This window comes from Malaya genurostris, chromosome 3 (assembly GCF_030247185.1).
Source record: "Malaya genurostris strain Urasoe2022 chromosome 3, Malgen_1.1, whole genome shotgun sequence".
Classification (NCBI taxonomy): domain Eukaryota; kingdom Metazoa; phylum Arthropoda; class Insecta; order Diptera; family Culicidae; genus Malaya; species Malaya genurostris.
The window spans coordinates 214346779-215183573 of NC_080572.1; the positions used below are offsets into that span (position 1 = coordinate 214346779).

Below are 836795 nucleotides of genomic sequence, written 5' to 3' on the forward strand. Positions count from 1 at the left end.
AATAACCCTTTCGGTACTCCCGGAACAGGGAACTGGGAACCGGTATAACCGAACTTGGTCCGTTTAGCAAGTAACTAATAATGCCTACCAATTAAAATATTTTGCATCCTCGCACTAAATGCCGGTGTGCAATTATAAACACACTTTACTCTATAATTCCGCGATCGGAGGTCGGATCCGAATGAAATACAATACCAACCTATGGGACTATAAGAACTTTCATTTGAGCCTAAGTTTGTGGAATTGGTCAAGCCATCTTTGAGGAAAATGAGAGACATTATTTGACAGATGCACACACGCTCACATACATACATACACACAGTCAGACGTTACCATCGATACATGATAAAGTTTTTCTCCTGCATGACAACGCTCGGCCTCATGTCACATGCATTTTTAACTAAAAAATACGAACCGAATTAATTTGTTCTCCCAATACTAACTTTCAGACTACTATAGAAGCATTTATTTCTGGGTGCATTCTGTTTACTTTGAATGCGTGTGCTTTGAGTCAACCATGCGCTTCCCTAATATGGCATAAAATGGAGACGCATGGTTAGTTGCTGCTAACAAATAGGTGGAATAATGTGTATCTGGATTACACTCAATTCATGTCACTTGTTAGAGTTTATTATGGTAGATTAAATTGTTTTCTACATTTATGCAATTAAAATTAAAAGATTCACAGGAACTGTTTTGAACTTACCGTCATCCAGCTTAGGTTTGCATTGCTTTTGAACATGTAAATTGGAAAATTTTTGGAGTTGGCTTCAGGAATATTCAGTGTACAGTTATAGAAAGTCTTTCTTTCTTTTGCAAAACTACAGTAGAAAAAACCTTGGTGATGAGACTATCAATTGTTAATCTGGTATTTGAGGTATTGTCTTTTGACACCCTCGCGATAATATCGCATACCGAAAACGAAGGAAAAGTAGGAAAAGGATCTACTAGACCGAACAGTAAAGAATACAATATTCATACTGTTAGTACCATTGAAACTCTTCCTAGAAGAGCAAATGTGCCAACCCAAGAGTACCGGAAATTGAATCAGTCAATTATTCAATCGTCGGAATAAAACAAGCGCTCTTCTATGGGAAACACCTAATTGGCTGTCTATCCTGCTGTCAAAAATAGTAAGAATTCTATCTATCGCTTACTAGTATCTAGTCACGCTAGAAATGGAATCTAGCAAATCATTTGAATCATTGAAAAATCATGAGTGGCTGCTTATTTATTTGCAGGGGAAATTTCACACACGCGATATGTCTTTTATCATTTACCGGTTTGGGTTATTGGTGCTGTCTAATGTGTCCAAAGTAATCAGACACCATAATGAGACAAATTGTTTTTTTTTCATTGAAGTTCAATTGAAAATGGAAAACAAAATAGTTCGGGCTAAATAACTGGAATCTCTTGGATTGAGGTGCTGTCAGCTGTTTTCATTTTATTTTGGATGTGTTTCAAACAATCAAATGCAAATTTGACTAGAGCACTTTTTTTTCTTAAGCTAATATCATGTAGTTTCATCCGACTAGCATAAATGGCAAAAACATGAATTATTGATGAGTGAAATTCATACACTGCACTATATTCACTACAACTACGAGTGGATGCCGAATGTTGCCTTCCAATTTCCGTTGGACGACCGAGTATAAAAAGAGTGCAAGGGACTGCTGCAGGTGCCGAACGGATATAGGAATTGTATTCCAGCACCGTCAGTTGTTCGATTCTCCCGTGTGCAACAGAAAAAGTCTTCCTCAGATGGCGCTTAGCGTGATGACTTTTTGCTCCCCTTTCCCCGTTTCTGATCGATATCAGTTATATCAGCCAGCAGGTTAATTTCACAATACGACTTGTTTTATTTTCCAACCGATGGCCATTTACTGGAAATGGTAATACGACAGGAGTTTTAATTTATTCATAATCAATCGTCAAGGTTTGTTTCAGTTTGCAGTTTTTACTGTGGGAATTGGACCGTTATTGCAGCTGATTATTGATATATTTTATAAGAATAGGGCTGTACGTCAATAGCTTGGGATTAGCGAAGATATCGTATGGAAGTGATTTAGGTGAGAGACATTACTTCGCCCTGAATGAAGCTATATTTAGATTAAAAGAATCATGTTGTAATCGTATACAATTGAGAAGCTCAGATTATACTTTTACGAAAAATATGCTAATGCCTTGCAAAAAAAATTACTTGTATAAAATTTGCAAAAGTAAATATCAAATTTGTTTTGAGAAAAATTTAGATTAGACGGAAAAACTATATGTTAGTTTTCGTGGCTCGTTTGATACTGTCATAAGCCTCTTTCGACCGGGAAAGCAGAAACAAAGAGTAAAACAATGTTGTAAACTATTTGACGACTTTTATACTAAGCAAAACTGTTGAGAAGGTCTCATCTACGAGGTTTCTACTAGCTTATTTTATTTCATTTTAATGGTGCATATTCTGTCTCTGTGTGATGTGATGTGATGTGACGTGAATCCACCATCAGTTCAAGGACTTGCCAGAGGATGCGGGTAGACTTACAAGAGTCCCGATATGACTCATCCATTCACCTTCTTACTATAGCTGTTACCGAAAAGCGAACAAAAAGGGTTGGGCGGATATGTAAGTAGAGTCACTTACTCGTATTCCGCGGGAATAAAAGATGCTCTCCCAACCATAATATCCAGTGCATGGATGAAGCATACCGCTATACATGCTTGAACCCGCCTGATGGTTTGTTTGAGAAGGGCGCGTCCGAGTCATGTCAAACCTTCAGAAGGAAACAAGTTTCCTTCAAGTGACTTGGGCTGGCTATCCACAATCCCTCGTCCAGTCATCAATTCGTCCGATGCCCTGATGCTCCCTCCTCTATACGTCCCCGTGATAAATGTTTTATATTGATAAATACGATGAAACATAGTGTAATGAAATTAATATAACATAAAATTATATAATAGATTACAAAATAATGTAATATAATATAATATAATATAATATAATATAATATAATATAATATAATATGATATAATGCAACACAATATAATATAATTTAATTTAATTTTATATTATATAATACAATGTCATACAATATAACTTAATATACTATAATTAACTGTTATTTTGTATATTGTTTTTTAATATATTATTTACAAAACAATATACAAAATAACAATTAATGTAGAGTGTCAGTTATGCTTTTCTATCTTCGCAATATTGCAGGAAGTAAAATATTTCTCTTCTAATAATAATAATAATATCCTCATCTATAAAAAAATATATGGTATTATTATTGATGACAAATTAATAACAATAAATATAATAATGACAATAATAATAAAAACGTGATTAATCCACCTAGCAGTGAGATGATACCTTTTTTATCAATCCGCATGTGTTTTTTGCATGAATATTCTTCGGTGTTTAAGTTTTCATGACATTATTTTAATGACCGTCGTTTTAAGCGACAATTTGAGATTGTAATCACTCATTACTCTGTAATGTCGAAACTGCAAATACAATCGAATTTAAATCTAGAAGTGTGATAATCGATTAAACATGCCATGATATGTAAGTTCCACTTTAGAGTTTACGGTAATTTAAGGTACTTCCAGAGCCGGTATTCAGGAACCAGCATAACCCAAACCGATTCGTATGGCCATATGACGAATAAATTACAGTTTTGAGTACAACTTTGAAGCTTAATTGGATAAAATTCATTAATTTTTGTATGTATGTATAAAACTAATTAATTTTGTATATAAGTTTAATTCAATTTGAATTTTTGTTTCTGAAATTTGATTAGGCTTTTTTGAGAAAACGATTGAGCTTTGAGAAACGATTTTATACTGGAACCGGAATTCTAAAATCGGTATGGCCGAAGTCAGATAAATTCACCTGAATAGCTGTATAGTTTACATTTGTTTCAAAATATTTGAAAATCAGTGAAGACATCTTGGAGAAATCATAGCACGAATTAAATTTTTAGGTGCCTTCTGAATCGACAACTGAATACCACTAAAACTGAAAAGTTAATTTTTTTTATCGACTATCCAAATCTGCTAACCCGATAAACCTGATTATTTTAGGTGGAATAGACATTTTTATACTAATCACCCTGTATCCCCGAAACCGGAAGTTGGATCTGACTGAAGAGCAAGATGTTTTAAAGAATCTTGAAACTTTTCATTTGCATCTTAGATGATTCTTAGATTTCATTTGAATCTTAGATCGGTTCAGCCATCTACGAGAAGAATGAGTTACACAATTTTGATTTCGTTTCATATATCATCCTGTAGTTCCGGAACCAGAGGTCGGAACCAAACATAATTCAGGAACTTTGTTTGGGAGCATACGAATTTTCGTATGAATCTGAATTTGTAGAAAAGAAATTTTCAGAGAAAATTGAGTGAAATTATTTGTCACACACGCATTTGCTGATCTCGACGAACTGATTCGAATGGTATATGGATGTTATGTTCTTCCAGCATTTATTGCTGTAAGTAGTTTAAAACAATATAATTAAAAAAAATCTGCCATCATCTGGTTTATATATGTCATATTCGAACGATTATGTTGCCAAAAACGAGCCGTGCTAAAATCGGTCCGAGGCAAATTGTCATGAAAAAGGATGCTGTACACAGTCTTTTTGGTACTTAGAAACAATTGTATGTAACAGAATAAAAAATCGTGTTTTCCGTTGCTCCCAAGCATTGCTTTGTCATACAGCGCTCAAAACTCCTACTGCTGGAATAGGGGGAAAAGTCGTTTACACAAGAATTTCGATATCTCCGTTGAAAATGAACGGATTTTAACAATCTATGGCTTGTTGGATAGCTATTACCGTGTGGAATCTAAGTATAGAAACATATTCTGTTTTCAAGGTCAAATGTGACAGATACTGTCAAAAAACTGAAAATTTTGACATAAAACTTCGAATAACTCAAAAAGTAAACATCCGATCTCAAAACCATTCAATAGCGTTCTGGGTGACGGGGAGACCTTTCATTTGCGACTAGTTTGATCAAAATCGGTCCAGCCATCTCTGAGATCTCGACCTCTTAGTTTACAACACACATACAGACACACACACATACACACACACACACACACACACACAGACATTTGTTCAGTTTGTCGAGCCGAATCGATTGGTATATGTCATTCGGCCCTCCGGGCCTCGGAAAAATTTTCGAAAGTTTGAGCGAATTCTATACCTATTTTTTATATATATAAAAAAAGGTAAAAACAATAAAATATAGTACAATAAAATATATAATAAATAATAGAATGAAAAAAAAATGATATGTTGCGATATGCTGTGATATATAATGGGCTTGAATTTATGTACCATTTCGCATCCTCTCATTCTGCCATCAACGCATTCCATCGACCAATTGTCACCACAGACACACGCGTAGGCATGAGACAGGAACCTGTGAGGACCAAGCTCACCTTGTGACGACCTTGATATTTAGTTAAATGATTATTTTAAAAGTGATGACTTATAAAGAAAACAAATTTATATGTTGCGCAGTGGTACATAGTACTCATAATAAACCCTAAAATATAATATAATACAATACAATATACTACAATATAACATAATATAATATAATACAATATAATATGATATAATGCAATGCAGTATAAAAATATACAACATATATAATAACATAAAATAATGTAAGACGATAATATATGAAATAATATGTTATGATACAATATAACAGTTAATGTCGCAATGTAAGTTATGCTCTTCTAATAATAATAATAATTAAAATAATAATAATAATAATAATAATAATAATAATAATAATAATAATAATAATAATAATAATAATAATAATAATAATAATAATAATAATAATAATAATAATAATGATAATAATAATAATAATAATAATAATAATAATACAAGATACAATAAACAACAGAATTATATGTTGTAATATACTATGATAAATACTTTAGGATCGGCTTTAACTTATAAGTCATTTCGCACCCTCTCATTCTGCTACTAACGCAGAAGGCGATAGCACCCAGTCGACGCCGTTCTATTGACCAAATGTCATCATAGACACACGGAGAGGCATGAGATAGGAACTTGTGAGGACTTAGTTATCTCACCATTTGACGACCGGTGCATGATCTGTCTCTGAAACACAAACGGGGGAGACGCATTCCGGCATTCTTAATGCATGTCCAGTCCTCTGCAATATACCGTCCATATGTTCACTGCATTACCTCTTCTGGGGAATTTTCCAACATCTCATAATGAAAAACTTTAATCGCCGTTCGGCTCCCCTTCCCAAGATTCGATTTGGTTCATATTTTGCATGTTGAAATTTCCTTCAAACTGTAAAATGCTGCTTACTAATATAGTACACCTTCTCATTTTTAGAAATACGCAAGTTTGCCACATGTGCAAGACCATTCGGATCCGAATGAACCTTAACAGCACATCCTGTAGTCCAAAAACTGAGGAAGATAGTCGTCCTTGATGCCGAAACAATTGTCCAATTAGTAACCAACAATTAACTGGTCCATTTTTGTAAGTTAAGGGAATGTAAGAATGAAACATCAGGCTTACCCTAAGAAAATAACAGGTACACCATCCTCCGTTTACGAACACCCTTTTATACGTTACCTCTTTTTACGTAACTCTTTTTACGAACCAAATCCCAAATATCGTAATATTTTTAGTATTTTAGGAACGAGTTTAAAGATTGGATTCCGGAAAATGATGTTTGAGGTATTTTGGAAATTAAAGAAGAAAAATCTGAAATTCAAGAGGGCGACTTCCGGTTTATTGATATTTCTCGAAAACCCCTACAATATGGGTATTTTCGGAACAGGGTTGATGAGTAGATGTCGGAAAACGATGAGGTGGTTCTAAAATTCAAGATGGCGACTTCCGGTTTATCGATAGTCCTTGGAAACATTTACAATATGGGTGTTTTCGGAACGGATTCACCTTTGGATCTTGGAACGACCTCAAACATCGTCTTTCTACATGTTCTCATCAAACCCGTTTCGAAAATACCCATATTATAAGGGTTTCCAAGTAATATCAATAAACCGGAAGTCGCCATCTTTTAATTCAGAACTACCTCAAACATCGTTTTGCGAGAAGTACTCATCAAACCCGTTTAAAAATACCCGTATTGCAAGGGTTTTTGAGGAATATCAATAAACCGGAGGTCTCCATTTTGGAATTTAAAACCAAATCAAACATCGTTTTCCGACATCTACTTCTCAAATCTATTTCAAAAATACTCATTTTGTAAGGGTTTCCAAGGGTAAAACGTACCCCCGAGGCATAATGCACCTCTTGCTTTCCTCAAATGTAACCAATTTGTTTCACTGAAATTTTAATGAAACCGAAAGTCCGCCATAACAACAGATGATTATAAAAATTTGGTAGCGATGGTTCAATCATATCTGGAAAACATAAAAAAAAATTAATTATGTTATAAGTAATTTTTGGTGTTCGTTGCATAGTAATTTTCTAGGGTGAGGAAGACGATTTTAATTTTGTAACCAGTGAACTTCATTGCCAATCATTCGGGTTTCTAAAATTAGTTCTAATACAGACTATGTATTCGCAATTTTATAGAAAAATCGTCAAATTTATCGTCTCATATTTTTAGGGGCAAAACGACCCGAATTGTGTGAGTCAAAATGCTCAAGAATTCGCTTACAAAAATTATCCATAAGTTATCAATTTAATAAATAATAGTGAACAATCTGGCAAATATTCCGACAACGAAAAGTCTAAAGCTTTCTTTAAATAAGAAGAAGAAGCTTTATGAGGGTGCATATTGCCCCGTGGTTGTCATGAGCTTTAATCCGCTGTTTTGATGGATGTTTACCCGTTGTTTAAGATCATCCTGCCTCTATGTTCAGATAATCGTCACTTCGCGTAATTTGAAATGTATATTTTTCATGTTTTCCACGATCGGGCGTCATGCCCCGCACATATTTCAATAGCCAATTTTTAGGGGTTTTAGAAAATAAGATATTTCATTTATTTTTCAATGCATTCAGCGAGTATTTGTACGTAATTTTGAGAAACTATGATTACAGAATATAGTCCTGCATGAAACTCTTCCGTGTTTTTTTTTATAGTTAAGATATAGCTACATTTCCCTAGGGGGTGCGTTTTACCCCATCTCATTTTACGAAGTAGGTTCGTAAAAAAAGTTTACGTTATTTGAGATTTGGTTCGTAAAAAAAGAATATGTTAACACTCCCAATACCAAGCCTAAAAAAGTTACGCGAAGCACCAAGCCTCAAAAAAAGTTGGAACGGTAACTTTGAGCTATCATAGCTGAGTTGTTACTCGACCAATTTCGATAAATTTTTCACCCTCGAATTTTGTGAAGTTTGTAGGTTATTTTAAGTATATCATTATTGACAATCTTTTAGAAAAAACTAATGAAAATCTTGTTTTTCCCGTTCCAAGTTTTTTTTCAAGCTCAAAATGTGCCCTATCTGCATTCATGCGGCACCTGCATCGCGAATCGGATATTGAGAACTTCAACTTTACCGAATCATAACTTTGTTGTTAGTCAACCGATCTTCAAAAAAACGATATTCATATATATTTATAAATTCATCAATTTTTCAATGTTTTCTTTTGATTGTGCAGGAATGGTAGTTTAGCGAAAATTGTAGCTGGTATCACTAGCAATCGAATGATGTATAAAAATGTATAGGTCATCGCTTTGAATTTCGAGATATTTACGATCATTGTAAAAAGTCTTATCTTTTCTTAAATCATCTATCTACAGTTTTCATTATAACTTTGAGTAGACAACCCTATTTTTAGTTTTTTCAGTGCATTTTATTTGTGAAAGTAGTACCTTTCCAATGGTGAACAAACTTTGAAGATCGGTTGACTAAAAACAAAGTTATGACTCGGTAAAGTTGAAGTATTCAATATTTTCTATGCGACGATTATGCCAAAGGAAAGAAAATTGGAAAGCAGATAGGGCATATTGGGCGCGTGAAAAAAACTTGGAACGGGAAAAATCAAATTTTCATCGGTTTTCCTTTACCAATCGTCTGCTACAAAGTTTTGGAATCAATCTACGAAGTTCACAAAATTCGATGGTGTTAAATTTATTGAAATTCGTTGAAAAACAGCTGAGCTATGACAGCTCAAAGTTACCGTTCCAACTTTTTTTGAGGCTTGGTATTTGGAGTGTTAGTTGGGATTTTGTTCGTAAAAAGAGTCACGTAAAAAGAGGTAACGTAGTAAAAGTTTACGTAAACGGAGGTTTGGCTGTATTAGCTTTCAAACGAATATGAGCTTGTTGGAATCGGGTCAGCCATTTCCGAGAAAATTAGGCGTATAGCGTGAATCTTCGAAAAGTGCACACATACATACACATTTTCCAATCTCGTCAAGCTGAGTCGAAAGGTACATTAGGGGTCTCCGTGGCTTCGATCGAAACTCGGTCTATTACCTTTCTATAGAAAAAGGTAAAAAACAATTGAATAATCCGAGGAAGTTTCCGTATGAAAATATTCCAATCGCGAATATTGTGATCCCCATGACGGATGCGGTCATCCTGCAACAACAATAACAACAATTTAGTATCCAAAGAAGGATACACCGAAGGTTCACCCAATCGATACAGTTTGAGAAATAATAAGACAAAACTGGATTGAAAGAAATAATTACTACAATAGACAGAGCGGGTTGGCTGCGCCATTGTTAGAAATCTAATGAGCAGTGTCAAGGTCAAGATTTGGATTATAGAGAAGAGGTTCATTTAATAATGATGACCATAATGTAGTGCTCTATTGCTCGGAGAAAATCAGCATGAAACAGAATTTTTGACGATCTTTTTTGTGTGCCTTGTAATTTGCGAACTCATAAAAAAGGAACGATGTTTCTATGGAACAGAAAAATAGTCATCAACTCAATCCATTGTAGAATCTAATCATGAATCCAGCAGGGGAGGGCATTTAGAATATGGCAATATTCACGCTCAGCAGAGTATAGGATGAGCAGAATTTTTGTTCAGCAGACCCCGCTTCGCCTGATTGGATACACCCCATCGCACAGTACAGTACTTGATGTACGGCTTATTTCCATGAACTCTCTGTTGATTCTCTGTTGACTAGGTTTGAAAACAGTAATAATTCGAAATGAAATATAGCCCGCTGGGATGCTATAAACGGCCTGCCACGGCTTTTCGCAATATGAAACTGTCCAATCAATATGCCGGAGCCGGGCAATACAACACAAGTCAGTGTGAAGGCTCTGTTCTAAGTAAACCGCACAGACTTGTGGCGTCGTCATGTGGAAAATGTAACATGTTTCACGTTACCTTGACCGAAAAAAAAATGTGCGGTGGCCGAAGAATGGGAGGAGAAAAGCGACGGTCACGAAACAAATGTATGAAATAATGGCATTCACTGTAGAGGATACTGGTGGGAATGGCGCAGTAAACGGTAAATCGCTGAAGCAATTTTCGTTACCAGGATCGAACCAACTGATGGCTGTTAAGTAATTTATCATAACGAAATATTGATTGCCACGTCTACCTTTACTGGGTTGATTCGAAATGTCCTGATTTACTTTCTTCCTCGAGATAATCGATTCATTTATCCAATGAAGAGAAAAACATCGACTGTGAAATGAGCTTCGTTTTGCTTGAAACAGGGTTATGAAATTATGAAATGACTCATCGAAAGCCCTTGAGTTTTGACCTATCCAGTTGGCGACTATTGAGACAATAAATTTATGCGCACATTGCAATTCATAGTGTTTCAAATGAGTCCCGTGTAAACGGATTCAATATGCATTTCGAAGAGTTCGAACAAAATGGATGGATAAAGTCATAAATTACAACAATTTTAGCCGACAAAATCATGCAAATTCTTAAATTACGTCAAAGGTAGATGTACTTCTTTACATACTGTATAAATACGAAACATCAAGTGCTCTAGCTCGGGCCCGGAGGGAGTCCTGGTGTCAAGAATCAAGATAATCCACACACAACCACACCACGTGCGCGATGTCCTGATAATAGTTACCACATGTGCAGGGACCGCAATATCAATACGTCGGATATGGAATCAAAATTATTATTATTGTTATAGATATTCGTGCCTTCATGAATTCATTCTAGTGCAGATTGTCGTTAGCAGTGAAGTGAACAAATTATTTAGGTAAAACGGTAGATATTGTAAAGCATTACATAAACTTAAAGAAATGTGATAGAGATAGATAGAGAACAATGAGAACCCTCAAAAGTTAAATTTTACAGCAGTTATTAAACTTTAAAAATCGTTTTGATCTTCCTGTGACTGAAGATTATTTGATTTGACCACCAAATATTTACCTGTACCTGTATATGAAAAGAAAGTTTTCCATCGTGTTTAGCACGCGGACTTGGGGTGGATTTTAAAGTTTGTATTTAAAATATTCATAGTTAACGAAAATTAACGAAGGGAGATTCGGTGGTGCAACAGTGTAAAATTTCGCTACGTGGCTTACTAGATGGAATGAGAAGTCCCGGGCCTAACAAAGAAAAAGTTGGTATCGTTATACCATATTTAAACCAAAAAATTCAAGGACTATTCTACTGATAGTTTATTGACTTTAGCCTCTCCCGAAACGAAAAAAAAGGCTGAGAATTATTATGTGGCTGTTGATCCTGTAGATTACACTGTGGGATAGAGGTTTTTGAGAGTTACGTAATGGTCACAACTCCACTGCCAATAAAGCACGCAGTGGCAGGCCCTACGAAGCGGAACAGAGTCAAAATTACATAAAATAGAGGATGAAACCGGGGTAGAATAAATGACAATAATAACAATACATAAAATAGTAGTTTAGTTTTTGAAGCGTTACGCAATGAGGCCTACGCCTGAGAAAAGAAAATATGAATTTTTTTTGTTCCAATTAAAGAGGTTTTAACTTTACGGTCATCAGGCTCTTCAATGTAGAAAAACTTGCTGACCCTATGTGCGGGGTTGGGAATCGAATCCAGGCGGGTTGCGTGAATGTCAACGACCTACCCATGACACTCCGCATTATGAAAAAATGTTCCATTTGACGAATCGTTTCACTCGATATTATCCTTCTATGGGAAGCATTACGATAAGTTGAAGTAACTAGAAAGCGTTGCATACGATAATTTTCTTTAAATTAAGGGTTACAAATCATAGGAGTTATTTTGTGGAAATTATAAAAATTAAAAACAGTTATAAGGGTTAGATTTTTGCGGTAAACGAGTTACGATGCGTTACTTTTGAGGAAGTTTAAGGTGTTACGAAGTGTTATATACGTCGCTCTTTTGTAAGTTATAGACGTTACGTAGCATTACATGCGCTATTTTTATAAGTTATAGGCGTTACAAAGCGTTACTTGTGTTACTTTTCGTAAGCTATAGGCGTTACTTGCGTTACTTGCGTTACTTTTCGTAAGTTATAGGCGTTAAGTTTGTAAGTTTTAAGCGATATGAAACGTTACATAGGTTACTTTTTAGTAAGTTATAGGCGTTACGAAACGTTACATGTGTTAATTTTCAGTATGTTATAGGCGTTACGGGACGTAACGAACCGTTATTTTTTTAAGTTATAGGCGTTACGAAGCGTTGCTAGTGTTACTTTTTCTTAATAATAAGCGTTACGAAGCGTTATATGCGTTACTTTTCAGTAAGTAATTAGCGTTAGGGAGCGTTACGAAGCGTTACTTTTTAGTATGTTATAGGCGTTAGGAAGCGTTCCATGCGTTACTATTTTGTAGGTTACAAGCGTTACGATGCGTTACATGCGTTACTTTTTAGTAAGTTATAAACGTTACGAAACGTAATATGTGTTACTCCGTATAAGTTTTTGACGTTACGAAGCGTTACAGTTTTTTGTGAGTTATAGGTGTTACGTGAGTTACTCTTGTGAATGTGACGTTACGAAGTGTTACATGCGTTACATTTTTTTATTAATTAAAAGCGTTACGAATCGTTATATGTGTTACTCTTTTGTAAATTTAGGGTCTTACGAAACGATACATGTGTAACATTTTTGAAAGATAAAAGCGTTACGAGGCGTTACATTAGTTACTCTTTTGTAAGTTTTGTGTGTTACGAAGCGTTATATGTGTCACTTTTTGTAAGTTTTAATATATTCAAGAGTCACTTATTCGCAATATTTACGGAAAATGTCAAAATTATGAAATGATTACAAAAGATCCTACAACGACAAGGAATACAGTGATCAAAATTAGCACGACGACATACGTTATCGAAACGAAATTTTGCATCTAATTTTGAAGGAAAATGAGCATAAATATTATTCAAGAGAATTATTTTTTCTATTCTATCAATGATGGAGTCATTAGTTTTTTTCTTGATATGAGAATATTCAGTAAATTGAACTGTTATTTCACTGGATTCAAGAGTTTCAATATTTTAAATGTTACCGACCAGGCACGTACCTAGAGGAATACCTCCAGAAATCAGAAATAGAAACGAAAAAAATTGGGAAATAATCAAAACCACATAAAATGGAAGATGAAACTGGGGCAAAATAAAAGATAATTGTAATAATACATAAAATTTTACTGTACGACCGGAAATAGAAAGTAAATAATAAAGAAATGTAATACACACCAGTGGAAAAGTTTAAATTGTCTGTTGAAACGCCAGCAAAAGGCACACCGAGAATTCAGATCTTCAGTAACCTAATGTTTTATCTAATACTACACGGAGAACCCGCAGATCGCAAAATTACAATATTGCAATTGTTGTTTCACGCCCTGGTTGTTTCAACTAAAATGTTGTCAATTTAACTAACATATCTGTTGATTTTGTCATAACTATTCAGGTAACCGAAATTGTTGTATTCAAATGCTGTCACTTGGCGGAGAACGAAGACAGCAAAACGCAGAACAACAAACCTCTTCATTTCACCAGAAGCGTTTCATATTGAAAATTTTCAATGATAAATGAACGTCATTTATGTTAGTTACGTAGTGTTCGTTTTATGTAAGTGAAAGTATGCAGCAGAATATAACAGTAAATAAGAGTAATGTATTTTAGGACAGTTCATGTCAATGTTATTAAAACCGCTTGACGCTTAAAAATTTGCTGCTAAAGTGAAGTGGTAATATTTGTATTTTCTTGAAAGTGTATCTGTAGCATTAGGTTTACCAGAGAGCCATTATGCAAGTGAAGAAAAATATTCCTGATTCCCTGTGACCATTTTTCTGGTGAGTTCCCTTTTGAGAATTATAATCCTTTGGTTCATTTCTATATCCTTTGTGAGGGAAAATTTCGTTGTTCAAGCAGTGAACGATTAGCTGCCCCCCGAAGAGGCTATTAGTAAAAAATATTTATTGCAATTGGCGTCTTAAGTTCAAATAACTGAATAATTGGTTGAAACAACTGAGACTTTTTTCTTGCTTTCATGCGTACAAGTAACTTTGCTGGGATTGTGTCTTTGCTCAATTGCACGAGTGACATCTCATTGAAACGTTTCATTGTTCGCTCAGGGTGTTTGGCATTGCTCAACTGAAACGTTCCATTACTTGTTTGTGGTGCGTGTCTTTGTTGCTAAGCTGCCAGCACGATAAATCAAAAAGGACAGATTAGTTAAAACAACAGTCGATTAGTTGTACCAAATTTTAACCAATCAAAATCAGAAAAACAACTAATATTTTAGTTGTTTTGCGATCGCTGGCTTTTCCGTGTATGTTCACACTATGAGTAAATACGAGTTTTAACTCTGATTTCATGTTTCAAGCGAAATAACATGTTTTACTTTTGCGTTATTTCATATTCAGAAACGTCACAGTAAAACATGGTTCCCTAAATAACATGATATAATTGTCAGTAAAGCATAATCCTGCTAGCATTTTCCGTCACTTTTCAACTATGCCAATTGACAAGCTGTTCAACAACAGCAGTTTTCCATCAAAGTAGCCATATAATCATAGTAAAACAAAACTGGGAACTGATACAACCATTTTTGGTTTTTGTATTAGGAGATGACTTTTTTGAATATTTACTGCTTAAAAATATTTATTTCTCTTGAATGGTCAACGTTTTGAAACAGTAAACCTTCGAAATGTTGGCAATAAGCTTGAAACGTTAACATCATCCATAACTAGGAGAGGTACCTGGTTTATTTCTTATTTTCCGGATGTTGTCAACGCAATTTTTTCTCTTCTACCTGCGACGTAGTCATTTCTGCTGTTTGTTTCTAAACAAACTCAATAACAAGTATTATGTCATGCGTATAACATAATCCTAGTGTGAACAGTGCGGTTTTAACTTCATATTACTATACTTGTTCAGATGTATGTCAATGTATTAGTGTAGGTCAACTCACTGTGATGTTTCAAATAAGAAACAAACAAACAAACAAAAAATTGAATGATTTCGACGATTTCCTGCTTATATTGATAATTTCTGATATGTCATTCGACGCTTTGACATTTCGTCTGACAGATCTCATTACACACACACCCAAGAAATTTAAATCAGTGTTCTATTCGTGTTTCGAGTTCTCATTATTTTGAAACAAATTCGTTGCGCGGTTGTAAATCTGTTTCAAATTTGTGCTTAAAATATAAAACTAGATCATCGCGTTGCGAATGACATGTTTTGGTCGTAATTCCTTTGTAATTCCTGGTAACAGCTCTGTTGAAATAGCAATTTGTACCACTCGAGACCGGAGAGCATAGAATCGAAATGTTGTCCACTGAAGAAAACATTTGCTAGAACCGCCTTCTCGTAAATTTTGGCTTTATCGTGGTGAAAATTCACCAATTGCTGAAACGTTCGCTCATTCTTATTTTTTTGGGTTTCATAAAACTCACAAGCTTCAAAAATTTACAAATGATTCACAAATGTGAAATGATGTTTCTTGAAATTCGCGCGAAATCTTCGCCATAGCATAAAAATCTGAGCAGAAACCGCGCTAAATCCGCGAAAATCACGAAATCCGCGCGACCGTAACAACCTTAAGTTTGATTTTTGGTAGTACTTTGCTTGCACACTGCTAAGCATACACACTGCCCAAAAGTTTCTTAATATTAAGTACTTTTAACTCTATAGAAGATTAATAAAACAGTGCCTGAACGACATATTGAAGAATAATTATCAAATCACAATAGTTTGGGTCCTGGCTCATTGCTCTATTCCAGGCAATGAAAGAGCCGATATTTTAGGCAAACGTGGTGCTATTGAGGGTGAAATTTATGAGAAATCGATTGCTTTCAACGAATTCTATAGCGCGTCTCGCCAAAGAACACCCGCCAGCTGACAAGCTTCTTGGAATAAAAATGATCTGGATCGGTGGATGCACTCAATTGTTCCTAAAATATCTACAAAGGCATGGTTAACCCTTATGCACTCGAATGGGTACCCGGGTACCTTTTCGAATTTCAAAATTAGAAATTTCTGAGTTAGGTTTAAACTAAGATTCTGCAATTCGGTCAATTCCAAGAACTAGTTGGACCATAACTTCTCATGCTTTGACTTTTCATTTTACAGTAAGGGGGGTCGAATGGGGGGGCTCAAATTTTTTTTATTACGTAAACACCCGAATGGGTACCCGGGTACCCACAAATAAAAATGCTTGTAACTAAGGCAAATTCCATCCGATTTGAATTTTTTCAGTACGGGTAAATTCAGAAATTTATCCACTTTTCGATGGCCGTGTATATTGCTGTAGTAGGTTCTTCTGGTTCCCGTTAATCCGGATTTCCGTAGAATGTTCCGACACTTGTGTTTTCCACCATAAATGTCATTTACTAATTTGAAACTTTTCCAAACCAGCTATTTGAGAAAGGCCGTACCAAAATGAACCTTTTGTAGAAAAATGACGTCATCTAAAGGGTAGTTGGCCTATTCTGGACTTACTCTCATAGAACGAAAAAAAGGAAATATAAATGAGAACGAAACTGTTTGGGAAGTAACTTCGTGATGTTTCGAAATGTTTGTTGCCAGAATTAAAAATTGTATTGCGTGCTCCTCGCAATAGGCCTGAAGTACATAATAATTTTCAAACTGAAGATAAGAAAGTGAAGTATATAAGGGAACATACATAAAGTACGTCACGCGTTTAGGGGGGAGAGGTTTCAAAAATACGTGACAATACATGGTGAAAAGATTGAGAAATGCTCGACAAAGGGGGAAAGGAGTGGTAGAAAAAATCAAAATTTTATGTTACGTACATAACGGATGCCCCCTGAAATATATAAACATAACAACTCAGCATAGCACTTGATTTCATATAGCAATTCTTAGATAAGATTACAAAAATACGTGAAATCCGTGTATAAATGCCTCGATGTCGGAACTCATTTAGGATATCCGGGTTCCTGGGAACCAGGAGCACCATGTCCATCTTTATGGGTACCAATCCCAAAGAGCTTAAGTTCCTGAATCCAACAGTGCTAAAATTACTTCAATCGGTTGAAAAATGCTCAACTTACAGCGATTTAAAAAAATGGGTACCCGGGTACCTATTCGGGTGGTTAAAGGTGTTTTTTTTTTCGAGTGCACAACGGTTAAGGGAACTGGATGTGAGTAGGGACATCATTCGTGTGATGTCCAGACGCATGTCCAATCACTACACGTTAGATGCACATCTCCTTTGAATTGGACTTTCTGAGACTAATCACTGTGCGGCGAAGGTTATCGGGATATTGATCATGTCGTTTGGACATGCGTGGAGTATCGTGATGTCAGATCTCAACTAATAAATTCCTTGCGTACTCAAGGTAGGTTATCCAATGTCCCAGTTCGCGACATTCTTGGTTGTCGTGACCTTCCTTTCATGAAACTTTTTTCATTAAGTCCATTGGAGCTCTAATTTAAATTTTATTTTACGTTAGACCCCTTTTTCTTCCATGAGTTCGACCAATAACCAGCTATATTATATGAATAAAAATAATGAACTGATACAAACAAACTTGAAATAGTTTTAAGATCATGTACAAAATAAATGTATTTTATTTAATGTAATTTATAATAGCAAATCGCTTGAGAAAAACAGTGTTTAGATTAACTAATGAATATCAACATACTAATACGATGTTCGAAGTGTATTAGGTTTAAAGTACTATGTATTGTGGATGCCACGGCGAAGAAAAACTTATGTATATTGCCTATGAAATAAACGTATTTATGAAAAAACCCCTATAAAAGGTCTGCTTGTAGTAGGAAGTAAATTTTAGGCAAAATCTGATTAACTTGTTATTTTGGAGTAAAGCCGATATCTCTCACTGAACAAAAACTACGCAAGCGAAATGAAAAACCTGAAATAATAAATTTACCTAACTCTATGGTTGCAATATGCAATATCGATATTTCACGCTGTAAATTATCGATATTGTCGAAGTCAAGTTGATATCGATATTATCGATAAATATCGATAAGTTTTGAATCTTTATCAGAAACCAGTATTCATAATAAGGAGTTGGTCAAAACGCAACGCGAAAAGAAAACTGTAAGATTGCTAATAATTGACTTAAATTTACCATTGATTAGTTGCTTGTAGTGATTTCCAGAACACGTTTTACTGTAGCAACTCCTAAACCATGTATTTATAATAAATAATTACGCCGATCGACTTACAAAAATAATACAGCCATGCTCACACTAGAACGGTACATGTTTTTTCTCCCGTTCCGCGCTCGGTTATGTCATTTCGTGAGGATGCAATCAACAACTTTCCGTCATATTCATATGTATACATAGAAAAAACACAGAGCGCCTGCACAAGCAACACCGAGAACAAAGAGACACTTTAAAAATGCCATGCGGTTTTCAAACGACGGACGAGAGAAAAACATCGGAAAAACTCTCTCGCCTTAAAATGAAAACAATCAACAAACCGAATATAGCTCTTTTCAGCATCACTCTATCGGCATGCAGTAAAACCAGCTCGTAAAATCATATGCGGCATAGTCATCCGCCAATCAACAAGAGAACTGTCATCGTCATTCGATCGGCGACGGCGATCAGCTGAGAGAACTCGACGGGAGAAGCGGTGTTTCGGGCGCATGTCCATTCGCCGCGTTCTCCTCATCGACGAGGGCGCCAGTAGGCGGTCGGTCGGCGAAACCTTGTTGGCCGCACATTCGAAATTCGGACCGAACCTTTGGCCCAACCGTCGTCGGATGAAAATTTAGTACGCTGCAGATTTTCATGGGAAAAACATTTCAATTCACTATTGGTCCGTTCCTCGTCCGTGCGGCTGCCCATTTTTAGTTCTTGGTGGCTTTCTCATTGTGATTACTATTATTGCTAGGCGCCACGGGACGACCTTTCGACCACTACTGCTGGGGTGAGTGTACGTGTCCTATTCGGAGAAGTTGGATGTCTTTGACCCGATGATGTACGAATACCTAATCAGCTAGACAGACTAGCAGTGCCTGATCGGTTATAATTTGCTGCTCGGATTGAACAAAGGAAGTGAGAATCGAATTCCGACGACACCCGCAAAAGCAAAAGGATTTTGCTGAAGAGGTTACGTGCTCGTGAACAAAAAATTAATAAAAGAAGAAGAATATACCAAATACTCAGAGACCACTCTGGGTGAAAAGTTGAATAAATTTGGTGAGATAAAAACAATAATTTTATGCTACGATCCGTGTGAGGGTTGGTGATAAAGAAAAGTTCTTTCTTTTTCTGTTTCCTACTCCTTTGGGTAATATTTTCCGTTACTGTCGGAAGTGGAAAAACTAGCAAGCCGTGTAAAAGTTTCAAATTATTGTCGCTTTGAGAGGTGCACAGGTGCACGGCAAAAAAGGAAAGTAGAAAATAATGGCTACTGATCGTTGGTGATATAATTTTGAATGGTGTGAACAACAGGAGAAGCACAGTTTGTGAAAGCGAGTTTGAAGAGGGAACGTTGTGCGGTGATAAAAAAGAAGGAAGCTCTAGATTACGGTGAAATTTATTTGAATTTTGTGCATGGGAACAAGGCAACGAAGACATCCTCTGATCAAGCATTCTTTAGCCGGAGAGAGAGAGAGAGAGAAACAGTTTAAGTGAGCAAAATTTAAAGAAATAGAAGAGCTTGGGAAGCGTGCAAAAATCTGCAGATTAGTGATATTTGACTGAGATACATTTTCCTACAGTAGAATTGGCAAGATTTTCTTCTCAATTGGCTTTGCAGGTGGTGATTTTTCCTCTGGCCATTGTAGGAAACGGTTCATTCGGAGAGTGAAATAATCAACACAGTGGAGAATCCTTCAATCACGTACAGAGACACCGAACGTACGAGTGAGTGCATATATATAAGCGCAGAAAAACCGTACTACTGCAGGTACGTTAGTGTACATTGTTACTCAACACCGGTGAAAATTTTGAGGGGGGGGTAGGGAAAATTTAGCAGCGTTGTTATAAAATCAGTTCCCGTTTCTTTGTTCTGTGAATGATTAATGATCGAGCCAGGAATTAACCGCTTCGTTTGAAGCATAGTGTTTTCCTTTCAAATTGGGTCATGTACAGTCTACATCTAACAGGATGACGTGATTTCAGGTATGCAAAAGTTGTGTCACTTTATGAATGACTTTACGTTATCAACGTAATTAATCGGATAAAATTATATAGCAAACACTTTGAAATTCGTATTCCGAGTAGATGGTTTAGAAGTTAGATTTTGAGTTTGAGTCTTTTATCGTGAAGTTATTTGAACCATGTTTCTAACGTCAAAGATTGGGATTTAATAAATTTGTCAAAAAATCCTAAGAAGATTCAATCGGTGGAAAATTCTGTCATAAAAATTCATAAATGTATTAAATAGGCTAACAAAGAGATTACGTCATACGAACCCGGAATAATACGAAAGTTAGGGTGAAAGTGGTTGGCGGGATGGCAAGCTGCGTTTCTTACATAAAAACCGAGAGAAAATGATGAAAGTGGTTAAGTTCTAACGTACATTGGAAATATTTCACTGTTTGTGTTGTTTTACCTTTTTATAAACATAAAAACTCTTTTTTAATCCACCAAGTGGTGTAATGATGCCTTTCTCATATCACTTTATTTTCAAAAATATCACTAGAAGATTCGGCGAAGAATTTTTTTTTCAATGTTGAATAAAATACGAAACTTTCTTTAGCATTAGCATTAGCATTAGAGACCGCCCGTGTGTTGCTACTCCGTTATTGATCTGGACCAATTGAGATTGCAAAATGATTTTTTGAAGTAACATGTTTGGGAATAACACATTGTTTCACACTGTGCAATCTGTATTGAACCATGCATGCTGATCAATACCGACGCCGGCCACGTCCGAATGCAGATCTACTTGGGAGGGAAAGGATTGTTAGTTCGATGCATGTTGCTACTAAGAACCGAGGAATCCTCTGCATTCCCACATGCATCACAGGAGAGGATACTTTGTTAGTAAATGTTTTAATAATGTTATCATGTATTTATTGCTCTGGGTAGCCGGCTACCAAGAATGTTTTAAAGTATTATCGTTTTATGTGTTACTTTGTGCTGGCAATATAATGCACGAAACAGTCAATCTCCGAAATTGACAAAACTCCGGACAGCCGGCTGTCGAGTATGCAGTCACTCGTTTATGCATCTACCTTTCGCGTTTTTTTTAGTCATGCAAAAAAAAACACATTCGGATTGATAAAAAAAGGTATCATCTCACTGCTATGTGGATTAAGTACGTTTTTATAAATGAAACTACGTGATACAAAATAAACGAGCGAATAGGATTTAGACAAAAAAGTTGATTCATTGCATTGAAATATTCTAAACAGTTATTATAAAATCATTTTAAATCATCAAACAAAGGTCAACAGATTTCACACGCGTCTTGATTCTTTATTATTTCCGCTTTATTATTTTAATTATTTATTAAAATTATTAATTGGTTATATTAGTTGATCTGGGCAGCCGGCTACCGAGAAAAATATTAATTTACTGTTTGAAATATTAATATCAAGTGTTTTTTTGCTATGTATTCAATATACCGATACATGTCATCTCTGTTATTAACTTTGTAATATAAACGGATTTGCGCAATGGTTGATTTTTATCATTCATTTTATAATCCTGAAAGACAATCAATAACATGGAAGAAGAAATCATTCCTAATAAAACTTTTCTCCGAAGCTAGACGGAAATTGATAGGTTGAATAAAGAGATGATTTAGTAAAATAGAGTAATCAGAAGTAAAACATTGAAAATATCTGATAACTGAAAGGAAAAAGAAACTCCTGCAATTGTCGCCTTTTACGACATGGAAGCAGGAACCCAGTGGATCTATTCTTGGTTCATTTTTTTCCGCCGGATTCCACACGGCATCTAGGCTGGTACAGTCCGGAGAGAGCTAATAGGTACTATCAATCTCCTAGTGGACCCCAGCCCCTCAATAAAATACGAAACTTTCTTTGGGTATAAACTAATATAACCTTTTTAATTTGTAAACATTTTATGTCAAGATGATAGGAATTTCTCTTTATTTTGTATCGTCGCACTAATTAAACACACTTTAGCCTATAGTTCTGAAACCGGCAGTCGGACCCGGATGAAATTTAACAGTAACCTATGAGACTATAGGAACTTTTATTAGGTGTACAACTTTGCTTCCACCGTTTTTTTTCTCCAAATTTTAAAGCTTTATTGCGAAAAAGTGCTTACAGATGTATTATTCAAAGTATTGTCCGTCGCTAGCGACAACTTTCTCCCTTATTTCCGGAAATTTTCGGATCCCGGCTCGAAAAAAGGAGTCCTTTTTTGACGCTATCCATGAAGCAATCCATTTTTCCAACTCTTCGAAGGATTGAAAATGTTGATCTGCCAGGCCGTGTGCCATCGAACGGAATAGGTGGAAGTCAGAAGGGGCGACATCTGGGGAATACGGCGGGTGGGGCAAGACTTCCCATTTCAGCGTTTCCAGGTATTTTTTGACCACTTTTGCATTGTCGTGTTGGAGGATGACTTTGTCATGTCGCGCTTGATACTGTGGCGGCTTTTCTTTTAGCACTCGACAAAGACGCATCAGTTGCGTTCGGTAGCGATCTCCTGTGATGGTTTCACCCGGTTTTAAGAGCTCGTAGTAAATCACACCGAGCTGATCCCACCAAATACAAATTATAACCTTGGCGCAGTGAATATTCGGTTTTGCCTTCGACGAAATAGCATGTCCGGGCTTTCCCCATGATTTTCTGCGTTTAGGATTATCGTTTAGGATTATCGTATCGAACACACTTTTCATCACCGGTTACGATTCGATGTAAAAACCCCTTACGATTTTGTCTTTGAAGCAGATGCTCACATACAAATAGACGGCGCTCGATGTCCCTCGGTTTCGACTCGTACGGCACCCAGTTTCCTTTTCTTCTTTCCAGGGCCTTGAGACGTTTTGAAATGGCTTACTGACTCACTCCCAACGATTCGGCAAGCTCTTCTTGATTTTGGTACGAATCTTCATCAAGCAATGCTTCTAGTTGTTCATCTTGGAAGGTTTTTTCTCTTCCACCACCATGTTTGTCTTCGACATCGAAATAACCATTTTTAAAACGTTGAAACCATTCCCGACACATTCTTTTACTCAGAGCAGCACCACCGTAAGTTTCTGAAAGCATTCGATGCGCTTCAGCTGCATTTTTTCGAATTGTAACAGAAAAGTAAAACTTCCCGCAAATGGCGAGAATTGGGCACATAAACAGACATTTTCGAGCGAGAATAATACGAAAACAAGAACAACTGTCACTGAAACGGCGATGACAATTCGTTAGGTACTGCACACACTCACTTCAAAGGCATTATCATCTATGTATTTTAACCAGCTTCAGCCGGTACAGTCACCTATCGGAAAACGGCGGAAGCAAAGTTGTACACCTGATATTTGAGCCTAAGTTTGTGGAACTCGATCAAATCATCTCTGAGAAAATTGAGTGAGTCTTGTTCTAGAGTTTTTGACCACTATTTCCGATACTTCTGGAACCGGGAACTGGGAAGCGGTATAGCCGAAGTCGGTTGGTTTAGTAAGTAACTAATATAGCCTACAAAAATTGAATCAGTTTTGAGACAAATCTAGAAGAATTTTATCCTTTTTTGCATCATCGCTTTAAATGACGGTGTGAAATTCAATAGGAACATACATTGCTCAGCTAGATGAACTGTGTCGAATGATATAGAACACTTAGTCCTCTGGGCCAATTTTCACTAGTCAATTTTTCAAGTGATTGTATACACTTTCTATATGAGAAAGGTAATAAGTGTACTTTTATAGAAAAGCATCGTTATCATGATCTAGTAATAACACTAACAAGTAGGTACAAATTGAATAAAAGAATAAAAAATTGACATATTTTCCACCTGAAGAATATAATTTTTAATGTGGCAACCCTGCACGCTATACGAAATTAAACAAAGCATGCTGCGAACGGAGCAAAGCCGCATGTACCGACGCGTACCAGTTCTGCATCGTCATTCTGAATGACGATTTGAATGTTTTGACACTCATCGCTCTAAAAGTCGGATCAGGATGAATTTGTACAGTATATTTAAAGACAATGAGAACTTTAATTTGAGTCATGATACGTTAAAATCGGCTAAACCGTTGGTTATTTGATGATAAAACCCACTGATTTCGGGTATGCTAAATTTTAATTACAATTACCGGAAAAGTGATCGTGTTCTCCAAACCGGAAATCAATCCATTTTATCAGAAGCAGCGGCCCAGATTTTTACAAACATAGATACAAATGAATTATGGTCACAAATAGGCCCGTACCCAGGATTTCGTTTCAGGAGGGGCCCAAAGATAAAAAATAATGTTACTGAAGATTGCTGATGTACCTAATTCTCGGTGTGCCTTTTACAGGTGTTTTTATCAGACACTTTAAACTTTTCCACTGGAACTGTTATTGTATTACATTTCATTACGTTTTATTGTCTTGTTATTTCTGTAACACATGCGTGAGACCTTTTAAATAATTATACATCTGTTTTTGATTTCGGGAGGGGCCAAGGCAATTAGGCCCCCCCCTCTGGGTACGTGACTGGTCACAAAAGCTGATGTACAATTTGTTAAGGTAACAGCTATTCAACAAGCCATAGATTGTTAAAATCCGTTTATTTTTAGCGAAGATATTGATATTTTTGTGTAAGCGACTTTTCGCCTTATTTCAGTAGTAGGAGTTTTACGCGTTTGATGATAAAGCGTTTTTTTGGAGCAAAGTGAAACACGATTTTCAATACTGTTCTTTTGCATTGGATTTTGGCATGGTTTGTTTTTGGCAACACAATCGTTCGAACATGACTTATGTATTAGAAAGAGGGCAGGATTTTCTAATTCAAAACAGTTCCATATTTATTTTGATTTATACTGCTTCCAACAATAATTGCTGGAAGAACACAACTTTTTACACCCTTATACCATTCGAAGAAGTTCGTCAAAAGAAGAAGAGTCAAAAGAGTTCGTAATGATGATAATGGCTGAGCCGATCTCATCTTATCTAATATTCAAACGAAAGGGCTTAAAGTCTCACAAAAAATGCTTATTTTCCAATCAGATCTGACTTCTGGTTCAGGGGATACAGGATGATTGGTGTAAAAAATTCACAGAAATTTATCGGGTTCATAGATTTTGAGAGTCGACGACCAAATAAACTTATGTCAGTTTTACCGGTATTCGGTTCTCGATCCCGGAAGCTATCCAAAAATTTTATGTGGAACGCACTATGATTTCTCTTAGATGGCAACACTGATTTTCGAACATTTCGTATCTAATGAAATGGTTAACAATTTAACTGACTTCGGATACACTGATTTCCGTTTCCGAAAGTATCGAGAATATAGAAACTAAGGAAGACCAAAAGGAAATAAACAAAAAATCAAATTAAAATAAACTTACCGTTTCATACAAAATTGGTAAATTTTATTCGATTCCGACTTCCAATTTTGAAATTCCGGGTTTATGCGTTTTAAAAATTCAAACCGTCATAGTAGATGACGATACCAAAAAATCTTCAAAGTTGAGCTCAAAACTATTTCGAATTATTCGTTGTACTAATTCATGAGTATACGAACTATTTTGGGTTATGTTGGACTCTGAATACCGTTTCTGGAAGTACCATAAATATTGACCAAAATCTTTTAAGTGGAACTCACTTCGACATCTCATGGAATGCTCAATCGATTGTCCCACGTTTAGAGTAAAAGGAACAATTCGAAGGATTAATACAATTTCTATTTTCGATTCGTCTTTCAGTTCCAAAATTGCAAGGTAATGAGTGATTGAAATTTCAAACTGTTAAATAAAACGACAGTCATTAACATAATTTTATAAAAACTAAAAATATCGCAGAAGTTCACGCAAAAAACACATTTTGATATGAAAGGTATCATCTTAGTTGTAGGTGGCTTAAGCACGTTGTTTTTATATACATTCAACTGAATATTATAACAACAACAAAAAATGAGGTAAAACTGTACAACGAGTTTCCGGCGATCATTGAAACTATTTGTAAACGATTTGATCGACTTTTGTATATCAAAAACATTATATCCGGTCTTCTGCAAGTACTTCGTTTTTATGCTATATAACTAAACTTGAATAAAATCCAGGTTCTTGGGTCCACTAGGATATTGATAGTGCCTATTATCTTTCTCCGGCCAGGACTAGTCTAGTTGCCGTGTAGAATCCGACGAAAAAAAAATTTAACCAAGAATAGATCCACTGGGTTCCTGCTTCCATGTCGTAAAAGGCGACAATTGGAGGAGTTTAATTTTTCCTTCAGTTATCTGCGTTTCACATCTGGTTACTAAATGATCTCTTCATTCAATAAAGAGTTTTGTTCAAAAACATTCTCGCATCATTTCACGACAATATCCATTTCCAACTAGCTTCTGAGTTCTATCCATTGTTTTCTTCCATATTATTACTTGTTTTTAAACACTATAAATTGAATGATAAAGTCAACTATCGCGAAAATCCATTAATACTACACTTTGAATAACATATCGGTGTGTTAAATAAATAGAAGGAAAATGCTACGCCGAAAGATTTGAAGTAAATACATAAATAATTTAAGGTCATCGTGCAAGTACCATGCGCGCGGGTGGTTTTAGGAAATTTTAGATGGAATATTTGAAAAACCGATGCGGATTTTTTCTTCAGTTCATTAAAAAAATGATCTTATTCGGTGGAAAACTTTGCAAAACTCACATTATTCCGTTTATAAATTGAATTAGCATTTTTGACACCCTGCAGATTGATAGAAGTTTTTCAAAGGCCAGTATATTATTAGTTTTGGCAAATTTTCCATCGAAAATTATGAAGTGTAATTAATTCATGTACATTATCTATTCAATAGAGCTTTCGGATGATTTCAACATGTCACTACAATAAAACAACTATTTCGTCTAAATCCCATTCACTCGTTTATGTTATAGCAGGCAGTTCCATTGAGAATAAAATTAAGGAAGTTTTTATTCGTTCCACGATAGCATAAAAAACTTTTCCGCAGTTTCCACGAATAAGAACTTTCCGGAACTTCAATATCGAATATTGTTGAAACGTTCACTTGGAAAGTCCATGAGTTTTGTGGTGCATCCGAGCATCTTGAACCCGAAACGAACTAAGTCGGGCGCGATTACATTACTGAAATTGCTACTAACAAATATCCTACTCCCGTGACACTTGTGGAGTGCGCAGTGTATATACGGCCACTAGTAACAACAAGTGTTAGACTAACATCCCTATCCATTCCTTAGACGATCTACATTCGGGCCTGGCCGGCGCCGGTACTGATCAATGAATTCTGGGATTACCAGAAGATGTACATTGAAGGATGATTTACCAGTCCCAGGTCAGATATTCTCTACAATTTTAGTTAATCCCGATCAGTAACGAAGTAGCAACCAGGGGTGGTCGGTCAAGCTCAAGCTCAGAAACATTCTTTCCGGTATTCTGCAAGTACTTCGTTTTTATGCTGTTTAACTAAACTTGAATACAATTCAGTAAAAAAAGGGTACTTGAGGTAAAATGTGGTAAAATTACATATTTGATTTTACTTGACTTACTTGAAAAATATAGCTATGATCACTATTTTTTTGGCGGACTTACTTAATTATTATTGACACTAATTTTGTTTTGTATTAGAAGCTTAATCTTCACCGCTTGACTATCCGCACATATATCATTGTTTTTGACGAGAAACGTCAATCTATTGTTTCCCCTGAAGAAGTCCCCAATCACTAGCGTTGAAACTTTGGCTGTTAAAACAAAAATCTTCGTTTTAATTCTTTAATGACTCTCTGATTACCACAAAAAAGTTTATTTTTCATATTTTAAATAGTTATCATGTTTTATAGATGCGCTCAATGCACTATGGTCCGAAACGGGAAATTAGCGTGAAAACTCTTCTGGAAGCAACTTTTCCATAGAATGTTTCACAAAACAGTTAGAACAAAAAAAGTGATTTTTCAGGAGCCACCCTACTTTTACTAGGGAAATTTTATGTAACTCGATCAAATGAAAAGTTAGAGATATGCTTAATTAAGCAAAGTTGCTCGCAATAAAATTTCCTACAACTTTATTGTACAACGAAATCATTTTTGAGTTCAGTTAAGAAAGTTAGATTTCAGATTTCAATCTAATTGAGGACCACCCTAGTAGCTTTTTTCATCAAAAGGAGCGCCATTTGATTACAAAAAACTTTTGTGAAGACAACAACTACAAAAAACTAATATTTAATAGTGAAAATATTTTTGTCACGCTAATTTTCCGTTTCGGACCACTGTGCAATGGTAACCTTTGTACGAGGCACTTAGTGCTACCGGAAATTAAATATCAATATTTTTAGGTAGGTTTTTTCAGAGCTCTAGGATGTTCTGTCGAAACAAATCACTGAAAAAATACATGACAATGAAGATTGCAGTGTATTGAAAAACTTCATTTCTGATAACTTTAATATTAATAATGATAATAATTACAATAATAATTTTAACAATATGTACATATCCATACCAGAAATATCTAATATTTTCAGTTACACCCCACGTGAACTCACATTTTGTTCTAAAATTCGTTATTTCTATTCATATTTTACAGAATATGTCACGTGCCTGACGAGTTGAGAGCATACGTTGATTTTCACTAGCGAGGCAGTCCCCAGTGCAGATAAACTTCGTAGCACCTTTTAATTAGACAATCCGTGCAAACTAGATTTCGGTGCGATTCGATGTGTGCAAGCAAGCGAAATAGTTTAGAATTGGCTTTACAGTTTGTCGTGTTTCGAGAGTTGATCTCGGGTGTTTATGCAAATCGTCAATTCGATTGAGTGCTAGAGTAAACGAATTAGGGCAGCTGAAACGATTAGTAGGACCTGATCCTGCTTTAGGAAAGTGCAGGAATCATCAAACGGCCAACAGGATTTGTGCCCGGATATAAACGTAAGTAAAACCAAACTCACCACTGTTGGTAGCAGATAATCCTGTTAGATTACCCACTTGTACTCGAAACACAAAGTACCTTCAATTGGTTGAGTCATACAACCTAGTTCCAGGACGGTACAAATGGGGGGACGTTGTTCTAGCATTTTTTCTTGGCAACGAAAACAGGTGGCAGACCGTGGGTCAACGTCGATTGTACGGACGGTTCGGTTCTCTCATTACCTGTTGGCTAGCAACTTGCAACGAGGTATGGGCGAGCTAAATTATTCATAGCTCAATAAATCTACAATAAATATTTGAAATGACAGCAAAAAAAAAGAGAACACTCGAGTGAACTATGCAAAAGGTAACCTCAATCATCTCAGTTCCGTCGTTCAGCTGTTAAATGCCTTGACTCAGAAGAAAAAATGAAAAATGGTACATTAGCTTCGAATTCTTGCGCCGTTATTACACTTAAATTTCTCTTTGATATTGATTCTTGGGGTCGAAACTAAATAATGTGGTGACTCGAGTAATGAGATGGTTATCGGCACAATTGCTCCTATTTTTTTTCACGTTGGAAAGTTGACAGACGCCAGGATTCAAGAAAAACTATTTATTTATAATATTATCTAGCAGCGAGCCGTTTCGAAATTCTGATTGGCTATTTGCCACTGCTGTCTTAGACTGTCTTTGCTTACAACTAGCGTCTTTAATGGGGATTCTAATTTAACTCGACTGATGAGCTGATTTGAAAATTGCATTTGTAAATGTCTAATTTTTTTAAAAGAAAATGATTTTTCAACTGTCTAACCACATTCGGTTGGCTACGAAATAAAACGATATGTATTTCGGAAAAAGGCTGTTCCTACCAGGATTCTGCCTTTGGGTTCCAGGGGGAGACATGACACGTGTGCCCCATTACAGCAAGCGGTCCTCGGGCTAATAGATAGCTTTTCCCACTCGTCTGTACATTCTATAATCTGCAATTTTGTATGCAAATCAGACGATATAAATAAGGCTCGTTATGGTGAATAACATTAAAAATTCATGGCCAAGGATCATCCGCCCTGTGATTCGTTCGCACTGGAATCAGCTCGGTTTCACAGACGTTATTATATAGGTAATCCAATTTTTATGTGATTACAGAGTTCAACCCAAAAATGTTTGTGTCATTATAATCAGCTTATGGATGCCGCCGTTCGTTATTGTTGAAAGAAGTATCTGTGAGCTTGTGTGTGTGCCACATCTAAAACATCTACATCAATTCACTTGGTAGGCAACATGGGCAGCGTGAATTCAATGATTTCTAGTGTAGCATTGTGAAGGTGAATTGAAGCTTTGCTGAGTTCCGTCTGACTTGGCAGCAAGCCGTTTCTTAATTTTTTTTTAAATACAATGTCAGCTCACCGAAAAATTCCTTGATTTCACCATTCGAGCGACATTATAAATCTCTATGGTGCAGCCAATGTCGCATTGCCGCTGTTTCTACAAAGTTTCAAATTGACGCTTTTGTTTTATTATACCAGCAAAACGTTTCCGTTTTATATCATCCTATTATGACAATCATCGTTAAAGCTCTGATTTAGGTTAGCAATTATTTTGCCGGGTGTTTGTCGAATCACCGAATAACGAATGTAGTACCATTTTTCACAGCTTGTTTAATTCTGAATTTTCGTTGTAACCACGTCCGCCACGTACAAGACAACACGTACACCGGAATGATGGTTCCATATAACGTTTCCAAACTCATCCTTATGTAATAGTTAAGCATCGCAAATCGATGCGAGAACTTCGGAATCGAAAGGATACATGGTCGCTTTCCAATTAAAGGACATTTCATTTAACTATAGAACAAAAACAAAAATTCTTCCATAGTTGAAACCAGAACAAAACTTCCTTCATTAACGGTTTCGAAAACTTTCCGACCGGTAAAGAACGAACGGAATTCAGATGCTGTTCCGGTAATGGACCATTCTAGGTAAAAGTGTTTCAAGAAGCAGAGCATCGGATAAAACTTGGGGAAGGGCGCTATTTGCATTCGTTGTGGTTAAATTTCTGCTGTACGTAGTAGAACATCGTGCACATTAGTGAAAATGGGATGTGCTGAAAAAAGGAGAGCTCTTATCGGTATCTGTTCGAATACAGCAGCTTCTGATTAGCATCCATTCGCAATTAGGCGTGTTGCGTAAACGCGCGGAATAAGAATACACGATTTCGACAATCGCGGTCGCGTGATTAATGAGGGTTTGTGGCAGCCTAATTAATTACTTTCGGTATGTTTTCATACCGGGACACGGACTTTTCTTTTGTAACTATATCTATTGTGAATAGATTATAGCAATGAATTCTACTGTTGCAACCAAGGATGGCTTTTATCGTATCAAATAACGTTCACTGGCAACTCTTCACACGATTGAATCAGTGCCATCAAAGAGAAACGGAAATCATCGCAACAACAAAAACCCGGCATGGCTCATTTAACATAGAATCAACACCAGTGAAAGAGCGAAATTCTCTCGATATTATTTCTGAGAATCAAAGGTTAGCACGCTGCTGTGGGGATCCTCTCTGAAGCAACAAACGATCGCTTATTCTCGTTTCGCGAGCCGATTCTATACAGGCAGTTGAGAATTGCGATAGAATCATTTTACTATTGCCGCTTATTCTAACTATGTACATATAACCTTTGGATAAGTTGTGTCTATGAAAATGTCTGTGAATGCTCCACACAAGGGTTTTGAAATATTGCAACCTAGTATGAGAATCATCAAGTTGAATCATCGACTCGATTTTCTGCGATTATTTTTTTTTTTTATTCAATATTATAATATAATTTTAAGGCACACTGCTTAAGCTCTAAGATGCCAAGGGTATTTACTAATCTTAATTACGACTAACTTAAAACTAGAATAGTATCATTATGTAATGTAGCGGTAGCGGATTCTCGAGAAGCGATCGGTAGTGGCCGGTGAATTGAATATTGCATGAGGGTCTTCCATATGCCGTTGGTGAAGATCCATGTTGGCCGCATCATTCTGCGATTATTGTCAACTTGCGATTCTCTCTTGAGAAATTCCACACAGCAACGATCATTATCAGACTGTAATTTTTTTAAGGGCCATGAAATGCTCAGAGTATAAATGGAGCGAAGAAATGTAGCGAAATTCTCTCACGGTTCATGCATTGAGAGACTCGAGTTCTTGTAGCACTCGTACAGGATTGCGCAAAGGAACCTGACACATTTTATTCTCCGATTACACTGGAATCAAACACTGTAGGGAGAAACCCAACACGGCATCGAAAAGTAGAAGAATGAAGGTTTAATTTCGCCTTGTAGTTTACCATCATGAAGCACTGCAGTGGCGCTCACCGTTACTTTTATTTATAACTCGTTTTCGGAGAATCAGTCATACGTTACAACTTAAAAAAGTTTAAAAACCCTTCTGGATCCACCTTGTGGTGTGAAAATGTCTTTCTATTGTCTTATCAAATAACCTAACAGTAGCTTCCAAACGAGTTTAAGGGCTGAGGCCAGTAGGTCGCGTAAACCCACGAGGCTCGCTGTGCGTATTACATTTTTCTCCATGCTCTCTCGCAAATGCGCAAAATGACTTCCGATGTGGCCGGGTGGCCTAAAAAAGTTTTGATATTTTCGGTTACAAGTTTGACTACATCAAATAAAATCCAAAAAAGCTATCGTTTATTTGGCAGCCTTTTTGAGCCGATTTTATTTCTCTCTCATGTTTCGTTACGTTACCAGGGAACTAAAATGGTGCCGCTATAGAAATCGACTTACCTTCACAAAAATAACTTTCACTTCATTGTTATCGCGACAACATATATGTTTTTATGCACTAATCGCATGTAAATTAAATTATCTAGACATTGTCAGGATAGATTTTTAATCCATGCTTTTGAAGGCGAGGAATTCAATGAACAAGTTGAAAGATGTCGTTTTCAGCTATGCAATTCTTCCTTCAGAAAAAAGACTTTCCCGACCGCTAAAGTCAATGAATCATTCTGATGTTTTCACAGAATAATCTAAACTAATTTTCTAAGAGATTGTCAGTTGGGTTTTTTGATATTCGTCACCGTTTCTGAGAAAATCAGATTTGAAGCGTGAAAATAGCCCTCTAAAACGCCCTAAAACACACTGGCCTCAGTCCTTAAGTCTTTCGAAATCGATTCCTGTATCTCCGAGAAATTTTGTTGCATTGAAAAACACTGGTATTTGTCGGTTACGTCTCATATAACGTTGCAACTTTCGAAACGGAAATGTTCGTTATTATCCTTGCAAAAATGATTTACTTTGGTAGTTTTCAAATAAGCCTAATGCCGTTTTTCATTGAAAAACACTGGTGGCGTGGATTGCTCTGATTTTACACTTTCGAGCAGAAATGCAATATTCTGACCATGTTTCATTGCCATTTCTACTTGAAACTGCAAAATCAGAGCAATCCACGCCACCAGTGTTTTTCAATGAAAAACGCCATAAGCTTATGAAAATTCGTTGAGTAATCTTCGAGAAAATGCAGCCGATGATAAATGTGCGGCTAGTCGTTTACGTCACTTATACTATGATATCTAATGAACCGGAAGTGACAATCCTAGTGCGGGTTGATCTTTAGCAAGTACTTTAAGACTTGCTCACAGGATGCCCTGGAAATATCGGGCCAAACACATTCAGCTAATATCAACCAATTCCAACTGCAGCTAGAACAGGTTCCATCGTTCTCCAGCGTTACCAAAATGTTTGGTTCTGATAAATCGTTCAATTCTTTTTCAGCTATTGAAAAGGTCGCGTTTGAATGAAAATAAATTTTTGCTGTTTATGAAAATTTAAATGAATTCATTTAATTTAATTCCGAACAAAGTCGACTTTGTTTTTTTCTTTTTTTTTGCAATTGTCACTATCTTGACTTGTGTCACTATCAGACTTGTTCAGTTTGGTCTATAATTTAATCATGAATCGTTGTTTGGTCTATAATTTGATCATGAACAGACGCTGGCAAAGTTGAAGGAAGATCCACTTTTTTGTCGAAAAATTCTGGTTGAATGGATACGTCAATAAGCAAAATTGCCGCATCTGAAGTGAAGACCAGCCAGAAACATTGCAAGAGCTATCAATGCATCCCAAAAAAGTCACTGTTTGATGTGGATTATGGACCGGTGGCATTATTCGTGCAATACCGGCCGATATGTTTGAGAGAGTGTGCCAAAATTGGACATTGCACATGAGCAATCTAAAACGGAGCCTCGGTCATCAATTTTCCTAAAGGTTGTAGCCGGATATGCATATAAAACCTGTTTCAATCCACCTAGTGGTGTAATGATGCCTTTCTCATGTATATAATATTGTGACATTCTATTCATAATTTCTCATACAGAATAAAACAGTGCTTTGATTGAGTAAGGGATCCTTAAGAAAACGAAATGGGTTCACTATTATATGCACTTCCGGCACCGGAACCCGAGAACCGGTATAATCAAAGTCGGTTCGTACGGCCATCAACTTAAATGACGTACAAACTCTTCTAGGACGGTCATTTTGGTATATATGACCACTATTTCCGGTACTTCCGGAACCGGACACCGGGAACCAGGATAGCCGGAATCGGTTTGTTTAGTTGCCTACTGATAATGACTATCGATTTGTGTAGTTTTGAGACCAGTTTAGAAATTTTTTTACGTTTTTCGTTTCGCCGGTTTAAGAGACAGTGTACAATATGTAACACACTTTACCCTATAATTCCGGAACCGGAAGTCGGATCCGGATGAAATTCAGGAATTCCGTATGGGACCACGAGACCTTTCATTTGAATCTAAGTTTGTCAAAATCGGTTCAGCCGAGAAAACCTAGTGAGATTATTTGACACATACACACACACACACACACACACACACACACACACACACAGACATTGCTGAGCTCGATGAACTGAGTCGAATGGTATATGACACTTGGCCCTCCTAGACAATTTTCACTAGTCGGTTTTTCAAGTGATTGCATAACCTTTCTATATGAGAAAGGCAAAACGTGATTAATCCACCTAGCAGTGGGATGATACCTTTTTTATCAATCAGCATGTGATTTGTGCCAAATATTCTTCGTTGTGTTTAGTTTTCATGAAATTGATGAATTGCAATTAAAATTTTTGAACTGTAAGACGAATCAAAGATAGAAATTGTATGAAACCTTAAAATTATGCATTTCAATCTAAACGTGTGACAATCGATTAAGCATTCCATGAGATGTAGAAGTGAGTTCTTCTTTAAAGTTTTGGTCATTACTTATGGTATTTCCGGAAAAGGTATTCAGAGACCAGCATAAATCAAAATCGTATGTCCATGAATTAGTATGACGAATGAATTGAAAATCGAACTGCCCTGCACTGATGACCCCTAAATGACCAAACCTGCATCGGCCAGAAACAGTCGAAAACACGTTATCGTTCGGCACATCAGAAAAGACATTGCACTCTGTTGCAAAACAAAAAGTCATTTGGGGGTTTGGAACCTCTTGTGTTCTGGTTTGTGCTAAAGTGCACGTGACGAGTTTGAATCACTTACGTTTCGCATTCAGCTCGTCAGTGCATTAGCAGATTATGTTGATCTACTAATGCCACCTCGCGGACCAACATAATCCGCTAAGCAGACGTAAAGTCATTGCTATTTGCAACGCACTTACTTTACACTAAAAGTGCTATGTCTATTCTGACGTGCCGAAATTGTTCTACAAGACAATTAAATCCAAGCCCATAGTGGAACACAAGGGTCTGATGCAGTGTTTTTCATGAGGGAGTGTAGGAAGTCTCGTGAAAATCGACGGTAAAATTATGACAGTTTCTAACTTCAACATTTTGCGGTATAATATGGAGGTTTCATTGATCCAGTCGAGACTTTAAGATAAGTTTGGCTTTCAGCAGGACATCGAGAATTTTGGACCGATTTAAAAAAAAACAAGCTTTACTAATGAAGATTAGTAGCTATTAACAGTTCTAAGAAAAACTGCAGCAAGAAGGACGTATTAATTCGCATCGTCGATTTTCTATACAAACTATATTTTCTTCTAAACTTAATATTTTCAGTTTCTTGCTATTTCCTCTGGTGGTGCACTTAGTGGTCTGGCTTGCAGTCCGATCCCAATTTGATTTATCCGTCTTTATGGGCTTAAACCGTTTGACTTTAGCTATTTTGTTGAGCAATTCCAGGTACTTTTTTCTGCAAAAGAACTATGTTTTGCATGTTCTCTAGAGCTTTTACTAAATATAGCAAAAATGTGAGATTAAAACTGATCTCTCACTGGTCCTTCCTTGTGAAATACAACCGTCCGCTGGCAACATGTTCACTAATGCGTTCAAACGAACTATTGCTTAAGCCCTGAACTCAAAGCGTGGATGGAGACGCATAGTATTCAGTTCTAAGGGCATATGATATATGATTTTAGACCTAAATGCCATGATGATAATTTTATGGAGACGCAAAGTTTTCCGATCGATTTGGCGTTTTAAAAGCCTGCGGTTATACCCAGGCATCACAAGTATGTCATTTTTATTTTGCATCACAAGTATGTCATTTTTATTGAAGCCTTAGTTTTGTGAAGAAACTAAGCAAAAATCCCTTATTTAAAAAAATTTTTTTTAAAGAACGCTAAATTTTCTATTAAAACAATGTTAATTAAAATTTTGCTATATGCTACCGTTCTCGAGATACAGCGGTTTAAAAAAAAATATCATGAAAGTTTTATTTTTGTAACGATTTTTGATGGTTATTTGAGTTTATTAAAAAAGCTTTCTTTCCCGAAACAATTTTATTTTAAGTTCTTATACTATGTTCAAGAGTCGCATTTATTATAGATTTCATATTGTTTAAATAATCTATAATTTTTATACTGCATTACGATTTGTAAATCGTCTAATTTCTATTTTATCTACAGAAACTGTAATTAATGAATGGTATTTTTGTGTTCCTTGAACAGTAATTGCTTTTGAATATTGTTCATTAAGATGTTGCTTTATATTTTCATACTCTAATGTAGTGGCACAGGAAAAGAAAATTCGTGTTAGTTGTTTCTCCTTTCGCTTCTGAACCCAATCGAATAGATCCTTTACATTTTTAATGCGATGTTTACGTTCCTTAGCTAGACTTGCCCTTGTAGCCATGCCTTTTTTTGTTCCTTCTATGGGCTCACAGGTTCCCATACCATGCGATGTTGCGAAAAAATGCCAATAAGTTAACGGATATAGGTTTGTGATGCAAATCTTCGGAAATAACTAGAAAACTTAAATGGTTGGGCATGTCGTTTCGCTTAAAATAAATCGCTCATGGATGAATAGTGGCTTGCTGCGCATTCCAGTGGTGACTTTAAAAATCATCTTGCAACACAAAAGTTTCTTGCAGTACAAAGTGATATCAACTTATGAACAAAATAGAAAACAAACTCTTCCTTCTGTTTTATAAACGTTTCTATATTGCGTCTGTCAGTTGTGACCCATTGTTAAAAAATAATTTCATCAATTCATTTTTCATCCATTTCTTTTCATAAACTTTTTTCCAATGATACTGAATCTATGCAATTTTCGCATTGACGTAAAATTGACGTAAAAATTTTTTCTGATTCCTTTTTTATATGTTTTATAAATTCTTAAAACCATATAATATATCGAATATAATCTTTTGCTTAACAATTTCTTTACTATTTCAAAAAGTTTGCTTATATGTTAACATCCCGCATGAACGGGTACCATAAACCAACTAAACCAGATATTGTCAAACGTTAAAATGTATGGTTTGGATGATACATGGCAGGTCTGATGATACTTTTACATGCGGGAAGATTCAAAGATCATCCAAAATCGTAACAAAAAAAAATTACCGGATTATTTTCAAACCGCTGTATCTCGTGAACCGTAGCATATAGAAAATTGAATTATTAACTTTTTCATTGGAAATTTAGCGTCTTTTGATAAAACTTTGTTGAAAATTATAATCAAAAATGTTTGTCATGATTTTAACAAATTCACATTATTTTGAAAATATGTAACATTTTCAAATAATATTTCTCCATTCTAAAAATTTGACAGTATTTTACTTAGGACTTCAGTTACAGCATATCAAAAAATTGAAAAAAATCAAAAAATATATTTGTGATATTTGAATTTCAAGTGTTCTTTTTAAAATATAAATCAAACAAATTTTTTATAATTACCTAAAACATTGCAGAAGACACCAAATCGATCGGACCCAACATAAATTATTGGAAGTTTGCTAGGAACTCTGCTTAGTCCTTTCCAAAAGTAATTTTCAATTTGCCAAATGCAAATTGTTTCGTTTAGCCATGAATAATGGTAATAGGAAATTTGAGCCATCTCAAAAAATACAAAGTTAAAATTTCAATAAATTCTACCATTTGCTGAGGAATTTCCCAATAATACAAATTCGAAAATTTTGAACATTTTTTTGCATGGAATACATTTTGAAAAACTTTTTTTAATTTTTTTTGTTCAAGGGTTTTTTGAAAAGTTTAAATTTTTCCGAGGCCCGGAGGGCCGAATGAAATATACCAATCGATTCAGCTCGACGAACTGAGCAAATGTCTGTGTGTGTGTTGTCAACTAAGAGGTCGAGATCTCAGAGATGGCTGGACCGATTTTTATCAAACTAGTCGCAAATGAAAGATCTCCCCGTCACCCAAAACGCTATTGAATTGTTTTGAGATCGGATGTTTACTTTTTGAGTTATACGAAGTTTTATGCCAAAATTTTCAGTTTTTTGACAGTATCTGTCACAATTGACCTTGAAAACAGAATATGTTTTCAGACTTAGATTCGGGACGGTAATAGCTATCCAACAAGCCATAGATTGTTAAAATCCGTCCATTTTTAACGGAGATATTTAAATTTTTGTGTAAACGACCTTTCCCTCTATTCCAGCAGTAGGAGTTTTGAGCGCTGTATGACAAAAAAAAATGCTTGGGAGCAACGCGAAACACGATTTTTTATACTGTTACATACAATTGTTTATAAATACCAAAAAGACTGTGTACAGCATCCTTTTTCATGACATTTAGCCTCGGACCGATTTTAGCACGGCTCGTTTTTGACAACATAATCGTTCGAATATGACATATATAAACCAGATGATGGCAGTTTTTTTTAATTATATTGTTTTAAACTACTTACAGCAATAAATACTGGAAGAACATAACATCCATATACCATTCGGATCAGTTCGTCGAGATCGGCAAATGCGTGTGTGACAAATAATTTCACTTTATTTTCTCGGAAAATTGCTTTTCTACAAATTCAGATTCATACGAAAAGTCGTATGCTTCCAAACAAAGTTCCTGAATTATGTTTGGTTCCGACCTCTGGTTCCGGAACTACAGGATGATATGTGAAACGAAATGAAAATTGTTTAACTCATTCTTCTCGTAGATGACTGAACCGATCTCAAATTAAAAGTTTCAAGATTCTATAAAACATCTTGCTCTTCAGTCAGATCCAACTTCCGGTCTCGGGGATACAGGGTGATTGGTATAAAAATGTCTATTCCACATAAATTAATCAGGTTTATCGGGGTAGCAGATTTGGATAGTCGTTAAAAAACTTTTTTCAGTTTTAGTGGTATTCAGTTTTCGATTCAGAAGGCACCTAAAAATTTAATTTGTGCTAAGATTTCTCAAAGATGTCTTCACTGATTTTCAAGTATTTTGAAACAAATGTAAACTATACGAGGTCTGTTCAAAAAGTTCCCGGAATTTTTTAATTGCGCGCGTCTGGAGAGTCCGGTGGTCAAAATTTTTTTTTACATATGGTTGGTACATATGTCCCTAATGTATGGTGAAATTTTCAGCTGTATTCATTGTTTACATTCTGTCTTGTAGCGGCTGGTGTAGACGTGTTTTTTTGAGCTCGGCGATTTTTGTTAGTTTAAACAATGGAAGAATTGAAGAGTCAAAAAATTTGTATTAAATTTTGCGTGAAAAATGAAATGAAGTATAACCAAGTGTGCGAAATGTTACAGAGAGCCTACGGTGAGTCTGCTATGAAAAAAAAAACAAGTGTTTACGAGTGGTATAAGCGTTTCCAAGATGGCCGCGAAGACGTTGAAGACGACGAACGCTCCGGTCGACCCAGCACGTCAATAATCGATGAAAATGTGGGAAAAGTGGAAAAAATGATTATGGATGATCGCCGAATCACTATTAGAGAAGTTGCTGATGAAGTTGGCATATCAGTTGGCTCATGCCATCATATTTTTTCAAATGTTTTGGGCATGAAACGAGTGGCAGCAAAATTCGCTCCAAAACTGCTGAATTCATCGTTGCTTATTCGTGATTTTTTGGCTAAAACAAGACTTTAATCATGCCCCTAACCTCCTTATTCACCAGATATCGCTCCGTGTGATTTTTTCCTGTTCCCAAAGTTGAAGAGACCCATGAAAGGACAGTGTTTTTCATCGATTGAAGAGATAAAGGCAGAATCGCTGAGAGTGCTACAGAGCATTACAAAAAGTGACTATCAGGGGTGTTTCAAAGACTGGAAAAAACGCTGGCATAAGTGTATTATATTTAGGGGGGATTACTTTGAAGGGGAACATATAGATGTAGACGAATAAATAAATATTTTTTTAGAAAAATGAGAATTCCGGGTACTTTTTAAACAGACCTCGAACAGCTACTCAGGTGAATTTATCTGACTTCGACCATACCGATTTTAGAATTTCAGTTCCAGTATAAAATCGTTTCTCAAAGCTCAATCGTTTTCTCAAAAAAAAGGCTAATCAAATATCAGAAACAAAAATTCAAATTAGAATAAACTTATATACAAAAATTAATTAATTTTATCCAATTATGACTTCCGGCTATCGAATTACATAATGATGAATTTTTAAAATTCAAACCGATATAGAAGTTGGACTCAAAACTGTTGTAATTTATTCGTCATATGGTCATACGAATCGGTTTGGGTCATGCTGGTTCCTGAATACCGGCTCTGGAAGTACCTTAAAGTACCGTAAACTCTAAAGTGGAACTTACATATCATGGCATGTTTAATCGATTATCACACTTTTAGATTCAAATTCGATCCGATTTGCAGTCTCGACATTACAGAGTAATGAGTGATTAAAATCTCAAATTGTCACTTAAAACGACGGTCATTAAAATAATGTCATGAAAACTTAAACGCCGAAGAATATTGATTCAAAAAACACATGCGGATTGATAAAAAAAGGTATCATCTCACTGCTAGGTGGATTAAACACGTTTTTTAATCTTAATCCATTAATCCCCATGCGACTTTGATCGCATACAACTTTTGTTTTTCTTGGTCGATTTTGGAATTTTTTTATTTTGTAGGGAATTTCATCGGGAGAACGATAAATTATGCTTCAGACCTGCCTTCCATTTTTTCGCGTTTGTGGCCAAAAACTAAACACACGTTCACATTTTTTGCCTCAAAAAACATGTATTTTCGTGGGTTTAGTATTTGCCCAATGTACGCTCATGGTTTACGATATTCCCGAAGTATTCAACATAGGACGATAAGTGTCCAGCCACGAATAGCTGCGGTAATTTTTCGTTTCAAATTCTATCAGTTTCAATCTTATACGTGTAGACAAAATTGGAATCTATGTGGTATAGCTCTTCATGATATCACCAGTACCAGATAGACTTTCATGAGCAGTAAATAAAAATTTTCACTCAACATTGAGCAATAATTCCGGGTTTGAAAAAGGGATTCTCGTTTCGTACGTGAACCTTTAGAAGATGTAGAATGTTTCGCTTTTTCATAGGAATGTATTTTGCTTTGACGTGTCCCGAATCGCTTTATTCAATTTGATAGGTATATATGAATATACATACACTTTTATCATCTACCAGCCAAAATGTTCATGCATATCTCGACGTTTTTTTCACTCCCACATCTCTTTGAGCCTTGAATAGCCTTTCACGTGAATGTTGATCGAACAGATTATATTTCAGGATTTATGCTATTTGTGTACAAAACCAGTGGAGGCACCCGGCAGTGGCAGTGATTGCTTAACAACGTGTATTTTGTACGAGCACACGCTTGATGAAGCATTTCTAAGCCGGTGGTATTTTTTTTGTTCGTAAAAAAATTGAATACAAGGTAAAGCTTTCCTTAGGTTCTGGGTTCATTGCCAATAATTTTTTACGAGTATCCGGTTCGGTTCCGCTGATGTTTGGGACCCTGACTAACAGCTAATCATTGACGATCAAAATTGATGTGTATCCGCGATATTTTGTGAAATAAAAATTTGTTCTTGTCAACCTAGTGGTATGATGATGCCTTTCTCATAGCCGCTGATATGATAAATTGACGCAAGCTTATTTTCAGATTTGTTGACAATATTTCCAGCTTCGGAGTAGCCAACTAAATTTACATGACCATCAGCTACAACCCTGTTGGATTACTTTGAACGACTTTTTGCGTATTTTGCATCGTCATTTTATATTGATTCTTCCAATTTTTATCACTCTTCATCATATAATTTTGATGGTCGAGTACTTTGGAATCGAACTTATATCGATTTCTTAGATACAGCTACTTTGATTCTCAAAAAAATAAAATCAATTGATAGGTCATTCGGATCGAACTTCTGGAATCGGAATTACGGTGTAATGCTATCTACATATTGTAATAAATGAGCAGTTTGACTCAAGCCTGGTTTACAAAATGGGCCTATGTATTTTTGCATGGACTTTCTTCAAATCGTGATAACACGGAAACTGTAGGCACTCGTAAATAAATACATTGTTTTAAATGTTTGAGAGATGAAAACATAAACCCGAGTTTTTGACGCTCATGTCTTAATAAAGCTTGCTTCAGATAGAATTGGAACAAAGACAATTGCCTGCATTTCAGTTATTTATTATTGAATTCAAGATCTTTTTTTTATAAAAATGTAGCGTTTTCTTCATACTTTTGAGAAAAAATACGGATAAAATTATTCGTCACGGTTTCGAAGGAATTCTCGAAATTTAGCTATCTTATTCCACCAGGTCGTCATCTGATTGATGTCTTTGACAACTTTTCCCTTTGCCTGAGTCTCCTCTTCATGATTGCCCAGTATTTCTCAATAGGGCGGAGCTGGGGCAGTTGGGTGGGTTAAGGTTTTTTCGGAACAAACTGGACCCCTTTCTTTGCATACCATTCTTGAACGACTTTGCTGTAATGACAGATTTCCAAATCTGGCCAATACATTACGGGATGGTCGGGGGATCGAATGAACGGCAAAACTCGTTTTTGGAGACACTTTGGTATAGTTCCGATGTCATTGTCTTATTTGTAACGAAAACTTTCGTTTTTTTTGCCACAGCTGCAAATGCCCTGCCAAATCATAAATTTTCTTGAAAATTTGTCGGCAAAAACAAATTTAAATTTGGCTGGAACATCTCCCCGAGCCGTTGCCAAGTAAAACTTTTGACCTGGGATTTGCCCGAAGTCAGCCTTGACATACACAGCAAAAAATTATGAAATATACAGGTAACGCAAATCGAAATATGACACAATTCATATAACGTAATCCGTGAAACGACTGAATTTTACCAGAATGATATAAATGTACGCCCGTATTTAAAGCAAACGTGTAAATTTACATGTTTTAGCACTTAAAAGTATGTAAGAATGAATTAAGTATAAGTTATGTTTACTGTAAAATTGATTGTTATTTTTGACGCTCATATATGTCGGTCTCAGAAGACGTAAATTTACACGATTATTTCTAGGTGTGTAGGTTTCATCGTCCATCAGAAGACACCTGTCGAACTTGGTCAGCACCTGGTCATATAGTTTCCGAGCACGAATTTTGACCACACTATTCTGTTTTATGGTCCGATTTGGCTGTTTGCTTGCTCGATACGACTTGATTCCTTCCCGGAGTCGAGTTCTTCTCACGGTACTATGGGCAGCACCGAATTTTCTGGCCAAATCACGGTCCAACAGATTAGGATTTCTCTTAATCGTCTTCAAAATCTTACCACGCAGTTTCCGGTCGACAGTTCCACTCCGAAGATTGGCTTGAGGCTTCCGAATCGTCGTCAATGTTTCCTTATACCGTTTGAAAACGCGCCATACGGTATTTCTGAGCAATTTCAGCTGTCTAGCTAGCCTAAGATGCAGACCACAATGGATTTTCCAATTACATTCTGGTGTCTAAATGACTACTTTTCATCAGAAACATGAAGTTTTGCAAATGTTGGTGAATTGTTTCAGATAGTAACTTCGTTGATTTTTTAATTCACACTAACCAAATTTACATAAAAATGTAGGCATTAGGTCGAGGATTAAATTAAAATTATTTAAAGAAACAGTAGAGGGACGTTTTTTTCTTAATTTATGTTTTTCGGTTATTTTTCTAATTTTTGAAAAAGTATTGAACTTTTTTTTACAGTGCATATTTTTCATGAATGCACAAAAGATTTTTTACAACCAGATACGTACCCAGAGGGGGAACCCGAGGGGCTCTGGACTTAAGGTCATTCGCCTCTCCGGGCTAGAAAAACTTTCTGACCCTATGTGCGGGGTTGGGAATCGATCCCTGACAGATTGCGTGAAAGGCATCGACTTGCCCATCACGCTATACCCGTCCTCAATATGGAAAAATGTTTGATTTGACGAAGCGTTCCACTACATATTATCGTGAGATGGGAAACGTTACGTAAAGGTAAAGAAGCTGGTGAGTGTTGCATACGATAATTTTCGTAAATTAAGGTTTACAAATCACATGAGTTGTTTTGTAGAAATGTAGAAATGTTTAAAGCCCTATGCATTGAACCATCGGCCCGGGTAGATGGTTCAATGCATAGGGCGCTGGTCTTACAAGCCAGTTATCGTATGTTTGAGCCCCGACCTGGAAGGATTCTTAGTGTCAGTAGGATCCATAGTGTACTAGCCATGCAATGATTCTGTACACTAAGAATCGGCTGCGAAGTCTGTTGAAACAGAAAGGCCAAATTCCACAAAAGGAATGTAATGCCAGGACTTTTTTCGTTATAAGAGTTAGATTATTGCGGTAAACGAGTTACGATGTGTTACCTTTCAGGAAGTTCTAAGTGTTACGAAGTGTTATATATGTTCCTCTTTTGCAAATTATAGACATTACGAAGCGTTCAATGCGTTACTTCTAAGTGGATTATAAACTTTACGAATTGTTACAAGTCTTACTTTTTTGTAAGTTATAGACGTTACTAAACTCTTACTTGCGTTATTTTTTGTGCATGTTATATGCGTTACGCAGCGTTACATGCGGTACTTTTTTGTAAGTTATAGGCGTTACGGAGCGTTATGAAGCGTTAATTTTTCTAAGTTAACGGCGTTATGAAACGTTACTTTTTTATTTATGACGTTACGAATCGTTACATGCATTACTTTTTAATAAATTATAGACGTTTCGGAGCGTTATGAAGCGTTACTTTATTTAAAGTTAACGACGTTATGGAGCGTAACATGAGTTACTTTTTAGTAAGTTGTAGGCGTTATGGAGTAATTGAAGAGGCTACTGGGTTTGGTATATTCAACAATAATGTTTCGGCTTCATTTAGGCTTCAAGAACCTGCATCTGTTTATATCAAACGCTGCTGGCAAAAATAAACCGTTTTTCTTGGGCAAAATAAAACAGTGTCTGAACGACATGTTGAATAATAATTATCAAATCACAACAGTTTGGGTACCGGCTCATTGCTCCATTCCAGGCAATTAAAGAGACGATATTTTAGCCAAACGTGGTGCTATTGAGGGTGAAATTTATGAGAGACCGATTGCCTTAAACGAATTCTATAGCGCGTCTCGCCAAAGACGGCAAGTTTCTTGGAATAAAGATGATCTGGGTCGGTGGATGCACTCAATTATTCCTAAAATATCGACAAAGGCATGGTTCAGGGAACTGGATGTGAGTAGGGACATCATTCGTGTGATGTCCAGACTCATATCCAATCACTACACGTTAGATGCACATCTCCTCCGAATTGGACTTTCCGAGACTAATCATTGTGCTTGTGGCGAAGGTTGCCGCGATATTGACCATGTTGTTTGGACATGCGTGGAGTATCGTTATGTCAGATCTCAACTAATAAATTCCTTGCGTACCCAAGGTAGACTATCCAATGGCCTAGTTCGCGACATTCTTGCTTGTCGTAACCTTCCTTTCATGGAACTTCATTTCATTAAGTCCATTGGAGTTCCTGTTTTCTCTTCCATGAGTTCAACCAATAGCCAGCTATCTTTTATTGAATAAAAGTGATGAACTGATACAAACAAACTTGAAATAGTTATAAGATCATGTACAAAATGAATGCATTTTATTTAATGTAATTTATAATAGCAAATCGCTTGATAAAAACAGTGTTTAGATTAACTAATGAACACCAAAATATGTATATGATATTCGAAATGTATTAGGCTTAAAGTACTATGTATTGTGGATGCCACGGCGAAGAAAATCTATATTGTCTATGAAATAAACGTATTTATGGAAAAAATAGGCGTTACGGAGCGTTACGAAGTGTTACGAAGCGTAACTTTTATGTTAATTGAAGGCGTAACGAAGCGTTACATGCGTTATTTTTTTGAAAACCATAGGCGTTACGAAGCGTTACATGCGCTACTTTTTGTAAGTCTTAGGCGTTACGAAGCATTATCTTTTGTAAGTTACAGGCGTAACTTTTTCAAAGTTACAGGCATTACGAAACGTAACATGTGTTACTCTGTATAAGTTTTCGGCGGTACGAAGCGTTACATGCGTTACTTTTTTGTAAGTTATAGGGCGTTACGAAGCATTGCATGCGTTACATAGAGAGGGGACCGATGAGCTCTGGCCCCTCCCGAAATCAGAATCAGAAACGAAAAAAAGTTTGAGAAATATTATGGGGTTGTTGATCTTGTAAAGGTTTCAAGAGTTAGGTGATAGCATAAATTAAATAAACATAAATTTCACATTGTACGGAGACACTAACAGCGCTTCTAGTGAGAAACGGTTGTACGTTTTTCCATTAGCTACTGTGGTTGTATTAAATTCGCAGTCAACTTTGTACATGCATTTTAGGAGCATTTACGCACCCATTTTACACCAGACGATGCTTTTGGTGTCACGGGTTGCTCAACTATATTACTGTTACACTGGGGAGTCTAGGTTTATTTCATTTATGGTGATAGTCAACACTTCACTGCCGATAAACCACACAGGCAGGCCCTAACGAAGTAGAATAGAGTGAAAACCACATAAAATGGAGGATACGCCGCGAGCATGCCTTAGTTAAGCAAGATTCTGCAGATGAGAAAGATATCCTGTCGCTGGATCCGCACATACTTATTTAGGACAAAAAAGATGGACGCAAACGCACTTCGAGTACATGATTTGCTGAAACCATTATTATACAATGACTGAGCGGAAACATATATTGGAGAAGCCAAATGAATGAAAAACTAACAGAAAAAGATGAGTTTTTGGAAAAAGATACGCTCAGAGACAGGACTCGAACCTGCGTTCTTATGCATTCCGTGCATACGCGCTACCATTTCGCCACTCTGAATCTTGTTTTAGTCACTCTAAAACGATGTCCACCCAGCGACTGGCACCAATACACTCTCCTACTCAATGCTTGATCGGAGAAATAGGTATAAAGCGAGAAGACTAGTATTTGATGGACAGAGAGTACCAAAAAGACTGTGTACAGCATCATTTGTCGTAACATTTTGCCTCGAACCGATTTTAAACCAGATAATGGCAGCATTACTGAGTTGAAAGTAATTCCATAATTATATTGATTTAATCTACTTACAGCAATAAATGGTGAAAAAACATAACATCCATATACCATTCGAATCAGTTCGTTGAGATCAGCAAATGCTTGTATGACAAATAATTTCACTCCATTTCCTCGAACATGGTTAAACCGTTTTCTACAAAAACAGATTCATATGAAAAGTCGTATGCTCCCAATCAAAGTTCCTGGATTACATTTGGATCCGACTTCTGGCTCCGGAACTGCAGGATGATATGTGAAACGAAATTGTGTAACTCATTTTTCTCGTAGATGGCTGAAAAAAATGCAAGATTCAAATGAAATCTAAGATTCAAATGAAAAGTCTTAAGATCCTATAAAACATCTTGTTTTTTAGTCCGATTCGACTACCGGTATAGAAGATACAGGGTGATTAGTATAAAAATATCCATTTCACATAAATTTATCAGGTTTATCGGGTTTGCAGATTTGGATAGTCGATAACCAAATAAAGGGTGTAGCCGGGTTTTCATTTAAAAACTGCCCCCAAACAAAAAAAAATTAATATACGCTGTTTGAGAAGTTTTATATTGGGGATGATTTTCCCAAAATTTTAACCCTTCAACTGCTATATTGGTGGAGTTAGGGTGATTCTTCTGTTTTTCATTTTATTTAAATTTTTCGAAAACTCCTTTCGCAAAAAAATTTCAAAAAATTAGGAATATTTTAGGAATTATGGGAAACCTTTCTGATTTTTTTTCAGAATTTTTCAAAATGTATTTCATGTGAAAAAAAAAGTTCAAAATACCATTGGTACCATTCATAAATCATTTAAGAGTACATTACGCTGTATTTTTTCAGATTTAAAAAAAATGTGGACGGGTATAATATCAGACTTGAAAAAAATAAATCATTCGGTAAAGCATGCGTCTCCATCAAATTGTCATCATCCGATGGGGACGTATGGTATTTAGTTCTAAAATCATATATCACATACCCTTAGAACTAAATACCATGCGTTTCCATCTACAACTTGAGCTTGAGTATTGACGTAATTAATAATGATAAAAGAAATTCCTTATGTTATTTACACATGCCCGCACGTCTGGCTCGATTTACCAAGCAATGATGTAGGGAATTACTTAAATGACCCTTGTCAAGTCTCTCTCTTCCGCACTTTATCATCATATCCTTGCTCTTCCTTGACTACTATGGTTCTATAATTTCATATTCTTTCTCCTCTCATAATCTCTAGTTAGTTTGATATCGTTAAAAACCGAAAAAATGTGTATTAACTAAGAATGAATGAGAAACTAAGCTATGTGTGAAAATTGAATTTCAAACTCTTTCGCAAATATAGTTCATTAAATTTACTTGCACTTAGTGGTCTTTTTCTGGTGTTTCGTGGAGTACTTTTCCTGATACGTGAGAAAAGTACTCCACGAAACAGCAGAAAAAGCCCGTTTATTATGTATTTTGTTTCCATACAGCTCAGACTATGACCACTTTTTGCCTCCATTTGATCAATCCACCTTGCTCGCTATGCTTCTCTTTTTCTTGAGCCTTCCAAGTCACATTCAAGAACCATTTTCGAATGTTTGCCGTCTGTTATCCTGATGACATGCCCTGCCGATCGTAGCTGTCCAATTTCAGCTGTTCGTACCTTATGATAAAAAAGAACCGGAATTTTCATTTTAAAATTCCCGCGCTTGTCCAATCGGTAAACTTTTATTCGCTCAACGTTGGCAACACTTTTATACACATTCTGTCAAATTTTGACGCATATCGTACGATTAGTTTTTGTTTGGCGTCTATACAAAGAATATGAAAAATTTTCGTGTGGCGATTTTGATAATGGATGAAAATTTCAGCTGTACGTACGTATGGTGGATCTCCAATCATCTGTTGAAAAGCGTGGTTTATACGCCGTTGATAAATTTCTTATGGTGACGTATTACTTTTCTTGTATCCTTATCCGCGGTCATAAATGAATGAATACACGAATTCATGAACCTCCACGATATACTCGCCACGCACCATTATTCGAGTGGGAAGGTGTTCTATTTAAAGCCTTTCCCTCTCATATATTTTGTTTCGACGGACTTACTTTCAGTCCGATCCCAGTTTAATTATTCCGTCTTTATGAGCTTAAGCCGTTTGACTTTAGCTGTCTTGTTGAGCAGTTTCATACTACTTGGCTATTCATACCTATTCAACGTCGACGAAAATTTTACCCTAAAACTGATAGTTTTTTAGATATCGCTTGGTTTCGAATTTTCCTTAATTCCGCTTGGTATCTAGGAAGACTTTTTTCTGCGAAATAACTATAATTTAATTGCCTTTAGAATTTTTTCTAAATATAGTTATTATTTGATGTGAATACAATAAATGTTAAATAAATGTAAAATGATTTATCAGTTCATGAAGAAAAACTTTAAACCGTATATCAAAACCTAAATATTTGTCAATTCATTAGTTCTGATTCATGTTTCTCTCACCGATCCTTCCTTATGAAAATTCTTTCTTAAGCCTTGAACTCAAGTTGTAGATCGAAACGCATGGTATTTAGTTCTAAGGGCATGTGATATATGATTTTAGAACTAAATACCATGCGTCTCCATCGGATGATGACAATTTGATGGGGACGCATGGTTTTCCAAATGATTTATTTTTTTCAAGTCTGATATTATACCTGTCCACATTTTTTAAAAATCTGAAAAAAAATACAGCGTAATGTAGTCTTAAATGATTTATGAATGGTATCAAAATTGCAAGTGATTTTGAAAAATTCTAAAAAAAAATCAGAAAGGTTTCCCATTATTCCTAAAATATTCCTAATTTTTTTAAATTTTTTTGCTAAAGAGGTTTTTGAAAAATTTAAATAAAATGAAAATCAGAAGAACCACCCTAAGTCCACCAATATGGCAGTTGAAGGGTTAAAATTTTGAGAAAATCATCTGCAATATAAACCCTTTTATACAGCGTATATCAATTTTTTCTGTTTGGGGCAGTTTTTAAATGAAAACCCGGCTACATCCTTTAGCCAGTTCTAGCGGTGTTCAGTTTTCGATTCGAAAGAAAAAATTGAAACAAATATTAACTGTACAGCTCATTATGTGGATTTAACTGTCTTCGGCTACACCGGTTCCGGTATCAAATCGTTTCTCAAAGCTCGATCGTTTTCCCAAAAAAGGTAAAATCGAATTTCAAAACTAAAAATTCAAACTAAAGGACTTATGGTCCTATACAAAATTGATGAATTTTATCCGATTCCGACTTCCGATTCTGGAATTGCAGGGTGATGAGTTTTTAAAATTGACATCGATATAGAATATGGCAATACCAAAAAGCTTTAGAGTTGTAGGCACAAATCTCATGTCATGAGAACTGAAACAACGAAGAATATTCATGCGAGAAAACACCCGCAGATTGATAAAAAAAAGGTATCATCTCACTTTAGCACGTTTTTTTGCCAAACGAATGGTCTGGCATTCTAAAATCGTGTGGCAAGTTCCGATCAAATTGAAAAAAAGTCGATTCTGATTTTGCCACTTTTTCTACTGGTAATTTCTGAAATCGATCTAATGAAAGAAGTAGCATTTCTCTCCAAAAAAAACTTGTTTGAACCAAAATTATAAGAATTATGAATTATTGAGTATTACGATTCTCAGGTTTATTCAAGCCATGCAAGAAAAGATGTGGAAATAACGCACACCAAAAGTGCCCACCTTCCCCTAATCCCAGTTGCATGGAAAGAGATCCTTTTCCGTGGCTTGACATAACGCAACGCATTTTGGATCCGTCTAGCGACTGAAGGCGTATCAACGAATGCTTGCAGTGAATTAATACTCGTTTCCGATGTCAATGCATCTACCGTGGAAAGTGCACTTCACAGCAGTCCGTAGAATGCGGAACCGGTTGCAAGTGTCACAGTTTTTGCAAAACAGTTGGGGTTATATATATTTTCCGATGCCGATCATCCGAATAGCTAATGGATGATGAATGCATGTGAAGTGCCTTGAAAGTTTTCCGGGTGCTTTTAGCCGAGAATCCTCGAGATAACAGTAGATAATGTTTGTTCGGAAGATGAAGTGGAAAAATATTTGCGTCTACTTCGTTCGGTACTGTCAAGCATTCCAAGCACACTCGAATAGAACGAAATCATTCGTGTCGTGTTGTTGTCACGCGTCTGTTATCAGAGGCCATAAAAAAGTATAACGGTCCTTTGTTCTAAAGCCTACCGCACTCGAAATGCTAGAGCAAAGAAGTGACAAACCTCTCGCATCGAAAATGTTACGTAAGGCTCTGTATTTCCGGCCAATGTAGTTGATATCGATTTTCGGTCTGTGCCAACCCCCTCCCACTGTGTTAGTTAGTTAGTTCGTAGGTACACAGTGATGTGGTGATGCCACTGGTCTAGTAGTAGAGACCCGCGGTGAGACTGAATTCATTTGCTTTGGGTTTTTTTCTGTCTCTCTCTCTGTATACTATCGGTTAGCTAGCATTTAAATCCATTCGGCGTAATAACCTGGATCGTAACCGCACTGGAACTTTTGTGTTTTTTTTTGTGCGTGTGTATGATATTTTATGAGTTTTTGGTCGTTTGATAAATCGATTCTACCGAGATGATAGTCAGCCAGTCTGTTCAGCAAAAGGAACATATATAAATCTGTCATGAATATTTGATCTATAATTGGGAGTGTGTAAATGTTACTGTTATATTTTAATGAGATAATTTGCATTCGAGGCAGAAAATTTTTAAATGGTTTTAAATGTTATCCATTACGAAATATTCCTGTAGTTTTCGATAGTGTTTTCATTGCAGAATAAAATATAACAGTATTAGTTAGTATTCTTTGCAAATAGCCAGATAGATGGATTGCTACGAGAATGGGATGGTGAGACGAGCTTCAACCATTTTTAATGTCAATATTATGCTTCATAATACCATATCAATTTCTAACCATTCAATTAGGTTACAAGATTATTGTTTGCTTCAATAATAATAGCTATGTACTATCAATAATTATCTTCATAGCACAACTTGAACAAATGAATCCATTTGGGAGTCACCGTTTTGCTCGTAAATGGAGATTCCAGTATGCGCACGACCCCGTCGACAAATCAATCCATTTTCAAGCGTACAATATTGAAGTAATGCTTTCGAATCAAGTTAAATGTGGCTAATCCATCAACAAGCGCTTTTAATCAGGTCCGAAAAATCAATCGTCCATAGTTCTGAGCTGGCCTACTGCATAACCGAAGAATTAACAGCCGATCGGTATTTAACATATTCAAGCGAACACGATGTGCAGCAGACGGAAAATGGCACCCACACAGAGCACAAAACCGACTATCCAACGAACGAATGGATGTAACTTTTAGTTTTGTCATCCAGTCACTACACGAGCTACATGTTTCGTACGCAGGCAACCTCCAACTAAAGTGTTATAGCATATATTTTTTTTCTATGTGCCAAACTTCATACTACGCAGAACGATGTGGAACGATTTTTTAAGCATTTCGCGGAACCTTCCTAATGCCGATCGAAGCAGAATTGCTACTGAACAAAATTCGAGGTATAATGCAACGAATCGTGCGAAAGAAATCATATGGATGTCATCATGATGGCACGCTGTGATTGTCTCGTGAAAACATAGGTCGATTCAAATCATTTTTTCAATAGTATGCTGTTAAAATATTGAAACGACGTAGCAATACATATTTACGTTGAATTTATCCGAATCGATCGGTTGTTAAATTAATTTTTCAATACATCAACAAATGACTGAGTTGTTATCGTTCGCGGCTAGCTTTGAATTTTTTAATCGACACCCGACCCTGTATAGTGAAGATTGAGGCATTTTTAATGTCAAAATAAAAAATGTCGAGTTCGGGTCGGATATAGGTAAACATTTTTATCTTTGCGCAGGTACGTATCAGATTCGGGTTAAAGAGTTATAAAAGAGTTTTTTTTAATTCTCTTGATAGGCCGTGGCATTTTTTTTTAAATTCTCTTGATAGGCCGTGTTTTTCAAGCATTGAATTGAAACTGAGAGATATTTAGCATAGATTCGATGAATCTATCGTTTGAACCTAAGATTGTAGAAAAAGTTAAACTATCAAAAAAATCGATATTATTTATAATTCAACATCATTCATTCGGCAACTACGTGAGACTCAGACTAGCATGAAATTTGATAGTAGTTAATCAAAATGTTTTCACTACCAATTAATTTACAATGCGGTTTTGTCGTTTTTTTATGAATCGATGAACATTTTCATAAGCATACACATATTTTGGATCCATGCTGAGTGGTATGCGAAAACTCGATTCGTCAGGCTGCATATGTGAGGTTTATTTTCAGAGTGTTCGCGTAAAAATTTGATATAAAAATATAAAATATCTATATCTATATTTGTTTTTCTGATATAGAAATTCTTTGCAATCACCGACTTTTGAACCGATGCTCAGTGGTCCAAAACTGCAATTTTACGTCTATAATTATTGGCGGCCTTATCGTGAACTTTTTCTTGTTGGTGTCTTGACGTTTATAATTTTACATTTTTTTTACCAAATCTAACACTTTGTTGAACAAACCGTTCCTCTAGAATTAATGTGAAAAAAGTTAGAAACTGAAACAAACTGATTTTTGTAAGCCTTTTAATAATACTACCGAATAATGAGTTAACGGCCATAGTTAGCGAAATGTTTTTTTAGCAAAGTTACCAGAAATTGCGGTGGCTACAATATTATCGAAGATGAAAACTCTCTATTTGCCTCCAGTAAAAATTTAATTTTTCTATCTGTCTTTACACATGTGCTGAAACATGATCGTTTATTTTCTTAAGATCGGATCAATACCCACTACAGCGTTGCAGAAGACACAGTTCGAAATAGTTTGTCGAGATCACAAATTATCTGTGTAAATGTATGAGTGTGTGTATCTGCAAAACATATGCTCTTGATTTTCACGGAGATTGCTGAACCAATTTCCACGAAATTAGATTCATGTGAAAGACTTTATGGTCTTATGGAACGCTGTTGAGTTTTATTAGGATCCGACATCCGATTCCGGAATTACTGGGTTCATATTTTCTCGGGGCTGTCTGAATCTAGGCTTCTCACGAGCCTAGGTTCGAATGAAATTCTACGATATCATGGAAACATATTGAGTTATGGCTGGATACGATTTCCAGCTCTGTATTTACAAGGAGATACGAAGAAAATTACCAATTTCAACAAAGTATTTCCATACATAACGAAGTAAATTCGAATGAAATCGTTTGAATAAACCATATAATTTTTTCATTGTGCAAGTATGGTTAGTCGATGGCCAAATAAACCGACTCCGGCTCTGCCGATTTCAGCTATCCACTTTAGAAAACACCGGAAACAGTGGTCAAAAACTGTCGAAACGGACGTTTTTGGTGACGTTGGTACGTGTCATTGCAGGCCGTACCCTCGGCAAGTGACCCGCATGCTGAACATCGACGAGAGCAGGCCCTCGGAGAGCGATTTTTGAAAGTTATGCAGAAAAGAAGGAAAGGTAAAGAAACTAGTAAAAAAGGGAAGGTTTTCATCAGCCTGAACGCAATAATGTGGTTTTGAGATTGGATGTTTACTTTTCGAGTTATAAAAAGCTTTATGTCAAAATTTTCTATTCTCGACATTTTTTTCAGAACTGACCTAGCAAACAAAATATGTTTTGAGACATAGATTACACTTGGTAATAGCAATGCAACAAGCTACAAATTGTTAAAATCCGTTCAATTTTGACAGAGATATCGATATTTTTGTGTAAGTAACTTTTCCTCATATTCCAGCTGAAAAAATTTTGAGCGCTGTATGATAAAGCGATGCTTGAGAGTAAAGTGAAACAAGATTTTTATTACAGTTCGCTTTCACAGCTCATCCAAGTCAGCCGATAAAACAAAACCGCTTACGTTCGGGACGGAAGAAACCAAGTACAGTATTGTGTAGTGAACAATAGAACGATCTCGATATGAGTGAACCAAACGAACAAAAGCTATCTCAGCCACTACGAAAGAATACAATTATTGTGGACCTCAGGCAGTGTAAAATTCGACCTTCGATACGAGAACTTTAAGGTTTGCATAAGGAGTAAATGCATCTTGACATTAAACGTGTGCATTAACTTTAATGCAACAGTATAAATAATGTTGTTTGCATCCAGTTTTATAAAGAGTTGCATGCAATTCCATTCGCTAAAGACAATAACAATGCGCACTATGTGGAGCATGAAAGCATCAAGTATGGAGAAATTCTTCCCATCGAAAAAGAAGAACTTTTCCTCGGTATTCTAAATGGCGTACGTTTGTTACGCATGTGCTTGAAGAAAGCTATACCTTATTGTGTGTTTTTCGGTCAAGATACAAGGGTTCCATGCAAATCACTTGTCACCTATGACAATCAGATGGTCACATGTCAATATTTCCCTAAAGCTGTTCAGTATGGTAAGCCATGTGAAAAACTGAACAAGAAGACATCTGCACCAAAGTACAACAGCGCTTCCTCCACATCAACCCAAAATAACTCCAGTACGTCGGAGACAGCCAGATTTTTAAAACTGTTGAATGCAATTTTTTTCTAAGTATCAAAAATAGACTGTGTACAACAGCTATTATCATGACATTGAGTTTCAATTTTGGCACGGTTCGTTTGTAGCAACATAATTGTTCAAATATGACATACGTTTAGAAAGATGGCAGTGAGTTCGAATTCAAAAAAAATCCATATTTATATAGATTTTAACTGCTTACAGAAATAATTTCTTGAACAATCTAACTACACTGAAGTCTTTTTTACGCGGTTTTTTATGCGTTGTTTTTACGCGTTATTCTGAAGCTACGCTTTTTTTTACGTGGATTTCCGAAGTTACGCGAAGTTAAAGAATAACTTTGAAAAACCAGTTTTTTACGCAAAGTTTCAAAATTATCCGATTCTCTATTTTGTTCGATTTCGGAAATCCCACAGTCGATTTAAAAAACAACGTTTTTGAGATTATACCATATCTCAACTTTTCATGCATTTCTAAGACATTCGGCATACAAATTTTGTTTTTGTTTTTTGGGGACGGGTAAAGTGTGATGGGTAAGTCGATGCCTTTCACGCAGCCCGCCTGGGTTCGATTCCCAACGAATGAATGACGTTAAGGTTAAAACCTCTATAATCGAAACAAAAAAAAAATTGTTATAGAATTTCGGAAATCTCAAAAAATTTTCTATTCGATTGAAAAACAAATTTTTTTGAGATTACACCAGATCTGGACGTTACATGTATTTCTAAGATATTTGGCATTAAACAAAATTTCTTTAGTTTTGCGGTTTTTGTACGCGGATTTCCGAATTTACGCGGTTATTTTACGTGAATTTCCGAAGTTACGCGGTACGTATTCCTCGCGTAAAAAGAGACCTCAGTCTATTTACACCCATATACCATTCAAATCAGTTTGTCGAGATTAGCGAATGTGTGTGTAATAAATAAGTTCATTTAATTTTCCCGGAGATGACCCTACCGATTCCTACCAACTTATATATTCAAATGAAAAGTTCTATGAACCCACAGATGGTTCCTGAATTTCATTTGGATAGTGGAAGAAAAACCTGTTTTAATCCACCTAGTGGTGTAATGATGCCTTTCTCATATTACTTATAACATCAAAAATATTACTGTGGAATTCTCCAAAACAACTGTTCATTGAATAGAAATTTTAAAGTTTGTTCGGATCTAAACTAACAAACTCTACAGATCCTGTTTACCCTGTAGTTCCGGAACTGGAAGTAGTATTTTGACTTTTTCTTTGAACTTATAAGTTTGTGAAAATCGAGTTGGCCATCTTGAAGGAAAGCGAGTGAGATCCTTTTTGCAGTTTTTAATCATTATTTCCAATTCTTCCGAAATCGAAACTGGAACGGTATCACTACATTACCGGCTGTGAAAATTGCATATTATTTCAAATAAATCATAGAATCGCACTTATCATAGAATAGCTAAAAAATTATCAGCACTGTCCTTTACCAATATCACACACCAGTAGCAGACATCCGTAATAGTTTATTCATAGCGTATACGAAATAGAATAAAGAACGCATCGTTCGTTTTGTGTGTTCTTCTTCTTTCGGTGTTGTACACATTTTCAATCTATATGGCGATTGGAGAACTTTAACACTCATCGCTCTGTAACTGCGGAACCGGAAATCAGATTCGGAAGAAATCTCACAGTAGCTTTAAAGATAATATGAGCTTTAATTCAAATCAAGATTTGTGTAAATCGGCTCAAGCATCGCAGAGAAATCGAAGTGAGTTCTATTTTTTTCTTCACCACTTTCGGTGCTTTCGGAACAGGAAAAGGGGGGACCAGTAGTGCCGAATTAAGTTTTTATGCCCACAAACTAACGATTTATCAAACAGTTTTAAGGGGTTTGTACCTGTTTTTGACCATCGTTCATGGAAAAAATACTAATGAAATTTGTAATTTTCCACTTATCACGCTTTATTTATGGAACCAAAAGTAGGATCCGGATAAAACGTTCCAAATTTTTTTTTGGAAACTATAGGACCTTTCATTTAAATCTTAGTTTTCGAAAATTGGTTGAGACGTTTTAGAGAAACTTGTGTGTACACTTTTTCTCTAATTTTCACATATTACCATGTAACTCCGGGACCGGAAGTCGGATCCAAATTAAATTCAATGCCAGACAATGGCACCATTAGGCCTTTCATTTGAATATAAGGATTTGAAAATCGGTTCAGCCATCTCTGAAAAAAAATGAGTGCACATTTTTTCCATTTTTTGTGGTGCATATCATCCTATATCTCCGGAACCGGAAGTCCGATCGGGATAAAATTCAATAACAGGCAATAGGACCGTGAGACCTTTAATTTGAATCTTAGTTTGTGAAAATCGATTCAGCCATCTCTGAGAAAAGTGAGTGCATATTTCTTGTTACATATATACACACATACACACACGGACACATACACACACACACACAGACATTTGCTCAGTTCGTCAAGCTGCGTCGAATGGTATATGACATTCGGTTTTCCGGGCCTCGGTTAAAAAGTCGGTTTTCACAGTGATTGCATAGCTATTCTATATGAGAAAGGCAAAAAGTGTGGTTTGTCGAATACGTTACTTATACGATTATGTCTCCGAAACGCTGCATCACGAACAACCCCACGAACTGCATTAATGGCCTAATAAGCTCCATTTACGAAGTATTCAGTTTACTTAAGCCGTTTTTCATTCCTTTTATGTAATTTGTCTTTGCGCATTGATGTCAGATCCGATCCGCCTGTATTCAATTTTTAGTCCGATGTGCGTTTCTTCCATCTTCTCAAAGTTTCGTACTATAATGCCAATTTCATTAGCTGTACTCAACATCGTAGAACTAAAGCGGTATACCTTAATAACTATATTGTCAAGGAAATAAACGTCATCAGCGATATCAAGTAGCTGAACGGACTTCCTAAGACTTTTTTATATGAACCCACTTCGTTGAAGCAGGTTTGTGCATAATATGAAAACATGTGCTATGTCGATATTCGCATCTAGTATATCTGCAACAAAATTTAAAAATAGTTACCAGAAAACAATGCTGACTCGTTTTAGAAGATTGCGGACAAAATCCAAATTGGTTATTTGTAGTCCGTAAAAAGTTTCCCAATATGAACGGTTTTGACGAGTGTGTGCCGGAAACCGATGTTTAAAATCTTTTTAAAATTCAAGATGGCGGCTTCCTGTTTGAAAATACTACATAAAAATCCTTAGAGTATAGGCACTCGTGTCTAAACTCTAACATTTCTCAAAAAACAGCTTTCTAAGTAGCTAAGTAGCAACCATCATAAAATAAACTCCGTTGTTTTCCCAACACAAACTTGGAACCGACATAAATGATCAGTATTCATCTACAGCGCACATTCACATTGGTGATACCATTAAAAAATAGATGGACAGTCACAAATCCGGCGGAGTTGATCCAAAAAAAATTGGCTTACAGAATGAATGAAAAAAAAATGTTTTCTAACACACGCATTCTGTCCAGCGCATAATAAATTCCCCCGCAAATAGATTAATAATCCTACAGAGTTTAAACACGCTGATTCCACTCTATTTTTATTCTCATTCGAGGCGTGTGAATGTCAACTGTTGCAAAAATAATTTGAGAAAAAAAACCTAAAATGCTATTCAACGCCAACGTAAATTGCTTTTTATTTATAAATAGCTAGGAACGCAACAAACGAGCGTTTTTATTGCTAACGAATGTTCCAATGTTGATTGGAAACTTTAGATAAATTCTATTCCAATCATTTGCATACAATTCAGCCAGCTATTAGCACATTTGTTTATTTTTTTCAAACGATGCAACAGATACAAATTTGCCTGAGAAAAAATAATTGTTTGACCTATTTAATCCAAGCTCGAAATTTGGAATGCAGCCAGCAGACTGACTGTGTGCCGAGCAGTCACTCAAAATCGGTATTGGAGAAATCTAGACACACAGGTGGAAATCCCCATCTTGACAAGTAATTTTTAACCTGCTTCTCCGAACCCGGAGTACCCACTCTGATGCACGGGGTGACAAATTGCCTGTTGTAAAAACGAAAAAACTCATTGAGGATATCAATCTTGTGACCAATTACATCAACCTGTCCGTCGACGACTTGCCACCATTCCATCACCAGTTCAACTTGTTGGCGCTACCAATCTTGCCGGAAAATGTGGCGTGAGAAAACGGCGTATGTTCGATAGATTTTGTCGAATTTTCGACCTACTAGAAGGTTTTCATTTTTATCCACGCGAAACTGTCCGTCAGCAACGTGCCCGGCCGGATGGAGGACCGACGCCAGTCGCCGGTGCTGATCTAAGTGTTTTTTTTTTGCTTCAATTAGGACTACCCAAATGGTCTTTTGTTGGCCGAGCAGATCGAATCATGTACGGATGTTGTTGAACATCTGTGTTGTATTGTATTTTTTTTCTTAATGAGTTTATTGATCCTTCGTCAAGATTGTTTAATGGTTTGTACTTCGCAGGAAGCAACCATAAAATTGTTACCACGGGAAATGTGCGAGCTGTTTTATGTTTCAAACATAGAAATATAACCATCCTTTTTTTTTTGGTTATTTAGAGTACCTCCTAGCACGTATAGTATAATAGAAAACAAAAAGTCAGGAAGTTTTTTCGTATCTTAGTTATTATGACACTCGGCTGTTCTTCGAACAATTTAAAACAAGAATTAGAGAATGCATACCAGGCCGTTCACTCTAAAATTCTAATAAATAAGATTATTCTGGATATAATAACACTAACTTATAATAAATTTCATACACATTCAGTTTCAATATAATTGAAACACGAATTCCTCTTAATCCCTTCCATCAGAATAATATAAGATCAAGGATGGCTTTTATCGTATCAAAGAACGCTCATTGGCAACTCTTCAACGATTGAATCAGTGCCATCAAAGAGAGACGGATATCATCGCAACAACAAAAACCCGGCATGGCTCATTTAACATAGAATCGACACCAGTGCGAGAGCGAATTTCTCGCGATGACATTTCTGAGAATCATAGGTTAGCACGCTGCTGTGGGGATCCTCTATGAAGCAACAAACGGTCGCTTATTCTCGTTTCGCGATCCGATTCCATACAGGCACTTAATAATTGCGATAGAATCATTTCTCTATTGCCGCTTATTCTAACTATGGGCATATAACCTTAGCATAAGTTGTGTCTATGAAAATGTCTGTGAATGTTCCACACAAGGGTTTTGAAATATTGCAACCTAGTACGAGAATCATCAAGTTGAATCATCGATTCGATTTTCTGCGATAATTGTTAACTTGCGGCTCTCTTTTGGGAAATTCCATACAGCAACGATCATTTTCAGACTGTAATTTTTTTAAGGGCGTGAAATACTCAGAGTATGAAGTGGAGCGAAGAAATGTAGCAAAATTCTCTCACGGTTCATGCATTGAGAGACTCGAGTTCTTGTAGCATCTTCTACCGGATTGAAAATGTTGTATACAATATAGATAGCAGCTTCTGTCAAATTTTCGGCAATCACCAACACTGTATTAGATATTGCTTGGTCTATTTCACGAACTTATATTCCGATAAAAAGTGTTATTATCCCGTATGACATTTAATTTCCTCGAGATCTAGCTTCAATTTTCAGTCGTCGTTAGAAGTAACGACTCAACAGAACAGAAAAATCGTCTCCACTTGGTTCAAAACTGTTTCAATTTAAAGGTCTTGTATGTTGGTTTTTATATAAAACTGGGTTTCACCGATCTTCGGTTCCTGGAAGTAGCGTATAAAAATTACAAAACAGAACGCACATATCATTTACCAGAGTTGACCATGCCGATTATCACAAATGATAGAATGGAGCAAATTCGAATCCGGCTTCTGGTTCCAGAAGTACAGAATTTTGAGTGCCCAAAATCTCAAACAGTTATACATGGTCATGAACTTTTCCAACGGGAACTGTCGTTATTGAGTAATAAAAAAATGGTGGCTGTGCCCAAAATCAGGTTATTGTATAACATTTATGAACGTTTACTATCATACCATTTCTACCACACATCTAAAAAACCATTTAAATGTCCATTTATAGAACACAACAATCCACAAGACTTGTGATAATGCGATAGATTTTGAGAGGTGGAAATTTGTAGGTCATATTAGTCGATGAACATACAAACTAACTTTGGCTGAACTGGTTTCGGTTTCTGGTTCCGGAAGTAGTGGTATAAAATTCCAAAACGAAACTCACATAGATTTCTCAGAGATGGCTTGAGGTTTGCGAATAGATAATAGTTCGAGGGAGCCAAATCAGGCAAACAAGGTGGATAAGTGCTTGGAACCCTAAACCGTTTATTTTAACCATGATAGCGACGCTCATATGCTTCAGATAAGGCCATTTCACAGCGATTTCGTTCCTCAATCGCATTATTATTTCACCGTAATACTTGCGGCTTGTTTTGAAGTAGTCCTTCAAAAGTATACCGCGACAATCCCAGAAATGCCGACATCATGATCTTTTCGACTAATTGAGCCAACTTTGAGGTACTCATGTCGTTTCGAAGCGCTCGTTTTGACTTCAGTCCATTGTCGGGTAATCATTCTGTTCTCTGGCGTATGATAATGGATCCAGCCAAATATGTGTTCGAAGTGCGCTTGCGTTCGTCTTCGCCGGTCTAAATAAGTATGGGCGGTATCCAGCCGCAGGATATATTTTTCATCTGCAGAGTATTGCTCAACTATGACATGCTCGAAAATCGAGTGCACATTTTTGTTGCATACACTCATACAGACATGTGCTCAGTACGTCGAGCTGAGTCCAATGGTATATGACATTCGGCCCTCCGGGCTTCGGTTAAAAAGTCGGTTTTCACAGTGATTGCATAACCTTTCTATATGAGAAAGGCAAAAATTTTCGAAAACGCCTATTTCTATAAAAAAGGTGAATAAATTTAAGTTTTTCAGTAACTTTTTCATCAAAAATTTGAAGTTTTTCAAATGCCTTCAACATTGTTCAAATCGTAACTTCTTCCTTTCTAAAAATACACTAATTAAATTGATGTCAAATCTGAACATGGCATCAAAATAAAAATATACCCGAAAAATAAACATAGGGTCAGAAATTTTTTCTGGCCCGAGGAAACGAATGGCCTTAAGGTTAAAACTTCTATAATCGAAACAAATAAAAACATTTTTCGTTTCGTTTTCTTAAGTGTGAGTCTAAATTACAAAGCTCTGTTATGTTTTCAAACTTTAAGCGCGTTTTTACTGACTCATTTGTAGAGATAAAGCTTGCTACATTTAGAATTGGAACAAACTTTTGCTCATATTGTGGCGCTCCTGGTGGACGGATTTGGAAGTTCTTGGCACCCACGTGTCGGGAATTTTGTCAGTTTCAAGTATGATTTTTGACATTCCGCAAATCGACTGTACTTTGTAAACAATCAACATGGAAGCCGAAAGAAGGGAAAAAATTGTGCACATTTATTTGGAAAATCCATTGTGGTCTACATCTAGGCTAGCTAAACAGCTGAAATTACCCAGAAATACCGTATGGCGCGTTATCAAACGGTATAAGGAAACATTGACGACGTTTTGAAATTTCTTCATTGTTTGATATTTTGTCCAAATCGTATGTCACTACCCTAATAACATAAACAGCAATAATATTTTTTCTGTTTTATGTTACTCATTACTGATTTGAGCACAATTTCGGAATTCCTCAATGAATACAAGCGTTAAGATTACACTATTGGGAAAATTTACTATCACAATAAAAGCTTAAATCCTTAAACGAATTTTGAACTGATTCTAATTTTTGAATTAATTCTCCCAACAAGAATCCCGAATATACATTCGAAAGACCATCCTCACACAGGTGAGCCCTCTAACGCCAAATGTTGGTTTTGAAAACAAGTATAAAATAAAATTATTGCAAAAGATGCGTTGTTTTGGTTTGATTTTTCTCAGTTTATTTTCTAATCTTCAAATATGCATTCAATTTTTATCAGTGTGTAATTTGTTTCGTTACCGAGTTCGTTGACATTGCATGAAAAATATCCATTCGTTCTTTTCAATAGCCAGTCTTGAGTCTAGTTTGTCTCTCATGATAATGGTTTGCCACCCTGAAGATCAGTACGAAGTTTCCTTCCACATCGAGTTGATTAAGTTAGACCAAACTTGCTGCGATTAATTTTTGGGATTGGACATAAAACCATGCCGACCCTTGGATTAAAGCTTGCTTCAGATAGAACTGGAACAAAGACAATTGCCTCATTGCCGTTTCAACCTTCCGAGTGAACGGACGTGCTTTGTGTTTACTGCGAAAGCGTTGAAAACCAGTGCCGTGTGTGATAAAGTGACCGGACGATCAAAACTAGATCGCTATTGTGTAATAGACAATAGTGCTTTTTCCTGTGAGAGGTTTTATGCACATTATATACTGAAGCAGTGTATTGTTGTGAGCGGACGATCGAAACAGTACCGTTAGCCGGTGATTGTTCGATCGATCAAAACAGGCCCAGCGGTGTACGTGATATCACTGTGCGGATTACAAAAGAGTGTGCTTTTTCCTCTCGGAGGTTTTTTGCACACCATCGCAGCGGCGATACGCCGATCGACGAGGGCTAGGCCTTGGTGGCCCCCGTTGGATTTAAGTTAAGTAATATTATTTAGTTTTTTTCCTTCCTGCATTCGATTGTTCTATTTCTCCCCGATTCATTTATTTCTGCGCGGAAGTAGTTCCGCTATGCCTAATTTAAATGCTGACTCCCCCGTTCCCGATGATCAAATGGAGACTTCCCTTGATTGTAAAAAGTCTCGCATAAAGAGCTATCCGGATGGGCTCACACTACCGGCCGGTCCTTATGCGGTCTATTTCCGGACCAAATCGAAAGAAAAAAAATTAAATATTTTACAAATATCGCGGGACCTGTCCTCGCGATACAATACTATAAAAAGTTTTGATAAGATACGTCCAGACAAGCTCAGGGTCCTGTTTACCAGTTCAAAACAGGCTAATGAGCTCGTTCAAAATGATCCTTTTACGCCAGCTCGCGAAGTAGAAATCGACGGTGTGGTCACCGATTCGAGTTTGACTTGCGAGGATATTCTTAAGTACGGGGCGGGTTGTTTTAAAGACCCCTCACTTAAGAATGTCAAGATACTGGATTGCAAGCGATTGCATTCAGTATCGATCGCCGGGGATGGAACAAAGTCCTATCCCCAATCAGACTCTTATCGTGTGACCTTCGCCGGTTCTGCTTTGCCCAACTACATCCTCTTGGACCGAGTTCGTTTGCCTGTTCGCCTATTCGTACCCCGAGTAATGAACTGTACTAATTGCAAACAACTGGGGCATACAGCTACCCATTGCAGCAATAAGCCACGTTGTGCTAACTGTGGGGAAGCTCATGCGGACGGCTCTTGCGGTAAGGATGCTGAAAAGTGTCTCTACTGTAAGGAGGGTCCGCATGACCTCTCTGATTGTCCCGCTTACAAAATGCGAGGTGATCGAATGAAGCGTTCCCTAAAGGAGCACTCCAAGCGTTCTTTCGCAGAGATGCTTAAAAGTGCCACCCCTCCTAAACAGACAACGAACCCATATGCCTGCTTGTCAACTGACGAGAGCGATTCTGACGACCCTTTGGAAGGTCCATCTTCGGCGGTCCCTCATAGCTGTAGGAAAAGAATAAATAAATCCTCTCATAAGCTACCTAGTAAGGGTTCGAAGGTGTCTTCCGAAGGGCTTCGAAAAGTTACAGCTAACGGGAATCGGGACACAACACCGAAGCAAAAAGCTCCTGGTCTCGGAAAACTCAATTCCGAGATGGAATTCCCACGACTTCCCGGGACTACAAAATCCCCAAGCGTCCCAGAAAATCTACCAGAGAACCAACTAGGTGCTGGACTTATCAAGTTCTCTGATGTTGTGGGCTGGATTTTTACAACTTTCAATATTTCAGACCCTCTTAGAAGCATTTTAATTGCTTTCATGCCAACAGTAAAAACATATTTGAAGCAGTTGACTGCAAATTGGCCCCTTCTCTCAGCGATTGTATCCTTCGATGGCTAAATCATCCACCGAGGTCACGGATCTAATCACTGTTTTACAGTGGAATTGCAGGAGTATCATCCCAAAAATAGATTCTTTTAAATTTCTAGTAAATAATCTGAAATGTGACGCATTTGCATTGTGCGAAACTTGGCTAACTTCTGAAATATCCTTAAACTTCCACGATTTTAACATTATTCGCCTGGATCGAGATGATCCCTATGGAGGAGTACGTTTAGGGATCAAAAAGTGCTATTCTTTTTATCGAATTAACCTCCCCTCGATATCAGGTATTGAAGTTGTCGCATGTCATGTTACAATCAAAGGTAAGGACCTTTGTATTGCTTCCATCTACATTCCCCCTAGAGCCTTGGTTGGGCATCAGCGGCTCAGTAATATCATAGAGCTCCTTCCCGCACCGACGTTGGTTTTAGGAGACTTTAACTCACACGGTACGGGATGGGGCTGTCTTCACGACGATAACAGATCAGCTATGATCCATGATATTTGCGACAACTTCAATATGACAATCTTGAATACGGGAGAAATGACACGGATTCCTGCACCACCAGCAAGACCAAGTGCGCTGGATTTATCCCTTTGCTCGACATCGCTACGGTTGGATTGCACGTGGGAGGTAATTCCTGATCCCCACGGTAGTGATCATCTACCGATCGTAATATCAATCACCAGCGGCTTAAAACCATCGAAGACAATCAATGTTTCGTATGACCTCACACGAAATATTGATTGGAATAGCTATGCGACCTCGATATCTGAGAAACTTGAAAGAACTCAACAACTTCCTCCGGAGGAAGAGTACACGTTTTTGGCTGGCTTGATTCTCGATACTGCGATTCAAGCTCAGACGAAACGTGTACCCGGCGCAAAAACTAACATCCGTCCTCCCAACCCGTGGTGGGACAAAGAGTGCACAAATTTAAACGCGGAGAGAGCCTCCGCGTATAAAAAATTCAGAAAAAATGGAACACCTGATAATTACCGGAATTACGCGGCGTTAGACGTTAAAACTAAGAACTTGATTAGAGCCAAGAAACGCGGTTACTGGCGTCGGTTTATAGACGGCTTAACGAAAGAAACATCTATGAGCACTCTTTGGAACACAGCCCGACGAATGCGCAATCATAACACCACGAATGAAAGCGAGGAATACTCCAACCGCTGGATATTCGATTTCGCTAAAAAAGTATGCCCAGACTCTGTTCCGGAACAGAAGATCACCCGCGCCGCGACACCAAATACAAACGAATCACCGTTTTCGATGGTAGAGCTCTCACTTGCACTTTTGTCATGTAACAATAAAGCCCCGGGATTACACAGAATAAAATTCAACTTGTTGAAAAATCTGCCTGACCCCGCCAAAAGGCGCTTGCTGAATTTATTCAACAAGTTCCTCACGGGTAATATTGTCCCACACGACTGGAGACAAGTCAGAGTTATCGCCATTCAAAAACCAGGGAAACCAGCCTCCGATCACAATTCGTATCGGCCGATTGCTATGCTTTCCTGTATCCGGAAATTGTTCGAAAAAATGATTCTGTTTCGTCTAGACAATTGGGTCGAAACTAATGGTTTACTTTCAGATACACAATTTGGTTTCCGCAGGGGCAAAGGAAATAACGATTGTCTTGCGTTGCTCTCAACAGAAATTCAAATGGCATTTGCTCGTAAAGAACAAATAGCGTCAGTTTTCCTAGACATTAAGGGGGCTTTTGACTCAGTTTCTATAAATATCCTATCTGAGAAGTTGCATCAGCATGGTCTTTCGCCAGTTTTGAACAACTTTTTACATAATCTATTGTCTGAGAAACACATGTACTTTGCGCATGGTGATTTGTCGACAATACGATTCAGCTACATGGGTCTTCCTCAGGGCTCATGCTTAAGCCCCCTTTTATACAATTTTTACGTAAGTAATATCGATGAATGTATCAACACATCTTGCACGCTAAGACAACTTGCCGACGACAGCGTTGTGTCTATTATAGGACCCAAAGCTGCCGATCTCCAAGGACCATTGCAAGATACCCTCGACAACTTGTCAACATGAGCTCTTCAAATGGGTATCGAGTTCTCTACGGAGAAAACTGAGCTGGTTGTATTTTCGAGGAAGCGAGAACCAGCACAATTACAGCTTCAACTAGGGGGTGAAACCATAGCTCAGGCCTTCACATTTAAATATCTCGGGGTCTGGTTCGACTCCAAAGGCACCTGGGGATGTCACATTAGGTATCTGAAACAAAAATGCCAGCAGAGAATCAACTTTCTTCGTACAATAACCGGATCATGGTGGGGTGCCCACCCAGGAGACCTGATCAGGTTGTATCAAACAACGATATTGTCCGTGATGGAATACGGATGCTTCTGCTTCCGATCAGTGGCGAACACTCATTTCATCAAGCTGGAAAGAATTCAGTATCGTTGTTTGCGTATTTCCTTGGGTTGCATGCAATAGACTCATTCGATGAGCTTTGAAGTGCTGGCGGGCGTTCTTCCACTGAAAAACCGGTTCTGGGATCTCTCATATCGTTTGCTCATTCGATGCGACATTTTGAATCCTCTGGTGATTGAAAACTTCGAAAGGTTAGTTGAGCTTAACTCTCAAACCCGTTTTATGTCCTTGTATTTTGATTACATGGCTCAGAATATTAATCCTTCTTCGTTTGTTTCCAACCGTGCTCATTTCTTGGATACTTCTGATTCTACTGTGTTTTTCGACACATCCATGAGAGAAGAAATTCGTGGAATTCCGGATCACGTGCGCCCTCAAGTGGCCCCAAATATTTTTTATAATAAATTTAGAACAATCAACTGTGAAAAGGTGTTTTACACTGACGGATCAAACATCAACGAGTCCACAGGCTTCGGCATCTTCAATCAAAACATCACCGCTTCTTACAAACTCAGTGATCCGGCTTCAGTTTACGTCGCAGAATTAGCTGCTATTCAGTACACCCTCGAGACCATTGAAACCATGCCCAAAGACCATTACTTCATTGTCACGGACAGTCTAAGTTCAATAGAAGCCCTCCGGGCAATGAAGCCAGGAAAGTATCCCCCATATTTCCTGGGGAAAATACGGGAACATTTGAGAACTTTATCTGAACGGTCTTATTTAATATCGTTAGTCTGGGTCCCTTCGCATTGTTCCATTCCGGGCAATGAAAAGGCAGACTTATTGGCTAAAGTGGGCGCATTGGAAGGTGATATTTATGAAAGACCAATCTGCTTCAATGAATTTTTCAGTATTTCTCGTCAGAAAACTCTCGAAAGTTGGCAAACTTCATGGACGAATGACGAACTGGGACGATGGCTACACTCCATTATCCCTAAGGTATCGACGAAACCTTGGTTCAAGGGGATGAACATGAGTCGTGATTTCATTCGCGTTATGTCACGGCTCATGTCAAATCACTATACATTCAACGCACATCTCCGGCGTATCGGGATCGTGGAGAACGGGCTCTGCACCTGTGGCGACGGTTATCAGGACATCGAGCATGTCGTGTGGTCGTGCGTAGAGTATCGTGACGCCAGGTCGAAGCTACTGGAATCCCTCAGGGCCCGAGGTAGACCGCCTGAGGTGCCGGTTCGGGATGTGTTGGCGAGTCGGGATAGTTCATATATGCTTCTCATATACCAGTACCTTAAACACATTGATATACAAGTGTAATGTGTTATTCCTCGCTCAGAAAATATAATCTCCACCTACAGGTTCGACACTAACATCCGCCCGATTCTCTCGATCCCCGTCCCTGTTCACCATCTTCATTGGAACTAACAAGATCTTTTTTTTTGTCACTAACTTTTTCGTTCCCCTTTCCCTGTTTTTTCACCATCTCGATGGCAACTAATTAGATCTCTGTCGTTTTCAAACATTTTGTTCCCACACCCCTTTTTTACCCCGTTTCCCACAATATTTACTTCTTTTTTTTCATTTTCTTCCGTAACATCACCATCACCGGAAGACCGCTCCAGTCAATGACCAGCATGCGGGCCACCCGCCGGGCCTTCGTAGCCTGGGGGTGTTTCCCGCGGACCCACACGGACCGAAGGATGCGGCCAACATGGATATTCGCCATTTGGAAGACCCTCACCCAATATTCAATTCACCTCGCCTGCTGAAAGCTGAATTGTCGAGAATCCGCTACCCCGATACTACATTACATAATGATACTATTCTAGTTTTAAGTTAGTCGTAATTAAGATTAGTAAATACCCTTGGCATCTTAGAGCTTAAGCAGTGTGCCTTAATATTATAATATATTATTGAATAAAAAAAAAAGACAATTGCCTGTATTTCAGTTATTTAGTATTGAATTCAAGATCTTTTTTTATACAAATGTAGCGTTTTATTCATACTTTTAAGAATAAATACGGATAAAATTATTCGTCACGGTTTCGAAGGAATTCTCGAAATTTAGCTATCTTATTCCACCAGGTCGTCATCTGATTGATGTCTTTGAAAACTTTTCCCTTTGCCTTGAGTCTCCTCTTCATGATTGCCCAGTATTTCTCAATAGGGCGGAGCTGGGGGCAGTTGGGTGGGTTAAGGTTTTTCGGAACAAACAAGACCCCTTTCTCTGCATACCATTCTTGAACGACTTTGCTGTAATGACAGCTTGTAAAATCTGGCCAAAACATTACGGGATGGTCGTGGGATCGAATGAACGGCAAAATTCGTTTTTGGAGACACTTTGTAGTGTAGTTACGATGTCATTGTCTTATTTGTAATGAAAACTTTCGTTTTTTTTTGCCACAGCTGCAAATGCCCTGCCAAATCATAAATTTTCTTGCAAATTTGTCGGCAAAAACAAATTTAAATTCGCCTGGAGCATCCCTCCGAACCGTTGCCAATTAAAGTTTTTGACCTGGGATTTGCCCGAAGTCAGCCTTGACATAGGTTTCATCGTCCAACAGAAGACACCCGTCGAACTTGGTCAGCACCTGGTCATATAGTTTCCGAGCACGAATTTTGACCACACTATTCTGTTTTATGGTCCGATTTGGCTGTTTGCGACTTGATTCCTTCCCGGAGTCGAGTTCTCCTCACGGTCAATGTTTCCTTGTACCGTTTAATAACGCGCCATATGGTATTTCTGGGCAATTTCAGCTGTTTAGCTAGCCTAGATGTAGACCACAATGGATTTTCCAAATAAATGTGCACAATTTTTTCCTTTCTTTCGGCTTCCATGTTGATTGTTTACAAAGTACAGTCGATTTGCGGAATGTCAAAAATCATACGTGAAGCTGACAAAATTCCCGACACGTGGGTGTCAAGAACTTCCAAATACGTCCACCAGGAGCGCCACAATATGAGCAAAAGTTTGTTCCAATTCTAAATGAAGCAAGCTTTAGATGGGAAATTTGTACAGTTGAGCGGACAGTAACAAAAAATAGTTACAGATTTCTTTGATGTATTTAGATCTGTTTTAGCCGTATAAGGAAACAGGTAGTATCAACGACTTGTATAGAGTTTTAAGCATGTCTGCAAGCAAGCAACAGCATTAACATCATTATTACATGTCACCAGTGCTCCCAGCTGTTTGAACTCGTCAACAACCTTTTATCGTACCCCATCAATCCCCACCCGGGATCCTACACCGTTTGGTCTGCCCCGTTTTCTATCAGCCATCATGTACTTTGTCTTGGTGGAGTTTACCGTCAACCCTATTCTCGCAGCTTCTTTCTTGAATGGCACAAAAGCCTCTCACGCAGCTCTACGATCGAGTAAGAAGCATGTGATGCTTATTGATGATGATTCCGTTTCTCTGCACGTCGGATCTTCGTATGGAATCTTCGAGCGCTATATTGAAAAACAAATTAGAGAGCGCGTCACCCTGCTTCAATCCATCCAACGTCACGAAAGCATCGGAAGTCGTATATGAGTCCACCGCACGGAATTCTCGTTTGCCAGTGACGCTTGAAGAGCCGCAATCTCTACATTGGCCTTTTGCAGCTCACTCGAACAAGAAGGCTGGTTCCAACAGGATCCTGACGTTCCAAGTACCGAGTTTCCAATCAGATTCCATTAAACGTTGACGTGTCGGTTTACGCTTAATCCATGCTGTATTTTGTTTTTCCGTTTTTTTTGGTGTTGATTTAACGTCAAGAGTGGTGAATTTATGGCGTTTTCATTGAAAAATGCTGGTGGCGTGGATTGCTCTGGGTTTGCGCTTTCGAGCAGGAATGGCAATGAAACACCATCAGAAGATTGCACTTCTGTTCGAAAAGTGCAAAACCAAGTGCAAATTATAACTGACTTCCAAACAAAAGAAATTTTTTTCTGTTTAAAACATATATGTCCAAGTCTATGATTTATATCTTGAAGAAAAAAGATTCTACAATAGTTAAAAGCATTTCGATTTAAAATCAGTCACAGTTTGGCATTCTAATATAAGTTGTCTTGGCTATATAAACTACACCTACTGTAAAAAAAATCGTTTAGAAGACTTATATGATGCTTAATTTCTCAATCTTGATTAGTATAGTATTGTTCAAATTTTCTGTATTTTTTATAGTGAGCCAAGCTAGTAACACACTTGTGAACTGTTGACTTTGCTGTTTCATTCTATTCGATCTCTGAGTTCATCCTCATAATCTAGTCCAGGCACAGTCAGACGAGTATCGAACCAACTTTGTTATGCCGGTGCTGCCATTCCATCACATCCTTTTGAGTGAACTCAGGTTACATCAGTTTTTTTATCCGATGACAGTATCCTAAGGCCATGGGAACCGAGCTCCGTTTGTCCTGGTGGAATTTTTTTTTAACTATGACACTGCTACCATGCTGCCGTAATCAATTCGGTATCCTGCGCCGATAATTGCATTCGACAGCATCCGTCGAATCGTATCCCAATATTTGTTTAAGTAATGGATATATCGGCATCATCCATCGGCGTCAACGATGGCTCTGAAACAGGAAATTCCTATACGTAGGTAGGTAGAATAGTGACAGTACATCGTTTGCTGTAGTAGTAGTAGTAGTACTAGTTGTTAGTTGAATTTGAAATCCAGATTCTCTCATGTGCGCTTTGCTTACGTTCGAAACTCAAAAAAATACAAATTCTATTCATTGATCTTTAGTAATGAGCAAGGACTTGAACTTCCCAACAAACAACATCTGATACTGCATCTTCTTGCGTCGTGCGTGAACATCAGACTGTGAAACGTATTTGCTACAATAACCAGTTCCTGCGGAAACATTGAAATCACATTTCCATCGTCCGTTGAATGGCTGCTGGATGGGGATGGGTAAGGATCATATTCACCCTGGGCTGCTATAAATGACAGAACGTTGGAATGGGGTGGGAGCCTCATTTTACTGCGTACGGACAAGTTATGGGAGCCTTATCTGGCATATTGGCAATTCCGCAACTCAGATTAGATTTACGTTAGATGTTGATGCGTGCTCGATGCAAATATTACACATTAAGCATTCTCGTATGCGTGATTCGAATTTCTTCGCAAGGTTTGCTTAATTCGATCATAAATCTAAAGGAACGTCAAATGCACCGTGACTGAATACTAAGAAATATTTTGATAGCATATTCGCATTCTAAGTGGTATGGCACTACTAACGTCATGAAATTTGTGATACGGCGCGTAAATTTGCCTGATGCTATTTCGGAATATATAGGATGCTAGAATATGCTTTGTGGTTTGAAGGCTGAAGTACACACTCAGAAAAAAATCGTGTAAATTCATAAATGTCTTTATAGATGCACATGAAAGTAGCGTCGTAATTCATTTAAATTTACAACTCAAAGCATACAAAAATATGTCATATTATTAACTTCACAGTTAATTTAGCTGATGTTTACATCGATACATTTAAATGTTAATAGATGTAATATTGTATCATCATTTACCATTTTTCATTTTTCGAAGAATAACTACTATTTTTCTTTAGAAGTTCCCATCTTGCAATGTTTTTTTAGGGAGCATACTCATATTTTTATCAAAATCAGATTCATTTTATCAATATCCAAAATGGTTTTTTTTCTTATAAATTGATTTAAATTTTTTTAAAGTCAATTTTAATCAGCGTAGGACTCGAAAAGGATTTTTCCAGTATTTTTAATCAAAAATTTAACTGATTTTACGAAAATCACTAGTACAATACTTTTTTGCAAGGTTTGTCATTTTCCGACTATAACTGTTTGGAAAAAAATGGTTAAAAAGTTTGGCTCTTTTGAAAAGACAGTTTAGATAAATATTGGAAAAAAAACAAAGTATGCAAAGGTGTTTGTTGTAACAAAGTTTACATGTTCAAGGAGTTTCATTCAAATCTGAGTGTGTGGTGCCTAGGGCGAATACGATTTGGCGCGTAATTCGTCGTTTACATGCTTTGGGTATTTCCTCTTAAAAACCATTGTGATTAAAGCTCGTTAAAAAGTGACTTTTGTCATTACCGTCGAGAATCTTAACCCTAGAACGCTCTTTGGTAAAGGTAAAATGGAAGTTTGGATGGAACTCAGAGACTCTTTTAATAAAAATTAAATATTTCATAATAAAATTGATCAAACTCAAATATTATTATAAAAGCTTCTTTGAAAAAAGTTTTCGAAGAAAACTATACATCGTCTTTCACACAAATTTATATTCAAGAACATGTAAAATTGAGTGATTTGAAAATGACATGGCTTGAAATGGAAAACAAAAACAGAATATAGATAGCAACAACGCGACTTGAACCGAGAAGCATTAGATCACAAAGCATGTCAGTTGATCGACTAAACTACAGAAACACATGTCTGTTTAATGAACAATTGATACATACAAACGCATACAGCGGCATTTGGTAGTCAAGTGCAAATTATACTGGGAGCCTGTAAAATTCTGCACAAATGGAATATTGCGTCATTTGACAAGTTAAGTAATTATGAACTCTACCGTTGGTAGAATTATGTCACCGGTAAAATTCATAATAAATACATTAAAATTTAGTAATTCAAACATGCCGTAATTTTTTCTGTGATCTACTAAAATGTAAAAAAAATTTTTGTGTCTGTATCGATATAAACTTCAGCTAAATTAACTGTGAAGTTGAAGATATGACTTATGTTTTCATGTTTTAAATAGTAAATTTAAGTGAATTACGACGCTTCTTTTATGTGCATCTATAAAGACGTAAATTTACACCATTTTTTACAAATGTGTGGCTCAACTCAGTTGATATTCAGTTTAAATTTTTCATAAGTGCAGTTCTAGAAATGAACAGCAGAAATGGTGGTAAAATCAAGATTGACTTCCCACTAATAGTACTAGTAACAGCTCAAACAGAAATTTAGTGAAGATTGACTTGTTCCGACTTGGATGAAACGTTGGACAAGTTTTCGTGATATTTCGACATGAAATTCAACGTACTCTGATTTTTGTTAAATCGCACAGATTTCGTAAGTTTAAGATAATTGTATATTTCATTCCTGTATGTGAAGGTTTGTTAAATCGGTGCAATTTAACGAAAAGTTTAGTTCTTCTAAATATTTTACGAACAGTTTCTTTTAGAAGATGATTACTATAAACAAATTGCTCTAATGCTGTAAAACCACAATCTGCTGTTTAATTGATTATTTTCAGCAAAATATAAGAGTTACGCAAATACCTTTAAATTGTAGTATCTGTAACTTCCTCACTCGTTAAACTAACGTCAAATATGGGTTTTAATAACAAGCTTGGAGTAAAAATGTTGAGCAATTGCATTTGAATTCGATGGTCGATTTTTTTGAATATCTAAATTTGATTCAAATTTTGTAAATTCGTCTTTCATGATCAAAAAGTCCAACACACATCATCAGTTCGTCAGTTAAATTTTAGGTATACTTTTGTGGAGAGCTCGAACTAAATTCCATAGCATTTTTTGCAGCATTAAGCAAAGAGCCTATTCCTTATTGCGGAAAATTTGATAATTCTATTTCAACGAACTTAGCGTTCTATTCTCAGTGTACATAGCCATTGTATGGCTAGTACTACGATCTTACTTACACTAAGAATCTTTTCAGGTCGGGGCTTGAACATACGACAACTGGCTTGTAAGATCAGCATTCTATACATTGAACCGCCAACCCGAGACATTGCATACACAGAGAAAAAAAATATTTTGTGAATTTACATCTATTTTCATGCACATATTTGGAGCAGGCAATTAAACATAGAGTTACTTTACAATGCTGTACGTTTCAATATGATTCAATCGCAGAACTAAGTGTTAATTGAAAGATACAGTTCTATTCATTGAAATTTCAATGCAATCCAATTTAATTTTGCATCGATGATGGTTTTCAATCAAACTTTCGATTCAACCCATGTCTATTCCATATTGCTATTGATTTACATGTCGTGTAAATTTCATTATTTCTTTCTGTGTAGCCTTTTGGTCATAAAATATGCTTTTGCAAAATTTTAATCAAATCCATGGATACAAAAATATTTTTTTTAAACATCTTAAAAATATCGTAATTTTCGATGGAACTACTTTATTGCGCAAAAAATACAAATGAGTGTTTTTCAATTTGAGTTTTGATGTGGAACACATCTTTATTTTCTATATAAAGGTGCAAATTAGAAACTCAAGGAAAAATACACGTAGAAATGTGGTCAGGTTTTAAACACTTTCAGCTCAGTATATTTTGTATCAATTATTAATATTTTTTCATTATTTGATTGAAAATATTTCTACGATTCGATTTGAATGTATCAAGCCACGTATTTTCAATTATAAATGATTGAAATTTTGATTAGTAGCGAGCAGTGTCTTATTTGGCTGCTAAAAATCTTTGGCATACCGGATTTCCCTGCCATAGACGACGGTTTTGAAGGAGTAAGCGATGTATCAAAGAGAGAACATCGCTCTGATTGGTCAATCGATGCAAAAGTGAAGCTGTTGGAAGCACTCGAATCTATAAATAGAAGTAGCCGAGTTTGTTGAGATCGTTAAAAATGTGTTCATTCAACAAATAATGCTACTTGATTTCCATGTAGAACAATTTTCGCGAACAGAAATTCAAATGGTCTTAAGCTACCGTATTTTTCATTTTTTTTTTTTCAAAATCCGACTTCCCGTTCCAGAGTTACGGAGCTGAGTAATGTGAGCTCAATTTCCTCACAGAGAGCAGCATGGAATTTACCAAATCTAGTTTCAAATCATATATCAGCTCAACAGTGTGAATCAATAAAAAGAAACAACGATTAAGAATCTTTCTAGCAAATGTCTTCAATTCTATTAAACTAACAAACAAGTTTGAACACAATATTGGGATAACATTTATAACATCCTGTTAAAAAAGCGTTGAAACGCATATTTAGAATAAACGGTATTCTATTCCAAATATTCAAGCGTTTCCTGTATGCCAAGTGGTCAGTTCACTCATTATACGGAAATGCTGCTCGTTATATTCGTTGCCCTAAAAAAAAGACAATTTTCGTGACAGTTAGTCTGATGTCCGCCTAATGTGTTTACATTTTCCAACCTCTCCATTGCTTCAACCAACATAGCTTTTCCACGCCACTGAAACAAAAAACAAAACAAACACAATTCCCTCGGCCAAAAGCGCAGATTTGTTTTTTATCCTTATTTCCTGCAGACAATTATAAAAATGATCTTTTTTTTCGGAATTAATCGTTTGAAAAAAATTGCGTCTGGAAAGAGTATAATCGCCGGTCATTTTTTTTCCCGGTCATCGTTGTCCTTTCGCAATGCTTGCTGTTGCTATCATCATTATTGCTGTTATTAATGTAGGCGATCTTGAGTTGTATCTTCATCCTGTCCACGAATCGGAACAGCCGAATGGCCATTCAGCCGCCAGTCGCTTCACGTTCCGATGTCATTTGCATTCGCTGCTAGAAGTTAACACGCCGGAAAATCGTTTTCATTTTAATGATGTCTCATGAATGGCGAATCGGGAAAAACAATAGCACATAATTGAACAAGTTGGAATGGAAATGGGCCAGGAGGACTGGTGCCACATCAACAAAAGGACACAGGCAGACAGAGAGAGAGAGAGAAAGAGAGAGAGAGAGAGAAAGAAAGAGAGTATCTTCCGAGTAGGAACGACATCCAGTAATTGTAAAAATAAACGGCAAATCAATTCGTTCGATTTTAGTGTGTGTGTTCTAAGGAAACGGTCTAGGGCAGATTATGGTGATCATCCTAATTTAAATAGAATGAATATACATAATGGAGAATCAAGCACGAGAGTCTTGAGATGGTATGGATATCCACTTTGTACGCAGTATTCTGTGTGAAAGTTAATCAAATAAAGTCCGAAAAATTGAATTATTTTCTTTTCTGAGAGTTGTCAACTTTTTAATTATTTTATATGATTGATTTCATGTTTTTCAACAATAGAAATCGCCTTCAGTATGACATTTAAATTTAAAGAATCTGATACAGTAGAAGGGGGTAATGCAGAGATTTGATTGTAGCGACTGTATTACTGAAACAAATTACTTGTCATCGATATAGTAGGTGCATTACAACAGACAAATATTATGTAGGTAAATGCGAATGTGGTGGTGTGTTACTCTTCGTAGTTATTGCGTTGGTATTAAAACTCGAGTATCCATAGTGGCAGTTACTGTTCTTTGTCTGATCAAAAGAAGCCCTTTTCAATGGGATAAATAATATCAGGTGAGTGTTTTTTCAAGTGAAATTTACCGCTGAATACAAATCCGATGCTGTTTAGTTGATATTCAAGATCGAAATTGAGATTCCGAGGGTTAAGTGACAAAAGTGCTTTGATGTAATGTTGTGAATGTACTTGAGGGCAATTTTGTAAACTGTTTAAAATATTCTTTTTAATCAAAATCAACGTAAGAGCAGCCACCAAGACTGCAATCAAACGTAGATGTAGGAGTCACCGTTACAATGATTATTATTCTGTAGGAGTTTTTCAAACAGTTTTCGTAACTCCAAAATATACCATAAACCTCAAGAAACCATTTTTTTTTTCAATAATAACGTTTGTGACTATTACGCATACATTTGGTATGATTATTACAATCAGAGTATCGATTACAAGACTCCGTGAATTCTGCTTTGTGTGTCGTTGATTTTGCAGACATTCTGCTGTTGGTCGTTCGTATTTGAGAAAAATACACCAAAACGTGAACACCGACGGAGAAAACTCGACGGCCCTTCTAAGAGCTAGAAATGTTTACCAAAGAATTATAAATATTTCAGAAAAGCAAATCGGAAGTAAAAAAATCTGTTCAGTGCAAAACCATAATAAATTGATCAGCTTAGTGAACCGTTCGCAGGGCCAACGATTGCAAATAAAACCAACATAAATTTGATAAAAATGCACCGGACAGTGCTCAAAGTTGGAGAAAATTCAGGAGTTCCACCCTTTTGAAAGCTTGAAATGAATCCCGTGTAGCATTATGATAGTTTCTTATGCTGAAATATGCAAATCCGACATAATATAATCAACAACAATATTCTGTTTAATCAGAGACTTAACTAGTGGCGGCCAAAACATTGGGGAAAAACGATAGTACAGTCACATCGCGTTTTGCCTTTCTCATATAGCAAAGTTTTTCAATCACTGTGAAAAGGCCGTGTGTCATATACCATTCGTCTCAGTTCGTCGAATACTGAAAATAGTGATCACTATCTCTAAAATGGAGCGAACTCACTTCTCTCAGCGATGACTAGGCCAATTTTAACAAATTGAAGGTCTTATGATTCCATATGGATCTCTTGAATTTCATGCGAATCTGTCTTCCGGTTCCAGAATTACAAGGTGATTAGTTTCAAAAATTTCGAACGTACATGCGCTGGTTTGGAGGGAGAAAACACAACACCGCATCTACGAACGAAGTACACGAAGTATACGGTGTTCCATTCCGTGCACGCGGTAACGAAATCCAAAGCCGACACCGAAGCTCGGGTTTAAAAATCCAAGTGATTCCATTGACACCGAGTATACATGAGCACGAGTTTTCAATCATTTTGAAGAAACCAGAATCACGACACAGGCACGAATAACTGTTACCGATGTGTGATTTTGGCTGAACACTGTGTTGAGGTTAAGACAAATCATAGCTACCTTACGAGATGTGCGCTCGAAAGAGAGAAAGGATTTCAATAGATTCAAGTTTATTTGAAAAGATATTTGCATCGGAGCTGCATGCTTCGTGATGTATATGAAATTTTTACAGCCGGTGCTATAGTAATATCGTACCGGTTGTGTAGTGATGTCAATGGAAACTGCAAATAATATTTGCTTACATGCTGTGACCAATGTTGATCAAAAATCCAATAACAAAATACGATTTATGCAGCTACCTCGAAAATAATCCTCGTTTTAGCTAAAATTTCATGTACAAAAATAACAGGAATTGAAGAATTTCGCTTGATTCCTTTTTTCTGGAGTAATTGGTTAGTCGAAATAGATCATGAGAGGTAAGCCAAACAACTGAAATTAACACTAAGACTTTGACTCTCAAATCAATCAATCAAATGCAATATCAATTTTGTTTATTGTTATTGGGAGTTGAAAATTGACCCGGGTTGGTGGTTCAATGCATAGGGCGCTGATCTTACAAGCCAATTGTCGTATGTTCGAGCCCCGACCTGGAAGAATTCTTAGTGTCAGTAGGATCCATAGTACTAGCAATGATTCTGTACACTAAGAATCGGCTGCGAAGTCTGTTGAAGCAGAAAGGCCAAATTCCACAAAAGGAATGTAATGCCAGGACTTTGCTTTTTGGGATTTGAAAATGGAACAAATTCCTCAAAACTAGCCAGTGACGGAACCGATCGAACCTGGATTCAAATAAATGTCTTATTATCCTTTTGAATAAGGTTGAATAATAAGGTGCGATGAAAGTTAAAAATGTTCAACCTTCATATAGTTGACAAAACAAAAAAGTACGAATGTTTCAAAACAGATTGTAAAACTTTTTGAACTTGTAAGCTTGGCTATTTGATGACTGTAAAAACTTACTACAACGACGACAGTCTCCGGATTCAGGTTCCGGAATGTTAATGAGAAAAGTAACTTTACATCAAATACAACTACGCTTGTTCAAATCAGTTCAGCCATGTCCTAGAAAATTGAGCAATAAGAAACATCTTTGAAAAGTGCATACACATACATACATATACATGCATACATACATTTTCAAATCTCGTCGAACTGAGTCGAATGATATATAACATCCGGAGCTTCGATCAAAAATCGGTTTTCCAATAGTTCTACACGCTTCCTATAGAGAAAGACAAAAAGTGCTACCTTAGTCGTGAACAATATTGTTACGTCTTCGACTCAGCAGTGCGATAACAGTTCAAATTGAACTACTAACGAGACTCAGCAGTAACCACAACATAAACCGCAAATCAAACGTAAAGTTAATGCTGTTGAAACCCGCAAATTACACTAACTGTACAGCCGGCAAGCCAATTTTTTTTCAGTCTGAAACGCTAGATTGAACATTGCACTTCAGTGCCATAGTAAAAATTATTTTGCAAACAGTATGAATTTTACATTTTATTTATTTTGAACTGCTGAATTTCGCTAGCAGTTCAATATAAACTGCTATCGCACTGATGAGTCGAAAACAGATCGAAAAAATCAAATAAAATAGTTTTGCGTATTTAGCATAAACTTCGGGGTGGCGGTTCATTGCATAGGGGCAGGGCTTACACACCATTTGTCATATGCTCGAGCCCCAACCTGGAAGAATTCTTATGGCGTTTTTCATTGAGAAACACTGGTGGCGTGGATTGCTCTGGTTTTGCACTTTTAAGCAGAAATGGCAATTAAAAACACCGTCAAAATATTGCATTTCTGCTCGAAAGTGTAAAATCAGAACAATCCACGCTACCAGTGTTTTTCAATGAAAAACGGCATTAGTGTCAATGGAATCGAAGTACTAGCCATGCCACGTCGATTTTGTATGCTATGAATCGACTGCGAAGTATGTTGAAACAGAAAGGCTATATTCGACATAAAGAATGTAATGCCAAGACTTTACTTTTTTCGGGGTAACTTTCTACTCTTCCAATTACCCGCTAAACTTGTTTTATAAATTTGCTCTATGAAAAAAAATATTATTGTAATGACAAGAAAAAGACACTATAACAACACCACACACAGTAAAAAAATACATGAAATTTACAGGTAACGCAAATCCACCTATGACTCCATTCATAAGTACGTAATTCGTAAAATTACTGAATTTTATAAGTATGATTCAAATACGTGTCCCGTTTTTCAAGCAGATGAGTAAAGTTGCATGTTTCTGCACTTTAAAATATGTCAGAATGTATTAAATATGTGTCAGGTCTACTGTAAAAATGAGGCATTTTTGACGCTCGTATATGGCGGTCTAAGAAGACGTAAATTTACACGTTTTTTATAGGTGTGTACATGGATTGTGAGACGGTTTTTTTTGTTCTACCGGTTTGTTGTTCAACGGATAGAAATACGTTGTACAAGTATTCTATTCTGTTTAAGGGTAAATTACCAATCATCACGCACGTATCTTTCAAGTCACTGCTCTTCAATGCCGTCGAAACTCGCGTAAACGAAAATACAGTGCGTAGTAAAATCGGGTATTATCGACGACGACTGCTTCCTGTGGGGCCGTCCATTCTGCTGCAAAGCTTACCGTGTATTCTTCACTGACGTAAGGCGAGCAGGATAATTTTATCACTGCTTTTATGGTGACTATGTGCGCCGAATTCCAACATTTTATATGCAGTGAAGATTATTTTCTGCTTCATCCACAAGAATTTCATCTTTTCACATGGGAAAGAGAAAACCGCTCAACTTGGTTGATTTGTTCAAGAAAAGTTTTGAGCACAAGTTTATTTTAATCAATTTCCTGATACAGTCGAAAGAAATAAAAAGCATTACTATTATTATAAGAATAAAAACGAAGATTCGCTCGAACGTCAAAACATTATTCTTAGAAATTGAAGCTATAGTTAGACAAAACGCAATCGATGCAGCACAATGTCGTTTATTGCTTTGCAATGGAGCCAATACCTTCGGAAGAAGTCCACACAAGCCGGTGCATTCAACTTTTCTTCGTAAAGCGTTAATTACCGCTTTAATGGAACTTTATATAGTTCAGGATAGCATCATAAATCCGAATGGGTAAATTGTTTATTTACAGAACTCCCACGCCAAAACAAACTACCTTTCACCTGTAAAAATAATATTCAAATCGCTGCCGGTCGGCTTCCGTCGCTGCGGAACGATATTTGCAGGTTGTTGCAGTTCACTCTCACAAGCACTAAGTACGACCGCCGTTAGATTCTCGTTACTGAAGTCATTTTCTCGAGGCACTCGATCGAGTCCGGCTATCCGAAGCACATTTCGTTGAACAGAGCAGGAGCACGAGTGTATTTATATAGCGGTTAAAATTGGCTTCCATTTGACCGAAGGTAAGACTGATTATATTTTCAATAGTAGATTAGCTTGGATTAAGGTATTTTAAATCGTTGTACATGATGATATGCATGTTTGCTGTTAATTAGTTTTCACCATATGCTAACCGTGTTGAGGTTGGCCACCTAGCCATTTCTTTGCATGAACAGTTTTTGTTGAAAAACAGTGTTTTATTTACAGTCGAGATTTTTTTACTGCATCGTTTGTTTTATTTCAAAAGTAGCGTCACTGAAAGCAAACTAACACATTCATGAAAAGATTGTCTTAAATTTTGACTTTCTATCAACCGCTAGAAAGATTTTTAATTATTGGTGCCATCTGTCTGTCATACCGGGGACTTATTAAACGGCGTATTTCTTATCCACATGGCAGACGTTAACTATTTAAATGCTTACTGGCACATTTAAGATGAAATGAAATGTAGTTCGATCTGGCTGGTTGTTTGGAATTGATACTTTCTGAAAGTGCTGTCGAATCACTAGAGATTTTTTTATATGAGTTTTTGTTTGCTAAATACACAAAGGCGAGTGGGTAATGTTAGAGCCAAAACTGGATTAACGTAAAGACGAAAGCAATCTTTGAAACTGTGCCAATTCTGGCGAACGACAAATACTGGTTGAAAAAACGCAAACCTTTCTTTCGAATTCCGTTTTGAAGTATCCGATGCTTTTGTATACTCGGTAAAATCGTCTTGAAATTTGACTCCGAATCATGACAGAAAATCTAACGTGGCTTGAGTAAGTAGGTTAGTTTTGATTTTTTTTATTGACATCGTTCAGTGATGAGTAGGGCATTTTGACGTAAATGCATCATACTTTACTATGGGGCACCCTTTCAAAATTTGCCCTCTGGGAGAGTGATAAGTTTTCGATCGTGGATATCTCTAGTTTCATCTAACGTATCAGCACAACTTTTGCTACATGTCATCGAAAATATGATCAGCAATTTATGATGAAATTTTCAGTTGTATGACATACCCAGAAATAATTCAAATTTAGAGTTTCGGGAAATGTGTGGTATCAAGGAGTAACAAAGAAGAAAACTCATGACGTTTATTTGCCTTTCACAAAAATACAAAAATCCATTCATTAGTGTCCGAAAAATTACATGTGTTACTTTGTCCTTCGTTATAATTGTTACGTAGCAATACATGCGTTAAGTTTTGTATGTTATAGGTGTTATGAATAGTTACATATGATACTTTTTATAGGTTATAAATGTTACCGAGCGTTACATGCGCTATATTTTTGTAAGTTTCAGGGGCTACGAAGCGTTATATATTTTAAGTTATAGATGTTACATAGCGTCACTTTTTTATATATAATGGGTTATCCCAAGTAGCAATGCGCAACTAGTTCTGATACGACTAAGTCCAAACTATGTTGCAAAAAGAGCACGAATATGTTTTACCTATTTTTATATATATAAAAAATAGGTATAGAATTCGCTCAAACTTTAGAAAATTTTTCCGAGGCCGGGAGGGCCGAATGACATATACCAATCGATTCAGCTCGACGAACTGAGCAAATGTCTGTGTGTGTGTGTGTGTGTGTGTGTGTGTGTGTGTGTGTGTATGTGTGTGTGTCTGTATGTGTGTTGTCAACTAAGAGGTCGAGATCTCAGAGATGGCTGAACCGATTTTGATCAAACTAGTTGCAAATGAAAGGTCTCCCCGTCACCCAAAACGCTATTGAATGGTTTTGAGATCGGATGTTTACTTTTTGAGTTATACAAAGTTTTATGTCAAAATTTTCAGTTTTTTGACAGTATCTGTCACAATTGACCTTGAAAACAGAATATGTTTTCAGACTTAGATTCCGCACGGTAATACCTATCCAACAAGCCATAGATTGTTAAAATCCGTCCATTTTTAACGGAGATATCGAAATTTTTCTGTAAGCGACTTTTCCTCCTATTCCAGCAGTAGGAGTTTTGAGCGCTGTATGACAAGGAAATGTTTGGGAGCAACGAAAAACACGATTTTTTATACTGTTACATACAATTGTTTCTAAGTACCAAAAGGATTGTGTACAGCATCCTTTTTCATGACATTTAGCCTCGGACCGATTTTGGCACGGCTCGTTTTAGCAACATAATCGTTCGAATATGACATATATAAACCAGATGATGGCAGAATTTTTTTTAATTATTTTGTTTTAAACTACTTACAGCAATAAATGCTGGAACAACATAAAATCCATATACGATTCGAATCAGTTCGTCGAGATCAGCAAATGCGTGTGTGACAAATAATTTCACTTAATTTTCTCGGAAAATTTCTTTTCTACAAATTCAGATTCATACGAAAAGTCGTATGCTCCCAAACAAAGTTCCTGCATTATGTTATGATTCCGGTTCCAGTATAAAATCGGTTCTCAAAGCTCAATCGTCTTCTCAAAAAAAGCCTAATCAAATTTCAGAAACAAAAATTCAAATTAAAACAAACTTTTATACAAAAATTAATTAATTTTATCCAATTATGACTTCCGGTTCTCGAATTAAATGATGATAAATTTTTAAAATTCAAACCGATATAGAAGATGACAATCCCGAAAAGCTTCGAAGTTGGACTCAAAACTGTTGTAATTTATTCGTCATATGGCCATACGAATCGGTTTGGGTTATGCTGGTTCCTAAATACCGGCTCTGGAAAGTACCTTAAATTACCGTAAACTCTAGAGTGGAACTTACATATCATGGCATGTTTAATCGATTATCACACTTCTAGATTCAAATTCGATCCGATTTGCAGTTTCGACATTACAGAGTAATGAGTGATTAAAATCTCAAATTGTCGCTTAAAACGACGGTCATTAAAATAATGTCATGAAAACTTAAACACCGAAGACATATTCATGCAGAAAACACAAGCGGATTGATAAAAATAGGTATCATCTCACTGCTAGGTGGATTAAACACGTTTTTTAAGTTATATTGGTTAAAACAAGGGGACAACAATGTTTCTTCATAACATAGCTAGTTACGAAATAGTTATTTAGGTTTCAAATCACCACATATTTTTGTCATATTGAATTAATTATAATTTTTAAGCTATCGTTACTTAATCCAAACATATCTTTAATAACAACTATGCTTCTAGCTACTAGTTGAAAATAAGTTTATTGGACTCCAATAGTAGCAACCCATAACTAGTTCTGATACCACCTAGCCCAACAATGTTGCAACAAAAGAACGAACATGTTTTTTTATGTTATACTGGTTAAAACAAGGTGACGGTAGTATTTCTTTATAACATAAACATTGATCTAACTATCATTTGTGAGTTATCGTTACTTGATTCTAACATATTTTCTATCACAGCTATGGTTTTAGCTACTAGTTGAAAAAAGGTTGCGAAACCATTATGAATACGTAAGATTAAGATAGCTATCGATAGGTTTTTCCAACGTAATGATAACGGAAATACAACCAAAAAAACTTTTGTTGGCTTGAACATGACGATCACACTATGGAGTCACAGGAAGTGTATAAAACATAAATAAAACCAGGATATTACTTTTTTCAAAACTTCTTTTTGGGGAAAATAATGAAAGGCAGAATAGTCATTTTTATTCTATGCACTTTCATAAACTCGAAGAAAACAATATATGGATTAAACATCGATTGTTATATTACAATATATGAATTTAAAAATAATTTAAACTCACTCTACTAGGATTAATTTTGAGCAATCTGAACAAAGAGTTCTTTCGTTGTTTATTGTTCATACCTTCATGAACAAATTTAGATTGAAGGCGCATAAAAAAACAGTTAATTAGAATTGAATTCAGCTCGACAGTTTTAAAATTGTTGTGAAATTTTTACCTTGCATCAAGTTTGTGATTTCCAGTACTTAACTAACTTTTTATTGCTGATAGAAAAGTTCTCTGGATCCATTCATTGTTTATAATGTCGATGGTGACTAAGTTTCAACTAGTTTACTTGAGCACAAGTTATTTTCAAGTTATGGAATAATAAGTTATTTCAGTATGGCATTACAACGTAACGATAACTTATTTTTAACCGACTTAACAACTAGTAGAAACTGCGCTTTTTGTGTCACGCAAGTGGTTAGATATCAGTAACAATAACTTAAATTTCTGGTTGCAAACTAGTCAGAAATAAGCTAGCGTAACAAAAATTGTTACTTGGGATGTACCGTTACATGCGTTACTTTTTTGAAAATTATAGATGTTACGAAGCGTTATATGCGTTACTTTTTTTGTAGGTTACAGAGGTTACGAAGTGTTTCATGCGTTACTTTTTTGTTTGTTGTAGGTGGTACGTAGCGTTACATGAGTTATTTTTTATAAGTTTTAGATGTTACGAAGCGTTACATGCGCTACTTTTTTGTATGTAATTGGTATGTTTTTAATATTGGTACAGGTTTAGAATTCAGCACAAGATACAGAATCAAGCGTTCGGTTACAGATTTCACTTCCAAATGGAGAAAACATATTCTGCAGTTCATGCGTTTTACATTCAAGTGAAATTGCATCAAAATTGTGGAGCATCGAAATGACGGTTAATTATCGGTTCTTAGAGAGTCTCCACCATTTTTCGCAGGAATTACTACGATATTTCCTTGCTTTGGTATTAGAAAATCGACATTTTGCTGGTTGTTTTTGTACGCCATTCGCATTTCACAAGAACATTTACATCAGCGTTCAGCTACTGGTTGTTTGCATATGAGCCAAATACAACTAAAAGTTAGCATAGACGTAGAAAATGTTTACAAAAGAGCTATAAGAAATATTCAACTGTTGAATATGCAAAAATGAAAATAATAAATTTGATAAACCGTTCGCAATGCAATGAACTTCGCACCAAACGAATGCAAATAAAATCAACATTCATTGACATTACCCAACCTCATTTTTCAACTCCAAACATATTGCAGTAATTCTTTCAGAAAAATGATGAAGGTTCTGAAAATAACCAGTTGATTAAGTTACGTTGATGCTCCACAATATTGATGTCAGTTCCGATGTACAGCATTCCTCCGTTTAAATCTGAGCGCTTAATTCTGTATCTGGAACTGAAATTTGAATTTGAAACTGTAATTATTTTTAGGAACCTAAGCCAATCGAATCAAGGTAGTTTATATGCATTTGATTAATTTCCTGCTCAGTCTACAGTTATAACTAAAAGGAAAGTTTTGGCATTTCATTCCTTTTGTGGAATTTGGCCTTTTTGTTTCAACAGACTTTACAGCCGATTTTCAGAGTACAGAATTATCACATGGCTAGTACTACGATCTTACTGACACTATGAATCCTTCCAGGTTGGAACTCTAATATACGACAACTGGCTTTTTAGACCAGCGCCCTATGCATTGAACCGCCAACCCGGGCTAACCGGCCGACCCAGTGATAAACGCAGAAATTAAAGATACGAGAAAGGCAAACACCCGTCATGAGTTTTCCTCTTTGATACTCGTTGATACCATACATTTAGAAAAACTTGAATTTTGAATTATTTTTGTTTATGTCATAATACTTAAAAATTTTATCATAACTTGCTAATCATATTTCCGATGCCAAGTAGTAGAAATTTTGTTGATACGTCAGATAAAAGAAGAGATATTCACGATCAAAAAGATATCACTTTCCTAGAAGGAAAATTTTGAAAAGGTGGCCCCTAGTGCAGTAAGACGTATTTACGTCAAAATACGAATATTATATGTTAAAAATGGAAAACATTAGGTTTCATTTGATTTTTTTTACATTTTATACTTCGGTCGTTGCCATCATTTTACCTATATTATCATGAAAAATGCAAATATTCCAAATATTTGATCAGATTTGACATAAATGTATTTCTATTATGTTCATTTGTCTTGATTTTAATAATAAATATGTATGGAATTTGCTCAAACTAAAGGAAAACTTTCCGAAGTGTGGAAATGCTTGTCAGTTTTATTCGTATTCACGTCATCCCGGTATATCTCTGACATTACCCACCCGTGTTTTTAATCACTATTTCCGGTACCTACTGAACCGGATTCCGGAAACTCCATTTAGGAACTAAACGGGGGTTCGTAAATGGAGGTAGTTCGTAAAAAAAGTTTACGTTAGTTGGAAATATTTACTAATGTAAACAAAAAGTTTACGTTAGTTGGAAAAATTATCTCGTAAAAAAAGTTTTATGTAATGAATGTGGAAACCTCTAATCATATGGCCATTTTGCGAACGGATGTGAGAAGTAGGTACAAGAAAATTATGTTTGGGGTCATTTCACAATCCAAGGTGGCGACTTCCGGTTTATTTATAATCCTTGAATGCCATTACAATATGGGTATTTTCGGAATGGATTCGATGAATAGATTGAGCTTGAGCTTGAGCGACCACCCCTGGTTGCTACTCCGTTACTGATCGGGATTAGCTGAAATTGTACAGGGAATTTCTAGATGATCCGACCTGGGACTGGTAAATCATTCTTCAATGTACATCTTCTGGTAATCCCAGAATTCATTCTAAGATCGTCTAAGGAATGGGAAGGGATGTTAGTCCAACACTTGTTGTTACTAGAGGCCGTATATACTACTGCGCACTCCACAAGTGTCACGGGAGAAGGATATTTGTTAGTAAAAATTTCAGTATGGGTAGTATTCGTGCGCGACTCAGTATGTTCCGGTTTCAAGATGCTCGGATGCACCACTAAACTCACTTACTTCCCGAGTGAACGTTTCAACAATATCCTATATGGAAGTCCGGGGAAGTCTTGATTCACAGCTCTTTTTCAAGGAAACCGAAGAAAAATTTGCAATACTATAGCGTAAAGAATAAAAACTTCCCTATTTTTTGTAAATGAAATTACGTGATACAAAATAAACGAGTGAATAGGATTTAGAAAAAATAGTTAATTCATTGCATTGACATATTCTAAACAGTTGTTATAAAATCATTTTAAATCACCAAATAAAGATCAACAGAGTTCACGCGAGTAATTAAAATTATTAAAATTATTAATTGGTTATGTCGGTTGATCTGGGCAGCCGGCTACCGAGAAAATAAAAATTTATTGTTTGAAATATTAATATCAAGTATTTTTCACTATGTATTCAATATATCGATATATATTATCTCTGTTATAAACTTTGTAAAAGCAACGGATTTGCGCACGCTAGACAGAAATAGATAGGTTGAATGAAGAGATAATTGAGTTGAGTTAATTTACTCAATTTTAGGTTGAATACGGTTTACATAATTTTTTGGTTTACTGAACAAAAACCTCACTGTTGACTGGTTTTGCTCTTTGGGATATGACAACAATGGAGATTGAAAATGAAATAAAAGATTCAAAACAACTCAATATCAAGTAAAAAGAAGTCAAATGTAAGGAAGGTTTTATTTTCTGTGTATGTTTTACCAAACAAAACACAGAATGCCATCTATTGAAAGAAACCAGAAATAGATTAGGCACACTCTAGGACAGGATCAGACAGCTGCTGTTTTTCCAAGTAGAATAGAATCTAATTTTTGTAGATCTCTGTTGAAAATTTGAAAAGACTCTCGGCGAATGCAGCCATCTCAGAAGGAACGATGATAAATATTCAATGAAATTTCAAATACAATTAATATTAAAGTTATAATCTATAGAACTTCAGTTTTGGATTTTTGAAACCGTTTCGGTAGAAAATCGATGATTCGCACTTTATAGTCACTTCATTTGCAGATTATAGCGAAACGTAATCAACTGGAAACACGGAAATCCTCCCACATTAAAAACGGTGATGCTAGCAACGCTTTTTATTTCACCCCGCAGTAACATCAATTTCAAGTTCGAATACTTGCTTGTGCAAATACCAATCATAAGCTGGTCCCAAACTGGCCCTAAAAGCGGATACATGGTTGCTTGGTCCTGTCCTAGGGTACACCAGTAGTCATTTTGTGTCTGTTGATTCGGTAATAAAAGAAATTAAAACTACATCGCAAGCAAAGAATCAACAAACCACTTCCTGCTACTACTATGTATTTTCTCGAAGTAAAGGAAATATGAAAATATCTTATGTAAAAAGGATGTGCAGTCACTGTGGAAACCGACCCTCGAAACGAGACCCGGAAAGCCGAATGTTATATACTGTATGTATGTGACTAAAATATGCGCTTGATTTCCTCAAAGATGTCTAAAAATATTTTCACAAACTTAGACTAAAATAAAAAGTCTTACGGTCCCATACGTTACTATTGGATTTCATCCGAATCCGACTTCCGGTTTCGGACCTATAGGGTAAAGTGCATTGAATTCATTCAAATTTGACTAATAACTCTTTAACAAATTGCAAAGGTTATGTCAATTGATCCCCAAATAAGCTGTCTAGTTTCTATTTGAGTTTCAAATTTTTTTTTCGAAGAATCCTATAGCGATATTTATAAAATCATGAGCAATACGAGAAAGGCACCATTACACCACTAGGAGGACTAAAACCTTTCTGTATGGGAAGGTAATAGAATTGCTGGAGGTTTAGGAAATTAGGTTGAACTCGTTACAATCCAGTTTAATTAATTTTTTTCATTGGTGCTAAACGTAGGAGCTTTCAAAACCTTTCCTAATTGAAAAGTTCTACACTAGAAACGGGTGAATATGATTTGTATGATCCTGTTAACGGAATTCACGTGCGTCTCGATTTTCTACTAAGTTCATAATACTTCTATTATCACGATCAAAAAGGGATAATTGGTTGTGTTGACCTGTATTCAAATTAAAACACAGAACATAGAGAGCATGAAACAATCTCACCGGTTTCCTCGTATTGAAGAGTCTCAGGCATTTTGTACATCACAAGTGGCTTTGATATCCACATCGACGAAAATGTCAAGTAAAGCTGACTGTTTGGTTCCGGATAAAATTGTTCATCACGAACAGTGCAAAACTTGTACCATACCAAGTCTTTTGAATTTCAAACCAAATATTTCTTTTCTGTTTGATACAAAAAGCCCTGCACTTCATGCCCCGTTTACACTTCTGCTGGCTGCCAGCATGCTGGTGTCAGTGTACTGCCCTCTTAGAAAAAAACGTTCAACTGTGGTCCAATGATTCAAAGTATTAGACCAACGAAGGACCACCGTTGAACGTTTTTTTCCTAAGAGGGCAGTACACTGACACCAGCATGCTGGCAGCCAGCAGAAGTGTAAACGGGGCATCATACTAGAACCTTCCATTCGTCCGGGATCTTGCACGTTTGAAGTTTATCTTGACTAATTCATGTTCACTACATAATGTTGATCACAGATTTCACTTCTATCCTAATAATTTCTGCAATTCATTAAAATAATTTTATTTCGAGAAAACTGAACACGAAAAAAAATTGACGTCCGTCTTAATCGTCGCCTACTCTCTCTCCGGAATGGATTCGATGAATAGATGTCGAAAAACGATATTTGGAAGTAGTTTTGATTCAAAAATGGTTTATTGAATAGACTCTCACGATATGAGTATTTCCGGAACGATGTTTGATGTGATTCTGAATTTCAAAATGACAACTTTCGGTTTATTGATATTCCTTACAAAAATCAGGTATATTTTAAACGGATTTGATGAATAGAGGCTGAAAATCTGGAAGCGATAACAAATATGTCGTTATGAGAGTAACAGCACTCTTTTAGATTTTATAACGTAGACTAAAAAAGCTGAAATGATTTGTGTAACACTGAACATACAAATATCCTAAGAACACGATCATTGACTTATAGCAAAAGATTTGTGTTTGAGGTTCCTTTTTAAATAATCGATTAATACATTCAGTTGTTCAATAAAATATTGAAATTATAAAATACGATTATAACAATATAAAATCATAATGCAAGACACTCCAACAAGCTTTTTAAGTGTCTACTGGTTATGTTTGTTTCCAAATTTTTCATATAGTACAATATTCAAACAATATCGATAAACTGATGGTCGCCATCTAGAGCAAAAACCGTTTTATGAAACACATCTACTTTTCAAATGGCATATAATGATATCATAATGATCTTCAAGGTATATCGATACACCTAAACTCACCATGTTAATTTTTGAAACCCGCTTAAACATCATTTTCTGGTATCGAATCCGATCCGAAAATATTCAAATTGTAAGAGCAGTCAAGGTTCATAAATAAGCCGAAAGTGGCCATCTTGGATTTTAGAACCACCTCAAAAATCGTGAGAAAAGTGAATGTATATGTTTCTCACATACACGCACATACACGCACCAGACATTTGCGTACTCGACGAGCTGAGTCGAATGGTATAAATGGCAGACACTTCCGGATATATAATAAGTCAATTATTAAGGGACCACATACAAAGTTGCGAATAAACGATTTTTTTTTGCGAATTCTGACAATTTTTAGAAAACTTAGGCTGAGAAAACACTCGCTTGTTCCAACAAAGTTTGCATAAAACCCGTATACAAATTAGCAAACTTAGCTAATTTTTCCTCTCAGCTTTGTATGTAACCCCCTAAAGAAAACTAATCTAACTTTCGTCATATGAATGTTTGGATAACTAGTTTTATATGAAAATATTGTGCCAAAAAATAAAGACGCAATTTTCAAAAACAGTTTTTTTTGTCTAGTTCTCTGGGCGTTAGCACAACCTTGAGAAAGATTGAATGATGCTGTCACGGTCCCAGGGCTTGTCTGTATCCCTACTCAATGGAGAAGGATGCACACTAATGGTGCCATGGGTAATGTTTGACAAGAAGAGGCCACAATACACAGAATGGGATCAATTAAAAAGATGTGTTTCTATTTCTAAGTGTACCAAACTTGTTAGGCATAGTCTATGCTACAACAAATACTACACTTTGATCTAAGGAAGAGATGCAAGGCAAAGCAAAGTCTTGGTATTACATTCCTTTTGTGGAATTTGGCCTTTCTGTTTCAACAGACTTCGCAGCCGATTCTTAGTGTACAGAATCATTGCATGGCTAGTACTATGGATCCTATTGACACTAAGAATCCTTACAGGTCGGAGCTCGAACATACGACAACTGGCTTGTAAGACCAGCGTCCTATGCATTGAACCGCCGACCCGGGACAGAAGAGAAGCGATCTACTAATCAAATTTGATCTCTTTTGTAGTTGGTTTGATGATGACTAAATCATGTACTCTTTGTTACCTTTTGGAACCGCAAATGGCGTGGATAACAGCGTCCGAAACTTCCACACATAGTAGTTTAGTTGCATGTTGAAAGTAGCTCTCTCTCAGATTGATTGTAATGCTCCACTCACTCATCATTCATCTCTCATATTCTACTATGCAAATGCAACACATACATTTATTTCCTCTTTCAAAATTGTAGATTAAATACACCATCAAGCCATATTTAGTCAGTATAGGGTTTTGTTGGTTTGTGCAAAAAGCACATATTTAGTTTCTATTTCTTCGCGTTTCGCCTTCGGCTCGTCAGTTGAACTGCTAGGCACGAGATGGCAGTTCAATTTGAACTGCTTTAAGCACTGACGAGCCGAAGGCGAAACGCGAAGAAACAACATAGACTAGTTTGTCTGGCGAGGAATTGAATTTGTATATCCCGGATCCATAAATGGGCCCGGTTTAGAATTTGCGCTATTCAGTTGCCCGACCGGTAAACCCACAAAAAAAGTTTAACAACAGTTATTTTTTGTCTAGTTTTCTAAATGTTTAAAAAACATTCAACTTTTTTACAGTGTATCCGATTGTATTCTTACATCTTCTTATTGAAAACCATTTGTGTTCAGTTGACGGTTCATGAATTACAAAGATTTGAAGAAAGCAAAGCCTTGGTATTACATTGTTTTTGTGGAATTTGATTTTTTGTTTCAACAAACTTCGCAACCGATTCCTAGCGTTATGATCCGTAATCGCCTGAACATTATGATACATCAAATAGAATTGAGACTTAATCCGTGCAAACTCTCATCCTTATAAACAACCACAAATTTGTATAATACGAATGGCATTGCATAACGCTACACAACTTATCACTAAAATTCATGTACGTAATCTAAATTTTTGATGAACTTCTGAATTCAGGAACTGTGTATCGTTTACACAAACAAATCCTAATTAGATTGCATTCAGAAAGCGTCTTTGTCTAGCCACATTCAATAGCAGCTGATCGAACTGCCGTGCATAATCCAGCATCCGAGATCCGTTGAATGGGGTTTTATTGACAGAGTACTGCCCTGCTATTCGAAATTGCATTCAGTCGCTTGCTTTCTATTGAACATGAATATTGATTGCATTTTTCCTCAGCTGGATTCGGTATGATTCCGTGAATTCTGAGGGTATTTATCATACTCGCAAACCCGCCTCGTTCGATTGCTGTTGAAAATGCTATCGGAATTCCAGGATAGTGCACTCCTTTGCTTCCACCTATCCAGGTATTTCAGATAGATATTTCCAGTCAAGAGTAGGCATTTATTTCTTAACAGAGAACCTAACAACTTCCCACTACCGGTGGCATCCTGGTTAGAACATAAAAGCGTAACCATCTCACCATACAAAGGAAGGATCTCTCTCGAAATAGCTTCTACCAGCAGCCAGCCAAACCAGTTGAACCAGTTGATGCGTCTTTGCCGGCCTTTCTACTATTTCTGGACCATCTGGCTGTGGGGAAAGAGAATCCAGACAAACCCCAATGAATGGTTTTTTTTTTGCAGGTGCTCCATTCCTGCAGTCCTGTGCTCCGAAAGCCGCCGCTCATCCTTTATTTGAAATAATGGGCATGTGTTTTATTCATCATCATTTTTCTTCCCCAGGCGAGTCTTTATTTTATTACATGACGGAACCAGCTGCAAGTGCTATCTTTGGGTATAGGCTGTAAGTTATTTGAACTTTAAAGGGTGAGGATTTGCATTATGTTTTTTTTTCATTTAGTGCTGTCATTTCATTACCCCAGTTCTTTTCAATCTCGTAACAAGCGAAAGTCACGAGTTTTCTATTTCAAACTTTAATAGAACTCGCCAACGCATCTATCGTCCCAATGGAGGTGATCGATTTTTGTAAACTGCTCTATTTTATCTGGTCACCATCCACCACGCGTCTCCAGCTTTGGATATTGTTAGTCATAAAACCCTTGCACGATATTGTTTTTTTTCTCGATTCACCCCCTTTTCCATTTTCTGGAGCCCAATTGTCTGCACGCAAGGAACGATCCGCGAACCCAGAGAACGAGCAGTTTCAACCTTTAGCTTCATGCGGTCAGTTTGGTTATCGGTTGGGAGCAGCAAGCAAAAAAGAAAAACGAACGTCTGGCTCCACACTGAAACTTACTTCATGCGGTTCAATATTTCCGTGGCCATCTGGTTTCGAATGGATCGTTGGTACTTGTTTTTTCCCCATAACTAAAGCTCACGTATACAGTGTTTCCAACAGCCACATGTCAGCTTTTGTTTTTTTTTCCGGAAAGTTATGATTAAAATTTCATGAAATCATTTCATTCCGTCGGAAAAAGCTTTTTCAAATCAAAAGTGTAAATTGTTTTAAACACACGCAGAGTTTTCATTTTCTCTCATTTCATAGAACCTTCTCAACGACGTACATGCAGAGTAGCTTCAGTCGAAAAAAATCAACTACTACAACAAAATAACGGTATCTTTTCTGCAGCATCGAGCATGGTAATGAAATGTGAAACAAAACCAGGGGCATGATTTGAATATGAAAGGAAGCCGAATGCTTTCGTGTATTCGGCTGGGAATAACACTTACGTGAGAAGTAACAGTAATTTTGGTTACCTTTCCATTGATAAGAATCTAATAGCATTATGTTTTCCCTACGAATATTTCGTTCAATGAATAAAAATTTTTAACAAATAAATCGTATTGCCATCAGCAATTGAAGGAATGAGTAGACGAAAAAGTGACAAAATCAGAATCGACCTTCTCCGATTTGGATGAAACTTTGCACATGGCTTCAGTATGGTAAACTATAAGTTTTTAACCGATGGAGAGCTCAATCCGACACACGACTGATTTTTAAAAAGGGCGTACGTTTTTTTGCATTTCACAAAACTTGCCTTTTTCAAATCGTTGTAACTCGGAAACCGTTAATTGTACAAAAATGGCGTTCAAGAAGAAGTTGTAGGGAATCGATTGGGTACTCTAAAAAAAATACACTGGAAAATATTTTTGATTTTTTTTTCTCAATAATTACAAAATAATCCGAAAAAGTTAAATAAAAAATATCAGGCTTTTAATTTTTTTTTGATAATTTTTATTCTGAAGCTGTTATTAAAATCTACTGATTGATGGCTGTCCCATCCGTTCCTTTTGACAAATGAAGAAGTTACAGCTAAAACAATTTACAGATACATTCGAAAATTCAAGTTCTCGTTGAAAGATAATCATTTAAACAGTAGAACTAACGTAACCACGTTAAAACGAATAAACACATGTAGAATCGAAGAGGTGTGCCAGCTGACTACCTACTGTTTACAACCAACGTACGTACCGGCGAATTGCTTACCTAAATTCTACCTGTTTCACATATAAATAGCTTTGCATCGTAGAACAGATATCAGTTTATAACAAATCTCTTTCGAAACAGTTACAACTCAACGTGTCTCCGGTATCAACGAAGAAAACCCGGAATAGTAATTATTCTCGAGAAAAATATTAGGATATTTCAAGAGGCATAAAAATCATAAGTCACAAGTTTTTCTAATTTTTCGCAAAAATATGCTGCAAATTCTTCTACTGGTTTGACAAATTTCTCTAGATCACATCTGTCAATAGAAACCAATTGTTCAAATCTTATCTCAGTCAAATCACGTTCCTCGAAGTGTCTAAAATGCTTCTCTCCAGATCTTGTGTTGCTGGACAACTTTAGCGTTCACTGAGGTAGCAGGATCTTTTTGATGAGTCACATAATAGCTTATGAATTAAATAATAATTCTTATCATCATACTTGAAATATTTTTCAACAGCATGAAACATTATAATGGATTGTGCAAACACATATGTTATGTGAACCAGAACTACCAAGCAACTTGCAGTGTTTTGGTCTTAATGCTGCAAATGTACTAAATCCAATATTTCGATCTGGAAATTCCTCCTTATAACCCAAATAAATTTCTTTCAATGCTGTAACTTCTTCATTTTTCTAAAGGCACGGATGGGATAGCCATCAATCTGTATGTTTTAATAACAGCTTGAAAATAAAAATTATCAAAAAGAAATTAAAACCCTGATTTTTTCTATTTAACTTTTTCGGATTATTTTGTAATTATCGAGAAAAAAAATTTTTTTTTCAGTGTATATTTTTTTTTTTGGAGTCCCAATCGATTCTCTACAACTTCTTCCTGAACGCCATTTTTGTACAATTAACGGTTTCCAAGTTGCAACGATTTGAAAAAAGCAATTTTTGTGAAATGCAAAAATACATACACCCTTTTTAAAAATCAGTCATGAGTCGGATTGATCTCTCCATCAGTTCAAAACTTATGGTTTGCCATACTGAAGGCATGTGCATAGCTTCATCTAAATTGGAGAAGGTCGAGTCTGATGATCTGCTAAGTATTTCTGGAATTGCTCAATTGTACCATGAAACAGACACCAGTTGAATCGAGAATCTGATTTAATACCATGATCGAAGTGAAGTTATTTTGGAATTCATTGATATTTCAATCAAGAAGCCTGTATATTTCAAAAAAGTATATTGAAAAAATGAAGAACTGTAAAGTAGCTTTCCATTCAATTGCCTGCTTCATGTATGTGTATGAAAATGGATGTACATTCACAAAAATGTTTATCTGTGTATGCATAGCGAAGCATGAAGTTCCGACGTATGTTATTATTTTCAAATAAATTCCAATTTATTGACAATATTTTATTCTTTCGGTCGCACTTATCATAAAATAACTAAGATTTTCAGTTCGGGTTTACATCTCATCCAAGTCAGTCGATAAAACAAAACCGCTTACGTTCGGGACAGAAGAAACCAAGTACGGTATTGCGTAGTGAACAATAGAATGACCTCGAAATGAGTGAACCAAATGAACAAAAGCTACAGCCGACACGAAAGAATACAATTGTTGTTGACTTCAGGCAGTGCAAAATTCGACCTTCGATACGAGAACTTGGAAGTTTGCTTAAGGAGTAAATGCATTTTGACATTAAACGTGTGCATTTACTTCAATGCAATAAGACGAATAATGTTGTTTACATCCAGTTTTATAAAGAGTTGGGTGCAATTCAATTCGCAAAAGACAATAACAATGTGCACTATGTGGAGCACGAGAACATTAAGTACAACATTCCAGTATATATGGATGATAGTGCTATATAAGTGCGTGTGCATGATCTTCCCTCAAGGGTCACCGATTCATATATTCGCAAAACTATGTCCCAATACGGAGAAATTCTCTCTATCGAAAAAGAAAAGTGGAAGAATTTTTTCCCCGGTATTCTAAATGGCGTACGTTTGTTATGCATGTGCTTGAGGAGGCCTATACCTTCTTATGTGACATTCGGTCAGGATACAAGAATCCCGTGCAAATCACTTGTTACCTATGACAATCAGATGCCCACATGTCAATATTTCCAAAAAGCTGTTCACTACGGTAAGCCATGTGATAAACTGGACAAGGAGACAACTACACTAAAGGACAACGGTGCTTGCTTCACATAAACCCTAAGCAACCCCAGTACACCTGTGACGGTCAACGAAACCATCAGTATCCTCTATAGAACAAAGTACACCAGCTGCAGTGAACAACTTACCCTCCAACCAACCAGCAATTGCAACCAATATACAACAAGGTGCATCTACAGCAATTAGCAACGAAAAGAAGACGGAAATCGACAACAATACCATCGATGCGGCAATGGATGACGAGACGAACCACGAACGAAGTGCCCCTCAATTCTCGCAGGAGCGAAATGGAAGCTCCTCTCCCCCTAGAAAAAGGGTGGCAACGAGATCCAACTCAAAAAAAAAATTAAAAATTCGGCTCAATCGACCACGTAAAGCTTGTACGCAAATAGGCCTGAATAAAAAAATATCTTTAAAAAAACTAAGATTTTTATCAACTGCTGCACCGTTGTTTGCCAAAATCACATACCAGTAGCAAACATTCGTAACCGCTTCGTTTTCTATATAGCGTGTACGAAATATAACAAAGCACGCATCGTTCGTGTTGTGTTTTCTTCTTTACGTTGCACGTACCGGTGTTGTACAGATTGTCATTCTATATGGGGGTTTGAAAACTTTGATACTCATCACCCTGTCGGATCTAGATAAAATGTTCTAGAAATATTTTTTGAATTTGAATAGGATAAATTGAATCTTAGTTTGTGAAAATAAGCCGTTTCCGAGAAAATTAAGTGCACATTTGTCCCTTAAATTCTACATATTGCCCTGTAACTCGGGAACCGGAAGTTGAATCTAAGTTTGTGAAAATTGGCTCAGCCGTCTATGAAAAAAGTGAATGCATGTTTTTTTTCCATTCTTTAGTACATATCACCCAATATTGCCGTAACCGGAAGTAGGATCAGGATGAAATTAAGGCTACAGGACTATGAGACTTTTCATTTGAGATTAAGTTTTTGAAAATCGGTTCAGCCATTTCCGACAAAAATGAGTGCATGATATTGTTGCATACATACACATATACACACGGACGGATTCAAACACACAGACATTCGCTCAGTTCGTCGAGCTGAATTGAATGGTATATGGCACTTGGCTTTTCGGGCCTCGGTTAAAAAGTCGGGTTTCACAGTGATTGCATAATATATAAGCAAAGCAAAACGATGCATCGACAAAAATAGAAACAATCAGAGCAGATTAGAAAAGTTTCGATATCATTGCTAGATAATTAAAACAATAATCTTATGGACCACTTCAGACATAAAATACTGGAAAGTAGGGAAAAGACCGAAGCGGATATGATACGAAATTCTCCAAAGTTTTATTAACGAAGACATTGAAAACAAAGCAAAGTCCTGGCATTACATTCCTTTGTGTGGAATTTGGCCTTTCTGTTTCATCAACAGACTTCGCAGCCGATTCTTAGTGTACAGAATCATTGCATGGCTAGTACTATGGATCCTACTGACACTAAGAATCCTTCCAGGTCGAGGCTCGAACATACGACAACTGGCTTGTAAGACCAGCGCCCTATGCATTGAACCACCAACCCGGGCCGACATTGAAATTCCAGAAATTGAAAACACAAATGACAAATTCTCTGCGGAGCTTTCTATGGCACTCGTATCTTACGTTGCAATTCGGTTATCATAAAAGAATCTCTCGCTTGGTTTCCTCCTTAGTTACTAGTGTTCATTTGGGCTCCATAGCCTAGTTCGTCCGGTATGAAAATTGTGGAGCTTTGTAATTCCCACCCTCGGCTAGAGTAGCCCATAGAGAGAAAAAAACAATTTTACCATTTCGTAGTTAAATGTCAAATGAGAAATAAATGACAAATTGAGCCATTATATGAGTACGACAACCGAACACCCCAGAAAGAACAAATCGTAAAAGACACATGTTGCAGAAGCATCACAAAAAATATCAAAATAAAATCTTTTTATATCCGTGTGTGATAGTGACCCTAAATTTAACAATGTTTGAAATTTAGTACAGGCAGCTGGGCCAGGCACCGCTCGAGCACGTTTCTAGCACAAGCACGCACAATGCATAAATATATTTATTCTCATAGTTGTGCAATGAAGGTCATTAGAGCTACACTTATGATATTGTGTCTTGCTGTTACACGCCTTCTTCAAACGAGAATCGAAAATATGTCCTATTCTTAGCTCCCAGTTCATATGCAACGACACCCGTCCATTCTCTACTGGCGATGCATGAATCTTTGTATGCCACTGGTGCGAATGTTGTGTGCAATTCAACCGTTTCATGAAAACTAGTCACACACATAAACTGAGCTTATTTATACCTGAGCTTCAATTTTTTTTAAACGGGAATTCAAATGGCACAACATAAAGAGATATTAGCTTTCTAGATGGCACGATTTCACATATTAATAGACTGAAGAATCGTTGTTTTTATTTTTTTAAATAACTTAAATAGACATACAAAAACATCATTCAACACTTTAAAAGTTTCTCCCATAAAAAAATCGTATCCCATGCGGAGAATAAAACTTATAAAATATTACTAATAATAAATTACATTTTCAACTTACTCCTAAACATGCTCAATTTTTACCTTGAACATTTACCAATTGACGGTTTACACCTGCTAGAAGTGACACATCGTTATGAATGAATATGTTGTCCAAGCAAGTTCCCCAAATAGCAGATGGCGGTAACGGACGAGTAGAAATATTTTTGTTTCGATTAAAACAACACCCATGCAGTGCTTTCTTTCGCTGCACATCTTTGCACTAGTCGACCCAGGCCAGAAATTGTGGTAACCGTCGTCGTCGTCGTCGTCGTAGTCGTCCGTCGTTTTCACGGTCAGTCGGTAAAAGCCAATGCCAAAGTCTGTGGCAATTGCTTTCACACGGCCGAGTGGTACTAAAATAAACTGTTCTGTGTGCAACCCAAACCAAACCGACCGCCTTCGTATGTATTGGCCCGAGGGTGTCATTAGATGGGCGAAACTAATGAAAACTGTAATGTTTTGCATTTTATATATCGGCTAAATGGAATTCGGTTTGATATAAATTTCACCGCTGGTTAGGGAACAATGGCTTGTGGGTTTTTGTTTCTATACTTTAACAAGTTTAGAATAAATTTATTCTGGTTGGTGAGAAGATGTCTTCATGAATAGTTTTTCTTTCGCCAAACACCCAAGTAGCAGAGAATAGCTGAACAATATTATGATAATAGTTTGATTTTGCTATCATAGATTATTTAGCTGTCATAATGGTTTTGAAAATTATCATACATTTACTTGAGAATAACAAAATAAATAATAAATTTGGGATGATAGCTTGTTTTGTTATAATTCCACAAACTAATCCAAACAACAGGCACGCTAATGTAATCATACTCAAACTCAGTTTATGTTAGCTAACACATAACTCAGGATACTACGGCTTTTGTTTTTAATTAGACTACAATCACTTGAACCCCTCTGGCTTAACCAGTACGGAGAGAAAAATATCCGTCACTTATCGGTGACTTCACCAATATCTTAAGAAACTCAACATTTCGGAACCGGAAATCTACTCTTTTTTAATAATGTCCATCCACACTCCCCGTACCAGGAAGCTCTCCCTGGTAACGGACACATACAGGTCTCACCTTGAAAAAAGTACGATAACAAAAAGGAGAAAGAACTGTTTTAATCCACCTAGTGGTATAATGATGCCTTTCTCATTTTCATACCTATACCTTACAGCAGAAATTCCCCAAAACACTACAATTTAAAAAAAGTTTAGAAGAGTTTTGATGATTTCTATTGCATAATACTACTACATTGATATACTACATTTGATTTTAAGTTAGTGAATATCTATTCAATCATATGTGAGAAAGTGAAGTGAGCTCCATTGTATCACATCTGATTACCTTTGTCGGTACTTCCGAAACCGAAAGGTGGATATCGACATAGTGACATTAGTGTTAAGGTCCATTTAGAATTTTTTTTTACTCATTTTGCCCTTTTAAGTGATGATATATAATTTTTAAACTTTTTACCCTATATTTCCAGAAGTGAGACCCGGATGAAATTTAGGAATTCTGTATGAGAACACAGGATCTTTCATTTGAACCTGTTTGTGGAAATCGGTCAAACCATCGTGGAGAAAATATGACCACACTCCAAAAAAAATTGAATTTAACAGGTGACTTAATCCCTCATACGATGTAATTTATAAAGACCTAATTTGTCAAGTGACGGAATGACTTAATGTTATATGAGCTTGAATTTTACAGGTTTCGACTGTAACTTGCGTTCTGCTAGCAGGTGCGACTGTATGAATTTAAATGCACCTTTTTCCAGGCAAGCAGATGCATGCTTCTGTGGCTCAGTCGATTAACAGACGTACTTGCGATCAAATGATTCTCGGTTCAAGTCGCGGCGGTTGCTATCAGTATTTTTTTTTTTTTTATTTCAATGAATTTCATGTCATGGAGTTTTAGACACAATATTAAATGCTCTTTCACGTATATTTGCGTGAACTGTGACGCTCCATTTATGTGCATCTAATAAGATGTAAAATCACAGGATTTTTTTAAGTGTGCACTATTTCCCATGCCTTCGGAATCGGAAACCAGGAGCCAGTACAGCCGGAATCGATTTGTTTAGCCAACCGATTGAAGTAGTCATGAACCAAGTTTTTTTTCGTTTTTTGTTTTGCCGCTCTAGATGACGGTATTCCATTTTTGAAATACTTTCCCCATAATTCCGGAATCGGAAGTCCGATTCAAAACAAAATGCAGCAGTTTTTGAAGGACCATAAGACCATTCATATGAATTTGAGTTTGTGGAATCCGAACGCGCCATTTCTAAGAAAAGTTAGTACTCATATTTTCACATTTTACCCCATAATCCCGGAACCGGAAGTCAGATCCAAACAATATTCAGTAAATTTATATGAGACCACAAGGCCTTTTATTTGAAATTAAGTTTGTGAAAATCGGTCCAGCCATATCCGAGAAAAAATTAGTGCAAAAATACGTTACGTGCACACATACGCACACAGACATTTTGCATACTCGACGAACTGAATCGAATGGTATATGACACTCGGCCCTCTGCGCCTCGGTTCAAAAATCGGTTTTCACAGTGACTGTATAACCTTTCTATATGAGGATGACAAAAATATACTTGGAATTGACCTTTTTACACCCAGCACCGAAACCAGGGGTTTAATCCGTATGAAAATTGAGATATTCTGATGGCATGTTAACACCTTTCAGTTGAATCTAAGATGGTGAAAATCGGTTCAGCCATCTCCGAAAAAGTGAGTGACATTATTTCCCTTTTGGGTGTATATCATCACCCTGTAATTCTAGAACCGGAAGTCGGATTCAAATGAAATTTAGGTACATTACATAAGACCGTAAGAACCGTAAGAAAATCGGTTCAGGTATCTCTGAGACAATATTTGTCACACACACGCACACACACACATTTGCTCAGTTGGTCGAATGGTATTTGACTCGGTTCAAAAGTCGGTTGTACACACTTAAAAAAACCCTGTGATTTTACATCTTATTAGATGCACAAAAATGAAGCGTCGCAGTTCACGCAAATTTACGTGGAAGAACATTTAATATTGTGTCTAAAACTCCATGGCATGAAATTCATTGAAATAAAAAAAAGAACACTGATAGTAACCGCCGCGACTTGAACCGAAAATCATTGGATCGCAAGTACGTCTGTTAATCGACTGAACCACAAAAGCATGCAGCTGCTTGGCTGGTAAAAGGTGCATTTAAATTCATACAGTCGCACCTGCTAGCAGAACGCAAGTTACAGTCGAAACCAGCAAAATTCAAGCTAATCTAACATAAAGTCATTACAAATAAAATTTTCCGTCATTTGACAAATTAGTTCTTTATGAATTACATCGTATGAGGGATTAAGTCACCTGTAAAATTCAAATTTTTTTGGAGTGTAGAGCCTTTCTAGGTGAGAAAAGCCAAAACGCGAGGTTATTACTACTAACGGCAATATACTAGCGAAGAAGGCAATAAGCTATTTATTCTAAGCAAGAACTTTCATTGGAACATAAGATTCCTTTTAAGAGGCTTCTTATAATATTCCATTATTAAGAATACACAGATAAAAATATTTTGTGAATTTACATCTATTTTCATGCACATATTTGGAGCAGGTAATTAAACATAACATTACTTTACAATTCTGTACGTTTCAATATAATTTTATCGCAAAATAAGCGTTAATTGAAAGATACAGTTATATTAATTGAAAATTCAATGCAATTCAATTTATTTTTGCACCGATGAAGGTTTTCAATCAACATTTCGATTCAACCCATGTCTATTCCATGTTACTATTGATTTACATCTCGTGTAAATTTCATTATTTCTTTCTGTGTAATAATTACTTCTTCACCTACACAGATAAAAATATTTTGTGATTTTACATTAATTTTCATGCACATATTTGGAGCAGGCAATCGAATGGAAATTTACATCACAAAACGAAGCAGTTTGTAAATATACAGTCTTATTCAATGAAAAATAAATTAATTTTAATGTAATTTTACATCAATCATGGTTTTAAATCAGATTTTCGTTTCAACTGATGTCTATTTCATAGTACTATCGGTTAACATGTCGTGTAAGTTTCATCTTTTCTTTCTGTGTACTGGGCAGGGAAAAAGCCCCGTTGATGTAACAAAGCACCTACTCAAAAGGCAAAAAACCTACTCTTCTCATATCGTACCTAATGATTGATTAAGTGAAAGGATGAAATAATGAATTAATGAATAAATGAATGAATGAACAAATATTAAAATAACAGTTCAATTTCAGATAGAGTAGTATAAATACAATATATTAATAATAGTAATAACGAATTTGATTAAAAGTGAGAGGAAACAGATGTTATAAATAAATACAAGAATACATTATTAGGATTATTAGGAATTACGAAAGTGAACAGATAGAAATATTTACATCTATTTTCATGCATATATTTGGAGCAGGAAGTTGAATGTAAAGTTACTCCTCAGGTCATTACTTTTCAATATACTTTTAAAACAAAACTAAGCGTAAATTAAAATATGTTGTATAATGCATTTGAAAATCAAGGCATTCCAATTTACTTTTACATCAATGATGGTTTTCAATGAAATTGTTGATTCAATTGATGTCTTTTTCAAAGTATCATTAAATTACATGTCGAGTAAATTTCATTATTTGGTTTTGTGCAAATACATATACAACATACCGTTGATAAACCTACACAATATAATCAACTATCTTAGACTGCATATATTGTTTTAATTTTATTCTAAAAGTTTTGTAAATTTTTTACTCATACAAAAATGAAATTTACGCTTAACGTAAAGCCAAAACAATTGCTGTCGTAATTTTTTCAGTGATGACGCGATATTACATATTAATAGATTTATGTACAAATAATGTTTGTTTCTGTGTCGCTGTAAACTTCAGGTAAATAAACTGTGAAGTAAATGGTATGACTTATCTTTTCATGCTTTGAATTGTCAATCCAAGTGGATTCCAATGGTCCTTTTATATGCATCTATAAAGACGTAAATTTACACGATTTTTTCTAAATGTGTTGGACTATGGAACATTATCCGACTGTGACCGAGATTATTGGACACTCTGGTTCGCAGTAACTTGTTGGTACAGCGCCTTATGAACCAAAATAATTGTTTGCACGCCGTCGGTGTTGAACAGTCGTTCGCACCGCACGCGTATAGCTCTTGGCTCCTGGAATTTTTTTCTGGCTACCTAGAGTTTCATTGATTCAAGGCTTCAGTCTTTTTCAAGGCTACCTGAATCACTAACTAAGTGACTAAGTGATACAAAGAGTGATATTAGAGTGACTAAGTGATACAAAGAGTGATATTAGAGTGACTAAGAAATTAATCAGCCTTTTTTAAGGCTAGCTAGGAGTCTAATCGAAGACTAATTTAGCCTAGTTAATTTAATTTAAAATTTCATTAATTTCAAAAATGCCTGCGTCCAACCGGAAAGGCAACAAGCCTAAGGCTAAAAATAATTCAATACGGAATAAATCACATTCCGTTATTCAACATTTTTCTAATAACATTCACGATCTTATAGAATCTGAATGTAAAAATAAAAGACAACGGACGGATTTCCCTTCCGTTGATCCTATGCCGTCTAACAATATTTACGAGATTCTTCCTGAATCCGATTGTAGCGACATAGAAGAAAATTCTTCAAAAATTCCCAAAATGGACGCTTGTCGTTCTGGGAAGAAACATCAATCTATGCCACCAGTGACGGTGATGATTTCCGACTTCAAAGCATTCCGTACTGAGCTTTCTACTTTTCTCCCGGAAGTAAAAGTCTCATTTCAAATCGGACGAAGAGGAGAATGTCGAGTCTTGGTGGATGGATTGGAAGATTACGAACGTCTTATTCGATATTTGTCCGAAAAACTTCATAAATTTTATTCATATGATATAAAATCAGACAGACCCTTCAAGGCTGTCTTGAAAGGATTATCAAATGATCAAAGTATTGATGAAATTAAAAATGAACTAAAAGAATTGCTTGGTTTTGCCCCTTCCCAAGTAATACTTATGAAAAAAGAGCGAATGGTACTTCTAAACCACGCTCTGGAATTTCCCATGAACTTTACCTAATACACTTCAATCGAAGTGATGTAAACAATTTGAAAACTTTAGAAAAAGTACGTTTCATTTCCCACATTAAAATTCATTGGGAACATTATAAACGGCATAATCGTATTGCAAACTTAACGCAATGTCGTCGTTGCCAAGGCTTCGGTCATGGAACCAAAAATTGTCATATGGATATACGGTGTTTGAATTGTGGTAAATCGCATTCGAAAGACGTTTGTCCAATGAATGAAACCACTGATAAATTTTCATGTTCAAATTGCAATGGAAATCATAAATCCAATTATTTGAAATGTCCTGTCAGGGAAAAAATTTTAAACGCTCGTTCGCTTAGACAACAAGTCAAATCAACGACCTTAAATTTACAGAATATACCTGAAAATTCTTCTAAGGCACCTGCCAATTCGTCTTCTAACGAAAACAATTTATTGACAGGTAGATCGACCTCGTCATCATCTTCTTCTAATGTCAGTTATGCTGGTATATTAGGTAGAAATCTATCTCCTATTTCTTCTAATGTAAATAATCAAAACACAGGACCGCCTTGCAGTTCTTCTTCTAACGAAAACAATTTATTAATAGGTAGACCGGCCAAATCATCTTCTTCTAATGGCAGTCTACCTACAAATATTTCTTCAATGCCATTCGCTTCTTTAAATGAAGTCGATTTAGGCGATATAACTGAAAATAAAATGATCTACCTACAAGATCAACTTTTTCAAATGATCATCCAAATGAATTCGACTTCATCACTTTTTGAAGCATTTCAAATCGGATGGAAATTTGCAAATAATATTATAATGAATTTAAAATTTAACAGTGATGTTAAATAATTATTTGAATATTTTAAATTGGAATGCTCGATCTTTGAAATCGAGTGAAGATGAATTTTATAATTTTCTCAAAGTTCACAAAATTCATATTGCCATTGTGACAGAAACTTTTCTTAAACCAAATGTAAAATTGAAAAGTAATCCACATTATGTGGTTCATCGATTTGACAGGTTTACTGGAATTGGTGGTGGAGTTGCCATTTTTGTCCAACGGCAAATTAAACATCGAATTTTACCTTCTTTCAATACTAAAGTTATTGAAAGCTTGGGAATCGAAGTTGAAACCATTCATGGAATTTATTTCATCGCTGGAGCATATTTGCCATTCCAATGCACCGGCGAACAATTAAATTTCTTTAAAGGCGATTTGCAAAAACTTACAAGATATCGATCGAAATTTTTCGTAATAGGGGACTTAAATGCTAAGCATGTCCAGTGGAATTGTAGGCAAAATAACAGTAATGGTAAAATACTTCATAATCAACTCTCAGCTGGTTACTTTACAGTTCTTCATCCCAGTAATCCTACTTGTTTCTCTTCCGTGAAAAACCCGTCTACAATTGATCTGGTTCTAACAGATCAAAGTCATATTTGTAGTGAACCGATTACTCATGCTGATTTTGACTCAGATCATCTTCCTGTAACATTCAGACTTTCCAACGAAGCTATAATTAATCCAATTAGTTCTATTTTCAACTATCATAGAGCTAATTGGTTGGATTACAGATCTCACATTGAAAATCATGTGGATCATGAAACTATTTTAGAAAATTCTGCGGACATCGACACAGCAATTGATAATTTGAATCATTATATTATCGAAGCTAGAAATCTTTCAGTTCCCAAAGCTCAAACTAAATTAAATTCTCCTATCATCGATGACAATCTTCAACTGCTCATTCGGTTGAAGAATGTTCGTCGACGACAATATCAACGTTCTCGTGATCCTGCTATGAAAAACATAGTTAAGGATTTACAAAAAGAAATTAAACACAGATTTACTCTTTTGCGAAATGAAAATTTCGCTAAAGAAGTTGAACAAATTAAACCATATTCTAAACCTTTCTGGAAACTTTCTAAGGTTCTTAAGAAACCTCAGAAACCAATTCCTGCTCTCAAGGAAGGAAATCAAATACTTCTTACAAATGGTGAAAAAGCTCAAAAACTTGCTCAGCAGTTCGAGAGTGTCCACAATTTTAATTTAAACGTTGTGAGTCCTATTGAAAATGAAGTCTCACTGAAGTATGATCATATTTCAACCCAAGTGTTATCACACGATGACATTATTGAGACGAATTTTGATGAAATTAAATCAATTATTAGGAAACTCAAAAACATGAAGGCTCCTGGTAATGATGGAATTTTTAATATTCTTATTAAAAATCTTCCCGATGTTGCCTTGAGACTCCTGGTTAAAATTTTCAACAAGTGTTTTTCATTAGCTTACTTCCCAAAAAGATGGAAAAACGCTAAAGTAATTCCTATCCTAAAACCTGATAAAAACCCAGCAGAAACATCAAGTTATCGCCCAATTAGCTTACTTTCTTCTATCAGTAAACTTTTTGAAAAAATTATCTTGTTAAGAATGATGACTCATATAAATGAGAATTCAATTTTTTTACCAGAGCAGTTTGGATTTCGTCATGAACATTCAACTACTCATCAACTTGTCAGAGTAACGAACATGATAAAATCAAATAAATCTTCTGGGTTATCCACTGGAGTTGCTTTTCTAGACATAGAAAAAGCATTCGACAGTGTTTGGCACAAAGGTTTAATAGCAAAAATGTCTGATTTCCAGTTTCCTATTTATTTGATCAAAATGATTCAAAATTATTTAACTGATCGTACTCTTCAGGTTAGCTATCAGAATTGTAAATCTGAATTGCTACCCGTACGAGCCGGTGTTCCGCAGGGTTCGAGTGTAGCTCCAATCTTGTATAATATTTTCACTTCTGATCTTCCAAATCTACCCGTTGGTTGTCAGAAATCGCTATTCTGTGACGACACAAGTCTGTTAGCCACAGGTAGAAATCTAAGAGTGATCTGCAGTCGCCTACAAAGAAGTTTAAATATTTTCAGTGATTATCTGTCAAAATGGAAAATTAAACCAAATGCAGCAAAAACGCAATTAATTATCTTTCCTCATAAGCCAAGAGCTTCTTTTCTTAAACCAACCAATAATCACATTCTCAAATTGAATGGCTTGGAATTGACATGGTCTGATCAAGCTAAATACTTAGGTTTAACGTATGACAAAAAACTCACTTTCAAGGATCACATTGAAGGAATCCAGGCAAAGTGTAATAAATATATTAAATGTTTATATCCTCTTATAAACAGAAATTCTAAGCTCTGTCTAAAAAACAAATTGTTAATTTATAAACAAATTTTCAGACCAGCCATGCTTTATGCGGTACCAATTTGGTCAAGCTGTTGTTCCACCAGGAAGAAAACGCTTCAAAGGATTCAGAATAAAATTCTGAAAATGATTCTGAAGCGTCCTCCCTGGTTTAGTACAAATGAGTTACACAGACTCACAAATATAGAACCATTAGATGTAATGTCACATAATATTATAAGCAAATTCCGACAAAAATCGATGCAATCTTCAATTGAATCGATTCGCTCTCTGTATTAGTTAGTAAGTTAGTATATAAGTTCCTTTTCCCCATTACACAATACAAGTAGGTTTAGAATTTTCCCTACACAAAAATCTCAGAATTGCGGAAGCAAATGATGTCTTCATGGTAATAACCAAATCATATATATATATATATATATAACAGGGCTGAAAAGTCACCACTTGTGGCTGAACACCCAATTTAAATCTTAATAATTTAATTTTAACTCATATTCCAATAAAAAGTTATTAAAAAAAAAAAATTGTTTGCACGCCTCTTAATGCCAAGATCGGGGATATGCAGTAACTTAGGAATGAAGTATAATAGAGCTGCAACATATAAATGTGGAAATTTAAAGATAGTTTTAAGGCATTTATTTTGCAATATCTGAATTTTTTTTCAATCTCGTCTTGGGTGCATGGCTCCTGGCAATTATTAGATACTGAATGTGAGGATGCATGCATGGCGAAGTAAAAGCTCATTAGAGCTCCCCTTGGTACAAAATAGATAACCTTCCTCAATATTCCGGATAGCGACGATAATATTTTTCTTGAAAGCTTGCACTCCTATTACTTCAATAAATCAAATTCATGCTAAATAGCGTTTTATTGGGTTCGATCGAATTAGATCATCATAGTAAATTAATTTTGAAATTAAAACAAAGTCTTTTGTCACCAGAATCAATATCCAGATTGCATTTTTTTTTCGATGTATTTGTATTGCTTATTGCTATTGCGAATTGCACTATCGACATCTGAATGTCATCATCTACTAGTGAAAATCGCTGCATGGCTGACATCGTGAGAATGATCATTCATAATCATTTATGAATTACAAGGATATGACTTTAGTGATATAGAAATATCAATATTATAAAATCAAACGATTTTCGTTATCATGATCTATGATGATTTTGTGAACGATAATCACCGACGATTATTATTGGTGATGATAGCTGATTTTTGATACTTTGAGAATGATAATATCGACACTGCTCACGAACATGAAAACGTCTGAGATCTTGGAATAAAACCTGTGTAACAAATGAATGAAAACATCTGTGAGTATGGCAACTCTGCTCAAGCTCATGAACCAATTAATAAACGTTGCAATCCTCCTACCACGCTTTTTAGCAAATCGTATAGAACTGCACGATGAATCGTAATCGGTCTCTGCTGCGCTTCCTGGACAATATAGGGAAGAAAAAAATTGTGCAGAATAAAAATGTTTGCGAACTTCAGTCAAGTTTGTCTGGAATTCAACATTAGCTATAGTTTATTAAAAAAAATCGCATATTTTCGGCTCACGGATTATGGCGAATGAAGAATGATAAAAAGAATCGAATTTGAATCATAAAAAAACCATAATTTCATAATTAAGTTTATTTTTATAATAGGCAACATTTTCTGCTAAAATTCTCCACAGCAACTGATGCCCAGTCTTTGTAGATATGTGTTAGCCAAAATGAGTTTGTGTATGATTAGGTTTGCGTTTAGCCTGTGTGAACTAGCCTGGATGTTGAGGGGCACTAGATAGAGGGTATGAACATTCAATCTGATATCTGCGGTAAAGTGATTATCACGTGCTCCTCAACATCCCGTGCTAGTCCACACAGGTTACACACAAACCTAATCGTACTCAAACTCACAAAGGACACTACATGCTATGAAAACTATTTCCTTATTCTTGAAAAATTATAGCCATAGTATGATCGGTAAACATTCACTTCTAATTGGGTAGTTATTTGTGGTTCATCCTAAGATGTAATTATCATAAACTTAATGTGAAACTCTCTTTTCTCCTAGACAGTGTAATATTTTTAGTTGATTTAACTTACATCAACAATATAAACATTTGAAAGATTAAAGCAGAAAACCTTTACACATAATTTTACTTTATATTGCACAGACAGCGCGCCGAGATACTTCATCTGCTAACCTTCTGAGCCATTTCAGCGCGTTCCCGACTCATTTCCTACTTAGTCCTTGAAAGCCTCTTTGTACAGTACAAAGGTCTTCCATTCACAAGAACACACTCCCTCCGGCATTATGCTGCAGATGGCAGAACAAAAGCTCTAACTAACGAAACATTCTTTCATGGAAATGTTTATCACATTACATTAGCCACCACCCGCCCAGGCATGATTTAAAGCACCGGAGGAAAAGAAAGAAGACGAGAGTGATAAAGCGTAATGAAAGACAAGGGAATGTTTGAGTTATGATGGTTTCCCTTTGGGAAAGCGAGCAGAATGTATTCTCCCGGGTAGCGGTAGGTTAATAGAACATAATGCAATTTTCCTGTGCTACATGCTTCCTTGAGTTTCCCTTTTCTCAACACGCGCGTGATGCTGATATTTCGCACATGGAATTCAGCAAAGTTAGACCAACGACGCATTCGGAATTCACTCCACTTCCGTTCCGGACAACTTTCATCGACATTAGTGGCAAGTTGGCAAGTTCTTGACATAATTTCTTTATGAGTTTTTATCGTGAGACGCGTTGAACCGCAGGCTTCTAAACGAAGTCTCACGTCAAGTGTGTTTTATTCAACAGGTACCAACGAGTAATTGTGCTAATTTAGTACTCCAGAGAAATTGTATAAGTTGTAAAGTGTACACTATTCACAGTGAAATGGTATTTGGAATGAAACAAATAGATGGCCAGAACTAGTCTCCAGTGGGAATTGATTCTGAGTATGGCACTGAAATACGAAAGTTGCTATATGAGCCTTTTAGTATCATTTCTATAATCGTAGTATTTTTTTCAAAAAATTGAACAGTGATCTCCAATAAATTTCTTCAACGTGTCGAAACGACAACATCATTTATAGTTTACAGAAAAAAAGTCACTATCCGAAATGCTGTTCTCATTTCACGCGCAGCCAAAGCACTAGCAGGAAACGATTTCGTCAGCATTTCCGGTCGCTGGTTCTGTGATCCGCAGTAATTGAGTTAAATTTTTCTCATTAGTTACTGGGTCACGTACAAAATTGTGTTCCACGTCAATATATTTTACTCTGCTGATTTCTTTTCGATTGGCTCTTACATTCGCATCTTGATTAGCTTTGGATTCGATGAGATTATCAGCTTCAGTGAAGTGTCATTAAAATCGATGGTTATGACCCACGCAGTTTTTGTAGACTCCTTGGCAACAAGCGTGCATTTTCCATGTATGATAATACATTCACACTCCTCTTCAAATGGAAGCGAAGAGAAGCAAATGAACTTTTCCCGAGGAAAAAAGGCGGGTGGGTAATGTCAGAGACATAACTGGATGTCGTGAATACGAAAACAAATGACATGTTCCTTAACACTTCCGAATATCAAATAGTTGATCAATTGTATGAATTATGCAAGCATTCCCCTTTTCCACATTTTTCGCAAAAACAAAGAAGGCTTCACTTGATCTCGATTACTGTGAATTTCACACAGCGAAAAGTGCAAGAATCTAACCAAACTGTTCTACATTTGCACTAAACTGAGGATATTTTCTTTCGATTTGCGAACAACACATCCTAATAGTTCTTCAGAAAACTTTTAGAGCCATTAGAACGGCTGATTTTTTATAATGCTTTCCAACGATGCTTATTCATCCATCGAAATGACTGGCAGCTGTGACGTAATCACTCTTATCGGAAGCGAAACTAGCTTTGCAAACGGCACAAAATACATCTGCTCGCATTGGCGATAGAATCCAAACTGATTAGATTTTTGTTAGGAGCTTTCTTTTACGTGATTTCGTTTGTAGCATTTTCACTAATGGGCGGTCCTAACGGCTATAAAAATAGTCGCATACAGAATATTAATGTCGATTATTTTATTTCGCATTTGCAAATTTATTGAAAAAAAAAACTATCAATATGCTGTAGGGATTCATTTCCAGCATTCAGAAGGGACAAATTGCGTAATTCTCTACGATATTAAACTCGGAACATTTTCGCAAAAAAAAGCTTCACTTGATCTCGATTACTGTGAATTTCACACAGCGAAAAGTGCACAAATCTAACCAAATTGTTCTTGATTTGCACTAAACTGAGGATAATTACCTGCGGTTTGCGAAAAACAAATCCTAATAGTTCTTTAGAAAAATTTTAGAGCCATTAGAACGGCTGATTTTTTATAATGCTCTCCAACGTTGCTTTTTCATCCATCGAAATGACTGGCAGCTGTGACGTAATCGCTCTTGTCGAAAGCGAAACTAGCTGTGCAGACGACACAAAACACATCTGCTCGCAGTGGCGATAGAATCCAAACTGATTCAATTTTTGTTAAGAGTTTCCTTTATGTGATTTCGTTTGTAGCTTTTTCACTAATGGGCGGTCCTAACGGCTATAAAAATAGCCGCATACAGAATTTTTATGTCGATTATTTCATTTCGGATTTGCATAATTTATTGAAAAAAAACTATCAATATGCTGTAGGGATTCATTTCCAGCATTCAGAAGGGTCAAATTGCGTAATTCTCTACGATATTAAACTCGGAACATTTTTCGCAAAAAAAGGCTTCACTTGATCTCGATTACTGTGAATTTCACACAGCGAAAAGTGCACAAATCTAACCAAATTGTTCTTGATTTGCACTAAACTGAGGATAATTACCTGCGATTTGCGAAAAACAAATCCTAATAGTTCTTTAGAAAAATTTTAGAGCCATTAGAACGGCTGATTTTTTATAATGCTCTCCAACGTTGCTTTTTCATCCATCGAAATGACTGGCAGCTGTGACGTAATCGCTCTTGTCGAAAGCGAAACTAGCTGTGCAGACGACACAAAACACATCTGCTCGCAGTGGCGATAGAATCCAAACTGATTCAATTTTTGTTAAGAGATTTCCTTTTATGTGATTTCGTTTGTAGCTTTTTCACTAATGGGCGGTCCTAACGGCTATAAAAATAGCCGCATATAGAATTTCAATGTCGATTATTTCATTTCGGATTTGCATAATTTATTGAAAAAAAACTATCAATATGCTGTAGGGATTCATTTCTAACATTCAGAAGGGTCAAATTGCGTAATTCTCTACGATATTAAACTCGGAACATTTTTCGCAAAAAAAGGCTTCACTTGATCTCGATTACTGTGAATTTCACACAGCGAAAAGTGCACAAATCTAACCAAATTGTTCTTGATTTGCACTAAACTGAGGATAATTACCTGCGATTTGCGAAAAACAAATCCTAATAGTTCTTTAGAAAAATTTTAGAGCCATTAGAACGGCTGATTTTTTATAATGCTCTCCAACGTTGCTTTTTCATCCATCGAAATGACTGGCAGCTGTGACGTAATCGCTCTTGTCGAAAGCGAAACTAGCTGTGCAGACGACTCAAAACACATCTGCTCGCAGTGGCGATAGAATCCAAACTGATTCAATTTTTGTTAAGAGATTTCCTTTTATGTGATTTCGTTTGTAGCTTTTTCACTAATGGGCGGTCCTAACGGCTATAAAAATAGCCGCATATAGAATTTCAATGTCGATTATTTCATTTCGGATTTGCATAATTTATTGAAAGAGACTATCAATATGCTGTAGGGATTCGTTTCTAGCATTCAGAAGGACCAAATTGAGGAACTCACTACGATATTCACCACTTTTGGAAACATTTTTCTTGAACGATTTGTTGTACAGCAGCAGCTATTTTCTTCTCTTCCTCAGAACGCGTTCTGATTGGCTGGTGTTGACATGGGTCAAATGAGATAGGTTTTTCAATAGTGTACTATTGAAATACTTCAATGCTCTTGCTATACACGTTTAAGTTGAAAAATTTCGATTCTATTGGTAGTTAGATTATATAAATCCTTCCACAGATCACTGAGCTATGAGCTTTCAAAATACGAGAAAGGCAAACGCGCCATATGAATTATCCTCTTTGATACTCGTTTATACCAAACATTTCAGAAAAGTTTAATTTTGAACTATTTGAGATTATGTCACACAACTGAAAATTTTATCATAAAATTGTGATCATATTTCCGATGGCATGTAGCAAAAATTATGTTGATTCGTTAGATACAACAAGAGATATTCACGATCAAAAACTTATCACTCTCTCAGAGGGTAAATTTTGAAAAGGCACCCCATAGTAAAGTAAGTCGTATTCACGACAAAAGAAAGAATGTCACGTATTCGGTTGAACGCCACGCTAAAACAGGTATGTAGATGTAATGTGAAATACATGGCCGAATTGACTTGAGGACGATTGAAATGATGGTAATTGAAATATTCAAATACCTGCAAACAGTCGGTCGATTTTCGAGCTTGATTAAAAATTATGGTTGCAGTAGTGCCAAGATTTTAGTAAAAAGAAAGGTTAAAATACAGCACACAATTTGGACGATAGAGTTGCTCTTCGAGTGAGATTAAAATTAAAGTTGTTCAACTAACTTTCAGCAAAAGAACGAATCCAGAAATGTGGAGCCGATCGTAAGACTTCATATACTCTGACTTCAAAAGGACTGTGCAATGATAAACCATTTATTTTTCACGGATGAAGAGATCCATCCGACTGAAGACTAAGGGTGAAGCCAGAGAGAAAGCGAAAGCGACGCGAAGCAAAGCGGTGCGAAACTTGACAGATCGCACGGAGTCGCGCGGCAGAGCTTCGTTCATTCAAGCTCTGAATATTTAAAAACCCTTGTGTGGAGCATTCACATACATTTTCATAGACACAAATTTTACAAGGTTATATGCACATGGTCAGAATAAGCGGCAATAGTAAAATGATTCTATTGCAATTATCCACTGCCCATACAGAATCGGATCGCGAAACGAGAATAAGCGACCGTTTGTTGCTTCAGAGAATCCCCACAGCAGCGTGCTAGCCGTTGATTCTCAGACGGTTCACCGAGAGAAATTCGCTCTCGCACTGGTGTCTATTCTATGTTAAATGAACTATGCCGGTTTTTTTGTTGTTGCGATGATTTCTGTTTCTCTTTGATGGCACTGATTCAATCGTGTGAAGAGTTGCGAGTGAGCGTTCTTTGATACGATAAAAGCCATCCTTGGGTAAAGAGTTTGTTTCATGACGTAATGATAATTTGACTTTGTCGCTTGCACATCTAAATTCTGTTGTCTCTGAATGAAATTTCAGCGCATTGTGATATGAAAAATTGCATCCATCGTGAAGATACGCATATTCACAGTTCTGCAATTTTCAAAACAAAAACACGATTCATAAAACAACCTCCTACGTTATTCCCATTCTTTTCTAATAGGGGTTCTACAATTCGACTTGATGACATTTAACACAATGCATATACCGGCAAATGTAATCTTTTTATTTGGCAACCATACCTAATTGAGCATATGGTTCGAAATAGTGGAACGCACGGATCCAAAATAAATTTACTTGATAGGAGCAGCTGAAAATTTTAGACAGAAGTAAACAATATTTTCCAAAGATATGTATCAGAAGACCTCCCCGTTGTTTTGTGTATCATTACTCCATGATTTTTTTTATATTAAGCACAGAAAATGAATTTGTAATAACACTAAAAAAATACGTTTCTATAACCACATATCTTTTGTCTTTTCAGGAGTTTCGTCATCCGAAAGATTTGGTAAGTATATAAACATTTTGGTAAGATAATTCGTGAAGTTGCTCTTTACTGGTAACGAATACTTATCGTCTAACTGGATACTGGCTTTTAGATTTCGAAAATCTTAGACGCATTTGTGAGCTACTATTTATTTATTTATTAGGTTCTCAATGCCCATGCTTTTGGATCCGATTATAGAAGCGTATAAGTGACGTAACCGACGAGTCGTAATTTTTGCCTTTCTCTGTAGAAGAGTAATAGAATTGCTGTAGAAACCGTATTTTGAACGCAGTAACGGAGACAAGCAACGGAGACAAGCAAAGTCTTGGCATTACTTGGCATTACATTTTTATGGAATCTGGCCTTTCTGTTTCAACAGACGATTCTTAGCGTACAGAATCATTGCATCGTAGTACTATCCTACTGACGCTAAAAATCCTTCCAGGTCGGGGTTCGAACATACGACGACAACTGGCTTGTGAGACTAGCGCCCTATGTATTGAAAAGCCAACCCGGGCAACACATAGTGTTGTAAACTATTCGACTCAGTTCAACGAAAACAGAAAATGTCTGTGTGTATGTGTATGCATACATACGAGGTCTGTTCAAAAAGTTCCCGCAATTTTTTAATTGCGCGCGTCTGGAGAGTCCGGTGGTCAAAATTTTTTTTTATTGTGTTGGTACATATGTCCCTAATGTATGGTGAAATTTTCAGCTGTATTCATTGTTTACATTCTGTCTTGTAGCGGCTGGTGTAGACGTGTTTTTTTGAGCTCGGCGATTTTTGTTAGTTTAAACAATGGAAGAATTGAAGAGTCAAAGAATTTGTATTAAATTTTGCGTGAAAAATGAAATAAAGTGTAACCAAGTGTGCGAAATGTTACAGAGAGCCTACGGTGAGTCTGCTATGAAAAAAACAAGTGTTTACGAGTGGTATAAGCGGTTCCAAGATGGCCGCGAAGACGTTGAAGACGACGAACGCTCCGGTTGACCCAGCACGTCAATAATCGATGAAAATGTGGGAAAAAATGATTATGGATGATCGCCGAATCACTATTAGAGAAATTGCTGATGAAGTTGGCATATCAGTTGGCTCATGCCATCATATTTTTTCAAATGTTTTGGGCATGAAACGAGTGGCAGCAAAATTCGTTCCAAAACTGCTGAATTTTGATCAAAAAAACAAACGCATTACAAGACTTTAATCATGCCCCAACCTCCTTATTCACCAGATATCGCTCCGTGTGATTTTTTCCTGTTCCCAAAGTTGAAGAGACCCATGAAAGGACAGCGTTTTTCATCGATTGAAGAGATAAAGGCAGAATCGCTGAGAGTACTACAGAGCATTACAAAAAGTGACTATCAGGGGTGTTTCGAAGACTGGAAAAAACGCTGGCATAAGTGTATTATATCTAGGGGGGATTACTTTGAAGGGGGCCATATAGATGTAGACGAATAAATAAATATTTTTTTAGAAACATGAGAATTCCGGGTACTTTTTGAACAGACCTCGTATGTGCTTCTTCAACGAATTTTATTCACGCTCAATTTTCTGATGACTGAACCGATTTCAACAAACTTAGGCTCGTTTGGAAACTAATTTACTTCGGTAGATGGGATTTTTGATACTGAACAGCCTTCCCGCTGCTTCGCGAAAATAATAAAGCGAACTAATTAAAATAATGAAGCGAACTACATTATATATTATAAGTTTTGTATTTGTTGTTTGAAAGATAGTGATTTTTGCGCCTGTTTGAAAATGGCATGAAATTTGTCCAACTTATATAGGCTTTTCCTCACTCTGTTGGTTCATTTAGACCAGGGGCTCCCAAACTATTTTAGGTCGTGGACCCCTTTACTAAAATTAACTTCGGCCACAGACCCCCATTAAAAAATTCCTTTGAATTTTTTTGCTTTTTCAAAATTGATGTAAAATACTTACCTATTTCTGCGGATGGTCAAATAAATAAACTTGATATCCTTCTTTCATCAAAATGTAACAAATTAATAAACATAAAATTCAGTAATACTCTTCATTTTACTGGGCTCAATAATCTTAATAATTATTAATCAATAATACAATGTTTGTTTCCACTTTATAAAAAAATTATCACGAAAATCTTAAAGTAAACATTAAACAAGTTCAATGTGAATGGATGAATTTGGTGATTTTCCACCAATTTAGCTATATCCGGTTCAATATTAGTGAGCAGCAGTCTTAAATCTCCGCGCTCGTTGATTTTCAAACGGTTTTTTTGTTTTGTCAAAATGCGTGTAACCGCGCTAAAGCCTCTTTCCACTGGGTACGTTGACGGAAATGCGATTAAGAATTTTTCCGCGATGTGCCACAACGCAGGATATTGTGTTTTAATGTTGCATTGCAACCAGAACTTCTGATGTAAATTCAAGATATCCTCAAACCTCTTTGTAGAATCCTCGTGTAATGCGTCCAATTGAGTGGCATATGATAAAATAACGTTGTCTTGAAGCTTCTTCATCTGACAATTTTTACAACTGCGGAAACTGTGACTATTGCTTTCGACCTAGATTTTGTTTATAAAGTAATAATTTTCCAATGAACGCCGATATAATTGATTTGGTTTTGATCAAATCATCATCACTTGATCATCACACTGCAGCCGCCAATTATCTTTGTAGAAAATTTCAAAGATATCAATCAAGTAATAAATATCTTCTTCGCAATTATTGAGATTTTCTTTAAAACTCGAATCTATTTCTTGTAGAAACTCCAATAGTGATTCAAAAATAGCTGTAAATCTTGTTAAGCAGGAGCCTCTCGATAACCACCGAACTTCGGTGTGCAGAAGTAGCCGAGTAAAGACTTCATCATTTTCCTCACATAGGTGAGTAAATAATCGAGAGTTCAAAGAATTACTACTAATCTTGTTTACAGCATTGATAACATATTGTAAGGACTAATGAAATCTAATCTGTGGATCACACAGTGAATAACCAATGTCGCATGTAGTTGTTGCTTAAAGTGAACCATACAACCTCGATAACGACCGACCATAGATGGTGCACCATCAGTTGCAACAGAAACTATGTTTTTCCATGGAATAGTTTTTCCGAGGAATGAACGTTCCACGGCTTGAAAAATCGATTCTCCTTTTGCATCAGTTACTAAATATGTAGCAAAAAGCAGTTCTTGGCATATATTTCCATCTTTGATGGATCGAACATATCCTAACAACAGAGCTTCATTACCGGGTAATGTTGACTCATTAACTGGAGAGAGAATCTGTTGGTCTGTAAGAAATTACATAAATTGTTTTCCACGTCACAACTCAATTCGTCTATTCTTCTCTGAACGGTATTATTACTCAAAAGAAATCAATTGCTCTCCAAAGGTATGTGCTTTCTCTGATTTCGCTATCAGTAAGAATATATTTTAGGACGCTCGCAAACCATCAACGTCTTGCTTAGATGATAATGATTTTATGGATGACCGTTTTTCTATGTTTTGCTTAAGGGCTTGAAAGAAAGGCAAAGGCTTATTTTTTGTCAGCATGCACGCTTGACAAGTGATCCTCCAATTTTGAAGACTTCATAGTATCGTTACTAAACTACTGAACCGTTTCACAGATTAGACACATCGGCAACTGTTCATTTGCTAGAGATGGAATGAAGCCAAACTTTAAGTAGTCCAAACAGTATTGTCTACATTTTTTCATGCCTGCCATCATAAATCTCGCAGTAAATCTGTAATTAAAAAACCTGTTCTAATCCACCTAGTGGTGTAATGATACCTTTCTCATATATAATACTATTGTAATGTTTCTCTTCAATTTTGAAAGAAACCAAGAGATTGTTCGCACATTAAATAGTATTACATACAGAACGAAATAGTGCTTTGCTCGCGTAGGTCATCCATAAGAAAGCAAAGTGGGTTCACTATTATATGTTCTTCAAGCACTGGAACCAAGAATGGCTTTTATCGTATCAAAGAACACTCACTGGCAACTCTTCAACGATCGAATCAGTGCCATCAAAGAGAGACGGATATCATCGCAACAACAAAAACCCGGAATGGCTCATTTAACATAGAATCGACACCAGTGCGAGAGCGAATTTCTCTCGATGAAATTTCTGAGAATCAACGGTTAGCACGCTGCTGTGGGGATCCTCTCTGAAGCAACAAACGGTCGCTTAAAGGCTATCCGCATTAGGCCGATCCGACCGATCCGAGCTCTCCGGCGTCTTTTCTCTGCTTCGTCTATGGATGAGCTGCACATGCAGCTGTGTGCATGTGCAGCTCAGCCATTGGCGAAGCAGAGAAAAAGTCAACGCCGGAGAGCTCGGATCGGTCGGATCGGCCTAATGCGGATAGCCTTTTATTCTCGTTTCGCGATCCGACCATAAGACCTTTCATTTGACCATAAGATTGGGAATATCGGCTCTGTAATCTATAATAAAAGTGAGTGTTTGCGCACACTAACGTTTGTGGTTTTGTCGGACAAGTGTTCGGATTCTCGCGACGAAGTGAAAACTCGCGGATACTATTTAACACTAACTGTATTTATTACAACGATCACTAGAAGACTTGGACTGACTAACATATATGACTTAACATTTAATCGTACTATCGTACTGTCGTACGATCGCACGATCGTGCCTGATCTGATCTGCACTACGCTTTTATAGTCTGCGTACATTATTATAGGAACACAATTTGTATCTACCGGAAAGCACATATCATAAGATGTACCGGAAAGTAAGTACCGTAATCTTAACTACTGTCAACTGAAACTTACACTTTGGCGTGAACAGTGAGTAAGATCAATTTTTGAGGATACGACTATTATCTCCTGTCGCTTATCGGTAACCGGGAACCAAAATAGCCAGAATCAGTTTGTTTAGCTGCCTATAGAAAATGGCTATCGATTTGTGTAGTTTTTTTTAACGATTTTTCGTTTCGCTGGTTTAAATGACGGTGTACAATAGTTTACACACTTTATCCTATAACTCTGGAACCGGAGGTCGTATCCGGATGAAATTCAGGAATTACGTAGGGTACCACGCAGGGGAGACCTTGCATTCGAATTTAAGTTTTTCAAAATCGGTTTAGCCATCTCCGAGAAAACCTCGTGAGATTATTCATATAACGTTTGAATCAAATTCGTCAAGTCCAGAAAATGTGCACGTTTGACAAAAATTTGAACGAAAAGTTAAAAATTAATGAAATGGAAGTACCTTTCATACAAAATAATCATTCTGATATTTTACCTTTCTCTATAGAAAGTTAACGACTTTCGAACGGAGCCCCGGAGATCCATAGTGTTATATACCATCTGACTCAGCTCGACGAGTCCAGGAAATGTCTGTGTGTGCACTTGTTTAACTCTCAATTTTCCTAGAGATGGCTGAATCGACAAACCACAACTTAGGCTCGTTTGAAAACTACTGTTGGATTGTGGATGAAGTTCAAAGACGGAATTGCTGACACTTCCGGTTCCGGAGATGTGATCGTAGAAGTAACGTAACCGACAAACCTCATTTTTTTCTTTATCTACACTCAATTTCCTCATTTGAATTTGCTCATTTGCTCCCATCTGTTAAGTAGAGTTTTTTCAACCCTGCTTACCGCGTTTAAATTTTGGAAACACAACTGAACTGTCACATTAGGCGCCCTGTCATGCTTTAATTATTGAAAATTGCTTAATGACATAATTTGTCAAATTCTCGAGATGCGAAAACGTCATGAAAATCGATTTTTTGAAAATTTTAAACAGGTGGACCTCCTGAATATCTTTTGTTGTACTTATTATGCTAAACACAATCCTATTATGTTTGCTCCATGCCATCGGAAATTTCAATTTATGATAAAACTTTCAGTAGTATGAGACAACCATAAATAATACAAAATTAACGTTGGCTGAAATTTTTGGTATCAACGAGTACCATTATTGCTGATCCATCGCATTCAATGAAAATGTCTAAAACAATCGATCACTACCAGAGCCAGTAAATTACCGATTAATGCGCTATTTGGTATTATATATAGGACCTTTTATCAGGGCACACAGTGCTCCCAAAGAAAATTTTGAAAAAATCACTATGAAGCCTGACGAAATTTAAAAATATGTTTCAGTCTATCTAAAGATGTGATGATGGCTTCTAAATCAACGTTTAAAAAATCGGTTTAATAAAAATAACAAAACGGACGATGACAAGAAATGGCTTGGTATATTTATTTATTTATCCCAGATTCTAGCTTCTTCGAGTCGTTCTCCGAGGGAATTTTATTTTCTTCCAATGAAATGTTAATAGATTCACTTTACCCTATTTGCTCCGCACCAGAGATAATTATTTTCAACAATTTGAAGGAAAATTCTCTCGAATTTGTTAATACCAAAGAAAATGATAATTGTAAGAGGCTAAATCCAATCCCAAAGCACTATTAGGTATTTTTTCATTGAAGTGCTAGTGAATTAGTCGTGAATGAGTCATAATTCAGTATAGCTACACCGTTACGATTCTGAAAGCGAAGTATAGGTTGCACAATGCACTATATTACTAATCCGACATTTTTTGAAACTGTTAGACCCTGTATGAACTGTTTTGTCTCATAGCCGGCTGTTAAATTTTATAATTTTATTGAATAAAACCTGCCCATTAAAATCAGTACACAAAAATTCTTTCGTTTTGCAAGTTTTCATAACACATGTCCGACTTAATTTCATTAGGCATATTAGTGTCTTAAATCCGGCACCGAAAGAACTTCCGGTGCACGATTTCTCATAGATGACTGTTCCATAGATTGAAATGAACGTTCTTATGATCCCATTTGTTTACAATAAATTTTATTTATATTCGACTTCTGCTTCCATGATTACGATTTCGTTGGTGCTGTACATGAGTGAAGAACTTTTCTTCACGGTATGCTACAAGACGTGAAGTAAAGTCATACAGCAAATGTTTGTTTGAACACAATCACAATCACAATCTGCACATTAAGATTTTATTACACATAACATTTCAAACATATTTCAAACATCGAATAACAACAAGATTTCATTTGAACCCATTTTTGAAACGATCGATTTTTTTTCATGGGAGTTTGCACTGTTTATATATAAGAAACTTAAAAAACGATGTTCTCCAATTAATGTTCATCGAAACTAAAAGTTATGAGTCTTATTTTCTCATGAGCATCTACAATATGTGTACCATTCATCAAATGCTAACCTCATGAAGCATAGTAATCAGTTGACGCTCAAGTTCATGAACTAAAGAACGAACGAAGCAGCTCTCTTTGCTTTGGTTACGCTGTGAATTTTGCCCGACCTACGAATATGTATCAATAGCACAAAGGGTGAAACTCTTTTGTTCGTATTCGTTGCTTTAATTTGCAAACCCTGCCTTCAACATGTTGGTACTAGTAACACAACTTCTTTTTTTATCATGAATATTTCAAATAACAACTTATATCAAACAATAGGGGGTCGATTTCTAGACCTTATCTAGACCTTATCGACCCCCATAGTCAGTTTTCGTTTACGTTGACCCCCGCAAAAAGGATATCGACCCCAAGGGGTCTATATCGACCACTTTGGGAACCCCTGATTTAGACATTCTTATTACGGAAGTCGCTTCAGAGGAAAAAGTAATAACTTGGCCCACCTTGATGTTATTATTAACATCACTTCACCAACATTTTGCTGGAAAAAAGATTTGTTTTTACTACAGTGATCGGTACACGGTGCGTGATACTAACAAGGAGTGTAACACATGGATCAATAAGTTCCGAGACAAACAATGGAAACAACATTTTTTTTGCAAATTTTTTTTTTATTCATCAACATAATCACCTTTCAGGGTGATACAATGGTTCCAACGTTTTTCTAATTTTTCAATACCATGTTTATAAAAAAAATTAGCTTTCGCTTCAAAATAAGCTTCAGTTTCAGCGATGACCTCCTCATTTGAGCCAAATCTTTTTCCCTGGAGCATTTTTTAAGATCAGTAAAGAGCCAGTAATCACCGGGGGCTAAATCTGGCGAGTATGGGGGGTGGGGAAGCAGATCAAAGCACTATTCGTTTAATTTCTCGATTGTTTTCATCGACTTGTTTTTGTTCCATCGAAAGCAATCGCGGCACTCACTTGGAAAAAACTTTTTTCATGCTCAAGTTTTCATGAAGGATAGTAAATACACTTCCATATGATATCTGTGTCATCTCAGCAATCCCACGGAGCTGCACTTTACGATCTTTCTTTATAATTTTTATCACGTCACTCACATTTTCCGGTGTAACGGCTTCCACAGGTCTACCCGAGCGTTCCGCGTCATTTGTGTCGGTACGACCACGTTTAAACTCGGCGAACCACCGACAAATCGTTGCTTTTGATGGACAAGAGTCCGGATAACATTTTTCAATCCATTGTTTCGCTTGCACGGTGTTTTTACCCATTAAAAAACAATGTTTTATCAAAACACGAAACTCGTTTTTTTTTTCATTTTTTAAACAAACTACAAAACGACTTTACTCCAACCTCGATAACTCAACTGTTTCTGGTCGGATCGACTTAAAATTTTGACCCGTTTCAAGCAAAGGTTAGTACTCTAGAAAGACGTTGTTACTGGTTTACTACGAGCGCCATCTCTGCTTTCGTCTCGGGACTTGTTGATCCATGTGTTATCGATAAGTAGTTAGCAACATTTAAATAGTTGTTACTCTGAAACGGCTTAATTTTTCGCAGCGTGTTTTGCGGTGACATGTTTGTTTACATGTCAATAACAGCTGCGCAATCGATTGGTTTCGGTACGGTTTATCGTTTCAATGATGAGTCGAATTGATCCGGAAACGCGAAAGAAAGTTCTGCACACTTGGTGCTCAGAAAGTGGTGTCACGTACAACGAAATTGCAAAACGGGTGAAAGTGCACCACACCAGTGTCAAAAATATTATCGAGAAGTTCGGTAAGACCCTTTCCATGAAGGATTTGTCCCGATCCAGTAGGAAAACGGGTCCCAGCCAGCCCGGCTGGGACTTAAAAGTGGTTGAGTACATCAGGAAAAACCCATCGGCGTCGACGCGGGATTTGGCCAAGCAGTTCAACACCAGCATCGGGATGATTCAACGGATCAAAGTTCGGAGCTCCCTGAAAGCGTACAAGAAACAGAAGGTGCCGAGAAAGCCCCTGGTACAGCAAGTTCAGGCCAAAACAAGAGCGCGAAAACTGTATAACCGGATTCTACAAAAAAAAAGACGGATGCATCCTGATCGACAACGAAACCTACGCCAAGGAAGACTCTCGAGCGCTGCCCGGACCGCAATATTATACGAAATCGGTGTACCAGGACCTGGACGACACTGACACCACGGTGGCGATGAAAATTTTTTGGGCAAAAAGTGTTGGTCTGGCAAGCAATTTGTACCTGTGGTTTGCGGTCGTCGATTTTCTTCACGAAGGGCACAAATAACGCCAAGGTGTACGAGGAAGAATGTTTGAAGAAGAGAATGCTGCCATTGTACAGAAAGCATAAGGCTCCTCCTCTCTTCTGGCTGGATTTGGCTTCAGCCCACTACGCCAACTCCGTTCTACAGTGGTTGTAAAAAAATAATGTACAATTCGTAAAATCAAAGTGAGGGGAAGTGAGAACATTAATAAGGGCCCATATGGCTAGCTTTTCAAATTTCGAATATATAACCGTGCTAGTAACGTAATCAACATTTTTTTTTTCTTTTCGTATAATTATTAAATCAATTGTAATCAATCTGAAAAAATTGGTGCCAAAAAGTTCCAGAAATCATCTCAATAAAAAATCAAAAAAAATTTTTAAGAGCCTTTATCGATGAGAGAAAAGATAGTATCACACCACTGAGTGGATTAAGAATAGGTTTCTTTTATTTACATTCTTTCTTCTCGGGTGATCATGATCAATTGTTTTATTGCTGATACTTTCGGTTCCGAGAATGCTACCGAAGTATGCTTTTGTGAATCATCCGAATCAATCTGAATGAATTCGTGTCATAAAGCAGCTCAATATAAAAACGAGGGTGGGTAATCTCAGAGACATAACCGAATTAACGTGAATACGCATAATTTTCTCTAATGAACAGATGTAATGATCAATAAAATCAATAAAATATCTGACACCTCTTGCATAATCCGCAGTCACCAAAGCACATTCAAACCAATACTCCCAATGCATTTTCCTCGAACGCAAAGCAGCTGAATGTTGGTTTAGTTTGCATTCGTTTGGTGTGAAGTTCAGCGTTGCGAACGGTTTACCAAATTAATTATTTTCATTTCAGATTTACATATTTCAACTGTTGATTATTTCTTATAGCTCTTTTGTAAACATTTTCTACGTCGTTGTTCACATTTCGGTGTATTTGGTTCCAAAGCAAACGACCAGTAGCTGAATGCTGCTGTAATTGTTTTATTTGAAGCGAAACTCCCTACTACGAACGGTGTACAAAATCAATATGAAAATGCCGATTTTCTAATACCAAAGCAAGGAAATATCGTAGTAGTTCTTTGCGCAAAATGGTGGAGACTCTGAAAAGAATCGATAAATAATCTTCATTTCGCTGGAATAGCAGAATATGTCTTCTCCATTTAAAACTGAAATCTGGAATCGAATGTTTGATTCTGTATCTTGAGCTGAATTCTAAACCTGTAACTATATCCAAAAACTGACCAATTACATACAGAAAAACAGCGCATGCAACGCTTCGTAACATTTATAACATACAAAAAAGTAACCCATGTAATTAATTTCGTAATATCATATGGACAATAGCATTCAAACCAATTCGCGTCCTCTCATTCTGCTACTAATATAGAAAGCAACAGCAACCAGCCAACTCCATTCTATTGACAAAATACACTAAGACCACCGTTTTCGTATACATATACATACGTTACCTTTTTTTACGTAACTGTTTTTACGAACCAAATTCCAAATCACGTAATCTTTTTTTACGAAACAAATCCCACATAACGTAGACATTTTTTACAAACCTACTTCGCTACAAGAGGCATTGAATGGATACAATTTCCGGGTAATTGATATTCCCTGTAAACCACACCAATATGGGTATTTTTGGAACGGGTTTTTTAGTAGATCCCGGAAAACAATGTTTGGGGTCGTTCTGAAATCCAAGATGGTAACTTCGGGTTTATTGATATTCCTTGAAAAATTTTATAATTGGAATATTTTTGGAACGCATTTGATGATTAGATGCAAGAAAACATTGTTTGAAGTAGTGGTAGCCGCATCCGGACTTTTGATATTTCTTGAAAAAGGTTAAGTCACATTGTAAGAGTTTTCAAAGAATATCAATAAACCGGAAGTCGTCATCTTGGATTTCGAATCGACCCCAAACATCGTTTTCCGGCTCCTACTCATCAAATCCATTCCGAAAATATCCATATGATTAGGTTTTAGAACATTTACTGCACAATTTGTGTGAAGTGAATTCCAAATATCGTAAACTTATTTTACAAACTAACTCGAATTTACGTTTCGTTCGCAGATGAAGGTTTCGATGTAGGGAGGCATGAGATAGGAACTGGTAAGCAGTTAGTTATCTCACCTTTTCTATATAAATGTGTTATTTGTGCTATAATAAGAAACATTTTAAACCCTTTTTAAACTATGTTAAGCAATGTTTCTGATATATTATCTAATATTATCTGTCATTTGAAATCTTGTGATACTCGGAAAAGGTTTCAGTTGGCAAAGTGAATGGTAAACTTTTCATTGCGTTTTCATTATATCCAACTCGTGTCTAGTGAACAGAGCTCAGTAGTACATTTGTTTCAGCTGTTTCGCTCGAATTTACTAAGCTCTCAGTTCATAGTTTTTGTCCGTTCCAATCAAAACAACTTCATATGCGCAAACAACGGCAATATATAACGAATGTCATGATGCTAATCCCACGCCAAACTGGTTTTACGACACATTGAAAAATTGATTCCCTAGTCATGTCACTGTATATTTCAAAATGTCATTTCGGTTGCTGTGGAAAACTCGTACTCGTAAAACCGGCTACGTTTTTGAAACGAACTTGTCACACACTGCAGAGAAAAATTTGATTTAGTGTCATATGTATCGTCGTTCGCATGAAAGTAAAACTGCACTCCTTCTATCCAGCGGTCGCGAAGTCCATCAGGACTGTGACACGCAACCGGCAAACAACCATGCGTGAATATTTGCAGCCTGACACAGTACTGCCGGAGTATGCCGGGTAGTGGCCATTTGTGACAGCCGTTCCATTGCATGGCCAGTTCCACTGTGGCTCGGTCTTCCGTATAACTGATTGTTTGGCATCCTACTGGCAAAGCCGTGACCTGCTGAAGGTGAAATTGAATCACGTTCCTGAACGATGTTTCAATTTGGTTGAATTTTCACCGACAGAACGCGTTTCTAGTCTCAAATGCTAGTCTATATATTCCACCGAATATGAAAAGGGCCAAGAAACCCTATTGAATAGTCACGGTCTTTTACTTCGGTGAAAAAGAATAGAAAATACGGGGGCTCAGTCGAAGTCGAATGAAGTGGTTGAAAATTGATCCAATATGGAGTTGATAGTTTTTCTTAATCAACAACATTCGATCAAAAATCGTGAAAAAATCGTCCTGAAAAATCCTTGCACAAACTACTTCCCTTAGGGCAAGGCCGAGTTCGTAACCACATCTGTTTGTCAAAGTAACTGTGAAAGCAGTCCGGAAGACCGAAGGAAGAATGGAGAAGACAAATGGCGACATGCCTTGTGCTATTACGAAAAGTCTGAATAAGAATGCTCTGGCATGTGAAGAACATGAGAAAAAGTTTTTTTTTTCAACTATGACTAATGCTTTTGTCTTCTGTTACTTTTAGATATTTTTTATTTCATTGTGTTTCAAATAGTGCACACTTTGTTGAGAAAATTGCGTCATGTCATTGTTCTGAAGACTAAACGGATGAAAAGATAACACTGCCTTTTTTGGAATAAATTTATACAACAGTAGCCAGCACGTTTTCCCGACTGACTAGAAGATTTATCAGCTGCTTTTAAATCTGAGTTTTCGTTACGGAGTTACGGTTTGATTAGAAAAATCGGACAAAAATACTAAATTGAGTGGTAATACCAAAATAAGGAAAAAGTACTTAAAATTACCATATTTTTGCAGATTTTGACAATTAACAACTTATCGAAACAAGGTTCTAAAACTATACAATGGATGAAATATTTCGCCCACCTTTCAAGATCGTTATGAATGACAGACAAATTTTTCATTATTTTCTTGCGAGGCAAACCATTTGACGAGCCATTTTTCGATTACTTTGAAATTTTGCGTAGGTTTACTTCTGAAATAACCCAAAACTTGTTTTGTACCAATGGAGAGGTCGATTCGACTGAAACCTGATTTTTATAAAAGGTGGTTGTATTTTCGCATGCACTCGCTTCAAATTCTGGTAAATCGAAAACGATAAATTGTATAAACATGGTGTAAAAAGAGAATTTTAGGAAATAAATTCGACGCTCTAAAAGATGGTGCATATATTTTTATTTAGAATTGAAAACGTTGAAAACTTTATCAAAAACTTGAAAATCAACCGAAGAAAATAAAATTAAAAAACCCTTCTTAATCCACCTAGTGGTGTGATAATGCCTTTCTCTTCTTTCATAACAGTCTCATGAAAATATATTTCATACTTTTATTAAAAAATTTCGGATACTAATTTTGACACCAATTGATTCAGATTGATTTGAGTAGTTCACAAAAGCATGCTTCAGTGTTTTATGTCACACAGTCAGCATCATTTTTCCAAACTAGTGCTTGACATTTGCGTTGCCTATTTGTATTTTATTTGTATTACAGTGATGCTAATCTAAAAAAAGCCTTCTTAGTCCACTTAGTGAAATTTTCATATATCTTGAAAAATCACCATAGGGGGGAGTACATGAAATTTTCGAAATCGAAAAAAAATTTTTGGTGCCAAAAGGCTTAGAATTGCATGAAACGTTGAGATTTAGTGTCATCTCGAAAAAAATTTTTTTTGAAAAAATCGACTTTTTGGGACTTAGAAAAAATATGAAAATTTCCCAGTCCCAGAAAGTTGATTTTTTCAAAAAAAATTTTTTTTGAGATGAGACTAAATTTCGATGTTTTATGCAGTTTTAAGAGTTTTGGCATCAAAAAAAATTTTCGATTTTGGAAATTTCATGTACTCCCCCCTATGGTGCTTTTTCAAGATCGAAAATTGTCAAAACTTTACCACCGGGCAGAACCCCTTAAGCATGTCCGATTTAGATCAAATTTTGCATGAAGGCTTTTTTCGAGGTGCTTAAACTTTTGAGCACTAGAACCTAACGAAAATAAAGGTGATCCCAAAATTTTGGCACCCTTATATATATATAAGAGCGGTAAAAATCAACGTGTTTTGTCGGTTACGTCACTTATACCATCATATATTTGGAACCAAAAGTCACAACCATTTGATCTTCGAACTTGATCTACGGCCCGATAGTAGCTTTCAAACGAGCCCAAGTTTGTTAAATACGTTCATCCATCTCTGAGAAAATTGAGCGCGTTCAAATAGCACGATTTTTGTCGGTTACGTCACTTATACAATCATATCTCCGGAACCAAAAGTCACAGCCATTTTATCTTCGAACTTGATCAATGGCCCGACAGTAGCCTTCAAACGAGCCCAAGTTTGTTCAAATCGGTTCAGCCATCTCTGAGAAAATTGAGCGCGTTCAAATACAACGCTTTTTGTCGGTTACGTCACTTATACAATCATATCTCCGGAACTAAAAGTCACAGCCATTTGATCTTCGAACTTGATCAATGGCTCGACAGTAGCTTTCAAACGAGCCCAAGTTTGTTAAAATCGGTTCAGCCATCTCTGAGAAAATTGAGCGCGTTCAAATAGCACGATTTTTGTCGGTTACGTCACTTATACAATCATATCTCCGGAACCAAAAGTCACAGCCATTTTATCTTCGAACTTGATCAATGGCCCGACAGTAGCCTTCAAACGAGCCCAAGTTTGTTCAAATCGGTTCAGCCATCTCTGAGAAAATTGAGCGCGTTCAAATACAACGCTTTTTGTCGATTACGTCACTTATACAATCATATCTCCGGAACTAAAAGTCACAGCCATTTGATCTTCAAACTTGATCAATGGCCCGACAGTAGCTTTCAAACGAGCCCAAGTTTGTTAAAATCGGTTGAGCCATCTCTGAGAAAATTGAGCGCGTTCAAATATCTTCGAAAAGTGCACACACATACACACACACATACATACACACACACACACACAGACATTTTCCGATCTCGTCGAGCTGAGTCGAATGGTATAAAACACTATGGGTCTCCGAGGCTCCGTTCGAAAGTCGGTTTTTCCAGCAATTCTAATACCTTTCTATAGAGAAAAACTCCTCTTTAATATTTTTCAATACTTTAAGGCCTACACCACTGTAGAAAAAAAGGCGGGTGGGTAATGTCAGAGACATAACTGGATGTCGTGAATACGAAAACAACTGACATGTTCCTTAACACTTCCGAATATCAATTAGTTGATCAATTGTATGAATTATGCAAGCGTTCCCCTTTTTCACATTTTTCGCAAAAAAAAGAAGGCTTCACTTGATCTCGATTACTGAGAATTTCACACAGCGAAAAGTGCACAAATCTAACCAAACTGTTCTAGATTTGCACTAAACTGAGGATATTTACCTTCAATTTGCGAACAACAAATCCGAATGGTTCATAAGAAAACTTTTAGAGCCATTAGAACAGCTGATTTTGTGTAATGCTCTCCACCGTTGTTTTTTCAACAATGCTAATGACTAGCAGCTGTGACGTAATCGCTCTTGTCGAAAGCGAAACTAGCTGTGCAAACGAAACTGATTCAATTTTTGTTAAGAGGTTTTTGTTATGTGATTTCGTTTGTAGCTTTTTCACTAATGGGCGGTCCTAACGGCTATAAAAAAAAAGTAGAGGGTTGTATACAAGACACGACCGATCACGATTACATTAAAAATGAAATAATTCTAAGGTACCCATAATAAATACAAAAATAAAGATGATGATGGATGCACTAAAAGTCACAAATTACAAACAACTTATTTGTACTATGTTCCGAATCTTTTGAAGCGTAAGACAACAGCTTGTTCAAATCGATACTGCATAACGATTTGTATTGCATTATTTTTACTACACTTAGTCTGGATCCCTTCTATAAGATTCTTGGAAGCAAGAATCGACCTAAATATTATACTTGATACGACTAAATCAATTTTTAACTATTCAATTAGGTCACACGATTATTGTTTGGTTTAATAATAGGGTCTGGGGGATTATGCTGAGAGATAGTTCTTTATATTTAGCCACATTTAATGAAAAATAATTATCTATATTTATCATCATAACACAACTTTTTACTGAATTTTTTGCGCGCCACCGTGTTGTTCGTATGTAAATAGAGATTTCAGTATGCACACTACACGTTGACAAATTAAAACATTTTTAAACTTTTTCGAATCAAGTTAAATGAGCAAAATTTATCAATAAATCACAGAGATACAAGCGCTTCAAATTAGGTTCGAAAAATCTATTGCCGATAATTCTAAGTTGGCCTGCTAGTTACCGGAGAATCAAGATAAGCCATGGGTAAACTAAAGCAGAAATGTATTCGGGCATATATTTATAGATTCCCTGTTGTGATATAGTTCATACTGCGCAAATCGGACGAGAGTTTGACATCATTCACTGAGACTGTCATTGGCTCGTGAAAACATAGGTCAATTCAAACCAATCTTTCAATGGTATGCAATTGAAATGCTTAAATCACGTTACCGCATAAGTTTAAGTTAATTGTTTTCGAATCGATTGGTAGTTAAATTATATAAATTCATCAACAAATGACTGAGTTCTAAGCGTTCAAAATTATGATAGAAAAGGGTTACGCGGTTATTTTTGCATTTTTTTAAACTGACACTCAGCCTCGTACAGTGAGTTAGCAAAAGCGAAAATCCAACGAGCGAACGCATATACAATCTAGTAATTACCTCATTGGACGAGCTACTTGTTTCATTCGCAGTCAAGCATCAACTGAAATCAAGAAATGATTTGCAGCATATATTTATAGATTCCTCTTCGAACTACGCAGAATGATGCGGTGTTTTTATGCATGATGCAAAGCCTCCTATGCCGAACAAGAAAATGACGTCAATTTTATCAGCTGGGATTGGTGGATGGAAACATAGGTCAATTCTAACCATTTTTTCAATAGTATGCTATTGAAATACTGAAACGACGTTGCCATACATGTTTAAGTTAAAAGTTTCCGAAACAATTGGTTGTTAAACATTATCAATCCATCAACAAATGACTGAGTTATTAACGTTCAAAATTATGACAGTAAAAGATTACGCGGCTATTTTTGAAACTTTCAATTGACACTCGGGCCCGTATAGTGAAGAGTAAGACATTTTTATTACCAAAGATTTACTAAAAACATGGGCTATTTCAAAAGAATCGGTAATAACGCTGATTCGGTTCTTCAATACTGATATATAAGATACTCAAGCGAAAACGGTGTTGCGCTGACAGCAGGAAATTTCACCAGCACATAATGCAAAAGCGACAATCCAGCGAGCGAACGCATATACAATCCAGTCATCAGCTCACTGGACGTGCTACTTGTTTCATACACAGTCAAGCATCGACTAGGCAAAGAAATATTTGGCAGCATATATTTATAGATTTCTCTTCATACTACGCATAACGATGCGGTGTTTTTTATGCATGACGCAAAGCCTCCCATGCCGAACAAGAAGTTGACGTCATTTTCTACAACTGGGATTGGTGGATGAAAACATAGGTCGATTCCAACCATTTTTTCATTAGTATGCTATTTAAATACTGAAACGACGTCGTCATACATGTTTAAGTTAAAAGTTTCCGAATCGATTGGTTGTTAAATTATAACAATCCATCAACAGATGACCGAGTTATTAACGTTCAAAATTATGACACAAAAAGGTTACGCGACTATTTTTGAAACTTTTAATTGACACCCGGCCCCATATAGTGAAGAGTAAGGCATTTTTAATGCCAAAACAAAATATTTTCTAATTACATAATACAGTGTACATAGAGGTACGTAGGGGTTTTTGAATTAATTGATTTTAAGTAAAATGGCAGCCCTTTTAAAATTAAACCGCATTTTTTCATCACAAAATTGTTCATTACAAAAAAATTATTCACAATTTTCAAAAACCCCTACGTACCTCTATGGAGATAACTATCGAGAATTTTCTGTATAATTTTTGAATAGATTGGTCAAGATTTACTTGACTTATGTTTCCGGCCAGCTCAAAAAACGTGGAGTATAATAGTCGGAGTCTCGCGATAAAACTCGAAATCAAGACGTATAGAAATTTTTCCCGCTTTTCATCTTCTGGAATATTATTTTTAGGATCATACATGACCTTTTGCAATGAAAAAACAAGTTTCAATTCTTGATCGGAGAAATAGGCATAAAGCGAGATGACTAGTGTTTGATGGACAGAGAAGATGTTTGGATGTAAGGTATCGGTCGGGTGACGGCCAGGATGTAGACCATGTTCGATGTACTTTCTACTATGTCTGTCTGGCGCTTTAGAGTGACTAAAACAAGATTCAGAGTGGCGAAATGGTAGCGTGTATGCACGAAATGCATAAGAACGCAGGTTCGAGTCCTATCTCTGAGCGTATCTTTTTCCAAAAATTCAAAATTAGTTTTTCATTCATTTGGCTTTTCCAATATACGTTTCCGCTCAGTCATTGCAAAAACTGAACTTAGTTATGGCGGCTTTACGTCAAACAACTGAAATTAATAAATCGAACAAATTTCTGATTTTTTGAAAATTCTACAGTGGTGTAGCCCCTTAATATTAAACCAACAAAATAAACGCGTTAAGTTTTAACCGCTGGAAATAAACGAATCATCGCACAAAGCATAACAAGCTCAACCGACATATAGAAACTAAGAATACTTTCAGCGATTGAGCGCAGTGGGCTTACCATAAGTTTTGTTGACTTGTATAACAGGCTCTGTAGATTCGTAAAGGATTTTTGATTATTTCATACTTTGAATAAACAATCCTAATTCAATCTTTATTGCTATTGATTACGATTACACTAGAACCATAAGTATTTATATAAGTTAATTATATTACGAGGTTATATTTATATGTATTGCCTAGCATACTAACTATGTATATACTTGAGTTTAGTAGCCAGCATAGATTCTCCTTAATAATAATGATTTCTTACATTATCCATTTCATTTTATTCAACTCCTTATTATTTCAACACAAAACTCAATGTTCTATAAATTCGTGTCATTATTTGATATGTAATTTTTGCTCACACCGAACCCACCGTGCATTTCTCACTCCCCCACAATACGAAACAACACCGCGCAAGCAAAACAGAAAACACTGGAAAGTTTATGTACAATTCTTCAAACTTCGATTAGTTTGGCAAAGATTTTAAAATTTTTGAGCTGCATTTTAGGATTCTTTGTGAAATTTTGTAACAAACACTATTTTGCAGTTCTGAAATAATCCCCGTGGAACGGAACAATAACCGTTTATACCTTTGAAAAACCCATTACGGTTAGGCTTAGGAAAAATTTCAAAATTGTAAGAAAACTTAGTTGTGATAAATTTAATTACGAAAACTTAAGAGTTTTTGATTTTTCTAAAATCGGTTTAGTCAACATGAAATTTCCGAAATCGAAAAAAAAATTTTTGAAGCCAAAAGGCTAAGCCTTAGGGACACTTAGTCCCAGAAAGTTGATTTTTTCAAAAAAATTTTTTTTTGAGATGACACTAAATCTCGACGTTTCATGCAGTTTTAAGAGTTTCGGCTTAAAAATTTTCTTTAGATTTTCAAAATTTCATATACTCCTCCCTATGGTGCTTTTTCAAGATCGAAAATTTTTAAACTTTAACCGCCGGGCAGCACCCCTCACGCATGTCCGATTTAGCTCAAATTTTGCATGAGGAAATTTTTTGATGTGCTTAAACTTTTGAGCACTAGCGCTTTACAAAATTAGAGGTGATCCCAAAATATTGGCACCCTTATATATAAGAGCGGTAAAAATCAACGTGTTTTGTCGGTTACGTCACTTATACAATCATATCTCTGGAACCAAAAGTCACAGCCATTTGATCTTCGAACTTGATCAATGGCCCGACAGTAGCTTTCAAACGAGCCCAAATTTGTTAAAATCGGTTTGGCCATCTCTGAGGAAATTGAGCGTGTTCCAATATCTTCGAAAAGTGCACACACATACACACACAGACATTTTCCGATCTCGTCGAACTGAGTCGAATGGTATATAATACTATGGGTCTCCGAGGCTCGGTCGGTTTTTCCAGCAATTCTAATACCTTTCTATAGAAAAAGGCAAAAATCGGGTTTCTGTTTATTTGCAGTAATTAGATTCAAATGTAATTTATATTATTTATTGTTCGTCAAAGCGGGGTTGGACATAAGGATACCGGCCGTGAGGCGGCTAAGCTTTAGATCATTTCTGTATAAAATGTTCAAAACGACGTATGTAACAATGAGAGATTCTCTTTGTTTACTTTCTCTTTTGATTATTACGGTACTCTTAGCAATCCTTCTCTCCAATTATTTACCGATAATAATAACTAAAGCTATCATTTTTTAATCTGCTCTGGAAAAATTACCGAAGAACAAACAGGAATCTTTTGCAATAATCAAAAGAGAAAGTAAAAAAAGAGAATCTCTCAATATTACATTCTTCGTTTTGAACATTTTATACAGATTTGAGCTTTACCAACTCAGATGCTATTATAGAAATGTGTCTATATAAGGGTGACAGAAATAGTTAACGCGTATGCACGGTTTGCATAAGAACGCAGGCTTGAGCCATGCCTCTGAGCGTATCTTAAAAAAAAATCATTTCTTTGAGAGTTTTTCATTCATTTTGCTTCTTCAGTATATGTTTCCACTTAATCATTCCAAAACTTAATTTAGTTATGGTGACTTCATGTCAAAGCAACTAAAAATAAAAAAATTGAATATTAAAGATAAGAAATTTTTTATACGCAATAAAAATCTCATTTAAATAGTGAAAATAACCATTAAACCAAAATGTCCCGCTTGTCTCCCCCCTTTGGTTTGGTTTTGCTAAAAGATCCCAAATGACGTGAAAATTAGAATTGAAATGATTAGTGATCGTTGTAAAAGAAATGATAATTTTTTTAATTATCAATTTTAACATAACTCCAGTACTGTACAACGTGATCATCTGCGACGTTAAGTAAATGTTTGTTTCGGCTACAGCACTCTACGAACAATTCTAGTGAATGTTGCAATCGCCAACAATTCTCCACAGTACGAATAAGGAGGTACGTTTTCAAATCGTTTGCATATATCAGTTTGTAACCATTTCCCGTAGCAGATGACACATCGTTGAAAAATAACACAAAAAGCAAAAGTCCAAAATTACTGCCTTATGAAAATACTGATTTGTTTTTGAGATGATGTACTGTTAATCAATTTTTTAATTTTGTTCTTATAATGGGACCAGGATCATCGTAAGTTTCTACCAGCACCCTTTCTCTTTTGCTTTTTTATTGTTTTGGTATAATATTGCGCCACAAATGTAGTTTTATTGGAACAAAGCTGGACATGTTCACTAAGGTGAACAAATGTGACGCTAATGTTTGACAAAGTGTTATTTATTTGTGTTTCTGAATATTAATGTCAACAGAAAAAATGATACGTATGCCAAGTAGCGACATCTAACAGCCAAATCGGCAAACTTGTACTAATATTTCTGATACATACTAAACATTACCATCTTGGATTTTTAACCACAGAAAGGCTACGTTTAGTTTGCAAATGGGACAAATTTTATAGGAATTGCATGATTCTTGCAATCCTACTCGAAATCAAGTTGGTGACTCTATCCCCAGCTTTTTGCCTTAGTAGTTATTTCAAAAGAACTGAAGGAGAATGAAAAAAGCACTACCGCTACGCTTTGTCGCACGCAAATAGGTGATTAGCACGTGACCGGATTGGATAAGAACCCTCATTTATCCTCGAGAGCGATGTAGCGTTTTCGTAACGCTTTCGTACTGCGATTGTGTGTGTGTGCGTGCGCTGTTTTTGTCCCTTTTGAAATTATTTTGTCGCATTAATGTTATCTGATCCCACATATAAAAATCGAAATAATTTGCTTCCCCTTCCCAGACAATCAATGTTGGTTAAATTTTTATTTCACTCTATAAACTTTTGAATTGGCTTAATGTGTTCTCATTGCGAAGCGCACAGTCCACAGAAGAAAAGTTTCAGGACAAAAAATAAGCTAGGAGAAGCCACTACAGAACAATTTCATGAATATTAAAGCAGAACCATCCCGTAGCAGTGTGGTTGTAATATTTTATCCTAACAATTTAAAACTTTCTACTTTTGAATTTCTTGTCTACAAAACTAAACCCAATCGAGCGGCACCACGTTGATTTGGAATGCTGAAACTGTAACTCGATTGCCACTTTGATTTCCTAGTTCCTCTTGCGAAACGAGGAACAAAAACTCTTTCCAGGAATAACTCATCCATTGTCGAATCTCGACCGCTTTTTGTGTCAACACGAGGAAATAAAGCTTGTCACAAAACAGCTTTTGCGAAATTGGGTCACATGACTGGTGCTGTTTTTTTTTGCTGGTTCGGACTACAAAGAGAAAAAAAACGTTAATTCTTTCTATGACTGCAAATGGATAGAAACTAAATCTGTCAGTTGAAATGTGTGCTGTCAGAATACAAATATATGAGCTTCATATTGCGCTTGAGAGAAAAACAAAACTTCAAAGCATTTTATATATTTCAATTTCATTTCTATTATAAGCCATTCCAGGAAGTCATCAGATTTCTCATACTTCGATTTGGATGAAACTTTGCACACATTTTCAGTGCAGCAAAGCAATTTTTTGAGCACGGGTGGAGAGTCCGATTCGGTTCAAGACTCATTTTTAGGAGGGCCAATGTAGCTAAGTACGTACTTTCTTCAAATCATCGTTATTGCACTCAAATGATAGTCAAGGAGAAGTTCAAGTAAACATGTTTACAATGTACTCTTAAAAAAGTTAAACGATTTTCAAAAAATTCAAAAGCAAACTTTCTAATATTTTTACAATATTTATTTAAAGACGTTTTTGATTAAATATCTCGACAACGTCTACGTCTACACAGAAAGAAAAGATGAAACTTACACAACATGTCAACCGATAGTACTATGAAATAGACATCAGTTGAAACGAAAATCTGATTTAAAACCATGATTGACGTAAAATTACATTAAAATTTATTTTTCATTGAATAAGACTGTATATTTACAAACTGCTTCGTTTTGTAATGTAAATTTCCATTGAATTGCCTGCTCCAAATATGTGCATGAAAATTAATGTAAAATCACAAAATATTTTTATCTGTGTAGTATAAAAATCATTACTAACGAATTTATTGCTTTTATCCAGTAAAATAAATAAATTATTATTCAATCGACAATTTTTCATTAGAAGCTCTTGCAACTGTCTTTAAATTGTTTTAGCTATATTATCTTCATCTTCAGGCACTAATCAAGTTAACATCAAATGTTTGCTTTTCTAACACGTTTAAAAAATTAATTTTAAATTACATTAACAAATGTATAATTTTCAATGGATATAAATATTGGGAGTACGAAATAGTCCGTTTTAAAAAGATGGCTCTGGCTGCTATGGACTTTGAATTTGGCATTTGCGGAAAGTTTTAGTTTTCTATCTTCACAGTTAGAAAATTTCGCAGAATTCGGTAATTTTTTACCGAATTTTCAACAGCTGAACGTTCGGTAATCAGTTCGGTAATTGAATTGATTACCAATCGTTCGGTAATTGCTGAACTGTCAAACAACTACCGTAAACTGTAAACCAAAAGGATATAACTGATTGTTCGTTAATTTTTTGTTTGATTTTCTTTGGTTAAAATTCTGGATTTTCGGATTTCAAAAAACAACACAAATTTACAAAAACGAATGAAGAAAATTCCAACCTGTTGTGGCTATGGTTTTATTTCACGAAAAACAGGGTTAAATGTTCCGGCTGACCGGAATTATGAGCGCCTTCCAAAAACACTGCACAATCCGTCGAGTTCACCAGAAATTAACTTCGAACGATTTGTGTAGGCAGCAAGTGGACAAGTGATACAAAATTAATTTCTGCTTATAAGTAAACAAAAAGCTTTTACTGGTTCTAATGCTTTAAAAACTTTAGCACCTGTATCTCAATCCATTCATGATTTTTTTCGTTTGGTTAATAAAAAGACACTTACTCAAAATTTTAATAACTGTTTGACAGTTAATTTCACGACAATCAGTTTTCACAGAAGTTCGGTTATTGGAAGATAATTTTATCATACGGACAGTATGGTTTTTACCGTACTCGGTGACTATTCAGATTTACCGTATGAATTGTATATCTATTTACAAAATTCTGTAATCAAATTTACGTAAAACTGATCGTCCGGTAAAAATTTGCATAATTGTTGTAAAATAAAACTCATGTACCGAAATTTCGGTCATTTCTATAGATTACCGAAATTTCTCGTCAAAAATATTACCGAACAAAGGAATTAAATCTTAGTGTGTTCTTTGGAAGAAAAGCGCAGCTGAAGCGCATCAAATGCTTGTGGATGTTTATGGTAATAATACCACAACTGATAAATCGTGTAGGAAATGGTTTCGACGTTCTAGGAACAAAGAGATTTCAGTATTGAAGACAGGCCTTGTTGAAGGCATTACTCGATGAAGATCTGAGTCAAACGCAAAAGAGAACGCTTGCAGAATTATTGGAAATGACTCAACAAGCAGTTTCTGTACGATTAAAATCCATGAGAATAATTCAAAAGCAAGGTAGTTGGGTGCTTTATAAACCGAAATCGAGAAACATTAAAAGGCGACTTATCACTTGCGAGCAGTTGATTCAAAGTCAACACAGAAAGGGATTTTTATATCGAATTGTTACTGTTGATGAGAAATGGATGATAGCCCCAAGAAGAAAAAATACCACGCTATGCCCGGTTAATTGTTGCCATCGACCTCAACATCAACACCAAAGCCGAATATTCATGGTTCGAAGTACATTTTGTGCATCTGGTGGGTGTTGTGTACTGTGAGCTGCTACAATCAGGCGATATTATAACGGGCCGTGCATTACGAGAAGAATGGCTAAAATACAAGCAATGACGTGATAAAGTTATTCTCCTGTATGACAACGCTCGGCCTCATGTCGCAGAAGTTGTGAAAAAATATTTGGTAACGCTCAAATGGGACATCTTACCGCATCCGCCGTATTCTCATAACATTGCTCCTTCTGATTACTGTTTGTTCCGATTGAGGCCATCGGTTTACTGCTTTTGCAGAAATTGAAAATTGGCTTCAAACTTGGATCACCTCAAAATATGAGACATTTTTCTGAAATTCCAATCCGAAACTTGCCTAAGAGGTGGGAAAAAGTAGTAACCAGCGATGGACAATACTTTGATCAATTTATTTTGAAATGAATACATTTTTACCCCCCAAAAAAACAGACCGAATTAACTTGTACTCCCAATATGTTCAAGCCGTTTTTATGGAAATTTGAAACTTGATTTACACAAATTAGTTACAAATTGAATATTCAAAGTACTGTCCATCGCAAACCACTATTTTTTACCGTCTTTCTGGTAATTCAAGGATACCTTTTTTCAAAATTTGACCAGTTTGGCCGCAGTCTCCGAATCGATTCATTTTATGACTTCATCATTTTTAATGAGTGTTAGTCAACCAAGCAAAGCTGCATCGAGCGGAACAAATAGTAACCGGAAGGAGCAATATCTATCAATAAGCTATACGACGAATGGAGTAGGACTTCCCATTTTCGCGTTTGTTAGTATTTTTACCGGTTATGCAACATGTAAGCGAGCATTGCATTGTCATGATGCAAAATTACTTCTTCGTTTCTTTCGGTGTATATTAACCGTTTTTCTTGCAATGCTCGGCTCAAACGCATCTATCGTCGTTGGTAGACTTCACTCGTGATTATTTCACTCGGTGTCAGTAGATTATAACACACCGCAACCAGCTGGTTCCACCATATACCGAGCGTAACCTTCCGGTCATGAATATTTTGAAAGGGCGTCGATGATGATGCATGGCCGGGATATCCATACGTAACCCGACGTTTCGGATTATCGCAATGGACCAACTTTCCATCGTTAGTAATAATTTGATGCAAAAAAAAAACCTTTTCTTGTGTCCCGTTCGCAAGCGGATAAACGGAATTCGACGTCCCTTGGCTTCAATTCATACGGCACCCAATGACCTACCATGCGGATCATTTCCATTGCTTTTAAACGTTGCAAAATGGTTGACAGTGTAACTTCGAGTGTTTAATTTTGTGTTTGCCACGGGGTTGTTTGAGCGATTCGTCCTATAATTTATTTTCAAATTTCGGTGGCGCTGCGGCTTGTTCCTCGTTTTCCAAATCAAAATTGCCACTTCTAAACTGTGTAAACTACGCCTGATACGTTTCTAAGTTAGAGTATACTCACCGTACGTTTCCACCATATTACAATGGCTTTCGGCGGCAGTTTTCTCCATTTTGAAATAATTCCTCGCAAAAACACTTCATACGCCACAAAACACACAATTTTCATGGTGAAAAAATTTGTTACGCATAATTTTCTAGTTCTTGAAGAAGCATTCATTTTGTTTCTTTCGCAAAATATAACTCGTTTAAAATGTCCAATCGATTATATATGTACAAATAACGGTTTAAGAATAACAATAATTTGATGAAAGAGCATGCAAAATTTGAAATCGCTCTTTTTAAAAAATAGTTTTGAGTCGAATGCAAAATAATGTTTTCCTATACTAAACAAATGCAAATTTGCTGTTAATTCCTGGAATTGTTCTTAGGATAACTATGTTGCTTTACCCGTTTGGTGATAATGATTGTTGTAGTATCTTTCACTATCTTCACTATCTTTTTGTAGAATCTTTCTACTAAACAAGATTGGCAGTTATTGTCAATACAAAATATGAAATCACTGAAAATATCATTAGGTAACTTATCGATGTAAGATTTTGCGGCGACTAAATAAGCACTTTATCCGTATAAAACTATTTAACAACTAACTTTCAGCAGTATCACTATTCATGGTTTAAACATGCAAAGAAACTAAAATATATCTTTGATATATCATTATTTTCATTACAATATCTCTATGAACAAAATGCCCCACTCTCGAGCCAGCAGTGTGCTCTGTTTTAAAATATTATTTTATAAATCATTATATCTTAAGGCCAAATGTAACATCGAGAGGATCGATAATTTTCGTTCCCAATTGCAGTTCATTGATTGTGCAAATAATTTCTGATGCGAATAATATTTCCTTTATCTACTTTTCTTCTACATCGACATTTCAAGGAGTATATTGCATCATTGTTGTTTGTGATGGGGAATAAGGGTAAAGTGTTATAATGTGCTCCCCTTAAGAAAGCATTGGGATATTTGTAAATGTATCAATATCGTTTTATTCATTTTAGTTGGTTTGACGTGAAGCCACTCTGAACCTGAGTAATGAAGGTGACAAGCGATTATAAATACACTTTCTTACTCAGTACTTGAGCGGAAATTAGGTCGGGTGACGGCTAGGATGTAGACCATGTTCGATGTACGTTCTACCATGTCTGACTGCGTTTTAGAGTGTCTATAACAAGGTTCAGAGTTTCTGATAGTTTTTCATTCATTCGGCTTCTCCAATATATGTTTTCACTCAGTCATTGCAAAACTGTATTAATACATTTTATTCGGGAATATAGGTATATTATTGCAATACGCCTGACAAACATAATTTTCAATGATTCCGGTAGAAGTGATGAGAATTTATTGATACAAACACATTTTCCAAAACGACTACATTCTCAGTTTTTTTCGCTTGCCGTAGACATAATGCCCCAGCAGTCGTATAATATGCCTCACAACAAATCAGTAGTATGTCCCACAGCAAGAGATATTATGTCCCACAACAATGATGTATTATGCCTCTTAAAATGTCGATATAGAAGAGAAGCAAAAACAGAATTATTTTCATCAGAAGTTATTTGCGTAATCAACTAATTGCATTTTGTCTTATTAATCGTTAAAAATCTGTAAAACAATACTTTAAATCGAAGCATACTGTTAAATTGTGAGTGGGGCATGATGTCCGTAAAGTGTCAGTTTTTAGAAAATTTGTATATTAAAGAAATGGCTTTGTTTCTCTGCATGTTTTTACCGCAAATGGAGATTTTAGCACTGCTTAAAGTTAATTATTTATACCGTTTTCGTTTTTGAACCTACATGCGGGTGACTCTGACTCCGAGTAAGACGAACACGTGGTACGCGCCCTAAACAACAACTCATAAAAAAACGTGTTTAATCCACATAGCAGTGAGATGATACCTTTTTTAACAATCCGCATGTGTTTTTTGCATGAATATTCTTCGGTGTTTTCATGACATTATTTTAATGACCGTAGTTTTAAGCGACAATTTGAGATTTTAATCATTCATTACTCTGTAATGTCGAAACTGCAAATCGGATCGAATTTGAGTCTAGAAGTGTGATAATCGATTAAACATGCCATGATATGTAAGTTCCACTTTAGAGTTTACGGTAATTTAAGGTACTTCCAGAGCCGGTATTCAGGAACCAGCATATCCCAAACCGATTCGTATGGCCATATGACGAATAAATTACAAAAGTTTTGAGTCCAACTTTGAAGCTTTTCGGGATTGTCATCTTCTATATCGGTTTGAATTTTAAAAATTCATCATCATGTAATTCGAGAACCGGAAGTCACAATTGGATAAAATTAATTAATTTTTGTATATAAGTTTATTTTAATTTGAATTTTTGTTTCCGAAATTTGATTGGGTTTTTTTTTTTGAGAAAACGATTGAGCTTTGAGAAACGATTTTATTCTGGAACCGGTATTCTAAAATCGGTATGGCCGAAGTCAGATAAATTCACCTGAGTTACTGCATAGTTTACATTTGTTTCAAAATATTTGAAAATCAGTGAAGACATCTTTGAGAAATCATAGCACGAATTGAATTTTTAGACGTCTTCTGAATCGACAACTGAATACCACTAAAACTGAAAAAAATTAATTTTTTTTATCGACTATCCAAATCTGCTAACCCGATAAACCTCATTAATGTATGTGAAATGGACATTGTTATATTGATCACCATGTATCCCCGAAACCGGCAGTTGGATCTGACTGAAGAGCAAGATATTTATAGAATCTTGAAACTTTTCATTTGAATTTCAGATGATTCTTAGATTTCATTTGAATCTTAGATCGGTTCAGCCATCTACGAGAAGAATAAGTTACACAATTTTAATTTCGTTTCACATATCATCCTGTAGTTCCGGAACCAGAGGTCGGAACCAAACATAATTCAGGAACTTTGTATGGGAGCATACGACTTTTCGTATGAATCTGAGTTTGTAGAAAACGGTTGAGTCGTCTCCGAAAAAAATTGAGTGAAATTATTTGTCACACACGCATTTGCTGATCTCGACGAACTGATTCGAATGGTATATGGGTGTTATGTTCTTCCAGCATTTATTGCTGTAAGTAGTTTAAAACAATATAATTAAAAAAAAATCTGCCATCATCTGGTCTATATATGTCATATTCGAACGATTATGTTGCCAAAAACGAACCGTGCTAAAATCGGTCCGAGGCTAAATTCCATGAAAAAAGATGCTGTACACAGTCTTTTTGGTACTTAGAAACAATTGTATGTAACAGTATAAAAAAACGTGTTTCCCGTTGCTCCCAAGCATTTCTTTGTCATACAGCGCTCAAAACTCCTACTGCTGGAATATGGGGAAAAGTCGTTTACACAAAAATTTCGATATCTCCGTTAAAAATGGACGGATTTTAACAATCTATGGCTTGTTGAATAGGTATTATCGTGCGGAATCTAAGTCTGAAAACATATTCTGTTTTCAAGGTCAATTGGGACAGATACTGTAAAAAAAACTAAAAAATTGACATAAAACTTCGTATAACTCAAAAAGTAAACATCCGATCTCAAAACCATTCAATAGCGTTTTGGGTGACGGGGAGACCTTTCATTTGCCATTAGTTTGATCAAAATCGGTCCAGCCATCTCTGAGATCTCGACCTCTTAGTTGACAACACACATACAGACACACACACACACACATCCACACACACACGGACATTTGCTCAGTTCGTCGAGCTGAATCGATTGGTATATGTCATTCGGCCCTTCGGGCCTCGGAAAAATTTTCGAAAGTTTGAGCGAATTTTATACCTATTTTTTGTATATATAAAAAAAAGGTAAAAAAGAAAAAAATAAACAAAATTGCATGGATGCGTGGTGCGACCCAAGAAAAATTTCAGAGCGAAACTACGCGATTGGAGTCCGATCTAGAGCGACCCCAGGTTGCTAAAACAAACATACCAGAAGTTGTTTGGGCGGCTCTCAGGCTGCTCTGATCAATAAACGAAAACAGTATAAGTATAAACCGATCATTAGATGTTAAATACGGATAAAATGCTAATTTAGTCGAAGCCAAACCTTACATCGAAAAGCTGATAATGACAATTTCAGCTTTTTCATATTTCCCAGCAAACGACAACTACAAAACTTGCGTAGATCCTACGAAAAGATAGTGTTTCAGGATTCAGAACAAATTGGCTCAAATGGCACGTTCCCCTTAATATTTGGAGATTTGTGCCTCGCCATCAATTCGTTTTTAGCATCATTTTCCCGATATATAAGAGGGAAGGATTGAAGGGAAATGGTAAGCTTTGGACTAGGAGGATGGGGAAAATTGACGACACAAAAACACAAAAAAGCAGAAGTAAATTCTGCACCCCTAAGGGATGCTGAACAATCTTCTGGGGATCACATTTAGTGGAAGCAGAAGTAAATTCTGAACCTCAACGAGGTCCCGAACAGTCTGCTGTAAACCCTATTTAGGTTTGTTACTATGTGCGTTTTTTCTGATGAACGATGCACAGTTAATAAAACCTCCAAACCCGAAAGGATTTAGTGATTTTACAAAAGCGACACCATTCTGCACTCCCGGAAGAATGCAGAATGATTCGCAGTATGTACGAGCAGAAGTAAATTCGGTACCCCATAAAGCTAAACCAATAAAATCTGCTAAACCCTGTTTAAGGTGAATACAGAAAGGATTCTTTCACTCTAGGAAGAACGATGAACCTTCTAACTAAAGCTCCTTATCACATTGGGTGAGAAACGAGAAAGAAGAACGGGAGAAGAAACGAGAGAATATCCTTTTGTTGGCATGTTTGGAAGCAGCCCAAGACGAATCTTGTGCTTTATCCAACTAGTTGAAAGTGGTAAAGCTGGTTCCGGACCAACTCATCAGCCCATTCATTCCCAGTAATACCAGAATGGCCGGGTACCCATAAGAAGTAAACAGCATTTGAAATACTGAGGTCTTCAATTTGAGTTCGACATGCGATCACTAGATTCGACCGTGAATCATTCGAACTGAGTGCTTTTAAGGCTGTCTGACTGTCGGAACAAAAATAAATTCGTTTACCACAGATCCTCTGCTGAAGTGCCGATTGTATTCCACACAGAATCGCGTAGATTTCTGCTTCGAACACAGTACAGTACCTGCCAAGTGAATGAGACTGCTCTAGTCTCATTTCACGACAGTAGACACCAGCACCAGCACGACCATTCAACAGAGAACCGTCCGTATAACAAACTATGTGTTCATCAAGTTGTCGTTCCAAATAACCAGTCAACCATTACTCACGAAGAGGATAGCTCACATTGAATGTTTTGAAAGGAAAACTGCATGTGAGAGTTAGGTCACTAGGAGCGAGTAAATACTTATCCCATGTAACCATTTCATAGTCTATAGCGTTACTGTTCCAAAGCCCTGTAACCTTAAGACGGTATGCACAAAATCATACTTCTTGTTTTAGGAACACGTGTAGTGGCTTAATGCACAGTAGCGCCTCTAGAGCAGCAGTAGGAGTTGTCCTGAATGCTCCTGTCATCGCCACCAGGACCATCCTTTGGAGATGATTCAGCTTTGACTGAACTGTCGCAACTTCTTCTTTCTGCCACCATACAAGACATCCGTATGCTAAAATTGGTCTAACGATAGTTGTGTAGATCCAATGAATGTATCTAGGTTTTAGACCCCATGATTTTCCAAAAGCTCGTCTGCATTGACCGAAAGCCATGCAAGCTCTTTTAATCCTGAAGTCAATGTGAGCAGACCAATTCAGTTTTGAATCAAGAATAACTCCGACGTATTTAACTTGATCAACCACAGTGACCTCTGAACCGAAGAACTGTAACGGACGAGCTCCTATGATTATCCTGCGACGAGTGGAAAGCGCCATTGATGTTTAGACCGATAATTTACAGATAATCCAACCTAACAACACCATTGCTCAACAGATCGCAGAGCTTGCTGCATTAATTCAAAGAGAGTGGTAATGCTTATACCGGTCATCAATATATGATAATCGTCAGCAAAACCATAAGTCGGAAATCTAAGGTTTCCTTAACAAACCATCAGCGACTAGGTTCCATAAAAGTGGGGATAATGCACCACCTTGAGGACACCCACAGACACTTAGCTTTCCAATCTCTTCTTGCCGAAGCGATGAACAAAGAAGTCGATTGCTAAGCATTGCGTGTATCCAGTAAGGGAAAAACCCAAGATATTCCGTTCACGGCTGCACTGTTGAACCTCCCGCAGCCATTCAGTCCTCGGCACGGAAACACCCTTTGACTTAGGAGCTCCTATTTTTGTGGCCTTTTACGACATGGAACAGGAAACCAGTGGAAACGTCTTACCTGTTTGGTGGACTTATACCAACGGAACAGGTGGACCGTAGCATTATTCTTAGCCAGTTGGGAAACCGCTACCGACACTACACGGCTATCTAGGCTGCTCAGAAAGGGAAGTTGACATTGATGGACAACTTCCATGGATGGCAGAGCAGCCGATAAAAGCCAAGCCTTACATCGAAAAGCTGCCTAATGACAATTTCAGCACAACTGCCAATCACAAACTGCATAGCAGAAAGATCCTACGAAAAGATAGTGTTAGTGATAAAACTTTCGTTCAGAAAAGTCTTGAATGCCTAAAAATAGGAAGGAGGCGTTTTGGTTAGCAGGGTCGCTTGATAATACTTTCCCCACAGTCGTTTTGCAATGAAATACCGCCATTCTCGAAGAAAATATTTTGATACATTTATAAATATCTCAATATTTTCTCTCTCGATATGTAAACTTTGTCCCAAAAAGTACTTTTTTTCAAAATTAGTCCAGATATATCATTTGGAAAGGGCTAAACTTTTTTTTATCGTTTTACAATTCTTCAATTGTTAACTAAAATTTGTAATTAAAGCTAAATAGTTCCAATACATCAACAACACAACACACCTGCTTAGAGATGTTGACTTTGCAAAATTTCTATGCTATAGTTGTTGAATTTCGGTACAAAAGAATCAGACATATTCGAATCCACCTTCGCTGGACGAATATTTGTTTGGAGTTATTTCAATGGAATAAAATATGTCTATCGCTTATCGAGAGCAGTCAATTGATGAATACGTCACACTTCGGCCAGGAGGAAACTAATTTTCCAACTTCTCACAATACGCAATACGTGCGCAATTTGCGAGTCCAAGTGCGATGCAAAATTATCCCGAAAGCAAGGATGGTCAGGCTATCAGGTTGTCTGTTATATGCTGTCATTCCTCTTTACAGTCGACTGAACGCCGACCAATATTCTAGGTAAGGAAAAGTGAACCCAAGTCACGTTCCCGAAAGGAGTAAACAGTTGCCTGAATAACTGCTCGCTGGTATTTCCATTCAATACAATCATTGGCTACAATAATGATGTATAGATTATTTGAGCTTATGAATGTTTATAGTGAAGTCGAACATTTCAATTTGTTGTTGTCAGTAATGCAGATCAGACGATGTGTATTCATTCGACCGTTACAATAAGCTGAATCAGATTGTTTAACAGTCTCTATTTGAATCGTGATGCAGACAAGTTCTATTCAATGTACATAGATTTTATGGCTCATGAATTTTGTTCATCTGGTACAAATCATTGATATAAAGTTTGATTCACTTGTTTTGAAAGTGTTTTGACAGTAAATTGTTTGGAATGATTTACGGCTAAAGCCATGATTAAAAATCATGAAAATGATTGATTCTATGGAAATTTTCATTGGAAGTGAATTATTGTTCACGATATTAATCATTTACTCATGAAAGCATGATTTTTAATCATGGTACCTGCGATGGATTTTTATCCGTGTGTGCACAAGCAGATTATTCTAATCTTGCCAGCAAACAGCAATCCGGTTAAGAAAACAGTCTTTATCTGAAGCAGATTTAAATCCGTACTAGCATGTGAATAGGGCTTATCGTACGATAGACCTTTGTGAACGTTACAATGTAAAACGCTCATTGCTCTACAACATTCAACATTGGCATGCATTATCGTGGCGCAAAAATCAAGAGTGGTCGCCCCATAATTCTGGCCTCTTTTAACGAATAGCTTCGCACAAATGACGCATAACACTCAAATAGTATTCCTTGTTAACAGTTTGGCCAGTCGGAAGGAATTCGGAGTGCGCCACATCTCGAGAATCAAAGAAAACTGTCAAAAACATTCCAGTATAGGCAGGTGATATAGAATTTGAATTCATGAGCATGAAACTCCACTAGAAAAAGTGTATGACAATATGGTTAACCATTAATCAAAGCAAATCAAATCATAATACTATAATGCCACTACAGCGGAGAGATGCAGATTGGTACCGTGACAATAGATTGAGACTGAACGAGTGACTAGTGAAGCAGAGACTGATGAAGATGATCTAGACGAAAAATTGATAATTTGGTAGGTCTATAAAAATAAAACAAAATAAAACACACATTAACAATATAATAGCAGGTATATGAGCTTCTAATAAACTGTAAAAACTGTAAAGTGTTAATAATGTTCTCTCAACGTCAGAAAGTTGTGATCTGAAAGGACTGAGTTGTGATTGTGTGTGTGTGTGTGTTTACCCTATTCCAAGCTCCACTGTCGCCACCACTCAATCGAATTTTGATGACACAAATCGTGTTCCGAGATCACGTTTATATCGACCAGCACCACCTAAATGAAATTTTTGTATCAAATGGATTCTAACATTACAGAAAAACTTTCGAGTATTTAGTGTCCTTCAGTTTTGTATGAATAATTATAATTAATTCGTTTTGTATGGATAATAATACTCGACTTTGCATTCAATGTTTTATTTCTAAACGTATCGAAACCTTCCCAACCTTCAGTCTTCTGAAATAACTAATTACACCCTTGGAACATAGTATGATATTGCACACTTCTGAGTATTTGTCTCTTGTCTCTCCTGCATAAAACACTAATGATAAGAACAGACTTATTATTTATACAAAAACAGTTATTCTTGCTTATTAGATGTATTTTGCTTTATGTGTCAAATTATATAAGAATGATATGCAAAATGCTAATTTATGAATTGCAAGGAATGCTACAGCTGGTTTTCATGAAAACAAGTTGACATTTTAAAATCAAGGGTTTCAATACATTTCAGCAATAGGATGTCAAGACGAATTATTTGACCTAATTAGAAGATTTGCAATAATTTTCACGCTTTAAATGAATTATTACATACAAACCAATTCACACTCTCTCATTATGTTACTAACGCAGAATGCGATAGCACCCAGTCAATGCCGTTCTATTGACCGAATGTCATCGCAGACACACGGAGAGCCATAATATAGGAACTAATGATCATTTAGTTATATTACCTTTTGACGACCGAAGGGACTGAAAGTTGATGTTGTAAAATTAACCTTAAATTTCTGGGGCCGGAAGACGGATCCGGATAAATTCCAATTAGTATATGAAACCTTAAACCTAGATGAGCGAAAGTCAGCTTAGCCATTTTCGAGAAATCAAAATAAATACTTAAAAGGAAAAGGAAAAAAAAACCACTAAAGAATGTTCGAACACTATTTCCGGTACTTCCGACATCGGCAACAGGGGACCGGTTCAGTCGTTATTGGTTCGTTTGGCCATAAATTTTCCAGACCACCAAATGGTTTTTTTTTCGATTCATTTAAGAAAACTAGTTAACCAATTTTGTTTTACTTCCATAACATTTTACCTTTCTCTACAGAAAGGTATAAGAATTGCTGGTAAAACCGACTTTTGAACGGAGCCTCGGAAACCAACAGTGTTAAAGACTGTCCCAGAAAGTATGGACGCACTTTGATTTCGCTGTGAATAATTCACCAGTGTTAGATATTCAAATTTTACTCGATATACTGGTAATATTAGACTTAACATTTACTACTTAGCCATTGTAGATTAGCTGGCGTACCTTCTTGCGAACGTTCCTCATTAAATTCCGTACAGATTTCTTGGCGACAAGTTTTGACACTTTACTCCTATCTTTTTCGAACTGTTGAATGGTTTCGGCTGCCGAGACATGTTTCCAAAGATGTGCCTTCGTTAATGCCCAAAATTTCTCAATTGGTCGAAGTTGTGGGCAATTTGGTGGATTCATGTCTTTTGGGACGAAAGTAAAATTTTTGGTAGTATACCATTCTACCGTTGATTTCGAGTAGTTGTAAGAAGCAAGATCTTGCCAGAAGACAACAGGATTCTTGTGGCTTCGAATCATGGGTAGAAGTCGTTTTTGTAAACATCCCTTAATGTATATTTCGCTGTTCATTGAAGCAGTGGTGATGAAGGCTTTCTAAATCTTACCGCAGCTACAAATTGCTTGCCAGGCCATAGCTTTCTTACCAAATTTTTCGACTTCAATCGATATCTCGGACTGATTTAACACTTGATCTTCTCGCACCGTATAATATTGTGGTCCCGGCAAGGATTTGTAATCGAGTTTCACGTAGGTTCCGTCGTCCATGATCATGCAGTTCAAATTTCCAGCAAGAATCGTATTGTACAGCTTTCGAACCCTCGGCCTGATCGATGCTTCTTGTTTCGGACTACGTTTTGGTTGCTTCTAATTGGTTCGAAGATTCAAACGTTCTTTAACACGAAGAACATTTGACTTCAAAGTGCCCACTTTCTTGGCCACATCCCTAACTGAAACCTCCTTCTTTTGCTCGAATGCCTTCAGTATACGTTTATCCAACTGACGGTTAGCAGGACCTTTTTTTCGACCCGTTTTCGGTTTATCCTCAAAGGTGTTATCCTCACCGAACTTCCTGATTGCATTTCGCACGGCTTTTTCACTTACTCCTTCCATTTTTGCTATCTTTCTCAGTGACAGTTCGCGTTCTGTGCACCATTTGTACACAAATTTTCGACGTTGTTCTGCTGAAAGTCCATTCATTTCTAAACAAACTAATGAAAACGAATAAACAACTGCACAAGTGATTAGAGAAGAGTGTAAACAACAGGACGCAGCCATAAAAATTGACAGATTCTGAACCATTGCGAAATGGCAGCGGTTTTTGGTTGCGTCCATACTTTCTGGGACAGTCTTTACATTGTTTGATCTGTGCAAGCGCACTATTAAACAGACACCATTTACACTGATTACTCTAATGCTTTTGACAAGATTAATCATCAACCTCGGGATCAGCGGTTTCTTCCTCAAAGGGCTTGAATCATATCTGACAGGTCAAAATATAGCTCTGAAAAAAGGTGACTACGTTAATTGTCCATTCAACGCGAGTTCCAGAATTCCTTAAGGAAGCCATCTGGGACTGTTGCACTCGCAACTGAACTGAATGAGTCTTTTTCTGGATCCGTGAACCTTTATTGCTGATATCGGTTACAAAACCCTAAAACTAAATTCATTACATATAATTCAATAACTGATTTTGATTCTTACATTTAGTACATTCAGTCCAATCAAGTTAAATATCGTTGTTTTCCAAGTAGAGCGAGATTGAGGTTATACTAAGCTAGATAGTATTATTTCACAATGAGGAGATTAATTCATCAATGTAACTTATAGAATTGTTACCTAACTTGTAGCAATAAATTGAAGTACAAGATATTATATAAATTCACTCACTAAACTAATTTAATGGAAGTTATAACTTTATCGAACACTCTAGCGTTTTACATGTGCTGATAGAAATTTAGTCTCAATTCATCTACCGCTGTCAGATCTCATTACACTTAGCGCCACCGTTCAGTGTGATAATCAGTGTGAAGGTGCGTGCGATTTGAGGGGTCGCACAATACTCCCCCCCGTACGCCGGATACGTCCTCACCGGCGTACTAGCGGTTGCACCGAACATCTAGGATCGCCAGCTTCACCGCAGGTCTCTCGTATACACCGTGGGCTGTTTGTACAGTTGCCCAACGTACTTGCCCATCTGCACTCTTATTCACGAAGATTACTCTTCCCTTTGGCCAGCAGTTTCTGGGTGATTTTGGATCGACAATCAAAACAATATCATCTATCTCGATTGGTTTGATGTTGTAGAACCATTTACTGCGTCTTGTTATTTCTGGCAAATAATCCTTCAACCATTTCTTCCAAAAGACATTGGCTAATACTTGCGAACTACACCAAGCCCGTCTAAGAGCTAAACCACTATCGTCACATAATGTATCGGGTTTTGAACCATTTGAGGAACCTAAAATAAAATGGTTCGGTGTTAGTGCAGGAGCATCATCATTCTCGATAGGCACGTGAGTGAGTGGACGAGAATTGACAGTATTTTCTATTTCAGCCAACATATTACGAAGAATCTCATCGGTCGGCAAGCGCTGAGGTTTCAGAGCATATAGATTTCGCTTAACGGATTGCACTAACCGCTCCCAGCAGCCTCCCATATGTGGCGATGCTGGTGGAATGAACTTCCATTCCAATTGACTGCTAATAAATTCTTTCATTATCATATCTTCATCGACCTTGGCCAATGCTTCTCGTAGCTCACGTTCTGTACCTAAAAAGTTAGTTCCTCTGTCACTATGTACTTCTCGAGGTACTCCTCGCCTCGCTATGAAGTTTTTTATTGCAAGTATACAAGAAGTCGTACTAAGAGTGTGAGCAATTTCCAGATGAATGGCGCGAGTCGTCATGCACGTAATCAACACACCCCAACGTTTTTCAACTCGTTTACCAACTACAACCGACAAGGGCCCAAAATAATCGATTCCCACAAATGAGAACGGTCGCGCATATGCAGCAAGTCTAGCTCTGGGTAAATCGCCCATGGCTGGAGGAATTGGCTTGGATTGTTCATTTTTGCATCTTTGACATTCTCTACGAGTAGATTTGTAAGCGATTCTAATACGAGGGATATGAAATTTGTGTTTAAGTTCGTTGATGACGGTGTTATGGTTGCAGTGATGGAAGCGCTCATGGAAATCATGAATTAATAGTTTTGTGATGTGATGGTTTCTAGGAAGAATAATTGGATTCTTTGCTTCTTCTGTTATGTATTCACATCTTTGAATACGTGTGTGTAGTCGTAGTAGCCCTTCTGCGTCTAGCCGCGGTGTAAGTTTGTATAAGGCACTGTCTTTGGGAATTTGGCAAATCGATTTCGTCTGTTCGGCTTTTGCTATTAGAGCTATTTCGTCACCAAAAGCAGTGTACTGCGCTAGTTTGTAAAGTGTTTTTTCTGCTGCATGCAGTTCTGCTCTAACATATGGTCCAGTATTGCTGGGTAGATTGGCTAGCTTAAGTTTGATATTATTGGGAAATCGAAGTACACATGCTATGAACCGAACAAGTCTTCGCCATCTGGAGAAGTTCTCAGTGGCTATAACCGGGTTGAGCACAGTATGTGTAAGTACACTAGCTCGAAGTTCTTCGTTTGTAGTTCCTAGTGTCATTCGTAACGGAGCCCATGATTCCGTTGGTTCTTTGATGAATTTGGGGGCGCTGAACCACCTGCTATTTATCGAAAAATCCGGAGGACGTTCCCATTTTGTAGCTTCGTCAGCTACGTTTTCCTTAGTTGAGAGCCAACTCCATTCGGCCAGATCTGTATTCTCCAATATCTCACTAACACGACACGCTACAAATTGGCTATAGCGACGATGATCTGAAGCTAGCCAACACATGACATCTCGCGAGTCCGTCCAGAAATATCTTCGATCGATCTTGATAGAAAGTGCGCTGACTATACTACTCGCTAAGCGTGATCCGATGACTGCCGCCTGCAGCTCAAGACGAGGGATGGATATGTATTTTAGTGGAGCAACTCGCGTCTTTGCTCCTATAAGTGTACATTCAACGTAACCGTTTTCTTCGAAACGAAGGTAGACAACAGCGGCAAAACTCGTCTCACTAGCGTCGACAAAGGTATGCATCTGAATATTAGTTTGCTTGTTGGAGGATATAAGCCGCCTATAACATCGATTCACGGAAACGGTCTCCACTTGTGGAAGAGCCTGTCGCCACAAATCCCATTTTTTGAACTCTTGACATCTTATAGGTTCGTCCCAGAGTATACCAGAGCGCCATACGTCTTGGAGTAATACTTTCAAATAGCCTAAGAAGTTTGCCACTAGTCCTAAAGGATCGTATATGGACATCAAAATTCTTAATAGCTCGCGTTTAGTCGGATATCTGGAACCATCCAGTAAAGAGCTATCATATCGACTCCAATTTACTTTAAAGGTCAAACAATCAGTGGAAGTATTCCACCATAGCCCAAGAATTTTCTCTGTCGCCATCTCTTCGGAAAAAATTAAATTCTTTTCTTCAGTTTGGTGCTGATTCATTTTTTGGAGAACCGTTATCGAGTTTGAGAGCCAGTTCCTAATCTCGAAGCCACCCTGCGCATGTATGAAATGAATTTCTTTGGCCAACTGAACAGCTTCCTCGATGGTCTCTACGCTAGCAAGGAGATCATCAACATAATGCTTGTGAATGATTGCATCTACTGCTCGTGGAAACCGACTAGTAAAACGTTGCGCATTAAGATTTTTAACGTATTGAGCACTGCTCGGTGAACAGCAAGCTCCGAAGGTCATGACCTTCATAACAAATGTATCTGGGTTTACGTTACTGTCACCGTTTCGCCATAAAAACCGTTGACAATGTTGATCTTGCTCTCTGATGCCCACTTGGTGGAACATCTCACGTATGTCTCCGCAGAGACCAACACGCTGCAGCCGAAACTGATACAGGATATCTGTAAGCGATGACAGCTGATCTGGTCCTTTCAAAAGAACTGAATTCAAGGACACTCCACGAACAGTTGCTGCTGCATCCCAGACAATTCGTATTTTTCCAAATTTATTAGGGTTGGCTACCGGAAAAATTGGCAAGTACCATATTCGATCAAAAGGGCGATCGAGTTCTTGGTCGGAAAGCTTTCGTATATACCCGCATCGTTGGTAGTCAACTATCTTTTTTTGGATAGTGTTTGCCAATGTAGGGTCCCTAGCCATGCGTGTTTCTAAACATTGTAGCCTCCGGAGTGCGAGCGCACGACTGTCTGGTAGATTAACTTTATCATACTTCCAGAGTAAACCTGTCGTATAACGACCTCCTTCGAAATTAGTTAAAGATTGCAATAACGAAGTAGCTCTCTCATCTTCTGTTGAGAGTAGGGTTTTGTTCAGCTTCGATATACCTAGGCTATCCAATGAGAAATAGTTTTTCATAGCTTGCTGTAGCTCATCGCACGAGCAGATGTGAAGACTCACTTGTGCTATATCGCTTTGATTTTCTTTTGCGGAGAATCCGCCATAAAGAGTCCAGCCAAGTCTCGTTTTAACGGCAACTGGTTCGTGAGAATTTCTCTCTTTGCTCTTTTGTGTATTTCCAAGAAACGCGTTATCTGCTCCGATCAGAACTCTAGGACGAGCGTCACTGTACGAAGGTAGTGCCAGACCAGCGAGGTAGTCAAATTGTTTTTTCATCTCGTCTGCATTCAGCGATTGACTAGGTAGATTAAGAGCACTAACAGTTCTCGCACCTGATATATTGAATCTACGATTTGGCTGTCCTTTCTCCGATATTTGAAAATTAACAGTTACTGAGTTATTTTCAACACGACAGGTTCCTCCAGTCCTTTGTAGCCATAGAGGGTTTTTCGCGCCTTTCAGGTGGAGCTGGTCTACGATTTCTTGGTCCAGGAGCGTCTGTGATGAGCCGTCATCAAGAAGTGCGTACGTATCTATTGTTTTATCGATACCGTACAGCGTTACTGGGACAATACGGAAAAGAACAGATGTCGAGTTTGACCGATGAGTGTTGTGAGGAGCAAATACTACAGGAAGGACCTGATTATTGGACACAGAGCCTGTACTGTTTTTTGAAGGATTGTGTAGTAATTCATGATGTTTGTAAGTACATCCATTTATTCCACACCGTTTCCTCGCGGTGCACTGATCGTTATGCCGTCTTAGGCATTTTTTACAATATCCATACTCCTTAATTGCGGTCCACCTGCTATCGTACGTAAGTTCAAGGAAACGTTGGCAATCAGCTGCCGATTTACATGTTCCTTTACAAATCATACATGTAAAGTGAAGATTTACCGCTGCAATGCCAGTGCTTAAGAGTTTTGTATCTGCTATTGGCTGTTCAAGCTCACTTGCTGTGGAGTGAGTATTGATGAATGCGCTTGGTTTACTACTACGGACTTGTTTTGTTTCATTAAATCCGATTTTCGTAACCGTGCTGGCGGCCTCCGCCAGGGAATAAATCCAAGAAGAGAACTCAGCAAGAGTAATTCTCGGCAACGTTTGCTGATGCTTTGCCCAGTCTAATTTAATAGATGCAGGTAATTTGTCTGTTAGATCAGTCAGAAGCGACACATTATACAGATAGTCTTGTAATCCACTGGCTTCTATCGTCGATCGTAAGTTTTGTACTACAATGGCAAATTCTATTAGTTGATCTAGTTTATCAGACCTGAGTGTTGGAAACGTTGATATTCTATTAATCATTGTCTGCACAATTGCAGCCGGTTGACCGAATAGCAGTTTGAGAGTTCTAATAACAGATGGTACATTGCTGGGATGTATAAGCTGACCTCTCACAGCTTCAAGGGCTTTACCTTTCAAGCATTTAGAAAGTCGGAATACATTCTCGTCATTTGAGAATCCACAAAGTAGAGTTGTGTGAGTGTACGTTGCATAAAATAATGGCCACTCTTCGGGATTACCATCAAAGTGTGGCAGTTCCTTCGGAACTGATTGCCTTGCTGCTATCTGAGCTCGTGAAAGTACACATAACTGTGGTTCAATGGCGGGGGTGGAGGTTTCGTTTTTTCCATATTGCCATTGTGAATTCGAATTATGAGCGTCAGAAGGACCTTGGCCTATATTTATACGAGTTGATGTAGAGCAAGTAATTTCCGTGTGATTTGGTTGCTGCATATTACCATGATCTAAATTCGTTTTGTCTAGCCAGCTCCTGACTTTTTCCATTGATTGATCGTCGGTTTGGCTGATCGAGTTCGTTTCGCTCATCATTTCTCTCATAAGAAGAAACTTCTTCTTGAGATATTCGCGTTTACGAAGCTCTTCTTCTTCTTGGAGGGCTCTTTCTGCTTCCAGTTGTTCCATCTCCAGTTGAATCAGATTTTTCGCTGTTTTATCACTTCGGCTGTACATGGAGGTCACTCGTTGAGATATTGTTCTTGCGCGCTCTTGCTTGGTGGGTTTACTGAGCGACTTATGTTGACCGTTGTCCGGTTGAACGATTGATTCTTGTTGTTTGCTTGCTCCTGAAACTTTTCCCGTGTCAGTTTCTCGGGCTGCGGCCTGCACACTACATGTTTGACATCTCCATGAGTTTTGGCCTACATTCTTTGTTACACTGATGCAAGAAAAGTTGTGCAATGTAGCACATACATTACACTTTACAGTATCCCTCATGTCAAGAAGCTTACAAAGCGGACAAGAAGGTATATGCGGTTGATTTTTCTCCCCATTGAAAGTTCGCTCTTCACTGTCTTTTCTTGAGCTACTCGCGGCCTCAGGCTCAACATTGTGCTCAGACATTTTACCGAGAGCTTCCTTAAATGGTTTTGTAAACTGTTGCACTCGCAACTGAACTGAATGAGTCTTTTTCTGGATCCGTGAACCTTTATTGCTGATATCGGTTACAAAACCCTAAAACTAAATTCATTACATATAATTCAATAACTGATTTTGATTCTTACATTTAGTACATTCAGTCCAATCAAGTTAAATATCGTTGTTTTCCAAGTAGAGCGAGATTGAGGTTATACTAAGCTAGATAGTATTATTTCACAATGAGGAGATTAATTCATCAATGTAACTTATAGAATAGTTACCTAACTTGTAGCAATAAATTGAAGTACAAGATATTATATAAATTCACTCACTAAACTAATTTAATGGAAGTTATAACTTTATCGAACACTCTAGCGTTTTACATGTGCTGATAGAAATTTAGTCTCAATTCATCTACCGCTGTCAGATCTCATTACACTTAGCGCCACCGTTCAGTGTGATAATCAGTGTGAAGGTGCGTGCGATTTGAGGGGTCGCACAATAGGGACCGTTCATATTCTAATTATACTTGAATGACATAAATTTCTCATTAGCATGCGAAAAGTTATCATTTTCCGATGAATTCAAACTGTTCCATCTCGTCAAGGACTCTGGCGACCCCGCTACCTTACAATTACAATTAGATGTGTTTTCTAACTGGTTCAACGTTAACATGACAATATTTAATGCCACAAAATGTTCCGTCATCACCTAAAATTCAAAACCAAGCCTATACATTGCCTGTTTTCATGCGGAATGGCAAAAATAACACAAAAGAGTCACAATTTCGACCAAAACAGTTCACTTTCCCCCCCTCTAGGTCTGTCGTCACCAGGGCGCTTGGATGACAGGATGCCCCGTGGAGAAGAAAATCATTACACTGCAAACAGATCCCGATTCGGACTGTATAGTTGATCAACGGTGCGTCGAGTCGAACTCGCCTCTAGGGTCAGCCCAAACAGGATCCAATTATTTTAATGAGCGCCTGTTCGTGAACTGGGAGAATTAAAACATCCAAAATCAGATACCAATATTTGCAGACAATCTGAAACGAAAACTGCGTTACTAATTCAACACGAGAAACCTCCGGTTCTGGGTCAATATTTGTCGAATACTCTTTTTTTTTTCACCATAAAACAACCCCGTAAAGCTCATTCGGTGCTCATGGAAAAGCTATGAATGCTGATCACTCGAATCCTCGAGCCGGGATGGGTGAGCCACCGAACGAGACACGCATAATTGGAAAGTTTTTACGAGCTATTAAAAGTGATGGCTCTGGTTCGCTCTGTTCAGCACATGAACCTTGGTCAACAATGCAAACGGAATCGGACTCGTGGGTTGAGTGCGGAATCAATCTTGAAATGGTTTCCATAATTAATCGGAGAATGTGCATTGTATTCTCTGTTGACAGTAGTATACGGCGCAATGACCATCTGGTGGGGTATTCATTAAGCACTTTATGAAAGTTAGAATTTGTTAACCTGCTGGTTTAAAATTTAGTACACGATATTCGTGTTAATCGCAAGAATCCGGAGCGATTCAAAAGCTCAAAATTATGTGATTACATTTAGTTGACTTTGCAAATACAAACATAATGAATTTAAATTAACATAATATCATTCATGAAACTGTAACTTGATTACCAAGTTCGTCATATAAAATTTGTTGGCTCGTCTCTAAGACACCTAAATCACGGCTAACTTTGTTCTGTAGCAACGTGAGATTACTGCTTCAGAGCTGATTAACACGTTAAAAACCTAATGCTATACGATGTTGCTAGATTGAGTTGCAAGAATTTAAGCATTTGCCTTGGCTAACATCGAGGTGAAATCTTAGCGCACAGAAAGCCCGTATGTGTACTTCCTATTCGGAGCGAAGCACTAATACGCCCGGACGGCTGTTTCCAGCAAGCGCCTTAGCTCCTGGTAGCAGCGAACCAGACTGACACGTCAAAAGGCCATTACGAAATGATGCCACATGGGGTGTAAACAGCATCACCCGGAAAAATCTGCACCGTCTCCACCACGACGTTTCGGGCCTCAAATTGCAGGCAGGGATGGCTTATGATGACTCATCGTCACTCGTTGCTCATCCATCAGCCCGTTGAGTAATTCATGAGACAGTTGATGGTACATTTCTTTTATATAACTTGTCTTTCAATGCGGCAAACGCGACACTTATCGTATGGAAAAAAGTCTTTTTTTTCCTTATGACAAGCATTGACGCTACAAGATCCGTAACGATGGCACGAATATGACCAACGGTTCTAATGCAGGAACAATAAAGTTCAAAAGATACTGACAGCAAAAAAAAACTGTTGGTTGATGTTCTGCATTTGCCGTGTTAATTAAGTTTGTTTTTTGTTAACGCCTTGTGGATAGATAATCTAGGAAATGATTTGATGTCAGTTAATAAATCAGATTGTATTCAAGTAAATTTGTTTGTGTTTGTGTCTATTTCAGTACCCAAGCTTTCAGTGATTGTATTTGTTTCGTCTGAGAATCAGTGGAATGCCAGATCCCAGCTTTGGTAAAATCTCTGGTAAGCAAATAGGATCTCAACGCCAGCATTACTAGACAAAAAGTAGCAAACATCAAACTAAACCCAAAAAAGTAGCTCACATAAAAAGATAAACTCACTTTTGGGAACAACAAACACCTGAGACAAAAACAAACGTAAATTAATCCATTTTCACTGACATCCATCCGCTTTTACGAAAAAAAATGTGTTTATTGTATGCTTCCAGCCAGCCAGCCAAAAAAAAAAAAAAACGAAGAAAACGGAGCGACGACAATAGCTTTTACGAGCCAGATACATTTCCAATGTCATTAATTATTCATATCATTCAGTAAAAACCATTCAAGCGAAGAGGTTGTGTTTCGATTGTACTGGCTCGTGAGTTAACGGCTGCTACCGAGACAATTCTAAGCTTCAGGTAGTTAAACTGCCCATAGCAAACGCAATATTCGGGGCGTTTCCCGACTGGAAAGCTAGCAACGAAGGCCATCCCGTTCATACGCACAGAGGTGTAGAGACACAGAGGTGCGAGAGCATAGAAGTGACGAGTCACAGAGGTGCCATCGCATAAAGGTGCGAAGACGAAGGGGTGCAAAGGCACAGAGGTGCTAAAGCAACCCAGTGCTGATCTACCAGGTACCAGAATTTGTACGCTGCGTAGGATCAAAAGAGACGGCATATATCGCGAGGTGCTACACTGCAAGCATCGCATTTGATCGCCACCAAGAGCAAAAGCACTGTACCTGGGGTCAGGTACAGCAAGTGCAGTGGTGTTCACAACGACGGCAGAGCAACTGAGATAGCAGTAAACGACAGAAGACTGCCAATTGGAAACAGCAAAAGACTGCCAATTGGAAATCGTTGGAAGAGCTTCACGTCGTTCTTCACGATAAAGGAACAGAGACATCAGCTACAAGGTAGATTTAATTTAATTTATTTTTTATTTCTTATATCTGAAATTTTACTAAACATAAGTTTTTATTTTGGTATTATTAATTTACAAAAAAAATTTAATGTAATGGATGATCTCATGGAAGATCATCCGAATCCGATTCCGGATACTAGTAAAAGTTTAAATACTCCGAGGGCTAAACATTATCCACAGGGTACCACTGGGCCATGGATAGTCTATCTTCGAAAAAAAGAAAAGATTTTAAACTTGATGCAAATTACAAAGGATTTGACATCACATTTCTCTGAAGTTAAAGAAATCTGTAAGGTTAATAGAGATAAAATTCGAGTTGTAGTTAACGACTTGAAACAGGCAAACGATATTGTAACCTGTAAATTATTTGCTATTGAATATCGAGTTTACATTCCATCGAAGGAGGTAGAAATTGACGGTGTTGTGACTGAAGCAAGTCTGACAGCAGATGATTTACTTAAAAATGGAGTTGGCCGTTTTAAAAACTCCATGCTTGAGGGAGTTAAGATACTCGAGTGCAAACAATTGTACTCAGCATCTATTGTCGATGGAAAAAAGTCTTATCGTCCCTCAGATTCGTTTCGCGTAACATTTGCCGGATCTGCATTGCCTAGCCATGTCTATATCGATAAAATTCGTCTTCCTGTTCGGCTTTTCGTACCGCATGTTATGAATTGCACGAACTGTAAAAAATTCGGACATACAGCTACTTACTGTAGTAATAAGTCCAAATGTATCAAATGTCAAGGGCCTCATAAGGATAACCTTTGCGATAAAGATGTTGAAAAATGTGTTTATTGTGGGGAAAGCCCTCATGATGATCTTTCAGTGTGCGCTGCATTTAAGCTGCGTAAAGACAAAATGAAGCTTTCTTTAAAAGCACGGTCTAAGCGCACATATGCAGAAATGCTCAAAACGGTCATACATGTCTCCCTTTTGGAAACCGAAAACGGTTTTTCAAATCTTGCGGAGCCAGAGGAATCTGACTCTGACGGAAATAGTGAAGATACCTCGTTTGTCACTCCTCAAGGGTCTGTTAAGAGGAGATTAACAAACCACAAAATACCAAAAAAGACACCTAAAATTATACCTTCAAAAAAAGATCCCCGTGTTAAAGCTAAAAAGCCAAATTTAAAACCAAAAACTGTGCCTCCTGGTTTGTCAAATTCACAAACCAATCCAGGAACTAGCTCAAGAAAAGACAATAATCCAGTGGGCTCCATTTCACATTCACCAACAGGATTACTGAAATTTTCGGAAATTGTAGAATGGATTTTCGCTGCATTCAATATTTCTGAACCTCTAAAGACCATCATAACAGCATTCCTTCCAATAGCTAGAACTTTTTTGAAACAGTTATCTGCTCAATGGCCAGCTCTTTCAGGTTTTGTATCATTTGATGGATAATTTATCATCCGCCGCAAATGATTCAATCACTGTCCTGCAGTGGAATTGTCGAAGCATCATGCCAAAACTTGATTCATTTAAAGTTTTGTTGCATAGTCAAAAATGTGATGTATTTGCTTTGTGCGAAACATGGCTTACATCAAACATAGCCTTAAATTTTAATGACTTTAACATTATACGTCTCGACAGAGACTCCCCGTATGGTGGAGTGCTTTTAGGAATTAAGAAATGTTATTCCTTTTATAGATTAAACATTCCTTCGACTTCTAGTATAGAAGTTGTTGCTTGTCAAATAAACATTAAAGGAAAGGACATTTGCATTGCTTCGGTATATATTCCTCCAAGAGCTCAAGTTGGACAACGACAGCTTAATGAAATTGTCGAAGCCCTTCCTGCTCCACGTTTGATTTTAGGAGATTTCAATTCGCACGGAATGATGTGGGGTTCCGTTTACAATGATAGCAGATCATCTCTAATATATAATATTTGCGACAATTTTAGCATGACGGTACCAAATATGGGTAGCATGACACGGATCCCAAGACCTCCTGCACGTCCAAGTGCATTAGATTTATTTCTTTGTTCGACTTCAATTCGACTAGATTGCACCTGGAAAGTATTTCCTGATTTACATGGTAGCGATCATTTACCAATCATCATCTCAATTAGCAGTAACAAAGGCATTGCTAATTCAGTTAATATTCCATATGATTTGACAAAAAATATTGACTGGATTAAATACCAAAGTAATATTTCAAGTGTCTTAACTTCAATGGAAGAGCTTCCCCCACTTGAAGAATATGACTTCCTCGTTTGTTCGATTCTGGAGGCCGCAGAACAAGCCCAAACCAAACGATTTCTTGGTCCATCGTCTAACAGAAGACCTCCAAATCCTTGGTGGGACAAAGAGTGCTCAGATGCTAAACACGCGAAACAAAATGCTTTCAAGACGTTTTTAAAACGAGGAGGAGGAACTCCTCAGAATTTTGAAAAATTCTTGGTTTTAGAAACCAAGTACAAGAACATACTTCGGGTTAAGAAATGCAGCTATTGGAGACATTTTGTGGAAGGTTTGTCAAGAGAAACCTCAATGAGCACTCTTTGGAATACGGCCAGACGAATGAGGAATCGTAACGTAGGAAATGAGAGTGAGGAGTACTCGAATCGATGGATATTTGATTTTGCGAGGAAAGTTTGTCCAGATTCCGTTCCTACGCATAGCATTGTTAGGGAGTCTTCTTCAAATGATGATTCCATTGATAGCCCCTTTTCAATGATGGAATTTTCCATAGCACTCATGTCTTGTAACAATAACGCTCCTGGATTGGACAGAATTAAATTCAACTTGGTGAAGAATCTGCCCGACCTCGCAAAAAGACGTTTGTTGGAATTGTTCAACAAGTTTCTTGAGCAAAATATTGTTCCACCTGACTGGAGACAAGTGAAAGTTATCGCCATTCAAAAGCCGGGGAAACCAGCTTCCAATCACAACTCATATAGACCCATTGCGATGTTGTCCTGCATCAGAAAATTGTTCGAAAAAATTATTCTACGACGTCTCGACACTTGGGTCGAGACGAACGGTTTGTTGTCAGATACTCAGTTTGGCTTCCGTAGAAATAAAGGGACGAATGATTGCCTTGCATTACTTTCGTCTGACATCCAAATTGCCTTCGCTCAAAAGCAACAAATGGCATCTGTATTTTTAGACATTAAAGGAGCATTTGATTCAGTTTCCATTGATGTTCTTTCAGACAAGCTCCACCAACATGGACTCCCAGCGGTTATAAATAATTATTTGCACAACCTTTTGTCAGAGAAACGCATGCATTTTTCACATGGCGATTTGGCAACAATCAGAATTAGCTACATGGGTCTCCCGCAAGGCTCATGCCTCAGTCCGCTCCTCTATAATTTTTACGTGAATGACATTGACAGCTGTCTAGTAACCCCATGTACACTAAGACAATTGGCAGATGATGGCGTGGTTTCAGTTACTGGATCCAAAGCTATTGATCTGCAAAAACCATTGCAAGATACCTTAGATAAATTGTCCGCTTGGGCTGTTCATCTTGGTATCGAATTCTCTGCGGAGAAAACAGAGCTGGTCGTCTTTTCAAAAAAGCATGATCCCGCGCAACTTCAGCTTCATATGATGGGAAGAATTATCGAACAGGTTTTGACTTTCAAATACCTCGGGGTGTGGTTTGATTCCAAATGCACGTGGGGAGGACACATTAGGTATCTGATAACGAAATGCCAACAAAGAGTAAATTTTCTTCGAACAATAACAGGGTCTTGGTGGGGTGCTCATCCGCAAGATCTAATAAAATTGTATCAGACAACGATACTTTCAGTGATGGAATATGGATGCGTTTGTTTTCGTTCCGCTGCAAATTCTCATATTATCAAACTTGAGCGAATTCAGTACCGTTGTTTGCGAATTGCTTTAGGCTGCATGCATTCGACACATACAATGAGTCTTGAAGTTCTGGCGGGAGTTCTTCCATTAAAAGATCGATTTTGGGAGCTTTCATCACGCCTGCTAATAAGATGTGATGTGCTGAATCCCATGGTAATTAATAATTTCGAACGACTAGTCGAGCTTCGATCTCAAACAAAATTCATGACAGTATATTTTAACCATATGTCACAGGAAATCAACCCTTCAAGATATATTCCTATCCGTGTCAGCCTCCTAAATGTACCTGACTCAACTTTATTTTTCGACACATCCATGCAGCGCGAAGTGCGTGGAATCCCGGACCACCTACGCTCTATGGAAATCCCAAAAATATTTTCAAGTAAGTTCAGGCATATTAACTCTGAGAAAATGTTTTACACGGACGGATCGCGAATGGAAGAAGCGACAGGGTTTGGTATGTTCAACAATAATGTTTCGGCCTCATTCAAGCTTCAAGAACCTGCATCTGTTTATATAGCAGAGTTAGCAGCAGTTCATTATAGCTTGAATGTAATCGTCACATTATCTCCAAACCATTATTTCCTCTTCACAGATAGTCTGAGTGCAATTGAAGCCATTCGCTCAAACGCTGCTGGCAAAAATGAACCGTTTTTCTTGGGTAAAATAAAACAGTGTCTGAACGACATATTGAATAATAATTATCTAATCACAATAGTTTGGGTTCCGGCTCATTGCTCCATTCCAGGCAATGAAAGAGCCGATATTTTAGCCAAACGTGGTGCTATTGAGGGTGAAATTTATGAGAGACCGATTGCTTTCAACGAATTCTATAGCGCGTCTCGCCAAAGAACACTTGCCAGCTGGCAAGCTTCTTGGGATAAAGATGATCTGGGTCGGTGGATGCACTCAATTATTCCTAAAATATCGACAAAGGCATGGTTCAGGGGACTGGATGTGAGTAGAGATTTCATTCGTGTGATGTCCAGACTCATGTCCAATCACTACACGTTAGATGCACATCTCCTTCGAATTGGGCTCTCCGAGACTAATCATTGTGCTTGCGGAGAAGGTTATCGGGATATTGATCATGTCGTTTGGACATGCGTGGAGTATCGTGATGTCAGATCTCAACTAATAAATTCTTTGCGTACCCAAGGTAGACTATCCAATGTCCCAGTTCGCGACATTCTTGCTTGTCGTGACCTTCCATACATGAAACTTCTTTATCATTTCATTAAATCCATTGGAGTTCCAATTTAAATTTTATTTTATGTTAAACTGTTTTCTCTTCCATGAGTTCAACCAATAGCCAACTATAGGATATTGAATATAAGTGGTGAACTGATACAAACAATCCTGAAATAGTTATAAGATCATGTACAAAATAAATGTATTTTATTTAATGTAATTAAAATAGCAACTCGCTTGATAAAAACAGTGTTTAGATTAACTAATGAGCACCAACATACTAATATGATATTCGAAATGTATTAGGTTTAAACTACTATGTATTGTGGATGCCACGGCGAAGAAAAACTTATGTATATTGCCTATGAAATAAACGTATTTATGAAAAAAAAAAAATTATTCATACCATTTGATCATTACTCAGAAGAATGCTCTTTTGGTTCTGTAAAAATATTCAATGACAAATAAAAGGTATACTTTTTGCTCTTCGATTGTATATCTACGTTAAAATATTGTTAACAACATTGCAATTAGGAAACACCGACGAAAACGGCTTCATTAAGGCAACCAATAAATAAACACCAATGCTCATTCGTTCGAATTTTGCTGAAAACAATGTCGTATCGATGAAGATTCCCTATTGATTGCATGAATGTTTTGCAACAAAGGAGCAAATATTGGCTTCGTTATATTGGCGGTTCTAATTGCCCCTTTTGTTTCTTGTCGTGGCTGGTTGAGCGAGAAATTGTCAATTCGTTTATTCATTTGTTGAAATTCTCATAATCAGTTGATTGAATGAAATTTTTCTTCTGGATTGTTGCCATAAGTTCAAGCATGAAGATAACAAAATGGATAGAAAAAAATTTGCTTGATTGCAACAGAAACGTTTCTATTTAAAATTTTAAATTGCAAATACACCCAAACCTCCGTTTACGAACACTATTTTATACGTTACCTCTTTTTACGTAACTCTTTTTACGAACCAAATCCCAAATAACGTTTTGGCATACATCGAAAGCGATTTCCGACTCCACGGAAACTACTACAATATGGGTATTTTAGGAACGGGTTTAAAGAGTAGAATCCGGAAAATGATGTTTAAGGTTTTTTGGAAATCCAAGATGGCGACATCCGGTTGATTGATATTCCTTGAAAACCCTTGCAATATGAGTATCTTCGGAACGGAATTGATGAGTAGATGTCGGAAAACGGTGTTTGAGGTCGTCAAATGGTGAGATAACTAACTCCTCACAAGTTCGTATCTTATGCCTCCCCGAGCGTCTATGATGACATTTTGTCAACAGAACGGCGTCGACTGAGTGCTATCGCCTTCTGCGTTAGTAGCAGAATGAGAGGGTGAAAAATGGCTTGTAGTTTGAAGCTCAACCTACTGTGCAATATTTATTGTAGTATATTGCCACACATGGTTCCGTTGTTTGTTGCATTATTTGTTATATATTGAATTGAATTATATTACATTGTATTATATATTGTTGTTGTTGTTGTTGTTGTTATTATTATTGTTATTATTATTATCATTATTATTATTATTATTATTATTATTATTATTATTATTATTATTATTATTATTATTATTATTATTATTATTATTATTATTATTATTATTATTATTATTATTATTATTATTATTATTATTATTATTATTATTATTATTATTATTATTATTATTATTATTATTATTATTATTATTATTATTATTATTATTATTATTATTATTATTATTATTAATATTATTATTATTATTATCATCATGATTAACAAAGAAATATTATATTTCCTGCAGTACTGCGACGAAAGAAGAGCATAACTTACACTGCGACAACTGTACAACTGTTATACATTGTATCATAGCATATTATTTCATATAGTATCTTCTGTTATGTTATATTATGAAATGAGTAAGGCGCACCCTTCTAACGAACAAACCATCAGGCTGGTTTAAGCTGGTACAGCGAAATTCTTTATTATATGGCCGGATGTTCTTAACGATTTATTAATTTTAGTTTGACGTAAAGCCGCCATGACTAAGTTCAGTTTTTGCAATGACTGAGCGGAAATATATATTGGAGAAGCCAAGTGAAAGAAAAACTAACAGAAAAGATGAATTTTTTGGAAAAAGATACGCTCAGAGACAGGACTCGAACCTGCGTTCTTATGCATTCCGTGCATACGCGCTACCATTTCGCCACTCTGATCTTGCTTTAGCCACACTAAAACTCACAGACATAGTAGCAACGTACATCGAACATGGTCCACATCCTGGCCGTCACCCGACCGATACCCTATATCCAAACATCTTCTCTGTTCATCAAACACTAGTCCTCTCGTTTTATACCTATTTCTCCGATCAAGCATTGAGTAGGAGAGTGTATTTACAATCGCTTGTCACCTTCTTTAATGGTGCCAGTCGCTGGCTGGACATCGTCAGCGACAGACCCCTATGAAGGTTGTATTGATTGTCTGCCCTTTCCTACCAGAAGCAGATTGTTACGGAAAATCAAACCGCAATTGTTTTTAACGATTTATTAATGTTCTTGCTGGAAGGCGCCGGGTCCTCAAACCCCATTTTGGCCTTCTTAACAGCAATTATATGAAAGCTATCTGATAATCAAATTCGGATCTACTGTAAGTCTACCCGCAAACACTGGTAATGCCTTGAACTGATGGTGGCTTCAAACATACATACATACATACATACATTTGATGCGCATGAATGTTCTTTTCGTGGAACAGTGAAGTGAGTTTCGATTGTTGCACTCTAATTGTATCTGTCAAACGAAGTCCGTTGTATCTTCCAACCTGCATTGCAACTGGTTGTATTTTTTTTCAGCTGAAGGCTCTATCGAAACAAAACGAAAGGTAGGTTTATATTTGTTTAAAACATAGTTTTGGATCAAGAAAATAAGGTCCTTCACAGTTTTTGTAGAATTACGCGTAGTAGACGGTTTCTCTTCTCTGTGGCTTCTTGTTATTTCATGGTATGTTTCGCTTGGGTTACGCCGTCCGAAGTACTACTTGTATTCGGTTTTTGCTTTCCGGTTTTTGTGATTTAGAAAAAAAATGATGAAAAAGAATGTTATATCTCGTTTATGTCTTTTCCTCCAATACAACACGGGAAGTCGCTATCGTATTTATACCTGCCAATATAGAAAAGACAACCGCGACTGCAAATTTTTTTTCGGTAATAGTATGCCATCTAATGTCTAGTAACCATTACAGTGTTAACGTTTTTTTTTATGACAGTGCGCCATATAGCTGCAGATAGCAGCAGAAGCCAATTCAACCATTCACGTCATAACATTATATTTTTGTAGTTCAATTCCATAATTTCCCGGTATATACTAATCAAACCCGTCCCGAAAATACCCATATTATAAATGTTTTTAAACAATATCAAAGAACCAGAAGATGCCATCTTGGATTTCCGAACCACTTCAAACATCGTTTTCCGTCATCTACTCATCAAACCCGTCCCGAAAATACCCATATTGTTGTAATTTCCATGGAGCCGGAAATTGTTATCATTGGATGCAAAAACCTCTTTTTACGAAGTTGGTTCGTAAAAAAAGTTTACGTTATTTGGGATTTGGTTCGTAGAAAAAGATTACGTTATTTGGTATTTGGTTCGTAAAAAGAGTTACGTAAGAAGAGGTAACGTAAAAAAAGTGTTCGTAAACGGAGGTTTGGGTGTATTCAAGTTTTGCATGCATGCAGTTATTTTTATAGCGTTAAGTTCTCTGCAATTACTACTCTTCTGCTATTTCGATAATAAATCGAAATAGCAGAAGAGTATTAATAATTGTCTAAACTAGAAATTATTCTTAGGCACTTAAAATTTACCTTGGGATACTTGCAAATTTCTCAGGTGAAAACGACATAACAAAACATTTCATCCATATTGTTGTCTAACAGCTCTGGCATGTTACACGTGGTACTGAAACGTTGGCTATAATTTCGCTTATACTAACAGATTCGTGTGTTTCCTTACAGCTTCGCTTTTGCATCAAATGACCAATCAGAACTATGATTTCCAGTTGATAAATCGCTTACTCCTTGAAAACCATCGTCTCCGTAAGAGAAATCCAGTAAGCCAGCACAGTGTCTTAGATTTTTAGCTGACAAAATAGGACACTGCTCGCTATTAATCGAAATTTCAAGCATATAAAATTGAAAATACTTGGCTCGATACACTCAAATCGGAACTTAAAAATATTTCCAATCAGATGGTGAAATAATATTGATAAATAATACAAAATTGACTGAGCTGTAAGTGTTCAAAACCTGACCACATTTCTAGGTGTATTTTTCCCTGAGTTTCCAATTTGCACTCCTATATAGAAAACAAAGATGTGTTCCACATCAAAAACTAAACAAGGGCATTTTGCCCCGGTGCCCCCTAGAGAGAATTTTCCTTAACCAGATGAAGAACTAAGAAATCGTTTCTATAACTTTGCAAGAACCACATCAGCCCTTACCAACGTATCAGTCGATATCAACATCCCACACATTACCCACACGTTACTTTGCCTACAAAGGCCATCAAGATAGAAACGACGTTGGAAATCCATTCTACCCGCAGTTTGCGGTTTCGTCAGAAGAATCAATACCAGAGGGAATGCGATTATTTGAAAGCTTTGAAATTGAGTTTCGTGGCAGAGGTGGTTTAGATTCTTGTGCATCTTCCATGTATTATGGTGTGACGCACAAACCCTTTGTTTGATCTGGTTGGAACGATGATGACGTATGGGTTTTTAGTTAGAGTTGGGCAAACAATGTTCGTTTAAGAAAAAAACCGCTAAAAAATTTATATTTAGTTCTACAAAAAAAAACTAGTTCTGTTAAACCTTTGTTTCGTTCTTCTGAAATTTTATACGTTCCTCCGAAAAAGTATGAGAGACATAAGGCAAATTCAAAGATAGTGAGTACTTTTTGACATGTATTTGTATCAATAATCATCATTTTTATGTACTTTTTAAAGATCGCGAATATATGCAATTTTTACCATATTCTCAAATCCTGCGACCATTCCAAAATACGCAGTAAATTTATAATCTTTTGAAGAATTCGATTACTTCCATTTCTTCATCATTCTTTAATGATGAACTCTAGTTTACTCGTTCTTCTAGAAGAACTAGTTCTTTTGAATCGTTCGCGAATGAATGGTTCATCTCTAGTTTCAGTTAAACAATCTGTTCTTTGACAAATAAAAATAAAATGGAAACTCAAAGCTGCGTCAAGCATTTTATCAGCGAGACTAGCGAAATAAATCGTTTCTTATGAGGGCTACGACTATGGTAGCAAAACATTATTTGTACACAAATCTACTACTAACCTCTATTTAAATTTTTGTACCTATATAGGCTCTATGCCCTGGATAGTCACTAAATAATTCAATATCAACTTCCATTGAAAGCGTTATGGAGAAACAATTAGAACTACCCAATATTCCAATCTTCACTCCTGAATAATCAACAATCGTCTCTACCGTTGTTTGAATAGATTAATTTAGACTCTAATATTTCTCATTTTCAGAATATTGGGTTCATTGGACAGAAATGAACGAGTTTAAAGCATGGGTTTTTTTGTCTAAAATATTATTTGAATGCAACGCTAAAACAACAACAGTCAAGGTACTACATTCCGATAAGGAACTAGACATTCTGTTTCAACAGACTTCGCAGCCGACTAAGAATCGTTTCTTAAAACATCAATTAACCGACTGAAACCCAAGGAAGGAAAATTTTCTTCATGTGCGAATTTTATTGATTTTTCACTACCCGTTCGTGAACCAACCCGACTGAAGGAAAGGAGCAAATAGTTCATCAAGTCGTTTATTGCTCGGCCTGCAGGAGTTGAACTACATAGTATCGATCAGATCAGACCAAGGAAACAGATAGATAAAAATACCACCAAACGATGGTGGAGGGCTCAGGCCTTCAAAGACTCATTGCCTTCATACACATCAATATCCAGTTCGATATGCCGGTCGGTCGGTCGGTCGGTCGGTCAATTCAATGCACCGCCCGATGAAACAGAAGGGGGAAGTTTCTATTCAGTAGAGGGCGTGCAATTTTACCATAGGAAAAGGTCAGATTGTGTGGCATTGGAGTGCACTTTAAGTGAGGTAGTAAACAGGTTTGCCATGTTTTCCAACTGGTTGACCATTGAGAACCGGTCAAGCCAAAAGTCGAGTCGTGTGCTTGCATGGATGCTTTTGTCCTTCCCTACAGGACCAGCCAACAGTCCCGGTCAACTTGTGGCTGACCAGTGGCTGTTCGGTATGGTTTTGACAGTAAGAGCTGACCTTTCCGAAGTGCTTTCGGATGCAAAGTTTTTCACGGTGAGCAGCGCTCACCGCTTTAAGTCACCCGTTCATAATGTTTTACCGAAAATGTACTCTGGAATGGTGGATGGGTTGCTAACGTATGTTAATTTTTAGAAGAAAAAAGAACAAAGAAAAAACTGTTTCCCATATGCAGTCAAATATAAACATAGACTTCCTACTGATTCGAATGTTTTCTCTTTCTTTTCAGATCTTCAAACGTGTGCAAAAAGGTACGTTCTGTTCAATTGATAGGATTCTTTGACGGATATTAGAATGTATGTAATCAGATTTTCTGTTGCAATACTCGTACTTTTTTAATTCTCCTTTTCAAAAGAACGTTCAACGAATACAATTCGATTAATCAGTCTTGTGTAAATAACTCCTTTTATTTTTCCTTTTTTTTGTGTCAATCGTGTTCAAAAAAACTTTTTAAATAATTGGACAAATCTATCAACTTTTACCGACAATTGAGATATTCTTTCGTCTTTTAGTTCTCACTGATCATAATTTATCAAAAGCTAGCGTGAAACGGAATATTTGATAAAGGTGAAATGTGGCGGAAAGCGTTCGTCGCGTTTTTGATCAATTATTCAAAAACGTGCTTAATCCACCTAGCAGTAAGATGATACATTTTTTATCAATCCGCATGTGTTTTTTGCATGAATATTCTTCGGTTCTCACGACATTTTAATTATGACCAACGTTTTAAGTGGCAATTTGAGATTTAAATCACTCATTACCCTGTAATGTTGAAACTGCAAATCGGGTTGAATATGAATCTTAACGTGTGACAATCGAGTTTACGGTTGTTTACGGTACTTTCAGAGCCGGTATTCAGAAACCAGCATAAAGCAAAACGATTACGAATCGTTTACGGCCATAAATTGATATGACGAATAAATTACAATCGTTTTGAGTCCAATTTTGAAGATTTTTTAGAATTTCATCTTCTACATCGGTTTAAATTTTGAAAACTTATCACCCTGTAATTCCAAAATCGGATGTCAGAATTAGATGAAATTCATTAATTTTGTATAAAACCATAAATCCTATAATTTGAATTTTTGTTTTTGAAATTCAATTTGGCCTTTTTGAGAAAATAATTGAGCTTTGAGAAACGATTTGATTATAGAACCGGAATTAAAAAATCGGCCGAAGTCAGTTAAATTCACCTGAGGAGCTGTATAGTTTACATTTGATTTGAAATGTTTGAAAATTAGTGTAGACATCTTTGAGAAATTGTAGTGCGAATTAAAATTTGGGGGTACATTCCGAATCCAGAAACGAATACCACTTAAACTGAAATAAATTTATTTGATAATCGATTATCGAAATCTGCAAACCCGATTAATTTGATTAATTTATGTGAAATGGACATTTTTATACTAATCACCCTGTATCTTCTAAACCAGAAGTCGTATCTGACTAAAAAGTAAGATGTTTTATAGGATTTTAAGACCTCTCATTTGAATCATAGATGGTTTTTAGATTTCATTTGAATCTTAGATCGGTTCAACCACCTACGAGAAAAAAAATTGCATTATTTCACATATCATCCTGTGGTTCCGCAATCAGAAGTCGGATCCAAACGTAATTCAGAAACCTTGTTTGGTAGTATACTACTTTTTATATGAAGCTGTAAGTAGTTTAAATCAATATAATTATGGAATTACTTCCAACGCGAAAATGCTGATATCATCTGGTTTACATATGCCATATTCGAACGATTATGTTGCCAAAAACGAACCGTGCTAAAATCGGTCCAAGGCAAATTGTCATGAAAAAGGATGCTGTACACAGTCTTTTTGGTACTTAGAAACAATTGTATGTCACAGTATAAAAATCGTGTTTTCCGTTGCTCCCAAGCATTTCTTTGTCATACAGTGCTCAAAACTTCTACTGCTGGAATAAGGGGAAAAGTCGTTTACACAAAAATATTGATATCTCCGTTAAAAATGGACGGATTTTAACAAACTATGGCTTGTTGGATAGCTATTACCGTGCGGAATCTAAGTCTAAAAACATATTCTGTTTTCAAGGTCAAGTGTGACAGATACTGTCAAAAAATATTGACATAAAACTTCGTATAACTCAAAAAGTAAACATCCGATCTCAAAACCATTCAATATCGTTCTGGGTGACGGGGAGACCTTTCATTTGCGACTAGTTCGATCAAAATCGGTCCAGCCATCTTTGAGATCTCGACCTCTTAGTTGACAACATACATACAGACACACACACGGACATTTGCTCAGTTCGTCGAGCTGAATCGATTGGTATATGACATTCGGCCCTCCGGGCCTCGGAAAATTTTTCTAAAGATTGAGCGAATTCTATACCTATTTTTTATATATAAAAAAGGTAAAAAATGAAAAAAAAGTGCACTCGATTTTTTCACAGACAGCTTAACCATTTTTCTTAAACTAAGATTTAAATTGAAGGTCTTGTAGTCCCATAGGCTGCAATAAAATTTTATCTGGATCCGACTTCCCGTTCGGGAGTTACGGAGTAAAATGTGCAAAACGAACCTAAAACGTGCATTTTCTCACAGATCGCTCATCCAATTTTCACTAACGTAAGTTCAAATGAAAGGTATTATAACCCCATATAATCCTACCAAAGTCTATAGCAGACTAAGCATGTGAAATCTGCTCCCAAAGCGAATTCATATTATTATACCACATTCGAAAGGTCATAGACTGGACACAATTTTCTCAAAGTTTGAACCCTTTCACTGCCAAATTGACAGAGTTAGGGTGGTTCTATTTATTTTTATTTTGTTTGATTTGTGAAGAAACCGCTCCTCCGAAAAATTTGAAAAGTCAGGTATGTTGAGGGCATTATGGGGAAGGCTTACAATTTTTTTCCCAAGTTTTTGAAGATGTATTTCTTCCATTAAAAAATACTTGAAAATTTTGAAACATATTTTATCCCTCTTCCAATTTTTGCAACACCCGCGTTTTTTTAAGACAAATAAAAAAATTTGGACATGTTAAAATGGTATGTTTTCATATTTTTTAAAAATGGTGACGACCACAATATTTGATTTTTTCTAAAAAAATAAGTAACAGTCGACCATGCGTCCCCATCAAGTTCTGTTAGAAGGAAACGCATGGTGCTTTGTTCTAGTAGTTTATGTAACTCAAGTGCAGGGCTTAGAAATCAAAGTAACGAAAAGGAAGAAACCTGTAAACCTTCCCCATAATGCCTTAAACATACCTGATTTTTTTTCAAATTTTTCGGAGGAGCGGTTACTCCAAAAATCAAATAAAATGAAAATCAATAGATCCACCCTAGCTCCGTCAATACGGCAGTTAAAGGGTTAAACTTTAGGAAAATTGTTTCCAGTCTATGACCTTTCGAAAATGGTATGAAAATATGAATTCCCTTTGGAGGCAGATTTCACATGCTTATCCTGCTATAGCCTTTCATCCGGATACGACTTCCGGTTCCGAAGTTACAGACAGACACAGGTATAAAAAATTCATTTTCATGGACGTGGTTATATACATGACACTGAAAGTTCAATCAAACACATTCGAATAACCGTATAATTCTCGAATTGGATAGATTTGATTAGTTAATGACCAAATACATTGATTTTGGGTATACCGGATCTTCGTTCCAGATTTCGAAAGTATAAAAAAAGTGATCGTGTACTCCAAACCGGAAATCACTCCAATTTCAAAGAAACTTAGAAATTTTTCTTAATCCTAAATTCGAATGAAAATTCTCTTTGTCCCATAGCCTGTTATTGAACATTATCCAGAAAAATGCAAAAATATAAAAAATGGATATGAAAATAAATTTATAAGAGACCTCAGACCCTCCCCAAGTAGCAATCCGCAACTAGTTCTGATACGACAAAGTCCAAACTATGTTGCAACAAGAGCACGAATATGTGTTTTATGTTATACTGGTTAAAACATGGTGACAGCAATGTATCATCATAACATAACTAGTTACGAAATAGTTATTTAGGTTTCCAATCATAACATATTTGTGTCATATTGAATTAAATATAGTTTATAAGCTATCGCTACTTAATCCAAACATATTTTTAATCACAACAATGCTTCTAGCCACTAGTTGAAAATAAGTTTATTTGACGTCAATAGTAGCAACCCATAACAAGTTTTGATACCACTTAACCCAACTGTGTTGCAACAAGAGCACGAACATGTTTTTTATGTTATACTGGTTAAAACAAGGTGACAGTAGTGTTTCTTTATAACGTAAACATTAAACTAACTATCATTTGTAAGTTATCGTTACTTGATTCTAACATATCTTTAATCACAGCTATGTTTTTAGCTACTAGTTGAAAAAAGGTTTATTTTCCGTTGCGAAACCATTATAAATACGTTAACGTATATGTGAATCGTTACTGTGAATTGATATAGCAATAACTTAGATATTATACGATTATAACATATAATTTCTTCATCAATTCAGATAGTTATCGGTAAGTTTTCCCAACGTTATGATAACTAAAATGCAAACAAAACAACCTTTGTTGGCTTGAATATGGCGAACACAATATGGAGTCTCAAGAAGTGTATGAAACGTAAATAAAACCAGGATATTACTTTATTCAAAACTACTTTTTGCCGAAAATAGTGAAAGGCAGAATAGTCATTTTTGTTCTATGCACTGTCATAAACACGAAGAAAATAATATAGGGATTGAACATCGATTGTGATAATATTATAGTTCTCATGATATATGAATTTAAAATGATGAGAAATCACTCTACTTGGAATAATTTTGAGCATTCTGAACATAGGGTTATAATTTTGTTTATTTTTTATATCTTTATAAACAGATTTTGATTGAAGGCGCATAAAAAACAGTTAAGTAAAATTGAATTCCGCTCGACAATTTTTGGATCGTTGTGAAATTTGTACCTTGTATCAAGTTTGTGCCTTAAAGTACTCTTCTGCTTTTTTATTGAAGATAGAAATGTATTCTGGATTCATTCAATGTTTGTCGATGGTGACTAAGTTTCAACTAGTTTACTTGGAAACCAGTTATTTTCAAGTTATGAAAAGATAAGTTATTTCAGTATGGCATTACAACGTAACGACAACATATTTTTAGCCGATTTAACAACTAGTAGAAACTGCGCTTTTTGAGTCATGCAGGTGGTTAGATGTTAGTAACAATCACTCAAATATCTGGTTGCAAACTAGTCACAAACAAGCTAGCGTAACAAAAATTGTTACTTGGGTCAGAGAGAGTGTTAAATATTCGATCTTGAATATCTCTTGTTGTATATGTAACGTATAAACATCATTTTTGCCATTCTAATATAGAAAAGTTATGCAATCATTGTAAAAACCGACTTTTGAACTGAGGCTCGTAGGGCCGAGTGTCATACACTATTCGACTCAGTTTGTCGAGTAGCAAAATGTCTGTGTATGTAAACGATTTTTACAAGCTTAGATGCAAATGAAAGGTCTTATGATTCCATACAAAATTTTTGAATTTCATTATGATTGGACTTGGGGTTCCGGAGTTATGAGGTAAAATGTGCCAAAAAAATTAAAAATGTGTACTAACTTTTCTCAAAGATGGCGTGACCGATTTTTACAAACTTTGATTTAAATCAAAACTCTTATGATTATATACAATGCTTCTGAATTTCATCTGTATCCGATTTCCGGTTTCGGAATTATATTACATACATACATTACATTCACCAAATAAAATTTTTACTGAACTGGTTACCGAAGCCTTAGCAGTTTCAAAGTCAGTAAAAATTTTACCGACATCCGTAAATTCTATTTTATGCGCATGACGCACACGCATATTAAGTGTAACCTCTTCATAATCCATGTTCTCCCAGTATCAACGTCGCAAATAGTGATCAAATATTTATCTTATTAACAGCTTTGGTGCTTCGAAACCATTGTTGGAACGAAAACACAATTTAATTTAATCCAGCCACCTTCACCTAAAGCTGTGTACTTCGTGTACGATAGGAAACAGGGAAACATAGTGCCTAGAAAGCAACATTCCGTGTTCCCCCAAGGCAATCATTTCACTCCGCCACCCTCATCTAATATGGGACCAACCTCATTCAACTTCGAAAACCACAGCATCTGTGTGGTGGAAAAAGTTTTTAACACGATAACTAGTACCGACTGGTGGTGGTGGCTGTGTGTGTATGTTTGCTACCGCCCGATAATAAGTCTGAGCTTTGTTTATTCGTGGGTGAGAACAGTCGAATTTTTGACGCTTAACTCAAGAAAGCCAAACCCAGCCAGGATCAACAGAGTAGAGCAAGTTGAATAATGAAATGCGGGGGCCAAACTTCATTCGCACGTTGCTGTCATTGATAGTGTTCTTAATGTAGAATATAGAGGGGTTTTCTTTTGACCGACATGCTTCTTGCCGATATCAAACCTCTGTCAGTTATTGCGAGTTTCGGTGATACCTGAGGATTCCTACTCATCAAACATATAAAAGTAGAACAGGTTCGATCATCGTTTATTTATTCGTAGATAACCCTTGCAAATTTCAGCGCCGACGGGATTAGAGTTTCTACGCTTTTCATTATCATGTAAAATGAGCAAAAATATGGTTTGCTCTTAACCTAAATTAAAGATAAATATATGTTCTACATTCGATGCGTTGTCACAAATCGCACCGAAACGGCTCTGTTAGCTGTTAGTTACTGTTACACTCATAAATCGGTATACGAATTCTTGTCACAGGACCGCCAACCGCACACAGACAAAAGTTTCCGATGTCAGCAATAAATTACGAAAGTTTTCCTGTCGCTTGTGAAACATATTGTTTTCGCTCGCTATAAATCGGGTGCTTGACAATACATCACTGATTGAACGATAAACGCCAAATGAGTCGAGCCGGATCAATCAAGCTTGATTTGGCCCGAAAATTACAACAGGAATAGGTCATTCCCTCTGTCGGTTGTGATTGAGGCACATCTCGATAACGATGTACAATAACCTATGACGAAACTAGCCCAAAAAACTTCCCCTTGATAAGGTTTCTGAAGCTCATACATAAATAAACGTACCAATATTTCGAAGTTATTATACTGATGCATGTTATGTATTCGTTAACCCAGCTATAAAACAATGAATGGGTGTTGTTAGTAAACTATCACATCAAGTAATTTATAGCATGAGGCCATACATTAGTACCTATTCACGTCTTTAATAGCATTCCAAGGATGACCCTTCAAGGGTTGTTTCGGATACTAGGTAGGTATGTTATTTAATCGTTGTTTACTTTAGCGATTGTTCAACACAATGGCTTTCGAATATGCCCAGCCCATCAGTAAGCGAAGCGAAGTGTCTTATGTGCTACTCATCGTGCAATGCAAGGTCATGAAGAATTAGGGTTACCACATTGAATGCATTCCTCTCCTGGAACCAAAACATTTAAAATGAAATAATTTTCAGGTTCCTAAAATTAATACAAAAATAAAGATGGTGGTGGATGCGCATTAAACTGTGACAAATTACAAACTTACTCTACTTTAATCGCTTAGATTTTCTGCGACTTATAATATTGACAATTAGATTGAGTCAGAACAATTGATTCTATTCTATTGTACTCAAGGCAGTACAAATTTTCACATTTTAAAGATTTTGAAAAATATCTTTTAAATGAACGTCAACTATGATGATTTCAAAGTTACTTAAAAGATCCATTACGATCCGCATAAAATATTTAGTTACTTTTATTGACTTTTACTTTTGCATATTAGGAACCAATGCACAGGCAACCAAATTCCTTAATTTTGATCATACTTTACCTTGATATTATTAATACATGAACGAACATTATCATAATTACAACGCATGCAGTGAGAAGGCGCTTGCTGTTTTAATGCATATGATAATTGAAGTGAAACTGGCGGAGAACCGTTACCGGCAGAGATGGCATTTCACTAGAGTGATACACCAGGGCGTAGATTTCAATTATACACTGCGGATAAATTTGCTCCGCTCCACACAAAGAGGAAAGCGCACCTCTTCTCAGTGTCCAGACAGACAGACTTTGAGTGCGTGCTTGTGTTGAAAGAAGCTGGTGCGAGAGAATAACATTCTCTTCACATGAATCGCTCTCACGTGCTCTCGCCCAGATACACACAAGTGATCACTGGCGCGTGATGGTGAGCGAACACTTCTGTGAACTTCAATTAATAGAGAGTAGATCTGGCCTTGCTATGAAAAATTTGCAATGAAAACCGAAAATTTAACGATAAATTGTTTTATTTTGCTGATTTTGCGTACCCCACGCTTCTTCTACCCTAACCATACACCAGAGTGCTCACGGCGTGTACACGTCTGTGAAAGTATCTGCATCCACCTCAGAGAATTTATTAGCTAGTGCTCTGGAGGAGGTAAAAGAAAATAAACAAACGCACTCATGATGCGTACACACTTTATACAACAGTGGTGTATATATGTGAAAGAGAAGAGCTCTCGTTGAAGTTGTCAGTGCGAGGGGAGAAATTTTTCTTTCTCTTCGTCACACAGAGGAGATGGACATCTCTGGTTACCGGAGAATCAAAATAAAATACTACTATACTACACTAAAACCTCAATTTACGCGAACATAATTTACGCAAATTTATTAATTCACGTGCCTTTTTTACGCGTTTTATTTGAAAGAACGCAATTTTTTATTTATTTTCGCGATGATCGCGTAAAAAAGGTTTTTGCATTATGAAGGAAATATTTATTTATATACATATTCAAAACAATCTAACATGCTTCAGTGAATTGAATATTGTGAAATGTACATTAATGAATTGTTTAGTTTAAAAGAATCTAAATAAGATCGACGGATTTATTGTCAGTTCGATCTCAGTTAGATTAATCCGTCTTTATGAGCTTAAGCCGTTTAACTTCAGCTGACTTGTTGAGCAGTTTCAGGCAACTAAATATAGTTATTATTTGATTTGAATACAATAAATGTAAAATGTAAAATGACTTATCAGTTCATGAATAAAAACTTTAAACCGTATATTAAAACCTAAATATTTGTCAATTCATTAGTTCTGATTCATGTTTCTCTCACCGATCTTTCTTAATGAAAATTCTTACTTAAGCCCTGAACTCGAGTTGTAGATGGAAACGCATAGTATTTAGTTCTAAGGGCATATGATATATGATCTCAGAACTAAATACCATGCGTCTCCATCGGATGATGATAATTTGATGGAGACGCATGGCTTTCCGAATGATTTATTTTTTTAAAGTCTGATATTATACCCGTCCACATTTTTTAAAAATCTGAAAAAAATACAGCGTAATGTACTCATAAATGATTTATTTTTGATGTAAAATCTAAAGTGGTACCAAAATTGTAAGCGCGATTGAAAAAATTTTTAAAATTTTGAACATTTTTTTTCACATGAAATACATTTTGAAAAATTCTGAAAAAAATTCCTAAAATATTCCTTTTTCAATTTTTTTGCTGAAAAGGTTTTTGAAAAAATTAAATAAAATGAAAATCAGAAGAACCACCCTAACTCCACGAATATGGCTGTTAAAAGGTTAACATTTTGGGAAAATCATCTTCAATATAAACCCTTTCAAACAGCGTATATCAATTTTTGTTCTGTTTGGGGGCAGTTTTTATATTAAAACCCGGCTACACCCTTTACGCGAAATTTTATACTGAACACACAGCACACATACAAAAGTGACTATCCAGCGAGCGTATGGATGTGACTTTCGACAACTCACTACTCAAACACCTTCACCGGCCTACGACGAATGCTCGCTCACAGCCAGGGGTTAACTAAAGCAGAAATGTATTCGGGAATATATTTATAGATTACCTTTTGTGCGATAGTTCATACTTCGCAAATCGGACGAAAGGATGACATCATTGACGCACTGGATGATTGGCTCCTGAAAACATAGGTCAATTCAAACCAATTTTTCAATGGTATGCAATTGAAACACTTAAACGACGTTACCTCATAAGTTTAAGTTAAATCTTTCCAAATCGATTGGTTGTTAAATTATATAAATTCATCAACAAATGACTGCGTTATAAGCGTTCAAAATTGTGACAGAAAAAAGTTACGCGTTTGCATTTTTAAAATTGACCCAGCCTCGTACAGCGAAGAGTAAGACATTTTTAATACCAAAAGAGAAATTGTAGAGTAGTAGACAAACTAGGGTGATTTTTTTGTGTCAATCAATAGGAAGGATATAGAATTGTTGATAAACCCCACTTTGGATCTAAGCTAAAGCTATGTCCATGTAGAATCCAGAATAATAAAATCATCTGTATCTCGGTAACGAATTGACGTACGAATAAGGGTAATACATCAAAACAAAGGCCAGACTCACTGTACTTTAAGGAAAAAATATCAATACAAATAATTTATTTTCGCTTCTAATGAAAATTCGCACTTTTTTTTATTCCTCCCATCAAACGCTGCACATCTCCGCAGTCAATTTCTTTCGCACATTTGTTCCACACTTTGGACATCCGAGGCGCGTCACGAGCCACATTTCTTAAGATTCAGCTTCATTCTTGCCAAAAATCTCTCGATGGACCAGAACTGCGAGCAGTTGGGTGGATTTATGTTTTTAACGATGATATTAACGTTATAATCGCGGTGCCACTGGATGACTTTCCGCCTGTAGTGGAACTAGCCAAATCTAGCCAATATTTCACCGGACCTTTATGGGCTTTAACTGATATTTGTTCCTGAGAACTTAGTGCACATCGACACTTTCAATATTACTCCTTAAATGGTTGTTGCGGCGGCAAAGAAATTGAAACGTTCATTTTCGACCGGGCCAGATGGTATACCAGCAGCCATTGCGCAACTGTTTTAGCCGTTCCTCTCTGCATGATATTCAACAGATCATTTGAGGAAGGAATCTTATATGTTTCCTTATATGTTTCCCGTGTATAAAACCGACGATCGTAACAATGAAAGGAGCTACCGTGGTATAACGAATTTGTCTGCTGCTTCAAAACTCTTCGAAATAATAGTAAGCAATGAGTTTTTCTCTCGTACAAAACATTACATCTCAGTTGATCAACACGACTTTATGCTCGGGAGTTCGGTCAGCTCAGCACTAATCTTCTGGAATTTACCTCGATCTGTATTTCGCGTTTGGAGGAAAAAGTACAAATTGATGCCGTATATACTGATCTAAAAGCGGCGTTCGACCGAATTGATCACCGAATTCTTCTGTGCAGATTAACGCGTCTGGGTGCAACACAAAAGTTCATTGACTGGCTTTGCTCTTACTTAAGTGGTAGAGTCTTACGAGTCAAGCTTGATTCCTGTATGTCATCTCCGTTCTCGAACTTATCAGGTGTACCACAAGGCAGCAACATGGGTCCACTTCTGTTCTCGCTATTTTTTAATGACGCTATTTTGCTGCACGATAGTGGCTGCAAATTAGTTTACGCCGGCGATTTGAAACTTTGCCTTGAGAAACGCTCTATTAACGACTGCGTGCGTCTTCAAAAGCTTCTGGATGAATTCGTTACCTGGTGTCGAAGGAATTGGCTTATCGTCGGCATAGCAAAATGCTTCTGGTTCATAACATTCCACCGAATTTTGAATCCATTACTTCTTGATGATTAAATTAAAGGACAAACACTTCAAAGAGTTGATCGTGTTAATGACCTTGGTGTTATGTTGGATTCCAACCTCACTTTTAATTTACATCGTTTTACATTAATTACAAAAGCGACTCGACAAATAGTTTTTTTTGCCAAAATCAGATGTGATTTTAGGGATCCACATTGTTTGAAGGCATTATACTGCTCACTAGTTCGGCCTATACTTGAAAATGCTAGCATAGTTTGGTGTCCGTAGCTTGGAGTTTACGAATTGAACGCGTGCAGAAAAGATTTGTTCGATTCGCTCTAAGGAATTTTCCCTGGCAAAATCCGCTAGATCTTCCACCGTATCCCGATCGCTGCCGTCTGATTCTCCGAAGCTTTTATCTAGTCTTGATTTCCGTGCATCACAACGGTCGTTACGTTCTACTAGTTTACTACAACCGAGATTCCACCGAACGACGTTTGGATTCTATGAACCGATAACAGCATGCATTAGAACATTTGGAACTGTTGAACATCTCTTCGATTTCGGCGAACTTACACATAAATTTGCGCAGAAAGTGTTACGTTCCACTATTTTATAACTTGACTACATAATATTCATTAAGACCTTTTATTGTTGGATGAATTAGAGAAAAAAAATAATGAGAGGTAGTACGCGGTTTTTGAGGTATTCTTCCTTGTACAACTTCAAGACCATTGTCTTATTCGTCACTAACACTTTGGGTTTTGCTCCGCAGCTGCATATCCCTTACAAATCAATTAGTTTTTGCAAATTTTTCCATAAAAATAAACTAAAACCTCGCATGAACATCTCCTCCAAGTAGAATTTTTGTGCGATTTCATTATCTGATAGTCCAGGGTTTTCTCCAACGGTTCTCAACACCTTCTGGTTCAGCTTGCGGTCATACCTTGAGGAACTCGACCCACGCTCTTTAGCTCCCTGAAACATTTGAGGACATCATACAAGGCTGATTTGGCAATTTCAAACAATTTTGCGATTTTTATTACGGACCGCATTGGATTAATAAAGCGGGTGTGCAGAATTTTTTTCTCTTCCATCTGGAATAAATTTTGAGTCACTGCACGAAACATTGTGAAATTTATACCACAGAAAGTGGGCACCTAGATAAAGAAACAAACTGCTGTAAAAGAATTCTTGCAGTGGTCACTTTCCGTGCCACTAAATTACGTTGAATTTTCTCGGAGATGTCGGATCTTATTTTGAAAACGTCATTGGATGCTACTATTTGGCTATTTGATAGGCTTCAAAATGCTCATGGTGAAAGCTTGTTGCTCCGAAGATAAAAAGGCGGGTGGGTAATGTCACAGACATAACTGGAGGACGTGAATACGAATAAAACTGACATGTTTCTTTCTCACTTCCGGATAAAAAGATAATCATTCGTATTAGATTGTGTATATTTTGCAACTTTCATTGCTTCGCTTCCAGAATTTTAACGATGCATCTATACTACAAATTCTTTTGGAAATACTTTAGTGGTTCTGAAAAACCGCTTTGTGTAATTTGTGTAATGTTTAGAACTGTTAAAATTCAAGAACTAAAATAAACATCTAGGGCACGCTCCAAATTCAACTGCAAATCTAGATCAAAAACTCAGGTCATAAATCTAGTTCTAGAAGTAAGGAACTGAAGTTATTTTTAGAATTTTCTGAACTGCGTTATAAAACTAAATTCTAAACTTGAATTCCAAGTCCTAATATAGGAACTGAATTCAGTTCCACCATCTAGTTCCAGAAATCTTGTTCACAATTCACTGTTCCAACATGTAGGTTCTGAATTCTGGAAATGAATGCTGAAACTGAATTTATTAATTAAATTCTGAAACATAGTTTAGGAATTAAACTCTGGTTTTGAATTCATTTATTGAATGAAGGTTACCTAATATTTAGTTTCAGAATCTAAAATTCATATCCCGAATTCTGTTTATTAATTCTGATGATAAAATCCTAAATCATATCTCTGGATTGATTCGAATCCCTGAATAAGGAACGAAATTTGAAACCAGTTTCAAAATCCAGAAATAGGATTCATAGTTAAAATGCTGAACCTGTAATCTGGAACTAAATTTTGAAATAGAAGTATGAAACTAAATTTGGAACTTAAAATCAACTTCAGAATTCAGGTGGACCAGAATCTAGGTTTACCACCCCATAATTACTGATTTTGGTGAAAGAATTTCAACACGATATTCAGTTCCGTCTGACTTACTAGAAAAAAATAACAATCCTCGGTCAAGATTTAGCTATTACACTCGGCCAGTAGAACATGGGAACTGATATGTGCCTGACTGCCTCAAAACCGTCGTCCTGGTGCGAAAAAGGCAAGCGAACGTGGTGAGTTTTCCTCATTATTTCCAAAAGTTTGAGAAAACATAGTTTTTGAATTATTTATGGCAATTTTACACTGTTGAAAATTTATTCACCAATTTCTGATTATATTTCTGATAGCATGGAGAAAAAATTATGTTGTTGCGTTAAGTATAACAAGAGATATTCACAATCAAAAACTTATCACTCTCTCAAAGGGTAAATTTTGAAAAGGCGCCCCATAGTAAAGTAAGTCGTATTCACGACAAAATCCTATAAGTGACGTCGCACTGTTTCTAACCGTATTTTTACTTCAATTATCATAGAGGGCTCAATGATGAAATTCAAATATATTTTTACTGAGCCCTTCGGTTCCGACAATGTTACCGAATAAGCATCGTAAGTTTTGAAAATAACTCGAGTAATTCGGAATGGACTCGAATGAATCGACACACTTAGAAAAATTATGTAAATTTACGTTTTCTGAGATTGGCGAGGCCCGTGAAAGTGGCAACCCTATGAAGAATTTCTGGTCTGCCAGAATGAGATAGTCGTTGCCATAAGCGAAAACGTTTCCAAATGGTGTTGCGAATCATTCATTAACGAAAGCAACTACTATACCTACACACCTGTGTTACACGATAGGTGCCTTATCCCTGTAACCGCAATGGATTTAGTATATTATTCATGAATCGACTACAGTTGAAAAATTATACTACTTTAATTGTTATAGTTAGTAAATTATTCATTTGAATGAGTTGATTTATATGACCAGAACGGCACTTGTTTTCAGAAAATGAATTATAGTTGGGAAACTACTTCGGTGTTGTTTACTGATTCGAGCTTCCTTACCGCATCGTTAGCTCCTGAATCTGTTCAACATGTTTGAACATACGGCCATACCCACCCTCTCTTCCTTGTCCAACGACGACAGCCTGCTCGAATTTGCCTTCCTCAAGTGTTCGCTCTGTTGACGATTCACTTCGAGCTTTTGAACGTGTGCGAAAGTAGCAAAATGTTGAACCCATGTTGTCTTGCTTGCTAGGGAAGCGAATATAAGCATGTATGTAAACGCTTTCATCCACGTAGATCGTTACGCTCCCTACCGAGTATACCGTCGCGTTGTATTGGGGAAGTAATTAACGCGACAGGTCCCGGTTGATAGGGTGGAAGCATTGAAACCCGTTATAGGGGTAGTATTTGATTCAGTCTGGTAGGACCCGATGATCAAGTAGTTACATGCTTTCTTTTTTCATTTGACTCTCGTAATTAATAAATTTTTCTTATTGAAACTTTGTGACCAAATTGAAAATGCGTCCGAAATAGGGACCCTAACGTGCTGAAACTTTGCTTTTGTGTTTCGATAATTGCACTACACAGTACCTATTTTCATCTTATTAGTCGAGGTATTACGCTATTCCATTGATTGCATAGCCAACGATTGCGCCTTAATCGATGTCAACGTCCTTACATCGACTAGAAGGAAAATTATCGTAGCAAGGTTTGCGTGAAACTGTTTGAATATATGAATTCAAATTTATTCTGGCAAGCATTTGTCATCGGGACAGAACGGTAACTGACAGTCAACATTAATACTTATGCTCACTTTCACATCCAACGTGAATTGTGTTCACATAAAACGTTTTGACGTACGGCATGTGTGAATGCACTCATAAGGAAAACATAAAACTAATCATGACCAAACGATGACGTCCTGTTGACGTTGTTTACCCCGTGCGAAACTCTTTAAAGGTGATGTATAGTTAGGATTCAGTTAGTTCAGGAAGAAAGCTGAATCGCTCTGAGACACGAGAAATTTTAGATTCCAAACTAAGATTTTCAGTTCAAGTTGCCTTTCTGCGAAGGATGTGAAATCATGTTCACATTGGTCAAAAATTCGAATTTTTCAACACACAACACAAAAAGTCGCGACGTTTCCTAATGGACAGTCGAAAAGTAATAGATACTTCTACCATTCCTTTCTTCTCGTTTTCGGCTCATCAGTGCATAATACATACGCCCACGTAGCAGTTCAAATAAAATTGTTTCAGTTTGCACTAAACACTTTGAAATGCTCTACTCTGACGAGTCGAAGTCGAAACGTAAGAAATAGTGTAAAGCAGGCGCGTGATGTGATGTGATGTGATGTGAAGTGAAGCCACCATCAGTTCAAGGACTTGCCAGTGGATGCGGGTAGACTTACAGTAGCCCCGATATGACTCATCCATTCACCTTCTTACTATAGCTGTTACCGAAAAGCGAACAAAAAGGGTTGGGCGGATATGTAAGTAGAGTCACTTACTCGTATTCCGCGGGAATAAAAGATGCTCTTCCAACCATAATATCCAGTGCATGGATGAAGCATACCGCTATACATGCTTGAACCCGCCTGATGGTTTGTTTGAGAAGGGCGCGTCCGAGTCATGTCAAACCTTCAGAAGGAAACAAGTTTCCTTCAAGTGACTTGGGCTGGCTATCCACAATCCCTCGTCCAGTCATCAATTCGTCCGATGCCCTGATGCTCCCTCCTCTATACGTCCCCGTGATAAATGTTTTATATTGATAAATACGATGAAACATAGTGTAATGAAATTAATATAACATGAAAAGATATAATAGATTACAAAATAATACAATATAACATAATATAATATAATATATTTTAATTTAATATAATATAATACAATGTCATACAATATAATATAATATATCATAAAACAATATATAAAATAACATTTAGTGTAGAGTGTCAGTTATGCTCTTCTATCTTCGCAATACTGCAGGAAGTAGAATATTTCTCTTCTAATAACAATAATAATATCCACATCTATAAAAATAATATATGTTATTATTATTGATGACAAATTAATAATGATAACAGTAAATATAATAATGAAAATAATAATAAAAAACGAATCTAATATAGTACAATGAATTATATAATAAATAATAGAATGAATAAAAAGATATGTTGCGATATGCTATGATATTATATTACTTGAATTTATATGTCATTTCTCATGCTCTCATTCTGCCCTCAACGCATTCCATCGACCAATTGTCACCACAGACACACGTGTAGGCATGAAACAGGAACCAGTGAGGACCAAGCTCACCTTGTGACGACCTTGATAGTTAGTTAAAAGATTACTTTAATATAACTGATAATGATAATGATAACTTATAAGGAAAACAAATTTATATTTTGCGCAGAGGTACGTAGTACTACTCATAATAAACCCTATAATATAATATAATATCATAAAATATAATATAATTATATAATATAATATGCTATGATGCAATGCAGTATAATACCATAATAACATAAAATAGTGTAAGACGATAATATATGAAACAATATGCTATGATATAATATAACAGTTAATGTCGCAGTGTAAGTTACGCTCTTCTCATAATAAAAATAATACTAATAATACATGATGTAATAAACGACAGACTTATATGTTACAATATACTATGATAAACATTGCACTTTAGGATGGGCTTCAACCTACAAGCCATTTCGCACCTTCTCATTCTGCTACTAACGCAGAAGGCGATAGCACCCAGTCGACGCCGTTCTATTGACCAAATGTCATCATAGACGCTCGGGGAGGCATGAGATAGGGACTTAGTTATATCACCATTTGACGACCAATAGTGTAAAGCAGGCGCGTATACAGAAACTCAAAAATTTATTAGGGGAGACTGGAGTTAGGTTGGACACGGGGTTAAAGCGGACAACTTCAATACCGTATAAACCAGCAGTTATTTCGATCCATGGATTGACTTTGTAAACGCGCTATCATGTGACAAACAGGCGTCAGTTAGTAGGATGACGCTAAGTCAATTCAGTTTGGTATCAATCGTGTTCAAGTCAAAACGTGCACGTTTTGAATTGTTTTTGAAAGTTTATTTACTGTTGAATCCAGTGATTGACTGTGCCGAGCTAAACCGGACAAAAAAGTGGGGCTCATCTGGACACATAATTTTCGACTTGAAATTGTTAACGGATTCTATATCTGATATCTATACTGCCATTCTATTTTTTATCACTAATTCTAAGCAGATTTTCTAAAAAAAAGTAAAACGTTTATTATATGTAGCAAAATAATCAAATGATCTTCAATAATAATTCAAAAATCAGTTTCAGCGCAAATCATTCGGCGAGCAGGCTTATGTCTCACAAAAGGTTGTAACCAACAGATAATCCATTCGAACGTGACTTCATTTTCTTCGCACTCATTAAAGTATCTCGAGATTTGGCACCCGATTGTATTCGTTCTTCATTTTTGTGTGAAGCTTTATAATCCGGTTTTACGACATAACGAGTCCGGTTTAGCCACGCTGATCTAGAAATGTTGAATTTTAGAGTGGTCACTTCTACGCGATTTGGTACGAAAAATATAGCATATTTCTCCAAATCACATATTTGGAATTGCAGTTGATGGTTGATTCTACACAAAGATAGAGATAACTTGGAAAAAAACTAATTGTAGTGGATGTTTTTTTTTAAATTCCCAAAACTGTCCGGTCTCCCCTATATTATGAAACCTCTTTTCTCAAGGTATTCAAGGTTGATTCTACACAAAGATAGAGATAACTTGGAAAAAACCTAATTGTAGTGGATGTTTTTTTTTTAAATTCCCAAAACTGTCCGGTCTCCCCTATATTATGAAACCTCTTTTCTCAAGGTATTCAAAACAAGAATAAAATTAGAATCCTGGAACAAAAGTAGTAAAACTTGCAAAATTCACTCATCCAATCAACTAATACGAAAGATTAATGATATTCGAAAGTGTGAATTAAGCATGTCAGTTTTATTCGTATGCACGTATTCCAGTTACGTCTCTAACATTACCCACCAGCCGTTTTATTTAGTGAATTTTCGTTTCTGATATTTTTCTTGCCAGTGCACAGTGGGAAAAATCTATGAAAACCCGCAAAGAATTCTGTAACTAATGAACTAACTGAGATAGGTCAACAAACCAAAGCGTTTTTTATGTAAAAATGTCCAAGGAATTCAATGGTAAAATAGTCATCAAAACATTTCGTGCGGCCGAAATAGGTTCTTCCATTCGATTCTCCAGACTTTTTTACATAAGATAAGATAGTTTTCGTATGCTTTCAAGGACGATTTACAATAAGATATCATGAAATGGAGGAAATGGGGTAAAATAGCCACCAAAACGTTTCGTGCGGACACTCTTCCATTCGATTCTCCAGACATTTTTACATAAAATCAAACTATTTCATTAGACCGCACTCGATTTCTTTTCAAGTTACAGAACAAATACTACAGAAAACCCTTAATCTACTGGGCATTTGGGGCAAACAAGCAGGATGGCGATTCGTGCTGCCATACAAGTTCTGAATTCGGAACCTGAATTCTGAAAATTGATTCTCAAACTGAATTTGAAAATTAAATTTTGAAACTGAAGCAAAATCCAAAAACTGAATTCAGGAATTGAATTATGGCAGCAAAAGAAACAAAAACAAAATCTCAAATCAGCATGTGGTGGTATAGCGGAGAAAGCAGATAGGCTTGTTATGCGACGTATAGTGATTACTGGCGGAGGAGTTGTCATATACTATACACTGAGGTCTCTTTTTACGCGGAGTATACACACCGCGTGAAAAAAAACTTCGCAAAAAAACCGCGTAACTTCCGAAATCCGGAAAAACCTCAAATCCAAAGAAAAAAATTTTTTGATGCCAGATATCTTAGAAATGTCTGAAACGTCCAGATCTGGTCTAATTACAAAAAAAAAAGTTTTTTGAAGGAATCGACTGGGAAAAATTATGCATTTAAATTATGCGTATCGGTCCTGAAGTTAATGATTGAACTTAAGTGAAGACATGCAAATTTCCGATATTTGCAAAGCATTGGTTCTGTTTTCATATTCGAGAATTTATATTGTACTAGCTGACCCATCGAACTTCGTCTCGTCGAATTTTTTTTTGCGTAAAAACAAATTCCGGCGCTTCTTTTCCTGATTTTAATCAATAAATCTTCCATATGCTTGAAAAATAAACTAATGAACTGATTTTTTTTTTTTCCATAAATACGTTTATTTCTTAAGGCAGTTTACATAAGTTTTTCTTCGCCGTAGCATCACTTTTACATAATATTCTTATCCTAATTTAATTCTAACATAGTCACAACGTTTTGAATTTATTAAAACATATTCTCTTATAGCTTAAATATCAGCTTAGGTAACTCGTCATTAATTATGAAATCTACTCGGAAAATATGTTTGAACCAAACGATTAACTTCTATAAATTATAAAATAAGCTGTTATTTTCAGACATTTTGTTGATAATTTCATAAACTGTTTCGAGTTTGTTTGTATCATTACATAATTTTTATTCTAATTTAGCTATTGGTTGAACTCATGGACGCAGCTGGGATCAGAACTAAGTCTTAAAAGGGGCCTTTATTAAATTGAAACTCCAATTTTCTTTATGAAATGATAAATAAGTTTCATGTATGAAAGGTCACGACAAGCAAGAATGTCTCGAACTGGGATATTGGATAGTCTACCTTGGGTACGCAAAGAATTTATTAGTTGAGATCTGACATCACGATACTCCACGCATGTCCAAACGACATGATCAATATCCCGATAACCTTCTCCGCAAGCACAATGATTAGTCTCGGAGAGCCCAATTCGAAGGAGATGTGCATCTAACGTGTAGTGATTGGACATGAGTCTGGACATCACACGAATGAAATCCCTACTCACATCCAGTCCCCTGAACCATGCCTTTGTCGATATTTTCGGAATAATTGAGTGCATCCACCGACCCAGATCATCTCTATCCCAAGATGCTTGCCAGCTGGCAAGTGTTCTTTGGCGAGACGAGCTATAGAATTCGTTGAAAGCAATCGGTCGCTCATAAATGTCACCCTCAATAGCACCACGTTTGGCTAAAATATCGGCTCTTTCATTGCCAGGAATGGAGCAATGAGCCGGGACCCAGACTATAGTGATTAGATAATTATTGTTCAATATGTCGTTCAGGCACTGTTTTATTTTGCCCAGGAAAAACGGTTCATTTTTGCCAGCAGCGTTTGAGCGAATGGCTTCAATTGCACTCAGACTATCTGTGAAGAGGAAATAATGGTTTGGAGATAATGTGACGATTACACTCAAACTATAATGAACTGCTGCTAGCTCTGCTATATAAACAGATGCAGGTTCTTGAAGCCTAAATGAGGCCGAAACATTATTGTTGAACATACCAAACCCTGTCGCTTCTTCAATTCGCGATCCGTCCGTGTAAAACATTTTCTCAGAGTCAATATGCCTGAACTTACTTGAAAATATTTTTGGGATTTCCGTCGAGCGTAGATGATCCGGGATTCCACGCACTTCACGCTGCATGGATGTATCGAAAAATAAAGTTGAGTCAGGGGCACTTAGGATGCTGACACGGATAGGAATATATCTTGAAGGGTTGATTTCCTGTGACATATGGTTAAAATATACTGTCATAAATTTTGTTTGAGATCGAAGCTCGACTAGTCGTTCGAAATTATTAATTACCATGGGATTCAGCACCTCACATCTTATTAGCAGGCGTGATGAAAGCTCCCAAAATCGATCTTTTAATGGAAGAACTCCCGCCAGAACTTCAAGACTCATTGTATGTGTCGAATGCATGCAGCCTAAGGCAATTCGCAAACAACGGTACTGAATTCGCTCAAGTTTGATAAAATGAGAGTTTGCAGCGGAACGAAAACAAACGCATCCATATTCCATCACTGAAAGTATCGTTGTTTGATACAATTTTATTAGATCTTGCGGATGAGAACCCCACCAAGATCCTGTTATTGTTCGAAGAAAATTTACTCTTTGTTGGCATTTCGTTATCAGATACCTAATGTGTCCTCCCCACGTGCATTTGGAATCGAACCACACCCCGAGGTATTTAAAAGTTAAAACCTGTTGGATCATTCTTCCCATCATATGGAGCTGAAGCTGCGCGGGATCATGCTTTCTTGAAAAGACGACTAACTTGTTTTCTCCGCAGAGAATTCGATACCAAGATGAACAGCCCAAACGGACAAGTTATCTAAGGTATCTTGCAATGGTTTATGCAGATCAATAGCTTTGGGCCCAGTAACTGAAACCACGCCATCATCTGCCAATTGTCTTAGTGTACATGGGGTTACTAGACAGCTGTCAATGTCATTCACGTAAAAATTATAGAGGAGCGGACTGAGGCATGAGCCTTGCGGGAGACCCATGTAGCTAATTCTGAATGTTGCCAAATCGCCATGTGAAAAATACATGCACTTCTCTGACAAAAGGTTGTGCAAATAATTATTTATAACCGCTGGAAGTCCATGTTGGTGGAGCTTGTCTGAAAGAACATCAATGGAAACTGAATCAAATGCTCCTTTAATGTCTAAAAATACAGATGCCATTTGTTGCTTTTGAGCGAAGGCAATTTGGATGTCAGACGAAAGTAATGCAAGGCAATCATTCGTCCCTTTATTTCTACGGAAGCCAAACTGAGTATCTGACAACAAACCGTTCGTCTCGACCCAAGTGTCGAGACGTCGTAGAATAATTTCTTCGAACAATTTTCTGATGCAGGACAACATCGCAATGGGTCTATATGAGTTGTGATTGGAAGCTGGTTTCCCCGGCTTTTGAATGGCGATAACTTTCACTTGTCTCCAGTCAGGTGGAACAATATTTTGCTCAAGAAACTTGTTGAACAATTCCAACAAACGTCTTTTTGCGAGGTCGGGCAGATTCTTCACCAAGTTGAATTTAATTCTGTCCAACCCAGGGGCGTTATTGTTACAAGACAAGAGTGCTATAGAAAATTCCATCATTGAAAATGGGTTATTAATAAAACCATTATTTGGAGGAGATTCCCGTATAATGCTCTGCGTAGGAACAGAATCTGGGCAAACTTTCCTAGCAAAGTCAAATATCCATCGGTTCGAGTATTCATCACTCTCATTGCCCACGTTACGATTCCTCATTCGTCTGGCCGTATTCCAAAGAGTGCTCATTGAGGTTTCTCTTGACAAACCTTCGACAAAATGTCTCCAATAGCTACATTTTTTGGCTCGAAGTATGCTCTTGTACTTGGTTTCTAAAACCATAAGTTTTTCAAAGTTCTGAGGAGTTCCTCCTCCCCGTTTTAGAAACGTCTTGCAAGCATTTTGTTTTGCGAGTTTAGCCTCTGAGCACTCTTTGTCCCACCAGGGGTTGGGAGGCCTTCTGTTAGTCGTTGGCCCAGGAAAGCGTTTAGTTTGGGATTGTTCTGCGGCCTCCAGAATCGAACAAACGAGGAAGTCATATTCTTCAAGTGGAGGGAGCTCTTCCATTGAATTCAAAATACTAGAGATTCTACTTTGGTATTTAATCCAGTCGATATTTTTTGTCAAATCATATGGAATACTAGCTGAATTAGCAATACATTTGTTACAGCTAATTGAGATGATGATTGGTAAATGATCGCTACCGTGTAGATCAGGCAATATTTTCCAGGTGCAATCTAGTCGAATTGATGTTGAGCAAAGAGATAGATCTAATGCACTTGGGCGTGCAGGAGGTCTTGGGTAATGAACTGATTGGTTAAATTGCAATTCAAGAAAAGCGAAAATCTTAGTCTAAAACTTTTCCGTTTTCCTTAAAACTACTCGAGTAAAATTACTTCAGTTTCAGCTTACTTCCACTGACACATTTGATTAGCAACAAACACATTCCTACATGGATTTCCTCTTGCAGAAATTATTGCGACACAAAGATTTACGTACCTTCTATAAGTAAACCCGCAGAATAGAAACCTTTAATTTAACACGCGAAAGGCAATGGATATGGAATGTTGTCGTAAAACTATTTATTTTTCCGGAAAACTACTTTTGTTACAGAAAATATTTAGTTTTGTTTATTTTGTGTAGCGCAATCTAATACAAATGCATTGAATCAGTGTTGCTAACTGTTTTGTTAGGGGATTAAAATCGACATTCGTAAAATGTAAGTAATTTTCCATTAAACGTTTGTGAAACATTGATGAAATCTGATATTTCATCCAAAAAGTCAGGCTTAACATTCATTTGAGAATAAATTATTGTTAAAAAATATTGTTTGAAACTCAATCGTTCAAGTTACTTTGATAAACTGGTTGCTCTGCATATATGAATACATAGATCTATGACATACGTACCAAATAAAATGTACGTAATATACAAATCACCAACACAAGTTAACCTGGTTTACTCTTGATCCTTAATGTATCTTTCCATTATTTTACTGATTACTTGGCTGCGATGAATTCATAAAAAAATTGTGAATATGTTAAAAGCTTTTGTTACGCAAAAATTAAGCGAACGCACCGATCACCATATTATCTTTTGAGTCAGTGCATCGAACAGCGATTGTAGATCTCTCTCAAACTATAGTATAAAAAAGTGAACTACATATAGGAATAAAAAGTGAAGCAAAAGCTAAGATGACTACTTTAAATTTATTCCACAAATTTACAAAAGCTGCCCTCGCGACTTGTAGTTCGTCACTTCTCGCTAGTCTGGTGATATTATTTAGTCGTGTTTGATGAATGTTCGTAGCGTTACAATCACAGGAACAATTTTCGATTGACAATTTAGCGATAAAACTTTTTTTTACTTTTAATTTATGACTTCTGGTCAGTTTAGTAAATTACTGACATACCAGAGACTCGGATGTTTCGCATCGCTAAGTTCGACTCCTCAGGTAGAAGGTAAAAGTTTAGATGCGAGAAACCTTTTTCTTACTTAAATGAACCATGTTACGTCGAATTTTTTTCGCACTTTATCTTCAAATCTTTACTTTTCCTTGAGTACTATGTCTCTACATTTTTCATATTCGTTCTTTTCTCACAATCTCTAGTTAGTTTGATATTGTTAAAAAACCGAAAGATAAAATGAGTAATTCTTGGGCATTCGAAAGTTCAAGTTACAATTCTTTTCAATATTGTGTCCATTAACTTTTACATGAATACTGCATTCGTTTAATAGTTTTATCAATAGTCGTCTCATTAGTCGACACCACATCATTTTGTTGAGTATCCCATGTACAATTAACGTATGGTGGAGTTCGGTACTGAGAATATATAAGAAAGTTTTATATGAAAATAATGTACAATTCTTCTTTTATAGCGGAGTGAACATGAGGAGTGATTGTACCAATACTCAGCTTACCGTTCGAGTCATTGCATAAAATCTCACAACTAATGGTTTTCAATCTACCAGAATTAACCCGACGCGAACGAACTTCAGCATGTTAAATGCACGGCAAACCTCTTTGTTTGATCTAATTATTTAAACAGCAGAATCCTATCATTGATTCATACAAAAATCGTTCTATAATGTGATTTGTTCAACTCACGCCTAAGATGGCCAACAATAATCATCTGATTACTTTGCACACAATGCATCTTCTGGTAAACAATATCAGAATTTTTGATCCTGTTTAGGGTATAGCTAGAACACTCATATGCGTTCCATCATTAAATCATTTGGCAAGTAATAATGTTGATACCCAATTAAGCACGTGGCTCGGAATGAAGTATCACACAAAAAACTCGTTGCGCGCCAAAAGATTCTTTCAACGATCTAGTATTCCTTTCTTCGACGGCCAAACACTTATGCAACTCGTTATGCGCCAAACACCCATCAATGATCTAGCAATCATTGGCGACTTTTTCAGTGGAAAATTCCATTGTCCATACAAAATAACTTTATTGGTTTTTCCCACTTTTCCGGTTAGTTTTCCTAATTTTTTTGATGTACGAACCCGGTGGGGGTAAAAACTGATCAAACAAAAAAAAAAAAAGCATCTCAATCCGTCCATCCGTTCTTACGTGATGCGATTACAAAGAATGATCTCTGCATTTTTATATATATAGATATACCGGTCTGTTGCTCTCTCTCTCACACACTAACTATCAATCTCGCTTTTTCTATGTACATGTCTCCTCCGCTTTCGTTGTCTGTCTGCTTGCAATATTTCAAGGCTCAATCGAAGTCGTTGTGCGGGAGAAGAGCTTGTGTATTTTTTTCAAAAGAGTCTGCTAAAGCTTTCCTACAACTTCTTCCTCAACATCCGTTTTTATACACTTCAAAGTTTCCGAGTTGTAAAGATTTAAAAAAATACAATCGTCTTTGTTTTGAATTTGTTTTGAGTCGAATACAACTCTTTATCCGTGCAAAACAAATGGTTGGCCATACTGACGAGGGGTGTAAAGTCGGTCTTGATTTTATCACATTTTCGATTATTCATTTCTGGAAATGCTCTTGTGTATTCGCTTCTGAACGGCATCCAAAGGCTCTTTTCTGAGTGTTTCTGAAAGCGTTTCTGTGTATTTAACGTTCTGAGTTCCACCAAAGGTATTTAATTCACCGATTACCGGTTACCGATTTGCAAACGACGATTTCTCTTATCCTAAACGATGGCAAACCGAGTAGAAGTGATTTTCAATCCAATAACAAATATGATTAATAAAACCGAACATCTCAATGGTAGAAATTAACATTATTTGGCTTGAAATAAGAGTAAAAAAATATCAAAAATATTAACATCATAACAAGAAAATAGCAATAAAATATCAAATTCTGTCATTGTAATATCAAAGCAAAAACTAAATTTTGATAGAAGACGAACGTTTCAGTTAATGGGTATTCTAGCATGCAAAATAGAATAATATCATAGGTATTTATCTAATCTGATGCTGGTGTAGTTTATTCAATAGTGTTTTATTTGAAGATAGCGCTCATGGATCAATTGAACTTAAGGGGCGGGTAGGGTCTAACACTTTTCAAAATCATTTATTTTTCTTATTTGTATTTTCTTATAGTAAAATATTTCAAGAAATTTTTTTGTGAAATTTTCAAGCCTTTCGGAACAAAATTCAGCAAGTTATGGGCCTTTATCTTTGCTTATCTCATGCTGCGAAGAAGTAAGAGCTCGGCGCACAGGCTCAAGATCTCTGCTTCGATTGACTTGACAAAACATTCTTGAAATGTTTCATAATAACTAGCTCCCTTGAGTAACGAATTGTTTACATTGAATTTGTTATAGTCAAATATGACTGGAGATGAAATCCGATGGAATGTGATAACTAGGTACTTGGCTACATTTATTATGACTTTGTGTTTCTGCACCGGTCGATGAACAATGTAGGCAGACATGGTAGTCGTCAGCAATCATCTACACTTCGAACAACGAGATACAACTTTGAATCAAATGCGTAAACTAATTCACATCCAGCTCATAAAAGCAATGTCACATCGTTGAAGAATAATACGAATAACAAGGGTATTAAATAATTACCTTGTGGGACACCTGATTTATTCGAAAGTTTGGATGATGTGCTGTGGTCTATTTTTACGCGTAATTTCCTATCGCAAAGATATGAGTCCAACCAAGATACGAGTTGCGATGATAATGCAAGGCAAGATAATTTGTAAAGAAGTATTTTTTGATCTATTTTATCAAAAGCAGCTTTGAAATCGGTATTGATAACATCCATTTGTGCTTTAGCTTCCATACTAGCTATGCATTGGGATGTGAAGGCCAACAAATTCGTTGTAACTGATCTCCAAGGCATAAAAGCTTGCTGATCGAATGAAATATAATTATTTGCGCGATGGAGAAGTACATACCTATGATCTATACAATGTCGCCTTAAATGTGCGATATGCATTTACAGATTGGTGAAATTTAATCGTATTTACCAAGCATCGTTCCGAGGTAACTTACGTTAACGTTCTCGTTTCAATTGGCGTAATTTTGATATACTCCATGCAGGAGTGACAGTCAACCCGATACGTGGAACATTGCCTCTGATTGATCTCTCCGCCAAAAATTCTTGCCATATCAACCTTCAACGTTCTCGATTGCAAATAGTACAGCCCGATTGATATTTCTTTTTCATATGGTGATGATGCTTTATTAGAATCAAAATGCAAGAGATGATTCAACGGAGGTAAGAGATAATGATATTGATGTGAGAAATGAAGACCGTTGAAGACCATCAAAATAGTTCGAAGATTCCCAACTGCAAGCTATATTGGATGAAGATTATTATTTAAAAGGTATTTTTATTCAGGCCTATTTGCGTACAAGCTTTACGTGGCCGAATTAGCCGATTTTTTAAATAATGTATTTTTTGAAGTGGATCTCGTTGTCACTCTTTTTCTAGGAGGAGAGGAGCTTCCATTTCCCTCCTGCGAGAGTTGAGGGGCACTTTGTTCGTGACTCGTCTCGTCATCCATTGCCGCATCGGTGGTTTTGTTGTTGATTTCAGTCTTCTTTTCGTTTTCCTTGATGTCTTGGGCTCGTTGCTAGTTTCTGTAGATGCACCTTGTTGTACATTGGTTGCAGTTGCTGTTTGGTTTGATGGTGAAACAGGAGTACTGCGCTCACTAGTTTCCGTTGTTGAACGGTTGTCCTTGTCTTTGGTTGAAGATGTCCTTTTCGCAGTTTCGGTGCAAGGTTTACCGTAGTGTGCAGGTTGTTCACAAAACTGGCATGTAACCAGCTGATTTTCATAGGTAATCAGCGTTTTACACGGATGTGTCCCACCTTGACCACAAAAGATGTAAGATGGAATTGCCTTACGTAGATGCATATGTACCACTCGCACGCCATTCCGAATACCGGGGAAAAAATTCCGCCATACTTCCCTTTCGATGGAAAGGATTTCACCGTACCGCGACATATTCTCCCGAACGTACTGATCGCTGACCGCCGGGGGGAGGTCATGCACGCGTACTTCTATGGCATTGTCCACCATGTGCACAGGGATTTTGTATTCAATGTTATCACACTCAACACTGTGCACCTCGTTGTTAACCGAAGCGAATGCAATTGCATCGCTTTCACGTTTAAACATTATGTACACACAGTTAGACGCCTTGTTCAATTGAATCTTAGTTACTTTATTAGCGTCTAGATGCATTCGTTCTTTAAGTAAGATTTCAATTTCATTTGCTGCTGGTCTAACTTTGCAACGCTTGAAATCTATACAAATTGAATTTGGTCTTGTAGGCCAAGATTCCGGCTTTGTTAGATCGTATTTGACCATTCCACACACTCTATTGTTTACTGTACTGTATTATCTTTGTTTCTGTTGTTTCGACCGTAAATGATTTTCGACTGCGTCGTGTGAGATGCGAGCACGAACTGATTGGATGAAGATGATACTGTCAAATATTACACAACTAACAATTTTTGCCACATCAAAACCCATGACGGAAGTTCAAATTTGTGAAAAATGGGTGCCACATGAAAGCAAAATGGAAAACCGTGGAAAAATTCGTGAAAATTGTTACAAAAATAAGAAATGTTATGTAAATTAATAATTTATGGAAAAATTATGGATTAATCCGGGACAACCATCAACATCAACTGGAGAACCAGATCGATTCGGCAAGAAGGCAATGCTTTGTGTTTGCTGGGATCAGAAAGGCGTGGTGTATCATAAGCTTCTGGAACCTGGTGAAACAGTTAATACAAATAGCTAAAGGCAACAAATGATAGGGTCAGGGCCATTTCGCAAAAAGCCGTTTCGCTGAAAGGGTCATTTCGTCGAATCCTGCAATTGTCCTAATACCATAGTTGGAATTGATTTAAACGTCTGTTTTGTCGACCTTCAATTGTACTTCTTGAATAAAGATTGATTCTTGAATAAAGATTGATTCATGAACCTCAGAACAGAGTTATCAAGAAAACTTGTTGAATTTATTAGCTACTAAGCATCAAAGCATTTCCGTAGGTGTATCTACCAGACAAATGTTTGTGGTATGTTCCGTGTACTGAGTGAAAATGAAAAAAAAAATTCGAAACTAAATATGTGATGATCGTTTGGTTCTTGTGCTGTCCTAAAGCAACTAAACTAAAGCAAAGAAACTCACCTTTGAGTAGACTGGGCAATCGAGGCGTTTACTCAACTGGCCTTTGTGCCGCCGAGCCATCTTGGCTTCGGTTATATGGCTGCGCCACATCAATTATCTAGGAGTCATGATAACACTAAAAATAATAATATGATATATTAGAAATTACCCTTTCGGCGAAACGACTTTCGGTGAATTGGCTTTCGGTGAAATGACCCGCTACAAAATGATCAATTCGAACCATGAATTGATCGAAAAATGACCTAAATTGGTCAGCAGACTCGGTAAAGTAATTTGGTTTTACGCCAATGCACCTGAACACGAAAGCAAAACAAAGCAAAGCAAAAGCTTAGGATGCAATGGAAGCACTTGACAGGGAGCTGCTACCTCACCACCCCGTTTTCATCAAAATTGACTTCTTCCGATAACCATTTGTTTCGATCGATGGGCCACGCACTTTGATTCCTACGAAAGAGTCAAAAATTTGGTATCTGATTGTTTTGCTTCAGAAGACGAAGAGTGGCGGTGGCACTCATAAATTACCAGAAAGATGGTCAAGATGTATAGAAGCAATGGTTAATACTGTAAATACATATTGTTTCATTCAAAATTAGTATTTCGTTTCAACAAACAAAACACGCTCGCTTCATACCAGCATATCTGGTGAATCACCCTTTTTGTTGAAAAGATAAAAAAAATTTGACAATTTGTCAAATTTAGTAACTGTATTTACGATAGTTTGCTAACTTCCTCCAAAACAATATATGAAAACAGCAAACTTCATTTCGAAGACAAATCTTTGTGGCATAATTTAACACACAGTCGGATTAAATCTACCCAGTCAGTAGCAAATGCCGGACGTAATTCAGCTTACTCAGTTCGTTCACAAGCATAAATAAAAATGAGAGTGAGAATGCAGGCTCCGGATTGCTCCGGAGATATCAAAATTAGTAGTGAAGCAAACAATGGTGGTTGCTCGCGAATAAACAACACTGTAGCTACACACCCGGGAGAAGTGTACCGCATAATTGAACATAAATAACTTGCCAACAAGAACACCCGGTGATCGTCAACTGATGCTGCCAGTGTTTGTGCTGCAGATGGAAAGTTTGCATTTAGACTGCATAGCCTGCATAGCTACAGACGGCGTGGGAGTGGTTAAAACACCCTAAGGTGATTCAAAATTCCATTCCAGAAAATAACCGCAAAGGTTTGACTAATGAAATGGTCCCTGATATTACTGAAGTGTTGGCGTTTGTTTCCTCTTCTCGAATGTAAATAAAAAACTAGTAGATGTAATTATTTTTCTATGTTCATTATCCAGTAATTGAGAACGGATAATTTCAGTTGTTCTATCACCCTAAACAGCACGTACTTGCAGCTAGATGAGATAGTGAAGGAACTTTTCCAAGGGTGCATCGTGCAGCTATTCCAAGTCCTTCCGGAACAATGAGGCTACAATTGCAGCTCTTGGCATCGGCAGGGAACCTATCGAGCGAAAAACCAACCTGCATTTACCACACAATGCTAAATTATGCACAAACAGTTGATGGGTACAACACAATACCGTCATAGTTTGGTTTATATTGCATAGATATATGTTGGATCCATCCGTTGATTGCAGAATCGTGCAGTTGTGTGTTTGTTACGTTCCAATCCAACGACAAAATTGTCATCAACTACTCCATTATTTGGCATGATGACAGGTTCAGCCGGGTTTACGTAATTAATTCATTGAAGGGACTGCAGCTCTTCTTGTGGATTATTCTTTCAATGCTGGTATCAATGCTGTCTACAGCGAAATGATGTCTAACTTAATTTGTGTTGAAGAAATATTCCTCACACAGTTTTCGGTGCCAGAATCATCATAACCGTTTCCAGTAACAAATGAAAATTTCTTGTCGGATGCAGTTTAATCACAATGAAAAACGCCCAGTTTCGTTTAACGAAGTCATGTTACTTCATCTCTCGTGCCCGAGTAATTTTCCGCTTCCGGTAGTATTATGCTTTTAGAAAGCCGAAGAAGTGGAAAACGCTCTTCGTTCTAATTACATCATCCAAACATAATTCAATTTCATGGCTTCATTTTGTCTCGTTCTGAAATTCCGGTTGCGAATGGTGTCGCCGAGCCGAGGACGGGAATGGGAAATGCTTGTGGTTCCATGCAGACTTCACATCCAAAAGGGGCATGCTGACGCAGATGAGCAGCCTCGAAGTGGTCGAAGTGCCTCTACTGGGTTAATCAACAATTGGTACAACTTCAGCATGATTCAATTTTTTAAGGACAGAACTTATGTTATGTTGCGGATGATGAAATTCGATATAATTCGGTATTTGTTATTTGGTTTTAATTGCCGCATAATGTCCACTATATCGATAGGATAGGTATTCTAGATTGAATCAGTTATAAATTTAGAACGAAAAAGCTAGCCTAGACAGGCTCTCTTTCTTTCTTCTGATCATGCCTATATGAGTCTGCCTAGGCTAACTTTTCCGTTCTAAATTTATAACTGATTCAATCTAGAATACCTATCCGTCTTTTCATTACATATCTTTCGTCTCTCTCAGTTAATGCTTGCCGAAAAGAACCAATCAAAATCGATATAGTAAAATTCGGTATTAACAAGATGTGATTATGCTTATTAACGAGGAAACAATTCCTAAAGGGCTCGATCCGCTGTTTAATTACGGTTGATTGCAGCACGATTGGCAAGCAACAAAACTTAGCTCGAAAGAGGAACGAAACAATCGAAAGTTTGAAGTATTCGTTCGATTGGTGCTATTGTTTGCTCCAGTTAAGTATTGAACTGTGTTAACAGAACTGGTTCCTTCTCATACTGATGGTAAAGAACCAGTGCTTGAATATTCATTTTTTTGGAAGTCATTGGTAAAAGGTAAAATATCAACTTTTGGTAACCGTACTTTTTTTTTAAATAACTATTTATTGGAATATGAGTTAAAATTAAATTATTAAGATTTAAATTGGGTGTTCAGCCACAAGTGGTGACTTTTCAGCCCTATTATATATATATATATATGATTTGGTTATTACCATGAGGACATTATTTGCTTCCGCAGTTCTGAGATTTTTGTGTAGGGAAAATTCTAAACCTACTTGTATTGTGTAATGGGGAAAAGGAACTTATATACTAACTTACTAACTAATACAGAGAGCGAATCGATTCAATTGAAGATTGCATCGATTTTTGTCGGAATTTGCTTATAATATTATGTGACATTACATCTAATGGTTCTATATATGTGAGTCTGTGTAACTCATTTGTACTAAACCAGGGAGGACGCTTCAGAATCATTTTCAGAATTTTATTCTGAATCCTTTGAAGCGTTTTCTTCCTAGTAGAACAACAGCTTGACCAAATTGGTACCGCATAAAGCATGGCTGGTCTGAAAATTTGTTTATAAATTAACAATTTGATTTTTAGAAGTTTACTGATAGAAGAAAGTATGCTAATTGGTCGATAACTTGATGTTTCTGCTGGATTTTTTATCAGGTTTCAGGATAGGAATTACTTTAGCGTTTTTCCATCTTTTTGGGAAGTAAGCTAATGAAAAACACTTGTCGAAAATTTTAACCAGGAGTCTCAAGGCAACATCGGGAAGATTTTTTCCGCAGAATTTTCTAAAATAGTTTCATGATCCACATGATTTTCAATGTGAGATCAGTAATCCAACCAATAAGCTCTATGATAGTTGAATATAGAACTAATTGGATTAATTATAGCTTCGTTGGAAAGTCCGAATGTTACAGGAAGATGATCTGAGTCAAAGTCAGCATGTGTAATCGGTTCACTACAAATGTGACTTTGATCCGTTAGAACCAGATCAATTGTAGACGGATTTTTCACGGAAGAGAAACAAGTAGGATTACTGGGATGAAGAACTGTGGAGTAACCAGCTGAGAGTTGATTATGAAGTATTTTACCATTACTGTTATTTTGCCTACAATTCCACTGGACATGCTTAGCATTTAAGTCCCCTATTACGAAAAATTTCGATCGATATCTTGTCAGTTTTTGCAAATCGCCTTTAAAGAAATTTAATTGTTCGCCGGTGCATTGGAATGGCAAATATGCTCCAGCGATGAAATAAATTCCATAAATGGTTTCAACTTCGATTCCCAAGCTTTCAATAACTTTAGTATTGAAAGAAGGTAAAATTCGATGTTTAATTTGCCGTTGAACAAAAATGGCAACTCCACCACCCATTCCAGATGAAGTCAAATTCATTTGGATGATCATTTGAAAAAGTTTATCTTGTAGGTAGATCATTTTATTTTCAGTTATATCGCCTAAATCGACATCATTTAAAGAAGCGAATGGCTTTGAAGGAATATTTTGTATATTAGAAGAAGATGATTTGGCCGGTCTACCTATTAATAAATTGTTTTCGTTAGAATTATTTACAATAGAAGAAATAGGTGGTAGATTTCTACCTAAAATACCAGCATAACTGACATTAGAAGAAGATGATGACGAGGTCGATCTACCTGTCAATAAATTGTTTTCGTTAGAAGACGAATTGGCAGGCGTACCTGTTTTTTGTTTTAAATTCGAAGAAAAAGGTGCCTTAGAAGAATTAGGCGTGGCATTTGTAACGGTTTTTTGATTTTCAGGTATGTTCTGTAAATTTAAGGTCGTTGATTTGACTTGTTGTTTAAGCGAACGAGCGTTTAAAATTTTTTCCCTGACAAGACATTTCAAATAATTGGATTTATGATTTCCATCGCAATTTGAACATGAATATTTATATATTATAATATATCAGTGGTTTCATTCATTGGAGAAACGTCTTTCGAATGCGATTTACCACAATTCAAACACCGTATATCCATATGACAATTTTTTGTTCCATGGTCGAAGCCTTGGCAACGACGACATTGCGTTAAGTTTGCAATACGATTATGCCGTTTATAATGTTCCCAATGAATTTTAATGTGGGAAATGAAACGTGCTTTTTCTAAAGTTTTCAAATTGTTTACATCACTTCGATTGAAGTGCATTAGGTAAAGTTCATGGTAAATTCCAGAGCGTGGTTTAGAAGTACCATTCGCTCTTTTTTCATAAGTATCACTTGGGAAGGGGCAAAACCAAGCAATTCTTTCAGTTCATTTATAATTTCATCAATACTTTGATCATTTGATAAACCTTTCAAGACAGCCTTGAAGGGTCTGTCTGATTTTATATCATATGAATAAAATTTATGAAGTTTCTCGGACATATATCGAATAAGTCGTTCGTAATCTTCCAATCCATCAACCAAGACTCGACATTCTCCTCTTCGTCCGATTTGAAATGAGACTTTTACTTCCGGGAGAAACTTAGAAAGCTCAGTACGGAATGCTTTGAAGTCGGAAATCATCACCGTCACTGGTGGCACAATCGGATTCAGGAAGAATCTCGTAAATATTGTTAGACGGCATAGGATCAACGGAAGGGAAATCCGTCCGTTGTCTTTTATTTTTACATTCACATTCTATAAGATCGTGAATGTTATTAGAAAAATGTTGAATAACGGATTGTGATTTATTCCGTATTGAATTATTTTTAGCCTTAGGCTTGTTGCCTTTCCGGTTGGACGCAGGCATTTTTGAAATGAATGAAATTTTAAATTAAATTAACTAGGCTAAATTAGTCTTCGATTAGACTCCTAGCTAGCCTTAACAAAGGCTGATTAATTCCTTAGTCACTCTAATATCACTCTTTGTATCACTTAGTCACTCTAATATCACTCTTTGTATAGCCTTGAGAAAAGCTGACTAATTGTTAGTCTTTAAAAAGACTGTTAATGATTCAGGTAGCCTTGAAAAAGACTGAAGCCTTGAATCAATGAAACTCTAGGTAGCCAGAAAAAATTTCCAGGAGCCAAGAGCTATGCGCGTGCGGTGCGAACGACTGTTCAACACCGACTCTTTGGTAACCGTACTAATATTCATGTCAGCAACCTGACTCATATCGTCTATTGAAACCCAAAAACAAGCAAAATGAGTTTGCTGTACGTCTGCTTCCAAGTTTATGTAGAACCGCAAGATGGCATGAGTAGTTCAACATAAACTGATAATCCACTGATAATTCGAAGACAAAACGTAAAACAAAAAGGAATTTGAATGCTAAATTGAATAGTGAAGATGGAAATTTGTATTAAGTATTTTGTTCCATTGAATCGAATATAGGTTATAAGAACATTCATTTTCGTATAAATAACATTTCAATCAATTATCTCTGAAGCCTTAACTTCTAAAAAGAAAGGTAATACAACTTGTTGCCTAACATACTAGGCTAACGCGTCCACCTTTAGTCCCACCATCTTGGCGACAACCGTAAAAATAGCAACCCTGTGCTGTGCAGGCAGATGAGGAAGCGTCTTTCATTCGTTTCCGGGCGAGAATCATAATTTCGGAAATATCCCGTTGAATAAAATTCAACAATAATGGTATAAGGGATGTAATCGATAAATCGTGTTTTTTTCACCGCTCAATTTTCTCTGAGATAGCTGAACCGATTTCAGATTGTTTATTTCAAAGTTAAATTTTAAATCTTCAAATTTTGAGTACTTATCCATGTCCAATGTGCTAAAGCATGTGTTCTAGGTGATTAGAACGGATTCGTTTTGAGAAATCACTTTGCGAATATAGATTTGATTGCCTTTCAATCAATAGTTGTTTTCCATTGATGTATGTCCATGTTTTAGAACGATATTATTATTGAGTACAATATGTAGCATTATCATTTTTCATGTGCAGGTTATTTTACAAGATCCATGTTTGTGTTAAGAACAGTTCTATTGAAAATCCAATGTGAAACTGATTTATTAGAACTTAGGTTTGTTATGTTTTTGTAAACGTCATTCCATTTCTTGTTTACAGTAGGTAGTAGTTTTCACGAGTTTCACAATTGTTTTTTCGTTGATTTCATGATTGCCTCTGTGGTTGGATCAACGCATGAGTTTTGTATCAGTTGCACAATAATTGTGAATAAATGTTCGTAATAACGGAAGAACTTAAAGTTCTGTTGCACAATATAGAAAATTACGCCTTTTCCATAACACAACAGTTACAAGAATAGTAATATTAACTTACTTGATAAATTGCACAATCAGTAGAAAAATACAGGACAGCAACATAACATGCTACTTTGGAAAGGTAGTATACTCCCAAACAAGGTTCCTGAATTACGTTTAGATCCGACTTCTGATTGCGGAACCACAGGATGATATGTGAAACAAAATTAAAATAATGCAATTAATTATTCTGGTAGATGGCTGATCCGATCTAAGATTCAAATGAAATCTAAGAATCATCTATGATTCAAATGAAAGGTCTTAAAATCCTATAAAACATTCAACTTTTTAGTCAGATCTAACTTCCGGTTCAGGAAATACAGGGTAATTAGGATAAAAATGTAAATTTCACATAAATTAATCAGGTTTATCGGGTTTACAGATTTGGATAGTCGATTACCAAATAAATTTATTCAATTTAAGCGGTATTCGTCCATGAATATACCCCCAAATTTTAATTTGCACTACAAATTCTCAAAGATGTCTACAGACTCCTCAGGTGAATTTAACTGATTTCGGCTACATTGATTTTAGAATTCCGGTTCCAGTATCGAATCGTTTCTCAGAGCTAATTCATTTTCTCAAAAAGGCCAAATCGAACTTCAAAAACAAAAATTCATATTAAAGGACTTAAGGTCCCACACAAAATTGATGAATTTTATCCGATTCTGGAATTAAATTGTTTGGCGTATTATTTTATGACCATTCGAACCATTTTGGGTTATGCTAATTCCTGAATACCGGCTTTGGAAGTACCATAAATGATGACGAAAAACTCTAAAGTGGAACTTACTTCGACATCTTATGGAATGTTCAATCGATTGTCACACGTTAAGATTGAAATTCGATACGATTTGCAGTTTCGACATAACAGGGTAATGAGTGATTAAAATCTCAATTTGCCGTTTAAAACGACGATAATTAAAATAATGTCATGAGAACTGAAACACCGAAGAATATCCATGCAAAAAACATATGCGGATTGATAAAAAAGGTATCATCACACTGCTAGGTGGATTAATCACGTTTTTTTTTTATAGGATTGGGCATATCTTTTCCTATAAATTTTGTAAAAATCAGCTGCATAAAGTTGCATATTTCGCTTCGGTGTAAGGTTTTATCATAGATAAAAAAAGGCAAAATGTTGTATAACTTTGCCAGGAAACAACAAACCTATGCACTACGTTCAACAAAAATATGGGATTTTTTTTTCTTCAATTATTCCAAACAATGTATGCATAAAAAATAACTTGAACCAAGTTATGAATAAAAAATTTATTTCAAGGGAGTTGCCACAAAAACGCTTTGTATATCCGAAACGGTGCGACCTGCACTTTTGGTATATTTGACAAAGGGGCTGTCCATAAAAGACGTCACACTTTTTTTGACGATTTTTTACTCCCTCTCCCCCCTTTGTCCCAAATTGTCACAGAAGCAAAGACCCCCCACTCCCCCTATGTCACATGTCACGAATTCAAAATAAATAAAATTCATCTCAATACATTCAATATGTATGACAAACCATATAAATATGAGGGAAAAATCGATATAGATATATTATTGTTTTAGGTAAAGAATAATATTTCCTTAGTGTAGCATACAGGGCTGAGAAAATAAAGACCAAAACCTCATCAAAACGAGATCACTGCCGGAGAATCTTTTCATTATCTGTTGATCAGTGAAATTTAAATCACATCGATCAATATCGGTACTGCTCTTCCGTCACACAATGGGTAGTGATTTTGAGCTAAAATGATTCTTTTTTTTTTTTTTTTTTTTTTTTAAATAACTATTTATTGGAATATGAGTTAAAATTAAATTATTAAGATTTAAATTGGGTGTTCAGCCACAAGTGGTGACTTTTCAGCCCTGTTATATATATATATATATATATATATATATATATATATATATATATATATATATATATATATATATATATATATATATATATATATATATATATATATATATATATATATATATATATATATATATATATATATATATATATATATATATATATATATATATATATATGATTTGGTTATTACCATGAAGACATCATTTGCTTCCGCAATTCTGAGATTTTTGTGTAGGGAAAATTCTAAACCTACTTGTATTGTGTAATGGGGAAAAGGAACTTATATACTAACTTACTAACTAATATAGAGAGCGAATCGATTCAATTGAAGATTGCATCGATTTTTGTCGGAATTTGCTTATAATATTATGTGACATTACATCTAATGGTTCTATATTTGTGAGTCTGTGTAACTCATTTGTACTAAACCAGGGAGGACGCTTCAGAATCATTTTCAGAATTTTATTCTGAATCCTTTGAAGCCTTTTCTTCCTGGTGGAACAACAGCTTGACCAAATTGGTACCGCATAAAGCATGGCTGGTCTGAAAATTTGTTTATAAATTAACAATTTGTTTTTTAGACAGAGCTTAGAATTTCTGTTTATAAGAGGATATAAACATTTAATATATTTATTACACTTTGCCTGGATTCCTTCAATGTGATCCTTGAAAGTGAGTTTTTTGTCATACGTTAAACCTAAGTATTTAGCTTGATCAGACCATGTCAATTCCAAGCCATTCAATTTGAGAATGTGATTATTGTTTGGTTTAAGAAAAGAAGCTCTTGGCTTGTGAGGAAAGATAATTAATTGCGTTTTTGCTGCATTTGGTTTAATTTTCCATTTTGACAGATAATCACTGAAAATATTTAAACTTCTTTGTAGGCGACTGCAGATCACTCTTAGATTTCTACCTGTGGCTAACAGACTTGTGTCGTCACAGAATAGCGATTTCTGACAACCAACGGGTAGATTTGGAAGATCAGAAGTGAAAATATTATACAAGATTGGAGCTACACTCGAACCCTGCGGAACACCGGCTCGTACGGGTAGCAATTCAGATTTACAATTCTGATAGCTAACCTGAAGAGTACGATCAGTTAAATAATTTTGAATCATTTTGATCAAATAAATAGGAAACTGGAAATCAGACATTTTTGCTATTAAACCTTTGTGCCAAACACTGTCGAATGCTTTTTCTATGTCTAGAAGAGCAACTCCAGTGGATAACCCAGAAGATTTATTTGATTTTATCATGTTCGTTACTCTGACAAGTTGATGAGTAGTTGAATGTTCATGACGAAATCCAAACTGCTCTGGTAAAAAAATTGAATTCTCATTTATATGAGTCATCATTCTTAACAAGATAATTTTTTCAAAAAGTTTACTGATAGAAGAAAGTAAGCTAATTGGGCGATAACTTGATGTTTCTGCTGGGTTTTTATCAGGTTTTAGGATAGGAATTACTTTAGCGTTTTTCCATCTTTTTGGGAAGTAAGCTAATGAAAAACACTTGTTGAAAATTTTAACCAGGAGTCTCAAGGCAACATCGGGAAGATTTTTAATAAGAATATTAAAAATTCCATCATTACCAGGAGCCTTCATGTTTTTAAGTTTTCTAATAATTGATTTAATTTCATCAAAATTCGTCTCAATAATGTCATCGTGTGATAACACTTGGGTTGAAATATGATCATATTTCAGTGAGACTTCATTTTCAATAGGACTCACAACGTTCAAATTAAAATTGTGGACACTCTCGAACTGCTGAGCAAGTTTTTGAGCTTTTTCGCCATTTGTAAGAAGTATTTGATTTCCTTCCTTGAGAGCAGGAATAGGTTTCTGAGGTTTCTTAAGAACCTTAGAAAGTTTCCAGAAAGGTTTAGAATATGGTTTAATTTGTTCAACTTCTTTAGCGAAATTTTCATTTCGCAAAAGAGTAAATCTATGTTTAATTTCTTTTTGTAAATCCTTAACTATGTTTTTCATAGCAGGATCACGAGAACGTTGATATTGTCGTCGACGAACATTCTTCAACCGAATGAGCAGTTGAAGATTGTCATCGATGATAGGAGAATTTAATTTAGTTTGAGCTTTGGGAACTGAAAGATTTCTAGCTTCGATAATATAATGATTCAAATTATCAATTGCTGTGTCGATATCCGCAGAATTTTCTAAAATAGTTTCATGATCCACATGATTTTCAATGTGAGATCTGTAATCCAACCAATTTGCTCTATGATAGTTGAAAATAGAACTAATTGGATTAATTATAGCTTCGTTGGAAAGTCTGAATGTTACAGGAAGATGATCAGAGTCAAAATCAGCATGAGTAATCGGTTCACTACAAATGTGACTTTGATCTGTTAGAACCAGATCAATTGTAGACGGGTTTTTCACGGAAGAGAAACAAGTAGGATTACTGGGATGAAGAACTGTAAAGTAACCAGCTGAGAGTTGATTATGAAGTATTTTACCATTACTGTTATTTTGCCTACAATTCCACTGGACATGCTTAGCATTTAAGTCCCCTATTACGAAAAATTTCGATCGATATCTTGTAAGTTTTTGCAAATCGCCTTTAAAGAAATTTAATTGTTCGCCGGTGCATTGGAATGGCAAATATGCTCCAGCGATGAAATAAATTCCATGAATGGTTTCAACTTCGATTCCCAAGCTTTCAATAACTTTAGTATTGAAAGAAGGTAAAATTCGATGTTTAATTTGCCGTTGGACAAAAATGGCAACTCCACCACCAATTCCAGTAAACCTGTCAAATCGATGAACCACATAATGTGGATTACTTTTCAATTTTACATTTGGTTTAAGAAAAGTTTCTGTCACAATGGCAATATGAATTTTGTGAACTTTGAGAAAATTATAAAATTCATCTTCACTCGATTTCAAAGATCGAGCATTCCAATTTAAAATATTCAAATAATTATTTAACATCACTGTTAAATTTTAAATTCATTATAATATTATTTGCAAATTTCCATCCGATTTGAAATGCTTCAAAAAGTGATGAAGTCGAATTCATTTGGATGATCATTTGAAAAAGTTGATCTTGTAGGTAGATCATTTTATTTTCAGTTATATCGCCTAAATCGACTTCATTTAAAGAAGCGAATGGCATTGAAGGAATATTTGTAGGTAGACTGCCATTAGAAGAAGATGATTTGGCCGGTCTACCTATTAATAAATTGTTTTCGTTAGAAGAAGAACTGCAAGGCGGTCCTGTGTTTTGATTATTTACATTAGAAGAAATAGGAGATAGATTTCTACCTAATATACCAGCATAACTGACATTAGAAGAAGATGATGACGAGGTCGATCTACCTGTCAATAAATTGTTTTCGTTAGAAGACGAATTGGCAGGTGCCTTAGAAGAATTTTCAGGTATGTTCTGTAAATTTAAGGTCGTTGATTTGACTTGTTGTCTAAGCGAACGAGCGTTTAAAATTTTTTCCCTGACAGGACATTTCAAATAATTGGATTTATGATTTCCATTGCAATTTGAACATGAAAATTTATCAGTGGTTTCATTCATTGGACAAGCGTCTTTCGAATGCGATTTACCACAATTCAAACACCGTATATCCATATGACAATTTTTGGTTCCATGACCGAAGCCTTGGCAACGACGACATTGCGTTAAGTTTGCAATACGATTATGCCGTTTATAATGTTCCCAATGAATTTTAATGTGGGAAATGAAACGTACTTTTTCTAAAGTTTTCAAATTGTTTACATCACTTCGATTGAAGTGTATTAGGTAAAGTTCATGGGAAATTCCAGAGCGTGGTTTAGAAGTACCATTCGCTCTTTTTTTCAAAAGTATTACTTGGGAAGGGGCAAAACCAAGCAATTCTTTTAGTTCATTTTTAATTTCATCAATACTTTGATCATTTGATAATCCTTTCAAGACAGCCTTGAAAGGTCTGTCTGATTTTATATCATATGAATAAAATTTATGAAGTTTTTCGGACAAATATCGAATAAGACTTTCGTAATCTTCCAATCCATCCACCAAGACTCGACATTCTCCTCTTCGTCCGATTTGAAATGAGACTTTTACTTCCGGGAGAAAAGTAGAAAGCTCAGTACGGAATGCTTTGAAGTCGGAAATCATCACCGTCACTGGTGGCATAGATTGATGTTTCTTCCCAGAACGACAAGCGTCCATTTTGGGAATTTTTGAAGAATTTTCTTCTATGTCGCTACAATCGGATTCAGGAAGAATCTCGTAAATATTGTTAGACGGCATAGGATCAACGGAAGGGAAATCCGTCCGTTGTCTTTTATTTTTACATTCAGATTCTATAAGATCATGAATGTTATTAGAAAAATGTTGAATAACGGATTGTGATTTATTCCGTATTGAATTATTTTTAGCCTTAGGCTTGTTGCCTTTCCGGTTGGACGCAGGCATTTTTGAAATTAATGAAATTTTAAATTAAATTAACTAGGCTAAATTAGTCTTCGATTAGACTCCTAGCTAGCCTTAAAAAAGGCTGATTAATTTCTTAGTCACTCTAATATCACTCTTTGTATCACTTAGTCACTCTAATATCACTCTTTGTATCACTTAGTCACTTAGTTAGTGATTCAGGTAGCCTTGAAAAAGACTGAAGCCTTGAATCAATGAAACTCTAGGTAGCCAGAAAAAAAAATTCCAGGAGCCAAGAGCTATACGCGTGCGGTGCGAACGACTGTTCAACACCGACTGAAAATGATTCTTGATTTATGTAAGTTCAATCATTGGATGATTTGATAAGCTGGTGGAGGAAAATCACATATGATCAAGATAAGACATGACATGATCTACGTCTGAAATCCTTGATCTCCCGCCCTTTTTCAAATGGAGTACAATTGAATAAACTGCATCAGAATCAGATAAGAGAAATTCTTATGATATACTATTATCAATGCTTGAAAATCAAATTACTGAAAAAATTGTCAGTGCATAACTTAAGTTAAACCGTTTGAAAGCATCCTTTTCTTTTTTACTCATATTTGGCAAAATTTATTAATTTCGCTAATTTACTCGCTCCTCCGTGCACTTTTGCTGATCACAACATAAATGATTTCCTGCATCACTTATTTCCGAATTTACAAAAAGAAGCTTTTACATCAACAAATACACGTTTTCCTATAGAATGTAAACGTTTATTGTGGAGATTTTTTCAGGAAGTAGTAATATAATTAGGTATTTCAAAAATGGCTCATTGAAAATATTGGACGTCATATTCCAAAAAACCGCCTCCCCCCCCCCAAGTCACAAAAGGTCACCTTTTATGAAACACCCCCCTCCCCCTTGCGACGTGACGTCTTTTATGGACAGCCCCAAAGTAAAAATAATTTTAGTAATAGTTCTAAAAGTTTGTCGAAGAAAAAAAAATTTCTATCTCTTCAGAAAAAAAAGTTATGGTTATTTTTTTGTCAAAGTAGGCCATGAAGTAGTAATAGAATCAAATTACGCGGTACATATTTGTAAATAATTTCTTAAAAGCAACTATATGTATAAAAATGACGGTTTGGCAGCTACTGAGTTATGTCCATGTTTTTATTGATTCGAACCACTGTGCGTCGTTAGAAGTGACGATGCAGCTACTGAAAAATCTTAGTAGGACGACTTTAACAAGACTGGATTCTCATGGTTTCATAGCTATTCAAATTCATCCGAATCCGGCTTCCGGTTCGTGGAAAACAGTATAATGGGGGATTATTTAGGAGTTAACCAATTTGTGTACGTCGGGCGCATAACCGTTATTGTATGTTCTATGTTAACCAGTACTTAAAGTGCTCTGAGAATAACAGAAACATTATGTCTGCTGAGTGGTTTATGTTGAACTACTAAATTGCATAGCAGTTCAGCGTAAACTGTTATGCACTGACGAGTCGAAGATGAAACATTTATTTATTTATTTTAATGAATTCATACAACAATAAAAAGTCTTGCCGAATATGATTGTCATTTGAAATATTGCAACTCATGGACCAAATAGACTCAGGAAAAATAATACGAAAATTTTGTTTGCAACGCTATCTGTGTATTAACCCCGACATTTATTGAACAACGTGTTATGTAGAATCAATCTTATTTCATAACAAATAAAATCATCACATAGTTGTTCACGTTACCTTTCAAAAATATATGTAGGTTCACAAGTGCGGAGTACAACCGAAGATCAGTGATTATCGAAAGATTATCGCTGGGCGTTCGCCAACTGATATAATTCGATTCTTCGGTTACCCGAGATTAGCTGTATACTTTACTAGAAGTACTTTTACTGGAAGTACTTTTTTTTTTACTCTTCAAAAACATTTTACTTGAATACAATATCGTATACAGTACTTGTACGTAATATCCCGACCATTTATTGGTTATGACAATTTACTCGATACCCATGACTTAAAAGAATACCAATAGTAATCTCTTACCCTGTACACTAAATTAACTAAATTTAGTTATTTTAGTATCATCACGTCAGCGTCCCGGGTTGGCGGTTCAATGCATAGGACGCTGGTCTTACAATCCAGTTGTCGTATGTTCGAGCCCCGCCCTGGAAGGATTCTTATGTCGTTTTTCATTGAGAACACTCGTGGAGTGTTTTGCTCGATTCGTGCACTTTTCGTGCAGTCGGGCAATCAAAACAGGTGCACTGTGTTTCATTGATTTTGCACCGCACGAAAAAAATGCACTTTCGGGGCAATTCGCGGGCAACTATTTTGCACCCGTTTTCTTTTCAGAGCAGCAAGCGTGCAAACCAAACTTTACAAAATCTGTTTTAATCCACCTAGTGGTGTAATGATGCCTTTCTCATGTATAATATTGTGGTATTCTATTCAAAAATTTTTTCTTCGATTTTTGCGAAAAACCAAAAGATTGTTTGTGGGTTAACTAGTATAACATACAGAATAAAACAGTGCTTTGATTGCGTAGGTCATCCTTAAGAAAACGAAGTGGGTTCACTATTATATATACTTCCAGCACCGGAACCCGAGAACCGGTGTAATCGAATTCGGCTCGTACGGTCACCAACTAACATAACGTTCAAACTTCACTAGTTTTTATACGATTTGCCATCGTTCTCCAAACGACGGTTTAAATTTTTGTTGAACCCAAAAATATGCAGTAATTTGGTAGGACCATAAGACCATTCATTTGGCCCTAAGATTGGGAATAACGGTTTAGAGTCCAGTTTATAACATTTTTTACGGTTTTTGTTCCGCCGGTTTAAGTGACGGTGTACAATATTGAACACACTTTACCCTATAACTTCGGAACCGGAGGTCGGATTCGGATGAAATTCAGGAATTCCGCATGGGACCGGAAGACCTTTCATTTGAATCTAAGTTTGTGAAAATCGGTCGAACCATCGCTGAGAAAAGTGAGTAAGATCCATTTTTGTATATATGATCACTATTTCCGGTACTTCCGGAACCAGATACCGGGAACCAGGATAGCCGGAATCGGTTTGTTTAGTTGCCTACTGATAATGACTATCGATTTGTGTTGTTTTGAGACCAGTTTAGAAATTTTTTTACGTGTTTTGTTTCGCCGGTTTAAGTGATGGTGTACAATATTGAACACACTTTACCCTATAACTCCGGAACCGGAAGTCAGATCCAGATGAAATTCAGGAATTCCGTATGAGACCATGAGACCTTTCATTTGAATCTAAGTTTGTGAAAATCGGTCGAACCATCGCTGAGAAAAGTGAGTAAGATCCATTTTTGTATATATGATCACTATTTCCGGTACTTCCGGAACCGGATACCGGGAACCAGGATAGCCGGAATCGGTTTGCTTAGTTGCCTACTGATAATGACTATCGATTTGTGTTGTTTTGAGACCAGTTTAGAAATTTTTTTACGTGTTTTGTTTCGCCGGTTTAAGTGATGGTGTACAATATTGAACACACTTTACCCTATAACTCCGGAACCGGAAGTAAGATCTGGATGAAATTCAGGAATTCCGTATGAGACCACAAGACCTTTCATTTGAATCTAAGTTTGTGAAAATCGGTCGAACCATCGCTGAGAAAAGTGAGTGAGATCCATTTTTGTATAAATGATCACTATTTCCGGTACTTCCGGAACCGGATACCGGGAACCAGGATAGCCGGAATCGGTTTGTTTAGCTGCCTACTGATAATGACTATCGATTTGTGTTGTTTTGAGACCAGTTTAGAAAATTTTTTACGTTTTTACCTTTTTTTATATATATAAAAAATAGGTATAGAATTCGCTCAAACTTTCGAAAATTTTTCCGAGGCCCGGAGGGCCGAATGACATATACCAATCGATTCAGCTCGACGAACTGAGCAAATGTCTGTGTGTGTGTGTGTGTGTATGTGTGTGTGCCTGTATGTGTGTTGTCAACTAAGAGGTCGAGATCTCAGAGATGGCTCGGTCGGTCCGATTTCGATCAAACTAGTCGCAAATGAAAGGTCTCCCCGTCACCCAAAATGCTATTAAATGGTTTTGAGATCGGATGTTTACTTTTTGAGTTATTCGAAGTTTTATGTCAAAATTTTCAGTTTTTTGACAGTATTTGTCACAATTGACCTTGAAAACAGAATATGTTTTCAGACTTAGATTCCGCACGATACTACCTATTCAACAAGCCATAGATTGTTAAAATCCGTCCATTTTTAACGGAGATATCGAAATTTTTGTGTAAACGACTTTTCCCCCTATTCCAGCAGTAGGAGTTTTGAGCGCTGTATGACAAAGCAATGCTTGGGAGCAACGGAAAACACGATTTTCTATTCTGTTACATACAATTGTTTCTAAGTACCAAAAAGACTGTGTACAGCATCCTTTTTCATGACAATTTGCCTCGGACCGATTTTAGCACGGCTCGTTTTTGGCACCATAATCGTTCGAATATGACATATATAAACCAGATGATGGCAGATTTTTTTTAATTATATTGTTTTAAACTACTTACAGTAATAAAAGCTGGAAGAACATAACATCCATATACCATTCGAATCAGTTCGTCGAGATCAGCAAATGCGTGTGTGACAAATAATTTCACTCAATTTTCTCTGAAAATTTCTTTTCTACAAATTCAGATTCATACGAAAATTCGTATGCTCCCAAACAAAGTTCCTGAATTATGTTTGGTTCCGACCTCTGGTTCCGGAACTACAGGATGATATATGAAACGAAATCAAAATTGTGTAACTCATTCTTCTCGTAGATGGCTGAACCGATCTAAGATTCAAATGAAATCTAAGAATCATCTAAGATGCAAATGAAAAGTTTCAAGATTCTTTTAAACATCTTGCTCTTCAGTCAGATCCAACTTCCGGTTTCGGGGATACAGGGTGATTAGTATAAAAATGTCTATTCCACATAAATTAATCAGGTTTATCGGGTTAGCAGATTTGGATAGTCGATAAAAAAAATTAACTTTTTTCAGTTTTAGTGGTATTCAGTTGTCGATTCAGAAGGCACCTAAAAATTTAATTCATGCTATGATTTCTCAAAGATGTCTTCACTGATTTTCAAATATTTTGAAACAAATGTAAACTATACAGCTACTCAGGTGAATTTATCTGACTTCGGCCATACCGATTTTAGAATTCCGGTTCCAGTATAAAATCGTTTCTCAAAGCTCAATCGTTTTCTCAAAAATGCCTAATCAAATTTCAGAAACAAAAATTCAAATTGAATTAAACTTATATACAAAATTAATTAGTTTTATACATACATTCAAAAATTTATGAAGTTTTTCCAATTAAGCTTCAAAGTTGTACTCAAAACTGTAATTTATTCGTCATATGGCCATACGAATCGGTTTGGGTTATGCTGGTTCCTGAATACCGGCTCTGGAAGTACCTTAAATTACCGTAAACTCTAAAGTGGAACTTACATATCATGGCATGTTTAATCGATTATCACTTCTAGATTTAAATTCGATTGTATTTGCAGTTTCGACATTACAGAGTAATGAGTGATTACAATCTCAAATTGTCGCTTAAAACGACGGTGATTAAAATAATGTAATGAAAACTTAAACACCGAAGAATATTCATGCAAAAAACACATGCGAATTGATAAAAAAAAGGTATCATCTCACTGCTAGGTGGATTAATCACGTTTTTGTTTCGCCGGTTTAAGTGACGGTGTACAATATTGAACACACTTTACCCTATAACTCCGGAACCGGAAGTCGGATCCGGATGAAATTCAGGAATTCCGTATGAGACCACGAGACGTTTCATTTGAATTCAAGTTTGTCAAAATCGGTTCAGCCACACACACACACACACACACACACACACACACACACAAACACACACAGACATTGCTCAGCTCAATGAACTGAGTCAAATGGTATATGACACTGGGCCCTCCGGTCCAATTTTCACTAGTCGGTTTTTCAAGTGATTGCATAACCTTTCTATATGAGAAAGGCAAAACCCGTTTCATTGATCAACTGTCAGGGCAAAACACTGGCACCGAGCGAGTGGAATCAATGAAAAACGACATTAGTGTCAGTAGGATCCATAGTACTAGCCATGCAATGATTCTGTACGCTAAGAATCGGCTGCGAGGTCTGTTGAAACAGAAAGGCCAAATTCCGCAAAAGGAATGTAATGCAAAGACTAGACTAGACGTCAGTTTTATAGTATGACGAACAGCAACGAATTCAATAGGTTTCGAATGATATTCAATTTGTTGCCAGTCATCAATCAAACTGCGCTTCAAGTGGTTATATTTTAGTAACAATCACTCATAATTCTTATTGCAAACTGGTTTGAAATAAGCTATCGTAACCAAGTTTGTTATTCGGGCTGTATCAATAAATTCTTCACATTGTTCCTTATGAATGCCATATTTTGGAAATTAAAGTTTTTAACACTTATCAGCCTGTATATAATTCTTAAATCTGATGTTGAGTCCTAATAAAATTTAAAAACAGTTAATAGGATAAGGTCAAGAGACCATTCATTTGAATTTAAGATGGCAAAAATCGATTAAACATCTCGATCTCAGAGAAAATAGAATTTAAAACGAATGCACTTCGTCGGTATCGATGCACTTATTCTGCCATTGTTAGGAGACCGGAAACTCCCATTATAGTGCAAGTACCACATAGCATTTTGTTGTTTCGGCAGTCGGTAGTCAAATCGCAATCAAATCAGAAAGAATTTTATGGGACCCTAGACCCTCAAATTCCGGAACCGAAATCCCCATAAAATTTAATAGCAGTCTATGCGATGTTTTGCTTGAATCTGTGCAAAACATACATGCACACAATTTGCGGTCTCTTCAAAAGCAGCCCAACAGTATACAGCTCTCCGGGCCCAGATTCAAATGAAGGTGTTCCCAAAGATTACATAACCATCCCGATCAGCTAGCAAAAACAACCTCGTAACAGAAACCTATTTTGCTTGCAAACTCTTCTATAAATTTGATCTCGTTAGTAGTTAAAGTGACAAAAATAACTGACAAATACAGAGAGATATTCGATATAATTTTTTTCTGTTATTGTCTACTGGTGGGGATTCAACACGAGAAAGGAACAAACTTATTAATCCTCGGTGGCTTGTGGACAACTCAATAATAATAATCTCGGAGTATTGCAGTATAGGATTAAATTTTTAAAATGTCAAAAAATGTCAAGGACAACGAAATACGTTAACATTTCAATGTTATCGAAGTTCAAGCATCTTATTTAGCCGGAAGTCTTCGGCCTACATTCGGGGAGTCGCTTTCGATGCTAAACAAAATGATGAAATCCACAAAGCGATACAATCTGCAAATATTTTCGCTGTTGGCATTTAAAATTCGTCTCGTTCCATGTTCCGTGTATCGCATTATGTTTATACTTCCACCAACGTTCTACGTTCGGTATGGGCGAAATAGGCTTTATTTTTCCGCTCAAACTTGGCGCTACGAAATGCCTGCTGATTAAAACAACGTTTCGAATACCGGAATACCATGAAAAATTCGTATTTTTTTCAACAAACTCCTTGATTAATATGCATAGAGTTAGGTTGAATAAACCAAAGCATCATTCAGATTTAGCGACACATAAATGGAGGGACGAGGCTGAACACCTGTGTGGAAAAAGTTTATAAATAAGGATCGGAGCTAAAGTCGCCGGTTTTCAGAATAAGAATTTTCTTATGCTGAATAATCAACAATTCTGAGTAGTAACTATCCATAACATTGAATCTAGTCTGAATAAAAAAGTGCTCTAATATACAATAAATTCGATCTGTGTATTGATGTGCCAGATGTGTAAATTTTTCTTAGTCCGACTGTAAATCGAGGTAAGCTCCGTCTAAAACGTATCCTCTAGGCTGGTAAAAAAATGTAATGTTGCGTTATCAAGATCCCAATGAACAAAAGGTTCGAATGAAATGAGGTGTGAGAACCTTAGATTAAACACAAAACAGAACGAGTAAAGGTTTACGATATTCAAAGTCATATATTTCCCATGAAAGTCAGGTGCTTATTTCCGTTGGTGTTACCGGCATTTTGATGCTCACGATAATGCCATGCTGTGCGAATATTAAAGATGGCCATAATGCTACTTCATACAGAGACGTAATACATTTTTATTACACATTATTCCCACACGCATCATTACTTTGAGCAGTGCTGGCATTTGGTAGGCAGGGATATTCATAGCATTCCGGAGCCAATTTGTTGAGCTACCATGTCCGTAGTCGAGTCACTGAGTGATCTTGATGGGAATAGTATTAGGCGTATTTTTACCTACTTGAAAAAAAAAGAACTTCACTGAATAAAGTTGTGAAAATTCCTTTAGTCTTTTGTGTACCCCAATAATTAAGTAGTAATGAAATGATTCCTTTCTTGTATTGCTAATGATTTAAAGGATTCTTTAAACGATTTTTCGTGGATTTTTTTTAAATAAACAAGAAAGTTTGTTTAGGGTTTTGAATCGTATTTAGAATATTTTTTTCGTTATTTTTCTGTCGTCTCTCTAAATGACGATTGGAAATTTTAAGCAGACTTCACCCTGTATTTACGGAGTCAGATATCTGGATGAAAAAAATAACCGATCTCCAAAAAAATGGACCGGAGAGGAAAAACACAGGGATTTTGGTCGGCTACATCACTTATATTTCCGTAACCGAAAGCGGTAGCCTTTTGATCTTTGAACCAGAGGTGGAAATAAGTCCATTTTGCGCATGAAAATGTGAATCAAGATTTCCGATTGTGAATCAAAAAACCGAACACCGTGAAATTAAAAATTAGGTAACAAAACTAGAATTGCGATTATGTTATAAATTGTGGGAAATGAAACTGAAGACTGTTATAAATTGTGGGAAATGAAACTGGGGACGGGTATAGCGTGATGGGATAGTCGATGCCTTTCACGCAGCCCGCCTGGGTTCGATTCCCAACCCCGCACATAGGGTCAGAAAGATTTTCTGGTCCGAAGAGGCGAATGACCTAAGATGTTAAAGCCTCTATAATTGAAACAAAAAAAAAAAAAAAAAACTGAAGACCTTTTCAAATTCTAAGTAAAACCAAAATGTATCTTCTCAAAAATCAATATATATATATATATATATATATATATATATATATATATATATATATATATATATATATATATATATATATATATATATATATATATATATATATATATATATATATATATATATATAGATTGTATGTTTGTAACGCCATAACTCCGGAACTACACAACGGATTGCACCAAACTTGGCACAGGTACTTCTTGTGCTTCGGAGATGGTAATAGGGGTATTTATTATAGGAGAGGAAGCGTAGCAAGTGTATTCAACAAGGGGGGGGTCATGAAAAAATCGAATCGATACGTTTTTAGGACCATAGAAATATTTTGCTCACCTCAGATATGACAATATGGAGGTTGGATGTAGCGAGTGTCTTTAAAAAGGGGGTGTAATGTTTAAAATAGCATAACTCCGGAACGACTAAACGAATTGACACCAAACTTGGTACAGATACTTCTTGCTCTTCCGAGATTTCATAAGGATATTTTTATAGGGGAGAGCATAGCAAGTGTCATTAACAGGAGGGGTTATGACAATATTTGTCTAATTCGATGTGAATCGATATTTTTTGTAAAACTCAAATATCTTCTTAAGGGCTTTTGGGGGTTGATATAATGAGTGTTGTTTGCGGTATCGACATTTTTCGACAAGCATTTATTACAACTAAAAGATGATCGTAAGGATATTTATACACGTGAAAAGATAGCAAGTTTTTCTATTAAAGAAGCTCTCCGGCCGGAGGAGTTGGACTAAAAGGTGATGAAAATAAATTTTCGACAACATTTGTATTAATTGAATCGTTATTCTACAGTACGAATGTAGTTATGATGATAAACAGCCCTTGGTTTTAAAATAATCATTATCACAATCTTGAGCAATTACGTGGAAATAATGATGTCAGAAAAATTTTCTCAGAGGTTACTAAGAAGGTATTTATAGAGAGAAAGGTGTTGAAATGTTCCTAGCAGGACGAATCGAACATAAAGCAGACCCGATTTTACTATAATACCTCAAAAATTATGATTAATGTGAGATCTGAGATGGGGGAGATGGTCGTGCGCAATCTGAACATGTACGGAGTATTGAAATGGGTTGGTTTACCGTCTAAGTTGTGTTTCACTACGATCTGAGTATTCCATAGACAGGACAATTTCTAGAATTTTTTTTGCGGCTTTGCCTTCACGAAACATTTCCGAGCAACGCCGGGTAATGCAGCTAGTTTATTAAAATATCTACAATAAGTATGTGATATGAAAAGATAATACTGATTATTTTTATTTACTGTGAATCAAAAAATTTGCTTATTTCCACCCCTGCTCTGAACTAAATCAATGACTCAATAGTAGCATTTAAATAAACCCAAGTTTGATGGAATCGGCTCTGCCATTTCCGATCAAATTGAGCGAATTGAAATATCTTTGAAAGTTACATATATGCATATTTTCCGATCTTATCGAGCTAAGGTCCAATGGACTCTTCCGGACTCCGATCAAAAGCCGGGTTTTCTTAGGAATTCTATATCCTTTCTAAAGAGAAATTCAATAATTTTGGATCTAGTTTTGGGAAGTTTTGGTCAAACTGACTGAAATAAACCTCGTATTGTTCAATAAGTATCGCGATGGTTGAATTTCCGCGGGTCACGCATGTTCGATTTTTGATCTTTTGGTGACATTCGAAAATCGAAGACAAGATAAAATACAGCCACGCCCAATAACTGTCGAAAACTGACTAGACGTTTAAAATGGTCGGTATTGTGAACATAAAGGTCACAAGGGTGAAGGTTATTAGTACCAATATAAAGCCACCAAAAGATAAAAAATCAATTCAAAATTTGCGATACTTTTTGAACAAATCTCGTATGATGACTTGTGAGGGTCACATTTACAGGGTCGCCGAGAGGGAAGGGGGAAAGGGAGAAGTTCCCCCCGGTCCGGACGTTTTCAGGGGGCCCGGATGTTCGAAGATTCAAAATTGTTTTTCCATTCTCCATAACAAAACAAAATATCAAAAATCGGGACAAACTTGGCTTGCGAATTATTTTGTTATTGTATTCAAAAATCTCTCAATTCGATTACATTACCATTCTTACAATCTATTTTAGTTCTCATGTTTAGGGCCCTATAATGTTGCAGTCCATTGTGCGAAAGCGGTGAAGCAACTTAAACGGTGGCCAAACCAACAACACCCAGGATACAATGAGAGCAAACACTAAATTTAGTTTTCTACTGTCAAAAACTTGACTGGATTGATCAGAACCGTCCAAAATTGACCTACTAAAAAGATGTCGTGTTCCATCAGGTCAGAAGCTCCAGGAACTTGGTTAAGATATTTTAATGCATCCTCAATACAAAATGATCCGGATACCTAGTGTTTGCCTTTTTTCTTGCATTGGAATTCTTTTTTTGCCTTTCTCATATAGAAAGGCTATACAATCACTGTGAAACCCGACTTTTGAACCGACACTCGGAGGGCCGAATGTCATATACCATTCGACTCAGCTCGACTAACTGAGCAAATTCCTGTGTGTGTATGTGACAAATAATGTCACTCAATTTTCTCAGAGATGGCTGAACCGAAACTTAGATTCAAACGAAAGGTCTTATGGTTCCATAGCTCGTTATTAAATTTTATCTTTATCCGATTTCCGGTTCCAAAATTACAAGGTAATATGAGAATGCGCACTCAATTTTCTCGGAAGTCTCTAAACCGATGAAATGAAAGGTTTTGATATTCTTTAAAAAGTTCCCGAAGAGTTGATCTAGAATGACTTTTGAGTTAGTTCATCTTGTTGGCCGACCTTATTTATTTAGTGGATATATAGATCTACTTTGGAACTACTAGTCCTCGATTCCCGCTTCCGAACGCGCACCGGTAATAGTGAAGAAAAACTCCAAACTCACTTCGATTTCTCAGCAATGGTTAAACCGATTTATACAAATCATGATTCGAATTAAAGTGTCTTAAAAGATACCGTGCCATTTCATCCACATCCATCTTCCGGTTCCAAAATAATAGGGCAATAAGTATAAAAACTTTTAAACTATCATACAAAATGATGCAAAATCGGTACGCATCGCTACGGAAAAACAAAACGCCACCGGGCCAGCACACAGTGTGCTTTGTTCAATTTGGTATAGCGTGCAGGGTTGCCACATTCAAATCTATATTAACTTAATATAAATGTTCACAAATTGAATAGGTGTTGGTAGTTTATACCAAAGAAAGTTTTTTATTTTTAACGGTATCAAATTAACTAGAGATTATAAGAGGAGAAAGAATATGAAATTATAGAGCCATAGTACTCAAGGAAGAGCAAGGATGTGAAGAATAAAGTACGGAAAAGTGAGACGTGACAAGAGTTATTTAAGTAAGCAGAAGGCTTCACGTATCTAAACTTTTACCTTCTACCAGAGGAGTCGAACTTAGTCATCTTAGCGATACGAGTCATCCGAGTCTCTGATATGTCAGAAAGTAAAGGCAAAAGTCGTTTTGCCATTTACTATCCGAACCGGTTAAAGTAAAGCTACGAGAAGTTGTCACATTCTGCCCACGACGGCTTCACATTCAATGTTTTTCATTGTGTTGATATTTTCTCATCTCTATATAGTTAGTTATAACACCGGAAAGGAAGATTTGCCCGAAACTATTGCTTGAGTGCCTGGAGTTGTAGCGTATGGCTATGCGTCCCAGGGTACAAGCGGCGCACGGACAGCGCTCCATTCATTTCTGTGTGTGATGGAATCCCATCAAATTTTTTACATTTTACTTTTTTATTTATGACTTCTGGTCAGTCAGTAATTTTTACTTCTTTCGGTTTTTTAACGATATCAAACAAACTAGAGGATTTGTAAATTTTCGTTTGCGTGTCCATCGAGTTATGTTGTGGAAGGAAAACTCGAACGAAATATGTGAATTTTTTTTTATTTAAAAGATATTTTACTCAGGCCTATTTTCGCACAAGCTTTACGTGGCCGATTTAACTGAGTTTTAAAATTTTTCTTTTGTATTGGATCTCGTTGTCACCCTTTTTCTAGGGGGAGAGGAGCTTCCATTTTCCTCCTGCGAGGATTGAGGGGCAGTTTGTTCGCGGTTTGTCTCGTCATTTATTGCCGCATCGGTGGTATTGTTGTTGATTTTGTTGCTAGTTGCTGTAGATGCGTCTTGTTGTACATTTTTTGCAGTTGCTGGTTGGTTGGATGGTAAGTTGTTAACTGCAGCTGGTGTACTTTGTTCTATAGGGGTTACGTTGGACGGTTTCGTTGAAGGGGATACTTTCCTGTTGTTGGTGACTGTCACAGGTGTACTGGGGTTGCTTGTGGGTTGGTGTGAAGAAAGCACCGTAGACCTTTGGTGTAGTTGTCTCCTTGTCCAGTTTATCACCTGGCTTACCGTTGTGAACAGGTTTTTGGCAATATTGGCATGTGGCCATCTGATTGTCATAGGTAGCAAGCGATTTGCACGGGATTCTTGTATCTTGACCGAATGTCACATAAGAAGGTCTATATAGGCCTCCTCAAGCGCATGCGTAACAAACGTACGCCATTTAGAATACCGGGGAAAAAATTCTTCCACTTTTCTTTTTAGATAGAGAGAATCTCTCCGTATTGGGATATAGTTTTGCGAATATAAGGATCGATGACGCTTGAGGGAAGATCATGCACACGCACTTCTATAGCACTATCTTCCATATATACTGGAATGTTGTACTTGATATTTTCATGCTCCACATAGTGCACATTATTATTGTCTTTATCGAATTGAATTGCATCCAACTCTTTATAGAACTGGATATAAACAACATTATTGGTCTTATTGCATTGATGTGAATGCACACGTTTAATGTCAAGATGCATTTGCTCCTTAAGCAAATCTTCAAGTTCACGTATCGAAGGTCGATTTTTGCACTGTCTGAAGTCAACAACAATTGTATTCTTTCGTGCCAGCGGTAGCTTTTGTTCGTTTGGTTCACTCATTTCGAGGTCGTTCTATTGTTCACTACACAATACTGTACTTGGTTTCTTCTGTCCCGAACGTAAACGGTTTTGTTTTATCGACTGACTTGGATGAGATGAGAAAGCGAACTGATGTGAATTTTATATTCGGTCCATATATTTCAATAATATTAGGTGAAATAGCATTATTACATATTTTTTATATTTAAAATTCTGTAGTAAATAGCACACTATCATTTTATACAAGCAACTCACTTAGTGCTAGCACAATATTCTGTTCGTCATAGATAATTCAGGTCGAGACGGCCGAAGACCGCAAGTGCGCCGGCGACCCGCCGTCGGAAGCGACGTCCACTGCGGTGGAGCAGCGCCCCACAGAAATCACCTCTGTCTAGTTGCGGGCGTTTGCCCGGATAACCCAAAGCTAGGAGCTACCCCTTAGTTAAGTACGAACGAGCGGCAGCGAGGTCGGACAGAAAGTCATTAAAAACGATGAGACGTAGCCGCATTAGACCTTTCAAAATTGCAGTAAATTAGAACAATTTTTTTTAAGCAGCATGTTCATCTGTTATGCCATATGACTGTTATACAAAAAGACCATGATTCCAAATAACCATTATACCAACTAACCATTATGCCAAATGTCGCTTTGCCAAACGGTATTTTGCCAAACGGCTTTATGCCAAACGTGGTAGCCCCCATTTTTTCTCGGATATGACTTGACTAATTTTCACAATCTTAGACTCAAATCATAAGTCCTATAGTTTCATAGGTTGCTGTTGAATGCCTCGTTCATCGTCATTTAGTGCGACGATGCAAAATAAGGAAACTTGACATTACACGGGCAAAATTTCGATTCTAGAAATGAGATTCATGATTTGCTGAAAATAATATATTTTCATGTTATGATCATGATCCATTCGGACTGATTTCGATGAAATTTAAACGTAACGCACTTGAAGTTGTTGGGTATAACTTGCAGCGATGGTCATTTTTGCAATATAAATTCAGTGAAAAGCACGACGAATTTCTTTTACAATGAAAATATTCTGTTTTTGAAAAACGAAGACGCAAGAGATAAAGTGTTTACTTGCGTTCATTACTTCAGTTTTGACTTTGTGTTTCAGAAAAACGAACGAAATGAAAAAACACGAGTGAATCAAGCCTCTTAAAAAGAAACTCTATGTCGAATTCTTGCAAAAAATCGTCTTATTCATAATATTTAGGTGCATCAATACAGCTTTTGTTGTTATATCTATGAAACAAATTAATCAAAGTGGTTGAACGAAATATTTTTCTGATTTTCGTTAGATGATGTTCCAAATTCACAATCGAATTAAACGCTCTCTCTCGGAAGATTATTCTAGCAACAACGATCACATCAAATATGTAATAAAACACTCGAACAAAATGTAACATTGATGTTTGTCAAATGAAAAGTCTAGCCATGCTTAGTCTCGGTTCATTATCTTTATTTTTATGTTGGTAAAACAACACGATTATTAAATAACATGCTTCAGGATCAAGTAAACATTCTCATGTAGGTTTTGCTTTTCAATGTCTGCTTTATCATTAATCTATTAATCTATCACATCACTTGAGGCAGAGGGTTCAATGTGATATACGGGTAGAAAATTAGAGTTACGAGCTTTGAAAGAATTGCATTCTTTAGGCAACGCATTTTCGAACCATGATTAATTTTCGTGCGAGAAGAGTTATTTCTCATGATTTCATGATAAGTTAAAATGATTGGTTTCATGATTTGCTAATCATAACAGCAGTAATGGATTTATTTCCGTGTATTTTTCACAAATTGAAAACGTTTATAGCCAACGATAATTTCTAAATTTATGTTTTAAAAACAATATTTCTTGAAGGAATCTTCTAGTGATATGTTTGAAAATATAAGTAATATGAGTAACACCACTAGGTTTTTGATGCGGATTTCCACATTCGGGTTTGAACAGCTTCTTCAGTGTACATGATAATTGCAAATGCTAGTGCTACGATCGGATCGTCCCCCCTATGAATCCTTCCCGGTCGGTCGGAGTATAACATGCGACTACGTGTTTGCGATGCCGGTGCCTCCACGGTATACAAAAATAAATGCTGTGGAATTGGAACACTTTCTGGTGTTGCATATTCATGGTTATCCAATCTACTCCCACCGTGACTGAAAAACGCTACTGCAATAATGTCATGTAGGGTAACGGCTCCCTATTTCATCTGAGCTCCTATTTCCATCTCATCCCTTCACCTCATTACTTTGAACATGAATAATATTTTAAAACCTACCTGAACCAAACTGTGAAATGTTTTAAAATGATTATAAAAGCTATTGTCACACTTTCCTATTGAAAGAAATTGTTTTAAGTTCTTCGGTTATCGTTTTTTTCATTTAAAATAAACTCACTTTTCAATTTAGGACACATTTTCGTCTCAAGATTTACAGTTCGTCATGTTTCTGATTATCTACTAATCGATTCGTCTCAAAACATGATCACTTTTTCGCACAATTACACTACCATTGAATGCTGGATGACTTCATAATTAGTAATGTTCACTTGCTACTTGTTTAATTAACGATCTAATACTTCAAAAACTACCCGACAAACAATAAAAGTCTTTAAAAATATGAGATGAAAGTTTTTCACTTAGTTCACTTGATTGCGCTTTGTTTTCATCTCATTTGGTTTCGCAAAGTTGCCAAGTTATCTCATAATGTTATAAAACAAAAATTGTTTTTCTTCTTCAAAATCTCATCAAAAAGTATGTGTTTGGTATCCGTGACATTAGTTTAATTATATTATTGATATTAATATTTCAATAAAACTGTTTTGGCTTCGAATATCACCAGGAAGAGCATGTTAAATACTAATGAAATAACTATTGTGGCAAATCTAGTAGCACTGGTTTCATTCCGCTATACGTCAACATAACGCTGTGAAGTGTGTGTGTTTCATCGGCTGTGCACAGAGATGCCAGATATTTTCATAGAAAATATGTATTACGTTACATAGAAACTCTATATCTGGTCTTTCTGTTTTCACTAATAAAATGATGTTAAATCTGTTTTCACTAATAAAATCTGTTAACATCATTTTATTAGTGAAAACAGATAGACCAGATATAGACTTTCTATGCAACGTAATACATATTCTATGAAAATATCTGGCTTCAAATAGTTCAAATTTTTATATAAATGTTTGTCAGTGTTCATAATCAATTATCTACATAAAATATTTCCACTTTAACATGTGATTTGTCCGTTGATTAATAAACTTTTAAAGAATCACTACAATCAAATACTAATAGATACTCAGAGAGAAAAGTCTAATTTTTTATTTGTTTCTTTCTATGAACCTGTACAAATCTGTATTAAATTTAGGAAATCTTTACAAAATCGGTACTTTGATTTAAACCAGTATGCGAACGCAAAAATCTATACAATACCTTTAAATCTGTATAAATGGCATCTCTGGCTCTACACTTTGTTTTAAGAAGGGCTAATGAATAAATAGTAACAATCACAGTTTTGTTTTTATTTAAAGTTCACCAAATTAACTTTTCAGTAAAATTTTAAATTTAAAGGTAACGGAAACGACTGAAAAATTTTTAAACGTTGAAATGATTTCAAACTGGATCTAAAAATATCGTATATTGTCTCATAGTTGGCATTAGGCCGTTTTTAAGAAGAATTCTGACATTTTGAACCTGAGAGTGTAATAGTGGAATATTTTGTTTTGATTGCTGTCGCCATTGCTAATTTATAGGATGAATAAAGGATCAACGATAGGATGGATAAAAATCCATTGAGATGAAATTAGGAGCAGAATAGTGAACATTTCATAAGTGTTTTTTGCTGTTTTATGAACATTATTTTAATTTCCAAGGAATGTGAATCAAATCTAAATGTGGAGCAAGGCGAATGAAGCAGTAATATGAAATAGTTATAGTGATTTTAGTGGCTAAATCGAGGTTTGAAGGCGACGTCCTTACAAATGAGATGAAATAGGGAGCCCTTACCCTACATATAAAGTAATCAAACGCAGCGAAAATAACGCAGAATCAACAAACTCCGCACTGAGTAGCAGTCAACTTTCGACATCATTAACGTACAGAGTCGGGACCGTCGTGTGCTTACCGAGAGCATTATTATTTATTTTGGAATCTTCCACAAATTCTGCATTCAGAACGATGGAAGTGCTGATGTTGAAGGTCTTTTCATCTGCCGGTTCTTTTTCTTCTTTTTCGGAATGGGGAGCTTTTCATATTTATGAACCCAGTTTCTAATGTCATGCATATATTATCATGATTAATGAAACCATAAGGTCGCTCTCATTAGGGGACAAGTTGAAAGGAAATTATGTCCAGAAGGATGTTGGGTAAATATTTCTTTGCTGGCGGAAGCGGTTCTGATTCGGGATCAGTGATGTTCAGTGTTGGTTGGAATTCCTAACGGATACATGGTTCGTGATTCCTACTGTAACTTGGATACAATATTTACTGCACCTAGTTAAAATACGACTAATTGGTTTATTCGTTTATCGAGCTGAGAAGTTAGTGATTGACCAAGTAAATAGGAATTCATGACGAATCAACATGATTAGGCTTGAAAAAACAAATAAATCCATTTCCGAGTTTATTATGTTATTAAGGCCAGATCGTTTGACTAACATAGTGTATTGATTTTTGGTTGATTGCGCTCAGCAAATAGTAGCAAAACATATGAAATCTCTTGCTTCGTCTAAGTGCTCCTTGTAACAATTCTTTTCGCGGCTTGTTCCCAACCATTGCCAACTCACCTTGATTTACTACTGCATTTTCCCCAACTCACTTTATAAGTGATTCTCTTTTAACTATCACATAATCAAGATCTCATAATTTTTTGGTGGATTATTTTCAACAAGTAAAAATCAATTAGGCATTATCGGAAAACCCTTGGTTGGAGTAACCGGATAGGTTTCTAGAACCAACAACGATAGCAGTTTGTACATACGAGAAGAATTTCCACGCTGCATCAACATCCTGTGGTTGTACGTCGTATTCACATTATCGAAAGTTCCGGGGAGCCTGAGCACGATTTTGATACGCCTTTGTTGTTTTCATATGACGCTTCAACATTATTGATTATATTTCAATCTGGTAATCCACTTCCGGCGAAACTCTCAACAAGTGAGCTCGTTGGCTCGTCGTGTTAGTGCGGTGAATATTCGAGTATTTCGCGAGAAAGAAAGAATTTTGCTTCGTTCTTTGGCAACAACAACACAGTTTTCGCTGGTAGTCAAATGAAAAGAATTGACGAAATTAACTTGCAGTATGGCCAAAGTTTCTGGCAAGTTTCATCAATCGGCATCGTATCAACTGAGGTGACGCAAACAAGAAGGAAGAGGAAGAAGTATGTAAATCTGTGAGTCTCGAGGGCCGATGCTTTTAGTTTTCTCCAAAATGTGAAACATTTTCCCGAAAAAGCTCCAGGCAAGGATGGCTTTTATCGTATCAAAGAACGCTCACTAGCAACACTTCACACGATTCAATCAGTGTCATCAAAAGGAGACGGATATCATCGCAGCAGCAGAAAACCGGCATGGTTCATTTAACATAGAATAGACACCAGTGCGAGAGCGAGTTGCTCTCGATGACCTGTCTGAGAATCAAAGGTTAGCTCGCTGCTGTGGTGATCCTCTCTGAAGCAACAAACGGTCGCTTATTCTCGTTTCGCGATCCGATTTTATATGGGCAGTGGATAATTGCGATAGATTCATTTTACTATTGTCGCTTATTCTAACTACGTGCATATAACCTTTGTATAAGTTGTGTCTATGAATATGTATGTGAATGCTCCACACAAGGGTTTTGAAATATTGCAACCTAGTATAAGAAACATCAAGTTGAATCATCGATTCGATTTTCTGTGATAATTGTCAACTTGCGATTCTCGCTTGGTAAATTCCACACAGCACCGATCATCATCAGACTGTAATTTTTTCAAAGGGCCGTGAAATACTCAGAGTATGAAGTGGAGTGAAGAAATGTAGCAAAATTCTCTCGCGGTTCATGCATTGAGAGACTCAAGTTCTTGTAGCATCTTCTACCGGATTGAAAATGTTGTATACAATATAGATAAATATCGAGCAGCTACTATCAAATTTTCAGCAATCTCCAACACTGGCTCCAGGCGATCGTGCACAAAGTTTGTAAAGCGATTCTCAAACTTCCATCCGTAAAACGTGTGCTTCCATACGAGATGTGGCCAAAAATATGGGAACCTCCAAGAATACCTTCGGTTGAGCAAAGACACGAAATAGACTAAGCACTTTCTAGACGCTACATCAATTAGAATATTTAGTTAAATTTCCTTATATTAGTATTGAAAAATAAAGCGGTAACAGAGCATTCCCCAAAACCTCTTTTGAGAATCACGTTTCGCGGCGTAGAATTATCTGAAATCCAAAATCCCCAAAGTTATTTCTCGAATTAATGTAACTGCTACAGCAATTAGAAACTTCAGATCTGACAACTATCGTCAAGAAAAGTATTCCAAAATCGTTGAAGGCATCAGGAAATAACCATTCGACCATCCACCACAAAAAGAATCTGAAGAATTTCAGACAGTGAAAGCTAAGGCTGCTGCACTCGACGAAATCATTGATAAATTAAAGGCGCAATTTACCGAACCAGATTACTCAAGAGATGATAAAATACGGATACTCTCAATTTTACCCAACTTGTGGTCTGTTCCAATGACGATGAAAGAATTTAATATGACACGGTCTCACTGGTAAAAAAATTGGTTATCACCGTAACCAAAAAGTTTGAGAAATCGATGAGATAATTATATTGACCTAAATTCATTTCTACATTTTCTTCGTTCCCAAGGAGGTAACTTTACATACCACCTAGAAGAAATAATAGAATCAGATGTAACAATACGGTCCTAACGTCGATCTGATTTCTCTATACTGCCCCATTATTACCGATTTTAACAACTAAGAAAAAACATAACCTCAAATGAGCTAAGAAACTAATTTGTTCATCGTATTATCTCTATCCTTATGTAGAGTTTTCTAATTATTTTGCCTGTCCTTTATAAACGACTTAAATTCTCGTCCTTCGAATCTAACGAATTACAGCTTCAAATTTCCGACTGTTAAAAGCTTACCTCAATTAAAAATCAACCTCCCTCCAAGATTAAATCAAGCCATTATAATAATCCAGCATGGACTTTCAATTTTTTTCGTTTTTGCCGCAAGATAAACTTCAAAGAAACCCGGGCAAACTCAATTCGGTCCGAACGTCACACTAAACTTTCTGTTCACAGACTCTTGGTATCGCAGATGGAATGGAATCGGTGGAAAAGCACCGAAAACGCCGCCATCATTCCGGTTCATGTGACGGTCCATCGACGGAACGATTGTTGACATTTCATTACGTAACCCAGATAGCAGCTGACGTTCGCAGCTTTGCTCAAATCAACCCCAAGTGAGAACGAACGACTTCTAGCTGTACGACAAACTCGAGCCTCAAGAGCCCTGCATTGAAGAGTTTACAACAAACGTCAACATCTCCAGTAGCATCTACGGCAGCATCACCATAATCTACCAGTGCCAAAAGCGACACGGACTGTATAGAAGGAAAGGACACAAGTCAAAACGAAGCTGAAGTCTTCTTCTTCTTCTTCATCTTTTTCATAGGCACACAAATAAACGCGTTTCAAGTGACTTTATTGGTGGGGTTTGCGTAACCGGCTTTTCATAAAATGCCGATGCGAGAAAGAAAATGTTTATATAATAATACTCTCGCTTCTGTTGGAAGCCGAACGAAATGGATTATGTTACTAGCGTGGGAAATGTTGTTAGATAAAAAAAACACTACTCATTGCTTTTAACCTCATAACGATAACAACTGACCACCCTATTGCCGATGTTCGTTCCAGTTGCTGTCCTATGGGTCGATATGAAAGTTTCATATATCACTCGGGTTGGTTGTCATTCAGCTGGAACTACTCGAACGATCCTCCTTTTCTCCTTTCAAACGTAGCTTTAACATCGATAACTGGTGAGATATTTGTCTGACACCAAGAATGGAATGTTTGCTTTCATCTTCAACTGTGCCCCAGCTGGAATAACCCAAAGTAAAGAATTTAGTTCAAGGGTCTACTGTTACTATTCTAGTTTTAAGTTAGTCGTTAATTAAGATTAGAAAATACCCTTGGCATCTTAGAGCTTAAGCAGTGTGCCTAAAAATATATTATATTGTTGAATTAAAAAAAAGGGTCTACTGTATCCGAGTGCTAATCAAATTTCATGAGACTTTTCTTCAGTTTTTCGACCAAAACCTGGATGGCTCTTGGTTTAATCTGAACGTTTTTTTTTTTATTTTAACTGTTCTGACCCGGAATTAGAAATAATAAAATTCTCATTTTCAATTTTCACTATCTTCTGAGTTCTCACTACTAAAAAGAAACACAAACTTGAGATGCTTCTCCTGATTTGTATTAGTAATGTTTTATCTGACAATCCTCAAGGGTGATGCTAGAATGCTCAGTACATTTTTGAAGGAATTTTAAATACAACCTTAAACTCTTTTCGCCCGGGTTTGCGGTTCAATGCATAGGACGCTGTTCTTACAAGCCAGTTGTCGTATGTTCGAGCCCCGACCTGGAAGGATTCTTAGTGTCAGTAGGATCCATAGTACTAGCCATGCAATGATTCTGTACGCTAAGAATCGGTTGCGAAGTCTGTTGAAACAGAAAGGCCAAATTCCTCAAAAGGAATGTAATGCCAAGACTTTGTTTGCTTAAACTCGTTTCAATCATTATTTAAAGAACCCATTTTCTTTTGGGCAATATCAACTACACACTCTTCAAGTCCTTTCCTGGTTTGAACTCCGTTACTAATCAAGATCAACTAAAATTATACAAAGCAATTCAAGAAAGGGGTCTTCAGTTAGCCACCAGGCTTCTCACGCTCCGATTTGAATGCAATTTTACACTCGTCTTTCATTTGCTTTGTATGGATGGGGTTGATGACCACCATATTCAGTTTTGTCGTAAAATGGATGCCGACATAGCTGGAATCAGTTCATCGGTTTCAAAGATTTTTTTGTGTGCTTTTGGCCTACTTATGTGATTTTTTTCCATTATTTGCTCTATATTTCCGGAACCGTGATTCAGAAAAAAATCAAACTCAAAAGCAACCATAACGATTGAAATGTAGGCGAAGGTGTTTGGTTGCCGACACCCCACCGTAACTTTTGACAGAAAGCAGATAGCGTCAATCCGACAAATGTCATGTGTGTGTAAGAGCAGCACGTTCTTTTTGTGCCGAATTACGAAGCAAACAGTCACTTGTACTTTTTGCTGCGTTCAAAATAACTTTTAATTACGTGAATATCAACACAAAAGTTTTTTCTGACTTTTTTTAGAATATAATGAATTGAAGAGCGTCAATCGGAAAGGTGAGTGGATTGAATATTTATGCGGTGAAACTATTAAACCAAAACCTAACCTAACCTAACCAATTTTTTTGTCATTTTCACGACATTTGTCATGGCCTCAAACTCAATTGAAGTATTTATTCAGGCAATAAATTAATTAAAATTATTCTGCAATCTATTTCCGACTGTAGTTTTTGTGTGCCTCATTTCTCGAATGTACAATGTATGGAACACTTGTAAGGCTAATTTGATACTATTATTTTGCTGAAGGAAGTATTTTGATATGTTTAGGCGTTTAAGAGTTATGCAATGTTTTTGCGTTTTTTGAAGGTATTTTTAAAACTAATTTAAATAAGTTTAAAAAATAACACCCCTACAATTTTCTCTTAAATTTTAACCTATATCATGACTTTCCAGGAACCGCATAGGATACATTTTCATCGATCTGGCATCTAATGAATATTGATATTTGAAGGTTGACTAGTTTATGATGAAAAAACAATCATAACTTTTCACTGGTAGCTCATATGAAAAAGCTTGGTTCAGCAAAATTGTGCGCAATAATTAGTTCAAGAACTCTTCTGAAGACAACTTTTCCATAGAACGTTTCACAAAAAAGCTAGAATAAAAAAGTGCTTTTTTAGGAGTCACCCTACTTTTACTCGGGAAAATTGATGTAACTCGATCAAATGAAAAGCTAGAGAGGTGCTTTTTTCAGCAAAGTTGCTTAAAGTGAAATTTCCTACAACTTTATTGTACAACGAAATACTTTTTGAGTTCAATTAAGAAAGTTAGATTTCAAATTTCAATCTAAATAAGGACCACCCTAGTAAATTTCCTCATCAAAAGGAGCGCCATTTCATTACAAACAACTTTTGTTGTTGTTGTTGATAGAATAAGCAATTTTTAATAAAATTTTCTGTAGTAGGAAATAAACAAAAATAACTCGAAACTAAAGTTTTCGAAAACGTTTGATGAGTAAAGAAGGTGCAAATAAGAAGCTTCATTCATTTACCCTGCACGGTTTACTAGTTCAGTTTAGACCATAATCACAATTCTATATTTTAGTTCTGAAATTCAGATTCAGAATCCTAGATCAGATTTTCTGTTTTCATTTCTAAAAACCTAAACTTAAAATTCAATTCCCCGAATCCAATCGAGTTTCAGAATTCTAGAACTGAAAACATATTTCAGAATTTGAACCTGGACTCTGGCACTAAATTTCGGAAATGAACTTTGCACTTGGCTGTGGTTTTTGCAATTGAATTGTGGTTCAGACCAGACTTCGGTTCCGAAATTTTTGTCCGGTTTTCAGATTTCGAATTTAGTTTTAGAATTCTAAAATTAACTTGACCCTGAAGTTCTAGAGTTTCAGACCGTAATCCAGAACTCAGATCCAAAATTCAGTTGTATTTTCAGAATTTAGTTCTAAAATTACAAAATGTTGCAACTGAATTCTGAATCTGGATTCTGGAACCAGATTCAGAATTTAGTTGAACATTTTGGAATTTGGTTCCAAAATTCAGTTCCTCTAGTGTAACTGAATTCTGGTTCTGTAGATTTTAGAACTAAACTCAAGAACTCTTTTCTGGATCCTAAATTGAAAACTAAAATCTGGACCGAAGATCTATAACTAACTTCAGCTGCAGATCGGAATCCAGCTCTAGAGTTCAGAGCTAGGATTCATGTTTAGAATTCATTGCCGAACCAGAAATTTCGACTCGAATTCAGCTCTACAATCCAGATCCAGATTTCAGTTCCCGAGTTTAGGTTCAGCAGTCAATTCCGGAATCCAGCATTAAAATTGAGCTTCTGAATTCAGGTCCAAAATTCAGTTCCATCATTCGGCTTCAACATTCGGTTCCTGAATTCCAGGTCCAGAATTAAGATACTTTAACGTCAAAGAAACTGAACCATCCATTCTATTCGTCTTCTGGTTATGGTTCCGATATTACCCATCGTTTGATTCAGAATCTATGAACATCGATTCAGCGGTTTTCGAGATTAAGGAAATCGAGTGCATTTCGTTTGAATACTTTGAACATTTTACCCTGTTACTCCGGAACCGATGATCGGATAAAATTCAATGATAGACTATGACATGAAAAAGATTAATCAACAGTGTATTACAATATACAATATAAATGTGTTTTCTGCTAGGTTTCTATATTCTGCCGGGGTGCAGGGAACATCCCCGGTGGGCATCGCCTCCGCATTCTCTAACATTTTACTCAATGAATGCCATAATATTAAAACTATGACCCGCTATGATGAACTTTCCGATTCACTAAAATCGCAGTTTTTTCTAACGCCTTTCTTCCTTATTTTCTCTAGAACATTTACAACACGCGATTCCTTCATATAAAATATTGTGGAGGTGCATGGTTATTTGTTAGTGAATACAAGGAATATACATACAGCTCACTTAATAAACTACGCTTGTTTTAGGATAAATTATGCACACAGGAATAAATTATCAAGAAAAATTTCTATTTGCTATTGTCGTGTACAGTTCAAATATATAATAATATACTAATAATACCAATTGTGAGCCATTAACCGGCTGGTATTTTTATTGTCAAGTTTAAACTGATATTACTTGAATCATCTGCAGGCTAATGACATCGCTTCATGCTAATTACTTACCAAGAATAATTTTAACGCTCAACCTTCGACTACTTGAGTGTTCTAAGTATTAAATTGAACTTACAACTATTCCAATGTGTAAGTCATGTAAGTTGCTATCCATACGAATGAACTTCGGCTACACCGGTCCCCAAAAAGCAGTTCCGGAATTAACCGAAAATTGGAATAGAAATTTCCAAAATGATGTTAACTTATTTCGCTTTTAGATGGCTCAACCAATTTTCATAAACAAAAAGCCCAAGTACAGGCACTACAGGGAGAAGCGTGGTTAAAATTGCAAATCGGTCATTTAGACCGATGTTGTAAAAAACTGAAAAAAAAATCTTCTAATTTTAAATGGATCAGGGATCGAATAATATGATTTTGGATAATTTTACTCACGTGACATTCAAACTAAAGAACAAACTCGTATTAAACGGAATAGAGGCATTTATAATGTTGGGCATTGTTCTGCAATTTCCTGACCGATACCGAAGTTCTTTTTTTTTTTTTTTTTCTTTCAACAGAATGGTAATAAATCGTTTTTTCATAATTGCGTGACGTACTGGTTAGAATCTCCGTTGTTTTGAAGTTTTTGTTTCAGCTAACTGACAGCTGATTGGTTGTTTATATTAGTAAATTTACGACCCTCAGAACTTCATTTCATGATTTATTTTGTTGTTTTGCTAGCGTTTCGAAATGATTTATTCATTTATTAGTACCATTATAGACATGAATGAAGGAAGTTTAAGTGATTTTTAACTCATGGTTTCCGTAATTAAATAATATAAGTTTCACGCTGCATAATTTAGCCATATTTTTTTCAACGTTGCTGGTCACCATCCCGCAATAGAAAATTCCTCACATATAATTACCATCCTAATTTACCGGATTATTTTCCAGGTAGGTAAAATATTAGGAATTTTTACTATGTTAAATTAACAACCAAAACAATTAGTTCGAATTTGATGTTTCAAATCGAAACTATCCTTAAGCAACTCGTAAGTAATATGAAAAATAATAAATAATAGCTCTCGAAACTTTATTCAAATAGGAATTGCAAGTCAAATAAATCCCTTGAATGGTCATGCAAAGATCGCACAATAAGTTTCTTATTTCTTTTCTAAGAAAAATTTTTTAACAAGATTAGTTTCCCATCCCTTCTCAATTTAATCACCTGTGAATTAGATGTTGGAATCGTACTCAATTGCAATAAACTAAACGATTTTCTCATTCTTTTCTTTACAGGTATGACGAAATTTTGAATGAAAATGTGAGTAGATTCCAAATAATCTCAAATATTTTGATACTGAGCGAATAACGCGTCCCAAGCTTGACAGTTTAATAGAGTCTTCAAGTTTGCAATGAGTAAATGATAGTTAATTATGACATTTTATTGATAGATATTCAATCCCAAACAAAAATTTTCGCAGATCTGACATCGCTGGCGTGATCTGAGCGTTTGAGGCTTCATACCAAACAGAAGGTCTGTTTTTGCTGCTACTTATTGAAGGCGACTGCTCGCTACGACGTCCAAAAAGCAAATGAAAGCACGACTCGAGCACTCGAGGATTTATACCTCGCAGACGATCTATTGTTGTTGCTGTTGGTGCATTACACCCAGTTCTGCGTGAAGCAAAAGAAGAAATGATCGATATTCGGCTTTATACTCGTCCATTTGAACATCGGGACTGATATGTGCCTGACTATCTCAAAACCGTCATGGGTGATACGAGAAAGGCAAACAAGTCTGGAGAGTTTTCATTATTGTTTTCAAGAATTTGAGAAAATTAAATTTTTAAGCTATTCTTGATTATCTTATACTGTTGAAACTATAATGCCAAATTGCTGATCATATTTCTGATAACATGGAGAAAGAATGATGTTGTTGCGTTTAAAACAAGTCGAGATATTCACCATTGAGTTCTGCCCATCCTTCCACTGGGCAAATTTGGAAAAGGCACTCCATAGTGAAGTCAAAATGTGAACATTTATTAAAATTTTAAATTTGTTGGGTCTGTGCATCGCAGATATTCATGTTTTTATGTTTTTGGGTTATAACATACATATATATTTGAATTTCACGTTTTAGGTTTAACGACAGCGTGCTTCCAATGATTTATGCCAGTTGGGTGTGTGAGTGTGTGTGTGTGTGTGTGTTTAACCTATACCAAGCCCCGCTGTCTGGCAGCGGTTTACAGAAAAAAGATGTTTTCATGTGTTTTGTTTATATATGCAAATAACTTCAATCCTAGACCCAGGGAGGTGTTGACTCAATCGAATTCCGATGACCCATTTCGTATACAAAACAAATCTTGTTCCGAGGTCACCGTTTCATCGACCAGCCCCACCTAAATGAAATGTTTTCTTCAAATTGATTCAAAAATTACAGAAAGACTTTCGATTCCTTGCAATTGTCCAGCAAACGTTTTTAGTTTATGTTATTCAGTTTTGTATGAATGAATAACATTTTCCAATCATACCAATACTAGAGTTTGCATTCAATGTTTCATTTCTTACCGTATCGTAACCTTCCAAACCTTCATTCTTCTGAACCTGCCAATACACCCTTGGAACATAGTATAATATTGCACACTTCTGAATATTTTTTCAATAGATACTCCTGCATAAAACACTGATAATAAGAAAAGGATAATTATTTACAACCAGTTTACTCATAAGATGTATTTTACTTTATACATCAAGTTATATGAGGATGCTATTTTATGAATTGTAAGGCAAGCTGCAGACGGTTTTTATGTAAACGAGTTGGCAATTTAACGTCTCATTAAGTTCAGTTTTTGCAATGACTGAGCGGAAATATATATTGGAGAAGCCAAGTGAAAGAAAAACTAACAGAAAAGATGAATTTTTGGAAAAAGATACGCTCAGAGACAGGACTCGAACCTGCGTTCTTATGCATTCCGTGCATACGCGCTACCATTTCGCCACTCTGATCTTGCTTTAGCCACACTAAAACTCACAGACATGGTTAGCAACGTACATCGAACATGGTCTACATCCTGGCCGTCACCCGACCGACACCTTATATCCAAACATCTTCTCTGTCCATCAAACACTAGTCCTCTCGCTTTATACCTATTTCTCCGATCAAGCATTGAGTAGGAGAGTGTATTTATAATCGCTTGTCACCTTCTTTAATGGTGCCAGTCGCTGGCTGGACATCGTCAGCGACAGACCCCTATGAAGGTTGTTAAAGGGTGTCTGCCCTTTCCTACCAGAAGCAGATTGTTACGGAAAATCAAACCGCAATTGTTTTTAACGATTTATTAATTTTTAGTTTGACGTAAAGCCGCCATGACTAAGTTCAGGCTTCTCCAATATATATTTCCGCTCAGTCATTGCAAAAACTGAACTTAGTCATGGCGGCTTTACGTCAAACTAAAAATTAATAAATCGTCTCATTAAGTGATTTAATACACTTCAGCAATGGAACTTCAAAGCGCAATACTTGACCTATTTGAAGAATTTTCAAGAATTTTCGCGTTTCAAATGAATTATTACATACAAACCAATTTGCACCCTCTCATTCTGCTGCTAACGCAGAATCCAGTCGACGCCATTCTATTGACCAAATGTCATCATAGACTCACGAGAAGACATGAGATAGGAACTTGTGAGTACTTAGTTATTTCACATATTGACGAACTAAAATAATTTTTGCCTGTTGTAGCATTACTAATTCGTTGCTAATTCGAAAATAAAGTCGATTAAAAAAAACATTGATTCTAAACCAACACAACATTGAAATAATCGTCAACCTAAAAAAAAATTAAAATAATCTGGTCTAATAGTTTTCGATCAAGAGAGATACTTCCCAAAATTATAATATTCCGAGATATCTTAAAATATATTTATTTAATATGATATTTTCACATCCGGTAGTGCAGTAATACAGTGCCGGTGGTGTAGTGATGTCAACAATAATAATAATAATAATCCTACTACATGTTTTATGCTGCTGATTCATGATGTTTAGCTTGATTTACATATGCAGACGTATCAAACGGGTTCGCTTCGTTTGTTAGATTTCGTTTAATTGATTTAATCGAAATAGAGCATGAGATAGTAAGTCTAGGTTTAACTAGGTTCAAAACTGTTCCAATTTTTAGGTCATATTTGCTGCTGGCAAACAAACCAACTTCGGCTATACCGGTCATATGAATCCGGTTTCGGAAGAATTCCTAAATTTGTTGTGGATACTACTTCCGGTTCCGGAACTACAGGCTAAACAGGATTTGTAGAGTTTGTTAGATTAAATCCGAAAAAACTTTCTTATTTCTATTTAATGAACAGTTTTTGCAAATTCCACAATAATATTTTCGATGTTACGAGTAATATGAGTAAGGCATCATTACACCACTAGGTGTATTAAAACAGGTTTTTATAAATGTATATAGTAATTCTAAACTAACTAAAACTAAAACTAATTAGATTATTAGGAACAATTTCTTGATAACATTTCGTGATAGATTAAAGTAGAATGACTTGGAACAGTGGTTGAATATGCGGTACATGCTGGGAAAAGGCTCGTTGTACTATAATCAATTCTAGCATAAAGGATCCGAAGAAAAGAATAATTTCGACGATTACGGCGATGGATATCTATTTGTATCTATTTTTTCATGAAATTGCTGTATTACCAACACCAGTTTTGAGGTATTGAACATGGAATGCATTTTTTTAACACTAGTCGATTAATTTTATGTAACTCGATCAACGAGCGCTTGACAGACAGAAATAATTGGAAAGGAGAAAGAATGAGTTTTTTTTTTGCTAGTAGATAAAATAACAAAATAATTCAACGAATATTAAACAGAGATACTGCTTTTATATAATTCTATTCTTTATTCTCTGTAATTCTGGTGTAGTTTCCGACCAATTGCTCTGTGTTTCCATTAATGTAACCTTCCCGAAGGGGGTAACGGCAAAAAGACATTCATTCGAGCAATTAGCATTCAACCGATGCTGTACCATGAAGTCAAATCATAGAAAAGCACCTCCAAATACACGCGGGACATTTTGCCTACGGTTAGTCTGCCTGTGACTCTGCTTGCAATTTAGATCCGTACGGAAACGAGAAAAAGGGCTCCGAAGTTTATATGTGTGTGTGTGTGTGTTTGTGTTTGCGTGTCATTTCCAGTAGCTGGCACATATTATGTTGCATATCACAACAGCTATGAAATATTAACTCCGGGTGCTTTAAGCGATGTGCTGCTTCAACCTGTACAGACTCTTGCCATTGGATGCCGCTTTCGGAAGATTCTTTTCCTCGGTTGGCCACAAACATTGTGTTACACTTTCTGCGATGCATTTGTTACTACAACTGGCGAAGGGTAAATCCTAGATACTGTTGCATGATAAAGTACATCATACTCTAACTGTTTGACTGGGCGGTAGCTAAAACTCCGCATAAATCAAAACGATTTTCTAAGTACTATTCATGGCCATAACCAGTACTTTTGTAGAATTGACTTCACTTGACTATGCTGCCAAGCCATGGAATCAAGAAACAGATACAATTTAGCGCAAGTGGGACAGTATTTTTTTATACCATTCATATTTTTGTATAAAAATTCAGAAGAAGCATACTAAATTCAACGATTTTGAATGTTTACCTTGTGTAAAAATAGACTGATAATGTATGATTTGAACATGAGTTTAGGCGACCACTCCTGGTGGCTACTTCGCTACAGATCTAGATCAGCAAAAATAAAAAAGAGAATGGTTATGGTGGGTTAATATAGTTATATTAGGTAGTAGGATTTTCTGAGTGAATAAAATACCTACTCGGAATCCTAGAGGTGCTTTCAATTTTACCGCGTACGAGGGTTGTTATTGATGTATTTATTTTAAAAATAAAAATAGTGTTATATTTAATCGTAAATGGTTTTATTGTTTTTCAAAATATTCCCCTAGAAAATCAATACAGTTTTGCATACGCTTGAACCAGTTTTCATTACATTTTTTCCACTCTTCTTGAGGTGTTCCCAAAACATGCATTTTGAGCGCTTCAACGGCTTCTTCAGAAGTACATATTGAATCGCTCTCCACACGGAGAACCCTTCGATTATAAAATTGCGATATCGCAGTTTTTGATTTTTGCGATAGTTGATTTAACTAATTTCTTTTTGATTCAACCAATATGGTTTTTGATTTGCATATATTCAAGTAGTTGAAAAATATGTTGTTTTGAATGCTGTCAAATCCCGGAGACAATTAAAAGCAAAACAATAATCGCAATGCAAAATCAACAACTTTTTTAGTTGAAATCTTTTCGCGTCGCTTCAAAATGTCAATGAAAACAACATCGATGGTTAAAGCGTTTCGAGAAATGGTGTTCATTCGATTTGCGAAATTTATGATAACAAATGTTCATCTAACAGCGGTTGTTTGATAAAGTTAACCTTGTTTAAGATGAAAAAAGATTTGGTGACAAATTAGAAAATGTTAATGAATGATCATCTCGTAGTCTTTCAGGTATGCGCAAAAATTTTATGCTTCAAATTCGAGCTGTTTTACCTCCAGCTGTTTGATACCGATGATGATGTTCATGTATTAGCAATAAAACGCTTTTTGACATGAATTTAATTTATAAAAGTAACAGGAGCGAAGGATTTCAAACACACAGAACGCGCTGCGATTGAATGGCGCGTTTGAATTGCCATCGCAAAATTCCAATTCCCAGCGGTTGATGCACCCAAGCTCATATAAAGTGACTAAAATCATCAGTGCATAACTTTAGTTCAACCGTTTGCTGAAATTGAAAGGTATGTGTCCTCACTAATTGACAGCATTTTTTTCAAACAGTTCAATTAGTTGTTTCAACCATCGTTTCTGCTATTCGAAAAACAAAAATGACAGTTTAGTTAAAATAACAATCGATTAGTTGTACCAAATTTTAACCAATCGAATTCAGAAAATCAACTAATATTCTGGTTGAAATGGGATCGCGGGTGGTTCCGTGCACGAAGTTTATTCTTCACGGAAGGGAACAAATAGAAGTCGTCAGGTACCAAGTCTGGACTATACGGCGGGTGGTCCATCAATTCGACGTTTTGGGTGCTCAAATATTCGGTTGCTTGAGCCGATGCGTGAGAGCTTGCATTATCGTGATGAAGAATAATTTTGCACTTTGGGTTTGTATTCCATATTTCACGAAAAACTTCTAGTTAACGAATGATGGTAGAATTAACGATCTTGCGATACTCTAAACAATGGTATCGGTATGTCCGATAAACCGCCATTTTCTTCGAAGTTCTTCTAGTACGAACAACTTTTGTTGGACTTAGTTCTTCTTAGAACACCCATACAGTCGACTGCTGTTTAGTTTCGGGCTCACATGAATAAATCCATGTTTCTTCACCTGTGCAGATGTTATTCGAAAAAAATTTCCAGCATTTCTTTGCACCAATCGACACTAATGCCCACTTTACTATACGTCACATGGCGATCTTCCATTATCACACTTATCACAGCATCGAAGTTTTCTGATAAAACCACTGATTTTGAACGACCTTTTTTGAATTCATCACCAAGCGAGTTACAACCACGATTGAATTCGCTATACCAGTTCTAGCATTGAAAATGCCTTACTCTTCACTATGTCATCATATATGGAAACGTTGTTTCAATATTTCAATAGCATACTATTGAAAAATTGGATGGAATCAACCTATTAACCACAGAAAAGTAAATGATGTCAGCTTGCTCACTTTTCGTGCCGACCGACGGTTTCGATCGTTGGTCTGCTTCGTTCTATTCTGCATCGCATGAACAGAAGGGAATCTATAAGGGGCATTCCACGCAAAATCAGCCATCAAAAAAAAAATTTTTTTATCTAACTATTTTTTTCGGTAAAGAACTCGAAAACATACGACACGTATTTTTTTAATTTCAATATGGTACGTGGAATTATCGAGATATGATTTTTTGAAGTTTCGCGCTTACAAAAAACTAACTTTAAAGGTTGTTTTACGGTATCGCTTATTTGAAAGCTAAGAAAAAGACACACGTTTCATGTCTTGGACGAATTTTTGTATCTCTATTAGATTTTGCAGTATAGGCTATTGAATATAATTTCCGAAAAAAAATAGTTAGATGAAAAAAAATGTTGGGTGGCTTATTTTGCGTGGAATGCCCCATAAATATCTGCCATGTTACATATTTAACTTCAATCGACAGCCCGCCACTGACGGAGCTGCAAGTTTGTCGCTCGCTGGATGCTTGGTTTTTGTGGCCCCTCGTCGTGTTAGCTTGAGTATATTGAATGTATTATCAGCTCCGGATTCTACGGGAACTAGCAAGCCAATTCAGAACTTTCGGCGATAGATTTTTTGGACCTAATTCGAAGTGCTTGTATCTCGGTAATTTGTTGATGGATTTACCACATTTAAGTGCGGCGCTGTATGTCAAATATGTGTTCGTTTGTGTGTGTATTCACTGCATTGCAATTCGCTTCACCGGTGAGTGATTGGGTTGCTAGGGTTACCACCATGTTAACTTCTCTCGCCCAACAAGCAAAAAAAAACTATTTGCACGTGAGCGGGAGAGGATTGCTAGATGAGTTGAGGAAAACTGAAACCAAACACCAATGAAACTGTTGACGATTAGAAACGCCTGAATGCTCAACACGGAAATTCGAATCGTGCTTGTATTACTTAATATTTTTTGGATTTTCATAATGTTTCAAAAATATACGTCCAGCCCGGCTGCCCGGCAAGTAGCTCTAACCCTATGGGTTGCAGAGAATAAATTACCGTAGTTTTAAACGCTTCTCACTAGTTGATTTGAAGGTGGAATTATACTACTTCTTGATGAACATTAGATTAGGTTGCGACAGCGCTGGTCGTGAACAGAAACGAACGGAAGCCGAAGTTTGCAAAAAAGCAAAGAATATTGTTATAAATACTTCTTGAACGCAGTTGACGATGGTATATAAGGTCTCAATCATTTGAAACTAGGTCTGAAATAGTTAAAAAAAATCAAAATTTCACTAATAAACGTTTTCTAGTTATGCATATGATGGGTTTCAAACTTATCTACCAATCTCAATTTTTTCTACCTCGGCCCTGTAGTTGGTTGGCTGATTGTTTTCTCCGCATTTGATTGTTAATAACTATTTACCTGATTTTCCGTCAATAATGAAAAAATTAACACATTTTCTCAAAAGTTGTATCTTTACGACAGCGTAAACTATTTATCAAAAAGTCTAAACATAATGAGTACAGAAATTCCGAAAACAAAACTTGGCCAACCAACCGTTTTTACCTTTTTTTATAGATATAAAATAATAGCTTGTTGAATTCATATATTGTAAAATCCGTCAATTTTTGACGAAGATATCGATATTATTGTGTGAGCGACTTTTCGCCTTATTTCAGTAGTAGGAGTTTTAAGCGCTTGATAATAAAGCGATGTTTCGGAGCAAAGTGAAAAACACTATTTTCAATACTGTTTTATGAAATTGTTTCTTAGCACCTAAAAGACTATGAAAGGGTGCTTTTTATGACGTTTCGATTTAAGCACGGTTCGTATTTGGCACGGTTTGTTCTAACATGACATATGTATTAGAAAGATGGAAGTATTTTTAAATTCAAAACCATTTCATATTTATATTGATTTATACTGCTGCAACAATAATTGCTGGAAGAACACAACGTATACCATTCAAATAAGTTCGTCGAGATAAACAGTGTGTGAAAAATAGTTTTCTCGGAGATGGATTAATTGATTTCTACAAACTTAGATTTATACGAACAGTCCTATGCTCCCATATAAGGTTTCCAAACTTCATTTGGATCCGACTTCTGGTTCCGGAACTACAGGTTTATATATGTAATGTAATCAAAATAATGTCACTCATTTTGCTAGTAGATGGATGAACCGATTTCGTGCATCTAACATTCAAATAAAAGGTCTTAAGGTCCCCGAAAAAAACTGCTTGTTTTTAAATCGTTTCCGACATCCGGTTCAGGAAATACAGGGTTATTAGTGTAAAAATTTTACATAAATTTGTCGGGTTCACAGATTTTGAGAGTCGACGACCAAATAAACTTATTCCAGCTATACCGGTACTCCGTTATCGATCCCGGAAGGTGCCCAAAAATGGTATTTGGTACGCAATACACTGAGTTTCAAAAATTTTGAATCTAATGAAATGGTTAACAATCGATTAGGCGACTTTAACTGACGTCGTCTACACCGATTTCCGAATTCCGTTTCCTAAAGTATCGGGAAAATATAGAAGCTAAAAGATGGCTAAAACGAATTTAATAAACAAAAATTCTTTTTTATGTCGTTTATTTATACCTGGTTTTAACCAAGTTGCGGTCGTTCGCCGGCATAAAATAAAAATCCGAATGAAAATAAACTAATAGTCCCATAATAAATTGGTGAATTTTATCCGATTCCGACTTCCAATTTTGAAAAAAAAGTTTTCAAAATTCAAATCGTGATAGTAGATGGCGATATCAAAAAATCTTCGAAATTGCGCTCAAAACTATTTCCAGTTATTCGTCATACTAATTCATGGACATACGAAATATGCTTTAAAGATTAACTCACTTCTACCTCTCATGGAATGCTTAATCGACTGTCACACGTTTAGATTGAAAGGAATAATTTTAAGGTTTCATACAGTTTCTATCTTCGATTCGTCTTGCAGCTCCAAAATTTTAATTAATTTTAATTTTTTAATAATTTCATGAACACTAAACACAACGAAGAGTATTGAGCAATTCCAGAAATGCTTAGCAGATCGTCAGACTCGGCCTTCTCCGATTTGAATGAAACTTTGCACATGGCTTCAGTATGGCAAACAATAAGTTTTGAACCGATGGAAATGTCAATCCGACTCACGACTGATTTTTAAAAAGGGCGTATGTATTTTTGCGTTTCACCAAAATTGTCTTTTTCAAATCGTTGTAACTCGGAACCGTTAATTGTACAAAAACGGCGTTCTGGAAGAAGCTGTAGGGAATCGGTTGGGCACTCTAAAAAAAATATACACTGAGCAAAATTCAATAATTACAAAATAATCCGAAAAAGTTAAATAAAAGAAAGCATGGATTTATTTTTTTGCCTTTCTCATATAGAAAGGTTATGCAATCACTGTGAAAACCGACTTTTGAACCGAGACCCGGAGGGCCGAGTGTCATATACCATTCAACTCAGTTCGTCGAGTACGCAAAATGTCTGTGTGTATGTGTGTGTGTGTGTGTGTGTGTGTGTGTGTATATTTGCGTATGTGTGTATGTAATGTTTTTTGCACTAACTTTTCTCGCAGATGGCGGAACCGATTTTCACAAACTTAGATTCAAATGAAAGGTCTTGTGGTCCCATACAAATTTACTGAATATCATTTGGATCCGACTTCCGGTTCCGGAATTGTGGGGTAAAATGTGCAAAAGATTGTGAAAAAAGTGCACTAACTTTTCTCAGAGATGGCTGAACCGATTTTCACAAACTTGGATTCAAATGAAAGGTCTTCAAGTCCCATACAAAATTCCTAAATATTATTTGGATCCGACTTCCGGTTCGGGAGTTATGGGGTAAAATGCGCAAAAAAAAAACTTAGGTTCAAATGAAAGGTCCTGTGGTCCCATACGTAATTCCTGAATTTCATGCAGATCCGACTTCCGGATCCGGAAATATAGGGTAAAGTGGTCTTAAAATCGTATACCATCACTGAAAATCGGGAAAAACTTCACAAAAAATTTTTAAATCGATCTCAAATGTTTTCCAATTGATAGTTTTCATCAGTAGACGGTCAAATTCGTTTTAGGAATCGAAGAAAATTATTTTGAAGAATATCACAGTATTTATTATATATGATGGTATGATTGATATGAGAAAGGCATCATTACACCACTAGGTGGATTAAAACAGGTTTTTTTGATAATTTTTATTTTAAAGCTGTAGTTAAAACCTACAGATTGATGGCTATCCCATCCGTGCCGTTTGAAAAATGCAGAAGTTACAGCTAAAACAGTTTACGGGTCTGGTTGTAATTCGGAAACCGTCCATCGTACAAAAATGGCGTCCAGGAAGAAGTTGAAGGGAATCAATAGGACACTCTAAAAAAAATATACACTGAAATAATTCCATAATTTCAAAAAGAACCAAAAAAAAAATTAAAAACCTGTTTTAATCCACCTAGTGATGCCTTTCTCATATCAATCATACCATCATATATAATAAATACTGTGATATTTTTCAAAATAATTTTCTTCGATTCCTAAAAAGAATAACCGAAATCGCATTGTTTGACCGTCTACTGATAGAAACTTATCATTGGAGAAGATTTGAGGTCGATTTGGAAAACTTTGTACGGTTTTTCGCCCTTTTCAGTGATGGTATACAATTTTAACACACTTTACCCTATATTTCCGGATCCGGAAGTCGGATCCAAATGAAATTCAGGAATTACGTATGGGACCACAGGACCTTTCATTTGAACCTAAGTTCGGAAAATCGGTAGCGCCATCTATGAGAAAAGCTAGAAAACATATTTTCATATTTTGCACAATTCGCCCCATAACTCCGGAACCGGAAGTCGGATCCAAACAATATTCAGCAATTTTGTATGGGACTACAAGACCTTTGATTTGAACCCAAATTGTGCATTTATTTTCACAATTTTTTGCACATTTTACCCCATAATTCTGAAACCGGAAGTCGGATCCGGATAAAATTCAGGAATTTTGTATGGGACCACAAGACCTTTCATTTGAATCTAAGTTTGTGGAAATCGGTTCAGCCATCTCCGAGAAAAGTTAGTGCAAAAAAACGTTACATACACACATACGCACATACACACACATACACACAAATACACACACAGACATTTTGCTTGCTCGACGAACTCGAATGGTATATGACACTCGGCCCTCCCGGTTCAAAAGTCGGTTTTCAAAGTGATTGCATAACCTTCCTATATGAGAAATGCAAAAAAATCATTGTTTCGATTTTTTTGGTAATTTTTATTTTATAGCTCTTATTAAAACCTACAGATTGATGGCTATCCCATCCGTGCCTTTTGAAAAAATGAAGAAACTACAGCTAAAACAATTTACAGATATATTCGTAATTTCAAGTTCTCGTTGAAAGATAATCATTTAAACAGTAGAATATTAAAGGTTAAAGGCAATAAATTGGTTCATGATATCCTTTCTTCTAAAAGTAGCTGTTCTTGAGATACTTGGATATTTAAATATAACACCATTTTTTATATTTCCATGAATTGTTTATTTGCTTGCTATATCTACAATTATTACATGTACATGAATAATTCTCAATTATATTTAAGGTTTTATTTATGTCTGACGGAGCTACCTCGCAGTACAAAAACAGGAAAAAATTTGAAAGTCTCTGTAAATTTAAATCAATGTATAACATTGATGCTGAGTGGTATTTTTTTAAACTTCTCATGGTAAAGAACCATGTGATGCACTCGGGGGTATTTTAATGCGAATGGCACGACGTGAAAGCTTGGCTAAACTACATGAACACCCAATCACAACTGCAAAACAATTATATGAATGAGCAGAGCAGAGACGTCGAGATGCAATCACGACCATGTCTTTTTGTTACGTGTCACAAGAAGAATATGAACGGGGTGTGACCGAGTGGAGTACTGTTTATAAGGATACCAAAATGATTCCAGGCGCACAGAAATACCATTCGTCCCGATTTCAGAAACCACAATCGTCACAAGATGGTATTCGAATGACGATGCACGTAGTACTCATACAATTTTCAAAACCTATAACCTTAAATATAATTAAGAATTATTAATGTAAAAAATGATGGTACAATTAAATATCCAAGTATCTCAAGAACAGCTACTTTTAGAAGAAAGGATATCATGAACAAATTTATTGCCTTTAACCTTTAATATTCTACTGTTTAAATGATTATCTTTCAACGAAAGCTTGAAATTTCAAATATATCTGTAAATTGTTTTAGCTGTAACTTCGTCGTCTTTCAAAAGGCATAGTCATCAATCTGTAGATTTTAATAAGAGCTTTAAAATAAAAATTATCAAAAAAAATCGAAACCCTGATTTTTTTAAATTTAATTATTTTGGTTCATTTTGAAATTATTGAGAAAATAATAATAATTATAGAAAATAGAAATTATTATTTTTTGTAGAATGCCCAATTGATTCCCTATAATTTCTTCCTGGACGCCATTTTTGTACGATGAACGGTTTCCGAGTTACAACGATTTAAAAAAGGCAATTTTGGTGAAATGCAAAAAATATATACGCCCTTTTTAAAAATCAGTCGTGATTCGAATTGACCTCTTAATCGGTTCAAAATTTATGGTTTGCCATACTGAAGCCATGTGTAAAATTTCATTCAAATCGGAGAAGGTCGATTCTGATTTTGTCACTTTTTCGTCTACTTATTCCTGGAATATTCACGTGAAAAACACATGCTGATTGATAAAGGAAAAGGTATCATCTCACTGCTAGGTGGATTACGAACGTTTTAAGTTTTAAAAAAATCGTTTTCCTTCCATTTCGAATTCGATTTAAATTGCGTATTCCTCTCTGATGCCAGGCTCAAGGCGGTGAGGGTAAGGGCAATGAATTACATGATATTTTTGTACTATCATTTGCATGAGTTTTAACTGATGATTATTCAGCAGGCAAATATTTGGAAATTTCTTAGGCATTGAAAATAAAATTCTGTTGAAAGAAATAATATCGACTTCGATTTTTCCCCCATTGAATTATCCCTACTTCATGTTGCTCTCCAGACCTTTGTAAAAGCAGCACAATGAAAACAGTTTTAGCACATGTGGAATATGTGGAACGATAAAACTGAATTACGCACATAAAAACCATCTAAAGACTGGTTCAAACCCTGCTTTCTCAACAATTCCCCAGAACAACTCTGTCACCCGTGGACATTTTCAAGCAACAGTTACATTTTTTCTTCGTTAGTAGAAAACTAAATAGCTAGCGGCAAACAGTGTTCGATACAGCTCAGGGTCACGATGCCGTTAAGTGGCAATCACTTCAAGCGGTGTTGCGCCAAAAACAGAACGGAGGGAATGCTAATTTCCCATCCACCAGAACAAACGGATTTTCTTCTGTGGTCTGGCATACTTCGGATCTTGTTAATACCCTTTGCCACATACATACTGCCAAGTAGTGTATCGTGTGGGATGGGACCAGACGCCACGAGCGGAAATCTGAATATTTATGATTTGTGGCATCCAATTAACACCCAAACGTATCGCATCGCATCGGGTGGAAATGAGTGCGAATGAGAAATCAACCACTTGCGCCGGATTGATGAGTGAGAAATGTGAGTTTCCGGTTGGCGGTTTACTTGCAAGCATCTGTTGCGGAATATTGCTAACATACTGTTTCGCTGTAGTAAGCGAATGGAGGTCTCAGTGACTCATAAGAATATTAAATTGACGTCATCGACAGCAAGTGATGTTTGTTTGACAGCAAGTTTGTCGTAACAAGGTCTTCCTTCGACTTCAGTACCAAGTAAACAATTTATCACGTAGTCTAATACATGCAATTTTTTGACTTAGTTTTGGGAATTATCTTTAGAACCACGCTGGCCCGTACCCAGAATTTCAGAATTTCGTTTCGAGAGGGACCAGTCGTTTCGAGTGGGACTAGGTCAAAAATACCAGAAAGAGTCTCTCACCGATTTCTCAGATATTGCTTGGCATATTTCACGAACCTATAATCAAATGAAAGAAGTTTATTTACTTTAATCGAGATCCAACTTCTAGGTCCGGAAATGAATGTTGAAAATTTCAAATCGTTTTTTGAAATAACGATGCAACGAAAGCAGAAGCATCTTCTCCATTTGGTTCAAAACTGGTTTAATTTAAAAGTCTTGTTAGTTGGTTATTATAAAAACTTGGCTTAATCCGTGTCCGGTTTTCAGTTGCAGAAGTAGCGGCAAAACAGAGCGCACATAGATTTACCTGAGATACACATAATGCAAACTTACTTTGGTTATACTGGTTCCGAACGAAACTCACATCAATTTCTCAGACACGATTTGAAGTTTGGCAACAGATAATTATGTAGGAGATGATTAGGGAACAGAACTTTGAAATTAATGCCACACTAACACAAATCAAGCACTGTAGCACATTGTTACAGCCTAGCAGTGCAGAGAAACTCCATTCGATTCAATTGAAATTGAATAGTCACAGCCGATTAGTCTGTTGTACTAAAGTTCGTGTTAAACTCATGCAACACTTAGAATCAACAACACACAGGTCTTTGAAATATATTATGTATCAATATTGATCATTCCAAGGAATTCAATACAAATCGAAAAAGACATCACAGTTACACGATCTCATAACGGAACGGGTTACTAATTTAATATTGTTTAATGGATTTCGTTTAGCAGTTGCCTTATTGTTTATTGGCGATATATTATTTCATCAGAAAAATGTAGCGTCATAAAATGCGCGCAAAATTCTATCCGCTTCATTTGAACGAACCGTCGCACAAAGCATACCAAGAAAAGCGGACACATAGAAACAAGAACTTTTTTCAATGATTGAGCGCAGTGGGTTTACCTCTCGTTATATTGGCTTGTAAAAAAGACTGGACGTAATGGATTTTTGAATCTTTCACACTTTGAATATATGCTAATTCAATCGTTATTGTTAGTGATTACTTTTACACTAGAGCTTTAATCATTAGTAATTATGAATGACTAACATGAGGCTATATGTATATGTATTGACCAACTTGCTAACCATGTATATGCTTGAGTTTAGTAGCAAGCATGGATTCTCCTTCAAAATAACGATGGAAGACGAAATAACATTCATGTATTGTCGATGTCTTTGCCAGTCGTTCACTAGGCCCTTCCCGCCGATGAGATAGAATTTACGTAAAAATATTTACTTGACACGCATGAAAGAGCGCGGTCGAATTTACTTATCGAATACATTCAATGCCAATATATTCCATTCTAATTGACTTTCATTATCATCTTCGAATAAGTAGAAAGTATTATTTCTGTTGTGTCAATAGGATCGTAGCACTAGCCATGTAATCGAAGTTATGCTATGAGTCGACTACGAAGTCTGTTAAAACAGAAAGGCCAAATTTCTCAAAAGAAATGTAATTCTAAGACTTCCACACCCAGACATTTTCCTGGTGTGGATTCAGTACTCTCCCATTACGGTTCCGCCACTCCTTGTCTGCGAAGTCTGTTGAAACAAATGGTCATATTCAACAATAAATGTAATACCAAGACCTTGCAATGCATTGAATTCAACAGAATTGCACATTATTAGCATTATAAATGACAGTTACTTAGAAAATAAACGATATCTTATACAAGACCCATTTTATTGTATTCAACTAGTTTTTATTTCAACAAAAAACCCAATGCTGCATAAATTCGCGTCATTATTTTATATGTAATTTTTGCTCACGATATAATGCCACCGTGCCCACCGTGCATTTCTCACACCACCTCAATACGAAACAGCAGCGCGCAAGCAATAAAAAAAATGCGGAAAAGTTTATGTAAACTTTTTCAAATTTCGGTTGTTTTAGCTAATATTTTATAATTTTGAGTTGCATTTTCAGATTCTTTATGAAATTTTGCTACAAACACTACTTTTCAGGTCTAAAATCATCCCCGTGGAACGGAACAGTAACCTTTTATACATTTCAAAAACCAATTACGGCTCGGCAAAGCAAAATTTCAAATTCTAAGAATACTTAGTTATTATAAATTTGATTTCGAAAACTTAAGTGTTTTTTTGTTTTTCGAAAATCGTTCTTGTTTTTAAATAATTCGCATCCCGCTACATTTCACCTTAAGGAGCAAATGCATCTTGACATTAAACGTGTGCATTTACTTCAATGCAATAAGACCAATAATGTTGTTTATATCCAGTTCTATAAAGAGTTGGATGCAATTCAATTCGCCGAAGACAATAATAATGTGCACTATGTGGAGCATGAAAATATAAAGTACAACATTCCGGTATATATGGAAGATAGTGCTATAGAAGTGCGTGTGCATGATCTTCCCTCAAGCGTCATCGATCCTTATATTCGCAAAACTATATCCCAATACGGAGAGATTCTCTCTATCTAAAAAGAAAAGTGGAAGAATTTTTTCCCCGGTATTCTAAATGGCTTTGTTACGCATGCGCTTGAGAAGGCCTATACCTTCTTATGTGACATTCGGTCAGGATACAAGAATCCCGTGCAAATCACTTGTTACCTATGACAATCAGATGGCCACGTGTCAATATTGCCAAAAAGCTGTTCACTACGGTAAGCCTTGTGATAAACTGGACAAGGAGACAACTACACCAAAGGACAACGGTGCTTCCTTTACACAAACCCCAAGCAACCCCAGTACACCTGTGACAGTCACCAACAACAGTGAAGCATCCCCTTCAACGAAACCATCCAACGTATCCCCTATAGAACAAAGTACACCAGCTGCAGTTAACAACTTACCATCCAACCAACCAGCAACTGCAAACAATGTACAACAAGGCGCATCTACAGCAACTAGCAACGAAATCAACAACAATACCACCGATGCGGCAATGAATGACGAGACGAACCGCGAACAAACTGCCCCTCAATCCTCGCAGGAGGAAAATGGAAGCTCCTCTCCCCCTAGAAAAAGGGTGACAACGAGATCCAATACAAACAAAAATATCTAAAAACTTAGCTAAATCGGCCACGTAAAGCTTGTACGCAAATAGGCCTGAATAAAATATCTTTTAATTAAAAAAAAATCAAAGCCAATGTTCGGTCAAGAGCTCTCCGCTACAAAAACCTTCTCAGAACGCGTTTTCGTCGAACAAACTACGTGCCGTTAGTCGGTTGCCATTAATCTTCAATGGTGGATCCGATTTCCACTTTCCACGTAGTCGAAAAAAGCGTTTGATTTTTTAATATTCTCAGAAGTAATTAATAGAACTATAGTTTGTCTGATAACTAAAATATAATAAATTAATGAATGAATTAGCCATGAGCTGCTTTAAACGATTTTAAGGTGGGGATTTGAGAGTGAATGACAAAAAATGCACAGGTTAATCCAACAAAAATTTGTAATGTAGTATTAAAATGATAGTTGATGACAATGACGGAGAGGTTAAACGTTAGTCGCCAAGTCTTTTCTGATCATCTATCCTCATGGGAAAGATTCGGAATGTGGGAAAATGGGTTCCTCATGAGCTGAATTATAGAAGGTAAGAAAAGCGACAAAATTATTAGCGAAATTTTGCTTTCTAAAAAAAAACAGATTTTCTGCACCGGATTGTGACAGGAGACGAGAAATTTGTGAATCCCAAATGCATAAAATCATCGATCGACCCTTGCCAACCATCGCCTTCAACTGCAATACCAAATCGCTGCTGTCTTGTAGCTCTGTCTTGTACCATAATTAAGCTTCTCAAACCAGGGAAAACTAATCGTTACTCATTTAGGGGTTAACCTGAGTTTGTGTTTAGAGCACATAACCGTTTTTACTTTTCTTTACGTTTCGTCTTATACTCGTCAGCACATGATGATTTCTTGCTTCAATTGACTTTAATGCTTCGTGGGCTGAGACAATAACAAACTTAATAAATTCAAAGTACTTTTTACCTTGGTATTTTAAGAATCACTGAATATGCCGAAAAATTGGTCAATATCGTTCATTCTGTAATTTTTTTTTAAACATAAACAAACACCGTCATAGTTACGACGCATGTAGCGATCAGTTGTTTTGCTTCAAAAGACTGAAGTGAACCGAACTCATCGAGGGGTCCTATTCAAATGATACACGATAAATCGCAGACCACTCTATCTTGAGTTTATCTTTGGCCTACGAGCTCAGTGAAGTTTTGCTGAGCAAAAGTAATCGGCTGCTCAGTTGCAAAACTTATTGGTTTGCGAAGCCATGAAACAAGACAACAAGTCGCAGAAAGTATTGAACTTCCGTTTCAATCTGCTGGTCGATGTTAAGAACAAGTGACAAAGTCTTTACAACATTGTAAATAATATTAATATCTAACTTTCAGTTTAATCGAAAACAGTGCAAATTATAAAACCATTAAAATACTAACACGGGGCCGTTGATGATAGTTTTGTGTTATGCTCATCGCGAAATGTGAACGTGCACAGAATGCACTTTTTTCTTATCTCGCACTATTTTATAGTGACCCAGCTTTCGGACTGTAACTGGCATGTTTGCTGAGAAATTGGCAAAATTTTTATTCCATTCATGCTGTTCAATCGCAAAAACTGGGGAGGATGAAACCCCATCACGTTCACCGAGTGTATAATCGACAAAAGGATAATTTAAACTTTACGATTGCAAGTTTTATCCCCAGCAGATAACACAATAAGTTCACTTTCTTGCTCATAAGTTTCCAGCAGAAATGGAAATGTTTTCTTTCTCAAGCAACGCGATTGGCTTACTCGCAATGCACTCTAGCAAGAAGAAAAAATAGAGCGGCATCCTAATTGCAAAATCAATAAAACCACATCAGCGGTTATGGTTTTGATATTGTGCCGGTAAGTGCAATGCCAACGATTTGGAAATCTCAGTTCAATCGATCGAACGAAATTGCTTCCCGGGGGGGAGAAAGAATAATCCAGAAAATAAACAAACTATCAAGACTTGAGTTGCAAGATTGTTGAGTGTAAGCTTTGGTTTGAGGTAGCCAATATTTTACTGTGCCAAATAAAAACAAGTTCCGCAGACGTTCCGAAATATATTGTCATCAAGTAAAAGTGCTAGGCGGTCGGAATCAAACACAAGTGTACGCAATTTTTTAAAGGTCAAAACGTTTCTCCTAATTTCGGTAATTTTTTAGTGATATTCAAATTCTTTATTACAAAATGAGTGCCAAGTATGCGACTGCTTTTGAAGCAGGATATCGTTTGAGCCTATTTGTTTTATATACATGGTGCGCCATTTAAAGTGGAAGCATTTGTTCCTGAACAAAACACATGAAATTTTTTGTTTGTTTATTTTTATTTCTATTATAATTTATTTTGGTTCGAGGAGATATGTTACAGCTATTTTGTAAAAATGATATCGCGTAAATTGCCCCCCTTGGGCTTGAGTATAAGATGTGCTCTTTTTTCTGCGTTTTCCATCGTTAGTCGAGCTGTATGGCATGTTGCACCGTCCTGTTCAAACCAGTAGCAATTCAAATAATTTTCACGAACAATAGGCATCCCAAATCATTTATCATGACTCGATAACGATCGCCATTAACAGTTTTGGGTAAAAAATAGACCAATCACCAGATCCGCACAAATAAAGGGTGATTTTTTAAGAGCTTGAGAACTTTTTTAAACAATAAAACGCATAAAATTTGCAAAATCTCATCGGTTCTTTATTTTAAACGTTAGATTGGTACATGACATTTACTTTTTGAAGATAATTTCATTTAAATGTTGACCGCGGCTGCGTCTTAGGTGGTCCATTCGGAAAGTCCAATTTTGGACAACTTTTTCGAGCATTTCGGCCGGAATAGCCCGAATTTCTTCGGAAATGTTGTCTTCCAAAGCTGGAATAGTTACTGGCTTATTTCTGTAGACTTTAGACTTGACGTAGCCCCACAAAAAATAGTCTAAAGGCGTCAAATCGCATGATCTTGGTGGCCAACTTACCGGTCCATTTCTTGAGATGAATTGTTCTCCGAAGTTTTCCCTCAAAATGGCCATAGAATCGCGAGCTGTGTGGCATGTAGCGCCATCTTGTTGAAACCACATGTCAACCAAGTTCAGTTCTTCCATTTTTGGCAACAAAAAGTTTGTTAGCATCGAACGATAGCGATCGCCATTCACTGTAACGTTGCGTCCAACAGCATCTTTGAAAAAATACGGTCCAATGATTCCACCAGCGTACAAACCACACCAAACAGTGCATTTTTCGGGATGCATGGGCAGTTCTTGAACGGCTTCTGGTTGCTCTTCACTCCAAATGCGGCAATTTTGCTTATTTACGTAGCCATTCAACCAGAAATGAGCCTCATCGCTGAACAAAATTTGTCGATAAAAAAGCGGATTTTCCGAATGGACCACCTAAGACGCAGCCGCGGTCAACATTTAAATGAAATTATCTTCAAAAAGTAAATGTCATGTACCAATCTAACGTTTAAAATAAAGAACCGATGAGATTTTGCAAATTTTATGCGTTTTATTGTTTAAAAAAGTTCTCAAGCTCTTGAAAAATCACCCTTTACTACACCAAACTATAACTTTTTGGTCGAATAGAGCCTGTTCCTCAATTAACCCTTTTAGGTTTTAGGTGGCATAGAACCAACAATTTTGCTTATTAACGCATCCATATTAACGTTAAAAATGTGCCTCGTCTGACATGATGATTTTTCGCTAAGAGTTGGCCTCGTTTTGAATGCAAAGCTGAACAATTTTAGTGCGTTCTTATGGTGTTTGGCAAAATTGTCTTGGAATGACGCTACCAACGCGGTATGCCATTAGTCGATCTGACAATTCTGTCTACAGTTATTGGGTTGCCCGATGATTCTACTTTAAATGGCCCACCCTGTATTACTGTACTATTGTTCAATTTTATTTCAATTTAAACTTTAATAAAAACAAGACAATTTTTTTGGGTTCAAACCAGCAAATTGAAACAGTTTTGAGTCAAATTTCGAAGATTTTTTCTATTTTGCATCGTCGTTCTAAATGATACCTTAAAAAATTAAACACACTTCACTCTGTGATTCCGAAACCGGTAGTCGAATCCCATTGGCAAAATGGCTGTTTCAATTTGGTTAAATGGCTGTTTCAAAAAATATATTCGCATAGAAACACATTCTTCCAATTCAAATAATTTTTATCTCCCCGTATTTCCAGAACCGGAAGTCGGATCCAGATAAAATTCAAAGCCTTTCATTTCAATTTCAAGTTGTGAAAATTGCCTCTGTCATCTCTGAGAGTTTGTTTACATATGTCGCCTTGCAATTCCGAAACCGGAAGTCGAACCGGAGGCAAAGCACAGTGAAGCAATTGAACTGACTTCGCAACGTGTTGAAATTATCAACACTCAGCACCCAGTGAATTTGTAAACGAAAGTCGAATACGGGCGGAAACATTCGAAGGCTGGAACAAATGAACAGTTTGAAGCCCAATTCGGAAATATATTTTCGTTCTTGATGATGCAAAAAAATACCTTCAACAACGGTTTCAAATTTTAAACATTTATCATCTGGTATCTCTAGAACCGAAAATCAGATCCGGAACAAATTCATGAATTTTACATGAGATTATGACTTTTCATTTCAATCAAAGTATATAAAAATTCGTTGAGCTATCTCTGAAACAACGATGTTAGTTTCACTTTGGAGTTTCTCCCCACTAATTCCAGTACTTCTGGAATTAGAGCAGTTTTGAGTTCGATTTGGATGACTTGACGTTTTTGCATCGTCGCCTTAAATGACGGTTCGAAATATTAATCTCATCATATGCTAGCTCCGAACCGGAAGTCAGATAAAACTCTTAGTTTTTTGTGAATCATAGACATTACGAAGCGTAACTTTTTTGTAAGTTGTAGGCATTATGACGCGTTACATGCGTTACTTTTTTGTAAGTTATGAGTGTTACAAAGTTTTACATGCGTTACTTTTTCGTGAGTTATTAGCTTTACAAAGCGTTACATGCGTTACTTTTTTTGTAAGTGTTGGCGTTACGAAGCGTTACATGCGTTACTTTTTTGGATGTTATGAGTGTCACAAAGTTTTACATGCGTTACATTTTCGTAAGTTATTAGCGTTACGAAGCGTCACATGCGTTACTTTTTTGTAAGTGTAGGCGTTACGAAGCGTTACATGCGTTACTTTTTTTAAGTTATAGACATTATACAGTGTTACATGCGTTACTTTTTGGTAAGTTATAGGCGTTACGAAGCGCTACATGCGGTACTCTTTTGTAAGTTTCAAGAGTTACATGCGTTACGTATTTGTGAGCTATAGGCGTTATGAAGTGTTACATGTGTGACTTTTCATGAGTTATAGACGTAACGAAGCGATACAAGCGTTAGGAGCGTTACTCGTTTATAAGTTACAAGCGTTACGTTACGTTACGGCTTTGAGTAATATTATGAGGCTGTTGATCTTGTAGAATAAGATTTTGAGAGTTATGTGATGCTCAAAACTCTACTGACGTTAAAACACGCAGCGGCAGGTTCTTCGAAGGAGGACAGAGTCAAAACAATCACGTGTTTATTTATTTATTTCTAAAAAAATCTGAGTGGTACCAAAATCGAAAGTGTGAAAAACCACGTTTCGAAATTTTTAAGTACTTTTTAATGCAATAAATCTTCCTGAGAATGCTTAAAACATCCCGGATATTTTTATACATTTTTCGGAGGAGCGGTTGTTTCAAAAAATCAAATAAAATGGAAATCAATAGAACTACCCGAGCTCTGTCAATATGGCTGCTAAAAGAATGAAATTTTGGGAAAATCATTCTTCAAAGATTTTTTTCATCGAGTATTAAAAACAAAATCTCATGATGCTTGTTTGTGTTTCTCATGCTCGGATGACGGTTTTAATGTTGTGAGTAGTGCAGTAAAACTTCATTCAATTCAATTGAAACCGAATGTGGCGCACACTGACGATCACTCTACTGCAGTAAACTTCACATTCCTTACACACAAGCTTCGCTGACGTACCGAACGGGCAGCATTCAGTTCTTGATTTGTTTCTCTTTCATTCGTAGCTCAGTTGAACCACCGTCAGTTGATTTCTTGAAAGAACAAAATATCTCTTTCAATTGTTTGAGAGAGCGGCCTTCAAATGAGGCTCATGTGAACATTCGAATTGGTTCAATTTGGTAATGAATGAAAGGTAAATCAGTCATGGTAGCTAAACTATCAACTACAGAATAAGTATAAATTAATTGTTTCCTCTTTCTGTTTTTATTTGGAACACATCTCATTACGTTTCAAACAGTCGAAACTTATCGATTTAAACTTGCTGATGATAATCGAAAATTCAAATGAGAACCGCCAACCTTTATTTATAATTCTGGCCGGAGAGAAATAATTTCTGTTACCGTGTTGATGTTCATGCCTATTCATTCGAATTTGCTTGCTACCAACAGCGAAGACAATGAAACAGGTAGACTACTTGGCACTAGAAACTGAGCAAACACAACTTCAAATGACTAGTTACGATGATTCAATTGACGATGAATTCTAGGCGCTACATTTGAGTATGACAGTAAAAGCAGACCCTGTCAGCTCGGAGCGAAATCAATCTTCAGTTCAACGACGTCATCGCACGGCATCACATTTAACATATAATGTCAATTGTATGGGTGCGCTGCCCTGCTATTTTGGCGCGCACGAATTTGACATTTCTCTCCCCTACTTCTATGTAGGATATTCGATGAGGACTCACCTGAGGGCGACTTGCTCGCAAAAAAGGATTTAATTAAAGTAGTAAATTATTATTAAAGGGCTTTTTGATATTCTCTTCCGTTCAATTTACTGTAATTCGTACCGTGTGTACTTCTGCAGGCGAACAATCTTTCACCCTCTTTTGTCCTATCTCATTAATTTGTGTGTTAATCTGAGTGTGTCCTGGATTCTTCATACTTTAGAGTAGATGTACCGTTATTATTTTGGTAGTGGCGAAATGAAACAATGCAAAATTAAAACACAATATATCAACTGATGAGAACGATTTTAGATAGTCAGAAATGTGAAGTCTTATTCGTATCCACGTCATCCAGTTATGTCTCTGTAATTCCCCCCCCCCCCCCCTCCCGCTTTTTTGCAAAATCTTTCGTTCAAGCTCTACATGAACCAATTTAGAATCTCTGCTCAAAGTTTCGAATAAATCGATTCGTTCGTTTTCATGAGCACGATACCGCAATATTTCATAATTTTTGGATTAATCGAAATAAAATAATTTTAGCATATAGTAGATGAAACAAAATGGAGACCTGTTTTCTACACCGAAAATCATCTTTACCTATTTTTTGAGGAGAAATCACTTATTGCCGAGCTCTTCTATAAGCTACCCAAAATTAGGTCGTTATCTACTCAAACTTTAACTTGATCGTAAAAAATGAGTAGCGTGCTTTGTTATGGCATAACACTTTGACTAAACTTACATTTACCTAGGTTTTGAGGTCATCACACGTTACCTAAAATTGGGAAGATACACTTCAGTTGATTTTGGGAAGGGTCTGACCCAAAATTATGTAGCGGCTGGTAAGAGTGTATAATACTTCACCATGACCATCCAATTCTAACTCAATGAATGGACAAAAAGTATGACAGCGTACGAATACAGTCGTGCAACAAGTTTGAGGGAAACTAATTATCGTAGTAAGTACGACTTGCTGAAAGATTAATAAAAAGCTATTAAATGAATTTGAACTTTTTTTTCTCAGCAGTAATAAAAACAATTCCATTTCTTTACAGAACTTAATTAATTCCTCGGTTCACAGCGTTTACCGAATCAGACTTGATTCAAAGCACTCGTTAATTGTACGTGTGAATTTCGCTTAGCACCAAACGCAAGGTTTTTTTTAGATTTTTGCAAAAATATAATCTACAACGATGCAATTTCTAGAATGAAGCTTCAGAACCAACAGCAGAAACAATGATGCTAGTTTATTATCCGCACGCTGTTCGCGAAATTACCGCTCTCAGTCAGTCCTAGCAGCGCAATTCTTCATTCACCAACCGCGCTTGGATCGTTATTCAACTTTCTTCATTTGCCTTCATTTCCCACAGTGAAGAAAGTGTTGCTCTCGTTTAACAGCTAGGCGAAGCTTTGAATCAAAAGTGACCTAAACGGCTCGGATGAACACTCGATCTTAGTTACCGGGAAAATTGCATCCTCAATTTACATATTTAAATTCGACCGTCCCACGACAAAAGGGCCTAACTGCAAAAGACAGTTTCTCTTTGTTTAGTTTTTCTTTCGCGATTTACCGAACTGATTTTATATTTGACGCTTTACTCTTCGAAAAACTTTCAAGGAAAAACTACAATCTTTCGATTAATATTTTAAACTTTAGAGAATTTGCAATAATGGCTCCGTAATAATCAAAATACAAAGTAAACATAGAGAGTCTCTCATTTGCAGTTAGGCTCTTTCGTCGTGAGACTATCGAATTCAATGTTGAAAACCAAAAATGTCTTTATTCGATAATCGTACTGATATTCGGACTTGTCCGTACTTTCGAGTGCGAACGAAGCTGGCGCTGCTTCGTTACTGGCATGATCTATTACTTGCAGTTGTCACGAAAAACAAAACCCCGAATGACTTGAGGTGAATGAGGAACGAATATTCATGCAGCGATAATCGTCGAAGCTTTATTCGCGATAATCCTACGTGCTGTCTTTGAAACAAGCAAATTAAGACGTTGCTCCCTGTATTAGTAATATAGTCTTATGTGTATGTGACAAACCATATTCCAACACTCTCCCATTGCTGCTACCCAACGAGATATGATGAACTTTTTAGATGAAGAACGCTTCGCGAAGAACGGAAACCAACGATCATCGCAGTGACGCTATTCGAACCAATCCGAGGTGAAAAATAAATGAACGAATGACAAACGAATGTATAAACCGAACATGCACGATGTATACCAGCAGCGAAGCATGTATTAGTAGATTCAGGTTCTCTACGATTATTACTTATTCATTTTCACCCTTCTCTCTTTTGTGCAGTGAATACCCAAGTAGCAAACATTGTTCTAGCTTTGTATTTCTTCACTAATCTCGCAACGATTGTGCGATTGAAAAGGCGCAGTTTGCTTGTATGATGTGCAACAAGTTTCTTGTTTGAGATGTTTCATAGCAGTAATATTTGTTGGGTAGAAATCGAAAATAAAACTGCTCAAATGAACTTATTGTAAAAACAAGTAAATAAACTGACGTGGAACTTAATTATTCTAGTTTTTTTATTTGGTTTCACATGCAGTAACATGAATGATTTTCACATATGTTACAAAAACATGCGAAGTCATTTGTCGAATATATCTGACAGGAATAACCGTTCTGTAGCAATTGTGAAACATACAAACTTTAACAAGTTTTAATTGCTACTTGGGTAGTTCAACGTTGTTCGAGACGGACTTGAGTAACATAAAGATATTCGCACCGAAGATGAATGAATGAATTAGTTACACGAAGAATATGTTCAATATTACTTAAATTCGATCAATATTTTTTAGTACAAAGTTTTCCTACCAAATTTGAAGAAGTAGATTTGCTCATCATTGGATGGAGTCAATATATATTTTACGCTCCTGTATTATATATAACTATTGTATTGTTTATTATGTATAATATATGCCATAATTATACTACACACAGAGAAAAAACTGTTAAAATAATTATATTTGGGTTTCTCGCCACGATTTTTTATTGAAATAGTGACAAAAGAAAATCTGGTTTGATATAGCAAATAGTGTGGCTTGAAATCGCAAATCATGACAATTAATTTTTCTTAGTGGATTTGTTCGTCTCAATCAAAATTTTTATAGAAATAACAAATTTTTTACTTGTGCGTTCCAAGCAATTCCATACGAAATCGAAGGTAAACTGTAATCTTCCCCTGTTCCTCGACTGATGCTAAGAAGAAACTCCACCCACAGGTTCGACACTAACATCCGCCCGAATCTCCCCATCCCTCGTCTGTCCACCATCTTCATTGGAACTAACAAGATCTTTCTGCTGTCACTAAATTTTCTGCTTCTCCCTCCCACGTTTTTTTACCATCTCGATGTCAACTAATTAGATCTTTGTCGTTCTTAGTTCCCATATCCCCTGAAGGCGGGATCTGCCAAAGTCATTACATTATCTTAATATACTATCCTAGTTTTAAGTTATTTGTTAATTAAAATTAGAAAAAGCCCTTGGCATCTTAGAGCTTAAGCAGTGTGCCTTAATAAATTATATAATTGAAAAAAAAAAATAAACTGTAATCTTATTTTTGTAAAAGGACTAAGCAAGAATCCCATGGAAATTTTCAAAATTTATATATCAGAAACGGTGAATCCGATCGATTTGGTATCTTCTGTAATGTTTAAGGTACTTACAAGCAGTGTTGGTGATTGCCAAAAATTCGACAGAAGCTGCTCGATATTTATCTATCAGGTGTACAACTTTGCTTCCGCCGTTTTCCGATAGGTGGCTGTACCAGCTTAGGCTGGTTAAAATGCATAGATGATAATGCCTTTAAAGTGAGTGTATACAGTGCCTAACGAATTATCATCGCCGTTTCAGTGACAGTTGTTCTTGTTTTCGTATTATTCACGCTCGAAAATGTCTGTTTATGTGCCCAATTCTCCCCATTTGCGGAAAGTTTTACTTTTCTGTTACAATTCGAAAAAAAATACAACTGAAGCTGCTCTGAGTAAAAGAACGTGTCGGGAGTGGTTTCAGCGTTTTAAAAATGGTGATTTCGATGTCGAAGATAAACATGATGGTGGAAGAGAAAAAACCTTCAAAGCCGGGATCCGAAAATTTCCGGAAAGATGGGAGAAAGATGCCGCTAGCGACGGACAATACTTTGAATAATACATCTGTAAGCACTTTTTCGCAATAAAGCTTAAAATTTTGGAATAAACAGCGGAAGCAAAGTTGTACACCTAATATATTGTATACAACATTTTCAATCCGGTAGAAAATGCTACAAGAACTCGAGTCTCTCAATGCATGAACCGCGAGAGAATTTCTCTACATTTCTTCGCTCCACTTCATACTCTGAGTATTTCACGGCCCTTTAAAAAAAATTACAGTCTGATAATGATTGGTGCTGTGTGGAATTAACCAAGCGAGAATCGCAAGTTGACAATTATCGCAGAAAATCGAATCGATGATTCGACTTGATGATTCTCATACTAGGTTGCAATATTTCAAAACCCTTGTGTGGAGCATTCACATATATTTTCATAGACACAACTTATACAAAGGTTATATGCACATAGTTAGAATAAGCGGTAATAGCAAAATGATTCTATCGTAATTATCAACTGCCCGTATAGAATCGGATCGCGAAACGAGAATAAGCGACCGTTTATTGCTTTAGAGAGAATCCCCACCGCAGCGTGCTAACATTTAATTCTCAGACAGGTCATCGAGAGAAATTCTATGTTAAATGAACCATGCCGATTTTTTGTTACTGCGATGATATCCATCTCTCTTTGATGGCACTGATTGAATCATGTGTAGTGTTGCTAGTGAGCGTTCTTTGATACGATAAAAACCATCCTTGCTTACAAGGACTATGTGCAAAAATGCTACTGTTAAAAATAAGGTTAGTTTGTTTTCATTTTATTTTAAAAAGAAAATTTCAAATTCGAATATCTCAAAAAACCGTATGAAGTCTAATGTAAAATACTGTCAAATTTCTAGATTGAAAAAAATAGTATTTGAAAAAGTAACATATTTTCAAAATTACAATTTTTTTAAAATCATGAAATTTTTAAATCTTTTCTGTGAAGTTTAAATCGAATTTCAAAACCTTTCCTAAGTCATCTAGTGGTGTGATAATGTATTTGACGCTTTTGTAAGATTTTATACTCGATCACTAGATTTGTGAGCTTATCGAATAACCTAATAGTAGCTTTCAAAGGAGTTTGAGTTTTTTGAAATCGATTCTGTTATCTTCGAGAAATTTTGTTATATTGCAAAACACTGGGATTTGTCGGTTACGTTGCATATCACATTACATCTCTCAAAGTAGAAATGTGCGCCATTACCCTTCCAAATTTGATCGATTGATTTGATTGTTAGCTTTCAAATAAACCTAAGTCTATCGAAATGCCAATGTAAAATGTGCAGTTTGTCGTTTACGTCACTCATACCATTATATGTCTGAAACCAGAAGTAACAGCCAACTTGGTCGATAGTTCAATAGTAGTTTTTAAATGAGCCTAGATACGGGTTAGTCATCTTTGAGAAAATTGAGCGGTAAGAAAACAACGCTTTTCATTGTTTGTTCTAGTCACCGCAATTTTGTTCAATTATAGAAAAAAATCAACAAATAACCATAATTAAAAACAACAACGCGTTTTGTCGATTGCATCACTTATACCATAATATCTCGGGAATCAAAAGTGGCAACCATTTGAGAAAATTGATCGCTTAAAGAAAAGTGGCAGACAATAGCAAACCATGTCAGTAAAAAATCCGTCATATTTACACAGGAATTTTCCGAAATCCAGTGTTTTTTTACAGATGACTGTAAGTTAAATAAACTTAAAAGACTAATTTGGTGTGTACTCATTATTCCTAGTAGTTTTCTAGGTTCAAAGTTCGATCTAAGCATTCTGAACAGGGCGTTTTAGTCAGTTTTGCGTAGAAAAAAGTGCAACATTTGCACTGCTTTCTTAAATTTGCATAACCGCTCACACTCCCACCGATGTGCAGCAACAACCATGGAGAATAACCGGGCTCACTAGCTGATAAGTCCGGGTAAAGTGACAGCATCTGCAATTCGCCTTTCTATTCCGGTATCTGCCTTTGGCGAGACGGGATTGTGTTTTGCCCGGAACTTGGCCCGTATTTTCCTGCCAACCGCAGCACTGTGGTTTAGAACTCGGAAATGTTTGCACTCGTTGCCGGTCTACCGGAGGGATTCGGGAAGCACATAAAGCAGGTCGACCACTACTACCGAGAAGTTCCTGTGGGGAATTCGAAAGAAATGGAACGGAAGAGCGACGGCTCCTCCGTAAACAACCGTTGATACAATTTTTGTCGTTTCAGCAGTGCATACATCAAAGATGAAAACCATCTTTTACCTTGCTGGATTCGGTATATCTCCGGAGTTCCCTGGACAGTTTCGTTTCGACTTCGGAGCGGTGAATTCGAAATGAGCAAGCCAATATAAAAATAATGCGAACAGGGCAGAATATGAGCGTTGGCTTTTGATGGAACTACAACACCGAATCCGGTGGGAATTGCTCGTTTGCCAGATGGCCAGATGAGAACCAAGATGGTGCGCGGTAGCACAGCTAAGTGTTACATGATTCAATTAGGAGGTGGTCTCCAGCTGGGCAATGGTTGGCCTTCTTCATCCGTAGCAGAATGTCTTCGGGTTGCTGCGTAACGGTTTTCAAAGCGAACAAAGGAGGTTTAGAAAACTAAAGCGTTAAAGAGTTATTTTTACTTCTATTGTAGACGTTTGAATATTATGTTTCTTTGCTTCTCTCCTGATGCTACGTTACACAGAAAGAAAAGATGAGAATTACACGACATGTAAACCTATAGTACCATTAAGTAGACATCAATTGTAACGAAAATCTGATTTAAAACCATGATTTATGTAAAATTACAATAAAATTGATTTAGTTTTTCATTGAACAAGACTGTATATTTACAAAGCTCTTCGTTTTGTAATGTAAAATTCCATTCAATTGCCTGCTCCAAATATGTGCATGAAAATAAATGTAAATTCACAAAATATTTTTATCTGTGTATGTCCCGGTTGAGTAGACCGCAGAAAAAGAAAAGTATCTAGTATATTTGATGAAAATAAACATGAGTAAAACTTTCCAACAGCGGGATTTCGATTCAATAGGCCAATACTAGGTAAACCACATTCATTTTAAACTGAATCAGTGAAAGTAGACGGTTTAGAAAATCAACAGTTAACTTTTCAAATAGGCCTAAGAACCAATGACAGATTAGAACAAAATAAAACTTTCGATGGATTATACCCCAAGCAACCAGAAGTTCCACAATTACTTAAAAAGTCCACTTTCTTGCTGTTTAAAAGTACACGCGGAACTTTTGAGAACTTGAAAGTACAGATCAAGTTCCGCGTGAACTTTCTAGCTGCTTAAGAAAGCACGTAGCAATTTTTGACAGTTCGAAGTACAGAACAAGTTCCGCGTGAACTTTCTCGCTGCTTAACAGTGCATGTGGTACTTTTAGCAACTTGAAAGTACAGAACAAGTTTTGCGTGAACTTTTTGCGCTGCATAGAAGCTGAACAATGTATTCTAGAAGCAGCTTAGAAGTTCGTTCCGCTGCGTCGCGCGGTAAATTTTGAAAAGGTGCCCCATAGATTTAACTTAAATTTTGTATGGGATCATTGGAGTCATCATTGGAGGTCATAGTTTATGGCCAGAATTTTAATAGAATGAAAAGTGCGTTTAAAATGACTGAAATTTGTAATAAAATATTGAGTAGTTCTTATGCAATAATCTTAGCTACAGAAACAAGCTGGGATGAAAGTGTTAGGAGTGAAGAAGTTTTCGACAATAATTACAATGTGTTCAGAGATGATCGCAATTTACAAATGTCTGATAAGAGATCGGGTGATGGAGTACTAATTGCTATTTCTACAAAATTTAATGCTGAGATCATAACCACTAGAAAAATTAAAGAATTCGAGCACGTATGGGTGAAAACTTGTCTGGTAGAGGAAACACATATTTTCTGCTCAGTGTATTTTCCCCCAAACAATACCCGTAAAGAAGTATATGAAAAGTTTTTCCAGATTGCTGAAGAAATCATAACTAACCTTCCTTCCGAAGTGAAAGTACACATTCATGGCGACTTCAATCAACGTGACATTGACTTTTTCCCAGACTCAGAAAATGAGAGCATCCTACTACCAGTGGTAGGAGAGAATGAAACCCTCCAATATATCTTTGATCAAGTTGCATGCTTAGGACTCAACCAAATTAATTACGTTAAAAATCAGCAAAACTGTTACTTAGATTTTTTACTAACAAATTCACAAGAAGAGTTCTGTCTTACCGAATCCCTTACCCCCTTATGGAAAAATGAAAGATTTCACACTGCAATTGAGTTGTCCATATTTGTTCATGAGTATAATAGACCCGATGAATATGAATATGACGATGTCTTTCAGTATGACTTGGCAAATTATGATAACATAAAGTTAAAATTAAGTAACATTGATTGGCAAACCATTTTCAGGGAGTCTAATGTTGAAACTTCTGTGGAAATGTTTTATAAAATTTTATTTGATACTATTAATGATCAGGTACCTTTTAAGAGAATCAGACGACGACTTAACTATAAATATCCAATATGGTATAATGATAACATTAAAAATCTAAAAAATCGAAAACAGAAGGCCCATTAAAAATATAAAAGAGACAGTAGTAGCGTCAACTTAGGAACTTACTTACAAACTTGTGATCAATTGAATCTGGCAATTGAAATCGCTTCCGAGGAGTACTATTCAAAAACGGAGAGTGAAATCAAATCTTGCCCGATGAATTTCTTCAATTACGTAAAACAAAAACTGAAATCTAATAATTTTCCCTCAAAAATGTAAGGGTAAGACTGCTGACAACTCGGAAAATATTTGTACACTATTTGCAAATTACTTCCAAGAAGCCTATACTACGTTTTCCGAAGAGGATCGAAACCGTGAATATTTTAATTTCTTCCCTGAACATGCTTGTGACATTAATATTCATCACATTAGTGTCCAAGATATTATGCAAGCACTCAATAAATTAGATATCTCTAAAGGTCCCGGACCTGATGGAATTCCTCCCAAATTCATGAAAAAACTATCGTTAGGACTAGCCACACGCTTGTTTTGGCTTTCCAATAAATCACTCATGTCCTGAAATATGAAAGGACTCCTATTTGGTACCGATTTACAAAAGTGGAAAAAAATCAGATGTGTGTAATTATCGAGGAATTGCAATTATCTCCTGCATTCCTAAACTTTTTGAAGCGATAATCAATGAAAAAATGTTTTATCAAGTTAAAAATAGTATCTAAAAATAAAAATCACTAATATGCAGCATGGATTTTTTAAGGGTCGCTCGACTAATACAAATTTACTCGAATTTGTCAATTACTCACTGGCTGCTATGGATAAGGGTAATTACATAGAAGCTCTCTATACTGACTTCAGCAAAGCATTTGATCGCATTGATATACCTATGTTATTATTCAAACTACAAAAAATAGGAACTGGTCCTGAACTACTCAAATGGCTTGAGTCGTATATGACTGATCGTCAGCAAATGGTTCGATTTAAAGGGAGGATATTCAACCATGTCCTAGTAACCTCAGGAGTTCCACAAGGTTCTCATTTAGGCCCTCTCTTATTCATTTTATTTGTAAACGATATATCTCTTATTTTAAAAAAACATAAAAGTGTTGATTTATGCCGATGACGTGAAGCTCTTTCTAGAAATAAAAAGTGATGTAGACAAGGTGGTATTTCAAGATGAAGTGCAAACGTTCCATGTCTGGTGTAACAAAAACGTTTTGAATCTAAACGTCAATAAATGTAAAGTAATAGCTTTCAGTAGGAAACAAAACACACCAGATATCACAATTAAACTAGACGATGAAACTTTCATCGATCACTATAATACGATAATAGGCAAAGCTAATAACATGCTTGCATTTATAAAACGCTTCAGCTATAATTTTTGCGATCCTTACACGATTAAAACATTATATATTGCCTACGTTAGGTCTATACTTGAATATTGTAGCATTGTTTGGTCTCCATTCTCAATCACTCACAAGGAACGTATAGAATCAGTTCAAAAGCAATTCCTATTATTTGCACTCCGTAAGTTAGGTTGGGCAAGATTTCCTCTACCATCATACAAAGCTCGTTGCATGCTCATTGACATCCACACACTAGAAGAGCGTCGAGAACAATTAATGGTTTCATTCATACATAACATCGTTACACATCGGGTTGATTCATCTGGACTTCTGTCTAAACTTAATTTTTATATACCTTCCCGACCATTACGAAACCGAGCTATATTCTATATAAGTCATTATCGTACCAACTATGCTAAATTTGGCCCATTAAATCAAATCATGTCAACTTATAATAAGCATTGCGGAGCAATTGACTTTACAATGACGACAGCCCAGCTCAAACAATATTTTAATTCAATACGACCTAGGTCCTAGAACATAATGCACACTAATGTTTATTTTAGAAAATATCACACGTGTTACAATGTAATCAATACAATGTAATGGTTATGGTCTACTATAGTTTGACGACAAATAAATAAATAAACTTCTTTCGAGGTGCCTAAACTTTTGAACACTACCACTTCACGAAATTAGAGGTGATCCCAAAAAATTGGCACTCTTATATATATTAGAGCGGTAAAAAACAATGTGTTTGGTCGTGTTTTACTATCATTTTTACACACACAGCTTTTTTCGAGCTGAGTCGATTGGTATATAACACTATGGGTTTCCGAGGTTCCGTTTTAAAAGCAGTTTTTCAAGCAATTCTAATACCTTTCTATAGAGCAAGGCAACAAAGTGCTGCTTTTTTACGCGCACGAATATGACATTTCTTTCACTTACTTGTTTATACGAGATTCGATGTGGACTCGCTTGAGGGCGCCATGCTCGCAAAAAACACGATGCTGCTTATGATTTGTTTGTAAAATATAAGATTTGAATAGCTTGATAATACGATGTCTTTTTAGCTGTCCGATTTTAGCTGTCCGTACGATGGGTGGTTCTCCTAGCAGCTTTAAAAATAAAACTTTACCAATGTTATTTTATAAATTCACTAAAAGTGTAAACTTTCATCTTTTTCCGAGTTTAGTTTGAAATCGAGTAGGTACTTCCAGTCTCTCCTACGTTTCTGTTTGAACAGGTGTACGATTGCGGGTCATATTATGCATGCTATGCACGTTCGGCTTCAGCTTCCGAATGATGAAAGCAACGGACTATGTGTTACTGACGGACATCCTGCTGTGAGTTGGTTATACCTCGTCACAATGGCAGCATACTGCTCTTGCTATAGCTTTACAGTTTGTTGTGGAAACAAAAATCAGTTGAAGAAATAAATTTGAAAAAAATATGCAGCTTCTTGAAGTTATTTACGAATTTCGTCTATCGAGTGTTTTAATAAAATAAGTCCGTATGAAATTAGAATAACCATTTTATAACACTGTATAAAAAACTAACTATACTTTTTTTTTGCTTTGTTTCCAGATGTCCTAATATGGGTTACATGTGCGGAAAAGCGCATCATCGCACGTCACCACCAGAGCAAAGTTGGATTGAATCATTAACCTGTACCCAGTTGTCAGAACCTGCCACACCGAAATCCACTGAATCGACTAGTTTTTCCATCGCCGGCTGCAACAAAAAATACCAAAAGCATCACCGGAAGGCCTGTAGCGAAAGTAACTCCACTCTACCGGGGCATCACGTCGCCAGAGCCCGGATTACGTCGGAAACTGCTGGTTTCGGAATCAGTTTCCATTATCCATTCAACCTTTTTCATCCATTCCACTCTTATTCACTTCAGTATTCGACGATCATTTTAGATAAACTCTCGCAATTTATCACAAAACATGTAGCTGCGAGAGGTAGTCCCATCGGTAATGCCACAACAGCATATGCCCCCAACGGAATCCCTTCCGAGCAGCCTCCAATAGCATCGCCGCTAGCTGCTGCACCTGCATGTCTGCATTCCCACGATACCGGATGCAGGCCATTTCCGAGCGTTGTAGCTAGCGCATCAGAAAATCAACCACATTCGTCGTCATCCCGAGCCTCCGTTGGTTCTAGTACGGGTACACTTGCTCCGGGAGGAGGCTTCACCTCACCGCCGTCATCATCGCCCTCATCTTTCCTGTCGTTTGATCCGTTCGCTGCACCAGTTGCATACATTGGCAGTACAGCAACCTCAACTGGCTGCACTAAGGTGGCATCATCTTCGTCATCGTCGCCACTATCGGAATTAGCATCATCATTATTATCGTCGCCATCCCATGCCTCGCCGGCGGCCCCCGCTCCCTCGTTTCGTCGTCCTGATGTGAGCCTTCAGCTACCATCAACGGCTCCTCCCATAACACACCTAACATCATCATCAACATCGAGTTTGACCTCTGCGACTGCGACAGCAACAACGACGACAACGTCGACGTCGACGTCGACGACGACGGCTAGACCTAGTAGTAGCCATTATCTTGTAAGACACTCACTCTGTTTGTACGCCGCATCTAGCGTTATACTAGCATTATGTTATCTAACAATACCAACAGTTGCCTCAGAAGCACCACACACTATGTAAGTATAGACGGAAAGATAACATTATATTTCAAAATCACCTAGCGCAGGGGAGAACAGAAGCGGTTGAAACAAAGGCTCATTGATCCATTCAAAACTCAAGACGAAACGGTACTTTACAAATTGAAGTTTATGCTCTAAGACACGTACAAAGAATTTAGTGAAATACAGTGAAAATTGTTCTCGAACTGCTCCGTTCTCCCCTACTATAATCTATTTTATGTGACACTACTGGTGGCTAGTAATTGCTTTCGCTATGCTTGTATCTAATTTTTCTTTTTTTTACTATTAATCATTCCTCGGTCGTTCGGGACAATAAAAAAAACCTAATTGATATCCTGTGTCAATCCAATGTTTCATCAATTTCAAAGTTCAAACAGTGATTGCGTCACTTGGTTCACTGATAAAATTAATTTGATGTAACCAGACCTATCAATTATTACATTTATCAACACTTGATAGAAAAACTAGCAATTATTGGGAGAAAAAATACCCACCAGACTAATGAGTAGGGCAATCGTTAGATTTTTCCTATTTATATGTCAACCACATAGGCTATACACTTTCCGAATTGGCTTGAAACCCGACAGGCGGATTTAGATAGTCCCAAAATAGTGCGATATGGGTTCGAGATATTGTCGTCCTTTATCGGTTCAGTCATTCGTCTGATGATTATTTTGTTCATTATCTCACATCATACCACAGGCGATGTTGACAACTAATAAAGGGTGATTTTTTGGGAGGTATAGGATTAAACGATCAATATAATTAAATTTTCAAGATGATCGGTTAAATTATTCTCTGCTCTGATGGAATATTCGCAGAATTATAGTTGGACAACTCTGCGCGAAACGGATAATGTTGATGAGATGGCATCGTCGTTTTGAAGTACTATCTCTCGTTGGTTCAGTACAAATTTACCTTTTGTTAAACGACCTATTTCTCCCCCGTGGGCCACATCACGTTTGCATGATTTGCAGCGTCAGCGCTGACACCGTCGTTGGCGGAGCTTAGAAACAAAACAGAGTTTCAAAAAATCGACTGATGAATACCGCAAATTGAATGCCGGTTTATTTATGTCATGCGAGTTCAAACGGACCTACGTAGGAACCCCAGGAATTTTTGGAACGTTGTGAATTCGAAGCGAAAATGTGCAATCATTCCTCAGAACGTTTGTTTTGACGGTGTGACGTCTGCATCAATCTCAGACTCATGTGAGTTGTTTGCTAAATTCGGTACTAACATGTGATTAGGGTATATCGTGCGATATGCCCTTTAGAAAGTTACGAAAAATAATGCTCATTACTCAAGTTGTAAACATGAAATTCAAGCATATTGCGCACAATTTCGTAGATTGGGCTTCTATCTACGAGATTATATCGATTATTGTGTAAATGAAGGTTGTAAAGCGGAGTAATGAGCATTACATTTTATAACATTCGCAAGGGCCTATCGGGCGATATGCCCTAATCACATGTTACTACCGAATTCTTTGCTTCCGTGTTTACTGAAAAAGTGGCATCCAACATCGAAGCTGAAGTCGCCGCATCATATGTTCCTGAAAACTTGGTGGATTTGCGTACATTTATAATCACTCCCGAAATGATCAGTGCTGCAGCAAAGAAACTGAAGAGTTTGTACTCGGCTGGACCTGATGGAATTCCATCTGTCGTTTATACTCGCTGCTCGAACCATTATGTTACGTGTTCAACAAATCGTTCGAGCATGGTATATTTCCAACGAGATGGAAGCAGTCGTTCATGTTTCCAATCTACAAAAACGGTGGATTTTACCTCGACCTGCTTTTCGCGGATGGAGGGTACAAATTGATGCAGTATACACCGATCTAAAAGCGGCATTTGATCGTATAGACCACCGATTTCTATTACGTAAACTGATTCGACTTGGTGCATCACACAAGTTTGTTGAATGGTTGAGTTCCTATTTGTGTGGTAGAGTTCTACGTGTACAATTGGGAACCTCAGTTTCATCCCCGTTTACGAATAAATCAGGAGTTCCGCAAGGCAGTAATATGGGTCCCCTTCTGTTCGCACTGTTTTTCAACGATGCCGCTTTGCTGCTTGGTTATGGATGCAAGCTGATCTACGCCGACGATTTGAAGCTGTACTTAGTAATTCGTAATTATGAGGACTGCGTCCATCTTCAAGAACTGCTAGATGAATTTGTCGCATGGTGTCGACGAAACCATCTTGTGATCAGCATTGCCAAATGTCAAGTAATTACATTTCACCGAATACTTCGTCCATTAATCTTCGACTACAAAATTAATGGACAAACACAAGAGTTGACCGTGTTAACGACCTTGGCGTTGTATTGGATGCAAAACTCATATTTATTCAGCATCGTTCTGCTTTAACATCTAAGGCAATGAAACAACTCGAATTCGTAACTAAAATCAGCAGAGATTCCAAATTGTTTGAAGGCGTTATACTGTTCCTTAGTGCGACCATTGATGGAAAATGCCAGTTTGGTATGGAGTCCATATCAACTCGTTTGGAACTTGCGGATTGAGCGCGTTCTGAAAAGATTTATTCGGCTTGCGCTAAGAGATCTTCCCTGGCGAAATCCCTTGGATCTGCCAACGTACCCTGATCGATGTCGCCTGTTAGATCTTGACACCCTGGAACGACGAAGAAAGATTCAACAAGCTGCGTTTGTGGCGAAGATTGTCAACGGCGAAATCGACTCTCCAAAGATTCTGTCTCTCATCGACTTCCGGGTTTCACAACGAACTCTACGATCAACAGGTTTGCTACAACGAAGATTCCATCGGACATCGTTTGGAGCAAACGAACCTATTGCAGCGTGTGTTCGAACTTTCGCCCTAGTTGAGAATTTATTCGATTTTAGTGAATCATCGCATAAGTTTGTTCAGAAAGTGTCGCAATCCTCGATTTTATAACTTGACCTTATATTCATTAAGACTTTTATTGTCTGATGGAACAAGCAAACAAATAAATAAATAAATAAATAAATGTCAGGCATGTCCAATTCTTCCAATTTAGGTAAAAACGTTCCGCCACCGGCCCATAATCCACATCAAACAGTGACTTTTTTTGGATGCATTTGTAGCTCTTGCAATGCATCTGGCTGGTCTTCACTCCAGATGCGGCAATTTTATTTTTTGACGTATCCATTTATGCAGAAATGAGCTTCTTCGCTTAACACATCTTTTCGATAAAAAAGTGAATCTTCCTCCAACTTTACCAGTGCCCATTTGCAAGCATTGTTTGTTCGTAAGTCGATTCATTATTGAATTATAGACCAAACTGAACAAGTTGACCGATGACACAAGCCACGATAAACGCGTGATCTGTCAAAAACAGTGTTGCCAAAGAGATACCATAAAAAATCACCCTTTACAACCATCGCCATGGATTTTTTCAAGAGGTATATCCAAAGTTGAGAGGGAAAGATGAGATAAATTTTCTAATTTTTTCGATGTGAATGAGTGAATGACAATGCAATGGTGGTAGTAAACGTGGAAAATTGTAAAACGGCTGTCTCAATCTTATAATACAAACGAATGTTGTTTACTGTCCGACGTTTCGGCCTTTGATGTAGGCCTTTTTCAAGGAGAACAGGAATATTTATTGTGTTACATTAACAAAAACATAGATGGTTGAACAAATAATACAATGTAAAAACTTACTAAAGTCTATCGTTTATAGTCAAAATATGTCGAAAATTCTATCGTTTATAGTCAAAATATGTCGATGTCTGACGCTACGTTGTCTGGTCAGTTTTAGAACATGCTTTAAGATACTACGAGAAAATGGTCATTTACATAAATACTGAATCAAAAATTATTTAAAACAATTCTTACTATTGACTGCATAACAAATATTTTGTTTGCATAAATTACGTACAGTGTCACAACTACTTAATTTAACGACTATTCTAAAGCCTTCATCATGGTGATCAAACAACAATGAGCTTATCAACGTTATTAAATAATTATTATTAATTGTGTCATATTTCCAATACTACCAAAACAGTTAATCATCGCACCGATGTACAAGGTCTGGTATTCTACATTCTATCAAATCCATCAAATACGATAAGAAATGACAACTCTCCGATTAACACCAATACTACCGTACTCTACACAGCTCTTTGCTGAGCTTTTCAACGATAACGTTATTTAATAACGTTGATAAGCTCATTGTTTTTTTATCACCATGATGAAAGCTTCAGAATAGTCATTAAATTAAGTAGTTGTGACACTGTACGTAATTTTTGCAAACAAAATATTTGTTATGCAGTCAATAGTAAGAATTGTTTTAAATAATTTTTTGATTCAGTATTTATGTAAATGACCATTTTCTCGTAGTATCTTAAAGCATGTTCTAAAATTGACCAGACAACGTAGCGTCAGACATCGACATATTTTGACAATAAACGATAGACTTTAGTAAGTTTTTATATTGTATTATTTGTTCTACCATCTATGTTTTTGTCAATGTAACACAATAAATTTTCCAGTTTTCCTTGAAAAAGGCCTACATCAAAGGCCGAAACGTCGGACAGTCAACAACATTCGTTTGTATTATAACACGTTTTCCACGATTATCATCCCAGTCGAAATCAAGGTAGTAGTAAAGTTTTCACTAAAAAATGGACTTTTTTCGGATGGTAAAAAAAAACTCAAACAGATAATTGCTTCTGATAAATTTCCCCTAGGAAGGTAATTATTTAGCCTTACTTGCAAAAAACTCCACGCCGTTGTGAGTGTTAACCGAAACATTCGCCATGGCGGACGAAATCATGCGTGTGGTCATGTTTTTATGCTCTTTCTTCGTTTTTTTATCGATCGATAGTAGTAGTAATCGATAGTAAGCCACTCCAACTCCTCCAACGATCGCTTCGAGTAGTGGACCGATGCCAGATCCGACCAGAATACCGCTTCTTCTCCCTAACATTATTTCTTACAGAACAACGCAACTTCCGGTAGACATTTTGTACTATAAATTTCCCCATTCACGGCCAGTCCGAAGTGAAAGAAGAGCGGCTTTGACATCCCCTTCTCGCTGATTGTCATCCACTGCAGCACCTTCTTGGGAAGCTTGATGTGTGAAACGAACTTCACCTCGAAGAACACTTCCTTCGTAGGGAAAGCCATCCAGGGTAAGATAGGTCTCGTCGTCCATCACAACCGCCACGTCGTGATTCGCCGGTAAAATCGAGTTGACCATTTTATTCAACTGCTGCCGCTACGTTATTGCCTGCACATCCGAAACCAGTGGGCATGATTTCCACTTCCTGACATGTATATTCATGTTCGACAGGTACTTTCCACTGTTTGGCCGGTAGCACCGACCTCCCGCGCAGCGATGTAGCCACTCTTTCCTCGGTCTTCCTCTTCAACTTCCTTTGAAGCTTCTTGTCGTTCAGAGTCGTCGGCCGTCCGGAACTGGACTTTCTTTCGATGCTCTGATTGTTGTTTAGTAGTACTAAAATGTTGTAGACGTCCTCAAAGTGCAGCACGTTGTCCGTTTTCGGCACGGCGGGGTGCGTCACTGTTTTTACCATCCCGGCGGTTGTTTCACTGTTTTTGCCATCACGGTTAGGTTGATGCCAGAGTAGGCGCGAAACACGATGCGAAGCGAAGCGATTCAATGCAATGTACTCTTATCGCATCGCGTTCACTCTGACAGGCTTGCAACTAGCTCGCACGCGTACCTCGACGTATCGCGTTACGCTTTCACTCTGACAGAAACCTGATTTAGTTGTTAAATTTTGTCTGCTAACTCATGGGTTACTATGATTGATGCTGCAAGGGCAGTAGGGTGGGACAAAAAATTGATATCAGCTCCACCAAACATTTCGTGTTCCTTTTGGGTCCCTTAAGCATCATGCAAAATTTTATCTCGATCGGAGAAACTATATTTTCGCGCCCACGGTTTAAAGTTTGTACGAGATTTAGTATGGAGAAATTCACTTTTAACAAAAAAAAAATCGGCTGGAGATCAACCCATGAACTCTAAAAATCAGTCCATGTGTTATTTTCGTAGGAAATTTATCAAGGAGGGAAACTTTAGAAAACACAGAACAATCCGACATTTGTAGAAAAAGTTTTTAAATGAAACCCGACTCAAGGTCCGATCATTGGCTCCCCAGGTAACCAGTAAGCACTAATAATGGCATTAAATTAGCATTTTATGAACACCAAAAATGCTTAAAGTTCTATATTTGCAACCTGTTGTAAATCAATCAGAATTTAGCTTTCAGAATGCACACCAGCCATAAGTAAGCATTATTTATGAATAGCCATATGTTTGCGCACATTAACGTTTGTGGTTTTGTCGGACAAGTGTTCGGATTCTCGCGACGAAGTGAAAACTCGCGGATACTATTTAACACTAACTGTATTCATTACAACGATCACTATAAGACTTGGACTGACTAACATATATGAATTAACGTTTAATCGTACTATCGTTCTCTCGTACGATCGCACGATCGCGCCTGATCTGATCTGCATTACGCTTTTATAGTCTGCGTACATTATTATAGGAACACAATTTGTCTCTACCGGAAAGCACATATCGTAAGATGTACCGGAAAGTATGTATCGTAATCTTTAATACTGTCTGCTGCTTGTATAACTGCTCGAATCCTATCACTAATCGGTTTCTGTTGTGTATACAGTATAGCTCACTTAAACTGTCTCCTGAGACTTACACTTTGGCGTAAACACCATATATTTTGCCAAAGTCGGCCTTAGTTCAGTCTCAAGTGCGATTGAAATGCCAATTAGCGATTATTTGCTGTCATAATGCGGCATTAGTATGTGCTTATTGGTTACCGGGGTCACTCCTTAATATATCTAGCGCCACTGCTGTTATGGTGGTAATATAATTGTGCTTTCTTTTATTATGCTATAACGATTGATTTTAGTTGTTTGATGTCTTTACAAAAGTTTCTCAGTTGAGTATGAGGATTATTTTTGAGTGTCAAGCCATGTTCCAAAAATCACTGTAAAGACACAAAAAAGTCTAACTTTTAAATTTTAAGAAATAGGTTTTTAGAATTTTCTACAATATTTTAGATAAGGTTTGGAGCATGGCTTGTCACTTAAAAATAATCTTTATACTCTGCTGAGTAACTATCGTGATGACATCAAACAACTCGGATCAACCGTTATAGTACAGTAAGAGTCACATCATATTACTTTCACTAGCAGCAGTGGTGCTAGATATATTAAAAAATAAGCCATTATTCGGACCTTGTGCCGGTTTTTCTTTAATAACTTTTTCTACAAACGTCAGATTGTTTTGCGGTCTTCTAAAGTTTTCTTTCTCGTTAAATTTCCTACGAAAATATCACATGCATTGATTTTAAGAGTTGATTACGATTTGATGGTTACGTCTCTTATACGATTATATCTCCAGAACCGGAAGTATTAGCAACAATTTGATCAATGATCCTCGAACGAGCCTTAGATTGTTGAAATCTTTACAGAAAAATGAGCGGAGGGAAAAGATTGCAAACAATCGTTAACTGGCATTTCAATCGCACTTGAGACTGAATTAAAGCCGACTTTGGCAAAATATATGGCTTTTCGTATATAATGCTCATTTATGGCTGGTGTGCATTCTGAAAGCTGATTTCTGATTGATTTACAACAGATGAGCTTTCAGATTGCAAATATGGAGCTTTAAGCGTTTTTTGTGCTCATAAAAGGCTAATTTAATGCCATTATTAGTGCTTACTGGTTATCTGGGGAATAGTTAGATTCTGTCATAATTTCCCGCCGATTTTCACGACACTTCCTACACCCTCATGGAAAACTGCACCAGACCATATAATGTCTACCCTCATGTTCCACTGTGCGTCTTTCGGGGCTTGGGTCGTTTGTTTTTAATTGTCTTGTAGAACAATTTCAGCAAACTTGGCTAGTCTATGTGGTACGAAAAGTTTGCCCTAAAACTGATAGCTGAAGAGTTTTTTTTTTGTTGATTTCGTCTGGTTTTGGATTCTTGTTGACTTTGCACATGGTCAGACTGTCTGTTTTTTTCTGCCAAAGAACTATATTTCTAATATTCTTTAGAGGTTTCACTAAATATAGCAAATATAAGTGGTTAAAGTTAATTACTGTGTACTCACATTGGTTAGAATACAATGAATGTTAGAAAAATTTCTTATCTGTTCAGCATAATAAAAACTAAATATTTATCAATTCATAAGTTCTTGTTCATGTTTCCTCACTGGTCCGTTCCGTCCGCTGGCACACATTAGGAATGAGATGCTTTTATCATTATTAATTACGCATCGTATTTAGTTCCAAGGGCATTTGATATATAATCTTAGAACTGAATACCATGCGTCTCTCTCTGTTGATAATTTGATGGAAACGCATGGTTCTTCGATTGGCTTATTTTTTTAAAAGTCGGATATTATACCAATCCATATTTTTTTGTTTTAATCTGAAAATAATACTGCGTATTGTTACCCTAAATGATTTATTTTTTATGTAAAATCTAAAGTAGTACTAAAATTGTAAGTGCAATTAAACGTCTAAAATTTTGGGAAAATCATCTACAATACAAACCCTTTTAAATAACTTTTATCAATTTAATTTCTGTTTGGGGGCAGTTTTTACATGCATACTCGTCTACACCATTTATCGTATATGAAACTAGATCTTCAGTAAATTTCATAATTTTTTTGTATATTTTTTACTTCACCATATATTTGACTTCGTGTAGATCTCTCGAAAATCGTTGCCATAACAATTGTACTTCTTTCTTGAGCTCAATTCCACAAGCAATTAACGTTAGTAGCAACAGAGAGTGATAAATATCCAATTACTTACTGGAATATGCCGGCCATTTAAAGTATTTGTATGGTGTTAGCCATACCGAACCATCAATTCATCTAATCCTCCTCTGGTATCCTTCTTACAGCATACGATTCTGACTTTACAGCTCTCATCATAAAATGTTATCGTTTTCTCCTTTGTTGGTTACAAGCATGCAGTGTACTCTGCTAAGGTATCGAGCATATTTTCACCATATTCTTGTTATCATTCCAATTGGAAAATTAAAAGCATACATCATGTGATAGTGGAGAGATTGGGAACAATGATTTTTAAATTGATATTTTTCATAGAACTAAAAAATCATTTCAAGTCGGATATTTTTGAATCTCAGTGGATTAATTTACAAATATTGACTAAATTTTTGCAAATATGGTTTATTCTTCCACTCCTAGGCTAAATGATCACTAGTTGGACATGGCGTTACCCATTAAATCCTGTGCATCATTTGCGCCATCTTTCATACCCATTTTCATCCAATCTTTCTTCAAATCCATATCGTTTTTGAAGACCTTCACTGTTTTCCGTTGACGGTTCAATGCATGGGGCAATGCTTGGTCTTTCAGGCCATTTGTCGTATATTTGAGCCTCGATTTGGGAGGATTCCTAGTGTCAATACCGATCGTAGTACTAGGCATGCAATGGTTGTGTACGCTATGAATCAGCTGTGAAATCTGTTGAAACTGAAGGTCAAATTGCACAAAGGAATATAATACCAAGGCCCTGAGGCACTATATTCCGTAGCTTGCCCTTCACAGTCACACATCATTTTTCTTTTGAGCGAAGTTCTGTTTAGATTGACGTATTGGCCTTCTTCGGCATAAAAACGGTATACCGGATTTATGCCGATTTCGTATCAATCCACCAAAGGTTTTGCATGTCAAGTCAAAGTCTTGGCATTACATTCCTTTTGTGTTATTTGGCCTTTCTGTTTCAACAGACTTCGCAGCCGATTCTTAGTGTACAAAATCATTGCATGGCTAGTACTATGTATCCTTCTGACACCTTCCAGGTCGGGACTCGAACATACGACAACTGGCTTGTAACACCAGCGTCCTATGCATTGAACCGCCAACCCGGGACAAAGGTTTTGCAGTTTGGCAAGATACAAGATCCGACCAAAACAAAGCGTAACATTTCCGGGACAAGAGAAATAACAGCAAGTGTTTCTGGATGCGTTACCAATTGTATTCTCTATTTGGTCGTTGATGGTGCCGTTCGTCATGTGAGGTTCATTGAATTTGCTGCAAACACAGATCGCCTACCACACCGAGTACTTCCTGACAAATTTGTTGACCGTTTTCTTTCGGATCTTGTTCGGAACATCCCGGTGATAATTGCTGACGAAAAACTCCAGGCCGGTTTATGGTGCAGCTTGCTAGTACTAGATTTGGTCACCGTATTTAGCTTTTCGGTTTGGGTAGACGCCTCCCTCACTTTGAAGGCTTGAGATCCGACCTACTTCATTGTCTGCAAGATAAACAGAACGGAAGAATTGACTTGAAGTAATCCCTCGTCTTCCTTAGGTTCACGGGGTTGCATTTCTTCGTTTTCTTTTGCCTCTGGGTCGTCTGGGTCTTTCTGAACGATTTTACCACACGAGATACGATCGAAATGTTGATGCAGAAATGTATCGCGATCCACCATTGCACAGTGGGGGAAAATGGAATAAAAAACGCTACGATTTTTGTGGAGGCCTAATACAGCTGACCACAAAGCACTTTTTTGGTGTAAAATGGTCAGTAAAATCGATGCCATGTATTTAGAAGGACCAAACGAAACGCTAGGACGTCCCGGGTTGGCGGTTCAATGCATAGGGCGCTGGTCTTACAAACCAGTTGTTCGAGCCCCGATCTGGAAGGATTCGTAGTGTCAGTAGAAGAATCGTCGGCTGCGAAGTCTGTTGAAACAGAAGGTCAAATTCCGCTACAGGAATGTAATACCAAGGCTTTTCTTTTTACACGAAACGCTATTTCCCTTTTTGTACTATATCGTATTCAAGCATTACTATATAACATAAAACCGAAGTACTTGCAGAAGAGCGAATAAAGAGTTTCTGATGTAAAAGAGTCTAACAAATCGATTGCACATAGTCTTAATGATAGCAGCAAACTCGTTGTACCGTTTTACTGCATTTCTTTTCTAGTTATAATATTCAGTTGAAATATGATCTACAATCCAAAAGCAGATCCAATACGGTCTATCAATATTACGTACAAAATATCTATGATCCAATTAAATTTAATGGGAGTGACAGTAATAGCTTGTTTAATTCTTTTTACTCCAATTTATTTCATAAGTCGTTTCTTTCTTTCGCGTTCAGAAAGGAGGCTAATTGCGGTTGATGAAAATCGATTTATATTATAAAAACGTGCTTAATTCACCTATCAGTGAGATGATACCTTTTTTATCAATCCGCATGTGTTTTTTTCATGAATATTCTTCGGTTTTCATGACATTATTTTAATTGCCGTCGTTTTAAGCTGCAATTTGACATTTTAATCACTCATTACTCTATCTAAAAAGGTTACAATCGATTAAACTTTTCATGATATGTCGAAGTGAGTTCCACTTTAGAATTTACGGTAATTTAAGGTACTTCCAGAGCCGGTATTCAGGAACCAGCATAAACCAAACCGATTCGTATGGCCATATGACGAATAAATTGCAATAGTTTTGAGTCCAACTTTCAAGCTTTTCGGGATTATCATCTTCTATATCGGTTTGAATTTTAAAAATTCATCCTCCTGTAATTCCAGAATCGGAAGTCAGCATTGAATAAAATTAATTAATTTTGTGTGGGACTATAAGTTTATTTTAATTTGAATTTTTTTCTGAAATTCGATTTGGCTTTATTTGAGAAAACGATTGAGCCTTGAGAAACGATTCGATACTGGAGCCGGAATTCGAAAATCGGTGTAGCCGAAGTCAGACAAATTCACCTGATTAGTTTACATTTGTTTCAATATGTTTAAAAATCAGTATAGACATCTTTGAGAAATCGTAGTACGAGTTAAATTGTTGGGTGCCTTCCGAATCGAAAACTGAATACCACTAAAACTGAAATAAGTTTATTTGGTTGTCGACTATTCAAATCAGCAAATCTTAGATGATTCTTAGATATCATTTGAATCTTAGATCGGTTCAGCCATCTACGAGGAAAATAAGTTACACAATTTTAATTTCGTTTCACATATCATCCTGTAGTTCCGGAACCAGAAGTCGGATCCAAACATAATTCAGGAACCTTGTTTAGGAGCATACGAATTTTCATATGAATCTGAGTTTGTAGAAAACGGTTGAGTCATCTTCGAAAATAAGGTAAAAAATTGAGTGAAATTATTTGTCACATACGCATTTGCTGATCTCGACGAACTGGTTCAAATGGTATATGGGTGTTTTGTTCTTCCAGCATTTATTGCTGTAAGCAGTTTAAATCAATATAATTATGAAATTGTTCAGAATTCTGAAGTACTGCCATCTTTCCAATATGTCATATTCGAACGATTATGTTGCCAAAAACGAACCGTGCTAAAATTGGTCCGAGGCAAAATGTCATGAAAAATAATGCTGTTCACAGTCTTTTTGGTACTTAGAAACTATTGTATGTAACAGTATAAAAAATCATGTTTTACGTTGCTCCCAAGCCTTTCTTTGCCATACAGCGCTCAGAACTTTTACTGCTGGAATATGGGGGAAAAGTCGCTTACACAAAAAAATCGATATCTCCGTTAAAAATGGACGGATTTTAACAATCTATGGCTTGTTGGATAGCTATTACCGTGCGGAATCTAAGTCTGAGAACATATTCTGTTTTCAAGGTCAATTGTGACAGATACTGTCAAAAAACTGAAAATTTTGACATAAAACTTCGTATAACTCAAAAAAAAACATCCGATCTCAAAACCATTCAATAGCGTTCTGGGTGACGGGGAGACCTTTCATTTGCGACTAGTTTGATCAAAATCGGTCCAGCCATCTCTGAGATCTCGACCTCTTAGTTGACAACACACATACAGACACACACACACAGACATTTGCTCAGTTCGTCGAGCTGAATCGATTGGTATATGACATTCGGCCCTCCGGGCCTCGGAAAATTTTTCGAAAGTTTGAGCGAATTCTATACCTATTTTTTTTATATATATAAAAAACGTGTTTAATCCACCTAGCAGTGAGATGATACCTATTTTTATCAATCCGCATGTGTTTTTTGCATGAATATTCTTCGGTGTTTAAGTTTTCATGACATTATTTTAATGACCCTCGTTTTAAGCGACAATTTGAGATTTTAATCACTCATTACTCTGTAATGTCGAAACTGCAAATCGGATCGAATTTGAATCTAGAAGTGTGATAATCGATTAAACATGCCATGATATGTAAGTTCCACTCTAGAGTTTACGGTAATTTAAGGTACTTCCAGAGCCGGTATTCAGGAACCAGCATAACCCAAACCGATTCGTATGGCCATATGACGAATAAATTACAACAGTTTTGAGTTCAACTTTGAAGCTTTTCGGGATTGTCATCTTCTATATCGGTTTGAATTTTAAAAATTCATCATCATGTAATTCGAGAACCGGAAGTCATAATTGGATAAAATAATTAATTTTTGTATATAAGTTTGTTTTAATTAAAATTTTTGTTTCTGAAATTTGATTAGGCTTTTTTTGAGAAAACGATTGAGCTTTGAGAAACGATTTTATACTGGAACCGGAATTCTAAAAGCGGTATGGCCGAAGTCAGATAAATTCACCTGAGTAGCTGTACACTTTACATTTGTTTCAAAACATTTGAAAATCAGTTAAGACATCTTTGAGAGATCATAGCACGAATTAAATTTTTAGGTGCCTTCTGATCGACAACTGAATACCACTAAAACTGAAAAAAGTTAATTTTTTTATCGACTATCCAAATCTGCTAACCCAATAAACCTGATTAAATTATGTGGAATAGACATTTTTATACAATCCCCGAAACGGGAAGTTGGATCTGACTGAAAAGCAAGATGTTTTATAGAACTTTGAAACTTTTCATTTGAATCTTAGATGATTCTTAGATTTCATTTGCATCTTAGATCGGTTCAGCCATCTTCAAGAAAAATGAGTTACACAATTTTGATTTCGTTTCACATATCATCCTGTAGTTCCGAAACCAGAGGTCGGAACCAAACATAATGCAGGAACTTTGTTTGGGAGCATACGACTTTTCGTATGAATCTGAATTTGTAGAAAAGAAATTTTCCGAGAAAATTAATTGAAGTTATTTGTCACACACGCATTTGCTGATCTCGACGAACTGATTCGAATGGTATATGGATGTTATGTTGTTCCAGCATTTATTGCTGTAAGTAGTTTAAAACAAAATAATTAAAAAAAATTCTGCCATCATCTGGTTTATATATGTCATATTCGAACGATTATGTTGCCAAAAACGAGCCGTGCCAAAATCGGTCCGAGGCTAAATGTCATGAAAAAGAATGCTGTACACAATCCTTTTGGTTCTTAGAAACAATTGTATGTAACAGTATAAAAAATCGTGTTTTCCGTTGCTCCCAAGCATTTCTTTGTCATACAGCGCTCAAAACTCCTACTGCTGGAATAGGGGGAAAAGTCGCTTACAGAAAAATTTCGATATCTCCGTTAAAAATGGACGGATTTTAACAATCTATGGCTTGTTGGATAGGTATTACCGTGCGGAATCTAAGTCTGAAAACATATTCTGTTTTCAAGGTCAATTGTGACAGATACTGTCAAAAAACTGAAAATTTTGACATAAAACTTTGTATAACTCAAAAAGTAAACATCCGATCTCAAAACCATTCAATAGCGTTTTGGGTGACGGGGAGACCTTTCATTTGCGACTAGTTTGATGAAAATCGGTCCAGCCATCTCTGAGATCTCGACCTCTTAGTTGACAACACATATACGGACACACACACATACACACACACACACACAGACATTTGCTCAGTTCGTCGAGCTGAATCGATTGGTATATGTCATTCGGCCCTCCGGGCCTCGGAAAAATTTTCGAAAGTTTGAGCGAATTCTATACCTATTTTTTATATATATAAAAATAGGTAAAAAGGTAAAAAGACCTAAAAATAAGATTACAAATAGACCAGATAGATTCATTGACCGCACGAGTCTTGTTATACCAATTTATTTCATAAGTCGTATTTCTGATTGAACTTTCTTGCACATACCGAAAAAAGGCAGATTGATTTTACCCCAATTTATTCTTTAAGTGAGTCTTTTGATAAAAATTGATCTACAATCCAGAAGCAGATCCAATACGAACTATCAATATTGGTCCATATTGGGTAGAAAACTTCAGAGATCTAATTACATTTATCAGGAATGACAGTACCAGCCCGTTTAACCCTTTATTTTATAAATTGTATCGCTGAAATATGATTAGGGTTAAACGGTATAACAAGATTTTCCTAATATCAATCAATTTAAATTAAATGCAATCAGCCTCTTTTCGGTATGCAAAGAAAAGTTTAACCAGAAATAGGACGTATGAACAAAATTGGGGTAAAACGGTATAACAATCCTCATGCGTTCATTGAATCTATTTGTCATATTATTTTTAGGTCTTTCTTCGTAATATAAATCGATTTTATTCAACCGTAATTAGCCTCCTACCAGAATACGAAAGAAAGTTCACCCAGAGATACAACTTTCGGCGAAATGACCTATTCGGCGAAACGACTTTCGGCGAAATTGCATTCGCCGAAACGACTTTCGGTGAAATGACCCGCTCCTGTATGGACCAATATTGATACGTCATTTGGATCTGATTAGAAATTGTAAATTTGAATTCAACATAAAATTATGCTTGTGGGAACTATTTTTGAGGTTATTTGCGAAACATAGAACTGTCTTGTTTAACCATAATTGATCCAAACACCGATCAGCAGAACTTTTATTTCTGTAAATTCGTGGAAGAAGATGACGTGGGGTACAACAGAATGGCAGCGGGTCATATCGCCGAAAGCCATTTCGCCGAATGCCATTTCGCCGAAAGTCGTTTCGCCGAATAGGTCATTTCGCCGAAAGTCGTTTCGCCGAAAGGGTCATTTCGCCGAAAGGGTCATATTGCCAAAGAGTCATTTCGCCGAAAGCGTTATATCTCCTGCATGTTATGTCTCCTGCATAACTGATGTGGCGCAGCCACATAACCGAAACCAAGATGGCCGTCGGAAGCGGCGGTCTCTTGCATACAAACCTGTAACCGCCTCGTTTGCCCGGTCTACTATATTTCTTTGCTTAAGTTAGGTCCGAACGATCAGTAGCGAGGTCGGACAGCACATGAACCAAAACGATGTGGCGTAGCCGCATAAGATATTTAGTTCATTTTCACTAAATAAACGGAAAATACCGCCTACATTTGCCTGGTAGATACACCTATGCAATTGCTTTGATGCTTAGTAGCTAATAGTCAACAAGTTTCCTTGGGAACTACTTTCTGAGGTTCATGAATCAATCTTTATGCAAGAGTACAACAATCAATCATTATTCAAGAAGTACAATGGTAGGTCAACAAAACGGGCGTAAACGCTATCATCTTTCGTTTGTCTTTAATTTAAATCAATTCTAATTACGATTTCAAGACGATTTCAGGATTCGGCGAAATGACCCATTCGGCGAAATAACCCTTTCGGCGAAACGGCTTTCGGCGAAATGGCATTCGACGAAATGACCCTTTAAAAATATTTGCTTAAGTATTTCAAAAATTATTGAACAAAGTCGCGTTTTTATTGCTTTTTCCCCACTGTGCATTGGTATAGGTTTGGATTTTCTAGGACTGCGTCCATATTTTTTTGGCTAAACGCTTTTTGCTTAAAAGCCACCTCGATAATCACTTCATAGATTATGACGAAATATTACACATGTAAATTTAACGCTCCAAACTAGTTTTTCTAAAAAAATCTGAAGTGTTTGCCCATGCAATTAGAAGTTCTATGAGTTCCATTTTTTAAGAACGTTTTTCAATGTGTATCTTAGACGTTAACCAAAAAGAGTAATACGAATCGATAGCCCGAAACGACTCTTCCGAAACGGTTCTCAAAAACAAAACTCAACTCCAAAAATTTTCATCATTTTTGTTCACACATTCAATAAATCCACCACATTTCGTAGAAGCCATAAACAGTGCCAAGTACTTGCCACAAAAGAAAACCCGAAAGATTCCAATCATAGCTCTGTGATTAAGGAAATGCAATCCGCAATTAAATTAGACCCGCTAGATTAGTTTCCTTGACTACACAGCATATTAACTAAAGTATATTCTTCAAATGTTGCTTCCAGGCGAGGAAAAACACGGTAAATAAAAGTAAATCAGTATGAAATAGAGAATATATTAATAGTCTTCACATAATTAGTTTCACTACTAGAAAATAGCAAAACTGCAAAGAATGAGAATGGCACGTTAGCGAAAGTAAGAAAAGTTAATATCTCTTCTCCTTTGTTGCGAATTACATGCCAGTATATTTCATTGCATGTTCAGCTCCGGTTAAGATTACTTTGCACTAGAAATCAACAAATGAACTGAAATATATTATCTGATTCCCTGGCGTTGGCACATTTCTCCTCACTCAAATCACAACTGGAAAGCAAACACAAGCCAAAATAAGAAAAAAGAAATGATCCAGCAAAACCATACAAAAATACAAACCACACTAATGATACTTTTATTTTCTCATTATTCTTGACCAACGACGGTGGTTGTGCGGTGGTTCTGCGGTGATTGTGTGGTGACCTTCTCTTCGTGGCACCGACCTGGTGGTTCCGGTTGTGTTCTCGTGCCGGCACAGATTCGCCGAAGGAAAATCAGACAAAGAAATTTTAGATCATCTACTGAAAGGTTCGCGATATGACAAGAGGTTGCTGCCACCGGTTGACGGTAAGTGCCACCCTCAGCTGAATTTTATTACCATCCCCATAATGCTTTCGCGTTTTCTTTCTTTGTTCCTTTCTTTGCATTCGGTATTTTGCTTCACCATATACTTGTACATACTTTTGGCTTGATTTGATTTTGAGCTTTTATGGTTTGATTTTTGTACTATATTTTGATCACTTTTGCCACTCTTCACGCTCCTAGCAGTGTTTTTGTAGTTGTAGTAATGCGCATTACATTTCTGTTCAGTCTCTTTCCTTAGTTGTTTCAAGTATCTGCTCATAAAGTAACGAAAGATGTACCGAAAACTACGCAATTGTTTGAAAATATGAAACTTTAGAATTTTTATACTACAAATACGTTTAAAATTCCACTCGAATTATTATTCTTATTGACTGACTATTTAGATGAAGTTTATGAAACCAATTACGATTATAATGTTCATTCGTAAAACTTACTTTGCCGATCCGAACATCTCTCACGTTACTCTCCGACATCCTCTCCCGTACAATATAGTAAGCTTTACGGTACTAAATCCAAAATGAACTGATCTACACAGGCCCGTACCCAGGATTTCGTATCGGGAGGGGCCCTCAGATAAAAAAAATAATGCTACTGAAGATTGCTTACGTATATAATTTTCGGTGCGCCTTCTACCGGCGTTTCTAACAGACGTTTAAATCTTTTCCACTGGAACTGTCATTATTGAGTATTTAAATAAAATTTGTGAGGAGGTTATTGTTTTACATATCTTAACGTTTGCTGTCATGCCATTTCTGTCGCACATATCTAAGACCTTCTAAATGTCCTTTTTAAGAGCACAACAATCCACAAGACTTGTGATGATGTGGTACATTTTGAGAAGTGATCCGAGGTAGTTCTCGTACTGCCATTTGTGGATAACGGAAAACATAATCTAAATTTTGTAGGTCATATTAGTTGATGGCCATACAAACTTACTTTGGCTATACTGGTTTCGGTTTCAGGTTCCGGAATTAGCGGTCTAAAATTCCAAAACGAAACTCACATCGATTGATCAGAGATGACTTGAGGTTTCGAAACAAATAATAGTTCTAAGAATCCAAATAAGGTGAACAAGACTGATTGGCAAGTATTTGGAATCTTAAACCCTATGGTACACCATGGCTACACCATGGTAGCGATGCTCATGTAAAGCCATTTCACAGCGATTTCGGTCTTTAACCGCTTAATTAATACTAATACTTGCATTGAGGTAGTCCTCCAAATATACATTCATTTTGCCCCGGTTTCAACTTCTATTTTATTTAGTGTTGACACTGTTAGCTTCGTTTCAAACATTTTTTTCTGTTTCCGTTTCTACGTGCCTGGATCTACAGACATGTGCTTCTACATATGATTAGACGGAATAATCCATCCGGGCTGCTAGGTGACAGCAAATCTTATAACCAAAAGTCCATCAGTCAACGATTTTTAGATTTAAATCGTTTATTTATCCCCGGCTTTAACCTAATTATGGTCGTTTGCCGGAAAAGTCAACGATTTTTTGAAGTATAGTGTAACTTTTTTAATTATTCATTTTTTTAACGGCTCCGGACCATAATAACTGAGCAATTCGGTTTTCCGTATGCCATTGTATGTCAATAAAATATTTTTCTTCCTCTCATCTTGTTATTACACTTGTTTATAAGGGAGATTCGTATTTTATCTTCGTCAATTTTCTCGTTGATGTTGCTTTTGTTGATTTCTGAGGCATCGTATCGGGACTTTGTTTTGGCAACAAACTTTGCAGTTAAGTTGAGTCAGTAGATGAAAACTGTTGTATAGTGGTCGAATTATTATTTCCGTTTGTGGAAGCTTAAGTACAATGATGTAATTTTTGTGCAGCGGATTCATTCCGCATAAAAATACCGCATTGGATCAGAAATTTGCATAAATAAAAATCAAAATAAATTTTTTTTCTATTCCGGTTGTCATCGACATATGGTACAATCTCGGCTCTGAAACTCACACAAATAACTCAAAATTATAGTTTTCAAAACTGTTTGGTTTCAACGAGTTTGGCTTTCTCGTGCTCGGACGACGGTTTTGATGCAGTGAGCGACATTGCATTGGGGTTACCAACTGGGTAGGTATAAAATGTTAAAATTGACACGTTTCATTCATTCTATCCTGCGCAGTTGACTTTTAATATCAGTGAATAAGTTATTAAATAATTCAGCTTCGGAATTTAGTTTCAGCTTTGGAATTTAGTTCCAGAATACAGGTTCAGAATTTAAAACTAAAAATCTAAACCAAATTCAAGATATGAATTTTGGATCTGGATTCTGGAACTAAATTTTAGACTTAAACCCCGAACCTGAATTTTAAAACGGACTTTCGAGTCAGAATTTGATTTTTGAATTCAGTTTTAGAATTTATTTCTTGAATTCAGTTTTAGAATTTGATTCCTCAATTCAGTACCAGAAATCAGAACCAGCATTCTGGAATATAATTTAGATCCCGAATTCAGTTCTAGAACTGAATTCGGAACCAGAAATCTAAAAATTCCGAACTGCATTATTGATCTGGATCTTAAACCTGAGTTCTGAGCCAGCTTCGAGTGTGAATAAAGTTTTTCAGTTCCAGTTCCTGAATCCTGAATTTTCCAGTTCCTGAATCCAGAATTGAGGTTCTGGTGTTGATAAACAAATGATGGCAAAAAGTACTTAAACATCGAAAAAAATCCACAAATCGGTACTTTTCAGAAGCATTGAAATATACCCTATGCAGTTTTCATCTTCAGAAAAACAACTCTAACATTGTTTGTGGCAATGTTTTACTCTCAATACCCATATTCTAAGAGTTTTCTAGGAATATCAATAAACCGGAAGTCGCCATCTTGGATTTCTGAACGACCTCAAACCAGAGGTGGAAATAAGCGCATTTTCCGACTGTGAATCAAAAAACCGTACACCGTGAATTAAAAAATTGGGTGGCAAAACTAAAATTGCGATATTTTTAAAATTTTGGGAACTGTATATCGCACAGAGTAGCAGCAAAACTTATGCATATGCGCTCTTTTTATTGCGTTTAGACAAATTTGTTCTATTTCTTTAAAGACAACCATGCACAGACAAAGAGTTTTAGCTGCTCTAACAAAAACACGTTGTGCAACACTTCTTACGTTCTTAGCGCATTTAGCTAAGAACGAGGTTCGAGTGCTTCAGTCGCATGAGACATATGCTAATTAACTCTCCGATAAATCCCCAATCTCAATATAACATTTATGCATTTTAAACTCTACATTTTTTGACAGTTGTGTTTTCTAAGACTTGTTTAATTACTTTTCTTGGCGTACGACACAATTGTTAATAATTAGGTTTTCAAAAGCGGGGAGAAGTATCTGTAACTTCTCAATCATTCTAAAGCTTTTTTATTTCTTAACCATTCAAAAATTATCTAGATTTAAATAGAGTAATCACGTTAGTAATTATAATTATATTAAACTACTTCTCAAACCTAATGATAATTTTTTACACTTTAATGAATTTTGATTCAGAAAAATATTTTAGTAGACATATACTATCGAATTTCATTCTTCAATGAAAAAATATCTGATTTCTATACAATTAGATTAAAATGAAAGGTTCGTCATCAATATCCAGTATTCAAAAATCTTTTAGATCTTAAACAAATTGTAGGTTAAATAGTGGATTACAAGCGCATACGTCTAATTAATACTTTAGACTACTTTGAATCTGTTAGATAAAATACTTAACATTCAATATGTGGAATGAATCCTGCAGCCGAGCGAAACACGTAAAAAGTTTCCATGCAAAAATTAACACTGAAAGTACCAGCTAAGATTTTATTTTATTTTTTTTTTTTATTTAAGCTTTTTGTCCTGTTATTGCACTAAAAATGGCTCTGGAAAGTTCAAGTCCGGTTTTGGCACACAAAAAAATAATTTGGTTTTCGTATTCAAAACTACTTAAAGAGGGTTTCAACGATAAGTTGCACTTATCAGCCGTTCATATAACACTCAATCACTTTTTGGAATCTGCAATGTTTCAAACAGTATCACATACACAGATTTTTTTTATAAAAAGCTTTGGAAATTAATGTTTCATTCATGTCAAGAAAAAAAAGTTGTTGTCGCTCATTTGAATCACGATGTAAAAATCTAAAATTAAAATGATCTTTAACTCCAAACTGGAACTGGTCTCGATGGATTTTCACGAACTTCGGTTAAAAACAAAGTTATTAGGAATTGAATTTTATTCAGATTTACCTTCCGATTCTGCAATTCCAGAATTATGAGGCTATATTTACCTTATGGTTAGTCACCTCTCCGGATGAGGAAAACTACACCAAAAAAATTGGAACTGGCATATAAATGAAAACGAAAAAGTTATAAATCTTCAAAACTGGTTTCACACATACATTTCAAATTACCTTTTATGTCGAATATATAAACAGAATTAGGAATTTATTCAAAAAATATTGCGAGTTTGATTTTTCTGCTCATTTGATAGAACGTTTAGCTGAGAATCTACGAATATTTTAGGCATAATTTTTTTTTAATTTTTGCTTCTAGTTAGAAAAAGATACCCATATGTAAAAGATCCTGCAGTTGAATGCTTGAACTTAACAGGTAGTGAAACTGTTACCTTCGAAGATACTCTTGAATCAGGGCTCGAAAAATCAAGATCACTAAATCATCGAATAATAATAACTAGCGAAGATGATCGCTTGTGATCTTTCCCAATCTACTGATCTAATCTTTTTAAGATCAGTTGATCAGTGATCTTTGAATCACATCGATCAAAATCAATACTGATCTTCCGTCACACAAAATCGGTAGTGACTTTGAGCTACTATTATCACTGATTCCTGTAAGATCAAATCATTGGACGATTCGATCAGCTTTGAGAATTGTGGAAGAAAATCACATATGAACTAGATCAGATATGAGTGCCAATTGATTTACGTCTAAAATCGTTGATCCCGATAAGGGGTGTGAAAATTAGTGACAACTGTGATCTTACAGGAAGTTTTAACTAAGGATAACGCGTGTCAATGATATTTTTTAAAATCGTGGCAAATTGCCTATTTTATATCTCTTAGTGATGGGTGATAAGGAATATTTAAGGAGCATGTACATCAACGATTTTTTGTCAATTTATATGCATGAGGGTGCTCAAATTATGGAAAATTGTTAATTTGTAACTTTCAGGGCTGCTTCTTCAACAGTCCTTATCACCAGAGTTGGGAAAAACCCGGTTTCGTTACGGCACGGTTAACAAAGTTTCAACAATAAAATGAATGCTAATTCTCAATAAAATGAATGCTAGATGAAGGTTGTATGAAAATCATAATCATAATGGATCATAATCAAATTGAAATTGTTTATTTTACAGTTTTCACTGCGCAATAGCAATACGCTATGCAAAATTAGTAAAAAAAATTAACATACCAAATAGTGATTATAGCGACTTTGCTTTACTTCCAGCTGATTGATGCTGATGACGATGTTCATGCACTATTTAGATTAAACCCGATAAGACGCTATTTGACATGAATTTGATTTATAGCGAGCGCAGCATTTGGCGCAGCGTTTGAATGGTGCGTTTCAATTGGCGTAGCAAAATCCTGCACTCCTGTTACTTTTGTGAATGATATTCAAGCTAAATAGGGTAATAGTAATATTTTTCTTATCATTATAATTATTATTCATCGCAGAATGTATGTTAATGTTATTAGCTGATTTATTGAAGATATTACTCTACCACGACGGTACTACTGAATAAATTTCAAATACATCACGAAGCATGGAATTTCAGTGCGACCGACGAAATAAACTCACATAACGAGCCTAAAACTATTGATATCGGATAATCCATATCCGAGAAAATCGAGCGGTAATCAGTTTTGACGTATACCTCACATATACCATTATATCACTGGAACAGTAAGTGATAGCTGTTTGATCTTCAAACCTGTTCAATGAACACAGAGCAACATTAAAACGAGCCTAACTTTGTTGAAATGTTGATTTCAAATCAGACAGTGATACTGATAGCATTTTTAAATTCTAAGTAAAACCAAAATTAATCTTATCAAAAATCATTCGTTTAAAATACATTTAATATTTACAATAAATATGTGAGATGAAAAGATAACACTGATTATTTTAATTTACCGTGAATAAAAAAAAATAGTTTATTTCCACCCCTGCTTCAAACATCGTTTTCCGGTACCTACCCATCAAATCCGTTCCGAAAATACCCATATTGTAGTGGTTTCTATGGAATATCAATTACCTGGAAATGGTTTTCATTTTATGTAAAAACTTATGTACGAAGTAGGTTACATAAAAGGAGGTAATGTGAAAAAGTGTACGTAAATGGAGGTTTGGGTGTACACCGATTTCGATGGATCTTTATACACCTCTTCAGTATGCATTTTAGACAATGAAGAAGTTACAGCTAGAAAAAATACCGGCATTAACATAAGTTTAAGTCCGCGAATCAAAACTAATAGGTTTGTTCATAGTAACCTTTCTCCTAAAAGTAACTATTCTCGAAACATTTGGACAATAAATTTAAGGAACTTGAAATTTTGTCAATTGATAGTTTTAATAATAAGTTTATGCAATTTACTGGAAAAAGGTTATAGATGCTTGTCATTTAAAGTTAAATTTTTCTGTTCATTTTATAATTTTTATATAATCTTCATTCGACGATTTTTTTCTTACAGTGTGTTTTTTTAGAGTGAACTACCGATTTCATTTCACATCTTCTTGGACACCATTTTTGAACAACAAATTCCGAATGAGAACGAGCGTATTCAAAAATACATTTTCATCTTCAAAAATCTGTACCTTCATCTTTAAAAAACGTATGGTTTGCCATATTGAAGAGATGAATAAGTTTTCATCAAAGTCGGAGCAAGTTTTTTCTGCTTTCGTCACCTATTCTGTTGTTAATTTAGAAAACTGCCTTTGGCCGGTGAAATCATTGTGCCATTTAAGTTTAGATGCAGTTTATGCATTCTATCGCAACAATTACAGTAGTAAACGGATTGCTGATTTTCGTGGATGGCCTGCGGTTCACAAGGATATCAACCGTAGTGATCGAGAATCACATAAGAGGGAATTTTTTAAGCACATGTGCCACACACGCCACATTTTCCTTTCGATTGAGAGAATCTTTCCATTGTGTCTTTGCCACATACCTTTTCGAACACATTTTTCGTCGATGTCCGGAAGAAGGCAATGCACAAACACTCCTTCATTATAATATTCGAATCTTTCATTTTCTCTAGAACAAAATGCTTAATTTATTGTTTGCGTGGACAAAAAACACAGAAGACACACTCCTCTATTCCAGAAGGACTTTTAGATTGCAATATGAAATTAGCTTCCTTCAAAAAATCTAATAATCTTTTCATTTGGAGGTTTTGGTACCTCATGGGTAGCCGGTTTGTGCACAATGCACACAAATAATGATTTATTTTAGTCTTGTTAAGCCGTCTTGAAGTAGTTTTAAATTTGATGAGTATCTAACGAGGAAAATAGATTGGCAAAATCACATGCGAATGCAACTATGTAATGAAAACTGCGAGAATGTCCCCCCAGAGACGGGACTCGATCCCGTAACTAGCTCCTCACTGGGGAAATTGTTTTGCCAATTAAACTATTTTGCACATAACTATTTTGTTTACTTTTACGTTTCATCTCAGACTCATCAGCACATTAGCAGTTTATGTTTCACCACAAGGAAACATTGGCAGGAAAAAACTTGATGTCTTTTAGGAACAGAATATGCAATATTAAAAAAAAGGTGACCAGTCGTTCTATATGGGTATAATACACAGGTGATGCTCGAGAAAACTCTCCATTCGAAGACTTTAATAAATGCATTTCGTGAAATGTGTGATATTTGTCCAAATGAAAAGAACATGAATGTAGCAATATTTTACTACTAATGCAGTCGTACAATCGCTACTACGTACTCACAAAATCGTTATAAGATTATACCTGTCTTTATGAGCAGATGTAGTAGTTTATACCAAACACTCGCTATACTTATCATTCATTGTTCATTCAATTATCGTATCATTTAATCAATCCAAATCACATCTCGCATGTAAATACGATAGATATCGCAAATTATAAGTATCAAATGATTTGAAGAAGTTTCCTCTCTAATACTACGGGACAACGATTCCAGGATTCGCGAATCCATTTAAAACAGAAATTTACAAGAGCACAACATTCGCCGAAGTATACATTCAGTATACATTGACTGAAACTGCTACTACTATTACTATCACTACTACTACTACAACTACTACTACTGTTACTAAATCAACCAATCTTTCTTCTATGTAAAAGCAGCACGTGTTGCTCGAGATCTCCACTTCAATACAAAAATCTAAAGAAAAAACACACACAACGATCTTCACACAGCAATACACTGCAAGTATGTTTTCATATTTCCTCTTTGCAGATGCGGATTTCTGCTGCGGTATGCAAACGCCGGAAATGGCAAAACATATGCCCGATACGCGCATTCCAGGACGTCCCCAGAATCGCGGTCCGTTCGCTATACTTGTTTCTATCTTTTCTATACATATATATTCTGTATTCTATCCTATTTTCGTCCTTTGAAAATAAATCTTTTCTATTCTACCGCACCTTGATTTGGGCCGAGACACCATGTTGCGTTCGACCTGTTCTAACTGTCGCATTATTATGTATGTCTACACTCTCCCAACTGTTTTTTTTTTGTTTTTTTGTTATTGTTACTGTAAATCGAAAGATCTCGTAGAACATGTTGTGTAAATAATCGTATAATTTTTAATGCCGCATTACTGTGTACTAAACTTCTGAATTTTGTGTATGACAAACTTGAGTGTAATATTCTATTAGCCATATATAGTCAAACTACTTGTTTTAGTGAAGTATTTATCTCTATGTGTGTTTCTATGTTAATGCTTGAATAAAAATATAGTTTATGGTAGCATATTCTCTAGTGATGTATACATATAATCACCGACATATCTGATGAACATAGCCTTGGGGATTTATGTCCGTCGATTGTTCTGTTCTATTAGTTATTAATTTAAAGTTCATAAGGTTGTTATTTTCTAAGTAAAAATGAATATGTTAAATTTCATGATTAATCAGACGATCCCCGCTTGGCTCTAAGAAATTTGAAAGGTATTATTTTGGATTAACAAAGCACCCTAAACAATTTTCATACTTCGTATAATATGGTTAGCCGCATGATTTTGAGCTTTTCGTGAACGATTTCAATATTAAGATAATATTTCAACATTGTCTGTCAATAAAAATATTAATGTTATGTTTTGCTCTTTGACATGTTTTAATATGTGATTGATGCATCGAAAACATTATCAGAATGATTCAAAATGTTTCGAAGTTAATGTTCCGAAATGAAAAAATCCACTTATATCTAGGTGCTTGAAATTTCAAAACGGTTAAGCTTTTTATATACCTCAACTAGCAACTGTAATCCTACTGCAAATTGAGGTCGAAATAGCATTCGATGATACGTTATTCGGGGAAAACAATTCCGGCCAAGTTTTCGATGTGTGTAATAAATTGAAACTAACGATTTATTAATTTTAGTTGTTTGACGTAAAGCCGCCATAACTAAGTTCAGTTTTGCAATGACTGAGCGGAAACATATATTGGAGAAGCCAAATGAATGAACAATTTAACAGAAAAGATGAATTTTTGGAAAAAAATACACTCAGAGACAGGACTCGAACCTGCGTTCTTATGCATTCCTGTCCTGTCTCTGAGCGTTTCTTTTTTTAAAAATTCATATTTTCTGTTAGCTTTTCATTCATTTGGAAAGGGAAATGGGCAGACAATCAATACTACCTTCATAGGGGTCGGTCGCTGACGATGTCCAGTCAGCGACTGGCACCATTAAAGAAGGTGACAAGCGATTATAAATACACTCTCCTACTCAATGCTTGATCGGAGAAATAGGTATAAAGCGAGAAGACTAGTGTTTGATAGACAGAGAAGATGTTTGGATATAAGGTATCGGTCGGGTGACGGCCAGGATGTAGACCATGTTCGATGTACGCGCTATTGTGTCTGACGGGCGTTTTAGAGTGACTAAAACAAGATTCAGAGTGGCGAAATGGTAGCGCGTATGCACGGAATGCATAAGAACGCAGGTTCGAGTCCTGTTTCTGAGCGTATCTTTTTCCAAAAATTTATCTTTTCTGTTAAATTTTTCATTCATTTGGCTTCTCCAATATATGTTTCCGCTCAGTCATTGCAAAACTGAAATTGAAGCTGCCGTTTTGAAAAGTTATCATCAAGTATCAATTCACCTATAGAAACGATTCGAACAGCCCAGCAATCACTCATGGGAAGTTGCGTTCGAACTTGCATACAATTAATGTGTGCAAAATCGTACGAAACGGTGACTTTTTCAAAGTTTGTTGTATCATCAAACATTGATTTTACACAACGAACAGACATACGGTCATCAGTTCACGCGTTGATGAAGTATTTCCAGGTATATACCCTTAAATATGGGTGTCCAGAATTTGTCGCAAGAAGCCTTAAATGTATGCTTCGTAGTTCACTTCTTCTTGAGCTTCCCGAGTAAAAAAAAAGTCCCTCCATTTTAGCATCAGCGGATCGGTTGAGTGACCAAAAAATATGTCCACTCAAAAATAGTTTTGCCGTTCCAAACTCGTTGCGCTATGCCCCACACCCCCAACACCCTCCCCCCCATTAAATACACCACAGAACAAAAATTAATTCTATTTAATTTCGCTATTTTGAGCAATCTTTACTATTTCGTCACTAATGTCATGAAATAGTAACAAAACTAATACACTGAATACATCTGAATATACTGAATCATCCAACATTTGGAGATTTTATCAGTTTCTGTCAGACTTAGTTAAACCGCCTATAATAAATGTGAAAATTAAAATACTTATATGCAGGGGCGGTAGAAGCCCTATTGGGAGTATACTGAACTTCACACCTGTAAAATGTATGGGTGTGGATTCCACACTTGGAAATGCGGGTTTTTCACTTCCCTTCAAAATAAAACCCTCTCTCCCTAGCAAACTTACCTCCCACACTTTTTCACTCCACACGTTGATAAAGTCTGTTCCAACGCCCCTGCCTGACGGTCTCGTTATTTTTTCGACGAAAAAAAAATGCAAAGTAGATGTTAGCGGTCGCAGCAGTCTCAAGCTTCATGGTTATTACTTTCATCGGTGAAACTTCAAAAGTGGTTACAATGCCATTCTGTCAATAACAATACTGAAAATCATCATAATAAAAATACATTATTGACGAATTGTTGTTGTCAGTTTGTTGAGATATTAGATTTTATTTGGACACTTTCACTAGCCATACTGCCAACACTGCTAAATACGATCAGAATAGTCACGAGGTCGATAAACAATACCACGTCAAAATCGTCAAAGTCAAAGGTTCCCAAGGCCTGGCTTCGAAATTACAACGCGAGCTATCTTGTGCTAGGTTGTAATTAATTCAAAATGTACATGAAATGAATTGCAATAGATAAATTTCCTATTTTTTGATATCAACAAAAAGTTTTGGCTTCAGGAAGCAACACTCATGGCAGGAAGTTTGTTTGGTCATCAATTATCAAATGTAAATCGTCAGCAACCGGAAAACGTCATCAACGAAACCAGGTCTAAATAAGGCAACGGCTCCCTATTTCATCTCTCTTTTAAGGACGTTGCCTCAAAACCCCGATTTAGATACTAACATCACTATAACTATTTCATATTTCTGTTTCATTCGCCTTGCTCCACATTGAGTATTGATTCATATTTCCAGAAAATTAAACTAATATTCCTAAAACAGCTAAAAACATTATGGGTTCTATATTCATCCTATTAATTAGCAATAAAAATAAAATATTGCAGTATTACACTCTCAGGTTCAAAATGTCAATATTCTTCTTAAAAAGGCCTTATGCCAACTATGAGGCAACACACAACTGATTTGTCACAATGGTTATATGATTAGTATTTAACACGCTCTTTCTGGTAATATTCAAAACCGAAACAGTTTTATTTATACACGGAAAGATCGACATTACCATTTCGGCGAAAAAATTTGTCTGTCACCGAAAAAACGTTAACACCGTAATGACTACTAGCCACTAGATGGCACACTACTACTAAAAAAAATTTCAGTCGCGGTTGTCTTTTCTATATTGGCAGATATAAATACGATGTTGTATTGGAGACATAGGCCCTTATTACCGTTCTCACTTCCACTTTCACACTTCACTTACATGTCACTTCACTTTATTTTACCTATTACCAGTATCACGCATAGTGAAGTGATCACTGTGGTTCAGAAAACTAATTTTTTCAACAAAATCTTAATGGCGTGATGGTAATAATGACATCAAGTTGATCCAAGTATTTACTTTTGTCTCTAAAGCGACTTTCGTAATAAAGACCTACATTCAGACCCTTATTATGAGTATCACTTCACGGTGGAAACCAAGTGAAGTGAATGTAGGTCCTTATTACGGAATTCGCTTCAGAGACAAAAGTAATTACTTAAATGAACTTAATGCCATTATGAACATCACGCCACCAACATTTTGTTGAAAAAAATAGTTTTGTCCACCACAGTGATCACTTCACTATGCGTGATACCGGTAATAGGTAAAATCAAGTGAAGTGACATATACGTGAAGTGAATGTGAAAGTGGAAGTGAGAACGGTAATAAGGGACTCACTTCACTTGATTTCCACCGTGAAGTGATACCCATAATAAGGGTCACAGTCACTTCACTTGGTTTTTACCGTGTAGTGACACCGGTAATAAGGGCCATAAACGAAACATAAACTTCTTTTTAAGAATTTTTCTTCTAAATCGCTGTTTTCTTCATTCGACTTCGCGAAATCAACTCTCTCACTGAATACTTTGAGCACTCGAAAACAAAAACCGAATACAAGCAGTAAACCGGACGACGTAGCCCGGAAGGTTAGACGATACAAAAACATAATTTGACATATACAATCAGAGTGCAACATTCGAAACTCACTTCGCTGTTCCGCGTAAAAACATTATTACGCACAATCGCTTTAAATGCGCACAAATTCTGAAAAAATACACTTTCCACTATGAGTTTACGTCATTTTTACATATCGGTTTAGAAATTTATATATGGATATATCGTAACACATGCGAAAAACATCAAAACAATTTGCAAGCAGTTTCAACAAGACTTGACAACAAGCTTTTTAATAGGTTGTTTTGCTTTGACACTTCTCATGAGTTTTTGGGTAATAAACTGGTTAATAAAACCAATTTCATTTTTTTCTTTGTGCTGTCCTTCTGCAATGATGGTAATAGATAAATAGAAACAAATTTTCTGATTTTATTAACAAAATTAGTTGTCAATGCGAATTTCGTGTTGGATTGAAATATTGCTGGTTTGTGTCCAGGATATTCACCAACCAAACTTTTCTCTAAAAATAAGAGTTGTTTTAAGCAAAGTAAATTCTCAATTATAACTAATTTCATAGTTATTTTGGAAATTTTGTTGTTAAAATTAACTAATTCAAAAACAGTAATACGAATTAGGCGCAGAGCTAATTTCGGTAGTTCCGTGTAAGCTTGTGAAAATCGGTTCAATCATCTCCGAGTAAAGTGAGTTGTTACACACAGACGTTTGCTCAGTTCGTCGAGCCGAGTCGAATGGTATATGACATTTGGCACTTCGGGCCTCGGTTAAACCGTCGGTTTTCACAGTGGTTGTATAGCCTTTCTATATGAGAAAGCCAAAAATTATTGGAAAACATCATCGATGTAAAATGGAATCAAGACTCTTGAACATTTCAAAGTAACATCAACGAGCAAAACTCTATTGAAAAAAAATGAAGAATACTAAGGTTGAATGTGCGAAGGAATTTACCTTTAATTGCATACGTGCATTGTAAAATTACAAAATATTTCCTTCTAAAAGTAGACAACTATTCAAATTTTTAAGAAGTAGTATTTTTAGTAGGTATTAATTATATCACCATAAAAGCTCACCATTTTTCTTGTCGAATTTTCAATAGAATATTTTCTCTAAAACACTTGGTGCTTTATCTTCCTAACGGCAGTAATAGTGAGAGCTATAAATAAAACCCTACCGGTGTTAGTTAATTGAAAGCATTTAATCGTACAGCAACTGAAGCTTACTGAATATATTTTTCTATCCTCTTGTTTCAGGCTCCCTGACTGTAAATATTAGTGTACTACTATTAAGCTTAGCATCGCCCGATGAATCTAGTCTAGTGAGTATAAACATGCATGTTTCAAAATTCACTTATTTTCATTCCACTGAACCCCATTCGAGATACCCTGGACATCGCTTCGACCCTTCTCATACATCATGCCATTTCACTAACACAATTTTAATTGCTGGTTAAAACTTATAAAGTATAGCAACGATAATAACAGGCTACCCAATCTCGTTCGCTAGACGAGCATCCTTTGCCAGTCCGTCGTAGCAAGTAACTTTTCATCCTACCCGGGACCGGAGAGCATTATTGTTGTTCTCTGTCTTCCCAACTACAAATCCGGGCTGTGGTTTGCTGGAAGCTAGCAGAACCGAAACATAAAACAGAATTTTCTATCCGAAAAAGGGATCTCCACCGCGGATATCCGAAACCTTCGTAATTGGCTTCAACTTGACACCACGGAAGAATGAGCATCTGATGGAAAGGCCAATCAGGGCTTCTGCTGTGGTGTGAGACAGCACGACGTCCGCAGACAATCAGCTTAGGATGTTAGCAGTTAACAATAGTTCACCAAATTCGGATGCTTTTTGCGGTAACGAGCAAAGTTTTGCCACCTTTCGACTTCTAACTTCTTGACGGTGCCGAATCAAAGCGTCATGGTTGGGGAGGGGCAGCTGTTAGTCAATTGAGTTATTTATTTCTTTCTGTGAGAAGTCAATGAACCTATGACAAATTCGAAACATGTCATTATTTATACCGTTCGAATAATAAATGCGAAAATAAACCTATTTGCTGCAAATAAAACAAAATGCATTACTCATTGACTAAAGCTTTTCATTTTTCGTTTAGAAATCACTCAGTTGTAATTCCCCAATTCGTATTGCCAACTGTATGGCTCATAACCATATTCGTAACCGGCCAAGTCAGGTGTTTGATTTCAGCTTGAACATATGGAAACGTGATAATTTTGATGCAACACACACATAGCCACTCAATCACGAAGCTATCCTCACAGATTTTATGTTTATCCTGAGCACGTCCAATGAAATTTAACGGCACTTACATGATTCAACCTAAAAGATGTACGTGATTCTTGATATAATTGATACCCCCGTATCCGATGATGATCGCAAGACATTACGTCGTTACGTCCAATCCGTTGTTACACAGATTTAGGAACCGAGCAACCACAGCAGTCAATAAAAGCTTATGTGTTTCCCTGCCCCTAGTTACGGATCAGCAGCACAAAAAATTTTGAATATAAACTGAGGTTGAAACATTCGATGAAAGACAGCGTAACGTAACATATTTTAGGATCACATGCTGATCCAATTAGGCTGTGAACCATTGAATCGTGAATTCGAAAAACATTTTATTTTAATTGTAAAGTTCAATCATTCTCCAATTCTCCATTGTGGAATTCGAGAAATCGACTTGTTCCGATTTCGGTGACACTTTGTACTCGTCTTCGCTGTGACAAACCATTATTTTTCACAGTTAAGGAAACCGTTTGCACTCCACACTGCATTCAGTTTCTTCTAATCGTTGTTACAAAATTTTCTAATCGTTGAAATAAATTCCAGTTTCAAATTTTCTAAGCGCTGTAATTGAATTTCACGACTGTCAACACTTGAAATATTCGGAAATATAAGCTATAATAAGAAAAGAAAAGGCGGAATACCTTCAAATGGACGATTAAATAGAAGCTTTCGAAAATAACACCGCTTAATGTTGAGGTGGCAGGTGAACTGAGAAACGTCGTGGCGTCGTGGTCGGAATGGGACCACCCTATCCTTTGTTTAGCTTAGCTTAGTTGACCGCCCGTGATTTTCCCGCGATTGATCAGAAACTAGTTGAAATTTCATATTGAACCAAAATGCATAATAGTTGGAGTGTCGTAGACTGACTTCGTAGACTAACGTAGATGGCCACGCCCATGCAGGTCAATATGGGAAGGGAAGGAATGGTAGTTCCACACGTGTTGCTACTATTGACTTAGGAATTCTCTGCATCACCACAAGTATCACAGGGAAGAAGTGTAGTGTTAGTGGGGTGAGGAAATGATCAGGATTTATCTTGGTAGATAATGTGATCTACTTATTCCGGAGAAATATAGGAAAGAACTCTAGCATTAGCATCAGAGACCGCTCGTGTGTTGCTACTCCGTTATTGATCAGAACCAATTAAGATTGCAGAATATTTTTGTTAAACAACTTGCTTGGGAATAGCACATAGTTTCACATTGTGTAAACTGCATTGATCCCTGCATGCAACGTCCGAATGCAGATCTACTTGGGAAAGAAGTATTGTTAGTTCAATACATGTTGCTACTAGAAACCGAGCAATCCTCTACATTTCCACATGCAACACAAACGGGTTGTTTGTTAGTTAATTTTCGAATAGTATTATCAAATGTTTATTGCTCTGGGCAGCCAACTACCGAGAACACGTTGCAATTTTATCGCGTTTTGTATTAATATGTGCATCCTACTAAAATACGAAATTTCTTCCGGAACTCGTAAAACTCCGGACAGTCGGATGTAGCGAGGCTCGCTATCGATTTAATTCATTGTGTTTTTTTAATAGACAGCCGTAATACTGACAAGATATCACTCGATCATCATCAATCGAGCAACAACGCCTTACGCGATATGAAGTAATGCCGATATCTACTCCCTAACCAAAATAGTTAAATACCAAATGGTTCTTCCTCGCAGTCTAACCTATATATACATACGTCATAGTTAAGCAGAGAAGCCAGATCTGCAGATTTGTCTGTAAATCTGCAGATTTCGTACATAGTGCTGCAGACATTTTTTGTTGTGCAGACTTTTGCAGACTTTTGAAAATTGAGTTTTTCGCAGATTTTCGTCAAAATTTACAGACTTTTGAAATTGTCACGACCTATTTTTTTTTTGCTCGACAATTCAGTTTAGCGTAGGGGACGGGTATAGCATGATGGGTTAGTCGATGCCGTTCACGCAGCCCATCTGGGTTCGATTCCCAACCCCCCGCACATAGGGTCAGAATGTTTTTCTGGTCCGAAGAGGCGAATGACCATAAGGTAAAAACCTCTATAATTGAAACAAAAAAGTCAGTTTAGCGTATCATACTTTATAGAGAAATTGCTGCCAGGAAGACATACTTGTAAATTGCAGACTTTTGCAACCCTGTCTGAAGATATTTGAATTTTCCACCTGGCGTCTCTGTAGTTAAGAACGGTAGCAAGATATATCTGCACGGTTATAAACGTTATAAACACGCGCGTCCTAAACTTTGCGTAGATCCATTGTTGAAACATTCCCTCAATAATCAATGGAGTTTAGTCTAGCCTGATTTTTAGTGAGGAGTCATTGTAAATAAGAAACTTTTGAAATATCTATAAGAAACGATCTCACCAGTATTCAGTTTCTTCTATTCACATTACTGTAAACAACGCGAGATGACACATCACTATTTAAAAAATAAAATTAAACAAATACTCGCGAATAGGTTTGTTGCTGATTGGATTTTCTGCCTTGAATCACACGATTGACTTGTAAATTCTCACACATTCCATATAAGTCTGATAACATAACACATGGGCTGAAAAGTCCCGGGCATAACAAAGAGAACACGATTTTTCATCTCCATCAAGAGCAACGCTATCATTCCAGCGCCGCTCTAACATTTCAATACCACTTTTATAGAACAATTTATCTTTTGCCGCATAATAGACCTCATTTTCAGCGATAACCTCTTCATTCGTGCGAAATTCTTTTTCGGCGAGCATTTTTCTCAAGTCTGCGAGCAGCCAGTAGTCACTGGGAGCCAAATCAGGCGAATACAGTGGATGTAGATGTGCGGTCGTTTTTTTGCAATTTCAGCCTTCACACGCTTCAATAAAGCTATAAAATATTCAATGGTAATGGTATTTCCATTTTATATTATCTCAAGATAGTCGATAAATATTACCAGTGTTGGGAAGAAATATAAATTTCGAAAATCGCGACTGAAAAAATCAGAAAACCCACTGCAGAAAAGTTCAGTACTGATTTTCTGCAAATGTGATTCTCACTGATACTGACTGCACATGGTAAAATATCTGTTGTGAAAAGTTCACTAGCGAACAATCTACTTGATGATATTTAAGAAAAAAGTTTGCACATTGAATATAGCTGATATGATTCTCGAACAGAAGATTTTTGAGAAATGAAATTTTCATAGGCGTTGTATCTCTACCCTTTGCAGAATACATGATGAATAAATTCGCCGATGAACAAAAATTGAACTTTTCAGAAAATGTTCAGTGCGCGTTTGATGGTTGATAAGTGAATCAATAGTGGTGATGTCTTTGAAATTTATTCGACACTGGACGACGTGGTGATGGAGTAATATCATTAATAAAAGCAGCAAGTGCTGTGATTAATAATATGTAGAATGATAGAAAAATCAATACATCAATAAAAAAGATCACAAATCATGTTATGCAGCCGATTGAAAAATATTAGTTAATTTAGCTTGAATGACGTACACAGAAGTAACAGGAGCGCAGACTACTGCTATGCCAATTCAAACGCGCCATTCAAGCATTGCGCCTACTGTGTGTTCGAGACATGCTGACAATGCTGCACTCCTGTTACTTCTATGAATCAAATTTATGCTGAATAGCGTTTTATTGGGTTTAATCTAAATAGTACAGTTCAATCAGCTAGCTGGAATAAAAGCAGCCTTTCGTCGCTATAATCATTGGTTGAAATATGGAAAAAATATTTTTGTTCATTTTAACCACTATACGTGCATTGAAAATATTGCAGTCATTATTTCTCAGTTGCGATTCAGTTTTGAATTTATTCGGTAGACATTTTTTAGTTGATTAAAATATAATATTTAAATCTTGCACGAATCACTCCGGTGTCGAACTGATGCGTAGTGAAAATTCAGCATCGAAATACCATCGGAGACTCTTCTTCCTTTTGATTATCTCTTTAGCGATATTTCTTTCGTCATCAAGTTTCGCTGACACAAAAAATCACTTGTGAACTTCGAGGTTCAGAGTTTTGTGAATGCTTGTTTCATGAATGAAAACTTCGGAAGTGATTTTTTTCAGTCACTGTGTGTTTTTATCAGGTGTACAACTTTGCTTGGACCGTTTTCCGATAGGTGGCTGTATCGGCTGAGGCTGGTCAAAATACATAGATGATAACGTCTTTAAAGTGAGTGTGTACAGTGCCTAACGAATTGTCATCACCGTTTCAGTGACAGATGCTCTTGTTTTCGTATTATTCACGCTCAAAAATGTCGGGTTATGTGCCCAATTCTCGCCATTTGCGGGAAGTTTTACTTTTCTGTTACAATTCGAAAAACGTGCTTAATCCACCTATCAGTGAGATGATACCTTTTTTTATCAATCCGCATGTGTTTTTTTCATGAATATTCTTCGGTTTTCATGACATTATTTTAATTGCCGTCGTTTTAAGCTGCAATTCGACATTTTAATCACTCATTACTCTATCTAAAAAGGTTACAATCGATTAAACTTTTCATTGTCGAAGTGAGTTCCACTTTAGAATTTACGGTAATTTAAGGTACTTCCAGAGCCGGTATTCAGGAACCAGCATAAACCAAACCGATTCGTATGGCCATATGACGAATAAATTGCAATAGTTTTGAGTTCAACTTTCAAGCTTTTCGGGATTATCATCTTCTATATCAGTTTGAATTTTTTAAATTCATCCTCCTGTAATTCCAGAATCGGAAGTCAGCATTGAATAAAATTAATTAATTTTGTGTGGGACTATAAGTTTATTTTAATTTGAATTTTTTTCTGAGATTCGATTTGGCTTTATTTGAGAAAACGATTGAGCTTTGAGAAACGATTCGATACTGGAGCCGGAATTCGAAAATCGGTGTAGCCGAAGTCAGACAAATTCACCTGATTAGTTTACATTTGTTTCAATATGTTTAAAAATCAGTATAGACGTCTTTGAGAAATCGTAGTACGAGTTAAATTGCTGGGTGCCTTCCGAATCGAAAACTGAATACTACTAAAACTGAAATAAGTTTGTTTGGTTGTTGACTATTCAAATCAGCAAATCTTAGATGATTCTTAGATATCATTTGAATCTTAGATCGGTTCAGCCATCTACGAGGAAAATAAGTTACACAATTTTAATTTCGTTTCACATATCATCCTGTAGTTCCGGAACCAGAAGTCGGATCCAAACATAATTCAGGAACCTTGTTTAGGAGCATACGAATTTTCATATGAATCTGAGTTTGTAGAAACTGATTGAGTCATCTTCGAAAATAAGATAAAAAATTGAGTGAAATTATTTGTCACATACGCATTTGCTGATCTCGACGAACTGGTTCAAATGGTATATGGGTGTTTTGTTCTTCCAGCATTTATTGCTGTAAGCAGTTTAAATCAATATAATTATGAAATTGTTCAGAATTCGAAAGTACTGCCATCTTTCCAATATGTCATATTCGAACGATTATGTTGCCAAAAACGAACCGTGCTAAAATTGGTCCGAGGCAAAATGTCATGAAAAATAATGCTGTTCACAGTCTTTTTGATACTTAGAAACTATTGTATGTAACAGTATGGAAAATCGTGTTTTACGTTACTCCCAAGCCTTTCTTTGCCATACAGCGCTCAGAACTTCTACTGCTGGAATATGGGGGAAAAGTCGCTTACACAAAAAATTCGATATCTCCGTTCAAATGGACGGATTTTAACAATCTATGGCTTGTTGGATAGCTATTACCGTGCGAAATCTAAGTCAGAAAACATATTCTGTTTTCAAGGTCAATTGTGACAGATACTGTCAAAAAACTGAAAATTTTGACATAAAACTTCGTATAACTCAAAAAGTAAACATCCGATCTCAAAACCATTCAATAGCGTTCTGAGTGACGGGGAGACCTTTCATTTGCGACTAGTTTGATCAAAATCGGTCCAGCCATCTCTGAGATCTCGACCTCTTAGTTGACAACACACATACAGACACACACACATACACACACAGACATTTGCTCAGTTCGTCGAGCTGAATCGATTGGTATATGACATTCGGCCCTCCGGGCCTCGGAAAATTTTTCGAAAGTTTGAGCGAATTCTATATCTATTTTTTATATTTATAAAAAATGGTAAAAAAGCAGCTGAAACGCATCGAATGCTCTCAGAAACTTAAGGTGATGCTGCCCCCAGTAAAAGAACGTGTCGGGAGTGGTTTCAACGTTTTAAAAATGGTGATTTCGATGTCGAAGACAAACATGGGGGTGGAAGAGAAAAAACTTTCAAAGATGAACAACTAGAAGCCTTGCTTGATGAAGATTCGTGCCAAACCCAAGAAGAGCTTGCCGAATCGTTTGAAGTAAGTCAGCAAGCCATTTCAAAACGTCTCGCTAAAATAAAAGCGGCCACAATATCAAGAGCGACATGACAAAGTCATCCTCCAACACGACAATGCTCGGCCTCACGTCGCAAAAGTGGTCAAAAAGTATCTGGAAACGCTGAAATGGAAAGTCTTGCCCACCCGCCGTGTTCCCCAGATGTTGCCCCTTCTGACTTCTACCTATTCCGTTCAATGGCACACGGCCTGGCAGATCAGCATTTTCAATCCTTCGAAGAGTTGGGAAAATGGATTGCTTCATGGATAGCGTCAAAAGAGGACTCCTTTTTTCGAGCCGCGATCCGAAAATTGCCGGAAAGATGTGAGAAAGATGTCGCTAGCGACGGACAATACTTTGAATAATACATCTGTAAGCACTTTTTCGCAATAAAGGTTTTAATTTTGGCAAAAACCGGCAAAGTTGTACACCTGATTGAAAATTTCTTGAACTGATCTTTTCACGAGTGATAGTGAAAATTTTCTGATCATGATTTTCCCAACACTGAATATTACACCTCACACATCCCAAAATACCGATGCCGTAACCTTTCTAGCCTACTGTTGTGCTTTCGGGCACTTTGGACGAGGTTCGCCAGTTGCTGTTTAATCATATGACGATCGTTTTGATTCTGGAGTGAAGTGATGAATCCATGTTTCATCCATTGTCACATATCGACGCAAAAATTCCGGTTTGTTATGTTTAAACATGGCCAAACACTCCACTGCGTTCTGCATCATCGGTGTTTCTACGAGCACGTTCGAAGTCAGCAAACCAACGTTTCATTGTTATTTCTGATAGAGTGGAGTCCCCAAAAATGGTAACTGCAATAAAACGAGTGTCATCTATGTGTTAGGCCCAGGTCTTTTCAGCTCATGTGTTAGTTACGCTCGACGTTTCTAACGTTTTGTATTGCCTCAAATCGAAATTAGATGCGTTAAAGATTTAAAATTTTTAGTAAAGAAGATTTAAAATGTATTTATTTTTAGTGTGAAAAACATTCCAATGGAAGAATACAGTACAAATTAAAATACAGTACGTTTGAGGGTAAAACACAATGCGCAGAATTTGGGTCGAAAATACAGTAATATACTATAAAATACAGTACGGATATGATCGTTTGACATAACAGTTCAACATAAACTGTTATGCACTGACGAGTCGAAGACGAAACGTAAAGAGAACACAACCAACTCAGTTTTTTCCGTAGAGAATTATATAACCATCTGAACATCCCGTGTGTAGACAGGCTGCCCAAAGTATCTTGCAAATCGTGGGAGATTTGTAGCATACAAAAAAAACAATTATCAGCAGTTCATTGACTCTCACTGACAATTAGAAGCACTTCATTTTCGTGACACATGTGTGATATTAGAATCATCATACCCGACAAAACGAGTACAAATATGTTAAACCTCCTTTCGTTGAAAACTTTCGAAGAATTGTCAACATACTATATTCTTGTCTCTTTCCATCTCTTCGCACCGCACAGAAATACGAAGTAGAATTCTTACTGCAACAGCAATGGTATGATCCCCGGTTGCGATACGCAAACCACTCGCAGTACGAATTCCTAAATGCAATCCATCACCACGAAGACATTTGGTTGCCGGATACGTACTTCATCATGCATGGGGACTTCAAGGATCCGATCATACCAATGCACTTTGCGCTAAGGATATACCGCAACGGTACTATCAACTATCTTATGAGGTAAGTCGTAGTAAATTCATTTGTTCTTTCTGTTTTAACAAACTCCAACAGTTCAATATATTGTTCCGAATCAATGAAATCGATTACTTCGGATCAAATTCTATCCATACTACAATTTCATAAACATCTCATGTTAACTGATTTAATTTGTCTGTTCACAGGCGGCACTTGATTCTGTCGTGTCAAGGTAGACTGAATATTTTTCCATTCGATGATCCGCTGTGTTCATTTGCTTTAGAAAGCAGTAAGTATTTTCCTAAAACTTAACATTTGTGTAAATAATCTTCTGTTCGTCAACTTTGTACAACTATTTACCTGAGCTAAACACTGCATGCAAACGTCTAGATCAAATTTGATAGATGAGTTTTTCTGAATACCAGAAGGAACTCTGAAATTCTTCAAAAAAAACTAATTCTTATCAATTCTTTTCCCTCCCTACAGTATCGTACGAGCAGTCTGCAATACGGTATGTTTGGAAAAACGATGAGGACACTCTCCGGAAGAGTCCTTCACTAACAACGCTTAATGCGTACTTGATCCAGAACCAAACGATAACCTGCCCCATCAAAGCCAGCTGGCGAGGTGAGTTAGCTTTCATTTGCCGATTCAAGTTCTCCTCGTGTTTTTTTTGTGCCACCCTCTACTTTAAAGTGGCAAATATTTGTATACATGGATTTTAAGAGATTTTTTCTGCAGCCAAAGTACCCAAAAGTATTTCCACTTTAGAGATTTTTGTTTCCATATATACATATATTATTCTATTAGGTGTACTAGATATTCTTCTCTCTTCATCCTGCAAGGGTCTCTCTGTTTCCCACTGATGCTTGTTTTGGATAGCTATAGATATAGATTATGGTTTCTATCGTATTCGAGATTTTAGTTTTTTTACCAGGTTAGATTAAGGCAAATTATTTCATACGATAACCAGCTTAATATTTTAATCAACGAATGTCAGATCATCATAACCATTACCATCTGGATATATTCGCTTAAAGGCCAAAATAAGTGAATGAACATTGGGACTGAGTTGTAAACTTCAGCTTAAGCGTTTCATCTATATACCACCGAGAACATTTCATTTGTACGAGAAATAAACTTTACCGAGTGTACATAAAATAAATCCCACGAAGCAACCATCCAGAACGAACAACTGTTTTCGTTTCACATCCCTTTATTTTATAGCTTTTGCCAATAACTTCTCGTGCTTATTTCCCTTTGATCGCCCGATATAATACCACATCTACACACAAGTTCATTCACAAAAAACAACACCCAAACGCTACACCACGAAAGCGAATCGGAATCAATGATGGAAACGAAGGTTACTGCTCCAACCTACAGACGACCTTCGGAACACCACCATCCCACCCTTCAAGGGCTGATGATTAACAATCTAAAGAGTTCCCGAATGCACTCCGAATGACACCATTCTTTTCATAACACAGAATTTAAAAGATGAACTTTTCGTCTTTTCATTGTTCCACACAACATTTCTTGTGCTTTATTTACTGTCGTTTAGAAACGTTTTCTTTTATTTTTTAGTATAGTTATACTTTGAATTTCAATCAAAAACAAATTGATTAGAGTTAGATTCTATCCTATTTCAAACCCAACCGAACCCTGATTCCAGAGCATATGGTATTTCGGCTGTGATCTCGCATCTGCCACTAGATGTTATCATCCATTCTTCAGGAAACTTATTGTAGTTCGTCATTTGGGGGTTTGGTACCTCGTGGGTAGCGAATTTGTGCAAAGTGCACATGACTTATTTCTTACTTTTACGTAGTTGCTGGGCTCCACAAAGCAGAGCTCTTCGATACACAATTTTTTGGGGACTAATTCACCAGAGCGCTTTAAAATGAAAACGAAATAATTCATTTGCTTATAACAGATAAAATGGTTTAAACATAAAGTATCTTAGCATTTGGAAGAATGCGAATTTAAATCAAATTTCTAATGATCTCAATGTTTACCAAATGGTGGGCATAATTTGGAGTCCCTCAATCTGATGAAGTAAGTGAACTTGAATATATATATTTTGAGGTAGCTGAATTACCCGGTGTTGCCCTAAAATGTTTCGTAAAGGCAAGACCGGAAAAGATCTGACGAATGACAATATTGCAAATTTGAAAACCTGTTATCCAAATCCAAATATCTAAATACAAAACTCCCACCAGCAAACTGAACCACAACTTAGAAGACAATCCGATTGAACAATAATCCGTACGTTTCCAAACTACACATGGCCAGTAAGGTTCAAATTCAAGAGACATGGATAAAAAAATACTAGCAACATGGATAACAAAAAAAAAACTATCATATGTCAACGAATAGTACCCGTACACATATTGGCATACTTCAACACTTCGGATTCGGATATCCGTGAACTTAAATGCTTATTTTTCTCCCGGTAACTTTTATGAATCTGGAAAGTTATGTGATACAAAAATGTTTTTTTTTTCTAATGAAAATACCAAGCTACGTTTTGTATGCGGCACGTGTTCTCCGCATAAGAAACACCTTATAATTATAGTTCAAGTAACGGAACCCAAGTAGCACACGTTATTACACTTCAATGACAGTAACTTATATGTCACAAATTCATGGAACAAGTAGAAGACTTTACAACGTGCATTACAACTGCTATGTAACCTGAAAAGCGTAAGAGGCGGAGCTTGTGCGACTTACCGAGGGTTGCCAAACAACTTCTCAGATAGCGAATGTATTTGATTTGATTCAGCGCGCACATCAGTCACAATGAAACAGAAAATATAAGCTAATGTCAAGTTACAATTTGTTGATGTTTTTCCCATTCAACATTTACGACCAACAATTGGAATCCGATAATCAGAGTTAAAATATAGAATTCAATCCTTTTTAAACTCACTATATTTACTCTAAATCTAAGTGCTATTCGATATTTATGGTGAAGTTGATCACTGTACTTATTGAAAACATGCGCGCCTTCGATATTTTGGATTTCAGAACATCGACATACAAAATAATATTCATATTTTTATACCCGTCATATTAAATTTACAGCTAAAATGTCGACATGTGTTCAGATAGAACTTTTTTGTTTTTAATATTAGTTTTTCATACACCAAAGTTAAAACAGTTGACCAGTCGCAATAATTAAAAATTGCATTTTTATTCAAATTTAATGAATACTTCATTCCCTGATCATAATGGTAGCCATTGGCACAAGTTTTTCCATGTATACACTGCCGTGACAAAGTGTAGAAATATTCTCTCTGGTAGAGAGAATGTACTTCCCAAAACGAAACAAGTTTGCTTCGCACATGTACCGGCAAAAAATTTGCGTATAAGCGCTGATTTAACTATAGCCAATATTTTTAAACTGAAAGAATTTTCTACTTCTTCTACTTATTGATTAAATATTATTGTTTGGGATAATGTACAGAAGCTTTCAACTGACACTGTAATTGTATTTCTTTGTTGCATCACAACGAATACGGAAACCGATATGAAATCATTACTTAACTTTGTCTTGTAGTCTGTCACTTTTTCATTGTCATATTTTGTTACGGTGACGAGTTGCCGACTAAAAACTTAGTGGGATGAGATGTCAATTCGTAACATTATTTTGACTCCATTGTCACCATCATAATACGACTTGTTTCGTCGTGTTTGTCATGCGACCATTATGGAGCATCTGTTTTATTTTATTTTTTTATGAACAAGTTACATGTGCTACTTGGGAAACCCTCAAATTTTGGTTGATATTTTGTCAATACCTTATTACCAAAGTTCGTCTTGTATTCCCTAGATCTTCGAGTTCTACTTCCAAAAATATACTCTTTTCGTTACCTTTGGGATATAAACGGTTCTCATGCCAAGTTCCAGAGGCATTCCAGTGTTATGCTGGAATATAAAACCATACTTAACCTTTCCTAGTATCTATAGTCCTGCGATGTCAAATACACATCTTCATCTAACTCGGCTCATGGCTAGCTACTCAAGGTACTCAGTTTTACCTTAGAACCCTTTTCTCACTCTGTTAGGGACATTTACTATCCTCTTCCTCTAGAAATTACATTGAATTTCTCGTGAAACTCGCCCTACGTTCATTTCGCCAGTAGAAATATAATTGAGATCCCTGCGAAGAACAAGAAATATTTGTCCTCGTCTAAAGGGACTGATTCTCGCCAAATTCGTTCAATTTTATTATTTGGGTTTACATACAAGATCAAAAATTTATCAAATCGTAATCGCTTGTGGTCTTTTCCAATAAAGATCACAATCAGGTGATCGTGATCTTAGAATCACATCGATCAAAATCAATGCTGATCATCCGTCACACAAAATTGGTAATGATTTTGAGGTACTATAATTACTGGTTCCTGCAAGATCAAAAAATTATATACTAAATGGAATGAAAAGTCCTGGACCTCTCACAGAAAAAACGTGAATAGTTTCGAGCCGTGTATATTTTTTTTTGAAAACAAGCCTCTAGATATCAAATTTCATGACAATCTATCCACCCACTAGTGACCATGTCAGGTGAGTTCTTGTTTTCATCAAGCTATGAAAAAAGACGCGCCAGCGCATTCTTGCATAAAAGTAACGGCGAAATTAAATGATTTGCGGTACGGTACGGGGGGAATAGAAATATTAAAAGAGCATGTGCATCAATGATTTTTGTAAATTAATGTGCAAAAGGGTGTTCGAATTGGCGAAAATTATAAATTTGTATCTTTCGGGAAAGTTCCTTTAACACTCCTTTTCATCAGAGTTGGAAAAAATACCGATTTCATTACGGCACGGTTTACGTAGTTTCAACAAATGTTCTCGATTGATGCACACTGTGTTCGATTTCGCAACCGGAAGTTTAAATTGCTGTAAAATGAATGCTGTAAAATGAATACTAAATGAAAGGAAATAAATGCTAGAATAAGGTCTTATAAAAAAAATCGGTTTGGATCGTAATCATATTGATAATATAAATTTTAAAGCTTCCACTACGCAATGGCAACACGCACTGCAAAATTTTTGAAAAAATATTCCACACCAAATAGTGATAATAGAAGCAAAAAAAATTCTACTTCCAGCTGATTGGTATTGGTATGTTCATGCACTATTTAGATCGAATCCAATAAAACGCTATTTATTATGAATTTAATTTATATAAACAACAAGAGCGCAGGATTTGGCATGTCTCGAACGCACAGCGGAACACTCTGTATATAATATTCAAGCTAAATTGGGTAATATTGATCATATGCATAACATGCTTTGTAATTGGACATGATTTTCCTATCAGTATAATTATTACCAATCACATATCACGCCTATATGTTAACATTATTTGCTGTTGCTCAATAAAATTTAAAGATATCACGAAGCATAGTATTCCGATTCGACCAACCAAATAAACTCAATATATTTTCCTCCTATAGAATATCATTAGGAATTCACATCTAAAGTGAAACTATTTTCGATTCCGAGTTTAGTGAAAACCCGTTGTTTCGGAATAAGTTTGGAAATTACATTTCAAGTTCTTTGAACGATACATATTTTATCATTCAATGTTTTAATATTCAATAATTAATATTCAGGAAACATTACTTGAAATTCAATCTCATATAATTGTTAGTTTCGTTAATTCGCAGTGTATTCCATTTTCAATGTTGACTAATTTTAACCCATTTGTTATGGATGCTACTCCCTCTCTATATAAATATCCTTATGATCATCACTGAGCTACAAAACTATGTCTATGGTTGCCAATAAGTATCGTTTTTTGGTCAAGTCAAATCAAGTTTTCCTAAGAACCACCATGTTCGATACACTTACTACGTCCAACTCATATCTAAACGTACTCCTATATTCCATTCTGATGTACAAGTAATACCTATACTCTTCAAGAATTCATCGTTTCTCGGTGAATCCGTTAAGCTTGAAACTCTCTGTTTAAAAGCAGTTACTAAAAACTCTCCTATTTTGTTGTTCCGGAGTTAGGCTAGAACAAAAATACATCCGCTTCAATAAATGATATAGATTACAAAATGATCCTAAATGAAAAAGCTGACAACAACTTCCAAGAAATAAAAATGCCTTTAAATCGGATTTTGTTCTTGGAAGTTGATTGGGATATCAAAATAAACATTATGAGTAATATGTTGATTAAGAACTCATTCACCGAATAGCTTTAGTAGGCCTTGGAAATTTACGATAGAAACTGGATTGAGCTATGTCTCAAAAACCTGATGATACAAAGTATCGGTGTTTTCAAAAAGAATGTTCGGGAGTTCTAAGCTCATCTCTTCGTAGCGCTCGTATGCAATTGAATCTGTTACTTAAGATCAAGATGACCAATTATGATGGTTTCCTCGGGCAGGCACGTACCCAGAGGGGGGGCCCGAGGGGCCCTGGCCCCTCCCGAAATCATAAACAGAAATAAAAAAAATGTTTGATTCGAAGCGAACAGTGTCAAAACTAAATAAAATGAAAATTTAATACGGGGCAAAATAAACGACAATAATAAAAAGACACTTAATTATTCTGGATGACTGAAATATAAAAGTGCGCGAGCATACCATAGTTGAGCAAGGTTCTGCAAAGGGACGTGTATAGCGTGATGGGTAAGTCGATGTCTTTCACGCAGCCCGCCTGGGTTCGATTCCCAACCCCGAACATAGGATCAGAAAGTTTTTCTACCCCGAAGATTCGCCTCTTCCATATGGTTAAAACATCTTTAATTGAAAATTTAAAAGATTCTGCAAATTAGAAAGATGTCGCTGGATCTCGCACATACTTATTTGGGACTAAAAATACGAGCGCAAGTGCACTTCGAGAACAAGTTTGGCTGGATCCATTATTATACGACAGAGAAATAAATGATTACCCGACAATGGACTGAAGTCGTCTCGGCACGAGTGCCTGGAAGGGAGGCTCAATGGGTCATGATGCCAGTTTTCTGAGACTGTCATAGTATACTTTTGGAGTACTAAATTGATTAAAGACCGAAATCACTGTGAAAGAGCCTTACATGCAGCACATGAGCATCGCTACCATAGTTAAAATCAACGATTTAGTGCTCCAATTACTTGCCCATCCACCTTGTTCACCTGATTTGGCCTACTAGAACTGTTATCTATTCCCAAACCAAAAGTCATCTCTGAGAAAACGATGCGAGTTTCGTTTTGGAATTTTAGACCGCTACTTCCGGAACATGATACCGAAACCTGTATAGCTAAAGTAAGTTTGTATGGCCATCAACCAATATAACCTACAAATTTAGAAGATGCTTTCCGTTCTCCACGAATCGAAGTAAGGGATCTATCTCGGACCACTTCTCGAAATTCATCACAAGTCTTGTGGATTTATGTGCTCTAGAAATGGATATTTAGGCTGTGAACCATTTCGTAGTTAATTTTAACTTTTGGTTGAAATCTGACACTCGAGTGGTTATTTTGATGTTGTCAAAAATAAATCTGCTCGAAAGCATGGTTGTTTTTGACAGATCGATGGTTATTTTCCGACACTGAAAAAAATCTTGCAAAGAAAATTCTAATATCAATTCTTTAGTCAAAATTATTTCCAGTGCAAAATAAACCCAAATAACTTTCCATCCGTCAAACTTTGAAATGGGCCGCAGTTTTAATTAAACTTAACTACTAGACACAAAATAACCACTCAAGTGTCAGATTTTAACCAAAAGTTAAAAAAAAACGCGAAATGGTTCACAGCCTTAGAAGGTCTTAAACATGTGGGATTGAAATGGCATGACATTAAACGTTAAGAAATGTAGTATAATAACTTTCTCTCGATCATAGTCACAAATTTTATATAAATATCTAATAATGATAGTTTCAGTGTAAAAGTTTAAGGTGTCTGTTAAAAACGCCAGTAAATGGTGCACTGGAATTTATCTATCTAAGCAATCTTCAGTAACATTATTTTTTTCATTCTGGGCCCCTCCCGAAACCAAATCCTGGGTACGGGCCTGTCTTTGGGAAAGTGTTTTAGGATTTCAAGATCTATAATATGATACACAAACCAGAAATCATAATGATTTAGAACAGTTTTTAGTTGATTTTTGAACAAGTTGGTAGGGGAAAAATTTCAGATATATTACACACTAACTCAATCACACTAACTCAGTATTATAAAAGAATTCCGAAATAATACTTAACCATTTGACAAACTTTAAGTTCCTTAAAAACTTTTTGGGTACCTGCATTCTTCCGTATGTTAAGATTTTCATAATACTACATGGAATGAAAATGCCCGGGCCTCTCACAGAAACGACGTGAATAGTTCCGAACCGTGTATATTTTTGTTGAGAACAAGCCTCAAGGTGACCCAATACCAAATTTCATGACAATCTATCTTTTAGTATTTGAATAACAGCTGATCGTGTCAGACGAGTTTTAGTTTTCATCAAGCTAAGGAAAAAGACGCACCAGCGTATTCATGCATAAAAGCAACGGTGAAATTTGCTGTACGAATTGGTCCACCATCCCCCGCATTCTCCAGACCTGGCCCCCAGCGACTATTATTTATTTTCACAACTGAAAAGGTTTCTACAGGGAAAGAATTTTTCGTCGAATGCTGAAGAAATTGCAGAAATGGAAGTCTATTTTGAAGGTTTTGAGAAATCTTTTTTTTTTTTCAAAGGACAATATTGGAAGACCGATGGGTCAAGTGTATCCGTCTAGATGAAGATTATACTGAAGAATACAAAAAATTTTCACGGTAAAAAATCAATTTTTTCTTCAAACTATTTTAACTATGCAACAAAATTAATAAACTAACTGCATAACATACGGCTCTGAATTGTGAGTCTAAGCAACTGCAACAAACTTCCTGAAGTATGTATGGTGATATCTATTGGCAGAGGTGGAGGGTAATTGGTCACAGCCGCAATCAGTCGAAATCCCATGCGCTCTGGGATTCATTATTGCCCGAGTCTGACTGTATAATATTTGTATTTATGTTGGTCAATTTATTGCTATACTTTGAAACGATCACCATATTATTTTATCGATCCGTGTTATGATAACCATTTGACTGTTTTTTGGTTTTGGTTTATACATTGTTAATTCAATCAGAGTCAATTAGAGTTCCGAACGAAAATCTCCAGCTGTGGTTTAACCGCTTTGTTGTACCCAAACCAACTACCATAACGTTACACAAATTATCTAGATTCTACAATCAGGAAATATCACAATTCATATCACAATCACTTCCTGAGGCTACAGAAGCAGAATTCGCGCTCCATTTCTCAAACGCTAACAATAACAAGAACACATCCCATTGCTCACGTTCATAATCTCAAACTCACGAAAATGTAATTAATTTTCATACCGTCTTCAATGTGCATTCAAGGCAACAAAAATCATTTATTCACGCTGACAACGCTCATCTTTCATTCATATCAGTGCCTCCCTCCCACCATCTGCAATCAGGATTATTGTGCCGCGATAAACAAAAAAAATCGAAACTCTGTTAGTTTCGACTAGTTCAATATTTTCGCTTCCATCACGATTCATTGCTTCATTTGTTTCTCCCGCGAAAGAAAATTTAATTTAGAATACAACTGTTGTATACACATTGAAACCATTCAAAATGAATAAATAATGCAGTGAGAAAGCACGCGCTTGGTCTTGGCTTCTATATAAATGTATAAATGGTTGAGTTGGTAAATTATTCATCGTTTTAAGTCCGCCATCGAACAAACTAAAACTTTACTAAAGTACACACTTCAAGATAGTTCAGGAGAACTTTTTCGCACAAAGTTTTTTGTTTTTCGTTGATTTTTTTTGTTTGCCTTGGCTAGCAACCCCGACTCCATTTCTTCTTTCGATGTGTTCAAACACTCTTGTTCAAACAATTTAGCTTGATAAGCAAACCTCATTTCTCATATTTACAGCAGTTAATCAATTTTAATTAAAGGCACCAACCGTTTCTGTTTCTCATTCAAAAAATTGCCTCGAATATCGAAAACACACACAAACCAAACCCCGCGAAATCCTCTCCACAAACTTACCACGATAAACCACTCAAAACGAGTAGCCGAAGGACAAACTTTGTCAGAGGAAGACGAAGAGTTTCTCTGTAATTTATGTCAGAGGCGGTTTGAGGAGCAAGGTACATAAAACTGTTTGAAAATTTGATTAATCGATCTTAACATTCTGTTGCGTCGTTTTCTGTTATTATATTAGTTTATCGTTTATCACCGCCGTACATTGAGTTACCTTCCTCCCCGCTTCATCCCGTTCTTATGCGCGGCCGCAGACTTATTACAGTGTTCAGTTTTGATAGATGGCACATTTTGGTAAGGGGCTCACTCCTGGTTCTCCCATGGTTCGAGAGAGATATTCGACAATAGCTTCGAGACAGGTTTGGATTTTCGGGATGCCAAAACGATAGACAATTCAATTTTAATGGAGTGTCTACCGCTGCTGCAAATTGTTTTTGGAACTTTTCAAGAGTTTTATGATGGATCTTTTCAAATTAATCGATGAGACTCTTCACCAGACCCCGTCGACAAATGGCCTTATTGTTGATGGATCTGATGTAATTATATTCTGGGTTATTAAGTGTGAAAGGGATAGAAACCATTATTAGACAAAAAAATCTTTAATGCTTTTGAAGTGTTGTTCGGAATTGATAAATCAAATCTTTCAATTCATAGCCTTGAGGTTTGATAAGGATAGGTTTTGGGATCTTAAATGTTTTAAGCAGTTATTTTCCACCCGTAATCCGCGAAAAATTTTCAGAAACATTTTCTGACGTAGGACTTCATCTTTCTTGGCTATACTATCCTTGGAGTCATTTCGCAAAATTCAAATTTCGTAAATTTCTCCACATTTTAATTACTAATAACTTTTTCTCTGTACGATTATTTGTTTTTTTTTTATAAGTAAAGGTCCGTGTGAGCTTTTACATCGTGCATGTAGGCAGCAGTGGGGTGAGAAATGAGTCATTGCACAGTGGTCCCAATCATGTAAAAAACACTCGTTTTTTTATTTGCGTTTCAGAGGTTAATTTTGGAGCTTTCATGTCTCTAGAAGAATTTCTGTTTGAAATAGTCCGCTCCTTTTAATATAATCGAAGTTGTCATTAATCCACCTACAAGTGAGTTAAAAAAATTATTTCACATACAATACGAGATAAAGTATTCATGTCTTTTGAAAAGTTGTAGATCGTATTAAAACAAGAAAACATGCCGAAGACATGAACACTCTACAATGCATTGGTGTCGAGATATGATGCATTGTTTATTGGAGACCTCCAAGGTCAAGTTTTTCCATCATAACTTTTTTCGATGAATTTTTAGAACTTTCGGAAGTTCTACAATTATATATCAATTATCAAAATGTAGATATTTTTGTCAAAGGTTGCATATTGCAAAATTAACAAACTAAACAGTTTATTACAAATTACAAAATACTACATATTCACTTATCAATATCTCGAAAATATGGAAATATGTGGAACCAATTTCAACAAAGTTTGAAGGAATGATCAAAACACTATTAGAAAAAATTAGTAGTCACAACTTAAATTCACTTTAATTGATACGAAAACACACTTTTAAAAAAGCATGTTCTAACTTTACCTAATATGTATGTAGCACCCATACAGCATACAGTATTCATTATCCTTGCACCTTGAATTCAAAATTGATCAAAGTTAGCGATAAATAGGAGTATTTGAAGTTTCCAAACTGCTCCTATTTTCTCAATACTTTGATAAATATAGAATTTAAGATGCTGGGTAATGAATACTGTTTGGGTGCTAATTATATATTGAGGAATGTTAGGGCATACTTTTTTTAAAAGTGAGATTTCATAAAAATTTAAGCGAATTTAAGTTGTGACTACTAATTTTTCTGAGAGTGTTCTGATCATACTTTCAAACTTTATTGAAATTGGTTCCACATATTTCCACATTTTCGAGATATTGATACTTGAACATGTAGTGTTTTAAAATTAAATTGCTCGAAAACTTTTAAGTTTGTTAACTTTAAAATATGCAACCTTTGACAAAAACATGTATTTTGATAATTAAAACATAATTGTAGAACATCCGAAAGTTCTAAAAATTCATTGAAAAAAGTTATGATGGAAAAACTTGATCTTGGAGGTCTCCAATAAACAATGCATCATATCTCGACACCAATGCATTGTAAAGTGCTCATGTCTTCGGCATGTTTTCTTGTTTCAATATGATCTACAACTTTTCCAAAGACATAAATACTCTATCTCGTATTGTATGTGAAATAATTTTTTTAACTCACTTGTAGGTGGATTAATGACAACTTTGATTATATTAAAAGAAGTGGACTATTTCAAACAGAAATTCTTCTGGAGACATGAAAGCTCCAAAATTATCCTCTGAAACGCAAATAAAAAAACGCTTGTTTTGACATGTTTGGGACCACTGTGCATTGTTCGGACCTTTAAAAACTTTTTCTATAAATGTCCTATTGTTGTTAATTTTTTTACGACAATAATACATGTACTGATTTTTAAAGTCTATAGGTTGATCTTTAGCTGATTTTTTCGTAAAAAGACAGTTTCCCCATACTAAATCTCATACAAACTTTAAATCTCGGACACGAAAATATAGTTTCACCAATCGAGTCAAAAATTTGTATAGTTCTTATGGGACCCAAAGGAACACGAAAAGTTTGGGAAAACTGAAATCAAAATTTTGTCCCACACTACCCCACAAATATACGAAAGAAAAATTGTTAAGGGTTTCGAAAAATAAGATATTTCAAGTATTTTATAATACATATATCGAGTACTTGTACGTAATTACGAGAAATAATGATAACTGAAGATAGTACATGGAACTTTCACTTTGAAATTTCATTAGCTAAGATATAGCAACATTTCCTTAGGGGGTTTAATATGGTTTATTGGGGTTCCCCAATAAATTCCTCAAAAATATCTTTACCACGATGTAGAATTCAGAGAATGTTATTTATTTCTAATATATTCGCATGTTTATTAGAATGTTTCGTTAAAATAGTTGACATTGCACTATGGTCCGAAACGGGAAATTAGCGCGACAAAAATATTTTCACTATTAAATATTAGTTTTTTGTAGTTGGTATATTCACAAAAGTTGATTGTAATCAAATGGCGCTCCTTTTGATGAAAAAAGTTTTTAGGGTGGTCCTTATTTGGATTGTAATCTGAAATCTAACTTTCTTAATTGTACTCAAAAATGAATTTTTTGTACAATAAAGTTGTAGGAAATTTTATTGCGAGCAACTTTTCTGAAAAAAGCACCTCTGTAGCTCTTCAATTGATCGAGTTACATCAATTTTCCCGAGTAAAAGTAGGGTGGCTCCTAAAATATCACTTTTTTTGTTCTAACTTTTTTGTGAAACGTTCCACCGACTTTTGACTTTAGAAGAGTTGTTGAACTAATCATTGCGCACAATTTTGCTCAACAAAGCTTTTACATATGAGCTACCAGTAAGAAGTTATGATTGTTTTTTCATCAAAAACTAGTCATGTTAAGCAGCTGTAGGCTGTAGTTTTTGTGTGTCTCATTTCTCGAGAGGACAATGTATGAAACATTTGTAGAACTAATTTGATAATATTATTTTGCCGAAGAAAGTATGTTGATACGTTAAGGCGTTTAAGAGTTATGCAATGTTTTTGAGTTTTTTGAAGGTATTTTTAAAACTAATTTAAATAAGTTAAAAAATAACACCCTTCCAATTTTCTCTTAAATTTTTTCTTATATTAAGACCTTTCAGGAACCGCATAGGATACATTTTTATCGATCTGGCATCTAATGAATATTGATATTTTAAGCATGACTAGTTTTTGATGAAAAAACAATCATAACTTCTTACTGGTAGCTCATATGTAAAAGCTTTGTTGAGCAAAATTGTGCGCAATGATTAGTTCAACAACTCTTCTAAAGTCAAAAGTCGGTGGAACGTTTCACAAAAAAGTTAGAACAAAAAAAGTGATATTTTAGGAGCCACCCTACTTTTACTCGGGAAAATTGATGTAACTCGATCAATTGAAGAGCTACAGAGGTGCTTTTTTCAGAAAAGTTGCTCGCAATAAAATTTCCTACAACTTTATTGTACAAAAAATTCATTTTTGAGTACAATTAAGAAAGTTAGATTTCAGATTTCAATCCAAATAAGGACCACCCTAAAAACTTTTTTCATCAAAAGGAGCGCCATTTGATTACAAACAACTTTTGTGAAGACACTAACTACAAAATACTAATATTTAATAGTGAAAATATTTTTGTCACGCTAATTTCCCATTTCGGACCACTGTGCATTGCCGTTGATTATCAGTGTGGAATTAATCGATCCCCAAATTTGAAAATTGTTTTTGAAACGAATCATGATGACTGTCGAAATTTCAAAGTTTTCTCTTTGAATGAGAAGAAAGAAAAAGTCGAGTGTAGAATGTATTGGTAGATAACAAACATTTTCTTTGATATTTTTCTGAATAGCTACGAGGTATATAAGCAGGCCCGTACCCAGGATTTCATTTCGGGAGGGGCCCAAAGATTAAAAAATAATGTTACTGAAGATTGCTTATGTACTTAATTCTCGGTGTGCCTTTTACGGCTGTTTTTAACATACACATCAAACTTTTCCACTGGAACTGATATTGTATTACATTTCATTACGTTTACTGTCTTGTTATTTCTGTAACACATGTCTGAGGCATTTCAAATAATTATATGTTTTTGATTACGGGAGGGGCCCCTCTCTGGGTACGTGACTGTATATAAGTATCAAACGAGAGATGACAAACAAAAAAAGCCTTATTATTTGAGAAGGAATAATAAATGTTTATTTGTTTAAAGTATTATTCATAGATACCCATACAATTTTTCCATATTGCTAACAAAATTTGGATTCCTCGCCAAAAAAAAAAATAATCCACCCCATTCGATTCGAAGAAAAATGGTCCCTTTTTGATACAAATAGGTACTAATCTGAAAGGGCTAGAACTGCGGAGAAAGTGGCATATTATAGCACTTCCCGTCCGAACTCCTCTGTCTGTCCCGGATCGATCTCGAAGTGTGATACGAAACATTGTTATGAAGAAGTATTACTTTCCTCTTACTAGTTCTATATGATGATCATTTTCACAGAATTGCTCGGTTTAAATCGATAATTTTTATTTATTTAAGCATTGAGTATCAACCGTTTTACTCTGTATCAGCAATTCCAAATCGACAACGCCACACTGATGACATAAAAAGTTTCTATTTTTCTTGCCGAATCTATTTGGTTCTGCAATCGATGACCTCATTTGGACTAATCCTTGTTTTTTTGCGCTTAGGGTTCTCAAAACGATTTATTTTTCATCGCCTGTCGCGATATTGATTACGATGCGAAAATGACTTTCCTTTGTAGCATTTCAAAAATGGCTCAAGGGTTTCTTTCTTTCTTTCGTTCAACTAATGTGGTACCCGTTTTCACATTTTCTGCACTTTTCTATGATTTTCAAGTGGTCGGAAATTGCTAGTTTTAGCACATTTAATACTCATATAGAAAGGCTATGCAATCACAAACCGACCTTTAAACGGAGGACCGAGTGTCCATTACCATTCGACTTAATTCGTCGAGATCACAAAATGTACATGTGTGTATGTGTGTATGTGACAAATAATGTCACTCGATTTTCTCCGAGATGGCCTGACCGATTTTCACAAACTTAGATTCAAACGGAAGGTCTTATTGGTATTGAATTTCATCACGATCCGACTTCCAGTTCCGGAATGTGATATGTACAAATCTATGAAAAAATGCGCACTTAATATCCTGGGAAATTTCTTAACCGATTTTCACAAACTAAATTGCAAATCAAAGGTCTTGAAATTCATTAGAAAATCCTCGAAAAGTTGATCCAGATCTGACGTCCGGTTCCCATATTACAGCGCGATAAGTGTAAATTTTTCATTTTCATGAGTATTTTTCCACAAGTGATGGCTAAAAGAGGTACGGATTTTTTTAAAACTTACTGGTGATTTCATCTAGTTGGCAGACCTTTTTCATTAGTCGATGTATAAGTCTAGATAAGGAATAATAATCCCCGGTTTCCGTTTCTGAAAGCACCGGTAATAGTAAAAAACAACACCAACAGAACTCACTTCGATTTCTCAGCAACGGTTGAACCTATTTTTACAAATCATGATTCAAATGAAAGCTTTTATTGTCCTTAAAAATAATGTGCAATTTCATCCAGATCCAACTTCCGGTTCGGGAATCAGCTGGCGATGAGTGTCAAAACTTTCAAACTGTCATACAAAATTATGAAAAACCGGTACGCACCGGTACGTGCTGGTACGGAAGAAGAAAACACTAACACCTAACAGAATACCACATTTAAATCTATATCAACTAACAAAACTGTTTGGAAATTGAAAAGGTTATGGTAGTTTCTACCCACAAAAAGTTTTTAATTTTATTCAAGTTATAAAGAAAAAATCTTTAGAGAATCTTCTAGTGATGTTTTCGAAAATATATGGCATCATTACAACACTAGGTGGATTAAAAAAACGGTTTTTAGTATTCGTGTCATCTGCGTTGAAAAATGTCTGCACTTTGGAGTCTTCAATTTTGTTCTACAGTCTTCCACATTCCTCGTCTCTGCATCAAAATCGCAAAAACCAAGTGACAAATTGAAAATCAATTAAACTTATTTGGTTCATATCATCTCCAATATCTCAAACCAGCATATCAAGGACAATGATTTCTATTTAAACCACAATCTGAAATATTTCGGACGAAAATGTACAATCTGAATCTGCTTAATCTCGAATGACAACTCGGCCCAGTAGCATTTAAATTGCTTTTATCTCGCCTTCTAAACCACACATCGGTTGTTAAAAGAACAAAAGAAGCACTCTTACTATGTGTTGGGATCGATATAACCGCCAATAATGTCGATGTTTGCTATATCCAGCATCGAGTGGAAAGATTATTCGATGACGGCATGAAAATAGCCTGGCATTGCAGTGAATTAACTGAATATACTATTGGAGTAGGATTAGATGAGGTTAGCCTATTATTTCGTTCGCCCGACCCAACTCTATTTTTTGATTACAAAATTAGACTGTTTTCCTAGCTGGGAACGTCACTGAGCATGGCTGTGAATCATTGCGAGGATAATTTCAACTTTTGATTAAAATTTCACAGTTTTTTTTTTGTCACATTTAACCCTGCTCGAGAGCATGATTGTTTTTGACAGTTCAATAGTTATATTTAAACTCTGAAAATAACTTACAAGAAAGTGCAATTTTTGGATCTCTTTAAAAAATCATTTCTCTGTATGTTGTTTTCATACTATCCACTAAAGTAATTACTTCTACTCGAAGTAAGCATATCACGATCAACAGAGCATAACAGGATTCTATCAAAATTATATATAATCTTAATATTTATATCTCATTATGTTATAAATATGATTCTAAATCAGAAGCAAACATTCAGTTTTTATTAAGATTATAGCAAGTCCAGATATTATATAAAGGGCCGTTATATTTCAGGTGAAACTATACCAGAGAATTGAGAAAAAAAGAGTTCAAACACTTTTGTCGATTGACTTCCAACCCGAAAAATGCTATGCTTTAATTAAAGAGCAGTAACAAACATTTTTTACAAATTTCATACCTGAAGATGCTTTTGAACACAATAATTTGATATTTGATTTTGAAATGACGGGCTTTTAAATTAGAGAACGTTCCTAAGTAATTCCTACTTGAATTGTGCAAAATTTTTGTTTAAATATTTATTTTAAATTGATTTCTAGCTGTGGCTGTACCAATTAGCAGTTACAAATAAAGTGGATCACGAAATTCACTTGAAATTTCACAAATAAATCCAAGTTAGCTTTTAGCGATCGTCGCTGACAGATGGCGGCAGTAAGTTTGTTTTTCATCGAGAATGACGCCTAGATCTTCGACATGAACAACGCGTTACAGTTGAGTGCCAGCGACGGTGTAATTAGAACTAAACATGCTTCTCATACGATGATAGCTACCCGATCAACAAGGGATAACAAAATTGTATCTGAAGTTGTTTCGTTTTCTCTATCTAAATTAGTTATAATCTTGGCCTCGTTAATAGTTAAAATAACATACCTTTAGGAAATTTGAATTGCGATAAAAAAAAAACCTGAACAGTTAAGCCGGGAAGTTTTGAGTTACCAACATACGCTACGATTGCATTGGGGCATGAGAACCAACTGAGGTTGGGAGGATATATTGGCATCATATAATAACTAGTGTAAGTCCATATTGCTACAAAAATAATCTATCGCTCTCCACCTCTTTCGTCGTTTCCTTCCAATCGGCATAGGAATGACAAAGGGGCTATTTTAGAACTATGAGCAAGCTTTTTTTGGTACTGAAGAATAGGTATAAATGAACGGAAATGACTAAATTCAGTGAAACAAAACTACCTTATAGAATCTGAGAAAGTTAACTAATGAATGATAGTTTTTCAGTTTTCTTCTTTGTACCAAGAGGGCCGACTTTCAATTCGAATCAGATCGCTCGTTCAATTGAAGTAGTGAATTGTCTGTACGTGTATGTATGTCAATTGGCGGGTATATTTGATTAAAATGTGCACTAAATTTTTTCGGAGATGGCTGAATCGATTTTCGTAAATTTAGATTAGAATAAAAATTCGTTTGAAAGACAGTGAAAAATCAGAAGAAGTATATATAACATCGATTCGAATAGCAAGTTTTCATAATTGATGATCAACAAATTGCCTATTAGTCAAATTAGTTTGCGATATCCGCAGCCAGAAGCCCCGCAAGTATTGTTCAAAAACCATCAAAATTGAACTTTTATTCCGATTTGATTGTTTGATATCTAACTATATTGACTCACAGAAAAATGTTTCAAATGGAAAGTCTCATAATGCGGGTCGGTTGCTTTAAACTCTACATGGCAGATTCCGATGGTTCCAGCTGATGGTTCCGGATTGGAAGTAATCAAAATACTACGAAATGCGACTATCATAAATTTATCAGATATTGATAGATTGAACTTTTCAAATCGAAGGTATTATAGTGCAATAAATCGTTTTTATTTGATTCATGAATGTAAAAATGTGTATGCCATGATATAGATGACAACGGGCAGAATTCGATATCTGCAATTCGTAGATCTTATTAATTGATGACCTAACCAACTCATTTCATTTCGATTTTACTGATTTTTTATCCAAAAATTGTGAAAGTGATTCGATATTACTTTAGTTTGCGTTAGGCCATAATGATATCATCAGCGCCACTAGTGAACATTTCTCAATGTAATATTAACAATGTTTTTTATCTAGAACTACGTAAAAAATCATCAGCAAGAACTAAACATAAATCGATACGAATTTTTTAGGATTTTTTTTCTCTGTTTTCAGTACATCCGGGGTCCTTTAAACTAAATTCGCTATTTTCAATCTGCAACTAAAAGACCTATAAATCGAGAAAGTATTAAGCTGAGTTTAGATTTTGTTTTTGAGGCCAGTTTAGATTCTGTTTTCGGTTTATTGCAGCGTCACTTTTGAAGATGTTTTGAAATTTTTAACACTTATCACTCTGTGTTTTCGGAAACAACAATCGGCCACCGATAAAATTGAAGAATTTAAGCATTCATTTTATTGAACTCTTTTTTTCAATTCTCCAGTATAGTTTTACCTGAAATGTAACGGCCCTTAATATAATATCTGGACTTGCTATAATCTTAATCAAATCTTTGTTCGCTTCTGATTTGGAATCATATTTATAACATAATGAGATATAAATATTAAGATCACATATAATTTTGATAGAATCCTGTTATGCTCTGTTGATCGGGTAATGACGAAACATTTCTCAAACCAGAGAACCATTTTGTTTTTTACACACCATTCGTAAAACATAATAACAAGATGTTGCAACTCACGACAGTGCAACTCTTTGCGAACAACAAGAAATATTTTAAAATCGTCGGTAAAAATTAATTTTCCACCATGACTTAAGACGAAAACAGCATCGTTGGAAAGTAGTGACCCTAGCGTACTTCCTTGAGTTCCAAATTCAAATATGGAGACTTCCGGTTTATTGATATTTCTTCAAATCACTTACAAAATGGATATTTTCGGAACAAATTTGAAGTCTAGGCACAGAAAAACGATGCTCGACGTTGTTTCGAAATCCAAGATGGCGACTTCCGAGTTATTGATGATCATTGAATATGGGTATTTTCGGAATATGAATATAGGTTTATCCAGAATTTTTGGAAACCCTTACAATATGTGTATTTTCTGAACGGATTTGATTTGTAGGAGCCGGAAATTAGATTTGGGTTGGTTTCGCAATACAAGATGGCGACTTCCGGTTTATATGTATTCTTTGAAAATTCTAATAATTGGGATACTTTTCGAACGGATTTGATGACAAGATGCAAGATAACAATGTTAGATATTGTTCTAAAATCCAAACTAGCAATTTCCTGTTTATAAAAGATGAAAGATGTTTGAGCTCGTTTCGAAAATCAATATAGTGACTTCCAGTATATCGACATTCCCTTACCCATATTGTAAATGTTTTCAAGGAATATCAATGAACCGGAAGCTGCCATCTTGGATTTCGGATCGACCTCGAGCATCACCGAAAATCTATCCGTTTCGAAATTGTCGGTATCAAATCCGCTTCGAATAATCCATGTTGTAAGGGGTTTCGAGGAATAAACCGGAAGCCGTCATCTTGGTTTTCGAAACGACCTTAGGCATAGTTTTCCGGTACGTATTCATTAAATCCGTTCTAAAAACTTCTATACTGTAAGGGTTTTCAAGGAATATCAATATACCGAAGATTGTCATCTTGGATTTCGGATCAACGTCGAACATCAGTTCTCGGTACCTATCAATCAAAGGAATATCAATAATTCGGAAGTCGCCTTCTTGGAATTCAGAAACACCGCAAAAGTTGTTTTCCAACATCTGCTCATCAAATTCGTTTCGAAAATTCCCAAATTATAGGGGTTTTCAGGGAATATCAATAAACCGGAAGTCGCCATCTTATATTTTGAAACGACTTCAAACATCATTTTCTTGCACCTTCTCTTTACATTCGTTCCGAAAATAGCCATATGGGATTTCCATATTCATTACACGAAACTTTTTTTTCGAAGTAAGTTCCAAATAACGTAAACCTTTTTATGAACCAAATCCCAAATAACGTAAACTTATTTTACGAACTACGTACGAGTCCCCGTTTAGTTCGTAAATGGAGGTTTCGGTGTAGTAACGAGCCATTTAGAATTAATTAGTTTTTGTTGAAACAAACATTTTTCTTTCAAATATTATTTATTGTTGTTCAGAAAATAGACGAAGTGATCATCAAGTAACAATTCGCCTACAAGGATGCTTCGAGCAACCCAGCAATCGATTGTGGGCTCTTATGTTCGAGCTTGCATAAATTAGTAATTTATGCATGCAAAATCGGAAGCATCCGTGATTTTTCACTTGTATGCTTTACACAGCTTTTTTGAAAAAAAATGTACTAGCTTGAATGTCTTTTCTCTGTGCTGATGAGTCGAAGACGAAACGTAAAACCAACTAACGTAAAAACTTGGTATATGCTCCTAACACAAACTTTTGGGGATTATCTTTTATCGCTAAATTACAACAGAATGATAAAAAAGCGGTTATGTGTCCTAAGCACGAACAGAATAACTTCTAAATGAACAGAATGATGTTTTATGCTACATAAAATTCATTTTCCCGACTCTAAATCAACTGACTGCGTCGACCCGAATATATTATGAAGTTTTTTACATTGATAGCAATTATAGATGAAACAGCATTGTATACAGAAAATCCATTCTTCTTTCAAAGCTGTTGGCGGCTATTGTCTCGAGCTTGTTCCTCTCTCACTTCGATGAATACTCAACACACTCGTTATTGTATGGAATTGTCTGACATCAAGACGAATAGCATATCTTATTCCCCGTTTACAGCATCCCTTAGATTCACCATCGCTTTATTTTTATTTTTTTGTTTCATTTGTGTTATTTTTGCAAAACCCTATCCGGTAGTTTATCGTCACGCGTTGGTATCAACAGCCAAAACAATGGAATACTATACATACAACTGCATACTACAACATGCTTTTATATGAAAGACAAGACCTGAATTCACTGAATTCTCAATTTCTTCCCCCCGAGCACCTAGCACAGCTTCATGCAAAATGCCACGGGGCTGCACTCCCGTTTACTTGAAACAGTTTTGAAGTTTCTTTGCTCATGCTTTGCAACACAACACAACACAACAGCCCACCGGTATCGTTACAAACAATTCTAGCATTGCTCCCATTCGATTGCACTGTCGACATGTTATCCTACTATCAAAGCACAATAAATAATCATTAGACAACGACATTTACAATACATTCGCCCTACTGGATGCCCACAACACGATATGGTCCGGAATATTCATAATTAATATATATATATTTAAATTTAATCAAATGAATAGTTTATTAATGTGGCACATTAATTTTAGAACAATGTAGTTTTAGCTAGTAGATCAGTAGTACAAAGTGTTGAGTTTTATTTTTCTGTTTCGTACTATATTCTTTTCTTTTGGTTTCGTTCCGTATTCTTTACTTGCTATCGAGAAACAGAGGAAGCTCAACTTGATATCACTAAAGTTTAATCGCCTTACTTTCTTCCTATAACTACGATAACATAAAAACATAAACAATCAATATATGTAGGAAATTACAGTTGTCTGAAAGTGGATTTAATATTTACAAGAGATCGAGCGTTCTATTTCACAACCGTATTCATTCCCGGCATCATTCTGGTGACGTCATCCTTTATCACCTTTTGGCTGGAGTGGAACGCGGTGCCGGCCAGATCAATGATAGGTAATGATTGTCCGAACAGCTTATAATTAATTGCTAGTCAGCTCCAACATCACAACACACATCATCCCTGATCCCACCACCTGCCACAGCGCTCCGACGTTGAACTGCTGCTAGGATATATACTTACTTAGCGGGAAACCATCACACATCAAATGTCCACGAAGTCCAGACATCTGCTGCTGCTGCTGCTGCTTCTTCCTACCAGCTGAAAACCGAACTCCCGCTTCCTTTCTTCATCTAAGAGCTACTGTTCACCACCAGCAACGGATCTGTTTGCCGTGTACCGCATAACCAGCAAACCGCAGAAATGTTATCCTTCCATTAAACACCTCACTTCTTCCCTCCCCTCCCGCCCACCGTTTAGTCATAACAGACAAACCATACATCCAGCGGCAAAACCAAACATTTCACATCTGGGATCCAAAACGCGGATGATCCAACGGACGGGTAGAAAATTACTAGCGATTGTCTCTTTTTCTGGAAGCGAGCAGTAGTACTTAGGTTTACCACGGTTGGTTTTGAGATCTGTGGTCAACGGAATTAATTAATCCAGAAACAAAAAAAAACACGTTCTGCTGAGTCCTGAAAGTGCGACCGGCTTCACGCTAGGGTATCATTTTATTAGTTCAACTTTTAGTTGTAAGTTCTTTAAGTAGCATTTCACAATTTATTTAGGCAATGTTTCTATTTTTATACCAACTAAACTGTTCACTTTAATATATATGTGATTTACTAAAGTAGTGCGATGAGTAATTGAATATTTTGAACAATTTCACAGTAGATTTGCATGATAACTTTTTTTCAATATTCAACCGAGGATGTGAACTCCAAGCTATATTTCACGGTTACTGAATGAATAACCCGCAGTTTCTTCTGGTGCAACCTGGCCGAAATTCCCGAATACTTACTTCACGTACGGCAGTGTTAACTCAATAAAAAATGTTTGTTTAATTTTACATATTTTCAATAGGTTTGGTATATTTGAGTTTTATTTACTGTCAACATCATTATCAACATCAACATTAATTTTACAACATCGAATTAAAACCAATTGATTACTGCAACAATTTTTTTATAGTTTTTGGAATAACAATTCACAAGAATGAACTATGAAATAGAACAAATAAAAGGAACAGAAAGGAAATGCAGCAGTGCGCCGAGTAAGACTGAAAACGCTGATAGACATTGCATTCGGAAATTTGAAAGTTAAATTCAGGTTCGCATTATGCTCAGTAATTTTTATGAATCTAGCGATACAGGAAAGTTTTCACATAAGCAATACCGTTCACCAAAGCTTCATTGCGAATGTGCCGTATGAGTCATTTTTTCCGGATGTGCAAGTAATATCAGATACAGTGACGGACGAAATAAGAAAAGGTTTAGTTTAGATGCTATCTCAAATAACCAAGCATTAAGCGATAGTACTGAACTGTCATGACATCAACATTAACCCGTATGCCATAAAGGATGTACCGGACACACAAAATTCATGCCTAAAATTCAAGTTTTTATCCAATTATCATCAAATTTTTAGGAAATAAAAAGAAACAATTAAAATTAGTTTTGGCATCAATCGTTTAATTCATTTCGGTTTCCTATCCGAATTTGCGAGATTTGGTTTTAACCCCAGCCATAAGGTTCTGAACGACCTAAGAATCGAAAGTTGTTTGCTTACTAACTCGTGCTTTCTTCATTTCTTCTACATTCTTCACTACTTTAGGTTGTGTTAGATGGTGTTCCTTCATTACCCCATTTTTGCCTTTCTCATATAGAAAGGTTATGCAAACACTGTGAAAACCGACATTTGAACCGAGGCCCGGAGAGCCGAGTGTCATATACCATTCGACTCAGTTCGTCGAGTACGCAAAATGTCTGTGTGTGTATGTGTGTATGTAACGTTTTTTCGCACTAACTTTTCTCGAAGATGGCTGAACCGCTTTTCACAAACTTAGATTAAAATGAAAGGTCTTGTGGTCCCATACAAAATTCCTGAATATTATTTGGATCCGACTTCCGGTTCCGGAATTATGGGGTAAAATGTGCAAAAAAAATAAAATATGTGTTCTAACTTTTCTCATTGATGGCGCGACCGATTTTCACAAACTTAGGTTCAAATAAAAGGTCCTGTGGTTCCATGCGTAATTCCTGAATTTCATGCGGATCCAACTTCCGGATCCGGAAATATAGGGTAAAGTGGGTTAAAAATTGTACACCATCACTGAAAATGGGGAAAAACCTTGAAAAAATCTAAATCGACCTCAAATCTTTTCCAATTGATAGTTTTTATCAGTAGACGGTCAAACAAACCGATTTCAGTTATTTTTTAAAGAATCGATTAAAATTATTTTGAATAATACCACACTATTATATATATTTTTTTTTATTTAAAAGATATTTTTTATTCAGGCCTATTTGCGTACAAGCTTTACGTGGCCGATTGAGCCGATTTTTTAAATAATTTTTTTTTCTGAGTTGGATCTCGTTGTCACCCTTTTTCTAGGGGGAGAGGAGCTTCCATTTCCCTCCTGCGAGGATTGAGGGGCACTTCGTTCGTGGTTCGTCTCGTCATCCATTGCCGTGGTATTGTTGTTGATTTCATTGCTAGTTGCTGGAGATGAGCCTTGTTGTATATTGTTTGCAGTTGTTGGTTGGTTGGATGGTAAGTTGTTCACTGCAGCTAATGCACTTTGTTCTATAGGGGATACGTTGGATGGTTTCGTTAAAGGGGATGCTTCACTGTTGTTGATGACTGTTACAGGTGTACTGAGGTTGCTTTGGGTTGGTGTGAAGGAAGCACTGTTGTCCTTTTTTGTAGTTGTCTCCTTGTCCAGTTTATCACATGGCCTACCGTAGTGAACAGCTTTTTGACAATATTGACATGTGGCCATCTGATTGTCATAGGTAACAAGTGATTTGCACGGAATTCTTGTATCTTGACCGAAAATCACATAAAAAGGTATAGACTTCTTCAAGTGTATGCGTAATAAACGTACGCCATTTAGAATACCGGGGAAAAAATTCTTCCACTTTTCTTTTTCGATAGAGAGAATCTCTCCGTATGGGGACATAGTTTTGCGAATATAATAATCGGTGACGCTTGAGTGAAGATCATGCACACGCACTTCTATAGCACTATCATCCCTATATACTGGAATGTTGTACCTAATGTTCTCGTGTTCCACATAGTGCACATTGTTATCGTCTTTTGCGAATTGAATTGCATCCAACTCTTTATAAAACTGGATGTAAACAACATTATTCGTCTTATTGCATTGAAGTACATGCACACGTTTAATGTCCAGCTGCATTTGCTCCTTAAGCAAACCTTCAAGTTCTCGTATCGAAGGTCGAATTTTGCACTGTCTGAAGTCAACAACAATTGTATTCTTTCGTGTCGGCGGTAATTGTTCGTTTGGTTCATTCATTTTCGAGGTCTATTGTTCACTACACAATACTGTACTTGGTTTCTTCTGTTTCCAACGTAAGCGGTTTTGTTTTATCGACTGACTTGGATGAGATGTAAAACCGAACTGACAGTATTATATATGATAGTATGATTGATATGAGAAAGGCATCATTACACCACTAGCTGGATTAAAACAAGTGTTTCTATTGGCGCAGTTCCGGAGTCTTTGGGAGATTCAGATCTTTCGGTACGAAATCGACATCATTCGCTTCAAACTACTCTATCACGTCCTTCATGTAATGGCATGAAGCCAAACCCGTCCAGCAGAGCGTCGGGTCTTTATGAGCCTTCAAGAGAAGGAGAGCCCTTTTGGAGTCTCTCTTCCAAACACACCTGTCCATCTTGCGGTAACACACCTTGTCCAGCTTGCGGTAACGAAATGTGTACTTCACTTCCCGCAAATACAAATCGCTTGCCAAATTAATAACTGCTTGGCGAACTTTAACATTTTCTGTGTTCGGAGGTTTTTAGGGAACATCATACTTATCCTTGGTATTCACATACAGGTTACGAGGAATCTGGTTGGAGTTCGCCTTTATGTATGGCAGTGTGGTTTCGTTAAATTTTAGTCGTGCAACTTCCGGGTACGGCACCTCGCACTGTTTCTCGTCCCGGCTTAGAAATTTCTGAGTTTTTTGTAAACCCGATCAAAAATAAAAATAAAACCCGTACTCGACCCGAACCATGGAATATTTTTTCTTCCAACCCGACAGTAACTGATAAAAAATAAATATCTTTACCCGTACCCGACCCGAACCCGAAAAATCGGATACTAGAGTGCAAATGCCCGAAAACGGACAAAATTTTTGAACCCAAACCTGACCCGTGCTCGTAAAAAAGGAACCCGTACCCGATCCGAAACCAAGCAACATATTTTCTTTTAAACCCGAACCGGACTATCTCTAGTACGTAGTTTGAAGGCCACAACCATCCATGCGTTTGTGATCCTTCTCGTTAACCTGACGAATTTTATCCAGTTCTTAGCCCCCCTCAACAATTAGACTTTAAACCGTTTTATGATACCAAAGACCGTGAGATTTGTGGCTCTCAACTTTGTTCCGTTGGCACAACGCGACAGAACATTGTTCGACGATTTTCGAGTCAACTCGAACAAATGTAGTCAGCACCCTTTCGAATTTTAATGGAACTTTTTGAACATGTAGATTTTGTCACAAAAAGCCATTTATCGTACTTTGTTTTTCCAAATTTGATCTAGGTTGTCTTTTGAAAATGGCCAAACATTTTTACCCTATTTTTTGTAGACATAGCGAAAAACGACAAATGCTACAAAAAAGTCTTGTACTAGTGATTTTCACAAAATCAGTCAAAGTATTCCTTATCAAATCCTACACTGAAAAAAATAACTTCAAAAATTTAAAATATGTCAAACCTAAAATCTAAAATTTTGATAAAATTTGTCTCAAGGTGGGTTATAGTGTTCTCCACCTTTTAAGGGAAATAGGCTTTTCTAACAAAAACTATTTCTTGTGTAAACTGATTTTTGCCTTTCTCGTATAGAAAGGCTATACCGTCACTGTAAAAACCGACTTTTGAACCGAGGCCCGAAGGGCCGAATGTCATATACCATTCGACTCAGCTCGACGAACTGAGCAAAGGTCTATATGTTTGTGTGTATGTGTGTATGTGACAAATAATGTCCCTCGATTTTCTCAGTACTGATTTCCACAAACTTGGATTCAAATGAAAGGTCTTACGATCCCATAGATCGCTATTGAATTTTATCTCGATCCGACTTCCGGTTCCGGAATTACAGGGTGATATGTACCAAAAAAATGAAAAAAATAGTCACTCACTTTTCTCAGAGATGGCGTGACCGATTTTCACAAACTTAGATTTAAACGAAAGGTCTTATGGTCCCATAGATCGCTATTGAACTTTATTCCAATCCGACTTCCGGTTCCGGAATTACAAGGCAATACCTTATGATCAAAAAAGAACCGAAATTTTCGTTTTAAAATTCTCGCGCTTGTCCAATCGGTAAACTTTTATTCTCTCAACGTTGGCAACACTTTTATACACATTCTGTCAAAGTTGAAGTTGAAAAATTTTCGTGTGGCGATTTTTATAATGAATGGTTTCGGCTCGCCTTCGAAGCGCCATTCGGTCGATTGTTGTGCGGTTTCGACGTCATATTCATAGATCCACACCTCATCACCAGTTATGATGCATTCGATGAATGGGGGTCACTATCTGTGTTCGAAATCATCTCTTTGGCCACATAAACACGACGCTGTTTTTGAATGAAATTCAGCTTTTTCAGCACCAGCCGAGAAGCGACGCGTTTCAAACTCAAAACATCAGTTAAAATGTGTTCGGCTGATCCATAAGAGATGCCCAACAACACAGCAATCTCTCTAATCGGTACAGAACGATTTTGCAACACGATTTGCTTCGCCGATTCAATGTTTTCTTCAGTAACAGATGTTGTTGGGCGGCCAGGGATCTCATCATGATCCAAGCTTGTACGACCACCTTTGAAGCGTTTATACCACTCGTATGCCTGTGTTTTTCCTAGACACGATTCACCAAAGGCCTTTTCTAACATTTTGAACGTTTCGGAACACTCAAATTTGCAACACAAAAACTAATCGTACGATATGCGTCAAAATTTGACAGAATGTGTATAAAAGTGTTGCCAACGTTGAGAGAATAAAAGTTTACCGATTGGACAAGCGCGGGAAGTTTAAAATGAAAATTCCGGTTCTTTTTTGATCATAAGGTATGTGCAAAACCTATGAGAAAATTTTCTCGGAAATTTCTTAACCGATTTTTACAAACAAAGATACAAATGAAAGGTCTTGAAATTGTTTAAAAAGTTCCCTAGAAGATAATCCAGATCAGATTTCCGGTTCCGGAATTACAGTGCGATAAGTAAAAATTTTCAATTTCATGTGTATTTTTTCACAAGCGATGGCTAAACTAGGTGCACCTTTTTATAAAATTTATTGGTAAATTCATCTAATTGGCAGACCTTGTTTGCAAGGTGGATATGTAAATCTACTTTGGGACTACTAGTGCCCGGTTTCTGCTTCCAAACGCACTGGTAACAGCGAAGAAAAGCTCCAAAACCGAAACTCACTTCGATTTCTCAGCAACGGTTAAACCGATTTTCACAATGATTTATGATTCAAAATAAAGCACTCAGTGTCTTAAGAGACACTGTGCCATTTCATCCAGATCCGACTACCGGTTCCGAAATTATAAGGCAATAAGTATCAAAACTTTCAAACTGTCATACAAAATTATGCAAAATCGGTACGCATTGGTACGTGCTGGTACGGAAGAAGAAGAAAACGCACCCGTCTACCACACAGTGTGCTTTGTTCAATTTTGTATAGCGTGCAGGGTTGTCACATTCAATTCTATACTAATATGACATAGCTGTTTACAAATCGAAAAGGTGATGGTAGTTTTTACCAAAGAAAGTTTTTGATTTTATTCAAGTTTGAAAAAAAATCTTGTCAGAACATAGGTAATATGAGAAAGGCACCATTACATCACTAGGTGGATTAAAAAAAGTTTTTTCTCCAGTGTCGCTATATCGAAAACTAAATTAAACTGAAAATCATTATCATCCAAAATTCCAATGAAACCCAATTTGTATGAAAATTTCATCGAATAACCAATTGCTAGTTGCCTGATATTAGCACAAAGTTTCCGTGCTAAATAAGAAAAAGGTTTTGTTAGAAAAATTTTTGCTTCTCCATTGTGAAAATGGCAGTCAAAATTTTGCTTGTGCATCGAGAAAATTCATACTGCTTGCTCGCAGTTATCGAAATTGATGAATGAGACTAAATTAACTGCAACTAATATAAAAAAAAAGAGGGAGAGTAAGTCCAGATTAGGAGGGAATGGAAAGTCGGATATCGCAAAAACATTTAAAAGAGTGGTCATCTGTTACAAGCGGAACCGCCACTTCTCCATTCAAGAAAACAAACAGCTTGAACAGCTTCATGAGAAGATTTTGTTGAGTAGCGAAGCTCACTGTTTCCAACTCATTGTCCACCTGTTGACAATTTTGAGTTTACTGTCCACTAAAAATGATGTAGTACCCACTGATGGGCTGTAGGGATCACTTTGGGAATCACTGACCTAAACGGTGCTGATAGAATTGAATCGATACAATGCAGATTTGCTTCTGTCTGCGTCGTCTACCGTGGAATCCTCATCAGCTATCAAGTAACGAAATTCGCGGATTACTAATCGGCCTCGATACATTCCAAGTTCGACGAGATGTTGCACGTGCTCTATTAATAGTAGGTGTTTTGAGTAATTGACTTTCCCGTTTTGCTCCGTCAATATCAATGTCCGACCCGTAATCTTCGCAACAGTGCTTTTCTTCGACTTCCAATCAAATGTTCGAGCTTCGAACAGGCCGGGTTCTTACTGTCAATACAATCGTAGTACTAGCTATGTAAAAGTTCTGTACGCTAAGAATTGGCTGAGCGAAATCTGTTGAAAAAGAATGGTCAAACTCTTCCACAAAACGGAATAAAATACCAAGACAATGGAATGGAATATGAATAGAACAGAATAGAACCAACGAAACGGAGGTTATTTTTCTTTTAGCTTAAAACAAACTAAGTTTGATTACGTTTATCACTAATGAGACCCACATTATTTTACAGGTGTTTTTTAATTGCAGCTACAGTAGTCTATCATACTAATGACACGAAAGTGTACATATGTTGATAATTTAAGCAATAATTGATTACTATCTAGATAAAAAGTCGAAACTAAATTAAACAAAATTGAGCTTGGCCTGCTTTTACGTTTTCGTTTTCCCCTTTTCTTCTTTCTTTTTTTTCTGTCTCTTTTCCACAAACACACCATCACACCAATCCACAAAAATCATACTTGGATGGTAATTGAAACCAAAACCAATCCAACAACAACATCAACATCAACATCAACTACTACCACAATCGATTAAACAATTCGACCGGCACACGTCCACCACATCAAAATCTAACCACAAACTAGGTAATTACAGTTGCCTGAAAGTAGACCTAATGTTCACGCGTGACCGTGCGTTTTACTTTACAACCGTATTCATACCGGGCATCATTCTGGTGACCTCGTCCTTCATTACCTTCTGGCTGGAGTGGAACGCCGTCCCGGCTCGGGTCATGATAGGTAAGTGACAAATTTTACACATATTCAGGAGATGAAGTGATACCCTGTTTTTCGAATGCCTTCTGTGTCCTGTTGTGTCCTACTGGGAGTTTCCTTTTTGTACGAACCATAACGTGTCATTGTGTAAGAACTATTTCTATGGGTAGCTTATTATGTATCTTCCTAAGAGGTTAGTGTACTGTTGCTGTAAGTTGCGCTTGAACATTTTCCCCACAACCTGCCAGGGTATCCCCATTTATTCTATCTTCCCTAAATAGCGTTGTGATGTCACCGGATCAAGCTCTTCATTAATTAGATCCTATTTGACCCTAACAAATTTTTGTGTTTTTGCCTTGGAGATTAAGTAACTGTATTGTCGGTGTAGCGTTGAGTGATATTTATTTAGTTCTTGTGAATAATAAAGTTAATAACTGCTATTAAGTTTTTATTTTAACTACCCGCTCTTTACCCCTTCATGCCGTTTTGTATGTTTAGGTTATTTGTATAATGGATCCCTTAAATAAGATTGTTTCCAACAACGTGACCTACAAGGAAGCACGTGTCGAGTGTTTTCTGTTTTATGTTCATTTAGTTAAAAGGTTCTATGCAATAGAAGAAACTTTTGCCGAAAAATATCATAATTATCTAGGCTCTTGAATTAAATTTAAAGAGTATATATTCTTCAATTAATAACTTTTAGATTTCTGTTGCAGTAAAATGTTGCTTGACGTATTCTCTCGTACGATCAATACATGTACAATAAAACACATCAATGCATATTATTTTAAGATCAATTCAGAAAGCTCATGTCGGTAGCGTTTTACGTAATAGTGTGAAAAACTGCCCGATAATCTAATTTGCGAGCATTTAGGCAATAGAAGATACCAGCAAATCTCGAACACATGTTTAGACATACTTATGCTTGGATTATGCTCAACGAGATTCGAGTACTCAACTGCACTGTTTTATTGCTCTCGTTCGATTTGCCTTTCAATAACGATTCATAATGACGTCAAAGATTTGTGAATGTGCTCATAAATTGTCGTTCTACATAGCTCTATTGCAACCATTGATAATCGGAACTGCTTTATCAATATCTATAAACTAGCTAAATTAATAATTTAAATTGATGATTGGCTGCTAAGTCAGCCATCAGCGATTCCATTTACAGATAGAAAAATAAACAGAGGTTTAACAAAGACGAACACCATAACCATTCGATAAAATTCGAAACAATGTTGTTTAAATCACAGCACATATGAAAAATAACCGATTGTTTCTGCGAGAGTTCAATTTTTTATTGATCCTTATTAGACTAAAGATTTCGAGATTTCGACACAGAATATTGCTCTACTCTCTCAAGAAGGCTCGATCAAACATTGCCAGAACACTCTGAAGACTGATTTTTAGGGAACTTCATAGCCAACCATTAAGGATTTGTTTTATTCCTTTGCAATCAAATTGAGCGATAGAATTAGTTGGAAAGATACCTTTAGCAAACTGTAAATGGTTCGAGAGCTTCCGATTTGTGGTCATTATTCATAAATGTATTTAAAAGAGTCGATGAAATATAACACTTATATGGACTTCTCAAAACTTCATATAATGTTTTATAAAGGTTGTACTCGGGAAGGGGACGGGTATAGTGCATGCCTTTCATGCAGCCCACCTGAATTCGATTCCCAACCCCGCGCATAGGGTCAGAATATTTTTCTAGTCCGAAGAGGCGAATGACCTTGAGATTAAATCCTCATGAATCTAAAACAAAATTTATATTAAAACAAATATCTTTGAAGGGGATTGATTCTTAGAAAAAAAAATTAACACATATTAGTCATGCCTTTACAAATCCACTTTCGATAACCATCTCGATATCCGCTCAAAGATTATAACGAAATTTTGCACAATCTAACATTACACTCTAAATTAGTTTTATCCAAAACTGCTTCAATTTTAAGCTATACCATAAAAAGAAAGTGAATTTTCCAAGTACAGCCCTTATTCGAATCGGAATGCATAACAAAAACATGTTTATAAGTGAAAGCAGTTCTCGAAAAATTCTAATATACATAAGTCTCGAAATCTCGTTAGTAGTTATAAAACAAAACGGCCAAACAAAAATAAAAACATATAATCATGTGATTTACATTAAGTTTGTTCATTTATTTTTTTGTTTCTTTATGAATTTGCATAAATTTATATGTTAATTTATTTATTCATTTACTTTTATATTCCTTATTTTCATATGATTTTCATTTTTCGATTATTTGGTTATTTTCAGTTATTTATCTGTTCTGAAAATATTGTATGTTTTATCATATTTATTACGTTTTACCATATTTATACTATTTATAATGTTCCATTAAGATCTTACTTACTAATTTATTTATTTATTTATTTATTCATTCATAATTTTTATGTATTTATTTATTTATTATTTGATTTTTTTTCAACTATAGAGTAGTATTTTTTAAATGTATTAAATAATTTATTGATTTATTTATTTCGCTAATCAATTATTTGGTTTATACCCTTGCTTATTTATTTATTTGGTGATTAAATTATTCATGTGTGTCTTTTATTTACTTTAAATAGCTCGTTTGATGAATACTGTGTTTTAACCATTTTGCGTGTTTGTTTAAATGTATTCTAATTATAAATTGACTTCTTCATACATTCAATTATTTATTTATTTTTTCATTTATTTATTTATTCATTTATTTTACTATTTATTTGTTTATTTATTTATATATTTATTTATTTATTTATGTATTTATTTATTTATTCATCTATTTATTTATTTATTTATTTATTTATTTATTTATTTATTTATTATTTGATTTTTTTTTCAACTATAGAATAGCATTTTTAAATGCATTAATTAATTTATTGACTTATTTATTTGGTGATTGAATTATTTATGTGTATGTCTTTTATTTACTTTAAATGGCTCGTTTAATGAATACTGTGTTTTAACCATTTTTGCGTGTTTACATTCAATTGTATTCTAATTATTCATTGATTTTTCATACATTTAATTATTTATTTATTTATTTATTTGTTTCTTCATGTATGTATTTATTTATTTATTTATTAATTTAATTATTTATTTATTTATTTATTCATTTATTTATTTATTTATTTATTTATTTATTTATTTTTTATTCATTTATTTATTAATTTATTTATTTGTTTGTTTTTTTAATTATAGAGTAGTATTTTTTAAATGTATTAATTAATTTAATGATTTATTTATTTGGTGATTGAATTATTCATGTGTATGTCTTTTATTTACTTTGAATGACTCGTTTATATTCAATTGTATTGTAATTATTCATTGATTTTTTCATACAAATAATTATTTATTTATTAATTTATTTATTTATTTATTTATTGATTTATTTATTTATTTATTTGTTTATTTATTTATTTATTTATTTATTTATTTATTTATTTATTTATTTATTTATTTATTTATTTATTTATCTATTTATTTATTTATTTGTTTGTTTGTTTATTTGTTTGATTGTTTATTCAATTATTCTTTTTTTACTGATTTATTTTTTAGTTTATTTATTTATTCATTTATTCATTTAATTCCAATATTTGATTTTTGACCTTGATAATTTATTTATTTGGCGATTGAATTATTCATGTGTTTTTCTTCTATTTACTTTAAATGGCTCGTTTAATGAATACTGTGTTTTAACAATTTATGCGTGTTTATGTTTAATTGTAATCTAATTATTTATAGATTTTTCCATTTATTTATTTATTTATTTATTCTATTTTTTTTATTTATTTATTAATTTATTTATTTAGTATCTGTTTTTTTCTGTGTACTTATTTATTAATGTATTCGTTTATTCAGTTATCTATGTATTTATCCATTAATTAATTTATTTTTTCAGCATTTGTTTCTTCGATTTCGTCTTCCATAAATTTCAATATTTTATATATGTATTAATCAATTTATTTTATTTATTAACTTGCTAATTTATAATTTTTGTTGATTAAATTATTCATATATTGTTTATTTGTTTTTAATTTATTCATTCATTAATTGATTTATTCATTTATTTTATAATAAAGTCATCAAATTTTCTTATTTGCTTAATGATTTAATATTTCGTTTATATATTTGTTCATTAGTTTTATTTATGTATTCATTGATGTAGGGTAGTGTACACGGGAATGAGTCGCTTATGCATTGTACTATTCTTTTACAATAGGTTCGCTTGAGAAATAGAACTTTGAAAAAAGTAAGAAATGATTTATTTGTCGATTTTTACACTCGAGCAGTATGAAAAAAAAAACAGAAATACATTGGGGTCTCTTTTTACTTATTTCGGCATAAAAAAAAATTTTCGATTTTGGAAGTCTTAAAATTTTTCGATGTCCCAAAGTCGATTTTCACAAAAAATTGTTTTTTTTTTTAGTTTGCACCAGATCTGGACGTTTCATGCATTTCTAAGATATTTGGCATTAAAATTTTTTTCCTTTAGTTTGCAGGTTTTCTTACGCGGATTTCCGAAGTTACGTGGTTTTTTTACGCGGATTTCCGAAGTTACGCGATTTTTTTTTGCACGGTACGTATCCCCCGCGTACAAATAGACCTCAGTGTATGAATATATAGCGATATGAAAAAAATACTCTCTCGTACCCGGATATTTTTCCTATTTAATTATTATTACTTTCGTTTTCTTGCGTAATTTTTATTTATATTAACTATCGGATCATTTGTTTAGTGTTTGGTTAATCAATAAAAAAAAAAGTAAATAGATGACTTTCTTATTTAATGATTCTTTTTTTTCTGTTCATTTGTCCTTTTTTCAATTTGTTTATGCAATTATTTATTTATATATTTTCATGCATTAAAAATAATTGATTCGCTTATTTCGCTATTATTATAATGTATTTTCATTGTGCATATTATTGGTAGAATTCTCTAAACAAAAAACCGGAGTCTTAGTGACTCTGGTAATTTTGAATGGTATGGCGTTCTAACTATCCAGAGATCGAATTACAAATTCAAATCGTTTAGGACATTTAGGAAGCTCAGGATCATTTTAGAGAGTTGTGCAAAGCGAAATTCCACTAATGGCGGTCCAAGATTGATGGCTTTATAAAGTGTGTCCGACTTTTTTTTAGATCTACATTGATTAGTGATTTGGAACATTAAGTTTTATATGTTACAAGCCACAAATCGATAAGAAAACGCTTCAAAATCCTACGAGAGGCTTACCGCTTATCTTACTATTTTCAAAGATTGAGTAGCATCTAGGACTGTCGGAAACAATTTTCCGAGACACGCACGCATTAATTTTCTACGGTTCTGTTCACAATTCCAGTAATTGTACCTCTATTTATGTGAATGTAACAAAACACAATGTTCTCCAATGCTTACTGCTCTCAAACAAGATAATTTAGGAGTTGTCATCGAATCGAACACATCTCCTCCCACTGCTAGATGGAACTCGATCCCGGATGCATTGTTACAAAGTCATGGTTCACCGAAGGGACTAGATTGTAGGAACATCCAAGCTTATAACTTATAACGACGTAGAATAATATCTTGCTTGACGCTCAAAATGGAAATAATCCAATGTTTTGATAGTACTTCGGGCGAGTTGATGGATGTGTGGTCACGACATGTATTGTCAGAGCGTCCGAACGTGGCTCGTTGTCGGTACATTGACTGCAATCCATTTGTCCGCCGTGGAGTACTTGATGAGACACCGGGGACAATCAATATTTATTTACCCGCGTACGGCACACAGCCATTAGCTGGCGACAATGACAAGCAGAGTTCCGTTCGGCTTGGTTCGTACCTACACGAAGGCAATGATTTAAAACGGGTTCCACCAATTCGGCCATGCAGGTTGTTGACGAGTGCCAGCCCAATGTTCACAATGGATATTGTGCCGACAAAGCAGCCGATAAACTGCATCAGTGCAAGATCCTAAAATTTATCGTTGCCGGTGGTTCATGTTATAAAGCAATTTGGTTTGTGAGATCCATAAATAAATGGCTGCTTAAATTGCTTTTGTATACTACAATCGAAGCGAAGCAACATGACTTGACAAACATTGAAAACCAATCGATGAATAAATGTTTCAACGAAGATGCCGCGAATAAATGTGTTATGAAACTGCAGCCGTTTCCGACAGTAAACTTAGGACGATATCATTTTACACGAAACCGTTTCGAAGAGACATTTGGCACATATAACAATTCAGAGCATAACATAGTGTGCCATTTTATTTACATATAGAAATAAACAACAACGCCTCATTTAGTACGGCAAGGTCTTTGCTTCCTCGTTCAGAAAAAAGGCTACTTCGTGATTGATCAAATATTGCACTCCTGCTAACAGAAATAGGCCTAGTATATTTTTACAGTAAAGAAGTATCACCTGTTTATTTTCCATTATTGGATCCTATTATTTCCGATTGCCAGACAGTTCCCTTTCCCTATTCAAATCCTAAGTAGTGTAATCGTATATTCTCTTGCTATCGACACCGTGCATGAAAGAATGTCAAACCAGTCGCAATCAAATAATCCTTCTTCCTTGCGCATACGCCGGAAAACGAGATCGATGCCGTGAATGCCGAGAGTATTGCTCCGATCGTGCACAACAACCGTCCAGTTCCGCACCGCAAAAAGAGACAATCCCCATTTCTGTTATTGGTGTACGTACAACGTGTAAATAATACCGAAAATGAAAACAGGATACAAACCAAACAGAAAATTTTCCTGTCATCGAACCCATCAACCGAGAACATAAAATAACACCGAAATGTACCGCACCTCTCACCGAATCCTTTTGCTGTGTAGCAACCGCACCTTGTAGTACCATAATTCATCTCTTGCTCCAGCAGGCGTGGCTGAACTTTGCTAGCACGGTCGGTATGGCAGTGGTGACGAAATTATGCCACTTTATGCTTCTTTTTCAGGAATCAAAAAGTGTTGCAACATTCAAACAGAAGCTCATGACATGCTGAATAGAGAAGGTGGGCATTTTCCGAAGTCGAAGTAGCAAGTCATCAGGCTTCACCTTTGCCGATCTGGATGCAATTTTGTACACGTTTTCATTATGACAAACCATCTGTTTTGCACGGTCAAAGATTTCAGCTCTACTCAAAACTTAAAATGTATTTTTAAATACACTTTCCACAACCTCAAATACTGTAAATTGAAATACAAATGATGTTCAAGAAAATATCGTAGAAATTCAATAGGGCACTGCAAAATAAAAGCTTACACTGAAATGATGTTGAATACTTTTTCAAAACGAAAACTAGTTTAACGTAAAATAGTGCAACTCAACAAAAATCTATGAACTTCTGGAGAACGGTCACTTCTAGAAGAAAACTTACTATGAGCTAATTAATTGTATTTGATCTGCTAGAACATACGGAGTTTTGAGTTTCATCAGTATCTAGCAAGGTAAAAATATTGAAATAATGACGTAAGAATACAACTACATAATGAAAACCGTGAAAAAGCTACCACAGCGACGGGACTCGAACCCGTAGCTAGTTGATATCCTAGGAAGGCAAAAGCCAATTAAACTACCCTGCATGTGAAACCACATGAAGAAACAGCCTCATTGTACAGAAGAACCGAGCATACTTCACTGTACACCGTAACCTCCATTTACGGACTAAACGGGGGCTTAGGATTTGATTCGTAAGAAAAGTTTACGTTATTTGGAGTTTACTACGTATAGAAAACGTTTGTATAATGAATGTGGAAAACCCCAATCATATAGCTGTTTTCGAAACGGATTTGAAGAGTAGATGCAAGAAAACGATGTTTGAGGTCGATTAAAAATCCAAGATGGCGACATCATTCCCTAAAAACCCCCCCAAATTGAGGATTTTCGGAACGGGTGTGATGAGTAGACGTCGGATAACAATGTTTGAGGTGGTTCTGAATTCCAAGATGGCTACTTTAAGTGCATTGATATCCTTGAATTCTATTACAATATAAATATTTTCCGAATGTATTTTAGGAGTAGAAATCAGGAAACGATGTTTGAGGTGGTTCTGAATTTGGCGACTTCCGGTGTATTGATATTCATTGAAAATCCTTACAATATAAATATTTTGGGAACCGATTATGTTGTAAACGAATTTGATGTGTAGGTACCGAAAAACGATGCTTGAGGTTGGTTTGAAATCCAAGATGATCACTTCCGGTTTATGATTTTCCTTGAAAATTCTTACGATATGATTTTTTTTTAACGGGGCTGATGAATATGTACCGCGAAACAATGTTTTGACCAGTGCTGGAAACTGCTGACATTTTTTTTGAATGTCGTGTGCCGGAAACTTTCATGTTGCCTACTATTCGGGCTGTCACATATGAATGTCGCGCTAACCAAACAGATGAAAGTCGCATGTGACAGTCATGAGCGAGCGCTTCATGAATGTAGTGGCGACAGTCTTACTCGTGTTGGGCGATGAATGTAACGATAGAATGATAGTCCTCAATAGAATCGGCTGCATTTTGTCTTCGGTGCGAATTTCATTCCTGGCAATAAACTTTCATGAAGAAATTCAAAACGGCCTCATTAGTGACGGGTTTCATATCCATACCGTTCCATGAAATGGTTGAATTTCAAATTGCTGCTGTGGAGGGGATCAAATACCGTAGCTTTTAACTTTGTCAAGATGCGTAGGGTTGTCAACGAATGCAAAAAGGGATTTTTTGGGAAAAAAATCAAATATTAATTGAATAATAAAATGAAAGGTTTGATGATTGGATGACAGAAAACAATGTTTAAAGCCGTTTCAAAATCCAAGATGGCGGCTTCCTATTCATTGATATTCGTTACAAACCATCACAATATGAGTATTTTTCGAACGGATTTAAAGAATGAATGACCTAAGAAGTCGTTTCTAAATCCAAGATGGCTATTTCTGGCATATTGATATTCGTTATAAACCATCACAATATAAGTATTTTTCGAACGGATTTGATGAGTGGATGTTAGAAAACGACGTAAGAAGCCGTTTCTAAATACAAGATGGCGACTTCCGACATATCGATATTCGTTACAAACCATCACAATATGAATATTTTTCGAACGGATTTGATGAATGAATGTCAGAAAACGACGTAAGAAGTCGTTTCTAAATCCAAGATGGCGATTTCTGGCATGTTGATATTCGTTACAAACGATCACAATATGAGTATTTTTCGAAAGGATTCGATGAGTAGAAGTTGAAAATGATGCTTACAGTAGTTTCAACATCCTAGATGGCGGACAGAATGAGCGAATTTCATTTTTGGTTATAAACTGTCATAAAGAAATTCATAAATTGTTTTCATCTCGATATTCTTAAAAATCTTATATTACTGTTGTGGAGGCGATCGAAAATCGTAGTTTTGTACTTTTTCGAATGCAAACAATTTTTGCAAAGAAATAACATTGTAATAATATTTGGAATACAACGGAATTAAGGGATCGAAAATCATTAGATTTTTCGCATAGGGGTTTATACCAACGAATATTCACAACATTTGAAAAAAGAATTTAAACATGAATTGAATGGAAAAGAAAGCCAATATTGATCTATGATTACGATATGGCCCGTTTGCATTTCTGCTGGCTGCCAGTATTTTGGCACAAGCACACCAGCATAATGTAAACGCTTGCCAACTCAATTTGTTTACTTTTGTAAGATTCGCCCTTCTTTGAAAAACAGCTGACATATCATGTCAAGTGTATGTTATACATTCGTATGTTAGGTAGAATTCACAGTGCAACCCAAGCAAGGAGAGCTGCTTCGTACGTTCATTAGTTCCTGAACATGTCTGCCAGCTGATGAGTATGCTTCATGAGGTTAGCATTTGATGAACGGTTCGCATATTGAAGATGCCTATGAGAAAACTAGATTGATAACTTTTAGTTCCGATGAATATTAATTGAAAAACATTTCTTTTTGTGTTTCTAGGATATGTACACAATATAATCTTCCAAGAAAAAAAATGGATCGTTTTGAAAACGGACTCAAATGCCAAATTTATGCTATAAACTGTCTGAAATATTTTTGAAATATGCTCAAATTTGGTCTTGGAGTACAAACGTTATGTTCTAAAATGATTTCTGCAAACCTACACTAAAAAAACCGTAAATATTGCCTGTATGACCTTGCTTCGCATCTTGTAGCACGCCGTGAAGCAAAGTTCTTCATTCTCGTACAGTACTAACGAGAGCGAACCCTTCCTTTCATTGCATTGCCATGGATTGCTTAGTTCATGTGTTAATTGAGACTGAGAGCACAGGCAATTTACCAAGCAAGGGAATTGGTCTGCTCAGTATCATATAGTCTCACGCATTCAGTTTCTCTCTAATATAGGACTCTCATTCAGTTATGTCAAGCAAAGTGTTTGTTGCTTCGTTTGTTTGAGGATTCACAATACAAGCCTTGAATGCAGCGCTGTTTTTACCACACGCTAATTTGACATTTTCTCATCTACTTGTATGTACGAGTTACGATGCGGACACGACTGGCAGCGCCATGCTATCAAAAAAGTATGTCGCTAATGATTTGTTCGGTAAATATGAGAACTGAATATCTTGATAATATGATGTCTCCTATTGCTGTTATAAAACACGTACACGCTAATCGGAAAGCAAATCGATTTCAATTGGTAATATGAAGAATATATCGCAACGCTCCAGGTAATGTTGCACGATACGATTGAATTTATTTTTAATTTGATTTGTGGTAGAAACACATCATACATTTTCAAATGGACTTTTTATTGCTATAATCTGATTTCGATATTGTCGCATATTTTGATAATGTCTAATAAAAAGACACTTGTCAACAGTCATACCAATAAAAAATATTCTTTTTTTCTGGTTTTTATATGTATACTCTACTATCTGTCCCAGCAAACTTCGTCTTTGCATAAAAATTTATCTTTTGATTTCAAAACAGAATCGTTGCAGGCAATAACATATTCCAAACTTATTACTTCTTAAAAATATTTTTGAATCGGCATTTGTCATATAACAAACAATAAGAAATTCTACTTGAATCGTTCTAAACAGGATGTGCATTTGTTTTGGTTTGATCTGGACGAAATGAACATTTGTTTTGATGTGAAATTTATTGTTGTATTAATATATACTAAAAGCAAAGTCTTGGCATTACATTCCTTTGATGGAATTTGGACTTTCTGTTTCAACAGACTTCGCAGCCGATTCTTAGTGTACAGAATCATTGCATGGCTAGTACTATGGATCCTACTGACAGTAAGAATCCTTCCAGGTCGGGGCTCGAACATACGACAACTGGCTTGTAAGACCAGCGTCCTATGCATTGAACCGCTAACCCGGGTAATGTATACTAATATTGCTGTATAATAATGTTTTTTAACGAAATTCATGATTTGTTCCGATAAATTGAGACAATAGAAAAAATTAAGAATACAGATAGTAGTATTATTATGCTGTATAATACTACTATCTGTGTTCTTAATTTTTCATATTGTCTCAATTTATCGGAACAAATTATGAATTTCGTTAAAAAGTGCAAGATTTTCATTCAGTCTCTATCTTGAATTTCTTCACCAGCATCACTCGCTAGCATTTGATTCAGAACGATCGAAAATTTTGATACTAGTGACAACCAGCAATAGGCAAGCGATTACATTATGCTGGTGTGCTTGTGCCAAAATATTTCTTTTTGAAAAACCACAAAAGTGCGATTTTTGATCGCCTCCACGGCAGCAATATAAGATTTATAAGAGTATCGAAATGAAAACAATCACGAATACGTCGTTATGAATTTCTTTATGACAGTTTATAACCAAAATCGAAATTCGCACCAAAAAGATAACGCAGCTCATTCTCATTCCCGGCATCTTGGATGTTGAAACGACTGTAAGTATCGTTTTCAACTTCTACTCATCGAATCTGTTCGAAAAATACTTGTATTCAGAAAAAATCTTGAATTTAGAAACGGCTTCTAACGTCGTTTTCTAACATCCACTCATCAAATCCGTTCAAAAAATACTCATATTGTGATGATTTGTAACGAATATCGATAAACCGGAAGTCGCCATCGTGGATTTTGAAACGGCTTCATACGTCGTTTTCTAACATCCATTCATCAAATCCGTTCGAAACATACTCATATTGTGATGGTTTGTAACGAATATCGATATGCCGGAAGCCGCCATCTTGTATTTAGAAACGGCTTCTAACGTAGTTTTCTAACGCCATCTTGGATTTGGAAACGGCTTCTTACGTCGTTTTCTAACATCCACTCATCAAATTCGTTCAAAAAATACTCATATTGTGATGGTTTGTAACGAATATCGATGAACCGGAAGTCGCCATCTTGGATTTTGAAACGGCTTCTAACGTCGTTTTCTAACATCCATACATCAAATCCGTTCGAAAAATACTTATATTGTGATGGTTTGTAATTAGAAACGGCTTCTAACGTCGTTTTCTAACATACACTCATCAGTTGACGAATCCTCGATTATTACGTAAATGGAGGTTTTGATGTGATATTTGAGTTACTACAGATATAGTTCATTTACGCTGTTGGTAAACCCTATGCACTTTAAAAAGAGCATGATCCTAATAATGTTATAACTCTATTGACTATTGACTGGTCTTTTCATTCAAGTATGGTATTAATTTTTTTCAAAATTTTGATTTTTTTCTTGATAAATTTCTTTAACTATTGACTTCACTTTTTATTGAAATAAAACTAGAAACTGTTCAAAAGTAGTAAATTTTTGCTGGTTGACAACTCTATGCCCTTTTAAAGTACATGAATATAGTAAATTTTGTACTTTAAAGACTTACTTTTTTATTCAATTACTATTATACATTTTTTTTCTTCAAAAATTGGAAATTTGCGCTTGTTGACAACCCTATGCATCTAGTAAATGTTTAAACGTTGTAATTTTCGATTAATATTCACTTCTTTTTCCATTAAATTCATGTTTGAAAATTTTTAAAAAATTGAGAATTTTCGTTGATTGACAACCCTAACCCACGCTTTTTCATTGACATTGACTTTCTCCTTTTGCAATAATGGTATGAAATTTGACTATTTCATGGAACAGTATCGAGATGAAAACTATCACTAATGACGGCGTTTTGAATTTCTTCATGAAAGTTTATTGCCAGAAATGAAATTCGCACCGAAGACAAAATGCAGCCGATTCTATTGAGGACTATCATTCTATCGTTACATTCATCGCCCAACACGAGTATGACTGTCGCCACTACATTCATGAAGCGCTCGCTCATGACTGTCACATGCGACTTTCATCTGTTTGGTTAGCGCGACATTCATGTGTGACAGCCCGTATAGTAGGCAACATGAAATTTTCCAGCACACGACATTCAAAGTAAACATCTACAGTTTTAGGTACCAACATAGGAATTTCACATAAAACTGTCACGTGAAGGGACCGTTTCCAGCACTGGTTTTGACACGTTGTGAAATCCAAGATGGCGGCTTCCGTTTTGTTAGTATTCTTTGAAAACCTTTGAAAGTTTCAAGAAATGCCGATATACCGGAAGTCATTATATTGGATCTCGAAACGAGCTCAAACATCGTTTGTTGGTAACCAATCTGTTCCGAAAATACCCCTTCCGAAAATAACCCTTCCGAAAATACCCATATTGTAAGGATTTTGAAGAAATGATGACAAATCGGAAATCGCCAGTTTGGATTTTCGAACAACCTCAAACATTGTTTTTGTATATCTTATCAACAAATCCGTTTCAAAGTATGCCAGTTGCCAGAGAGTTTTCGAGGAATATCTATAAACCGGAAGTCGCCATCTTGGATTTCTAAACGACAACGAACATAATTGTTCGGCTACTACTAGTCAAATCCATTCCGAAAATATTCATATTGTAAAGGTACGAATCGTTCCCAAACATCGTTTTTCGGTACCTATTCATCAAATCCATTTCAAAAATACCCATATTGTAAGTGTTTTCTAGAAATGTCAATAAACCGGAAGTAGTCATTGTGGGTTTGAAAAATACCTCAAACAACATTTTCTGGAAACTACTTTTTGAACCCTTTCTAAAAATACCCATATTATAAAAGGTTTCAAGGAAACCGGATCAATAAACCGGAAGTCTTGGATTTTGAAACGACCTCAAACATCGTTTTTCGTTTTTTTTATGAATAATCAAATCCGTTCCGAAAATACCCATATTGTAAGGGTTTTCAAGGAATATCAATAAACCGGAAGTAGTTATCATGTTTTCTCAAACGGGATCGGGTCATATTCCCGAAAGTCATTTTGCCGAAAGTCGTTTCGCCTAATGCCATTTCGCCGAAAGTCGTTTCGCCGAAAGTCGTTTCGCCGAATAGGTCATTTCGCCGAAAGGGTCATTTCGCCGAAAAGGTCATTTCCCCGAAAGGGTCATATCTCCTACTTGTTATGTCTCCAGCTGAGTCGGCCGCTGACCCGCCGTCGGAAACGGCGGCCTCTTGCATACAAACCTGTAACCGCCTCGTTTGCCCGATCTACGCAAAGCTAGGTTTCTTTGCTTTAGTTAACACATAAACCAAAACGATGTGGCGTAGCCGCATTAGATATTTTTTCATTTTCACTTAATAAACGGAAAATACCACATACATTGGCCTGGTAGATACACCTATGCAATTGCTTTGATGCTTAGTAGCTAATAGTCAACAAGTTTTCTTGGGAGCTACTTTCTGAGGTTCATGAATCAATCTTTATTCAAGAGTACAACAATCAATCATTATTCAAGACGTACAATGGTAGGTCAAAAAAACGGGCGTTAATTCTATCATCTTTTGTTTGTCTTTAATTTAAATCAAATCTAATTACTATTTCAAGACAATTTCAGGATTCGGCGAAATGACCCTTTCTGTGAAATGGTTTTCGGCGAAATAGCATTCGGAGAAGTGACCCATTTGGCGAAATGTCATTCGGCGAAATGTCATTCGGTGAAATAAACCTTTCGGCGAAATGACCCTGATCTTTCTCAAACAACGTTTTTTGGTACCTACACATCAAATCCGTTCCGAGAATATCCATATTGCAAGTATTTTGAAAGAATTTCAATAAACCGGAAATCGTCATCTTGGATTTCCCAAATAGCTCAAACATCATTTTCCGGAGTCTAGTACTCGGGGTGTACTCGGGTCCCACGACATACAATGATAGTCATATTTCTATGGCAATCCTTCCACCAGTAATCGCTTACACGTCGTATCGCAAGTCTATCTTCACTTTCTGCTTTACCGTCAATCGCTGATTTGGGATTTTTGTTTTCTTTTTCCCCTTTCGCTTCCTATGGGGATATATTTTTCTGGAAAAGTTTACAATGAGGACGCAAAATAATTAAGGCTGGGTTTCTCCATAAAACATAATTGTTTCAACAATATCTCAAAATTATATTTTTACAGATATAAGCAGTGGTGGTGATTGCCGATAATTTGACAGAGAGCGGTTCGATATTTTTCTACATTGTTTACAACATCATCAATCTAGTAGATGATGCTACAAGAACTCGTTGTCTCTCAATGCATGAACCGTGAGAGAATTTTTCTACATTTCTGCGCACCACCTCATTCTCCGAATGTTTCACGGCCAATACCAAAATAGATACAGTTTTGCAATGATCGGAGCTGTGTGAAATTTACCAAGAGAGAATCGCAAGTTGACTATTATCACAGAAAATCGAATCAATGATTCGACTTGATGATGCTCATACTAGTTTGCAATATTACAAAAACCTTGTGTGGAGCTTTCACAGACATTTTCATAGACACAACTTATACAAAGCTTATATGCACATAGTTAGAATAAGCGGCAATAGTAAAATGATTCTATCGCAATTATCCCCTGCCCGTATAGAATCGGATCGCAAAACGAGAATGAGCGACCATTTGCTGCTTCAGAACGATTCCCCACAGCAGCGTGCTAACTCGTGATGCTCAGCCGGGTCATCGAGAGAAATTCGCTCTCGAACTGGTGTCCATTCTATGTTAAATGAACCATGCCGGTTTTTTGTTGCAGTGATGATATCCGTCTCTCTTTGAAGGCACTGATTGAATCGTGTGCAGTGTTGCTAGAGAGCGTTCTTTGATACAATAGAAGCCATCCTTGGATATAAGTACATATATTAAACTTCATAAAAAATCTGTTCTTTATGGTGGCTCTGAAAACAGCTACTCAAACTCGTTTGGTTTGTCGGTGGGTGTCATAATTTCTTGGAAACCAATCATCGGAAAGCAAAAAGGCAAAACATATTCTGAATCGAATTGGCTAAGGAGTGTATCGAAAATAAGCTATCCACAAATTTTTCTATCAAATTATGATAAAAAACGATATTTTATTCAAACTAAAAATTGATCCTTTATTGTACGAGGTTAAACTGGAGCATAATGAAAACCGGATGAAATTTAAGTTATTCCTTCAAGAATTTTCGAACTTTTGATCGAACGCTTTTTATCAAGTTCCGAACAAGTGTTGCATCGCATTTTTTGGACGCTTGAGCCCAATTTTTTTAACTCCTGCATGTTCCCAGCTGCCTAACCAATCTACTTGAAGACCCTCTCCACGATTGCGAAGTAACGTTCGATGGGTCGAAGCTGAGGGCAATTTGGTGGATTGATATTTTTCTCAACAAAATTTATATCTTTTTTCGCAAGCCAATTGAGAGTGGTTTTTGCATAGTGAGCCGACGCTAAATCCTGCCAAAAGAGTGGAGGTGTACTATGTTTCTTATATAAAGGCAGCAGTCTCTTCTGGAAACACTTAGATCGATAGATTTCTGCATTTATACTTCCGGTAGTTTAAAAAATTGTTGACTTCAAAGCACAGGAACATATTGCTTGCCATACCAGTACCTTTCGATTGAATTTCTCCACTGGAATCGACCTGTTCATATTGCTCACATCCTTCCCAACGACGACAGTAAAGTATTGTGGACCTAGAAGGGTTTTTGAGTCCTCCTTTACATAAGTCTCATCGTCTATCAAAACGCATTGTTCCGAGATTTTCTGCTTCTTGTAGGTCTTCAGGTGATTTCTTCTCTTGATACGTTGGATCATTCCGACACTAGTTCCTGCTTTTTTGGACAAATCACGTATTGACATTGATTTGTTCTTCATGATTAGAGATACCACTTTCTGGTCCAGTTTCAGGTTGGAAGAACCGGGTTTTCGTGGTAGCTAATCCAAAGAATAGTGTTCCTTAAACTTATTAATGATGGTTTTAACATTGGTATGATGAATTCCAAACCAATTCCAAAGCCATGTGTCCAGAACCTTAATTTTCACTTCCTTTTCAATGCGCGACATTTTGAAAACGCAGATTTTCAACCGCACAAACAAATAAACAAACGAATGCTGACAGCCAAACGTACAGCATGCTGTGATCTGAGCATAAAAAACCTGTTTTAATCCACCTAGTGGTGTAATGATGCCTTACTCATGTACATATAATATTGTGGTATTCAATTCAAAATTTTTCTCTTCGATTTTTGAAAGAAACCAAGAGATTGTTAGTGTATAACATACAGAACAAAACAGTGCTTTGATTACGTAGGTCATCCTTAAGAAAACGAAGTGGGTTCACTATTATATACACTTCCGGCACCGGAACCCGAGAACTGGTATAATCAAAGTCGGTTCAACCGGCCACCAACTAACATGACACACAAACTCTACTAGTACGCACTCTAAATTGCGATTTAAATGTTTGTTGCATCCGAAAATATTTTAAGTGACGGATGAAATTAAGGAATTCCGTATGGGACCTTTCATTTGAATCTAAGTTTGTCAAAATCGGTTCAGCCATCTCCGAGAAAACCTAGGGAGATTATTTGACACAAACACACACATACATAAACACACACACACACACACACACACACACACACACACACACGCACACACACACACACACACACACACACACACACACACACACACACACACACACACACACACACACACACACACACACACACACACACACACACACACACACACACACACACACACACACACACACAGACATTGCTCAGTCGATGAACTGAGTTGAATGGTATATGACACTTTTCACTAGTCGGTTTTTCAAGTGATTGCATAACCTTTCTATATGAGAAAGGCAAAACCATCACAAATACATGCATACAAAACAAATGTATGTGAATAGCTTATTTTCGATACACTCCTTGTGGTCGGCACTAGAATGAAAAATTTCCACCGAAAAAAAAACAACATGGCGGCCATTTCTCGATTAACAACCTTTTTTTAATTTTTTTGTCATAACTTTTTAAATAACATTGAATATTTTCGGTTGTAATTCCGACCATAGAACATCTAACGAGTAAAATGCCGTTTGGTTCATGTAGTGCCGTACAACAGTTTTGGAATACAAGTGACAAACAGTTGAAAAAAAACGTGGCTTCGTTTACCAACTTATCAGTCACGTGTACCGGATGATTATATATCATTTCTAAGAGTCTATACTAGCAATATACGGAAAAAATAGTTTCGATTTTTTTTAAATTGTTTGGAGGAACCTGGCCTCAAAAGTTGAATTAAAAAGGGGTTTTTTATCAATATTATTTTACGGTTTTTTATTTTATTTTCTTGAAAAATGATACAACTTTTTTTCCTTTGAACATTTTTTTAGAGATTCCAATTGAATTCCTACTTCTACTTGGACATAATTTGTGTACAATTTACAGTGCTTGAGTAACAACGATACAAAGTCAGTACATGCAAAAATTCAGCCGCCCTTTTAAGACATTGAGTGAAGTTTGTTTATACATCTGTGCAAAAGATATAGTTTGTGATACTGACAATGCGTACAAAGTTTCGTCCAGATCGGAGTACATGAAATCTAATGACTTGCTACTCATGGTTTGGAATTGCTCAGAAGTTTTATGATGTAGCTTGGATTCTCACAACAGGATTCTCTATTTTCTCTTGTGAAAATCCACGCTACTTTATAAAAATACTGAGGAAATGGAACTGTGCAGTAACATTTTTAAAGCAACGCAAAGCAATAGTATCAGCATTCTATCTGTGGAATTGGACCATCATCCCTTCAGAAGAACCCTTCAAATTTAGAACTGGCCTAATTTAATTATTGTAAATGATTTTCATTCGGATCATTAGTTTCCTTTCTTTAAATTATTTTATCGAAATTTGATTACTTTTTCCTATGGCTTAATATTTTTATCTCGAGCTCAGGAAAATTGTAGAAAAAGATACTATTGAGATTCTGTGCAATACTACACATACATCAAGGCAATCTCTTTTCTCGATGTCTTCTAGGTTTTTTTTCCTAACTGACAATGTTGCTAGAAAAAGCCTCATCGTAAGAAGAACCTAACGCCTACGATTTTGTTCGCAAAATTGCGTGATTTTAGGTATTTAGGTTTTATTGAAGTCGATAAACGATTCTTCTATCATTCGTAATATAAATCATGCCAACAGCAAAGCCACATTCGCATTCGCTTGGTATTTATTATGCTTCTGCGCTTGAACAGGATGCTATTTTTTGTGGAGTATTTAGCCATGAAGCCAATTAATATCGACTGAAAATTGCACATTATTGAGTAGCAAACTAAATTAATCAAAAATTTTATTCAAATATTTCAGTCTCTCTCAAGCCAAACCAACCGTGCTAGCAACCGAACGAGCAAAGTTCGAAACGGCCAAGCCAAGCCTGCATTCACTAATTGCCATTTATTAAACATTTATCTCTGATATGCATTCTTTGTTCTCTTCCTGTTTCATTGGTATGCTGACAAAAAAAATTAATTATCGCTGCCGCTGTTGCACCGACCAACGGAACGATCGCATTTGGGGAAAAAACTACTACTACTACTACTGCTACTACTCCTCACAACCGACCGGCAGGCGTCACGACAATGCTGAATTTTTTCACAACCTCCAACGGTTTCCGCAGCACACTTCCGGTGGTGTCGAACCTGACGGCGATGAACGTGTGGGACGGTGTGTGCATGTGCTTCATCTACGCGTCGCTGCTGGAGTTTGTCTGTGTCAACTACGTTGGCCGGAAGCGACCGCTGCACAATGTTGTATATAGGCCCGGAGAAAATCCAGTCACTCAGGTAGGATATCTCGTCCCTCACACCAACACCAACCGTTGCACTACAGAGCTAATACTGGCCATACTATACATCTGCGACTAGTTACGTTAGTTTGCGGCTCCAAAGCGATTGTACATGTTAATCCCTGCGAATAATAAAATCGGAACTTGAACTTTTTTTTTGTTCCATACAGTAGACGTTATGTTTCGTGTTTCATTTTTTTTTCATTTCGCCTCCACATTCTGTATCAGTTGAATTCGTTAACTGTTCCGTTTTTGGTTTTTTGTTCCCCACCAGTTTTCACCAGAGATAGCATTTTCATTTGTCATTCGAAGGTAGCTGATAACACCTAACGAGAGAAAATTTTAACTTTCATATGTCAAAAAGCGAGAAAGGCTTATTCAAAAGGATACGCATTCATAGAAGCAATGCGACAAGTTATTAGGACCATCATTTCCCTACAAAAGCTGCTTCTCTGTAATTCAATTAGCTGGTAATTTTTGTTCTCAGTTCCTCAAGCCCTTTCCATGTCATAACCCAATACCTCCGAACCAGGCAACTGAAAGTTTTATAACTTTGTTATTTTTGAATGATGCTTTTTGTTTATTTCAGTGCACACAAACACCCATGTCTAACCTTGTACAACATTGTCAAAGAAAATAAACCTACTCTTCTATGTGATTTTGTTTTCTACCTCTGCAACACTCAGTCTGTCGCTCTGTCTCTATTTTTTGTACTCTAACTTTCCTCACGAGAAAGCACACCTGTCTACGTGTTGTTAAATTTTTGCGACTCTTTGTGAACGTGTGTTTGTGTGTGTGTGTGTGGCGTCAGAATGAATCTGACGGTTGATGTTTTGCTGTTGTTCTCTGATTGTTGTGGGTTCTAACTGCTAGCTATTTCTCGGTTATTGTTTGATATGACCAACAACGCGAAAAAAACAATTCTACTGACATCCAAAAGTTTCACTATGTCACATTTATAGAATTAAGCTTGGCGGGAAAAAATGCTGACTCTTTTCTATAATTACTATCCGCTTACTCCTAAATCAATCCCATTTTCAATCTGTATATTTTATACCTTTCAAATGGCTCAGTTTAATATCGTCCACCAATTTTAAGCGTATTTTCAAAACAAGTGAAGGAAGGTGAACAAATTAAAAAACAATAATTCTTCAAATGTTTTAAACACCCTTAAAAGTATCCGTATTGCTTCATTATACGATATAGGATCAAATGATTGTGAAAAGGTTTGAACTGAAAACGATTCTCCGCTGCAGTAAAAACGTAGTACAGGGTGGGCAATTTAAAGTGGCAGCATTTATTGCTAAACAAAATTTATGAAAAAGCATTTTTATTTATTTTCATTTCGATTATAATTTATTTCGGTTCGAGAAGATATGTTACATCTATTTTTTTGAAAATTTCCCGTCGCTTTGGCCAATGTCTCGGTCGATTTCACGTCGTACATTGTTTTTGAATTAAGCTATGCTTCTTAGCCTTACATTTCAAACAATCCCGCAAAAAAGTCCAGTGGCGTCAAATTGGGTGATCTCGGGGACCAGTCAAAATCACCGTTTGTCGATATGACCCGTCCGGGGAACAATGGTCGTAACAAATCGATTGTTAGTCGTGCTGCATGGCATGTTGCACCGGCCTGTTGAATCCAGTAGCCATTCAAACCATTTGCACGAACAATAGGCATCACAAAATCATTTATCATGATAAATAACTCGATAACGATCACCATTAATAGTTTCCGTTGCTTCATCATCGTCTTGGATAAAAATTGGGACCAATCACCATATCCGCATATAGATCTATTTTGGTATTATAGATCAATTAATTGAGGGTTTTCAGTGGCATAGAATCGACAATTTTTCCTATTAACGCATCTATTTAACGTAAAATAATGATAATTTTTCGCCAAAAGTTGCCCTTGTTTAGAAAGTAAAGCTGAATAATTCCAGAGCGCCCTTCTGATGTGTGGCAAAATTGTCTGGGAATGACGCTTCCAACGCGGTATGTTATTAGTTGATCTGACAATTCTGTCAAAAGCTATTTGGTTGCCCGATGCTTCCACGTTAAATGGCCCACCCTGTACTTACCCAATAAAGATCCTGGGCAATCACATTTAGCTGCGGTGAAGTTTATCGAAACAGAAACCTATGCTCTTTTCCTAAAACAAACATCAAATGACTACACCCAAACCTCCTCTCACGAACTAAAGCGAGGGTTCGTAAATTTAATCGGTTTGTAAAAAATACGTCATCTGAAACTCACTTCGTAATAAAATTGTTTACATTATTCGTTCAACGTAAAAGGTGATTCGCTTGAGAAAGTTTTTTTCCAACACTACCTACGTTTCTTGCGAGGTATGGCACGTTACACTATTCTGCTGGAACCACCTCCGATAGAGACGACGTTTTCGTTTCAATTCGGGTAAAAAAAGGTATTCAACATGTGAGCATACTACATGGAATGAGAAGTTCCGGGCCTAACAAAGAAAAAGTCTATTTTTTACCGTGAAAACTTGACTTCACTTCACTTAACTCATCGGTCATCCAACATTTTCATGCCCTTTGAAAAAATTTTTTTTTCATAACTTTCAAAATAGGCTTCCGTTTCTGCAATGACCTCAGCATTCGACGAAAATTTCTTTCCCTTTTCAGATTTGGAAATACATAATAGTCGCTGAGGGCTAGGTCTGGAGAATACGGGGAGAATTTTCATAGCTTGATTAAAACTAGAACTCGTCCGACACGATCAGCTGTTATTCAAACACTAGTGGATAGATTGTCATGAAATTTGGTATTGGGCCATCTTGAGACCATCTTATATAGATGGAACGAAGAATCTTACTTGACCATTCGATGAAAAGAACGCCGAAAAATGTTCTTACCCGAACGCACGGGAGACTCTCACAAGAGCGGATCGAACTCATACAGCATTCTCTGGTGTCCGGACGTGGCCCGGAGGTTTTATTTTTGTAACAGAACCTGCTTTTACAAATTTTTACAGCATCACAGTATTACGGGAAAGCACTGGCATTTTTTGCCTTAATTTGATTTTTTTTAAATCACGGTTAGTTGTAACGTACGACTTTAAAAAAAACGAATTATAAATTAAAACGCGGTGTGTGACACTCCAGTGTATCATGATTTATTATTTATTTACTTATTTGTTTGGGAGCAGGACAAAGCCCGCCGGAGCTGAAATTTACAATCTCTCTATCCAAAGCAAAGCAAAGCCTTGGTATTATCATACATTCCTGTAGTGGAATTTGACCTTCTGTTTCAATAGATTTCGCAGCCGATTCAGAGTGTACAGAACCATTGCATGGCTGGGTGCTACGATTCTACTGACACTACGAATCCTTCCAGGTCGGTGCTCGAACATACGACAACTGATTTGTAAGACCATTATGCATTGAACCGCCAACCCGGGATTATCTCTCTATCCAGCAGGCATAAAACCTCCTCATTTTTTTCATATCAACAGAGTACAAAAATCCAACAGATATATTGCTTAACACTAAGGGCTTAACACTAAGTAAAATTATAACTCCCGGCGGGGGTCAACAGTGGCTAGTTTGTTGGACGGTGACGATGGTACGTGTCATTGAAGGCCGCATCTGGCTGTCCGTGTGGGTCTGCGGGAAAACCCCCAAGTCACGAACACTCGGCGGGTGGCCCGCATGCAGGACATCAAAGAGGAAAAAGGGAGAAGTGAATGTTGTAGTAAATGGAATTACGAAGGGGTCCGAAAGAAGTTGAAAGAGGCAAAATATCAAGGTAATTGTCTCAATAGATGGTGAGAAGATGGAGCAGGGAGGAAGCAAAAATAATTAGTAACATCCTGAAGATCAAGTTGATAAGGAACTACTAGACGAAAATATACCTTCATTTTTCTATTTTCCGATGCCGTGTTCGGTTTCTCCCTCTCTTGTTTGGTTCCAGTTTAACCGGAGAACAAAATGTGTCAGGTTCTTTGCGCAACCCTGTATAACAAGGATTTTCAATAAATATCTTATAACGACCTTTAACATAGTATTCCGGCATCTAATCATCCAACCCGGTGTACGGATTTTCAAAGAATATCAAGAAGCAAATTTCCCGGTATCAAATCATGCAGTCCGTTTCGAAAATGTACATTGCCAACTTAGATTTTGAAGCGACCTTAAAGATAGTATTTCAAAATCTACTTAACAAATCCCTCCCGGAAACACGCATGCTGGACGGGTTAATAAGAAAAGAACCGAAAATTGGGTTTGGTAACAACCTCAAACAATGTGTTCCGGCAACTATTCTTCAAATCAGTTTAAAAATAATTCTGGATACGAATATTGTCGTAGCACATATTGTCACATTATGCAAAAAAACTCTTTTTACGAATGCTTACGTTGTTTGAAATTTACTTCATATAATAGCAAAGAATTATGGTTCTGATTATAATTTATAAATGTTTCGTAATTGATTCTGCAATTACTATCAGTTTTATGGCAACTATAATTAGTGCCTTTTTTGACAAGTAATATAATAGTTTTTAAAAGATTCTTTAAAACTATCATTTTTACTAGTAATATATATTTATGAGGTTATTGTTAATTTGTTATTACTCATAGACAGTGCTGTAAAATTTCATTTTCAATCGAATATTATTAGGTGAAAATGAAATTTATGGCTATTGACTATCAGCATATCCCTTCTCATTCATTTGATTTTTGCTGTAATACTGAAAAGAAGCTCCTAGAATTCATCGTCAGTTTAATGATCGTACCTAGTTATTTGAAGTTGTGCTTGTTCAGTTTCAAGTACCAAGTCTACCTGTTTTATTGTCTTCGCTGTTGGTAGTGAGCCAGTTCGAATGAATAGGCATGAACATCATCTCGATAGCCAAAATTCTCTCCGGCCAGGATTATAAATGGAGGGTGGCTGTTCTCATTTGAGTTTTCGATTATCTTGAACCAATTCGAATGTTCACATGACCCTCATTTGAAGGCCGCTTTCTCAAACAATTGAAGAAGATATTTTGTTATTTCAAGAGATCTATTGACAATGCACAGTGGTCCAGGAAACAATTGTTTACGCTTTTATTATTGACCTTAGAAATTTGAAGTCTTCGGCACATTAGTTGCACTTAATAAACTGCGTTTTTCAGCCATAGTGATTTTAGGGTGGTCCTAAAACAAACCATGAATTGAAAAATTATATCCAAATTTGGATGAGATAGAACAATGCATCCTTCGCAAAATAATTTAGAATAGCCCATTTTTAGCAACTTTGTCGAAGATATTGGATGTGTATCTCTAACCGTTTTTATATTAGAACGGTTTACATATCATAAGTTAGGGTGCATCTTGAAAAACAGTTTTTTTCGATAACTTTTTCATTTCAATTTTCACAATAAAATAATGTTCTAAAAAATTCAGGAGCCTTAAAAGGCACAGCTTTCAGTGAAAGAAGATTTTTTTATACTGTCTGGTTCAATAGTTATGAAATATTTTAACAATTAAATAAGCCTTTTTTAAATAACGGTATATAAAAATGGGGCAATCCGAAAAAATTATTTTGATTGCATTTGATAGCTTGTACTTTTTTATATAATATGAGAACAAATTGGAAAACTATCATTTTTCTATCTCATTTAAATCAAAATTCCGTGCAAGTATTTTTGTACGTTATCATATAACATTTAGCTTAGTAATATACTAAGGAATGTTAGAAATTTAAAGTGTGTTTTCATAACAAATATTTACAATCTATTCTTTGGACATTTGTTGTACGTATATTAAGATATACCTTTTAAACTTTTTATCTTTCTCATAAAGAAAGGTTATATAATCACTGTGAAAACTGAACTGAACCGAGGTCCGGAGCTGAGATGTCCATCTCCTCTGTGTGACGAAGAGCAAGCGAAACTTGTCCCCTCGCACTGACAACTTCAACGAGAGCTTTTCTCTTTTACATATATACACCACTGTTGTATAAAGTGTGATCGCATCATGAGTGCGCGTGTTTATTCTCTTTTACCTCTAGTACTGAATCGTAACAAAATGCTAGAGAGAAGAATCGTGGGGCACGCAAAATCAGCCAAATAAAACAATTTATCGTTGAATTTTGTTGAATTTTGGTTTTTCCTTGCAAGTTTTTCATAGCAAAGCCAGATCTACTTTCTATTAATTGAAGTTCACATAAGTGTTCGCTCACCATCACGCGCCAGTGATCACTTGGGTATATTTAGGCGAGAGCACGTGAGAGCGATTCAGGGGAAGAGAATGTGGTTCTCTCGCACCAGCTTATTTCAACACAAGCACGCACTCAAAGTCTGTCTAATGGACACTGAGAAGAAGTGCGCTTTCCTTTTTGTGTGGAGCAAACAGAATGCATCCGCAGTGTAGAAATGAAACTTACGCACTGGTGTATCACTCTAGTGAAATGCCATCAATGGTCCGGAGAGCCGAATAACATATACCAATCAAAAATGTGTGTGTGTGTGTTTGTCTTATTTTTGTGCACGTTTTTACCTTTTTTTATATATAAAAAAAATAGGTATAGAATTCGCTCAAACTTTAGATAAAATTTCCGAAGCCCGGAGGGCCAAATGTCATATATTAATCGATTCAGCTCGACGAACTGAGCAAATGTCCGTGTGTGTGTCTGGATGTGTGTTGTCAACTAAGAGGTCGAGATCTCAGAGATGGCTGGACCGATTTTGATCAAACTAGTCGCAAATGAAAGGTCTCCCCGTCACCCAGAACGCTATTGAATGGTAAGTTTCATTTCTACACTGCGGATGCATTCTGTTTGCTCCACACAAAAAGGAAAGCGCACTTCTTCTCAGTGTCCATTAGACAGACTTTGAGTGCGTGCTTGTGTTGAAATAAGCTGGTGCGAGAGAACCACATTCTCTTCCCCTGAATCGCTCTCACGTGCTCTCGCCTAAATATACCCAAGTGATCACTGGCGCGTGATGGTGAGCGAACACTTATGTGAACTTCAATTAATAGAAAGTAGATCTGGCTTTGCTATGAAAAACTTGCAAGGAAAAACCAAAATTCAACAAAATTCAACGATAAATTGTTTTATTTGGCTGATTTTGCGTGCCCCACGATTCTTCTCTCTAGCATTTTGTTACGATTCAGTACTAGAGGTAAAAGAGAATAAACACGCGCACTCATGATGCGATCACACTTTATACAACAGTGGTGTATATATGTAAAAGAGAAAAGCTCTCGTTGAAGTTGTCAGTGCGAGGGGACAAGTTTCGCTTGCTCTTCGTCACACAGAGGAGATGGACATCTCAGCTCCGGACCTCGGTTCAGTTCAGTTTTCACAGTGATTATATAACCTTTCTTTATGAGAAAGATAAAAAGTTTAAAAGGTATATCTTAATATACGTACAACAAATGTCCAAAGAATAGATTGTAAATATTTGTTATGAAAACACACTTTAAATTTCTAACATTCCTTAGTATATTACTAAGCTAAATGTTATATGATAACGTACAAAAATACTTGCACGGAATTTTGATTTAAATGAGATAGAAAAATGATAGTTTTCCAATTTGTTCTCATATTATATAAAAAAGTACAAGCTATCAAATGCAATCAAAATAATTTTTTCGGATTGCCCCATTTTTATATACCGTTATTTAAAAAAGGCTTATTTAATTGTTAAAATATTTCCTAACTATTGAACCAGGCAGTATAAAAAAATCTTCTTTCACTTAAAGTTGTGCCTTTTAAGGCTCCTGAATTTCGTAGAACATTACTTCACAGTGAAAATTCGAATGAAAAAGTTATCGAAAAAAAACCGTTTTCAAGAATCACCCTAACTTATGATATGTAAACCGTTCTAATTTAAAAACGGTTAGAGATAGATGGGTTTTGAGGACCCGGCGCCTTCCAGCAAGAACATCTGGCCATATAATAAAGAATTTCGCTGTACCAGCTTAAACCCGCCTGATGGTTTGTTTGTTAGAAGGGTGCGTCTTACTCATTTCAGACTTTCAGGGAGAAACACATAGCTTCCCCCATGTTACTCAGATTGGCAATCCACTCCATCATCCAGTCATTCACTTATAAAATACCCTCATGCACGACCTGCCCTCCCCGTTGTCGATATAATTGAGCATAATACAATATAATATAATATAATAATGTAATAATAATAATAATAATAATAATAATAATAATAATAATAATAATAATAATAATAATAATAATAATAATAATAATAATAATAATAATAATAATAATAGTAACATTAATAAAAATAATAATAATAATAATGATAATAATAATAATAATAATAACAACAATATATAGTTCAATGTAGTATAATTCAATTCAATATATAACAAATAATGCAACAAACAACAGAACCACATGTTGCGATATACTGTGATACATATTGCACTTTAGGATGGGCTTCAATCTACAAGCCATTTTAACACCCTCTCATTCTGCTACTAACGCAGAAGGCGATAGCACCCAGTCGACGCCGTTCTATTGACCAACTGTCATCATAGACGCTCGGAGAGACATGAGACAGGAACTTGTGAGGACTTATCTCACCATTTGACGACTACATCCAATATCTTCGACAAAGTTGCTGAAAATTGCCCTCCAATTTTTTTCTGGATGCGCAATCACCTCCTTTACCTGGTCTATTCAAAGCTAGGTCTATTTGGCTTTGTTGTACGAGTGGCAGTGAGGTCGAACATTCTGTTTGGCCAAGGTTTCACCGATAAAAAATTGATCCATAATGTTTTTGAAGCTAATTGGTGTGGAACTCAAACACCAAGCGGCCTGTAATGTAGCTGAACAAAATTGATGTGATTTCGCGTCAGTAAACAAAATAAAAATCTCTCAAACGATCCAGTGTTAATGAGAAACAGGGTGAAAAAAACAATGGAGACGAATGTTTGAAATGGTCTAGTTGAGATTTCTGAGACGAGATCAGCAGTAGGTTATGATACATGATAAACTTCAAAGCTACCAAATCAGGTTGCCTTTTGAAATGTATTAATACACGTACAAAAGTAGCTTAATAGGTAGAGCATCTCCACGGTAAAGAGAAAGTTGTATGTTTGAATCCCATACCACTGGTAACTCTTTTTCGCAAAATTCCTCTTTCTGCATTTTCATTCATCTATCATTCCTCTCGGTCTGTTTCTCGTTGGCAGTAATGAAAAGTAAAAATAATATTGTATATTTTTGATATCTTATTCAGAGTAATCAGCTTGGACAGTTACTTTTTCTTTTCACTTTTCGAGTATTCGTGCAAATAGCATAGCTTTCTTCTACAAAGAAACATAAGCTAAGCAAAAGCAATCAGTCGTCAGATAGGATTCCATTTCAATCATTCCAAATGTACCATAAAATTACATAAACATGCAATCTGCTACGATACTTCACAATTATAATTATAACTAGACCCTTTTAATTACAAGGTTTGTTTATCATTAAACATTGATCTAGGCGCCGGTAGCGATTCAAATTGTCTTACAACTACTCAGGCACATGTTTGTTTACTTTCCTGTGCATTAACCAGTTGATCAGTTTAACATTACATCTCCCCCAGAGAACCAAAACACATTAGTTTGTTTATTTTGAAATTCATACTGAAACTGCATCGTGAGTGGATTGTGAAACGACGAGCCGCTTCACGATGTATCGTTTTATACCCGTTCATTCTCTGGAGCATTTTCTCGTTATGCTAAATGAATTGAATACAACTTATAATACCCCATCGAATGATGTTTTCAGCTTGTTGCAAGCCACATGCCATGAATCGAGAGGTACAGATAGCAATAATATCTTCATTAAATCATTCTACGGCATAAATGCCACCTACCTGTCCTAAACAACTCCTACATTGTTGCTTAGAAAATATGCAAATTGCAATGAGGTGCGACATTAATACAGTAGCATATAAACAACCGTAATGAATTAGTCAGTCTGTTTACAAATCATACCCGCTAGGCCTGCGTCTCCACGACCGATGCGAGAAAATAGAATGTGATACGTTTTCAATCCGGGAGAAAATTTTAATTAGAATAATTATCGTATTAATAATAAAACGCAATCCTTGCACACTCGATCCTCGCCAGATGACATTTGTGCTAGAAACCGGATTTTGGTCTATGCCCTAATAATCAGAATGCCATTGAAGGTCGTTTAGGACCCAATGATATTCATGAGAAAATTACCATCCAAAGCTCGTTTACCAACACATGTTAAAATACGGTTTGGAAAACGATGCAAAACTCTTCCAACAGCTTTGAATTTTTCATAAAATCAACATACATTTCATTGAAGCTCCTGTGGTTGGTCCAACGTCCGTTCCTAGGAATCATGAAATCTTGAAATCGATATTTATGATTTATTAATGTTATAGATGCCGCACCGGTATAATTTCAAAGATCCTAGGGTTGTAGTTTTGACAGTTGGTCTATACTGTAGCTTTCAACGAACGTGTAGGTGCAAATGCGGAATATGAAACCGAACATGCATTAATGATTCATAGGTAAAACGAAGTGAGACATTGGACATCACTCATTCAATTTATTCTTACACTCTGAAAAATTTTGAATTTTACAGGTGACTTAATTCCTCATATGATGTAATTCATAAAGACCTAATTTGTTAAATGACGGAAAATTTTATTTGTAATGACTTAATGTTAGAATAGCTTGAAGTTTACTGGTTTCGACTGTAACTTGCATTCTGCTAGCAGGTGCGACTGTATGAATTTAAATGTACCTTTTACCAACCAAGCAGATGTATGCTTCTGTGGCTCAGTCGATTAACAGACGTACTTGCTATCCAATGATTCTCGGTTCAAGTCGCGGCTGTTGCTATCAGAATTCCATTTTTATTTCAACGAATTTCATGCATGGAGTTTTAGACACAATATTAAATGTTCTTCGACGTAAATTTGCGTGAACTGCGACGCTCCATTTATGTGCATCTAATAAGATGTGAAATCACAGGTTTTTTTATAAGTGTGTAATGATCACACAAATACTTGTAGCTATATATAACCCTACTACGACAACATTTCTGTATACGACTTGTTTTTATAAAATCAAAGTCTCTTTTTTTTGTCCCGGGTCGATGGTTCAGGGTACGATGCGAAACTTGGCCTTCTATATCAACTATACCTTTTAATTACATTACCTTGGCCAAACGGAACGAAATCGATCCTTTTACTCTATACTATAAGTTCTATACGTTTACAGTTCGAAATATTCTTATGATTTTACATCTTATAAGATGCACATAAATGGAACGTCGTATTTCACGCAAAATTATATTCAAGAACATGTAAAATTGTGTGATTTGCAAAATATATGGCTTAAAATCGAATGAAATAAAAACCAAAAGATCGATAGTAACCTGCACGACTTGAACCAAGAAACAGTAGATCATAAAGCAAGTTAGTTAATCGGCTAGACCACAGAAGCACATATCTGCTTGGCTGGTAAATGGTGCATATAAATTCATTCAGTCGCATTTGCGAGCCAAGTGCAACTTGTAGTCGAAGCCTGTAAAATTCTGTACTAGTTTTTTCTGTGTTACTTTTGGGGTAGCTTTGGAGTCTTGGAAAGGACTATTTTATTACAGATGATTACGTTTGTACTTCAGGAAGAGGGATGCCAGTAATTTGTATGTTTGAACTTAGAAGAAATCATTACGAAAATATAATTGTAACACAAGATGTACAATCGTTCATATATTTCAATATTTCATACACCTCAATATTTGAGAGTAAGAAACTCTCAAAATGCTGCATGGGATTCATTTCCGGTATTCAGAAGGGTCACATTGTGGAATTCCCTACGATATTAAACACATTTCGAACATCTTTCTCGGACGCGAAGCAGCCAAATGCTAGCTTTATTTGGCTTGTTTGGTGCGAATTTTGCACAGTGAAACTAGCACAAATTATTAATCAAACTATTCCAGATTGGAATTCCCTACGATATCAAACACATTTCGAACATCTTTCTCGGACGCGAAGCAGCCAAATGCTAGCTTTATTTGCGCTTGTTTGGTGCGAATTTTGCACAGTGAAACTAGCACAAATTATTAATCAAACTATTCCAGATTGGAATTCCCTACGATATTAAACACATTTCGAACATCTTTCTCGGACGCGAAGCAGCCAAATGCTAGCTTTATTTGCGCTTGTTTGGTGCGAATTTTGCACAGTGAAACTAGCACAAATTATTAATCAAACTATTCCAGATTTGCACCAAACTGATGACTTTTATCTCCAATTTGTAAAGAAGTAACCTTTGATAGTTCTTTAGATAACATTTAGAGCCATTAGAACGGCTGATTTTGTATAATGTTTCCCATCGTTATCTTTTTCTCCAGTGTTAACGACCAACAGCTGAATGACGCAATCGCTTGAGCTGCTCACAATGCCGATCGATTTAAAGATCAAATGTAAGCCAAGTTTACTTGAGTTGGTAATTTATGTATTACATACATTTTATTTGGTACGTACGTCATAGATCTAGGTATTTATATGCAACGAAACCTGTTTATCAAACTGGCTTAAACCATTGAGTTTGAAATAATCTTTTTAGCAACAATTTATTCTCAAACGAATGTTAAGCCTAACTTTTTGGATGAAATATCAGTTGTGATCAATTTGCACCTTTGATTGATGGAAAATTGCTAAATATTTTCTGTTCAAAAGCAGTTTTTTTACCTTCCATATCCATTGCCTTTCGCGTGTTAAATTAAAGGTTCCTTTTTTGAGGGATAACTAATAGAAGCTACGTAACATCTTTATTTCGCAATAATTTCTGCAAGAAGAAATCGTGTTCGTTGCTAATCAAATGTGTTAGTGGAAATAAGCAGGAACTGAAATAATTTTTTTTCGAGCAGTTTTTAGAAAAACGGGAGTTTTCGCTAAGATTTTCACTTTTCTTGAATTGCAATTCTAAGCAGAATGAACTGATTTGTTTATTTTTCAACCATATGGAAGATTTACTGATTCGCAGAAACTAACACAAATTATTAATCAAAATATTCTAGGTTCGCACTAAACTAATAATTTTTACCTCCGATTTGCAAAAAAAGTAATCCTAATAGTTCATTAGATAACATTTAGAAGCATTAGAACGGCTGATTTTGCATAACGGTCCCCATCGTTGTTAATTTTCTCATGTAATTTGCTCCAATGCAAACGACCAGAAGCGGGATGACGCAATCGCTCTTATTTCAAACGAAACTCACACTGCGATCGTTCAACAGCATATATGCTCACAAAAGAACTAGTGGTTGTTTTTCTGTGTTTATGCTTGCGCAACGGAATCTCATATTCGCCATTGACTGAAACACCAGTTGAATAATACCGAGTGTAGTTCCATTTTCTTAACGTAGATATAGGCCTGTGTCTCCGTTCCACTTTAATAGCATAATAAAAGAATGCCAGATCATATTACCACCACTAGCAGTAGTAGTGCTGAATATATTAAGGAATGAGTCATCGTTCGGAACTTGTGTCTGCTTTCCTTTAATATTAATTTTTTAATTTTTTTTTTACAAATGTTGGATTGTTTTACAGTTTTCAAACCTTTTCTTTCTCGTTAAATTTCCTACAAAAATGACACATGCACTGATTTTTAGAGTTCATAGGTTGATCTCTAGCCGATTTTTTTTTGTAAAAAGTGAATTTCTCCATACTAAATCCCATACAAACTTTAAACCTCGGGCGCGAAAATACAGTTTCACCGATCGAGCTAAAATTTTTCATAGTTCTTATGGGACCCAAAAGGAACAGAAAAAGTTTGGTGGAGCGATTAAATAAACCTTTCCACCTTTTTCTCATACAACCTTGTCCCACCCTAGTGTATATACATACTAATACACACCAACATTTGTTCAATTCGTCGACCCAAATCAATTGGTTTGTGAAACTATATTCTCCAAACTTTTGAAAAATTCTCAACTTGAGCGATTTCTGCATCAATTTGCTACATAAAGCGGTATCCGAATATAGTGAAACGATTTTTCATATTTGTCGATGAGAATCCCTTCAGAACATCTAAACGCACACGAGACAAAAAAAAACTGCAAGGCTAATCCACTACGAACTGTTGATTGGATTGCGACAATATGTTTTCCTTAATTATTGAATGTTTTATTAAACCTTTACTTTTGTTTTAGTCGGATTCTGATTTTCCACCGCACAAATTTTTGCAACTTGTAAATACAGCAAACCACACAGATTCAGGATAAAAACCAAATATGTATTATGTATATGTTGGATAATGTTGAAACTCATTCGGAATCAATGCTGGCGTTTCCCAACTCTCAAAACTCTCGTTTACCCTACGGTCTAATTGTTTAAGATTTTATCCTTTCAAATTCATTTGGGAGTACTTGTTTATATGCAAAATCAAGCCAGGGAATGGAATTCAAATAACTTTCATGACTATTCAAAAGTTCTTTACAATGCATAAATTTGAATATGTAGCCTTCAAGAATAGAAACTTTGAGTTCACTTTTTATTGAGCTGTGGAATAAGCCACTATATGTATTAAAAAGTTTCATTTCCTGTGGTGCTACTAGAAACTCGATCTTTGGTTAGCGCAAAAAAAGATAGCCCATAGTCCATTCCGAAGTTCAGTTCAATTGTGACCCTCACCTAGTCCTATTGCGGCTGTAAGCTGTAGGAAAATATGCAGAAAAAAACGGAAAAGATTGCCATCGTATATCGACGAGAAAGAAACCGGATCCAACCGGATGCCTAGTCTACATGTTCGGAGGCCATCACATTCGCAATCAGTTTTCAAAGCTAGTTCATTCGTGTGGTTGAGAAAATGAAAAAAAAAATAATCCTGAGGTATGTGGGGTGAAAAGAGCTTTCCACTCAACGCTGGTCCAGTGAGAACTTGACACGGAAGTCAATAAATTTCTAAATCGTTATCGACTATATGATTTTGCTTACTGTGCATAGACTACCTTTTCGATAATTCTAGAAAATATTGTTAAACTTGAGAATGAATAACGAAGCTTATTTTCCATCGAGTCTGATATCTATGATTAACGATTGTTATTTGTACCGATCAAGTTCGAATGTTGCAACACAACTATGGCTAAATTCAAAAATTTAGGAATTCCGTTGGTTGCCCATTTACCTCATTGGTCTGGGTTTCCTTGGACTACTATCAGTTTCAATACTCTTAAGAAGAAGGTTTGGGCAGGATAAAGAAATTGAAAAACCACTAGTAATAGTGTATTGGTCTATAATGGCTACATGGAATAAAATAATAATTAATAAACCTGTTTTTATCCACTTAGCTGTTTGATGATGCCTTTCTCATACTACACTTATCATCATAAATATCACTAGACTCCTTAAGAACGAATTTTTGAAACTTGAATAAAAACAAGAAATATTATTTGGAAATAAACTAACAGAACCTTGTCAATTTGTTAACAGAAATGAGTCAAATTTAGAAGAACCGAAGGTCGGATCCGGGTTATATTTATAAGCAACCTATAGGCAGGGCCGCCGAGAGAAAATCCGGGCTCGGGGGGACAGCAATATTACGGACCCCTAAACATGAGAATTACCAAACATTATGAGCATGGGAATATCATCGAATCAAAAGAGTTTGTTTCGATTTTTGTTGATATTTTATGAAAAATGAAGAAAACAATTTTCAATCTTAGATTTTCTGGGCCCCCTGCAAAAGTCCGGGCCCGAAGGGATTCCTCTCTTTCCCCCTCCTCTCTTGGCAGCCGTGCCTACAGGACCGGAAGACCTTTCATTTAAACCTATGTTTTTGAAAATCGGTCAAGCCATAGCAGGTAAAAGTGACTGAGATACATTTTGGAATATATTCCCCGGTAATGCCGTATTATGACAGCGAATAATCGCTAATTGGCATTTCAATCGCACTTGGGATTGAATTAAGGCCGTCTTTGACAAAATATACGGCTATTCATAGATAATGCTTATTTCTAGCTGGTGTGTATTCTAAAAGACGAATTCTGATTGATTTACAACAGATGAGCTTTCAGATTGCAGATATTGAGCTACAAGCATTTTTGGTGCTCATAAAAGGCTATTTTAATACCATTATTAGTGCTTACTGGTTACCTGGGTATAACCACTATTTCCCCAGCCTCTGTAATCGTAAACCGGGAACTAGAATAGCCGAAATAGATTTGTTTGGTTATCTACTGATAATGGCTACCGATTGAGGTAGCTTCAAGGCCAGTTTAGAAATTATGTTACCTTTTTCATATAAAAACCCCATTCGACTCAGTTCGTCGAGTACGCAAAATTTCTCTGTGTGTATGTAACGGTAAATATTGTCCACTATTTCATGTGAAAATTTTTTTTCAAAATTTTCGATTTTTTTTTCAATTGCGCTTACAATTTTGGTACCACCCTGGATTTTACATAAAAAATAAATCGTTTCTGAGTACATTACGCTGTATTTTTTTCAGATTTTTTAAATATGTGGACGGATATAATATTTATTTATTTATTTATTTATTTATTTATTTATTTCTTATTGGGTTCATCGGACATATGTCTAAATGAACCGACAGAGTGGGAAAAAGCCCATATGAGTTGAACAAATTTCATGCCATTCTCAGACAGGCGCAAAAACCACTATCTTTTAAACAACAAACACAAAACAAAAAGTAATTACAATGCGTCAAGTGAAATAAATTAACACATAGAAAAAAAACAGTCCTTATAATATAGTTCGTTCTATTCTTTCTGCCATGCGAACAAAACGTTTCTGAACACGTCTAAGGCTCCACGATATTTAATACGGACACCAGATTACTGAAGCATTTTCCAGAATCGGGCGGACGAGTGAGCAATATAAAGCCTTCAAGCAAAGCGGATCTTTGAAGTCTTTAGCAATTTTAGAGATGAATCCCAGCTGACGGGAAGCTTTCGAAATAACTAGCGACCGTTGGACATCGAACGTCAATTTGGCATCCAGTTGTACACCAATATCACACACCTGAGTCACTCTAGATAAAATTGTTCCATCAATGTTATAGTCGAATATAATGGGACGTAGAATCCGATGAAATGTGATAACTTGGCATTTGGTTACATTGATAATGAGTTTATTTTCCTTACACCAATTTGCGAACCTTGTAATCTTGCAGTCGTTGGCAATCCTCAACACTACGAACGGCGAGATACAGTTTCAAATCATCTGTGTAGAATAATTTACAACCAGATCCCAAGAGTAATGCAACATTGTTGAAAAATACTACAAATAGCAAGGGTCCCACGTTGCTACCTTGCGGAACACCTGATTTATTCGAGAATTCGGACGACGCAACGTTATTGATTTTTACACGCAGTTGTCTATCGGAAAGATATGAGTTCAGCCAAGACACGAGTTGCGATGATAAACCAAGTCGAGAAAATTTACACAACAGTATTCTATGATCAATCTTGTCAAACGCTGCTTTTAGATCGGTGTAGATCACATCCATTTGTGCTTTTGCCTCCATACTAGAAATACATTCAGACGTTAAGGTTAACAAATTCGTTGTAACTGATCTACCAGGCATAAATCCGTGTTGATCAAATGAAATGTAGTTCTTTGCACGATCTAAAATAGCACCACTCACAATTATCTCAAATAATTTCGATGAGGCCGAGAGGCTAGTTATTCCTCGATAATTTGCGATCGTCGATCACCATTTTTGAAAACAGGACACATATATGACTGTTTCCATATGCGAGGGAATCTGCTTTGCTCGAACGATCGGTTGAAAATAACACTTAGTGGTTTAGCTATGGAGGATATGCAGCGACACAAGACAACGGCGGGTATTCCATCCGGACCAGGTGAAAAAGAGCGCTTCAGTTTTTTTGCCGCTTGTTCAATCATGTGAGGTGTAACGGTGAAAATGTCCAAATCAAACAAATCAGATGGAACACTTGCAGCTGCAGCATTCGCTTCGCTAGGCGATGTAGAGTTGCTCGAAAAAACACCAGTGAAAAATTTTGCAAACAACTCACATGACTCAGGAACAGTAGTAGCAATTTCATTGTCAAGAAATACATTGGTTGGAATAGATGAACATTTTCTCTTTGAGTTAACAAAACGCCAAAAGCTACGAGGATTACGTTGGAGATTTGTCTGAACTTCAAGTACGTACGATTTATACAAAGTGGCATTCAGTGTACGATATGCATTGACAGAACGGTGGAAATTAATGGCGGTTGCTAAACATCGATTACGCATAAGCTTACGTTGATATGAATTCCGCAAGCGTTTCAGTTTACTCAATTCTGATGTGCTCCAAGTTGGAGAGACAGACGGTCTGACGCGTGGTAAGTTACATTGAAGCCAATGATTGATTTCTCCGCAAAAAACTTCAGCCATATCATCTACGTCATCTGTTGCGAACAATAAAGCCCAATCAATATTTCTCAAGTGATCAGAAAGTGCAGAGAAGTCCAGCAAACGAAAGTTCAATGGGCATGCAGTGTTGCTATCATCAGTGGATGGCCGTCGAATGCTAACAATACTGGCGGGCAGATAAATTGAAAGCGGTGGATGATGGGTGTCAACGGGATGCAGCGGGGCACAGTTGCGGTCGATCCTCAACACTACGAATCTCTGATCCTTCACAATCAGATGGGCAGAGAACAAGATCAAGTGTGCGACCGAGTAGGGTAACAGAGGTATTTTGGCCACTTCATATATTTTGGCCCACCTAACAAACTTTATCGATTTCATCGATGTTAAGTAACTAATTTTGCATCAATTTGAAGCTAATCACATTAAATTACCTATTACGGAAGGGGTTTTTAAAGATATTACAATATTTGGTGGATATTTTTATAAAGTGGGTCAAAATAAAATCAATCCTAATGTGGGCCAAAATACCTCTGTTACCCTAGATTGTGTACAAAATTTTTTTGCTCTAGGCCTACAAATTCGAAACCGTCGAGCAGCGTGTGGCTAGCAGGTGACAATTGAGCGTTGCTGTATATAGCGTCAACATTGTTCGTATCCCATCTAATACGAGGTTGGTTGTAGTCACCACACACGAGCACTGAACCATTAGGCGAGCAATTATCAAACAATTCATGTAATGCCGCAATATGTTCGTTGATGACGTGTACATCCTGACTTCGATCAGGCGGTATATAAACTGCACATATTTTAATATCTTTACCTTTAATTCTCGCTGAGACGGAGACTTGCTCAATATTTCGCCCGTTTATCAGATTCATCGTACTGCTGACATACTTTTGAGCCACTGCGACAAGAACACCACCAAACCGAGATTTGCAACTGTTGCGGGGACAGCGATCACACCGGAACACATTATAAGCCGTACCAAATAGCTGAATTGAGTTGATGCAATCGTCAAGTCCGGTTTCAGTGAAAATAATCACGTCGAATTCGCAATCGATGGAATTCAGAAACAGATCATCAATTTTGGTCCTCAGTCCTCTCACATTTTGGTAATAAATAGATATACTGCCATCACAGTCGGAAATTCGCTGCAAAGGATAGTTATTGAATGCTAGTAATTGAACAGGAATGTTTGAGTACTCGCCTCTGATGGAAGCCCTTTAGCTTCCATCATCCACCAAAGATCGCAATGCATTCAAATTACTGTCAATGGAAATGTTTCCTCTATCATCGGTATTACTGCTGGCTGCTTTCGAAATAACATGGACGGGTGTCTCAACAGGTGTAATTAAAAATCCACGAATTCTCTGAAAATTAGACCTGTAGGCCAACGCGTAGCGTCAAGTGCGTGCTGCTTGAGTGTTGGATCAAGACCAATTTTGAATGATATGTAATTCAAATTAGCAGGGTCTAAACCCTTTGGTACAAGACGAATGACATCAAATGTATCGGATAAATTAAGGCAGCGTGAGACTATTTTCTGCACGTCATCATTAATATTATACTTTAAAGAAATAAATCAATCGGAAAACCATGTGTCTCCATCAAATTGTCATCATCCGATGGGGACGAATGGTATTTAGTTCTAAAATCATATATCACATGCTCTTAGAACTAAATGCCATGTGTTTCCATCTACAACTTGAGCTCAGGGCTTGAGTATTGACGTAGTTAATAATGATAAAAGAATTTTATTCTTTATGTTATTTACACACGCCAGCACGCCTGGGTCGATTCACCAAGCAATAATGTAGGGAATGCATTAGTGAACATGTGTGCCAGCGGTCGGTAGTAATTCGTTTCTAACTTCAATATCTTGCGGGATAGTCTGTAGGTTTTGAGGTTACCTATTAGCAGACCTAAGAAATACTATAAACCAGATAAAAATCAAGCCGAAGCGCCTGCAGCAAGTCCCGAAGACCCATAAAAGAACGTATAAATTCGCATCGTCGATTTTCTATACAAACAAAATGTACTTTTCAACTTAATATTTCCAGTTTTTTGCTATTTCCTGAACCCTTTATTAACACAGTTTTGGAAAATCGTATTGTTTTATTACTTCAATCGAAATATTTATTAACTAAGAATGAATGAGAAACTAAGCTATGTATAAAAATTTAATTTCAAACGCTTTCGCAAATATAGTTCATAGAATTTACTTGCACTTAGTGGTCTTTTTCTGGTGTTTCGTGGAATAATTTTCTCACGTTTTAGCCCGTTTATTATGTACTTGGAATTCGTCTCCATACAGCTCAGACTGTGACCACTCTTTGACCCCATTTGATCGATCCATCTTACTCGCTATGCTTCTCTTTTTCTTGAGCCTTCCGAATCACATTCAAGAAACATTTTCAAATGTTTGCCGTCTGTTATCCTGATGACATGCGCTGCCGATCGTAGCTGTCCAATTTCAGCTGTACGTATGATAGGTGGATCTCCAAGCATCTGTTGAAAACCGTGGTTTATACGCCGTTCATTAATTTCTTATGGTGACGTATTACTTTTATTGTTTCCTTATCCGCGGTCATAAATGAATGAATACACGAATTCATGAACCACCACAATATCGTCGCCACGCACCATGTGATACAGAACGTCGACGAACATTTTACCTTAAAACTGACAGTTTTTTTAGATTTCGCTTGGTTTCGAATTTTCCTTGATTTGGCGCTTGGTATCTAGGAATACTTTTTTCTGCAAAAGAACTATAATTTGATTGTCCTTTGGAATTTTTACTAAATATAGTTATTATTTGATTTGAATAAAACAAATGTAAAATAAATGTAAAATGACTTATCAGAAAGGTTTTCATAATTCCTAAAATATTCCTGATTTTTTTCAATTTTTTTGGTAAAGAGGTTTTTGAAAAATTAAAAAAATAGAAAATCAGAAGAACCACCCTGGCTCCACCAATATGGCAGTTGAAGGGTTAAAATTTTGGGAGAATCATCTTCAATATAAACCCTTTCAAACAGCGTATATCAATTTTGTTTCTGTTTGGGGGCAGTTTTTATATGCAAACCCGGCTACACCCTTTGCTCTAAAAGTACTTCATTAAGTAAAGAGCAATTGAAGAATACTCAATTGATTACTCTATCTCTCTTCCTCTCATCATTTAATACGTCGGTTGCAGAGTAGAACACAGCGTATTTAGTAAGACGATCGTTGTTCACTACCTGTATTGAATTCCCAAACTCTTACGTAGGATCGTAATGATCGCTAGACAACAATTAATAATAAAAAAAAACTTCACTAACTTTTGCTTTTCCTCGTATTCTTTTGAATAGCGCCAGAATTCATAAAATCACCCAAAAAAAATTATTATTTTTCGTTTTTTGTTCAAAGTGACGATTTGTAATTTTGTAAAATGTCATACCATTCTTTAACAATTTAACAATTTGAATGAAACTTTCACAGATCGTAGATAATACAATAAACTTACACTTATTGTATAAAAATATTATAAAATATTGCATTGAGAAAATTTAATGAGCGTTAACAAATGCACGTTTCGCAACATCCGACGCGTATGAAAACACTATGCCAGGTTTTGAATTAATTACTGGCCCACAAGTTTGTTCACGGATTTAGACTCTATGATATTCTATTGTATTATGATATATTTTTCTCAATTTTTTAAAAGTCCAGAACATTGAAAAAAAATTGTTTTAAAAAAATGTTTAGAAAATAAATGACGATTTGTAATTTTTGTAATTTTTATATAATAAGTTTAAGTGCAGTGTATTGTCTACGATCTGTGAAAGTTTCATTCAAATACATTTACAAATGGCACGACTTTGTTGAAAATTTGGTGAAAAATCCAAGATAGCGATGGCGTTTATTAATATCCGTTAAAAATTCTACAATTCGTGTATTTTCGGAACAGGGTTCGTCGATCTTCGCCGCTTCTGTCTCATTCGTAAATGACCGACACCAGAACAAACGAAGAGAGACGAAGCATTCTAGTTTCTCATTGAAACAAAGAGAGAGTATAATTGCCAACGTCACTCTTTCCTCTATGACAAGACGAAACCAAACTAACGTCTTCAGGGAGCATCAGCAGAATTTCAATTCTCATTGTTTTCATCGATGTATTGAAAATCTCTGACGCTTGGCTATAAAAAGTGACTAAAATATGACAAATCGAAGTAATTACATCCCAGAACTTCTTTGGAAACCAAAACTACTACAAATTCGAGCACCAGCAGGTAAAAGTTATTGTGAAACCTTTTTCTGTCATTTTCGAATCTCACAGCTTCGGTTGAATATCGACACTGCATACTATGGGATTTTCACTGAAAACTGCAAATGACAGAAAGGGCAAATGAAAGATAAAACACAATTTTGAACTACTGTCCCGCTTATGTCATTGACTGGACATGGATTTCGTTCTCATAGTTTGCAAGCGACCTCCAAACGCCATTACAATATTAGTATTTTTGGAACGGATTTGATGAGTAGATTTTGAAGGTGGTTCTGAATTCCAAGATGGCAATCTTCGGTTTATCGATATTCCTTGAAAATTCTCACCATTTGAGTATTTTCGGAACTGCATTGAAAAACAAATGCCATAAAACGATGTTTCAGTTCGTTTAGAAATTCAATATGGTGACTTTCGGTCTATCGATATTCCTTGAAATCTCTTAAAATATGTATATTTTCGGAACGGGAACTTCTCAAATCCGTACTGAAAATACCCATATGCAAGGGTTTTAAAGAATATCACAACGATTCCAAACATTGTTTTACGGCATCTTTTCAACAAATCCGTTCCAAAACTACCCATATTTTAAGCGTTGTCAAGAAATATCAATAAACCGAAAGTCGCGATATTGGATTTCAAAAATACCTCAAACGTCGTTTTCTGGAATGTACTTATCAAACCCGTTCCAAAACAACAGCCATGAATCGAGGAGACGCCTCCTTTATACAACAGAGTCCCACCAGATCTACGACTGAAAGATGTGAGGCGTCTAAAAATACCCATATTATAGTGGTTTTCATGGAATATCAATGAGCCGGAAATCGTTTTAATTCTATGCAAAAACCTCTTTTTACGAAGTAGGTTCGTAAAAAAATTACGTTATTTGGGGTTTGGTTCGTCATATATTCAAGCCACGACCTGGAAGGATTCATAATGTCAGTAGAATCGTAGTACTAGCCATGAAATGATTCTGTACGCAAAGAAACGGCTGCGAAGTCTGTTGATACAGAAAAGCCAAATTCCACTAATGGAATCAAATACCAAGGCTTTACTTTGCTTCGTAAAAAATACGTTCTTTGGTGTTTGGTTCGTAAAAAAGTGTTACGTAAAAGGAAGTAACGTAAAAAAGTGTACGTAAACGGAGGTTTAGGTGTAATAGTACTTCGTCTCACGATTGATGCTGAACATTTAGAAATAATATAACGAGTACAAAGATTTCGAAAGAGAAAAAAAAACAAAGACTGTTATCAAAATTAAAATGTTTTCGAATTGATAAAGAAAAACAATAATGCAGAAAATAAAGGAAATATGAGTAAATAATAATACGCATTGAAAGTCCCGCCGTGTCCATACATAATTTATTATGTAACTTCAGACCAAACCAGTGAAATCCAATGTTTCATCCGCTTCAGACCTCGTTGATAACTTATGTTAAAATACAGCAACCGAAACATGAAAAATTTCAGCTTTTAACCCTATTTCCTCTAGCCCACATTTTTCTACCTTTTCACATACCAAACGATGTGTATGTACAGGTATGAAAGGAAAATCGGAATTCAAGTCATTATTCTTGAAAACTGGCATGCAAGAGTAGATTGAAAGCAGTAGTTCCACATTTTTGTATAGCACACCGATCAAACGCTTTTATCTGTGGTACGTTGGGCGAATGTAATCGGATGGAAACTGGAATCCACTCTGAAGGATTCGTGATGGTTGATGAAACAATAAAAAAAAACTATTTAGTTATCTTTTATATTTATGTGAACGATTTCTATGAATTCGGAATTTGCTATTTATAATCATTAAATAGTGAATTTATAAATTTACTAGCGGTTGAATTTTGGTTTTTTTCAAGAATCTATTTGATAATCAATCGATTCCAAAATAATTTGTTCAGGTTGATGGCTACAAATACGAAATGCAAATTGCACTTTACTGCATGCTCTAGAAATCAATTTGAAGCAGGCAAGGTGAAGCTTTGCTGTTCACATCGTCTTACCCATCACGCTTTACTTTTTCATGAGCTTACTTCCTCAGCACAGGAATGTTTTGGTAGTTTGAAATTCTGTCGATCTTCCCTAACCATGATTCACGTAAAGGTTACCTGAAACGACAAATTCATGCACCGTTGAACGGAGATGGGACAAAGTTCATAGCACGGAAATCGATTTTGGGGTTGAGCACTGGATTGATTCACGTCAGCAAAGATACGGAAAGGAATGAAGTTTACAGAGGTTGTGAAAACTGTGCTTTAAACATGCAATTGGTTTGGCTTAAACGAAAATGACTTCGATGGTAATCTTGTAAGCGAAGCCTAGCTAGACTCAATATATCTGAAGGGTAATCAACATATTTTGATATCGAAAAAATATTGGGCACTGCACCGGCATGATTGACAATCCAATAAAACATTGTCAATCGGAACTACATTTACGTTCCAGATGACACGAATTTTTCAATTTATATTATTGTTGATACAAGCCATATACTATAATTGAGTCATGAATCCCAACGAATATGCATTATATTTTAGAAAAATTGAATAGCACGATGGTTGAAGATAAATTGAATCGTCAGTTGTGAAAAGTTCACTAGACTATCGCTATGCCGATTCAAATTCAAACACTATGCCTACTGTGTGTTCGAAACTTGCTGACAATGCTGCGCTCCTGTTACTTTTATGAATCAAATTCATGCTAAACAGCGTTTAATTCGATTTAATCTAAACAGTACAGTGTAATCAACCAGCTGGAATTGAACCAACCTTTTGTTGCTATAAGTACTGTTTGAAATGTGGAAAAAATACCGTTGTTCACATTGGCCACCCTACATGCATCGAAAATATCCGAGTTTTCATTTCTCAGTAGCCGCTCAGTTGCGAATTTATTCAGTAGAGATTGTGTATTGCTGAAATAATTAAATCTTGCACGAATCACTTAGGTGTTGAACTGAAGAGTTGTGGAAATTTAGCATCGAAGTATCATCGGAGACTCTTCTCCCTTTCGATTATATCTTTAGCGATATTTCTGTGGGTGAAAATCCGTCCTCAAGTTTCGCTGACACGAAAAATCACTTGTGAACTTCGAGGTTCAGTTGTGGTTGGATGCTTGTTTCATGAATGAAAATATCGGAAGTGTTTTTTTCAGTCACTGTGTTTTTTTTAAGTCTCTTGAACTGATATTTTCACGAGTGATAGAAAAATTAACTTTTCCTGGGCATGTACAGAAAGAAATAATTAAGTTTACACGACATGTAAGTCAACAGTAATATGGAATATACATGGGTTGAATCGAAAAATTGGTTGAAAACCTTCATCATCGATCATAGATTGCATTGAATTTTCAATGAATATAACCCTATCTTTCTATTAGCGCTTAGTTTTGCTATTGAATTATATTGAAACGTACAGAATTGTAAAGTATCTTAATGTTTATTTACCTGCTCCAAATATGTGCATGAAAATAAATGTAAATTGATTATCTGTGTGATTTCCCAAAACTGCACACTTAAAAAAACCCCGTGATTTTACATCTTATTACACGCACATAAATGGAGCGTCGCAGTTCACGCAAATTTTTGTAGAAGTACATTTAATATTGTGTCTAAAACTCCATGACATGAAATCCATTGAAATAAAAAAGCATACTGATTGGAACCGCCTGCGACTTGAACCGAGAATCATTGGATCGCAAAGGTCGTCTGTTAATCGACTGAGCCATAGAAGCATGCATCTGTTTGGCTGATAAAAGATGCCAGTAAAATTCAAGCTATCAGGATTCAGTTTTTTATTTCAGTGAAATCTATGTCATGGAATTTAAGACACAAAATTGAATGAACTGTGTGTTTAATGTGTGTGAAGACATGAAGTCTGGTCCAACATTTCATAAAGCTTTACTCATCCAATGAATCTTTTATACACAGAAAACAATTATGAATTTTACATCTGCACACCAAAAAAAAATGAATAATACAGGTGAATTAATTCCTCATACGATGTAATTCATAAATTAGCTTGAATTTTACTAGTTTCGACTGTAACTTGCATTCTGCTAGCAGGTGCGACTGTATGAATCAAAATGCACCTTTTACCAACCAAGCAGATGCATGCTTCTTTGGCTCAGTCGATTAACAGACGTACTTGCGATCCAATGATTCTCGGTTCAAGTCGCGGCGGTTGCTAGCAGTATTCTTTTTTTTTTTATTTTAACAAATTTCATGTCATGGAGTTTTAGACACAATATTAAATGTTCTTCCACGTGAATTTGCGTGAACTGCGACGCTCCATTTATGTGCATCTAATAAGATGTAAAATCACAGGGAATTTTTATAAGTGTGTGGCATAAACCTTTAAACGATATAATTCATAACTACTTAATTTTTCAAATGACGCAATATTCCATGCGCACAAAATTTTATAAGCTCCGACTGTAATTTGCACTCGGCTACCAATTACCGCAGTATTTATGTGTATCAATTATTCAACAACCACATATGTGCATCTGTGGTTCAGTCGATTAATCAATGTGCTTTGTGATCTAATGAATCTAGGTTCAAGTCCCGCTGTTGGTATCGATCTTTTGTTTTTTTATTTCATTCGAGTTCAAGCCATGTAGTTTTCAAAACACACAATTTTACATGTTCTTAGATATAGATTTGTGTGAAATACGACGCTTCTGTTATATGCATCTTATAAGATGTAAAATCATCAGATTCTTTCGAACTGCGTACACACGAAAGAAAGTATTGCACTTTTCACGAGTACAGTCCTTAGACGATGAACGGTGGTATCAATTACACACTTTAAAAAAATCCTTACATTTTACATCTTATTAGATGCATATAAATGGAGCGTCGCAGCTCACGCAAATTTACGTGGAAGAACATTTAATATTGTGTCTAAAACTCCATGACATGAAATTCTTTTAAATAAAAAAATAGAATACTGATAGCAACCGCCGCAACTTGAACCAAGAATCATTGGATAGCACATACGTCTGTTAATCGACTGAGCCACAGAAGCATGCATCTGCTTAATTTATAAAAGGTACATTTAAATTCATACAGTCGCATCTGCTAGCAGAACGCAAGTTACAGTCGAAACCAGTAAAATTCAAGCTCATCTAACATTAAATCATTACAAATAAAATTTTCCGTCATTTGACAAATTAGGTCTTTATGAATTACATCGTATGACGGATTAAGTCACCTGTAAAATTCAATTTTTTTGGAGTGTATGCGTCAAAGGTTGGCAGTCAAAGTGGCAATCGAGCAAGGTATGTCTCTATAAAATCAAAGCTACACGGAAAGGCCAAAATCAGCATTTTGGCGAAAAAATTAGTTGATTTTCTGATTTTAGTTAGTTATTTTTAAAGACAACTAAAAAAATCTTACTTTTGCTAATTTTAATTTTTTAATTCTAATTCCCTTAAAAATAATAAAATATTTGTTGAAATGGCTATTTTTTTAGTTGAATTCACCAATTAAACGTGCTGTCATTTCGTAGCTAAGGCACACTTCATTTCCATTCAACTAATTTTTTAGTTGAATTAGAGAAATAAAACGTTGTTCTCAACCAACATAAATAGCTGAATTGGTTTCTGCAATTTGCAGCTATATGGCGCTCTGTCACCGAAAAAACGTTAATACCGTAATGACTACTAGCCACTAGATGACACACTACTATCGGAAAAAAGTTCAATCGCGGTTGTCTGTTCAATATTGGCAGGTATAAATACGATGTTGTATTGGAGAAAAAGACATGAACAAAACATCAACTTCTTTTTGAACATGAACAAAACATCAACTTTCTTTTTCTTCTAAGTCGCTGTTTTCTTCATTAGACTTCGCGAAATCGACACTCTCAGTAAAAACTTTAAGCATTCGGAAAACATAAACCGAATACATATACAATTAGAGTGCAACATTCGAGACTCACTTCACTGTTCCGCGTAAAAACATTACTACGCACAATCGCTTCAAATGCGCACAAATTCTGAATAAATACACTTTCCACTAAGAGTCATTTTTACATATCGGTTTAGAAATTTATATATGGATATATCGTAACACATGCGAAAAACATCAAAACAATTCCCAAGCAGTTTCAACAAGACTGTCCTTTTTAGATTTTCTATTGATTGTTTTGCTTTGACACTTCTCATGAGTTTTTGGCTAATAAATTCGTTAATAAAACCAATTTCATTTTTGTTTTATTTGTGCTGTCCTTTTGCAATGATGGTGATTGATAAATAGAAAAAAAATCTGTTTTTAATAACAAAATCAGTTGTTAATGAGAATTTTGTGTTGGATTGAAATATTGCTGGTTTGTGTCCATGATATTCGCCAACTAAACACATTCTCTAAAAATAAGAGTTTTTTTCAGCAAAGTAAATTCTCAATTTTAATTTTTTTTTGAAATTCTGTTGTTAAAATCAACTAATTCAAAAACAGTAATACGAATTAGGCGCAGAACTAATTTCGGTCGTTCCGTGTATGAAATCCCTTCGACTCATCGAAATCAATTGTTACATGGGGTAGTGTACAGATGGTTGAGTAAGCATTTTTTTAAGCCCGAACCCGACCCGGACCCAATCGAAAATATAAAATCTTTCATCTTCGTACCCGACCCGAATCCGAGATTCATTTTCCTTCCAAACCCGAACCTGACGATAAAGAAATAAAAAATTTTTTAACTCGAACCCGACCCGTAACCGTTGGAAATGAAAAAAATCAGCACCCGTGACCGACCCGAACCCATATCTTGTTTGGTACCCGAATAGGGATCGGTTTCGGGTCGGGTTTCGCGTTCAAATACAGGGTCCGCCATGTAACTTTTTTTTTAACATGTAATAAAACACAAACGGTTCATCCGATTTCAAAATTTATTTTTTTCATATTAAAGTACAATCCTTCCGGTTAATTGTGGAATATAATTTCATTCAAATGGCTGCCTCGGCTGGCCTTGCAGTACGCCATACGGTCGGTCCAGTTTTTTAGTACATTTTCGATTGTATGCAGCTTTGTTTCAGCTATGGCTGCACGAATGTTGTCCTTCAAGGCTTGAATTGTCTCTGGCTTGTCCACATAAAACTTATCTTTGACAGCCCCCCAAAGGTAATAGTCTAACGGCGTCGAATCACAGCTCCGAAGCGGCCAAACGATATCCGAATTTCGACTGATAATTCGATCTTCGAAGACTGTGCGCAGAAGATCGATCGTAGCGTTGGCTGTGTGGCACAGAGCGCCGTCTTATTGGAACAAAACGGTGTCCAAGTCTTTCTCTTCAAGTAACGGGAAGAACCAATCGCTAATCATGGCGCAGTAGCGCTCGCCATTGACCGTGATGGCGGCTCCTGCCTAATTTTCGAAGAAAAATGGCCCAATGATGCCGCCAAACCGAAATCCGCACCAAACCGTCACACTCTGAGGATGCATCGGCTTCTCCATGATAACATGCGGGTTTTCCGTCCCCCAGCTGCGACAATTTTGCTTATTAACATACCCGCCGAGATGTAAATGTGCCTCATCCGAGAAGATGATTTTTTAGCAAAAATCGGCGTCTTCTGCAAGCTGATCGCAAGCCCAGTTTCAAAGTAAAACTGCACTAGTTTCACGCGTTCCTCAAGCGTATACACAACCATTTTCGTTCAGCGGAAGGATGAAACTAAGTTTCTGTCAAATCAGAAGTGACATTAAGGTTATCAATGTCGAAATAACCACTAGTTAAAAAAAAGTTAGACGGCGGACCCTGTATAGTATACAATAATAGTATTCTTCAAAATATTTTTTTCTAATTTCGGTCACGCCATCTCTGAGTGAAGTGAGGTATTAATTTGAAATTTGAACTTTTACTCTTATTACCCTGTAATTCCGGAACCTGAAGTCTGATCCATATAAAATTCAGGAACTTTGCATGAAACAGTTATACCAACATTTGCATGTAATATGGTAAAACGATCATAAAACATATGCTTATGTTAGCAACTCAAGTTTAACATCTCCGACATTTGTTTCTTTTTTTTATATCGTTTATTTATACCCGACTTTATCCTAATTTTGGTCGTTCGTCGGGTATATTTGTTTCTGAATTTGGGTGTTGTCTTCGTTCAACAATCCTTGCAATTCGGCATCTTCAAATTTTGACCAGAACGTTCTTTGGTTGAAAACCTTACTTTTAAATCGTTTAAGGTCATCGTCCAAGTACCTTGCGCGCGGGTGGTTTTAGGAAATTTTCAAAGGAAAATTTGAAAAATTTATCAACATGAAAAACATAGAGACAAGGCTGGCAATAATCAACTCCGTACTTCATCATCAGTGAGTTCAGCTCACCTACAAATCGGTTTCAGAAGCATCACTGAGCGAGTTGAGTAACTGGGTAACCATTTGTGTAGAGAAAACATCGGTGTAGCTCGGTATTCACTTTTTAAAACTAGGACTGAGAATTAGATGCTATGAAATCAAAATTGAGAACCATCAATACCATCATAATTGGATGTCAGCGGTGCTCTGTATAGTGGAGTGTGTTTGTTTAGATCAGCGATCAGCGATCATTTTACGGATTGCATGGTAAATCACGAGGTGAGCTGATGAATAGAAAAAATCGAGCCGAATGAGCGAGTTTTTGCCACCCTTGCATACAGACCTTGGAAACACTTTTATCTTTCTGCAGGGTAAAAATGGTTGGAAAATTCGGAGGATTTTCCGAGTGTTATCAAAAATAGCTCTGAAAATGAGTGTTTTTGTGATCTTTCAAGCTTTTCGTGGAAAATCAACGAATTTCATATAACCGATTTCGTTATATTTTGACGATTTATAAGTTCTAAATGAAAGGCAAATTATCCTGCATCATAATAAATGTAATAACAATCGTAATAAATCATTGCACAAAAATGTTCACGATTCAATGATTTTTTTTTGCTAAGGTAAAATTTTCAACTCACTGTAAACAAAACAAATAGCGTTCAAATGACAGAATGTTCATAAGATGGTAATGGTTAAAAGTTTCAAATTTTATGATGAAACGTCAAATCCATCGGGCAACGCTTAGTGTTGCTAAGGCTAAATACATACGTAACAACCCAACTATTAATGTTCTAAAGTGAAAATATGTGCACTAACTTTTCTCGGAGATGGCGCAACCGATTTCCACAAACTTAGTATCAAATAAATAATATCGAATATCGAATATGAAAAAAAACTGAATTTAATTCTGATTCGACGTCCAGGACTGAAGTTACAGGGTGATAAGCATAAAAAATCGATTGCAAAACGAAGCGAGTTATTCAAAACTGGACGGTAAAATTTTCTAATTAGCAGATCTTGTTAGTTTATGACCAAAAAGCTCATTTCGATTTACATAGATCCGACTTCTGGTTTTGGAATTTTATGATGACAGTACTAAAACTTGTTCAATATGTAGGCCCTATCAGTTGATTGCCAAACTATGTGGTTTTGACTATACCGTTTTCAGATTCCGGTTTCGGAAGTATCAGGGAAGTAGTGGTCAAATGAATGTATAAAGAGTATGTATCAAATATGGTCAGTGTCTAACGGGGAGAACAGATTTTGAAAATTGAAATGTGAATGTAATGATGCGATGAAAACCACGAAATATATGGAAACACATAAGGGGAAAGCCCAATTGGCTAGACGAAACCAAGCATGCTTCGCTGTACTTGGTCACTACGACATTCACTTTACAATTTCAACAGAAACATATAGTCTATTCTTTCCTCTTCTACTTTGCCACAAACACTGATTCGAGATTATATTCGAGATATAGGACTGTAAAGTGAATGCCGTAGTGACCAAATTCAGCGAAACATGTTTGGTTTCGTCTAGTCAATTGAACTTCCTCTTGATGTGTTTTCATATGCAAGATAGTTTATTTGGTAAAACCATTTACCAGAAAATTCGGTGCTGTCCATAGTACCGTGAGGAGAACTCGACTCCGGGAAGGTATCAAGTCGTATCGAGCTAGCAAACAGCCAAATCGCACCATAAAACAGAATCGTGCTCGGAAACTATATGACCAGGTGCTGACCAAGTTCGACGGGTGTCTTCTGATGGACGATGAAACCTATGTCAAGGCTGACTTCGGGCAAATCCCAGGTCAAAAATTTTACTTGGCAACGGCTCAGGGGGGATGTTCCAGCAAAATTTAAATTTGTTCTTACCAACAAATTTGCAAGAAAATTTATGATTTGACGGGCATTTGCAGCTGTGGCAAAAAAACGAAAGTTTTCGTTACAAATAAGACAATGACATCGGATCTATACCAAAAAAAGTGTCTCCAAAAACGAATTTTGCCGATCCCACGACCATCCCGTAATGTCTTGGCCAGATTTGGCAAGCTGTCATTACAGCAAAGTTGTTCAAGAATGGTATGCAGAGAAAGGGGTCTTGTTTGTTCCGAAAAACCTTACCCCCCAAACTGTCCCCAGTTCCGCCCTATTGAGAAATACTGGGCAATCATGAAGAGGAGACTCAAGGCAAAGGGAAAGGTTGTCGAAGACATCAATCAGATGACGACCTGGTGGAATAGGATAGCTAAAACGATGGACGGAGAAGGTGTGCGCCGCCTAATGAGCCGTGTTACAGGAAAAATTCAAGAATTCCTTCGTAACCGTGACGAATAACTTTATCCGTATTTTTTCGTAAAAGTATGAAGAAAACGCTACATTTGTAAAAAAAGATCTTGAATTCAATAATAAATAACTCAAATACAGGTAGTTGTCTTTATTCCAATTCTATCTGAAGCAAGCTTTATCAAGTCGAATTACGTTATGTCATTTTCTGGAAATTTTGTCGGGAATACGACTTACTTTACTATGAGGCGCCTTTCCAAAATTTACCCCTCTGACATTATCCACCCGCCTTTTTTATGGAAAAGCTCTAGGATAAATATCCTTTTTACTGATTTAAAGTGGAGATTGATAAACGCTGGCTATATTGTACTGTGCGTAACGATTAAGAAGTTTCTTTTGCACATATGTCGGGAGTATCGGGAGCGGGTCATATCGCCGAAAGCCATTTCGACGAAAGTCGTTTCGCCGAATGCCATTTCGCCGAAAGTCATTTCGCCGAATAGGTCATTTCGCCGAAAGTCGTTTCGCTGAAAGGGTCATTTCGCCAAAACGATGTGGCGTAGCCGCATTAGATATTTTTTCATTTTCACTTAATAAACGGAGAATACCACCCACATTTGCCTGGTAGATACACCTATGCAATTGCTTTGGTGCTTACTAGCTAATAGTCAACAAGTTTTCTTGGGAACTACTTTCTGAGGTTCATGAATCAATTTTTATTCAAGAAGTACAATGGTAGGTCAACAAAACGGGCGTTAACGCTATCATCTTTCGTTTGTCTTTAATTTAAATTTATTCTAATTACGATTTCAAGACGATTTCAGGATTCGACGAAATGACCCTTTCGGCGAAATGGCTTTCGGCGAAATGGCATTCGGCGAAGTGACCCATTCGGCGAAATGACATTCGGCGAAATGACTTTCGGCGAAACGGCTTCCGGCGAAACGGCTTTCGGCGAAATGACCCTGATCCGGAAGTATCATACACGCAAGCAGTTCAGATCACTTACGAATTGTAATCCCATAAATTGGCTATTAGTTTCATCATACTCATAGAAATTAAAAATAAATAAGTTTTCTAACAAAAACTGGTATTAGGAGTGTTTAAGTTACGGGAATAGAACCTTTTGCAAATTTTTGATCTCACTTTTAAAAAATTTTCAAAAGATGATGCCTATCATTCTGAGCAACTTTGCTGAAAATACTGCTCCTCAAAAATCACTTTTTGAACGAGTTATCAATTAAGATCGTAAAATTGTGCAATGCTTTCTGTAAATTATCTGTTCTTGGCAAGAATTTCGACATGTTCATTTCACTAGATGTATATGACATCGACGTTTCCGTAGGGACCAAGTACAGCGAAGCATACTTGGTTTCGTCTAGTCAATTGGACTATCTCTTCATGTGTTTTCATATGCAGGGTAGTTTAATTGGTAAAACAATTTTCCCGGTTAGGTGTTAGTTACGGGTTCGAGTCTCGTCTCTGCGGTAACATTTACGTGATTTACAATCCTGATTTCCCCGTTAGATGCTGATCATATTTAAAATTAGCTCAAGATGGCTCTACGCCCTAACAAAGTCTAAAAACAGAAATCGTTGAGTATGTATCAAACCAACCGATGAATTTGTCCGATTTCAGGAGGGACCAGGGCCCCTAGGGCCTCCCCTCCTCTGGGTACGTACCTGGCTAAGTGGAACTTCAAAAGTGAAATATAAAGCTTGTTCTAAATAGAATGATGTTTTTAATTTCATAAAAATTTATTAGGCGGTAGCGGAGAAGACTGTTTTTGCGTTTCTAATCAAGTTATTTCTAGATTGAAAAATTGCACCTTGAAGACAATATAAAAATAGACTGGCAATGCCATCTGCTGAAAAACTCAGTTAGCTAACTTTAGGACTGAATATAAATATAACTTCTATTGACTATTGTTAGATAATTTGATTACATAACAAAAAAAAACAAATTCTTTCATTTGAAGTATCCAAACACCATCCTTCCGAAATCTTTTCCCGTGCTCATCAACTTCAAGAAAAATAAACTCTATTTCCACTTCTAACTGCTTGGTTTGTTTTGTTCTCCACCGTATACCAAACTCATGCCGTGATTAGCAGGCATCAGTATTTTATTTCATCCTAATTAGTCTTCCGCACTGTGGGTTCCACCGTTTCCATCCGCGAACCCCATAATAAGGGAGCCCCGTATTCAATTCACTAAGGTCCGTTGGTGTCCCTCCCTGTTGCACGTTAGACTGAACTCGAGTTGGCTAAGAAAGACAAGTAAAATTCCGGGAGCACGGACAACAATGATGTTCGTTTCCGAAGGTGATTAATTTGTCCAATTATTTGTCTTCCTTATCTCTGTTGCTTGTTTTCTTTGGGTTAGTTCAAGAAAATGAAAAATAAACACGGTTATTCCTTTGCTTGAAATTTTTCAATTTGATCTGAAATGTTTTTTTTTTGTTCAACAGCACCATTCTAACCTTTTACTTATTTTTTTAATTAAGTTCCCTTCTCTGTTTCTAGCATGAGTTACACATGTTTTTAATTGATTTTCACTAGTTTTAGTTGATTTAACACTACACTCATTTGAAATGTTTCATTCGAAAAGCAATAACAAGCAATGCGAATCCCATTCTAAAGTAAAACCTATACAACTTGCAACAAAACAAACGTTTTAAGTACCAACCAACATGTGTAATATCATTTTCCAGCGTCTTCCAGCTGTCCTAAACAGGATCGGAATAATTCTCGCAAGTCCCCTGGTAAGCTATCTTATCTATACATCATAACTCGACGGAAAATTTTTCCCAAATAAATTCCAAAAAAAAGCAATGGACCTGCTCGAAGCTCACTACTACACTTATCGCTGCCCACAATGCATAGAACTGAAGCGATAAGCGATTATTCCAACTTCCAGACACTACAAATCAACAACACCAAAACAAAACTAAAGCTCATCTTTTTCTGCTCACTAGCAGACTAAACAAAATCTTGACACAATTACTCGAAACACCCGCCAAAACTAGCAAAGCTACCAGCCTTCCGCTACTCGCTACCAACCGAATCCCAGAAGTGCATATTTTGGCAGCAAAATGAGCAGCTTTTAGAGCATTGTTCCCAACTGAGACTTGTCGCTAATGGTTTTCAATTTTCTTTTATTTTTGCCTTTATTTTTCTTTTTACTTTGGGCTGATGAAAACTGTAAATTTGTCTTTCCTTTTTTTACCTTTCTGCCACTCTTCACCAACCGCTGCATCTGGCATCTCTTTCGGTTCCAAACTGCCAAACCCAAATATCCAATATCGCTTTCCAAAGACATCAAGATTATACTCGGTAAAGTCTGTTCGACCTCGATGTTGAGGAGAATTTAATTATCCCTAGTGAAAAAAAAACCAACACCTACTTTGTGCTACCTTACTAATTTGGCTGTACCATGATGAAAGCTTGTATGAACAGTAGCTAGAAAAAAAACACAAACACACACACTCACACACCCAGCCACTCATATCGGCCGTTGATAGTCATCTAGAGCAGAAAAGTCGCTTCATAATAAATGCTTGACTAAATACACAAACTAAAATCAAATCGTAAACAACCTGTACATAATACAGTATTGTACTAAATCTGTACGAAAATAAGTTTAAACTAATTAAAACATTTCAACAACAACAAAAAATAGCTCACACTCAACTTCTATGGACACAGCACAAACTAACATACGACCACCCACCGTTGATCCGCTAGCATAGATGTTCTTCGTTATGTTTTTTACACTTTAGGTACATGCTCTATCGAGCCGGTTTCCCCTATTGTGTGTAGCTGTTTGTACAATTGATTTTTTTCCGCTCGCATTTAGGCACGACCTTTTTTCCCGTCGCCAACGTCCTGGGCAAAAAATAGTCCTGGGAGAACAATTTCCTAATTACGTGTACACGCTCACAAATTTTTTTTGTCAGTGGAACAAGTGCTCGTACTCGGGTTGCGCTTGCACAAATACCAGAAAGAAAAAAATAAACGAAATAGTCATATGCACATATGTAAGATAGATCAATGCTTCCGTTTTAGAGACTCACTACTAGACAGATGGCATCCACCTACCTAGATGTATAGAAGGAAATGAGATTATAGTCTGCTTTCGATGTTTGGTGTTTGCTCCCTCTAGCAGTGCACACTATTCAAACGTTTCGTTAATTGGTTTTCAGTTCGTTACATCGCTCTTAGTTTAGTAGAGTTTAAAGTTGTTTGTTTTTTCTTTTTTTTTCAATAGTTTTTTGTACTATTGTGTTGTGTTCTTTAGTAGTATTCGCTATTGATGACATAACAATCGGTGTTGAAAAATCAAGCAACCATAGAATAAAGTGACACACGAGAGAAATGTTCCAATCATATTCAAAATAAATAAGATGTGTAAACTTGATATGTACTAGGATTGCTAAGAGTTGCACAAACTTTTTACATAGAGCACAAAGTTTTTTTTACAGAACTGTCATAAATTGAAAAACCGCGTGACAATGTCGTAAACAAAAGAAAAACAAACTTCGAGTCCTATCTTTCGCAGATTTTCATTTCTCGTCTCTCTTGCAGGCTTTCACTTCATAATTGTACTCGTCAGTCTTTTTTACAATCCGTACAATACTGATAAAACTATAAAAACTAAACTGATAAATTGACTCAGACATAAAAGGTCTAAGACTAACTAATCTAGAAAAAACTGTGTTACATTATAAGAAACGATTAACAATATTTTATGATCATGTATAACATATTTCACATAGTTTTTAGGCTTAAAAAGTGAGTTCTATATGAACACAGCTACAAACTAAATGAAAGAAAATGTGTAGAGAATTATTACAGCATTATTATTCCGAAATAAATGAAAAACAATTTCAATTTTTTTATAGCGCTTCGCGAAATTTTTTTGAATGTTACACAAATTGAGTAAACTTTGCGTTCACTTGGCGAATGCTTTAAGAACTGATGAGTCGAAGGCGAAACCTGAATAAAATGAAAGCAAATATGCGCTTTTCACACAAACAACCCAAGTAGCCGATGTAACTTACTGAAATTTCAAGATGCTTTGTAATTGTTTTCGAATTGTTATTTATGTCAGGTATTTTCAGAAACGTCTAACAATGAAAACAGATTAGAAAAATGATATACAAATGCAAATATGTATTGAAAACCGTGAAAAGGTTACCGCACAGACGGGACACGAACCCGTAGCTAATTCCTAACCAGGGAAATTGTTTTCCAATTAAACCAGCTCCTCCGTGGGCGAGTCCTCGTCTTCGTGCATTGAAACGAGAGCGCAATCATTGGCAGCGAAAACACCGTCTAAGCAAAACTTCAAGAAATCCAGTGATGAATATCGGTTATTGAATGCTGGTTTATATAAAGCCTATGTAATGCGCATCCAGTTTGATCTACGGCGGAATCCTAAAAAGTTTTGGAGCTTCGTCAATTTGAAACGAAATTGTTCATCAATCCCTCCACACGTTCGTCTTGATGGGGTAGAATCAACGGGTACATCAGATTCTTGTGAATTGTTCGCTAGATTTTTCGCTTCTATTTTTGCTGGTAGCACCGCATCTGCCAGCCAGGCAGAGACCGCCGCGCTGGATGTTCCTGACAGTTTAGTGGATATAAGTACATTTACAATTACTCCTGATATGATCGTTACCGCCGCAAAAAGGCTAAAAAAGTCATACTCTGTGGGACCTGACGGTATTCCAGCAGTAGTTTATAGCCGTTGCGCCCACGTCATGACCGATCCTTTATGTGCAATTTTTAATAAGTCGTTTGAGCATGGTATATTCCCGACAATCTGAAAACTGTCTTTTATGTTTCCAGTTTTTAAAAGTGGCGATCGCCTGAATGTTCGAAGCTATCGTGGTATAACTAGTTTGCCAGCAGTGTCGAAACTATTTGAGCTAGAATTTAGCGCTTCCATATTATCTCAAACGAAGACATACATATCCACCGACCAGCATGGTTTTATGCCTGGACGATCAGTGAATACGAACCTACTGGATTTTATATGTATTACGCGGATCGAAGAAAAGACACAAGTTGAAGCAATCTACACCGATCTAAAAGCTGCATTTGATCGAATAGATCATGCAATACTAATAGCAAAATTGTCTCGATTAGGCGCTTCGAGAACGTTCGTAAAATGGTTGTGCTCTTATCTATGCGACAGAGTTCTACGTGTGCAGCTTGGCTCTTGTACTTCTTCTCCGTTCACGAATAAATCGGGTGTTCCTCAGGGCAGTAACCTTGGTCCACTACTGTTTGTGCTGCTTTACTACTTGGCGTCGGATGCAGATTGGTTTACGCTGATGACTTGGAGCTCGAGCTTGGAGCTGATGACTTGGAGCTAGAGTCGAATTTGTCAATGAAGCAACGCGGCAACTCGGATTTATTGCAAAAATTAGTCGGGACTTCAAGGATCCGTATTGTTTGAAAGCGTTGTATTACTCATTAGTGCGTCCACTAGTTGAAAATGCTTGTGTAATTTGGAGTCCTTACCAACTGGTTTGGAATTTACGGATAGAACGTGTACAAAAGAGATTTATTCGATTTGCTTTGCGGGACCTTCCCTGGCGGAACCCACTGGATCTCCCACCGTATCCTGACCGTTGTCGCCTGATTGGACTGGAAACATTAGAGCGACGTAGAAAAATACAGCAAGCGTTACTTGTGGCTAAAGTGATCAATGGCGATATTGATTCACCAAAATTGTTATCTCTCCTTGACTTCCGTGCTTCTCAGCGATCTCTACGCTCGACGAGTCTACTTCAACCAAGATTTCATCGTACTACTTTCGGACTACATGAACCAATGACAGAATGTATACGTGCATTTTCCAAAGTTGAGCATCTGTTCGAATTTGGGGAACCATCGCATAAGTTTGCACAAAAGTTATCAAATGTTTCTTTTTTATAAATTGACCGTTTGTACCTTTTTCTCTTCATTTAGACTATTATTTGTCAGATGAATTATTTTAACAAATAAACTAATAAACAAATACAAAAACATATGAACAAAAAGCCTAATTGATTAGAAGAACCGAGCATGCTTCGCTTTACTCGGCCGCCACAGCATTCAATTAGGGAAAGATGTGGTAAAACGCACCCCCGAGGCATAATGCATATTTTGCTTTTCTCAAAAGTTACCAATTTATTACACTGAAATTTTAATGAAACAGAAACTCCGCCATAACAACACATTACTATAAAATTTTGGTAGCGATGGTTTAATCATATCTGGAAAAATTGAAAAAAAAACAATTATGTCTCTGCTATAAGTAATTTTTTATGTTCGTTCCATAGTAATTTTCCAGGGTGAGGAAGACGATTTTAATTATGTAACCAGTAAACTTCTTTGCCAATCATTCGGATTTCTAAAATTAGTTCTTATACGGACGATGTATTGCAATTTCATAGAAAAATCGTCTCATATTTTTGGCGGCAAAACTATCCGTATTGTGTGAGGCAAAATGCTCAAGAATTCGTTTAGAAAAATTATCCATAAGTTATCAATTAAATGAATAATAGTGAACAATCTTCCACCTGGCAAATATTTCGTCAACGAAAAGTCTAAACCTTTCTTTAAAGAAGAAGAAGAAGCTTTATGAGGGTGCATATTGCCCCGTGGTTGTCATGAATTTTAATCCGTCATTCATCAAGGATGTTAAACCGTTATTTAAGATCATCCTGTCTCTATGTTCAGATAATCGTCACTTCGCGTAATTTAAAATGTATACTTTTCATGTTTTCCACGATCGGGCGTCATGCCCCGTATATATTTCAATAGACAATTTTTAAGGGTTTTGGAAAATAAGCTATTTCATGTATTTTTCAACTCATTCAACGAGTATTTGTACGTAATTTTGAGAAATAATGATTACGGAAGATAGTCATGCATGAAACTCTTCCGTGTTATTCTCTATCTTTGATATGGTATGATATGATTCTCAAACAGAAGATTTTTGGGAAATGAATTTTCATAGCCGTTATATCTCAACCCTTTGCAGAATACTTGATGAATAATTTCACCTATTAACAAAAACTGAACTTTTCAGAAAATGTTCAGTGTGCGTAGGGTGATTGATAAGTGGATCAATAGTGGTAATGTATTTGAAATATATTCGGAACTACTATTTGATAAGAAAAACAAGTGCTATGATTAATAATAGTTCTAATGATAATAAAAACAATCACAAACACTGCGCCTACTGTGTGTTCGAGACTTGCTGACGATGCTGCGCTCCTGTTACTTCTATGAATCAAATTCACTCTAAATAGCGTTTTAATGTGGGTTTAACCCTTTATAACCCAGGGGTACCCAAATTCGAACCAAATGAGCAGATATCATCAATACCATCATATTTTATGTTGAAGATCTTGGGAAATGCCAAATCACTATTAAAATTTTTTTCCAAACGAAATTATCCTATGTATGATATATCATACGCTGGGACAATACAGTAGCAAAAAAAATATAAGAGATATGTGTAAATTTTGACAGTGGTATTTATATATACGATTCAAAGTCTTTTAAATAATATTGGTAGAAGTACTATCGGAGATAAAGACACAATATATAAGGAAATATTTGGTGCATTTCGTCCAAAATATATTTTCGTTTCGGTTTTTAGCGGATTGATATTGATAATATAATTATTTGTATATATTGTATTGTAAGCTGCAATAAATAACTTAATTTGTCGAAGCCTTTTATTCAGCCTACCTGGGTTCGATTCCCACCCCCGCACACAAGGTCAGAAGGTTTCTCCGGCCAAAGTGGTGAATGACTTTAAGGTTAAAACTTGTGCAATAAAAAATAAAAAAATTATTTTCATTTCTTCATTTTTAGAAAAAATGGATCACCTATTTGTATTTGTATGATAATTGAGATATTTATACGACTTGTTGGGAGTATCGTATGCCCATTTGATAGTTTTTCCAATGTTTAATAAGTTTTGGAGCTATTCATACTTCCTGTTCTAAGTTAGCGTTTTACTCCAGGTTCACGTGTTCGTCAAATAAAAAAGGGTCCCTATCCTTATCATTATTTTTTGCAGCCATGTTTTTAAATATTCCACAGTTCTAAGATATATCAAAATGGATTTGATTTACTGATGGCAAGAGATTTTCGAAAGACCAACTAATCAGAAAATTCTTACGCTCGAGTTTATCGGCTTTGGAAAAAATACTACTGTATTATCTCACCGTATGATATATCATACGCTCAAATGTTAACTACATTTTTTTATTGTTTAACGTATATTTTTGGAGTTTCGCTGCAGAAATAACTAATTTGAATTTTTGGCAATGGTTTGTCAAAAGATGGAAGTATTATTTATGGTTTCGAACATGAGAGTCACACGAATATGTTGCTTACTTTTCTATATGTTGCTTACTTTTCTTTGGTCATTTTTGTGAACTTTGCAAGGTTATAATACAAATAAAACGTTGTCACTTGAAAATAATTTTAATAGACAAAGAAATCAGAAATGTACACTATCAACTAGTGTTCTAGTAAAGCTGTTAGGAGTTGAACTTCCAAAGTAAACATGTATTAAAATATAAAAAGTTTTGTAAGATATATCATACGCTAGGACATAATGGGTTAATCTAAATAGTGTATGGAAAAAGCCATTCGTCACTATAATCACTATTTGGAATGTGACAAAAAATATCTTCGTTCATATTAATCACCCGCACGTGCATCGAAAATATTGCAGTCATTATATCTCAGTTGCGGCTCAGTTTCGAATTATTCAGTAAAGATTTTTTTTTATTGATGAAAATATAATACTTAAATCGTGCATGAATCACTTCGGTGTTGAACTGAAGCGTAGTGGAAATTTAGCATCGGAGACTCTTCTCCCTTTCAAGATAATTGTTTGAGTGAAAATACGTCATCAAGTTTGCTAACACAAAAAATCACTTGTGAACTTCGAGGTTCAAAGTTTTGCGGATGCTTGTTTCATAAATGAAAATATCGGAAGTGATTTTTTCAGTCACTGAGTTTTTTTAAGACTCTTGAACTTATTTTTCCCCGAGTGATATTGAAATTGACTTTTTATGATCATGATTTTCCCGACACTGTTTCTAAGACAAAACAAGAAAACCGCGTAACCTGGGCAATCCGCGTAACAAAAATTGCATAATTTTGGAAATCCGCGCAAAGAAATGCATAAAAACCGTGTAAAAAAGACCTCAGTCTTGTCCTATCTTAGTGAAAACGCATCCGACACACACCGCATCGCAAGTCTATTTTCACTTTCTGCTTCGCCGTCAAACGCTGATTTGAGATTTTGTTTTAATCTCTTTTGCTGCATATGAAGGTAAACAAGCGTTAATTGGCAAAACAACTTCCCCCGGATAGGAGCTCGCTACGGGTTCGAGTCCCGTCTCTATGGTAACATTTTCGCGGTTTTCACGGCGTAGTTGCATTTGCATATCACTAAATATACTGAATAAATTTAAATAGATACTGAGCAAATTTAAAACTAATTCAAGGCGGTTCTGCGTCTTAACAAGACTAAAACAAATCACGTTTAGAAAATTTTTTAACATATTAAAATCGGTTATGTAACTTATCACTGTTAAGTTTTACAATACTATCAAAAAAATCACTGTAAAACAATGAAAAAATTACTGGAGAACAACAATAAAATGACTGTAGAACAAGCAGCAATTCACTAAATTACCTATGTCGCACTAGCAGTTATAGAAGTTTTGCAAAAAATTTCACATCGTCATGTTATAAAGAAGTAACTATTACAATTGTGAAACTTATCAAAAAAATTTCTAAATGACTGCATAACTTCACAGTTCGAAAAAATCATGTGATTTTATATCTCATTAGATCACATCATGTGCAAATGGAGCGTCATATTACACACAAATTTATATTCAAAAACATGTAAAATGGTGTGATTTGAAAATAACATGGTTTGAAATCGAATCAAATAAAAAACAAAAGATCAATAGCAACAGGGCGACTTGAACCACGAACCATCAGATCACAAAGCACGTCAGTTATTCGACTGAGCCACAGAAGCACATATCTACTTAATGAATGATTGATACATATAAACCCATATAGCGGCATTTGGTAGACAAGTGCCAATTACACTAGGGGCCTGTAAAATTCTGCACGAATCGAATATCACATCATTTGACAAGTTAAGTTGTCATGAATCGTATCGTTTGTAAAATTATGTTACCTGCAAAATTCATAATTTTTCTCTGTGTTGTATATGGTTTGCATCTTGATGAAATAATGAGCAGACCTGACATCACTTTTAAAAGATATCGATCGAAATGTTAAGCCACTTTCGTAGGTATATAAAGGGTAATTTTTAAGAGGTATAGGATATGATTTAAAAGAAACACAAAAAAATAGAAAATTGAAGAAAACTTTATTGGTATCGATAGAACGATTAAAAATATTTAAAAATTTTATGTTAGAATATGATTCCATGCAAATATTGGCCGCAACTCCGCTCTAGATGACCGAATAATGCCACCGGCCCATAATCCACACCAAACTGTGACTTTATTAAAAGAAGTATTGATAGCTCTTGCAATGCTGCTAGCTAGTCTTCACTCCAGATGCGGTAATTTTACTTGTTGACGTATCCATTCAACCAGAAATGAGCTTCGTCACTGTACACAATTTTTCGGTAAGAAAGTGGATTTTCCTCCAACTTTGCCAGCGCCTATTCATGATTAAATTTTAGATCAAACTAAACAAGTTTGACAACGACACAAGACACGATTCGCGAGTGATATGTCAAAAACAGTGTTGCCAAAAAGATACCAGCAAAAAAAATTACCCTTTATTACTGCTTGAGCAACTTGTTTGTATAACTCCAGCACATGGGCTTTCCAAAATTAATGAAATTTATTATAGATGTTATCGTTTTGTAAACATCAATTCAATTATTGTTTACATTCACATCTTTATAGATGCACATAAAAGGATCATTCACCTAAATTTACAATTCAAAGCACGTAAAGTCACATCATTAACTCCACAGTTAATTCAGGTGACGTTTACATCGATACAGACTCAAAAATTATTTTTACATTTTATTAGATGTAATATTGTGTCATCACTGAAGAAATTACGGCATGCTTGACTTCACACCAAGCGTAAATTTCATTTTTTCTAAGAGTGCACACTTTTTGCGTCTTCATAGATGCACATAAAAGGAGCATTGCGATTCACTTACATTCACAATTCAAAGCATGTAAAGATAAGACACATCATTAACATCACAGTTAATTTAGCTGAAGCTTACATCGATAGAAACGTAAAATTTGTTTTAACATGTTAGTAGAGGTGATATTGTGTCATCACCGAATAAATTACGACAAGCTTGAATTTAGCTAGGAACTATAAACTAACTGGATAAGTTGCACGATCAGTATAAAAATAAAAGAACAGAAAATTAACGTGCTACTAGTAGCAAATCACCAAACTTCAAGTTGTTAAAGGACTATTCCAGGAATGTGTAGCAAATAATTTGTCTTGGCATACTTCGATTTAAATGAGCCTTTTCACATCTCCAACTTTATCATTCCTGCTAATTTATTTTAGAAACTATTAACATTTCTAGACAACAACTATAAAAAATGAAAAAATTGATTAAGTGCATACAAAGCTAAAAGTTTTTTCAAAGTCAGATTTAAAAAAGTCAAAAAAATCCATTTTGCCATCCACCCTAACATGGAAATTGCACCCTAATGGCAAATAAAAAAGGGGCTTATATTTTTCTAATATTGTACCAAATATAACGAATTTCTGAGAGATCGTCTATCTTTTTCTCATGGAATTGCTGAGGTTTTGCTAAAGCGACAGCATTCCGCATTGTCGGAGGATTGCACAACGATTCACAATATTTATTACCAGAAGTAAATTCAGCATCCCAGACGTAGCAAGGATTCTTGCACTCTTGGATGAATGATGAACTCCTCAAATGATAGTAGCTTACCTCATTGTGTGAGAAACGATTGAACATCCTTCAATTTTAGCTCCCCATATAACTTCGGTCCCCAGTTTGACAACGAAAATAACACTTGTTTTTCAAATATCAAATTTATTCTCCTATATATACTCCTTGAAGGGCAATACTATTGTTCGAACGGCGTTCCAACATTTCTGCATAACTTTTATAACATTATTATATTCTTCTTAGACGCTTCAGTCTTAGTGATGTTCTCATCCTTTCATACAAATCTCTTTCCAATAAGCTTCTTTTTTCTGAAAACTGAAAATAGTCAGGGGGGTTAAATTCTGACAAATATGGTGGATGCGGTAACAATTCTAATTTCATTCCATCTTTTGAGACGATTTCCGTAACAATAGCCTCATTTGTAAGACCATAGCGTGGTGCCTCATCGGTGTTTACACGACCACATTTAAATTTAGCATATCAGTCAATAAGGATTGATTTGCTTGAAGGAGCGCCAATACAGAGCCTATCAAGCAGTGATTTAGGTTTTGGTACGTGGGTACCGGTTTGTGCTAAAATGCACTGTTTTGATTGTTTTACGTTTCGCATTTAGCTCAGCAGCGCATTAGCAGATTATGTTGGACAGCTAATGTCACCTCGCGGATCAATATAATCCGCTAAGTTTGCGGCCATAAAGCCGTGAATTCGATTTCGCCTGAAACGTCAGGATAGATATTGCAGTTCGGTGCAAAAAAGTGCGTTGTAAATAGCAACGACTTGCAATCCCGCTTAGTATATTAGCGGATTATGTTGATCCGCGAGGTGGCATTAGCAGTCTAACATAAACCCACTAATGGGCTGAATGCGAACCGTAAATCAAAACTATCAAACAGTATTTTTTTCATTACAATCACAGATGTAGAATTAGGAAAATAGTTAGTCTAAAAACTATTTCAGCAACGAAACATCGTATGTTAAACAATGTTATACGCGAAGCAGTAGTATGAGAAGGAAGTAAAATATTACAAACTCCTAGTTTTGTCATCTTTAACAACCGGGGAGCAAGAGCCGAGTGTATCAATTCAAAGCTGAAATATTTCTGCCGCCGGATACCCCAAGCCCTTCAGGCTTATTACGTCCAGAGGAAAATGCTAGTGTTTACTAATGGGCACTCCTTTTAAACAATAGTATCAATTGTGCACAGAGAAGCTATGATTAGTTTATAATCCAGAAATCTTTCACTAACCGCATCCAATATCTCTAACAAAAGTCTAACGGCATGCCTCAGCTCCCATTGAAATGAACTTAACGCAAAATATCTTCACCATCAAACGCCAGACCATCCGACATCAACGGCCGCGGTCCAAAAATTTCTCTACAGACCGGATGTACTCTACTCTATACGATACAGCTCATCCCCGCATCCCCGCTAGTACTCTGCCTTTAAAGTCCAAACAATATTTAACTAAGCAGGAAACAATCGAGACCGAATTCCGCACGGCCATCGCAGCGGAAAAGCCGGTGACGGTGCCTACAGCAGCTCAATCGACGACCGGCTCAGCATCGCCGTCCACAATTGGAAGCGGTGAACCGAAAGCAGCATCCCGTCCCGCAAGTATTTTGGTTGAAGAAGGCGTCCCGCTGAATGATGCGACCACAAAAAACCGTGTTCAGCGTCAACCGACCATTCAGACGGAAATCAACGAGGTTGGAGTGATGGAAACGAGCTTTGTAAGTAAGGTTTTACAGGAAAAAAAACGCGCAGAGAAAATGCGCCTCTAGGTATTGAAGGATGTTGTCGTTTGCTAGACTACAAAATTAATCATTTTCTAGCTGCTGGGCTTTCGTTTTTTGGCTTCCCGCCAATAACGGTAACAGAAACGCCTTCTTTACTTGCTCGAATAGGAAAATGAGTTTTCAACGAGTTTATAAATCAATCGTTTGTTAGGTTGCAATGCTAGAGAATGGCATTTTTAACCAATTTGTCATATACTGAACAGTTTGCTAATGAAACATTAGCATATTATAATACACCGTCATGAAATATTAGCGTAACGCTTTGCATTGATGGATATAGTTTCAGGTGTATTTCTATTCTGAAGGCTGCTTTGTAGTATTAGTTCAGGTTCCAAAAAGTTCAGGTTCCATTTCGAATATCATATGAGTATTTTGGTATTCATCACTTTTACCAGTTCATCACATTTATTCAATATAAGATAGCTGGCTATTGGTTGAACTCATGGAAGAGAAAACAGTCTAACATCAAATGAATTTTAAATTGGAACTCCAATGGACTTAATGAAATGATAAAGAAGTTCCATGAAAGGAAGGTCACGACAACCAAGAATGTCGCGAGCTGGGACATTGGATAGTGTACCTTGGGTACGCAAGGAATTTATTAGTTGAGATCTGACATCACGATACTCCACGCATGTCCAAACGATATGATTAATATCGCGATAACTTTCGCCATAAGCACAATGATTAAACTCGGAAAGTCCAATCCGAAGGAGATGGGCATCTAACGTGTAGTGATTGGACATGAGTCTGGACATCACACGAATGAAGTCCCTACTCACATCCAGTCCCCTGAACCATGCCTTTGTCGATATTTTAGGAATAATTGAGTGCATCCACCGACCCAGATCATCTTTATCCCAAGAAGCTTGCCAGCTGCAAGTGTTCTTTGGCGGGATGCGCTATAGAACTCATTGAAAGCAATCGGTCTCTCATAAATTTCACCCTCAATAACACCACGTTTGGCTAAACTATCGGCTCTTTCATTGCCTGGAATGGAGCATTGAGCCGGGGCAAAAACGGGTTGAAATTAACGTATTTTTTACGTGCGATCCCATCATTCCCGTTCAATTTGAATTCAATTTATCTGCGTATCTGAAGAATAGCGCTCTGTTCTTTAAATAATTTTTCGTTTGTTTCTGCTGGTATGTATCAATAGTCATCTCATTAGACCCTACCAATACCGTGTTTTTTACCGATTACTCGATTTTCAATCAACGAACTGTGATTAAGCCGGATGCAAGATCTTTGTTTCGGTTCTAAGAAGCAATATCAAAGAAAAATAGTTCGAAAATTGTGCAATACTGCTTTTATTGCGACGCAATACTGCTTTTATTGAGAACTCGTTGCGAATGTACCCAATTTTATCATACCTACTCTTAAAGTCAATCTATCGAACAGAGACAGCAGATATCACTCTAACTAATGGTGTTGCCTTTCTCATAAAGAAAGGCTATGCAATCACTGTGAAAACCGACTTTTCAACCGAGGCCCGGAGAGACGAATGTCATATACCATTCGATTCAATTCGATATGTGTATGTATGTGCAAAAATGTACACTCACTTTTCCCAAAAATGGTTGAAGCGATTTTGACAAACTTTAATTCCAATGAAAGGTCCCATAGCCTGCAATTGATTTGGATTTGTAGTTTTAGGGTAATATGTGAAAATCGAGGAAAGCTGGCACCATTACAGAAGGTGACAAGCGATTATAAAAACACACTTGATCGGAGAAATAGGTATAAAGCGAGAAGACTAGTGTTTGATGGACAGAGAAGATGTTTGAATATAAGGTATCGGTCGGGTGACGGCCAGGATGTAGACCATGTTCGATGTACGCGCTATTGTGTCTGACTGGCGTTTTAGAGTGACTAAAACATGATTCAGAGTGGCGAAATGGTAGCGCGTATGCACGGAATGCATAAGAACGCAGGTTCGAGTCCTGTTTCTGAGCGTATCTTTTTCCAATAAATCATCTTTTCTGTTAGTTTTTCATTCATTTGGCTTCTCCAATATATGTTTCCGCTCAGTCATTGCAAAACTGAAGGAAAGCTCGAATAATCAATTTTCACAAACTAAGATTTAAATGAAAGGACTCAGTTTTTTAAACATTTATAGAACATTTTATCCAAATGCATGTTCCGGAACTAAAATGCGATAAGCGGAAAATTTTCTGTTTCATGAATATTTTTTCACAAACAATGTCAAAAACAGTTACAAATCCCATAAAACTGACTGATACTTCTAGTTTGCAGAACTTATTAGTTTGAAGATATATAAGCTTAATCCGGCACTACTGGTCTCCCGTTTCCTGTTCCGGAAGCACTCCAATTTCTCAGCGAAGCTCGACCCGATTTTTACAAATCTTGATTTCAATTAAAGCTCTCATTGCACTTTCCGAAACGGGAAATTAGCGTGACAAAAAAATTGTCACTATTAAATACTAGTTTTTGTAGGTGTCTTCACAAAAGTTTTTTTTTTTATGTCGTTTATTTATACCCGGCTTTAACCAAGTTGCGGTCGTTTTCACAAAAGTTGTTTGTAATCAAATGGCGCTCTTTTAGATGAAAAAAGCTACTAGGGTAGTCCTCATTTAGATTGAAATCTGTAATCTAACTTTCTTAACTGAACTCAAAAATTATATTGTTGTACAATGAAGTGGTAGAAAATTACGGAAAAGTTGTCTTCAGAAAAGTAGTTGAACTAATCATTGCGCACAATTTTGTTCAACTGCTGCTTTTTCATATGAACTACCAGTAAAAAGTTATGATTGTTTTTTAATCAAAAGCTAGTCAAGCTTCAAATATCAATACTCATTAAATGTCACATCGATAAAAATGTATCTTATGCGGTTCCTGAAAGGGCATAATATAAGTAAAAATTTATGAGAAAATTGGAAGGGAGTTATTTCTTTAACTTATTTAAATTAGTCCTAAAAATACCTTCAAAAATTTCAAAAACGTTGCATAGCTCTTAAACGTCTTAACGTATCAACATACTTCCTTCAGCAAAATATTAGTATCAAATTAGTTCTACAAGTGTTCCATACATTGTTCTTTCGAAAAATGAGACACACGAAAACTACAGCCGTCACATTATCAAATTGAAGTGCTTGGAATTGACATGGTCTGATCAAGCAAAATACTTAGGTTTAACGTATGACAAACAACTCACTTTCAAGGATCACATTGAAGGAATCCAGGTAAAGTGTAATGAATATATTAAATGTTTATATCCTCTCATAAACAGAAAATCTAAGCTCTGTCTAAAAAACAAATTGTTAATTTATAAACAAATTTTCAGACCAGCCATGCTTTATGCAGTACCAATTTAGTCAAGTTGTTGTTCCACCAGGAAGAAAACGCTTCAAAAGATTCAGAATAAAATTCTGAAAATAATTTTGAAGTTTCCTCCCTGGTTTAGCACGATTAAGTTAGATAGACTCTCAAATATAGAACCATTAGATGTAATGTCACATAATATTATAAGCAAATTCCGAAAAAAATCTATGCAATCTTCAATTGAATCGATTCGCTCTCTGTATTAGTTAGTAAGTTAGTGAATAAGTTCCTTTCCCCCATTACACAATACAAGTAGATTTACAATTTTCCCTACACAAAAATCCCAGAATTGTGGAAGCAAATGATGTCTTCATGGTAATAACCAAATCATGTATATAATAGGGCTGAAAAGTCACCACTTGTGATTGATCAATTTAAATCTTAATAATTTAATTTTAACTCATATTCCAATAAATATTGATTTAAAAAAAAGTGAAACCAGCACGCCTTTACGAACGATGCACACAGCGTTCTTTGATAAATTTCAAATACGCTACAAAGAAAACGAAAACCAACAGCGAAGCTTGGGTTTGAAATCACAACCGAGTCTATCATCACCGTGAATACATAACCAGGAGTTTCCAATCGCGTTGAATAAACCTGAATCACGGTGCGGCTACGAATGTCTGCTACTGGTGTGTGATTTTGGTAAAACACGCTACTGCGGTTGACAAAAATCTTAGCTATTTTAAGACCGAAAGAACAAAACAATGTCAATTGCACCGAGGCCCGAAGGACCAAGTGTCATATACCATTCGAATCAGTTCGTTGAGTACTCAAAATGTCTGTGTGTATGTGTGTATGAAACATTTTTGTATACTCACTTTTCTCGGAGATGGCTAAGCCGATTCTCAGAAAAAAGGGTGACCGATTTTCACAAATTTTGATCTTATGGTCCCAAACAAAACTTTAGAATTTCATCCGGTTACGTCTTCCGTTACCAAAATTACAGGGTGATGAGTGTTAAAAATTTTATATCGTCACTTGAAGCGGCGAAGCAAAAAACGTAAAAAATTATATTTAATCGTTGGCCTGGAAACTGTTCCAATCGTTAATCACTGTTAGCAGGCGGCCTATCAAATTAACTCCGCTTATCCTGGTATCCGATTTCTGATTCCGGAAAGCATTCCGATTCCGGTAAAAAATTGATTCCGGTTAGTCGTTAAAAATTTTAAACCGCCATCTAAAGCGACGAAGCAAAAGAGGGAAAAATTCTTTTCAATTAGGTTCCAAGCTGTTCCGACTTGTTGGTCATACGAACCAACTTCGGCTAGTCTGGTCCTTGGGAATTTCGGAAGTATTACTCTTTTCCAAGATGGCCAAATCTTTTTTCACAAACTTATAGATATAAAGGAAAAGTCTTACAGTTTCATACGGAATTCTTGAATTTGTTGTGAATACTACTTCCGGTTCCGGAAATACAAGCAATCTGCTTAGCGGTTCAAATTGAACAGCCGAGTTTAGCACTAAGCAGTTCAATTTGAACTGCTCTGCACTGATGAGTCAAAGACGAAACGTAAAAATAATAAAAACGGTTATGTGCCCTAGCACAAAATTTGGCGAAGGTAATCGGGTTTTGTAGATTTTGCTACATTACGTCCGAACAAACTGTCCGGTTTCTATTCAATGAACAGTTTTTTGGAATTTTCAGTAATATTAATGTTGGTATGAGTAGTATGAGAAAGGTATCATTACACCACTAGGTGGATGAAAATATGTTTTTCGTATATGAGATGACTATTGGAACTAGGATGAATAAGGGGTACCGTTACTCTATCTAAATTTACTTAAACGAAATAAAGAAAAAATGTTTGAATCGAACATAATGAAACGTGTTTGAAAAGTTGTCAAAAATTTTCATAAATATTGTATACTTTTAATACAAACCAAATAATCAAGAGGTGCATCGAAAAATATAAATACAGTCTGTGTTGTCACCTCTATGAAATAAATTAAAATAAAGTGCTAGAGCAAGATCATTTTTACGAGTTCCATTAGGTGGTGTTCAAGCAAACAATTTGAGTCGTGCTCGTATTCCAAAGTTTCTCTTTTTTCTTTTCCATTGAATAACACTGCCTGTCACATTATCACTTGATTCAAAAGGTTCGAAGTGATATCTGAGAAGAAAATTTGAGTTTCAAATGAAATGCATTTCGCATCTAATGCATATTCCGATAATAATGTATTTTCATGAAAGATATTGCTCGTGATTAGGATTACTTTGATGAGAATATGAAATTTATTGGACAGAGATATCTCCATCACAGTTCCGCGAAATGAACCCAATGACGAATTGTGAGCAAATATAAAACAAAAGAATTGAACTCAAGTTGAGCTATTCAACTGATTGAGATGCCAATGTGTGTGAGTGCTAAGACTATTCAGCGGCGTAAAATATATCGGCCCACGATCTTCAAGCCACTGTTATCTCAAATTAGCATCGATAAACACATGGCTTAAGGGCTGTGAACAGTACGTTTGAGACGTAAGTTTTTGAATACTTTCTCGCTTCATATCAAATTTTCTTCGAAACAGTGATGAATATCGCAAAATCCACCTGACAATGTTTTTGAAATTCTTACTGAAGAGATGCCAAAAATTGTAATGCTTGGAATGGCATACCTCTACTATCTCGTAATTTAAGATTCATATCATAGATCTACCATGACAAAGTCTACATCATTTAGTTTAGATACGATTAGTAGATAAAACATATATGTTGTCACGATACAAATTAAATCTTATATTTTACTGTGAAACACAGTCAGTTTCAATGCCTCCCCCATTTTACCCGCTTTAATTTCCTGGTAGCTTTTGATTTGAAAAGTCACGTTTTCCATCACAAACTAGAAATCTTTCAATTGCCTCTACATCTGTGGATTTTTCATTTTTAAAAAGATACTAATCGTCGTTTTAAGTTTAAATCTAAAAAGAAATTAGTGATCTAAATTAAAAAAACGTTACTCATCCATGAAAAGAAATTCTAATCAGAAGGTGCCAGGCTTCGTGAATATGGCGGATGTAGTAGCCAAAAAGCAAAGCAAAGCATTACATTCCTTTTGTGGAATTTGAACCGCCAACCTTGGGGTAGGAGTTACCAACCAAGCGTATTTACCTCTTCGGCTGAATGTGGAGAAGCGTTGTCATGCAGCAGAATGACTTTTCTCTGCTTCTTCGAGCCTTTTCTGATTGTTTTCGAGTAGTGCGTTGTTCTAATTTATCATTTGTAGTAGTTCGTAGCACACTATTCCCTTCTGTTTCATCTTCGGTCCAATAAAGATTATAGTTCATCATTCTCAAACTTTTTCGACCGATTTTCGCTTTCTTTGCAAATAACAGTTTTGATGGTTGAAGCAAGATTGCCACACGTCTCAACAAGAAATCGACTTTTCCATACCTTTTCTTTTGATTCAACAAGAAAGTCATCATATATCGCAGATGCTCTATATTTAACACGAAAATCGACATGCTTAACAAGAAACAAAAGTGTGTTTCTAGTTCAAAACCAAATAAATAAACATGATGCTTTGAAGAGGGGAGCCCAAGCAGCAAACTAACGCTTTGGGTTCGAAATATGCTTAAATAGATGAAACTTAGGTGCCTGATATTCCGACTATGCTAAACATACTGAAAACTATCTGCCTGATCCTAGCAGTTGAAGCTTTAAAACACTTTATAGCAAACGAATGAAAAAAAAACCTTGTACAATCTCATTATTAACAATTTATCAAAACACGATTGAAATCATTCCGGGAAAATAATATGGCTGAAAGGAAAAGAAATGAACAAATTAAAATTTTCCGAACGACTAGCTTCCTTGCACCTGCGGTGTCACTTTTCCATTTACAAAATCGATTATGGAAATTATCCAACAAACCTTTTATACTGATTTTCCTTCACGCTGGCGATACTCCAAGCACGGCTAACATAATTATTCATAAATTATCACGCTACGGGGATTCGAAGGACTGGCAAGGTCGCAACTACAGCACGGTCTGCGGAATCCACGGGTGCAGCTTGCACGGAAAGCAGCCCTTGCTCAAAGACGGAACATACTGATGAATTGCTTCCATCTAATAAAGCTGTCGGCATTTTAACGAAACAGTAACTTTAATGAGCGTAGCGAAAAGTAAGTGAACTGCGGAGATGCCGACCGGAAACCGCCGGAAATTTCTTCCTTGAGGTTGAATGGGAAGCCCGTCGAATGCCGTACTGTTTCACATTAGGAGACTGTTCTCTGGTAACGACGATGATGCTTAGCCGAATTGGTATCCGTTGAAAATCAGGTATTGATCGGATGAAAAACCCAAGAAAAATCGATGTAATTTTAATGACATTTGAATGGTCAAATTAGGTGTAAATTGAACCTAATTATGAATCAGTTGGATTTGGATCGATGATTTGGACACCAGCAGTGTTTGAAATTTTAAATTAGATAATCATGAGCTAATACTTTCATGAAACTAAAAACTCACAAGTAATATTGGCACATTACTACCAACAATATATTTTAGCACAACAAAAGATTACTAGTATTTACATGACCAAAACATCTTAGTAAAATTATATCAAGAGTTGTTTCTTGGGCTATTTCGCTACCAAATATCTTATTGCACCTATATTCAAGAAATAATCTTTTTGATAGAGAAGCATATTTAATTATTGTTTTTTATAATTCTATGTCTGACATCGTTTATTTAGCGCCTAAAATTAAAGTTTTATGTTGATATGATTCATTCATAAGATAGATAGCTAATGTCAACGTACCAAGTATATAAAGAGTCTCAATAACTAGGGGAACGTGCCACTTGAGCCAATTACTTCTGATAACTCCTTCCATCAAGTATTACACAGCCTCCTTGGTCATTTTATTCATAGCTGAATACCTGTTTGCCTTGAACTGTATCTTGTTGACAGCTACCTTTTGCATCTTTTTGAGGTTCCAGTTGACGATCAATGAAGTACAGGGTTGCGCAAAGGAACCTGATACATTTATTATGTAAATTGACAAAAGCTCATCGCCGTTTATTTTTTAAAAACAATATTTGACAAATGATGCCCAATATACAATTTTCGAACCGTTTCAAGAAATTATTAGACACTTTGTTCAAAGTATGGGTATCAATTTCGGTAATTTCACGACGAATCGATCATGCAGATCGTCCAACGTCCATGATTAGAAGTCACAGCTCGTTAAGTCAGGCAATCGAGGCGATCAAGGAAAATCAGTGCTTCTGGAAATGATTCGCTTGTCAAAGTTTCTTTTTTCATGTTTCTCGCAAGGTATGGCACGTGTCACCATTTTGCTGAAACCATGTACGACTGAGACGACGTTTCCGTTTCAATTCAGGTAAAAAAGTGTTCAACGTGTGAATATAGCGCGCTGAATTATTCGTGTCGTCGAAGAAGCAGGAACCGATAATTGAAGGGGCTCCGCCACAACCTGTAACGGATTCGTCTCGGCACAACAACGACGATTTTACTTGTTCATCGCGCTGGCCAGGTGGAAGTGGGCTTCATCGATCATGATTATGTCACTTAGATAAATCTCATCTTTGCCTAGCATTTCGATCATATTGTTAGCGAAACGTGGTGAAATTTGGAGAGCAGCTGCATGTTTCTTACCCGAACGCGTAGGACTCTTACCAAGAGCGGATCGAACTCGTTTAACATTCTCTGGTGTCCGGACCCGGAGGTTTTTTTCAAAATTTGTCACCCGCTGCTTCACAGTATTACGCGAAGGCACCGGCATTTTCGGCTTTAATTTAAATCGTTTGTTAAACTTACGAATAATTATAACGTATGACAGATTCTTAAAAAACGAGCCATACATAAAAACGCGTGAGCGACACTCCAGTGATCCATGCTGGAAAACTACCAGACGAAAATAAATCTTCATCTTTCCGATTTCTACCTCTTTTGTTTGGTTCCAGTGTAATCGGAGAACAAAATGTGTCAGGTTCCTTTGCACAACCGTGTAGAAATAGGTGGGGCAAACTTAACTCGTTTGTGTTAGTAAAATTTACTTTACTTTAGCCAGCCAAGTAAAACAAATACCACGTACTTGCTTTCGTCACACCGTTCGAGCTACTTGGTATTGAATCAAAGCATGTTTTTACATGTATGTCAACATACTAAACTGTTTACAAAATTTTGGTTACTAATGCAAGAAAGCCATGTAGTCTGCACCACCTGTTTATAAGACATTGCTCTACGATGACCCGATAATGTTCAAATGAGTGGAGCTTTGACTTGTTTGGTGGGTTAATATTCTGCTACGTCCAGTAGAGAAACCGCATGGAGTATAATTTTCCAGTTGAAATCATTTATCACGTAACTAACCACTTTCAATTGAAATGAAAATACTCTGCATTACTTCTACAAACATCTATTCAAAGTGTTCAACTGCTGTTGATGACGTTTAGCATTAACCGTTTCCCGTAGTCTTAGAACTTCAAAATAAACGACAGAGCAATATAATCATTCAAACGCTTCAAGAGCTATACAATCATTCCTTCGCTTCTCTAACTTCTCGATGCCGTGCATGTAGAAGGATTTGTCTTTTGCCTCAAAATAGGATTCACCTTTAGCAATTACTTTTTCATTTGAGTTCTTATCATTTGTGAATAATATCATTTGTGAATAATCAGTGGTCACTGGGGCCAGATCTGGACTATACGGTGAATGAAGAAGCCATTCGAAGTGATTGTTTTATCTTTCTCTCAGTTAATGAAGATTATACCGTGTGCTTCCAGAATACTGAAGCCATAACCTTTCCAGTAGGCTGTTATGTCTTTGGACACTTCTTACGTGGTTCATCGACTGCAATGCACTCAGATGATGATCGTTCTGATTCCGGGGTGAAGTGATGAATCCATGTTTCATCCATTGTCACATATCAACGGAAAAATTATGTTATATTACTTGTAAACACTGCTCTGATTCATCAACACGTTGTTGGTTTCGATCGACTGTGAGTAAGCGCGGCACCCACTCATAATCAAACGTTCGTTCAAAATTGTATTTGTTTTCTAAATGACAAAAGTAATGTCACTAAAATGACTGTAATTTTTTTCGGACTAATCGAAATGTCATGAAATTTCATAGATAGACATAAAATAGAATAGGCACATAGGTATCAATATTTAGGTAAGTTTTGAAAGTCCGTTAGGAATTTCATGTCGATGATTATGAGTCCGAATCGCTTTATCAAGCAGGTGCTCAAAGCTCCTACTACTAGAATAGCGAGAAAAGTTGGTTACACAAAAATATCACTATCCCCGTTAAAATAGACGGATTTTAATAATCTATGACTAGTTGGAAATCTAAGTCCCGAAACATATTTTGTTTACAAGGACAATATTGCCAACAAAAATGCAAAATTTTTCACATAAAACTTCGTGTAACTTGAAATGTAAACATCCGATCTCAAAAAATTCAATAGCATTCAGACTGACAAGACACCTTTCATTTGTTACTAGTTTGATGAAAATTGGTTCAGTTATCTCTGAGACCTAGACCTCTCTAGACACACGCACATATCCGCACCCACACGCAGAGATGTCTATCTCCTCTATGTGACGAAGAGCAAGCAAAATTTCTCCCCTCGCACTGACAACTTCAACGAGAGCTCTTCTCTTTCACATATACACACCACTGTTGTATAAAGTGTGCACGCATCATGAGTTTGTTTATTTTCGTTTACCTCCTCCACTGAATCGCACCAAAGTGCTAGAGCATTAGCTAATAAATTCTCTGAGGTGGATGCAGATACTTTCACAGAGGTGTACACGCCGGTGAGCACTCTGGTATGGTTTGCGTAGAAGAAGCGTGGACACGCAAAATCAGCAACATAAAACAATTTATCGTAAAATTTTCGGTTTTCCTTGCAAATTTTTCATAGCAAGGCCAGATCTACTCTGTATTAATTGAAGTTCACAGAAGTGTTCGCTCACCATCACGCGCCAGTAGTCACTTGGGTGTATTTAGACGAGAGCGCGTGAGAGCGATTCATGCGAAGAGAATGTGTTTCACTCGCGCCAGCTGCCTTAACCACAAGCACACACTCAAATGCTGTCTATTCGACACTGAGAAGAAGTGCGCTTTCCTCTTTGTGCGATGCTTCGTTTTTTGCATCCTCGGTGTGGACAAAAATCTGACGCCAGTGTGTATCACTCTGGTGAAATGCCATCTCTGCCCACACGAACTGTTTGCTTGCCCCCATTTCGCGACACAAAGGAGTGGTCTACTGGAGGTATGTGACAGAGAAACTACACCAGAGAACCTAGTCCAGAGGATATGCCACAGTGAAGATAACTGGAACGCAGTGTCGACCACGACGTCCCAGGTCGTAGGCATCTTGCAGCGGAATTGGAGCGCAGAACAACAACAGGCAGCGACGACCGCCGGCCGCTAAACCAGAAGGAATCAGCGAATAATCGTCGGTTCGGAAATTTTTGCCGCGGTCGGGGAACTCTCCGTTTTTGTAGTCTAAATTCTTCATCGGGGATTAGACGAATAGATTGCAACATAGCTCCGATATGGATCGTCGGGGCTTCAGTGGAACGGAAGCCATCCTCCAACCGGAATTATTGAACCGACCTTCGAGTGTCCCGGGTGGCGTAACATGAAAGTCGGTGTCGGGAGAACTACTTCGTCGGGGACTAGCCGAGTAATAGCCACAGCACCGAAGTCGAGTCGTCTAAGCGCCAGTGAAGCGGAAGCCACACTCCATCCAGAATCTTTGGACCGACCTCGACACTCATTCGGGATTCCCGTGTGGCGTAACACGAGGTTCAGTGTCGGGAGAATTTCTCTCGTCGGGTAGCTTTCCGTCGAGGTGGTCTAAATCCTTCGTCAGGGATTAGACGAATATATTGCGACGTAACTCCGGTGTGGATCATTTGGGCACCAGTGAACCGAACGTCATCCTCTCACCAGAATCTCTGGACCGACCCAAGCATCTTACTAATCAAACCATGCACAGGTTTCGGAAGTGTCGGTCTCGGGAAAAAATTCCATCGTCGGGGAACTTTCCGTCGATGTTGGCTACATCTATCGTTGGAGACTAGCCGAGAAGTGTCGTGACGTAGATTAGCCCTGGGTCACCAAAGCGACAGCGAACCGGAAGTCATGCTCCAATCGGAATCGCCGTACCCACCTTGATATGCTCCTGGTCGATCCCCTTGAAGTGATGCAGACGTCCATGGCGATCCACAAGGCCGGGAAGGGTACTGTGAGCACCGATAGCCTTCCACCCCGAAGTAATACCTAGCTGTGGTACGGAGAGGTAGGGTTGGAGATTCAAGGTGTTTTAGTGGGTAGTTACATTTATACAGGGGAAGTCCAGTGGAGAGCCCCACACTTTGTTCGTAAATGTTTTTCATCTTGTAAAAAACACACACAGACATTTACTCAGTTCTTCGAGCTGAGTCGATTGGGGTATGGCATATGGGCCTCAGAAATTTTTGCATAAGTTTGTGCAAAGTCTATACCAATTTTTTATATTTATAAAAATTAATAAACAAAGTTTAATGCAGTCATAGTATAACTGGGAAAATGCAAATAAGTAAAAGCGAAGCTAAAAACCTATAGCTTTGCCCCTTTTACTGAGAACATCTGATTTTAATTTAAACGCGTAAAATGTTCCTAGATGGCGATTGATTTAAAATGGCGAACGTTATATATAACATTGCTGCTAACTATGGTTCATAACTTCACATTCGTCTGTAGTATATTTAAACAACTTCATATGGTTTATTTAAAAACTTTGGTTCTTTGTTTAGACACAAACTATGTAAATTTCTAAGGTGACATTATGGAATCTAACATAAGAATGCCATCCCATAGAAGTTTCATCATATTAACGATATTTCGAAAGCAATCTCATGCAAAAATCTCCTTGCTTCGTAAAACAATTGTCACAAATCATAGCAAGGTATATCTCACATGTGCACATAATCAATTGAGAACGCGAGGATGATTGTAAGTACATCTAATCATTTTAATATACTAGAACGATGTCCTCTTACCTGAAAGTAAAAGCCGAGCAACACTATAATAAAGAAGAGGCGACTAGGATTTAAACCATGTTCGATGTACAGCCGTTTCTACCACAGTTCAGGGTGGCGAAAATGGTAACGCGTATGAACGGATTGCATAAGAACTCTAACTCTAACTAATCATTTCAGTGAGTTTCTCAATCATTTAGCTTCTCCAACAAATGTTTTCACTCGGCCATTGCAAAAACTGAACATAATTATGGCGACTTTACGTCAAACCAATTGAAAAAAAGAAAGCTAAAGAATTAAGGTTCATTCATGGTCTAGTAGATAACGAAAGGAACAAAAAACTCTTACAGACCTAGTGAAACAACGACATCAAAACGGACGGTAAAAGCAATTTTTTAACAATCAAGGCATGTTTTGCAGAAGAGCGAAAAACGTAAATAATATTAACTCTACACAGTCAGAAGAGCAATAAAAATCTTACCACATAGAAATTAAAAACCAAATAACTAACGAAACGATAAATAATTACACAGATAAAAATATTTTGTGATTTTACATTTATTTTCATGCACATATTTGGAGCAGGCAATTAAATAGAAATTTACATTACAAAACGAAGCGGTTTGTAAATATACAGTCTTTTTGGATGAAAAACTAAATGAATTTTAATGTAATTTTACATCAATCATGGTTTTAAATCAGATTTTCGTTTCAACTGATGTCTATTTCATAGTACTATCGGTTTACATGTCGTGTAAGTTTCATCTTTTCTTTCTGTGTATAATTAAATAAACATTCATTCTCATCGCCAGTTTGAGTTTAACTGAGCTAAAAAGCTAACATAAATCAATTAAAAATAGGTAAAGTGGGGTAAATAACGACACCAGCGAAAACTGTGCCTCTGAGAAAGGAGAGGAATGTTAGTCCGACACCCATTATTTCTTAAGACCGCGGGTACCGTTGTATCGTCACGAGTAAATCACGAAGAAAGAAAAGGAACTAGTAGAAAACGAATGAAATTTGAATATATTTTGGAAAATTATACCATAACGAAAGAGATCATGGTACACAAACGAGAAATTATCGAAATTTGTCGGATCTACAAGGTACTCAATAACAGTGCATCGCTCTGCGTCTTCAATCGCATTTACTCTAACATCATCCTGAGGTTGATGTCAGAGTGAGCGCGGAACGTGGGCCGAAGCGAAGCGATTCAATGCGATGTACTGTTTTCGCATCGCATTCACTCTGACAGGTTTACTTTGATTAAATGTAGTAAACTCGCACGCGCGTCTTGACGCTTCGCGTGACGCTTTTACTCTGACAGCAACCTAAGGGTGTTGACAGAGTGAACGTGATTTTCGAAGTGTTCACCCGTATTATCGCGTTACAACACGAATTCATTTCGAAAGTGACCTAACAGTAGTCCACCCAAAACCATTTACATATATTTGGATATGAATAAAGTGATTTACCTGATTTAACACTTACCGTTTAAATACCAAATGTAATGAAAATCGATTCGATCCGTGAAACGATAAATATCGACTAGGATAGCATCAGATGTTCAAAGGTTTAAGAATTAACACAAATAATGTATCGTAAAAATTATTTTCTCATCCGAAAAACAATTAATAATAAAACACAAAACTAAATTCATGCGACCACGACGGCATATTAATTTCACTATGTTCTGTATGTTGACAAACGTTAAGTTACCAAGTTCCATGTTTTCACTTACTATGCGTTTGTATTTTTAATTTACCCCTCCAATAAATCCCAATCCTGAACGAAATAGTGCAAACGTTTAAAATAGCCCTCACCAAGAAACAGAGCCATTTTCAAAAGGCCACCCCAGTTCAACAAACAATGCAGAAAAATAATTAGTCGTTTTTACCTTTCCCATATTCTTGTGCTTCGTGGACGTTATTTTCCGTAGCCGGTAAGTGTTATTTTGCTATTTTTTCCTATCATCCCTCTCTGTTCGACTCTCGGTTCCTACTCGGAAATGGAGCAGAACGTGAAAATGAAAACCTTACGGAGTGGAGGTACTAATTTTTGCTCACCTTTCCAACAAAAGGGGATAACACAAGTCACAAGTCGAGATGGAAATTAGTGTCTTCACCTTAAATATCAGCCGAGAATTCCCATAGCTTACATTTGTCACCGTTAGCTTCTCGAATGAACAACACTTTGCATACTCCAGCAGGTTTCATAAAGCCATCACGAACGCGTGGGGACATTGGGATGTGTGGGATTTTCACAATTTTCCATTACAACCAGCCAGTCACCGAAATGGTTACTCATTCTCATAGGAATATTTACTAACGCAGTGGTAGATTGGATGTAGCGACGTTTTTTGTTCTTGTTTTTTGACAACTGTCAAGTTTGGTACTTTCACACGATAAATGGGGCAAGTATCAAAGTTAAATTTTTTTTTGTTAATCTTAACTCCACTGCATATATAACTGAGAGAATAATTCTAGAGTCAAGGGACGAGTAAGAGATTTTTTGTTTTACTCATGTGGTTTTGTATCGCTTCCAATCTTTTTTTTCTGTCGTTCATTCAGTTAAGACATTTGAGATATAATGTGTCTCATGACCATTAGGGTGCCAAAGTTTTGGGGTCGTCTTTAATATCGTAAAGTGGTAGTGCTATGCAAAATTTTAGCTAAATCGGTCCGGCGATTGAAGTTTCGATCTTAAAAAATCATCATAGGGGAAGTACATGAAATTTCCGAAATCGAACATTTTTTATGCCAAATGTCTTAGAATTACGTGAAACGTCTAGATCTGGTGTCATCTCGAAAAAAAAAGGTTTTGAAAAAAATCAACTCTGGGACTGAGATTTCTGATATCGAAAGTTTTGTTTGCCAAATGTCATAGAATTGCATGACACGTCGAGATCTGTGGTTATCTTGAAATAACTTTATGCATTTCTAAGACATTCGACATCAAAAGAACATTTCGAGTTCCAGAGAATCGATCTTTAAAAAAACAATTTTCGAGATAACACTAGATCCTCGCCGCTTCATGCGGTTCTAAGACATTGAGACATTTATTTTTCGATTTCGAAAATCTCAAAATCTCAGTCCCAGAGTCGATTGAAAAAAATAATTCAAGATGGCACTAGATCTCGACGACTGACATATGGCATCGAAAAAACTTTTCGATTCCGGATATTTCATGTACTGGGGATTTTTCAGGATAGAATTTTTTTTCAATTTCATCCATCGGATGGCACCCCTTATCCATATCCGATTTAGTTCAAATTTCGCATAGAGATTTTTTTTGAGTCTTAAGACGTAAGACCTAAGAGCTTTGAACTAGTTTTCATTTTATCAGTATATAACGAAGAAAACATATTGGGAAAATGTCATGCGAATACTACTATTTAATGAAAACCGCGAAAAAGCTACCGCAGAGACGGGACTCGAACCTGTAGCTAGCTCCTATCCGGAGAAATTTTTTTGCCAATTAAACTAGCCTTTACCCATAGTTTCACACATGAAGTCTCAAATCAGTGTCTGACGGCAAAACAAAAAGTGAAAATAGACTTGCGATCAGGCTTATCACATATACAGATTAATCTGTGTTTTACAAATTTTCCAGATAAATTTGTGACCGAGGTGTGGAAATATTTATCTTTCAAACGCTCGGGTAGGGATTTTCATCGAACTTATTTTTTCAAACAATCATAACTCTTGATACCGTTGACCAATTTTCATGCGTCCAGTGTCAAAGCGGTCCAAAAACACCGGAGTTATTCCAGATCGCGTTGGGGTATGTCTGTTCTGCCTTTAGAAGTTTTTGGTACATAAAATTTTATATAAGTATGGGATTAATACGGAAATTGTATAAAATGTGAAGGACTTATGTACTAGAACTCATAAAATGCAATGTCCAATTCCGGTAAATCCGGATTGTGGTCCCATAGAATTGTGCTTGAAATTTGACATGGCATTTCATCTCAGGACTTCTCAAGTTGTTGGAAGGCTTTCAAAACTAATTTGGGAACTCCAGTTTAGTATTTGTTAGCTGATCTGCAGATTTTCTAGATTTTGATGTAAATTCAAAGTACTTTCCACTTAGAGCTGTTTGAACAACTACTTTTTGCCACCTTTATAACATACTTCTAACGGCAGAACTGACATACCCCAACGTGATCTGGAATAATTTCGGTGTTTTTGGACCGCAGCGGCTCCGTATGAGTTAGCATGGACTAGAAGAAAATCTGTTTTATTTTACACTGGACGCATCGAAATTGATCAACGGTATCAAAAGTTTTGATTTTTTGAAAAAATAAATTCGTTGAAAATCCCTACCCGAGCGTTTGAGTGGTAATTGAATAATAATCGAGTTAAAATATATTAAATAATGGAACTATTTTTTTCGCGAAGTAAATTCATTATCCTGATATTGACGGATTTTGCACTGAATCGTCTTCAGAGTTAGCAGCACCCTGTCAGATTTTAATGATCTTGCTGTACATAAAGACGTTGTCACAAATACCCGCTTAGCACACTTTATTTTCCAAAAATGATCTAGACTGTCCTTTGAAAAGAGTCATACTTTTTTTACCATTTTTCTTTTCACACAGCTGTAGTCCAAAAATGGCATTGTCTACAAAAAAGTGTTCTTTGAGTGGTTTCTACAAAATTAGTCAAGTTTTTGAATGAAAATTTTGAAAAATATTCTCATCGACTTGTAAACTGAAAAAATCGATTTTGAAAATTCAAAGTCGAGTTGCATGAAAAAACATTTTTGATTTGGATGAAGCTTTGTTACAAGATTACGATCGCTACCTACAGTCAAAACTACAGATAAATAAAAATATACTTTGGCTGTGAACCATTTCACGGTTAATTTTAACTTTTGGTTGAAATCTAACACTTGAGTGGTTATTTTGGGTCGAGTAGTTAAATTTAACTAAAACTGCGGCCCATTTCCAAATTTGACGGGCGGAAAGTTATTTGGGTTTATTTTCCACTGGATATAATTTCAACTAAAGAATTGATATTAGAATTTTCATTGCAAGATTTTGTTCAGTGTCGGAAAATAACCATCGATTTGTCAAAAATAACCATGCTCTCGGGCAGAGTTATTTTTGACAACATCAAAATAATCGCTCGAGTTTCAGATTTCAACCAAAAGTTAAAATTTACCGCGAAATGGTTCACAGCTTTAGTTGCTATATTTGACAATATTTTCTCACAAACTGAGTTTCATTGAACTCTGAGATAATTATGACGTTCGTTGGTTTAGTTTTCGATAAAATTACACTGAAAAAAATCAGTTTGAGCATGGAAATTTTTTTTTAAATAACCCAATTTAAATTTATGACTTTTTGCAGCAAAATTGCATTATAATCAAAAATGTTTTTTTTTTGCGAATCGATTTTAAATTTTCAAAATCGATTTTAGTTTTTTCAATGTAGCGATTGATTAGGATTTTATCAATATTTTTTTTCAATCTATACACTGAAGTCTCTTTTTACGCGGGGGATACGTACCGCGTAAAAAAACTGCGCAAAAAAATCTCGTAATTTCGGAAATCCGCGTAAAAAACCTCCATCTAAAAAAAAAAATTGATGCCAAATGTCTTCCAAATGAATGAAACGTCCAGATCTGATGTAATCTTAAAATATTTTTTTTTGTGAAAATCGACTTTGGGACATAGTAAAATTTGAGACTTCCAAAATCGAATTTTTTTTGATTCCGAAAAAAAACCGCGTAACTTTGAAAATCCGCGTGAAAAAAAAACCTCGTAACTTCCGAAATCCGTGGCGAAAAAGCCGCGTAAAAAGAGACCCCAGTGTATGCTGTTAACTCCGAATACGTTTTTGCGCAAAAATCGTTTATTCGAATACTACACTGAAAAAAATCGGGTTCCAAAACTGAAAGTCAACTTACAAAAACAAGAACACGACTTTCGAATTCAATGAAACATTTGCCAAAGGTGGGTTATTATGTTCCCCTCCAACCGCCCATGTTACAATACAGGCGGACAGTTTAAAGAAAAAAGTGTTTATAACTGAAACTTTTTCTTCTCTATTACTGATACTTTTGGCAAATATCGGGCAACCAGTATTCTGAATATTGAATAAATTGTTAGATGAAAATGACTTGACTAATTTTGTAAAAACCACATTCACACTTTTTTGTAGAATTTGTAATTTTTCGACTACAGCTATTTGAAAAAATGGTAAAATTAGATTGGCCCTCCTCAAAAGACAGTCTGGATAATTTTTGGTAAAACATGTGTGATTTTTGTGACAAAGTCTTCATGTACAGTTATTAGAATCTAAGAGGGTGTTACCAACGTCCCATCTGCTAATAAAGATTTCTCTACGCTTCACACAGATTGCCTATTGCATTATATCTTATAAACGAAAATAAAAATAATTGGGATAAGTCCTCACTTTCAGATTGGGGTTTAAAAGTTTTTCATCAAATCGTCATTTCGAGAGGCTCAAACGCAAAAATTTCAGCGTTTTTCCAACGACAACATAATAAAATTCAGACGAAGGGAAATTTTGATTTGTTTAGATTTGGGTTCTAAAGACATTTTCATTTCGTTGTTCTTCGATTTCTTATCACTTCTATATACAGATTTTCAATTCAAATTTTCGATCCCCCGATACAGATTTAATGATTTTTCTTCTGAAAAATGCAGATTTAAATGTGGCAACCCTGCTTGCGATACGACGCCATGACTATAATTGAATGGCGTGGCGCCCGACCACAGTGAAGCACGCTCGATTCTTCTATGGGTTCGAGTCCCGTCTCTGCGGTAGCTTTTCCGCAGTTTTCATTGATGCATTGATGCAGTTGTATTTGCATGTAATTTTTCCAAAATGATTCCCTCATTAGATACAGATCAAATGCATAAGCTCTTTCTGTGTTTAACATGGATTCCAAGTCAGTAAAGCTTTGAAATTCTTCGTTTTGGAAAAAGTTCGAAGCTCCAGAGCAACACTCGTTGTCTTCAACGTCAAAATAGCTTTTGAAAAGTTTGAACCGAGCATATTTCATGATGAAGAACGAAAGTAGCCTTTCCGAAAAATGACTCTTTTTTGATACGAAATGTACCGTAATGCCCTCCAATATGACGCATGAAATCTGGAATTTCATTCCGAAATCTACTAGTGGTTTTCAGAACACTGGAAGTTTACTTAGAGACCAATTAAAACTCTGCTTATGAAATAGGCTTTGATTAAAGTACTCAGTAACAGGCAGTAGTTCTTTAGTTGTAGAAGCTACAATTTAAAATAATTTTGCTTCGTGACACGATCCCTTTTCAATAAAAATTTATACTCCATAAATGAAAATTATACACCCCGATTCTGCAATCCGACGGATTTGTGATACGAACGAATCAACACTTTCGTTCTAGTTCGAATTTTGCATTCTTGATTCCGTTCGACTTGTATGATTCGATCGACTCTCGTTAGAGAACACCAGAAATTTCGAACACTAACCATCAAAGCTGTCAACGCTACTTACACGTTCTTTTCATATTATTCATTTATATAACGAAACCATCACACTTGTATAAACAAATTAGAACGATTCTAAACCGAACAGAAGTAATACATACGCAAGTCGATCGAGTAATGTTCGAAAATTTAACAACTCGAACGAATGATATTCGAGTTCATACCCAATTCGAATGGAATGCAGAATGGAAATTGCACATTCAATCGGAATATCTTGAACCGATCGACGTACAGAATAGGGGTGATAATCTCGCAAAAGGAAACTAAATATTGAAATGAATATCTGTTTACTCAACATAAAAGAAGAATATTAAAGTAAAATGCATCTTTGTGTTACACATGTGAATGCCTAACATTTATAAATTTCATTTGTATATACAAGGAAGGGGTTCCAGGGCTCAAACCCCTCCCGAAACTTAAAATATTTGAATATGAAAACTCTTCTTTATAGATAGGTCGAGTTTTGCGCCAAATCGAACACATGTTGGCAGCACCCTCTTTGATTTGAATAAAACTTTCTTGACAGTCTTTGTGTCAAAAAATAACTTTGCTTTCTTTGGTTTTCCAAAATTTATCCAGACTGTCTACTGAAAAGAGCTAAACATTTTTAACCAAGTTTTTTCCCCAATGGATTTTTTTGGTAATGATAAATTCTACAAAAAAGTGTTATACTAGTGATTTCAACAAAATCTGTCAAATTTTTCAATAAAACATACTGAAAAAAATTGTTATTGATTCCTACACTGAAAACAATTGATTTCAAAAATTTAAAATCAATTTACAAAGAAAACCATTTTTCTCCCAAGAAATATTTATTGTTTAAACTGAGTTTTTTGTTTCATTGTTTACTAAAATCCAAACAAAACTGAAAATCATAATCATCCAAGATTCCAATGAATCTCAATTTGTGAGAAAAGGAATAGAAATACCCTGTTCTAGTTGCCCGATATTTGCAGAAAGTATCAGTGCTGTATAAGAAAAAGTCTTTGTTAGAAAAACGCCCATCTCAAAATGTATGAAAGATTGGTAGGGCACATAAGTATCTATAGTGAGGCAAAATTTTATTAAAATAAAGAGCGGCTTTGTTTTTGTAATTTGACTTAGATCGATTTTGTTCAATGTCAAATTCGATTAGTATATTCATTCGAAAATTAGACTTATTTTGAGAACATCACCAGAACAACAATTTTCTGAAGGATTTGTCATTTTGCTACTCTAATTAATTGCAAAAAAAATGGTAGAGTCGTCTAGACCTTTTCAAAAGATAGTCAATTTTGTGAAAAAAAATAAAGTGTACTAAGTAGCTTGTTGTAACAAAATCTATATGCTGTTTATTTATTGAAAGATGGCTTTTTGGTCAAGTGTTGCTGTTAACTCCGTATGCGGTTTTGCGCAATTCAATTCTATTCGATTACTACACAGAAAAAATGGGTTTTCAAAATTGAAAGTCGACTTACAAAAAAAGAACACGACTTTCGACTTCAACGGAACTTTGTCCAAAGGTAGGTTATTATGTTCCCTTCTAACCGGCCACCCATTGTAAGGTGGACAATTTTGGGAGAAAAGTGTTTCTAAATAAAACTTTTTCTTCTCCTTTACTGATACTTTTGGCAAATATCGGGCAACCAGTATTCTGTGAAATCTCCTATTAAAATTAAGATTTATTAATTTTTTAGATGGTAATGACTTTCAGTTTAATTTATGTTGTAAATGTTTGTTATCAGAGAAAATGTTTTCTTTGTAAATTGATTTCAAAGTTTTAAAGTCAATTTTTTCAGTGTAGTACTCGATATGGAAGATATTCAGTACTTTTATTGGAAAATTTAATCAGTCAAATTTTCCAATAATAAATGAAAAAAGTGAAAATCAATAGTATAATACATTTTTTAGGCTTTGTCATTTTTCGTCAACTATTTGAATATAAATGGTTAAAAAAGTTTAGCCCTAATTAAAAGACAGCCTAGATCAATTTTGGAAAAACAAAGTATGCAATGTGACGTTTTATGGCAAAGTCTACATGTCCAGAAAGTTTCATTCAAACCTGAGAAAATTTTGCCAACTGCGGATATGATTTAGCGCGAAATTCATCATATTTAAGTCAATTATAAAACGAAAAATTTTCTACAAACGACTTTATCCAAAAAAAATTCAAAAAATTGTACACATATTTTCATGCGTATGGAAATTAATCATCATGTTCGAAACCCACACTCAAATTTTTTTCTGGGAGCGCACCTGATGATTGTTATGGCGAAAATTACAATCTGGTAAATATTGGAATTTTGAACGAACGTTCCTACAAATTCAGATGCTTAAGAGTTTTATTGTTATAATGTATACTCTTACATATTATCACAATGCAATCAACCAGGGGAAAATTTATTTGTTTACAAATAAAGGGTGATTTTTTTAGATGAAAAAGATGTAATTTCGAAAAAAAAAACACAAAAAATGGACGACATCTTTATTGGAATCGATAGAACGAGCAATATAATGTAATGTTTGAAGATGATTTCATGTTGGCCGCAGCTTTGTTACGCGTGCTGTGTGGGATGTGGCACCGTCTTGTTGAAACCACATGTCAGGCATGTCCAATTCTTCCATTTTGGACAAAAATAATCGTCAATTATCACACGGTAGAGCTCGATAAAAAAAAGCGGATCATCCTCCAACTTTAACAGCGCCCATTTGCAAGCGTTATTCGTTCGTAAGTCGATTCATGATTAAATTATAGACCAAACTGAGTAAGTTTAAAAACAGTGTTGTCAAAAAGATACCAGCAAAAAATCACCCTTTTGTAGACACACTACAAAAATGAAACTTTTATTGAAACCCAACGAAAGTCGTTTTTCTTATTTTAAGTGTGTAGTATGAATGTAGTGTCACCCCGATGCTCACGTAATTTGGATCCTTATTTATGTAGAAGAATGAATGTAACGCCCAATTTTGTTATCAATCCTCCAAGTTTCGAACATTTATCCTCTGCATGTGTACCTTCAAGAGCCATCAGAAATCCTTTCCGTGTGAACAAGAAATCACATCAGAATTCACTACCTGTTGTTCTCTGCCGTGTGCCTAAAACTTCCCCCAGAGCAAAATACCAAATTCCAATCACGACAAAGCTACATTACCACTCTTACTCTCACTCCTCCTGACTCTTTTTCACGGTGACATTAGCTGTCCTTATATATTGTCCCGGGATGGGGAAATGCGACGACCGGCTTACGAAATCTTCTTACAGCTGCGAACGAGCAACGAAGCGATAGATTGTCTCTTGCTGCTATCATGTTCTTTTCCGAACTGATTGTGAGTTCAATTCCAATCAATCACAGCAATGTTCATAATTTCAACAGGAAAAAAAACACTGCAGAATATATGTGGCATATCTCTTTGAATAGAAATAAAAGACTTCAGTCTTATCAATCGTAATTGATCCTAGCTATATTCTAGCTCTAATGGGAATTTATGCTAATGGAGCCTAGTTGCTAGTATTGAAATGTACGAAAATCAAATGATTTATGAGTTAATTAATTGATATTACATTGAGATGTGTTTCCAGTGCTGAATACTGTAACGATTGCTTCAACCGTACGTTACCCATTTACTAACGATATTCCCTCCCGGTAGGGTGTCAAGAAACGGGATTCCGGTGGACCGAACGAGATTGTCGCCTGCACGAGCTGCGCGGGTGGAACCAGTCCCTGTACACACTCGGCCAACAACGGCTGTGCCACAGAGGTAAGCAATATGATTTGAACGATGGAAAATACATTATTTATGATTACACGATGGAATTCGGTTGAACAGCACTTTCCTGTTACGTCATCGTCGTCACATCTTTTACGCCCCAGGAAATGAAAATGAAATTTTACGATTGATTTCCAGGTGAAGTTTTTTTTCGTTAATCGGATCTGGTTTTGTGATACAATTGAGCGGAATAATTCTATCTGAGTGTGCATTCATTTATTACTTTTTTTATCAAGGGACAAGTTTTGCATCATCGTTAATTCCGATTAAATCATTGTAGAATCACTTGCACGATTTTTTCAAAGAACAAGTACGTGGGACTGCATACTTATGGTTGAAAAGAATAATTTTTCTGGTGAGAAAATTATGTGAACCATTTCTTTTTTTCATTGTAAAACTACCTGGAAATAAGATTACATCAGTATTAAAAATTGGCGATAACTTTTGGAACGTGACACGAAATATTTGCACATTAACACAAAAAATACTGGACAGCTGCCAACCAGGCTCTTCAAATCACCATGCATTGAGTGTCTGAGAGCCGCTGAGTCAAACCTAAAATTCTCTCGATATTCCACTCGTCAAGACGCACATTGATTGCCGAAGCAATTGACATTATCTTCATTTCTCCTGTCACTGCTTGATTACGATGTGACTAAATAATGATCGAACAGCATAAAAATTGAAATATAGTCATTCACTCCAAAGAACTTCAAGTTCGATGACTTTTTGCAAAAAATAATGAACTTCATCAGTTCATGTTTATGATAGTACTCTCTTTGATTTTTTTTTGATTCAACAGAGAATAGGAGAATGAGAGAGAAAACAAAAGGAGTTCCCTGTTTTTGACTGAGCATACTTCTACTTTGTCATGAAATTATCTAGTATCTCATTTGACAGTCACTTTCACAGTACAAATTACAGTTGACGATGATTTTAGTCAGTCCGTCATCCGACGTGACTGACAAATTGCAATTCTGCTGTCAACTGCCACTATGAAACACAGCATGGATCTGGCAGCCCTTAACAACCAAAGTATCAAATATAATTTATTTAAATATAGATGTTTCACAATTGTTATGAACAGTTATTTTTATTGTGTTTGTAACAGATGAGAAGATCATTCATATTATTGCTTGTGAAAGCAAATCAAAAATTTCAATGGGTTGTATTCCAAATCTATTTATTATATTGACTGTACAAATGAGTTCATTTGAGCTGTTTCATATCCGATATCGAATCAGAAACTTCATATAAGCAATACCACAATGGTTGCGTGAAAAGTTAGGTAATATTGCGAATGCGGTGAATTCTAAAATTTTGCCAGGAACTTTTTCCTCCCACTAAAATATTGTTACGAAAGCCACATGTCGTTCACATAATGGATGCCACTTTAAATTTGCAGGCAGGTTTTAAAGAAAAATAAAACTTTATCAATTTATGTTTATGTTAGTACTCTCATGGATTTTTTTACTTCAACAGGGAATAGGAGAATGAGAGAGAAAACAAAAAAGTCGTCTGTCTTTGACTGAGTATACTTCTACTTGGTCATAGAACTATCGAGTATCTCATTTGACAGACACTTTGACCGTACCGATTACTGTTGACGATGATTTTAGTCAGTCTGTCAAGGTCATTTGACATGACTGGAAATTTGCAACTCTGGATGTGTCACTCATTTTTCAGTTACATTCAGAGAGCGTGTACAGTATAGGAAGGAGGTAGAGACGTTTTAGCTCGTTCTGGGATTTATCAGTATCTATCGAGAAAAATAGATTGGAAAATAGACCATCGAATACAATTGAATTCTGCGAAAAAGTTGTCGCAGAAACGGAATTCAAACCGCAGTTTTCCCCTAATAGGGTAAACTGAGTCGAGTTTATCTCGTCAAATACTGTAAAAAAAAGAAAACCATGCTTTGCCAGTGACGCAACGGTATTCGTCGAAAAAACTTGATATCCAGATCTCAACATTTGTTTCAGAGGAACCAACTAAATTTTTATCCGGTTTTTGCACGTAATTTTTTTGTCTGCTTCTTGCATGATATAAATATTTTAAACGATTTTTGGATAGAAAAATTCGTGTCCGGGATTTTCCCTCAAGGTTTTTAACTCGGTTTTTACATTCAAAAATTATCAAACGGGTTTCTCTAGCTAAGTTCACGATCACGTATGTAAATCTTTCAAACTTTTCTTTTAAAGCACGTCATTCTACCTTTTCAAGTGTAATTAGTGCAGAATAAAACAAAATATTATTTTCAAAAATATACGAATTGTCGGGCCTATAGTTTTATCACCCCTATCACTTTTGGACAGCCTCCTCGATCGCTCTCCTCAACACAGAACTGGGGGTGCTGGGAGAGTTCATATCCTTGGGCACCAACTGGGCGCTGTTCGCGGCATATCACTCGATGGCATTTTCCTGTAAAACCAAGATACCAAGCCTATTGAAAGCAAAACGGAACAATTGTGTTGCACATGAATTTTCTGGTTGATACCCCCAATCGCGATGTAAATGTCGCTCTACAATCCATAGAAACATATTAAACACACGAGATATTTCTTTGTGATAATCCACAGCTTAGGGGCTGTCCATAAAAGACGTCACGCCGCAAGGGGGTGGGGGGTGTTTCATAAAACGTGACCTTTTGTGACAGGAGGAAGGGGAGGAAGTTTTTGGAATGTGACGTCCAATGTTTTCAATGAGCGCATTTTTGAAATACCTAATTATTTTACTGCTTTGTCCTATTTCCTGAAAAAATTTCCACAATGAACTTTACATTCTATAGGAAAACGTGTATTTGTTGATGTAAAAGCTTCTTCTTGTAAATTCAGAAATGAGTGATGCAGGAAATCATTTCTGTTGTGATCAACAAAAGAGCACGGAGGAGCGAGTAAATTAGCGAAATTAACAAATTTTGCCTAATATGAGTAAAGAAGAAAAAGATGTTTTCAAACGGTTTAACTTAAGTTATGCGCTGACAATTTTTTCAGTAATTTGATTTTCTAGCATTGATAATAGTATATCATAAGAATTTCTCTTATCTGATTCTGAATCAGTTTATTCAATTGTACTCCATTTGAAAAAGGGCGGGAGATCAACGATTTCAGACGTAGATCATGTCATGTCTTATCTTGATCATATGTGATTTTCCTCCACCAACATCAAAGCTTATCGAATCATCCAATGATTGAACTTACATAAATCAAGAATCATTTTAGCTCAAAATCACTACCCATTGTGTGACGGAAGATCAGTACCGATATTGATCGATGTGATTTAAAGTTCACTGATCAACTGATCATGAAAATATTCTCCGGCAGTGATCTCGTTTTGATGAGGTTTTGGTCTTTATTTTCTCAGCCCTGTATGCTACACTAAGGAAATATTATTCTTCACCTAAAACAATAATATATCTGTGTACCCCTAGGAGGAATAAAACAGATGATTTAAATGTTTCATCAATTTCAACCAAATACTTTTGTTAATTTATATAATTGATATTAATAAAATATTTTCGATGATTTTGTAGTTTTAGGGATATAATGTAATAAATCGATTTTTCCCTCATATTTGTATGGTTTGTCATACATATGGAGAATGTATTGAGATGAATTTTATTTATTTTGAATTCGTGACATGTGACATAGGGGGGGCGGGGGGCCTTTGCTTATGTGACAATTTGTGACAAAGGGGGGATGGGGAGTCAAACATCGTCAAAAAACCGTGACGTCTTCTATGGACAGCCCCTTAATACGATCCAACAGTAGGCATAGTGCTTAATACACATCTGGTTTGAGCAAGTTTTGTGGTGAATACGACTTACTTTACTATGATTCGCCTTTTCAAAATTTACCCTGCACAAGAATGGGTAGAACTTAATCGCGAATAACAACATTTATTATTTGTTTTTTTTTTTCTCCATATAATCGAAAATATGGCCAGTAAAACGGTATTAGTTTTTCGTAATTTATGAGTTTTTATTTAAAAATTTGACAGAATCAGAAGTTTTAGTCAGTACTGACGGTTTTATGATAAGGTGCACAAAATCTTTTTCAAATTTTTATTTTTATTTCTTCTTCGACTATAATGCGCATTAGCAGCGAAAACGGACGTAGATAGATACCGTTTTCGTTTATTGATCAGAGCAGCCCGAGAGCTGACCCAGAGTCGCCCAAACAACTTTTGATTAGTTTGTTTTAGCAACCTGGGGTCGCTCTAGATCGGACTCAAATTGCGTAGTTTCGCTCTGAAAATTTCCTCGGGTCGCACCACGCATCCATGGGAGTTTGTTTATTTTTTCTTTTTTATATGGGTTGTTGTTTAGGGCGCGTACCACGTATTCGTTTATCGATCATTTGGGAATGAAACAGAATTTTTTAAATTGATACATGTCTTCATTTCCTGTTTGCCTGTCTTTCTGTTTTCCTGTCTTCCTGTCTTCCTGTCTTCCAGTCTTCCTGTCTTCCTGTCTTCCTGTCTTCCTGTCTTCCTGTCTTCCTGTCTTCCTGTCTTCCTGTCTTCCTGTCTTCCTGTCTTCCTGTCTTCCTGTCTTCCTGTTTTCTTGTCTTCCTGTCTTCCTGTCTTCCTGCCTTCCTGTCTTCTTGTCTTCTTGTCTTCCTGTCTTCCTGTTTTCTTTTCTCCCGTCATATATCTCGAGTTGTTAGTTTTATTTTTTCTATATTTAAATAACTGTTGACTGAACTTTGTGCATTATTGTGTTTTTCATATGTGGCTTTAAAATAAACTTCTTTATTTATATGTTTTCAGACATGCTTCGTTCAAGTACGGAAAAAGGAACCACCGCATCCTATTAGGGTAGCAAAAACGATTGATGTTATTGCCCGGATCACCTTTCCGTCTGCATATGCGGTGTTTCTCATATTCTTTTTCATACACTATAAAGGATTTTCCTAGAACACAATCAACAAGCATCTGCTTCACAAGATCTATACAAATAATCTGCTGTAGCGAATTGGAAACACCGATACAGATGCTTCGGAAAAATACACTACATTTAAGTTGCGATCTGTTAGTCGCAGTTCAACGCTAGTCAATAGTCAAAGCCATAACCAACGCAAAACCAGGTAGAAGCAGCATCCCTAGCAGAGCCATACGAAAGCGAAATCCAGATTTTGGTTTTCACCTGAATATATTGATCAAATGTAAAAAGGTTTTAGACTTGCCGAGCAAGTACATACTTAGAAGGCGATCATCGATCAGCAGGTACAGCAGCCTGTGATTTCTAACCAATAGTTGACGATGATAGTAAAACGCAAAACAACAAAAACAAATACTGCCTTTTAAAAAAACATCAAACAAAATAAATCAAAAAAAAAACTGAACATTATGAATGCTGTAATGACAAACAAATATATAGAAAGAAGATTGTGAAATACAATTGTACATAGGAGATTTTGCCACAACTAGTCAAATTCACGTTGCAATCACAAAAAAATCAGTAGCCAGACACATCCAAGCGACCGAAATTAGTTGGTTACCATTTGTTAACCAACTATTCTTCTTTCCATTGCCAATGCGAATAGTAATGTATTTTACCTGATTATTAGAGTACTTTTGGGATTTATCTCGATTAAGCCTGAGCTAGCAAATCGCTCGTGCATCAAACACAGAGAAAAAAAACACTATACACTAACAGAAATGATTTTGTTTTTGTATTACAATGAAAAAAAAATACTCAGAAGAGAAAACAAACAAACCAAACACGCCAAGCCAATGACAAAATATTGCAATCAAGTAGCAGTTTAGTATGGAATGACAGAAATCATAGCAATATTATTTAAGTAAAAGTCAGCATAATTATATGAATATTTATATGGCGGTAAAAAAAAACGATTCAATGATAAAGCTTAGGTAAGAGAAAACCCTAGTCAGATAAGCAAACACAAACCAGTATAACTTTTTTAAGTGAAACAAACCGTTAAATCCACATTGTATTTTATACCCATTTTCTACGAAATCTAAACATGAAAAGAAAAAAAACCGATTTCGATCAAACAGACGAACATAATATAGACACACGGTATAAAGTGTGAGAGCACAGAAGATTTCTACTACTCTCTAGAACAAAATAACATATTCTAATCGATTGAATCAGACGACTTACTTTCGATAGTGCCGATGCGGAAAGAACAAACCAAAGATGAAGCGTTTACCGAAATACAAGTTGCATTAGGAACACACCCACTTTGTCAAACAATCAGCAGCTTTTGAACAGTAACATATATTTAAAAACCAAAAAAAAAACAACATTTCTAGGCAGCTCTCAGGATGATTTGGTTCTCTAGAAGAAGAGTGTTTTTGGGGTTTGTCCATTCAGTGACCGGTGGCTGCGCTACGGGTCTAGTCTTCATTGTGTGTAAAAAATTTAACTGAAATTTTTGAAAAGTCATCACCAAGTACCCAATATAGCCTATGGGTCTGAGTCACAGCAAACGCTGATGGGCTGGTGTTCAAGCTTGTATACAATTCTAATTCCTTTTCACTGCTTTACGACAATTTTTAATGTCGTTTTCGCTTGAGAAAACTAAAACTGACCCAGGATAGTTTCATCAAACAATCACCTTTCACAAATCTGTGTTGGGTCCGCACTTAGCACCCAAAATGTACTAAATATTTCCTGGGTGCCAGCACTACATCAGTGATTTTCAAAGTGGACGCTACTGCATTTCAGGTGGGCAGTGATGTTCATGCTTAAGATTTTTAAGAGCAAGAAAAAATAGGGCAAAAAATTTATAAATTCTTACTTTTGACAGCGTCTGTCTCTATCTAAATATTCTTTCAATACAGTAGTGCACTTGGACATATATTTCAGGTAAATGAGCTCGATCATAGCTTTTGTCTGTTCGCTACTGCACAAAACATTTTCCTTATCCTGCAACTTTCGAAGAACGTTTGAAAGTTGAACTCAATTAGTTTGTTTTTTTTTGCAATAACTGACTGGAAACATATGTTGAAGAAGCCAAATGAAGGAAAAACTTACAGGACAGGACACGAACCTGCGTTCTTATGCATTCCGTGCATACGCACTACCATTTCGCCACCCTAAGCCTTGTGATAGACACAGCTCTACAACACGACTAGGCATGATAGAACGTACATCAAACATGGTCTACATCCTGGCCGTCTCACGACCGGTACCATGCATCCAAACATCTTCTTTGTCCATCAAACACTAGTTTTCTCGCTCTGTACCTATTTTTGCTCAAGCACTGAGTAGGAGAGTTCACTCAATTAACCCATCCGAAAGACTGTTGGTTTACTTATCACGCTATGTTCATCGTAAAATCTACGTTTTCACCGTGGTTAAATGCTTTAGTGATTTTTAGGTTGAATGCTCAATCAACAAAACATTAAAAAAATAATCTCAGTAGTCTATCCGGCAATCGAGGACTATATGAACACATGAATCTGTGAAGTACTGACCGTATGAGACTATACATGAGGTCCTATAAAAATAAAATTTGATAACCCGTGCGCAAATGTACATATCGATTCTTGGATAATACAAGCAAAGTTTGAAAAAATCTTGTGATTTTTCATCTTATAAGATGCACATAAATGGTGCGTCGTATAGCTCACAAATTTATATTCAAAAACACGTAAAGTTGTGTGATTTGAAAATTACATGGTCGAATAAATAATCAAATTACATGGTCGAATAAAATAAAAATCAAAAGATCGATATCAGCAGCGCGACTTGAACCAAGACCATCAGCTCACAAAGCACGTCAGTTAATCAACTGAACCGAATAAGGCCCTTATCTGCTTGATGAAAAATTGATACCTATAAATCCATACAGCGGCACTTGGTAGCCGAATGCAAGTTACATTCGGAGCCTATCAAATTCCGGATTCCGGAGAGTTCAACTAAATATTAGTGAATATATTTTTTTAGTTCATTTTAAATTGCAGAAACAAAGGTTCCACGTCGAAGGGCAGTTGATAAATTCTCGGATAAATTTGTGACAACAGTTCCGTATGTACTGATCACAGTTTTCCCACCAGAAATTCAGCTGATATATAATTGTATGAATTGTGAAATCAATAATTATAGGATGATAGCCAGGCAGCAACTGGCACAGTGGAGAAGGCAACAAACGATTATAAATCATTATTCTATGTAAAAAAACGGTGCTGTTTTAGAACTGTGTCTTCCACAGTTCAGGGTGGCGGTAATGGTAAACACGTGTGCACGGATTGCATAAAAACGCAGGTTAAAGTCCTGCCTCTGAGCGTATTTTTAACAGAAAAAAAACTTTTCTGTGAGCTTCTCATTCATTTGGCTTCTTCAATATATGTTTCCACTCAGTCATTGCAAAATTGAACAACAAAACAACAAAATTATGGGGTCAAATCATTCAAACAATGGTGCCATTTCTTCCGTTTCTTTTTTGCAGCATCGGCCTAAAAGACGGTTTGAAATTTTAAAACACACCTCTCCTTTGTTTGGGACTTTTGTGTTGAGCCATCTCGGATAAAGGTGAGTGAGTTCCGGTTGGGAGATTTTGAACCCCTTCTTCCAGTACTGCCTAAAACCGGGTTTTGAGAACCAGTACAGCGAAATCGGTGCGTATGGTCAACAACTTACATCACCTATCATCACAGAGAACAGACATCCAAGCTAGCATAAACTTTTTCAAAAAATCGCATACAAGTGCAAATCCGTTAAAAATCACCGTTGCGTACGACTTTGCACGCGTGAATTACCATTGTATGGAAGCTCAAGCGCAAGAGCCTACAAGCGATTGGACTGCTCGCCTCTATAGGCAAATTGTTACTTGGTGATCACTTTGACAAATAACCGTTAAATTTCTTACACACATTGAAATCTACTTGGATGTCTGTTCTCTGTGTTATCATTGGTACATCATCGTCGCTCTATACGACGGCTTGATATTCGATATGTTCAGGAATTAAGAAAAGGACCATAAGACCTTTTATTTGGATCTATGTTTGAGAAAATCGGTCAAGCTATCTCTGAGAAAAGTGAATGATTTCCGTTTTGGATGTTTTTGACAACTATATTCGGTACTTCCGAAACCGGATTTCGGGGACCGGTATATCCGATGTGAGTTTGTGGAGTCGTGAACTTGCTAGATCTGCGAAAAAGTGGAATTTATTCATTATTTTTTAAAAATGAACTCATTTTTACAAAGTCTTCTGTAAAAGCAAACTGTGGAATTTGCAGTTTTTTTTCAGTCCACAATCTAGAACCGGAAGTCCATATGAAATTCAAAAATTTTCAATTTGGTCAACGTTGGTTTCATTTGAGCCAAAGTTTATTCGAATCGGTTCTGCCATTTCGGAGAAAAGTGAGTGCATATTTTGTGCAATTCTTCATTGTCTAAGTTTGTGAAAACAAACCTAGGGGGAGATCAGTCTAAACTTTGACTCAGGGTGGCGGATATGGTAAACGCATATGCACGCAATGCATAAGAATGCAGGTTCGAGTCTTGCTGTAGGGATTATCTATTTCCTGAAAAATCATCTTTTTGTGAGTTTTCTTTCATTTGATCTTCCAATCTATTTCCCGCTCAAGCATTGAAAATAAGTGGGCTTAAGAAAGTTTAGCAAGGATTAGCGAGTTGAGAAAAGCTTTTGGGAGATATTTGTCACAGTAAGTACAGATTCTCGCGTGGTTTCCCTTTGCGTCAAATCATAATTCCGAGATACTAGACAAAAATCTCGTCCAGATGTATTTCAACTACGACATTTCGAACAGCAGGTGATAGAAAGTTGTCGATCTAATTTTTTGAATTCCAATCCTAGTGGATAATGGTGCTAACCCAGTGACACAGGCTTGCAAACATTTCTCTCACATATAAATTAGATTTGTATTTGGCAACCCTATTTTAATGGCGTTATATTGAAGGGGCTAGGATCCAAAAAAAAGATGGACCTATTATCGTTCTTCGTACTGAACCCGCCTAGAGGTCGTGTGAAATCCGGTGGCAAAAAATGCTGGGTTCCTGTTTCCATGTCGTAAAAGGCCACAACTGCAGGAATTTCTCTTTTCCTACTTTCAGTTACAAGAATACTTTTTTCACTAAACTATCACTTCGTTCTAGGGTTTTTTTTATATTTCTAGCCATTCGAGCGTTTAAGAATAGTCTAATCTAGAAAAAGTATCCGCCGTTTCCCAATAGGTGACTGTACCGGCTGAGGGTGGTCAAAATACATAGATGATAATGCCTTTAAAGTGAGTGTGTACAGTGCCTAACGAATTGTCATCGCCGTTTCAGTGACAGTTGTTCTTGTTTTCGTATTATTTACGATCGAAAATGTCTGTTTATGTGCCCAATTCTCGCCATTTGCGGGAAGTTTTACTTTTCTGTTACAATTCGAAAAAAAATGCAACTGAAGCGCATCGAATACTTTCAGACATATATGTACGGTGATGCTGCTCTGAGTAAAAGAACGTGTTGGGAGTGGTTTCAACGTTTTAAAAATGGTGATTTCGATGACGAAGACAAACATGGAAGAGAAAAAACCTTCAAAGATGAATAACAATTTACTACGAGCTCTTAAAACCGGGTGAAACCATCACAGGAGATCGCTACCGAACGCAACTGATGCGCCTTAGTCGCGCGCTAAAAGAAAAGCGGCCACAGTATCAAGAGCGACATGGCAAAGTTATCCTCCAACACGAACAATGCTAGGCCTCACGCCGCAAATGTGGTCAAAAAGTACCTGGAAACGCTGAAATGGGAAGTCTTGCCCCACCCGCCGTATTCCCCAGATGTCGCTCCTTCTGACTTCCACCTATTCCGTTCGATGGCACACGGTCTAGCAGATCAACATTTTCAATTCTTCGAAGAGTTGGAAACATGGATTGCTTCATGGATAGCGTCAAAAAAGGACTCCTTTTTTCGAGCCGGGATCTGAAAATTTCCGGAAAGATGGGAGAAAGTTGTCACTAGCGACGGACAATACTTTGAATAATACATCTGTAAGCACTTTTTCGCAATAAAGCTTTAAATTTTGGAAAAAAAACGGCGGAAGTAAAGTCAAACATATCATATCAAACATATTACCGTCTAGCCGGATAACCAAAGAGAACTTCGATTGGTACGAAATGGGTTCTATCACCGACTTGAGACTAATATCTGAACCATGCCAGCTGTGAACAGACCGTTCATATAATAAGTTCTTTACTACCAGAAAGTCTTCTGAGTTGCGTTTCTTCACATCCATAGTAGATCTATTGGCAGAACGATTTCCCCGGAACGGAGAAGATTGCAAATTGAGAGTTGTCTTTGAAAATTTGGGACACCTGGTTTCGTGTTTCTTTATTTTCATTTTACCAGTCATTTTTTCAGTCTGTTTTTTTTTTGTTGCAAAACAGGCTTAGGCATATGTGGACGAAACTGCGTATTTTTTCAAGGTGCGCAATTGATTTTCTACAAATTTGATATAAGCCAGAGACAAGAATAGCTAACCATTTCATACAACCCATTAGTTTTCGCAACTAATTCCACATCATCCGAAAAAGCAGCTAACTCCGTTAGTAATTTAGATATGCAAATTACCTCACTAGAAAACGTTGAATAATTCTGACTTCGTTATTGTACCGATATATAGGTGAAGATTTTTATTCATAATTATTTCCATATATTAACGAACTGGAAATTTAAGATATCATAAAATCTCGAAATAAAATCATGCTGAGAGAATTCTAAAAGCGAAGATTGTGTAAGCACCCATATTCAACATTCAACATTTGAAGAGAGAGATCAGAGTACATATATTATTGTGTATAGCAAATATATCAGTGTTTAAACTTCAACCGTGTATGTGAAGCGCAAAAGTTTTAGTCTTATTGCGTTATATTGCTTTTGACCTCGTCAAACATCATGTGTACTGTTTAATTTTGATTACTTCTCGGTTGTTAGCATGGCATTGAAACAAGAGTAGCAAAGTGTCAAAATTTTGCTCGCACATCGTGAAAACCCAAACTATTCGCACGCAAAGTAATTGAAATTTAAAAATGTTGCCAAACCAAGCAAATTAGGTCCGTCATCACTTTCAGATTTAAAAGAGCTTCCTGAGCACGAAAATTAATACTACTAATGAAAAAGAGATTTTGAAATACTTTGAGCTCCCGAAGTTCGAAAAAGAAATACATCGTTTGGCGAGCCATCTGCTCCAAAGGCTTGAAGAGCGATGTTTATACCACGACGAGAATCATTAACCAAAAATTGTATGTACCGAAACGCCAGAACAAACTTTGGTTCCCTTTCTCGAGCAGTATAAATGCTTCGTTCTGTTTCGACCGGATTTATCATCTCGGTATCATGAAATGGTATTTCACGAGCACGTTCCTGCTCGAAGACATAAACTTCCCCAAGACACCAAAGCTACGTCTAATAAAAAAATATTGAGACATTAACGATTATCATATTGAGACATTGTTAAACGCAAACTCAAGCGGCAGGCTGTTGTCCGCGCGATGTATCCCAAGGCATAGAGACAATATGCAGTTCTTTTGATGAGAAAAGTTACCATGGAAGCAATTAAATGATCCACTATTCATATTTGCAAGTAATATATTGGCTTGATAATAAACGAAATTTAGCAACGATTCCTTGAAATTTTTTTACATGTCTACATAAATTTGTCATGAATACATTTTGCTCTGACCTTATCTCAGATACTATTTTTTAAATGGGAAAGCCCACTTTTTAGGACTTATTGTTCACCTGTTGTGTTACTATCCACTAAAAATTAGCTAACGCCCCTCTGGTGGGCAGGAATTACTGAGCCAGACCAAGTAATCGGGTAGATTTCCGTTAATCCCGTTTTTAATTCATTGAAATAAAACTATCGCAAAATTTCCACCATTAATCGAAAGATATGGGCTTCTTTTTCTGTAATATAACCCTCCAATACGCAGCTAACTGAACACTGATTCGACAGGACCCAATCGACTAGATCCCAAGTCATCCCACCAACACATAATTAGAATAAGTTTCATCTCGAAGAAACAAATGCCACCAAAGCTTACTGTAAGAAAGTCACACCATGACTACTGGTAAAAATAAAACGAGGTTAGCTTAAAACGTCCCAACTCAAGCAAGAGCAACTAATTTCAAGAGATTCAGTATCGGACCAATTTTTGAACAAACGAACAATGAACAATTGCTGTGAATAAAAAGTTTCCTTAATTATGTAATACAGGGTGATTTTTTAAGAGCTTGAGAACTTTTTTAAACAATAAAACGCATAAAATTTGCAAAATCTCATCGGTTCTTTATTTTAAACGTTAGATTGGTACATGACATTTACTTTTTGAAGATAATTTCATTTAAATGTTGACCGCGGCTGCGTCTTAGGTGGTCCATTCGGAAAATCCGCTTTTTTATCGACAAATTTTGTTCAAATTTTGGCTCATTTCTGGTTGAATGGCTACGTAAATAAGCAAAATTGCCGCATTTGGAGTGAAGAGCAACCAGAAGCCGTTCAAGAACTGCCCATGCATCCCGAAAAATGCACTGTTTGGTGTGGTTTGTACGCTGGTGGAATCATTGGACCGTATTTTTTCAAAGATGCTGTTGGACGCAACGTTACAGTGAATGGCGATCGCTATCGTTCGATGCTAACAAACTTTTTGTTGCCAAAAATGGAAGAACTGAACTTGGTTGACATGTGGTTTCAACAAGATGGCGCTACATGCCACACAGCTCGCGATTCTATGGCCATTTTGAGGGAAAACTTCGGAGAACAATTCATCTCAAGAAATGGACCGGTAAGTTGACCACCAAGATCATGCGATTTGACGCCTTTAGACTATTTTTTGTGGGGCTACGTCAAGTCTAAAGTCTACAGAAATAAGCCAGTAACTATTCCAGCTTTGGAAGACAACATTTCCGAAGAAATTCGGGCTATTCCGGCCGAAATGCTCGAAAAAGTTGCCCAAAATTGGACTTTCCGAATGGACCACCTAAGACGCAGCCGCGGTCAACATTTAAATGAAATTATCTTCAAAAAGTAAATGTCATGTACCAATCTAACGTTTAAAATAAAGAACCGATGAGATTTTGCAAATTTTATGCGTTTTATTGTTTAAAAAAGTTCTCAAGCTCTTAAAAAATCACCCTATACAATCAAATAATTTCCAATCCTTTACTGCTTACTATTCAATGTACTCAAAAGTCTTTCCAAATCTCTAGTACTCTCTGCTCTCGAACCCGCTAAGCTTGATTTTTAGCATACATTTTTCAGCTCAAAAGACTGTGAACGTAGGCTCGTAGTGATCACATTTGGCGCAATAATTATGCAATAATCAAACACTAACACTAACTGGGTTAAAAATTCCAGCTTCCAAAATCTATTGTGTGTGTGTGTCACGACAAACAAAAAAAACATGAAATGACGTAATTTGAATTATACAAATTGCATGTAAAAGTTCACACCATACATTCTAACAAAAATGTTTTTCATCATCTCAGTTCAAGAGAGTTACCATAACTGTGTATTCCCAATCCATCATTGTCAGATAAATTTGAACGTCATCACACAGCAAGCAGCGGGATAAGGAATGGTTAAAGGATTTAAAATTGTGATTCATGTGCCCATAGAAGTTACTATATTTATACAACAGTGATAGGCATACTGCAAACTACTGCTATTACGACTACACATACTACTTTTACAACAGCTATAACTACTACAGCAACTGTTATTAACACGAAATTGTAAAACAACAAAAAAAAATAACGTGCTACTCAAGTGCTTAGTTTTGTCATATTACATATCAGGTGCGAAAGGAAGTTTAGGACGCCGCAAAAATTTGATAGACTAGTCAAGATTATTGTCACTATAGAAATAATAGTTAGTGTTACTGTCGTGCTTGGTTACATTTTATTTTACAAGAAGTTTTCGTTAAGTTTGAACAATTTGATTTTGTTAATCTTAAAACTGAATATGAAATCTCTTACGAAGTAACTAAGTTTGCAATCCAAGAGATCAAACAATATTCTAAAATGTTAAACGTTATTCTAAACAAATATAAAGTTCATGTTTGCTATGTTATGACACTAAAAGCTTTTCGAAAAAGACAACTAATTTTAATTTATTGTTCTTAACCATCTGAATCAAACAATTCCATTCACGATAGAGTTACTTAAATACATAATTACTGAGTTTCCGTTTAAAAGAACATACTTGCAAGAATGAGTCCAGATTCGATTTCAACTTCACTCGATACATTCAAATCCTATGTTCGCTCTATGTTCTATGTTCGCTCCAAATCATGAAAATGCCACCTACCAAAGAGTTGATTACCATATGTAAATTAAAGCAGAATTATTAATAGATAGTTAAAATGATACAGCTCAGCTAAGATTGTGATTTAGTAAACAAATGAAATAATGAAATAAAAAAACACTACACAGTAAAATGAAAATACAAAGGAATAAAATAGCTGTTTGTAAAGTTTGCTATAACACTAACACTCTCACACACATACACATACACCGACACTAGTAAGACGACCGATAATTATAAGCAAATAATTCAACCAAAATTACACAAACACACACACTTGTAAAATAGTCGTGAACCACCCACCACCCTCTCTCCCAATTTTATAGTGACATAATTGAGTGCAAAATCCAAGCCAAACAACACACATACAAACACACTGTATTTAAGCCTCTACTCGTGTATTTGCTAGAAAATTTAAGGTACGAAACCAAAACCAGAATGTCACTTATCCGGATATAAGTGGCCATAAAAGAAGAATAATGTTCGAACAATATGGGTAATAAGTAAGAGACAGGAGCGAATGAGTCGTTTCACTACAAGCTAAACTTGTAGGAAAGTCAACTGACACTTCTATAGACAACCAAAGCGCAAGCACAAGCAAGCTCGCATGCAAGCATTAAAAGGAAAAGCTATTACATACATTTACAATTAAACACGTGCTAAAGGAAACAAAAAACCAAAGTAAACACAAGCACTCTAATCCACGAATTATGACTAATTATCTACTCTGTTATGTAATGTCAAAGAATAGCGTAATCATACAAACAATTTGTTACTTTTACTATTCTTTCAAAATGGACACAGCAAAACAAGAGCTAGAGAGAATTTAATATACCTAAGCAGAGATGGAAATACATTTTTTCGTCCATTTATCGTTACCGGCGGAAAGAGAAATAGTATCTGTATTGAATAGTTCTGATTGGAACGCGAAAGAAGTATAAGAAGATGTTGTCGTAAATGAATATTTTTTTATTTTTTCTAATAAACAATTTTTGAATCGAGGAAAAGTAATGCGTTTTGCTTTGTGCAACCTAAAGCATCTCCCAAAATCGAACAAATTTTTCGAACAGCAGATCTAATTGTACAGGTAAGTGCAAACAAAAGTCGTTCGACGTAAGCAACTATTGTTACTAATTTAATACGGGTGCCCTCGACCAAAATTAATGGTAGTCAGAAGTAGCAGTGTAGTTCTAAGAATATGGCTGGTGGAAAACTGATCTCCCATTTCCAAATATTTTTCGGCAACTTTTACGACGTACACTCGAGCTTAGGTAGGTAGAGTTTCTCCTAACTTTCCGTTCCGTCGTTTCTCAAGATCGGCACAAACGTATTGATTGCGTTCGGTATCGATTCCCTAAGATATTTTCGCTCGGGCTCAGCAAGTTACGTTAAGTTAAAGAAGCTTACACAGCATTTCTTTTTTGTAGGTTATAGGCGTTACATGCGTTACATTTTCGTGAATTTCAGGCGTTACGAACCGTTACATGCGTTACTTTTTTGTTAGTTATACCTAGCGTTACTCTTTCGTAAGTTAAAAACGTTACATGCGTTACTTTTTTGTTAATCATAGGCGTTACGAAGCATTACATGCGATACTTTGATGTAAGTCATAGGCGTTACGAAGCGTGTGTTAGTTTTTATGTTACGAAGCGTTACATGCGATACATTTTTGTAGGTTATAGGAGTTATGTAGCGTTGAATGCGTTACTTTTTTATGAGTTATGACGTATCGAAGCGTAACTTGTTTATAAGTTAGAAGCGTTACATGTGTTACTTTTTATAAATTTCGGGCATTACGAAGCGTTACATGCCTTACTTTTTTGTTAACTGTATACATTACGAAGCGTTGCATGAGTTATTTGTTATGAGTTAAAGATGTTACGAAGCGTTACAAGTGTTACTCGATTGTGAATTACAAACGCTACGATGTGTTACGTATTTTTAGGCATTACGTTAGTAATTTCTAGGCGTTTCGAACTGTTACTTTTTGTAAGTTGCAGGCATCACGAAACGTTACATGTGTTAAGCTGTATAAGTTTTTGATGTTACGAAGCATTACATGCGTTAGTTTCATGTGAGTTGTAGGCGTTACGAAGCGTTACTCTTTTGTGATCTACAGGCGTTACGAAGTGTTACATGCGTTACTTTTTAGTAAGTTATAGGCGTTACAAAGCGTTGCATTTGTTACTTTTTCTGTGAGTCAGACGTACAAAGCATTGCATGCGTTACTTTTTTGTTAATTATAGGCATTACGAAGCGTTACATGCGTTACTTCGTAGTTCGTTATAGGTGTTACGGAGTATTACGAAGCGTTACTTTTTGTAAGGTATGGGCGTTACAAAGCGCTACATTCGTTACCTTTTTTAGGTTACAGGCGTTACTTTTTTGTGAGTTATAGGCGTTACGAAGCGTTACATGTGTTAATTTTTTGTGAGTTATGAGCGCTACGAAACATTACATGCGTTACGCGTGCTACTTTTTTGTGGATCACAGGCGTTACGAAGCGTCACATACGTTACTGTTTTGTAAGTTATAAGCGTTACATGTGTTACTTCTCTGTCAGTTGTAGGCGTTTCAAAGCGTTACATGTGTTACTTTTTAGTGTGTTATAGGTGATACAAAGCATTACATGTGTTACTTTGTTGTGAGTAATAGACTTTACGAAGCATGCGTTACTTTTTTGTTAAATATAGGCACTACGATGCGTTAGATGCGTTACTTTTTCGTGAATCATAGGCGTTACTTTATAGTACGTTATAGGCGTAACGGAGCGTTACGAAGTGATATTTTTTTGTTAGTAATAGGCGTTACGAAGCGTTACATGCGTTACTGTTTTGTAAGTTATGGACGTTACGGAGCGTTATGAAACATTACTTTTTTGTAAGTTATAGGCGTTACGAAGCATTACAAGCGTTACTTTTTTGTTAGTTATAGGCGTTATGAAGCGTTACATGCATTACATTTTTGTTAGCTATAGACGTAACGAAATGTCACATGCGTTTTTTTCGAATCGTATGCGTTATGCGACGTTACATGTGTTACTGTATGTCAGCTACTTTTTTGTGAATTATTTGCGTTACGTGGCGTTACTTTTTAATACGTTATAGGTATTATAGGTGTTTTTGTAAGTTAAGGGCGATACGAAGCGTTACATGTGTTACTTTTTGTAGGTTATAAGTGTTACGATGCGTTACATGCGTTACTTTTTTCCGTTATGGGCATTACGATGCGTTACATGCGTTACTTTTTTGTAGGTTATAGGTGTTACGAAGCGTTACTTTTTTGTTAGTTATAGGCGTTACAAAGGGTTACATGCGTTACAGTTTTGTTAGTTATAGACGTAACGAAATGTCACATGCGTTTTTTTTTCGAATCATATGCGTTATGCGGCGTTACATGTGTTACTTTACGTCAGCTACTTTTTTGTGAATTATTTGCGTTACGCGGCGTTACATGCGTTGCTCTTTTAATACGTTATATGTGCTATTGTAAGTTAAAGGCGTTACGAAGCGTTACATGTGTTACTTTTTGGTAGGTTATAAGCGTTACGATGCGTTACATGCGTTACTTTTTTTCGTTATGGGCGTTACGATGCGTTACTTCTTTGTAGGTTATAGGTGTTACGAAGCGTTACATTCGTTACTTTTTAGTACGTGTTAGGTGTTACGGAGCGTTAATCTTTTGTTAGCAGTAGATGTTACGAAGCGTTACATGCATTACTTTTTTATTAGTTATGGACGTTACGTAACGTTGCAAGCGTTACTCGATTGTAAGTTACAAGCGTTACGATGCGTTACCTTTTAGTAAGTTTTAGGAGTTACGAAGCGTTACCGTTTGTAAGTTATTTTTTGTATGTTACAGTTGTTACGAAACGTGACATGTGTTACGCTTTATAAGTTTTTGATGTTAGAAAGCATTACATGCGTTAATTTTCTGTGAGTTGTAGGCGTTACGAAGTGTAACATGGACTATTTATTGTGAGTTAGAGGCATTACGAAGAGTAGCATTCGTTACTTCAAATAAGTTTTAGGCGTTGCGAAGTATTACATGCGTTGCTTTTTTGTAAGTTATAGGCGTTACAAATCATTACATGCGTAACTTTTAAGTTTTAGGTATTACAAAACGTTACATGTATCACATGTTTAAAATGAACAAGTGTTACAAGGCATTACATTCGTTACTCTTATGTTAGTTATAGACGTTAAAAAGCGTTACAAGAGTTTTGGCATCTTAATTTTAACATATTGAAGAGTCACTTATTGGGAAAATCTACTGGAAATGTCAAAATTATGAAATGATTAGAAATGATCCTACAATGACTTGAAATACACTGAACAAAATTAGCCTGATGATATATCTTATCGAAACGAAAACTTGTATCTAATTTTGATGGAAAATGAGTATATACATTATTCAAGTGAATTCTATTCTATCCATGAAGGAGTCATTAGTTTTTTACTTGATATGAGAGTATTCAGTAAATTGAAATGTTATTTCACAAGATTCAAACGGTTTCAATACTTTAAATGTTACCGACAGCCACGTACCCAGAGAGGGAGCCGAAGGGCCCTAACCCCTCCCGAAACAGAAACAAAACCAAAAAAAGAAAGATTGAGAAATATTTTGAAGCTGTTGATCATGTAGATTACATCATGAGATAGAGGTTTTGAGAGTTACGTGATGATCAAAACTCCACTTCCAACTGAGTCAAAACCACACATATTGGAGGATGAAACCGGCGTAAAACAAATGACAATAATAATAATACATGAAATTGTACAGGACGACCGGAAAGCGAAAGTGAGCGAACATGCCCTAGCTAAGCAAGATTCTGCAGATGTAAAAGATATCCTGCCGCTGGATCCCGAACAACCTTATTTAGGGCTAGAAAGACCAACGCAAGCGCACTTCTAGTACATGTTTGCCTGAACCTCAAATCAGAAAAAACAGTATTCGCGTGCAATAACGAAGCGATTGAAAACCGAAATCGCTGTGAAATGGCCTTACATTAAGCACATGAGTATCGTTTCCATGGTTAAAATCAACGGTATAGGTTTCAATCACTTGGCTATCACCCTCGTTCACCTGATACCTCCTGGCTTCCTCGTACTATTATCTGTGCTCGAACGTTAATTTATTTCTAAGAAATTTATGTGAATTCCGTTTCAGAATTTCAGACCACTACTTCCGGAGCCTGAATCCGAAACCAGTAAAACCATAGTAAAATTGTATGATCATCTACTAATATGACCTATAAATTTAGAAGATGTTTTTCGTTCTCAACGAATCGGCTGTGCTACTCTAAGCAGTGAATTGTTGTCATTCAAAGTAGGAATATAAATGATCTCAGAATATATGGCATCATTACAAATCTTGTGGAATGTTCTGCTATCTAAATATTTAGAAGGTCTTAGACATGTGTTACAGAAATAACATGACAGTAAACGAATGAAGAAATGTAATACAAGAACCTCGGGCACAATTACAAATTTTATTTGAATACTCCATAATGACAGTTCCAGTGGAAAAGTTTAGTGTCTGTTGAAAACGCCGGTAAATTAATCTTCAGTTACAATTTTTTTTCTGAGGGTCCCTCCTGAAACTAGATTCTGGGTACGGGTCCATTCCTACTGAAAAACTTCACAAATTTTTTAAAATTTATTCTATATTTCAGAATTTACATGGAAATATTTACTCTTCAGTCAACGGTATCTAAAATTAATTACACATTCTATCTGTACATAACGTTAACAATCGAGTGGAAACTAAACGATAAATTTACTAGCTTAAAGAAAATAACCAGTAGTCACAGAAAATATCACACCTTATTATCAACGACAAGTGTTTTCTTGGAAGGTCTCCAACCTGCCCTGAACGTATCTTCAATCTCCTGTAATGTTCTATTTTTTGTCTCCGGCAGAATCATATACAGAAGCAGTGTTCCAATCAGTGAAATAATACCGTAAACCATAAACGTTCCATTCGTTCCGACTGTTTCGAAAAGCGTCGGCCCAGTTTTGATCACAATGAAGAAACAGATAAAGTTGAACGACGATGTCAGTCCGGATCCGATTCCTCTGGTAGCAATGGGAAAAATTTCTCCACTCATACACCACGGCAGCGGAAAGAGTCCTATTCCGATAAAAATTATGTAGCTGATAAGGAATATCAGTGACATCCAGGAGAGATTCTGGTACAGCTGGATGCTTGTTTGGAAGTACAGAAAAATGGACAATCCTATTAAGCTAACAGTTGTTCCACAGCCACTGAGCATTGCCAGCGGACGTCGGCCGACCGAACGAAGCAGGATGCATGCGAGCAACGAAGTGATCACCCGAACGAGATCAACTATCAGCATGGCTAAGTACTCATTGATGTTGTTACCAATTGTTGTTCTCATGAGTGATATGGAATAGAACGCAACGATGTTGACTCCGGAGAATTGCATTGTAAAGAAGAATAACAGTAAAGTGACCAGCGGTATGATAAATTCTTTTCGTAGAACGTTTTCCATCAGCGTTGGTGGAGACTCCTTCGACGCACTGGCATCGTTGTTTCCACCATATTTTGCCGCCATATCGTTGAATTCTTTCGTGGATTCAGCATCGTATCCTCTGAGCCAATGAAAAGCACATTCTGCTTCGTGACGTTTTCCTTTCGATAACAGCCAAGTTGGACTTTCCGGACACAAAACTACAAATATGTAGCTCACAGCCATGAAAAATGAACAAAACAATGCCGCCATTTTCCAGTGGAAAAAAGTGCCAAACACGTGCGAAACGAGAATCCCGGACGAAACTGCAAAAGTGACCCCCGCCAGTAGGATTCCTCGGTACTTGGGATGACTTGTTTCCGCTATATAAACAGAAGCTGGAGGACCAACCAATCCACAGCTGAATCCGGTGATGAAACGCCCAACCAAAATCATATCGTAGGTCAACGCCATCGACAGCACGCAGAATCCAACCGCAAAAGAAATATTCAAAATCAGGTGTGTGGTTTTTCGCCCGAATTTTTCCATCAAAAGTCCTCCCAGAAGGCATCCGGCAGCCATGGGAAGTGGTGCCATGGAAGCAATCCATGAGGACTGCGCACTACTGATTTGAATCGAACTATCCGGTTTCTGAAGCTGTGGCAGTAAAATTGCAGAGAAGCCATTCGTCATTCCAGCCGCGGCGCTCGAAATTATGGGGCCAGTCGCTGCGATAATCTAAAAAGGAAGAACCTTGTGTTACTGATAATTTAGCAGTTGCTAGATTCTTATCAACTTTTTACCTGTCTTGCGAAGGGACGGAACCGTTTCGAGCTGATTTGGCTTTCGATGAATGCTTTATCTGCGATCGCCTTTTTGATTACCATTTTCGATTAGATCTGTGAACGAAAAATTCATTAAACAAGATGATGTTTTGTTCAACTCCTCCGATAACACATAAGTGGAAACTAGTATCCGCTCTTATTTGCAACGTGATTAAAAGTGAACACGATGATCTGTTATCTGACATGTAACGCACACCGTAAGTTGTTTTACTTAGCAAGTACGTTGCTCTCAAACAATGATTAGCACCCGAGGTAACCTACTGAGATAAGACTGCACTCATTTCACAGTTGATAGGGCTCTTATGTGAATACACATAATTCGATTATTTAGCGCGGAACACGCATCGTGTGAATATGGTGAGTGACATGACAAAAAGATTCTTTCAAAATACTTTTCGTTGAATCTTAAACAAGAACCAAGACGTTTATTTTGATATACGTTAGCATATCCTTTTCACAGTTTTGTAGTTCGTAGAAGTTCGTTTTTTTTTTGCATTATCGCTCCTATTGACTGTTTAAAATTTTCAACACACTTCACTCTAGAAGTTTGATCCAAACAAAAGTCAATAGCAGTCTATGAAAATAAAGAGAATTCCGTTCTCGAATTGTCGACCAATGTTGTTGGCACTTTCGGAACCGGGAACTGGGAACTGATATAGCTGAAATCGATACGTTTTACCAGCAACCAGCATAACATAGCATTGTTGCTATTCAACAATTTTATTTTGCCCACCACACTCCCCTACACCAAAAAGCTACAATTTGGAGCCTCCTGGTAGTGGACGCAATTAGTCTCAGCGGAAGACAAGAAACAAATATATACTGGCAATAATAATACTAGAAATACAAATTTAATTTTGATACAAAGTCCGCTGAGATTCTATCTATTCATGCTTTGATGTGCAATTTATTATTAACATAAAGTGGAGACCCATTTTAAAAAATTTCCTTTTAAGGGATCCACAATTTAATTACTACGCTATGTTAAAAAAAGTGCAAATATATTAGGATATTAGTTATTAATATGAAATACTGTTGACAATAAATACATTATATGTAAAACATAACACTACATTAGCTAAATATATCGTTTAGTCTGTGCTTAAAACGGTACTTTAGTCTAGCCGCAAATGTGGCACGGTTGTTTATTCCTTGTATATCAGGTGGAAGTACATTACATTTAGTTGGACCAACAAAAAGGATCAGTTTTTGACCAAGGCTTGTAACTGCTCGAACATGAAACAAATTATTACTACGCCGAGTTGTTCGAGAATGGGATATAGTTGGGAACTGTAGATTATGGTGAATTGTGGAGTTATGCAGATTATCATGAACGAGAAGCAACGTTTGGACATCACATAAGTATGTTATTGGTAAAACATTATGGTTTCTGTCAGAGTATAACAATAGACTCGAGAATAGTAAGGGTTTATTGAAAATGATTTTTAGGCATTTGTTTTGTAGAGTTTGAAGTTTCTTCAGATAAGAACTAGCGGCTCACCCCCACACCGACACCAAGTAGTTGAGCTGTGAATGGATGTAAGCAAAATAAAAATTTAACAGATCACGCTGGGGAACAAAGGACTTGACTCTCCATAAAATACCACAGTACGACGCCACGTGCTTGGCAACAAACTTTATGTGGTGACCCCAGGTTAATGTGGGGTTGAAATATATCACGTCATTACACTCTCACAAAGTCACTATTTTCACAGTCACTATTTTTCCGAAAGTGTATCAAACGTTATAATACAGATACGTATTTCGGAATGTTACTTACATCCTTCTTCAGTGTATCAGTTTTATAAGTTTATTTAACGATAAACTTATAAAACCGATACACTGAAGAAGGATGTAAATAACATTCCGAAATACGTATCTGTATTATAATATTTGATACACTTTCGGAAAAATAGTGACTTTGTGAGAGTATAATGACGTGACATAGTGGAATTCAACGGTACAACAACAGTACTATTAGTGAGAATATTCTACTAACAGCTCAAACAGAAATTTAGTCGAAGTATATGCCCAGATACTTGAAATAGTCAACTTTTTCAATAATATTGTTTCCTAGCTGGGAATGATTATGCGTTGGTATAATTTTCCTTGTGGAACGGAAAATCATATACTTAGTCTTTGTGGCATTTAATGATAATAAATTCGCATTGAAATATTGATCAAGAGTTCTTAAATCACTTTCCATTGAGTTAATAATAGCATTGATGTCACTGTCAGGATAGAACAGAGCTGTGTCGTCGGCGAATAGTCGTGGAGTTCCTTTAAGATGTAAATTACCTATATCATTAATATATAAAAGAAACAATAGTGGACCAATATTACTTCCTTGTGGAAGCAAGGTTGCTGCTGTCACTTTCGATGGATACAAATTGTTTTCTATTAGTCAAGTAACTACGGATAATTGAATAAGCAATGCCCCTGATACCATAGCAATCGAGTTTGTCCAAAAGTATACTATGATCTAATGTGTCAAAAGCTTTTTTAAGGTCTAAAAATGATGCACCAACTACATTTTTACTATCGATCTCGCTTATAATTTCGTCAACTAATTCAATTATAGCGATATGTGTGCTAGAACCTTGTCTGAAGCCATATTGGAATTAAAAGAGGATATTATGCTTACTTAGGAATTCGGTAAGTGTAGTGACTAGAAGTTTTTCAAATATTTGGTTAAATACGGACAATGTAGATATAGGACGGTAATTAATACAATCACAACGGACACCCGACTTGAACACAGGAATGACTTTAGCCACCTTGAGGCAGTAATCGGTCTGAATAATTCCGTTGAAGCACTGAGGAAGTATTTTGGCGAATGCATATGAATTATGTTTTAGTACACCAACAGAGACATTATCAGGGCCGTTACTCTTCTTATTATCCAAACCTTGTATTAACAGTATCACTTCATTTATAGATAAAGGACGTAAAAAAATAGAATCACAAACACGACGAACATTACTTATGGGACAAAACGATGAGTTTACAGAATGATTTTTGAATGATGAGAATAGCTTTAGCTAATTCGTTACCAATATTTGGAAAGAATTTGTTGAAAATATTGAATATAGCATATGTTTGAGATGCTGATCGTGGGGGCTTGCCTTAACACGTTTAAGGTAATAGCTTTTTATTTTCACTAGTGTCCATAAATCAAAGGTCATCCATTGGCAATGATTACCTTTCACGGTGACCGTTTTAGTTATTAGTCTTATATGTTGTTGCAGTAGATAGTTATATACGAACACTATAGATTGAAGAACTGTTTCAGCGTCCTCAATGACATCAAAATTACAAATAAAATTAGAAAAATCATGATTTAACTGACGATTGTTTAGGATTTTTTTCGTTAACGCCACAGGTTCTTTATCAGCTAGTATTTTGAAAGTTGTTAAGATTTGAGAGTGGTCACTTAGTTCATTAAATATTGTATCGTTGCGAATCCGATTAACGTCGTCAAGTTTACAAATAATATGGTCAAGTATATTGTCGCTAATTGGTCTTGTAGTAAAACAATTTGTACACGAAAAGTCATAAGATTCTAGCAGAGCCTTATATCTTGTCACTTGTTGTTATGAATTTGATTCATAGGAACATTTATATCACCTACAATAAAGCACGTATGCTTCGGTTCAATTGAACACATCAAGCTTTCTAGGTAAACGGAAAATTCATTAAAATCAAAGCTAGGAGGATGATACACACCATGAATATTATAAAAGTGTCCTTTGAAACAAAGCTCGATGTTTATATGGTGAAATCCATCGGACGTATATCAGTCTATGTTCGAAATCTTGTTTGACATATATTGCTAGCCTCCACTAGAATGTTTTCTACAAGCAAAAACGTGCTTAATCCACCTAGCAGTGAGATGATACCTTTTTTTTATCAATCCGCATGTGTTTTTTGCATAAATATTCTTCGGTGTTTCAGTTTTCATGACATTATTTTAATGACCGTCGTTTTATGCTGCAATTTGACATTTTAATCACTCATCACTCTATCTAAAAGTGGGACAATCGACTCAACATTCCATGATATGTCGAAGTAAACTCACTTTAGAGTTTACGGTAATTTAAGGTACTTCCAGAGCCGGTATTCAGACACCAACATAACCCAAACCGATTCGTATGGCCATATGACGAATAAATTGCAATAGTTTTGAGTCCAACTTTCAAGCTTTTCGGGATTATCATCTTCTATATCGGTTTGAATTTTAAAAATTCATCCTCCTGTAATTCCAGAATCGGAGGTCAGCATTGGATAAAATTAATCAATTTTGTTGTGACTATAAGTTTGTTTTAATTTGAATTTTTGTTTCTGAAATTCGATTTGGCTTTAGTTGAGAAAACGATCGAGCTTTGAGAAACGATTCGATACTGGAGCCGGAATTCGAAAATCGGTGTAGCCGAAGTCAGACAAATTCATCTGTAAGCTGTATAGTTTACATTTGTTTCAAAATGTTTAAAAATCAGTGTAGACATCTTTGAGAAATCGTAGTACGAGTCAAATTGTTGGGTGCCTTCCGAATCGAAAACTGAAAACCACTAAAACTGAAATACGTTTATTTGGTTGTCGACTATTCTAGTCAGCAAATCTTAGATGATTCTTAGATTTAATTTGAATCTTAGATCGGTTCAGCCATCTACGAGGAAAATGAGTTACAGAATTTTAATTTCGTTTCGCATATCATCCTGTAATTCCGGAACCAGAAGTCGGATCCAAACATAATTCAGGAACCTTGTTTAGGAGCATACGAATTTTCATATGAATCTGAGTTTGTAGAAAACGGTTGAGTCATCTCCGAAAAAAAATTGAGTGAAATTATTTGTCACATAAGCATTTGCTGATCTCGACGAACTGATTCGAATGGTATATGGCTGTTATGTTCTTCCAGCATTTATTGCTGTAAGCAGTTTAAATCAATATAATTATGAAAATGTTTTGAATTCGGACGTACTGCCATCTTTCCAATATGTCATATTCGAATGATTATGTTGCCAAAAACGAACCATGCTAAAATCGGTCCGAGGCAAAATGTCATGAAAAAGGATGCTGCAGACAGTCTTTTTGGTACTTAGAAACAATTGTATGTAACAGTATAAAAATCGTGTTTTACTTTGCTCCCAAACCTTTCTTTGCCATACAGCGCTCAGAACTTCTACTGCTGGAATATGGGGGAAAAGTCGTTTACACAAAAATTTCGTTATCTCCGTTAAAAATGGACGGATTTTAACAATCTATGGCTTGTTGGATAGCTATTACCGTGCGGAATCTATGTCTGAAAACATATTCTGTTTCCAAGGTCAATTGTGACAGATACTGTAAAAAAACTGAAAATTTTGAAATAAAACTTCGTATAACTCAAAAAGTAAACATCCGATCTCAAAACCATTCAATAGCGTTTTGGGTGACGGGGAGACCTTTCATTTGCGACTAGTTTGATCCAAATCGGTCCAGCCATCTCTGAGATCTCGACCTCTTAGTTGACAACACACATACAGACACACACACATACACACACACACACACACACACACGCACACACACACACACACACACACACACACACACACACACACACACACACACACACACACACACACACACACACACACACACACACACACACACACACACACACACACACACACACACACACACACACACACACACACACACACATACATACATTTGCTCAGTTCGTCGAGCTGAATCGATTGGTATATGACATTCGGCCCTCCGGGCCTCGGAAAATTTTTCGAAAGTTTGAGCGAATTCTATACCTATTTTTTATATATATAAAAAAAGGTAAAAAGGCTTTATAATGCGGAATTTCATAGAGAGAACAATTTTCATGTTTCAACCATGTATCTCCGATTATTATAACATCTAAAGGAGTTTTAAAATTGTCAACATCAATTAATATATCATCAAATTTTGATAGATCGTTAGTCCTAAGTGTTTCTTTGTCATTTAATGTAAAGTTGTTATTGAACTTATAAATATTTCCGTCAAAAAAATTTTTTGTGGTCGTATTATCTATTTAGAAGAGAATAAACAAATAACACATGTAACATCAATACAGGGTCCGGCACTCGAAGTGTAACCAACTTCAGACCTTCGAGCCTGGCGTCAAGGTAAATGCGACATATTATCGGGAAAGTATTCTGGAGGTTGCTTTGAAGCCGTGGGCAGACAAACATTTCGGTGGCTGACCATGGACGTTTCAGCAGGACTCGGCACCGTCTCACAAAGCTCGAGTGAACCAAGAATGGCTGAAAAACAACGTTCCGAACTTCATCACGTCCACACAATGGCTCTCGAATTCACCAGATGCGAATCCAATGGATTATTCTCTTTGGGCCATTTTGGAGAGCAAAGTCCGAACTAAAAGATACACCAGTCTCGAGGCGCTGAAAAAAGTTATTGTCCGCGAGTGGGGCTAAATACCTGCAAGTCACATTCGGCAGCTTGCGATTCGTTTTTTGACCGTCTCAAGGCCATAGTCAAGGCAAAAGGTGGTCATATCGAGCAAAAGTGAATTGATTCTGAATTTTGTATTATTTTTACACATTTTGTACTTTGAATTAAGTAAAAGTAATTTTCCAAACTGAATTTATGGCCTTTTTAATTGGTTACACTTCGAGTGCCGAACCCTGTATAATAGCTGAATTAAGTTCTTCTACGCTTGAGTGGTATTTGATCTGGGGAAGGAGACGTCAATTGTGTGGATCGGTAAAAATGTATGCTAGACATACTTAATATTTAACAGTTTTTGAGATTCCCGCATGTTTTATAACAGTTCCAAAGAAGCAGTTGACAGCTCCTCACGAACTGCCACTTTTATTATAAGTGAAATTCTGAAGAATTTTTCCGTTTTTTTTTTTGCATTGTCGCTCCAAATGACGGGTTGAAATTGCATACACATTTTACCCTGTATTTCTTGACCCGGAAGCAGAATCTGGATATAACTCTACATCAACATATGAGAATATATTGTTTTTCATTTGAATCTAAGTTGGCGAAAATCGGGCTTGCCGTTTCTGAGAAATCGTAGTTATTTCCTGTTTGGATTACGCAATCACTTTTTTCGGTACCGGGAACGAAGATCCGGTATACCTTATACGGGAAACGCATTATACGGGGCAGTGTAAGAGTGAATGAGTAGGTATGTATGTAAGTGTGTATGTAACATTTATGTGCACTCACATTGCTCTGAGATGGTTTAACTGATTTTCATGAACTTGAAATCAAATGAAAGATCTTGTGATCCCATAAAAAGGTACTGTACTTCATTGAAATATGACATCCGATTCCGAAGCTAAAGAGTGATATATGAAAAAGTGAAAATATGAGCACTAACTCTTCTCTAGAAAGGGCCGATTTTTACAACATTAGATTCAAGAGGCACTCTATGACAAGAATATTTTTGCCTTTCTCATACAGGAAGGCTATGTGATCACTATGGAAAAGGTCGTATGATCCCATACAAAGTTCTTGAATTCGACTTACGGTTTCGGTGATAACAGAGTGATATGCACCAAAAAAGTGAAAAAATGTCAGTAACTTCATAGTGGGACGGGTATAGCGTGATGGGTAAATCGATGCCATTCACGCAACCCGCCTGGGCTTCATTCCCAACCCCGCACGTAGGGTCAGAAAGTTTTTCTGGCTCATAGAGGCGAATGACCATAAGGTTAAAACTTCTATAATCGAAACACAAAAATGTCAGTAACTTCTTTCAAAGATGGCTCAACCGATTTTCACTATCTTAGATTCATAAACTCAAATAAACTTAAATTCAAACGACTGGTCTTATTGAATCCGATATCCGCTATTGAATTTCATAATAATCCGACTTCCGATTCCGGAATTACAAGGTAATATGTGCAAATTTATGAGAAAATGTGCATATAATTTTCACGGCAATTTTCTAACCGATTTTCCCAAACTAAGATACAAATAAAAGGTCTTAAGATTCTTTTAAAAGGCCACGAAAAGTCAATCTAGATCCGACTTCTGGTTCTCGTATGACATAAGCGATAAGTGTTAAAACTTTCAAACCGTCATACAAAATGACGTTGCAAAACCGGTACGAATCGTGCTGGTATTGAAGAGGTCAACATCAGACACAAATGTCTGTTCGGTTTGGTTAATCACAGTGCTGCGGCATCGGTGCCGCGATTGTATAAAATCATAGCCACTTTACGGTAGTGTATTAGAAAGGATGAAAATAAATCAGCGGATTGAAGTTTAGTTGAAAAGGTATGCATTGGAATCTTATACTACGCAATGTAGGGGAGAGTGTTGGATTACCGGCACCCTTTTATTTTAAGTTTATAACTTCTGACTAAGGGCACATTATACGGACATATATACATCAATGGAAAGCTAAAGTCCATAGCTAACAACTGTATAATAAACTAATTTGATTCAACCGATTGAAAAAACTTTATTATCAATTTAGTAAAGTGATACATTTTGGCCATTTCAAAAAAGGTGTTCGGTTACCGGAACCCCAAGAAATTTCGCTAAAAATGGATAAATATAAGTAGAGACGGCAATTATTCCAAGAAAAAATGAAATTTATTCTTCTCGGAGGCGTTTTGGACAATAGTCTCCATTGTCTGATGGTAACTTCGCTTTGGCTCTCTTGGCCAATGATTTGAATGGTGGCGCCTTTGGTGCTGATTTGGCCGATCTTCCACGGATTGAATACGTTGCTGCAGTCGAATTTATTGGCTACTTATCAAATAAGCAACGTTTAATGGTATTAATCAGTGCATTAAAGTTCATTTTCCTTGACTTGGACGATTTGTTTAAAGTCGCCATAGCTAACAGAACCAGAGAACCATTATATGACGGATGTATTGAAGCCGTCAAGTTGTCCACGTGTTGCATATCACCAGAGTTGCCAGGTAATACAATAAGTTTAGCTAGCAAAAACGAAAAGATCGCGCCAATTTTCAAAAGTCTATAATTTCTGATGAATGTTTGCAAACAATCGACGTTTCAAAAGTTTGTAAAATGTCTTCAGACGAAAAAAGGTTTACATGTTAACTAAGAAATTTGATAATTTACAGCCAAATTTGCAGACTTGGCATCTCTGCATATCACCGACAATTTTTCGTGATTTGTCGAAAAAATGGGGTACCGAAATCGGTAGACATTTTACAAATGACGAAAAACAACTTTGGTTGTGAAAATTTTGATAGCATGCGGTATTAAATCACGAAATAGATCGATTTCACGTCATAAATATTCAATCCACTCAATCCATTTAGATTGATGCTTTTCAATTTATGGTACTACAAAAAAAAGTAAAACAAAAAAACTTTTGTGTTGATTTTCACGTAATTAAAACTTGTTTTGAGCTTCTGTTTGCTTCGGTATTCGGCACAAAAAGAACGTTCTGCTATTACACACACATGACATTTATCGAAATGAAGCTATCTGCTTTCTGTCAAAAGTTACGGTGGGGTGCCGGCAGACGAACACTGCTGGCAAACGAACATCTTCCCCTACATGAAATTTCAGCAGCCGGTTGTGGAGTAATATTGTCAACAAAAACATTCAATAATATTTACATACATACATTGAATACAGTAAAGCATTTTACGACTATGACAGCCTCCGGGTTTCGTTGTCAAAAACTACATCGGAACTTGCATCGAAATCTAATGAAATGTTAATAAGAAAGGCAGAGTCTATGGCCAAATAAACGCATTTCAGATATTTATAAAACCAAACTCGAATGAACAAAACTGATAGTCCCATAAAAATTTCCAAGTCCGAGCATCGGTTACAACATTACAAGGTGATACGTTTTCAAACCCGTCATAGAAAATCGTAAAACAAAACTTCTTAGCTGGGCTCAAAACTGTTCCAATTTGTAGATCATATTATTTTTTCGCCACACGAACTGATTTGGGCTATACTGCACCCGTCACTTATTTCAAATCGCCATTTCAATCGAAGGTACAGAAAATTTCGAAATTCTTTTAAAGTTTACTTCAAACTGTTTCAGTTTGTAGTATGGTTGAGAGCTAATTTCTTTTTCACTATACCAATATTCAGTTTTCGGATTCAAAAATACCGGCAATAGTGATCAAAATCTTTAAAATGGAGCTCACTTCATTTTTGCATATATGATTGAATCGTAGTAGTATTTCCCAAAAGAAGTCTTCAGAACTGGTTTCTAAACTTTTTCGAAACGATAAAAACAAAATACACACAAATTTTTTTTTTTGTAAAACTATGTACAAAAATGACGTTAATTTCTAGAATGTATAAAATAATTTTCTTAAGTATTTTATTTTAAATACTTAAGAAAATAATTTTATACATTTTAGATTTTCTTAAGTACTTTATTTTAAATAAAAAACAATTATTTTGAGCGATTAGAGGAATGAGTAAAATCGCTTCAAAAGAGAATAAATTAAAATTTGCTGAAGATTGTGAATCCATTCAGAAACGAAGAAGTTCGAAAATTTGCATTACAAACAATTCAAAAGTCGACCTCCAAAACCTCCTGTGCATATTTTGGATGGATTTCAGGTCAATCGTGTATCACAAAATTTTACATGCGGTCAAACAAAGCTACTCAACCATCCAAATAATGCGTTTCCTTCTAGATTAAATCTCGAACAAGTTTTTGTTGCCGTAGAAACAGGTCTGAATGTGAACGTAGCTGACGTCAATAAAATAGTTTCTTACAGGGAGCAAAATTTAAGTGAAAATTAATAGATCAATGAATTGCGAGAATAGCCTGTATTCTCAAGTAGCTATTTAATCTTGTCAACATAGGGATGTTTAACAATGGCTACAGAAAAGTTTTTTTGTTGGATTTATTAGAAAAGTAATTTCACGCGGTTTTGTAACTAATGCTAAATTAATACGAGGTTTATTCAAAAAGAGTTTTTAAATTTTCGCGGGTTACGTATTGATCTTTTGGTGGCGTTATGTTGGTACTCATGACTGTCATTTATGTTGACAATTCCGGCCATTTTTATTGTTCACTTAGTGTTTGACAGCTATTGCGCGTGGACGTTTTGCCTTTCTCTATAGAAAGGTATTAGAGTTACTGGAAAAACCGACTTTTGAACGGAGCCTCGGAGACCCATAGTGTTATATACCATTCGACTCAGTTCGACGAGATCGGAAAGTGTCTGTGTGTGTATGTGTGTGTTCACTTTTCGAAGATATTTATACGCGCTCAATTTTCTCAGAGATGGCTGAACCGATTTTAACAAACTTGGGCTCGTTTGAAAACTACAGTCGGGCCATTGATCAAGTTCAAAGATCAAATGGCTGTGACTTTTGGTTCCGGAGATATGATTGTATAAGTGACGTAACCGACAAAACTCGTTGTGCTTCCACGCGCTCGATTTTATCAGAGATGGCTGAACCGATTTTAACAAACCTATGCTCGTTTGAAAGGTACTGTCGGACCATTGATCAAGTTCGAAGAGCAAATGGCTGTGACTTTTGATTAAGGATATATAATGGTATGAGTGACATAACCGACAAAACACGTTGTTTTTTACCGCTCTAATGTATATAAAGGTGCCAATATTTTGGGATCACCTCTAATTTCGTAAAGCGGTACTGTTCAAATACTTAAGCAGCATGAAAAAAGTCCTCATGCAAAATTTAAGCTAAATCGTACATGGGTAAGGGGTGTTGCCCAGCGGGTAAAGTTTGAAAATTTTCCATCTTGAAAAAGCACCATAGGAGGGAGTACATGAAATTTCCGAAATCGAAAAATTTTTGTTGATGCCAAACGTCTTAGAATTGCATGAAACGACGAGATTTAGTGTCTAAACGTCGAGATTTAGTGATCTAAAAAATGTTTTTTGAAAAAATCGACTTTCTGGGACTTAGAAAAATTTTGAGTCCCAGAAAGTCGATATTAAAAAATATGAGAAAGGCAAAAAATTTTTTTCGAGATGACACTAAATCTCGACGTTTTATGCAATTTTAAGACTTTTGGCATCAAAAATTTTTTTCGATTTCGAAATTTTAGATGATAATGATTTTTCAAGATATATGAAAATTCCACTAAGTGGACTAAGAAGGGTTTTTACCTTTCTCATATAGAAAGGTTATGCAATCACTGTGACAACCGACTTTTGAACCGAAGCCCTGAGAGCCGAGTGTCATATACCATTCGACTCAGTTCGTCGAGATAACAAAATGTGTGTGTGTGTGTATGTATGTATGTGTGTGTGTGTGTGTGTGTGTGTGACAAATAATGTCACTCAATTTTCTCAGAAATTGCTGAACCAATTTTCACAAACTTGGATTCAAATGAAATGTCTTGAGGTCCCATACAAAGTTTCTGAGTTTCATATGGATCCGACTTTCGGAATTACAGGGTGATATGCACCAAAAAAATGAAAAAAATAGTCACACACGTTTCTCAAAGATGGCTGAGCCGATTTTCACAACCTTAGATTTAAATGTCACTCTATAAATCATACGTTTTACGTGTGCAAACTAGTTTAAAACGACAACCCAAGAGGTTTTGGAGCTATGTAAATTCCAAGAGAAAGAGCTCTGCAATTCCTGCTAGTATCTTCTTAGATGATACTGAATCTTCAGCCGATATGACAAAATGTGAATTATTTTCCACTCATTTCGCGTCAGTGTTTGCTGCCCATTCCGTTGCAACGTCTGAAATTGATTTGGCCATTAGGGATGTTCCTGATAACCTGGTCGATTTTGACATGCCACATGTTACACCTGTTATGGTTATGAGAGCTACTCGCAAACTTAAAGGTACGTTCACACCAGGTCCGGACGGCTTACCTTCTGTAGTGTTTTGCCGAAACTTTAGAGTTCTTGCTGAGCCATTATGCAGAATTTTTAACCAATCGCTTATCGAATCTCGATTTCCGGCTATTTGGAAACAATCGTTTATGGTCCCTGTTCACAAAAAAGGTGATAAACGGAATGTTGCAAATTATCGTGGTATCACGAGTCTCTCAGCCGCATCTAAAATTTTTGAAATTGTCGTAAGTAGTGCTCTCCTCGAAAAAGCTAAACGTTATATTTCGAATGATCAACACGGATTCATGCCGGGGAGATCAGTTACCACAAATGTACTCCAATTCGTTACAACTTGTTTTGAACATTTGGAGAAAGGAGCGCAAATTGACGTTATTTATACTGATTTTAAAGCTGCTTCCGATACGATTGACCATGGGATTTTATTAGCAAAATTATCAAAATTAGGAGTTTCTGAGCGTATTACAAATTGGTTGAGATCTTATTTAACTGGAAGAATACTATACGTGTTAAGCTTGGTTCAACAAAATCATCAAGCTTCACTAATTCGTCCGGAGTACCCCAGGGTAGCAATCTTGGTCCGTTATTGTTCATTTTATTTTGCAAGTTCTGATGCCCGGATGTAAATTGGCGTATGCGGATGATCTGAAGATTTACTTTATTGTTCGATGCATTGATGATTGCGTTCGCCGTCAAGCAATATTGGATCAGTTTGTCGACTGGTGCCATCGAAACAAGCTGACAGTGAGTGTTTCCAAATGCGTAGTCATGTCTTATTACCGCATCAAACAGCCTTTAACATTCGACTATGCTGTTGATGGTGTCGTCCTGCATAGAACTCATCAATTTAGTGATCTAGGTGTGCTGCTTGATGAAAAGCTCACGTTCAATATGCATCGATCTGCCGTAATCGCAAAAGCTAACCGAAATTAGGGTTTATTACGAAGATATCGAAAAAATTCTCGGATCCTTATTGTTTGAAAGCACTCTACTGCTCACTCGTTCGGCCCATACTGGAGAATGCTTCAATCGTTTGGCATCCTAATCAATTGACTTGGAGCGTGAGGATAGAAAATGTACAGCGTAAGTTCATCAGATATGCACTGCGGAACCTACCATGGCGCGACCCGATAAATCTCCCACCTTATGTTGATCGTTGCAAGCTGCTAAATTTGGAAACTCTTCAACGACGTCGTTGCATCCAACAGGCTGGATTTGTTGCAAAACTCTTGAATGGCGAAGTTGACAGCTCTGAACTATTGTCAGCATTGAACATCCGAGTACCATCCAGATCTCTGCGTCATGGCTCATTTCTTGTACCTCGCTTCCATCGCACTAACTTTGGATATCATGAGCCGTTTACATCACTGGTTCGTACTTTTACATCTGTTGAGGTACTATTCGAATTCGGAGAACCGTCTTGCCGATTTATCACACGGATTAAAAATAGTGTAACCATATAATATAAGATTATATTTCATGTAGACTTTAGTCAGATGGAATTAATAACAATAAAATAAATAAAATAATCCTTTTATTCAATTTGTACCTACTTGTTAGTGTTATTACAAGATCATGATAAAGATGCTTTTCAATAAAAGTGCACTTATTGCCTTTCTCATAAAGAAAGTTTATACAATCACTTGAAAAATGGACCAGTGGAAATTGACCCGAAGGGCTAAGTGTTCTATATAATTCGACACAGAGCAATGTATGTGTCAAATAATGTCAGTCATAAAAAAATCTCGTAACCCTATAGGTTGCTATTGAATTTCACACCGTCATTTAGAGCGACGAAGGGTAAAATTCTTCTAGATTTGGCTTAAAACTGATTCAATTTGTAGGCTATATTAGTTACTTACTAAACGAACCGACTTTCGTTATACTGGTTCCAAGTTCCTGGTTCCAGAAGTACCAGAAGTAGTAGTCAAAAAGTTTAAAACGAGACTCACTCAATTTTCACAGAGATGATTTGATCGATTTCCACAAACTGGCTGAAATAAAAGTTTCTAAAGTCTTATAGGTTGCTGTTTAATTTCATCCGGGTTCGATGTCCGGTTCCAGAACTATAGGGTAAAGTGTGTTTAATCATTGAGTGCGGCGATGCAAAATAAAGAAAAATTCTTATCAACTTGACGCAACTGTTTACAATTTGAAAAGGTGATGTTAGTTTATACCCAAAGAAAGTTTCTTATTTTATTCAAGATGTAAAAAAAAATTTCTTCACAAAATCTTCTGGTGATATTTCTGAAAATATTAGTAATACAAGAAAGGCATCATTACACCACTAGGTGGATTAAAACAGGTTTTTTAGATTAGCATCACTCTTCTCATACAAATAGGCAACGCAAATGTCAAGCACTAGTTTGGAAAAATGATTCCGACTGTGTGACAAAAACACTGAGACATGTTTTGTGAACTACTCGAATCAATCTGAATCAATTGGTGTCAGAATTAGTATCCGAAATTATTTAATAAAAGTATGAAATATATTTTCATGAAACTGTTATGAAAGAGGAGAAAGGCATTATCACACCACTAAGTGGATTAAGAAAGGTTTTTTAGTTTGTCTTCGATTTCTGTCTATCCCAGAAAATGGATGGGATGGCAGCTTCCATTGGGAAGATTGAGTTTTGTTTTATACGTCGTAACCAAAATTTCATGCTTCCTCACCAGTTATGACTCTCTGTAGGAATTTTGAGTCATCAAGGACAGCTCCTGAGCAATGTTAATACGATGCAGTTGTTGGTGGAAATTAAGCAATTTTGGTACGAATTTCAGTTGCATGACATAAACATGAAATCACCATTAGAGGAAAAGCATGAGATTTCCGAAATCGAAATTTTTTTCTGATGCCAAAAGTCTTAGAATTGTCGAGACTTAGTGTCATCTCAAAGATAATTATTTTTTTTTAAATCGACTTTTTGGCACTCAGAATAATTTTGAATGAGTGAAAATGTGAGTCAGACTTACACTGACATTGCATTGAACAGATGTTCTAACGCAGTAATTCCTAGAGCTTCTATTTATCGAACACGCGGAAAAACCGGTCTATCCGTGATCATTTGCATTCCGATGGATTACAGAACAACAGCAAAATCCTGGGTTTACCTCTGAAGCAGGCTGATGTAATCTGTTAATTTTTTATTTCTTGCGTGAAATCACCAATCAGACCTCGTCGTCGTTCCGTAACATCCGGGAAACATGACGAAATCAGTACGCAAAATGAAAGATGACACGAGGAAACTAGATTGAAAACGAAAACGCTTACGCCACGCGTTATCAACAACTTATTATGATATAAACATTTGCCTTTTGTTTCCCAATATGCCTTCCACCAGAAACAATCCGATTGGAACGATCGACAAAACCGTAGGGTGGTTGTTTCTCTGGCTCTACTAAGAGTAGATAAGATTTGTTGAAGTAACAACCAAATAAGAACTAGGTGTAATCAGTATGAAGATTCCGGCACCATCAATGCATCCTCTTCAAACTGCAAGCCCAACAAATAAGCCATTTTTATGAAACGAATCCGCTGCCTGAAATAAATGTCGATTATGTGATAGCGTTTTTTTTTTGTGCACAAGCAACAGCCTTGATCATGAATTTTTTTAAACTATATTATGAAACTACAACCGATGTAGGTCAACCTACATCTGAATCTGAGCAACCAAAATCACGTATCCGCTTCCCAGGTTTTATGACCGGCGATGGTTGCTCCGTTTCAATATCGGTGAATTAATGAGCATCTCAGACCACCACGCATCACCAAACGACGGGCGTTTCTTCCTCGAGGTCGTTCAGCTACTCGAGGTGGTGTGGTGCAACTGACGATTTCGCAGTTTGGTGAATTGCACCGTCGCAGCACAGCAAACCAATTACAACTATGCGGGGTCTATGTTCAACTACCCGACAACTGAAACAATTTCAAGGTCACCGAAGCACCGAAATTCTCCCTGGGCCGCACCTCAGTCAGAACTGGAGAAATACTCTCGGCTCAATCGGCTAATATATCACTTTCACTAGGTGCGATAATTGTTCGTCGCATGCGACTCTGCATCTACATGTTAAATAACAGCAACCGAAAACTCACTCACTCTCGCGTCTTCCACAAAGCTAACCAAGAGTCGATGTTTGTTTAGATTATGCCAACCGCGTGGTCTCAACATCAACTGCAGCAACACACGTAGATCACCGACCGATCGTGTACGCATTTCTCGAGACACTGAACGATAAATTCGTTGCGCGAATTCGCGGTTTGTCTGCTTGGACTTGAAACGCTGCGTTTGCGTGAGCGCATTGGACTTTCTCCCAAAACATGAATCCGCTCGAACTGCACGCAGCTTGGGATGTTCATTATCAACAACCAAACGTTAGAGAGTATTTCACCGGGGAAATTTTCCATAAATTCGGAAAATTTAGATAAAAATTTGTAAATGAACTATTCAACTAGTCGTTTGGAACAATTCTCTAATGCTAAAAAATTAAACATAAAGCAAAAGAGCAAAACGAACATCACTAGAGTTGGCCTCGGTTGTCTTCCGAAAAAAATATTGCATTCAAACCTCTTCGCTCGATGTGCGATGATGAACATTGTGAAGAGAGTACAGATCTGAAGAGGAACCAGTTATTACTCAATCCGGGAGAAACAATGCTTCAACATGACCATAAATGCACGTTGCTACTGCAGTAGGATTCATTTTCAAGAGTTCATCGTTTAGTAGCCGTTTGGGTTTAGAGATTGCTTCGCTTTTAGGACGGATTGAGGACTGGTTGAGCTGGAAATTTCCAAACAACATTTTCAGGTCAATTAGTTTAATCGACCCAAAAAACTTTAACAGTTTCATAATCAAACCTAAAAACCTCCTTTGAATATTATGCGTTTGCATAAGCATCACGGTCCATGACGATCATCATAGACATCTATTTGTGGTTATCTCTAAAATTAAACTGAAAAAGGCGGGTGGGTAATCTCAGCATGTGCACAAAACGGTACACATGAGGTTCCAAACCCCTAAATGACTACAATCTGTTGGCGGCCAGTATGCCTTCAATTTTTTTTACTCTTTCGGCACGTCAGGATAGACATGGCACTTCGGTGTCAATAAGTGATTTGTAAGTAGCAAATACTTTACGTCTGCTTAGCGGTTTATGTTGAACCGTTAGGTGGCGTTAGCAGTTCAACATAAACTGTTGACGCACTGATGAGCTGAATGCGAAACGTAAAAATAAAAAGAAGGAGGTTTCAGTTCGGGATGTGGCCAAAAAAGTGGGCACTTCGAAGTCAAATGTTCTTCGTGCTAAAGAACGTTTGAATCTTCGAACCTATAAGAAGCAGAAACAACCAAAACGTTGCTGGAAATTTGAACTGCATAATCATGGACGACGAAACCTACGTGAAACTCGATTACAAATCCTTGCCGGGACAACAATATTATACGGTGCGAGAAGGGCAAGTGTTAAATCAGTCCGAGACATCGATTGAAGTCGAAAAATTTGGTAAGAAAGCTATGGTCTGGCAAGCAACTTGTAGCTGCGGTAAGATTTCGAAACCCTTCATCACCACTGCTTCAATGAACAGCGAAATATACATCAAGGAATGTTTACAAAAACGACTTTTACGCATGATTCGAAGCCACAAGGATCCTGTTGTCTTCTGGCAAGATCTTGCTTCTTGCCACTACTCGAAATCAACGGTAGAATGGTATACTACCAAAAATGTCACTTTCGTCCCAAAAGACATGAATCCACCAAATTGCCCACAACTTCGACCAATTGAGGAATTTTGGGCATTAACGAAGGCACATCTTAGGATACATGTCTCGGCAGCCGAACCCATTCAACAGTTCGAAAAAGATTGGAAAAAAGTGTCAAAACTTGTCGCCAAGAAGTCTGTACGGAATTTAATGAGGAACGTTCGCAAGAAGGTGCGCCAGCTAGTCTACAATGGCTAAATAGCAAATGTTGAGAATAATATTCTGTTGTTATAGTCTAATATTATCAGTATATCGAATAAAATTTGAATATCTAACAGCAAAGACCCCCCACCCCTCCTATGTCACATGTCACGAATTCAAAATAAATAAAATTCATCGCAATACATTCTCAATATGTATGACAAACTATACAAATATGAGGGAAAAATCGATTTATTACATGCTGTCATTAGATTGAAAAATATCCCTAAAACTACAAAATCATCGGAATTATTTTATTAATATCAATTATATAAATTAACAAAAGTATTTGGTTGGAATTGATGAAGCATTTAAATCATCTGTTTTATTCCTCCTAGGGGTACACAGATATATTATTGTTTTAGGTGAAGAATAATATTTCCTTAGTGTAGCATACAGGGCTAAGAAAATAAAGACCAAAACCTCATCAAAACGAGATCACTGCCGGAGAATCTCTTCACTATCAGTTGATCAGCGAAATTTAAATCACATCGATCAATATAGGTACTGATATTCCGTCACACAATGGGTAGTGATTTTGAGCTAAAATGATTCTTGATTTATGTAAGATCAATCATTGGATGATTCGATAAGCTTTGATGTTGGTGAAGGAAAATCACAAATGATCAAAATAAGACATGACATGATCTACGTCTGAAATCGTTGATCTCCCGCCCTTTTTCAAATGGAGTACAATTGAATAAACTGCATCAGAATCATAGAGGAGAAATTCTTATGATATACTATTATCAATGCTAGAAAATCAAATTACTGAAAAAATTGTCAGTGCATAACTTAAGTTAAACCGTTTGAAGGCATCTTTTTCTTTTTTACTCATATTAGGCAAAATTTGTTAATTTCGCTAATTTACTCGCTCCTCCGTGCACTTTTGCTAATCACAACAGAAATGATTTCCTGCATCACTCATTTCCGAATTTACAAGAAGAAGCTTTTACATCAACAAATACACGTTTTCCTATAGAATGTAAACGTTTATTGTGGAGATTTTTTCAGGAAATAGGGCAAAGCAGTAATATAATTAGGTATTTCAAAAATGCGCTCATTGAAAATATTGGACATCACATTCCAAAAACCTCCCCCCCTCCCCCCTGTCACAAATGGTCATGTTTTATGAAACACCCCCCTCCCCCTTGCGGCGTGACGTCTTTTATGGACAGCCTCTTAGGTCATCTCTAAAGAAAGTATAATAGAAATCGGTTCTAGAAAAGATACTTTGAAGCAAGTTAAGAAATTATTTTACGTGTTTTACTTCGCCGCTTTTAGTGACGGTATGATTATTTGAAAGATCTTCAACCTGCAATTCCGAAACCAGATGTCGGATTCGGATGAAATTGAGAAACTCAATATGGGACCGTGCATTTGGACTTATCGGTCAAGCCATCGCTGAGAAAAATGAGTGAGATCCATTTCTTAATATATGATCACTATTTTCGGTGCTTCCGGAATCGGAAACCGGGAATCAGGAAAGCCGGAATCGGATTGTTTGGTTGTCTATTGATAATGGCTACCGATTGAAATAGTTTCGAGGCCAGTTAAGATTTTTTTACGTGTTTTGTTTCGACGCTTTAAGTGACGGTATCAAATTTTAAACACACTTTACCCTATAATTCCGGAACCGAAAATCGGATCCGGATGAAACTTGGAAGTTTTGTATAGAATCACGAGATCACGCTTTGTTTTCATCTCATTTGGTTTCGCAAAGTTGCCAGGTTTTCTCATAATGTTACAAAAAAAAACTAATTCGGCTTCGAATGTTACCAGAAAGAGCGTGTTTAATACTAATTGAATGACCATTGTGGCAAATCTAGTAACACTGGTTTCTTTCCGCTATATGTCAACATAACGCTGTTATATATCGTGTGTTGTCTTATAGTTGGCATTAGGCCATTTTTAATAAAAATTCGGACATTTTGAGCCAGAGAGTGTAATACTGCAATGTTTTGTTTTGATTGCTGTCGCTATTACTAATTAATAGAATGAATAAAGGACCAACGATAGGATGAAAAAAAATCCTTTGAGATGGAATTAGGAGCAGAGTAGTGAACATATCAGAAGTGTTTTTAGCTAATTTTTTTAACATTATTTTAATTTACAAGGAATGTGAATCAATTGTTCATGTGAAGCAAGGTGAACTATGCAGAAATATGAAAAAACCATAGTGATTTTAGTGGCTAAATCAGGTTTTTATGGTAACTTCCTTACAAATGAGATGATTTTACCTTCTACTTGAGGGGATCGAACACTAATTTCGAGTCCCCAAGTATGGTCGTGTCTTTACCAAGAACTACACTCGTTACACGACCATACTTGGGGACTCGAATTTAGTGTGTGTGACCCCCTCAAGTAGAAGGTAAAATAGAATTCATTTCTTTCTTCTGATCAAGCTTATATGAGCCTACCTAGGCTAGCTTTTCCGTTCTAAATTTATAACTGATTCAATCTAGAATACCTATCCGTCTTTTCATTTCCTATTTTTCGTCTCTCTCAGTTGATGCTTGCCGGAAAGAACCAATCAAAAATCGATATAGTAGACATTATGCGTCAATTAAAACCAAATAACATATACTGAGGTCTTTTGTCATGAATACGACTCACTTTATTATGGAGCGCCTTTTCAAAATTTACCCTCTGAGAGAGTAATACGTTTTTGATCGTGAATATCTCTTGTTGTATCTAAGATTTGACATAAAAAAATTTTGATCTTGGAAATCTAAAGAAAAAGTCCCAAAATCAATTTAAAAAAAAGTTCTTGAGATTGCACCAGATATGAACGTTCCACGCATTTCTTACACATTTGGCATCAAAGAAAGAATCTTTAATTTTGCGGTTTTTTCTACACGGATTACCGAAGATACGCGGTCTCTAATATCAAGCCATGAATTTTCAATTACATATGATTGGAACTTGTCCTATTTTATCAAGTGAAAATCTAAGACGCTATGCTGGCTTACTTGCTTTTCCTTACAAAGACGATGGTTTTGAAGGAGTAAGCGATCTATCAGCAGAAAAGCATCGCTCTGTTTGGTCAATTGATGCAAAAGCGAAGCTGTAGGGAAATAGGCGATTTTATAAATATAAGCGAAATTCTCAAGGGAAGTTTCTCTTCTATAAAAATCGTACATGAAATCGTTTCGTAGAATGCCATAATTAACTAATTTTACTATTCTGATAATAAAAGTAATAAATTAAATTACGATGTAATAAACCAAATTCTTCTTTAATTTAATTCTAAGAATCATACGGAAAAATATTTCCCATGAAATTATAGGAAACTTATGCACCCTGTTATGTTTTTCTGGTGATGTTCTCTAAATTTATTTGAAAAATTGCTTTCATTTGGACATCGATCGTCGGGAGCAGCAATGAGAGCAGACCTTTTGCGTGGTACAAAACCTCAAACGCTCAGGTCGTGCTTTCATTTGGACTTCGAAACTAGTTCACAAACTAAATTGCAATTGAATTCTGAGCCTGTTCCAAGTTCCGAATTAAGTTCTTGAACCTACGTCCAGTCCCTAATTCCTGAATTCTTCGAGTCGGATCTTTTTAGAAGCATTAACACATTCCCAAAGAACTATGCGAAATTTTACTTTACTGTACTATATACGGTCCTTTTTTCAACCAGTTGGAGTTCATAGTTGTTGTAGGCAATTTGTATTAATTTGCATTAACTAATTGATATTCGAAAGTAAGAAGAAAGCGTTTTAGTTATATTCGTATTCACGATACCCAGTTATGTCTGTGACATTACACACCCGTACTTTTTTATTGTAATTTTGAGCAACAAAGTGGAAAAAGTTAGAGAGCATATAATGGAAGAATCCGAACACCCTTCGAATGCTCGAACATTAAATCAGTTTAATCGTCCATTAGAGCTTACCAAACTATTTGGTAGTTTTAAGTTAATTTTTTGCAAATAACTCGTCGTTTTACAAACCATAATAGTTCCGTATACAATTAAAGAGCCGCAGCTTTACATCAGAAAGATGCTCAGATTGAGAAACTATTAGTAATCTACATATACGAATTATATTTGACCCACACAATTCTTAGATAAAAAAAAATTCAAATAATCAAGGTTTTCAACGAGTACAGTGGGTTGAACAACCGTGGCTCCAACCAAAACGACGGTGCAATAATTTCTAAAACAACTTTCGTTTTCATAAAACTACATTTAATTTATTATATTTCATGAAAGCGCAAAACGACATAAAACATACTCAACCATGCTTAACCATTCTAAATTCATAGGCGCACTTATTCCTCGCTAGTCACTAAACCAATTGAAAATGCGCGAAGCTCATCAGAAATGAACATTCACTTTGTATAGCAGTTCCGTGCTTGACGTCGTTAAGTGGCGCTATTCGCACCATTCGTTCCTATAGCAACATGTGGAAACAAGGCTCAGCACGCTGTCATCACCGCTGTAGCTGTCACGATTAGGATTTACTGCAAATCGATTTCCCCGCGGGTGGAACCTGAAAGACGATTAGGCGTATCTTAAACATGAATTATATGTTATGTGGCATAACGTTAAGGAACCTGATTAATAATAAAACTACTAATTTAAAGGAATTTGATCCAATTCTTCGTATAATCAGAAAACAAGTATTTTCCATTTCCTAGCGCCCGGTTTGGTACTCTTTCAAAATAAAACAGAAAGCTCTATACTCTTCAATGTTCATAATAATGTTTTTATAGCTCCCGTTTCGCATTTACTATAAACATCAAATCACCAAACTATTCATAATACACTATAAGCATGTATTAACCTCAAAAGCAAAGGCGCTTACTAAGCGCCATCTACCGATCGATAGCGCATTTGTGTTGAGTACAATTCCTTGCAAGCAAGTTTCAAGCATACTTGCGTGAAGCACCCCACCTCTTAATCAACCTACCAGATTTTTTCAAACAAAAAACGAAACTAAAGTGTGAATTCCCATACCAGGCGATTCATTAAATTATTAACGTCTGGTAAACGTATTCACATCACAGTTAATCACAGATAATTTTTTATGTGGAACACATCTTTGTGCAAATTAGGGTGTAATTCAAGGGTAAATAAAAGTAGAAATGTGATCAGCTTTGGAACACTTACAGCTGAGTCAATTTATTTTCAATCAGTAATATTATTCCACCAATTGATTGGAAATTTTTCTACGTATAAATTTGAATGTTCATAGCCATGTATTTTCTATTACATATCACTGAAATGTTGATTATTAGCTAGCAGTGCCCTATTTTGTCTGTAGACGACGGTTTTGAAGGAGTAATCGATATATCAATGGGAAAGCATCGCTTTGATTGGTCAATCGATGCAAACGTGAAGCTGTTGGAAACACGCGAATCTCATAATTTAAGCGAAATTATAGCTAACGTTTCAGTCCTATGTGTGGCATGCCGAAGGTATAGGTTGTTGCTAGACAGAAAGCGCTATAAAACGATTTGAAGCTTTAATTGGTATGCTCTGATCTTGTGTCATGCGAGTTCGGATGAAATTCCATGTTATGTCGATTTCGCCTGCGAAATTTACAACCACCCCAGGGTAAATTTTTGAGTGCTTAAGATTAATTTTTTAATTTATATAAGATGAACTCGATTAATGATGAGAATAAATTTATCGCATCAACCGAAATCGCTGAATGGTAGTAAAGGTACAGAAACGCTATAAAAATAACTGCATGCATACAAAACTTGAACACAAACTTGGCGAAGAGAAGCTTAAATATCGAAATCCTTATTGCAAGCTTGTACAAAGATATAATTGCATACATTTGGGATATTGGTGTAATTTCGTCGGTTATAAAACAAATACAAATCGAGACAAACAATGTTCGGTGTTGGTTCCTAATCACGATCAATCTAAGCAGACTCTCGACTGATTGAACTGCTTGATTGTAGATCATTAAAAATTTTGGTTGCCTTGTTCCACATCAATGGCACGAACAATCCCATGGGGCTGATCCTTGTAGTTTTTTCGGTCGTAAACTAGCATAGCTTACAAATCAAAATAACTTTAAGCACAAATTAGAAGCTGGTGTGTTAATGTCTTTCTCTTGTCATTCAAACAGTCTCATTATAACATTTTTATGGCTTATTTTTTACACAAATTTAGATAGATCTAATGTTTTCCCGCGAATTATACAGCTCATTGTGTTTGGTTTGAAATTTATTTTGGAGTGTTCAATTCGGAAATTGTCTAAGAATGTAGGTGCGATATCTCTATTTTTGCTTTTGATAATTTTATTTCTGTTTTTCAGTTATGTGAAATTATAAACGCTCCGGAACGGCTTTGATGACATAACGAGGACTCCTAAAACGGTAGATCTCTATCGCATGTATTTCTCTTCCTTCGAATTGAAAGGGTAACAAATCTTTAGGGAATCTTTAAAAATCTGTAGTTTTCGGCAACAATCTGAGGTTTGTAAAAATCGGTATTGTGTAAAACCTTGTTGAAAAAATCTGCAGTTTTGCGGAAAAAAATTTGTGAATGTGACAACCCTGCTCTTCGCACCGGAAGCTCACAGTCAGAGATGCCATTTCTGTATTTAGTATGCTTTTATTTCGAGATGTTTTATTCAGACAATGCCCAGGAATGTAGGCAAGAAATTTCTATTTTTGCCTTTGATAATTATTTCTGTTTTCAGTTTTATGGATTTTGTAATGAATTCATTCACACTCCGGAACGGCGTTGGGGACTATAATAACTACCTTAATCGAAGCCGCGGACGCGGCTATGCCACTATAAGTGGCTATGACCGTGGACGTAGATACGACCGTGGACGAGGGTTCAAATGTGGCAGAAGAATCAAACGTAGTCGTTGGATTGAATGAGGCCGAGGGATCGAACGTGAAATCATGTCAAGAGATTGAATGCGCCCAAGAAGCCGAATGTAGAAAAGAAACGGAACTAGAACAAGAAACTGAACGTGGCCATGAAACCGAAAGTGACCAGAAAACCGAACGTGGAAAAGAAACGGAACGAAGACAAGAAACTGAACAACAGAATTTGGCCAAGAAAACGAACATAGACAAAAAACCAAGTCGTAGTAAGTTCTTAATTCAACATGATACAGCGCATCGACAGCCATATACTGATGTCACTGTTGGATATTTGTATAGAATCCCATATACATATCCGTTTATGGGACCTCATGTAAGCACATTTCCATACGTGACACTATACCAAACATCTTATACATTTCAAGCGGCTGCAAATGAATCAAAACACTAAATGACAGAAATTGGTACTTGAAAACGAGAATTGAAAAGGAAGTTATTTTTTATTTTAAGTATCACATACATTTTAAATAAAAGATTCTATTGTTATTGATGTAATATGGTCTCTAAGGTTTTATAAATTCGTTCGTCCTAATTAACGTTTTATATAAATGAGTGTATGTTTGTATATATGTGCCAACATAACTCCAGAGAAGGGATAGTGTAGTATGAAAGTGTGGTAATATATCGGTAAAGGTAATTAATACTTTTTGATTAGCACAGATTTAGCTGCTTAGTGCAAACTTAAACAGTTCAATTTGAGCTGATAAGCAGACGTAAAGTTAAGGCAATTTGCGAAACACTTCTATACTGCACCGAAGCGCAATGTCTTTCCTGACGTCCGGAAAGAAACGATTGGACGAATGAACTGGCCGAACACAGATTTTGGTTATTTAGGGGTATGGCCAAAAGCCGTTTTTATACTATGGGCACATAACCGTTTGCTTCACGTCTAATCAACGGTCCAAATTGAAATGTTTAAGTTTGCACTAAACAGTTCAATCTGAGCTGCTCTGCACTGATGAGTCGAAAACGAATCGTAAAGAATAGTGAAATCGGCTGTGTACCAATAGCATAAAAACGGATTTTAGCCAAACTGCTAAATAACGAACACAGATACTTTTTGCGACACTCAGAGGTGGTGTTTTGTGCGAGCAGATATTCACGAAATCGTTATAAAACGTAGTGTTCAATATTGTAGGTCACTACTAATCCGAAAAATTACCCGTATCTTTACCGTTGTAATAGTTTTATAAAAAATAATTAGCCGATGTAGGACTGATGTCACTTAAAATCAGCAGCCATTCTATTCTATTTCAGGAGTTCAGTATTTTTCTGAACATAAGTAAAACTATTTATTCGTAAGACCTTTCACTTACGTAAGTTTGGTAATTATCGTCTGCCACAGATTATCAGTAGCAGTGGTTCTCAACCTTTATATTTTTGGAACCATTCACGGACGAAATTTTGATTCTAGAAATAAGCATAACGCAATGATCTAGGAAAAATAGTATATTTTCATGTTATGATAATACACCATGTTTAGGAGTTCTCAAAACACAATTCATTTGTAATGATTTTGCTGAAATTTAAACGTAACGCATTTCACAATGATGGGTATAACTTTGGGCATATTACTTCCACGATGTTATGTTTGTAACATAAATCCAGGCGTTATGCTTTAGAATATGAAGATTTACAATATGAATCAAATGAAATGGTGTGATGAACGTATACGCGATTTTAACTAATGTCTCAAATTCTTTGCATTTGAATAGCAAAAAAGTGAAAAACACAGTACAAATTTTTTATTCTGATCATTTGGAATTATGGTATTGTGTTTTTGAAGAGCGACGACGCACGTTGGAATCAAACCTCATAAAAACAAACTTTATATCGAATTCTTGCAAATACTGAGGAATGATTTTGGTTTTTTCCCACTAAATCATTTGCAAAATCGTCTTATTTAAAATATTCAGGTGGATTAATACAGCTTGTGTTGTTATATTTATGAAACAGATTAAAGTGGTTGAATACAATTGTCAACCGGTGGGTAAAACAACACAACTATGAAATGAATATGCCTCAGGATCAAGTAAACATTTTAAGTAGTTCTTGTTTTTCAATTGTACTAAACGCAACTACATAATTGTTTTTCCATGAAATCAGCAATGTGATTAGCAATTTAAGATGAAATTTTCAATAAATTAGTCAAAAATTAAGTTTTCTCAATCGTTTGGGAACAATGAAGAAAACTCATCACGCTGTCTTGCCTTTTTTCGTACCCACGACGACAATTTTGAGATAGCCAGCCACATATCAGCCCCAATTTTCAACTGAACGAGTATTAAATATAAACCATAGTCTCAAATCGATCATTCCTTCCTGTGCATTAGACAGAAACTGGACATCGTGGTGAGGACTTTCCACCAACAGCAAACAGACAAAAGTTCCAACAGCAATTTTTTATTGTTTCATAAGCACACATTACCAGCTTTCTTGAAGACCATTCGCTCACCGTTCTCAGCTGTTAAGATTTTAATGTTTTTTTTTAATTTCCCAGAAACGGTTGAAATCCTCGATGTCTCTTATCATATGCTGACCAGTACCTGAATTCAATACACATGGAAATTTTACTGGCATATCTCTTAGCGATATTCAACGAACCTGTTGATATAGCTGATCATTTTCCGATTTTCCATTACTATTCTGATGAACATTCATACAAACAACTGATTCCGATATGCAACGTTTGCCACTGCAGTTTGCTTTCCTTGTTTGTCTGCATGCCGTTCTATTTTAACTTGACGTTTATGGCCAATTTTTTTCACATTCGTGATTTTCGTTTTCGGTCTCGTCATAGCCAACGTTGTCACTTGAGGATTGACTAGATGTATTCGTCGACGTCAACAATCGCTTGATTTGTTCTCGAGGCATAGCATCCTTCGCAAAGTTCCTTGAGACTTCAGAATCTTATAACGCCAAGGATATACAGTTGCCTGTATATTCCATGCATTACGATGTTTCCTTTTAGTAAATACAATTCGTTTAACTGCGTCACAATATCCTTTGCTTATTGGCAATTCTATACTTGCGCCATAGCTTAATTCTCAAGAGCTAACCAAAACTCGTTAACTGCCTTGTCATCTTCATTCAATCGATCATTATACAGCTTTCTACGTTCTATTTCTGCTACTGCTTCTGCAGCTGAATCAGGAACAACGTAGACTCCTTAGATTGGGGATTTGTTTAATGTATGGGAAGGCCTTCTGTTCTGCTCAAACTTTTGCATTCAATTGAAGCCTAGCCCCTTAACCTGTTGATAGGATATGCAGCAAAGTTAGTTTTTCATACCCGAAAGAATATAGCAGAACAGGATTAAATTTTCAGTGGAATATCCACTCAGAAATTTCTACCTCAAACTGTGGTTTAAACCAATATTAACTGTTTGATATGATTTATTGCCGTAGTAATGTATATTGAATATCAATAAATCATGTTCTAATATCAAAGCAACTTGGGTATATACAAATACATCATGTTATTAGCATATCCAGCTATAGCCACATACGTTTTGCGAGCCTGACATCTTCAGACGTGTCCGCATCGAATCTCGTACATACAAGTGTGACAGAAACGTCAAATTCGTACGCTCCAAAACAGCAACTCTGCGCACCCATACAATTGTTATGATATGTTCAATGTGATGCCGTGCGATGGCGTAGCTAAACTGAAGACTGATTTTTCTCTAAGGTCCGGTATATATCTATCTATAATACATTACCGTGATTTCTATGGTAAAACATTATTTGTTTATATCTCGTGTATTTGTATTTAGATCATCATATTGTGTTTGAGTTCGAGCGGTTAGTTCCACTATAAAATTTTTATCTTTTCGTCATAATACTAGCGTAATAGTTACAGACAGATACTAGTATTTCGAATGCTATTTGCACTCATTCTCAGAGTATCAGTTAAACAGACTTCTAAACTGGTACTAATATCTCGGTAAAGCGCATTGTTTTGTGCCGAAGATTGGCATATTATACTATAAACAAAAATATACCGAATTCAGCAGAACCGTTTGCAGAGATTTCGAACAATGTTTTAGCATTTACTGAAATTCGATGAATCATCTAACGTCACTTGTCGATTTTGCAAAGCATCACGTCGTCATTTCTCGTGGAGCTGAAAGATATGTAAATATGATGAAGGAAACAGATTTCGTTCTTCCATGGAAAGCTAAGTGAAATCAAAATTATCTACTTTTCATATATACTTATAAATATGTTTCTTATTTCCAGCTAGAGATGTTTAGGAGCACTAGAAACAATAGTTTTTAGCCGCAATGTTTTCTTTTAAAATTTGCTTTATGAATTAAAATGAACATCAATAAAATACCCCATCTTCCGAACCTAATCTTTTATGATACTTATGACATACATTCTTTTTTACGTGAGATTAATGGTAACTCGGTAATCCATGATTCAATCCTGATCAAATTTGCCGAGCTAACAGCAAAACTACTGCCGATAAGTTTGGAAATAATTCACATTTAAACTGCCGAGAGTCTCAGTAATTATACATTTTACCGAGACAATTACCGAACACTCGACTGCGCAAATCTCGGCACATTTTTTCCGAGACTCAACAATAAAATTTTCTAGAAGCAATCACACAATGCAACAAACGCGTGGATTCGTAAGAATCAACACAACACCGGAAAAAAAATCTATTTTCAAAAACAGCGTTTTTTCTACCAATTAATTTTGTCGTGAATACGACTTACTTTACTATGGGGCGCCTTTTCAAAATTAGCCATATGGAAGAATGGGCAGAACTTAATAGTGAATATCTCGACTTGTATTAATGGCAGCAACATAATTCTTTCACTATTTCATCAAAAATATGATCAGGAATTTAGGATAATATTTTGAACAGTGTGAGATAACTACAAACAACTCAAAAATTAAGTTTTCTGAAAATTTTGAAACAACGCGGAAAACTCTTTACTTTTGCTTAGGGGTTTCGCGCAAGGACGACGATTTTGAGGTAGTCAGGCACATTTCTTCAACTGAAAGGGGAATCGTGGTCGAAAATCGATCATTTCTTCTTGTGCGTTAGATGGAAACAGGTCGTAGTTCTCATTTGCCTTCCGGTTGTCAAGGCGAGAAGACGCATTAAACCAGTTCCGCATCATTTGGCACTGCGAGCGAATGTGTTGCGGTTTGTACGCAAAGCTAGTTTCAACTCAAGCAAGAACGATTGCATCAGCTGCTGGTCGTTTGCATTGGAGAGAAAGAAAACAAGAAACAAAATGAGGGCAATGAGTCGTTCTAATGGCTAAAAGTGGACAACATTATATAAAATCAGCTGTTCTAATTATCTAAAGAACTATTAAGATTACTTCTTTGCAAATCGAAGGTAGAAATCATTAGTTTAGTGAGAATCCAAAATTATTTGATTTGCTTCGTGCACTTTTCGCTGTGCGAAAATCGTTCGAGATAAATGTTCCGAACTGTGCTAAATATCGTACACAGAAAAAAATCCATTACTGCTGTTATGATTAGAAAATCATGAAACCAATCATTTTAACTTATCATTAAATCATGAGCAAAAACTCTTCTCCCATGAAAATTTATCATGGTTCGAAAATGCGTTACTTGAAGAATGCATTTCTTTCAAAGCTCGTAACTCTTATTTTCTACCCAGATATCACTTTGAACCCTCTACCTCAAGTAATGTGATAGATTAATAGATTAATGGTAAAGTAAAAAGCAGATATTGAAAAGCAAGACCTACAGAAAATGTTTACTTGATCCTGAAGCATGTTATTTAATAATTGTGTTGTTTTAACCACCGGTTGATAGAGAATTAAACATAACATAAAAATAAAGGTAATGAACCGAAAATTGATACCATAAGAGACATGTCATGACATGGCTACGCTTTTCATTTGACAAACATCAATGTTACATTTTGTTCGAATGTATTCTTACATATTTGATGTGATCGTTGTTGCTAGAATAATATTCCGAGAGTTAGCGTTTAAATCGAATGTGGATTTGGAACACCATCTAACGAAAATCAGAAAAATATTTTGTTCAACCACTTTGATTAATTTGTTTCATAGATATAACAACACAAGCTGTATTGATGAACCGATGCATGAATAAGACGATTTTTTTTGCAAGAATTCGACATAGAGTTTCTTTTTAAGAGGTTTGATTCACTCGTGTTTTTTCATGCAGTTCGTTTAAGTGTTTAAATTCTGAAACACAAAATCAAAACTGAAGTAATGAACGAAAGTAAACACGTTATCTCTTGCGTCGTCGTTTTTCAAAAACCGAATATTTTCATTTTAAAAGAAGTTCGTCGTGCTTTTCACTGAATTTATATTGCAAAAATGACCATCGTTTCAAAAATCACTAATAACGCCTGAAATACCATCGTAACAGAAATACGTCTGAAGTTATACACAAGTTCAAGTGCGTTACGTTTAAATGTCATAGAAATCAGTCCGAATGGATCATGATCCGAGAAATTTTAATCATGGTGTATTATAAAAATATATTATTTTCCCCAAATCATGACTCGTTTTGCTCATTCCAAGAATAGGAATTTTTTTCGTATTCACGACATCCAGTCATGTCTCTGACATTACACACCCGTACTTTTTTTCGGAGATGACTGAACCTACACAGATAAAACAAGGTTTGTTCAAAATCTATGGGATCACTATTCATAATCAACACTTTTGGTTCCGGAGATATAATCGTGGAAGTGACGTACCTACAAACCACACTTTTTCTATCCCCTTAGGTTTCTCGCAGATGACTGTACAAATTCAATCTAAGTTAAGCTCGTTTGAAAGCTATAACACGGTCACATATTACATTCAAATGGTTTATAACGTTCCAAGCAAATAATCATATAAGTAACGTAACGGACAAAGCAAGTTTCTCTATATCCAAACAATTTTGTTCAATAATGGTTCTACCGACCATTTTAGGCTCGTTTGATACTATGTTATCATGGATCAAGTGTAAATGGCTCATGACGGACACTTCCGATTCCGGAGATATGAGCCGAGTAAGAGACGTAACATACTCCGAATTAACACAATGAAAACAATGTTATAATGAGACTATTTAAATGGCAAGGAAAAGGTTTTATCACACCAGTAGGCGGATCGAGAAGCGGTTTTATGTATCATCCTTAGGCCATCCGTTCAATATCTTAAGGTTGCTGTCAGAGTGAAAGTGTCACGCGATGCGTCTAGGCGCGCGTGTGAGCTAGTTACATTTGATCAAAGCAAACCTGTCAGAGTGAATGCGATGCGAAAACAGTACATCGAATTGAAATGAATCGATAGTTATTTACGTCATAAACGACGCCTTTCTTGAACTGTACCAAGGGTTCGTTAGAAAAAAAAGGAAATCCAAACATAATAGGGTAACGGCTCCCTATTTCATCTGAGCTCCTATTTCCATCTCATCCCTTCACCTCATTACTTTGAACATGAATAATATTTTAAAACCTACCTGAACGAAACTGTGAAATGTTTTAAAATGATTATAAAAGCTATTGTCACACTTTCCTATTGAAAGAAATGGTTTAAAGTTCTTCGGTTATCGTTTTTTTCATTTCAAATAAACTCACTTTTCAATTTAGGACACATTTTCGTCTCAAGATTTACAATTCGTCATGTTTCTGATTATCTACTAATCGATTCGTCTCAAAACATGATCACTTTTTCGCACAATTACATACCATTAAATGCTGGATGACTTCATAATTAGTAATGTTCACTTGCTACTTGTTTAATTAACGATTTAATACTTCAAAAACTACCCGACAAACAATAAAAGTCTCTAAAAATATGAGATGAAAGTTTTTCACTTAGTTCACTTGATTGCGCTTTGTTTTCATCTCATTTGGTTTCGCAAAGTTGCCAAGTTATCTCATAACGTTACAAAACAAAAATTGTTTTTCTTCTTCAAAATCTCATCAAAAAGTATGTTTTTTGGTATCCGTGACATTAGTTTAATTATATTATTGATATTAATATTTCAATAAAACTGTTTTGGCTTCGAATATTACCAGGAAGAGCATGTTAAACACTAATGAAATAACCATTGTGGCAAATCTAGTAGCACTGGTTTCATTCCGCTATACGTCAACATAACGCTGTGAAGTGTGTGTGTTTCATCGGCTGTGCACAGAGATGCCAGATATTTTCATAGAAAATATGTATTACGTTGCATAGAAACTCTATATCTGGTCCATCTGTTTTCACTAATAAAATGATGTTAAATCTGTTTTCACTAATAAAATCTGTTAACATCATTTTATTAGTGAAAACAGATATACCAGATATAGACTTTCTATGCAACGTAATACATATTCTATGAAAATATCTGGCTTCAAATAGTTCAAATTGGTTACAAATTTTAATATAAATGTTTGTCAGTGTTCATAATCAATTATCTACATAAAAGATTTCCACTTTAACATGTGATTTGTCCGTTGATTAATAAACTTTTAAAGAATCACTGCAATCAAATACTAATAGATACTCAGAGAGAAAAGTCTAATTTTTTACTTTTTTCTTTCTATGAACCTGTACAAATCTGTATTAAATTTAGGAAATCTTTACAAAATCGGTACTTTGATTTAAACCAGTATGCGAACGCAAAAATCTATTCAATACATATAAATCTGTATAAATGGCATCTCTGGCTCTACACTTTGTTTTAAGAAGGGCTAATGAATAAATAGTAACAATCACAGTTTTGTTTTTATTTAAAGTTCACCAAATTAACTTTTCAGTAAAATTTTAAATTTAAAGCGAAAGGTAACGGAAACGACTGAAAAATTTTTAAACGTTGAAATGATTTCAAACTGGTTCTAAAAATATCGTATATTGTCTCATAGTTGGCATTAGGCCGTTTTTAAGAAGAATTCTGACATTTTGAACCTGAGAGTGTAATAGTGGAATATTTCGTTTTGATTGCTGTCGCCATTATTAATTTATAGGATGAATAAAGGATCAACGATAGGATGGATAAAAATCCATTGAGATGAAATTAGGAGCAGAGTAGTGAACATTTCATAAGTGTTTTTTGCTGTTTTATGATCATTATTTTAATTTCCAAGGAATGTGAATCAAATCTCAATGTGGAGCAAGGCGAATGAAGCAGTAATATGAAATAGTTATAGTGATTTTAGTGGCTAAATCGAGGTTTGAAGGCGACGTCCTTACAAATGAGATGAAATAGGGAGCCCTTACCCTACCATTGATTGGTATCGAATAATTCTGCAGTACTTACACTTCAATTCGGAAGTACATCTCACAGGAAAATAGTTATTTACAATGAAATACGGTGAAAAAAATCGATCAACCAACCTTAGAGCCGGGATAGGTTGGCCGAAATTGAATAAATATGTGAAACACACCAAATGTATCAATAACCTTTTTCCTTAGTTGAACAAAGTTAGTATGCATCATCTTTTGTTATCTAGGTACGTGAAATACCTCCCCTCCTTGGTTTCTGAGTCTTTTTGACTGTTTTGGATTTAGTTTAGACAGCATTAGTGGAAGCATTAGTCAGCTTTACTTATACCCCACTAAGAAAAAAAAGTTCAACGGTGGTCCTTCATTGGCTCAATACGTTGGATCATTGGTCCAATGAAAGTCCAATCAATCGTTCAACGGGAGGCCAACACGGGACCTTCGTTTGCCGTTTTGGAACAGACCGTTGAACCGAATGCCATTTTTTTCGTTCAACAAACCCGGCAGACAGAGGTCCATTGTTGAGCCATTTTTAACATGAGGAGTTGGAGCCCCGTTGGACTAGTTTTACTGCAGAATTTCTGAAGTTTTTTCCACTTATTTGTTTAAACTAACAATACATACATGCACAATACTTCTACTTCACGTAGAATAACAACAAATTTTCTTTCTATGTAAAGGTAACACTTAATTTTCATACTATTTTTGCAAGACAAATAACAACAACAAACCGTTCCAGCAAATTGAACGAATATTTCGTGCAATATGTCGTTCAACAAGCGCTCAAAAACCAACAAAATTGAACGGCCTGTTGAGAGGGACCTTTTCTCCACCAGCGTTCGCACTTACGTTTAGATTCATGTTTCTACTCCTACAATGCTTCTTCTATTGGAGAATTGATAAAAATTTTAATCCATTCATAATTTACGGTCTTGACGCTCCTCCAAATCAGTTCTCATCCTCGCCTTAAAGAGAAGTCTGACATTTTCAGAATGGACTACATCTGCAGCAGGTTCTATACTGACGGACGAGTTTTGTTCGGGGTTGGGTCAATCTGTGACAAATCCTGTCAGGAACTCTAAATGCTAAAATTTTTTATGGAATTTGATTCATAGAACATTGGAATCATCTTTGATATCGACAATTTTTAGCTTTTAATGATTCTTTTCTCTTATTTCTATTTGTCAATCATGTTAATTTATTTCAATAAATTATTTCTCATGTATATATTTCCTTATAACCATCAATATAAGCATAATAACCAATTCCGTCCAAAAAAGGATAGCATTCTACGAATATCCAAATGCACTTTGCTCTACGCTAAAATTACAACTCGGCCAACCTGCCCCAATGATTGTTTTCGAGAACAATCACGATTAACAAAAATAAAAGTAAGGTTATACTGGGAACCAATATGACATTCTGTAAAGTTTTGAATACCTTTTCCAATGGTACCACATTTTTGGAAATCGAATACAAATTGATCCGCGGTATACGTATTACTGTACAAAAACAGAAATTTACTCGCCAGTGCCCAAAAAAGAAAAATCCACCTAATGGGGTAATGATGCCTTTCTCATATCAATCATACTATCATATATAATACTGTGGTATTCTTCGAAATAATTTTCTTCGATTCTTAAAAGAATAACCAAAATGGGTTGATCGTCTACTGATAAAAACTATAAATTGGAGAAGATTTGAGGTCGACTTTAGCGACTTTTCGCCTTATTCCAGTAGTAAGAATTTTGAGTGCTGTACGGCAAAGTAATGCTTGGAAGCAACGTGAAACACATCATTCTTTTTCGTGACATTTTGCCTCGGACCGATTTTAGCACGGTTCGTTTTTGGCAACATAATCGTTCGAATATGACATATGTAAACTAGATGATGACAGCATTTTTGAGTTGAAAGCTATTCCATAATTATATTGATTTAAACTACTTACAGCAATAAATACTGGAAGAAGATAACACCCATATACCATTCGAATCAGTTCGTCGAAATCAGCAAATACGTTTGTGACAAATAATTTCACTCAATTTTTTCGGAAATGACTCAACCGTTTTCTACAAATTCAGATTCATATGAAAAGTCGGTTCATGAATTATGTTTGGATCCAACTTCTGGTTCCGAAACTACAGGATGATATGTGACACAAAATTAAAATAGTTTAACTCATTTTTCTAGTAGATTGCTGAACCGATCAAAGATTCAAATGAAAGGTCTTAAGATAATATAAAACATTTTCTTTTTAGTCCGATCCGACTTCCGAATCAAAAGATACAGAGTGATTAGTATAAAAATGCTCATTTCACATAAATTAATCAGGTTAATCGGGTTTGCAGATTTGGGTAGTCGATAATCAAATAAACTTATTTCAGTTTTAGCAGTATTCATTTTTCAATTCGAAAGGTACCCAAAAATTTAATTCGCACTACGATTTCTCAAAGATGTCTACACTAATGTTCCATCATTTTTAATCAATTGTAAACTATACGGCTCCTCAGGTGAATTTAACTGACTTCGCTACACCGATTTTCGAATTCCGGTTCCAGTATCGAATCGTTTCTAAAAGCTTAATCGTTTTCTCAAAAAAGGCAAAATCGAATCTCGAAAAGTTTGTTTTCGAGATTCGATTTTGCCTTTTTTGAGAAAACGATTAAGCTTTTAGAAACGATTCGATACTGGAACCGGAATTCGAAAATCGGTGTAGCGAAGTCAGTTAAAAGTTAAAATTAAGAAATTAAAAGATTTATGGTCCCATAAAAAATTTAATAATTTTATCCAATTCTGATTTCCGATTCTGGAATTACAGGGTGATTAAAGAAACTATTGCAATTTATTCCTCATATTAATTTATGGCCATACAAATCGTTCTGGGTTATGCTGATTCCTAAATACCGGCTCTGGAAGTACCGTAAATAACCGTATTCTAAAGTGGAACTTATTTCGACATTTAATGGAATGTTCAATCGATTATTACACGTTTAGATTCAAATTCGATCAATTTGCAGTTTCAACATTACAGGGTAACGAGTGATAAAAATATCAAACTGCCACTTAAAACGATGGTCATTATAATAATGTCGTGAGGACTAAAACACCGAAGAATATTCATGCAAAAAACACATGCGGATTTAAAAAAAAAGGTATCATCTCACTGCTAAGTGGATTAAGCACGTTTTTCAACCAGAAATGAGCTTTGTCGCTGAACACAATTCTTCGACAAAAAAAGTGGATCTTCCTCCAACTTTGCCAATGCCCATTCATGATTAAAATATAGACCAAACGACGATTCATGATTATATTAGAGAGGAAACTAAACAAGTTTGACAAAGACACAAGGCACGATTCACGCGTCATCTGTCATAAACAGTGTTGCCAAAAAGATACTTTCAAGAAATCATCCTTTATAATGAAATTTAACAACCTTCCAAAACTTCTACCTGCGACATATAGGATACATCTATTTCAACTGCTAAACCCATGCATTATAAATCGCCTTATATCGCCTCCACGAAAGACATATTAATGATTAGCTCATAGCTAATAATTCTGTAAATAAAAAGTAATAACAATTAATTAATCATAATTAAGTAGCAGTCCATAAACGGTTTATTGAAATTAAGAATCTTTGATAGCTTCTAACACAAAATAATATCGTAAACCTAAATTACAAGCCAAACAATTATATGCGAGACACATAAAGAACGTAATCACGAACAGCGAGAACTTCATTAAGAAAAACCGAATTTATTTCCCACCTTTCACTACATAGAAAAGATACACCAATAAGTAAATAATCATTAGTTGACTAGAAAAAATATTTACTTTCAGTGGCTTGTCCCGAGACCCATTCAACCCCTGCCCTCATAATCCATTCCGTACTTTCTCCATCGAACCTTACGGCACGGCAACAGTAATCGCATGGTTGACAGTTTTTGTTACTCCATCGCACCACCAAATGCACAAATTTCGTGTACATGATGGATATATCTAGTTTTTTTTCCTACCGGAACGTACAAAATGTCACCTAAATTATGCAGAATAATAAGTCGTCTGGGTAGTACGGGTTAATCACCACCCTTCCTGTGCTTTGGTAAATAAAATGTGTTAAAAAAGTGTAGGCTGTGAACGTCACATTTCATACGTTTATTTATTTGAAGTGTGTTAAGCGGAAGTCGGATTACTTCTTATACTAATTTCGAACAGAATCTCGACAATAAATCGCTATCAAGCGACGAACTTCATTCAAAACTGTCTGTCTAAACATTTGAGGAACATCCGCGCTAGTAACTAATAGTATAATGATCTTCAGTTATCAAACGATCATTCAAGTCCAATAGATTAAAAGGTAATATGGAAGACAGAGTTCACTAGAACTTTAAATCCTCTTGTGGTGCTGTTTCCAAGCAACCAAAAGTTACACTTTCACTTAGGAAAGCTGCTTAAGCCAAATCAGCCTTTTGATATGGAACACATCTTTATTTTCTATATAGGGGTACAAATCAGAAAGTCAAGGAAAAATACACGTAGAAATGTGGTCACGTTTTGAACACTTTCAGCTCAGTATATTTTTTATCAATTATTAATATTATTTCATTATTTGATTGGAAATATTTCTAAGATTCGTTTTGAATGTATCAAGCCACGTATTTTCAATTATAATTTTGATTAGTAGCGAGCAGTGTCCTATTTTGTCTGCTTAAAATCTCCGGCATATCGGATTTCCCTGCCATATACGACGATTTTGAAGGAGTAAGCGATATATCAAAGGGAAAGCATCGCTCTGATTGGTCAATAGATGCAAAAGCGAAGCTGTTGGAAGCACGCGAATCTATAAATAAAAGCGAAATTATAGCTAACGTTTCAGTCCTACGCGTAGCATGCTAGAGATAGGTTGGTGCTAAACAGCAAGACAGAAAGTGTCATGAAACGATTTGAAGCTTTAATTGGTATGCTCTGATCTTGTGTCATGCAAGTTCGGATGAAATTCCATGTTATGTCGTTTCGCCTGAGAAATTGACAACTACCCCAGAGTAAATTTTAAATGCTCAAGATTAATTTCGAATTTATATAAGATAAACTCGATTGATAATGAGAAAAACTTTATCGTTTCAACAGAAATCGAAGAATGGTAGAGAAACTTAGCGCTATACAAATAATTGCTTGCATACAAAACTTGATCACAAGCTTGGCGAAGAGAAGCTCAAGTATCGAAATCCGTATAGCAAGTATGTTCAAAGATATAATTGCATACATTTGGGATATTGGTGCAATTTTGTCGGCTATAAAACAAATACAAATCAAGACAAACAATGTTCGGTGTTGGTTCCTAATCAAGATCAATCTAAGCCGGCTCTCGTGCAATGGCGGATTCAAAAGTGTGACGATTTATTGAACTGTTTGTTTGTAGATCATTAGAAATTTTGGTTGCCTTGTTCTACATCAATGGCTCGAACAACCACATGGGGCTGATCCTTGTAGTTTTTGTCGTGAATATGTCTTACTTTACTATGCGACGCCATTTCAAATTTCACTCTGTACAAGAATGGGCAGAACTTGATTGTGAATATCTCTTGTTGAATGTAACACAGCAACATAATTTTTGCTTCATACCATCGGAAATATGATCAGCAATTCAACATTAAATATTTAGTAGTGTGAGATAATTACAAATAACTCAAAGTTTAAGTTTTCCGAAATGTTTGGTATGAACGAGAATTAAGGTGAAATTCAATGCCAAACCGTATGAATTGAACGAATTATCACACAAAGCGTATCGGGCAAAACCGACACATAGAAAGACGAAATATTTTCAGTGATTGAGCGCAGTGGGCTTACGACACGTTTTGGTCGCTAGAAAAAAAAAGCTAATGATGGTCAATTTCAAGAATCAGAACTATTTGACTCTAGTGGCACGTTTCCCTAGTTATTTGTAGATTTGTGACATGATCTCGATATACAACAAAATGATCAGTTGTCTATCAAACCCCATACTACTTAGGATTAGGAGTTTAAACCAGTATCTGCAGGTTCCGAAAAAGGGTTATAGGAATGGAATATATTATTGATTTGTTGCATTTCGTTTTAATTATGTGTGAATAATAGATACTTTTAGTACACACTTGACGAAAGGATATAAATAATTTATAGTTTTAGAATACTTGAAATCCAAGAGCAATAAAAAATTAGCACTTTAGAGATGGGTTTGACAAGTAGTCTACTGTCATTCAGTAATAGCCGTTCAACCGAGAAGGTTGTGTATAGAAGCGTACAGTTTAATAACGCTGGTTGGTTTACACGCGTTAAAAACGACAACGGTTGAACTACAGGTAGAGACCTGTTGGCAGCAGCCGTTAAAACGTATAGTCGTGCTGCATAAGAGAGCCCTAGTGCTGGGCCAAGCTGGTGAAGGAAACAACAAAGGGCGTTTCCCAAGCTCTACCCAGGCCACAATACACAGCCACAAGTGCTGAGCAAGAGAGTGCAAAGGCACATCGAAGAAGGAGAGTGCAAAGGCACATAGAAGCAGGAGAGTGCAAAGGCACACCAGTGCGAAGGCACTTCGGTGCAGAAGCATATCGGTGCGGAGCACAAGGAAGAAGGAGACAAGACAACTCGGTCTTCCCACTGCCATACAACACGCAGGTATACACCGGTGACCTGCGCTGGTTACAGCTGGCGAAGACAAAAGTAAATCGGAAATCGAGTGGTGCTTGATGTCAGGTAGCAGTAGCATCACATCCAACAATCAGCATCCAACAAGAACATCTAGAGCAACGAGAATCTACACGGCAGTGCAACGGAGATAGACAACAATTTCAAGGTAGAAGTTTTTTCTTTTCCTTCTGATTGAGTACTGTGTAGTGTTGGTTTCATTTTTTACTTTAAAGTTTGATTAAAAATTTTAATGTGATGGATGAATCCATGGACGTAAATCCTAGCATGAATCCTATACCCCCACGAACGAAAAAATATCAGGAGAGCTCTTCTGGGCCTTGGATAGTCTTTTTTAGACGTATATCAAAGCCATTAAACATTTTACAAATTAATAAAGGTTTGACATCACGATACTCTTCAATCAAAGAGATCATAAAAGTAAATAACGATAAAATTCGTGTTGTGGTAAATAATTTGAAACACGCGAATGATATTGTCTCTTCGGAACATTTCATTAAAGAGTATAAAGTTTACATACCCTCCAAAGATGTCGAAATTGACGGTGTTGTTACCGAAGCGAGTCTTTCGGTAGATGATTTACTCAAGCATGGTGTTGGTCGTTTCAAGAACTCTATGCTTGAGGGTGTGAAAATACTGGAGTGCAAACAACTGTACTCAGTAGTTTATGAAGAGGGAAAAAAAGTTTATCGCCCATCAGACTCGTTTCGAGTGACATTTGCCGGATCTGCGTTGCCGTCCCATGTCTATGTCGATAAAATTCGCCTCCCTGTTCGGCTTTTTGTTCCAAATGTAATGAATTGTACGAACTGCAAAAAATTCGGCCACACAGCTACTTACTGTAGTAATAAACCAAAATGTATTAAGTGTGAAGGACCTCATAAAGATAATGATTGCAACAAGGAAATTGAAAAATGTATTTATTGTGGAGAAAGTCCTCATGAGGATATTTCAGTATGCACTGCATTTCAAGTACACAAAGACAAAATTAAGCTTTCTTTAAAAGCACGGTCTAAGCGCACATATGCAGAAATGCTTAAAACGGTCATTGATGTCCCCCCTTTGGAAACCGAAAACGGGTTTTCAAATCTAGAGGAACCAGAGGACTCTGACTCTGACGAAAATAGTGAAGGTAATTCGTTTATCACTACCCAAGGGTCAGTTAAGAGAAAGAAGTCTTCCTCCAAATTACCAAAAAAGACACCTAAAATTTCATCTTCAAAAAAAGATCCCCGTGTTAAACAAAAAAAGTCAAAACCAAAGACTGTGCCTCCTGGTTTGTCAAATTCACAAACCAATCCAGGATCTAGCACAGAAAAAGGTAATAATCCTGTGGGCTCTATTTCACAGCCACCAACAGGATTACTGAAGTTTTCGGAAATTGTTGAATGGATTTTCTCAGCATTCAATATATCTGAACCCTTAAAGACCCTCATAATGGCATTCCTTCCAATAGCTAGAAATTTTTTGAAGCAGTTATCAGCTCAATGGCCAATTGTCTCAGGTTTTGTATCTTTTGATGGATAATTTATCACCCGCCGCAAATGATACAATCACTGTCCTGCAGTGGAATTGTCGAAGTATCATGCCAAAACTTGATTCATTTAAAATTTTATTGCATAGCCAAAAATGTGATGTATTTGCTTTATGCGAAACATGGCTTACTTCAAACATAGCTTTAAATTTTAATGATTTTAACATTATACGTCTCGATAGAGACTCTCCGTATGGTGGAGTGCTTTTGGGAATTAAGAAATGCTATTCCTTTTATAGATTAAACATCCCTTCAACTTCTAGTATAGAAGTTATTGCTTGCCAAATAAACATTAAAGGCAAAGATATTTGCATAGCTTCGGTTTATATTCCTCCAAAGCACAAGTTGGACAGCGACAGCTTAATGAAATGGTTGAAGCCCTTCCTGCTCCACGATTGATTCTGGGGGATTTAAATTCGCACGGAATGATGTGGGGTTCCGTTTACAATGATAGCAGATCATCTTTAATACAAAACATTTGTGACAATTTTAGCATGACGGTATTAAATATGGGTAGCATGACACGGATCCCAAGACCTCCTGCACGCCCAAGTGCATTAGATCTATCTCTTTGCTCAACATCAATTCGACTAGATTGCACCTGGAAAATATTTCCTGATTTACACGGTAGCGATCATTTACCAATCATCATCTCAATTAGCAATAGCAATTGCATTGCTACTTCAGCTAGTATTCCATATGATTTGACAAAAAATATCGACTGGATTAAATACCAAAGTAGTATCTCTAGTATTTTGAATTCAATGGAAGAGCTCCCTCCACTTGAAGAATATGACTTCCTCATTTGTTCGATTCTGGAGGCAGCAGAACAATCCCAAACTAAACGCTTTCCTGGGCCAACGACTAACATAAGGCCTCCCAACCCCTGGTGGGACAAAGAGTGCTCAGAGGCTAAACTCGCAAAACAAAATGCTTGCAAGACGTTTCTAAAACGGGGAGGAGGAACTCCTCAGAATTTTGAAAAACTTATGGCTTTAGAAACCAAGTACAAGAGCATACTTCGAGCCAAAAAATGTAGCTATTGGAGACATTTTGTCGAAGGTTTGTCAAGAGAAACCTCAATGAGCACTCTTTGGAACACGGCCAGACGAATGAGGAATCGTAACGTGGGCAATGAGAGTGATGAATACTCGAACCGATGGATATTTGACTTTGCTAGGAAAGTTTGCCCAGATTCTGTTCCTACGCAGAGCATTATAAGGGAATCTCCTCCAAATAATGGTTTTATTAATAACCCATTTTCAATGATGGAATTTTCTATAGCACTCTTGTCTTGTAACAATAACGCTTCTGGGTTGGACAGAATTAAATTCAACTTGGTGAAGAATCTGCCCGACCTCGCAAAAAGACGTTTGTTGGAATTGTTCTACAAGTTTCTTGAGCAAAATATTGTTCCACCTGACTGGAGACAAGTGAAAGTTATCGCCATTCAAAAGCCGGGGAAACCAGCTTCCAATCACAACTCATATAGACCCATTGCGATGTTGTCCTGCATCAGAAAATTGTTCGAAAAAATTATTCTACGACGTCTCGACACTTGGGTCGAGACGAACGGTTTGTTGTCAGATACTCAGTTTGGCTTCCGTAGAAATAAAGGGACGAATGATTGCCTTGCATTACTTTCGTCTGACATCCAAATTGCCTTCGCTCAAAAGCAACAAATGGCATCTGTATTTTTAGACATTAAAGGAGCATTTGATTCAGTTTCCATTGATGTTCTTTCAGACAAGCTTCACCAACATGGACTCCCAGCGGTTATAAATAATTATTTGCACAACCTTTTGTCAGAGAAACGCATGCATTTTTCATATGGCGATTTGACAACATTCAGAATTAGCTACATGGGTCTACCGCAAGGCTCATGCCTCAGTCCGTTCCTTTATAAATTTTACGTGAATGACATTGACAGCTGTCTTGTAACCCCATGTACACTAAGACAATTGGCAGATCATGGCGTGGTTTCAGTTACTAGACCCAAAGCTATTGATCTGCATAAACCATTGCAAGATACCTTAGATAACTTGTCCGTTTGGGCTGTTCATCTTGGTATCGAATTCTCTGCGGAGAAAACAGTTAGTCGTCTTTTCAAGAAAGCATGATCCCGCGCAGCTTCAGCTCCATATGATGGGAAGAATGATCCAACAGGTTTTAACTTTCAAATACCTCGGGGTGTGGTTCGATTCCAAATGCAAGTGGGGAGGACACATTAGGTATCTGATAACGAAATGCCAACAAAGAGTAAATTTTCTTCGAACAATAACAGGATCTTGGTGGGGTGCTCATCCGCAAGATCTAATAAAATTGTATCAAACAACGATACTTTCAGTGATGGAATATGGATGCGTTTGTTTTCGTTCCGCTGCAAACTCTCATATTATCAAACTTGAGCGAATTCAGTACCGTTGTTTGCGAATTGCCTTAGGCTGCATGCACTCGACACATACAATGAGTCTTGAAGTTCTGGCGGGAGTTCTTCCATTAAAAGATCGATTTTGGGAGCTTTCATCACGCCTGCTAATAAGATGTGAGGTGCTGAATCCCATGGTAATTAATAATTTCGAACGACTAGTCGAGCTTCGATCTCAAACAAAATTTATGACAGTGTATTTTAACCATATGTCACAGGAAATCAACCCTTCAAGATATATTCCTATCCGTGTCAGCATCCTAAGTGCCCCTGACTCAACTTTATTTTTCGATACATCCATGCAGCGTGAAGTGCGTGGAATCCCGGATCATCTACGCTCGACGGAAATCCCAAAAATATTTTCAAGTAAGTTCAGGCATATTGACTCTGAGAAAATGTTTTACACGGACGGATCGCGAATTGAAGAAGCGACAGGGTTTGGTATGTTCAACAATAATGTTTCGGCCTCATTTAGGCTTCAAGAACCTGCATCTGTTTATATAGCAGAGCTAGCAGCAGTTCATTATAGTTTGAGTGTAATCGTCACATTATCTCCAAACCATTATTTCCTCTTCACAGATAGTCTGAGTGCAATTGAAGCCATTCGCTCAAACATGACTGGCAAGACTGAACCGTTTTTCCTGGGCAAAATAAAACAGTGCCTGAACGACATATTGAACAATAATTATCTAATCACTATAGTCTGGGTCCCGGCTCATTGCTCCATTCCTGGCAATGAAAGAGCCGATATTTTAGCCAAACGTGGTGCTATTGAGGGTGAAATTTATGAGCGACCGATTGCTTTCAACGAATTCTATAGCTCGTCTCGCCAAAGAACACTTGCCAGCTGGCAAGCATCTTGGGATAGAGATGATCTGGGTCGGTGGATGCACTCAATTATTCCGAAAATATCGACAAAGGCATGGTTCAGGGGACTGGATGTGAGTAGGGATTTCATTCGTGTGATGTCCAGACTCATGTCCAATCACTACACGTTAGATGCACATCTCCTTCGAATTGGGCTCTCCGAGACTAATCATTGTGCTTGCGGAGAAGGTTATCGGGATATTGATCATGTCGTTTGGACATGCGTGGAGTATCGTGATGTCAGATCTCAACTAATAAATTCTTTGCGTACCCAAGGTAGACTATCCAATATCCCAGTTCGAGACATTCTTGCTTGTCGTGACCCTTCATACATGAAACTTATTTATCATTTCATAAAGAAAATTGGAGTTTCAATTTAATAAAGGCCCCTTTTAAGACTTAGCTCTGATCCCAGCTGCGTCCATGAGTTCAACCAATAGCTAAATTAGAATAAAAATTATGTAATGATACAAACAAACTCGAAACAGTTTATGAAATTATCAACAAAATGTCAAAAAAAAACAGCTTATTTTATAATTTATAGAAGGTAATCGTTTGGTTCAAATAATATTACCGAGTAGATTTCATAATTAATGACGAGTTACCTAAGATGATATTTAAGCTATAAGAGATTATGTTTTAATAAATTCAAAACGTTGTGACTATGTTAGAATTAAATTAGGATAAGAATATTATGTAAAAGTGATGCTACGGCGAAGAAAAACTTATGTAAACTGCCTTAAGAAATAAACGTATTTATGAAAAAAAAAAAGTAGTCTACTGAAATTAATGTCATATTGATTCCCAACACAAATTTAGAAATCCTAGAGAGCCATAAACGATTTGTAGGGGATACTTCTCATTTAGATGAATTTATGAATTAATTCAAACATTCAATTTTTAATGTCAGCGTTATCGGTCTTGTCCCCTACACAAACCTGTATTTTTTTGTTCTCGTGTGTTTGCCTTATACTGTTATTGTTTACTTATTATATCGTTTATTTATACCCGGCTTTAGATATACTGTTAGAATTCAGCAAGTGAAGCATTGAAAGTTTCCGAAATTCTCACAACAATCAACTAGTATGTACGATTATCGAAATTCGAAAGTATTGGAAAAGCTTGTCAATTTTATTCGTATTCACGTCATCTAGTTATGTCTCTGACGTCATCTAGTCAGCTTGTCTCGCAATTCTACTGAATTCTACTTGCTTTCGAGGAAAATGCTGGATGATCTTGATCAGCACCTCTCATCACCACCACCAATAAATTAAACTGTCCTTTTTAAGGCATCCTAAATTCTGAAAGCGTTATTGTCGAAAATACATTCCACATAGATACGAATAAGTATGTGAAACACAAAGAAACTGACACCCAAACATTCAAAATAAAAATTAACAGTGATTTGGAAATAGCCACCTCTACATGAGACAATATTATTGGCAATACAAGGAGTATTGACAATACTTATGATCGTGTAGTGGAAACTTCGTCGGATTGATGAAAATATTGTCAAAAATCGAAACTGCTCATCAATCCGACAAAATACCGATTCTATCGACCCCTCGTTCTGTCCACCATCTTCATTGGAACTAACTAGATCTTTTTGTTGTCACTAACTTTTCTGTTCTCCCTTTCCACGTCTCTTCACCATCTCGTTGTCAACTAATTAGATCTCTGTCGTTTTCTTCGTTCCCATATCCCCTTTTACCCCGTTTTCCTACAATATTTACTAGTCTATGTCTCTTTCATTCTCTTCCGTAACATAACCATAAACCCCAATGGAAAATCGCTCCAATCGATGACCAGCATGCGAGCCACCCGCCGGGTCTTCGTAGCCTGAGGGTGTTTCCCGCGGTCCCACACGGACCAAAGGATGCGGCCAGCATAAATATTTCCCAACGTCATCTGGAAGACTCACGCTATATTCAGTTCATCGACCACTGCGGATTGCCAGCTATAAGCTGAATTCTCGAGAATCGACAATTTCAACAACAATACAATATTACAGTTTTATGTTAGTCGTTAACTAAAATTAGAAAAAGCCGGCATCTTAGAGCTTAAACAGTGTGCCTGAAAAATTATATTATATTATTGAATAAAAAAAAAATCCGACAAAATTTTCTCTTCAGAGAGGAAACTGTCAAATAAGTGCGATGAACTCTTCTCTTCTCCTTTTTGAACGTTCAGTTGGAATATTTGAAGCTCTAAACGCTTGATTTTTTCGAAAAATGCATACTCAAGTTACCAAGTCAATTGGATTGACGATATTGATTATACTTTGGATAACACGCCACTCAATTTCATAAAAAAAATCCAGTAGTCAAAAATTGCATTTCCACTCATCTACTCACTTTTGAATTAAAGGACGAAGCTGTCGAATTTGAGTAATTATCACTCCGAATACGAGAACAGAGTTTGAATGAGTTTAGGTCAAAACCTGAGTTCTTTGTATTCCAAAGAAAAAATGTCTTTTTGCTTATGATCAAATATATGAAATCCATAATTAGAGAGAGATTTCGTTCAAATGGCACGAGAATTGTTCGTATTTAGAGTCAATATTTGCAGATTTTGCACGGTTATGTTGGATTTCTCATCAAAAACACGGGTGGGTAATGTCAGAGACGTAACTGGTTCACGAAACTGCTCATTAAACTGATATGCTTTTCCCACGCTTCCCAATATCGATAATCGCACATACTAGAGTAAGGGCACCTCAAAACCTTGATTTAGTCATTAAAATCACTATGATTATTTCATAGTTCTGCTCAATTTGCCTTGCTCTACGTTGAGAATCGGCTCACATTGTTTAAAAATTAAACTTATATTCAAATAACAGCAAAAACACACCTGAAATGTTCACTACTCTTTTCCTAGTTTTATCTCACCGGATTTTTATTCATCATATCGTTGGTCCCATTATCAGGTTTAAATTATCAGAATTCTTCTTAAATGCCGACTGTGAACCAACACACGATATTTTTAGAACCAATTTGGAATCAATACTACTTTTAAAAATTATTGGGTCGTTTTCGTTCCCGTTCGTTATACATTTAAAATTTCTCTGTAAGTTTAATCTAGATTGGCCCTTTCAACAATATGAAGATATCAGATGCACAACCGATGAAACACACGCACACACTTAACAGCGTTATGATGACATATATCGGAATGAAACCAGTGCTACCAGATTTGCCATAATGGTTATTTCATTAATATTTAACACAACACACTGCAAATTTTCAACTCATATTTTTGAGACTTAGTAATTATTAGCGGTTAATTTTAGAAGTTGCCAATCGTTGATTAAACAAGTGAAAAGTGACCATTACTAATTATGAAGTCATCCAACATTGAAAACTGGTCTAATCATGTGAAATAGTGATCTTGTTTTGAAATGAATCAATTAGTAAATATTCAGAAATATTCAGTAAAACTGGAGTCGAAAATGTTTCCTAAATTTGAAAGATCACTGAAGGATTCAAAATTATTTTTTAATGCGAAAATGTGATAAAAACCTCAATTAACCTTTTTAAACATTCCACAGTTTGGTTCAGGTACATTGATATGATTCATAATCAAAGTTATGAGATGGAATTAGGAGCTCAAATGAAATAGGAAGCCATTACCCTAGTTGATTGTTTGTTTGAATTTGGCATTCTTTTAATGCTCCACTGGTAACGGTGCAAATATAAGGCGGAAATTTATTTTTCAATTGAAAAATACACACCAAATCGTTTGTGGATATCGAAAATTTCTAAATTTAGGTTAGGAATTAATATGACATTAATTTCAATAACTTATTAATTATTAATTATTTATATCCACTCGCTAAGCGTGAACAAAATTACTGAAAATATTACGTATTTCTAAGTTTCGGTTTTGCACGATACGCTTTGTGCGATTGTGATTGGTTTAAATCATGCGGTTGAAATTTTGCACGCCTTGTTTTGGCACTAAATTTCTCCTTAGTGATCGTTCATATCAAACATTTTAGAAACCTTCAGTGCTGAGTTATTGGCGGTTATCTCATACTATTGCTGAACATATTTTATTATGGTGTTGCGATCAGTACAACCAAAGATATTCACAATTAAGTTCTGCCCACTATTGTATAGAGCTTGAGCTTGAGCGACCACCCCTGGTTGCTACTCCGTTACTGATCGGAATTAGCTGAAATTATACAGGGAGTTTTTAGATGATTCGATCTGGGAGTGGTAAATCATCCTTCAATGTACATCTTCTGGTAATCCCAGAAATCATTGATCAGTACCGGCGCCGGCCAGGCCCGAACGTAGATCGTCTAAGGAATGGGAAGGAATGTTAGTCCAACACTTTTTGTTACTAGAGGCCGTATATACTACTGCGCACTCCACAAGTGTCACGGGAGAAGGATATTTGAAGACAAACACGAGAAAAGGTCCAAAGTGCAAAAGAGAGTTTCTCTTTGTTTACTTTCTCTTTCGAGTATTACGGCTCAATCAGCAATCCTTCCATCTAACACTTCACATAGGACAATAGCAAAAACCATCAACTTTCGATAGAAACTGTAGAATTTGCTGGAAATTACTGGAATTTACCGGAATAATTGAAAGAGAAAGTAAACCAAGAGAAACTGTCATTTGCACTTGGGACCTTTTCTAATGTTCATCGAGATTTGTTAGTAAAAATTTCAGTATTGGTATTATTCGCGCGCGACTCAGTATGTTCCGGTTTCAAGATGCTCGGATGCACCACTAAACTCACTAACTTCCCGAGTGAACGTTTCAACAATATCCTATATTGAAGTCCCGGCAAGTCTTGATTCACAGCTCTTGTTCTAGGAAACTGAAGAAAAATTTGCAATACTATCGCGTAAAGAATAAAAACTTCCCTATTTTTGCCTTTCTCTATAGAAAGGTATTAGAATTGCTGGAAAAACCGACTTTCGAACGGAGCCTCGGAGACCCATAGTGTTATATACCATTCGACTCAGTTCGTCGAGATCGGAAAATGTCTGTGTGTGTGTGTGTGTGTGTGCACTTTCGAAGATATTTGAACGCGCTCAATTTTCTCAGAGATGGCTGAACCGATTTGAACAAACTTGGGCTCGTTTGAAAGCTACTGTCGGGCCATTGATCAAGTTCGAAGATCAAATGGCTGTGACTTTTGGTTCCAGATATATGATTGTATAACTGACGTAACCGACAAAACACGTTGATTTTTACCGCTCTTATATATATAAGGGTGCCAAAATTTTGGGATCACCTCTATTTTCGTTAAGTTCTAGTGCTCAAAAGTTTAAGCACCTCGAAAAATGCCTTCATGCAAAATTTGACCTAAATCGGACATGCTTAAGGGGTGCTGCCCGGTGGTAAAGGTTTGACAATTTTCGATCTTGAAAAAGCACCATAGGGGGGAGTACATGAAATTTCCAAAATCGAAAATTTTTTTTGATGCCAAAACTCTTAAAACTGCATAAAACATCGGAACTTTCTGGGACTTAGAAAAATTTTCATATTTTTTCTAAGTCCCAAAAAGTCGATTTTTTCAAAAAAAAAATTTTTCCGAGATGACACTAAATCTCGACGTTTCATGCAATTCTAAGCTTTTTGGCATCAAAAATTTTTTTTCGATTTCGAAAATTTCATGTATCTCCCCTATGGCGATTTTTCAAGATAATTGAAAATTCCACTAAGTGGACTAAGAAGGCTTTTTGCCTTTCTCATAAAGAAAGGCTATGCAATCACTGTGAAAATCGACTTTTTAACCGAGGCCCAGAGGGCCGAATATCATATACCATTCGACTCAGCTCGAAGAAATGAGCAAATGTCTGTGTGTGTGTGTGTGTGTGTGTGTGTGTGTGTGTGTGTGTGTGTGTGTGTGTGTGTGTGTGTGTGTGTGTGTCCGTGTGTGTGTATGTAACAAAAATATGCACTCACTTTTCTCAGAGATGGTTAAACCGATTTTCACAAACAAAGATTCAAATGAAAGGTCTCATAGTCCCATAGCCTGCTATTGAATTTCATTCCGATCCGACTTCCGGTTCCGGAGATATAGGATGATATGTACCAAAAAAGTGAAAAAAATATGCACTCACTTTTTTCAGAGATGGCTGAACCGATTTTCACAAACTAAGATTCAAATAAAAGGTATTATGGTCCCATAGCTTGCTATTGAATTTCGTTTGAATGTGACTTCCGGTTCCGGAGTTATATGGTAATATGTGAAAATTTGAGAAAAAGTTTACACTCAATTATCTCTGGAACAACTCAACCGATTTTCGCAAACTTAGATTCAAATGAAAGGTCTCATAATATCCTAAAAATTTGTGGAACATTTTATCTCGATCCGACTTCCGGTTCCGGAACTAAAGCGTGATAAGTGGAAAATTACCAATTTTATTAATATTTTTCCACGAACGATGGTTAAAAACAGGTACAAATCCCATAAAACTGTCTGATAAATTCTTATAGTTTGCAGAGATTGTTAGTTTGTGGGCATGAAAACTTAATTCGGCACTACTGGTCCCCTCTTTTCCTGTTCCGAGAGCACCGAAAGTGGAGAAAAAAAACTCCTAAAACTAAATTCACTTCGATTTCTCTGCGATGCTTGAACCGATTTTCACAAATCTTGATTTGAATTAAAGTTCATACTGTCTTTAAATCTACTGTGAAATTTCATCCGGATCCGACTTCCGGTTCCGCAGTTGCAGGGCAATGAGTGTCAAAGTTTTTAAATCGCCATATAGAGTGACAATATGTACAACACCGAAAGAAGAAGAAAACACAAAACGAACAAGGCGTGCTTTGTTCTATTTCGTACACGTTGTGTAGTGATGTCAATAATAATAATAACAATCCTACTACATGCTTCATGCTACTGATTCATGCTGTTTAGCACGCAGTAATAACAGAAACGCAGGTTCGTTTCGTTAGATTTAGTTTAATTGGTTTAAACGAAATAGAGCATGAGATAGTAAGTATAAGTTTAACTACGTTCAAAACTGTTCCAATTTGTAGGTCATATTTGTTGGTAGCAAACGAACCAACTTCGGCTATTCCGTTCATCTGAATCCGGTTTCGGGAGAATTGGAAATTGTGATTAGAAACTGCAAAAAGGATCTCACTCACTTTTCTTGAAGATGGCCGAATAGATTTTCACAAGCTTATAGGTTCAAAAGAAAAGTCTTACAGTTTCATACGGAATTCCTTAATTTGTTGTGGATACTACTTTCGGTTCCGGAACTACAGGGTAAACAGGATTTATAGAGTTTGTGAGATTAGATCCGAACAAATTATCCTATTCCTATTCTATAAACAGTTGTTTTTTCGAATTTCACGGTTATATATATGATGTAATGAGTAATATGAGAAAGGCATCATTACACCTTTAGGTGGATTAAAATAGGTTTTTTAGATTAGCATCACTGATTACAAATAGGCAACGCAAATGTCAAGCACTAGTTTGGAAAAATGATGCTGACTGTGTGACATAAACACTGAAGCATGCTTTTGTGAACTACTCGAATCAATCTGAATCAATTGGTGACAAAATTAGTATCCAAAATTATTTAATAAAAGTATGAAACATATTTTCATGAGACTGTAATGAAAGAAGAGAAAGGCATTATCACACCACTAGGTGGATTAAGAAGGGTTTTTATAAATGAAACTACGTGATACAAAATAAACGAGCGAATAGGATTTAGACAAAAAAGTTGATTCATTGCATTGAAATATTCTAAACAGTTATTATAAAATCATTTTAAATCACCAAACAAAGGTCAACAGATTTCACACGCATCTTGATTCTTTATTATTTCCGCTTTATTATTTTAATTATTTATTAAAATTATGTATTGGTTATATTGGTTGATCTGGACAGCCGACTACCGAGAAAAATATTAATTTACTGTTTGAAATATTAATATCAAGTGTTTTTACTATGTATTCAATATACCGATATATGTTATCTCTGTTATTAACTTTGTAATATAAACGGATTTGCGCAATGGTTGATTTTTATCATTCATTTTATAATCCTGAAAGACAATCAATAACATGGAAGAAGAAATCATTCCTAATAAAACTTTTCTCCGAAGCTAGACTGATAGGTTGAATAAAGAGATAATTTAGTAAAATAGAGTAATCAGAAGTGAAACATTGAAAATATCTGATAACTGAAAGGAAAAAGAAACTCATGCAATTGTCGCCTTTTACGACATGGAAGCAGGAACCCAGTGGATCTATTCTTGGTTCATTTTTTTCCGCCGGATTCCACACGGCATCTAGGCTGGTACAGTCCGGAGAGAGCTAATAGGTACTATCAATCTCCTAGTGGACCCCAGCCCCTAGTTCTGCCCACTATTGTATAGAGTGAATTTTTTAAAAGGCATTCCATACTAAAGTAACACGTTTTTACGTAAAAAATTCTCACTTACCATAATTGAAGCCAAAAAATTTCTATTGAATTCATCAATAATTGATGGTTGACAGGTTTTGAAAACAGGAACCAATGCAATGAATATCGAATTATTCTTGCATTCGAAAATGCGATAAGAATGTTCCGAGAATGGAAACGGACTGACCTGAACAATGTTCAAAAACTCAACGCAGCTGGGGAAATTCGATTAAAGCGTCCGAACATCGGCAGGTAAGGTTTTGCCTTCTGTATTTTTGGATGTGAATAGAATTTTGTTCATTGATTACTTTGAAAAGGTTAAAACATTCAGTAGTAAATATTAACAATAGCATTATTGTGTCATTTGAAAGTCGAAATTGAAATAAACTGAACCCGGAATGAAGCGATAAAAGTGGTTTTTCATCAGGATAATGCACCGTGTAACAAATCAACCTTTACGAAGGGTGAATTCCATGAATTGAAATTTGAATTGCTACCGCATCCACCATATTCGACTGCTTTAGCTCCCAGCGACTGTTTTCTGTTCTCAGATTCAAAAAAGACGCTTACTGGAAAGAGATTCGCAACGAATCATGAGGCCATCACTGAGACTCAAACGCTTTTTGAAGCTAAGGAGTTGTATATTCAAAATGCCGCAAAGATTTATCGCGGGATAAAAATACGTTCCGTCGTTGGGCACAGTTCTCGAATCTCGATGAGTTATGAGCGTTATGAGTAGTTATGAGCGCAGTCTACAAGACAGATCTCGGGACGATATTTGTTGTACTTTTTTTTACTGATAAAACATACATTAGACTCTCGATAGTCCGAAGACATATTGTGTGCTATATTCAGCACAACAAAATTACAATTACGTAACGAAATACAATTTTTCATAAAATCACCGGTAAACTTACCGCGGTGGCAGAAGGAACATCCGTGCACGAAAAATCACCACGGGGTTATTCCATCCAAAAAGTCAATTATTTCCATAATCGAACTTTCGTCCGCCTCTGCATAGTAATGATGAACAAAAGCACATTTTCCACGTAGTTTTCTTTTCATTCCTTTCCTACAATTTGTTCTCCAGAAGCTTTTGACCGAAAATTAGCTACACAAGAAAAAACACCGGCAACATATAATGGCGTGCACAGATTGGTGCCCGGTTGCCGCGAGGGGCTAAATATCAAATTGATTTATTCCACGTATAAATAACATGAATTTATTCTAGAACGAGCTAAATTTTATGCATTCTAATCACGGAATATACATGTTACCATGAATTAGCATAAAAATGGGCACCTAGTGCCAGAGGGCCTATGTATAATTCTATACACTAAACTGGAAATGTGCAGACCAGGTATAATGCACATGACTGGTGAAAACACCGAACGGATGAAGTTCTAAAACGGAAACCAAGCAAAAAAGCTTGGAACGTTAGCGCCTTCACGACTACGACAGAACCCTTCGTTTGAAATCGACGATCTGTAGACAGCAGTATAGTCGAACGGTAAGACTAGTCTAAGGATGAAATGCTAAGGAACGCACCTTTGATGATAGTAACCCACTCGGCTGTGTTTATATGAAATGGGGAGCTATTTTATCGTTTAATTTCGGCAGAACATTTTCATGCAGTGAATATTAGATGCTTAGAAGTCCATCGTTATATACATATGAACATAAATTCAAGGTATATGACAATTTGCAGATTAGTTCGATTAGTTCTCCTAATACAGTTGTACAATTACAAAAGGTTAAAAGACCGAAAATTTGCAAGGTCAATAAGTTCAAAGTTCACTAAACTATCGAAAGACCTTGTAAAGCTTAGCCATAAAAAGGAAATATATAGCATCTGCCAGTAAGTTGCAAAATATTTTTCTGGCAAATAGTTGAATTTAAATTATATAAACAAATACCTGAGGACTGCAAGTTGCATGACTTCTATGTCTATACTCTTAGAAAAAAATGAAATTTACGCTTGACGTAAATTTAAGCATGCCGTAATTTCTTCGTTGATGACACAATATAACATCTATTAACATTTAAAAATAAATTTTGCGTCTGTATCGATGTAAATGATATGACTTATCTTTACATACTCGCGAATCGCGACGCTCCTTTAATGTGCATCTATAAAGATGTAAATTTTTCTAAGTGTGTATTGTTCAACATCGCTTGGGAGGTGTAATAAAAGAAATGAGAATTTATACGAGTGGTAACACATGGATCAATAAGTCCCGAGACTTAAGCAAAGATGGCGCTCGTAGTAAACCAGTAACCACGTCTTTCTAGAGTACTAACCTTTGCTTGAAACGGGTCAAAATTTTAAGTCGATCCGACCAGAAACAGCTGAGTTATCGAGGTTGGAGTAAAGTCGTTTTATAGTTTGTTTAAAAAATGGAAAAAACCGAGTTTCGTGTTTTGATAAAACATTGTTTTTTAATGGGTAAAAACACCGTGCAAGCGAAACAATGGATTGAAAAATGTTATCCGGACTCTTGTCCATCAAAAGCAACGATTTGTCGGTGGTTCGCCGAGTTTGAATGTGGTCGTACCGACACAAATGACGCGGAACGCTCGGGTAGACATGTGCAAGCCGTTACACCGGAAAATGTGAGTGAAGTGACAAAAATTATAATGAAAGATCGTAAAGTGAAGCTCCGTGAGATTGCTGAGATGACACAGATATCATATGGAAGTGTATTTACTATCCTTCATGAAAAATTGAGCATGAAAAAGGTTTTTTCCAAGTGGGTGTCGCGATTGCTGCAATGCACCCTGCCACAAGTCGATGAAAACAATGGCGAAATTGAACGAATTGGGCTTTGATCTGCTTCCCCACCCCCCATACTCGCCAGATTTAGCCCCCAGTGACTACTGGCTCTTTGCTGATCTTAAAAAAATTCTCCAGGGAAAACGATTTGGCTCTAATGAGGAGGTTTTCGCTGAAACTGAAGCTTATTTTGAAGCGAAAGATAAATTTTTTTATAAACATGGTATTGAAAAATTGGAAAAACGTTGGAACCATTGTATCACCCTAAAAGGTGATTATGTTGATGAATAAAAAAAAATTTGCAAAAAAATGTTGTTTCCATTGTTAGTCTCGGGACTTATTGATCCATGTGTTACGATCCTCCGAAAGTCGGTTCAATTGTTTGACTTCGTTTATGACGTAGACATCAATTTCGACACGTTTAAAGTAATATCTACGAAACTGGAAATGACTTGCGTTTCAGGACTTGGTACTCCGCCGTTTTACATTGTTTGAGCACAAAAGTTCCCGAATGGCGGAGTGTGATAATTCGACAATCTTGTTGCTTGAATTTTGCTTGTCCTTGACAAAAGTGTTGCGCGAAAACAAAGTCGTACCGACTTTTTTCCATTCTCTATAGAATGGTATTAGATTTGCTGGAAAACCCGACTTTCAGACGGAAACGAATTTTTTAACGCGCAATTTTCTCAGAGATCGCTGAACTGATTTTAACAAGCTAAGGTTCGTTTGAAAGCTACTGTCGGACCATTAATCTAGTTAAAAGATCAAATGACTGTGACATCTGATTCCGAAGATTTGATGGTATAAGTGATGTAACCGACAAAACGCGTCATTTTTTACCGCACAATTTGCTCCGAGATGGTCGAGCTGACTTTAACAAACTTATACCCAATTGAAAGTTACTACTGGGTCATTGATCAAGTTCAAATATCAAAAGGCTGTGACTTTTGGTTCCGGAGATATGATGGTATAAGTGACGTAACCGACAAAACACGTTGTTTTTACCGCTCTAATATATATCAGGTGTCACTATTTTGAGATAACCTCTAATTTCGTAAAGCGACAGTGTTCAAAAGTTTGAGCACCTCGGAAAAATTCACCATGCAAAATTTGAGCTAAATTGGATATGGGTAAGGGGTGCTACCTGGCGGTTAAGGTTTAAAAATTTTTGATCTTGGGATCTTTCCAATCAAGTGCAAATGTGAAAGGGGAGAACAAATTAGTTAGTCTGAGCAGGATATTGGTTCTCTGGTGTGTCGAACATGAAAATGAAATAAATCACATTCATTTTTCAATCATTAGAAGATGATTTCGCTTCAACGAACTTGTGAGATTTAGATAAATATAAGAAAAATGTATGAAAATTAAACGCAGTTTCATACTTCGTACTGCCACAATTGCAGGAGTTTCTCTTTTCCGTATTTAGATTACCAGATTTTTTTAGTGTTCTAACTTTGGTTGTGTTTTTTATAAAACTATCCCTTCGTTTAGCATACATATTTAAAATATTTATTTTCAATTTTTCGAGAAAATTCTTTCTTATCAATTTCTTTTAGCACCAAAGAATTGTTCTATCTGACTAAATTCGTTTTCTTTTTTCACTTTATTTCTAATCCTTAGGACAACGATTTGATTGATCAAATTCATTTCATATTTGATATGAATAATTATCTCGACATATAACAAATTCTAAGGCCTAGCTGTAAATTAGCGTATGCCGATGATTTGAAAATTCACTTCATCGTTCGATCTGCGTTTGCCTTCAAGCAATATAGAATAAATTCGTCGACTGGTGTCATCGCAACAAGCTCACAATGAGTGTTCCTAAATGCATCACGGTACCAAACATCCAATAAGATTCGACTATGTCATCGATGGTATTATTCTATAAGGAACTCATCAATTTATAGATTGCGTTCAATTTGCATCGATCTGCAGTAATCGCAAAAACAATCGACCGGGTTTATCACGAATATATAAAAAATATCCTTACTGCTTAAAAGTTGTCTAATGCTCACTCGTTCGGCCAATAAAGACTGTCCCAGAAAGTATGGACGCAACCAAAAACCGCTGCCATTCCGCAATGGTTCAGAATCTGTCAATTTTTATGGCTGCGTCCTGTTGTTTACACTCTTCTCTAACCACTTATGCAGTTGTTTATTCGTTTTCATTAGTTTGTTTCGAAATGCGTGGACTTTCAGCAGAACAACGTCGAAAAATTATGTACAAATGGTGCACAGAACGCGGACTGTCACTGAGAAAGATAGCAAAAATGGAAGGAGTAAGTGAAACACCGAAAGTGCGAAATGCAATCAGGAAGTTCGGTGAGGATCACACCTTTGAGGATAAACCGAAAACGGGTCGAAAAAAAGGTCCTGCTAACCCTCAGTTGGATAAACGTATACTGAAGGTGTTCGAGCAAAGGAAGGAGGTTTCAATTCGGGATGTGGCCAAAAAGTGAGTACTTCGAAGTCAAATGTTCTTCGTGCTAAATAACGTTTGAATCTTCGAACCTATGAGAAGCAGAAACAACCAAAACGTAGTCCGAAACAAGAAGCATCGATCAGGCCGATCGTTCGAAAGCTGTACAATACGATTCTTGCTGGAAATTTGAACTGCATATTCATGGACGACGAAACCTACGTGGAACTCGATTACGAATCCTTGCCGGGACCTCAATATTATACGGTGCGAGAAGGGCAAGTGTTAAACCAGTCCGAGACATCGATTGAAGTCGAAAAATTTGGTAAGAAAGCTATGGTCTGGCAAGCAATTTGTAGCTGCGGTAAGATTTTGAAACAGTTTATCACCACTGCTTCAATGAACAGCGAAATATACATCAAGGAATGTTTACAAAAACGACTTCTACCCATGATTCGAAGCCACAAGGATCCTGTTGTCTTCTGGTAAGATCTTGCTTCTTGCCACTACTCGAAATCAACGGTAGAATGGTATATTACCAAAAATGTCACTTTCGTCCCGAAAGACATGAATCCACCAAATTGCCCACAACTTCGACCAATTGAGAAATTTTGGGCATTTACGAAGTCACATCTCAAGAAACATGTCTCGGTACCCTAAACCATTTAACAGTTCGAAAAAGATTGGAAAAAAGTGTCAAAACTTGTCGCCAAGAAGTCTATACGGAATTTAATGAGGAACGTTCGCAAGAAGGTGCGCCAGCTAGTCTACAATGGCTAAGTAGCAAATGTTGAGAATGATAATCTGTTGTTGTAGTCTAATATTATCAGTGTATCGAATAAAATTTGAACACTTGTGAATTATTTACAGCGAAATCAAAGTGCGTCCATACTTTCTGGGACAATCTTTACTGAAGAATGGTTCAATTGTTTGGCATCCTAATCAATTGACTTGGAACCTGAGGAACGTGCTGCGAAAATTCATAAGATTTACATTGCGGAACCTTCCCTGGCGGAACCCGATAAATCTAAGGAGTGTATCGAAAATAAGCTATCCACATACATTTGTGTTGTAAGCATGTATTTGTGATGGTTTTTATGCTCAGATCACAGAATGCTGTGCGTTTGGCTGTCAGCTTTCGTTTGTTTACTTGTTTGTGCGGTTGAAATACTGTCGATTCAAGTGAAGAAATTCGGTCGAAAGATACTGGTATGGCAAGCAATATGTTCCTGTGGTTTGAAGTCAACCATTTTTACACTACCGGAACTATAAATGCAGAAATCTATCGCTCTAAGTGCCTTCAGAAGAGATTGCACCTCCACTGTTTTGGCCAGATTTAGCGTCGGTTCGCTATGCCAAAACCACTCTCAATTGGCTTGCGGAAAAGGGTATAAATTTCGTTAAGAAAAATATCAATCCACCAAATTGCCCTCAGGTTTGACCTATCGAACGTTACTGGGCAATCGTGAAGAGGGTCTTCAAGAAGCTGGGAACATGCAGAAGTTCAAAAAAAATTTGGGCTCAAGCGTCCAAAACATGCGATGCAACACTTGTCCGGAACTTGATGAAGAGCGCTCGATCAAAAGTTCAAAAATTCGTGAAGGAATAACTTAAATTTCATTCGGTATGCTCAAGTTTAACCTCGTGCAATAAAGGATCTAAACTAAAGTTTGAATAAAATATCGTTTTTTATCATAATTTGAAAGAAAAATTTGTGGATAGCTTATGATACACTCCTTATCACCGTGTGATGCTCGCTACAAGCTGCTAAATATATAGAAACTCTTCAACGACGTCTTTGTAACCAACAGATAGGATTGGTTGCAAAGGTATTAAATGGGGAAGTCGACAACTGTAATTTACTGTTATCGTTAAGAATTCGAGTGCCATCCAGATCTCTGCGTCATGGATCCTTCCTCGTGGCCCTTATTACCGGTGTCACCAAACGGTGGAAATCAAGTGAAGTGAATGTAGGTTCTTATTACGAAAGTCGCTTCAGAGACAAAAGTAAGTACCTGTATGAACTTGATGTCATTATGAATATCACGCCACCAACATTTTGTTGAAAAAAATAGTTTTTTCCACCACAGTGATCACTTTACTATGCGTGATACTGGTAATTGGTGAAATCAAGTAAGTGACACGTAAGTGAAGTGAATATGAAAGTGGAAGTAAGAACGGTAATAAATGCCCGTATCTCGCTTCCATCTTACTACCTTCGGATTTTACAAACCGTTTACATCAAAGTTCCGCACTTTTAGATCACTTGAAGAATTTTTTGAATACGGAGAACCATATTGTCGATTCGTAACACGGATTAAAAATAGTTCATCCATATTCTATAAGGTGTATAGTTCATGTAGACTACAGTCAGATGGAATCGAATGGAATAAAATAAATAAATCTTACACTTGATAAACGATAGTAGATCTTTAGTTATATTACTCTTCACACTTCAAACTATTACAAAAAAAAACAATAATTTTTCCCGATAGCCAGCTTCCCAGATAAACTTATTTGAATATGTTTGTTTGAGAGCAGGTTTCAAATTAGTTTTACATCGCTCTTCATGATAATTTTTTTTTCACAATTGTTCAGTCGGTTGATTTGAATTACTTATTCGTCGTACAGACAAAAATGGAAAAATTCCAGACGGAAGATTGGCATTGACTAAATTATTTTTTTCAAAGCATCAAAGGCAGAAGTTCTCTGTACCGATCAAAAATTAAGTCGATATCACTTACCGATCGCAACCTATGATGGACACGCTCTTACTTAACAGGCTATATGTGTTTGTAAGCTAACAGAGTAACAGAACGAATTTTAAGAAAATATTGATATTGATGTAATTTGTAATGATGGGTACGTCTCTGGAAAGACTTTCATTTAAGTTTAATTAGTTTTTCCGAAATTTCTCTTCAACCTTCAATTTGAATGTTCACTATTTTTCTATTCTATATTTAAATATAAAACCATTCGAGTTATTGCAAGCTATTTCACTGACACCCAAATTATTTTAAAGAATTTTTGAGCAATTTGTGCGGTATTATGCGACTATACCACGGAAAAAATTATCCAATGAACAGTAATGTCAAAATCAAAACACTTCGGTAATTTCAACAATTAATGATAATAAACTGTTAAATAAACAAATAGCAGAAATCAACAGTAGAAAAGGTGAAGAAATCGTAAACGTCTTGCTCCGATTAACATGAAACACTTTTGTGTCTAGGTAAACTTTTTGTTTTGTCCGAATGGAGAGATCAATTTAACTTAGGACTAGTTTTTGCATGTAGTATCTTCAAATCCTTGTAACTCGGAAACTAATAATTGTATGAAAGTGGAGTTCCACGAAATCAATCGCGCAATTAACAAAATACACACAGGAAAGAAATCAACTATTACGAAATTAACCAAAAAATACAATAAACCAAAGTGTGAAGGCGTTTGCCAAAGTTCTAGTTAAAAATGAAAATCCTAGATGTAGCCGTTCTCGAAATATTCAGGCATGAATTTTCAAAATTCAGGTTTTTGTTGATTTGTCTGGTCGTTTTTCTGGAAATGGATCAAAAAGAATGAATATCAAGCAGTTTTGTTCAAAAACGCCACTTCATGACAAACACCACATAGGCCTCGTCGTTTGGAAGGTTTATCGACTTTTTTTACTACAAGCTTGCCTCTAATCTCAGCATGGCATGCTCGGGTTTTTTTTTTCAGAAGGTACACCAATAAATGGTAAACAGCAGGAGGTAGGCAGACCAATTAGCACGCAAGCAATCACGAAAAAGCTTGCAAATACGTCGAATGTATTACCATGGCAACACAATTCTAACACATGTCCCCCAACCTGTTTTGTCCTTTGACCTTCGCTGGTTGGCATTTAGGTCCTTCACTGGGTTCGCTGAAAGGTAGCTAGCACATTTGATTTTACTTCTCTGAGTACAGCACAACGAGATTGAAGAGATTGGTGTTGGGTGGAAAGACACTAAGCGCTTGAGGTCAAATATCTGGTTGGATTGCTGTTTCAGGATATCGAACGAAATGCTACACTATTTGTAAAAAGTTCTTTCTTATTGCTTTCAACCGTTTTAGTTTCGACTATAATTTAAAAACTGTTCTAATCCATCTAGTGATGTAACGATGCCTTTCTCATCACCGCGAATATGATGCAAGTTCTATTTAAGAATTTTCCAAATTGATGAAAGTTTATTTCCAGAATTCCAGTATCGGGATAGCAAATTAATAAAGATACAAATACCAAGACAAGATCATTGTTGAGCAGCTTTTACGTATTTTGCATTGTCACCTGAAACGAAGGCTTGGAATTTTCCACATTCATTATTTCAACACTCATCATAACCGGAAACTGGATACGAATAGAATTTCATAGAATCCTATGAGACCGCATATGGCTTTTTGTTTGTTTTAAGTTTGTGAAAATTGATTTAACTTTTCCTTGAAACATTGAAATGATTCGTTTTTTTAAGTTTTTACCGGTACTTCCGGAACCGGAAAGCGGGGATCTGTATAGCCAAAGCATATTCGTTTGACTATCAACTAGCACGAATTATATATTGGAATAGTTTAAATACAGTTTTGCAGAGTATTTTTGTTTTGCATCGTCACCTTGAATGAAAGAAATTTTCAACACCCTTCACCATATAATCTTAAAATCGAAAGTCACATCACCGATAAAATTCCATAGAAACCCAACAGATTACAGAAACTTTTATTCGGACCAAGTTAGTGGAAGTCGGTTCAACTATCATTGAGAAATAGAGGTGAGTTCCGTTTTTCAAAAGTATTTGACCTCTATTTTAGATAACCTCCGGAACCTGTACCCGGAGAGCGGTATAACTACTGGAGAACAACTTCTAGAAACAGTTTGTTTGTAACACAGTTTCGTAGGGGTTTTACGTACTTTGTATCTTCACCTAAATGACTGTTGGAAAATTTTAACTTGTTCATCTTATAATTCTGGAACTGGACATCGGATCAGGATAAAATTTTGTAGAAATCTGCGAGATCATAAGGTCTTCGGTCTCACCGTCTTCGATCATTAGAGGGAAGTCTTCGTCATTCCATTCAGAAACTTTTAATCGCCGTTTCTGGTACTCCCAGCACGAAAACCAAGGAATGCCAAAACGGGTATGTTTGGCCATCAACTTTACAAAATCCGCAAACTAGAAGATTTTACCAAACAGCTTTGAAGAATCTGCATCTTTTGGCATGGACACTATTAAGACACATTCTTCGAAATGAGATTTTTGCACTCAGAACCCTGTAACTCTGGAACCGGAAGTCGGATTTCTTCTTTTAGTTCCTTGAAATTCTGATCATTATATTTTGATATGAAGCAACGGAAGAACTCATTTTTCCAATTAATGAATTTTATCATGAGTCTTGCAAACGGAAATAAAACATCATAACTGATTTTGTCATTATATTGTTATCATAAGTTTCAACTTTCAACTGTTTTCATGTGTTAAATATCTCAAAATAACACAAATTGTTATACATATGTAACTGTTGATATACTTGTGTTATGATTTTGTTATGTGCATCTGATCGGGTATAAACTAATATGATACCGTTTGACCGTTTATGATTTTGCAGTCATGAAAAGGACCATTTGGATTCGAAAGATTGCGTTTGTATTCTAAGAAGTAATGCGACAGTTTGAGGCAGTTTTCTTCTTTACATTACTTTTGGGACCCTGAAAAGGATCGTTAGTGGCTTTGGAATCCCGGAAAGAACTTTTCGGGCACGGATGATTGCGTTTGCATTCCAGGAAGTAGAGCGCCAGTCCTAGTCATATGTAAGTTTCAACCTTGACTTAGAGGAAGTCATTATAAAAATATAACTAAAGTCACACAATCGCTCATATATTTCAATATTCCATATATCTCAATAGTTTATTGAAAGAAACTATCAAAATACTGTAGCGTACTCATTTCTGGTTTTCAGAAAAGCCATTGTGGAATTCTCTACGATATTAAACCATGGTCGGAGCATTTTTCTCGAACGCAAAACAGTCAAATTCTGGATTTTTTCGCAATCGTTTGGTGCGAATTTCGCTCTGCGAAAACTACACAAAGCAAATCAATTCAATCTAGATTTGCACTATGCTGATGATTTTTACCTCCTCCGATTTGCAAAGAAGTAACCATTATAGTTCTCTAGAAAACACTTAGAGCCATTAGAAGGGCAGATTTTAAATAATGTTCTCCATCGTTATCCACTTTTCGTTTTCTTTATCTCCAATGCAAACGACCAGAGGCAGGATGACGCAATCACTCTTGTTTGAAGCGAAACTTACACTGCGAACGTTCAACAGCGTTTAGGCTTCAGGAACGGAGCCTCATATTCGCTTTTGACTGAAGTACCAGTTAAATAATGGCGGGTGTAGTTCCACTGTCTTGACGTAGACGGCGTTCTACTCACTCGATGAGTCTCCATAGATTATCATAGACTAAAGCTAGCAAACGTGCAACCGGGTCTATTTATAGATTCGGTTGATTTTTATGTTTTGTGTTTGGACTCCTTTTTGCCTTTCTCATATAGAAAGGTTATGCAATCACTGTGAAAACCGACTTTTGAACCGAGGACCATTCGACTCAGTTCGTCGAGTATGTAAACTGTCTGTATGTGTGTGTATGAGTGAGTATATATGTATGTAACATTTTTTGCACTCACTTTGCTCGGATATGACTGAACCGATTTTTATGAACTTAGAATCAATTGAAAGGTCTCATAGCCCCATACAAAATTCCTGATTTTTATTCGATTCCCACTTCCGGTTCCGGAATTACAGAGTTATATGTCCAAAAAAAAATGAAAATAAATGCACTAACTTTTCTCAGAGACGGCTGAATCGATTGTTACAAACTTAGATTCAAATAAAAGGTATAATTATGCCATACAAAGTTCCTGAATTTTATTTCGATCCGACTACCAGTTCCAGAATCACAGGGTGATTCGTGTAAACATTCCAATTTCAAATCACTTCCTCAGTTTTCTCAGAGATGGCGTGACCGATTTTATCCATTTTCAAACGAAAGGTCTCATGGTCCTATACAAAACTTTCAAATTTCATCCGGATCCGACTTCCGGTTTCGGATTTATAGGGTAAAGTGTGTTAAAAATTCGATACCGTCACTTAAAGCGGCGATATAAAAAAACGTAAACAGAAATTTTAAACCGGCATCGAAAATATTCCAACCGGTAGCCATTATCAGTAGACAAATAAAACAAACCGATTCCGGCTATCTTGGTTTCCGGTATACAATTCCGGAACAACTCACTACTCTCACTCACTTTTCTCAGCGATGGATTGAGCGATTTTTACTAACAATTCAAATGATAGGTTTTCTGGTCCCATTGTGAATTCCTGAGTTTCATTGGGATCCGACATCTGGTTGCGGAATTACAGGGAGAAGATAGTTAAAATATTGATACCATTACTAAAAGTGGAGAATAAAACACATAAAATAATTTCTAAGCTTGCCTCAAAACTATTCCAATCGATGGTCATTGACAGAAGACGGCCAAACAAATTAATTTCGACTTTCCTGGTTTCCGACCGAAGATTGTGACTCGACTCAAAAATGGATTCCAGTAATTTTTCTCCAACCGACTTCGATTATACCCGTTCCCGAACTCCGGTTTCGAAAGTATACCTGCGATAGTGGAACTCACTTCGTTAACTAAGAGATGGTCTTACAGATTTGAGAACTGTTTCACTCTGTAGGTTATACTAGTTGATGGACAAACCTTTTTGTTTTTCAAGAATCAAATAAAATTATTTTATGAAAATCCACACATTTATATATGAGAATATGACAGATATAAGAAAGGCATCATTACACCACTAGATGGATTAAAACAGGTTTGTCCTATTCAAACAACGCTTACGTAATAGACGTGATATTGAAAGAATTGAAGAAAATACTCAAACAGGGATAAAGTTATTAGGAAATCAAATCTGGAGTAATTTCGTTACACTTTCGTGTTGTGAAATTTTGAAAATGCACCCAGGTGAGTGTAGTAAAGGAAAACGTAGTCCTACGTCAAAACAAAAATTTTCTATGGAATCCTTAGCCCTTTTACTTGTATCTAAGTTATGTTATTTTTGAGAAAAATTTATAACTAGTTTCATTTTTTCCGACTAATCACCTTGTAATTCCGAGTCGGAGGTCAAACCCGAATAAAATTCAGGAACTTCGTATGTAACCGCAAGACCTCTCATTTGAATCTAGCTTCGTTGAAATCGATCAAGTGATTTTCGAGCAAAATGAGTGCACAAAACTGTTACAAATACACATACACGCAGACATTTTACGATCTCGACTAACTGATTCGAATGGTATATGAAACTCAGTCTGCAAGGCCTCGGTCGAAACGTCGGTTTTCACAGTCACTGTAAAGCTTTTCTTTCTGAGAAAGACAAAAACACCACATGAAGAACTTTCAGCCCTTCGTCAGACAATGCATTCATCAGTGTCATCCTCACTGCTCAACGGCGAATTTCCATTCCAGAATGTGCATCTTATGATTGGCGAAGTATGTGCAAGCGCATTTCCGGTTGCCAATCATCTGATTGTTTCATATACCGCTTCGCACCTACATTCTATCATTGTCCTAAATGTGTTCCCGTCGCTTTTCTGCCGTTGTCACTTCGAACCTTAAAAATTTTGCTAAAGTTAAATACCTGACTCATCAAATGTCTTGCAATCGAACCGTAAAAATATCATTCCAAAGCTGAAGTCAATCAAAGTAGGCAGACAAGGAAGACTAATCTGAATGTTAACTTGGTTGGTCCTGAAACCACGTGAACAAATTTCACGTTCTCTTTTTCGTGCTAAACGATTTTAATTTGATGCGGTTTTTCATTTGTGATGATTCAATCATAAGCGTTTCAATTTATATGGTGTTTCGCGACCAATCGCATTGCTCTGTTCATATGAATACATAATCGATTCCGCGAAACGGATGTGCCGTACTAAATAATTTTAGTAGCTGTTATTACATTAATTGTTAAATTCCAAAAGCAAGGTAGGCCTTCGACGGCATGAGCTCATTAGTTTTGGATTTAAAGCATAGTCATATATAACTCATTTGCCTGAGAAATAATCCAAAATGTTTAAAACTAGCTTACTTTTTCGTTCGCCAAATGATAGACTCCGGCAGAATTTATAACAACTACACTGCAGAGCAATTGTTAACTGCTTTATTGCACATAACAACTATTTTCTGTTTTACATAATTTCCCGTAATAACCCGTCACAACCGTTCACGAAGAACAGAACGTTGCTCCCCGATGTGATGGCTATTAGTTTAGAAACATGAAGGTGCCTGGGATAAGGCATGAGTCGAAATGGTGCTTCTTGGCTACCGACTAAAACACCGAGCGATCAACCAGGCAATAGGAAAACTCAACTCATATCTGAAATTACAATCAAGCTTGTTACCGTTTACTAACTTTCCGTTCCTTGAATCATGGGCCTAACTAGTTTCTCATTGCAGTTATTTTTTTTTTAGATTTCTTACCGGGAGGAAGTTACTGCGTTCAATTCTACTTGGAGAATGAAAAGAAAAACTTGCCGGTCATACGTTGAACCCCTCACCAAGATGAAGTTACGCAACTGATAGTAGTGTTGAAAATTTTGCTAAATGCTATCGTTTCTGAAATACAGCGATTTTATAGTAAAATTTAGTCAAAATCTCAAAATTTCTCACAAGCGATGGCGAAACGAGGTGCAAATTTTTATAAAACTTACTGCTAAATTCATCTAGTTGGCAGGTCTTGTTATTTATGTTAGTGAATATATAAAACTACTTTGGGACTACTACTCCCCGGTTTCCGCTTGCGAAAGCACCGGTAATAGTAAAGAAAAGCTCTAAAAACGGAACTCACTTCGATTTCTCAGCAACGGTTAAACCGATTTTCACGAATCATGATTCAAATTGAAGCTCTCATTTGTCTTTAAATATACTATGCAATCATAGGGCGTGTCAAAACATTTAAATCGCCATTCAAAATTATTTGGCCTTTTCATTATTTTGTTTTTAAACTTTCAGCAGAACAACGTCGAAAAATTGTGTACAAATGGTGCACAGAACACGGACTGTTACAGAGAAAGATAGCAAAAATGGAAGGAGTAAGTGAAAAAGCCGTGCGAAATGCAATCAGGAAGTTCGGTGAGGATTAACCGAAAACGGGTCAAAAAAAGGAACATCTTAAAAGTTCGTTCGTTTGAGTGATACGATTTGAATTCAATGAAAAATCCAATTGGGACATTCTTAGGTTTGGAATTAACAAATTTATGATTTTTGTTTACGTTTCGTTTTAGACTCATCAGTGCATAGTAGTTCAAATTGAACTGCGTAATGCAAAACTCGGCAGTTCAATTTGAACCGCTAAGCAGACGTAAAGTTCAATTTGAACTGCTATGCACTGATGAGTCTAAGACGAAACGTAAACAAAAATAAAAAAATTGTTAATTCCAAACCTAAGGATGACCCAATTGGATTTTACAATTGAATTCAAATCGTATCACACAAACGAACGAACTTTTAAGAAGCTAATACGGTTATGTGCCCTAAGCAAAAAATTAGGCTAACCCCTGAATGATCAAATTTTTTATGTTGATTCAATAAAAATACGAATTTGAATGTCCACCATATAATTAGGTTTTTTTTTTTCAAACAATACGTCATGTTGTTACACAAATGTGAAGCAAGGGAAAGGAGCAGCAGTATTTGCGGGTTGCGATTTAAGTTCGCTTAGAAAAGACTGCCCTAGAAAGTATGGACGCACTTTGATTTCGCTGTAAATAATTCACAAGTGTTAGATATTCATTCCTTTCGTGACCGTCGTATCGATCGGATGGTAGTTTGCATTAGAGCAGCTGTGCGTTAATCCATTCTAATCCGTTTCAAGGTCATTTAATATCAGATCTTTTGTTCGTGAGCTTGTGCAGTAGATCAATACAGTATAAACAATAAATACCGTTAGACAGTGCCGGGTGCTATTGTGTTAAAACAATAAGAACAGTGAACCGACGCTTAGTGTGGTGCCGTGAACCGGTGCTGTGTGCATATTTATTCTCGGAGGTCGTTGTAACTAACGCTTGGCCTCAGCGGCCGAGTTGCTACGGATCATTAGCTAAGTATAATATTTTTTCCCTTCGTGTCCCTTTATCGTCTTATATTTTGACTCCCCCTATAATTTGCGCGGAACCTCAACCGCGCTATGGCAAGTCCATTAAATTCTCCCCTGCCCCCCGAAGATAAAATGGAAACAGCTTTTAAATCTGCCCCAAATAGTAAGACTCACCGGGTTAAACAGTATCCCGAAGAGCCTTCACCCTCGGCCGGCCTTTATGTGGTTTATTTTCGGACCAAAGAGAAGAATAAACCGCTTAATATTTTGAAAATATCTAAAGACTTGGAGTCGAAATATACAACATTGAAATTTATTTCAAAAATTCGTCCCGATAAGCTCAGGGTCTCGTTGACCAGTCTGAAACATGCTAATGAGATCGCTCGAAACGATCACTTTACGCGGGACTACCGCGTTTATATACCAGCTCGCGAAGTCGAGATAGACGGAGTGATCACGGATCCAAGTCTGACATGCGAGGACATTCTCAAACATGGGGTCGGATGTTTTAAAGATCCCTTGCTTAAGAATGTCAAGATACTGGACTGCAAACGTTTGCATTCAGTATCGATCGCCGCGGATGGGACAAAGTCTTATCCCCACTCGGACTCGTATCGGGTGACCTTCTCCGGCTCGGCTTTGCCGAAATTCGTTCTCCTGGCCAGGGTTCGTCTACCTGTACGACTTTTCGTACCACGGGTAATGAATTGCACTAGTTGTCAACAACTAGGACACACAGCTTCCCATTGTGGAAATCGGCCCCGCTGCTCGAAGTGTGGAGAGAGTCATGCGGATGGCGTTTGCGACAGAGACATTGAAAAGTGTCTTTACTGTGGGGCGGCCCCGCATGACCTCACAGCATGTTCTGCGTATAAATTGCGTGGAGATCATTTGAAACGATCTCTCAAGCAACGATCAAACCGCTCGTTCGCAGAAATGCTGAAAATCGCCACACCACCTGAACAGAACCCCTACACCTGTTTGTCTGCGGACGATTGCGACTCTGACGATCCTCAAGAAGGTACATCTTCAACTGTCCCTCGTAGTTTTAGGAAGAGGAAAAATATATCATCTCCTAAACTCCCTAGAAAGGGTTCGAAGATATCTCTTGAAGGCCCTCCAAAAGTAACAGCAGAAGGAAGTGTTGGTAAAAAAAACGAAAAGAAGAAGCCAAAAGCTCCTAGTTCCGGAGACTTGAAATCGGAGAAAGAATATCCAACACTTCCGGGGACACCCAAAACCCCGAAAGTCCCCAAGGAACCAGAAAACACATCAAGTGCTGGACTTGTAAAATTCAGTGACATTGTGGACTTTATATTTTCCGTCTTCAACATTTCTGACCCCCTAAAAGGTATTTTGATGACTTTCCTGCCAAAAGTTAAAATGTTTTTGATGCAGCTGACTGCAAAATGGCCCCTCCTCTCAGCAATCGTTTCCTTCGATGGCTAATTTTTCGAACGAGGTCAAGGATTCGATCACTGTTTTACAGTGGAACTGTAGAAGTATCATCCCGAAAATAGATCCTTTTAAATACTTAGTAAATAATCTGAAATGTGACGCATTTGCATTGTGCGAAACTTGGTTAACTTCTGATGTATCACTAAACTTCCACGATTTTAACATTATTCGCCTGGATCGAGATAATCCCTACGGAGGAGTACTTTTGGGGATCAAAAAGTGCTATTCCTTCTTTCGAATTAACCTCCCCTCGATATCAGGTATTGAAGTTGTCGCATGTCATGTCACAATTAAAGGCAAGGACCTTTGTATTGCTTCCATCTATATTCCCCCTAGAGCCTCAGTTGGGTACCACTGGCTCAGCAGTATCATGCAACTTCTTCCCGCACCGACGTTAGTTTTAGGAGACTTTAACTCTCACGGTGCGGGATGGGGTTGTCTTCATGATGATAACAGATCAGCTCTGATCCATGATATTTGCGACAACTTCAATATGACAATCTTGAATACGGGAGAAATGACACGAATTCCCGCACCACCAGCAAGACCAAGTGCGCTGGACTTATCCCTCTGCTCGACATCGCTACGGTTGGATTGCACGTGGAAGGTAATCCCTGATCCCCACGGTAGCGATCATCTGCCTATCGTAATTTCAATCGCCAGCGGATTAAGACCATCGGAAACAATCAATGTTTTGTATGACCTCACACGAAATATTGATTGGAAATGCTACGCAATATCGATATCTGAGAAACTAGAAACAACACAAGAACTTCCTCCGGAGGAAGAGTATACGTTTATGGCTGGCTTGATTCTCGACACTGCGATTCAAGCTCAGACGAAACGTATACCCGGCGCGAATACTAACATTCGTCCTCCCAACCCGTGGTGGGACAAAGAGTGCTCATCACTGAGCGCGGAAAGATCTTTAGCATTCAAAAAGTTCAGAAAATATGGAACACCTGATAATTATAGAAATTACGCAGCGCTAGATAATCAAATGAAGAACTTAGTTAAAGCAAAGAAACTAGGTTACTGGCGACGGTTTGTTGACGGATTAACAAAAGAAACATCGATGAGCACTCTTTGGAACACAGCCCGACGAATGCGCAACCAAAACACAACGAACGAAAGCGAGGAATATTCTAACCGCTGGATATTCGATTTCGCTAAAAAAGTATGTCCTGATTCTGTTCCGGAACAGAAGATATCCCGCGCCGCGACTTCGAATACAAACGAAACACCGTTTTCGATGGTAGAGTTCTCACTTGCGCTCTTGTCGTGTAACAATAAGGCCCCGGGGTTAGACAGAATTAAATTCAACTTGTTGAAAAAGCTTCCTGACTCTGCCAAAAGGCGCTTGCTGAATTTGTTTAACAAGTTCCTCGAGGGTAATATTGTTCCACACGACTGGAGACAAGTGAGAGTTATCGCCATTCAAAAACCTGGGAAACCAGCCTCCGATCACAATTCGTATCGGCCGATTGCTATGCTTTCCTGTATCCGGAAGTTGTTCGAAAAAATGATTCTCTTCCGTCTAGACAATTGGGTCGAGACTAATGGTTTACTTTCAGATACACAATTCGGCTTCCGCAGGGGTAAAGGAACGAACGATTGTCTTGCGTTGCTCTCAACCGAAATTCAAATGGCATTTGCTCGTAAAGAACAAATGGCATCAGTATTTCTAGATATCAAGGGGGCTTTTGATTCAGTTTCTATATATATCCTATCTAAGAAGCTGCACCAGCATGGTCTTTCGCCGGTTTTGAATACCTTTTTACATAATCTATTGTCCGAGAAACACATGTATTTTGCACATGGTGATTTGTCGACAATACGATTCAGTTACATGGGTCTTCCTCAGGGCTCATGCTTAAGCCCCCTTTTATACAACTTTTACGTAAACAACATTGATGAATGTATCAACACATCTTGCACGCTAAGACAACTTGCCGACGACAGCGTTGTGTCCATTATAGGACCCAAAGCTGCCGATCTCCAAGGACCATTACAAGATACCCTCGACAACTTGTCGACATGGGCTCTTCAAATGGGTATCGAGTTCTCTACGGAGAAAACTGAGCTGGTCGTATTTTCAAGAAAGCGAGAACCAGCACAACTACAGCTTCAACTAGGGGGTGGAACCATAGCTCAGGTCTTCACATTTAAATATCTCGGGGTCTGGTTCGACTCCAAAGGCACCTGGGGATGTCACATTAGATATCTGAAACAAAAATGCCAGCAGAGAATCAATTTTCTTCGCACAATAACCGGAACTTGGTGGGGTGCAAACCCAGGAGACCTGATCAGGCTGTACCAAACAACGATATTGTCCGTAATGGAATATGGATGCTTCTGCTTCCGATCTGCCGCGAACACCCATTTCATTAAACTGGAAAGAATTCAGTATCGTTGTTTGCGTATTGCCTTAGGTTGCATGCAGTCGACTCATACGATGAGTCTCGAAGTGCTCGCGGGCGTCTTACCGTTGAAAAACCGATTCTGGGATCTCTCATATCGATTGCTAATCCGATGCGATATCTTAAATCCGATGGTGATTGAAAACTTCGAAAGGCTTGTCGAGCTCAATTCTCAGACCCGTTTTATGTCCTTGTATTTTGATTACATGGCTCAGAATATTAATCCTTCTTCGTTTGTTTCCAACCGTGCTCATTTCTTGGATACTACTAATTCTACTGTGTTTTTCGACACATCCATGAGAGAAGAAATTCGTGGAATTCCGGACCACGTGCGCCCTCAAGTGGCCCCAAATATTTTTTATAATAAATTTAGAACAGTCAACTGTGAAAAGATGTTTTACACTGACGGATCAAACATCAACAGGTCCACAGGCTTCGGAATCTTCAATCAGAACATCACCGCTTCGTACAAACTCAGTGATCCGGCTTCAGTCTACGTCGCAGAATTAGCTGCTATTCAGTACACCCTCGAGATCATTGAAACCTTGCCCAAAGACCATTACTTCATTGTCACGGACAGTCTAAGCTCAATAGAAGCTCTCCGGGCAATGAAGTCAGGAAAGTATCCCCCATATTTCCTGGGGAAAATACGGGAACATTTGAGAACTTTATCTGAACGGTCTTATTTAATATCGTTAGTCTGGGTCCCTTCGCATTGTTCCATTCCGGGCAATGAAAAGGCAGACTCATTGGCTAAGGTGGGCGCATTAGAAGGTGATATTTATGAAAGACCAATCTGCTTCAATGAATTTTTCAGTATCTCTCGTCAGAAAACTCTCGAAAGTTGGCAAACTTCATGGAGCAATGGCGAACTGGGACGATGGCTGCATTCCATTATCCCTAGGGTATCGACGAAACCTTGGTTCAGGGGGATGAACGTGAGTCGTGACTTCATTCGTGTGATGTCTCGGCTCATGTCAAACCATTACACCTTCAACGCGCACCTCCGGCGTATTGGAATCGTGGAGAGCGGTCTCTGCGCTTGTGGTGACGGTTATCAGGACATCGAGCATGTCGTATGGACGTGTACGGAGTATCGTGACGCCAGGTCTTTATTAAAGGACTCCCTAAGGGCCCGAGGTAGACCACCTGAAGTTCCGGTCCGAGATGTGTTGGCTAGTCGGGATATCTCTTATATGCTTCTTATATACCAGTACCTCAAACACATTAATATCCAAGTGTAATCTGTTATACCTCGCTCAGAAAGTATAATCTCCACCTACAGGTTCGACACTAACATCCGCTCGATTCTCTCGATCACCGTCCCTGTCCACCATCTTCATTGGAACTAACAAGATCTTTTTTTGTCACTAACTTTTCGTTCCCCCCTTCCATGTCTCTTCACCATCTCGATGGCAACTAATTAGATCTCTGTAGTTTTCAGACATTTTGTTTCCATACCCCCTATTTATTTCGGTTTTCACAATATTTACTTTTTTTATTTTCTCATCTCTTCGTAACATCACCATCACCGCCTACGGTCCTACGCTCCAGACGATGACCAGCATGCGGGCCACCCGCCGGGCCTTCGTAGCCTGGGGGTGTTTCCCGCGGACCCACACGAACCGAAAGGAAGCGGCCATATATAGCACCATTTGGAATTCATGCAATATTCAATTCACCGACACCTGCCGAATACCAGCTAAAAGCTTTTTTCAAAAATTCTAGACGACATAATCTAATGATACTATTCTAGTTTTAAGTTAGTCGTTAATTAAGATTAGGAAATACCCTTGGCATCTTAGAGCTTAAGCAGTGTGCCTGAAAATATATATTATACTATTGAAAAAAAAAAAAAGTGTTAGATATTCAAATTTTATTCGTTAAACTGATAATATTAGACTACAACAACAGAATATTATTCTAAGCATTTGCTACTTAGCCATTGTAGACTAGCTGGCGCACCTTCTTGCGAACGATTCTCATTAAATTCCGTACAGACTTCTTGGCGACAAGTTTTGACACTTTTTTCCAATCTTTTTCGAACTGTTGAATGGTTTCGGCTGCCGAGACATGTTTCCTAAAATGTGCCTTCGTTAATGCCCAAAATTCCTCAATTGGTCGAAGTTGTGGACAGTAGTATACCATTCTACCGTTGATTTCGAGTAGTGGCAAGAAGCAAGATCTTACCAGAAGACAACAGGATCCTTGTGGCTTCGAATCATGGGTAGTAGTCGATTTTGTAAACATTCCTTAAGGTATATTTCGCTGTTCATTGAAGTAATGGTGATGAAGGCTTTCGAAATCTTACCGCAGCTACAAATTGCTTGCCAGACCATAGCTTTCTTACCAAAGTTTTTGACTTCAATTGATGTCTCGGACTGGTTTAACACTTGCCCTTTTCGCATCGTATAATATTGTGGTCCCGGCAAGGATTTATAATCAAGTTTCACGTAGGTTTCGTCGTCCATGATTATGCAGTTCAAATTTTCAGCAAGAATCGTATTGTACAGCTTTCGAACCCTCGGCCTGATTGGTGCTTCTTGTTTCGGACTACGTTTTGGTTGTTTCTACTTCTTATAGGTTCGAAGATTCAAACGTTCTTTAGCACGAAGAACATTTGACTTCGAAGTGCCCACTTTTTTGGCCACATCCCGAAATGAAACCTCCTTCTTTTGCTCGAACGCCTTCAGTATACGTTTATCCAACGGATGGTTAGCAGGACCTTTTTTTCGACCCGTTTTCGGTTTATCCTCAAAGGTGTGATCCTCACCGAACTTCCTGATTGCATTTCGCACTTTCGGTGTTTCACTTACTTCCATTTTTGCTATCTTTCTCAGTGACAGTCCGCGTTCTGTGCACCATTTGTATACAATTTTTCGACGTTGTTCTGCTGAATGTCCACGCATTTCGAAACAAACTAATGAAAACGAATAAACAACTGCACAAGTGGTTAGAGAAGAGTGTAAACAACAGTACGCAGCAATACAAATTGACAGATTCTGAACCATTGCGAAATTGCAGCGGTTTTTGGTTGCGTCCATACTTTCTGGGGCATTCTTTAGTCAAGTGGAAACAAGTGACAAGTTAATTATCTCGTTTTCAACCTTCTTCTCGTTAGATATTTGATTAAGACGAAAAGATGCCACCATCAAAAGGAAAAAGATTTCTTCCAAAGAACAACGTGCGAGATAAAGTATGTATATTCAATATTATTATCTAGTTGTAAAACTCAAATGAAATTGATATTTTGAGACACATTTTTATTTTATTTCATTTAGTTAACATCAGAAACCGGACACAGAATTTGCAATGCAAAAGTCGTTTAAAAATATCTTTTTTGCATGAGCCGGACATTCATAAACATATAGTTTCATTATCCGATTCTTGCATTGAAAATTTTTTGTCATTTGCCGCTGCGGACGAGACATGGTTTGCTTGATTGTTACGGGCGGGCTGATCCATGCTGTATTCCACAGCAACAGGCGGCCAAAAATTTCGAATGCCAGAACCGGACAAACATTTATTTCGAAAGAAATACTGAATTGTGTGCGGACCTGTGTCTGTGATAGAAAAAACAATTGTCTTTCACGCATTCAACCTGGGCTGTGTTTTTAAAGACTAACGTTATTCTAACCCACGAGGCATATGATCACAAGAATATAGTTTCTAAAATCAATAAAATTAAAATGGTGAGTTGTCTCCCCACTATCTCCCTCTTGCAACGGAAATATAAAAGTAGTACACCGAAAAACCGAATCACATCTGAAATGTCGCACATCCCGAAGTATGAGAATTCAATGAACTGATTCGTGTATGACATTACAACCGTCCTAAAGAGCAAGTGTCGTTTTACGTTGAACCTGATGCCACCGAATTCATAGATAGCAAATTGTTGATTATCCGTTGCCCGTCTGCGGTCGACAAAAGCGTTCCTGTTCGAACGAAGGTTAATCGTTCTAGATCCGAGTAAGGAATCATCGAAGCGAAACGTTAAATTAAAATTTTGTCCGTTGGAATTTAACGTTCACCATACGACTACCTGCCAGTCCGATACGGACGAGAACTCAAACGGAAAGAGTTCAACACACGTTCAGCAGTGGAACCTGCGGGTGTTCGTAAAGAAATATGAATCAAGCTTATTTTCAGTCTAATGAAATTATTAGTTTTGAAGTCTTTGGGAAATGAAGCTAAGTGAAAAATTTGCATTCTAACTTTATTAAACGTAAATCGTTATTTCAATGTACAATGGCGCTATGATTTTCAATTAGATTTTCTTATTCTTCTGATTAAAAAAGAATAATAATCATTACGAACCGTTGCATAAGTCATCAATTCTTGCATCCGTGCGTATCTTATTTCCTCCGCCGATCCAACTGATGGTAGCGAAAAGCACCTTGCGTAAAACTTGGTGGATTTAAAGATGCACCTGACTTTTTGACTGCCTTCCTTCCTGGGTATCGGTTTTTTTATTTAGTTATTATGTTTGTATCGCTTGTGAAAAAATACCGCTTCGATCGAAAATATTGTATAGGGGCACGGTTTATAGCTTGCGAAGGTCCGAAGAAAGAAGATCAAAATAAATGACGAGGAGGAACGGCGACTAGAGGATGCATTCGTGCAAGTAAAGTGAACAGGTTTTAAAAGGCGCAAAACTCCTTAAGACGTCATGCGGCACGTGCTGATCCCGTCACAGCTGTTTAACGAAGTAGTACTACTAGCAGGATATAAAATTGCTCGATAAATGTTATTTATTTTGGATTAAAATCAAACATTGACTCGTTATTATCACAAAAACAGTACTCAAACTGTTGGTATCTTGTAAGAGTACATACATGACACACATTGCGATCCCTAAATTGACCCTTCAAAACAGGATTATATAGAAAGTTTGAAATTGACCGATCACTCTGCGCAGTAGTTTTTTTCTTTTTTTGTTTTTTTTTATCTAATGCAGGCATTTCGTTTTTTTTTTCATAACTATACGACAGAGTGTAAGAGAATTCACACAGTCAGTCGCAGTTGTTTCCGCGCCATTCCAACGCACATGTCCGACATATGGCTGAGTCATTGCTGCATCAATCATCGGTAGGCAATCCCTTGGTCTTTTTTAATGCACCTTTCAGTCGTAGTTTTTTTTATTATTTTATTTCCTGTCAAGGACACGTTGCCCTCGCTGCAGGTTGTACTTCCTCACCCGGAACTAACGTCAGATGGTTAACGCTTAATGGAAAATTACGGTAGTAACGGTAGTTAACTTCGCAGCAAGTACAGCCAATAGGAAATCGTGAGAAAATGATCTGAAACATTTTTTGACACTTTAAAAGTCCTTGAGCAGAGACACACATATAATTGAATCATATTTATCGAACATAACGTGAGATTCATCGAATCGAACACCAGTTCAATTGTTCAACAAACTTTCTTGTCTTAGTTTCGGCAGTTCCACCGAAAGCGAATTTTAACTGTGTGGACGGGATGAAACTTCCGAATTGCTAATCTTCTATAAAATTTTGTCTATTACCATTAATTAAAAATTTCAACGAAAGAATTACTATATGCTTTTAAAGGGTGATTTTTTAAGAGCTTGAGAACTTTTTTAAACAATAAAACGCATAAAATTTGCAAAATCTCATCGGTTCTTTATTTTAAACGTTAGATTGGTACATGACATTTACTTTTTGAAGATAATTTCATTTAAATGTTGACCGCGGCTGCGTCTTAGGTGGTCCATTCGGAAAATCCGCTTTTTTATCGACAAATTTTGTTCAGCGATGAGGCTCATTTCTGGTTGAATGGCTACGTAAATAAGCAAAATTGCCGCATTTGGAGTGAAGAGCAACCAGAAGCCGTTCAAGAACTGCCCATGCATCCCGAAAAATGCACTGTTTGGTGTGGTTTGTACGCTGGTGGAATCATTGGACCGTATTTTTTCAAAGATGCTGTTGGACGCAACGTTACAGTGAATGGCGATCGCTATCGTTCGATGCTAACAAACTTTTTGTTGCCAAAAATGGAAGAACTGAACTTGGTAGACATGTGGTTTCAACAAGATGGCGCTACATGCCACACAGCTCGCGATTCTATGGCCATTTTGAGGGAAAACTTCGGAGAACAATTCATCTCAAGAAATGGACCGGTAAGTTGGCCACCAAGATCATGCGATTTGACGCCTTTAGACTATTTTTTGTGGGGCTACGTCAAGTCTAAAGTCTACAGAAATAAGCCAGTAACTATTCCAGCTTTGGAAGACAACATTTCCGAAGAAATTCGGGCTATTCCGGCCGAAATGCTCGAAAAAGTTGCCCAAAATTGGACTTTCCGAATGGACCACCTAAGACGCAGCCGCGGTCAACATTTAAATGAAATTATCTTCAAAAAGTAAATGTCATGTACCAATCTAACGTTTAAAATAAAGAACCGATGAGATTTTGCAAATTTTATGCGTTTTATTGTTTAAAAAAGTTCTCAAGCTCTTAAAAGATCACCCTTTATATCCAGAATCTCTTGAAAACGGTACTTTCGAAAATTAAATTCAAATCAATAGTTTAACATGCTCAGTTCAAAAAAAATAAATCTTTCAAATCTCTCCTCCATACACTGTGCAACTGAAATTTGTTGATTATTTTACCTGTGCAACAAAAATCCAATTCATCTGGTAGTCCATCAACTCTCATTGACATTTATATAGTTGAATTGATGTAGTTTTCATTGTAAAGTTTTATTTCGTTTATTTTATCCAGATTCATCTTTTTACCTTTTTTTATATAAAGGGTGATTTTTTAAGAGCTTGAGAACTTTTTTAAACAATAAAACGCATAAAATTTGCAAAATCTCATCTTTATTTTAAACGTTAGATTGGTACATGACATTTACTTTTTGAAGATAATTTCATTTAAATGTTGACCGCGGCTGCGTCTTAGGTGGTCCATTCGGAAAGTCCAATTTTGGGCAACTTTTTCGAGCATTTCGACCGGAATAGCCCGAATTTCTTCGGAAATGTTGTCTTCCAAAGCTGGAATAGTTACTGGCTTATTTCTGTAGACTTTAGACTTGACGTAGCCCCACAAAAAATAGTCTAAAGGCGTCAAATCGCATGATCTTGGTGGCCAACTTACCGGTCCATTTCTTGAGATGAATTGTTCTCCGAAGTTTTCCCTCAAAATGGCCATAGAATCGCGAGCTGTGTGGCATGTAGCGCCATCTTGTTGAAACCACATGTCAACCAAGTTCAGTTCTTCCATTTTTGGCAACAAAAAGTTTGTTAGCATCGAACGATAGCGATCGCCATTCACTGTAACGTTGCGTCCAACAGCATCTTTGAAAAAATACGGTCCAATGATTCCACCAGCGTACAAACCACACCAAACAGTGCATTTTTCGGGATGCATGGGCAGTTCTTGAACGGCTTCTGGTTGCTCTTCACTCCAAATGCGGCAATTTTGCTTATTTACGTAGCCATTCAACCAGAAATGAGCCTCATCGCTGAACAAAATTTGTCGATAAAAAAGCGGATTTTCCGAATGGACCACCTAAGACGCAGCCGCGGTCAACATTTAAATGAAATTATCTTCAAAAAGTAAATGTCATGTACCAATCTAACGTTTAAAATAAAGAACCGATGAGATTTTGCAAATTTTATGCGTTTTATTGTTTAAAAAAGTTCTCAAGCTCTTAAAAAATCACCCTTTATATAAAAAATATGTATAGAATTCGCTCAAACTTTCGAAAATTTTTCCGAGGCTCGGAGGGCCGAATGTCATATACCAATCGATTCAGCTCGATGAACTGAGCAAATGTCTGTGTGTGTGTGTGTGTGTATGTGTGTGTGTCTGTATGTGTGTTGTCAACTAAGAGGTCCAGATCTCAGAGATGGCTGGACCGATTTTGATCAAACTAGTCGCAAATGAAAGGTCTCCCCGTCACCCAAAACGCTATTGAATGGTTTTGAGATCGGATGTTTACTTTTTGAGTTATACGAAGTTTTATGTCAAAATTTTCAGTTTTTTGACAGTATCTGTCACATTTGACCTTGAAAACAGAATATGTTTTCAGACTTAGATTCCGCACGGTAATACCTATCCAACAAGCCATAGATTGTTAAAATCCGTCCATGTTTAACGGAGATATCGAAATTTTTGTGTAAACGACTTTTCCCCCTATTCCAGCAGTAGGAGTTTTGAGCACTGTATGACAAAGAAATGCTTGGGAACAACGGAAAACACGATTTTTTATACTGTTACATACAATTGTTTCTAAGTACCAAAAAGACTGTGTACAGCATCCTTTTTCATGACATTTAGCCTCGGACCGATTTTAGCACGGCTCGTTTTTGGCAACATAAACGTTCGAATATGACATATGTAAACCAGATGATGGCAAAATTATATTGTTTAAATTATATTGTTTTAACTACTTACAGCAATAAATGCTGGAAGAACATAACATCCATATACCATTCGAATCAGTTCGTCGAGATCAGCAAATGCGTGTGTGACAAATAATTTTACTCAATTTTCTCGGAAAATTTCTTTTATACAACTTCAGATTCATACGAAAAGTCGTATGCTCCCAAACAAAGTTCCTGAAATATATTTGGTTCCGACCTCTGGTTCCGGAACTACAGGATGATATGTGAAACGAAATCAAAATTGTGTCTTCTCGTAAATGACTGACCCGATCTAAGATTCAAATGAATACTAAGAATCATCTAAGATTCAAATGAAAATTCTCAAGATTCTATAAAACATCTTGCTCTTCAGTCAGATCCAACTTCCGGTTTCGGGGATACAGCGTGATTGGTATAAAAATGTCTATTCCACATAAATTAATCAGGTTTATCGTGCTAGCAGATTTGGATAGTCGTTAAAAACATTAACTTTTTTCAGTTTTAGTGGTATTCAGTTTTCGATTCAGAAGACACCTAAAAATTTAATTCGTGCTATGATTTCTCAAAAATGTCTTCACTGATTTTCATATATTTTGAAACTGCTACTCAGGTGAATTTATCTGACTTCGGCCATACCGATTTTAGAATTCCGGTTCCAGTATAAAATCGTTTCTCAAAGCTCAATCGTTTTCTCAAAAAAGCCTGATCCAATTTCAGAAACAAAAATTCAAATTAAAATAAATTTATATACAAAATAATTAATTTTATACATACATACAAAAATTAATTAATTTTATTCAATTATGACTTCCGATTCTCGAATTACATGATGATGAATTTTTGAAATTCAAACCGATATAGAAGATGACAATCCCGAAAAGCTTCAAAGTTGGACTCAAAACTGTTGTAATTTATTCGTCATATGGCCATACGAATCGGTTTGGGTTATGCTGGTTCCTGAATACCGGCTCTGGAAGTACCTTAAATTACCGTAAACTCTAAAGATGAACTTACATATCATGGCATGTTTAATCGATTATCACACTTTTAGATTCAAATTCGACCCGATTTGCAGTTTCGACATTACAGAGTAATGAGTGATTAAAAGATCAAATTGTCGCTTAAAACGACGGTCATTAAAATAATGTCATGAAAACTTAAACACCGAAAAATATTCATGCAAAAAACACATGCGGATTGATAAAAAAAAGGTATCATCTCACTGCTAGGTGGATTAAACACGTTTTTTTTTTTTCATAAATACGTTTATTTCATAGTCAATATACATAAGTTTTTCTTCGCCGTGGCATCCACAATATGCTTGTATCTTGTAGTTATCCTTTTTCTTGGAGGAGGATAAAATTATCGGTTCACTCGTCGCACCGTTGTCCATTGGTTCGTCGTCATTGCTAATACTGTTGTTTCAGCTTTCGTTTTTGGATGATGCATCCGATTTTTCCTGTAGAAAGGCTCATATAGAAAGGCTACGCAATCGTTGTAAAAACCGACTATACAACAGACGCCCGGAGGGCAGGGTGTCATGTACCATGCGACTCAGTTCGTCGATATCACAAAACGTGTGTGTGTGGATTTATGTATGTGTGTATACTAAGGTCTCTTTTGTCGTGAATACGACTTACTTTACTATGGGGTGCCTTTTCAAAATTTACCCTCTGAGAGAGTGATAAGTTTTTGATCGTGAATATCTCTTGTTGTATCTAACGAATCAACATAATTTTTGCTACATCCCATCGGGAATATGATCACAATTTTATGATAAAATTCTAGTTGTGTGGCATAATCTCAAATAATTCAAAATTAAACTTTTCTGAAATGTTTGATATAAACGAGTATCAAAGGGGATAATCCATAAGGCGCGTTTGCCTTGCTCATATTCTTAAAGCTCATAGATCAGTGATCTGTGAAAGGATTTATATAATCTAACTACCAATAGAATCGAAAATTTTCAACTTAAACGTGTATAGCAAAAGCATTGAAGTATTTCAATAGTAGACTATTGAAAAACCTGTCCCATTTGACCCATGTCAACACTAGCCAATCAGAACGCGTTCTGAGAAAGAGAACAAAATATCTGCTGCTATACAACAAATCGTTCGAGAAAAATGTTCCGAAAAGTGTTGAATATCGTAGTGAGTTCCTCAATTTGGTCCTTCTGAATGCTAGAAACGAATCCTTACAGCATAATAATAGTTTCTTTCATTAAATTATGCAAATCCGAAATGAAATAATCGATATTAAAATTCTGTATGCGGCTATTTTCATAGCCTTTAGGACCGCCCATTAGTGAAAAAGCTACAAACGAAATCACGTAAAAAGAAAGCTCCTAACAAAAATTGAATCAGTTTGGATTCTATCGCCAATGCGAGCATATGAATTTTGTGCCGTTTGCAAAGCTATTTTCGCTTCCAACAAGAGCGATTACGTCACAGCTGCCAGTCATTTGCATTGGTGAAAAAGCAACGGTGGAGAGCATCACACAAAATCAGCCGTTCTAATAGCTCTAAAAGTTTTCTAAAAAACTATTAGGATTTCTTGCTCGCAAATCGAAGGGAAATATCCTCAGTTTAGTGCAAATCTAGAACTATTTGATTTGATTTTTGCACTTTTCGCTGTGTGAAATTCACAGTAATCTAGATCAAGTTAAGCCTTCTTTGTTTTTGCGAAAAATGTGGAAAAGGGGAATGCTTGCATAATTCATACAATTGATCAACTAATTGATATTCGGAAGTGTTTAGGAACATGTCAGTTGTTTTCGTATTCACGACATCCAGTTATGTCTCTGACATTACCCACCCGCCTTTTTACACGTTTTTTTTTCGCACTGTTTTTTATAAACGGCTTTTTTTACACGGATTCCGGAATTAACGCGGTTTTTATTTACACGGTTTTCGCAATTAACACAGTTTCTGATGAGAGTTTAAAAAGCACTGTCATTTGTTTTTTGAGAAAAATTTTAAAAAAGGGAACCGGTTGTCTGTAAGAAAACGATTATGAGAGTTAATTTAAAGTTTGAAGGTTAACTAAAATCATTCACTCAACAATTCACGGGAATATTGACTGTCGTTCCATAAAATAATTAATCAGTCTTCAGATCTTGAATCCCTGTCGTGAATTACATGACAACGTCTCTTCCGCTCAGTTGTAGTGTATGATGTCAGCATCGTCATTGATATCATCGAGAATTTCGTAACGTTGAAGAATTAGTCGAATTTACTAATCTCTTCAACTCTTCATCATATCGAGAAGTACAGTATTTTATATCCATTTGAATGATATAGCTCTAGTAGTATTATGATTTACGCCGATGAAATGATTCAGCATTCATCTCTATGAATTCTTCCCCTTTAATTCTGTCGCTGCGTGCATAGATCTTTATCCAATGCCCATGTCTTCCCACTCAGTTTAGTTGAAAATAACTTTTAAGATCGTTAGTGTTTACTACACATCGTACCTTCGGAATCGAAAAGAACTTATTCTCAAGCTTTTTTGGAGTGGAAGTGTTTATGCGTTCTAATTGTACGTATTATCATTCTTTTAAAAATTGAATGCATTATACAGAAGGCATGAGCCATTTAAAATAATTTGCTTATCGTGCAACGCGTTTCCTAAGTGTTCTAATTTCAATTTGTCATCCAATGTGTTCTATCAAGTATGACTGTACTCTTCTCGTAACCTCTGGCTGTTTTTCAGATTTCCGTTTTTATTGTGAAACAACAGTTACATTTTCACAGTTATGTGCACCAAAAACAAAACAAACAAATAATCAAATCTACGATTTTTGGAATTATTACGTCATATTTTCCGTTTTTTTTTTTTTTGCACGGTTCCCGGTTTTCTTTTACACGGATTTTTTCAACACGGTACGTAACCCCCGTGTAAAAAGAGACATGTGACAAATAATAACACTCAATTTCCAGAGATGGCTATACCGATTTTTACAATCTCAAATTCAATTGAAAGGTGTTATAGCCTCATACAATTTTCCTGAATTTCATTTGGATCCGACTTCCGGTTCCGGAATAACAAGGAAATATGCGCAAATTTATGAAAAAATGTGCACTCAATTTTCTCGGATATTTCTTAACCGATTTTCACAAACTAAGAAGCAAATAAAGGTCTTGAAATTTTTTAAAAAGTCCCCGAGAAGTTGATCCAGATTTGACTTCTGGTTCCGGTACTACAGTGCGATTAGTAAAAATTTTCAATTTCATAAGCATTTTTTCACAAGCGATTGCTAAATTCATCTAGTTGGCTGATCTTGTTAGTTAATGAATATTTAAAACTACTTTGGGACTACTAGTCTCCGGTTTCCGCCTCCGAAAGCACCGATAATAGTGAAGAAAAGCTCGAAAATCGGAAACTCACTTCGATTTCTCAGCAACGCCGGTTAAGCCGATTTTCACGAATCATGATTCAAATTAAAGCTCTCATTGTCTTAAAATATACTTTTCGATTTCATCTAGATCCGACTTCCGGTTCCGAAATTATAGGGCAATGAGTGTCACAGCATTTGAATCGTCATTCAAAATGACGATGCAAAACTGGTACGCGTCGGTACGTTCGGTACGGACGAAAAAAATACCAGCGGCTTTGATCCGTTCGCAGCGTGCTTTGTTCAATATTGTACAGCGTCCAGGGTTGCCAAATTTAAATCTATATTGTTCAGGTGAAAAATATGTAAATTTGCGAATCTTTTTATTCAATTTGTACCTATTATCACAATTTGTTGCATTATCACCAACTCAAGATAACGGTGCTTTTCTATAAAAGAACACTTATTGCCTTTCTCATGTAAAAAGTTTATGCGATCACTTGCAAAATTGACTAGTGAAAATTGGCCTCATCGAGCTGAGCAACGTCTGTGTGTGAGTATGTGTCAAATAATGTCACTTATAAAATAAAAAAGTATTGGATTTCATCATGCTTTCATACGGTAAAGTGTGTTTTAAAGTCCAAATTGAAATGCGCAACATTTCTTTCGCACTTTCGAATGTTTACTTATTTGTGCGGTTAAAATTCTGCGTTTTTAAAATGTCGCGTATTGACAAGGAAGTGAAAATTAAGGTTCTGGGCACATGGCTAAGTGAGAAGGGTATTACTATCATTAATAAGTTTGGGGAACACTATTTTTTGGATGAGCTACCAGGAAGAGGCAGAAAACCCGGTTCTTCCAACCCGAAACTGGACTAGAAAGTGGTATCTCTGATCAAGAAGAACATATCAATGTCAATACGTGATTTGGCCAAAAAAGCAGGAACTGCTCCAGTGTTTCAAGAGGCGAAATCACCTGAAGACCTATAAGAAGCAGAAAATCTCGAAACAAAGTGTAGAACAGAAGAAATGAGCAGCTACAAGGGCCCGAAAGTTGTATTCGCGTCTTTTGCAGTGTCCGGATGCATGCGTTTTGATGGACAATGAGACTTATGTAAAAAAGGACTCAAAACCCCTTCCATTTCCACAATACTTTGCTGTCGTCGTTGGGGAGGATGTGAACGATGCGGACAGGTCGATTCAAGAGGAGAAATTCGATCGAAAGGTACTGGTATGGCAAGCAATATGGTCCTGTGGTTTCAAGTGAACCATTTTTTACACTACCGGAAAGATAAATGCAGAAATCTATCGATCTGAGTGTCTCCAGAAGAGATTGCTGCCTTTATATAAAAAGCCTAGTACACCTCCACTGTTCTGGTCGGATTTAGCGTCGGCTCACTGTGACACTCTCAATTGGCTTGCGGAAAAGGGTATAAATTTCGTTGAGAAAAATATCAATCCACCAAATTGCCCTCAGCTTCGACCCATCAAACGTTACTGGGCAATCGTGAAGAGGGTCTTCAAGAAGACTGGTAAGGCAGCATGCTGGAATTCAGAAAAATTTGGGCTCTAGCGTCCAAAAAATGCGAAGCAACACTTGTCCTGAACTTGATGAAGAGCGTTCGATCAACAGTTCGTAAATTCGTGAAGGAATAACTTAAATTGCATCCGGTTTTCATTATGCTCAAGTTGAACCTCGTAAAATAAAGGATCAATTCTTATTTTGAATAAAATATCGTTTTTTATCATAAAAACTTTCTGACCCTATGTGTGAGGTTGGGAATCGAACCCAAGCGGGCTGCGTGAATAGCATCGACTTACCCATCACACTGTACCCGTCCCCTGCAGAGATGGCATTTCACCAGAGTGATACACGCTGGCGTCAGATTCTTGTCCACACCGAGGATGCAAAAAACGAAGCATCGCACAAAGAGGAAAGCGCACTTCTTCTCAGTGTCGAATAGACAGCATTTGAGTGTGTGCTTGTGGTTAAAGCAGCTGGCGCGAGTGAAAAACATTCTCTTCGCATGAATCGCTCTCACGCGCTCTCGTCTGAATACACCCAAGTGACCACTGGCGCGTGATGGTGAGCGAACTTTTCTGTGAACTTCAATTGATAGAGAGTAGATCTGGCCTTGATTGTTTATTTTGCTGATTTTGCGTGTCCACGCTTCTTCTACGCAAACCATACACCAGAGTGCTCACCGGCGTGTACACCTCTGTGAAAGTATCTGCATCCACCTTAGAGAATTTATTAGCTAATGCTCTAGCACTTAGGTGCGATTCAGTGGAGGAGGTAAAAGAAAATAAACAAACGCACTCATGATGCGTGCACACTTTATACAACAGTGGTGCATATATGTGAAAGAGAAGAGCTCTCGTTGAAGTTGTCAGTGCAAGGGGAGAAATTTTGCTTGCTCTTCGTCACACAGAGGAGATGGACATCTCTGGTCCCCTGTAAATTATATTGAATAAAGAGTAGTTCGGCTAAACTATGCATAATAATTAGCTTTATAACTCTCCTCAAATAGTTAGAACAAAAGAGTGCTTAAAATAAAATATTCTCTAACTTTGCTACAAAGCACTATCGTTTTCAAATTCAATCAAGAAAATTAGTTTTCAAATTTCAATCCAAACATGGAAGACCCTAACGATCTTTTACATCAAATGTGGCTCCATTTGATTACAAACACCTTTTGTAAACCTGAATAATATTCAATAGCGAAAATATTTTTGTCTCACTAATTTCCCGTTTCGGACCACTGTGAATTAATTGAAGTTGGTTGACTTAGGAGAGACCGGGTCTAAACCGGACAGCTAAATTGTCTTATAAACAAGCAATTATTTCGATCCATGGATTGACTTTGTAAATACGCTTTCATTTCACAGACAGACGTCAGTTAGCTGGATGACGCTGAGTCTATTCAGTTTGGCGTCAATCGTATTCATTTCAAAACGTGTAGATTTTATACCATTTTTTTCAAACTTCTGATTTTTAGAGCATATTTGATTATTGTGCATCGAAGCGACGGTCTAGTTAGTGCTTTTCAAAGTTCATATTTTGTCAAATCCAGTGATTATTGAGTGTTTTCGTACACGTGGAAAACGAAGTTATTTTGCGTGTCGAAAATAAATTGTTTGTGCGGGGATAAATTGGGAAAAGGGGGCAAAGCCGGATACATAATTTTCAACTTAAAAATTTAATATTTATACTCTTTTGTATGTCAGTTATTAAAACTAGATCTACTATAAATTTAAGCAAAAATATCATTATACGTAGCGAAACAACAAAACACTCTAAAGTCACTTTCAGCATAAATCATTTGGAGCAGCAGGGTGTCAAGTTTCAAAACATGTCTCATTTATGTCTCATGAAACGTTCCATTAAGGTATCTTGAGATATTGGCACTCTATTGTATTCGTTCATCATTTTTGTGTGAAGCTTTATAATCCGGTTCAGCATCAAAGGGAGTCCGATTCGACCCCGCGGTTTCAGGAATATTGGATTTTGGGTTGATCACTTCATTGCGACTTGGTACGAAAGCTAATGCATATATTTCTGAATCATAAATTGAGAATTTCAGTTGAAGGTGGAGCTACACAACGATATAGATAACTCGGGCAAAAATCTGCTTGTAATGGGTGTTTTTTTTTAATTTCCAATAAATATCCGGTCTATTTTCACAAATATTAATTGAAATGAAAGATTTTATGATTCCATCAATTGCTATTGAAATCTATCTTGTTCTTGTTATCGAAATTTTCAAAATTGATCTTCAAATAATTAGATCTTGTTAGTTATTTTAGATTAAGCTATCACAGAATAATCAATTAATGTTCCATTTTATTTATTTATTTGTTTATTTAGAAGCAGGAAAATGACTACTTGAGTTAGTTTCTGTCGTACTTGCTCTCCAACAGGCATAAAACCTCGTCATATTTTGCATCAACAGATTTCAATCATCAAAATGACACATCTTATACTTAATCTATATTATTAATTCTTATTATACTAAAACTAACTAGAATTTTTAGAAAGCAATTTGTGAAATAGTTTCTTAATAACATTACGTGATAAATGGAAGTCAAAGGTACTGAAACAGTGATGAAACACGCGGCACATGCTGACAAAGGGTTCGTTGAGCCCGTACTTAGTTCTAGCGCAGGGAATCCTAAGAAAAGAATAGGTGCGAAGATTACGACGATGAATATCAAATTGTAACAGATGTAAGAACTCACCAAAATGCAAAGAAGAGCTTTCTTTAAATACTGTAGTATCGCGTAAAATGAATTCAAATGGTTTCGGGAGGCATTGGAGAATTTCTATCTGGTTTGTAAACAAGAGCTCGTCGAACGAACATCCATTTTATTTATTTAAAATTTTTTTTTAACTTATTTTATATTCTAAGGCCAAGTGAAAGTTAAGATTTACAGAATATCTAATACACACGATCAGTCATAAAACCTGTATAGCACGGATTAGCGAAATGAAATACTTTTCTTCAAAGGTCAATAATATTCCAGTGAAATGGAAAAAATGTCGGCATGGAGTCTAGGAATGATTAATAAACGCACATTCAAGAGCAGATCTAACGACCGTTCGCGCATTCACCCCTTACCGGCGGTATCCGAACGCACCACGCTGATCCAATCGTTCTTGACAGTGAGCATTCAGGTGCCCACGGGTCTTGGTTTCGCAAAGAGGAAAAACTTATTCGTGATCGTATCTATCTTCACATCACATCGCACATGTCAGGCCACGCACCGCACTCGGTTACATTTCTCTTGTTTTTTTTATCAACCCTCGAAATTAAAAACTACATTGCGGCTTTTCTCTTTCTCTCATTCTCTTGGCTATGTGCCGTGGACGGACGGCGAATGGAAAAAAAACACAGGTGAATATATAAAGAAAAACTATGCAGCATAATGGCACAGGTGAGTTTTACATAGGCGCCCTCCGCAGCTACGTCATGCACCGGCAACAATCAACCCATCAAAATACAAACACAATCGTCACATTACAGCATTTCTTTGGCGCGAGCCGGCTTAGGGTGGTTCTACCAGCAGCTTTTTTGCTGTCACTTGAAACAAAGTCTCGGTACCTAATGCAATTTGACCATTCTGTTTCACCAGTCTCCTCAGAGTGAACGCAAGGAGCTAAGCCGAGCGATTGATTGACATTAGCAGGTTAAAATCGGGAAACATACTTGCAGAAAGTCAAATGGACGCATGTCAAAGAACATTCGAGAAATCTGCTCAACTTTCACTCTGAAAGGATCCCTTCGATTTGATGTACACCAAAACCTCATTTCGATTTCATAGAATCTAGTTAAGATCGTGGGTATCCAAAAATTCTATGGAAAAAAGAAATCAGTGTAAAAACGCGTGACTAGTGACTGTTGATTGTGGCAAGTGTTCGTAGTACTATATTCAGCAAATTGACATACTGTGATAATGTTTGTGGAAGTTCTTATCCATCCAAAACCTTCTTCGAATAAAGGACTTAACGTCTGCCAACGTAACCAATGACATTAGTGAGTTTCTTTTTTGCGGTCCATATTCGTGACATCACATTCAATTAATGGGATCATTGTCATGAATCATGAAGGAGTGCCTGTTCCTCCAAAAATTGCCTGGAGCTCAGACCCTAAGATCTACCAGCATAACATTAACGAACTTATTGTTCACGACCTATACACGAGTTACCACTTACAATTAATAGGCTTATTGTAGATGGGTCACCCAAATACTACCTGGAGCGCAGACCTTAGGATCTAACGGAGTTCTCAAGACTTGATTTCACTGAAGTTCTTGAATCACTGGGAACGTTCCTGGATCAGATCCAAATAAACAAATAAGCAGTAAGTACCTCCCCGACTATGAGAAACATAGAAAAATTATACATAACCTGTGGATTGCTCGTACATATCTTAACATCTGTTTTCACTGAAGTTGTTGGACCACTAAGAACATACCTGGAACAGCTATAAATGGGCAAGTACGTAATTTGTCTCTCTAAAAATATGAACAGCTACAAAAAACAGACATTAGCCGTTGTAGTTCTTGCTGTGATACAGTGTAGACCCTAAGCGCAATATTCCAAGCAGTTCTTGGATCTTGGAATATCTCTTACGGGTTTTCATAGTCTCAGAATATAATCCTAGATGCTTTTTCGTATGGATTTAGTTAGATTTCTATGTTATTCATATAAAAATCGAATATAATTGAACAAAAAAACCTGTTTTATCCACATAATGATGTTATGACGTCTTTCTCATATTACTTATATTTTTATAAACATTACCTAAAGATTCTGTCAAGATTTTTCATCAAACTTGAATAAAATCAAAAACTTTCTTCGGGTGTAATCTACCATAACCTTTTCAAATTGTAAACAATTATGTCGGTTTATATAGATTTAAATGTAGCAACCCTGCAAACTATACAAAATTGATCAAAGCATGCTGTGTGTTAGGCTGTGGTGTTTTTTCTTCCGTACCAGCACGTACCGATGCGGACCGGTTTTGCATAATATTGTATGACAATTTGAAAGTTTTGACACTCATCGCCCTATAATTTCGGAACCGGAATTCGGATCTGGATGAAATTGTCCGTATCTTTTAAGACAATTAAAGAGATTTTTATAATTTGTGAAATTTGAACGAAATCGAAGTGAGTTCCATTTTTGGAGCTTTTCTACACTATTACCGATGCTTTCGGAAGCGGAAACCAAGGACAAGTAATCCCAAAGTAGATTTTTATATCCACTAACTAACAAGGTCTGCCAACTAGATGAATTTCCCAGAAACTTTTATAAAAATTTATACCTCGTTTTGCCTTCACCTGTGAAAAAATACTCATGAAAATGAAAAATTTCACTTATCGCGCTGTAATACCGGAACCCAAAGTAGGATCTGGATCAACTTTTCGACGACTTTTTAAGGAATTTCAAGACCTTTTATTTGCATCTTAGTTTGTTAAAATCGGTTAAGCAAATTTCTGAGAAAACTGAGTGCGCATTTTCTCATAGATTTACACATATTACCTTGTAATTCCCAAACCAAAACTCGGATAAAGATAGTATTCTTAGCAAGCTGAGAGGCCATCAGACCTTTCGGTTGAATCAGTTCTACCATCTACCATAAAGGAGTGACATTTTTTTCATGTATTTGGTGCATATAATCCTGTAATTCCGGAACCGGAGGTCAGATCGCGAAAAATTCAATAGCAGTCTATGGGACCATAAGAGCTTTCATTTGTGAGTTTGTAAAAATCGGTTCAGCCATCTCGGAGAAACGAATGACATTATTTGTCACATACACACAGCCAGAGATGTCCATCTCCTCTGTGTGACGAAGAGCAAGCAAAATTTCTCCCCTCGCACTGACAACTTCAACGAGAGCTCTTCTCTTTCACATATATGCACCACTGTTGTATAAAGTGTGCACGCATCATGAGTGCGTTTGTTTATTTCCTTTTGCCTCCTCCACTGAATCGCACCTAAGTGCTAGAGCATTAGCTAATAAATTCTCTAAGGTGGATGCAGATACTTTCACAGAGGTGTACACGCCGGTGAGCACTCTGGTGTACGGTTTGCGTAGAAGAAGCGTGGACACGCAAAATCAGCGAAATAAAACAATTTATCGTAAAATTTTCGGTTTTCCTTGCCATATCTACTCTCTATTAATTGAAGTTCACAGAAGTGTTCGTTCACCATCACGCGCCAGTGGTCACTTGGGTGTATTTAGACGAGAGCGCGTGAGAGCGATCCATGCGAAGAGAATGTGTTTCACTCGCGCCAGCTGCTTTAACCACAAGCACACACTCAAATGCTGTCTATTCGACATTGAGAAGAAGTGCGCTTTCCTCTTTGTGCGATGCTTCGTTTTGTGCATCCTCGGTGTGGATAAGAATCTGACGCCAGCGTGTATCACTCTGGTGAAATGCCATCTCTGCACACAGCCATACATACACACACAGACATTTCGTGATCTCGATGAACAGGGTCGAATAGCATATGGCCAGGCGCGTATTCAGGGATCTTGGAGCTGATTTATTTACTGAAACCGGTAGAATACTCCATAGCTGTTAAATACGGTAATTTACAAATCCGTATTCCGACATAAATTCTCGAATTGCGGAGAATTCGAAAAAAAACATCAATCGGGAAGTTAAATTTTTGCTGGAATTTCGATTCCCTTTACCTTTATCGTACATTCATGGTATATTTTTTCGTCGAGAACAAATTTAAATTTTAAGCGTATATCGTTTTAGCACTACAATGATAAAACTACTCACGACAGAATCATGTAAAGTAAACTTTCAATTTGATCGATTTGTGTTTTACTCTTGTTAAGACGTCTTGAGCTAGTTTTAAATTCGATCAGTTGAACATGTAGTTTATGTATAAATTCACTTAAATGCCAGTGTCATTGAATCTACACTCAACTAAAATACGTTTTTCCATTGAATATAACATGTTTCCTAATTGATTGAGTTCAACACATGTTCTACATTTAACACACCTTTCTCAAGAAGAAATTTGTTTGCGGCGTATTTATATGAAAAACACTTGATTTAAAAAATCGTGATTCAATTGATATCTATAAGTAAAATAAACAGACATTCTTGTGAAATTTATACAGAATCTGGAGTCACTAGCATTTCGTATCATTTTGAAGTGAATGTCAAATGAGTTTCGAAATTCACAGTTTCAGTACTTTCCTTATAATCTAAATGGAATTCATGCGAATTTTATTTGTTTCACATATAGTCACAGTTTATAAAGACTGTCCCAGAAAGTATGGACGCACTTTGATTTCGCTGTAAATAATTCACAAGTGTTAGATATTCAAATTTTATTCGACATACTGATAATATTAGACCACAACAACAGAATATTATTCTCAACATTTGCTACTTAGCCATTGTAGACTAGCTGGCGCACCTTCTTGCGAACGTTCCTCATTAAATTCCGTACAGACTTCTTGGCGACAAGTTTTGACACTATCTTTTTCGAACTGTTGAATGGTTTTGGCTGCCGAAACATGTTTCCTAAGATGTGCATTCGTTAATGCCCAAAATTCCTCAATTGGTCGAAGTTGAAGGCAATTTGGTGGATTCATGTCTTTTGGGACGAAAGTGACATTTTTGGTAGTATACCATTCTACCGTTGATTTCTAGTAGTGGCAAGAAGCAAGATCTTACCCGAAGACAACAGGATCCTTGTGGCTTCGAATCAAGGGTAGAAGTCGTTTCTGTTAACACTCCTTGATGTATATTTCGCTGTTCATTGAAGCAGTGGTGATGAAGGGTTACGAAATCTTACCGCAGCTACAAATTGCTTGCCAGACCATAGTTTTCTTACCAAATTTTTCGACAGTTTAAATTTCCAGCAAGAATCGTATTGTACAGCTTTCGAACCCTCGGCCTTATCGATGCTTCTTGTTTCGGACTACGTTTTATTTGTTTATGCTTCTTATAGGTTCGAAGATTCAAACGTTCTTTAGCATGAAGTACATTTGACTTCAAAGTGCCCACTTTTTAGCCACATCCCGAACTGAAACCTCCTTCTTTTGCTCGAACGCCTTCAGTATACGTTTATCCAACTGAGGGTTAGCAGGACCTTTTTTTGGTTTATACTCAAAGGTGTTATCCTCACCAAACTTCCTGATTGCATTTCGCACGACTTTTTCACTTACTCCTTCCATTTTTGTTATCTTTCTCAGTGACAGTCTGCGTTCTGTGCACCATTTGTACACAATTTTTCGACGTTGTTCTGCTAAAAGTCCACGCATTTCGAAACAAACTAATGAAAACGAATAAACAACTGCACAAGTGGTTAGAGAAGAGTGTAAACAACAGGATGCAGCCATAAACATTGACAGATACTGAACCATTGCGAAATGGCAGCGGTTTTTGGTTGCGTCCATACTTTCTGGGACAGTCTATATATTTTGCACATGATGTCAATATGACAATTTTTATCAGTGTACTTCAAACTTACAGCCGATCGATTTATTTAAAACCAGCTCATATTTAAGTAGAAATTATTGTCATACTATTGAGTAGCTGTATTTATTATGTGCTTGTTACTCATCGGCTGTTCGATCACTCTCAAACGCCTTATTAATGAAATTCAAAATCAGTAATAAATTACACGTGCCTTTCGAAATTGAAACATTGCCCTCCGGATCCACCCCACTGATCGAAAACTATTTTTTTTTAGTTCGCTCGCACACTCTCCCGCTTCTTTCGGCCGCTGCCGGCCGTGTTTTATATTCTTTTTATTCGTTTGTACCTGTGTGCTGGTAAAGTTTTATTTTCTCCATCCAAACCCATCACGCGGACTTCGCGGTACATAAGCTACTTAAATAGTTTTTAGTTGTTCGTTTGTTGTCAAGGATACTACACATCGCGGTTACCGAAGTAACGCAAAATACAAAACAGTACCGATCCGTTCGTCTGCACGTTCGCAAGGATCTGCTCGGCGCTGCTGCTACCCGTCTCGTGTGTTTTCCGTGCACCGCTTGTGTATCAAGTGTTTGAATATCCTCATTCCTATTCTTACCACTGGGCTAATCCGGAAGGGGGTGGTCGACTAGCACCCTTCAACTGAGCCCAAGTGCCTGCCGTTTGCTACCCAAACTAGCGCACGAGCGAGTGAGTGAGTGAGTGAGTGGGCAGACTTTAAACCGAGCACATGACCAATAATCATTTGATTTTGTGAATTACCAAGATTTGGTTCGGATTCTAGCTTTAAAGGATAACGAGCGCTCACCGGTGCCACACACGCCAGGACGAGCAGCTGGTGCGCTAGAAACTTGTCTACTTGCCAGCCTTGCTTATGGACTCCAGTGTTCAGCAAATTGTTCCTGTTTTGTAGTTTGTTTCAAGTGTTTTCTTTTTTGTTAGTGCGTAATAATTTATTTTTGGGTTGCATTCGAAAAAAAGGCAATCATAAGAAAGAACGAATAACAAGTTCTACAACCTTAAAAGTGGCCAAGTGTTATAAAGCGAATTAAGAATCCGTAACAGCAAGTTCATTCCGGAAAAGTTCACAACGTCTTCGGTGCTCTTCAAAGCAGAACGTTCCCTGCAAGACATAAATTCTTCCGTCACGGTGCTATGATTTCGTAAGTATTCCTGTTTTCTTCATTCACACTAGTGAGTTGGCCGAGACAACCATAAATTATTAATGAAACAAGAATTAATTCAGCTCACCGAGAACTTTGGAGGTATTGTTCAAAACGTATCAGTGCAATGGAGATCGCCGCATGATGAAGAACATTTCAAAAATTGTTTCACCATTAATTTGCATTCGACCAAACAGAACCAACTTTTATCAAGCCTCAGGATCCAACCGATCAGACTCCATTCGTTATCCAATATGGGCTATACGCTTAGACCATCACGGTTCAGTAAGCTGTGCGCCGGTAAAACACTAGCAGCTGCAACAAAAAACGTCTAGAGACCGGCTTTTCGTGATTCAGTAAATTTGCACCAGATACACACCATTAACCTAACAAGACAATTTAAAAGTCAGAATAATAAACCCTATTAGAAATCCATAAATACGAACAAACTCATGGTGTAGAGTTCTACAACCACCACAGGAAAAAGTCGTATCGTACACTCGGAGTGAGTGAATATCCATCAAAAAGCATCGAACCAAACTAATCTAGCTCGCTTTCCGGTTAGATTTTTGTCTGGCGGACTGGTTTTCACGGGGTCCATGAATATTCTATCAGATCAATACACTGTCCGTCCGACGGATGCCAAGACTGATTTTCGATTCAGTTCCGTAAAATTGTCCAAGCATCTCAATTAGGCAGTAGCAGTTATTTATACTGGCCTTGCTGAGAACAATTTCATTAAAGTTAGTACATTCAACAGTGAACAGTAATAAATCAAATGGATTTGTCTCACTTTTAGTCTTCAATTTCCTGTATTTTCCCACCACACATAAATAAACCGGACATAACTCATCAGTGAGTTCTATGAATTAAGAATGAAGACAATCTAAGTTGAGTACCATTTGAAATGCCAAGTATTGACAGGCTGAAAACTTCAACACTAGCAGTGTCACTGCCTAATGTACTCTTGAATCCACTAAAGAAATATGATTTAAGCATGTTTCACATAATTTTTGGTGTCAACGATGAACGATTTTTTATTAGAAATCTTCATGTTGAACAGTTTGGTGAACATAATCAATAGTTCCAAAAAAAACCTCATAACTATACATGTTCCCAGATGCAATTCACAATTGAAAACTTGTAAGCATGCTTTTAGAAGAAGCCCCAATTTAGATTGTCAGTTCATATGTCATCTCATTACAATATTCGAAATAATTATATTTGTACATGGATAAAAATTCGTTCCCGGTACCATAATTAAGAGAACCTGAACATCATGAAACATATCTTCACATGAGATCATGCAGACTTCGAACAAAAACCCTGTGATTTTACTTCTCATTAGATGCATATAACTGGAGCGACACAGTTCACGCAAATTTACGTGAAAGAACATTTAATATTGTGTATTTCTTATTTGTGGCTTTCTCAGTCTAATACGTAATGGCATTTTTTCAAGGGAAACTAGAATTAGTGTATATTCAGGAGGATATTTTGTACAATTTAAAATATGTATACAGAGTGTATGTGAACTCACTGTAGTCTTTTCGTCTTTGTCGGTGTCGTTTATTGCCATCGAGAGGGTGTTGAGTCAACATATATTGTGCTGGACGGTATTTGGTGAATTGATTGTACAATACATATACAAATACATCGTCTGCCTTACATATTAGACTGAGAAAGCCACAAATAAAAACTACGAACTCCACTTGCAGTCGATAAATACATAACATAACTTAAATATTGTGTCCTAAGTTCCATGACATGAAATTCATTGAAATAAAAAGAATGGTTACTGATAGTGATCGCCGCGACTTGAACCGACAATCATTAGATCGCAAATCACATCTTTTAATCGACTGGGCCACAGAAGTATACATCTGCTTGACTGGTAAAAGGTGCATTTAAATTCAGTTACAGTCGAAACCAGTAAAATTCATGCTAATCTTACATTAAGTCATTAAAACTGAAATTTCCCGTCATTTGATGAATTAGGTCTTTATGAATTGCATCGTATGAGAGATTAAGTCACCTTCTAAAATTCATTTTTTTTGCTGTGTACACACTTCGAGAAAACCCTGTGATTTTACATCTTATTAGATGCACATGAAAGGAGCGTCGAAGCTCACGCAAATTTACGTAGAAGAGCATTCAATATTGTGTCTTAAATTCCATGAATTTCACTAAAATAAAACCGAGAATCATTGCACCACAAAGTACGTCTGTTAATCGTCCGAGCCACAGAAACACACATCTGCTTGGCTGCACACTTAAAAAATTTTACATTTTATTAGATGCACATAAATGGAGCGTCGCAGTTCACGCAAATTTACGTGGAAGAACATTTAATATTGTGTCTAAAACTCCATGACATGAAATTCATTGAAATAAAAAAAAAGAATTTTGTAGCAACCCACCGCGACTTGAATCGAGAATCAATGGATCGCAAGTTCGTCTGATAATCGACTGAGCCACAGAAGCATGCATCTGCTTGGCCGGTAAAAGGTGCATTTAAATTCATTCAGTCGCACCTGCTAGTAGAACGCAAGTTACAGTCGAATCCAGTAAAATTCAAGCTCATCTAACATTAAGTCATTACAAATAAAATTTTCCGCCATTTGACAAATTAGGTCTTTATGAATTACATCGTCACCTGTAAAATTCAAATTTTTTTGGAGTGTGGTCAAAGGTCACTACAAATCAAATTTTCCGTCATTTGACAAATTAGGTTCTTTATGAATTACATACGATGTAATTAAGTCAGATAGGATTGAGTCACCTGTAAAATTCAATTTTTTTGTGTGTATGTTTGTTTGTTTTGTTTAGATTATAGAGGTTTTAACCTTAAGGTCATTCGCCTCTTCGGGCCAGAAAAACTTTCTGACCCTATGTGCGGGGTTGGGAATCGAACCCAGGTGGGCTGCGTGACAGGCATCGACTTACCCATCATGCTATACCCGTCCCCCATTTTTTGTGTGTACTTATTATTAATGGTTTTATGAACAAAATGATTTAAATCATGAAAATTGTTAGGGGATATGAGACATTCATGATTTTCGTATTCTATTAATTACACAGAAAAAATTATGAATTTTACAGGTTTTACAAACGTTGTAATTCATAAAATTTACCTTGTCAAATGACTTTAATATTCCAATACTCGGCTACCAGGTGTCGTTGTATGGATTTATATGTATCAATTGTTCATCAAGCTTCTGTGGCTCAGTCGATTACCCGGTATGATTGTGATCTAATGTTCAAATACGACGCTCCATTTATGTGCATCTAATAAGATGTAAAATCACAGGTTTTTTTTCGAACTGTGCATGGTACCGGCAATGGATTTGTATCCGTGTAGCATCCAGGATGCAACAAAGCTTCAATCCGGTTTATTGATAAAAATTAAAGGCGTATTTGAGGTTCAGAACAAATCGGCTCAAATGGCACGCTTCCCTGCTTATTTGGAGATTCACAGATAACAGATATACAGGCTCACATATGAACTGTGTGTAAAATTTGATCAATCAGCGTGGCGAATACTTGCAGATGTCACCACGATCGACACGAGATTCCACCACGATTTGGGTGCCGTTTTCACATGAGCCACAATTTTGGGTACGTTTTGAAAGATCGCGGCGAATAGTCGAGTAGGTGGCAGTAGTGTTTCCAACGTATAGCAAATTTGAAATTTACACAGGATTTTGAAAATTTTTGTTTGAGCCTGTATATCTGTTATCGGTGGTTAAATGTAATTTAAAACTCATAAATTGAAGGGCACTCAAAAAGATAACAAAATCGATTAATATTTGGCTCAACATATTAATTTATTTAGAAACGCTGGAAGCGGGCTTAGACATACTGTCAATTAATACATGATGGAAAAAAATTACGACTTATCTTCTGCTATCATTACCGGTTAAAGGAAATAATATAATTACTGGCCATTTTATCGGTGTGCTGAAATTAGAAAAATATGTTTACCATAAAGAATTTGGCAAGAATCCACTCTAAAAGAAAGTATCGCGTGTTCTAGTTGCATGTTTAAATTTTTACATATTCACTACCGAAAACTCAATTCAATAGCTCAGATTCGTTCCGAATTGGTCAGTAATCTCCACTATAAATTCTAATTATTTACAATAGTTTCATAGAAAATTGGTAAAACTTTTACTGTTTGGGAAAAAGTTCAAAGATTATGTTAGTAAAATGGAAGTGCGTTTGCCGTCATATTTCTATAGGAACCTGAAAACTGAAACCCAGTAGTTCGTAGACAGACGACTGTGAAGTTGATAAATTCTAAAGGATTGTTCAGAGCGAATAATAATTTACAGATCATAACCGTAAAAATTTTTACTGAGCACAAAAAGAGATATTTGTTTATTACTAATTAAATTGGATTCTACTGGGCACTTATACAGGGTGTTTTAGGGTTCAAACCCCCTCCGAAATTCAAAAAACTTTGCTCTTCGAATATTTAAGTCAATTATAATATGAATAATTTTCAACAAACGACTTTACAATCAAATATTTTTCATGTAATTATACATATATTTCCATTCGTGTAGAAAACTATCAACATGTTTTGAAACACCCCCTGAAATTTATTTTTTGGGTTCGCGCCTGGATTCTACCCTTGTGGTCATCCGTCTACTGGTTCAGACCCTATATACGAAGTTGGGAATCGAACTTAGTGGGCCGCAAAAACGCATCCATCCCAATTTGTGCAGTAAAACTTCGTTCAATTCAATTGAGACCGAATGTGAAACATGATCTCTCTACTGCAGTAAGCTCCACACTCTGACACACACAACGATCGCTGACGTACCGAACTGGCAGCATTCGGTTCGTCAATCGATTCTCTTCAAATCAAAGCTCAGTTTAACCACCGTCAATTATTTTTTTAAATAAACATTCGAATTGGTTCGAGATAATAGATGAAAGACAAACCAGATAGCTGAAATATCAATTACAGAATATGCATATATTGATAGTTTTCTCCTTCAGTGTTCATTTTCAATACTTTACTCCATTTATAATTCTATTCATTCGAACTTGCTCACTACCAACAGTGAAGACAATGAAACAGCTAGACTCCTTGGCACTTGAAACTGAGCAAACAAAACTTCGAATGACCAGGTACGATTATTCAATTGACGATGAATTCCGGGAGCTTCACTTGAAAATGGCATCAAATGTCAAATGAATTTGTATCGATATGCTGACGGCCAGTAATCATAAATTTTATTTTTATCTGATATTATTCGATTGAAAATGAAATTTTACCGCACTAATATCAATACAATGGTGAAAAGTACTTTAAGCTTAATCAGTTTAGTCTACTTTAGAACGAAGTTTTTTTAGATTTTCTGTATAACAGGTACATAAAGTTTAGTGACGATTTATTTTAACAGGGAACTAAACCTGTGGTTCAGAATAGAGATACCCAAAGGAACTACTTTCTCTAAAGAATGAGTAAACAAGAGTTCTTGAAAAAAGAATGATAGTGTTCAATTTTTTTTTAATTGAAATGGAAGAAATCGAGTTCTTTAAGAGAATGCACACATTACCTGCGTATATAAGTACACAAAAGCGAATATTTATTAGTAAAAATATGTCAAAAAGCATTCACTATTATTGAATTTGTTTAATACAAAATATAATTAATGATACTCATTTTATTCGGGGGAACCTACTAAATTTTAGAAGAACGATTCATCAGAACTTTTTTTTGTAAAACTATCAAGCACTGAGCGGTTCTTTAGAACGAACAGTTTTGCCCATCCCTAGTTCAGAATATGAAGGACTGTTATTATGAATCATATGTAATATGTTAGAACTCCTTCCGAAAAAAAAATTACTAGTCTTGCAATTGGTTATTGTTTCGAAGAATCCGAGCAACTGAATCTTCGATTGCCGAACGACTATACTCAAAATGGATATTATTTGCTTATTTAGTTAGCTGGGTTCTTACACAGAAGGAGGATATGTTAAATTCCGCTAAATATTAGCAGTAAAGTAAATATACCAGAATACCTGACAAAAATAGTGATTTTCGTTGTCCAGTCCTGTACGATTTAGAACGAGAGCCTTCATCCTGTGCTACATCGGACACTTGTATGTTTTTCATTCCAGCAAATTTTTTTCGCACAAAACAGTGGTTTCAAATTGTTTCCTAATCAGCAATGAAAAAAGCAGTAGAAAAACTTCTCAAATTTGATATTTGAGTGATAAATGATAAATCTAATGACAACTCTCCCACCAACCATCTTTAGTTCTTACATGCAGGTTCTACATTCTGGCAATGAACTCTGAAACAGAATTCTAGACATGATTTGTGCAACTGAATTTTAGAATCGATTTCTGAAACTAAATTCAGGAATTAATTTCTGGTTAAGGAATCAATTCTAAAATTTAGAAATCCAAAATCCAAATCGAAAATTTATATCCCGAATTTTGGTCATAAGTTTTGAGGTTGAAATCCTAAATAGGATTTTAGAATTTGAATCGCGAACAAAAAATAAAGAAATAAAATTAAAAATAAAGGAACGTCAAAAATGCCTACATACATAAAAGTATTCCTATGTCGGTAGTTCATATTGTAATGCACAGGTCCTACAAGTCAGCTGTCATGTATTCGGATACAGAATCGGCGTGAAATCTTCATTCTGCTGCAAAAGTCTATTCGAAAAGTAGCAGGTTTAATCCTTTAAAAACAACCGGCAAAATCGCAAAACAGAGACAACAATACTGTTTGCTATTGAAGAAATGAAAGACAATAATCACAAATCGTAGCTTATTGTGGCATAACAAAAAAAAATACATAAAGAAAAATTTAACAAAGTTGTAGTAGAACGACAAATTGCTCAGTCAACCGACAGTCGTGGGTATATTAAGCGTAAAGTCCTTTCCATCTTATATAACCAGAGAAAAACTACATTGCACAAATTTCACACGCACTATGTGCAGTTTGCCGACCATCAAACTTCTGATTTATTTTTATTACGACATCCTTCCTCCCTGGCTTTCGTGACCACCTATGTACTAGCAGTCATTTTGACAAGGCAGTCTCCTTCTCATCCTGAGAACTTCAACCGCGCCTGACCACACCTTTCTGAGCCGTTGGGTTGTTGCAACCGTACGGCACACGGAGCCCAGTTCCACTGAACGATTACGATAAAAGATAGAAACTCTTTCACCAGTCTACTCGTCTGTGAACGGCGTCAGTAGCAATCAAGATCCTTCAAATGGTCAAATCTAGAAAAAGAAGAGGAAGAAGAGAACCCAAAACGAAGATTATAACGAAGATAGCTGAACACACGCAACACAAGCCCCAGGTGCAGCCGCAATCAACCCGATTCAGTCAGTGCGTACTTTATGATCCACGCGACAGTGATAATGCGTCATTAGGGTAGAGTAACTCAAAATAACTACTTCCTAACAGTCCCAACAGATCCCCCTTCTAACAACATTAATGCACTCCAACCAAACCCCTACGCCGGCCTGCGCAGAAGAAATACCAGACCAATTATGGACCTTGGCACTGGGAGAATTCACAGTCGCTATTTGCTATCATTCTGTGGATCTTTTCGTGCCATCGTTTAAATTTGGCAAAATCAGCGACGCGTGCAAATGCCAGCTACCCGTCGGCAGTCATCAACAGTAACGGTGACAGCCTTTCGTCCTACGGTATCATTTGATATAGATATAATATGACAATTCGTGGCTCAACATGTAATCGTTTGAATTTGGTGGAAGCTCTCTAGTTAAATGGCGTACATATTTAAAGAAACGAGTTGGAACTCTCGTAGTTTGACGAGAAGAAATTCTCGCTTTCAGGTTATAGCTGTTCGAACGAAAATTTTAAATCATGAATATTTTACCTTTGTGTGAAATAGTGTGTCCGCAAGCAAGACACTCTGATACTATTGCATTCGATTCTCAACTTTTTGCAATGACTGTATGAGCGCCGAAGTAATAAGGTATGCACACAGTAAAATCTAATCATGACTTACATTTTCCCAATTTGTCAATATAAAGAATTAAAATCTCAACTTCACTGGACTTTTCCTTTACTCCAAGACAAATAAATAAAAAAAATGTAACCACAGCTCTATCACAATGTCTTTGTACGACCTACATGCGGCTCGCCAAAACAAAAGCATTATTTTGACAATGGAATCGAAAAAACGAAGTACGTGAAAAAATTGCACTAAAGTTTGGACATAGAAAAATCACTCGGAATCCTTCCTTCAACGGCGAGTAACGTTAAAAAATGCTACCGGGATTGGTTCAGGCTCGATCGGAAGCCAAAATTTGGCGGTTAGCGGAACGACAACTTCAAATTCCAGTGGAATACAGTGCTTAGGCTGATAAAGCGACCCATCCCATCATAGATGTGTTTAGCAATGTCAAAACGTCTAATTATTTTAATCAAAAAGTGAAGAAAAGTTGCAGGATATAGATAGTCCAAGGTAATCAAAAATCTCCTAAATGAACCAGAAACAGGAAACCCGCTCGTACACAAGAGCGAGTAAGCAGTTTTCAGACCGGGTTGGCGGTTCAATGCATAGGATGGTGGTCTGAAAAGCTAATTGTCGTATGTTCGAACCCCGACCATAGATGGCGCGACCGATTTACACAAACTTAGGTTCAAATGAAAGGTCCAGCGGTCCCATACGTAATTCCTGAATTTCATCCGGATCCGGAAATATAGGGTAAAGTGCGTTAAAAAATTTATACCATCACTGAAAAGAGCGAAAACCCGTAAAAAGTTTTCTAAATCCACCTCAAATCTTTTCCAATTGATAGTTTTTATCAGTAGACGGTCAAACAAACCGATTTCGGTTATTCTTTTAAGAATCGAAGAAAATTATTTTGAAGAATACCACAGTATTATATATGATAGTACACACTAAGAAAAATTTACATCATTGAAGATGCACATAAATGGAGCGTCGCGATTCACTTACATTCACAATTCAAAGCATGTAAAGATGAGTCATATCAGTAACTTCACAGTTAATGTAGCTGAAGCTTACATCGATACAGATGCAAAGTTTATTTTTACATGTTAGGAGAAGTAATATTGTGTCATCGCCGAAGAAATTACGGCATGCTTGAATTTACGTCAAGCGTAAATTTCATTTTTTCTAAGAGTGTATGATTGATATGAGAAAGGCATAATTACACCACTAGGTGGATTTAAACAGGTTTTTGAGACAAAATATTTCTTCCATTGCCATGTAAAATTAAATGTTGTGTCTGTTTCGATGTCAAATTCAGCTGAATCAGCTGTAAAACCAATTACATGATTTATTTTCACATGCTTTGGGTTGTAAATTTGTGTGAATTGTGACGCTCCTTTTATGTGCATCTAGCGAAACGTAAGTTTACATGATTGTTTCGTATTGTGTGATTTCACATCACGCAATCTTTCATACTTGAATAATTCACGTTAAATTTATTCATATCAAGATTTACGTTTACTTCGTACATTAAATAATTAATATTTTACAACACACTTAGAAAGAATGCAAACTTTTCATGTTGTGAATAAGAGCATGACTTTTACAATTAAAAAATCTGAAAGTTGCTTTCTCCGACACTCAAAAAAAATATGTTATGGAAACTCTTCTCGTTGAATATTTAAGTTAATTTGAAAATTAATAATTTTCAACAAACGATTTTATATCCCAAATTTTTCAAGAAAGTTTACACAGTTCGATCGAATATTGCGATTTTACAGCTTATAAGATGCACATAAATGGAGCGTCGTATTTTACACAAATTTATATTCAAGAACATGTAAAATTGTGTGATTTGAAAATTACATGAATTGAAATCGAGTGGAATAAAAAAACAAAAGATCAATAGCAACAGCGCGACTTGAGTCGAGAAACATTAGATCACAAAGCACTCCAGTTAATCGATTGAGCCACAGAAGCACATATCTGTTTGACGAATAATTGATGCATAAAAACCCATACAGTGGCACCTGGTAGCCGAGTTCAGATTACAGTCGGTGCCTGTAAAATTCTGTACGGATGGAGTATTGTATCATTTGACAACTTAAGTAGCTATGAATTGTATCGTTTGTAAAATTATATCACCTGTGAAATTCATATTGTTTTTCTGTGTATATTTCTATACGTACACACTTAAAAAACTCTGTGAATTTACATCTTATTAGATGCACATAAATGGAGCGTCGCAATTCACTCAAATTTACGCCGAAGAACATTTAATATTGTGTCTAAGACTCCATGACATGAAATTCATCGAAAAAAAAGAATACTGATAGCAAGCATCCACCGCGACTTGAACCGAGAGAATCATTGGATCGCAAGTACGTCTGTTAATCGACTGAGCCACAGGAGCATGCATCTGCTTGACTGGTCAAAGGTGCATTTAAATTTATTCAGTCGCACCAGTTAGCAGAACGCAAGTAACAGTCGAATCCAGTAAAATTCAAGCTCATCTAACATTAAGTCGTTACAAATAAAATCTTTAGTCATTTGACAAAGTAGGTCTTTATGAATTACATCGTGTGAGGGATTAAGTCAACTGTTATATTCAAATTTTTTGGAGTGTATGGAAACAGACCAATAAAATCGGAACCCAAAATAAATAAAAATTCTAAGGAAAAATCACTGAATATCGAACCGATTCTCCTATCCTTCTTCCGGTTTAAAGAATTCTTTTATAGGGGATAGTCGTAAAAAGTGTCACAGCTAAAACGCCCCTTTATTTTTTTAATCATTCAAAAATTTTCTAAACAAAAGTTTTATCACTATAATATTATCTTTTCGTAGAATCTTTCAACTAAACAAGTTTGGCTGTTGTCGTCTTCTGCAAAATATGAAGAAACTGGAAATATCATTAGGCCACTCATCGATGTGAGATTTTGTGTCGACTAAATAAACATTTAATCCGTATAAAATGTCTAATAGTCGGTTGTTATTTAGTAACTACCTTCTAGCACTGCTTATGTCTCTATTTATGGTTTGAAAATGCAATGAAATTAAGCCATATCTTTGATATATCAATTTTTTCAGAACAGTCTCTCGATGGATATTATGCCCCACTCTCGATTCAGCAGGGTTCTCCGTTTTAAAACATAATTTTATAGATTCATAATTATTCTTTAGGCAAAATGTAACATAGGGAGAATCGAAAATGTTGATTCCCAATTGCAATTAATTTATTGCACAAATAATTTCTTATGCAAATAATAGTTCCTTTTTTGCTTCTCTTCTATATCGACATTTCAAGAGGCATAATGCATCAGCGCTAAGGGGCAATTTACATCACTTCTACCCGAATCATTCAAAATTATGTTTGCAATTGCAATGAAATACCCACATTCTCGAAATAAATATAATTATACATTTATGAATATCTCAATATTGCCGCTAGATGAAGGCTCGGTCCAGCTACGATTAAAATAGGGGAGACCGGAGCTAAGCCAAAAACTTAGGAAATTTAAAAAAGCGTCCATTACAACTAGTTTTTATCCAAGCTATCTGTACCGTTGTGTTGCTTCAACCTTCAGCTGCGATTCCTAACTTGTGGTTTGGAAAAAGATGCATTAGTTTCCCTAAAATGAAACGATGACGTGGCGAGCCTAAAAAAATTCCTGTTTTAATCCACCTAGTGGTGTAATGATACCTTTCTCATATCAATCATACTGTCATATATAATACTGCGGTATTCTTCAAAATAATTTTCTTCGATTCTTAAAACAATAACCGAAATAGGTTTGTTTGACCGTCTACTGATGAAAACTATCAATTGGAGAAGATTTAAGGTCGATTTAGAATTTTTTTATGGTTTTCCACCATTTTCAGTGATCGTATAAAATTTTTAACAAACTTTACCCTATATATCCAGATCCGAAAGTCGGATCCGGATAAAATTCAGGAACTACGTATGGGACTGCAGGACCTTTGTGAAAATCGGTCGCGCCATCTATAAGAAAAGTTAGATCACATAATTTCATTTTTTTACACATTTTACCCTATAACTCCGGAACCAGAAGTCGGATCCAAATAATATTCAGGAATTTTGTATGGGACCACAATACCTTTCATTTGAGTGTATGTTTATGGAAATCGGTTCAGCCATCTCCGGGAAAAGTTAGTGCAAAAAAACGTTAAATACACACATACGCACATACACACACACATACACACAGACATTTTGAGTACTCGACGAACTGAGTCGAATGGTATAAGACACTCGGTCTTCCGGGCCTCGGTTCAAAAGTCGGTTTCAATAGTGATTGCATAACCTTTCTATATAAGAAAGGCATAAAATCATAAGCTGCAGAGCTAAACCGGACACTCTATGGGGCGAAATCGGATACTTCTTGGACCAACCCAAATTCCAATATTTAGGAACCACGGGGCTAAACCGGACTTTAAGGTGAAATGTAGCGGAATGCGAAAATCGCGTTTTTGATCAATTATTCAAAAACTAGACCGATTTTCTAAAAACCAAAAACACTTAAGTTTTCGAAATCAAATTTATCATAACTAAGTATTCTTAGAATTTTGAAATTTTGCTTTGCCGAGCCGTAATTGGTTTTTGAAATGTATAAACGGTCACTGTTCCGTCCCACGGGGATGATTTTAGAACTAAAAAGTAGTGTTTGTAGCAGAATTTCACAAAGAATCTGAAAATGCAACTCAAAATTATAAAAGTTTAGCTAAAACAACCGAAAATTAAAAAAGTTTACATAAACTTTTCTGCATTTTTTTATTGCTGGCGCGCTGCTGTTTCGTATTGAGGTGGTGTGAGAAATGCACGGTGGGCACGGTGGCATTATATCGTGAGCAAATTTATGCAGTATTGGGTTTTGTGTTGAAATAAAAACGAGTTGAATGTAATAAAATGGGTATTGTAAGAAATCGTTTATTTTCTAAGTAGCTGTCATTTATAATGCTAATAATGTCCAACTCTGTTGAATTCAATGCATTGATGTTGCTGAAGCAATAATGCTTGGCAGTGTAATATCGTAGAACAGGTATTATTTTAGATTGCAGCAATTTTTATAGCAAAGCTAAAACTTCAACATTGACAAGCTACTAAATGAAATGAATATAAGCCAAGTATTATCGTTCATTAATTTGGTATACAAACAAAGTGATAAACATTGAGGGTCAGCTTCGAGCCAGTCAGCATGGAAAACTTATTGGAATTCATTGGTTTTTCAATTATTATGAATAAAATGAATCAACGCATGATTTTGCTTTCAAAGTCGATTGAATAATAATGAACTACGAAATAACTTTATATTCAATTTCGTGCCCCAAATATGTGCTTGAGAAAAGATTCACTAAATAATTTTAACTGCATGGTATGATGAACTATTAGTTATAATTGGAATGTATTCCAATAATGTAATCTAAGAAATTATTAAACTATTGATGATTTCTGGCACCGGACGCCAGAGGCTCTTTGGTCTTCTGTTCGTTATCGTTGAAACAGACATTTCTAGACTCATCATGCCATATAATTCCGAAAGTGGCTTCCGAAAAAAAGTTAATGGTGAATACTTTTACGTAAATTCTATCTCATCGGCGGGAAGGGCCTGGTGAACGACTGGCAAAGATATCGAAAATACTTGAATATTCTCTTGTCTTCAATCGTTCTTTTGAAGGAGAATCCATGCTTGCTACTAAACTCAGGCATATACATGGTTAGCAAGTTAGTCAATACATATACATATAACCTCATGTTAATCATTCATAATTACTCATGATTTATAGCCCTAGTGTAAGAGTAATCACTAACAATAATGATTGAATTAGCATATATTCAATGTGTGAAGAATTCAAAAATCCATTATGTCCAGTCTTTTTTACAAGCCAATATAACGAGAGGTAAGCCCACTGTGCTCAATCATTGAAAAAAGTTCTTGTTTCTATGTGTCCGTTTTTCTTGGTACGCTTTGTGCGACGGTTCGTTCAACTGAAGCGGATAAAATTTTGCGCGCATTTTATGACGCTACATTTCACCTTAAAGTTTCACACAGAAATGAAGGTCGAATACAGTAGGGCGCCAAAACTTTCAACCATGTGTGAGACATAATCCTCTTCACTAAGGATTTAGGTATTGTCTCGAAACTTCACACCCAGCAGTATTGAATTGTTTGTGTTAAAACTGACTTTGGAGTCTTTATTGAAGCCTTTTTGATTGATTCGCTACATACAATGAACGTTTTAATAAGCTCGAAAATTATGTGTCCAAATAAGTCCCACTTTTTTGTCCGGATTAGCACAGACAATGAATTTTTGAGACATAATAACAATTTTATTTTACACGTAGTCGAAAGCAATTTACTAACACTGGTTTCAGCACGGAATGAACATATGAAAAAACAAACCAGACCAGACTTTGCAACACACAAAAATCAAATATACTCAAAATATTTAAAAATTTCTTATGAAAAATCAAATAGAAATTTTAGTAAAATAACGAATACGATTGACGCCAAACTAAGTTGACTCAACGTCATTCAGCTGATTGACGTCTGTCTGTCACATGAAAGCGCGTTTACAAATTCAATTCATAGAACACAATAATAGCTGTTTTAGAAGATATGTATGCCTGTCCGGTCTAGCCCCGTTGTCCCCTATGCAAATAATTGAAGTAAACTAGAGTAATTACAGATTTGAGCAACAAACATAAAATCAAGCATTCCATTTTTTTATTGAGTCCTCCAAAAGTTTAGGCTAATAAGTAGAAGGTCAATTCTATTCAGTAGCGAAATTTGCTACGCCCAAAAGACATAATAAAAACCGTTTCTCACGACTGCTGTTACTCAACATAACAACACTATTCATCACTATAAAATCACAACAAACTACACACTTTGCCACACTATACTTATCGTCAAACAATGGCAGCAAAGGTGGCTCAAACATTTCTTTTCCTAATCTCGTTGGAAAATGAAAACGTCCCCCCCTTCATGATTCTACCTTAGCCCAGCGAAGAAAAAAAACGATCTTAGAGGGCCATGTGCAAATGATGATCCTAACATCAACCATTGGCGGGGTGCCACACCGATACTGATGGACAGTCGCACTGCACATTGTGAACCAAACAATAGCAACACACCAACAAGTCAATGCAATATAATTGAAAGGTGTGAAATCGTATTGTCTCGAAGCGCTCTTCGGAGGCTGTGCCTTATTAGACTACGGCGAACTTTTCGCAAACAAATAATTTCCAGAGCAAACATGCTGCTCTCATGCAAACGAAAGAAGAAGAAAAATCAAATCGAAAACACAAATTATGAAATTTATGCACCAGTCCCAGTGAAAGAAAGCGAAACTGCAAGCGGATAACGAACAAATGTACCACCAATTACTCTCTTAGCACACTTCGACATGTGAATATTGGCAGCAGTAGCGTCTTTTAGTATACACACATATGCAGATCTCCGCCCCAGAAATCTCATCAAAGCAATTTTCAAATCATATCATATACGAAGCGTTTAATTAAAGTCCGCGCCACTTTTGAAATCGATCGAAGAAGCTAGTTGCAACAATGCATGCGCCATCAAGCAGCGACGAACCCAGCGTGGTTGGTGGTTTGGTGGCAGGGAGTAGATGATGAAGATTACATTTGAATGTTTGCTCGGTTTAACTTTAGTTATACAATATCGATCAAACTAATACGCTACCCTGCCGCACCCTGACCTGTGCAGCTCCGATTCACTTTTCAAAACCTAGTTTAACCATTTCATGCTTACCCAAAGTGCGCCGTTTTTTTTTCTCCGCCGCTTCCACTTATTTCGCTGTTGCTCCGTACACGGAGATCCCCAGATGCGAAAGACGATTTCGCCATTTCAATTTTGGGAAAAAAGCATAATTTGAAACTAAACGGTATCGAATCGAATGATTAAAATAAATGATTAACGTTTTGCACAAAAAAAAACAGGATTCTCGTTTTAAGTTATACTTTTCGTACGATATTTTTATCTATTTTTGCTTTTGCCAAATACGATAATTTCTCAAAATGCTATCCACTCTGTAGCTTACGTAGCGTCGTGAGCCACCTATTATAATATTTGATATTGTGAACTTAATTTTTCTATTTCAAAAGAGGAAGAAATTTAGTAAGAGTTGCTTCCATTTTAACAAAATTGAATGGTACATCTCCACTACCAACAACTAGACCATTTAAGGCTAATGGTTGATTAAAAACGTCTACCATTGGCTATCGTGTGTCGTTTTCTATCAGGACAACATCCGGTCACACTCGTCTATAGTGACGAATAACACGGCTGCTTGGATGGGAAAGGCACAAAACTAAGCTTAAAATTGATAATTTTCATTGAAAGAATGAAATATTTTCATTGAAAGAATACAAACCAACAGTCTCATTTTAGTTTTCTTTAATTGTCTCATTAAATGCATTCAAAACTAACGAATAGAGGGGATGCGTCTTCGTCTCTCAATTCTACAAAAGAGAGTATCAGAGCCAACAACACGCGTTTCCTTACGGCAAGACGAAACCAGAATATAATTTGCATGGAAATTTAGTTGAATTTCAATTCTCACTTTTTTTTAATATATTGAAAATCTGTGAAGTCTGACTATGAAGAGAGTCTGAAATATGATATATCAAAGTTAGTACACTCTAAAACCTCTTTGAAAACCAAAACTAAATGCCCTCGGCATTCTAGAACTTAAGCAGTACCAAAAAATTTATATTGTTGAATAAAATTAACAAAACTTCTACGAATACTAGCACCAACAGGTAAAAGTCATTGTGAATCGTTTCCTGTAGTTATCGATTCTCGAAGCTTTGGTTGAATATCGATACTGCACAGTATACGATTTTCACTGAAAACCAGAAATGACTGAAAACCAGAAAACTTCTATTCCGCTTTTGCCGATTACTGGTCATGGATTTCTTTCTCGAAATTCTCTTCGTGGATCTCGTTCTAAAGACTATTCCACATTTTCGATCTTAGCACGGTTTTAAGCAAACATAGTCGTTTGAATATATTCTGCTATGATCCAGGTATATAAGAAAAATGGCGGCATCTTCGAATTCAACACGATTATATGCACCTAAACCTCAATTCATGAACTAAACGGGGATTCGTAAATCGAGTTATTTGCTAGAAAAAGTTACGTTATTTGGAATTCAACTCGTAAAAAAAGATTGTGCAGTGAAAGTTTTAAAACCTAATTATATGGATATTTTCGGAATGTTAGAAGAGCAGAGGTCGAAAAGCAAACACAGAAAGAAGAGATGAAACTTACACGACATGTAAATCAATAGTACTATTAAACAAACATCAGTTGAAACGAAAATCTGATTTAAAACCATGATTGATGTAAAATTACATTGAAATGCATTTACTTTTTCTTTGAACAAGGCTGTATATTTACAAATCGCTTAGTTTTGTAATGTAACTTTCCATTCAATTATCTGCTCCAAATATGTGCATGAAAATAAATGTAAATTCACAAAATATTTTTATCTGTGAATATTTGGGGTCGTTCTGAAATCTAATATGGCGGCTTTCAGTTCATTAATATTTCTTGAAACAATGACAATATGAGGATTTGAAAAATAGCTGCTAGAAATTGATGTTCGAGGTCGTTTACAAATCGAAGATGGCGCCTTCCGGTTTATTGGTATTTTCGGAACGGATTTGATGAGTAGATGCTGGAAAATGATATTTGGTTTCGCTTCGAAATTCAATATGGCGACTTCCGGTTTATTGATATTCCTTGAAACCTCTTAGAATATAAGTAAGCGCTTTCGAGAAATATAGATAGACCAGAAGTCACCATATTGAATTCCAAACCGAGCTCAAACATTGTTTCTGATATCTAATCATCAGATCCTCTTCGAAAATACTCTTATTTTAAGGGTTTCCGAAGAATATCGATAAACCGGAAGTTGCCATATTACATTTCGAAACTAGCTTGAACATCGTTTCCCGGCATCTGCTCTTCAAACCTTTGAATCACGTAACAACCTCAAACTTTGTTTTCTTGCATCTAATCATCAATTCCGTTTCAAAAGTATTCCAATTATAAGAGTATTCAATGAATATCTATAAACCGGAAGTCGCCATCTTGGATTTCGAAATGACCCCATACATCATTTTCCAGCCCCTACTCATCAAATCCGTTCCGAGAATAGATTTCAAGGAATATCGAACTCGCCATTTTTTATTTCAGAAGGAAGACATATTTTTTTGGTACTTATACACATCAAATCCATTCCGAAAATATCCACATTGTAAGGGTATTCAAAGAATATCAATTGACCGATAGTCGCCATCTTGGACTTCGAAACTACCTAAAACATCGCTTTCCGGTACGTACACATCAAATCCGTTCCAAAAACACCAATATTTTAAGGGTTGTCAAGAAATATCGACCAATCGTAAGTCGCGATCTTGAATTTCGGAACTACCACAAACATTGTTTTCCGGAATCTACTCAAGTCGCCATTTCATACAAAAGCCTCTTTTGACGAAGTAGGTTCGTAAAAATATTCTACGTTATTTGGGATTTTGTTCGTGAAAAGAGTTACGTAAAAGGGAATAACGTAAAAAAAGTGTTCGTAAACGAAGGTTTGGGTGTAAACTTTATTTGATAATTGATCACAACTGTTTCTAGTTTAAATTTCAGAAAGAACAAAATTTCATGACACTCTAACTCTCGTCAGGAAAGTATACCGACATATTAGCAGAAAATTTCTATTCTTCGAAGTTGTCAAAATATTAAAAAAAAAATCAAATTACAAAATCGTGTACAGAAACCGATCGAAATTCCGTAAGGCTCAAATAAAAGATGTCCTCTCACTGATAAATACGTTTTGATGTTTTCTATGTAAATGTATTAGAATTGCTGGAGAATTACCATTTCGCTCAGTTCGACGAGATTGGCAAATGTCTGTGTGTGCATGTATGTGTTCCTTTTCACGTTTTATTAATCCACTGAATTTTTACGAAGATGGCTGAACCGATTTCAACTAACTTAGGCTCGTTTGAAATGAAGTACCCGGCTAACCACACTTTTTGTGATACGCTCAATTTTCTCGGAAGTGACCGAACTGATTTCAACAGGCTTCAGCTGCTTTGAAAGCTACCATTGGCTGACATTTACGGAGATATGATCGCATAATGAAGTAACCGACAAAGTTCACGCTAGATTTTCTCGAAGATGAAAGAACCGATTTCAACAGTCTTAGGATCATTTGGAAGGTACTATTAGATCATTGATCAAGTTTAAAGCTTATATGATCATCACTTCCAGTTCTGGAGATATAGTCATATAAGTGACGTAACCGACAAGTAGTGCTTTTTCTATCCGCACAATTATTTCAGATTTTTCCAATGATCAAGTTTAAATTAATTATTACTTACCATGTCTTGTGCCATGGTCAAACTTGCTCAGTCTGGTATATAATTTTATCATAAATCGTCGTTTGGTCTATAATTTAATCATCGATGGACGCTGGCAAAGTTGAAGGAAGATCCACTTTTTTATCGAAAAATTGTGTTCCGCGACGGAGCTCATTTCTGGTTGAATGGAACAAACAAAATTCTCGCCTCTGGAGTGAAGACCAACCAGAAGCATTGCAAGAGCTACCAATGCATCCCAAAAAAGTTACGCTTTAGTGTGAATTATGGACCGGTAGTATTATTCGTGAAAACCGCCCGATGTGTTGGAGGGTGTGCGCCAAAACTGGACCTTGCGCATGGGCCATCTAAAGCGAAGCCGCGACCAATATTTGCATGAAATCATTTTCAATCATTAATCTAGTGATCCCAATAAAGATTTCATCAATTTTCTCAAATTTTTTAATGATGATTTTTTTTGAAAATCAAATCCTATACCTCTGGTTTCTGAAATTTTGTCGAGCATGCGACGTGAGCTTTTGCGAACTACCCGAAGCAACGCGAACAAATTTTTTGTCAAAAGTTTGTCCGAGTTCGGGTCAAAAAATATTATCAATTCTCTCAATCACGTAATATGTTTTAATGAGACTCTTTCAATGGCAAGAAAACGGCACTATCACACCACTAGGTGGATTAAGAAGAGTTTTTTTTCAAACTAGTCTTTACTTCGAATTTCACAATCTTATTTCACTGATCCGAGATCAATATCACTGAACAAACAAGTTTCAATAAAGCCTATGAACCGTATACGATTAATAAAAATATTAATCAAAATGAAATGTAATTGTTGAGAGTAAATTTCAAAAAAATATTTCTTAACCCATTCTAGTACTTATTGCGTACTTTACACAACGAGCATAGTAAGTTGTCGGATCATGTTGAATTAGATTATAACTACACAAAAACACATGTCTGGAAACACGCACCGGAAACGGGTTGTACGATTTCAGCAATTTAAAGTTTCAAGTGATGAGAGTGCGTCAATACCGTGTTTAACTTCGCGGTTTCGGTACTAAATCATAGCTGAAAACTTTTCGGTATCTACTTAATTTTTAGAACTGTTGGACTACTAATTAATCCATCTACTGGCAACCCATTTTAAGCGATTGTACAATCCGCCACTAGTATGTTAATTGCTGAAAACTTGTTCAAAACAAGTTGAAGCGCCTTTACCTACTCTTCACGCGTTCCGACAAGCCCCTGAACTGAATGTACGTAGCATGTTCCCTTTCGCAATCACCGCACGGAGTGTTACCAAACTCCCCCAGAAAGTTCTGCATTGATTAGTTCTCGGTCTGACTCAACAAGCAACCGATTAATCATCATTTGCCTCTCTGCGGCCACTCAAACGAGCAGACCATTTTCACACGTGCATAAACAACGCCGCCGCTGGTCCGACACCTACTGCTCCACAGATCAACTAGAGCGGAAAAGTTGATGTGTTTTCTTCACTTCCATCCGGTTAATGTTTTCACTACTATTTCAACTATGTACGCATTGCATTGTCCAAACGATCCGCGCACTACAATCACCTGGAGAAACTTTCATCCGCATCTACGATTTGAAACCATCCCGCCATCTGCTATGGAAGTGGAAAGCCCATAATGCACATTAGGCGCGGTGAGCAAATCTGTTACACATCTTTTTGCGCTTCAACCAACTAAAGATAAGCGTTATTAATTGCACGACTTGCATAATGCTGCGCTGTGTACTTCCGCGCAACTCTAACTAATATCAAAAGGAAAGGCGGATTTCACGATTTAGACTTCATTTCAGCTGGGTTCGTCGCTTATTTATGCGTAATACATCACAAATCTCTTCACTTCATTCATTGTCCAGCATTAGGTCGGGTGCTTTGTTGTTAAATATTTCTGATTTGATATATGGTGGCATCACAGCAAAGGCATAACACGACGTTACAATAATTCATTACTGATGTCATGATTGAAGAATAGGCAAACCGGAGTCTTATTATTGCGCTTCTTGTGTGACATTTGACCATTTTGTTTAAACAGACCACCCCACATTGTCAGTTCGGAATAAATTCCGAAAAAAAATCGAACGAGTGAAAAATATGGAATTCAGTACCATTTTATAATCTGAGTTTCTACTTGAGAAATCCCTTCATCATCAGTGATGCATGTTTTCGTCTGAAATCTGTGAAAAACGTTCTAATAATCTATCATTCTTGCGACGTATTGTAAAAAAAGCCGGGTGAGTAATGCCGAATTCATAACTGGATGACGTGATCATGAATAAAACTGACAGGCTTCCCTCAAACTTTTGAATATCGAAAATCGGTTTGTGTAAGCTTCGAGATTTATAACGGTGCATCTATACTAAAGTGCGAATTTCATTAATATCGACACTAGAACTTCAATGGATTCAATTAGTTCTTAGGGGCCGATTATTGGTAGTAACAAGAGCCAAATTGTGACATTGCTTCCATACTAAATAAGTTCGAGGGTATTTTCCTTGAATGCAAAACTTCAGCCACTGAATATTGTCGAAAATAATTACCCCGTATTTGGTTCGAACAGCATTCAAAGTACATCGACCAATAAGTAAGAGAGAGTTTTCTTTTGATAAGAAAGAATTGAATAATAGCCTGTTCGCACTATATTGGGACGGGACCGTCCGGGATTATCCAGGACGTTTTTTTTCCTCATCCCGTCCCGGTCGTCCCAGTATAGTGCTAACAGGCTATAATGCTTAATACAGTTTTCAGTCACTTGGCGTGGACTGTTCAATGTGAATAACAATGCTATTTTCCACGCAAGTATCGAATTGGGTAAAACCACTACTCCTTTTCTATCTGACGCACCAGAAATGATTGAAGATTGACCATAGCTTTATTCTTATACACGTGGGGTTAACCATCTGGATTGATACGTACCTGACCACATCAAAAACCGTCGACCGAATGCGAGAAATATAAGCAAGCTTTTCTCCTTGATTTCAAAAGTTTAAAATATCTCAATTTTTGGATGTATGTGATTGTCTCACACTGATGAAAGCATAATGATAAGTTGATGACCACATTTCCGATGGCATGTAGACAAAATTACCTATACTGATACGTTCGAAACAGTAAGATATATTCACGATCAAAAGCTTATCACTCTTCCAGAGGGTAAATTATTGAAAGGCACCACACAGTAATGTAAGACGTACTCACGTCAAAACTACTCAGTTGCCAGCAACAGCGAAATAATTTTGCAATGCAAAAAAAAACATTCATTACTATTTCGGTTTTGCTGCGAGCATAGCCGATGTTTTTAATCGATGCAATCTATCGTCATATAAAAATGTTCGGAAAGAAAAAAGGATGACATACACGTTAAAAAACTTTTTTATTCAGTATTATACGAAAATTCTCCTCTAATTTAACGCAGATGTAACGAACAATGAAATATCTGACACCACATGCGCACTCTAAAGTGAGCAAAACGCATTCAAACCAATACACACAAAATCTAAATCGAAAAGAGCCGAGACAAATATGCGAACATTTTCTATATAGAATCTATCAGGATGTAAACCTACACTAAACAGGTTATTCCGCTTCCGATTCGCATATTTAAACAGATAAATAATTCAAATAGTTCTTTAGATAAGATTTGGAGTCATCAGAAGAGATGATTTTGCATAATGTTCCCCATCGTTAATCTCATTTCGTTGAATATTGCTCCAATGCAATCGATCAGCAGCTGGATGACGCAATCGCTCTTGTGTAAAACGAAACTCGCACTCGAAACGTCTCGCAGCAGAACTGCGTCCTGTGAGAGTTGATGCAATACTAAAACAATTTTTGTGAAGGAATTTCTTTTAAGTGATTTCATTTGTAATTTTTTCACAAATGTGCGGCCCTAACGGCCACAAAAATAGCAACATAAAGAATTTTTATGTCGATTATTTCATTTTACATTTGCATATTTCAGTGAAAGAAACTATTAAAATGCTGTACAGTATTCATTTCTGACATTCATAGGGGCACATTGTAGAATTCTCTACGATATTAAACACTGTTTGGAACATTTTTCTCGAGCGCGAAGCATTCAAATGTTGGCTTTATTCGAACTCGTTTGGTGCGAATTTCGCACTACGAAAAGTGCGCAAAGCCAATCAAATTATTCTAGATTTGCACTAAATTGATGATTTTTATCTCCGATTTGCAAAGAAGCATCTTTAAAAAACATTTTCAGCCATAAGAAGGGCTGATTTTGTATAATGTTCACCATCATTGTTTTCTTTTCGTTGTATTTTGCTCCAATGCAAACGACCAGTATCTGGATGACGCAATCGCTTTTGTGTAAAGCGAAACTCGCACTCGGAACGTCTTACAGCAGAACTGCTTCCAGTGAGATGTGATTCAATACTAAAACAATTTTGGTGAAGGAATTTCTTTTCATGTGATTTCATTTGTAACCTTCTCAACTTTAATTTTAAATTATTTGTGATTATGTCATACATCGTATTTCCGATGGCACGTAGTGAAAAATATGTTGATACGTTAGATACAATAAGAGATATTCACGATAAGAACTTATCAAGTAATATAAGTATAAAGTATAAAGTAAGTTGTTCCTCCACAAAAAAAGTTGAAGTGTATTAATAATTCGATCAAATCAAACAGATGACAACAAGCCTTTAAAATCCTTATGCACCAACCTACCAATCTATGAAAAAATGTACATAACTAGTTCCATTATAATTCTGGTCTATATATTAGTTTAAATAGCAAAAAATTAACAAAATAGAGCAACTATCACCGGGAGGTACAATTTCGATACAATTTTACTGTATTCTTGTGATCGGGATCACAAAACAATCGTAAATTAAATTTGTAAATGTTTGTAATGGACTCATTCGCATTGTTGTTGATACCGTTCGTAACGACTCGTTTGAGCCTGTTCACACTTGTTAATAGTCCGCCGGGTGTAGAAGAAAATGAAAAAAATGCCATTAAATGAAAAATTTCTACGACTGTGTCGGCTAAAACTTTCTTCTCGCTAAGAGTGAATTCATAGCGCGATCATCTTGGTCTAGTTAATGCCAATTACGAATCATATGTTAATGTTGATGTGGTAGATTAGGTAAAACGCACCTCAGAGGCATTTCTAGTTTTTTTTTTCATTTTTGTCGCAACAATTTTAATGGAACTGAACGCTAAAATAAACGAAAAACATATGCCGTTAAGATTCGTAATTTGAGGTGTTCGTTTTATATTTTTTTTTATTTATAAAAACGACCGTAGTTATGTAACCAGTGAGCTTCTCTGTGAATCCTTCATGTTTTGCATTAAAAATACACTACTCTTCACAATGCGGGGCCGGGAGTCAATTAAAAAAAATCAAAAGTCCTAATTATGAGCGCCTATAACTCAATCATTTGTTTATGGGTTTATATAATTCAAGTGCCAATCGAATCAGGAACATTTAATTTAAATATGTATTGCAACGTCGTTTAACTATTTCAATAGTACACCATTGAAAAATCGGTTTATCGGTTCCAAATTTTTGTATCATGGTTATTCAGGGATAAACCCATGGTTGTGCTTCTTTTTTCGTTACGTTTCGTCTTAGACTTGTCGTCCTGGGTATGCGATTCAATGTATAAGGCACTGGTCTTACAAGCCAGTTGTCGTATGTTCGAGCCCCGACCTGAAAGAATTCTTAGTGTCGATATGAATCGACTGCGAACTCCGTTTGATACAGAAGGTCAAACTCCACAAATGTATCGTAATATCATGGCTTCGCTTAGACTCGTCAGTGCATAACAGTGTAACTTTTTGTTTTGCACCGAAATTAACGTCTTTACTGAAGTGCCAAACGAAAACATTGTTTTCGGTGTATACTGCCCGATACAGGTAGCAATCATTTAGGGGTTAACCCAAGTTTTTGCTTAGGACACATAACCGTCTTTTATTTTGCTTAGCGGTTTATGTTTATAGTTCAACGTACACTTTTATGCACTGACGAGTCTAAGACGAAACGTGAAGATAAATATTGTATCATGTTTATGAGGTCAGGATAATTATAAGTAATAATTCAAATGCCTTATAGACCTGATGATAATTTATGATAGTTTTGTAATTGATTCTGCAATTACTACCAGTTTTATGACACTATAATTAGTACCAGTAATATAATAATTTTTAAAAATTTTATAAAATCTTTTACCCGGTTCTAACAACTGAACTAAAAATTAAACAAATTGTACTAGCATAAATCCATACACACACCCTCAATATTGATTCCAAACATTCTCTTTAAAACATTATTGCCATTTCCACTCTTCAGATATCTAGTTTTGTGTGTGTGTGTGTGTGTGTTCAGTTTCAGTGAGAGCAAATTTAATGGTTCTAAGCAGAGATGCCAGGTAAAAAATTCAAATATCTTCAGACAGGGTAGCAAAATTCTGTATATCCGAAAAAACTGCAGTTAGCAAGTATGTCTTGCTGGCAGCAATTTCTCTATAAAGTATGACACGCTAAACTGACTTGACGAGCAAAAAAAACAAAAAGGTAGCAACAATTTCAAAAGTCTGTAAATTTTGACGAAAGTCTGCAAAAAACTCGTTTTTCAAAAGTCTGCACAACAAAAAATGTCTGCAGCACTATGTACGAAATCTGCAGATTTACAAACAAATCTGCAGATCTGGCATCTCTGGTTCTAAGGTACTTCATGGCCCATTTGTTGTATGCTATTCAGTTATTAGTACTTACGTTAAGTGTAATTTTCATTAAGGAAAATTGCATGTTCACCAGTTTGATGTTCTATACCGAAGCATTTATTGACATCAAAAAACTTCGAAATACAACAACGAGGAAATAGGATGAACTTTTATCATTCATTTTCAGAACGTATGCACAAGTTTTGACATAACGAAACAAATTTATACAAAAATGACGATGTATCACAAAAAATATTTTTTTATAAATCGCTTTCGCAAAAAACGTTTCTATTTCAAGGCTATTAGTTATAATTTCTTATATTTGATACACGAAAAAAAACGCTTGAAATTTTTACATTCAGAAAAGGCTTCAAACTCGTAATTAAAATCTAAGATATTCTTACTGATTGCATTGAAAACCGACATGACACACACATATTAATGAAAAATATTATCTGTCATTATTGTATTTTTATAGCGAAAATTATTCCTTTCAAATAAAGTTTATGTGGATGGTAAAGCTGGTTTCTTGAGTTTTGAAACATGCCGATTACCGATTCTTGACTTTGCTCTATAAACCTTATGAAGAATAGTGCAGTTGACAGAAATATGGTATATATAGTGGTTTTCCGTAGACTTTCGTGGAGTTTAAAGTTTTTATGCAAGATTTGTGATGTAGCAGTGAAGACAACTAAAAGAATTTCTTAATATTAAAAATGTTACTTGGGAATGACCTAAATTATGTGGTATAAAATGCCTCGAATTTCGTTTGCAAAAAATTACGTATAAGATAATAAATAAATAAATAACGATAAACAATCTTTCTTCGGGAAAGTATTCTTCTCACGAAAAGTCTATAAATTTGAACCTTTTTCGAGGGGGCGTGTTGTCCCACTTTTTTTGATGAATTTTTATTCGTTGATAAAGATTATCCTACTTATACGTTCAGATGCCCGTGCCTTCACGCAATTTGAAATGTTCATTTTTACTGCGCTTTTTGAGGTTTTTGAAAAATAAGATTTTAAATAAGTAAAATAAATACTACGAGAATTTATTTTTTATTATAATGAAGAAGAATAATGCATGTAACATTCACGTTGAACAATTGTTTGATGATATACGTTAAAATATTTACTGAACACTTCAAATGTATGCACAGCATCTCAGCAGCACCAATCTGATCATTGTGTTAGGAATGATTGCCGGTAAAAATTTGCTTTTATGGCTCTTATTTGTCAATAACAAACTAAAGAACAAATTTTAAAATGTATAAAAGATGCTGCAAGAAACAGAATTGAACATGCATTCCATTTGTAAACCCGCTCTTCCGATTCAATCTTCCTAAACATTAAGGAAAACTATACGAGTATCCAATATGCTACTCGGAGTGAACAATGTACACAACAACGTTCATGCACACTGTGTGCGGTGCAAAGGTGTGAAAATTTGTCATTTTTTTAAACTGTCGCCAAGTATAAGACTGTCACTGCTAACGATATACGCAGCTACTACGTTCAACAGTAACCAATGACACGAGAACTTGGGCGCAATCATGAGAGCCACGACACACGGCAGCAATAAAGAGAGCAGTTCATTTTGTCGCACTCTCTCACAGTAGTCAAAGCCACAGCGTTCGCTTTGGGGTAGTGTACGTGAATGCTGGATAGATAGCTACTGTATTCATTCTCGGTCACGATTTTCGAGAATATCATGAGCACAAAATGTCATGGCATTTTGATAACTGAGCTGTCGTATCCGCTGTGACCGCCCTGTGGCGATAAATTTGAGTTCATACGACGGTGGTTTCAATTACCGGTTCAATTACATCAACGTAATTCTTATGCGTAAATTTGCTTTCATGGTGTTTATATCTGCTTTGATAATTGAGTTTATATCTGCTTCGCAATGAAGATGATTCAAAAATATTATAACTATTTACTTGATTTCATACACGAAGTAGCAGGAGCGCTGGGTTTTGCCTTTCTGGTATGACGCACATACAAAAAATCTTGACGCAGAGACAAAAAATCTTGCGCTCCTGTTGCTTCTACAATTCTAATTCACGGCGAAGTGCAGTCGGTGACTGCTGCCTTTTTGTGCGGTTGTACTGCCTGCTGTTTCATGTCAACATCAAAATCAAAAATTTCACTGCTGAATTTAGTTATTACCGATCCAACCGGTACCTAAAATCCAATGTGAAGAGATTCGAACGGATTTGTAGCCACTAAGCTGCTAGTTTTCCAGTTTTACATAACTATAAAACATAACTTTTCAGAATAAACAGCACTGTTGTATGTGTTTATGTTATGTATTACACAGTCCACCATCTCGCGTGTCTGAGTTTTTCCACAACTCCAATCGACGTCTCCGCCCAAAGTACTAAATAAAGTGCTCCTCATGCCAGCTTAATAACTGTGCACTATTAAATTGATTACACTCGTATTAAACGAAATGGGCTTCTCCCCAAGTTCCCACCAAGTACTTGTACCCTTGTGTATGTAATGTCCATACGTACCGGTATTTATGTGCGCTAGTTTTTCGTACGAAGGATACCCCGGTATGAGCCCAGAAAACCACCCACATTTCGACCTTTCGGTGTTCACCCTGTGGTAGAACAAGTCCGAAGAATATTTATTCAAATTTGCCTCGCGCTCAAATTGTGGAACTTCCTGCACAGCCGGCCATTATTGTTTAAGGTTTCCTGTTTCTCCTGAGCCCAAGGTAACGTAAGTGTATTAGAGCTTCCCGGCGACGAGCGGCCGGACGATTCGAAACCAAATCAAGCTTCAGTATGAAACTAGAGAAAGTCCCCGTCACTGAAACAAGCGCCACGTTTTATCAGCGGCTTTCAATCGGTATTTTTAATTAGTTTTTTTTGTGTGCTTTACTTATTTGCATGAAAGAATAATACACATGCCAGAACGGAAACAATAACAACATGTGCCGCTGCTCCCATTCTGGAAAGTCCACCCATTCAGAGTAACACAGTAGATGTACCTCGTCGTTTCATGCAGTCTATTATGCTAATATCGCTTTGATTACAGACAGAAATCGCCTGCCCAGTACATAAGAAAAATACTAACCCAACAAACAGGCCCATAAATCAGTACAGGTTCGTTTGCCTCGCGAGCACATAAGCAAGCATGCCACTAATGTTTGACGCAAATGCCAGCCGAGAATGTTTTCTTATCAATCTGAACGAAATCTTAGCTACTTTCCACTACAGAAAACGCACGTTTTTCATGTCGGAATGAGCATAGCTTTCGTTTCGTTTTATAAATCATGGCAGGAAATGACTTTGCTTTCTATCATGGGGGGAACATTGCATGTCTATTAATTTTTGAGAATGAATTTCTTCGTTTTTGACAAAATTCATAACATCTACGTTCCAAAAACAATTAGGCTCGTTCACTATTTTTTATATTATATTAAAACTAGAAAGCTCATTTACATCCCTTTCTATTTGAAATAAAAATCTATAAAATAAACATTCTACATTCCACGAACTATTGATTAAATATTCTTTGATTTCCTTTCCACTTCCCCGACAGACTCGACACTAAATGGCTCCGCAAAATTCTACATTAATTCACGGATCCGCTGGGGGTAGCTCGACCGTCTCCGTCGAAGAGGAGCTGAGCAGCTACAGTCCAATTCTTCCTGCCAAGGCTAACCGCCGAAGACAAGCGTCTCCAAGACCTGTTAGCATTGCTGCACCTCCACCACCTCCAAATGGTGGAAAATCGATCGGCAGCACTAAACCGGATGCACAACGTTCTTCCCGGTGTAAAGACGGTCTTCGCGAAGGAACTGAACAGGGAGCGATAAAACGCGAATCGGTATGTAGCAAAATCCCACTATTTACCCGAAAGTCGGCACGTAAACCTCAAGTTTCCGACTGTTAAATTATCCAAAGTTGTTTAAATTTAAAAAAAAAAACAAGTAAGCACTACAGTCTCAAGAAAATGATACAGTTTACTAAAGGATTGATTCCCACGTGCAGTACTAAAGTTATCAAAAGAATCTCCCCTAGTAAAACTGAACGCATATTGCTAGAACACAAAATTCACCCCTCGACCACTGTTTGATCGATGCGAGCTTGAATCATGATGATATAAATAAAACAAAATTCACCTCACGAATAGCGCAAACTTATGTATTTTTTACCCTTTGGCTGTTGAACTTATTCAATCCAATGTTGTTTCCCATCTCCTTTTCGCCTTGATAGTCCACCCGCCTAGATGGTAATCGTTTATTTTCCTGTCAGTATCGTTGAATCAGAGACTCCATATTGACAAATTAAACACCCCATAAAGTACTATAAATGTGCCCTTGCCACTATTATGCCGTGCCGAGGGGATGCTACCCTGGACGCCTGCCTGGTGACTATTCGCAAACAAACCGCCACCCACAGCCGGTATCGCGATTTCACTTTTAATCGTCCCCGAATCTCGCCGATGATAATGAAATTTGATTTGATTCCGTTGCCTGTCACAACGGGAAACGTTGAATCAAATTGGCTATTGGATTGCGGGAAAATTCACTGATATTTCCTCCGATTCGGCCTCATCTATCTCGGATCAGTTCAGTAATTGGTGAAAGGAGAGCGTTCTGCATGGCGCAACTTTGTCCACCGCCATTCGGTGCGATGGAACCGCAATAAACTTTTACGACTTTTGATTTACTGCTTTGTTCCACGACCCAGATGGAGGAGCTTTCACGATAGCAAACCAAGTGATATGCTTTTCATTAATCGTTTCCGGTCATCTGGAAAATTCATGCAATGCCCAGAGCTTAATTAATTTGCTTCAATGATCCCGATTAGTAGGCTCCAATCAGTAGCTAATTTCTGTAAATTACCGTAAGTATTATCCAGAGTTTCGGAATAACTATGTCAACAATGCAATATAAATATCGCAGGTTTGGCAAAAAGATATCCATTTATTTTTCGTGAACTTCTGTATTCTAGATTGATTCATTTTGGGTCAAACATACACCGTTTTATTATATAATTTGTTGACATTTTAAGGGTAGCTTTATAATGCCTCTTTCATAGAAGTCTTAATTTCTATTGGCGAAAAAAAGTGATCGATTTTCACAGTGATACGAATTTCTTAAAACTAAGGGTGAATCCAGAGTGGGCGCGACACGCGAAGCGATGCGTAACGCGAAAGTTATCTAATAATAACGAGTGTCAAAGTGATAGTAGTAACAAAACAATATAATTTAGTTGTATTCCTATTTAATGAAAAGAAAATTTTGATCGAAACGAATCGAAATCATCTTGACTGAATCCGCTCTCATTTAAGCCATCTACATGCTGTAGTGTTAATCGCCTGTAGCTGTATCCGAAGTTTTAGCTTTTTTTGCAGAATGCGAATCTTTCTCACGCGACAATGTAAAAAAAAATTTAGGGAAAAATAATTTAGGGAACCTTCGGTCGCTCGTTAATCGCATGAAAAACTGTGCACGTACTGCTTCGTTGTTTGTCGCACCGAAAATCGCTTGTCACTACGCAACGCCTCGTGTTTGCTCTGAAATACATGTTAATTTTTTGCTGTAAACAAATGAATGAAATACAGAACTTTAATGATCGCATCGCGTCGCTTTCTCTCTGGCTTCACCCTAAGAAAGTTTTCCAATGCAAGATTATTATGGCCTGGTACCAGGCTCCCTGAGTTTTTGGCGAGTCACTAAAGACGATACATCCAGGGAACAAATTCTACTAATAAACTTATTTTATTCCATAATCGCATCTAATCTCAGTTAGTCCCCCCGCACAATCCCTCCTGAACTTTCCCAAACCCAACAAGGGTCGGAATTGGATTTTCTATATTGTAGACTAACTGAGACAAATAAACTGATCCAATCGGAAATAGTATCACCTAATCCCCGAACAATCTCTTTTAAACTCTATGAAATCGACACCATCTCTCCTACACATTTCTAAACTCGCTAATTCATCATTCTTAAACTTCATGTTTTGCCTTCCTCTATAGAAACGTATTCGAATTGCTAAAAATACCAATTTTCAAACGGAGCCTCGGAGACCCACGGTATTATATACCATTCGACTAAGTTTGACAAGATCGGAAAATGTCTGTGTGTGTATATGTGTGTATGTGTATATGTTTGTATGTGTGTACTTTTCGAAGATATTTTTACCATAATTTTCTCAGAGATGGCTCAACCGATTTTAACAAGTTTAGACTCGTTTGAAAACTTCTATTGGGCTATTAATCAAGTTCGAAGATCAAATGGCTGTGATTTCTGGTTCCGGAGATATGATGGTATAAGTTACGACACAGACAAAACGCGTTGTTTTCAGCATTCAATTTTCTAAGAGATGGCTTAACCGATTTCAACAAGCTCTGGTTTGTTAGAAACCTACTATTGGGCTATTGATCAAGTCCGAAGATCACATGGCTGGGACTTCCGGTTCCGGAGATATAATGGTATAAGTGACGTAAGCGACAAAACGCGTTATTGTTTTACCGCGCCATTTTCTCAGAGTAGGCTTAGCCGATTTTAACAGATCTAGGCTCATTTGAAAGCTACTATTGAATTATGAACCAAGATCGAAAATCAAATAGCTGTCATTTCTGGTCCCGAGCATTTAATGGTATAAGTGACGTAAACGAATAACCGCACATTTTTCATCAATCAAATTTGGTAGGGTAATGGCGAACATTTCTGTTTCGAGAGATATTATATTATAGGTGACGTAACCGACAAATCACAGTGTTTTTCAATCCAATCAAATTTCTCGGAGATAAAAAAAGACTTAGTCTCGATTGAAAGCTACTATTAGGTTATTTTATAAACTCACAATACTAATGGTACAGGATGAAATCTTACAAATGTTTTAATGAGACTGTTTAAATTGCAAAAGAAAGACATTATCACACCACAAGGTGGATTGAAAAAGGTTTTTTTGCTATGACTGAGTGGAAAAGATTAAAATAGTTAAATGAATGAAAAACTCACAGAAAAGATGATTTTTTGAAAAAAGATACACCCAGAAGCAAGACTAGAACCTGCGTTCCACTGCATTCCATACATACGCGTTTTACCATTTTCGCCACCATGATTTGTAGTAGACACAGTTATACAATAGTACTATGTACATCGAACATGTTCTAATCCTAGCCGCCGCACGATCGACGCCTTCTTCTCTGCTCATCACACACACCAGTCTTCTCGCTCTATATTTTATCTTTATGCCTTCAGCGACGGACACTATGAAGGCTTTTTATTTATAATCATTACCACAGAAAGTCATAATAATTTTTTTCTTAAACCTTTTCATCTTTCTTTCATAAATTTGTCAAAATCCACTAAATCTTGTTTAAGTTCTAACCTACTTTTAGATTTTAGACTAATAATTTTAGATTGACTTCCCCTTAGACAAAACAAAAGAATCGAACAGAAAAACCTCTTCATTATCCACCAAATGGTGTAAAAAAGCCGGCACCGAAAGAATCAACAATAGTACATTTGAACTTGATCATGAATCACTTGCCGGTTTCTCCATTTATACAATTGTATCTCCGAAGCAAAAAGTTTACGCTATGAGCCTTGTGAATTTATCACTTTACTTTTTTTAAATATGCTTAAGATTTTCTAATACTGTTAAGGCATCTTCGAGAATATTTGACGTATTGAAAAAACTGCAATTTATCGGTCACGTCACTTCTACGATTATATTTATCGAACTGGAAATGTTCGCCACGATCCTTCCGATCTGAATCAAAAACGTTTAAATAAGCCTAAGTTTATTGAAATCTGTTGGCCATCTCCTAAAAAAATTACCCAATAGAAAAAAAACAGAATCTGTTGGTCATCTCCGAAAAAAAAATTACCCAATAGAAAAAAGAATGGTTACGTCACTTATTCAATTATACCTCCGGAACCGGTAGCATCAGTCATTTGATAAATGAATTCACTTTCAAATTTTTCACTTATAGAAATCGATCCGAGCAACCTCCGAGCTCGGGGAACGGGTATAACGTGGTGGGTAAGTCGACGCCTTTCACGCAGCCCACCTAGGTTCGATTCCCACTCCCGCACATGGGGTCAGACAGTTTTTCTGACCGAAGAGATGAATGACCTTAAGGTTTGAGCGAAACAAAACAAAACAAAAACCTCCGAGCTCAAGTTTTTGCTGAAATCGGTTCAGACATCTCCCAGAAAATTGAACGGAAAGAAAAATCAGTGCTCAAGTAGTAATCCACAATTAGTTCTGATATGGCAAAGTCCAAACTATGTTATAACATTGGCACGAACATGTTTTGTATGTTACATCAGATAAAGTAAGGTTTTTGGATCATAAATAGTTATCAAATATTTATTTGAGGTTCTCAAGCCCAACACCTTTTTATCATATCGAACTAACTATCATGTGATCAAGTAATCGTTACAAGTTGAAAACGAGTTTATTTCACGTTTCGAAACCATTATAAACACTTAGTGTATGTAAAAATTGTTACTGTGAATTCGACCGTCCCACGACAAAAGGGCCTAACTGCAAATGACAGTTTCTCTTTGTTTACTTTTTTTTTTACGATTTACCGAACAGATTTTATATTTGACGCTTTACTTTTCGCAAAACTTTCAAGGAAAAACTACAAGCTTTCAATTTATATTGGAAACTTTAGAGAATTTGCAATAATGGCTTCGTAATAATCCAAAGAGAATTGTTATAGCAGTAGTTCAGATATTACAAAATAATAACATACAATTTCTGCCCTGATTCATACAACTATTGATTAGTTTTCACAACGTAGTGAAAACAAAAATGCAATGTATTAAACATATATGTAACAAAGATATTAATTTTTTGTATATTTATGTTCAATAATGTCTCCGGTGCTTCTGAAATCGGAAAGCGGCAACCAGATTAGGCGAAATCGGTTTATTTAGCCTTCTGCTGACAATGACTACCAATTGAAATAATTTGGTGACGATATAATTTTTTGATTGCTCTTCACCCTAAAATTCCAGAACACGAAGTCCATCCGGATGAAATTCAGGAGTTTTGTATGAGACTATAAGACAGGTCATTTGTACCTTAGTTTGTAAAAGTTGGTCATCTTTGTAATCTCTGAGGAAAGTGACTAGCAAAGCAAAGCCTTGTTATTACATTCCTGTAGTGGAATTTGACCTTCTGTTTCAACAGACTTCGCAGACGATTCAGAGTGTACAGAACCATTGCTGGCTGGTGCTACGATTCTACTGGCACTGCGAATCCTTCCAGGTCGGGGCCCGAACATACGACAACCGGTTTGTAAGACCAGTGCCCTATGCATTGAACCGCCAACCCGGGACAAAAGTGACTAAGTAGTTTTAAAATGAATTTTTTTGCTAATCTTTCTGTAATTCCGGAACCGGAAGTCGGATTCAAATAAAATTCAGGAGCTTTGTTTTCAAATAAAATTCAGGAACTTTGTACTGAGCTATAAGACCTTTCATTTGAATCTAAGTTTGTTAAAATCGGTCCAACCATCTCTGAGAAAATTGAGTGCACAAAAATGTTACACATACATAAATTTCGGATATTTGTACCCGGAACCCGAATCTATTCCGCCGAAAGCCGACGTTTATTGGCCGGGTTCGGGTACCTACAAAATGTAAAAACAATCAATAAATTAAAATATTCCCGCTTTGCCTCTGCTCTTGTGCTATAAAATCGTATCCAGATATTTGAATAACTATTTCGTAAAAAAATTGAAGTGCCTTCAAAATTTTATTGTGAAAACTTCATTCGTATTAGTAAATAGTACGGTAAAATAGAAACATAAAGCGCGGAGTGCATAATCTATCTACTTCTCTGAACGCAATTGGACGTTTGGACGTTTGGACAAACAAACTGCATTCGACTGTACAAACATTAATTTCTAAAATTTTACTTTTCCGCTTTACATCCACAAAATCAATTCCCTAAATACGACCAGTATACAACAAATTCAACTTTCTTTGCGTTTCGCCTTCGGCTCGTCAATGCTTAAAGCAGTTCAAATTGAACTGCCATCTCGTGCCTAGCAGTTCAACTTAAACCGCTAAGCAGACGCAAAGTTTGCACTATTTATGCAACCCTTAAATAATATAACACAGGTGTTATATTATTTCTGACGTCTCAGGCGTAAACGAATGACGACTGGCTACTGGTCGCCGCAGATTTTGAACATTTAGGGGTTTTTTGTTTTGTGCAAAAAAGCACATCTTTTGTTTCAACTTTCTTTGCGTTTCGCCTTCGGCTCGTCAGTGCTTAAAGCAGTTCAAATTGAACTGTCATCTCGCTGCCATATGTGCTTTTTTTGCACAACCCCTAAATGTTCAAACTCTGCGGCGACCAGTAGCCAGTCGTCATTCGTTTACGCCTGAGACGTCAGAAATAATATAACACCTGTGTTATATTATTTAAGGGTTGCATAAATAGTGCAAACTTTGCGTCCGGTTAGCGGTTTAAGTTGAACTGCTAGGCACGAGATGGCAGTTCAATTTGAACTGCTTTAAGCACTGACAAGCCGAAGGCGAAACGCAAAGAAAGTTGAAACAAAATATGTGCTCTTTCGCACAAAACAAAAAACCCCTAAATGTACAACAAATTGCCTTTCGCATACACTTTAAATTTCGTTACTAAATTCGAACAATCATATCATCAAATTATTCTGAACTGTCTTTATCTAATCAAATTAATTATTTGAATATGTCGCACGATTGTACGATTAAAATCTATGCGTGAGTAGTAATAACTCAATACATCAAGTATATCAAAGTTTTCGTATTATTGTATAAACGATAATTTCCACGCTCTGTATTAGTTGTTCAATTACATTTTCCGAAACTTCAAGATTCATGCTTGGTCGCAAAATTTGGTGGTGAAGATATGAATATTATTTATAATATTATATAATCTAATTTGCCTGTTTTTGGGGGACATCTGACATATAGGTTTCCAATTTTACCTCTCACAAAAAACCTTCAGAAGCAAATGACGATAACTTCATAATAACGATGAGAAATTCATCAATTATGACTGAACACTTAATTTGAATTCTTGCAATCAGTTTTACAATTAGTTACACATAAAAAGAATGTTATTCAAAGCAAGGATGGCTTTTATCGTATCAAAGAACGCTCACTGGAAACTCTTCACACGATTGAAACAGTGCCATCAAAGAGAGACGGATATCATCGCAACAACAAAAACCCGGCATGGCTCATTTAACATAGAATCGACACCAGTGCGAGAGCGAATTTCTCTCGATGATCTGAGAATCAATGGTTAGTACGCTGCTGTGGGGATCCTCTCTGAACTAACAAACGGTCGCTTATTCTCGTTTCGCGATCCGATTCTATACAGGCAGTTGATAATTGCGATAGAATCATTTTACTATTACCGCTTATTCTAAATATGTGCATATAACCTTTGTATAAGTTGTGTCTATGAAAATGTCTGTGAATGCTCCACACAAAGGTTTTGAAATATTGCAACCTAGTATGAGAATCATCAAGTTGAATCATCGATTCGATTTGCTGCGATAATTGTCAACTTGTGATTCTTTCTTGGAAAATTCCACACAGCAACGATCATTATCAGACTGTAAATTTTTTTAAAGGCGTGAAATACTCAGAGTATGAAGTGGAGCGAAGAAATGTAGCAAATTTCTCTCACGGTTCATACATTAAGAGACTCGAGTTCATGTAGCATCTTCTACCGGATTGAAAATGTTGTATACAATATAAATAGCAATATAGCAGCTTCTGCCAAATTTTCGGCAATCACCAACACTGATTCAAAGTCTAAATTGTCAACTAATGAATACAAATTAAATATTTTTTATAAAGTGCGTTTGGAGCCATAGTGTAGTCAACCGCCAACCTGAACCATGATATATTCTTTGGCCTTCTCCATGAATTCAATAAACATTAATAAAAAGTCGTTCACATTTTACTAAATACATTTCATTGTCAAAAGATACTAACGTACATCCACCCACTTACACATAATGTCAAAAACGTACTCGTCTCCGCCTATTGAAGCAGATTGCAAATCGAATTACGGGGTCCAGTTACTGTACCACAGACTTCGCGCACAATTATTCAATCAACGGTCGGTACCACACCTTCCAAAGATAATTAAATATGTTGAAACACAACTCGGTGCATTCTTCTCCACCGGTCAGTACATTTCCGAGCATTTCCCGCACCCGATGCAGCACTGCACCACCCCCAAACCGACTATGTACTGGTACTCGAATTTGTACGGTTGCTTCCAAGGTGGGTATTTTGTTATTACAGCAATCAAAATCTCCACGCTTTTCGGTGGAAGCAGCAAAACCACGACAAGTTAGGTTACGTATTCATCTCAAGTGCACTCAGCCGACTAAACTCTTCTCAATTGCATCTTTTAAGACTCATTTTGTAAATGACATTCCGACAAACCCGATACGATCTGCGACTTGACAATGCGGCAAAGCGCGGTGAGTCTAGTTTTTTTTTCTTTTCGGCTACTTAATTTCCATCCGGACCATTTTGCGCTTTCACTTTGATGTAATTAAAAAAATAATATTTTTAGATAATGATAAATCTTCGTTTCGATGCAAGCAAAGCAATGATGGTTGATGAATGTCGTAATCGTTATTGTTTTAACAGTTGCTACTTGAACAGCGATTGTTTCATCTTTCGTCATCTTATTACACCTGTTTCCTTTCCCGAATTTTGGGAGGTATTCGTTGCATCGGTATTCGTTTATTTTTTCTCAATCTACTATAGTGGCTTTCTAATCATCTGTTGGGTTTCTTTTTGTTGGTTTATTTCAGCAAAACCCAATCACGTACTATCGAGATTCTGCCAGTGATACGGACGAGGAAGAACAGGAAAAAGCTACTTCAACGAATCCTGGAAGTGCCAACAACGACGATGATGACGAAATCGAAATTCCCATCTGGATCCGAGGAGAACCGCGCTTTGTGGCGGGAATCAACGACGCTACCACATGCAACAATATCATTCAAGCGCTGATCGAAGATGAACTGCAAAATGGCAACTATGAAACTAGTACCGGTATGTACATGAAATAAAAAAATGTATTTTGAAACATCGAATTGAAAGTAATTGCCTAAGTACAAGTGACAATATGTTCTTGTTGGAGAAAGTCCGCTTATTCCAATACCTTAATCATACCTCAAATAAAACCAGATCACAGTGATTGGCTCACCCTTCACAGACAAGAATTGAAGAGGCACAGACAGTGTTTCAGTACATAATTTCCGAAACAATATAGGAATATATTACCCTGCCAATTTGATAGAAGTATTGAAAGGGTATTATTACACACAAAAAAACATACACCTGGCAAGGCAATAAAGTTCCTTAAGGTTTTTAGAAACAAATTAAACTTGATCTCGATAACTATTCTCAATTTGAAAAAATCACATTATTTTTTCATGGCTAAAATCCAAATTATATATTCCTTTTTTGGTTGCAGAATTATTTCCGGAAAAAACCTGTTGTAATCCTCATAGTGGTGTAATAATGCCTTTCTCATATAACACATACTTTCATAAATATTACAGTGAATTGTTTTTTTACTGTTCGTTGAATAGAAACAGTTAAGTTTGTTCGGACGTAAACTAGCGTCACCAACAAATCGAAACATCGCGTAGTAATCAGCTGGATCCGGATTAAAGCACCGTATGTGCCAATAATACTTTTCACTTGGGCCTAATCTTGTAAACATTGGTTCAGTCATGTTCTGAGAGAATGAAGTGAGCCATATCGTATGACCAATCAACTAACATGGCCTACTAGTTGGAACAGTTTGAGCACAATTTAAAAGAACTTTTCTCTATTTCACATCGTCTTCACCCAATAATTCCGAAACCAAATGTCAGATCAAGACAAGTAATCTCTGAGAAAAGTGAGAGAATTCCACTTTGGAGTATATGACCACTATTGCCGGTGCTTCTGGATTCGAAAACGGGGAACCAATGTATTGTTTGGACGACTACTAACAATGAATACCGATTGCAATAGTTAAAATTGGAGTGAAGTTTTGAAATGTTTTCTCGTAACGAAAAACGGATCCTATTGAAACGGGATTATGAAATCTTTCATTTGTTGAAATACGGTTCCTAGAAAAAAAAGATTATTTGACACATACTCACACAGTCATTGCTCAACTCGGCGAACTGAGTCGAATAATATATGCCTTACGGCCCTCCATTCAGTTTAAAAATCGGTGATAGGAACTTTACCTTATACTTTGACTTTTCAGAACGCCATAAGAGAAAGTGACAGTTTCTCTTTGTTTACTTTCTCTTTCGATTATTGTGATGTGATTATAAAGATTTTCTCGGATTTCACAGTCAAAAATTTCGGAAATTTTGGATTGAAAGTCAAAAATTTCGCGTATCATTTTCGACAAAGAGTCAAGTGATAAACGTGGCAACTCTTGCTAACTGATAAAAAAGAAAGTAAACATAAAGAAACTGTCACTTGCTCTTATGGTCTTCTGAAAAATCAACCGAGATATAAACACTATGATTTTTTACTGTAGTCGGTGAAAATTTTACTGACTTTCAAACAGTCAGTAAACAGTTCAATACTGTTACTGGTATAAACACTATGATTTTTTACTCTAGTCGGTAAAAATTTTACTGACTTTCAAACAGTCAGTAAACAGTTCAATAAAAGTTCGTTTTACTGAATGACTTGTTAAATTTATCTCAACAATCAACTACAAAAATTTACTGACATCACTTTGTTGTTTGTTGAATTTTGCGAAAAAATAGTAAAAATACAAATTTTCGAATTTTTTAATGTTACAAAACTTCCTATTAGATTTTAGTAATATAATTAAAAAGAATCAACGTGTAAAACAATCATCAGATTTTTATAATGGTAGTTTAGATTCATTAATAGTATTTATGTGTGAAGTAGAACTATTGAGTTATTTAAGGCGACGCATAAATTTTTCACCCGTCGCTGTTAACGTCGCCATACCCATGAGCGAATTTATGAACACACAAAAATGTTTGTCTGTATGACGGCCATCAACTTTCACCACTTTGTGGCATTCAGCCAACACATTGAATCAGTAGTGGAAATCTCCAGTAATTTTCAAGCTCCATTTTTTTTTTAAATAATATAAGCTTAACAGTTGTCTGCAAACAAGTCCCTTTTAGTATGCAATGTAGGTTTGGGGAAGAATGTCATCCTAAGGGTGAAGCCAGAGAGAAAGCGACAAGCGATGCGAAGCGAAACTTGACAGATCCCAAGGAGTCGCGCGGCAGAGCTCCGTCCACTCAAGTTCAGCAGAAAAATGGCAAGAATGTCAGAGTGAACTCGATGCGTTGCGAAGCGACTGCTGACCGATCGCATCGCACTCACCCTGACATACATGTCAAGTTTCGCATAGCGTCGCGTGTCGCTCTTTCTCTCTCTGGCTTCACTCTAAGATGTTTAAAGATTTTTGATGAAATTCTATACATATTCTAGCATACATAGCAAGCGCTCTCAAGAAATGATATACTCGTCAGAAATTTGCGTATCTTGCTAAAACATGAGAAAACATAGAAAGCATTATAAATTTACTTACTGAAAAGATCCTTCACCTCTACATCCTCGAGCAAGTGCAAAATATGGTGCATTATCCGAAAAACAACTTTTTAACTCACTAAAAGCACCGAAAATTTCTAGATTTCACAACTCAAAGTTTTTTTTGACAACAAAATGGCATGATTTGACAGGCTTTTTTTTCACCGAAAACGTTCAGTAAAAATTCCCTGAAGCTCAGCACTGTTCACATATTTTTTCTGTGTTGATTTACTTACTACTGAAAATCGGCGAAATTTTTACTGAATAGTTTAGATGCGATGACGTTTCAATGTTTACAAAATACGCCGGTGAAAAAGAAACAACTTTCAGTAAAGTTATCGTGTGAATTACCGACAACCGGTAAATGTTTCACCGAAATTGGTAAAATGGAAAAATTTTACATTATTTTTTGTAAAAATAAAATTTTACATATCAAAACTGTAAAAAAATACCGAACAACAAAATATGAGTTTAGTGTGTATAGAAAATAGAAAGGCAGCGTATAGTAGATTAACATTTGATAGTAGAACTGTTCGAATAAATAAATCGACAACGGCTGACTGGAGATACGTTTGTTTCAGTTTCAGTACTATTAGAGATCTTCCATATAAAACTTGATTTTGAAATAAGAGTTAATCAGTTTTAATCAGTTTTTTCGCTTGAGAGAAAATATTTTTGGATTGCTTTGACTGTTAGACAATATTTTCATAAATTTGGTGATGCTTCCATCACCATCATCTGGAAGTATTGTCAAAAACCCTATTGTAAGCAGTATTGGTGATTGCCGATAATTTGACAGAAGCTGCTCAATATTTATCTTTATTGTATACAACATTTTCAATCCGGTAGAAGATGCTACAAGAACTCGTGTGTCTCAATGCATGAACCATGAGAGAATTTCTCTACATTTCTTCGCTCCACTTCATACTCTGAGTATTTCACGGCCCTTAAAAAAATTTACAGCCTGAGAATGATCGGTGCTGTGTGGAATTTACCAAGAGAGAATCGTAAGTTGACAATTATCGCAGAAAATCGAATCGATGATTCGACTTGATCATTCTCATACTAGGTTTGAATATGGCAAAACCCTTGTGTGGAACATTCACATACCTTTTAATAGACACAACTTATACAAAGGTTATATGCACATAGTTAGAATAAGCGCAATAGAAAAAATTATTCTATCGCAATTATCAACTGCCCATACAGAATCGGTTCCAGAAACGAGAATAAGCGATCGTTTGTTGCCTCAGAGAGAAACCTCACAACAGCGTGCTAACCTTTGATTCTCAGACAGCTAGAGAAATTCGCTCTCGCACTGGTGTCCATTCTATGTTAAATGAACCGTGCCGGATTTTTGTTGCTGCGATGATATCCGTCTCTCTTTCATGGCACTGATTGAATCGTGTGAAGAGTTGCTAGTGAGCGTTTTTTGATACGTTAAAAGCCATCCTTGATTGTAAGTGTTGTCTTTGGTAAGGGGGTGTAACTTGACATTTTTGATCTTCTAATATTTTTTCATTGCAACAATTTAAAAAGAAGTTGTAGTAATTTGTATAGAAATATCTTATCGAATTTAATTTCGGAACAATATCAGATCCGTTTGTTCATTTTTTCAATCCCATTACTCTGCACTTTTTAAATTTCTACCGTTGCTTATAAAAGTATTCTAGTTTTAAGATTTTTTTCGTTGTTTAGTTGATAATTTCAACCAAAGTCTTCGTATTTGATGTTTTGTGTACGACAGAGCAAGTTTGAGGAGACAGTAGTTTTCAAAAATGTCATCTACGGTTGAAGATTCTGCTTCGGAAGCATCACATTAAAATTAACATGACATGTAAATCAATAGTACTTTGAAAGAGACATCAGTTGAATCGAAATTTTTGTTGAGCATCGGTTATGATTGATTTTTAAATAAATAAAGCTCTATATATAAATTACCGCTTGGTTTTGCTTCCAAAGTGTATTGAAAAATAAAGACCTTTGAAGTAATTTCATATCCAATTACCTGCTCCAAATATGTTCATGAAAATTAGTGTAAATTTACAAAATATTTTAATATGTGCAGGTAATGCCATCCCATATTTAATAGAACAATTATACCTTATGATCAAAAAAGAACCGGAATTTTGTTAAAAACGCAAAATTTCAATTTTTAATAAATTTCTTTATTATCGCCTTCAAAATACTCTCCTCCTGCGGCAATACATGCATGCCAACGCTTGATCCAATTTTCCATACAAGTTTTATAGGCCGCCGAAGGTATGGCCTTTAGTTCACGCAGCGAATTCTCTTTTATGGTCTCTATGGTCTCAAAACGCGTTCCCCGCAATGGCAATTTGAGTCTAGGGAAGAGGAAAAAGTCACACGGAGCCATATTTGGAGAGTACGGTGCTTGGTTGATGATATTGGTTGAGTTTGTGGTCAAAAACTGCGACACAACCAACACAACAACACGACGCTGTTTTTGAATGAAATTCAGCTTTTTTGGCACCAGCCGAGAAGCGACGCGTTTCAAACCCAAAACATCAGTTAAAATGTGTTCGGCTGATCCATAAGAGATGCCCAACAACACAGCAATCTCTCTAATCGGTACGGAACGAGTTTGCAACACGATTTGCTTCGCCGATTTAATGTTTTCTTCAGTAACAGATGTTGTTGGGCGGCCAGGGATCTCATGATGATTCAAGCTTGTACGACCACCTTTGAAACGTTTATACCACTCGTATGCCTGTGTTTTTCCTAGACACGATTCACCAAAGGCCTTTTCTAACAATTTCAACGTTTCGGAACACTTGCAACACAAAATTTGATGCACGCACGTTGTTCTAAATTTTCATCCATTATAAAAATCGCCACACGAAAATTGCAAATGACCCTAAGGTTAAAACTTCTATAATCGAAACCAAAACGATTAGCAACCCAAATAAAACATTATGCTGAATACTTTATGCTGTAACGATACTTACTAGTCAAGAGTAAGTAAGAAGATCCGATATATTTGCTCTTGCGATCAATTTGTCATTCATCTTCTTTTGCCTTTTGTCCCATTACCAAGTTGTATTAAAGTGTTGTATTATAATTTCAATAACAAGCTGTGCCGAGATTTAGAATATTTTCGTGTTTTGTGCTTGTAAATTTACACAACTTTTCCTTATACAGCTTCTAAAGTGTCCCAATACAAACCCAGTAAATAGTAATAGTAAATAACCTGGAAATGTCTAGAAAGTGGACTAATGAATGATAACACTTTTCATACAATCTTGAATACATGTTGTACACACTAAGAAGAAAATTCTTGTAAATTTATGTTTCAAACACATTTAGAGTCGATTTAACACAAAATTCATGCATTTAGATATTTTTTTAAGTGATGGGACAAATAATTTTACCTGCCTGGGTAAAAGGCTAGGTATGTTTGCCATACATTATTGTAAAATCCAGCCATTTGACGAATTATGCATATATAATTCGCGTCACATGCAAATTCCATTAAGTTTTGCTGTGTTATGTATTGTTCGGTAATGATAATGGTATCCTAGTTCGAGAACTGTGGTGACAATGGTATCCTAGCTAAAGTATGCGTGGGATAATACACGATACCATTGTAATTTGTGAGATATCATTGGGGTTCTAGTCAAAGATATGTTTTTTTTCCTTCAGAATTAAGTAAAAACATTGTACATTCATTCGAATCAAATTCAATACACTTAACTATAATTAAAGATGGAATTTTCTTCAAAAAAGTGTATTAGTTGTTAGAAACAGCGACTCAATTATGCGTCACTTATAGTAGCTCACGAAACATGACTCATTAGAAGGAATTAATTACTTTTTTTTCTCGTTTCTTCACCATCCTCAATCTCGATTATCCTGGCTCTGTTGATACACAAAGTGGATGTCGCAGTGTCGCGTGATGTCAGCGATTACGTGATAACGGAACGATGGCGTGAGGTTGAACAAGTGTTGACTGGCGACACACGAGTACTTTCCATCTGGAACGCATGGGGCGACGCCAAGAACGAGGTAGCTTGAACTCAAATAACTACCCTAGACTTACTGTGCACCTCCGCATTGTCGCCATCACACCCCATTCTCCTCGAGCACAAGGTTCATTCTAACTTTATATAACGACCGAATGTACCTCATAAATATTTTTTCCCAAATAATAAAATGTCACCATTCTACGTTCGTGTTTCCCCTCTATTTTCAGGTACAATTTCGCCTGAAAATCAATAAAGCTAACCTGGAAAATGCCAAATCGAGCAAGGTTCGTATCCTTTCATTTCATTTGCACTGTTTTCAATCAATAATGGAATGCTTCATCTCCTCATATTTAGTTCTTCTTTTTTCGATAAACTTCCTATTACTTAATGTATATTCTCGTCATTTTTGTGGTTCGTTTCTTATCTAGGAACATAAATCAAAAAAGCAGAAGGAGAAAATTGGACTCATCAATCGCATGATGAGAAAAGTACTCAAGCAGGGCGAGGCCATCCAAAACCATCTATCCATGTTGAGGTAAAGTAACATACCGGATCTTCCTTTATGCCTAATGGATTCTACTGAAATACTGTTTCACCATCCATAGTTCCTCTAACAGAATTGGTTTCGCTGTGGTCAAACAAGTAATAATATTGGCATATTTCTTTTACTTTATAGTCAAAAATCTGCCGAGAAACGGAATCAAGACAAATTCCGCAAATATGTCAGGAAGAACTACGGAAAAACTGCCCTGATGGAAAATTTCCTCGAAGATGCCACGACACTGTATGACATATCGCTACCAAATGAGGACTCCGAAGATGCATGCAAGTGCAAGGACAATACACGCCGAAGCACTTTCCCCAGTAAACTGTTTTCAGCCAAAAAAGGCAAAGATGCCAAGACACAAAAGCCAATACTGTACGAATCAACCGATCAGTTGGGTGATCTGAAAAACGAGGACGAACTTCTATTGGTTATTGAGCACACCTCCGATAGCGACAGTGGAATCTTTACTAACAATCAACTAGGTCGAAAAAATACGTTACCGAAAAAGCCAAGTTTCGGTTCGATGGTAGAAATCGACAAACTCACCAAAGAACCGGCTGAGGAACTATTTATGGAAACAACGCCCAAGCGGAAGTTCCGTTACAAACGTCGCTCCGGTTCGCTACGCAGTCGTAATGCCAACCGCCGCAAGCTCGACTACGACAGCGATGATGTAACGCCACCCATTGATGACTTTGAAAACATTAATCTCGAGCTGCGAAAAGGAACATTCAATCGAACCTCGTTCCGTTTTGATCTGATACGGCAGGAAATTTCTACCAAAATGCAAGAGATGCAAAATTTGCTCAAACAGGAAGAAGACCTTCTGCGGCGATTAAAACTGAAAAGTGCCAAATTTCACGCGGAAAATCAAATCTACCGGTCCCACATCGGACTGGATTTCCACGTTGAACGCTTGCAGGAATCCATCGACCACTGTGCTAGAGAGATAATCGAAATCGAGCAGGATCTGCTAAAAACGAAAACTGAAATCGAAGAGAAGTCGCCGCTGATCGACAACCTCAAATCATTGCTGGAGGCGCAAGAATCCAAACAATTTAGAGGATATTATTCATCGTATTCTCCCTCGGGCTCGACAGCGGACAGCTTGAATTCTTCAACTGCGTTGGGAGCGAGAGCTCTACCTCGGAGTAGCGCAACCTCGTCCAAAACCAGTCTGTCCTCCCGGTGTAACTATAGGGAAACCGAGTTTGTTGACAATATATTCGAATTTTGTGATAATAATCAAAGTTTTGTGGTCTAACCGGGAAACATAACGTTGCTTACTAAAGCTTACTAAAAATATATGTTGATACGCGAATGTAGTGCTCAAAACCTGTTTATGTATATTTAAAGCAAATATTTTAACTGTTGTTCTATATATTTTATTATTCTTACCTAATAAAGTTTACATTATTCAATAGTTCGAGTAATAATTATTTGCGAACGAAACCCTGATTTATGGATTATTTTTAAACGTTATTGGCTAAGTTCGAATCGAATTTTTGCTTTGTTGAAACTTTAGTAAAGGGTGTTTTCAAAGAGCTTGCTGATTTGAAATTAAAATAATCACATGCCAAATTATGAAATAACAATTTCTTTTTTATTTAGTAGATAGTTTCTTGGCATTTAAAATTTAGATATGATTTAGGGCATATGACCGCCACGATTATTTTTCACAAAGGTCATTCTGGAGGTCCAATTTTCGACCACATTTTCAAGCATTTGAGAACGTATTTCAGCAATGCTGGTTGCTAGTTTATCCACGTAAACCAATGACTTCACGTATCCTCACAAAAAATAATCGAGCGACGTCAAATCACACAAACGCGAAATAATGTTATCGTTGAAATGTTCTTTCAATAAGTCGATTGTTTCGGTTGCAGCATGACAAGTGGCACCATTAGGTTTTTTACCATCACAGCTAACCTCAATCAAATGAACACATTTTGACTGTTCAGCAGTACTGTTTGTAAACATAGATGTTTTTGCCTAAATTTCTGTTTGAACTGTTAGTAGAATATTCTCACTAATAGTACTGTTGTTGGGGAGCGGGTCATATCGCCGAAAGCCATTTCGCCGAAAGTCGTTTCGCCGAATGCCATTTCGCCGAAAGTCGTTTCGCCGAATAGGTCATTTCGCCGAAAGTCGTTTCGCCGAAAGGCCGCATTAGTATTTTTTCATTTTCACTTAGTAAACGGAAAATACCACCTGGTAGATACACCTATGCAATTGCTTTGATGCTTACTAGCTAATAGTCAACAAGTTTTCTTGGGAACTACTTTCTGAGGTTCATGAATCAATCTTTATTCAAGAGTACAACAATCAATCATTATTCATTCGTAACCGAATGTTCGAAGTGAGCACACGCGTTTTTTAACAATCGACATCGGTAAGACGAAGGTGCCTATCACAGCAGAGGCTGTAGTATAGGCATTAAATAAAAGTGATAAAAAGTAGCATCCCCGCAAGTGAGTTCTGTCTGTGCACCGGTTTTGTATCAGTATCGACAGTAGACGCTATTGTGCTATCCTCGGGCAGCAGTTATTTCTATTGTTTGCTACCCGCATCACAGCAGCCAAATCCTGAGTCAAGGTCACGCTGAAGCACAACGAAGGAGTGAAGGAGCAACTCACCTAACAGCTTACCGTGACATACTGTTAAGTATTTTCTCAAACTTTTTCTTTCAACTTTTACTATTCATATATTTTCTTTTCATTTTATTTCTTTCTTTTTCATTTCAAGTGCGGGAGACTTCTTTACTCCCGCACTTTAAATATGAATATTGATGACAGTGGGGGTGTCTCGGAGGAGGGCGAAGCTGAACGAATGAACGAAGAACATTTAGAGGCTGAGTTTGCTTCCGAGATGCCATCTACCCCTCCTATACCATCTCCCCCTCCGATACCATCTCCCTCTCCAATGCCATCTCCCTCTCCGATGCCTCCATCTCCCTCTAAGATATTGCCTGCTCGCCAAAAAGTTTACCAAGACGATGGCTCGGGGGGGTCCGTGGGTGGTATACTTCCGGCCCAAATTAAAGTCTCTCAGAGTTTTAAATATTGCTCGGGACCTGGAAAAACATTACTCGGCAATAAAAACAATAGATAAGGTTTCGCAAAACAAGTTACGCGTTGTTGTGTCCGACCTGAAGCATGCAAACGGGATTGCTACCAACGAGTTGTTCACGAAGGAGTACCGCGTGTACGTCCCGTCTCATGTGGTGGAGATCGACGGTGTGGTCCGTGACGAAAGTCTGACAATCGAAGATCTGATGAAGGACGGGGTAGGCCGTTTCAAAAACCCCGACCTTCAACCAGTGAAAATTTTGGAGTGCAAGCAATTGCACTCCAAATCGATAGATGGTAAATTTTACCAATCGGACTCATTTCGCGTGACTTTTGCCGGATCTGCACTTCCAAATTATTTGGTAGTGAGTGGAGTTCGTCTACCTGTTCGGCTGTATGTACCGCGGGTAATGCATTGTACAAGCTGCAAACAGCTAGGTCATACGGCAACCTATTGTTGCAACAAACTGCGATGCGGCAAATGCGGAGAGGCCCATGAGGACGATCTCTGCAGAAGAGCAGTGGAAAAGTGTTGCTACTGCGGGGAGAATCCTCATGATCTTTCGGTGTGCCCTACGTACATACAGCGTGCGGAGAAATTGAAGCGATCCGTGAAAGAACGTTCCAAACGTTCTTATGCGGAAATCTTAAAAAGAACCACTCCATCGACCCCTGAGAACCCGTTTGCAATCTTGCCAGTTGAAGAGGATACCTCTGACGACCCAGGCGAAGGACCTTCCTACACACAGGTTGAAGGAAGCAGGAAAAGACAAAATCTGGCTTCTCCCAAGCTTCCTCGTAAAGGCCTCAGACTGTCCTCTTCGTCACAAAAGAACCAAACGGAAACAAAAAGTGCTGACTCAAAACCGAAGCAAACACCTCCTGGGTTCAAAAAACTTAGGGATGATAAGGAGTACCCAGCACTTCCTGGGGCATCAAAAAACCCGAATGACCCCAAAGCACAACCAGAAAATCCAACAAATGCTGGATTATTGAAATTTTCTGATATCGTGGACTGGATATTAACAGCCTTCAATATTACTGATCCTCTGAAAAGCTTCCTAACTGCTCTACTGCCAACAGTAAGGACATTTTTAAAACAGTTGACTGAACAATGGCCCCTCCTTGCAGCGATCGTATCTTTTGATGGATAATTTACCACTGAGAATCGAAGATATGATCATTGTGCTTCAGTGGAATTGCAGAAGTATCATCCCAAAACTTGATTCTTTCAAACACTTAATACATACTCATAATTGCGATGTATTCTCCTTGAGTGAAACTTGGCTTACTTCTAACATCAACCTCGACTTCCATAATTTTAACATAATCCGCCTGGACCGAGAAGACTCTTATGGAGGGGTACTTTTAGGGATTAAAAAGTGCTATTCATTTTATCGTATTAACCTCCCCTCGACACCGGGAATTGAAGTTGTTGCTTGCCAAATTAATATTAAAGGCAAAGATCTATGTATAGCTTCTATCTACATTCCTCCCAGAGTCTCGATAGGGCATCGTCGGCTTGCAGACATCATAGAACTTCTTCCTTCACCGCGGCTGGTTTTAGGGGACTTTAACTCGCATGGTACAGGATGGGGCTGCTTATATGATGATAATCGTTCTTCGTTAATTCAAGATCTGTGTGACAACTTCAATTTGACAATTCTAAACACGGGAGAAATGACACGGAACCCTAGACCGCCAGCACAACCAAGTGCGCTGGATTTATCCCTTTGCTCGACTTCGCTACAGTTAGATTGCAAGTGGAAGGTAATCTGTGATCCTCACGGTAGCGATCACTTGCCGATCATAGTTTCTATCACCAACCGTGGAAGACCATCGGAAACAATCAATGTTTCGTACGATTTCACACGAAACATTGATTGGAAACGTTACGCGAGCTCGATGTCTGAGAAACTGGAAACATCACAGGAGCTTCCTCCGGAGGAAGAGTATACATTTTTGGCTGGCTTGATTCTTGACACCGCAATTCAAGCTCAGACGAAACGAGTACCTAGCGCGCAAACTAGTATGCGTTCTCCCAACCCATGGTGGGACAAAGAGTGCTCAGAGCTGAAAACGAAAAAAGCTTCAGCCTTCATCTCGTTTAGAAGGAACGGAACTCCAGATAATTATCGGAAATACGCGGCGTTAGAATTTCAAATGAAAAGTCTGATTAAAGCTAAGAAACGCGGTTACTGGCGAAGGTTTGTTGACGGATTAACGAGAGAAACATCAATGACCACTCTTTGGAATACGGCCCGTCGCATGCGCAATCGAAATCACGCGAACGAAAGCGAGGAATATTCTAACCGCTGGATATTTGATTTCGCTAAGAAAGTATGTCCTGATTCTGTTCCGGAACAGAAGATATCCCGCGTCGCGACATTGAATACAAACGAAACACCGTTTTCGATGGTAGAGTTCTCACTTGCGCTCTTGTCGTGTAACAATAGAGCCCCGGGGTTAGACAGAATTAAATTCAACTTGTTGAAAAATCTGCCCGACTCTGCCAAAAGGCGCTTGTTGAATTTATTCAACAAGTTCCTCGAGGGTAATATTGTCCCACACGAATGGAGAGAAGTGAGAGTTATTACTATTCAAAAACCTGGAAAACCAGCCTCCGATCACAATTCGTATCGGCCGATTGCTATGCTTTCCTGTATTCGGAAATTGTTGGAGAAAATGATTCTCTTCCGTCTAGACAATTGGGTCGAAACAAATGGATTGCTTTCAGGTACACAATTTGGGTTCCGCAGGGGCAAAGGAACGAACGATTGTCTAGCGTTGCTCTCAACAGAAATTCAAATGGCATTTGCTCGTAAAGAACAAATGGCATCAGTTTTCCTCGACATCAAGGGGGCATTCGATTCAGTTTCCATTAACGTTCTATCTGAGAAGTTGCATCAGCATGGTCTTTCACCAGTTTTGAACAACTTTTTATATAATCTATTGTCCGAGAAACACATGCATTTTGAGCATGGTGATTTGACGACAAAGCGATTCAGTTACATGGGTCTTCCTCAGGGCTCATGCTTAAGCCCCCTTTTATACAACTTTTACGTAAATAACATTGATGAATGTATCAACACATCTTGCACGCTAAGACAACTTGCCGACGACAGTGTTGTGTCTATTATAGGACCCAAAGCTGCCGATCTCCAAGGACCATTGCAAGATACCCTCGACAACTTGTCGACATGGGCTTTTCAAATGGGTATCGAGTTCTCTACGGAGAAAACTGAGCTGGTTGTATTTTCAAGGAAGCGAGAACCTGCGCAATTACAGCTTCAACTAGGGGGTGAAACCATAGCTCAGGTTTTCACATTTAAATATCTCGGGGTCTGGTTCGATTCCAAAGGTACCTGGGGATGTCACATTAGGTATTTGAAACGAAAATGCCTACAGAGAATCAATTTCCTTCGTACAATAACCGGAACTTGGTGGGGCTCTCACCCAGGAGACCTGATCAGGTTGTACAAAACGACGATATTGTCAGTAATGGAATATGGATGTTTCTGTTTCCGCTCCGCTACGAATATTCATTTCATTAAACTAGAAAGAATTCAGTATCGTTGTTTACGTATTGCCTTGGGTTGCATGCAATCAACCCATACGATGAGTCTTGAAGTGCTGGCGGGCGTCTTACCGTTGAAAAACAGGTTCTGGGATCTCTCATATCGACTGCTAATCCGATGCGACATTTTGAATCCGATGGTGATAGAAAACTTTGAAAAGCTCGTCGAGCTTAATTCACAAACCCGTTTTATGTCCTTGTATTTTGACTACATGGCTCAGAATATAAATCCTTCTTCGTTTGTTCCCAATCGTGTTCATTTTGTGGATACTTCTAATTCTACTGTGTTTTTCGACACATCCATGAAAGAAGAAATTCGTGGAATCCCGGATCCTGTACGCCCTCAAGAGATCCCAAAAATTTTTAATAATAAATTTAAAGAAGTCGACTGTAATAAAATGTTTTACACTGACGGATCATATCTAGACGGGTCCACTGGCTTCGGTATATTCAATTTAAATTTCACCGCTTCCTATAAACTCAGTGATCCAGCTTCAGTTTACGTCGCAGAACTAGCTGCAATTCAGTATACCCTTGAGATCATTGACACTCTGCCCACAGATCACTACTTCATTGTATCGGACAGTCTCAGTTCCATTGAGGCTCTCCGTTCAGTGAAGCCTGGAAAGCACTCACCGTATTTCCTGGGGAAAATACGGGAACAATTGAGTGCTTTATCTGCAAAATCATACCAGATTACCTTGGTTTGGGTCCCCTCACATTGTTCCATACGGGGCAATGAGAGGGCGGACTCGTTAGCCAAGGTGGGCGCACTAGAAGGTGATATCTATGAAAGACCAATCTGCTTCAATGAATTTCTCAGTTGCTGTCGTCAGAAAACTCTAGCTAGCTGGCAGAATACATGGAATAGTGGAACTCTGGGACGATGGTTACACTCAATAGTCCCACAGGTATCGACGAAAGCTTGGTTCCGGGGGTTAGACGTGAGCCGAGACTTTATTCGTGTAATGTCAAGGCTCATGTCTAATCATTATATGTTCAGCGCGCATCTCCGTCGTGTGGGGCTCGCTGAGAGTGGTGTCTGCGTTTGCGGTGAGGGTTATCATGACATCGAACATGTTGTTTGGACATGTGTCGAGTATTGTGATGCCAGGTCCCAACTCATAGGTTCCCTTCGGGCCCGAGGTATACCACCCTTCGTACCAGTCCGCGACGTCTTGGCAACTCGAAATCTTCCTTATATGACTCTCATCTATAACTTCTTGAAAACTATCAATGCTCAAATTTAGTGCTCTCCCTATCTCTTTCTCGTCTACAGCTCTACCGCACTCTTCTTTACGTTGCTGGAAGTATGGCCTGTGTAAACGATGCTTCGGAGCATGCACCTGCCTTGAACTGACTGAGTTGCTGGAAGCTACCCAAAAACGTCACATCAACGTCAGAACACACCAACGAAGCATCCCAATCCAGAATAATCTCTTCATTGCTACAAGCTGAAAAACATGAAGATTCATCGAACGCAAAATGTGTCTAAAAGATGTATGTCACAAACCAATGATGTATTCAAATTTCAATTCAATACTGTGTAGGTCCCACCCTCCCTATGTCCCCTTACTAACTGGGGAGTATGCCGCCCCGTAATACGGCATCCCTTTCTCTCTCCCTAACAACAAGACAATCGGCCACGTTAAGCTAAAGCAAATGAGCCTAATAAAAATTTTATTTGAAAAAAAAAAAAAAAATCAATCATTATTCAAGAAGTACAAAGGTAAGTTAACAAAACGGGCGTTAACGCTATCATCTTTCGTTTGTCTTTAATTTAAATCAATTCTAATTACGATTTCAAGACGATTTCAGGATTCGGCGAAATGACCCTTCCGGCGAAATGGCATTCGGCGAAGTGACCCATTCGGCGAAATGTCATTCGGCGAAATAACCCTTTCGGCGAGATGACTTTCGGCGAAACGGCTTTCGGCGAAATGGCTTTCGGCGAAATGACCCTGATCCCTGTTGTTGTACCGTACAACAACAGTACCATTAGATAGATGTTTTTGTTTGTCTGTTGACAAATTGAATGAGACCATTTACGATCCATATCAGATACAGTTTGTTATTGAGATTTATTAAATGAAAGTCACTAGTTGAAAGGTGTAAGATGATTGTTTGAGATGTCACGCCTTTTTTTTAGAACGGCCAATAAGCCATCCATCAACATTCACTTTGAAGAGTAATTTCGAATGACTCGGCACTCGCTGAGAGTAAGTCATAATAGTAAACGGCAGAGAAAAGTTTTCTCTTTATTCTGGTGTTAAATTTAATACTCTATCTTTCATAGCACGCTTGCAATTTGAAGTTGACAGGTGGCTTATTGGCCGTTCTAAAAAAAGGCGGGTGGGTAATGTCACAGACATAACTGGAGGACGTGAATACGAATAAAACTGACATGTTTCTTTCTCACTTCTGGATAAAGATAATCATTCGTATTAGATTGTGTATATTTTTCAACTTTCATTGCATCGCTTCCAGAATTTTAACGAAGCATCTATACTGCAGTACAACTAATTGACGGCAAACATATTCTAGCATACAATGAAATAACACGGAAAACATACAGTTTCGTAGATTTAGATACTAGTAGAAATAAACTTCTCAAAATTTTTTGTAAATATTTTAGTGGCTCTAAAAAACCGCTTTGCGTGATTTGCTGAATGGTTATAACTGTTAAAATTGAAGAACTGATATATAAATCTGGGGCACGCTCCGAATTTAGCTGCAAATTTTCGGAATCTCAGGTCTTAAATTTAGTTCTAGAAGTAAGCAACTGAAGTTATTTTTAGAATTTTCCAAATTGCGTTATAGAACTAAATTTTGAACTTGAAGTCTTGGTATAGGAACTGAATTCAGTTCCAGCATCTAGTTCCAGAAATCATGTTCACAATTTAGTTCCACATGTAGGTTCTGAATTCTGGAAATGAATGCTGAAACTGAATTGATGAATTAAATTCTGAATCTAAATTCAGGAATTAAACTCTGGTTTTCAATTCAGTTTTTAAATCAAGGTTCGGTGTTCAGGCCTAATATTTAGTTTCAGAATCCAGATCTAAAATTCATATCCTGAATCTTATTCATGAATTCTGAAAAATCCTAAATCATATCTCTGGATTCGAGTTCCTGAATAAGGAACTAAATTTGAAACCATTTTCAAAATCCAGAAATAGGATTCAGTTCTAGAGTCATAGTTTTGATTTCTGAACCTGTAATCTGGAACTAAATTTTTAAATAGAAGTATGAAACTAAATTCGGAACCTAAAATTAACTTCAGAAATCAGGTGGACCAGAATCTAGTTTCTGAGATTAGTCCTTGAATTTAACTAAAAATTCAGTTCTCTGCTACTGCTTGTTTACTGCTAGCCACGACGTCCGAATGCGAAGAAGAGCTACATTGATTCCACCTGAGCATTTGAGGTTTTTGCCACCTCATTATTACTGATGTTGGTGGAAGAACCTCAGCACGATATCCAGTTCCGTCTAACGTTCTAGAAAAAATGAACAATTCTCGGTCAAGATTTACCTATTACACTCGGCCAGTAGAACATCGGAACTGATATGTGCCTGACTATCTCAAAACCGTCGTCCTGGTGCGAAAAAGGTAAGCAAACGTGATGAGTTTTCCTCGTTGTTTCCAAAAGGTTGAGAAAACATAGATTTTGAGTTATTTATGGCTATTTTACACTGTTGAAAATGTAATCACAAATTCCTGATTATATTTCTGATAGCACGGAGGAAAAATTATGTAGTAAAGTAAGTCGTATTCACGACAAATACGCGTGATGTGTTCTTCGATTTTTGTTTAAGCTTGTTTGTAAACAGTACCGCTGGCTGAACTGTCAAGGATGAATTTTTGTTCATTTGTGACGTCACGATAAAAATCTAATTCTGTTGAAACTGTTCATCCACATCCATATCTTGAAGATTTGGTAACAAAAATTCATTAATCATGGTTCCGTATCGATTTCCATTTTGTGGTAACGCGTCGTCCTTCCTCATTTTTAACGAAATAAGAAAACCGCCACCCATAGACCACGCCAAACAGTACATTTATCATTCTTGTCGAAGACTATGCATAAGAAAAAAGTAAATGTAGACCAAATTTGGGTAATTACGTTCTTTATGGTGGTCTCAGACGGTCGATTATGTGCACCATAAAATTCTCAAAGTGTTTTATAAACAGTGATTTTGAAAATAAATTTCCGCGGTTTGGAAGCGTTGTTCTACAGTTAACCTATTCATTATGATTTGCCAAACAATACTGAGTATAGACGTCACTTTACACTGTCAAAACAAACCTTCTAAAACAGCACCCGTTATAATCAATTAATTATTATGATAAATATAAACAAGTAGAATGTCATAGTAATAGCGTGTTTTAAGCCATAGTATAAATGTACTGTAACGCATCCGACAATCCAATTTTTAATTCGACATTAACAAAACTTGCCACGCAATTTATTGAATATTGATTAAAGAATTAACAAAATAGCGTGATGCCTCAAATCTTGAGAGGATATCCCCATTTCCTCTCATTACCCTGTCCTACCCAGCAGCTATAGTCCTAGGGTGCTCTTTAAGGACTATTCACACATATCCGGCACCCGGGTTGGCGGTTCAATGCATAGGACTGGTCTTACAAGCCAGTTGTCGTATGTTCGAGCCCCGACCTGGAAGGATTCTTAGTGTCAGTAGGATCCAGTAGGATCCATAGTACTAGCCATGCAATGATTCTGTACACTAAGAATCGGATGCGAAGTCTGTTGAAACAGAAAGGCCAAATTTCACAAAAGGAATGTAAGCCAAGACTTTGCTTTACACATATCCGGTCCGGTTCAGTGCCGGCACGACACCGTGCACGGATACTGATATTATTTCATTCGTTTTCTATGCGCGCATTCACACCTATCCGGCACCGTGCCGTTTTAGTGCAGCTCGCCGTCAGCGTAGCGTCCTTCCGGCAAACTCAAATTCGTTGTCACCGATATTTTTTATTTTCATTTGCTTTACCGGAACGGAAACAGCACGGAAACGGAACGGTAGAGTTCCGATAAAAAAAGAACAATGATGGCACACTGCAGGCACTTTAACTGAGCCGTCACGGAACTGAAATGTATGAACAGTCCTTTAGTATGTCAAGCATCCCAGTAAATCCGAACATCGGACGCATCGTGCACGAAAGCTTTTCATTGCGTTTCGAGCTTACATAGTGTATCGGTAGAATAAAAAAGTGAAGATATACCAAAGCAGAGAGCGGATGTCTGATACTCAGGAGATGGGATATGTCAGGGTTGGATTTCCAACCCCGAACATAGGGCCAGAGTCTTTCTGGCACGAGGAGCCCTGGCCTCTCCCGAAACCAAAAACAGATATATAATTATTTAGAAGGTCTCAGTCAGGTGTTACAGAAATAACAAGACAGTAAATGTAAATAAATGTAATACAATAACAGTTCCAGTGGAAAAGTTTCAAGTGTCTGTTAAAAACCCGTAAATGGCATACCGAGAATTAGGTACATAAGCAATCTTCAGTAACATTATTTTTTATCTTTGGGCCCCTCCCGAAATGAAATCCTGGGTACGGGCCTGCTTTTGATGGTTTCAAAAGAGCATAAGTTTGTAGATATCGGTTCAGTCATCTCCAAGAAAACTTAACGGAGAAAAAAATTGAGATTTGTCGGTTACGTCACTTGTACCATTATATCTCCGGAAGTAATAGTGACAGCCGTTTGATCTTTGATCTTGATCCACAATCTAAAAGTAGATTTCAAGAGTGTCTGAGTTTGTAGAAATCGATTTTGACATCTCCGAAATTAATTGAGCGAGCAGAAAAAAAGATACGTTTTGTAGGTTAAGTAACTTATATATACACACAAAGATTTGATCCCTTAGTTCGGTAATTTCGGACAAAAATTTTCCGTAATCAATAGAAATAAACGATATTTCGGTACATGAATTTCATTTTACCACAGATAACATATATACAGGCTCACATATTAACTGTGCGTAAAATTTGCTCCATCGGCGTGGGGAACACTTACAGATGTCACCACGATTGACACGATTTGGGTGCCGCTTTCGCATGAGCCACTATTTTGGGTACAACATTCACTTCACGCTAGATTTTTGTTTTGCGGTTGGTTAAAATGGTACGTTTATTTTTGTTTTATTTCGATCGAATTCTCGTGTGCTTTATGCGATATGGAAATAAAGTTGTCTTTAACACTTAAGGAAATCGTGTGATAAGTGTTAAAATTGTTGTAGTTGGAATTTTTATATAACAGGCAGGAGGATTTTCTTGTCGTTCCGGAACGTAGCGGAACGTTTTGAAAAATCGCGGCGAATAGTAGGTAGCAGTAGTGTTTCCAACGTATAGCAAATTGGAAATTTACACATGATTTTGAAAAGTTTTGTCGAGCCTGTATATCTGTTATCTGTGATTTTACAAAAATTATGAAAATTTTTACCGGAAGATCAGTTTTACGCAAGTTTTCGTTACATAATTCTTTAAATAGATATACCATTCATATGATAAATCTAAAGAGTCACCGAGCACGGTAAAAATCGTGCTGTCTATATGATAAAATTATCTTCCAACAACCGAGCTTCTGTAAATACTGATTGTCGTGAAAACTAACTGTCAAATAGTTACTAAAATTTTCGGTAAGTGTCTTTTCACTGACCAGACGAAAAAAAATCTTGGGTTCGTCGAATGAATTGAGGTACAGATGCACTTTTAGAACATTGGAGCTACTCAAAGCTTTTTGTTTACTTATAGGCAGAAAATAAATTCATTTCACTTGTCCACTTGCTACCAATACATATCGTTCGAGGGTAATTTCTAGTGGACTCGACGGATTGTGCAGTGTTCCGGAAGGCGCTCTTAATTCCAGTCAACCGGGACTTTTTTTTCTCAACCATAGCCACGACTGATTCGAATTTTCTTCATTCGTTCCTGTGAAAAAAAATCCAAAACCAAATACTAAGTTGAAAATTTGTGTTTGTTTTTTGAAATCCGAAAATCCTTTCAAACCCAGAGTTTTAATCAAAAGAAAACAAACACTAATAGATTACCGAACTATTCATTAGACCCATTTGGTTTACAGTTTACGGTAGTTGCTTGACTATTCAGCAATTACCGAATCAATTCAATTACTGAACCCGATTACCGAATGTTCAGCAGTTGAAAATTTGGTAAAACAATTACAAAATTGTGCGAAATTTTCTAAGTGTGTATATTCGAAACCGAAAGCCATTTGATTTTCGAACACAACACACAAACATACATACATACATACATACATACATGCACACAAACATTGTGCAATCTCGTCGAGCTGAGTCAAATGGATAGGTAGGTCAAACTACACAAAAACAGCATCTTGGGGTTGTTCCAACTGATGATGTGTAAGTAACCAGAATTTTAAATACACACAGAAAAATATATTGTCAAAGTAACTAAGCCGTGGCTTTACGCAACGATGAATTTTATTGAAATAGTGACAAAAGAATATCCGGATTGAAATAGCAAATATTATTGCTTGAAACTACAAAACAAGATATTTGATTTCTCAGTTTGTTTTAATAAATATTTTGATAAAACTAACCAACATTTTACTTGTGCGTTCCTATCAATTTCTTGACAAACAAGTTCATACTAACTTGAAAAATCAATTTAAAATGCGGTATTATGTTGAAAAATAACTGTTTACCGTTTCTTTTTTTTTTAATTTATACTTCTAGTGTTCAAAATAACCTCACCTGAATCGAAACAAATTCTAGATCTCGATATTGATCAACATGTCATATTATAAAATCAAACATGAAACAAAAGAAAATAGGTTATCTTGCGTTTTAAAATTAACAGTTCTGCGTTAGATTGTTAATATGCGAGCTTTTTATGTACGGACGAATCAGAAACAAAACGTAAAGAAATAAATAAGCCTTTTTTGATGCCAGATTTTGCCAGGGTTTTTATACCGAAATGCACAGATTTTATTTTTAAACATTTGGCATCCCAGTGCATGACATGAATTCTGGCTACGCTGATCAAAACAGAACTGCTACTGAGTGAAATATGAGGTGTGATGCAACGATCGAAACCGTCGGCCGTTTGAGAGAAATCAAACGAATGATATCTTTATGGCATACTGTGATTGATTCGTGAAAACATAGGTTGTCAAACCATTTTTTCAATAGTAGGAGAGACCTGGGCTGGTTGCCCGAAAGGGCAGGTTGGTCGAGTGGTTTTTCTGAAAAGGCCGAAGTAATGCGCAGTGGCGACATCTATAGTGTTCTTGGTGAAGCATTAGGTCACCCATTTATCGACGTAATTTCAGATATTTTTGTGTTATCACAGGAGAACATTTGTTCCTTTTTCGGCACTGGTGAGTAAATTTCAGTTCTTGTAAAGTAATACAGGTAACGCGGATCAACTTACATCCTATTTCTAAAAACATGATACCATTTGAAAGGGTATTAAAAACATTACAAAACGATATATCGGTTTCCAGTATAACCTTACTTTCATTTTTGTTGAAGCGAGAGCTAAAAAAAAGTTCACTGATGCTGCCGAAACTAAGTCTAAACTAATTAAGACTACATAGTGAGGAGGAAATTTTTTACGTGGGGTAACAGAGGTATTTTGGCCTTTAGAACTGATTTTATTTTGGACTTTAAAATTGATTTTATTTTGGCCCACTTTGTAAAAATATCCACCAAATGTTGCAATATCTTTGAAAAACCCTTCCGCAATAGGTAATTTAATGTGATTAGCTTCAAATTGATGCAACATAGGTTACTTAACATCGATAAAATCCGATATAATCGATAAAGTTTGTTAAGTGGGCCAAAATATATGAAGTGACCAAAATACCTCTGTTACCCTACTCACTGTGATTGCTAATAATTATGATTGCCGCATATTATTGTTAATAACTATTTCTTAAAACAAACAAAAATTTATGTTTAAAACAAACAAAAGCGTTAGTTAAAATAGCATAACTTAAATTTTATGTTGCTTTATTGAGCTGAATCTCAGTAATTTCCTTTAGGTCGATTTGCATTTGTTGCTTAAGAAAATTTTCTGTTTCTAATAACGAAAATCGAATGTGACACAATTTAAAATCAATAACGGAATCACCACTTCCCGCATACGCATGGCTGTCAGACGGCTGACTTAACGCTGCCAGCGGGCAAAATATCACTTTCTTAGTTAAAGTTGACAGAAGTGGTGGTGTTTTTGCAATTTGGAATTGTAATAAAAAATGGAGGATTCCGACAGCAGCCATTCTGGTGACCAACTGCCTCACCTCTGCCAGACATACACCTCAAACGATACAACTGTATTCACCAGGATTTCTTCACATCGAAATCTTTGACATTTTCAGCGAAGGTGAAAAGATGAAAACGCTCGGCTAACTAAGATACAGGCGACTATGTTTTGCCAAATTGGATTTGACAGCAGTCACTGAATCAATTTTGGTAGCCGTCTGGTGGCCACGGCCGTCCAGGTAGCCAAAAGGCCGCGCGAGTTTCCTTTCTGCGTTCGATTTGTTCATTTCGAATCGTCTTATTGTTCACCACACTATACTGTTTTTCGTTTCTGTTGTATTGTGTAGTAAGCCTAACAGATCGGCTGAAAAGTTCGTATCGTTTCTATGAGAGGGCGCCACTAGAATTAAATCCATACCATTTTCAGTTAGTACCAACCTTCAAAAGATACGTGTATAAATTTGACAGCTGTCTGATTATTAGTTTGTGAGATATTGCATATTGAGTGAAGCTACTTTTGTTATTGTGAAAAAAATGGAAAAAAAGGAATTTCGTGTGTTGATGAAACACTACTTTTTGATGAAAAAAAGTGCCGCCGATACCAAAAAATGGCTTGATGAGTGTTATCCAGACTTGCAAAATTTCGTTATGGTCATATGAGCATCGAAGACGATGAACGCAGTGGACGTCCAAAAGAGGCTGTTACCGATGAAAACGTGAAAAAAATCCACAAAATGATTTTCAATGACCGTAAAGTGAAGTTGATCGAGATAGCTGACACCCTAAAGATATCAAAGGAACGTGTTGGACATATTATTCACGAATATTTGGATATGAGAAGCTTTGTGCAAAATGGGTGCCGCGTGAGCTCACAATCGATCAAAAACAACAACGAATTGATGATTCTGAGCAGTGTTTGTTCGAAATAAAACCAATTTTTTTCGTCGATATATAACAATGGACGAAACATGGCTCCATCACTTCACTCCGGAGTGCAATCGACAGTCAGCTGAGTGGACTGCACGCGATGAACCGAACCCAAAGCGTGGAAAGACTCAACAATCGGCCGGTAAGGTTATGGCGTCTGTATTTTGGGATTCGCATGGTATAATTTTCATCGACTACCTTGAAATGGGAAAAACCATCAACAGTGACTATTATATAGCGTTATTAAAGCGTTTGAAGGACGAAATTTCAAAAAAACGGCCTCATTTGAAGAAGAAAAAAGTTTTGTTTCATCAAGACAATGCACCGTGTCACAAGTCGATGAAAACCAAGCTGAAATTGAACGAATTGGGCTTCGAATTGCTCCCTCATCCACCGTATTCTCCAGATTTGGCCCCCAGTGACTTTTTCCTGTTCTCAGACCTCAAGAGAATGCTCGCTGGTAAAAAATTTAGAAGCAATGAAGAGGTAATCGCTGAAACTGAGGCCTATTTTGAAGCAAAGGACAAATCGTACTACAAAAATGGTATCGAAAAGTTGGAAGATCGCTATAATCGCTGTATCGCCTCTGATGGCAATTATGTTGAATAATAAAAACGAATTTTGGCAAAAAAATGTGTGTTTCTATTAAACGATACGAACTTTTCAGCCGAACTGTTATACAATACGAACTGTTTCAGATGAGGTATAAAAGCGAACTGAAGATTTATTATTTACATTATTTAGTTATTAAGTGCACTTCTATTTAAGATTATAAATTGATTCATGTATTTTATGAAATATCATCTATGTGCGATCCATATGACACGTCCAATGAATATAAACTGAGTAATGTGATAGGTTCAAATGGGTTTTCATGTGAATTGTATGCGATATTCTTATCGATTTCATCATGGTTACGCAGATTAAGACTTCATGTACATTTTTAATAAAGATTAAAAGTTTCCACGACTTCTACCCAGAGATGCCAGGAAAAAATTTCAAATGTCTTCTGAGAGGGTTGCAAAAGTCTGTATATCCGAAAAAATCTGCAGTCAGCAAATATGTCTTGCTGGCAGCAATTTCTCTATAAAGTATGATACGCTAAACTGACTTGGTGAGCAAAAAAAAAGGTCGCGACAATTTCAAAAGTCTGTAAATTTTGACGAAAGTCTGCGAAAAACTTAATTTTCAAAAGTCTGCACAACAAAAAATGTCTGCAGCACTATGTACGTAATCTGCAGATTTACAGACAAATCTGCAAATCTGGCATCTCTGCTTCTACCAATTACTCGATGCCTTCGATTCAAATGGCAAGTCGAATGAATATATATATAAGATTTTTATTTCAGTGTGATTGTGCGAGATGGGTTGTATAATGCATCAGTTCGAAATGCGGCTACCAACTCGCAGAGATGCCAGATCTGCAGATTTGTCTATAAATCTGCAGATTTCGTACATAGTGCTGCAGACATTTTTTGTTGTGCAGACTTTTGCAGACATTTGAAAATCTAGTTCTTCGCAGACTTTCGTCAAAATTTACAGACTTTTGAAATTGCTTCGACTTTTTTTTGCTCGCCAAGTCAATTAAGTGTATCATACTTTATACAGAAATAAAGACATACTTGCTAACTGCAGTTTTTTCGGATATACAGACTTTTGCAACCCTGTCTGCAGATATTTAAAATTTTTACCTGGCATCTCTGCCAACACGACATCTGACGAGATCAAAGCTAAATTCATGAATGTCATAAATTTTCTAACATTCGTAAATAGAAATCTTTCCTCCTACAAACACGATCGCTTTCCTCTAATTCTTCACAATCAAAATAATACTTACACCTGCCGAACTGCTTTTAAATCTTGCATATTTTTGTGTTAAGGTAAGAAAATAGTACTTAGTTTGCGGTATGAATTTTTATTTATGAGTTTGGGATCAGACTGAATATAGTTTTCGAAAATATTATCATTTAGTAATTTTATAGTTTTTGAAACATGATGTGAATTCGACTCCATGTGCGAGACAATATCATTGACGAATTTTCTTAGCAATAGGTCTTGAAGGTAGCTATTTTATTTTACAGACAAATGGCCCGAGGACATCAAAAAATTCAATCGCAGCAAAAAGCCCAGGAGAAGGCAGCTAAGATGAAAAAGCAACAGGGTCATGGACTAAGTGATCAGATGAAGGCAGCTCAAAAAGCACTCGTATTTTCTTGTGCTGTGTGTAAGGTAATTTCCTTTTCTACTATTGGTGTAGGTTAGAATGTTCCAATGGTTTCATATTGCTGCTCGTCAATGTTGCGAATGCACTATTTACAATTTTACCACTTTTTTGCTCTTTTATCAGTCTCAAATGCCGGATCCCAAAACCTATAAACAACATTTCGAGAACAAGCATCCCAAATCCGAGCTTCCTGCGGATCTAAAAGACGTATAACGGAACTTTTGAGTCAACGGTGAACTGCAAAATCGTTTTCGATGGCTAAAGTAAAGGAGATGAAATATGTTTTATTTTATTCATAATATGCAACAGTAAATACAAACGGAAGATCCAATTCCGCATCGTAAAATTAGACGTTTGTAATGACTGCTGGAATAATATGTTCAACAAATTTTGCGGTAATAAGATATTAACTGGAAAATGTAATTATACAAATACGATTTCCTTTGCATTACGATTTTCGATATTTCTCTTGCTCTCAGCAACATAAAAGCAAATGAGCAGTTTCAATTGTAGCAAAATTTACAACACTATAATATATGTTATGTCCAATAAACGGTAAATCATTACGCAGATATCTGTAACAAATTCATTACATCAATCCTAAACTATTGATATATAGCATTAGGACGATCGCCCGTGTGTTTCTACTTCTTTAATCTTCAGGACCAATTGAGATTGCAATAGCTTGAGATGTACTTATTTTTGATTACATCCAGATATATGTACGCCGGAGCAAAATATATTAGAATGGAAAAAATATCTCAGTTACCCTATTGGTCCTTGTTCTCAGTACGTTTTGTCTATTTCTTGATGGATACAATCTCGAAAGAAATCTTCACCATCCATCGAGCCATTTTCGCACATTCTCGAAAGTTTGGAAGAGTTGCTTAGCCACTGTGTGTACCATCGATGACAAGAGGTGATAACCAAAAGCCACCATGGTAGAAGTTTCTAATCAAACATAGAAATTGTTTCCTTGACCATTTTGTCTGAACGTGCAGGAGCGGTTCTTCGAACCCATTCTGATCGTTTTTAATGCGTTGTTCAATTTGATCATTAGTTTATAACAGCGGACGGTATTAATTGTTAATAATTTTTTTTTTGCGTTTCGGATTTTCAAAATGTAATCAAATTTCGTCGCTCTGTCCCAAGCAAAGTCTATAATATACACACCCAAAACTTAATTTTGATCTCGGCGAAAAAAAGAGGCAAAAACGAACGGTGAAGCGATATTTCACTGAAATTTCGGCAAAGATTGTCTTTTCCAAAATACCAATCCAAATTGAAAATGTTATACTGATATTCTGTTTTGTAAATTACTGGTTTTACAAGCAAAAGCAATGCTTCACAGTATTTTCATCATCTGATTTTGTTTTTACATATCCGAACCTATCAGTTCAACCACTACCATAATGTTGAAATTAATAAATCTATGATAACGAGTTTTAACTGGAATATTAAAATTTAATTTGGATAATTTCTATCCAAAAGCGACAAAGATCTTGGTAATTTATAGTCTTCTCTATACCGAAATTCTCGGTAAATGCAAATTATCTGTCAAATGAAAAATACCGAGAATTTCATATGTTATAATGTTTGCCGAGATGATTGCCAAACACTTGGCGTTTCGAATCTCAACAAACTTTTGCCGTACCCCAGTCACTGAGCGATGTTTTTGTTATTTCTCGCGTTTTTTGTGATAACGACCCATAAGGCATCTATCAACAATCACTTTGAAGAAGAATTCCAAAAGACTCGTTTCTCGAGTTAGTCATAATAGTAAACGATAGAAAAAATTTCTCTTTCGTCTGGTGCTAAAATTAATACTCTATTTTTCATAGCTCGACTACAATCTCTTTCAAAATTGGCTATATGAAGGGTGCTGCTCATTGGCCGTTATCACAACAAAACGCATGATTTGCTCTGGTAATCGAATTCATGGCGATTTTTATGAATTTCAAATGACTGTTGATCTGAGATTTTAAAATTTTCGATTATTGGTTCTGTTTTCACGCTCTTCGATTCGTTTCGATTCAATATTCGATTCCTAAACAATAAAATAATAATTGCATATAATGGGTCGGTATCTATGTTACAACAAATCGTGTATATTGCACATTTTCAATTTATTAAATCCCATATTTTTTAAAGCAATAACAAAACTTCTCTAGAATTTTTCAGTCGCAAAGTATTGTCTGTTTACACTGCTCGATCACTGCCCCTTTGATGGTTCGATTAGCGGCCCTTACACGAGCATTAAAAATGTCATTTTAAATGATGTAATTCAAATTTGTTTGAAATTTCGTCATTAGTGCACCATTACACGTTCATTAAAATGATATTATTTTTTATTAATGACATTTTTAATGACTCGTGTAAGGGCCGCTAATGATATATTTCGAATTTGTTAGAAATTTCGTCATTAGTGCACCATTACACGTTCATTAAAATGATATTATTTTTTTACTAATGACTTTTTTAATAGCGACCCTTACACGAGTCATTAAAAATGTCATTACTATAAAATAATATCATTTTAATGAACGTGTAATGGTGTACTAATGACGAGATTTCTAACAAATTTGAAATACATCATTACTTAGTTACATTAAAAATGACATGTTTAATGCTCGTGTAAGGGCCGCTAATGACTCGTGTTAGGGCCGCTATTGGTTCTTTTTGTCTTTACTCTGTACGCGCCTCTTTTTATAGCAAGAACTCTGGTTCGATTTTTTTTAAATCTGGCATCTCTGGTACCCAGACAACTTGAAAACAATCAAAGCAAAAGGGGTGACGAATCGTTTGTAACCAATCGTTTAATTGCACAGATTTTCTATAATAATTTTTGAAGACGTAAGTTATTCATTCCACAAAATCTCTTCCCATCAGTGTTCAAATTTCACTTTTTCGCACTACGCTAACCTCTAGTAAAATGGCTCGCGGACACCAGAAAATTCAATCACAACAAAAAGCACAAGAAAAGGCGGCCAAATTGAAAAAACAGCAAGGACACGGCTTAAGTGATCAGATGAAGGCAGCTCAAAAAGCGTTGGTATTTTCGTGTGCCATTTGTAAATCGCAGATGCCTGACCCAAAAACCTACAAGCAGCATTTTGAAAACAAACATCCCAAGTCAGAACTACCAGCGGATTTGAAGGACATTTAATAGAACCTACTAGCAAACACCGAACGTTTGAGAGAGAGATACAGAGACACAAATACCATCACAGAGAATTCCACAGGTTTTACAACTAGTTTTAAATAACGATTGCTCCAATTTATAATATATGCCCGTATGAGAATAATGCCAACCGAACATTGGTAAACAGATTATGGCTTTGAGCAGATATAAATGAGCCTTGGCCGTACCTGACTTACAGAACGCTGGAGGAAGTAGAAGGCGAATCCAGCAACGCGAGAATTCAATAAAATTATGAATGTATTGGAACGTTTTTCTTTTAATTTATATCAATACGAAAGCCTATTACAGTTATTAGAAATCAACATGTATTCATGTTTTTGTGTGAATTATTTTACTTCGACTCCTTAACTTCTTTGATCATTTATCCATTCAATTACTTAACTATTGGCTCTCATGGAAGTGGATGATAGGCTTCAAACTGGAAAAAGGCAGTCATTAAATTCAAACTCCAGCTGCTTTTAATAAATGACAAAAAATCATAAATAGAACACAATCGCGGGGTAGTTGGATAGTCTTTCTTAGGCATGCAAATAATTCAACAGTTGAGATCTGACATCAAGATTCTCGACACATTTCCAAACGGCATGATGAACCAACACGATGGAGATATATGGCTTAATGATTGGACATGGAAAAGCCAGTTACCGTACGTTCGAGCTGGAAGGATTCTTTGTGTCAGTAATATCGTAGCACCATCGATGAAATAGTTCTGTATCCTATGAATCGATTGCGACGTCTTTTGAAACAGTAGGTCAAATTCTACAAAAGGAATGCCAATTACCAAGACTTACACAAAATAAAACATTAGGATTCGTTCATTTATTTCAGTGGGTGGTTGGGTTAATATAAAATAAAACCATACAAATCTACACTACAACGATATTAGCCGTCGTGAATTCTTACCAGATTTTTTTCCTAATACAGCTTATCATACAATAACCATATACTATACTTCTACAATAAATTGTATCATCTGAAGACAATACTTTGTAGTAGTATAAAACATGTTTATCGTTGAATAAAAAATATACAATAAAAATACGTTTACCACAACACAACAGTTTGGTATATAGCTCAGACCATACCAGTTAGCATTTTTAATTATGCGGGTAATGTAAAAACTAAGTTCAACGTGCCAATGTTGGTTTAAAATGAGACGGGAGACAAATCTTTTCATTTTTTTTTTAATGTTATAACTTACTCTCAGTGATGAGTACCGTTTTTTTCTTCAAAATGAAAGTTGACTGGTGGCTTATTGACCGTTTTAAGAAAATTAAACGGAACAACTGTAAAACGACCAATACTAAGGGCATGTTCAAGAGTGTTTTAGTTCTATATGTATAATTCATGTCAAGTTCAAAATTTAAATCTGGAAATTATAACAAAAGATACTGCCGGCCCAGCGGCGTTTACTCATGTTTCAGGATTTCATATATATACATGGGACAATTATGCGTAGAACAGCAGTATAATAGAACTGAAACAATCATATTCCCAGCAAACCGTTTTATTTTTTTTTTAATTCGAACAGTTCAACTGTCAAATTTAAAACTGGTATACGCTGCCGTTCTTTTTTTTCTATATTTGAAACACGAGTAAAACGCTGCTGGGGCTGTCAGTTATTTTTGTTATAATTTCCAGGTTTAAATTCTAAAATTGACATAAATTACGCATCTAGAACAATAACTCTCCTGATCATGCCCTCAAAAACAGAACGGTAGCGTATATTAGTTTGAAATTTGACAGTAGGAATGTTTGAATAAATAAACCTAAAACGAATAGGTTTGTTTTAGTTTCACCTCTATTATAGATCTCCCAAATAAATCTGCCAGCTGCTGAATTTACTCTAATGGAAACGTTCTTAGTGTTATCTTGAATTGAATAACCGAGTGTTAGTGTTATCTTGAATTGAATAACCGAATTTATTTTGACCGTGTATTTGTTCGTCTAATTCACAGTGTACAACATAAAAATGACAGAAAAAAGAAAGTGTTATATACTTATGGGCTTATGTACAAGTGTATCATCAGAAATCCAAGTAGTATTGCTAATTAGTTGAAAATTCAAATGGATAAATTAGAAGATGTGTTCATTTCTGAATATTTTAATAGTTACGAAACTAAGAGTTTCGACAAATCAGTTCTAGGGTCAATGAACGACTTCACAGGACGACAGCTCAAATCTCCATGCGCTTGCAATAGGAAATGCTACGAAAAAATCTCGAATCAATATCGCCAAAAACTCTTCGAGAATTTACTGAACCTATCTCGTGATGGCCAAAAACAATTTATATCCAACCATATGCAAATTTTCATCCCGATTAGACAAAGGGTAAGGGTATAAACACTAAGTGAAAAAACGATCATACTAACATTCGCATTGTAGATTCAAGACTCGAGACGGTCCGTTAGTCGATCGTACTTCTTTCCCACAGCTAATGGTCCGATAAAAGTTTGCAAACCAATGTTTATGAGCACATTCGACATTAGTGATAAAAAAATACGAATGTTGGCTGCCGACAAGGAAATTGAGGATGTAAGCCCTCGAAAAAGGAGAAGAAAAGTCCAGGACTACATCACCTCAGACAATATCTGTGAAGAAGATATTTGCATATCAAATGCTACAGAACAGCAGTTGTCCGATGAGAAGTTAGAGTTGCCGAGAAAGTATGAAATTGAAGATACTGAGGTGACCTACTCTATTAGCGATATTAAATTAGATTTGGAACATTTACAAGGATATGAAATCAATGAGTGCCACAGCAATGAGGAAAGAATTTTGAATAAATCTGTTCAACATTGGCGTGAAACACGTGGGTACAGTTTTATTCGTGCTAATGGATTGGAAGTCCCGGCAAGACATCTTAAGCCAGCCTGCTCTTGTCGGTTATTGTGTTTTGAAAAGTTTCCAACCAAATCGCGTCAAAAGATACTCGATGAATTGCTAAAACTCTCTGCTTCAAATCAGAATCGTTTCCTTGCAAGTCACTTCCAACTAAAAATATCCAATCGGAATTCTAATTCCCCATGTCAATACGTTTACTTTCTTCCGGCAAACTATGGCATGGTTGAAGTCTGTAAAGAAATGTTTTTGAACACCTTTGATATTCAAAATGAAAAATTGCCAGGCCTGATAGCGAAAAAAAGTGCTGGTGAGTATATTTTTGATGAGTTTGCTCTGGAAAAGCCGTTTAAGACGGAAGATAATCAAGAAACAAATGAACTGGAAAGTGGTGTTGAAGAAACAGCAATGGTCCACCAAAACATAAAAATAAAATTGGAAAAATTCGACGATGAAGTATTTGATAATATAAATCAACAGCTTGGTGCATTAAATAGTGATAATTACGAAGCCAGAATATTGAAAGAAGAACCGAACATTATGACGGAAGCATACCCAATGCTTCAGGAGCTACAGACAAATTACAGTACAGAACAATTGGTTGACGAAAATGTAGCTAATTATATGCAACGGTATGAAATCAGTGAACATCAGAAAAGTTCGTCTAAACGACAAGAGCAACGTCGACGCAGAGAACGCGGTTGGAGTTATATTCGCACCGACGGTTCAAAAGCTCCACCTCGACAAATTAAGCCTGCCTGCAGTTGCCGAAGGTTTTGCAATGTTAAAATCCAGAACGAATCTCGACAAAAGTTGCTGGACAACTTGCTGAAGCTTTCATTCGATGGTCAGAATCATTTCCTGGCTTGCCACATGAAAATTATGGCAACGAAGCGGCAAACCGTAAGATCTCAGAACAATTACGTCATTATGCACTCATCAGCAGTAACGAACATATTTCTTTCTAGCGAGCATTCTCGAGACGCCAATTTAGCTATGCTTATTACATGCCAGTCGAAGCCGGAGTGATGAAAGTTTGTAAACAATTCTTCATGAACACATTTGACGTTGGAGACAAAAAGATGCGCCTTTTAGCAATGAGGAAAGACTATCCTGATGTGATTGTTTTGGATGAAAATGGCACTGCCCATGAGCTGAAGGAACAAGTTCATGTGGATTTCAGGCATGAAGGCCAAAATTCAGATCATGACGATGACGATCTACAAACCGCTTTCCCTAACGAAACATATTACGGTGGGAATCTCCGAGAACAACAGAACTATGGCGACAATTTGGTTTATCCACATTTCCGTCACCATGAAAATAATAGTAGTTGTAAAAATTTTCTATTATTTTGAGCAGAAATCACTCTAATTTGATAAAATTATTTCAGATTGCCCTGAAAAAGAATCATCTGTAGACGCAGAGCAACTCCGTCGAAGGAAAAGAGGATATAGTGATATTCTACCAAGTGAGAGTGTGATATCAACAAAAAGGATGAAACATACATTTGACGTTACGGAAGCAAATCCCGAAACATCAAAGATGCTGTCAGAAGAAAAGGTAGAAAAGGAAGTAATGGAAGAAAATAAGCTTGAAACGTTGAGCAATAACGAAAATAGCTTAAACAGGATCCTTTTAGAGGAACAGATAAAAAAGGAAGATAATCAGGAAGAGAAAGATTGGATCAATGCATTCGATGATTGCATTGATACAACGTTGAGGATACATTATGAAGGTCAGTCACTGAAATTGGAACCGAATGATGATGAAGTGATCGATGATGCAAGGATCGGCGACCTGAGTCTCGATCGTTACGGAAATAACTCGGTAAATGTCGAAGCATATCCTATACTTCAAGAATTACAAACATTTCGTAATTTCGAACAACTGGTCAATACAAATGTAGCTAACTATATGCGACGGTACGAAATTAGTGAATGTCAGGAAGTTTCATCTGAACGACAAAAACAACGCCGACGCAAAGAACAAGGTTTGAGCTATATTCGCGTGAACGGTTCGGCAGCTCCACCTCGACAGATCAAATCTACATGTAACTGTCGAATGTTCTGCCATTCTAAACTGTCCGATGAATCTCGCCAAAAATTGCTGGTTAATCTGTTGAAACTTTCATTCGATGGTCAAAACAATTTTCTGACTTGTCACATGAAAATTATCAAACCGAAACGTTGTCGCGTAAGTTTTCAGGAAAAAAGGTTAGCTCAAACATGATTAATAGTTTTTCTTTTACAGAAAATTACTTCAAAGCGTCATTTTAGCTATATTTACTATATTCCAGTCGAAGCGGGAATAATGAAAGTATGCAAATTATTTTTCCTGAATACTTTTGACATTGGACACAAAAAGCTACGACTTTTGGCATTGAAAAAAGATTTTGATGGAGTCGTGATTTTGGACAATAATGGCGTTGCTCACGAGCTGTTAAAACCGTCACCTTTATGCGATAGGAATAGTCAGACTACATATCCTTACAACCTTAATCATGACGTGGATCTGCAAACCACATTTTTCGAAGTGGTGAATAACACCGATAATTTAGTAGAACAACCGGATTACGGCGGTTTTCTACCATACGAAGGCTCAAATCGTTGTGAGAGCGAAGTAAACTGTGGTAAATGTAATAGCGCTTGATGACTGTATTATTCCAACATAATTGATTCAACCAATTTCAGACTATTCAGGAATGGAATCCGCTAACCGACATCGTGAACCAACTGATGATTACTGCTAAATTCCCCAAAACATGAGTGTGCTATCGAGGCTACCAAAAATACCAATCATCAGTGAACAATTTCTAGTTCAACCGATCATCACGGAAGACATCCTTAATAAAAGTAAAATGGACACCAAAGAACATATTTTAGACGAGATAGCAGTAAAACAAGGAGTAATGGCGAAATGGTCTTGAACTCGAGCCACGCGATGATGGGTTCATGCTAAATTGGCTGTGAATCGCGCAGAGCAGGCTCTTGCCAAAAAGTAGTACTAAAATGAATAATAGTTTAACCCACAATCATCAGGAAAGTGTACTGAAATACGATGATAATGAAGTGGTGCCAACGGGAAAAATATGAAACTGAATAGCCAGGCATTGACGACAAATTTTCGTACCGAACAACTGGTCAACGTAAACATAAAAAAGCAAAGTCCTGGCATTACATTCCTTTGGTGGAATTTGGCCTTTCTGTTTCAACAGACTTCGCAACCGATTTATAGCCTACAGAATCATTGCATGGCTAGTGCTACAATCCTACTGACACTAAGAATCCTTCCAGATCGAGGATCGAACATAAACGTAAACGTAGCTACCTATATTCAGTGGTATGAAATTAGATTACGTCAAACGATTTCATCCGAATGACAGGAGCAATATCGACGCAAGGAACGCGGCTGCAGTTATGTTCGCGTCGACGGTTCGGGAGCACCGGCACGCCAGATCAAATCGTCCTGTACCTGTCGGATGGTCTTTCATCCTTCCGAAACTCAAATTTAACATGAAAAATATCGCGACGATTTTCGACACCAAGACGATTTTCTACATGATCATTTTAATCGCTTTGGGGTAAATAAAAATCATAACAGCGGTAATAACTTGTTCTATCTAATGACAAGCGTCACACTTACATCTTTCATCAGTTTCAGAAAATGCAGAGCTAGAAAATTGAGGAAACCTCTCACATATCCCAAACGGCGTTACACAAAAGTTACGGACTCTTCACGCAAGAAATTACTTTTTTACGAATACATTTGGTACTATGCGTCGAAAACTGAAGGTACAAAAGGATACTACTCATCGCAATCAACTAGAAAAATTTGTTCCTTCGATGACGAGGAATCACTATTTCCTGGCAGTGGTATTGCACCAGAGACACGTAATTCATGCAATAAAAACAATAATGAAATGGTTTGCATATAACTTTTTTTCTAGAAATTCTTCCCGGACTACAGCCGAAAAGAATAGGAACCAACCTGGCGCACGGCTTCGCTTTTACGAGAATACGACTTCGGCATGTACATGTAAAATGTACCCAACCATGTGCGACGACTGACAACGCAGTGCACAGCATGTGTCAACTAATGTTAACTACATGTGTATAAAAAAAAACAAACCATATATGCATCCAAGGATGGCTTTTATCGTATCAAAGAACGCTCCTTGGCAACTCTTCACACGATTGAATCAGTGGCATCAAAGAGGGATGGATATCATCGCAATAACAAAAACCCGGCATGGCTCATTTAACATAGAATCGACACCAGTGCGAGAGCGAATTTCTCTCGATGACATTTCTGAGAATCAAAGGTTAGCACGCTACTATGGGGATCCTCTCTGAAGCAACAAACGGTCGCTTATTCTCGTTTCGCGATCCGATTCTACACAGGCAGTTGATAATTGCGATAGAATCATTTTACTATTGCCGCTTATTCTAACTATGTGCATATAACCTTTGTATAAGTTATGTCTATGAAAATGTCTGTGAATGCTACACACAAAGGTTTTGAAATATTGTAACCTAGTATGAGAATCATCAAGTTGAATCATCGATTGTCAACTTTTGATTCTCTCTTTGGAAATTCCACACAGTAACGATCATTATCAGACTGTACATTTTTTAAGGGCGTGAAATACTCAGAGTATGAAGTGGAGCGAAGAAATGTAGCAAAATTCTCTCAAGGTTCATACATTGAGAGATTCGAGTTCTTGTAGCATGTTCTACCGGATTGAAAACGTTTACAATGTAGATAGCAATATAGCAGCTTCTGTCAAATTTTCGGCAATCACCAACACTGTATGCATCCTACATATAATAGAAATTATAAGCAAACCATGGTATTATATTCCTTTGGTGTAATTTGACCTTCTGTTTTAAAAGACTTCGCAGCCGAATATAAACGTAAAGAACTAGTGCTACGATCCTACTGACACAGATAATCTTTCCAGACCAGGGTTCGAAAATACGACAACTAATAGAAATTATTCAGACCTATTTGCGCACAAGCTTTACATGACCAATTGAGAAATTTTTTTAATATTCAATCTCGTTGACATCCTTTTTTTGGAGGAAATGATCATCAATTCCCATCCATCGAGGATTGTGTGGCACTTTGTTCGTGGTTTGTCGTTGTTATTCTTGTTAAATGTATTGTTGTGAGTGGTTTCCGTTTTCTTCTCGTTTTCCTTGTTCGTTGTCTGACTCATTGCTAGTTGCTGTAGATTGTACATTGATTGCAGTTGCTAGTTGATTTGATGATGAACGCATTTTCCAAACAGTACCGGATTCACTAGTTACGGTTGATCGACGGTTATCCTTGTCTTTGGTTGAATATGTCTTTTTGTGTAATTTCAGTGAAAGATTTACCGTAGTGAGTTGGTTAGTCACAAAACTGAGATGCAATCAGCTGGTTCTCGTAGATAACCAACGATTTACAAGGAAACCTACCACTCTGACCACAAATTGCGTAAGATGGAATTGCCTTGTGCAATCGCATACGTAGCACTTCGCACGGAAAAAAAATTAATTACATTTGCTGCTGATCTAAATTTGCAGCGCTCAATCAATACCAACTGAATTTAGTAAATTCAGGCTTTTGTAAACCGTATTCGTTCATTTCGAATACACTTTTTTGCCGTCATTGTCTTTTTTTTGTCGTCTCGACCGTGAGCGATTTTTGACGGTGTCGGATGAAGTGCGATGCGAAGCGTTTGTTTCAATACCAGAAAATTATTTATTAAGAACAAATTATTATATGCATGAGCGAACAAAAGAAGTAAATCTTACAGAGTTCATTAATTTTCAAAACAAAATCAAATCGCTCTGACGATCCGGGTCTGAATCGTCATCAGGATAGTCATCGTTAATAAAAAGTATTTCATTAAAAAGCTTACCCATATTTTTTTCTCTTGAATGTTAACGACCAAATCGATTTTGACACAAAAAAAATTGATTTTCCTACGTTCTAGCCGTAATAGCCGATGTTTGCTTCCGGTAGTTTGTAAAATGTTCCAAATACTGGTTGATTGTATCAATGGGTTGGTAAATGTCATTTGCTTTGGTGTGGTTGATATTGATCCTTTGGGTGAAATATGCCGGAATGGAATTGGACACATTCGAGCCCAGAAATCCTTGCAAAAACTCTCGCATCAGTTCCCAACAGCTTGCCGCTATCAAGCAGGGCCTATATTCAACTTCCACCAGGACACCTTTGAAATTTTGACTCATTGTGACGATGCCTAGCTTAATTAAAAAGTCTCCAAACTCGAACCGAGGTCCCTTCGATTCAATTTTTGTCTGCTTCTTTGATGTGTAGACCGGTGAAATTCTAGCCATTAGCAAATCAAACAGTCCATCCGTTACAAGAGGAATTTGTTTGGTGCCAGTATCCAAAATAGAAAACACTGATGCAGGTTGTTCCGAATTATGCAGGATATGAACGGTTTTTGTTGGTGGGATCGAAGTATAGGTTTCACAATCTACCAAAAAGTGACCAACTTGTACAGCGCCTAGCGCCAGCACTCGTTTTACCAGGAACTCGATTGTTTGCGCACCCGACTTATTGTCTACCGGATAAGGTTGCAGAACAGTTACACCCATTCTTTTCGAAAAACTTGAATGTTTTAGAATAAAATAGTAACGAAACGTCCACAACTAGAAGCATAAACGTAAACTAAACATATCAAAAGAGCATAAAAATAAATGACAGATTATTGTTGTTTATCTTCACGGTTTTACGCAGAGTTGCCAAATCATTTTATTCGAAAATCAGTATCCGGCTCATAAAATTATCTGCATCACATCAGCAAAAATGAATTGTTACAATCCCGATGTGATTAGGGTAACAGAGGTATTTTGGCCACTTCATATATTTTGGCCCACCTAAAAAACTTTATCGATTTTATCGATGTTAAGTAACCGATGTTGCATAAATTTGAAGCTAAACTCATTAAATTACCCATTGCGGAAGGGTTTTTCAAAGATATTACAACATTTGGTGGATATTTATTCAAAGTGGGCCAAAACAAAATCAATCCTAAAGTGGGCCAAAATACCTCTGTTACCCTATCAATTGATGCGAAAAAAATTTAGAACATCAAATGCAATAATTTTCTATTTTGACAAATATTGCAGATAAATCACATCCAAACAACATTTTGAGTACATTAAAGCACAGACTAACAGACAGGACACTCGAATTAGATTCTTCAATCATTTTAACGGTCATTTCGAATATTCCTTTATTTGGGACAGTACTCACATGTGTCATGATGGCGCCACGTTATCCTATCGAAAATATCCTGTCTGTCATCTAGACTGTGTTTATTTTTTCATTTACCAACAGAGTTGCCATTCATACAGATTTACCTGTAATGTATTGATGTGTATACCTCCATGCGAATTACATGCAGGATGCAGATTTAATACATATTGTCAAAACTATATACATAATTGTGCCTACTTTTCATCCTCCAACGCAATACAAAATCAAACCCGTTTTGTTACAATATTTACTTGCTTCTGGTCTGCCGCCACTTAATTTCGGGTAAAAACTACCAACACAATAAAAAATAGTCTATATGAACAACATTGAGTGAAATAAATGGTTACCTTCCCACATCGCTAAAAAAGTTAAATATATTATCAACGTATTCCAATAATTTATTGTGACGATTCATTTTCAAATATTTTGATGAAATCAGGCATCCCTGCAAGCAGCTGATCGGTGTTGACAAACGAGGGGAAACCAACTAGTAAAAAAACTTTTACATAACACAAGGGGTGTACAGATAGTAAGTTGTTCGCGCAGTATAATATAGGTGGAACTAGTGCATCACGAAAAATGATTTTTATAAGAATTTATTCATACTGTCATGTCTGTTAGTCTGTGATTAAAGCACCTCAACTGAATACTATTTATTATTTATTTAGTTATTCTCGTATAATACAACCTTTAGAACGACACCGAGATTGTTGCGAGGGGGACGACACTTAAAAACTTTATTCCTGATCCAAAAGGATTAATCGTCTTTTTCGGTTGTGCATATTCTTGTATTGTAGCTACTTTTTCATCTTTACTGATCATAGTAACGGATGGTTATGGATCGATCGTCTTTTGTTGGGTTTTTGATGGTTCGAAATATTACCTTGGTGATTGATACGTTGTTGATAACAATATTTGTGTTAATGAAGCTGCAGAATTGTCACTAGAAGAATGATGACCGGATGAGATCCTAATTGATTTATTATAGATGATGCTTATTTCAATCAGTTCTTTGTCGAAAGTAAGGAACAATATCACATAATAGAGTGATAAATACTTCCAAGATTATCTGTTAAAATTTCTTTTCAACCAAGAAGGCGATCGTTATCAAACCAGCTATAAGTTCGACGCGAAGCTATGCTGATGATCTTCTGAACAAACATCACAGTTAGCACAATCGAATTTAAGTTCTGTTGATTCAGACCACAGACTAACAGACATGACAGTATGTGTAAATTCTTATAAAAATAATTTTTCGTGATGCACTAGTTCCACCTATATTGTACTGCGCGAACTATTTACTATCTGTACACCCCTTGTGATATGTATAAGTTTTTTTACTAGTTGGTTTCCCCTCGTTTGTCAACACCGATCAGCTGCTTGCAGGGATGCCTGATTTCATCAAAATATTTGAAAATGAATCGTCACAATAAATTTTTGGATTACGTTGATAATATATTTAACTTTTTCGCGATGTTGGAAGGTAACCATTTATTTGACTCAACGTTGTTCATCTAGACTATTTTTTATTGTGTTGGAAGTTTCACCCGAAATTAAGTGGCGGCAGACCAGAAGCAAGTAAATATTGGTTCGATTTTGTATTGCGTTGGAGGATGAGAAGTAGGCACAATTATGTATATAGTTTTGGCAATATGTATTAAATCTGTACCCTGCATGAAATTCGCATGGAGGTATACAACTCAATACATTACAGGTAATTCTGTATGAATGGCAACTCTGTTGGTAAATGAAAAAAATAAACACAGTCTTGATGACAGACAGGATGTTTTTGATAGGGTAACGTGGCGCCATCATGACATATGTGAGTACTGTCCCAAATAAAGGAATATTCAAAATGACCGTTAAAATGATTGAAGAATCTAATTTGAGTGTCCTGTCTGTTAGTCTGTGTTCAGACAACGCGAAGAGGACCATCCGGATAAATATACGTTGGAAAATATGCTCGCTAAAATTAATATGTTTAGCTTCCAACAGTTTCATACTCTCTCAATTGTAATTGTAATTGTATTCAATACAAATAGTTTTATTGTGTAAAACTACTACATTTACGTTTCAATATTCATTGCTGAAATTAGTTGCGAAACATTGCTGATGTGGTACTCTACAGCTATGCGTAAAGACTTATTTCGTGCAAGAGCTTTATTCCTGGCGTCTCGATTTATGTTAACCTGCGGTAGAAATGATGTTCAATACGTCTGAAATTCTCGCAAAACAGTTTCACTAATACAAAACCAATAACAATTTATTTTCGAGTAGTTGTGTTTGTACACAGATTGATTTTTTTTTATCGAACTGTAACCAAAGATAAATAATAAAGACATGTACGTGCATATAAATATTTTTAAAAAATGTGGTTCGTTCCCGGTACCTTCTCAAATGACCGCACTCACCGCTTGGTGGAGCGCGAGATTAATTGCATTGTTTTCATTTCAACCAAAGTGTGCCATAAAATCTCAATGTATACAAATGAGCTACCGAATCAATCAATTTATCAGCATTGGTGCCAGTTTCACGGAGGACCGTAGATGTGCGCCAAAAAAAGATCGTGACTGTCATGTCTGGAAATTCGTTTGTGCTGTAACTACCGCATTTCAAAATTCTACTTTGAAATCTCAAACACACTCCCGCGTTCATGTTTATAGTTCTTAACAAGCCAAATAATCAAATTCATGACATTTTTTATTATTTAATGCACCACAAAACGTATTTTCTTATCCAGCAATTTATTTTCTTGATTGATTGCATTGTGTTGACAACTCGTTAAATGTCATGAAGGAAAATACAAGAATACTTTAGGAGAGATCGCATGTGCTTCGACTTTCTTATCAAAGGTTGGATGCGCTTTTGAATGGTTCGTTTTATTAATGAGGATAAATGCAATTTGATTAGTTTCCATTGACTTTTCAAGTTTTTCTTGGCATTATCCGGATCTGTCGTCCCCCTCGGATTGTTGTGATATTATATCGTGAGTGATGTCAGCAATTTCGATGTAACTCCACAAAAGTGTTGGTGCCGTCTTGCGTCAGCTGAACTTTTCTGCAGAGATCAGTAGAAACAATCGTAGAGACACAAAAGCAAAAGAAGTACATTTTGTGAAGCGATTGCGGATTGTCTCTTTGACAATAAAAAATACCGCGTTGCTTGTTGCTTCGCCGTTGGCGCGCGGTGATTGTTTGGACAATGTTTGTTTTATACACTAAATTCCGGCAAAGGCTTCATATTAAAAAGATATCAAGCTCTCGCAATTCACGAACAAATTATTGGCAACGTCCTTTTTTGCTCAGGCGAGTCAGCATCGAATTTTGTACATAGAAGTAGGTTATAGAATTGTGAAATTCGTGCTCGCGAACCCATACAATTGGCATGATATGTTCAATGTGATGCCGTGCAATTGCACAGCTGAACTGAAGACTGATTTCTCTCTAAGCTGTCAGTGTCTGCTAATACGTAATATCAAATAACAAATGTGATTATCGTATATACATGCCCAGTTTCTTCTCTGTGTGCATACATAAACATGTGAAATTTAGGTTAACTTATCTCGATCATTTATATTTCAGTGACTTTCCGTGGTTAGCTTTTTCTCATATTTACGGAGAAATCGTAAAATGAAATATCAAATTCGAAGAAGTGAAGTTGGGTGTTGTTATAAAATATGGGATATTCTTAGTTTTTTAGAGATTATTTTATTTGTCAATGTGATCATGTTATAATATGTAAATTAAATCTGTATGTGAACTGATAATTTCAAATTTCATCCGAGATTTTCAAGTACAGGGTAACAGAGATATTTTGGTCCACTTTAGCATTAATTTTAATTTGGCCCACTTTGTAAAAATATCCACCAAATTTAGTAAAATCTTTGAAAATCCCTCCCGCAATAGGTAATTTAATGTGATTAGCATTAAATTGAAACCATAAAGTTTGTTAGGTGGGCCAAAATCTATGATGTGGCCAAAATACCTCTGTGTCATACGTCAATGTCAATAGGATATGTCAAAATAATCACCATCACGCTATCTCGTGGTGCCCATGCTAATTGGATTGTTCAATAAGCATGTTCGTTTCGTTGATATTTCATAGTGATCTGCCCCTCGAGCCGATGCCATTGGGTCATTTTTTAACTGTCAAAGTTTCCTAGGGGCAAAGACATCGTATTAACAAGATATCCAGCTCTCACATTTCCCGAACAAATCATTGGCAACAACATTTTTTGCGAGCATGGCGCCCTCAGGCGAGTCCGCATCGAATCTCGTACACAGAAGTAGGGGAGAGAAATGTCAAATTCGTGCGCGCCAAAATAGCAGCACTGCGCATCCATACAATTGACATGATATGTTGAATGTGACACCGTGCGATGGCGTTGCTGAACTGAAGATTGATTTCGCTCCAAGCTGACAGGGTCTGCTAGGGGTAAATTACACTGTGTATAGGTACACTAAATAATCTGCCTGCACTTCCCAATTGTCTTTTTTCGTTCTAGTACTTCATCCGGAAGACGTGAACTGTACGGCACATAAAAATAGTTTGGTTTAGATTTATATTCGTATAACTTATTGAATTATCATAATAGAAACAATTAATATTGTTATGTTATTTTAGTTTTATTATTATGCTACTGTTATGATTAAACTAATGTTCAGTTTAATTTTTTAATTCTTTGCTTTTTCAATCCTGATTGAACTAGAAATCAACAGTTACCGTTTTCATCTTCTCTGAGCAGGTGAGTTTTTATATGATAAACAAGTGTAGTTTGAAGTACAAATTCATTTATTTGTCAGAATGGTGATACTAAACTACGATCAATACAATAAAATTCAACAGTTCATTCATAAATTTCGTGGATTGTCCATTGATTGTAATCGGAAATTGGTGAAAGAATTTCCTCAGCATAGTCCCGATATGCTTGGAAGTATTCTCGCTCGAGAAGTGCGCCAACGTTTGAAACAATCACATGCAAAAATAAGTGCCCGTGCGGATGGTTTACTATCAGACTATAATAAGAATGCAAAAACGACGGGAGCCTTGGATGTTTTATTAAAGATGGCTATTTCATTGCGAATACCTCCTTTGTCGTTGTGTCGTATAATTTTACTCAAAAAGTATCCAGACAAGGCTAAATCGGATATATCCGAAATGATTCGTAACCCGGATCTCATCCAGGACTCGTTACTTGGAGCCAATGTGGGGTATTGTATATATAGCGAAAATATGGAAGGTCCGATAACGGATACAATCCGGAGATGTATTGGCGAAGAGTATGAGGTCAAATTGAAACAAATGGCTCGAGACGTCGGATTGGTGTTCCACGATGAAGGTGATCTCAGACGGACCGGTTACGATAAAACACCGGATCTCAAACTGGCCATACCATGTCTGTACAAAGGCCGAGTGGTGAACTGGATCGAAAGCAAGGCTTCATTCGGTGATATGGACACACATTTGGGTTACGTAAAAGATCAACTCATAAGCTATGGAAATAGGTGTGTATAACATAATTACGTTTCTTAGTGTCCATTCAAAATCACAAACTTATTTTTTTTTACAGATTCGGTAGCGGAATTGTTATCTACTGGTTTGGTTTTTTGGATATGATAGCGGACTGTGCCGAAAACGGGGATTACATTATAGTGGTCGATAAGTTTCCGGCACTCGACGAGTTCGAGTTTCTAACGTTCAACATTCCAGAAGTGTGTCGAAAGGAAATAGATAAACTAAATAGGTAGTCTTTTACTCAAGTTTCTTTATCTAATTTAGTTATTGTATGTACACGAGTTTACATTAAGAATAAAGCAATGTAAGAGATAATTTATTTTTCGAGATGAATATATTCTAAGCACAAAAAGGTGATATTTTTGTAGTTTCTAGGCCTATTTGTTTCGATTAGAAGCACAATAAGAATCAAAAGGTCATTTGGGGTTGGGTTTATAATTAAATCATACTTGGTTTTAGAAATATAGTGGAACGTGATTTGTTCATGACGCCTTAGTAATTCATACTGAACTGTTAGTGCCACTTAGTAGCACAAACCTATGTTCATAACATTGAAAACATCCTTCCAATGGTCGTTTCGAATAAAAATAATTTAAAGGTATCCCATCGGGCAGCACCTCTTGCATTCTGCTAAACAGCCAACACACTGACTATGACCAAACAAGCAACCAAAACCATCATCCTAGTGAAGAACTGATTGGGGGAGAATACTGCCGTCAGTAGAATGTGGCTACTCTCCCTATTCTGTATTTCGATCGAATCGGATTGTTTCATTCGAATACGAAATTTTGCATCCTGCAATTCGATCGAATAATGCTTTTGTATGGAAAACTAGCACTCGATCGAGATACATAATGCAAATTTTCGCATTCGATCGAAACAATCCGAGTCGAACGAAATACAGAATCGGGGTGTACATCTCGTATTTTTTCTTTTACCGAATCGGATAGGAAATGACGAAAGACCTTTATCTTCACTTTTTAGCATATCGGAGATCCGAACGATTTGTATTGATGAGATTCTTAAACTCGACCTCCTCTGCCAGAAGGGACAAATTGCAAGAAGTTTTCTACTTGCTTAAATTACTTTGGGCTCTTCTCATCTGGTCGTTCTTTATCATTATATCCTTTCTTCCTCTTGAGTATTATTGTATTATTATTGAGTATTATTTATAATATTCATATTATATTTCTACCGAAATCATCTAGGTAGTAAGCCAAATGTTTCAAAAAATTAGAAAAATTATTTATCGTTTGTGGGTTTTGGTATCATATGGGACCCGGTTTGTACTAATCGCATTTGAGTACTTTGTTATTATTACATTCAATTAAGACGTGTTATTCCGGTGCAAAAAGTATACACACATGGATTTTTTCCCGAATCTGGGCAAAATTTTGTCGAAATTTGAACAGTCGAGCGCTGGGCAAACTTTAAAATAACTGAAATTCTCGGTATTTATTATCTGATCGATAATTTGCATTCACCGAGATTTTCGGTTTCGGGAAAATTCAAAATTACCGAGATCTTCGTCGCTTTTGTAAAGAATAATTGTCAAACATTGAACAAATTTGTTTCAATATCATGAAACATCAAATATCATATTAGTATTTCGGTATTCATTAGTTAATCTACTCAAAAACATTGTTGTTATCATCGATTAGCTGCTATCAATTACATTAACGAAAAAATATGGGTGCGTGGGGCCATGGCTCCTCCCGAAATCAGAATAATAATGAATGGTGCGAAGTGAACAGTGTCAAAACTAAATGAAATTGAGGTTAAATCCAGGGCACAATTAACGACAATAATAAAAAAGACACTAAATTGGACTGAATGACCGGAAAGAGAAAGTGCACAAACTTATCATAGTTGGGCAAGATTCTGCAGATGAGAAAGTTATCCTGTCGCTGGATCCCACATATACTTATTTAGGACTAAAAAAACAAACGCAAGCGCACTTCGAGTACATGTTTGGGTGGATTCATTACTATACGCTAGAGACAAAATGATTACTCGACAATGGACTGAAGTCGGGCTCGTGGATTATCTCAATGCAAGTATTAGAGTGCATCAATGGAGCGATTAAAGACCGAAATCGTTGTGAAAGGGCCTTACATGAAGTACATGGGCATCGCAACTACGGTTATAACCAACGGTTTAGGGCTCCAGTTACTTGCCCATCCACCTTGTTTGCCTGATTTAGCCTCTTCGAACTATTATCTGTTCCCAAACCTCAAGTCATCTCTGAGAAATCGATGTGAGTTTCGGTTTGGAATTTCAGACCGCTTCTTTCGGGACCTGGTACCAGCCAGATAACAGTAGTGTCATTTCCGTAGATTGGCATTTTTCTCGGAAGCTTTTTTTTTTGCTCGCCAGACAAAACTAGTTTCCGCAGTTCTCCGTTTGTAATATAACACATTATCCCATCCTAGCATGATCCATTCTAAGTACAGTTTACATTCAATCCCAAACCAAATACGACATTTCCACGTATTTGGATATCCCGGTCATACACCTTACAGAAATGCGCGTTCGCATTTACCTCGACCTAAGTCCACCGCGCAGGCAGCTAGCAATATTTCGTGATTGCTTGCCCTGCATAAAGCGGAGGTCGATAACCAAATCTATGACATCACAGCTGGGCCACAGCTGTGAACATTTTTACCAGTCCTTCTCCATTAGCATGACATTCTCTCCCTCTCTATAGTTTTTCCGATTTCTCCCGCTCCAGGTACGTCCAGTAGGAAACGATAAGTTACGGTAAGAATAATTGTACGGCTAGAGATAAGTAGAAATGAAAATACACATTCATTATTGAAAAACCAGTCAACCACTCTGGTTCTTAATCCGAAGCCACTACATGGCGAACCGTTGACAAGTGTCACGGGCCAGCAACGAAAATCAGTTAGTGAACATACTTTAGTGATTGTGAAGAAAGTAGTGGCTTGCTAAAATGAAATTATAGCATCGAACGAGATGGCAAAGAATACCATCCATTTGTGAAAAACTGTATACAGAAAAGACAGTGAAATTTAAGGAACATTACCATAAAGCCAGCTAAAAGAGAAAATAACCTAGTGCTACTGCAATGTGCAACACCCTAGACATTGAATTGTATAATATAAGCGGCTAGTGATTAATAAACGTGTCCATAATGGGAAGTAGTAAATCTAAACAAACACATCAAAGTGGAGATGCGCAGGTGAATGTTCTAAATGAGCTGTCGATGCACACAGAGTTTCACGAGTCAAACGAACTCAAGTTAACACTAATACTGGCAATGGTTACCATTCAACTGTTTTTCTCAGCTTATATGCTGATGAGGAGAGTAATGAGGCAACAAGCCATAAAAGCGGCACGATCCATTGCCAACATAGACCGTGTGTAACTGTGTGTGGCTGTAAAAAAAAAACAAAAAAACTCTACCCATCAGGGAACAGTGGTCCTACGGGACAAAATACAAAAAAAAATCTTACCCAATGAGGGAACAGTGGTCCTACGGGACGAAATCAATAAAGAAAAAATTTTCCAGCCTTCAGAGCATCTTTCCAACTATTAAAGAAGGTAGGAAGTAACGGGCGATGTCAACCAGGTGAGACAAGTGCTTAAAATAGATATGAAAATAAGTTAGATTTAAGTACTATGACAAGAAAAAAAAAGTACGGTTGTGTAATGTCAGGGACATAACTGGATGTCGTGAATACGAATAAAACTGACACGATTTCTTTACACTTTCGAATTCGAATTGATAGTTTATCGATTGTGTGAATTGCGAAACTTCCCCCCTTTTCATTACTAAAATTTTCATCGATTTTTGACGTCGAATATCTCATTTCGGATTTGCATATTTCATTGAAAGAAACTATCAAGATGCTGTACAGGATTCATTTCTGCCTTTTAGAAGGCTCGAACGATTTTCGCACAGCGAAGGAAATCAAATTATTTTGCTTTTTCACTAAACTGATGATTTCTACCTTGGATTTGCAAAGAAGTAATCTTAATCGTTCTTTAGATAACATTTAGAGCCATTAGAACAGCTGAATTTATAGAATGTTGTCCACTTTTCGTTTTTTGTTTTCTTTCTCTCCAATGCAAACCACCATGCTTGAATTGAAACTAGCTTTGCGTACAAACCGACACATCCGCTTGCTGTGCCAGATGATGAGAAACTGGTTTAATGCGTCTTCTCACCTTGACGACAGGAAGGCAAATGAGAACTACGACCTGAGCGTTTGAGGTTTTTAACCACGCAGATGACGTTGTTTGAATGCATCTTTTCGCCCGACGTCTGCTTTCATCCAACGCACAAGAAGAAATGATCGATTTTCGACCACGGTTCCTCTTTTATAACGTTCAGTTGAAGATATGTGCCTGACTACCTCAAAATCGTCGTCCTTGCGCGAAAAACCCAAGCAAAAGTGAAGAGTTTTCCGCGTTGTTTTAAAATTTTCAGAAAACTTAATTTTTGAGTTGTTTGTGATTATATCACACTGTTCAAAACATTATCCTAAATTCCTGATCATATTTTTGATGAAATAGTGAAAGAATTATATTGCTACCATTAATACAAGTCGAGATATTCACGATTAAGTTCTGCCCATTCTTCCATACGGCTAATTTTGAAAAGGCGCCCCATAGTAAAGTAAGTCGTATTCACGACAAAAAATCTGAAAACCCATTTGTTAGTAGTACACAAAAAAAAATAATTCAAATGCATTTACGCGTACTTTAGTGAGTTTTAAATTAGCTGGGTGATGAATTACTATGAAACATTAAAAAGTCTTTATACCTACTGCAAAAAGGCAGTAAACACACCCATATCTAGAGAATTGTCAGAGTCAAAAAGAAAGAAGTGCGCTGAGGCGTTTACAGGGTTTGAGCTGTTTTTGATAGAAAAAGAAGACGAAATACCGAACGAAGAATTTCATATACTTGTAAAAAACTCCCGGTCGTGGAATTACGAAGTAAATAAAATAATTAACCAAAAATTAAGTAGTCTAGGTATAGAATCAAACAAAGAGAAGATAATGACCGACGCAATATTTGACGTGAAGCAGGCGACTGCCATCGTACCCATGTACGATGGCTCTGCAGACTCATTATCATCGTTTAAAGACGCCGTAAGTTTACTGGCTGAATTGACACCAGCAAACCAACTAGCAACGGCATTAAAATTCGTTAAAACTAGACTAACCGGTAAAGCGCGGCTAGGACTAGGAAACTGCGATACGCTACAAGCGTTAGCAGACGACGTCGAAAGACGCTGTAAAGTAAGTGAGTCCCCGGACTCCATAGTAGCTAAATTGAATCAGGTGAAAAGCACTAAAACCAGTGAATTATGCGAAGAAATTGAAAACCTTACATTACGGCTAAAATGTACCTATCTAGCTCAGGGAGTCCCAGAGCAGACGGCTAATTCGTTAGCAACCAAAAGCGGACTGAACTCTCTTATTAAAGGAGTAACGTCCCAAGAAATAAAAATCATACTAAAAGCGGGCAATTTTGCTGACATTAATGCAGCAACCCAAAAGGTAAGAGAGAACACTACAGAAACGAGCAACGCTGCTCAAATTTTTACCACACGACACACTAGTCGCGGGCGTGGAAGACCAAATACGTCTGGTGGACAATACTCACATCGCAATTAGCACCCCGGACATTACAATAACTATAATAATAGCAGAACTATTTCCAGAGGACACCAAAACTACCGCAACACATACCGAAACAATTTTAATTCAAACAGACAAAACTGGCATAATTACAATAACAGAGGTTACAGTCGCGGAGCTTATAATAATCGAAACCCTCGAATGCTCCTCGTACAACCAGAACAACCGAATAATCAACATGCTGCCCCGAATGCACAAACTAACGGTAATATTACTGTTATTCCGAATAATTCTAACAATGCTCAAACACCACCACAAAATTTTTTAGGAAGATTTATTCAATGAACATCTGTGCATCAAATTTTGTAAAAATTTATGTACAAATGGCTAATTCATTGTGCAACTTTTTATTAGATTCCGGAGCGGACATTTCCGTCATAAAAATCAACAAAGTAAATAATAACCACCCACTAGACGCTAATAATAAAATAAAAATTACGGGCATAACAAACATTTCAACCGAAACCTTGGCAACAACCACAACAGAATTAAATTTTGGCAATGGACTTGTTACCAACCACACTTTTCACATAGTAGATAACAACTTTCCAATTCTAACTGATGGCATTTTAGGAAGAGATTTCCTGTCTTCTCATAAGTGCATCATTGATTACGAATGTTGGATGCTAAATTTCAAAATTTATAATAATATTATTTCATTACCAATTGAAGATACAATTTACCAAAAATATATTATACCACCAAGGTGTGAAGTAATAAGACAACTTCACAATCTCAAAATTAACAAAGATATGATAATAGTTTCACAGGAATTGACCCCTGGTGTGTTCTGTGGAAGTACTATCATATCACCAGAAAACACTTTTATTAAAATTTTGAACACCACAGACTCAACCGTTAATTTAAGCACCAATAATCTCAACCTAAAACTAGAACCTTTAGAAAATTATAAACACTTGAAAACAAATTTAGGCGATAACAACAAAGAGCAACGTACAAATGAAATTTTAAAAAGCATAGAAAAGTCGGATGTACCATTCTACGCAGCAAACGATTTCAAAAAACTTATAAACAATTACAACGACATTTTCTGTCTACAAAATGAGCCACTTACTACCAACAATTTTTATACCCAGGATATAGAACTGACTGATAACGTACCAGTCTATATCCCTAACTATAAAATGATTCATTCGCAGAAAAACGAAATCGATGGGCAGGTATATAAAATGCTAAACGAAAAGATTATCGAACCTTCCATATCTTCTTATAATAATCCCATCCTACTAGTACCAAAGAAAGGTGAGGATAACTCAAAAAAATGGCGTTTAGTTGTTGACTCCAGACAGCTAAATAAAAAACTTCTCGCGGATAAATTTCCGCTACCAAGAATTGATACTATTCTAGATCAACTTGGCAGAGCAAAATTTTTTAGCACACTGGATCTGATGTCCGGATTTCATCAGATACCACTAAGCGAAAATGCAAGAAAATACACTGCATTCTCGACCCAGACAGGTCATTTTCAATTTACAAGATTGCCATTTGGACTAAATGTCAGCCCGAATAGCTTTCAAAGGATGATGACAATCGCTATGGCTGGTCTGACACCAGAAATGGCTTTCGTCTACATTGATGATATCATTGTAACAGGATGCTCAATTAAACATCATTTATCGAATTTAATAAAGGTATTTGAACGACTTAGAAAATATAACTTAAAATTGAATGCAAGTAAATGCAAATTTTTTAGAAGTGAAGTAATATACTTGGGACATAAAATAACCGATAAAGGCATTTTGCCAGACGATTCAAAATTTGAAGCAATAAAAAATTACCCAGTACCAACAAATAGTGACGAAGTGCGACGATTCGTAGCATTTTGCAACTACTATCGTAAATTTGTTCCGAATTTTTCGATCATAGCTCATCCATTACACCAGTTACTGAAAAAGAACCATCAATTCATTTGGTCACCACAATGTCAAAACGCATTCTATACTCTAAAACAATATTTAATGTCTCCAATTATACTGCAATTCCCAGACTTCACGACTTTTATTTTAACCACTGATGCTTCAGACATTGGTTGTGGAGCAGTTTTATCTCAAAACATAGATGGAGATGAACTTCCAATTGCATTCGCCAGTAAAACTTTTACCCCAGGCGAAAAAAATAAAGCCGTAATTCTAAAGGAGTTAACAGCTATTCATTGGGCTATTAACTACTTCAAATCATACTTGTACGGTACAAAATTTATAGTAAAAACGGATCATAGACCACTAGTATACCTTTTCGGCAAGAAAGACCCAACGTCGAAGCTGACTAGAATGCGACTAGATCTAAGTGAATTCGATTTTGAAATACAGTATATTAAGGGTAAGGATAACGTGGGAGCGGACGCGTTGTCACGTGTTGTCGTTACCTCTGATGAACTTGAACAAAAGTCGATTCTAATAGTGAATACGCGATCAATGACACGAAGTCAAAGATCCAAACCGATTGGAAAAAATGAGGAGTGTGAAACCAAGCCTGATCAACTTGCGATGTACACCACCGAAAACCAATCAGAAACAAAAAAATTAGCCAAAATCAGCACAATAATCGAAAAAAATTGCATAACATTTTCAATTTATATTAAAGCAAAGGAAATAAGAAACAATAAACTAAATAAAGGCATACTGAAGTATGAATATAAAATAAATAATGAAAGTCAAATTAGCTTTGCTCTTTCAGACATTGAAGAAGATATGAAAAAACTTCAAATAAATAAAATTGCGCTGTCTCAAGAAGACGAAATATTTAAACTAATTCCCATGGAAGTACTCAAACAAGTGAGTAATAAAACATTAAAAGCCATGCAAATTATAATTCTCAAACCAGCAATTTTCATTAGTGATCTTTGCAAGGTAAATGAAATATTGAAAAGGCACCATGAAACGCCAACAGGTGGACATATAGGACAGCATAGACTATACCTCAAACTAAGAGAAATTTATGTCTGGAGAAAAATGAAACAGTCAATTTCACAATTCATCAAGGCCTGTGAATTGTGCAAATTGAATAAAATAACTAAAAATACTAAAGAGAACACACTAATTACAGCTACACCATCAAAACCGTTCGAAATAGTGGCAATCGATACAATCGGACCACTACCAAAGACAAACAAAAATAACCGGTACGCATTAACAATGCAATGCGAACTAACGAAATACGTAGTTTATGCACCAATACCTACTAAAGAAGCTAACATAATAGCAAAAACTTTGGTGGAAAATTTTATACTAATATATGGTAAATTTTTAGAATTAAAAACAGATCAAGGTACAGAGTACAAAAACGAAGTACTAGATCAAATCTGTAAATATTTAAACATCAAACAAACTTTCTCAACAGCCTATCATCCGCAGACAATTGGCTCATTGGAGAGGAATCACAGATGTCTAAACGAATATCTGCGATCCTTTGTCAACCAGCACCAATCTGACTGGGATGAATGGTTACAATTTTATGCTTTTACTTATAATTCTACACCACATACAGATGATGGCTATACACCGTATGAACTAGTGTTTGGTGTAAAACCGAAACTCCCACAGGAGATATCCCTCTCAGCAGGCCGTTCAATTGTGTTGATTTTTGAGCCCTTGTTGAACGATATATTGCACGAAATATTCGTTCAATTTGCTGGAACGGTTTGTTGTTGTTTTTTCTCTTGCAAAAATAGAATGAAAATTAAGTGTTACCTTACCATAGAAAGAAAATTTGTTGTTATTCTACGTGAAGTAGAAGTATTGTGCAGGTATGTATTGTTAGTTTAAACAAATAAATGGAAGAAACTTCAGAAATTCAGCAGTAAAACTAGTCCAACGGGGCTCCAACTCCTCATGTTAAAAATGGCTCAACAATGGACCTCTGTCTGCCGGGTTTGTTGAACGAAAAAAATGGCATTCGGTCCAACGGTCTGTTTCAAAATCGGCAAACGAAGGTCCCGTGTTGGCCTCCCGTTGAACGATTGATTGGACTTTCATTGGACCAATGATCCAACATATTGGACCAATGAAGGACCACCGTTGAACGTTTTTTTCTAATTGGGATACAGCAAAAACAAAATAGATCCAATTTATAATTTTGAGCAGTACAGTAAAGAAATGAGATATAAAATGCAATTATCCCACGAAACAGCAAAGCAAAGATTATTAGCAAAAAAGGAATTTAGACAGGATATCCTCAACAAAAATATAAATCCATTATCAATAAACAAAAATGACACAGTATACCTCAAAAATGAAAACAGGCGTAAGTTAGATTCCTTTTATTCTGGACCTTATAGAGTTAAAAACATTTTGGAGCCAAATTGTGAAATAGAACATACAATCTCAAAACAATCATATTTAGTACATAAAAATAGACTAATTAAACAATAAACATTGTATACTTAGGCAGTAACTAATCATCATTATAACAAAATGACGTACTTGGAGGAAAGTTTTAGATGAATTCCACTTCGTTACATTCATCTCCCGAAGGGTGAAGGTGTAATATAACACATTATCCCATCCTAGCATGATCCATTCTAAGTACAGTTTACATTCAATCCCAAACCAAATACGACATTTCCACGTATTTGGATATCCCGGTCATACACCTTACAGAAATGCGCGTTCGCATTTACCTCGACCTAAGTCCACCGCGCAGGCAGCTAGCAATATTTCGTGATTGCTTGCCCTGCATAAAGCGGAGGTCGATAACCAAATCTATGACATCACAGCTGGGCCACAGCTGTGAACGTTTTTACCAGTCCTTCTCCATTAGCATGACATTCTCTCCCTCTCTATAGTTTTTCCGATTTCTCCCGCTCCAGGTACGTCCGGTAGGAAACGATAAGTTACGGTAAGAATAATTGTACGGCTAGAGATAAGTAGAAATGAAAATACACATTCATTATTGAAAAACCAGTCAACCACTCTGGTTCTTAATCCGAAAGCACTACACGTTGATAAGTTTAAATTTCCGTAGAAATAATCCAATTTCCGTAGATTTTTTATGGATTTTTGTGCTCTACACGCTCTTTGAACATAACTCATGGTTTGAGTTGCGATTACTCAAATTCATAAACTGGAATAATATGTCAAAATTTGAGTATGGATTTGAGTAAAATAAACTCTTTGCCATGAGTTCTCTCGCATTTATTCATACATTCGAGTAAGCGTTGAGTTTTTAAACATTTTAGTGAAAAAAATACTTCTTGCGGTTCAGTGCGCTTTCATTCTCGGAATATTCTTATTGATATAAAGAATGCAAGAATACGTCGTTTTCCATTGCCGTTTCTAGATCCGATTTTAAAAACATGAATCAACGTCAATCGTAGATGTTTTGTGGTTTCAATTATGCTTAGTGAAAAGCGCAACATAAGGATATCAAAACAATTCAATTTGTACTCTAAACCGTTCAAAAGGAAACGGTTTTGAATCACTACTTTGCGCATTCAAAAGCAAGAAGAATAACTTTGTATATGAAAATTAACGAAGAAAAATTTCTTCGTTTTGAGAGCAAGGAACTCAAATTTTGAGTTGAACTTACTCAAATTTTGAACAAAATATTTTTTCTTATTTTGAGTAAAAGTTACTCAAGTTTTGACAATTTCGTCCCTTAACGCAAAAATGAGTAGATAGCTGGTAATTCAAGTTTAGAGTACGTGCACTTTTTATGAATTTTAGTGATGTGTCACTCAATTTTGAGTTATGTTCAATGAGAGTGTACACTCTCTTTGAACATAACTCTTGGTTTGAGTTCCGATCACTCAAATTCATAAACTGGAACAATATGTCAAAATTTGAGTATGGATTTGAGTAAAATTTGCTCAGGCCATGAGTTCTCGCGCATTTATTCATACAATAAAGTAAGCATTGAGTTTTCAAACATTTGAGTGAAAAAAATACTTCTAGCAATTTAATGCGTTTTCTTTATCGGAATATTCTTATCGAATTTGAGGATGCAAGAATACGACGTTTTTCATTGCCGTTTCTGGATCCGGCTTTTGAAACCATAAATCATCAATCATGTTTTCAATAGAAATTTTGTGGTTTGAATTATGCTAAGTGAGAAGTACAACATAAGGATATCAACCAAAGATAAACTCAAGATTACAATGTCCTATACAGTCCATCAAAAATATTGGTTCAGTAACCGTGAACCAGTGAACTTCGTAATAATGCAATTATGTTGACCCTTCGAATATAAGCCAAAGATAAACTCAAGATTACTAAGTACCATACAAGCCATTGAAAAAATTTTGGTCACAGATCGTGAACCGGGGAACCGTTCGTAAATATCCATCGCTTGACCCCCCAACCCATGAAGTTCAATGGTAACGATGGTATCTATGGAGAACTTATTTGGTATTTATAAATAATAATAACTTTGGAGGTGAAAATCAGTTTCAGTGTTTTGTTATCTCTCTTTGCTCGTCGGTTTGACTTTCTATAATCTCAGGGTTTGTCTAAAATCGAACGGCTTGGTGAATTAAGTTTGTAGTTAATAGAATATGAGTTGAGACATCGTTTGTTTTGAACGACAACTTTTCACTTTGTTACTCCTGCACTGAAATCATAAACTTGTCAGATATTCGTAAATCTACAACAGCGTTGAGTGAAACGGTGCCACAGACTAACAGACATGACAGTATTTACTATCTGTACACCCCTTGAGTTATGTAAAAGTTTTTTTACTAGTTGGTTTCCCCTCGTTTGTCAACACCGATCAGCTGCTTGCAGGGATGCCTGATTTCATCAGAATATTTGAAAATGAATCGTCACAATAAATTATTGGATTACGTTGATAATATATTTAACTTTTTCGCGATGTTGGAAGGTAACCATTTATTTGACTCAACATTGTTCATCTAGACTATTTTTTATTGTGTTGGTAGTTTTCACCCGAAATTAAGTGGCGGAAGACCAGAAGTAAATATTGTAACAAAACGAATTCGATTTTGTATTGCGTTGGAGGATGAGAAGTGGGCACAATTATGTATATAGTTTTGGCAATATGTATTAAATCTGTATCCTGCATGAAAATCGCATGGACATATACAAATCAATACATTACAGGTAATTCTGTATGAATGGCAACTCTGTTGGTAAATGAAAAAAATAAACACAGTCTAGATGACAGACAGGATGTGAGTACTGTCCCAAATAAAGGAATATTCGATATGACCGTTAAAATGATTGAAGAATCTAATTTGAGTGTCCTGTCTGTTAGTCTGTGACGGTGCTTTATGTGCACAAACTATCATCATATTGCTCTCCTAATTGTAATGTCCTCTTGAACTAGGCGATAGATTGCAACAGATTCATCTAAGACTACACCAACTGTTCAGGCTCTTAGACGCCTGTAATAAAATCCCCAGGTTACATTTTCTCGATTGCGACTCCTACAAAAACTGATGTGTAAGTAATCTCGCATGTACTGATTCTAACCCACTTATGCCATTATCCTCTATTTTTTCAAAAGATGAAGAACGCGAAGTGCGGACGGGAAACAATTCACCGGTGCTAGAATTAAAATTATATAGAACGGGATAACGTGCCTATTGAGCAAGAACGGTTTAATGAAAAAGCAGTAATCTGAAGAAGTAAAAGAGATGTCATTAAAGTTAAAGTTTGTGTTTTGATGATTTTAAAATTTGAAAATAAAAGAATGAAATATAATTCAAACAATAATTTTCAACATGAAATTGTATGTCTAGAAAGATGTTCCACTCAGTTTCTCAATTTATCTTCCAGTGAACATACTACAGCCATAGCTTTCCTCAGACTTCAAACACAGACTAACAGACATGACAGCATGAGTAAATTCATATAAAAATAATTTTTCGTGATGCACTAGTTCCACCTATATTGTACTGCGCGAACTATTTACTATCTGTACACCCCTTGTGTTATGTAAAAGTTTTTTACTAGTTGGTTTCCCCTCGTTTGTCAACACCGATCAGCTGCTTGCAGGGATGCCTGATTTCATCAAAATATTCGAAAATGAATCGTCACAATAAATTATTGGATTACGTTGATAATATATATTTAACTTTTTCGCGATGTTGGAAGGTAACCATTTATTTGACTCAACGTTGTTCATCTAGACTATTTTTTATTGTGTTGGTAGTTTTCACCCGAAATTAAGTGGCGGCAGACCAGAAGCAAGTAAATATTGTAACAAATCGGGTTCAATCTTGTATTGCGTTGGAGGATGAGAAGTAGGCACAATTATGTATATAGTTTTGGCAATATGTATTAAATCTGTATCCTGCATGAAATTCGCATGGACGTATACAAATCAATACATTACAGGTAATTATGTATGAATGGCAACTCTGTTGGTAAATGAAAAAAATAAACACAGTCTAGATGACAGACAGGATGTTTTTGATAGGGTAACGTGGCGCCATCATGACACATGTGAGTACTGTCCCAAATAAAGGAATATTCGAAATGACCGTTAAAATGATTGAAGAATCTAATTTGAGTGTCCTGTCTGTTAGTCTGTGCTTCAAATACCTACTGATTGATGTAGAATATTCACGTCATATTCAATTTTATGTGTGAATATTTTGTGAGCATGATTTGATGTATACCGTAATGTGAAATGTCAATACTCCGACTATATTCTAGTAAATATTGGCAAGATAAACAAATTGAAGTAGTGCATAGCAACATTCAAATTGAACGAAAAGTTGCAGTTCAATGAAAACTTTTGACAGTGAACCGATGTCATCGAGGGGTCTTGTTTCACTGGTACATATAAAAACGATGACCACTCCATCTTGAGTTTATCTTTGTATAAGCGTCGATAAACAATGGAAAACGATGGTAAAATTCCATAGCAACATTACAAGCTTAGAAGGAAGTAAACATATGTAAACATACCGCACACAATATTTTGTTACATCCATTCACTTTAACGCCTCGTAAGATACGAATATAACAAATTAAATAGATTCTTAGTAATATTTTTAATAGATTTTTTTTCTGTCTCATGATCCACTTGATAAGCAGCAAAATACCGCGATTTCTTCCATATTGCAACTTAAGATTAATTCTACATAAACAAACATTGTCATAGTTACGACGCTTGTAGCGATTCGACGCTAATTGTTTTGTTTTAAATAACAATTGTACCACAGACTAACAGACATGACAGTATGAGTAATTTCTTATAAAAATAATTTTTAGTGATGCATTAGTTCCACCTATATTGTACTGCGTGAACTATTTACTATCTGTACATCCCTTGTGTTATGTAAAAGTATTTTTTTACTAGTTGGTTTCCCCTCGTTTGTCAACACCGATCAGCTGCTTGCAGGGATGCCTGATTTCATCAAAATATTTGAAAATAAATCGTCACAATGAATTATTGGATTATGTTGATAATATATTTAACTTTTTCGCGATGTTGGAAGGTAACCATTTAATCGACTCAACGTTGTTCATCTAGACTATTTTTTATTGTGTTGGTAGTTTTCACCCGAAATTAAGTGGCGGCAGACCAGAAGCAAGTAAATATTGTAACAAAACGGGTTCGATTTTGTATTGCGTTGGAGGATGAGAAGTAGGCAAAATTATGTATATAGTTTTGGCAATATGTATTAAATCTGTATCCTGCATGAAATTCGCATGGACATATACAAATCAAAACATTACAGGTAATTCTGTATGAATGGCAACTCTGTTGGGAAATGAAAAAAATAAACACAGTCTAGATGACAGACAGGATGTTTTTGATAGGGTAACGTGGCGCCATCATGACACATGTGAGTACTGTCCCAAATAAAGGAATATTCAAAATGACCGTTGAAATGATTGAAGAATCTAATTTGAGTGTCCTGTCTGTTAGTCTGTGATTGTACTGCAACTGACGGTGAACTGATTTCATCGGGGGGTCCTATTTGAATGGTATATGAAAAATCATATACTATTCCATCTTGAGTTTATCTTTGTATCAACATCGTTCAATTTCGATCCCAAACCAGTCAAATATTAGTTTTGAATGCACTCTTCTGGGCTTTCCATTAAAAAGAATGAAGAATGACTTTGTATATAAACATTTACAAATAAGAATGTCTTTATTTTGAGTGCAAGGAACTCAAGTTTTGAGTTAAACTCACTCAATTATTGAAAAAAATGTTTTTTCCATATTTTGATTAAAAAATACTCAAATTTTGAAAGTTTCCTCTCTTAACTCAAAAATGAGTAGATAGGTTGGAACTCAAGTTTAGAGTACACTCAGGCAAAAAATATATGGAATTTCATAATGATTTCGTATGATTTTTAGCCACAAGAATATCGTAAGCGAACCATAAGACCGCCTTATGAAATCCCGAAAATAGGAATTCTAATAAAACGCCTTATGAAATTCATACGGAATTTTTAGGAACATTATGCGAAATTTCTATGATAAACATAACTTCTCTCATATCTTGTGAAGTTCATAAGTTGTTCGTATGAAAACTATAATAGTGATAGATAAGATGTATATTGCAGAGGTATATTTTTCATATTTATCTTATGAAATTATAATTTTGGTGATTTTTGATGCATCATAAGATTTGCCTTATGATTTTCACTACTAAATTTGCTTGAGTGTACGTGCACTTTTTGTGAATTTGAGTAGTGTGTCACTCAATTTTGAGTTATGTTGAATGAGGGTGTAGAAATGGACATTCAGAAGATCTTCGATATGTGCGACTGAAATGGAATGACGGTAAACGTAAAGAAATGTAACACAATAACCTTCTCTCGGTTACAGTTTCAAATTTTATTACATAAGCAATCCTCAGTAACATAATTTTTTATCTTTTATTTATTATTTCAATTTAACTATTCGACACAAAATAACCACTCAAGTGTCAGATTTCAACCAAAAGTTTAAATTTACCGCAAAATGGTTCACAGCCTCCCGCATCGGCTAGGCTGACTAACGGCTGTCAACGGGCACAATATGGCTGGCAGCCATTCTGGTGTCCGGTTGCCTCGCCGTTACCAGACATACGCCTTAAACGATACAAACGTATTCCCCAGGATTTCTGAGATAGCCGTGGCTGCCAGCCTTTGGCCATACAGATGGAATTCTTTGACATTTTCAGCGAAGGTGAAAAGATTAAAACGCTTGGCTAACTTAAATACAGGCGACTATGTTTTGCCAAATTTGATTTGACAGCCGTCACTGAAACAATTTTGGTAGCCGTCTGGTGACCATGGCTGCCCAGGTAGGCAAAACGTTATGCGGGCTAAGCAGCTTACCAGCTGGCAAGTATTCTTTTGCGAGACGCGCTATAGTATTTGTTGAAAGCTCATAAATTTCACCCTCAAGAGCGCCACATTTGGCTAAACTGTCGGTTCTTTCATTGCCTGAAATGGAGCAATGAGCTGGGACCCATATCATAGTGATTTGATAATTCTTATTCAATATGTCTTCTAGGTATTATTTTGTCCAAGAAAAACCGTTCAAGCGCCAGCCGTGTTTGGGCGAATGGCTTCAATTGCACTGACTATCTGTGAAGAGGAAATAATGGTTTGAAGATAATGTGACGATTACACTCAAGCTATAATGAACTGCTGCTAACTCTGCCATATAAACAGATACAGGTGCTTGAAGCCTAAATGTGGCCGAAACATTACTGCTAAACATACCAAACCCAGCGGCCTCTTCAATTCGTGATTCGTCCGTGTAAAATATTTTCCCATGATCAATGTGTCTGAACTTACTTAACAATATTTTTGGGATTTCTATCGAGTGTATGGATGCTTGGATGTGTCGAAAAATATAGTTGAATCCCGGACATTAAGGATGCTGTCACGAATAGGAATATATTTTGCACGGTTGATTTCCTGTAACATATGGTTAAAATATACTGTCATAAATTTCCTTTGAGATAGAAGCTCGACTAGCTTTTCGAAGTTATTAATAACCAGGGAAATCAGTACCTCACATCTTAGCGGAACTTTCGCCCACTCGGATTTGCTCTATCGTCAAAAGGAGTAGCAGCAAATACCTAAGACAAGACCTGACAACTGGCTTCTTATTCTTCCTTCCGAATCATCCTTCTCGTCATTTTCGCCCTGTGGAATAAATACCAACGTATCGGCTACAGTGTAGCCATATTTACAGATTTTTTTTAACTATTCTAAAAAAAAATATTACATTTAAATTTTTAGACTTTAGGTTTTTGATTTGAAATAAATATAAAACATGTTTTGGTGAATGCATTTCTTTATTATATATTAATGCTTAAAAACAATTAATTGAGCTTTGATGACAAAACACGAAATATCTCATGTTGAATGAAAAATCGGATCCATTGTTGACGTATTACCGGATCTTTAGGAAACCGGAAAAATTCAGGTTTGGATAGAAATGCTTAATGCGACCACAGTGTGGAACACAACAGTTCATTCTTCTCGTAAAACTAAACACACTTTCGAGTTTACACTAATTTAACAAATCTTTTTTGGTTACACTTTAATTCACTAAAAAGAAAAACGGCTTGATGCCTATTTTAATTTCTCAGTCCTGCCACTATAAACATTTATTACCAAAGAGATTGAAAAAAAGTGAAACATTCTCCGAAAATTTTCATTTTCATTGGTGAGCTAAAATTATACATTTTAATAAATTTGTTTTCTGATTTTCTTTATACTTGGCATCATTGCTCGCGTACCCTGCAAAAGTTTTTTCTTTTCACAATGTGCAGGTGGCAACATCAAAATCAGCCAATCAGAAACTGGTCCATTTTGGAACAAAAGCAGCCCCCCCAGATGTCAGGTCTTGTCTTAGGCAAATACAAATAATTTGTATTTGGTAGTAGTATATACACATAAATAAATAAAATCATATAAGCGTGTGTATATCGTTTGTCAGAAAAATAAGACGTTTCAACATCAAATGTCAGTGTTCGTTCGTGATTTTTCTTATTCCATCGTTTTCATTCGCAGCGAAAAGTTCGCTGTTCGGTCGGGAAATTACATTTTACTGCAACTGCTTTTTTCTGTGCAAACTTTAAAACCGATTACTGTCTGCTGTTTCCAATTCTGTCGTGATTCTTCTAGCGTGTGCAACAAACCTACCAAATAAAAGGTGAATAATCTACATACTGGGTGGGATGTGTATTTTTAGTGTATGATGTGAACTGTCCAACTACAATGGAAATGGAAAGCAAATGGCTAATGGATGTCGTGTCTATATTAGTTTTCAACCAAGTGTATGTTGATAGTTACGCGAATATAAACGATGCTGAAGAAATTCAATATTCAGTGCTTCCTAGCCGCACCCAAGGAGGGATGTGCATTTACCTTCAATGTACATGATTTTAGCGAAAAAGAAAAATTTGGATTTGTGTAAAGTGCAGTGACAAACAAACCACTCTCTTCCAAACATATGATAAATTGCACAAATAACAGTGTATACAAGCTCAAAGAGGCATAAAAAGTATTTTTTTTTACCAATTTGCATGTGTCGAAAAATACTAACAGTATTACTCACCTCATTGTTACTTAGTCATTTAATTCCACTGGTGGCTGTGTAACAACCGCAGAAGCATTCGGGTCCAAGTGTGCGATAGAGTGAGACCGACAAGGTTTATTGGGCTGCAGAGGTCCGGATCAGATTGAAAAAGAGACCGTCAAGGTAGATGTCGTTTTTCTTTTTCCTGTCGTGGTTTTTGTGTTTATATTCGCATACGGTGTGCGAAGAAATGGAGCTTCGAAAAAAAAGTGCATCATTATCGAAGAATGAACTAACACCTGGATGCATGAGGTGGCTCATGTAAACGAGGGATTATATTTTTTGCTAGTATCTGCATCAGCACCAAACCAATTATTTTTTTTTGTTGTTGCCATCGTTCTAACTAAACAGCTATGGGATTGGAAATTATGTAGGTACATTCAAATAAATTAGTAAAGCGCAAAGTTAGCACAAACTCAGGATATGTGGCGAAGAAGAACCTGGTATAAATCTAGAGCTCCAGGGTAAAATGAAATGATATCAAAATAATAATAGGGATCAAATTTTATACTTAAAAAAGGATTTTTGGTTCTCGCTAGATGAATTTTATGTTAGTACATGTATGTTTATGTCAATTATGTAGGATGGGTATTAGTGTTATATAATTTGAAATAGATATAACGAACATAGATTCAGCTAGTACACAGGAGAGTTTAGTAAGATATCATTTTCCCTCTATTTTGGTTAGTTAAAACTAAAAACGAACGCTCCTAAATTCTGACACAATATTTTTGAGATATTCGCCTAATGAAAAAAAAATAAAATAATGAATTTTAAGTTGTGGTTTTGAATTTCACAATCAAATTTTATATTCGGTTTTCTATAGCTGTTGGAATGATATTCCGAAAATATATAGGGCTATTGTACCAATAGTCATCTCATTAGAGTCACCCTGTTACTCGACTTTCAATCAATGAATTGTGATAAAATCGAATACAATATCTTTTCCTCAGCTCTAAGAAACGATACCACAGAAAAAGTAGTTCGAAAATTGTTCAATACTGCTGTTACAGCGACGCGAAAACTCGAAGCGAATGCTGCTATATATTTCATCTTTCTCTTGAAGTCAATCTATTGAATAGAGACGATAGAACTCACATTAACTTTAACTGGTTTTCGTATATGAGATGACTAATGGAGCTGAGATGAATGGGTACCTTTAGCCTAAAACATGTAAATACATACAATTAGCGTTTGTCAACCGAAAGGTTTGTCATATGCCATATAAAAATTGAGCCTTAGTCGTCCTGGATTCGAAATGTTCAGGGTGATATCCGGAAATACGATTTTCGAATGATATACATTCTACGTGTAACGATCGTATGGATTATTTTCAAAGGAGATAAAATGATAAAAAAACCATGATTTCAGGAGAAGATGAAAAGTTCAGTAATTGTAGCGGCAACGGATTTTTTTCCGTGTAATTTGCAATTATATGCAACAATCAGAAAGTGCCAGTTCGGTCATTTGTGGACTTGCCAATGGACTCAAATGTTCTCACAAAAAGTGTTTCCCGAAAATTGCTACCAGTGATTAAATTTCGAGAAAGTACATTCTCCATTGCGACGTTAACGAAAAATATATTCTGCTTACTTCTAAAAAACTTACTCTTATTTAAATTGAAAAGAACGGATGCGGGTTTGTCATCTTTCTTCATAAACCTTGAATTTCCTTTCTTAACCAAACTATAACATTGAATGGGTAATATAAAAGGTAAACAACAAAAAACTTCACTATTAAGGAATTTAAATAATGTATACTAATTGTAATAAATGTTCATATCTGCTTATAAACAGATATTCTAAATGATGTCTTAAGAGCACATTCATGAAAATATTCAGATCTACCATGCCTTATGGAAAACCAATTTGGTGAAGCTCCGAATCAAATTATGACTACAGATGTGTCAGTTAAAAGTGCGGGTTTTTTTTCAAAAGTTTGCTGTTAAACAAAAAAAAATTAAATTTGATCCGTATCTATCGAGGAAAACATATTGGAAAAAATACCTACGAATGTGAAACTGTGAAATGGAAATGAAATGTTTTCAAGCCTGTTTTCCTCGATAGAAACTGATCAAAATTAAAACTAGCTGAAGGTAATTTGACAAGACTAAAATATATCAACAAACAACTAAAAATGCTGAATTTCAAGGATTGTTGAACGAGCACCATACCCAAGGAAAGATTAGGAAGGTGAAAAAATTGGTTCTCCATGAGCTGAATGATAGAGAGCAGGAAAGCTAAAAACGCCGTGTGAAATTTTGCTTTTTCGGTATGAAACAACATGATTCAGGTTTATAATTTCAAGCACAGGAAATTATCGGTCGATTCTATCCAACAATCGACATTTACCGCGAAACCTAATCGCTTCGGAAAGAAAACGATGCTCCGCATTTGGTGGGATGAAATATGAGTGTTGTATTATAAGCTTCCCAAATCAGGGAAAGCAGTGACTAATTATCGCTACCGACAGTAAATGGTGAAAATGAAAGTTCGTGCCGTTTATTTGAAATTTGGGGCTTTTTTTTAAACTTTGTTCACATCCACCTAGTGGTGTAATTATGCCTTTCTCATATTATTTATTATCTCCTGTAATCAAAATACTACAAAGTGAAATAATTTAGAACCCAGTCTAGCAGACTTCTTTTGCATAATACTACTACATTTAAATACCACATTTGAATTAAGTTAGTGAAAATCGATTCAACAATATTTGAGATAATAAAGTTTAATTTTAAAGATTTTGACCACTATTTCCGGAATTTCCGGAACCGAAAACTGAACACCGGTATATTGAAACAGTTTTAAGCCCAATTTTAAAAAAAATTACGCAATGCTCTGCACCTTCATTTTAAATGGCGACTTGGAATAAATGACGGGTCAAATAGAACCCAAAACTGCTCGTACGACCATAAACTAACATGACCTACAAATTGGAACAGTTTCGAGCACAGCTTAGAATATATTTTACGATTTACTATGTCGGTTTGAAATTTTAAAACTTATCACCTTGTAATGTTAGAACCGGTAGTTAAATTTGAAAATTTTTGTGGGACTATCAGACCTGTTAATTTGAGTTTGATTTTTTGGAAATCTGATACATCATATAATCATTTGGCCCTAGACTATTTTGATCTGCTAAGTAGAGAAATTGTTTAGCAAAGGTTAGCTACTCATCACATGGTTACCTCTGAGGAACATACTCTTTAAATTGATGCTTTTACTATAAGCACCCTATTTCCAGAACCGATTTTGGATCTGTATACATATCTGGATATTATTTTGGTATCCGAAGACCTCTCAGTTGAATCAAAGATGGTGTAAATCGGTTGAATCATCTTCGAAAACAGCTCCTGAATTATTTTCATTTCTTCTGATCCACTTTTCATCGCCAGTAACAATTCGATGAAAGAATCTTTTCTTCTGTGCCGTTTGAACAGTTGTTTGCACGTGAAAAAACGGCGTTCAATTCATGCGGCACCCAATCTGGAAGGATTCTTAGTGTCAGTAGGATCGTAGTACCAGCCATGCAATGGTTCTGTATACTCTGAATCGGCTGCGAAGCACATATTTTTTTTGAATATTTTTGGATAAAAAATCGAGTGGTTGTTGTATAGGATAATTAAAATAGATTAGCTTTGTATAGATAATGCCATATTTCTTAATTTTCTTGATATTACGGCATAGTCGAACAATTACGTTGCCAAAAACGTACCGTGCTGAAAACTACACGTGCAAAATATCGATGCTAACATTTAAACATCTTTCTTTCTTCAAATACTTTCTTAGTAACTTCTGAGATGCAAAACATATCTGTGCCTTTGAAGAATTAACGTTCCTCATTACATCCGATCAATAATGTAATAAAGGTACAGATCTCCAATAACTAGAGGAACGTGACACTTGACCCAATTAGTTATGATTCCTGATTTTGATACTCTCACCTTACTTTGAATATTTTTAATTGCATTACTCTATCTTCTTTTGGTGAACTTTTTTTTATAACAATCACCGAGTTGCTATAAATGTATAGTGATCGTCAAAATTTACCATTTTCCGTCCAATCTGATCAATTTGACCTTATACACACCCCGTTTTTAAGACACTTACTACACTCCCCCTCCCTGACAATATTCTCATAATCCCCTCTGATGTGAAAGTCAAATTTGTACTCATCAAAAGGTTTCGTTTATACATCCAACTTGAAATTTCAAGTATCTGTTGTCGTTGTGTTAGTGTCTTTTCCGCACACAAAATTAATGCAAGATTCAAGAAGAGAAAAAACTACTTACATCAGCTCTGAGAATTGTTGTTCTCTCTGTCACGTTTGGCTCTGTGAGAACTTGTATGCACAACTCCAGGAGAGGTTTCAGTGGCTTGTGCTTATGGCAGTTGGAAACAAATTGATGCAACGTCGAAGCGGTTTTGTTAATGGAGTTATTGACAGATTTGCTCAACGTGCAGAGCGCCAATTTCTTCTGTTGTATCGATGATAGGAAGTATGTATGTTAAACTGAATGTGGTATAATAGTTCAACATTAACTGTTATGCACGGGCGAGTCGAAAAAGGAATCGTAAAGTTAGTGGAATTGGTTATGTGCCCTAGCACAAAATAAGGTTAATCCATAAATGAGAATTAATTTATGTTTTTGATATCTTCATTTTCTATGACGGTTTGAATTTGAAAAAAACTCATCAAATTATAACTTCAACCTCACTTCTAGGTGGATTAATCAGAGTGGCAAGAACCGGGAAAACCGGGAAAAAGTCCGGAATTTTTGTGCAAATTCGGAAAAAATTTTACTAGTTCTAATCTTTAACGATTTTCAGCATCATAATTTTCCTGATAGAATAAATGAAAAGATGAATGCAATTTTGTGTTTGAGCTAAAAGTTCAGTTCAAGTTTTGAAACATCAGGTTCAATGGTGCATAATCTATTGGAAATATAGCCAACACCTCATATCACAACGGTTTTTGTATGGGTTTGACAGCAATTTTAAATCAATAACAGCACAATGAATGCTCATAATAAAAATTAGAATAATTTGGATGCTTCTGCTGGATTTCTATCAAATCTCGACAAATATTAGAAAAGGTTCCAAGAGCGAATGACAGTTTCTCTTTGTTTATTTTCTCTTTCAATTATTACGGCGGATTCCTGTATTTTCCAACATTTTTTCAACAGCAGAACGAAAGTTGATAGTTTCAATCGTTATTCTATGCATAGTGTAAGATAGAAGGATTGCCGATAGGACCGTAATAATCGAAAAAAAAGAGGAACTGTCATTTGCACTTAGGAGCTTTTCTAGTGTTTGTGTTCAAATTTCAGAATAAGTATGCATAATGGTAAAAGTAACATCAGGTAACATGTTTAATAAATTTTTTATGAATTCTTAGGAGCCGTGTTTAGTTGCCAGCTAATGATTCCCCTAATTTCACCAAAATTTGTATGTCAAATTGTGACAATACTTGTTTAGTAATCTTAGTATTGATTGCAATAGGATTCACAAAATCGACAAAGCTGTCAACTTTCATTTTACCCACCGTTTGCAAGGAGTATTTGATTTCCTTCTTTTACAGCTAAAATTGGGTTTTCAGAGTTCGTAAGAGCCTGTTCAGTGAATCTCTGTTTAACTTTTTTCGAAGATTATCAGCTATGATGCGGATATTGATGACGACGAAGGAGCAGTCGAAGATTGCCGATGATAGGAGAATAAAATAGGAGATGATCTATCTTAGTCACTGGAAGCATAGATTGTTGTTGTTTTTCCAAAGTGACAAGCGGACATTTTAAGAATTCTCGAAGAATTTTGTTCCCTCGCCTAAACCCAACTCTGAAAAAATATCGTATATCTGTATAAAATGTTCAAAACGACGTATGTAACAATGAGAGATTCTCTTTGTTTACTTTCTCTTTCGATTATTGCGAAATGTTCCTGCTTTTTTCGGTTATTTCTCCAGAGCAGATTAAAAGATGATAGCTTTAGCTATTATTATCGGTAAATGATTGGAGAGAAGGATTGCTAAGAGTGCCGTAATAATCAAAAGAGAAAGTAAACAAAGAGAATCTCTCATTGTTACATACGTCGTTTTGAACATTTTATGGAGATATGTTGTTAGCAGTGGCGTCTCGTCCTCATGTGCACCTCGTGCACTGCACAACTGGTCAAATAAGCTCTATGAGAACTTGTACGCACACATTCAGGAGAGGCTTCGGTGGCTTATGCTGAAAACAAATTGCTGTCTCAGTTGCAACGTCGAAACGGTTCTGATATCATACCATATATGCAGTGCACAACCCGTAAATTTTGTCACGAGACGCGACTGGTTGATAGAAGGAATCGGGTTTGCGGGAGGAGTATTCTTTTTCCAGACTATACCAGGCTAAAATAATATTAGAATACACTAGAGATGATCAGTCCGCGAACGATCCAAAAGAACTAGCTCTCCTCGAAGAATCAGTAAACTGCAGTTCTTTATTGAAGAATGATAGCTCTCTATTCTTCTCAATAGAAATGAAAGTAATCGAGTTCTTCGAGTATGTATACAAATAACTTGCGTCTTTCGGAACGTTTGCTGGTTTAAAGAATCTGGTAGAAGCAGAGATGTCCATCTCCTCTGTGTGACGAAGAGCATGCAAAATTTCTCCCCTCGCACTGACAACTTCAACGAGAGCTCTTCTCTTTCACATATATACACCACTGTTGTATAAAGTGTGCACGCATCATGAGTGCGTTTGTTTATTTCCTTTTACCTCTTCCACTGAATCGCACCTAAGTGCTAGAGCATTAGCTAATAAATTCTCTGAGGTGGATGCAGATACTTTACGTCTGCCTAGCGGTTTATGTGAGCACTCTGCTGTATGGTTTGCGTAGAAGAAGCGTGGACACGCTAAATCAGCAAAATAAACAATTTATCGTAAAATTTCGTTTTTCCTTGCAAATTTTTCATAGCATGACCAGGTTTACTCTCTATTAATTGAAGTTCACAGAAGTGTTCGCTCACCATCACGCGCCAGTGGTCACTTGGGTGTATTTAGACGAGAGCGCGTGAGAGCGATTAATGCGAAGAGAATGTGTTTCACTCGCGCCAGATGCTTTAACCACAAGCACACACTCAAATGCTGTCTATTCGACACTGAGAAGAAGTGCGCTTTCCTCTTTGTGCGATGCTTCGTTTTTTGCATCCTCGGTGTGGACAAGAATCTGACGCCAGCGTGTATCACTCTGGTGAAATGCCATCTCTGGGTAGAAGTTGGCGAACTTTGGAAATGTATACAAAAGAGAATGATTATTGGTAGAACACATGCAGAAAACACTCACTATTATTGAGTCTGTTTACTACAAAGTATAATTTGTAGCTCTCATATTATTTTCGAAAAAACATGCAAAGTTTCAGAAAAACGAAAGAACAGTTCAATAGAACTAATTCTTTCGGTACAACTATCAGGTTTTCAACAGTTCTTTGAAATGAACGGTTTTGCCCATTTCTAGAATACACCCCTAACTTGCATAAGTTTTAAGAAGGACTGATTTTCCAGATAGCCTTAAAAAGACTGATTCAGTAATAGTCTTGAAAAAGATTGAATAGTTCAAAATTATTTTAATTTTAATTGTAAGACTTTAAACTTAATTCTTCATCATAAGGCTTCAAAATAACTAATGATGTTTCTGGAAAACTACAAAACACCACCATTAATCGAATATGATGTGAAAGCTGCGCCTAAGAGCATTGTTGGAAAAAGCAAGAAGTTTAAATAAAATATGTTGATTTTTCAAGAAAATTCCAAGAATGTTGATGCTTCATTCCTTAGTGAAATGCAAGACTGATCACTTTCATCACCGTTGGCCAGATATGTTTCTTGTTTTAATCCTATTGTTACATCGAAGTTACTGGCGAAGTAAAAGACAAAATAAAGATGGAATACATTGGGCTGGATGGTTTACAAGAATAATTGTGACGGATATTGTCGAAAAACTGAAAATGTAAAACTTAGAAAATTATTTTGTAACTTCTTATTTTCCTAACCACATGACAATTTCGAATGAGGTACGGAGCGCGCAATACTCAGTTTAATTTTTTTCCAAAACAATGAAAGCAAAACTATATTGCTTTTGAAAGATAGTACCCAAGTCATCGCTAACATTTTTTTGTGTTAATTTTTTTAAAGTTTCATTGAATCATAAGTTATACCTTAAATTGTTTTATTTGAATAAACGGACGACCTACGCAATAATTGGATTTCGATTTGTTCTCATTTTCATATTGGACTTTACTGAGTACGCACACATATTCTACACATTTCGTAACGCGTTTTAGTAATTTAAAAGCAAAAACAAAAGACTGCTGGACAGTGCCTATTCGGTTCAGTTTTCGCGGAAGTCACAACCACTGCCATCATCGAATTGACTTTCTTTTCTTATGCCAAAGATAGTAAACCGCCTGATACCACCCCCTTCCTTTCCCCTTAGTGTAAAGGAAGGCGGCTATCTTCGGGTTGCAACACTCTAAGAAACACTTTCAAACGGCGGCGGCGGTGGCGATCGTTACGATGTTACGGCCTCTAAGCGGAGACAACAGCTGTTAAAAATAGCTACCACTAAACGTGCAGCATTTAACAAAACCACATGAGTCTGTTTGCTGTTGTTTGACGCCGCTTAGGGGGTCTAGTTTTTGAAGTTAAGGAGACTCGGATGAGCACCGCAGCACCATAGCATACAACGTTGCCAATCGAAGGGCCGCCTCAAAGCTTTATTGGGAAGTGTGAGACTTTCCAATGGTGGTGCTTTGAAACTGGTGCAGTCACGAAAATATAAGGCTAATGGTGACGGGAAATAATGGTGTACGTAAAAAGTATGGATTAGAGCGTGAAAAATTGATTAAAATGCAATTAAATATCCGGGATTGGTACGGAAGTTAGGTGGCCATGCGGGTAACCGGGAATAACCGGGGTTTGGTTGAAGTTTTAAACCGTTGTCGGTTGTCTGGCGAGATTTCATCAAGAACTAGTCTCAAGAACTGAAAACAATTCCTCTGCCTTCAATAAGAGTACTTTTTTTCGGAATCTTAAAATGCAACAAAACAGCTCAACGATGATTACATTCATTAGTGTGCCTTTCAGTCACGCAAACTTGCTATGGATATTGAGCAAGCCCTTCGTCACTCGGCGAATGCAATTCTCTTATGAGTCACAGTCGAGATGTTTGTGGCGTAGGAGATGAAAAAAGAAGCGGTGTGTAAAATTGTAAATTCATGAACAGCCAGACGAGGAATGGGTGTTTTGTTTCATTCACATTTCATCATATCAGCTCTTATTATTTGCTAAGTGCAACCATCAACAGCATTTGACTGTGGTATTCCCTGACCGAATTGATTGAATTCAATTAAATACAATAAAGTTTATGTGTTGATCCGCGGTGCATGAAAAAAATTCATGAAAATTGTATATGAGGTCTTTTATGCTTTCTGAAAGAGCTGCAGCCTGTTGCAGCTAAGCAATTCCAGAAATTCGCAGTAGAAAAGATTCCCAAACCAGAATCGGTTTGCTCCGATTTGGATGAAAATTAGCACACGTCTTCCTATGCCAAACCATTTGTTTTGCATCGATCGAGACCAATTCGACTCAAGATTGATTTTTGAATCAAGTAAAAAAGCATAAGAGAGAGTCGGCAGCTTTGGGCTATTCTTCACTTGACATTTTTTTATTACTGTAAATGAAGAGTATTTAAACATTTCGCATTCTGGCGTTTGAGTATACCTCCCTACTTTCATTGTGTACAGATACTTTTGTAATTTCTACATAAAAATTGAGCTTGAAAATTTGTTGACATTACGCCCAAATCACCCTCCATGACTATCATCAACTATCATAATTGAATTTATAATTGTTTCAATTGATAAAACTTTGAATAATACTGTTCTATGTAAAGAAAAAATGTTTAGAGTAGTATCTACTGTAAAATGCATCATTTTACTAAAAGTATATTGATTTATTTGAAGTGAAGCGAAATTGATTTCTAGATTTAACACAATACATTCATTGATTTTCTAGGTGTGGATAACTTCTTACGTTTTTATCCGAAACAGCACATTTCAGGGCCAAAACAGCACATTTCTTTCTCTTATTTTCTCTCTTCATGTGCATTGGCCCATGATAAGCGCATTCTAAGATCTTTATTTAAGAAACATTTTTTGCAACATTCAAATTATAATGAAATCCATAAATGTATATTCTCTGATACTTAATTTCATTATTCTCTGCAAAACTGAAGGTAAAACTTATATTTTACCTACAATAAAAAATTTAAAATTAATTCCTTCAATATTTTTCGATAAACCACAAGTGGCCCAAGGCTGCCAACTCACCCCTATCAATTTTTTTTAAACTTGAACACTTGGTATTATGATGATTAGTATTTTTTTTAAATAAAATAATTGCAGTTCGTAAATTGTACCAATAGGTTCTAGTAAATCGATTAGGGTACTCTAAAAAAACATGCAAGGGGCTGGGGTCCACTAGGAGATTGTAGGGATGGTACTCGGAAGGCAAAGTATCGATACCTAGGGTATCGGGATACCGAAATTTTAGGTATCGATACAAGGTATCAAAAGGCAATAAAGTATCGATACCTGTAAGTATCAATTGATACTTGTGCAGCAATCAATTCTAAATACAATAAAATGTTCGACTGTGATGTTATATTTTATGATGTACATTAAGTTGTTTTCATACAGCAATAAAAGAATTGGAACAATCTCAATGTAGATATACTGTACATCAAATGTAATAATTTTCTGTTTTCAATAAATATTGCGGATAAATTACACGTTATCACATCGAAACAATGTTTTGAGTAGATTAAATCAGCTTGGCTGAATAATTAGACAATTCTGGTAGGAAATTATGCATCGTTCCGAGTAATATTACAACCAATATTGCATAATTTCATATCAGAATCATATACAGTTTAAGGGGTTACACCAGAAAAAAAAAGAGAAGGACTTTTTTAGAGAATTATTTTGGGATTAAAAAAATGGAGTAATACGAATTTTGTATAAAGTACTTTTTAATATGTATATTTAAGTACAAAAAAATGATCAGTTTTAAAAATTGAAAAACAAAATGGCGGCTTAGCGGCATTTCCGCGAAAGTGCTGCATTTTACGGCCGGAAACATAAGGCAAGTAAATCTTGACCAACCGATTCAACAATTTTGCAAAATATTCTCGATAGTTATCTCCACAGAGGTACGTAGGGGTTTTTGAAAATTGTGAATATTTTTTATGAACAATTTCGTGATGAAAAAAATGCGATTTTATTTTTAATTTTAGTTTACAAAAAATCAATTAATTAAAAAAACCCTTACGTACCTCTGTAGAGATAACTATCGAGAATCTTCTGTAAAATTGTTGAATCGATTGGTCAAGATTTACTTGACTTATGTTTCCGGCCGTCAAAAATGCATCACTATCGCGGAAATGCCGCCAAGCCGCCATTTTGTTTTTCAATTTTTAAAACTGATCATTTTTTTGTACTTAAATATACATATTAAAAAGTGCTTTATACAAAATTCGGATTACTCCAATTTTTTAGTATCCCAAAATAATTCCCCAAAAAAGTCCTTCTCTTTTTTTTTCTACAGTGGTGTAACCCCTTAAGATGATGTAATGTACTCAATACGTTGTTTCGATGTAATAATGTGAGATTTATCTGCAATATTTCTTGAAACAGAAAATTATTGCGTTTGATATTCAGTACGTCTAAATTTTTTTTTCACATCAATTGATAATCATATCAAGATTATTAAAATTCTTTTTTTTCTGTGTATAAATTTGTTTGTGCCACCAGTATACGCATATCCCTTACCACATAGATTGCACATCGCCTTTTGCGACTTTTGGTCCACGTCAAAGCATTTCCACACGCCACTTTGTATTAATTTCACATTTCACTTATTTTCTCAATAATTTTCATGTCATTACCTTTATGTCTATAAACGAATGCTCCACTAAAAGCCAATTCCTATTGCTACTATTCCATCGCTATTAGGCGCACTGGAAGAGAGTGCAATAAGTGAGAAAAATTAAAATGATTGAATTCTCTGCAAGTATGACCTTTATGTGCAAGTTTTGTTGAAGGTTTTCTCTCATTGCACTCTCTTCCAGCGCACCTGTGGGACGAAGTGAGATTGCCGAGAACGAATTCCAACGACGGCTAGTCCACGTCATACCAATGCGCTTGGCGCTTCGTTGAAGCCGAAGAAATAAAAAAGTTCCTGGATTCGATTTCCAACCCCGCACATAGAAAGTTTTTCTGGCCCGTAAAAGCAAATATCTTTAATGTTAAAGCCTCTACAATTGAAACAAAAAAATGTTTCGTCGTAATGGGAATTGACAATCTGTTGCGATACTGTAAGTATCGAGACCAAAAGTATCGATACTAACAGTATCGCTCTGATGCGATATCGATTCCAAAAATACCCGATTCATAAAAGAAAGTATCGATACCTCAAAGTATCGACTCGGTATCGGACATCCCTAGGAGATTGATAGTACCTATTAGCTCTCTCCGGACTGTACCAGCCTAGATGCTGTGTGGAATCTGACGGAAAAAATGAACCAAGAATAGATCCACTGGGTTCCTGCTTCCATGTCGTAAAAGACGACAATTGCAGGAGTTTCTTTTTCCTTTCAGTTATCAGATATTTTCATTGTTTCACTTCTGATTACTCTATGTTACTAAATTATCTCTTTATTCAACCTATCAATTTCGGTCTAGCTTCGGAGAAAAGTTTTATTAGGAATGGTTTCTTCCTCCATGTTATTGATTGTCTTTCAGGATTATAAAATTAATGATAAAAATCAACCATTGCGCAAATCCGTTTATATTACAAAGTTAATAACAAAGATAACATATATCGGTGTATTGAATACATAGTAAAACAAAACACTTGATATTAATATTTTAAACAATAAATTAATATTTTTCTCGGTAGCCGGCTGCCCAGATCAACCAATATAACCAATAAATAATATTAATAAATAATTAAAATATTACAGCGGAAATAATAAAGAATCAAGACGCGTTTGAAATTTGTTGACCTTTGTTTGATGATTCAAAATAATTTTATAATAACTGTTTAGAATATTTCAATGCAATGAATCAACTTTTTTATCTAAATCCTATTCGCTCGTTTATTTTGTATCACGTAGTTTCATTTATAAAAAATAGGGAAGTTTTTATTCTTTACGCGATAGGATTGCAAATTTTTCTTCAGTTTACTCGAATAAAAGCTGTGAATCAAGACTTCCCGGGACCTCAATATTGTTGAAACGTTCACTCGGGAAGTTAGTGAGTTTAGTGGTGCATCCGAGCATCTTGAAACCGGAACATACTGAGTCGCGCGCGAATAATACCAATACTGAAATTTTTACTAACAAATATCCTTCCCCCGTGACACTTGTGGAGTGCGCAGTAGTACATACGGCCTCTAGTAACAACAAGTGTTGGACTAACATCCCTTCCCATTCCTTATTTTATGTTGACCAATGTCAACTTCCCTCTCTGAGCAGCCTAGATAGCCGTGTAGTGTCGGTAGCGGTTTCCCAACTGGCTAAGAATAACGCTACGGTCCACCTGTACCGGTGGTATAAGTCCACCAAACAGGTAAGCCGTGTGGCATCCGGCGGAATTATTTTTTACCAAGAATTGATCCACTGGTTTCCTGTTCCATGTCGTAAAAGGCCACATAAATAGGAACTCCTAAGTCAAGGTGTATTTCCGTGCCGATGGCTGAATGGCTGCAGGAGGTTAAACAATGCAGTCGTGAACGGAATATCTTGGGTTTTTCCCTTACTGGATACACGCAATGCTTAGCAATCGACTTCTTTGTTCATCGCTTCGGCAAGCAGAGAATAGAAAGCTGAGTGTCTGTGGGTGTCCTCAAGGTGGTGTACTATCCCCACTTTTATGGAACCTAGTCGCTGATGGTTTGTTGAGGAAACTTAATAACCATGGATTTCCGACTTATGGTTTTGCCGACGATTATCATGTTATATTGATGACCGGTGTAAGCATTAACACTCTCTTTGATTGAATGCAGCAAGCCCTGCGATCTGTTGAACAATGGTGTTGTCAGGTTGGATTATCTGTAAATCCGGGCAAAACATCAATGGTGCTTTTCACTCATCGTAGGATAATTACAGGAGCTCGTCCGTTGCAGTTCTTTGGTTCAGAGGTCACTGTGGTCGATCAAGTTAAATACGTCGGGGTTATTCTTGACTCAAAACTGAATTGGTCTGCTCACATTGACTTCAGGATTGAAAGAGCTTGCATGGCTTTCGGCCAATGCAGACGAGCTTTTGGTAAATCATGGGGACTCAAACCCAGATACATTGATTGGATCTACACAACTATTGTTAGACCAATTTTAGCATATGGATGTCTTGTATGGTGGCAGAAAGGAGAAGTCGCGACAGTTCAGTCAAAGCTAAATCATCTCCAAAGGATGGTCCTAATGGCGATGACAGGAGAATTCACGACAACTCCTAATGCTGCTCTAGAGGCGCTACTGTGTATGAAACCACTACATGTGTTCCTAAAACAAGAAGCATTATCTTGTGCATACCGTCTTAAGGTTACAGGGCTTTGGAACAGTAACCCATTAGATTATGCTACCAGCCACACTCGCTTGTGGTCTCAAACGGTTACGTGGGATGAGTATTTACTCGCTCCTAGTGACCTAACTCTCACATGCAGTTTTCCTTTCAAAACATTCAATGTGAGCTATCCTCTTCGTCAGGAATGGTTGTCTGGTTGTCTAGAACGACAACTTGATGAACACATAGTTTGTTATACGGACGGTTCTCTGTTGAATGGTCGTGCTAGTGCTGGTGTCTACTGTCGTGAAATGAGACTGGAGCAGTCTCATTCACTTGGTAGATACTGTACTGTGTTCCAAGCAGAAATCTACGCAATTCTGTATGGAGTACAATCGACACTTCAGCAGAGGATCTGTGGTAAACGTATTTATTTTTGTTCCGACAGTCAGGCAGCCTTAAAAGCACTCAGTTCGAATGACTCACGGTCGAATCTAGTGATCGCATGTCGAACTCAAATTGAAGACCTCAGCATTTCAAATGCTGTTTACTTCTTATGGGTACCCGGCCATTCTGGTATTACTGGAAATGAATGGGCTGATGAGTTGGCTAGAGCTGGTGCAACGAATGATTTCGTTGGTCCTGAACCAGCTTTACCACTTTCAACTAGTTGGATAAAGCACAAGATTCGTTCTTGGGCTGCATCCAAACATGCCAGCTACTGGCGCAGCTTGCAAACTTGCGCTCAGACAAAAGCATTTCTACCAGATTTAAATCTGAAAATGTCAAAGTGTCTACTGCATTTCTCCAAGTATTATTGCAGTATTCTGGTCAGAGCTCTGACTGGACATTGCAAACTCAATTATCACATGGCTACTATTCAACGTGCTGAGTATTATTCGTGTGATTTGTGTGAATGCGATTCTGGTACTTCATATCATCTGATATGTAACTGTCCCGCATTGACGCAGCTACGTATCCGGGTTTTTGGTTCTCCATACATGGTTAGGTCTGTGTATGCGGAGCTAAAATTAAAGGATATTCTCTCGTTTCTCACCCAATGTGGTAAGGAGCTATAGTCAGAAGGGTTCATCGTTCTTCCTGGAGTGAATGAATCCCTTCTGTATTCACCTTAAATAGGGTTTAGCAGATTGTTTGGCATCCTTTGGGGGGTACCGAATTTACTTCTGCTCGTACATACTGCGAGTCGTTCTGCATTCTTCCGAGAATGGTGTCGCTTTTGTAAGATCTCTAAATCCTCTCGGGGGTTGGAGGTTTTATTAACAGCAGACTGTTCGGGACCTCGTAGAGGTTCAGAATTTCCTTCTGCTTCCACTAAATGTGATCCTCAGCAGATTGTTCAGCATCCCTTAGGGGTGCAGAATTTACTTCTGCATTTATGTGTTTTTGTGTCGTCAATTTTTCCCATCCTCCTAGTCCAACCCTTACCATTTCCTTTCAATCCTTCCCTCTTATATATCGGGAAAATGATGCTAAAAGCAAATTGATGGCAAGGCACAAATCTCCAAATATCAAGGGGAACGTGCCATTTGAGCCTGTTCACACCGCTGGGCAGTCACCGTCGAACAAAAAGGATGTCGGCGAAATCACCGAACCCCTTTTCAAGTGATGTACTTCGCAAAGGTGGAAAGTTGTCAGTGCTGTAAAAAAGGAGAAACAACAACTAGAAGAAAAACGTCAACAACATTAAAATTGCATATCATCTTATAGTGAGTTTATTTCGGATTGCTCATATAGTTTAATAAAAAATTTATTAATTGGTTGAATAGTTGGTAGATGACTGAATAGTGTTGATAATACAAAGGTAAAAATTTAATCCATTTAGAGTAAGATTTGAGATTATTGAAATGTGTTTGTAGGTCGGTGAAACCGTTAGCGTGAAGTAAAATCTTTGCTAAAAACGTCGTCGAAGGCCATATTCAACAAAGCGTAAGATGATTCTGTAAATAAAAGAAAAAATATTATAAACAATTAAATATTAATAGGAATAGCTGAATTGTACGAACAAAGTTTGTAGAAGGAAACGAGATCTAGGAAGGATTCGATATTGTGAAAAAAGGAAAGAGGATACTATTTGAGTATGTATATAAAAAAAAAAACGAATGAAATTATTGTTAAACTGAAATAAAATTACTTACAGTTTTTGAGCTGCTACTAAAAGTTGCTGCAAAAGATAGTTTCTGGTTCATCCGAACAAACTCAAAAATCAAATATTGAGATTTCGGAGAACCTCAATCACGATGAGCGAATCGAACCTGGGCTGACATTATGCATCTCGAATCGAGTTGCTCGAAACGATTATTTTTGAAGTCGATTCAACTGAACTGAGGCATTATGTATCGCTTTCGACCTCGTGATCGAGATCCTAACAATGTGGTACTAGATTTCGACTGACGCTGCTCGAACTGTCATAACCAGAGATGCCATTTATACAGATTTATCTGTATTATACAGATTTTTAAATGCGCATACAGATTTAATACAGAGTACAAATTTCTTACAGATTTCTTAAATTCAATACAGATTTATACAGATTTCACCAAAAGTATTATGGAAATAATTAAACTATCTATTAGTATTTGAGCTATCTATTAGTATTTGATTGCAATGACCAGATAAACGTTTAGGAATCAACGTACAAATCACTTTTTAAAATATATATTTTTTGTGCAGATATTTAAAGAAGAACACTGAAATCCATTTATATTAAAATTTGTAACTAAATTGAACTTAAAAGTTAGTTAGTCATGAAACATTATTGCCAGACTGACAGTTGTATTTCCTGACTTGACGTTGCATATTGGGTTTTGGAAATCCATCTCAACTTATGAAGTGAACATTTTCAAATTAGACAAGCATATGTTGTTGATAGGAAAAAACTATAAAATTTCGTCGATGAATATAATATAAGATATGAAATTTAATCTACCACTCTATAGCCATAATCTATTGGAATAACACCTTTTAACATAATTGCATTGTAGAAATTTCATTTTATTAGCGAATACAGATAAATACAGATATTTTATACGAATCAATACAGATTTTCTATGAAAATATCTGGCATCTCTGGTCATAACATACATAGGTAAACAAACCCATATACATTGCAATCATGAAAAAAATTAAACTGAATTATTGTTCGAGTATTTTCGATTACATTTATTCAGTTCAAGTACTGAAAAGAAGCAAACTGTTTGTAATACTGCGGTTTTAAGTTGCCGCACGAAATTAACATGAACACATTTCTGAAATTTAAATCAAGAAGCAGATTCGTTTCCACTCCATTTGAAAACGTAAAGAATTTTTTCAAGCGTGTTCTTGTACACAATTTATCGATGAACTTTTGAAATTATAATAAAAAAAAGGCGGGTGGGTAATGTCAGAGACATAACTGGATGTCGTGAATACGAAAACAAATGACATGTTCCTTAACACTTCCGAATATCAAATAGTTGATCAATTGTATGAATTATGCAAGCATTCCCCTTTTCCACATTTTTCGCAAAAACAAAGAAGGCTTCACTTGATCTCGATTACTGTGAATTTCACACAGCGAAAAGTGCAAGAATCTAACCAAACTGTTCTACATTTGCACTAAACTGAGGATATTTTCTTTCGATTTGCGAACAACACATCCTAATAGTTCTTCAGAAAACTTTTAGAGCCATTAGAACGGCTGATTTTTTATAATGCTTTCCAACGATGCTTATTCATCCATCGAAATGACTGGCAGCTGTGACGTAATCACTCTTATCGGAAGCGAAACTAGCTTTGCAAACGGCACAAAATACATCTGCTCGCATTGGCGATAGAATCCAAACTGATTAGATTTTTGTTAGGAGCTTTCTTTTACGTGATTTCGTTTGTAGCATTTTCACTAATGGGCGGTCCTAACGGCTATAAAAATAGTCGCATACAGAATATTAATGTCGATTATTTTATTTCGCATTTGCCAATTTATTGAAAAAAAACTATCAATATGCTGTAGCGATTCATTTCCAGCATTCAGAAGGGACAAATTGCGTAATTCTCTACGATATTAAACTCGGAACATTTTTCGCAAAAAAAAGCTTCACTTGATCTCGATTACTGTGAATTTCACACAGCGAAAAGTGCACAAATCTAACCAAATTGTTCTTGATTTGCACTAAACTGAGGATAATTACCTGCGGTTTGCGAAAAACAAATCCTAATAGTTCTTTAGAAAATTTTTAGAGCCATTAGAACGGCTGATTTTTTATAATGCTCTCCAACGTTGCTTTTTCATCCATCGAAATGACTGGCAGCTGTGACGTAATCGCTCTTGTCGAAAGCGAAACTAGCTGTGCAGACGACACAAAACACATCTGCTCGCAGTGGCGATAGAATCCAAACTGATTCAATTTTTGTTAAGAGTTTCCTTTATGTGATTTCGTTTGTAGCTTTTTCACTAATGGGCGGTCCTAACGGCTATAAAAATAGCCGCATACAGAATTTTTATGTCGATTATTTCATTTCGAATTTGCATAATTTATTGAAAAAAAAACTATCAATATGCTGTAGGGATTCATTTCCAGCATTCAGAAGGGTCAAATTGCGTAATTCTCTACGATATTAAACTCGGAACATTTTTCGCAAAAAAAGGCTTCACTTGATCTCGATTACTGTGAATTTCACACAGCGAAAAGTGCACAAATCTAACCAAATTGTTCTTGATTTGCACTAAACTGAGGATAATTACCTGCGATTTGCGAAAAACAAATCCTAATAGTTCTTTAGAAAAATTTTAGAGCCATTAGAATGGCTGATTTTTTATAATGCTCTCCAACGTTGCTTTTTCATCCATCGAAATGACTGGCAGCTGTGACGTAATCGCTCTTGTCGAAAGCGAAACTAGCTGTGCAGACGACACAAAACACATCTGCTCGCAGTGGCGATAGAATCCAAACTGATTCAATTTTTGTTAAGAGATTTCCTTTTATTTGATTTCGTTTGTAGCTTTTCCACTAATGGGCGGTCCTAACGGCTATAAAAATAGCCGCATACAGAATTTTTATGTCGATTATTTCATTTCGGATTTGCAAAATTTTTTGAAAAAAACTATCAATATGCTGTAGGGATTAATTTCCAGCATTCAGAAGGGTCAAATTGCGGAATTCTCTACGATATTAAACTCGGAACATTTTTCTCAAAAAAAGGCTTCACTTGATCTCGATTACTGTGAATTTCACACAGCGAAAAGTGCACAAATCTAACCAAATTGTTCTTGATTTGCACTAAACTGAGGATAATTACCTGCGATTTGCGAAAAACAAATCCTAATAGTTCTTTAGAAAAATTTTAGAGCCATTAGAACGGCTGATTTTTTATAATGCTCTCCAACGTTGCTTTTTCATCCATCGAAATGACTGGCAGCTGTGACGTAATCGCTCTTGTCGAAAGCGAAACTAGCTGTGCAGACGACACAAAACACATCTGCTCGCAGTGGCGATAGAATCCAAACTGATTCAATTTTTGTTAAGAGATTTCCTTTTGTGTGATTTCGTTTGTAGCTTTTTCACTAATGGGCGGTCCTAACGGCTATAAAAATAGCCGCATATAGAATTTCAATGTCGATTATTTCATTTCGGATTTGCATAATTTATTGAAAAAAAACTATCAATATGCTGTAGGGATTCATTTCCAACATTCAGAAGGGTCAAATTGCGTAATTCTCTACGATATTAAACTCGGAACATTTTTCGCAAAAAAAGGCTTCACTTGATCTCGATTACTGTGAATTTCACACAGCGAAAAGTGCACAAATCTAACCAAATTGTTCTTGATTTGCACTAAACTGAGGATAATTACCTGCGATTTGCGAAAAACAAATCCTAATAGTTCTTTAGAAAAATTTTAGAGCCATTAGAACGGCTGATTTTTTATAATGCTCTCCAACGTTGCTTTTTCATCCATCGAAATGACTGGCAGCTGTGACGTAATCGCTCTTGTCGAAAGCGAAACTAGCTGTGCAGACGACACAAAACACATCTGCTCGCAGTGGCGATAGAATCCAAACTGATTCAATTTTTGTTAAGAGATTTCCTTTTATGTGATTTCGTTTGTAGCTTTTTCACTAATGGGCGGTCCTAACGGCTATAAAAATAGCCGCATATAGAATTTCAATGTCGATTATTTCATTTCGGATTTGCATAATTTATTGAAAGAGACTATCAATATGCTGTAGGGATTCGTTTCTAGCATTCAGAAGGACCAAATTGAGGAACTCACTACGATATTCACCACTTTTGGAAACATTTTTCTTGAACGATTTGTTGTACAGCAGCAGCTATTTTCTTCTCTTCCTCAGAACGCGTTCTGATTGGCTGGTGTTGACATGGGTCAAATGAGATAGGTTTTTCAATAGTGTACTATTGAAATACTTCAATGCTCTTGCTATACACGTTTAAGTTGAAAAATTTCGATTCTATTGGTAGTTAGATTATATAAATCCTTCCACAGATCACTGAGCTATGAGCTTTCAAAATACGAGAAAGGCAAACGCGCCATATGAATTATCCTCTTTGATACTCGTTTATACCAAACATTTCAGAAAAGTTTAATTTTGAACTATTTGAGATTATGTCACACAACTGAAAATTTTATCATAAAATTGTGATCATATTTCCGATGGCATGTAGCAAAAATTATGTTGATTCGTTAGATACAACAAGAGATATTCACGATCAAAAACTTATCACTCTCTCAGAGGGTAAATTTTGAAAAGGCACCCCATAGTAAAGTAAGTCGTATTCACGACAAAAAATCTGTATTTTTCATGTATTGTTTCAAGTCTAATACAATTTACGTCATCCATATGTGTAGTTTTAATCAAAGGTTTTTAGGTTTTGCTGCTTTCTTTGTAGTATTTTATCATATTTATTAGGAGCTAATATACCAGGATTTATATATTCTTTGTAGTCTTCATAATCTATTTAGGTACTATTGAAGAGTCAAATAGGTACTATTGAAGAGTCAAATGCTAATAGCACGAGATTGTGATACTTTTGGAATATTCTAAATACTTTCAAGGTGTTTGGACAAATTTTTTAATTAACTTAACTTGAGTTAGATATATGGGTAAAAACATTATTTGCTCATTGTTATCGAGCGAATAAGCTTTTTCCTACAATTCGTTTGAGCGACGTTTTCATTCCACAGGATTTTATTACAAACTACAGTTACTGGACATAGGTTAGTTTCGACTTACTTTTGTTATTTTAAGTAAACACCACGTAGCTTTCAATTAATATGCTTTCTAAACATTTCGACTTGTACATAATATGCCAAACACACAATATATATATATATATATATATATATATATATATATATATATATATATATATATATATATATATATATATATATATATATATATATATATATATATATATATATATATATATATATATATATATATATATATATATATAACGATATACAAAACAATGCATTAAAATAAAGATTATCAATACTAATATATTTATGAAAATCTAAGATGTTATCGATAACTACCTAAATAAAAAAGAAACGTATTCGAAAACTCATAGTCGATAGTAATAAGGCTTTCGACCATTTCTTATCGAGTTCAGTCGTTTACGAGCTCGATTGTTTTGGTTCCATAATGCCAAAACTTTTCGATAATCTAATACTTCTTCGAGTGAAGTCGAACGAAGCTCGATGATCGACTTCGAATCGAGAACCATAATACGAAACGTGGTCGATTCGATAAAATTTCAGTCGAATCGAGATACATAATGCCACCCCTGGATTTCACCATGACACCGTGCGAAGCCTGTGGGGAAATATCGACGCAGAATGAGGAGATGATTGCTTGTGATAACTGTGAGCGATGGTATCACACTCGTTGTGTAGATGTTACGGCGGCAGACAAAAAAGGCAAGAAATGGTTCTGTCCTGAAGATGTCTGCCAAGCGGCTTCCCAAGACTACCAGAAACGGAAGAAAATGTCACGGTCGAAGAATAACGCGGAAGATTCGGATAGTTTGACTACGAAATCCGGAGAACGTCAACATCCGCCAGTATCTCCTTCCTTGCAAAATAAAATCAAAGAAATGGAAGTGGAGAAAAAGCGTTTGGAAGAAGAAATGGACGCAGAATATTTACTGAAGGTAAAGGAACTCGAATTAAGAAAATCAATGCGAGAGAAAAAAATGCGTTTAGAAAGAGACTTGCGTGAAAGGGAGCTGCAGTATGATAGAGAGCTTCGTGAGAAGGAAATCAAAGAAACAAAGTCTCAACATCGTAGAGAACTTCAGGAAAAGAAGGATCATTTATGCCGTCTGAAGAAGATACAAGATCTTCACGAAGCAGAAATGTCGTTTGTAAAAGAGCAATTAGAAAAGGTAAAATTGGAGAACAGTGGAAAAATGCAGAAATCATCGGTTGATCCACGACAAAGTTCTTCTAAATTGCAAGGGCGGAAAGGTACGCCATCGCGTAGTCCGGCGCTTGACAGTAAAAATCTAACGGTTGAAAATGAGATGTCAGATGAAAATAATGATGACATTGATGATGAAAATATCCAGTCAGGACGCTGCGCACATTATATCGAGCAGTACGGTAATGTTCCGAATGATTCCGGTGCAAGTGCATTGCGGACGCAAATCGGTAATCGTTCTCGCTTTCTTGGATGAAGGTGCCTCAGTAACTTTGATCGAAAGCAAGTTGGCAGATCGCTTAGGGCTTTCAGGGGTACAGGAAAAACTCACTATTAAGTGGACTGCAGAGGTTACACGAGTGGAGAAAGCATCGAGGCGAATGAACGTCTGGGCTTCCGCTGTTGGAGCGAGAAATCAAGGGAAGCTGTTACTGCAAACGGTTCGTACAGTCGAAAGAATGATGTTGCCTCATCAAACGCTAAACGCGATGCAGTTGGCGTCGAAGTACGAGCACTTACGTGGTTTGCCAATCGAATCCTACGATGGTAGGCCGGAACTTCTGATCGGTTTAAATAACATTCACTGTTTTGCACCGGTAGAGGCGAAAATCGGTACTACAGTCGATCCAATTGCGGTTCGATGCAAGCTTGGGTGGACGATCTACGGACCGAGACAAGCAGACTCATCGTTAGGAAAGAATTATCTGGGATTCCATCAAGAAGTTTCGAATGAAGTAATCCATGAAATTCTAAAAAGCCACTATGCATTAGAAGAATCGGTGGTAAACGTTCAGCAGGAATCGGCTGAGGACAAACGAGCTCGCTCGATCTTAGAACGGACGACAAAGCGCGTGGGTAGTCGATTTGAAACCGGTCTTCTGTGGAATTCAGATGCCGTATGTTTTCCTGATAGTTATCCCATGGCTCTCAAACGAATGAAGCTGCTAGAGAAGAAGTTGGGAAAAACGCCCGAATTGTTTCAGAACGTCCGTAACCAGATAACAGAATATCGAGACAAGGGTTATGCTCATCTAGCCACGGCAGATGAATTGATCGACACTGACGATAAAAAGGTTTGGTATCTCCCGCTAAACGTCGTACTGAACCCGAAGAAACCAGGAAAGGTTCGTATAGTTTGGGATGCGGCGGCAACTGTGCAAGGAGTTTCATTGAATTCCATGTTGCTGAAAGGACCTGATCTACTCGTCCCACTTGTGTCGGTGATAGTTGGATTCCGTGAACGAAAAATCGCTTTCGGCGGGGATATCAGAGAGATGTACCATCAGTTGAAGATCACTTCGGAAGACAAGCATGCACAGCGTTTCCTGTTCCGGGATAGCTGCAATGAGTCACCTAAAATCTACGTGATGGACGTCGCAACATTTGGGTCGAAGTGTTCCCCGGCATCGGCGCAGTACGTGAAAAACCGGAATGCAGAAGAATATGCTACTCAATTCCCGGAGGCAGCGGCAGCGATCATCGACCGCCACTACGTTGATGATTACTTTGACAGCGTCGACACAATTGATGAAGCAGTAGAGCGAGCAAAGCAGGTGAGTTACATCCATAAACAAGCTGGATTCGATATTCGCAATTGGGTGTCTAATTCGCCGCTTTCGGCTTTGGGAGAAGAGAAATCGATGGGGCCCGTTCTGTTTAACCAAGATAAACAAATGTATGGTGAGCGTGTACTAGGAGTGGTTTGGGATCCTACACAAGACATGTTTGCGTTTACTGTACAACATCGTGATGAAGTTCGAGCCTATTTGTACGATGGTAAGCGCCCGACAAAGCGTATCGTTTTGAGCTGTGTTATGGGATTTTTCGATCCACTGGGTTTGCTATTTCTTTTTACGATCCATGGTAAAATAATCGTTCAACATTTATGGCGAACCGGATGTGAATGGGATCAACTGATCGATGAGAACTGTTGGGCTAAATGGAAGCAATGGACAGAATTACTTCCGGAGGTAGAGTCGTTACGCATACCACGATGCTATCTAGGTGAAGCTGTATCGTCGTCCATTGACTCTTTGGAACTGCACATTTTTACGGATGCGAGTGAGCATGCTTACGGTTGTGTCGCATATCTTCGTGCGTCGAAGAATGGAATCGTACACTGTAGTCTGGTAATGTCACGAGCAAAGGTAGCTCCACTCAAAAGACAATCTATTCCTCGATTAGAATTGATGGCCGCAGTTCTCGGCGCACGTATGAGTCAAACAATTCTGGCTTCACATACTTTACAAAACCACTAAGACTGTACTGTGGACAGATTCACGAACGGTTCTCTCGTGGCTGTGTTCGGACACGTACAGATATAAGCAGTTCGTGGCATTTCGAGTAGGAGAAATTCTTGAATTGACGGGGATGACGGCTTGGCGCTGGGTCCCAACAAAACAAAACGTTGCGGACGTACTCACAAAGTGGGGACGAGGTCCTCCGTTGCAGAACGATGCTGAATGGAGAAATGGTCCCAGTTTTCTGTATAAATCACACGACCAATGGCCATCAATGGAAAATACTGTCGAGACGGACGAAGAATCAAGAGGAGTAATGCTATTCCATGCTGTTGTTAAGGCTGAAGCATTTTCTCATTGGACTAAGCTAGTCAGAGTGACGGCAACAGTGGTGCGTTTTATTTCTAACTGCCGGCGCAAGTTGGCTGGACAGTCGATTGTTACATCGAAAGCGACGAAAAATCAGCTACGTTTCATTAAAAAGGAAAACAATAACGTTCAGAGACCCCTCCAGCAGGACGAAATGTACAAAGCCGAAACCATTTTATGGAAGCAGGCGCAGTTTGACAGTTTTCCTGACGAGATGAGTACGATGACGGAAAATCTACAGCGGAAGCCGGATCGGCCAATGAAGAAAATTGAACGATCTAGTTGTTTGTACAAATTGTCGCCGGTGATGGACGTAGAAGGTGTACTGAGAGTGCGAGGCAGGCTAGAGAAGAACGAAACAATCCCGTTCGACAAAAGATACCCGATTATTCTATCCCGGAAGCATGAAATCACAAGAAAGTTGATTATGCATCTTCATGAAAAGTATGGTCATGCAAACCGCGAAACTGTCTTCAACGAGTTGAGGCAGAAATTCTGGATACCAAATGCTCGCGCTGCTATTCAGCAAGTTACGAAAGAATGTGTGTGGTGCAAGGTTAATCGATGTTTGCCTTCCGTACCAATGATGGCTCCGTTACCAGTTCAAAGAATTACGTCTCATTTGCGGCCATTCAGTTCAGTCGGCGTTGATTACTTGGGTCCGGTCGAGGTCTCGGTAGGACGTAGGAAAGAGAAAAGATGGATCGCCGTCTTTACGTGTATGGCTGTTAGAGCTGTACATCTCGAGATTGTACACACTTTAACGACGCAATCTTGTTTAATGGCCATCCGTAGATTCGCGTGCAAGCGAGGAGCTCCGGAACAAATATTTTCGGATAATGCAACGTGTTTTCGTGGAGCAGATGCCGTGATGGAGAAGACGAAAAAGAAAATCCACAGTGAATGCGCAGAAAAAGTCTCGTCAGCGGTGACGGCATGGCACTTTAATCCTCCAGGAACGCCGCATATGGGCGGCGTATGGGAACGCATGGTACGATCCGTTAAGGAAGCAATGCGTGCGTTGGACGACGGGCGGAAATTGACAGACGAAATCCTCGCCACTACGCTGGCCGAAGCTGAAGATATTATTAATACGCGGCCACTGACTTATATTCCACAACAATCAGCCGAGGAAGAAGCTATTACTCCAAACCATTTTCTGCGCGGAACCGTAACCAATACGGATAAGAAGATGGATGATTCTGTTGATTTTGCTGATGCTCTGCGAGATGTTTACAAACGATCGCGGTACTTGGCTGATAAAATGTGGGACCGGTGGTCGAAGGAATACTTGCCGTCACTAACTCATCGCTCTAAATGGATGGAGGATCAAAAGCCAATAAAGACTGGAGATCTAGTGTTCGTGATAGACGGAAAGAATAGGAGAAACTGGGTACGTGGACGAGTACAAGAAGTAATAGAAGGAGCTGATGGAAGAATCCGTCAAGCAAATGTAAAGACTGCAGATGGAAAAGTGCATCGACGTGCTGTGGCTAATTTGGCGGTGTTAGATGTTCAGGATGGTAAATCTGGTATTTCCGGAGAACCTACCGGATGTTACGGGCTGGGGATTGTTCACACCGCTGGGCAGTCACCGTCGAACAAAAAGGATGTCGGCGAAATCACCGAACCCCTTTTCAAGTGATGTACTTCGCAAAGGTGGAAAGTTGTCAGTGCTGTAAAAAAGGAGAAACAACAACTAGAAGAAAAACGTCAACAACATTAAAATTGCATATCATCTTATAGTGAGTTTATTTCGGATTGCTCATATAGTTTAATAAAAAATTTATTAATTGGTTGAATAGTTGGTAGATGACTGAATAGTGTTGATAATACAAAGGTAAAAATTTAATCCATTTAGAGTAAGATTTGAGATTATTGAAATATGTTTGTAGGTCAACATAAACTGCTAGTGCACTGAAGACGAAACCTAAAACAAATGATTCAATTTCTTTTCACTGTATATGTTTTTTTTTTGAATATATACTAAAATATCGAATGACAGAAGGTCGAATGACAAAACGTCGATGAAAAAAAGGTTGAAACACCAAAAGGCCGAATGCGTCAAATGGTCGAATACGACAAAAAGTCGAAATAACAAAACGTCGACTATAACGAAAGGTCGAATGTAACAAATAGTCGATTAACCATAAGGTCGAATACACCATAAAGTCGAAAGGGATAAAAAGTCGAATATAACGGAATATAAAATACAATGTAAGGGTGAATTCTGGGTGTGTTGAATGGCATATATACACTGAACATCAACTGCTACACCAAATTGATCGCCAGGATTAAACCGACGCAAAGTATGCGGCTTTAAAAGTCGATAACGGAATATAACACATGGATCAATAAGTCCCGAGACTAACAATGGAAACGACATTTTTTTGCAAATTTTTTTTTATTCATCAACATAATCACCTTTTAGGGTGATACTATGGTTCCAACGTTTTTCCAATTTTTCAATACCATGTTTATAAAAAAATTTATCTTTCGCTTCAAAATAAGCTTCAGTTTCAGCGATGACCTCCTCATTTGAGCCAAATCTTTTTCCCTGGAGCATTTTTTTAAGATCAGCAAAGAGCCAGTAGTCACTGGGGGCTAAATCTGGCGAGTATGGAGGGTGGGGAAGCAGATCAAAGCCCAATTCGTTTAATTTCGCCATTGTTTTCATCGACTTGTGGCAGGGTGCATTGCAGCAATAGCGGCACCCACTTGGAAAAAACCTTTTTCATGCTCAATTTTTCATGAAGGATAGTAAATACACTTCCATATGATATCTGTGTCATCTCAGCAATCTCACGGAGCTTCACTTTACGATCTTTCATTATAATTTTTGTCACTTCACTCACATTTTCCGGTGTAACGGCTTCCACAGGTCTACCCGAGCGTTCCGCGTCATTTGTGTCGGTACGACCACGTTTAAACTCGGCGAACCACCGACAAATCGTTGCTTTTGATGGACAAGAGTCCGGATAACATTTTTGAATCCATTGTTTCGCTTGCACGGTGTTTTTACCCATTAAAAACAATGTTTTATCAAAACACGAAATCGGTTTTTTCCATTTTTTAAACAAACTGAAAAACGACTTTACTCTAACCTCGATAACTCAGCTGTTTCTGGTCGGATCGACTTAAAATTTTGACCCGTTTCAAGCAAAGGTTAGTACTCTAGAAAGACGTGGTTACTGGTTTACTACGAGGGCCATCTCTGCTTTAGTCTCGGGACTTATTGATCCATGTGTTAGTAACAAAATAATGCAAAGTGTTTATTCCTAAATTTTGAATTGTTGACTTTCGATATTTTGTCATTCGACTTTTTGTCGTTCGACGTTTTGTCATTCGACCTTTTGTCTTTCGACGTTTTAGTATAAAACCGTTTTTTAGAGTACCTAATCGATTTCTTAGAACCTTTCTGTACAATTTACGAATTGCAATTATTTTATTTAAAATAAAACTAATCGTCGTAATACCAAGTATTCGAGTTTCAAAAACAAATGATAGGGGAGAGTCGGCAGCCTTGGCGACTCGTGTTTTATCGAAAAATATTGAAGGAATTAATTTGAGTTTTTTATTGTAAGTAAAATGTTAGTTTTACCTAAAACAAACGAATGAAGTCATGTGCACCCCAAAATCAAAAGTTGAATGTTATTCAAAAATTAGAAAACGGATCGGAAAAATGAAATTGAATCGAAAACGTCTCTTTATTTTTGCTTTTCTCATAAAGCAAGACTATGCTGTCACTATGATAACCGACTTTAATTCCGAGGCCCGGAGAACAGAGTGCCATATACCATTCGAGTCAGTTTGTCGAGATCACAAAATGTCTGTGTATGTGTATGTAAGTGACAAATAAGGTCACTCAATTTTCTCAGCGATGGATGAATCAATTTGCACAAACTCAGATTCAAATGAAAGGTCCCATAGGCTGCTATTCATCTTTATCCCGATCCGACTTCTGGTTCCGAAATTACAGAGTAATATGCACAAAAAATGGAAAAATGTCACTCATTGTTCTCAAAGGTCTTACGATTGCATGGCCTGTTATTGAATTTCATCTTTATCACCATCCGATTTTCACGAACTAAGATGCAAATAAGATGCCTTGAAATTATTTAAAAAGTCGATCCGGATCCAACTTCCGGTTCCGGTATTACAGCGCGGATCCAGAAACATAGGGTAAAGTGTGTTAAAAAAATTTTACCATCACTGAAAGGGCAAAAAACCTTAAAAAGTTTTCTAAATCGACCTCAAATCTCCTCCAATTGATAGTTTTTATCAGTAGACGGTCAAACAATCTGATTTCGATTATTCTTTTAAGAATCGAAGAAAATTATTTTGAAGAATACCACAGTATTATATATGATAGTATGATTGATATGAGAAAAACATCATTACACCACTAGGTGGATTAAAACAGGTTTTTCACAAGTTATAGCTGTAAATTTGTATAAAACTTCTTGTAAATTGATCTAGTTTGTAGATGTTGTTAGTTTGTGAATTTACAAGCCTACTTTTGGACTACTAGGTCCCATTTTTCGGTTCCGGAAGCACCGATAATAGTGAAGAAAAGCGCCAAAAACGGAACTCACTTTGATTTCTCAGCAACGGTTTAACCGTTTTCACAAATCTTGATCCAGATTAAAGCTCTCATTGTCTTTCATTCAGATCTGATTTCCGGTTCCGAAATTATATGGCGATGAGCGTCAAAATTTTCAAACCGTCATATAAAATGACGATACAAAACTGGTACGTTCTGGTAAGCAAGAAGAAAATACCACCGCCTTTGTGAACGAAGCACATAGCGTTATTTGTTAAATTTCGTATTCAATATTTTTTATTTAAATCTATTTTTCAGGAGAAAAATCTGTAAATTTGTATCGAGGGATAAACATTCTGTATTGAAAATCATTTAACATTTTATTTGCTTTATTGAAAATTGTATTATAATGCTCCACAAAAGCAAGTTTTTAGTCTAAAATAACGCCTAGGTCTCTAATAATATTACATTTTTCTACAGGTTGTTTTTCTAAATACATGTTAATAGAAGGAGACATGGTTTTTCTACTAAACGATATTGAATTACATTTTTTAACGTTTAGTTGTAGTAAGCTTTTGTTGCACCAAATGTTGAATAGGTTAATTTCAGCATCTACAAAATTTTTTATTTCCATAAAGAGCTTCATGTCGTCTGCATATAATAATACTTTTAGATGTTTGAGTAAGAAGGAAATTTCGTTCGCGTACAAGATAAAGAGAAGAAGGCCTGAATGTGAACCTTGGGGAACACCTGAAGTGACATTTATTGAGTTGGAGAATGTGTTTTGATAGCGTAAAATTCGTTTACGTTTTGTGAGATATGTTTCAAGTCATTCCAAAAGTTTTCGTTCAATCCCATATTTTTTTTTAATTTGAATAGTAATAATGATTCCATGTCAATTCTGTCGAAAGCTTTGCTGAAGTCAGTATAAAGAGTTTCTACATAGTTTCCATTGCCCATAGCTTCCAAAGTGAATGTAATGAATTCCAAGATATTTGTTGAAGTAGAACGACCTTTGAAAAAGCCATGTTGTTTTAGGGTTATGCAATTTTTTTGCCTGGTAAAATACTTTTCCATTGATAATATTTTTAAAACAATTTTAAAATGCACGAGATAAATAAGTATGTCTGATTTTGAACCTGATTTAACATACTCCAATCGGTAGCCATTATAGGTCAAACAAACCGATTCCGGCTATTCTTTCAAGAATCGAAGGAAATTATTGATATGAGTATGATTAATAGGAGAAAGGCATCATTACACCACTTAACTGAGCAGCGCTCGCATGATGACTGCGACTTCCACTGGCAGGCTTTTGGTGCGGCACAATTCTGCTGTTCGGCGCTCGCTTCATTCTAAAAGCGTGGGGTCTTCGATGTTGCTCTTCCCTATGTCTCGCTTTGACAAATGTTGCTCAAAAAATGATGCGTGTAAGTGGAATATTCATCTTTTATATCGATGCAGTTGTACAGCAGCAGATATTTTTTGTTCTCGTACTCAAAACGCATTCTGATTGGCTGGTACTGACATGGATCAAATCAGACAGGTTTTTCAATAGTGTACTAGTGAAACACTTCGATGTTGTTGCAATACACGTTCAAATTGAAAATTTTTGAATCTATTGGTAGTTAGATTATATAAATTCTTCTACAGATCACTGAGCTATGAGCTTTCAAAATACGAGAAAAGCAAATATGCGTAATGAGCTTACCTTTTTGATACTCGTTGATACCAATCATTTTAGAAAAGTTTAATCTAGAATTGTTTGAGATTATGCCATACTACAACTTAAAATTTTATCATAAAATGTAGCAAAATAATGTAAATACGTTAGATACAACAAGAGATATTCACGATCAAAAACTTATCACTCTCTCAGAAAGTAAATTCCGAAAAGGCGCTCCATAGAAAAGTAAGTCGTATTCACGACAAATTTTACACGCAGCTTTTGTAATGATAGAAAACAAATCTAGTTTATTACTGCTAAGAATAAATTGTAATAAAATTAATACAAAACAAAAATAGTCTAAGTACTCCCATAGCAATCACTCACATCGATCATTGATCTGTCAATATTTAATGAATGCTCACGTGAAAATTCGACATCCCTGTGCACTGGTTTTGTGTGCCGACATATATAGTGTGGGCAAGATCAACTAGTGGAAAATCGGTGCTTCGATTGTAAATAATTCGTACATTGTAGTTGGAGCTGGTATGTTACTAATGGAAACTGACATCTATTTCAGAACTCAGTTCGTCTGTGATAGCAGCCTCTGTGTCGCCAAACTCCGTTGACGGTTCTCAAATATCGCATGTGACCCGTGTTTTAACCCCTGCGGCAATTTCAATTTGACAACCGAATTGTTCAATTAACTGCCAAGTGAAGAAAAGCATAATATAATAAGTTTTTAGTTTCGTTATAGCTAAGCCAAAATTAAAAATAGTCAAAAATATTCAAGAAAAACATATCTGAACTGCCGTTATCTTAGTTCGATTTCAAAAAAGTTCAAATTTTAATTTGCTTTCTGGTAATCCTTCCTGTAGGATAGTGAGCAAGTGAATCGATGGAATAAATCGGCCCTGATGTAGAAGTGCTAATTTGGTTGCAAGATTCCCGCGATTCAAACGTCTGCGTCAGTCGGTTTCGCGCTGTTCAACGAACTGCTGATAAAATCGCGCCGTTCTGTCGGGAACCGGCCGATACAAATCGAATCATGGATATCATCGACGTTGACGAACTGCTGGGAGACGATTCGTTTATCGGGTAAGTTTGAATAGTTTGTTTATTTTTCAAAACTTGAGAACCAGAGATTTTCAGTTTTTTTTAAGTCAACAGCATGCATTTACCATAGAGAACTTTCGAAAGAGTGTAGCAGGGTTTGCATACAAAAACTGCCCCCAAACAGAAAATTGTATATGCTGTTTGAAAGGGTTTATATTGGAGATGATTTTCTCAAAATTTTAACCCTTTAACTGCCATATTGGTGGAGTTTTTTAAAAACCTCTAGCAAAAACATTGAAAAAAATCAGGAATATTTTAGGAATTATGGGAAATCTTTCTGATTTTTTTCAGAATTTTTCAAAATGTATTTCATGTGAAAAAAAAAGTTAAAAATTTTCGTATTTATTTTAATCGCACTTGCAATTTTGGTACCACTCTAGATTTTACATAAAAAATAAATCATTTATGAGTACATTACGCTGCATTTTTTTCAGATTTTTAAAAAATGTGGACGGGTATAATATCAGACTTTAAAAAAATAAATCATTCGGAAAACCATGTGTCTCCATCAAATTGTCATCATCCGATGGAGACGCATGGTATTTAGTTCTAAAATCATCCTACATTATTGCTTGGTGAATCGACCCAGGCGTGCGGGCGTGTGTAAATAACATAAGGAATGAAATTCTTTTATCACTATTAATTACGTTAATACTCAAGCCCTGATCTCAAGTTGTAGATGGAAACGCATGGTCTTTAGTTCTAAGGACATGTTATGTATGATTTTAGAACTAAATACCATGCGTCTAAATGACAATTTGATGGGGACGCATAGTTTTACGAAAAATTTACATTTTACATTTTTTTTAAATCTGAAAAAAATGCAGCGTAATGTACTCATAAATAATTTATCTAAATCTAAAGGGGTACCAAAATTGTAAAGTGCGATAAAAAAAAACTCCATAATTATGAACATTTTTATCACATTAAATACTTTTTGAAAAATTCTGAAAAAAATCAGATAGGTTTCCCATAACTCCTGAAATATTCCTGATTTTTTTCATTTTTGTTTGCTAAAGAGCTTTTTGAACAATTTAAATAAGCTGAAAATCAGAAGAACCACCCTAGCTCCATCAATATGGCAGTTAAAGGATTAATGTTTTGGGAAAATCATCTCCAATATAAACCCTTTCAAACAGCCTATATAATTTTTTTCTGTTTAGGAGCAGTTTTTGTATGCAAACCCGGTTACACCCATTCAATTTTGCTTTCAATACTTCGCACTAATACTTGACGATAATTTTTTTTTGAAATAGATATTGAATATTGGTAAACACGACATTCATTCATCACAGCAAATTTACTTTGAAATCTTCTTATTTATCTTCAAAAATCAAATTTACAAGAGTATTCATATATGTAAGGGACGTAAGGAATCAAATTGCATCATAAGAAAATATGCCACAAAATTCAACCGATCATCTTCAAATTTTCAAGGAATCGGATCAAAGACATTATTTAACTTTTTTCATGTTCGTTTTATTCAATTTCAATGCCATATCCAAATCCTCTTAACACTACTCAGAAGATCTGGATGTTATACAGTTTGGATCAATATTTTTTTCTTCATATCTTCTTCCGATTATACTTCCTTAGGATTTTTCACCAGCTTCATGATGGTTCAGTACTTCTCAATTGGTCTTAGTTTCGGTGCGTTCGGGGTATTGAAGCTATCCGGAACGTTCGAGTCCTGCTTCTGAGCGTATCTTTTTTCCAGAAAATTATCTTTTCTGTGAGTTTCTCATTTATTTGGCTTCTTGAATGTATGTTTCCACTCAGTCATTGCAAAACTGAACTTAGTTATGATGAATTTACGTCAAATAAACTAAAAATTAATAAATCTTACAAGTAATGGCACGTTGCTAAATCCGACCAGAATAGCGTAAGACCATTGTATGACCTTAGAAGTGGAAGTATACGTTTTTGGAGGCATTCGTTTATGATACCTCCGATTTCCACTTGAGCAAATTGCTTGCAGAATCGTGTAATTTTTGACAAACTTTGACATTTTCTGCTTTCCAACGATTTCTGATAATTCGAATTTATAATGACCAGTGAAAAACAGGACTCCCAGAGCTTCCGAAAATCTCCTTTCACGCCCGTCAATGAAACAATGCTGGTTTGCAGTTTTTCTCCACATCTCTTACAGATTTTTTTTAGATCCCTATTTAAAACTTGAACCACACGCTTGTGATCCTTTTCGCCATACGTACAACTTCCAGCCGATGTACAGTGGTCTAAAACTGCAATTTCATGCCTTCAGTTATTTGCTGGACTTATCATAAACTTTTCCTTGTTGGTGTCTCCTGCAAAGTTGTAGAGGCTATTGACAAGGTCTTATGGAAATGAACGACCATGTTTCAGCACACGTGTAAAGACAATTTTAAAAATTAACTTTTTATCGAAGACAAATAGAGAGTTTTCGTATTGGACAATATTGTAGCCATCGCAAATTCTGGTAACTTTGTTGTATGATTTTCTTGTATGATAATAAAATTCTAAGTTCTTGTTGTGAGCCTCTTGTTTTCTTCGAGAAAGTTGGTATCAGAAATGATTTAATCATTTGCGATCCAAGGGATTACATTTTATAGACACTAGCAAACATGTAATAGGGTAGGTTGTTGCGGAAAGTTCTTTTAATGGTCAGATGTAATGGCTTGAGTAATGCTTCCGTAACGTTAGAGTACATCAATACCTGTTATATTCACCGTTTGTTAATTAAATAACTGGAGGAAACTATCGAAATCGCCATGAAGTTTCTTTCACCGGATGCGAGAAGGTTTTTGAGTTACAACCATAAGTGTAACCATTCATCACAGTAATTTTAGCATTCATACTTGTAGTTTATCATATTGAGAAAATGAGATAGAGTTTGTTGAATTTATATATCTTATATTCATTTATAGTTAAAAAAAATATTTAAATGCGTAAAGTTCATAAATCTCATATACATCAGATATACAGTCGCTCATAGAATCCTAGGCTACTATCGGATACAAACCATTTCCTTAAGGTTTTGATGTAAATTTAAAGTACTTCTAAAATACAGTTAAAAAATTGTCATAGAATTTTAAAATTTTAAAGCACTTCTACGCATTTTGACTAAATTTTAATCCTAGCATATCGAAAAGTCTGTTGCATTTTACCAAGTATTCTAGTCAAACTGGACATTGCAAAATCAATTGTCACTTTTCAGGGTATTCAGTGATATTCTTGTAACTGACTCAAGTGGCACGTTTCCCTAGTTATATGGAGGGAGGGATGAATGGAACATGGAAATGTAAAGTGGGAAACAGTATGAAACAAAAATAAATAAATGGTTTTGCATCCACGAAAGGATACTGAACGATCTGCAGGTGCCGAAATGCACATTTAATAAAACCTCCAACACCCGGGAGAATTTAGATTTTACAAGAACTACACTATTCATCTATCTTAGCTAACCTTTTAGGGTACAAACAGAAGGGATTCATTCCCTTCAGTAAGAACGATGAACTCCTCTGACTATTGCTCCTTACCATATTGGGTGAGAAACGATCGAATATCCTTCAATTTAAGCTCACCATACACAGACTAAATCATGTATGAAGAATTCGTAGTTGCGTCAATACGTAGTGTTGTTGTCTGAGCGCAAGTTTTCAAGTTGCACCAGTAGCTGGCATGGTGGGATGCAGCCCAAGAATGAATCCTGTGCTATATCCAACTAGTTGAAAGTGATAAAGCTGATTCTTTCATTCGTGATACCAGCTCTAGTCAACTCGCCCGACATAGTTGATGACTGACAATTTCCGGCATCCGAATTTTCAACGGCAGGTGAAATCCATCTTATGAGGTCCTATCTTGTAGGATAAAGATGCAATAGTTACATCATTCCGCATTTGAAACTCAGATACTTGAGTGAACTACGTAGCTATCTGAACAAGCCAAAAAGCTTTTTGCTTTGCAGCACCAACAAACAATCCGTAATTGTCAGTGTTCAAGACAGATAAGAAAGATTACGTAGGATATCACACTTCGCTTGGCAGCGTTATGAACTATCACTATAAACAACCAAGTTTTGTATGAGAGCATATGAATAGATATGAATTTAATATTGATAGCTTTAGCTCCACTGGCATTCATATAATATGAAGAAAAGGGAGTTATCGATCGGCGTAGGCTGGTTATACGGCAACTAACTGTGGCACGGAGTACTGAGCTCCGCAAGGGCAAAGTCCAAAAATATTCCATTCACGACTGCCTTTTTTAGGCTCCTGCAGTCATTCAGTGATCGGCACGGAAATACACAATGACTTGCGAGCTCCCGTTTTAGTGGCCTTTTACGACATGGAACAGGAAACCAGTGGATCAATTCTAGGTTGAAATAATACCGCCGGATACCACATGGCTTACCTGTTTGGTAAGCTCATTTAATGCAGCAAGCCCTGCGATCTGTTGAGCAATGGTGTTGTCAGGTTGGATTATCTGTAAATCCGGGCAAAACATCAATGGTGCTTTTCACTCATCGTAGGATAATCACAGGAGCTCGTCCGTTACAGTTCTTCGGTTCAGAGGTCATTGTGGTCGATCAAGTTAAATACGTCGGGGTTATTCTTGATTCAAAACTGAATTGGTCTGTTCACATTGACTTCAGGACTAAAAAAGCTTGCGAGACTTTCGGCCAATGCTGACGAGCTTTTGGAAAGTCATGGAGACTCAAACCCAGATACATTTATTGGATCTACACAACTATCGTTAGACCGATTTTAGCATACGGATGTCTTGTATGGTGGCAGAAAGGAGAAGTTTCGATAGTTCAGTCAAAGCTAAATCATCTCCAAAGGATAGTCCTAATGGCGATGACAGGAGCATTCACGACAACTCCTACTGTTGCTCTAGAGGCGCTACTGTGCATTGAACCACTACATGTGTTCCTTAAACAAGAAGCATTATCTTGTGCATATCGTCTTAAGGTTACAGGGCTTTGGAACAGTAAGTAACAACAGTAGTCTCTGTTGAATGGTCGTACTGGTGCTGGTGTCTACTGTCGTGAAATCAGGTTAGAGCAGTCTCATACACTTGGTAAATACTGTACTGTGTTCCAAGCAGAAATCTACGCGATTTTGTGTGGAATACAATCGGCACTTCAGCAGAGAATCTGTGGTAAACGAATTTATTTTTGTTCCGACAGTCAGGCAGCTTTAAAAGCATTCAGTTCGAATGATTCACGGTCGAATCTAGTGATCGCATGTCGAACTCAAATTGAAGACCTCAGCATTTCAAATGATGTTTACTTCTTATGGGTACCCGGCCATTCTGGTATTACTGGAAATGAATGGGCTGATGAGTTGGCTAGAGCTGGTGCAACGAATGATTTTGTTGGCCCTGAACCAGCTTTACCACTTCCAACTAGTTGGATAAAGCACAAGATTCGTTCTTGGGCTGCATCCAAACATGCCAGCTACTGGCGCAGCTTGCAAACTTGCGCTCAGACAAAAGCACTTCTACCGGATTTAAATCTGAAAATGTCAAAGTGTCTACTGCATTTTTCCAAGCATCATTGCAGTATTCTGATCAGAGCTCTGACTGGACATTGCAAACTCAAATATCACATGGCTACTATTCAGCGTGCTGAGTATTATTCGTGTGATTTGTGTGAATGCGATTATGGTACTTCATATCATCTGATATGTAACTGTCCCGCATTGACGCAACTACGTATCTGGGTTTTTGGCTCTCCATACATGGTTGAGTCTGTGTATGCGGAGCTAAAATTAAAGGATATTCTCTCGTTTCTCACCCAATGTGATAAGGAGCTATAGTCAGAAGGGTTCATCGTTCTTCCTGGAGTGAATGAATCCCTTCTGTATTCACCTTAAATAGGGTTTAGCAGATTGTTTGGCATCCTTTAGGGGGTACCGAATTTACTTCTGCTCGTACATACTGCATTCTTCCGGGAGTGCAGAATGGTGTCGCTTTTGTAAGATCTCTAAATCCGCTCTGGGGTTGGAGGTTTTATTAACAGCAGACTATTCGGGACCTTGTTGAGGTTCAGAATTTACTTCTGCTTCCACTAAATGTGATCCCCAGCAGATTGTTCAGCATCACTTAGGGGTGCAGAATTTACTTCTGCTTTTTTGTGTTTTTGTGTCGTCAATTTTTCCCATCCTCCTAGTCCAAACCTTACCATTTCCTTTCAATCCTTCCCTCTTATATATCGAGAAAATGGTGCTAAAAACATTGATGGCAAGGCACAAATCTCCAATTATCAAGGGGAACGTGCTATTTGAGCCAATTTGTTCTGATTCCTGATTGGTGGACTTATAACATCGGGACAGGTGGACCGTAGCCGTATTCTTTGCCAGTTGAGAATCGCTACCGATACTACACGGCTATCTAGGCTGCTCAGAAAGAGAAGTTGACATTGAAAATTAATTTATATTGGTGGCCGAGCAGCCGGTACTTTGGCACATTCAAATCGTTCAGTATCGTTTCGAGGATTCAAACCGATTTGTTTCTTTTTGTTTTGTGCTGTCTTCAAACTTCCCATTGCAGTTCTTTTAATTCTTTTCTCCCCATCATGGAAATGAAGAGAAGTCATGGTAAGATGCAAATTTTCAAGAAGAACGCCACACTTGAGCCGATTTGTTCTGATTCTTGATTGACTTTCTTAGTTTCTCTTTTATCATAGTCCAATACATTTCGGTAATTCGGTAGATTCTTGTCTTCGGGAACAATGAAACCCATATACTTTTCAAAATTCGTTTTCTATTTGAAATACATAATTTAATCGTCTTCAAGGATTATACGATAAGCTGTAAACTCGCAGAAACGTAGACATGCTTTCTGAATAACTATCGAGCTGATATACTGATATTTCCCAGTTACAAGTAGGATTTTTTCCCTATATAAATGGCGTTAGACACTTTTACGTCATAACAATAAAATTAGTTCAGTTTAACGGTTTCAACACTGTTTCACTACTTTGAATACAAATGTACTCTAATAGCCAACTTGCACCTCTTCTTTCGTTTCGTTTGCTATGAAGACCTCTTTTGATTTATCTTAGCGATATAGTTTTGCGTATCTTATTCTACTTTTGACAGGTTTTGCTTACCGCAATCATTTCTACTAATCAACTGTTCCGTTCTCAACAATAGTATTTTTTAATGTGGTTTTCTTCTTTTCGTTTTTTTTTTGCGAACGCGCACGATCTGCAGCGACACGGAACAACTGGATGATGAAGTGGTGGAAATTCTCAAACAATGGAAATCGTGCAGCACCCTCCCATCAATTAGCGCCATTCCAGCAACCAGTTCCAACAGCAGTTTCGGGTTCAGTAGCACTAGTCATCACTTGAGTAGAAGCCAAAACAGCAGCTTGAACAGCGATGCTAAAGGTATGTTACGCAGTTCTGTTTTGCTAAGGGTTTTCATTAGTTCATTCAAATCTAAACTATGGTGCGTTTGGCTGTTCCAAATATCGCAAATAGTTTATGTGGGTCCGCAGTTCTGCCAACGATTATTTCAAAATAATCAAGTGTCCGAACTTTAGTAAGTTTGCTCCTAAGTCTGGAAAATTATGGAAAGACAGTATCATATGTCAAAAGGAAACCTATCAAGGCTGTACAATGCCTGACTTTCATATCTCAAGAAGTGATGGTATGTGTGTTCATCAAACAACATTCCGATTTAGATTGGCACAATCTGGATATTCAACAATTGACTGGTCTGCGACATAAAAACAATCTACAAGCAAAAGTATTATCTTCATGTCTCATTGAAACTCTCGGCGTTGTCGATGCCACAAAGAGTTTGTATGTTTTCAAGTCGTCTCGGGAAGAGGAAGGACAACAACTTGCATCAATGAATGTCGTTTGCGAAAGTGGTTGACGGTGGTATTTTTCTTTTTTTTCTATCACAATAATTATCATGGTTTCTCGGAGGTGGATTCCAGTTTTACCCACTCTACCATGTCAAACAAAATCGCTGCCGTTGATCTGCCCACCTCCCGTTTGCTGAATGTAAATTCTTTGTAAGTTGCATGCGTGTGGTTACTGAGAACAGCAGGCTTTGGCAACAACAACAACAACAACAAAGCTGTCACTTCCAAGAGTGTTCAGTCAAGCGTTCAACCGAACTTGTTCCAAATATGGCTAGCATTCGAGTTATTTTAGTTCCTGTTGATGCTCAATGAAAATCGGATCTGTGCGGGTGATGAACTTTGTTAGCTGAAAAAAACGCACATACGGGAAGCATTTGCTCACTTAACCGTTAACAAACGAAGCGGTGCTTTGTCAAGTCGTACTTTGTTTTGTAATAAGATTAAATTGATCTTAGTACAGCTGTTAGGGAAACATGTAAACATAACTCTTTTAAATGCTCTTTTGAGGGAATATATCATTAATTTTGTATTCGATCGATGGCTTCACTTAATCGAAATTTGTGGTGTTTGAATAAGTGCGTTATATGTAAAGGACAATGCAGCGACAGCCGTTCTTGACTTGAATTCAAATCCCACCTCCGTTAGGAAACAAAAGTTGTCATATTTTGACTCAAAACCCGTAATTCCAAAATAGGAACGTTAATTAACTCCATCTTCGTTGCTTCACTAAGACAGTTTGACAAATGCATGCTATAGCTCATATAGTGTCATACACACATCTCTTATATCCGAGCACACAATCTGAGTTTGTGATTATGGTTAGTAGTGTATGTCGCATAATAAGTCACAATCTGATGATGATTTCAAAACTGTGAGTTATTATCTGCATCGCTGCCATTGTTTATCACATTATTTGGGGCAGCTTTAATTTTAAACTGAGACGATGAGTAGGTGTAAGTACAATACAGGTAATCATTTAACTTTGGTGAGATCTACCCAATAGGAGATTTTAGATGTAACTATCTGCTTTGACAGAATTACGCTTGAGTTGGCGAATTAGTTCGTGCCTAACGAGCCGAAACCTTCATATCGTCATAAATAAAAAAAAACCATTTTCAAACTGTTGAACACTCCGTTCGATGTTGTTTGTTTTGTTACTTTCAAGTTTTTTGCACCGAAGGAAGAGAAAAAATATATGAATACGTTGCATCTAAAACCTTTGTAAATAGATTCAGTATATTTAAACGATACACGTGGGAAAGTACCACCACAACCATTTAAGGGTACCAGGACTATATCCAGTTTCGGATGGTTAAGCGAAAACCCCTTAGATGAGTAATGCGTCTATCAGTTTACCAAAAAAAAAGTCTGCTATTAAGGATCAAGAGTAAACCAAGTTAACTTGTGTTGGTAATTTGTGTATTACGTACATTTTATTTGGTACGTATGTCATAGATCTACACCCTCATTGAACATAACTCAAAATTGAGTGACACACCACTCAAATTCATGAAATGTGCACGCACTCTAAGCTTGACTTACCACCTATCTACTCATTTCTGAGTTAAGAGACGAAACTGTCAAAATTTGAGTATTTTTTACTCAAAATAAGAATAAAATATTTTTTCAAAATTTGAGAGAGCTTAACTCAAAATTTGAGTTCCTTCCACTCAAAATAAAGAAATTCTTGTTCGTTAATGTTTATATACATGGATTTCTAATTGAAGTAATTTTTCTTTCTTTTTAAATGGGAAGCGCAGAAAAGTTGAACCATTGCCTTTTAACCGGTTTGGAGTCAAAATTGAAAAATTTTGATATCCTTATGTTGGAAGTCTCACTCATCATAAATGAAACCACAAAATTTCTATTTAAAACAACTATGATTGATGATTCCTGGTTACAAAAACCGAATCTAGAAACGGCAATGAAAAACGGCGTAGTCTTGCATTCCTAAATTCGATTAGAATATTCCGACAATGAAAATGCACTGAACTGCAAGAAACATTTTTTTCACTCAAATGTTTGAAAACTAAAGGCTTACTCTAATGTATGAATAAATGCAATAGAACTCATGACCTGAGTAAATTTTACTCAAATTCATACTCAATTTTTGACACATTGCACCAGTTTATGAATTTGAGTATACGCAACTCAAACATTGAGTTATGTTCAAAGAGCGTGTATGTATTCATATATACAGTGCAACCAGTTTATCAAAGTGGTTTGCACGATTGAGTTTCAAACAATCTTTTTTAGTAATAATTTATTCTCAAATGAATGTTAAGCCTGACTTTTCGGATGAAATATCAGTTTTGATCAATTTTTCACCAACGTTTGATGGAAAATTGCTTACATTTTATGAATGTAGATTTCAATTCCCTAATAAAAAAGTTAGCAACACTGCTTCAATGGATTTGTATTCGATTGCGCTACACAAACTAAACAAAACTAAATATTTTCTGTTACAAAAGTAGTTTTCCGGAAAAATAAATAGTTTTACGACAACATTCCATATCCATTGCCTTCCGCGTGTTAAATTAATGGTTCCTATTTTGCGGGTTTACTTTTAGAAGGTACGTAAATCTTTATATCGCAATCGTTTCTGCAAAAGGCAATCCATCTAGGAATGTGTTTGTTGCTAATGAAATGTGTTAGTGAAAGTAAGCTGAAACTGAAATATTTTTTCTCGAGCAGTTTCAAGGAAAACAGAAGAGTTTTAGACTAAGATTTTCGAATGAACCGATTGGTTTATTGTTCAACCATATGGAAGATTTATTGATGAAAATCAGGAAAAGAAGCACCGGAATTTGTTTTTACGCTCACTTTGTTGACATTACTCATACGCTCGCAAAGAGTCTTGCTCCTTAAGTGGTTATCGACTTTGGCAACCATCTCTCTCTTCACCGAGAATGGTCTTTTAATTTTAATTTTTTAGCACATCTTCGGTTTTGCCTTTCTCACATAGAAAAAGATTACACAATCACTGTGAAACTCGATCTTCGAATGTATTATACCATTCATTCGACTAAGTTCGTCGAGATCGCAAAACTTTTCTTGAAGATGGATGGGTCGATTTGAACGAACTTAGATTCAAATGAAAGATCTCGTGGCCCCATACAAAACTCCCTTATTTAGTTTTCTCGGAGATAACTGGGCCGATTTTCAAACTTAGTTTCAAATAAAAGGGCCTCAGAATCGCATTATAATTTTTGGATTTTTATTTAGAATCGATTTCCGGTTTTATTATCACAGGGTGTTAAGGGGCGGGTAGGGTCTAACACTTTTGAAAAATCATTTACTATTTTCTTTGTATTTTCTCATAGTAAAACATTTCAAGAATATTCTGTGAAATTTTTAAGCCTTTCGGAGAAAAACTCGGCAAGTTATGGGCCTTTATCTTTGCTTATCTCATACTGCGAAGAAGTAAGAGCTCGGCACACAGGTCCAAGATTTCTGCTTCGATCGACTTAAAAACTTGACAAAACATACTTGAAATGTTTCATTATAAAAGCATACAAAAGAAAAAATATGATTTTGTGAAAATGTTAAACCCTACGGGCTCCCTTAAGTAATAAATTGTTTCCATTGATTTTATAGACAAAAAATTTTGAACGCGTTTTTCTCGAAAGAAAGTTTTGAAAGTCCGTGTCCATCGTTATTCAAAAACTACTGAACCATTTTTTTCCAAATTTTGCACACACTTTCTACATATAAAAAACCAGACCCAACGTTTTTCTTTTCCTTGTTTGTTACTTTGGGGAGGTTTTACAGCTACAAAAGGGTGATTTTTTTCGTGAAAAATCGTTGTTTTCCCTTTGAACAACCACCAAAAATTCAGAAAATTAAAAAAAAATCAAACAGAAACGATGGGGTCTAGAAAAACATCTACTTTATCTATGCTGCTTTGATTTGTTGACTTCTTATCAGTCTGCGCTGAGATACAGTGGACACCGCAAATCATGATTTTTAAGAAGCGTTCTCAAAAATACCTCTCTACCGACTTATTACTCAATATTTTCCCACGAAAAATTTACAAAATGTTGTTTGAATGATGCTTTTTATCATGCAAAAAATTTAAATTTATTTTATTGCACGATAACTCTGAAAAAAATTCACAAAAATGATGATATTTTCCATCAATTGAAAATTTCACCGAAAATTCTTCAAATGTTTTACTATAAGAAAATATAAAGAAAACAATAAATGTTTTTTGAAAAGTGTTAGACCCTATCCGCCCCTTAAATAAAACACATGCCAAATTATGAAATGGCCATTTTTTTTATTCGGTAGGTGATTTCTTGGTATTTAATTTTCAAATATGATTTCGGGCCGCCACGACTATTTTTCACAAAGGTTATTCTGAAGGTCAAATTTGAGAGCGTATTCCAGCAAATGGCACGTTGAATATTAGTTTCCAAAGCTTCAATCGTTGCTGATTTATACACATAAACCTATGATCCCCACAAAAAATAATCGAGTGACGTCAAATCACACAAACGCGGAGGTCAATTCACCGGTATATTTCTCGGAATAACGTCTTTGAAATGTTCTTTCAATAAATTAATCGTTTCGGCCGCAATATGACGAGTGGCACCATCCTGTTGAAACCTCATTTCATTCACACCCGAATCTTGAAGATTTGACAACAAAAATCAACAATGATCATAGTTCTGTGTCGATTGCCATTCACGATAACGCGTCGTCCTTCCTCATTTAAAAAAAAATAAGAACTGATAATCTACCAGCCCATATACGGCACAAAACAGTACATTTATCGGGATGCATCGGTAACTGTGGATTATCTTTGTTTCAAATACGGCAATTTTACTTGTTGACGTCACTGAAGAGAAATTTGCGCTATAAACAGTTTTTAATTGAACACTGATGATTTTGAAAATACATTTCCACGATTTGGAAGCATTGTTCTGAAGTTAACCTATTCATGATTATTTGCCAAGCAATACTGAATAGAAACGTCACTTTACACTGTCAAAGCAACTTTCAGAAAATACAGTAATCCCTATTGAAAAAACAAACTTCCTAAAAACACTCGTCATAAAGGCTATGCAATCACCGTGAAAACTGAACCTAGGCCCGGAGGGCCGAGTGTCATATACCATTCAACTCAGTTCGTTAAGTACGCAAAATGTGTGTGTGTGTATTTAACAAAAATATGCTCTCGATTTTCTCTGGTACCGATTTTCACAAACTAAGATTCAAATGAAAAGTCTCTTGGTTCCATATCTGCCATTGAATTTTATTAGGATCGAACTTCCGGTTCGAAAATAGCAGGGTAAAACGTGCAAAAAAATAAATCAAAAATGTGCACTTTAACTTAGATTTAAATGAGAGACCCTATAGACGAATTTCGCTGATTTTAATGAAGCTTTCTGTACATGAAGATTTTGTAACAAAAAAAAAACACTGCATACTTTGTTTTTCCAAAAATTATCTAGAGTGTCTTTTGAAAAGGGCCAAACTTTTTTTATTGAGTTTTTTCAAATGGCTGTAGTCGAAAACTGACAAATCCTACAGAAAAATGTTATATGAGTGATTTTTACAGAATTAATCAAGTCTTTTAAGAAAAAAAAGTTATTCGAAAAAAAGTTTTGTTTTGACGAAACTGATTTTGTTTTTCAGTGTAAGAAAACTTAACCAATGAAAATCAATCATCTCAGAATCCAATTTCCCAACTGCAGATTGCCTGGTACATGCTAAAAGTTTTGGAATGAATTCGGTATATATCCATAACAAACATTAAATTTAAACTTGACAGAGCTAAGCATAGGCTGAGACAGAGAAACAGGTGGGTTCATTCGCTCTTGAAACGGAGCAAGCGAAACTCCAAATGACCTGGTATGGTAATTCAATTGACGATGAATCCAGTGGATCTCATTTGATTATGACCACAAAAAGAAATTGAATGATTTGGAATACACTGATAGTGAAAGGCCAGAAATTTCATTTTCAACAAAATAATTTCAGTCGAAAATGAAATTTTACCGCACTGACTAGAACAAGTGATTGCTTATTCCGTAAGTGTAAAACTGTGCTTCCAAAGAATACATTGAAAAGGAATTCACAATGCGAATAGAATCAATCGTTAAAGAAGATATTGTCTTTTCACAATGGCTGTATACTGATTGCTGTAATTTGAAAACCATGACCGAGCCTGTTGATGAATTTGAATGTTTCCTTGTTGATAAAATTGACAAACTTTTAACTCATAACTTCATATGTAGCGAACAGTTATCGTTTCTGAGGAATGAAAAAGATTCATGAAAAGAAAACGAAATACTTGAGATTTGTGGTTTTTCTGATAATTATTTTTTTCCTTTTTATTCATTTTTTATTACAAATTCTGCTCAAGGATATCGTTGGAATAATTCTCTAGCAACAATACATCCATTTGAAGTTTACTATAAGAAAGACAATATATTTATATCAGAATTAATGACTCGCGATACAATTTAATTTCAGATAATCACCTAAAAAATGATAGATTTTATGAAACAGTTGACAAACTTTTCTAAAATACAAAAAAAACTTAGCAAGCCTGTGTAGATTCCAGTCAAAGTATGAATTAAGCACAGAATAGCATTTTGCATTTTTGCAACATCCCATGGAAAAGGTCCCTGTGATGCTATTGGCGGCACTCTCAAACTAATGGCAGAAAGAGTCAGTCTTGCTCGCGACTATGGAAATACCATTACAACACCCCAGGAGTTATATAACTGGGCAGTTGAACAGACTGATAAAAATATTACGAAATTATTCGAAAAACTTTTTTTTCCTTAAAGGTGGGGAACATATTCACCAATCTCGTAACAAAATTTCATCCAAATCAAAAATGTTTTTTTTTCAAATCCCCTTTAAATTTTTAAAGTTCGATTCCCAACCCCGTACATAGAACCAGAAAGTTTTTCTGGCTCGAAGAGGCGAATGGCATTATGGTTAAAACCTCTATAATCAAAACAACAAAAAAATTTAAATCGAGTTTTTTCAGTATAGGAGTCGATTAGGATTTTTTCAATATTTTTATTCACAAATTGGACTAGTTTTGTAAAAATAACTCATACAACACTTTTTTTGTAGGATTTGTCTTTTTCGACTACAGCCATTTAAAAAAAATGGTAAAAAAACTTTGCTTTTTTTCAAATACAGTCTAGATAATTTAAAAAAAAAACAAAGTATGCAAAGTGATTTTTTGTGACAAAGTCTTCATGTACGGCAAGTTTCATTAAGATCTGAGAGGGTGCTGCCAACTCTGAATACGATTTAGCACGAAATTCGTCTATAGTACAATAGCTTGCTATTGAATTTCATCCGCATCCGACTTCTGGTTCCGGAGCATCGGAGTAAAATGTGAAAAAAAATCAGCAAATGTGCACTCGGCTTTCTCAGAGACCAATGCACAGTGGTCCGAAACGGGAAATAAGCGTGACAAAAATATTTTCACTATTAAATATTAGTTTTTTGTAGTTGGTGCTTCACAAAAGTTGTTTGTAACCAAATGTCGCTCCTTTTGATGAAAACAGCTACTAGGGTGGTCCTCATTTAGATTGAAATCTGAAATCTAATTTTCTTAATTGAACTCAAAAATGATTTTGTTGTGCAATAAAGTTGTAGGAAATTTTATTTTGAGCAGCTTTGCTGAAAAAAGCACCTCTCTAGCTTTTCATTTGATCGAGTTACATCAATTTTCCCGAGTAAAAGTAGGGTGGCTCCAGAAAATTCTTTCCTTTTTTTGTTCTAACTTTTTTGTGAAACGTTCTACGGAAAAGTTGTCTTCAGAAGAGTTATTGAACTCACAATTGCGCACAACTTTGCTCAACAAAGCTTTTTCATATGAGCTACCAGTAAAAAGTTATGATTGTTTTTTCATCAAAAACTAGTCAAGCTTCAAATATCAATATTTATTAGATGCCAGATCGATAAAAATGTTTCCTATGCGGCTCCTGAAAGGTCATAATATAAGTAAAAATGTAAGAGAAAATCGGAAGGGTGTTATTTTTTTTAACTTATTTGAATAAGTTTTAAAAATACCTTCAAAAAACTCAAAAACATTGCATAACTCTTAAACGGCTTGACGTATCAACATACTTCCTTCAGCAAAATAATAGTATCAAATTAGTTCTATAAGTTTTCCATATATTGTCCATTCGAGAAATGAGATACACAAAAACTACAGCGGAAAGAGCTAATTTGTCAAAAATAGGTTATAACTGCCAGTTGATGAAATCCGGTTCCGGAAATCAAAAACCTTCAAAACGGAACTTTTCTCTTAGATGGCACGAACCGATTTCCTTGAACTTGTATTCAAATGAAAGATCTTACGATCCTTTACGGAATTACTGAATTTTGTTCGGATCTGATATCTGGTTGCGGAGTTACAGGGTGATAAGTGTTTGAAACGTCATGCCGTCGTTTAGAGCGACGATGCAAAATAATACAAACACCCCTAAATTGGGCTCAAATCGGTTTCAATGTTAGTTGCTGGTTAGATGAACCGACTTTGACTTTGCCGGTACTTGGAATCCGGTTCCGGAAATACTGGAAATGGAAATCAAAATATCCAAAGCGAAACTCACGTGACGCTGCAAAAACGAAAAAAAAGTGTAATTTTGGCTCAAAATTATTTCGATTTGTAGGTTATATCACTTTGGGAGTAAACTTTCCTGTTTCTATTCAATGTAAATTTTTTTTTCTAGAATATCACAGTCAAATTTCTGAGAATATGAGTAATATGATAAAGCCATCTTCACACCACTAAGTGGATTAAAACAGGGTTGCGATATCACACGAATTACAGAACAAAACTATGCTTGTGCAAGCTCGTTCTCAAACATACTCGTTTTGACCGAAACTAATTGAAAAAAACACAGTTTTTATTCTTTTTCACCAGCGCAGAAATTTACATAAAAAAATAAAAATCCAAGTTGTGGCAGTTATCGAAGCAATTGCCAATTGTTCACCATGTCTCCATGCTTCCTTCAACCAGCTCTATTGACTCTACTTTGTACCAGTTGCTTAATGCCGTTCTGCCCCATTGCCCTCATATTTGGATCATCCCATTTGAGGCAGAAATGTGTACCGGCCAAGATGTTTCGCTGCAGTGAAATATATTATCTTGTGTACATTTCGCTGCTGACTATAGTTTAGTTAGTAAATGGTGCTAAAAACGGCCAATTGTTTCCGATCTCACACTGTCTTGTCCATACAACAGTCATTCTATTCGTTACGGTTACATGCACTAACTCATTCATTTGATCATATTCTAGGTCTAAAGTTTGTCGACACTCGAACATTCACCAGACCGAAGAAAAGGTTAGACACAACTTTCGCTTCACCAAATACTTCAGCAGAACTACCACCCGCCATACGAGAGGTATGATCAAGCGCAAAATAAGTTCAAGAACTGCCCTAATACTATTAACGATGATTAATCTATTCACAGCACTCCCTGAAGGTATCTTCACCGCTGTTGAATCTGCAAATAGGAGGACCTGTGTCGCAAACCAGCAATGGTTCAGTCAACGCTAGCCCCATGCTGCAAAGAAGCTGGCTTGGCGATGTTTCCCCGCCCGGTTCTATTATGTCCTCGATGGAGTTCTCGGTGAATGATAAGATGGGCACCAGTCTAATTACCAGTGGAGACTTTACCAACGTGAGCTACCTGCTAAACGGTGCGAACGGGGGTGATGAAATGCTCAATTCACAAAGCAATTACGACGGCTATAAGTTGGCCGATGTGATAAAGGATCGACATTTTTTGGAGAGCCTGTCGTGCTTTGATGACAACTCGCTCACAAAAGATTGTGCGATTTCAAAAACCGATCTGAACGGGATCGAGGAGAATACGTCTGGATTCAGCACAATGCAAAACTCGCTGGAGAGTGTGACGAAGAATGCTGATGGACGGTTGTCTGATGCAACGATTGCTCTGGGAAATGGGATGGCCGATGTTACATTCGAGTTAGAACCAAAGGAAGTGGTGGCGCCGATTAGAGCGAAATTGAATGGTACATTCGAGAGAAGGCGCAATTTTGACACGTATCGAAAACCAAAATCTGGTCTGAATGAAACAAGAGATGCTCTGCCGAATGTGGGGGATGAGGAAACAACGATACCAAATCGTACATTTGATGCCGAGTCTGACAATGCAAACCCATTGAATACAACATTCGGAATGTCAGACAACGGCAATGGAACGTTCTCGCTGAATCGAACGGCAAATGTGAACGGGGCGGACAAACAACTAAATCAAACTTACGAGTATTGTGAGAAGATATCTCCGGAGATCCCTGCAGTGAATCGAACATTTGAACAGCCTAAGAATGCTACTTACGTAGATGAACTAAACAGTCCTGAAATAGTCTCCAGTAACGGTAATCATACTCCGAATGGAACGTTTGAACTTCCTACAGACAGGGGGAAAGTAAAAGATACGGTAACTATGGTTCAATCTACGCCTTTCGGTCATGTGCCTAGAGCAAGTCGTGTCACTGATATTTGCCAGTACGAAGTGAATGTTTCTCCTATCGCATCGCACTCGGCACGTAGACTAGATGGTATGAGGCGAAGCCGAAACTTGGAAAATGAAATGAGCAGCCATCTGGAGACTGATGATTTCGATGTAGAATTCCGTAAACTTCCAAGCACTCCCAGCACTAAGACTGATAGCAGCAACGGATCGCACTTGTTAGATAATGAGAAGCGAATATCTTTGCAGCACTTTGAGGACTTCGAAAAATCTATTCTTGAAAGTGAGCACAATGGTGTCGATTTTGACGAAATGCTAAATTCGCTAACAGATGTCAAGCGTTCCATGGATAGCGTTAAGATGCGACAATCGTTGGATAATATCAAGAAACGTCATTCGCGAATGAATTCGGAAAAACAGTTGGAGGACATAAGAAAGCGATCAGAAATGAATGATTCTGTGTCCTCGTCCTCTCTAGATAATAAATTAGCGGATTCTATGGCTAAAAGTATGTCTTCTTCCAGCGGTAGTGAACGACTGTTGAACCGCAGAAGCAGATACAACGATGACGTTCATCTGACTTTGTCTCCGCAACCACAACAACAGCTACAAAAAAGTATTGATGTTTCTGTACATGATCTGGAGCACAATCCAACGAACGAAACGACAACAGTGGAGAGTGTAGATCCTGTTCCTACTGCTCCAGAGGTAGGAAACAGTGATAAAAAGAATCGCGATCGATTTAAAACGATTCGCATTAACAAACGACTCGCGGAAGGAATGGTTGTTGTACCGAGTCCGGAAGAACCAGATGACTGTCAATTTGAATCGGTTTCTCTTTCTGTGGAGGAAGAGCTGCCCGGTTCACCGACAGTAACGAAAGCAACAATGCCGAGTGCCTTTAGCCGTAAAGATTACAACTCACCGAAAGATTGTCGGTTTTCCATCACTCCAAACTATACCGACCACCACAGCAAGACTGAAGATACGGTTTTCAAACGACCACAGGACATCTTAGAGAGCAAACCTCGATCACTATCTAAGCCCAGATACTATGGCGGACCAGGTGGTGGCTTCGGTATTGCTAAAAAAGATATGTCACTTCCACTGACAACCAAATCTAGCTCTACTGATAATTTAGAGAACGATCGACCGAACTATCAACAACCTCCAAGTTACCAGTCTAGATTGTCCATTGGTGGAAAACCGGCGGGTGGCTTTAATGTCGGTAGCGGTCCCAAAGGAGGAAGCACGGTTCAATCGAATCTGAAATCTCCAATGGGTACCAAATCGAAATCCTACCACAATCTGTACTTCAATCAAAGCAATCATGGAGGTTCCAATAGTAGTCTGAATCGAGGATCCACTCCGCTAGGGTTGTCCGCACAAAAAATGTCGCACAATAATAGCAACAATGAGGTTAGTACAATCGTTCGAGTTTTGTTGATTTGTTCCAATTGAATGAAAGTTGTTTCTGAATATGTTCCGATGTATTGTAATGTAATGCATGTAGGATTACGGTATTTTAGTTTATTTTAGGATTAGTTTCCGCCTTACTTCATATTGTTGAGCGAGTAACTAAACACCAAATCACATTTTTACGGTTTATCAGAAGTTTTTTCAAGACAAGCATTACGCACAGTTCGACATTCATATTCATTTCCATTCCCCCGTGTGATATTTTGTGTTATTGACTAACCGACGATGTGATGTTTTTGTAGCTGAAAAATAACCACTCTAGACTGCAGCTGAACCAGCGAACACCCCGTGCCAGTTCATTGGTCAGACCACAAACGACGATATTGAAGAACTCCGCACCTGACATAACCACCCGCAGCAACGATTTGAACTCCAGCAGTATTACTACAACCAATTCGTCTGTATGTTTTGCTTCTGTTGTTTCGTAACATTTTTTGCTAGGTCTTAATAACTCTATTCTTAGTCTGCTGATTGCTTTTCATTTTTATTTATTTACTCTATTACTAATCTGATGATTGCTTTCCAATTTATGATTGCTTCATTATTTTATGCATAATGATTCCATCGTTCTATTAGTAAACAAGTTGATGGCATTTATATTGAAGCAATAAAACTAATGAAAGGTTGTTCTTAAATTGCAGCTATCAGGTGTACAAATGCGGCTTCCCAAGTCAAACTCCCGGCTGGGACTCGTACGGCCTTCCTCCGGTTACTTTAGTTATGGCTCTCACAAGAAGAACGGTGACTCCGATACGGAATCGATCAATGTAAGTAAACCGAACCAGTATTGATAAGACGAAAATGTTGTTTATTAGTAAACTGTAAATATTCCATTTTAACCCCTTCACGACCATAAGATGTGCAGGACGAAATATGTCAATACAAGACAATATTTTAGCTATTGGGGGTGCAAATTAAGAGAATATCACCAGATAAACATGGCAGGGTGCGTAAGGTTCCTATAATTTCATGGGAAATATTTTTCCCTATCATTCTTAGAAACCAATAAAAAAAGAGTTGGGATTATTATATCGTAATTTAATTTATTGCTTTAATTGTTTTGATTATCAGAATAGTAAAATAAATAGTTAGTTATGGCATTCTACGAAACGATTTCATGTATTTGTAAACGTTGCACATAACACATTTATTATGTGTTCTATTTTCTATACGTCATTTGGCACAAACTTTTTAAGTGCAATATAGATTGATAGTTTTTTTACTTATTCGTTCAGAAACACAATTGTCGCCTTGGAAATAAGTTTTCTTCAATATTCAGTAAAAAAAACATCGATTAAATAGTAATTAAAGAATCTATAACGATATTTATAGAAGGGAAACATGTTTCCAAATCCAAAAGTATCAACAAAAATACATTTGAACTTGATCATTGGTCCATTTCTAAATAAAATGCACAGATACAAATTGTTGAAAAATTCGTTCTGCATCCACGATAGGATGCTGAACGATCTGCAGGTGCCAAAATGCACATTTAATAACACCACCGAGAGGACAAAAGTGACATCAATTTGCACTCCCGGAAGAATGCAGAACGATGTATGAGCAGAAGTAAATGCAGCACCCCAAATGCCAAACAATCTACTAAAAACTTTTAAGATCAATACAGAAAGGATTCATTCGCTCCAGGAAGAACAATTAACCTCTCTGACTATTGCTAAGATAGAATATCCTTCAATTTTAGCTATCCATTGACGGTGATAAAGCTAGATCTTTCATTCGTGGTACCAGGTCTAGTCAAGTCAGTCAGTGTTCAAGAAAGATTATGTAGGATATCACCCTACGCTTGGCAGCATGATCAACTAACAGTATAAAAAATTAAGTATTGTATGCGATCAAATAAATAGAAATTAATTTGCTATCAATGGTTTTAGCTCCACAGGAATTCATATAATATGGAAAATATGAAGTCATCGCTCGGCGAAAACCGTTATAAGGCAAATATGCCGATAAATAGACATACTTTTTGTATATGCCTTCAATTGGTCAGTCTAACTGTGACACGGAGTTTTGAGCTCCGCAAGGGCAAAGTCCAAAAATATTCCTTTTACGACTGCCTTTTTTAGGCTTCTGCAGTCATTCATTGATCGGCACGGAAATACACAATGACTTGCAAGCTTCCGTTTTAGTGGGCTTTTACGAAATGGAACAGTAAACCAGTGGATCAATTTTTGGTTGAAATAATACCGCCGCATGCCACACGGCTTACCTGTTTGGTGGACTTATACTACCGGAATAGGTGGACCGTAACGTTATTCTTAGCCAGTTGAGAACAGATACCGATAGAAAAAATGTGACTTGTCGATTACGTCACATAAGATAATACTGGAAGTGGAAGTGTCAGCAACTTTATCTTCGAACTTGATCAATAATCTAATAGTTGCTTTGAAACGAGCTTAAGTCTGTTGAAATAGGTTCATCCATCGTCGGGAAAATTGCACGGAGAATAAAAATGCGTTTTGCCGGTTTTGTCACTTGTATAATTATATCTCCGGATCTAGAAGTGACAGCCATTTTATTTTCAATGTTGATCCACAACCCAAAAGTAGCACAAGCTTGATAATCTAGTGAATTAGAACATTGAGCGGAAAGAAAAGAAAGCGTGTAGTTGATTGTCTCTTATATAATTATATCTCCGGAACCGGATTTGACAGCCGTTTGATCTTCCAACCTGAGTCGCTGTCCAGGAGTTGCTTTCAAATGAGCCTAAGCTTAACGAAATCGATTCAGCAATATCCGTAAAAATTGTGCGGAGAGATGCTACTTACCTTGCCTTTCAGTCTAGTGCTGTGGTGTCCTTTGCTGTATCCAGCAACCGTCTCCATGCAGCTCGATCCATGGCCGCTATTCGCCAGCCACTCAAGGCACGGATACTTTGTAAATCACCCTCCAGTTGATCGATGCATCTTGCTCTTAGTGCTCCTACCGGGTCTGATTCATGAACTATTTTCACTGTATCCATGGCTGTGGTTAAGGTTTTTTCGTTAAACATGTGAATAACCTTTAAGGTTTTTGCGATGCTAAGAAAATATGTGATCAGTAATATAATCACTAATGTTAAACGGGACAGAAGAACCAAACAGTATGACTTCACAATTTCTCCGAAACATGACCAATGTCAAATATATCCTAGTAAAACTTAAATATGAGAAGCTGGTGCAAACCGTATATCTCTATATCCAAACAATACTCGATTTATCTAGTTCACAGTCAGCTGTCAGAAAGAGGACGGTCTTCTCGGCACGCTGATCATTTATTCGGAATTCTGTAAACCAGACTTAATTCAGATAAACTACTTTTCAGGGTAAAATTTACCCTGTTGTACTAAATTTTGTATACAATAATCACTAGTTACGGTCCGCTACAACTATATTGCATTTATTTGAAGATCTCATTTTTACTTTTATTTTCTCTCTCCCTCTCTCGCTCTTCCCTGTCTAGAGTTTATCATCATCCTCGGCTAGCTCCAGAGGAAGCTTGTATCGTGTAGATAGTCAAAGCATAGCCAACCATGTACAAAACACGGTCACCAATAGTATTGATGACATTAGCGGCACTATGGGCGTTCATAGTGGGAACAGCGTGGGACCGAAAGTCAACAACATAATCGAATCCAAACGAACGACCGTAAATTCGACGAAAATGTCGATGGCCGGTGTTGGTACTCCGGTTAAACCTTCCGGAATCCGACCACCGTCCAATCTGCGACCACCGACAGCTCGTAGTGCCCTTCCGCGGCCAACTAGTTACGTGAGGCGATAGATTGTACGGTACGCGAATTAAGGTTTTCTCCTCCAGTTTTGAGTATATTTTACATATATTTCGTATGTTTAAATGTCACCGTGTCATGTAACATTTGTTAATTCCGTATATCTATTCGGACTTCGGATAAATTATTCGCCTTCTTAGAAAATCTTACATTTCGCCACAATCAAAATGAAGATTTTAATCCTAACTATTGTTTCGTTGCCTTAAGTATTTTTATATATTTTATACTGTTTTATCCACGGTAAATCTTTCTACATCTCAAGGATAAATCTAAGAGTTCCGAAAAATTGTGTTACCTACCCGTAGAACCATGAATACACTTTGCAGGCGATGTTTTAAACATATTTTGTTCTAATCGCATTTCTTATGCACACAGACAAACTGCGATCTATTTGTAGTTTTCAGAATAAAGAAGCCAACTGTAATGTTATCAACTTTCTGTTGCAAAACAACTATGCCTTAGTAACGTTATGATTTTTTTTCTTCAAAAATTGCCATTATCTCTGAATTCTACTGCAGAATTCTATCGTTAATATTACTGAAAAGTATGTTGATATTCCTATCATTGCATTTCGTTTTCGAACTCAATTTTAGCTGTCTTCGTCTATGTGATAGAAGCAGACGCCTTCTGTATAAAATTTCGTCGTTATCGCTTATAGTTATCAATTATTCATGATTTACAATACATTAAATAAAGCTAATTTCGGATAAATTTTTACTAATTCGCGAAGGAATTGATGCCGCAAATACTTAGTATTGAGAATAACTTCTTTACGAGTGAATTCGGTCGCAAGTTATCAGTATAATCATTAAAAAAGTGTTGCTACCAAGGCTCAGTCGGTAAACCGTTTCACATGTTAGCTGAAACTATGCTAGTTTACAGTAGCAAACCATAGCTATTATCATGAAAAAGAATATACACAAACCTTTATAGCTATTTATCTACACATCATCTATCACTACGATCTGTACATAAATATCTGTATTGATTACGAACAAATATATTTTATACTGTCAGTATGCAAAATAGGAAGTGAATTTTATTTTTTTCGATATTCAGTGATAATTTCACAGTCCGTCTATGTAATGTTCCTAGTTAGAATCTTTTTCTTTTATTTTATATTTTTTAATGTATTATTTATTACAATATGACTTAAATTGAAATTGTTAAGATTTCAGTTCAGTCACAAGTATGTGACTTTTCAGCCCTATTATACTACTGCGGACAAAAAATAGTAAGACCTCATAATTTCAAAATTCTTCATTTATTCTTCCAAATCTATATCGTCCCCCTCTAAGTAAGTACGTGGTTCGTCGTCAACGCGTTTGAACTTGTACCTACCAAAAACACTTGCTCGCGACATACAATTGTCACCGGAGGCCTTTTGCAACATTCTGAACGTGTTGGCACTAGAAATTTGATTCCACACAGATAATGTAATGGAATTTGTTTGTTGAATCATTTCACTCGTCGTAAAAATCGCCGATTGCTCTTTTAATACTTCAGAATGACAAACGTATTTTAAACACTAATGGATATTTTGACGTGACACTTGGCACAGATGTCGCTGATAGTCATACCAACCTAGAAAAAAAAATTCGCCGAATAAGGTTTCTGCACGAAATATAATTTAAAAGTCTTACTACTTTTTACCCACAGTAGTATACATGATTTGGTTATTACCATTAAGACCATTTGCTTCCGCAATTCTGTGATTTTTTTAAGGGAAAATGCTTGTAACCTTGTAATAAATCTATATTGGTGAGTATGTGTAACTCATTTGTACTAAACCAGGGAGGACGCATTTTCAAAATCTTTTTCTGAATCCTTTGACATGGTTTTTTTTGGGTGGATCAATAACTTGATCTAATTTGTTCTTAAGACAGAGCTAAGATATTCTGTTTATAAGAGGATAAAAATATATATTATATTTATTACACTTTGCCTGGGTTCCTTCTGTCCCAGGTTGGCGGTTCAATGCATAGGACGCTGGTCTTACAAGCCAGTTGTCGTATGTTCGAGCCCCGACCTGGAAGGATTCTTAGTGTCAGTAGGATCCACAGTACTATCCATGCAATTATTCTGTACACTAATAATCGGCTGCGAAGTCTGTTGAAACAGAAAGGCCAAATTCCAAAAAAGGAATATAATGCCAAGCAGGCCCGTGCGCAGGGGGGGGGGGGGGGGTTGGGGGTTTTAACCCCCCCCATGAAGAATTTTTTTTAAAATTAAGTTTCATGAACAATGGAGTACTTATTATATTAAAGTGCAAATAACTTGACAATTCATACTACGTTTTCAGAATTTTTTTTTTACAGTTTCAATATTGTGGATGACGCAACTTTCTTTTTCAAATTTTGACGCCTTTCCCACTTTCTGTCAAGTGTTACTGGAAATGCAGTCATCGATGTTACGCATTTGTATAGTGCGTGCCCGAAGTACCGACTAGCACCGCTCTCAATAACGCGCATCTTTTCTCTAGAGTAAAGCCCAATACTCACCTGCAGGGGAACGTCAGAAATTCACTTGAAGCACTTGATATTTGTAATGAAGACGCGTTTCCAAATGTCCACCAAATGCTTCGCGTTCTGGCAGTTTTGCCGGTAACAACGGCGACGAATGAACGGTCTTTTTCAACATTGCGTCGTCTCAAAACTTACCTCAGGTCGACAATGGCTGAAGAGCGGCTAAATGGTTTAGCCTCACTCAATATTCATCGCGATGTCGAGGTGGATACCCAAAGAGTTCTTTTTTCAGTACCACGCAGAATTAATCTATTGACGAATTGTAACTGAACACTTTAATACAATAGAATGCCTTCATTTGAACAAAAAAGTTCAATTTTTTATCAATTTATAAACTGACATTATTTTAGCCCCCCTTCCTCTTTTAATGATTTCTGCGCACGAGCCTGTCAAAATTCGTTTTACATTATCAATATAGTGGATGAGGCGCCTTTTCGCCTTTTGGACACCCCCTCTCCCCTTGAAACCCCTCCCCCCCCATGGATGATTCCTGCGCACGGGCCTGATGCCAAGACTTTGCTTCGCTGGATTCCTTCTATGTGATCCTTGAAAGAGAGTTTTTCGTGAAAATTTAAACCTGTTTTTATCCACTTAGTCGCGTATCCGGATTGGCGGTTCAATGCATAGGGTGCTGGTCTTACAAGCCAGTTTTCGTTTATTTTTCTTAGCCTAATTGACTCCTCAAAGTACACTCAGAAAAATAAGATGCTAACAGCTACCATATGGGAGATTAGTTTAACCATACGAGTATAGTGGTTTTCAGCACACAATAAAATCAGATGATGTTAACAATATGCAAGCTCACTTTTACTATGAATGGTTTTGGCTTTAGAATAGTAATATTGAACTGTATATCGTATGAATAACTACCACAGTTGGAATGGAGCATAACCGTAATAGAATCTTATTTTTACATTGTACTTATTGTTTTAACTAGTGCTATGGTATTTTTGACTTTTTACTTCTGGTTCATTCGAAACACAAAATTATGGTTAATTTGACAATGGTGAAGATCATTCGAACATGCGAAAATGTTCAAAAGTTATGTTAATTGAAATTTCGATGCAAGAATAAAAAGAATACATTAAAACCTGCTTTATTTTTCTAATACATTTTTACACTGATTTTACATTATATAAAAACAGCTTCTCGCGCACTCTGCCTTCGGCCTAAGAGTTTATTTTTTGATCACCAACTCGTTGGTCTCGGATTTAATGTTTCCTTTTTGTTTCTGTTATGAAATCGATCATATAATAAACCAGACGGGTTTTTACCATCGAATTTCTTGGGGAATAATACAGTTCCTATAAAAGTGTAGAAAAAACTTTATGTAAAAATTACTAATAGAAGTATTTACACAGAAACTTAACGTCGCAATTTCGTCGTTGGGATATGAAATCTGTCGCTCTAATGAAGCATTATGTGACACTAAAAAATGCAGACGCGTTAATTGACAATTTATATATTCGCACTGAGAAAATACATAGTCGGTTGTAAAACACCATACGACGATGTTCTTTCTACATAAATTATGTTGTTATGAACAATATGTATAATCGTTTCAATCTTGACAATCTCTATCCAACTATATGTTTATTCATGGTAACATTATTATATTCCGAAGAAGAACTTACTCACATGGTAGTCATAACTAAAGGGTGATTTTTTAAGAGCTTGAGAACTTTTTTAAACAATAAAACGCATAAAATTTGCAAAATCTCATCGGTTCTTTATTTTAAACGTTAGATTGGTACATGAAATTTACTTTTTGAAGATAATTTCATTTAAATGTTGAACGCGGCTGCGTCTTAGGTGGTCCATTCGGAAAATCCGCTTTTTTATCGACAAATTTTGTTCAGCGATGAGGCTCATTTCTGGTTGAATGGCTACGTAAATAAGCAAAATTGCCGCATTTGGAGTGAAGAGCAACCAGAAGCCGTTCAAGAACTGCCCATGCATCCCGAAAAATGCACTGTTTGGTGTGGTTTGTACGCTGGTGGAATCATTGGACCGTATTTTTTCAAAGATGCTGTTGGACGCAACGTTACAGTGAATGGCGATCGCTATCGTTCGATGCTAACAAACTTTTTGTTGCCAAAAATGGAAGAACTGAACTTGGTTGACATGTGGTTTCAACAAGATGGCGCTACATGCCACACAGCTCGCGATTCTATGGCCATTTTGAGGGAAAACTTCGGAGAACAATTCATCTCAAGAAATGGACCGGTAAGTTGGCCACCAAGATCATGCGATTTGACGCCTTTAGACTATTTTTTGTGGGGCTACGTCAAGTCTAAAGTCTACAGAAATAAGCCAGTAACTATTCCAGCTTTGGAAGACAACATTTCCGAAGAAATTCGGGCTATTCCGGCCGAAATGCTCGAAAAAGTTGCCCAAAATTGGACTTTCCGAATGGACCACCTAAGACGCAGCCGCGGTCAACATTTAAATGAAATTATCTTCAAAAAGTAAATGTCATGTACCAATCTAACGTTTAAAATAAAGAACCGATGAGATTTTGCAAATTTTATGCGTTTTATTGTTTAAAAAAGTTCTCAAGCTCTTAAAAAATCACCCTTTATATCACTTCTCAACTTTATGGTGATCGAAAGTTCAATTTCACCTTACTTGTAATTGTCATTGGGATTTTTTTGTTATTTTAATGATTGTCAGAATTACCACGCCAAAAAAGTTATAAAAACAAGTAGTATAGTCAAGTAGTAGATTCTTTTTTTGTTCTAGTGCTTATTACAATGCAGATGGTAAAAAATCTGATATCATGGTCGTTACTATGATTTTAGTGCATAGTTGAAATGACTATGAGGAGCACATTGCGGTTACTGTAATATTTTTCTGAGTGTACGATTCAGACAATTAGTCGATTTCTGTCAATGTAAACTGATCGTTAGCGTCCTCCCGTTCAGCCAATGCAATCGCTACTTGATCATCTTCGTATAAAGTAGAACGGAAAACAGTTGTGTCGAATATTAGTCATCAAACCAGTCGACTAGAGTGACTGAAAGAAACGAATGAGACGTTATCACTTATCATTTAGTTGTATGTAGATATTGAAAAACACGTTTGCCACATTCAGAACAACTAGCAACGACAAGTTGTTCGTATACAGAACAAATCTTATCTTCAGTCTTAATAACCAGCAAATCAAAAACTCTTCACTTAGTTCACACTTCTGAACTGATTTTCACATACTTTGATTCAAATGAAAGGTCTTGTGGTCCCATACAATATTCCTGAATATTCTTTGGATCCTACTTCCGATTTCGAAAATATGAGATAAAATGTGCAAAAGAATGAAAAAATGTGTACTAACTTATTTCTCAGAGATGGCTGAACTTTCATTAGATTAAATTCAATTAAATTAGATTCAAATGAAAGGTCTTATGTCCCGCGGACCCACACGAACCGAAGGAAGCGGTCATAAATATTTAACAACGCCATCTGGAAGACTCATGCAATATTCAATTCACCCACCACTGCCGATCGCCAGCTGGAAGCTGGATTTTCGAAAATCCGAGACGACATAATCTAATCATACTATTCTAATTTTAAGTTAGTCGTTAATTAAGATTAGAAAATACCCTTGGCATCTTAGAGCTTAAGCAGTGTGTCTAAAATATATTATATTATTGAATAAAAAAAAAAGTCTTATGGTCCTATAGAAAATTCCTGAAATTCATCTTGATCCAGTTCCGGAATTACAGGGTGATTAATGTGAGAATTTCAGTTTTAAATTATTAACTCACTTTTCTCAGAGATGGCGTGATGTTTTACAAACTTACATTCAAATTAATGGTTTTATAGTCGTATACAAAACCTAAGAATTTTATCTGGATTCAACTTCCGGTCCCGGAATTACAGGGTAAAGAGTATTGAACATTCTAAGAAGTTATACAGAGCAGAGATACAAAACTCGGAAAAATGGGGTTGCTGGGAACTGAAATGACTTCCAATCGATATGCCTCGTCGGCTAAACCAGTCCCCGGTTTCCGGTTCCAGAAGCACCGGAAATAGTGGTCAAAGACTCTAAAATGGAACGAGCTCACTTTTCTCAGCGATTGTTAGTGACGGCGCAAACTTCGTTTTCAACTTCCAATGATGACTTTATGATTTCTAATTGGATTCCAAAGAAGATCAATCCATTTCGGACGAAATCAGAAGGTGCATGACGACTGAAGACTTCCAATGGCAGTTTTTCGTTGTGGTTTTGCTGTGCTGCGACTGTTCGGCACTCGCTTCATTCCAAATTGTTGCTCTCTCGTACGTCTTGTGTCGGCAACCGTTGCTCAGAAAATAATGGGAAAAAAGGGAAATGTTTATCTGTTATACCGATACAGTTGTACAGCAGCAGATATTTTATACTCTTCCTCAGAACATGTTCTGATTGGTTGGTGCTGACATGGGTCAAATCAAACGGGTTTTTCAATACTGTACTATTGAAATACTTCAATGTTGTTGAAATACAGGTTCAAGTTGAAAAATTTCAAATCTATTGATAGTTAGATTATATAAATCCTTCTGTAGATCTCTAAGCTATGAGCTTTCAAAATTCGAGAAAGGTAAACACGCGTCATGAGTTTTCCTCTTTGCTGCTTGTTGATACCAAACATTTCAGAAAAGTTTAAAATTTATCATAAAATTATGATCATATTTCCGATGGCACGTACCAAATTTATGTTGATACGTTAGATATAACAAGATATATTCATGATCAAAAATTTATCACTTTCTCCGGGTAAATTTTGAAAAGGCGCCCCATAGTTAAGTAAGTCGTATTCACGACAAAAATCATTCAACCACTGCACGTACTGATTAAGACAGTTTTTCTTCGAAACATACACAAAATTCAGACAAAATGAGATGTTATACTACTAACAACGAACAATTAAAACGAACAGATTGGATGCATAAGTGGAGATGTCCTTTATTGTAATAATTGTCCTTCACAAAAATATTTTTTGAATAGTACATGATTTTTTGTGTTCTGCTCCATGCAGGTATCTTTAAACAGTCTTAAATTTTCAATTTAATCGTTTCTTTTCTATGCCCAAACAAGGTATTCTCATACCGCATGTTATAATGGAATACAGCCTTTCAAACTATGGTACAAAAATGGTAAAACTCTAAATTACAAAATGATGTTATTTCTCTAATCACAACGATTTAAAATTAGAATCCACATTTGAGAAATAATCAAGTTATTAGGTTGAACAGGAAGTAGTTGTTTTGCAACATCGTCGGTTAATTATTGTTTATTTGCCTGTACAGAAGGGTGTTGGCCAACAGCAGGGGGATTGTTGTTTGGAACTTTATACTGTGGTTGTTGCTGCCCTTGTGGGGGTGCCTGTGAGTATGCTGTTGGTTGTTGTTGGGCTGCTTGTGGTGGTGCAGTAACGGCAGCTGGTTGATTATTGGAGACTACATTTTGTTGCACGGGAGGAAGCTGAGCCTGCTGCTGATGTTGCTGTTGTTGAGGTTGATTATATTGTTGCTGGGGCGGTTTCTGTGGAGGTTGATTGTATTGTTGCTGGGGCGGTTGCTGTGGAGGTTGATTGTATTGTTGCTGGGGAGGTTGCTGTTGTTGAGGAGGATGTTGGTATACGTTGGATTGTTGTCCACTTTGTTGCGGATAGTTTTGTGGTGGATGATTAGCGCCTGGATGATGCTGATAAACTTGATTAGGATGCAAATTTACTGGTTGTGGATAGCCCTGCTGTTGTGCGCCGTGGTATTGAGGAATCTGATTCGGGTGTCCTTGTTGTGGTACGTGGTACTGCTGCTGTTGCTGCTGCGGAATTGCATTTGGATGTACTTGGTATGGACCAGCCTGAAACATAATAAAATAGTTAAAACAAATTGAATGCAATCTAATGCATCTTATTATGTTTACGTTAGGTCCAGGGTAGTATCCTTGAGGCATATTGGGATGAGGTGGCAGCTGCATCGAAAAAAAAAACTTAATATTTGCTCGTATTTCAATTGCAAAAGTACTTACCTTTCCTTCCGCAATGAGCCTTTGAATTTGCTCCTGATTGCGCCGTTCGTACTCTAGATACTCATCATGTGTAAATTGGGGCTGTTGATCAACAGTGTCCCATCCGGGATCCTTTTGAAATTCGTCGCGTTTTGTTTGTTCTAAAAATTCCTCGTAACTGATTAAGCCATCCTTATTAGTGTCTGCTTCTTTAAATACATGTTCTCGCATGCGTTCCATTTCTTCTGCTCTTTCCTTCATGTCATCTTCCGGAGCTCCCGCTTGATACATTTTGTTCAATTCATTGATGAAAAGCACTTTTACTTCATTCTCATCCCAAAATCCATTTCCATCAATGTCATGTAACATGAAGAAGGTTTTCGGATCGAAGTCCTGGCCATTCATATGATCTTGCTTTTCCCAAACCTCCTCTAATTGTGCTTTGTTACCGGGGTGATGTATTTTTTCGTGATTTTCGTGTTTCTCCTGTTGCTTTTTCAACTCTTCCTCATACTTCTTACGGTGCTCTTCGTCTAGTTGACGCAATGCTTCTTGTTTTTCAAATTCTTTCTGCAATTCATACTGCTTAAACTCTTCCCTTCTTCGACGATCGTTTTCGGATAAATCCTGTGATGTTTTCAAGATAAGTTTTTTCAGATCCTCGATTTCGAAGGTATGCTGGTTTTCATGATCAAGGTGCTCTGCAATTTTTATATGATCTCGATCGATTTCGTTCGTCAGTTCGAATTGTTTGGTGGCTAGCTCACGCAAACGTTGTAACTCAATACGCTTCAGCTCGTCCAGCCGAGAGCGCACATTATGATTGACATATTCCAACTCTTGTGCGATTTTACCAGACTGAAAATGTATATGTTAAGAAGTTTTACCTTGAACATAAAAATTCTATCATACCCTTATATCACTTTCGACTGCCTTGTCAAGTTTTTCTCTAAACGCAGGATCACTTTCAAGCACTTTAACAACTTCTTGTAAGTATTTGTTATACTCAATCACATTCTGCAAAAACGAATTAGTTTAAGTTTGTCAATAAATATTTGGAGGTATGAACATTTTAAACTGACCTCGAAGTGTTCTACGTTGCTGTCTTTAGCTTGCTCTTCATCTTGCTTTTCTGTTTTCGCTTTCTGGGTAACCACCGGTAGGCTAAGAGCGCTGCCTAGCACAAATGTGATGAGTAAAACTCCAATCATTATTATTTTGTTAGTTTCTAACATCTTGCAAGAAAAAACTTTTTCTAGATTCACTTCCTTGACAATACTTTTTATTTTTACTCTAGAGCGGGTAATTATATGGACTTGTATATTCTACATTTATTTGATACTAAAAGTTTGAATTCGTTCAAGCACTACTTAATTTCTGTAATATATTGCAATAACTAATTTTTCGAAAAAATATGCTGAGTGGTGTTTTACTGATGTGCTTTGTTTATATTGAAAACATATGACTTCATGCTGTTGTACAGAGATGCCAGGTAAAAATTTCAAATGTCTGCAGACAGGGTCTGTAAATCTGAAAAAAAATCTGCAGTCAGCAAGTATGGCTTGCTGGCAGCAATTTCTCTATAAAGTATGACATGCAAAACTGACTTGGCGAGCAAAAAAAAAAAAAAAGGTCGCGGAAATTTCAAATTTTTCTGTAAATATAGATGAAAGTCAGCGAGAATTTCAAAAGTCTGTAAAAATCTGCGAGAATTTCAAAAGTCTGCAAAAGTCTGCACAACAAAAAATGTCTGCAGCACTATACCCCAAATCTGCAGATTTACAGACAAATCTGCAGACCTGGCATCTCTGCTGTTGTACGTGGTCGTAGCAGTGGTGCCAGACTTCGTTGTCTATAAGTTAGTGTACACCAAGCTTATTCACCAAAATAACCCGTTGTGTACCAGTTCACTTTTTCTCGCTCAATTCCGAACCAATCGGTGGGAGGCGAAAATTCATTTGGAATTGGTTGTCGCACTGTAGTCCGCTTTGATCCGGAATGCATACTGAATTCTTCGTGCAATTCTGGATGACACAATTTTAACACATATCACACGATTTCCCTAATTGTTAAAGATAATTTTATTTCCATGTAGCATAAATCACACGAGAATTCGATCGTAGTGAAAAATTAAACTTGTCATTTTAACCAACAGCAAAACAAAAATCTTGCATAAAGTAACCCGCTTGGCATTTTCGCTATCTGGGCAGCCATGGCCACCAGACGGCTCCCAAAATTGTGTCAGTGACGGCTGTCAAATCTAATTTTTCAAAACATAGTCGCCTGTATCTTAGTTAGCCGAGCGTTTTCATCTTTTCACCTTCACTGAAAATGTAAAAAATTTCGATGTGGAAAAATCCTGATGGATACGGTTGTATCGTTTGAGTTGTACTACTGGCAGCGGTGAGGCAGACGTCTGAATGTCTGCCAGCCATATTTTTCCCGCTGGCAGCGTTTAGTCAGCCATGCCCATGCGGGAAATGTTGCACCCAAAATTGTGGCTCCGTGAAAGCGACACCCAAATCGTTGTGGCACCTCGTGTCGATCGTGGTGGCATCTGCAAGTGTTTGCTACGTTGATTGAGTAAATTTTACATACAGTTCATATGTGAGCCTGCATATCTGTTATCTGTGGGCATACGGTCAATCGATGCAACGGAGATTAGATTGTTTTGCTCTTCATCGGTTATCCTAGAACAAAGACATCATATTAACAAGATATCCAGCTCTCACATTTCCCGAACATCCTTTTCGGCAAGCATGGTGCCCTCAGGCGAGTCCGCATCGAATCTCGTACATAGAAGTAGGAGAGAGAAATGTCAAATTCGTGCGCGCCAAAATAGCAAACATTTGCACCCATATGTTTTGACAAAATATGTTGAATGATTTCGAAGATTGATTTCGCTCCAAGCTGACAGGATCTGCCCAACCAAGCTATGAAAATCGATGTCTGCTAAATAAGGTTATTCACCGTCTTTGCTAATCTCAATTGGATGAACACATTTTGATAGTTCAGTGGTTTGTAAACAGACTTTTTTTGTCTGTTGACAAACGGATGAGACCGTTCATCGACTAAATAGAGTTTCAAAACATTTGTTAACTATCCCAAGTAGCAATCCGCAACTAGTTCTGATGCGACTAAGTCCAAACTATGTTGCAACGAGAGCACGAATATGTTTTTTATGTTATACTGGATAAAACAAGGTGAAATCAATGAAAAAGTTGCCCAAAATTGGACTTTCCGAATGGACCACCTAAGACGCAGCCGCGGTCAACATTTAAATGAAATTATCTTCAAAAAGTAAATGTCATGTACCAATCTAACGTTTAAAATAAAGAACCGATGAGATTTTGCAAATTTTATGCGTTTTATTGTTTAAAAAAGTTCTCAAGCTCTTAAAAAATCACCCTGTACAACTAGTTACGAAATAGTTATTTAGGTTTCAAATCACCACATCTTTTTGTCATATTGAATTAATTATAAATTATAAGCTATCGTTACTTAATCCAAACTTATCTTTAATAACAACTATGCTTCTAGCTACTAGTTAAAAATAAGTTTATTTGACTCCAATATTAGCAACCCGTAACTAGTTCTGATACCACTTAGTCCAACTATGTTGCAACAAGAGCACGAACATGTTATTTATGTTATGCTGGTTAAAACAAGGTGACGGCAGTGTTTCTCCATAACATAAACATTGAAATAGCTATCATTTGTAAGTAATCGTTACTTGATTCTAACATATCTTTAATCATAGCTATGGTTTTTGCTACTAGTTGAAAAAAGGTCGCGAAACCATTATAAATACGTAAACGTATATGTAAATCGTTACGGTTAATTGATGTAGCAATAACTTAGATATTATAAGATTATAAAATACAATTTCTTGCTCCAGATAGCTAACGGTAGGGTTTCCCAATGTAATGATAACGGAAATGCAACCTAAAAAACTTGTGTTGGCTTGAATATGGCGATCACACTATGGAGTCGCTAGAAGTGTATAAAACATAAATAAAACCAGGATATTACTTTTTTTTAAACTACTTTTTGACGAAAATAATGAAAGGCAGAATGTCCTTTGTGTTCTATGCACTATTATAAACTCGAAGAAAACAATTTAGGGATTAAACATCAATTGTGATATTACAATTATCAAAATATATGAATTTAAAATAATGAGAAATCACTCTACTTGGATTAATTTTGAGCATTCTGAACATAAGGTTTTTTCGTTGTTTATTGTTCATATCTTCATAAACAGATTTTGATTGAAGGCGCATTAAAAACAGGTAATTAACATTTTATTTCGCTCGATAGTTTTAAAATCGTTGTGAAATTTGTACCTTGTATCAAATTTGTAATTTCAAGTACTATACTGTCTTTTTATTGTTGATAGGAAAACATTATGGATTCATTCAATGTTTATAATGTCGATGGCAACAAAGTTTCAACTAGTTTACTTGAAAATAAGTTATTTCAGTATGGCATTACAACGTAACGACAACTTCTTTTTAGATGTTAGTAACAATAACTCAAATTTCTGCTTGCAAACTAGTCTCAAATAAGCTAGCATAACAAAAATTGTTACTTGGGATTCGATATGGTTTGTTGCAGAGGCTTATTAAATAAAAGTGGCTAGTTATGAAGTGTGAAGATGATGGTTTGAGATGTGTTCCTCGATTTTTTTTAGGCTTGTTTGTAAACAGTACCGCTGAACTGTCAAGGATGAATGCTTGTTCATTTGGGACGTCACGATAAAATATTTAATGGGCACGGTGCATATCACGTACGGCGTACAATATTTCGCTCATTGTAAGTTTCTGATATCTTGAGCGACAGAATACCACTATTTTGAAGTATCTACATTAACCTTCGATCACAAGCTCTTCGCAACCAATTATGGGGCGAATAATGTCACCCTCGGCTTGCAACGATCATTCAACCTAAATTCGTCCGGACTTGATGTTTCCGTGGAACAGAATCAAATCTAACTTTTCAAATATTATTAGATAATATCATTAAAATCATTCGGTGTCCGTTTGATTTTTGAGTAACAAATTGATTGAAGTTTGATTTATAAGTAACAAAATTCCATACTTGTTGGAAATATTAGTTAAATCAATGGATAATCATACAACGACACCTGCAGGTCACTTACTTAACAGAGCCGATTTCCGGACGTAAAACCACAGACTAACAGACAGGACACTCAAATTAGATTCTTCAATCATTTTAACGGTCATTTCGAATATTCCTTTATTTGGGACAGTACTCACATGTGTCATGATGGCGCCACGTTACCCTATCAAAACATCCTGTCTGTCATCTATACTGTGTTTATTTTTTTCATTTACCAACAGAGTTGCCATTCATGCAGAATTACCTGTAATGTATTGATTTGTATACGTCCATGCGAATTTCATGCAGGATACAAATTTAATACATATTGCCAAAACTATATACAGAATTATGCCTACTTCTCATCCTCCAACGCAATACAAAATCGAACTCGCTTTGTTACAATATTTACTTGCTTCTGGTCTGCCGCCACTTAATTTTGGGTGAAAACTACCAACACAATAAAAAATAGTCTAGATGAACTACGTTGAGTCAAATAAATGGTTACCTTCCAACATCGCGAAAAAGTTAAATATATTATCAACGTAATCCAAAAATTTATTGTGACGATTCATTTTCAAAAATTTTGATGAAATCAGGCATCCCTGCAAGCAGCTGATCGGTGTTGACAAACGAGGGGAAACCAACTAGTAGAAAAACTTTTACGTCACACAAGGGGTGTACCGATAGTAAATAGTTCGCGCAGTACAATATAGGTGGAACTAGTGCATCACGAAAAATTATTTTTATAAGAATTTACTCATACTGTCATGTCTGTTAGTCTGTGGTAAAACTTTGAGGATCATCCACAAAACAAAGAAAGGCAAACGAAACTAAAACTTTATTCAATACAATGTAACTATGTCAAATGATATGTAATTATAAATCCCACCCACCCCACTTATCCCCAAACTCCCCTCCCAAAACTATGTCACCTCCGCGAATGACCAAACGGTTAAAGCCGAGGCCCTAAATAAACGAACAATAATAGTAACAATAATAATGGATAATCATATTATTTTTTTTTATTTTTTTGAATTCTTTTTATATATTATGCCAAATGAACTTTATTCTCGATGGTAGTTGTGCAAAACCGATATTAACAAACTTATAATAAATTACATTACCATGAAAATTAGTATATAGGGTAGTATAATGACAACTATTGAATTTTACCACAGAAAACAGGTGTACAGGCTCACATATGAACTGTGTGCAAAATTTGCTTAAACTGCCCCATATTATCAGATCCGAATGGATTCCAAATCAATTCCGAATCGGCGAGATATTTTCATTCGAAATTCCATGTGGAAATCATGTGGAATTCCGAATCAATTCCAACTCCAGTGCAACAAGCGATTCCGAATGAATTTCGCCTACAACCGGTTGATTCGGAAATCTGTCGGAATTGAGTGAGAAGATGAGGACTGAATTGTCAATTCGTCTTCTTCTTTTCCGATTTTGCACGTTTTCGTACTGATTTTCAGTTTATTTGAAAATGAAAACATTACAACTGAATATACAAATTTAAATCTTCATGTTTTTCGGATATACAGAACTTAGTAAATAACCAGTTCTCCTTAGAATTCCAACATAAACTGTTAAAATTCGCTGGAAATTAACAAAACGGCCTACCTTAGTCATCATTATCAAACTTAAAACTGGTATACATTGCCGTTCTATTTTTTCTATATTTGAAACACAGATAAAACGCTGCTGGGGCTGCCAGTTTATTTTGTTATAATTTCTAGATTTAAATTTTAAAACTGACATAAATTATGCATCTAGAACTAGAACACTCCTGAATATGCCCTAATACCACAGACTAACAGACATAACAGTATGAGTAAATTCTTATAAAAAAAATTTTTCGTGATGCACTAGTTCCACCTATATTGTACTGCGCGAGCTATTTACTATCTGTACACCCCTTGTGTTATGTAAAAGTTTTTTTACTAGTTGGTTTCCCCTCGTTTGTCAGCACCGATCAGCTGCTTGCAGGGATGCCTGATTTCATCAAAATATTTGAAAATGAATCGTCACAATAAATTATTGGATTACGTTGATAATATATTTAACTTTTTCGCGATGTTGGAAGGTAACCATTTATTTGACTCAACGTTGTTCATCTAGACTAGAGTGCCTATAACCAGAGTGACGACATCTCATCCGTAATGTTGGCAACAATTCAAAACATTCCATTAGCTTTACATTGAATTGACAGGTCGTTTGCTCGTTTGGAACTGGGAGCTGTCATTCCAAACGAACAGCTGTCGCCACTCTGATTATAGTCACTCTAATCTAGACTATTTTTTATTGTGTTGGTAGTTTTCACCCGAAATTAAGTGGCGGCAGACCAGAAGCAAGTAAATATTATAACAAAACGGGTTCGATTTTGTATTGCGTTGGAGGATGAGAAGTAGGCACAATTATGTATGTAGTTTTGGCAATATGTATTAAATCTGTATCCTGCATGAAATTCTCATGGACGTATACAAATCAATACATTACAGGTAATTCTGTATGAATGGCAACTCTGTTGGTGAATGAAAAAAAATAAACACAGTCTAGATGACACACTGAAAATCATTTCTACCTATTTTTTGAGGAGAAATCACTCGTTGTCGAACTCTTCTATAAGCTACCCAAAATTAGGTCGTTATCTACTCAAACTTTGAGTTGATGGGTAAAAATGGGTAGCGTGCTTTGTTATGGCATAACATTTGTACTAAACTTACAGTTACCTAAATTTTGAGGTCATTACTCGTTACCCAAAATTGGGGAGATGCACTTTAGTTGATTTTGGGTAGGTTTTGACCCAAAATTAGGTAGCGGCTGGTAAGAGTGCAGACAGGATGTTTTTGATAGGGTAACGTGGCGCCATCATGACACATGTGAGTACTGTCCCAAATAAAGGAATATTCGAAATGACCGTTAAAATGATTGAAGAATCTAATTTGAGTGTCCTGTCTGTTAGTCTGTGCTGATACTTCTATAACAGGCAGGAGGATGTTGTTATCGTTCCGGAACGTAGTGGAACGTTTTGAAAGATCGCGGCGAATAGGCGAGTAGGTGACAGTAGAGTTTCCAAAGCAAAGTCTTGGCATTACATTCCTTTGGTGGAATTTGGCCTTTCTGTTTCAACAGACTTCGCAGCCGATTCTTAGTGTACAGAATCATTGCATGGTTAGTACTATGGATCCTACTGACACTAAGAATCCTTCCAGGTCGGGGCTCAAACATACGACAACTGGCTTGTAAGACCAGCGTCCTATGCATTGAACCGCCAACCCGGCACAAGTTTCCAACGTAAATTAGAAATTTACACAGGATTTTGAAAAATTTTGTTCGAGCCTGTATATCTGTTATCTGTGGTCTGATGTAGAATGTAAACCAAAAGAAACTGTCATTTGCACTTGGGACCTTTTTCTAATTTTCATCGAGATTAAATTTTGTCACTGAATTTTTCACACCGTAGCGACAACCGGACTCATAACCGAAAAGAAAAAAAATACCGGCGGTGTCGGCTGAGCCAGGTGCGGTTAGATTCTAATGATAGGCCTATCGACATCGCCAGGTGTATCGATTTATCGGTATTTATACCGATTTTTGAACTCTATACAATAATACAGATATAACCTGATGTGAAGATGTTATGTAGTATCTCATGAGAATATATGTATTGGAATAATTTACTTATAATGTCATGTCTGTTTGTCTATGTGTGGATTCTTCAGACGATTAAAAAAAAAACTCTTCAATATTGAAACGTTTCTTGGTTTGTAATGTTTAATTCAAAACCTAGATAATTAATTTGCTTCCTGATATAGTTCCTGAAAATAAATTTTATCACCTTCGTACATTCGTTCCAACACCTCATCAATGTTACTTTTTGGAAACCGGTCTATCCATGACTGAATGTAGCCTTGGAAGGTGGATTCATATGTCTTAAGCTGCACGGTGCCATCGTCATCCAACACAGTGTTCGCTTGCACGCTGATCAATCGAGGTCGTTTGTGCTTCAAGACAATATCTCTCCACTTGGCCCAAGGATGCGGACCTGTCTCGTTCACCTCCGAATAGTGATCGTACAACTTGCTCGCTCCCACTACATCACCCGTTGATTTGTAAAATTGGAGCTTTATTAACAGTTGTTTTATTGCTTCTTTGCCAACCGTATTGATCTTGCTGCGGTCAAGCTTGAGCAGGAGATTTTGACCAGATTCTGTTTCTTCTACGCTGACTAGGCCTTCGCCGGCTTCGAGTAATGCTTTCATTATGACAAACCGAGCCTGGTTGTGAGCTTGCAGCCAGGTTCTACGTGTTAGATCATACATTTCCAAAGCTACTCCCACTCCAGCCCACACAACTAGTAACCAGTTTACATATATGATGTCATTGACTTCTTGTTCTTCTGTATGACCGAATATTTCTAAGATATCGCGATCTAAACTGAGATATAACCCAACTGCTTCCGCGCGACATTCTTCATAGCTTTTGCCCACTGATTCGAATTTTGAGTCGAATGTCTCACCTGGTTCGTACCATTTACTCACGAGCCCTCCGTCCAGTAGATTTTTAACTTTTTTCTGATCGAAGTTAAATTCTCCTTTTCCATCAATTCGCAACAATTTTCCGCTGCCATGTCCAAGTAACTCGTGAAGTCCCACTTGCACTGTAAATGATGATGCTTTGTATCGTTTCATTAATGCCTCATCCTCAATTGATAGAAATGGAATCGGTTCTTTTTTGTCTATGTTTGCTAGCACATTGCCTAACGAAACATTCTTAAAGCCTTCATCCTGCCGAATTTCTTCATCTGAAACATTTAAAAAAGGGTTATAAGTTATTTGACAAAACTCTACTCATTTCCTATTTTCTCACAAGAGGGAATATTCATCCCACATGGTAAGCATGATCCAGACATGGTCAGGATGTCCAATGAAGTAAAATCTGGTTGCAGATATGTATCCTTCTCGTATTCATCCCCCCACGGTAGCGTTTTTATCGAACTTTCCGCTTGTTTAACGAGCAGCTTGAATTTGTCTGACATTTCTTTATTGACCATGGAGACAAATCCGGTAAACTCCGCACGTTGCCCCACCGGATCTCTATAGGTAAACACAAAGCCTATATATGTTTCAACAACCGGTCCCTTGTCTTTGATCCAATGGCGGGAAGCATTTTTGTGACTCTCCAAACTACCTTCCGTAAAACTTTCGATATAACTTTTAATCATATTCTTTTGATAATCATTTGCGGAAAAAATGCATGCCTCTTCCAGATGATGATTCACAATCTGCAGCACTTCATTATAATCACCCCTTATGATTTGAAAAATGTTTCCTTTATATTCAACCGGAGACTTCGTCAATCCTTCCTTCTCGTCGGTCTTAACGGAAGCGAGCTTTATGGTATACAAATTTTTGCCATTCTCGATCGTCTTGAACGTACGGCTATTGTACGCCTCAATTTTGTTTTCCTTCATCCACTCGGTTATCAATTCAGTATCTTGGCGTGTAATGTTTGATGAGAAATATGTTGAAATACCCTGATTGCACAGTCCTAGCGTTTTAGTTCGGTTTGTCAAAAGAAATATTGGCCTTCTAACACTATTCCATAGGGCTTCTATAGATTCTGGATTCTTTTTAAATGCTTTAGAATGTTTAATGATCAGGTCCAACCTATCCTCCTCCAAATTGGGCACAATTTTACTATTTCCCATACCCTTATAGTTTCCAGCATTAGAAAGGAAGCCACAGACATATACAAGGAAAGCCTATTAAAATAAAATGGAAAAACGAGAATGTAAGTAGACAGGAATACTGTTATGGTTATTAAGTTCTAATAAGCAAGTATATAAGTGTGGCTTGTGCACTTCGAAAACACTTTTTATTGCACAGCAAAGATATTAACTTTCTTATGGGAGTGTTTACACTACAAGCAGTTAGAGACATTTGTGAGTTGATAAGATAAAATAGGCTGCCATAAATTACGAGAACATACCGTAAATTCATCCTCACTAAGTCCTGCCTCGATTACCGCCCCTTTTAGCTCCTCAATAGATTCCTCTAGCAACAAACGGTGTAGCAATGAAAAGATCAAGGGAGCCTCCGGGCTGGATTGTACTAGAGAAATTAAACCGCCGGCCCAGGATGCCTGAGCCATGTAGATAGTTACATCAGTAAACATTGAATTGAGTAAAACATTACCTGACTAAAATAGTGCGCATAAAATTTTTCTTTTTCGGTTAGTAATTTAAAGGCGGTTTCACATTCCAGCACCGCGATTGGTTGGGTGTTTGGAAGAACGTGGTGATTTTTGTTGATCATTTGCAACGGTGTTTCTTATCAATTAAATTGGAACACTGAGAATTACTTAGTGTAGAACTGATTTGCTTTGGTTATCACTTTGAATTGATTGCCGTAGGATATGACAAAAAATAACTAAATCGACTCGATCAAATAAAAATAAATGTAGTACAGACAAGATCAGCTGTCTCCGTTACAGAGCCAGCTCGCGATTGGCTTATTTTGACAGCATTTTTAAGTTGCTGTGTAATTCCGCACTGAAACAAAAGTCTTAAAAATCATACTGAATTCCGAATCAATATTTCAGATGATGGGCGATCTAACGTTGTGTTTCGCAGCTAGAGGCGTGCGTGTGTGAGGATGATGATTGCAATTTTAGCTGTCAAAATACAAGGGAAAACATATTACCACTTGTAAAATTTGTTGAAGTGAAAAGTTAATTTTAGTGGGAGAAAAACAATTAACCTTAAGTTTTTCCGCAGTACCAAAGATTCTATTTTAAACAATGATAATTTTCAGTTCCGATTTTGGCATGCGATAACACTTCTATAACATTTCCCCGAAAACCATTCTCCAGAAACCATTTCGTCGGAAAATTGCTTGCAGAATGAACCCTAGAAAAGCACTTCCCAGAGTGTACCTTATTCCAGAAAACTAAACCCCCTAACATACTGTTTCCCAGAAAAGCGTTCTTCAGAATATAAAAAGTCGAAGCTTTTTCCCCTGAAATTTATACACTCGAAAAATAAATACAAATTACTTCTACTTGAAAACATACATGAATCTCATCCATCCAACTTTTCACTGGATAGATACATTAAATGTATCGGGTGGATTATATATCATGCATCTTATTCAAAAGGTAAATAATATATTAGTTTTCCAGTAGAAAATATGTGATTTACGTATATTTGTTAACTGAAGTTCACGATGCATGAGATTATGGCATATGAAGTTGACTTAAGGGGCGGGTAGGATCTTACCGACGACACGACCTGCCACTCGCTATTTAGAACTGTATCGCAAATTTAACTACCCCTCAGTAACTGGTAATGTCAAAACGACATTACTTAAGAAATTTTTAAAACTGGGAGAATAAATTACTCACAATGACGCGTAAGTTAGCGACTGAAAAAGCAAAAGCTTATCTACTCAAGGATGATTTAATTTAAAAAAAATTATTGAAAACTGCACTAAATAGTTTACGGCAGGATAAAATATCTTGATGGAAAAATCTCGAGGTTATTCGATGAAGAACTGAATCAAAGAGAATTAACTAACAGTGGCATATTTTTCGGATGGCATTTCCAACTTATGTCAATTGGCAATTGTTGTATATCTCATATAATTCCATATATTGTAGACATTAGAAAACACACAAATATATCTTGCAATTTGGCTTTGTAATTGTTCTTTTTTCTAAACAATGAATTTAATGTATTACAAAACAGTTTGCAACTATCTTCTTAGAGGCTCCACTACCACCTGAAACAAGGAGATGTCGACTGGTTAAAATATATTGGAAAGATTACTGGTGATAGTAAACCTTTATTGGGAGCCATTACATCTATTATTGAACCACTAATAATTTTTTAAACTATTCCAAAAGGCAAATTGATTCACATTTCAAACCTGTTATACACGCTTGCACGTATCTACGTTCTCAAATTGTTTGTTTATTTATTCTTGGACTCCATAGCAACTTGTTCTTAGTAAATTGAACAGTGTTGCTCGAGAAAATTATTTCGATCATTCTCAAGGGGTCACTATATTAATGGTAACTGGCGGTGATTCGTTAACGGACAATTTTCATGTAGATTTTTCTTCGAAGTGCCTGGTCGTGTCGTCGGTCTAACACTTTTGAAAAGTCATTTATTATTTTCTTTATATGTTCCCGGGTTGGCGGTTCAATGCATAGGACGCTGATCTTACAAGCCAGTTGTCGTATGTTCGAGCCCCGACATGGAAGGATTCTTAGTGTCAGTAGAATCCATAGTACTAGCCATGCAATGATTCTGTACACTAAGAATCGGCTGCAAAGTCTGTTGAAACAGAAAGGTCAAATTCCACAAAAGGAATGTAATGCCAGGACTTTGCTTTTTTATATGTTCTTATAGTAAGACATTTCAAGAATATTCTATGAAATTTTTAAAGCCTATTGCAATGAAACTCTGGAAGTTATGGATCTTTATCTATGGCTATTTCATTCTGCGAAGAAGCAAGAGCTCGGCGCACAGGCCCAAGATTTCTACTTCGATTGACTTTAAAACTTAACAAAACATTCTTGAAATGTTTCATTATAATAAACTATAAAAAAATATGATTTTTTTGAAAATGTTAGACCCTAATTGTTTCCATTGATTTTATAGACAAAAAACTTTAAACGCATTTTTCTCGAAAGCAGATTTTGAAAGTCCATGTCCATCGTCATTCAAAAACTACTGCACCAATTTTGCACACACTTTCTACATATAAAAAAAGTTTTTTTTGTGAAAAATCGTAGTTTTCATTTTGAACAACTACCAAAAAATTCAGGAAATTAAAAAAAAAATTAAACAGAAACGTTAGGGTCTAAAAAAACTTCTACTTTAACTATGTTGTGTTCATTTGTACACTTCTGATTAGTCTACGCTGGGATACAGTGGATACCGCAAATCATGATTTTTAAAAAGCGTCCTCAAAAATACCTCTTCACCGACTTACTTCTCAATATTTTTCTACGAAAAAATTACAAAATGTTGTTCGAATGATTCTGTTTATCATGCAAAACATTAGAATTTATTTTGTTGAACGATAATTCTGTAAAAATTTAGCTAAAGTGATGATTTTTTTCATCGTTCAGCCCAAGCGTGCCACCGGGGGAATATACTGTGAGTCTAAGTGTGCCACTCTGTGCCCCGTGAATCAGCTGCTTGTCAAAACTGAGCTCTTTGTGTGCCGCAACTGTGGAACTGGATGAAAACGAAAGTGTCAATATTGATAAATACACCAACGCATTGTGTTAATGTGTGGTTGGCACATTGTTTTAAGAGTCCTCCTCTTAGTTCAGCTATGTTTTTAAAAGTAGGGCGAATCTTACAAAAGTAAACAAATCGATTTCTCTTCTACGAATAAATGGTTTAAAATCTTACAATTTTGCCTAGATATTTTAATTCTACAAGAAACTCAATCATACACGCTTGGAAAATTTCACAGAATTCGTTAACTTTATACCGAATTTCAACAGCTGAACGTTCGGTATCAGTTCGTTAATTCAATTGCTTACTGACCGTTCGGTAATAAAATTTTTTTGAACTATCATACAACTACCCAACAGTTCTGGAAACCAATCATTTAGCGAATGGTTCGGTAATTATTTTGTTTTTGTTTTTTGATAAAATTCTTAATTTAAATGAATTTTTGGATTTAAAGAAAAACTAATTTCTATTCTACGATTGTGTCTTTCAGATTTGAACATTTTTCATAGAAACGAGTAAAGCAAATTACTATCACTTGCTACGGTTTTATTGCCCTACATATCCATGAAAAGAGAAAAAAATGATTATCAGTAGAAGCCGGTGAAAATTGAGAAACAAAATTGTGACCTTATGTCCCGGTTGACCGGAATTATTAGTGCCTTCCAGAATAGCTCACAATCCGTCGAGTCCACCAGAAGTAACCCTCTAAAGATATGTGTTGGCAACAAGTGCACATAGTGATATGATGTTACTTTCAGCCCACAAGTTAAAAAATAGCTTTGAGGAATTTGATTTTACGTTTCGTCTTTGACTCATCAGTGCGTAGTAACATATGTTGAACTGTTAGCGCGTCCTGACGTCTCAACATAAACCGTAAAGTTAATGATATTGTCTAAACTAACGTCTCGGACGAAACAGATTTCGGCTAGCTAGCTGTACAGATCTTGGTAATTAGAAGGGTAAAAAGCTTACTTTTTTACCTCCAATTTTATGCAAGGTGCACTTACCCATTTTCATTTTGTTTTTACGTTTCGTCTTTGACTTATCAGTGCGTAGCAGTTTATGTTGAACTGTTCGTGCGACCTGGCGGCTCAACATAAACCCCTAGACAGACGTAAAGTTAAAGTTAATGTTATAATTCAAAGTTAATTAAAATTTGGATTTTGAGCGGTTAGTGGAATGAAATTAAACCGTTTTAAAAAAGAATGATAAGTCTGACTTATAAAGACAGTGATGAGGAACGAAAAAAGCGTTTCGAAATACCGGTATCTGGTCGTTTACTACGTTACGTTAGTATCATAACAAAATAGTTTTTTCATGCTGGAATCCAAAAGAACCTATCATTCTTCTTTAAGACGTTTTAAAGTTAATGTTGTGATGTCCAGATTTCTACAATTTAACAACTGGCATGAACTATGCATCTTAAACTGGAGTACTCTTGAACATGCCCTTAAGTTTATGCCAGAGACGCATAATTCTTTTGTTTCCCTTTTCATTCATAAAAAAGTAGATTTTCTGTTACGTGTATTACAAATTTGTTTTTTCATTGGGACTTTGCTGACGACGTCAGAATGTGTCACGTCAGGATTGAGTTAGCTGTCAAAAATAATCGAACGTAGGAAAATATTTTTTCTTATCCTGAAGTAATACGTTTAATATTCAATGTCTTTTTAAATTTTCCGGAATTCGATTTATTTAACAAGCAGAATTACGAACGAAATAAATATACAAACAAAATTTTAACTTCATATTTATTGTGAATTTTCTAAAAACAGTTCGTACCATGGCAGTAGCACCAGGAAAAAGTGACATTGATGCGATTTTCAACAGACTTCGTTCAATTCCTACGAACAAAGTAATTTTAATTATCGCTTAGAGTTCAATGGTCCTAAATGTTTTTTTTTATCTGTAACTTTAGACATGCTTCGATTGCGGATCAAAGAATCCTACCTGGTCCTCTGTGACATACGGTGTGTTCATTTGCATTGATTGTTCAGCAGTGCACCGAAGCCTTGGAGTGCATTTGACATTCGTCCGATCCACAAATTTGGACACTAATTGGACATGGTTACAAATTCGTCAGATGCAGCTCGGTGGTAATGCTAAAGCGGTAAGAACTATCCTTTTTACATGTCTAGTTATTGCATCTTGAGAATGACGTGTCCTATATAATTATTTTACTTGTTCAGAGTCAGTTCTTCCGACAGCACAATTGCAATACAACCGATGCGCAGCAAAAGTACAATTCACGAGCGGCTCAATTGTACAAAGATAAACTAGCGGGCTTGGCTCAGCAATCCTTGCAGCTTCATGGAAACACGGTGAGCTCATGTTTTGTAAATGAGAAAATTAGAGGTTGAGAGTGTTCAATTTTGTGTTTGGCACTTAAAAGTTAAAAATCTGATCATATTTTCAATTGGTGCCAGTGTTGCATTTTTCCTTTCAAAATAAAGCAGTTATTAATGTATCAGCAGTCAATTTGAAAAATCACCCATTACATGTACGCTTTTGTCTTTTTTCTGAATTTGCTTTTCACATTTGAAAATCAGCTTCATATTGATAACATGCATGTACACACTGCTGAGAGTAATGTGAACGAGGAAGTCGACTTTTTTGCCGATTGTGCCAGCTTAGACACTCCATCCGTAAATACGGATAGCCACAATAATAATCTGAAACAGATCGGCACTCAGCAGGAAAAAGTAAGTGTTTCGTTGAAGTTTGTAATTGTTTCTGTGTTGTGTTCAACTGTGATAAACTAGATTTTAATTCGACGACTATTTTTCAGATTCCAAATTTAATGTCTTTGGGAAATTCCGCGTCTGATGGCAGCGAGACTTCGCAAGGGCCAAGTGTTGATTTTCTCAACTCTACCGTACCTGTGGAACCGCCTCGATCAACGATTGGAGTAAGAAAGATTCAACCGAAAAAAGGCGCTTTAGGAGGAAAGAAGGGTGGATTAGGCGCGACCCGCGTTAAGACGAATTTTGCTGAAATCGAAGAAAAAGCCAACATGGTTGATAAATTGAAGATGTCTTCAACTGTACCAGTGGAAGAGAATCCAGTTAGTGAGGAAGAACAGGCGCAAGCACTGGCAAGTGTTCGTTTGGCTTATCAGGATCTTTCAATAAAACAACACAAGGAAGAAGAAAAACTTAAGGCAGTTGATCCCAATAAAGCCAAGCAAATTGAAAGACTTGGCATGGGCTTCAGTTCGCGATCTGGAGTTTCGCATTCGGCGATCACTGATATGAAAACGTTAACTCAGGAGTCGACCTCAAAAAATGGGTCTTCCTTATCTAAGAATTATGATTCCAATAACGATTTTTTCGATGATTATTCAACTTCAATGTATGGTAGCAATGCCTCGAGTAGCAACAAAACTACGACGCCCACTTCCTTGAAAGACTTTAGCGATGCTACATTGATGGGGTTCGAAACGATCGAACCGTTTGATACAAAGCATAACATTCAAACCATGTTTTCAAATGTCTCCACTGCGAAAAATTCTAGTATTAGTGGTATGTGTTTGACAGGTGTAGTACGATTTATGTATTCGTAATCTAATTAAAACTTTTCATTCAGATCAACCAACATATAGTCGGAATGTAAGTAAAAAGTCTCCCGGTGGTACCACCGAATACGAAGCCTCTGATACAGCACAGAAGAAATTCGGTACTGCCAAAGGCATTTCGTCAGATCAGTTTTTCGGTGATGAAAACTCTACCTTTGAACGGTCCGCAAATCTGGCCAAGTTTCAGGGTTCCAGCAGTATTTCCTCGGCTGATTATTTTGGTCACGATAGTTCCACTGGTGGCGGACGGAGTGAGTATTGCACCATGAGGGTGTATAAAATGGTCTGTATTATTTACATTACGTTTATTTTCAGATCGCGGGCCTAACTTGCAATACAATGGGCCGGATTTGGATGATGTCAAAGAAAGTGTGCGACATAGTGTAACCAAGGTTGCGGGTCGGCTCAGCACGCTTGCGAATGATGTAATGTCGTCTATTCAAGATAAATATGGTTATTAGGAAACTTTCTTACGTTGCTATATATTTTTGGAAGGTTAGTTATTTTAAATGTCACAGTAAATTTTCTAGATAGGTCTCTTTTATTGATTTATATGTATCACTAGTATCAGTTCAATAAATGTACAGAAAATGACGAATTCTTTCTGTTGATTGCGATGTTTTAGAATTTGTAAAAGTATTTTGGCTTTTCACAATTTCAGGCGCTCAGCGAGAATATTATTTTCAATATTAAGATTTAGTTTTTGAAATCGTGCTTCTCTATGTCTATAATTTATAAATGATCGTGTAGTTTGTGTAATATCCACCAAATCTTGAAAATACGCCGGAAAACCTGAAATAATAAATAACAATCATACATTCTCAATAGCTGGGCACAAAAAAAACTAAACGAAGGAAAAATAGATGAAACCTGATCTTAATGGCGTTTTGTTGAACTCTAGGACAATTTTTGTGTACTACTTAAGAAACATAATGCGTAGCACCGAAAGGATAATACGAGAATATAATAGCAGTAAAACACTCGTTATAAACATATACTGCAAAACAGAAGAGAGGTGCACGGTAGTGGACAAAAAAAAATACACCCTATATGGTGCATATGGATGGTCATGTGAATCTACATTCATTCGTTTTTCGTGCATAAGTTGCATTTGTATAGATTGTGACCGTATCTGTATAAATAAACTCGTCATCGAAGCGATGGAATGAATTATATATAATTATAAATAAATATATTCTATAGTTAACTTCATCTGAGTTTCATTTTGAATAGCGCAGTCTAAATCAATGACATTCATAGAAATCCGAAAAAAATATAAATAAATTCTTAGAAATTATGTTTACGGTTATGCAGAAAAAAAACAATTCCCGAAATATGTCTATTTCCCTATATATTGTAAAAGTCCGTTCTCGCATTATAAGTTCTGCCATCATCACCTATTGAATTTTTTAAAAATTTTTTGACATCACGTCATGATTAGAAGTTTTAAGAAACGTAATTTAAAATTTAAAAACGTTCGGTCGTCACTTCAATGAGCGCTTTAATTGTGGAACAAGAAGTCGAATCCGGATGAAATTCGATAGCGATTCGATTAAACGAGACCGTAAGTGTGTTAGACGTAACAGGACGCTAACACAACGAATAATTGTCATCCACGTCAATCATCAGAGGAAAACGTGCTCAAATATTTTCAATTTATGTCGATTGCAACTTGCTTTGTATGTGCTTTCAACGTTCAACAGCAGAAATTGAACAATTCCGAAAATTGTCCCCGAAATAATGTTGTTGAGAACTTCTTCTACCGAAATAAGTAAAATCTACAATAGAATAGCCATTGATGGAATTGTTGTACTATTGTTCTCGCTTTCGTGAAACACTGAATAGTAGTATTAAACGGTGATGCTCGAACGAAAAAAAGTGTTTCTTTTTTGCGTTTCGCCTCCGGCTCAGCAGTGCATTAGCTTGTTAGACAAACCGGTACACCGGTACCAAAACCCCCAAATTAAGATATTTCGCTTTTTTGTGACAACGGCCTATAAGCCACCAATCAACATTCACTTTGAAGAGCAATTCCGAAAGACTCGGTATTGGCTGTGAATAAGTAAACGTGAGAGAAAAGTTTTCACTTTCGCCTGGCACTAAAATTCTCTATTTCATAGCTTGCCAGCAATTTCTTTCAAAAGTGTATATTGTTAACTTTATCACAAAAACGAGTGAAATAGTTATTTGAAGAGAGTCTTTCCATTCAGCTAGCGCCAGTAAATTATTTCGCACTTAAGATGTAGCAATGAAAAAGCACTAGTCGCCTACAAAGAAGTTTAAATATTTTCAGTGATTATCTGTCAAAATGGAAAATTAAACCAAATGCAGCTAAAACGCAATTAATTATCTTTCCTCATAAGCCAAGAGCTTCTTTTCTTAAACCAAACAATAATCACATTCTCAAATTGAATGGCTTGGAATTGACATGGTCTGATCAAGCTAAATACTTAGGTTTAACGTATGACAAAAAACTCACTTTCAAGGATCACATTGAAGGAATCCAGGCAAAGTGTAATAAATATATTAAATGTTTATATCCTCTTATAAACAGAAATTCTAAGCTCTGTCTAAAAAACAAATTGTTAATTTATAAACAAATTTTCAGACCAGCCATGCTTTATGCAGTACCAATTTGGTCAAGTTGTTGTTCCACCAGGAAGAAAACGCTTCAAAGGATTCAGAATAAAATTCTGAAAATGATTTTGAAGCGTCCTCCCTGGTTTAGTACAAATGAGTTACACAGACTCACAAATATAGAACCATTAGATGTAATGTCACATAATATTATAAGCAAATTCCGACAAAAATCGATGCAATCTTCAATTGAATCGATTCGCTCTCTGTTTTAGTTAGTAAGTTAGTATATAAGTTTCTTTTCCCCATTACACAATACAAGTAGGTTTAGAATTTTCCCTACACAGAAATCTAAGAATTGCGGAAGCAAATAATGTCCTCATGGTAATAACCAAATCATATATATAATAGGGCTGAAAAGTCACCACTTGTGGCTGAACACCCAATTTAAATCTTAGTAATTTAATTTTAACTCATATTCCAATAAATAGTTATTTAAAAAAAAGCACTCGATCTTGTTTTACATGGAAAAAATCGGTCCTTCGGTCCTCGTCTGGATTATTTCTAATATTTTGTTCCCATTGAAATATTCGAAACTACAACAGAATAATCAATGAAGATTTTGTATTTTCGGTCTCATTAGCTCCGCTGAAAGTGTAAAGCGAGCGTTTTATTAGCATTAGCACGTCATACCACTGAAATTACCCACCCGCATTTTGTTTCTTTTTGTCATATAGAAAGGCTATGTAATCACTGTAAAAATCGAGAACACAAATTTAGCGTAATTTGGCTGATCACAGAGATCTCGAATACCTTATTGGGTTGCGTTGTGATGATGGTCTCAGTAGATTGCACACTGAACCACTGCTGATTGACAAAAGCTAAGGACGAGAGAAAATGTTTATGCTCAATCCATACAAGCTAGGGGAACAGCCATACAAGCTAGCACAAAACTTATTGACGTGTACAATCTCGCGGATTGTTTAAATTTGTAGTTAAAATTTGACAGTGAGCAGTTATTTTTGATCGAGTAGTTAAATTCAAATAAAACTTCGGTCATTTAACAGTTTGGCGGATAGAAAGCTTTTTGGGTTTATTTTAAACTAAAAATAAAATATCGAGTGGTATAATAATTGCAGTACAGCGAACTTTAGAAGAACTTCGAGATACACTTACTTCGTATGATAATGTTTGGAACTTTTTATTGGAGTATTTTGTTTGACCGAAAGTGTAAGAAGAAATTACACAGAAGAAATTTTTATCAAAGGTCTGTAATAAGATTTTTTCGCAAGATTTCTTTCATTGTCGGAAAATAACTATCGAACAGTAAAAAATTACCATGTTTTTGAGCGGGGCTATTTTTGACAACGACAGAATAACTGCTCGACTGTCAAATTTAAACGATCCTTAGATGCCTTTGAAGCTGCCAGACTGCCGGAAAATAAATAAATAAATTCGTTTGCCGCAGACTCTCTGCTGAAGTGTTGATTGTATCCCACACAGAATCGCGTAGATTTCTGCGTACAGAACACAGTACATTATCTATTAAGTTAATGAGACCGCTCTTGTCTCATTTTACGACAGTAGACACCAGCACCAGCTAGAATATCCCACAGAAAACTGTCCGTATAACAAACTATGTGTTCATCAAGTTGTCATTCCAAAAACACAACCAACTACTTCTTATGAAGAGAATAAATGTTTGAAGGAAAAACTGCATGTGAAGAGATTCCAGATCTCGCAAAAGTTGAACAATTTCCACTTTGACTTCGAGCGTGTTTTTATATCTTAACTATAGAGAATAACACGGAAGAGTTTCATGCATGACTATCTTCCGTAATCATTATTTCTCAAAATTACTTACAAATACTCGCTGAATATATTGAAAAATACATTAAATATTTTATTTTCTAAAACCCTTAAAAATTCTATTGAAATATATGCGGGGCATGACGCCCGATCGTGGAAAACATGAAAAATATACTTTCTAAATTACGCGAAGTGACGATTATCTGAACATAAAGGCTGGATGATCTTAAACAACGGGTAAACATCCATCAAAACAACGGATTAAAGCTCATGACAACCACGGGGCAATATGCACCTTCATAAAGCATCTTCTTCTTCTTCTTCTTCTTCTTTAAAGAAAGCTTTAGACTTTTCGTTGACGAAATATTTGCCAGGTGGAAGATTGTTCACTATTATTCATGAAAATTAATAACTTATCGATAATTGTTGTAAGCGAATACTTGAGCATTTTGCCTCACACAATTCGGGTCGTTTTGCCCCCAAAAATATGAGACGATAAATTTGACGATTTTTCTATAAAATTGCAAATACATCGTCTGTATTAGAACTAATTTTAGAAACCCGAATGATTGGCAAAGAAGTTCACTGATTACAAAATTAAAATCGTCTTCCTCACCCTAGAAAACTACTATGGAACGAACATCAAAAATTACTTATAACAAAGACTTAATTGGTTTTTAAAATTTTTCCAGATATGATTGACCATCGCTACTAAAATTTTATAGTAATCTGTTGTTATGGCGGACTTTCAGTTTCATTAAAATTTCAGTGAAAAAAATTGGTAACTTTTGAGAAAAGCAAAATTCTTAGCCGGCTGGGAAATCGCTACCGACACTACACAGCTAAAGACTGTACCAGAAAGTATGGACGCAAACAAAAACCACTGCCATTTCGCAATGGTTCAGAATCTGTCAATTTTTATGGCTGCGTCCTGTTGTTTACACTCTTCTCTAACCACTTGTGCAGTTGTTTATTCGTTTTAATTAGTTTGTTTCGAAATACGTGGACTTTCAGCAGAACAACGTCAAAAAATGTGTACAAATGGTGCACAGAACGCGGGCTGTCACTGAGAAAGATAGCAAAAATGGAAGGAGTAAGTGAAAAAGTCGTGCGAAATGCAATTAGGAAGTTCGATGAGGATAACACCTTTGAGGATAAACCGAAAACGGGTCGAAAAAAAGGTCCTTCTAACCCTCAGTTGAATAAACGTACACTGATGGCGTTCGAGCAAAAGAAGGAGGTTTCAGTTCGGGATGTGGCCAAAAAAGTGGGCACTTCGAAGTCAAATGTTCTAAAGAACGTTTGAATCCTCGAACCTATAAGAAGCAGAAACAATCAAAACGTAGTCCGAAATAAGAAGCATCGATCAGGCCGAGGGTTCGAAAGCTGTACAATACGATTCTTGCTGGAAATTTGAACTGCATAATCAAAGACGACGAAACCTACGTGAAACTCGATTACAAATCCTTGCTGGGACCACAATATTATACGGTGCGAGAAGGGCAAGTGTTAAACCAGTCCGAGACATCGATTGAAGTCGAAAAATTTGGTAAGAAAGCTATGGTCTGGCAAGCAAATTGTAGCTGCGGTAAGATTTCGAAACCCTTCATCATCACTGCTTCAATGAACAGCGAAATATACATCAAGGAATGTTTACAAAAACGACTTTTACGCATGATTCGAAGCCACAAGGATCCTGTTGTCTTCTGGCAAGATCTTGCTTCTTGCCACTACTCGAAATCAACGGTAGAATGGTGTACTACCAAAAATGTCACTTTCGTGCCAAACGACATGAATCCACCAAATTGCCCACAACTTCGACCAATTGAGGAAGTTTGGGCATTGACGAAGGCACATCTTAGGAAACATGTCTCGGCAGCCGAAACCATTCAACAGTTCGAAAAAGGTTGGAAAAAAGTGTCAAAACTTGTCGCCAAGAAGTCTGTACGGAATTTAATGAGGAACGTTCGCAAGAAGGTGCGCCAACTAGGCTACAATGGCTAAGTAGCAAATGTTGAGAATAATATTCTGTTGTTGTAGTCTAATATTATCAGTATATCGAATAAAATTTGAATATCTAACACTTGTGAATTATTTAAAGCGAAATCAAAGTGCGTCCATACTTTCTGGGACAGTCTTTACAGTATTAAGCGCGTTTGAAATTTCAAACCGTCATTTAAAGCGACCGTGTGGAAATAGAAAGAAAATGAGCAATATGAGAAAGGAATCATACTATAGTTTTATGAGAGAAAGAAGGAAGTAAAATCTTTGTATGCTTGACTTTCTCCACTTCTAGATACTGATTTTAGTAGTCAAGCAAGTCGCCTAGCGGTCTAACCTCAAATCGTTCGTTATTCAAATTCACAATATATCATTAAGGATAATTTGTTTCTCATGATGAAGTATCTTTTCTGTAGCTGAATTTGGGTACGAAACATGTATTGTGTGTCGGCACCGAGCTTTAGAATTGAAATTAACCATAAAGTTGTCATGAAGCGATCAAACAAAAGCTCGTTAACTATAAATCATTTAAAGACCCGGTACGGTGTGATTGCGACACCAAGGTTCACGATGAAATGAATCATTGTTGGAAGTGTTTTGGGTGATCGTAAGCTTAGTATATGCACAGAATAATAAAATTCTTTTGTTAACCTGTTTCGTTTACTGTTCGATGGTTTAAAAAATTTCATACTCAGAAGTACTGTGGATCGAATCTTTTAAAAAATCAGAGGATACTAATGAATAACCTAATGAATAAGGAGGTAATTATTAGCTGATATTAACCTTGTCCACTTCCTAATATTGATGTAGAATTTGAGGATTTCCCCGTGAGCGTTTACTAGATGACACATCAGTTGCACTTGCATACCTACTACTGTATAGTACGGAACATTGCGGTCTGTTTAAGTAATAAGTATCGCGTAACACCACTTAAGGACACCTTGAATCGTGATCGAATACGTTCGAGAAGTAATTTTATACGCGCGTCCACGGATATTCCGATTAATTGGATGATTGTCACACGTCCGGCGACATTCAAATACAACACAGGCTGACTTTAGTTCAAGAGAGAACATAAAATTATCAACGATCAATACGTGCACCAATTGTTCCAACAGTTTGTGTTGCACCATCGGATAGAACAGATCCTAATTGAACTGATATTGTACGCTGAAAAAGTTTGAAATACACTGTTAAGTATGATGAAAAGGACCATGTTGCATAGTTGCATCATTACAATTGTGTTGCTGTTAGTTTGTACTCAAAGTGCTAGAGTGAAGTTCATTAGTGATTATGATAATTATAATAGTGGTGATGATGATACGAATACATCAATAATCAGAGGAGCGGTCAACATAGGGCGCGAAATCAGCGGCATTTTGTTTGGGTTAGATAAAACCGTTTTGCACAGTAAGATTGTAGTGCTTATTTAACCTATGCTTACAGTACAAGACCATCACGACATCGAACAACTGCTAGACCTGATAGTAGACTTCCTTCATACAGGCATCCTGATTCAACAGGAAACAATGGGTAATGCAATTGTACATATTTTGGTTTCTCGCAACGATTTTTTTTGTTAAAATAGTGACAAAAGAAAATCTGGTTTGATATAGAAAACATTGCTACTTGAAACTACTAAACATGATAAACAACTTGTGCGTTCCTGTCAATTTACTTGTGCGTTCCTGTCAATTTCTTGACGAAGAATTTCACAGTGAATTCAATTTGAAAAATTTGTTATGGATGGACGAACTTAAGATAAAGTTAAGAATTGTTGCGCTTTAAATTCACAAACATTTTACTTGATTCAAATTACCTTAAATTTAGCTATTCAAACTAACGCATTTGTTTTTTGAAATCATACATTTTTGTTAGTTTTACCTTTTTTATAAATATAAAAAATAGGTATAGAATTCGCTCAAACTTTAGAAAAAATTTCCGAGGCCCGGAGGGCCGAATGTCATATACCAATCGATTCAGCTCGACGAACTGAGCAAATGTCCGTGTGTGTGTGTATGTGTGTTGTCAACTAAGAGGTCGAGATCTCAGAGATGGCTGGACCGATTTTGATCAAACTAGTTGCAAATGAAAGGTCTCCCCGTCACCCAGAACGCTATTAAATGGTTTTGAGATCGGATGTTTACTTTTTGAGTTATACGAAATTTTTATATCAAAATGTTTTTTTACAGTATCTGTCACAATTGACCTTGAAAACAGAATATATTTTCAGACTTAGATTTCGCACGGTAATAGCTATCCAACAAGCCATAGATTGTTAAAATCCGTCCATTTTTAACGGAGCTATCGAAATTTTTGTGTAAGCCACTTTTTCCCCTATTCCAGCAGTAGAAGTTTTGAACGCTGTCTGGCAAAAAATGCTTGGGAGCAACATAAAACACGATTTTTTATACTGTTACATACATTTGTTTCTAAGTACCCAAAAGACTGTGTACAGCATGATATTTTGCCTCGGACCGATTTTAGCACGGTTCGTTTTTGGCAACATAATCGTTCGAATATGCCATATGTAAACCAGATGATGGCAGAATTTCCGAGTTGAAAGCAATTCCATAATTATATTGATTTAAACTACTTAAAGCAATAAATGCACTTCGTCGAGATCAGCAAATGCGTGTGTGACAAATAATTTCACTCAATTTTTTTCGGAGATGACTCAACCGTTTTCTACAAACTCAGATTCATATGAAAAGTCGTATACTCCCAAACAAGGTTCCTGAATTATGTTTGGTTCCGACCTCTGGTTCCGGAACAAAAGGATAATATGTGAAACGAAATTAGAATTGTGTAACTCATTTTGCTCGTAGATGACTAAATCTAAGATTCAAATGAAATCTAAGAATTTGTCTTCTAAGAATCATCTAAGATTCAAATGAAAAGTTTTAAGATTCTGTAAAACATCTTGTTTTTCAGTCAGATCCAAATTGCGGTTTCGTAGATACAGGGTGATTAGTATAAAAATGTCTATTTCACATAAATTAATCAGGTTTATCGGGTTAGCAGATTTGGCTAGTCGATAATAAAATAAACTTATTTCAGATTTAGTGATATTCAGTTTTCGATTCGGAAGGTACCCAAAAATTTAATTCGCACTACGATTTCTCAAAGATGTCTACACTAATTTTCAAACATTTTAAGTCAAATGTAAACTATACAGCTACTCAGGTAAATTTATCTGACTTTGGATACACCGAATTTCGAATTTCGGTTCCAGTATCGAATCGTTTCTCAAAGCTCAATCGTTTTCTAAAGAAAAGCCAAATCGAATTTCAGAAACAAAAGTTCAAATTAAAATTAATCCAATTTTATCCAATTCTGACTTCTGATTCTGGAATTGTAGGATGATGATTTTTAAAATTCAAAGCGATATAGACGATGACAATCTCGAAAAGCTTGAAAGTTGGACTCAAAAAAATGGCAATTTATTCGTCATATGGCCATACAATCGGTTTGGGTTATGCTGGTTCCTAAATACCGACTCTGGAATTACCTTAAATTACCCTAAACTCTAAAGTGGAAATTACTTCGACTTATCATGGAATGTTTAATCGATTGCTACACTTTAAGATTCAAATTCGATCCGATTTGCAGTTTCGACAATACAGAGTAATGAGTGATTAAATTCTCAAATTGCCACTTAAAACGACGGACATTAGAATAATGTCATGAAAACTGAAACACCGAAAAATATCCATGCAAAAAACACATGCGGATTGATAAAAAAAAGGTATCATCTCACTGCTAGGTGGATTAAGCACGTTTTTAAGAATAAAATGATTTCTTTCAAACTAATAATTTACAAGGTAGTTTTTGATACTACTTTTATTTAAATTTATATTCGTTTTAAAATTCCTGAAAAAACTTATTTTCTATTTTGAAATTTTTGAAGACGTTTTGTCATTGCCGTTGCTAGATGGTCGATTCACATACCACGGTTCGATGCTCCATCAGTCCGGCCAAAATAATGATCCTGCATCAAATAATTTATGTAAAGAAAATATGTTATGTAATGATATACAAATTTCTGAAATATTCTTAATTATCAATACGTACACTTGAATTGTTGAAAACCCCCTAGGAAATAAAAGAATGCTCTGGTTTATGCGCGCGAGAAAAAATTGCTCTGGTTTATATGAAAAAAAACAAATATGGTCCATTTAAATAGTAAACTTAGTTGTATCATTACACAAATAAGATAATAGATCAATTGAACCAAGTTTTTTCTTCATATAAAGGTTTAGCAGGGTTGAGTCAACAAGGACATTGCCGATAACATTAACTCAACTTTGGTTGACATGCAATAAATAGTTAGTTTATTTCAACAATAAACTTAGCCTGAACAAATATATATTTCGGATGGTTGAACAAAAATGTTGATTCAAATCAAACAAAGATCATTGTTTTTGTTGAAGGGAGAAATTGGTTTGTAACAATCATATTATAGCTTGAAATGAATATAAATTTAAATTTAAATTTAAAAAACTACTAACTGTTTTGTTATTTTAAACATGCACAATTTCTCTGCGTGTACTAAGCAATCATAATTACATACAGCAGGAAATTGGAATACGTTGCATCTTTCGAATAGCCAATACCGATGATCAGTCGAAATGTGTACTCTCATTTAATGAATTTTGAGACTGTTTGGTAATAATTGGACTGTTAAGATCTTATTTTTTCAAACAGTTATCTGTACAAAAATGAATCTTTTCTAAATCCTAGGAAACTTAAGTCATTTTTTCATAATTTCATAATTTATTTGTTTCATCTGACAAAAAAGTCTTTATGAATCTAATGTCGAAGGGGGTAGTTGCCCCTAGTGCAGCGTTTTGCAAATCACTTCTTGGAACCTTTTTTTTTTTGCTAACCACATCGATCCCTCCTGATCTGGAGTTGGGGGCAACTGTCATTTTTTGCTCATTAAGCCAACAATAGCCTTCAGCAATAGAAAGTAAACAAAGACTTCCGGTGAAACTCTCAACGGGTGAGCACGTTGTATCTTGTTAGGCCGGAGAAAATTCGAGTATTTCGCAAGACTTTTTACCGTACTTTGACGACTCGACGCAGCCACACAGCGAGATTTTCGCTTGTAGTCCAGTGAGAAGAAAGTACTTTGGACTATAAACGAAAATTAACTGGCAATATAGCCAGTGCTGTGCTGTGCCATCAAATCGCCGTCATCTCAAATGAGGTGACGCCAACCAGAAAACAAGAAAAAAAAGTAAACAAACAATACGTTTTTTATTGTAAACATTCAACTGGGTATCAAGATTTAAATTCAAACGTGGATCACTGATGATTTGATGTAATGACTTTTTACATCAAATGATGCGCTAGTTTATTACAAACATTTGTTGTGAAGACACAAACTACAAAAAATAATTTTTAATAGCGAAATTATTTTTGTTTAGCAAATTTCCCGTTTCGGCCCACTATGCATGGATACAGATTGGTGTACGCCGATCACTAGAAACTGAACCTGGCAAGTTTATTGAAAATTGTACTCGTTTTCTGAAACTTATGAATATTTTCGATGATTGGTTTCGAAGAAATCTTAATTATCAGTTCAGTGAAATGACAAATTATAACAATTTATCGCAAAACTAATTGCGTAATACTTGTGACTAAAGCAGATTCTCTAAAGATTTCATCTCTTCTTGACTTCCCTATATCACAACGATTTCCTCGCTTAACCAATCTACTTCAAACAAGGTTTCATCGTACTACCATCAGACTCCATGAATCAATAACGTTCAGGTAGATTCTCAGTTGGTACGGATAGTTTTGACATCAGATAAGAATTTTCACTAAATGTAAATATTATGAAATTTGTTTTTATTTGTTGGTTAGGAGATCTCCAAATAGTGCTGTGATTATTCGGTCCGATTACTGATCTGTATATTGCCAACATTCATTTGTATATTAATAGAGTCCTACAGCAAGCGCACGTTTCCAATGGCATACTTTACAGACCGATATATAGTTTTTCAATAGTTTTTAGAAGTTTTAATCAGCAATAGTCATAGTGGATAATTTCAGTTCGAATAAGTTATGGTATTTACATTGAGGCACAGAGAACAGACATCCAAGTAGAGATTTCAATTTGCCTAAGAAATTCAACGGTTGTTTTAAAAAGCAATCACCAAGGAGCAATTCTCCCGTAGAGGCGCTTCGAATAGTCCAGTAATCCCTTATGGGCACTTGCATTCAAGCTTTCATACAATGGTAATTCGTGTAAAGTGCAAGTCAATCCTATCAAATGTTCCATTTTGTGAACTGATTATATGATGTACATGGTTTCGATAAAAAAAAACATTCTTCGAATTACAGATTCTCAGGATCAACTGCAGTGGCAAGTTCGCAAAGTATCCAAAGCGGGCAAACTGGATCGTCTGTTACTGCTGCCAACTCTCAGTCAGCCACTATAAACGGGGGTCAGTCAGGGTAAGCTTTAATAAAATTTAACACCTATATTTTTATTAATGAAAATCGTCTGCATCATAGGTTTGTAGGATCATCAGCCGGTGCCAGTTCTAGCTCAATAACATCCACAAGTGATGGATCTACGGGAAGTAAGACTGGAGCTTTTTCTGGGTAATTTATATAGTTACAAAAAATGAGCTTTCGTTACTCCTTTCTTCTCTGCTATTCGTCATATTTTTAGAGCTGCATCAGGTGCAAATTCAAATTCACACAATACAATTACAAACTCAGTTTCTTCTGCCAGTTCTCAAACAGCGGTTCTCGACTCGAGATATCCAGGGTAATATGTTATTCTATTAGATGATAACTCCACACCATGGTGGTACATTGCATTCAAAATTATTGCAGATTTGGATTTGCTGGATCGAGTTCTAGTGCAAATTCGGCTACCCAAGGTTTCAACTCTATCATTGGATCATCAGGGAATAGCGCAGCAACGGCGAATTCCCAATCAACGGTGATCAATTCTAACGGTTTCGGAACTGCAGCTTCAAGTGCCAATTCAAACGCGTTCAACCAACAAATTGGGTACAAATGATATAGTATTTACTAAATATTTACCATACACTTACAACTTCGACTCGTCAACAGAGAATTCGGTTCATCCGGTTCCAATGCAAACGCTAACTCGTTTACTCATGGGTTTGGTCCGAACGGATTCGGAAGTAGTGCGGCCAATGCGCAGTCAAATTCGTTCCAAAGTACAAGCCCGTTAGGATCATTCGGTGCATCAAACTCTGCATCTCATTCACAAGGGTTTTCTGTTGGAGCTGATGGAGTATCCGGGTCAGCAGCAATTTCTGGAAGCCAAACGTACAGAGTGCCGTACCACAAGGATGTAACATTGTCATACTCAACAGGATTCTCTACGTCGAATGCTGGATACAATCCAGCAGTAGCGAATGGTGGTTCTTTCAGGTTTAGCTAGTTTCAGTTGTAAGATTGATTACCGAGTTCTTGAAAGTGCATATTACAGGTATAATGTAGGTATTATAATTGTTTGTTATGAATCGATATCTTAGATGGAAATATCATAATTTATTTAAAACTACCACAAGTTCACCTAGTGGATCTAGCATATTGGTTTGATGACGTTGGGCACCACCTGGATGTACTACTCCATGGCCTTTTCCCGTAATGACAATATGCCAAATCCACCAAAACAGAACGATATAATTGTGTTACTTGAAGGAAGGCACTGTACATAAATTTCCTAATTTATGGTCCCGGTCGCGATTTGACGCTCCTCAAGCGACTGGAACAGATTTTCAGATACGCGACATACCAGAAATAGGAATTAATTAATTCGTAGCCTCTTACGAAAGATGCCGTTAGCCAATTATTCATACTCGCATATACAAAAGTAAATATTCTCCTGGACGCTACTGACATAGTGCATTTTTACCGGTATATAACATTTCGTTATTGTTTTCGTAGCATTTGTTGAGCAGTATCAAATATGTCGATGTTCGTACCTGAATACATACTTTTGTGTGTAGTGTTATTTCATCGGGGGATTCACCACTGGTGACGTTTAAAGACGACGCTTTAATATTAGAAGAGAGAATTATAGAAAAAAGTAACCGCAATATAAAAATCGTCGCGAGAAAGTAATTTTGCTTCATGACAATGCAAGGTCTAATTGTTTTGAAAGTCGTAAAATCTTATTTGGAAAACATTACAATGGGAAGTTCGGTCCTACCCGCTCTACTTACCGGACATTTCTCCGTCCGACGACCATTTGTTCCGACCCATGATGCATGGATTACCAGAGCAACAAGTCGTAAACTACAAAATGACCATAAACTGGATCGATTCGTTCATAGAATCAACATAGTATCCAAGCTTTACCAGAAAGATGGCAAAAAGTAGTAGATAGCGATGGACAATACTTTGAACAACTGTTATGATACTGTCATAATAAATCACGAGACGTTGACAAAAACAAGACGAATAAACTCCAACACCTGCAGGAATCTGCGAGTGCCGGATTACCATTTGACGACCATTCGATTCTCCGTATTTTTGTAGAAGATGTAACTTCAGCTGTTTGGGTAATTTTAAACACACCTCACTTAGTTGTTCTGGAATTGGAAGTCGGATCAGAATAATAGTCAATAACAATCAATTAGACCGCAATACCTTTCTTTTGAGTCTAACCATTTTTCCGGTAGGGGAGAGTCGGCAAGCCGAGGGTTACTCGTGTTTTATCGAAAAGTATTAAAGAAATTCATTTGAATTATTTGATTGTATGTGAAGTGAGTAATTTCTGTGAACTCCATCCAAATTTCATCAAATTATTTGATTATTTCAAATGAAGAAACCTGTTTTAATCCACCTATACCTTTCTCATATTATTTATTACATCCTACACACTTATAAAATTTTGCAGAATTCGGTAGTTTTTTACCGAAAATTCAACAGATTAACGTTCGGTAATTGAATTGATTACCGATCGTTCGGTAATTGCTGAACTGACAAACAACTACCGTAAACTGTAAACAAAACGGATCTAACGGATTGTTCGGTTATTTTTCTGTGTTTGTTTTCTTTTGGGTAAAATTCTGAAATTTTTTTTCACACAAAATAACTAAAAAAATTCCAACCGTAAAAAGTGTCAAATATACCGATTGACCGAAATTATGAGCGCCTTCCAAAACACTGCACAATCCGTCGAGTCCACTAGAAATTACCCTCGAACGATTTGTGTTTGTAGCAAGTGGACAAGAGATACGAAACTATTTTCTGCTTATAAGTAAACAAAATACTTTGAGTGGTTCTAATGTTTTAAAAACTTAAATCTTAGTGTGTATATATTACAGTAAGATTATTCAAAATACTACAAATTCACAAGTTTAAAACGCAGTTTAGAAGATTTATTTTGCATAATACTATGTATGTTCGAGCCCCTACCTGGAAGGATTCTTAGTGTCAGTAGAATCCATAGTACTAGCCATGGTATGATTCTGTACGCTAAGAATCGGCTGCGAAGTCTGTTGAAACAGAAAGGCCAAATTCCACAAAAGGAATGTAATGCCAAGACTTCGACTTTTGAAACCAAACTAGGGGCTGAGGTCTACTAGAAGATTGTCAGTACCTGTTATCTTTCTCCGGACAGTATCAGTCTAGATGCCGTGTGGAATCCGACAGAAAAAAATTTAACCAAAAATAGATCCACTGGGTTCCTGTTTCCATGTCGTAAAAGGCGATAATTGTAGGAGTTTCTTTTGAGCTTCAGTTATCAGATTTTTTCAACGTTGCACATCTGATTATTCTATTTTGCTAAATTATCTCTTCATTAAACTGCATTCAACTTAACAATTTCGTCTAGCTTCTGAGAAAAGTTTTATTTGGTAGTTTTTCTTCTTCGTGTTATTGCTTGTCTTTCACGATTATACGTTGAGTGATAAAAATCAATTATTGCGAAGATCCTTTTATAATAAAATTTTTATAACAGAGATTACATAGTTACTTGTTTGTTTGATAAATTCATATTTTTTTCTCGGTAGCCGGCTGCCCAGATCAACCAATATAACAAATTAAAAATTTTTCGCGGTAAATAATAAAGTGGAAATTATTAACAATCAAGACGAGCTTGAAATCTGTCGACCTTTGTTTGGCAATTTAAAATGATATAATTTATAGAATATGTCACTACAATGAATCAACTATTTTGTCTTAATTCTATTCACTCGTTAATTTTGTAGCAGGTAATTCCATTTAGAAAACCTTTTTCAATACACCTAGTGGTGTAATGATACCTTTCTCATATTACTTCTATTTTCTAAAACATCACTAGAAGACGCAGTCAAGTTTATTTTTTGAAGCTTGAATAAAATCAAAAACTTTCTTCGGTATAAACTACCATCACCTTTTTCAATTTGTAAAAAGTTATGTTAAATTGATATAGATTTAAATGTGGCAACCCTGCACGCTACACAAAATTGAACAAAGCATGCTGTGTGCTAGGCGGATGCGTTTTCTTCTTCTTCCGTACCAGCAAGTAGCGATGCGTACCGATTTTGTATAACAGTTTGAAAGTTTTGATACTCTATAATTTCGGAACCGGAAGTCGGATCTGGATGAAATTGCACAGTATCTTTTAAGACAATGAGATCTTTAGATTTGAATCATAATTTGTGAAAATCGGTTTAACCGTTGCTGCGAAATCGAAGTGAAAGCTTTTCTTCACTATTACCGGTGCGTTCGGAAGCGGAAACCGGGCACTAGTAGTCTCAAAGTAGATTTGTGTCTCCACCAACTAACAAGGTCTGCCAACTAGATGAATTTACCAGTAAATTTTTTGAAAATGTGCACCCCGCTTGTGAAAAAATCCTCAATTGAAAATTTTCACTAATCGCACTGTAATTCTGGAACCAGAAGTCGGACTTGGATCAATTTTTCGAGGACTTTTTGAAGAATCTCAAGACCTTTCATTTGCATCTTAGTTTGTAAAAATCAGTTGATAAATTTCCGAGAAAATTAAATGCGTATTTTCTCATAGATTTAATTTGAATCTGAGTTTGTGAAAATCGGTTCAGCCGTCTCTGAGAAAATCGAGTGACATAACACACACACACACACACACACACACACACACACACACACACACACACACACACACACACACACACACACACACACACACACACACACACACACACACACACACACATACACAGTTCGTTGAGCTGAGTCGAATGGTATATAACATTCGGCTCTCCGGGCCTCGATTCAAAAGTCGGTTTTCACAGTGATTGTATATGAGAAAGGCAAAAATAATGAAATTTTTATTCGTTACGCGCTAGTATTTCAATTTTTTCTGTGAGTTTAGTGGTGCATCCGAGCATCTTGAAACCGGAACATACTGAATTGCACGAGAATACTACGATTACTCAAATTTATACTAACAAATATCATTCTCCCGTGACTCTTGTGAAGTGCGCAGTAGTATATAAGGCCTCTAGAAACAACAAGTGATGGAGTAACATCCCTTTCCATTCATTACACGATCTACATTCGGGCCTGGCCGGTGCCGGTACTGATCAATGAGTTCTGGGGTTACCAGAAGATGTATATTGAAGCATGAAGTCATCTAGAAATTCCCTGTACAATTTCAGCTAATCCCGATCAGCAACGGAGTAGAAACCAAACATTTTATAAATCTATAATTTTGAGTTAATTGTGGTTATTTCATACTATTGAAAATTTTATGATAAATTCTTATCATATTACCGATAGTATAGAGAAAACATTAGGCAGGTTTGTAGTTCACATTATCTGATGGTTTAATGAACCGAAATTCTTTATACCGGTATCCAGTTTTCGGTTCCAGAACTTAGTGGTCAAAATTTTTAAAATGAAGCTCACTTCATTTTCTCAAATATGGTTGAATCGATTTTCACTAATTTGAATTCAAATATAGTTTTTATGTGTAGTAGTATTATACAAATGCAATTGTTGACCCGGGTTAGCGGTTCAATGCATAGGGCGCTGGTCTTACAAGCCAGTTGTCGTATGTTCGAATCCCGACCTGGAAGGATTCTTAGGCTGTGAACCATTTCGCGGTTAATTTTTTCTTTTGGTGGAAATCTGACACTCGAGCGGTTAATTTGATGTTGTCAAAAAAACCCTGCTCGAGAGCATGGTTATTTTTGACAGATCGATGATTGTTTCCCGACACTGAAACAAACCGTCCAATGAAAATTCTAATATTAATTCTTTAGTTGAAATTATTTCCAGTGGAAAATAAAACCAAATAACTCCGCCCGTCAAATTTTGAAATGGGCCGCAGTTTTAGTTAAATTTAACTACTCGACGACACAAAATAACCACTCAAGTGTCAGATTTCAACCAAAAGTTAAAATTTACCGCAAAATGGTTCACTGCCTTAGTGTCAGTAGGATCGTAGTACTAGCCATGCAATGATTCTGCGGTACGCTGAGAATCGGCTGTGAAGTCTGTTGAAACAGAAAAGCCAAATTCCATACAAGGAATGTAATGTCCGAACTTTGCTTTTAGTATTTTGCAAAATATGTCTTCTAAAATATTTTAATTTGTAGTATTTTGATTACCCTTGCCCCTTGTAGGAGGTAATGAATAATATGAGAGAGGCATCATTACACTGCTAGGTGGATTGAAACATTATAAATTCAAATATGGTAGATGGGGGACGGGTATAGCGTGATGGGTAAGTCGATGCCTTTCACGCAGCCCGCCTGGGTTCGATTCCCAACCCCGCACATAGGGTCAGAAAGTTTTTCTGGCCCGAAGAGGCGAATGACATTAATGTTAAAGCCTCTATAATTGAAACAAAAAAAAAAAAAATATGGTAGATGATGATAGTTGTGACCCAAGGCACAAGCCATGGAGGGTACTTTTAGAAAAATGTCATCAAATTTCCAAGTCCAATTTAATGCATGAATTATATAAAAAAAAATCTTTTAACAAAAAACTTACGATGAATGTAAGGTGGTATACTAAAATGGTATACCAGAGTGCGGGATTTTTAAATACCTTTCATTTAGAGTTATAAAAAATATGTTAAGTTACAAATGACCCAAGACTACCGGCTCTCCCTTACATACGGAGCCGGGAACGAAGATCCAAAACCCAAAATCAATGTAACCAGACCTGTGCAACATAATAATTATACGGCTAATTGGAAGAGTTTGGATTTTTCAGTTTCTTGTATAAAAACACGTTCTTGAAAATGAATTTTGTATACATATCAGCCACACAGACAAAAATCCTTTGCCGGTACAATGATTAGGAAATTCTGAAAATCATGAAACGTGTTTTTTCATTCACCTATTATTAGTGATATTATGAGCAAAACGATTTATATCATAAAAATTTGAATGGGATTTCTCAAAAAAATCATCAGTAATAGGCAAGGTCTAATGAGAAGTATTGTTTCATGATTTTCATGATTTCTAAACCATGGTACCGGCAATGAATTTGTGTTCGTGCAGTAATTCCAGAACCGGAAGTCGTGCCTGGATGAAATTCGGTAGGATTCTATGGGATCTTTCATTTAAACATAAGCTTGTGAAAATACATTTTATACCGTTACTGCGGAACCGGAAGCCGGAAATGGTATATGACAAATCGATCCTCCGGGCCTCAGTTCAAAAGTCAGTTTTCACAGTGATTGCATAGTTTTTCTATACGAGTGCTATTCTTCTGTAGAGGAAATATTACCAGATTGGGAATAAAATTTGATTGCTTATTGCACCTATTGATTAAAAGTATTATTCATAGTTCTGGTATTGCCAAAAACGTTGGGCCTCTTATGGATACTACATGATTTAATATACAAAATCAGAAGGTAAGTATACTGGTTACACACAAATAGCAAGCCAAATTTTTTTTATTTCAGTCGGTGTTGAACAGTCGTTCGCACCGCACGCGTATAGCTCTTGGCTCCTGGAATTTTTTTCTGGCTACCTAGAGTTTCATTGATTCAAGGCTTCAGTCTTTTTCAAGGCTACCTGAATCACTAACTAAGTGACTAAGTGATACAAAGAGTGATATTAGAGTGACTAAGTGATACAAAGAGTGATATTAGAGTGACTAAGAAATTAATCAGCCTTTTTTAAGGCTAGCTAGGAGTCTAATCGAAGACTAATTTAGCCTAGTTAATTTAATTTAAAATTTCATTAATTTCAAAAATGCCTGCGTCCAACCGGAAAGGCAACAAGCCTAAGGCTAAAAATAATTCAATACGGAATAAATCACAATCCGTTATTCAACATTTTTCTAATAACATTCACGATCTTATAGAATCTGAATGTAGAAATAAAAGACAACGGACGGATTTCCCTTCCGCTGATCCTATGCCGTCTAACAATATTTACGAGATTCTTCCTGAATCCGATTGTAGCGACATAGAAGAAAATTCTTCAAAAATTCCCAAAATGGACGCTTGTCGTTCTGGGAAGAAACATCAATCTATGCCACCAGTGACGGTGATGATTTCCGACTTCAAAGCATTCCGTACTGAGCTTTCTACTTTTCTCCCGGAAGTAAAAGTCTCATTTCAAATCGGACGAAGAGGAGAATGTCGAGTCTTGGTGGATGGATTGGAAGATTACGAACGTCTTATTCGATATTTGTCCGAAAAACTTCATAAATTTTATTCATATGATATAAAATCAGACAGACCCTTCAAGGCTGTCTTGAAAGGATTATCAAATGATCAAAGTATTGATGAAATTAAAAATGAACTAAAAGAATTGCTTGGTTTTGCCCCTTCCCAAGTAATACTTATGAAAAAAAGAGCGAATGGTACTTCTAAACCACGCTCTGGAATTTCCCATGAACTTTACCTAATACACTTCAATCGAAGTGATGTAAACAATTTGAAAACTTTAGAAAAAGTACGTTTCATTTCCCACATTAAAATTCATTGGGAACATTATAAACGGCATAATCGTATTGCAAACATAACGCAATGTCGTCGTTGCCAAGGCTTCGGTCATGGAACCAAAAATTGTCATATGGATATACGGTGTTTGAATTGTGGTAAATCGCATTCGAAAGACGTTTGTCCAATGAATGAAACCACTGATAAATTTTCATGTTCAAATTGCAACGGAAATCATAAATCCAATTATTAGAAATGTCCTGTCAGGGAAAAAATTTTAAACGCTCGTTCGCTTAGACAACAAGTCAAATCAACGACCTTAAATTTACAGAATATACCTGAAAATTCTTCTAAGGCACCTGCCAATTCGTCTTCTAACGAAAACAATTTATTGACAGGTAGATCGACCTCGTCATCATCTTCTTCTAATGTCAGTTATGCTGGTATATTAGGTAGAAATCTATCTCCTATTTCTTCTAATGTAAATAATCAAAACACAGGACCGCCTGGCAGTTCTTCTTCTAACGAAAACAATTTATTAATAGGTAGACCGGCCAAATCATCTTCTTCTAATGCCAGTCTACCTACAAATATTCCTTCAATGCCATTCGCTTCTTTAAATGAAGTCGATTTAGGCGATATAACTGAAAATAAAATGATCTACCTACAAGATCAACTTTTTCAAATGATCATCCAAATGAATTCGACTTCATCACTTTTTGAAGCATTTCAAATCGGATGGAAATTTGCAAATAATATTATAATGAATTTAAAATTTAACAGTGATGTTAAATAATTATTTGAATATTTTAAATTGGAATGCTCGATCTTTGAAATCGAGTGAAGATGAATTTTATAATTTTCTCAAAGTTCACAAAATTCATATTGCCATTGTGACAGAAACTTTTCTTAAACCAAATGTAAAATTGAAAAGTAATCCACATTATGTGGTTCATCGATTTGACAGGTTTACTGGAATTGGTGGTGGAGTTGCCATTTTTGTCCAACGGCAAATTAAACATCGAATTTTACCTTCTTTCAATACTAAAGTTATTGAAAGCTTGGGAATCGAAGTTGAAACCATTCATGGAATTTATTTCATCGCTGGAGCATATTTGCCATTCCAATGCACCGGCGAACAATTAAATTTCTTTAAAGGCGATTTGCAAAAACTTACAAGATATCGATCGAAATTTTTCGTAATAGGGGACTTAAATGCTAAGCATGTCCAGTGGAATTGTAGGCAAAATAACAGTAATGGTAAAATACTTCATAATCAACTCTCAGCTGGTTACTTCACAGTTCTTCATCCCAGTAATCCTACTTGTTTCTCTTCCGTGAAAAACCCGTCTACAATTGATCTGGTTCTAACAGATCAAAGTCACATTTGTAGTGAACCGATTACTCATGCTGATTTTGACTCAGATCATCTTCCTGTAACATTCAGACTTTCCAACGAAGCTATAATTAATCCAATTAGTTCTATTTTCAACTATCATAGAGCTAATTGGTTGGATTACAGATCTCACATTGAAAATCATGTGGATCATGAAACTATTTTAGAAAATTCTGCGGACATCGACACAGCAATTGATAATTTGAATCATTATATTATCGAAGCTAGAAATCTTTCAGTTCCCAAAGCTCAAACTAAATTAAATTCTCCTATCATCGATGACAATCTTCAACTGCTCATTCGGTTGAAGAATGTTCGTCGACGACAATATCAACGTTCTCGTGATCCTGCTATGAAAACCATAGTTAAGGATTTACAAAAAGAAATTAAACATAGATTTACTCTTTTGCGAAATGAAAATTTCGCTAAAGAAGTTGAACAAATTAAACCATATTCTAAACCTTTCTGGAAACTTTCTAAGGTTCTTAAGAAACCTCAGAAACCAATTCCTGCTCTCAAGGAAGGAAATCAAATACTTCTTACAAATGGTGAAAAAGCTCAAAAGCTAGCTCAGCAGTTCGAGAGTGTCCACAATTTTAATTTAAACGTTGTGAGTCCTATTGAAAATGAAGTCTCACTGAAGTATGATCATATTTCAACCCAAGTGTTATCACACGATGACATTTTTGAGACGAATTTCGATGAAATTAAATCAATTATTAGGAAACTCAAAAACATGAAGGCTCCTGGTAATGATGGAATTTTTAATATTCTTATTAAAAATCTTCCCGATGTTGCCTTGAGACTCCTGGTTAAAATTTTCAACAAGTGTTTTTCATTAGCTTACTTCCCAAAAAGATGGAAAAACGCTAAAGTAATTCCTATCCTAAAACCTGATAAAAACCCAGCAGAAACATCAAGTTATCGCCCAATTAGCTTACTTTCTTCTATCAGTAAACTTTTTGAAAAAATTATCTTGTTAAGAATGATGACTCATATAAATGAGAATTCAATTTTTTTACCAGAGCAGTTTGGATTTCGTCATGAACATTCAACTACTCATCAACTTGTCAGAGTAACGAACATGATAAAATCAAATAAATCTTCTGGGTTATCCACTGGAGTTGCTCTTCTAGACATAGAAAAAGCATTCGACAGTGTTTGGCACAAAGGTTTAATAGCAAAAATGTCCGATTTCCAGTTTCCTATTTATTTGATCAAAATGATTCAAAATTATTTAACTGATCGTACTCTTCAGGTTAGCTATCAGAATTGTAAATCTGAATTGCTACCCGTACGAGCCGGTGTTCCGCAGGGTTCGAGTGTAGCTCCAATCTTGTATAATATTTTCACTTCTGATCTTCCAAATCTACCCGTTGGTTGTCAGAAATCGCTATTCTGTGACGACACAAGTCTGTTAGCCACAGGTAGAAATCTAAGAGTGATCTGCAGTCGCCTACAAAGAAGTTTAAATATTTTCAGTGATTATCTGTCAAAATGGAAAATTAAACCAAATGCAGCAAAAACGCAATTAATTATCTTTCCTCACAAGCCAAGAGCTTCTTTTCTTAAACCAAACAATAATCACATTCTCAAATTGAATGGCTTGGAATTGACATGGTCTGATCAAGCTAAATACTTAGGTTTAACGTATGACAAAAAACTCACTTTCAAGGATCACATTGAAGGAATCCAGGCAAAGTGTAATAAATATATTAAATGTTTATATCCTCTTATAAACAGAAATTCTAAGCTCTGTCTAAAAAACAAATTGTTAATTTATAAACAAATTTTCAGACCAGCCATGCTTTATGCGGTACCAATTTGGTCAAGCTGTTGTTCCACCAGGAAGAAAACGCTTCAAAGGATTCAGAATAAAATTCTGAAAATGATTTTGAAGCGTCCTCCCTGGTTTAGTACAAATGAGTTACACAGACTCACAAATATAGAACCATTAGATGTAATGTCACATAATATTATAAGCAAATTCCGACAAAAATCGATGCAATCTTCAATTGAATCGATTCGCTCTCTGTATTAGTTAGTAAGTTAGTATATAAGTTCCTTTTCCCCATTACACAATACAAGTAGGTTTAGAATTTTCCCTACACAAAAATCTCAGAATTGCGGAAGCAAATGATGTCTTCATGGTAATAACCAAATCATATATATATATATATATATATATATATATATATATATATATATATATATATATATATATATATATATATATATATATATATATATATATATATATATATATATATATATATATATATATATATATATATATATATATATATATATATATATATATATATATATATAACAGGGCTGAAAAGTCACCACTTGTGGCTGAACACCCAATTTAAATCTTAATAATTCAATTTTAACTCATATTCCAATAAATAGTTATTTAAAAAAAAAAAAAAAAAAAAAAAAAAAAAAAAAGCTATATTTTTTTGGAATCAACAATAGCTTCATTAAATGTCCAAATATTCTCAAAGTGAGAACGGACATTATGTTAAAAATAGATACTAAATGAGTCGCAAAAGATCGGTCGTATCGATGATCATTAGAGCTTGCCATATCAAGCGGGTGGACCGAATAAGCGAGTCTGCATATTCATAACATATCTAAGACATTCATTGAACTTGACCGGATCATGGTTACTGTGCGGTAAAACATCTTCCACGCCACCGTATCGCAATCGCAGCCAAATGGAACCTCCTTCGCATACTAATAAGCCGGATCAGCAGCTGGCGGATAAATCCGATCGATTTACACATTTGTCATGTACGTTTTATTGCTCACATTTTGTTGTTATATCACATTCAAAAATAAAGAACAAAGCCCTACATTTCGTTAGCGGTAGTACATATGATAACGAATTGGAAACAAGCAGCAGGTCACCAAAAAAAAATAAAATACATCGCTAAGGTTGGGATTTTCCAGATCGCAGACCTCCATCAGTGATGTGGCTGCTCCGCTCATGGGAACCGTTTTAACGACTTAACGAAATGGGACCGCACTTCAAATAGAATAAACGCCAAAGAAATTATTCACGACTTTGTATCGCCGATTGTTCGACGATTCATGGTTGGGATGTATGTATTTCTGCTCGGAATGACATGTCCGGACCACGCATGGACTTATTTCTTCTTTATGCAAGTTGATTACTGATCTGCTTGTTGGGTGTCACCTGGCGGAATGATTTATGGATGAGAACAAAAATTATCGGGTGTTTGAAGCAAAGCCTTGAAAAGACGAACCGATTTTTGTTTTTGGAAGGCCAGTTGATGTCTTTTGGCGGCACCGTTAGTAAATCCTTTGTCGAAAAATGATTGCACAAAATCGTTTGTATGTTCTACGGAGTGCTTTTGATGTCCCACGTTCGGATTCAATGCATTCGACTTCAGTTTCGAATCCGTGTGAGCTATTGAGTGACTGTGATTTCAATAAAAAAAAATATTGAAGTTGTTATGTAATTATCATTCATTGTATGCTATACTCAGACCTGATTTCACGCTTAGTTCGTGGGATACCTTTCTCTTTAGGCGAGAGCTGCTGGAGTCGCGAGACTGATGCTGGTTTTCGTCTTACGTACAGTGAAGTTTCGACGACAACTTCTTCCAAAGTAGTCTCATTTGCTGCCGTAATGGGTTTCTGTTTCTCCTGTCCACAAACCGAAAGGATTCCCAATATAGAAATCATCAAAACAAATTTCGTACGTAAACTCATTGTTATCTAATGGATTCTACTGCGGTTCAGTGGTTCCGCTCTAGTTCAAAACAAAACAAGTGAATTGCGTATTGATGCAGTAACTGGTGGTGATTACTGGATAGATTAATCGTTCGCGTTCGACTGAGTCAAATCAAATAAATGTGCACATTAATCGAGTTTAAATCGAGGCTTTGGTGTGTGTTGTCTACTCGAACAGCTGCTTACTACTAGTCCGTACTCTGAGGTTGCTACCAGAGTATGTTCCTTAGAGAAAATCCGTTGGAGTCGGGCTATGAATGGAAAGTGCACACATTTTCAAGTATAAGTAGGGAATCAGAATTAACTAATTAATTAATAGAGAATGTGCGTCCTAACACAGGTGGACATTAAAATTTTTCTACACGAATAAATACATAAATGAATACTCGGTTTTTGTAACTACAATTGTTTTGTGTAAATTGAAATCCCCTAGGCTACGCCTTTTTCGTATAGAAAGGTTATGCATTCACTGTTAAAATTGACTTTTTGCATTTTCTAATTTTAAATCCCGATTTACTTAAAACTAATATAATTTCAACTATTGTGGTGTTGTCGCATTGGGGTAACGGCGATCTACTCTGGGGAATCTTGCCTCCAGATGGTAGTCGGCAATGGTTGGTGGCCGCATCCTTTTGTTCGTGAGGGTCCGCGGGAAATACCCCCAGGTCACGAAGACACGGCAAGTGGCCCGAATGCTGGTCATCGTCAAGAGCGGCTCTCGGTTGGTAATTTTGTAGACGAGAAATAGAGAAACATGGATTTGACAGGGGAGAGGAGAGCGAAGGAAGCTAGAGTCGGCAAAAATATACTATTAGTTGACAGCAGAGATGTTCAGTGAAAAAACCGACTTTTGAACCGAGACCAGGAAGGCCGAGAGTCATATATTGTTTGAATCAGTTCGTCGATGTACGTATGTCGTGTGTCTTGTGTATATGTATGTATTCATACACATACATATATGTATGTATGCATGTATGTATGTATGCATGTATGTATGTATGCATGTATGTATGTATGCATGTATGTATGTTTGCATGTATGTATGTATGCATGTATGTATGTAACATTTGGGGGCGGCCCGTTTGGCATAAGGTCATTTGGCATAATACCGTTTGGCATAACGCTATTTGGCATAATGGTTATTTGGCATAACGGTTATTTGGCATAATGGTCTTTTGGCATAATGGTCATTTGGCATAATGCCGTTTGTCATAATAATAATTGGATTTGTAAATTTTCGTTTGCGTTTCGATCGAGTTATGTTGTGCAAAGAAAACTCGAACGAAATATGTGAATTTTATATTCGGTCCAAATAGTTCGATAATATTAGGTGAAATAGCATTATTACATATTTTTTTTATATTCAAAATTCTGTAGTAAATAGCACACTATGATTTTATACAAGCAACTCACTTAGTGCTAGCACAATATTCTGTTCGTCATAGATGATTCAGGTCGAGACGGCCGAAGGCCGCGAGTGCGCCGGCGACCCGCCGTCGGAAGCGCCGGCCACTGCGGGGGGGCAGCGCCCCCGCAGAAATCACCTCTGTCTAGTTGCGGGCGTTTGCCCGGATTACCCAAAGCTAGGAGCTATCCCTTAGTTAAGTCCGAACGAGCGGTAGCGAGATCGGACAGCACGTCATTAAAAACGATGAGGCGTAGCCGCATTAGACCTTGCAAAATTGCAGTAAATTAGAACAATTTCTATTAAGCAGCATGTTCATCTGTTATGCCAAATGACCATTATGCCAATAACCATTATGCCAAATAACCATTATGCCAAATGTCGTTATGCCAAACGGTATTATGCCAAACGGCTTTATGCCAAACGTGGTAGCCCCGTAACATTTTTGTGCACACACTTTTTCTCAGAGATGGCTGAACCGATTTTCACAATCCTTCTTCTGAATGAAGGGTCTCGTGGTTAAGAATAAATTCCTGAACTTTATTCGATTCCGATTTCCGATTCCGGAGTTACAGGATGGAATGTGCGAAACACATTTTCATAGAGATGTCTGAGCCGATTTTCACAAACATAGATTCAAATGAATGGTCTTGAGATGCCTAAAAAATCCTAAATTTTATTTTGAAATTACTTCCGGTTCCGATTTAACAAGAAAACAGTTTTTATTTCGAAGGTGTTTTATTTTCTCAAAGAGCTCCCATTTTCTTGAAAATTTATCATAATTTCCTCTAGTTTGTAGATCCTGTTAGTAGACTAAATAATATTACACGGATACAAATCCATTACCGGTACCATGATTGAGAAAAATCATGAAACATTACTTCTCATGAGATCATACCTATTACTTATGATTTTATGAGAAAAATGATTCTTATATTGAGCAATAACTTATCTCTTAAAAAGTTTTTCGTTAATAATAGGTATGATCTCATGAGGAGACCTGTTTCATGATTTCCATAATTTCTTAATCATGCGGTAGGCTTTCACAATCTTAAGTTCAAATGAAAGATCTAACAATTCTTTTAATAAGTTTCTAATTTTATTTATCTGGATCCGATTTACGGTTCATGTATTATAAGGTGATGAAATAAAAAAATTCGTAATGTCATTCAAATAACTCTTCGGAAACTATTCCAATTCGAAGGCCTTGTTAGTTTATGGTCAATCGAACCGATATTGACTGTATCAATCTCCAGTTTCCGGTTCCAGAAGTATCGAAAATAGTGGTCAAATATTCCCAAACGGAACTCACTCCGATTTCTCAGAGACAGTTGAGACGATTTTATTATACTTAGATTCGAATGAGAGTTTGAATGATGCCATACAAAATTTTGGAATTTCACCCGGATCCGACTTCCGGTCTGGCAATTGGGCTCAACAATTCACGAATAGTTGTAGTTTTAGGCCTTTATATTCAGAACCGGAAGATCATTTTTGACCCGAGTGGGTAGTTATCAATTATTGAAAAGGTTATGCAACTTTATGCCCAAATATTTCTTTTTGTTTTTATTCAAGGTTTAATGGTGATGGTGAGCTTACTTCGTCCGCGTCTCTTGTCGCAATTTTTTTCAAAGCGACTCGTCAGTAATGCTATCAATTTTTTTTCACCGGTTCATATATTATTGCAAACTTAAATTGTGTTGTAAATTGATCATCAGTTGCATATTTTATGTCACATGTACGTGAAAGTGATGACATTATAAGGGAACACGTATCCACCGGCTGACGCCAATTGAGCACACATATTTTCTTAGTAAACTTATTTACAATACTAATTCAATTGGAGCGAGAGCCGTAGGGCATAAAGACATCTGATGAACTTAGGAAATGGTGCATATGGCACTGTAATGAATTATGTTATATTATATTATATTATATTATATTTTATTATATTATATTATATTATATTATATTATATTATATTATATTATATTATATTAATATAATATATTTATCATGGCGACGTTAGGAAAGAGAGCATCAGGGCATCGGAAGAATTGATGACTAGACGAGGAATTGTTGATAGCCAGCCCAAGTCACTTGAAGGAAGCTTGTTTTCATCTGAAGGTTTGACACGAGTCTGACGCGCACTTCTCAAACAAACCATCAGACGGGTTCAAGCATGTATAGTGATATGCTTTATCCATGCACTGGATATTATGGTTGGAAGAACATCTTTTATTTTCGCGGAATACGAGTAAGTGACTCTGCTTACATATCCTCCCAATGCTTTTTGTTCGCTATTCGGTAACAGCTATAGTAAGATCCACGTATCCACTAGCAAGTAATAATGTAATATGAGAAAGGCATCATTTTACCAGTAAATGGAGTAAATCACATTTTTTTACTCCGTTTTCCAAATTAACATGATTTTGTGCGGATTTATTTCCAGACGGCATGTGTCTCTCGTGTATCAAAAAATTATATTATATCAAAATATTAATTACGAAATATTCTCATGGATATTATTTCTCACCAAAATTGGAACACATTCGAAAAATGTTGATTTTTTTAGTTTGAAAGAACCCAGGGTACTCGTTTTATTTTATTTTTAGTTTTTGCTTTTCTTATGCAGAAATGCTATGTAATCATTCAGAAACCCGATTTCTGAACGGAGGCCCGGAGGGTCAAGTGTAATGTATCAATCGAATCAGGTCGTCTAGATCACAAAATGTCTTTGTGTGTGAGTATTTTAGGTCTTACGATCCTACTTACGGTTCCGAAATCACACGATGATGAGTAAAAAAAATCAGTGTCTAGAGAGTACTTTCATAAATGGAGATGTCATTTTCATAAATAATTAATGTTTTGCATAATAAACTGATGCAACTTTCTTCATACAAGATGTGAACACTAGAGATGGTCGGGTTTCGGGTACAAAGATCCGAACCCAACGGGAGAGTTTTTTTTTTCATTTTAAACGAGCTATGATCGAGTTAGGGCTCAAAAATCCTGAACCCGAAAACCGAACCCCCCGACTCGGGTAAAGTTCGGATACAGAAAAAAAATTTCTTCGGATTCGGGTCTGGTATGAGTAATATTTAAATTTTTTATGGGGTTTATGGTTTGGAAACAAAATTCTCTGGTTCGGGTCGACTACGGGTAAAGATTTTTTTTTATTTGTGAGTTACAGATCGAGTTAAAGAAATTGCTTGCCCGACTATTTCAGTGAACACATACCATTATTCTATAAGATGCAAAAATTGAAAGCATCCTTTTTTATGTGTGTGAAGAAAATGCAATGTAATATGGCGAAACTTGTAAATTTAACGACTCATTCCCTAAAACGATTTTTGTTGGAATTCTTTCGGTGACTACGAATTCACAAAAACTAATGTTTCGAATATTTCCAAATTTACAGGTGCTGTTCATAATTACTATAGCTAGTATCTAACGGGGAAACAACGATTTGTAAATGCAATTATGTAATGAAGACCGCGAAAATGTTACCGCAGAAACGGGACTCGAACCCGATGCTAGCTCCTAACCGGGGAAATTGTATGGCCAATTAAACTACCGTGCATATGAAAACACATGAAGAGAGCGCCTAGTTGACTAGAAGAACCAAGCGTGCTTCGCTTTACTTGGCCACCACAGCTATCAATTATAGTCCTATATCTATGGAAACACAGTCAATAGAAGACAAACACACACCGTTCCACAAGTCTATCCTCGCTATTTTGCTTTGCCGTCAGCCACTGATTAGAGATTTTTTTTGTCTCTTTTGCTGCATATGGGGTACATCAGCGTCATCATCTATTTGATGATATTATGATAGTAGCAGCAGTGACGATTGTGATCTCGAACACAACGTATTGAAGATAAATCAAACCTTCGATCGACATTCAACGATTTGTTCTAGTCTTGTTAAGACGTAGAGCCGTATTGAACTAGATTTAATCTTGATCAGTTTCTAATGGAGGAAATACAGGCCCGTGCGCAGGAATCATCCATGGGGGGGTTTCAAGGGGAGAGGGGGGTGTCCAAAAATGTAAAACGAATTCTGACAGGATCGTGCGCGGGGGGGGGGGGGGGTTTCAAATTATGTCAGTTTATAAATTGATAAAAAATTTATAAAAAAATATGAATTGTCAAGTTATTTGCACTTTAATATAATAAGTACTCCACATTCTCAGTAGGCCTCGCCAAAACTGGACGCGATAAAAATTGTTCTGTCAAGTTTTTCTGTGAAATTTCACGACAGAAAAAAAAATCAAGAACCGTGGAACAGCCTGTGTTTGGATATCGGCACAGTATCAACTTGGACGTGTTGCTGAAGCAGCAAGCAGAGCAGAGACGTCTAGCGTTGATTTTTCCGGATTCGATTGGATCGTTACCTCTTCGGAACATTGCTGTTATCGTTCCTGATCATTTGGATGAGAGTTAACAAAGCTAACTCACCGTGACTGGGAGACGTATCAAATTCAATTTAGTGTATCTTTAATTAAGTATTCTTTGTTTCCTTATTTTTGTGTTATCTTTAAGTTTAGTATTTGTTCTTTACTTTCATTTTATTAATTTCACGTGAATTACTTTCATTTTTTTTTTTACGTGAATCCATCTAAATCCATGCTGAAATCATTATAATGGATTTAGATTCAATGGAACCGATGGATACTATCAAAAAACCTAGACTTAAAATTTATCCCTCTATATCAACCGGACCATGGGTGGTGTATTTCCGGACCAAAGGAAAACCATTGAACATTTTGAAAATTTCACAAGATCTTACGAAACGATTTTCGGCCGTGACCAAAATTGAAAAAATCAGACCAGATAAATTGAAAGTCGTTGTTTCCAATGTACAACAGGCAAACGATATTGTTAGATGCGAGCTGTTTGTTCCACTGTACCGCGTATACGTGCCCGCTCATGAAGTGGAAATAGACGGGGTGGTTACGGATTCGACGCTGACATGCGAGGATTTGTTGAATTATGGAACTGGTGGCTTCAGAGATTCTTTACTTCAGAAAGTGAAGATACTCGATTGCAAGCAATTGAGCTCAGTATCAATCACTGAAGACGGAACCAAGTCTTATCTCCCGTCAGCGTCGTTTCGAGTAACTTTCGCCGGGTCCGCTTTACCTAACTTCGTCCTCCTAGACAGGGTTCGTCTTCCTGTTCGTCTATTTGTGCCACGTGTTATGAACTGCATGAAATGCAAACAATTAGGTCACACCGCTTCTCACTGTGGTAATAAAGATAGGTGTGGTAAATGTGGAGAAAATCATGAGGACGAATCGTGCAGTAGAAATTCTGAAAAATGTGTCTACTGTGGGAATACTCCTCATGATATCTCTTCATGTCCAACATATAAATCACGCGCAGATAAACTGAAAAAGTCTCTTAAAGAGCGTTCCAAGCGTTCATATGCTGAAATGCTAGAGAAAGCTACACCACCGACTAATACTAATCTCTTTACTTGCTTGTCAGCTGACGAATGTGAGTCTGACGATCCCCAAGAAGGTACATCTTCTACTGTGCCTAGAAGTTTTAGGAAGCGAAAAAATATTTCGTCCAACAAACTTCCTTGTAAAGGCCCGAAGATATCTTCTCAGGGACCATCAAATACAACATCTAAACTTAGTGCTCCAAAAAAATCAAAGCAAATTGCTCCAGGTCTAGGAAATCTTAGATCCGACAAGGAGTATCCAGCACTTCCTGGAACATCAAAACCCCTCAGTGTTCCACGAGATCAGTCAGAGAATCAGACCAGTGCTGGGTTTATAAAATTTTCCGACATCGTGGAGTGGATCCTATCTACTTTCAACATGCCTGATCCTTTTAAAAGCTTTGTGATAGCTATTATACCCACAGTTGAATCATTTTTGAAGCAGTTGACTGCAAAATGGCCCCTCCTTTCAGCGATCATATCCTTCAATGGCTAAATCATTGAAAGAGATTAAGGATTTGATCACTGTTCTACAGTGGAATTGCAGAAGTATCATTCCTAAAATAGATTCTTTTAAATTCTTAATAAACAACTTACAATGTGACGCATTTGCTTTATGTGAATCATGGTTAACTTCTGAAATACCCGTCAACTTCCACGATTTTAACATTATTCGCTGGGATCGAGAAACCCCGTACGGAGGAGTACTTTTAGGGATCAAAAAGTGCTATTCCTTCCATCGTATTAACCTCCCCTCGATACCAGATATTGAAGTTGTCGCATGTCAAGTCACAATGAAAGGCAAAGACCTTTGCATTGCTTCCGTCTACATTCCCCCAAGAGCCTCGATTGGGCACCGACGGTTTTGCGATCTCATAACTCTCCTTCCTACACCAACGTTAGTTTTAGGAGACTTTAACTCTCATGGTACGGGATGGGGCTGTCTTCATGATGATAACAGATCAACTTTGATCTATGATCTTTGCGATAACTTCAATATGACCATTTTGAATACGGGAGAAATGACACGGATTCCTGTACCACCAGCGAGACCAAGTGCACTGGATCTTTCCATTTGTTCGACATCGCTAAGGTTGGATTGCAAGTGGAAGGTAATCCCTGATCCCCACGGTAGCGATCATTTGCCGATCGTAATTTCAATCACTAGCGGATTGAGATCATTGGAGACAATCAATGTTTCGTATGACCTCACACGAAATATTGATTGGAAATACTACGCAAATTCGATATCTGAGAAACTAGCTACAACACAAGAACTTCCTCCGGAGGAAGAGTACACATTTCTGGCTGACTTGATTCTCGATACCGCGATTCAATCTCAGACCAAACGTGTACCCGGCGCGAAAACTTACATCCATCCTCCCAACCCGTGGTGGGACAAAGAGTGCTCAGAGCTGAAAGTAGAAAAAACTTCAGCTTTCATCGCGTTTAGAAAAAATGGAACACCAGATAACTATCGAAAATACGCGTCGTTAGATTTTAAAATGAAAAGCATAATTAAAGCTAAGAAACGCGGTTATTGGCGTCGGTTCGTAGAGGGATTGTCGAGAGAAACATCAATGAGCACTCTTTGGAATACGGCCCGACGAATGCGCAACCATAATACCACGAACGAAAATGAGGAATATTCTCACCGCTGGATATTCGATTTCGCTAAAAAAGTATGTCCTGACTCTGTTCCGGAGCTGAAGATCACCCACGTCACGTCATCAAACAGGAACGACACATCGTTTTCAATGGTAGAGTTCTCACTTGCGCTCCTGTCATGTAACAATAAAGCTCCGGGGCTAGACAGAATCAAATTCAACTTGTTGAAGAATCTGCCTGACACCGCCAAAAGACGCTTGCTGAATTTATTCAACGAGTTCCTAGAGGGTAATATTGTACCACACGACTGGAGACAAGTGAGAGTGATCGCCATTCAAAAACCAGGGAAACCAGCCTCCGATCACAATTCGTATAGGCCGATTGCTATGCTTTCCTGTATCCGAAAATTGTTCGAAAAAATGATTCTATTTCGCCTAGACAATTGGGCCGAGACTAATGGTTTGCTTTCAGATACACAATTTGGCTTCCGCAAGGGGAAAGGAACGAACGATTGTCTTGCGTTGCTCTCAACAGAAATTCAAATGGCATTTACTCGTAAAGAACAAATGGCATCAGTTTTCCTAGATATCAAGGGGGCTTTCGACTCAGTTTCTATAAATATCCTGTCTGAGAAGTTGCATCAGCATGGTCTTTCGCCAGTTTTGAATAACTTTTTGTATAATCTATTGTCCGAGAAACACATGTATTTCGCGCATGGTGATTTGTCGACAATACGATTCAGTTACATGGGTCTTCCTCAGGGCTCATGCTTAAGCCCCCTTTTATACAATTTTTACGTGAACAACATTGATGAATGTATCAATACATCTTGCACGCTAAGACAACTTGCCGACGACAGCGTTGTGTCTATTATAGGACCCAAAGCTGCCGATCTTCAAGGACCATTACAAGATACTCTCGACAACTTGTCATCATGGGCTCTTCAGATGGGTATCGAGTTCTCTACGGAGAAAACTGAGTTGGTTGTATTTTCAAGGAAGCGAGAACCAGCACAATTACAGCTTCAACTAAGGGGTGAAACCATAGCTCAGGTCTTCACATTTAAATATCTCGGGGTCTGGTTCGACTCCAAGGGAACCTGGGGATGTCACATTAGGTATCTGAAACAAAAATGCCAGCAGAGAATAAATTTTCTTCGTACAATAACTGGAACTTGGTGGGGAGCTCACCCAGGAGACTTAATAAGGCTATACCAAACAACGATATTGTCCGTTATGGAATATGGATGCTTCTGCTTCCGATCCGCCGCGAACACCCATTTCATTAAACTGGAAAGAATTCAGTATCGTTGTTTGCGTATTGCCTTAGGTTGCATGCAGTCGACTCACACGATGAGTCTCGAAGTGCTCGCGGGCGTCTTACCGTTGAAAAATCGATTCTGGGATCTCTCATATCGATTGCTAATCCGATGCGACATCTTGAATCCGATGGTGATTGAAAACTTCGAAAGGCTTATCGAGCTCAATTCTCAGACCCGTTTCATGTCCTTGTACTTTAATTTCATGGCTCAAAATATCAATCCTTCTTCATATATTCCAAACCGTGCTCATTTCTTGGATACTTCTAATTCTACTGTGTTTTTCGATACATCCATGAAAGAAGAAATTCGTGGAATCCCGGATCACGTACGCCCTCAAGTGGCCCCAAATATTTTTAATAACAAATTCAGAACAGTCAACTGTGAAAAGATGTTTTACACTGACGGATCAAACATCAACAGGTCCACTGGCTTTGGAATCTTCAATCAGAACATCACCGCTTCTTACAAACTCAGTGATCCGGCTTCAGTTTACGTCGCAGAATTAGCTGCTATTCAGTACACCCTCGAGATCATTGAAACCTTGCCCAAAGACCATTACTTCATCGTTACGGACAGTCTAAGCTCAATAGAAGCTCTCCGGGCGATGAAACCAGGAAAGTATCCCCCATATTTCCTGGGGAGAATAAGGGAACATTTAAGAGCTTTATCTGAGCGGTCTTATTTAATATCGTTAGTCTGGGTCCCTTCGCATTGCTCTATTCCGGGCAATGAAAAGGCAGACTCATTGGCTAAAGTGGGCGCATTGGAAGGTGATATTTACGAAAGACCAATCTGCTTCAACGAATTTTTCAGCATTTCTCGTCAGAAGACACTCGAAAGTTGGCAAGCTTCATGGAGCAATGGAGACCTAGGACGTTGGCTATACTCTATAATTCCAAAGGTATCGACGAAGCCTTGGTTTGAGGGGATGAAAGTGGGTCGCGATTTCATTCGTGTGATGTCCCGACTTATGTCTAATCACTCCGAGTTGGGTACGCATCTCTGGCGAATTGGCCTTGCTGAAAATGGTATCTGCGCTTGTGGCAATGGTTACCACGACATCGAGCATATTGTGTGGTCATGTGCCCTGAATCGTTTCGCAAGATTACAGTTAAGAGACTCCCTTTGGGCCCGAGGTAGGCCACCAAATGTGCCGGTGCGAGATGTACTAGCAAGTCGCGATTGCACTTATATGTACTCGATTTACATCTTTCTGAAAAATATTGGTTTATCAATCTAGTTACTGCTTTTCTTTATTTACATCCTTTACAGTTCACCTTTCCCCAAAATGCCATATGGTGACGTACTGATTGGTTTTTGGTAATCACAAATCGGAAATTTTGAGCCAAAATGAAACGAAGATTACACGAAGACTTTGAAGTTATTACATTATTATTATCTGTTTTTTGTTGTTGTATATTGTTTGAGTGTGTATGTAACTATTTGTTTTTTCCATACTAACCTGGAGTAACCGCCAGTAATTCGGCTCCCTTTTTCAACACTAACCTTAAATTTTCTATAGTTTAACCATGAATGTATTCCCCACTCTTTAACTCTCCCACCAACCTTGTATGTGTATGTATATATGTTAAATAATAATTGTAATTATATTGTACGAAAAAATACAATACAGACTTTGGCACCTCTGAGCTAAAGCTATGTGCCATATCAAATAAACGATCTGAAGAAAAAAAAAATAATAAGTACTCCATTGTTCATGAAACTTAATTTTAAAAAAATTCTTCATGGGGGGGGTTAAAACCCCCAAACCCCCCCCCCCCCCCTGCGCACGGGCCTGAGGAAACAGATTGGAAAAATGACACGTGAATGCAATTATGTAATGAAGACGCTCTCGAGACTTAAAACGTTAAATACCGTTCGAACCAGCTCGTCGAAATCGGTACATATCTGTGTTCAATTTTCTGTGCTTTTTCGATCCACTCAATGGCTAGATGGCAGAATCTATTTTAACAATCTTGGGATCGTTGCAAACATGTCAGGCTCCGAAGATATAATTGTATTAAAGACATTATCGATAAACTGCACTATTCTCTACTCGATCAATTCTCATAGGTAATTCATTCGCTATCATAAACTTGGGCTCGTTTAGAGGCTATTATAAGGTCGCAGAATTCGTTCAAATGGTGGGATCCGGAAAATAATTGTATAATTAACGTCTGTTTGATTGAAGCGCACGCGCTATGATGGCTCAAACGATTGAAACAATTCTAGGCTAGTTTGAACGTAGCATACTTTTGAGAATTGCTCGATTCAATCTGGAAAAAAATGTGATATAGAGCAACAGCTCCCTTAATCATCTTAGCTTCACCATTCATCTTATATTGGAAAACTATTAGTTAGAGTGAGATATGCCCTCCCTGTTCATTAAATTACACCACGAACGAATTTCCAGACATGACAGTCACAATCTTTTTTGGCCCACATCTACGGTCCTCCGTGAAACTGGCACCAATGGTGATAAATTGGTTGCACTGCTGAGTTCCCATCATCACATTCATAATGGAAATGTCAAATCGTGAGAACCCGGTAGCTCATTTGTATATATTAAGATTTTATGGCACACTTTGGTCGAAATGATAACAATGCAATTAATCTCGCACTCCACCAAGCGGTGAGTGCGGTCATTCTAGAAAGTACCGGGAACGATCCAGATTTTTTAAATATATTTGTAAGCACATACATGTCTTTATTATTTATCTTTGATTACACTGTAACATGAGTATTACACATTTTTCTCTTTACTTTTCTAGTAATATTGCTTTCTGGGACCGAAGCAAATGATGACTAATGAGATGACTCTTGGTACATTACCCCTACCTAAATTTGTGTCAAAAATTTGCGCAATGAAAAATTTTCATAATGAAACTATTCGAAAGAAAAAAAACAGACATACCACTAGGTAGATTAAAGGAAGGTACTCCTATAAGCACACACTTAGAAAAAATCGTGTAAATTTACGTTTCTATAGATCTACGTTTCAACAGAAGCGTTGCAATTCACTTAAATTTACATCTTAAAATTAGTAAAAATGAATCATATTATTAACTTTACAGCTAATTTAGCTGAAGGTAACATCGAAACAGACACAATATTTATTTTTATATGTTAAAAATACACGGCATGCTTGAATTTATGCCAAGTGTAAGTTCAATCTCTTCTAAGAGTGCGGGTTTTCCTTCATTTAGAACGCGGATTAAAAAATCGGTTACCTAATTATGATTCTTTATTGACGACTACTACAGGGTAAATTGGATGTAAACATATCGAATTGCTCCATGACGATAACTAAAGAGCAGCTGGTCTTATTACTTATTAAATTTTTGATGGAACACCGTTGAGAAAATTATAAAAAAATGTTATCCCACTTTATTTCTATTGTAAATAACGGAAACCTGTTATTAACTGTCCACCATGAAAGATTGTATAATTTATTGAAAAAATAAAGTTACTATAAAACACAAAACGGTAATGTGCCCAAAGCACAAAATAAGGTTGAATCGGCCAGAAAAAGTGTTCTCCAAATAACAAAATCTTTACGTCTGCTTAGCGGATTATGCTGGACTGGTAGGTGGCATAACAGTTCAACATGAACTGTTATGCAATGATGATTCAAAAACGAAACGTAAAGAAAATATAAAATATTGTTTTCGCATCTTACAGCTAACTCATTACTTCATTTCCTAGGTTGTATTGTAGTTATATGGTAATTTGTATTAAACTAAAAATACTGACGTTTTCCAGGTTGACCTTTCTCGCTCTGACACTTAAATGACTGCATATAATTTTTCACACTTATCAACCCGTAATAACTGTTCTAACTATGACTGAGTTTGCAACAATTTCTTTTCGTTGAAATATATGAATATTTAGATAAACGAAAGAAGGATTCAGGCGAACAAACTCCTTTGTGAAAAGCTATCAAAATCTGAGTGATTCTTTGCAAAGAACTGCCGACATAATACTAAAAATAAATTTGAACTATTTCATCCATCTCTAATGTTCTATGATGATATTCGATTTAATGTTAAATCTGAATTTTTGTTCAATCAGAATTTGAACTTTATTGTTTTTTGCCTTTCTCATATAGAAAGGTTATGCAATCACTTGAAAAACCGACTAGTAAATATTGGCCCGGAGGGCTAAGTGTCATATACCATTGAACTCAGTTCATCGAGCTGAGCAATGTCTGTGTGTGTATGTGTCAAATAATCACTAGGTTTTCTCGGAGATGGCTGAACCGATTTTGACAAATGAAAGGTCTCATGGGCCCATACGGAATTTTTGAATTTCATTCGGATCCGACTTCCGGTTACGGAGTTATAGGGCAATGTGTGTTCAATATTGTACACCGTCACTTAAACCGGCGAAACAAAACACGTAAAAAATTTTCTAAACTCTTCTCAAAACTACACAAATCCGGTTCCGGAAGTACCGGAAATAGCAGTCATATATTCCAAAATGAATCTCACTCACTTTTCTCAGGGATGGTTTGACCGATTTCCACAAACTTAGATTAAAATGGATGGTCTCACGGTCCCATACGGAATTTCTGAATTTCATCCGGATCCGATTTCCGGTTCCAGAATTATAGGGTAAAGTGTGTTCAATATTGTACACCGTCACTTAAACCGGCGAAACAAAACCGTAAAAAATGTTGTAAACTGAGCTCAAAACCTTTATTCTCAATCTTAGGCTGAACACAAAGATTTGAACAAAGATTTGAATAAAGTCTAGTAGAGTTTGTACGTCATGTTAGTTGGTCTTCGATTATACCTTCGATTATACCGGTTCTCGGGTTCCGGTGCCGGAAGTGCATATAATAGTGAACCCATTTCGTTTTCTTAAGCATAACCTACGCGAGCAAAGTATTGTTTTATTCTGTATGCTATACTAGCTCATGCACAAGCAATTTCTTGGTTTCTTTCAAAAATCGAAAAGAAGAATTTTGAATAGAATACCACAATATTATACATCAGAAAGGCATCATTACACCACTAAGTAGATTAAAGCAGGTTTTTTAATTTCAGATAGTAGATCAATCTATATCCAACAGCAATCGACAATTCTTAAAGTATGAATGAAAAGATTTGAATTTCTTATGGAATATTCTTGCTTTGTTGAAATATTCACTACTTATCAAAGAGAAATGTTTTTAAATGATTTTAAGATTCAATTTTTTCAAACAGCGGAACATGTTTGACAATTTCTTTTCTAGAGATCATTTCAATTTATTTGTACCTGAAGTAAGTTCTCGCATCTTTAGTGGTTGAATAATGTTCCAATTCCAAAATATGATGAACTCGTTCCATAAATCGAATAGTTAAATATTATGGTCTCTGTAAACAAATGAAGATATTTTCATGCTATATTTAGCTAAGGAAAGCAGATTACCTTCGCGATGGCATCAGTGCTGTGTTCGATAGGCGTCGTGGGTCGTTGGCTAAGAAGTAAAACAGAAAATTCCCAGACCGACCGGTCCAGCACCGTAGGTATTTTTATTAGTGCAAATGCGGGGATTCCACATTGGTAGCAGGTCGGAAGCTTAGCATCACAACAGACTCTATCAACGCATGTCGCTTTTCACACAGCGCGCAAGGTCAAGAAATCTGTTTTGCTTATGTTGTTTTAAATAATACGGTGTGATAAGCCGAGAATCACATCAAATTTTCGCTCAGCTATAGCATACGAACTTGTTGTTCGGCTTTTCGTGATTTCCTATTTGTTTTGAAGCCATATGTATTTCGGAGCATCTTCGTCTTCTCTTCCTCTTGCGGAACTACTAAAGTCCGGATGCTGCGAAGATTTGAAAGGCAAACAAAGTCTCAAGTGAAAAAAACCTGGAATTCAAGTTTTGTTCGAGGCAGGACTAGTCTACAACAGACATCGAAAGATCGGAACTCAGTTTAGTTTTGGCTGTGAACGACATCGGATGAAATTGTTTATAAAACTCCGGACCAACTGAAGTGTCAAAAGTTAATTAACAAAAGTGGAACAATGAAATCTGTGATTTGTATTCTAACGTTAGCCCTACTGGTAGTCTCTATTAGTGCTCATGACGAAGGTAAAGGTGCGTTATTTGTAAAATGTAGAAATAATATTTAAATCTAAATCAAGAACAGCGATATGATCACTTTTTGGTATAGACGGAGGAAGCGCTGTGAATTCAAATTTAAAGCTTTGGTATTACATTAATTTTGTGGAATTTGACCTTCTGTTTCAACAGACTACGCAGTCGAATGGTAGTGTACAGAACCGTTGCATGACTGGTGGGTGCTACGATTCTACTGACACTAAGAATCCTTCCAGGTCGGTACTCGAACATACGACAACTGTCTTGTAAGACTAGTGCCCTATGCATTGAGTCGCCAACTCGGGAATGATCACGCCAATTCAAATCCAACCATACCATATTTTAACACTAGTTTTACAAATATTGATTATTCATACTTCAGTGATGGAAACTATTTTTCGGCCTAAACTTAAGACTTCATTGTAATTCCATTTGCTGCAGTATAGTATTGCTTGCAGTGATAATCGTTTGTTTTAAAATTTTTACGAGTATGAAGTGTTGTTTTCATGGTAATCAATTAAATTGAAATGAGCTTATCCGATTTCGAATCTCAACATACAGGCTAGGGTCAGAAATGCCTTCTGACTAGAGATGGGCAAAATAGTTCAGTTCAAAGAACCGTTCAGTGATGCAGAGTTCTATTAAAAGAACTAGTTCTCGAGAGCTGTTCGTTCATAGTTAGTTTGCTTTTTGAATGACTAACCGAGATTCCAATTAGAACGGAGGTTTCGTAGTTCGAAAAAGATTGAGCGAGCGAAAAAAATGTCAACGACTTTGAACTGTTGTACTGAAGAACTGCCATTCTCAAAAAAAGAACTATTGATCATTTATTCTTTGAAAAGAACTAGTTCTTTTGAGTCGTTCGCGAACGAATTGCCCATCTCTACTTCTGACTATAGTAAAAGTGAAAGCAAAAGAATAAAATAGAATAACTAAAATGCTAGTTGAATTTAATATAGCCCAATCATGTAATTTAATTTTGGTGTTGTTTGGAGATTTGAACGTTTCTGATCAATTATAAAGATATATAATGTTCTATGGACACTATTGTGATATTCTACTCCTCTTACCGTCTCCAGTTATAAATACTCTCTTTTGTTCTCGCTGGTTCATTTTGTGTACAATACAATTGGAATATGTGTGAATATGCGATGTGAATTAACTCGCACAACAAACAGTCGAGAGAGTGGATGATTTTAGGTAAAAGTCACTTTTTCACAAGCGACGAAAAAGGGTGCAGACTGTAGGCTTCAGTCAAGATCAGTGCGGTAAAATTTCATTTTCAATCGAATAATATAAGATCAAAATGAAATTTATGGCCGCCGACCGTCAGCATATCCCTACTAAATCATTTGACTTTTGCTGCCATTTTCAAGTGAAGCTCCCAGGATTCATCGTCAGTTGAATAATCGTACCTAGTTTTGTTTGCTCAGTTTCAAGTGCCAAGTAGTCTACCTGCTCCATTGCCTTCGCTCTTGGTAATAAGCAAGTTCGAACGAATAGAATTGTAAATGGATTAAAGTATTAAAAATGAAAACTGAAGGAGGAAACAATTAATTTATGTGTATGACCGCTCTCACGCTATTGAAGGAGATATTTTGCTACTTCAAGAGATCAACTGACGGTGGTTAAACTGAGCCTCGATTGAAGAGAAGAGAGTGAAGTTTACTGCAGTAGAGAGATCGTCAATGTGTTCCACATTCAGTTTCAATTGAATTGAAGTCACTAAATCGGACTGTTACTTATACTTTAATGCATAGCCGATCCAGACGGCAACTATAAAAATATTACTTTGCATCCTAATGCTGAAGTCAATTTGTCAGTCATTTTTTACTAAGGACTATCGTCACGACAAATATCTCAAATATTTCTTGAATTCTGGTCGTGGTCCTTTTCTCAATTCTATTGCACGCAATCTTCAGTCTTATTATCAGATGGTCATGTTCTTACTCATTTTTTTTGTATTATTCATCGCGTACAAGAAAGGCAACAAACATTTCTCGATGAACATTAGAAAAGGTCCCAAGTGCAACTGATAGATTCTCTTTGTTTAATTACTATTTCAGTTATTACGGCATACCCCTATTTTTCCAACATTTTCTTAACTACAGATCGAAAGTCGATGGGTTCAGTCGTTATTCTTTGGAAAGAGTTAGAGACAGGGATTACCGATATTACCGTAATAATCGAAAGAGAAAGTGAACAAAGAGAAACTCTCATTTGCACTTAGGACCTTTTCTCGTGTTTGTCTTCATTTGTCAATAAGTTCAGTTCCCAAGCTGCTTGAGTTGCTACAAATTTGTCGACTTCAAACAGATGTATTTGACAAGATGACTTTGCAGTAGCGAAACTAAAGTGTGTTGGTTTCTATGGAAGGTTTCTGGACTGAATTAAGTCCTATCAAGTTTGTTGCAGAATGTTGGTAAAAATAGAGACACTACCACAAAGAAGTCACCGTGGTTTGCTCCTGTTCGTAATTTACATCAATGACGTCGATCTCTCACCTTTCTTACGCAGACTTTTAGTTTGTTCTTGAAAGTTTGCAGCCAAAATTATGCTGTTTATTCAGAAATAACTTGATATCTTCGACAATAATCAGTTATTCGTTTCTCGAGGCGAACTAAATAGAGTGAGCTACATAAAAGATCTTGCGTTATGGTGTGACGATGGTCTTGGTGGATTGACTTCGACTCAGATTGAACATCTTGACAGCATAATACATTTTATTATCAGCTGTCTCCATCTTCATCATTCAACGGAAAGGATGAAGAATAAGAAAGAGAAAATGCTGAAGCTACACCTACTTTACGGAAGGGCGATGACTCATGCAACTTTTCCATAGGTGTAAACATTAAACCGAATCCATTTCAGTCTATCACAGGTAGCAGGATTGAGATTCTTTTTTCCTCAAAGTATTTGATCAGCGTAATAAACCATTTCATGTATAATCCAAACCATATCCATGAACGTTTGACGATATCTAGTATAATTAGTTTATCGTATTTGTTTATGCGGAATGGTTAAGATACTTTATTCATCATCAGATCATTTGCTCGGTTGCATCTAATCTTCTAAAATTCATTTCCCCGTCTAGAATCCAAGACCAAAATTTGTGTTTCAGAATTCGGGAAATGAAACAGAATTTAAGAACTTGATTCGAAGCCGGGATTTCGTAACCGGATCTAGATCTGGTCTTTGAAGCCTAATTTCGTAAATGAATTCTGTAATGAATGTGAATTTTTGAAATGATTTCTGGAACTGAAATTAAGGTTCATTCCAAAATTCAGTTATATTTCCTGAATTTAGTTCTAAAATGCATTCCAGAATACAAGAATTCAGTTCCAGAATGCAATGCTGGTCTAGAATTTTCTTTCAAAACTCAGTTTCAGAACGCTAGAAGTATAACTGAACTCAGAAACTGAAGATTTTCTGGAATCTGCATTCGAGGAGCCGAATTATGGATCCGCATTCAATTGAATTGAAAAAATTGAATCCCTGACCGGAATTTGGTAACTAAAAATCAGTTGCAAACCAGGATCCAGGTCCAGAGCTCGGTGCTAGATTAAGATTCAGAATTCAATGTCTAACCAGAATCCTGGTCTTCAATTCAGTTCCAATATTCAGCTCTAGAACACAGGTTCAGTGTTCAATTCAACAATCCAGAATTCTGTTTCTAAGTTCAAATTCAGGATTCAGTTCCAGAATATAGCATCAAAATTGCGTTTCAGAATTCAGTTCTAGCATTCGGGTCCAGAATTCTAGGTCCAGAACTATCCATTTAATTCGTATTTACATCATCCAGTTATGTCTTATGACATTACCCACCCGCCTTTTGATCTCATCAAATGCACAACATCGCTTTTTTTAATGATTAGGTTTTGAAGTTGAACAGTCGGATGACATTTGAGTTTTTCGTCTTTTACACTGAACCCACATTTAAATTGTTTAAATTCGTGATTCCCAAACTGGTACCTAAAGCCCACCAACCAGCGACAACGCATGATTAGGTCTAAGAAGTTTCGTTGCATTACCGCAGTGTCAGGGATAGTTTGAGAACCACTTGTTTAAACCAACATGATCCTCATGAGGTTCAACAAGGATTTGATTTATCAGTGATCTTTGTGTCCTAATCAATGGCAAATTTACTAACATATATTGTATATCGTTTGAACAGTAACCAAGCATTTTCGGTTCTCCCGGAAAAAGGACGGTACTCGAAAAAAATGCAGACGGACAAAAATGGCAACTGACAAAAAATTTATTTTGAGTCGGATGTTTTCGAAATATTGAAAGAATACAAAACACATATGAGCACTATTTTTATAAATTTGGATTGAACACCTGTGTTACCTTCTGGACGAACAAAGAAGGCGCCTATTGTTATATACGACTTCCTGAATTTACCGCACCCGCAGATCGCCTGCCACGCCAAGTACTTCTTGGCAAATTATTCGAATTTTGATCGCTAATCGAGGACCGGTGTATCCAAAGTGAGTTTGTGTGGTCTTCAAATTATAAGACCTTTTAGCTAGAGGAATTTATTAACTATTTTTGATAGAATATGTTCATTTTTACATCTTCTCTTACAAAACAAAACTCATCACTCTTTCCCCTATAACCCTGGAACCAGAAGTAAAATTCGTATGAAATTAAAAAAATATCGATGGTGTTGTAGGACCTTTCATTGAATCTAAGGATAGGAAAATTGGTGTAGCCATCGCGGAGGAAAGTGAGTGATTATTTTTTGCATTTTTTTTATATTTTCTATCGTAATTTCGAATTCGGAGATCGGATCGATATGAAATGGAAAAAAATATGTAAACAATAGTCATATAGACCTAAATTTGTCACAATCTCGGAGAAAAGTGAGAGCTTATTTGTGTCATATTCTTATTTGTGTCATATGAAACTGGGTTCAAATGTCGGTTTTCACAGTGATCGAATTGTTTTCCGATAAGAAAAAGGCAAACACGAATACCACGACAACGAGTGTGCAATATTGCCGCAATATAAATAGAATTATGGGCTGTTTCGATAAACCGAATTTTCATAATATCTGGTTTTATTTTATTTAGGGTATTGGTACCCGTATTCATCTCTGCTGCATAATTCATCTCATATACTGAAAGTGTAAGATGAACATTTGTAGAAGTAATCTTTCTGTGATATTGTTTCCAAGATACGAAGCGAGGAAGTTGTATCTGATTTTGTTACAACTCATTAATCCGTAAATCCGTGAAATAACGTGACGACTCTACTGTCGTGAAATGACTATTGGTACAATAAGTCTACCTGCATTATTTATATGCTCATATGGAGTTTTTATTTATTCCTTTATAACTGAATACATGTCCTAATTTGGGAAACTAACTCCGTTAATTGCAGCAGTTTTAAATCCGAAAGAAAAAATAATTAAAAATTTTCTTATTTATTACCTTTATCTCCATCAGTTCCGATATATGAAACCGGCTTAGCCGTCACAATATAAATATATTTCTGTAGCATATGTTGGTTCTCTATCAACCTAACCGGTTTCTTGCGGTTATGGGATAACCCATAGCATTATTACTCCAAGAGCATGCGCGTGAGGTGACCTAGGGATTTTTATTTTAGCTTATCATTTCTTGATTGATTAGTCGAGTGTGTCACACATTTTTCAATACGTTTTGCTCAGAAGAGAAATAATTGCAATTGTTAATTCGTTCGCCATCTTTTTTGTGTTTTCGTAATGTGAGTATATGGAAGCACGAGGCACAGTAGGATTCTTTTGAATTAAATTTCTTGCAGATGCGACTTCTTTTTAAATCCATTTTTTTTTCAAAGGCTGTGCAACGATTATTTATATGTGCACAGCATTTTAAAGTTATTTTGAAGCTGATGGAAAACAACAAAAAGAATTAGATTTAGATCTAGTGCACAATTCAAATATTTTGGACGGTATTTTTAAGTGAATAGGTTCAGCTTTCAATTACCAGTTTATTTTGAGTAACACTGAATCGTTGTTCCTTACTAAACCTGTGTAAATTCAATTTCAGATGAGGCACTTAAAATCAGAGCAAGTGATGCGGCTCATGAAGAAATACTGGTTGAATCTTCCTTGAATGTGCGGAAATCCAATCCCGCGGTACGGAAGCATGCCAGGAGTTTGATGGATCTGCTGATGTCTCCCAGTCATTCGCGACCGAAGCGGCAGTTTGGAGGGTAAGTTTGAATACTTGGATTGTTGTTATTTTACCTTTTGCCTTTCTCTATAGAAAGGTAACAGAATTTCAGGAAAGTTTATATTAGAGATGAAATGTTTAGTTTGTGGTCTACGACTGCAAATTTCTTTATAAAACACATATTTCCCGAGTGATTTTTTCGTGGAACAAGTTGGAAACGTTATCCAAATGACCTATAAGTAGTTTTTTTTATTGGAAACCTGTTAAATTTTCGTCCTGACATAGATTTCGCGTTCATGAAAAAGTACTCTGTACGAATACAAATCCCGGTTGGACGATCTTCCCGTGGGGTTTTAGGCTACTAGATTCTGATTCATCGTCTGTGGATACTAAGAGTCAAGATGCCTATCAAATTGCTTTATTCGGGTCAATTCGAAAGTGTTTGGAATGACAATTCAAGAGTTGGATAGGTTCAGCTAATTTTGAAAAAACTGTTTAAGGGAGGCTCTATGAAAAATCCGTTTTTTATTCATGATATGTTGTCTGACAACAAAGTTCAAAAACATACTTTGAATAAAAACATAAAGAAAATTTCTTGTTTTTTTGCATATATTTTTGTATGTCCCTCACTTTTCTCAGAGATGGCTGATTCGATTTTTACAATCTTAAACTCAAACGAATGTTCTTATGGTTCCATAGCTTGCTAATAAATTTCATCTTTATCTGACTACTGGTTACGGAATTCAAAGGAAGTGCAAATCTATGTTAAAATGCGCACTTAGTTTTATCGAAAATTACTCAACCGGTTTTCACAAACTAAGATGCTAATAAAAGGTCTTTAAAATTTTAAAAAAGTCCCCGAAAAGTTGATCCAGATCCGACTTCCGATTTCGGTATTACAGCGCGATAAGGGACAAACGTTCATTTCCATGAATATTTTTTCACAAGTAATGGCAAAACGATGTGCAAATTTATATAAATCTTACTGGTAAATTCTAGTTAACAGACATTGTTACCTAGTGGATATATAAACCTATTTTGGGACTACTAGTCTCCGGTTTCCCATTCCGATAGCACCGATAATAGTGAAGAAAAGATCCAAAAATGGAACTCACTTCGATTTTTCAGCAACGATTACACCGATTTCCACAAATTTTGATTCAAACTAAAGCTCTCATTGTCTTGAAAGATACTGTGCAATTTCATCCAGATCCAACTTCCGATTCCGAGATTATAGGGCGATGAGTGCCAATTCATTCAAATTGACGATGCAACGTCGGTACGTGCGGTACGGAAGCAGAAAACACCACCGGCTTTGATCCGTTCGTAGCGTGCTTTGTTCGATATCGTATAGCGTGCAGGGTTGCCACATTTAAATCTATATTTTGCAGATGAAAAATATGTAAATCTGTAAATCTTTTATTTAACTTGTACCCACTGTTAGTATTATCACAAAATCATGACGAATATATTCCATAAAAGTATACTTATTACCTTTCTCACTTGAAAAATTAACTAGTGAAAATTGGCCTCAAGTTGAGCAATGTCTGTGTGCGATTATGCGTCAAATAATGACACTCATTTTTTCAGAGATGGCTTGACCGATTTTCACAAACTTAGGCTCAAAAAAGAAATCTCATAGTCCCATAGGAATAAGGATAAAATTCTTTTAGATTTGGCTCAAAACAGATTTAATTTGTAGGATATATTACTTACTAAACGAACCGGCTTCGGCTTTACCGCTTCCCAGTTCCTGTAGTCTCATAGGTTGCTGTTTAATTTTATCCGGGTACTACTAAAAATTGATCCTTTATTGTACGAGGTTAAACTTGAGCATAATGAAAACCGGATGAAATTTAAGTTATTCCTTAACGAATTTTCGAACTTTTGATCGAATGCTCTTCATCAAGTTCCGGACAAGTGTTGCATCTCATTTTTGGGACGCTTGAGCCCAATTTTTTTTGAACTGCTGCATGTTCCCAGCTGCCTTACCAGTTTTCTTGAAAGGGTCGAAGCTGAGGGCAATTTGGTGGATTGATATTTTTCTGAACGAAATTTATACCCTATTCCGCAAGCCAATTGAGAGTGGTTTTGGCATAGTGAGCCGACGTTAAATCCGGCCAAAAAAGTGGAGTTGTACTATGCTTCTTATATAAAGACAGTAATCTCTTCTGGAGACACTCAGATCGATAGATTTCTGCATTTATAGTTCCGGTAGTGTAAAAAATGGTTGACTTCAAACCACAGGAACATATTGCTTGCCATACCAGTACCTTTCGACCGAATTTCTCCACTTGAATCGACCTGACGGCATCGCTCACATCCTCCCCAACGACGACAGTAAAGTATTGTGGACCTGAAATGGTTTTTAAGTCCTCCTTTACATAAGTCTCATCGTCCATAAAAACGCATGCATCCGGACACTGCAAAAGACGCAAACACAATTTCCGAACCGGGTTTTCTGCCTCTTCCTGATAGCTCATCCAAAGAATACTGTTCCCCAAACTTATTAATGATAGTTTTAACACTGGCGTGATGAATTCCAATCCGATTCGTCAATTTTCGCATAGTAATACCCTTCTCACTTATGTCGTTTTTGCTTGAGAAAACTGAAACTGACCCACGGTAGTTTCATCAAACAAACGCTTTTCGCGAAACTGTGTTGATTTCGCACTTAGCAACGGGGGTTTGTGTAAAACTGATTTAAAAACCAGGTTCGAAACTGACTCGATTTTCAGTTCAACAACGTTGAAACTAGGTTCGAAACTGACTTCAAACAAACGGTTTGACAGCAGTTAGAGTGGAAACTGGGTTAGGTTTGTCATCAAGCGAAAACGACATTAGACATGTGTCCAGAACCTTATTTTTCACTTCCTTTTCAATACGCGACATTTTGAAAACGCAGAAACACAAATGTATGTGGATAGCTAATTTTAGATGCACTCCTTATGTTAATTTATAACCAAATAAAGTTTCAATTTAATTCAAGATTGAAAAAAAAAACATCATGACAGAATTTTCTAGTGATATTTCTGAAAACATAAGTAATCTTAGAAAGGCATCATTACACCACTAGGTGGATTAAAAAAGGCCTTTAAACTTTAAACTGCTCGATATGTTCGTCATTTTGAATAATTTGTTTTTCTTATCCTCACGCCTACATCTACAGATGCTCCAAAAAGAATTTTCCCGCCATCTCCGGTTTCTGCACAATAGAATAATGAAAGTAGACCATATTATTTACTGATTCATAGAGTGCCCTCCTTAAGCATTTTACAAACAAAAAATCTAATAGAATCAAGTAAGAGGTACAACCTCTACATTTAAATAATCTGATAAAAAAATTACATGCCTGTTTCTGTGATACCATGTTTTGTTTCGGGTGGTAATTGAAAGTCATAATAATTTAAACTCTGAATTGCATATAGCTTCAATGATCGCTGACCAAGTGATAAGCTGTTTTTGTTATGATTTTGTAAAATATAAAAGCAAAACAGTACTTTTAAATACTGTCCGCAAAAATAAAAGTAAGTTCAGTATCGTAACAATTTAATAACTCATCTAAGCTTGATGTCAGAGTGAGCGCGGAACGCGGACCGAAGCGAAGCGATTCAATGCGATGTACTGTTTTCGCATCGCATTCACTCTGACAGGTTTGCTATGATCAAATGCAAGTAGCTCGCAAGCGCGCTTCGTGACGCTTTTACTCTGACAGTAACCTAAAAGTTCATTCTCACGTCTTACTCTACCCAGTCATGAATCACCATTAGTCGTGATGGCAATAACGAAGAACAGTTGTCTGGAACAACATGCGTAGTAAATAATAAGACTAGTTTTATACAAGCAATGGTGCTTCTGCGATCAAGCTTAATTACCATTGATTTCAAGCTTTGACGTTCATTCATTGTGGTTATACTGGGCTACACTGAAGCAGACCCTGTCAGCTTGGAGCGAAATCAATCTTCAGTTCAACAACGCCATCGCACGGCATCACATTCAACATATCATGTCAATTGTATGGGTGCGCAGCCCTGCTATTTTGGCGCGCACGAATTTGACATTTCTCTCCCCTACTTCTATGTATGAGATTCGATGCGGACTCACCTGAGGGCGACATGTTCGCAAAAAAGGATGTTGTCAATGATTTGTTCGGGAAATGTGAGAGCTGGATATCTTGTTAATATGATGTCTTTGCCTGAAGTTAGATAGCATGTGTATGAAAAAAAAAATTAAAAAATTATATTACTGAGATACATAATCACCATCTTTTAGACCAGTGATCCCTAAACTCACCCTACCACTACGGCAGTGAAGCGAAATACTTTTCTACAAATTAATGGACATAGATTATAAGAAAAATGATAAAAGGTTGTATCGACACAGTAAACTTGCACTCGGGATACTGATTTGCGCAAACCAACGCAACCTAATCAGGAGTCCAAATAAATACAACCAATGAGACCATTTTTCAATTTGGTGTGATCACTTGCCGGAAGATTGATGGTTCAGAAAATGCAGCAGATTTCGTTTAGACTGGCCGCCGTCAAGCTGATTAATATTCTAAGAAATGTGTTTGATAAAAATTGATGAAATTCGAAATGGCACACCATTGGGCACGCTTTTACGACCGATTCGACCCTGATATTTTTCAAACCGCTCAGCACTGCAGCTGGGGTGTGGGATCGATTCGATGATCCCGGGTATTTCTATTCTCGAACTTCACCAACAGGTGCACGAGACAAGCCTTAAGACCTCATTAACTTGATTGGATGAACGTGTCCAGAATGGATGATATTTTCCGGTTCGAAATTCAATCCAAAGAACGCGAGCATAGAGCTCTCTAGTGTAGCAGTAGTAGAGACCCATAGTGGAATTGATTTGAAAGTTCTTCGTAGACCTGAGTGATTGAATGATAGAAAATGATTCACAATTGTCAGCTAGCTGTTTCATGATGTATGCAAAGAAAACTCATCAGTTTGCTCTTTACAGGTTCGGAGCATCGAGCTCGAATGCAAATGCTAATGCATTCAATCAACAGTTTGGACCTCAAGGATTTGGGGCCAGTGCAGCTAATGCCGGAGCTCAATCATTCTACAATCAGGGACCGTTGGGAGGGTTCGGTGCTTCGGCGGCCAATTCGGCATCACAAGGATTCCAGGGTGGACCAGGAGGATTTTCGGTGTGTTGAAGGAATCAATTACTGTATAAATTTACTATATTACTATTTTTTTATTTTTGTTTTGATCAGGGTTCCGCTGGAATGTCTGGCAGCCAGTCGTATCATTTGCCCGGTAACCATGACGTTAGTCTTTCATATACTGGAGGTTTTTCGGTGGCCAATGGGAAACCAAGTGTTTCGCAAGGAAACTCAATCAGTTTCACATAATGACATACAAAAGAAGTGGAGTACGGAGTTTAAACTATTTCATCAGTTTCAGGATGTATCGAAATATACGGAACGTGTTCTGTCAAACTTGTTTTATTGCGCCCCACTCCGACTAATGTGTCTTCGGAAGATACCAGAATGAGACACATATCATTTCGATCATATACGTATGTGCGAAAATTTGCCCGCTCCTCCTATTCATGTGGGATAACACGGATTTGTCAACTTAATGCGTTTGTTTATTATGCCAGAGGCGTTCCCGGAGCCGGACCTCCTCGCTAGAGAACGGTAACCGGGTACATTTGAATAATCGTATAAGGTGAATTGTTCTTTGCAATTGACGTTCGGCGAAGCATGGATACATGACTTATTGGATAGTTTTGTCGAGAAGTTTGCATAACATAATCTCGACTAATAGGGATTATAAAATATAGATTTCTATTATTCTTCAAAAATATTTTTCTTTGTTTCTAACGGTCATTCGCCTTTTGAAACAGGAAAGCTAACTGTTTTATAGTTTTTTTTATAAGTGCTAGGATACATAAAATTTTCAAGAGCACGTTCGAAGTAATCGGAAAGCTTTCAGTTTACAGTAATTTGAACAACATGAAACAAAATGTGTAGGGCACATTTTATAATGAAGCTCGTTTTATCAACTAATTCCCCTTCAAAGTTTACATCGCGTGAAATAGAAACAAACTTTCGATTTCTTATAGATTCGCTTCATGCCCGAAGCGCACCGAAAGTTGAATAGATTTTGCTACACTGAATGTAAAGCAAGCTCAAATTATTCGAGTCGAAGTAGATCGGCCGAAAAAGCGGGAACTGTGGGTTGTGCTGGCCACTAAGAAAATCAATGACAATATTGTTGACATTTTCAGTTTTTTTTAATATGAGTAAGGTCAATTGAACCGATTTCTGGAAATATCAAGTTTTTCAGGGTAAGCTCCAACTGATGTCATAACACAGTTGTACACGGAAAAAGAAAGATATTATTTGTATTATTTTTTACTTTGCACCAAGTAAGCTTATTATGTACTAAAAGTCATGGATATCTATCTCTGTCTTTGGATCATCTTACCTATCAGTCAAGTGATGTGAAAGATATTGCTGTGTCAAACACATGTTCCCTATAATCAAATATATTATATATCAACATGGATCACTTTAACGAATACAATACAAATCGAAAAAGACGTCACAGTAACACCATCTCGTGACGAAAAAGGCTATTAGTTCAGTCATGTTAAACAGTTTGCGTTTAGCGTGTACCTAGAAGTGAAATGTCAAAAATAATTGAGCATGATATGCCCACATCGCGGTGTGAACATTTTTATATTGAAGTGTTTTTTTTCTTACGAAAGTAAATATCGCCTATAAATAATGTAGAATTACGCTTTTTTAGACCTATTGTCTTTACTTTTAAGAGTTATAAAGCAGTATTCAGCTTTGCTCGTGAATGTTATGAATAGTGCTGAAAAGACGAAACCTATAGTCTATGAGGGCGATCTTTAGTAGGTCACTCCTGATATATAGAATATATCAACAAAATTAAAATGAAATGAACGGCGTATTACAAGTTACTTCGATTGCTATATTTTTTTTCATTACGTTCATGATATTGAATTTAAATTAGTTGCACATTATCTTTTCTCTCAGGAAAAGTTAGAATGTAAAAGAAAATTGTCATTTTTATAAATTGTCTATGAATTAAAAGGTGCATATACTAAGCGATCTGCTCCTTGCTGTGAACTGTTTTGCGAATAGTTTGAACTTTTAGTCAAAATTTGAATTTCATTCAACAGACGAACCATTCCAAAGTTCGACAAATAAAAAGCTTCTTAGCACTGAAAAAATGTTAATAAATAGTATGATAATGCAATACAGTAAGCAAAAGAACAAGTTATACTTATTACTTTTACTTCAATTGATAGCTCTCGTTGAGGCGAATTACGGTTTATTCATATACTAAATTGTTTGGTTTTGAAGCATTTATTTATTTATTAAACAACCTGATATTATATATTTATATCACCGTAACCGTAATTTTTCAAACCAAGAAATTGTAGTACATAATTCGAAAACGATGGTCAAATGTTGGAACTAACATTAAGATAATTTCGTTTAGTTCTGCGTGCACATTTCACACATATTTATATAAATAGGGATTTTTATAAAAACAAAATGTTCTCATCCGAGTTAGTATCAGATTGCGATTCTAAACCGTTTTTACAGCTAATTTTTTTCGTGCAGTGTTTAACGAGAAATATTCCATATATTTGAAGTTATTTGGTTCAGTGTGCTGATTGGGAAAACTGTCATATGTGCATTAACAAATTTGTAATGTATTAGTAACCTTTTTTGCAACCGTACTTTACTGTGATGTCCCTCGTGAATCGCAAGAGTGGATCGAAGCGTTGGAAATAATGAACCGATTCAAAACGGTTCTGCCAGTCTTGAATGGCAAAAAGTCGGCAGAAACCGAACCGTTAATAACCGCTAGGCGAAATTCTCTGCCGGAAACGATTGTTGCATTGTTGTCAGACTCTTGCCGGATTTCTACAAGCATTCTGGAAAAACCTTCTGGCAAATGATGCCAGGCGTCTGGGGGGGAAATCTGCAGGCACATGCAAACGGGTAATGTCTCAGTTGCAGACTTCGAACAGATACACTGATGAATGCTTGCAAATAGAATACCGAAATACTAATATCTGTGTATGGTATTATTTCGTGACACATGTAACGTGACACCTATAACTTCGCTTCGTAACACGAAGAACTTACAAAATAGTAACGCATGGTAAAGTCTATAATTGTCGGAAAAATAACGGATGTAACAGTTCGTAACCTTCAAAATAGTAACGCATAACTTACAAAACAGTAACGCATGTAACGCCAATTTTAAACAAAATAGAATCTTCTCCGGTAGCTTATAATGCAATATTGTGTTGTTCAAGAAATTCATAAACAACCGAGATTCCTCAAAGTTGTGCAATCAATCAGCGAATATATCTTTGAAAATGTTTCTATGTGAGGCCGGAACAGGGATGCCAAGTATTAATACATTATCTACAACATCTAAAATAATAAAAATCTGTACATTTCGCTAATTAAGACTGATAACACCTGATACCGTATACAACGGTGAAATTAAATTTCATTTAAGCAACTCTATAACTGCACCCTGACGCAATATCTTCATGGACGTATTATATGAAAAATGGAAACCAGTTTTCTCCGAATTTAATTTATGAGGTGCTGATGAATGCTAGCAACCACCAAGCGATCATTTTAATCATATTAGACTATTGAAAAAATGACAGGGTTGCATACAAGAGACATTGAAAATGCAGTGATCTAAGCATTATCGAAACTAGGATAGATACAAGAATAATATTTTTCACAGAATTTTTCTACTGATTTGCAATACAACTCTAGTTTAAATGATTGAAATTTTCGATAGCGCATGTGGTATTATGAAGAACTATTTCTATTAAAGACTGTCCAAGAAAGTATGGACGCACTTTCATTTCGCTGTAAATAATTCACAAGTGCTAGATATTCAAATTTTATTCGATATACTGATAATATTAGACTACAACAACAGAATATTATTCTCAACATTTGTTACTTAGCCATTGTAGACTAGCTGGCGCACCTTCTTGCGAACGTTCCTCATCAAATTCCGTACAGACTTCTTGGCGACAAGTTTTGACACCTTTTCCAATCTTTTTCGTGACATTTTTGGTTATATACTATTCTACCGTTGATTTCGAGTAGTGGCAAAAAGCAAGATCTTGCCAGAAGACAACAGGATCCTTGTGGCTTTGAATCATGGGTAGAAGTCGTTTTTTTAAACATTCCTTGATGTATGGATTGATGTATATAGACCATAGCTTTCTTACCAAATTTTTCGACTTCAACCGATGTCTCGGAGTGGTTTAACACTTGCTCTTCTCGCACCGTATAATATTGTGGGCCCGGCAAAGATTTGTAATCGAGTTTCACGTAGGTTTCGTCGTTCATGATTATGCAGTTCAAATTTCCAGCAAGAATCGTATTGTACAGCTTTCGAACCCTCCGCCTGATCGGTGCTTTTTTGTTTCGGACTACGTTTTGGTTGTTTCTGCTTCTTATAGGTTCGAAGATTCAAACGTTCTTTAGCACGAAGAACATTTGACTTCGAAGTGACCACTTTTTTGGCCACATCCCGAACCGAAACATCCTCCATTTGCTCGAACGCCTTCAGTATACGTTTATCCAACTGAGGGTTAGCAGGACCTTTTTTTCGACCCGTTTTCGGTTTATCCTCAAAGGTGTTATCCTCACCGAACTTTCTGATTGCATTTCGCACGGCTTTTTCACTTACTCCTTCCATTTTTGCTATCTTTCTCAATAACAGTCCGCGTTCTGTGCACCATTTGTACACAATTTTTCGACGTTATTCTGCTGAAAGTCCACGCATTTCGAAACCAAATAATGAAAATGAATAAACAACTGCACAAGTGGTTAGACAAGAGTGTAAACAACAGGACGCAGCCATAAAAATTGACAGATTCTGAACCATTGCGAAATGGCAGCGGTTTTTGGTTGCGTCCATACTTTCTGGGACAGTCTTTATGTCCTATACTTTTGTTGCGCGTTACCATATTTGATATTGGATTTATTTTTATCATATGTGTTTTGTTTAGCCCAATTTTAACCTGTCGTTCGCCGGTGTTAATATGTTTAAGTTTCAGCGTTTAGTTTAAGTTTCGGCGAGCTAATGTTATTTGTTTTCACGTCAATCCGGTTATGTCTCTGATATTACCCACCAGCCTATTTTGTTATGGAAGCATAAGTCTTTTAATTAAATTTGAATTTTTTTAAAAACAGTTCATCCATATATGGGAAAATTGACTGAATTTTGTTGTTGTTGCACACATAACCCTATAATTCCGGAAGTAGGATATGATTACAAGAAATTTTATATTCTGAAACAAGTGGCTTAAGAAACTCTGTTAGAAAGTCGGTTTTCAAGGCGATTTCATAGGCTTTTTGTATGAGAACAGTGAAAACAATTTCTTGGGGCGGTTCACATCATTCCGCAAGCGAATGAAACTTTCTTGAAACTCAAAATGTTTTATCACATTCAATTGATTACATTTGGTAAAACACGGATAGAAGAAAGCTGCGGGTTCTAGTCCTATTCATGAATAATTTTTTACCAAATTTTTTCTCTACTACTTCATTCGTCAACTCACCTTTTCATGAGAATTTCCTGTGAAGGTAATATCTGAGTCAGTTTTTATGTACTGCTAAACTGCGAAATCGTAGAATCCGGAGGCTGCACCAAAATTATTCGTTACTGTAAATGATTAAACTATTGTGTTCTTTATTTAGAAGTTATAAATAACAACATTATCTATTACTACCACGTATTTTTCTCTCGTCAATCGGTTGCGAGTAATCTGATCAGTCTATAGAACTGATGAACAATACTGCAGATACTGCAGTAGAGTTTTTTTTAAAACTGCTGTCTAAGGCAATGTGTGTGCGCCTAGTCTAGTTGAGATTGAAGATCAAATCTAAACGTATTACTGGCTTACATGATGTCACTCAAATAGGCCGTTTGGAGCCAAGAAAGTTTTTGGTAACCTAGGAAATATTTAGCTGTTAAGTTTTTCCACGGAGTTGAACATGTTCAATAACATACTTTCAAGATGGAAAAAAAAATGAAAATAACTTTACAGCCAAATTGTAAATTATTCCAGAAAGAAAAGAAACAAAATATCTAAGCGTCAATATCTGAAGCTCTTATTATTGCAAGGAATTAAAATTCACGTCTTGTTCGTCCCTGTACAATAAATTTTTCTATTGCCTGTATTACTATTCTTTGACTATCACGCTAGCGGATCTTTGATTGGTGGATGGTTTCCAGTAAACCCAGCGTGATACACAAAGTTAACGCAGTTTAATGTTCGACCCTTGTAGAAGACACTTGATTCGAATGAAGAGTTAGTTCGAGTGCTGGCAATGAAGTACCATTGGCAAATTTATAGCAGCAACAAGGATAATACTATTCATTCATAGTCAACGTTTAAACACCTCGCAAAAACACAAAATGTGTCCTCTTCTTGACGAGGTACACGATCACGTGAGAATCGGATCGGTACGTGCTATGCTCAGATCTGATCGGATCCAAGCACAAGGTTTACTGCAGCAATCAACAGTGTAGCATGATTTATGCTTGACCAGTGATCAATCAAACTACACGATCAAAATTCAATGGGGACCAGGAAAGATTTAGCAATACTTGATACTATTGCTACGTGAGTATCCTCACGTAGTCATTCCGTACAGGTCTGCACAGGTTCAGATTCTAAGCAATCCGTACTGTAAAAGTAGTTGGGGAAATCCCCCGGGTTTGTCCTAGAATGCGATAAAAAATTTCGATGCAGTTATTATGAATAACGGACTTATTCTTATTATTAATCATATATAAACCTAGTAGACGTTATTGAGACGACTGCATACTGCGGAAATCTAAAGTCAATCTCAAACTGATCGCAAACTCATATATTATATCATTTAGGGGTTAACCTTATTTTGTGCTAGGGCACATAACCAATTTCACTATCTTTACGTTTCGTCTTAGACTCGTCAGTGCAGAGCAGTTCAAATTGAACTGCTTACTGCGAACTTAGCAGTTCAATTTGAACCGTTAAGCAGACGTAAAGTTATTGCTTTTTGCAACACACTTCGGTGCTTATTACAAGTGTGTTGCAAATAGCAATAACTTTAAGTCTGCTTAACGGTTCAAATTGAACGGTTTAAGTTCGCAGTAAGCAGTTCAATTTGAACTGCTCTGCACTGACGAGTCTAAGACGAAACGTAAAGATAGTGTCATATATTATAGATTTCTGGAAAACGTGATCACCGTACCGTGATTCGATTGGGATTGGAATTTAACGAACGTAGCTTTTCTTATGAAATGGGTAGTTAAAAATTGGGCTTCCATAAAAAAAAGATTGGCTGGTTTTTGCGACTAAGACAAATCTGCGAGTAATTTTATTGTCTCATTTACTATTTCTAGTAGTAAAAGGTTCGAAAACCATCTGAAATAAAGAAAAAAAAAGTTTCGCCCTTCCTTACTAGCAATTGAAGTATCACCCCGTTTGTTGTCATGGAACACGGAGGGCGAAACTTACGTAAACAAATTGAATAACAGTTTCGCCCTTTATAGTTCTTTGTATTACTAAGATTGAGATTTTTGTAGAATCCGAATTTTTAGGCAAAATTGTAGGATTTTGAAGCATTTATTGGTAGGAGAGAGAAACTCGATTTGTTTACTTTTTGCCTTTCTCATGTAGAAAGGTTATGCAATCACTGTGAAAACCGACTTTTGAACCGAGGCTCGGAGGGCCGAGTGTCATATACCATTCGACTCAGTTCGTCGAGTACGCAAAATGTCTGTGTGTGTGTATGTGCGTATGTGTGTATGTAACAATTTTTGCACTAACTTTTCTCGGAGATGGCTGAACCGATTTTCACAAACTTAGATTCAAATGAAAGGTCTTGTGGTCCCATACAAAATTCCTGCATATTATTCGGATCCGACTTCCGGTTCCGGAGTTATGGGGTAAAATGTGCAAAAAATGAAAATATGTGTTCTAACTTTTCTCATAGATGGCGCGATCGATTTTCACAAACTTAGGCTCAAATGAAAGGTCCTGTGGACCATACGTAGTTCCTGCATTTCATCAGGATCCGACTTCCGGATCCGGAAATATAGGGTAAAGTGTGTTAAAAATTTTATACCATCACTGAAAAGAGCGAAAAACCGTAAAAAGTTTTCTAAATCGACCTCAAATCTTTTCCAATTGATAGTTTTTATCAGTAGACGTCAAAGAAATCTATTTTGGTTATTCTTTTAAGAATCGTAGAAAAATAATTTTGAAGAATACCACAGTATTATATATGATAGTATGATTGATATTAGAAAGGCATCATTACACCACTAGATGGATTAAAACAGGTTTTTAAGATTCGTCCTTCTTTGAAAAACAGCTGGTTTGATATTTAAAAACAACCTTACCATCTAACAGTTTTAAGTACGATTCAGACGATCAGTCAACTTCCGTCATCTTTAACGGAGTGTGTTCATAAGTGTTACAAACAGCTCCTTTCCATTGCCATTCCTTACCTGTAACGGTCACCTGATATAACGTGTGAATCCTACTTTAGCCGAATAACATATGATGTTTGTTTTCATCACGGAATACCCCAACGGTTTTGAGATTTAGGCAGCACTCTCTTAAAGTCTATTCGCACTATTCCGGGACGACAGGGACGGGATCAACCGGGACGATCCGGGATATTTTTTTCCTCATCGGTGATGACTGAGCTGCCGGCGTATGCATGTATTGAAATGCCGGATCCGGCATAAAATCCATTTGGTTGTCGCCGATATTCGCACCGTCGCGTCGGCACCGGGAATATTCCTCGGTGAGTAATATCGGTGGCAACTAAATGGATTTTATGCCGGATCCGGCATTTCAATACATGCACACGCCGTTAGCTCAGTCATCACCGATGAGGAAAAAAACATCCCGGATGGTCCCGTCCCGGAATAATGAGAATAGACTTTTAGTCTCAAGGATTTGCTGCACGAGTGTAGAAAGCCTAATTGTTCACTACACATTTGTTTTATAGTAATAAACTATAGAGTATATATTTCTCTTTACCTTTGTGGCAAATCACCAGCTCGGTGACAAGGATAGGGCGCTGCAGCAAGTGCTAGCGTAGGCATTTGCTGGGTAATCAGAGCGCTCAGAGTATGGTAAACAAACATTCGAGCATTTCAATTCGAGTAAAATCTTAATTTTCTTATCGTAGTGATGATATTCTAATCGATAATTTGCGGGGAAGTGCTTTAAAAAACAAGTAGTTTGTAATATCTAGTTTTTTGTTAGCCATTCTTCTTCATTGCTTTGGTTTTTGCAGAATGATGCTGGCCACAGTTTCATGACGTCATAGCAGGGGGCTGCAAATCACTGACATCAAGAGTCTCTGCATTTGTGGTTGTAAGTGAGCTGTCAGAAAAGTCAACATCCAAAAGTGATTCATTAAATCTCGCAAAGCTGCTGCTTTAATAGCTGTTAACAAACTTGGCTTGAACTTGCCGATCCAAGAACAGCCGATTAGTGCTCGATAGCTTTTGGCGGTTCCTAAATAACTGATTTTATTGACAATCGATCTGATGGGATCCTTTTTGAATGACAATCAGAGTGAACTCGATAGTCATTTTTCTTGGCTTGCAGAAACCATACTATCGGCCCTCTCTTCCCCTTTGAAGTATTTTCGGGGTTCAGCAAAGACAAAATTATCATACAATGACTGGAGCAAAATTTGGGACGCACGATACTATGTTACGAATGGCCGTCTCTAGATTGTCTCTACCGGCTGGGATATATCCGTCAGCAATCGTCCAGCCGTTGGAGTAGTCACCTGTCATACAGGCGCCGATAAGTCCAGGATGGATTCCATTCATTACCTTCCGTTGGTCACGTAGCGCATCAGCTTTCCAGAGTTTCCCATACGAAGATCCGCTTAGCTACAAACGAATGAACGACAGATGTAACGAGTGAATGGCGGGTCTTTTTATGACTTTGGCACTTGCGAATTCGAAAATGGCCATTTAATGATTTTTTGATGTACGAGGCTGAAATATTAAATAATGCAACGCCGAAATTGAATTTGATTCAAGAGTATTCGATGTTAACGCGCTGACTTTTTCCATCAATGTGTGCAAGTTTAGAATATTTTTAAATTCATCTCAAAATAAATTATCAGCTTACAATTTTGTGAGTTTTTACGGAACAACCAGTTGAACACAAATTGTTTTACATAATTCTGTAAATAAAAAAACATAAGCTATACAGTAAATCTGATTAACCGTGGAAAATCGAAGTGACGTAAATAATAAAAAATCGAATGTATATAAAATTTTTGATCAAATAATCAAAATAAAAATTTTATTCATCCAAACTAAACTATGCCTAGTAATGCAGCTGCATCGCTGTAACGGAGATAAATAAAGATAATGACAGACTGTCATCGAAAAGAAGGAAATCGTAGTGCGGTGAGATTACTCGCAGACACGTTTTAAGTGGCACAGTGAAATTTTGTTTTTACACTACATTTATATAAAGATAATTGATTCATCACATTTATTACCACAGATCGTTAACTGAAATTATCACAGAAAAAAATATTACAGTTGAATATCATAACGGAAATATTTTTGTAAGTTCATTAATACTAAATACTAAGTTTTCGCATACAGATTGTGGTTGGAAATTTTTTTTTGTAAAATTCTGAATTGTTCCCAATTGTAAAAAGGTTAGCCTTTATTTACGATTATTACAAACTTATAAATTAAAATAACATTGCTTAACAGTTCGGCTGAAAAGTTCGTATCGTTTAATAGAAACACACATTTTTTTGCCAAAATTCGTTTTTATTATTCAACATAATTGCCATCAGAGGCGATACAGCGATTATAGCGATCTTCCAACTTTTCGATACCATTTTTGTAGTACAATTTGTCCTTTGCCTCAAAATAGGCCTCAGTTTCAGCGATTACCTCTTCATTGCTTCTAAATTTTTCACCAGCGAGCATTCTCTTGAGGTCTGAGAACAGGAAAAAGTCACTGGGGGCCAAATCTGGAGAATACGGTGGATGAGGGAGCAATTCGAAGCCCAATTCGTTCAATTTCAGCATGGTTTTTCGTTGTTGTTTTTGATCGATTGTGAGCTCACGCGGCACCCATTTTGCACATAGCTTTCTCATATCCAAATATTCGTGAATAATATGTCCAACACGTTCCTTTGATATCTTTAGGGTGTCAGATATCTCGATCAACTTCACTTTACGGTCATTGAAAATCATTTTGTGGATTTTTTTCACGTTTTCATCGGTAACAGCCTCTTTTGGACGTCCACTGCGTTCATCGTCTTCGGTGCTCATATGACCAGTACGAAATTTTGCAAACCACTTACGAACTGTTGCTTCGCCCGGTGCAGAGTCTGGATAACACTCATCAAGCCATTTTTTGGTATCGGCGGCACTTTTTTTCATCAAAAAGTAGTGTTTCATAAACACACGAAATTCCTTTTTTTACATTTTTTTCACAATAACAAAAGTAGCTTCACTCAAAATGCAATATCTCACAAACTAATAATCAGACAGCTGTTAAATTTATACACGTATCTTTTGAAGGTTGGTACTAACTGAAAATGGTATGGATTCAATTCTAGTGGCGCCCTCTCATAGAAACGATACGAACTTTTCAGCCGATCTGTTACGCTAGGATACGTTAGTTGAGTGAATTGATTTACGGCTAGAAGGAGGCCACGTGAAAGAAGATTAAGTTTGTAAGTAAGAAATGCAATGTGTGAATTAAATGCAAATTAAATAAGGCAATATATTTCCAGCTTCAAGCTGCTAACACAGTTGCTCTGAAGATCAGTCGAATTAGTTCCATAAGAAGGGGACGGGTATTAGGTTAGTCGATGTCTTTCACGCAGCCCGTCTAGGTTCGATTCCCCAACCCCCGCACATAGGGTCAGAAAGTTTTTCTGGCCCGAAGAGGCGAATGAAGGTTGAAACCTTTATTATCGAAACAAAAAAAAAGGTTCCATAATAACAGACAGCTTTTCAAATTTGGTAAACCATTACAGGATTCTTTGAAATTTTAGACCCATGATTCATTCCATCCTTCCAAGTCGTGGATACAAAATGACAGATCTCTTTTTCCGCAGATGAAATCTCTAAAAATTTTCGATAAAATCTTAACAGCTAGTACAGATAATATCAATTTTTAGAATTCTATAGCATTTTTACTCTATTAAGTCTACAGTATAAATTCAATAGAAACCTAAAAAATAGAAGACATCTGTGTAGGTGTCTCAACAATTACGTTACTAATTAGGATGTTGGATTTTATTTTATCACACTAGACAATTATTGTTTCGTCGCGAAATTTTCTCTTTTTGATTAGAATTAGTTTGCCACCAAAAAATGAACAACATTTTCCCCAGTTTTTTAAATCTTTCGAAACCTCATACGACATACACCTTAGTCTTAGATAAAAATAAATTTACGCTTGACGTAAGTTCAAGCATGCCGTAATTTCTTCGGTGATGACACAATATTACACACAGCAAAAAGTTATGAAATTTACCGGTGACGTAAATCCACATATGACACAATTCATAAGAACGTAATTCGTGTAATGACTGAATTTTACATGGATTAATTTGAATATGTTTCAAACCAACCAAGCCTTTCGAGCAGTCGAGCAAATTCACATGTTTTAGCACTTAAAAAAATGTCAAAATCCATTAAATATGTGTCCGATCTACTGTAAAAATGAGTTTGTGACGCTCGTATATGTCGGTCTCAGAAAACGTAAATTTACATGATTTTTTCTAGGTGTGTAAACTTCAGCTAAAACGTGACTAGTTTTAAAATAAAAATATATAAATTAATAGAAAAATACGTGTAAATTTACGTCTTCTGAGACCGACATATACGAGCGACAGATATGACACATATATAATGCCTTCTGACATATTTTTAAGTGCAAAAGCATGTAAGTTTACAGTTTTGCTTGAAAAGCTGGGTATGTTTGACACATATTTAAATCATTTATGTAAATCTCAGTTATTTTACGCATTTGGTTCCTATAAATTAGGCCATATGTGGATTTACATCACTAGTAAATTTCATAATTTATTGCTGTTTTGATTTAAAAATTACTTTGCTTGAATATCATTGAAAAAAAAAACAAAAACTGGTAGTAACAGTTCAACTAGAACCGAGAAATATTAGATCACAAATTGGTATATATATATATATATATATATATATATATATATATATATATATATATATATATATATATATATATATATATATATATAAATTCATGCAGCAGAAATTGCTAGCCAAGTGTAAACTACACAGTCAGAGCCTATAAAATTAAATACGAATGGAATCTTCTGCCCTCTGACAAGTTAGGTTTTATGAATTGTTTCGTAAATGGTACTTGTATAAACAAAGTTAACTAATTACCTCCATATGGATCAAAGTGGATGTCGTTACTATTTGAGTTAGCAAGATTTACTATAAATGTTGGTTTGGTTGACTTTAAGTTACTGAAATCTGTCATCAAATTCATCTTCATTTTTTTTTTTGCTATAACAACATAGAAATAATTCGTGTCAACAGATGCACTGGTTTTATCACAAAATTACTTTAAAAATAAACAATAAAGAAATTCATCGGTCTAAATTCTTTTGTCGTGAATACGACTTACTTTACTATGGGGTGCCTTTTCAAAATTAGCCATATGGAAGAATGGGCAGAACTTAATCGTGAATATCTCGACTTGTATTAACGGTAGCAACATAATTCTTTCACCATTTCATCAAAAATATGATCAGGAATTTAGGATAATATTTTGAACAGTGTGAGATAACCACAAACAACTCAAAAATTAAGTTTTCTCAAAATTTCAAAATAATGCGGAAAACTATTTACTTTCGCTTGGGTTTTTCGCGCAAGGACGACGATTTTGAGGTAGCCAGGCACATATCTTCAACTGAATGCGTATAAAAGGGGAACCGTGGTGAAAATCGATCATTTCTTTTCGTGCGTTCGATGGGAGCAGACGTCGTGGGAGTTAAACCTTCAACCAGCAGCGACGGAGAGGGCGCCTTCTGCGTGGTAGCAACTTTCATTCGCTTGCTGGCCTTCAAGGCGAACAGACTGCCATCGCGAGAGTTAAACCATCAACCAGCAGCGACGGAGAGAGCACCTTTTGCGTGGTTAAAACCTCAAACGCTCAGGTAGCAACTTTCATTCGCTTGCTGGCCTTCAAGGCGAGCAGACTGCCATCGCGAGAGTTAAAGTACGATTCAGCTTCTTCCGTCACCGTCACCGGAACGTCAACGCCCGTCACCGTCATTCTGATTCACACGATCCGGTTTCCTATCCGTGTCCGTCATGTCATTTTCTTACACGCAGAATTTGAAGAACTTAGTTTCGCACAATTTTATTCCACTAATACAAAATCTGAGAGCTTTTGAAGCCAATCGATCTGTTGTTTCCTACCTGTTAATCGAATAAATTACTTTCAAAATTAACTAGAAAGAGGAAAAAAACAAAACAATCAGCTCCACTCAACAACGTAACGTACTTTGCAAATCTACTGACAAGTTTAATTACTTATATTTGGTATATTTCGTTTAAGAGTGGGATCTTGACACCGAATACATACATAACAAACGTCAGCTCAATACCGTAATCATATGAATCGTGCATGTGTGCGATAATCACAGTCCGTCAAATATTCTTTCGGAGAAATGTTGACGGAGCTTGCCGTTGACGGACGTTGACGTTCCGGATCTCTGCTGGATCGTGTGAATGCGCAAAGGGAAAACTCATTTGACTAATTTTGACGGAGGCTGACGTTCCGGTGACGGTGACGGAAGAAGCCGGATCGTCTGAATCGTACATAAACCATCAACCAGCAGCGACGGAGAAAGCGCCTTCTGCGTGGTTAAAAGCTCAAACGCTCAGGTAGCAACTTTCATTCGCTTGCTGGCCATCAAGGCGAGAAGACTGCTATCGCGGGAGTCAAACCATCAGAGACGGAGAGAGCACCTGCCATCATTTGGTTTTCGGTAGTCATAACGAGAAGTTCAATTTTCAGATTGTAGTTCCGCAATATAGGTTTAGAATTCAGAGCCTGCGTGCTGAAACTGGATTCTGGAACTGTATTCCGGAACTAATTTGAGTTTCAATTCTAGAATTGAAACTGGATTCTGAGTCTGTTCTTGGTTCTAAATTTAGTTCTTGAACTCAGGATCCCGTTCTTTATTCCAGACTTCTTCTATTCGGTTCTTTTTAGAACCATAATAATACTCCTAAAGAATTATGCGGAAATTTACTTTACTGTACTCTATAAAACCCATTCTGGTAGTCATGGCGAAAAATCGTCTTCATGTTTTAGAGCTTAGTTCGCGAATATGGGTTTAGAATTCAGAGTCTGCGTGCTGAACTAACTCAAATTGTCACCATTTTTTTTTATTATAGAGAACTATACTGCTTATTTCATAGTATTTAAGTGCGTTTCAGAATGTTTAATGTAACTAATCTGTAATTTAGTCTAGGCGAATCGTTTAAATTTCTAGTAATGAAAGAGGGGAAAGTTGCACAATTCAAACAATCGATGAACTACCAATTCGAATTCGGAAGCATAAATAAAGCGTGTCATATTCGTATTCACGACATCCAGTTATGTCTCTGACATTACACACCCGTACTTTTTTTTTTCAAATAATTGATTTTTCTTCGAAGCAAACGAATTCTTGTGTCAAAACATAGGCTAGGATTTCTGTCCTTACAATTTTATTCCTAGTTTTATTTCCAAATAACCGGAGTAACGTGTCACTTGAGCTATGTTGTTCTGATTTAACGCGGGGTTTTAGCTGGGTTTGTTTCAGTTATCTTCAAGCGAATACGATAATTGAATCAACTTTGACACACTTAGATCTAATTTCGCTGTTTGGTAAATTTTTGACGAAAGTTTCGAAAGAATTCAATATAAGAGAAAAATCATGTTTTACTGAAATAATGCGAGTTTTTACAGACCGATCAGTTGAAAACACTTTGCTTTGAAGAATAAATAATTTTCAATCAGCGAGTACAGTAAAAATACAGCATGCAGTGTATACTCAAATTAAAATTACTGTACTTTGTGTAAATTTGATAATCAATGACAATTAACTGTCAAACTGCGACCACTTTGTAAAGGCTTCAGCCAAGTAAGCATGTGAAATCGGCCTCTAAAGAGAATTCATATTATTATACTACATTTGAAAGAGCTTGGACCTGAAACAATTTTGCCAAAATTTCAACCCTTCAACTGCCATATTGACCGAACTATGGTAGTTCTATTAATTTTCTTTTGATTTAATTTTCAATGAACCCCTCCATTGGAAACTTTGAAAAAATCAGGAAAGTCTTATTATTATTCTCGGAAGGAGGTCTCGGAGGTCTATTAGATTTATTAGAAGGAAACGCATGGTTCTTAGTTCTAATGCACCATTCGTTTTCGTCTGATTTAATGGAGACGCATAGTTGATTGTATTTTTATCAGAAAAACTCAATAATGGAGTTCTTTTTTATTTAAAAAAAGAACAGCGAAGCACGCGCCAAAAAATTATTCGTTTATTGCTAAAAATCCAGAGTGGTAGCAGAATCGGAAGTGTAAAAAAATATGTTTCAAAATTTTTAAATATTTCTTAATGTAAGAAACACTATTCAAACATTGTATTAATTGCGAACCTTCCTAACAAAAACATCCATGATTTATTTTTGCCTTTCTCATATAGAAAGGCTATGCAATCACTGTGAAAATCGACTTTCGAACGGAGCCTCGGAGACCCATAGTGTTATATACCATTAGACTCAGCTCGACGAACTGAGCAAATGTGTGTGTGTGTGTGTGTGTATGTGTGTGTGTATGTAACAAAAATATGCACTCACTTTTCTCAGAGATGGCTGAACCGATTTTCACAAATAAAGATTCAAATGAAAGGTCTCATAGTCCCATAGATCCGACTTCCGGTTCCGAAGATATAGGATGATATGTACCAAAAAAGTGAAAAAAATATGCACTCACTTTTTTCAGAGATGGCTGAACCGATTTTCACAAACTAAGATTCAAATAAAAGGTATTATGGTCCCATAGCTTGCTATTGAATTTCATTTGAATGTGACTTCCGGTTCCGGAGTTATATGGTAATATGTGAAAATTTGAGAAAAAGTTTACACTCAATTATCTCTGGAACAACTCAACCGATTTTTGCAAACTAAGATTCAAATGAAAGGTCTTATAATATCCTAAAAAATTGTGGAACATTTTATCACGATCCGACTTCCGGTTTCAGAACTAAAGCCTGATAAGTGGGAAATTACCAAACGCAGGTTCGTTTCGTTTGTTAGATTTCGTTTAATTGGTTTAATCGAAATAGAGCATGAGATAGTAAGTATAGGTTTAACTACTTTCAAAACTGTTCCAATTTGTAGGTCATATTTGTTGGTAGTAAACGAACCAACTTTAGCTATTCCGTTTATCTGAATCCGGTCTCAGAAGAATTGGAAATAGTGATCAAAAACTGCAAAAAGGATCTCACTCACTTTTCTTGGAGATGGCAAAATCGATTTTCACAAACTTATAGGTTCAGAAGAAAAGTCTTACAGTTTCATTCAGAATTCCTTAATTTGTTGTGGATACTACTTTCGGTTCCGGAACTACAGGGTGAACAGATTTTATAGAGTTTGTTAGATTAGGTTCGAACATATTTTCCTATTTCTATTTAATAAACAGTTGTTTTTGCGAATTTCACGGTTATATTTATGATGTAATGAGTAATATGAGAAAGGCATCATTACACCACTAGGTGGATTAAAATAGGTTTTTTATTTTTCGATGGAGCAATTGTTAAAAAAATCAAATAAAATAAAAATCAATAGAATTACCATAACTCCGTCAATATGGCAGTCCAAGCTTTTTTCAATCTGGTATAACGATTTGAAATCAAATGGGAGAATCAACTTTTGAAAAGTGTGAAATTTGTGAAAACCAGTTAAAAAGTCGTCAATGTCAGAAGCAAATTCTATGTATATGTCTGGATTTCATTTCCAATTTTTAACATTTTACTTATTTTTTTGATTGATTTTTTGAACTGAAGAGAAAAAAGTAAGCATTTTTAAAAAAATATTGAACACTCTCTGAATTTTCGATCAAATAAATAATCAGAATGAACATTAAATTCACCAAAACATCCCTTAAAGTTTGCAGCGTTTATAAAACTGCTAAGTAGATTTTCACTGATCTTTTTTCATTGAAAAATATATTTGCAAGCGAAACGCTCCAACACCATACTTTTTTGCACATTATTGTGGAAGATGGTCTTAACTATTTCGACCGAAAATGACGATATTGAAAATAGGGTAACAGAGGTATTTTCGAAAAATCATATATTTTGGTCCACCTAACAAACTTTATGGATTTAACCGATGTTAAGCAACCCATGTTGCATCAATTTGAAGCTAATCACATTGAATTATCTATTGCGGAAGGGTTTTCCAAAGATATTTTTACAAATTGGGCCAAAATAAAATAAATCCTGAAGTGGGCCAAAATACCTCTGTTACCCTACGGTTCAGTGAAAAGCGTGCACGCATGATTTAGAGATAGAAGAGATGAACTTGAGGGTAGAACCTCTATAATTTAAAACCGAAAATTAAATCTTGGAACGTGCTCGTAACTTCTACAACAATCGTGCAAATCAAACCAAATATTAACAATTTTCAAAGTAACAACCACGCAAGATGACGAATAGTAGAAATCTCACGTAAGTCCCAGAATTGATTTACTTTTAAAACAATGTATTTTTTCTAAATAACTCCAAATCTTGACGTTTATGAATTTCTAAGATATTTGATTTCGAAAATCGCTCTCCCGGAGAGTCAGCTTAAATTTTTTTTTCGAGGTAACACCAGTTCACGGCGCTTCGTTTATTTCTACGACAAGGCAAGACGCACAATTTCGTACACAGAGAAAGTTACATGGAAAATTACTATGTTACACTTATTTGATTTTTGCATTCAGTCGTTCGAATTTCCTATCAATTTCACCAAAACTCTAAATAGTTCTTGCAATATCACATGCATTCCATCTTTTTAATCCCTTACCGACTTATAGAATTTAATTATTACAACAATCAATAAACACAATTTGTCCTATAAATTTCAAACATTAAAAGTAATAGAATAGCTTCGCGAAGTATAAAAAATTTAGAAACACAGATTTAACATATTCTTGTCACTATGGATCCTCAGAGTCTGTTATAATAATTACATAGAACATATTTCGGTAGGAGTTTTCACGCGAAAAACAATCATACTGAAATGCCAAGGCACCCAATTGGTTCGAAATGTAAAATTCATCTGATCGACTTATTCCAAGTTGCCTTCGCCAGGTCTTCCCAGATATGTTCAATGTACCTTTCGCATGTTTATTTTCGGCAATGTCTACTCTCTTGTTGCGAATTCTCCGAGGTGCCATTTATCGGTGCTCTCTTTCTTGGAGACTGGCAATCGCTCTTTCTCCTCCTATACTCGCGAATAGTGCGCGTGGTGCTGCTGAGTACAAGCCAAATTCAAATTTATTCTAAAATCTAATAAACCCGATAGCCTTACATACGAAATTAGTTTGCACTCACTGGGACAAAAGAGGCAATAATAATTTACCTTGCGTGAATACTAACTAATCCTTTCGATATTTTCGGTATAAAAGCGTTCGGTCCAGGTACGAGAATTATCAGTAATCGGTGGAAACTTATCGAGGCATTGCATAAGTTTAGCTCCTGATTTTTGAATTGAAAACCGTCAGCTGACAACGAAATTAAGATCGATCCATAACATCCAGAACATCAGTGAAAATGAATAAAATTGTGGCTTTGTTTGTTATACTTTGTGGAATCAACGTTGGATACTCGATCCCGATCCAAAATGGTGCGTCAAATATCGAAAAGGACTGTTAACGAAATTTAAATGTTTAGTGGTGAATAGTGATGTTATTTTAAATGATGTTTTCCCATCATCAGCTCTTATGTACTATCGGCATGCGTCGCCATACATGGTCCCTCAACATTCGATGTATGGATTCCACTATCAAAACCAACAGCTGAGGAATCAACGTCGATCGGCTGGGGTGTCTGCCTTTGCTGCCGGGAACACCATTGCCACTGGAACGTATCTGAAAGGTAAGTGTAAGTAAATCGGAGTTGTTACAACTCTATTCATCCCTCGACTATACCCAATAATTACTAGATTGCAAAAACACAGATATAGAAAGCGCTGAGCAACCCGTTCAAAACGACCCGAACGTGCAGTCAACTGCAGAGGCCTACCCAGAAGAACAGTTCCCAGTCGAAGAAGAACCTCAGTTTGATGTCCCAGCGGTGAATGACCAGGAAACCATCGAACCAATTGCTGATGAACCAGCGATCGCTCCTGCTCTCCCAGCAGTTATTCCAGACAAAAAGAAAAAGGTTACTGTTCAGCTAGACTCCGAAGAAGAAGACAATGCAGTCCAATATGGTCGTCGTGGAGCTAAACCAGCCGAACCAAGTAGCTATTTCCCGATTAACTTTGGTGGTACTAGCGGGGGAGCTATCGCTATTGCCAACTCGTACAGCACTGGAAAGGGAGGATCGGCAACCAGCACTGCTACTGCCTACGGAAGCCCAGCGGCCGCCGAGCTGAGAAGAGCAACTCAACCTGCCCAATTGAAGAGAAAACCCGCCAAATTGCGTGCTCGGAAGTACTAGTTTGTCCAATGTTGATAGTGATAGAATGCCCTAAATTATTAAGCTCCACCAAGTCCTCCGTAGGTTAGTAAAATGAAAAAAGTGCAAAAACATGTCGAGTAGCCTTAGGATTTCGCAAAGTAAAACAAACTTTTAGTATTTATTGTAATTTAAAAGCTTTCCTAAAAAATTGCTCAAATACAGAAAACTTCGAAGCATCAATGAACGCATAATCCTTGTGGACCGTAATGTTTATCACAGCCATTTATCTAATAAGACAACCTATTTTTCTCATATTAAATTTGTTTATCAAATGTGTTCAGATATAGAATAGATTCATTGTTATTAGAGAAGTCGATGTAATTTTACATTCCTGAATAACTACTACTACTTTCGACTATACCGAGACCGTAAACAAAGAACCGACATGATATTGATAAAACAGATTTAAAAATGTGTATTGAATTGAAACCAGTTTTGAACATTTCTTGCTACTTTTGTACAATAAAATTAATTATAAATCTGTAATCGGAAATCTTTCAATAAAATTTAACTTGAGTAACAAGAGGAGACCAGAGCTGGTTGGACGAGTTTTTCTTTCTTAATTTTTATACTCATTATGGTTAGACTTTTTGATCAAACATTTAGGCTGTCATAACAACTTTTGAGCACTTATGTGATTTTTTTTCAATTTAAAAAAAACAAGGTAAAAGTGATTTTTTTCAATTAAAAAAAACAAAGAAACAATCAAATGCGGAAAAAATCAGCCAATCAACCCTAGGACTGAAATAGGGTGGCCGAGTCTGATGAAACATGTGAAATATAACAAATGAATGAATGGAAAAATGTTTATTAGTGAAAATAAAGTTAGTGTTCACAATTTTATATTTTGTAGGTTCATAAAAAAACTTCGCTCCCTACTTTTTAGAATTTTAAACTATTTAAGCCTTAGTTTTTGTAGCGCTAATGAACTTTTCACTGCTTTCGCTGCTATCTTCTTTTCCGCCAATGTACGCGCTTACGTTTGGTTTTTTTGTTCTCCTCCTAGAATGCTGCCTTTATTGGGAAATCGATCAAAATTATGATCAATCATCGTTTACGACATTGACTCTCCTTCGGATCAGTTCGTGCACTCGCCTTGGGAAGACGTCTGACATCTACAAAGGGGTCTACATCTGCAACATCTTCTTGTTCAGGGTCAATATTAGCATAATATTAGATTTAGCTTGAACTTGGACTTGAGCAACTACTCCTGGTTGTTACTACGTTAGCTAAAATTGTACAGAAAATTCTTAGATAATCAGACCTGGGACTGGCAAATCATCCTTCATCCCCAGAGTCCTTTGATCAGTACCGGCGCTGGCCAGGCCCGAACGTAGACCAACAGCTTGTTCATTAAAGCATAACATTTGTTGCGCATAACAGCTTGTTCATTAAAGATACTCGTCCAACCTGTCCCTTTGGCCATCCAGCTCCAAAACAATGAAAAGTCTTGACATTATATTCCTTTTAGCGTTTTTAGCGTACAGAATCATTGCACAGCGGGTACTACAATCCTACTGACACTAAAAATCCTTCCAGATCGAAGTTCGAACATACAACAACTGGTTTGTAGGACCAGCGTCCTATGCATTGAACCCCATTCAACCCCGGTCTACCCTATTTACATTTTTGACGATATCGGTAGTTGAAGCCGAAAATATCATCTATTTGGCAGGATTAACGATGACTGAACAAAGTCGTTTCAGCTATTCCAGTCTTTGTTTTTCAGTTGCGGCAATACCGGAAGTAGTAACCAATAAACACTAGTAAGGAACCAACATATTTGAAATAAAAAAAAAAAAAAAAGAAAAGTCGTAAGATCCCATCAGTTGGTATTATTTTTTTCCGGATCCAACTTCCGGGTTCGAAATAAAAGGATCATGCGTACCAGCGCATTCATGCATAAAAGCAACGGTGAAATTGAATGATTTGCGCTATGTATTGGTCCACCATCCTCTGTATTCTCCATATATGGCCCCCAGCGACTATTATCTATTTGTAAATTTGTATGTTACATATCTACAGACAGACAAACACAGGCATTTCCTGATCTCGACGAACTGAGTCAAATGATATGTGATACTCGGCCCTCCGAGTCTCTGTTCAAACATCGATTCTCACAGTGATTGCATAGCCTTTCTTCATGAGAAAGGCAGAATGTCAAAAATATGTCTGAACTTCAATAATTATTAGTTGTTTCAGAACTAATAAAAAATATTATATTTTGTTAGTTAATGATCAAACACACTCATTTGGATAAAAGTGATGTTCGATTTCTGAGATCTTGTATAAACGCATCCATGACGCATCCATTTTGTCTCGTTACAAATAGGTATCATAGGTAAAATGAATTACAAAGACGTTGGTAATAACATTAACTTGACTCCTTTGACCTGTAATACATAGTTTATTTATTTCAACAATAAAATCAGTTGGAACAATTTCGTTCGGCGTGACCAAAATTCAAATCAAACAGCGGTCAAAATTTGTTCCAAAATTGGTTCAAAACAGTCATATTCTAGCTTAAAATCAGCATAAATCAAATTTATAATTCTACTAAGTGTTTTGTTTTTTAAACATACTCTATTTCTCTGTGTGTGTAAAATGTATTACTGGAA

General features: G+C 36.4%; 18 protein-coding genes across 66 annotated transcripts; 12 read left to right on the forward strand and 6 right to left on the reverse strand.

Annotated features, from left to right (window-relative positions):
- The first annotated feature begins 19138 nt into the window (after positions 1 to 19138).
- LOC131434953 (glutamate-gated chloride channel) lies at positions 19139 to 468269 on the forward strand. Of its 31 annotated transcripts, XM_058602298.1 has the most exons (21): positions 19139 to 20506; positions 29052 to 29392; positions 120359 to 120382; positions 131869 to 131907; positions 179502 to 179523; positions 285584 to 286666; positions 303830 to 303844; positions 304336 to 304424; positions 312893 to 312979; positions 318661 to 318725; positions 327541 to 327761; positions 327923 to 328005; positions 328203 to 328343; positions 337803 to 337877; positions 359127 to 359279; positions 379178 to 379392; positions 415319 to 415369; positions 415923 to 415940; positions 427054 to 427311; positions 451855 to 451965; positions 456745 to 468269. In XM_058602298.1, the coding sequence occupies exons 6-21, from the start codon at positions 285594 to 285596 to the stop codon at positions 456889 to 456891; spliced, it is 2802 nt and encodes a 933-aa protein (XP_058458281.1). In that variant the 5' UTR covers positions 19139 to 20506; positions 29052 to 29392; positions 120359 to 120382; positions 131869 to 131907; positions 179502 to 179523; positions 285584 to 285593; the 3' UTR covers positions 456892 to 468269. The 31 variants fall into 31 exon arrangements, with proteins under 31 accessions (XP_058458281.1, XP_058458277.1, XP_058458278.1 ...); XM_058602294.1 differs by lacking the exons at positions 131869 to 131907; positions 359127 to 359279 and adding an exon at positions 350504 to 350656; XM_058602295.1 differs by lacking the exon at positions 131869 to 131907.
- LOC131434192 (uncharacterized) lies at positions 158771 to 164470 on the reverse strand. The gene has a single exon (XM_058600847.1). It carries the CDS (start codon positions 164468 to 164470, stop codon positions 158771 to 158773), a length of 5700 nt encoding a protein of 1899 aa, XP_058456830.1.
- Positions 468270 to 472734: 4465 nt separating the features above from the next.
- Positions 472735 to 491604, reverse strand: LOC131434956 (facilitated trehalose transporter Tret1-2 homolog). Of its 4 annotated transcripts, none has more exons than XM_058602329.1 (3): positions 491490 to 491604; positions 474538 to 474633; positions 472735 to 474472 (listed from the first exon to the last, which is right to left on the reverse strand). In XM_058602329.1, exons 2-3 carry the CDS (start codon positions 474619 to 474621, stop codon positions 473081 to 473083), a joined length of 1476 nt encoding a protein of 491 aa, XP_058458312.1. In that variant the 5' UTR covers positions 474622 to 474633; positions 491490 to 491604; the 3' UTR covers positions 472735 to 473080. The 4 variants fall into 4 exon arrangements, with proteins under 4 accessions (XP_058458312.1, XP_058458311.1, XP_058458313.1 ...); XM_058602328.1 differs by having other exon boundaries at positions 491047 to 491591; XM_058602330.1 differs by lacking the exon at positions 491490 to 491604 and having other exon boundaries at positions 474538 to 475545.
- An 81095-nt stretch (positions 491605 to 572699) lies between these two features.
- Positions 572700 to 621074, forward strand: LOC131435787 (uncharacterized). Of its 2 annotated transcripts, XM_058603982.1 has the most exons (8): positions 572700 to 572964; positions 573209 to 573429; positions 603097 to 603384; positions 612370 to 612613; positions 619044 to 619174; positions 619362 to 619418; positions 619563 to 619669; positions 619811 to 621074. In XM_058603982.1, exons 3-8 carry the CDS (start codon positions 603109 to 603111, stop codon positions 620943 to 620945), a joined length of 1950 nt encoding a protein of 649 aa, XP_058459965.1. In that variant the 5' UTR covers positions 572700 to 572964; positions 573209 to 573429; positions 603097 to 603108; the 3' UTR covers positions 620946 to 621074. The 2 variants fall into 2 exon arrangements, with proteins under 2 accessions (XP_058459965.1, XP_058459964.1); XM_058603981.1 differs by having other exon boundaries at positions 572700 to 573429.
- Positions 621075 to 638254: 17180 nt separating this feature from the next.
- On the forward strand, positions 638255 to 639343 carry LOC131438547 (zinc finger protein 706-like). Its single transcript, XM_058608648.1, has 3 exons — positions 638255 to 638414; positions 638616 to 638763; positions 638882 to 639343. The coding sequence occupies exons 2-3, from the start codon at positions 638620 to 638622 to the stop codon at positions 638969 to 638971; spliced, it is 234 nt and encodes a 77-aa protein (XP_058464631.1). The 5' UTR covers positions 638255 to 638414; positions 638616 to 638619; the 3' UTR covers positions 638972 to 639343.
- A 2144-nt stretch (positions 639344 to 641487) lies between these two features.
- LOC131436227 (zinc finger protein 706-like) lies at positions 641488 to 642206 on the forward strand. Its single transcript, XM_058604846.1, has 2 exons — positions 641488 to 641611; positions 641687 to 642206. The coding sequence occupies exon 2, from the start codon at positions 641691 to 641693 to the stop codon at positions 641922 to 641924; it is 234 nt and encodes a 77-aa protein (XP_058460829.1). The 5' UTR covers positions 641488 to 641611; positions 641687 to 641690; the 3' UTR covers positions 641925 to 642206.
- A 1759-nt stretch (positions 642207 to 643965) lies between these two features.
- Positions 643966 to 648947, forward strand: LOC131436562 (uncharacterized). Of its 4 annotated transcripts, none has more exons than XM_058605350.1 (8): positions 643966 to 644291; positions 644346 to 645704; positions 645770 to 646136; positions 646195 to 646997; positions 647055 to 647439; positions 647495 to 648406; positions 648459 to 648694; positions 648751 to 648947. In XM_058605350.1, the coding sequence occupies exons 1-6, from the start codon at positions 644028 to 644030 to the stop codon at positions 647551 to 647553; spliced, it is 3237 nt and encodes a 1078-aa protein (XP_058461333.1). In that variant the 5' UTR covers positions 643966 to 644027; the 3' UTR covers positions 647554 to 648406; positions 648459 to 648694; positions 648751 to 648947. The 4 variants fall into 4 exon arrangements, with proteins under 4 accessions (XP_058461333.1, XP_058461336.1, XP_058461334.1 ...); XM_058605353.1 differs by having other exon boundaries at positions 647055 to 647433; XM_058605351.1 differs by having other exon boundaries at positions 645770 to 646133.
- A 1749-nt stretch (positions 648948 to 650696) lies between these two features.
- LOC131435994 (mediator of RNA polymerase II transcription subunit 20) lies at positions 650697 to 651491 on the reverse strand. Its single transcript, XM_058604348.1, has one exon. It carries the CDS (start codon positions 651413 to 651415, stop codon positions 650774 to 650776), a length of 642 nt encoding a protein of 213 aa, XP_058460331.1. The 5' UTR covers positions 651416 to 651491; the 3' UTR covers positions 650697 to 650773.
- A 5108-nt stretch (positions 651492 to 656599) lies between these two features.
- On the forward strand, positions 656600 to 658103 carry LOC131435917 (CDAN1-interacting nuclease 1). The gene is made up of 3 exons (XM_058604206.1): positions 656600 to 656823; positions 656882 to 657583; positions 657649 to 658103. The coding sequence occupies exons 2-3, from the start codon at positions 656883 to 656885 to the stop codon at positions 657824 to 657826; spliced, it is 879 nt and encodes a 292-aa protein (XP_058460189.1). The 5' UTR covers positions 656600 to 656823; position 656882; the 3' UTR covers positions 657827 to 658103.
- Positions 658104 to 676213: 18110 nt separating this feature from the next.
- Positions 676214 to 734405, forward strand: LOC131433727 (GATA zinc finger domain-containing protein 7). 5 transcript variants are annotated; one of them, XM_058600293.1, is made up of 8 exons: positions 676214 to 676363; positions 709529 to 709748; positions 716966 to 717144; positions 726911 to 727017; positions 727087 to 729531; positions 729834 to 729992; positions 730233 to 730358; positions 733051 to 734405. In XM_058600293.1, exons 2-8 carry the CDS (start codon positions 709699 to 709701, stop codon positions 733369 to 733371), a joined length of 3387 nt encoding a protein of 1128 aa, XP_058456276.1. In that variant the 5' UTR covers positions 676214 to 676363; positions 709529 to 709698; the 3' UTR covers positions 733372 to 734405. The 5 variants fall into 5 exon arrangements, with proteins under 5 accessions (XP_058456276.1, XP_058456279.1, XP_058456280.1 ...); XM_058600296.1 differs by having other exon boundaries at positions 709534 to 709748; XM_058600294.1 differs by lacking the exon at positions 676214 to 676363 and adding an exon at positions 676475 to 676714.
- Positions 699189 to 704086, forward strand: LOC131434194 (uncharacterized). Its single transcript, XM_058600848.1, has 3 exons — positions 699189 to 700041; positions 700091 to 702043; positions 702108 to 704086. Exons 1-3 carry the CDS (start codon positions 699189 to 699191, stop codon positions 704084 to 704086), a joined length of 4785 nt encoding a protein of 1594 aa, XP_058456831.1.
- Positions 734406 to 740820: 6415 nt separating the features above from the next.
- On the reverse strand, positions 740821 to 743367 carry LOC131436507 (nucleobindin-2). The gene is made up of 5 exons (XM_058605250.1): positions 742978 to 743367; positions 742808 to 742912; positions 741917 to 742753; positions 741812 to 741859; positions 740821 to 741748 (listed from the first exon to the last, which is right to left on the reverse strand). Exons 1-5 carry the CDS (start codon positions 743128 to 743130, stop codon positions 741167 to 741169), a joined length of 1725 nt encoding a protein of 574 aa, XP_058461233.1. The 5' UTR covers positions 743131 to 743367; the 3' UTR covers positions 740821 to 741166.
- A 7405-nt stretch (positions 743368 to 750772) lies between these two features.
- LOC131437213 (dipeptidyl peptidase 3-like) lies at positions 750773 to 753657 on the reverse strand. Its single transcript, XM_058606397.1, has 4 exons — positions 753229 to 753657; positions 753023 to 753175; positions 751901 to 752795; positions 750773 to 751835 (listed from the first exon to the last, which is right to left on the reverse strand). The coding sequence occupies exons 1-4, from the start codon at positions 753346 to 753348 to the stop codon at positions 750826 to 750828; spliced, it is 2178 nt and encodes a 725-aa protein (XP_058462380.1). The 5' UTR covers positions 753349 to 753657; the 3' UTR covers positions 750773 to 750825.
- A 4206-nt stretch (positions 753658 to 757863) lies between these two features.
- LOC131437049 (ADP-ribosylation factor GTPase-activating protein 2) lies at positions 757864 to 761068 on the forward strand. Of its 4 annotated transcripts, none has more exons than XM_058606096.1 (8): positions 757864 to 757927; positions 758060 to 758139; positions 758203 to 758394; positions 758474 to 758605; positions 758834 to 758986; positions 759073 to 759805; positions 759870 to 760109; positions 760174 to 761068. In XM_058606096.1, the coding sequence occupies exons 2-8, from the start codon at positions 758068 to 758070 to the stop codon at positions 760317 to 760319; spliced, it is 1668 nt and encodes a 555-aa protein (XP_058462079.1). In that variant the 5' UTR covers positions 757864 to 757927; positions 758060 to 758067; the 3' UTR covers positions 760320 to 761068. The 4 variants fall into 4 exon arrangements, with proteins under 4 accessions (XP_058462079.1, XP_058462080.1, XP_058462078.1 ...); XM_058606097.1 differs by having other exon boundaries at positions 757866 to 757899; XM_058606095.1 differs by lacking the exon at positions 757864 to 757927 and having other exon boundaries at positions 757934 to 758139.
- A 6212-nt stretch (positions 761069 to 767280) lies between these two features.
- LOC131433720 (sericin-2-like) lies at positions 767281 to 773770 on the forward strand. 2 transcript variants are annotated; one of them, XM_058600280.1, is made up of 7 exons: positions 767281 to 767632; positions 767692 to 767778; positions 772597 to 772710; positions 772771 to 772860; positions 772931 to 773029; positions 773098 to 773277; positions 773341 to 773770. In XM_058600280.1, exons 1-7 carry the CDS (start codon positions 767445 to 767447, stop codon positions 773675 to 773677), a joined length of 1095 nt encoding a protein of 364 aa, XP_058456263.1. In that variant the 5' UTR covers positions 767281 to 767444; the 3' UTR covers positions 773678 to 773770. The 2 variants fall into 2 exon arrangements, with proteins under 2 accessions (XP_058456263.1, XP_058456264.1); XM_058600281.1 differs by lacking the exon at positions 772931 to 773029.
- Positions 773771 to 785276: 11506 nt separating this feature from the next.
- Positions 785277 to 786510, reverse strand: LOC131433725 (uncharacterized). The gene is made up of 3 exons (XM_058600291.1): positions 786034 to 786510; positions 785789 to 785963; positions 785277 to 785718 (listed from the first exon to the last, which is right to left on the reverse strand). Exons 1-3 carry the CDS (start codon positions 786255 to 786257, stop codon positions 785680 to 785682), a joined length of 438 nt encoding a protein of 145 aa, XP_058456274.1. The 5' UTR covers positions 786258 to 786510; the 3' UTR covers positions 785277 to 785679.
- Positions 786511 to 801797: 15287 nt separating this feature from the next.
- LOC131433723 (uncharacterized PE-PGRS family protein PE_PGRS10-like) lies at positions 801798 to 813789 on the forward strand. Of its 2 annotated transcripts, none has more exons than XM_058600287.1 (4): positions 801798 to 802152; positions 808191 to 808356; positions 813306 to 813495; positions 813565 to 813789. In XM_058600287.1, exons 1-4 carry the CDS (start codon positions 802080 to 802082, stop codon positions 813700 to 813702), a joined length of 567 nt encoding a protein of 188 aa, XP_058456270.1. In that variant the 5' UTR covers positions 801798 to 802079; the 3' UTR covers positions 813703 to 813789. The 2 variants fall into 2 exon arrangements, with proteins under 2 accessions (XP_058456270.1, XP_058456271.1); XM_058600288.1 differs by having other exon boundaries at positions 801798 to 802146.
- Positions 813790 to 833160: 19371 nt separating this feature from the next.
- LOC131433722 (uncharacterized) lies at positions 833161 to 834357 on the forward strand. 3 transcript variants are annotated; one of them, XM_058600284.1, is made up of 3 exons: positions 833161 to 833338; positions 833431 to 833595; positions 833672 to 834357. In XM_058600284.1, the coding sequence occupies exons 1-3, from the start codon at positions 833266 to 833268 to the stop codon at positions 834154 to 834156; spliced, it is 723 nt and encodes a 240-aa protein (XP_058456267.1). In that variant the 5' UTR covers positions 833161 to 833265; the 3' UTR covers positions 834157 to 834357. The 3 variants fall into 3 exon arrangements, with proteins under 3 accessions (XP_058456267.1, XP_058456266.1, XP_058456269.1); XM_058600283.1 differs by having other exon boundaries at positions 833431 to 833589; positions 833657 to 834357; XM_058600286.1 differs by having other exon boundaries at positions 833431 to 833589.
- Positions 834358 to 836795: the final 2438 nt, after the last annotated feature.

Coding starts and splice junctions, on each gene's coding strand:
- LOC131434192 (XM_058600847.1), bottom strand. CDS start 164,470: ATGTCTGAGCACAATGTTGAGCCTGAGGCCGCGAGTAGCTCAAGAAAA.
- LOC131434953 (XM_058602298.1), top strand. CDS start 285,594: ATGGGTTACATGTGCGGAAAAGCGCATCATCGCACGTCACCACCAGAG. Junction 304,425..312,892: donor GTTGCTGCCACCGGTTGACG/GTAAGTGCCACC, acceptor TCCTCTTTGCAG/ATGCGGATTTCTGCTGCGGT. Junction 379,393..415,318: donor GAGAAAATCCAGTCACTCAG/GTAGGATATCTC, acceptor ATCATTTTCCAG/CGTCTTCCAGCTGTCCTAAA.
- LOC131434956 (XM_058602329.1), bottom strand. CDS start 474,621: ATGGTAATCAAAAAGGCGATCGCAGATAAAGCATTCATCGAAAGCCAA. Junction 474,473..474,537: donor TCCGTCCCTTCGCAAGACAG/GTAAAAAGTTGA, acceptor CTTCCTTTTTAG/ATTATCGCAGCGACTGGCCC.
- LOC131435787 (XM_058603981.1), top strand. CDS start 603,109: ATGGCTCCGCAAAATTCTACATTAATTCACGGATCCGCTGGGGGTAGC. Junction 603,385..612,369: donor GAGCGATAAAACGCGAATCG/GTATGTAGCAAA, acceptor GGTTTATTTCAG/CAAAACCCAATCACGTACTA. Junction 619,670..619,810: donor AACCATCTATCCATGTTGAG/GTAAAGTAACAT, acceptor TTTACTTTATAG/TCAAAAATCTGCCGAGAAAC.
- LOC131438547 (XM_058608648.1), top strand. CDS start 638,620: ATGGCCCGAGGACATCAAAAAATTCAATCGCAGCAAAAAGCCCAGGAG. Junction 638,764..638,881: donor TTTCTTGTGCTGTGTGTAAG/GTAATTTCCTTT, acceptor CTCTTTTATCAG/TCTCAAATGCCGGATCCCAA.
- LOC131436227 (XM_058604846.1), top strand. CDS start 641,691: ATGGCTCGCGGACACCAGAAAATTCAATCACAACAAAAAGCACAAGAA.
- LOC131436562 (XM_058605350.1), top strand. CDS start 644,028: ATGGATAAATTAGAAGATGTGTTCATTTCTGAATATTTTAATAGTTAC. Junction 644,292..644,345: donor TCATCCCGATTAGACAAAGG/GTAAGGGTATAA, acceptor TTCGCATTGTAG/ATTCAAGACTCGAGACGGTC. Junction 645,705..645,769: donor TGGCAACGAAGCGGCAAACC/GTAAGATCTCAG, acceptor ATTTCTTTCTAG/CGAGCATTCTCGAGACGCCA.
- LOC131435994 (XM_058604348.1), bottom strand. CDS start 651,415: ATGGGTGTAACTGTTCTGCAACCTTATCCGGTAGACAATAAGTCGGGT.
- LOC131435917 (XM_058604206.1), top strand. CDS start 656,883: ATGGTGATACTAAACTACGATCAATACAATAAAATTCAACAGTTCATT. Junction 657,584..657,648: donor CTCATAAGCTATGGAAATAG/GTGTGTATAACA, acceptor TTTTTTTTACAG/ATTCGGTAGCGGAATTGTTA.
- LOC131434194 (XM_058600848.1), top strand. CDS start 699,189: ATGCCACCCCTGGATTTCACCATGACACCGTGCGAAGCCTGTGGGGAA. Junction 700,042..700,090: donor TCCGAATGATTCCGGTGCAA/GTGCATTGCGGA, acceptor TCTTGGATGAAG/GTGCCTCAGTAACTTTGATC. Junction 702,044..702,107: donor GGCCGCAGTTCTCGGCGCAC/GTATGAGTCAAA, acceptor TACTGTGGACAG/ATTCACGAACGGTTCTCTCG.
- LOC131433727 (XM_058600293.1), top strand. CDS start 709,699: ATGGATATCATCGACGTTGACGAACTGCTGGGAGACGATTCGTTTATC. Junction 709,749..716,965: donor GGAGACGATTCGTTTATCGG/GTAAGTTTGAAT, acceptor CACGATCTGCAG/CGACACGGAACAACTGGATG. Junction 717,145..726,910: donor CTTGAACAGCGATGCTAAAG/GTATGTTACGCA, acceptor ATCATATTCTAG/GTCTAAAGTTTGTCGACACT.
- LOC131436507 (XM_058605250.1), bottom strand. CDS start 743,130: ATGTTAGAAACTAACAAAATAATAATGATTGGAGTTTTACTCATCACA. Junction 742,913..742,977: donor GCAACGTAGAACACTTCGAG/GTCAGTTTAAAA, acceptor TCGTTTTTGCAG/AATGTGATTGAGTATAACAA. Junction 741,860..741,916: donor GGCTCATTGCGGAAGGAAAG/GTAAGTACTTTT, acceptor TTTTCGATGCAG/CTGCCACCTCATCCCAATAT.
- LOC131437213 (XM_058606397.1), bottom strand. CDS start 753,348: ATGATCAACAAAAATCACCACGTTCTTCCAAACACCCAACCAATCGCG. Junction 753,176..753,228: donor ATGCGCACTATTTTAGTCAG/GTAATGTTTTAC, acceptor TACATGGCTCAG/GCATCCTGGGCCGGCGGTTT. Junction 752,796..753,022: donor TTAGTGAGGATGAATTTACG/GTATGTTCTCGT, acceptor TTATTTTAATAG/GCTTTCCTTGTATATGTCTG.
- LOC131437049 (XM_058606096.1), top strand. CDS start 758,068: ATGGCAGTAGCACCAGGAAAAAGTGACATTGATGCGATTTTCAACAGA. Junction 758,140..758,202: donor GTTCAATTCCTACGAACAAA/GTAATTTTAATT, acceptor CTGTAACTTTAG/ACATGCTTCGATTGCGGATC. Junction 758,606..758,833: donor TGCAGCTTCATGGAAACACG/GTGAGCTCATGT, acceptor TTTGAAAATCAG/CTTCATATTGATAACATGCA.
- LOC131433720 (XM_058600280.1), top strand. CDS start 767,445: ATGATGAAAAGGACCATGTTGCATAGTTGCATCATTACAATTGTGTTG. Junction 772,711..772,770: donor ATAAACGGGGGTCAGTCAGG/GTAAGCTTTAAT, acceptor TCTGCATCATAG/GTTTGTAGGATCATCAGCCG. Junction 773,278..773,340: donor GCGTTCAACCAACAAATTGG/GTACAAATGATA, acceptor ACTCGTCAACAG/AGAATTCGGTTCATCCGGTT.
- LOC131433725 (XM_058600291.1), bottom strand. CDS start 786,257: ATGAGTTTACGTACGAAATTTGTTTTGATGATTTCTATATTGGGAATC. Junction 785,964..786,033: donor CGAACTAAGCGTGAAATCAG/GTCTGAGTATAG, acceptor TTGAAATCACAG/TCACTCAATAGCTCACACGG. Junction 785,719..785,788: donor CCTTCCAAAAACAAAAATCG/GTTCGTCTTTTC, acceptor TCATTCCGCCAG/GTGACACCCAACAAGCAGAT.
- LOC131433723 (XM_058600287.1), top strand. CDS start 802,080: ATGAAATCTGTGATTTGTATTCTAACGTTAGCCCTACTGGTAGTCTCT. Junction 802,153..808,190: donor TGCTCATGACGAAGGTAAAG/GTGCGTTATTTG, acceptor ATTCAATTTCAG/ATGAGGCACTTAAAATCAGA. Junction 808,357..813,305: donor CCGAAGCGGCAGTTTGGAGG/GTAAGTTTGAAT, acceptor TGCTCTTTACAG/GTTCGGAGCATCGAGCTCGA.
- LOC131433722 (XM_058600283.1), top strand. CDS start 833,266: ATGAATAAAATTGTGGCTTTGTTTGTTATACTTTGTGGAATCAACGTT. Junction 833,339..833,430: donor CTCGATCCCGATCCAAAATG/GTGCGTCAAATA, acceptor TCCCATCATCAG/CTCTTATGTACTATCGGCAT. Junction 833,590..833,656: donor CACTGGAACGTATCTGAAAG/GTAAGTGTAAGT, acceptor AATAATTACTAG/ATTGCAAAAACACAGATATA.